Source organism: Callithrix jacchus, chromosome 9 (genome assembly GCF_049354715.1).
Source record: "Callithrix jacchus isolate 240 chromosome 9, calJac240_pri, whole genome shotgun sequence".
Taxonomy (NCBI): Eukaryota; Metazoa; Chordata; class Mammalia; order Primates; family Cebidae; genus Callithrix; species Callithrix jacchus.
In genome coordinates this window covers 127,914,029-129,067,461 of record NC_133510.1, presented here as the reverse complement: position 1 = coordinate 129,067,461, position 1,153,433 = coordinate 127,914,029, and the positions used below count along the sequence as shown (strand labels likewise).

At 46.6% G+C, this 1,153,433-nt stretch overlaps 6 protein-coding genes, 4 long non-coding RNA genes, 5 other non-coding genes and 1 pseudogene across 33 annotated transcripts in view; 9 read left to right on the top strand and 7 right to left on the bottom strand.

Moving 5' to 3' along the window:
* Positions 1–218,204: 218,204 nt before the first annotated feature.
* On the bottom strand, positions 218,205–738,246 carry TMEM132B (transmembrane protein 132B). Of its 4 annotated transcripts, XM_035258161.3 has the most exons (10): positions 738,100–738,246; positions 735,706–735,910; positions 541,964–542,855; positions 479,700–479,846; positions 383,460–383,646; positions 296,541–296,684; positions 232,549–232,754; positions 226,582–226,852; positions 224,551–224,742; positions 218,205–223,646 (listed from the first exon to the last, which is right to left on the bottom strand). In XM_035258161.3, exons 2-10 carry the CDS (start codon positions 735,809–735,811, stop codon positions 222,501–222,503), a joined length of 3,291 nt encoding a protein of 1,096 aa, XP_035114052.2. In that variant the 5' UTR covers positions 735,812–735,910; positions 738,100–738,246; the 3' UTR covers positions 218,205–222,500. The 4 variants fall into 4 exon arrangements, with proteins under 4 accessions (XP_035114052.2, XP_035114053.2, XP_078193843.1 ...); XM_035258162.3 differs by lacking the exons at positions 735,706–735,910; positions 738,100–738,246 and adding an exon at positions 701,464–701,950; XM_078337717.1 differs by lacking the exons at positions 735,706–735,910; positions 738,100–738,246 and adding an exon at positions 694,566–694,703.
* On the bottom strand, positions 464,788–468,084 carry LOC128928648 (uncharacterized). The gene is made up of 2 exons (XR_013522214.1): positions 467,967–468,084; positions 464,788–466,982 (listed from the first exon to the last, which is right to left on the bottom strand). It is a non-coding gene; the product is annotated as an uncharacterized LOC128928648 (long non-coding RNA).
* An 8,300-nt stretch (positions 738,247–746,546) lies between the features above and the next one.
* On the bottom strand, positions 746,547–826,795 carry AACS (acetoacetyl-CoA synthetase). 4 transcript variants are annotated; one of them, XM_078337719.1, is made up of 19 exons: positions 826,468–826,795; positions 825,229–825,385; positions 817,940–818,043; positions 815,086–815,206; positions 806,773–806,886; positions 801,766–801,863; positions 788,961–789,075; positions 788,700–788,781; positions 783,439–783,586; positions 776,416–776,496; positions 772,479–772,603; positions 766,091–766,155; positions 765,836–765,958; positions 761,365–761,478; positions 760,208–760,333; positions 755,631–755,700; positions 754,874–754,932; positions 752,833–753,035; positions 746,547–747,771 (listed from the first exon to the last, which is right to left on the bottom strand). In XM_078337719.1, the coding sequence occupies exons 5-19, from the start codon at positions 806,810–806,812 to the stop codon at positions 747,634–747,636; spliced, it is 1,587 nt and encodes a 528-aa protein (XP_078193845.1). In that variant the 5' UTR covers positions 806,813–806,886; positions 815,086–815,206; positions 817,940–818,043; positions 825,229–825,385; positions 826,468–826,795; the 3' UTR covers positions 746,547–747,633. The 4 variants fall into 4 exon arrangements, with proteins under 4 accessions (XP_078193845.1, XP_035114048.3, XP_035114051.3 ...); XM_035258157.3 differs by lacking the exon at positions 825,229–825,385; XM_035258160.3 differs by lacking the exons at positions 752,833–753,035; positions 825,229–825,385 and having other exon boundaries at positions 746,553–747,771.
* Positions 826,796–848,101: 21,306 nt separating this feature from the next.
* BRI3BP (BRI3 binding protein) lies at positions 848,102–883,825 on the bottom strand. Its single transcript, XM_035258156.3, has 3 exons — positions 883,463–883,825; positions 866,578–866,680; positions 848,102–854,288 (listed from the first exon to the last, which is right to left on the bottom strand). The coding sequence occupies exons 1-3, from the start codon at positions 883,667–883,669 to the stop codon at positions 853,858–853,860; spliced, it is 741 nt and encodes a 246-aa protein (XP_035114047.1). The 5' UTR covers positions 883,670–883,825; the 3' UTR covers positions 848,102–853,857.
* LOC118144545 (U4 spliceosomal RNA) lies at positions 878,000–878,069 on the top strand (annotated as a pseudogene).
* Positions 883,826–888,838: 5,013 nt separating the features above from the next.
* DHX37 (DEAH-box helicase 37) lies at positions 888,839–935,855 on the top strand. 4 transcript variants are annotated; one of them, XM_035258154.3, is made up of 27 exons: positions 888,839–889,048; positions 895,795–895,961; positions 899,919–900,031; positions 901,374–901,692; positions 905,708–905,856; positions 907,576–907,668; positions 910,013–910,109; positions 911,129–911,242; positions 913,429–913,530; positions 913,720–913,834; positions 915,832–915,927; positions 916,143–916,228; positions 917,907–918,051; positions 918,714–918,790; positions 919,098–919,330; positions 922,100–922,211; positions 925,026–925,132; positions 925,276–925,464; positions 928,263–928,387; positions 928,478–928,594; positions 930,385–930,557; positions 931,781–931,895; positions 932,035–932,172; positions 932,342–932,436; positions 932,526–932,599; positions 934,176–934,273; positions 934,464–935,855. In XM_035258154.3, the coding sequence occupies exons 1-27, from the start codon at positions 888,943–888,945 to the stop codon at positions 934,547–934,549; spliced, it is 3,441 nt and encodes a 1,146-aa protein (XP_035114045.2). In that variant the 5' UTR covers positions 888,839–888,942; the 3' UTR covers positions 934,550–935,855. The 4 variants fall into 4 exon arrangements, with proteins under 4 accessions (XP_035114045.2, XP_035114046.2, XP_054095072.1 ...); XM_054239097.2 differs by lacking the exon at positions 888,839–889,048 and adding an exon at positions 891,176–891,369 and having other exon boundaries at positions 934,121–934,273; XM_054239096.2 differs by lacking the exon at positions 888,839–889,048 and adding an exon at positions 891,179–891,369.
* A 2,321-nt stretch (positions 935,856–938,176) lies between these two features.
* Positions 938,177–938,248, bottom strand: TRNAA-UGC (transfer RNA alanine (anticodon UGC)). The gene has a single exon. It is a non-coding gene; the product is annotated as a tRNA-Ala (tRNA).
* A 245-nt stretch (positions 938,249–938,493) lies between these two features.
* On the top strand, positions 938,494–938,565 carry TRNAD-GUC (transfer RNA aspartic acid (anticodon GUC)). The gene has a single exon. It is a non-coding gene; the product is annotated as a tRNA-Asp (tRNA).
* Positions 938,566–945,998: 7,433 nt separating this feature from the next.
* On the top strand, positions 945,999–946,071 carry TRNAF-GAA (transfer RNA phenylalanine (anticodon GAA)). The gene has a single exon. It is a non-coding gene; the product is annotated as a tRNA-Phe (tRNA).
* A 467-nt stretch (positions 946,072–946,538) lies between these two features.
* Positions 946,539–946,610, top strand: TRNAD-GUC (transfer RNA aspartic acid (anticodon GUC)). Its single transcript has one exon. It is a non-coding gene; the product is annotated as a tRNA-Asp (tRNA).
* Positions 946,611–953,319: 6,709 nt separating this feature from the next.
* Positions 953,320–953,391, top strand: TRNAA-UGC (transfer RNA alanine (anticodon UGC)). Its single transcript has one exon. It is a non-coding gene; the product is annotated as a tRNA-Ala (tRNA).
* Positions 953,392–954,409: 1,018 nt separating this feature from the next.
* On the bottom strand, positions 954,410–960,733 carry LOC118144384 (uncharacterized). Its single transcript, XR_008474058.2, has 3 exons — positions 960,677–960,733; positions 957,960–958,027; positions 954,410–954,546 (listed from the first exon to the last, which is right to left on the bottom strand). It is a non-coding gene; the product is annotated as an uncharacterized LOC118144384 (long non-coding RNA).
* Positions 960,734–964,214: 3,481 nt separating this feature from the next.
* UBC (ubiquitin C) lies at positions 964,215–966,126 on the top strand. The gene has a single exon (XM_054239098.2). The coding sequence runs from the start codon at positions 964,230–964,232 to the stop codon at positions 966,057–966,059; it is 1,830 nt and encodes a 609-aa protein (XP_054095073.2). The 5' UTR covers positions 964,215–964,229; the 3' UTR covers positions 966,060–966,126.
* A 39,247-nt stretch (positions 966,127–1,005,373) lies between these two features.
* On the bottom strand, positions 1,005,374–1,021,888 carry LOC118144383 (uncharacterized). The gene is made up of 3 exons (XR_004729173.3): positions 1,021,837–1,021,888; positions 1,011,272–1,011,367; positions 1,005,374–1,007,327 (listed from the first exon to the last, which is right to left on the bottom strand). It is a non-coding gene; the product is annotated as an uncharacterized LOC118144383 (long non-coding RNA).
* Positions 1,021,889–1,022,269: 381 nt separating this feature from the next.
* SCARB1 (scavenger receptor class B member 1) lies at positions 1,022,270–1,107,496 on the top strand. 10 transcript variants are annotated; one of them, XM_078337712.1, is made up of 14 exons: positions 1,022,270–1,022,626; positions 1,061,996–1,062,158; positions 1,063,652–1,063,809; positions 1,067,743–1,067,884; positions 1,068,448–1,068,651; positions 1,071,209–1,071,304; positions 1,072,573–1,072,688; positions 1,075,224–1,075,390; positions 1,082,914–1,083,032; positions 1,087,444–1,087,517; positions 1,095,665–1,095,716; positions 1,096,578–1,096,724; positions 1,100,181–1,100,309; positions 1,106,009–1,107,496. In XM_078337712.1, the coding sequence occupies exons 3-13, from the start codon at positions 1,063,688–1,063,690 to the stop codon at positions 1,100,307–1,100,309; spliced, it is 1,368 nt and encodes a 455-aa protein (XP_078193838.1). In that variant the 5' UTR covers positions 1,022,270–1,022,626; positions 1,061,996–1,062,158; positions 1,063,652–1,063,687; the 3' UTR covers positions 1,106,009–1,107,496. The 10 variants fall into 10 exon arrangements, with proteins under 10 accessions (XP_078193838.1, XP_078193837.1, XP_078193834.1 ...); XM_078337711.1 differs by lacking the exon at positions 1,061,996–1,062,158 and adding an exon at positions 1,029,291–1,029,361; XM_078337708.1 differs by lacking the exon at positions 1,061,996–1,062,158 and adding an exon at positions 1,029,268–1,029,361.
* Positions 1,107,497–1,142,972: 35,476 nt separating this feature from the next.
* Positions 1,142,973–1,153,433, top strand: part of LOC128928647 (uncharacterized) — a 13,151-nt gene continuing 2,690 nt past the window's right edge. Inside the window, exons 1-2 of the long non-coding RNA XR_008474057.2 lie at positions 1,142,973–1,143,129; positions 1,149,466–1,153,433. The exon at positions 1,149,466–1,153,433 is cut by the window's right edge and continues 2,690 nt beyond it. This is a non-coding gene — a long non-coding RNA (uncharacterized LOC128928647). The remainder of the gene's footprint in view (positions 1,143,130–1,149,465) is intronic.

Sequence of the window (1,153,433 nt, the reverse complement as noted above, 5' to 3'; positions counted from 1 at the left end):
TGCACCGTGGACTCACTCTGAATTCTTTCTTGCTCGAGATCCAAGAAATCTCTCTTAGGGTCTGCATCAGCACCCCTTTCCAGTAACAAAATTGTTTTCCATAACATCTAGAATTGGGAGAAGCTTTACCTTGGCTGTCTGCATTTAAATTAAAATACCAAGTACAATTTAAGATAAATTTGCAACATGAGGAATTCTCCCAGTTCCTTGTCCATTGTTCCTGAAGTGACAAATACATATTAAAAATAAGAGGCAGGCCGGACGCGGTGGCTCAAGCCTGTAATCCCAGCACTTTGGGAGGCCGAGGCGGGTGGATCAAGAGATCGAGATTATCCTGGTCAATATGGTGAAACCCCGTCTCTACTAAAAATACAAAAAATTAGCGGGGCATGGTGGCCGGTGCCTGTAATCCCAGCTACTCAGGAGGCTGAGGCAGGAGAATTGCCTGAACCCAGGCGGCGGAGGTTGCGGTGAGCCGAGATCGCGCCATTGCACTCCAGCCTGGGTAACAAGAGCGAAACTGCGTCTCAAAAAAAATACATAAATAAGAGGCTTAATTCTTCCTGTTGAAAATAAGGAAAGAGACTGCCCTCTCCTTCTTTTTCTCAGAGAATTTACTCTAGAAAACTTATAATTTTAAGTAGTTTTTTCTGTCTTTGAATTGTACATTAATCCTCCTAAAGACTAAAGAGGCAATTTGTCAGCTTTATGACTCAGGAATGTGTTTCTCAAGGACATGGGAGCCATCTCTTTGAACTGTAATCATCAGGAAGAATAGCATGCCTCTCCCAGCTTCTGAGGAAGGGTGAGAGCCTAACTTCCACAGGCTTCTCCCTCCAGTTGCAGAACTACCTCCTATCAAAAATGTAACTGCCCCACAGGTTCCTTCTGCCAATCCACGAATAAAGACCATGGCATTGCAGTAGAGAAACTGACACAAGGCCAGCCACAATATGCAGGAGACAGAGTTAGTTAGGGCAGAGGTGAAATCATGGGGGGTGGAGGATAGTGGACGCTGTCCTCTTGAGCTGAATTCCTTCTGGGTGGGTTCCCAGAAGCCAGATTCATGGGTTCAGGTGTAGCCATGGGTGTCAGACATGAAAAAGAATCTGAAAATATATATTAAAATGCTAATCTGCAATTCTGATGGTATTTGCAGCAATGACTGGCAATTACTTATGTCTACACCTTAGTAGAATTCAGATTCCTCTACTCACTCAACCTGATGGCCTTTCAAAGCAGTTGAGTTTTGGAGTTTTGGGAAAAGGCGATTATCTTTTAAGCCATAAACTAAATGTCTTCCAAAGTTAGCTCAGCCCAAAAGCCGAGGAATAATTAAGGGAAAGGCAAGATTGGGGGGTTGGTTTAAATCAGATCCCTTTCACTGCCGTTAATTTCTCACTGTTATAACTTTTGCAAAAGTGGTTTCAAAAAGGTATGAAAAGTATGATTCTCCTCTAGATAAGCTGATGAGCTAACACAGGTGGTCACCCCAATCGCCTGGTGAATTTAAGATGCACTATAAGCAAATGATGTTGGAAAACCCTCTCACTAGTTACTACGTGTCTTGAACACACATATATGGTCCTAACTTCATGGATGCACAAAAGAAGAAGATTGTCTTTGCAGCCTCTAGGCTGACTCTGTCAGAGGCATTTGAAGCAGAGCAACTCCATCTTGAATAGATGCTGGGTAAAACAGGCTGAGATCTACTGGGCTACATTCCCAAGAGGATAGCATTCTTAGCACAGAATGAGATAGGAGGTCAGCACAAGCTACAGGTCACAAAGCCCTTGCTGATAAAACAGCTTGCGGTAAAGAAGCCCACCAAAACCCACCAAAATCAAGATGTTGACAAAAGTGGCCTCTGATCATCCTCACGGCTTATTATATGCTAATTAGGAAAAATTAGTGTAAGTGGTGTGTGAACCATAGCAACTCCATCTTGAATGGGGCTAGGTAAAATGAGGCTGAAACCTATCGGGCTGCATTCCCAAACTGTTAAGGCATTCTAAGTCACAGGATGAGATAGGAAGTAGGCACAAAATAGAGGTCATAAAGACCTTACTGGTAAAACATGCTGCAGCAAAGCAGCCAGCTAAAACCCATCAAAACCAAAATGGCAACAAGAGTGAACTCTGGTCATCCTCACTGCTACACTCCCACCAGTGCCATGACAGTTTACAGATGCCATGGCAACATCAGGAAGTTACCCCATATGGTCAAAAAATGGGAGGCATGAATAATCCACCCATTATTTAACATATCATCAAGAAATAACCATTAAAAAAAATGGGCAACCAGGAACCCTTAGGGCTGCTCTGTCCATGCAGTAGCCATTACTTTACTCCCCTACTTTCTTAATAAACTTGCTTTTACTTTACTCTATGGACTTGCCCTGAAATCTTTCTTGTGTGACATCCAAGAACACTCTCTTGGGTTCTGGATTGGTATCCCTCTCCTGTAACATCTTCCCGGTGACCACAGAAGGGACTATGGTACAGAAATCCCCAGCCCAAAGGGTAACTTTGGGTAAGTGCTGGGGTCCTGTAACATTAGCTTGCTGAGAGACACTCCCAGGTTACATCATGACAATTTACAAATGCCATAGCAATGTCAAGAAGTTGCCCTATATTGGTCTAAATAGGGGAGAAACTCTCAGTTTGGAGAATTGCAACCCCTTTCCTGGAAAACTTATGAATAATCCACCCCTTGTTTGGTACATAATCAAGAAATAACTACAAGTATCCTTAGTCCAGCAGTCCATGCTGCTGCTCTGCCACAAAGTGGTCATTCTTTATTCCTTTGCTTTTATTTTGGCGGGGGGGCCGGACAAGGTCTAGCTCTATCACCTAAGCTGGAGTGCAGCCACAGGATGTCAACTCACTGCAACCTCCACCTCCCAGGCTGAAGCAACTCTCCTGCCTCAGTTTCCCAAAGAGCTGGGACTACAGATGCACATGACCATGTCTGGTAATTTTTCTATTTTTGTAGAGATGGTGCTCTCACCATGTTGCCCAGGCTGGTCTCAAACTCTTGAGCTTAGGAGATCTGCCTGCCTTGGCCTCCCAAAGTACTGGGATCACAGGCATGACCCAACATGCCTGGCCTATTCCTTCACTTTCTGACTCTTCTGTGAGGTCCAAAAACTCTCTCTTGGGGTCTGGATCAGGACTCCTTTCTGGTAACAACTGCACATGGTGCTCTTCACTTGTTGACTGAATGCTTATTCTATAATAAAACTGTTTTCTCTACTTTCTTCCTGTTTTTGTTTGTTTCAGTTTCTTCTCTATTATCTGTTTTCTTTCTCCACTATTTTTGTAGAGAGGTTATATGGGTAGGGAGGCAATTTTGGTTTCAATTGTAACACTCTCACCAAAACTGGAAACTTTTCATGTTGGAAATGAGTACTTAAATGTTACAAAGAGATAAAAAAGAATGAGGGAGCCAGTTAAGCTGAGACCCAATAAAAAATTATTTGAAATTAACATAAAAATAAAGCAAAGAGCCAATTTGCCCAGGTGTCTACAACTCCCTCCCCAGCCTTCCAGCCTAGTTAATACCCAGCTCGGCTACTGTGTGTTATGTGTAAATTTTCAGCGCCGCAAAAGAAGTAGCACTCAAATGTAAATTTTCTCAGCAAGGCAATTTACTTCTATAGAAGGGTCCATCTCACAGATTGAGCAATGGCAAGTACACACCTGAACAAGGGAGGGGAAGGGGTTCTTATCCCTGATACAGTTAGCCCCTACTACTGTGTTGTTCCCCTGTTGGCTGGGGTTGAACCACACAGACCAAGCTAATTCCAATAGGCTATTTTAAAGGAAGCAGGAATATGAGCCAGAGTGGTGGGGTGAGCAGTTTTGCAGGAAGGACGGTTACAGAATGGGTAACTAAAGGTAACTCCGATCAAAGCAGGTGATCAGGGTGAGTCTGGACAAAGCAGACGACCAGGGTAACAGATGTGAACTACTCAATAGAATTGGTGGAAACTATAAGGAAGCTAAACTTTAAAATGGAGGACAAAGAACTGAACATACTGACATACTGACTCTTTGAATAGAAATTTAGAACTCATTGTATCCAATGAGTTCTCCTCTTAAATTTTTTATAGCTCTTTCTCTTCAGACTTCCTTAGCATGTCTTGGCTTAGTTGTCCTGCTGGATTTTCTAAAAGAAGCTTCTTTGAATAAGGTAGAGGAGAGTTAAGGGAGGTTTTAGTGAGTGCTGCTTTTATGAGTCTTTGCACCAACCCACGGATGCACGGTATGACATGACAGCCAACCACAGTGAGTACACCCACTATGGCTGTGAGAGAAGTAAGAATTGAGGCTATGATTCCTTTCCATTTACTGAACCATTTTTCTAGCCACCCTGTGAAGGAGTCATTTTCCCCTGAGCTGCTGGCTAACTCATTGGACAGAGCATTATACCTTGCAATACCTTTGTTCTACTTCTATCAGGGGCAGTATTGTTTGGGATGCAGATACAGCATTGAGTTTCAGTCATGACACAAACTCCTCCTCTTTCTGCCAATAACAGGTCTTAGGCTATTCTATTTTCCCAAGCCATCTGGCTAGTTGCCCCTAATTGCTCAACTATTCCTTTAACCATATCTCTAGTGTAGTCAATAAACTGCTGTTGGTCGTAAAAATGTAATTTATTCAATCTGCATTCTTAGTAATTGTCACCCACTAAAATATTGAATCAAACCCTACAGCTATTTGATCTCGGGCTTTAAATTTATCTGGCACTCCTCATGGGACTCCACCTTAAAAGTTTAGTTGATATAATGAAAACAAAACTAAGGTTTTTATATACACACATGCTCATAAACATATACATGACATTATTGAGCCAAAATACCAGAAATAACCAGTGCTGGTGTTTTCTCAATAAGACGATGAAGTTCTTCAGGAACTTTCAAAAGGGTTTACTTATGCATAATTTTGCAGTCACTCGCCTATGATAAAGAATGGGGGACACTCAGACTTGCAATGGGCAGAAAGGAAGTGCCCATGTATTCCCTTTGCTGTATTAGTCTGTGCCGTATTATCCAGCCATGAAAGAAATAGAGTTGTGATGTACAGTAGAGTTGTGGATAAAAGAGAATTTATTATTCTACATTCATAGAATTTATAAATCTGTCCCGATGTCAAGGTATTTCTAGCTCTCTTTATCCAGCTCTGGAAAGAAGGTCAAAATCATTAAATTCAACTAGAACTCAAACCATAAAGCACACTTAACTATGGGATCGTAGCACTTAACAAGTTTAAATATCACTTGAATTGTACGTTCCACCTCTTTTCTCTTGTATATAGCTGACTCCTGTGCATCCTTCATATCACAAACAAGTCATTTGCTCTATTCCCAGCATCCATAACTAGCACAACTCTTAAACAGAGCACATTCTTGCCAAGTATTTGTTGAAAGAATTATCCTTCCCATGTGTTGGGCTACATGGAATGATGGATAGATGGGATGATTCAATATTTATTGAAATGAGTAAGTCTGTGCTCTGCTTCTTCCAAACCACTTCCTACCCTATAAACAAGAACTCATCCTATAATTGTGAGCAAGGGGCAGACATCTACACATATAACTCACTTCCTGCTGGGTGTGGACAAGCCAGGTATTATACGGGTCTGAGCCTCACAGGAGAATAGAGTGAAGTCATGACTAGGCAGAGGCATTAATTCCATTTTTAGAAGAGAAGACCTTTATAAACTATATAGGGTAACACATGGTGACTTGTTTAGAACAAGTGGTTCAGAGCACAATGATTTCATCTGTTTCTTTCTGCATCACTATCTTCAGGCCAGTGAGGTCAGAACTGCAATCTCCAAAATGCAGATCACAGGATATCAAAGAAAGCAAATGATAATGAGTGACCCTCTACTTCCTGCCACGGGAAGTGGACCTGGCTAAGTTAAACTTCTCTTTATTAAAGACTAACAATGCAGGACTTTTCTTCCTGATTCTCAGTTCACTAGAACACATCCTTCTCTCAGCATTTCTGTTACCAAAGTTAGCTGGTATGCTCCAATAAAAGAGTACCCCTACCCTTTCTACACTGTAATCAAGCAACAAAGCTGACATCTTTCTAAAATACGTATGTGGTCAAGGAAAATCGACATTGCACTAGGAGACTAGAAAACAGAATATGAAGGCTTTCAATATACAGTACCTATTTAAATGAGCCATCTTTTCATTTCTCTCAACCTCCATATCCTCAACTGTAACATGGGGCTTAAACTGTAAAGCCAAAAACTGTTCGGAGCTACAAGGGATTAATTAATACGAGAGTCCTTGGATATTTCTAAAATCCAGTAGAAGTGCAAAAGAGCATTACGGTTGAACTAGTTATTTAAATCTGCCACTTACTAGTTGTGTGACTTATTTAACCTAACTATAATAATAGTTATCAAACACTATGTACCAGACAGTGTTTAGTGTGCTTTAAACATAATAACTCATTTAAAGGTAAAAGAAAAAAGCAATGGAAAACAATAAAACCCTATGAAGTAGACGTTATTGTCCTAATTTACACATTAGGAAACAGGCATGGGTTAAGTGACTTGCCTTGCCCAGGCCAGACAATTAATGAATCGCAGAGCCGAAAATCAAACGTGGAAGGGCTCCAGCATCCTTACTCTTAGTGAAAAATTCTATACAGCCATATCTGTAAAATAACACAATGCATTATCACTAACAGAATGTTAAATATGGATAAAACAATATGAATATTTTATCGTATGTGATGTTTACATGATTAACCCCATGTATTAGTCAGTTCTCACACCATTATAAAGAAATGCTGGAGACTGAGTAATTTATAAAGAAAAAATGTTTAATTAGCTCATGGATGTGCAGGCTGTACAGGAAGCATAGCAGCTTCTGCCTCTGGGGAGGCCTCAAGAAACTTACAAACATGTCAGAAGGTGAAAGGGAAACAGGCACATCTCACATGGCTGTAGCCGTAGGAAGAGCCAGAGAAGGGAGGTGCCATACACTTTTAAAACAACCAGATCTCATGACTACTCACTCACTCAGCCTCACAAGAACAGCACCAAGGGGATGATGCTAAACTTCAGCACCTGATCCAGTCACCTCCCACCATGCCCCACCTTCAACACTTGACATCACAGTTTGACACGAGAGCCAAACCAGATAACCCCTAGTGATGAAATGGGCTCGTGTGCATTAATCAGTATGTGTTCTGCTTTCCAATAAGTAAACACATGCATGGCTCATTCATTAGTGTTCTAGAAGATGGAGCATCTGACGATTACACCAGTACAGAGCTTCATGACTTACAATGGGGCTATGTCCCGATAAACCTTTTGAAAGTAGAAAATGTGTTTAATATGCCTAACCTAACAAACAACATAGCTTAGCCTAGCTGACCTCAAACATGCTCAGAACACTGACTTTAGCCTGCAGTTGGGTAAAACTATCTAACAAATATATGTTATAATAAATGTTGAATAGCTCATGAAATTTATGAATACTGTGCTGAAAGTGAAAAATAAAATGGCTGTACAGGTACTCAAAGTGTAGTTTCTGCTGAATACATTTTGCTTTCACATGATCATAAAGATGAGAAATCATTAAGTGGAGCCATTGCAAGCCAGGGACCATCTATATATTCGTTGAAATTTTCTGCCATTAGCCATCAACCAAACAGAAAGTATTCAATTCCTCTGGATTGAGGATCTCTAAAACTGGGATTCCATAGCACCAGATATCATAGGAGACAAGCAGACGCCTGAAGACACGTCTCCTGCAGACAGAATCCATGAGAGGGTATCAGAATTCATTTGAGGATTACTGAGGAGGGAAGAGACAGGATGTAGAGGTTTAGCTTAGAAATTGATTTGACTTGGCCAGGTGTTGATTGGTTTGCAAGAAACAGAACCTGCTGCATCCATAGGGGGGTTATTTAAAAAGATGTGTATCACATATCCTAAAAAAAAAATTGAAGTGTAACTGGACCTCAGAAGAGCTAGGTTTTAGAAAGTAGTATCTCCCAACAAACATGACAGCTTCTCTGTCCATCCTCGTTTCTGCAAGTTTCTGATCTCTTTCTTCCTCTGCTTCTCTCTGATTCTCCCCCTCATTCTTTTCTCTCTGTACAGACAAGCTTTCTCTGATCCCACTGCATAAGACTCAACCCTGGCCACCTCGACCCTGGCTTTTCCATGCTTTTTCTTGCAATTGTCCAAACAGAGACTAAATAGTAGATCTCTAAGTCTATAGTTGCAGGAAACAGATTCTGATAGGTCCAGCTCTGGCCTAAGCCTTCACTTGGATAGAATCATCTTACTGTCAGCCAGCCTACGATCACAAGGTCAGGAGATCGAGACCATCCCGGTCAACATGGTGAAACCCCATCTCTACTAAAAATACAAAAATTAGCTGGGTGTTGTGGCACACACTCGGGAGGCTGAGACAGGAGAATTGCTCGAACCTGGAAGGCGGAGGCTGTGGTGAGCCAAGATCCCGCCATTGCACTCCAGTCTCGGCAACAAGAGCGAGACTCCGTTCCAAAGTAAGATGTCAGCCAGCCTCACTAGGCTTGTCACCCACTCAGCAAAGCATGAGGCAAGAGACTTTATAGAAGTAGCCAGGCTAGAAAGGCAAAAGGAATAATTAAAAATAGTGCAGTACAAATACACAGCACCATGCTCTCAGTATTTCTAACTTTGCAAGGGTGTTCCAAGACCCTTGACTAACATGAAGTACCACACAGCGGGGCTAGTTAAGCTTAAAATTAGTTCATGGGGTCTCACTTACCTGAAGAGCCAATCAAAAGTCCTGACACCATTGTTTATCCTCCAGCATGGCTGCCAGACACCTGAAGATGGCGACATGCACATCAAGGAAGGTACCAGCCAGTAATGCCTAGAAATGTGTTTATCTTTTTCCTGTTCTTAATGAAGAGGGAACAGCAAGTAATGTCTTGGGTTGATACTTAATATATCTCTCATACACCCCAATAATTTGATGAGTATGGAAGTACTCACTTGCTCAGGATATTAAGACAAGATGATAAGTATTTACTGTTCTCCTGTCATGTTTATTCACAATATCTCCTGAAGAAAAGGCACACAATTCTCATCTGATAGCAAAATTAGGTAAATTTCACAAAACAACTATGCCCCTCTTGTTTTATCCCTAAAACTCCAAGAGGCTTAGAATCCTAAGAGGTAATTTCAAAAATGTTGACTGTGAACTTACTATGTCCAGTGAAGAGTTGAACTAGGTTACTGGGACACAAGAGTTGAGCAATAAGCTATTCTTCCAGGTGTTCAGGATTAAAAAGTATAGAAGTGTTCACTTTAACTCTAACACAAAGCACAGCTTAATGTGTGGGTCCAAAGGTTAAATCGTCTACAGAAATTGAGGAGAGGACAATTCTGACTTGTATCTATAAAGCCTTTATCGATGTATTTGTTATTTCAAATTATCTTTCAGACTCAACTCTGAAAACAAAAGACGATATTTGCATGAAGGACACTGGTTGTGTGGTCCTGAACAGGAGCATGGAACTTGGGGAAACCTGTTGACAGCATGATATGCAGCTGACATTTTCTCCTAACTCTGAAATTCATTTCAACTCAGAGTTAATCAAGGCTTCTCTTGTTTATAGAAACATATTTTGCTTTGATGAAAGAAAATAATAATAGCATTAGGATACAATCAGAGTAACAACATATAAACTATGTCATTCATTCCAGTGAAAAATGACACTCCAGGGAACAATACTGATACCATTTTCTTAACAAAATGTGTTTGAATTATAAAGAGGAAAAGAATGTGTAAGAATATAAATAATTTAATCATGATAAGGAATAACAGCATTGCCAATTTAACCTATTGGTAGCATTTCTGACACAAATCCAGTCTGTAGTAATTAATCTTTAAATAATCAGCAGCCTTGCCAAAAACTAGTGTCCCATGGTCTTGTGGTCAGTGATTATAAACATATCGCTGAAGCCTATGAAAAAGTTCTTTCTGCAGCATGGCCTAATAAAAAGCAAGTACATGTCTTCCTTTGCCGACTTCAAAGTGGGGAGGGGGAAATCTATTCTGGATGCAAAGGTATTTCCTTTACAGAAAGTCACAGTTTTGCGTTGTTTATCAGAAGTAATGCTTCCATTTAAAAAATCATTTTCAGGGAATGTCCACTCTCAGAGTTCAAATGATTATACATCTCAGGCTTGAAATGATTTATTCCCACTTGATTTAATATTTTCTGGAATATCTTAAATGGATTTTTAAGTTCTCAGGCACAGTTTCTTGTTAAATTATGTAAAGGCGTCGCATTGTTATGAAATGCCCAAGTTTGAGGAGGATATCGAAACAATGCCAATATAAATTATCATAGCGACAAACACATGAATTCATGGCCCAATTTATTCTCTATGTGCTGAAATCTTTTCCAGCTTTCCAAAGCTCAGGCACAATGCAAATCAAACATTTAGCTGCTGAGAGACTTGGAGTCCAGATATCCATCAAGTCTGACTGCTACTGAATCATTGGGAATAGTCAATAATAAATAACACAAGCCATTTCTTTTAAACTTCCCTTGTGTTAAAAAGCCAGAGACTGTACACTGTAACTTCACCTGCATGGCATATCTCTATGCGTGTCATACATAGACTACATTTTGATGACTGTATAAGAAATAAAAGTCCCCATCCTAGAAATGGATGTTCTCCTTTACTTCTAAATTTCTTTCAGTCTTGCTCACAGCAATGAGATCTCTGTCTCCCAGTAATTAATATAAATCAAAGCAGAATGAGAAGACACACCAAAAAGAAGGAGATATCACCAGTACCATGAACAAAATATATAACTAAAAATATGTGAGGAAAATATATGAGGCACCAGGAGAATATGCTTTATCTTGTCCTTGTTTGACAGGCACATAAATCTCTCATCGCTGCTCTCACCCAAAACCAAGAGCTAAAAATATGAGGCAGCACCTGTGTTCTTAAACAGTGTTTTATGATGACAGCAGCTTTCCAGGGAACAGTGTATTTTTGGTTGAGCATACTGTGCTGTCCCTTAAGACAACAGAAAACTTAGGATCTAGATTGGAGTCCCACTGGAAAGTTTTGTAAAGAGCACGTCTTAAGTTCAGCCTTCTCTATGTGATTGTAAACAAGGTTATGATTAAATTATCCACTCAAATGTCTTTTCTCCAAAATTTATTCTGTATTAGCTTTCCGAGTCTTTTGGTGCCTGAGAACCAGGATAATGGAAGCTTAAAATTTCAGACACTCTTTGTCCTCAAACACACAAATTCTCCTGAATCTTCAAGGCAGGAATTTTGATTTAAAACAATAACCTTACAATAACCTTATTTCTTCTAAAAATTTTTACAAGAAATATTTAAAGTAGAAGGCTACATGAAGGATTCATCTATTTTATATGCATATACATAAAATATTTTATGTAGTAATATATATATGTATAATTTTGTTCAGACAGGGTCTGGCTTTGTCACCCAGGCTGGAGTGCAGTAGCAGGATCTCAGCTAATTGCAACCTCTGCCTCCTGAGTTCAAACAATCCTCCTACCTCAGCCTCCCGCTTAGTTGAAAATACAGGCATGCACCATCACGCCCACTAATTTTTGTATTTTCTGTAGAGATGGCATTTTGTCATGTCACCTAGGCTGATCTTGAACTCCTGGGCTCTAGTGATCCACCCACGTCAACCTCCCAAAGTGCTGGGGTTACAGGCATGGGCCACCATGCCCATCCCATCAAATAGTTTTCTTGAGCTCCTGATACCTGTCCACACTCTTGTAGACACTGGGGATTCAAAAGTGCATAAACTCCAGATTCTACCCTCACTGTCTTCACTCTTATAGAGAAAATAAACCAGAAACAGGGAGATGAGTCAGGAGGATGTTGTGTTATTCAGTCAAGAGATACAATGGTGGTTTGGACCAGGTAGCATTGATGTCGTGAGAATTGATCAGATTCTGGTTATTTAAAAGTAGAACTGATGGGGTTTACTGATAGACTTGCCATCAGTTATAAGAAAAAGAGAAGAGTCAAGGACAATCGCAAAGATTTTGGCCTGAGCAATTGCGTGAATGATGGTGCCATTTAATGAGATAATGAAAACTGTGATAAATGCACTAGGAAGATGAGGATTAATTTTGAATGTGCTAAATTTGAGAAATATTTTATACATCCAATAGACAATATCAAGAAGAAATTTGTATATATGACTCTAGAGTCAGAGGGATGCCTCAGCCTGGAAACACTGGTATGCAGATGATGTTTAAAGCCACAAGATTCCATGTGAATGTAGACAGAGAAGAGGTCCAAGACAGAGCCTGTGGTCTCTCTGCCATTGTACTTGGGGAAATAAAGAATAACTACTAAAGAAGTGTGAGGAGGGATTCAAGAGAAAAAAATGTTCCAAGAGGGTGGGGCCGATGAGATGAAGCAGACGATTTGAATATGATGCATCACCAGAGTCACGATATGGATGAATATTTGCAGGTGATGGCACAGAGCAAAAGCACTGGGCTTGGGAACAGTGTCTGAGGCATATAATCATACTTTCTGGGAACTATTGAGTCACTGAGAGATGACAAAACAACAGCACAGAAAGGAACAAACAAGTGATAAGATCTCAGCCTGATATACCAGCTTCCCTTGTATATACAACCATTCCGATTGGGAACAATTTAAAATATGGCATATGTGGTGGAATAATATTTTTTAATGGAAGCTCATGTGTTAAACTTTTGTCCTGTAATTCTTCTTCCTATTTAGAAAACAGCCAGAGTATTGCATGTTTATTGCTTCAAGGAAGATAAGGCATGATGGAAAAAGAATAACAAGAGTTTTATTTTTGTTTTTGCTTTTTACTTCGGGAATTCAAAGAATTGAAGAAGCAACACTTCCAGACTCTTTTTAATGAGGCTAACATTAGTCTGATACCAAAGACAGACAATGACACTACAAGAAACTACAAACTACAGGCTAATCTCCCTCAAAAACATAGAGATAAAAAATCCTCAACAAAATGCTAGCAAACGATATCCAATGGCATGTTAAAAGGATCATTCACCATGAGCAAGTGAAATTTGTTACTGAGATGCAAAGATTTTTCAACATTTACAAACCAGTCATGTGATATACTGCACTCACAGAATGAAAGATAATCACATGATCACCTCAATGCAGAAAAAATTATTTGACAAAATTCAAATATTTGAATTTTGATTTAAATCAAAGTTTGATTTGAATCAAATCTTGCATGGGTGTTGAACAATGAGAACACATGGACACAGGGAGAGGAGCACTACACACTGGGGTCTGTTGGGGGGAATAGGGGAGGAACAGCAAGGGGTGGGGAGTTGGGGAGAGATAGCATGGGGAGAAATGCCAGATACAGGTGAAGGGGAGGAAGGCAGCAAATCAAGCTGCCATGTGTGTACCTATGCAACTATCTTGCATGTTCTTCACATGTACCCCAAAACCTAAAATGCAATAAAAAAATTAAAAATAAATAAATAAAACAAACTGACACAATTAAATGACTATTGAAAATAAAAAATAAATTAACAGAAAATGAAACACCGCATGTTCTCACTCATAGGCGGGTGATGAAAAATGAGAACACATGGGCACAGAAAGGGGAGTACTAAACACTGGGGTCTGTTGGGGGGAAAAGGGGAGGGCCAGTGGGAGGGGAAGGTGGGGAGGGATGGCCTGGGGAGAAATGCCAAATGTGGGTGAAGGGGAGAAGCAAAGCAAAGCACACTGCCATGTGCGTACCTACGCAACTGTCTTGCATGCTCTGCTCATGTACCCCAAAACCTAAAATCCAATAAAAAATTTAAAAAATAAATAAATAAATAAATAAAATAAATTAAAAAACTAACTCTCAACGAAATTAGTACAGAAGAAATTTAGGCCAGGCACAGTAGCTCACACCTGTAACCCCAGCACTTGGGGAGGCTGAGGCAGCTAGATCATTTGAGATCAGGAGTTCGAGACCAGCTTGGCCAACATGGTGAAACCTCATCTCTACTAAAAATACAAGAATTAGCTGAGCTTGGTGATGCACACTTGTACTCCCAACTACTCAGAAAACCAAGGCATGAGAATCGTTTGAACCCAGGAGGCAGAGGTTGCAGTAAGCTAAGATCAAGCCACTGCACTCCAGTCTGGGCGACAGAGTGATACTCTGCCCTCCCTGCTAAAAAGGAATTTACTTAACAAAGCCTATATATGAAAAGCAACTATCTAAAAACTAACATCGTACTCAATAGTGAAAACCTGAAAGCTTTTTCTCTAATATCCAGAACAAAGCAAGGACACCCACTGTCACCATTTGTATTAAACATAGCATTGGAAGCTTTAGCTAGAGCAATTAGTCAAGAAAAATAAACACAGACATGCAGATCACAAAAGAAGAAGTAAAATGATCTCTGTTTGCAGATGACACATCTAGAAAACCCAAATGACTACATAAAAAATTTTGTTCGAATAAGTAAATTTATTTCCAAAGTTGCAAATTACAAAATGAACATACAATTATCAGTTCCACTTCTATCCACTAACAAGGAACTATCCAAAAAGGAAATTAGGGAAAGAATACCATTTACAATAGCATCAAAAAATAATGAAATACACAGAAATACATTTAACCAAAGTGGTAAAAATCGTATACACTGAAAACTACAAAAATTAAAGAAGACTTTTCTTATTTGAAAAATAGAAACAAGTATTTCATTCATTTGGAGAGCTACTGTGAAGATTTTATGAAAACATACACATGGGGACTTAGAAAGGTTCTTGAAATACATCAAGTGAATGATTAATGTCAGCTATACATCAAGTGTGAAATTAATGAGAGCTATTATTACAAACCAGATCTTTTCACCTCTATGTCACACTGTCTCTCTAAAGATGGGGGTGGGGATTAGGGGTTTCAGCTTCAAAATGTCTAGAACCCAATGAAATGAATCTTGAAATATATGCTAGGGCAACAAAAAGAAGGTAGATATTCCACTGTCTCTTAATACTGTTGAGTGTCTATTACCAGAAGTAATAGCAGACACCATGTTGGATTTTATATAAAACCCTACTCCTACACTAGAGTGATAATTAGAGAATTCAACTCTAATCCAGTTGATTAAATAAATAAATAAAGCGATTTTCTATTTTTCCCATTATAGGTCAGTTCAGCACATAACACTTCAACAAGCAAACACAAACTCTATTACAGTACAGCTTTTCCTACTCTTTTTAGAAGTGCCCAACAACATTCTTCAGGCAAGAAAAATATATATTGGTGGAAGGAAAGTAACTACACAGAGCTAAGTAGGGAAATTGCTGGCTCCTTTGGGATGGACTTTCCCACAGCTGAAAGTAATAAAACCACAAGTCTTCTGGAGAAATTAATTTTTTTCTCCGTGAAAAGACCAGGCTCCATAACTTGAATGCAGAGAACAGTGGTGGAATGAGGTCTGTCAGGACGAGTGTTTTATGGGGAGGTAGCCTTGAGGCTGTTGGTGCAAGGATAGTGTATTAGTTCACTCTTGCATTGCTATAAAGAACTACCTGATGCTGGGTAATTTATGAAGAAAAGGTTTAATTGGCTCCTGGTTCTGCAGGCTCTACAGGAAGCACGGCTGGGGAGGCCTCAGGAAACTTACAATCATTTGTGGAAAGCAAAGAGGAAGTATGTCTTATAGGGCTGGAGCAGGAGAGAGTGGAAAGGTGCTACACACCTTTAAAAAACCAGATCTCATGAGAACTCACTCGCTATCAAAACACCTTTTTTTTTTTTTTTTTTTGAGACGGAGTTTCGCTCTTGTTACCCAGGCTGCAGTGCAATGGCGCAATCTTGGCTCACGGCAACCTCTGCCTCATGGGTTCAGGCAATTCTCCTGCCTCAGCCTCCTGAGTAGCTGGGATTACAGGCATGCGCCACCGTGCCCAGCTAATTTTTTGTATATTTTTTAGTAGAGACGGGGTTCACCATGTTGACCAGGATGGTCTCGATCTCTTGACCTCGCGATCCACCCGCCTCGGCCTCCCAAAGTGCTGGGATTACAGGCTTGAGCCACCGCGCCCGGCCTATCACAACACTTTTAAACAATCAGATCTCATGAGAACTCACTCACTATCACAAGAATAGCAAGGGGAAAGTCCACCCCCATGATCTAATCGCCTCCCAATAAGCCCTTCCTCCAATACTGCAAATTACACTTCAACATGAGACGTGGGTGGGAAAACAAATCCAAACCATATCAGATAGGCCTTCACTATAGAAAATGGATGGGCAAAATGGGCTTAAAAGTCAAAGAACTAAGGCTTTGGCTCTTATCATAAGCTCAGATACTCTTTTGCCACTCTCATGCAGTGTCATTTACCACCCAGCCCTTGGGTTAGAGTCCAGCACAGTAGCTCACCTTGATCTCGGCGTGAACAATGGCTTCATCTGTATGATCTCCATTGAGGAGGAGGGTGGATTTGAACCTGTGAAACACAGCAGAGGGACCATCTTCCTGAAGTGGTAAGTGTGGGCTTAGTCCAGGTTGTCATTGGTGACAAAAGCCTGTTTGCTTTGATTCTGCAGGGACTTTACCTTTCCCCTTCTCCTGGGGAACAAACACTCTCACTTATGTGGGAAACTAATAATGTAATTAAGTGCCAGCACTTGTTGAGGGGGCCTCAGTAGCAAGATTTTCAATGTGGAAGGAGGCCCTCTGCCTAGAAATCCAGTTCCCATTTGTTCACAATTGGAGGGGCGGGTGGGGGAAGCTGCCTTGAGTCTGGCAAAAGTAGACGTTTTCAAACTATATCTGGAAGCTAGGGAAAAGCTGTAAATAGCTCCTGGGAAGAGACTGTGACTCTACATTCATTTATAAGTAAGTGGGAGTGGAAACCCAGAACAGGTCTCATAAATGCAGGAAGCTGGAAATGTTTGGAACTTCCTTTGGCAACAACTAGTCAGACTAAAGAAAATGTGGGATACTTTCTTGTACCTGGATCCCTAGAGCTTCCTTTTCTGAGGCCTGTTCTCCAGTCTTCTGGTTGATTCTTTTTTTTTTTTTTTTTTTGAGATGGAGTTTCACTCTTGTTACCCAGGCTGGAGTGCAATGGCGCGATCTCTGCTCACCGTGACCTCCGCCTCCTGGGTTCAGGCAACTCTCCTGCCTCAGCCTCCTGAGTAGCTGGGATTACAGGCATGCACCACCATGCCCAGCTAATTTTTTGTATTTTTAGTAGAGACAGGGTTTCACCATGTTGACCAGGATGGTCTCGATCTCTTGACCTCATGATCCACCCTCGGAGCCACCTGATGCTCTCCCAAGCACTTTTTTTATTGCTTAAGGTAGCCAGAGATGATTTCTGTTGCTTGGACCAAAGAAGCTTATTGCTTAGAGAAAATGCTTCTATTATCTGCTTAAAATAAAAATATCCCGAGTCCTAAATGTTTTTTAGATATTTCATGGCTCAAATATCTTATGGAACCTATGGCAAACTGAATTATCGACATGCTAATAAACTGGCCCTAACACCTTAAAAAGCAAAGGCAGAATCAGCACAGAAGCCATTGCCATCCAACATGCCACCCACAGGAATGAGATCGCCCTGTCCGTCCTAGAGGGAGGTACTATTCTAGAAGGTTCACAGGCCAGTTCTCACTGACCGAGATGTTGCCCCATCTCATCATGGGGCCAGGAGTAGCCACCATTATGCACGTGGTAAGCACCGTACAGCTGAGGACAAAATCTCCTCCTCCTCCGCTTCCGGAGAGGGCAGTTGCCTTGACCCTGGGTCTTGTCTGTCACCACCAAACATGAGTCTGCTCCTCAGCAAGTTACACAAGTTCCTTAAGCCTCAGTTTTTCATCCGTAATGAAGAGCCATGCCAGACCCTCCCTCACATGGGCAGGCTGTGGATATTAAAGGGGATTACAGCGCAGAGCTTCATGTCGGCACAGATACGTTAGGTGGTAAGTTGATGATAATGTTACTATTATTGTGATCATGGTTATTAAAGAGCACCGTGGCATAGTGGTTATAAAAACAGGCTCTGGGCTTACAGTTCTCACACTTAAATCCTGAGTTTCCTCTTATAAACTAGGTGAGCTTGGACCTGACTCTTTTTTTTTTTTTTTTTTTTTAATTTTTTATTGGATTTTAGGTTTTGGGGTACATGAGCAGAGCATGCAAGACAGTTGCGTAGGAACACACATGGCAGTGTGCTTTTCTTTCCTTCTCCCCTTCACCCACATTTGGCATTTCTCCCCAGGCTATCCCTCCCCACCTCCCCCTCCCACTGGCCCTCCCCTTTTCCCCCCAGTAGACCCCAGTGTTTAGTACTCCCCTTTCTGTGACCTGACTCTTAACCACTTTGTGCCTCAGTCACCACATCTGTATTCCAACAACTCCTGGGTGTTTATGCATGAGAAAATACAACATGTTCACACAGAAATATGTGCACAAATGTTCATAGCAGTTTTACTCATATAACCAGAAATAACCCAAGGTGTTACCGAAACACTAGGGTTTCCATCTAGGTCCTGTTACTGGCTGCACAGAAAGCCAATCACCAAGACCGGGAGTATTGCCAGGGAAGAAGGCTAAAATTGGGTGCTACAGGCAAGGACATGGGAGATCAGTCTCAAATCTATCTCCTCAACCAACTAAAATTAAGGGTTTACAGAGCAGGGAAGGTATGTCACTATGTGTAGGAAAACAGGAATTAGGAAGGGATAAGGAAGAGGAGTTGGTCAACGGGAAGCAGTTGGTCAATGAGGAAGTCACGATGGGTGAAGGGTTTCACATCTCATTGTTCAGATGGAGTGACCTGGTAAGTTTCAGCTCCTTGATACTCTCTGCGAGGACTGATGATCAGTTACCCGAAAAACTCAGGAAAAATGTAACTTTCTCTTGTTTCGAGACTGGAAGTTTCAATTTCTATATTTATTCAAAAGAAATCATAAATAAACCATCAGTTCTATGGGACAATTGGGCTGGTTTCAAAAGGACAAGTAAGTGGTGGTACCTCCTTAGGGCGGAATACTCACTCACCAGTAAAAAGGAAAGAACTATTGATAAACAAATCGAATGGATCAAGAGTATGATGGTGAATGAAGGAAGGCAACTGAAAGGTCACGTACCAATGTAGCAGGAGCAGCCACGAGAAACAGACCTGTGGAACACTGAACCGGGAAAGAAGGGGTGATTTATTTGGCCGGGAGCAAGGTGGCATAGTTGCCTAACAGCCAAGCTCATCTAACAAAGGAAATCTGCCTTTATAAAGGCTCACAACTCTAGATATTACATGTGAAAGGGTTTTACAACTTGGGTTTACAACTCTAGAATTTACATGTAAAAAGAGAGAAGGGACAAATCTTGGAAGAAGAATTTCAAATACTTTACATGGATATTGTGCCCTCAAGGAGTGGGAGCAGGAGAAAAAGGGTACCTTTACAGTGGAGAAAACCTGGCAAACACTACCTTACCAAGGTAATCAAGTCAGTATCTGTGGTCTCTCTCCCAAAACACCATAACCCCCATATAATTGTGAGAAAAACATCAGGCAAATTTCAGTAGTAGGGTGGGAGGCATCCTACAAAGTACCTTTTTGACGAATTCCTCAAAACTGTCAAAGTCATCAAAAATAAGGCAAACCTGAGACCTGCCATACCCTAGTGGAGGCTCAGGAGACCTAAGCACGTGCCACATAATATCTAAAATGGGTCATGGCCTGGGAACGGGACATCAGGTCAAAACCTAGAAAATCTGAACAAGTTCTGGATTTGATAACCAATCAATATTGGTTGGTTCATGAATTGTAATAAGTATGCCATAGTACAGAAGATGTTAATCATAGGGGAACTGAGTGTGGTGTATATGGGAGCACTGATTCCATGTGAAAGGATTCCTTTAATAAACAGCTTGGTGTAGGACAGATATCTAACGGCAAAGTTTCTTTCTGGAGGAGAGGATAACTAGAGAATTTAAGATGCCCGGGGATGGTGAGAGGGGAGCATCTGTAAGGATGGAGCTCAGAAGTAGAGTTGGAGGAGGAGAAGAAAGCCAAGGTAAAAAGCAGAAACTCTGCACAATTCAACGAAATGCAGTCAACTACTAAAATCTCAAATACGTGTCTGCTTGAGTCCGTTTCCGGTGGAATCTGGGAGGGTTCCGCAACCAGGACCATCTGAGAAAAAAAGCAAAGTGCAGAGGGATCTAAGTGGGGGAGGCCCTCTGTGAGTAGCAGGCATTGCTCCCTAAGCTTTGGGGTGGTTTGTATCTCAGTCCTCTTGAGTTGTCCACAGGTGTGCACTGAGGAGCACTCCAAGGGAAGCCCCTGCAGATCTCCCAGCTTCCCTCTCTCAGCCCTCCTTTCATGGGCACCCAGTGTTGCAAACGCCAGCTATCTAGTCTCCTGGGACATTCAGGTCCACCTCCTCCAGCCAGGGAGTCTCAGGCTTCATCCTGCCTCTATCCTGAAAACCCTCTCAAAGCACTGAGCATGCAACTGTAGGTTTCATGTCTGTTTCTGCCTCTCAGGGATCACTCTCTTCTGTTGCCTCATGTGCAATGCTTTGAAAATACATTGCTTTATACTTTTGTCCATTTTATTTTACTCGTTGTTTCAGATGAGAAGATAAATCCAGTCCTGATTATTCTATCTTGTTCAAAAATGCAAGTTTAGTTAGTTAGTTTAGTTGTACAGTATTCCTTCATCTTGTTTCTAGTCTGGGCTGCTATTAATAAATCTGCTATGAAGATAAACACACATGTCTTGTGTGGCATATATATTCATTTCTCCTGAATGTATACCTAGGAGTGTAATTACTGGGTTATAAGGTAAGTGTGGGTTTCGTTTCCATAGATCCTGCCAAAAGCAGCTCTACCTCCGAAGTGATTGCATCTCTATTAACTTTAGCTCAAGAGTGTGTATTGCGGAAAGGTTTTTTCTCCTGCCTTTAAACCGCAGTGGCCATTGTTCTTGGTGAAATATTGCATATCACAGCTATTACTCTTGGCTGACTACAGAGTAGCCTGGGTACCATCTATGCCGTGTGAGTCAGAGGAGGAAAACCTGCCCAACCATTCTTCATTACTTATCTCACTGGAAATCCTGATAATTCTGCCTGAGCAATCGATTCTTTCTCATCGTTTTCTTTTGAGTTTCTATCCTATTTCTGTGTCTCCAAATATCCATTCTCACGGCCTCTGCTTTGCTACAGAGAGTAAAGATCCTTTAAAAAAGAAAAAAATTAAAGGAAAAAAAAGAAATCTACAAACGCAGTGCTTGAGATTCAGTCTTTGCAACTTCCCTCCTTGTAAAAATATCTATCAAAATTCTAATAATCCTCTCGCAAATGATCCAGAGTTTATGTTTGGGGCTTACTTGATGCAGCTCTCTGGGGGGGTCTGCATTTTCTGAAAGGGTACTGCACGCATCCACCTGCACACTTAAGTCACGCATAATGCAACAAAGTGTGCTTTTGCACCCTCCCCCGTTGCACTGTTGACTGAGAGCAGGGATCTTAATTGGTTTTAAAACAGTCAAATTTAAGACATGCTGTGTCTTCCTTTTCAGAGATCAATCAAAGCACTTTCACAGAAGCCTGAAAATGCTCCTTGGGGTGAAATAAATGTCAACAGAAAAATATAAATAGTCCCTCCAAATAGCTCAAGTTCATCTTTGTTTCTAGTGTTCCAAAGAGAAAAATGACCCTCTGGTTTTACAGAGACTAAAATATGCTAAAATATGTCGATACTTTGAACTTTAGCAGAATGTTGGTGCACATTAGCGTATTTGTGTTGCCTAAGCAGAGCTGTGAAAATCGCAGTGAGTCTGGCCCTGGAATATAAGATGCTGCATAGCTGTGTACTGTGGGACATTCCAACAGATCATCTTCTGCAGGGATCTCATAAGCTGCACATTTAATAGCACCCTAGGTAGGCTGGGGGCTGGAGCAAAATTATAGACACAGGTTTATTGTCCTTCCCAGAAAGCAGAAATAACAGAGAGGTCTCATGAAGACAAAATTATGAAACACCCTGTACAGCAGCCACTGTTCTCCTATAGGCCTTACCTCAATTAATCATAATGATTTTTTAATGGCTCTCGTCTGTAACTCCAGTACTTTGGGTCCGGAAGCCAATGTGGGAGAACTGCTTGAAGCCAGGCATTCTAGACCAGCCTGGACAACATAGTGAGATGCCATTTCTACAAAAAAAAACAAGAATTAGCCAGGCATGGTGACACATGCCTGTAGTCCAGAGGCTAAGGCAGGAGGATTGCTTGAATCTAGGAGTTTGAGGCTTCATGAGCTACGTTGCAGTAATATACTGCACTCTAGCCTAGGTGACAACCTCTGTATCTAAAAAATAATGATGATGATGATGATTTTAAGTAGGTATTAGAGAGGCCCCTCTTCCATCTATGTACCTTCCATAGCTTCCTTGTCTCTCCTCCTACTGTCAATCAAAGGGTAGACTATTTTAAATCATGATACAATCCTGAAAATAAGCCCATATGCTCACATATTCTATATTTTTTAAGGGACTGGATATCAAATATGTGGACAGGACATTGCTATCAACATGTAGAGATACTGAAGAAGAAATGGGAGAGGCAGATCTTATTTGACCAGAGGACTTTTCCATGACTGGCATGTCCCTACCCAACGGTGTTCCTGAGTGACCCTAATGACTGGAAATGAGCAACTCAGCCAGTGTCAAGTGCTGCTCCTGTGCATGGATAGGCAGGGTATGACACTTGTGAGCTGTAAAAGTGAGGCCAGCCCAGTCACACAGCTGTCCATGACAAGGACAATGCTTTGGGATTAAGCATCACGCAAGAAGGCTTTGACAGGTAGAGGTGGACACAGCAGCTGGAAGACCAGCCATTCGAGGATGATGTCCCTTCTTGCACTGGACACCCATTCCCACAGGAAAGTTGTGCTGCTTCCAACAGATCACCATGCTCATTGTCACCCATGGCTTCCATTAGCTTCATGCACAGAGCTGTTGTTAGCTTGTCAGTTCTCCCTGTGCTGCAGCCCCTGAGGCCTTGATGGAGACTGGGGACCTGAGGGCTCTACTCAAAAGGGAAGTCAGTTGTCAGATGGGTCCGAAAGCTGGGCGGTCAGCTTTGATTCTGAGCTTTGGGGAATATCTGAGAACTCTCCAGGCTCCAGAGTGAGTTTAAGGAAAGAAATTGCCCGTACTGACCAACCCTTGTTAAAAACAGTAATTGGGGTCTGTTAGACCAAGGTCTCTAGGGAGACAAGCTCCAGAAGCTGTAATACCCATCATTGATATGGGTCATGTGGAAAGGACTTAGGAGTTCCGAGGAGAGAGGGCATGAGAAGATGGAAGAAGCCACCTGGAGATACTGGGTGTAAAGGGTATTGCCATGGGTTCGTTTTCAGTCAATTGTTAATGAGAACCATGAGATAGGCAGCAAGTGTTCTGAGATTATAAAATGAGCTGCTTGGCCCCTAGATAGTGAAACCCACCAAGCAGTCCACAGAACTGGTGTTTAATGGTTTCTTTGGTTTCTTGTTTTGGATTTTGTTTTGGATTTTTCGTTACTGTTTTTTTGACAGAGTCTTGCTCTGTTGCCCAGGATGAAGTGCAGTGGTGTGATCTCAGCTCACTACAACTTCTGCCTCCCAGGTTCCAGTGATTCTTTGCCTCGGTCTCCTGAGTAGCTGGGACCACAGGCACATACCACTACATCTGGGCTAATGTTTTTTTATTTCTGGTACAGACAAGCTTTCATCATGTTGGCCAGGCTGGCCTTGAGCTCCACAGCTCAAGTAATCCACCCACCTGGGCCTCCCAAAGTGCTGAGATTAGGGCTTGAGCCACTGCACCCCGCCTAATGTTTTTTTTTTAATAAACACAGAAATTGATCCTCTCAGTCTTGAAACCTGAGAAAGTTACATTTGTCTTATCGGAGTTCCTTTCTCAGGAAACCAACCATCAGGCATCCCAGAGAGTATCAAAGAAGTGAAACTCACCAGGTCACCGCATCTGGACAATGACATGCCAGACTCCGGACCCATTAACTGTCTAACCAGCCACCCGCTTTCAGTTGATCAACTCCTCTTCCTTCCCCGTCCCCCATTCCTGTTTACCCACATATGGTGACATCGTTTCCCTGCTACACAAACCCCTGATTTTAGTTGGTCAGAGAGAGGGAATGGAGACTAAGCTCCCATCTCCTCTGCTACAGCACCTGACTAAAGCCTTCTTTCCTGGCAATTCTCACGGTCTCAGTGATGGGCTTTCTGTGCAGTGGGTAGCAGGACCTAGACTGAACATCTGGTGTTTTGTTAAGAGTAGCACATGTCAAGAGACTGTGAATTTTATTCTGAAGCATTAGCTCATTGCCCTCCTCATGCCTCTATTTGGCTGGGTACGGTGGCTCACACCTGTAATTCCTGCACTTTGGGAGGCTGAGGCAGGTGGATCACAAGGTCAGGACTTCAAGAACTGCCTGACCAGCAAGGTGAAAGCCCACCTCTACTAAAAATGCAAAAATTAGCCAGGCATGGTGGCACATGCCTGTAATCCCAGCTATTCAGGAGGTTGAGGCAGGAGAATCACTTGAACCCAGGAGGCAGAGATTGAAGTGAGCCGACGTCACGCCACTGCACTCCAGCCTGGGTGACAGAGCGAGACTCCATCTCAAAAAAAGGCGGGGGGGCGATTTTGGAGACAGATGCAGGTACCACCCAACACTGGCAACTCCTCTGTTCTGAGTGTGGCCTCAGGGTCCTGCTCAGGAGTGGGTCTCACAGGCCAATCAGAGTACCTCATCTCCGTGAACACAGTGATTGGTTCAGGGATGGTCATGTGACCCAAGCTGAGCCAAAGATATTTTATCCTGGAATGTTTGCTAAAACTGTGGGTGGAGACTAAGTATATCAGACACCAAAAAATTCTGATACAAATTATTGTTAACTATAGCCACCCTATTTTTATTTATGGAAGTACATGTGATGACATCACATGTACTTCCATAAATATATATAACTATTATGAGCCCGTAGTACTTAAATTTTTTTAAATTCCTGATACAGAAATTTTGAGTGTTACATCAGTTCCTTATCCCAATAATATTTAAAGGATAAGGGTACTTCAGTTAACATAACAGTAGTTCATTGTAGGCTGGTTTTTATGAAACACTTTACACTGTATAATCGAAACAAATAAAAATATACCATTTGAATGAAGTAACTACTATTTGAGGTAAGTGGACTTTGGATTCAACCGTCTGAAATGCTAGCAACTGACAATGTACTTACAAAACCATCTTATCCCCATGAAGGCCACACTATTCACAAACAGTGGACACAAGGCCAAGGAAAATTTATGACAGAAAAAAAATATTGCTCTTTTTAAAATAAATCTTAGGTCATAATAGGTAGAATTATTAATTCTGGGGAGAGAAATGGACTGAGGAAAATCTCTAAGTATTTGACCTAAGGAAAAACTTTGGGAAAAATATTATATATCTTTAGCAGGAGAAAGCAGTTGAATTTCTGATAATCAGTTATGTGAAAACTTCCCTTTTTCATTATATTCATCAGAAATAAGCAATTGCGGTGTTGACTAGTGAGAGCATGACATTTTCCAGAATTCCTTTTTTACATCAAGGATAGGATTATTTCAATTATTTCAACCTTGTGTGAAATACAGCATTGGTCAGCAGGCACAGGACACCTAACATCCTTCATGCTTTCTCACGCCTGAGATGTAGCTACACAAGAGAAAGTGATTCTGCACTCCCTTCCCATTCAGAGCAGAAAGGATGGGCTGTGTCCAGAGGACCCACAAATATATTTCAAACCAATGGCCCTTTTGCTTGCTTTCCTGCTTTTTGCTTTAATGAAATAATACTTTCCTGGAGCTTGACACACAAACCCAAGATCAGGACCAGCTTATTCAAGGAGCGGTATTCTCCACCTGGATTTGTTGCATCACAGCTATTCAAAAGACAAGCAAAACACCACCTCAGTGTGCCCACGCCTTCACCCCTTCAAAGACAATAGGTCTGAATCAGTGGAGGAAGAAAAGGGTTTTTTTCCCTCTCTTTCTCTTTCAAACTTCATGCTCAAGTCTCGTCCATTCACCCCCCCAAAGCCTTCTTCCTTCTATAAATATTGGGAAAAATAAAAACTTTCTATTTCACTTTAATGACATTGTTTTATATTCCTGTTCTTACAATATTGTAAACAGTGGGCAGACAATAAAAATGATATCTCTGAGCCAAGCTAGAGTTCTGTTCCGAAGAGGGGAAAAAATGGTTTCTTAAATTGCTTCAACAGTTTATTTCTTTTATAATACAGCGAAACGATGCTTAGAAACTATTTCTCTGATCCTTGAACTTTTTGTTTCTCCCCTCTAAATCCACATTTCTTCAGCTTTCAGTTCAGATCACAAGGCAGCCTGAAACTACTTTCCAATTTCATCTTTCAACCTCTGGTTATAATGGACATTTGATTCCTCTCTCTACCCCAGCAGAGTGAAAAGGGGAAGTCCCTTTTTGTAGCAACACATGGTTTCTTCAAGGGTAATAGTCCTTCCCTGCTCTTCACATATCTGGTTCCTTTTGGGTGGACTCACCCCCAGACTGCAGGGAAGGCCCTAGTTCTAAACCTTACCAATCAAAGCACCTCAGTGTCTAGGCCATAGTAATCATTTCAGAGATAAGGGCACAAGCCAATGAGCCCTACCTGGGACTCTCAGTGGCCTAGTGGGGAAACATACTTTTTCTTCATTCAGGATTCTTTGTTTCCAGAATGGGAGCTGGAGGCCTTCTTTGCCCCCAGTTGGGGAAGATTCATCTGAGAGAAAGGCCAATTCGGAAGAAAAGAAAGACAGATTGATGATGAGGGGCACTGTTTGAATCCTAGATCTGGCCAGTGTAATTTCATCCTCTTCAATAAAATGCAACCCTGCTGGGTGCAGTGGCTCACACCTGTGATCCCAGCACTTTGAGAGGCCAAGGCAGGTGGATCACAAAGTCAGGAGTCCAAGACCAGCCTGCTTAGGATGGTAAAACTCTATCTCTACTAAAAATACAAAAATTAGCCAGGCGTGGTGGGAGGCACCTGTCTTCCCAGTTATTTGGGAGGCTGAGGCAGAGAATTGTTTGAACTCAGGAGGCAGAGGTTGCAGTAAGCGGAGATCATGCCACTGCACTCCAGCCTGGCAACCAAGAGAGATTCTGTCTCCAAAAAAAAAAAAAATGCAACTCAACAGGAGTTGCGTCTCTGTCACTTGCAACCAAAGCAGTCTTGATAACTGCACTCTGCCTCCCACCTCCTTCATCATTTTCTCCCAGTTCACACTCTGTCACACTCTTGTGCCTTTAAATACACAGTACCTTACTCATAAAATGCCCTTTCCCTTGTTCAGTCGAGTGAATTCTCAGCCATTCTTCAAGCTGAATGCTTGCTGTTCCATGGCTCTTCCTGGATAGGCCAGTGCCCCCCTCTCCAGGTATCCCAAGACCTTGTGCAGTTCCAAACGACAGCGAGTCACTCAAGGTGTGGCAGCTGTCAGAGTCATCCAATCTTCTCTGCTATCTGCAGCCGCTACAATCCTAGACTCAATATATAGTTGCTAAATAGCACAGAAACTGCCATGTAACTTTCTTTACACTCCCTGCTTTCTTCCAGGACCCTGTCTTCAAAACATCCTCCTCCCTCCTTTTCCCACCTGCCCCCAGCTTCTTGCCTTATCCTCTATCTTCTTGACCTTCATCATGAAGAGGGCGGAGTCTGCCACTCTACTGTCACACCTGTTAGAGGGCAGGATGTTCAGCCTCTTGGCAATGGCAGCAAGAGAGGAAAGATTGTTCAAGCTCTTATATTTTTCTTTTTCCCTTTCCAGACAACACCATACTGTAGTTACAGCAGCCTTCTTGTGACTTTCCTCAGCCTTTGAAGGCAGTCGAGACTGAGGGAAGCATAGAGGAGCAGATGTCCTTTCAAAAATGTTTTCATTGTTGCCAGCCTGCAGGCACCACCTCGTCTGCATTCAGCATCAATATCCAAACATGTTGTTAGGGAGACAGAGGAAAGGGGACCCAGGAGACAACTTGTCACTCACTCACAGGAAGAGGCAGAAATTCTTATTCAGAAGGAAGTCACTTGGGACAGATGCGTGGGAAAGAAAGTCTTAAACCTTTCAGTCAAAGAATCCAAGCGTTTTACACTTCCTCTGTACCTTAAAAGAAGGTTCCTGACCCTGGCCCTCCAGAATTCTCAGGAGAGCTTGCTTCAGATGTATTACAATTTGGGGGTCAGCTGCATTGCCAGTACTTCCTGGAAGAGTTGCTGTCCCTACCCTCCAACCCTCAAGACTGGGTTGCAAGAGTGTTTTGTGCGTCCATTTACTTACCTACACCACCACACCTAAGAAACAATCTAATGCCATGATTAAAAGCCCTGACTTGATCCTAATCCAAGTGTTTCTGCCATTTAATGGCTGTGCCACCTTGGGTAAGTTACTCAACCTCTCTGTACATCACTTCCTAATCCATAAACAAAGATTTCATTGATATCCATCTGATAGGACAATTGTGAACAGTAAGTAAGAATACTCACTTATTGTTCACAATTGTCCTATCAGATGGATATTGTTGAAATCACAATAACCACGTGTCAATGTTGCTTCATTAGTTCCGTCAAGTGTACCATACTAACATACTAACAGTGTGGTTTCAGTAGCACGTGCACACAGCACTTCGTGGACACTATGGCTTTCACTGTGTGTCATAGATTTGATTGCTTGACCCTGGGACCACTAACCTGAGTTATTTGAGGCCAGGTGCTATTTTCTGTGTTGCCTCTGGGCATAGTGCATGGCCCAGGGATCATGATCCATAAATGTTTGATGATTTGATGAATGTTGAAATACAAGCATCCAAGAGTTTATACTGAAATAAGTAAATGATTGAATAAATAAACGAGGGAGAAGTGACATATCTCTCTTTCAGAGGAATAATTTATGTAAATACAGCATCCTCAAGAAAGAGCATAACTACCAACTCCTTAAGTGTGGGCTAAGCGTAGTGAATTTCTTCCAAAGAGGAAAAGATGCAGAGGAAGAAAAACAATAACATTATGGTGGAGAAATCTGAAAAAGACTACATTAGGCAGGAAGCCAGAGAGGAGGAAAGAGAGAGAGAGAAAGGAGGAACCAGACCCTCATTAACAACAGAGCTCACAGGAACTAATAGAGTGAGAAGTCAGCTGTTACCTTGAGGACAGCACCAAGCCTTTCATGGAGAATCTGCCCCGTGACTCAAACTCCTCCCCAGGCCCCACCTCTAACACTGGGGACCATGGTGGAGAAATCTGAAAAACACTACATTAGACAAGTGATCAAGATCAAAAGCAACAGTGATAAGTCATGGTGATAGCATACAGCCCTCATTCGATGTGACAAAAATGCTGTTTTACTTCCCCAAACCCACTTATAGCCCCAAACAAATGAGGAGGAGGAAAACATCAGGGAAACCCAAATTAAGGGATGTTCTATAAAGTTCCTGACCAATAACTCAAAACTGCCAAGATCATAAGAAATGAAGTCTGAGAAACCATCACAGCCAAGAGGAGCCTCAGGAGACCGCAGGACCAGATTTAATGTGTCCTGAATGAGATCCTGGAACAGAAAAAGGGCATAAGGTAAAAACCAAAGAAGTCCAAATTCAAGAATGGACTTTAGTTAATAACAATGTGTCAATGTTGCTTCATTAGTTCCGTACTAACATGCAATAATAATAGGGGAAACTGGAAACCGGCCGGGTGTGGTGGCTCACACTTGTAGTTACAGCACTTTGGGAGGCCAAGGTGGGTGGATCAGCTGAGGTCACGAGTTCGAGACCAGCCTGGCCAACATGGCAAAACCCCACCTCTCTAAAAATACAAAATTAGCCAGGTGTGGTGGCTCAGGCCTGTGATCCCAGCTACTCGGGCGGCTGAGGCAGGAGAATCTCTGGATCCCACAAGGCAGAGGCTACAGTGAGCCAAGACCGTGCCATTGCACTCCAGCCTGGGTAACAGAGCCAGACTCCTCTCAAAGTAATAATAATACTAATAGAGAAAACCACAAGTATTGTGTGTAGGAACCCTCTGCATGCCTGATGTCATGAGTAGATGCCTCACCTGGAGGTCATCACCTTCCCATGTGACCTCAGATCAGTCATCACCCCTCCCTTATCTGTAAAATGAGAGGATTGCATTGATTATCTTGAGGTGTTTTCCGACAAATTCTAATGAACTACAATTCTATGACCTTGAGCAAGGGTTGGAAAACTTTTTATGGAAAGAACCAGCGAGTAAATACTTTAGGTATTAACAGCCATTAGTTCTCTGTCACAATCATTCAGCTCTACCCTTGAAGTGTAAAAACAGCCAGAGATGATATATAGCTGCATTCCAATACAACCTTACGTCATGCACCCATTACCATGCTTTGGTCAAACACTGACTGCAGACGTGAAAGTGTTAAGGCCAATAAGCTGTGCCCTATGGCCTAGGTGTGTAGCGGCCATGCCATCTGTGTTTGTGTAAGTACACTCTATGATCACGCAACGATAAAAGTCACCTGTCGGCTCATTTCTCCGAATGTGTTCCTGTCGTTAAACAGCCTGTGATTGTATTGATGAAAACAGAAGGTGGACCCTGTTTGGCCCGCAGGTCTTAGTTTTCTGATCCCTGTTCTAGACAAGCGGTCCTCAATACTTGCTTTTAAACCATGTTGATGCTCTCATACACTGCTATTTAACTTCTCTGGAGCGTAGCCTGGATGTAAAATTTCTAAAAACTCCTAAGACTCTAGAGAATAGCCAGGAAGAATCCCATTTATCCATAAGGATAAAAGATGATTTTATGGGTGCATTGTAAGATAAGTAACTGAAAGTTGATTAAAGAGGTGTTCTGGTAGACGAAAAGGAAATAGAATTGGGACACTGAGTTTCCTAAAAATGGAATACCACCATTTCACATCCTCTTCATTACTCAAGGCAAAAAGCTAATGACAACCAGTTCTAACACCCAAAAACAAAGAAGTCTCTATTCTCTAGCATTAATTTCAGAAATTTCTAACAGAGAAAAATCCTTGTAGGCTATGTCAAATCCAATATTCTGTCTTTGAGTATTGAGTTTTAATTTCTGCAGGCATTATGATCCAAGCATTTTGTGGGTAGCTTTGTATTTGCTGCCTGTCACTAGCTGTAACAGTACTGTTTTTGTTTTATGCTCCTACCAAACACTTTTAGTGGTCTTCCCACATTTACTATTTCCTGCTTAGTAACTCCGATGTTTTAGTCTATTTTCAATTGCTATAAAGGAATATCTGAGACTGGGTGATTTATAAAGAAAAGAGGTTTATTTGGCTCGTGGTTCTTCAGTACAAGAAGCATGGAGCCAGCATCCGTTTCTGATGAGGGCTTCTGAAAGCTTCTAATCATGACGGGAAGGGAAGGAGAACCAGCCACATGGCAAGAGCAGGAAACCAGAGAGGAGGAAAGAGAGAGAGAGAGGAAGGAGGGACCCGACTCTCATTAACAACAGAGCTCACAGGAATTGATAGAGTAACAAGTCAGCTATTACCTTGAGGACAGCACCAAGCCTTTCATGAAGAATCTTCCCCATGACCCAAACTCCTCCCCAGACCCCACCTCTAACACTGGGGACCAAACTTCCACATGAGCTTTGAAGGAGAGAAATATCCAAAGTATACCTTCTAAGTTTATTTCAGGTTAAAGAAGTTAGCTTCCTCTCTGCAGCTAACAGCCTCCACAACACAGTCTTGGCTGAGTAGATATAAGCAGGTGTTGCGAGGAGGGGCTTACCAGGGAAGCTCTTTAAAGGGTGAGCCTAGCAACTGACTTTGTTCTGCTCTTTGTCAATCCTTCCCTCCTTTGGACTGTGCTTGCGATGCTAGACTGGAGTGGCCATCCTGTGACCGAGAAAACAAACAGTGGGATAAGCTCACAGTAGAATAAGCAAACAATAGGATGAGGTACAGATGACAAAGAAGAATCCTGGAAGGATCCCACATCCCCCCATGGCGTCCTGGAACCATCGTACCCACCGTGACCACTTTCAACCTCTGATGGATTTTGGCACATTTGGACTTGTTGAATGTTCGGTTTCCCAGGTTATCTACTAATCACAGTGGAATACTATCTTAATTCTAGTATTTTACTTCCCTAATTAGGCTGTGAGCTCAAAGATTACACTTTCGGCTTCATACAAAGTCTCTGCAGTGTCTAGAATGTACTAGCAGGGAATGAGCATGATACTAATCTACTTATTTATTTGGTAAGGAGTAAGAGGATATTTGGGTGAAAAATGATTCTGTAGCAATATGACCTAAATCAAAGTTTCCTGTTGATGCCCAAAGCTTTGGAGAATCTGCACTATAGTGGACTGAGCACCTCCTACTTACTCATGCCCCAAGAATTGAGCAGTGCTTCTGAATTGCATCTTAAAATTCTCATTGAGTCGTGAACTTTATAATGTCATGAAGTTCCAAGCTTGCACATCTATCACATCTCCCTGGCACATTTCTGGCAAGTAGATGATTAACTGAGGAACAGAATTATGACATCATCTTTCACAGTTCCTTTACTGGTATTTCTGGAAACGTACACCCCAGAATAATTCACAAGAGAAAATTGAAAACACGTCCGCTACGTCTCGGAGGGATTATGTTTGAATCTAACAGGAGAAACACACGCACACCAATAGACCCCAAAGATGAGATGTCCCTTCCAATTTGACTGGCACAATGTTCAGTGAGTAAATGGTATATGGTTTTGCCCAGATGCTGAGAATATCTGACAGTCTTTGCCACTCTGTATATGCATGAAAAGAATCACTTCCCAGGGGGCTCTCAAATGGCCATCATGGTTTTGTTTTGTTTTTGTCAAAAGATATTCTCTCTCATGGCAACCAAGGAATCAGATTTGAACTCATAATTATACAAAAGCAAAATTACAAGGTCACTGAGATTCTCACATTCTCCTTCTTCTTCTTTTTTTTTTTTTTTTTTTTTTTGAGACAGAGTTTTGCTCTTGTTACCCAGGCTGGAATGCAATGACGCAATCTCGGCTCACCACAACCTCCGCCTCCTGGGATCAGGCAATTCTCCTGCCTCAGCCTCCTTAGTAGCTGGGATTACAGGCACGCGCCACCATGCCCAGATAATTATTTGTGTTTTTAGTAGAGATGGGGTTTCACCATGTTTACCAGGATGGTCTCGATCTCTTGACCTCATGATCCACCCGCCTCGGCCTCCCAAAGTGCTGGGATTACAGGCGTGAGCCACCGTGCCCAGCCACATACTCCTCCTTAAAGGATGTGATTGACAATCTCTAAGAAGACCCCAAAGACCCCTCTTTTCTGGTATGCAAGTCCTTCTTAGGCAATCTCATCTCCAGTGTAGATTTGATCTAGGGACTGACTCTTAACAAGTAGGACATAGCAAAACTGATGAGATGTTATCTCGAAGGCTAGCTTACAAATAGACTATCGCTTTCTCTTACTTGCCTTCCTCTTGCCCTCTCTCACCTGCTCTGACAAAGGCAAGCTGCTGCATTGTGATCTGACTTATGGAAAAATCCAGCAAGGAACTGATGGCTCTGTCCCACAGCCAGGGAGGACCTGAGTTCTGTCCACAGCCACATGAGTAAGGTTACACCTGCCTCCTCTCCAGTTGAGCCTTTGGATGGCTGCAGCCCAGCTGACACCTTAATTGCAGCCTCATTAGAGTCTGTGTCAGAGGCTCCTAGTTAAGCTGTGCCAGTTCCCTGACCCACAGAAACTGTGAGATAATAAATGCCTGTTATTTTAAAGCATTAAGTTTTGCAAATGCAATGGATAACTAATACAATGTAGAAGGTGACTTCATACATAAAGTACACATTGATTTCTATTGGTTCCAGAGAAATGAATTAGAGAAACATCTTGCAGCACCGGAAGTCACGCTTATCATCTATTTAAGCAACAGGAAGCATACAAAATGAAATAGAAACACACTCATGTGGCTGATAGCTTCTTTCAGCCCAGATGCTGAAAATACAAGATATTTCAGAATGTGTCACTTGGTCACTGCATCGTTCAGAAAAAAAATGACAAATACAAGTTCTAATACTCATTTTTATTTTATTTTTTATTTTTTTATTGTACTTTAGGTTCTGAGGTACATGTGCAGATCACGCAGGATTGTTGCATACGTGGCAAGGTGGTTTGCTGCCTCCATCCCCCATCACCTATATCTGGTATTTCTCCTCATATTATCCCCCCCCGCAACCTCCCCAACCCTGCTGTCCCTCCCCTAGTGCCTGCAACAGACCCCAGTGTGTAGTGCTCCCCTCCCTGTGTCCATGTGTTCTCATTGTTCAACACCCACCTATGAGTAAGAACATGCAGTGTTTAATTTTCTATTCTTGTGTCAGTTTGCTGAGAATGATGGTTTCCAGATTCATCCATATCCCTACAAAAGATACAAACTCATCATTTTTTATGGCTGCATAGTATTCCATGGTGTATATGTGCCACATTTTCCTTTTCTAGTCTGTCATCAATGAGCATCCAGGTCTTCGCTATTGTAAACAGCGCCACAATGAACATGCATGTGCATGTGAATTTTTTAACAGAATACGCTGTTTAAGAAAGTGGTTGTGAAATAATAGCATCAAAATGTGCATTCTAATTTTGAGAAAAGTGAAAAACTATGTTTGTGCCTAATGAGAAATAATATTTAATAGTCTGTGCATTCCAACCAGGGGCGAGGGGGTGTGGAGAAAGGGGAAAATAGCTTTTAATTTTACTAAAGTATGTTAGTGGCTTCCTGAGATATCACTTTTCCTATTTGCCTGGAATATGTGATGCCTCCTTCATATGAAGGCAAAACTGAGATGCCTTCTCATAGTTTTACCTCCACTTTCTGAAAGCATCTAATCCACACCAAAGCCTCCATTCTTTTAACATTCCCCAAAAGTACATAACACAAAAATCCTGTAATTTGCCCCTTCCGGCATTTTCATACAGAGAAGCCCGAAGCACCCCGTGAGGTGTGTTGTCTGCTGCTGCTAAACTTAAATCTGCTCAATAACAAAGACCAAAGATTTGCTGTGATCTTTGGGTTTTATTTCTAGTGTTTAAACAAGGGAGAAGTTCTTTTGTTGTTTACTTACTTACTTACATTTATTTATTTGGCAATGCTACAAATATTAAATGACACATTTTTTTTTAACCAAACCCCAAAGAAACTTATGAGGAAAACAAAATACTAAAATAATTCAATATTAACACCACTGCTAACCATCCATTAGTAATAATTGTTGATTGCAACAGGGCCATATTCAGTGAATTCCCAGACTCTTCAACAATTCCATGTGTATCTTTCTTCCTCTAAAAAATATGCCAGGGAATTTTCCTTAGAGCTTAGTTTATTCTGCTTTGTATGAAAAGATGTATCTCAATTGTTTTACACTCCAAGGTAGAAGCCATCAATTGCTTTACTTTTTTATCTTTCCACCCACATCTTTAGCTACTTCCTTTAGAACTAGATCCTCTCATTTTCTCTGGATGAACTACCTTCCACCTCCCTCCCACCCAATTGCATTTAGCCTTGATAGAACCATCATCGAACACAAGAATATGACTCATGCCAAACCCACTGTATTCTTCCTAGAATTTGAATCCTAATTGGAGAGTCTCAAGAGTTAAAATTGTTTTCCAGCCTCTGGTCTCTCCAAGACTTCCATATATAGTGTTCTTGAGATTTTCTGAGCTCTTTATTCAGAGGCTGACCATGAGAATTCAAGGAGCTAGGATGAGAATCAAAAGTGACTAATGTCACAGAAATCTGGGAAAGATTATAAAGAAGGAAAAGTGGTAAGTGCCCCAAATTCTGCTCAGAGGTCGTGACAGGAAATTTGGAACTAGGCAGCCAAGTAGCCACCTGAAAGGACCATCATGCCCAAGCTTGTGATATCCCGCAGGCAATTACGAGCCACCTAAGTCTCCATCAATGAGCCGAGGCACCATGTGTGTAACTAGCTTCCCAGAATCTTCCCATTAGGAACATTCCCACTTATCTAATACATTTATTTTTCCTTCTTCTATTCAGAAATTTGTAACCTATAGCATAGGGAGCTGAAAATAAGCCCTGAAACTACATGTAAGTACTTAGGACAAGATTGAAACAATAATTAGGAAATTACGTTCACGGTCTTCTATTCCACCCAACACTCCCTGATTTAGCCATCCGTTTTGGCCTCTAGGACTTTGAGGCATTAGGTAACATTGATTACTCCAACAAGGTAGCAATAAAATGTTACTCGTTTTGAAGAAAATGAAGAAAAATGACAGCTTCTTAGTGCCAAACTGGCTTCTGGGCACCAAAATCAGCCTGAGAAGCTACCCATATGCCCAGAAGCTCTCATATGCAAGGAAAACTGAGACCAAGTGGATTTCAGAGTAATAAACGAAATAAAGTAACTTAAGTCATACCATAATCACAAGGCAGCTGAATTACTTCTGAGGCTGCAGGCCAGAGATTTTTACAAGGAAACTCCAACTACATGGGAGAGTTAGAGGATTATTCCTCCAGGCAAAAACTGAACCTTTCCAACAGGCAAATAATAAAAAGCATCAACCACCACACATATGCACACATGAAAACATACACAAGTGCACACACACATATGAACATATACACATATACATGCATAAGCACATGCAGATGAACACAAACATGCATACATGCACACATGCATATATGCATATACATACTCATTCACACACACATCCATTTGTTTTTTTGGTGATTATTAATTTTAATGTAAACCTAAGCTTGTATTTCTTTTATTTCTTATAGATGAATACCCAGGAGTGGTGGTGATGGATCATATGGTGAGTACACATTTAACTTTCTAAGAAACTGGCCAGGTGCAGTGGCTCACGCCCGTAATCCCAGCACTTTGGGAGGCCGAGGCAGGAGGATCACAAGGTCAAGAGATCGAGACCATCCTGGCCAACATGGTGAAACCCCGTCTCTACTAAAAAATACAAAAATTAGCCAGGCCTGATGGCACATGCCTGTAGTTCCAGCTACTTGGGAGGCTGAGGCAGGAGAATTGCTTGAACCCGGGAGACAGAGGTTGCAGTGAGCCAAGATCACACCACTGCAATCCAGCCTGGTGACAGAGCAAGACCCCGTATCAAAAAAAAAATTGCCCAACTGCTTCCCTTTTACGCCCCACTAGCAATACATGATATTTCCACTGACAGCCCTTCCTATTCACATGTTAAAAACTAACAGCCACTCTAATAAGTACATGGTGGTATCTCACTGTGAAATTATTTCTCTAGTGACCAGTGACATTGAACATCTCTTCATTTGTGTATTTACCATGAACAATCGGTATATCTTCTTTGGTGAAATGTCTATTCAAATATTTTTTCCGTTTTTAAATTGGGTTATCTATTTTCTTATTGTAGGGTGGGAAGTTTCATATACATTTTCAATCAAGTCCTTTAGCATATACGTGTTTCATAAATATTTTGTCCTAGTCAGTATTATTTCCCCATTCTTTTGATAGTGTCTTTAGAAGAGGAGAAGCTTTAAAATTTAATGCCGGCCAATCTATATATTTATATTTTGGTGTCATATGTAAAAAAATAAAATATCTTTGACTAACCTAAAGACATTTTCTTATGTTTTCTTCTGGAAGTTTTATATTTCTACCTTGTATATTTAGGTCTATGATCCATTTAGAATTTTTATAAGGTGTAAAATAAGGGTTGCGGTACATTTCTGTCTATGAATGTTCATTTGTCCTACAACCATTTGTCTGAAAAGACCGTACTTTCTACTTGAATTGCCTTGAAGGTTTGACAAAAATCAATTTAGCATACATGTGTAGGTCATTTCTGAACTTCATTTCACTCTATTGACAAGTATGTGCATTATTTTGCAAACACTACTCTGCCTTAATTATTAGAGCTACCTAGTGAGTCTCAAAATCAGATAGTGTGACTGCTCCAACTTTGTTCTTTTTTAAAAAATTATTTTGGCGATTCTATTTCTTGCCTTTTGATATAAATTTCAGATCCATCTTGTTGATATTGGAAAAGAAATGCCAGTATATTGATTGTGATTGCATCACATATATAGATTATATAAGGGAGAATTAACATTTCAAAAGTTTGTGAACATGGTATACGCCTCAATTTTTTTTATTTTCCTTTTTCATTAATACTTTGAAGTTTTCAGCTTGTAGAACCTGCTCATATTTTCTAGATTTATGCCTGGGAATTTCACTCTCCTTCGCTATTGACAAGGGAATTGTTTAATTTTTATTTCTAATGTTCATTGTTAGAATAAAGGAAAATACTTGGTCTTTGTGATCTTTGTGTGTTGACCTTGTATACTGTGACCAAATTAAACCCATTTACAAGTTCAGTTGCTTTTTGGAGATTCTCTGATATTGTGTATGTAAACAATCACGTTATTTGTGAACAGTGAATTTTTTTCTTCCTTTCCCAAAATATCTTGTTGTTCCCATAAAATCTTATCTATTTGTGATACATTTTCCTTTCTTGCCTCGTTGCACCAAGTTCTGTAATGTGATGTTGACTAGTGATTACAGTGAATACCCTGGCTTAGTTCTGGCTTTTATGGGGAGAGCATACAGTCTTTCACCTTAAAGGTCGATGTTAGCTGTATGTTACTTCAGATGTCTTTTATAAGACTACGGGACATTTTTTCTATTCCTACATTGTAGAATTTTTTTTATCATGAACAGATTGTTTTTTTTTTTGCATTTTAGGTTTTGGGGTACATGTGCAGAACATGCAAGACAGTTGCATAGGTACACACATGGCAGTGTGTTTTGCTGCCTCCCTCCCCTTCATCCACATTTGGCATTTCTCCCCAGACTATCCCTCCCCAGCTCCCCCCCTCCACTGTCCCTCCCCTATTCCCCCCAATAGACTCCAGTGTTTAGTACTCCCTTCCCTATGTCCATGTGTTCTCATTGTTCATCACCCACCTATGAGTGAGAATATGCGGTATTTCATTTACTGTTCTTGTGTCAGTTTCCTGAGAATGATGTTCTCCAGATTCATCCATGTCCCTACAAATGACATGAACTCATCAGTTTTTATTGCTGCATAATATTCCATGGTGTATATGTACCATATTTTCCCAATCCAGTCTATAGTCGATGGGCATTTGGGTTGGTTCCAGGTCTTTGCTATTGTAAACGGTGCTGCAATGAACATTTGTGTGCATGTGTCCTTATAGTAGAATGATTTATAGTCCTTTGGATATATACCCAGTAATGGGATTGCTGAGTCAAATGGAATTTCTATTTCTAAGACCTTGAGGAATCGCCACACTGTCTTCCACAATGGTTGAACTAATTTACACTCCCACAACAGTGTAAAAGTGTTCCTATTTCTCCACATCCTCTCCAGCATCTGTTGTCTCCAGATTTTTTAATGATCACCATTCTAACTGGCTTGAGATGGTATCTCAATATGGTTTTGATTTGCATTTCTCTAATGACCAGTGATGATGAGCATTTTTTCATATGTTTGTTGGCCTCATGTATGTCTTCTTTTGTAAAGTGTCTGTTCATATCCTTTGCCCATTTTTGAATGGGCTTGTTTGTTTTTTTCTTGTAAATCTGTTTTAGTTCTTTGTAAATTCTGGATATTAGCTCTTTGTCAGATGGGTAAACTGCAAAACTTTTTTTCGCATTCTGTTGGTTGCCGATCCACTCTAGTGACTGTTTCTTTTGCCATGCAGAAGCTGTGGAGTTTGATTAGGTCCCATTTGTCTATTTTGGCTTTTGTTGCCAATGCTTTTGGTGTTTTGGTCATGAAGTCCTTGCCTACTCCTATGTCCTGAATGGTTTTGCCTAGATTTTCTTCTAGGGTTTTTATGGTGCCAGGTCTTATGTTTAAGTCTTTAATCCATCTGGAGTTAATTTTAGTGTAAGGTGTCAGGAAGGGGTCCAGTTTTTGCTTTCTGCACATGGCTAGACAGTTTTCCCAACACCATTTATTAAATAGGGAGTCCTTTCCCCATTGCTTGGTTTTGTCAGGTTTATCAAAGATTGTATGGTTGTAGATATGTTGTGTTGCCTCCGATGCCTCTGTTCTGTTCCACTGGTCTACATCTCTGTTTTGGTACCAGTACCATGCTGTTTTGATTACTGTAGCCTTGTAGTATAGTTTGAAATCCAGTAGTGTGATGCCCCCCCCCCACCCACTGTGTTCTTTTTGCTTAGAATTGGCTTGGCTATGCGGGCTCTCTTTTGGTTCCATATGAAGTTCATGGTGGTTTTTTCCAGTTCTGTGAAGAAAGTCAATGGTAGCTTGATGGGGATAGCGTTGATTCTGTAAATTACTTTGAGCAGTATAGCCATTTTCACGATATTAATTCTTCCTAACCTAACCATGAACATGGAATGTTTCTCCATCTGTTTGTGTCCTCTCTGATTTCGTTGAGCAGTGGTTTGTAGTTTTCCTTGAAGAGGTCCCTTACGTTTCTTGTGAGTTGTATTCCTAGGTATTTTATTCTTTTTGTAGCAATTGTGAATGGCAGTTCGTTCTTGATTTGCCTCTCTTTAAGTCTGTTATCAGTGTATAGGAATGCTTGTGATTTTTGCACATTGATTTTATATCCTGAGACTTTGCTGAAGTGGCTTATCAGTGTCAGGAGTTTTTGGGCTGAGGCAATGGGGTCTTCTAGGTATACTATCATGTCGTCTATGAACAGAGACAATTTGGCTTCCACCTTTCCTATTTGAATACCCTTTATTTCTCTTTCTTGCATGATTGCTCTGGCTAGAGCTTCCAGTACTATATTGAATAGGAGTGGTAAAAGAGGGCATCCTTGTCTAGTGCCGGATTTCAAAGGAAATGCTTCCAGTTTTTGCCCATTCAGTATAATATTGGCTGTTGGTTTGCCGTAAATAGCTTTTATTACTTTGAGATATGTTCCATCGATACCGAGTTTATTGAGAGTTTTTAGCATAAGAGGCTGTTGAATTTTGTCAAATGCCTTCTCTGCATCAATTGAGGTAATCATGTGGTTTTTGTTTTTGGTTCTGTTTATGTGGTGAATTACGTTTATAGACTTGTGTATGTTGAACCAGCCTTGCATCCCTGGGATGAATCCTACTTGATCATGATGGATAAGTTTTTTGATGTGCAATTGCAATCGGCTTGCCAGTATTTTATTGAAGATTTTTGCATCTATGTTCATCATAGATATTGGCCTGAAGTTTTCTTTTCTTGTTGGGTCTCTGCCAGGTTTTGGTAACAGGATGATGTTGGTCTCATAAAATGATTTTGGAAGGATTCCCTCTTTTTGGATTATTTGGAATAGTTTCAGAAGGAATGGTACAAGCTCCTCTTTGTGTGTCTGGTAGAATTCATCTGTGAACCCATCTGGACCTGGGCTTTTTTTGTGTGGTAGGCTCTTAATTGCTGCCTCGACTTCAGACCTTGTTATTGGTCTATTCATAGTTTTGGCTTCCTTCTGGTTTAGGCTTGGGAGGACACAAGTGTCCAGGAATTTATCCATTTCTTCCAGGTTTACTAGTTTATGTGCATAGAGTTGTTTGTAATATTCTCTGATGATGGTTTGAATTTCTGTGGAATCTGTGGTGATTTCCCCTTTATCATTTTTTATTGCATCTATTTGGTTGTTCTCTCTTTTCTTTTTTATCAGTCTGGCCAGCGGTCTGTCTATTTTGTTGATCTTTTCAAAAAACCAGCTCTTGGATTTACTGATTTTTTGAAGGGTTTTTCATGTCTCTATCTCCTTCAGTTCAGCTCTGATCTTAGTTATTTCTTGTCTTCTGCTGGGTTTTGAGTTTTTTTGATCTTGCTCCTCTAATTCTTTCAATTTTGATGATAGGGTGTCAATTTTGGATCTCTCCACTCTTCTCATATGGGCACTTATTGCTATATATTTTCCTCTAGAGACTGCTTTAAATGTGTCCCAGAGATTCTGGCATGTTGTGTCTTCGTTTTCGTTGGTTTTGAAGAACTTCTTTATTTCTGCCTTCATTTCATTGTTTACCCAGTCAACATTCAAGAGCCAGTTGTTCAGTTTCCATGAAGCTGTGCGGTTCTGAGTTAGTTTCTGAATTCTGAGTTCTAACTTGATTGCACTATGGTCTGAGAGACTGTTATGATTTCAGTTGTTTTGCATTTGCTGATAAGTGCTTTACTTCCAATTATGTGGTCAATTTTAGAGTAGTTGTGATGTGGTGCTGAGAAGAATGTATATTCTGTTGATTTGGGATGGAGAGTTCTGTAAATGTCTATCAGGTTTGCTTGTTCCAGGTCTGAGTTCAGGCCCTGGATATCCTTGTTAATTTTCTGTCTGGTTGATCTGTCTAATATTGACAATGGGGTATTAAAGTCTCCCACTATTATAGTGTGGGAGTCTAAGTCTCTTTGTAAGTCATTAAGAATTTGCCTTATGTATCTGGGTGCTCCTGTATTGGGTTTATATATATTTAGGATCGTTAGCTCTTCTTGTTGTATTGATCCTTTTACCAATATGTAATGGCCTTCTTTGTCTCTTTTGATCTTCGTTGCTTTAAAGTCTATTTTATCAGAGATGAAAATTGCAACTCCTGCTTTTTTTTGCTCTCCATTTGCTTGGTAAATCTTCCTCCATCCCTTTATTTTGAGACTTTTTGTATCCTTGCATGTGAGATGGGTTTCCTGGATACAGCACACTGATGGGTTTTTTTTTTTTCCCAATCTTTTTACTCAAATGCTTTTTCCTTTTTGGTGTGATAAATTACAATGACTGATTTTTTCAATACTGAAACTACCCTGTACTCTTGGGTATAGCCAATGTGCTCATGATGTATTACCATTTTTGTATATTTCTAAATTCTATTGGTTACAATTTTGTTGGAGCTTTTGCTTTTGTGTTTATGATGGATGTTGAGGTTTGCATTATTTCCCAAAAAATGGTTTCTCTTGCTGAATGTTTCACTTGCACCTGAAAAAAGTGAATATCTAGCTGTTGTTAAGTGAAATGTTAAATAAATATCAATGGCATCAAGGTGGTTGATAGCATTGCTCAATCATTAGTAATCATTGTAAATCCTTACTAATTTGCTATCTACTTTTTCTGTCAATAACTGAAAGAGGAGTGTTAAATTGCAGGTATAGCTGTGGACTTTGCATTTCTCTTATTATTGCTCTTTTCAGTTCTATTACTGGTGCTTTACATGTTTGGAAAGTCAGTTTTTAGGAGGATGCACATTTAAGATTGTTACATCCTCTTGGTGAATCCACTCCTTTACCATTGTCTGATGTCATTCTACCCCTGGAATTATTTCTGAATTTCACTGTGTCTGAAATTAATACTTTTGCTCTAGCTTTGATTTCATGAGTATTATAATTGTATATTTTTTGTTTTTGTCCTTCTACCTTTAGTCTACCTAAATCTGTATGTCTATAGTGGCTTTCTTGTAGATAACATATAATTGCTTTTTTATCCGATCTGAAAATCTGTTTTTTAATTTGTATGTTTAGACCATTTACATTTTGTGTAATTGTTGATATGGTTAGCTTAATATCTACCATCTTGCTATGTATATTATATTTATTTCTTTAATTTGTTTCTCATTCCTCATTTTCTGTCTGCTCTTGGGTAAAAATATTATTTTATATACTTCTCATGGTCACTATTGACTCTTTTAAGATTTGTGTTTTAAAATGCATGTTATTATACCTCTTTTAAAATTTACATTTGTGTTTTCTGTAAGATCTGCAATACAGATATGGAATTAATTGCAGACCACCTTTAAACAATATACCACTTCCCACGTTATGTAAGAGCCTGCACACTCTTAGTTGCTTCTCCCACCTTTCATAGTATTGTCATTCAATTTACCTTTACATGTGCTATCAGCCCACAATGCATTGCTAGTGTTTTTCTCTAGACAGTAACTGATTGTTTAGCAAAATTAAAATTAAAGAAAAGGTCTTATATATTAGCCTTTATTTTAGTTATTATCATGGATATCCATTGCTTTGCATACATTTCTGTCTTATATCTTATTCCTTTTATCCAAAGAATTTCCTTCAACATTTCTTATATTGTAGATATGCTAACAATTCTGTAGTTTTCTTTTAAAAAGTTATTATTTTTATGTTTTAAAAGATGTTTTATCTGCACATAAACTTCTGGAACTGACAGCTTCTCTTCTCAACTCCCCCCAAATTTTAAAGACATCAAGCCATTGTTTGCTGTTTTGCACGGTTTATGATGAGCAGTCTGCTTTGATGCTGAACATTATTTCATATACAATCTGTCTTTTATCTTTGTTTTAATCAAGTTTTAAGTATGATTTTTGTCACACACCTCTTAGATACTCTAATACTCACCCTTCTCTTTTTCCTATTTGTGTTTTAGTTTGAGCAATTTCTATTGATCTAGTTTTGAGTTAACTGACTCTTTTTTTGGATGTGTAAGTCTAATGATAAAACTGTTAAAGGCAGTCTTCATCTGTTACTTCTTTAAAAATATCTCTAGGCTGCAATTCTGACTCTTGTAGTTTCCATATTATGCTGAAACTCTATGTTCATGTTTGTTGTCCACCTCTATGCTTACAGACCTTAGCACATTGCTTATTTTTGATTTGTAAATAATTCCAGCACATAAGTTAACTCTGAGTCTGTTTATGTTGACTGGTTTGTCTATTTATAGTGGGTTGTTTTGTTTGCACTGCTTTTTTATATGTCTCATCATTTTTGGCTAACAGCTGGATATTGTTTGTGAGACAGTAGAGATTATTATCTATACTTACAAATGAGGACATTTCTTCTGGTGCTTGGGGTTGAGTTGAATCAATGTAATCAGGAGTTAAGCTGGGTTTTGGTTTTCCTGTTGCTGTGATTATCACCGGCTTCAAATTCTTAAGGTGTTACCCAGTACTTGGTGTGGGGATTTGTTTGCCAAAGGATTTTTCTCATCATTCCCTCTACACCCTAAGCTTTAGGCATTCCCTGTGCACCCAACCACTTTAACATGTCTCTATCCATGTTCTGTTCTCTTCCCCATCAGTAAGGGAGAGTCATTATTGCTTTTACTCCTGGTATTTGGAGGTGAGAGAGTTCTTGTCCTTCTGATCTAGCCTGAGACTTAATGCATTCTCTTTGTTCTCAAGTTTGAAAGAGGAGCTCCCTCAGTCATTTGCTTCTTCTCTGTGTTATGGACTGAATGTTTTTGCTCCCCCCCACCCCCACCTCATATTCACATATTGAAGTCTTCACCCCTAATAACAAGATACTAGGAAATGGGACATCTGGAAGGTAATTAGGGTTAGATGAGGTCATGAGGGCGGAACCCCCATGATGAGACCATTGTCATTATGAGAAAAAGAAGAGAGACCAGGGCTCCCGCTCTCCCTATGCCATGTGACAGCACAGTGAGAAGGTGGCTGCCTGACAGCCAAGAAGAGAACACTCCCACACACCAACCATGCTGGATCTTGATCCTAGGCTTTCCAGCCTCCAGAACTGTAAGAAACTAAATTTATGTTATTTAAACCAACAGCCTATGGTGTTTTGTTACAGCATTCAGAGCTAACTAATACTCTTAGTATTAGAGATGTCTAATGTTTCTGCCCAGGATGCTTTCCTTCTCTCCCTCAAGAGTAGAGAATCTTTTATTTGGTAATTCCCCAGGCACAAAAGATCTTCACCTGTGTCCTGGCTATAATAGACTTTCTTTTTTTTTTTCCTTTTTTTTTTTTTTCTGGAGGCAGGGTCTCACTCTGTTGCTCAGGCTGGAGTCCAGTGGCATGATCTTGGCTCACTACAACTTCTGCCTCCCAGGTTCTACAGACACTCACCGCCATGCCTGGCTAATTTTTTGTATTTTAGTAGAGATGGGGTTTTGCTGTGTTGCCCAGGCTGGTCTTGAACTCCTGAACTCAGGCAATCCACACACCTCAGCCTCCCAAAGTGCTAGGAGCCACCATGCCCACCCAATAATAGACTTTTCTTCCCTTCCCACAGAGGAATTTTTTTTTCTTTCCTTTTCTATTCTTTCCTTGTCTTCTGAGGAGAAGGAAGAGGGCAGGTCTTTGCTTGAGGCTGATTCAAGAACGAGCCCTATGACTCACTGATAATACAAATGTAGGGAAAGTGCTTAACCTCTATAAGCCTCAGTGTCTTCACCATTTAAATGGGGAAAGTAATAGTTTCTACCTCTAAGACTCTCCTGAGTTCTGAATCAGATAAAAGCCTGTAAAGTATTTAAAATATTTCCCTAACACATGAAGTACTTACATCTTCGTACTCAGTAAAAATATATTTCACATTATATTATATTATTATATGGATTTCAAAATGTTCACTTACTTCTAGCCCCTTCATTTGTTTTGCAATGAACCAATGCTATTTTAAAACCATTCAGTGCTTATCCAAAGCAAGGAATAACAAGGCTTTTGTGTTTGTGATATGCTTTTAATACTGAGCAGGCTTATTTTCCCAAAAAGAATAATTCCAGAAAATTAAAAATAATTTAAAAATTGCATAATCCTAATTTATTCCTCATAAAGGGTAGCAGGTGTGGCTGTTTATTAGTCAAAGTAACCTAACCACTATAATAACTGAATCTGTACCCTTGTAATGAGTCATTATATCTAATATAACTGCTATTGTAAAGTCGGCACAAGTGATATTTCATTATTATATTTGTATATATCATTATTTTCAAAATTCAGCTTTTCACCAAATAGCAAATTCTATATTAAACCAGAGTTTCTGCCTAATATTCCTAACAGAGGCTATTATTTAAATTTCAAATAATCATACATTATGCTTCTAAAATATTTTCAAGCTGCCCCTAAACTTGGAAGAACTTTTCTTCTTGCATAGGCAGGCGTGGAACCAAGTTCAGGAAGGTGAGACCTTTGAATTTCCTTTCTTATACAGGCTAATGGGGGCCTGGAAACAAATCTGAACTTTGGGAGAGTTCAGGACAATTTTAGAACCTACATCATCTCCCTCATCTGACCTGAAGAAAGTTAGCTTAGCACCACCATGGCACTCCCTACAGCTTCTGAGGTCCCTGAGCAGTAGATTAGCCTCTTCAAACACCCACACCTACAGATGCATGCCCATGCATTTTGACAACTGTAATCCTCTTCAGTTGCTGATGGGTCTCTGAGACTTATATCTGAGGGAGATCTCTAGAAGGAGAATATCTTTTCACAGTTTCAAACTCCATTCTAAAGATCAAGAAATTGGTACTATCCAATTTTGCTTAGAGGAAGAAAAACAGATTCTAGTTCACCCTTCTGGTAAGAAATTGGCCTAACTTTGTGAAAACGTTTTAACAGTATTTGTAACTTTAAAGTGTATATTAATTCACCTTCAAGGACATATCCAATTCATACTTTTTCTTTTTTTTTTTTTTTTTTTTTGAGATGGAGTTTCGCTGTTGTTACCCAGACTGGAGTGCAATGGCAAGATCTCAGCTCACTGCAACCTCTGCCTTCTGGGTTCAAGCAATTCTCCTGCCTCAGCCTCCCGAGTAGCTGGGATTACAGGCGCGCACCACCATGCCCAGCTAATTTTTGTATTTTTAGTAGAGACGGGGTTTCACCTTGTTGACCAGGATGGTCTCGATCTCTTGACCTCATGATCCACCCGCCTCGGCCTCCCAAAGTGCTGGGATTATATGCGTGAGCCACCGCGCCCGGCCCCAATTTATATTTTTCAATAGCAACCAACACTATATGCACAAGGATATTTATTGCTGTATTATTTGAAGGAAATACAGTTGGAACAGATGTTTGCATAAAGCAACATTAGCCATGTAGCATAAATGATGAATATTTATTCATGTGGTAACAATGGACTTATTCATTCCTTTAACAGATTTTTATTGGAAATTTATTAAGAGTCAGGAATAGGTCCTGTCATCAGAGTTACTACTCTGAACACTTCTCTCTTGGAGCTCATTCCATAATGGGATGGAAAGGGCAATATGCAATCAACAAATAAATGGACACAATGATTTCAGATAGAGGCACATGCTATGTGAATAGAGGCACATGCTATTGAACTTCTAATGAAGTTCAAGCATGATGTGGGAGAAAATGGCCGTGTGGAATAAGTTGGACTGGAAGGCTTCTTAGAGAGGGCCATGCATCTGAGGGGAGGCCTGACGCTGAGAATGAGTCAGCCATGCCAAGATCTAGGGAAAGAAGGTTCCAGACCCAAAGAATCAGAGCAGATGCAAAGGCCCTGAGGCTGGAGAAATGGGAAGAAACCAGTGTGACTGGCGCACAAAAGCCAGGGGTTACTCTAGCCAACCTTAGAAAAGGGAAATGAAAAGGCATATCTAAACACAGTCATATAGCCTGCAATTTCCAACCTGACTCATCAGCTTAGAGAAAGCCCAGTGTGCATCACTGTCTCAGAATTAACCTGGACAGCACCATTAATGCCCCGCAAGGGCTCTGGAAGCAGTGCAGAGTGCCAAGGGAAGTCAGATTCTTACCCTTGAAGACCCACTGAGTACCAGGAGAGGAGTCTCGTGCACAGGGCATGTTCAATAAATGGTCCCACCAAATGATCAACTAACAAACGTGATCACAAAAGCTTGCACAGTTAAGTTCCATATTATTGGAAAGCCAAGGTAAGGGCGCCTGACCCTTAACATTTTCTGACCTTTAAAGCATTATCAGATGTATTTACCTAAATAATAACACTGGAGAGGCTAGACACTTTCCAGCCACTGGATTGAAAACCCTGATGGTTTATCAGCCTTTAAGTTAAAATTCTCTAAGCCTGAGTTTAAAATAATAATAGTGTTCTACGTGTGACTTTTTGTTTTTATTGCAGTTTTGTTTCTTTTAAAAATTTAAGTCCTGATAATGAGCTAATTTCTCCTCTATTGGAAAAGTCCATACATGAGCAGGGGACCCTGGATTAATCAGAGTTCTCCGGGGAAACAGAACCAATAGGCCGTGTGTGTGTGTGTGTGTGTGTGTGTGTGTGTGTGTGTGTGTGTGATGCTTTGGGCTCTGCAGGATGGGTCTGCAAGCTGGAGACCCGGGAGAGCTAATAGTATAGTTCCAGACTGAAAGCAGAAAAGAAACCAGTGTCCCCGTTCAAATGCAGTTAGACAGGAAAAATTCTCTCTTCCTCCAGTTCTATGCAGGTTTTTGTGCGTTGGGTGAGGTCCACCTAGATTGGGGAGAGCAGTTGCTTTATTCAGTTCGCCAATTCACATTTTAATCTCATCCAGAAACACCCTCCTAAACACACCCACAATGATGTTTCACCAAATATCTGAGCAGCTGATCGCCCAGTCAAGCTGACCTGCAAAATTCCCCATTGTAAGCACTCAGAGTGTGCTATAGTTTGCCTCCAAAATTCATGCTGAAACTTAATTCCCAGTGCAATAATATTAAGAGATGGTGCTTTATGAGGTCACTAGTTCATGATGACTTCTCTCTCATGAATGGGATTAAGGCCCTTATTTTAAAAAGGTTTCATACAGTATTCAGCTGCTTTGCCTCTCTGTTCCTCCCACATGTGAGAACACAACATTCATCACCCGTGGAGGACATACTGTTCAAGGTACCATCTTAGAAACAGACACCAAACCCCCTGGCACTTTGATCTTGGACTCGCCAGCCTCCAGAACTACAAGAAATACATTTCTATTGTTTACAAATTACACAGTCTGGGTTATTTTGTAATAGGAGCACAAACTGAGACAGAGTGGAACCTAAAATGTATGGGTCTTCTTTTTCACCTCCAAATACCTTTTTCTCTTTTAATCCTGCACTTTTGCTATCAACTGGGGGTTGTGTCACGGAATGACTGCCTGAGCCAGGCCAGTGCTATTCATGACAGATGTAAGCCTGGTTTAGAAAAAACAGCACCGCTGCGATGGTGCAGGGCCAGCTGTGTACCTAATCCTGATGTCATGGCACTGTTGGAGGAGAATTCCTATGAAAGTTTGATGCAGATTGCGTTATGCTCTGCTCAAAACCCCCCATGGCCTCTCATTTCACTTCAGGTAAAAGCAATCGGATTATTTATAAGGGCCTAAAATTAAACCTAACCTGCTCTGATCCCCTTCCGGCCCTAAATTCTAACTTCTCTGATTTCCTTCTACTGCCCCACCACCTTTCAGCCCTACCCAATGTACTCTAGTTACTCAGTCTTTAGCCCCTCCAGAGATCAAACTGTTGCCACAAATTATATTATTAACATAGAGGATCTGTCGTGGCCCAAGGTAGGTCAAGGGCCAAACTCAACTTTGAATGTGCAGGGTTTGGACAACGTAAGCCTGTAGAGTTAACCCATATTTCAAAATCCAGTCATTGGCTCTTTACCTTCCCTGGAATGAGCCAGAATTGTTCCCACTAAAGGCTGTTGCATTTGTTCTTTCTTTCACCTGGAGTCCTTGTCCACCCACAGAGCCACATCGTTATGCAATATGTGTTACGCTCTGGTGTTTCTGTCTCTCCTTGGGGAGAGATAGCAAGTTTAGTTATAAATGTACCATGATTTTTTGTTTTGTGTTGTGTTGTTTTTTTGCCTTAGGACTTACAAGCACCTGAAACGTAGCATTTGTTTAAGCATTTATTGTCTGTTTTCTGCCTTCTTGAACGGAAGCTTTCCGGGGGCAAGGATTTTTCATGTTCACTGCGCTATCTCAGAGCTTAGACCAGTTCCTGAAACTTGCGAGATAACTAAGGAACATTGGTGGAATAAATGAATGAACAAATAAGTGAATGAAAATAGAAACTGTCATGAACTGATAAACTGCAAATCTATTCCAGGGGCCACCTGTACCGCATGCAGATCAGATGAAACATGACTATGATTTGAGGACAGCTCAAAGGCTGCCAGGTCGCAGCATCTGAACTATCTTTTTAAAGAAACAATCAACCAATTAATCAGTCCCTCTTAACCTCCTGTGCTTTGCCCAGGTGGAGATGCAGTTGTGTGGAGAGGGAGGAAAGGTACAAAATGTACAGAGGCAGCGGGAGCCTGTTTCAGCCTGTAATGAGCTCACTCTGCTTGCACTCAACATACAGAAATGGAAAACAAATTAATACTGTAAATATGAGATAATGAAAAGGTGGCTCAAGGGCTGATTTCTATGAAGGGATAAATTGTATTGATCTCATGTATAATTTTTTTTTTTTGAGACAGAGTCTTGCTCTGTCACCCAGGCTGGAGTGCAGTGGCTCAATCTCAGCTCACTTCAACCTCTGCCTTCCAGATTCAAGCAATTCTCCTGCCTCAGCTTCCCAAGTAGCTGGGACTACAGGTGCATGCCACCACGCCTGGCTAATTTCTTGTGTTTTTAGTATGGACAGGGTTCACCATGTTAGCCAGGATGGTCTTCATCTCTTGACCTTGTGATTCACCCACCTCGGCCTCCCAAAGTGCCGGGATTACAGGCACGAGCTACAACCTCATGTAGAATTTTTAGAAATTGTGGTCAGTAGTCCTCAAGCTCACCCCCAGATTCAATAATTTGCTAGAAGGATGCACAAAACTCAGAAAAAAGCCATTGTGTTCATAACTATGGTTTCCTATAGCAAAATGATGCTGATTAAAATCAGCAAAGGTAGAAGGCATGTGGGATAGAGTCTAGAAGAGACTCTACACCAGCTTCAACCTCTCTTAGCAATGATCTAAGTCAATGGACAAGAAATATTGCCAACCAAGGAAGCTCACCTGATCCTTGATGTTCAGAGTTTTTACTGGGGGCATGCATATGGCTGACCCTTCTGAAGATCAAACTGATGCCATCAATTGCATTATCAACATAGACTACTATCTGGTGTGGCCCAAGGCAGGTCCAGAACCAAACCCCATTTAGAAATGTACAGGGTTTGGACAACACAGGCCTGCTGAATTGACCCTTATTTCTAACTTCTTTAAAAAAAAAATTGGAGATCTGTGACACCAGCCCTGTACCTCCACAAGGCAACTCTCAGCTGGATGAGGAGCAGCTGTCCCCACTTACATTTCACATCATCTGCTGGGCCCCCTGGAGACGTGGAGACGACACCTTGAGGTAATCCAGGACTTTCCCTATCTGAGTGCTGGCAGAGAAGCCAAGATGAAGGAGGAGCCAACATGGCCTGAAGCAGCAGGGAAGGCTTCCTGCAGGAGAGAAAAATGAGGGGCCCACAGGGGGAATGGGGACAATTCCTCAAAAATATCCTTCAAGTACAGAAGATGCCATTTTTTTAGCCAGCAAACAAAGCTGAGATTTTTTTTTTAATTTTTTATTGGATTTTAGGTTTTGGGGTACATGAGCAGAGCATGCAAGACAGTTGCGTATGTACGCACATGGCAGTGTGCTTTGCTTTCCTTTCTCCCCTTCACCCACGTTTGGCATTTCTCCCCAGGCTATCCCTCCCCACCTCCCCCTCCCACTGACCCTCCCCTTTTTCCCCCTATAGACCCCAGTGTTTAGTACTCCCCTTTCTGTGTCCATGTGTTCTCATTTTTCATCACCCGCCTATGAGTGAGAATATGCGGTGTTTCAATTTCTGTTCTTGTGTCAGTTTGCTGAGGATGATGTTCTCTAGATTCATCCATGTCCCTACAAACGACACAAACTCATCATTTCTGATTGCTGCATAATATTCCATGGTGTATATGTGCCACATTTTTCCAATCCAGTCTATTATCATAAGTCAAACAGATTTACAGGAAAAAAACAAACAAGCCCATTCAAAAGTGGGCAAAGGATATGAACAGACACTTTACGAAAGAAGACATATATGAGGCCAACAATCATATGAAAAAATGCTCATCGTCACTGGTCATCAGAGAGATGCAAATCAAAACCACATTGAGATACCATCTCATGCCAGTTAGAATGGCGATCATTAAAAAATCTGGAGACAACAGATGCTGGAGAGATTTTTATTCAGAAATTTTTCTAAGGAACTGGAAGTGTTTCGGTTTAAGCTGACTTACTTTTCTGTTGCCTGCTGGCCACAAATGAAAAGAATAAATTGACTTAACAACATGCCATGTTGTGCATGGTCATTTTTTCTATTTTCATTTTCATTTGTTTTGATTGCAAAGATGCATCATGCCAAATTTTTCAATTTTACTGTGCTTTGATCTTATGAATCGACTTTCAAAGATGGCCGTATGTCAGACCCAGTCTTACAAGAGATGCTGAGACACAATAATGAAAAAACTGACATGTGATCCCCAAACAGAATGAGCTCACAACCTGAGGGCAGAAATGGACGTTAAACTGTTAGTGACTTGTATAAGGAGCCCTGCCATTCCACCAGTAGTGAGTTTGGTAGTTCAGCTCCAGGACGGATAAGGTTAATTGAAGTATTTTAGGTTATTGGGCCCAATGTGGAGTCAGGTATGGGAGAGAGGCTGGGAAAAGTGAGAGCTCCAGAAAAGGGGGTTGCACAGCATCGCAGGACAACCCAGACCAGGGCTCTATTATAAATCTCTACATCCATTAAAATCGGAGAAAGCTAACAAAAACCCGTAATAATTTAAGTGCTTACATTTAGCAAATTAATATGTTTAATTAATTATTGCATCCTTTAAAACATATGCTCCACAATATAACGATGGTCTTTTGAGGTAAAGTTAAATGACTACATGTGAGGCTTTATATGACTGTTACAGCCAGTTAACATCCCATCTTCCACCTTCCTTCTCTCCTCCCCTAACAGTACACTCTGGAAAACTGAGTTGCCACAACCCATATCGAGTCTTTCCAGTCAAATATGTGTCATCTCAAAAATGCTGGTTTAAACCAGAATCCTTAAAAAAAATTATCATTAAACGTAAAACTGTAGCATCTTTACCTAGAACATGAAGGCCACAGAACATGCTGTTTTTGTAAACATCTGTCTGTGACTAATTCACAGACAAATCAGAAGGAACCTGGGCCCTCTCCTTTTGCTGTAACCTACAGGGTGGGATAGAACAATCATCATATTATCACTTTCCGTCACACCATCATCCTATTCTGCATGCCGGTTTCAGGAGCCCCCCGGAATCAGTTAACAGTGAATCGTTTATCTTAACAGGTGCAAAGTGTTTTCCAGATACTGTTTCATGGGAGATATCTAGCACTTTTTCAATTCTATCCAAGGCCCATGTAAAGCGACCAAATTCAACATCAAAACGAAAGGGATTTTCTTTTCCCTTTTCCAAATATAAAGATATGGTCACACATTGGGTCTCTCTGCATGAAAAACTGAAATATCAATTATTTCTGTCTAGTTTTAGCTGTAAGCTTACAAGACAGGACTCTTACTTGCTATACTGTTCTGATCTAATGGAAATAGAAGTGGGAGGTTCTTCCCATCACCAAATGCAGACGCTTTGACAGTTCCAAGTTAGAACTCACCACCTCACACTTGAGAAGTCATAGGCGGATGCCCCTCGAGTACCTGATTGTCTCCCTTCATTTCCAAAATGCTACTTAAGGCATGCAGCCTTCCCTGCCAATTAAAGCAAGACTCTACCAGCAAGCCAAAATGATAATGCCTTCCAAAGAAACGAGTTGATACAGTTCAGACTTTTGTTGCAACTCTTTCGCACATCAAAACATTTCCATTCAGTGGCTTGTGCCCTCGTATCCCCTCTCTTTCCATTCCCAAGATGACAGCTTGGTAATAGAGAAGAGGTTTGGGGGTAAAATGTTCAGTAAGTGTTAATGGATTGACCGAATGCTGAAGGAAGATTCTCATGTTAACGAGCGTCTTCTTGCAGTTTCAAAAAAGGATCTCTGAAAGAGGCAACATTAGGAACAGTCACAAAATGTCCTTGCATCGCCTGACAACTGCAGGCGGAGACAGTGGTCCTCTCGGGTTCCTTGATGACGATGTAAATTGGACTCTATTTCAAACATCATCAATTATTTTAATCGTGCTAAGCAGAGCTTTTCAGAGTTTTCTCATCCTTCTTCATTTTCATCCTGTGCGAGGTTGCTGAGTAAGAAGAGAAAAGAGGAGCATGGGAAGAAGCTCATCTACTTATAATGCTGCCTATATTTTCAGATCTGAGAGCTAATGCATATTTCCCTGGGAAGGTTAGAATAACATTTAGTGCACAAGTGCACACACGTACACACACACACACAGAGCTGTTCTGTGCCCTCCTGCTGGGACTTCTTTAGGACCCACCCTACTCATGGTCCCCCTCCATCTCTGGGTCCCCACTCTCCACCACAGGCCCCTCCACCAGCAGCACTGTGGTGAAAAACCAGCTCTCTAGTCCATTGTCCAACGTGGAGACAGATAATTTGACCATCCCGTCTCACCTATGCATGCCTCAATGCTTCTGTGGCTGCTTTCCCGATGGATTGCTCCTTCCTTTCCTCCGTGTATCCACTCAAACACCCCCTGCTTTATTTTATTCCTTCAAACGTACCACACAATATATTACATTGCACTTTTAAATACATGTTTATTCTCTATTTCCTTTCGGTAGAATGTAAATTTGAAGAAAGCAGGGATCTTATTCACTGCTGTAATCCAGGACTTTTTTTTTTTTTTGAGACGGAGTTTTGCTCTTGTCCCCCAGGCTGAGGTGCAATGATGCAATCTTGGCTCACTGCAACCTCCACCTCCTGGGTTGAAGTGATTCTCCTGCCTCAGCCTCCTAAGTAGCTGGGATTACAGGCGCCGGTCACCACACCTAGTTAAGTTTTGTATTTTTAGTAGAGATGGGGTTTCACCATGTTGGCCAGGCTGGTCCCAAACTCCTGACGTCAGGTAATCCATCCACCTCGGTCTCCCAAAAAGTTGGGATTACACGCGCGAGTTGCTGCACCCAATCCCAGGAAATTTTACAACCACTGTCCTCAAATCTCAGCATGTATCAGAATCCCCTGGAAGCTTTGTTAAAACAGAGCTTGACAACCGGGCACAGTGACTCACGCCTGTAATCCCAGCACTTTAGGAGGCTGAGGCAGGTGAATTACAAGGTCAGGCGTTTGAGACCAGCCTGGCCAACATGGTGAAACCCCATCTCTACTAAAAATACAAAAAAAAAAAAACTAGCTGGGCATGGGGTCAGGTGCCTGTAGTCCCAGCTACTGGAGAGGCTGAGGCAGGAGAATCATTTGAACCCAGGAGGCGGAAGTTGCAGTGATCCAAGATCGTGCCATTGCACTCCAACAGGGTAAGACTCCATCTCAAAAACAAAAACAAGAAAATCAGAGCAAGGCCCCATCCCCAGGGTTTCTGATGTAGTAAGTCTGGGGTGGTACCTAAGAATTTTTGTTTCTACCAAGTTCCCTGGTGATATTGATGCTTCTGGTCTAGGAATCACCACTTGAAGGACTGTTGGCCCATTGTAAGTGCTTAGTAACTATTTGTAAAACAGATAAATGAATGAAGGCCTTATGGTGCCCCCTGATTACTGATAAACCTCTGTGGACACACCCAGGAGATAATTGCTGTCTTGCACAACATGCTGTCTCCCAGGCCATCTTTTCTGTGGATCTAAGTGTAAGTCACACCTGGCCTGGAGAAACCAGGACTTCATTCCCAGTACCTTGGTGAAGCCCTTCCCCCAAAAAGGTACCTGCCATCGCAGCTACAGCAAATCATTTCACTACAGATGGTTATGGCTGAGTTCAGTCTTTTAATGCCATCATCAAAGTCCCCCTCAGGAGGACTTTCTATTTTATGTTCAAGGAGGAATAGCATCACCCTGCTCATAATAACAAAAAACGAGAAACATCCTAAATATGCAACAACAAAGAAATAGGTAAATGACGGTACAACCATATGCTAGAGTATCATTCAGCCATAAAAATTATGTTTACACAGATTGTTTTAATAGCTGCAGAAAAATGGTTTTTATGTAATGCTACAAATAATAAAGCTGGAATAATATGCTCCTTGGAAGCTTGCTCCAGCTGGGGTAGGGGTAAGTGGCCTTGCCCTGCAAATGCAGCACTCAATAGCAGCACAGAAGCGGCAACGCCTGCACCCGTGAACATGCACGTTCTGTGTATTTCCTTTTCCAACTGGAGGATGCTGTTTGGTTGGGTGCAGGGAGGACAGGGAGAGACAATGCAATGATAGAGAGAGGCCGGGCTGGCATGCATTTCCCATCTGACTCTGAACTAAATTTAGTTTCTTTATTTAGAGGAGAGAGGACCCTCTTTACACTAACACAGAAATGATAGTTAACTTTTATTGTGCACTAACCATGTGCTAGACATATGTTCTAAGATATACGTACATATTAATTACATTCCATTTACTCAGGGATCCAATTATTTCAAGAAAGAAAATAGACTGGTTTTCATCAAACACTTTGTGCGGCTATGGGAACAAACAGGGCTGCTATTTATCAAACACATTTATGTGAATATGCTAGTTAAGAAAACAAAGATCCCTTTCTTGTGAATATTCCAATGGAGGGAGAAAAACGATACAGCATAAGTAACTAAATTATAAGGGACATCAGAAAGTGACAGCCAGGCTTGGTGGCTCACGCCTATAATCCCAGCACTTTGGGAGGCTGAGGCAGGTGGATCACGAGGTCAAGAGATCGAGACCATCCTGGTCAACAAGGTGAAACCCTGTCTCTACTAAAAATACAAAAATTAGCTGGACATGGTGGTGCGCGCCTGTAGTCCCAGCTACTCGGGAGGCTGAGGCAGAATTGCTTGAACCCAGGAGGCGGAGGTTGCGGTGAGCCAAGATCATGCCATTGCACTCCAGCCTGGGTAGCCAGAGCGAAACTCTGCCTCAAAAAAAAAAAAAAGAAAGAAAGAAAGAGAAGAAGAAGAAGAAAGAAAGAAAGAAGAAAGAAAGAAAGAAAGAAAGAAAGAAAGAAAGAAAGAAAGAAAGAAAGAAAGAGAGTGACAATTGCTGTAAAAATAGAAAACAAGGCAGAGAGAGGGGGTGTTGATGCCATTTGGGTGCTTTTAAATAACAGGATAGAGAAAATCCTAATTGAAAAGATGACATTTAGCTAAGACTTAATTTTGCAGAGACAAATTTGTTGGTCTTGCAAAGAGAATGTTAAATTTCAAGACCGTGCTATGGAAGAAACCCTAGTGTATTCCAGAAAGCACTGGGAGGCCGATAAGGCTGGAGTGGAGTCATTTAGGGCAAGGGAAGTCAGAGGTAAGGCAGGTACAGCCCATGGAAGATGCTACACCTGAAGGAAAGATAAGAATGTTACCTTTTACTCAGAGTAAAATGGGGAGCCATTAGGTTTGCGCAGAAGAGAGGCTAGGTATGCCCAGACTTACAGTTCCAAAGGATCACGCTGGCTGCTGCGTTGTCCCTGAAAAGGGGAAAAGTAGAAGGAAGGAGATCAGTTATGAGGCTGCCTCAGAATCCGGGTGAGAGATGATGGATTCAGACCAGGTGGAGATGGTTGCAGGGGTAGGATGTATTAGTGACCTATTGCTGCTTTAACAGATCCCACAAGCAGTGGCTGAAAACAATGCAAATGTTTCCTCTTACATCTCTGGAGGTAAGAAGTCCTAAAGGCAAGGGTCTGGGAGGGTTGTGTTCCCTCTGGAAGCTCTAAAGAAATATCTGTTTTTGTTTTCTTTTCCAGGTTCTAGAGACTAGAGACTGCCCGCATCACGTGGTTTGTGGCTCATTCTTCCATCCTCAAAGCCAGGAGGATAGCATCTCCAAATTCTCCCCACCCCTAACTTTCTCTCCTCTGTTTCTATCATCACATTGCCTTCTCTGACTCCGACCCTCCTCCCTTCATCCTCTAAGGACCTAGGTATTACATTGGACAACCTGGATAATACAGGAGACTCTGCCCATGTGAAGAATCTTCATCGCATCTGCAAAGCTCCTTTTTCCATGGAAGGTAATAGAGTCACAGGTTCTGCGGGTTATAACAGACATTTTTAGATGGTCGTTTCTGGCCTCCGACAGGTGGGGTCAGAATCTAAGCATATTTTGAAGGCAAAAAGAAAGGATATTCTGACAGGATGGATGTGGGGTAAGAAAAACCAGCGAGTCTCAGGTGACCAAGAGGCTCATGACCTGAGCAACTGAAAGGATGGAATCAATCTTCTAAGAGATATCCAAGTGTGGTGGAAAGATGGGGAGGGGGCTTGGGACTCTGCCTCTATGAGGGACCCAAACACCATTTGGGCATCCTATATACAGACGGCTCGGCAGCTTTGGGGAAGCGTGTAGTCCTTGATATTTTCATAATGGACACCGTCAGCAGGGACAGCGATGAGTTCTTCCTAGATGATGGCTGGTAAGAGATAAAGGCTAGTTTGTGGGTTCAGGTGAGAAACCCCACTGAGATTTTATAGGAAAAAAAACCTGGAAATCTAAAGTGGCTAAATTCCTATGTGACTAGGTAGGGACTAGGATTTGTTGTAATTTGGGGATGCATATAAATATTATTGCTGTCTGTTGCAACAATGTGTGTGTGTGTGTGTGTGTGTGTTTTAGTGTGTGCTATAATCACACACATTTCTTATGTCATATTAAGCTTGACATAAGAAAAGTATAAACGATTGCATCTACCATCAAAAAAATTATAGTTCATAATTCTGGAAGGTGGGATTATGGCTAATTTCTATTTTATTTTAGACTAGTTTCCTAAATAATCCACAACATGTTATATTAAGGACTTATTCCCTGAGACTAACATTTTTTGGAGAGGCCACATGGTAAAACGAAAATGATTAGTCTTACCTGGGCACTGATTGTGACCCTACTACTCACCAGCTGAACCATCATCAGTACCATCAATTCCCACCTCTGTCACAAAGGGAGTTATTTATGGATGAAATGAGACAATATTTGTGCATCAGTTAAGGATCCTTTTGGCTACAGGTGATAGAACCAGACAGCGGTAGCTTAAAACACAAACAGGTTTCGTTTCCTTATATGGTAAGATCTCTAGGAACAAACAGGTTTCGTTTCCTTATATGGTAAGATCTCTAGGAACAAACAGGTTTCGTTTCCTTATATGGTAAGATCTCTGGGAACAAAACACTTTAGCGTTGGCTCAGGGTTTCAGTGATGTCTGGACCAAGATTCTGATTTTTTTGTTGTTGTTTGAGACAGTTTTTTGCTCTTGTTGCCCAGGCTGGAGTGCAGTGGTGTAATCTCGGCTCACCACAAATTTTGCCTCCTGGGTTCAAGCGATTCTTCTGCCTCAGCCTCCTAAGTAGCTGAGCTGGGATTACAGGCATATGCCACCACGCCTGGCTAATTTTTGTATTTTTAGTAGAGACAGCTTTTCTCTATGTTTGTAAGGCTGGTCTTGAACTCCCAACATCAGGTGATGCACCCGCCTCAGCCTCCCAAATTGTTGGGATTACAGGCGTGAGCCACCGCTCCAGGCCAAGACTTTTGATTCTTTGGCCCTTTGACTCGCGGTCACAAGATGTCTGCTGTAACCCAGCCATCATTGCTGTATTCAAGGCAAGAAGAAGGGGGAAGACAGAAAAGGACAGAATTATCAGCCCATCAAATGCTCTCCCAATTCCCCACAGAATAATTCTACTTCTTTCTCATTAGCTAGAGATTGGTCACTGCAACTAAAGGCAATCAGAGACAAAGGAGTAAGGCAGTACGATTATTAGGTCATTGTCTTACTACAATGACCTAGTAATCACTTTCTTGCATGCTGAATAAACAAGCAGTGTGCCTAGCAGACAGGAGGCAATCTAGCAATGCTGGCTATAACTATTATCAATTTTCTTGGAGTACCTTTGCTTTTAATAAAGACAGTTTGGGGGATTTCATGCTTTAAGAACTGTTACCTCCCTAAGCATCCCCAAGGCAGCTGTTCCCATTATTTTCCGGTCATCAATACTTGATAATGGGTGGGTTTTGTTCATTCTGCTCACACTCCAGTTTTCATCAGCTGTACCCATTTCTTCTGGCCATACCCAGTTGCATGAGTAACCTGGAAATACTTGGGGTTAACTTACTAGAAGCCACATGATTACTAAGAGCTCCTTAGGGATATTCACCCACAAAAATTCCACCAGCTCCATCAGCAGAGCCATGAACAGCAAGGAGGACAAATCCCACAGCTGCTACAGCAACCTGCAGACTCAGCAGCAGCAGGTTTGTCCTCATCTCCCCATGTCTGTTAACCTGACACACACCACCATCTATCTCCTCCCATCTGGACCATTGCAAGATTTCCCAATTGCCCCCGGATCCTCTCGTGCCTCTGCCAGAGCAGTCCCATTACAGAATAAATCAGAGCTTGCCCCTCCACTTGAAAGTCTTCGACAACACCCATTGCATCGGGAATACAATTGGCAAATAAAGAATCCCCAGTGTGCGATGGACCCCAGCTCACACACGACCTCCACCCTCCATCTCCTGCCCCTTCCTCCTGCTCACTGTGCACAGTCTCGGGGTTCCCACTGGAGACAAAGCACCAGTCAGCCTTCAGAAACGGGGACCTCGCTTCAGACACCTTCATGTAAGAAGGTCCAAAATCCTAGCTGAGCAAACAGGCTGGATTAGCATTGCTGACTGACTCTGACAAGAAAGCAAAATTTGAGAGGAAGCTTGTTTTTGTCCATTTCAGGAAGACACGTGTGGGTCACAGGTAGGACAGCGGTGGCAGGTGCCAGCGCACGCGGCATAAGAGCCACCGAGCTGTGACGCTCATGAGCAATTCATCAACCCTGGCAGCAGGACGTTGATGTTGATGAAGCAGCCAGCGCGGGGAGGAATGAAAGATGCTCCCGCGCCTCCACCCTGGCGCCGTCTTACCTCCCGATGCCGGGGCAGGGGAGCATCTGCCTCCTCAGGTGACACGGATGCTGCTCCCTGGCTGAGAGATGAACTATAACTCCCTTTAGGGGCGATGCTCTTCCTCACCCCACCCATAATGCAAAATTTAATATGAGGAGGGATGAATGCAAATGTCTCTTCACATGAAGCAGGAAAGGAGCTTTTTAAATAGCAGTCATCTGGGAAGGAAGCATTGCATCATGTGGAGTTGCTTTAAAAGCCATGAGCAGGCCTGGCACAGTGGTTCACGCCTATAATCCCAGCACTCTGGGAGTCTAAGGCTGGCGGATCACCTGAAGTCAGGAGTTCGAGGCCAGCCTGCCCAACATAGCAAAACCCCGTCTCTACCAAAAAGACAAAAGTTAGCCGGGAGTGGTAATGCACGCCTGTAATCCCAGCTATTCCAGAGGCCGAGGCAAGCTTGAACCTGGCAAGCAGAGGTTGCAGTGAGCCAAGATCATGCCACTGCACTCCAGCCTGGGTGACAGAACGAGACTGCAAATCAAAAACACATGATAATAATAAATAAATAAAACATGAAAACCATGAGCAATGCATCTAAGATAGAGAGAGGCACTTGGCAACGGTCCTCTGACTCACGCAGTGCCCAGGAACAGCCTCTGTCACTGTCATTTCCTGTGTCGTGGGGTTTACCAGCCAGGAGAAAACCTGGACAACGGGCACCAACTGCCTCACCCTTATTCCTTCAACCCCTGTACCCCCTGCAAAGAGCAAAAGCAACACTTCAGATAGAACCCCGTGTGCTTATTCATTTACATAGTCATTCAACAATCATTTACTGGGCTTGTATTAGCTGACAGGCCCTGGGAATATGCAGCAAGCCAAGTGCATGGAACCTCATGCAACTTAAGTCTTCATGCAACTTAATTCTTGTGTGACATAGAGAGAGATAAATGGGCAATATGATAATACTTTCCTTCCCAAATTAGGGTAAACAAAGAAGACAGGACACAAACACACACACACACACACACACACACACGAGAAACAGAGACACAGACACAGACAGGGACAGAAAGGAACTTAATTGACCTCATCCTATTGGTTAAAAGTAAAATCCCAGTTAGTCAGGGGCAGCTCAGCATCCACCAAGCCTGTCATCACAGATTCCTCAATCCCGCTAGTACCCAAAAGACTTATTTAAGTGCTTCTATCCTTTACCCTGTAGGAGGAAAAGGAGATAGTTCATGGGGAAGGGATGTATTTCACCTGGTAATGGCCCATTTCAGAAACAGCTTAAAAGGCAGGCTCAGGCTGCAGAGGATGTGCAGATGGAATCTGAGACCCTGAGAATCAACCACTTCTCTCCCACCAGCAGGCTCCCCACTGGCCAGAGAGAGAAGGGAAGTGAGGTGAGAGACGTGCCAAACATTTCTCCATGGCAACACCATCATATGAGCTTGAAAATCACTGACTAATTTGTAACATGCAGTATTCTTCCCAATTTTGATCACTACAGTGTGAGTAGGAAAAATCATACTCTTGTGCTTAGAAAACACATCGAAGTATGTTTTTTGCAACTTGCTACTAAATGGGTCAGAATATACATACCTAACACACATAACATGCACACACATATCTATATGGAGAAAGAGAGACAAAACAAGTGAGAAAAAATTGTTATTAATAAGTTTGAGTGATGTTATTCAGGATTCTTTGTATTGCCCTTGAAACTTCTGTGTAAATTTGCAAATGAATCAAAATTTAAAATGTAAGGAAAAAAAAGAGGTCAATAATCCAGATTCTACAAATAATTATCTTTTCCAATTGAATTCCACTATGCTGTGATTTTCACTTTTTTCTCTGAAAGTACATAAACTGCTTTAAGTATCTGGGAAAAAACCTGAAGGGAAGGTGAATGAGTTTCTTAGGGACCTGCCAATCTTCTCCCCGTGCCTGTGCCCTCACACATACGTGGCCCCCTCTGCCTGAAACCCTCTGTTCATTCTTAACCTGGTTGCCAGCTTCTAATTCTTCACGTTTTAATTCAATGTTTTTTTGTTCAATTGAGGAATTCCTAGCCTGAATCAAACCTAACTCATCCCTTACATCTTTTTTTTTTTTTTCTCTGAGACAGAGTTTTGCTCTTGTCACCCAGGCTGGAGTACAATGGCACAATATTGGCTCACTGCAACCTCTGCCTCCCGGGTTCAAGCGATTCTCTGGCCTCGGCCTCTGCAGTAGCTGGGATTTCAGGTGCCCACCCCCAAGGCCGGCTAATTTTTGTATTTTTAAGTAGAGATGGGGTTTCACCATGTTGGCCAAGCTGATCTCAAACTCCTGACTTCAGGTAATCCACCCACTCGCTTCAGGCTCCCCAAGTACTGGAATTACAGGCGTGGGCCACCTCACCTGGCCTGTTACCAGTGCCTAGCATAGCTAGACAGCTAAACTAATTCTATGATTTTAGATTATTTTACTGTATTAGAGATTTTTGTTGAGAGCAGATTTTAGGGGCTCTTGCCACACATAAAAACGTAACTACGTGAGATGATGGATACGTTAATTCGCTTGACTACAGTAACTATTTCAGCACAAATGAATATATCAAAACATCATATTGTGCGCCAGAAAGATGTACAATAAAAATAATAAAAATAATAAGCTCTGGGCAGATTATTTCGGGTCTTGATATTTCCTCAGCATACTAGTACATTTTCTTTCTTCTTTTTTTCTCCAAACAGCCCTCATTAAGGGAGTCAAACTTGTTTTATTTCCATCAAATCGTCAAATTTTATTTCGCAGATTTATCTTTGTTAATTTCTGAAATTACGAAGCACAAAGATGTAAGATGAAACTAATTCTATGAAGACAGTGCCTGGCATAAGAGAGTCAACACATTCTTATTAATGATTTCTCTTAAATGATAATATTGTTTCTCTTTATACTGAGCTACTTATTTGGGACCAAGATTACCAATATATTATGAAATGTATTATTAAGTTTCTATAATTGCATAAAGATTTAAATAAAAAAAAACAGGACTCACACAATTTATCTTTTTTTCCATTACGGAACACAAACACAATAATGCTATTCTCAGGTGATTTATGTTATCAGCATATTAAGTAGAGCTGTTCACAAAAATATAACCCAATTTATACATGAAAATTGATTGCATCAATGACAAAAAAAATACTTCAGGACATAAACTCTAACATTTAGGCTAAAAACAGTACCAGGTTTTTTGTTAAATATATCTATTTTTTAAAACATTTTTAAGCCGGGCATGGTGGCTCACGTCTGTAATCCCACCACTTTGAGGGGCTGAGGTGGGCAGATCACTTGAGCCCAGATGTTCAAGACCAGCCTGAGTAACACAGAGAAACCCTGTCTCTACAAATGCACACACACACACACACACATATACATATACAAAAATTAGCAGGCATGGGGCACTGGCTGTGCAGGCATGTTCCTGTAGTCCAAGCTACTCAGGAGGCTGAGGTGGGGGCTATGCTTGAGCCCTGGATGTGGAGGTTGCAGTGAGCTGAGATGGTGCCACTACACTGTAGCCTGGGCAACCAAGTGAGACCCTGTCTCAGAAAAAAAATGTAATAGTGAATAGCTAAGACATAGATGACTCTCCCTCTGAGACCTTGATCTGCCCCCATCCCCTGTCAATCACTGAGTCTCAGAGTCCCCTAGAGGAATGAGCATCATAACTAGTGTCCCTGAGCACTCAGTAGGTGCTCAACTGTGCTGTGTATATATCACCTCATTTGGTCTCCACCGCAACCCTAGGATGTGGGATGTGGTCAGTGCACCCACCTCACACATAAGGCAATGGATGCCCAGAGAGATATGTAACTGGCCTGAGACCACACAGCCAGTGCAGGATGGGCTAGAATTTGGTATTGGAGTCTGCACTCTTATGATCCAACTGCACGATATCCCTCAAGGTGAGTATAGCACAAACTTAGATCTTTTCCAGTGGACTAAAAGCTTCCTGGGGGCAGGGGTAAAGTTATTCATCTGTGTCTCCTCAGTCCTGGAAATAAAGCCAAAATGTATTTAGTGCTCAGCAAAGATTTCTTGAGTTAGCAAACTAAGAGTTATTTTATAATTAAGCCGTGACTGGCTAGCATGCCCTCGGAGAAAGTAGAATCAGGAAACAGGCTCAGCTGGCGAACCACAGGCTCAGAAGAAGCAGAGTAAAATACATTGGCTGGTGGTCACTTTCAGAGAATGAATCACTTTGGGAATATGGTCTAGAGAGAATTTCACAGGGTTCTCTCCATTATTGCTCACAAAAAACCAAGCTGACCTAAGGAGTTTCCAAGTACGCTGACTCCCCACGGTTACATGGGCCAATCTTTTCCTTCTCGCACATAGGAATTTGAAGGTTATTTTATTTTACTTATCACCAAATTTAGATTTGTAACCTCCCAACCATGGTTATGAATATTACACATACCATAAAATCCTCAAGTGAAAATTAGTTTAATTTTGCCCTGAGTACATAATGTGTAACCCACAGCATGTGGATGTATGAGTGAGTGTGTGTGTGTGTGTGTGTGTGTGTGTGTGTGTGTGTGTGTAATAACAGGTCTTTACTTTCTAATTATACAAGATATGGCCAAGCTAATGTGCACAATATGAACAATAATATCTCAAGACCCCGATATGATTGTGCGCTGGTCACACTCATTTGACAGTCACATGCCTCTACCAGTCATTACGGTTCAAGATTTGTCCTTCAAATCCTTCAGCAGCAGTGACTGCCATGCCTTCCTTCAGTACACATTCCCCATTCTCACAAAGATGAGCCATTCAGCTGCTTCATGTGGAGTGGGGCTGACCTGCCCTGCTGCTGTCCACGGCACTCAATGGCCAAAGCAACCAAGGCTCCTGCAAAGCACTTTTGCTGTTACCAGATGTGGGTGAAGGACGCTTGATGGAGTAAGACTAGGATGAAGGAAACAGCTCGTCCCCCAGACTTAAGTATCTGGGGTTCCAGCTAGAAAAGGAAAGGGCAGCAGCATGCTCTTGCTGTCTTTTGCATTTAGTATGGGCACTCCTGTAAGACCTTGAGTGGCTTTACAGATGAATTTGGCTTCCATGAACAGATACATTCAATTACTATCCTGTTTTGGTTATTGATGATTTCATGCATCCTGTGGCTGACTGTGTGAGCAGCCACTGCACTAATGGAGATTAAATGAAGGTCTCTTGCTATTATGTCAACAGGTTTTTTAAAACAACATTGCAGGACCAAGAAAAGCAAAATTAAATCTCTTCTTCCTTTAAATTTGCGTGTTCATGGTGTATCGCCCCTTCTCATCACCTTCTCTCTCTACATATAAGGGTATTGCTTTAAATATGTTACAGAAAGAAAGAGACAGAGGGAGTTTTCTGTAGCTGAATTTTATTTCAATTATGAGGCCATAAATGGTTGAAAATTAATCTCAGCACTTGCTGCAATTGACTAAATCTGGATGGTTTCTACTTGAGCCCATAATGAAAAGCAATTTATGGCAAATCAATACTAATGGCCAGTTAACTGTTTCTGAGTTTGAACTAAAAATGAGATATAGTAGCATGTTTACACGCCTCAAGTATGTCAATATTGAAAACTAAATAACAAAGAGAGGTCAAAGTGCCTTTGGCTTCTGCTCAAATAATGGGTGACTGGAGTCTTGTGATGCATATAAAATCCTCGCCCCTCAGAGGACTACGTGCTTCGAGAATGAAAAATAATAGCACCAAATGTGGTGAACATGTCTCGTTTATTTGTTTCTTCTTGTGGTTTCCCAGCACCAGCTTCTGTTTCCTAACAACACTCTATTTAAATTGGAATTACCCCTTCCAAGTTAGACGCAGTCTATTCCTGTGGTTACTTCCACCAAGGTAGGCCAAATAGGCATCCCTTTTTAAACAGATTAATTCCAGGGACACATACTCCCCACCTCCCTTATCTCTGTTCAAAAAAATCACCTTGTGCTTACATTAACCCAAGTTGATTTCACTTTGCTTGCAAAAACAGAATTCTAGCTCATATAAGCTCATATATCTATATATATTTAAAATATTCTTGATTACTAATATATCTATAGAGTAGCAATTAAGTGTCCAGAGTTTAGCTGAGCATTCTAAAAGATCAGTATAATCCCTGTCCCCTAAACCTCCAGAAATCCCCCAGTAGTCCACGGATATGGACTGGGAAGCTTTCCATAAAGAAAAAAAGAGGGAGGGAGAAATTTCCACAATGTGGAAAATGCTGGATATGTCTTTACACTTTGAAACAAAGAATCATGTTTGCATTATAAACACATACACAGAGAGAGAGAGAGAGAGACTTTAATAAAGGCACAGAAAGCTCTAAGCATTGGAACTTTGGATCTGCATTGATCTGATTTCTAACAATTCCGTGATTTCTGGCATTGAACACCTGGGATGGTAAGGATACATATTAATACTTGGTAATGATTGTGGCCACCTGTTCATCAAATACACTTTCACCATGCACTTGCTGGAAGGCAACTAAGGCTTGTCCCACAACTACATTCCATCTCCCAGAATCTAGATGGAATCACGTGACTAGATTCCACCCAGGAAATATGAGCAGAAGCAGTGTGTATTGATGTGTCTTAAGATGCAGCTGGGTTTTCTCTACTTGATTTTTCCTTTTCCTTTGTTGCCATCTTGTCATGGGTTATCACAACCATTTTGGAAGCCATGCGTTGAAGTTGGCAGTCATGTATAGAACTAATCACTGCTCAAAAGCAATTCATCTAATGAATGACTCAGAGCAACCGTCCAGAGGGTTCTAGCAGGAAAAAATAAACATCTATTGTGTTTGAGCCTTTTTTCATTTTTAGATTTGTCCTAGCGACCAGTGTTATCCTAAACAGCACGCTCAGATACGCACACAATAGAAAGTTCTATATTTTACATTACTGCTCTGTTTTAGACAATTTTCCTCAGTGAACAAGCATTTGCTGAAACCCTATCATTTGATAAGCATTTCGTTAGGATTTGCAAATAAAATTCAAACCTGGTCTTTCAAGTTTCCAACATCCTAGAATACATACTTAAAATATATAATCAAGTAATAATACGGATTTCCATTTATGTAACACATTAATAAGTAAAGTCATTTTTCACATCTATTAACTCATGTGATTCTCACATTTCTTAAATGTAGGCAAAGAAGAGATCATTAACTTCATTTCCAACTATAAATCCAGACTCTCCACAACTTTCCTATGGTCAAACATCTAGCAAGGCTACGTCTGAACCGAAGTCCAGAGCAGTGGTTCTCAGCAGGAGGTGATTTTGCACTCCACCTTCCCCAGTGGCAGCACCTGGAGACATTTATAGTTGATGGTCACACTTGGGCACTGGTACTGCTGGCAGTTTGTGGGCAGAGTCCTGGAATGCTGAGCAGCACCCTACCATCTTACCACGCACAGGTGCATAGGACAATTTCTTTCTTTCCTTCTTTCTTTCTTTTTCTTTCTTTCTTTCTTTCTTTCTTTCTCTTTCTTTCTTTCTTCTTTCTTTCTTCTTTCCTTCCTTCCTTCCTTCCTTCCTTTCTTCCTTTCTTCTTTCCCTCTTTCTTTCTTTTTCTTTCTTTCTTTCTTTCTTTCTTTCTTTCTCTTTCTTTCTTTCTTTCTTCTTTCTTTCTTCTTTCCTTCCTTCCTTCCTTCCTTCCTTTCTTCCTTTCTTCTTTCCCTCTTTCTTTCTTTCTTTTTTTTTAGACTGAGTCTTGCACTGTCACCCAGGCTAGAGTGCAATAGTGCCATTTCGGCTCACTGCAATATCTGCCTCCTGGGTTCAAGCAATTCTCCTGCCTCAGCCTCCCGACTAGCTGAGATTACAGGCACCCGCCACCACTCATGGCTAATTTTTTGTATTTTAAATAGAGATGGGGTTTCACTGCATTGGCCAGGTTGGTCTCAAACTCCTGACCTCATGATCCACCCACCTCGGCCTCCCAAAGTGTTGGGATTACAGGTGTGAGCCACCGTGCCCTGCCACAGGACACTTTCTACAACACAGAATTATAAAGTCTAAAATGCCAATAATACTGAGATCGAAAAACACTGGCTGAGAGCTTCCGTTTCCTGATCTTAGGTATATCACAGGAGAGCTTAAAACCTCTCAACAACAACCCAGGAAATTAGAAGACCGTAGAGAAATGCCTTCAAAATTCTAAAGAAAAAGCATTTTTAACCTAGAATTCTATACCTGGACAAATGACAGTATGACAGGAAAACAAAGACATTCTCATATATTCTAGGTTTTTTGGAAAGCCAGTAATGACATAAACACAAAGATTAGGAAATGAGGCAAGAAGGAGGAAGACCAACACATACAATTAGCAGGTAGAGGCCAGACGTGGTGGCTCAAGCCTGTAACCCCAGCACTTTGGGAGGCCGAGGCGGGTGGATCACGAGGTCAAGAGATCGAGACCATCCTGGTCAACATGGTGAAACCCCGTCTCTATTAAAAATACAAAAAATCAGCTGGGCATGGTGGCGCGTGCCTGTAATCCCAGCTACTCGGGAGGCTGAGGCAGGAGAATTGCCTGAGCCCAGGAGGCGGAGATTGCGGTGAGCCGAGATCGCGCCATTGCACTCCAGCCTGGGTAACAAGAGCGAAACTCTGTCTCAAAAAAAAAAAAAAAAAGAAGAAGAAGTAGCAAGTAGAATCCTTGGGAGGTTGCTAAAGGAAGATCCAAGACAGGAGCTGCTCACTAGGCGCGGACAGCAACTTGCCCAGGCTGGAGTAGATTGGAAGACTCAAGGGGAGATGAACATCAAAAAATAAAATGGATGGAAATATATTGGTAGGCGATTTAGACAACTGGTGGAGAGTATGGGGTTGTTATTGATGAGTTTCTTAAAAATATAAAATAAAGTACTAGGACAATGACTGGTATAGTTTGGATATTTGTCCCCACCCATCATGTTGAAACGTAATACCCAATGCTGGAGATGTGTCCTGGTGGGAGGTGTTTGAATCTTGGGAGTGGATCCCTGGTGAATGGCTTGAGCCATCCCCTTGGTGATAAGTGAGCTCTGGTTCTGAGTTTGCCGGAGATCTGGTCATTTAGAAATGTGTGGCACTTCCCCTCCTCTCGCTCTTTCCTGCTTTCACGTTATGATGTGCCTGCTCCCCGCCTGCCTTCCGCCATGCTTCAACACTTCCTGAGGTCTCCACAGAGGGAAACCTTGCTGTTTCCTGTATACCCTATAGAGTCACCAGCCAATTGAACCTCTTTTCTTATAAATAACCCACTCTCAGGTATTTCTTTAGAGCAATGCAAAAAGGGCCTAGCACAATTGCTAACTCCAGGTAAAACAAAACATAACGTAAAAAGGAAAGTAATCTAGTAATCCACATGGTTTGCACGGGATTCACGTTTCACCATCCTAAGTACGTAAAAATTTTATGACCTAATCTAGAAAATAGTATAACTCATAGGTGATGGCGCACAAAAGATGAATGTATTTCAGTATATCAAAAAGGGAATTGGAGCTGCCTTGAAACTGAATTCTTATAGTCAATAGCAGGAAGTCAAGAAGAACAAAAACTGAAAAATAAAACTTAATAACAATATATTGCATAGAATTACACAGCAAAGTGCCACAGAAACTGTCAAAATGGTTTAAAGTGGTTGCCTGTAGCTTAGGGGAAATAGGCAAATAGTAGGATACTGTTTTGGTATGGCTTGGTTTTGATTTTTAACAAGTCTAGTTGAAATATTTAAATCTTTAAATCATCTAATGCATAACTTTGGTTTATTAAAAATGCAATTAATTTTTGTAAGTTTTCTCTGTAGTTTTTCTCCCAAATGTTCAATTTCTTCACTTAAAAGATGAGACTACCTCATAACCCATTGGAACTTTTGAGTTCCTCTTCTAATGATCTGACATTTTGTAGTCCATTTCTGTGCATGCATTTACCACTCCCTGTATAACCGATTCAAAGATAGGTCTTGTGCTTTATGGAAGTATAAATCATAGTCTATACTTAAAGAATCCACAAACTCACTGAAGAAAGAAATTGGGAAGACGTAAAAGAGTAAAGTGACTTTGAGTATTTCATAAATTGTTATATAATTCAGAAACCACCTTCCCATCGATTGTGTCTTACAATATATGAGACTTGCTTCTTAGTGCTATATAAAGTAACATCTTTTAATCCTCATAGTTTTGGGATTGTCTTTTGGGAATATGTAACTAAAGATAAAGTTATTCAAAACAGATTCTAATTGTTCTGTGAGTACAAAGATGAAGCATGCAGGGAAAACTGTTTAGAGGAGGCAAAACTTGAGCATCATGTTTACATACAGAGAGGTGAGGTGTTGCCTCCTACCTGTCACTCAAATTTGCCCACTTGCTTCACACCCAGGACCTCTGCCTTCCTTTAAGCCACAGTTTTCGCACCCCCACATCACCGGTACCATCTGGGCTGGCCCCTTCAGTCTGGCTCCCCCAGGCTTTTCCCCCTGCAGTCCCAGGGATCTTCCCGAAATGTAAATCTAATTACCCCACTTCCTCCTGGAGACGTTCCAAGGGCTCTCCACATGCCTGGTGGGTAACAACATGTGTCCCCATTTGGTGGCTGCCAACCCTTCAGCCCCATCCCTTTGACCCTTTACACGTTATAGGACAATTCAGTCCCCCAAATGCAACATGCTCTCCCACTGCAAAGGCTTTTCTGGAGTGCCATGTTTGTCTGGATGTTCCCTAACCTCCATCGGTGTGTGGCTAGCTCCTCCTCAACTCTGTTTCCTCCTTAAAGATTTAATTTGCTAGATCCTCTCAAGTATGGGTTCAACATCTCTCCTTTGGCTTCCTGTGGTATCTTGTGTCCCCACTGGAGCCCTGAGCCATAAATAGCTGCTACATTGAACCATCAGGATGCAAGGCAAGTAATCTAGAAACAATTCTGGTTTTATCTCTTCTTTCCCTGTCCACCACTTAGAGGGATGACCCTTTGTCTTCCCCTGGGTATGAATAGGAGGGAGGGTTTACAGCTCACATGTTCTGACACAGAGAGGTTGTTTTCCAACAACACGTCACTCCCTCTTCCAACATGCAGAGCTGTCACAGGGAAGCAGCTGTCCAGCTGGGATAACATTTGCCACCATGGCATTTAGATGGGGGGGTCACCAACAGGGTGTGAGCAGTGATGATATACTACAGGTGCCCGCCACCATGCCCAGCTATTTTTTTTTATTTTAGTAGAGATGGGGTTTCACCATGTTGCCTAGGGTTGTCTTGAACTCCTGAGCTCAGTCAATCCGCCTGCCTTGGTCTGCCAAAATGCTGAGATTACAGGTGTGCACAACTGCACCCAGCCAGAAGTGTTAAAAATTTGACCCTTTTTCTTATACATACTTCCATAGGTTCTCCCAAGACCCTCCTCTGGAGAAGTTACTATAACTGCTGAATCTACCCAAGCAAAACTTCCCTGGTACAGAAAAGTCCCATCTTTTCACTAGATGTCTCTGAGTCCTCAGGACCCCTGAGCTTCTGTTCCAGGCAGAATAGCACAGCCCCTTTCAGTCCAAGGTTCCTGGTTCCAGTCCATTGCCTTCTTTTAAAATATCCCCAGACCAATATTCTGACTGTTGACTGCGTTGTAATATGTCTCCAAGATTCATAACACTTAGATCTACCCTCTGAGGGCAGCAGAGAACTTTTCCTCCTCTCTCCATCTCTGCTGCTATATAGGCTCTTTCTATTGTTGTTCTTTAAATATTGTGTGAAAGTGTTGTTGTTCATTAACTATTGTCAACTCTGAATGCAATTTAACAATGCAACTATGCAATTACCCAGACAGAAAAATTGTGTTTCTCAGCAACAAATTGGGAAATTAAACTTAGCAGCTCAACCAAAGCTAAAAACTGTCCACATACTTCTAACTTTCTTTTCCCTTTAGCACCGTGCAGCCCATCAAAAACATTACTCTGACAGATGAGTTAGTTGTTTTGCTGTTTTCTTATTTTTGACATACGTCTTTGGCAGATAAGCGGTTCAGTTACCTAGTTACAGATGTTTTCACATTCAATAACTTATCTCTCCCATTTAAACGGTGCTTCATCATCTTTAAAGTTAAAACAAATTTCTAAATATAGAGAGAAATCATTAATAATTTAGCATATAACTCAGATTTTGCACTGATTTTCTGATTTTTTAAAAGCAAAATGCACTGTATCTCATACAGGAACATGACCTTCTTTTCCAAGCCCACTATTTTTCCATAGAGTGTCTTGGTTGGCTCTGTGTCCCCATCCAAATATCAGATTGAATTGAAATCCCCAGGCGTCAGGGGAGGGACCTGGTGGGAGGTGATAGCTCATGGAGGCAGATTTCTCCCAAGCCGATAGTGAGTGAGTTCTCACGATATTTGATGGTTTAAAAGTGTGGCACTTCCCCCTTCTCTCTCATTTGCCACCATGTGAAATGTGCCTTACTTCCCCTTTACCTTCTGCAATGATTGTAAGTTTCTTGAGGCCTCCTCAGCCATGCAGAACTGTGAGTCAAATAAACCTCTTTATAAATTTCCCAGTCCCTGGGTGTTCTTGATAGCAGTATGGAAATGGACTAATACAACAGGAGAGTCGCATGGAAGAGCAGGCTCAGAACGCTCACTCCAGCTACTTCTCTCTGTTAGGCACCATCCCTTATGTTTAACTTTCACCTGTCTGTAATTTTGCAGTTTTGAGGAAAAAAAGGCATGTTTAACAACTAAGCTGAGGCCAGGCGTGGTGGCTCAAGCCTGTAATCCCAGCACTTTGGGAGACTGAGGCGGGTGGATCATGAGGTCAAGAGATCAAGACCATCCTGGCCAACATGGTGAAACCCCGTCTCTACTAAAAATACAAAAAAATTAGCTGGACATGGTGGCACACGCCTGTACTCCCAGTTACTCAGGAGACTGAGGCAGAATTGCTTGACCCGGGAGGCAGAGGTTGCAGTGAGCCAAGGTCGAGCCACTGCACTCCAGCCTGGTGCCTGGTGACAGAGTGAAAGTCTGTCTCAAAAAAAAAGAAAAAAAAAAAAAAACTAGACTGAGTAACACTAAGCTGCTTCCTCTAATTCCACCATTCTAAAATTATAGAATGCAGCGTAATAGTAGCCACAGTATGGGAAAATGATTTGATGAAGAGAGGAGTTCTCAGTATTAATGCATTTTTAAGTCTCCTGTGTTCTGGTGGACCATGGTTTGGAAGGACATCTCATAGCTCCACCAATTTCCTAACAATAGAAATCAACACACAAATATCTAGAAACCAGGGATAACAACTTCCTCACATGTATAAAATAAATTATAATGCGAGTCGATTAACTTTTGCAAAGTTAAAGATCACCAGTGGTCCTAGGCGATCTTTAATTCATGGTATAAAAATTGTTCTCTAGGGGGCCGCAGTGGCTCCGGCCAGATGTCCTGGCACTTGAGGAGGCGAGGCCATGAGTTCAAGGCCAACCTGAGCAATGTTACAAGCTCTCATTGATTAACCAAAAAAAAAAAAATTGTTCTCTAGTTGTTTAAGACAAGAGACATTATTTGATGTTAGATATTCATCATCATCATAATACAACAAATATAATAATGTATTAACCATATTTTGTTGACGGCTGCGTGTGTGCTGATGTATACTTGGGATGGAGACAGACAGTTGCCCTCAAGCCCCTCCTCTTCTCTCAGTGAGTAATAGAATATCCGCTTTCACCAGCTTCTCAGGTTCAAGGCCATACTTTCCAGCACCCATTTCAGGAAGATGTAGCTGGGTTACTGTGCTCAGGTCAATGAAATGATGGGCGTTTTCCAAGACATGACTCTGTTTCCCCTCATCTCCTTCCTGCTGGTTGTACTGCGATATGTTGAACCACCTGGACCAGGTGGATAAGACCCCAGGAATGGCCAAGTCACAAAAGAGAAAGAGTCTGGGTTCCTAGTGACTTTGGATTAATGAGGCCACCTAATTGATGATTAATGGCAGCTGCCATAACAACTCAGTTTACTTGAGAAGGAATGAACAAGTGTCCTAATTAATCCAATGAGTAATAGTGAAGAAAAACATGATGCTCTTCAGATCTCAAGGAGCTTAAAGTGTAATCATAGCAGCTGCTTTTCAGTAACTGGATTTATGTACCGGCCCCTCTGCCCTAGTAATCCTCAGCATGATTCCATTCAATGCTTACCACAATCCAGTGAGGCAGGCCAATGACTCCCATTTTTCAGAAGATGAAACTGAGATGATAAATTAGTTTCTTCAAGTCACAGGATAATAGAAAGTAGTGACCACAGCCCAAATCCAAGTTCCTGCACTCCGAAGTCCATACTCTTGTATAATCCACCTCCCCTAGGCAAAGGCTGCAGCAAGTTGATCTCTCACAGGCCAGCTCTAATTGGTTCCCTAGAGAAGTGCATTGGAAAGAATTCATGGTCACAAATGAAAGCAGGCAGGCAGGGCAAGAAGCCTGTGATAATTGACTAGACCATCTGTGTTCATTTCCTGGGGCTGCCATAAAAAGCACCACAAACAACGGAAATGTGCTTCTCACACTTCTGGATTTTGGGAGTCTGATATTATGGCACAGGCAGGGCCATGTTCCCGCTGAAGATTCCAGGGAAGGCAGCTGTCTCAGGCCTATCTCCCAGCTCTTGGTACTCCTTAATCTGCGGCAGCATAATTCCAGCCTTCACCTGGCATTCTCCCTGCGTGCATGCCTGTCCCTGTGTCCAAATTTCCCTTGTGATAAAAACCAGTCATATTTGATTTGAGATCCACCAGACTCCAATATGACCCCATCTTAACTAACTACATCTGCGACAACCTGTGGGAGGTCTACACTCAGGGCAGGCGTTTGTCTTCTTTTGGATACTGACTTCCTTTAAACAAAAAAGAAAAGAAAATTAGAGAAGACTGTCCCTGGGGATAGATTAGCACTTTCACATTTGTTTTATAAAATGTCCTCACATGCTCATTTCTTAATGAATGCTTAATGCTTCCAGGAACTCAAATAAACAAAAATGGATTATCTATTTCTACAGTAGATGAAGAACATATTAATAATTTCTTACAAAAACAATTGAGGTTAGAAGTTAGTGAAGATGAATCACACAGAAGAATGATGGTCACATTAGTACTGAAACTCAGATTTTCCAACCAGAACTCTTGATATGGTAGAGCCTTGGTGAGATACTAGATTTCGGAAGCAGAGAAGGTAACATTTCTGGAAAAGCCAATATCTCCTTCTCACTAGCAAAAGGTCTGGTTTAGAAGATGATTTGTACCTCCTTCACTGCATAAGAGAGACTTAAATTTCTGAGCAGGAAGCAGAGATTTTAAGATCAAATAATATCACCAGCAGTGAAGCTCCTTCCCCTCTCCCATGCATCCTCCCAGTGCATCCTACACAGGCAATGTTGTCTTTGCATCTCTCTTGTAATTGGAGATATGAAGGCCCAGAGAGTCGGCCACATCTTGTCTAAGGTCCCGGTGACAGAAATAAGAGTAGAGAGCCACAAACGTCCTTGTTCTTGCTTTGCCCAAGGACACATGTTTGGTTTCACCTCTCCCTACCGTGAAGAGGCAACTTGACTCATGTGAAAGTGATGCTGTGACCCACATGTTGGCTTCTGATTCAAGTGAGAGGATAAATGTTAGTTCTTTTCTTGTTCAGGCAGGAAGCTTACCACACACACACACACACACACACACACACACACACAGAGTTATTACCACCTTGAGAGCATCATCACTCAATTGTCTTAACAGCAAGAACTTTTTGTTTTCTGGGATTTGAGCTGAAGAAAATGTTTCCAAACCATGAGGAAAAGGGAAGTGTCTAAAATGACCAAGGTTTGCAACTTCATAGGCTATAAGCCCTGGTATGCTTATTAAGATGGATGAGACAAAATCTCATATAAATAGATCTTTATACCTATCTGTTGCCTGTTGGTGATAAGCTCAGATGTTGGTTTCTGGGAAGCAAAATAGACAATGATAACAATAGTAATACATCAGGAACTTCTGTTGGAATTTGTTCATTCAGACTGACAGATGTTCCTCCTGTAATTCTGTATTTAAGGAGACAGAAAAAGAGGTAAAGCAGGTCTCTGAGAGTCATGCTGCTTAGACCTCAGATGTTAATGGACATCTTCCTCAGCTTGTCCTTTGTAAAATGAAGTTTGTAACCATTTCTAGGTCAGTAATGAATGTCTATCTACAGGACAAGGAAATGGCCAAAATAATGAACAGAATAGACACCATCAAGGACATTACTAATCTGGGGGGAAAGAGGTCCGCTATCTGACATTGGGTCTTTAACTCTGGGACTTAAAGAAAAGCAAAGATAATTTCAAACCGTTTTTAACACACACAAAAAAACTACACCAACCTGGATGCCAATAAACCCACATTGCATGTAAATAAAACAGTTCATGGTATCATTTAATCTCTCCAATTTCATGTGCAGATTCCTTCTTGAATAAGTCAACCACATAGTTTAATGAAGACAAGGACTGAAGGAATTAAGATTTCCTTTAATTCACCATCTGATTCTCCTTTTTTTGTTGTTCCAGAAATTTATTTTTAACGGCATATTTGAAAGCATACTTCTTAGGTATGTTTTTCATAATATGAGCTCATTTTTATCCAGTGTTTACTATTTCATCTCACTATAGAAGTACTCTCACTTAGGCCAGGCATGGTGGCTCACACCTGTAATCCCAGCACTTTGGGTGGCCAAGGTGGGCAGATCATCTGAAGTTGGGAGTTTGAGACCAGCCTGGTCAACATGGTGAAACCCCTTCTCTACTAAAAATACAGAAATTAGTTGGATGTGGTGGCGGGCACCTGTAATCGCAGCTATTTGGAAAGCTGAGGTACGAGAATCGTTTGAACCCACAAGGTGTAGGCTGTAGTGAACTGAGATGCACTCCAGCCTGGGAGACTGAGCAAGACTCTGTCTCAAAACAAAAAAAAAGTACTCTCACTTAAAGAATAGGTATACATGAGGTGGGGGAAGCTACGAATTTGAGCTAGGAACACTCGAAAATTCTTCTATAATATGATATATTATATTATATTTTTGAGACAGAGTCTTGCTCTGTTGCCCAGGCTGGAGTACAGTGTTACAATCTTGGCTCACTGCAACCTCTTTCCCCCGGGTTCAAGCGATTTGCCTGCCTCAGCCTCCTGCGTAGCTTTCAGGTGCCTGCCACCACACCCAGATGATTTTTTTGTAGTTTTTTAGTAGAGACAGGGTTTCGCTTCTGACCTCAGATGATTCACCAGCTTTGGCCTCCCAGAGTGCTGGGATTACAGGTGTGTGCCACCATGCCCAGCTTGAAACATCTTCTAATGTTAAGATCTTATAATGTGAAAATTTTGATTTAAGATATTCTGTAGAATTTATAGTTTTCATGTTTTCTGGACATTCTTATATTGGACTGTAGAGAATGGGTGGACCATATAAAAAGTTACCAATTGTCATTTTGTCTTCTCACTGATTTCTCTATTGGTGCTATGAAGCTTGGTTTCAGAGTTATGAACATAACTACTTATCTATAACTTCTTGTCTGTACCAAGCATGTCCATGTCCAGCATGTAAGCTACAATTCAACCTGACCAGTTGTTTCCCCAGCCCCCAGGAAACAAGCACTCAGCTGGAATTGGAATATAAGTTTGCAGTTCCAAATAGATTCTGTTGCAAGGATTGACCTGATACTGGGGGAGAGAACATCACTCCATTTACTCTGAGACTGCCACTTCCCAGGGAGACGTAGCCTGGATCTGCTGGGGGCTGTCTTTTCTGCTCCTGGAGAGAAGCTGCCTGAGATAAATGTCAACAGCACAGCAGAAGCTGAGTTCAGCAAATGAAAGAAAAGTAAAGAGATGCAATGGCCTCTAGATCCAGCCAAACCTGAAATTCCTGACTACATGGACTAGGAAATTCCTTTTTTTTCCATGTATTTTATTGCATTTTAGGTTTTGGGATACATGTGAAGAACATGCAGGATTGTTGCATAGGTGCATACATGGCAATATGGTTTGCTGCCTTCCTCCCCATCACCAATATCTGGCATTTCTCCCCATGTTACCCCTCCCCAACACCCCACCCCCTGCTGTCCCTCCCCCAGGTCCCCCCAACAGACCTCAGTGTGTGATGCTCCCCTCCCTGTGTCCATGTGTTCTCACCATTCAACACATGCCTATGAGTGAGAACATGCAGTGTTTGATTTTCTGTTCTTGTGTCAGTAAATTCCTTTTTTATGTGTAAACTGTTTTAGTATGGTGTTCTGGTACTTATCCATTAAGAGACTTGAAAAATAAAAATACAGAATAAGCATTAGCAAGCTTTAGCAGACTTAAACAAGCAAAATGTACTAATATATACACACATAGACGTATACATCTATTAGACATATTTAGTCAAGACTACAGAAGACTTAATAGATTCAATTAATAATTTTATGATTATCATTAATAATAATATAATCATAATAAATATGATTAGACCCGAATAAATAGACATATTGAACATTTTGCAACTAAAGAATACTGCCCAGCACATGCTTGTCTGAATTCATTAGAGATTTTTGCTACAAAAGTTCAAAATCTAGACTTGCAATAAACCTCCTACTACACATTATTGGAGCAATTTTCAGAACCCACAGGTCGTGGGCTTTCACAGAATGCATATAAAACACATAAGCTTTAGATACAATCAAGGCATTCAATTGCTATTATATTTAGTCTTGACTAACTGGATGATCTTATAATCAGTGCACATCTTTATCTCAGGCTATACATGACATCAAAGACTGTAATACCAGAGGAGGTATTTGGGTTTCAGTGGGGAGTATAAACTCCCAAATCAGTGGCATTTATTCTTTCAGTTGAGTAATCTGATTTATTAAAGGGATTTATATAACCCCTTAATGTACGGTTGTAAATGTACAATGATTTTACATACATTCATATTATACGGAAATAGTATGATATCGGTATTTTGTACAGTTGACATGTAGTTATTTATAGACATATATATGCAGTTAGTATAAATGGAAGCTTGTATGGTGATATATGATATTTTATACATACATAGAACATGTGTAATTAGTGTGATATGTACATTTGCATATATGTAAGATGTAAAGTCTTTCTCGTGTGCATGCAAAATGTATGCAGCCAGCGTGACATGGATGTTTTCATATATGTGGGGATTTGCACAGCCGTTTCAAGTTGTGTACTCTGCAGACATCCTTCACTGTATCACCTTGTCAGTGTTTCCCTATAGACACAAACGTTCGTGTAATTGAGACCAGCCTAAGTCCACGCAGCAGCACGTTCATTGTCAGCACGCACACATCCCTCTCTTAGCATGAAGCAAGCAGTCAGTCCCAACTCACGTCCTCCTTTTTCAGTTTCACTCAATGCTCGTGGAATTTCTGGAGCATTAAAATGGAGCCCTAGTTGTAGAATGAAAAAGAATTATTTTTTTTTTTCAAAAATAGATCTTTCCCTTTTGGTAGTATTTTTTCACTCCTTCTGATTTGAAATGCTGACATAATTAGTAGCAGATGCTTAATTCAGACAGAGATTTTTAAAAAGGGATTTGGATGGAGCAAAATAAAGGGAAAATTACTGGAGAAAAGTCACTTCTCTGTTATTTTTTTTTATTTTCACACGTGTAGAACATTGCAACACACTGGCTTATTCTAAATCTCCATGTTCAACAATTTGTTAATGGCAGAAAATGCTTAAAAATAAAATAAAACCCTAAACACCTACCCCAGGATATGTTATTTATTGACACTTTGTAAAAATCGCCATTAAAGTGTTTAAAAATATATATTCCTGTGTTGTTTCATACTATTTTTACACGTTTTTCCCCAAATTCTATCCTAATGATACCCAATTCATGTGCAGAGAAGGAGATGCATTAGGGAAGGAAAGAAGCAGAGAGGTATCAGGGAAGAAATTAACATTTATTGGCCGTATAATACGTAGTAGGTGTTACTTTGTTCTAGGTGTTTTACTTACACTAACTACTGTAATCATTATAAAACTATTGTGAGGCCGGGCGCGGTGGCTCATGCCTGTAATCCCAGCACTTTGGGAGGCCGAGGCGGGTGGATCACAAGGTCAAGAGATCAAGACCATCTTGGTCAACATGGTGAGACCCCGTCTCTACTAAAGATACAAAAAATTAGCTGGGCATGGTGGCGCGTGCCTGTAATCCCAGCTACTCAGGAGGCTGAGGCAGGAGAATTGCCTGAACCCAGGAAGCGGATGTTGCAGTGAGCCGAGATCACGCCATTGCACTCCAGCCTGGGTAACAGGAGCGAAACTCCGTCTCAAAAAAAAAAAAAAAAAAAAAAAAAAACTATTGTGCTCCAGGTACTACAATTTATAGTGCAATGGCCAATGTAAATAACGTCACTGACTAAGCACTTTTCATGTTATAATTAATGGGCTGAGCACTTTGATATACTTTTCTAACTTCAGTCTTACAGAAAACTGGTGAGTGGGCACTATTTGTATGCTAATTTACACATGAGGAAAATGATGCCTACAGGATAGGTAATTTTCCCAAAACATTTACCTTATAAGTGGCAAAGTTACCAAGCCCATACTCCTAGCCAACTTCATGGCATAGCCTCAGTGCTGGTTATATTGCAGGATACTTAGCTGAGGTTCCAATGTGTAATACATGTTAGTCGAAAACAATAGTTGCTTGGAACAAGGACTGGGCACAGGGATCTACTTGGCCAACAAATTGAAAAGCCAGCACAGGGATCTACTTGGCCAGCAAAACTCAAGACTAGCAAAATACACCAATGGAATAAATTGGAATGCCAAGAAATTAAGCCAAATACATGTGGATATTTGACAAATTATAGAGCAGATAATGTAAATTAAGGGGAGAAGGTCTTATATTTAAATGTTTAATCCATCTGGAGTTAATTTTAGTGTAAGGTGTCAGGAAGGGGTCCAGTTTCTGCTTTCTGCACATGGTGGCCAATTTTCTCAACACCATTTATTAAACAGGCGATCCTTTCCCCATTGCTTGTTTTTGTCAGGTTTGTCAAAGATCAGATGGTTGTAGATGTGTGGTGTTTCTTCTGAGGCCTCTGTTCTGTTCCATTGGTCTATGTCTCTGTTTTGATACCAGTACCATGTTGTTTTGATTGCTGTAGCCTTGTAGTGTAGTTTGAAGTCAGGCAGCATGATGCCTCCAGCTTTGTTCTTTTTGCTTAGGATTGTCTTGACTCTGTGAGCTCTCTTTTAGTTCCATATGAAGTTTAAAGTGGTTTTTTTCCAGTTCTGTGAAGAAGGTCATTGGTAGCTTGATGGGGATAGTTCAATCTATAAATTACTTTGGGCAGTATGGCCATTTTTATGATATTGATTCTTTCTAACCATGAGCGTGGAATGTTTTTCCATCTGTTGTGTCCTCTCTTATTTCCTTGAGCAGTGGTTTGTAGTGCTGCTTGAAGAGGCTCTTTCCATCCTTTGTTAGTTGTATTCCTAGGTATTTTATCCTCTTAGTAGCAATTGTGAATGGGAGTTTGCTCTTGATTTGGCTCTCTGTTTGTCTGTTATTGGTGTATAGGAAGATTTAAACATAAGACCTAACACCATAAAAACACTAGAAGAAAACCTAGACAAAAACCATTCAGGTCATAGGCATACACAAGGACTTCATGACTAAAACACCGAAAGCAATAGCAACAAAAGCCAAAAAAGACAAATGGGATCTAATCAAACTTCAGAGCTGCTGCACAGCAAAAGAAACAATCATTAGAGCAAACTGGCAACCAACAGAATGGGAAAAAACTTATGCAATCTATGCATCTGGCAAAGGGCTAATACAAATCTACAAAGAACTAAAAGAGATTTACAAGAAAAAAACAAACCCATCCAAAAGTGGGCAAAGGATATGAACAGACACTTTTCAAAAGAAGACATATATAACATATGAAAAAATGCTCATCACTGGTCATTAGAGAAATGCAAATCAAAACCACATTGAGATGCCATCTCACGCCAGTTAGAATGGCGATCATTAACAAATATGGAGACAACAGATGCTGGAGAGGATGTGGAGAAACAGGAACATTTTTACACCGTTGGTGGGACTGTCAATTAGTTCAACCATTGTGGAAGACAGTGTGGCAACTCCTCAAAGATCTAGAAATAGAAATTCCATTTGACCCAGCAATCCCATTACTGGGTATGTATCCAAAGGATTATAAAACATTCTATTATAAAGACACATGCACACGTATGTTCACTGCAGCATTGTTTACAATAGCAAAGACCTGGAACCAACCCGAACGCTCATCAATGATAGACTGGACAAAAAAAATGTGGTAGATATACACCATGGAATACTACACAGCCATGAAAAACAATGAGTTCCTATCCTTTGCAGGGACATGGATGAATCTGGAAATCATCATTCTCAGCAAACTTACACAAGAACAGATAACCAAACACTGCATGTTCTCATGCATAAATGGGTGTTAAACAGTGAGAACATGTGGATACAGGGAGGGGAGCATCACACACTGGGGTCTGTTGGTGGGGGCTAGGGGAGGGACAGCAGGAGTTGGGGAAGGTGGGGAGGGTTAATGCAGGGAGAAATGCCAGGGACAGATGTTGGGGGGATGGAGACAGCAAACCACCTTGCCATGTATGTACCTATGCAACAATCCTGCATGATCTGCACATGTACCCCAGAACCTAAACTACAATTTTTAAAAAGTGGGGGAGAAGAGTGTAAGTTTAATAAATATATTGGCTCTCCTATGGAAGAAAGCATTCACTTCCTACTTCATACCGTATGCAAACAACACTAAGAACAGCGCCTCCAGGTCTCTCCCAAGTCCAATCTTGATACGATCAGATTCATCTTTCTTTCCGTTTTTATACATAACCAACTCTTTCCAGGTCATACCATCAGATCCAGATTAAGACGTGATCAAGATGGACAACCACTCAGGAGTCAACACTTGTGGGGAGTTAGAAGAATCGGGAGATAGAAGAATCTTTGCTAAATCTCTACTGTGTAGAGAAGTAGATCTGCTAAGGAGGAGGCTCCTGATTAAGTTCTTTTTTTTCAATATATATTTTGTTGCATTTTAGGTTCTGGGGTACATGTGAAGAACATGCAAGATTGTTGCATAGGTACATACATGGCATGTGGTTTGCTGCCTTCCTCCCCATCACCTATATCTGGCATTGCTCGGTTGCTATTGTTGTGCTATTGAATGGAGTATGCAAATAAGGGCCGTTGCTGAGTTGCTTATAACAAGACTGAGACTGAAAAATGTTTATTTTTGCCTTCTTTTTATTTATGCACTTCTTTCTTTCCTCTACATTAATGTTGAATTCTATTTTTTAGAATGTTGACTTAGAGTTTCAATTTCTTAGCCAGACAGACCCTCCATGTTTCTTGGCCATCCCAAAAGTGTGATAGGCAGTTCTGCTTTTATTTTCATAGAAAAATTGAAGAGTTGATGTAACTGTCTGAAGAGCTAATTCAAAGATTGAAAAAAAAAATGCCTCCAGACCATTTAAAATACTTGTTGACTCTCATTTAGGATGCAAGCTAGTTTCCTGATAAACAATATTTTCCACTTGATTCTGTCTTGAGAAAACAATATTTTATTTTTACTTCAGCATTACCTAATTCCCATATGACGATGCCTAAAATCTTTTCTGACATTAAAAATGTTATAAAAGTGACATGTCAAATTTGAAAACTGTCACTAACATGAAAATTTTCATTATGAATAATTTTAAATGGCTTTTTGGTTTGTAGTAACAGTCTTGGTATTATGCAAAAACTCTAAAATATGGAACTGTGGAACTGTTTAAAACACTCCAAAAGTTGAAAGGTCTACTTTCTCTGAGATCCTGGTCTGTTTAAGGTCACACAAGTACTGTTCCTTGGTTAAGAATCAACTTTTATTTTATTGATTTTCTGTATTAGTTTCCTACCTCCACTTTGGGTTTTTTGTTGTTACTGTTGTTTTTGTTTTGTTTTGAGACGGAGTTTCGCTCTTGTTACCCAGGCTGGAGTGCAATGGCGTGATCTTGGCTCACTGCAACCTCCACCTCCTGGGTTCAGGCAATTCTCCTGCCTCAGCCTCCTGAGTAGCTGGGATTACAGGCACGCACCACCATGCCCAGCTAAGTTTTTGTATTTTTAGTAGAGACGGGGTTTCACCATGTTGACTAGGATGGTCTTGATCTCTTGTCCTCGTGATCCACCCAGCTTGGCCTCCCAAAGTGCTGGGATTACAGGTGTGAGCCACCGAGTGCTAGAAAGTTTCCTCTTAGCCCCACTTTAGTTGCATCCCAGACATTTTGAAATATGGTGTTTTCATCTCCATTCAGTGTTATGTACTTTATTTATCACCTTTTGAGTCCTCCTTTTATGCACATAAATTGTTTATAAGCATGTAGTTTAATTTCCACGTATTTGGGAGCTTTCTGTTACTAATTTCCACTTTGATTTTATTATAGTGAGAAAACACACTCTGCACAATTTTAATTTTTCTAGATTTGTTGAGCTTAGTTTTATGGTCCTGAATATGGTCTACCTTGGTTGAAAGTTCCATGGGTACTTAAAAAATGAGCATTTGTCTGTTGTTGGAATGAATGTTGATTAGATCCAGTCAATTGGTAGTGTCGTTCACATTTTCTACATCCTTGTTCATTTTCTGTAGAGTTGTTCTATCAGTTGCTGAGTTTATTGATGTCTCCAACTTTAACTGTGGATTTTCTGTTTCTCCTTTTCAGCTCTATTCGTTTTTATTTCATGCATTTTGAGCCTCTGACGCTTGGTGTACACATATAAAGGATGGATTATTGCCTTTCTAGTTGATTTATTCTTTTATCATTATGTAATATTCTTATTTCTCTTTAGTAATTTTCTTTGTCTGATGTCTACTTTACCAGATACTAATACAGCTACTCCAGCTCATTTTTTAATGATGGCGTTTATCTTTTTCCATTTTTTTGCATTCAACCTGCTGATGTCATTGAATTTGAAGTGGGTCTCTTTTAAGTAACATATAGCTGAATCATACTCTTTTTATCCTTTCTGCTAGTCTCTGTCTTTTGATTTGGTATTTACACTATATATATATTAATATAAGGTAAATATTGATTTGTTAGTTTTTTAATCTGTCATTTTACAATTTCCTCTCTATGGTCTTCCATTCCTGTTTCTCTTTCCTTACATTCCTGCAGGTTATCTGAACTTCTTTTAGGATTCATTTTGATTGATTGATGGCATTTAAGTGTGTATATTCCTGTGTGGGCTTGGAAGCAGTTGCTCTGGGTTTGTCCCAAATATGCTTATGTGATGTGTCACAGTCACTGGTGTCAACATTTTACCACAAGTAAAGTATGAAAACTTCACTTCCATTTAGGTTCTTTTTGCTTTCCTGCTTTTAAATGTCATTCTCTTGAGTATTAGGTGGAACTTTTTGTTTCAATAATTAACTATGATTTACAAAACTCATGAAGCAAAAAGTCCTTTGGACATATCACTTCTATTCCTTTTATTTGTTCTTCATAATTTCTGATGCATCTAAACTCTTTTATTTTCTTTCTGTTTCTTATTTTAACAATTTGCAATGGTAGGTCTGCAGCAAATTATTTTTGTTTTCCTTTATTTCTTATGAATAGTTTCACCAGATATAGAATTCATAGTTCTTTTCTTTCAGCACTTGAAAATATTCTATCACTTCTTTCTGTCTCCTTTGGGTCAGAGGAGAAATCCACCGTTCTTTATACTGTGTTTTTCTAAAGACAGTTTATCATTTTGCTTTGATGTTTTCAATTTTTTTTTTGGTCACTTTTCAAAAGTTTAATTATGAAACAATCTGGCATACTTTTTTTTTGCATGTATCCTGTTTGGAGTTTTCTCAGTTTCTGGATTTGTAGGTCTGTATCTTTCACCAAATTTGGGATGTTTTAAGTCATTCTTTCTTAAAATAATCTTTCAGCTACTTTTTTACTCCTCTCCTTCTGGAAATGCAAAAATACAAACAGTCTTTTCATATTGTCTCACAGGTCACTGGAGCTCTATTTATTTATTTATGTATTTCAGCCTATTTTCTCTCTGTTATTCAAATTGAATAAATTTTCTTTTTCAAGTGCTTCTGCCCTCTGCTAGCTCCACTCTATCATTAAGCTCATGTTGTTACTGTATTTTTCAGTTATAAAATTTCCACTTTTTAAAATACCATTTACTATTAGACTGAGATTTTATATATACGTTTGTTTTGAAAGATTTCATAATTGATGGTTGAGACACCATTTTGTGATGACTGCTGTAAGTTTCTTTTAGATAATTCCAATATCTTATTCACCTTAGCACTGGCATGGGTTGAGTTTTTTTTCATTCAGTTGTGATTTTTTGGCATCCTGGTATGATGATGATTTCTATATGATTCGCTCTTTTTTTATTGAGATGGTGTCTCACTCTGTTGCCCAGGCTGGAGTGCAGCGGCATGATCTTGGCTCACTGCAACCTCTGCCTCCCAGGTGCAGGCAATTCTCCTGCCTCAGCCACCTGAGTAGCTGGGATTACAGGCACGCGCCACCACGCTGAGCTAATTTTTTGTATTTTTTTAGTAGAGACGGGGTGTCACCATATTGGTCAGACTGATCTCAAACTCCTGACCTCGTGATCCACCCGCCTTGACCTCCCAAAGTGCTGGGATTACAGGTGTGAGCCATCACGCCCAGCTGATAATTTCTATATTATTCTCTACAATTTTTCAGTTATGTTAGGAGATTGCTTTTATAATTCTCATTCCTATTTTTCTTCTCTTACAATACTTCAGGTTATATAAACTTTGTTAGGATTCCATTCTGACTTAGTGTCCTAGAGCGTATATTTTTGTGTGGGCTTGGTAGTGGTTGTTCTGGGTGGGCTGCAATACTCTTAGGTAATGTACTGGTGTCAACATTTTACCACAACAACTGTAGTGTGAAAACTTCACTTTCATTCAGTTTTTTTGTTGTTGTTTTAATTAAGCAGTTGCCCTGTTAATGTTTAGCATGTGGGTCTTGGTTGATTTTGTGGACTATGGTTCCAATGAGAGCTTAATTTCCAGAACCCTTGTGATATTATTTTGGTCTGAGTGGTTTATCTAGTGCCACTAGGGCTCTCATGAGTCTCTGCTGGTTTTGCCTCAGGGGCTAAAAGGGGTTTCTCCAGGCCAGACTGGTAGCTGTCTTTTAGAAGGGAGAGGGTGTGGTGGTGGGACCCCCTTACCAGAGCCCTTCAATTAGCCTAAAGTCTCTGGGCAGAAGAAAGGAGTCTGCAGCCCACAAGGATGAAGAGGCTTCCTAGACTGTGCTGCTTCTCAGATTTCTTGCCCAAATGTCAACACTTTTGTTAGCTGACTATTGCTTCTGTAACAAATGATCGCAAACGTAGTGGCTTAAAACAATACAGATTTATTTTCTATTTCAGAAAGAGAGAAGTCTGAAATGGATCTCTCTGGGCTAGAATTAAGGGTCGCTTCCTAGATCCCCTAGGGCATAATCTTTTTTCTCATCTTTTCCAAATTCTAGAGGCTTCCCAATTGCTCACCTCATGGCCCGCTTTAATCTCCAAGGCCAGCAATGGCTGGTTAAGACTTTCTCATGCTATGTAACTGTGACCTGACACTCTTCATCTTCTGCCTTTTTTGTCATTTCTAAGAAACCTGGTAATAGTATTGAGCTCACTCATATAACCCAGGCTAATCTTCCCATCTCAAGGTCAGCTACTTAGCAATATTAATTCTATTGGCTACCTAAATTTCCCCTTGCCATGTAACCTCTCATATTTACTGGTTCTGGGGTGTCTTAGTCTGTTTCATGTTGCTATAATGGAATACCAGCATCTGGGTGATTTATAATGAACAGAAATGTATTCGTCTTACAATTCCAGAGGCTAGCAAGTCCAAGACTGAGGAACTGTATCTGGTGAAGACCTTCTTGCATGGTGGCAGGCATCACATGGGTGACAGACAAAGGAAATTGGGCCAAACTTTTCATTTTATAAGGAACCCATTCTCATAATAATGGTATTAATGTATTTATTAGGGCAGAGCCTTTATGACCTAATCGATCATGTTTTGTAGGTCCCACCTCTCAATATTCCTGCATTGGGGGTTAAGTTTCCAACACATAATCTTTGGGGAACATATTCAAACCATAGCATGAGAATTAAGATGAGGACAATTACAGGGGTGAGGCAATAATATGCAGCATGTACCTCAACATGTACCACAATTACCCCATGGCAGCTGGCACCTCATTGTAGAACTTGGGAACTCCAGGCAATTACCCTTTATTAAGACAGAAGGAATACCCTCGCAATATGTTGTTGCAGGTATAAAGCATAATATAGCAAATAATCATGTGCTCAGTACTTTAGGGATGATAATTGTGAATATAATTTATGAAATCTCTAAGTTATAAATCCCTAATTTTAATCTCTCCATGAAAAGCACTATTTGTGGGGATATTCTTTTATCTTTGGGTACTGTGATACTTCTTGGCATGAAACCTTAAAAGCACTGTTTATAATTTCAAGTAGGAATACTCATAAAGGAGAAGTTTTATATTTACTGTGATTTGGTATATGGTCTACTAATATTTCAAAAAGATATCTAATATATTTCAATACATTTTACTTCATCTCATCTAATAGATTCCTTGTAAGCAGCAGTGCTAATAATTTTAAAAGCTGTTAAAATATTATTGGTCAATATCAAATTTGTTATAAATTTGCCCTAATTTTGGAAACAGGCCCAGCAGCCAATTTTTCATTGCTTCTTGCAAAGGATCCATAACTCACACTTATCATTGACTTAAATACAAGATATTTAATCCTGTCAAGCACAAGGTTTGTTTGAATAAAAAATGATTCCCCTTTAATTATAGTGTTTGATCAAGCTAATTTCTGCATACTATTCAGTCCATGGTCTCCGCATTGCTAACACCACTTTTAATATGGAGAAGGACTCAAGGAAGGATTCAGGGGAAGAGCAGAGTTAGGAAAATAACCAAAATATGTGTTGGGAACACAGAAAGCTCTAAGCTTCCTGTTTCAGCAAAATAGAGACGTTTGGGTTCTTTGTGACAGTGTGTGATTCAAGCAATCAAAGCATCTTGGGGTGGCTCACGCCTGTAATCCCAGCACTTTGGGAGGCCGAGGTGGGTGGATCACGAAGTCAAGAGATCGAGACCATCCTGGTCAACATGGTGAAACCCCGTCTCTACTAAAAATACAAAAAATTAGCTGGGCACAGTGGCGCGTGCCTGTAATCCCAGCTACTCAGGAGGCTGAGGCAGGAGAATTGCCTGAACCCAGGGGGCGGAGGTTGCGGTGAGCCGAGATCCCGCCATTGCACTCCAGCCTGGGGAACAAGAGCGAAACTCCGCCTCAAAATAAATAAATAAATAATAATTTAAAAAAAAAAAATCTTGGTGAGGCATTTAAGTTTATTTTTGGTCTCCAGACAGGGATGTTGGAAACTATGGGAAACTATTTGTCTGCTGTCAGTCTCTTGGTGTGACTTTGGAAGAAATGGGGTGTAAGGGCTTCCTGCCCTTCCCTTACTGAAGGAGTTACTCTTGAGCCTGGCTGTGGGGCAGTGACGTCACTGATGTGCTGGGTGTCGGTGGAGGCTGCACGCGTGATCCACTAGGGGGCACCGAGTGTCCTCGAAGGTCAATGGAAACAGCCTTTAGAGCATGCGGTGCCAAGTCAGCCCGTTTAAGCCACGGATCATGCGACAAGCATTTGGCACCAAAGCTGAAGCTCCCCTTCAGGAGAAAGAATCCGGGCTGCTAGGATATTTTATTTGGGGAAATTATGTTTATTAAGTAATTTGGAGCTATATAGTCCCAGGCAGAAATGTTTGTCTGAGAACATATCAGAATCCACACTAAAGTTTTGTAACGCTTTCCATGTTCGACAGTTCACTCAATTAGGAAATAATATCCTAACAATATAAGCGATGTAATACCACGAAAATGTCAAATATTCAGCAACCTCTTCTTTATCCAGGTTAAATTGGTACTGTGGAAACATGCTCTAGAAAATAGAAAATACTTTATTTTGCAGCAGTGATCATTGCCCCGACAATTGCTTTTCTTGTTAAAATGGGGCTCACAACGTGTATTGATTTCTTTGATAAGAGAAACTGAAAGGCTCCATGGAAAATGAATATGGGGCTGCATCAGTGACACCTGCTGAGGACCAATAGCCAGAGTGACCTGTGTTCATGGCAGGTGCTCAGCAGGTGTCTCAGAGTCAGAAAACCAAAACAGCTGGGCAGCTGTGCCTTTCCCCACCCCTGGGAGTGCAGCCTCCTCGGGTCGTGGCTGCAGGATAATGCAGTAGAGGCCATGGCCACTGTCCTTGCTCATTTGCTATGCTCTGTGCTGCCTGCTCAGCTGTGTGGGCAGGTGTGATGCCTTCCTTACCCGTCATTTTCTCTAAACAGGTGGAGGGAGGCTTATCCTTTCACCTGAGGTCAATACTGCCTCAGCATAGAAAACACATCTCCAAGAAAAGATGAAGACATTTGGGGTTTGAGGAAACTGCTAATTTTCCTGGTTTTGTGTAGTTTTTGTTTGATTAAGAAAAATCGTATTTGGATAAAGAAACACCGGCCGTTATCATATTCACTCCCTCCACTGTATGGAACCCTTCCCTTGTCATGAGCATCTCTTATCACTTATACAAGTGTTTTTCTTAAACCAGCAACAACTTATTCACAAAATATAGGCCCTTCTAAGGACAAGAGAAGCCCAGCAAATTCCTCTTTTTCTTTTAAAGAGCAACACTGGCCAGCTGTGGTGACTCCTGCCTGTAATCCCAGCACTTTGAGAGGCCAAAACTGGTGGACTGCCTGAGCTCAGGTGTTCAAGACCAGCCTGGGCAACAGGGTGAAAGCCTGTCTCTACTAAAATACAAGAAATTAGCCAGACATGGCTGCATGTGCCTCTAGTCCCAGCTAGACGGGAGGCTGAGGCAGAACAATTGCTTAAACCCAGGAGGTGGAGGTTGCAGTGAGCTGAGATCGCCACTGCACTACAGCCTGGCGACAGAGCGAGAATCCATCTTTAAAAAACTAACTAAATAAATAAATAAAATAAAGAGCGGTGCCAACACAAGTTGACAGAAGCTGTGGAGTATATTGATATTGACATTTTCTGAATAAATACTCTCAACACATGCAAAAGCATTGTAACATAATTGTGCCAATCACTTGTCATTATGGCATTTGTAAAAATGTTAATTTGTGGCAACTGCGAATTTGTACTGGAGAAGTGAGATGTAAGCTTCAAGTTGTTTCAGGACTGTCCCATCCTCCAGTGGAACTCTTGTAGTGCCACAGCTGTCCTTGCAGATAATGCTGAAGAATTCACCTAAGGCCAATGAGGAATTCAGTATAATATAGTTTGCATATTTGTCCCCACCCAAATCTCATGTCAAAATGTAATCCCCAGCGTTGGAGGTGGAGCCTGGTGGCAGGTGTTTGGGTGAAGGGAATGGATCCCTCATGTCTTGGTGCTGTCCTTGCAATAGTGAGTGAATAGCTGCAAGACCTGGTTAAGTGTGTGGCACCTCTCGCCCGTCTCTGTCTTGCTCCCACTCTTTCCATACAGTTACTTAGACCACAGCATGACTAATTCCCCATTGACAGCAAGGGTTTTGAGAGATGGCAAAATTAAAAGGTCACAATATTTTGCGTTTCTTCTCCACTAAATGCTCCACGTGGTCCCCAAGGAATCTCCACTCTGGTTGATCAGACCTCAAATGTCTCCCCACTGGATGAGTTATTCATAACTCTCAAGTCCTTTTTGGCCTGTGCTTAAGAAGTTTTCATTTAGCAAAGATTAAAGATGATCTCAAAGCAGATTTACAGTTTTTGCTTTTTTTTTTTTTTTTTCCCACAACTTTCAGCTGCCTGGGGCTTCCCAATCTGTAGTATCCACTTCCTGTATTCAGAGAAGCCACCATGCTGTGTTTGGTTTCCCCAGGCCTGTGCCTGTGCTCCAGAAATTGCTTTCAAAAAAAAAGAGGATCACAATTGCCAGGCTCACCTCATTTGTATATTTGTATTCCTTCTCCCAGGAATCAGTTTGTATATTGTATATTATATAATGTCTGAAAATTGTTGTTTTATATATTTTTGTGGTTTTATTGCTGTCTATAGATAAAAGTCCAGTATGAAGACTGTTTCTCAATTCATAGTCAGAAGTAGATATCTCCTAGACCAGCAGACCAGCAGTCCTCAGCCCTTTTGGCACCAGAGACTGGTTTTGCGGAAGACAATGTTTCCACAGACTAGTGGCAGTGGGGTGGTTTTAAGATGATTAAAGTACATTACATTTATTGTGCACTTTACCTACGTTATTGTTACATTGTAATATGCAGTTAAATAATTATATAAGTCACCATAATGTGGAATCAGTGGGAGCCCTGAGCTTGTTTTCCCGCAACTAGATGGTCCCATCTGGGGGTGATGAGAGACAGTGACAGACAATCAGGCATTAGATCCTAATAAGGAGCATGCAGCCTGGATCCCTCGTATGTGCAGTTCACAGTAGGGTTTGCACTCCCATGAGAATCTAATGTCACCGCTGCTCTGACAGGAGGTGGAGCTCAGGCAGTAATGTGAGCGATGGGGAGTGGCTGTAAATCCAAATGAAGCTTTGCTCACTTACCCAACACTCACCTACTGCTATGCAGACTGGTTCCTAACACGCCACTCACCAGTACTTGTCTGTGGTCCAGGGATTGGGGACCCCTGTACTAAACATTTCATTTTAACTTATAATATAAGATATACTCATTGGCCCATCAGGTGTTGTAGTAATTCTTGTGTTGCTCCATGTCAGCCTAACTTATTTCTGCATAGTGTCTCCATTGATAACTGTATCTGTACACAATAGCTAGAGAGGCAGGGAAATTACTGCTTCCAGGGTGAGCACTCAGACAAATGTGGATACGCTACAATAGACAATTTCTCCAACCTTCCTGTCCTTCATGAGACAATTCTGAGGTATATTCTATACAGTTACTTATACCCCAGCATGACTAATCCCTCATTGACCACAAGGGTTTTGAGAGATGGCAAAAAATTAAAGGTCACAATATTTTGCATTTCTTCTCATTAAGAGATAGAGTTACTTTCCAAACCTTTTGAGTCCAGGCTGATCTTATAATTTGCTATGACCAATAGAATGTGGAGCTCACATCTTTGTACCAGTTCTAAGCCTCAGCTTCATGAAACTCTGCAACTTCTGCAATTGCAGTCTTTGGAGTCCTACTTCTTCCATGAGAACAAATCCAAACTAGGCTAATGGATAAGGACAATCACATGTCTTTGTCAACTGCCGATAATCACCCGAGTGACAGACACACGACAAGAGTTACCCAGGACTAGCACATCCCCATCAGTCCAACAGACTAACCTCTGACATATGAGTAGCTCATCCAAGACCCAACCAAAATTGCTGACCCACAGAACCTTGAGATAAATAATTATTGCTTTAAGTTTCTATTGTGGGAGAAGTTCCATAAAACACACTCACTGAATTACTTTCTAATAAGCTCCATTACTCCAAACTCTTTCCTAGGTCTGATTTCAGAGGAACCTAAACAGACAAGAAATAAGAACTTTTCTCTAGTTTTCATTTTGCAGACTGAAGCTCTGCATCATCCTTCTGTAAATCATTCCCATGATGTTATCCACTATAATGTCCATCTTTCATTTTCTTTTTTTCTGAGACAGAATCTCCCTGTCACCCAGACTGGAGTTCAGTGGGTTCATGGCTCGTTGTAGCCTTAACCACGTGGGCCCAAGCAATTCCCCTACTTCAGCCTCCTAAGAAGCTTCGACTACAGGCACGCACCTCCATGTCAGACATATATATACATATACATATATATATACACACACACACACACACACATATATAGTTTATATGTAACATATTTAGTTTTATAGTTTTGTTTTTGTTGTTGTTTTGTTTTGTGTTGTTGTTTGAATTGTTTTTAGAGACAAGGTCTCACTCTCTTGACCAGTCTGGTCTCAAACTCCTAGACGGAAGCAATCCTCCTGCCTTGGCCACCAAAGCTGTTTTGCTTTTTTCACAACTTTAAGCTGCCTCGGGCTTCCCAATCTATAATATCCACTTCCTCTATTGAGAGAAGTCACCATGCTGTGTTTGGTTTCCCTAGACCTGTGTCTGTGCTCCAGAAATTGCTTTCAAGAAAAAAAAAGGATCACAATTGCCAGGCTCACCTCATTTATATTCCTTCTCTCAGGAATCAATTCCTACACCGTATATTACATAATGTCTGAAAATTGTTGTTTTAAATCTATTTTGTGGTTTATTGCTGTCTATAGATAAAAACACACCTGGGCTTACAGGTGTAAGCCACCGCACCCAGCCAATTTCCTTATCATGAAGTACCTGGAAAGCAATCTGTGTGAATAAGCCTACACATTTTTTAAATTTTATCTAGTTTTTAGAAGGTCTTGTTTATACCTAATGTGGCAGGCAACCTCTAACATGTTGACCCACTGACATTTTTTGGAATTTCACATCATTATATAATCCCTTCCCTTTGAGTATAGGCAGGACCTGTGAATGGCTTCCAATGGAGTTAGCGAAAGTGATGGAATGCCGTTTGTCTGATGAATTTGCCGACGCTGCGACCGTCGTCTTGCTAGCAGACTCTGCTACCTTTTTGGTTTGCACATGTTGCTGTGGCAAGTGACCATGCTGCAGAGGCTCACGTGTGAAGAGACTGCACAGTCGCCTTCAGCCAAGAGCCCAAAAGGAACTGAATCCTGCCAGCAATCACATGAGCTTTAAAGCCGATCTTTCTCTGGTCACACGCCTTTCCATGGGATCTCAGTATTGCTGGCACTTTGATCCAGGCTGGTCTCAAACTCCTGGCCTCAAGTGATCCGCTCACCTTGGCCTCCCAAAGTGCCGGGATTGTTCTTTCATTGTTCTATGTCAGTTTTGCTAAAGTATAACTCACAGGCAATAAAATTCACCTATTTTAAATTTGCCATTAGAAGTGTTTTTACAAAGGTACACAGTCATGTGACTACCATCACAGTTGGCAAAGTTCCTTAACTGTTTTATCGAGGTACAATTTACATACCAAAGTGTCCATTCTGTTTAAATGTATCACTAAATGATTTTTAACAAATTTCTAGCTTCCCTCCTTTTTATACTCATTTTTCATAGATTAATATAACATTTAAATATATTAAAAATGTAAAAGTGATGTTGGGGAAAACGGCAGAAGAGGAAGCCCCAGGAATCTGCCTCTCCACCAAGACAACAAATGTGCTTGCCAAAGCTGTCTGAAGTGATCATTTTGAAACTCTAGAGTCTATTCTGAAGATTGCACTTCCCAGGAGAAGGCTTGAAAAGTGAATTGTGGTTCTTCCTACGTCGAAGTTCCAGACCTGCCCCAGTTCAAGCTGCATCACTGATCACCACACCCCTCACATGAGACCAGGAGACCAGATTCCCTCCAACCTCTGCCAGGGTGCACTTGTCCAGAGGGTGTCAATGTATGGCCTCCAGACCGGCAATGTCAGCACCACCTGGGAACGTGTTACAATTACAAATTCCCAGGCTTCAGCCCAGCAACTCTGGGAGTGGGGACAATACTCCAAGTCCACATGCTATCTGGGAAGGTTTTAAATCCCCTGCCCCCAGTGCCCATGTCATGCCAAGTACCAATTAAATCACCTGTTTTCGGTGGAAGAAGATAGCAGTGATTTGTAAAGATCCCCAAGTGTGCAGAAGGATGGAGCCCACTGACCTGTGGTTTCCAAGCCCTGCACATGATGCTGAAGTGTGAGCCCTGGGCCTCAGTCTTCCCACCTGTGGATGGGGGATTGGAACAGCCTCTCCTTCCTCACCCACTAGGGGACAACCTGATGCCTGAATTGTGAAAGGGGTAAGGGCAAGTCAAATGCAAATAAAAAAGACTCAAAATGTACTGATTCCCAGCAGCTAGGCATTTTAAGCCAACCACAGGAAGCCGTTTGGGAGCCAGCAGGGCTGAGTCTGAGGGCTGGATGATTTAAAAAATGTGTGTCTCAACTCTCTCATCCACAGGAGATTGTGGATCATCCCTGGAGATTATAAGAATCACTCTCCATCTCCATGAATGTGGATCCCAGTGACTGGGGAGGTATTGTTTGATGGGCAAGGAGATTTAGTATGGGATGATGAAAAAGTTCCTGGGCTAGACCATGGATGATGGTTGCACAACACTGTGAATATTCTCAATGCCACCAAACTTTACACTTAAAAGTGGCTAAAATGGTTAATGCTAGTTATGCATATTCTATCATAAAAGAAAAAGGAAACAAGGGACACACACAGATGAGTACAAATAAAACTGAGTATACCTGTAGGTATATTGTTTTAAGTTCCTATTATGTATAGAGTATAGGCAGGACCGGTGAGTGGCTTCCAACCAACTATATATATAAGTACTAATAAAACTGGGTACATCTATATACACACAGATTTATGTTTGATGTCAGCTTTACTAAAATACAGCTCACAGGCAATTTAAAAAAAACAAACAAACTTTGCTTGTCCACAGCCCTTTTGCATGTCGGGTATCTGGTTGTACCATAGTGGCTGAGGAAGGAGAGGTTGTTCCCATCCCTCATCCGCATGTAAATCTGTGTACACGCAGAGTCACCCAGTTTTATTTGTGTTCATACATACACACAACTAAAACAAATCTATCCTAGAAAGATAATTTACTTGGAAGTGAATAGGGTGAACTGGGACAGATGAAAATGAAGGTGAGGGGATCAATGAGGAGATCATCAGATAGCCCAGTTCCAGACAATGATTCTTGTGTCACAAGAAGAAAGGAAGCAACTGACCCCAGAAAGATTAGGGAGCTAATTCAAAGGATAAAATAGCGGCCGGGTGCAGTGGCTCACACCTGTAATCCCAGCACTTTGGGAGGCCGAGGTGAGTTCGAGACCAGCCTGGCCAACATGGTGAAACCTGGTCTCTACTAAATAGACAAAAAAATGAGCTGGGCATGGTGGCACACGCATGTAATCACAGCTGCTCAGGAGGCTGAGTCAGGAGAACCGCCTGAATCCAGGAGGCAGAGGTTGCAGTGAGCCGAGATCTTGCCACTGCACTCTAGCCTGGACAATAGAGCAAGACCCTGTCTCAAAAAAAAAAAAAAAAAAAAAAGGATAAGGTAAGGGACCACGTATGGGGTCAAGGAAGCCAGTGATAACTACAAGTGACTGTGTCATGCCCTCATGTGTGAACATGTGTTGTGAAGAGAGGAGATATGATCTGATAGCTGGAGCAAGTGCACCCCAGGTAAAGAAGAGAGTCTCACACATACAGATTGTACCAGAACCTACAGACTGTTTTTATAGACCAAACAATCCTCTGAGCGTGAAATGGGCACGGCAGAAACAGAAGACTCCAAAAGATAAAAATGACCTAAAATAACCTAAAAGTTTACATTGAAATGGGAGGAAGCAATGTGGGTACTTTTTTAAAAGTGAGTACATTGGAATCTGTTTTAAAAAGCAATCTGGATAAGAATGCCAAGCAGAGCGAAATGATCTCAGCATGGAGAAGGAAAAACTGAATAGATTACGAGCTTTATTCTTTATTACAAAGGTATTGCACAAAATAATGCATATTTTTCCTGCATAGACTTTCAGCTAAATGTGCAGAAGAGGCCTTGGTTGGATTTATGATTGACCATCAGTCCACACGCGGCGCCCTCTCTCTAGGTTCTTTGTAACAGAGAACACACATGCTTAAAATGCTGAGAACATGAAAAATAAAGTCTTCATTTGGTATTTTAGGCTTTTATTAGGCCCAAATTTATCACTTTTTTATTAAATGGAAAAGAGATCTTCAGCTCTTGCTAACAATTGGCTCAATCATGTTGGCTTCTATTTTATCCTACGATGAATAGCAATTAATTGCACCGCAATAGTTCTTATGCTTTGAACTAAATCAAGATGTAGGAACATGTTTACATATAGACAAGCAATGCCAATATGAATAATCAACTAGAAAAAAACGGGTTAAAATTCCTTTGGTTTGCACGGGACTGATGGTTGATTGGAGCCTTGTTATGCAAATAATGTTCGCCACTGAAAGATGAACGATAAGAATAAAAGACCGCACTACCAAATGAGGCGGATTGTCCCTAATTTATTTATTTTTTATGTACCTTTCTAGTTTCTTTTCTTAATATCATTTTATTTCTTAGGCTAAAATTTTTTTTTTTCATTGAACGGTTTTGGAGTGTGTTCTAAAATGAAGCCCAATCTCATGCACTCCCTTGACGTCAGGAGAAATCAGGAGAAACTCAAATTGATTAAGCACAAGTTCCCCCACCCACCTGCTCTCACAGATAAGATCCCCTGGCCCAAAAGCCCTCCTTATCAAATAGGCCAGGCAAAGCTCTTGGTCCTGAGTAGCAGCCTTTAGTTTTTTGCCAACCAGTGGAATTATTTCAACAAGTCAATCAGATCCTCCTGTGGGAACAAGGGTCACCCTGGCCTCTTTATACTACAAAGCCTGCCTCCCACCGCCCCTGTGTGATGGACGGCATCATTCTTCTTATGTAAAATCATCCACACAAAGTGTCAGCTACTACGAGTGCGACCCACAGTGGCCTTGCAGGGTGTCCTGTGTCCTTCTCCCCTGGGCTGAGTGTACATGATTAATAAATCTCATTTGTCCAGTGCTGGGTGTTGTGTGTTTGATTACATTGCTCACATTAGGGCAGCCATCCTTGCCTCACCAATGGGGTGAATAGGAGTTGATTAAACAACATTCTGGGAAGCTGTAAGAGTGTCCCATTCTCTTGTGTGAGGAGTGATCAAATAACCCAAGGAAGGCCAATGAGAAATCCTTCATGCTTAGAGGAACAAAGAACCTAAAAATGGAAGTTCCATATCACACAGTAAGTTTCGGTTTCTATGTCCTTTTTTGTTGTTGTTGAGACGAGTCTCAATGTGTCACCCAGGCTGGAGTATGGTGACATGATCTCGGCTCACTGCAACCTCTGCCTCCCAGGTTCAAGCGATTCTTCTGCCTCAGCCTCTCAAGTAGCAGGGAGTACAGGTGCCTGCCACCACACCTGGCTAATTTTTTGTATTTGTAGTAAAGACAGGGTTTTACCATATTGGCCAGGCTTGTCTCGAACTCCCGACCTCAAGTGATACGCCAGTCTCAGCCTCCAAAAGTGCTGAGATTACAGGCATTAGCCACAGCACTTGGCCTATGTACTTTTATGCTAAGAGACTGATAATGAGATTCCCACTTCCTACCTTTCTGAGCTGTCTTGGGCTGCCCATTCCTAAGCTGGAATCTGTATGCAATTAGTTATCTCTTGCTGTGTAACAAATTACTCCAAAACTTAGAGATGTAAAACAACCCACACTTATCTCACAGTTTCTGACTCTGACTGCCAAGCTTGGCTTAGCTGAGCCCTCTGCTTCACCCCGTCTCCCAAGGTTGTAATCAAGGTTCCAGCCCAGGCTTCCTAAGTCTCCAATAAAGGTAACAGCTGAGGTTGCAGCCATCTCAAGGAGCTGGGCAGGGTCTGCGTCCAAACCCAGCCAGTGGGTTTCTGGAAAATGACTCAGGACCTCCTAAGCTGTTGGACTGAGGCTTGAGCTCTTTGCTGGCTGTTTGTCAAAGATGGGATCCTTGCTGGATTGCCCTCTCCATCGGAACAAACGTGTGGCAAAAAGCGGAGGGAGAACAGCCAGCGGTCGGAAGTCACAGTCGCTCATAACCAATCAAGAAGTGACATTTAAGCACTTTGGTGACATCCTATATGTTAGAAGGAACACATTAGACTGGGCCCACATTCAAAAAGAAGGGTTCCTTGCAGGCGTGAATATCAAGAGGAGGGATGACTGGGAGCCCTGTGGGAAGGTGCCCACCACACTGGGCTTGGTAAATAGACACACACTAGGGTAGGCACAACCAAGTCTCCTTCAAAGATGGCATCCCCTTCCAAGGTGCAGGGTTCCAGTGGAAGCACAACTTCCAGCCCAAGATCACATTTCCCAGAGGCCTTTACCTCTGTGTGGGACCACATAAGTAGACCTTGCCAACGCAAGGCCAGGGGGAGTGATATGCAGTGCATGGGGCCACGGAGCTGATGGTGCCGGTGAGCTTTCTCTGCTTGTTCTTTCCTTTCTTGCTACCTTGTCACAGATTCTTCCATCCATCTGGGGAGCCACCTGGTGAAAATGCAAAAGCCACAAGATACAAGGGCCTGAGTCCCTCTAATTGCTGCTCAGAAGAGAGCCACCCTGTGATCCAGAACAAGCATTTGGGATTTGCTGAATAGAAATTAATCATCAATCATGTTTGAGCCTGTATGCATTCTGTGGTTCATAACACCAGTCATCATTACATTTATGGGACACAACCACACACACACACACACACACACAATGGGTATTTCTGTATCCTACGTAACTATTTATCAGTGTATGTACTGGTATTCATCCATTCCCTCAACAATTTTTTTTTGTTCTTAAATCTGACTGTGGGTTATGTATTTGCTAAGAGTTATGGATGAAATCGTGAGCAAGACAGAACCAACCTATGATCTAGAACACACAGTTTGAAAGATATACATAAGTATATACAAGCACAGTCTTCTCTCACATTCATCTAGTTGTTTGATTCCTACAACATTCCTGGAAAGCAGTCAAAACAAAGGCCATTGTTCAGATTTCTAGGTGTGATAGGTGAGGCCCAGCAACTTAGGGCACGTGGCCGGTACTGGGCTTGGACAAGACCAAAGCCCACTGTTCCTGTATCTGAATGAATGCTCTTCCTACCACCCCTCCCTGCCTCCTAGTGTGTATCCTGGCAAGGTAAGCAACACAGTATGTATAAAGTCAGGATGTCCAGATCTTAAGGGAGGAAAATGTTATGCAATAATAAAAACATAATCATCGGACAGTTGCGGTGGCTCTCACCTATAATCCCAGCACTTTGGGAGGCCAAGGAGGGCAGATCACCAGAGATCAGGAGTTCAAGACCAGCCTGGCCAAAATGGTGAAACCTCATCTCTACTAAAAATATAAAAATTAACCGGGCACGGTGGTGGGCGCCTATAATCCCAGCTACTCATGAGGCTGAGGCAGAAGAACCACTTGAGATCACACCACTATGTCATTGCACCCCAGCCTGGGTGACAGAGCAAGACTGTATCTCAAAAACAAAAAACAAAACAAAACAAAACAAAAACGCACAGTCATCAACTTGTGACAAACTCTTTCTGATTTTTTTAAAATATCCCTTGTTCTCACAGAGCTATCCTATGCTTCTGAACTGTCTGGTGAGTCCCCATATATGTATATTATATTAAGCTATTATTTTATTTTCCACACACATCTCTCTCCATCATCCCCTTCATACATAGAGTTGTCTGATATTGAATAGAACATTCAGTTAAAGTTTAGTTTCAGATAAATTACAAATTTTCAGTGTAAATATACCCCAAATATTGCTCTGAATATACTGACATTAAAAGCTGTTCATTATCTATCTGAATTTCAAATTTAACTGTAGATATTGCATTGTTACTTGGTATAATGATAATTCTACTCACAACACAATGATAATTCTATTTCAACACAAGCTTCTTTCTTCTTCTTTTCTAAGCTGTGAGTTCAGTGTCTGTACTGTTATTCCCATTTTATTTTATGCTCTTCTTCTTCTTTAGAAATCTCAACTGACAAAGAAGGAAATCCAGGCAAAATATGTTAAATAATTCCTTTCTACATTGATTGCTTGAACTTCAGGTCCCAAATGTGAAAAATCCCTCAAACAATAAATGAAATGCATAATCCAAATGCCAATGCAATAATCATAGTCACTTTCTTTAATATGTACTGATTTTGAACATTTAAATTTATGAGGAGGTAATACATTTTTGAAGTACTAATATTTTATGCAGTATTTGATATTTCCAGTCTCAAGAAATAAAATGCGGGTAGAAAATTACAAAAGGTGGCATTCTTTTGTGGAAATGTATAACAAGAAGCATTTCATAACACTGCCTATAGAGACACTCTGTTTTCAAAAGGGCAAAAGTGTTTGGAGGAGAAGGAACATCTGGAGAATCCTCAATACCTTATTAGTTTTAAAATATTTCCAAAGTTGCAAAATCATATTGAACAAAAGAAATGATTTGATTTGCTTTAGGCAAAAATATTTTAGGGTACCCTTCCTTTTGACAATGGAAATGTGGCCATTTGCATGCCTGTGGTCAGAGTATGAATCAGCAGGGCCACTCCCATCATCACATTAAGATGAACAAAAGAGAACATCTCTCTGTCAACTTCCTCCCTTAAATGTACAATTTTTTTAAAAGTGGTGCTCAGGGTAGTTGGGAAAAAAAAAGCTAGTGCTTCTATTGATTCTCCAAACAAGTACCATACATGATAACATCTGTGTCAGTTAATTACCAAGAAAAAGGCAAGTTGAACTTGCTGATTTGGAGAGATTTAAATGGATACGAACAGCTGCCAATGCAACAGGATAGCACTCAAAGAATTTCAAGAAGAGAGAAGTAAGCAAGGGCAAGAAAAAGCAATGGGAGAAGTGATGACGGTTCTTTTTGATGGGTTTGTCCACCTGGCCTGGCCACACAGTAAAACTCAAGTAAAGCACCTGACTCAGTGTCTCCCAGTGTTAACCCCTGACAACTTCTGAAACTACTGGTTGTAGAAGGAAATTCCTCATCATATACAGCCAGGAGAGATGGAAAACCAATGCAACAGGGTAATCACAGAGTAATGACATGGTATAATGCATCCATCAGTGACTCAGCTGAGAACTGAGGACTTTATTGATATGTAACATGTTGCATTTTATGAAGTACATGTGATATTTTGTTACATGCATAGAACATGAAATGACCAAGTTGGGGTATTTGAAGTGTCCATCACCTTAAGCATCTATCATTTCTATGTGTTGGGAACATTTCCAGCGCTCTCTTCTAGCTACTTAAAAAATATACATTACATTGTTTCTAACTGTAGAGTCATCCTACTCTGCTATAGAACATTAGAACCTGTATCTTCCATCTAACTGAATGTTTGTACCCATTAACTGACCTCTCTTCATACCCACCATTCATGTACTCCCCCTTCCCAGCCTCTGTTATCTGTTATTCTGCTATCTTCCTGAGATCATGAGTGAGAACATGAGATATTTGCCCTTTTGTGCCTACCTTATTTCACTTAACGTCATGACCTCTAGTTTCATCCATGTTGCTGCAAATGACATTTCACTTTTTTGGGGCCAGATAGTGTTCCATAGCATACATATACCACATGCTTTTTATCCATTTGTCTATTGATAGATGCTTAGGTTGACTCCACATCTTTGCTGTTGTGAATAATACTGCAACAGACATATGAGTCCAGATATCTCTTTGATATACTGATTTCTTTTCCTTTGGATAATATCCAGCAGCAAGGTTGCTGAATCATATAGTAGTTCTATTTTTAGTAACTAGGAGGACATTTATAAAACTTCATAGAGGCTGGGATAGAGCCAATGGGTCTATGAATTTAAGCTTAGGCACTTTGGAGGAAAAAATAAAATAAGTCGATTTGCAAATACCTACATGTAGCTTGATAAGTAAATAAATAAATGTAAATAAATGAACAGTTGTCACAGACCAGCAGTGTTGCTAGGTGCTGAGTGAGCAAACTAAACTAGCGTCTTCCGTCGTGAAGCTTGGGCTCTAGATACAGCGCCTCCCAATGGAACTGTCCACGGTGCTGGAAATGGCTGATAGCAGCACCTCCCAATAGAACACAGCTCTGGAAATTAATTATATCAATACTGCCCAAAATAATACAGTGCTGAAAATGGCTTATACTAACACTTCCCAATAGAACACAGTGCTGGAAAATGGCTTATATCAGCACCACCCAACAGAAAACAGTGCTGGAAATGGCTTATAGTAACACTGCCCAATAGAACACAATGCTGGAAATGGCTTATAGTAACACTGCCCAATAGAACACAATGCTGAAAATGGCTTATATTAACAATGCCCAATAGAACATAATGCTGAAAAATGGCTTATATTAGCACCACCCAATAGAACACAGTGCTGGAAAATGGCTTATGTTAGCACTGGCCAATAGAACACAGTGTTAGAAAATGGCTTATATCAGCACCGCCCAATAGAACATAGTGCAGGAAATGACTTATATTAACACTGCCCAGTAGAACACAGAGCTAGAAATGGCTTATATCAGCACTGCCCAATAGAGCACAGTGCTGGAAATGACTTAGGTCAACACCACCCAGCACTCAATAGAGTCACCACTAGCAACATGTGCCTACTAAGCACTTGAAAGGTAGTTAGTGCAAATGAGAAACTATTTTTGAATTTTATTTAATTTTCATTAATTTAAATAGACACAGGTGGCTAGACTACCATATTGGACAGCACATGTTTACAGGTGAGATGGGGTCTCAAGCAAAAAACATTTTTCCCAAGAAGCAAATTTGAAATCTTTGGACCCCACTGTAAGAGAATACTCTAAGAGGAGAGAAATGTGAGACTGACTGGTAGGAAGTCTGAGGAGAGAAACTCTAAAAATTGAAAAGGAGAATTTAGAAGGCACATCAGTGTATGTAGAAGAGAAGCCCCTGAGACCATCGTAGTGTTCAACACTGGTCACAGAAAAATTTCCAGGGACCAATTATGACATCTATGACCACTGATAGTCACACACACACACACACACACACACACACACACACACAGTGTACTCTGTTTAAGCTGGCTCTATTGAAAGATTCCCATTGAACGTGACTTAAATGAAGATTTGACGCCTAAAATGTGTGCTTTGTGTATGTAAGAGGATCTCAGGTCGGGCACAATGGCTCATGCCAGTAATCTCAGCACTTCGGGAGACCAAGGGGGCTGGATCACTTGAGCTCAGGAGTCTGAGACCAGCCTGGGCAACCTGGTGAAACCCTGTCTCTACAAAAAATACAGCAGTTAGCCTGGTATTGGAGTGTGCATCTGTAGTCCCAGCTACTTGAGGGGTTGAGGCAGGAGGATTACTTGGGCCCAGGAGGTCAAGACTACAGTAAGCTGTGTTCACGCCACTGCACTCCAGCCTGGGTGACCAAGTGAGACCCCTGTCTACCTGCATAAGTTCTTCTAGCTTCATCTGCCATTTTTCTCTTTCTTCTACTGGTTGTGGCATTACAGAAGACAGCTGCCACTTTAGCCTTCATTTTCATTTTACTATGGGGCCTCTTATTCCCTGTCCAACTTGGCCAGTGGCTCCCCTGTGCAAAAACGTGCCAGTGCATTTCAGCCTGGTCAGAAAGTCACAGATGAGGCCCTCTGTGGGATTAGAAACAACACTTAGTTTATGAAGACAAACATAGGGTGAACAGTCTAAGATGTACCCCCCAACCTTCACACAAATCCAGTGTGCTGAGAGCCAGAGCCAATGGGAATCACTGGTCTGACTCCAGCCATCATGCACTGAGGTCACCCTGGACTCTTTAGAGACAAGAACAAGATGCATTTGGAAGGAGCCTCTTCCTAAAGATGAAGAAGGCACTGACGTACTGATGACATTTCAGGATAAGTTTATAAATAGAAGAATTTTCTGTGTACTAAAGGATACATTTCCAAGGACAGATGTCCAAAGGAGAGGAATTGAAAACTTTATTAGCAATATGTGGCAAATAAGACTCCATCCAGAAATTAAAGTCACTAGATTTATTTCTAAGAACAAATCAGGCTGGGTGCAATGACTCACACCTGTAATCCTTGCACTTTGAGAGGTTAAGGTGGGTGGATCACTTGGGGGTCAAGAGTTCAAGATCAGCCTGGCCAACATGGTGAAAATCCATCTCCACTAAAAATACAAGAATTAGCTGGGTATGGTGGCACACATCTGTAATCCCAGCTACTCGGGAGGCTGAGGCAGGAAAATCGCTTGAACCCGGGAGATGGAGGTTGCAGTGAGCTGACATCGTGCCACTGCACTCCAGCTCATGTGAGAGAGTGAGACTCTGTCTCAAAAAAAAAAATCATTTATGTATAGAATTTTCAGAGGGGAAGAAAAACCTTTAAGCCTAGGCTGAGTTAAACACCAAAGTTTAAATCCATGGAGTTGTGGAATTAAAATCCATAGACTATGATACGTAAGAAATCCAACACTGCAATTTGCAAAATACCACTTAACTTTTGGCAGCAGTCTTGCTCTGTTGCCCAGGCTGGAGTGCAATGGCATGATCTTAGCTCACTGCAACCTCCACCTCCTGGGTTCAAGCGATTCTCCTGTCTCAGCCTCCCAAGTAGCTGTGATTGCAGCTGCCCGCCATCACACCTGGATAATTTTTTTGTATTTTTGTAGGGACAGGGATTCACCACATTGGCCAGGCTGGCCCTGAACTCCTGACCTCAAGTGATCCACCTACCTCAGCCTCCCAAAGTGCTGGGATTATGGGCATGAGCTACTGTGCCCAGCCTTCTTGCTACTTTCAAAAATCATGAAAGGGAGAAGGGATGAAGCTGCCTCTGGAATACACTTAAATATCCATATAAAAAGTACACATTTAACCAATCGTAGGAATGAGAGTGTTAATAAATAGCAAGACATTCAACCTAGCAGAACCACTGCTTCTGGTCCCTTCAGGTTCTGGAGCGTGGGTCATCTCACACTTCAGCCACATCCTCCAGACTGGTGGCAAATCTGTCTTCTTTGTGTGTCATTTCAACATCTTTTCTAAGCCACGTGACATTTTTCTTCATTTCTTTAACTTTATGAACAATCACTTTAAAAGTGAGAAAAAGTTTTCAATTTCTAGTAAAATATAAAGTGTGAGTTTTAAGAAAATAGAGTTAAGATTATTAGCTTTAGGAAAAGAATAAAGTAGATTTTTTTAAAGTGAAACCCTTTATGACTTTAAGGAATTCAAATACTAAATATAAAATTAGAGCCAATAACTGCTTTATGAATCAAGGGATATATTTACTGCACCTAATGGTATATATTTTTTTATTCCTTTGGGGTCTGTCTCTCCCCTACTACCATCACAAAAGAACACAAATACTGAAGTGTATGCTAAACCAAGCAAGAGAAAAATACAAATACTTTCTGAAAATATTTTAATTCCAACCTTGGTAAAAGAAAGGATAGCATCTTCTAGGATGAACTGATTTAGTCTTTGACTTGCAAATTATACCCCAATTACTGTGTCATGCAGAGGATATACCATTGTCTGTGACGTGAATGACAGTTAATATGATCATCATGGTAATAAAGATAAAACGCAAAGAGGATTCAGGTATAGAGTCATAATCTGAATTGTAAATGTAAAAAGATTTTTTTATTCACTGGCTAAGATAGAGGCGAGATGCTCTCTATTATTCCCTTACTGGGTTGATTTTTGTAGGGAAAAATTCAAATAATACCTATTGATCAGAGGTTATCATGAATCATGTGGCATTACAGAGTTAAAGCCTAGGGATTGCTCATCAGTATTTGGCACAAAAATCTATTGATCTAATCAATACAGCTTTTAAAGGAAAAACTTAAGTTATGAATATGTTATTACCTTTTGTCTCCACTCTATGGAACTGTAAAGAGTGGTTATGTAGGTATTTTAATTGAGATTTTATTTTTAATCTGAAAAATTAAATGGTAAAAGGAAATCATAATAAAAAAGACAAAAGTACTTGATAGGCATTTACTTTCTTGCTTCCTTTATTCCATCTTTCTCTAATTCTGCAAAATTCTTAGCTTTCATTCAAAAGTACTAAAACAAGAAAGAAAAAAGGAAACATTTATCATCACCAATCCATAATTATTTGTTTTTAACTAACTAGAAGGCACCAAAAACCAAAGAATAAATTAAGAAACTACATGTGACTTTAAATTGAATTCATTAGTTTCAAAAGTTTGAATTTCATAGCACATTATAATTTTGTCCACATATGATGAAGTCATTAAGCGAACAATTCAAAATTCAGTGAATCTGTATGTGTTAAATATTGTAGATTATCATAAGCAGTTACTTTTACGTGTTTTCAGGACAGGACTAAAGGAAGCATAAATCAATTGTTAAAGGGATTTTACATAAAGCCTGTAATCCCAGCACATTGGGAGGCCAAGGCAGGTGGATCACAAGGTCGAGAGATCAAGACCAACCTGGTCAACATGGTGAAACCCCGTCTCTACTAAAAATACAAAAAATTAGCTGGGTGTGGTGGCGCGTGCCTGTAATCCCAGCTACTCAGGAGGCTGAGGCAGGAGAATTGCCTGAACCCAGGAGGCGGAGGTTACGGTTAGCTGAGATCGCGCCATTGCACTCCAGCCTGGGTAACAAGAGCAAAACTCCGTCTCAAAAGAAAAAAAAGGTATAAAGCCACATTAACAGAGAATTCAGGAGCAGAAACCACGGAAACCAACTTACTTTTGGGTGCTGAATTCCATTGGTAGATTAAGGATGATGAATTCCATTGGTAGATTAAGGATGATGAATCATTCACAAACAGTCAGGGAAATTAGGAGTCAATTCAATTTGCACTTCAGAAACCCCCAAATGCTCAGGCAAACTTAGCACCAGGTCCCTCCAAACATGAGAGTAGAAACAGAGTGAAGACATTGTTGGCCCTGCTCAAAAACAGACACGTGTCCCTGTAAGTAAACAACCTCTGGACTGAGCATGGGTATCCGGATATCTACCGTAAACCAGGCTCAGTTTACATGTAAATATCCAGAACACAGAGGCATAAAACTATTCTCCAGTTGGGGTCTACATTCTTACAACTATGGCTCCACCATCCAGAAAGGAGGTTGAAAACTCTTCTCTGGAGAATTTGACCAGCCCATGTGGATAAGTCTAAGTGTACTGGCATTATGGCTTCCTAACTGAAGTAGCCTGACCATCCACAGTGACGCCCATCAAAGACAAGCCCTATGACATGCTCAACTGTGATGTTCCCCACTCTTTGATTTGAGCAGAAAACTAAGGAGATAGGAAATACACACACACAGAGAGAGAGAGAGAGAGAGAAACTGAGACAGAAGCAGAGACTGGGACAGAGAGAGATCTTCCTGCATAAAAAATAGATTCCAAAACAAATAGCAACTTGGAGGAAATGGAGATGCTAGAGCGAGAAAAAATAAATCCCGAAATAAGGACAAAAATAGCAATATAGGTATACTATTGAAATAGAGATAAATAATAAAATAGAAATCTTTATTTTGTTTTAAACAGAAAATAATAAAATGATAGGCTACACTAAATGGCAATAAATGTAAAAATAGTAAATGGTGGGAAATAATACAATAGCAGGGATTGCCAACGGATGGAGGGAAATGAGAACTGCTACTTTTTGTAAGAAGCCCGGGTGAACCATGTGAATCTTTAAACTATATAAATGCATATGTTTGCTATTAAAATGCAATGAATGTTAGCATGTATACCTATTCCCTAGCTCCCTCCACTAAGATGGGATAGAAGCAGTGACACCCCAGCAGCAATGAGCTCAGCTAGCACCCAGGTCTTGATTTCTAAATTCTATTGTATTAGTCCATTTTCACACTACTATAAAGAAAACCTCAGACTGGGTAATTTACAAATAAATGAGATTTAATTGATTCACAGTTCTCCATGTCTGGGGAGGCCTCAGGAAACTTACAGTCATGGTGGAAGGCAAAGGGGAAGCAAGTACCCTCTTCACAAGGTAGCCGAAGAGACAGAGAGAGAGAAGAGGGCAGTGCCAGACACTTATCAAACCACCAGGTCTCATGAGAACTCCCTTATTATCATGATCCAATCACCTCCCCCTGGGACCCTCCCTCAACATGTGGGAATTACAACTGGAGATGAGATTTGAGTGGGGACACAGAGCCAAACCGTATCAACCATTTACCAATAAAATGTACCAAGTCTCCTTGGAGAACTTGTTGATTCTAGGGCTGGATAGAAAAAGTACAAGATGAGCTGGAGCATCTTGCAATGCCAGTAAGAAAATACTACACACACACACACACACACACACACACACGTCAAAGTGATAGAAGACCAACCTGAAAGAGATGCTAGGAGCAAAAGTTGGAACAATTGTAGCAACAAAATAAATAAAACTACTATTGAATAGTAAATAAGGGAATAACATCAATTTTCTTAAGCTCATGCTTATATAGAATCAAATAACTGACAAAAACTCAATGTGGGAGATGATATTCTCTCAGATACCCTTCCCTACAGAAAATTCCAATTGGTGATTGTAAAGAATGAAGGAAATGGAAAATCACTGCTAAAATACCTAAATTATAATTGCTACAGACAACATTTATCCAGAGATGTTAATATTAATGTTTGAAAGTTTAAGCAGATGCAAGATTTTTGCAGAGTCTTAAAGAATGTCTCTCAAAATAGATAGTTATTGCAAAGAGAAAAATAGTAAACTCACAGAGGATAATCCTGGCTGACAGGACTTTAGCCAAATGATCTAGGTTAACAACACCAGTAATGCCATGTTGACATTTACAACCCCTGGTAACAGTGTGATAAGAAGACTCCACTGCTTCTGTGATGTGCTATCCAAAAATCATGACTTCAGTTAAACCACGAGAAAATGCCATACAAATCCAAATTGAGAGGCAGTCTTCAAAATCACTGACCAGAATGCTTCAAAAGCATCAAAGTCATGAAAGATGAGAAAAGACTCTTAAAAATTAAAATTATGCAAATTTAAGATAAATGCCAGAGTGGCTGGCAAGATGGCTAAATAGATACAGCTCTGGTCTGCAGCTCCCAGTGAGATCAATGCAGAAGGCAGGCAATTTATGCATTTCCAACTGAGGTACCTGGCTCATCTTATTGTGACTGGTTAGATAGTGGATGCAGCCCACAGAGGGTGAGCCAAAGTAGGGTGGGGTGTTGTCTCACCCAGGAAGTGCAAGGGGTCAGGGAACTCCCTCCCCTAGCCAAGGGAAGCCATGAGGGACTGTGCCATGACGGATGGCTCACTATAGCCCAGATACTACACTTTTCCCATGGTCTTCACAACCCAAAGACCAGGAGACTGCCTCGGGTGGGTGCCTACACCACCAGCTCCCTGGTTTTCAAGCACAAAACTGGGAGGCTATTTGGGCAGACACTGAGCTAGCTGCAGGAATTTTATTTTCATACCCCAGTGGTGCCTGAAACACCAGCAAGACAGAACCATTCACTCCCCAGGAAGGAGGTCTGAAGCCAGGGGGCCAAGTGGTCTAGCTCAGTGGATCCCCCACCACAGAGCCCAGCAAGCTAACATCCACTAGCTTGAAATTCTTGCTGCCAGCACAGCAGTCTGAAGTCGACCTGGGATGCTTGAGCTTGGTGGAGGGAGGGGTGTCCACCATGACTGAGGCTTGAGAAGGCAGTTTTCCCTTCACAGTGTAAACAAAGCAGCAGGAAAGTTCAAACTGGGCAGAGCCCACCACAGCTTGGCAAAGCTACTGTAATCAGACTGCCTCTCTAGATTCCTCCTCTCTGGGCAGGGCATCTCTGAAAGAAAGGCAACATTCCCAGTCAGGGGCTTATTGATAAAACTCCATCTCCCTGGGACAGAGCATCTGGGGGAAGGGGCAGCTGTCTGCTTGATCTGAAGAGAGCAGTGGATCTCCCAGCACAGTTCTCAAGCTCTGCTAAGGGACAGACTGCCTCCTCAAGCAGGTCTCTGACTCCATGCCTCCTGTCTAAGAGACACCTCCCAGCAGGGGTTGACAGACACCTCATACAGCCACCTTTGGCTGGCATCTGGCAAGTGTCCTTCTGGGACAAAGCTTCTAGAAGAAGGAACAGGCAGCAATCTTTGCTGTTCTGCAGCCTCCACTGGTGATACCCAGGCAAACAGGGTCTGGAGTGGACCTCCAGCAAAGCAGCAGACCTGCAGCAGAGGAGCCTGACTGCTAGAAGAAGAACTGACAAGTGAAAAGGAAGAGTATCAACATCAACAAAAAGGACATCCACACAGAAACCCCATCTAAAGGTCACCAACATCAAAGACCAAAAGTAGATAAATCCACCAAGATGGGGAAAACCCAGCACAAAAAGGCTGAACATTCCAAAAACCAGAACACCTTCTCTCCTCCAAAGGGTCACAACTCCTCACCAGGAAGGGAACAAAACTGGACAGAGAATGAGTTTGACAAATTGACAGAAGTAAGCTTCAGAAGGTGGGTAGTAACAGACTCCTCTGAGCTGAAGGACCATGTTCTAACCCAATGCAAGGAAGCTAAGAACCTTGAAAAAAGGTTAGAGAAATTGTTAACTAGAATAACCAGTTTAGAGAAGAACATAAATGACCTGATGGAGCTGAAAAACAGCAGGAGAACTTCATGAAGCATACACAATTATCAACAGCCTACACAATTATCAGCAGCCTAATCAATCAAATGGAAGAAAAGATATCAGAGACTGAAGATCAACTTAATGAAATAAAGCATGAAGACAAGATTAGATAAAAAAGAATGAAAAGGAATGAACAAAACCTCCGAGAAATATGGAACTATGTGAAAAGACAAAAGCTACGTTTCACTGGTGTACCTGAAAGTGATGGGGAGAATGGAACAGAATTGGAAAACACTCTTCAGGATATTATCCAGAACTTCCTCAACCTCGCAAGACAGGCCAATATTCAAATTCAGGAAATACAGAGAACATCACAAAGGCACTCCTCGAGAAGAGCAACCCCAAAACACATAATCATCAGGCTCACCAAGGTTGAAATGAAGGAAAAAGTTCTAAGGGCACCCAGATAGAAAGGTCAGGTTACCCTCAAAGGGAAGCCCATCAGACTAACAGCAGATCTCTCAGCAGAAATCCTACAAGCCAGAAGAGAGTGGGAAACAATATTCAACATTCTTAAAGAAAAGAATTTTCAACACAGAATTTCATAACCGGCCAAATTAAGCTTCATAGGTGAAGGAGAAATAAAATCCTTTACAGACAAGCCAAGGCTGAGAGATTTTGTCACCACCAGGCCTGCCTTGCAAGATCTCCTAAAGGAAGCACTAAACATGTAAAGGAACAACTGGTACCAGCCACTGCAAAAACATACCAAATTATAAAGACCATCAACGCTATGAAGAAACTGCATTAAGTAATGGGCAAAATAACCAGCTAGCATCATAATGGCAGGAGCAAATTCAGACATAACAATATTGACCTTAAATGTAAATGGGCAAAATGCCCAAATTAAAAAACACAGACTGGCACATTGGATAAAGAGTTAAGACCCATCAGTGTGCTGTATCTCATGTGCAAAGACACACACATAGACTCAAAATAAAAGGATGGAGGAATATTTACCAAGCAAATGGAAAGCAATGAAGAGTGGGGGTTGTGATCCTAGTCTCTTAGAAAGCAAACTTAAACCAACAAAGATCAAAAAAGACAAAGAAGGGCATTAAATAATGGCAAAGGGATCAATGCAACAAGAAGAGCTAACTATCCTAAATATATATGTAATACAATACAGGAGCACCCAGACTCATAAAGCAAGTTCTTAGAGACCTACAAAGAGACTTAGACTCCCACACAATAATAGTGGGATACTTTAACACCCCACTGTCAATATTAGACAGATTAATGAGACAGAAAATTAACAAGGATATATAGGACTTGAACTCAGCTCTAGACCAAGTGTACCTAATAGACATCTACAGAACTCTCCACCTCAAATCAACAGAATATACATTCTTCTGTACCACATTGCACTTATTCTAAAATTGACCACATAATTGGAAGTAAAGCACCTAAGAGGCACAAGATCAAATCCTGTCTCCTCCAGGAGCTCCATGCTCCTTGGCTCCTGCAGGTTAGGATCGGGATCAAATAACGTAACCTTTCATTAGCTTGTGCCTTTCCAGTGTTTGGGCAAAGGGAAAGCAGAGCTATCTCCTGACACTCCCTTCGAGGCATCCACTTCCCTTCCCCCTCAGAACATTTGATTCTGTTCAAGCCACCACCTTCTCTCCTACGTGGCCTGTCCCGACTGAGCTGCCCTCTTCTGATTGCATCCTATCCAGTCCATTCTCTCACTGTGGCCACGATGTTCTAGGGTTTATCTTTCAGCTTTACTGAGGTATAATCATCAAATAATAATTATGTATATATTAGGGTGTATAGAACATGATGCTTTGACCAGCATATACATTGCAAGTCATGACCACCATCAACTTTATTAACCTATCCATCACCTCACATGGTTGCTTTTCTTTTGTTGTGTTGAGAACTCTTAAGATCTACTCTTGGTAAATTTACGGAGAATACATTATTAATAACTATAGTCACCATGCTGAACCCTGGGACTTCAGTATTTGTTCACCTTACAAGTGAAGGTTTTTACCCGTTGACCAGCATATTTCTTAAATAGAAACTGAGTACATCATTCCCAAGTTAAAACCCTCTAATGTTGCCTTGTCACCTTGAGGATAACTCCCAAACTCCAAAGAAACAAAACCCATCACAATTTAGAAACTGTCTAATAACGAAGCCCAATCAGGGCTCTCCCTCCAACACTGTTAAACCCCATAGTTCACTCCCCAGTCCCCCATAACACACCACACTCTCTCACCTCTAAGGCTTTCACAGGACGACAGCCTGGCCTGGAAGTCCCTAATCTCTTCTTCATCATTTCCGCTGGGTAAAAACTCGGCAAAGTCCACAGACTTTTGGCTTATACTTTGCATCAGAGAGGGCTTCCCTTATCCAGGGTCCCCTTCCCACAGTGGAGAATGGCCACTGAAGAGCCTGGGGTAACATCTCCCAGCCCCACTACCCTCCAGGTTTAGCCAAACGGCTGGAGCTCCCATGGAATGAGAGTGGAACTGAGGGGTGTCACTCCTGGCCAAGGTGCTTAAGAAATGGGTTTGCCTTCTCTGTCCCGCTCCCAGCCCCTTTGTTGGCTGGATGCCAAGGTCTTCCAGGTCCTACATCTGCAGGGTGGAAAGAGTGGACAATGATTACCTTATGTTTATCCATTAAGGTTTGGGATTTCTTTGTGATAACAGCTACTGTTACCTTACCTGTCACACAGATAATATACGGGCGTGTGTCTCAACAATGGGGACACATTCTAAGAAATGCATCATTAGGGTATGTTGTCATTGTGTGAACATCACAGAGTGTACTTACACAAAGTAGATGATACAGCCTCCCACACACCAAGGCTATATGGTGGGACTATGGCCCCAGGCTACAAATCTGTATACAGCAAGTTATCATACTGAATACTGTAGGCAATTATAGAACAGTGGTATCTGTGTATCTAATCATAGAAAAGGTACAGTAAAAATGATACACATACGTAGACAGCTTCACTATAATTGTAGGGGACCACCATCATATATGCAGTCATTGTTGACTGGAACATGGATATGGGGCACATGACTATATAACTTTACAATAAACCTAGTCTCAATTTGAAATTTAAAATTACATTGATTTGACCGGGCATGGTGGCCCATGCCTGTAATCCCAGCACTTTGGGAGGCCAAGGTGGGTGGATCACTTAAGGTTAGGAGATCAAGACCAGCCTGATCAACATAGTGAAACCCTGTCTCTATTAAAAATACAAAAATTAGCCAGCATGGTGGTAGGCATCTGTAATCCCAGTTACTTGGAAGGCTGAGGCAAGAGAATCACTTGAACCTGGGAGGCGGAGGTTGCTGTGAGCCAAGATCGAGTCACTGCACTCCAGCCTGGGTGACAAAGCAAGATTTCATTTCAAAAACAGACAAAAAATTACCTTGATTAAACATAACAACAAAATGCAGTATCATGGATGGGATCCTGGAGGAGAAAAAGGGCATTAGGTAAAAATCTAAGGAAATCCGAAAAATTATACACTTTAGTTAATAATAATGTGTTCATATCGGTTCATTAGCAACCACACAAATGCAAGATGTTAATAATAGGGGAAATTGTATATGGGGGAGGAGTGTTATGTGGGAACTCGGTTATATCTGTTCAATTTCTTAAAAATCGAAAACTATTTTCAAAATATTGTGTTTTAATGAGTATAAAGTTTCAGTTATGCAGATGAATAAGTTGTAGAGCTTTGCAGTTTGTAAAGTACACAATATCATATTGTTTGAATAGTGCCATGGCTAGATATCCTTTTAAAACATTTCCAGGCCAATAAATTCACTGTAGGTTCTATTACAGGTCACTAGGATTCACACAATTGTATCCCATCAGCAGAAAAAAAAGGCAAAAATTTTTTTTCAGGCCGGGCACAGTGGTTCACACCTGTAATTCTAACAGTTTGGGAGGTCGAGGTGGGTGGATCAACTGAGGTCAGGAGTTCAAGACCAGCCTGACCAATATGGTGGAACCCCATCTCCACTCAAAGTAGCAAAATTAGCTGGGTATGGTGGCATGCACCTGTAACCCCAGCTACTCAGGAAGCTGAGACTGGAGAATTACTTGAACCCGGGTGGTGGAGGTTCCAGTGAGCCACGATCACACCACTGCACTCCAGCCTGGGCAACAGAGCAAGACTCTGTCTCAAAAACAAACAAACAAAAAGCATAATTTTTTTCCTCCTGTTCTCCCTTTGCAGCCCCCTATTTTGCTGTCACAGATGGGTTTAGCTGTCTCTGACGTGAATCAGCACCAGCTGTTCACGTCCACCTAAGTGCAAGAATTCAGGTCAAGCTCCACAGACGTCTCCCACCCCCTGAGAGAACCTGATCCATAAATACCCTCGATGAAAATGAATCATCCAATCAGCTTTGAAATGTTGCATAGTGATCTCCCTCACACCTCGAGTTGGTATTTGGTTTCTATGCACTTTTTGGCTCTTCAGTCTTAACTTCCAATTCATCATCGTGAGATGCATGCTTACAATTCTGCCTCTCTCCCCAGACAGTGAATTTTTGAAGGCAGAGATGATATTGTATTCCTGGTTGGAACGCTAGGATCCAGCGCAGAGAAGAGGGCAGGGCAGCTTCTCAGTAACCATTTTTTGGGAAAGACAATTCAACTGAGGGATAAGATGAGCCTCAAAATCAAAGGCTTGGGATTGCGGTTCTAGTAGGCTACCAGTTTGCTTTCACAGGCTGCACATCGCTCAAATCCAGTAAATTTCATTAAGATAAACTATGGTATAAAAAGAATGGAGTAGTGAAGGCATGACCTGCATGGCCTGCAGACCCCCTGGGCAAGGCCTGGGTATGAGACACAATAGCTTGAGCCATCTCTCTTCCTGTTATCGATTCCCATCCTTAGATAACTACTTTGGACTCACGTATCTTCATCAGAAGATTGCTCAAAGATTAGGAAGGGGAATCATAAAACTACAGACAGCAAGACACTGCGCTCTCACACCCTGTGTGCGAGGCAACAAAGAAACAGTGCAAAATAATCTCAAATGACAAAACATCAGTGTGTTTCATCAAGATATAAAATAATTATACAAAAACTGAGACATTAATGCCAGCTCTTAAAGAAGAATGATACTTTGTACAAACAAAATATTTAATTACAGTGGAAGTTGCTCTGGATACAATATTGTAAAACATCAACACTTTAAAAAAATTTTAATTGCAGAAATTATTCAAATTGAAGCCAAAGTAGAATTGTTTCTTCCCTTATGTAAGGTGTTGTCGAGAAGCTATTAGAAAAAGAATCATACAGGTTAGTCTTAAGCTTTTCATAGTTAATTTAAAGTCATACATTGAAGCATTTGTCTTGGGGGAAACAAAGGAAGTATCTTCACAGGGGACTTTTCAAAAATATCCCTGAAATCAAAAATCATGTTGACGATGCTGAAGAAGGCGTGTGCCAGAGGCCACGTATTGCCAGCTGGGATGGCCAAGGAGAGGACTAGAAATGAAGCAATAGATGCTTGAGCCATCTCTCTACCTGTCATCAATTCCCATCGTTCCTGTTATTGTTTCCCTGGGAAAATAGGAGGACTGCCTATTGATTGCTGGGAACGTGGGGGAATGACCTCCAATTCTCTCTGCTCCAGAAGGATTTCAGGGACTTCTTAAAAGGTATGACAACAAATAAAGTATTTTCAGAAAATATGTTTACAAATAAGCATAACAAATTGAAATTTCAGCCACATGAAAAAATGCAACAGAATGGAAAATATCCAAACCAGTTAAGAGAGAAAAAGAAGAAGAACCCAACTCAAACAATGCAGGAAAGGAGGGAAATATACAGGCAGAGGAGAAGAAAGATCAACTAAATAAAACATCTATTATGTTAACACAGGCAGCTGAAAATCTGTTAGGAAGGAAACCTCACATGTTATAAAATACAGGGCTAGCCAATTTCAGGTAAACACAGAGCTCTTGGGAGTGAAGGTATAAGCAAAAATGGAAAATACTGAAAAAATTTTTTTCAGCTATTCTTTATGAAAAAAATGAGAGGAAGTTGTTACTAATCTACTAATTGTAAAAATGACAAAAAGTAAGCAAAGGGGCAGAGATGGGCAAGAGAGGGACAGAGGATGGCTGGTCCAGAGGACAGCTTTGTAATTATTCAGAGGGGACCCTTCCTGTGCCCCTGCCAGGATGCAAAGCATGGTGGGCAGAGCAAGGGCTACATCAAGGCCCCCTCACCCCTTTAACAGGAGTCTCTGCAAGCTGGACACTTGGTACATCTATAGGCCATGGTCAAGGTAAAGAGGGAGGTTTCTAATAGACAGGGCGAGGTGGGCTCTGAGGACATGACCCCATGCCCAAGGAGCCAAGTTCACTGAAGCACAGGCTTAGAAGCAGGATGCTTATGCTCCATGTGAAGTTGTCTACATTGCTCCACTGAAGTTATAATCCCTGCTTTTGTCGCTGCAAGCATGTCACACATTCAATAGTCTCTTGAACACAAAAATTATTTTTTAAACTTATTGAGGTATAATAGATATACAAACAATTGCACATATTTAATGTCTACGTTGATGGGACATTTGCAGACACCTTGATACCATCACCACAACCAAGGCACTAAGCATATGCATCATCCCCAAGAATTTCCTTGTGTTCTTTTGTGTGCTTTCTTCCTTCGTTTTGTTTTAAGAACACTTAACATGAGCACCATCTTCTTAACTTATTCTAAAGTGCATGATACCATATCACTAACTTCAGGTACTATAGGTATAGCAAAGCTCTAGATGTTATCTATCTTGCATAATTGAAATTTTATACTCATTAACTAACCCCTACTCATTTCCTCTTTCTCCAGCCTTTGGAAACCACTGTTCTATTCTCTGCTTCTATGCATTTGACTTTTTAAAATTCTGCATATGAGTGATGTCATGCAGTATTTGTCATTCTGTGCCTGGCATGTTCACTTAGCCTAATGTCCTCTACGTTCATCCATGTTGTCACAAATGGCAAGATTTTCTTCCTCTTTCAGGTTGAAGAATATTTCATAGTATGCACATATAGATACACATTTGCTTTATCAGTTCATCCATCAGTGGATAATTACATTGTTTCCATATCTTGGCTCAGCAGATAGTGCTGCAATGAACATGGGAGTGTAGATATATGTTTGACATACTGATTTCATTTTTCATTTCCTTTGAATATATACCAGAAGTGGGGTTGCTAGACAGTATTAATAGTAGTTCTATTTTTACTTTTCTGAGGAATCTCCATACTGTTTCTATAGTGACTGCACCATCCTACACTTGTGGATTCTTATGTGAATATGCTTTGTTGAAAACCAAAGGAAGGCTGAGCTGGTGAGACATTCACAAGCTTCCAGCAAGAGCAGTCTTTTGGGGAATTGACAGGTGACCTTCATAGCCCCACAGAGAACAGTTGAGTAGCCTGCAGGGAGTGGGAACTCCAATGCATACATTTTACAGAATTTTAAAATGACTGCAAGAAACACAAAATATGCATGTTTCAGGAGACAACCCCACCTAGAGGTGTTTGGTGATGGCGTCTGCCTGTTCATGTTGAGTCCCTGTCAGACTGGTAAGTCAGGGCTTACTGAGTTTCTTATTTCCCCAGTAATATTCTAATACTCTGAAATGATTACCTGATACATTTATAAGAGCTGCCATCAGCTAGACACATTGCCTGCATCTATACAGTAGATTGGTACCACCAGTATAGAAAGTGCACTGGGATCTTTCTGTGTTGTCTACAGATAACTCGGAGAGGACTGAATGTTACCCCAACCCAGCTGCTTTGCAACTATGCACAGTGTTTGTTCTGTGAACAGAAACCATCATCTCAATATCTAAAAGGGGATGAGTTCCAGAAGCCTCAGACCAGGGCCTCCACACCTGCTCAGGCTATGATCAGAATGCATTCGGGGTTTGCTGAGAGCTGTCAAGAAAATACACAGTCTTTTCTGCTCGATGTAAACATGGAGGGATCTGAGGCTGAAGCCCATGCTGCCTCCACGAGCAAAGATCTTGTCTGACAATAGAACACATACAGCAGGAGGCAAGAAATGAAGTTTCAGATAAACTATACCCTGATGAACCCCTGGATTCAGCTAGACTTGCAGCCCACTCTGCCCCCTGAGTACTTTACCTACACAAACTGTACCCTTTTTGTGACTTAAGCCAACTTAAATTAGATATTCTGTCACTTGCAAAAGTAAGAGGCCAAACAGGTATATTTCATAAATTCAGGACTGTGTGTTGCTAATTTTGGCCTTCCTGGCTTGTAGAATAGCATCTAAAGTAAAGTTGACATGGCTGGTGCAGTGGCTCATGCCTGTAATCCCAGCACTTTGGGAGGCCACGGTGGGTGGATCACAAGGTCAGGAGTTCAAGACGAGCCTGGTCAAGATGGTGAAACCCTTCCTCTACTAAAAATGCCAATATTAGCTGGGCATGGTGGTGGGTGCCTGTAATCCCAGCTACTCGGGAGGCTAAGGCAGAGAACTGTTTGAACCTGGAAGGTGGAGGTTGCAGTGAGCTGAGATTGCACCACTGCACTCCAGCCTGAGTCATAGCACGAGACTTCATCTCAAAAAAAAAAAAAAGTGGACACTGAAGAGGAAGGAAGGAGGAAGGAAGAAAAGAAGAGTTGAGAGTTAGAGTGAAAGTTTAAGTTGAAAAACTGACCTGAGACACAGGAAGGCTATAAATGGATGGCCTTATAATCTCCACCAAGAAAAAAAATTGCCTTTTTGTGCCCCAGGTGGCATCGCCCATGAAATAAAATGGACTATTAGGCTTATCTGTGTCTCCCATGGGTACTTTTGTAATTAAATAACCACTTTTTAAAATCTTACTATTTTTAAAGTAATGTAACTACTTTCAGTTGGATGGTGAATTACACAGACCGGTGGACTTCGATAAACAAGTCTGTTTTAAATGAACATACTAGAAAAGCCATTTTTAAAACGATTAACACTGAATTAGATTCCATTATCAGGCCCCATTTACAATCCACTACAGAGGATATTTAAACTCTAGAACAGAAGACTCTACCACCTCATAGGAAGTTGATCCCGGGAGACTAGGGGTATGGTTCCAGGTTATCTCTGAAACCTGGGCTTTTTGAAGGTTTGGAGATCCAGAAAAGCCACATTAGTGAAGCTGGCAGATTTTGCTTTTCCTGGGAATTGTGCAATTACTGCATGTGCAGGGACAAACAAATCCGCCCCCCTCAAAAAGAGAAAAAACATCTCAATTCAAAGGATAAAACCTTCCATGTTCACAGAGGAAAAAACAGCCATTAAATGTTAAGGAGTCTTTCCCATAGTTCTGGAATTTAGTTGTGTGTGTTTTTTAGGTTTGGGGGAATGTTTTAATTACACAGGGAAAAGTAAAACAGAGAATAGGATGCATAAAGACAAAGCTTATTTTTAAAGATCTGAAGTGTTTAGGCATGCTTTGCCTCTAAAGAAGCCAATATTCAGACATGCATATATGGTAAAGAGATCAAAGAAATGTTTTATGAATATAAACAATATTCAGCTTCCTATTAAAGGCTTAAAAAAAGTGAAAACAAATCTTATCAAACCCCAACAACCTTTCCATGGATTCCTCTTTGGAAATACAGTGAATTAAACACAATTACACCAGGGTGGGGGTTCTACATTCGAACAAAAGGGACAATGAAGAAACATGACCATAGTCATATTGAAATGGGGCCCACCCCTCTTGAGAATGACCTCACTGTAGCTATGTAACCTCTGTATAAACCCTTTTTCCAAACTTCTGGTCACTGTTGCATTATCTGTGGGGTAAGACAGTGCTGCTATGTAGAAAGCAACTGCTGGAAGATGCAGGCAGAAAGTTTTGCTGAAAGCAGTCTTTATAAGCATGCCATGTAATAATTTCAGAATGCTAAGCAGCTCCTACTAAGATGCTGATTATTTTTTTTTTGAGCCAGGTTAAAATGATCTCCATGTTTTTCAATTTTTTCAGGAAATATCAAAATTCGAATTTTTACTTGAAATAGTTGGTTTTGCCTGTGGACTACTATTATGATTCAGAATGTATTTTATGAGACCGCTTGCCAGAGGGAACCCTTCAGAAATCTAAGCTGCACTTCTGCTTCTGAACATCCTCGTCACCAGTGAATGAAAACTCTGTTAGATTCCTGTGGCTGCCATAACAAAGTGGCTGATATGGTTTGGCTGTGTCCCCACCCAAATCTCATCTTGAACTGTAGCTCCCATAATGCTCTGTGTTGTGGGAAGGACCCAGTGGGAGATAATTGAATCACGGGAGCAGTCTCCCCCATACTGTTCTCATGGTAGTGAATAAGTCTCATGAGATCTGATGGTTTTATAAAGGGGAACCCCTTTCACTTGGCTCTCATTCTCTCTTTGCCAGCCACCATGTAAGAAGTGCCTTTTGCCTTCCACCATGACTGTGAAGCCTCTCCAAGCACATGGAACTGTGAGTCCATTAAACCTCTTTTTCTGTATAAATTACCCAGTGTCAGGTATGTCTTTATCAGCAGCATGAGAACAGACTAATACATTAGCTGCCCCTCATTATCCTCAGGGGATACATTCCAAGCCCCCCAGTGGTTGTTTGAAACTGCAGCTAGAGCTGAACCCTACACACACTATGTGTTTTCCATCTGAAAATGGAGTCAGCTAGTATGTGACTACCAGGCAGGCAGTGTACACAGCCTGGATATGCTGGCAAAAGGGATGATTCACATCCCAAGCAGGACAGAGCAGGATGGTGTAAGCCTTCATCACACTACTCAGAATGGTGTACAATTTTATGTTAACTTTTTTTTATGATTTTTTTTCTTTTATTGCATTTTAGGTTTTGGGGTACATGAGCAGAGCATGCAAGACAGTTGCGTAGGTACACACATGGCAGTGTGTTTTGCTTCCTTTCTCCCCTTCACCCACATTTGGCTTTTCCCCCCAATAGACCCCAGTGTTTAGTACTCCCCTCCCTGTGTCCATGTGTTAACTTTTATTTTAAGTTCAGGCATACATGTGCAGGTTTGTTACATAGGTAAACCTGCGTTATGGGGCTTTGTTGTACAGATTATTTCATTACCCAGGTATTAAGCCTAGTACCCATTAGTTATTTTTCCTGATCATCTCCTTCCTCCCACCCTCCACCCTCCAATAGGTGCCATTGTGGGCTATTCCTCTCTATGTGCCCATGTGTTCTCAGCATTTAGCTCCCACTTACAAATGAGAACCTGCGGTATTTGGGTTTCTATTTCTGTTTTAGTCTGCTAAGGATAATGGCCTCCAGCTCCATCCATGAATACAAAGTCACCTTAATTTTAAAATGTAAGAATTTCTGGAATTTCCTGTTCAATATTTTCAGATCCTCATTGACCTCAGATAACTGAAACCATGGCAAGCAAAACTGTGAATGAGAAGAGACTACTGTACCACAAACTATGCAGCCTACAACAACAGCAATTAATTCTCTCACAGGTCTGGAGGCCAGAGTCTAAAATCAAGGCACCAGCAGGGCCACATTGTTTCTAAAAGTTTGTAGGGGAATCCTTCCTTGTATCTTCCCAGCTTCCTGGAGTTGGCTTTGTCATTCTTTTGCTTGCAGCTGCACACTGGAATCTCTGCCTTTGTCATCCTCTGGTGTTCTCTCTAGGTGGCTCTCTCTTCACATGGTCATTGTGTGTGTGTGTGTGTGTGTGTGTGTGTGTGTGTGTGTGTGTATATATCCTGGCCAAACCCATCATAATATATACATATGCGTGTATGTGTATTTACATATATATGTATATATGTATGCAAACACGTATATATGTATGTATATATGTGCGTGCATATGTATGAATACATATATATGTATGTATTGTGTGCATGCATATATATGTATACATGCGCACACACACATATGTATATTCAAGACAGACTCTAGATCTGTCCTCCAGGCTACAGTGCAGTGGCACAATCTTGGCTCATTGCAACCTCCACCTCACCTGTTCAAGCCAAGTAGCTGGGATTACAGTTGCCAACCATCACACACAGCTAATTTTTGTATTTTTAGTAGAGACAGGGTTTCACCATGTTGGCCAGGCTGGCCTCAAATTCCTGACCTCAGGTGATCTGCCAACCCTGGCCTCCCAAAGTTCTAGGATTACAGGCATGAGCCACCACACCCAGCCCACGTGGTCTTCTCCTTAGAGAGACACCAGCTATATTGAATTAGGGGCCCATTCTACTTTAGTATGACCTCATGTGAACATTACTAATTACCTCTGCAATAACTATTTCCAAATAAATTTACATTCTGAGGATATTCTTAGGATGTCAACATATCTTTTGGGGAAGGACGTAATTCAATTCCTAACAGCCTACTCTCTAGCCCTCCAAAATGTATGCTCTCTCCATAGCCATCATAGCCATATACCATATTGCAATATCCCTCAAAGCTTTGATTCATCCCAGCATCAAAAATGACATTTATATTACTTATGGGTGAGACTTGGGGTATGGTCCACCCTGGGGTAAAATTCCACTCATCTGTGGACCTCTGAAACCTAGAAAACAAGTCACCTGCAAAGATACAGGGACCTTGTGCTGCATGCAGTCATTGAGGGATCTGAGCTCCTTGTATACTATTGCCCTGCTACCCTCTTAAGCCTCAGACCTCTCTACCATCAACCAAAGAAAGAGTAAGAGAAAGGGTGAGGATAAGGCAGGCTTGCTCTCAACTGCATTCTTTGAAAGGTTATCCACATTGTCTGTTTTTATACCACGTGCAAGAAATAGTCTCATGGTCTCAGTGGATTTGCAAAAGAGGTGAGCAGTGTGCCCAGGAGGAAGAGAGGAAAACAGATATTGGTGAGCACTAGCAGATTCTGCCACAGAGTCCACTAGATGACCCATAAAAACCTACCTTTTATTTTGTTTTATTTTTTTATTTATTTATTTTGAGATGAATCTCACTCCGTCGCCCAGGCTGGAGTGCAGTGGTACAATCTTGGCTCACTGCAAACTCCACCTCCCAGGTTCAAGTGATTCTCCTGCCTCAGTTTCTCAAGTAGCTGGGATTACAGGTACCCACCACTAAGCCCAGCTAATTTTTGTATTTTTAGGTAGCAACAGCATTTTATCATGTTGGCTAGGCTGGTCTCAAACTCCTGACCTCTGGTGATCCATCCACTTCGGCCTCCCAAAGTGCTGGGATTAACAGGCATGAGCCACTGCACCCAACTTAAAAATACATATTTTAGCTCAAGGCATCATTAAAAAGATAATTCTATTATCTAAACTTCAGGCTTTACGTGTTTTTAAAGTTCCTGGCATTCAGTCTTAATTACAACAACCTCTAAGATTCATAAGAATGTTAATACTAATATAGTAAGAATAATCAGACAAACGGATTACAAAAGGAATAAAATACTAAACACAATAACTAACCAAAATTCTTATAAAAGCCTTGTAAACTCTCTATTGAGATATGCATCAAGCTCTTTTTATTACCTGCTCTATTAACTATCAAAATGTTTGCATATTTAAACCCTTTCTTGTTAAAGAAAACCTTTTATTTCTTAGTTATGGGCCATTTACTTCATTGTGTATTAAGCCAACAAGAGAAAAACTGGTCTGACATTTATCCTAATATGTGATTTAATATACATATGCATGAGTCTTACATATTATTTTCCTATAACCACAAGCGAAAGTGTTTCTCTCCTACAGAATTCAGGAAAGTTGGTTAAAATCGCTTTATAATTGATCCTTCCCTGTGGATGAAATTTCTAATTCAGTTACTCTCATTATAATCCATATACTAATCTCTTACCATATTTTAATATCTAAATCAAATGTATTGAAAGATTTAAAAATGGCTAAAATTATCTTTGCAATTAATATTAACATTTATAAGAATGGGATCTTGTATAACCTGGAAAATTACTACATTTAATTTTCTCTAATCTTGTAATCACTGATTCTTTGTGTTGAGGGAGGTGACAGTTTAAATGCATAATACATAATTGTATGTGTATATGTTTATATTATGGTATTATCTTAATGATGTATATTTTTTAATAAAACTCTTTATGACTGAAGACATACTGCCTCTCCAGGAACTAGCCAGTTCTTAAAAATAGCCAAGGAACTCAGCCAGGAGCATTTGAAAGGCAAGTGACCCAATCCAGACCCAGACCTCCTCCATTCAGCCCAGACACCTCAGGGGGCAATATTACTCTGCCATTATCATTCCAGGACCTAGGACCTTACAACTAGAGACCACCTACAGTTCAGAGCCAGCCGAAATCATTCACACTAGCCAATCTTGCCCTGACTTGCCTTTCCCACAGAAATCCCAATAAAGGCTCGAATCGAATGCTTTCCCCTACTCCTGTCTTCTGCTTCCTGATGTCTTTCCCACATGTCCCTGTGACAAAGGACATACCCTGCCTCTTGTCTTTAGGACATATAAGTATGCAGATGTTTTCCTGAGACCCTCCCTGGTCTCCTCTTGTCCCCATACCTGACTCTCACATAAAGGAATACAGGCACACCTTGGAGGTATTATGGGTTCCCTTCCAAACCACTGCAATAAGGTAAATATTGTAATAAAGCAAGTCACATGATATTTTTTATTTCACAGTGCATATAAAAGTTATGTTTAGGCCAGGCATGGTGGTTCACGCCTGTAATCCCAGCATGTTGGGAGCCAAGGCGGGTGGATCATCTGAGATCAGGAGTTCCAGACCAGCCTGACCAACATGAAGAAATCCCATCTCTACTAAAAATAAAAAATTAGTCAGGTGTGGTGGCACATGCCTGTAATCCCAGCTAATCAGGAGGCTGAGGCAGGAGAATTGCTGGAACCTGGGAGGTGGAGGTTGCAGTGAGCCTAGATTGTGCCATTGCACTCCAGCCAGGGTAACAAGAGTGAAACTCCATTTCAAAAAAAAAAAAAGTTATGTTTACACTATACTGCAGTCTATTGAGTCTGCAATAGCATTACGTCTAAAATAACAATGTACAAACCTTAATTTAAAAATACTTATTGCTTAAAAAATGACAATCATCTGAGACTTCAGTTTCTGAAAAAATTCAGTAAATGCTTTCCTGGTGGAGTATCTTGCCTTGATGCTGATGCCTTCCAGAGTTTGGGTGACCGTCTTATTATTAAAATAAGACAACGATGAACTTTGCTGCACCAATGGACTCTTCCTTTCATGAAAATATTTTCTGTTGTGTGAAATGCTGTTTGAAAACATTTTACCCAGAGTCGAAACTTCTTTCCAAATTGGAGTTCATTCTCTCAAACGCTGCTGCTGCTTTATCAGCTGAAATTATAAAATATTATAAAGATTTGATGGCATTTCGACAACGTTCACAGCATTTTCTCCAGGAGTAGATTCTATCTCGGTCAACCAATTTCTTGGCTCATCCCAAAAAAAACAACTCCTTACGCATTTTAGTTTGATCGTGAGATGGCAGTAATTCAGTCACATCTTCAGTTTCTACTTCTAATTCTAACCCTCTTGCCATTTCCACATCTGCAGTTCCTTCCTCCGCTGAAGTCTAGAAACTCTCAGAGTCAGCCATAAGTGTTGGAACTCCTGTTGATGTTGACACTTTGACATCTTCGTATGAATCACCAATATTCTTTTTTTTTTTTTTAATTTTTTATTGGATTTTAGGTTTTGGGGTACATGAGCAGAGCATGCAAGACAGTTGCGTAGGTACACACATGGCAGTGTGCTTTGCTTTTCTTCTCCCCTTCACCCACATTTGGCATTTCTCCCCAGGCTATCCCTCCCCACCTTCCCCTCCCACTGGCCCTCCCCTTTTCCCCCCAATAGACCCCAGTGTTTAGTACTCCCCTTTCTGTGTCCATGTGTTCTCATTTTTCATCACCCACCTATGAGTGAGAATATGCGGTGTTTCATTTTCTGTTCTTGTGTCAGTTTGCTGAGGATGATGTTTTCCAGATTCATCCATGTCCCTACAAATGACACAAACTCATCATTTCTGATTGCTGCATAATATTCCATGGTGTATATGTGCCACATTTTTCCAATCCAGTCTATTATCAATGGGCATTTGGGTTGATTCCAGGTCTTTGCTATTGTAAACAGTGCTGCAATGAACATTCGTGTGCATGTGTCCTTATAGTAGAACAATTTATAGTCTTTTGGATATATACCCAGTAATGGGATTGCTGGGTCAAATGGAATTTCTATTTCTAAGGCCTTGAGGAATCGCCACACTGTCTTCCACAATGGTTGAACTAATTTACACTCCCACCAACAGTGTAAAAGTGTTCCTTTTTCTCCACATCCTCTCCAGCATCTGTTGTCTCCAGATTTTTTAATGATCGCCATTCTAACTGGCGTGAGATGGTATCTCAATGTGGTTTTGATTTGCATCTCTCTGATGACCAGTGACGATGAGCATTTTTTCATATGATTGTTGGCCTCATATATGTCTTCTTTCGTAAAGTATCTGTTCATATCCTTTGCCCACTTTTGAATGGGCTTGTTTGTTTTTTTCCTATAAATCTGTTTGAGTTCTTTGTAAATTCTGGCTATCAGCCCTTTGTCAGATGGGTAAACTGCAAAAATTTTTCCCATTCTGTTGGTTGCCGATCCACTCTAGTTACTGTTTCTTTTGCCGTGCAGAAGCTGTGGAGTTTCATTAGGTCCCATTTGTCTATTTTGGCTTTTGTTGCCAATGCTTTTGGTGTTTTGTTCATGAAGTCCTTGCCTACTCCTATGTCCTGGATGGTTTTGCCTAGATTTCCTTCTAGGGTTTTTATGGTGCCAGGTCTTATGTTTAAGTCTTTAATCCACCTGGAGTTAATTTTAGTGTAAGGTGTCAGGAAGGGGTCCAGTTTCTGCTTTCTGCACATGGCTAGCCAGTTTTCCCAACACCATTTGTTAAACATGGAATCTTTTCCCCATTGCTTGTTTTTGTCAGGTTTATCAAAGATTGTATAGTTGTATGTATGTTGTGTTGCCTCCGGTGCCTCTGTTTTGTTCCATTGGTCTATATCTCTGTTTTGGTACCAGTACCATGCTGTTTTGATTACTGTAGCCTTGTAGTATAGTTTGAAATCCGGTAGTGTGATGCCCCCCGCTGTGTTCTTTTTGCTCAGAATTGACTTGGCTATGCGGGCTCTCTTTTGGTTCCATATGAAGTTCATGGTGGTTTTTTCCAGTTCTGTGAAGAAAGTCAATGGTAGCTTGATGGGGATAGCGTTGATTCTGTAAATTACTTTGGGCAGTATAGCCATTTTCACGATATTAATTCTTCCTAACCATGAACATGGAATGTTTCTCCATCTGTTTGTGTCCTCTCTGATTTCGTTGAGCAGTAGTTTGTAGTTCTCCTTGAAGAGGTCTCTTACGTTCCTTGTGAGTTGTATTCCAAGGTATTTTATTCTTTTTGTAGCAATTGCGAATGGCAGTTCGTTCTCGATTTGGCTTTCTTTAAGTCTGTTATTGGTGTAGACGAATGCTTCTGATTTTTGCACATTGATTTTATATCCTGAGACTTTGCTGAAGTTGCTTATCAGTTTCAGGAGTTTTTGGGCTGAGGCGATGGGGTCTTCTAGGTACACTATCATGTCGTCTGCAAATAGAGACAATTTGGCTTCCACCTTTCCTATTTGAATACCCTTTATTTCTTTTTCTTGCCTGATTGCTCTGGCTAGAACTTCCAGCACTATATTGAATAGGAGTGGTGAAAGAGGGCATCCTTGTCTAGTGCCAGATTTCAACGGGAATGCTTCCAGTTTTTGCCCATTCAGTATGATATTGGCTGTTGGTTTGTCATAAATAGCTTTTATTACTTTGAGATACGTTCCATCGATACCGAGTTTATTGAGGGTTTTTAGCATAAAGGGCTGTTGAATTTTGTCAAATGCCTTCTCTGCGTCAATTGAGATAATCATGTGGTTTTTGTTTTTGGTTCTGTTTATGTGGCGAATTACGTTGATAGACTTGCGTATGTTGAACCAGCCTTGCATCCCTGGGATGAATCCTACTTGATCATGATGAATAAGTTTTTTGATTTGCTGTTGCAATCGGCTTGCCAATATTTTATTGAAGATTTTTGCATCTATGTTCATCATGGATATTGGCCTGAAGTTTTCTTTTTCTCGTTGGGTCTCTGCCGGGTTTTGGTATCAGGATGATGTTGGTCTCATAAAATGATTTGGGAAGGATTCCCTCTTTTTGGATTGTTTGAAATAGTTTTAGAAGGAATGGTACCAGCTCCTCCTTGTGTGTCTGGTAGAATTTGGCTGTGAACCCGTCTGGACCTGGGCTTTTTTTGTGTGGTAGGCTCTTAATTGCTGCCTCAACTTCAGACCTTGTTATTGGTCTATTCATAGTTTCAGCTTCCTCCTGGTTTAGGCTTGGGAGGACACAGGAGTCCAGGAATTTATCCATTTCTTCCAGGTTTACTAGTTTATGTGCATAGAGTTGTTTGTAATATTCTCTGATGATGGTTTGAATTTCTGTGGAATCTGTGGTGATTTCCCCTTTATCATTTTTTATTGCATCTATTTGGTTGTTCTCTCTTTTATTTTTAATCAATCTGGCTAGTGGTCTGTCTATTTTGTTGATCTTTTCAAAAAACCAGCTCTTGGATTTATTGATTTTTTGAAGGGTTTTTCATGTCTCAATCTCCTTCAGCTCAGCTCTGATCTTAGTAATTTCTTGTCTTCTGCTGGGTTTTGAGTTTTTTTGATCTTGCTCCTCTAGCTCTTTCAATTTTGACCATAGGGTGTCAATTTTGGATCTCTCCATTCTCCTCATATGGGCACTTATTGCTATATACTTTCCTCTAGAGACTGCTTTAAATGTGTCCCAGAGGTTCTGGCACGTTGTGTCTTCATTCTCATTGGTTTCGAAGAACTTCTTTATTTCTGCCTTCATTTCGTTGTTTACCCAGTCAACATTCAAGAGCCAGTTGTTCAGTTTCCATGAAGCTGTGCGGTTCTGGGTCGGTTTCTGTATTCTGAGTTCTAACTTGATTGCACTATGGTCTGAGAGGCTGTTTGTTATGATTTCAGTTGTTTTGCATTTGTTGAGCAGTGCTTTACTTCCAATTATGTGGTCAATTTTAGAGTAGGTGTGATGTGGTGCTGAGAAGAATGTGTATTCTGTGGATTTGGGGTGGAGAGTTCTGTAAATGTCCACCAGGTTTGCTTGCTCCAGGTCTGAGTTCAAGCCCTGGGTATCCTTGTTGATTTTCTGTCTGGTTGATCTGTCTAGTATTGACAGTGGAGTGTTAAAGTCTCCCACTATTATTGTGTGGGAGTCTAAGTCCTTCTGTAAGTCATTAAGAACTTGCCTTATGTATCTGGGTGCTCCTGTGTTGGGTCCATATATGTTTAGGATCATTAGCTCTTCTTGTTGTATCGATCCTTTTACCATTATGTAATGGCCTTCTTTGTCTCTTTTGATCTTTGTTGCTTTAAAGTCTATTTTATCAGAGATGAGAATTGCAACTCCTTCTTTTTTTTTTGCTTTCCATTAGCTTGGTAAATCTTCCTCCATCCCTTTATTTTGAGCCTTTGTGTATCCTTGCATGTGAGATGGGTTTCCTGGATACAGCACACTGATGGGTTTTGGATTTTTATCCAATTTGCCAGTCTGTGTCTTTTGATTGGTGCATTTAGTCCATTTACATTTAGGGTTAATATTGTTATGTGTGAATTTGATACTGCCATTTTGATGCTAAGTGGCTGTTTTGCCTGTTAGTTGTTGTAGATTCTTCATTATGTTGAAGCTCTTTAGCATTCAGTGTGATTTTGGAATGGCTGGTACTGGTTGATCCTTTCTATGTGTAGTGCCTCTTTTAGGAGCTCTTGTAAAGCAGGCCTGGTGGTGACAAAATCTCCTAGTACTTGCTTGTTTGTAAAGGATTTTATTTTTCCTTCACTTCTGAAGCTCAGTTTGGCTGGATATGAAATTCTGGGTTGAAAGTTCTTTTCTTTAAGAATGTTGAATATTGGCCCCCACTCTCTTCTGGCTTGTAGTGTTTCTGCCGAGAGATCTGCTGTGAGTCTGATGGGCTTCCCTTTGTGGGTGACCCGACCTTTCTCTCTGGCTGCCCTTAGTATTTTCTCCTTTATTTCAATCCTGTTGAATCTGACGATTATGTGCCTTGGGGTTGCTCTTCTTGCGGAATATCTTTGTGGTGTTCTCTGTATTTCCTGCAATTGAGTGTTGGCTTGTCTTGCTAGGTGGGGGAAATTTTCCTGGATGATGTCCTGAAGAGTATTTTCCAGCTGGGATTCATTCTCTTCGTCCCCTTCTGGTACACCTATCAAACGTAGGTTAGGTCTTTTCACATAGTCCCACATTTCTTGGAGACTTTGTTCATTCCTTTTTGCACTTTTTTCTCTGATCTTGGTTTCTCGTTTTATTTCATTGAGTTGGTCTTCGACTTCAGATATTCTTTCTTCTGCTTGGTCAATTCGGCTATTGAAACTTGTGTTTGCTTCGCGAAGTTCTCGTATTGTGTTTTTCAGCTCCTTTAATTCATTCATATTCCTCTCTAAGTTATCCATTCTTGTTATCATTTCCTCGAATCTTTTTTCAAATCTTTTTTCAAGGTTCGTAGTTTCTTTGCATTGATTTAATACATGATCTTTTAGCTCACAAAAGTTTCTCATTATCCATCTTCTGAAGTCTAATTCCGTCATTTCGTCACAGTCATTCTCCGTCCAGCTTTGTTCCCTTGCTGGTGAGGAGTTTTGGTCCTTTCTAGGAGGCGAGGTGTTCTGGTTTCGGGTGTTTTCCTCCTTTTTGCGCTGGTTTCTTCCCATCTTTGTGGATTTGTCCGCTGGTCGTCTGCGTAGTTGCTGACTTTTCGATTGGGTCTCTGAGTGGACACCCAGAATGTTGATGATGAAGTATTTCTGTTGCTTGATTTTCCTTCTACCAGTCTAGCCCCTTCGCTGTACGACTGCTGAGGTCCGCTCCAGACCCTGCTTGTCTGGGGTGCACCTCTAGTAGCTGTGGCACAGCGAGGGATGCTACCAGTTTCTTTTTCTGCTATCTTTGTCCCAGGATGATGCCTGCCTAATGTCAGTCTTTTGGATATAGAGGGGTCAGGGAGCTGCTTGAGGAGACAGTTTGTACTTTATATGGGTTTAATTGCTGAGCTGTGCGCTCTGTTGTTCCTTCAGGGCTGTTAGGCTGCTATGTTTGATTCTGCTGCAACAGAGCTCATTAAAAAACCCTTTTTTTTCCCCTCAAATGCTCTGTGTTGAGGGGTTTGGGCTTTATTTTTGGATGTTTGATGAGGTGTCCTGCCCAGCTAGAAGGCAGACTAGCCACTGTTTGGCTGCCGAGGCTCCGCCCTGCTGTTGTGTGATTCGCCCTGTTCCTACAGGCTCTGCTGTGGTCTCCGCCAAGCCCTGCGGCGGAGTCTCTTCGTTGTAGCGTGTTGCCTCAGCAACGGCAGGCTGCGTCAGCAGTGGGCATGTATCTCAGTAGGGACGGGTTGCCTCGGCAACGGAAGGCTGCGTCAGCAGTGGGCGTGTATCTCAGTAGGGGCGGGTTGCCTCGGCAACGGCTGGCTGGGTCAGCAGTGGGCGTGTATCTCAGTTGGGGCGGGTTGCCTCGGTAGTGGTGGACGCCCCTCCCCCACAGAGCGTCTTGGGCCGTCTGCTCGGGATAGTTTGAAATCGCGGTTTTGTTCGTCCCACTGGGTATCCCAAACGATCTGTCCCTACAATCCCCTGGGCTGGGCTTCTGTCCAAGTCTCGTTCAGTCTCAAGTCCAGCCCTCTCAAGTCTCAGGTTGCCGGTTCAACAAGGCACCCGGACAAGCGCGCCCTGTGGGGATTGCTGGGTAGGGCCGGCCGCCGCCACCCTGGCTGCCGGCTTCGCCAGGCAGACCTACTGCCTGGCGTCCCATGTCTTTTTTATACTTGGGAGTTTCCCCGTTCTGTGGGCAACAAAGATCAGTCTGGAAATGCAGCTCAGACTCACCGTTCGCGGATTCAACGCCAGCGCCAATCCTAAATTGTTCTCACAGCGCCATCTTGAGTCAAATTCCGAACCACCAATATTCTTAATGACATCTAGAACAGTGCATTTGCTCCCAAACATGTTTCACTTACTTTGCCCAAATCCAGCAGAGGAATCACTACATATGGCAGCTAACATTATGAAATGTATTTCTTAAATAGTAAGACCTGAAAGCCAAAATCACTCCTCGATCCATGGTCTACATAGTGGATGTTGTATTAACAGACACTGAATAGTATTCATCTCCTGGTACATCTCCATCAGAGCTCTTGGATGACCAGGTACATTGTCAAGAAGCAACAATGCTTTGAAAGGAATATTTTTTTCTGAGAAGTAGGTCTCAACAGTAGGCTCAAAATATTCTGCAAATCATGCTGTGTACAGGTGTGCTGTTATCTGGGCTTCCTGTTCCATGTATAGTTAGCACAATTCTTAAGAGGACTAGTATTTTCCTAATGACAAATGACCATCAGCTTCAACTTAAAGTCACCAGCTGCATTAACCCCTAACAAGACAGTTAGCCTGTCCCCTGAAGCCATGAAACCAGGCATTGACTTCTCCCCTCTAGCTCTGATTGTCCTCAATGGCACCTTCTTCCAACAGAAGGCCGTTTTATCTGCACTGAAAATCTGTTGTCTAGTGCAGTCTCCTTCATCAATGATGTCAGTCAGCTCTTCTGTTTCACCTGCTGCAGCTTCTTCGTTAACACTTGCTGCTTATCTTGCACTTTTATGTTATGGGGACGACTTTTTTCCTGAAACATCATGAACCAACCTCTTCTAGCCTCAAACTTTTCTTCTGCATCTTTCTCAACTATCTCAGCCTTCATAGAATTGAAGAGCGTTAGGGCCTTGCTCTGAATTAGGCTTTGGCTTAAGGAAATATTCCGGCTCATTCGATCTTCTTTCTAGACTATTTAAACTCTCTCCATATCAGCACTAAGGCTGTTTCCCTTCCTTGTCATTCATACGTACACAGGAGGAGCACTTTAAATTTCCCTTAAAGAATGTTTCCTTTGCAGTCGTAACTTGTTGGGAAAATGGCACCCACAGGCTTGTTCAACATAGAGTTTCCCCAAACCTTCAGTTTGTCGAAAACTCAGTGTCTGAAGCACAGTAAAGAGAAGTTCAATGAAACAAGGAATTTTTCCTCTGAAATAACAACTTGGTTAACTGTTTGGCACAAAAGGCCTGACTAGCTTTCAGCCTGTCTCTGCCTTCAACATGTCCTCCTCGCTAAGCTTAGCTATTCCTAGTATTTTATTTAAAGTGGGAGATGTGTGACCCTTTCTTTCATTTGAATACTTAGAGGCCATTGCAGGGTTACTAATTATCCTAATTTCCATATTGACCTGTCTCAGAGAATGAAGAGGCCCTAGGAGAGGGAGAGAGATGGGTGAACTGCCGGTTGGTAGGGCAGTCAGGACACACACCACATTTATCAATTAAGTTCATCATCTTATATCGGCATGGTTCATGGCAACCCAAAATAATTACAATAGTAACGTGAAAGACGACTGATCCCAGATAACCGTAAGACATACAATAATGATGAAAAGCTTGAAGTATTGCGAGAATTACCAAATTGTGATACAGAGGCACAAAGTGAGCACATGATGTTGGGAAATAGCACCGACAGACCTTCCACAGAGTCGCCACAAACCATCAATTTGTAAAAAAAACAACCACGGTGTCTATAAAGCACAGTAAAGAGAAGTCCAGCGAAATGAGGCATGCCTGTGGAAAACGGTGATACCCAGCCTCGATGCAGCATACTTGCCATGAGCTCAGGTTCCGGCTTTAGATGGCACCCGGGTAAATCCAGGTTCCACGTCTTACACACTTGAGTTATAACCTTAGGACATTTACTGCAGTAGAATTGCCGTGGTTGTGAGGTTGAAGGCCACGTGAGAAGGGTAAAGGTAAGAGAAACTCAGCTTGCAGTTTCATGGAGAAATTAAATAAGAACTCTAATGCAGCTCTGTCTGAAGGCCCACTGCTGCTGTTCTCCTACATTTATGTGAACCGATAAATTCTCTCTGCTGTTCAGGACAGACTGATAATAATGCCATGTGTCACCAGAAGTGCCCTAATCTACTAAGTCCACATCTGATATGGTTTGGCTGTGTCCCCACCCAAATCTCCTCTTGAATTGCAGCTCTGGTAATTCCCACGTATTGTGTGAGGGACCCAGTGGGAAATAATTGAAACATGGGGCCAGTCTCCCCCTATACTTTTCTCGTGATTGAGTAAGTTGGGTTTCCCTTTTCACTTGCCTCTCATTCTCTCTTTGCCCAATGACATGTAAGATGTGCCTTTACTCTTCCCTCACCTTCGCCATGATTGTGAGGCCTCCCCAGCCACATGGAATTGTGAGTCCGTTAAACCTCTTTTTCTTTATAAATTACACAGCGTCAGGTATGTCTTTATCAGTAGTGTGAGAACAGCCTAATGCAACATCCAACAGCATTTGGCCTTCTTCCACATTTAGACTCTTCAGATGAATGGCCATGGGTCTTGCTGCAAAAGGCAGCATGTATTTTCTGTGCATGTGCTGAACTTTAGAGGGAGGAGGGACAAGAAAAAATCGAAAAACAAGAAAAAGACTTGCTAAAAAAAAAAAATAGTGTAAGGTGTGAGCCCAAAGGATTGCAAACACCCAGCATAAGAAAATGCTGGCCAGGTGTGGTGGTTCATATCTGTAATCCCAGCACTTTGGGAGGCGAAGGCAGGAGGATCCCTTGGGCCCAGGAGTTTGAGACCAGCCTGGGCAACATAGTGAGACCCCCATCTCTACAATTTTTTTAATTAGCCAGGCATTGTTCACATATACCTGTAGTCCCAGCTATTCAGGAGGCAGGAAGATTGCTTGAGCCTAGGAGGTTGAGGCTACAGTGAGCCATGATCATGCCACTGTACTCCAGCCTAAGTGACTGAGAAAGACCTGTCAAAAAAAAAAAAGAAAGAAGAAAAGAAAAGAAAATGCTAACTCACAGACTGGCCACTTCCCTGAGCTTCTTGCCTAGTTTCTTATTTTATTTCTGCCCAGAGAGTCCCTTCCCACACTCAAAACCCTCCCTAAGCTTGCTTCGGTTATAAAGCCTGCCCAGTCTGTACGTGTTAATGGCTGGGGGAGAACGGCATCAATAATGGGTAAAGAAAAAGCATCTTTTCCAAACTCAAATATCCATCAGGAAGCAAACGGTTAGTTGCAGGCTTGCAATTCATCCTCTTCCTTTACTAGGTTGACCCTGGGAGGAAGGAAAGACTCCCCCGCCCCCCGCCACCCCCTACAACTCACACACCCTAATAAATAAACCATTAGAAGATAATGTTGCCAGACGAAATACAGAATGTCCAGTTAATTCTGACTTTCTCATAAACTATGGTGCTTTTTTTAGTAGATGTATGTCACCATTACTGCATGGGGCATACTTATACTAAAATAATTGTACATAGAAATTCAAATTTAATTAGGCATCTTATGGTTTTATGTGTTCAATCTGGCACTCTTATTGGGAGACCTTCCAGCAAACACAGTGAAGGTATTTTCTAGCAGGAGAAGCTTACCTATTCGCAGGATAAACCTGGACTTTCAGGATTGCATGTGTTAAACATCCAGAATCCATCAATTTGTGGGGCCTGACTCCTTGAAAACGACGCATTTCTATATAAAATAAAGGTGTTTCGTGGCCAAATACCTCCTGTTTGTGGACAAACACGATCACACATTGGGTGACCACATATAGATGTTCTTCTCTCATCTCCCTTCAAGAGAAACCACTGCAGGGAGCTAAAATTTATGTAATATATTTACATACATACATATATACACACACATATGTATATATACACACATACGTATATATATAATATACGTGTGTGTATATATGTATGTAATATATAGACATACATATATACACACATATGTATATATACACACATACGTATATATATAATATATCAAATCAGCAGTTTTAGTGAGCACAAGACAATGACAAATTGACAAATCTTAATATATTTGGTTGTTATGGTGAATTGTCTTCTCCTCAAATCCAAATGTTGAATGTGATATGACCATTCAAGGGGAAAAGAAGGTGGAAAGGAGTGAGAAAAAGAAGGGGAGAAGGAGAGTAGGGTGTCGCCAGCATACTAAGTTAATTAGAGGCAAATTAAGCCAGGTGATGGTGCAATAGTTCTGAGAGGGAAGAGTCATGTTTCTAGCAGGCTCTTTGCACAGGTTCAGGTGCCAGGGAGAAGACAAAGCTGCAAATACTTTCACACCTGAATCCAGGAAAGTCAGGCCACCACCAGCATGCAACCCTCCCTGAAGGGCAGCCTCACACCTCTTCGGGGGCATCCTCAAGATAGGGAGGTGTGCTGGAGAGGATGTGGAGAAAAAGGAACACTTTTACACTGTTGGTGGCAGTGTAAATTAGTTCAACCATTGTGGAAGACAGTGTGGCGATTCCTCAAGGACCTAAAAATAGAAATTCCATTTGACCCAGCAATCCCATTACTGGGTATATATCCAAAGGACTATAAATCATTCTACTATAAGGACACATGTGCATGAATGTTCATTGCAGCACTGTTTACAATAGCAAAGACCTGGAACCAACCCAAATGCCCATCGATGATAAACTGGATTGGGAAAATGTGGCACATATACACCATGGAATATTATGCAGCAATCAGAAATGATGAGTTCGTGTCGTTTGTAGGGACATGGATGAATCTGGAGAACATCATTCTCAGCAAACTGACACAAGAACAGAAAATGAAACACCGCATATTCTCACTCATAGGCGGGTGATGAAAAATGAGAACACATGGACACAGGGAGGGGAGTACCAAACACTGGGGACTATTGCGGGGGAAAAGGGGAGGGCCAGAGGGAGGGGAAGGTGGGAAGGGATAGCCTGGGGAGAAATGCCAAATGTGGGTGAAGGGGAGAAAGGAAGCAAAACACACTGCCATGTGTGTACCTATGCAACTGTTTTGCATGTTCTGCACATGTACCCCAAAACCTAAAATGCAATAAAAAATTAAAAAAGAAAAAAAAAGATAGGGAGTTGTGAAATGCCGTTGATGGGTTCCTATTTAATCTGAAAGCAGAACAGCCTTTGATTTCTACCGTGATCGCTTATTTAGGTGCAAGTGTAGGAAAACCCTTTATTTTTTCCTCTCATCCCTTGATGTTCTCATGTTGAGGCTCCTGACTGTGCTCCATGGAGACACGAGTGTGACATATCTTAGTGTCAAAAGAGATGAAACTGCTCCCGGACAAGCTGGAGGGCAGAAATGCGCCTCTGTAGGTGCTGGAATTCAGATAACATCTAAACTTTGGAATGCTTGTTGTATAGAACTTTACTGTTGATTTGGGGTGGGGAGGGGCCTAATCTACGACTACATCTAACTTTATAAAGCCGAGACCATTATCTTTCTGCTCCAGGCTTCAAATAATGATTGTACAATGATTTTTTTCCTACACTGCACTTGGAGAGAAAAACTTTTCAGCAGATTTTATTAAAAGGCTTTTAATCCATGAAAGTTTAACCAGCTAAAGTGTGTTTAAAGCGCCTCCGCTACTTCACAGAGGATACACGAAGCCTAGTTATCTGACAACCACCACTTGCTATAATAAAGATTTTAGATCAAAGCTGATGAATCACAGTGTTTTTTAAATCCGTTTCTGACAATATCTCTAGGCATTCATGACCCTCTTATTGCCTTCTCCTCCTTTGAGAGCTGAAGGGAGGGATGTTCTGTTGCCTCCAAAGTCCCTACTGCACCTGAATTGAGTTCCATTTTTTCCTACATATATAAAGACACTTTTAGGCTAATCCCACAGGAATGGTTTAGGGGTTTGTGGAAAACAAAACCTCACGGTTTTAAGCTCTACTGTATGTTCAGAGAGGTCTGAGCTTTTACATAATACATTTTCTTATCCATCTTATTCGTATTTCTCAAAATAATAGTATCGAACGATTTTGCACCCATTTTTCTTTCCAGGAGGAACACTTTCCCCCCAGGTTCTTGGCCTTTACAGAAAGAGGTTGATATACAAGTTCTCCAAAATAACATCACAATAGTGATGGTGATAATGGGCATTTGAACTTGTTTGCAAATATTTTTAGATCTAATTCACACATCTAATAGAAAAATTGCCAATAATTATTAATCATAAGCCAGGCAAAGGGCTCAGTGCTGCGCTTGCATTCTCTCCTTCAGTTGCACCAACAACGTTCAAGGATGGGTGACGTTATTGTGGCAGAGACTGGCTGTCTGGTTTCCAAACATTGCCTTTGCCTCTGGGGCTTTAGCTGAATGGTATTCTCCAGCATCCATCGCTTGGATTCTGGCTCATGGAATGAGATGTGCATGTTTGCAGCTCTGTCCATGTAGCCTCTTGCTGCGTCCTTCACACCATCCTTTCCTCGTCTCTTGGCCAGATGCAGAGGTTCTGAGTAAAGACCCTGAAGCCCTACAGGATGGCAGGACTTGGGCGGGAGGAAGCCTGAGTCCCTGAATGATTGCATGGAGCTGCCCTAGGAAGATGAGCAGGGACGTCGTCTGCCTGTTAGCCCAGCTGATTCATTGACTCAGGCTGCCATGACAAACTGCCACAGTCCCAGGATCCCAGCTTTACAACCTCATTTAACCTTAATCGCCTCTTTAAAGGCCCTGTCTCCAAAGTCAGTCCTGTTCGGGGTCAGGACTCCCACATTTGACACTAACATATGGCACACCAGTGTCTCCAAGGAGCACAGTCAGGGACCTCAACATGAGAACATCAAGGGATGAGAAAAAAATAAAGGGTTTTCCTACGCTTGCACCTAAATAAGGGATCACGGTAGAAATCAAAGGGTGTTCGGCTTTCAAATTAAATAAGAACACCCCATCAACGGCATTTCACACCTCCCTATCTTGAGGACGCCCCCGAAGAGGTGTGAGGCTGCCTTTCAGGGAGGGTTGCATGCTGGTGGTGGCCTGACTTTCCTGGATTCAGGTGTGAAAGTATTAGCAGCTTTGTCTTCTCTCTGGCACCTGAACCTGTGCAAAGAGCCTGCTAGAAACATGACTCTTCTCTCTCAGAACTGTTGCACCATCACCTGGCTTAATTTGCCTCTAATTAACTTAATATGCTGGCAACACCCTACTCTCCTTCCACTTCTCATTCCTTTCCACCTTCGTTGTTTCCCTTGAACGTTCATATCACATTCTCCTTTCTGCCTCATTTTATCGAACTCTGATTTGAAGGCCCTTTGTAACTGTTCCTAAAAGATCACACAAACGTGTGCCCTTTCCTGGTCTCACTGCTCTGCAATCATATACACCTTCTGCCCACCATTTCCTCCCGGTATCAGAAGCCACTGATCTCTATCTAGGATAATATAGGAAAAGCAAAGCTAGGTACCTAGGACAGGTCAACACTCACTAGTACACACACACACATACACACACACATGCACAAACACATACACACAGGCACAAACACATACACACATGCACACACACATGCGCACACACATGCACATACATACAGGCACACACATACAGGCATACACATGCACACACATATAGACATGCACATACACATATGCTCACACATAAGCACATGTGCACACACATATACATGCATTTATACACATACACACAGTCACAATATGTGTGCACACACACATGCATGCATGCATACATGCACATGCATGCATGCATATACATACAGGCATACACATGCACACACATATAGACATGCACATACACATATGCTCACACATAAGCACATGTGCACACACATATACATGCATTTATACACATACACAGTCACAATATGTGTGCACACACACATGCATGCATACATACATGCACATGCATGCATGCATATACATACAGGCATACACATGCACACACATATACACTTATGGACACACATATAGACACATGCACATACACATATGCTCACACATAAGCACATGTGCACACACATATACATGCATTCATACACATACACACAGTCACACACAATATGTGTGCACACACACACACACACACACACACACCAAAAAGCTGAACCTGTGTCGCATTTTCTTCCAACCCAGCATCTGACTCCTTTCAATATTTAACATAGAAATATTGCAAGCCAGCCTGGTGCAGTCGCTCATGCCTGTAATCCAAGCATTATGGGAGGTCAAGGCAGGTGGATCACGAGGTCATGAGATCAAGATCATCCGGGCTAACATGGTGAAACCCCGTCTCTACTGAAACTACAAAAAAATTAGCCAAGTATCGTGATCCCAGCTACTTGGGAGGGTGAGGCAGGAGAATCACTGGAACCAGGAGGCAGAGGTTGCAGTGAGCCAAGACTGCGCCACTGCACTCCAGCCTGGGCAACAGAGCGAGACTCCATCTCAAAAAAACAAAAGAAATCTTTTGCAAGCCATCTAGGGCACATTGTAAGGAGCTTTAACCTAAAGGGCATCCCTAAAGCTTTCTTTTAAAAGTGAGATAGGCAAGCTGGGTGTGGTGGCTCATGCCAGTAATCCCAGCTATTTGGGAGGCTAAGGTGAGCGGATCACTTGAGACCAAGAGTTTGAGACTGCAGTGAGCTATGATCACATCACTGCACTCCAGCCTGGGTGACAAAGTGAGACCCCCATCTCTAAAAAAGTTTTTTAAGTGTGATATTTAAGTGAATGTACTATAGAACAAACCTGAAGTTTTCTTCTTCTCAACCAAAACGCCAACTACTTTTAGGAGAGGGTGCTCATGACTTCCCCATGGGAGGAAAAACCTAACATTTTGGCAGAGATATGAAAACAGATTTTAAAATTCTCTGCTTTCCTTCACAGGTCAGAATTGTATATTAAATAATTTAAAATGTGATACGGAATGGAGGTGTTAGTTTCAATTTGGTAGAAAATAAGAGCACATCACTTTTGTTACTGTGAAAATGTGGTTTGAACATTTAGTAACTACAACTTGATGCAAATTTTCATAAGCTTTGAAATAGGAGCTGCAGTTCCTATAAAGTCCTAAGCACCAGGCAAGGTACCTAAATACCGGACAACTCTTGCTCCAATACTGAAGATTCTTTTTCTTGCTCCAAGACTGAAGATTCTTTTTCTTGCTCCAAGACTGAAGATTCTTTTTCTTGCTCCAAGACTGGAAGCAATATTTTGTGGCTGGTGTAGTCTTCATGTAGCCAATAAAAACGTTCCATACAGGATGGCTTTCCAGAGTGAAGTATGATCTGGCCAAAATTACGATGTGTACATGTATTTATTATAGGAAACTATCTCTGTCTGCCACACAGAGGAAATCAATCTGAGGACCAGGGAGATTGCAGAAGACATAAGAAGCAATGAGGAAGAGGATCCCGCAGACCCCAGTATCCTTCCAGATCCTAGTTTCTGACACCCCGTTTCAGCTTTGCTGTTGCATTCCACAAGACAACTCTGTTTCTTTTAATACACACCCACTTTTGTTTCAGCTAGCTCAAGGTTGTTCCCGTCACTTGTAACCAAAGATCCTACCTTACACAAATATCCAGCAGTCCTGTGAACTTCAAACCAGATTAATCCAGTCAATGAAATGAAAACCAGAGCAAAAGTGAATTTGCCAAGACACTTAAATGTTCTCTCTAAAAATTTAAACTGCTTGGAATATCGTTCCCCATAGATTCTTGTTCCAAACTTGTTTTAACATGAAGAAACTTAGAACTAGAGAGATTCCTTTTTTTTTTTTAATCTTCTAATTCAATTCACCCAAAGCAGAACTCCCTAAGTAACATCTCTGACTCTAGGAAACATTTCACCTCTCTTTTTATGGGTAGGATGGTCTTGTATGCAAGAAGTATTTCCTTTGGGAGATAAGACTGGCTTTCACTACGTGGAAGCAGAAGATGATTTCCTCTAACAGCCACTTTTATATATCTTAATTTTGGCCCAACCATACCACACTCTGGAAAGCCATGCTATATGGAATGATTTTATTGGTTGCAGAAAGACTACCCCAGCCACAAAATATTGCTTCTAGTTCTGAAGCAAAGAAACATCATTAGCATGGAGGTGTGAGTTGTCTAGTAGTCAGGTACCCTACAGTCGGATAAGACTATTGCGTGACTTTTCATGGCCTCCCTACTAACAAGATTAGACATTCTAGGCCAACCTTCCTCTAACTCAGGCACACAGAGGAAACCTAGCCTTGGTCCACGGATGTTCTCCTCTGGACCTGAACTCAGAGAAAGCCATGCAGAGGCAAGACTAGCGGCAAGATGGTGAGGGTCTACCATTCGCAGCATCAGTACCCATGTGGTTTCTGTTACTTGCAACCAAAGCTCCCCACCTTGCACAAGTGTCCAGCAGGTTCTGAATTGACAGAATGACCTAAAACCGGATTGCCATGGTGGGCTTCTGATAAGATCTCTACTGCAGCCTATCAGCCTGCCTGGCTCGTACCTGCCAGTTTTCTGAGCAAGGTTGTTTCAGTGAGCAAAGCACCAGGTGTTCAAAGATGCTACTAACATGACTGCTAACTCTACTGTTGCTGCCACTCCTAAGACACTGGCTTCTACCACTGAAGAGGTAATCATGGTGGTCCAGGCCTCTGCTGAGCCAGTTGCAGAATTCGCCTAATATATTCTCCACTACGTCCCAGTGAGGTTGGTACTATCCTTGCCCCCACTTTATAGATGAGAAAACTGAGGCTCAAAGAGATCAAACGGCTTACACTAAGAGTCATAGCTATTAAGTATCAGAGTTAGGACCCTACCAGTTGAATCCAAACTTCTCTCCCTTAAACAGGTAACCCAGGTCTCAAACTCAAATGCCCATGGGGGCCAGTCTGATGGCATAAATGGGTAGAAGTGAAGTGATGTGTAAGATAAAGTGGGAGGCCTTGCCTCAGATCACGAAGGACGGTGTATGCAGAAATCCACTCCCAATGATGCCAAAGCTTTTGACTTTGACAAAAGAGATGGAGAATCTGCATTTGGATATAAAATCTGCCCATTGTTAATGTGGGCATCTGTTTCAATTTCTTAAAGGAAACACAACACTCTTGGAATACTGAAACATACCTAGAGGTCCATTTCGGCTGCTGGACACCAGGTTGGGACATGAGCTCTGCAGTGACCACTTCCTGGAGCTCTGATGAGCTCTGCCCTTGCCTTATGGTGCAGATTCCCCAGAAGAATGGGAACCACTGTACTGCTCCCATCCCAGTCTGAACCCCAGGAAGAAAACAGGACTTCAAGGGGTCTGGAGGAAACACTGAAGGAGTATGTGGCAAAGGCAGCCAATGGCAGGCCCGATGCAGCTCAGCAGCCCAGAGAAATCCACTCTAGACTCACCTCCACCTGCCGAGTCGGGTCAAGAGGGAGAACACTTCCATCTAAAAGCAGCAACGCTAGGGGTTCACACAGGACGCTAGTGTTAAGGTTTTGTGGATGTTGGGGGTGAGTGAAGGACCGAGTAAGGACATCAACCTCCCTGCTTTCTTAGCGGAAATACTGAGTGGTTTCAGGTAATTTGATTCACCTGAAAATTCAGGGACTATGTTTTCTGAAGCATTAAACAGGAAATTCTCAAAAGACTCCAAAGTCTCTTATAAACCTTCCTGTCAACTGCACCCATCCCCCTTCATAAGCTGGAGTCCTAACCTCCAGTACCTCAGATGTAACCTTATTTGGGAACAGGGTCATTGCAGGTGGAATTAGTTAAGATGAGGCCATACGGGAGAAGGGTGGGCCCCTAATTCAACAGGACAGGTGTGCAGATGAAGAGGGGAAGTTTGGAGATACATGCACACACACACACACACACGCACACACAGGTAGAACATCACATGAAGAAGAAGGAAGAGATTAGTTGTTTCTGCTAGCCAAGGAATGCCAAAGATTGCCAGCAAACCAGCAGTGGCGATAGAGACACGGAACAGATTCTCCCTCACAGCCTCCAGAAGGTGCCTACCCCACCCACACCTTGACTTCAGACTTCTGAGCTCTGGAACTGTGAGCCAATGCACTTCTGTCATTGGAGCCATTCAGCTTGCGACGACTTCCTAAGGCAGCCCCAGCAAATCAGTGCACTTGCCTTCCGTCTGCCTGCGCCACAGCCACAGGGGACTCCCAGACTTGGCTCTGCTGTGCCTCGTGCCTCATGCCTCAGCTAGAATGATCCTAGAAATGTCCATTCCCAACTTTTCTGCCCAGAAGGCTCTGGCATCAGTAAGAATGGAGGTTTTTGTGATAGAAATGCAACTGTGTTCATCTGTTCTCACACTGCGAATAAAGACATACCCAAGACTGGGTAATTTATAAAGGAAAGAGGTTTAATGGACTCAGTGCACATGGCTGGGGAGGCCTCACAATCATGGCAGAAGGCAAAGGAGAAGCGAAGTCGTATCTTACATGGTGGCAGGCAAGAGAGCGTGTGCAGGGGAACTCAGCTTTATAAAACCCTCAGGCCTCGTGCGAGTTATTTACTATTAGGAGAACACCATGAGAAAGACCTGCCCCCATGATTTGATCACCTCCCACTGGGTCCCTCCCATGACATTTAGGAATTATGGGAGCAACAATTCAAGATGAGATTTCAGTGGAGACACAGCCAAACCATATCACCAACCCAATCCAAACTGCCTTAAACAAGAAAGTGTATTGGCTCACCCAAGCGATATAGTGTGGATATATGTCCCTGCCCACATCTCATGTTGAAGTATAATCCCCAGGGCTGGAGGTGAGCTTGATGGGAGGTGTTTGGATCATGAAAGCGGACCCCTCACGGCTTGGTGCCAACTTTGGGATAGTGAGTGAGTTCTCATAAGATCTGGTTGTTTAAAAGTGTGGCACCTCCCACCACTTCACTATGCCTCACAGACCTTCCCTTTCATCTGAACCTGCCTCATTCCCTGCCAATTTATCATTCTGTGTCTCATGAATGATTAGCTGTGATTAGAGCTGCTTGTCCCTCTGAAATAAACTATAGAACATTTCCTGTTCAGCTAGCTGATGGAGACTTCCCCTGCTTATAAAATAACTCAACTGTAAATCTTCCCATCTGAAACTTGCTCCCTGTTAACATTTACAACAAAACTACTCTGTGGTTCACTCTGCCTTAAACAATGAGAAAAAGTGTATTGGCTCACCCAAGGGATGGAGTTTGGATATTTGTCCCTGCCCACGTCTCATGTTGAATCATAATCCCCAGTGGGGGGGTGGCTTGTTGGAGACACTCTCATTTTCAGATTTTCAGTGTTAATTTATATTGCAATGGGGTAGATAAAATCAATATCCCTAACTTGTCTGGTTTTAAGTCTTTTTTTTTTTTTTTTGAGACAGTTTTGCTCTGTCATCCAGGCTGGAGTGCAGTGAAGCAATCATAGCTCACTGCAGCCTTCAACTCCTGGGTTTAAGTGATCCTCCCACCTCAGCCTCCCAAGTAGTTGGGACTATAGCTTGCCCCACCATGCACAGCTATTTTATTTTTTGAGAGAGACAGAAATTTTACTATGTTGCCAAGGCTGGTCTCCAGCTCTTGGCCTCAAGCAATCGATCCACACACCTTGCCCTCCCATAGTGCTGAGACTCCAGGCATGAGCCAGTCTTGTTTTGTCTTTGACAGTTGACTAACTTCAGGTGTGGCTGGGTCCAGGAGTAATCAGACTCTCTTTTGCTCTCCTTAACTTTTATGTTAGTTAATAGCCTACCAACTTAAGCATACCCCCCAACACACACACACACACACACACACACACACACACACCACTGGCATTTTTTGACACCCTTTTAAATTATTTTTATTGGTCAGAAACAGGGTGACATGTCTATCCATGAATTCCCTGTAGCCTCAGTGAGGGAGGGCTCTGGTCACTCAGATCTGGGTCCCTTGGCCCTCCCTAGAGCACAGCACACCCTGCTTTGCCTGCACAGTCCTTTATCTATTCCTGGACAAAAAGCTGGTGTTCATCTTACTGATAAAAACTTCTGGGTTTGGTTGATGACTTATCTGGTATCTTAGGTCTGCCCTATCATAACTGCATGAGCTAAAAATAAACATTGAGGGGTTACCAGAAGAATCAGGAAGAGACGCTGCCCATGGAAACAAACAAATATGCTGACAGCAACTCTTGCTTGTTTCTTTCTGCTGAGCTCAGATGAAACATCCACTGGGAAGATTTTCCTCATTATTTCCTCATTCTCACCAAGTCTGACCATTTCTATTTTACATACTCATACTTTTCACACCTATCTGTCAATACACACTTTATTTTAATGACTTATTGTTAATTTTCTTGAGGGCAGTGATCACAACTTATCCATCCCTCTATCTCAAGTATGTAGTATAGGGCCTGGGATATTCATTCATTCATCCATTTCACAAATATGATTCCATGCCTACAGTATCTGCTCCCAAGGTAAGAGCTGGGAGTATAAGGGTGGTGTGTTAGTCTGTCTTTGTTGCCATAAAGGAATATCTGAGCTGGGAATATAAGGGTGGTGTGTTAGTCTGTCCTTGTTGCCAGAAAAGAATATCTCCTTTCTTTGTAATCTACAAAGAAAGGCGATTTAATTGGCATGCAGTTCTGCAGGCTGCGTAGGAAGCACGGTGCTGACATCTGCCTCTGGTGAGGCCCTCAGGAAGCTTACAATCATAGTGGAAGGTGAACGGGTAGCCAGTGCATGACATGGTGAGAGAGGAAGCAAGGTTGGGAGGTGCCACCGTCTTTTAAAACAACCAGATCTTGAGTGAACTAACTGAGCAAGAACTAACTCACACATTACTAAAAGGACAGAGCTAAGCCATTCATGAGGGATCCACCCCCATGACCCAAATACCTCCCACTAAGCCCCACCTCCAACACTGGGGATCACATTTGAACATAAGACTTGGAGGGGACACAGATCTAAGCCTTATCAGGTGGGCGAAACCAGACCTGCCTCAGCCCCATGAGATCTCAGTGCCAGTGGGGAAACAATCAAGTCTTCACACAAACGTATGTCAAATGACCACCAGACAAGAGCCACAGGGCCAGTCTACAGAGTCTTGCTAGTGTGGAAAGGAGTGTAATGGGGTAACAGCTACAGAGAAAATCCAACAGAATGCAAAATAGCATGATCTGACCTGCTCTTGCAGAATCAAAGATGGCTTCCCTAGGTGTGATGTTTGAACTGACACCTGGAAGGTGACTGGCTATCCAGGTAATGACAGGTAAAGCCTGATCCCAGTAGAGGGAAAACTGTGAACCCAGGGAAAGGCCAGCAGGAATGGGTCATGGAAGACCATGGAGGACTCTGGTGTGACCAACCAAGGCTGGAGAGTTGGAAGCAGGGCAGAAGACGCCTGGCTTTATTGGGAAAATTTCGGATATTTGCTTTTAGTCTAAGAGTGCTGAGAAACTAGGAAAGGGTTAGAAGCCTGTAGGGAAGAGGAGGACTTAATAGAAAAGGGAAATAGAAGGAGATTCCCATTTAAAATGACCCCACTTGTTATAATGTAGAGAATGGATTTGAGGGTGCAAGAGGGGACATGGGAAACCCAGTTAGAAGGCACAGTCCATGCAAGAGGCATTGAGAGTGACAACTCCAGCAAAAGTGGGCAAAATAAAACAAAATAGGATAAAATGGAGTGAGAGTGGGGAATACAGAACGAAGCACAGAGTAACAGAAGACACCTGGAAACATACACAGAGATATGAATGCCACCTGAATAAGTACATTTCATACCTTACTTTATGACCCTTTTAAGGTGTAGTTCCATTGAATAATTGAGACGAAATGGATGAGTAAATGAAAGAGTGTGGCAAATTTCAACAGGCTTTTTTACTGTTGAGCATCTCGATCTTTGCTATTCTGTGGTACCTTGTGAATCACTTACAAGTCAGATACAGTTTTCAAGGTTCCTCAGCGTTATTGCCTCTGGAACAGCTAGTGTTTTCACAGAAGCACGTTGCTTCAGGAGTGTTCTGTAAAAGCAGAATCATGAGCCTTGCAAAACCGTCTCCTTTTGCAGGAAGAGAAACTGGAAGTCCGGAGAGGAAAACACATTTCCAAGCCCTCACACCGGCAGTCAGAGGCTTATCGTCATCACTTTTTTTTTTCTTTTTTTTTTTTTTGAGGTGGAGTCTTATTCGGTTGCCCAGGCTGGAGTGCAGAGGCGTGACCTTGGCTCACTGCAACCTCTGCCTCCCAGGTTCAAGTGATTCTTCTGCCTCAGCCTCCTGAGTAGCTGGGACTACAGGCATGCGCCACCACACCCAGCTTATTTTTATATTTTTAATAGAGATGGATTTTTACCATATTGGCCAGGCTGGTCTCGAACCCCTGACCTCGTGATCCACCCACCTTGGCCTCCCAAAGTGCTGGGATTAGAGGTGTGAGCCACCGCACCTGGCCTGTCATCACTTTTAAAAAGAAGTAGCTTGGTTTTATTTTAACCCATGAACTACTTCTCCCAAAGGATCCACAGCTGAGTCCTCAGAGAGCCACTCTCTGCTCAGGCCTGTTTCTGCATTAGTCAAAACCGTAATTCCCAGGCAAAGTACATCCAGATTTATCCTTAACCCCAAACAGAAAGCACCCTGTTTAAAAAGCCAATCCATGGAGTCTGCTGCTCTAAGACCCGGGCAGTGCTTTCTTCATTCTTCTCTTCTGTGTGTTTGTACTTTTGTGCTTAAAAGACAAGCAACTCTGTAAATGCCCCTAAAGCAGCTCTGGCAAGCGCCCAATTGATAACTAATGTGCAGCCCATGCCAAGAGCATTCTTTTTTTCTGTGCTGAAATAATAGACAATAGCCTAGAAATGAAACTTTTGAGGAGATCCAAGAGGAAAAAGAGGTGTGCCAGTCTTGGGAACAGTTATTAGAATTTTGCACACAAAGATGTACACCAAGTTCTCAGAAGGCAAGAAACAGAGAGAAGGGAAGAAAGAAAAATTCACGGTAAACACAGAATGCAACATAAACGGCTTATTTTCCTTTATTTCTAAAGTGGATTCTTTGGGTAAAGGGGCTGTAATTCATTATGAACTATGCCAGTGTCCAAAGAGAAGCCTACGGCAGCAGCGCCAGCAGCTGACAGCCTGCTGTGAATTGAGGAGTGCTTGTCACACCAAGGTTAGCTCACGTGTGGGGCTTTCCTCTTCCCTAAATGTGGTCCCGAGGAAATACCTAAGCTGGAAAGCCATTGGCAACTCCCAATCTGTGGACTTTTCAGGACAAGGTGCTTCCCTACTTATGTGGCCACTTCTCCTCCTGGACCTTGGACAATTTGAGAGCAGAGAGGAGGGAGGCTCATGTTAGTTCTCTTGGGTTGTCCTTACATTTCAACAAACTGGGAATCTTGCAACAGAAATCCATCCTCTCTCAGGTCTGGAGGTCAGAAGTCAGAAATCAAGGTGTCTACAGGGCCATTCTCCCTCCGGATTTCCTGGATAAGGGTTCTTCTTTGTCTCTCCTGGCTTCCTTTGGTTTCCACAATCTTAGCTATTTCTTGACCTGAGGACACGTCAGTCCAGTCTCTGCCTCCATCTTCAGGAGGCTCTCTCCTCTCTCTTTCAGAGTCTTTGCATGGATTTTGTAAAGCACACTAGTCATTGGATTTAGCCCAGTGACTAACTCGGACTAGTCCTTAGCCTACTAGAATCCAGTATGACCTTATCTTAATTTAATTACATCTCCAAGGACCCAATTTCCAAATAGGGTCACTCTGGTGAGGTGCCCAGGCTTGAGATTTAACCTATCAACTTGTGGAGATGCAACTGAACCCACAAGAGGGTCTTACCACCCACTGTGTCCCAGCACCCAGCATAAAACAAGGCGAAGTGTAGGCAGACTTTCATTACTGCTTCCAATTGAATTGAGTGGCACAAACCATCAAATTGCACATAGAAAAAATAAACAACAACAAAACAAAAATCTCAAGGCCAAGATCTGCAAATCTAAAATGGCTAGAAGCTGCCTGGTATGGCTTTAGCATTTAATATTCAGCAATGCCTCATCTCACCCCCTCCCACCCAGTTATTTTCTCTTAAAACTCCAGTTTCCACATAAACAGGGCCAGGGATTGCTCCTGCCATGCTCAGGACCCTATTCAGGTCATAAGCTGTGTCTCTCACCAGCAAGAAGGGCAGGTGCCAGAGGAAGATCCCTGTTTAGCCTGGAGTTGTATCCCCACTTCCTTCTGGGTGGTCTCAGGGGGGTACCATGGGGCCAGTGGGTACTCTGAGTCACACACCTCGGGATCCACACACTCTCCTTCCTGGAACTGCTAAAGAACCATTCCAGCATTCCACTCTCATGTGTAAAGACCTCGATCCATTTCCTCCAAGCCTGAATTCAACGTTTGCAACGGCAGTGTCTCTCCTGCAGGCTGACCTCTAATATCTGCAGAGTCAAGTGAATGAGGGAAACGGAGCACCCTGTACCCTACGCCTAAGAGCTCAAAGGTAAAATCCGACAAACAAGCCTTAAAGCACGTTCTGCTCGACTTTAAATTTAACCTTTATAGGCACTTTTTTAAAATCCTGGAGTAAACTTCTTGAACTTCACTGAGTTTTACACCAGAAAACGTGGGGAAGAACAGCCTGTGGTTCCCAGGCACTGTCCCTTTTCCCTTCCCTGCCCTCTGCCACCCAGTCCAGCTCCAGCCCAGAGCACAGGGGCCTCTCACATGCAGAAAGGCAAACACCACAGCCCACACACAGGAGAGTTTCAGACAACTGTTGAGAAACCACCCTTCCTTGGCTACTCCAAAGGCCTGGGGACAACACAACACAACACTGTCGGGGTTCACTCACAGCAGGGAGGTCCAGGCAGGTCCTCACTGCTGAGCAATGGAGAAAAGCCAGAATCTAAGCATTTAGGGCCCACATGGCCACCTCAAAGGCGGAAGATGTCCTGGAAAAGATGCAGCCCTTCGTCCCCACTGATCGGTGGGCAGTCTATTCATTTCCTGTCACTGCTGTAACAATCAACATAAACCTAGTGCTTAAAACAACACATTTATCTTAGACTTATGGAAGTCAGTCGTCTGGAATGGGTCTGCAGTGTTCCTTGGGACGTTCAGGAGGAGAGTTCATTTCCTTGACTTTTCCTGCTTCCTGAGGCCACCCGCCTCCCTGGGCCTGTGATGAGGGCCCATCCCTCTGACCTCTGCTTCCATCACCACGTCGCCTTCTCTGACTCCCACGATCCTTTCTCCATTTGTAAAAACCCCTGTGATGGTATTGTGTATACCTGGGTCATCCAAGATGATCTCCCTATCTCAAGATTTTAACTTAATCCCATCTGCAAGTCCCTTTTGCCCCATAAGGTCACATATTCATGGGTCTGCGGGATTAGGATGTGGACATCTTTCCGACCCTTGTTCTGCCTACCACAAGCCTCATTTAGCCCAGGGGCTTTGGTAAGGATGGAGAGTCGGCCAGGGCAGGTGTGTGGTGCCGACAGCAAAGATACAAGAAAGCCCCACGATTGCTCAGAGTTCATACTCACCCCTGAATCAGCAGGGCAGCCCCCCTCCCCATATCTCTTTCTTAAAATCTGCGGGACACATCAAAAGCCTGAGTAGGAGGAGGGCATCATCCTTTCGCACTGAAAGCTCCAAGGAGGACTTCCAAAGAACTCTTCAGTGCTTAGTGCGTGTGGACATGAAAATGCTGCTCATGAGTTACACAGGAAGGTATACTGGGTGGCAGTGCACTCACCTCTCAAGATCGCACCTCTGGCCACCCCAGGCCAGGTCCTTGCACACCTTGACTCATGGACATATCTGTAGTTTAAGGTGGATATCTGAAAGCCCCAAATGTTTATTTCTTTTTTACATTTCCTATAATTCAGACACTGCAAAACTTCATTCTTTCCAGTAACTCTCTTCTGATTGCTTGAACTGAAAAAGGTTTACATGGAGGTCACATGCCACAGAGAGGGTTTCCTGGTGAACTTCTCTAAGCAGTTAGCATCCAAATCTGTAAGCTGTTTGGGAACTAAAGAAGGGATCTCACCTGGGTTATAGTTATATAATCCATGACTTCACTCAGGCTTGGCAAGACGGGCCGTATCCTCTGAAGAAGGCAAAGAAATGGTTGAGGGGAGGCAGCCTTGTGAGGAAAGGGCCAGGCCTGGGAGGTTTTATATCTGGGCAGGGGGCAGGTCTGCAGTTGACTCACCTGTGATTCCACCTTCATGCTCCAGCCACAGACACTCTCTACCCTGCCTCCTGTCCTGAACTAAAGACGAGGAGGATGAAAGACAAACCCAGACACCAGCTTCCCAGAGAAAAGGCAGAGCAGGGAAGAGCAATGAACCATGAGCAGTAATGAGCCACTAATGAAAACGCTCCTAGCAATCCTAAGTCCATGCCAATACCACCTGCACAAAGCAACAGAAATGGAGGGCACAAAAACGATAAGACTTACTCTGCCTTAGAATTATCAAAAGAATTTGAAAACCTAACATATTTGCAAAATCCTTAGAAGGCTGCCAGTTGCGTCATAAAAGATAGGTGAGCATCAGCCATTAAGTGTTATTAATTCACCCTGTCTCACCTCTATCACGGTCTCCCTAAGGATAGGGACCACGTCTGATTTAGTTGGCAACGTGTTCTTGGCACTAGCAGGTGTCAGCTCGTAGAAGATGCTCAGTTAACACCTGACAGACAAATGAGGAACAGCACGGATGCATATGATACTGAGCATTTGCAAGATTGAAATTCAAATATGTTTGTCAGAAGCTGTGAAATCATGCTGCAGAGCCTTTCTCTAAATGCAACTTTTCTAAATGGGGCCTTGATTCTGTCAATTTCCCCAAAGTAACGGCAACCATCTCTGACTTGTTTCACTTTTTCTTCTTTTTAACTTTTATTTCCAACTTAAAAAAAAAATCCTGTCTACTGGGTAAATGCACATTTACAAAACAGGAACAAACAGATGTCTCTCATTAGTACAAGATGGCTTTAATCTTTCACACAACTTTAATTTTATTTTCCTGTTTAATGCTTATAATAGATTTTATGGAATGAAGACTTCAGGCAAACAATGGCATTTCACAAGTTTGCACTCGGGGAAACTCTGTAGAGTTTAGACTGGGGACACCCCAGCTGCCATTTTTAATTGGTTCCGATGTTGGGGAGAAGCAGTCTCTCTTTGGGGCAGCATGGGGTTCATGTGAATGTTTACCTATTGTTCTGTAATGGACTTGTCCCAGTTTCCACTCTTTCTGCCTCACACACACAGAATATGCTTTTAAGCTACTTACCTGTGTGTTTCTTCTTCATCTCTCTATTGCCAGAGTTAGGCAATTATCTCCAAAGGCTGTGGACCCGTCCCATTTGTATGAGTGTGGTTAAATGGATGTGAGATGGCTCAACCCCAGATACTTCTTTACATGCTATGGAGAGACACATTATGAAGTTTATCCGTAAGGCTCAAAATGGCCGTCAGGAAACTACCCACATGCCTTTAATGGGTGAAAATTTAAACAAACTGTGAGGTATGCAGATCATGGAATCCTACTCTCCTAGCAATAAGTAGTAAACTATTTATACAGCAACCTGGATAAATATTAAGGGTGTTGTATTGAGTGAAAGAAAAGCCAATCTCAAAAAAGTACATATGACACGACTCCATTTGTATAGCCTTTGTGAAACAACATAATTATAGAGATGAGAACAGACTAGTGGTTCCTAGGAAGTAGGGGCTGGGGGAGAAGAGACTGGGGACCTAGAAGGGTAGCACTCAGGAGTCACAGGGCGAGGGTTCAGTTACATACCTTGGTTGTGGTGGTTACACAAAACTGTCCATGTGGCTAGGTGTGGTGGTGCACGCCTATAATTCCAGCCCTTTGGGAGGCCAAGGCAGGTGATCAGGAGTTTGAGACCAGCCTGGCCAACATACTGAAACCCCATCTCTACTGAAAATACAAAATTAGCAGGGCATGGTGGCACACCCCTGTAATCCCAGCTATGTGAGAGGCCGATGCAGGAGAATTCCTTGAACCTGGGAGGCAGAGGTTGCAGGGAGCTGAGATTGTGTCACTGTACTCCAGCCTGGGCCACAAGAGTGAATTTCCATTAAAAACAAAACTGTCCATGTGATAGTTTATGGAACTATAAAGTAAGCACACACACATACAAACACACACACACACACACAAACACACACACACATACAAACACACACACATACAAACACACACACACAAACACACACACAAACACACATACAAACACACGCACACACACACATACAAACACACACATACACACATACAAACACACACACATACAAACACACACACATACAAACACAAACACACACACACATATACAAACACACACACATACAAACACAAACACACACACACATACAAACACACACACACACACAAAAGAATGCACGCACAACTGGCAAAACCTGAATGAGCACTGCGAATTGTACCAACATCAACTTCTTGGTTTGATATTGAACTACAGTCATGTGAGATATTAACTTTGTAAGAGGCTGGTCAAGTGTTCACGGCATCTTTCTGTGTGTTTCTTTGCAACTGCCTAGAAATCTGTAATTATTTAAAAATAGATATTTAGGAATACATATGTTGGCATGTCAACCTTAAAGAAATTTTAACTTTCTTTATAAATTCAGTTGCAGCCTATGGAAATCCCCTCCTGTAAGCCAGAAATCTATATCCATTTCAGTCTATCAAAATTCATGTACCTGTCTGGGGTCTTTACAATGTAACGCAAGAACATCGGCATCTGAATCTGGTCCAGCGGGTCTCTCTCTCTCTCTCTCTCTCTCTCTCTCTCTCTCTCTCTCTCTCTCTCTCTCTCTCTCTCTCCCACCCCCATCCCCATTCAGCTATTATACATGCTTCCATTCTGGGCCAGGAGCTGTGAGTCAGATCCTCTTAACTCCATCAAAGAGGTATTATTCTGAGACTCTTCATTGTTTTCATCTCGTACCCTAGCCTTTGTTTCTCTTCTCTTACAATACATGTATGATATTAATTTCTAGTTCTGAGTCGCAGAATTCTCCCAGCACTTCCAGAAGAAGGAAGAAGGGAGCAACTATACAGAACTTTCTAACACACCTCAGTACAGAATCAACATTGCAGGTTCCAGCGAGGTTCAATGACTAGCTCTGTGCATGATGAGGGCCACTCATCTTTGGCAATTTCCACTCAGGACTATTCTTTTTCATTATGTTCTTCCCTACAATTCCCTGGCTATCATGGTTCTTTTAAATTAAAACCCTTTAACAGTTCCAAACTTATTAGGTTTAAACTTCAATTTATTGCATGTGAGCTGCCGGGCACTGGGTTTAATACAAATGTAAATCTTTGCAGCAAAAGTGAGTAAGTCAAAACTATAAAACCATCACAGAAAACTTGAAAATCCTGCCTGAGCATGGTGTTCACCTTCCTCCTCCATTAGCACCTGGAGAAGTGTTGTCCTCACTGCCGCTTTTCCCTGCCATCCTCTGCCACAATGGAATCCTGAACTGACATCCAGTTTAATGATGATGCATTTGCTCCCGGAAAAATCATCACCAAAGTACAGGGGACTGTACATTCTCAACAGGACAAGATGGCTGGGATCACTGTGCTAACTAAGAGTGTGAAGTGACACCCCCAAGAAAGAGCAATTCAAATAGGTGGCTAGCACTTTGGAAGGCCGAGGCGGGTGGATCACGAGGTCAAAAGATCGAGACCACCCTGGTCAACATGGTGAAACCCCCGTCTCTACTAAAAAAAATACAAAAAATTAGCTGGGCATGATGGCCCGTGCCTGTAATCCCAGTTACTCACTCAGGAGGCTGAGGCAGGAGAATTGCCTGAACCCAGGAGGCGGAGGTTGTGGTGAGCCGAGATCGCGCCATTGCATTCCAGATGGGTAACAAGAGCGAAACTGCGTCTCAAAAAAAAAAAAAAAAAAAAAAAAAAATAGGTGGCCACCTCTTCACTTCTGAGGACCATTTATCCACGACCTCCCGAGTTCGGCACCGTCTTGAGGAGGCATTCCTGATGGAAGAAACACATTGGATCCACCGACGTCTGGTTTCTGGAAAGAGACGATAGATCATAATTGGACTGACAGAAAATAAGAAAAAAAGGTAAGTTCATTTTCTTTCTTTTCATTATTTCATCCGTCCCAAGGCCTCATTCAGCTCATTCAGACAGTATTTTGCATTTAAAAGTACAAAGCAGCTTTCAGAAAGTCTGTGCATTTTATGCCTCAGAGGAAGCAAAGATACCTTTAGGCAGCCAGCCAGGCATACTGAGGCAACACCACCATCAATAACAGTGAGAACGACAAGGAAAATGTCTATCTTGTTTGGTGCAGGGAAGTGCCAGGCATTTACTAGACAATTATTAAATATTTAACAGATGAATGAAAAAAGAAAGGAAAAGTCACTTAAAATGTATTTCATTTTTCCTCTCTTTTGGTCCATACACATCCCAAATAACTTTTTTGTTACTGTTCCATATAAAATATTTGTTTTGATTATTTAATTATTAATCTAATTATTGATATAAATCTATATTAACTTAATTACCAATTATTTAATAATTATTTTCAGAGCCACCTCCAAGAAGATTGTAATTTCCTGACATCTATGCTGATTCCAACACCTTGGAGCTAAATATTCAGCAGGGTCTAGAGAAATGGCTGAGATATGGACAGGTCAAAGGCAGAAAGGATGCAGAATGGCAGGGACTGGGTAAGTAAAAGCCAAAGGCCGGAAGGAACTATGGCCTACCTAGGAGTTATGTAGGATGCATCTGTTAGGAACGAGGGCGGCTGCAGTAATACAGAGCACATTAATAACTTGTTAAACCACAAAGCTGTGATTAGCAAGAAGCACTGAAGTGCGTGAAGAAAGGGCTCAACAACTCAGCTCTGTCATCAGGGCTCCAGGCTCATCTCTCACCCTCAGCTGATTGACATTAATGTGCAGAGTTGTACCTCATGGTAACAATATGGCTGCCACATAGCCAGACATCACACCCTCATAGTACAGCCCCCAAAATTGAATGGGAGTAAAAAGGATAGGAAGGGGGGTTTCTTGCATTGCTTTTACTTTTATCAGAGAGAAATTTTTTTTTTTTTTTGGAAGATGCTGGAAGACTACTTCTAAGTATGTCTCGGTGGGTCAATGACGCATCCAACACCAGTGACAGCCACAAAGGAATAGAACAATCATGATCCGTGCCCTGGACTAGAGGCAAGGCAAACACTGCAAACCTAATATCTGAACAAAACTGGAGATGGCTGCTGGGGGAATACCCAGCAACCTTGACCTTCTCTCCTCCCTAACAGACACTGTTCTCCTTTTACAATAGATAATAAGGAGGCATCAGGCCCATTTCTGGTTTTGTTTTGTCTTTATTTTCATAATTATCTTTTATTATAACAAATGATATTGGTTTCTGTTCATACTGTTCATGGGGTTTCCATTTTAAACATTTGTATGTAATTAACATATTTTAAAATGAAAATATGAAGTAATTACCAATGCAAATAGTATGAAAAATGAGGTTTAAAAAGTCATAAGGGTGTTTTGCGAAAGACTGATAATCGGGCTGAGCATGGTGTCTCACATCTGTAATCCCAGCACTTTGGCAGGCCAAGGCGGGCAGATCACCTGAGGTTAGGAGTTCGAGACCAGCCTGACCAACATGGCGAAACCTCGTCTCTACTAAAAATACAAAAAACTTAGCTGGGCAGGGTGGTGCACACCTGTAATCCCAGCTACTCAGGAGGCTGAGGCAGAATCGCTTGAACCCAAGAGGGAAAGGTTGCAGTGAGCCAAGATTGAGCCTCTGCACTCCAGGCTGGTCAACAGAGAGAAAGCCTGTCAAAAAAGAAAAAGTCTGAAAATTGGGAAGTTCTGGGTGGAAAGTCCTGGGAGAGAGAGTTTAGGGACCTCTCAAGGTCCTTCAAAATAACCCATTATCTATTAAGGAAAACTAAAAATTGCATCCTCATCAATTTAAGGCAAAATCATCAGAAACCTAGACGTATGTCAGCTTATTTCATACTTAAGAAATCTAAGCGTATTCTCCTCTGATGCCATCTTGCCACTCCAGATAAATCCCCAAAGAATTTCCCAGCTGCTGTGGATTTGTGTAGGCCCAGATAGTGGGTTGCTGTGTCATTCACTGAGTACTACATTGACATTCCCCATTGATCTCTGCCATGGTTACAATGGTTTCTGAAAACAAGCTGAAGCATGCAAAGTCATGATTCAAAGTACATTGATTTTTTTTCCCTAAAATTTAGAATTATAATGACAGAGAAAGCCATGGGCTAATACATTTATGTCAGTGATATGTGATTTATCTTTAGATGATGTTTCTTAAAGCAGTAAGTGGAGTTAAAGAAAAACGCTAGCTTGTACAAAGTCAGTATGAGATGGTGTGTGTGGTGACAAGCAGATTTTTAAACAGTCACAAGGATGATTCCTGAATGGTTGACATGTAGAAAATCTGAGCTCTAGTGCATGGCAAGGCAATCTGTGCAGGGGTCCAGACCCTGTTTGAGCAGAATCCCAGGGCTGAGGAGACATGTGTGAGTAACTTGTTGTCTATCTTACACCTTCTCCTGTCTCCATGCAGAAACCTACAGAATCCGTCCTAACTGGGGAATAACCTCTTTGATCTTTAGATCCTGCTATGGTTTGAAAGTTGGTGTCTTCAAGATTCATTATGTTGCAATTCTGATTCCTAAGATGATGGTGTTAGAAGGTGGAGATTTGGGGAGGCGATTAGTTCTTGAGTGTGGAGCCCTCATCGATGGAATTAGTGCCCTTATAAAAGAAATTCCAGAGAGCTTCTTCAGTCCTTTCGCCTGTTGGGGACACAGTGAGAAGCTGCTGTCTATGAACCAGGAGCAGCTCCTCACCAGACACCAAATCTGCCAGCACCTTGATCTTGGACTTCCAGCCTCCAGTCTGTGAAATCAATTTCTGTTGCTCATAAGCCACCCAGTCTATGGAATTTTTGTTTTAGCACCACGCCTGAGCACTGAGCAGACTAAGACAGAGGTTCCTGGGTATGACAGCATGTAGCTGAGGGTGAAATGAACTTGTGAAGTACATAAAAATTAAGCACATTAAACAAAACAGGAGTGCTCACTTTTTGTAGCCACGACGGCTCACATCACAATCCTCCCCTCTTAGTGTCATTAGCCCTGACATCCTACCTACACCTATTGGGAGAAGTCCATCCTCAAAGACCACAAAAGGTCAGGATTAAGCGCCCCTATGTGGCTTTGGAAAAATAGCTAAGTTTTTGCATTCCTCAGTCTTCTCATCTATATAATGGGGATATAGGCAGACACAGCTGGTTGCTGTCCCATTAGCTATTCCTTCTTAAGAAACCTGAATTTTGCTCAAGCTGGCAGTTGGGAAAAAAAAATTTATAGGCTCCTATCAGCTTTCCTTGCAGTTGTGAGTCTGCAAGTCCTATAGTCCCAGCCAAAGAAAAGTAAACAGAGGTCCCCAGGTGTGGCTTCAAAGAGACGCCACAGGAAGAGAGACATCACTGGGCATTTTCTCTTCACCTTTGCCCTCTGCCTAATCCCTTCTTTCCTATCAGATAGGCCAAGCAACGAGGATCCCAGGCTGGGGACACAGCTGAGAGACAATGGTATCATCTGGCTGCACCCGTCCTGAAATGCTAATTGCTGGATTTGACATTACATGAGAAAATATATGTCTAACTAATCAACACACTCACACATGCACTCACACACACAAACTTTCTTTCTTCCTTTTGGATGTGAACAGGTTAGGATGTGATGCTCAGAATTCTAACAGCCATTTTGTGACCATGAGGAGACAATGCTGAGAACCAGTCAGCATGCTGAGGAGGACGCGACAGTGAGACAGACAGAGACTAGGTCCTGGCAAACACGGAAGAACTCCAGGACCAACCCTAAAACTGCTCAGCTTTAGGCTTCCTGGTGTTTGAGATAATAGCCCCTCTTTTTTAAAGTCTTTGTAGTTCAACATTCTCCTACATGGGACTAATAAGCAAAATGATAGACTAGATAAAGAAAATGTGGCACATATACACCATGGAATACTATGCAGCCATAAAAAAGGATGAGTTCATGTCCTTTGCAGGGACATGGATGAAGCTGGAAATCATCATTCTCAGCAAACGGACACACAGAAAACCAAACACCACATGTTCTCACTCATAAGTGAGTTTTGAACAATGAGAACACATGGACACAGGGAGGGGAGCATCACACACTGGGGCCTGTTGGGAGGTGGGGGGCTAGGGTAGGGAGAGCATTCAGAGAAATACCTAATGTGGATGACAGGTTGATGGATGCAGCAAACCACCATGGCATGTGTATACCTATGTAACAAACCTGCACGATCTGCACATGTACCCCAGAACTTAAAGTATAATAAAAATTAATTCATTTTAAAAAGATTCCAAAGAAACTTAAGATTCTAATTGTGAAGTTCCAAGACCCATTATAAACATATGAAGATCTTCTGGGGTTGGGACTGTCCTTCCCCAAAGCCCCAAAAATATGAAATATAGAGCATATTAAGTCACTGAAGTATAAGATTGATCTGAGCACAATAGTGCCATCTTTTCTGGCTCAGTTTCCAAATGCCCTTTCCTGCCTCTGTGAATCATTGTGAGTGCTGGTGTGTGTTCTCATGATACAAACTCACAAAAGTAGACCGTCGCCTCTGATGTTTTTGCTGAGTTCAGAGTTCTGACCTGAATTTATGAAGTGGACAGTTTCAATGAAGAAAGACTGCCAGAGATACAGCCAAAACCATGGGGGTGTGGAATTTAATTATCGGGGTGTGGGAATCTGGCTGATTTCTTTCCTCCTGCATGAGAGGTGCAATTACCCCACACCACCTCCTGCCAGACGTTCACAGGGAAAATATACAAGTTAAACTTTCTTTTGTCAGCCTGATAAGCAAACCCGCATAAAGCTCCAAGCCCCATGAGCCAACTGTGAGTACAAATTAAGTGTTTTCCACTTCAGAAATGTCCATCTTTTCTCAGAGCCCAGGCTGACATCAAATGTGTCTAGATATTTTGTGGATTAGAACTCCCTCCCTTCGACTGGGTCTCCTGCTGCACCCACAGTGGCTACTGCACCCATCAGCATGCCATCCCATCTTGGTTTTACTGCCTGGTAAAAGGAGAGATTGCATTTAACAGTGACTCCATGACAGACTGAGAGGATACAGCTTAGGAAGGTTAAATGGACCTTATTGTAGATGCCCAAGGTATTTTCAGCAATGAGCAGTGTCAAAATGCGGAGAAAATAACGGATGGCTGAGCCCAGGCCATTTCTCAGGTGAACAGCTGAGAGTCACTTTTCAACGTTCCAGTTTATGAGCATTTCTTCCAATAACAGGGAGTTAAAAATACCTCTTCAACTTCCTCTAAGCAAAGAGCGGCAGGTCCCCAGCCACCAGGCATTCCACAGGAGGGAGCCTCCTTGCTTATCTTGGAGTGACTCAACAATAAAATAAATAACATGTGCTCATTATTCAAATGAAACTTTAATTAATTCAGAATTTGTTCCCACACCTTCCTGGACAGTTCCTGATAATGAGCTCTCTGGGCTCTTCTTCCTCCAGCTTGTGATGTCACGCTAAATGGACTGCATCTAACAGCGTCAATGGGAGGCAAATGCATGAGTATGGGGTGGTGGCTGACTGTGGTTTCAGGACCTGCTAAAATATCACAACCCTCCCTCCCAATCCCAGAGCCTCTTCCCTTCCCTCCGTGTTGGGGTGAAATTGATGGTTTTTGTAAGAGTTTCAGAGCTGCATGGGAATAGACCCAGTCACAGGGAGTGTTTTCTTGAATTTGCATACTTGAAAATCACTCCAGCCAAAGCATTCCATGCATGGAACAGCCAGTGATGCTGAATTATCTGTAGTCCTCAACCTCACAAAACATAGCATCACTTTCTTGCCCCAGTGGCAGCCAGGAGTCATCCCCTTGTGAGAACTAGGGTGAGAAATAATGCCCCTGAAGTCAGAGACCAGGACCTGACCCCAAATCTTCCTCCAGCTCAGGCTGTCATTGCACAGGTTCTATTTGCTTCATTTCTCCTCCTGTAAAATAAAGGACACCTAACCTAACCACTGCAAAAAGCACCTGAAGTGAGGTGAGCGAAGCACTGTGAACAGTTAGAAGCAACTGCATGGTGAATTGCTTCTCATGGTCATGAGCTTCAGACTGTGGAGTCCACAGAGAAGGCAGAGCCCAGCTGAACATGACTGCGGCCTCACTGGGGAAGGTGGGGAGAGACTCTGAGAGCAGATGGTACAGAGGAAGAAGCACTAATTATAATATTGTAATTTTGCAACTGTGACTTAATCCATAATACAATGTCTTCTAGCTCCTCCTACGTCCAAGTGCATCTGATACATTGAATATACAATTGTCACAATAAGATTGAAACATAATGTTACTTGGTCTCTTCCTACCCCTTTCAAATTTATGAATTTGGCATTTCCTTCCATCCCTGTATGAAAATTCTAGCAGATCCTATGACTTTTCTGCCCACTGTTAAATAATGTACTATTCCATGGTGTATTAATCTGTTCTTATATTGCTATAAAGAAATACCTGATGATACTCCACAAGAAGAGCAACCCCAAGGCACATAATTGTCAGATTCACCAGGGTTGAAATGAAGGAGAAAATGCTAAGGGCAGCCAGAGAGAAAGGTCGGGTCACCCACAAAGGGAAGCCCATCAGACTCACAGCAGATCTCTCGGCAGAAACACTACAAGCCAGAAGAGAGTGGGGGCCAATATTCAACATCCTTAAAGAAAAGAACTTTCAACCCAGAATTTCATAGCCAGCCAAACTGAGCTTCATAAGTGAAGGAAAAATAAAATCCTTTGCGAACAAGGAAGTACTCAGAGATTTTGTCACCACCAACCTGCTTTACAAGAGCTCCTGAAAGACGCACTACACATAGAAAGGAACAACCAGTATCAGCCATTCCAAAAACATACCAAATGCTAAAGAGCATCAACAAAATGAAGAATCTGCATCAACTAATGGGCAAAACAGTCAGCTAGCATCAAAATGGCAGGATCAAATTCACACATAACAATATTAACCCTAAATGTAAATAGGCTAAATGCACCAATCAAAAGACATAGAGTGGCAAATTGGATAAAAAGCCAAAACCCATGGTGTGCTGTATCCAGGAAACCCATCTCGCATGCAAGGATACACAAAGGCTCAAAATAAAGGGATGGAGGAAGATTTACCAAGTAAATGGAGAGCAAAAAAAAAAAAAAAAAAAAGCAGGAGTTGCAATTCTCATCTCTGATAAAATAGACTTTAAAGCAACAAAGATCAAAAGAGACAAAGAAGGACATTACATAATGGTAAAAGGATTGATACAAGAAGAAGAGCTAACGATCCTAAATATATATGGACCCAATACAGGAGCACCCAGACATATAAGGCAAGTTCTTAATGACTTACAAAGAGACTTAGACTCCCACACAATAATAGTGGGAGACTTTAACACCCCATTGTCAATATTAGACAGATCAACCAGACAGAAAATTAACAAGGATATCCAGGACTTGAACTCAGACCTGGAACAAGCAAACCTGATAGACATTTACAGAACTCTTCACCCCAAATCCACAGAATATACATTCTTCTCAGCACCACATCACACCCACTCTAAAATTGACCACATAATTGGAAGTAAATCACTCCTCAGGAAATGCAAAACAACTGAAATCACAACAAACAGTCTCTCAGACCACAGTACAATCAAGTTAGAACTCAGAATTCAGAAACTAACCCAGAAGCACACAGCTCCATGGAAACTGAACAACTGGCTCTTGAATGTTGACTGAATAAACATGAAATGAAGGCAGAAATAAAGAAGTTCTTTGAAACCAACGAGAACGAAGACACAACATACCAGAATCTCTGGGACACATTTAAAGCAGTCTCTAGAGGAAAATATATAGCAATAAGTGCCCACATGAGAAGAGTGGAGAGATCCAAAATTGACACCCTATCATCAAAATTGAAAGAGCTGGAGGGGCAAGATCAAAAAAACTCAAAACCCAGCTGAAGACAAGAAATAACTAAGATCAGAGCAGAACTGAAGGAGATAGAGACACGAAAAACCCTTCAAAAAATTAATACATCCAAGAACTGGTTTTTTGAAAAGATCAACAAAATAGACAGACCACTAGCCAGACTGATACAAAAGAAAAGAGAGAATAACCAAATAGATGCAATAAAAAACGATAAAGGGGAAATCACCACAGATTCCACAGAAATACAAACCATCATCAGAGAATATTAGTAAACCTGGAAGAAATGGATAAATTCCTGGACACTTGTGTCCTCCCAAGCCTAAACCAGGAGGAAGTTGAAACTATGAATAGACCAATAACAAGGTCTGAAGTTGAGGCAGCAATTAAGAGCCTACCACACAAAAAAAGCCCAGGTCCAGATGGGTTCACAGCCGAATTCTACCAGACACACAAAGAGGAGCTGGTACCATTCCTTCTGAAGCTATTCCAAATAATCCAAAAACAGGGAATCCTTCCCAAATCATTTTATGAGACCAACATCATCCTGATACCAAAACCCGGCAGAGACTCAACAAGAAAAGAAAACTTCAGGCCAATATCCATGATGAACATAGACACAAAAATCTTCAATAAAATACTGGCAAGCCAATTGCAACAGCACATCAAAAAGCTTATCCATCATGATCAAGTAGGATTCATCCCAGGTATGCAAGGTTGGTTCAACATACGCAAGTCTATTAATGTAATTCACCACATAAACAGAACCAAAAACAAAAACCACATGATTATCATAATTGATGCAGAGAAGGCATTTGACAAAATTCAACAGCCCTTTATGCTAAAAACTCTCAATAAACTCAGTATTGATGGAATGTATTTTAAAATAATAAAAGCTATTTATGACAAACCAACAGCCAATATCATACTGAATGGGCAAAAACTGGAAGCATTCCCTCTGAAATCTGGCACTAGACAAGGATGCCCTCTCTCACCACTCCTATTCAATATAGTACTGGAAGTTCTAGCCAGAGCAATCAGGCAAGAAAAAGAAATAATAAAGGGTATTCAAATAGGAAAGGAGGAAGCCAAATTGTCTCTATTTGCAGACAACATGATTGTATATCTAGAAGACCCCATCGTGTCAGCCCCAAACCTCCTGAAACTGATAAGCAACTTCAGCAAAGTCTCAGGATATAAAATCAATGTGCAAAAATCACAAGCATTCCTATACACCAATAACAGACTTAAAGAGAGCCAAATCAAGAACGAACTGCCATTCACAATTGCTACAAAGAGAATAAAATACCTAGGAATACAACTAGCAAGGAACGTAAGAAACCTCTTCAAGGAGAACTACAAACCACTGCTCAACGAAGTAACAGAGGACACAAACAGATGGAGAAACATTCCATGTTCATGGTTAGGAAGAATCAATATCGTGAAAATGGCCATACTGCCCAAAGTAATTTACAGACTCAACGCTATCCCCATCAAGCTACCATTGACTTTCTTCACAGAACTGGAAAAAACCACCTTGAACTTCATGTGAAACCAAAAGAGAGCCTGCATAGCCAAGTCAATTCTAAGCAAAAAGAACACAGCAGGAGGCATCACACTACCGGACTTCAAACTATACTACAAGGCTACAGTAATCAAAACAGCATGGTACTGGTACCAAAACAGAGATATAGACCAATGGAACAGAACAGAGACATCGGAGACAAAAGAACATATCTACAACCATACAATCTTTGATAAACCTGACAAAAACAAGCAATGGGGAAAGGATTCCCTGTTTAATAAATGGTGTTGGAAAAACTGGCTAGCCACATAGAGAAAGCAGAAACTGGACCCCTTCCTGACACCTTAAAATTAACTCCAGATGGATTAAAGACTTAAACATAAGACCTGGCACCATGAAAACCCTAGAAGAAAATCTAGGCAAAACCATTCAGGACACAGGAGTAGGCAAGAACTTCATGACCAAAACACCAAAAGCATTGGCAACAAAAGCCAAAATAGACAAATGGGACCTAATCAAACTCCACAGCTTCTGCACAGCAAAACAAACAGTCACTAGTGTGAATCGGCAACCAAAAGAATGGGAAAAAATTTTTGCAGTTTACCCATCTGACAAAGGGCTGATATCCAGAATTTACAAAGAACTCAAACAGATTTATAAGAAAAAAACAAACAAGCCCATTCAAAAATGGGCAAAGGATATGAACAGACACTTTACAAAAGAAGACATACATGAGGCCAACAAACATATGAAAAAATGCTCATCATCACTGGTCATCAGAGAAATGCAAATCAAAACTACATTGAGATACCATCTCATGCTAGTTAGAATGGCAATCATTAAAAAATCTGGAGACAGCAGATGCTGGAGAAGATGTGGAGAAATAGGAACACTTTTACACTGTTGGTGGGAGTGTAAATTAGTTCAACCATTGTGGAAGACAGTGTGGCGATTCCTCAAGGCCTTAGAAATAGAAATTCCATTTGACCCAGCAATCCCATTACTGGGTATATATCCAAAGGACTATAAATAATTCTACTACAAGGACACATGCACATGAATGTTTATTGCAGCACTGTTTACAATAGCAAAGACCTGGAACCAACCCAAATGCCCATCAATGATAGACTGGACTGGGAAAATGTGGCACATATACACCATGGAATATTATGCAGCAATCAAAAACGATGAGTTCGTGTCCTTTGTAGGGACATGGATGAATCTGGAGAACATCATTCTCAGGAAACTGACACAAGAACAGAAAATGAAATATCACATGTTCTCACTCATAGGTGGGTGATGAACAATGAAAACACATGGACACAGGGAGGGGAGCACTACACACTGGGGTCTATTGGGGGGAATAGGGGAGGGACAGTGGTGGGGGGAGCTGGGGAGGGATAGCATGGAGAGAAATGCCAGATGTGGGTGAAGGGGAGGAAGACAGCAAATCACACTGCCACGTGTGTACCTATGCAACTATCTTGCATGTTCTGCACCTGTACCCCAAAACCTAAAATGCAATAAAAAATAAAGAAAGAAAGAAAGAACTACCTGAAACTGGGTAATTAATGAAGAAAAGAGTTTTAATTGGCTCGCAGTTCCACAGACTTTACAAGAAGCATGGTCGGGGAGGCCTCAGGAAACTTACAATCACGGTGGAAGGGAAAAGGGGAAACATATCTTCACATGGTGGCAGAACAGAAAGAGAGTGAAGGGGACGTGCAACACACTTTTAAACAACCAGATCTCCTGAGAACTCTACCAGGAGACAGCCCTAGGGGGATGGTGCTACACCACTGGAAACTGCACCCATGATGCAATTATCTACTACCAAACCCCACTTTTAACACTGGGAGAGTACAATTCAACATGAGATTGGGTGGGGACACCCATCGATATCTTTCCATGACAATAGGCAGGATAGAGTCTGACTGCTACGAACCAGGCCTGTGAGAGGCGACGCAGAGATAAACCATGTTACATGGTTAAGAAAGGCCATAAATCCAGTCTCAATCTTGTCATCAAAATATTCTCTCCAAGATAAAGGTCAATCCTCCTGCAATACTAATGCCCCAAGCTCATGCCCCTCTAGGCTGTCACTCTCCACAGAGCTGATGCTGCTCACCTCCCTGCAATTTATATTCCTCAGTGAGGCTTCCCTTGGTCTTAGATCAAAGCCCCTATACCAGTCACTCTCTATACCATCGTCATATTTTATTTGACTCTTAGCAGCCACTGGTACTGGAAATCATTTTACACTAAGGCTTTGTTTACAGATGATCTCCCTCCATTAGGGCACCCTACCTGAGGGCAGAAATTTGCCTCTCCTGTTCACTGCAGCAGGTTTTGTCTTCTCTCCTCAAAGCTCCCATGCTGCCTTCCCTTCTCAGCTCACAGCTATATACCCTGCACATGGTAGATGTTTAATTAACAAATAAATGGGCCAGGTGCTGTGGCTCACGCCTGTAATCCCAGCACTTTGGGAGGCTGAGGCGGGTGGATCACAAGGTCAAGAGATCGAGACCATCCTGGTCAACAAGGTGAAACCCCGTCTCTACTAAAAATACAAAAAATTAGCTGGGCATGGTGGTGCGTGCCTGTAATCCCACCTACTCAGGAGGCTGAGGCAGGAGAATTGCCTGAACCCAGGAGGCAGAGGTTGCGGTGAGCCAAGATCGCACCACTGCACTCCAGCCTGGGTAACAAGAGCAAAACTCCATTTTAAAATAAATTAATTAATTAATGATTTGACAGCTAGTATTACAAGGAAAAATCTGGGTTTTCAAGAAAAAATTGAGCACATATTTCTGGTCACTGTCCTCTAACCAGAGCGAGAGAGAGATGAACCTGTCTAAGAACAAAAGGTACAGAAGAGGAGGCCCATCGATAGCTTTCCATGACAATAGGCAGGACAGAGTCTGGCCCCTAAGAACCAGGCCTGTGAGAGGTGACACGGTGGGGCAGGTGAGGAGACAAAGACAGCCAGAAGTTCACTAGCAACACCCAGGACATCCAAGTGTGTTCCATCGTAGACTGAAACTTGAGACTGATCTGGCCGTTAATCTTGGTTGGCTATTTTGTCACTCTTCATCCGGTCGCCATGGACTCAATCCTCGTTTTCCCCTAAACTTCTTATGTTGAGATCCTAACCTCCATGTGGTGGTATTAGGTGGTTGGATCTTGGGAGGCGATTAGGGTTACAGGGGCCCCAGGGTAGAGTTCTCATCATGGGATTAGTGTCCTCATTAGAAAAGGCAGGAAAGAGTCTGCTTCTTTCCTTTCTTCATCGTGTGAGGATACAACTAGAAGACAGCAATCTGCGTGCCAGGAAGAGTACCCTCCCTAGAAACCAGATCTGCCAGCACCTTAATCTTGGACTTCCCAGCCTCCAGAACTGTGAAAAGTAAATGCCTGTTGTTTAAGTCACCCCGTCTGGGTATTCCATTCTAGCAGCCCAGACAGATGAAGATACCACTGTTTGTGATATTGCAGCTTTTCAGCTGTGGCTTCTTAGTCCATCACTAAGATGGTGCAGAAGCAAAAGACTGTAGCACGAACAAAACCGATGAATAACAACAGCCAATTCACTCTCATGCTGAGGATTCATTGAGCATCCCCTGTGGTCCAGGAACTGTTGTTAAGAATGAAAATAGAGCAGAAAACAGAACAGCAGAACCCCTGCCCTCGTGGAGCTGACACACAGAAAATGAGATAACAAGTTAGCAAACTTTACAGGGTCATATGGAAATCTGAGGGCTTAGAAAGTGAGAGGAGGATAGAAACTCTGTGGGGTGTCATTATCAACAAGGCGGTCAGGAGACCTCGCTGAGAAGGGGACAGCAAAGCAAGGAGCTGAAGGAGGTGAGGAAGGACACATGCAGGTTTCTATAGGAAAGAGGTTCAGGCAAAAGAGGGCAGCCTGGGCAGAGGCCCTGAGCAAGGGGCTTGTGGGGCATAGTCAAGGACAAGCTAGGAGAGGGGAGAATGGCTGAAGCTATGTCCCCAGAAGGCAAGGGTAGATGGGACTTAGTGCAGCCAGGAGGGGCTGCCTTAGGTGGTCTGTTCATAGCATCGGAGGGAGGGCAGATTTAAATACCACAGACCCAGCTTGGGCCGGGCGGAGAGGTTGTTGAAGGTTTCCTCTGCTTGCTTTTATTTCCTTTGTGAAATTGGAAGCTTGCACATCATCTGAGTATGAGAATGCGGGGAGGAGTGTTGTAGGTGTGAGGAGAAAAGGTCAAAGTACACATATTAGTCACTTTCACACTACTATAAAGAAATACACGAGACTGTGTAATTTGTAAAGGGAAGAGTTTCGGTTGATTCACAGTTCCACGTGGCTGGGGAAGCTTCATGAAACCTTCTCAAGGCAGGTACCTTCCTCACAAGGTGGCAGGAGAAAGGAGAGCAAAGGAGGAACTTCCAAACACTTATAAAAGCATGAGATCTAGTGAGAACTCACTCACTATCATGAGAACCCCACTATGGGGGAAACGGCCCCCATAATCCAATCACCTCCCACTGGGTCCCTCCCTCTACACATGGGGATCACGGGGATTAAAATTCAAGATGAGATTTGGGTGGGGACACACAGCCAAACCATATCGATATGAAATAGTCACCAGGAAAGCAGGTGAGTGGATTGTCAGGCCGCCCAAGAACCCGCCTGGCTGTCAGTGAGAACAGTCAGCAGGGCTGGAGGTTGCCTGCATCCACATCAGGAGCGGGCTGCGGATGATCAAGAGTGAAGAGCTCAATTCTGTTACGGTGGGTGTTTGCCAGGGAATAGGATGGCCACTATGGTAGCGTCCAGGGAATGTTACAGAGGGCTGAGGCCGGCTGGATGGGGACTGCAGCAACCTGGAGGAGGCTTCAGAGCAATAAGAACTCAGCTCCAGTCAGTTAGTTTCTGCACAAATAAATGAAAGCACGAATGTGTTAGTTATGGTATGAACGTGAGACGAGGGTCAATAATTTTCTGATTTTTTTATCGTTTTCTATGACATTTAGATTTTTATTAGAAATCTTTTCTAGCAAATAATTCACTTATTTTAAAGCAAAAAGCATTTCATTAAATTTAAAAAAATCACCCCAAAGTTACTTAAACCATGCCCCAGCATTAATTTTTTTAAAACCTCGGTTTTGTTTGTTTGGCTTTGGGTTTGGGTTTGGGTTTGGCTTTGGGTTTGGGTTTGGGTTTGGTTTTGGGTTTGGTTTGGGTTTGTTTGTTTGGCTGGTTGGCTGGTTTTGAGGTGGAGTCCCGCTCTGTTGCCCAGGCTGGAATGCAGTGGCGCAATCGCGGTTCACGGCAAACTCCACCGCCAGGGCTCAAGCGATTCTTATGCCTGAGCCTCCCAAGTAGCTGGGATTACAGGTGCATGCCACCACGCCTGACTAATTTTTGTATTTTTGGTAGAGATGGGTTTCACCATGTTTCCCAGACTGGTCTCAAATTCCTCTCAAGTGATCTGCCCATCTTGGCTTCCCAAAATGCTGGGATTACAGGTGTGAGCCACCATACCCAGCCTCCGGTTTTTTTGTTTGTTTGTTTTTGTTTTTTTAATGGATCAAATACAAAATCAATTCCAAGAGCTGACAAATGACTTGCCAAAAATGGAAACTTGAACAACTCAATGATTTTGAGGCAAAAACCTGTACATTTAAAATTAACAAATAGAATCCACTAGCATGTTTTAAAAATCACTGTATAGCTAGTTGGGATTTATTCTTAAAATGTAGAGTGGCCAAATATTTTTAAACGCATTAATATAATGTAAACCTAATATTAAAAGAGCTAATGAGAAAAAACATTAGATTATGTCCATAGATGCATTGTATTTAATAAAATTCTACACATCTATTAAAATATGGATTGATGCATACTTTTTAATGTGTATATGTGTATATATGGGTGTGTATACACACACACACGCACACACACACGCACACGCACACACGCACACGCACGCACACACACGCACACACACGCACACACACACACACGCACACACACGCACACGCACGCACACACACGCACACACACACGCACACACACACACACGCACACACACACACACACCTAAGCTGAACACCAGCACTTTACTTAATGGATATCCTAGAATCTCCATTGCTATTTGATTTTGGGACTGTGTTGGAGGTCAATACAATTAAAAATGAAAATATAAACAGGGAATAAAAATGGAAAAGGTAGAGATGAAACTCTTCTTATATCTACCTCTAGAGATAAAATAATATTTGTAGGTGATGTAACTACATACTTAGAAAATCCCAAAGAATGAAAAACTACAAATATGAAGAGAAATTGGAGAATTAGCACGTTAAACGTGAACATAAACACTTAACAAACTTTACATATACAGTCAAAAGGAGTTAGATGACCTAACAGAAGGGTAATTAATGATAATAGAACACCCAGATGAAAATATCAGCAAAATTTGTTCACAACTATGTGCAGAAAATTGTTGAACAATCCTGGTAAATACAAAAGCAGACCCAAAAAGTGATAGAAAAAATATCCTGCTCTTGGATGAAAAAATGCAGCATCATAAAAATGTCATGTCTTTATCATTTAATTCATAAATGCAATATAATTCCAATAAAAATAATTTTCCCTGGAGCTAAAATAATCTTAATTTTAGAAATTTACTTTGGAAATATAAACAAGCAGGTATATCCAAGAAAAGCCAGGTAGTGGGAAGAGTGTCAGCAGATCCAAGCCTCTATCATTAAACAGTGTGTGACTGTTTAGATAGGTAGACCAATGGAGTAGGCTAAATTGTTTTATTTATTTATTTATTTATTTGAGACAGAGTCTCGCTCTGTCACCTAGGCTGGAGTGCAATGGTGGGATCTCAGCTCACTGCAGCCTCCGCCTCCCCAGTTCCAGCTATTCTCCTTCTTCAGCCTTCTGGGTAGCTGAGATTACAGGCATGCTCCACCACACCTGGCTAATTTTTGTACTTTTAGTAGAGATGGGGTTTCACCACTGTTGGCCAGGCTGATCTTGAACTCCTGACCTCAGGTGATCCGCCTACCTCGGCCTCCCAAAGTGCTGGGATTACAGGTATGAGCTGCCATGCCCAGCCGACTAAATGGTTTTAGAGTAACTGGTGAGCAATACGGGAAGGTTACCAAACCTAAATCTGCTACACCAAAATGAATTCCAAACAGGTAAGATCTTTTCTTAAAGATGTCAACACAAAGAGGAAAGAAAGACGGAAATAACACAACTATGTGGATATTAGGGCAAAACATGGGTGAATTCCTTTACAACTTAAAAAAAGGTAAAAGTTTCTCAACATGACTCAAAATCACAGAAAAATGGGCAAGAGATATGAGCAAGAATTTTGCCAAAAATAAATGCAAATGGATAATAAACATATAAGACGTTTATCCTCACCTAAAATAATAATATATTAATTCAAATTGCATAAAGTATCATTTCCTACTCATTAAACTGGTAAAATCCACAGGTTTAACAGCGTGCCCTGTTGGCTGGGCTGTGGGGAAGCAGCTGCTCTCACAGGATTGCATTAAGGGAAGGAGGAGGAAAAGAAGACGCTTACAACGCAGTTGGGGAAATGTGAACAGACTGGATGTCTGAGGGTAGTGCTAAATTTTCATCAGTTTATGGTATTGCGACAATATTAAAAAATCAGTCTTTTTAAAAAGAAATGCACACAAAATTATAAGACATCTGCAATTTGCTTTGATATAATCCAGGAGGAAGGTGGGCAGAGGGTAGAAATAGAGTTGAAATGAAACTAGTCACGTGTTCGTAATTGCAGAGGCTGGAGTATGGGAATGTGGAATTTCATGATACTAGTCTTTCTGCTTTATGTGAGTTGCAAATGTCCTGAAAAACGAAAGGGGAAAGTGATGATTTCGAAAAATGCATTCAGCCCATGAAAATGGATTTGCAGCCCCTGATTTGGGCTGATCCCCTCCTTTTATAGTTGCAAAACCAAAGCTCGGAGAGCATCACGACCTGTGCAATGTCACAGAGCAAGCCAGCAGCGGCACCCAGACCAAGAACATTTCAGCTCCCTCCATCCTGTAGAGATGGGCGGTTACTGTGCCCCAGGGATGGGCTCAGCACAACTTCACAGCCAGGGCTGACCTTGGGACTGCTGAATAAAACACTCATTCGTATTACTCTGGTTATTTACTGACAGATACTGCAGCCAGAGAAAAACGCTGGAATTGCTATTGTGCTTATCATTAAATGCCTCATTATGGAAAAATGCTCCTGAGCAGGGCCGTAGGGTGAAAAACCATTTATAAAGCATTCAGTCCTGGGAGCTAAAAATGGGACTGGTAGAATTCAAATTAAGTGGGGGGGAAAAAACATTTTTTCTCCTGCCAAGGTTGTATGTTTCAAGAGCAACTGGAAGAGAAAAATGCCCCCAAATCTAAATATGAGAGGGAAGCATTTGCCTCTTGGTACAAGCTGGCCATGTAGCAGCTGACATGTGGTGGAGAAATGCTCACTCACAGGGGCCAACCCCATCAAGGTCAGGGGCTTCCTGGGATCCCTGCCCACTAAGGGTCCTCAGGAGCCTGAGTTTCCCTCCCTCACCCAGAGCTGTGTGGTGCCTTCCAGGTGTCTGTCTGCAGCGCCAGCTGCCCCTATGCTGGCAAGAACTCAACTTCTGAGCTCATCCATTGGGGGCAGGGAAAGGGAAGCACAGGGAATGACCACCCCAAAGTGCCACAGTGTCTGCCTGGGACCCGCCTGTGCTACACTGAATAAACAGGAGGAAGCAGCTCTCCAAAGTGGATGCCATTTATTCTTGTTGGAAATAGATGCTTGGTGCTGCAAAGAAAAATTAGCACTGAGACAAAGGATCTTTTAGCAACGCAATTTTTACTTCCTGGACTGCAGTCTCACTGGCCATCTTGCCACGAGACTACAATGAGCAAAGGAAAACAAACTTAACCCTTACGCATTTGGGGCATTCTTACTGCTGCGCCTGATTTCCGTTGGCTGGAGCCAGATCTTACAACTTAAACTAAAACCCGATTGGCTAACAACTTAAAACTTTAAAACAGGGAAAAGCAGTGGAGATCTGGGACATGCCTGTGAGCAGGTCCAGCACAATTATCTTGGTTAAAGTACAAGGACATAGAATGTACTACGTGCCTGTAAGCGTGGCATGTCTAAGGGACTAGGATAGGGTTTAATAAAGTGTTACTAGCACACTTATAACTTACCCTTTAATAAGAAAGAAAACTTTAAAAAGTAACTTTTCTACTTCCCACAATTCTTTAGGAAATGTGAGTGGGAACCACAGGAGGACAGGGATGCAGTGAAGGTCTGAAAGGCACCAGAGATGATGGCTTCTCTCCCTGCCCAAGCACCCAAACAATAACTGCAGTCCCTGGGCCAAGGCGTTTTGGAGAATTCGCCAAGAGCTCTGATCCTCTCTCCATCATCCACTGTGGAGAGAAAAAAGTTCCTCTTCAAAGCTTCGCTTCTTGTTAAGGAATAATAATAAATGTTAGAGATAACAGTTTCTTTCAAAAACTAACTGTCTTCAAAGCCTTCTTGCTTTTTGCTAATAACTCTTTGTTAAGCCCTGTCCTGTGTAGCTGTTAGACATAAGGGAATAAGTACATTCAATGTCCTTGAACTTCAACCAAGATATCTGTGCTGGACATGCTCACAGGCACGTAGTAAGTTCTAGGTCCTTGTTCTTTAACCAAGATATCTGTGCTGGACGTGCTCACAGGCACGTAGTAAGTTCTAGGTCCTTGTTCTTTAACCAAGATATCTGTGCTGGACGTGCTCACAGGCACGTAGTAAGTTCTAGGTCCTTGAACCTTAACCAAGATATCTGTGCTAGACATGCTCACAGGCACGTAGTAAATTCTATGTCCTTGTTCTTTAACCAAGATATCTGTGCTGGACATGCTCACAGGCACGTAATAAATTCTATGTCCTTGTTCTTTAACCAAGATATCTGTGCTGGACGTGCTCACAGGCACGTAGTAAATTCTATGTCCTTGTTCTTTAACCAAGATATCTGTGCTAGACGTGCTCACAGGCACGTAGTAAATTCTAGGTCCTTGTTCTTTAACCAAGATATCTGTGCTAGACATGCTCACAGGCACGTAGTAAGTTCTATGTCCTTGTTCTTTAACCAAGATATCTGTGCTGGACATGCTCACAGGCACGTAGTACATTCTATGTCCTTGTTCTTTAACCAAGATATCTGTGCTAGATGTGCTCACAGGCACGTAGTAAATTCTATGTCCTTGAACTTCAACCAAGATATCTGTGCTGGATGTGCTCACAGGCACGTAGTAAGTTCTATGTAGTTGTACTTTAACCAAGATATTTGTGCTGGACGTGCTCACAGGCATGTCCCAGCTCGAGCCTATGCCCCTTCCTTATTTGGGAATGTTATTATGTTTCTAAGTCCTTTTGCAAGCAACTTCCTCTTTTCCTTTGTTCTCCATTGCCCTTTGCCCATTTGGAAAAGTTTTAAGTTGTTAGCCAATTGGGTTCAGTATTAGATTGTGAGGTCTGGCTCCAACCAACAGAGATCAGACACAGCAGCAGGAACCCAATGCGTAAGGAATAAATATGCCTGCCTTTCCTTTGTCCATTGTACTCTCATGGCAAGACTGCTGGTGAGTAGTACCCTTTCTTCAGAAAGTAAAATTGCCTTGCTGAGAGAACTTTTTGCCTGAATGTTAAGTTTTCCTTGCAGTACCAAGGAACAGGCATTTTACTTACAACACCCTCTGTCCTGGCTCTGCCTCCAAGCACCCCAGGCGTGTTCGCCGACTCTGGCCTCAGCTCCCTCATATGCAGGCTGAGGATAATAGTTGCTCCTCTCTGAATGGGATGGGTCCTTAAGGAAGTGGATGCTGAAACAAGGTGGGGAGGGCAAGAGGTCCTGAGGGGAAAGCCTGTGGAGGAGAGGAAGCAGGTGAGGGCTGCAAGAGCTCAGACCTCGGGCAGAACTGGGAAGTGCCCAGTGACCACACACTTGATGCCAGAGGTTAAGCTCTTGCTTGAGGGGACATCAAAGCAGCACACCTTCAGGACCACTGTGATGTCCACCGAGCCACTCCCAGCTCCAGGCAGGAGCAACAAGCAGCTCCCTTAGAGTTTTGGGGATTTTTTTTTTGAAGCAGAGTCTCCCTCTGTCACCCAGGCTGGGGTGCAGTGGTGCAGTGGTGCAATCATGGCTCACTGTAGCCCAAAACTCCTAGGCTCAAGTGATCCTCTGGCCTCAGCCTCCTGAGTTGGTGGGTTTACAAGTGCACACCACCCTGCCTGGCTAATTTTTTAATTTTTAGTTGAAATGGGGTCTCACTATGTTGTCCAAGCTGGTCTCAAACTCCTGGCTTAAGCACTCCTCTGGCATCAGCCACTCTGGGATTACAGATGTGAGCACCACCACATTTGGCCTTTTTGTTGTTGTTGTTTTTAGGAGATAGGTCTCTCTGCATTACCCAGGCTGAAGCACGCTAGCTATGCACAAGTAGAATCACAACTATCATCTTACTGCATCCTTGACCTCCTGGCTCAAGTGATCCTCTCCGCTCAGCCCCCCAAGTAGCTGGGACTACAGACGCACACCACCACACCTGGCTATGGAGGCCCCAACCTCACTAAGATTCTGTTTCTGGTGAGACAGAACACACTGACACTCAGAAAGATACAAGGCAGAACTCTGCTGCTTACAGTTCCAAAAGAGAGGAAACTTCCAGGCATGGCTATGCAGAGGGCATTTTTCCCCAATGTCGAGAAATATAACACTTTACTGAGGGGTTATATTATAACACTTTACTGAGGGGTTATAACTTTACTGAGGGGTTAAGAGGTCATTGTGAGACAGGGTATAAATTTAATCATGAAGGTCTTCCAGTGGCTCATCCAAGGCCACAGAAAAAATAAAAACCACAAGCATCATATAAAACATGAATGGGGTGCCAGAAAACTCACAACTCAGAATGTCAGTGGTTAGTGACTCCTGAGTGCAGAGTGATATTAGAAGGGTCCCGATCCCTGCCCTTTGCGGGCATTTGGGTCAGAGCCCAGGTTCCTCGCCATCCGATTTCTGCCCTTGTGGTTGTGTCTGCTTCAGCAGCTGTCTGTGATTGTCAATTTGGGACTTTTCTCTTCCTCGGTCATCAGAAGTGCCTGGTTTCCTCACCAAAATCAATTGACCTCAAGGCCACCTCTGCTGCTCATTGTTTCTTTGCTGATGTCCATTCCAGATTCTCTCCGCTCCCCTCCCCTCCACTGGTCCTGGTGGCTCACCTGCTTGCAGAACTAAACCTCCCTCCCTGGACCCTCCAGTCCCTGGTGGCCATGCCCTCCAGAGGCTGGGGTGCTGCCCATGTCCACTCATAGTCATAGTGGGGCAAGACCACACATGGGGGTCACCTGTGCTCCATGCTCATTCCTCCTTCCCTTCATGGATGACCACAGTTCTACCTGCTCCTGATCAGGGTCAGATGCCCTGGATAAATGACCACGTGTCTCCCTGGCTGCTGGTCCTCACATGCAGGAGTCCAGGGGCCCAGGCAATGGCCATAGCTTACACTTCATCAAGACCCTTTCTGTGTCCCCCAGAAAACATGCACCCCACATTCAGCCATAACCTCCAGCACACAGAACCCAGAGTCATGACCATGTCAACACAAACTTTTCCCCAAGGACCTGGGGACTATGAGAAGTGGAGCCACTCCTGCTTCTGCACCTTGGTTCCTGGTGTCATGTGGTCTTCCAGTTGGGGAAACAGCACCACATAGAATTCTGATTCCCCCTAAGTTGGGGGCAATAGCCCCTTCTCACAGAAGCTGTCTGGGAGCTGGGTTTCAGCAGCACGGTTCCACATGGCTCCCCTACGCTGTCAGGCAGGCAGCTCCGCATCGTCCAGCACATGAGATGAGCAACATGCTTCATGCTCCAGCCCATCCTGCACCCCCTTCCTGTGCAGCGGCTCCCCTGGTGCTGTGCTATGTGGAATTCAATGCCCATGCATCAGTCACTTCACAACCTCCTGGAGAGAAATGCTGGCTGGGGCCCTGCAGGCAAGAGGGACAAACCTCTTCCCAGCGGAGGTTCATGTTTCAGTGAGAACAAGCCCCTTGCCCTGTCGGCACAGAAGGTCCCCATGAAGCCCGGATGGCCTCAAGAGATGGGCTGGTCTCTGATGCAGTCAGAGATGTGCCCTCTCAGGTCCCCCTCCTAGAAGGAGCCTATCCCACAGAGTGCAGAGAGTTGACAGCCTCCAGCTGTGGGCACCTCAGGCTTGGTGTCAGCATCTGAGCCAAGGGCATGTTTTTCTGGCACGCTCCCAGCCAGTGAGCACAACAGCTCTGCATTGCTGGTATGAGGCTATGGGTGAGCAGAGGCTTTCTCCAAGCTGTGCTATGATCCGGGGCTTCTTATCCAAACCCTTTCCTCCCTCCTCATTTTCACAGGTGCCAGACACACATCACAGTCCGAGGGCTCTCCTTGCCTTCCTCTGTACCCTTTTTCCCCTTCCCTGAGTGGGCACCACCCCAGGTGAATTCCGGCACTTCCAGCCCCACCTTGGTGTCCTGCACTGGCACAGCCTCTGCGAGGGCATCGCCATCACAGGGCACAGCATTGCTCTTGCTGCTGGCAGGCTGAACATAAGGAGGTGGCTGCTGATGAACCAGCCTTAAGCAGTGCAGTCCACACTCTTGGGGCAGTGTCTCCTCCGTCTCTGCTGCCATGGCCCCTCCAGGCATGTGCTCATTGCTCCAGTTTGGGGTGGCCAATGAGAGACCAGCTAACGTCAGTGGGCTGGACCTCCTTGTCTACCCGTTGCTGAGTGCCTCGCCCATGATGGATGTGTCTGGGTGACTGCTAACACACTGACGTTCAATAGAAGGATTTTCACATTGTGCCCAATCCCAGGTGACCATCCAGTGCTTCATCCCCAGAACTCCTTGTCCTCAATTTCTCAGATCCATGACCATCCCACCAGACCACTCATTACTGCCCATGAGGTCACACAAATTCTCACTTCAAACCATGTCCCTTTCCACACAAAGTGGATGGACAGGGCTCCACTCAACATTCTGCCCAGCAGAAAGATTTTTCCTCTCCACTGCCTTTCAAGGCCACCCCGGGGTGTGGCTGTGATATAGCAGCTGACCATTTTGGTCTTGCATCCACGTGCTGGTGGGTTCATCTTTAGACTAAGCTCCAGTGTGTTCTTCCTCCCGCAGGTGTCAGAGACCCTCAATATGGCCACAGGTATGCACTGAGGGGTGGTAGGTTGCAACAATAGTGAGTGACCTGGAGTCTTGATTCTGCCCATGAGATTTCCTCATTCCCTCTGACCCTGCTCAGGCTCAGGACTGGACTTACCATTTCCATGTTTCTGAGGATGCTACTCACCCTACCTAACTTTATGACTTGGAGGATCCAAAAGAATCCAGCTCATGAAAGACGGTTCCAGAGGCACAATCACTGGTCACTCAGTGCTTCTCCCACATCAAGGCTTCCATTTCTGCCAGGGCCCAGTGGCATGCCAGAGCTGCCTCTCAAAAGACACTAAATTCTCTGCTGCAAACTTTTTTCCGTGCTACAGTGCCCTCTCAGCAGGATTGTGAGGATGAACTGAGACACTGGGTGTGATGCTTGCAGCACAGAGCTAAATGCAGGTGAGGAAGGCTTGTACAAAAAGGGTCGCTCCCAGGAAAGCTCAGGATACAGCATTTAGACACAGCTGGGCAGATCAGTGATGGCTGCAGAATCATCCCACAGGAATGTACCTGGATCAATTGTCTGCGATTTTTAACAACTGGGGAGCTGAGAGGGAAATGCACATAAAGGGAGGGTTTGGAGGGGAGAGAAAGCAGCCAACAGGGAGATGGACAAACACCCAGCACCTTCTCCACAGGGAAATTGCAGCAGTGGGCTTCCCCAGCTCCTTCCACCTTCCTCTCCACTTCTACATCCACTTTAATCCATGATTGATGAACGGAATTAATAGAAACCAACCAGGCATGGCTATGCCTACAGTGCTTTGTTCAACAACACATGTTTCCCATAGTAATTATGTTCAAATAATAACAACACAGAAAAAAATGCCTGCTCATCAGTACTGGATCATGAGTGCTAAGAAGACCGATGGTTTTACCAATAAAACTGCCAGCAAAGGGGGCTGGAAGAAAAGACACACAGGCCTAGGGCTGGCCCTGCTTCTCGGCCTGTTTTGCAATTATCATTCCAACTTTCAGCGTCTCCGTCCCCTCCACCGAGAAATAGAGGAATTTCTCGAATTCACTGTCTCAGTGGGTTCTACAAGACACGGACGTCCTGGGGAAACTGGCCTGGGAAAGAAGGGAGGCATTTCTCATTGTAAACCATCCATCGTTCCCTGAAGTTATTAACTATACAATAGAGTTCGTTCGTTTCTTTGTGCTGTCCTGATACACTTTTGAGGCTTCTAGCAGGGGGCAGGGGCAGTTCCCCTTCTTCAGTATCTGATTAATGCCATGCCACCCACTACTCCCCTTATGGGGTTCCCACACTTCAAGCCACTGTGCTCTAGATTAGAGCCAGGTATCAAACAACTAGGGATAGCTCTGTGCCCAAGAGCCCAAGAAAGTCCTCAAATTGCCAGTCCACAGGGAGCGCCTTGGACACTTAACCAAGCCACTGCACTTTCCACACATTATGTGACCCTTAGCCTTCCCTGCCCATGACACAGCCCTTTGCACAGCCCCGCCTGGGAGCTTCCTCTCTTTTGGAACTGTAAGCAACAGAGCTCTGCCTTTTATCTTCCTGGGTGTCAGCATGTTCTGTCTCACCAAAAACAGGACCTTTGAATCTTATGAAACAAATACTAGCACTCGAGCTCTAGAAGTGGCGGACCTGTGCCCGACCAGCCTTTAGTTGTTCCCTTCTCTGTTTATCTGTTCTATTCTTCACTCTAATTCCTCGTTTTCTCCTGTATGGTTCGTGCAGCATTGAAATACCCTAGTGATTACTCCTGACTCCGAATCCTTAGGCTCAGGTCCTCACCCTCCAATGCTTGTAACTGCATCTCTGTGCTCCTCCTTCCCCTCTTCAAAGAAGGCAGTTAATCACTGCATCTCCTTCAAAGGCTGCTATGAAAGTCCAGACCATCAGAAGCACTCACTATGACAGACACTGCACACACACGTGCACACAAATGCCCACAGGCATTCCCAGGTACTGCAAAGAGGAGACTGAAGCCAAAAGCTTCCATCCGGTGGTCTTAGCAGGCAAGCAAGAGCAAACTGAGTTCTCAGGCCCCAGATTCTTGACAGCAATCAACTTGGAGCTTTTAGTGTCCTGTTCAAAGAAAGCTACATGACCAATGACAGCCAAGCTGACACCAATGCGCAAAGCAGACCCTCATCACACCACCGAAAACTTCTGACCACATTTCTTGTACTGCACTGGGAATGATGCTCCCAAATCTTGTAGGCATCTTGTGAATTATGCATTATACCTTCTGCAACTTAAAAGCATTTACATCGTAAAATGTGAACATTTAAAATATGTCACGTATTTGAAAACTATACGTTGGCTTTATTATATTCATTTATATTAAATTGGGAAAAAATGAAGTGGTCTGGTCCTCTCTTTAAATCAGAGAAGCCCTGCCGAGGCCCAAATAGGCCAGAACGCTGGTGGATGACCTGCAAAAAGTGTCTGTGAGGTACTGAATTTTGAGACTTCGAGCTGAATTCTGAGGGCGTGTGCATGTTTTGGCGAGAGGGTCCGCTAAGTGAATTACATTAATATAAATAGAGGGAAGGGGCATAACAGGGAAATAAGTAAAAATGGGAAGGACGAGGTGCGCGGCAAAAGCGCAGGCGGCCCAGGGCAGGTGCATCCCCAGGTGCGCGCCCCGCCCCTGCAGGTGCCGGCGCACCGCGGTGCGTTCCCAGCCTCCGGCGCTAGAGGGCGCGTCCCTGGCCTGACTCGCGGCTCTGGCCCAGCCTCCAAGAGGGGCCGGCAGGGGGCGCTCTGCACAGGGTCCGGCGGGAGCTGAACCTGCGTGAGAGGCTCAGGGCCACCTGTGCAGGTGCAGGTGGAGCCATTTCTGCCAAATCCTGGGGCAGTGGGTGCCCTGTGCACAGGTGGAAGAGATCTCACCTCTCACAAATCCTGAAGGCACTTGGGCTTCTCTTAGGGGAGTCTGGGAGGCAGTGTAGCCAAGGGTCCAGTAATCCTTGCAGAATTATCTCTCAGGATGTCTTAGAGTCAGGAATCCCTGAATTTGAATCTCAGCTCTGCCCTTCACTGTGCAACCTTGGACAAGGGAATTCACGCTCTGAACCTCAGTTCCCTCCGCCCCTAAAATGCGGAAAATGAGCCTAAGCCATAGGGTTGGAGTGGGGATTAAATGACATTCTGCGCCTGCAGGTAACACACAGAGTGCCTGGTAAAGACACGATGAGCACCCACGCAGGGCTCTGTGAACAAATTTTGTGCACTTTTCATTAAACCAAATCATAGCTTTGCACAGCTAATCAGCCTGATCTTTATTCTGTTATTTGTTTGCAATTAGATCTGGCCGTTCATCCAATTACCCAAGTCTAGAATTAGACTCTAACCCTGAGCTAAGAAAAGCTGTTTTCAGCTGCTCCAACAACCCACCTGGTAGTAAAGGGACTTTCTGTGGGGGGGGGGGTGGTTCCCAGTTGGTCACAAGGACATCATGACCTAAAGCTACAGGTAATAAAGGAAATTGTATTTTTGTCCCAAGCCCTAAGTAATTACACTATGTCATTGCAGCCTGGTATTTACCCAACTGAATGAAAAAAAATGTGCTGATTTCTGATCCAGCCAAAAGCTTAACTGTCATTTAAATAGGGCATGATATTAAAATATTAATTTTGTTATCTTCTAGCATCTTATAATTCCAAAGTATCATTCGGAATATATTTGCATATATAAAGAACTCATCGTGATTGTTTCTCTGTGGCCAAAATGACTGTTGGTTTGACTTCCGGACTTAGGTTGAGCCTCTAGTTATTGGGAAAAAGATGATGTAATGTGTTTCTGCATCAAAGCCTATTCGATGTTAGAGAAAGACACAATGTAGAGAACAAAAGGTTAAGGGGACAAGTGGGAATACCACATCCATCACTTATGATGCACCCCTCATTTAGTGAGGCTTCATGACATCCACCCTTCCTGCTGCCAAGTCCATCAATAGATTAAAAGTCACTTCAGAATTCCCCAAAGTTTAACACCAATCACAGGAGGAATGCTGGAAATTATTACCTGCCTGTGAAATTCCCATGCTGGAATTGCTATATGATTTCTCTAGAGTAGTGTCCTCCAAAGAGTTTTTGTTGTACATCTTTATCCCTATGTTTTTAGGCACACATCCACAAAATAACAATTATTGCAGTAGCTATTCCCTGCTTACCAAATATTTTCAGGTTACTGTTTGACTAGGAACATGATAGAATTATCATTCTCAACCCCTTCTGTTTTGGTGGGTCAGATGACAGGCCCTGTGATTCCAATGAGTTGTGAGCAGAAGTGGTGCTGTTGGGAAGGGCAATCTATGGGGGACAGGGGAAAACTCAGCTGCTCACGTCACCTGTACTCTGTTCAGCAAGGTTCAAGCCATGGAGGCCCTTCCTGGGCTTTCCTGACATCGTCACCCACTACTTGCCCTGGGTGGTCTTGTCGCACCTCCAATGCATCAGCCATGCTCCCCACTTAAGCTCTCACTATTCCTCTTCAGTCACTCTGGAGCACTCTCCCGAAAACATCCTGTGGCCTTCCCACCGACTCCTTTTAGGTCCATGCTTGAATCTCAGCTTGTCAGTGGGCTTTGCCAACTATTCCCTTTCCAACCATTGTCCCCATCACCAGCCGCCCTGTGCATCTCTCTGCCTTGTTTTTCTCCATAGCTCTTTACCTCACATGACCAACTCTGTATTTACTGATGTGCTTGTTTACTGCCTGCCGTCTCTCTCAAAAATATAAATTCTGTTTACCGTCTCTCTCCAATGCCTAGAACAATGACCATCGTATTTTAGGTGCCCAGTAAATATCTGTTAGAACAGAGAATGGATAAACTTCAAACATACAAACTCCACGCACATGCCAGCTGGATGACTTGGCCTCCCTTTCTTCATCCAAATTTGTTTTGGGATATTTGGAATTTCATGCTCATGTTTTCAAGAAAAGCCAGAGTACTGGACTTTTCACATGTAAAGCCTGACCTTTCAAATGTTAGCCATTGATCCTAAAATTTATAGATAAATGCCACAAGGGTCAAAAAAAAGCCTGTGTACAGACTGAATCTGACCCCAGCGTTTCCCCTTCCATACCCCAGCTCAGAACCGATCTCAGAGAAATTCTTCCATAAACAGGATTGTTTGTGATGATCACAATGACAGCTCACAGGGTCTTGTCCTCTGCAGTGGTCCTGACCTACACATGAGACATCTTCTGAGCTGGCTTCACCTCTGTGTGGCATTACAAAGAGATGTCACCTCTTTGACCTTCCATTATCTCATCTCTACACAGGGGCAGTGATCCCAGCTTGCAGTTGACTGTTAACACCGCTAAAAATAAAACTGAAAATTGCTCATGTCCATTACAATGACTGGTAGATGAGTTTTGTATGGCTTATTATTTTTGCATCTTGGTACCAATCTTTGCTCCCTAAGCATTAATTGACAATGGAGTATCAATCTATTGGTAGGTGTTTTCTGTGCACAGATCTTAGAAAGAGAACTGAGCCAGGAGTCTGGGCACGTGGATTCTCATCTCCAGTCCACACTCCTGAGTGCCAGGTGCATCCAGGTGCTTGGGACACAGCAGTGACTGAGACAGATACTCCAGAGGCTGCCACTCCAGAAAGGGGACACTGAGAAAAACGTGTAAAGCAGGGAAAGGAATGGTGTATGAGATGAGTGCCCTGAAGAAGTCTAGACCAGAGAAAAGACACAAGGAGTGCTGGGGGTACAAGGAAAGACACCGTGGCCAAGGGAAGAGCAATGAGCTCCAGAAGGTATGGGAGGAAGGAAGGCATTACCTCTAGGAGGTGAGGGAGGAGGCAGGCGCTACCTCTGGGAGGTGAGGGAGGAGCCAGGCACTACCTCTGGGAGGTGAGGAAGGAGCCACGCACTACCTCTGGGAGGTGAGGGAGGAGCCAGGCACTACCTCTGGGAGGTGAGGGAGGAGCCAGGCACTAACTCTGGGAGGTGAGGAAGGAGCCACGCACTAACTCTGGGAGGTGAGGGAGGAGCCAGGCACTACCTCTGGGAGGTGAGGGAGGAGCCAGGCACTAACTCTGGGAGGTGAGGGAGGAGCCACGCACTAACTCTGGGAGGTGAGGGAGGAGCCAGGCACTACCTCTGGGAGGTGAGGGAGGAGCCAGGCACTACCTCTGGCAGGTGAGGGAGGAGCCAGGCACTACCTCTGGAGGTGAGGGAGGAGCCAGGTGCTACCTCATGGAGGTAGAGGAGGAGCCAGGCGCTACCTCTGGCAGGTGGGGAGGAGCCAGGCCCTACGTCTGTCAGGTGAGAGAGGAGCCAGGCCCTACCTCATGGAGGTGTGAGAGGAGCCAGGCACTACCTCTGGGAGGTGGAGGAGGAGCCAGGCGCTACCTCTGGGAGGTGAGGGAGGAGCCAGGCACTACCTCTGGCAGGTGGGGAGGAGCCAGGCCCTACCTCATGGAGGTGAGAGAGGAGCCAGGCACTACCTCTGGGAGGTGAGAGAGGAGCCAGGCACTACCTCTGGCAGGTGAGGGAGGAGCCAGGCGCTACCTCTGGCAGGTGAGGGAGGAAACCAGGCGCTACCTCTGGCAGGTGAGGGAGGAAACCAGGCGCTACCTCTGGCAGGTGAGGGAGGAGCCAGGCGCTACCTCTGGGAGGTGAGGGAGGAGCCAGGCGGTACCTCTGGCAGGTGAGGGAGGAGCCAGGTGCTACCTCTGGGAGGTGAGGGAGGAGCCAGGCGGTACCTCTGGCAGGTGAGGGAGGAGCCAGGTGCTACCTCTGGGAGGTGAGGGAGGAGCCAGGCGGTACCTCTGGCAGGTGAGGGAGGAGCCAGGTGCTATCTCTGGGAGGTGAGGGAGGAGCCAGGCGGTACCTCTGGCAGGTGAGGGAGGAGCCAGGCGGTACCTCTGGCAGGTGAGGGAGGAGCCAGGCGCTACCTCTGGGAGGTGAGGGAGGAGCCAGGCGCTACCTCCGGCAGGTGAGGGAGGAAACCAGGCGCTACCTCTGGCAGGTGAGGGAGGAGCCAGGCGCTACCTCTGGGAGGTGAGGGAGGGAGCCAGGTGCTACCTCTGGGAGGTGAGGGAGGGAGCCAGGCACTACCTCTGGGAGGTGAGGGAGGAAACCAGGCGCTACCTCTGGCAGGTGAGGGAGGAGCCAGGCGCTACCTCTGGGAGGTGAGGGAGGGAGCCAGGCGCTACCTCTGGGTGGTGAGCGAGGGAGCCAGGCGCGACCTCTGGGAGGTGAGGGAGGAGCCAGGCGCTACCTCTGGCAGGTGAGGGAGGAGCCAGGCGCTACCTCTGGGAGGTGAGGGAGGAGCCAGGCGCTACCTCTGGCAGGTGAGGGAGGAGCCAGGCGCTACCTCTGGGAGGTGAAGGAGGGAGCCAGGCGCTACCTCTGGGAGGTGAGGGAGGGAGCCAGGCGCTACCTCTGGGAGGTGAGGGAGGAGCCAGGCGCTACCTCTGGGAGGTGAGGGAGGAGCCAGGCGCTACCTCTGGGAGGTGAGGGAGGAAACCAGGCGCTACCTCTGGCAGGTGAGGGAGGAAACCAGGCGCTACCTCTGGGAGGTGAAGGAGGGAGCCAGGCGCTACCTCTGGGAGGTGAGGGAGGAGCCAGGCGCTACCTCTGGCAGGTGAGGGAGGGAGCCAGGCGCTACCTCTGGCAGGTGAGGGAGGAGCCAGGCGCTACCTCTGGGAGGTGAGGGAGGGAGCCAGGCGCTACCTCTGGGAGGTGAGGGAGGGAGCCAGGCGCTACCTCTGGGAGGTGAGGGAGGGAGCCAGGCGCTACCTCTGGGAGGTGAGGGAGGGAGCCAGGCGCTACCTCTGGCAGGTGAGGGAGGAGCCAGGCGCTACCTCTGGCAGGTGAGGGAGGAGCCAGGCGCTACCTCTGGCAGGTGAGGGAGGAGCCAGGCGCTACCTCTGGGAGGTGAGGGAGGAGCCAGGCGCTACCTCTGGGAGGTGAGGAAGGAGCCAGGCACTACCTCTTGAAGTGAGAGAGGGAGACATGCATAACCTCCAGGAGGAGAAGTAGGGAGACCTGCAGTTGCCTGAGGATATAATGTTGAAGGCAGAAGGAACAAGAAGTGCAAAGGCCTTGAGACAGGAGAGTGTGGGGTTTGAGGAAGCCACAGGGGTCAGTGGCTGGAGCACACCAAGTGAGGAGGAGCAAGTGAGATCACGGTAAGGAAGAAGGAAGATCACAGACATCTTGATGGTGAGAACTTGTCTTTTACTCTGAGTGAAATGGGAGTGTGTATGGTTAGGAGCAGACGTGATCTGACTGAGGTTTTAACAGACTCATTACTGCAATGTTGAGAACAGATTGAGAAACAAAGGAGGAAAGGAACCCCAAAACTTCACCACACACTCATATCAATGGTGATGATGTGATGTTCTCTGAACCTGTTTCCTTTTCAACAACATTGGTGGGGGATCCTCTGTCCCACCTACATCCTGAGACTGGTGTGAGTATAACATGTTCCATTTTAAAAGCCAGTTTTTCCATCCATTTTATGCTGCCAAGATTCAGGTTCTGGTGCTAGCACGTGCTAGTTAGGAACCCTGGACCAATTATGTGGTCTCTCTGTGCCTCACTAAGATGGGGATACCAGTAGCTTGCACTCCAAAAGACTTTTGGAGGATTGAGCAACATAATCCTTGCCTAGTGAACAGTGTGATCCCGCACAGGACCCCAGCGAATGTTGTCAGCCATACCAGCAGCTTCTGCTGTGAAAACAAGTAACACCTGATCTCAATTGATTGTGCTATTCCTCATGTTCCATGACTCTGGGGATCAGCTGTGGGTCAGCTGTTGGTTGCCTGCAACTTGGCTGGCTGCTCCTGGGCTCAGGTCAGCTCCACATGTCTTCTCATTTCAAGACATAGGCTGAAGACTCAGTCTGAGATCTGCGATTCTCATGGTAGAGAGCACACAAAGGAGTGCAAGTAGAAACCCACTGTGTTTCCTGAAGAGTCTTCTGTCCATCTCTTCTCCTTCAGCTGGTTGAAGTAAGCCACATGACCAAATCCAAAGACAATAGAGTGGAGCTATACACTGCCTGATGGAAGAGAGTAAATACTCCAATCCACCTCAGAAGCTAGCAGCAACCAACATCATCATCATCATCATGTCATCTTCATCACATCATTATCATCACCATCATCATCACACTTTCACCATGATCACATCATCATATTGCCATCATTATCATCACATCATCACATCATCACTATCATCACATCATTCTCATCACCATCATCACTGCATTATCACAATCATTACATCATCATCATATCATTATCACAATCATTACATCATCATCATATCATTATCATTACCATTATCATCACATCTCAACATTATCATTACATCATCATCACATTATCAAAATCATCACATAATCATTATTGCCATCATCAACATCACGTCATCACCATTATCATTACATCATCACCATTATCATCATCATCACATCATCACTATTATCATTACATCATCATCACCATTATCACCATTATCATTGCATCATCATCACCATTATCATCATCACATCATCACCATTATCATTACATCATCATCACCATTATCATCATAATCACCACGACACCACCGTTATCATTACATAATTGTCACCATTATCATCATCATCATCACATCATCACCGTTGTCATTAGATCATCATCACCATTATCATCATCACATCATCACCGTTATCATTACACTGTCATCACCATTATCATCGTCATCAAGTCATCACCATTATCATTACATCATCACCATTATCATCATCATCACCACATCATCACCATTATCATTACATCATCACCACGTCATCACCATTATCATTACATCATCACCATTATCATCATCATCACCACGTCACCACCGTTATCATTACATCATTGTCACCATTATCATCATCATCATCGTCATCACCATTATCATGACATCATCATCACCATTATCATCATCATCACATCATCACCATTATCATAACATCGTCATCACCATTATCATCATCATAATCATCACATCATCACCATTATCATTACATCATCATGATCATTATCATCATCATCATCACATCATCACCATTATCATTACATCATCATCACCATTATCATTATATCATCATCACCATTATCATCATCATCACATCATCATCATTATCATCATCACATCATCACCATTATCATGATATCATCATTATCATCATTATCATCACGTCATCACCATTATCATTATATCATCATCGCCATTATCATCATCATCATGTCATCATCATTATCATTACATCATCATCACCATTATCATCATCATCATTACCATTATCATTACATCATCATCACCATTATCATTACATCATCATCACCATTATCATCATCATCATGTCACCATCATTATCATTACATCATCATCACCATTATACTCATCATCATCACGTCATCATCATTATTATTACATCATCATCACCATTATCATCATCATCATCACGTCATCACCATTATCATTACATCATCATAACCATTATCATCATCATCACGTCATCATCATCACCATTATCATCATCAACATCACGTCATCATCATTATCATTACATCATCATCACCATTATCATCATCATCATCACATCATCACCATTATCATTACATCATCATCACCATTATCATCATCATGTCATCATCATTATCATTAAATTATCATCACATTATCATCACCATTATCATCATCATCATCACCATTATCATCATCACATCATCACGTCATAACCCTTATCATTACATCATCATCACTATTATCATCATCACCATTATCATCATCATCATGTCATCATCATTATCATTACATCATCATCACTATTTTCATCATCACGTCATCATCATCATTACATCATCTTCACCATTATCATCATCATCACATCATCACCATTATCATTACATCATCATCACCATTATCATCATCATCATCACGTGATCACCATTATCATTACATCATCATCACCATTATCATCATCATCATCACATCATCACCATTATCATTACACCATCATCACCATTATCATCATTATCATCATCTTTACCATTATCATCATCACGTCATCACCATTATCATTACATCACCATCACCATTATCATCATCACATCATCACCATTATCATTACATCATTGTCACCATTATCATCATCATCACATCATCACCATTATCATTACATCATCATCACCATTCTCATTACATCATCATCACCATTATCATCATCATCACATCATCACCATTATCATTACACCATCATCACCATTATCATCATCATCATCATGATGGCATCACTAATATCATTACATCATCATCACCATTATCATCATCATCACGTCATCACCATTATCATTACATCATCATCACCATTATCATCACATCATAATCACCATCATCACATCATCATTATCATCATCACTGTCATGTGATGATGACATCAGTGTGATGATCACATTATCATGATCATCAGATTATCATCATCACCATCATTATCACATCATCATCACATCATTATTATCTCCATCATCATCATCATCATGATTGTCATAACATCCTCATCTTTATCATCATCATCATCACTGTTGTCATTATCACCCTTATCACCATCATCATCACATTATTATAACTTTTCATTATCACCATCATCATCATCACCATCATCACCATCACATCATCATCATCACATCATGAGCCCACAATGATTACATCACCTGTGAGAACCACATGAAGGTGCCCACTGTATCATAATCATTTCTTCATTTATTTGCTGTTTCTGGTCTATTGGATGTCTCACATTTTAGCTCAAAAATGTTATGACTCACATAACATCTTTAGTAGCTAGCTTAGATGACATGGCCAGCAATGTGACACGTGGGGTTGTGAGGGGAAAGGATGATGGGACATCAACTTTTTATAAATTAAACCATGGCCCAAAATTCATAAATGGACTCACTTTACAAACATCAAAGTTCTCCAAAGCAGCCTATGAAGGAAATTTCCAAATTTCCTTGGTAGGGCTACACTTTTGAGAAGATACCACTTTGACTTTTAAGCTATCTTATTTTCATATCTCCTTGGCCTTCAATTGTTGGAGGCACCTGACAAGTCCGCTTAAAGCATCTCTTCTCCCTGGCCTTTAAGAAGCTAGCTTTGCCCAATGATCTCCGTAAAGGAATGCCATGGTGAAATAGTCTGTAAGGTGAGACTCTGCAAGCTTCCTCATTCATGTGTCTTTTTTCCAAGTATATGTGTGTTTATGGAGTTTGAGCTGGCAGGTTGTAGGTATAGATCAACTTCTATCATTATGTGTTACTATGTGAGAAAAGATTATCTGAAAATGAAGTCAACACAGAGGATAATAGATGTGAGACATGGAGACAGAATTGCTAAGTGTATTGATTGAGCAATGGAATGCAGCTATACCTGAATTGACAACCTTGACTTTTCACTTACAAGTGCCAATGCATTCCTTAGTTTTTTTTTGTTTGTTTGTTTAATGGATTTCAGTTGTCGATCAAAAGAATCCTGACAATTACACAATTCATCCATTCAAATGTTCATTCATCGAATAGTTTCCCAACAACTCTTCTGTAGCAGGCTCTGGTCTCTTCTTCTTGGAGCTCACACAACCCAGAGAAGGAGAAAACTCCAAGCAACCATCCAGAAGTGATTAATTCTGCATTCTTGAGAATCTGGATGTGTCATGGATGGCTTGGGCAGTGGCTGTGTTCATCCTCCACAAGCTATCTGACAGCTTCAATTTCTTGGAACCTGGTTAGGGAGAGGGCTCAAAAATGCTTACATAATATAGGAACACATACAAAAGTGTCAAGCTTTAAAAATGCTACTTTACCCTGCACCCACCCCCAACATCAAATTTATTTAAAAGGCATAAGATAGCATGTCTACAAATTATTCTCATGAATGATGATATTGTTCCACTAAGTTTGGGCAGTGAAGAAAGAAAACTCATCCAGTCAGCTCAGTTTTTCAGCATTGCTCATCCCTCCTCCTTCACTGTGTCTGATGAACCAGCCATCCCCAGCTCCCCTAACCTTCTGCTGAGATCTGTACAGGGAACAGTAAAGAGGTGTAAGAACCTTTTAATAAAAGCTCAGATTTAAACTGCTCCAGCTTAATCATGTCTGTTGAGTACACTTGCTTTTCCTGTGTCACTGAACTTTCTCTCAGTGCAGCACTGACAGCCCATAGACTTAAAATTTATTTTCTCTTATTATACTTGAAGTCCCGGGGTACATATGCAGATCTTGCAGGATTGTTACATAGGTATACACAAAAGTAAAAAAAAGAAATTTTTAAAGCTTTCTCAATATATGACCAAAAACATTTGGATGTCACAGGTAGATAGTTCTGGATTCTGGATTCCCTAGGTGTTAGACAAATTCACTTTTAAATGTTTAATTATATTGATTTCGAAGGGGTTCGGTTTCTGTTTGTAACATTTTTGCTGTTTTGTTCACCTAAAAATCATTTTGATAAGCTAATAAAATGTACAGTTCTTAGGCAAGGTATTTTATCAACTGGCAGCTGCCATTAAAGGTAACTTTTTTTGTTTTAATAGACTTTAAGAGAAAGAAACTATGCTTGTAAATTATATATATAAATGATTAATACTTACATCTAAATATAGGTAAACACAAATGTAAAAAATTATAATAATAAATAATATTTATAGCTAAAGAAATTATTTTCTCTTAGCTAATCTGGCTTTGATAAAAGATCGTGCTTCCTTCCTAATGCTTCCTTTGCACCTTCTGAGAGGTGTGGCTGATTCTTTACACACTTTGGAAAGTCCTTTTCTATCCCCAAGTGGTTAATCGCCTCCTTAACCATTGAAGATCATTTTCTGTCTTTGGTGTATGATTCAGGCTACATTTTGAGTTTCTACCTAAGTGTTACATTGTCCTTTTTGGACAGAATTTTCTAACCACAAAGATGCTAGCTCATTTTGCAGAGTTAAATTGAAATGTTGAGTGTGTTATTTTCTTCAGAAGGTTTGCTTACATTCTTTTTTATTTTATGCAATATTTTTAATAATTTTGTATGTGAAACAAAGTTTTTGTGCATTGAACTGTCAGAAAGCAAAGGTGTCATGTCCGTGCTCAAAAGGTTTGGATTTTGAAGCATTTCAAGTTTCAGATGTTCAGACTAACATTCTCCTTGCAAATCACTTTCTACAAAGCACTTTTTTTTTTACCTAACAGTCCAGGTGGTCTCCACTTTCTGATTCATTCTTTATATCCAATTCCACATTGCCGTCCTCCTGCACCTTCTCAAAGGACAGCTGGGAAATCTCATTTTCAAATGGTTTCTATCAGGGTGGTAAGGTGACCCTAACTCTTAAGATGTGTTCCTTACAAGTGTAGGATGTTTTCTATTCGTTCAGGTCCTTCTCTCTCCCTTCCCTTTTCTATTTCCTATGAAAGCAAGCTACACTTCCCTGAAGATGAGTATTTTCGCCAAAGCTACCCCGTTGGTAATATCTGAAGTTGAAGTTCATCTGAGAGAAATCTAAGGCACGTTTTGGCTTAAACTGCTTGGGATTGGAGTGCTTTTGAAATTAAACAAGGTACCTTTGAATATGAGCCACAAACAGTTGAAATGAAAGGTTAGGAGCTCTTTTTCCGGTTCTTCGAGGAGTACCTTGTTCTCAGCTAAAGATATATTTGCTCAGATTTGTATTCCTCAATGCCAATGTAAGTATCTGTAACTTGTCCACAGTGAGAGCCTCAACTGAAGGTGACCCAAGGTCTCTATAAGCTTTGTAATCAGGTGAGGCTTGTTATGAACACCATGAAATGTTTTAACATGTGCAGAAAAAAAAATCTTTGGACCACCATTTCCCCCTCCTTAAAGTCAGTTGAATATTTACCATAAAAACAAACACAGCAATAGTTGCCACCCTGTCTCAAGGAAAGGCTGCAGCAACCTGGGCCTTTCCTCGAACCTCCAGACACCACCACCAAAGTCCTGCCCAGCTTCTCTGGTTGAGCTGGAAGTGACCCGGTGAAAAGGTCAGCACTGCAAGACCCTGCAGATCCTCCTCCGGTCACTAGTCTCCCGCCAGGGCCACAGCAAGCCACACAGAACCCGACAGAGTGTTCCACTTGGAACCCAAGCAGGAGCCTGACAACCAGGGAAGACCATCCATGGGACTGAGGAAGGGGAGTCCAGGTTTTATACGGAAGAATTGTCCAACCATTCTGTCAAGAAACACAGATAATGAGAACATCTGTGTAGGTGATGAGTAGTTGGATATATGTGCTTGAAGCCGCAGGTAGGTCTATGACTCTGGCTCTTCTAGACCCCAGCAGGTCCCACAAAACACCAAGAGGATCAAAGTTAATCTGGTCACCTCTTCTCTGTCCCTGTGGCTTCTAGCATCAAGGCGAGGGTCCCTACAGTGGAAGCCGTGCCTGCCTTGTCATCGTCTGCTACTTCTTCCTCTCCATTTAAACTCTCCTCTGGCAGCCCAGCAGCCTAGTCCTATCACAAAGGTCCAAGAAATCTTCCTCTCCATGTCTTCCGGCTTAGTTTTGTTTTCTTTTCTGCAGGAGCGGGGCCAGGGAAGAGAATCATTCTGAGATTGCAGGGAATCTGTCCACAAGTACCAGAACAGAAGCAATAAGGGCCTCACCAAGGTTGCAGTGAGCCGAGATCGCGCCATTGCACTCCAGCCTGGGTAACAAGAGGGAAACTCCGTCTCAAAAAAAAAAGAATAGTTAGTTTTGAACTTGCCTTCCTTGTTTTGGAAGATAACAGTTTTTCTGATGACATTACCTATTTAATGTGTAACTAACATAAAGTACAATAGACATATATATTTTTTTTTTTGGGGGGGACAGGTTTTCACACTGTGGCTGAGGCTGGAGTGCAGTGGCGTGATCTCTGCTCACTGTAACCTCTGCCTTCCATGTTCAAGTGATTCTCCTGCCTCAGCCTCCTGAGTAGCTAGGATCACAGGCACCCGCCACCACGCCTTGCTAATTTTATGTACTTTTAGTAGAGACGGGGTTTCATTATGTTGGCCAGGCTGGCATTGAACTTCTGATCTCATGCTCTGTCCGCCTTGGCCTCCCAAAGTGCTGGGATTACAGGCTTGAGCCACCGCACCTGGTTGCAACAGACAGATCTTAAGCATACAGTTCTGTGAATTTTTGAAATGGCTTTTACCAATGGAATCCAGCCCTTGATCAAGATACATTTCCATCACCCTAATTAATGTCCTTGTCTGCTCCATATACTCCCCATGTGAAGGCAAACACTGCTGTGCCGTCCAGCCCCATAAATAAGTCTGCCTACTGTTGAATGTCATGTAAATGGAATAATATAGTATATACTCTTTTCTGTTTACCTTCTCTTATTTCACTCACTCAGTTCACGGAGTTGCATAAATCAGTAGCTCGTTCCTTTTTAGTTCTGAGGAGCCCCCCACTGTTGGAAGAAGAGACAATTGTTCACCCAGTCCCCTATTGATGGCGATTTTGGTGATTCTGTTTTTTGTCTGCTATGAATAATGTTGCTATGAACATTCTTATTATTCATGTCTTCATGTGGAATCATGTTTTTATTGCTTCTGGATAAACACCAAAGAATGTGATTCTTAGGCAATACGGTAACTGTGTGGTTGACTTAATAAGACACTGGCAAAGTATTCTCCAAAATGATGATAGTATTTTAAAGCCCTGCCAACTATGTCTAAAAATTACGATTCCTCCATATCTTTGCCAAAAATGAGTGTTTCCGTCTTTTAAAAATTCATTTTAAGTTAAGGAATACTTACACAGGTTTGTTAAATAGGTAAACCTGTGCCATGGAGGTTCATCGTGCAGATTATTTCATCAACCAGCGACTAACCCTATTACTCATTAGTTATTTTTCCTGATCCCCGCCCCGCTCCTCCCACCTGCCACCTTCCAATAGGCCCCTGTGTCTGTTGTTCTCCTCTGTGTGTCCATGTCATCAATTAGCTCCCACTTGTACGTGAGAACAGGCAGCATTTGGTTTTCTGTCCCTGGTGTTACTTTACTAAAAATAATGGCCTCCAGCTTCATTCATGGACTTGCAAAAGACACGATCTCATTCTTTTTGTGGCTGCATAGTAGTCCACAGTGGATATGTATCACATTTTCTTTATCCAGTCTATCATGAGTGGGCATTGAGGTTGATCTCCATGTCTTTGCTGTTGTGACTGTCAGTCATGATAGATGGTGTGTAGTAGTATTTTATTGTGGTTTAAATTTCCTTGATGACAAATGGTATAAGGTATTCTTTCTTGTGCTATTCATAGATCTTCCTTTGGAAAGTTTCTACTAAAACATTCTCATTTTCGATTGTGATGTTTGTCTTTTTATTGAGTTGGATAAAGTGATTTTGGGCCTCAATTAAGAAACATTTTATTACTCCAGGATTGAAAGAAAAATATTCTCCCATGTTTTCTCCGAACCACTAAAGTTGTAATTTCAATTTAGTTGAATTTTTGACTAAAGCTGTAAATTTTAAGTTTTTACATTTAGGTCTGTAACTCAGTCTAGAATTTTGTATGGTGTGAGGTAGGACACAATTTCATTTTTGTTTATGTAGATAGCAAGTTTTTCCACTACTATTTCAGGAAAAGACTTTCTTTGCTCCATTGAATTGCTTAGACTCCTGTGTTCAAAATCAAACAATCATAAAAAATGAATTTATTTCAGGACACTATTCTGTTCCAATGATTTATTTACATATCCTTCTATCAATACCAAACTATATTTAATTACTATAGCTTTTTAGTGTGTCTTGAAACGGGGTAATCTAAGTCTTCAAAGTTTGTTTGTTTTTAAAATTCTTTTGGCTGTTCTAAATACTTTGCATTGCAAAAAAAAAATTTAGAATCAGCCTGTCAATTTCCATGACAAGGAAGGCTGGAATCTTTATTGGGATTGTTTTCACTCAATTGATCAAATTGGGAAAATCAACATCTTAACAATATTGAGTCTTTCAATAAAGAAACATCTATTTATTGTGTCTCAACTTCACGCAGCAATATTTTGTAGTTTTACTGTAGAGGACTTGCAAATACTTGTTATATTTATTCTTAATTATTTTATATTTTTGAATAATATTATAAACTATTATTCTTTAATATTTTAATATATTTTAATTTCTAAGATATAGAAATGCAGTGAATTATTATGTACAGGCCTTGTACCCCATGACCTTGCTTTTAATATTGTTTGCTGTCTGTTCTGGGTTTCAATGTTAATAATGGTGGCTTCATAAGTTGGGCTGTTTTTTCCTTCTCTGTATTTTGACAGCTTTTCTTTAAGAATAATATTATTTCTCTCTTACATATTTGACATAGTAAAGCCACCTAGATCTTAAGTTTTCTTTGTGGAAAATTTTTGAATTTATTGAATTGACATAAGTCCACATATATTTTGATTCTTTCTCATCTCAGTTTTGCCTTTCAAGGACCATTTTATCTAAATTGTCTATTTTACTGGCAAAGTTATTCATATTTCCTTATTAACCATTTTGTATCTAAGAGTTGCAGTAATTTCCCCTTTTTGGTGACTGATATTGGTAATTTGCATCTTTATTTCGTTAGTCTTACTAGGAATTTATTGATTTTACTACTTCTTTTAAGAAAACAACTTGTTATCTCATTAATTTTTTCTATTGTTTTATTTATGTTTGCTTATGAGTTATGTCTTCTTTCTACCTATTTTTCTATTAATTTGTTTTATACATACTCCTTAGGTGATAATTTAGATCAAGGAGTGGCAAACTTTTTTTCCAAAAAAGTCCTGATTATAAGTATTTGAGATTTTGTGGACAATAAATCTCTGTGGGAACTATTCAAATTATCATTCAGTACAAAAATGTTTCCTAATTATTTTGATTTCTTTCTTAACCCTGAGTTCTATAGAATTATGTTGCTTAACTGATAATATTTGAAGATTTTTCTAAATAATATTTTTCCAGTGCTTTCTAGTTTAATTTTCTTGTGATCAGAGTATATATACTTTAGGAACTTAATCTTAAGTTTAATTTTAAAGTATATTGAGAACAGTTTTATGACCCAACATATGTTCTATCTTGGTGAATTTTCTATGGCTTCTTGAAAAACATGTGGCCAGGTGCGGTGGCTCACGCCTATAATCCCAGCACTTTGGGAAGCTGAGGCGGGTGGATCACGAGGTCAAGAGATTGAGACCATCCTGGTCAACAAGGTGAAACCCCATCTCTACTAAAAATACAAAAATTAGCTGGGCATGGTGGCGCATGCCTGTAATCCCAGCTACTTGGGAGGCTGAGGCAGGAGAATTACCTGAACCCAGGAGGGGGAGGTTGCAGTGAGCTGAGATTGTGCCATTGCACTCCAGTCTGGGTAATAACAGCGAGACTCTGTCTCAAAACAAAAAAAAAGGAAAACATGTGTTCAGTTGTTGAATGTAGTGTTTTATATATTTAAATTGATTGACATTACAGTTCCAATTAACTGTATCCTTTTTGTTTTTATACTTGTATCAGTTCTGAAAGAATATTGAAATCTTCCACCATAAAGGTGTATTTTTCTATATTTTCCTTTACTTCTGTTATCTTTTGCTTATTTGAGACTCTACTTCTAGATGCACAGCCATTTAGGATTTTCGTGTCTTCTCGATAAACTGCCTGCAATGTTGTTGTTGTGATGATGTTGATGATGATGTAATTCATCTTTGATCATATTCTGTTTTTGTATACTTTATCTGATATCTAACCTAGCCCCTCTGGCCCTTTGGTGATTCATTTTGCATATACCTTTTTCCTAACTTTTACTTTTAACCTCTTTATATGTAAAGTGTGTCTCTTGTAGGTTACATATGATTGGGTCTTCCTTTTGGTCTAGTCTGACAGTATTGATATGTTGAATTTGAGTCTACCATCTTGTTATTTTCTTTCTACTTGTCAACTGTTCTTTTTTACTTTTTTCTTCCTTCCTGAATAACTTTATAGCAAGCATAACTTGACATTCCAATTTATCTTCTCTACTGCCTTATTAGCTATACCACTGCATTTTTAGTCTTATCCTAGATAAATATTTATCACTTTCTACCATGAATTAATATTGATCACTTCATGTATAATGTAAAATCTTAGCAATGTACCTCAATTTAATCCTTCTTATTCTTTATGTTATTGATATAATGTACATATGTGTGTATGTATATATGAATATGTATATTCATATATATACACATATGTGAATGTGTGTGTCTGCCTGTGTGTGTGTGTGTGTGCATGTGTACGTATGAAAGGGACCTAACAGTAGGTTTGAATTGACAGAAGAAAGAATCAGTAAACAAGAAAGATTGATAGAGATTATGCAATCAAAAGAATATCAAGAACATGGAAGAAAAAAAGAATAAAAAACAATGAACAAGGCCACTGAGAACTGTGGGAAACCATTCAATACACCAATATATGCAAAAGGGGAGTACAAATAAAGGGAAGAGACAGAAAAAAACAGAATTTTTTTTTAAATAATGGCTAAAAATGTCCTAAATTTGATGAAAAACATTTATCTATCTATTCATCCAAAAAGCTCAACACACTCCAAGTTGAGTAAATTCAGAGAGATCTGCACCAAGACATAATAATAACAATGTTAGAAGACAGAGAAAATCTTGAAAGTAGAAAGAGGAAAAAATAATTATCACACACAAGGAAATCATTATAAGATGAATAGTTGCCTTTGCATCAGAAACAATGGAGGCCAGAAGGGAGTGTAATGACATATTCAAAATGATGGAAGATGAAAACTATCAACCAAAATTCCTATACCTAGAAAAATTATCTTTCACAAAGGAAAACCAGAGATATTCCCAGATAAACTAACACTGAGAGAATCTGTTGCTAGTAGACTTTCCATATAGGAAATACTGGCCAGGCACAGTGACTCCTACCTGTAATCCCAGCACTTTGGGAGGCTGAAGCAGGCAGATCATGAGGTCAGGAGTTAGAGACCAGCCTGGCCAACATGATGAAACTCTGTCTCTACTAAAAAATACAAAGAATAGCCAGCCATGATGGTGCACACCTGTAGTCCTAGCTACTCAGGAGGCTGAGGCAGGACAATTGCTGGAACCCAGGAGGTAGAGGTTGCAGTGAGCCAAGATTGTGCCATTGCATTCTGGGTGACAGAGTGAGACTCCATCTCAAAAAAAAAGAAAGAAAAGAAATACTAAAAGTAGTTCTTCAGGCTGAAAGTAAGTGACCCTAAACACTAATTCAAATACACACACACACACACACACACACACACACACACAGCACTGGCAAAGGTATTAATATAATTATGAAACATAGTATTGGTGCACATCCCTTCTATCTTAACTGATTTTAAAAAGCAACCATCTAAAATAACATAAATATATTTGAATTGTTGGACCTATAATGTATTTAAATGCAATATACTTGAGAAAGACAGCTTAAATAAAACAACAAGGAGAAAAGCTGTATGTGCATAATGAAATAACACAAGATACTTACTCAAGTCCACTGGAACAAATAAAGAGAATCAGAATGACAAATAAGAAGCTTAATATAACAAACTCTATAAATATATACTTTATCTCCTCTCTGCTCTCAGCTTCTTTAATAGACATAAATGATATATGTAAAGTAATAATTATAACTATATATAGTTGCATTGGTAATGTATATAGTTTACCATGTGTAATAATACCACAGGAAGGGGGAGCTGATATAGAGCTATGTAGGAGTAATGCTTCTATATTTCCCTGGAAATAAGTTAGTACAAATCTGAAGTTGACACATAGATGGCAAGCTCAAGCATAACCACGCAAAAATAACCTCAAAAATAACTCAACAAATAGTCAAAAATCTATCAAGTGAATTAAAATGTTACACCTGAAAATGTTTCTTAATACAAGAAAAGTACAATAGAGGTACAGGAATAAAACTGCCATGAGATATTTATTTAACAAACAAAAGGCAAAATGCAGAAATAAATCCAACTACATCAATAATAACATTTATTGTGGATGGATTAAACATTCCAATAAAAATCAGAAATTGTAAAACTGTACCTTTTAAATGATTCGACTATGTGCTATCTACACATAGTTGTATCTATCTACACATAGAGATACAAACAGATTGAAAGTAAAAGAATGGAAAAAGATATGTCACGCGAACAGCAACTACAAAGAAGCTGAAGAGGTTGTACTAACATCAGACAAAGTCAACTTTCAATTTACAACAAACCCACAGCCAATATGAATGGGCAAAAACTAGACGCATTCCCTTTGAAATCAGGCACTAGACAAGGATACCCACTCTCACCACTCCTATTCAAAATAGTGTTGGAAGTTCTGGCCAGAGCAATCAGGCAAGAAAAAGAAATAAAGGGTATTCAGTTAGGAAAAGAGGAAGCCAAGTTGTCTCTATTTGCAGATGACATGATTATATATTTAGAAGACCTCATCTTCTCAGGCCAAAATTTCCTGAAACTGATAAGCAACTTCAGCAGAGTCTCAGGATACAAAATCAATGTGTGGAAATCACAAGCATTTCTATACACAAATAAAAGACCAACAGAGAGCCAAATCATGAGCAAACTCCCATTCACAATTGCTACAAAGAGAATAAAATACCTAGGAATACAACTAACAAAGGATGTAAAGGATCTCTTCAAGGAGAACTACAAACTACTGCTCAATGAAATAAGAGAGGACACAAACAGACAGAAAAACATTCCATGCTCATGGTTGGGAAGAATCAACATCTTGAAAAAGGCCATACTTCCCAAAGTAATTTACAGATTCAACACTATCCCCATCAAGCTACCAATTACTTTCTTCACTGAACTGGGAAAATACCACCTTAAACTTCATGTGGAACCAAAAGAGAGCCCTCATACCCAAAACAATCCTAAGCAAAAAGAACAAAGCTGGAGGCATCATGCTGCCTGACTTGAAACTATACTACAAGGCCACAGTAATCAAAACAGCATGGTATGAGTCATCTGATCTTTGACAAACCTGACAAAAACAAGCAATGGGGAAAGGATTCCCTGTTAAATAAATGGTGTTGGGAAAACTGGCTAGCCATGTGCAGAAAGCAGAAACTGGACCCCTTCCTGACCCCTTACACTAAAATTAACTCCAGATGGATTAAAGATCTAAACATAAGACCTAACACCATAAAAACCCTAGAGGAAAACCTAGGCAATACCATTCAGGACATAGGCATAGGCAAAGACTTCATGGCTAAAACACCAAAAGCAATGGCAGCAAAAGCCAAAATAGACAAATGGGATCTAATTAAACTTCGGAGCTTCTGTACAGTAAAGGAAACAATCATTAGAGCAAACAGGCAGCCAACAGAATGGGAAAAAAAATTTGCAATCTACCCATCTGACAAAGGGCTAATATCCAGAATCTACAAAGAACTAAAGCAGATTTATAAGAAAAAACAAACAAACCCATTCAAAAGTGGATGACTGATATGAACAGACACGTTACAAAATAAGACATCTATGAGGACAACAAATGCATGAAAAAATGCTCATCATCACTGGTCATTAGAGAAATGCAAATCAAAACCACACTAAGATACCATCTCACGCCAGTTAGAATGGCGATCATTATAAAAAATCTGGAGACAACAGATGCTGGAGAGGATATGGAGAAATAGGAACGATTTTACACTGTTGGTGTGAGTGCAAATTAGTTCAACCATTGTGGAAGACAGTGTGGCAATTCCTCAGGGACCTAGAAATAAAAATTCCTTTTGACCCAGCAATCCCATTACTGAGTATATACCCAAAGACTTATAAATTGTTCTATTATAAAGACACATGCACACTATGTTCATTGCGGCACTGTTTACAATAGCAAAGACCTGGAACCAACCCAAATGTCCATCAAGGATAGACTGGATAAAGAAGATGTGGCACATATACACCATGGAATACTATGTAGCCATAAAAAAACGATAAGTTCTTGTCCTTCATAGGGACATGGATGAATCTGGAAATCATCATTCTCAGCAAACTGACACAAGAACATAAAACCAAACACTGCATGTTCTCACTCATAGGTGAGTGTTGAACAATGAGAACACATGGACGCAGGGAGAGGAGCATCACACAGTGTGGTCAGTTGAGGGGCTAGGGGAGGAACAGTGGGAGGTGGGGAGGTTGGGGAGGGATAACAAGGGGAGAAATACCAGATATAGGTGATGGGGGATGAAGGCAGCAAACCACCTTGCCATGTATGTACCTATGCAACAATCCTGCATGATCTGCACATGTACCCCAGAACCTAAAGTACAAAAAAAAAAAAAAAAGTTATTAGAGGTAAAGATATAAAAGTGCTAAAACAATAAAAAGGTCAAACTGTCAAAAAGATATAACAATAATGACCATATATACATACGTAATAACAAAGCCCCAAAATACGTGAAGCAAAATTGGACAGAATCAGAGATATAATTCAACAATAACAGTTGAAGGTATATATTATATCTATTACCGTAAAAGTGCTAACTAGAGGCAATAAGAGGTGCTGGCTTTCCAGCATTCCATCTTCCCCAAAGAACAGCACTGGGCAAGGGTCAGTCGGATACAATGCAGAAGAAGAAATTATCTTACTGCCAAGGAGCCTGAATGAAAGTCTCCTGCCTCTTTATCAAACTGTGAGCTGAGGAAAGGCAGAAAAAAAAGCACTGAGTCTAAACCATTAGACAGAGACTTACCATATGACCCAGCAATCCTACTCCTGGATATATACCCAGGAGAAGTAAAAACATATGTCCACGCAAATATATATATATATATATGAATATTTGTCTCAAACAACCATGCCTAGCAAGTGATGGGTAGAGAAATGAAATGTGGTATATCCATGTAATGGAAGATTTATTTGCCCTAAAAAGGAATAAGTACTCATATATGCTATAAATTGAATGAACTTTGAAATCGGTATACTAAGTGAAGGAAACTTGGCACAAAATAAACATATTTTATTATTCTATTTATATGAGATGCTCAAGGGAAAAAAAGCAAATCTACAGATACAGAAAACAATTTGTGGCTTTCTAGACCTAGTGGGGTGAGGAAAATAGAGAGTGACTGCTATTAAGCGCAGGGCTTCTTTTGGGCCAAATAAACACATTCTAAAATTAACTGTGGTAAAGATGTGAATATACTAAAAGCTACCAAACTGGGTACTTTAAATTGTGTTGTATGTGAATTATATCTCAATATGTCTGTTACGAATGAAAGGTGAACTCAATCTCCTACACATATATATGTGGATGTGGGTGCAGGACGTATATGGGAAATTTCTGAATCTCCAGCTCAATTTTGGTATAAATCAAAAAGTGCTCTAAAAAAATAAGGTATAATTAGAAAAACAAAGTGAATCAGCAAAAGTAGCTGATTTTTATTTTCTAGTGTGAATGTCTCTAATATTAGTGTTTGAGCTGATATGAGACAGATCAGTTCTTGTAAAAAAAAAAATCTATTTTTATAAAAGCATTTAACTTATTTACCTTGCTTAGCTTCAAAAGGGCTCAGAGTTTCCCAAGCTGAGCAGGTACCTGTCTTCTTGCCACATTCGTCACTCTTGGATGGGTTTTGTGGTTTGTGTTGAATCCCAAAGCTTTACTGATTCCAGGTATGTATTTAGGCACAGCAAATAATCCATAGGATCAGACAGTTGCTCTAAAATCCCTCAATATTCACCTCCTCCCCATTCTCCCATCCTCTCTCTCCATGGGTACTTTTATTTCCTAAAAACACTGCTGAAACCAAAAATAAAGTGGAATTTGAATTTTCAACAATATCAGTTGAACACTCTACAGGAGCATTCCTCAAAGTGTGCAGTACAGCCCCTGAGGATTTAAATACATTTTAGATGAAAATAAGCAAATAACAAATCAAATTAATAATTAAGTGGGAAAAATGAAAAAGGAAATAAAAATGGATAATGTATAGAAAATTCAGAGTTAAGGAATGCTTAAAATGCTTATTTTAACAGCCATATTTCTCAAAGTCTTAAATATAGCCTGAAAATCTTCATGGGAGAAGATTAAAAAGCATTCCCCAAAAGAGAATGGATTCACAGAATTATAGTTTTTAGTGATTTGTTTGTTTCTTTTTATTTTTTCCATCATCTAACGTGTCCAAGCTTAATTATAATGCTCTTGGAGAAACACCATGCTAACAAGGACAGAAAATCAAACATCGCATGTTCTTACTCATAAGTGGATGTTGAACAATGAGAACACATGGACACAGGGAGGGGAGCATCACACACCGGGGTCTGTGGGAGGGGGGAGCTAGGGGAGGGACAGTGGGGGGTGGGGAGTTCAGGAGGGATAACATGGGGAGAAATGCCAGATATAGGTGATGGGGCAGAAGGCAGCAAACCACATTGCCATGTGTGTACCTATGCAACAATCTTGCACGTTCTTCACATGTACCCCAAAACCTAAAATGCAATAAAATATATATTTTTAAAAAAACAGAGTTTACTACAGTATGACCCAAATATATTTTACTTCAAATCTACCTACTCAGCTCAAGTGCTCCAACAACACCTTTAAACTCTACCCCACTCCCGCATTTAAGAACTGAACAGAATTCAGGACACATTCCCAGGCGCCTGTCTCTTAAGTGACCATAAACACCTTGGAGTAAGAGACACCTAAACATCTCAGACCCAAATCTAGAGCTCTGTATGTGGCTGTTATGCTTTAGATTTGTTTTTCAAAGATCACTCAGGCCACATCTGTTTGCTGCTAATGGTCTATTCACCCGCTTCCCACAGGAATCACAATATGAACTCTGAGTTCCACAGTGAGGATCCCCGACTCAGCCAGGCTCTAATGACCTCCCGTCCCCTACGTTCCAAGAACATGGAACCCATAGCTTTGTGCGTCCTGCATCCTCAGCCTGGAATATGATTTTGACTCTTATGTTACCATAAAGACTCTATACCCAATCAGTACTGCCAGAATTCTCTCTTCCTCAAAATATCAGGGAACTGCTGTCATGGGGTTTCATTGCCTTTTTGCTAGATCCATAAACCTGGTAACAAGGTGGATTTTTTTACCTTTTATTGTCACATTAATCAAATTAGTGGTTATTTTGGATCATTATTTCCCATTTCATATGAAAGAAAGTGTTCCTCTCAACATGAAAAACAACCTATTTTGCCCTATAATCTTATGTTAATGTTAAATAAAGCATATTGGTGGTTTTAAAATCTAGAATATTGCAGGTTGAAGTAACCTGAGGTTTTTCAAAAGCGTTTCATTTTTCATATTCATATTTCAACCATATATTTATTGTTATAAATAGATAAAATAAATTGAACAGCACTCTTGGTTACATAATTTACCAATAGATCTCCTATTTCCTGTTCCTTCTCTGAACACACTCCTCATCACCAGAATGAAGGCAACATCAGGTGATTCCTGGAATCAGGGCGATCTCTCGAGGCTGCTGCAGACCCCAGAAATGCCCTTCCATTAGGAGGTCCCACTACAAGGCATATCTAACATTTATGGTAAAACCATGTAAATGTGAAATGCATTTCTTTGGTAAAATTATTGTTTTGCCTCTGAAATTATCTGGTTTTAAATACTCTTTATCATTTTCAGTAAGCCACAATGTATTGGTATTCACTGTAAGCATCTGAAAATTCTTGGAAAGTTAGAACATCCCACCATGGATTGTTTTCGAATGTCGTGAAAATTTCATGGGTTCTAAACTTAGCAGTGATGAAGTTGGCACAATGTTAAGTCTAGTAGGCATTTAAACATATCTGTAGTCATTTTAGGTTTCGTAGTTTCCCCTCTGCATTTGAGAGTCTGGATGTGGGGTTGGAACTGCCACAGGGCTCACAGGGATCTCCAAACATCAGACTTCGATTTCAGATCACTTAAGGAAAGGCAGACGTTTAGAGGCTCCTTGAGAAGAAGAGAAAGGTTAGGACCAAAGACCTCTTTAATTTATAGATCCTCCAGGTATAGCAGCTTCAGACTTGAAGCAGTTGTTTAATCATGCTCCCTAGATGAGCTTTAAGGGCTAACATTTCCTAACTAAATAGGAAGGCACCCTCCCAACCCAAGGACAGATCTGACTCATACAGAGTGACAATGACGAACAAGAATATGCTCCCTGAATTGGCTCTCGGTTAACATCTCTTTCCTGATTTTTCCTTCTTCATCTCTGATCACCTTCTCAATGCACACAGAAAGGGAAACTAGTCATCCAGTTAACAGACATCATCATGTGTAAAAATACAAATACACATTCTTTTTTTTTCTCACTCTGTCCCCCAGGCTGGAGTGCAATGGCGCGATCTTGGCTCACTGCAACCTCCGCCTACTGGGTTCAAATGATTCTCCTGCCTCAGCCTCCCGAGTAGCTGGGACTACAGGCACGCACCACCACACCTGGCGAATTTTTGTGTTTTTAGTACAGACGGGGTTTCACTAAGCATGTTGGACAGGCTGGTCTCAAACACCTGACCGCCTCAGCCTCCCAAAGTGCTGCCATTACAGGTGTAAGCCACCATTACTAGCCCAAATATACATTCTTGTTCCTGCAGAAAAGGGCACTGGAAAGCTCCTAGGTCATAGAATATCTTTGAGATTTTGTGAAATAAAGTAAGAAACACTGAAATTGGAAATACAAGCTCCCTCTGCTTTGTATAAAAAAATACTATTAATATTAGGTAATGTCAATGTCAATATTATCATTAATCTTTCAGGTTTAAAACAAGAATCCCTGTATATACAATGTACAAGTTCACGCTAACAATTTTTAGGACAAGTATCATTCAAATATTTAGAATACCAAATAATCCATTTTCAACAGCATTGATCCGTAGTAATCTGTAGCACCAAGCAAGATTCTCCATTATATGCAACTCAAGCCAAGTCTGAGTTCAATCCACCATGAAAACTCACCTGTTGATTAACCTTGCCCCAAGGTGGCGTCAGATGTCTTGATGATGGTGCCTTCTTGAGTTGGTTTACATCTTTGTTTAAAGAAGTGTCAGGGTATGAAAGAAACGGTTGTAGCTCAGCCATTTTCTGTTCATAAAGTAATTGCCCCTTGCATGAAGGGAAGGAATTTCTGTAAACTATTCTTTATGTCTAGAGTAGGGCTGCCCATGCTTTAGGCTTAACAACTGCCACAGACCCATGTAACTATCACAGGGAGCGTGGATGTTGGCTTAAGATTGCCACAGTTGTCTGATAAAACTTCACAGTGTCGTGGGCGGGTATTTGCTTTTTTTTCTTTTCTTCTTTTTGTTGGCTTGTTTTCCTGCCTTGAATGTTAACTATGTGTAGCATGAAGATCAGTTATGAAATTGACCTATTAGCATTGTGTTTACATGTATTTACATCTATTAATAACTGTGCTTTCTGGCAGAAAGTAATATTCCTCTGCTTTAATTAAAGCTATGTTTTCAGTAAAGAATAATGTTTCTATTTCTTTTTTTTTAATGTTTTATTGTACTTTAGGTTCTGGGGTACATGTGAAGAACATGCAGGATTGTTGCATAGGTACATACATGGCAATGTAATTTGTTGCCATCCCCATCACCTATATGTGGCATTTATCCCCATATTATCCCTCCCTAACTCCTTACCCCCCACTGTCCCTCCCCTAATACTCCCTCCCACTAATGTTTCTATTTCTTTAAGTATACCTTGATTTTATAGGCCTTATATTTTACCAGGAGGACCCGATTAAAAGCGAAAGTTGAATGTTCTGTAACCTATAACCAACCCACACACAGTCTATTAAAATAGCAAAATATCATTTCTTGGATATTTGCTTTTCTAAAGCTGAATTCTAAGAGATTTTAGTTAGCAATTGCAGACTTTAATTCAGGCAACACAGCCATTAAAGCCAATTGTCTGGAGAGGGCAGGGATATGTTGAACAACCTTTGCCTAGTTAAGATTTGCAGAGCAGTAGATACTCAATGCATTGAAATATTTCAGTTGTTATAGGGTTAAATGGAAGACATCCCAAGACGATGAACATGAACTGGAATTTTTGGTGCCTGAATGAGCTTTCCTGCCACTCAGACTTCATATATAGTTTCCTGCCACTTCAGACTTTTCCCTACAGGCAGAGACATATCTGAAGAAAGCTTTCTCTCTCATAAAAACTCAACTTTGTCAGCTTTAAAGGAAAATGGAATTTTCTTGCCCTTTTCCAAGAATTGAGCTTGCATGTCTTAGTTATAGACATTCATGGGCCATCACCGTCTTCTTTCTGGAAGGTCCCTTCCTAAGATAGAAAAGGGCCCAACATGATGCTTTCCCAAAATGTTTTCCTTGGGGCCCAAGAGCCAGCCTATTTCTCTGGGAATCTTGCCCTCATGCTTAACTAAGCCATTGTTTTCCTCTTACTCTCAAGATCTCAGCCCATAACTGTCATCAAGAACCTGAAGACATAGCTTCCTCTATGCTAGACTTAAGGACATGCAAACATCTGCCTCTGAATACTTACTTGAAGAAAAGATTATTTCCTGGAGCCTACCAATTAATTGTTTTACTATAACAAGGAATCATCCAACATGTTTTATTTCTTCTTTTTCAAAATGTTTAGAAGTGCCTTTACAGAGACATTAAATATACGGTGGAACATACACAACAGATCATACTGAAACCATAGGTAATATCATGAGATAGATACATTATACAAAAAGGTATATAGAAGCACAATGTCATAACAGCATGCTCTGTTTATAATAGCTGGCGTTGACCAGGGAACAAGAATCCAATTCAGAAATGTGGAAAGTAAGGGACAACACCCTTTCAAATGCCAGACAAAATTTGGCCCCACTGTTTGCTGCCTTGAGATCACCCCAAAGTGCACTACTGGCTGGGCTGTGTAGGTTTGGCCACTCACTGTGTTCTGCAGCTGAGATCAGGTCCACCTGCCTGAGGAGAGTGTAAGGCTGGGAACTGATACATAAGACACAAATTTCAATTTTGAGACAACAGCATGCACTGTAGACACACATTATACATAAGCAGTATTGTAAAAGTCATTTGCCATGAGAAGACACATACTACCTCCCTCCAAGAGCACGGGTCTGGTGCATGATACACACTACGTGGATGTGACTCTCTTTCAGTGTTTCTCAGCCACTTATTTTTCCCTTGGTTTAGTCATTTCCATATTACTTAATTCTCCACTCTCAGCCTTTCATAGTTGTGATGTTTGCTTAGAGCCACAATAATGTGTGGGGAATACCTAGAACACCACTGTAACGGAGTTGGACAATTGGTTTTGTTCTTGGAATCCACATTAAATGGGTGCCCTTTCTAGAAATCCAAAATAAGGCTCCCAGTCGAAGGATAACTACAGAAAGGAAGTCACATGAAGATCAAGTCCCTCCATGGGCCAGTCCATCTTTGGGCATGTGACGTGGTGGCTCTGGGATAATTCACTGCACTGCAGCAACTGAGATGGCAGTAGGTCCAATGTACATTTCCAGGTGTGCCCGATGGAAACTGGTGCCAACCAGATTAATGAAATGAGATGGCTGAATGTGCTTGTCAATGCTAGATGTGTGCTCCTTCTCAGTCTGTAATATTCATGGAAATGGAAAATGCTTGCACTATGTGGGAATATACACGGATAAAACAGAGATCCTAAAGCGGTTATGATGGAGGAAAAAGGCACGCTCTTTGAGGAAGCATCTCTAAGTGAAATAACTATATCATATGGTCAGTGTCGACACTGGCATTCTGTTATTTCATTCAGAAAGTCAAATTCTTACAAAGGAGGTAATGATAATGTGGCAGACTATTTCAGCTCCAGCCTTATAATGGAAAATAGAAAGCTTCACTTGCTTTTTTGGCCAGAGGAAGTAAAGAAAGGTATATCAGGTCAAAAGTTATTTAAGTCATCCCAAAGAAGTAATATTTCCAAATAGGGTTGAAAAAAAAGTCAGCATCACATAGACCCCAAATCCCGAAGCAGCATTCATCTCTCTGTTTGTAAAGTGCTTTACTCCAATGGGCAATGTAGATGTATAGAGAGGTCTTCTATCCTCTCAGTTCCTGCGGCATCTAAAGAAACTCCCGTGAGACTGTTGTCTTTAACATACAATTGCAATGTTTCATTTGAACAACTGATCAAGAGCAGCAATCAAATCCAAAGAAATTTTAAAGGCATCCCACAGAATATGAAGATTGTCCAATACTGTAAGGTGACAACATTATTGCTTTCTTGGACTGGGAAGATAATTTCCCTAATGAATTTGAACTGTTATTTCTTATCTGGAAAATGATGGTGTCCTATTTGTCTTGAGTCATAAAATAGTCTATAAACCCAGATTAAAATGTTTCTGCATTTTTGTATTTTTAAAAATTTCCGAAAGCAAACAACAAAAAAAACTCCAGAACTTATCTCAATTATATAAAACCATAAAGAAACTAACAGGCATTAAGGATTTCAATACCAAAAAATTTCAAATGTTACATTTGCATTTTGCACTCACACGCAAAACCTAAATATAAAGCATTCATTCTTTTACGAATCTCATTTCAAACTTTCTTTTATCCTTTTTTTGAAACATATTTTCCTAAACTGTATATATGCACAAACGCTGAGATCTGGGGAGAACCAGTTAAGTTCTTTTGGTTTTTTGTTTTGTTTTGTTTCTGTTTGAGACAGTCTCGCTTTTGACACCCAGGCTGGAGGGCAGTGGCGCGATCTCGGCTCACTACAACCTCCACCTCCCAGGTTCAAGTGATTCTCCTACCTCAGCCTCCAGAGTAGCTGGGATTACAGGCATGCGCCACCATGCCTGGCTAATTTTTGTATTTTTAGTAGACACAGGGTTTCACCATGTTGGCCAGGCTGGTCTCAACTTCCTGACCTCAGGTGATCCGCCTGCCTTGGCCTCCTAAAGTGCTGGACTGCTTGAGTTCTGTGACGGTGCTCCCATGTTCCCAGGGAAAAGACAAAGAGGAAGCTGTTAGTGGAAAACAGTTACCCAAAGTGCTGAGAAGTAATTCTCAGGGGGCTGGGGTGCATAACCTGGGAGCATATTTGGCTTTTTTTCTGCCAATAGCTTAGAGGTGGGAAATCCTGCCTCAGTTTGACATAGCCAACTCCTGTGTTTACACCCAGTTTCTTGAATGATTTCTGAAGGGCCTGGAGAGAGATAGGCGTGGCATTGGGCATTTATTATGACCTGTCAAATTACTGCCAAAGAGGCATCCCTACTCATCCTGAAAATAAGGAGTAGCATTTGGCAGCATGCCAAAAATGGCTGCAGTTTTAAGAAATACACACACACCAACAGAGAGCCTCTAGCTCCTCTAAGGTCTTGGCAAACGCATGGCCCGTCTTTCAGCTGAAACACCTACATCAGCCTCCCAAACAGAATCCCCACCTGTCCTGTGATTTTCTGATGTCTCTAGAGCTCTGCCTGTTTTGGGAACCTCATCACCCTGCCCCAAACACATATACAAAACCAAGCCATTGACAAGCAGACACCAAAGGGTGGACAGAGGTCAAAGGCTCTCAGACACCACAGTGTCAGCATTTCAGCACTGACTTTCAACATCATCTGACCCTGGAAGGGGCCGTGAGAACAAGAGCCCTTTTTCTGAGTCATCTGGAGAGAAGCTTTCCGCAGCCTACTAGGAGAACAAAGAAGAAATGTTTTACAAGTAAGATGTTGGCAACTTTTAAGAAATTTTTTTTTTGATGTCCGTTTATTACTGAATCAAGGGTATTAAAATCCCTGGCTGAAAAGAAAAATATATCTATAGTATAGCCAACCATGCAGCTGCTTTAGGAACGTGCAGATAAAATAACAAGACAACTGAAGAATGTTTAAATGTTTATTTTCATGTTATAAACGATGTGTTACCCTGTGGTTAGAATATACCTTTATGCTGAAAAATGAAGTCACTTTATTTCTGAAATATTTCCAGAAGAAAAGGAAAGGAAAAATCCAAAAGTAATGAAGAGTAAGATGCAAATGTTCTGGCAGATTCCATCAACAATCCCAACATAAGCCATGTCCTTTCCAGGCCAGAATTCCGGATTCAGTGCGTTTCATGATGTTACGTCTCAAATGTTTTTCCCATGATAAGTTTAGATATTTTTGAGTGGGATGTCTGTACATTTAAAAGCTACGATTTTGCATGCTTTCATTTTAAAAAAACTCAGTGTTTCATTGTATTGCCTATATTACATACAAAAATATCTGCTATCCATATTTTAGCATAACTTCTCCACCATCCATATCGTCCCTTTACATGGCAGGTGATATGCATTACATTACACGTATTTAATTTTAATTAAGGGGAGGGTTGCTGAGTTTATAAACCATCTATCATGTCATTTACAGAGAATGAAATGAAGAATCGAGACCACTTTTAGGCAACTAGAGTAGAAAACACATTGATGTCCATGACATGTAGGGTTCAGATGAAACCACACTCTTTAGTGCTTGCCGTGAAACTGAATAGCTCCCTGAGAGAGCCTTCATAGTTACAGGGCCCCAACATCCCAGCAATGGGAAGACCTCTTTCTAAAAGAATGAAACAAGAATGCTGACCCAAATGCACAAAGGCGGATGTTCTAAAACTTAAGCTAGCAAGTTACAAATTATGTAGTCTACAGATGTGGTAATGGGACAAAAATTAATAAACTTTTCCCCTGTATGACTATTTATAAATGAAAACTTCTGTCTAAAGAGTAAGGATTATTATCGTCTGGGAATTTATCCTGGCCAGCGTGCAATATGCAGCAGCTAGGGAGTCAATTATTCCTTCCTGTGGGACACGTGGAGTATTCTGAGGTTTTCCAGGTGTTGTTTTTCCAGGGTAAACTTCTACTGTCTTTTCTTCTTGCCTTCTCTGAAATGCAACACACCTGTGTATTTAAACATCAGTTCTTTGGTGTGGCAGCTGCTTCTTGATTCCTGTGCTCTGACCTCTACGGCAGCACATCTGGACCCTGGAGGCAGCGATTGCAGTCCTCAGTTGTTCCAGGTCGGATGCTGGTCATCTAGCATCTGAACCTCCCTTCGTGTGGCCACAGAGTTCACTGTCTGGTGCCTTTTCAAGAGGCTTGCTGGTGTCTCCCTTAGGGGGAGTCTGAGCATTCCATTCCCATGGGAGAGGAAGGGACTTTATAAATGTTTGGTTCCAGTTATTTATCAGGACTAATAATTTGGATATCAGCCATAAAAATCCCGGAAAATCCAGGCAAATGCATGGTCCCCAGAAAATTATATTTCATGGCTTAATAGTTTATATCTTTACCCCCATTTTAGATATTTTGGGGCATAGTGCCTAACAGTTGTATATTGAGTAGCTGGAAAACAAGGTGCTATAACCCGTGGTTTATAATCTTCAGGGAATATTTAGAGGAGAAAATAATGAAATTCTGTCATGAGAAATTGTATCCATGCCAAATCTGAGAACAATTGACAGTCACTGTTGATTCTTACTAAATAGTTTGTTCCCTGGCTCTTCAGTATTCACACACACACACACACACACACACACACACACACACACAGCATATGTATGTGTATGTGTTTATATACATCTGGGTGTGGGTTATATGGGGGAAGGGTTCCTTCCCCCATGGCCTTCCATTTGAGTATTATTTTGAACTGACTGGGTTTTAACACCAAGGAGCAAAGGTGGCCACACAGGGGTTATATCACTCAGGGCGACTCTAAGTCATCACAAGAAGCATCTTCAGGACTGCGGCCACTTTCCAGCCCTGCTGAGAAACCACTGGCATGTTCAAATGCTCCCCAGTTTGCTCCCTGTACCCCATCAAGCACTGCCATCATAGAGAATGCTCTAATTTGTATGTTCCTTAATTACACTCCCCATGACAGTGATAAGTTCCTTTACCTCCTCCCCAATTATACCCCCTACCCAAAGTCTCACTTTACCAGTGGGCGGGACCCTGCTGTGTGTGCGTGAGTTCCTCCCCAATTTTCACAAATGAATTCCCAGTATTTCTGGAATGCTAAAGAACCAAAGGGAGAGATGACTGAAAGGCCTCACAGAAAGAGCCAACTCACCGGGATAGCCACCTGTCAATCAGCATGTGAACTTTCTTCCATCCTGCATGGTTGCTCCGAGTTACCTCACCACCAAACTCTTGGGAAAACTTTCGACTGACTGAGGAACCTTCCCGAAACGTGTCAGCCATCGCTTTGCAAACTCCTTTTGTGGCTAATGCCTGGCTCTTCTCGCTTCATTATCCCATCCAACCAAACTATTTTTGGAACTTCACCAGCTTCAGTTCCTAAGCCCCATTTTATAGAACTCACTGAACACTGGGCTCTGGAGGTCAAGCCTACTTCACTCGCAGTTTTAGCACTGATCACAAACACACTGCGGTCCTGTGGGCCAGAGATACAGGAAGAAGGTTCTGGCTGCCACGTCATGGCTAGAGGAGGCTGGGTTGCCACGTTCCCACCCAAGGAAATCTATAGTAAAAGAACAACGCCTCTCTTTGGATTAGCTCAGTTATCAGCTATTTGGAGTCAGGGCACTGCTTCCGGTGACCTCCTGCATATCCTTCCTACTTTGGGTCTCTGAAATTATATTTCTTAGAGATGAAAAGGGCTCAGTAAAGCTCATAATGAGGCATACTAGTCCAGTGTCTACTTTTCCAACAATACTATCTTAATAAATATGTCATCATATTTTGCTAATTTGAAATTCTTGCCTTGCTTAAGACCGTTCAGGATGGTATTAAAATAACATTTTTCTGTAAACATTATGTAGGAGTTGTTTCTTTTTTTCTCTTGCCATTTCGATTTTTTGAGAGCTGTGGTTTAAATTGTTTTTTCTACAACAGCTGCTTCTTGAGTTCTGGCATAGTCATTTATTTGCATGGATTTTGGGGGGAAACCCATTGCTTCTCTCCACAAATGCACACCCTGTGAACGCTTTATCTCTGCCAGAGTCACGATTCAGATTTTTTTTGTTTGGTCATTGTATGGATGGATTTCTATATATTGCTAACTTGAAATATCATTCTACTTACTCAAAAAAAAAAAAAAACTTTTGTTCTGGTAAAATGGAAAGTGTAATCTGCAGCTATTTCCTTGGCAATTTCCTCTCTATGTAGGTCACTTCTACTTTAAGACTTCAGTTTGGATAATGAATTGTGTTGGCCGCAAAGCACTTGTATAAATACAGCTATGTTGGGGCCTTTCTACCCTCAGAAATGCACTCCAGGAGTTCCCCCATGAGTTTTCAACAAGCAGAGAATAAAAATAAATGTTTGTGACTGACAATTTTTCTCCAAATTTTTGAAACTTCACATAGAAAACTGTAAATAGATGGCCCTCCCTCACCGTATATTAACATTTTAAGTAAAACCCTTTGTCCCAGTGTCATTCAAGAAAGTTCAGCAACAAAAGGAAGGAAAAGCAAAGTGACAACAAGCTCCTTAGATACCGTCCCTGGATGGTGAAGTGCAGAAAACTGGAAAAAACCTGAAATCCTGCGTGGAGACCCAGGAAACAACATGGCATGGCCAATCCCAGGGAAGAAAACTCAGGTGTAAATCAGACAGAGCTCAAGGAAAAGACGGAAATTTCTTCTCTTCATGTTTCAAAAAGAATTCCAGAGGTCAAAGGAACAGGTGCAGGTGCAAATGTGTATAAAAATAACGAGCAGCGCTCACGACAAATCAGGATAGCTACATTCAGTCATCTTTCATGTATGTCTAAACTCAGGCCAAGGGGTAATAAGTGTCCACTGTGCTTTAAAAGGTCTAGGAATAGAAAAATCAACACCAAATCCTTTCTAATTCCACGTGGCCGTTTGTCCCGAGATGACTAACAATGCCTGCGGGGTCAGGTTTAATACATTTGCACCGAGCTAGTACCAAGCACTCCATAAAACTGTTGTCTTAGAATATCTCCAGTCCCCACATGTGGCTGTTTTAGAGGCATTTCCAGGCTTCGAACCCAGCTTCTACAGCTCTCCAGACCTCTTTTACCTGCTTAGAAAGGGATCCCACCAGACCTCCACAAATCAAACTGTGTTAAATCATCCCCTATTGCTGATCAAACTCACTGCTCCAGCATTCAAAAAACAGAAGGCATAAAGGTGAATACAAACATAAGAAAGGAGTTTACATCTGGTCTTGCAGTCTTTCCATGTAGTCTCTAAAGTCCTGTGAGTCCCCCAGCCCCATATCTTGGCAGACCCACTTGATGTTATCATCGCTGTCAAACAGGATGGAGTTGGTGTATGGGCCGCCGTCCTCTGGGAGGATGGTGGTGTAGGAAGTGAACTTGACCCTCTTCCTCTTTGGGCCCGAAGAATTCATAGGTTCATTTTTAATGTCTTTCTCATAGACATAGTCAGAAGGTCTGAGCAGCTGACTATGAAAAGTCTTCTGGGAACTGCCGTTCAGAAGGAAGTTCCTCTCCTCGAACTGCAGGCCCCGATCTATCATGGTTGTGCACTCCTCCGACGGGAGTGTAATGTCAACAGGGTTCTCCAAAAGTTCCACTTCATTCCCAAGCCAGACCCAGTCGTGGGAATGGGGGATGTTGCCCTGCTCGCTCACAGCAAACCTTTTGTGTCTGTATTTCCAGGCAAACGCCACGCAGTTGATCAAGAACACCAGAATGGCCAGGCAGAAGACGCAGAGCAGGGCATACATGCCGATCTCCAAGTCCGTTAGCCCCCTTGAGGTCACTGTGAGGTCACTAGGATTATTGGGGTCCGGTGACTTCCCTTGAGTGGGGAAGCTTGTGAAGGCATCTGGACCACCACTTTTGAGTGACTTATTCTTCCCTTCCATGGGAGACTGGGGGGTTGTGCTTTTGTTGGTACTTTCCTCTTGGCCAACAGGTGCGCCATGGTGGAACCATTCCTGAACTGCTCTCTCCTGGTTTCCTTCGCGCTCTATGGAATTACTGAGGTGGTCCTTGTATTCCCGATTTATGCCCTCAATATCGTTGCTGCCCCCTTGGTGCTCATCACTATGTGGTTCGAATTTGACCTTGACATTTCCTTTACCCACGGCAAGAACACTCTTCCTCTTGGTCTTCTGACAGGGTTCACTAATCATCATTTCTAACTTAATCAAAGGCCCTTGTCCTTCACCCTCCGCAACCACAACTGGCCATTTGGACTCGAGGTCTGCCTGGACAGACACCACCATCTCATCCAACGACGAGACAGTCACTGAATAATCCTTGGGATCGTAAATGTCTAAAGGTGTCACCGAACCATCACTGAGCAAAATCCAAGAACTTACTATTGCTTCCTAAGGAAAATGAAACCAAAGCATTATGTTATAATCAGATTCCTTCCCATTTGAAAACATAAATATAATTTCCTACGTAAATTTTTTTTAAATATAAAGAGAAAATTTCTATCGTTTTGTAATCTTGAACAGTTCTTGTTATGCCTTGAACTGGCTGAACTGGCATCAAACATGTGCTGTGGCCTCACTGGTATGAGGAATAAATATTTTCATGAATGCATTAAGCTATAAATTAACTTATTGCATACATACTATAGACTAATTTGTAAAATTAGGCAATTTAACTGAATCAATTTCAGGTGCAACGAATCAGGCTTCTGCTCAAGATAATATCACTGTGAAAGTTCTCCATTAAGAAGCCAGTGCTGATGAAGCAAAACACGCACTGGCTGGAAGGACTCGGGAAGATGCATTGTGACGCTGGCTGGCTTGAATGGCACAGCGGCCCTGGTATCCTAGAAATGATTTATAGAAATTTAAAGATGGGAGGAAGTTTTAGAGTTGACCATAATTATTGTAAACAGTAGCAATTTGGTGCCTATTAGACATGCTTAAGTAGCTGAAATGGAATTTCCAACTATCAAAAACCACCTGCTTTGGCAAAAGCGAACACATGTCACCCTTTGGTCACTGTCTAGCAGCAGGCTGTGCCTGGCACTGATAAGCCCAGTGGAAAGCAGATGGCATTTGAGGATGTGGTCGGTGTGGAAAAGCACCTAAGAGGAAATGTGTCTGAGCCACTGAATACTTTTCTCAGAGACAGGGCAGCCTGGGGAAGAAGCAAGCAGCTTCAAGAAGCCCCAGTCCCAGGCAGCGGGTCTCTCCTGCTCTGCTTCACAGGATGTGCTAACCGAGAGAGAAGTCGTCTCCACTGACCAGGGGCGGAGGCCCCTGGGACACTCACCTGCTGTGGGGACTGAAGAACATCCAGGGCAGTGGCTGTGGAGACGATGGCCCTTTTGTCTGCTCGATGTGGCTGCAGGGAGAGAGACATGCCGGCCACGAGCTGCACCCCCAACTCCGCAATGGTGACTCGGTCGTCCAGGACAGTCACCGTCTTCTCAGCCAGGATGGAGTCCGAGAGCGGTGAGAGGACCTGAAAAGTAGGCGAGGAGGCTCACGCATCTCTGCTCCTCGTAAACCCCGTGGATCTCTTAACTGAGGCTCCCAACAAAGTGTCTCCCAGCCCTCGACTCAATGCATGCACTTGCGGGAATCAGTTAGGAAAGTGTTATGCTGATGTTCAATCACACTTGACAATTATAGGAGTTTTATAAAGATCATCCTGGTCTGTTTACTTTCCACTGATTTTTATGTCACGGTAACAGCAGTGTATTTTCTGCAAGAAGCCTGAATTAATTTAGAGCCAATAACTAAAAGGTGTCCACTGATATTAGGCACTCAAAGAGCAACATTTTCCCAACAATCAATATTTGGACTTTGAAAATGGCAGAACTGTGGTAAAACACTTCCAGAAATGGTGCCTAGCCATCTTCTCCCACTCGTATTCCTCCCAGCAGGCAGGCAGATGTTTATTATGGGATGACCACTGTGGGCCACTGGGCCATCACTGCGTAAACCAGGTAGCAAAATAGGAAAGGCAGACTTAGCGCCCTGAGGACTCATCCTCCTGATTTACCAGCTACTGTCCAACCAGGTGTGCGTAAGGCCTGGAGAGGAATAAAAGGCAGAATTTCTAGAACGGTCCTCCAAAAGCCACCCTGCCCTAAACTCTGGTTCCTGTGAACAGGATGAGGATGCACTTTCATGATTGTGTTGTGTGATATGGCACCGCTGGCCTTAAAACAGGGAGGTCATCCTGTGTTACTCAGGTAGATCCAAATTAATCACATGAGCCCTTAAAAGCAAAGACCTTTTCTCGGCTAGGGGCAGAAGGGGAAGTCAGAGATTCACAGTGTGAGAAGGACTCCATCCAGCCATTGCTGAAGGCAGAAGGGACCACGTGACGAAGAATGCAGGTGGCCTTGGAGCAGAGTGACCCCGGGCAACCCCTGGCTGACAGTGTGCAAGGAAACAGGGACCACGGTCAGTGCTCAAATCACAAAAAACTAAGTTCTGACAACAGCCTGAAGGAGCTTGGAAGCCACGTCTTTCCCCAACTCCCAGATGAGAGCCCAGGCCAGCTGAGACCCAGGGTTCAACTCCGTGGCACCCTGAGCACAGAATGCAGCAAACCCACACAGACGCCGGAGCTGTGGAAATATTAGCTCACTGATGGCTGAGTTCTAAGCTCTAGTTTGTGGTAATTTATTACACAAAACAATAGAAAACACAGAACATAACATGTTTCATCCAGCTTTGTCAAAAATACAGCTTTGGCTACAATAAAATTTGACTTAGTTAACTCTGAGCAGGAATACTTTAAATTTGTATAAGGAAATATTCTGTACCATTCCTGCATAATTGTCCTTTTTAAATTGGCCAGGAAATAATTTTACTATCACTGTGATAAAGAATATTTAGCTATGAATTATTATATTTTTAAAATTGTTTGTCTACTGTACAAGGTATGATGAAAATATGGTTAAGCTTCAAGGTTAGGAGGGAAAAAACTAGCTTTCAGCAGTTCAACCACCTTCTATTAGTGATATACGAAACGGAGAGTAAGATACTGGGGGAAAAGTTTATGCTATATGTTTCATTTAGCCTTCTTGGTAAAAGAGATTAGATATTTTTCTCAACTCTCTAAAATACAAAACTTAATCTGAGTATAGGTTGTTAAAATTGGTGAATGCTCTATTGCTTCTCATGATTCTCTTACACACAAACAGATGCAATACACACTGGCACACATTCACGTGCACGTCCACGCTCACACATGCACACAGACACACATCTGCACAACTGCATCTACCTGGCCACTCACCAACACAGACTGGTGTTAGCCAAAGTGGCAATGCGCGGCGGCACGTACCTGCACGGTGGTTATTCCCGGCTCCCGACCAGCCAGGGTCCTGCCGTCCTGTAACTGAGCGATTTTCGGCTCCTCCACCTTCATGAACTCAGTCACAAGGTCAGTGATGTCAAACTGCCAGTCGGGTCCCAGCATGTAGGTCAGCTGCCCTAAGTCAGGTGACTCGGCCACAAACTGGGTGAGGACGCGCACCGTGGCATGCTGGTACTGCAGGGAGCACCCTCGTCCCTTCTTCTCCTCATCGTCCTCGTCTTCACTTTCCCGGGTAGGCCTGGAGCACAGGAAATCAAAACAGAATAAAGTCCTCATTGTTAAGAAGTTCTACGTGCCCTTGTTTTCCCGATTCTAGGTGAGCTCACAGAATGAAATGAAATGGTCTTTCTCCTGCCAGACCTGCTCAGCCATCTATCCATCCCCTGTTCATTCACTCATTCTGCAAGCACGCTTTGGTGATGATCATGTGCTTCGTGTTTGCAACAGGAATGTCAAGGGCAGCTCCTGCCTTCCTGACCCAGACAGAAGCTGAAGCTCTGAGCTTGGTGTCCTGGAAACTGCTAATTTTAAAACCATTCCCCTGTGGAAATGAGGCAGAACCTCTGACCTATGGAGGGAACCTAAGATATGAGTCAGAACTGCTGTTGGGATTCCTTCCACTGGGCCTCATGCCAAGTTCTCTACCCTCTCACAGGTTCAGCTACCTCCCCTTGGAAATGAACACAGGAACAGCTGGCCCTTTCCTCCCTCACAGTTGCACATGAGGATGAAGTAGGTCGAAGTGTGATGGCACCTCAGGGATGGCCCTTTAGGAACGCCAGACCAACCAGGAATCATCGGCACTGGATGGTTCTAACACCCGACCTCCTCATAGGCTGAGACCCTCTAGTCTACAGAAGCAGCTTCCTGAGCTTATGGCCCTAAGTTTGCCAGAGAATCCTCTCCTTCCACGGTCCTTCCCTAATCTAAAATCACTGCTCTGTGAGCAAAACTGCTCATGCCACTGCTAAAACATCTGAAATGTGTCCCTCCTATTACCCGTCCTGGCTTCTCCCTTCCTTCCTTATGGCTCTGGCCCTTCCTCTCACCCTAGCACCTGCTATCCTCTAACCTCCACTGTCCACAGTCCACCCTGAGAAAGCCTCTCTGGCTCTTCAATTCCAGAACCTTCCCCTCAAGAAGTAGCTGTCCTCTGTCCCTTTATGAGAGCGCTCTGTTTGGTGGCTACTGACCAGTCTGTGCCTGGGGATTGTGTCGGGGGGGAAAGGGGAATGACTCATGCATGCTGAGTTAGACCTACTGTGTGCCCTCTTCCACATGCTTACACAAGTATAAGAGCAGACATCAATTGCCCCTGCAGCACACAACATCTCTCCATATTTAATTCATGTGATCTTCACATACCCACAAAGAGCAAGGTTGAATTGTTTCTCTGATCTTACCAATGAGGAAACTGAGAAAATGGTTTCTGTGGTCACTCAGCCAGGGCCACACAGCTGGTCATCTCCCGAGGCAGGGTCCACAGCCAGACCAGCTGCCCCATCATATGTGTCCCCTTCCTTTCTCTAGCTAAGTCCATTCATCTTCTCAACAGCTATGAAACATGTGCTCATTTTTGCATAAAGAAACCAGGCTCAGCGTGGTTAATATGTAGCCCAGATAACTGACAATTAATTAGCAGCTCCGGATCCAGCTCCATTTGACTTTTGAAACCCACCTTTTTTACAATATAACATTCTGCCTCCCTGAAAGGTCTGAGAACCGTTTATAAAATGATAGAAAAAAAATCTTCAGCAGCACAATAGCACAGCAATTTTGGTTTCCCACAGTAAGAAATGAGTATCTCTGTGGGTAACGGTGATGAGTTAACTGACGAAGAAACGGCATTCAATGTTTTCAAAACTGAATAACATACTGAAAAGGCATTCCCATTTTATTTTTCAGAGCCTCTGAATATGTCACAGGGAATGTCTCTGTTCTGGGCTAGGATGTCTTTAAAGCTTCTTGGAACTAGCTAGTCCATTAGTTAATAAAGACAAGCTCCCCTAGGAAGGCAGCAGTGTCTACTAGGAATTTAACAACACTGTTTAGTTTTCTTTGCAATAATTTTAGGTTAAATTTATTTTATGATAAATGACACAAGTTGACCATTTGTGCTAGCAATGGGAAGTTTGCTTTTAATGAATGGTTAAAATTTAAGAAGAACACCACTAGGCTTGTGCTTCATTAAAACGTGGCAGAATTAAAATATAGTCATAAAAATGAATATATGAAATGTTAGAATTAAACACTAATGTTTAATTAATTGTGTTAATGTATTAATGAAACAAAACAATCCTGTAATTTTAGGACAGATTGTATCCTATTCACTTATTTAAACTTTTAATTTCAAAATAATTACAAATTTACTAAAAGCTTAAAAAAAAATTACCCGGAGATCCTATATACTCAGCCCAATTCCCCAAAGTCAGCCTCTTCCTAACTATAAGAAAGTATCAAAACGAGGAAATTGGCAATGGTATACACAGAGCTTATTAACATACAAGCATCCCTTATTACAGTCTAATGATATCAGAACTTTGCTACTTTGAGTGTAGATACCTTAGTGCCCTCTAGGTCCCATTACCCTGACCACTTTTAAGAACATAATTGTTTTAAGTATGTTTTTCTGTCTATCCTAAGTACCACATCAGATAACGTCATAATTCTCACTTTCAGTACCAAATATGATGTAAAAAATTGATGAGAAGAAAAGTCTATCCTATTTAACACTGTTTTTGCTCATTCTATCATTCCTCTTTCCTTTCTGAAGTTCCGAATATTTTCCATTATAATTTTTTCTGTCTACAGAAGTTCCATTAGCGATGCCTTCTGAGTTTTTGTCTATTTAAGAATGTCTTTATTCTCCCTTCATTCCTAAAGGACGCTTTTGTCAGATAAAGAATTTGAGGCTGGCAGTTCTTTTCTTTTAGCACCTGAAAAGTCTGCCAAGTCCTTCTGGCCTCCACGTTTTCAGGCGAGGAATTCATTGCCATTCAAATTGGTATAACTTCCCTCTGAATGTTTCTAAGACTCTGTTTAATTTTCAGAAGTTTAATTACAACGTGTCTTCACATGGATTTCTTTGGGTTTATCATGTTTGTGGTTTCCCAAGTTTTTGAGTCTATGCGTTTCTGTCTCTTGATAAATTGGAGAGGTTTTCAGCCATTATTTCTGTAAATACTGTCTGAGCCCTACACCCTTTCTCCTCTTCTTCTCAGATTCTAATTATGGAAATTCTAGATCTTCTTTTATGGCCCCACAAGTCTCTGATGCTCTGTTCCTTTTGTTTCCCCAAACCTATTTTCTCTGTTATTTAGATTAAGCTAATCGTATTATCTGTCCTCAAGTTCATTGATTTTATCCTCTGCCATCTCCATTGTACTGCTAACCCTATTGAGGGCTTTTGTTCTCCCTAGTTCCTATATTTTTCTATAATTCCCATCTGGTTCTTTTGTATAAGTTATGTTTCCTTGCTGAGATATTTTCCTTTTCCATTGGTTCCAAGGCTATTTGTAATTTCTTACTGAAAGCTTTTTTTTCCCCCTTTGGTATGGCTGCTTTAAAATCCTTGTCAGATATTCTAACATCTGATTTATGTGGGCGTTGGCGTCAGTTGATTGTCTTTTCTTATGCAAATTGTGGTTTACCTAATTCTTGGTATGACGAGTGATTTTTCAGTTATATTCTGGCCACTTTGTACATTATGACAGGAAACCCTGGGTCCAGCTGAAATCTGTTTTAGTTAAATTTGCTTTGTTTTAGTCCGTAGGTCCTAGCCTACTTTTGTACACTTAGGTCATAGAGAAAATTTGGCTATAGAGCCCTCAGGTGCTATTCTGGTCTGTTTTGCTCCCCTGGCACTGTGGATTCCCACAGTGAAGCAGGATTCTCACTTGAATCTGGCAGGGTTTGACCACAGGAGACAAGGGTACCTCCCTGGGCTGGGTGGAGGCTGGGAGATATCAGGCAGGCTGGGCAGTATCACTTCCCTGGGCAGCCCTTCAAGTTTCAGCAAACGGTTTTAAAGATCCACCCTTGACCTTGGTTTAAAGCACACTTTTCTGACAGTTAATCTCTTCATTTCTTTATCATTTGCTGTCTGGAGATGCTGAAAAATTTCAACATCATTAGGTCCCTCTTTCTTTTGTCTGATGGTCCTTCCAAAATGTTCTCTCTTCTCTTGCATTCTGCTATTAGCAGCAAGATGAATCCAAGGTGCACATTCAGTGGTTTGCCTGGACTTCTCAGCTAACTACCTGGCCTCACTTGCTCTCCACACACCTGCAGGGCACAGTCTTGCTAAGCACTCTGTCACCACCTAACCAGAATCCATGTTCCTCACCTCCACCTGAATCCTCACTGGCGGCGTTTCTGAAGTTCAGATTTCTACTTACCATTTGTCCACAACGATCTCAGCTTTCTGTAAGGTGATTTGGGATTTCCCTGCGATGATCGTCAGGAATCACGTACACCGTCTTTAACATGCTTCCGTTAATACTGTTCTACTAACAGTCTGTTCAAGGCAGTTGAGGCTTTTTCCATTATGCTCCTCAAAATCTTCCAGCCTCCACTCACTGCCTGATTCCAAAGGCACGCTTACGTTTGAGGCCTGCGTTACAGCTACACTCCACCACTGGGCAGCAATCTCTGCATTCGTTTTCTATTGCTGTGTAACAAATAATCTCAGACTTCATGGTTTAAAACAATGCCCAGACCAACACACTCGCAGTTCTGCAAGCCAGTAATCCAGGCAAGCTCAACTGAATTCTCTACACAGAGATTTACAAGTTCAAAATTAAGGTGTCACTGGGCTGGTCTCTTATCTGGATGTGCTAGGGGAGAATCCACTTTTAAGATCAGCCAGACTGTTGGCAGAATTCTGTTCCTAAGGTTACAGAACTGAGGCCCCGTTTCCTGGCTGGTTGTCATTTGGTGGCTGCTCTCAGCTACTAAAGATTACCCACACTGCTCGGCAAGTGGCTCAATCCACATTCGTCAGCAAGTGGCTCAACTCACCTTCAAAGCCAGGAATACATCATCAAGTTGGTCTCATCCTCAAAGCTTCCCAACCTCCCCTTCTGCTACCAGTTGGCAGGAACTCTCTGCTTTCAGAGGACTTATCTGATGGGTCCCAACTCCTGGCAAATCTCTGTATTTTAAGGTCCATTGATTTGAGATTGTAGTTACATCTGTAAAATCCCCTCCCCTTCCCAGCACTACCAGATTAGTGTTTGAAGAAGCAGGAGATGAGAATGATGGGGAGGGAGAGTCATCTTTAGAACGGTCTACTATAGCATGTATCCATTCACTGAGCTCTTGGGACAACGCTTCAGTAATGTTATCATCCCTAACTGATAGATGAGGAAACTGACGAATAGGTTAAATCACATGTCCAACATCACACAGGTACAAGTTGTAAAGCTGGGGTTGAAACTCGGCAGTAAAATGAAGACTTACCCGGGTGGTTGGCAGGGGAATAAAAAACGCAGGCAGCCTTATCCCACAGCCCACACTCTTAACGGCTTGTACTGTGCTCCGTGGATGAAGGCTGACATTTACAAGCAGGGGAACTGAGAGTGAATAACGTAGGAATGAACAATAGTGAAATGGGGAGTGGAAAACAGCTATGTCCTAATTGCCACGTCTTGTGCTAGGTGCTTGTTATGCATTGCACTCATTTTACTGAATCCTAGCAACTATTCTATGAGGTTGTTACTATTATTATTATTATTACTATTTTCATTATAATTTCCTCATGCCAAGTTGCTAGTAAGTACTCAAGCCAGATCCATCCAAACCCAAAGCCCAGACCATGCTTCCCACCGGGGATGTTGCTTCCCAAGGGCTCGAGTCCCTGAGGGCTAATTTGCTTCCCACACAGATCTGGGACCCAGGGCGATCAGATCCACAGTCTTCTCTTTGATTCCTCACCTTCTATTGGCAGCAACCGGGATCCTCCAGCCCTTGATCTGGCTCAGCTCTGTGTCGGAGATCTCAATCTGCAGGGGGAGCCTGGGCGCCCAGACAGTGACCTCGAACTGGGAGGTGAAGTGCTGGTGGGTGAAGTTCACAATCGTGTCCACTTTGCTCTTCATTTCCTTCCCATTCACAAAGATGGAATCACAGTTGTTGGAAACCTTTGGGGAGGAGGCAGAACCTTGAGATGCATCAGGAGGAAAAGCACAAGCAAAAACCAACAACAGGGAAAGTTCACGAACTTCAGCAGCTCTGATTTATCAGACACCAAAACAACCCGACTTGTACAAAAGGTAATTTGTAGGCACTAATTACTGACATATACTGACAAATAGACCCCAGGAAAACTATTTTGTATTACAAAATACTGACAAGTAAAACCATTAACATAATTTAAGGGAGTTATATAACCTCTGTTGTCTTTTGTGTATGTGTGTGGGTGTTTTTCTTTATCTTGCCTTTTTTATGTACTTAAACCATCACTAATCAAACCCCAGGTGCCTCACAGTTCACTCTTGCACCATATCTGAAGATGCATAAAAGGTTTTTATGTTACTAAAAAGTCTACATTATTCAAGTCATACTGAGGATCTCTGAAGAATCAGGAGAGCTTTGCACTAGATTAAAATCCCGGTAGGCGAAATAGTTGTGAAATGCATTAGAAACATGGATATAATTATTTTTGCCCCATTCAGCTATAATTATGCAGAATGAATGTGGCATTTTGCCATGATCTTTTGACTCAGCATTTGGGGGTGCCCTCTCTAATGTGCATGCTTTAGCAGGTTGAGTATTAGACAATTTAAGTCCCCATTTTATTTCAGGATAAGCAAATAAATTGTTGCTGAGTTTCTCTCCTGGACAATCAGAAAAAAACGTATCTGTGTATCTAGGTGGAGAGAAGAAATAGAGATCGCAAATCATTTCATGAGCAGAGGACACAAAATAAAAAGTACCGTGCAACCTTTGCATTCATACTGCTGAAGGGCACGGTCAAGCCTGGGCTGCTTGCAGGGCCCCACCTCAACCAGTGGAGCCACCAGAGCCCCATTTCTGCAAGCTAGAAAGTAGGACTTATTCTTGTTGCTTCTTTTCCTCACTTGAATCTGTAACTCAACTCAGGCCTCCCTTCTGAGTCCCAGACACACACGCCCGGCTGCCTGTCTGACATGGTCAAGTGTATGGCTCAAGAAACATGTCAGAAGTACCAACTTCCAAACTTAAAGATAAATTATCACCTCCTCCTGACCCTGAAAAAAATGGCACTGATATGAATGTGCTCCCTTGGAAATGAAGAAATCAGCCTTTTGCCGGCTAACAGCTCTACACTGTAGCTCGACATTGAAACCAAGGAGAACATAGCTAACGGGACACTGAAGACTCACCCTGCATCCCCAGTCACGGGGATGGATCCTTGTCACTTCCACTTCTCAACACCAAAAATGTCTTTAGGAATCTTTTTTTCTTAATTGAATTTTAGGTTTTGGGCTACATGTGAAGAACATGCAAGACAGTTGCATAGGTACACACGTGGCAGTGTGATTTGCTGCCTTCCTCCCCATCACCTATATCTGGCATTTCTCCCAATGTTATCTCTCCCCAACACCCCACCCCCCCGCTGTCCCTCCCCTAGTCCCCCCAACAGACCCCAGTGTGTAGTGCTCCCCTCCCTGTGTCCATGTGTTCTCATTGTTTAACACCTGCCTATGAGAACATGCGGTATTTCATTTTCTGTTCTTCTCTCAGTTTGCTGAGAATGATGGTCTCCAAGTTCATCCATGTCCCTACAAAGGACACGAACTCAACATTTTTGATTGCTGCATAATATTCCATGGTGTATATGTGCCACATTTTCCCTGTCTGGTCTATCATCGATGGGCTTTTGGGTTTTTGGTATTGTAAGCAGTGCTGCAATGAACATTCATGTGTATGTGTCCTTATAGTAGAATGATTTATAGTCCTTTGCATATATACCCAGTAATGGGATTGCTGGGTCAAATGGAATTTCTATTTCTAAGGCCTTGAGGAATCGCCACACTGTCTTCCACAATGGTTGAACTAATTTACACTCCCACCAACAGTGTAAAAGTGTTCCTAGTTCTCCACATCCTCTCCAGCATCTGTTGTCTCCAGATTTCTTAATGATCGCCATTCTAACTGGCGTGAGATGGTATCTCAATGTAGTTTTGATTTGCATTTCTCTAATGACCACTGATGATGAGCATTTTTTCATGTTTGTTGGCCCCATATATGTCTTCTTTTGTAAAGTGTCTGTTCATATCCTTTGCCCATTTTTGAATGGGCTTGTTTTTTTCTTGTAAATCTGTTTGAGTTCTTTGTAAATTCTGGATATCAGCCCTTTGTCAGATGGGTAAACTGCAAAAATTTTTTCCCATTCTGTTGGTTGCCGATTCACTCTAATGACTGTTACCTTAAACTTCATATGGAATCAAAAGAGAGCCTGCATAGCCAAGTCAATTCTAAGCAAAAAGAACACAGCAGGAGGCATCACACTACCAGACTTCAAACTATACTACAAGGCTACAGTAATCAAAACAGCATGGTACTGGTACCAAAACAGAGATATAGACCAATGGAACAGAACAGAGGTATCGGAGGCAACACAACATATCTACAACCATCTAATCTTTGACAAACCTGACTAAAACAAGCAATGGGGAAAGGATTCCCTGTTTAATAAATGGTGTTGGGAAAACTGGCTAGCCATGTGCAGAAAGCAGAGACTGGACCCCTTCCTGACACCTTACACCAAAATTAACTCCAGATGGATTAAAGACTTAAGCATAAGACCTAACACCATAAAAACCCTAGAAGAAAATCTAGGCAAAACCATTCAGGACACAGGAGTAGGCAAGGACTTCATGACCAAAACACCAAAAGCATTGGCAACAAAAGCCAAAATAGACAAATGGGACCTAATCAAACTCCACAGCTTCTGCACGGCAAAATGAATCTTTAGGTATCATTAATGTAGGCCACTAATTGGGAGATCTGCTGAACTCATTATGACTGTGACTTGATAGTCCATACAGCAATGAGCAAGGATTGCTGTAGAGCTACTGTAATCCAGTACATTCACTTGTGGAGCCCCTTTCCTATCCTGTCAGAACTCAGCAATCTCAAGTCTTTTTCCCTCCAGCACTAATTTGGTAGTGGATAGAGCTACCAGTAGGCCTGAGAGCTAATGTGTCTCTCATCCCCAAAATTCCAAGGAGAGCTGAATACGGCATTTTTCTTTAACTTTTCAAATTGAAAAAGAGAAGAATCTACTTCTATCCCTCTCTTTGCTTTAAAAGAGAGAGAAAAACAACAATGAACCAAGCAAATTAGCTATATTTTAGAGCATGTTTGGGGCAGTTAAATCTGCTTCATTATGCCCAGGACTGTAAAGAGAACAATCAGAACAAGATTTCCATTTAGAACAGAAAATGGAATGGAGGATCCTGTTCTTATTTTCAATAGTTGCTGACACAATGTTGAGCCTGACTGCCATTCATTTAGGTACTCAAGGTGAGGAAGCCCTATTAGAAGGAAATCTCTGCCTTCCCAGGGAAGCACTGCACTAGGAGAAGGTGAAGGCTCATTAAGACCTCTAATCTCCCTTGAACCCATTGCTTTTTCAGCCTGTGGCATGCATACTATCTCAAGAGAGTGAAGTCCCCTTAATCCTGCTCAGAAGCAAATAGATTGAGGTTCCCTATGATTTAGAAGCCTGCAGTGGATACACTGGGGAGTTCTGCTGTCACTTCTCCCTAGCTCAGGTGGTTGTCACCTATTGCTAGAACTTTCTCAATCCAACGTTCCATACTGCAGACCTCAACCCTCCTGCATTTATGGAAAATTATGGTTGTCCCTTGTTTACTGCTACCCAACCACCCACAATCACACTTGAAATCACTCTGAATCACATCGCACTGGAAAGAATACATCAGTTTTGGAAACCGTGAGACCCTTTCTATGTTCATAAGGAATTAAATAACGTAACTGTCTGCATCCTCTCGGAGCACATACAGACTTAAACCTGCCCCATCTTTAAGGAAGTGATGTATAGCCCATACGGAAAAATAAATTAATTTAAAACATAACAAAGTAAGAGGACTCAGGTGACTTCTTTATGTTGACCATCTCCAGAGTTTTTTCTCCTAGGATATGCATACCCTTAAAAAAGTGTCTGTCCTCCATTTTAAATAATTCAATTAAAACAGTACAAATAAGGCTAATCGTATTGAATGCTAAGACCTGAGATTCTAACAACGTACAAAAGACATATTAGATATACAGAAACCAGAGTTTTGCACCTCATGGTCTCACCAATTACAGATGACCCTCATTATTTGTGTATTCCATATGTGCAAACTCATCTACTCCCTAAAAGTAACCCCAAAGTCAGTACTTGCGGTGCCTTTTTGGTCATTTGTGGAACTGCACAGAGAGAGGAAAATTTTGAACCACCTGCCCCATGCAGGCATTCCCAATTGAGGTCAAAGAAGTGCCCACTCTGCCTTCTTGTCCCAGCTCTCATACAAAGACCAGAGCATGGACAACATAGGGGGCAGTGGAGTGCCGTGCAGAAGCTTCAGCTTAGGTTCTGGATCCAGTAGGACAGAATCTAAATCCCTACTCTGGCACCTGTTAGTGAGGCAGCCTCAGACAAGTCACCTAACACTTCCAAACTCCAATGTCTCTTTTGAAATAGAAGATTATAGACTATTAGAAGGGGTGTGTGTGTGTGTGTGTGTGTGTGTGTGTGTGTGTGTCTTCTAGAAGCAAAGGTTCAGTACTTACTAATTCAGTGTTCACAGGGATTTTATAACTATCTCAAATAGAGATACTGACTGCACAAAAGAGCTAATATTTGTACAGGACCTCATTGCTGCAACACTCTCCTTTCCATGCAATAAGCCCCATGGTGAAGCCACAAGGTGGATGCCAAAAACAGGTAACCGTTTTATCTGTACTGAATCCATCTTAGAGAAAGTGACTGCCAATCGTACAGCATTTTGCATGTGTGTAATACTGTGAGCCAGCACCTGACTGCTGATTACTGGCCCAGGGCTGTCTCCTCTGCCTGATCATGTCTGTCCTCTCCACGGACTTCTTGTGCTACAACAGATACTATCCAAACTCCTTATAGGGGCCTACCAGGCCCTAATGCTCTGGACCTGCCTCCTTCTCTTGGCCACACCTTGCATGCCCTCCCTGCCCGGCATAGGCCCCTCCTCCTGGGTCTTCACTGCTCCTCTGAGCTCTCCTAGGCTTAGCCCCATCCCAAGGCTATGCCATTGTCTTCCCAGGAATATGATCTGATGTCCTTCATAACTGCTTTCCTACTAGCCAGTCAACTATGCACCAGCACCTCTGCCCAACACACACACTTTCCTCTTTTCTAATATTAATAAGGTTTTCTTCAGGAAATCGACAGCCCTCTATTCACCACAGGCCTCCCTAACTCCATCATTAAACCTCCATCCTCCTTGCCAATGACTGGTTTAGGGGAAAGCACATGCTATTACTCTGGCTAGTGAGCTCTGAGAAGTCTACTATGGCTTCTGTGAAACATCTCCTTGATCAAAGAGTCACCAGAAGTGGCCCCTTCTCCTCTGACCGGATGTTATCACATAGGAAATGATGACAGGAACTGCTGCAGGGATACCAGAGCCCCGAGGGAGCCGGACACGGGCCATGCTGACACTGGGAGCTAGGAACCCAGGCCCTTGATGACCTAGAGGGGCCGCTGGACCAGCCCACCTGGACCCCTGATTTTGAGGCATCTTATCAGGCTTTCTTGTTGGTAAAGTCACCATGGTCTATGTGGTTTTGTTATTTTCCACCAAAGGGATTATAAATGACACAGGACTGCATCTCAAATGCCACTCCTCAGAATGCATTCCCTGAGCCATTCTTAATCTAAACTTGGCACCCACCTCTGGTCACTCTCCATCTATGTTACACTATTTTCCTGTATCTAATTCGCTGTTGTGCTACTGTGTAAACTAAATTCACAACATGGCTCCACTACTTAGACCACTCACACTGTATTAATCGCACCAGATTGCTGTGTGTGTGTGTGTGTGTGTGTGTGTGTGTGTGTGTGTGGTGTGTGTTTTGAGATGGAGTCTCACTCTGTTGCCCAGGCTAGAGTGCAATAGAGCAATTTCGGCTCACTGCAACCTCCACCTCCCAAGTTCAAATGATTCTCCTACCCCAACCTCCTGAGTAGCTGCAATTACAGGCACCCACTAATGTGCCCAGCTAATTTTTGTATTTTTAGTAGAGACAGCATTCACCATCTTGGCCAGGCTGATCTCGAACTCCTGATCTCGTGATCTGCCTGTCTTGGCCTCCCAAAGTGCTGGGATTACAGGCGTGAGCCACTGAGCCCGGCCAGATTGCTCTGTTACATAAGCTACTTCTTCACAGTAATTAGCACTCTCTTAATGCTCCTGGTTGTTTCTTATCTGTCTTCCCCACCTGAAGGTAATCTGCTTCAGAACATGGACCTTTCTCTTTTTCCTGCTGTCTCTGCTAATAGCACAGTGCTGGGCACACAGACCGTGTTCAGTAAATAGATGTCGAGTGTGCGAATGAATATGTCACAGCTGTTTCCCCTGGGACCCATTCATTTGTGTACACCACCAATAGCAGTGTGTGTATATGTAAGAAGGCAAAGAAGGTGACTTACACAAGCTTGTCGTGGTAATGGCAATATGAAAAATGAAAGTGATTTCATGTATTATGGGAGAAGACAGACGAGAAAGAACAAAGCTGATAAATGTGAGGCCTTGGATTCCCAGTGATCAATTTGGCCTTTTAACTGGGAATTAAGATCTCTGTGTATGAGGTCCATGTGTGTTTTACTGGCAGGGAGAGACGGGATGTGAGGAGATGACAGGAAGACATAGCAAAGTAAAGATCAGAGTCAGATTCCCGTCATTCATCTAAACGATACCTTCAGGGTTCTCTGAGCCCCAAGAGGAACATCGAAAACCAAATGCTGTCAATCCTAATATAAGAAGAGCTGAGGACAGGAGCATGGAGATTGAAAACAGATGATTTGTGTCATGTTCATGTGTGAGATGGCTTGTAAATGTCATCCTCCAGAAGTTGCCTTTAGAGGTTAATATTTTTACTGTCAAATTACACTTTTGCAACTACATTACTTTATAATAAAAAAGGCTAAGTGGGGCTCTCCAGATGTGTATATGTTTCCTTTGGGTATCTTGTAAGACACATCATTTACTTCATGTTCTATTTTAAAAAGAAGCAAGAGGCCGGGCACAGTAGCTCACGCCTGTAATCCCAGCTGAGGCGGGTGGATCATGAGGTCAAGAGATCGAGACCATCCTGGTCAACATGGTGAAACCCGTCTCTATTAAAAATACAAAAAATTAGCTGGGCATGGTGGCGCACACCTGTAGTCCCAGCTACTCGGGAGGCTGAGGCAGGAGAATTGCCTGAACCCAGAAGGCAGAGATTGCGGTGAGCTGAGATTGCGCCATTACACTCCAGCCTGGGTAACAAGAGCAAAACTCCGTCTCAAAAAAAAAAGAAGCAAGAATTTAATCTGTGCACAGCCACCCTCTGTGTTTGCCACGCTGTTAACCCACCTGCCTGCACTGATGGGAGGCTGACTACGCATTAGGTTTTCCTCATGACCCCTCTCCCAACCCGAGACATGTGCTGCTATATTAAAAGAAAAAAAATGCTACAGAATCAGATGGTATGTTTCTCACAAACTTACAAACAATGCTGAAATTCTATATTAAGAGAGACAGAATCAAAACTATGTAGAGAAAAACCTTTGATATTCACTTATATGAATTAAACAGTTTGTATGTACTACTGAGTTTAACAAAGTATGCTGTGTCTGAGGTGCAGCATATAATCAAAAATATTTCTTTTACCGTGAGTTTATAACTATTAATAAATGCCAAAAGGAATAATAATATCTATCATGTATTAAGTTCTTACTATGAACTCTGCATTGTTTTCTTTTTTTTTTTCTTTTTTTTTTTGGAGACGGAGTTTCGCTCTTGTTACCCAGGCTGGAGTGCAATGGCGCGATCTGGGCTCACCGCAACCTCCGCCTTCTGGGTTCAAGCAATTCTCCTGCCTCAGCCTCCCGAGTAGCTGGGATTACAGGCACGCGCCACCATGCCCAGCTAATTTTTTGTATTTTTAGTAGAGACGGGGTTTCACCATGTTGACCGGGATGGTCTCGATCTCTTGACCTCGTGATCCACCCGCCTCGGCCTCCCAAAGTGCTGGGATTACAGGCTTGAGCCACCGCGCCCGGCCCTGCATTGTTTTCAAAATTTTCTGTAGCATTATACCCATTAACCTCTCCAAATACTCTGTACATTACACTTTTGTCCCTATATTACTAAGGGTAGGCTGAGGCCAAGGAGAGGCTGCTGGAAAGGCAGAGCATGGTTTCCCATTCAGTTTGTGCCAGAGGCCTCCTCAGCACTGCCTTACTACTTCATTGTAGCCCAGGCAAGGAAGACATGGCCCTTCCTCCAAAGGACCACAGGCTGTTGAGAAAGGCAAGACCTAAATACACACACCAGTACTTTTTAACAACCAGATTGAGTTATAATTTATGTTGAATACAGTGCATCCATTTAACGGGTAAAGTTCAATGAGTTTGGCAGTGTCCACCCATGAAAACGCTATACAGACAGAACATTGTCACCCCAAAAACAGATCCTAGTGCCTCTTTTCAGTCCGTGGCTGCCTCTCCTCCTAGCCCTGGGCAACCAGTGATGTGCTTTTCATCACTGCAGATGCATTTCACTTTCTGGAATTTTATATAAGCGGAATCACAATGTGTACTCTGTACGTCTGGCTTTTTTCACAGGTATAATTATTCCAAGAGTCATCCTTATCGTTACCTGTGTCAGTGGTTACCCCAGGCTCTTTTCCCTGGTTGCTTCCAGCCACAATGATGGAGGAGTTTCTACAGCACTTCACTTTGCCCACTTCATTGCTGTAAATGCAGGTGTCCTCGAGGCAAAGGCCAACAAATCAGAAAAATTCCCTGTTCTGGACACTTTCTCCAAGTTTGACTCCACTTCAAAATACTCATGCTTTTGTTCACTCGTTAGAGATTTATATTTTCTGGTTTTACCCTGAGTTCATAGTTGTAATCTATGAAAGAACTATCTGTTCTCAGAACTAGTTCCTACATGGCAGAAGCAGAACTTAACACAAAATAATATTTAATTAGTAATTTTCACATTCCTTTAAGTAAACCTCCATGTCCAGGGGAAGCTCAGAGGGAAATTCAGTGCCACAGATTGAAGCCCAGAGACCTGGGTCCTCACCTCAACCCTTCCCTTCACCACTTCTGAGCAAGTTGCTCCCCAATCTCTGAGGCTCACATTTTGCATCTGTGAACCTTAAGGAACCTAAAATTTCCTGCTCTGACATTCTTTTGTTTGGAAGGATTAGAAACCAAGCTCAGAGTTTCAGTGTATTTTGTCACAATGTAACCTTTCTTTGCCTGAGATCCCTCATCTGTAAAACAGGAATAAAGCATCTATTCATTCAATAAATATTATTTACTGTTGACTAAGACTCAAGAACTGTCCTAGGTGCTGACAGCAGAGCAATGAGGAATACAGTTCCTGTTTTTATGAAACTGATAGTCTAATAGGGGAGACAGACAAATTAAATAACATTTAGATATATAGTATAGTACCAGGCAGTAAAACAGGCTTGAAAGAAAAAATAAGCAAGGAAGAGAATGGACAGTGATGATAGAATATGTTATTTTAATTAGAATAGAAAAGAAAGGGCCCTTTGGAGAAGTAACATTTGAGTAGAGACCTGACTGAAGTGAGGACGTGAGTCAGGAGGATGTGCAGAAGATCATTCAAACCAGAGGACACAAGGAGTGTGAAGGCCCTGAGACAGGAATGTTCCTGCCATATTCAAGGGTCAATAAAAAGGAAAAACAGCTGAAAGCAAATGAGCCAAGATAGGGGAAGTGAGATCAGAGAAGAAGCCAAGGGCTTGTATTTTACTCCAGTAAGTGTAATGAGAAGTTTTGTTGTGCTTGGAGCAAAAATGTGGCTTGAGCCAACAAAATTAATGATACCTCTAGCAGGTAGGGAGACCATTCAGAGGCTTACTCAACCCATCCAACAGAGACATGATTGTGGCTTCAATCACAGCGGTAGTGACAGAGGTGATGAGATGGGATTTGATATTAAAATGGCTTTTGAATGAGTGAGAGGGAGAAGTCCCATGGGGTTTCTGAGTTTGGGGCCTGGGCAACCAGAAGAATGGAGCTCCTATCCCTGTGATAGGAGAAGGTGGCACAAGATGTGTATTTAGGGAAGAGAGAAAGAATCCAGACTTCAGTTCTGAAAATGTTGAATTCAAAATGCTTATTAGATATCTGAATAAAAATGTTAAGAGGTTAGACACATGAGTTTAGAGGTCAGGGAGAGAGGTTCAGAATTCAAGCTGTGAAAGAGAAAGAATCCTGGAGACCCCAAAATCACTAAGCTAAAGGGAAAAGATATGCTGGGAACTACTTAGGGGAAACCTGCCTCCCATTCTATTCAAAGCCAACCCTCAGCTCACTGAGATAAATGCATATCTGATTGCCTCCTTTGGAAAGGCTAATTAGAAACTCAAAACAATGCAACAATGTTTCTCTTATCTACCTATGACCTGCAAGTCCCCTACCAGCTTTGAGTTGTCCCCGCACCCCCACCCCCTTTGCTTCCAGTTGTCTCGTCTTTCCGAAGTGAATCAGTGTTCATCTTACATATATTGATTGATGTCTCATGTCTCCCTAAAATGTATGAAACCAAGCTGTACCCCGACCACCTTTGGACATGTGGTCAGGACCTCCTGAGGCTGTGTCATGGGTGTGCGCCCTTAACCTTGGCAAAATAAACTTACTAAAAATTGACTGGAACTTGTCTCTGATATTCAGAGTTCATAAAGCTAAAGAAATAAGTTTGGATCTCTGATTCCCTCTCTATGTTGAGTATCCTCTGATCACCTCTATATGTTGAGCTCATTCTTAGCTTTTGTATATTTAAAGCAGCCTGAATTATACTCTGATAAAGATCAGAGACAAAATCAAGACAGCAAGGTCCCCAATTTCAACTCAGAAATATAGAGTGCTGAAAAGCAATTTTCCCACCCTTATCAAACTACAAATTAACAATTTTTCATGAGTTGTCTGGGAACTGTGGCTGCAGGGTAACAAACTAACCTGCAATCTGGAGAAAGACATATGCCTGCAGAGAGAAATATATATTAAGCATTTGCTTCCCTGGGGTAGACACTGCTGAATGCCACATAAGCTGATAAGAAGGATTCAGGTAAAGCTTTTAGATATATTTCTACAGAACAAATGTGGGCTACTGTGAGAGTGTAAAGACCCAGGGGACTGTAAAAACAGGAGAGTTTCCACCCTCTTGCAGGTTCTAAGAATCTCAGCAGACACTTAGAGAGAAGATGGGAGATAATCCCAAGACAGCTTCCCTCATGATTCTGGCTGCAGAGAGAAATTGCAGTCCGTGCTAAATTTCTGCAGTTTCATCTCTTCTATTTCCCCAATGGGACCAAAGTGTTAGTCTTCAGGCAGAAGTATAATAACATCTGCCAATCAGGATACTGTGGAAACTCATTGCATCGAAAGTAAAGGAAACAGAAGGAAGGATGAGAATACATGCTAGACACACTACAGCTTGAAGAGGGGTAGGAGCCCCTTCGAAAGCCACACACTAGAGACTAAGTGATACGGTGTCTGCTGAGACTGATGCTTAAACAGAACATCAGAGATTTTGGCCCTGGTAATCCAGTAGGCTAAGAAGCACCAAGTAAATATAATAGGGAATAGGTAGGAGAGCTACAAGAAACAGATTCTGTCTTGAGTACACTGGAAATATTCAAAGCCAAGAAGGAAGCAGACATTGAGAAAATAACCTCTAGAAAATTAGCTCACATTCTAAGTGCAAGGAATCACTAGAGGAATTTGAAGTTCATGGTGCACTGAGGGTAACCATAATGGCAATCAAACCTAGGGAGAAGGCAAAGCAAGATGGTGAGACAGAAGGCTCTATTGACAATCTCCAGCATAAGGTCACCAATTTAACAACTATCTGCACACAAAAAAAGCACCTTCATGGGAACCAAAACTCAGGTGAGCACTAACAGTACCTGGATTTAACTTAGTATCACTGAAGAGGTAGGAGTCTTGAACCACCACCACCACCACCCACGCCGCCTCCCAGCAGTGGCAGTGTGGTGCAGAGAGCGTTTTAGTGCAATGGGTGAGGGAGACCACAGCGATTGTGAGGCATTGAACTCAGTTCCACTCTGTTATAGCAGAAAGAAAATTTGCTGACACCCACCTACAGAAGGAGCATTTAAATCAGCCTTAGGCAGAGAGGAATCTCCAATCCCAGGAGTCCAAACTTGAATTCCTGCAATCCTTACTACCGAGGGCTAAAGTGCTCTTTGTTACTAAATAAACTTGAAAGGCAGTCTAGTCCACAAGGATTACAAGACTGAGGCAAGTCCTAGTGCTGAACTGGGCCCAGAGCCAGTGGACTTGGGGACACCTGACTGACTGAGACACCAGCTAAGGCAGCTAAGGGAGTGCTGGCATCACCCTTGCCTAACCCCAGGTTGCACAGCTTACCGCACCACAAAAGACCCCTTCCCTCCACTTGAGGAGAGAAGAAAGAGTGGGGAGAACTTTGTCTTGCATCTTGGATAGCAACTCAGACACAAGAAAATAGGGCCCTGATCAGAGCCCTGAGGCCTCCTCTCCATGCCCTAGCTCCAGATAACATTATTAGACATACCCTGAGCCAGAAGGGAACCCACTGCCTTGTAGGAAAGGACCCAGTCCTGGCAGCATTTATTACCTCCTAGCTGAAGAACCCCTCGGTCCTGAAATACCGGCAGCAATATCCTGGTACTACATCAAGGGTCTTGGGTGAGCCTCTGAGATTTGATGGCTTCAGATGAAACTCAGCACATTCTCAGTTGTGATGGTTACAGGACAAGACTCCTGCTTCAGAAAAGCAGAGATAAAAGTAAAGAATTTCTCTTGCAGCTTAGGTACCAGCTTGGCCACATGTGGGTAGAGCATCAAGTGGGCTCTTATAGCCCCCAGGTAGAAGACTTGCTTTTGGATAAAATTTCTGGACCTGCCATGAGCAAGAGAGGATCCCACTGCCCTGCAGGGTGAGTCTCAGGCCAGACAGCCTTCACTACAAGCTGACTGAAGAGAGACCAATCCTGAAGAAACAGAGATATGTGACCATTCAGACACAGAATTCAAAATAGCTGTCTTGAGGAAACTCAAAGAAATTCAAGATAACACAGAGAAGGAATTCAGAATTCCATCAGATAAATTTAACAAAGAGATTGAAATAATTAAAAATAAGCAGAAATTCTAGAGCTGAAAAATGCAACTGACATACTGAAGCATGCACCAGAGTCACTTATTAGCAAAATTGATAAGGAGATTCAAGAAAGAACCAGTGAGCTTGAAGACAAGTTATTCGGAAATACACAGCCAGGGGAGACAAAAGAAAAAAATAAATAAAAATCAAGGAAGCACACCTACAAGATCTAGAAAATAATCTCAAAAAAACAAATCTGAGAGTTGTTGGCCTCAAAGAGGTAGAGAAAGAGATGGGGTAGAAACTTTCAGAGGGATAATGACAGAAAAATTCTCGAACCTGGAAAAAGAAAAGTGACTATCCAAGTACAAGAAGGTTACAGAACACCAAGAAGATTTGACCCAAAGAATATTGCTACAAGGTATTTAATAATCAAACTCTGTAATATCAAGGATAAAAACACTGATCCTAAAAATAGCAAGAGAAAAGAAACAAATAGCTTACAATGGAGCTTCAATACAAATAGCAGCAGAATTTTCAGTAAAAACCTTAAAGGCCAGAAGAGAGTGGCATGACATATTTAAAGTGCTGAAGGAAGGAAAAAAAAAAAAACCTTTGACACTAGAATAGTATATCTGGCCAAAATATCCTTCAAACATAAAGGAGAAATAAAGACTTTCCCAGATAAGCAAAAGCTGAGGGATTTCATCAACAACAGGCCTGTCCTATAAGAAATGCTAAAGGGAGTATTTCAATCAGGAAGAAAAGGACATGAAAGAGCAATAAGTAATCACCTGAAAGTACAAAACTCACACAAATTTTTTTTTTTTTTTGAGACGGAGTTTTGCTCTTGTTACCCAGGCTGGAGTGCAATGGTGCGATCTCGGCTCACTGCAACCTCCGCCTCCTGGGTTCAGGCAATTCTCCTGCCTCAGCCTCCTGAGTAGCTGGGATTACAGGCATGCGCCACCGTGCCCAGCTAATTTTTTGTGTGTTTTTAGTAGAGACGGGGTTTCACCACATTGACCAGGATGGTCTCGATATCTTGACCTCGTGATCCACCCGCCTCGGCCTCCCAAAGTGCTGGGATTACAGGCTTGAGCCACCAATCCCGGCAACAAAATATTATTAACACTGTAACTATGATGGATAAACTACTCTTATCCTAAGTAGAAAGACTTAATGATGAACCAACCAAAAATAATAACTGTAACAACTCTTCAGGATATAGACAGTACAATAAAATATAAACAGAAACAACAAAAAGTTTAAAAGTAGGGGGATGAAGTTAATGTGTAGAGTTTTTATTAGTTTTCTTTTTGCTTCTTAGTTTTTGCAAACAGGGTTAAGTTGCTATCAGTTTAAAACAATGGGTTATAAGATAGTATTTGCAAGCTTCATGGTAACCTCAAACCAAAAAACATGTAACAAATATATAAGAGATAAAAAGCAAGAAAGTAAATTGTATCACCAGGAAAAATTACCTTCAGAAGAAAGAAGAAGAAAGAGAATAGTACAAAACAACCAAAAGACAAATGACAAAATGGAAGAATGGAAGGAGTAAGTCCTTAAAAATAACATTGAATGTAAATACATTGAACTCTGTGATAAAAAAATAAAAATAAAAAACACTGAGTGGCTAGATGGATTTTTCAAAAAAGACCAAGTGATGTGCTGCCTACAAGAAACACATTTCACCTATAAAGACACACATAGACTGAAAATAAAGGAATGAAAAAAGATATTCCATGGAAACCAAAAAAGAACAGGAGTAGCTGAACTTATATCAGACAAATTGACTTCAAGACAAAACTATAAGAAGAGACAAAGAAGGACACTATATAATGATAAATGAGTCAATTTGGCAAAAGGATATAACAGTTTTAACTAAATAGTATTCCAACACTGGAGCACTCAGATATATAAACTAGATATATTAGGGCTCGGCACACTGGCTCACACCTGTAATCCCAGCACTTTGGGAGGCCAAGGCAGGTGGATCACGAGGTCAAGAGATCGAGACAATCCTGTTCAACATAGTGAAACCCCGTCTCTACTAGAAAAATACAAAAAATTAGCTGGGCATGGTGGCGTGTGCCTGTAATCCCAGCTACTCGGGAGGCTGAGGCAGGAGAATTGCCTGAACCCAGGAGGCGGAGGTTGCGGTGAGCCAAGATCACACCATTGCACTCCAGCCTGGGTAACAAGAGTGAAACTCCATCTTAAAAAAAAAGGTAGATATATTAAGAGCTTAAGAGAGAGACTGCAGTACCATAATAGCTGGACACTTTAACATCCCATTTCAGCATTGGACAGATCTTCTAGACAGAAAATCAACAACGAAACATTGGACAGGCTGGGCATGGTGGTTCATGCCTGTGCTCCCAGCACTTTGGGAGGCCAAGGCAGGCAGATCGTGAGGTCAGCAGTTTGAGACCAGCCTGACCAACATGGTGAAACCCCATCTCTACTAAAAATACAAAAATTAGCCAGGCATGGTGGTGTGCATCTGTAATCCCAGCTACTCAGCATGCTGAGGCAGAAGAATTGTTTGAACAGGAGGCAGAGGTTGCAGTGAGCTGAGATCATGCCATTGCACTCCAGCCTGAGTGACTTAATCTGCACTGTAGACCAAATGGATCTAATAGATATTTACAGAACATTTTTATCCAAAGGCTGCAGAATATACATGCTTTTCCTGAGCACGTGGTTAATTCTCAAGGACAGACAATATGTTAGGTCACAAAATGAATCTTAAAACATTTTTAAAATCTTAAATACTGTCAAGCATCTTCTCTGACCATAATGGAATAAAACTAGAAATCAATAACAAGAGGAATTTGGGAAACTACGCAAATCCGTGGATACTAAACCACATGCTCCTGAATGACCAGGGGTCAATGAACAAATTAAGAAAAAAAAAATCAGAAACTTTCTTGAAACTAATGTTAATGGAAACACAACATAATGAAACCTATAGGATACAGCAAAATAAATACTAAGGGAAGTTTACAGCTGCAAGTGCCTACATCAAAAGAGAAGAAAAACTTCAAATAAACAATTTAATGATGCGTCTTAAAGAACTAGAAAATCAGGGCCGGGTGCAGTGGCTCAAGCCTGTAATCCCAGCACTTTGGGAGGCCGAGGTGGGTGGATCATGAGGTCAACAGATCGAGACCATCCTGGTCAACATGGTAAAACCCCGTCTCTACTAAAAATACAAAAAATTAGCTGGGCATGGTGGCACATGCCTGTAATCCCAGATATTCAGGAGGCTGAGGCAGGAGAATTGCCTGAACCCAGGAGGCAGAGGTTGCAGTGAGCCAAGATCGTGCCATTTCACTCCAGCCTGGGTAACAAGAGCGAAACTCCGTCTCAAAAAAAAAAAAAAAATGCTCATCATCACTGGTCATCAGAGAAATGCAAATCAAAACCACATTGAGATACCATCTCACGCCAGTTAGAATGGTGATCATTAAAAAATCTGAGACAACAGATGCTGGAGAGGATGTGGAGAAATAGGAACACTTTTACACTGTTGGTGGGAGTGTAAATTAGTTCAACCATTGTGGAAGACAGTGTGGTGATTCCTCAAGGATCTAGAAATAGAAATTCCATTTGACCCGGCAATCCCATTACTGGGTATATATCGAAAGGATTATAAATCGTTCTACATAAGGACACGTGCACACAAATGTTCATTGTAGCACAGTTTACAATAGCAAAGACCTGGAACCAACCCAAATGCCCATCAATGATAGACTGGACAGGGAAAATGTGGCACATATGCACCATGGAATATTATGCAGCCATCAAAAAACGATGAGTTCATGTCCTTTGTAGGGACATGGATGAACATGGAAACCATCATTCTCAGCAAACTGACACAAGAACAGAAAATCAAACACCTCATGTTCTCACTCATAGGTGGCTGTTGAACAATGAGAACACATGGACACAGGGAGGGGAGTATCACATACTGGGGTCTGTCAGGGGAAAATATGGGAGGGACAGCAGGGGGTGGGGAGTTGGGGAGAGATAGCATAGGGAGAAATGCCAGATATAGGTGACGGGGAGGAAGGCAGCAAATCACACTGCCATGTGTGTACCTTGCATGTTCTTCACATGTACCCCAAAACCTAAAATGCAATTTAAAAAAAAATCCAAGATCTGAAGAGACCAATAACAAGTAATGAGATTCAAGCTGTAATAAAGTCTCCTAGTAAAGAAAAGCCTGGGATCTGAGGACTTTATTTCTAAATCTACCTAATATTTAAAGAAGAGTTACTACCAATCCTATTCAAACTATTCCAAAAACAGAGGAGGAGGGAATACTTCCAAACTACATTCTACAAGGCCAGTATTTCCCTGATATCAACACCAGACAAAGCCATGAGAAAAAGAAAACTACAGGCCAATACCTCTGGTGAATACTAATGTAGAAATCCTTAACAAAATACTAGCAAACTGAATTCAACAATACATTAGAAAGATCATTCATCACTACCAAGTGGGTTTTATCCCTGGGAGGCGAGGATGAGTCAACATATGCAAATGAATTAATGTGATACATCATATCAACAGAAGGAAGGAAAAATATACAATTATTTCAATTGATGCTGAAAAAATATTTGATTAAGTTCAACATCTCTTCATGATAAGAACCTTAAAAAACTGAGTATAGAAGGAACATACCTCAACATAATAAAAGCTATATTCAACAGACCCATAGTTGGTATATATCGAACATAGAAAAACTGAAAGCCTTTCCTCTAAGATCTGGAACATGACAGAGATGCCCACTTTTACCACTGTTATTCAGCGTGTACTGGACGTCCTAGCTAGAGTAATCAGACAAGGAAAAGAAATAAAGAGTATCCAAACTGGAAAGGAAGAAGTCTAACGATCCTTGGTTGCAGATTATATGATCTTATATTTGTAAAAACTTAAAGACTCCACCAAAAAGCAATTACAACTCATGAACAAATCCAGTACTGTTGCAGGATACAAAATCAACATACAAAAATCAGTAGCATTTTTATATGCCCACAATGAACAATCTAAAAAGAAATTTTTAAAATAATCCCATTTACAATAGCAATAAATAAAATTAAATAACTAGGAATTAACCAAAGAAGTAAATGATCTCTATATTGAAAACTATGAAACACTGAGGAGAAAAATTAAAGGAGACAGCAAAAAAATGGAAAGATATTCTATGTTCATGGGCTAGAAGAATCGATATTGTAAAAATACACATACTACTGAAAACAATCTACAGATTAAATGCAATCTCTATCATAATACCAATGACATTCTTCACAGAAATGAAAAAAAAATCCTAAAATTTATATGGAACCACAAAAGACCCAGAATAACCAAAGCTGTCCTAAGCAAAGAGAGCAAAACTGTAGGAATCACTGACTTTAAATTATACTACAGAGCTATAGTAGACAAACAGCATAGTACTGACATGAAAACAGATACACAGACCAACGGAACAAATAGAGGACCCAGAAACAAATCCACACACCTACAGTGAACTCATTTTCAACAAAGGTTCCAAGAACATACACTAGGGAAAAGACAGTCTCTTCAATAAATGGTGCTGGAAGAACTGATATCCATATGGAAAGAATGAAACTCAAACTCTATCTCTTACCATACACAAAAATCAAATCAAAATGAATTAAAGACTTAAAGCTAAGACCTCAAACTATCAATATACTACAAGAAAACATTGGGGAATCTCTTTAGAACATTGGTTTGGGCAAAAACTTATTGAATATTATTCCACAAGCATAGGCAACCAAAGCAAAAATGGACAAATGGGATCACCTCAAGTTAAGAGGTTTCTGCACAGCAAAAAAAAAAAAAAAAATCCAGAAAGTAAAGAGACAACCTACAGAATGGGATAAAAACATTTGCGAACTATTCATCTGACAAAGCAGAATTAATAGCAAGGATATATAGGAAACTCAAACAACCTAATAGGAAAAGAAAAAAACAAATAACTCAATCAAAACATGGGCAAAAGATTTGAATAGACATTTCTCAAAAGAAGACATACAAATGGCAAAGAAGCATATGAAAAGGTGATCAACATCATTGATCATCAGAGGAATGCCAATCAAAACCACAATGAGATACTACTTCACCCTAGTTAAAATGGCTTTTATCGAAAAGATAGGCAATAACAAATACTAGCAAGGATATAGAGAAAAGGGAACCCTTGTACACTGCTGGTAGGAATGTAAATTAGTACAACTGCTATGGAGAAAAGTTTGGAAGTTCCTCAAAAGCCTAAAACTTGAGCTATCATCTGATCCAACGATCCCACTGCTAGATATATACTCAAAAGAAAGGAAATCAAAGACATATATGAGGCCAACAAACATATGAGAAAATGCTCATCATCACTGGTCATTAGAGAGATGCAAATCAAAACCACATTGAGATACCATTTCACGCCAGTTAGAATGGTGATCATCAAAAAATCTGGAGACAACAGATGCTGAAAAGGATGTGGAGAAAAAGGAACACTTTTACACTGTTGGTGGGAGTGTAAATTAGTTCAACCATTGTGGAAGACAGTGTGTGGAAAATGTGGTGCAGATACACAATGGATTCCTCAAAGACCTAGAAATAGAAATTCCATTTGACCCAGCAATCCCATTACTGGGTATACATCCAAAGGACTATAAATCATTCTACTATAAGGACACATGCACAGAAATGCTCTTTGCAGCACTGTTTACAATAGCAAAGACCTGGAACCAACCCAAATGCCCATCGATGATAGACTGGACAGGGAAAATGTCGCACATATGCACCATGGAATATTATGCAGCAATCAGAAATGATGAGTTTGTGTCGTTTGTAGAGACATGGATGAATCTGGAGAACATCATTCTCAACAAACTGACACAAGAACAGAAAAAGAAATACCGCATATTCTCACTCATAGGCGGGTGATGAAAAATGAGAACACATGGACACAGAGAGGCGAGCACTACACACTGGGGTCTATTGGGGGGAAAAGGGGAGGGACAGCGGAGGGGAGCTGGGGAGGGATTGCCTGGGGAGAAATGGCAAACGTGGGTGAAGGGGAGAAAGGAAGCAAAACACACTGCCATGTGTGTACCTATGCAACTATCTTGCATGTTCTGCACATGTATCCCCAAACCTAAAATGCAATAAAAATTTTTTTTAAAAAGGGCAAGCAAATCAGTACATCACAGAGATATCTGCACTCTGGTGTTTGCTGCAGCACTGCTGACAACAGCCAGGATTTGGAAGCAACTCAGATGTCCGTCAACAGACGAATGGATAAAGAAAATGTGGTGCAGACACACAATGGAGTCCTACTCAGTTATAAAAAAGAATGAGCTCCTGTCATATGCAACAACATGGATGGAACTGGAGATCATTATCTTAAGTGAATAAGCCAGGCACAGAAAGACAAACATCATATGTTCTCACTTCTTTGTGGGTTCTAAAAATCAAAACAATTAAACTCATGAAGATTGTGGAAGAATGGTTACCAGAAGCTAGGAAGGGCAGTGGGGGTTGTGGAGGAGGTGGGGATGGTTAATGGGTACAAAATAAGAGAAAGAATAAAACCTAGTATTTAATAGCACAACAAGGTGACTATGACCATAGTCAATAATAATTTAATTGTACAATTTAAAAATAACGAAAAGAGTATAATTGGATTGTTTGTAACACAAAGGATAAATGCTTGAGGGAGTGGGTACCCCATTCTCCATGATGTGATTATTACACATCACATGTCTGTATCAAAATATCTCATGTACCTTATAAATATGTACTACAAAAATTAAAAAGTTAAAAAGTTGTTTAAAAAAAAACCCTTAAACCTAGCCCAGCTTCTGACTATGTTAACAGAAACCCCAACATTATAGGACTATCAAAAAGAAAGGTATACACAACTATAATCATAAAAGCGAGTATCTCCTGAGATGAGATATGTCATACAGAAAGGTCCTTCTTTAAACAAAAAGCACAAAGCACACCAAAAGTCAAGACAAAACACATCCCCAGGAAGGAACAAAAGTCAATAGAACTAGCCTCAGATATGATTCAGCTGTTTGGACTATCAGACAGGAAATTTCAAATAATTGTGATTAACATGTTAAGGGCTCTAGTGGAAATGATAGGCAACATGAAGGAGAAGATGGGTAGTTTCAGGAGAGATTAAAACAATAACAATAAAATGGAAACTCTAGAAATAAAAAAGCACAGTAGCAAAGATCTTGATGTCTTGATTTACTCCTCAGTAGACTAAGCAGAGCCAAGGAAAGAATCTGTGAATTTGAAGGTAATCAATAGGAATTACCCCATCTAAATCACCAAGGGAATAAGAGCGACAAAGAAAAGGAAAGGGACATGCAAGAGCTGTGAGTGTGTCAAATGCTTTAATGTACATGTAATTGGAATCCCAAAACAGGGCTCAAAAAAGATTTGAAAAACTATATAACCAAGGTTGTTCCAGAATTACTGGCAGTCACCAAACCACAGATCCAAGAAGGTCACGTGACACCAAAGAGGACAATTGTAAACAAAGCAAACACCTAGGCATGTAATATGCAAACTGCTGAAAACCAAAGCCAAGAGATGATCCTGTTGGCAGACAGAGAAATAAAACATTAGCTACAGAGGAACATGGACAAAAGTCACAGAAGACTTCTTGCTGGAAATCGGGCGAGCAATAAGATAATGGGAGGCCATCATGACGATTCTGAAATAAATAACTATTGCCCTATAGTTCTATACCCAGCCAAAAAAAATGAAAATGAAATAATTTTTTAGGCAAAAGCTTAAGATAATTGCTAAATACCTCAGTACAAACACTGTGGAGAAAAGTTTGGCTCAGAAACCTAAGAACTGAGGTACCATATGATCCAGCAATCCCACTGCTAGGTATTTTCCCAGAGGAAAGGAAATCGGTATATTGAAGAGATATCTGCACTCCCACGTGTGTTGCAGCACTGTTCACAGTAGCCAAGGCTTGGAAGCAATCTAAGTGTTGATCAACAGATGGATGGAAACACACACCTAGGCATGTGATACTTAAACTGGTGAAAACCAAAAGCAATATACAAGAAATATTAAAGTCCTTCAGGCAGAAAAAAGGAAGGTATCAGCTGGGGATCTAGATATATACTTAAGAATGGAATAATTTAAAGAAGAATAAAATTCACTTTTTCAGAGTTAAAACTGCAAAGTCAAATAACTAACGTGGTGAGCTTGAGGACAGTAAGGCCATAAACCGTGGAGATCAAGGAATCCCCAGTCACCTTTGTATGTTCTCACACTAAGACCTACCCTGTCAACACTTCTCTGCCCTTACTGGATGGCAATGTAAGTCCTTGGAAGACAAAGTTGTTGCCTTATTTGATTTTCTGCAGCCCACAGTCACGGATGGGGCCTGGAACATTGTAGACGTGCAAAAATGGCACAGAGTAAATGAGACGAAGTGGGTGCCCAGGATCATAGAGCTGGCAAGTGGCAAGTACCGGGAGCCTCGCCCTGCCCTCACTAGCACTGGAAGTCACTCTCAGCCCCGACTTCCAAAAGACCTCCCTAGCTCAGCCCTTCAAGGTCTGATCATGATGCTTTGCACTTAGCTAAATTTCTTTTTTTTTTTATTGTAGTTTGTTATTGTACTTTAAGTTCTAGGGTACATGTACAGAATGTGCATGTTTGTTACATAGGTATACACGTCCCATGGTGGTTTGCTGCATCCATCACCCCATCATCTACATTAGGTATTTCTCCTAATGCTATCCCTCCTCTAACTCCTACTCCCTGCTATCCTTCCCCCAGCCCCCAAACCCCCAACAGGCCCCGGTGTGTGATGTTCCCCTCCCTGCATCCATGTGTTCTCATTGTTCAACACCAATTCATATTCACGCAGGTCCATCTGGCCTCGTGATTGGACCTTGGTTCGGATGTGCCATTTCATCTCTCTATAGTGGTTTGCTCAGTGCTCAGCCTGTAACTGACTGAATGTCCAGGCCTCCAAGCCAGTGTAGGCCTTGAGGGCAGGGTGGGGAGAAGGGGGTCACTGCACTGCTTCCCTTCCCATCTTATTCAACATACCTCCATCACAGAACTTAACATCTTGGCACTGATTGAGAACTCAGACGTCTGATCTGTGCCCACTTAGTGGAGATGTATCACACAGAGGATAAGTCACTGTCTTAAAGGCACAGAGTTCACAGTGAGTGTAAGGTTAAAATTTGGACCTGCCATGGGACCAGCAATGTTATGTGGTGGGCTCTGGGCAGGACTCTGGGGACACAAAGTGAATCAGAGAGGCAATGCCCTGCAGGAAATCCAACTGAGTGAAGGAGACAGACTTATGTGCAAAATATTGTAAAATACAATGACTGGTAGGACAGTAGGGTTTATACAGTTCTTATAAGATGCCAGGCCTCAGTGGCTGTGTTCAGCTCAACACAACTATAAGACAGGGCTGCTACTCATCTTAATTTGAGATTCCTGGGACATCTCTGTTCCAACAGGACTCAATGACCCCCACAACCTGACCTTATCTCACTCCCTATTAGACTGTACCAGTTTCGAGCACAATCTCTGGAAACTGCTTGGTAGACCTCCCTTATGAAGGCAACAAAATAGTCTTACCCTAAGAGAAAAAGCCCGGTCCAAAAACCCTTGACTATAAAGGTTTGATTCTACCTTTATAGTCAAGTGTTGCCAAAATGTTGTTCCTTATCAAGACTTTACAAGAAATGCAGCCCCAAGATTATTATTTTATTACAAAGTTTAGCGTATGTTTATCTGTAGGATGTTTTCATTTTGGCATTTATTTCATGACATAGGGAGATTTAAAAAGCACCACCAACATTCGTAAGCTTAGGAAACTAGCTAAGCACTTCGTATTCATCAAACGGTACCCCAGAAGGGATTGAGGGTTGATGATCTGGTGAAAGCCCAGCATATCATGCTGCCCAGCCTCAGTTGCAACTGCACTCCCTGAACCTGCTGGAGAAAAAATGCTGTTAATTAGTTGCCATTGGCACAGGTGCTCAAGCCACAAGCTTAGGTGTTCAGGGTTTGCATATAAACTAGTTGAAGAAAAGATACACATTTTGGCAGGATAAACATATTCTCAGGGGAGAAAGAGAGAGAGGTGCAGGGTTTGTGTTTTCTAAACTTGTTTTCCAACCGTAAAAATTTATTTTAGAAAAGAAATGTTTATGAAAGAAATGCTGTGAATTGTGAACTCAAGGTATAAAAATCGTTAGCTAGCATTTTTGTCTCTGAGACTTCAAGAAAAGGCAAAAGTAAATACAAATGATGTCCTCTCCACCATTTGCTCCAGAATGAGAGCAGAAAAGAGATTTCTAGAAAGGCCCAAGCTGAAAAGACATGGCAGAGGTTAAGGTCTGTTCAGTGCTGCTAAGAGAAAGCTGGACACCTAAACTTACACTCCAAGTAGAGATTTCCAGAGAGAGACCCAGCAAATTGGAACACAGTCAGGCTGAGTGAGTGACCGAGGAAGGCTGGATATGAAAGCATGGCCCCCACGCAGTCTGCAGACCCACACCTTTATAGACTCTGAGGCCCTTCTAGCACAGGAAGGGCTGGTTGGAATCCTGGCTATGAAAGTTCTAGTTCTGTGTGGCCTCAGACCTGGCTCCCATAGTGACTTCTTGTGATTCTTCCTTTAAAAGACTCGACTTTATGAAAACCCTGACTTACATTAGCTATTGCTAATTAAGATAATCACAACTGACATACTATTCTAGTGTAACTTATCTAATGCAGCTAATCTTATCTAACATATTTATAATAGAATTCAGTTTAAACCTGTCATTAAGCTATATTTTTCATCACAATTGGCCTGGGATGGAGCTTTAAGGAGGCACTGGTGGGAGGTGACTCAACAACCAAATCCCTGTTGGCGACCTAAATGAGGGAAGGGGGTCTGCTGTGAATGACAGGGACATGGGACTGCAGGGAGCACACCCCAAGCCCCACTGAAAGGAACCTCAGCTGAGCCCACTGCTGCCATGTTGGAATGCAAGGACTGTGTTCAGAGAGCTTCTGATTTTTCCAGAGAGATGGGAAATCTAGATTCTTAGTGAAACAATGTTGGTATCTAAGTATGTATAGTTTTAAAATACTTTTCTAGACAAACAGAGCATGTCTTTGGGATATATTTGTCCCGAGGACTATCATTTTATGATCACATCATACTGATATATATAGCATGATGCCTGAGGAAAGGTAAGAAAGTATATCACACTTTGAGGTCCCTATCTTGTCCCATTAGCATCGTGCTTTCCGTTCCTTATTAAAAACTTTGCCGGTTCCCCACAGACTCTACCAGAAACAGGAAATAGATTCATCTTACTGGCCAATGCAAATCAATTCGTACTTGTTGCTCAAAGGAGCTCTGCTTGAGCAGGAGTCTGGGCTCCAGCATGAAGGAATGCTGGGATCAATTAGTGATGTCTACTATGGCCACATGCTAGGGAGAAGTGTTTTATCACATGCATGTCTTATATCTACCACTGTGGTCCATAAACTTGGTCCACATAACTTACGAGAGTTTTGATGGTCTTCGAATCTCCATCTATCTCTCTAACCTCAGGCCCTGTTCCCATCCTCCCATTAACATGCACCTAACACTCAAACTCCCCATTCCCTCTATTCAAGGAGATCATCATTCCTTACTTTCACCCTCCTTTTATAATTCCTACTCTTATCTTCGCTGTCTGAAATGCCCTCTACATTCTTGTTTGCCTTCTGTGCACGCCTCAAGACACAGCTCAACCATCACCTTCTCCATAAAGTCCTCCTGTCACTCCAATCATAACTCCTGTGTGCCCCCATTTTACTTTTACATTTTACCCATGTTTACAGAAGCATTTTTAAATGTGACCCATTCAAGGTCATAAATCAGGTCTTAATTATCTATGTGTCTCTGGCACCTCGCACCACAACAGACTAAGAATGTATTTATGGATTAACAGAATTTATTTATGAATGGTGATTTAACTTCTTAGGAGGTTTGAATCGATGGCATATCTTGGGCCAAGTCTCCCAAAGTTCAGTTGTCTGTGTGATATGGCTTGGCTGTGTCCTCAACCAAATCACATCTTGAATTGTAATTCCTATCATCCCCACGGGTCATTGGAGGGGACCCAGTGGGAAATAATTGAATCATGGGGGTGGTTACTCCCATGCTGCTGTCCTTGTGATAGTGAGTGAGTTCTCACAAGGTCTGATGGTTTTATAAGGGGCTTTTTCCCTTTTTGCTTGGCACTTCTCCTTCCTGCGACCATGTGAGAAAGTATTGTAAGTTTCCTGAGGCCTCCCCAGCCATGCTGAACTGTGTCAATTAAACCTCTTTCCTTTATAAATTACCCGGTGTCAGGTATGTCTTTATTAGCAGTGTGAGAACAGACTAATAAAGTGTGAGACTCTCAGTGCTTCTTCCATGTCTTCAGGTCTTAATCTAGCTTGTTTTATCACTGGAGAAAGATAGCACACAAGCTTCTTTGAAGTGATAATATGCGATACTTTATTGGTGATCTGTAACATCTGATCTCTCCATCCTTCCATTAGCTTGTGGAAGGAGGCTCACTTGCTAAAGATTTACACCTTTCATGGACACAACTGGCCACTGTCCTTCAAATTCACACAGTTTGGGACAGGCCAGTTCAGCTCTGCCTACTCAGCTTTGTTCCAAGCAAGAGTATGTCTGTAATTCTTTGTGATAATGACATTTTCTAAACTACATAAAAATAAACGTATAGATATTAAAAATCTTGAAAGGTATGTCTATGTGCCACCACGCCTCACTTGATGATACACCCCCAGTGGCACATGTGCTGTGCTTGAAAACATGCTGAAGGGATGTGTTTTCTGAAAGCCCATAGTAGGCAGTAGGCACAACTGAAAGGTTCCACTGACAGATCACAAGTATGATTTATACATCTCATTTGAAGGCGCCTTTAAGATACCCATCTTATCAGTTACCAAACAGAAGTCCCAGAATGACAGCACCTCCTACTCACTTGAGATCAACAGTATCACTCAGTTGAAGAATCTCATACTCAGTCGTCTTCCCTAACTCACTGTTGGCAACTCCCCATACGTAGAGTGCTTGTTTCAAAACAGATTTCTGGCCACAGGAGCCTCCCTTTCCTTTCACAAAATGGGATGAGACACTTGACTCTCTCTCGTCTTGCAGGAAGATGCAATGCTTACAATAATCTAATTATTGTGTATTTTTAAGGATAAAATTAAATTTATCAGTCAGGTTGCCAAACGAACAAATAAGCAAACAACAAAAAGCCATGAGAGTAGAGATCAGTACCCAGAGAGGTAAAGTGTATTACCTAAAATGTCAAGTTTTCAAAAACAATGAAAAAAAATCACAAACATGAAAAGAAATGGTGTCTTACTCAGCTTGGTCTGTTATAACAGAATACCACAGGCTGGGTGGTTTAAACAACAGACATGTATTTCTCATGGTTCTGAAAGATGGGAAGTCTATGATAAAGACTCAGTTATTGGTGGAAGCCCACTTTCTGGCTTGTTTCTAAACTACATAAAAGCAGCCTTCTCACTGTGTGCTCACATGGCCACTCCTAACGCACGTGGAGTGAAGATGTCTCTGTCTTTCTCTTCTTATACGGGTACTAATTCCATCACAGAGTCCCATCCTCACGACTAATCTCAACTTAACTACCTCCCAAAGGCCCCACGTCCAAAAAAGCATCATGTTGGTTATTAGGACTACAACACATGAATTGGGTGGGGGGACACAAAATTGAGTTCATAACAGAGAAGTGTTACCCACCAGAGGAAACCAAATATTTCTTAAAATATATTTTGGGTCTGGCAAGGTGATTCAAGTCTGTAATCCCAGCACATTGGGAGGCCAAGGCAGGTGGATCACGAGGTCAAGAGATCGAGACCAGGTCAACATGGTTAAACCCCTTCTCTACTAAAAACACAAAAATTAGCTGGGTGTGGTGGCACATGCCTATAGTCCCAGCTACTTGGGAGGCTGAGACAAGAGAATTGCTTGGACCCAGGAGGTGGAGGTGGCAGTGAGCCGAGATTGTCCCACTGCACTCCAGCCTGGCACCTGGCGACAGAGTGAGACTCTGTCTCAAAAAAAAAACCATATATATATATATGTAGATATGTAGATATAGATATAGATATATAGATATATTTTTAGATGGCTGATCAGATGACCTGAAAACAGAAGTTGCCTGGCAAAGCTGTCTTTTGTGGAGCAGATGTGCACCTGTAGATACTCTACATCGATACAGCCAAGTGTTCTCTGAGGACCTTCCCTTGTGCAGATCTAGGAAGTAAGTCTGACAACTTTAAAGGCCTGAAAGAAACATTTACCATCTCTTCTCTGAGGGCTGCTCCTTGTGGGGTTTTGGCCACATAGCAAGACCATCTTTGCCAGCCAGGCTTCCTCTTCCCCCTCTCCTATTACCTCTTTTGCCATGGTCCGAGCCCCCATTCTTTCTGGAACCTCGAGATGGTTGGTATAAAAGTGTCAACCATTAGGCCATTTATTTAAATTCTTTGTATTTCTTTGCTCATTAATGAGTTTGTATGACTTTTCTCCTGTTAACCTGCCTTTTGTCAGTTTATCTTTCAGCAAGTCTTCAGAAGGCAAAGTAGAAGCCTAGCCTTGGCCCCTATACCACCCACAGTGGTAAAAAAAACAAAACAGGTACCAGATACTGCCTACGAGAGAGCGCAGATGTTCAACTAAACAAAGATTTGAAGGCAGCCATTGTAGATACTTTTAAACCCTGTATAAATATCTTTAAAGACATAAATACGTTCGGAACCAGCATAATGAAGTAAAAGAAGGCACTACAACAATGTACCAATAAACAGACAATATCAGAAAAAGAAATTTTAAAAAACACCAAATGAAAACTGCAGAGTTGAAAAGTAGAAAAACTAAAATGAAAAATTTGCTAGATTAGATCAAAATAGATTTGAGGTGGAAGAAGAAATAAGTAGCAAAACTGAGGATAGACTGATAGGGACGGCAGCCCAAGGAATGAAGGGGAAAAGGGAATCCATTAAAGCGAAGAGAGCTTAAGAGAAATGTGGTCATTATTAAGCACCCTGACATGTGTATGATGGTAATTCCAAGAAAAATAAGAAAAGAAAGAAATAGAAAAAGTATTTGAAGAAACAATGGTTCAAAACATACCCAAATTTAATGAAAATTTTGGTCAACACATCTAAGAAGTTCAAACTCCAAGTAGAATAAAGACAAAGAGATTCACACTCAGACACATCACAGTAAAAATTATGAGAGACAAAGACACAGAGAAAATACTTAAAACAGCAAAAGAAAAATGACTCATCTTGCATAAGAGATACCCAATAAAATTAACAGCTGACTTCTCATCTGAAACAGTAAAACCAGAGGACAACAGGATAACATTCAAAAGCCTCAAAAAGTAAACTGTCAACCAAGAATCCTACAGTCAGCAATGCTATCCTTCAAAAATTATGGGAAATTAATATATTCTTGACAAACAGAAACTGAGAGAAAGAGCTGCTAGCAACCCCACCTTATAAGAAATGTTACTGAAAACAAGTTACCCATACAGTAATCTGAATCCAGATTTTTTTTTATAAAAAGTATATACCCAGTAATGGGACTGCTGAGTCAAATGGTAGCTCTGTTTTAAGTTCTTCGAGAAAATTTCAGACCACTTTCCATAGGGGCTGGACTAATTTACATTTCCACTAAAAGTGTTCTCTTTTTTTCTACAGCTTTGCCAGCATCTGTTGTTTTTCCACTTTCTAATATTTCATTCTACCAAAAAGACACATGCATTCATATGTTCACTGCTGCACTGTTCACAATAGCAAAGATATGGAATCTACCCATGTGCCCATCAGTGGAAGACTGGATAAAGAAAATGTGGAATATATATACCGTGGAACACTACGCAGCCATAAAAAGAATGAAATCACATCCTTTGCAGCAACATGGATGGAGCTGGAGGTCATAATCCGAAGCAAATTAACACAGAAACAGAAAAGTAAATGCTGCATTCTCTCACTTATAAGTGGGAGCTAAACATTAAACACACATGGACATAAGTATGAGACTAGACACTGTGGACTACTATAGAGTAGAGAGTGAGAGGATGGGTTTAAAAGTTATCTATGAGGCGCTATGCTCACTATCTGGGTGACAGGATCTGTACTCCAAGCCTCAGCACCATGAAATATTCCCTTGCAAAAAATATGCACAGGTACCCCCATTTCTAAAACAAATGTTGAAATTAAAAGAGTACCAGTAAAAGCAATTACATAATTATAAAAGATAATATGAGAGTATATTTCTGTTTCTTCCTTTCTTAACTGGTTTAAAGCAATAGTATAAAACAGTATGTATACAATTATAGTGTTGGGCTAATAACATGAATAAACGTAACATATTTAACAATAACAGCATAAAGAACGTAGGTGGGAGCAAAGCTGTATGAGAGTAAATGGAAACTCTAATTCACAGAATCAAATAAGACATAAAATGAGCAAGCCAGAAATGGTATATGAGGAAGTTAATAAACCAGCTCTATAAATATGTACTTCCTCTACCTCTTTTCCATGCTTCTGAGACATGATTGTATAAAGTCTGATTATAATTGTGCATTGTGTTTATAACATATATGTATGTAATATCTATAACAAATATAGCACAAAACAGGGTAAGAGGAAAGAGTTATATAAAATTAATGTTTCTGTATCTCACTGGAATTAAGTTATAAAATCTGAAGTTTATCTGATAAGATATATAGTAAACCCCATCAGCTATAAAGAAAATAACTCAAAAACAGTGAAAATATCACCAAAGAAATTAAAATGTTACAGTAGAAAATATAAATGATATGAGACATCTAGGAAACTGAGTAAAATTGAAAATGTAAATTCAAATATATCAATAATAACATTCATGTTAACTAATTTAACAATTCAACAAATAAGTAGAGATTAACAGACTGTATTAAAATGGAAGATTCAATTATGTTGTCAACAGGAGACATATTTTGAATCAAAGATAAATTAGGTTGTGGATATCCCATTTACTCTGGTGTGATTACCACACATTGTGTGCCCATATCAAAGTATCTCGTGAACCCCTTAAAAATAAACACCCATTATATACCCACAAAAATTTAAAAAATATATATTTTTTAAGATAAATTAGGTTGAGGGCCGGGCGCGGTGGCTCAAGCCTGTAATCCCAGCACTTTGGGAGGCTGAGGCGGGTGGATCACGAGGTCAACAGATCAAGACCATCCTGGTCAACATGGTGAAATCCCGTCTCTACTAAAAATTACAAAAAATTAGCTGGGCACGGTGGCGCGTGCCTGTAATCCCAGCTACTCAGGAGGCTGAGGAAGGAGAATTGCCTGAACCCAGGAGGCGGAGGTTGCGGGGAGCCGAGATCGCACCATTGCACTCCAGCCTGGGTAACAAGAGCGAAACTCCGTCTCAAAAAAAAAAAAAAAAAAAAGATAAATTAGGTTGAAAGGAAAAGAATAGAGGGACATATATCATCCAAACAACAACTATAAGAAAGCCACAGCAACTATATAAATATAAACATAAGATAGATTTTTAATGTTACTAGACAACAGTACATATATACTTCAAAACATCATGTTGTACAAAATAAATACACACAATATTGTCACTTTTTTAATTAAAATTAAACTGGACATTTTATAATGATAAAGTGGTCAATATATTAAAAAGACATGACAATTATAAATATATATTTACCTAAAAATACAGCCACCAAATCTCTGAAGGAAAAATGGACAGAACTGAGAGAAGAAACAGAAAATTGAAAAAAATACTAGTGGGAGTGTTGAATTCCCTACTTTCATGATTAATGGTACAACTAGAAAGATCAACATGGAAATAGAATACTCAAATCACATTATAAACCAATTTGACCTAACATAGCTATAAAATACTGCATATAACAAAATATATATTCTTCTCAGATGCACAAAGAAAATGCTCCATTATAGAACATATTCTAGGCCATAAATCAAGCCACAGTTAATTTAAATGAATTAAAATCATACAAATAATGCTGTCAGACCATAATAGACTTAAATCAGAAACTTAGAAAATGTAAAAAAAAAAAAACTTGAGAAATTTACAATTATTTTGAAATTAATACACTCCTAAATAACACCAATCAGTCAGCCAACAAATCAGAAGGGAAATTAGAAAACATTATGAGGTTAAAGAAAATGAAGACACAGTATACCAACTTATGGGATATAGCTAATATAGTGTTGAGATAGAAATAGTAAGAATATACATAGTTAATGCTTATATAACAACTTAAGTTCTCAAATTAACCTAAGATTCCACCTTAAGACAGTGGAAAAGAAAAATAAACTAAATCACTATCATAAAAATGGCCATACTGCCCAAAGTAATTTATAGATTCATTGCTATCCCCATCAAGCTACCAATGACTTCTTCATAGAAATGTAAAAAAAAACACCTTAAACTTCATAAGGAACCAAAAAAGAACTCACATAGCCAAGACAATCCCAAGAAAAAAAGAACAAAGCTGGAGGCATCATGCTACCTGACATCAAACTATACTACAAGGTTACAGTAATCAAAATAGCATGGTACTGATACCAAAACAGAGATATAGACCAATGGAACAGAACAGAAGCCTCAGAAGTAACGCCACAAATCTACAATCATCTGATCTTTGACAAACCTAACAAAAACAAGCAATGGGGAAAGGATTCCCTGTTTAATGAATGGTGTTGGGAAAACTGGCTAGCCATGTGGAGAAAGCTGAAACCAGATCCCTTCCTTACACCTTAAACACAAATTAATTCCAGATGGATTAAAGATCTAAACATAAGACCTAACACCATAAAAATCCTAGAAGAAAACCTAGGCAATACCATTCAGGACATAAGCACAGGCAAGGATTTCATGACTAAAACACCAAAAGCAATGGCAACAAAAGCCAAAATAGACAAATGGGATCTAATTAAACTCCAGAGCTTCTGCACAGCAAAAGAAACAATCATTAGAGTGAACTGGCAACCAAAAGAATGGGAAAAAATTTTTGTAATCTACTCATCTGACAAAGGGTAATAGCCAGAACCTACCAAGAACTAAAACAAATTTACAGGAAAAAAGCAAACAACCCCATCAAAAAGTGGGCAAAGGACATGAACAGACACTTTTCAAAAAAAGACACTGATGCAGCCAACAAACATATGAAAAAATGCTCATCATCACTGGTCATTAGAGAAATGCAAATCAAAACCACATTGAGATACCACCTCATGCCAGTTATAACGGCAATCATTAAAAATTCTGGAGACAACAGATGCTGGAGAGGATGTGGAGAAATAGGAACAGTTTTACACTGCTGGTGGGAGTGTAAATTAGTTCAACCATTGTGGAAGACAGTGCAGCGATTCCTCAAGGATATAGAAACAGAAATGACATTTGACCCAGCAATCACATTACTGGGTATATACCCAAAGGATTATAGATCATTCTACTATAAAGACACACACGCACGTATGTTCACTGAAGCATTGTTTACAATAGCAGACTTGGAACCAACCCAAATGCCCATCAGTGATAGACTGGATAAAGAAAATGTGGCACATATACACCATGGAATACTATGCAGCCATAAAATATGATGAGTCCATGTCCTTTGCAGGGACATGGATGAAACTGGAAACCATCATTCTCAGCAAACTGACAGAAGAACAGAAAACCAAACACTGCATGTTCTCACTCACAGGCGGATGTTGAACAATGAGAACACATGGACACAGGGAGGGGAACGTCACACACTGGGGCCTGTCGCGGGGTGGGGGAAGGGCTAAGGGAGTGATAACAGGGAATGGAGAGATTGGAAAGGGATAACACTAGGAGAAATACCTAATGTAGGTGACAGGGGGACGGATGCAGCAAACCATCATGGCACGTGTACCTATGTAACAATCCTGCACGATCTGCAAATGTACAACTTAGTATAATAAAAAACAGAAAACAAAAGAAAGGATAAGATAAACGTTAGAGCTGAATTAATGCAATATATCATCGGAAAGAAGGAAAAATCAGCAAAACCAAAAATTTTTATAAATATATAAACCAAATTTATAAACCTTTACCTAGCCTGACCAAGGAAATGGGAGGAAAAAAAAACCCAAAAAGCTAAAATCAGTAATGAAAGAGGGGACATTCCAACTAACTTTATAGAAGTAAAAACCGGTTGTACTCCCAGCACTTTGGGAGGCTGAGGCGGGTGGATCACGAGGTCAACAGATCGAGACCATCTTGGTCAACATGGTGAAACCCCGTCTCTACTAAAAATACAAAAAATTAGCTGGGCACGGTGGTGTGTGCCTGTAATCCCAGCTGCTCGGGAGGCTGAGGCAGGAGAATTGCCTGAACCCAGGAGGCGGAGGTTGCGGTGAGCGGAGATCGCGCCATTGCACTCCAGCCTGGGTAACGAGCGAAACTCCGTCTCAAAAAAAAAAAAAAAAAAAAAAAAAAAACCGGTTGTACATAAATGCTATGAATACTTGTGTGCAAGCAGACTGAGTAACCTAAGCAGAAATGGAAAAATCCCTAAGAAGACAAATAAAAATTTGTGAAACTGACTGCAAGAGAAATACAAAGTCTGAATAGACCTATGACAAGTAAAGAGATTAGATTAGCAATCAAAAATAATAATAAGAAGAAAAAACCCATAAACAAAGAAATGCCAAGGTCTAGCTATCTTCACTGGTAAATTCCACAAAATGTTTTAAAGAAGAATTAACACCAACCCTTGACAAACTCTTCCAAATAATAACAGAGGAGGGAAGTCTTCCTGGATCATTCTATAAGGTCAATTTTATCCTGGTATCAAAACCAAACAAGTCATATAAAAAGAAAACTCAAGATCAGTAAATCCTATGAATATAGATGCAAAAATCTTCAAGAAAACAACAGAAAACCAGTCCAACAATGTATAGCTTCATATATTTATATTTTTTCAACATTTGATGAAAAGGCAATTCTTTTCTCCCATTGTATTGCCATTGGTTTATATATAAAACTGATATTGGCTATATAAAATACACACACACAGCATATACAAATTTTCTATCAAAATTTCAGCTTTTGTTTTTACAGAAATTGGTAAGCTAATTCTAATATTCATAAGAAATGCAATGGACCCAGAATATCCAAATAACATTGAAAAAGAACAAAGTTGAAAACTCATACTTTCTGATTTTAAAGCTTCCTAAATCAAGAGAATGTGGTATTAACATAAAATAGACATATAATTCAATGTAATAGAAATTGGAGTAAATAAATAAACACTCACATTTATGGTCTTACATGGTTTGGCTCTGTCCCCACCCAAATATCACCTTGAATTGTAATCCCCATAATCCCCAGGAGTCAAGGGTGGGACCAAGTGGAAGTAATTGAATTACAGGGGTGGTTTCCGCCATGATGTTCTCGTGATAATGAGTGAGTCTCAGGAGATCTGATGGTTTTATAAGCATCTGGCATTTCCCCTGCTGGCTCTCATTTCTTTCTCCTGCTGTTCTGTGAAAAGGTGCCTCCTATGATTCTAAGTTTCCTGAGGCCTCCCGAGATAGGAGGAACTGTGAGCTAATTAAATCTCTTTTCTTTATAAATTACCCAGTCTCAGGTATTACTTCATAGCACCATAAGAACAGACAAATACATGGCCCACTGATTTTTTTTCAAAGGTGCCACAGCAATGCAATAGGAGAAAAGAATTGCCTTTTCAACAAGTGGTGATGGGACAATTACGTAGCCATTAGCAAAAAAATAAAGCTATCTTTATTCAACCATATGTAAAAACTAAATCTAAATGGATTCAAGATCTAAATATAAGTGCAAAAGCTATAAAATATTAGAAGAAAACGTGTAAAACGTAATGACCTTGGATTAAGCAATGGTTTCTTAGGTATTATATCAAAAGTACAATCAAATAAAAAGTTAGTTGGTTAAGTTTAGACTTGATCAAAACTGAAAACCTTTGTTCTTCAAAGAATGCCATCAGGAAAATGAAAGGACAATTCACAGGATGGGAGAAAAATAGTTGCTAATCATCTACCTGATAAAGACTTATATCTAGAATATATAAAGAGACCTCAAAATCGAGAAATCAAAAGATAACTAAATGTTAAAATGGGCAAGGATCTCAACAGATATTTCTCTAAGTTCATAAAAATCTAAAAATGCTGAATATCATCAGCCATTAGAGAAATACAATTCAAAATTACGATTTGATGCCCCTCCACACAGACCAGAATGGCTATGGTGAAGATAATACATTCTGGGGAGGATGTGAAGAACCACCATTCACTGCTGGTGGCTATGTAAAACGCTGCAATCACTGCAGAAAACAGTTCAACGGTTTTTCCAAATGTAAAATACGGCTTTACCAAATGACCCAGAAATTATGTGTGGGCATATGAAAGCATACGCCCGCACAAAAACTGTTTACAGACATTCATAGTGACTATTCATAAAAGTCAAAAAGTGAAATCAATGCAATTGCTTACCTATTGACATATGAACAATTTCAAATGAAGTATTATCGGGTTATAAAAAGGGCTGAACTGATATCTGCTACAGCGTGAATGAACCTCGAAAATATTATACTATGAGAAATGTCAGGCTTAAAACACCACAATATTGTATGATTCCATTTATATGAAATGTCCAGAATAGACAAATAAATGGAGCTCATAAGTAGGTTAGTGGTTGCCTAGAGCTGGGAAGGACTGGAGGAAATGAGGAATAACTGCTAATGGGTACGGGATTTAATGTAGGGGCGATGAAAATGTTCTTAAAGTGTTTGTGTTAATGGAACTGACTTTACATTGACTTCTACATTTTGCTCAGCCAAACTCTTGCTGAAAGTCCAAATTTCATATGCCAATTTTATATTGTTGTAAGTGTTAAACTCAATCTGGCCTGGGGATACCTCTATGCTTGAGTCTCCACATAAAGAACTGTACTTAACCTAACTGAAAACCTAACTTCAACTATTTTAGTAACAAATAGCTGTGTCTCAGCCACCCACAGAAACTGAGCTTCAGTCAATCACAGGCAGCCGACTGATCAGCTCAGGTTCGGATAAAGCAAACTAATCAATAAGCTGTTTCTATACCTTGTTCCATTTTCTGTCCACAAATGCTATCTGCCCACATATGCTCTCTGCACACATTTCGGAACAGAGGTCTCTAAATCTCTTTGTTCTGTGAGCTGCTCAATTCACAAACTATTCTTTGATCAATTCAAGTATGTGACATTTAATCATGTAAAAATTTTATCTTAAGTTAAAAACACTGAAGAGTATTACACTAAAAATGTTTGTCTCTGCACTTCCCAAAATTTTGTTCTCTGTATGCTGCACCACCTCACTAGATCCAAGTCAACCCCGTATGAACAGGATCAGAGTACACACATGCCTCCCTGTACCGGAGCTCACCCTGCAAGGGACTAGGAATGAACCTCTGCAGTGTGGCTGCCGGGTGTCCAGGGCTCCTCCTAGCAATAGTCCATGGACTTCTGGGAAGCCGACTGGGTGGGCCTTGACAAGCCAATCAACATATCCCATCTCCCACACCACAGTGATTGGTTCAGGAATAGTCAAGTGATTCAATTCTGGCCAAGAAGGTGTGAGGATATTTGCTCAGGTCTTCTGGGAAAGAAGCTCTCCCCTGCCCTCCTGCAGAGTTTCGGCAGAGAAGCACCCGCTGCTCTAGGTTCAGTGCTGCTCTGGACTTACTGGTCCCAGGCCACCGAGGCTGGAGCTGTTGCTCCCTGAGGAGGAGGCAGGGAGTCACAGAGAAGACCCACTTCTGACGGCCAGCAGGGAAGGGATGAGAGACCTGACAACATTGGTTATGGAAGCCCCAGACACAAAAATGCCTGATGCAGGAGTATGCCTGTATGTGCACAGATGCACACACATATACATGCTCATATATGTCAGCACACATGCAAACATGTGCACAGATTCACATGTGCTGGCATACATGTGCATTCTGGCCAACACATGTACATGCACACATATACACATAGTAGCTAGTATGCACACCGCTACATACTCATGTGTGCACACATATTCACACATACATTCATACATATGATCACATTAACACATGTACACACATATGCATATATCATGTTTCTCTGTTGCATGAGCAAAAAAGAGAAAAAAAGGAAATAAATCAATCCTTGCCCTGCTAATTTTAGTTGAATTCCTATCATCTGCAATAAAAATAGTCTTCATCTTTTCATTCATATTTTATCTCATGGAGAGTCATGTTCTCCATTGACTGAAATCTGAACTGTTCATATTTTCCCTATGTTAGATTCCTCATAGAGAACACAATCTCTCTGGGGTCACCAACACTTTCTATCCCCCCCCACTTTCTATTCTTTAATTGTATTTCAGCAAATTATGTGACATACAATATATTGTTCCTTTCAGCTTTTCATGTCTTTCCCTCAGTGTTCAGTTTTACTGTCACACATTTTATCCATTTCCACCAAAATACCATCATCATTTTTACCCTCTTGCTTCTGATGCCAGCTTTCACAACGTATCATACATCATCTGCCCATATTTGATCCTTCCAGTTTCTTTGGTTCATCTCAATACAAAATAATTTCCTCTCTTACCTTCTTCAGTCAGCCTGCTTGGATCTGAAACCTAAAACCTGGGGGATGGTGAACCAATATCCTTAATCTCTTTGCCTCAATTTTCATATCTGTAATGTGGAGATCAGAACCCCTAACGCATAAGCTTGTCTTGCCTGAAAAGTACTTAAGAAAGTATAGGGCTCAATAACAAGTAGTATGTTGAAATCGTTAGTAATGATTCTTTATTACCGAGTAAAGGACCCCACTGAAAATTAAGAGGAGATATTTTTTCATACTAATATAGAGAATTCTGCTCAATCCACATGCTGACAGTGCTAGAACCTCACCGAGGACTGGAACCACGAAACAAAAGGTCACCAGGCCTGCCTCTGCGCCTCTTGGCTCTGCTCCTCTCTTTGCTTTCCTTTTCTCACTCTGTGGGATGATTAATTCTGCTCTTCCAAGCACATGGCAGACACAATATAGAGACCTGCTACAGTTGCCACCAACACTAACTTACGTCGAATCATAGAGTCTGGTTGGCCCAGCTCAGTCGGTTAACTGTCCAATCAGTACCAAGGGAATGTGACCCGATGTAAAGCTGACCGCTAGCCACCCACTCACATGTGTGAGCAGAGGCGAGAGGAAGCAATTATCAGGAAGAAAGGGAAAAAGGGAAGAAAGATAATTATCTCAACCTGGGAAGACTGCCCAAAAGGTGTCTGCTGTGTTGATATAATTAAGTGAACATGATTTTCAAACTGGCTGCTTTCTCATTAGTGATGATTGATGCCATATTCACGTTCATATGGGCCAAGAATCACCCAAGCAACAGTTTTTATTTTGTTTTTCTTAGTCCAAACTTCCACTCTTTTTTTTAATCACCACCTCTTCTGTCACCCCAGTTTTATGCACAGACTTTCTTTCCTTGTGCACTAAAGGGGGTCAGATGGCTTGAAATTCTCTGGTTGTCTGTCCTAGAACCTCCTTCATGGAACCTGGCTACTTGCCTATGAGAACTTAACCAGCCATGATTTTGAAAGCAAATCGTCCCCCGCAAAGTGGCAGGCATTACATTCCAGAGTTTTATCTTCCCTGTTCACAAACAAAGATTTTGGAAAGTTTTCCTCCCTTTGGTTGCCGGCCAAAAAAAAAAAAAAAAAAACCTCCATAGGGGAAGATGCCTCTCTTGGATAACCCCCTACATCCCAGGAGCTCCTGGCATGATTCATATTGCATCTGTGGGCACTTGTTCAAACATGTGCTCAACAATTTATTTATTTTTATTTTTATTTTGAGGCAGAGTCTTACTCTTTGTCACCCAGGTTGGAGTGCAGTGGCATGATCTAAGCTCACTGCAACCTCTGCCTCCTGGGTTCAAGTGATTCTCCTGCCTCAGACTCCTGAGTAGCTAGGATTACAAGCACCTGCCACCATGCCCAGAAAATTTTTGTACTTTTAGTAGAGATAAGGTTTCACCATCTTGGCCAGGCTGATCCTGAGCTCCTGATATCGTGATCCACCCACCTCAGCCTCTCATGAGCCACTGCACCCAGCCTTATTTATTTATTTTTACTTTAAGTACTGGGATACAAGTGTAGAGTGTGCAGATTTGTTACATAGGCCTATGTGTGCCATGGGGGGTTGCTGCACCCATCAACCTGTCATCTAGGTTTTAAGCCTTGCATGCATTCGCTATTTGTCCTAATGGTCTCCCTCCTCCCCTCTTCCCCCACCCCCCAACTGGCCCTGGTGTGTGTTGTCCCCCTCCCTGTGTCCATGTGTTCTCATTGTTCAATTCTCACATATGAATGAGAACATGCGGTGTTTGGTTTTCTGTTCCTGTGTTTGTTTACTGAGGATGATGGATTCCAGCTTCATCCATGTCCCTGAAAAGGACACAATTTCATTCCTTTTCATGGCTGCATAGTATTCCATGGTGTATATGTACTGCATATTCTTTATCCAGTCCATCATTCACAGGCATTTTGGTTGGTTCCATGTCTTTGCTATTGTTGCAATAAGCATACATATACATGTGTCTTTATAGTAGAATGATTTACATTCCTTTGAGTATATACTCAGTAATGGGATTGCTGGGTCAAATGGTACTTCTGGTTCTAGATCCCTGAGGAATCACCACACTGTCTTCCACAATGACTTAACTAATTTACATTCCCACCAACAGTGTAAACGTGTTCCTAATTCTTCACAGCCTCACTAGCATCCTTTGCCTCTTGACTTTTTAATAATCACCATTCTGACTGACATGAGATGGTATCTCATTGTGGTTTTGATTTGCATTTCCCTAATGATCAGTGATGTTGAGCTTTTTTTCATATGTTTGCTGGCTGCATAAATGTCCTCTTTTGAGAATTGTCTGTTGATATTCTTTACCCACTTTTTGATGTTTTTTGTTAGTTTGTTTGTCTGCAAATATGATTAAGTTGCTTGTAGATTCGGATATTAGACTTTTGTCAGATGAGTAGATTGCAAAGATTTTCTCCCATTCTGTAGGTTGCCTGTTTTCTCTGATGATAGTTTCTTTTGCTGTGCAGAAACTCTTTAGCTTACTTAAATCCCATTTCTCAATTTTGGCATTTGTTGCAATTGCTTTAGGCATTTTCATCTTGAGGTCTTCGCCCATGCCTATATCCTGAATGGTATTGCCTAGGTTTTCTTGTAGGGTTTCCATGGTTTGTGGTTTTACATTTAAGTCTTTAATCCATCTCGAGTTAATTTTTGTCTAAGGTATAAGAGAAGTCTCGCCCATGGCAAATTCTCTTTATCCCTAGGAGAGTGGGAGTTCATAAAAAATATACTTTGGTTCATAAAAAATAGCCCTGCTTCTTGCTCACTCCTTGAGCAAACCCTCAGTGAGCTCTTAGGCTGTCCTGAGCACGTAAAGGGTCAACTCATTTAACCCTCACAAGTATCCCACAAAAAAGATGCTTTTATAATCTCTGTTTTAATAGGATGGAAACTGAGGTACAGAGAGGCTGACCCACCCAGCGTCAGACAGCCAACAGTAGCGGATTTGGGACTGCAGCCTGGGCAGTCTGGCTGCAGACTTCATGAGCTGTGTGCTGTGCCACCTGTCTTCGTCGATGGCCCATTTCTCAGAAAAACATCCCTTGTTAGCTGTATCCTTAGGTGTTGTATTCTCTTTGTAGCAATTGCGAGTGGGAGTTCACTCATGATTTGGCTCTCTGCTTGTCTATTGTTGGTGTATAGGAATGCTTGTGATTTTTGCGCATTGATTTTGTATCCTGAGACTTTGCTGAATTTGTTTATCAGCTTAAGGAGTTTTTGGGCTGAGAGGCTGTGGTTTTCTAAATATAGAATTGTGTCATCTACAAACAGACAATTTGACTTCCTCTCTTCCTATTTGAATACCCCTTATTTCTTTCTTTTGCCTGATTGCTCTGGCCAGAACTTCCAATACTATATTAAACAGGAGTGGTGAGAAAGGGCATCCTGGTCTTGTGCCAGTTTTCAAAGGGAATGCTTCCAGCTTTTGCCCATTAAGTTTGATATTGGCTGTGGGTCTGTCATAAATAGCCCCTATTATTTTGAGATATGTTCCATCAACACCTAGTTTGTTGAGAGTTTTTAGCATGAAGGGGTGTTGAATTTTGTCAAAGGCCTTTTCTGGATCTATTGAGATGATCATGTGGTTTTTGTCATTGGTTCTGTTTATGTGATGGATTACGTTATGTATTTGCCTATGTTGAACCAGCCTTGCATCCCAAGGATGAAGTCAACTTGATCTTGGTGGATGAGCTTTTTGATGTGCTGCTGGATTTGATTTGCCAGTATTTTACTGAGGATTTTCACATCGATGTTCATCAGGGATATTCGCCTAAAGTTTTCTTTTTTTCTTATGTCTCTGCCAGGTTTGGTATCAGGATGGTGCTGGCCTCATTAAATGAATTAGGGAGGAGACTCTCCTTTTCAATGGTTTGGAATAGTTTCAGAAGGAATGAGACCAGCTCCTCTTTGTACCTCTCGTAGAATTCGGCTGTGACTCTGTCTGGTCCTGGGTTTTTATTGGTTGGTAGGCTGTTATTTACTGCCTCAATTTCAGAACTTGTTATTGGACCTGACTTTTTCCTGGTTTAGTCTTAGGAGGGTGTATGTGTCCAGAAATTTATCTATTTCTCCCAGATTTTCTAGTTTATTTGCACAGAGGTGTTTATAGTATTCTCTGATGTAGTCTGTATTTCCAGGAAGTCAGTAGTGATATCCCCTTTATCCTTTTTTAATGTGTCTATTTGAGTCTCCTCTCTTTTCTTCTTTATTAGTTAGTTAGTTAATTTTTTCAAAATACCATCTCCTGGATTCACTGATTTTTTTTTGAAGACTTATTAGTGTCTCCATCTCCTTCAGTTCTGCTCTAATCTTAGTTATTTCTTGTCTTCTGCTAGCTTTTGGTTGTGTTTGCTCTTGCTTCTCTAGGTCTTTTAATTGTGATGTTAGGGTGTTGATTTGAGATCTTTCTAGCTTTCTGATGTGGGCATTTAGTGCTATAAATGTTCCTCTAAACACTGCTTTATCTGTATCCCAGAGATTCTGGTACATTGTCTGTTTGTTCTCATTGGTTTCAAATAACTTCTTGATTTCTTCCTTAATATCATTATTTTCTAGGAGTCATGCAGGAGAAAGTTATTCAATTTCCATGTGGTTGTGTGGTTTTGAGTGAGTTTCTTACTCATGAGTTCTAATTTGATTGCACTGTGGTCTGAAAGACTGTTATAATTTCAGTTCATTTGCATTTGTTCAGGAGTGGTTTACTTCCAATTATGTGGTTGATTTTATAATAAGTGCCATGTGGCACTGAGAAGAATATCTATTCTGTTGATTTGATGTGGAGAGTTCTGTAGATGTCTATTAGCTCCACTTGATCCAGAGCTGAGTTCAAGTCCTACATATCCTTGTTAACTTTCTCTCTTGTCAATCTGTCTATTATTCACAGTGGGTGTTAAAGTCTCCCACTATTTTTGTGTGGGAGTCTAAATCTCCTTGTAGGTCTCTAAGAACTTGTTTTATGAATCTGGGTGCTCCTGTATTGGGTGAATATATATTTAGAATAGTCAGCCCTTCTTGTCAAATTGATCCCTTTACCATGAAGTAATGCCCTTCTTTCTCTTTTTTTATCTTTGTTCATTTAAAGCCTGTTTTGTCAGAGACTAGGATTACAGCCACTGCTTTTATTATCATTATTATTATTATTATTATTATTATTATTTTGCTTTCCATTTGCTTGGTAAATTTTCCTCCATCCCTTTACTTTGTTGCTCATCAATTTAGAGGTCATGTCATTTTACATAATGATGTGGGACATAAGACAGCAAATGCCCAAACACCAAATATGAAAGCTCTATTTATTACATTGAGCAAAGTGGGAACTCATTAAACCCTGCCTTAAAAAATTGAATGAATCAATAGGCAAAAAGACTCACATTCATTCATTCACTCAGTTAATGTGCCCAATATTAGATGCCATGGGTGCAGATGTAAACAATGGACCCTGCCCTCATGGGTCTCACTTTCTACTATGAAAGACAGACAAACAAATAACAAATTGATAGGCAAACACATCAACATGTAAACAAGTCAATAAATAAACACAGTATAGTAATGTCAACCAGTGGCAGGTGGTACAAAAAAAATGGAAAAGTGGAATGGAGAGAGTCAAAGCAGGGACTAGTCAGAGATGAAGGAAAGAGTGGACTTGTGTTGATGACATGGTTCTATTTCTGCTGAGTCTTTTCAACTACATTCTCTTGTATTTCTTATTGGGCTCCTTTGATTTGCCAATGTTTGTTGTGTCTTGGATAAACAAAAGAGGATTCTTCAAGGGTCCTTTCCCCCCTCTAATTCATCCCTCACACTGTTGCCAAATCACATTTATTTTCAGTTTGTGTTCTAAATTTCTCACTCTATAAAATAAAGCCCTCCAATGATGATAGGATAAAACCCAAACTCCTTGCCTTGGCTAAAATAGCCACCACAATCTAGCCCTTGCCTGTCCATCTATTCTCACCTCCTAACTCATCCCTTATTACCTATGCACCTCTGCCAGAGAGCTGTGCTTTTGTTGACTTCTGCCAAGAGGACATTTCTTTTAATTGACTATCTGGTGAATTGCCGTGTAATTATCAACCAACTCACCAAATACAGTAAGTTTTCACCAACTCACCAAATAGAGTACAGTCACTCCCTGTGCTAAGTTACTTTTCTTCCACAACTGAATTCTGAAAAAAGGGCCCAGGTAACTCAGATAATGCCTCATTTTCCAGATTTCCCAGACCTGATGGTTAAGTTTGAGAACAAATTCAAACCTTTAACATCTAAAACAAAAACTCCTGCAGAAGGGATCTTGCTTCATTGATTTCCCAAGTAACCCCTACTGCTTCTTTATGTTGTCCTGAATCCCTGCCCACAGAATGAGTATAGGATTCAGGCATGATCGTTAAGTTCCTACACACCCCACACCACTCAGCAGCCCATTCCCACCCTCAATTCTCACTATAGGCCATGCAGGGAGCATAGGAGTCGGATTTATGTTGAGCTGGTTAGGGCCCTTCCCCAAAAGTTTTTCAACAAAGATGCTAGGAAAGATTTTCCCTCCATATATTAATCCATTCTCACACTGCTAACAAAGACATACCTGAGACTGGGTAATTTATAAAGAAAAAGAAGTTTAATGGATTCACAGTTCCACATGACTGTGGAGGCCTCACAATCATGAGAGAAGGCGAAGAAGGAGCAAAGGCACATCTTACATGGCAGCAGGCAAGAGCAGTGTTCAGAGGAACTATCCTTTATAAAACAACCAGAACTTGTGAGACTTGTTCACTAACACCAGAACAACATGGGAAAACCCCACACCCCTGATTCAGTTACCTCCCACTAGGTCCCTCCCATGGGGGTTATGGGAACTATAATTCAAGATGAGATTTGGGTGGGGACATGACCAAACTATGTCTCTCCTTCACTACAAGGATCTACAGATGTGACTTGAGCTGATTATGACTGTGATCCCTGCTTTGAGGATAAGCTGATCTCAAAGAAGAAATCTGATGCATGCAGACAAGAAACAAAGTATTCTGACATAGATCCAATTTCTGGTTTCTGCCATACACAAGACCCCAGCCTTCCCCCAGGTTGCTTCTGAGACCAGCAAACCCCCTCTATTTGGGGGAGCTCAGGTAGTTCAACCTCAGCACTCATAACCAGGAGTCATGATTAACATACCTTTACCTCAGACTCTGAGGCACAGTGCTCACCACCTTTGCATTAGACAATGGATCATGTAAGGTCTATATGTCAACCCCACAAAACATCCATCCTACCTAGGGAAAGTTTTCATCTCAAAAGAACTGATTTTCATTTGCTCGTTGGTTTTCATTGGCACCTTTTACATACCGATTTGTTTCTATTCTTCTAGGTGTCCCAGTCCCGTCTTTTAAGTTAACTCTTGGCACTCCTGGGGCTATGGCTCCCAACTCACCGAGATGACTCTGTAAAGAATGCATGCTTTGGGCAAGTTGCAGACGGTCTATTGATTTACACTGAAAGACCCATCCTCAGTGATACTATCATGACTTTGTCCCTGCCTCTATTGTCTCACAGGCCATGGTCCCTGAACTTTTGTGAATTGGGGCAGGTTGTTAATTTTTCAATGATTCCACATTCCATGTTCAATGAACATGTGTCACCTCTTACAGATTCGATCTGAAGGGAACTCTCTGTAAGCAGTGAAAGACTTCCTCAGTGTATCCCATCTGCATTGTTCTGCATTGTGTTCACTTCATCTTCAGTAAAATGATGGCACGTGATTGCTGTGCCAAGGCAATGATTTCAATTTGTTCATGCAGTGCTATCGACATTTCTAGAGGGCCAGAGTTTCCTTCTAGGGCTCTGATCGACCACAGCTTCCTTTATCACAGCAGTTTCTAGGTTTAATTGTATAATTCATGTTCAGCCTTAATCTGTACAATACAGATTGTGGAATAAGGTGAACCTGGACTCAAGCTCCGTGTGTCTTGATTCATACCTGCAAGACCTTGGACACCTAACTCCCTAAACCTTAGCAATGGAGAAAATATTCCTGATATCTGAAGGGGTCACTGTGACCTCTACTTGAAATCGTCAGTGCAAAGGACACTGGAGGGGAGTGACAGGCACCTGGCAGGCACTGGACAAATCTGAATTCCACATCCCTGTCTCTTATGAAGTTGCTGAAAAGAAAGAACAATCTGTAGGACTTTTGAGAGCTCTCATTGAGTCATTTCTTTAAAAATGAAAAGAGCACTGATGAATTTAGTATTTCTGAATACATACAACGAGCCCAGTGCTGCAATAAGGAAGAATAGATACAATGCCTGCTTGCTTGTTCATGCTGATTTATTATTACATAACAGACATTGATAGGTTTGAAGATAAATTCTCCTTGCAGTTCTAAGAAAGTTAGAAATTACAAGCATTCGTCTACACCAATAACAGACTTAAAGAAAGCCAAATCAAGAACGAACTGCCATCACAATTGCTACAAAGAGAATAAAATACCTTGGAATACAACTCACAAGGAACGTAAGGGACCTCTTCAAGGAGAACTACAAACCACTGCTCAACGAAATCAGAGAGGACACAAACAGATGGAGAAACATTCCATGTTCATGGTTAGGAAGGATTAATATCGTGAAAATGGCTATACTGCCCAAAGTAATTTACAGAATCAATGCTATCCGCATCAAGCTACCATTGACTTTCTTCACAGAACTGGAAAAAACCACCATGAACTTCATATGGAACCAAAAGAGAGCCCGCATAGCCAAGTCAATTCTAAGCAAAAAGAACACAGCAGGAAGCATCACACTACCAGACTTCAAACTATACTACAAGGCTACAGTAATCAAAACAGCATGGTACTGGTACCAAAACAGAGATATAGACCAATGGAACAAAACAGAGGCACCGGAGGCAACACAACATATCTATAACTATACAATCTTTGATAAACCTGACAAAAACAAGCAATGGGGAAAGGATTCCCTGTTTAACAAATGGTGTTGGGAAAACTGGCTAGCCATGTGCAGAAAGCAGAAACTGGACCCCTTCCTGACACCTTACACTAAAATTAACTCCATATGGATTAAAGACTTAAACATAAGACCTGGCACCATAAAAACCCTAGAAGGAAATCTAGGCAAAACTGTCCAGGACATAGAAGTAGGCAATGACTTCATGAACAAAACACCAAAAGCATTGGCAACAAAAGCCAAAATAGACAAATGGGACCTAATTAAACTCCACAGCTTCTGCACAGCAAAAGAAACAGTCACTAGAGTGAATCGGCAACCAACAGAATGGGAAAAAATTTTTGCAGTTTACCCATCTGACAAAGGGCTGATATCCAGAATTTACAAAGAACTCAAACAGATTTACAGGAAAAAAACAAACAAGCCCATTCAAAAGTGGGTAAAGGATATGAACAGACACTTTACGAAAGAAGACATATATGAGGCCAACAATCATATGAAAAAATGCTCATCATCACTGGTCATCAGAGAGATGCAAATCAAAACCACATTGAGATACCATCTCACGCCAGTTAGAATGGCGATCATTAAAAAATCTGGAGACAACAGATGCTGGAGAGGATGTGGAGAAAAAGGAACACTTTTACACTGTTGGTGGGAGTGTAAATTAGTTCAATCATTGTGGAAGACAGTGTGGCGATTCCTCAAGGCCTTAGAAATAGAAATCCCATTTGACCCAGCAATCCCATTACTGGGTATATATCCAAAAGACTATAAATTGTTCTACTATAAGGACACATGTACACGAATGTTCATTGCAGCACTGTTTACAATAGCAAAGACCTGGAATCAACCCAAATGCCCATTGATAATAGACTGGATTGGAAAAATGTGGCACATATACACCATGGAATATTATGCAGCAATCAGAAATGATGAGTTTGTGTCGTTTGTAGGGACATGGATGAATCTGGAGAACGTCATCCTCAGCAAACTGACACAAGAACAGAAAATGAAACACCACATATTCTCACTCATAGGCGGGTGATGAAAAATGAGAACACATGGACACAGAAAGGGGAGTACTAAACACTGGGGTCTATTGGGGGGAAAACGGGAGGGCCAGTGGGAGGGGGAGGTGGGGAGGGATAGCCTGGGGAGAAATGCCAAATGTGGGTGAAGGGGAGAAGGAAAGCAAAGCACACTGCCATGTGTGTACCTACGCAACTGTCTTGCATGCTCTGCTCATGTACCCCAAAACCTAAAATCCAATAAAAAATTTAAAAAAAAATAAGTAAATTACAAGTGTCTTTGTGAGGTAGGCAGGCCAAGTGCCTCCACATCTATCCAAGAGATGAGCAACCTGAAGCCAGGCACACTAAGCTCTCAGCTACGTAACACAGCATGAAAGTGGCAAAGCAAGAGCTGAAACCCAGCCTTAGGACACCCAGCCAGTGATTCTTTATCAACTTTTCTGTTGGGAACACAACATATTTAACATAAAAACAATTAAAAGATACTTTAAGACCAAGTAATAACTGTAACAATGGATATTAAAAGTATTGATTGCATTTCTGTGCCAGAAACTCTACCAGGGGTTTTAAATATGCTGTCTTATTTATTCTACATGACTTATTTATGAAGCCAAAATTCTTTCACTCCATGTGCCTGGCCAAAGTCCCATCTCTTGCAGCCAGAGCCATGGTGTATGCTCTAGAATCAGAGCTGGCAACTCCTGCAGGGTCCTCAGTGTTATTTTGTCACCTAATGACACTTTCAAGAAAAGTACATGAAAACCCACTGTCCTTACATGTGGCCTTCAGACACAGATGTCTCAGCATATAGCTATCTAGGACTCTGCCTACAACTGTGCTTCTGTGAAAAGAAGTCAGATTGTAACTCAAATATTTGTTGTTTGTTAGACACAAAGGATGTCAAGAAATTGTCTGAAATACCTATTCACCTCTTTGTTCTCTGGAATGTATACTCTGGGGAGTGACATGGTTGACATTCTTAGGGACAGACAGAGTTCAGTAGCATCAGTGTTCAGAGCATCAAAAGATGAATCACGACAATCACTTGGGGCTGAGGCCTTTACCGTTTGAAAAAGGCTTGTTAAACTGGACTTTAGAAGTGGTAATAAACACAGGAAAAATTTTGAGGAGGGGCCCTTTAAGGCTAACCCAACATTGCAAGGAGGAATGGAAAATCAGACAACGCACTTTAAGATCTGAGATTTTTCTCTTAACATTTCAAGTTAAATGTTGAATGTCTGGATGGCAAATAAAGAGCAGTTTAGAAAGTGTGGTCGGAATAGAATGAATAAATTGGGTATACGAACAGAAATGATCTTTTACTTCTAGAAGCCAACCCCTCTTGACAATGGAATGGAAAAGAGAGGCACACATTTGTTTAATAGGAGGCTGTGTAATCCAGTTCGTCTACCCCTGAGAAGCCTCATCCCATTGTTTTCAGCCGAGACAGAATCTTTATTTCCACCTGCTGCAAAAGGCAGTGTGAATTTCTGAAAATCCATATCTGTTTAGTGCTACAAATCAATAAAACACTAATAAACTGCTCATGCTAAACCCCCTGAGTATCTGGGGAGAACGGGGAGACTCTAAGAGTCTTTTTTCTATGCCCATCACATCTCTGTTAATACAAGTAACTCCGGGCTGGAAAAGGAGTTCTAGCTCCTGTTTCATTCTTTTTATGCTCACTAATTCCTGACATGAGTGAGTTCCTCTGTATACACTAGCAATATTTCAGAGAAAAAGAGGATCTGTTTTTGTCTGTGGTGAGTAATCTTAACCACTCAGGGTAAAGTTTAAAATAAGTTACTTTTTGGACAATCCAAGAGTAGGGAGGAAACAAAAAGCCTTCCCCGGAAATAAGCATGAAATTGATCCAGTGAGGCTGGGTTCGGTGTGAAATTTCACTCTCTTTAATGCTGTGGTCTAGAGCATGCTTGACTCTTTTGTAAGAGCTGCCAAGGCTCAAATCCCAGTCCTGACACTTGCCAGTTAGGTGACCTCCATTTAGGTGACAGTGATTAACTTCCTGTGCATCAGGTGTCTTATCTGTAAAATGTCGATCCTCACGGTCAGGCCTCACAGATTATTCTGAGCATCACTGGTTGGTACAAAAGTAATTGTGGTCTTTGCCTATCTTTTTTCTTTTGATAGCAGACACCGCAGTTACTTTTGCACCAAATACTTTTGCACCAACCTAGTCTATGAATTGAGACATGTGAAGAGCTTAGGTGCAACTGCTCAATAAATGCTAGTTATTTATCACACACAAAGCCTGTCTCTGAGGTTTATTTTGAAAAGCAAATTTCCCAAATCCCCCAGAAAGTGATGGCTGAGGTAGGTTTAGATCCCACATCCACTGGACTCGGAAGTCCTCCTTTCCATGAGCAGTGACATCAATTGCTGGCACCAATAAGCTCCACACTTAGCCTGCATTCAAGTCTATTCACAGAGCACCTACTCATGCCAGGTGCAGCACTAGTGATGGGAAGAACTAATGAGGAATATCGACAGGTCCCTGCCCCTTCACAGAGCTGCCAGCTAAGGGCAAAGAGCTCAACAGGGCAATAAACCAGCACATTATAACACACCCCCCATGACATCAAAACTGCCTCTCAATAGCACATGCCTCTCAATAATACATGCACCTGGGAGAGAACTGAGTAGGAAGAGATTGACTCTAAGGAAAAACTGATCCACACACTGAGTTCCTGTGGTGCCTTTTCTTTGCCCATGCGACTGGCATCTATTCATTCTTCTAGCTGATGTTTCCTGAGAACATTGAGCTCAACAGGCAGGGTGGGAGCTGATGAGGTTGAAAATAAATTGAAAAATTCGACCTCATCAAAGTGAAAAACTCCTGGTCCTCTACAGACCCTATTAGGGCATGAAGAGACAAACCATAATCTGTAATAACATATTTCAAATCACATATTGAATAACAAATATAAAAACAACTCTCAAGACTCAATAATATTTTTAAAATAACCCAATTTTAAAAGATTTAAACAGCAATGTCACCAAAATCAGCAGATGGCAAAATGGCACACTGAAAAGATGCTTAAAATCACTAATCATTAAGGAAATGCAAATTAAAACCAAAATGACATACTTCTATAAGCCTAATAGGAAGGCTAACATTAAAAAGACTGACCATACTAAGTGCTGGCCAAGATGAGAAGGTAACAGGACTCTCAAATCCTGACAGTCGGAAAGTAAAATGGTGTAACCGCTTTAGAAAACAGTGTGACAGATTCTTAAAAAGTTGAAAATATGCTTAATAAATTGTTCTGTTATAAAGACATATTCACACTTATGTTCATTGTAGCACTGTTTGCAATAGCAAAGACCTGGAACCAACCCAAATGTCCATCATCAATAGACTGGATAAAGAAAATGTGACACATATACATCATGGAATACTCCACAGCCAAAAAACACAATGAGTTTGTGTCCTTCGTAAGGACATGGTGAATCTGGAAACCATTATTCTCAGCAAACTGACACAAGAACAGAAAACCAAACACTGTATGTTATCACTCATAGGTGGGTGTTGAACAATTAGAACATGTGGACACAGGGAGGGGAGCATCATACACTGTGGACAATAGTGGGGGACTGGGGAGGAACAGCGGGGGTTGGGGGAGGGATACTGAAGGGAGAAATACCAGATATAGGTGATGGGGGATGGAGGCAGCAAACCACATTGCCATGTATGTACCTATGCAACAATCCTGCATGATCTGCATATGTACCCCAGAACCTAAATTATAATTTAAAAATATGCTTACCAAATGATACAATCTTTCTACTACTAAGAAGTGAAAGTTTATGTCCAGACAAAATCTGGCATGAATGTTTATAGCAGTATTAGTTGTAAGATTTCCAAATCAGAAACAACCCAAATGTCCATCAATAGATTGACAAACTATGATATATTCATACAGTGGAATACTACTCACTAATAAAAAGGAATGAATTATTGTTACACATTACATGGGTGATTGTCAAATGAACTAGGTGAGAGAAGCCAGAGCAAACAGGGAAAGAAAGGGACCATACTTTATGATTCTGTTTGCCTAAGACTTTATAAAATAAAAATCTTTAATGAGAAAGAGCAGATGAGTGGTTATCTGGGAAGAAGTAGAGAGGGGCAAAAGAGAGGAGATTATAAAGGGACATGAAGAATGTTTGGAAGTTAACAATATGTTCACTATGATTTTGGTGACAATTTCACAGTCATGAAATCATCAAAACTCAACAAATTGTACACTTTAATATGTGAAATTTACTGTCTATTACACATCTATAAAGCTGTTACAAAAAAAAATAGTAGAGGGTGACAGCAGCCTCAACATATTGCCTTTGTACCTAAATCCATTCATACCTGTGTCTACATCTTACAATTATGTGATCAAGTTACTTTGTAAAGTTTGTTTAGTTTGATTTTCCTCAGGAAACCAAATGAACTTGAGTATGAAGCTGACATATTTTTCCAACCATCAAAGCTGCATGGCAGGTGTTTAAATTGTGAACCAAGTGCCCAAACATGAATGAGAGTCCCCTTCCCTTCCACTTAACACAAAATAAGTATGTCTCTGGGAGATAGAAGACCCTGGGGCCATATTGGATCAGACCTGATATCCCAGACACTTTCACAGGCCAATTCTCTAGTAATCCCCCAGCCATGGACCTAAGCAGGGCCTGGATGGAGAAGACCAGAGGAAAGGCTTCCAGGAGAGAAGGGAAGAAAGCACTTGGCCATGTGCACTGAGCAGGTGGAGCTGGGAGGCTTGCAGGTTTACACTGGCTCATTCCAAGATTTCCCTGAATTATGCAGAAACAATTCCAGAGTATTAGTTCTTAGTTAGAGATGCCAAAGACAGAAATGAATAACTGATCTAATTAATACTGCAATCATAATGAGGCTGACAGGAACAAAAGGTTGAGAATGCACCAATATCTATCCCTGGCCAACAGGAAATATATGACACATCTCCAATTAGAACAGAACAATAAAAGTCCAAATTACCAGCATAAAGAATTAGACAATAACATCCAAACTGCCTGACAGCTTATTCTTAGCTGCACAGCTCCCAGTGATGGGCGAAGGAAAGGAAATTCATGCCCAGAAATAGAATAACAGTGTTTTTTTACAAATTTTTTTTGTCAAGTGTTGCTGAAGGGAAAAGAAATAGCCTTAAATCTCTTGAATTTTTCTATATGCTCTTCTAAGTAAAAATCCAGATTAGTCTGAGGCAGCTGGATTTGGGTTTCTGTTACTTGCTACACCAAAAACAAAAACAATACTCACCCATGCAGGAACTCAACTTGTTCCTGCCATAGATCCCACTACCTACCACACTTCTGCAGTCTCCTCTACCTGAAGAGCGATGTGTGTTGCTCTGTGACGTCAGCCCAAGTGTGCCTCTCTAAGGACCACATTCAGCACACATCCACCTTCCATCTTATCCTCTCTGCAAATGAAATCACTTAAGGAAACTTTGATCATAGAGTTTTGCAGGTGCTGCGCATTACCCCAGGAAATGCAGCCACTCTCTTGAAGACACTGGTGTGCTCCAGAGTGCCGATGTTTGCCATCAAACTTTATTTCGTGACCAGCTCCCCACACACTGCTCAGCAAACAGCAAAACTTTGTATTTTTTTTTTCTGACATCCACTACCTTACCTTATCCCTCACAGACCAAGTTTAGAAACAAGGTCCTTCCCTGGGACAGAGAAGGCTTTACAATATTAATGTCCTTTTCTTAGCCATTTAACTTCTCATTATTTCAAGTCCAGTGATACGGGAAAGACTGGAAACTTAATTGTTGCAGCCATAAGTTGGGAAGCACCATCTTTGAGATCTGAGTGAGCTTATATTTATTTATCTGCAAGCATGAAAGAGTTCATCCCCCGCTGAAGATGCATGACTGGCTTCTGTGGTTGTGAAAGCCACAGTTCATTTCCAAACAACGCAATTGCAAATGCATATAAACATGAAGTCATCCCGAAGTCAAAAAGATAGATACACAAAGATTAATTGCAATTACAAGATGAACATGCCTTTTCTTTCTTTTTCCAAAGACCTTAAAAAAGACTCAGCAAAGAAAAGAAAGCACACTGTAGCAGGCAGCATAAAGTCACCTCCCACTCAAAAGATGTGTGTCCTAAGCCGCAGAACCTGAGAATATCTACCTTACATAGTAGAGTGGGTTGAATTGTCACCCAAAAAAAGATATGGCCAAGTCCAAACCCCAAGCACTTATTCTCTAAATAAGTGATTTTATCTAGAGAAAGGGTATTTGCAGATATAATTTCAAGAAGCTCAAGAAGAGAATATCCTGAATTAGGACAGCCCCTAAATCCAATGACAGGTACCCTTTTAAGAAGAGAGGGTCGTACAGAGACACAGGGGTGAAATCATCCAACAACAGAAGCAGAGATTAAAATAATGCTAACACAAGCCAAGGAACGCCCAGGACCAGCAGAAGCCGGAAGAGGCAAGGAAGGATTCTCCTCTAGAGCCTATGGAGGGACGGGGACGTGCCGACACCTCGATTTCAGACTTCTGGCCTCCGGAACTGTGAGAGGACAGACTTCTGTTGGTTTCAGGCATCAGGTTTGTGGTAACCGCTCTGGGAAATGAATACATGTGTCAAAAACACGTCACAGATGTCATTAAGTGAAGGATCTTGATAACGGGTTATCTTGTAGCTCCAAAGGAATTACAAGGGTCCTTGTAAGAGGGAGGCAGCAGGGTCAGAGTCAGAGAAGGAGATGTGATGATGGAATTAGCCATGAGGGGAAGAGAGAGAGAGAGCTGGAGATGCTACAATGCTGACTTTGAAAATGGAGGAAGAGTTCACAGCTTCACAGCCAAGAAATACAAGTGGCCTCTAGAAGTTAGAAAAGGCAAAGAAACAGATTTTCCCCTAGAGCTTCCAGAATGAATGCAGCCCTACTGACCTATTTTAGACTTCTGACCCCCAGAACTATAAGATATATGTTGTTCCAGGTGATGTGGATTAAAAAATAAGAACATACTTTTTTCAAATTCAGAAAAAGTCAGTTGAATCAATTGAATCCATGATGAGAAAACCATAGGAACAATATTTTGCTACTAGTTCATAGAAATACCAGTGCACCACTCCCCAACACACACACACACACACACACACTGCCTTACATAACCTTCCATAATGACAATTTTAGAGTACAGAGGTTGAGGTCATAGGATCTGGGGCTGACCTCCTAGGTAGGAACTCTGACCCCTGTATCCACTAGAACTAGAGCCGGAACACCTCCTAGGTCCCATTTCTTCATGTATAAACTTTGAACAGTAGTATTACCTGTCTTAAAAGTTTGTTGTGAAGATGAAATGGGTCAATACATCTAATGCTCTTATTTTAATGGTACCTGGTACTTAACAACCTCTTAATAAATGTTACCTATTAATACTCATTAGCTCTAGTAAGCTCCTAAGGGTAGAAATCATATGCATTCCACCTTTATATCTCCCGAAGCTGATTATATAATGCCCTCCACAAGTGGATGATTAGTAAGTGTTTGTGAAGTCCCATGAGAATAGAAGATGATTGGGAACATAGGATCAGGTCCAAGTCTTTATCTGATACTAAATCCCTTTGACTACAGGGATCCTTCCACCTCTTTGAAGATTTTCAGTAACAGAACATTGACTGGCAATGTCCTAATAAAGACAGAACAGCCATTTATGCATAGTATCTCGTTCCATCTCTGGGAAGCTCTAGCATTCATTCATTCATATATTCAACAACTATTTGCTGTGTTCCAGATTCTGTGTTTAGGACTGAAAATAGAATAGTTAGTAAAACAGACATAGTCGGCCAGGCGCGGTGGCTCAAGCCTGTAATCCCAGCACTTTGGGAGGCTGAAGCAGGTGGATCACAAGGCCAAGAGATCGAGACCATCCTGGTCAACAAGGTGAAACCCCGTCTCTACTAAAAATACAAAAAATTAGCTGGGCATGGTGACGCGTGCCTGTAATCCCAGCTACTCAGGAGGCTGAGGCAGGAGAATTGCCTGAACCCACGAGGTGGAGGTTGCGGTGAGCCGAAATCACACCATTGCACTCCAGCCTGGGTAACAAGAGCAAAACTCTGCCTCAAAAAAAAAAGACATAGTCATAGATACTGCGGACCTTACAATCAAGTAGCAGTTAACATTTGTGGATAGGAGTGTGAATGTTCTGTTAGACCATTCTTGCGTTGCTATAAAGAAATCCCTGAGGCTGGATAATTTAGATAGAACAGTGGTTTAACTGGCTCAGGGTACCCGTATCTGCTTCTGATGAGGACTTCAGGAAGCTTCAAATCATGGTAGAAGGCAAAGGGAGAGCAGATGGCTCACATCGTCAGAGAGGGAGTGAGGAAGTTCCACATACTTTTAAACAACCAGATCTCGCGTGAACTCACTCATCACCAGGAGGATGGCACTACGGCATTCATGAGGGATCTGCACCCATGACCCAAATACCTCCCACCAGCCCCAACCTCCACCACTGGGGATTACATCTCAACATGAGATTTGGAGGCTGGATCTGTGTCCCCACAAAATCTCATGCTGAACTGTAACCCCTAATGTTGGTGGAAGGTGATCGGATCGTGGGGGCAGATTTCTCATGAATGATTCAGCACCATCCCACTTGGTACGGTCCTCGAGTTAGATGGTGAGTTCTCATGATATCTGGTCATCTAAAAGTGTGTGGCACCGCCCCCACTGCCCTGCTTGCTCCTGCTCCTGCCATGTAAGATGTGACTGCTCTTCCTTCAGCTTCTTCTATGGCTATAAGTTTCCCAAGACCTCCCCAGAACTGAGCAGATCAGAATCATGCTTTCTGTGCAGCTTGTGGAACCAGAAGCCAATTAAACCTCTTTTCTTTATAAATTACCTAGTCTCGGGTATTTATTTATAGCAATGAGAGAACAGAATAATACAGAGGCCCAAATATCCAAAATACAGCTTAGAGACAAACATCCAAACTATATTTTAGATAGTTTAATATATCAGTAAATATTATATCTATATCCATTCACCTGCATGTTTATATCCACATGTGGATAATATAAAGTATAATATAATCTGTAAAAGATACAATATTTATATCACATGTGGATATAAATATGCAGGTCAATGGGTATAGATATACTGTTTACTGATGTATCACAGGTCAAGCCCTATGCCACTTTCTTTAGATATACATTCTTATTTAATCATCCTCTAAACTCCACGTCGAGCTTTTTATCACACCTAGATTTAACAATTCAATTACAACTGCACAAAATAACTGAAGACTACCATCTGACAAGATTTCCACCAGAAGACATAAAAGAATCAAAAAGAATGAGTGGGAAATATATCTTCAAATGCCCCAAATGTTACTTATCTAGACTTCCCTCAAAACCCTCTTTAAAACTTTGCCCTTTACTGCTCCTGAAAATGTGCTCTTAGCTCAAATGCCAGGAAAATACTTTTTTTTTAATCAATTGTCATTCGAACTTCTAAAAACCCAGGTATGGTGGGGCATGGTGGCTCATGCCTGTAATCCCAGCACTTTGGGAGGCTGAGGCGGGCAGATCGCTTGAGTCCAGTGTTGGAGACCAGTCTAGGCAACACAGCAAAACCCTGACTCTACAAAAAAAAAAAATACAAAAATAGCCTGGCGTGGTGGTGTGAGCCTATAGTCCCAGCTCCTTGGGAAGGTGAGGTGGGAGGATCACTTGAGCCTGGGAGGTCAAGGCTGCAGTGAGCCAAGATCATGCCACTGCTCTCCAGCCTGGATGACCCAGTGAGATTGGAGATGTTCAAGGATTAGGGATTAGTCTGATTATTGTTAGTTCTGCCATATACTGTGACTTTAGAACAAATTTCTAGAAAAGTATGTTTTCACTATCTCATTATCATCTCCATTTTATAGATAAGAAAACTAGCCTTGGAGATGGTAAGTAATTTACCCAAGGTCAAACAGTGAGGAAGGTGGAGTCCAGATCTTAACCAACATCACATATCTGAAAGCTCTACCAAAGAACTCACCACCTCTGCAATCCTTTTCTTTATATTCAGCCAAAAATGGTGCCTTTCAACTTCCACTCTTGGAACATAAAAAGCACAAAGCTGCTCCATCTTCCACATGATGGCCCTGGAAAGACTTACAAAAAGCTGTCATGTCTCCCTCTTCACCTCACCCCTGAGCCTTTTCTTCTCATCAACAGACTTAACACTCACACTTCCTGCATTCATTTCTCCTGTGATTAGATTTCAAGAGTCCTCAGCCTCCGGGACACTGTTTGACAGAGCATAACCCAACTATTTATTGTTCTTCTTTTTTTTAATTGCATTTTAGGTTTGGGGGTACATGTGAAGAACATGCAAGATTGTTGCATAGGTACACATGTGGCAATGTGATTTGCTGCCTTCCTCCCCATCACCTATATCTGGCATTTCTCCCCATGCTATCTCTCTCCAACTCCCCACCCCCTGCTGTCCCTCCCCTATTTCCCCCAACAGACCCCAGTGTGTAGTGCTCCCTTCCCTGTGTCCATGTGTTCTCATTGTTCAACACCCGCCTATGAGTGAGAACATGCAGTGTTTGATTTTCTGTTCTTGTGTCAGTTTGCTGAGAATGATAGTTTCCAGGTTCATCCATGTCCCTACAAAGGACACAAACTCATCGTTTTTGATGGCTGTATAATATTCCATGGTGTATATGTGCCACATTTTGCCTGTCCAGTCTATCATCGATGGGCATTTGGGTTGGTTCCAGGTCTTTTCTATTGTAAACTGTACTGCAATGAACATTCGTGTGCATGTGTCCTTATAGTAGAATGATTTATAACCCTTTGGTTATATACCCAGTAATGGGATTGCTGGGTCAAATGATATTTCTTTTTCTAGGTCCTTGAGGAATCACCACACTGTCTTCCACAATGGTTGAACTAATTTACACTCCCACCAACAGTGTAAAAGTGTTCCTATTTCTCCACATCCTCTCCAGCATCTGTTGTCTCCAGATTTTTTTAATGATTGCCATTCTAACTGGCATGAGATGGTATCTCAATGTAGTTTTGATTTGCAATATTTATTGTTCTTCTTATGGCCTAGAAAGATACAGAATTCTCCATCAGAGTGAGAGAGTTAAGTCAATCATTTGTTGCTTATTTATTTTTGGAGGCTGGAGTATAAAAACTATCTCACTTTCCTCTGAAATCTACTATCAAAAACTAGGAGCACAAGTGTGACAAGAAATGTCAAATGTCCTTCAGCCTCCACGTGAAGGACAAAAGGGAGTGGTGGAGACTATGGTGAGCTGGAGGGCACAGGTATTATGCAGAGGAGCATCCTCTCTTCAACTCCAGATGAGGTTTACAGGAAGTCAGGGGGACCCAGGACCACCTGGTCCTGTGATTTTTTTATAAGAAGCTGTAAATTTAGATTTCTGTGTAAACGTGCCAATTTTTGTGTGGGGGCAACAAATTAAGTAAGAATTCTTAAAATATGCAGACCCTTCCCGCACCCCGCACACTGACTTCTGGGTCAGATATGGTCTGCAATCTGCCTGCCTGTGACCTCTGCTCTGAGTGACACACTCATTCATGCCAATGCCAATCAACCCATAGCAGCCTCATCAAAGAGTTGACTCACTGGATCCCAATACTGATAAAAATCCTAAGGCTTCTTGCACACTTGCGCATGCACACACACATACACACACACTACATCCCCTCCTTTTTTTTTAACTTAAAAGTACAGCAGTTTCCTCTTCTCCTTGGGGAATATATTTCAAGACCTCAGTGGATTCCTGAAACAGATTTCCACCAACAGAACAAGTATCTGTTAATGTCTTACACCTAAATTTAATGTCTTTTCACATCTTAATGAAGAATTCATCACACACTGTGGCCTTAACTTTTGCAGTTTGAGATGCAACAGCAAAACTGTCATGAATTTTTATTCTTTCATCACGATTTCAAGGATAGAAGATTTGTTCTGACCATAGATCTTAGTAACCTCAGCATATGACTTTTTATTTCCTTACTAAGTCCAAAACTCACCTTTTCACTTTAAAGAAGCGAATTGCCAGCATCATGCCTCTTGTACTTTGGGGTCATTTATAAATAACATAAGGGCTACTTGAACGCAAGCACTGTGATACTGTGACCGTCGATTTGATCACCAAAGGGGCTACTAAGTGACTCAGAGGTGGGCGGTGTCTACAGCATGGATCTGCCAGACAAAGGCATGAGTTACATCCTGGGTGGGATGGAGCAAGAAGACTCAGAACAGTGCACAATTTAAAACTTGAACTGTTTTTTTCTGAAAACCTTCATTTAATATTTTTGGACTGTGGTTTACCACAGTTAAATGAAACCATAGATAAGGAGAGACTACTGTAGCCATCGACTTTAAATGTGATGTTTATACCTTCTAACCTGGCCAAGGTTCCAGGTTTTCAAAATCATGTGTGTCCTCTGAATCTGTCCCCCAAAAGTCATACAATCACAGGCCAAACAAGTTAATTTCTTTGGATATTACCACAATTTACAACTTCCTAAATTCACATTTTCCCCTTATCTGATTCATGGTTCCAAGGCACATAGATCCTTGGTGAACCCTGCAAGATTCTCCCTAAAAATTATGCAATGTTTTCTGTACTCTGAGGGATGACTGTAACAACTCCACAGACTAAGAGGATCTCTCCAAAGGGTGCTAATGAATGTGCCACCTATTCGGGGATGTTCCTGGGATGATGCCAAGGTCATGTCCATACTTGAATGGACAACTCTATTCAACTTGGAATTATATAAAATTTATGACAAGTATTGACACTGAAGCCATAATAAATGCATTGGAGCCTTTTAATTAAATCCCCTCAATTGACACAAGCCCCAAAATTTGCAGCAGTCCTGGAATCCCCTAAAAAAGTGTGAATACAGCCCTGAGCTTGTAATCTGCAGATTTCACTTTGTTCCTCTGAAAACTGGGCAATAATTTGGGCTACACAGGCGACAGTTGAGAAAAAAAGGATCATCTTCCAAAACAACATCTATGAGGATGAGCAGAGGATACTTTTAGTACATTGTGTGGGTTGCAGAAAACAAGCACATGGCGATAATGGTATCTATGAACTTGGACTTGCCCCTCTAGGGTAGAGCTCTTCAGGGCAAAAGAATGAGCATTCTACCACATGGGGCTTCACACCAGGCTCTCAGATCAGAACAAAAGGCTTTGGAAACTATAGACTGAATCATTTGTTTGAGCACATGATGACATAAGTATACAGACACCATCTCTTATCAGTGTCTCCTTTCTGGAATGACATGCAAATGGTAAAAATAGTGTAAAACTTGTGCATTGTCAAACTCAAACAACAGCATTTCATCATCCGCATTTTTTCATTGGTACAGATAATCTCCTCTGACTTGGCTCAGATATTTCTAAACTCTGAATAGTTAAGGACATATGTTTAATAAAACCTGCCCACAGAATACAAAGACCACTAGGAACCCCAGGCAGGGCTATGTGTGCAGGTTCTAAGCTAGTCCACCTTCCATCTCTAAGGACAATTAACATTCCAAGTTCAGGAAAGTCTATGCCAAACTTGAGTTTCCTAGGAATTAATTTCTTTGTTAATTAGACCTCATAAATACATCAGTCTTTATTTCTGAAACTGTCTCTGGCTTAAGATACAGCCTCCTGTAAGTCACAACAAGAAGAAATCAACTCCTCCCAGACCTTTTCTACCAAAGGAACCCCCTAAAGGTTTTCCTATCTACCACACAGTTCTCAATACTGAGACCAGGTCTTTCCTGAAACCTGTAAACAGGAGCTAATAGAATGTGAGGAAGGGCAGAACTCAGAGTTATTGTATTTTTCTAAAATACCTGAATAGATTGGACCTAGGGGTTCTCTTAACAATTTAAAGGAGAAAGGATCAATCATCCTAAAAATTCAAATCCTTTCTCCCTGAGGTCTCTGCTGGAAAAGCAATGGCAACCAATGTGCTAAGAAAAAATAGGCAGAAACACTCAATTTGGTGGTTCGAAAGGACTTCTTCAAATAGCATCGTTCCTAGAAGAATCTGGAGTCAGAAACACAGCTAATTTGAATGAAGAATCTAGCAGAAATGTCCCACAGCCAGATTTCCTAAACTGTGTCCCACTGGTTATATTCAAATTAAGTTAGGTGGCACATGAGTGAACTTATTTTTATTTTAACAGTTATTTATTTTAATGCATATTAACAAAAATTTTAATACACCAAGCTCAAGGACTTTGTTGTCTTATAATGAAGCTAAATTAGTTTTTAAGTTTGAAAAAGTAATGCATTTCTTAGCACCACACTCTAACCCACTGAGCTAACTGGCTAATGCCCCAAAGAAGCAAGGCATTTAAAGAAAATATGTTGAGTAAATAATATTATTAGGTTGGCAAAAAATGAGAAGATGGTATTCCTCTTTCCAGGGAATGGAAAGCAGCATCTCCTGCTGCAGCCACCTGCTGATTCCAGGGTATCTCTGCTGTCAACCGTCCCCTCCTTCATGAGGTCATTCTGGCCTCCAGCCCTTCAGAGCATTGGATGCTCAGTCAGAACAAGACCTTGGAGACAAGAGAGATGGCTACAAAAGCTGTGAACACTTAGGACAGCCGTAGATGACAGCTTACCTTAATGACGTCTTCGTCAGCAGACTTGCATTCCACAGACTCAGACACGTCAACCACAGAACCGTCCTCCTGAACACCCACGACTTTGACGGGAACCGAAACAGGCTTTCCGGTGAGAATGGCCGTGTTCAAAACCTCGGTGTCCTAAACAGGAGAGCAGAGGGCTCAGATGAGCAAACATGCACACCATGGGAGCGAGGGGGAGTGGGGGGCCCCCAGGCTCCCTACTGACTTGATTCTCGTTCTGCAATTTAGACAGCTGTCCGAAGGGACGAAGCCAAGAAGCTCACACAAAATGGAAGGTTCTACACAACTGGATGGCATCCCCTCCCGGGCGGAGATCATCAGACCTGATGGTTGGAATGTCTTCTCAGTCCCCAGGCACAGGGTCATCCTCCCCCTCCCTGACCTCCACTTCCGCTCCCTTACTCCACCCCTGCCACCCTCCATCCCACAGACACACACATAGCACATGAGTTCCTTTCTGTATTTTTCAGATCTTGGCTCAAGGATCATTTGGGAAGTGACTACCTATTTTCTGATTAACACAGTGAAAAGAGACTTCCTCATGATTTTAAATTTGGAAAGACAACAGCAGAAACAGCAGAAGAGCACTCGTTGAACATCACAAGCCTCTGCACACCCGAGCTGATGGCCACACCCACCACCCCAGCACCTCCAGAACCCCCAGAGATCTCCAAACCCAGGTATTTCTAAATGCTGACATACGTGTTTCTCACTTCCTCTGATCAATCCACTCAGAGTTCTATAGGTTCTAATTTATCTTGATCTGTCAAATATTTGCCATCCCCACTACCAGCTTCCCCACTCAAGCCATCTTCTCTCAACTGGACAACTACGATGCCCTCCCCAACTGTTTTCCCTGTGTCCCTTCTATTTATAACAAAGATTATCTTTTTGTTTCAACATAATGCAGATCATTTCTCTCCTAGATTAAAACTCTTTGAAAGTGTCCTGCTATTCTTAAGATAAAATCCAAACTGACCGACATGGAATGATCTGACCTTGTCACCTTTTACTCTCTTTCCTGTCCTTTCTGTCCCTCACCACAGTTGAATCTGTTTACGTCCCATCAACAGCATCTACCACAGGGCACTTCCCCTGTGTCTGGTTCCCTGATCTGGAAAATGGGGATAATAAAAACAGCTCCTATGTTGGGACCTTATGAAAAGGTCCTTAATCAATTAATGCACAAAGCCTAGAAGAGAACTGGTACATACTGAGCAAAAGCACTCAATAAATCCAGCTGCTACAGTAAGTGCTCTACAGTATTTGTTCCATGAACGAATTAAAGAGCCACCGATAGATTCACAAGGGGACTGTGTGGGGGATGCTACTTCGCACTTGCCTGAAGAGAGAGAGTCAACCAGAAAAGATGGTAGACACCTGCCAACACAGCCAGGCAATGGGGGTTCCCCAAGCATTCCACAATTGGCTCCACTAGAATGAACCAACCAGATAATTATTACAGTGTCTCCCAGACTGTACCAATGAGATCATTATTCAGTACTGCTCTCGCACTTGTAGTTCCTAACCTCAGCTCAGGCACTAAGTGGGTTCTACATTCAGCCCCTCACTCTCCATCCCAAACCTGATTGTGAAGTCTGCATAGACTAAGAGATGGAGTCAACCTTTAATAATAGTAATAATAATTGCTCAAACTTAGCTATTACGTATAGAACAGGCAATGTTCTATGTCCTTTATGTGTCATTAATTTCTCATTCAAGTTTATCAACAAGATAGTTCCAGATATTATTTCCATTTTATAGATGATTTATTTTTCAGTGATATTAAACTTGCAAATGATAGCTACTTTTTAGCAGAAAACATCAACTTTGTAATGAATATTTAAAAACAATAACAACCCAATCTAAGAAATGTGAAAAATTAAGTTTGTTTGTTTTTTACATCTGTCCTCTCTTCTGGATGAAATTCTAAAGAGGTAAATTCTAAAGAGATAAATCCAAAAGAACAGAATTATAGTCCATGTGCCTGAGTACTGCCCTCTCACGAGGGAGCTCAATTCTGTGCACACTTACATATATTTATATGAAGCACACAGGACTGGAAGCACTGTGGAAGTTGAGATGAGAACTCACCTAGGTGGGGTAATGATATGGAAGTGGGACTAATCACATGAATACAAGGAATGGAGATTGTATCTTAGTCCCAGAACAAACTGCTAAGTTCAACTCAATCATTCAGTTGAAAACAATCAATACTGGCATTTTGTGTGTGTGGTGGGCAGGCAGATATGCTGTCTGATGAGCATCCCTCCTTCCTTCCTCTTTAATAACAATTTTTTTTTCTCTCTCTCTCTGTATTACCTAACTCCTGCCATAGGTGAATGTGGCCTGGGTGCCAATGACCCCAGAACACCCAATCAGACTTCACAGAAGGGCACATGACCAAAATACAGTCAAGGTAGGTATTTCAGCCCTTTGCCCACAAAGACAGATTCAAGTGAAGCCCAGAGTAAAAAAGTCAGGCAAGAGTAGGAGCTGGAAATATTCCCAGGGAAGATTTCTAGGTTCCTGAATCCAACTACACCTGAAGTCTGGCATCTTTGGAAATTTAGGTATACCAAATTAAGGGCTTTACTGAAGTTAGTTTGAGTTGGGTTTTTTTGTCAGTTGCAACTAAAATTCTTGACACATGAAGACAGATAGCATGCTAGACACTAGGGAAAGGGAAAAGGCTAAACATCAATCTCCACCTTATAGAAGCTCACAGTCTTCAAAGAAGATATTACAATATTATTTCCCAAACTGAGTTTCAAGAAAGGTGACTTTATTTTTTATAATAATAAATCGTAACTGATGAGAACTTATGATTGTATTGCACGTAACTTTGCCACCATGTTTCCTCCTTCAGATTTTTCCTGGGTAGCTGAGATTTTGTGCCTTTTTTATTTTGTGTCCATCAACAGCCTCTCAAAACTCCTGAAGGCAATTCCTACCTACCTAGCACAATGAGAAAGCAATTTACCATAGTAAATGTTACACTGCAATCGTCCCCTGATCCCAGAGATGCTAAAAATTCCTAACCTATCAAAAAACAAGTATTTTATTCTACTCTTATGAGTAGTGTCAGTTGTTGGTTTTATGCCCTTAAGAATATTTATAGCCCTTCATGACTATGTGCTTCCATTAACGTTGCATGCTAGGGTGACGTCGAAACATCAGAAAATTCTCTTCTCCATAAAAGCAATAAGGAAACTGTCAAACAATGTCAAGATAACTTTTTCATAACTCTGGAAATAAACCAAAGGTTAGTAGGCAACCAGGAGAACATTTATTCAAGAAAAAAATGGCTGATTCTCAGTAAAAACAGAGAACTTTGAGGCATTTTAACTTGACCTGCTTAAACTTCTTACTTTCTAGTGCTGTAGTGCTTTGGAAAAATAACAGCCTACAATGACAGTAAAAACCAGCAGTCTAGAAGCCAATGGAGAGGGCAGATCAGGGCTGGAGCTCTTTCAAAATCTCATTCCCAAATAATTGTCACTTATTGACTTGTCTAATAGTTCCCAGAAAAACCCCACTTGCAAGGCTGCCAGTATTTGGCTTCACTCTCGGTTCACCCAGCATAAAAAGCTCTTTCCCTAGAGATACTTGCCAGGAAATTGTTTGACTTTTAGCTGCCTGAGGCAGTGGATAACAGTTTAATCAGAAAGCTTCAAAGGAAAAGATGAAGACTGAGATGTCTGTACAGTCTTTGAAAGGCTATGGCATATTCCTGGGAATCTACAAGATCATAATCATACTTAGGGCTGTGTGCATGCCTAGAGCTGTGCTCATACACCGGAAAGACCAGAGAATAGACCTAAGCTCTCACCTCTAGTTGATTTTGAGGCTCTGTGAAAGCAGGAAGTGAAAGCTAAGGCTGGTGCCAGGTATTTAAAGAAATCTCTGCCTAGTCATTGGCTGACCACCAAGCTAATCAAACAGAGACTTTACAGACTCTACAGAATTGGTTTGCAAAAGTCACTAGGCAATCAACAACTATTACAACAAACAACAAAAACAAACTTCGGGGAGGGAAGGAGTATCTGATTCCGAGACTTGCCACATTATATCATTTTAAGCATCCAGCTTTGAACAAAAACTTATGAGACATGCAAAAACAAAAGCAAAAAAATATGGTCCATACACAGGACAAAAAGCAAACAAAGCAAACTGTCCATGAGAAAGCCAAGGTGTTGGACCTACTAGACGATAATTATAGATGTTTGCTCATGACACACAGCTTGCAGAAAGATGTAATTTAATGACAAAAACAGACACAAAGATGAATGTTGTATAAAATGAGTCAATCCACATGAAAATACAACAATTATAAAACAGATACATCTAAAAACAGAGCCCCAAAACACATGAGGCCAAAACAAATACAATTGGAGGAAGAAATTAAAAATTCAACAATAAGAGACGGAGACTTCAATATTCTACTTTTGGTAATTAATGGAACAACTAGTCATAAGATCAATAAGGAAAAGGAAGACTTTAACAATATTATAAAGAAATAAGACCTAACGAACATCTATAGAACACAGTACTCAGCAACAGCAGAATACACATTGTTACTGCATTTACATGGAACATTCTCTAGGACATAGATGATAATTATTTTTAATTAGATATTTTGAATATATTCAAAGAAATAAAGAAAATCACATCTAAAGTACTAAAAGAAAGTATTAGAGGCTGGGTGCAATGGCTCACACCTGTATTCCCAGCACTTTGGGAGGCTGAGGTGGGCAGATCAGGAGGTCAGGATTTCGAGACCAGCCTGGCCAACATGGTGTAACCCCATCTTTACTTAAAAAACAAAATTAGCCTGACACGGTGGCACATGCCTGCAATCCTAGCTACTCGGGAGGCTGAAGCAGGAGAATTGCTTGAACCCAGGAGGCAGAAGTTGCAGTGAGCTGAGATTGTGCCACTGCACTCTAGCCCAGGCAATAGAGGGAGACTCCATCTCAGAAACAAAAAAAAAAAAGTATGAGAAAGCTGTCTCACCAAAAAGATAATATCAACAGATATAATTCTCTTTTTTTTAATTGTACTTTAGGTTCTGGGGTACGTGTGCAGATCATGCAGGATTGTTGCATAGGTACACACATGGCAATGTGGTTTGCTTCCTCCATTCCCTATATCTGGCATTTCCCCCCATGTTATCCCTCCCGGACCTCCGCACCCCTCCACTGTCCCTCCCTTCCCCCCCAAACAGACCCCAGTGTGTAGTGCTCCCCTCCCTGTGTCCATGTGTACTCATTGTTCATCACCTGCCTATAAGGGAGATCATGTGGTGTCTGATTTTCTGTTCTTGTGTCAGTTTGCTGAGAACAATGGTTTCCAGATTCATCCATGTCCCTACAAAGGACACGAAGTAATCACTTTTTATGGCTGCATAATATTCCATGGTGTATATGTGCCACATTTTCCTTGTCCAGTCTATTGTCAATGGGCATTTGGGTTGGTTCCAGGTCTTTGCTATTGTAAACAGTGCTGCTATGAACATTCGTGTGCATGTGTCTTTATAATAGAATGATTTATAATCCTTTGGGTATATACCCAGTAATGGGATTGCTGGGTCAAATGGAATTTCTGTTTCTAGTTCCTTGAGGAATCACCACACTGTCTTCCACAATGGTTGAACTAGTTTACACTCCCATCAGCAGTATAAAAGTGTTCCTATTTCTCCACATCCTCTCCAGCATCTGTCTCCAGATTTTTTAATGATCGTCATTCTAACTGGCGTGAGATGGTATCTCAATGTGGTTTTGATTTGCATCTCTCTAATGACCAGTGATGATGAGCATTTTTTCCTATGTTTGTTGGCCTCATAGATGTCTTCTTTTTTTTTTTTTTTTTTTTTTTTGTATCTTTAGTAGAGATGGGGTTTCACCATGTTGACCAGGATGGTCTCAATATCTTGACCTCGTGATCCACCTGCCTTGGCCTCCCAAAGTGCTGGGATTACAGGCTTGAGCCACCGCGCCTGGCCAGAGATGTCTTCTTTTGAAAAGTGTCTGTTCATATCCTTTGCCCACTTTTGGATGGGTTTGTTTGCTTTTTTCTTGTGTCTGTTTTAGTTCTTTGTAGATTCTGGATATTAGCTCTTTGTCAGATGGGTAGATTGCAAAAATTTTTTCCCATTCTGTTGGTTACAGGTTCACTCTAATGATTGTTTCTTTTGCTGTGCAGAAGCTGTGGAGTTTAATTAGGTCCCATTTGTCTATTTTGGCTTTTGTTGCCAATGCTTTTGGTGTTTTAAGTCATGAAGTTCTTGCCTATGCCTATGTCCTGAATCGTACTGCCTAGGTTTTCTTCTAGGGTTTTTATGGTGTTAGGTCTTATGTTTAGATCTTTAATCCATCTGGAGTTAGTTTTAGTGTAAGGTGTCAGGAATGGGTCCAGTTCCTGCTTTCTGCACACTGTTAGCCAGTTTTCCCAACACCATTTATTAAACAGGGAATCCTTTCCCCATTGCTCGTTTTTGTCAGGTTTGTCAAAGATCAGATGGTCGTAGATGTGTGGCATTGCCTCTAGGGCCTCATTTCTGTTCCATTGGTCTATATCTCTGTTTTGGTACCAGTACCATGCTGTTTTGATTACTGTAGCCTTGTAGTATAGTTTGAAATCCGGTAGTGTGATGCCTCTGGCTTTGTTCTTTTTGCTTAGGATTGTCTTGGCTATGTGGGCTCTCTTTTGGTTCCACATGAAGTTCAAGGTGGTTTTTTCCAGTTCTGTGAAGAAGATCATTAGTAGCTTGATGGGGATAGTGCTGAATCTATAAATTACTTTGGGCAGAATGGCCATTTTCACAATATTGATTCTTCCTAACCATGAGCATGGAATGTTTCTCCATCTGTTTGTGTCCTCTCTTCTTTCCTTGAGCAGTTGTTTGTAGTTCTCCTTGAATAGGTCCTTTACATCCTTTGTTAGTTGTATTCCTAGGTATTTTATTCTCTTTGTAGCAATTGTGAATGGGAGTTTGCTCATGATTTGGCTCTCTGTTAGTCTGTTATTGGTGTATAGAAATGCTTGTGATTTCTGCACACTGATTTTGTATCCTGAGACTCTGCTGAAGTTGCTTATCAGTTTCAGGAAATTTGGGCCTGAGAAGATGGGGTCTTCTAAATATACAATCATGTCATCTGCAAACAGAGGCAATTTGACTTCCTCCTTTCCTAATTGAATACTCTTTTTTATTCCTTGCCTAATCGCTCTGGCTAGAACTTTCAATACTATACCGAATAGGAGTGGTGAGAGGGGGCATCCTTGTCTAGTGCCGGATTTCAAAGGGAATGCTTCCAGTTTTTGCCCATTCAGTATGATATTGGCTGTAGGTTTGCTGTAAATAGCTTTTGTTGTTTTGAGATATGTTCCTTCGATACCTAGTTTATTGAGAGTTTTTAGCATAAAAGGCTGCTGAATTTTGTCAAAGGCCTTCTCTGCATCTATTGAGATAATCATGTGGTTTATGTCTTTGGTTCTGTTTATGTGGTGGATTACATTTACAGACTTGCATATGTTGAACCAGCCTTGCATCCCTGCAATGAAGCCTACTTGATCGTGATGGATCAAGCTTTTTCATGTGCTCTTGCAATCAGTTTGCCAGTATTTTATTGAAGATTTTTGCATCTATGTTCATCATGGATATTAGCCTGAAGTTTTTTTTTGTCGAGTCTCTGCTAGGTTTTGGCATCAGGATGATGTTGATTTGAGAAGGATTCCCTCTTTTTGGATTGTTTGGAATAGTTTCAGAAGAAATGGTACCAGCTCCTCTTTGTACATCCGGTAGAATTCAGCTGTGAACCTGTCTGTACCTGGACTTTTTTTTGTTGGTAGGCTATTAATTGTTGTCTCAACTTCAGCCCTTATTGGTCTATTCAAGGTTTCAACTTCTTCCTGGTTTAGGCTTGGGAGGGTGCAAATGTCCAGGAATTTATCCATTTCTTCCAGGTTTACTGTTTTATGTACATAAAGTCATTTGTAGTAACCTCTGATTATAGTTTGTATTTCTGTGGAATCAGTGGTGATATCCCCTTTATTGTTTTTTATTGCATCTATTTGATTCTTCTCCCTTTTCTTTTTTATTAATCTGGCTAGTGGTCTGTCTATTTTCTTGATCTTTTCAAAAAACCAAAAAAGTTTATTGATATTTTGATGGTTTTTATGTGTCTCTATCTCCTTCAGTTCTGCTCTGATCTTAGTTATTTCTTGTCTTCTGCTAGTTTTTCAGTTTTTTTGATCTTGCTCTTCTAGCTCTTTCAATTTTCATGATAGGGTGTCAATTTTAGATCTTTCCTTGCTTCTCATGTCAGCATTTGCTGATACAAATTTACTGCTAGACACTGCATTAAATGTGTCCCAGAGATTCTGGTACATTGTGTCTTCGTTCTCGTTGGTTTCAAAGAACATCTTTATTTCTAGATTCATTTCATTGTTTATCCAGTCGACATTCAGGAGCCAGTTGTTCAGTTTCCATGAAGCTGTGTGGTTCTGAGTTAATTCTTAATTCTGAGTTCTAATTGTATTGACCTGTGATCTGAGAGACTGTTTGTTATGATTTCCATTCTTTTGCATTTTCTGAGGAGTGACTGACTTCCAATTATGTGGTCAGTTTTAGAGTAGGTGCAATGTGGTACTGAGAAGAATGTATATTCTGTGGATTTGGGGTGGAGATTTCTGTAGATGTCTAGGTCCCCTTGGTCCAGATCCGAGTTCAAATTCTGGATATTCTTTATTTTCTGTCTCATTGATCTCTGTAATATTGACAGTGAAGTGTTAAAGTCTCCCACTATTATTGTGTGGGAGTCTAAGTCTCTTTGTAGGGCGTTAAAAACTTGCTCTATGTACCTGGGTGCTCCTGTATTGGGTGCATATATATTTAGGATCGTTAGCTCTTCTTGATGCATTGATCCTTTTACCATTATGTAATGCCTTTCTTTGTCTCTTTTGATCTTTGTTGGTTTAAAGTCCATTTTATCAGAGACTAGGATTGGAACTCCTGCTTTTTTTTTTCTCTCTCCATTTGCTTGATAAATCTTCCTCCATTCCTTTATTTTGAGCCTATGTGTGTCCTTGCACATCAGATCGGTTTCCTGAATATAGAACACTGATGGCTCTTGACTTTTTATCCAATTTGCCAGTCTGTGTCTTTTGATTGGGGCATTTAGCCCATTTACATTTAAGGTTAATATTGTTATGTGTTAATTTGATCCTGCCATTTTGATGCTAGTTGGATGTTTTGCCAGTTCGTTGACGCATTTTTTTCATTGTGTTGATGGTCTTTACCATTCGGTACATTTTTGGAGTGGCTGGTACTGGTTGTTCCTTTCCTTGTTTAGCACTTCTTTCAGGAGCCCTTGTAAGGCAGGCCTGGTGGTGACGAAATCTCTCAGCAATTGCTTGTCCATAAAGGATTTTCTTTCTCCTTCATTTATGAAGCTTAGTTTGGCTGGATATGAAATTCTAGGTTAAACGTTCTTTTCTTTAAGGATGTTGAATATTGGCCCCTACTCTCTTCTGGCTTGTAGGGTTTCTGCCAAGAGATCCACTGTGAGTCTGATGGACTTCCCTTTGTAGGTAACCCAACCTTTCTCTCTGGCTGCCCTTAGCATTTTTTTCCTTCATTTCAATGCTGGTGAATCTGACAATTATGTGTCTTGGCATTGCTCTTCTTGAGCAATATCTTTGTGGTGTTCTCTGTATTTCCTGGACTTGAATGGTGGCCTGGCTTGCTAGGTTGGGGAAGTTATCTTGGATAATATCCTGAAGAGTGTTTTCCAGCTTTGATTCATTCTCTCCATCACATTTGGGCACACCTATAAAATGTAGATTAGATCTTTTCACATAATCCCATATTTCTTGGAGGCTTTGTTCATTTCTTTTCACTCTTTTGTCTTTATTCTTGCCTTCCCATTTTATTTCACTGAGTTATCTTCAATTTCTGATATCCTTTCTTCTGCTTGGTCAATTCAGCTATTGAAACTTGTGTATGCTTCTTGTGCTGTGTTCCTCAGCTCCATCAAGTTGTTTATATTCTTCTCTAAGGTGTTTATTCTAGTTAGCATCTCATCTAACCTTTTTTCTAGGTTCTTAGTTTCTTTGCATTGAGTTAGCACATGTTCTTTTAGCTCTAAGAAGTTTGTTATTACCCACCTTCCAAAGCCTGTTTCTGTCAATTCCTCAGATTCATTCTCCATCCATCTTTGATCCCTAGCTGGTGAGGAGTTGTGATCCTTTGGAGGAGGAGAGACATTCTCATTTTTGGTGTTTTCATCCTTTTAGTGCTGGTTTATTCCCATCCTAGTGGCTTTATCTACCTGTGGTCTTTGTAGTTGGTGACTCTCGGATGGGGTCTCTGAGTAGATGTCCTTTTTTGATGATGATGACGTTATTACTTGCTGTTTCTTAGTTTTCCTTCTAATAGGCCCCTCTGCTGCAGGACTGCTGGAGGTCCACTCCAGACCCTGCTTGCCTGGGGATCACCCACAGGGCCTGCAGAACATTAAGGGTTTCTGCCAGTTTCTTCTTATGTTATCTTTATCCCAGAAGGGTACCTGCCAGATTTCAGCCTGAGCTCTTCTTTATGAGGTGTCTCTTTGGGTATACCAGGGTTGAGGAGCTGCTTGAGGAGACACTCTGCCCCTTATAGGAGCTCAAGTACTGTGCTGGGAGCTCCGTTGTTCTATGCAGAGATGCTGGGCAGGTAGTTTTAAGTCTGTGGCAGCGGAACTCATAACCGCCTCTTTTCCCAGGTGCTCTGTCCTAGGAAGGTCAGCTTTATTTATAAGTTCCTGATGTGCTGCTGCCTTTTTTCATAGATGCCCTGCCCTGCACAGAGTAGTCTAGTCACAGTCTGCTAGCAGAGGCATTGCTGAGCTGCCACAGGCTCTGTCCAGCTGCTATGTGAACTGCCTCAGTAGTGGCAGAATGCCTCAATAGTGGTGGTAGCATTTCCCCCCCCACTGAGCTGGACCATCCTGGGTCCAGCTGCGCTTGCTGCAAAACTCTCAATCCAGAGAGTTTCAGATTGCTTGTTTTGTGGTGGTGGTACTCTCAAAGCCAGATCGCCCAGCTCCCTGCCTCTGCCCTTTCCCTTTCAGTTGACTGAGTGGCTCTGTCTCCCCAGCATTCCAGGTGCCAGTTGAACCAGCTGCCCAGATTTGTGTGACTTTCTGTGTGTCAACCCAGCACCAGCTGAAACTGCCATGCTGAAAATTCGTGGTGCTTTTCAGCCCAGAAATCTCCTGGTCTGTGGGAAGTGAAATTTTGTTTGGAAATGTTGGGGGCTCTCACCCTCTGTATTGTTCTTGCTGGGAACTACACTCTGGAGCTGTTCCTATTCAGCCATCTTGTATTCCACCATAAAGTATTTTCTTAAATAACCAACTAGAAATTCTAAAGTTGAAAAAGTACAATAACTGAAATGGAAAATTCAATCATAGGGCTCAACAGCAGATTTGAGCAGACAGAAAAAGGAATCAGTGAACACAAAGATAGGTTAATTAAAATTAAAGTGTGAGGAGTATAAAGAAAATAGAATAAACAAAAATAATATAAATATAGCATCAGAGATTTCTGCAATGCTAACAAGCATACCAGCATAAGCACAATTGCAATCCCAGAAAAAAAGGAGACAGAGGAAAAGGAAGAATGACTATTTGAAGAGTTAATGGCAAATGTGTCCCAGATTTTATTTTAAACGTTAATCTGCACATCCAAGAGTTCAGCAAACTCAAAACAGAATAAACTCAGAGAGATCCACACCTAGTTACATCATACTCAAACTGTCAAATACTGAAAACAAACATATAATATTGAAAACATCAAGACAAAAATACCTCATTATATACAAGCAATCATCAATAAAACTAAGACCTGTTGTATTGTCAGAAACTATAAAGACAAAAAGGATGACACATTCAATGTGGTGAAAGAGAAAAGACTCTCAACCAAGAATTTTATATGCAGAAAACCTGTCTTTCAAAATAAAATGAAGCAATTATCACATACCAAGAGAAATAGAAAGTGAGAGAGTTCTTCACTAACAGACTCACCTTACAAGAAATACCAAAAGAAGTCCTCTAGGCCCAAATGAAGGGACACCAGACAGTAAATCAATTACACATGAAGATATAGAGAGTACCAGTAAATGTAACTACATTGATAAATATAAAATGCAGTACAAACATATTTTTGTTTGTGACATTACATTTCTTCTATCTTATTTAAAGGAGAATGGCACAAAGGAATAATTATAGATGCTTGTTCATGGATACCCATCTTGCAGAAAGACGCAATTTTTGTGACAAAAACAGAGACAAAGACTATTGTTGTATAAATTGAGTCAATCCACAAGAAAATATAACAATTATAAAACAGATGCACTGAACAACAGAGCCCCAAAACACATGAGGCCAAAACAAACACGATTAAAGGAAGAAATTAAATTTTCAACAATAAGAGTTAGAGACTTCAATATTCCACTTTTAATAATTAACAGCTAGTCATAAGATCAACAAGGAAAAAGAAGACTTTAACAATACAATAAAGATATAAGACTTAACAGAACCCAGAAACAGTAGAATACACATTGTTACTGCATTTACATGGAGCATTCTCTAGGACATACCACAGGTCAGGCCATTAAACAAGTCTCAACAAATTTGAAAGGACTGAAATCAGACAAAGTAAATTCTCTGATATCAATAGAATGAAATTAGAAAAGGATAGGGTGGAAATGCAGAATATCCACAAACATTTTGAAACTAAACAATCCTCTTTTAAACAACCATTGTTTCGAAAAAGAAATCACAAGAGAATCGGAAAACACTATGAGATAAGTAAAAATGAAAACACAACATGTCAAAACTTATGGGATACATTAAAAGTAGTATTTAGGGCACTCAGATCACACTCGGAGTCGACGAGGGGGCTGGTGCCGGCCTGCTCTCTCCCTGTGGGCCTCAGAGATAGCATCCCGCGTGGTGCAGAGGCGACTTGCTGCAACCCAGACCCAGCTCGAGGAGAGAGAGAAGGTGGCGCTGTAGGACCAACTCAGGATTGCAGCTTCCAGTGAAACTGCAGATGGTGAGTGGACGCCGCATTTCCAGATGGATCTTTACTGCCCACAGACCAGGAGATTCCCAGGTGTAGGAGCTGCACGGGCTGCCAGCACGGCTGTTTGGGCAGGGGCCGCAGCACAGCGGCACTCCATACAAAATACACTGGTTTGGTTGCCCTGTTAAACCAGCAATTGGAGATTTCGGAAGGCAGATTAGCACATTCATCTGATTAAACGGGACTTAAACAGAAAGCCAGGCCAGGAGACTCCTGGGCAGCAATGTGGTTCCAGCCGGCGCAGTGGGTAGCTGCATGGAAAATCACACAGATCCTGGCGCCCTTTCAGCAGGCAACTGGAACACCCGGGAGAGAGTCAACCATTCAACTTTAAAAAATGGGGGCTCTGAGGCAGGGAGCCAGGTGATCAGGCTCAGCGTGTCCCACCCCCACAAAAACAAACAAAACAGCAATTGGAAATGCTCGGGGTTGAGAGTTTCACAGCAAGCACAGCTGAATCCAGGACAGTGCAGCTTGGAGGGGGAGGGGCATCTGCCATTACCAAGGCACTCGACTCCTATGGAGGTACACTGCCATTGCTGATGCAGCCTGCTGTTGGCAAGGCAACCCGCCATATCAGAGAGAGTCCGCCATTACAGAGGTGGGCCATCATCACCACGGCAGCTCTAACCACACCCATATAAACAGAACTACAGGGAATCACACGCGGCAGCAGGGCGGAGCCCACGGCAGCTCAGTATAGCCACTACAGGCAAGCAGTGATTAGACTGCCTTCTTGCTGGGCAGGAGAGTGCAACGGATACTCATAAATAAAGCCCTAACTCCCCAGGACAGAGCACCTGAGGGAAAACAAAAGGGGGCTTTATGAGTTCTGCTGCAGCAGACTTAAACGTACCTGCCTAGCCCTGAATGAACAACAGAGCTCACAGCTCAGCACTTGAGCTCCTATAAAGCACAGATTGTCTCCTCAACTATAAAGTACAGACAGTCTCCTCAAGCAGCTCCCTGACCCCGTATACCCAAAGAGTCACCTCACAAAGGACTGATCAGACTGACATTTGGCGGGCAACATTCAGGGACAAAGATAGCAGAAGAAGAAACTGGTAGCAACCCTCATGGTTCCGCAGCTGCTACAGGTGTACCCCAGGCAAGCAGGGCCTGGAGTGGACCTCAGCAGTCCTACAGCAGAGGGGCCAGACTGTTAGAAGAAAAACTAAGAAACAGAAATACTTCATCATCAACAATCTGGACGTCCACTCAGAGACCCAATCGGAAAATCAGCAACTGCTCAGACGTCAGGTGGATAAATCCACAAAGATGGGAAGAACCAGTGCAAAAAAGAGAAAAACACCTGAAACCAGAACACCTCACCTCCTACAAGGGACCACAATGCCTCACCAGCAAGGGAGCAAAGCTGGATGGAGAATGAGTGTGATGAAATGACAGAATGAGACTTCAAAAGGTGGATAATGAGAAACTTCTGTGAGCTAAAAGAACATGTTCTAATTCAATGCAAAAAAACTGAGAACCTTGAAAAAAGATTTGAGGAAATGATAACAAGAATGTACAACTTACAGAGGAATATGAGTGAATTGAAAAAGCTGAAAAACACAACACGAGAACTTCGTAAAGTATGCACAAGTTTCAACAGCCAAATTGACCAAGCAGAAAAAAGGATATCAGAAGTTGAAGATCAACTCAATGAAATAAAACGAGAAGCCAAGATTAGAGAAAAAAGTGCAAAAGGAATGAACAAAGTCTCCAAGAAATGTGGGACTATGTGAAGAGACCTAAACTATGTTTGCTAGGTGTACCAGAAGGGGACGAAGAGAATGAATCCAAGCTGGAAAATACTCTTCAGGATATTATCCAGGAAAATTTCCCCCACCTAGCAAGACAGGCCAACACTCAAATGCAGGAAATACAGAGAACACCACAAAGATATTCCGCAAGAAGAGCAACCCCAAGGCACATAATCGTCAGATTCACCAGGGTTGAAATGAAGGAGAAAATGCTAAGGGCAGCCAGAGAGAAAGGTTGGGTCACCCACAAAGGGAAGCCCATCAGACTCACAGCAGATCTCTCGGCAGAAACCCTACAAGCCAGAAGAGAGTGGGGGCCAATATTCAACATCCTTAAAGAAAAGAACTTTCAACCCAGAATTTCATATCCAGCCAAACTGAGCTTCAGAAGTGAAGAAAAAATAAAATCCTTTGCGAACAAGCAAGTATTCAGAGATTTTGTCACCACCAGGCCTGCTTTACAAGAGCTCCTGAAAGAGGCACTACACACAGAAAGGAACAACCAGTACCAGCCATTCCAAAAACATACCAAATGCTAAAGAGCATCAACAAAATGAAGAATCTGCATCAACTAATGGGCAAAACAGTCAGCTAGCATCAAAATGGCAGTATCAAATTCACACATAACAATATTAACCCTAAATGTAAATGGGCTAAATGCACCAATCAAAAGACACAGACTGGCAAATTGAATAAAAAGCCAAAATCCATGGTGTGCTGTATCCAGGAAACCCATCTCACATGCAAGGATACACAAAGGCTCAAAATAAAGGGATGGAGGAAGATTTACCAAGCAAATGGAGAGCAAAGAAAAAGCAGGAGTTGCAATTCTCATCTCTGATAAAATAGACTTTAAGCCAACAAAGACCAAAAGAGACAAAGAAGGACATTACATAATGGTAAAAGGATCAATACAACAAGAAGAGCTAACGATCCTAAATATATATGGACCCAATACAGGAGCACCCAGATATATAAGGCAAGTTCTTAATGACTTACAAAGAGACTTAGACTCCCACACATAATAGTGGGAGACTTTAATACCCCATTGTCAAAATTAGACAGATCAACGAGACAGAAAATTAACAAGGATATCCAGGACTTGAACTCAGACCTGGAACAAGCAAACCTGATAGACATTTACAGAACTCTCCACCCCAAATCCACAGAATATACATTCTTCTCAGTACACATCACACCTACACTAAAATTGACCACATAATTGGAAGTAAAGCACTCCTCAGCGAATGCAAAACAACTGGAATCATAACAAACAGTTTCTCAGACCACAGTGCAATCAAGTTAGAACTCAGAATTCAGAAACTAACTCAGAACCGCACAGCTTCATGGAAACTGAAAAAACTGGCTCTTGAATGTTGACTGGATAAACAACGAAATGAAGGCAGAAATAAAGAAGTTCTTCAAAACCAACGAGAATGAAGACACAACATACCAGAATCTCTGGGACACATTTAAAGCAGTCTCTAGAGGAAAATACATAGCTATAAGTGCCCACATGAGAAGAGTGGAGAGATCCAAAATTGACACCCTAATGTGAAAATTGAAAGAGCTGGAGGAGCAAGATCAAAAAACTCAAAACCTAGCAGAAGGCAAGAAATAACTAACATCAGAGTAGAACTGAAGGAGATAGAGACACGAAAAACCCTTCAAAAAATCAATAAATCCAAGAGCTGGTTTTTTTAAAAGATCAACAAAATAGACCACTAGCCAGATTAATAAAAAAGAAAAGAGAGAATAACCAAATAGATACAACACAAAAAGATAAAGGGGAAATCACCACAGATTCCACAGAAATTCAAACCATCATCAGAGAATATTACAAACAACTCTATGCACATAAACTAATCAACATGGAAGAAATGGATAAATTCCTGAACACTTGTGTCCTCCCAAGCCTAAACCAGGAGGAAGTTGAAACTATGAATAGACCAATAACAAGGTCTAAAGTTGAGGCAGCAATTAAGAGCCTACCACATAAAAAAAGCCCAGGTCCAGATGGGTTCACAGCTGAATTCTACCAGACACACAAAGAGGAACTGTTACCATTCCTTCTGAAACTATTCCAAATAATCCAAAAAGAGGGAATCCTTCCCAAATCATTTTATGAGACCAACATCATCCTGATACCAAAACCCGGTAGAGACTCAACAAGAAAAGAAAACTTCAGGCCAATATCCATGATGAACATAGACGCAAAAATCTTCAATAAAATACTGGCAAGCTGATTGCAACAGCACATCAAAAAGCTTATCCACCATGATCAAGTAGGATTCATCCTGGGGATGCAAGGCTGGTTCAACATACGCAAGTCTATAAACGTAATTCACCACATGAACAGAACCAAAAACAAAAACCACATGATTATCTCAATTGATGCAGAGAAGGCCTTTGACAAAATTCAACAGCCCTTTATGCTAAAAACCCTCAATAAACTCAGTATTGATGGAATGTATTTTAAAATAATAAAAGCTATTTACGACAAACCAACAGCCAATATCATACTGAATGGGCAAAAACTGGAAGCATTCCCTTTGAAATCTGGTACCAGCCAAGGATGCCCTCTCTCACCACTCCTATTCAATATAGTACTGGAAGTTCTAGCCAGAGCAATTAGGCAAGAAAAAGAAATAAAGGGTATTCAAATAGGAAAGGAGGAAGCCAAATCATCTCTATTTGCAGACGACATGATAGTATACCTAGAAGACCCCATCGCCTCAGCCCAAAAACTCCTGAAACTGATAAGCAACTTCAGCAAAGTCTCAGGATATAAAATCAATGTGCAAAAATCACAAGCATTCCTATATACACCGACAACAGACTTAAAGAGAGCCAAATCAAGAACGAACTGCCATTCGCAATTGCTACAAAGAGAATAAAATACCTAGGAAAACAACTAACAAGGAATGTAAGGGACCTCTTCAAGGAGAACTACAAACCACTGCTCAAGAAATAAGAGAAGACACAAACAGATGGAAAAACATTCCATGTTCATGGTTAGGAAGAATCAATATTGCGAAAATGGCCATACTGCCCAAAGTAATTTACAGACTCAACGCTATCCCCATCAAGCTACCATTGACTTTCTTCACAGAACTGGAAAAAACCACCTTGAACTTCATGTGGAACCAAAAGAGAGCCCGCATAGCCAAGTCAATTCTAAGCAAAAAGATCACAGCGGAGGGCATCACACTACCAGACTTCAAACTATACTACACAAGGCTACAGTAATCAAAACAGCATGGTACTGGTACCAAAACAGAGATATAGACCAATGGAACAAAACAGAGGCATCGGAGGCAACACAACATACCTACAACCATACAATCTTTGATAAACCTGACAAAAACAAGCAATGGGGAAAGAATTCCCTGTTTAATAAATGGTGTTGGGAAAACTGGCTAACAGTGTGCAGAAAGCAGAAACTGGACCCCTTCCTGACACCTTACACTAAAATTAACTCCAGATGGATTAAAGACTTACACATAAGACCTGGCACCATAATAACCCTAGAAGAAAATCTAGGCAAAACCATTCAGGACATATGAGTAGGCAAGGACTTCATGACCAAAACACCAAAAGCATTGGCAACAAAAGCCAAAATAGACAAATGGGACCAAATCAAACTCCACAGCTTCTGCACGGCAAAACAAACAGTCACTAGAGTGAATCAGCAACCAAAAGAATGGGAAAAAAATTTTGCAGTTTACCCATCTGACAAAGGGCTGATATCCAGAATTTACAAAGAACTCAAACAGATTTACAAGAAAAAAACAAACAAGCCCATTCAAAAATGGGCAAAGGATATGAACAGACACTTTACAAAAGAAGACATACATGAGGCCAACAAACATATGAAAAAATGCTCATCATCACTGGTCATCAGAGAGATGCAAATCAAAACTACATTGAGATACCATCTCACTCCAGTTAGAATGGCGAGCATTAAAAAATCTGGAGACAACAGATGCTGGAGAGGATGTGGAGAAATAGGAACACTTTTACACTGCTGGTGGGAGTGTAAATTAGTTCAACCATTGTGGAAGACAGTGTGGCGATTCCTCAAAGACCTAGAAATAGAAATTCCATTTGACCCAGCAATCCCATTACTGGGTATATATCCAAAGGACTATAAATCATTCTACTATAAGGACACATGCACACAAATGTTCATTGCAGCACAGTTTACAATAGCAAAGACCTGCAACCATCCTAAATGCCCATCGATGATAGACTGGACTGGAAAAATGTGGCACATATACACCATGGAATATTATGCAGTAAACAAAAACGATGAGTTCGTGTCCTCTGTAGGGACATGGATGAATCTGGAGAACATCATTCTCAGCAAACTGACACAAGAACAGAAAATGAAATACCACATATTTTCATTCATATGTGGGTGATGAACAATGAGAACACATGGACACAGGGAAGGGAGCACTACACACTGGGGTCTATTGGGGGGAATACGGGAGGGACAGCAGTGGGGGAAGCTGGGGAGGGATAGCATGGGGAGAAATGCCAGATGTGGGTGAAGGGGAGGAAGACAGCAAATCACACTGCTACGTGTGTACCTATGCAACTATCTTGCATGTTCTGCACATGTACCCCAAAACCTAAAATGCAATAAAATATATATATATATATATACATATATATAAAGTAGTATTTAGAGGGAAATTTGTAGCTGTAAATGCCTATGTGGGAGAATGAAAATATCTCAGATTAACAACTTAGCCTTCTATCTTAGAGAACTAGAGAAAAAAAAGCAAACTAAATGTAAAAGAAGCACAAGGAATACAATAATAGAGTAGAAAAAATGATAAGGATAGATGTAATAATAATATAAATATTATATCACATTATGTTAAATATTGGGATCTATTATTAAATAATGTTACAGTAAATAATATTAGATATATTTCATATTTATATATTAATACAAAATAATCACTGACATATAAATACAGAAAATCAATGCAATGAAACCGAAAGTAAGTTATCTGGAAAAATTTTAAAACTGACAAAACTTTACCCAGACAGATGAGTGGAACAGTGTGGAGGAGACCCCGATTTCTAAAATAAGGAATTAAAAATGGGCTCAGTCTCACAGGAAAAAAAATTATAACAGAATACTAGAACGTATGTGAAACCCTAGATGACCTAGATGAAAAGAGCAAATTCATAAAAAGACAAAAACTACCACAACTGGCTCAAGAGGAAATTGAAATTTCAATATCTATAACTGATAAAGAAATTGAACTAATAATAATTTTAAAAAACTTCACACAAAAAAAAGCTCAGGACCAGATGGCTTCATTAATAAAATCTAACAAAAGCTTAAAGGAAGAGTGACATTAATTTTTAGAAATTTTTCAAAAAGTTAGAAGAAGAAATAGTTCTCAGCTAATTCTATAAGGCCAGTCTTACCCTAATTAAGAAAAAAAAAAAATCAAAGACATCACAGGAAAAGAAAACTATAGGCCAATATCTCTAATGAATATAGATGCCAACCCCCAATATCTCTAATGAATATAGATGCCAACCCCATGCCCACTCATGCTCCCACCATATACACACACAAAATACATTTTTTAAAGTACTAAACACTGTAATAAGTGGGAATTATCCCAGGATGCAGGGTTTGTTCACTGTATAAAAATTAATCAATGGACTATACCTTAATTATAGAATAAAGGACCAAAATGCACGTCTTGATCATCTCAAGACATGTGAAAAAAGTATTTGACAAAATCTAACACTTTTTAATGATAAAATTCCTCAATAAATTGTGAACTGATGGGAACTTCCTCAACATGATAAAGGCCACATTGGAAAACATGCATCTAACATCACAGTGGTAAAAGACTGTGACCTTTCTTGAGATCAGGGAGAAGACTAGGACGACTCTCACCACTTCTATCCAGTGTTGTGCTGAGGGGGTGGGGAATGAATTAAAATGAATCCAAACTGGAAATGGAGAAGTAAAACCCATCTCTGTTTGCAGATGACACGATCCTATACCTTGAAAATTAAAGGAATCCACAAGCAAACCAATAAAGCTAATAAGGAGTTCAGCAAATTTCAGGATACAAAATGAAAATCTAAAACTCAATTTTGTTTGTAATAAACAATATGTAAATGAAATTAATAAACTAATTCTCTTTGTGATAGTATCAAAACCAATAAATTACTTGGAAATAAGTTTAATGAAAGTAGTTGGTTAAACTTAAATATCTCACAAAGTATTGTGGAAAAAATTAAAGAATATCTAAATAAGTAAATAAATAAAATGTATCCTATGTTCATTGACTGGAAAACTTAATATTGTTAAGATGTCAACACTCTCCAAAGAAATCTACAGATTCAATGTAATTGTTATCAAAATTACAGTTGCCTTTTTTTCAGAAATACACAGCTATTAAAATTCATATGGTGATGGAAGGGGCAGAATAGCCACAGCACTCTTAATAAATAACAAAGTTAGAAGACTCACACTTTCTGATTAGAATTGACTTTCCAGAAACAAATTCTCACATTTTCAGCAGACTGAGTTTCAACAAGTATGTGAAGATAATTCAATGGTGAAAGAATAGTTTTTTCAACAAATGATGCTGAGATAACTGGATATCCATATAAAAAATAACAAAGTTGGATCCATACTTTATACCATGTACAAAATTTAGTTCAAAATATATCAAAGACATAAATTTAAGAGCTCAAACTATTAAACTTAAAAGAAAACTTGTGTATAAATCTTCATGACTTCAGACTCAGCAAATGTTGTTTACATGTGACACCCAAAGCACAAGCAACAAAGAAAAATACATAAATTGTACTTTACCCGAATTAAAAGCCTTTGTGCTTCAAGGGTTACCACCAAGAAAGTCAAAGGACAATCCACAAACGGGAGAAAATATTCGCAAATATATTTGGTAAGAGTCCAGTGTTCAGAATATATAAAGAACTACTATACCACACAAAATAGATAAAATGCCCAAATTAAAAATGAGGGGACAGGATTTGAATGGAAATTTTCCAAAAGAAGATATATTAATATAAGTGACCGATAAACACATGAAAAGATGCTCAACATCATTAAGGAAATGTAAACCAAAAAGATACACCACTGCACACTTACTAGGACAACTTTAAATCAAAGGACATAATTTCCACTGGCAAGAATGTGTGAAATTGGAACTCTCATACATTGTCTGTGGGATGTAAAATAGTGTGACTGCTGTGGAAAAGTCTGGTGCTTCCCCAAAATGTTAAACAGAGAATTACCATATAACCTAGCAATTCTACTCCTAGATATAGATAGATAGATGATAGATAGATAGATGATAGATAGATAGATAGATATAGATATAGATATAGATATAGATATAGATATAGATATAGATATAGACATAGATATAAATGACTGATTTACTAATAGGTTTGGGATTTCATTGGGAGAGTGATGGAAATATTCTAGAATTAGTGTTGATGGTTCCTGAACCAATGATATACTGAAAGCCACTGCATAGTGAAAAGAAACAAACAAAAGATTGCGTGTTATTCTGAATAGTGAGATAATGCCATATGTCCTGGCATTTCATGTGTTGGGAACATCAGTACAGATATCAGGAGAAAGGCTCGTACCGCTCCTCAACACCAATGATGATTCAGTGTTTTATGAAAGATGGACAGTGGGTAACACAACAACTTTGCCAATGAGAAAAAAATTGGCAAAATATAAACTCAGAAGAGTAGATATAATACACGGAATCTTTAACAGCCTTTTTGACTGGCTGAAGTTTTACCAGGGTGAGTAACAGCCTCGTGCTCTATGGCCGTGAGAAGGATTCTTACATCAGGGAGCGAGCAGTCCTAAGCACTGACAGTCTCAACTTTCTTCTTGTTTCTCAAATGGTCATGATTCCTTACATGATAATAGTTCTGTTAGCTTTTAATCTGTAGAGTCAGTTGAATCTTAGGGATATCTGAGATCTAGAAAGAACTGAAGAATACATTGCCTTAACTTGGCTTTAGGAAGAAAAGGTAGCAGCAACTTCTACCTATGAGTATCTTTATTGAGAGAAATGCCCAAAGGAGGTCATCAGTTCATGAAGGATCCTCATCAAGCTTTGTTTCTAATAGGAGAACATAGAAACTATCTAAGTAGCCATTAGTTGGGAAATGGCCCAATGAACTTGGTACATGTCCACAGTATAAAATATTATGTAACAGATAAAATGACGAATTGGACTCTATATTGGTTAAAAATAAGCTGTAGTACTTCAGTTTTCTTAGCAATAAAAAAATTTTCCAAAGAATTCATAAGGATGGCATTAAATAAAGAGAATTTCCTCATAAGACCTCTTTTTGAGCACACAGTTTATTGAATTTTACTGCTCATTTGAATGTGCCAATGAAACAAGGATGGAATTATGTGTTCATTTGAATCCGAAGCTCTAAGAACACAAGACTTAACACTTTCCCTTTCTATGCCATGGTGATGGGGGCTGGTCCATCAACCTCACTCCCAAAGTGACCCAGAGCAAAACTCTCTACCTGATCTGCATCAGACAGGCAGTGCGAGCACGAATAAACCTCTCTTGTTTCAAGCTATTAAAATTTAGGAGTCTCAAGTAACTTTCAGCACATTATTTTGACTATGTACTCTCAGACTAAAGATAAAAATAACTGTAAACACATATTGAATTGTAGTTAGGTTTGTTTTCCACAGCAGTATGGTTTAGCAATTCTAAAACTGCTTTAGTATTCTAGGATTGAGCAAACAATATATGTCGGGTAATGAGAGCCAGGATTCTCACTGCTAGAAAATTGAGTTTAAAAATGGAAAGGAGAAAGAGTTAGAGTGAACTCTGCAATCATGAACTGGAATGGGAAGTACCAGCACAAAATCACAGGGGTGAGGACATACATGTGCCTACCTATGTATAATGTGAGTGTGTATATATGTGCACATGTATATAGTTTTTTCCTAGTTCTGTTCACTGAGAGGGCTTAGATACAATAACACCCCTCTAGCAATCAGCACACCTAGTACCCAGAATGTAGCTCTAAAAAGCATTCTCCAATAAAAGAAAACAGAGCTCCTTAGAGAAATGCTGATTTAAGTGCCAAGACAAAGAAAGTACAAGAACATGAGCCTAAAATATCTTGTGGAGGCAGAAAGTAACAAAGTGCTCAAAAAAAATGTCAAGATGCAAGAGGCAGAGTGAAGGGGCATCCACTTCCAGTCTGGGATAATTTTAGCATCACAGTAAATAATCACAGTAGTCAGTTATAATCTGTAGAATAAAATAAGCTTCTGAGTCCATATTGTTATAAACAAACAGTGGAGAAAGGAAGACTGATCCTTAGAGTATACTTCCGACTGATAAATACAAAAAGGAATGATGAAATTACAATACCACCACCTGGCAGTCACTATTTATTACTATAATTGTTTCAGGCAAGAATCACTAATGGGCTCTACTACTGATTGAAAGTGTGACAAGAAATAGGACATTTGCATAGCGTCAAAGTATTTCTGCAAAAGAAATATTGATTTCAAAGAGAAGAAAATAGTAACTATTGTGTCTAAACCTAGCATGTACCACCTGTCTTAGTTCATTCTGTGCTGCTATAACAGAATGCCACAGACTGGGTAATTTAGAAAGAACAAAAATGTTTTTCTCCCAGTGATAAAAGCTGGGAAGTCTAAGACCAAGGCACCAGCATCTGGTGAGGGCTGCCCTCTGCTTCCAATATGGTGCCTTGAATGGTGTAGCCTCCGGAGAGAATTGCAGAAGGCAGAGGACAAAAAGGAATGAACTCCTTGGTCAATCCCTTTTATAACAGCATCAATCCATTCATAGGGGCAGAGCCCTAATGACAAAGCTGAAGCCCAATAGGCTTCAGCTTCCAATGTTGTTGCATTGAGGATTAAGTCTCCCACACACGGATTTTGGGAGATGCACTGAAACCATAGCACCGCCTTTTCCAACTGATTAAAGACAACATTACTAGTAATGGGATGAATATGCACTGTATGTCCTGAAAAGGAGATGGCATCACTTCTGGACTGTTTTCAACAACAACAAAATACAAACTGGATCTAATAATAAGGAAATATCAGATGAACCCCAATGATGGCACATTTTGTCCACTTCAAATACGTCATAGTCTAAAAAACAAAGACTAGGAAGCTGCTACAGATTAAAAGACACAACAAATGCACTGTATGATCCTGAAGTGAATCCTCAAACAACAGAAAAAAGCATTTTTCTTTTGTTATAATAGATATTAGTGCAATAATAGATAAAATTTAAATATGGCATGGGAATAACACTTTGCATCGACATTAATTTCCTGATCTTGAAATTTCACTCTACTTATGTAAGAGTTTTGAGGAAATTTACACAAACATATTTACAAATAAAGGATCATCATGTGCGTAACTTACTCTCAAATAGTTCATTAAAATAACAATGATGTGTCTTTATGTTGAAAGAGAGAATTCACATTGGAGGATTTTGGTGAAGGTATTAGGGAAACACGTTTTTTCAGACTCAAAGGTATAACCAAAAGAATCAAAACAACAGACAACAAAGATGAACCAATAAATAAATGCACAGAGAGGCAGGAAGTGGGAAGTGCCTAACAAACATAATTAGCGACAACTAATTTTTCTTAAACACTTAGATAAGTTCTAGGCACTGTGCCAAGTTATTTACATGCATTATCTGTTAATAATAATGCATATTTATAACAATAAACTACAATATGTATCAACATCTGATCACCAACGAAGTACCCAACAACAGTGCCTGTTACATTGTAAGTGCTTGATAAATACTAACTGGTCTTATTCGCATCTTATTTAATCCTCAAGCATCCCTACTGAAGCATCACCATTTTACCCTCATTTTACAGATGAGGGAACTGAAGCTGAAAGCGTTCCATGATCTGGCCAGAATGACACTGCTGCTAAGCTGCGGAGCCAGGATGGGAGCAAAACCATTTGATACCAGAGCCCCCCATCCTGGCTGTGTGCTCAGTATCCTCTCAGCTCTTCACTGGAAAATAAACCTAACAATACCTTTCTTTGACCAACTCAAAAGAAAGCTTTCAGTACAAAAGATAGATTTACACAGATTTTTAATTTAAAACTTTTCAAAATATGTTTCCCAAATACAAAACTTAGTTTCTAGCAGAAACAGCTAAGTAGCCACCAAGGCCCAAGTCACAGCCACGTGTGACTTCCAGTGTGCTCCAATCTAGTTCCTCTTCCAGCCTGTGAGATTCTGCACCACAACCCCAAGGCCTGGCCATGTACACTCTTTGATCCCTGGCACAGAAATGTCAGCCTCTGAGTAAGAATCTGATTCTGACCACATTGGGCCCTCGGACACCTTGACTTCTTATTTTTAAAACTGCAAGGCAGATGTAAATTTCACTCAGAGATAAGCAAGGGATATTGGCTCCAATTTAAATACTGAATTTTCAGCCCCACTGTTGTGTATTACATAACTCTGAAATCGGCCAGCTCCCCCCATTTGACTGCTATTTTTAAACTCGGATCATTTATTACCCACAAGGCACTAAGTGATTTCAAAATTCAGCTCTTTCTGAGTCCCTGAATAACACAAAGAAAATTATTTCAAATAGGATGGCACTCAGAGAGAGAGAGAGTCAATAAAATGTGGCCCTGTTAAGAACTGACCTGTGTCTCCCAGGCGGTAACTATAGACGGAAGAAGCAAAGGCTGCTGGGAATGAACTTTGCCCAGTGCCCAGGTACGTTCATTAACCACTAACTAAGAATAGTGAGGTGGTAAGTGCTGCTTAACTGACACGATTAGGGGCCACTCACAGGGAAGATGGTCATCCAGTGGGCCTTACAAGCAAGTTTACCTCACAGGGAAGGAGGAACAACAGTTCCTTCACTGCCGAAACAACAGACTACAAATACATGAGTCCCTACAGCTCTCAGTACATATGGAGGTTCTATAGGAAGTGGAAACTCAACCAGTTAAAGCCACAAGCTGTAAACGTCATGGGGACAAGGACCGGGTTTCTTTTCTTTCCATTGCTTTGCATACTGCCTGGGGTAGAGCAGGACCTCAAACGTGGCTGAATGCAAATCCATCCAATAGTGACATAAGGAGCATACACTGGAAACCTTCCTTCCCTTTTCCCCCATCACAATTGTAATGGTGACGAGGCTCCATGTCTCTGTCTTATGCAAAATGACCTCCCCTTTCAAGTCACCATGGAGTGGTCCAGATACAAGTAATGAACCATGCTGAACCAATGAGCCCTTTCTCTAAAGAATTTGGAATAAAAATGAAGAGACTCCACCTCTAATGCCTCTGCAGAAAGTAAGGAATAGAAACTAAGAAGCAGTTGCTGGCCGTTTTCTGCCAGGAGAGTGGCAAGCAGGGAGAGGAGGGGTTGGTCAAGCTTCCTAAGGAGCTCCCATGCTGGCTCCAGTTCATTCCTCATGCCCCACTCCTTCCCTGCCCTTGGATTCCAGGATGTGTCCTCAAAATCAATTCTCCTTTATGCTTTCACTAACCCTAGTTGGTTTCTGTTACCACCAGAAGAGTTTTAACTAAGAGCTCTAAAAATATCAATGCGCTCTGCATCCCAAGTCCCATGGGGAAGGTGGGTGGGACACTGGTAAAAGTAGCCCAAGGTAACAAGGATACCCTCAGCTGCACAAATGTTTCACCTTGTCCGCTGCAGTTGGACACCAAATCTTGAGCCCATCCCTCGAGAAACCTGCACCTAAGTGTTAGGAGGGCATCCTAGGCCACTGAGATGGGCACTGAACTAAGAGCCAAAAGATGTGGGTGCTGCCACCAACTTCCTAGGTGATTCCGGGCCAGCAATCATCTCTTCTATAAGATGGGGTGATGATATCCAGCCTACCAGATTCCTGGGGATAGAAAGATGCTTTGGGGAGGCAACAGTGATGCTGCTGAGTGACTGGGGAAAATGCCAGCTTGGGAACTCCCAGTAGAGCCAGGACATAACACAAATGCCCACAAAAGCCAAGCAGGCAATGGATATGAGCAGAGCAGCCCAGATAGACACTGAGACAGAAAGAGCAATGCTCAGAGCAGCTAATGTCATTACCCCACTTCATAGAAGAGGTAACTGGGGCTCTTGAGGTTACCCACCAAGTTAGCTGCTGGGCTGGGACTTGCCCAACTCCAAAACCCATGCTCTTGACCACTGCCCCAGAAACTGGGTGGGAATCACACTGCAAAAGGATACAGTTGCTGTGATCATCGAGGTCAGAGTAAAGTGTGATTGTTTTTACTCTGCTGGTACCAGAGTAGAATTGTACCATGACATGGTAAATTTTGCATTTAGCGAGAAACCCACATAAAGGGAAAATGATTAGTCAAAGTAAATGTGATCACTCAAATCATGACCAGCTACACACCTGCTTCTTTAGGATATGCAGCAAATGGAAACCATTGTGACCTACAAAATGGGTGGTAAAAGCTCTGAAATTAGTATTGGATGTTTAAACAAGAACCATTAAAACAGCCAAAGGAAAAAGTGTATGTAAGTATGAAACACTTGAGGAAATTCTATCCATGGCTAAGTCTCTATATCTGACAGAATGTGAGAAGGAGGCAAAGCGAGGCCATGATGTTCTCTTGGCACTTAGGACCCCAGTCTCCATCTGAAGAGGCTGATAAGGGCTGACCTTGAGAGCAGGTGTCTATCAGGCATTGCATGGGGGGAGACCTCTGGCTCTGGGTCAAAGGGGAGGGGCTGAGGATTCGTGGACAGACCCCTCCTGGCAATGAGAAGAAGAAAAGGAAGAGGAAGTGCTGGATGGGGATGGATACCCCATTTACCCTGATGTGATTATTACTCATTGCATGCCTGTATCAAAACATTTCATGTACCCCATAAATAGATATGCCTGCTACGAACTCATAAAAACTAAAAGTAAAAACATTTTTTAAAAAAGGAAAAGGAAGAGAGAGAATGGGACAGAGAGCTGGGTACACAGACAAAAGCAGAGTCCACAGCTTATATGCAACACAGAAAAACAGACTGAGACAGAAGACAGAACACACATGTTTAAACAAGGCTAGGCAGGGAGAGAGAATGAGATGAGTCAGAAAGATGGAGTGCTGGAGCTTAGAAACACAGAAAGCCAGAGTCATGGAGACAATGAGAGGGTCAGGGAGACAGACAGCTGCAGGCAAGGTTAGACCCTGGGCTGGCTCTGAGGTGTCTTTCCTCCCATTGCCTCTGCCAACACAGGTGGGCCCTGTTCATTCACATGTCCCAGCTCCAGCTCTAAGTAATAATTATGTGTGTTTTCTCTAATTCCTTCCACCACTTATTATACTAGTACTCCTTCAATTAGAGCTGTAACCTGTTAAAAAGCATTTCTTTGTTGTCTGGGGGAAAAAAAGTCTTCTCATCCAGCTTGAGCTACATTAAAATTTCAGTTTCTGGCTGTCACAGGACCAACAAGCACCTGGCACCTGTTCAGTTCACACCTAAACCTGAGTGGATGGCATTATGGGAAGAAATGGTCAAGGAAGCACTTAGCACTCTGGAAACCCAAGCTCACACTCATAACTTTATTTAAATATGAATAACCCTTCCTGAATAGTTCCCATGAGCTGACTGGTGCCTTGGTGACTGCAGTGAGTAGGGAGAGCCTTGGCTGGAGGCTCTGCTGGTCCCCAATCCACTGGTCAGGCCCCATGGACCGATGGATGAAGCTGGGAAGTCAAGAAATGGGTGGGGAGGGGGCAGAGCAAGAAGGTGATAAGGAGGAAGAAAAAAAAGGAGACAGGGAAAGGGAGAGAGGGGAGTGAGCATAGGGTCCTAATGAGAGAGAAAGAGAGATTTGCAGATAGAGACATATAGACAGCTCTATAGACAGAGAATGACAGAGAGACAGACACATAGAGAAAGTTAGGTGTGGTGAGACAAATTGAGAAAAGGGCAGAGGGTCATGGACAAATTGGAGGGAGACAAACAATGAGAGTGAGCAAGTCAGCCAAGTGAAAGCAGGCTGTGGTTGTCAGCCAAAAAGAGAGCTGAGTGTGGTGGCTCATGCCTATAATCCCAGCACTTTGGGAGGCTAAAGCAGGCAGATCACCTGAGGTTAGTCATTCAAGACCAGCCTCACCCACATGGTGAAACCCCATCTGTACTAAACATACAACACTTAGCCAGTGTGGTGGCAAGCACCGTTAATCCCAACTATTCTGGAGGCTGAAGCAGAATTGCTTGAGCCCAGTAGGTGGAGGTTGCAGAGAGCTGAGATCATACATCGCACTCTAGCCTGGTGACAGAGCAAGATTCCATCTCAAGAAAGAAGGAGGAGGAGGAGAAGGAAGAGAAAGAGGAATAAGAAAAGGAAGAGGAGGAGGAGGAGGAGGAGGAGCAGGATGAGCAGGAGGAGGAGGAAGAAGAAGAGGAGGAGGAGGAGCAGGAGGAAGAGGAAGAAGAAGAGGAGGAGGAGGAGGAGGAAGAAGAAAAAGAGGAGGAGGAGGAGGGGAGGAGGAGGAGGAGGAGGAAACAACCAAGGCATCAAGACACCAAAAGCAATGGCAACAAAAGCCAAGATAGACAAATGGGATCTAATTAAACTCCAGAGCTCCTGTACAGCAAAAGAAACCATCATTAGAGCAAATCAGCAACCAACAGAATGGGAAAAAATGTTTGCAATCTACCCATCTGACAAAGGGCTAATATCCAGAATCTACAAAGAACTAAAACAGATATACAAGAAAAAAACAACCCCAATTCAAAAGTGGGCAAAGGATATGAACAGATACTTTTCAACAGAAGACATATATGAGGCCAACAAACATATGAATAAATGCTCATCATCACTGGTCATTAGAGAAATGCAAATCAAAACCACATTGAGATATCATCTCACACCAGTTAGAATGGCAATCATTAAAAAATCTGGAGACAACAGATGCTGGAGAGGATGTGGAGAAATAGGAACTCTCTTACACTGTTGGTGGGAAAGTAAACTAGTTCAACCATTGTAGAAGACAGCGTGGCGATTTCTCAAGGGTCTAGAAATAGAAATTTCATTTGACCCAGCAATCCCATTACTGGGTATATACCCAAAGAACTATAAATCCTTCTACTATAAAGATACATGCACACGTAAGTTCCTGTTTACAATAGCAAAAACCTGGAACCAACCCAAATGCCCATGAATGACAGACTGAACAAAGAAAATGTAGCACACATACACCATGGAATACTATGAAGCCATAAAAAATGATGAGTTTGTGTCCTTTGTAGGTACTTGGATGAAGCTGGAAACCATCTTTCTCAGCAAACTGACACAAGAACAGAAAACGAAACACCACATGTGCTCACTCATAGGCAGGTGTTGATCAACGAGAACACATGGACTCAGGGAGAGGAGCATCACACACTGGGGACAGTGGAGGGGTGGGTAGGGGAGGGACAGTGAGGGGTAGGAAGGGTGGGGAGGGTAACATGGGGAGAAATGCCAGATATAGTGTGCACCTATGCAACAGCCCTGCATGACCTGCACATATACCCCAGAACCTAAAGTAAAATTTAAAAATAAAAAAATAAAAGAATAAAAGAGGTCTGAATTACCTTTAAAAAAAAAAAGGGCATCAAGAAAGAACAAAAAAAGACAGAGCTTGCATACCACAGAGATTTCCACTAAAAACAAACCAAAGTGCCTCTCTGTGCCCACAGTGGGTCCTGCCGTCCCAATCCAGCCCTATCAGCTGTGGCATCCGGTGACTGTTTCACTAAAACTGACTGAGCCAACCCCTGCATGAAGCATCTCATTTGGTGCTGAACACTAAACAGAATGCCCCTCAGAACAGAGCTTAACTAGTCTCTACTCTGAATTATGTCTACGTATTACTCTATTTTATTTGACAGAAATCACCACAGTTTGGAAATTATTCATTCATTTTGTATCTGCCTCATCTATTAAAATTAATTCTTGGTCTCCTACTTACACTGGTGAACTGATATCAGAATTGGTCCACCTGCCGTGAATGGAAAACCAGGCAAAATATATGAAACAACTATTTTCAGATACTAGAAAATAGGTAGAGATTAAGAAAACATAAGGTACCCTCCTATGATTACTACATAGAGAAGAGTCTAATAATAATCCCCAGTCTTGCTGAGCTAAGGAGACAGAGAACCAAGTTCTGGAAAGTCAAGGCAACTCAGACTTGTGAGAGTGTGTTACTAGAGAAAAGGGTGTTACAGGAAGAGAGTCCCTATGATCTGCAGAGAGGGTTCTCTTTGAACCTTCAGCTCAATACTTAACTGTGCACATAAGGCCAAGGAAAGTATCTCCAGAAAGAGTAGACTGAACAATTCCAGAACTCATACAGGGCTAAAAATCATCCATGCTCTCCTAGTCAGATGGAGGGACATTGGGATAGCAGCAGCATTGGACAGAATCCTCAGAAGTGCTATGCCTTAACGGCAAGGATAACTTAGCCTGAGAAAAGGCTGCTCTGGACTTGCCTTGAAAGATTGAAATGGATCTACAAGCCAGAACAGAGTCAACACACAGGGAATGCAGCAAAACCCAGCACTTGGCAACATTAAATTCACACTACACAGGAGGAGTAAATTAAAAATTTATGAGATAAACAGGAGAAAAGTCAACCAACCCAGAAATTATGGAGATGATGCAATGATATGTAACAGGAAAAAAATATGTATGGACAGAAAATATTCAAGCTAAAAGACAATGGAATGATTCCTGGGTGCATACCCAAGATAAATGAAAACATGTATCCATAGAGATATAAAAGCTTTATTCATATTTGCCAAAAGCCGGAAACAACCCACATGTCCATTAATTGGTAAATAGATAAACAAATTACAGTATGCCCATGCAATGGAATATTTCTCAACAATAAACTACTGATACATGCAAAAATGTGATGAACCCCAAAACAATTCTGCCAAGTGAAAAGAAGACAGGAAACAACTGTATGAATCTATTCACATTAGCTTCTAAAGAAGGCAAAATTATAGTGATACAAGGTAGCTCAACAGTTGCCAGGGGCTGGCAGTGGATGAAGGGTTAGCTACAATGAGATAAGAAGGAATTTGAGGGATAATAGGACATTCCTCATCTTAATTGTGTGGTTGGTGATGATGTAACTATTAACACAACACACACTGTAAAATGGGTGAATTCTACTGTAAACTCCAACTCAGGAAACACAGTAAGAAATTAGACCTCATTTTCCAATTATCTAGTACTATACTCCCAGGATCTGCAATTCAATAAATATTTGTTCAGAGCAAACAAAAGGAAAGCGAAGGATAAGGATACCTATGTGGGTTCAGTTACCATAGATACCCTTATGGTCTACCACTAAATCCTATTTAGTGAAGAAACGGAGATACTAAAGGTTTTGGTCATTTTCTCATGGTGCAGAACTGGTAAGTATCATATATTATTTTGGGGTAGACAAAACTTATACAATTTCCTAATGAGTCATGGGTTTCGAACCTTCCTCACAGCACTCCTGCTGCCTAGAAGAGCCAGCAATGGGGTGCAGTAGCTCATGGCTGTAATACGAACAAGAAATAGGGAAATACTGGATAGAATAGGGCAGTTCCCTGGCAAAGGCCCCACCCTCAAGCCTGGAAACTTGGCCCTAAATAAGAACAGGCATTCCCATTTTTGCACCCAAAAGTTGCCTTTTGACCTGCCATGGCCCCCTATCCTGTACCCATATAAACCCCAAACCCCTGGCTCCAGGAAGAGAGATGAACAGAAAAGAGATGAATAGCCAAACGGTGCAGCAGAGAAAAGACAAGGAGTGTCTGTAATCCCAGAGAAGTTCAGCTGCGGGCAGTTGGAGGAGACATCAGCCACTGGACAGCCGAACTCTGCGGGAAGAGATCACCTTCCCACTCCATTCCCCTTCCAACTCCCTATCCAACCTGCTGAAAGCCACTTCCACCATTCAATAAAATCCCCACATTCATCCTTCAAGTTTCTGTGTGACCTGATTCTTCCTGGACATTGGACAAGGATGTGGGTACCAAGAGGACACTGAGATGGTTAACACTTAAGCTGTCACAGAGGGCAAGGCTAACACAGCACACTGTAGCACACATGCACTTGGGCTTCAGGATTTGCAGGTCCCAACCCTGGATGCTACCATGGGGCAGAGGCACTTGCCCCATCTCCTGCACCTGCCTGTCTGCATGATCCCCCTCCTGTAAGGGGTCTGAACATGCACGGCAGCTCAACAGACAAGCCACAATTCTGTCACACATCCTGCGAGAGGGGTCGGGGAGCTCTCCCCTTTCAGCTGGACTTGGGATGCATTTAAAGTGTCAGGTGCAAATCCTGCTCTGTCACTTCAGAAAGTCTTTTAAGCTCCCTCTGACTTACTTTCCTCATCTGTTAAAGATGATCACAACTGTACCCATGTCTCAAGAAGTCAGGAGTATTAATTAAGGCAATGCACTTAAAACACTTGGAACAATGCCTGGCCCCACAGAACATGCTCAAAAAAGGTTAGTTATGGGTTGTGTTCCTCCTCCTCCCACCTCAGTTTTTCATGGAAAACCCCTACTCATCCTTTACACCTCCCACACAACATTGTTTCACAGTCAGAATCAAGCACTTCCTCAGATATACCCCATAACACTCTGTAAACGCCCCCTCTTAGCATATGCTAGAAGAGTTTGCATGGCTGTCTCTCAGGTATGTGTGTGTATGTGCTTTTGAATGCCTGGGTTCTAACACAAGTCTGGGAATATGAAGAACGTTTGAACAAATCAGTAAGTACCAACATATGACAGAACCCACTGACCCTACACAGGAAATTGGTAAGTGCTGGTGAATTAGGAAGAGGAAAAAACAGGAGGTCACATCCTTGTAAAGAAAAGATCCAAACCGTTCCTTAAGCCCATCAATTCTGGGCCTATCTTAGTCCCCTTAAATACAAAACTCACCACAGCAGAGCTTGTCTAATTAATAAGCTTTCACAAACTATCTGTCTGGGAAACAAGGAAAGGCTGCACATCCTTCTGAGGAAACCGAACAGAAAGCAACTCTTTCTCCACTCAGTGCATCTTCAGAATTTCTATCTCAAGAAAAGGCTGAAAGGAGGTGGAAAGAAGCAGAACTCTATGAAAAAAAATTCTCGATTTTTCCACATTGAATGCACCAAGAGCAAATGTGTATGTCAGTATTGAAGCCATTCTTCTAATCAGTATGATAAATTATTCAACATCTTTTTCTTAATATACATAAGAGTTTATTAATATATAAAATAAGCAATTTTCTATTTTATTATCATTCAGAGTAACTGCTATGTTGCCCTTGCTCTCGTGCATAGTGTTTCAGGACTCAAATTAATGAAACTGCTGGCTGCAAATCTATTTTTGTCTTTGCAGCTGCATTACATCAAATCGAGCCATACCCTTTCTTTGCCTGAGTCTTCAAACACATGAGTGGGCTTGCACTAGTCTCCCAGGACTACTTTAACAAATTACTGCAAACCTGGTGGCTTAAAATAACAGAAATTTATTCTCTCACAGTTTTGCAGGCCAGAAGTCTAAAATGAGGGTATCAGCAGGACCACACTTCCTCTGAAGGCTCTAGGGAAGAAAGCTCTCTTGCCTCTTTCAGCTTCTGGTGGCTCCAGGAGTTCCCTGGCTTATGGTAGCATAACTTGCATCTCAAGGCACTTGCATCTTCACATGGCCTTCTCCACATTTTTTGTCTGTGTGTCTTAAGCCCCCTCTCCTTTTTCCTGATAAGAACATCAATTATTGGACTTAGGCACTGCCATAAATGCGGGATGATCTCATCTCACAATCCTTACTCACTTTTCAAAGGGTCTAGGGGAATACCTCACTTGGTTTCACATCACTTGATTGCATTTCACGAATGCAGGGTTCTTTACAAATTGAAGGTCTGTGGCAGCTCTTCACTGAGCAAGTCTATCCACAGCATGTGTTCACTTAGAGTCTCTGTCACATTTTGGCAATTCCCAAAATATTACAAACTTTGTTATTATTATTATGTGTTATGGAGATCTGTGATCACTGATTTCTGATGTTCCTATTATAATTGTTTTGAAGGTCCCACAAGTGATGCCTACGTGAGATGCAGACTTAATAAACAGCGTGTGTGTTCTGACTTCTCAACTGACCTGCCATTCCCCTGTCTCTCTCCCTCTCATTCGGCATCCCTATTCCTTGAGAAACGCAATATTGAAATTAAGTCTGTTAGTAACTAATACAAGGCCGTATTGGTCTGTCCTCATGCTGCTGGTAAGACATACCCAAGACTAGGTAATTTATAAAGAAAAAGAGGTTTAATGGACTCACAGTTCCATGTGGTTGGAGAGGCCTCACAATCACGGTGGAAGGTGAAAGACGTGTCTTAAATGACAGCAGGCAAGAGAGGGAAACGAGAGCCAAGCGAAAGGGGAAACCCCCTGTAAAATCATCAGATCTCATGAGACTTATTCACTACCAGGAGAATAGTATGGGGAAAACTGCTCCCATCACTCACTTACTAGATGCCATTGAGAACATTCATGATTCATGAGAGACAGCCAAAATATGAACAGTATCGAGTTTGGAAGTTCATTCTGACCTTCATGAATGACTTCGAAGGGTTCACGACTTCAGTGGAGGAAGTAACTGCAGATGTGATGGGAACAGTGAGAAAACTAGAATTAGCAGTGGAGCCTGAGAATGTCACTGGATTGCTACAATCTCACGGTACAATCTTCATAGGTGAGCAGGGGCCTCTCATAAACGAGCAAAGGAAGCAGTTTCTCGAGATCCTTTGTTGTCATTTCAACAATATTTGAATTTGTTGGAATGACAACGAAGGATTTGGAATATGACATAAACAGCTGATAAAGCAGCAGCAGAGTTTGAGAAGATTGGTCCAAAATTGAAAGAAGTTCTACCATGGATAAAATGCCACCAAACAGCATCACATGTTACAGAAAAAATCTTTTGTGAAAGGCAGAGGCAATTGATGCAACAAACTTCATTTTTTCTTGTTTTTAAAAATTCAGCAACCACCACCCTGGTCAGTCAGCAGCCATCAACATAGAGGCAAGACCTTCCACCAGCAAAAAGATTATGACTTGCTGAAGGCGCAGATGATCATTAGCATTTTCAGTAATAAAATATTTTAAATTAAGGTATGTACATTGTTTTCTGAGATATAATGCTATCGCACACTTAATACACTACAGATAATGTAAAGAGAACTTTGATGTGCACTGGGAAACCAAAACCTCATGACAAGCTTTACTGTGGTGGTCTGCGACCAACCCCACAGTATCCCTAATATATGTGTGTATTTCCAAATAAGTTCACATTCAACAGGTACTAATAATTAGAACTTGGGCATATCTTTTTGGGAACTACCATTCAACACACCTCAGGATGTGTTTTTCAAAACCATATAAAGTGAGGCACAAAACAGCAAGCTCTGACCTTTATGTTACTAGGAAACCCACAACTAGAAAAACACCAAAACTCTGTGTTGAGAAAAAAGTTCAGTCCTTCTCATTCTTAACAAATAAGCACGGCTACTCTTGGAAAATCAGTAGCATTTTATTCCGTTTTCATATCAAATTCAAATTGCAAATTAAGCAATTATCTATTGCCTCTACCTCCTTATTTGCAAGTAAGAATCATAATATTGAGTAATCTCTACACTTTGAAAGACTGTAAAGGTTTCCTGCTTTCATTTTTTTGCTTTCAGAGAACCAACTAGAAAACAATGGTTGACCATTTTCATAAGGAAGTAGAAATGTTAACTTAGGGGACTCAAGAGGTTTTCTCTCCTCTCCATTGATACCACCGGCCCCTGCAACCCTAAAAGATGCCACTGGCGGCTGGGCGCGGTGGCTCACGCCTGTAATCTCAGCACTTTGGGAGGCCGAGGCGGGTGAATCACTAGGTCAAGAGATCGAGACCATCCTGGTCAACATGTTGAAACCCCGTCTCTACTAAAAAAAATACAAAAAATTAGCTGGGCATGGTGGCGCGTGCCTGTAATCCCAGCTACTCAGGAGGCTGAGGCAGGAGAATTGCCTGAACCCAGGAGGCGGAGGTTGCGGTGAGCCGAGATCATGCCATTGCACTCCAGCCTGGGTAACAAGAGCGAAACTCCGTCTAAAAAAAAAAAAAAAAAAGATGCCACTGGCTTGGATCCAGGATTTAAAGAGTCTGGAGGTCTGAGAAAAGTGTTTCATAACACCTTGTTCTACCCAAACATGGGTAGGAGATAAGCAAAGAGCATTGATTATGGTGGCTTTGCCTGTCTCCTTGAGGGAAGGAAAATGAGAATGCTTACGGTTAAATGAGAGCAGGAAGTCAGGCGCGGTTTAGCTATTTCTTTTGTTTTTTTGTTTTTTTAGACGGAGTTTCGCGCTTGTTACCCAGGCTGAAGTGCAATGGCGCGATCTCGGCTCACCGCAACCTCCGCCTCCTGGGTTCAGGCAATTCTCCTGCCTCAGCCTCCTGAGTAGCTGGGATCACAGGCACGCGCCACCATGCCCAGATAATTTTTTGTGTATTTTTTAGTAGAGACGGGGTTTCACCATGTTGACCAGGATGGTCTCGATCTCCTGACCTTGTGATCCACCCGCCTCGGCCTCCCAAAGTGCTGGAATTACAGGCTTGAGCCACCGCGCCCGGCCTTCTTTTGTTTTTTTAACTTTAGGTTCTGAGGTACATGTGTGGAACATGCAGGTTTGTTACATAGGTATGCATGTGCCATGGTGGTTTGCTTCATCCATCACCCCATCATCTACATTAGGTATTTCTCCTAATGCTATCCCTCCCCTAATCCCCACCCCCTGCTTTCCCTCCCCTAGCCCCCCACTTGACAGGTCCCAGTAAGTGAAGTTCCCCTCCCTGTGTCCATGTGTTCTCATTGTTCAACATGCACTTATGAGTGAGAACATGTGGTGTTTGGTTTTCTGTTCTTGTGTCAGTTTGCTGAGAATGATGGTTTTAGAGAAACACAAGTCAAAACCACATTGAGTTACCATCTCACGCCAGTTAGAATGGAGATCATTAAAAAATCAGGAAGCAACAGATGCTGCAGAGGATGTGAAAAAATAGGAACACTTTTACACTCTTGGTGGGAGTGTAAATTAGTTCAACCATTGTGGAAGACAGTGTGGCGATTCCACAAGGATCTAGAAATAGAAATACCATTTGACCCAGCAATCCCATTACTGGGTATTTACCCAAAGGATTATAAATCATTCTATTATAAAGACACATGCACACTGACTATGCCCAGACACCTAATGTCAGATAAACACTGGCCCCAGATCTGCTCTCTTTTGGGTCCAGGTTGGCCCTGACCCCACTGGGACCACACCCCTTCCGTCTGGAGCTGACCCCACCCCCAGCTCCCCCGTTGTTTTTGGTGACCCAGGCAAGCAGCCAATCAGCACCTGGCATTCCTTGGGCCCCAGTGATTGGTTCACGGTCCAGCACATGACTGCAGCTGGACCAATCAGATAGAGCTTCCTGTAGCTGGGAAAGCACGGCCTCCCTGACCGGAAGCCCTCCATGGACCCGGGGTCTGATGCTCTCAGTGGCCTCTGGCTTGGATGTGACTTCCTCCTGTCAAGAAGCAGGAGCCCAGAATGGCTGGCAATGCTGGATTCGAACTTAGGGCCATGGGTTCCCAGCCCTTTCCAAAGGCTTCTTTCTCACACGTGGAGCCGCCCACAGGTTCCCGTCTCATCTAATTTGCAGGTGGACCCGGGAACAAGGACTGGCTGAATTCAGCCACGGCCTCATTGAACGTGGAGCCGTCATTCAGGACGCGGGTCTCAATCGGAGACGAAGCCAGCCTTCCTGTGCGTGGCAGAGCCGGAGCCCCGGTCTGCAGAAGTGACTCCAGCAATTTCCTCTCCAACGACACGGGCCACTCTCCTCCCTACCCTGAAAGTAATCGGAACTCGGCTTCCAGAGCCACCATGCCGTTCACATCACCTTCATGTCAAGGGGGTCACAGCATCCCCATCACACAGAGGAGGAAGCTGAGGCCAGGAGGGCGTCTGGCCGGCTCAAGGTTACAAAATCCTGCATCTTCTCTATTCTAGGTAAATATTTCTCCTGGGGTATTTTTCTTATTACTTACCCTAGTAAGGGTTGTTTTCAGACCCTGCACCTGCAGTATGGTTTTGTATAAAGGGAAGAACTTGGGTCATTTTTGGCAGGGAGGGGGAAACAAGGTCTCACTCTGTCACCCAGGCTGGAGTGCAGTGGCACAAACATGGCTCACTGCAACCTCGACTTCCTGGGTTCAAGCAGTCCTCTCACTTCAGCCTCCTGAGTGGTGTGGAACTACAGATATGAGCCACCACACCCAGCTAATTTTTAAATTTTTTGTGGAGAGGGTCTCACCATGTTGCCCAGGCTGGTCTTGAACTCCTGGCCTCAAGCCATCCTCCTGCTTGGGCCACTCTTTCTTGATCTGGAGTCCTGGACTTTCCACTAACTGAGTGGACTTGCATAAGGAACTGATTTTCTCAGAGACTCAATTTTATCATCTAAAAACAGGATTAATTTTACTTATGTCTTTAGTACATTCTCCAAAAACCTGACACTCTGCACCACATCGCCCTGCTTTTTCTTCCAATCATATATCATCATCTTAAATTAATCTTCTGATGTATTTGTTGTCTTAGCTCCTTCTGTAGGGGAGGTTGGCGGGACAGGAACCTGGTTTGTCAAGTTCATTTGCACTCTGCCTTAGAACATGGGTAGAAACCATGGCTGCTGGAGAAAGGATTGGTGGATGAGTGAGTGGATCAATTGATAGCTTAATTAATACATCAATTGATTAGACTTGTCTTCTTGATCTATAATGCCTTGGAACTAACAACATTTGTTTCTAATGCTGATATTCTCTGATATACAAAGTGCTGGCTCTCCTGAGTACTGTTTCTATAAGTACTTCAGTCAATTTTTGAAGCCCTTTTTCAAACCAATCAATAAAGTCTGCATTGTGAAGTGATATAAAGGTTTCTTAGTTATTTGGTATTGGTAGCTTGCATTTTCACTTCCACAAAAAACTCTAAATCTAAGGAATTCACCTATACCATGAATTCAGATTAGCCATAGATCATAGTGAATTCTCCAGACATTGAACAAAGATGCTCCTACCCATCTTTCTCCCCAAATAATTGTACTGATGATGTTGATGTGAATTCTGCCTTGGGTCAAACTTTAACAACTTACAGAATTCACGTCATACACCTGTAAGTTTTCCAGAGTCGAACTGTCTGTCCCTTCCCTAGGTGGGGAAGAGAACACACTGGCCACTGAGTTACATATGGCAGGGCTGAGCAAACAGACATCAAAGACAATCCCCCAAGTCACCTAGCAGATTCACACATCCTGTGACAACCTCTGATGCCAACTTCAGAGCACTGAGAAAGGCACCAAGAGGACACATTCAGCCTGTCTTCCTGTGCCTTTCCTCTTGAAAGGAGAGGAAGGATGGATGATTAGATCCTGACACCAGGTAAAATCAATTGTCTGATTGCCACCCTGCCCATGAACGGTCCTGGACATCCCACAAACCAGAGTCCACAAAATATGTCTGCCCTGCAAGCTACTCACATGAGGGCTTTTGTCAATGACACTTCCCTGTCCAGTAATCCTTCTCTAACTCTAACCACTTCTAGCCCTTCTCACAGCCAGATCCCACTCACATCTACTCAAACATCATCCTAAAAGACTGTCTCCTTTGACCAACAACCTAAATTAGCCACCCAGAGAGCCAGTCACTGTCTAAACCATCATCCTCTTTTCTCCCCTTGACACCACTTATCAGTTTCTGAGCTATTTGTTTATCTCTGAAATATCCTTAGTTTCTGGCACATAATAAGAACTCAGTAAATGCCCATTGAGTAAATGAATGAATTCAAGCTATCCTGAAGCATGGTGTCTGGTCCTTCCTTAAATTCATCCTACTCAACAAAAACACCGTTGGATCGGCATCTTACTTAATATAGATAGTAGATAGACAAGTGATGGCAGGTTAGGTAGGTAGGTAGATAGGTAGATAGACAGATAGATAGATGATATGTACATCTGAGTCAATTATCTAATAATTGGTAGATTGATAATATACATCCAACATCCATTCGCCTTTCCATGCTATCAGAACCTGATCTCAGGGGAGGAAGACCCCTATAGCAACCCCAAGAGGTGAATCATGATTGGCGTAAATTGGTCACAGAGACCCCAGTCTCCTAGGTAAAGGATGCATCCAGGGGCCAGCATGTGGTTCAACTCTGGGCAATAAGTCCAAGGAAAGCTACTTAGAAAGTCTTCTAAAGTAAAGTGTTGGAAATATACAAAAATAACTATATAAACATGGATATGAACACAGGTGTGTATATAAGCATGCATATAAAGATAAATATGTCTACATATGGGAGTAAGTGTATATATTGTAACAAAGTGTTGCGTGCCAGGCGCTGTTCTAAGAACCTGCCACTCACAAGGCCCTTCAGTCAAGTATTGTTAGAGAGGGTCCTTTTTCCTTGGTCTTTCTTCCAGTCAAGAACAGAGATTTAATGTCTATAGTGACAATAACTAATTTTTATCATGAGGCCAAGATAATCTGGATAAAAAGGCCAAGAAAATCTCTGAGGAGCTGGCCCTGATGCTATACGGCTACTGAAACAACCTCCAGATACCTTGTCACAGGGGAATTAGTCTGAGCTCCAATTCGTTTGAGTTCCTGTTCATAGAGATCTGGTTTTGTCAAGGTAACTTTGTCATCTAAAAATGGGATAATTCCTACATTCTGAGCACACTCTTCAGAAACCTGACACTCTCTTCCACATCACCCGGTTTTTCCTTCCGATCACATACCACCATCTGGAATTAGCCTACCGATGTATTTGCTCTCTTAGCTCTTCCCATAAACTTGGTTTAGTTTGTTTGCCCTCTGCCTTAGGACAAGGGCAGAAATAGTGGGTTCTAATCATAGTCTTTGACTTGCAGCCAAAAGCATTTGTCAATGATATATACTAGTTACAGGCTTTGGGACGTTCAGGTCAGGAGAACAAAAGAACTTGGGACCAACTGGACATTAGCATTCTGTGAAATGCAACAAAAGATACAGAACAGGAAAAATCGGTTAACTGAGGACATGAATGGCAAAAAGAAGGTAAAGGAAAAGCACTGTAAGACGTGAGCAACAACTGCTACCAATTCTGACAGCTTGAATAAGATCTGAACTGACAGCCTTTTTGTTCCAAGTTAGAATAGGATTTCTTGAATGAACTAGAAATATGTGTTAGGCCTCTTCTCCAAAGACACAGATGTGCCTTTGACAGCAGACACCCAGGACAGCAGGTTGTTGTCATCTTTGTAGATGTCTCTGATTTTCAAAGTTTCATGACAGCTTATCCTGTCTTTGGGTCCCCCATCCATTTCAGCACCCCCCAACATACACATAGGTATTCTCAAAAGCAGTCCTTATTTTAAATAAATAAACATCAAAGGAGAAACTGTCTTATTTTCTGTTTCTTATGCAAACTCGGCCTCTCGGGTGGGGTAAGGGTCTGCGAAATGTCTCCTATGCTTTACCTCAGCTGGTATTACTCCTACATGTAACTGTCTAGGAAAGACTCTACTGCTCACTTGTTTTTGTTTCTCTTTCCTTTCTCTAAACCTGAAAGGAAACAGTTTCAATATTTTGCACTCTTTTTTCCAGCACGATTCTCAAGAATCTTACTATTGCTGATATTCTGGGCCACATTTTAACATCCTCCTGCCTTCAACCAAAATATTACATCACTTGTTTTTATATTAACTTCAATGAGGTATAATTTGTAAGCAATAAAAGACACCTATTTAAAATTTACATCCACAGGCAGCCCTCATTTTCCAAGGTTCTGATATGCATGAGTTTCAGTTACCGCAAGATGGTTAAGTAACGTCAGTCCTTCGACAAAACAGTCCCGTTTTCAGCCTCCAAGTTTCCTTAACAACAAGGATATAAAGTACAAACCTCATTGCTAGCCCTTCAGCGCACAGATCGCTACATAAGTAACAGATGCACATCATGATGAGCGACCAGTCACAGCAATCATTTCACATTCTCCTGGTGACTGGTTGTCATGCGTCCATTATTCAATTCACACACAAAGTATATAACTATGTTGCCTCCTTGTCCCCCAGTGATGAAACCACTGGACAAACACTGAAAAGTGGATAATCAAAAGATGAGACTGACCAACAAAGATGAAAGTGCAGCAAAGAAACAGTAAAATATAACGGTGGAAGTAAAACTAAAATGAAACTGTAAATGGACTTGTAGACAAAATAGCTGACCGAGGAAATGCGGACACTCCCGCGGCTCAGGGCACTGTGCACGTGCTGCCAATGGAAGGTGAGGAAGGTGAGCTCGGCAACATCCATGAGAAAAGTGCTTGTAACTGAGAGGGAGAAACGTTCCAGAGGATGTGACACCAGCCAAGAAACTTTATATTAAAGAGATTCTTAGAGATATTTCACAGCATTCAGAGTGCAAAGGACAAAGTGTTGGGGCTTATTCAACATTATAAAAGAGTGTAACAATCTGCCGATGCAGAGAAAAGCCTGGTCCATATCGTAGGTCACATAATTAGAGGAACTCAAGTAGTACTCAATCTGCTGTTGATAAATCTTATACAAAGAAATAAAACATTTTATTTTATTTTCATCCTTAATCAGCTCTAGTTTTTTTTCTTTTATTATTATACTTTAAGTTCTGAGATACATGTGCAGAACATGCAGGGTGGTTACATAGGTACACACATGCCATTGTTTGCTGCACCCATTTCCCCATAATCTACATTAGGTATTTTTCCTAATGCTCTCCCTCCCCTAGCCCCCCACCCTTTGACAGGTCCCAGTGTGTGATGTTCCCCTCCCTGTGTCCATGTGTTCTCACCATTCAACTCCCACTTATGAGTGACAACATGTGGTGTTTGGTTTTCCATTTTTGTGTTAATCTGCTGAGAATGATGGTTTCCAGCTTTATCCATGTCCCTGCAAAGGACATGAACTCATCCTTTTTTATGGCTGCATAATATTCCTTGGTGTATATGTGACATATTTTCTTTATCCAGTCCATCATTGATGGGCATTTGGGTTGGTGCCAAGTCTTTGCTATTGTGAACAGTGCTACAATAAACACAAGTAAACATGTGTCTTTATAGTAGAATGGTTTATAATCCTTTGGGTATACACCCAGTAATGGGATTGCTGGGTCAAATGGTATTTCTATTTCTAGATCCTTGAGGAATCGCCACACTGTCTTCCACAATGGTTGAACTAATTTACACTCCCACCAACAGTGTAAAAGTGTTCCTATTTCTCCACATCCTCTCCAGCATCTGTTGCTTCCTGACTTTTTAATGATCGCCATTCTAACTGGCATGAGATGGTACCTCATTGGGGTTTTGATTTGCATTTTTCTAATGACCAGTGATGATGAGCTTCTTTCATATGTTTATTGGCCACATAAATGTCTTCTCTGGAGACTGTGCGAGCTCAAACTGTTCAACATTAATAATGAATGAAAAAAACTGTGACTGTTCTGCGACCTTTAAAAAGACATGTCAGAACATTACAAACTCTCTATTGATTATAAATGTACAGGGAAATGAAAAAAAAAATAGTAAAATTATAATATTTATTTAGCATATTGTAATTTAAAAGATTAGCAACACTGAGAATTAAAATGCTTTATTTCTTTTGAGAAGAAATTAAAATATTCTCCCTGTGTGATTCGGTTTCACGTAACGCAGAGCTCATGCACGATGTAAACTCATCATAGCTTCTGGGATGAGTCTCCACTACCCTCAGTCTCCACGACGTTCCTCCTGCAGACCCCACCCCATGTGAACTATCCAACTCCCAGTGCCATGGTCCTCATTGAACTTCAGAGCCGCCCCTGAGCCCCAGCAGATGTGCTCATCACCACACTCTGTGCTCTTGTAACACCCCAGACTGGCCTGGCAGCACACCTGCCACAACTGCAGTCACATCGTCAAGTGAGCTCTCAGTTGCTTCACGTCAGCCTTCGCTGTTAGATCACAAGGACGGGGCTCTTTGTTCCTTTTGCTCTCCAGTGCATCCCGCAGCCCGGCCCTGGGACTGGTGTCTAGTAGGTGCTCATTTAACATTCATTAATTGCTGTTGAATGAATGACTGTCTTGGCCACTGCAGGAAATAGTGCATTCCCTAAAGGGTATTCAGGGCAGAAAAACTTCAGTGCAGAAAAGCTATTAGTCCATAAAGAACCTATGCAAATTAGAAAATGGTCCCTCTTCCATCCCTCACAAAATTGTCATAATATACCAATTTGGGTACAACAAGGTGCTTTCTTACCATATGCTATACAAATGTCCCAATAAATTCCTAAATCTACAATGTCCAGAATGTGAATAAAATTGCCTTAAACATGCCATGAACAGTGCACAACCTGCACAACCTTACTCAGCAGTCCTAAGTGTGTTTAGACATGATTAGGCTCAGAGGCCACTCAGTGAGAGCAGAAGCTGATCCTAATGCAGCCAGGCTGGACGGTGCTGTGCCTCTCTCCTGACTCCCTGTGCAGGGATGTTGCTGTCATTCCCCATGCATTCCAGAGTGGCTTCACCTACTGATACATTACAGATTCTAAAATCACAAGAATGGGTTTCAATTAAAATATTAAGCCACGAAGCTACAGATGTAGAAAGTTATCCACATCATGAGGTCAAATCATCATGCAAATCCTGTAGAGAAGTAAAACAGCGACATTCGGGAAAAGCTAGCTGAGCAAAGGGAAGGGTCCCCTCCTGATCAGGGAAGGCCTGGGGAGGGGCCCAGAAGCATGATGAGGTAGATTTTTGCAAGGCGTCTTTTGGGTTTCTTTCAATGGCATTGCTTCATACAGTGATTTTTCTGGGGTTTGGGGACTCTGCTATGTCTAGATGACAGCTCCAAATCATGCTGCCCCCATGACGTGGTTAGACAATGGAGCAAGGTTAAGGCAGCTCCCCTCCTGCCCTTCCAATGCTTCAGACCCCAGAGCACCCCCCTTTTGTCTCTGCCTAGAAAACGTGCAGCCACTTGCGGTGACCAGTACACCTTCAGGAGCCCATTACCCTATGTTAACCCTGGAGAAGAACACAAGCTTGGTTCTCTTTTTCATTTGCAATCCTGTGGGAAGCACGAGCTATTCAACATTTTCATTAGGAGCTTAGAGCTACAAATACAGGGCCATGATCTAATAACATAATCATTATTTTTTCCTCATATTCATCTGTGAAGAAAATTATACAGGTTATTTTATCAGATGGTGTTTTAAATGGGCTTGAGTATTCATACATAATGCACAATGGTAGGAGCTATGACTGAGAGAAACTCAGGAGAAATTGAGAGGTTATTTCTTCTTTGCATGGAGGAGACACTAAAAGAAATCATTTGGCATCTCGTGGCAAATAGTCAGAAGAGTCTGTCCTCAGCCTAGACCATAAGAGATCACACGTGTTTCTGCTTCTCCTCCTCTTGTGTTGCCACCAGGACCATGAAAATAATGTGCCAGGTGACAGCCTTGGTCCTATAAGAAGAAGGAGAGACCCATGGGACAGAAGTTCCCCAGCTGAGCAACCCCAGATAAACCCTCCTGGCTCAACTGACCGCAACTGACCAGCCATTGCCTAAAAGAGAATAAAAGACTATTGTTCCAAGCCACTGACCTCGAGGGTACTTTATTATACAAAAGTAGCAAATCAATACAACTACAAAATGAAAACAGCAAAAGGTTAAAAGGTAAAAATGAGCATCATCTTGTTTAAAGAAAAACAAAAACAGTAGACGTGGAAAAGAAAAACAAATAGACATGTCAAAACTTGTCTCGAAGCAATAGATTATTCTGCTTTATGAATGCCTCTGTTCCACAGACTTTCTAGAATGAGAAAAATATTTGAAAAATAAAATTAGCCTCAATTTCCACCTCACTGGTACAAAAGAAAGAGGAAAAAAAGGTTTTATTGTATGGTAGAGCTAGAAAGTGGTATTTAATGCAAAGGAAATAGGATCTGGGGTCAAAAGCCTAGGGCTTGGTTTCTGCCACACTCACTCCTGATCTGTCTACAGGGTACTTCTCCAAGCCACTAACCAGTAAAATTAAGTTAAGGCTCCTAACAGGATTGTTGTAAGAATTAAGTATGAAAAATATATAAAGAAAAGCCATTTAGTGATGAATTAAATCAAAGTAACTCAACATCTGGCCACAAGGCCCAAGAATACACACATTAAACTAGGTCCTGGGCCAGGCATGGTGGCTCAAGCCTGCAATACCAACGCTTTGGGAGGCCAAGGCAGGCAGATCACCTGAGATCAGGAGTTCAAGACCAGCCTGGCCAACATGGTGAAACTCTGTCTCTACCAAAAATACAAAAATTAGCTGGGCTGACTGGCACATGCCTGTAAAGGCCAGCTACTTAGGAGGCTGAGACAGGAGAATCACTTAAACCTGGGAGGTGGAGGTTGCAGTGAGCCAAGATCACACCATTGTACTCCAGCCTGAGCAACAAGAGTGAAACTCCATCTCAAAAAAATAAATTAATAAATAAACTAGCTCCCCTAGTGATTCTGAAGCAAGCCCTCTAGGGAAGAAGAACCAGCAGCCTAAAGTATCAAGAGTTTTAAAAACAAATGCTGTGCTGTTACTCTTAGATATATGTAATACCCTAATCAGCTTAAAGAAGAATATTCTTTCATTCACCAAAAAGTAGTCTGAAAGTGTCCTAGGGAAACTTGTTTAAACAGAAAGAAAAATATGAATTGGTAACGGGAAAATCAATATTCCTTTGGGGCTATGTTAATACATATGTTCATACCTAACTACCAATGGCAATGTATCAGTTAGAGTCCAGCCAGGAGACAGAAACCACACCAGTAACTGCACAGAAATGCAGCAATTTGATCAGGAAATTTTCAAAATAATTACTAACTAATAAAAGATGGGTAACTATAAATTAGTTTAAAAAAAAAAAAAGAATACAGAAATAGCCAATGGAAGGAGCAGCTACCACCTCTAGGGCTGAGGGAGAATACCCAAGGAACAAACAGAAGGGGTGCCCGCCCCCAGCCTGAGGTTCAGTCCTCATGAGTGGGTGTGGCTGCAGCCCACCGGATGGTAGGGAAGTGTGCTGGGTGTCTTAAGCCGCAGCTGGTCCCCAGCTGATGAGCAGAGTGAAACTCACTGGATGGCCCTTGCAGGCTGTGGAGCTATGGCACAGGAATGGAAAGAAGATACCAAAATCAGGATGAAAAGCCCTTCCCCTGCTATGCCTCACACTGTCCCCTCCAGCATCCTCTGCTGAAAAGGCCCAGTACTGCACCAGCTGACAGAGGAGAAATGTTTACAGGGTCCAGCTCCAAGACCACAAGGCAGGGAGAGAAGGATGAAGGAGATGACTGGTAACCAGCACATCCTCATTCTAGAAGGTTCAAGAGCATCTGTGCTCAGAGTTTCCCATTATACCCAACAGTATAATGCTTGGTGTTAATTTTCTCTCTACTGGGTGTTCAAAAATCTGTGATCAGTGAACAACTAACATACTTGAAAGGTTTGTTAAAGGGTTGCAATTCTTAATTTCTGCAGAAAGTAAATTTTAAGGGGAGGAAATGAAAATGGAAGTTAAGTAATGTGCTTAAATCACACACAAAGCAGAGATAAAACGAAAAATAAAGTTTGTCTCCCAGGCCAGTGCTCTTAAGAGTTTCCATCATTTGTGTTTCCCATGAGTTCTTTAAATCAAGGGAACGGTGACTGAGTAGGCCTGAAGGATTATAAACTGCTCTGTGTTGTGTTCCCTGAAATTCATTTTCCAGGAGGGAACTGTGTGCATGTTTTCCACCTTCTTTCCTCAATAGAGCAGGAACAAGCACCACTACCTCCTACCTATGATGCCAGGAATTAGCAACTTCTCACAGAGCCCCTTAGCTCACGCAGCAGGATCTGAAAAAGAGGCTGTTTTCTCGAGACCTCGGAGTGTGGGTGGGTTCAGCAGAGCCAAGGAGGCAGACTCACCAAAAGTCATTAGACTTCTTCATTAATAATGGAGCATAACCTGATAAACGCTTAGCAGCTGTTTCAACACACCGCTTGTTATCACAAGCATAATTTATCTCCACAGTGATAAACAATACAGCACAAGAGCTGACAAAGTCTGGCCTATGAGGTGACATTTTCAGATGTAGCTTATATCAAATCATTGATTCTTGGAAACGTCCTCAGGGCCAATCATTTCCCATTGCTAAAGGTGACTTTGGAGAGGATCTCTGATGACAGTAAATACAGCTAAGTATCAAAACTTTATTTCTTTTTTTTTTTTTTTTTTTGAGACGGAGTTTCGCTCTTGTTACCCAGGCTGGAGTGCAATGGCGCAATCTCGGCTCACTGCAACCTCCGCCTCCTGGGTTCAGGCAATTCTCCTGCCTCAGCCTCCCGAGTAGCTGGGATTACAGGCACACACCACCATGCCCAGCTAATTTTTTGAATCTTTAGTAGAGACGGGTTTCACCATGTTGACCAGGATGGTCTCGATCTCTTGACCTCGTGATCCACCCACCTTGGCATCCCAAAGTGCTGGGATTACAGGCTTGAGCCGCCGCGCCCGGCCTCAAAACTTTAGAATTCATGATGCAACGCAGAACTTCCAGGCTGTGTTCTCACACAGTAACACAAGAAACTGGCTCAGGAGCCCCCATCAAAAGGGGCCTGTGTACTTACACGTTGTAATAACCCTACGCCTCCTTCCTAGCATGAGCCGCCATCATGTCTTGCATGGACCTTTGCAATAATCTCTCATCTTGTAACCCTCAGCCAATTTCCCGCACAGAACCAGATTTATGGATTATTTCTGAAACATAAAACATGTGAATCCTCTGCTCAAACCCTCCTGTGACTTCTCACATTAATAGAAAAACATTCTCTCTTTCTATGGCCCTGCAAGGCAACCAGAAACTCTGCCCTCATCTTTAGCATGTCCCCTGGGCTCACAACCCTGAGACCAGCAGCCTTTCACCTGTTCCTGGAACACTCTGAGTCTTCCCTGTTTCTCAGCCTTCACATACTTTTCATACCAGAGACTGCCCTCCCATCCTTTATGTTTTAGCTTAAAGGTCACTTTCTCATAGGGTATGTTTTTCAAACTGTGAATCACAATCTACTAGTGGGTCAGGAAATCAACTGAGTAGACTCAAGAATTTTTTAATAAAAAAGTAGAGATGTGGTCATCATTATAATCATTAGTATCAGTTGCTGGCAACCAAATATTCCCAGCTATCTGCCCACATCTGCAATATGATAGGAGATACTTCCTGGCCCCCCAGTGGCTTGCGAGGGGGAGGTCTATGACTGATACCACCAACGAGGTATGAAAGCAAGTGCCGTGTGGGACTATCAGCCCAGAGCACTCAAGTGCCACGCAAGACCCTCCAGAGCTCTTTTTCCAGGTGTGGCCCATTCACTCCACATAGGCAGCTGGGATTATTGGAGCCTTTGATGAGGGCAGACCATCTCTGCCTTCCCTTCTCTGTGGCCCCAGGAGACACAGTGGCTCAGAGGACGGGCTGAAAGTATGTAAGACAGTACCTCTCATTCTTCAACGGTTCTCAATACCAGGAATCATCCAGATAATACCAGATAAAAGAGGAATCTCAAAAGCAGCAGGAAAGCATCGCTCAGTTCCTGCTAAATGTTGCTTCTTGGCCATGCGCTAACTCAAGGGCTGCACATGGGGCAGCAGGCAGACAGACCACAGCGTTGGCTGTTTCTTGGAATTCCTGGACATCAGGGTCCAGAAACACTGCTGGGCACCTGGATCCAGGGGCCACTGGACTGGAGATGAGAATTCCTGAGCTGAGTCCATCCTGCCTCATACTGAGTCACCTCTGGGGCTTCAGTCTCTTATGAGCCACATCTTGAGGTTTTGTTAGAAGCTTTCTTAAATTATGAACCTCTTTTCTCTGGGACTTTTGTTCATGGTAGCATGAGGTGCCTGGATTATTCCTCCCACTAACAGTAATTATAAAACTGAGCATAATTGTTGTAAAAAAAAAATAGTAAGTATTTGGACCCACTGGGAAACAAGTAACAGCAGGCAAGACCTTGACAAGAGTTTACTCACAAGAGACTAAATCCGAGAAGACCAGCTGGTGCATCCTCGACCTGCCAGGGCACAGAAGGCACACAAGCTTGACGTGGCAGAGACCAGAACTGAGGACTTGAGAGAAACTGGGAATCTGGGGGACATGTGGGGTCTCCAAAAGCCTGGGGACCACAGAAGGGGTGATGCCCCAAATCTGAGTTTAAATTCTGCCCAAAGCCTTGTTTTCCCACTAAACTACTCAGGAACAAGGGAAACCTGCAAAGAGCTAGGCTTAAAAAGCAGCAAAACCAGGGACGCAGGTTTTGCAGTTTAAGTCTAGACTACTCTCTATTAGAACAACAACAACAATAAAAAGACAAAAATCCTCCAAGGAACAAAATGGATTCCAAAATATCTACAATATATTATTGATAAAGCTCAGTTTTCAAAACAACCATTTAAAATAATGAGCAAAAGATCTGAACAGACACATTTAAAAAGCTGACATACGAATAGCCCAAAATGACATGGAAAGACACTCAACATCCTCAGTCATCAGAGAAATACAGATTAAAATCACAAGATAACTCTATACGGCCACAAAAAAAAATGGCTAAAATTGAAAACAATGACAATACCATGTGCTGACAAAGGGATATAGCAACTGGAACTCTCAAAGATTGTTGTGGGAATGTGAAATGGTGCAGCCACTCTGGGAAAGTTGGGGCGTTTCTTACAAAATTAAGCATATGTTTACCGTCATGCCTGATAAGGGTTGGCTGTGTCCCCACCCAAATATCATCTTGAATTGTAGTTCCCATAATCCCCACATGTTATGGGAGGTACCAGGTAGAGGTAACTGACTCATGGCGGCAGTTTCCCCCATCCTGTTCTCATGATAGTGAGTTAGTTCTCACGAGATCTGGTGGTTTTATAAGGGGCTTTCCCCTTCACTGGGCCCTCATTCTCTACCCCTGCTGCCCTGTGAAGAGGTGACTTCCACCATGATTGTAAGTTTCCTGAGGCCTTCCCAGCCACGCAGAACTGTGAGTCAATTAAACCTCTTTCTTTTATAAATTACCCAGTCTTGGGTATTTCTTCACAGCAGCCTGAGAATGAATTAATACAGTACCCATCAATTCCACTTCTAGGTATATACCCAAGAGAAATAAAAACTTACATTCTCACAATCTCTATACAAATGTTTTTTTTTTATTTCATTTTAGGTTTTGGCATGCATGTGAAGAACATGCGATATAGTTGCATAGGTACACACATGGCAGTGTGATTTGCTGCCTTCCTCCCCTTCACCTATATCTGGCATTTCTCCCCATGCTATCTCTCCCCAACTCCCCACCCCCTGCTGTCCCTCTCCTATTTCCCCCCAACCTACTCCAGTGTGTGATTCTCCCCTCCCTGTGTCCATGTGTTCTCATTGTTCAACATCCACCTATAAGTGAGAACATGTGTTTGATTTTCTGTTCTTGTGTCAGTTTGCTGAGAATGATGTTAATATGGCTTTAGTAATAAAAACTAGGAACAACCCAAATGTCCCTCAACTAGTGACCAGATAAATTCATATATCCATACAATGGAATACTACTCATCCATAACGAGGAACAAGTTACTGCTACACACAAAAACATAAGTGAATTTTAAAAGCATCATTAAGTGAAAGAAGCCAGACCAAAAATTACATACAATATGACTCCATTTATATAAAGTTCTGGAAAAGGCAAAATGATAACACCAGAAAGACTACTTACCTAGGGCCGGGATTGGGGATGGAAATTTATTGAAAAAAAAAAAGGTATGTGGGAACTTGGGAGATGACAAATATGTTCTCTATCCCTTTGTAGTGGCGATTGCACAATTGCATTCATTTGCTAAAATTCCCTGAATAATATACTTAAGCAGGGTTCACTGTATTATATACAAGTTATGCCTTATAAAAGCTTCTGACAAATATATATACCCTTTTCCCAATCTCCTAAAGGCTTTAGAAGCCAGAACTCTTTGAACTGCAAGTGAAGGAAACTTACATTTATTGGATTAATTAAAAAGTCACCCATGAACTCCTGCAAGTGAAAATTCCAAATGTAGCTGAGGTATGACTGGATTCAGTGATTCAAAGAACCCACCAAAAATCTGTTCTCTTCATCTCTTGTCTCTTTTTGCTTTTTGAGAATTTCACTCCTAGGCAGCCTCTCCCTTCATGATGGCAAGATGGCAGCTGGAAGCTCCTTCAAACGTTTCAGCAAAGGACCGAGGACTGATTATTGTTGAACCGTCTTAATCACAATCATACACACAGTGACACACAATGGTCAGGGAGCTGCAATATGCTGGTCGGCTAAAACAGGACAGTGTCAGCACCAAATCTCATGTCTGTGTGGCAGGGAAAGGTATTTCCCCAAGGGAATGTCATGGCGCTATGACCAGAAGAAGACAGAATTCATCTTGAGCAGGCGAAGACCATGGACATCCACACGGGTGTGTTCTGGTTGGAAAATGAAGAGCAATCTGAGCCTTCATGACCACCTGCCCTATTCTGAGGACGTATCTTAAATGACCTATGGTTTGTGTGGCCCTTCGTACTGCACAGAATACCAGAAAAGTTTATTGCAGCCACAAATTACAAAGAGTTCCTATAAGGCTCTTCTCAACTAGTTTACAGGCAGCAAGCACAGCATACAGCAGTCTCTGGCTCACTTTATTTATACAACCATTAGCCTTGGACATCAATCCACCTGTGTAATCCTTAACCCGGTTCAGCCTGAGTCACCTGATTTCCACTAACATTGAGCCTCCTCCCCTTGTGATTATGGTTGCCCCCCAGACCCGAGGGTCACACTTGCTCTGTATTAGGTCATCCTTTCCCCCACGAAACAAGCCTACAATTTACATTTCCTGAATCACACAGCCATCTGACCCATAGGAGTAATCAATTAAAATATGGGTTCTGGCCGGGTGCGGTGGCTCACGCCTGTAATCCCAGCACTTTGGGAGGCCGAGGTGGGTGGATCACGAGGTCAAGAGATCGACACCATCCTGGTCAACATGGTGAAACCCCATCTCTACTAAAAATACAAAAAATTAGCTGGGCACGGTGGCACGTGACTGTAATCCCAGCTACTCGGGAGGCTGAGGCAGGAGAATTGCCTGAACCCAGGAGGCGGAGGTTGCGGTGAATCGAGATCGCGCCATTGCACTCCAGCCTGGGTAACAAGAGGGAAACTCCGTCTCAAAAAAAAAAAAAAAAAATGTATATATATGGGTTCTGCTCACCCAGTGCCGTGGCTTTGATTTCTATTGTTTTCTGGAAAGACAAGAATACTGCTAGACATTCAACACTCCCTCTATTATTTCACACTCACAGCAACACCAAGATGTCTGCAAAGTCATCCACCCATTCATTCAGGGTCACTCTGCTGGCCCTGCACAATCTGCCCACACCCTATACCCACTGCTCCTCTGACCTCAGCCCTACCACTCTCCCCTTTGCTCACTTTACCCTGATCCTATGTGGTTTCTTGCCATCATGAATGAACCTCTTCCATTATAAATTGACTACACTGGACATGTGTAGAAGATGGCATAGAGTGGAATAAAGTCTGAAATACGGAGAATTGGGAGCTTATCATGAACACCTGTTTTTGGGGTCAACGCTTTACCCATTTCCCTCTCTTCTGATATCAGCACCTTCACTAGTATCTTTTGGGGAAAAAGCCTCTTCTTTCAGACCCTAAGTGAATGTGGTATATGGAGAGTTGGGAGCTGAACCCATCCCACAGTTCCGTGGATGGGGAACCAGACCCAGGCCACCTAATAAGCCTCTTTCATCTCCCTGGACACAGTGATTATTCCAGTTTAGAATACAAAACCTAAATCTGGAACTATCCTTGAATTTTTTTTTTTAAGTTCTGGGGTACATGTGCAAGATGTGCCGGTTTGTCACATAGGTAAATGTATGCCGTGGTGGTCTGCAGCACCCTAGGCCCAGCATGCGTTAGCTACTTTTCCTGATGCTCTCCCCACCCCCAACTCTCCCACAACAGGCCCCAGTGTGTGATGCTCCTCTCCCTGTGTCCATGTGCTCTCATTGTTCAACTCCCAGCTATGAGTGAAAACATGCAGTTTTTGGTTTTCTGTTCCTGTTAGTTTGCTGAAGATAATGGCTTCCAGCTTCACCCACGTTCCTGCAAAAAACATAATCTCGTTCCTTTTTATGGCTGTAAAGTACTTCTTGGTGTATATGTACCACAGTTTTTTTAATCCAGTCTATCACTGATGGGCATTTGGGTTGATTCCACGTTTTTACTATTGTGAGTAGTGCTGCGGTGAACATACACACGCGTGTATCTTTACAATAGAATGATTTATATTCCTTCAGGCATATACCCAGTAATGGGATTGCTGGATCAAACGGTATTTCTGGTTCTAAATCTTTGAGGAATTGCCACACTGTCTTCTATGATGATTGAACTAATTTACAGTCCCACGAACAGTGTAAAAGCATTCCTATTTCTCCACAACTTCACCAGCATATTGGCTCCAGGATCCAGAACTTGAAGGATGCTCAAATCTCTTATATAAAATGATATGATATTTACATATAACCTATACATACCCTGCTGTGTAGTTTAAATAATCTCTAGATTACTTATAAGACCTAAACCAATGTAAATTCTACATAAATAGTTGTTATACCACATTGGTTTTATAAAATTTATATTATTGTTTATTGTTGTATTTTTATTAAGTTTTCTGATATTTTCCATTAATGGTTGGTTGAGCCCACAAATGCAGAACCTGGGAATAGGGAAGGAAGACTGCACTATCATATAACTGAATTTCTAAGCGATAAGTATGATGGGGATCACCACACTGACAGAGACTGTCTGGACTTCTGAGAAAAGCAGAGCCTAGAAATGAATAAAGACGTACGTGGGTCCCTGGATTCAGCTGATTCTAAAACCCCAAGTATCCCTGGACAGTTAGACTTTCTGTTACAAGCAACTGAAATAACTGACTGAATAAGGGTCACATTCTGGGATCATCTTTCTAGATCTGAAATGTGTGTTTCTCACCTCCTGAGAAAGCAAACAGCATCATCAGAATGGAGGCCATCACACAGACCAACAGCTGCCACATTGCTGACACTCATCTAGCACCCTGTATAGTAAGACACCAAAATAATTAAAAGCCTGCTCTCCGACACACTCAAAAGAACAGCCATTTGCACACCCGTGTTCACAGCAGTATTATTACAGTAGCTGTTACACGGCAGCTACGATGTGTCCCAAGTGTCCATCAGCAGATGAATGGATAAGCAGGATGTGGTCGATTCACATACAGTGGAATAGTATTCAGTCTTCAAAAGGAAGGAAATTCTGACACATGCTACATGGATGAGCATTGAGGACATCATGCTACATAAGTAAGCCAGCCACAGAATAATAAATACTATATGAATCTACCTAAACAAAGAAAATCACAGAGACAGAAAGCACCATGGGTGTGCCAGGGCCTGAGGGGAGAGGGGAATAGGAGTTAGTGTTGGATGAGGACAGGGTTTGAGTTTTATAAAAGAGTCCTGGAGATGGATGGCAGTGATGGCCGCATAACAGTATGAATATATTTAATAACACTGACCTGTGCACTTGAAAATGGTAGCAATAGTAAGTTTCGTTCTATTTCCCCACAGTAAAAACTTCAGGAAAAAATATCTACCATCTAAAGGCATTATTTTCCCCCAACAATCCTGACCTCTACCCTACCAGACCCTTGAGGAAAGCCACTGCTGAAAGCCAAGCTCTGTTTTCCCTCTGGGTTGGAGGTATGCATTAATGTGCGGGTTAAAGGGTAAGTCAAATGCATGCTAACTTTCCTAGCTCATGTGATTGCATGTTTCCCAGAGTGGCTTTGCCCCCGCTTTGGTGAGGTCTCTGCCCGCTGAGGAAGCAGGCATTCACTTCTCTAGAACGCCAGGTCTCAGTGGACCTGCAGGGTTGCATCCGCCTGTGTCTCCTCCCTTGATTTGATGGAGTCATTTAGGCAGGATACCACCGTAGAAGCTGAGGAATGCTGACCACTCTCACCTTTTAGGGTAAGATTTATAAAGCACTTTGGCATATTAAAGACTCTGAGAAGTCCTGTGGTCATGAAATCTACCCACCTTTATTTAATTAAATTTCTTCCATATTTATTTGATACTCCAACCTCTCATTTTTCAAGGCCCACGAAGTCACACCCTGTGGGCCAAGAAATACGTGAGGGAGAAGGCTGTTTAAATGAACATCTGTCCAATGACACGAACTTCAAGAGGCCATGTCAGGACAGACAGAATCAGTGGTACCAGAGTCAAGCCCTAGTTCCCACATGAGAGGCTGCCTGACTCCTTCTGAAACTCAAGTTTCCTGCTCAATAACAAACATTCGTTGAGGGCTTTCTATATGTGTCAGCTGCTGTTCCAGGTGCGAAAGAGCAAAACGTGTAGTGACAATGATTATTATGAAGAAAAACAGAGCAAGCAGCATCACAGGGGTTGGCGATTCTCTCCAGGGTGATCGGGGAAGGCGTCTCTTTCCAGGTGATTTTTATTTTATTATTTTATCTCATTGGAAATGGAGTCTTGCTCTGTCACCCAGGCTGTAGTGCAGTGGTATGAGCTCGGCTCACTGCAACCTCCGCCTCCTGGGTTCAAGCGATTCTCCTGCCTCAGCCTCCTGAGTAGCTGGGATTACAGGCATGCACCACCACTCCCAGCTAATTTTTTGTATTTTCAGTAGAGACATTGTTTCACCATTTGGTCAGGCTGGTCTCGAACTCCTGACCTTGTGACCAACCCATCTCGGCCTCCCAAAGTGCTGGGATTACAGGCATGAGCCACCACGCCCAGCCCCCAGATGGTATTTAAGCAGAGACCTTATTGAGCTGAAAGCATGAGTCTTGTAGAAATCTGGAGGAGGAGAAGGCCAGGCAGAGGGAACAGGAAGTGCAAAAGCCCTGTAGCAGGACCATGTACAGCACAGCTGAGAAACAGCAACAAGGCAATGTGGCTGGAGGGGAGATATCAGGGAGACAGAGAGGGATTAGGAGGTGAGGTCAGAAAGGTGGCTAGGGGCCAGATCCAGTGAGGTCTGCTAGGCCTTGATAAGGATTTCTGAAATTTTTTTTTAGTGAGAGAGGATGACAGTGAAACAATGGGGCAGAGGTCAGACATGATAGGTCTGGCTGCTGCGTGGAGAACAGACTGTAATAAGCCAGGGTAGAACCAGGATAGATTACACCGCAAACCAGGCAAGAGATGGTGGTGGACTTGGGCGGTCACTGCAGAGGTCCTGAAAAGTCTGGGTTAGGGATTGGATAGCCATAGTGGCTATAACAACATTAGATAAAGTAGATTCCATAGCACATAACATCACCATAGACAAAGAAGTTAATCTCACAGTGATAAAAGGTTCAATTAATCAACATAACCATCTTAAATTTTACATATCTAATGACGGAACCTCAAGATGGATAAAGCGAAAGCTGATAGAAATACAAGGAAAAGACAGACAAATCTGCAGTAATAGTAGGATACGTCAAAACCCCCTCTCAGTAATTGACATCAAAAAGTGGGAAAAGAATCAGCAAGGACTTAGTGGACGTGAACGAAACAATCAAGCACTTTGACCAATTGACATTTATAGAATAATCCACTCAACAACGGCAGAATACATTTCTCAGTGTGCACAGGGCATTTATCAAAAGAAATCATCTCTACACCATAAAGCAAGTCTTAATAAATATAAAAGGAATCAAGTCATATAAAATATGTTCTCAGCCACAATGGAATAAATGTTAGAATCAGTAATACAAAGATATCTGGGAAATGCCCCCAAAGTTGGAAATCCATAAAACATTTCTAAAACCTATGGACCAAAGAAAAAAATCAAAAGCAAAATTAGAGAATATTGTGAACTGAATGAAAAATGAAAATACAACCTACGAGAATTTAGGGGTAAATGTATAGCACTCAGTGTCTATAGGGGAGAAAAGAAAGGTCTACACCAGTGACCTCTGTTTTCACCTGAATACACCAGGAAAGAGAAAATTAAAAGCCAAGTAAGCAGGAGAAAAAGTGGGAGCAAAAGTTAATGAAATACGAAAAGACAGTGAAAATATATGAAACCAAAAGTTGATTATTTGGGATCGTTATTAAAATTGATAAAACTCTAGCCAGACTGATGAGAAACGAAAGGAGACAAAGAATCCATGCCAGAGTAAGCAAGGTGGCAACACGAGAGCTTCTAGACATATCGAAAGCGTAATAGGGGAGTATCATGAACGACCGTGGGTCAAAGTTCACTCAGAATGAGAGAGAACCACTCATTAAAGAATTGTGGAGACGAACGAGGGCCTGCCCTCACGGACCTTACATTCCCAGGAAGAGAGAGCTAATACACCGCCAAACACACAGGTAACCAGAGGGTTTGGGGTCGTGGTCACTCTGTGAAGGAAAAAACCAGAAGGGTGTCATGACAGGTCACTGAGAGAGAGCACCATTACCTCATTGAGGAAAGCGTGTCTGACCTGAGACCTGGACGAGAAGACGGAGCTGCTCTTGGGGTCAGAGAGAGCTTGTCAGAGAGAAGGGCGTGTTCCAAGGCCTTGCCATGAGAACAAGGTTGGCCCATTCCAGGAAAGAAAGGAGGCCAGCATGGCCAGAAGGTATAGGAAAGGGAGGAGAAGTGAGGGAAGAGGGAGGGCAAGAGAAAGCACACAGACCTCTTTCAGCCACTTAAGAACGTGAGTGTCATGGCGTCATTCACAACGCAATGGGAAGCCAACAGATCTCCATCGGAAGACTCACACCATCTGTTTAATAAATGAAATAGAGGGCCTGGCTGTGGTGTGAAGAACAGACCATGGTGACACAGGAGTGGCACAGGGAGGCCAGGCAGGAGCCCAGGACAGGCAGCCTCGCAGGAGATGGTGGTGGCCAGGCTCGGGTGCTGGCAGTGGAGACGGAGTGAGTGGTTGAACTCTGGATATATTTTAGAGATTATGGATCCTAGGACTTGCTGATGGGCTAAACATGATACTTGAAAGTAGAGAAGCATCCGGGGTAATGCCTACATTTTTATTCCGAGCAACAGGGTGATGGTGATGTCATTTGCTGATTCAGGGAAGACTGGTAGAAGATTTTGTGTCAACACAGAGAATGGGACTTGAAGAACCTTCTGAACCCTGGAATTACCAAAATCTTAGTAAACCCTTTACAAATTAGGTTTTCAAAAATGAATGCCACTGGCAGAGTTAATTAACAGAAATTTCACTGAGTAAGAGGCTTGTTCTCAGAGTTACAAATGACGCCCTTTGAACTTGGACTCGGGTCAGAATCATCCAGCATTCAGCCCAGGACCAGGAATGAAAGGTTTAATCGACTGCAATAGAAGAAGAATGAATTCCTGGTGAAAATGCAAGTGGCTCCTGGCCCAGTGGCTGTCTAACAGCTGGCCACTTGACATGTGCTTACTGCTGTGCCACTGAGGAACCTCTGTGTGTCCCATCCGAGATGGTGACAGCCAACAGCAGTATCACTGAAGTCAGCGATGCCCGTCCAACAGAGACCAGAGTCATCTGACCCTAACCCTAACCCTAACTCCTCATGCAGCTGTTCCTCATCACAGAAAGCTAGGACGTGGGAGATATGAGTCCTTAGGTCAGTTCAGCCCCTGCCCGGCTGCATATCATAAATAAATTCTCTCTGAACCAGGGTAAGAACAATATAACCTGGGAAGAGTCACTCCATGCCTCAGTTTCCCTTGGAGGGTCACCCTAATTAGATGATCAACAATGTTTCCACCCAAATCAGATGCACTCTGTGGGCTTTCAGCTGCCAAAGCACAGCGGATTGAGACTTGAGATGGGGATGGTGATGCTGGTATCAGCAGGAGCTGAGTGTGCACGTGCGGGAAGGTAGGCCTGGCTGGGGATGGGCACAGTGTGGATATCTGCAGAGTTTTGGGTGGTAGACGAGTGTGTGGACTCTGGAGTCAAGTGGCCTCTGGAGAGGTGCTGTCATTCCCATATTGCAGATAAGGACACTGAGGCGGAGGACTCAAGATGGCGCTGTGAGAACAACCCAGGATTGGAGCTCTCGTTGAATCCACAAACGGTGAGTCGGAGCTGCATTTCTAGACTGATCTTTGTTGCCCACAGAACAGGGAAACTCCCAAGTATAGAAAAGACACGGGACGCCAGGCAGTAGGTCTGCCTGGCGAAGCCGGCAGCCGGGGCGGCGGCGGCCGGCCCTACCCAGCAATCCCCACAGGGCGCGCTTGTCCGGGTGCCCGGCAACCTGAGACTTGAGAGGGCTGGACTTGAGACTGAACGAGACTTGGACAGTAGGCCAGCCCAGGGGATTGCAGGGACAGATCATTTGGGACACCCAGTGGGACGAACAAAACCGCGATTTCAAACTCTCCCGAGCAGACGGTCCGAGACGCTCTGTGGGGGAGGGGCGTCCACCACTACCGAGGCAACCCGCCCCAACTGAGATACACGCCCACTGCTGACGCAGCCTCCTGTTGCCGAGGCAACCCGTCCCTACTGAGATACACGCCCACTGCTGACGCAGCCTGCTGTTGCTGAGGCAACACGCTACAACGAAGAGACTCCTCAGCAGGGCGTGGCGGAGACCGCAGCAGAGCCTGCAGGAACAGGGCGAATCACACAACAGCAGGGCGGAGCCTCGGCAGGCAAACAGTGGCTAGTCTGCCTTCTAGCTGGGCAGGACACCTCATCGGACATCGAAAAATAAAGCCCGAACCCCCCAACACAGAGCATTTGAGAAAAAAAGGGGTTTTTTTAATGAGCTCTGTTGCAGCAGAATCAAACATAGCAGCCTAACAGCCCTGAATGAACAACACAGCTCACAGCTCAGCAATTGAGCTCCAAAAAAGTACAGACTGTCTCCTCAAGCAGCTCCCTGACCCCTCTATATCCAAAAGACGGACATTTGGCAGGCATCATCCTGGGACAAAGATAGCAGAAAAAGAAACGGGTAGCATCCCTCACTGTGCCACAGCTGCTAGAGGTGCACCCCAGACAAGCAGGGCCTGGAGTCGACCTCAGCAGTCGTACAGCGAAGGGGCTAGGCTGGTAGAAGGAAAACCAAGTAACAGAAATACTTCATCATCAACAATCTGGGTGTCCACTCAGAGACCCAATCGAAAAGTCAGCAACTACGCAGATGACAAGCGGATAAACCCAAAAAGATGGGAAGAAACCAGCGAAAAAAGGAGGAAAACACCCGAAACCAGAACACCTCGCCTCCTAGAAAGGACCAAAACTCCTCACCAGCAAGGGAGCAAAGCTGGACGGAGAATGACTGTGATGAAATGACGGAATTAGACTTCAGAAGGTGGATAATGAGAAACTTTTGTGAGCTAAAAGAACATGTATTAAATCAATGCAAAGAAACTAAGGAACTAAAAAAAGATATGAGGAAATGATAACAAGAATGGATAACTTAGAGAGGAATATGAATGAATTAAAGGAGCTGAAAAACACAATACGAGAACTTCGCGAAGCATGCACAAGTTTCAATAGCCGAATTGACCAAGCAGAAGAAAGAATATCTGAAGTCGAAGACCAACTCAATGAAATAAAACAAGAAACCAAGATTAGAGAAAAAAGCACAAAAAGGAATGAACAAAGTCTCCAAGAAATGTGGGACTATGTGAAAAGACCTAATCTACGTTTGATAGGTGTACCAGAAGGGGACGAAGAGAATGAATCCAAGCTGGAAACTCTTCAGGACATCATCCAGGAAAACTTCCCCCACCTAGCAGGACAGGCCAATACTCAAATGCAGGAAATACAGAGAACACCACAAAGATATTCCGCAAGAAGAGCAACCCCAAGGCACATAATCGTCAGATTCAACAAGGTTGAAATAAAGGAGAAAATACTAAGGGCAGCCAGAGAGAAAGGTCTAGTTACCCACAAAGGGAAGCCCATCAGACTCACAGCAGATCTCTCGGCAGAAACACTACAAGCCAGAAGAGAGTGGGGGCCAATATTCAACATTCTTAAAGAAAAGAACTTTCAACCCAGAATTTCATATCCAGCCAAACTGAGCTTCAGAAGTGAAGGAAAAATAAAATCCTTTGCAAACAAGCAAGTACTCAGAGATTTTGTCACCACCAGGCCAGCTTTACAAGAGCTCCTAAAAGAGGCACTACACATAGAAGGGAACAACAAGTACCAGCCATTCCAAAATCACACTAAAAGTTAAAGAGCATCAACATAATGAAGATTCTACAACAACTAACAGGCAAAACAGCCACTTAGCATCAAAATGGCAGTATCAAATTCACACATAACAATATTAACCCTAAATGTAAATGGGCTAAATGCACCAATCAAAAGACACAGACTGGCAAATTGGATAAAAATCCAAAACCCATCAGTGTGCTGTATACAGGAAACCCATCTCACATGCAAGGATACAAAAAGGCTCAAAATAAAGGGATGGAGGAAGATTTACCAAGCAAATGGAGAGCAAAAAAAAGCAGGAGTTGCAATTCTCATCTCTGATAAAATAGGCTTTAAAGCAACAAAGATCAAAAGAGACAAAGAAGGCCATTACATACTGGTAAAAGGATCGATAAAACAAGAAGAGCTAACGATCCTAAACATATATGGACCCAATGCAGGAGCACCCAGATACATAAGGCAAGTTCTTAATGACTTACAAAGAGACTTAGACTCCCACACAATAATAGTGGGAGACTTTAACACTCCACTGTCAATATTAGACAGATCAACCAGACAGAAAATCAACAAGGATATCCAGGGCTTGAACTCAGACCTGGAGCAAGCAAACCTGATAGACATTTACAGAACTCTCCACCCCAAATCCACAGAATATACATTCTTCTCAGCACCACATCACACCTACTCAAAAATTGACCACATAATTGGAAGTAAAGCACTGCTCAGCAAATGCAAAACAACTGAAATCATAACAAACAGCCTCTCAGACCATAGTGCAATCAAGTTAGAACTCAAAATACAGAACCCAACCCAGAACCACACAGCTTCATGGAAACTGAACAACTGGCTCTTGAATGTTGACTGGGTAAACAATGAAATGAAGTCAGAAATAAAGAAGTTCTTCGAAACCAACGAGAACAAAGACACAACATGCCAGAACCTCTGGGACACATTTAAAGCAGTCTCTAGAGGAAAGTATATAGCAATAAGTGCCCATATGAGGAAAATGGAGAGATCCAAAATTGACACCCTATCGTCAAAATTGAAAGAGCTAGAGGAGCAAGATCAAAAAAAACTCAAAACCCAGCAGAAGACAAGAAATAACTAAGATCAGAGCTGAACTGAAGGAGATTGACATACGAAAAACCCTTCAAAAAATCAATAAATCCAAGAGCTGGTTTTTTGAAAAGATCAACAAAATAGACAGACCACTAGCCAGATTGATTAAAAATAAAAGAAAGAACAACCAAATAGATACAATAAAAAATGATAAAGGGGAAATCACCACAGATTCCACAGAAATTCAAACCATCATCAGAGAATATTACAAACAACTCTATGCACATAAACTAGTAAACCTGGAAGAAATGGATAAATTCCTAGACTCCTGTGTCCTCCCAAGCCTAAACCAGGAGGAAGCTGAAACTATGAATAGACCAATAACAAGGTCCGAAGTCGAGGCAGCAATTAAGAGCCTACCACACAAAAAAAGCCCAGGTCCAGACGGGTTCACAGCCGAATTCTACCAGACACACAAAGAGGAGCTGGTACCATTCCTTCTAAAACTATTTCAAACAATCCAAAAAGAGGGAATACTTCCCAAATCATTTTACGAGACCAACATCATCCTGATACCAAAACCCGGCAGAGACCCAACAAGAAAAGAAAACTTCAGGCCAATATCCATGATGAACATAGATGCAAAAATCTTCAATAAAATATTGGCAAGCCGAATGCAACAGCAAATCAAAAAACTTATTCATCATGATCAAGTAGGATTCATCCCGGGGATGCAAGGCTGGTTCAACATACGCAAGTCTATAAACGTAATTCACCACATAAACAGAACCAAAAACAAAAACCACATGATCATCTCAATTGACGCAGAGAAGGCATTTGACAAAATTCAACAGCCCTTTATGCTAAAAACCCTCAATAAACTCGGTATCGATGGAACGTATCTCAAAGTAATAAAAGCTATTTATGACAAACCAACAGCCAATATCATACTGAATGGGCAAAAACTGGAAGCATTCCCTTTGAAATCTGGCACTAGACAAGGATGCCCTCTTTCACCACTCCTATTCAATATAGTTCTGGAAGTTCTAGCCAGAGCAATCAGGCAAGAAAAAGAAATAAAGGGTATTCAAATAGGAAAGGTGGAAGCCAAATTGTCTCTATTTGCAGACGACATGATAGTATACCCAGAAGACCCCATCACCTCAGCCCAAAAACTCCTGAAACTGATAAGCAACTTCAGCAAAGTCTCAGGATATAAAATCAATGTGCAAAAATCACAAGCATTCGTCTACACCAATAACAGACTTAAAGAAAGCCAAATCAAGAACGAACTGCCATTCACAATTGCTACAAAAAGAATAAAATACCTTGGAATACAACTCACAAGGAACGTAAGGGACCTCTTCAAGGAGAACTACAAACCACTGCTCAACGAAATCAGAGAGGACACAAGCAGATGGAGAAACATTCCATGTTCATGGTTAGGAAGAATTAATATCGTGAAAATGGCTATACTGCCCAAAGTAATTTACAGAATCAACGCTATCCCCATCAAGCTACCATTGACTTTCTTCACAGAACTGGAAAAAACCACCATGAACTTCATATGGAACCAAAAGAGAGCCCGCATAGCCAAGTCAATTCTGAGCAAAAAGAACACAGCGGGGGGCATCACACTACCGGATTTCAAACTATACTACAAGGCTACAGTAATCAAAACAGCATGGTACTGGTACCAAAACAGAGATATAGACCAATGGAACAGAACAGAGGCACCGGAGGCAACACAACATATCTACAACTATACAATCTTTGATAAACCTGACAAAAACAAGCAAGGGGGAAAGGATTCCCTGTTTAACAAATGGTGTTGGGAAAACTGGCTAGCCATGTGCAGAAAGCAGAAACTGGACCCCTTCCTGACACCTTACACTGAAATTAACTCCAGATGGATTAAAGACTTAAACATAAGACCTGGCACCATAAAAACCCTAGAAGGAAATCTAGGCAAAACTATCCAGGACATAGGAGTAGGCAAGGACTTTATGAACGAAACACCAAAAGCATTGGCAACAAAAGCCAAAATAGACAAATGGGACCTAATGAAACTCCACAGCTTCTGCACGGCAAAAGAAACAGTCACTAGAGTAAATCGGCAACCAACAGAATGGGAAAAAATTTTTGCAGTTTACCCATCTGACAAAGGGCTGATATCCAGAATTTACAAAGAACTCAAACGGATTTACAGGAAAAAAACAAACAAGCCCATTCAAAAGTGGGCAAAGGATATGAACAGACACTTTACAAAAGAAGACATATATGAGGCCAACAATCATATGAAAAAATGCTCATCATCACTGGTCATCAGAGAGATGCAAATCAAAACCACATTGAGATACCATCTCACGCCAGTTAGAATGGTGATCATTAAAAAATCTGGAGACAACAGATGCTGGAGAGGATGTGGAGAAAAAGGAACACTTTTACACTGTTGGTGGGAGTGTAAATTAGTTCAACCATTGTGGAAGACAGTGTGGCGATTCCTCAAGGCCTTAGAAATAGAAATTCCATTTGACCCAGCAATCCCATTACTGGGTATATATCCAAAAGACTATAAGTCGTTCTACTATAAGGACACATGTACACGAATGTTCATTGCAGCACTGTTTACAATAGCAAAGACCTGGAATCAACCCAAATGCCCATTGATAATAGACTGGATTGGAAAAATGTGGCACATATACACCATGGAATATTATGCAGCAATCAGAAATGATGAGTTTGTGTCGTTTGTAGGGACATGGATGAATCTGGAGAACGTCATCCTCAGCAAACTGACACAAGAACAGAAAATGAAACACCGCATATTCTCACTCATAGGTGGGTGATGAAAAATGAGAACACATGGACACAGAAAGGGGAGTACTAAACACTGGGGTCTATTGGGGGGAAAAGGGGAGGGCCAGTGGGAGGGGGAGGTGGGGAGGGATAGCCTGGGGAGAAATGCCAAATGTGGGTGAAAGGGAGAAGGAAAGAAAAGCACACTGCCATGTGTGTTCCTACGCAACTGTCTTACATGCTCTGCTCATGTACCCCAAAACCTAAAATCCAATAAAAAATTTAAAAAAAAAAGAAGGACACTGAGGCTCAGAGATGTCCAGGGACCCGCCCCAGGTCCCACAGACAATTAGTGGAAGAGCAGAAAGTTGCAGCCAGGTTGGCCTGGCTCTAGGACCCAATGCTCCTAACCCTGTGCTTTAGAGGAGCTGTGCCATCTGTGGTCTCGGATGTGTCACCTCCTAGACTTCCCTGCTCAGCCTGGCCAAGACAAGAACAGGACCTGACGTCCCCATTCAGGAAGAAGCTGACTGACCTTGCACCTCTGCTCCCCTCTGCCTTTGACACGTGGAAACAGCCAGGGATGGCATCCATCAATATCTCTCAAACATACTTCCTTCTTCCACTCCCAGTGATGCCCCTCACTGCAGCCATTGTCAAGAATGGATAAGTGACACCCCGGGTGACTTGGAAGGCCACAGACCAACAACAAGGCACCCAAAGTTCCCAGGAAGGCCACTGGAACAGCAGAAGTAGCACAGAAGAGGTGCCAGCAGGTGGCTTTAATGTGTCTTTCCGCCACCTGGATACTTTGAAAGCATTTGTGTTTTATGTGGTGGTTTGTTTTGCTTTTGGAAATTTATCCTATTGCAGTGTCTATGGGAAATTTGTTTAATGCTTAAAGTTTTTGAAAGGTAGTACAGTTGACCCTTGAACAACATAGGTTTGGACTGCACAGGTCCACTTATACATGGATTTGCAGGACGCAAAACCCACGCATGAGGAAGGCCAATTCTTTGTGTACGTAAGTTCTCCAGGGTCTATTTTGGGACTTGAGTATGCACGGATTTTGGTATACATGGGGGTGTCCTGGAATCAATCCCTCAAGGATACCAAGGGACAGCTGGACATACACATGCTAAAAATCTCAAAAACAGTAACAGTAAGTCTTGTATTGGTATGTCCTGTTTCCAGCTAGGTTTTAAGGCATGGCGTGCATACTTATTTACTGGTATTTTTTCAGGATAATCTCCCAAGTTCACACCCTTAACCTAATGGCAGCTGCAAAGCCCTGTTTGCCAGATAAGGAAGCAAATCCACAGGTTCTGGGAACTCACACATGGGCATCTTTGGAAGGCCATTATTCTGCCTACCACAATGGATGGATAGAAGGATAAAATCTTATATCCCACCACAATGGATATAAGGGCAAAACTTTATATCCATTGATATAACTGTGTGATTTGGTTATTTTCAAATGATTCATCTGGTAAAGAAGGTTTAGAAGATGATGAACAACATTTGCTGAATATCTACCACGTGCCAGGCAGTGTTTTAAGCATTTACACTGATTAACTTTAATCCTCACAACCAGTGTGTGAGGTGGGCACCCTCACTGACTCCACATTACAGATGAGATACACCTGAACTGAGTGGATGGCGCAGTGTTGGAGAGAGAATTTGTGCGAGAGCTGGATTTGAGTCCCAGCTATCTGCCAGGAGACTCTGTGGCCCCTCAAGAGGTTTATGATCAAAAGACAGAATGATCATCCCTGGAGCCGACAGGACCTGCCAGCCGGTGTTGCTTCCTACTGAAGCTTCCTGATGTTTCACACTTGGGAAATTCAGATGGATGGCATCGTCCCTGGGAGATGGCGCCTCTTCAGGACAGCAGCCTATGTTTAAATGTAACATGCAACCACTCTGTGCAGCAGTCTGTCACCATCTTGCAAGGAAACTATGTGCAGATTCAGCCACACCTTACAGAACGCAGACCTGACACCCTGTCTTTCATTCTCCAAGGTCAGAGGAACAGCAAGGTCGGGACCAGCCGACACGTGGCATGTGTAAAACAGGGGCAGCTCCATCGTGCCTGGCTGCAAACCACCTCCCGGCAGAAGCAGTCCCAGCTTGTCATGGTGGCCTTGCAAATGGAAGGCACAGTCACAGGAGAAGTCTGACGTGGTTGTAAAACCACAGAGTAGAGGCATAGTCCCCCAAGGAAAGTACACGGTGTTCTGCCACCTTTGGTTTCTTGCTGCCTGGACAGGAGGAAATTTACTCTACCTGCAAGCTCCCCTCCCCTGCAGAGTGTGGGACCTTACAACCATCACCTGTGCAAGGACATTTTCCAGAGTCAGAGGTGGTTCTGGAGAAAATGCGAAGGTGGGCAAGTCTGCCCCAACCCCTCTCTTGGTGTTTTCTAAATGTTCTCATGCCTTGTCTGTCTCAGAAAAGAATCCAGCAGGTTCTTCCGCTGAGTCTAATTACAGAAACACACGATACTTTCACCCCAGGAGTTCAGCTTGGTCTTTAATCATGGGAGAGAACCCTTCCTCCTTCATTAAAAAAAAAAAAAAAAATCACAAAAAAAGTAGGAGAATTGTGTTCCTGGGAGCGGGGGGGAAACCTTTCCTGAAATCCCTGATGGCAAGAACTGAGCCTTCCTCATCCAGTTCTTAGGTCTGGTGCCAGCACACAGGCCCTCAGTCAAGGCGTGGAAGGAATGACTGGCCAACCACCCTTTAAATCTCAGCAGCATTTCACAGGTTACCAAGCCCTGTGGCACTCCCAGTTAAACACACTGGGCTGAAAACTTGATTAATCTTTTCCCCCCTCAAGTTCTCATTACGATGAGACCAAGAGAATGAAAAAGTCAAAAACTCTCAATACAATGGGGCAATCAGTGACAAAAGAGTCCAGTTTTTTCCAGAACAATGGTGGTAACTGATGAAGTGAGTAGGGCTGCCTATTACTCACTTGAATAATAAGTTGATATTAAGTGGAGGTACTGGGTTCTACAAGCAAATACAAATGTGATAAAATGTAGTGTAAATATATACATTAGATACCTAGGTTACACAATTAATAAATATCTAGGCAGAAGTCTCACGGCGCTGTTTATTCACCTGTCAGGGAAGAGTCGATCACAGCAGTGCTGTCCAACAGATCTTTCTTCACTGCTGGAAAGTTCCATATCTGTGCTGCCACATGTGGTGACCACTAGCTCCATGTGGACACTGAGCACTTGAAATGTGGCAAGTGCAACCGGGAAACTGAATTTTTTTTAAATTGAATATTAATTTTCATTTTAATAGCCACATGAAGCTAATGGCTGCCATATTGGATAGCTAAAATGACATTGTGGCATCTGAAAGAGTGGAGGTAACTGTAACGGTGGCAGTGATGATAGGAATAGTGATGATAAAAGCAAGGACTCTAATCACTGACTTGTTTTTACCATAAACCTTCTTGCCTTGACCACAGTAAGATGATTTTTTTTTCTGTTTTGTTGTTGCTGTTGTTGTTTGGGTTTGGTTGTGGGGTGGGAAGTTTGAGACAGGGTCTCGTTCCGTCACCCAAACTGGAGTGCAGTGGCATGATCATGGCTCACTGCAGCCTCGACCTCCTGGGTGCAAGCAATCCTCCCACCTCAGCCTCCCAAGTAGCTGGGATTACAGGCACGTGTCACCATGCATGGTTAATTTTTAAATTTTTTGTAGAGACAAAAAATTTATGTTTTTTGTCTCACTATGTTTTTCAGGCTGGTCTCAAACTCCTGGGCTCAAGCGATCCTCCTGCCTCAACCTCCCAAAGTGCTGGGATTACGGGTGTGAGCCACCGTGCCTGGCCAGCAAGGTGAGTTTTTAAAAACCAATATGTCTTGTAGTGATTAACCGTTTTTTGAAGTTCACAAACTCCATTTTGGATTGTCTTCTCTTAAATGTAAGTAAAAAGGACTGAGCACACACACAGAAAACAGCCCACAGAATTGGCTCCCATTTTCGTGAAGCCTGAAGTTGGTTGGCCACTTGCGTGTCCCGCCACAGTCATGTCTCTGCCCACATGTGGACTTTGACACAATACGTGGAACAATAATTTCCCAGTATTACTGTTGCCGATATCGGGGTGCGGAGATTCAGAATTTCCCACATATTGTTTTAAGATGTGGGAAATTAATGAGCATGCATCATTTTAAATAAAAATAATAAAGCCTCTTAAGATTTTGGCTGAAGCAGGTTCTCAGGTGCCAGGTGTCAGGGGCTGCGCTGAGCGCTGGCTCGGGCGCAGGAGGGACGCTTCCTTTGCTCACACTTGAGAAACCGGGGATCCCTGGAAATCGCAAGTCGTGAGGACGCCCCAAGTTCCCTGGGAGAGGACGGGCCGGGCACGTGCTCCGGGAGCCTCCGGGTGGAGGGGAGGGCACGCGGCAGGCGCAGCCACAACCCGGTCTGCGGCGCCATCTAGCGGGCGCGCCGGGACCGTCGCCCACGAGGCCCTTCCCCAAAGGAGAGGCTGATGCCAATCAAAATGCCACCGGGACCCCTTGTCAAAGTAAAGCCATTTAGAGGAACACTTGCTGGACTCTGCAATCAGCCATGCAAAGAAAAGAACAAAAGTACTTAGGAACATTCCCTCGCTGTTTCTCTCAGGCGGGGCTGATGTGCAGCTGGAGTCCCCTGTGAAGGAGAGAGGCTGTAATAATTATTTACAAGCTGCATCTATTCCGATCCGTCAGCGGCCACTCCACCCCTGTTATTAAATATGTGGAATTTCACCACTATCTTAAGTACTTCCCCTTTAAACAAAAATAGGAAGCAAACTCTTAACATTTATCATACTGCTTCATTTCATTCTCATGATAACAAGATAAGGTTTCTCTGGGCCGGGTGCGGTGGCTCAAGCCTGTAATCCCAGCACGTTGGGAGGCCGAGGCGGGTGGATCACGAGGTCAAGAGATCGAGACCATCCCGGTCAACATGGTGAAACCCCGTCTCTACTAAAAATACAAAAAATTAGCTGGGCATGGTGGCCCGTGCCTGTAATCCCAGCTACTCGGGAGGCTGAGGCAGGAGAATTGCCTGAACCCAGGAGGCGGAGGTTGCGGTGAGCCGAGATCGTGCCATTGCACTCCAGCCTGGGTAACAAGAGCGAAACTCCGTCTCAAAAAAAAAAAAAAGGTTATTCTGGCTTCTGATAGGAATTATATGACCCTTTCTACAGACAGGATGGCTAAGGGGGCTGTGTGGAAGTCCCCACAGCTGTAAGCCAGGTTGGATTTGAACTAAAGCAGCTTGATTTTCTTAAGCACATGCATCTCACATTTCCCCAGCTGTGGAGAAGAGGTCGCTTCCTAATCAGGAAAGTGACTCGCTGGCAAGGGCTCTGGGTTTTCAAACAGGAAAATCAGGCTTGCAGTGGGTAACTCAAAGTGCTCACAGACAGCCTGCATATTCACAACCCCCAAACTGTGATACATAATCTAGTTCACTGTCAACAGTGAGTTGTGGGGTTTTTTTGTTTTTTTTTTTTTTTAAAGAAAATTATTGTCTCAGAATACAGCTTCCTAAGGCTGGGCGTGGTGACTCATGCCTCTAATCCCAGCACTTTGAATGGCTGAGGCAGGCAGATCACCTGAGGTCAAGAGTTCGAGATCAGCCCAGCCAACATGGGGAAACCCATGTCTACTAAAGATACAAAAATTAGCCAGGCGTTGGGGTACACGCCTGTAATCCCAGCTACTCGGGAAGCTGGGGCAGGAGAACTGCTTGAACCTGGGAGGCAGAGGTTGCCATGAGCCAAGATCATGCCATTGTACTCCATCCTGGGCAACAGAGCAAGACTCCATCTCAGATAAATAAATAAATAAATAAATAAATAGAGCTTCCTGATGATTTTACTACCTTTAAGGGGATGTAAAACAGGACCATAAAATCCCTTGCATAATCACTCTTAATTTGGGGATTCGGGGCTCACCTACCTGACAAGCAGGACAACTCCAGGGCTGGAGTCTCTAACGGATGCGCCGTGCGACGGCCGTTTTTCTGTGAGATGAGTCATAAATATTAATGGTATTGACGGAGCCTTTAAGAATTTGTCATGTCACATCCCAGCCACTGAAGCGCCTGGAATTCCACCACTTTATTGCTCTGACTGACAACCACCCATTTCTTTCCTGAACTTGCTTAGATGGGTCTATTTTTCCCTTTCCCCTTCAAAAATTATACATCAGCAAAGGTTTCCCCAAATAGAGGCAGGTCAACTGAACCAAGCTTCTTAATGTGCTTTTCCCTTCCTTTCCACTGAGCGGACCCAGTTCACCCTCCAAGAGCAATCCTTTAAGACTGTTATGTTTTCAATCTAAGTTGGGAGGGGGGCATAAGAGCCAAAGCCGGTTATGGGGCCACGGCAGCAGTGGGTCTCCTAAACAGACTCCCTGGCACCACATGCTGGAACAGCAGCATGGGTAGTTGGCTTGCAGTGCCAGGAATGCCACAAGCGGGGTACCCGCCCTGCAGCAAGTGCATATGGCGGCATTTACAAAGCACATGGCTTTCAGCTCAGATGACAAAGACGGTTACTTGTGGCCATTTGTAAAGTGTACCCAGTGGACAGACACTCATTGACAATTTAAAATTGCTCGTTTCAGCTCTGAGAGGGTGGGATCCATCAGGTGAAACCGTGTGTATATAACCGAGGTTACGGCTGCTTGCAGAACACCTTGCTCTTTCTGGCATATAAGAGAACCTGAGATAGACATAGACCTACCTTGAGCTCGTTCTAGACACCAACTGCCAAATGTCGTGTGTGTTCCTCGACGGTTTTTATACTGACAAACTTGGGCTTTTGTGGGAAGCGGGAGAAGCATGGGCCTTCTAGAGAGGCTATGAAGTCATGATTCCACAAAAGCAACTCTCAGGCCAGGCACAATGTTTCACTCCTGTAATCCCAGCACTTTGGAAGGTCAAATGGGAGGATCACTTGAGCCCAGGAGTTCAAGAACAGCCTGGGCAACATAGTGAGACTTTGTCTCTACAATAAATAAATAAAATCAGCTAGGTGTGGTGGCATAACCTGAGATGGGGAAATCACTTGAGCCCTCGAAGGTAAGGCTGCAGTGACCACTGCACTCCAGCCTGAGCGACAGAGAAAGACTTTCGTCTAGAAGGAGAATGAGGAGGAGGAGGAAGAGGAGAAGGAGGAGGGGAGGAGGAGGAGGGGGCAGGGGGAGGAGGAGGGGCAGGGGGAGGAGGAGGGGCAGGGGGAGGAGGAGGGGGGAGGGGGAGGAGGGGGAGGAAGTCGGGGGGAGGAGGAGGAGGAAGGGAAAAGAATAAAAGAAAAAGAAAATAACTTCCAAAGGAATAAAAGTTCTTTCCTGTCCTGATGAGCAGAGCCCAGTCAACAAGACTGAGCATGAGTACTGTGTAGCTGAGTGAATGGCAGGAGATATAACAGCCAGGCAGAGTCATGATCTGGAACTCCAGTTCTCATTGCACATGGGCAAGGTGCAGTGACTGGGCTGCCCGGACCTAAGTGGTCAATGGCACCCACGTCACCGCTCTGCCTCCTTGTACCTATAGTGAGTTAGTGTCCCCCCAAAATTCACATCCACTGACAACCTCTGAATGTGACCTGATTTGAAAATAGAATTTTTGCACATGTAATTAAATGAGGTCATACTGGATTAGGGTGGGTCCTCAATGCAATGGCTGGTGTCCTCACGGGAAGGACGCAGAGATGCAGACACACACGCACAGCTTATGTGATGACATAGGGAGAGAAGAGTGCAAGGCGGCCACAGGCTAAGAACGCCTGGAGCCAGCAGAAGCTGGAAGAGGCAGGGAAGGCTCCTCCCTCAAGGACTCAGAGGGAGCACCTCCCTGCTAACACCTGATTTCACACTTTTGGCCTCCAGAGCTGTGAGGAAATAAATTCCTATTGTTTTAAGCCACCCAGTTTGTGGTAATTTGTTGCTGCAGCCCCAGAAAACTAATATAGCACCCAAAACAGACATTGTTTACTGATCGGCATCCTCCTTCCTGCCTAACATAGCACTCCAGCAGACGACCATTTGGCACACGATATAAAACCCACTTCCCACCCCCAAACCAGATGGAGCTTTACAGGATGCATCCTAGTTGGGGGTTGTGGAGGGTGGAGGAGAGAGAGAGAGAAAGAGAGAGAGCAGAGAAAAGAAAAGAAATGGAAGCAACCTAAATATTCATCAATAGGGAAATGATTAAAGGGAAAAAAACCTATGGAATAATGTATTGCAGAATATAATGGTTTCTAGAAAATGATGAAGCTCTATTCATATTAGCAAAAAAAAGCCTCCAAAGCCTGTTGTTGACTTTACAGAGTGTTACACTCAGCATGATGCCATTTGTTTAAATCACAACCACACACAAAGCCATACCATGGCTTTCCTGCAGCCCCATGTACGTTTGTTTGGTTTTGTTACAGACAGGGTCTCACTCTGTGGCCCAGGCTGGAGTGTAGTGGCACAATCACGACTCTGCAGCCTCGAACTACTGCGGCCCCGTATATGCATGAGAATGCAGATACACAGAAAGACAAAGTTCTGGACAAAATAAATAACAAGATACACAATCATTACTTTGGGTGAGGCAGTGGGAATTAAAGCAGCCAACGGCACTTACCTGTGATGTTTTAGGAAGATGTATTCAAGCACTGTTTAGATGTTAAGGTTTTACACAAGACAGAAGACAAGACACAGCTCCAGAAGCCTTCAAAGCTTTCTAAAATGCCCTCCTACTTATGTCATCCCAAAGCTGGAACAGACCCCAAGGGCCCATATGGCACCTTCTGGCCCTTCCTTGGGGTAAAGCGCCTACTCAGAGCTGGAGACTCCATAGACAGAGCCTGCCTGCATCTGAAGCCCAGCGACCAGCAAAGCATGTGAGCACAGGACACACAGAGACGGGAGGCAGAGAAAATCTCTCTTGAGAGGCTTCATAAGAGTCAAGTCCTTGCCCTTGATCTTTGGCCTTTGGGGCCACTAGGCAGAATCATCCAAATAAAATAAAGGGTGTCAAGGGTACTTAATAAGTTTGAGCCCAGGCACAGTGACTCACACCTGTATTCCTAACAATTTTGGAGGCTGAAATGAAAGGATTGCTTGAACCCAGGAGTTCAAGACCAGCCTGGGCAACATGGTGAGACCTCATCTTTACAAAACATAAAATCAAATAAAAGCTTATCCAGATATGGTGGCATGCCTGTGTTCCCAGCTACTCGGGAGGCTAAGGCAGGAGGACCACCTGAGCCTGGGATATTGAGAACACAATGAGTTGTGATTGTGCCACTGAAGCAGAGTTAGACATTATCTCAAAACAAGAAGGAGGAGGAAGGAAGAAGGAGGGCAAGAAAAAAGAATAAGGAAGGAGAAAGGAAGAGGAGGGGGAGGAAGGATAAGAGAGGGAGGAAGAAAGGAGGAATAATAATAGAAATTATAATAATAATCGAAATAAAGTACACAATAAATGTAACACACCCAAATCATCCTGAAACCATCCCCCTATCCTGGTCCATGGAAAAATTATTTTCCATGAAACCAGTCGCTGGTGCCTAAAAAGGTTGGGACCTACTGATATATAGCACATATAACATGCAAAATATGTGCTGATTGACTATACCACCAGTAAGGTTTCCAGTCAATGGTAGTCTATTCACAGTTAAGCTTTTGGTCAGTCAAAAGTTATACTCAGACTTTCGACTGTGAAGAGGTCAGTGCCCCTAACACCTGCACTGTTGAAAGGTCAACTGTTTATGTTTCTGGCATTCATCAGTCCCCTCCCCCAGCAGGTCAGCACAAGAGCTGAGGTCTTGTCTGCCTTATTCAGCACCATTCACTAGAACAGCACTAGGCAGAGAATAGGCACACAAACACTGTCTGAAATAAAGAGGTGTTTGTGTCCAGGCCTCGTTGTAAGCTTTCAGGCCAATATGACTGAAAAGAATTCTGATGATCTCTCATTGTAACCTGTGCTGAGCCCATGTGCCCAGTTGCCTAGAAACTCACAAGTGTGCTCATTTTTTTATTCCAATCTTTTTGAAAGATAATGTGCTTTTTATCTGCATGTGCAGAGCCAGGCTTTTTAGTTCTAAGAACTGTCATTGAAGGGTGGACTGCAGCCCTCAACACCAAGCCACACCCGGAAATAAATCTCTAAGCTCAAAGCTCAGTAATTAGGCAGAAACCCTAAGTGGAGACACTGTTGAAGGAAAAAGGAAAACTTGTGCCTTCAGAGAAAAAAAAAAAAAAACAGACACATTTGTTAGCATTTCGTAGCCAGGAAGAGAGGGCAAAAAGATGATAAAGACATAGAAGATGATGCAGAAAGCATCATGGGAGGATAAATGGGTGGATGGGTGGATGGATGGATGGATGGATGGATGGATGGATGGATGGATGGATGGAAGGGTGAATGGGTAGATGGATGGATGGAAGGGTGGATGGGTGGATGGGTGGATGGATGGATGGAAGGGTAGATGGGTGGATGGAAGGGTGGATGGATGGATGGAAGGGTGGATGGGTGGATGAAAGGGTGAATGGGTGGATGGAAGGGTAGATGGATGAATGGAAGGGTGGATAGGTGGAAGGAAGGGTGGATGGGTGGATGGAAGGGTAAATGGGAGGATGGAAAGGTGGATAGATGGATGGAAGGGTGAATGGGTAGGTGGAAGGGTGGATGGATAAATGAAAGGGTGAGTGGGTGGATGGAAGGGTGCATGGGTGGATGGAAGCGTGGATGGGTGGATGGAAGGGTGGATAGTTGGATGGAAGCATGAATGGGTGGATGGGTGGATGGAAGGGTGGATGGATAGATGGAAGAGTAAATGGGTAGATGAAAGGGTGAATGGGGGGATGGAAGGGTGGATAGATGGATGGAAGCGTGAATGGGTGGATGGATGGATGGATGGATGGATGGATGGATGGATGGATAGATGAAAGAGTAAATGGGTAGATGAAAGGGTGAATGGGGGGATGGAAGGGTGGATAGATGGATGGAAGCGTGAATGGGTAAATGGATGAATGGATGGATGGACGGATGGATGGATGGATGGAGTGGGTGGATGGAAGAGTAAATGGGTGGATGGAAGGGTGGATGGATAGATGGAAGAGTAAATGGGTGGATGAAAGGGTGAATGGGGGGATGCAAGGGTGGATAGATGGATGGAAGCGTGAATGGGGGATGGAAGGGTGGATAGATGGATGGAAGCGTGAATGGGTAGATGGAAGGATGGATGGATGGATGGATGGATGGATGGATGGATGGATGGATGAAAGAGTAAGTGGGTGGATGGGTGGATGGATGGATGGAAGAGTAAATGGATGGATAGAAGGGTAGATGGGTAGATGGAAGGGTGGATGAGTGGATGGAAGGGTGGATGGATGGATGGACTGGTAGATGGCTGGATGAATGGAGGGAAGGAAGAATGAATGAGTGAGCACCTCACCACAGCCATCTCCCTCTGCCAGTCTGCCTGCTTGGCTACCGCATCAGCTCCACCTGGTGTCTATTCCTGGGTCTCTCCTCTCCTATCAGGCATTCTCCCAAAAGCTGCATGTTTACCTTCATGAAGTAGAGGCTGACTTGCTACCTAAAAGATCATCAGCAACCAACACAATCCAGGATCACACACCTGTGGCAGCAAAGTCCTTAATCATAAGCCTGGGATTGAATCCCAGGACAGCAGCACCTTCTCAGAGGGCAATAGGGGCACTGGGTGGGCTATTCCATGGGTGCAGATGCTTCAAGTGCCCACCCATGGCTGTCACAGGTGAGGTCACAAGGCCAGACCCTCATTCCCCTAGCATCTTGTGTATGCGACCCTGTTTTAACCAATGGGGAGGAAGGTGCCACAGCCAGCTGGGGCCTGTAGGAATTAGTCTCCTCTGCAGGAAGAAATGAGGGATGGCACCGTGGATGGCATCCCTACCCTCCCTTTCTGATAGTGATGACCCCTGTGTGAGGAGCCCAGCAGGCTTAGGAGGGTGATGGGAGGCTAAGAAGAGCCTTCAGTTGAAACCTTTCAAACTGCAGCCAAGTGCTAGCCAGAGGGGGTGCACAGTGGGCAGGTTTACCGTGTCACAAGGCAGGAGGCTGGAGGAGGGAGGCTGGTAATGAGCTCGGCAACTTGTGACACTGGCAAGGACACGGCGTCCTACCCTCTCTCTGCTCTGCCGCCCCAGAGTGTGGACAGCTCCTCTCACAGTTACACCTCCTGCTCCTTGCACAGTCATGCTCAGGGACAGAAAGCGGGAACGTCCCTGTGCTTCATTCCTTTTTAACAGCAAGTTGTATTTCTCCAGACTCCTCGTCCAACTAGCCAACTTCCTCCTGGGTGCGATAATCACAAGGGAAGGGGATGAACTAACCGTGATGGTTTAGACCAATCCAGATGCCACCCTGGGGCTGTAGAGGGGTCCAGCCTTACCCAGTGGACCAAAGGATGTGGCTACTCAGAGGGCAAAGACCTCAACTGAGGCCCCTTTAGCAAGAAAGCTGAGGAGGAAGCAGGAGGCAGGAGTGGCCACTGGCTAAGAGAACAGCACTGGCCACCACCTCACCCGCTGAGTATACCACGGGTCCTTGGTCTGTGCTGCGACACAAGATACCTGAGATTGGGTCATTTATAAAGAATGGAAACTTCCTGTCTCACAGTTCTGGATGCTGGAAGGCCAAGACTGAGACCCCAGCAGGGTCAGTGTCTGCTGAAAATCTGGTCTCTTTGCTTCCAAGATGGTGCCTTGTTGCTGCATCTTCCAGAGAGGATGAAACACCATGTTCTCGCATGGCAGAAGGGGCAGGCGAGAGGGCCTAAGCCAGTTTCCTCCAGCCCCTGTGTAAGGAAGCCATCCATTCGTGAGGACAGAGTCCTCGTGGCTTCATCGCTTCCCAAAAGGCCTCACCTCTTACTACCACCACCAAGAGGATTGAGTTTCCTCATGAATTTTGGAGAGGACACATTCAAATCACAACATACAGGACTCCAATGAATACTTCCAGATCCATACAGTCTTTGTGATCCGCAATAAATGATCCAAACAAAGGAATAAAGGATGACTCCAGAACAAAGATCACACATCCTAGCAAAGCATACAAACCTACAAGGGTGTTCTGCCCCCTTCTCTGCTGCCCTTATGACTTCCCCTCAGCCCAAACACCAGCCCCACCAAGCCACCTGAAGCCCCGTAACCTCCCATGCTCCTGCTCCTGCCCCTGCTCATCACACACATCGTTCCATCTCCTAGAACACCCTTCCTTCTTTCCACCTGGCTCATGTCTATTCACCTTCAAGAATCAGATAGCGCATTCCTTCCACCCCTTTCTTCCCCAACTCTCCCAAACAGTAGGAGCCCTCTATGGGCTCCCAGACCCTCTGGGATTCTCTCTGTCTGCACCCATAATGTTCCCACCCTGAACCCTTAGCTGTGTCTGACTCAGCAAACCAGACTCCTTTCCTCCAAGAGGAGAACCCATTGTCTATGCTGAGATTGAACTTCTTTTTACCTTCTCCAAAGTTTGACAACTATACCTCCAGATGGCTAGATAAGACAATGACAATGATGAAAATTATTACAGCTTGACATTATTGAGTGCATGCAGTATGCCAGGCCAATGTGCAAACTCTCTACCTTAGTATCTCATTTGATCCTCACAAAAGTATGAGGCAGGCAATGTGATTTTTACAGTTTATGGATAAAGAAATAGAGCTTCAAAAAGACTCAGTGACTTGCCCAATACCATGAAACTAGTAATCACTGGAGCTCAAATTTCAAACTAGGCAGGTTGACCCAACAGCCCGTGCTCTTGACCAAAATATCTCACTGCCACCTACCTTGAAGGAAATCACAATTGAAATTTTGCTGGGGTCTACCTCCTCCTAGGCAAATCAATAGGATAATGAAAACGGCTGGATAGCAAGGATTGTTAATCCCACACACCAGCTGAATCTGCTCCAGGGCCCTATCTGGGACACTTACCCTCTAGATACACAACGTTTATATTTGCCTTGATAGTTTAAGCACGTTCATATTTTATGGCTCAGTTTACCCATCCAACACCACTGTGGAGTAGACAGAAGAGGTGCTCTCACTTGGAAACTCACACATGAGATACTAAAGCAAAGGGAGGTTAGGTGACCGCCCTGAGGCTACATGGAGAATGAGAGGCCAGCTGGGCTTTGCCTTCGGGTCTCCTCCTCCCAGTCCCAGGATTAGAGGTCAGTGATAAGGAACTCTGACCAAAGCCTACCCAGCCCCTGTCCCGTGGTGGTCCACATCCTCCCTGGGGATGAGGCCGCCGGTGTAAACTAAGAGACTCGTGTTCCTTGGGGTTCTGGAAGCTCTGCTCTGGGATCCTCTGGAAGAGCCAAGCACAATGAAAGTGCATCCCTGGTGACAGGACAGTGGTATCCCTAGGAGCTTGGAGCTGTCAGAGGTGCCAGAGTGACATGGAGGCCAAGAGAGCTCCCAAGGCCACAGCCTGGGAGGCACCAAGCTGTGAGCTGGTGCAGGCAGCAGCCTGGGGCTACAACGACAGAACAGATCATGGAGGAGGGACGGAGAGCCCTGAGCACCCAGCTCAGGGAAGCTCCAACTAGAGAGAGCCGGAATCCTGTGTAAGGCAAGTGCGGTAGGAAAATAGCCCCTCCAGAGATGTCCACGTCCTAATCCCAAACCCTGTGGATATGTTGCCTGACATGGCCAAAGGAATCTGGGCAAGTGTGATTAAGTCAGGGATCTTGAGATGGGGAGATTATCCTGAATTATCTGGGTGGGCCCCTTGTGGTGACATGGGGAAAGCAAAAATATTGAAATAGGACTCAGATCTATTTTCACAGAGCAGGTATTGATGGAAGAGGAAGCAGGAGAGTCAGAGCAGGTGACACGATGATGGAAGCAGAGATGAGACTCATGTGGACCTATGAGCCAAGGGATGCTGGTGGCCTCTAGCAGCTGGAAAAGGTACAGAGTAAATTCTCCCCTAGAGCTTCTGGAAATCAAGCCTGCTGACAACTTCGCTTTAGCCCAGGAAACCTACTTAGGACCCTCTGACCTCCAGAACTCTAAAATAATAAATTTGTTAGGTTTTTTAAGTCATTGAGTTTATGGTAATTTTTTAGAGCAGAACAGCAAAATTAATACAACAGCAAGCAAGAGCTCTCTAGCCAATGGACTCAAGCTCTGATGGTAGACATAACCATTCATTCATTTGCTGAGCAAATACTATATACTTGGCACCAGGCTGAAAAAACAGCCAGTGAGCAAAACAAACATGGCCTCTCCCATCACGGAGCTTGAAATCCAGTGGGGAAGACATGCCAGTTATCAATTCATGGCCTCTCAGCTCCAAGTTTACCCCTCATTACCTGCTCTATGAAAATAGATCTGAGCCCTATGTTGATATTTTTGCTTTTCCAGTGGGCACGATGTTAGGCTTGTCAGTAGAGCATGCTGGAGAGACAGTTTGGGAGGAAGGGGTTGGCTTTCTGATTCTGAGCTCCTCACTCTGCAGCTCCTGCCATGTATGAACCTTCTCCAGCATTGGTGGCTTCCTCAGCGCCCCATTCCTGCAGTGTATAGTGGCCAGCAGCACCTCACAGCTGGCAGCTTTCCCCAATGTCCACCTTCAGTAGTTTGGTAGCAAGTGCATCACCCTGTGAACAGCTGTCCCTAGCAGTGCAGACGGCAGATTTCCACCAAGCTCTGCCTGAGTGCTACATCAGCAACTTATCTGCCATTCAGTGAGCTGTGCAGAATTGTTGCTTCTGGGGGATGGGCAGGGGAAACATCTCTGAGCATTATAGTTTAGCCCTCAATCTAGTAGCTGCTCCCTTTGTCTGCCATTCCTATATTCTTTAGAGTTCTCTTCACTTCTAACTAACCAATCCCTCATTATCCCAATCCTCTGTCATAGTTAACAATTCTTTCCATGTTCACATTCTTTCTCATGACTGGACCTAGACTGAGACAGACAGGACACAAACACTCATAAAATAAGTATGGATCACAGACAGTGATGGGGTCTGCACGAGACAAGGACAAATCAGTGAAAATAGAAAGGGGGAGACTAATTCGGCCAGGGTAACCAGGAGAGGCCTCTTCACACTTGACCTTCAAGTGAAAAGTGATAAGAAATCAGCCGTAGCAGAGCATTCTGGGCCGAGGGAGCCAAGAGGTGACCTGAGAGGAATGAGACGTAGTGTGGCCACGTTCTCAATGTGCAAGCTTCTGAGGGACAGGTAGGATTCGGTTCACAGGAGTTATATCATGCAATAAAACCCACAAGATAATGGCATGGGCTCTAGCCTGTCACCCGCGAATCCAGTCCTTGGCCCTCCTCTGATCAGTTCTGGGTAATAGCAGTGTTGACCCCTGGAGACGCTGTTTTCTAAGCTTATGCCTCAGCTAGCAGGGTGAGATTAAGTGAAGGACTTTGCAGGATCTGGCAGGAAGAGGGAGGCAGAAGCCAGGTAATTCCTCCCCGACTCCCAGCCCTGCCTCAGGTAGCATCCTTTGCAACAGTTGAATCTCTCCCGTGCTCCAGCCCTAACAAGACTTCTTGAATGTGATTCTGGCAGCAGCAGTGACCCCAAGGTCCTGCGCTCTGGTAATACCCCCTCCTCCCTCACCCTCTGGCCTGGGGGTAGGAGCAGATTCCTACTCTCACTAGGGTGCCCAGCTCTCCTGTTCTGTCTGGCTTCTCATCTGTTTCGTTCCCTGTGTATTTAAGTCCTTAAGCTGCTCTTTTCTAACTATAGAGGAATTTCTGCTTCTGGTCAGACTCTGACAGCTGTGCATCCATTTTTTGTACATTCTGTAGCTATGTACCCTAGTATCCTTACTTCATGCAAGTGTGGTCCAGCATTAATTGCCACTGATCTTTTCATGACTTGCTTTGAAATAAGGAAATGGAGGAGGGGAAGAGGAAGAGGAAGAAGGAGAAGGAGAAGAAGGAGGAGAAGGAGAAGGAGAAGGAGGAAGGGAAGGAAGAGGAAAAGGAGGAGGAAGGAGAAGGTAGAGGTAGAGGAGATGGCAGCAGTGTTATCTTCTGAACCCACAGTGAATGGAGTGCTACAGAGAAAGCATAGAGAAAAGTGGTAAGGACTTTGAGTAGAGATTCTCCAACCTCAGCCTGACCTAGCTGAGCTGGAGAATTTACAGATGAGTTCCCAGGCACAAGGGATGCAGCTTCATTCCACCCTAAAACCCATACCCATCCATCTCTGTTCCCTAATAGGCACTTCCCCATCTAGATGTGGCTGCCCTCAAACCACAATGTGGGCCAATGATGATAGGGATGATCTCCATCAGTCTAATTTTCAAAAACTCAATGACCCTGGAAGCTTGGACTAAAGCACAGATCCATTCATTCGTTTAACAAACATTAACTGTGCCAGGCATTGTGCCAGGTGCAGGAGAGACAGACGTGGACAGAACTGTCCAGAATAACCCTACTGTCGTGAATCCTACCTTCTAATTTTCTGGAGACAGAAAATTAACCCTAAATATCAACTAGTGATAATATCTATGAAGAAGATAAAACAGTTGATGTCAGGTAGAGGGTAATGAGCTGGCTAGGGAAGGAGGGCCAGTTTTAGCCAACAAGGTCAGAGAAGGTGGCTCCCTAATAGTTGAGTTGGGAAAGAGAGCCAGTCGTGGGAGACATAGGGAAAGTGTGTTCCCAGCAGAAAGATGCACTCAATACAGTTGAGACCCTCGATATTTGGGGATGGCAGAATTAATGAATTGTAAGATATAGGGCTCAAAGGAGTCTCAACTTTGTTATCTGACTTGCATGATAAGTGATTAAAAGCACCTACAGATTTTTATAGACTATCAGGACATGGATCCCATAGTCTGGTACCACGCGGGGAAGTTAAAGCAGTGCAGAAGACGGTTGAACATTTCCACTGTAAAAAAGGGTATCAAGCAACTGGCTGATCCCTTGACTTCCTGTCTCTGCAGAATCTCTGGAATTTAGGCTCTGGAATCTGACCCATGACCCTGATCTCAGAGGCAGTTCCTGAGCTTGACTGAACATAACTTCAGCCGAGCTCAGGGTAAGATGTCCAATCACCTCCAGGCCAATGAAGCAGCACAGGCACTTTTGTGGACTCTGGAACTCTACCCTGCTTAAAGTCGTCAGTTCCCAGCAAGGCTCTTTCAGTCCATCTGCATTTTAGAGTTTTCCAATCTGTAAGTTACCTGGGGACCTTCAGAGCAAAGCCAATTGACAAGAGGCTGGTTGCTTGGCATACAGAGCCACTGTTCCCACCATGTAACCCCGATGCATTTCAACAAAACTGTTTTCACTCAGTGCAGCACTCAGTTCTGATATGCATGCAGATTGAGAAAATAAAGAACAAGGGCTCCCCAGGAAACAGTTCCACAATATCCACAAATGAAAAGCGATTTACACGGCAGACTATAAATCACTTCTAAGGAGCCATTATGGAAAGCAGGTAGATCAACTGCAATTTAAGCCTATTTTCCTTGTTTAAACAGTGTATCAGGCACATGGGTAATAATAGAGTATGCAGGGCACCATGTTTATATTCAAAGAAAACTTCTTTGTGACACTTTTTCTGAAGCCCCCTCTTTCTCACCATGGCAAGAGGGACGATTCCCACAAAGGTTGTCTGGCTGACGAAGATCTCCGAGACGACCAGCTCACTCATGGAGTCCTCAATCGGGTACTCCACCTGCCAGGTAATCTGCTGGGCCCCAGCCAGGTCACTGCTGTTATCAATTCCAAAGTCTACTTGCAAGATCTCATAGAAGGATCCATTGACTCTGGAAAACAAACACATATTAAGGTTCCATTTAAAACCTCAGACTCAGCAGAATGTCAAGAATGTATAAATTGCCACATTCTTATTTCTCAACCAAAAGAATGACTTCCAAGTTCAACAAGCCACATGGCAGCATTGACAGAGCCTAATTCACGGCTGCCCATCAGCAGCCCACAGCTGAGAATGGGCTGACGATCCATCTCCAGGGTTCCGTGTTGCAGAAAGCAGGCTGCCCTTCACTGGATGAGTAGCTCGGCCAGCATTTCACCTCAGACGCCATGCACTGCTCTCCCCTCCCCAGCCCAGGCACGGGCACGCCAGAGGCCAAGCTCCACACTCAGGAAAGGCCCCCAGATCATTTCATGTAGCTCCACTGCTCCTCCAATCACAAAGCACACACTGAATCCTGGCTGTTCCTGCTTCTACTTAGCTTGGGCCTGTGGACCAGTGGTTAAAACTCTCGAGGCTTTAGAATTTGCAGATAATAGTGGAGACATCATAGATGTGTGGAAGCATCAGGAGACTGAGAATGAGAAAGATCTTCACACGCTACATGGTTTGCCACATAAACTACGAGCAACATAAAAAGGTACAATGCTGGATTTCTCATTTCAGCAAATGGGATTTGAAGAAATGTAAGGAAATCCCACCTGCCTTAATTCATGTACTGGCCACATCATATGTGTGTTTGGAGGTGGGGGGCTAAGAAGTTGGTGAATTCTTTATAACTGAAAAAGACAAGTGTGATTCTCAGTATTTCTATGTGCAGTATTTTTATGTCAATGACAAGCCCCTTGTCATTGACATGCGCTTGTAAATTGCAGGCTATTGCATCAACAGGGAAGTCACTGAACAGAGTTAAAACAGAAAGCTACGCAGCACAGGATTGTGAATGACCCCAGATTTGTTAGCCTGTTTCCATCCCAGTGAATCCAGCTTCACCCAGATCCAAGGAAGGTGATGGCAGAGCAACTGATCCATAAGCCCTGCCCAGGCCTGAGCCACACACACCAGCTGCTCCTTCTCTGCCAATGAGCCTGCGAGGACCAATGTATGCTAAGAAGTCTCTTTCCTGTATCTAGCGGCCTAGGCAAAGTCTGCAGTCTGGGCTCCTAAACTCACAACCTGTGAGGAAAGAGTTTTGAAAAAGAACCTGCTGGGTTGGGTGCGGCAGCTCATGCCTGTAATCCCCGCCCTTTGAGAGTCCGAGGCAGATGGATCACGAGGTCAATAGGTCAAGACCATCCTGGCCAACATGGTGAAACCCCGTCTCTATTAAAAATACAAAAATTAGTTGGGCGTGGTGGCGCACCTGTAGTCCCAGCTACTCGGGAGGCTGAGGCAGGAGAATCACTTGAACCCGGGAGGCGGAGGTTGCAGTGAGCCAAGATCACGCCATTGCACTACAGCCTGAGTGACAGAGTGAGACTCCATCTCAAAAAAAAAAAAAAGGAAAGGAAAGTGGAAAGGGAAAAGGAAAAGGAAAAAAGGGAGGGAGAGAGGGAGGGAGGGAGGGAAGGAGGGAGGGACGGAGGGAGGGAGGGAGGGAGGGAGGCAGGGAGGGAGGGAGGGAGGCAGGGAGGGAGGGAGGGAGGGAGGGAGGGAGGCAGGGAGGGAGGGAGGGAGGGAGGGAGGGAGGGAGGCAGGGAGGGAGGGAGGGAGGCAGGGAGGGAGGGAGGGAGGGAGGCAGGGAGGGAGGCAGGGAGGCAGGGAGGGAGGGAGGGAGGGAGGGAGGGAAGGAGGGAGCGACGGAGGGAGGGAGGGAGGGAGGGAGGCAGGGAGGGAGGGAGGGAGGCAGGGAGGGAGGGAGGGAGGGAGGAAACCTGCTGCCTGCTGCTTGTCTAGTGGACTCTCCTACCATGGACAGCTCTCTTGCACTAGGACCCCTATAAGAATGGTAGTGGAGAAACCACCGTTCTGCTTCCTTGTATATGCCGAGAGGTACCAGAGGAACACTGGAATATAGCCATGGCACTGACAAAACTAAATCACACTGACCTTACTGATGAGAAATTCTACCCAAAGTAAAACGACATTGGACTCCACATAGATCTGGTCACAGGCAATCTTTTTCTCACGTAGCCAAGAGTTTAAGGAACTCTCAGTTACCATAGTGCCCAATATGGTGGCTACCAGCCACAAATGGCTATTCACATTCAAATTAAAATAATTTGAAAAGAAGTCAAATTTAAATTCAGTTCTTCAGTCACAGTATCGTAATTTCAGGTGCTTGCCAGTCACATGTGGCCTGTGGTGACCTGTTGCACAGGGCAGATGGAGAACTGTTGCCCTGCTCGGTATATCCTGGGAAAGCCATTTATGCACTTTCTGCTAGCAGATTCCTCACCTGGAAAATGAGTGAATAATGATAATATCAGTCTTTCTACTTTCAGTAGAATTATGAGGATGGAATGAGGGAATGGGTGTGTACTCACTTCATGTACCATCCAGTACTATGAATTCATACTTGATGAATGATAGGGGACACACAGCTGTGGAAAAGCTTAGGGCCCCCATGGGCAAACATAGCCAGGTGGTCCCAGCTGAGCTAAGCTTCATGTACATACTTTGGGTCTATAAATCTTCAAATATCTTTTGGTACAGATTGTTTTATAAGAAATTGTGTGTTGAACAGGAGTTTCTGAACTCATGAGAGGACTGAAAGTGTGCACACATGGGACCCCCTTCCCCACCAGGGGACCCCTATTTACCTGGGTATCTTTAGTGAAAGGCAAAGAAAGTAGAGATGAAGGGCTGAGCTTTTAGCTCAGTTTTTACCCAGAGTCATCCCTCCTGCCCCACTGCCATTTACCATCCACCACATTCTAGCCTAATTTCTCTTCACTGGTCACAGAAATTCTCTGCGAATCCATCTGTTAAGTCACCTCCTACAAGAGATGCTTGGTCCTGTCAGATCAAATTTTCAATTTCTCTTTGGGCAGCACTGTGCTTTGTAACCAGAACTAGGGAGCTGCTTCCAATACCTGCCGTGTTCTCAGCATTCCGTAGACCTCAGAGAAGCTAATGCTAGGAACGTGAAGATCCAGTGAGAGGAGAAATGAGCTCTCTCACCAGCCATTTCATGCTGAAAAATCAACTTTCTGGTCCTGGGGTAAAGAAAGAGAAGTGGCCAGTCTTTGGGCAAAGAGGGTAGGGTCCATATGACAGGATCAGCCCCTCTGACTGTGGACACATTTGCTTCTCTCCAGCTTCCCAGCCTGTGAGCTGCACCAACCTGCCCAAGTCCAGCAATGAATGGAATAGCAATTAAGGCAAAGTGAATTTTATGTCAAGGTTTTTTTTAAAGGTCATTTCTCTCAATCCAGAGGAAAGAGGTCTCATACTTTTAGGCAATGGGTATGCTTGCTAATGGGTCCATTTCTATGAAAATGAGTTCACAACTGTTCATTTTACCTGCTCCTGATCTATTCTTGATAAGCCTTTCAAATATCAAGAAGTGTTTCATGATTCTCCCACTTTAATAATTACAACCACCTTTCAGGAATCAGGATCAGTGTTTCAGCCATGAGCCATTCATTAGGCAGTTTTCCCTGCAGTGGAGAAGTATGCATGTGAGCGTGTGATAGTGTGTGTGTGAGTGTGTGTGAGAATGTGTGCATGTGGGTAAATGTGTGAATGTGGGGGTATGGGAGTGTGTAGGAGTGCACAGGAGAGTGTGGGAGAAAGAGAATGTGTGCATGTGTGGATGTGTGTGTCAGCATGAGAGAATATGCAGCTCTCTGAGTGTATCAATAGGATATGTGCATGTGTGCATGTGTGCAAATGTGTGCATGAGAATGTGTCTGAGTGTGTCTGTGAGAGGGAGAATGTGTGGATGTGTTTGTGTGAGTGTATGTGTGAGACAATGTGTAAATGTGTGTGTGAGAGAATATGTGAATGTGTGTGATAGAATGTGTATTTGTGTGAATGTGAAAGATAACGTGTGAATGTGTTGTGTGAGAATGTGTGAATGTGTGTTGTGTGTGAGAATGGGTGTGCGTGTGGAAGACAGAATGTATGAATGAATGTGCATGAGTGTGAGAATGTGTGAAGGAGTGTGAGATAATGTGTCAATGTGTGTGATGTGAGTGTGACAGAATGTGTGAATATTTCTTTGAAAGAACATGTGAATGTATGAGTGTGGGAGAGAATCTGTGTGTGAGTGAACGTGTGTGAGTGTATATGAGAGAGAATGTGTGTGTGAGTGTGGGAGAGAGAGAGTGTGTGTGTGTGTGTGTGTCAGGAGGAATCTGGTGTGGAGTGGCCACACTGCTTGGCTGTTTCTCCCTCAAGCTAGAGTACACACCTTCCTTCCAAAAGGACTTGCCTCCCAGAAAGACTGTTTGCCATGGAAACCTCCACTTCCATAAAAGCTGAACCTCCTCTCTGGAGTCCTGGGACCCCTAAGGAAGGGCTGAGACTGCTTTTAGTGTGCAGTGTGGCTGCAGCTCAGCCACGGCAGCCAGGAGAAGGAGAAGCCATGGGGCAGCAGAGAGGGACGGGGCGCCCAACCCAGCAGCATGTCCCCAGGACCACATCCAGCTGTTTCTCACATGTCACTCATGGTCACCAGAGTGACTGCCTCACAGGACCAGGGAAGGAAAGGAGGGATCAGAAAGGAGGGAGGGAGGAAGAAGTAAGAAGAGTGGACTGTTCTCCAGCAAGTTGTATCATTTACAGACATTAATTTTGCAAACTTCTGGATGGTTCTGAGCTACCAGGCAGAGAAGGTAACACTTTCCCCACATGGTAATTCTAAAAATGGGACAAGAGAAGCTGTCTCTGGTCTCATGTCTCTTTTTTTCTTTGGAGACTTTTTCTAGGCATTAATTTTTAAGGTGACCAAGAAGCAAGGTAAACACTGAATGATGATTACACTGAACAAATGTCCCAGGATAGGATTTGCTGGTGACTCTCAGGAAATACAATGGGAGACAGGGACCTCTGACTCCTCCTCTCGACCGTGACCTCCATGAGGACAGAGATGTGCCTGTCTTGCTGCCCTGATGGTAGTGCTGGCACAGCACCTGGAAAATTGTAGAGCTCAATGAGTATTTGTTTAATTCATTGAACATACTTAAAAGACCCAACAGGATACCCTGTAAAACTCGGGGGGATGTGGCATTTGCATTCTGAGAGATGACAGGCCAGCAGCCAGCAGAGCCTTGAGCCATATTCTTCCAGACCATAGGTCAATTTATATGCTCTGCTTGGGGAAGACATGTCTGTCTTCACCACTGGGCCACTGTAAGTTCCTCAAAGGCCAAAACCTATTATAGCACGGTAGTCGCTACAGTTCCTGGCACATTATTCACTAACATTTATTTGGCACGCCCCTGGTGTGTCAGGGGCACTGAGATTCATTAGTAGACAAAACAGATGAGACTTCTGTCTTACTAGTCAGGAAAATAAAAGATCACGTAATGAAAACATTATCATGAACACAAAATAGAAGAATTAAAGTTATTTTAAGAGTTAAACTAAATTCTTCAATTTTTAAGAATTAAAAAAATATAATTTCAAAATGGTCACCTTAAGTTTCAAAATAGAATACAAATTACAACGGGAGACCATGGAAGGGCATTCAGGAGTAAGAAGCTGACAGCTGAGCTGAGACCCGAAGGATGAGAAGCCAAGTGGCTCCTCAACAAGTGTTTGTTGAATGAATGAGTCTATTTTAAGCTAAAAAAAAAAATCATAGGAAAACTGTATCCCAAACGATCAGCATGAACACAAGGTGCTAAATAAAAAGGAGCATCTTTCAAGTCTTTGTCTGAATGCTGCCAGCTCAGTAACGCCTCCTCTGACCACCCCGCCTAAAATTCCACTGTCATCTCCACAATTCTAACCCCTTTATCCTGCTGTAGCTTTTCCATGGCTTTTACCTTCTAACATACTGTTATTTATTTACAATGTTGATTCTCTCTCTCTCTCTCCCTCCCTCTTTCACACACACACACACACGTACATGCACACAGAAGTATGTAAGTGCCTGTTTTGCTCATGAATGTATCCCCCACACTTAGAAGGTTGTCTGGGACATAGGAGGTGCTCGTTAAACATCTGTCAAATGAATGAATGAATGAGTGTTAAACACAGTCTGAGTGGGTCTCAGAGGAGCCCGTACTGAGTGCAGCAGAGCCCCTGAGCTGCAGGTGAGTGGAGGAGACAGAGCTGTGTTGGTGGGCAGGCCAGGGAAGGCTCCTGGGGAAGCTGGGTTGGGGCTGAGCTTTGGGGGCTGGACTTACACGACAAGCAGCTGCCACACCCCCACTGCGTGGGGTCCCCTCATCATCCCTGTTTACCCTCTTGACATCCTTCCCACTCCCTGAGTCCTCACCAACACTGGTGTCCCAGAGAGAAGCGGGGCACATTCCCACTCACGGACCCCTTCAACAGACCAGAGGTCTTTAGTTTGTCTCTGCCTCACATACACCTTTTTTTTCATCAGGATCTAGTGGCTGGCTCTCAGAATGGAGCATGAAAAAAAAACATCTTTTTCTGCAATTTCATAAAATCCAGGCACAACCTCTTTATTTCCATTCTGTCAAGGACAGTTCCGCTTTCTCTGAGTATGCTCTGAGAAGACTCTTTCAGGTCGACCAGTCAGGCAGTGGTTGGCAGTCAGAGGTCCAGAGGTTAAAAATATTTAAGAGCCACTAGTCTAAATCAGGGGCTTATCTTTCAGGACTCAGAACATTCTCTCACTGTTGGTTTGATTTTCTGGCTTTCCATAATCAAATTGCAACATAGAATTCTTTTTAAAAGATCTAGGACTGTGCCAGCTGAGCATACTCTAAGAAACGGGGTTTCTTTCATGGAGTTTGTGGCTGATGGGGAAAGTTACATAGAAAGCCCAGAGGCTGCAGCTTCATATGGCTGAGCTGCTTACGGCCAGAGCCACACTTTGCTTAATCACCCCACATGATGGTTTATGAAATTTGAAACAGCTAGCAATATTTTTAACTATGGAGAATCTATACCCCCAAAAATAGTAACTCTGGCTTCCCTGGAGAAGGTTAGGCAACACTATTCCACGACCCCATGTGGTAATAATCAGCTGGGGCAGAACACGGCCCCCTTTATTGGGGTTGAAACTTTCCAATAGGCCTGAGCCACTTTACTCACTTATGTCCCCCAAGTCCCTGTGGACATTTGTGATCTCTGAGAAAACACACTTGGTTCGGGGCCCTCTAGAAGACACCTTTTGCTCTGCGTTTCCAGCTCATCATTGAGTCCCCATTCTGCTGAGAATTCATGTCCCTACTTCCACTCCTCCCTTGTCCACAGGGCAGGACATGGCATGATCCTGTGAGACCCAGTCTCCAGCCATGGGCTGGACTTGGTTGGCAGTGAACCCTCACCTCAACTGGATGAGGGACGCTTCCTAGGAATGTGATTTCCAGTTAGGAAATTTGGAATTTGGTCTGGGATGCTTTTTCAAGCAGAGATGTGAAATCTAACCAGCTGTGCAGACCTCTTCTATCAGGCAGACTAAAACTGAAAAAAACAGATCAGAGTGAAAATCACAGGGCAGAAGTTAGAATAAATATTTCCAGAGTTTCTGCTAAATTTTTACTTCTGGTTGCAGTTCCTAGAACCCACAACAATACTTTTCTTGGGTTCCATGAAACACCTCCGTATCTTTATAGTTCATTCACCCCAAAAGGTGAAAGCAACCCAATTTTCTATCAAGCAATGAATGGATATGCACAATGTGGTATTTCTATATGACAGAATATGATTTTGCCATAAATAATGAATTGCTGACAAATGCTGCAATACAAATGAACCTTGAAAGGGTTATGCTAAGTGAAAGAAGCCAGTCGCAGAAGACCATATAATGTGTGACGCCATTGACATGAAATGTCCAAAGCAGGTAAATCCAGAAAGACAAAAAGTAGATCAGTGTTTTCCAAGGACTGGGGTAAGTAGGGGGATGGGAAGTGACTGCTACTGGCTGGAGAGTTTCTTTGGGGGTGATGAAAATATTCTGAAATTACATAATGTGATGATCCCATGACTTTATGAATATGCTAAAAATGGCTGAATTGTTTGCTGTAAAAAGATGAATTACATACCATGCTCACTATACCTCAATTGTTTTTAAATAGAAGAAAATGAGTAAAAATCAACTTGCAAAAGTATATGAATAATACTTTTTATAAAAACGGTAAACATACATGCAATAATTCTTTCTATAGTTTATGTTAAAACTACAAACAAATGCATGGTAATGGCAATGCCTACCTCAGAGAAGGGAGAGAAATAGTAAATCAACAAGAGGGACTGACGGCTCCAAGTACAGCTGCAAAATATATTTCTTTTAAAATTTGAAGAAAATAAAGCCAAATAGCAAGATAAAGCTGGGGGAAGGTGAATGAGTGCTTGTTATATTATTTGCTATACTTTCCTCTAATCAGGAAATACTTTACAGAAACATAGAAGGTGACCATCTTCAACTCTCTCTTCTTTGGTTTATTCTACTTTTGTTTAAATCTCAAATATATTTTTCCAGTGTAAATACTCCAAAAAACTCTCCATCTGATCCCTAAGTCAGCACATAATAAGTTGGCCAACCCATTGCCCCACTTCCCAAACACAGAAAAAGGATGTTGGAGTCTTCCTCTTTTTCTGTTCTTAAATTTTTTAAGTACTTCGCAGACTGTCATGAGTGGCCTTATTTTTGCTTACCAACATTTTCCCAGAGCTGAAAACAATACATCTTGATAATGAGCAAATACTTGAGGCTCCTCCGCTTTCTCAGCTGCCAAACCCACGGCAATTTCTCACACTAACAGCTCGCCCTCACTTCCAGCTTATCTGATTTTATCAGCATCACCGTGACAAGCCCAGAGACAGCTAAGACAATTGCCACAATTTTTTTCCTACTGCCTCTATCTTTCTGACAACATCCCAAAACCCTTCCAGCAAATAGTGGCTCAGAAATCATCTTACACCAGGTTCCTAAATACGACTTTTCAGAATCGTCTCTGTTCCTTTCTATTACAACCTGGAGGAAAATGCTTGTTACATAAGAAATGGACAACGGATTTCTCACCAGAACCCATTTCTATTCAGGTCTCCTTAAAAAGAAGCAAACCCATGCTGACGGACACGGGAAATCAGATGACAGACTCCAGACATGAAGGACAGAGGGCCAGGTCTTGATACCGTCCTCAGGTTCCTGGGGCAAACATTCACAGCGTCACCTCGGAGTGGAACTGGGTGTCTGATTTTGATTCATAACATATAACTTTTGAATAGATAATCCATTCCTAGGATGTAAAATTCCAAAAATATAAAAGAAGAGAATAGTCTTCCTTCTGCTGCTACCTCCCCAGACTCCAAATCCACTCCCCACAGCCAAACCAAGTAATTCTTTCCTTATTAACCCTGCAGACATATTCAAATCATCTACCAGCATGAGAAAGTGTGATGCTCTGCCCCATTTTTACACAAGCGTGTGCGTTATACACTCTGTTCCGCGTCTAGAACATCTGATCTCCAACCCAAAGGGAAAGGAGAGGTCTAGTTGTTCTCCTCATTAACTACGGAATGCCCTGGCCTGGAAGTGATGACCGCTCACGTGGCCCCATCTGACCACAGGGCTGTAAGGGCAATCCTCCTGCACGCCCAGAGGAGAAGTGATCAACAGTGCCCATAACTAGAGAGCAAGGAAGCCCTGGCGCAGGCAGGTCACACAGCTACAAAGCAGAGCATCCGGGATCTGCCACGCCTCTGATGCCACAGTCCATGCTGGAGAGAGACTGAATGTGACATTCGTGCATTCGTACATGCACATTTACTGAGTGACCACTAGGTCCGCAGCCCTGTGCCAGTTACGTATCCACAGGAGGAAAGTGAAGATCGGAGTCACACACAGAAAACTCTAATTACTGGCTGGGCTCAGTGGCTCATGCCTGTAATCCCAGCACTTTGGGAGGCCGAGGCAGGAGGGTCACTTGAGGCCGCGAGTTCAAGACCAGCCTGGGCAACATGGTGAAACTCCATCTCTACTAAAACTACAAAAATTAGCCAGGTGTGGTGGCACACACCTGTAATCCCAGCTACTCGGGAGGCTGAGGCAGGAGAATCACTTGAACCTGGAAGGCACAGGTTGCAGTGAGCCGAGATTGCACCACTGCACTTCGGGCTGCGTGACAGAGCAAGACTCTGCCTTAAAAGAAAAGAAAAAACTCGAATTACGTTTCAAAGAGTGTGCTTCTGAGTGGAAACCTTCACCTGTTGTGTTGCACAGGATCACTCTGCACCTTTGCTGGGAAGGGCCTCGTCAAACAGGGATTCTTCGAATGCCTAACAGGCAAGTTGACTCCACCAAGTGGAAGTATCTGCTAATGAGAGCAGGTCCTGGGGTCATGCCCCATGCACGCTGCTTAGCTAGGTTTTCCCAGGTGGCCGTGAAGAGCTCCTATAAGACCAGCACCCTGAAGCCCTCTCTGGTCACCAGGGGCCAGTTGGCAGCTGCAACTGCGATCAGTGCCAATTTTTTTTCCCGGGCCTGCTGAGGTACAGGAGCAGCATAAGGCACAAAGGATTACACTGGCCTCTCCATGAAGGGGACTGCAATAGTGAGAGGACCAGGGCTTTGTTCGCGGCTCACCTACAAAGATCAAGCCCAACATAAGCTTCCTGCAGAACACGAGATCAGAAGAGCGCTCACATTCACCTGGAGCAAAATTAAAGGCCACAGATATTTGACTGTACCTACTAAGAGAATTTACTACTCTCAAAGGGCTGGCGTTACGAGGTGCAAAGATCATGAGGTTTATTGCAGTCTTCCCCAGGAAAGGCAACTCGATCCATCCTTCCAGTTACTCTGGTCAAAATCTTGGTCGTCCTTAACTCTTCTCTTTCCTTAATAGTGCATGTGTAATGTGTCCAGAAAGCCTGCTGGTTTTACTTTGGAAATACACATTTTTTTTTTTTTTTTTTTTTTTGAGACGGAGTTTCGCTCTTGTTACCCAGGCTGGAGTGCAATGGCGCAATCTCGGCTCACCGCAACCTCCGCCTCCTGGGTTCAGGCAATTCTCCTGCCTCAGCCTCCCGAGTAGCTGGGATTACAGGCACGCGCCACCGTGCCCAGCTAATTTTTTGTATTTTTAGTAGAGACGGGGTTTCACCATGTTGACCAGGATGGTCTCGATCTCTTGACCTCGTGATCCACCCGCCTCGGCCTCCCAAAGTGCTGGGATTACAGGCGTGAGCCACCGCGCCCGGCCCTAGACAGGTGATTCTTATTAACACACAGGTGCTCTACATTTACTCATAACTCAAGAACATACCGAGTAGGCAGCTGTTACCCGCCCACCACTAATTACAAACTAAAAGGTACCCTCCACAGAGGAGCCATGGGGGCAGGATCAACTTCATGTTTCTCAACACCTTCGTTTATAAAGTTCAGGCTGGCATGAGACCCAGAAGTGTATTGAAGCTGTATGTTCATCAGGGTGATGTCAGAGACGACTTCTATCTCTCAGTCCTTCTTTGTACATTAAGCTGGTTAGTAATTGATAAGGTATTTTTTTCAAAAATTATATTCCACTTAAGAAAGTGGCATGGAAAGAGCCATAAGTTACGTAGAAATACGATTTACATTAAAATCCATCTGGTTTTTTTTTGTTTTTTTTTTTTTTTGAGACGGAGTTTTGCTCTTGTTGCCCAGGCGGGAGTGCAATGGCGCAATCTCGGCTCACCGCAACCTCCACCTCCTGGGTTCAGGCAATTCTCCTGCCTCAGCCTCCCCAGTAGCTGGGATTACAGGCACGCGCCACCGCGCCCAGCTAATTTTTAGTATTTTTAGTAGAGACAGGGTTTCACCATGTTGACCAGGATGGTCTCGATCTCTTGACCTCGTGATCCACCCGCCTCGGCCTCCCAAAAAATCCATCTGTTTTAAGAATACACCATGTGTTCTGACAAATGCATAGTCATGTAACTCACCACACTCAAGATACAGAACCTTCCTACCACTCTGAAAAGTGCTCTCATGACGCTTTCAGACAACTCGCTTGCCACACTCCCCAACTCTCAAAAGCATGGACCTACTTTCACTCACTCAAGGTTTCCCACTTCTAGAATTTCATAAAAATTGGAATCATCACACATAATGTAGTTATTTGTATCCGTCTTCTTTCATTTAACATGAGGCTGTGATGGTTAATCCATGTTTGTGTGTCCATCAGTAGCAAGTTCCTTTCTATAACTGGGCACAATTTGTTTATCTATCTATTCATCAGTTAATGCACATTTGAGTTCGTTCCAGTTCTTGGCTAGACTGAAAATGAATATGCTGTTGTAAACATTCATATATAAATCCTTGTATGAACATATGTTTTCATTTATCTTAATCTAATACCTAGAAGTATGTTTGCTTGGTCATATGACAAGTATATGTCATATGACATATATTTTACAAAATTGGAAAATTTATAAGCATTACTTCTTCGAATATTTTTTCTGTCCCTTTTCCTTTTTCTTTTTTTTTTTTTTTGGACTCAATTACACATAGAAAACTTACTATTATCACACAGGGCCCTGAAGCTCTTTTAATTAACATTGTCAATGTTTTTCTTCTGTGTTCTTCAGACTAAATGAGTTCCATTGGTCTGTCTTAAAGTTCACTGACTCCTCCGTCATCTCCAATCCTCTGGTAAGCCACCCAGTAAACTTTTTTTTTTTTGAGACAGAGTTTCCCTCTTGTCACCCAGGCTGGAGCACAGTGGCACGATCTCGGCTCACCGAAACCTCTGCCTCCTGGGTTCAAGCGATTCTCCTGCCTCAGGCTCCTGAGTAGCTAGGATTACAGGCGTGCGCCACCACACCTGGCTACTTTTTGTATTTTTAGTAGAGACGGGGTTCCACCATATTGACCAGGCTGGTTGCAAACTCCTGAGCTCAGGCAATCCACCTGCCCCGAACCCCAAAGTGCTGGGATGGCAGGCGTGAACCACCGTGCCCAGCCCCAGTAAACTTTTTTATTTCGGATATTATATGTTTCAACTTTATTCTTCTTATAGTTTCTATTTTTCTCCATTTCATATATTTCCTTTCACTAGGAGCATATTTTCCTTAATGTCTATAATATTATAATAATAACTACCTTATAATCCTACCCTGCTAATTCCATTATCTGGGTCACCTTTGCACAAGTCCCCACTTAGTGTTTTGTTCCTCTGGTGTGTGAGTCCTCTTTTCTTGTTCCTTCTTATGTTAAGTGATTTTGAATCACATCCTGACACTGTGGAACAATTCATTGTAGAGACTCTAGACTCTGTTACATATGCCTGAAGAATCATGCTATTACCTTTTTATTAAAAAAGGAGTTAATCTGAGCTTCTTGGAGTCTTCACAGTGCATGTATGGTTCCAGGGTCAGTCGTAGATTTGGGCAGAGACTATATACAGAATGTGAGGCCTCCCTTTCTCTAGTTTTTTTTCCCAGCATTCTCTCCTCATTTTCTGGTGGTGGTGGTCGCCCCAAACACTGCCTCTGGTTCTTCAAGTCAGGAAGACTGAGCTTTCTGCAATTCAGCTTCCCTGCATGGGTACTTCCACCAGCCTCTAAGTCATAAAATGAGAGACTCATCCAATGCCCTTCCCTGCTCCCAAGTGTCTGCTGCTTTTGGTCACTCTCTGCATCCTTTAAATAGCTGTTTGTTGTATTTTCTCCCAAGTTTACAGTTGTCATCTGTGTGAATATTAGCATTGTAGCAGCTCCTCCACTGTTATTAGGCAAGAATCACCAGTGCTAATGTTTTGCAGGCAGGTGCTGTTACAACGAATTTAGCAACAGGTAAAACATGAGGACAACTTTTCCAAGGAGTATCACAAATGACAGCCAGCATCCTCTAAAAAATAAAGTAACTACCTCTGATTCAGTCACTCCCAAAGCACATGGCACCACTGGGTCACCAAGAATTATTACAGCACCATCAGAGCGAAGGAAAAAAATGTCCAGGTATTTCCACTTGTATGGTGGATAGCTACTGTATACTGGGTCTGGCCATAGGAACACACAAGCTCACTTAGAACCCAATGAGAAACATGTGGCAGCCACAAGGTGGGAATAATTTGAGCAACAGCAAATATTGCTATTTGTCTGTCTGCAACGATGAGTCTGTAGGCAAGTGTTTATCTCTCCCATACAGACAGAGAAGTAAATGTATTAGCTCCACACTCACACCAGTTGAGGAAAGACAGATTTCCAACATCAGAGGAAGCAAGTGAAGCCCGGAGGCTCATTCCAAATGACTCACTGCTCAGTGGAAGAGTAATACTTAAACTTTCCTTAGGTTCCATCTCTCGAAGTTCCCTTCTAATCAAATACATGTATTTGTGACCAATCCATTCAAATAAAAAAGGACTTTCCAAAGTTATTTCATTTACATTTCATCTTCCCTCTAAAACCCAATAGTACAGTTGCTTTTGATTTACTAATTGTTAATAAAGGTTTTTTTTTTTTTTTTTTCAGAAAAAAAAAAGAAAAGAGAACGACAGATGCAGACAAACACCTCAAGACATTAAAAAACAAATCCAAACAGACTCTTTAACCTCATTAACCTTGAAATTGGTAGAGTTAGGAGAAGTCCACAAATAGATTTACACTCTGAAGTCCATTTGGGTCAACAATCAAATTAGAATTCTTGTAACCTTCCACTCACCTGGCAGATTTTCAATAAATGTCAGTTAAGCAGAAAGTCAATGGGAGGGATTTGCAGGCTCCTGTAATCCCTAAGTGTGTAAATCTCCCTACATGAAGAGCTCTAGGAAACAGAAATTCTCCCATCACCAATTAATTAATACCCAAGGATTCCATCACATCTCTGACTGGGCCCATTGTATTAACTATGACGGCCTCAAAATCTTTCTTATAGGCCAATTACTCCAAAGTAATTAGCTCTTAAGTCGACTACAAATAGAAAAAAATAACTTCTCTAGCCTCTCCTTTGCTGATTGTGTCTCTTCAAACACTCCTGAAATTCTTTCCATGGAACTGAGCCCAATCTTACCCTGACATGTTTTCATTAAGTGGAACTAATTTGGGCCTGAGGAGCACGTGTGAACCAGACTTACACATCAGTTATAGCACACGGTAGTAAGAAGCTGGGTTCTTCCGTTTCATCTCACAAGACTGCTCATCTACCCAGTTACAGGACGCAAAAAACATAATAAGATGGTCCGGGACAGGGGAAGGCCTGGTGTACATGACTCAAGCAGCTGCTTATCTGGATTCCAGGGAAAGGTACATCAAGTTCATACAGGATTCAGGTACCACCTCCTTGAATTCGCCCAATGCTCCCTACACATCAATCTTATTTTCAGAAACGGGTCTGCCAGTGTATGTTCTCAAGCAATGAAAACTATTCCAAATAACAATGCTGTGAGTTGGCACCAGGTCAGACCCTCTGAGAAAAAAGACCACTAATTGGCCTGAAACAATAGGATGAAAGGGGAAAACCTGTTCTGCTGGCTGAGCCAGGCTGCACTAATGAGGGGCCGTGTGGCTGTGTGATGGCCACTGAGCTAGCTGACCTTTGACATCATGTCTATGTCTCCCGCACACCCACCGCCATCACAGGGAGTCCCCAGGGTGCCTGGAGACAAAGCACAGACCGGGGACGGGAGGGGGTCGGGCTCAGGGCTCACATCTGAGCGAAGAGTTAATCCTATCTCAGATCTGAACCTCCAAGGTCAGCACCTGCAGAGCCAGTTTCTCTGAAAACTCTTCTCGTCTTAAGGCAATAATCTGTCTGCTCTCCCTGATGTTGGACAGCCTGCACCCTAATGAGAGATGCCAGGAGTCTGGGGGCTGCAGCAGCGGAACTCAGTGAGAACACATGGTCTGAGATGTGTGTACTTCTAATGGAAACCAAATGATGAAAGTTAGGGCAGTTCCAGAACTTCAGAAAGAAGCCAAGGAACATAAAAAGAAGCGGGGCCACAGAGTTGTCCAGTTTCACAAATGTGCACTCTTTGGCTAGGTCTCCAAGTTATGGGTTATAACCTATTCATTTAAACATTCAATGAAATATTTTCTAGCGTCTACTCTGTTCTCGGCACTGGGATCAATAGTGAGCTCTTCTGGAGTTTATATTCTAGTGGAAAGAAGAAGCAGTTAACAAGCAAATAAAAAATAAATAAGGCAACTAATTAATCGTGAATTTGGTATAATCAGTGACCTTTCCCAAATACTTCTAGATGCCCATTTTCTGAACAACCAGAGGACGGCACATCTGCCCCACTTGAGATTGGGCAGGGTCAAGGACTAGTTTTGACCAACCCATTTTGTATATTCCTTCAGTGCAGAATATGTACTTAGTTACTAGCATGAATCTGTTTCCCTCTGCCACAGCCACCAGCAACGTTCAAGACGAGGTGCTCCCTCATTCATCTGAGACACTGGTTGTCAGATTTCCCCTGCTGAACCTCGAAGGGATCAGAGTTTGAGTGAGAAAAAAAAAAACCTTTGTAATTTTAAACCATTGAGATTTGGGGGTGGTTTGTTATCACATTATAAAATAGCCCATTCTACTGGAGGTGGAGACACACAGAGATGAAGATAAAACAGGATACAGTGGTGAGGAGAGAGATCACATAGATAAAGTAGTGAAAGGAGGGCTTTCCGAAGAGGAGAGATTTGAGAGCTGAGATTTCAGAGGCAGAGGACACGGATCAGGGTTCCAGGCAAGGGGAACAGTAAGAGCAAGGATCCCAAAGTGTAGTCAGTTTGCGCCACTCAAGCGCACACGTGCACACACGTGCATTCATGCATACGCGCACTCATGCAGATACTCACGCACACGTGTACACAAACATGCACAAAATGAACTAAGTACCCTATTTTCATACAACTGGAAAACCAATACTACACCTGAACAGTTACTTCCCAAGGGTTTGCAGAAGTATCCTTTTACCTCCTGCAAACACTTAACCTTAGAGACATCCAGCTGTGCTCCGCCCCATACAATACATGAATAATCTGTTATGCTTCAGACTGAGAGTCTTGCAAAACTGATCCCCTCCACCTGTCAATATTAGCATACAAGGGACACAAAATCTCCAAAAATAAGCTCCAAAAATGTCAGACCCAAGTACATTATTCAGCCATGGCATCCCACAAAATTAGGAACCTAATTTAACAAGTAAAAATAAGAGGTGTCCTGTTCGCACTTATAAGTGGGAGCTGAACAGTGAGAACACATGGACACAGCGAGGGGAACAACACGCACTAGGGCCTGTCAGAGGTGTGCTGGGGAAAGGGAGAGCATCAGTTAAAATAGCTAATGCATGCTGGGCTTAACACCTAGGTGACGGGTTGATAGGTGAGGCATACCACCATGGCACGTTTATGTCTATGTAACAAACCTGCACCTCCTGCACATGTACCCTGGAACTTAAAAATCAAAAAAATATATATACGTATATATATATAAAATATATATATTTTTATATATTTATATATATATTTTATATATAAATATATAATATTTTTATATATTTATATATTTAAATATTAAATAATATATAAATATTAAAAATATTTATATATTTTTTTATATTTTAATATTTATATATTATATATATTTATATATTTTATATATTTTTTTATATATATATAAAATATATACGTATATATATTTTTTTGATTTTAAGTTTATATATATAATTATATAATATTATATAATACCCAGTTAATTTTAAATTTTAAGTAAACAACATATAATTTTAATATAAGTATGCCCCAATATTGTGTGGAACCGAGAGCAGTATTGCATAGAATATACATATACTAAAATATTATTCCTCATTTATCTGAAATTCACATTTACATGGGTATCTTGTATTTTATCTGGCCATTCTCCACAAAATGGAAAGTCTCTTTTCTCTCAAAGATAGGAAGCTGTTTGTGAATTTTCCCACCCAATTACCAAAAGACAAGCTGAAGGATTTCTCAGCCTTACAAGAAATGATAAAGTTTTCTAACTTTTCCTAACTGGCTGTCCCTTTATTCAATCTGACAAAAGCTGACATAAAACCCTTGCTCTGAACTGTCTTTGCCTGTCTTCCATTTCTTTGAGGACTTCCTTCAAAACCTCCCTATCCTTAGGCCCTCCCAATTACTATATGCCTCTCTATTTGTACATGAAAGATAGGGACAAGCATTGGGGATCCTAACCCAATAGCACAAGGGAGATCAGAGACCCCCCATTTATTAGTCTCTTGCTGGACCCCACAGCACAAAAATGTACTCTCCTCATTTGCTGCAACCAAGTTGACCCAAGCCTGCTACCTGATATTAGGACATCCACATAACCTCACAGCCCCTCAAGACATTCAGACCTTACTCTTCCCTGACAGTGCCCAGTATTTTTCTATTTCTAGATTGACATCCTACAAAACCTCTCCCCTTCCATTTCACATGGAACATTCCATTAAACATTCTTACAGCATTCCAGATAAACCCCTCCATGCCTGCCCTCTGCAAGAGGAGGGGAAGCTCAGATCATCACGTCCTCAAATGGAAATGTTTCTTGCCTCCCTCTAGCTTCCTTAAAACTAGCGGTCCTCAAATGGCAGCAATCGTGTCCCCCAGAGAACAGCTGCCAATATCTGCAGATATTTTCAGTTATCACCCCAGGGTCGGGAAAGGTCCTACCAGCCGCGTCCAGTGGGTAGAAGCCAGGAGGCTGCTGAACATCTTACAATGCCCAGGACATCCTTCATTTGAAAATAGTGGAGAACTTGGGGTCCAAAGTGGCTCCCGCCGGAGGTCATGGTGCTCGCGAAGGCGAGGTCATCAGTTCAAGGCTAACCTGAGCAACCTCATAAGCTCAAACTGATAGGCAAAAAAAAAAAAAGAAAATAGTGGAGAACATCCCTAAATAGAAAAAACACCTAGCCATCAATCCAGCTTTCCCACGTAAAGTCAAATCATCCTTTACTGTTCTTCTCATTATCCTCCCACCAGCGATTCCTCCAGGCTGAAATGCCAACTGTGCCAAACATTGAGACATTCCTGCTTAGATAATTCAAACTCACAAGTGTTTGTGAGTCCTATTTGAGAACCAAACGATAAAGCTCTCAACTCCATCAGCCTTGCTCAAGTCCAACCTCCTCTGAAAGGCCAAACTGCTAAATTTGGTCAACAACTTGCCAAAATTTGAGCCTTTACTAGGGCCTGTCAGGTAGCTGGAGATACAAGATCACGTGTCTATACAGGCAGCAGATGTGCTTTTGCCTGTGATTCTGCTAAGCTTTGGGAGCTTCTCATTTGCAGCTGGTATTTCAACAAAATGTGATGACCACACCAAAGGCCCAGTAGAGGCCTTGCTTCTCCCAAATGATTGGCTCAATTAATATTGTGGGACTTACTAAAAAGAAATCGCAAAAGCAAAGGGCAGTCCTATAGAGATTGTTTTGCTAACTGAGCATTCCCAAGCTTATTGTCCACAAGTGCAGGCCACTTTCCAAAGATAACCCAAAGGAAGCCTGCATGACCTCTGGGCAGGAGACCTGATTTACTAGAAATGAAATTGATGGAAGACTGTGTGGAAAGCTCTTCGGAAGACTCCTGCAGAATCTCCACCAACCAGTGTCCTCTGTATGGAAGGACACCGAGCATTAGAACAAGCCCCATGAGACCCTAGTATCTGAAAGTAAACGAATGTGTTGCAAGGACCCTGCAGCCTGGAGTGTAAGCTGGTCTTGCCAACCAGAATCAGGCAGTCTCTTCAGTACCTGTCTCTTGAGTCGTGTTTTCTGAGTCCCTCCACCAGGGGACCAGCCTGGCTGGTTGATAAAACACAGACTAACGAGATGTGGCACATCAACAGCCGTGTCCTATTATGTAAGTAATCACAGCCATTTCTCTGCTAGGAAGTCATATGTTATCTCTGAGACATGCTATCAACATGGTGACATGTCTCCAGCCAACAGCAGCTATTTGCTTAACTGACAGATTTGCAAGTGAAGCGGGGGTGGCCAAGGATACCGTGCATGATTTTCTCCACACCCTCCCCCACTCTACATACACACAGTGGTTTATTGAACATATTCAGTGTAATTCCTACTAACACTAAATAGAAAAAGCACCTAGCCATCAACTCCACTTCCCCATAGAAATTAAATCATCCTTCACTGTTATTATTATGATCCTCCCAGCCTTCTGACCAGGACGTGGAAATACACACCCTGAGTGAACCAGAGCATGCCTATAAAACATTCTTGTAGGGTCATGTGATCAATTTTGGCCAGTGAGGGGTAAATAAAGCAGTTTGTGTCCACTCTAGACTGATCATTTAATTGCTAGTGGGAGAGTTTCCGAGCCTCTTTCCCCTTTGACATGGTAAAGGATTAGAGTCAGGATGGTGCTTGCTTTGTCTAAACTCACGACGATGAGCAGAGCCCTTTGCCAACTTATGGTCAAGCATAGCTAAAATGTAAATGGGTCTCCTGCTCACCATCGCACCTGTCAGTCATGCCTACCTTAGGCTTGTTCCTGTTAGCCACTGGCCACTCAACCCCAACTCCTGGCCACCTGCTGAGCAGGAACAACCACCTAAAGCTTCATCAATAAATGAGTTTTTCAGACAAAGTCAAATTCCTAGCTTAATCAGTAACAACTCAGAAACCAATTCAAGTAAGAAAGCAGCTACACTTATGCTTAGGTAAAGAGAGGAAGAACCCCTGGCTCCAAAGGAGATGGACCGAATGCCTTAACGAAGAAAGAGATACCGATAAAAACAGTCTGGATAGTCCACAATCCACACCTACTGAGGGTCCAAAAGGAACAGTAAGTATCTGTAGCTCAAGACTCTGCTCAGTCACCACCCAACTCACTTTTCAATGGTCCAGAACTTTTATAAATCCCCTAGAATAAAGGATGGAACCCTGGAAGCCTGTAAGATAAAATGATGGAGCCAGGAAAGCTCCCACACCTTGTCGAGACAGCACTAAATGAAATCAGCCTAAAATATGTCTCAAACTGCCAACCCCGTACCCAGAACAGGCCGTGATAGGAAAATCCCAGATTGCTATAATATTGAATGGCATCCTTCAGTTGAAAATAATTGAGAGCATCACTCTCCAGCTTGGGCAGAACATCCAAGCTGAGACTGAAGTGCTTCTTACCTAGACACTTAAAGGACTGCTCGGCCAAGTGCTTCCACGTAGGTCAACAGCAGGGGAACAAGGGCGGAAAGTGCTTCAGTCTCCTCGGAGGAGAGCAGACTTAGGGCCGCCCAGGCTGGGTGATGGGGGACCCCACCTCTCCCGGAGCTCTGAAATAAAGGTAACCATCCTTCAAAGAGGATGCCAGTAAGACTCTAAATTAATCAGTGCATTTCATCGACCGTATTAGACGCTGACGAGACTGCCTAAAAACATGGTTTAAAAATGTGGGCAGCATCAAGTCCAATCAGGCTAATGAGGGAGGCATGCCTGGAATATGCCTGCTATGAAGCACCGAAACCTAATCAATGATACTGTTCACAGCTTAAAGAAAGTCTGCACTAACAGTGGTCCTCACAAAGCCCATGGAAAGAAGTGGGGGAAGAGGAAACTGAACACTTGACCTGTTTCTGGAGGGGAATATGAGCTAGCAGAGGATAAGCTCCCAGTACATAGAGAGCACCTGACAATGAAGGCCAGCGAGAATGCAGCAGCGAAGGCAGGGAGTGAGGGGGAGGATTCCATCACAGCAGGCCCTAGGTCTAGCCAACTAGCTGAGTTTGCCTGCTGCACTGTCCCCGTCCTTGAGCCAACGCATTCTCTCTAATATTTGGTTAAGCCGATTTAAGCCTCTATTGCTTGCAACAACAACAAAATATGACATACTAATATGTGAGCATGAAATCCTATCGTGAGGCAGAGATGCAGTATTTTATGATATATACACAAGTGGCATTATTTTACTTGCCTTGTAATTTCAACTGTGGAGACGTATACTGGCATTGCCACATATTTCACCTGACATATGGGGAAAGCCAAACAGAGCAATAATTTGTATCAAGTGCCAGGCGAACTTCCTTTCTTGAAGGAAGCCTAGTACTTTCTTCTGTGAGTAGCCCAATCTTTCTGGAAAATGGAAATGCCAGTCTTACAATTACATATCTCTCAACCCCATGTTATAAGCTTATCATGAAATCCAGGGAGGCTGTTCCAGGTTTTTGTTTCAAAAACCGGAGCTAAGTGGTTGGCATCCCACCATGATTCAACCAAGTGAAGAGCCCACAGGGCTGAGGACAACGCGCTTCCAGGAGGACACGACATTGTGTTGTGCTACAGCTTCAGCGAATCTCAATGAATGAAGCTCCTTCAGCAGCCTCTCAAATGCCCTGCACGTTAAATGTTCAGAGATACCCTTTAAACAACTGTGGTAAAGTACTGAAATGTTTTAAAGGACCTTAATGTTAAAACACAGAAACATATTCATGAACTGTCGCCAAAGGAATGCTCAATGTCCTACCAGCCTCAACACCACTCCAAATGTACTGATCCCAGTGCATTTGTGATGCCATAGGGATGCTCTATCCATTCTGCCCTGTGTCCTCAGCAGGGGCTTCGTGCCAAGAAGGGATGAGCAGTCCCAGGCATTTCTGTCCACGGTTTACACTATGAAGTCTGAGCACTGTAACCTGGCAAGCCGGCAGTGATCCCAGCAGGAAGCAGGATGCCACTTATACTGGTTTAATGGAATAGAACTGGATGAAGTAACTGTTGCAAAGGTTCACATGTAACTGAGAGAAATAATGAGAGAAGTTGAAGAACTCAGGGATGAGCAAAAGCAAAAAGCTGCTACCACCCTGAGTTGGAAGGGCCAGGGAGAAGAAATCGTGTCACAGAAGTCCCTGGAGAGCTGAAGCCATGGAGGAGGGGCCATCCAACAGGAGCTACAGCCTGACAGGGAGAGCTATTTCCAGGGAGGAAGGAGAGGTGAGGTGTGTTCTTCCTGCTGCCTCTCTTCTGTGCTTGTGAGTGTGCAGAGAAGCAGCAGGAAGGGTGCACCCTACCTCTCCCTCCTCCTGCCTGCCCTCTGATCTCCCATCAGTGCCATGCACTGGCAGTGCCCAGCTAGAAGCCAGCAACAAGGGAATCCAGGTGAAGCCATGGATTGGTACGAACCACCCCCACCCCAAGCACACAGCAGGAAAGAAAACAGAGGCAGGTAAGTGGGTGTGAGAGCCAGTGGAGAAAAACTAGCATGCTGGGTAGTCGGGGTTCCCTCTGGTGGGACTCCAAGCTACCTTCCAGATTCACCCCCGCACCCTGCGTCTACACTCTGCAGGGAACCCACGTGGCTCCTCTGGACTAAATGCCCCTGTGTCCCCGTTCATGCGTGTTTCTACCTAGGGCTGGCCACAAGAAGATTTCTGGGAAATCCTGGATGGCAGAGGGGGCATGTTGAAACACTAATCCAATGAGGGTTTTGCACACTTCCCATACATTTTTTTGAGGCCTTAGCTTGAGCAATCACTAGCTGGGAATGCCCTCCTCAAAATGCTCCCAGCAGTCTGGCCATGGCTCCAGCAAGCAGCACTGTGGAGTGAGGTCTCCCAGTGTGGTTTTGAGGACTTCATAGCTAAGGTGTGGAGTGCCAGCTGCTGCTCTGCAGGTGCTCATTATTTATTATCAAAGGTTTCCGGGTTGCAGGTGACATGCCACCTGCAGGGTGGAAATCTGTAACTCCACTAGTCCTGATATAGAGTGTCACCTCCCTTTACACTCCCTTTATCTGAGTGCCTGGTATTTCTCATTCACAAGGCTCTTTGCCATTCATCCTTAGAGAGTTATGCATCTTCATGGCTTTATTTTCATCTGGGCTGCCAGCTCTTGAGGGAGGAACCAAGCCTTCGGTTGGTGCCATGTCCGTCCCAGGGCCTGACACAGGGAGCTGAGTGAGATCTGCTGACATGAGTGGACAACAGGTGGGGTTTTTCAGAGGACAGACCCTGCCAAGGGTGCGCACTGCTGAGCGCACCACTGCCTTCCCATCCCTCTCAGACCCCGCACCCGCCCTGCTGGGACTCAAGGCTGCCAGAGCCTCCCTGCCCAGCACCCCTGGACATACCTGCTTTCAGGAGTCCTGGCTCCTGTCTGCCTTCATGCAGGAAGCTGGCTGGGCACACCAGGGGAGGCCGGTAGGGAAAGGCCCTGGGGAGGAGGTGGCATGTCCCAGGAAGGAGCAGCTGGGGTCCGTGCAAAGCAGCCACGCAGTCCCCTTCCTTTACGCTCGAGTTTCAAGAGGGAAATTCACACCCAAGCTGCAGACAGCAGAGGCATGTGATTAGCTGTCTCATGGCATGCAGCAGTGTTTGGTGTACACACGAGAGCCCATTAAGGAAAAGTGAGCAGTAGGCACTTCAAGAGACAGACAAAGAGAAGGCTGCAGTGCTGCAGCAGGTGCAATTTGCACAGGCCACGTTTACACAGGTGGTCAGCAAGCTCCTTCTGCACCCAGTCCCCCATTTCTGCAAGATGAGGAGCGGTGGGGGCAGGCAGCAGTGTGCGCTCACCCACCCACAGAAACCCAGATCCCTGAGACATGGGCCACTTTCACTCCACATGAGCAGTATTGATCCTCCCTGATTAAATTTTCCCCTTTTCCAGTAATACTCTGAAAATCCAATTTATGAACTTGGTTTAATTGCCATCCTGGCAGCTGGCTCTGCAGACTCCCTTTACCCTAACTGTGTTTCCCAGAGAAGGATATCGGCATTTCCACTTCTGCTCATTAGAGCTGGTCAGTTTAAATATTGTGCTTATTTCATCCAATTTGGCCTCAGGTAAAAGCTAAAAAGGAATCCCTCAGTCTCTGGTGCACGTGATGCACTTTGATGCCGTTTTCTGCCCTTGCCAGGGTGCACGGCTGGGTGAAATCAAACAAACAAATGCCTATTGATTCACCGAGCCAGTGGGTTGGCCCACACCTGACTAATGGACCAAGCTCAATTAGGCTCACATAGGCCAGCAGCAAATCATAGCAGAATATTCCACTCCACGGTGGGTTCTCTGCTGTACAGGAAACCAGATCTGAGACAGTGAAGGTAGAGCTCTCAGCTCTTGCACAAGTCATCTGAAATGAACATGCCAATGGCACACAGGCAGCATTTTCTGCAGCTGCAGTGAATATCATGGCTATAGAGGAACACCTTGGTGAGTTGTGGCTTTGAAGGAAGTTTGGTTCATGATGGCCCTCAGGGTCTGTGATTGCTCAGACAGGTTCACTTGGGTTTGTCTTTATCTTGAAAATCTTGGTATTAGTAATTAGTAATCCAAAGCTTTGGATTAGTAAGCCTGGACAATAGAGTGAGACCCCATCTCTAAATAAATAAATTTTTTAAATGAATAATAATTAAAATAAGTAAAATTTTTAAAATATTTATATTAATAACACAGGCTTTTGCTAATAACAAATTATCCCAAAATTCAGGAGATTAAAACAATAAGCATGTATTATTTCACAGTTCTGGTGGATTGGAAATTTGGGAGCAGCTTAACCAAGTGGTTCTCATTCAGGTCTTCCATGAAGTTGCCGGTCATTCAGGGCTGCCGTCCTCCAAAGGCTCAACTGGTGCTGGAGGATCCACTTCCAAGATGGTGCACCCATATGGCTATTGTCAGGAGGCCTCAGTCTTTCACCACATGGGCCATTCCATAGAGCTGCTTGATTGTCCTCACACCATTGAGGCTGCTTTTCTCCAGAATGAATGATCCAAGAAAGAGCAAGGAGGAAGATGCAATGCTTTTTGTGACCTAGTCTTTGAAGTCACACATTGCTCTCACCATGGAGTACTTTATAAAAGTAAGTCACTAAGTCCTGCCCGCACTCTAAAGGAAAGAAATTAAGTTTCACCTCTTAAAGGGGAGCATCAAAAGAACTTGTAGGTATGTTTGAATACCACCACAGGCCTACTGAAAAAAAACATCAACAAGAGTGGAGCTCAGAACTTTGAGGCTGGACAGATACAGGTATGAATTCCCCTTCTGTCTTTAGTTACCTTGAGTTGAACCTCTTCACATCTCAGTTTCCTCATCTGTAAATGAGGATAACATCTGCATTGCCAAGTTATATGAGAATTTAATTAGCAATATATGTAAAGTATTCAACACAGTGCCTGGCACACAGTAAGAATTCAACTTATCATTGTTAGTATTTTAGTTACTATTAATAGTCAAGGAAAACCATTTAGCATGCTTTGCAGAGTTCATCTCTGGAGTAACTCCCCCCAACATAACTAAAACATCATAGGTGGAATTTATGTTGCTAAACAATAGATAATTATTTTTAATGGATAACTGATAAGTTCAAAAAGTGTCCTACAAATGACAACATGACATAAAGTCATTGATAGTCACAACATATTCAACGTCCAACATTCTTAGAAGTTTTTAGGTATATTCTGGCTCTGAACCAACAGAGAATTATACTGCAGGCCTCTTTCACCTTGGACCATTCAAACTGCCTACCTCTTCCTTTGAATGGAACTAAGTCAGAAGATATTTACTGTGATACTGCAGGATCATTAATCCAGATATCAAAAATCCCAGTTTCTAAAGTAATAATATTTAAACAAATGTCCTGGCATGACGGATCATGCCTGTAATTCCAGTACTTTGGGAGTCTGAGGCGGGTGAATCACTTGAGCCTAGAGGTCAAGATCAGCCTAGACAACATAGTGAGACCCCATCTCTACAAAAAAATTTAAAAGTTAGCTGGATTTGGTGGCATCCATCTGTAGTCCCACCTTCTTGGAGGCTAATGCAGGAGGATCACTTGGGACCAGGAGCTCAAGGCTGCAGTGAGCTATAACTATGCCACTTCACTCCAGCCTGGGCAACAGAGTGAGACATCCATCTCTAAATAAGAAAGTAAATTTTTTAAAAAATAAGTAAAATTTCAAAAATAATAATTTTTAAATATTTTTACTAATAATACAGGCTTTTACTATGTGTGACTTGTGCGACCTTGGACAAGTCATTTAGCTTCTCTCTGCCTCAGTTCTCTCAACCATAAACCATAAATTTTTTAAAAAATAAGTAAAATTTCAAAAATAATAATTTTTAAATATTTTTACTAATAATACAGGCTTTTACTATGTGTGACTTGTGCGACCTTGGACAAGTCATTTAGCTTCTCTCCGCCTCAGTTCTCTCAACCATAAACCATAAATTTTTTAAAAAATAAGTAAAATTTCAAAAATAATAATTTTTAAATATTTTTACTAATAATACAGGCTTTTACTATGTGTGACTTGTGCGACCTTGGACAAGTCATTTAGCTTCTCTCCGCCTCAGTTTTCTCAACCATAAACAAAGGTGCTGAATACCTGATTTCTCATATTTTGTCAATCTCTAACCATCTTAATTCTCTGAATTTATCTGCTGGTGATATCTGAGATTGGATAACAAAAAGCTTAGGTAGGCAAACCCAGAGAAAAAGAGATCGTTGCATATGCAAATGTACTGCTAATTGCAAATGTATTGCTTTAGGGAAAAAAAGCCTCTCAGGACCAACTGCTGGTAAAAACAAAATGCTGATTGGTATAAATGAATATACACTTACCTGTGATAAAACCAAGTTTTCCAATTCAGCCTTCCCCTAAGATCTTTTAAATAGACAAGAATTTAATCTAAAAATGCTGCGTTTTGTCCCTTATTTTTTTTTTTAATTTTTTATTGGATTATAGGTTTTGGGGTACATGAGCAGAGCATGCAAGACAGTTGCGTAGGTACACACATGGGAGTGTGCTTTGCTTTTCTTCTCCCCTTCACCCACATTTGGCATTTCTCCCCAGGCTATCCCTCCCTACCTCCCCCTCCCACTGGCCCTCCCCTTTCCCCCCCAATAGACCCCAGTGTTTAGTACTCCCCTTTCTGTGTCCATGTGTTCTCATTTTTCATCACCCACCTATGAGTGAGAATATCTAATCTGTACCAGTTAGGGCTCTCTTTGTAATGAAGCACCTCAAAATTCAGTGGCTGAAAACTATAGTCAACTGTCCAGCAGTTTGCCATGGGTACATGAGTAGGCTAAGCCAAGTCCAGAAAAAACCTCCCAGCCCAGCTCGGCCCAAATTGCAGACCCAGATAATTATACGGTGTATTAGTCTGTTTTCACGCTGCTGACAAAGACATACCCAAGACTGGGAAGAAAAAGAGGTTTAATGGACTTACAGCTCCACGTGGCTGGGGAGACCTCACAATCATGGTGCAAGGCAGAGAAGCAAGTCATGTCTTACATGGATGGCAGCAGGCAAAGAGAGAGCTTTTGCAGGGCAACTCCCATTTTTAAAACCATCAGATATCATAAGACTCATTCACTATCAAGAGAACCTCATAGGAAAGACCCACCGCCATAATTCAATCCCCTCCCACCAGGCTCCCCCACAACTCATGAGATTTGTGGGAATTATAATTCAAGATGAGATTTGTGTGGGGATACAGCAAAACCATATCATATGCTAAGTAAATGGTTGTTATCTTAAAAAACTTAATTCTGGGGTGATTTGTTATGCAGCAAAAATTGATTTATAGACTTTATAACCCATTTCTTTTCCATGTCTTATTGCCTTGGCTAGACCTTCAGTGCAGTGTTAGAACAGTAATACTGACAGCCTTCCTTGTCTTTTCCCTAACTTTGATTTCCTATTAAATATAATGTTTATTTTTAAGTTGTAGAAGATAATGTCTGTCAAATTAAGACGTTTCCTTCTATTTCTGCTGTGCTAAGAGCTTTTGCATAAATTAAGAGCTAAAATAGAAGCTGTTTCCATTCTTTAAGCACTGAACAGCCTTTTCCAGAAAAATGGAAAACTGCTTCAACCAGACCACCTTGGGAACCTCATGATTAGCTTACAACGGAAGAGACAAAACCAAGACATAGTAAACATTTAAATCATAATACAGGACAAAGTATGATCAAATGACATAGGAAGAGACAAAACCAAGACATAGTAAACACTTAAATCATAATACAGGATAGAGTATGATCAAATGACAAATATTAAAGGTATGAACTCAAGTCCAACGGAAGTTCAGAGGAGAATGTGAGACTGGCCTTGAAAAAATAAGTTAGTAGATGGAAAGCATTTTGATGACAGCACAGAAAAAGACAAACAGCAGACATGTAGGAAATGGCAAAAACACATTTGACAGTCCTGTGTGTTCACCTCGCCATTTCTGCTTGCTGGGTACATAGGAAGGCTGCGTTTCCCAGCCTCTCTTAAAGCCATGTGTCTGCAGCCTGACCGTTGAAATGGGGGAGGAGGTGATATAAGCCACATCCAGTCCTGGCCTTTGAAAAGATCTTGTGAGTTCTTACAGGGTTTCCATGGAAACTTTAAGGATGGCATAGCAACAAGCAGAGTTTCCAGATGACATAGGACAGAAGTGGCCAGCATTGCTGATTACCACTTGGACTTGTTTGTAGCTACTTGGATGTGGCTCAGAAACTCTATCCAAGCCTCATTAGACTGTGTTAAACCACTGAGACATAGGGTTATTTGTTACAGCAACTAACATTAATTACCCTAACTACTACAACGAGCTATAATAGTAGAGATCAAAGAGTTCAATCATATCCTAGTACATTACTTAGTGGCAAGCCACGCTGTGTTATACCTATCGGCCTGGAATTGTGGCATTCTGCTTCCCATTTTCCAAGACAGCCTTCATTTTGGGAGCTAAGAAAGAAACAGCCTTATTGCATCTCCTGTGAAAGGGGATGTACCTGTTATAATAAACAAACATCTATCAAAGCTGTTGAATAATGGGTTCATGAAGGATTTGCTAAATAGTATTTCAAAGTAAAAAGTGGAGTACAGACTGAGACCTTCTGTTCCCAAGCAGATGAGAGCTTCCACAGTCGAAGGTGGCAGATTTCAGGTTCCCTATGGTTTCAGAACAAATGTTAAAAGAACAACAATCCAGTAATGTGAAAGAGAACAATGCTACTCAGGTCTGCACACATTCTTTGGAGTCTTCAGATTGTTCCGTTCCCACTCAATCTTCTTAACTGCAGCTAAGAGAATAACGTAGGCTTAACATCTATCAACAATGGCTCTACCACAAGGAAGATTGTAATTAAATCTAATGAAGACATTGAGTCCGTCAAAAATAATTAGGACAGCCAGCAATTATACACATTTGTCTCCTGACACTGGGAAATAGAAATTTTACAGTGACTGAACCCTCAGAGGGTCATAGCAGTGCCTGGAAGCTTGATATTTAGAAGTCAATATCATTCAATGGCAAATAATGTTCTGGGGGTGGGCCAGAATTGTCACAGCTCTACAGGCCTTTAATATAAACTCCCAAAGCTTTTAAACAGAATACTAACGTGCACTGGGAGTTCCTGTTCCTTAGACCCAGACAACTTCCCATCTGCAGCAGAAATGTGTAAGACTAACTGCCTTGTTTTAATAAAAATCTCAAAAATACGTCTCTTGGTCAAACTAGCCTGTCACTTACTAAAGGTGACACAGCCAGCAGGTCCAAGATTTAATCCCAGAAGTATAACACCAATACACTATACTCATAACCAATACATTATAACACCATGTAATAAGACACTAACAATATGGGCCACTAGTACTGTAACACACTAATAATATGAAACATGATAATACACCACAACAAATCAGAGATCATGCCAGCTTTCATACCCATGCCCTCTTCACTCAGAAATCATACTGGCTGTCTCTTCACCAAGTTCTCGTTGCTCAGGCATATTTATTTTAACTGGGCAGGTCTAGGACTTAGAGGAATGCAGCATAACCAAGCTATAAATGATATTTCTTCCAGAGGTAATCTTATGAGTCTCTATACCACCTCTACTATGCCCACAACTGTCCTAATACATATACACATATACAGACACACACAGAGAGAGAGAGAGAGAGAGATGCAATATTTTCTTGGTCTCAGGCATTTCCAACATTCTTGCCAGTAGTTAGACTGCATGAAAGCTAGTAGAAATAAAAAGAAAAAGACATCAAGGTGGACTGTAATTGGTTCTTTGAATCAAAGATGGGGAGAAACAAAAGATTAGAGTAATTTCATTTATAGTGAGTAGCATAAGTCAAGGTGCCAATGGTAGCTGTGTAGAGTATTTGCTTTCAGTCCGTCATGCCTGACCCATCACAGTGAACACTTAATACTCAGATTCCAGAGCGTCCAGAGAATACACCCAGAACTGCTAACTTAACAGACAGAGCTACAGTAACTTCAAAGAGCCCTAAAACGAGACACCAGGATGGGTTTTGGTGAAAAGAGGAGCGAAATAATTCATTTTGATAGAGTTATTCGGTATCACTAATTGTCAAGTCCTGGATTTGGCATAACAGGTTGGAGGAGGAATTAGACCTAGTTCCAGCACTCAGGAAGGTCACCAGGATGTGAGGAGAATTTGTCCCGTCTAATTACGTGACAGTGTGCTAATATTTCTAACAGTGGTGATACTGTGTAGGTAGCACCAAACCCTCAATAATGAATGCTGCTGGCAGGGAGCTGTGGTGGCAGAATGAAAGTGAAGGACAAGTAGAACTCTGCCAAGGGGAAAGGGAGAAGGAACAACACGCAAATGGGACTCATTTCACCATCACACTTTGCGGAAGTCAAAAATATGAATGTACAGTTAAAATAGAAGGCCATTTATAGAACCACAATTAGACGCTCAAGCAAGAGACACCAGTTTGATTTTCTCATTAGGTGGAAATCAAAAAGGAAGTCTTTGGTGTCTTCTTTAATGAACTTCAGGACATTGCCTGGAGACTATCTCTTGGCCTCAGTAAAATCAGTCTTGTGATAAGGGACCCGGTCACCCCATATTCCAGAGCCATTATCCTGACTTTCCCATTAGTGATCTTTGATTGTAAGTAACGGGCACTGATTCTAAATTGAGCAGAAGTTGAGTTTTTTGGAGGACACCAGCCTACCAGTTTAAGAGAAAAGGTGGAAAAAAAAAATAGGTCTAGATAGGGTGCAATGGCGCACACCTGTAATCCCAGCACTTTGGGAGCCCAAGGTGAGAGGATTGCCTGAGCAAAAGAGTTTGAGATCAGCCTGGGCAACATAGTGAGACCCCTATCTCTACTAAAAAATGGTTTTAAAAATTAGCTGGGTATGTAGGCTGAGGCGGGGGGATCGCTTGAGCCTGGGAGATCAAGGCTGCAGTGAGCTATGATCAAACCTCTGCACTCCAGCCTGGGTGACAAAGCAAGAGCCTGCCACAAAAATAATAATAATCAGCCTCAGAAACAACAGAGATGAGGGCAAGTTCCAGAGTCTGGGTTACATAACAAATTAACAGCCTCATCAGTTCCAGAGATACTATGAAATGCTCATACTGTCTTGTCCAAGCTTGCAGCAATCTACTGAAGACAGAGTCCTGGAACGGAGCCTCCGATCGGCTGACCATCGGCCGGCTCCTCACCCCTTCATCAGTGCAGAGTAGGACGCCTTGATTTACAGCTCCAGTCACCATGCTCATCATGAGACAAGGCCCCAGAAGGAATGAAGGAGCTGCTACTATAGGAAACAGATGTGGTTGCCAAGAGGCCCCACCTCAACAATGTCCTCACCATACATGTGTTCATACATATTGTGTGTATACTGAAGTTGGGAGACATTAGATTATGCAGATAATACCCAACAAGAGGAGTAAGGTGTAAGCAAGGCATGGTGACTCATGCCTGTAATCCCAGTACTGTGGGAGGCCAAGGCAGGTGGATCACTTGAGGCCAGGAAAAAAAAGGGGGGTAAGGTGTGAAAGAATACTCTCTTAGGGGTGTCTGCTCAGCTCATAACCCACCTCTCTGAGAAAGATTCCCCACAGGTTTGGACTCCACCGACTATGGTCATGTTAGGTTAATCCTTCCTCCTTCCCAAACCAGTCCATACCTGATTGGACCCAATGAACCTCTGACTCACAGGAAGCCAATCCATTGGCAGGAAACAAGCCAGCCATATTTTTCTTTTGATGGACTGAGTCTCAAGATACAGAGAATAAGATTGAGAAATGAGTCAATATTAAAGACAGAACCCTAAAAGGAGTTTCCAGGAATTCCTTCCTCTGTGACCCTCGGAATTACCCTTGTTTCTTTTTCCTTCCTGAGACCCAGTATTTATTGAATCTCTGGATTTCATGAGGAAATCCAGCATCCTCCTAATAAATTCCCTTTTGCTCATGCCTCTGTTTCTATTCTCAAAGCAAGAACCCGTGTCTAGTCGAAGATAAAAAGTTCACCCCAACCTCAGCTAACAGGAAGACAGATACCAAATTACCTAGTGCTTCTTTTTGAAAGAAAGAAAAAAAAAAACTTAACCAATTAACAAGACCAAACTGCTTTTATCTACACTTTAAAAGGAAGAAAATTAAAAATCCAAAATACCCAGATAAGTATGCTTGAACTTTACCTGAAGACAAAATTGATCGATATGAACTAAAGTTGAAAAAATGTAAGCCTTTCAACACCAAAAATGTAACAATGTGCCACACAGTAGGAAAAGAAGAAATTTAGGTTCTCAGGGGAACAGGGGGACTTTTTTTTTTTTTTGAAAGCAAAATCTGGTGAAGGAATAGTTAACTATCTTTGCTAAAGGACTCTTCAGAATTCTCTCATAAGGAAAGGGGTGGATTGAGCCAGACAGAAAGAATATGCCCATAAATCAGAATAATTGCATTACTTGGCTGTCTGTATTGCTCCTTTTTCTCCCGACAAATTTTAAAAATTATGATAAGATCAGTTTTGAGTTTGAATCTTTTCATAATCCATTCAGACACCTTTAAGTGAAAGTGAACTATATTATACTCTTTAAAAAGGGATATATATGTAGATGCCTTTTTGATCCAAAACCTGGTGAGAAGTAAAATGTGCAGTTGATGAAGACAAAAATTATCATTTGCATGGGGCTGATGAGAGCCTGGTCCTAATAGAGCCAGTATTAAATCAGAAGTGCAGTAATGCTTTCCTGAGCCTGATTATAAGTATCTAAGCATCCTTTACTAAAGTATACTCAGCACTCCGTATATTACAGTTGGCCATCCACCAACAATTGCCAATCTGGTGGAGAGGACGATTCCGCTTTATGATGTTCCACACAAATCACTGCCCACCACTGAAGCCTTATCCATGAGAATAAAGTTCAGATTCCGTTCCCATCTCCCACAGAGGTGCATCCCAAGAGAAGCCAGCTTTACACAGCCCTACTTCCTAGGAGAGCCATCCAACTGGCATTCAGGCCTGAGCACTAAGGTATCTGTGGCTATGATTTTCAAAAGTCAGTCCTGGAACAGTTTGGCAGTGCCTCAAAAAGTTAAACATAGAATTGCCATATGACGGGGCAGGTCTTTACCTAGGTTTGTAGTCTCCCCCAACTCCACCCCACAAAAACATACAAGCACTCAAACAGATACTTGAACAATTCACAGTAGCTAAGAGGTGGGGACAATCTGAGCGTCCATCGACACAGCCACGGATAAGCGCGAATTCTGGTTCACCCACACCAACGGAGTGTTATGCAGACATAAAAAGGAACGAAGCTCTGATCCATGCTACATGCATGAGCCTTGGAAGCATTACGCTCAGTGAAGAAAGCCAGACCCAAAAGGCCGTGCATTGCGTGGTCTCACTTACGCGAACTGTCTAAAATCAGCAAATCCATAGACACAGAATGCAGGCGGGTGGTTATCAAGGGCAGGGCAGGGAATGGAAAGCCAATCCCTGACTGCTTAAAATGTCCTGTGACCCAACAGAGCTGGCGGAGGGATGACACTGCACATGTGCTAAATGCCAGGATTGTTCCTTTTAAAGTGGTTAATTTCATGTTATGTAAATTTACCTCATTAGAAAAATACAGTTTTCCTTGCCAAATAGACCCGTTCTTTCCACTTTTAGAACAAATAGACTCATATGTCCAATTTTTCTTCTTTTAACACGTTTTGATCACCCTGCTTCCCCAAACATTAACTGAAACACATCATGTTTTAATTACAAGGAGCAAAAGCAGAGAGCAGGGTTACACATCCAACTAATGCCGACGTAAAACCAGAGCTCAATTTCACAGTTCCTCTTAGACTGAATAATTACATCAGCAATACTGAGAAAAGTTTAACTGAGGTCTCAAATGATTCTACGATGGTCTAGAGAGAGGAAACAAGATCATTTACTTCTCACCATCACAAGGAGGTATAGGAAGAACTGACCTTGTATTACTCAGGGCATTTACTTCTCACCATCACAAGGAGGTATAGGAAGAACTGACCTTGTATTAGTCAGGGCATTTACTTCTCACCATCACAAGGAGGTATAGGAAGAATTGACCTTGTATTACTCAGGGCATTTACTTCTCACCATCACAAGGAGGTATAGGAAGAATTGATCTTGTATTAGTCAGGGTTCTTTAGAGGGGAACTAATAGGATAGATATATCTAAAGGGGAGTTTATTAAGGAGTTTAACTCACATGATCACAAGGTCCCACAGTAGGCTGTCTGCAAGATGAGGAGCAAGGAAATCAGCTTGAGTCCCAAGGCTGAAGAACTTCAAGTCTGATGTTTGAGGGCAGGAAGCATCCAGCACCGAAGAAAGATGTGGGCTGGGAGACTAAGCCAGACTGGCCTTTTCATGTTCTTCTGCCTGCTTTATATTCTGGCTGTGCTGGAAGCTGATTAGATGGAGCCCACCCAGATGAAGGGTGGGTCTGCCTCCCCAGCCTATGGACTCAAATGTTAATCGCCTTTGGCAACACCCTGATAGACACACCCAGGACCGATACTTTGCATCCTTCAATCCAATCAAGTTGACACTCAGCATTAACCATCACAAGCCTGTCTTCTCCATCTCTCTCCGTAGGCCAGCAGCTATTTGGGAAAAATATGCATGTTGACAAGTTTTGCTATAAATAAAATATTACAATGTTGGCGATAATAATGCTAATGATGCTGACCTAAATCGCAATGTCCATTGACTGTCTGCGAGTCGGGCACTGTGCTGGGTCCTCTTTCCCCCAACACATACTCGCTTCTAATTTATTCAAATTTCCCTCTAAAGACATCATCTAGGTACGGTTATCACCTTAATCTACCTGTAATCTACCTCCCCCTTCCTGCTACAGCACCTGATTCTCCTTAAGGCCTCCACTTCTTCCCACACTCTGTCTACATGGTTCAGGAAGGGCTGACTCAGCCCATCTCTGCCCAGCTGTGAACTGTCAGCACCCATGACACCCATTTCTGGGGCTTTCTTTAGAGTCCATAAGAATAGGCATATTCCCAGAAGGATTGTCGTCGCAAGACCAAAAATGAGCCTGGAGCTGATGGCAGCCCTCCGCCAGGTGCAGAAGACAGCCCACTTTGCAGGACACCAACCCATAGTAGACAGAGCCCAGAGACTGACAGAGGATGTATCTTCACAGCAGGTCAGGTCCCCCTGGATCCAGCTGTGCCTAAAGCCCCTCCTGCACTTGTCAGTTAAATCAGCCAATCATTTATTTCCCTTTGTGCTAAGGTCAGTTTCTATTGATTTTTCTGTCACCATCAAGAAATCTGGCCTGGAACACTAGAAATTAGCAAACAAAATAATGATATAAAGAAAATGCTCTGCCAGAGACAGTGGCTCATGACTGCAATCCCAGCACTTTGGGAGGCTGAAGCAGGAGGATTGCCTGAGCCCAGAAGTTAAAGACCAGTCTGAGAAACATAGGGAGACCCTATCTGTACAAATAAAAAGTTGCCAGGTATGTGGGCACACCTGCAGTTCCAGATACTCCAAAGCCTGAGGTGGGAGAATCGCTTAAGCCCAGGAGTTCAAGGCTGCAGTGAATTATGATTGTGCCACTGCAGTTCAGCCCAGGCAACAGAACGAGACCCTGTCAAAAGAAAGAAAAGAAAAGAGAAAGAGAGAGAGAAAAGAAGGAAAGAAGGCAGGCAAGGAAGGAAAGCAGGAAGGCAGGAAGGGAGGAAGAAGAGAGAAAGAGAAGGAAGGCAGGAAGGAAGGAGAGAAACAAAAGAAGAAAGGAAAGAAGGAAGGGAGGGAGGAAGGGAAGGAAGGAGGGAGGAAGGGAAGGAAGGAGGGAGGGAAGGAGGGAAGGAAGGAGGGATGGAAGGAAGGAAAGAGAAAGAGGGAAGGAAGGAAGAAACAAAGGAAAGAAGGAGGGAAGGAAGGGCTCAATCTTAGAATTTTTTTAATTGCTATTTTTTCTCTATTATCAGAATAAGGAAATTTGGATCTCTCTTTATTCCCTGAAGTTTACAAGAAGAAGAAGAAAAATAAAAACCCGACCGAATCTCCTGGCTTTGCTAAGGCAAATAAATCTTTCAGGGGATTTAAAGGAAAAAAAAAATCCTTTAACAGGAAGGTTATGGATAAATCTCATATTATGTGTCTGACTCTTTTTAATCAACTGTGAGACCCCTGAGAGCCAGAAAGACCTCTAAGCCATCTTGGTATCTCTCAAAGTATGTGGGGCAGTGCTAACCTCCCACAATACTTGTGGAATCTGTGAAGCGGCGTTAGGTGTGGACTATGGAAATGGAAACTCCATAGGAGAGCCTCACAAAAGAGCTGCTGACTGGCCCAATACAGAATGAAAATATACTTCATCTTAGGCAATTACAACACACAAAGTTTGATTCATTAATTAAGTCATTCAACAAGTATCAGACACCTATTATGAGCCACGCATGTTGACTGTTGCTGGGGGTCCAGTGGCAAAAAAACAAGCTCTTCATGGAGCCGACAGAATAACTGGAGACAAACTTTGCAGAAAGAAAAACAGAAAGTTAATAAAATACACTTACAAATAGGAGCAAATGCTGTGGGACTGTAAGAAGATACTCGGGAAAAATTAATTGTGGGGGGTGGGCCTTTTGGAGAAGGGGTGTTAGAGCAGAGACCTACAGAAGGAGTGGGAGCCACCAGGTGAAGAGGGCAGGGAAGGCAACCTTGAAGGGGGAAGAGCAAATGCAAAGGCCCAGAGATAGGAATGAGCTGAGCATGGAGGCAAATGCAGGGAAGGCCAGCGTGTCTGGAGCACAGAGAGTAAGAAGGAGGGTGCCCAGGATAAACCTGCAGCCCCGGACTGGAACAGACGCGAGCAACCATCAGCCGTGGCAGAGCACATGGCATTCATTCTGAAGACAGATGACGGGGATTACTCACTTTATCTTAGCAGCCAAGGTAGTATTCTTTTAGCTGAATGGCATGGCTCCCACGTGGGCCTGAAAACATAACTGGACTCACAAACATTGTATTTCTACACTTTGTTTTTTTGTGTGGCTGTAACAGAATACTTTAGACTGGGTGATTTCTAAACAACAGAAAGCTATCACTCACAGTTCTGGAGGCTGGACAGTCCAAGATCAAGGCACAAGTAGATTAGGTGTCTCGTGAGGGTCCGTTCCTCACAGGTGCTGCCTTCTCACTGCACCCTTACATGGCAGAAGGGGTGAACAAGCTCCCTTAGGCCTCTTCTATAAGGTGCTGATACTATGCATGAGTAGGACCTTGTTACCTCATCACCTCCCAAAAGCCCCTCCTCTTAAGACCATCACGTTAAGAATTAACTTTCAACATATGAAGGTTGGAGAGGGAAACAGAGACATTCAGACCACAGCACACATTCACTTCATGGAGCAGGTCCTGGGACAAGGTTCTGAAGAAGCTGTTCCAGCCCTCACAGACAATGGGCTGTGAGTACACCTAAGTATGAAAATCAGACCAGGCCAGCCCAGTGGCTCACACCTGTAATCCCAGCACTTTGGGAGGCAAGACTGGCAGATCACCTGAAGTCGGGAGTTCGAGACCAGCCTGACCAACATGGAGAAACCCCATCTCTACTAAAAATACAAAATTAGCTGAACGTGGTGGCGCACGCCTGTAATCCCAGCTCCTTGGGAGACTGAGGCAGGAGAATCACTTGAACCTGGGAGGCAGAGGTTACACTGAGCTGAGATCGTGCCATTGCACTCCAGCCTGGACAACAAGAGTGAAAATCCATCTCAAAGGAAAAAAAAGGTCACACCAGTCAGACCAGGAGCTTGCCAACCACACATCCTCAGATGCTGGGAGATCACAGTACCCACGTGCACTGCTGTGGCTATGTCTATTATTCTACACAGAATATAAACCATGGGGTTTCTTCAATCATCTGGACTATTCACGCCATCTCAAGACACTGATTCAGCCTCAGTTTGCTTCCCAAGAGTTTACTAGAATTGCTTCCCTGAGTCTCCTTTCTCCCTTGGGGACCTGAGGCTAGGATGCTGGAACAACTATTCATTCCTTAAGTCAGTGACTGTTTACTGAGAATCCACTATGTGTCTGAAACTCTGCCAGATATTAAGACCGTTAAGGTTGAACTCTATCCCAGGGAATCCCTCTCAAGAGGCATTGTAGAGCTGCTGCTAAGAGCGTAAGATCTGGAATCGGACTAAGAAATGAATCATGCCTTTACCCTGTAGCCCTTGTGTGACCTGAACAAGTCACTTACCCTCTCCACCAGTGACAAGGGGATCATAATAATGCCAGCTTAGCAGGACATTTTGAGGATGAATGAGACCACATATGCAAAGCCCTTAGCTCTGATGAGTCCTCTGGAAATGTCAACTCTCAGGTTCATCTCCAGGCAGTTCATTAAATGATAAGGCTAAGGTCTCCAATATGTCAGGCTCGCTGTCTAACCCTGACCTGAGTAGGGCACTGTGCTCCTGAGAGCTCTTCCCAGGCAAAGCTCATCTAATCAGTGGCTCCCTGCAAAGACCAACCCTACGTCCACTGGGGACAAGATGTCTGAATTATCACTACAATGGGAGCTGAAAATGCAGAGGCTGTTCTAACTCTAAAATCATCTGTGATTATAGCACCAAGAAGTCAGCTAAATGCTTACGGCCAGATGGAAGCAGGGGTATGGTCACACGCTATGGCCCTAAACTGGCATGGCTGGAGGTTTAATGACAACTCTAGTAATTTTCTCTGTGAAAGGCTAAAGTCTGTGCCAATAGTTTCATTTTTATTTAATCTCTAAGAGGACACGCCCTGTCCCCCATGCATATGACCACAACCCCTGGACCACAGCAGCCCATGCCCCTCACACCAGAGAGAACTCTGTCCCACACAGGACTGAGAACATAGAGAGATCACACAGGGAGATATTCCACTTGGCAAATCCCCTGAAATGAATGCAGCAGACCGGCTGGAATGATTGAGTATGGGAGACCATGATAGGCCCATCCTTGCTGAAAGTGGGGGACGTCAACACAGTTGCTGGGACACAGCCATATGGGCACTGGACAGCTCCCGGCTGTCCCAGAGCTGCAAGGAAAGCTGTTGAGGTACGACCTCAGGCTTGCTTAACTAGTACTGGATGGGTAGAGGCAATTTCAGTGCCAACCCAAGATGGTCTTCCTCCCCTGATCCTGATCTCTGTGAGGATCAGGACTTGTGGAAGTGTGGGGAGACAGGATTATTGAAGCAGGGAAAAATGACTCCCAGAGAAGCATGTGAACTTAGAAAATATCAAGGGAGCCAAACCATGCCCTTATTCTGACCCATGAACACATCAGTGAGCCCAGGAGTGAGGCAAAACCCCCAGGAGTGGCCCCTGGTGTCTGGATTTAGTCCCCAGCCTCATTTTCAGTGACCCCAACTCAGGACTTTTCTTTACAATTTTCTTTGCTGTTTCTTTTTGCTCAATCTTGAATGCCCGCTAGAGATGCCGCTGGGATACAGCTCATAAAGAAACTGGGCTTAGTGGAAAGAAAGTGGGTTTCCAAAGTGGAAAGCATCAGTGACACAAAGGCAGACTGCACTTTGGATCATGTGTCACTTAGATCCTCCACGAGACAGACACAAATGTGGAGTAAAAAGTTGTATCAAGAACAAGAAATAAAAGGAAAGGTAGCAGGTTACAATGGCAGAAACCCAACTTAACATGCCTTGAGAACCAGGAGTAGAGGGAAATTACCTCAATCTAAAGTAGCCCACAGCTAACATCATATTCAATGGTAAAAAGCTAAAAGCTTTTCCTCCCAGATCTGGAACAAGGTAAAGATGCCCATTCTCACCACTTTTACTCAACAAAGTACTGGGAGTCCAAGACAGAGCAATTAGGCAAGAAAAAGTAATAAAAGGCATACAAGTTGAAATGGAAAAAATAAAATTATCTCTGCTGACAGGTAATATGATTTTATATGTAGAAAACCCCAAAGATCCCATGCAAAATTGTGGGAACCAATAAACTAATTCAGCAAAGTTGCAGAATAAAAAATCAATGTATCAAAATCAGTTGTGTTTCCATATACTAACAATGAACAATCTGAACACGAAATTAAAATAATCTCATTTACAATAGAATCAAAAATAATAAAATACTTAGGAATAAACTTAGCCAAGAAGGTTAGAGAATTGTACACAGAAAAATTTTTAAAAAATGATTAACAAAATTAAAGAAGGCTGAAATAAGTAGAAAGATATCCCATGTTCATGAATTGAAAGATTTAATATGGTTAAAATGTCCATACTTCCTAAATAATCTACAAGTTCAATGCAATCCCAGTCAAAATGACAATGACATTTTTTGAAGAAACAAAAAAAATCCTAAAATTTATATGAAATCTCAAAAGAATTCTAATAGTCAAAACAATCTTGAGAAAAAAACAAAGCAGGAGGTAGTACATGTTCTGATTTCAAAACAAATTACAAAGTTACAGTAACAAAACAGTATGATACTATCATAAACAGACATATGCACAAATGGAACAGACCAGACAGCCCAGAAATAAACCCGCATGTATTGGTCAAATTATCTTCAACAAAACCATACACACTATGAGGAAAGAAGAGCCTCTTCACCAAAGGTGAAATTCCTGGAACATACATTGGGCTTCCCCACCTCCATGATTTCATTCATGCTGTTCTCTCAGTCTGAAATTATTTCCCTTACCATTACCACATGTCAAAATCTGCTTATCCTTCAAAAACACAACAAATAAAATTACTCAATGCAAGTGACAGAAAATACAGTCAAACTAGCTTAAGCACAAACAGACATTCATACCCACTAAATGGCTTTAATCATAAAAACAGAAAATAAAAAATGTTGACAAGGATGTAGAGAAATTGGAAGCTTCCCATGTAGCTGGTGTAAATGTAAAATGGTGCAGCTGCTGTAGAAAACAATTCGGTGGCTCCTTAAAAAGTTAAAGTCATCATATGTCCCAGAAATTCTACTTCTAGATATATATGCAAGAGAAATAAAAGAATACATCTACACAGAAATCTGTACATTAATATTTAAAGCAACATTATTCATAATCGCCAAAAGATGGAAATAATCCAAATGTCCATCAACAAAAGAATGGATAAACAAGATGTGGTCTATCCATAAAAGGAATAATATTAGGTCATAAAAAGGGATGAAGTTCTGATACACACTACAACATGGGTGAACCTTGAAATATTATGCTAAGCAAAAGAAGCCAGATGCAAAAGTTCACATAGTTTATACTTCCATTTACGTGAAATGTCCAGAAGAGGCAAATATGTAGAGACAGGAAGCAGATTAGAAGTTATAGCAATATGAAAGAGGAGAATGTGGAGTAATTACCTAATGGATACAGGTTTTTTTGCTGGGTGATAAAATCGTTTTGTAATTTGAGTGAATAAATGGTTTTGTAATTAGAGTGAATAAATGCAATTAGAGTGAATCAATGGGAAAATATTACATGTATGCTAAATACCACTGAACTGTATACTTTAAAATATTTAACTATGTTATGTGGTAGTCACCTGAATTTAAAAATTACACAAAACAAAAGCATTTCTTCACCAATGTGTAGAAGGACACATGACCCATATTACCTAGATCTAAGCCACTAAGCATATCTCATTGCTCTGTCCATAGGAATCCATCAAAGGCTCAGTGTCCCACTCTTGTTCCAAAGGAGGAGACGAAGAGGGTGGGGGAGGAGAAGGAAAAAAGTGAGGAAGAGGAGAAGGAGGAGGAGGAGAGGGGAGACAAGGAGTGATGTATCTAATACGGCTTCAAATAGGGCTGGATCCAGGAGCTTCAACAATATTTCCAGAACCTTTGCTTTACCACCTCCCCACCCCAACCCCACCTTCTCGCTCCATCTGTCTATCTGTGTCTCAGTGTCTCAGCTCTATTCTCTTCCATGTTGGCTCCATTCTTGGGTTCTTCATGGATGCAGGAAGTCTGCCAGGGGTATCTGAATCCATAAAGGAGAGGGAGGGTGGTGGTTGACAGAAGGAGAGAAGGAAAAGTTCTCCTCCCCAGTAGTACAACAAAAGCCTTGGGCTGTTCCCTGCCGAGCTGGATAAGATGCCCATCCCAGCACCAACTGCTGTGATTGGTGCAGGGACAGGCCTAAGATGTCTTCTTTGATCCACTGCAAACAGTGTGCCAGTCCATCTTGGAACATCACCGTGCATTTACTTTAGCCTTAAATTTCGTTTATTTGTTCACACGTGTGTCTTCCACTGACTCTGGGCTCCTAAGAATGGAAACCCCTTGATATCCAACACCAGGTCCAGACTAAGCCCTCAATGACTCATTGTCACAGAAATACATAAACAAGTGGGAACTTGGTAGAAATCTACAGATGTCTGCAAAAGGCAGAGCCCTAGCACAGGCCCAGGAACTGGACCATCCGCCATTCCAAGTGATAAGAGCCCTCCACTGCTCAGGTTTTCATATTCCAGCACTTTCTTCCTTTCTCCTCAAATACAAAGAACCTCTTTTTCTACTTCTAGTCATTTTCCTGTGAAACATTCATAACTCAGAAACGTCAGCCTGGCCATGGAGGCATCTACAGTCTGTGAATCATGTCCGTCACTCTGCACAGCAGAGCAGTGATGCTCACACAGGAATGAAAGCCCCACGGAGAGGCACGTAGAAAACCATCACTCAAGCTCTGAATTCGTGCTTTGATTGTCCTGGTGAGAACTAAATACAGTCCTGTAACGGACTCTATTTCATCATCCCTTCCCCTCCAATAACAGGGTACAGAATGATTTCCACCATGTTCTGAGCTGTCTTCTCTCAGCAGGCATTTTATCATGTGCCAGTGGCCGCTCATCCTTAGGCAGCTGCACCCTGGTTCCATCTCCCATCTGACAAGGAATGAAAAACAGAGGGAACAGCCAGAAGTGATCCTGCTACCGTGGGGAAAGGAGAATCTGGGGAGATAATGCTAAAAATATAATAATCATGCTGTAAATCCTCTGTACACTGGTGCCTCCTGAAGCTGTAGCTCCAAGCCAGACCTCTCTTCTGAACTCTAGCGTCTTAGGCTGTTTCTGTGCTGCTACAAAGGAATACCTGAGGCTGGGTAACTTAAAAAGAAAATAGATTTGCTTTAGATTATGGTTCTGCAGGCTGTACAGGAAGCATGGTGCTAGCAGCTGCTTCTAGTGAGGGCCTCAGGAAGCTTCCAACCGTGGAAGAAGAGGAAGAGGAGCCAGAATGTCACATGGCAACAGGAGCAAAAGAGAGCGAAGGAGGGGGTCCCAGAATTTTAAACCACCAAATCTCATGTAACTCAATAATTAAGATAAATAATTGTTTATAAAATGACTGACCAAGTATGTTGATTGGTGAGTTGCCCAGATACCCCTCCACAAGGCTGTATTGACCAGATGGCCTATTGAGCAATTAGCCCAAGAAAATTGCAATAATGTATGGAAGATTGTGTTCACTGGAGATGTGGCTAAGAGTCAGACGCTGTCCATCCAAGTGGGGTACTCTGTGTGTCGCCTCAAGGGAGTAGGTCCAGGCTTGCCTGCAATAATGTAAACCAGGCTCTAAGACACTAAGACACTGTCCTGTTAACTCTTCAGCAGTGGATTGATTTGGATACGATACTGTCACTGAGCAGTTTATTTCTAAGTACCAGGCAGACACACAGAGTTATGAGGCATTAGTTAGTTACTGCCTTACCTGCTGAAGGTATTAATTATTTAGTAACTGTCTTGTTCTCCTTATCAACCGCATCCATTCGAATAATAACAACAATAGTTCAAAGTGTCAGCACTTGTCATCATTGGACCTTACTGAAAATAGTAGGCAAATTAGAGTCTTAAATTCCATCTATTTTCTAGGTAATTTCTGATCATTGAGAGGACAAAAGAATGAACACACTTATTTTCAGAGTACACTGAGGTCCGGAAATGTGAAATAATGGGCCCGACACCATCCAGCTACCTAGTAGCAGAGCTAGGATTCAAACTTCCTGGGTTTTGAGGGATTAACATTTGAGGTTTTTCCAAAACACAATTATCATACCTCCGAGAAATAGTTTGGAAATGTCCCTCTTTCACAAGTGACATTAGCAAATTGGAAAATCATTTCAGACCAAAGGGCACTGCAGAGTATTGCCAATAAAAGTGTGCAAAGTCTCATTAATGAGATACAGTGACATGAAAAACAACACAATTCTTTTCCACAGAAAAACTACCGTAATTAAGCCAGAGCATGTCTGTGTTATTTAGCAAAATAAATGATGACCCCATGGCCTTGATGCTGATGGCTAATTTGAGCACTGGACTAATATTCTTACAGTCTGGTCTGGAAATCCATTTCAGAACTCATGCTCAGGGCAGCTGAGTAACTTCAAGCAATTACAATGGAACACCAAAGTTGCCGGGTGCACCCCAAGCCACACAATGCAAATGATGCCAGTGTATGCTGAGGTTGACTTTAGTCATGAAGACAAGAAAATTACTATTAATAATTCAGCCACTGAGCATGTTCTCAGGGCCACACCCTGTGGTAGATGCTGTGTATAGCAAGGTGACACTGTCCAACCCTGAGAAGCCCACAGAAGGACTTTTGCTAAGAAGCATAGAATCCACCTGGGGCAGTAACAAGCAATAGTCTGTATCAGAGAGGGCCTATAGCAGTTTCAATCCATCCAACATTCAAACCAGATACAGGCACACCCAGAGGAAACCATGGCTGCTTCCTGCCAACCCCCAACCCGAAGCTCAAGAGGGAGGTGGCTTGCCCCAAGAAGACATGTGGCATTCTAGAATGAGTCAGAGTAAAGCCCACAGAGTCCAGTTATCTCTCATCCCACAGCTACCCAAGGCTCATTGATATCCTGCTCCAAGCAGACGTGACCCCTGGCTAAGAGAGAGTTCAGTTGCTTAGGTTAATATTATTTACCATTAGCTTTAGGACCACCTTTTAAATGAATGGTGATATGGTTTGGCTCTGTGTCCCCACCCAAATCTCATCTAAAATTGTATTCCCCATGTGTCAAGAAAGGGACCTGGTGGGAGGTGACCGGATCATAGTGGTGGTTTCTCCCATGCAGTTCTCATGATAGTGAGGGAGTTCTCATGAGAGCTGACAGTTTTAAAGTGTGGCACTTCCTTGCTCTTGCTCTCTCTCTACTGCCACCTTGTGAAGAAACTGCTGCTTCCCCTTTGCCTTCCGCCATGATGGTAAGTTTCCTGAGGCCTCCACTGCCATGCAGAACTGTGAATCAATTAAACCTCTTTTGTTTACAAATTACATAGTCTCAAGTAGTATCTTTATAGCAGCGTGAAAACAGAATAATACAGATAAATATTAACAGAGCCTTTCCTGGAACAAGGAGAAAAGGAATAACTTGCCCTTCATTTGCCATCCCTCTAATTCTTCTATTCCTCCCAGCAATGAGAAGCCAAAGGTAGGTCATGACCCAGAGCTTCCTGTCACACCAGGGAGAGCTGAGATTCCAAGGACTCTGCCATGAGTGACTGCATATTCCTTCTGCTAATCTCTCTCCAAATTCGCAGCCATGGAGTCCCAAAGACAATCAGTCCAGGCAATCACAATCATAAATAGAGAAAATGCAATAGAAATAAAATTGATTTTACAAATGAAAAATGTGAATAGTTATCAGCACAAAGAGGGGGAAAGCTATAAGCAACTAACAGAGTGCTTAGGGAGAAGAAATTTGACTCTGAAATGCACATCACACTGAGAGCACATCCATTTCCATCCATTCCTATTATGACAATAAAGGATGTAGCAATTCGAACCACAATGTGAGTTTCTACCCAGTCTCAAGGGATGGTCAGCTAACAGAGGATGATGAATATTGCACTTTAAAAATATCCTGCTACTAATGAAAACCCATTTGCTTCACCTGTAGGATTTGAGTAAAGTAGTCTGGGTCAGGAGAGGATCAGAAGTATCAAGTGGAAGCTTCATTCAACTCAAGAGAAGCACTGCAATTGCTTTGAGTTTACTGAATATTTGAGAGAAATTATTACCCTGTAAACTTTCATGCAACTGGAACATTTGGAACATGATGCCAAGGTTAAAAGTTTTAGCATCATAGAGACCAGTTGGCTTTCTAGAGGAAACCTCCATTCTTGGGTCCCAAACTCTATCCTAAGCTTAGTTACTCAGCAAATTAACAGGGGCCCTTGGGTCTGGGTCATGAGGCATGGCTCAAACAAACAAATATGCCAACATAATCATATAGAGCACAACCAAAAGTTCACAGGTTTCTGGTTATGGATTAGTCACGTTTTCTTCCAGAGAAAAGAACCAAATTTTGTTGGTAGTAATCATCTTCAAAAAGGTTGTAGAAACATTTATATTAAGAAGGCTTTATGGAAACTGAATGCAGGTCGACAGATATGTCAATATCCACTCCGAGTTCAAGCAGCCCATAGTCCAGCCACAGCTCAGCTCACCATGCTTCACTTGGGCAACACCTATTTAACATGCAGGGCTCAATTTGATGTCATCTATTCAGAAAAGCAACCTTTGACTTGCCAGGCTATACCGGATATCTGTGTTTTACACACTCTAAGCTCCTAATATTTCTCTTTCACAGCATTTCTCATAATTATACTTAATTATTTGGGTACTTATTTATGATCTAGCTTCACTGCCAGACTCATCCCTCCATGAAGAAAGAAACAGTCTTGTTCATTTTTTTCAGCACACATAGCCGGTCCTCCATGAATACAAACAAAAGTATTCATTAAAATAAAGAGATAAGTTAATATCTATTTAGGAATCAAATTGGCTAAGAGTCCTGGTTTAGACATTCTAAAGGCTAAATGGCCAATCAGTTTGAAATCCAAGTATAGGGGACATACATGATTTTAGGCAGTGTGGGATCTAGTCCCTTTATTCTGATTAACAGTACACCAATTTTCCTTTGGCAAAAACACCCTTCCATACTTTTAGTCCATGTGCTTCAGATGGAGCTGACCCACCATCACAATTCCAGAGCCTGCCATGTGAGCCAGCCCACCAATCAGCATATTCCATTCCATAGATCCACAGTGATTGGTTCAGAGATGAGTGCATGACTCAGCCTGGGCCAATGAGATCCAAGTCGAGACTTTCCTGAAATTATCGGGAAAGAAAAAGTTTGTTTTCTATGAAGATTGAACTGATAGGACAAAAGCCTAGAGTTGCTGAGGGCCGTCTTGTCACCCCAGTAGAAATTAGCAAAGCCAACACAAAGCCAAAAGATAGAGAAGCAGATTTCCAAAGGTGTTATTTAGCACCTATATCCAGCTATGCCTGTAGTCAGATGCATCCTTTAATTTTTTTTTCATTATGTCAGCTAATGTGTTTCCTTTGTAGACTAAGCCATTTGAGTTGGGTTTCTGTTGACTGGAGATTCTTAATAAAATACAAATAAACCCAAGGAACAAGAAATGAGCGTATTTTCAATCAAACCACCTCATGCACACAATAAGGGCAAAATAGAACAGTGGAAGAGGACTTTTCAGAAGAGGCTGGAACTGGGCTGGAGTTGAAGGGTGGGTGGAATTTGTATCAGCAGACAGAAGAGTAGGACATATGGGAGGCAAGAGGAACAGCACAGTGAGGTCGAGGACCCAGGCACAGGGACCAGGCAGGCAACAGCTTTCCTGACTCAAGGTGAGGACAGCAGAGGGATGCAAAGGAAGAAGGCGAGGTGGGCCTGGCAGCGCCGGGAGGAAACGCCCTGGACGTAAGGGCTGGGATGAGATTTGAGGTTCATGAGAGAAGAAAACAATAGAGTCAAAAGCACCTTTGGCAGGTGGTGGAAGAGGGCTGCTTACAAGCAGCTCTAGGATGAAGTTTGCAAACTGGAATGAAGATGTGCTTTCTGTTGCCCTGCATCAGTGTTTCTAAAGTGTCAACATTTAAAAATTGAGAGATTCTACCTCAAACTCACATGTCTGACTTCTCTTGAAACAATCAACAGAAGATGGTGTGATCCGGGCCCCACATCCCTCTGCAGCAACCATCAGCAGAAGCTGAGGGAATCTCCCGGTTAGAGAGGTGTGGGCTCCCCAGGCCAGCACCAGCCCTCCAGTGTCATTACGTGTGATCAGCCTGGCCACAGTGAGCATGTGTGGGTCTGACCCTGACTGAGAGGAGCTCCTATTCCCATCAGACTTGCGGCCTCCAAATGCATCTCCCTGAATTCAGGGAGGACTCACAGCCCAGCTTAAAGAAGGTCCGTAAGCCTCCCAGCTCTGGCTCTCCTGGTTACTGCCAGAGCCTCCCCTGTTGATTATTCCAGTCTAACTTTGATACTGTTTCTCACTGAGATCCCCCTTCCTTAAAATCTTTATTATTCAAATGCATCAGAAAGTCCTTTGCAATAAACATTCTCATAACTCAGACTATCCCACTGGGGAGACCCATGCACCTTTCCTTTGTTTCGTTAATGAATACAGGAGATGTGGGAAAATATGAAGACAAAAATAACTTTCTGGGAGGAGCAAAATTATAAAGATCCTTTTTAAAACTTTCAGGATATGTTTCACTGTCTTCAAAAGAGCAGAAGTAAAAGATTGTAAGGAAAGGCCAAGATGTGATTTTGTGAGGATTTTCCAGGACCTTCCCTGTAGATGACCAGCCAATATTTGGTCCCGAAAAGAAGCGGTTGCCCTTCCAGCCAGTGACACACACGCTGATGACAGTGGTCCCAGTGGTCCAGAATCAACTCAGATTTATCTCATCCTTTGACTCTGGTTTATGGGCTAAGAACAATGAAAAGGCTGCAGATACTGAAAGAGCTTAGCAGTACTGTTGAAGAGTGAAATGCATTGGACTCTGGGAAGCCAAGGCAGGTGGATCACAAAGTCAGGAGATCGAGACCATCCTGGCCAACATGGTGAAACCTCATCGCTACTAAAAATACAAAATAATTCGCTGCACATGGTGGCACATGCCTGTAGTCCCAGCTACTCAGGAGGCTGAGGCAGGAGAATTGCTTGAACCCAGAAGGCAGAGATTGCAGAGAGTCGAGATGGCGCCACTGCACTACAGCCTGGATGACAGTGCAAAACTCTGTCTCAAAAAGAAAGAAAGAAATGTATTGGACTGAGAGAGAGATGATGTGTTTAGCTTAAGGACAAATATTAAGATGTAGTCTCAGTAGCTTTATTTTTTTATTTATTTATTATTTATTTATTTTGAGAGGGAGTCTTGCTCTGTCACCCAGGCTGGAGTGCAATGGTGCGACCTCAGCTCACTGCAACCTCTGTCTCCCAGGTTCAAGAGATTCTCCTGCCTCAGCCTCCCAAGTAGCTAGGATTACAGGGGCCTGCCACCACACCTGGATAATTTTGTAACTTTTTAGTAGAGATGGGGTTTCACCATGTTCATCAGGCTAGTCTCGAATGCCTGACCTCAGGTGATCCACCTTGCCTCGGCCTCCCAAAGTGCTGGGATTACAGGCTTGAGCCACTGTGCCCGGCCAGCTTTATTTTTTTCATTTTAATTTTAATTTTTGTGGGTACATAGTAGATGTATACATTTATGGAGTACATGAGTTGTTTTGACACAGGCATACAAAGCATAATAATCACATAAGGTAAAATGGGTTATAGTAGTCTGTTCTCACACTGCTGATAAAGACATACCCGAGACTGCATAATATATAAAGAAAAAGGTTTAATGGGCTCACAGTCCCACATGGATGGGGAGGCCTCACAATCATGGCGGAAGGCAAAAAGCATGTCTTACATGGCGGTAGGCAAGAGAGGGAAATGAGAGCCAAGTGAAAGGGGAAACCCCCTGTAAAATCATCAGATCTCGTGAGACTTATTCACTACCATGAGAACAGTATGGGGGAAATCACTCCCATGATTCAATTATCTCCCATAAGGTCCCTCCCACACACGTGAGGATTATGGGAGCTATAATTCAGAATGAGATTTAGGTGGGGACACAGCCAAACCACACCATGTGCTATTAATTCTCTCAAGCATTTGTCCTTTGTGTTGCAAACAATCCAATTATTCTCTTTTCGTTATTTTTAAATGTACGATTATTGACTACAGTCACCCTGTGTGCTATCAAATAGTAGATCTTACTCTTTCGTTCTAAGCGTATTTTTTGTACCCACTAGACATCCCCGCCACCCCCAAAGACCACCTTTACAGCCTCTGGTAACCATCCTTTTCCTCTCTATGTCCATGAGTTCAATTGTTTTGATTTTTATATCCCACAGATAAGTGAGAGCAAGCAACGTCTGTCTTCCTGTGTCTGGCTCATTTCGTTTAGCATGATGATCTCCAGTTCTCTCAGTAGTTTTAGAAAGCATGCCCTGGTCAGCAAGACCCCAGACAGGCAGACAGGACCACAGTGGGAGGCAGCAGTGCTCATACTCCTCGAACCTCCAGAGTGACTTGAGCCAAGGACATGCTGGCGGTTTCACACGTGTAGAAGAGGGTCCCACTATTTGAAAGGTGAAGGAGCCTGCCCAGCTGCTCCAGTTTCAGCCCCTACTCATGTTCAAGCCACGTAGGCACGGACACATGAAAAACAGCCATTAGCAGAAAGCCTCAGAGGCCTCACTGGCTCACTCAGGCATAAGATGGACAGGGTGTTCTGGGAGGGGCTGTGCTGTGACATCACCAGAAGATGCTAATTGCACATGGGGGGACCACAGGGAACCTGAGCTCCATGACCACACACATGTCTCTCCCTGATAGACTTAGATAGGGCCGATAACATTCCTGATTCCACACTGCCACATCTGTACTGTTAGGAGTGTCACTGCATGGAACTGAAATAAAGACAGCCAGGTCAAGTGATGACAGGGCTTATTCTCCTGTTGTGGTAGCTTTTGTGTACAGGACCCCAACACCTACTCTCATTTGTCCTTAGATGCTGAGTGTCCACATGGGTCACCCTGACAATGCTTCCCTGTGTGACAGCAGTGCAGGTGGGACCATCTCCATTGGCGTCCCTGAACATTCTAAGAGGTGGGGGACAGGGATGCTGATCCCATGGACATGAGTCTCATTTCCAGGGGTCCTGAGATGGCTCCATATGTGACCTGATCTCTACCCAGCTGCTCTGAATGTGACTGTCCCCCAGACCTGAGGGATCTCTGAGAACTGTGTAGCTCTCAGCTCCCTGGGACCTGCAAGGCCCCACTCAAACCAAATGACCCCTGCTTGCCCCCTGGGGCCACAGCCTGGTTTGTTTCCTTCTGTCCAGAATCACAGACCTGTGCTGCCTGCTTCATGTCTGAAAACTGCTGTTTCCTGGTTTCTATTCAAGCTCCAAGTTGTTTATGGCAGGGGTGGGGCCAGTCTGGCCAGTGACTCTGCCATGGACACAAGCCCTTGAGCTGCACTTTATAATAAACACATGTGACTATGACTCGTGTCCCAGGCTCCATCCTTGTGTTTGGCCTCAGGGATGCCACTGCCTCCTACTCAGCTCCATCCCCCACATAGACTCTGTCCCTAGTTCTGCTGGTTCCAGCCAGACCCGTCTCTGGAATCCACCTTCTCCTCCCACTCGTCACACCTTACTCACCTTGCCTCATGACCACCCTCGCCTCCTTCTTCACACCTCTCCAGGGATCACCTGAGACACGCACCCCATCCTGATGCAGCTCTGTTTAATCCCCACCCCACACCGTGACTAGAGAAGACTTAATCCCCATTCCATGCCGTGACCAGAGAAGGCTTTGCTTTCCATTAGGAAGACACTTGGGTCACCTCACTCCCACCTGCCTGTCCAGACCCAGCTTCTGCTTCTCCCGTCACACTCACCTGGATGTGTACACCTGTGGGCCTTGCATCATGCTCACCTGAATGTGCACACCCACAGGCCTATGCATCATGCTCAGCCAGACATGTACACCATTGCCTCCTCTGCCCCAGGATGCTCTCCTTCCAGCCCTTCCCTTGTAGATTCCCAGGCAGCTTCGCTGTCACCTGTAGGATCCTGTCACCAGTCAAACCAACTATTCCCCTGCCCCAGCCTCCCAGTGGGATGTGTATAGTGGCCTCTGCCCTCGGAGTTGTCAACATATGGAGAACAGGAACTGCATTTTGTTTTTTCTATTTCCCCAGGACCCTACAAGTGTCTCATCCAAACTCAACACATGCCCCGATGAGCTGTAAGAGCTGGCTGTGACTAATAGAGATCGAGGGACCCCAGAATGCGGATCCCAATTCCAGCTCTGAGCACGAAACCAACTCACCCTCCACCCCAATTAGAAGCTGAAATGGTGGAATCAAATTGGCAAACATGAGTTGGAAAGAAAATCTTCAAACCAAGCAAAATCAGGAGAAAAAAAAAGACAGTCTTAGGGGAGAAACTAGGAATCCCCAAGAAGGAAGCGGAGAGGAGAAGGAACGAGCTGAGACACATTTCCTGGGCCACTGCCCGTCCATCAGCTCCTGGCACTTGCTGCACACGCAGCTCTATCATCAGGGCCAATGAATAAACAGCCCCCCTGAGTCACAGAACGAGCCTGGGCTTCCGAAGGGCAGGTGGGCAGCTTGCAGACAACAGAGCCCACCAAGGACCGTCTCCAGCCAGACCTGCCTGCAGCGGGGAGGGGAGATCCTGCAGCTTGTGTGTCTCCAGGGGTGGAAAAGAGAAAAATCACAAAAAAGATAGAATGGGAGAGCTCCAGAGGAGGACTCCCAGCCAAAAGATAATGGAGATTTTTCATAAAAAATACAAAACATACATTTTGCTGCAGAAAACAAATGAAATTGACTAAGTTGAGCTGTAAGGCTTGGAGGTCCACAGGTCTTTCTGAAGCCTCCTGCAATCAGCCAGCCTCTGAGAACACAGAGACCAACAAGACAGTCTTTGCCTCCAGGGAGCACGGAGAGACTGTAGGGAGGAGGCCTGGGAATAAGCAGAACGCGATGCAGCCTGGAGGGCGGCACCGCAGGAGGGGCCCAGGACTCAGAAGTAACCTACAAGAGAGTAACGAGGCAGATTAAAAACAGCTAAAACCCTGCACCTCCCTCTTCCCTTTAGGGCTGGAGGCTCCTCAGCAGGCAAAGCCCCACAGAGGATAGAGGCAGGATGGCCACCCAGACCCTGGGTCCCAGAGGCAGGGCCCCCACAGTGTCCTCTGCAGCCTCTTCAGTGCTTCATGCAAGGAGGCGTTTTTAGACTGTTCCCTGGGAACTGTTTTGGAAGCTAAGGAAAAGTGCACTGTTAACAGCACACAGCTGGTGATCAATAAATGCAGGTTTAACTGTAGTGTTCTGGGGACTCATCATGGCGACCTCCTTTTCCAAAATCAGAACCACACTTGGCTGCTTTTCAGCTTGTGTCAGTCAAATAGGCTCGGGGGTGCTGTGGAAGCAAACGCAATATTTGGGTTGCTTTAAAAATAAAAGTGTCTTTCTCATGGGTGTGCTGTTACATGCCCAGTGGGAATTAGATGGGTATTCCACTCTCAGTGTCACAAATTGCAGCCCATGGGCCAAATTCAGCCTGACACTTGTTTTCGTAACTAAAGTATTATTAAACACAGCCACACTCATTCGCATACTGCTTCTGTGCCATAACGGTGGAACGGAGTCGCTGCAACAGAGCATGGCTTCCAAAGCCAGAAATATTTGCTCTCTGGCCCTTTACAGAGACAGTGCACCAGCCCCTGGTCTGCTCTAGGTCTCTTCACTCCAGGATGAATCATCCTGGGGAAGAGATCTGGAAAGTTCCACAATAGTAAGTAAACGCCCTGGCATAAAAGCAACACATGCCTCACATGGCTCCACCCAACCACAAGGGGGCTGGAGGCGCGATGGAATCATTAGCGAAGCACACAAGTGGCTACGCACACCTTCGGATTACTTCCCAAAAAAAATCCAATCCTTGAAGATAATCCATCCCAGGACAATGACCTTTTCAGGGAAACTCATAAAATAGTAAAGAAAGAATAGAGACGCTGCCCCCACCAAAATCACACAAATCACACGCACTTCCTTTCTGTGACTACTATTTCTTCTTATTGAAACCTCCAGTCACCGACATATCCTTGCAAATTTCTCTCAAGCTCCTTAGGAAAGTCCTCTGTGCCTTCCTGGGCTGGGCAGAATTTCAAGTCTGATTTACTTTAGTCGCTAAGCACAAGCTGTGATTCCCACAAATGTCCCTAAATGCCAGGCTTTATCCTCATCAGCACTTTGTTCTTGCCTTAGACTAAGCCCCTCGGTTCCCAAGATAGCATTCACCACTTTTCCTTTACGGTCTCCTGCATTCTTCTCCTTCCCTCTCCTCTCTCTTCCCCAGTCGGGTCTTTATTCTTTCTCCTTCCATCACTTCCATTTCCTCCACCCCATTGTTCCCCCTCCTGAAATGGGCTGTTGCCTCTCCTCCACTCCAGACTCTCCTCTCTTACCCCCCAATTAGGGATTACTCCAGAATCCCCTTGATCATCAATGGTTGGTTGTTGCATTCTAGTAAACTCAAACTGCTTATTTCTTCTTTTAATACATAGAGCACCTTCTGTTCAGATTGCTCAAGGGCCTTGGATGGTGAAGTGTGTTTAAGGTTTTTAATGAGGTCCAATTCAGTGCAGGAATTTTAAGTTCTACATTTGAAGTTCTCTTATTAGCTTCACAGGGACAAAAAAAAGTATCAGTGCATAGCACTTAAGATCTTACTTCTTAACCCAGAGGTAGTTCACAGTTTCTATCATGATTGAATATAAACATCAAGTGAGGCCTCAGATCCACTCGTTAAAGAGAAAAACAGCCGAGGAACTAGGAAAGGACTCAGAGGCAAAGCAAACAAATGGAGAAATTTAACAGGATCCCCAGAACGGAATGGCTTCTATCTTCCTAAACTGTATTTACACATGTTTTCCTAAGAGACAAAGAAGCAGATTTCTGGATGACAGAAATGTCTTTTGAGCTTTAAGCAAGATGTTTGCTATCACAGCTCTGTCTTTGCAAATGCCTATATGAAGACCTTAAATTACTGAAGAGGCCAAGCTATCCGCCAGCACTTGGTTTCAATACAGAGGGAGGGCTCATTCTCATCACCTTCACATGCATAGAAGTGTTGGGAGTCACCAGAAACGTCACACGCACGCACACGCACGTCTGGCTGTAGGCAGGCACTTCCTTTTGCCATCTTTCTGCATAAATGTTGCCATGTATAGGTTCACAATAGAAAACAGAGCCAGGGAGAAAAGGTGGAATAAATTCAAAGCCAGGGTCCTCGTTTTAGTTCTCATTGTATTTTAGATGCCAGATCGGAGCCAGGCTGCAGCGCTTTTTCACTGTAAAGTTGTCATAATGATAACTTTGCTGCCTGTCTCTGAAAACAGAAACGTGGCATTCATCACAGGCCATCATCTACATAGGTGGGTCTCAGCCAGAGCCCAGAAATCTCTGTTAAAACGGGCCCTACTTGAAAGCTCCATTCAGCTCTCCAGAGCCATGTGCAGATGCGAAACAATAGTAAATTCAGCAAGGACAAGAGCTGTCTTCTGTTGGGTCTGGCCCTGTTCCTAGGGTAGGGGATTAGGACAAGCTGCCCAAACAGTAATTAACAAGGCAGGACAATCCAAAAGGCACTGTGATTGGCTGTGGCATGGTGACAAGCAGAGTCGGCACACACCAGGCTAAGCCTCCTGCGTGCTCTGGGGTTTGGTGACAGGCATCTGTCCCCATAAAATGGCAGAGTTTAATAAGCTAATGTACCTTTGGAAATCTCCAAGAGAGGAATGTGAATAGAGAATGGACTGTGAAGTGGCTCTCACACTGACTGGATCACCTATCCTTCACACTGTTGTTTCATGGGCCATCTCTAAACAGACTCATCTACTGTAATTGGCGTTTAGGAAATAACTATGCCAGAGAAGGTTTTCAGTGATTTTTTTTTTGTCCTTGGTTTTCAATGTATAATTTACTTCAAGTCGAAGGTCTTAAGCACAAATCTTTTCAATATAGAAATTTCACCATGATAGCATTATAAAAGTATAAGACCTAGAAGAGAATTTAAGAATTAGAGATTAATGTTCTTGCTTTGAGGTCGACAAAAGCAATGCCCAAAGAGACAAAATGTTTGTGCCTGGACAGACACACAGCAAGCCAGGAGGCAGCCACCACTGCGAACATTTTCCTCTGATGCTTGACCCAGCATCCATCACCATTCCATGCTGACACTTCTTATCATCATTAGGGAAAAAAATGAGAAGGAAAAAGAATAGACATGATGGAAAAAGGCAACTCCTTTTGCAGCCTACAAAAAGGTCACCAAATGCTCTCATTTAAAATTCATACCATAAAATTTGAAAGTAAAATACAAGCAATGAAAGCCCACAGAATGTGAGTGAATGAAAAAAATATAAGTGTTGGATTGTGTGTGTGTGTGTGTGTGTGTGTGTCTGTGTTTTACTGAGAGGCAAAAGACGAACAGGATTATTTTTAAATTATAAAAGACAAGGCTTGAGATTTTAGGGTAAGAGATAAAGGGCAAAGCTACAAGATTTATAATGAAACTACCACACTTTTTACACTTTTTCTGAACCATTTAGAAGTAATTTACTTATGTTATGGCCCTTTACCCCTACATATGTCAGTGTGCATTTCCTAAGAATAAGAATATTCTAGAATGCAACCATAGTACAGTCATCAACTTCAGTAAATTTAACATTCATATGATACTTGCATCTAATTAACAGCTCATATTCTGGTTTTATCAACTGACCTAATGATGTCTTTATAGCAATTCTTTCTCCAGGACAGGATCTTGTACAGTGTCTGTTACTGCATATCCCTTCAGGGGCCTTTAATTTGGAACACTTTTACAGTCTGTCTTTGTTTTTTAAGACATTGACACTTTTGAAGAGTATAACATAAACACACACACACACACACACACACACACGCACGCACTCTCTCCCTCTCTCCCTCCCTCTCCCTCTCTCTCCCGCTCTCTCTCTCTCTCCCTCTCCCTCTCTCCCTCTCTCTCTCTCCCTCTCCCTCTCTCCCTCTCTCTCCCTCCCTCTCCCTCTCTCTCCCTCTCTCTCTCACTCTCTCTCTCCCCACCCCCGCCCTTTAAAAAATAGATCTCTCCTCATTTTGGGTTTGTCTAATGTTTCCTCATGATTCAATGTAGTGAATCATGCATTGCTGGCTGGAGTAGTTATACAAGTGATGTTGTGTCTTTATCAGAGAATCAAATCTGGGGGCAATGGGTGTCCATGGATCCCTCACTGGTGAGGTTAATTTCAATTACTCAGTCAAGGTGCTGTTCAGTTTCGCCAATGTATAATTGCTGCTTTTTCCCTTATAACTAATAAGCAGTCTGTTAGGAGACACTTTGAGACCGTTCAAATAACGTGCCAATCATCAAAATTTTCCTCTAAATTTAGCATCCATCAACAACCTGGGCCTGACACAATCTCTACTTATGCTGATGCTAAAATGCTGATTTTTTTCAATGCCAGCATTCCCTCCATATTTAGTTAGGCCTCAGTATCTTACTATACAAGAGAATGCCAAAAAATTACTCTCCTATCACCATTTATTTATGTACTAATTTATTTGTTTTATTGTTTTATCTACATGGGTTTGAGAATGCCTGTATTTTCAATGGCTTATATTCATTACCGTGCCTATATATTTTGGTGCTCAGATTGTTCCAATATTTAACCAGTGGAAACCTCTTCAAACTTTGTTCTATGTCATTAAGACATACCACCATCATTTCTTTTTTTCTCTCTTCCTAATTTTTTGGCACAACTAGCAAAATGTAACAGGTTCACCTTATATCTACTCTGATCAGAAATGAAGTCAGCCATTTCTCCGAGGTATCGTTTCTTCTCTACTTTTAAAAGGGAAGAATACAAAATGGCAAAACCCGACTGTGAGTTATCCTTATAGCTACTGAAATGCCATTGATTCTTAGCCCTTTTACTGGACAGAGCTAAAAATACATATGTACATATAATATGTACAAATCCACATAAACATATAGTTAACATACATGCCTACACATATGAACAGGTACAAATACAAATACACAGTTTTGAAATCATGTCATATCACTACCTCCAGTTACAATTCAATGCCACAAGACTCTTTCTACATTTAATATCCAAATGTCGTCTCCCCAGTTGGCTTCCAACTAGACCAAAACACTGACTCATTTGCTTACTCTTGAAAAACACTAAAGTTATTTCAGAATTTTTATGCCGCTACTAATGCATGAAACACATTTACTTATGAGGATACCAGGATGTTTGAATTAAAGCCCACCCTAACCTACTGATACTTTAATGTTTGACTTCTAGCGTCTGGAACTATAAGAGGTAAATTTCTGTTATTTAAGCAAACACACACACACACACATACACACACACACACACACAATTTGTTACACTTTCATGTCATATCATACTCCCCAAGATACTGGAGAAAGATGAGCAACTTAAACAGAAAGGAGGAAACCATAAAGATAAAAGTAAAATCAATGAAATGGAAAATAAACAAACAATAGAGAAAAGCAATAAAATGAAAAACTAATTCTCAGGAAACATTAATAAAATTGATAAATATGTATCCAGGCTAGTCAAGAATAAAACATAAAAGGCAAAAGTTATGACTATCAGGAATAAAATAGTATTACAAATTCTGCAAACATTAAAATGGCAATAAGAGAATGTTATGGGCAATTTTATGTAAACAAATTCAACAATTTATAAACATTCAGCAAATTTATCGAAAGATAAATACCAAAGCCCACACCAGACAAAATAAACTGACCAGATATTTCCTCAAAGATATATGAATGCCAAATAAGCACAAGAAAAGATGCTCAAAATATTTAGTTATTACAGAAATGTAAATAGAATCACAATAAGATACCACTATATACTTACTAGAATGGCTAAAATTTAAGACTGACAATATTAAATGTTGACAAGAATGAGGAGCAACTGAAACTCTCAAAGATTACTGTGGGAAGCATAAATTTGTACAATCACTTTAAAAAAAACAATTTGGGAGTTTCTTATAAAATTAACTATACACTTACCATATGACCCAGAAGTCCCACTCCTGTTGCCCAAATATTTGTATGTGAATATTCATAGCATCTTTATTAAGAATAGTTTGCAACTGGAAACCAGCTAAATGTTCATGAGCAGGTGAATAGACAATAAATTGTATCTATACCATGTAGTACTACTGGGATGGGGAAGCTGGATACCAATAGATACACATCATGGATAAATCTCAAAGTGTTCTGCTGAGCAAAAGATGCCAGACACATCTTTTCATCTTTATTAAACTCTAGGAAAGACCCATTCAATCTATAAAAATGAAAAGCAGGTCAGTGGTCTGGAAAGAGGAGTAAGAACGTCTGATTGGGATAAAGCACAAAGAAACCTTCAGCTCAGACAGTATGGCAATATTCTGCATCTAGTTATGGTGATTAGTTGGGTGAATAAATTTGTCAAAACTCACCAAAATGTACACTTTTTTTCTGAGACAGAGTTTTGCTCTTGTTGCCCAGGCTGTAGTGCAATGGTGCAATCTTGGCTCACTGCAACCTCCTCTTCCTGGGTTCAAGGGATTCTCCTGCCTCAGCCTCCCAAGTAGCTGGGATTACAGGTTTATGCCACCATGCCCAGCTAATTTTTGTTTTTAGTAGAGATGGGGTTTCACCATGCTGGTCAGGCTGGCCTCAAACTCCTGGCCTCAGGTGATCCGCCCACCTCAGTCTCCTAAAGTGCTGGGATTACAGGTGTGAGCCACCACACCCGGCCAAAATGTACATTTTAAATGGATATGTTGTACTGTATCCAAATTATAACTCAAAATCTTCTGATTCTTAAAAAAGGGGAGCCACAGAAAGAAGAAATATTACCATGAAAGTAAAAACAGACTGACAGCAACTTCTCAACAGAGACAATGTAAGCCAGAAAACAATATAATGATATATTCGAAGTGCTGAGAGAAAATAACTGCCAGTGTGGATTTACACTGCCAGGGAAAATATTCTTCCAGAACAAAAATGAAATAAAGTCATTTTCAGACAAGTAAAAACTGACACCATTTACCTGTGGCAGAGGCTACTAAACAGAATACCTGCAGGGGCAGAAGAAAAGTGAGCCCAGACGGTCAGAGATGGAGGAGGAAGAGGGGAAAGAGGAGCAATACCTGTGCAATAGATGTGAGTGCTGACTATTAAAATAGTACTAATAATGCCTTGTCACTGATAGAGAGAAACACTAACCTACAAAACAATAATGGCATATGATTAAAGAGCATGAGAAATGGGATTAGCATATTATAAGGAATTATCTGGAAATATGGTAAACTTATCAAACGATATTAGATTTTGATAAATAAAAGTGACAGGCTGAATTCTTTAGGGTAGCTACCAAGATAATAATAAAAGAGAGTATATAACTTTGAAGCTAATTGAGAATTTTTAAATTATTTCATCCTTTAATTCAAAAAAAAGAAGAAATAAATACAGACTGGGAGTAAACAAGGGAAAATACATAGTAAGACCATAGATTAAAACAAATATATTAGTCATCACATTAAGCAAAAATAAACAATATATATTTATTAATAGACAAAGGTTGACAGACTGACAAAAATATAATAAAAACACGAGAGACACATCCAAAATATCTGAAACACAGGTTGAAATTAAAAGTTTGAAAAAATAAATATGCCACATAAATAGTAACCATAAAACTGTATAAAATAGCAATATCCGGTCGGGCGCGGTGGCTCAAGCCTGTAATCCCAGCACTTTGGGAGGCCGAGGCGGGTGGATCACGAGGTCAACAGATCGAGACCATCCTGGTCAACATGGTGAAACCCCGTCTCTACTAAAGATACAAAAAAATTAGCTGGGCATGGTGGCGCGTGCCTGTAATCCCAGCTACTCGGGAGGCTGAGGCAGGAGAATTGCCTGAACCCAGGAGGCGGAGGTTGCGGTGAGCCGAGATCGCGCCATTGCACTCCAGCCTGGGTAACAAGAGCGAAACTGCGTCTCAAAAAAAAAGCAATATCCAGTGGATTTTAAGACATAAAGCACAGATGTAGATAAAAAGCGTCACTTCAAAGTGATAAAAGATTAAACTAATCAAAGATTCACTGAGTAACGGCAACTTATTGGTTCTGAAGTAGAGTTAAAATCAAACCCAAAAGGCAACACTCTGGTCGTCTCTCGGTTGCTAGGTAGCATGTGATGCCAAGTAGCTCAACGGCTTTGTGCCTTGGTTTTTATTCGGCTGCAAGACCCACCTTGGTGGCTTCCTGAGGCTGTTAGGAACGCCAGATGAGGTGCTTCATTATGTGTGAAAGTGAATACGACTTGAACTGGGGAGGACAAACAGCATTCACTGGGCACCTACTACGTAGAGAAACTACGCTAAAAGCTTGATTATTCTTTGTCGCTTGTAGTCTTCCCAGCAACCCTAAAATTTACTTATTTTTATTTGCATCAATACAAATGAGAAACAAGAGGCTAGAAGAGACTAAAGGACTTCCCCCAAAATTAGCAAATTACAGAGCCAGAATTCGAATCCAAGGCTTTTGTTTTTGTTTTTGTTTTACTCTAAAGTTATGTTTAATCCTGGTTACTTCTTAATGAACATTAAGTTAGGGCTTCTAACTAAAATTCTGTAGGCCATTTTATTATATTACTTTCTAATGTTCTATTTTAAGTTTACGCCCTTCATATATAAATCGCTCATACAAATCAATAAGAAGATACTAAAATGCCAAAGGTAGTCAAAATTAACATTCACTGAGCACTTACTGTTTGCAGTCTGTGATGCAAGTGCATTGTATGAGTCATCTCACATAATCCTCACAACAGTTCTGTGAGGCCAAGTTCTGTGTCAGCTGGAGTCCAGTCAGTAATTTGAACAAGAAATAATTTTAAAACAAATAAGTTTTAGCTATAATGGGGACGAACTTATCAAGATAAAAAGAGATCTCAAAAGAATATCCTGGCGCTGATGAAAAGTATCCAAGAAAGGAACAACTTGTCCGGGATCTGGAGAGACCTCCCCAAGACTGGGATTCAGACTTTGCTGGATAAAGTGAGGTTAGCAGGACAGCAGAGAAGTCCACTGGGATGCCCACCCCAGAGCTGCCTCCCTGTGAGGCAAAGAGGGAACTCTACCCTGGGATGAAGGATTGAGGCTGGTGGGCAGGTGGGGAGGGGTGAGTCACAGTGTTGACAGCCACTCCCCAGGAGGGTGGCACAAGGCCTGAGGTGTGAGATATCTGCATCTAAGCCACAGGAGCCAGCTCTCCCCAGTGCAGGCTGGCGGGGTTTGCAGAGGGTGTCAGGGCATTGGGAGCTCCCTAACCTCCAGGGCAGCACAAGGCCTGGGTGTTCAGTGTCCACATTGGAGGGCCCCAACAAGATGCTACCCCGCCTGGCCAGCTTGTGAGCTTGCCAAGGGATCACTCACTCAGGGTGCACAGCTGGGGTGGAGTGACTAACACTGGATGTCCTGCACCTGTGCCACTGCAGCCAGATGTTGGCAGGAAAAGGAAAAAAGAGCAGCCTCAAGATGGAGATCCTTCCTCCTGCCATGTTCCTCCAGTGCCCTCTGCTGACAAAGCTTAAATACCACATTGAGATACCATCTCACGCCAGTTAGAATGGTGATCATTAAAAAATCTGGAGACAATAGATGCTGGAGAGGATGTGGAGAAATAGGAACACTTTTACACTGTTGGTGGGAGTGTAAATTAGTTCAACCATTGTGGAAGACAGTGTGGTGATTCCTCAAGAATCTAGAAATACAAATACCATTTGACTCAGCAATCCCATTACTGGGTATATACCCAAAGGATTATAAATCGTTCTACTATAAAGACACATGTACATGTATGTCCACTGCATCACTGTTTACAATAGCAAAGACTTGGAACCAACCCAAATGCCCATCAATGATGGACTGGATAAAGAAAATGTGACACATATACACTGTGGAATACTATACAGCCATAAAAAAGGATAAGTTCATGTCCTTTGCAGGGACATGGATGAAGCTGGAAACCATCATTCTCAGCAAACTGACACAAGAACAGAAAACCAAACACCACATGTTCTCACTTATAAGTGGGTATTGAACAAAGAGAACACACGGACACAGGGAGGGGAACATCACATACTGGGGACTGTTGGGGGTGGGGAACTAGGGGAGGGATAACAGGGGGTGGGGAGATTGGGGAAGAATAACATTAGGAGAAATACCAAATGTAGATGATGGCAAGGGGGATGGATGCAGCAAACCACCATGGCATGTATATACCTATGTAACACTCCTGAATGATCTGCACATGCATGCCAGAACTTACAGTATAATTTTTTAAAAGCTTAAATACTGTGCTCACGACAAAGGAGAAATGCTTAGACTTCGGCCCATTGTCCCAGAGCAGGTGGTGAAGGGTGAATTTGAGACTGAGAAGTGATACATTTAAAACTGGGATGGTAGGTACTATTATTATTGCCATGTTACACATGAAGAGACTGGGGCAGCAAGGGGTTCTATGCCTAAGGTCACTAGTGATAGGGTGGGGACACAAACAACCACAGAGCTTCACTTCCGTCAGTGGGGAAAGACAATTACCAAAGTGGAAATACAAATGATTAATAAATATCTGAAAGGTTTTTGCTTCATTGGAGAGGAGGATCAGTACAGAACATAACTGACTGCATCTTACACTTACCAAATAAGCAAAAATGTTCATGTCCTAATGCCCGCACTCCGAGGATGAGATGGGTTGAGCCGTCCATATACTTCTCAGAGCAGTGTTTCAGTAAGGGTTCAACTGGAGATGCAGAACTAGCAGGGGTGTATGTAAAGGGATTTGTTGCAACAAACTGCCCTCTGCGGTTGTGGGGGCAGGCGGCGGGGTGGAAATTCTTGGGTAGCAGCTAAGGCTGCATTCCACGAACGGAATTTCTTCTTCTGGGGAACATCAGTTCTGCTCTTAAGGCCTTTCAATTAATATATCAGACCCACCAGATTATCCAGGATAATCTCCTTTACTTAGAAGCAACTGATCATGAACATCAGTCACTTCTGCAATATTCCTCATCGCAACGCCTAGATGAATGTTGGATTGCAGAACTCACTACGGCCTAGCCCAGTTAACACAGAAAACTGACCATCTCAAGAATTCACTGATACTTCCTTGGAAGCAATTTTCCAGCGCAGGTGATAAATCTCTAAAGTATCAACGCCCATTACCATCGCTTCTGGGAATATAGCTAAGGGAATAATTTCAAAGACAAAGACTCAAGCATTATTGAGAATAACAAAATATTTAGAAACAACCTTACTGGCTCCACCAGGGAAATTAAATTATGTAACATTTGTATGAAAGAGTAGTAAGAGGCTACTGAAAGCTTTACAAAAGGTTTACAATTACAATTATAAACATCTAGAATAAATTATTAAGCCAAAAGAAAGACGGGAGAGAAAACTGTTCACATGCAATATAAAAAATACAGAAAATAAGAACACTATGTGGGAAAAGGGGGGAGATGCTAACAATGGTTCTTTGAACTTCATGGTTTTCAATTTTTCAACTATGAACTTGAATTACTTTAAAAATTACACAGAGTAAGATAAAGAATGTTCCATGCAAACTATAAAACATGAATTTACAAAGTGCGATGTCATGCCAATACTTAGGAGTGTTTTAGCTGGCCACAGATCCCAGCTCTTTGTATGCAAATGAGAGCAACGACCTAACTTCATCTTTAAGAGAAAGGAGAAAAGGATTGATAGTTCAGAAACTACAATTCTTTCAACCCAGCAGTCATCCCCAAATAGATACAATGTTTCCCCACCATTGTGAAGGCAACTTTAATAAATTGCCACAGGGAAAAAAAATACACTTCCATCACCCCTGCCCTTCCCAATTCAGCTCAATTTCACAGTGCACGACCGCTTTCTATTTTATTGTCACTGATGCACCAGAGAAAACAAGTAGAATAAAGACTACCATTGTTAACAGATTTTATATTTAAAAAAAAAAATCTTTCTTGCAGTTTCAATGGGTTATTTAGCTTCAATGGCATCTGTTGACACTGAAAAATATATAACTAACATAGCTATAAATCTGCTTTGCTTGTAAATGTTTAATTATAATGTTTCCATTTCAATTTAAGATAAATTCACTTTCTATCTTAAGAAGAAACTGTTACCAACAAAACAGACTGAAAACAAATCCCACAGCAATGATTGTTACTCAGCTCCCTAAAACCCTCTTAAAGCACAGATGCTGTCAATTCTTCCCAGCAGGGATCCGAGAGCTGCAACCTAAGAGTCTTTGAGGCACTAACACATATTCACCTGGAGAGACCCTCCCCATCCCCATATTCATGACGTTTTCTGGCTCTGCTGGAGTTCATAGAGAAACGGGCCATCCTACAATCCCTCCATGCACTAAATACAGTTTACACCGAAGAAACCCTCATAGCTGTTTTATTTATGGACCTGAAAACTACAATCAGCCCTCTTCTCCCCACAACAGTTGACAATGGTGACCTTCTGAACCACAAGCAACAGTCCTCCACTGCACATCTGGGTCTCCTGCTATGTGTAAGTAAAAGAGTAACCAACAGAAGGCCACTTTCTACAATCGAGAAGAAAACTAACAGCAGCACCCGAGGCTGCACCACCCAAGGCAGACACAGCTCCCGGAAATGCTGCTCAGAGACTTTGTGCTCTCAGCGTGACTCTCTCAGCAAGGGAGGTCCCTCAAGCCCTGAGAGGCAGATCGGTAGGTAAGGGAATCATAATTCTACATGAAAGTCTGCATGTGTCCTGGGATGAGGAGAAACTGGAGAACCACATCCATCATTTAGCCCCCTTTCTCACACTTGGAGGGATGGGCTAGTATCTTAGAACTGTCGACTACTGATCAGGGGCCAACCCTGACTTCCATATCAACTTCATTTACCTGCTCAGTATTTGTCAAAACTAAAATAAGCCTCCAGATATGTCACTCAAGGCTACGCATTTCTATGTGCCTGAAACTAACCTCCACTTCCAGGACAGACTATTATTTTATATATGATCAAAAGGTGCCACACCTCCCATCATCTTGGCTCAGGGCAGTGGAGTCCCTTATCTAATACTTGACCATTGTCCTCAACAGACCATCTTCTCTTATATTTTTGAGGATGTCATTTAATAAGGGCTTGTTCTGTTCCCAGAAAGTATACTAAACACTTTACATGAATTATTCACTTAATTCCCATAGCAAACTTCCAAGGAGGTATTATTCCCTTCCTTGTGTCACAGATGAGAAACTGAGTCACGGGAGCTGAGTCACCTGCCTGAAGCCACACAGGTAGTAAATGACAGGGCATGGATTTAAGCTCTGCTCTGACTCCCAAAATGGTAATTTTAAATAACTGTAGTATTTACCTCCCTCTAGCAAATTCTAGCAAATCATAAAACATCCCCCGATGCATGGGTAATATTCACATTTCTGATCCTATGATTACTGACTGACATAAAATTTAAACTATCTGTTGGTTCCCTATTTCATACATTTCCTGCCTCTATTTTCTCAAAAGCAGTAACAGCACATGGACAGCAGATTTCACAGCAATTTGCTCTCCTGAACACCTTTCTTCTAAACCTCCTGCCTTTTCTGCTCCTCAATAAATCATGGCCTAGGCCTCTGGCAAAGCTGTTGCTGTATTTGTTGTTGCCTTTGAAACAGGTAAAAGTGGAATCCAAAAGAGTTTCTGGGGAGAAAAGCAGAATGTACCTTGAAACTCTCTTGATGGATCCATTTTTATTCCCCTAATGGTGTATTTTGGGTTTAAAAAAATAAATTTTAGAGGAAAAAATCTTTCAAAAATACTGCATTTGGATTTAAGTCTTTAGGGAGCATATCTGCTGAGGGAAGAAACCATCAGAAAGAACATTTACAAAGGCTGGGTTGCTTTTCATTTTGTATTTCATTTAATCTCCATCATATGCCTGCAACAAAATCCCCATTTTACAGAAGAAATTCAGAAAGAGTTTGTTATCTGAGTAAAGTCACACAAGTGATCAGAGATGGAAAAGCCACCACTGATTCCAGCCCTCTGCCTTCAAATTCCAGGCTATATCAGACTTTTAAAAAGACTCTTTTCCCTGGATCTGAGTCACTTCTTTCTGTATCGCACTAGGCTGCTCTGTCAGACCCCAGTAAGGTGGAAGGGACCTAAGGGCCTGGAGGGGCCAGCAGACACCTTCAAAGGGAGACCAACACAGGTTTAACACAAAACTGCTTCCAGAGCAAGACTCACCGTATTTGCATTTAGAAAGAAACCTGGTGAAATCTAAGCCCTTTTACGAGTTCATTAAGTTTTTCATCCTTCAACCTTTCTGCATATTTATCACAGAGGTACTAAGGCTTACTTATAATGCGTGTTTTACATTGTTTCTTTCAACTTGGAAATCTTTCGTTTGCATATTAATCATATAGAAACACTCCTTTGTTACAAAGAAATGTGCTTTTTCACTAATCTCGAAACACATCACTCTGTCTATCCCCCGTCCACCCTTGGTATAGACATGGACGCTAATAATATCAATCCAATCAATACTTGAAGGTTATTTGTTCTCTGCCAGACAGTGTTGCAAGCGCTTGACATAGATGAAATCATTTAATCCTACAACAGCCTTATCAGGTGGAGACAAAATTTTCCCTGTCTTAAAGTTGAAGAAACTAAGGCCAAGGAATTTAAAGTAACTTGTTCAAGCTCACATGGCTCTTAAGCGGTGATATCAAGAAGTACTTCCCTACCAGGAAAAAAAAAAAAGCACTCTGCATTTAATAAATGCCAACTAATACTGAACTTCAGCCTTGGGAGAACAGTAGGGAACAGAGGGGATTGTGGGAAACAAGAGAGCATGGCCCCTTCCACACTGAGCGCCAGTCAGCTCTAGGACTTGTGGCCATTCAAGGTTGACCTGAGTTTCCGGTTTCTCCAGAGATACCAGAAATATATATGTTTAGTCAGGTCTCCTGATATTTTTAATGTTGGCCTAAATTGAAAGAAAAAAAATACACTTATCAAAACAAATGAAAGAGGTTTATGGGCTACTGATTTGTTGCCTACATATTGGAGATTTAAACTGAACCAATGCTGAGCAGAAACAGTTCACAGGTTTAAACAGTTCAAGAAACCTGGTGCGCCCTTGGAAGCAAAGACTTCTTTGCTTTGCAACTGTTTAATTAAGGGGGAGATGTGAGGTACTACTTCATTTATTAACTGGAAAATAATCGTAGGCCCTAATGAGTCACTCAGCATCAAAATGCATCAAATTCGTCATCTGTTTTAGTCTTTGAAAATGATTAAATATCACTTTCTTTCCCTTTATGGCAAGACTCAAGTGACAACCAATCCATCAGCTTATCTGCCAATGTTTAACAACAGCATTTTGCATTCATTATTTCCTACTTAAATCATTCTTTTAAAAAGAGGAATAATTTAATTCTGCCTCTTGACAGTAGAGACATAAAATGGTGGAGTGTTTCTCTGACAAACAGCAATCCATGAGATCAAGCCAGAAGAACGCCAGTTCAAAACAAGAAATACGACAACTCACTTCCAGAAAAATCTCATTTCCGCATCCTGATGCTAAAACCTGGCAGAGACACAACAAGAAAAGAAAACTTCAGGCAAATGTCCTTGACGAAAGGATTCTTGCAAAAATCCTCAACAAAATACTTGTAAACTGAATCCAGCAGCACATCAAAAAGCTAATCCAACCGTGATCAAGTACGCTGCAACCCCAGGATGCAAGGTTGGTTCAGCATACCAATAAATGTGATTCATCACATAAATAAAACTAAAGACAAAAAGCACGTGATTGAGCCGGGCGCGGTGGTTCAAGCTTGTAATCCCAGCACTTTGGGAGGCAAAGGCGGGTGGATCACGAGGTCAAGAGATCAAGACCATCCTGGTCAACATGGTGAAACCCCCTCTCTACTAAAAATACAAAAAAATTAGCTGGGCATGGTGGCGTGTGCCTGTAATCCCACCTACTCAGGAGGCCAAGGCAGGAGAATTGCCTGAACCCAGGAGGCGGAGGTTGCGGTGAGCCGAGATCGCGCCATTGCACTCCAGCCTGGGTAACAAGAACGAAACTCCGTCTCAAAAAAAAAAAAAGCACGTGATTATCTCAATAGATGCAGAAGAGGCTTTCAATAAAATTCAACACCCATGCATGTTCAAAACTGTCAATAAACTAGGTATTGAAGGAACATACCTCGAAATAGTAAGAGCCATCTATGACAAACCCGTAGCCAACATCATACTGAATGGGGAAAAGCTGGAAGCACTCCCCTTTTTAAACTGGCACAAGACAAGGATGCCCTCTCTCACCACTCCTGGTCAACACAGAATTGGAAGTCTGGGCAGAGCAATCAGGGAAGAGAAAAACATAAAGGGCATTCAAACAGGAAGAGAGGAAGTCAAACTATCCCTGTTTGCAGATGACATGATTCTGTATCTAGAAAAGTCCATAGTCTCATCCCAAAAGCTCCTTCGGCTGATAAACAACTTTAGCGAAGTCTCAGGATACAAAATCAATGTGCAAAAATCACAAGCATTCCTACACACCAACAACAGCCAAGCTGAGAGCCAAATCAGGAGCACAATCCCATTCACAATTGCCACAGAAAGAATAAAACACCTAAGAATACAGCTAATTAGGAGACGAAAGAGCTCTACAATGAGAATTACAAAACACTGCTCAAGGAAATCAGAGCTGATACAAACAAATGGAAAAACATTCCATGCTCATGGATAAGAAGAACCAGTATCATTAAAATGACCATCTTGCCCAAAGCAATTTACAGATTAAATGCTATTTCTATCAAACCACCAATGACATTCCTCACAGAACTGGAAAAACTATTTTGAAATTAATATAAAACCAAAAAAGAGCATGAGCAGCCAAGACAATCCAAAGCAAAAAGAACAAAGCGGTAGATATCACATTACCTGACTTCAAACTATATACTACAGGACTACAGTAACCAATTATCTAATTATTTATATTTCATGTGTAAGAATAGACACTAAGATCTATAAAAGCAAAAAAAAAAAAAAGAAAGAAAGAAAAAAATTTTTGAGACAGAGTCTTGCACTGTTTCCAGGCTGGAGTGCAGTGGCATAATCTCGGCTTACCGCAACCTCCACCTCCCGGGTTCATGCGATTCCCCTGCCTCAGCTTCCTGAGTAACTGGGACTACAGGTGCATGTCACTATGCCCAGCTAAAATTCTGTATTTTAGTAGAGACAGCTTTCACTATGTTGGCCAGGATGGTGTCGATCTCCTGACCTCATGATCCACTCACTTTGGCCTCCCAAAGTGCTGGGATTATAGGCGTGAGCCACTGCACCCTTCTAAGAACAAAAACTTTAAATAATGTTCATGAACAGAAGAGTAAGAAAATAAATTATGGAATGTCTCTATTGTGGAATATTATACAGCGAAGGGATAAAAGAACTGGAACTACATGTGTCAATAGGGATTAACATAGAAAACGTTACATTCAACAAAATAGGCAAATTGCAGAATGATTCTTTTGGCATAATGCCATTCATATAAAGTTTGAAAATCTACCAAAAAAACGCTGTCTGTGTAAAGGTACCTCTGTAGTAAAATTATATAAACATTCACAAGATTGATAAACACATAAATCAGTATAATGGTTAACCTTAAGGAAGGAGGAAGGAGAGTGCAATAGAGAGAGTTACATTTGTCTGCTTGTTGCTTTTTGGTCCAGCTCTGCAGCGTACCTGGGGGAATACTGAACTGTGATACAGCTGTGTGGTAGACAGACTGAAGTGTGCTGCAATATCCTCTACAGTTTTAAGTATGCTTGAAATAGCTCAGACGTTTTTTAAAGAAAAGAAAAGAAAAACAACTTGTCCCTTTAAAGAAGATAAAACAATTAGCTTATTTGCTGACCTGGCAACACCGTGCCCCTGAATGTATAGCACAGCAGATCATGGGCACCAGGTTATTCTTGAGTTTTGCTTTGCTTCTTAGAAGTGGGTGCTTTTGCTTTGCTTCCTTGGTCTTTAAGTGTGGCACATATACACCATGGAATATTATGCAGCAATCAGAAATGATGAGTTCGTGTTGTTTGTAGGGACATGGATGAATCTGGAGAACATCGTTCTCAGCAAACTGACACAAGAACAGAAAATGAAATACCGCATATTCTCACTCATAGGCGGGTGATGAAAAATGAGAACACATGGACACAGGGAAGGGAGTACTACATACTGGGGTCTATTGGGGGGAATAGGGGAGGGACAGTGGGGCGGGGGGAGCTGGGGAGGGATAGCCTGGGGAGAAATGCCAAATGTGGGTGAAGGGGAGGAAGGCAGTAAAACACACTGCCATATGTGTACCTATGCAACTATCTTGCATGTTCTATACATGTACCCCAAAACCTAAAATGCAATAAAAAAAAAGAGTTACACCCCTCTGAAATTAAATGTGGACCTGCTGCCAATCTCCAAAAATCTTGTTAGTATCCTTCCTTATAGTTACTGCCCAGATGGACACATCAGCTCTGACGGTATTAGATACTACCTTTGAATTCTTAAAAATATGTTTAATTCTTGGAAAGTCTCAATAAAGGGAGAAGAATGCAGTTGATTCTTGTAGTTTAGTTTGAAAGACTACATGGAATGTTTAAAACTACATTAGAAATAGCCTCTGAATATCCCTGAAAGAGGCCATAAAGCACATTACAGGAGACTTTTACAGAGAAAATCTTCTCCCCCTTTTTGTTGTTTTCTTTTTTATTGTGGTAAAATAAATAGAACACAAAATTTACCATTGTAAAACAAGCAAGTCACCGTTCACAATGCTGCTCAGTCATCACCACCTACCTCCAGATCGTTTTCATCACTCCAGGAGGAGAGCCACACCCACGAAGCAGCCACTCCCCCTTAGCCCCACTCCCAGCACCCTGGCAACCCTGCTCTGCTGTCTGTGTCTATGGATTTGCTCGTTCTGGACATTTCGTATAAATGGAATCACGCACCGTGTGGCCCTTCATGTCTGGCTTCTCACTCAGCATCATGTTTTCAAGGTTCTTCCATGTGGCACCCTGTGCTGCCACTTCATTCCTTTTCATGGCGGAAAACATCCCAGCATATGGAAAGACTACATTTCTCTTTATCCATACAATGAGGTGGAGAAATGGAAACCCTCTTACATCGCTGGTACGAATGTAAAATGGTGCAGCCACTGTGAAAAACAATTTGGCAGTTCCTCAATAAATTAAACACAGAATTACCATATGAACCAGCAATTCCACTCCTAGGCATCTACCCAAAAGAACTGAAAACAGGTGTTCAAACAAAAACTTATACAAGATTGTTTATAGCAGCGCTATTCACAATAACCACAAAGCAAAAACAACCCAAATGTCCATGCCTTTGGTTTAGAGCAGCGGCCCTGTGTTAAAGTCATGTTACATTAAGATTTCAGATCTGCCAGCATCAGAATCATAGTCAGCGCCTGGGAATGTTCACACCATCAGCAGGCCAGGGAAAGTGGATCCTAACCTGTAAGGAGCAGGGTCACTCTGCCCCAATCCCACACTCCCTCCCAGGCAGCCCCTCCTGAGTGGATGCTGGGTGCAAAGACATATTGAATTTAAGGTGTTAGCTGAGTCTCTCTCTTTTGTAGAAGCTCATAGACAAATCCTATCAGCTAAACAAGGATGTGGTATGACCCTTGAAAATCGCATCCACCAGAATTATAGACCTGAACACACCTGAGCCTGGGCTTGAGGGTCAAAAGCCACGTGGCACCTAGAGAGAGTGCAGGTAGCAGAAGGGACTCGCGTGTTTTGGGAAGGTGCTTCTGAGACTTGGAGAAGATGTACCGGAACCACACCAGCCACTTGACTGTAAGTAGTTCAGCCACAGGTCTATGTTCCGGGGAGGCAGACAAAAAGAAAGACGACGGCAAGTGGATTCGCCTCCTGGGGCTGCCATGACAAAGTACCACCAATTGAGTGGCTTAAACCACAGAAATTTTTGCCCTTGAAGTTCTGGAGCCTGGAAGTCCAAGATGAAGGTGTTAGCAAAGCCTCCCCTTCTGAGAGCTGTGAGGGAGAACCTGTCCTGTGCCCCTCCCTTCACTTCTGGTGGTTGCTGGCAATCTTGGCTGTTCCTTGATTTCCAGGTACATCACTCTGATCTCTGCCTTCTTCACACAATGTTCTGCCTGTGTGCATGTCTGTGTCCAAATGGCCCCCTCTTTTAAAAGACACCGGTCATCTTGGATTAGGTCCCACTCCACTCCAGTGTAACCCCATCTTAAATAATTACAACTCCGATGAGCCTATTTCGAACTAGGGCTGTGTGTGTGGTACAGGGGAAGAGGCATGATTCCATCACAGGAAGAGAGCGTGGCAAACAGTGAGACTGGGATGGACTGAGCAGCTGGCATGCTGGGCTTGTAGCTTCCACACTCATTCCCTTGGGCATCCCAAGACACCTGTGGTGCAGCCATTAGGACCCTAATTTTAACAATGAGCTTCATACAGTGTGCTCCTGCTCACACAGTAAGAGGCACCACTGAGGATGCAGCTCAGGCAGTCGGGTTCCAGGGACTAAACTCTTTCTACTTTCCACTGGAACATGACCGTGCACAGGGACAGGGTGGAAAGAGGGAAAGACCACGGCGCACAACAGATGCCTTGCCTCGGAACAGAAGGAAGGAAAGGATGTCTTCAAAGCTCATGGGAGACTGTTATTAGGGAAGTGAGGGCAGGTTGGAGAGGCAGAGATCAGCACAGGGACCCTCTGACTCTACCGCCCATCTGCTCTAACCCCACAGACCTCCCTGCTGCCCTGGTTATGACACGTGCCCTCCATTCAGCTCTTCCTGCCCCAAGGGGTCCACTTGTCCATCCCTCTCCCTCCCATCTCTCAGACCTCCAGTCCAGCCACCTCTTCATAGTGAGCTCAGTCCTGAGTTCCTGCTCCAAAATCAAGGATTGCCCTATACCAGCATTCTCCATTCTTACTGCCTGCTTTATTTTCTCCCTAAGACTTTTTTCCATCTAATAGTGAATCTTTATTCTTGTCTATTTCCTCCGCTAGAATACAAACTTCATGCAGGAGAGACATTGACTGTTTTGTTCAGCGTGGGAAATTCAGCACCTACACTAGCGCCTGGCTCTTGGGAGGGCTCCATAATACACGCTGAATGAATAAATGTTTCTAAGCAGTCCTGGATGCTGGGGCTTGTATGTCCTTGCTTGGCCACCAGGGAGGACATGTCTAACGCCTGCCCCTGCCGAAAACCTGGGGACCATCTCAGCCTCAGGTGGGTAGGGCTGAGCACTGCACCCCTTTCAAACCCCAGTCTCCAGTCTCTCTTTAATAATGGTCCCCGCGACAGAAATTCTGGGCCCTTAGTGGCAAGTGATCACAGCTCTCGCCTGCCTTCTTTGGACATCAAAGGGTCAAAGGTCTGCCTTGCTTCTTCATACAGACATAATTCAGAAGAGCAACTGGGGTTTTCCAGCCAGGGGTGTGAGATGGGGGCTTCACAGCCACACATTTCAGCTCTCAGTTTCATTTTGGAAGGATTGCCTTGAGCAAGACTTGCCAGGGAACGAGAGACAGTGGTCACAATCTTCTCCTCCCCCTGCTCCCCTTAAGAAGAGACAATCTCTACAGAGCAGACATGCGGAGGGTGAGGGGACACCTGAGCCCCTATGAAGGGGATTTTCCTGAGGGTTTCCCAAAAGCTTAGTAAGAAAGAGTCCAGGCTGGTTCGAGAAGCCCAGACTTCTCTCCTTGTGCTCTCTGAGTTTTACATGGAAGAGAAGTTTCAGTGTGATGAGGAGCTCTTCGCTCCTGACCCTGCTGCCTCAGACCAGTGTGTGCAAGAAACACAGACCACTTCAGGAGTTTACAATAAAAGGCATTCTGTGCAGGAAATTGGTCACCCAAGCAAAGGGAAATCTCGGAATGCAGATAGGATGCTGAAAAAAAAAACGCTGAGATTAGAACAGCAGGAAGTCATGCCCGTTCTAGGCTGAAACGGCAAAGGAGAACTGGCAGTGGCCAGAGCCTGGGGACACCGCAATGGAACCTGACATCTAGCCACAGCCAGCTCCTCCTGCAGGGGCTGGAATCAGGAGTTGTGCGGAGCCACTGCCCGGGCAGCCACTGAGGCTGCGATGGGGAGGGATGCCCTGGCTTCCCCCACCCTCCCGCCCTCCAATCTCCTTCCAGGGCCTCCCAAGGGCCAAACCCAGATGGAAGCCAGCTGACCCCAGACAGGCCCAGGACACACACATTACAGATAGTGATTAGGCAGAATGGTGGCCCCATAAGATAGCCACACCCTAATCCCCAGAACCTGTGAACACAGGGCCTTGCATGGTCAAAAGGACTTTGTGGATGTGGTTAGATTAGGGCTCCCAGGGTGGGGAGATTAGCGGGTAAGCCTGATGTGACCACGCTGGTACTTACTAGAGGGGGACAGACATGTCAGAGTCAGAGAAGGGGATGTAACCGTGGCAGCAGAGGTCAGAGTGACACAGGGCCACCCACCAAGGAATGTGGGCAGCCTCTAGAAGCAGGAAGAGGTGAGAAAACAGACCCTCCAGAGAGCTTTCAGGAGGTTGGCCGCTCTGCAATGCCTAGACTTACGCCAGCGAAATTCACGTTAGACTTCTGACTTTCAGAATGAGAAAGAATAAATTCATCTCCTTTGAAACCACAAAGTTTTTTATAATCTGTTATGTCAGCAATAGGGAGCTAAGACACCCACAAATAGTATCTCATGTGTAATATTCAGTATCTCATATGTAACATTCAATTTGGAGAGCCCCCTTCCGAAGCAAAATAACCATAGGAAAGGAAAAGAGATAATGACATGGCGTTATGTCATGGACTTTAAGAAAAAGGCTTCAGCGCAGGCAGAAGATAGAAAATACATCATTGTCTAGCCTCAGGGTATCGTTCTAAGGAGGGCAGCCAGCTGAGACTCATGGCACAGAAATCCGAGATGAGCCGGAGAGTGTTTGAAAGAGAGATGAGCAGAGGGTCATTGCAGAAAAAAAGCCATCTGGAGTTCAAGTCGGGGGACACCTCGTTCCTACAGGCTTCCAGCCCTGCCCTGATGACCTCGCTATTCCGCTGCAAATGCCTTTACAAGCATCTGGGGAAGCTTCACTCATTGCAGTCCTTTAAAACCAATGAAGGAAGTGCTGATTTCTGTGGCCAGGTCGAAATCCTATGAACCTGCAGTTATGAAAAACATTTCAACTTAAGCACACTCCAAGGACGCTCGCTGTGGGGGCTGACTCAGAAGTTACCGGCAGGACTCGCTGTGCACGGGGTGTGGCACGCGGCGTTCTCAGAAGACACAAAGTGCCTGCTCCGACACTTGCTTATAAGACGCAAGTGCTTAAGGAAAGGCCTCCTTCTCGTTCCCACTTTTCTTGGCCAAACTGACATTTCACTCGGAAGTGCTTTTGTCCACTGCTTGTAGAACAAAGGAGTGAAGTATGAAGTGTGTTTGTGGAACCAGGAACACTCTTGGGAAGAGAAGACATTCTTACACAGAAGAGGAATCTGAGTACAGTCAGTGTCGAGAGTGTGCACCAAGCATCGCACCAACAGGTACCAGATGCTGATTCCACCATGGCCCACCCAGCCAAGGGGCGTGCAGTGGGCCAGCGGCTGACACCAGTGCTTGTCAGTTTTCATGCTTTTTAATGCACTGCTTGTTAAGTAAGCAAGGCGATATATTAGAAATGAAATTCCAGAAATGCTCTCAACCAGCAAAAGTAATGCTCATAAACAATGGGCCCTATCTTGTGGCTAGGCATCAAGCCTCCGGCATCGGAGGCCACATTCTACCTCTCCCATTCTCTCTCTCTCTCTCTATCTCTTTCTTTCTCTCTCTCTCTCTCTCTCTCTCTCTCTCTCCCTCCGTCTCCCTCTCTCTCCCCCGTGTGTGTGTGTGTGTGTGTGTGTGTGTATTCTGTGTGTATTCAAGGAATTTTCTCAGCCCATTCACTGTTGTCTTTCAACAAAAGAATGCTTCCTCCAGGTTCCAATTTCCCAAGCTTCTGTGATTACAGTGGTTATGTTCCAGTTCAAATAAAACCACACATGTGTCTGAGAGCTGTAACCAGCCTGGCTGACCATGGAGACCCGGCTAAGCATGGAGACCCAGCTGACTGTGAAGACCTGGCTGATTGTGGAGATCCGGCTGAGCGTGGAGACCTGGCTGACTGTGGAGTCCCGGCTGACCGTGGAGACCTGGCTGACCGTGGAGACCCGGCTGACCGTGGAGACCTGGCTGACCGTGGAGTCCCGGCTGACCGTGGAGACCCGGCTGACCGTGGAGACCCGGCTGACCGTGGAGTCCCGGCTGACCGTGGAGATCTGGCTGACCGTGGAGATCCGGCTGACCGTGGAGACCCGGCTGACCGTGGAGATCCGGCTGACCGTGGAGATCCGGCTGACCGTGGAGATCTGGCTGACCATGGAGACCCGGCTGACCGTGGAGATCTGGCTGACCGTGGAGATCTGGCTGACCGTGGAGATCTGGCTGACCGTGGAGACCCGGCTGACCGTGGAGATCTGGCTGACCGTGGAGATCTGGCTGACCATGGAGATCTGGCTGACCATGGAGTCCCGGCTGACCGTGGAGACCTGGCTGACCATGGAGACCCAGCTGACCGTGGAGACCCGGCTGACTGTGGAGTCCCGGCTGACCGTGGAGATCTGGCTGACCATGGAGATCTGGCTGACCATGGAGATCTGGCTGACCGTGGAGATCTGGCCAAGTTGCTTTTGCTTATAGGATTTAGAAATGTCATTCCCCAAACAGCTTATACAAAAATCAAGCCCCCATCACACCCCACTAACACCCAGGCAGCATGAGGGCAGAGTAACCACGATCCATGTCCCAGGGTCAGAACTGGAAGTACAGCACTTTGGGAGTACAGGTAAAAGAGCATTTGAAAACATGGCCCCAATTTCACACATGGCAAAAGCGAAACCCAGAGGAAACAGGCAGGCATGGCAGTGAAGTCACCAGAGGTATCCAGAGCAGAACCCAGGTCTCAGAGTCCCCAGACTGCAAGCCCTAAGAATCCTATGACCAATGGCTGTCCACTCACCACAAGCCTTCTGCATTGCAGGTTGTATCTCAAGCCAACCACCATGTTGTCCCTCCTCGCCATTCACTGACCCCCCTGTCTACTCACTGCGATCCCCACCACACACCTGGGAACATCAACGACAGGGCAGATGGCTGCCACCACGGCTAAAGCCCCAAAGCCACCACCCTGGAAGGCTGGCATAGCCTCCTCCCAGCCCTGGGTTTTTCTGCCCATAGCGGTAAAGTCAGGGGGAAGAAAAGTGGCCGTGCGCCGTGGAAGACCTGGCTGATTTATACTGAGGACATCTACACAAAGCAGTCTAGTCCTAAGCACGTCACTCAGTACAATTTCTCAGTCCTTATCCCAGGCATCCTCCCAGCACTCTCACCTCTGCCCATGCTCAAAGCCTTCCATAAATCCTTCCCAGGGGGCTGGTATCTTTCCACCAAAATAGAGTTAGCCAGACCATTTGCTTCTCTGCCTGTTCACCATTATTCGCCTACATGCAGCTTTTCTCATCATGCCATCATTAACATGAAGGGGACCCCCCATTACCCAGGCAACAAGCAGAAAGACAAGTTCCATTTCAATTACAGCCCCTGGATGATGGCAACAGCCCCCACCTAGGCTCACAGGCTCCACCCTTGCTCCTCCAAGCAGATCTTTCAAAAAATGTTAAGTAGATTACATCTCTTCCCCTAAAGCCCTGCAGTAGCTGCTCATCCCATGCAGAATAAAATCCAAAGTCTTTTCAGAGCCTATGAAGTCCTATATAATGCAGCCCTTGGCCACTTTGCTGACCTGGTCCCCGTACCCCTCACTCATTCCATGCCAGCTCAAAACCTGACCACATGGGGGCCAGCCGCCTCAGGGGCTCTGAGGAGACTCTCCTCCCACATCTCTCCACAGCTCCTCCCCACACTCCCTTCAGGGCTCTGCTCATCCAAGAGGCCCTCCCTGACCACCCTGTCTGAAGTAGAACCTCCCAGTCCCTCTGTCCATTTACCTGCCTTTCCTTCCTTGTTAGCTGTTATTACCACCTGACATACAATTGCATATTTCTTTCCATAGATGTGAGTTCGGGAGCGCCAGGACAGACTCACTGGTTTTGTTCCAAGCTGATTTCCCGGAACCCAAAACAGCACTTGGGAGGTGGGTGGCACTTAATAAGACATCTGTTGAACTGAAGCACAGGATGCCACCGCAGAGACGACCATCGTGAAGACCTGGCTCAAGCTCGGCTGGGTTCTGTGATTTTTGTGCTGCCCAGGCCTTCAACCTTCCAGCCCGGCACCACCTTCCCTGGGAGCCTTTGCAGCTCCTGTTCCCTCTGCCTAGAAAGTCCCTCCCCAGGTCACTGAGTGGCTGGCTTCTCCTGATTCCTCCCATCTCAGAGCCAACAGCATTTCCCCAGACCAGCTTTCCTGCCCACACTATCTCTAGTAGCCACAGGCCTTTCCATCACATGGCCCGGTTTTAGCTCTCTGCACATTTCACGTTACTACCCACATGAGCTACCATGAAACTCTGACCAGTGATGTGACATCTAGTTCTCCCATGTGCACACAGTCCCAGCCAGCATGCTCACCCCAAAGCAACCCCACAGCTTCCCTCCAATCTGCTAAGGGGTAGAAGGGAAATCTACAAGACGGCAGGTGTGCCCGAACAAATCATCCTGCATTATTCATTGATTTAGTAATATTTTATTAAGTACATGTGTCAGGCACAGTCAGGCATGGTGTCAAGCATGGTACTGGGTAACAGTGATTCACTGTAGCAGGAAACACAGTCCCTTCACTCCCAGAGCTCAACGACTAGTTGCAATTAGCATCAGAAATTTAAACGCAGCTGCAAGAATTCCAAATGCAACTGTAGATACTTCGCCGTTAAGGAGGGGGCATAACTCCCCAGCCCTTCAGTGTGGAAAGGGGGGAAGCAGGTAACTTTACAGTGGAGAAACCTGGCAACAGGACATCAGGCAGGCCCTCAGCGTCGGCAGCCATACATCATGTTGGCAGCATGGATCCTGATATGACACGATGAAAATGGCATCTTACCTCTGTGGCCTACCTCCCAAAAACTTGTAACCTCAGTTTAGTCAACTTACAAACTCAGACAAGTTTCAATAAAGGGGCATTCAATCAAATCCCTGGCCAGTGCTCCTCAAAACTGTCTGTCAAGGCCATCTAAAACAAGGAAGGCTGAGAAACTGCCACAGCGAGGGAGACATGATAACTAAATGTCACGTGGGATCCTGGAACAGACAGAGGACATCAGGGCCGGGCATGGTGGCTCACACCTGTAATCCCAGCACTTTGGGAGGCCGAAGCAGGTGGATCATTTGAGGTCAGGGGTTTGAAACCAGCCTGGCCAACATGGTAAAGCCCCATCTCTACAAACCATACAAACAAACAACAACAGCAAATTAGCCAGGCATGACGGCACGTGCCTGCAGTCCCAGCAACCGGGGAGGCTGAGGCAGAAGGACCACTCAAGCCTGGGAGGCGGAGGTTGCCGTGAGCTGAGATCATGCCACTGCATCCCAGCCTGGATGACAGAGTACGACTCCCTCTCAAAATAAATAAATAAGACATTAGGAAAAAGTAAGGAAATCTGAATAAGTTATGGACTCTAGCTAATGACAACATATCAGCGTTGGTTCACTAATTGTAACAAATATACCATAAGAAGGTAAGATGTTAATTATAAGGAAAACTGGGTATGGAGTGAGTGAGAAGCTTACACAAGAAATCCTTGTAGTATATGCTCCATTTTTCTCTAGATTTATAACCATTCTGAAAAATAGTCTATCATTATTTTTAAAAGAGGATCATGTGGTAAGACAAGGGACTATCTTCAGAGGTAAAGCCTGCACACCCCTTCTGCAAACACCACCAGATTCCGTAACTAGCCACACTCAGTACAGGCTGCAATCTGCTCACAGGCAACATACCATGGGTCCACGCTTGCCTGTACCAATGAAAAGCAACATAGGATGTTGGCCACAGAATTGGATAAAATCAAATAAAACGTCCTTTCAAAAGACACAGAATGTTTCTTCTCACCCAAAAAGAGAACAATAACTGGGCACATTAGCTTTTATCTAGGCATGGTGCATGAGTTGAGCTTGGTTGAGGCAGGCTGAGTTAAATGAATACTTTCAAATCATGGAGAATTTTCTCTAGGAGACCGAGAAGAAGGAAGAGACAACCACTCGAAGGTTCATTTGGTTGCTTTTGTAAAAGTCTTGCAGCAGATCTGAGGAAGGGTTCATAGTGACAAATACCATAATGATATAATAATATGATGTAATTAATGTCATAATAATCATGATATAATGGCAATAAATATGTCAAAATAATAAATGAATGAATACATTGATTAAGCGCTTCAAAAATAATGACATAAGAATAAAATGATTTCATGGAGAGGCCTGATTTCTAACAAATACCAACATAAAAAGTCAAATAAAGAGTCATTTGTGGCTGGGTGTGGTGGCTTACACCTGTAATCCAAGTACTTTGGGAGGCTGAGGCAGGAGGATCACTGGAGCCCAGTAGTTCAAGACCAGCCTGGGCAACACAGGAAGACCCTGTATCCACAAAAATAAAAATAAAAATTAGCCAGATATGATGGTACATGTCTGCAGTCCCAGCTACTTGGGGGGCTGAGGTGGATCACTGAGCCCAGAAGAGAGAAGGTGCAGTGAGCTGTGGTCATGTCACTGCACTCCAATCTGGGTAACAGAGAGAGACCTTCTTTCTCAAAAAAAAAGGAATTTCCATTAGCATCACTTGGCAAGTTACCCTGGCTTTGTTTCTTCAACACCCCGTCGGAAATCTGATGCAAAGGCTCTGGTTGTAAATCAGCACGCCAGCAGACCTAAGGAAAGAAAGACTCCCGTTTCATTGGGTTCCATTTTTGCCTGCGTAAGAAAATTATGGAAGTTAAATCCTACAGTAGAAATAAAATCTACACCCAGTAAGAAAGGTCATGTTGGAATCTAAATGATACATGGAGTTTCTAGGAGAAACGCTATCCTCTATTTCCATTTCACCAAGGACCCACAGTGCATGAAACTGGCAATGAGGTGATTAAGGCCCAGCTTCCTGTAACCTCAAGCAATGTAGCTGAAATCAGGGGTCTGGGGAGGCTACCAGAATCCTACCAAAGTGCTGACCTTTGGCACAGTTTCCTTTTGTCCCCATCCACTTCCTGTTTTTAGATTACTCTGATATCGAGGAAAGAGTGTTAGACTCAGAACATTCAACATATACTTGTTGAGAACCTACTCTGCCAGGCACTGCTCTGGGGTCCTGAAGCCTGGGTTCAAACCCCAGGTCCACCAGCCCTAGCTACATGGCTACGGGCCCTTAACATCTCTGACCCTCGGTCTCCCCAGCTGTAATGGAGCTAAGAGTGGTACATTCTTCACTGGCTATTTTGATAATGAAAGGGGATAATATAGAACACAGGACCTGGCACGCAGCAGTGCTCAACAAAGGCTGCATCAGGAAGGTCTTCTTCCCATAAATCCTGAAAGCTCCTCCCATACTGGCATCTTTGCAGAGACTACTCAGAGTGGCCCCCATCCAGATGCACCCTCCAAGACTCTAAGACCAGCAAGCCCCACTATCAAGCCTTACCTGTGCCACATCAAATTATTGTATTAAGGAGCATTTTGCAAGACAAATATAATAGTGTTAATATTACATACAGAACAGCTTAATAGGTCACCTTCCCAGAAATGTGTATTTCTAACCACTTTTAAACTCCTATTCATGCTTCAGGGACAAGTTCAAATGTCACTTTCTCTGAGAAGCCTTTTTAGATTCTCTCCATACAGAACCCAATGCGTTCTCTTACCTCTGTGAACTTGGTCTCTTGTCATACTGTGTGGAGCGCCACCTACGGGCTCAGTTCACTGTCTCGGCATTTGACTCCCGGACTAGGGTTTCGAGCATCTCCAGTTCTGATTCTAAAAAGGACTGTAACAGTCAAGCCAATTGCTTAGATCTGCTGAAACAGGCAACAGGATCACTAGGTCTTGATGAAAGCTGTTTTAAGAAGACTAGACTAGCAGCTGGATGGATTAGTGAAGAAAGACCTGGTCAGAAAGACCTCAAGGTGGCCACACAGACATTCCAGCAACGAGCTGTATGAGCCTGCATGTTGCCAGCGACATAGCCGTCAGCCAGTGAGACCCTCCTGGTCATCAGGAAGACTCAGGAGCCAAAAATAAGACTTTTTTTTTTAACAACTGTACCATAACACTCAAGTATGTCTTTTTCTGCTCTAAATCAGGCACCTTAAGAATTAGAACTTTAGAACTTCTTAGTCATCCAAAGGTAGTCATGTGAAATCTATGAACATGACATGTGGAACTTCTGTTACTACTCAAAATGTATACTTAATCACGAGAACGAAAAGACAAGCCACAGAATGATTTTTAAAATTTTGTAAAACATATCATTAATTTAACAAAAGTACAACCCAACTTAAAAAATGAGCAAAAGACCTAAATGTTAGCAAGGACATGAAGACACAGGAAGCTTCATTCACTGCTGGTTGGAATGCAAAATGCTACACCCTCTTTGGAAGATAGTCTAGCGGTTTCTTACAAATCTAAACATATTCTTATCATATGATCCAGCAATTGGGCTCCTTGGAATTTATCCAAATGAGTTGAAAACTTACATCTGCAGAAACATGTGAATATGAATGTTGATAGTAGCATTTATCATAATTGCCAAAACTTGGAAGCAACCAAGATGCCCCTCAGTAGATGGGTGGATAAACGCTGGTCCATCCAGGCAATGGAATGTCATTCAGTGATAGACAGATATGAGCTATCAGGCCAAGAAAAGACAGCAAGGAAATTGAAATGCATGTTGCCAAGTGAAAGGAGCCAATCTGAAAAGAGGACATACTGTGTGAGTCCAACGATACAAATTCTGGAGAAGGCGAAACTATGGGGGCAGTAAAAAGATCAGTGGTTGCCAGGAGTTCAGGGAGAAGGAGGGAAGGGGCAGATGGAGCACAGTGGCTGGTCTTAGGGCAGTAAAGCTACCCTGTGTGATACTGTAATGGTGCATAAATGCTATTAGACATTAGCAAAACCTTCAACACAAGGAGTGAACCCCAATGTGTAGTGTGGACTTTAGTAAGTAATAATGTATCAATATTGACTAATTAATTGTAACAAATGTGCCACGCTAATGCAAGATGTTATAATAGGGGAACTGGAAGGGTAAGGGGTAATATGGGAATTTGCTATACTTTCTTTCCACTCAGTTCTATAAACCTAAAACTGCTCCCCTCAAAGAAGGCTATTACATTTTTTTAATGTATAATTGAAAACTCTTTGTATCAGTCAGGATAGATTATGTTATGCTATGGTAACAAATAACTTCAATGGCTTAAAACAACCAAGGGTTAGTTCTCACTTGCACTACCTGCCCTGGACAGGCCAGCAAGGGGCACTGCGACCCTCTCCTTAACCAAGCTTGAGTCAGGCACCTCTGAGCCCTGACTTGGTCCCAAACCTGCCCCCAACTACCTCCTCCCCATCCCTCAGCCCCACCCCACTCCCCACCTGTGCTGGACTCACATATCCCAATTTTAGGAAGATTCTACTAAAATCCTTTTAGAGGGAATCTCCCACCCTTGATATCTGGCTGCCTTCAGCAAGAATCCTAAATAGGCATAGCAAGAATCCCGCCACCCTTGCTGTCTCCTCTTAGTAATCTGTCATCCACCTATCCCTCATTCACCTTCCTCTCCTCCTCCCCTCCTGGGCTATAAATCCCCAGCTGTCTCCACTGTATCCGCAATTGAGTCCCCCTCTGTATGGAGGTCTCTTTTCCACTGTTGCAGAAAGAGTCTGAATAAAATATCCCTTTACTGCTTTCACTAGCGTCAGGCACTGGTTCTCCCTAAACACCGAGGGACCCAGGCTGATGGATGGATTTTGACCAGCCTCTGTGGCATTCCACTAGGCCTGCTCCATCCTCCTCCAGATTAGAATCTTTGCCTTAAAGAAAACAATGACTACATTTGACACAAACCGAAAATCTTGCTAAAACTGAAAATCTTGCTAAAGTAACAACATAGTCATACAAAATAAAGGCAACTAAGTAGGGAAAAACATTCACAAACACAGGAAAAGTTATTAAATGTAACCAGAAATTAAGGTAATGCACATTATACCCACAAAAAGATAGCCGTATTTCAACTATCAAATTAATTTTTCTAAGGTAAGGCCCAACGTTGGTAAAGGAAGTGGGCACTGTTCACTCGGCCCTGTAAACAGGCGGGGAAAGCTCACCAAAGCATCCCGAACTTAAAAATGTATCATGAGTTCAACCTGCCCATTCACTTCTAGCTTTCCCTCCTAAGATTTATCTGCAAAGGTATTTGACATACATTTCATGCTTGAAAAGAAAAAATATTTCAAAGGAATATTTCAAAGGAAAAAGATGCAACCTCATAAAAATGGCCAGTAGGAATGTTTAAAAGAGGGAAAAAATGAAATATGGGAAATTAATAGAATATACTGCTATAATATCAATAAAATATTATACATGAAAATTACAGATTCATTGAAGGGCTCCAGAAATCTTGAAACTGTTGAAAAGAATTGCTTCTGTGTGTGTATTTGCATTTTCCTGGGAAGAGGATTAACCACTTTGACCAATAGTTTTAAAGGGCTCGATAATTATCATTACAGTTAAATATTCAACGGCATGAAAAGATGTTACTATATATGTATTCTATATTATTACAGAAAACAACAGCTTTCAAAGCAAAAGAAGCAAGTCTAATATGCAGAGAAACAACATACTTCTGAATACACATGTGAATACATACAATACCAATATACTCAAAGTATTGACACTTATTACCCTTACAATCCTAGGTTTGGAGATGACTTTCATCCTCTCCATTTTACCCAATTGCATTTTCCAAATTTTCCACAGTTGAACCCTCTATTACTTTTGAAGTACGGAGCCTTTTATTACACTTATGCTGAAACTGGCAAGCAGCATAAATTCAAAGTTCTTCCCACCTGTTAGAAAAAATAAGTGAGGTGTTCTTAAATGTTTCTTTTTTCTTTTCTTCTGCAGGCCTGGGCCTTTTGAAGGGGTCAGGGAGGAGTCCTCCATTTCTTATAGGACTCTGTTGCCACTTTCTAGCATGAATGAAAACAAACAAAAGCAAACCTCCCTCCCCTCTGTTAAGCGTGGCTCTCCCTCCAGGTGGGCCCCCTGTGCACGATGCATTTCCCTACCTGGGATCCTGGTTTTGAACTCAGCAGTGGCTGGTACTCACAGGTCTCCAAGTGTCCAGTGGCAAATGCGACTGTAAATCTAAGAATTGTGTACCTCAAATCCATTGCTTTCAAAGCCTAACATCGTTTAAAACTAAATATCTTTATCTTCTCCTGAGGCTTAAATGAATTTTCATTCATTCATGTTTCCCAGGAATTCTCAGCCCGGGCTGCACATTAAAATCACCTGGGGACTTTTCTTCAAAGGGCAATGCTTATAGCCCACTGGGCGAGGGCTAGGGAATCTCCATCCAGGACTGCCTGCAGTTTGTGAAGACTCCCAGGTGACTGATGGGCATCCAGGATTGAGCTGCCTCAGCCTGCTCATTCAACAGGTATTCTTTATGCACCTGGACTAGTCTCCCGGGGCTGCTGTGATGAATCCTCACAGACACCCTGGCTTAAAGCAACAGAGGCTTACTCTTTCACACTCTGGCAGCCAGCAATCCTCAGTGAAGGTGTCAACAGAAACGTGCTCCCACTGAGGACTCAAGGGAACACTCAATGCCTCTCCTCCCCAGCTTCTGGAGGCTACCGGTGCTCCCTGATTTCCACAGTCACGGCTGCATCCCTCGCATCCCTACCTTTGTCACCACTTGGCCGTTCCCTCTGTGTGTCTCTTTAAATGACACCAGTCATTGAATTTAGGGTCCATTCAGCTAACCCAGGATGATCTCATCTCACGATCCTTAGCTTGATGACCTCTGCAAGGACCCTTTTGCCAAATAAGTCACATTCACGAGTTCTGGGGATGAGGACACGGGCATGTCTTTTGAGGGGTCACCCTTTGACCACCTGCCTCCTCTATTTCCACATGCCAAATGGCCTGCTGGTGCTTTGGGCACTGCTTTTAGTGAGTTTTCAGTCCTGAGGGAACAAGAGAGCTAAAAGTTGTGGCTGGGCAAGAGCAGGAGGATGTGGCCACAACTCACAGCACAGGCGCCTTGCCACGCCTTCTGTGAAGCCCAGGGTGGCGTTTAAGCATGAACTCCCTCCAAAGTCTGACCGCTTTGACCACATACCAGCTCTGAGCCCTCGGGGAATCATTTGACTGTGTCTCAATTACACAACTTTTAAGTGGGAATAAAATAATATTCCTTATCCACTTCACAGGGTTCTAATATTTCTGATTTTTAAAAGTATCTTCATCTGAAAGACCTAACATAGTACCTGGCACCTAACAAGCACCATATAGTTTTTAAAGAGATTTTTTTTAAGTAAAATAAGAAATGGACAAACAGAATCACACAAAATTGTCCTCAAAGACATGTTAACATATTCTGTGTGTTCTGTCTTTTACCTTTCAATAAAATATTTTATAGAATGAAAGAAACTAACACAAACGGAGTCAGGGAGGAAAAACTACTTCTATTTTGTTGAAAGAGAGGCAGTTGTTATAATCATTAAACTGTCTCCCTTCTTCTTTTCTTAACTTGAATAAGAATGATGATTCCTCAAGGACATAGAAATAGAAATACCATTTGACCCAGCAATCCCATTACTGGATAAATACCCAAAGAATTATAAATTATTCTATTATAAAGACACATGCACATGTATGTTCATTGCAGCCCTGTGTACAATAGCAAGACCTGGAACCAACCCAAATGTCCATCGATGATAGACTGGACAGGGAAAATGTGGCACATATACACCATGGAATACTATGCAGACATAAAAAACAATGAGTTTGTGTCCTTCATAGGGACATGGATGAATCTGGAAACCATCATTCTCAGCAAACTGACGCAAGAACAGAAAACCAAACACCACATGTTATCTATCACTCATAGGCGGGTGTTGAACAATTAGAACATGTGGACACAGGGAGGGGAGCATCACACACTACAGTCAGTTGGGGGGCCCTAGGGGAGGGACAGCGGGGGGTGGGAGGGATAATGAGGGGAGAAATACCAGATATAGGTGATGGGGGGGATGAAGGCAGCAAACCACCTTGCCATGTATGTACCTACACAACAATCCTGCATGATCTGCACATGTACCCCAGAACCTAAAGTACAATTAAAAAAAAAAAAGATTTTCTCAAAAGAAAAAAAAAAGAATTCTTCAGCGCAATGAAAGATTTAGCCTCATTCATTTTTCACAAATTCACACAATGACATCTGATATGGTAACTGTCTTGTGTCAACATTGTTTTTTGTTTAATGGTCAAATGTTAAGTTTCACAAAAAACAATCAGTTAGTTCAGTTAATTAAAAGGACAATCTCTCCCTCTGCTCAAATGGTTATAATATTTTTCTTGATTAGAGTAGGCAAAGAAAAACTCCTGAAAGATAGGATTTTCCAGATTCTCCAGTATGGTAGCTGATATGGTTTGGCTGTGTCCCCACCCAAATCTCATCTTGAATTATAGCTCCCACAATTCCTATGTCTTGTGGGAGGGACACAGTAGGATGTAATTGAATCATGGGGGTGGCTCTTTCCTGTGCTGTTTTTAGGATAAGTCTCATGAGCGCTGATAGTTTTATAAAGAGAAGTCCCCCCACACAATCTCTTTTGCCTGCCACTATGTAAGATGTGACTCTGCTCCTCATTCACCTTCGGCCATGATTGTGAGGCCTCCCAGGCCATGTGGAAGTATGAGTCAATTAAGCCTTTTTCCTTTATAAATTACACAGTCTTGGGTATGTCTTTATTAGCAGCATGAGAAGAGACTAATATAGTAAATTGTTACTGATAGAGTGGGGTGCTGCCCAAAATGTGGAAGCAACTTTGGAACTGGGTAACAGGCAGAGATTGGAACAGTTTGGAGGACTCAGGAGAGGACAGGAAGATGTGGGAAAGTTCAGAACTTCCTAGAGACTTGTTGAATGGCTTTGACTGAAATACTGACAGTGACACGAACAATGAAGTCCCGGTTGAGGTGGTCTCAGATGGAGATGAGGAACTTGTTGGGAACTGGAAAAAAGGTGACTCTTGCTATGTTTTAGCAAAGAGGCTGGTGGCACTTTGCCCCTGCCCTAGAAATGTGTGGAACTCTGAATTTGAGAGAGATTATTTAGGGTATCTGGTGGAAGAAATTTCTAAGCAGCAAAGCATTCAGAAGTGACTTGGGTGCTGTTCAAAGCATTCATTTTATATATTCACAAAGATATGGTTTAGAATTGGAGGTTATGTTTAAAAGGAAAGCTGGGCAGAAGACTTTGGAAAATTTGCAGCCTGATGATGTCAAAGAAAAGAAAAACCCACTTTCTGAGGAGAAATTCAAGCCAGCTACAGAAATTTGTATAAGTAACAAGAACCAAAGGTTAATCACCAAGACAATGGGGAAAATGTTTCCAGGGCTTGTCACAGACATTCCTGGCAGCCCCTCCCATCAGAGACCCAGAGGAAAAAACGGTTTCTTTTGTGGGCCTGGCCCAGGACCCAACCCCCACCATCACCCTCCCCACCCCCAACCCCACCTCTGTTCTATGCAGCCCAGGGACTTGGTACACTGCGTCCCAGCTGCTCCAGCCATGACCAAAAGGGGCCAACCTAAAGCTCAGGCCATAGCTTCAGAGGGTGCAAGCCCCAAGCCATAGCAGCTTACATGTGGTGTTGGACATGAAGGTACACAGAAGTTAAGAACTGAGGTTTGGGAACCTTCACCTAGATTTCAGAGGATGTATGGAAATGCCTGGATGTCCAGGCAGAGCTGTGCTGCAGGGGCGGGGCCTTCAGGGAGAACCTATGATAGAGCAGTACAGAAGTGAAATGTGGGGTGGAAGCCCCCACACAGAGTCCCCACTGAGGCACTGCCTAGTGGAGCTGTGAGAAGAGGGCCACCGACCTCCAGACCCCAGAATGGTAGATTAAATGACAGCTTGTACTGTTTGCCTGGAAAAGCTGCAGACACTCAATGCCAGCCCATGAAAGCAGCCAGGAAGGGGGCTATACCCTGCATAGCCACACAGGTAGTTTCCCAAGACCACGGGAACCCACCTTTTGCATCAGTATGACCTGGATGTGAGACATGGAGTCAAAGGAGACCATTTTAGAGCTTTGACTGCCCTGCTGGATTTCAGACTTCCATGAGGCCTGTAGTCCATTTATTTTATCCAATTTCTCCCATTTGGAATGGCTCTATTTACCACATGCCTGCACCCTCATTGTATCTAGGAAGTAACTAACTTGCTTTTGATTTTACTGGCTCATAGGCAGAAGGGACTTGCCTTGTCTCAGATGCGACTTTGGACTATGGACTTTTGTGTTAATGCTGAAATGAGGTGAGACTTTGGAGGATTGTTGGGAAGGCATGATTGGTATTGAAATGTAAGGACGTGAGATTTGGGAAAGGCCAGGAGTGGAATTATATGGTTTGGCTGTATCCCCACCCAAACATCACCTTGAATTATAGCTCTCATACTTCCACCATAGTGGAAGGGACCTGGTGGGAGGTAAATGAATCATGATCATGGGTCTTTCCCATGATTTTTGTGACAGTGAATAAGTCTGATGAGAACTGATGGTTTTATAAAAGGGAGTTACCCTACACAAGGTCTCTTACCTGCCACCATGTAAGATGTAACTTTGCTCCTCCCTCACCTTCAGCCACGATTTTGAGGCCTCCCCAGCCATGTGGAACTGTGAGTCCATTAAACCTCTCTCCTTTATAAATTAGCCAGTCCTGGGTATGTCTTTGCTGGCAGAACAGGCAATAGCCTTCACAGTGAACAGTTGGATTGGATCTTGGCTTTACCTTGAGTTGGGTCACAGCAACGTGGGTGTGCCTGTTTCTTTGAAGAAATCTATTTTAGGGCTTTTGCTTGCCTATCCTCTGAGCTTTTCTCTGCCTCTATTTGAATTTTTAGATAAGAATGGGCTCTGTATTGTGGTTTCCGACCACATAAAAAGCTGCAGTTTATTTCCTCTGAGGTTGGGTCCCAACAGTCAGACAGGAATTATTTGAAGAACAACCTCATCTCAGCCGATCTAGCTGCACGTGGCTTCCATGCAAATAGTCCATCATCTAGCTTTCATTTCCCTTGGTTCAGTGTTATCTGTTCTGAACACTTTCAAATTTGCTTATTTTTCTAATCTTCTCTCTCCTCTTTTGGCAACACCACTCTTTATCTTGTGGTTTTCATCTTTATTACTCACACTTCCTCACAATGAGTGTTCATTAAAATATTTTAAATTAAGATCTTTACTGCCATTCTAACCGAGCACGTCGGGTCTTCCCATACAACACATTTTTAATTCTTATCACAGAATTTCAGGCAGTTTGTACATTATATTCTATTAAAAAGTCTATTCCACTCAAGGTTGTCACAATTCAGAGATTACAGCTTTCTGCAGGATGTTTTGTTAGGGATGTATTCACATATTCACTTTGTTAGGCAGCAAGCATGGTCCGCAAGCCTGTACTTCACACCTCATTTGATATTACAATTCAACAAAAAAAAGGACGAAAAGAAGCAATTATTTACTTAGGTGATAAAATGGATTTTAAAAGGAGATTAGGTAAGCGTAAATTGTCATGCCAAAGTGACAATCCCTGCCCTTCTTAGGGTGTCCTCTTTCTCCTTTATGAGACGACGTGATAGTGTCTCATACTTATGTAACGCTGCTTATATAACTACTTTTCTTTCTTCCCCTGTAACCTTTTTTAATCTTTTCTAAAGAGAATGCAAAACTGATTCTCACAGAATCAAAAAGTGATAACCATGGCCCATGCTGCTCTTCAATTTAAAACATTACCACTTGGTCAGTCAAATATATCAACAAAACTAATTTCCTATGCATAGAACATGGATCCCACTGTTATGTACCCAGGCAGTGATTTTTGAGGGCAGGGAGCTAGAAAATCCCAATTGAACTCCCATGACACAATAGCAGGAGCCATGAGGCTAAGGTAACTGGGATGGCACCCACTCCAGCTCCTGTCCCCGTCAGCATCTGCTGCCCACCTGCAATCCCTCCCCTCCCATCTACCCACACTCTTCCAATAGGGCTGGTCAGAACCAGTGATTGATTCAAGATGTGTACACGATCTAGGTGACGCCAAACAGAGCCAGTGGTGACCAGCCCCGGGACCTGTGCTGGACCTGTCTGGGGAGGGCAGCTTTCTCCCTGAAGTGACCAAGTCAGCAGATGTTTGCTGGGAGCTGCTAGCAGTCATCTTGCCTCCAGGAGGGAAGGGTCTGAGAAAAAGCCAAACCAGGGAGACAGGTTGCTAAGGATACTGCTTGAGCAGCTGACCCTGCATTCCTGGTACCACACCACCCCAAAACTTCTCCACCTGCAGAGACACAAAGCCACCTGATAAGCCAAGCATCCAAGAGGAAGTCTTCTACTGAGAATACAAACACACAGGGCCCCCATGCAAAACAGAGAATCAAGCTACAACCTTTGACAGAAACCAACTTCAAAGAGTGTGGTAAACCCGTGAGCTGACCACCCAGCAGGCACCCATTCTCCCATCCTCATTCCCTGGCAACAGAGACCACCTCCCACTACAAAGCCTGGAAATAATACCAGATACTCATTTTCCGAGGGTAACCTGCCTCTTGAGCAAAAGCATGGCACCCACTTCGTATTGGTAAGATCTAAAGGGAAGGCTTCTGTGGATATTGTTGGAAAGGTTTTCTTCCCTGGTAAAAACGGACACATGAGGAGAGACCCCTCCTTTCCAGTCTTTAGATAGTGCTGGGTGAGTCCGTGGCCTGGAAGAGCTGCAGCCATCCTGTGACTGTGAGGAACCAAGCTGGAGAGTGACAGTCAGGGCACTGGGTATAATGGAGTGGGAAGACAGAAAACACACCGGAGACACAGGTGTGCTGCTGGATCCACCATCCATGGCCCCATCTACCTCTCATTTCTTGTTATGTGAGATGACAAAACCCTGCTGCAGCAGCCGATTTTAGGTAAATGTTCTATTATTTGTAACTGAAAGCACCTAAGCAAATGTAAACCTCCTAGACTCTCTAGAAATATTAACAACCCAGGATCTAGGAGTGTCTAGCAGGCAGCTACAGACTTCCAGGGAAACCACGGGCCAAGCGGGGTTGAAAACCCTGTCGACAGATGTGGAAAATGATGACGGGAATGTAGAGTTTAGAGTGAGGGGCATCCAGATTACCTGGTCAGTGATTCCTAACAGAAGGCTTTGGCCCACTCTGTCTGAGTCACTTCTCTCCCTCTGAAGGAGATCTCCAAAAGCAGGCAGAAGAGGGTTCTAGCTGAGGTTGGCTGGGGTCACCCAAGAAGAGACAGCGCTTGCCAGCAACTCATTGGGAAAGACCCACCATTTATGCTTCCCTCCACCCAGGCCCTCATTCATTCACAGAGGGCCTCCCCCGTTCCTGATACTGCAGGCCTTGAAGAGTTTAAAGACTAGGGAAGAAAGAGAACTAGTTGTGACAATATATGGTGACAAGTAACAGACTCAGAAGGGGCTCGTGTGCTAAGCTGAGGAGTCTGAGTCCCCTCCTGGGAGAAGCAGGAGCCAGAGGTTTTAGAGCAGGCAGCTGTATGTCCAGCAAAGCTTGTCAGCCCTCCAAGTGAAGCAATCCCATAAAAGACTGGTGTTTAATGAAAGAAGAAGAAAATAGAGGCAGACTTTGTAGGGAAGGCAGTTGTAACACAGGTGACAGCTCTACCTGCCAGGTGTCCTGATGTGAGATGACCAGTGACAACCTCTCTCTAGGTCCCAGGTAAGTTCAGCCCTGTAAGGCCCAAGGCTGGTGTCTGAATGGGAGAAGACAGGCTGCCTTCCAGCAATGCCAAGTTCATCCAAATTAAGATTCCAAAGCCATGTGCCAATTCCCAAGTGTGGTATCAGCAAAATGGCTACATTTCAGCACTAAGGGATGAATGGCCAATCGCTAAAGCTGCCCTCGGTTTGCTTATTACAAAGTACATTTCTCCTTGCCTCTTAAATCATTTCTATTTCCTTCCATTTCCTTCTTCAGCTCTTCTCTGCAAACAACAGTGATAATAAAAATAAAAATTTAAAACACGGTTACCAAACTCTACACCGTGACAAATGTGAACTCTGGTGATGTTTGAGACCGCCGACCTCATTAGGTCATTTTCGTACGAAGAGCATCGAGGATAGAAACCTCATACCATGGTACATTCCAGTAATGGAGCCATTCAGAAGCGGCACGGCTGAGCTCCGCTGAGGAGCACAAACGAAACCATTTCCCGTTAAACGCAGAGGCATCACTTTGTCCACACGCACAAAGTGCGTTTGTTTGCTTTGAGCTCTGGCAGCCACTCCCTCCTCCCCACTGCCAGGGTGCCTTGGGGATCTCCATGCTTACCTGCTCTGCATGTCCGGGCGATGGCCCATGCAGGTGAGGGTGGCCGACGTCTGGGTGTCGCCATTATCAATTTCCTCCTGGACTGCCCATTGGTCCTCACTGCTGACTCTCACTGCCATTATCTTCACACCTGCTGCCGCCTTAATTCTGCAGGGTGGGAAAACAACGATATTCTATATAATAAAACCATTTTAGTTTGAAACAGGTAGTAAAATATGGCGCTAGAGCAGATCACCTGGAAAAGCACCTGTAACATCTCCCCCTTCCTCCGGGAGGTGTGGGGAAGAGTGGTGGCAAGTGGCTTTCTCTTAAAATTAAGTGTCTTGTAATGTTTACAAGTGCCTGGAAGTAGGAGCCCCAGCTTTTGCCATGTGTGTTCATTTTCTATGTAATCAGTGTGCTGGGAACCAGATCGCTTGCTGCTTCAAGGGACCCCAGCGTGATGCAAATGAGACAGATGCCTCTGGGCGGGAGAGATAAATCTGCAAGGCCTGCTCTTCACCTGGAGATGGAGAAGAGTCTTTAAGATGCGGGGGTGGGTTATGCGAGGCCAGAGGATCCCACAGCCCAGGGAATGGAAGAGGAGGCTACTGCACTGGGCACTCCGGGAGCAGGAATGGATAGGAGCACTCAGTCCTCAGGTGTTTAAAGAACAAACATGGCCTTCAGGCAGGCTAATGTGGCCAGGTGCTGCCTGGCACAATGTTCACAGAACACAGTTCCACCAGGAAGAATTAAGGACCCGGGTGTGTTGCCATTGAGAAAAGGCCAAGGGGAGTTCACAGCCCGGGTTTCTTCCTTTTGTACTCTGCTCTGAAATGATCCTCCCATTGCTACTAACCAGAAAACGTCTCCTATGTAACAACGGGGACTTCACGGACAACATCCATGTTCTCCCAGGGCAACCTGGGGACTTGGCCCAATGTTGTGTGTGCCTCTGGAGGGTCACCAGGATGAAGGCAGGCCGTGGGGCACCCACTGCTTACTGTGCCTTACCTGAACATAGGTATCACCACAAAGGCATGCTGGGACTTTGGGGGATGTAAACCAATGCTGTGAACTAATGCAGCATGTGAACTAATGCTGCAGAGGCCAGCGCATACTGGGCTGGGAAGGTGACCTGATCCCCTCTGCTTCCCGGAAGCCTGTGGACCCACAAGAAGGGCCCAGTGAGGCCCTGGGCACCCTCTCCCATCAACAAAAAGGGATACAAAAAGCAGCTGAGTATTATGTGGAGGAGTTAGAGGAGCATCAGCAAAGGCAGGTCCATTAAGCCAGACGTCCCAGCATCACAAAGGAAAGATTGCTAGAAAGCAAAGATTCCCTCCAGGATCAATTAATCAAATCCACACATAGCAGCAGGACTAGGACATCATGTAAAAACAAGTGCATGGGCCGGGCGCGGTGGCTCACGCCTGTAATCCCAGCATTTTGGGAGGCCGAGGCAGGTGGATCACGAGGTCAAGAGATCGAGACCATCCTGGTCAACATGGTGAAAGCCCGTCTCTACTAAAAAATTAAAAAATTAGCTGGGCACAGTGGTGTGTGCCTGTAATCCCAGCTACTCGGGAGGCTGAGGCAGGAGAATTGCCTGAACTCAGGAGGCGGAGGTTGTGGTGAGCCGAGATCACGCCATTGCACTCTAGCCTGGGTAACAGGAGCAAAACTCCGCCTCAAAAAAAAAAACAAGTTCATGAAAGGGAAAAGACAAGCTACAGAATGGGAGCAAATACACACAAACTGTCTATCTGATAAGGGCCTAGCATTCAGCATATATAAAGTACTCCTACAAAATCAACAACAAAAGCAAATAACACAATTAAAAAACAGGCCAAGGTCTTGACTAGACATTTCTCCAAAGTTATATAAATGGCCAATGAACACACGAAAACATCCTCAACAACATCATTCGTCATCAGGAGAATGCAAATCAAAACCACAATGAGATCCCACTTCATAGCCACTGAGATGGGTAAAATAAAAAAAGAGATAATAAGTGCTGGTGAGGATGTAGAGAAATTGGAACCCTCATATGCTGCTCTTGGGAATGTAAAATGGTGCAACCACTGTGGAAAACAGTTTTCCAGTTTCTCCAAAAGTTAAACTTAGAATTACCATATGACCCAACAGTTCCACTCCTAGGTATATACCCAAATGGACTGAAAGCAGGCACTCAAACAAATACCTGTACAACAAGAGCAGCACTGTTGACGACAATACCTAAAAGACTGAAGCAACCCAAACGCCCATCTATGATGGACGCACACATGAAATGTGGTCTATCCATACAATGGAATATTATTCAGCCATAAAAAGGAATGAAGTTCCGACACATGCTACGTGATGAACCTCGATAATGCGATGCTGAGTGGAAGAAGCCAGACACTAAAGGTCACATAGTAGATGACTGCATTCATATGAAACATTCAGAAAGTAAATCCATAGAGATAGAGAGTCGACTGGTGGTTTGCAGGGAATGGGGAAAAGTGAGAATGGGGGAAATGGGGAGTAACTGCCTAGCTAACAGGTACTCAGTTTTCTTTTGGGGGTGATGACCGTGTTTTGGAAGTAAACAAAGATGGTGGTGGAATGGCACTGCAAACGTACTAAAGGCCGGTGAACTGCTCACTTTGAAATGGCTAATTTTATGTGATCTAAATTTTACCTCAATACAAAAAAGAAAATGCAAAAAAAAAAAAAAAAAAAAAAAAAACACAGGTGAATAATGACCCCTCCCAGGAGTGACTGATACTTTAAAAAATAGAATGTATTAAAATCAAATCAAAACACCTATAAGACCCAAGGAAGGCAGCCTCTTATGGCAGAATTCAAGCAGCAGAGAGAGATTCTCAAATCTGAGGGGAAGCTCCAAGTTTACCACCCACCATAAGGAACCCTGCGGGTGGAATTGTCTGCATATCTCATTAAATAAAATGAAGTGTTTCTGCCTCCCTTTCTCCCCTTACTGTACACAGACTCCAAGACATCTTCCTGGTTGCTCTTGCACACCCTAAAACCGTCACTGCAATGCCCGAAACTCCCAGAGACTCGGATGTCATGCCTTGCCCTGACTTGATTCTTCCTGTTGAATTCGGGAGTCCAAATCTGCTACTTTCACAAAGCTTTCTTTCTTGCCGTCATGATGTTCCAGGAATTAATTTATGCAAACCACAAATAGAGGCATCCTGTTCTGTCCCTGCCCCCAGCCATCCCATCTTGTTGCCAAAGGGGCAACTGCAGAGAATGTTCCAGAGCCGTCCAGAGAAACAGAGTCCCTTCCGCTGTCCGCACCCCGCCTCCTTCCTATCGGTACTTGCTACCACAACCGCTTTTCTCACTCTCCCACACAGTTCTTTCACCAAGCAGCCGTGCGGCCCGGACTGTCACCCTTGTTCTGAACGTCCAGATGAACAAATCAGACCCTCCCACCCAGTAGCATGCACCCGGCTAAAGGTCACACAGCTGGTTCTGGCGGAGCCAGGATTCGAAACCAGAGCCCCTTACTCCAAAGCCCACTCCTTTCCCTCCCACACTGGCCCATTCACAGAGGATGTCTTTTATGACCCACATTGCATCATTTATTGCCTAAGAAATGCTTCAGTAATTAAGTCTAGAGACAATAGCGTCTCGCATTTTTAGTTCTTTCCTGGAGCCCTCATTGCCAGCCCTCCCTCCCTTCAGTCGTGGAGGTACAGATACAACAAGTACCCATTGACGTCTCTTCTGTGAGATTTTTGTGTATCGTTCCTTCTTTTATTCTGACCCAAAATTAAGACACAGGTCCCCTGGTCTTTAGAACCCTCCTCACTCACCAGCTCTGAATTGCTTCATGGGATTCTGAGCACAACGCTTCCTCCACTGAGCTTCTAGTCTCTGGTTTATCCTGACAGACACTATCGAAGTGGGCAAACTCTTCCTCAGAGTCTGAGAAGCAGAGAGTCCAGTGCGAGGAGACAGTCCAAGTCCTTCACAGGACATTTCCTAGCACGGGGGTGCGTCCTGGCAGGGACTGAGGAAACACAGTGCTTGCCATAAATTTTTACGCACTGGTCCTAAACAGGTCCAGGGGACTTGAGGAAGGCAGGGAGGCAGGACCTGGGACAAGCCGACTATTAGCCAGTCGACTTTAACACTGGTCTACCCAGTGGGTGTGCAGTAAAGGATTAGCTTGGCTCAAAGAGAGGTCTGGCCTTTGCCTTCACCTCCTGGGTGCTAACTTTTAAGCCTTTGGAATTTCCTGCCTGATTTACCTGGGGCCTTGGGCCATGGCAGACAGTCTGTGATTCGGTACGATTTATGGTGGGGAGCCTTGGGCCACATGGGATCTGCTTGACCACTGGAGGGACTGGAGAGGAACATCGGCCACGTGGGTGGTGTGGACGCCAAGCTTGGGTAAAGCTCCTCGGGCTGGCAGCACTTGACTCACACCAGCTTCCGGAGAAGCCGACGCTGTCCACAAAACTCCACGGGGAAAGGTCAACGGGGAGCTTGCCCATGGATCTCTACTGGATCCTACTCTATGCACCTTTGCCCTTGGCTGATCCTATTTTGCATCCTTTCACTAGAATAAACAGTATTTATTAGTATAACGGCTTTTCTGAGTTCTTTGAGTCCTTCTAGCAAATGACTGAACCTGAGGGTGATCTTAGGGACCCTCCAGACTTGCAGTTGGCATCTAAAGTGAGGGTGGTCTGGGAACCTTCCCAGCTTTCCAGTGGGTGGGTCAAGTCTTTCACTGTCTGCCATGGGCGGGGGTTGGAGAGGGAAGCAAACAATTAGAACTCACCCCATCAAGGCTACGAAATACTTTTATATCCCATGTCGTGCACCCAGTCCTCCAACATTTAAAGAGGATTTCTTGAGTTCCAGGTACTATGCATGAAGCACTTGGAAATACAAAGAGAAGTGTGGCTCCGTCCAGACCATAAGTCTCAGACGGTTTTGGCCACAGACTGAGACTGTGGCCCACCTTCCCCCAGTACCCATTTCACAGTAGAAAAAGAACTTGTTCACAAATGCTGAAATGTCTTGAGCCCCTCTGGAAGCCAGGCACTGTCTGCTAATACAGGGACACATCATACAACCCCGTGGGGGTAGTATTGCTTCTGCTTCCATTTTCCACATGAGGAAACTTGATGAGGCATCACTAGACAGGGAAGTTGTGTGGTATGACAACTGGGGGAGGGAAATTCCGTATTCTGCTTTAGCCAGAGGAGATAAAGAAGATTCCTGTTTGGACAATAAAAGGTACTCACAGTCTACTGGAAATTCACTAGCCAGAAGACCTAGTTAAGCGTATCTACTAATACTTCAGTTAACCAAGCAACCCACAATGGAAGGACTTAGTTCTTCATTAGTTCAGGAAACTGAACTAATAAACATTCCAAAATAGCAAGGAGAGCTAACACTTGAATTAGCGACCATCTGAAGACAATACTACCCAACGCCTTGATGATGATAAACTGCCCTGTCCAAACTCACGGCTGCAAGATGCCGGCAGCCACGTGCATCCTAGCGCCGCTCAGGAACATTGTGCATTATAGTAGCTAAGCTTTACTGAGGCCACTCCCCTGGGCCAGATACTTTCCCTGGGGCTTTGCATAGATTTTCTCATGCTTTACCTGTACCGACATATTTAATCCTCTTTACAGCACTGTGAGTAGGTCTCGTTATCCTAGATTTACAAATGTGCAATGTGTGGCACCAAACAATTAAGGAACAGGAGCAAAATCAGAAGGTGAGTCTGTGGAGGCAGGATGGAGTGCAGGGGTTCTCATTTCTGAGGCTGCCCTTCCGGCCACTACAGCTGAGCAGCACAGCACAGGCAGACCCCAGCCTGCCAGGTTCAGGTCCTGCTCTGCCATTGACTCTTGCTGTAATACAGAGACTCCTTCTCTCAAATGATGAAGAAATAACAGTGTCTGGAGAGGTCGACAGTTTCCCCAGGTTTTCATATCCACCCCCAGAACCTCACAACGTGACCTTATTGAGCCTCAGGGTCTTCCCTGATGTAATTACTTAGGAATCTCAAGATGAGACCATCCCGGATTTAGGGTGGGCTCTAAACCCAATGACTTGTGTCTTTATAAGAGACAAACAGGGAAACTAAGAAGGCAGCAATGTGAAGTCAGAGAGAGAAAGAGAGAGAGGGAGGGCTGGAGTTATGCGTCTATGGGCCAAGGAGCATGAAGGACTGCCGGCAACAACCAGGAGGTAGGAGAAAGGCATGAGAAGGTTTCTCAACCCAACTGACATCTTGATTTTGGACTCTGGCCTCCTAGAACTGTGAGATAATACATTTCTGTTGTTTTACACCACCATGTTTGTGGCCATTTGCTGTGGCAGCGCCAGGAAGCTAACACCGTGGCTATCTCGTGAGGGCTACTCTAGAGAACATCCAGCTCTCAACCCTTTGGGCCTAAATGACATTGCTATACACCTGACAAATTCTTGAACATGTCATAACAGTTGCAATTGATTTTTTAAAATCCAGCTCTGGTGCATGTCCATGAAAATGTCCAGAAGTAGGGCCAAATTCAGATGCAACTCACTACAGAGGCTCAAATGATACCCCAGTTCCATTAGGCAATGGACCCTGCTCAGCTCTCACGCGTGTGGGCTTCATTCACCAATAAGCTATCTCCTCATGGTCACGGTGTTGCTGCAGCAGCTCCAGACACACATCCTCATCCACAATAAAAAAGCAAGATTCTTCGCCTTAGATCAAACACCCCAGAGCCAGGTTTTTATTGGCCGAGTTAAACTGAAGGCTCAATCTTGAGCCAATCATTATGGCATCTAGGGTAGGGGGGACAATGCTCATGGGCTTAGCTGGTCAACAACTATCCCTGCACTAAGGGTGAAGTTCACCCCTCCTAATCACATGGTAGAGGTTAGCAAGGAGTGGCTCCTAAAAGGAAATTCAAGTTACAACAGAACAAATGAATTCTGGGCATCAAAAAAACAAACTTAAAACCAAACTACTGACATTTGGCCTCTCTCTTAAACATAAGTTATGCAATGGTTTCCAAATCCCAGTCCTTAGCCCAAATCCTTCCTAATTTTAGATTACCTTTGTTAGAACAATTTAAGCCCAGAAACATCTATGTCTTGAATATTCATTAAGTTTGTTTTAGAGAAATATCTTTAGGCTTGGTGATATTCTTAGCACTTGTTATTTTAAAACTACAATACCTAAAACTACATGGAAAGGATAAATGGTCTCACCACTGTAATGAGTTTGAGGGATCTGGGAACTGAACATGGGAAAATATGTGACCACAGGGTGGCAGTAGCACACAATGCGTTTTACTTGGGTAACGCTTTGACAGGTTTGCCTGCAAGGGAAGCCCCTCACTGAGTGGGACTGTCCAACTGATGAGGCGTGAGGCGCCACCAGCCAGAAGGGAGAAGGGCAAGGGAACTCTGAAAGGAGAGGAAGATTCAAGACAGGGCTCACATGTCTAAACAATGTCCCTCAGCAGCACAGTGGGGAGACTGGGTCAGAGAGCTCCAAAGGGCAGTTACAGCTTGAGTTCCTTCATAGCTACGAGGTTTATCTTATTTACAATAGCAGACACTGGACTCAGTTTTGCAGGGTATGCAAAACAGGCAGCCTCCAAATGGCTAAAAATCTGTTTATTTGGGCTATGTTTAAAACAATTGGCTGTGTAAAAATTGGAGCTTGATGCCAGCAGGCTTTTGAGCTAACAGGTCCCCGCCTGGTGTGAAGAAACAAACAACACGGGGCCAACGTGCAGGAACCATTTTTGTCTCACTTACATAGCAACCACTTTCTGACGTACGCCAAAAAGTTTGATACCTATATTTCCGTAGGGTCTTCATCATAGCAACACTTGCTGTGTGAATCCTTGAAATTATGGGATTACATAGGGAAGGATAAATTGGCAGAACAAGATACTACTTGACAAATGAACCCTCCCAGGAGTCAGTCCCTGCTCACATACGGCACTTAGGTAACAGCAGCGTCTACCCCTGCCCACCGCATCAACATCTCTGCCATCTTGATTGATCAGATTCTGCTGACTGTCAACTAGAAATACAAGGCAAACGCAATGCAAATCCATTACAAAGTGAAATCGCAAATATTGTAATAGTAGAGGATGGGCAAATGTATGCAAAGCTATTGACAAAGAGAATGAAGCAAGGACCTACAATCACCCCCTCAAGATATATTTACCTGCCAGGCATGGTGGCTCATGCCTGTAATCCCAACACTTTGGAAGGCGGAGGCAGGCAGACACCTGAGGTGAGGAGTTGGAGACCAGCCTGGCTAGCATGGCGAAACCGTGTCATTACTAAAAATACAAAAGTTAGCTGGTTCCTGTAATCCCAGCTACTCTGGAGGGTGAAGCAGGAGAATCATTTGAACCTGGGAGGTGGAGGTTGCAGTGAGCCAAGATCATGCCATTGCACTCCAGCCTGGGCGACAGAGCGAGACTTCATCTTAAATATAGATAGATGATAGATAGATAGATAGATAGATAGATAGATAGATAGATAGATAGATAGACAGATAGATAGATAACAAGTGAAGAGAAGAAATTCAATGAGGACAATAGGTGCTTCAGAAGAGAGCAGTTTCAGTAACTGAGTATCATGAAGCTCTTGGGGAAACTGGGGAAGCCTTCAAATATTTCCACTAAATGGATCCTTTTTGTGATCCTACGGGCACAAAATGAAAACTGCAATATTGTATAGTTATGGAAAACTGAAAAAAAAATGAAAAATTAGCAACATGCACTCTTTGTTCAGATTGCGCAGATCGGGAATTGCCAACACCAAAAGTATTTTAATATAAGATAAAATAAACTTTTATTCTAATCTTCATTTCATTTCTCAAGGAAGAAAAAAAATCCCAATCAAGGTTTTTTCTCACCATTTTCTATGAAATTTTAGTTCCCATTGTTAGTCAATTAATTTTAATTTGCCAAAAATACTTAAAGAAAAATTCTCCATCACACCCTTCCAGCTTTGATTTGCAATGCTCATTTTAAAAATGTATATTTTATGTGTGTGAAATATGCTAATAGTGTATGTTGGTGGGGAACAGAACACTGGCTTCCTTGTGGTTCCTAAAACAGCACATTCCTTCTCGTCTCTAAACCTTTCCACTCGCCATTCCCTCTGCTTAGAAGCCTCTCCCACAGACTCCACCATGACTCATTCCCTAACCTCCTTCTGCAAATGCCACCTCTCAGTGAGGCTTTCCTAGACCACCCAATCTAAAATGGCAAACCCTCCTTACCCTCAACACCTCCTATTCCCAGTTTCCTGCTTTATATTTCTCCTGAGCACTAAACCGTACCCAATGTACACTTTGCTTCCCTTGTTTATTATCTGCCTCTCCCACTGGAAATGAGCCCAAGGAGAGCAGAGAGTCTGTAGTTTTTGTTTCCTGAATTGTCCACAGTGCTGTGAAGCATGCCTGGAATATCACCAAAAAGTTCCAAGACTAGGGGATGGGGTAAAGGCATCAGACCCTGTGGACCAGAGGTTATCAAATGTTCTGGTATCTCAGAATCACCTGTGCCGCTTACCACAACACAGAGATCTGGACCCAAACTCTAGAGATTGTGATGCTGTAGGTCTGGGGCCAGGACCCATAGTGCTGTGTGTTTTTAAACAAGTTGCCCTTCTGATGCAGACGGTCCTCAGAACACTCTGTGGGCAATACTGTTTGGGACTGCCTCAGACATCACATTCTGTGAAGCACAGTCATGCAAAAGAGGTTCAACGCCCTTTCTGAGATAAGCCCAGCCCTTATCTCAGAATAAGCTTATCTCAGAATAAGGCAGAGGAGCATTTTCAGGGTGTGATAAGGGAAAACTGTAAAGATACTTTTAATTGGGGTTCTCCCAGCAAACCACTTTCCCTGTGATAAATTAACCAAAGAGAGATGCTTGCGTCTCCCACTAAGCACCCGGAGGCTGGCAAACATCAAACTCTGCTGAGAGCTCCTTTCAAACCAATATTTAAACCTGAACAGATTACAGGACAGGGAAAAGAATCCAAGGGAGCCACAGAGGGCAGGAGCCTGGCCTGCCAAGACGACCACAGAGCCCGTGGGGTCTCCACTCTTGCATGCTCCTGTCCAGGGTGCTGGAAACCCAGATATTTTGGGCCTCTGAGGCAGAACAGGCATAATCTTGATGTACAAACAGACAACTGCTACTAGAAAAGCACGTCCACCAGAGAGAAGTGCTGGAAATCACGAAACTCGGTTACAAGAACAGAACACTTGCAGGGGCAGCTGCATGCCAGTGAGAACTTTCCCCAGGTACCATGTGCGGATTCCAGAAGCCATTGCTGCTCTCTCGTCTCACTCAGTTTAATCTCTCATCTGAGAAAGTCAAATACTAAGCAACCTATGTGTATAGCTTTGGACAAATCAGAAATTTCATATTTTCACAAGGAAAATGATAGTTTTAATTACTTCAGTGCTTCTGCAACTGCTGCCTTGATGTCATGTGTTTGTTACCTTTTGAGAGTGGACCAGCTATCAGCAACTTGGAGAGGTGATTTGCAAGCAAGCAAGAGAGAACTATAGACAAGAATGATCATTACAGCTGCCATTGTAGAAATGTCTGCTCCACCTCATCCAAGGCAGCTCAAGTGTGAAAACAGCAGTAGGTTCATGTATGCAGGAAGCTCCATCTACCCTGTGAAGCTGATCTGATCCTCAGCCTGTTCGCCTATGCCTCAATGAGACAGTCATTAGGTTGTTTCCGCAACCAAATGATAGCTTCTACAATGCAATATTTTCTTCTCAGACTCCAGCTTTATAGACGCTTAGCCAATCTCAAACCTCAACACCTTCCACAGCCAATATGACAATATGTACCCCAAAGCTTCCTGTTGGATCTTTCCTGTTCTATGCTAGGTGTATTCGTTTCCCAGAACTGTTGTAACAAATTACCACAAACATGTGACTCAAAAAGAGAAATTTACTCTCTCAGAATTCTGGAGACCAGAAATCTGGAATCAAGGTGTTGACAGGGTGGGTTCCTTCCAGAGGCTCTGAGAAAGAATCCATTCCATGCCTCTCCTATAGCCCATCTCTCAATACACACACACACACACACACACACACACACACACACACACACTTCCTTCTTCACATCTCACAGCAACAAGATAAGCAAGTCCAAAACTCTGCCTTGGCCCCAAGTATCTAAACGTAGCAAAACATGAGTGGACCCAGCCTACAACATGTTTTACTTAGTCACTCATTTGATGACAGTGCATGCCACATGTATGTGTATATAAACTTTAGGATGGTCTGCTACGATCCCTGACTCCTGGTGATCACAGCTTTGTAAATCTGCTTCCCTTGAGTATGGGTAGGAACTGAGACTTCCCTGTAACTAATAAAATTTGGCAAAGGCACTGAAATGTCACTCCATGACCACATGAGGTTTATAAGAGTCCATCTCACTAGCTGACTGACGGAAACTATCTTCTTGGGTGGCTTTGAAGAAGCAGGCAGTCAGGCTGGAAGACCTATGTGGCAACAACCTGCAGGAAGGGGGGCCTCTAGGAACAGAGGGCAGCCTCCAGGCACCAGCCAGCAAAAATCCAGGACCCTCTGCCATACCACAACGAATAAATAAATTCTGCCAACAAATGAGTCAGCTTGAAGACGATTCTTCACCAGTTGAGCCTCCAGATGAGATCGCTGCCCAGACAACACCTGGGTTACAGCCTGTGAGATCCAAAGCTGAGGACCCGGGTAAGCCACGCCTGGACTCTCAACCCACAGAAACTATGAGATAATAAATGGGTGTTGTTTTAAGCCTTTAAGTTTGTGGTAATTTTGCTACTCACCAATAGAAAACAATTTGACTATGTCTTAAAACTTTTTATTTGACAGCCGACACCTAAGCATCCAATAATTTCACATAAAAACCCAGAGTTCTGATTTCACTGAAACCTGACCACACTGAATTTGCATTCCTGCCCAGTAACAATGGGCTTGAGCTGTGCAGCAGCTGCTCCATCAATCAAAGCCCACTCTCCAGGTGCCACAGTCCCCCCCAATTCCCTCCTAACTCCCTGACACTGAGATTGAGTTTGGATGCTACTAATTACTGCATTCACTCTAGGCTTTTTCTCTGCATTGACTTAGAAGGAAAAGAAAAGACATCTGTGTCTGTATCTATGTCAACTGTTTTCTCACATTGGTCCTCTTTGGTCATTTATGCTACCAGCCTGGTCCCTACAGGCAATGCTTTTCAACAGATGAGATACCACCCCCAAAAGACACATATGTAAAAACAAGTAGGAGTAGCTGGGATTTCCCAATAACTCAGGAAGCAGGTAAGGTGAGGCTACAAAGAACTGTCAGCATTTAGAGAATGAGGGTTAGGGATGCTAAATGCCCTGCACTGCACAGAAAAGTCTCATCCCACATTAAATGCCAACAGTTCTCCCATGGAGAACACTCTACATATTTGATTTTTCAGTCCCTGTCTAGATAATGGCCACCACTGCCTGCCCCCAATGCAAATGCCAATGATAACTTTTTCAAGCAAACTGGACCCCTAGCTGAGCTGCTGATGCTCCCTAACTGTTCTGTGCTTGTCTGTACGTGGGGAACACTCTTATTTTTCAGTGCACGTAAACAGAACAGGAAGCAACTGTCCTACAAACGCTGGGTATTCTGTGTCACTGTCATGAAATCAACACCTGCCACAATTTCAAGTCCATTATTGTCCCACTGTCAGGAATGTGCTTTGTTAATTCACTTCACTTCTTTTCATAGCCACAAACATTGGTGCCCCAAGCATTGGTTCCTACCAAGAAAATCAATCCTCCTTCAGATCACATCTAAATTCTGACATGACAGAGGTTCCCCAATGCAGAAAGTCTTCTCCTCTGTCATTCTCATCCAGGGGCTCTGGTCCTTATGCCCCACACAGTAAGTTAATGACAATGTACATCTCTCTCACAGTGAAATTATTAAATACACAAATATATATATATACACACCATGGCCAACACTAGGCAGGAGGCTGGGAAGTGGATATTTTCTCAGGGCCTAATAAAGGATTTCTCATGATTCAATTAGTAGAGTAATGGTGTTGTATGGGAACCTGAGATTTGTAAATGTAAAGTAATTAAGAACTAAAAATGCTTTTGAAATGAAAAGGCTTTGGAAAGGAGAGTCTGTCTCAGGGCTTTGGGATTCAAATGTGTCTGGGAGGCATGCCATTTAATTTAAGGTCTAATTGCCAAGTATCTGCTACATATCAGGCATTAACCTACTGTGTGCAAAAGAAACAGGGAGTCCTAAGAGACATACAGATAGAAGGAACAGTGAAGTTAAGACCACTGTAGGCATAATTTCTACAACAGAGACATTAAAGCTACGTGCATGCCTTGTATTCTAGCCGTGTGTACATGGAAAAGTCATGGAACCTCTTTGCGCCTCTGTTTCCTCATCTGTAAAATTGGTAATATTAGTAACAGTACCGGCCAGGCACGGTGGCTCATGCCTGTAATCCCAGCACTTTGGGAGGCCACAGCAGGTGGATCACTTGAGCCCAGGGGTTTGAGATCAGCCTGGGAAACATAGCAAGATCTCATCTCTACAAAAGGTATGAAAATTAGCCAAGTGCAGTGCCACGTGCCTGCAGTCCCAACAACCCCAGGGAGGCTGATATGGGAGGATCACCTGAGCCCAGGAGGTCAAGGCTGCAGTGAGCCATGGTCACACCACTGCACTCCAGCCTAGTGGACAGAGCAAGACGCCATCTCAAATATAAATAAATAAATAACTCGTAACAGGACCTACCTCACAGTGTCACTGCAAGGATTAAATGGAGACAGTATTTACAAAGTGCTTAGAACAGGCCTGCATGGAATTAGTGCTATACAGTGTTCACGATGCTGATGTGCGTGATAAGAAAGTTCAAGTGCTGTCCCCTTCGTAAACTAGCACAGCCTGAAATGCTGACATCCAAAAGAATCATCCTTTGGTGCTAAAATGCTTCAGGGGGAGACTAAGAACTAGAGAAAAACTATTGTGAGAATCAACCAACAAGCTCCCAACCCCAGTTGTCCCACACACACAAGACCAGGAAGATTAATGGAATCTGCCCCAGCATCCAGCCCTACTCCTACACAGCACCTGTATTTCCCATTGAGGAGCCACACTCAGGCTCAGGCCAGATAGCTCAGGTTGGGCTGACTCCACTCTTTGCTTCCGGGATTGGTATGTATGGGGCCAATCAAAGCGCTTTGTCCTCCTGACAGAGTGATTGGTCCAAGGAGGAACCATATGACCCAACCAAGCCAATCAGATTTTCCCATTCCCTGGCCACAGTTTATTGGCTCACAAGTAAATATGTGACCCAGGATTTGTCAGAGATTGTCGATTCCCGCTCTCTCTCCTCTAAGAAATTAGCACTGCAAGAGTCCACCACCTGCCTCAGAATAAAAGCAGCAGAGAAATGCAGGGGCAGTTAATGGAATGAGCCTGCTTTCTGGCTACTCCATCTCAGTGTCTGGATCCAGCCAGAGCTAAGACTCTCTTTGAACTTTTCAATTACATGGGCCAGTAAATTACCCTTAAGCCACTTTGGGTTGGGTGTCTTCTATTTGCAATCAAAAGTTCACCGACAAAAAAAAAAAAAGAAATCAGGTTCTGACATTTCTACCACTCCACGGACCAGATAAAACCTTCCCAAAGTTCACAGAAGATACACACATAACTTTACCCTCTGTAATCCAAGGACAAGAGAACAGATGGTAGAAGGATGTTCAATACTTCAACCGCCCTTGTGAGCACAGAGAGCAAATATTAAATAAAGGAAATTTATGGAAATAATCAGAGATCCTCTCCTGTCATATCCATCACTTTGGTAATAAATATTAATTTTAGAAAGCTAAGATACAAAAATTCCACTTACAACTCAAAAATAAGCTGACCTTTGATGGAATTAAACTCACTTTCTGTCAAATCTGCTATTTGTAAAGTGTTTGGTTGTATGAACTTTCAGATGCCTAATAATCATTTCATCATAGTAATTTAAAGCGTTTTGTCAGCCATAATGAATTTTTTTCACTTCTTCCTCTCCAACCCAGACACACGCAGGCGTTCACCCTGATGTACTGGATACTTCCTGTCTTTGAAGAGTTCTCAGTAACCTGGGTCCTCACAGCTACCAAGAAACACACAGGTACACACATATGCACAAACACATACCTCCATTTTCACAGCTTTATTTGCCATCTATATTTTTTTCTTAAAGTTTAGACCCAGGGGGTACTTGTGCAGGTTTGTTACATGGGTACATTGCATAATGGTGAGGGTCAGACTTCCAACGTGCTCATCACTCAGATAGTAAACATGGTACCCAATAGGTAATTTTCAACCCTCATCCCCTCTTCCAACCTCCCCACTCCTGGAGTCTCCAGTGTCTATTATTTCCATTTTTACGTCCATGGGACCCACTGTTAGCTCCTACATAAAAGTGAGACCATATGGTATCTGATTTTCTGTTCCTGGGTTATTTCTCTTAGGATAATGGCCTCCATATTATGATGATCCCCAAAGTTATTTTTACAACACAGAACTTTCTTCCAAGTCCCAGATTCATGACCAAATGAATACTTGAAATCATCTCTTAGAAGCTGCAAGGAAACTCGAACTTACTTTGTCCAAAACTGAACTCAAGATGTCAACCCACCCCAAAATAAAAACAAAACTACCTACTTCTCCTGCCCCCCTTGAGAAGGGACCACCAATGTCAATGTACTCAAGCCAGAAACCTGGGGATCAGGTCACCCCCTTGACCTTCAAGTCAATCAGCAAGTCCCGAGTGTCTGTCCACACCACTGCCATCATCCCCAGGTACATCACATGTAACCATTGCTATAAACCATGCAGCAGATAGGTGGTCGCTCAAACACTCCAGCTGTCACTGCCCACCTCAACGCTCTACCCTAGGAACCTCCATTGTTAGAAGTCCAAAAGCCATCAAGCATGGACTCTGGAACCAGACTGCCTGGATTCAAATCCCAGCTCTACTGTTTATCTGTTGGGCAAGTTACTTAACCTCTCTGAGCCTCAGTTTTCTCATCTGTAAAATGGAATCATAGTAGGCAACCTCACTGGTGTTCCCTGAGAATTGAATTTTAAGCATTTAGTGGGTGCTGTTTTAATTACCTCTTTAGACTTGTGGCTCCATGCTTTCCTTCTGGTCTTTGTCAGTTCCTACGTGGCTGTATGGATTATTCTGTTTGCCTCTCCAGATCTGTTGCCTAGACTTTCTTGCCCTGCCCTGTACTAGAGGCTGACAGCTACAAACAGCATCACTCAGAGGCTCCCTTGTCCCCTTTCTGGCTTCCAGTTAGGTTCTGCCAATAGGAGGGACAGGAGGACATTAGACAGTGAGAAAAGAGAGGTTGGGATATTTCCACCCACAGCTTCTTCCTCCTGTGACAGTGGCTGGGTTTGTCCCCTGAAGTTCCTGCAGGAAGCACAGTTCCATAACTTCTGCTCTCCTTGTAATTCACCTCCCTGTCTCCACCTCCTTGGGCCAGGCTGTCACTGTTTGCCACTGTTGCTCGTCCCTGGCTGGCTTCCTTGACTGTGCCTCCATCTTCATCAAAAGTCCCTTTATTAAGTTCTCTCTGAGGTGTGCCAGGCCTCTCCTGCCTGAACCCTGACTGATGTTGGCCTTTACAATACTGTTTGCTATGCCTGAAACCCCTATTGCTCACACCACCCCCCAGCTCCTTCACCCCCAATTATCTGGATAATCTTATCCATCCTTCAATTCGCATCTTAATTAATGCCTCTTCCAGGAAGCCTTCCCAGGTACACAAAACTAGGGTTTTTTTTTCTTGTATTGTATCTTTATTTTTCATTCCTAGTATTTATCACAACTAATACTAAATAATCACCTATGTAAGTTTCCATAGACATTATAGTTGTCTCAAACAGTAAGGCCCATAACAGCAGAGACAACATATCTTGTTCGGTTTTCGTATAGTTCCCACTTCATACAATTCTTGGTATGCACTCAATGTTCAATATGTACTTCTCAGATTAATCAAATAATCAAAACACCCAAAATGAAGCAGGTCCCCTTAATTGAAATGCCAGGCTTTACCCAATACAGAAAGAACCAAAAGAACTGCCGCTTTGGCTTCTCAGCCTAAGGCAGATGCTCCTGGAAAGTGCTTATGCCTCCCTCTGTTACTGACATGCCTTCTAGTCGCAAATGGTCTCCAGTAAAACTTGGTATTGGAGCCGACATTGCAGATGCGGGCACAGAGGCAGGCTAGGTAGGAGGGAAGATTCCCTGTACTGAGGTCCCTTTGAAAGCACCCAAAAGGGCAGCATAATGAAGGGGCTAAGAGCGCAACCTCCAGACCCAGACACCTGGGTTCAAAGCCAAGTGCTACCACTTTCTACCTGTGTAGCCCAACGCTGGTTATTTCAGCCTCTTCAAAACCCAATTTCCACGTCTGGAAAATGGGGATAACAGTGCCCGCTTGGATGGCAGCCTTGAGCATTAAGTGAGTGAATGTATTTCCATAACACAGCATAATGCCTGACCCGGCAAATGGTGAGCACTAAATACGTATATCCTATTCCAACTCATTTTTATCCACCACCAGCTAAATTGGACCCACTAGACTAACTTCCAGTCTTCAGGTACAGTGGAAATCTTACTCCACTTTGCCCCTCATCTCCCACCCCAGGGATGGAGAGGAAAGCATAAAGTAGGTATATTTATCAGTCTATAAACTAAAAAAAAAAAAATTTCCTTTACTTTCTAAAATCTAAATTAATTTTGGTTCTCAGTCCTGTGTGGTCAGGCTGGTTTTAAAAATAAAACTAAGGCCAGGCACAGTGGCTCATGCCTATAATCCCAGTACTTAGGGAGGCCGAGGCAGGTGGATGCCTTGAGCTCAGCAGTTGGAGACCAGCCTGGACAACATGAAGAAACCCCATCTCTACAAAAAATAAAAAATTTAGCTGGGCATGGTGCATGCCTGTAGTCCCAGCTACTCGTGAGGCTAAGGCAGAAGGACCAGTTGTGCCCAGGACATTGAAGCTTAAGTGAGCTAAGATCATGCCCCTGCACTCTAGCCTGGGAAACAGAGTGAAACCCTGTCTCTAAAAACTAATTAGTTTAACTTAATTTAACTGGATGAAATCTCTCCTGCGATTTCATGCTCTCTTTTAGGGCTTGGGTGAGGTATAGTTGCTGGGTTCTGTGTATGGACAAAGATGGCGAGGAGCAGAATGCAAGCAGAACTTCCACCGTCCATCCACTCACACTGCCCCTGGACATCCCACATGGTGGCTCCCACAGCCCCCTCAGGTCAGCAGGGGAGTGGGAAGGGTCTCTGCTACTTCACTGCCTGGCTTGGGGCTAGGAAATCTTTCAAAAAGCTACCCATGTCCCATCTACTCAGATCCATGGTAGTAACCTCAAGTACCTCAAGGACCAGGCAAGTAATATAAAGGTGAGAAGCTGAGCAGGCAGAGGCTATGGAAAGCTGGTAACTAATACCCACAGGCCCCAATCTAAGGGGATGTCTCTGTGAACCACCTCTGCTTTCAACCTAGAAAAGAAGCCCCCCTTTGCTAACAAAGCTTCCATTTGCATAGCTCTCTCCAGCAGGCAGCTCGGGCTTTCACACGGACTTAATTGCAGATGACCTGCAGCCTGAGGGCACTCTGCAAAGGCATTCTCTGAGTTTCTGCTCCTTCACCATCCCAGCAATTCTCCATGATCATTTTTCTCCATTTACTCAATCCAGGAACACAATCTCCCAAGACCCCATTTGACACAGTAAAGTTCAATTACTGATAGAAACATACACACACACTATTCTTTAGTAAATCTGTTTTAATCCTGCTGTGAAAAAAAAAAACCCAGTGCAGACCCCACAGTTGAAAAGGATGAAGAGGAATATGTTAGTTACCTCCTGCCACTTGACAAATCACTCCAAAACCTAGCTACCCCAAAACAATACTTTTCATCTTAAAGTTTCAAGAATTCAAGAGCATTTTTGCTCAATGTCTCTGACTCAGGTAGTTCTCTGTCTCTTCAGGTTTCAGTCATGGTGCAGGGGCTGCAGTCATCTGAAGGCTTTGATTGGGGCTGGAGCATCCACATCCAAAGTGGCCCACTCAAATGGCTGTTGGCCTCAGTTCACCATGTGGCCTTCTCTTTAGATGCTACTTGAGCAACCTCACAACATGGCAGCCAGCTTCCTCCAGAATAAATGATCCAAGAGACAGAATAAGGAGAAAGATGCAATGCTTTTACATCTTGGTCTCAGGCGTCACACAACCTCATGAATGCTATATTTTATGTGTTAGAAGTGACTCACCAAATCAAGCCCACATTCACAGAGTGGAGAACTCAGCTTCACTTCGTGAAGGGAGGAGTACCAAAGGATTTGTAGATGTATTTTTAAGCCACTACAAATGAAAAAGTTTTAGAGACTTCTAAAACCACAGACTCATTTTGTCTGCTCTTGAATTTCACAAAGAAGGAACAACATGTCCTCCATGGATCAACATTGTTTACCAACACTAACCCAGCTATTGCATACAGCAGTAGTTTTTTCTTACTGCGTGAATATATTGTAGCTTACTCATCCATTCTACTGTTGATGGACACTTGGGTTGCTCCAGTTTGGGACTATTATAAATAATGCTGCTCTGAGCATTCTTGTGTGTGCGTTTTGGTGAACACATTTGTGAATTGCCATTGAATATTTAGCTAGGAATGGAATTGCTGGGTCATGGATTTGTGTATGTTCCAAATAGTACTAGTTGTGAGGACAGTGGTAACCATGGAGATGAGAGGAGTCCCCAAAAGGAGCATATGGAGCTTATGGGGTGCTGGTCACATTCTGATTCTTGAACTGAGTGATGGTTACACAGATTTGTTCATTTTGTAAAAATTCATTGAGCTTTGCAATTGTTGACTTGTGCATTTACTTTCTGTAGGTATATGTCTATATCTATATAAAGTTTTCCTTAAACTTTTAAAATACTTTAGAAGCACCTATAATATCCAAGGCATCAGAGGGCTATGAGATCAGGCCTCTTTGTACAAAGGTGTTCTACTTTTGAGAGCAGTGGTGCTGAAAGACTCCCAATGTATCTAGAAGAAGTCCCGCAATGTGTCCACAGGTCTGGCTCATACCAACTCCACGTGACTGAAGGAATGCCATAACAACAAAAAATGGCCACTAATATTTACTGAGTTCTTTCCAGTATCAGACTCTGTTCTAGGCTCTATAGTATCTCTCTTAATTATCATAACAACTCCATCTTCAGTTTTAATAATAAGGAAAGTGATGAACAGAAAATTTAGGTAACTTTCCCAAGATCCACGTCTAATAAGAGGCAGAGCCAGGATTCAAGCCCAGGATGTCTGGCTCTAGGGTTACGGAAGGGAGAGCAGGAAGAGTTACCTGTGGTGAAATATGGACGGATGGATGGAAGAAGAAAAGGGAGGGAAAAAGAAAGGGAGGAAAGCAAAGGAAAAGAGGGAAGGGGAGGGGAGGGGAGGGGAGGGGAGGGGAGGGGAGGGAACTGCAACTTCTCTGCCCACCGTATGAAATACTCCCCATGCCCTATTATGCTCTATCCTGACATCCTGCTTTAATTTTTGCATAACACTTAGTACTCTGTGAAATTATATTTCTTTTAATTGTTTACTCATTTACTGTCTGTATCCCCAGCTAGAACACAAGCTCCCTGAGGACCTTTATCTATCTTGCTCATAGCTGTATCCTCAACACCCAATTTTAAAAGCTAGATTTATCAATCGCGTGTGTGTGTGTGGAGAGAGAGAAGATATGGAAGAAAAGAGGGGAGATAGGAAGACGAAGACCGGAATGGGAGAGATCATTGGCCTTTCCTTGGTCAATTCCTGTGTTGTTGCCTTGTAACTAGTAGGAATTGCTTCTTAGTTTGAGGATAAAATGCAATGAAGTGTAAAATAAGAATGAATAAAAGGATGCTACAGAAGTTCTGATTTCTAGAAACATGATCCAGGTTGTGTGTGATAGCTGCTGAGACAGGAGCCAGAAGTGGGGCAGAGATGGCAGACATTTCACCCTGTGTATCCATGCGGTCAAGTAATCCTGGGTGCCTGGAGCATTGTTTTGGAAGAGATGTTGAGGCTGCCTGTGGGCTCAGTAGGAGAGAATACTGTGACTAGTTCTGTGAGCCATGGGCAAGTGCTGGGGTTGGCAGCTTTCTGCTGCATCTTCACCATCCTGGCCTAGAGTACTTCCGGGACAGACTGTTGACCAACACACCATGCTCCAACCAGAGTGATCAGCTCAAATTATGGCCCAGGTTCAAGGGAGCTGGCAATTAAATCACAGTGTACAATAGGTTTTTTTATTTTTTATTTAGTTTTATTTTATTTATTTTATTTTTTGAGACAGAGTTTCTTGTTGCCCAGGCTGGAGTGCAATGGTGAGATCTTGGCTCACCACAACCTCCACCTCCTTGGTTCACGTGATTCTCCTCTCTCAGCCTCCCAAGTAGCTGGGATTACAGACATGCGCCACCATGCTCGGCTAATTTTGAATTTTTAGTAGAGATGGGGTTTCACCATGTTGGCCAGGCTGGGCTTGAACTCCTGACCTCAAGTGATCCACCCGCCTCAGCCTCCCAAAGTGCTGAGATCACAGTGTGAACCACAGCATCCGGCCAACAATAAGTTTTTACATTTCCAAAATGCCTCTGGAAAAGGAGATTTAACAGTCTCCCCAATGACCAAATCCTGTGCTATGCAGCCCTCTGCCTTGTGTGTAATCATCATCTGCCAAACTACCAGCTTTTCAGAACCCAACCATCAAACCCACAGTCATAACAGCAAATTGTAGAGGGAGACTCCTCCTTTCTAGTCAAAGGCTCTGATCATTCCACAACAGTCCTGACCCCTGAAGACTTTCCCTTCTTTTGAACTCCCTTAGTATTCACTCTCTGTTCATCTCAGTATCCAGAATTCTTAACATTGCCTTTCACTGTTAGTTAAGGATGGATGGATGGATGGATGGATGGATGGATGGATGGATGGATGAACAAGAGGATAGAAAGTAGAGACAGGTGTTTCTCCACCTCAGTAACAAGCTTCTTACTATTCACTGCCATTTCTTATTTTAAGCCTGGTACAGAAGCTCAATGAATGACTACCTACAACAATATAAGTGGTATTTACAAACTGGGGTTGCACATCTCAAAAGCTGTGTGCAATGCTGCTGCCATGAAAGGTACCCACAGTGGCTTTTCAACCTGCAGAAGGAGGGAAGACCTTGTTGGCTACAGACCTGTGACACATGAGGTGGGGCATTCTGGTCAATGTAGGGACAAAAAAAAGACCAAGAAGACCAGCCTCCAGTTGACACTCCCTTGATTCACCTTCCTGCAAGGGCAAAGTCTGTCCACTGCACACAGGTGAGAGACCCAACTGTTCTTTCATTAATAAACAACCAGAGGACCCATTTGAGTTATTGTGTTCATGTGTCCAGTACTTCTAGCTGTGTTTCTGGACTGAGCGCCAATGCTATAGACAGGGACTGAGAAAATAAGAAGCAAAAAATCTCTTACTCCCTTTTTCAGAAGAGGAATAAGTTTTAGTGATCTATTGCACAGAATGGTGGCTACAATAAATAATAATGCATTATATGCTTCAAAATTGCTATAAGATTAAATTTTAAATATTTTTACCACAAAAAATAAGTATGTAACGTGATGGATTTGTTAACTAGCCTGGTTTAATCATTCCATGCTTTAAACATACAGCAAAATATCACATTGTACCCCATAAATGCATATGATTTTTAATAAACATTTTTAAATAAATTTCAAAACATAGAAACAAATTTTTAACTGACAGAAATAACTATTTTCAGAATATGGGACAGATATCCTAAGGTACATGAGAAAACTTTAGGTGGTATGACAAGGATATAACATTAAATAATAGTGAGTAAAAGAAACAGAGTTTCTAATCTTTGCAACCCTTTTGATTAAATCAAGCAGAAAGCTGCAGCTGTTAATGTCTTCAACCTTCTCTAACACCTGCGAATCTCCCCTTTTAACCGAAAGAACTAAGGAGCCTGAAACCCAAAGTATTTTAGAGCCTTCACCTGCATAGGATGGAGGTAATAACCCTAGCTTTGTATATATTCATTATGTATAGTTGCCACCTATTTATCATAAGCAATACTGGTTTTCTATTTTCAAAAGAGAAACAAAGTTTCTGTTTTAGGTAAACTTGCCTTTGTAAAAACATGCACTGATTTAAAGAAAATATGAATTGAACAGTAGTAATGATGATGCATACATGTGGAAGAAATAATGAGGTCTGATGGAAGAGAGAGAATACATTTCCCAGTCCCTGAAGTCAGGAGTTGCCAAGGTAAGATGACTTGAAATGGTAAACCCACAACTGTAATAGCTATGCATTTTTTTTTTTTTGAGACGAAGTTTCGCTCTTGTTACCCAGGCTGGAGTGCAATTATGCGATCTCGGCTCACCGCAACCTCCGCCTCCTGGGTTTAGGCAATTCTCCTGCCTCAGCCTCCTAAGTAGCTGGGATTACAGGCACACGCCACTGTGCCCAGCTAATTTTTTGTGTTTTTAGTAGAGACGGGGTTTCACCATGTTGACCAGGATGGTCTCGATCTCTTGACCTAATGATCCACCCACCTCGGCCTCCCAAAGTGCTATGCATTTATTTTAATGTATACTAGGAAAAATAAAACTAGGAAATCAAGAGATTGATTTTCCACCTTAGTGAGTGATAGAAAATTTTCTTTTACCATGAACTTATTGCCAAAACATGTATATCAGTCAAAATGAAAATAGTAAAGGGGAAAGAGTTTGGGTGGTACGTGGGTATGGGCCAAAATCATGAAGGTGGTCCATGGATAACTCCAGCTTCAGAGACAGCTGGGGCTGTCACTGACTTCCACAGTCAGCCTCACACTCTACTGCAATCCTGCAGCTGCACCCTGGGGGTCTTTGAGCAACAAATCAAAGAGGCAATTCTCTACAACAAGAGGCCATCTCACCGTCCAGCTCAATTCAGCTAAGATGACAGCAGCTGGTACCACAGTCTGAGAAACCCACTCCAGGTTGGGTTTGCTCAACAGCTCAGATGAAAGAAGAAAACATATCTGGAGGAGGAATCAATCTGCTAACAAAGAACTCTCTCTGCAGTTGTCAAAAAACACTCTTTTGTGGAACACACAGCCCCTGCCTTCACCTGCCTGTGCCCCCTGAGTCTCTACCACTAGCAATTCACAGTGACCAAGAATGGAAAGCCATAAATAAAAAGTTTTCAAGCAAAGAAAACAGATTTTTAAGAAGCAACACACACACAACTTTACAAAGTTAGACTGATCTGGAATAATTCAATGAGTGGTTAAACCCTAAAACACATTTCAAGAACAATGTTACTGAACTGAGTTTAATGTAAATTTCCTGGCATCAAATTATTACAGCAATCAAACCGCCCATCTTTTGCGGACTCTTAAACTTTTCCAAAGGCCTCTGTTTCTGGTTTACATCTCAGGTTGTCTAATGGTTTTGTCATCAAGAGACTGAGGCTCAGATAAGAGGTGTGACTCAAGGAAAATCATAAAGAGTCAGAACCAGGCTCAGACATCCAACTCCACAATTCTCCTCTTTCTGCCATCCCGTCACTGCCCCTTAAGCAGGCAGTAAGGATATGCCTTCTTTGTGTCCTTACACCAAACATTCTGTTCAAAATCATCATTATGTATCCTAGGGCCATCTCTTGGAATGGAAAAGATGAAACTGCATGACCCCTACTAGAAAAATGGAGATACCACAAACTATGCTGAGAAATCACATTTACCTTTGAAGAAAAGATGAACCATGTCCTGCTTTTGTCTGTGTTTTAGGAGGCTGAAGATACTGGGTGCACCATGGAAATTATTTATGTTGGATATAAAATCATGTGATAATAATCTGAAAAGCCAAACAATCAAGGGAAAATGTAAGTTAGAGTTCCTCACTTAGAAACAACAGAAAACCTTTCTTGCCAGCTTATGAGAAGATTTCTAAAAGGGATGTTGGGCATCTCATAAAATAGGAAGGAGAGGCCTAGAAACACAAGCCCAGAAATGGGCCAAGATCCAGGGAAAGTAATTGGCAAGACCTCCACAGAGAACACAAAGCACCAGACCCCACCTCGAAACTTCCACTTCAGCTGGCACCAAACAGCATGTGTACCAGGCACCCATAGAACTGCATTTCCTATTAGCACATTGGCATCCACCAAGTATCTTCTCCAGTAACAGATGCACATCACCTGTGGATCAGCCAGCAGGAGGGACCCTCATCTCTACCCCCATTCAGTCCCTGATTTATGTGAACACACATACACGTGAATATACTCACATACATATGCATACACATAGCACATTCAGACACATACATACATTCACACACACACAGTAGCAGACACTTGTGAAGCACTGCTCTGCTTCCCTTCAGGCCACCCGATTTCAGAACCACTGGAGTGGACAGTTCCATGTGCCTCAGCTAGGAGCTATCATATCACTAAGGCAGTCTTGATTTCTCTACTGTTTTCTCCAAGTTACCGCCCCAGATCAACCGTCAACTAGTTGGAGTGGAGGCCAATAGATAAACTCTCCAGCCTTCTCATTTTCCTGTGGGACAATTCTGAGGGTCCCTGTACACAGTTCCAAGAGAGCACCCCAGTGGAATGACATCCCAGGGACCGTTTGTCCTCCTCTTTGGTCTCACTTTCCTCATTCTCTCACTTCCCTCATTCTCTCACTTCCGCTTTCTGGTGTCATCTCCAAGATTAACCACCTGGGCTGAGGTCCTGGTCAGGATCTGCTTTGTGTCTACATGCACAGTGTGCATGCACTTGTACAGCATGTGATGTCTATGAGAAAGTGGGGCTTTGGACCTCCAGCAGGTTGAAAGGTGTGTGGAATGTTGAACCCCCAATCTCTCAACCACAGGGGCTAAAAAACACCCTGTCTGTAACTCCACAGAGCTGGGATGGGATTAAGGCTGGTTGAACGCATATAGTGTGCTTAGTAGCAAGGCTAACACAAATTCAGTGTCTTCCTTTCTCTCTCTGTATCTCTTGTACCATTAAGAGTCTGACCAGAAGGACAGAAGGAACTCTGAGCATTTAAAACAAGAAAATTAATCCAGGAAGAGGGTGCACATTCATGGGCATCTGGGAAGACCAACTGAGATTAGCACAGCAGGAAGCTGCTAGCACCTCTAGGATAGAAGGACAGAAGGAAGCAGTGTTTTCAGAACCAGGGACTATGGTCACACAAAGGACAATAAAACCACAGAGCACTCATTAAGCAGTAAAAATGTGGCTGTTATTATGGATGCCACGGGCGGGAGGGAGGCCTTCCTCTTGCTTCCCATCTTCTACCAGTGCCTCTCATCAGCTGAAGCCAATTGAGGGTAACTGGAAACCACAGCCTGCAGGGGGCAGCTTCCTGGGAAAAGGAAGAGAAACTAGTGGATCTGATGGTAAGAACCGAGTACCAGCATATGATGTGCTCCAATCATGTGCTTGGGATCACCAGGCACCAGCACGTGCCCCACACCAATGACATGCTTAGAATCTATCCATAAACTCCTCGGTGCCCTGGAAGAAGATTCATCTGAGCCTGGAAGGATGCACTCATCATGCTCATTCCAGTGGGCTGAATGATGGCCCCCAAAAGATATGTCCATCCGGAACCTGTGGATATGGTCTTCTTTGTGCACATAAGCAAGGTAAGTATCTCAGGATGAAATCATCCTGGGTCACAGTGGGCCCCAAATCAAATGGCCAGTGTACTTATAAAAGACACACAGAAGGAAAGACAATATGAAGACAGAGGCAGAGACTGAACCGATGTGACCACAAGCCAAGGAGCACCAAGAATTGCCAGCCACCACCAGAAGCTAGGAGAGAGGCATGGGACAGATTCTCCCTCAGAACTTCAGAAGGAACCTACCCTCCCACACGTTGATTTCACACTTCTGGTCTTCAAAACTGTGAGAGAACAAAGTCCTGTAATTTTAAGCCATCAAGTTTGTGGTAAGTTGTCACGGAAGCCCTGGGAAATGAATGCACCCCTCCTCAGCTCCGTTTCTTTCCTGCACCACAGCATTCTCCCCTTTCCAAGTTGAAGTAAATCCTCAATCAGAGAGACGGGAGCAAAACAGAAGTTCAAAGCTCCACCCTGAATGTAATGTTGTGATCTGAAAAACCCTCGTCTCTCAAAACTCTCAATTCCACACCCCTCTGCCTGTACTGGCAACACCTGGAAACGTCCTTGCTTCATTCACGATGGAAAATCTCAGCTCTGGAGCCAGGAGCATTTACTCCACAGGGTATGTAATATTCTGGTGCTCAAATGCACTTTCAGTCTGCCTCCCTTTCACGATGGGCTCTGCTCACTGACAAAACCATCCATCTACTTTCTGGGTTAACTGGTCAAGGGGCTCCTCTATTAATTTCCAGTTGCTGCTGTAACAAACCACCACAAACTGAGTAGCATAAACATATTGTCATATCATTCTACAGTCCAAAAATCCATAATGGGCTAAAATCAAGGTGTTAGCAGGGCTGCGCTTCTTCAGGAGGGCCAAGGAGAATATTCATTTTTTGTCTTTGTTTATTTTGAGGGGTTTTGTCTGTTTGTTTGGAGTCTGCTGTTGTTTGTTCATTGGCTGGTTTTTCCTGTGGCCCCTTCCTGCATCTTCAAAGCCAGCACTGAAGAATTCAGCTCTCTCTCTTTGACTCTGAACTTCTGCTTCCTTCATCCCATCGAAGATCCTGTGGTTACACTGATTACACCTGGATAACCCAGCATGCCCTCCTTATTTCAGCTGATTAAGCCGAAATTCCATCTTCAATCTCAATTCCCCCTTGCTATGTAACATAACATATTCACAAGTTCTGGGGATTAAGACTTGGACATCTCTGGAGCATTATTATTCTGCCTACCACAGGGAGGGAAGCTCCAATTAAATTCTCAATAGGGAGATCCTCACCCTGAAAATGAAGGCTTGGTAGGTAGATCTACATTTCAACCTGCTGCATTCTTCCCAAGACAGGCAAGGCAGTGATGGGTGCCTTGTAGAGAGTCCACCAGATGCTGGAGACTGAGGGGGTAGGGGCTATAGACACGAGACCTCACTCAAACCTCCAACAACACCAGCAGGCAGTTCTAGTGTCCTTCTCCCACTACGAGTACATGAGGCTCAGAGACATTCATGATTCAGTGAAAGCCAGCAGCAGCAGCACACACTACTCTTTGGCCATTGTCAGCTTGCCCCTTTCATCTTATTGACCTATAACCTTGATTGTGTGGGGGACAGAAATGTCCACTTTTGAGTCACCTCCAAAGACTCCCTTGCAGCTAGAAGTGACAATGGCAAAGTCCTGGCCAATGAAATGCAAGTGGGTAGCTCCTGGGTGGGAGCTCTAGGAAAATGAAGTGTTTCTTATAGCAAAGGACACATCCAGCTGTGTGTGTCTATTTCCCTTGCCCTGCTGCCACCTTCCTTCTTGGAACCCAGACATGATTCCTAGAGGTGTAGCAGCCATGAGGATAAAAACCACAAGCTGAAGATGAAGCCAGGTGGAGCCTGAGTCTTTGATGCCCCAGAGAGCATCTACCTCCACCCTTGACTATTTACTCGTGGATTCTTCTTATGGGAGAAAACTAAGGCCCTGCTTGATTGAGGCACTGTCACTGGAGTTGATGGTACCTACAGTCAAATGCCCTCCAAATGATATCATCTCATGGCTGGTCCATGGCAGAATACGAATCTGAACCAGTCTTCCTGGATTTATTGTCCATGCTTTTTCCATGATACCACACAGCTTCCTGGAATTAGTGACAAGCTGAAGGAAGAGATCCACCCCATATCTGCAGGTATTTCAATGTAAAGGTCTCATCTGCCTCCTGACCCCAACACCAGCATCCCTCCCAGCCGGGCAGTGCATCACTCAATACTCAGTGTCACCATCTCTACCAGAGTGAGGATGCCTTCTCCCCTCCCATTACCATGCCGTCATTTAACCAACCTCTAACAGCCAAGATCACGTGATACCTCCCCTTGTCCAGCCTCCCTACATACCTACCTTTCAAAGCATTCCTGAAACCTGCATCACATGAGTTTGTCTGGCTGTATGTGTGCACTGCATCCCCAAAAGAACTTAAGATCTTTGTGAGAAAGGTCCCCATGCAAGTCACCTTGGTGTCTCCTAAATCTCAGCAGCTGAGTGGGTGTTCCATGATTAGCTATTAATTGAACCTGTAGCAAGCAGCCAGCATTACAGGCTCTAGAAAGAGATTATCTTTAAAAAAAATGATTCATTCCACTTCCCCAAAGGATCTATCCAACTCAAAGAGAATCCTTTAAAAATACCCAGACGTCCCATTAGAGAGATCAGGCCCATATAGTGGAATAAAAATTATAACAACATGGAAAATAATCGTAGTTAGATCCCTGAGCCAGGCCCTGTTCTGAGCTATTGACCCATCTTAGCACATATTAACCTGTGTAGTCCTCACAACAGCACTCTGAAGTGGGGACATCATTACCCCCATTTTATAGCAGGAGGTGTCAAGGCACAGAACATGCATGAAAAGTGTCCAAGATTTAGGAATTCTGAAACTAAACACCCAGCCTCACTCTTCGTTCTCAAGGCCTCGCTACCCAGCCTCTACTTCGCCTCCACCTACTCCCCAGTCCAGCCACAACCCAAAGTTCCCTGCCCTCTGATGTCGGCTTCCTCTCTGGGTCTCCCCTTGGCTCAGCTCCTCCTTGACCTTACTTCATTCACGATGGAAAATCTCAGCTCTGGAGCCAGGAGCGTTTACTCCACAGGGTATGTAATATTCTGGTGCTCAAATGCACTTTCAATCTGCCTCCCTTTCATGATGGGCTCTGCTCACTGGAAAAGCCATCCATCTACGTTCTGGGTTAACTGATCAAGGGACTCTACTAATTTCCAATTGCTGCTGTAACAAACCACCACAAACTGAGTAGCATAAACATATTGTCTTATCATTCTACAGTTCAAAAATCCAAGATGGGCTAAAATCAAGGTGTTAGCAGGGCTGCGCTTCTTCAGGAGGGCCAAGGAGAATATCCATTTTCTGTCTTTATTTTTGGGGCGGGGGTTAAGCAGGATAAGTCCGTGCTTTTTCAGCCCAGCTCTGGGAACTCTCTCCTTTCATGCCCCTAGGAGCAGCTCCGCATCCATTGAAGTAAATCAGCCCTCAATGACCACATGTTCCCTACTACCCACCTGTGAAGGCGTTCATGCCTTGGAGGCAGCGCACAGAGAGCAGCTTGCAGACCTGAGTGGCAGCAGCACTGGAAAATCGCAGGCTGCTGGCCCCACGCTCAGCAAGCCTCACGTAATGGGTCTGGATACAGCCGAGAGATCTGCATTTTACCAGCCTCCCTGCTCCCGCTAAGGGATCCCACTGCCAGAGGTCCAAGAGCATGCTTGGAGAAACCACAGAGGGTTCTGGATGACGTGGAAAGTCAGTCAGTTTTCTTCCCTGCTCCTCACGCTAGAACAGGCGTTTATTTCACATGGATCTGCTTTCAGATCATGCGATGTGCCTGGGGGCATCGGCTTAGGTGCCAGAGGCTGTGCCACGGCCATGGAATCCTAGGGTCCCTGCCTGGTGCACTTGGCTCCCCCTTAGACAGGGGGCTTCACAGGGGGCCTCAGCCTTCATAAGGGGCAGAGGATAAATTTGCTCTCTTTGTACCCCTCTCTCAACCTGGGAGCTTTACCCCTGCAGAAAACTCCCTCTAGACTCACCACATATTCCTCCAGGAGGGGGGCAGTGGTGCTATCCCATTCTGAGATGAGGAAACAAGGACATGAAGAGTTTAAATAGCCCCTAGCCCAGGCAGCTGGCCAATGGAGGAGCATAAATGGGCTACATGCAGCCTCCACTGGGGCTGGTCTCCTGCCTCACTTAGGGGGGCACCTGCTGTCGACCAACGTTCCCAGTCGTCAGGCATCCCCTGCCCTGCAACCCTATTTGGCTTTAGCCTGGGTACCATCTATACTGTTACTTAATATTTTCTTTTTAGTCTGTTCACTGGGCTTACACAAATTTATCTGGGGAGGAAGCAATATATCAGCACTTAAAGTGGAAGAAAAAGTAATATCAATTTCCATAAAGAGAAGAAAACCCTAAAATAAGTACAATGAAAAAAGAACACACAATGTTATTGAATTCTAGCCAGACCGTGCTGCCTGCCAAAGCCTCCCAGCCTGGGATGTGGGCAAAAACAAGCCATCAGACAAGGAGATTAGCAAGTGGTTAGGGGGGTGCAAGAGACTGGAGCCTCAGACAGACGCTACCTCCTTGGCTTCACCAAGACACAAAGAGGATGCAGAAGGAATCACCTCTCACCAGGTGATTCAGTGGTACCTCAGAACCATGAGTATTTGAAACTGGAAAGCCTGAAGTTATCTGAGTTATCACCGGAAATCAGTTTTCCCCTTCCCTGGCGGTTCCCAAAGTGTGAGTGCAGACTGATTTTAGGTGCCTCTAAGATGGCTTGAAGTCAACAGTCATTCCAGAACCTCGTAACTCTTTGAGAGAAGGTGAAATAACAAAATTAAGAATTCACAGGCACATCGAAGGTGATTTAGTTCATGTGCAGGTCTCACCAACGCGCGTCTACCAAGCTCTCTGAACTCCAGTCACGTTACTATGGAAACCGCAGCTGTGGTAAGTCAAACTTTCTACCTGGGTGTAACACAGTGTGATGTGTGCACCTCAAAGACAGCCGGCAGCCACCAGTCACAGAATAAGCCACTTGCTCACCCACCCGGGACACTCACTAATTACATAACGTAGCTGACATCACAGATCTGAGTCCTGATGTAACTTTTTCATGTTGGTTTCCTCTCTTTCAAGATGAAAAGCAAAGACAGGTGTTCCTCTACTCCATGACTAGGTATACATAACTCCACGAATATTTGTCCTTTAGCAATGAAACGTATCTCTTTGTAGTCACCTGTAGTCACCTGGGGAGTCACCAAAGAAGGACAGATTGTCACTAGATCCTCAAAGCAGCTAATAAAAAGGCAAGGCATGGGCACGTCTTTTCCCTTGAAAACTCAGCCTCCATCTCCTGAGCCTTTAGAGACTATTGCATATTCAAATGAGTCCGTCCACCTTGATCACAGGTTAGATTCTGAGTCTGAGACTGAGTTTCTTAAAGGCAGCAACAATGAGCTGGATTATTCATATGCATACACACATAGAAAGGGTCCACTGTTTTTTTGTATCTGAGCTCAAATATTACAGCACATTGTGTGCTACCCAGTTGCAGTACAATTTCTGACACAATTTCCATAACAGCAAAATTTACATACAGATGGCAAATAAATAAAACCTTTCTGCATCTTGGTCTGCAGTTCTTATGGTCAGCAAATCCTATTAGGGGCTTTATTAACCTGCTCAGTGATGGAAATGTTATATCTGATCTTATGGACTTCAGCTGTGCAATCCAGCCCTGCTACAAAATGAAATTTAACTGTCAACATTTTCTGCAACATGAAGCCACCAAAATTGAGGTTTTCTTTTTTCCTTTATGGCACACTGGAAATAACCATGCTTTCTCATTTCTCATTCGAGCCACAAATGGTCTCTTTTTTCTATCCATTTCCTCTAACAGCACATAATTGCAATTAGCTGGTAAGCACCACAGAATACAAGTTGATCAACATACAAGGTTGCCAAGCAGAAGTAAGTTTAGGCAAGAAAGACAGAGAAGTGGGTGGGGCAGGAGGGATCTCTGCCAGGAAACCTGCATTTGGAAGACTTGGCCGAAACCCCAGAGAAACCCGTAAGAAATCTCCCTCTGCAAGCCGCACCGTTTCAAGTTGAACCTGGCAGGAGACATCTAAGACTCAAGGGGCTGTCTAATTACTAGTTAAAATCAGCCACTTTCTATATCTAAATAAGGGAAAAAACATGTTTGTGGGTGAGCCAAGTTGAGGTCTGCACCATACAGATTCCCATGAGAATCCAGGCCCTGTGCTCCCAGAGAATTTAAATGGAAAGTCATCTCCACTCTAAGAAGAATGAGCCTCCAGAGAGAGAATTTCAGAGAATCGGGGGTCTTGGTAATAACCCTTTCTTTTGTGCTAACAATGTTCTCCATAGCTTCAATCCCAAAGGAACATCCCTAAAGGGGAAATCTAAAATGCGAGCAAGATTCTTGTGCATCGCTCATCTGCCAAGCAGTGGCACCAACAAACAAATCCATTCCAAAAGTAAAATCCTGTGCTCTTGGCTGGGCGCGGTGGCTCACGCCTGTGATCCCAGTACTTTGGGAGGCTGAAGTGGGCAGATCAGTTGAGGTCAGGAGTTCGAAACCAGTCTGGCTAACATGGTGAAACCCTGTCTCTACTAAAAATAGAAAAATTAGACAGGCTTGGTGGGCATGCCTGTAATCCCAGCTACCTGGGAGGCTGAGGCATGAGAATCACTTGAACCTAGGAGGCAGAGGTTGCAGTGAGCCGAGATCACGCCACTGAACTACAGCCTGGGCGACAGAGCGAGACTTCGTTTCAAAAAAAAAAAAAAAAAAACATGCAAAACGAAAAACAACCTGTGCTCTTAAAAGACTCAAATTGATAATGAAACAGAACAGAAGACCCAGGGGTTATAAAGGGTAGGGGACAACGATAAGGACATTAAGAAACTTCTGGATTAATAATAGCTGATGGCTTTAAAGGTTATTTCATTACTTTCTGTTGCAGGGTATTGCCATGGTACTTTGTAATGGAAGCTAAAGGAAGCTAGGGCTGCCATCCACAGCACCACAGACTCGGGTCGGGTGGGGGATGTAAAACAACAAAAGTTTACTTTCTCACAGTTCTGGAAGCCAAAAGTCCAAGATCAAGGTGTCTGGGGGTTGGTTTCTTCTGAGACCCCTCTCCCTGGCTGGCAGATGATCACCTTCTTCCTGTGTCTTCACATATCTCCCTTTTCTTATAAAAAATCAGATTAGGGCCCACCCCGATGACCTCATTTTAACTTGTTTACCTCTTTAAAGCCCCTATATCCAAATGCAGTCACATTCTGAGGTCCTGGAGGTTAGGGCTTCAATATAGGAACTTCGGGGGACACAATTCAGCCCACGGCAGGCACCAAGCCACATAAGTGAACTGCTGAATCTGAGATGTAAAGGCTGTGGTTCCCATCTGCTGAGTCCCAGCTATAAGCCAAGCATTGTTCTTAGCACCAGGGATACATGTCCCTGCCTGCATGGAGTTGACCTTCTAACGTCGGGGAAACAGATGGTAAATAAGTGAACAAATACACAACTTAGTTATTTCAGGTGGTGATGAGTGCTTTGAAGAAAATCAGCTGGATAGTGGGGCCTGCATTGCCACAGAGGACCACGTAGGGATGGTCGGAGAAAAGGGGACATCCAAGGTGAGCCATGAATGGCAAGGAGAGACCAGCCCTGCAGGCAAGTAAGGGAAGCGCACTCCAAGGAAAGGAAACAAGGAAAATGCCCTGAGACCAGAGTGAGCTTGGTGGGTTCCAGGAGCCTAGAAAAGACAGCCTGTGTGGCCAGAACACTGTGGGAGATGACATCGGAGAGGTGGGTGGCGCGTCATGAACATCTTTAAAAGCTTGGCCTTTTCCTCATTTCATTCCTGTTATGCTCTGTGCCCTTCGGTCACACTCAAGACCACTGAACATTTGTAGCAGAAAAGGGAACTTTTTACTTCTCAGCTGCCTTTCTACTTCCAACCCAATCAGAATTTCAAGTACTTTGTGCAAAGTATCACCAACAGCGGTCCTAACTAGTGCAAAGTGGGTGTCCTTACTTCCACTTCTTTTCACTGGAAAAACATCTCTTAACATTGATCCTGACACTGCAACCCCGGGGGCGGGCAAAAAGCTCCTTTGGCTAAACCCAATAGGGCGTAAGAACTGGAAAAGGTTTTTTTTTGGGGGGGGGTGGGGGGAGGAAGGCAGGAAGGGAGGGAAGGAGGAAGGGAGGGAGGAAGGAAGGAAGGGAGGAACGGAGGAGAGAGGGAGGGAGGGAGGGAGGGAGGGAGGGAGGGAGGGAGGGAGGGAAGGGAAGGAAAGAAATCAAGCAATGCGAGAGACATTGCCGACCTCGATCTAGAGGTTTACAAGTTGATTTCTTTTTTTTTTTTTTTTTTTTGAGAGAAGGAAAGAAAAAAAATGAGTAAAGGAGAGGAAGAAAGAGGAAGAGAAAGAGGGAGGGTGAATGGAAATATTGCTTTATTCTGAAAAAAAAAATGGGTGTTAATAATGGCCAATCAATGTTTCATTTAAACCTACAAGTAGGTGTGATGTGGTATTGTCAAGAATGTATATTTTGTGTATTTGAAGTGGAGAGCTCTATTTATTGTTTACTTGTTCCGGATCTGAGTTCTAGTCCTTGATATCCTTATTAATTTTCTGTCTCATTGAATCTAAGTCTCTATGTATCTGGGTGTTAGGATCGTTAGCTCTTGTTGCATTGATCCTTTTACCACTATATCTTTGTTGCTTTAAATCTATTTTATCCGATACGAGAATTGCAACTCCTGCTTTTTATTTATTTATTTATTTATTTTTGCTCTCCATTTGGTTGGTAAATCTTTCTCCATCCCTTTGTTTTGAGCCTTTGTGTATCCTTGCATGTGAAACAGGTCTGGATGTAACATGCCGTTGGGTGTTGGCTGTGTCTTTTGATTGGGGGATTTAGTTGATTTAAATTTAGGGTTACTGCCATTTGATGTTAACTGGCTGTTTTATCCATTCGTTGATGTAGATTCTTCTTTATGTTGGTGCTCTTTACTTTTTGGTATATTTTTAGAAAGGCTAATACTGGTTGTTTCTTTCTGTGTGTAATGCTTCTTTCAGAAGCTCTTGTAAAGCAGGTCTGGTGGTAATAAAATCTCTGAGTACTTACTTGTTCATAAAAGATTTTATTTTTCCTTCAGTTGTGAAGCTTAGTTTGGCTGGATATGAAATTCTGGGCTGAAGGTTCTGTTCTTTGAGGATGTTGAATATTGGCCCCCACTCTCTTCTGGCTTGTAGAGTTTCTGCTGAGAGATCTGCTGTAAGTCTGATAGGCTTGCCTTTGTGGGTAACCTGACCTTTCTCTCTGGCTGCCCTTAGTATTTTCTCCTTTGTTTCAACCCTGGTGAATCTAACAATTATGTGACTTGGGGATGCTCTTCTTGAGGAATATCTTTGTGGTGTTCTCTGTATTACCTGGGGTTGAATATTGACCTGCTTTGCTAGTTCAGGAAAATTTTCCTGAATAATATCCTGAAGGGTATTTTCCAGCTTGGATTCATTCTCTCCGTCGCATTCAGGTACACCTATCAAACGTAAATTTGGTCTTTTCACATAGTCCCACATTTCTTGGAGACTTTGCTCATTCCTTTTTATCCTTTTTCTCTAATCTCGTCTTTTCGTTTTATTTCATTAAGTTGGACTTTGACCTCTGATATCCTTTCTTCTGCTTGAACAATTCAAGTGTTTAAACCTGTGCATACTTCTCGGAGTTCCTGTATTGTATTCTTCAGTTCCATTAATTCACTTATATTCCTCTCTAAGTTGTCTATTCTCAATTTCGTCAAACCTTTTTTCAAAGTTCTTAGTTTCTTAATGTTGGGCTACAACATGTTCTTTTAACTCACAGAAGTTTCTTATTATCCATTCCTTGAAGTGTGATTGTGTTATTGGGATGTGCTCGTTCTCCATCAAGCCTTTTTCCATTGTTGATGTGGAACTGTGATCATCTTTAGAGGGAGAGGGGTTCTGATTTTGAGTATTCTCAGCCTTTTTACGCTGGTTTCTTCCCATTATTGTAAATTTATCCTCCTGTTGTCTTTGAAATTACCAACTTTCAGATTAGGTCTCTTGATTGGACGTCCAAGTTGTTAGTTCCCAGGGCCAGAACAGCAGCGTTAAGATTGATGGTGCTTTTCTGCCCAGGATTCTCCTGTCTGGCTTCCTTCTTGTGTCGGTAATAGGCGACTCTGCCTTCCCGGGCTCCAAACCTCGGTCAGAAGGGGAGCCAGCCCTGTTTACTCTGCTCCGAGAGCTGCCGCGCCGAGGTGCCGGCAAAACCTCTGCGCCAGCCACAAGAGTCGTGCTGGTGACCCATGTGGCTCCTCCACTGGGATTCTTCTGCTCTGTGAGCGACCAGAATTTGTCTGAAAGTGTGGCGTCCTCTAGTTCTCTGCACTTTCACTGAGAGCTACAATCCCGAGATGTTAGCGATCGTCCATCTTGGATCGTTCTCCTGGAAAAGGTTTTGATTTCCCATTGAGAGGGAAACCGCCAATATACTTACGAAGTAGCAGATGCAACTGCATTGCTGTAAGTGAAGAAAAATCACTACTTGGGGACCCTGGAGGTAAGTGGCAGGTTTGCTAATTCTGGATTTCAAGTTTAATTCCACTCAAGGGACACTTTATGAGCTCTAGCAAACTGCGAGTTCTAGCCGGGAACACAGGCTCTGCCAAGTCAGCAATCCCTGTCTGCTAGAAGCTCATTATCAAAGAGACTGACACAAATTCACTTAACTAAAATATACTGGGATAAACGCTAGGTCACAAGTTTGAATAAAGTTCTCAAAACCAAGTACATGTTGAATTTCTTGCAAAAAGTTTTGTGGATTTAGACCACACAGACAGGAAGAAATCCAATTAAAAATTATATCTAACCTTAACATTATAGATGACACAATACATTAGCTTCTTTCCAGGTTTTAAGTGATTTTTATCAGAAATATTCTGTCTAACTGAGCTGAGTGATAGTCAGTTTAAACACAGTGGAGGTAGGAGCCATATTTTAATAGAACTAACAGAGGGCGAAATCGTATGCCATGATTCTATTGTATTAAAAGAAAATCTGATTAAATTCTTACCAAACAATACCCCACTCATGAGGCTGAAAAGATCACAAACCACAGCTCGCATCTTACATTAGTACTAATACTGACCCTTTGAATTTCCCTGTAATTATTTACTGCATAAGTCACTGGAGGGCGAAATGTTGACCAAACTGAACTAGCTCCACATAAACTACTCACACAGCAGATCTACTGTGCACGCAATTACATATTTTTCTTTTAAATAAAATTCTCTGTTATTCTAAAATGGATGATAAAAAGGAAGGTGGTTGCATAATTGTGACTTGGAAACCTGCAAGGTACACAGAGGCGCGTCTTCAGGACCCTGGAGAACAGCCCCACGTTACCACTAGGACTCTGAGCATCACTTTATAACTTAAACTACACAAGCTTCTCTCAGCTTTAGAGAAAAGAATCCCCTGACGCCCCAGGTCCCTAGTATGCCCTCCTTCCTCCCTGTCCCTTTCCAGCTGTGATGGTTAATAGTTAGGGTCAACTTGATTGAAGGATGCAAAGTATTGTTTCTGGTTGTATCTGGGTGTTGCCAGAAGAGATTAGCATTTGAGTCAGAGTCAATGGACTCAGAAAGACCCACCCTTAACGTGGGTGGGCATCATCCAATCGGCTGCCAGCGCAGCTAGAAAAAGCAGGCAGGAGGTGGAAGAAGCTGACTTGCTAAGGCTTCTGGCCTTCATCTTTCTCTTGTGCTGCATGCTTCCTACCCTCGAACATCAGACTCCAGGTTTTTTGGCCTTTGGACTCTTAGACTTACACCAGTGATTTGCCAGGAGCTCTCAGGCCTTTGGCCACAGACTGAAGGCTGCACTGTCAGCCTCCCTACTTTTGAGGTTCTGGGACTCAGACTAAGCCACTACTGGCTTTCTTGTTCCTCAGCTTGCAGATGGCCTACGGTGGGACTTCACCTTGTGATCATGTGAGTCACACCTCCTTCACAAACTCTCTTTCATATATACATATATATCCTATTAGTTCTGTCCATCTGGAGAACGCTGACTGATACACCAATCAAACGTGGGAACAATGTGGAAAGACATCGTCTTTCCTGTTTCCATCGAGTCACATGTGTCAGACGATGCTAATTACTCATCCAATATCCATTACCCATTTCTTCCCTATCAAGAAAACCCTGATATAGGCTAGATGCAGTGGCTCATGCCTATAATGCCAGCACTTTGTGAGGCTGAGGTGGGCGGATCACTTGAGTCCAGAAGTTAGAGACCAGCCTGGGTGACAGAGCAAGACCCCCATATCTGTTTAAAAAAGAAAGAAGGAATTCCCTGATACGGGAGAGAAGGGACTGCCCATATGCCCAGTTAAATACCTACAGTTCCTACTTCACTAGAGGATGGGCTTCATTGTGAGAACGGTTCTGGCCATCGAGCAATAGTCAAAAGATGTTGGTTGACAATTCCAGAAACATTCCTTAAAGGGCAGACTCGGATATACATGATGTTTTGCCCCTCTCTCTCCTTTCTCCCTTCTGAGCGAAATACAGATGTGATGACTAAAACTGCAGCAGCTATCTTATGACAATGAGGGAAATAACAAGATAATCATAAAATCCTTGATGCTCTAACATTCTTGATCCACCAAACCAGCACCTACCTGTGGAGATTCCTGCCTTTCCTTAAACAGATGCCTGTCTTGGTGACCTCAGTGTCCTTTGGGGTTCCTACCACATGCAGCTGATCTTATGCCCCAACAGGGAGCAACTTCACAGATCACTCACCCCGAAGCCCCTCCAGTCTGGCTTTTATTCCCAGGAGTTCTTTAAATATCTTTTTTTTTTTTTTTTTGAGACAGAGTCTTAGTTTGTCACCCAGGCTGGAGTGTGGTGGTGCAATCTCGGCTCACTGCAACCTCAACCTCCCTGGTTCAAGTGAATCTCCTGCCTCAACCTCCTGAGTAGCTGGAACTACAGGCACACACCACCACACCTGACTAATTTTTGTATTTTTAGTAGAAATGGGGTTTCACCATGTTGGCCAGGCTGGTCTCGAACTCCTGACCTCAGGTGGTCCACCTAGCTTGGCCTTCCAAAGTGCTGGGATTACTGGCATGAGCCACCATGCCCAGCCCATTAAATATCTTATTAAAGTTACCAATCCCGGTCTCTACTAAAAATAAATAAATAAATACAAAAAATTAGCTGGGCATGGTGGCGCATGCCTGTAATCCCAGCTACTCAGGAGGCTGAGGCAGGAGAATTGCCTGAACCCAGGAGGCGGAGGTTGTGGTGAGCCGAGATCGTGCCATTGCACTCCAGCCTGGGTAACAAGAGCGAAACTCCGTCTCAAAAAAAAAGTTACCAATGACCTCCACTGATAAAAATGCAAAGAATGATTTTCGCTTCCCTGCTTCGTCTCTCAGCAGCGTTCAACCTTGTTGACTTTTGGTGGTTTTCAGTCTCTTCCATTGACTCGTGTGATGTCACATTCTCTTGATTTCTCCACTTCTCTGGCTGGTATTTTGAGGTCTCATCTTTGTCATTTATCAAATGTTGGCATCCTTCAGGATTCATTCATAAGCTCTTTTATCTTCATAATTTTTACTGAAAAAAAAATCATCCTTTCCCAAGGCTTCAGTCATTATTATCAAACTGCCAAACACACCTAAAATTGTATTTCCAAGCAAGACACAAGGAAGAAATGTTGTTACCTAAAAGCCCAGGAACTAGAACCATCCAGTGGGAGCTAATTCCTGGCAGGGCCTACTCCTGAGGAGCATGTGTCCTACAGGAACAAAGCTATGGAGGATATGCAGCCTCTGACCAGGACATATCAGGAAGCAGAGCAAGGGGGAAATCTACTTTTGCTACCCTTTTCCCAATGTACAGTCTTTCACTGCTGCCTCCCACAGGGAAAATCCGTGCAATAAAAGCAAATCATGACTCCATACAAATGTAAATTAACCAATCAATAAATTAAACATTTGATGAGGAATGGAATTTGTATACAATGTCACACAGTGACTCCCCACAGAATTTTTATTAACTGCAAAGAGAAAAACAGCAACTTTACAGTTGAAAATCCTGGCAGATACCACCTTAATTATGTAATTAAAGTGAACATCAACAGGAATGAGAAATTAAAATCATGCACCACCTAATAGGATGTAATAAAAACACAGCATCATTTCTGTGGCATTTATGCAACAGATGCGTAACCTGAATCTAATCATGAGGAGACAGCAGACGAACCCGAATTAAGAGACAGTCTACAAAATACCTGTCATCTTAAAAGTGCCCAAACAAAATATATATAGACATCAAATATCTGACAATAGCACTAAGATGGGGAGAATGGAACTATACTGTGGTAAAGTAACTATATTTACCTAGAGAAATAAAGTGTCAATTCTAATTAAATGATGATAAAGTTAGATATATATTATGATCCCTAGAGCAATCACTTAAACATGCAAACAGACATAGCTCAAAAGTCAAGAGATTAGTTAAAATAAAAAACTAATACTTGATTAACACAAGCGATTACTCAAGAAAGAAGGAATAGAGGAACAAAACTAAGAGGAGACAAATAAAAAACAAATAGCAGACCTAAATCCAACCACATCAGTAATTACATTAAATATAAATGAACTAAATGCACTTCTGGTAATGATTGAGTGAGATACTTGAGTTGGTCCTATGTAAACTGTAGACGTAATTTTTAAAGTAGATATCCAAAGGCACTAGAGAGTAAACAGAAACAGGCAGATCATGGAGGGGAGTCCATAATCAAAGACCCACTCTGATGAAGAATTTCTCCCGTTTTTGTGACATTTAGCCTGGAGAATAATGCACTTATTGTTGTAGGGTGCTGGGAGAGCATCGACCATGGGGAAGAAAATGCAGTTGGGGTTGGGAGGTAGGGAACCACAGGACTGAGTACAAGATGGCAGCTAAAGAGAGATGAGAGAACCATGGGAGAGAGAGAGACAGAGAAAATGCTCCAACGCTACCTGTCAATATCTCTGGTTGAATCTTGAATCTTGCATATGCAGATCAGTTGCAAAGCATGTCAGCTAAAGACAAAAGATCTGTACTGAGATTGTACTTATGAGGCAAGAAAGAGATGTGCAGTTTGAGTACCATAGAATTAATTGCCTGCTGAAACAAAAGAAACAACACTCACTGGAAAACCAAAAATAAGAATCCAGAGTCTTCACAACTTAATATTCATATTTGAGATACAAAAAAAATTGTCCAAAATATGAAGATTTTAAAAAATGAGATCCATTCAGGAGTGAAAAACCAATCAACTGAAACCAACCTGAGGATGATCCCCACCCCCCATGCTGGAATTATCAGAAAGGCACTTTAAAGTTACTAATTATAACTGTCATCAGTGATGTAAAAGAAAATATGCTCTTAATGAATAAAAAGACTTGAAAACTCAGCAAATAAATAGAAGTGATAATAAAAGAACAAAATGGAAAGTCTAGATTGAAAACTACAATAGCTAAAAGTAAAATTGCACTGGGTGGGCTTAATACGCAAGTAAAGAAAGAATCAGTGAATTTGAAGATAAATGAATAGAATGAGTCACTGTAAAATGACTGAGATAAAAAGACTAAAAGAAATGAACAGAGACTCAGAGAAGTGTTAGATGTATAACAGATTGTCTAGTGCATGTGTAATTGACATTCCAGGTGCAGGGAGTAAGAAAATAAGGCAGAAATGAGTATTTTTAACAAATAATGACTGGACTCTCCCAAATTGGATAAAAGACATAAGTGTACAAATTTAACTACACAACAAACCCAAGGCAGGATAAACATTTAAAAGGCCACGCCTCTGCACATTGTAGCCAAACTGTTAAAAGGCAGAAGTGATGAGCAAATCTTGAAAGCAGCAAAAGAAAAGCAACACATTACCTACAGATGAATGATCCGATGAATAGCTGACTTCTGACTAGAAATTATGAAGGTTAAAAGTAAGTGGAATCAAAACCACATCTCACCATCTCACCCCCAGTTAAAATGGCATCATTGAGAAGACAAAAAATCAATAAATAAAATAACAAATGCTGGTGAGGATGCTGAGAAAGAGGAACACTCGTACATTGTTAGTGGGTAATCATCATATCAAAGAGATAACTGCAGTCCCATGTTTACTGCCGCACTATTCACAGTAGCCATGAAATGGAATCTAAGTGTCCATCAATGGGTGAATGAATAAAGAAAATGTGCTGTGTACACACACACATACACATACACATATACACACATACACACACACATACATACATACATATACACACACACATACATATACACACACATATACATACACACATACACACATACATGCACACACATACACGCACATACGCACATACACATACATACACACATACACACATAAACACACATACACACATACACACATACATATACACATACGCCACATACACACACACTAACACATACACACACGCACATACACATGCACACACACATACACACATACACATACACACACATACACATACACACAAACACACACACAGACACATACACTCTTTCTCTCCCTGCAATATTATTCAGCCGTAAAAAGAATGAAATCCTGTCACTTGCAGCAACACAGGTAGAACTGGAAGCCAGTGTGTTAAGTGTTAAATAACCCAGACACAGAACGACAACGATCTCATGTTCACACTAACATATGAGAGCTTAAATAAAAAGTGGGCCTCTTGGAGGTAGACAGTAAAATAAAGGTTACCGGAGGTGGGAAGGACAGGGATAAGAAGTTGATTAATGGGTACAAACTACACTAGATGGAAGGAAAATATTCCAGTATTCAATAGTACAGCATAGGAAATTACAGTTAACAATAATTTATTGTATATTTCAAAATAGCTAAAAGAGAAGAATTATAATGTGCCCAACACAAAGATAAATGTTTGAGGTGATGGATATGCCAATTACCCTGATTTGACAATTACGCATTGTATACATGTATCAAAATATTACATGTGCCCAAAAATATGTGCAACCTTAATATAATTTTTAAAATCAAGCAGAACAATATCTTAAAAGTACTGAAAGAAAAAGAAACTGCCAACGCAGAGCTCTACAAATAGCAAAAAAAAAAAAAAAAAAAAAATTCTTCTGGAATAAAAATGAAATAAAGCATTTTCAGATAAAGGAAACAAAAGAAGTTATTGCCAGGAAATAAGTAGTTAACAAGTTACCAAGAGAAGTCATACATGCTGAAGGGAAATAAAACAAATAAAAACTTAGATTCCCCAGAAAGGAAGGCAGAGTGTCAGAAATGGCAAAATCTGGATAAATGCAAAAGGCGATTATGGCTTTTTTTCCCTAATGTCTTTATAACACACATAACTATTTAAAGTAAAAGTTATAATATCCTCTTCTAGGGTTTTTAACATATATCTATGTCATTACACAAAATAACTTTAACATCAAGGACATGGGGTGGTTAAACGGACCTACTATCTACATTTTATGCAAAGTCTATCTCAAAATAGACTGTGAAAAGCTATGCATGTATATGGTAATCCGTGAAGCAACTACTAAAAACATAACGCGAGAAAGTGCAGCTAAAAAGCCTGTATACAAGTTAAACTAGAATTCTTAAAAGTATGCAAATAATGCACAGAAAAGAAGGAGCAAAACAGAGGAATAACAAACATGAAGAAAAAGAGAAAACAAATAATGAAGTGGGAATCCCCAATCCAGTACCATTAGTAATCATATTAAATATTAATAGAATAGCACATCAATGAAATTACATAGTAAATATTAATGGAATAAGCACGCTAATTAAAACACAGATTATCAAAATAGATAAAAACACAAGACACGACAGTATGCTGTCTACTTTAGAGGCACACTTTAAATAAAGATTCAGATAAGTGAATTTGGCAAGATTGCAGGATACAACCTCAGTACACAAAAAAAATCAATTATATTTCTACATTATAGCAGCAAAACATTTTTAAATGAAAATAAAATCAAGTCAATTACAATGTTAAAAAATAAATTACTAAGAAATAGAGGTAACGGGAATGTGCGAGATCTGTACGATGAGAACTACAAAGCATCGCTGAAGATGATGGAAGGAGATGTGAATCAATAGAGCAATATACCGTGTTCATGCATCGGAGACCCGACACTGTTACAATGGCAATTCTCCAGATTCATCTACATAGTCAATGTAATGCCAGTCAAGATCACATGAATATCAAATTCTAGCTAATAATGTGCATAGTGAACTATTTATGGGGAAGTGAAGAAACCTCTGCAAACTACCTTTTTTTTTTTTTGAGATGGAGTTTTGCTCTTGTTACCCAGGCTGGAGTGCAATGGCGCGATCTCAGCTCGCCACAACCTCCGCCTCCTGGGTTCAAGCAATCCTCCTGCCTCAGCCTCCTGAGTAGCTGGGACTACAGGCACGCGCCACCATGCCCAGCTAATTTTTGTATTTTTAGTAGAGACAGGGTTTCACCTGGTTGACCGGGATGGTCTTGATCTCTTGACCTCGTGATCCACCTGCCTCGGCCTCCCAAAGTGCTGGGATTATAGGCGTGAGCAACCGCGCCCCGCCCAACTTTTAAACACATCAAAAAATAAGATGGATTGAGGGATGAAGAGATGGATGGATAGCTATGTAGTACAGCAAGAACACTAAAATATTAATGGTGGAATCTGGGTGGTGGGTATTTGGATTCTTACATTTCTTTTAACTTTGTCATGTTTAAACTTTTTCAAAATAAAACATGGGGAAAAATATAAAATATTTCCAATATGTAAAAGAGTATGGAGAATAATAAAATAAACCATATCTCCCACCAACTACATTAACAGAGAAAACATGCAGATACAGCTGAAGTTCCCCAGATACTCTTCAACTTTTGTCCTTTCCCGGAGAGGATCAGTCCCTCGATGCTGGTGTTTATGACGTCCACCTATATTATATGCATTGACCAAACAGGAATGTGTTTGTCTACAGCAACTCGAACTGTGAATATACTGAATGTTTTAAGCTGCATGCTGCTGTAGGTATGAGTTAACAGTTTGCTTTGTTCTTCCACTTAGCCTTAAATCTTGGAGATGTATCGAAGAATGGAGACATGAATTCATTTTCATATCTGTAGAGTATTCATCTGGATAAATATGTAGCTATTCGTTTATCCATTTTCCTTTAGTAAATATTTCTGTTAACCCATCTCAAGATGTGGCCTCTCTAAGGCCAGCATAGGAGTGAGATGCCCAGATTCTGGGCACGGGAAGACCTGGGTGCAAACCCTAGCTTCTTGGCTTTGTGGCTTTGAGGAAGTCACCGATGTTTCTAAGCCTCAGTTTCCTCATGTAACAGGTAAGGATGTTCATTCTGCTACCTCTGAAGAGCATTGAAAAGAAGTATATAAGAAAGGTAGAATAAAAGCACATAGCAAAGTGCCTGCCACAAACACACACTCAATATTCTGAGTCTGAAACACAAGGAACAGAAAATCCCAAGGGTGCCACCAACCCCATTTCACTCAGGCCCAAAGAATACTACTAGGCACTGAAAACTGCCAGCTCCATCTTACAGGGTTAAATTTCCAATGGGGAGGCAGACCCACACTGCTTGCCCCTAGATCTTCACTCTCAGCCTGGGAAACATCATGCCTTAAAGGTGGTTTAGGCTGGATCCAGGCAGCTTCCTTCCTTACTGCTGTGCTAACACACCACTGTACCCATCAGGGCTTCAGAAGGTCTTGTGAAGGGACTATTCACAGACGTATGGGCAGGGTTGTGAGGATCAGCAAGGGATGGCGAAGCACCCTGGGATCGGCAACACTGGGGAGCCTTATTAAACTGAGACTGCATTTTTTTAACTTTATTTACTCTTAAGTTTAAAACTGGTACTTTATAAATGGCAAAGTTGGGATTTGAGCCCAGCAGTCTGGCTCCAGGCTCCAAGCTCTGAGCCACTCTACCCTGCTGCCTCGACCCCAGAGAAATATTTGTTTGTGTTCAATGCGGCAGAGTCAAGGATGTTTCCTGCAGCGCTGCTTGAGGTACCAGTGAAAAACTGGAGGCAACCTAATGCCCGCCGATGGGGGAGTGACTAAGTAACTTACCAGAGAGCTCTTCGAGCAGATAAAAAGAATGAGGCCTGAGAAAGTGCTCCTCGAGGTTCAACACTAAACTGTAAATGGGTCGGTTCCCTTCGGAAGCAACCAGGACTGGAAGGGGGTTGTCAGCATGGACGCTGGTCTTGTCTGTACAGCTGCAGCTTATTTTTTTATAGTATTACTGGTATATTTTTGAATTAAGTTTTTCAAAGTCACAGATGAATAAGTCAACTACAGAAGGACAAATACTGCATGGTTCCCATTTACGAGGTACCTCAAGGACTCAAACTCAACGCACAGATGTAGAGAGTAGAAAGGTGGCTCCCAGGAGCCAGGGGCAGGGAGAAACCGGCCATTGCTAGGTGGTGGGTGTAGTTTCAGTCCTGCAAAATGAATAAGTTCTAGAAAGCTAATATACAATAATGTGCATAGAGTTAACACTACTGTACTGTACTTGAAAATGTGTTAATAGTGTAGATTTCATGTCAACTGGTTTTTACCACAATAAAAATATATATTATCCAGGGCATGTATAAAAGTCCTTGGGGCTTATTCTTTTAAAAGCAATATTCCAGGTCATTTGAAATGAAGTTACTGGGATAGACTCCAAAAGAAACAAAGTGTAAGCACAAGGAGAGGATAACTGAAGAATGAGAACTCAGTATCAGGAGTGTGATGGAGCCTTGTCCTGCAAGCATTTCCATCAGGGAGTCAGCACCCAGGCACGGCGTAGCCCTGAGCAGGAGAAGGAAAGAAGGGTCTTGATGCTGGTTCCCAAGGTCAGCCAAGGTCATGCCCCAGCCACTTACAGACAAGTAGCCCTGCCACAAACACTACACACTTGGGAGCAGGGGCAGCCAGGCAGAGACACAGGCTCTGTGTCTTCCTCTGTAAAACAGGCTTAAAAACAAACATTCCAGCCTCCTCGCACTACTGCAAGGGCTAAAGCCTGGCACATCTAAGTGTGGCTTGGTACAAACTATGCGTTCACTAAGTTATTGGCCACCACCATAATCTAGGTATACTCTAATTTTCCAAAGTTGTGATCTGAGATAGAAGCTCAGGTAAAAACCTACTTTTGTGCACAGGCTCTTCAAGCATCTGAAATTTACACTCACTTCTTACCGGCCCCTATCAGAGCTCACAGACTCCAACGCCACTGGGAGAGAAAACAAGGCAGATTTGCAGGTAAGCACCATGTTCTAATTAATGGAAACAGGCTCGCCAAATGCAGCAAATAACATTTGGAACTAGTGTCAGCGAACCACAAGGTGCAGGTTACAGCTGGCTTGGGAAACACTTAACCTGTCTTCATTTGCAAGCTCTACCGAAATCTAAGCTCTAAGCTCTCGACTTGATCTCGGCTCCAAGGTTGCAGATTTCAGAGCATCTGTGTCTCTGCACAGTTTCCTCAAGGGAAATCTGAGTTTTAGTCAGGAAAAGAGACTAATAAAGCCTGAATTCTTGTTGCCACAAGGGGAATGTTTATGAAATAGGTGGCTCTTTTTCAAATGTAAAAACTAAGCATTAAGATTATTCGCATTTGAAATGGGGGATCCTGAGAGAGGCTTAAGCTTTGAAGTGGGCTGATCTGGGTTGGGGTCCTGGTTCTATCACTTTCTGGTCGTGTGACCCACGGGCAAGTGACTTAGCATTTCTGAGCCTGTTTCTTCATCTCTAAATGACAGGTCACTTCCAGAACTGTCCTGAGGATGAGTGATGACAATGTACCTAAGAACCTTGTGGGAAGCCTTGCATGTGACAGGTGCACAAGGGGAAGCCGCTGCTGAGGGTGAGATGAGCAGTGAGTGTGTCCCAGTACTGTGTCCTTGAGGCAGCTTCCAGAACCCACTTAGACACCACTAAGACTGGCACCAAGCATTGCTCCCAGGCACAAGGCTTGGTAGCTTCCTTATCTCATTTCCTCTTCACAGCCAAAAGACAGGTGCTATTACTGCTCTCACTGTACAGGAGAGGAAGGCAAGGTTCAGAGCGGTGAAGTGACACGTGCAAGGTCACAGAGCCGGTAAGGAGGGGAGTTGAGATTTGACCCTAAGCCTCACTGACTCTAATCACTCAGAAAACTTGCCTCTGGAGAGCTTTCTGCACATACCAGATTCTTTGATCATACTGTCCTACCCACACACCCTCTCCTATTTTCCTTTAATCCAAAACCTGCCCATCCTGCACAGCCTCCTCCTCCAGGAGGCCTGCCCTGATTTACCCCTGTGGACTGCACTGATGACCTTTACCTGACATCACTTTCTACCCACACCACTTCCTTAGGGACTTAGACCATACCTTGCATTGCTAGTTAATGCTCCAGGTCAAGAATGTCTGTTTCTTCAAAGCCCTCCAGAACCCCTGAACACACAGACCACCACTCGCCTTCATTTCAGCACCAGGCAGGAAAAGTCTAACGATTTCTAATGTGATGTCTCATGGCTACCAGTTCACCTCTTTATGTTGTCGACTAAAGAAAAAAATTAGGTTTTTAAGGAATTAAAATTAGTGTCATTTACAGTCTTATTGAAGACTCTAGGGGGAGTCTCCTGGAGAGGTTCTTTCAGACTGTTTTGAAACACTGTTTTACTTTATAATTGATATATAGATTGTAGAGGTTCAGTGTATGTAAAATTACATCAAGGTTTGGGGTGTAAGAGTAAATTGGGTGATAAATCATTATTTTTGATTGCATTTTAGGTTTTGGGGTATATGTGCAGAACATGCAAGATAGTTGCATAGGTACACACGTGGCAGTGTGATTTGCTGCCTTCCTCCCCTTCACCCACATCTGGCATTTCTCCCCATGCTATCCATCCCCAGCTCCCCCCTCCGCAGTCCCTCCCCGATTCCTCCCAATAGACCCCAGTGTGTAGTGCTCCCCTCCCTGTGTCCATGTGTTCTCATTGTTCATCACCCGCCTATGAGTGAGAACATGCGGCATTTCATTTTCTGTTCTTGTGTCAGTTTGCTGAGAATGATGTTCTCCAAATTCATCCATGTCCCTACAAATGACACGAACTCATCATTTCTGATTGCTGCATAATATTCCATGGTGTATATGTGCCACATTTTCCCAGTCCAGTCTATCATTGATGGACATTTGGGTTGGTTCCAGGTCTTTGCTATTGTAAACAGTGCTGTAATAAACATTCGTGTGCATGTGTCCTTATAGTAGAACGATTTATAGTCCTTTGGATATATACCCAGTAATGGGATTGCTGGGTCAAATGGAATTTCTATTTCTAGGTCCTTGAGAAATTGCCACACTGTCTTCCACAATGGTTGAACTAATTTACACTCCCAACAGTGTAAAAGTGTTCCTATTTCTCCACATCCTCTCCAGCATCTGTTGTCTCCAGATTTTTTAATGATCGCCATTCTAACTGGCGTGAGATGGTATCTCAATGTGGTTTTGATTTGCATCTCTCTAATGACCAGTGATGATGAGCATTTTTTCATATGTTTGTTGGCCTCATGTATGTCTTCTTTTGTAAAGTGTCTGTTCATATCCTTTACCCATTTTTGAATGGGCTTGTTTTTTTCTTGTAAATCTGTTTGTGTTCTTTGTAAATTCTGGATATCAGCCCTTTGTCAGATGGGTAAACTGCAAAAATTTTTTCCCATTCTGTTGGTTGCTGATTCACTCTAGTGACTGTTTCTTTTTACGTGCAGAAGCTGTGGAGTTTGATTAGGTCCCATTTGTCTATTTTGGCTTTTGTTGCCAATGCTTTTGGTGTTTTGGTCATGAAGTCCTTGCCTACTCATATGTCCTGAATGGTTTTGCCTAGATTTTCCTCTAGGGTTTTTATGGTGCTAGGTCTTATGTTTAAGTCTTTAATCCATCTGGAGTTAATTTTAGTGTAAGGTGTCAGGAAGGGGTCCAGTTTCTGCTTTCTGCACATGGCTAGCCAGTTTTCCCAACACCATTTATTAAACAGGGAGTCCTTTCCCCATTGCTTGTTTTTGTCAGGTTTATCAGAGATTGTATGGTACTATATGTTGTGTTGCCTCCGATGCCTCTGTTCTGTTCCATTGGTCTATATCTCTGTTTTGGTACCAGTACCATGCTGTTTTGATTACTGTAGCCTTGTAGTATAGTTTGAAGTCCAGTGGTGTGATGCCTCCCACTGTGTTCTTTTTGCTTAGAATTGACTTGGCTATGTGGGCTCTCTTTTGGTTCCATATGAAGTTTAAGGTGGTTTTTTCCAGTTCTGTGAAGAAGGTCATTGGTAGCTTGATGGGGATAGTGTTGAGTCTGTAAACTACTTTGGGCAGTATGGTCATTTTCACGATATTGATTCTTCCTAACCATGAACATGGAATGTTTCTCCATCTGTTTGTGTCCTCTCTTATTTCGTTGAGCAGTAGTTTGTAGTTCTCCTTGAAGAGGTCCTTTACATTCCTTGTTAGTTGTATTCCTAGGTATTTTATTCTCTTTGTAGCAATTGTGAATGGCAGTTCGTTCTTGATTTGGCTCTCTTTATTGGTGTATAGGAATGCTTGTGATTTTTGCACATTGATTTTGTATCCTGAGACTTTGCTGAAGTTGCTTACCAGTTTCAGGAGTTTTTGGGCTGAGACAATGGGATGGGTGATAAATTATTAAAGTTTATCTGGTTATAGATTGCAGAAGTAAAATCCCTTTGTCAGATGTTATCTTCTTAGATGTAGGAAAAGACAAGAACTAGGAGTATTTATCTATTAAGGAATGTAGTGAGTCAGGCAAGAGATGTGGGGGCCTTGTGCTCTACTTCGTTCTGTTTTGTTTTGAGATGGAGTCTCACTCTGTCGCCAGGCTGGAGTGCAGTGGTGCAATCTCATCTCGCTGAAACTTCCATCTCCTAGGTTCAAGAGATTCTACTGCCCCAGCCTCCCAAGTAGCTGGGACTACAGGTGCACGCCACCACACCCAGCTAATTTTTGTATTTTTAGTAGAGATGGGGTTTCACCATGTTGGCCAAGACGGTCTCTCTCTCTTGACCTTGTGATCCACTGGCCTCGGCCTTCCAAAGTGCTGGGATTACAGGTGTGAGCCACCTGCTGAGCCTTGTTTTGTTTTTAAAGTATTTTTTCCAAAAGCTGTAAATCATCACAGAGTCAGGAGTTTCATGAACTTATGCTGGCAAGTAGAAATGAGCAAACATGGCTGTTTACATTCGTTATTTTTCTTATCAGTTTTCTCTCTTGGTCATAAATCAACTGTTTGGTATTTATGAAGCCAGTGTTGATTGTCTCATGTAGTTAGAGAGGCTATTTTTTTAGGAAGGTCACCATCTTTAGTCGTAGCCATGAGGAACGAGTGCTGAGCCAGAGTGAATATTTGTCTATTTGTCAGAAATAATTTTTGGATCTTATCTTTTTCTTTTCACTAATATGACCTGGATTTTTTGTTGACATTGTCTTTTTTGTAGCCAATATAACATCTTAACAGGATTATTATAAGAATGTTATAGATTATATATAGTAGTGCATATTTAACAGTGCTACAGTGTATTATAGACTGGAAAAAAACATAATAAAATTGCAATATATATTTGCATACTGTTTATTAATTGTATTGGGCGTGGGAATACATCTGGTTATGGATTACTAAGCACACCTGGGTGTAGATTGCAGAAGTTTAAACATTCATCCTGTCAGATGTTCCCTCATGTGCAGGAAAAGGCAAGGACTGGGACCATTTATCTATTAAGAAATACAGTGACTCAAGCAAGAGACGTGGGGGCCATGTGCTCAATCCTGTTTTGTCTTTAAAGCATCCTTCCGGAGAGTCGCACGTCATCACAGAGTCAGGAGTTTTGTGAAATTATGCTGGCAAGTAGAAATGAGCAAACACGGCTTTTATGATTGCTACTTTGCCTCACAATATAAATTCAAATAAGAAGTGATCAGAAAGAGCCAAGATTCTTCTATAACACTCACTTCTAAGCCATTCACTTAGAAATTGCTGCATTCGAGGCAAGAATTGTCAATGGATGCCGAAAGTCCTGAGCGAAAGGATGATGTAAAACAAGACACGTGTAATCTCTAAGACTCTCCCCAGATGTTATTATTACTAATTACAAAGGGGGAAGCAGCAACTTTACAGTGGAGAAAGTGGGCAGACACCAACTTTACCACCACTGCTGAGAAGACACATCAGGTACCTCCTGATGCGGTGCCCTGAGGAGGGCAGAGCACTTCACTGCTATTCTGGCTAAATATGTACACCCTCAAACCAATCATGAGAAAACACCAGACAGACCCAAATTGAGGAACTTTCTCAAAAATAACCGGCCAGCCATCTTTAAAAGTGTTAAAGTCACAGACAAAAATAAAAAAAGAAGAGTAAACAACAGAATGAAGGAGACAAGCAGGATATAAACCTGTGCTGTGGGGGGTCCTGGAGCAGAAAAAGGATACCAGTGGGACAGCTGGCCATTTTTAAGAATGTCTGTTAAATGACAGTGTACCAACATCAGTGTCCTAGTTTTGATATTTGTACTGTGGTTACATATGATATTAGCGTTAAGGGAAACTGAAGTTTGAGACTTTTCTGTAAGTCTAAAAGGATTCCAAATAAAAAGCTAAAAATTTTTAAAAGAAGTGAAATGAATGTAAATGTCTTACATTCTTCGGTTTCCTTCATGGCACTTAGCATGGGTTTTAATTGTGGGTATTTCTATTTATTTGTGTGTTTGCTGTCTACCCCCACAGAGAGTGTGAACTTGATTAGGGATGGGAGCCTGGGAGCTTGTTTTCAAAAGAAAAGAGGAAATGAGGAGGGCAAACCAAAGATCTATGATAGGCACATATAATAGGCAACCACAAATAATAGGCAACCACAAAACACTTGCACAATCAAAGACCACTACACAGAGCTGGCAGCCTCCCGGGCACCGGAAGAACCCAGAGGGAGACGGAGGCTGACCAGCAGGTAATGCCCGGGGTGCACCTAAGACTGCATTGCCTTCCCATGGATGAGAAAGTCAACATCAGCCAGGTTTCTCAGGGCAGGACGTGGGTCCTGGGTCTGCAGATGGTCCTGATGCACAGGTATGGCTTTAAACAGCATTGAGTCCTGGAGGGAGACAAATATCCCCATCAAGGTCTCCTCTCAGCCTCTGAGGACCCCAAGGGGTGACTTGCTGTAGCCCTGGCCTCTCCGTAGCACACGCTCTTCTTCCTTCTACAGAGACCAGGCCACACATCGATGGCCTTTGGCAGCTGGTGGTGCCTACTCAGAACTTCATGGCACTGGTTTTGGTTGTTGCTATTTTATGTCAATTTATTTTTATAATACACTTTCATGTTAACAAGTAATATTGGTTTCCATTTATGGTAGCAAACGTTGTTTCCTTTTCAAATGCATTCATAGAAGTTTTAAAAAGTGATTTGATTTAAAGAAAAAGAGTAGATACAAACTGCACAGAAGGCACATACACGCCTTCACTTATGAAGATGGCGCATGGTGCTGTCTGATACAACCAGAAAACTCCAAGACAGTGTATGGATTACTCAAGTTTAGGATGCACTGACGTAGCCCATCATTTGATTAGGGTGATGAAGCAGCTATCACATTATAGGTAGGAGGAAACTTTTGCCAGAATTGCATCCCCTACATATCCTAACTTTCAATATTTATGAAACAGTTATTTATTTACATCATGAATTCATACAAGCTTGACCATTCATTCATTCAATGTCATTGTTCCCTTTATCTGGGAACAATGTCTCCCAATACCTAGGATACATTCATTCATTCAACAAGTATTTATTGAGCACTATTATGTGGGAGACACTGTTCTAGATCCTTAAGATACATCAGAAATACAGGAGACAAGGTCCCTGCCCTTATGGAGATCGCTTGTTAGCAGGAAAAGGCAGACAATAAACAATTATATCGTATGTCATTAACACATATAAAGTAGGTCAATCAGGACAGGGCAATGGGCCCAGTGGAGTAGGGGGTGCAGGATTAAGTAGGAAGCTGAGGGTGAGTTATTTAAGCCAGTACAGAAGCTCTGGGTGGGAGCATGCCTAAAGGCCAAATGGGGTGGGCCAGCCTGGCTGTTGCTGAGGGAGGGAAAGGAAAAGTCATGGGAGATAACAGGTACAGAACATGCAGGGCCATGTAGGCAACATGGCATCCTGCGCCTTTACACCAGAACAGACTACAGGGGCAAAAATGGAGGCAGGGAGACCGTAAGGGGGCTCCTGTAGCTGTCCAGCCAGGAAGAGATGCTGGCTTGCACCTGGGTCATAGCAGATAAGGTAGATAGAGTCTAGATATTTCAGAGGAAGAACCTCAGGATTTGCTGATGACTCAGCTGTGGAGTGTCGGAGAATAGGGAGAATCAATTTCAGTTCCTGGGTGTTCGGTCTGAACACCCATAAGGAAGGCGGCTTCCAAGTTAAAGGAAGAGTCTGACCCAAACGCCAAGTTGCCACTTCATAAATAGTCACTTAAAGCATAAACTGTGTCCACTCACAGATGGGGAAACTGTAGCACAAAGAAGTTAAGTAACTTTCCCAAGGTCACAAAGCTGGTTCATGGCAGAGCCAGGATTCAAACCCAAACAGTATGGCTTCAGAGTTCACAGTCTTAACCACTGGGCTCCACTGTCTAAGACACTGAAAGGTCAGCCCAGGAGGCTCTCTGTGTGAGCTGAGAATACCCTATTTTAATAAATCAGAGGTGAAGTTTCCCAGGACCTCTCTCAGTCCCAGAGATATTATATTTAGAGGGGGCAGAATTTTAAAATATTTCAAACTTTCCTGGAAGTGTAGGAAAGACCTACCCCAAATCCAGCCCCCTCCAAACCCCACTTTATGACCCTTTGTTGAAAGGTTTTTCAAGGTATGGGTGAGCTGTAGCTGCCCATGCTGCACAGAATCTATCTTGGTATCAGAGAGTCACCAATTCAACTTTTGTTCCAGCGGGCCCCTCTACAACGTGCAGTCTGAAATAGCAGTATAGCACGTGGAATGGTCCACATCTGTTTCTTTTCCATGTGTCTCCAGCTCTGAAATTAGATCTCAGCAAATCTTGTGCACATTCACACTTTGATCTGGGTCCTCATCTGAGCCAGAATGAAATGTGTCACATTTCATTCATAAGAGACATGATTAAAACAGACAATCAGTTAAGTTGGGAAATAACACATTTCCTTAGGCCTAAGAACAGTACCTTATTTCGAGAGACTGAATGTACAAATGGACAATGGCCAGACAACATCTAACAATCAAACGCTGACCCCCTCCACCTTGCAGCAGCCACGAAGTCAAACCACATTTGTAGCAATCAGCCTAGAATAGTCAGAACATGGTCAACAACTCCCAGCTCTTCTCTTTTCTCCCTCTACTTCCAACTCAGGGCCAACCAGAGAAAGTCAAATGTGCTTCCAAGCCCACCGCATAAGATTCCTGCTTCTAGCTACCCTGCACCCAACTCCTCAGGCCAAAACCCCCCAACCTAAGCATACCTGAAGCATTCTCACTCCTCTGCCTGCCTTCGAGTCTCTGCCAGGGCAAGTGCTGGTGGCCGACCCCCACTGACACAATAAGCTCTCAGCAAATATTCCTGTTTGTTCTCCTTTGAGTGGTCTTCATTTATTTCCACAATTTCAAGGCATTTTTCTCTGGCTACCAAATAAAGCTTGAAAAGTAATCTAAATGCTGACCCAGAGAGCTTTAATAGCGAACAAAGACCAGTCCCCATCCAGATCAGCAGAAGAGCCCAGAAGAGTGGTTTAAAGTGGGGGCTCTCAACTCACATGTGCAGGCCCATGTCACAATCCCACCACGTCTCCAATGCATGACCTCAGACAGGTAACCGCTCACCTTTCAGAGTTGCAGGCCCGTGTCACAATCCCACCACGTCTCCAAGGCATGACCTCAGACAGGTAACCGCTCACCTTTCAGAGTTGCAGGCCCGTGTCACAATCCCACCACATCTCCAATGCGTGACCTCAGACAGGTAACCGCTCACCTTTCAGAGTTGCAGGCCCGTGTCACAATCCCACCATGTCTCCAATGCGTGACCTCAGACAGGTAACCGCTCACCTTTCAGAGTTGCAGGCCCGTGTCACAATCCCACCACGTCTCCAATGCGTGACCTCAGACAGGTAACCGCTCACCTTTCAGAGTTGCAGGCCCGTGTCACAATCCCACCACGTCTCCAATGCGTGACCTCAGACAGGTAACCGCTCACCTTTCAGAGTTGCAGGCCCGTGTCACAATCCCACCACGTCTCCAATGCATGACCTCAGACAGGTAACCGCTCACCTTTCAGAGTTGCAGTTTCCATATCCATAGCATGGATAGGACTAGTCCTTCCCTTGTATGCTGGCTGGGATAACACAGTGAGGCAATGTATAGAAAGGGTGAACGCCGAACCCGGGACAAGTACGCACGATAATTTGAGAGTATGAATTAACAGTAGCAAGTTCTACATATTAATTATAGCATATAAGAGTACTGGTGTGCCCACAGTGTGCCAGGCACTCTTCTAAGTGCTCTACATGAAGTTAACTAATTCACTCCAGAGTGCCAGCAATAATGAAGGGTGGATTCACGCCCTGTGATGCACCCACTGGTCACTTCTGCCTCCCACAAACACTCACAATGAATGAATTGGCAATGCCTGCCTCTATAGACTCAAATCCAAACTCCCTTTTTAGCACCGCATCCTTTTTTATCCCAGTGCTGAATCCGGGTTTCGAAATTCAAATATCCTCAGAAGGCAGATGGGTGACATATGTGAGTGAAATGGGCCAGGTGTGAGACAAAAGGGAGTAGTAGAGACTGGGGTGAACTCGACAATTTCTGATGCATCCAAAGGGGGTCAACTACAACCAGCTAGTGCTAAGTTGCTAAACCTTTAAAATTTTCAAAGAAAATGGCGTATAAAATCTCCCAATGGTGAGAAGTTGGTAACTCTCTTAAATATTTTAAAGAATATCAGGTGGGCTAAATAAGGCACACATCTATGAGCTAAATTTGGCTACTGCCACCAGTTTTACAAACTGTTGAGTAGACGTTTTTCCTTTAGGTAGGTATCAAGGCCCCACAACTAAAGTTTAAACAAACATTTGGAAACATCCTTTGGCTGGACCGCCTCCTCTGTTCCTCTCCCTCTCCTGTCTCTTTAACTCCAAAGGCCAAGTAAGAATCTAAAATCCTAATGGGTTCCCTAAAGGAAGAAGCTGCTGGAGGGCTGCGGACTCACTATCCAAATTCCAAAGGCCCCAGGGATGCCGTTTCTAGGAGGCTGACAGTTCATTGCTTGATTTTTCAAGGCCAAGTCAGAGTTAGAGTCCATTTCAGCTCTAAAATTAACCTATTTGGGGAAAAAAGAAAACTATTTGAGAGGTTTCTAATTACCATCAACATAACACTCTAAGGCTTTCTACAGTGTGGATGTTGGGTCCTCTTCCAGTCTCGTCCCTAAATGAATCTCCTCTTCCCTAAATTAAGCTGTAGCTCTGGCCTGACTGGGCCACACACAGCTGGGGGTGCAGCTGGTGCCCCTCCTTGTCTGTTAGAGGCAGTGAGCTGTGGATATGAAGGGCACAAGCTGTACGGCCAGATCACTGGGGTTCACACCAACCACTCCCTACCTGTGTGACCCAAGACAAGCTACTTAACCTCTCTGCACCTCAAACAAAAATGGGAATAATAATAGCATTTGCCTTTTTGAGTTGTTTGTTGACAGAGTTTAATGAGTTAATTCATGTAATGAACTTACCACATGGGCTGGACCATTCTCACTCTCAGTGAGTGTTAGCCAATGCTGTGTATGCCATTGCCTGGCCTGAAATACCTTTCCTAGCCAGACTCCAAGGCTTTGCTGACCGCCAGATCATCTGCCCTCCTTTTCCTCCAACTTCCCATCCAAAATATTTTCTCTATATCAGGAGTAGTAAATAAGTTCAGTCTAATGTGCCAGTCCCCACAGCAGTGATAGGGGCTGCCTGAAGGGGTGGGCTCAATGTCTTCTATGGCAGAGAGAGTGCTGAAGTGCTACAGTTGATTGGTAATGTCTGCTGCGGCAGAGGATGTGCTGAAGTGCTGCAGTTGATTGGTAATGTCTGCCATGGCAGAGGGAGTGCTGAAAGGCAGGGCCAGTGAAGCCATCCCTTGGCCATTCTTGGTCTACAGCAAGCATATGACACTGCCTTATATTAAAATAATCTCTCTGCAGTTGGATTTCAGGCTTCTCTAGTTTCTATGAGAGCCAAGAACTTGTTTTAGACCACCCCACCCCTTCCGGTCTATACCAAGTTTTGAATCAGTAACAGCCAAAGGCTAAATCAAAAGACTCCAAATAGAATATTGGCTTCTTCCAGGCTACAAAACCCACTTGGGATCTGCCAGAGCCTTGGAATCCTGTTGGTGGGCATCTGAACAAGTGCAATTCCAAAAATGCATGATCAGGCCTCAGTCAGGATTAGAAGGACCACACTGGACTCACAATGAATTCCCCACATCTCCTTTGTATCTGTAAAGCAAAGCTTGCTTATGTTGGAATCTATATGCCCAGTTCCTGAGTTCCAGAGAAACAACCACAGGCTAACATTCACTGAGGACTCACAATTTGCCAGACATTTTTCTAAGAACTTTATAACTTATTTAATCTTTACTACCACCCAAGGAGATAGATCTCATCATTCATTATCCCTATCATACCAATGAGGAAACTAAGGTCCAGAGAGGTTAAGTAACTTGCTCAAGGGCACACATCTGCCATATGGCAAAGCCACCACTGTCTCTTACAGATATCCAGATATTTTTGAGAAGAAAATCAGGAAAAGACAAACTTGTCCCCCCAGCAATTAAAAGTCTCCTACTTGGCTGGGAGCAGTGGCTCATAGCTCTAATCCCAGCACTTTGGGAGGCCAAGGCAGGCAGATCACAAGGTCAGGAGTTCAAGACCAGCCTTACCAATATGGTGAAACTCTATCTCTACTAAAAATACAAAAATTAGCTGGGAGTGGTGGTACATGCCTGTAATCCCAGCTACTCGGGAGGCTGAGGCAGGAGAATCTCTTGAACCCTGGAAGCAGAGGTTGCACTGAACCGAGATCATGCCACTGCACTCCAGCCTGGGCAACAGAGCAAGACTCCATCTCAAAAAAAAAAAAAAAATAGAAGTCTCCTATTTTTAGCTATCCTAAAACCAAATCTTCATCATACAGATAGAGGCTGCTGACTCTCATTTTAACAAAGAATTACTGCAGAGAAAGAAATTGTCTTAGAAAGCCTTTTCATGTATTTAGAAGTTGAAATTCATTTACAAGGTTTCCACCGACATGCAGCATTGTAGGATTCTGCCTGACACATCAAACAGGGCAGGGATAGGATCCGACTATCATGTGAGAGCTTTTAAAGCCTTCCTGAAGAAGCAGCACTTGAACCTCACTGGCTAGAACTATGCCCTCAGAACAGTTGTATTTAATCCTGGTTTCACAACAGATTTACTTGGGGGAGCTTTCAGAAAATATAGATGCCAGCAGGAGCCCTGTTTTATTCTGTCAATAGGGGATGCTAGAAAGAGACTGGCAGGTGGAAGGTGGGAGAAGGAATTTTCCTCTTTCCATTGGCTTCCTATTTGCCTGTTGTTCTGATGAGGGGCACCCAGCCTTGCTGCTTCATGACAGCAGCTGCAATTCACTTCCACAATGGCAGATGAGTCCCGTTTGCAGCATCTCCACCTATTGAAGAACCAGTGTTATGACTCCGAGCCCTGGCGACACCAGCACAACCTGTATCCTCTTCTCAGGGGTTTCGGTTTCTGCTCTGCAGGATCCCTGCTCCAAGCTCCAAGTTTTTGAGACTTCTACCTTCTTCCCTCTTTATCCCAGCTGGAGGGATGATATCTGCTTTCTGCAGCTGCCTCTTCCCTAGTACCTTGGTATTGCCTTTTTGACTTCTCGATTACCTAGTTAACATTTCTTTATACATAGTTAACAGTTCTTTATATGAAATTCTTGCTTTTAATATACTTATGCTGTCTCAGTCTCTTGTCTGGACTTTGTTCCCCAATTTTGAACTGTTTCCTTCTCTGCCCCCAAATTCCATTCATCCTTCAAGATCTAGCTCAGACGAAACATTCTCTGTCCATTGCAACACACACAACTCTCATCCCTGCATTCCTGTAGACTTTACAGTCTCTACTACTCAAGCTTCAACATGATCATACATTGCAGGGGCTGGCAAACCATGACCCCTGGGCTAAATTCAGTCCTGTGTTTTTGTAACTGAAGTTTGATTGGAACCCAGCCACGCCCATTCATTTATGGCTGCAACAGCAGAGGTGAATCATCACCAGAGAGACTACATGGCCCATGATGCCCATTTACCGTGTGACCCTTTCAGGAAGTTTTCCGACCCCTGATATATTACCTTGTGTGGGTCTCTAGTTCCCGTTTTGAATCTCTCACGACGCAGGATACTGAAAACTGCAGAACTCTCAGCACATGACAACTCCATCCAAACCCCCGCACTTAGAAACTTAACCAAACCCTAGCACAGCTTCTAGCAGCATAAGGCTGCCTCCCTAGGATCACGTCTGCACCTCTCATAGTACCTGCTTCAGAAAGCTCAGCATGGCCAGGGGGGTTCCTGTTTGTTCCAGCCAAGGTACACCTGATGATACCCCCCACCTCCCTTCCTTACAGCATTTACAAGAAAGGGCTTACAATTGTAAATATCTGTCTCTTGCAACTAAGAAGCTTCTCTCCCAAGCACCTGAGAATCATTCTTGTGCAACAGAATCATCAGGAAGGACAGGGCCTCTGTCTCCCAGCCTCTGTGGGAGGGTAAATCCTAACTTTGATAACTGCCAGCCAGCAGACACAGCTGGCCTCATTGCATTTACGCTGCCCAACCCTTTGTACTATGTCGCTTCTCGGGCTCTGTGGAGACTCCACTCTTCCCCATCCTTCATTCTCCCTTTAAAACACGCAAATCACCTCTGCACAAATTGTAATGAAGCTCAGCTCGTTTCCCTACTGTCCATAGTTACTGAATAAAATCTGTTTTCACTTTAACTAATGTCCAGCTGTACTTATTTTTGACAATACTCAGCAAATGATCAACACCCATTTTATTAATTGACAACTCATTGGTTACTAAGAGTTGGTTTCTGTTTCATCCCACCTGGCAAAGCCTCTTACCTAAGAGTGAACTGGTCTGCCACAGAGCTACTGGTCAGAGAGACCAAAAAGGTGGCCGTGTCCCCTTCCCGGACCAGATTCAGGGGTACCGAGATTACGACGTTCTCGTCCAAGCTCACCAGGGACCACTTCAGATCATCTTGGGTTGGATAGACAACCACACTCCCAATCCTCTCTCGGGCTGGAAATGCTTGCTGGGGGCTCTCCAGGCCCGCGTGGATGTTGTTCTCCCACTTGCCTTCCTCCTCCAGAGGACACTGGCCAGTCTTATCAGCTGGGTAAAGTGTGAAGAAGAGCTCCATCGCGGTTCCCCCCAGCAGGGCTGGGATCTCCTCCTCTGGCTCCAGGTCCAGGCCTGAGCTGAACCACTCGGGCAGCAGCTCCAGCTCGGCCACACACAGCCCTGGGGCCCCCTGCAGCCGACAGCTGGCTGCCACTTCCCTGGCCTCGGGGAAAGCAAACATCTTGACACAGGGTAGATCTTCAGTAAGATCACTGTCATCCCAGCCCATGCCAGTGACATAAAACAAGGTCTGCACTTTGGGTCTGTTGGAGTAGATGGAGCTGTCAAGGATGTGGGATTTCAATTTCCAGTTGAAGGGAAACTTGTCCATGTTTCCAAAGGCTGTGGATGTCAACAAGAGCTCCTGGGGGATCATCTTCTCCACGGAAAACGGGCCATAGCTGGCATTGATAACAGGGGGTGTCCTGGCTCGGTAGATGAAGAATGGCTCCACCCGGGCCTGCAGACTGGCATTCCTCGTGAGATCTTGGTTGGCTTCTTTAAGGAAGAAGGACTTCTCTGCATTGGAGATGTGCAAGCTCGAGGGGAGGTAAGCTGGGAGCGAGGAGAACTTCTGCAGGCTATCCACAATCCCTCGACTCTCCGTTACTGCACAAGAAAGGAAAGCAAAAGAATAAAACCGTGTTCTGAGATGTAAGGAAATAAATGCAATGCAGTCTCCACCCATCTCCCCAACAAACCGCCCACTGGCCACTGTTTCTCCCCCAGGTCCCATCACAGTGAAAGCCCTGTAATTACATAAAGTACGGTCCTCAGGATCTTCCCAAAAAGACAGCACAGAGTGGGAAGGAACCCCATTTACCACCAATCCAACAGTCCTCGGTTATTTAGAGTTATTTCTCTAAAAAGAAAACATTGCTTCTGCTGTTTGTGCAAAATCAGAAACTCAAAAGATCATGGACATCGTTGTTCATCCACCCCACAGACACCCGCCAAGTCTACCCATCAGGCATTGCACCATTGCATGTGACATGGTAGCACCTTTGATACCCATGCAGCTCTCTATCACTTCTACAAGTGGCATCTCTGTGGACATGATGACATCTCTATCATTCTTACTGAAAAGACACTGAAGCTCAGTGTTCCCATTTCTAGAAATCTCTCCTTCCGAAATACCAACGAGAATGCACAAAGGTTAATCTACAAGGACGTTCATTTAGAATTGCAAACAAACACATTCAAGAGCATATGTGCTGAGCCAGGTGGCTGGATTTGAATCCTGGCTTTGCCACTTCCTAACTGAGCAATCTTGACCAAGTTACTTAGCCTCTCTGTACCACAAATGTCCTCATATAAAGTAGGACATAAACATGAATTGTACCTTACAGGGTTGCTGGAAGGATTAATGAGTTAATAAATACAAAGCACAGCCAGGTTTGGTGGGTGAACCTGTCATCCCCACAGGTTGGGAGGCCAAATCGGGTGGATAGCTTGATTCCAAGAGTTTAAAACCAGACCGGGCAAAATAGTGAGACCTCGTCTCTACAAAAAAACCACAAAATTATCCAGGCATGGTGGCACATGCCTGTAGTCTCAACTACTTGGGAGGCTGAGGCAGGAAGATCTTGAACCAAAGAGGTGGGGATTACAGTGAGCCGAGATTGCGCCACTGCACCCCAGCCTGGGTGATAGAGCAAAATCCTGTCTCGAGAAAAAGAAAATGGAGCACTTGGAACAATGCTGACACACAGAAACGTGCTGTCAATCTTTACCCACAATCATTATTACTCTATATTATTTTAATACATGTTCAGTGAGTTGATCAACAGGAAACTAATCATTTTACAGTGCAATAATATGAAACTATTTTTTAAAATGAGGTAGAGCTATATAAACATACTCTAAAAGATGCCCACAATAAGTCATTAAGGATAAAAAACAAATTAAGTATAAAAAAAAAATCAGACCGGGCGCAGTAGCTCATGCCTGTAATCCTAGCACTTTGGGAGACCGAGGCGGGCAGACTGCCTGAGCTCAGGAGTTCAAGACCAGCCTGGGCAACCCTGTCTGTACTAAACCCCATCTCTACTAAAAATACAAAAAAAAACAGCCGGGCGCGGTGGCATGCACCCATCATCCCAGCTACTCTGGAGGCTGAGGCAGAAGAATTGCTTGAACCTGGGAGGTGGAGGTTGCAGTGACCTGAGATTGGGCCACTGCACTCCAGGCTGGCAACAGAGCAAGACTGTCTCCAAAAAAAAAAAAAATCAAATGTGTCATATTTGATCCTATTTGGTAAATTTTTAAAATTCTACATGTATATGTAAATGTATATATTTATGTTTGGGTGTCTACAGAACCCGAAAGAGAAAGTTTTTGTTTTTTACCATTTACGTTTCTACTTTCTTTTAATTTGTTACCACCATGTATTATTTTGCTAATTAAAACACACAAAACATACACATAAACATGTACATGTGAGTATATATGTGTATGTATGTTTCTTAGCATGTTTCTTTCAAAAGTGAAAACACAGACAGCAAAGACCCAACAAGATTTTTCAAAGTGAAGAAAGCCCACCAGGAACCAGGGTCAGCAAATCAGGCCAAGGACAGACTTTTTTTTTCCTCATGCCCTGAAATAAACCTCCACCACTGGAGTCCGGTTTTCCAACCAATGCAAGAAGAAATGGAACCTGACGGTAGTGCTTAAAAGTCAGCATCTTAGACATCCTAGAGGAGGAAACAGCAGATAAATCCCACGCCATTGACCCTGGCTCCTGGTGACACGTTTTTCTGCAGCCATTACAAATTCTGCAAAATAAAGCTTCTATTGATCTAAACACTTTTTAGCTTGTTTGGGGCTGTCCTTGTGAGCTTTCCTTTTCTAGAGGGTGACAAAACTGTAATTAGTAGATTGTGAAAAAGATACCGCCCACGAAGGGGCTGATACATCCTTTTCCTAAGAAGGCGTTCAGGAAGCAAGTTCTCCTCAAATGTCATCAACATGGCCAGTCCCTTGTCAGAGTCACTACTACAGAGGGCAATTACTTATTCATTCCTCCAATTACGTATCTAAATATGCTTATTATTCACTTATTATGTCTCCAGCATTGTGGCATGTAAAAATATTACAGGGGCAATGCAGCCATGATTTCTGCCAAGGAACTAGCAGACTGTGTTCAGCCCATCGGACGCTCCGGAGGACACGGCTAGCACTCAGAAAGCAGTTAGGAAATCGGCCATTAAGATCCTAAAAAATGCCCCTCTCAGGAATTCACCTAGGAATTTGTTCTAAGGAAATAATCAAGAGGTCAGGAAGGAGATTAATGCGCAGGTAGATTTATCACAAGCACGCATGATTTATAACAGCAACACACTGGAAGCAGCCCAAAACCCATCATTAAGGAAATGATTCAAGAAGTGACTCAAGCCACCCTATGTGTGCGACATTAAACTGACATCAAAACCACGATTTCAACAAATCTGTAGCATCACGAGAAAACACTTACAGTATGTAAATTGAAAACGACCTCAAAACTTCATTGAAATTATCTCAAATATATTTAAACACACGATATATTCCCTTCCGGAGTATAGACCTGGGTTTCCTCCAGAATGATGTCCGCATAGGCTGGGCAGGATTTGGATCAAGAGATAGAGGAGGGAGGCATGATTTGAAGAATTAGCCTCATCTAAAGGAAAGTTTTAGCTGGTGCCGCCACCAAGGGGCAATCTGTATTTTGACAATGTCAAGCGATGCCGAAGCACAGCTCCAGATGAAATTTAAATTAGTTCTTTCTGTCGTTGGTTGATTTCCCTTCTCTAAACCAGGAAGTTAAATTCCAGGTGAATTTGCTCGTAAACTAGTTGGCAACAGGAACACAGTCAGCAGGGAATGCCTGGCTTGTGGAGCATGACAATATCTCTCAGCTGGGCTAACCAGGCACCCAGCCCACCAGGCTTGCAAGTGAGTGGCTTGAATTTTACTTCTCGTAAAATTTAGGGGGAATCCAAGGTAAGGCTTAAATTCTGACTTATTTACAGATATGCAAAAGGAAATTAAAATAAATGCAAACTTTAATATGCTCTGTTTGCACTGTAGATTGGTTTATTGTTTTCCTTATCTTTTATGTAGGTGTTTTACACCTCTCAAAAATTGGTTTACAAGAAATGTAGAGCTGCACCTTCTCTTCTTCATTGCAGCCAAAGCCTCCATCTGATCTGAAATAGCAGTGTAAGGTTTACACTCCTGTCCCACCATAACTCAAGCAAAATGCAATACAAATTGTGTCTGAAAGTGTATATGGAAAGCCATAAATGTCAGCTGCCAGGGCCTTATTCTGTTCTCAAACCAGATTGCAACAAAATATATAATACCTGAATTTAGGAGGATTTTATGAAGCCACGGGACTGTGTCCTGAGAAATACACTGAAAAACTAACACTCTTCCCTTTAATCTCATAGTAACACCATTCTTTTTCCCACTGGCAGGTAGAGCATGTGGCCCGCGTTCTGAATGTGAAATGAGGCCCTATTCAGTCTGCTGATTTCCTAGAGAGCTATTTACCACTGGACAGAATGAGGTGGGCCCTGAGAGCAGGAAATTAGGAAGGCGCAATGAGGCCCAGTTTAAAAGAACTTCTCATCACTGCCCTCCTTATGAGGCAAGAACAGAGTAAAGTTCAGGTCCAGAGAGGACCCAAGGTGCACCAGAAAGATGCTCTGTTGGCTGACGAATGCTCCGACTCAAAATACCAATGGCAGATGGCTCCAAAGAAGCCGTAAAGACAGACTCGGGAGGAAGAGAGGGGAGGAGATTAATAATATCACTCCTAGAATGAAGCAACTCACAGAGTGCCAGGAATCCTGGTGGGGACCCTGTGACCCGAACTGAATGGACGTCACTGCTGTGCTTAGCACACACAAAATCTTCCTGGACATGGATCTTAGGACTGGTGGGACATGAAGTCCTGAACCCCAAGATGGTACAATGTGAACCTGCTACAACAAGGAACAGACTCAGAAATCAGCCCCTTTCATTATTAGCTCCAGTCATGTCTAGAAGACAACAGTCTTGTGGCTACTGGTGACCCACTTAGGGTACAGGCCCATGACATTTCTGAGGCTGAGTCTCCTCTAATTCATACAAAACAACTCAGACACACAGAGCCAGGCACAGAAAGCTCTTTTTCCAGTGGGCCAGGTGGCCAGGTGACCAGGCTTTTGAAAAACACCAGCAAGAGAAACTCCTTACTGGTCTGTGAAAGTGTGGCCCTGACTAAAGCTGATAATTCACCACCCCCTGGGTACCTTGGGAATAACCACAGCCTTTACTGATTTCATGGTCACGGAGGCCAGGAGCTTGAAGGAGGCGTTTGTCAGCATTAATATTAGTTCAGGGTGGTGTAGTAAACGTCATCTCTGGCAGCAGAGGAACAGACTAGAAAATCTTCCATGCTCTCTTCCACCCAGAGTTCTCCCATCAATTTCCCCAGCTCCATTTGGTGCTGTTTTCACATCTTTCTCGTTGCCCTTACTTACACTTGCTGGGGAAGCTCATCACCCACATGTGAGCAGAGAAGACTCCTTCTTGTCTGGAGTTCTTAGCTCAGTGAGACCATCTCTGAGCTGAGCAACAACTCTGGCCATTCCACTCATGGCAATGTAGTTCCCTGCGTTGTATTACAGCAATGCAGGGAACTCCATTTCCCAAGCTCCCTTGCTCCCTGCTTCTGCATGTGTTCAGCCAATCAGAAGCTTTGATAGAAGACAGGGTAGGAAGAGGGGAGAACCCAGGGTTTTTCCCCCTGTGTCTCCTCCCTGCAGCGTGCACTGTCAGAAACTGCATCTGCTCTGTGGTTCTAACTCCCTACAAAGCCCCAGCACGGTCCCAGCTCTCTGTAGCAGTTTCTAATGCCTAATCCAGCAGCTTCTGGGTTTTAATAACCTGCTCTCTTCCCCTTTTCCCTCTAGCCTAAAAGATGACAACAGCTTCATGCTCCTGCTGTTCTTAATTTCTAAATAAGTTTACCACTCCCAGATGGGACTTTATCACGTCCAATTTGGTTTCTCAGATTTTCCAGCACCTGAGTAAGTAGTTCCCTTTATGAAATTCCCTCTGTTGAAGTAACTAGGTGATTTCTGTTTTCTTGACTAAAGTGTGACTACAATATCCAGTCACTCATCACTGCATCCTGTTATATTCCTTCAAAGCCGCTATCACCATCTGAAATTAGCCTTTGTATTTTTCCTTGTTTGCTTGTTTACTATCCATTCTCTTTACTAAAATTCAGATACCATGACAGAAGGGGCTTTGATGTGCAGTTTATGGCACAATCTCCAGTACCTCGCAGGAGAAATTAAATAGATATTTGCTGAATGAATGTCCATCAATTAAGGCTGCCTTGGTTTAACGCTTGAGAGAAGAAATCTCTCAGTGTTCCTTCTGAGCCTCTCTCTGGCTTCTTCCCAGGGTTGTTAATGGATACTGTTTTTATTAACACAGCATTCGCCTATCACACTATCACTCCATTCATGTCCTCCTCAAATATCACATCACTGTGGTCACTAAGCTGGCAGCAATGTCTGCCAAGCAAAGAGCTGCACTTCTCAAGTAGAAGGAAATACAGTTAAAGGGAGACGCACACCGTTCACAGGCTGACACACCTGGGCATGTTTCCAGTCACGCCAGTTGATTATCACAGCAGTTGTAACACAAGTTGTGTTAGACCCTTTTTAAAAAGTGATGAAGTTGAGCCACACAGAAATTAAGCAATTTGGACATGGTCAGTGTTAGAATTCAAACCAGCTCTGTCGAATTCCAAAGGTTTTCCACTTTCTTGTATTACCTGAGGGCCCACCTGGCCCAGTAGTTCTACAATGAGGCCAAGAAGTTAACCCTTTGGAAGTCATCTGACGGAGCCAAAGTTTAATGCTCACAAGGCCAGGTTGATGGATGCAATCCCTGTATACGCAGTGAGGTTTTCATTGCTCCATAGTCACAGGTGACTGCATCTCCCATCCCAGGTACCTGTTACCAGCCTGGATTTTCAGGTAGAGAAGGAAAATAGGTATAGCTCACTCAGGGCATCTCAACCCAGCTGCTAGCAAAAGAGCCAGTGATCCCTACCTTTACAACAGTAATAAAGATGGAAAAAAATTACTACCTATAAACCACCTTACATATCCCAGAGCCTCAGAAGGAACAGCCTATGCAACAATTTGGGCCAAGTGCTCTTGGATTAAGATGGTTATTCATTCATTAATAACAGCTGTGGTGGGATGATAATGTAAATCCCCATTCGGTTTGCTCCTATCCCCAGCTGTATCCCTTTATTGTACCCTGGGGAACAGATCCTTCCACAACTCAGCATTTGAAACATGATTCATTCACTATAGAACCAAAAAAGGTAGCAAATACTTGACTACTGAATCCCAAAGCCACCAGTATAAAATCAAGATGTAAGAAGTCAGGTGAGTCTCCACTGTTCTCAACTACATAAAACACATCATGGCCTGGGAAAGAAGAAGAGACCCCATAGGCAGGCAAGCATGAGGCCACCAGTGCCAGTCGGTCATCAGGCAGGAGGTAGCAGCCAGGAGTGATGCTTGCCTTTTGTTCCAAGATTCTTTTCAACCCTCAAGTTGGGCAGCCCTGCTTGGCCCACCTGGGGCTCACAGGAACAGGAAGTAGATATGAAGAAGACAGGAAGCAGATAGAGGGCAAATAGGAAGCCAGCAGGAGCAAACAGAAGCAGACAGGGAGAGACAGAAAGTGGACAGGGAAAGATAGGAAGTGGAGAGGAATCAGACCCAGAACAAAAAGGAAGAAGCAGGTAGGTCCCTGCTCCCACCTCCAGCCTTGCAGTTGCCTCTATCTTCCCTCATTGGCAGGGCCTAAGAAGGAACAGCTGACCAACGGTGGGTTTGCAGCACCACACACCAGAGAACAGAAGAGAAAGTTTAAAACTTAGAGCCTATAATGTAACAACTGGCACATCTCATTTAACAGAAGAAGAAACTGAAGCACGGGCTGGGGGCAGTTAAATTACACAGTTAGTAAATGATGATGGCAGGACAGGAATCCTGGAAAATTTGCTCGATGGTGTGCACTTGCTAACCATCTCTGAACAGCCTCACATTAAAGAAGCTGGAGGAAGGGAGAATTCTTATTCCCAGAACTTCAGAATGACCCATAATTCATTCTTAGTCCAGAAGGACACATGAAGATCCTAGAGACATGTATAAGCTAAAAACCTAAAAAGTGAGACTCTTAGATAAAAACCCAGAATCCACAGTAGCTTGTCTCTATCAGAGACTGCAGAATGGCTGCAGGTATCATGAAAACACCTAGGTATCATAGTTTGCAAAACTACCAACAAAGTTAAAAATACAGGCATAACATCAGGTCTGAGGGAGGAAGAGAAGAAATTTAGTTTGGACACATTTGATTGAAGGTAAAGGGAAGATTGATAGGGAGATACCAGAAAATATGGGATCATGGGATTCAGGGGAAGTGGACCCCTAATTTATCTCTCCACAAAAGTAAGCTCCTTTGAGACAAAATGCTACATTATCAACTACCTCTGTATTCTCTAAGATGAGGATTCTTAACCCTGGATGCACGGTGAACATATATATTCTACTTAGGCCCTGCCCCCTCAGAGTTTCTTCAGATGGTCTCAAGTGGGGCACAGTATTTTTCTACGTTTGCTAGATGATTCAAATGAACAGCAGTAGAGAAAAGCTCATGGACACTACTGAGTACACGGTAGGTGCTTTGTGTACACTCATAAAAACGAACAGTCAGAGCTAGGAGAGCCATCCTTGAGGGCAAGTCTTGGATCATGTGCCAGCAAGTCCATAAAAGATTAGAGGCAACTTTATAAATTACGAAAAAGATAAAATATTTTAAAATAAGGGCAAAGGGAAGACAAGAATGGAATCATCAGTATTATCATCATTTATAGATACTAAGCATTTTGCAGGCATTAAAATCCTTATCACCACTAAGTCATCATTTACTTAATCCCTGTAATAGATCGAACACTATTGTAAGCATTTTATAGGTATTATTTTAATTTTGATAACCGTTTCACTATGAGGATTTCGTTTTTACCCCCACTCATGCGTGAGAAAACTGAGGCACAGGGCAGCTGCATGACCTGCCTAAGATCCATAGCTAGTAAGTGGCGGAGATGGAATTTGACCCGGGCAGTTTAGCTCCAGGCAGAGTTCTCACTGTTAGCCACTGTGTTCTGCTGCCAGAGGAAAGGTCCAGCAAGCAAACTCTGCATTGTAAGAGCGTCATCAGGGACTAAAGGAAGTGGAAGTGTGGCTCTAAATTGCCCAGCTCTCAAAGCACAAGATTAGGTCACTATTTGGACACTGTCCATAAAATGAAAGCAAGAAGCAAAGCTTTTCCCGGCTCTAAGAGAAGTGCCTCTGGTGAGTGCTCCCAACTGGAGCCTCTGGGGCACGACCCCATTCCCACAATACACTGTGAGCTTGCCTCCTAAGGTGGGCTCCATGTAAGATGGGCCTATACAGCTATGGACAAGGAAGCAAAAGCAATTTTCCAGAGGACCCAGCAGTGTGTGCCAAGACCGCTGACAGCTTTGGGATGGTCTAGCTTACTGGGAAAAGAAAATCCAGAATGTGATTCTAGAATACCTGACATTGTACACACTCCTCCTGAATGTGCTTTCTTCCCAAACCAGGCAAGGCTTTTAGAGAGTCAAATGGCAGAGCCCTTGAGATTACATTCTGGGGCTACAAATATTTTACAGAGACAGTTGAAGGTGAAACCTAACAAAGAATATCAGCCTTTTCTTTCCTAATTTCCACCACTGGGTTATGCTGAGAAAGTCCTTCTCCATATTCCAAGATCAAATAGACACTACCTACACTTCTGCTTGGTTTCTGTGCATGTGTATGTCTAGATGGGTGTGTCTCTACATTTTTAACTTTAATTCTTGAATCCACCTGAAATCTCTACCAGTGTATAACGTGAAGTGAGCATCTGATAGAAGCTGAACATTAGCATGCGCTGAATTCAGCCAGTAGAAAGATTTTATTTGACTTCACAGTTTGGGTTTATTTTCATTGAATTTGAATGCCTTGTGTCAGGGTGCACACACATTCTTCACTATTCTCCAGTTCACTAACACCCACTTACACCCACTCTTTTCATTCATTTCTGGTATGTGCCTCAGGCTTGATCTTAGAATCTGCTTTCCCAAATAGCTATCCACTTTCTCCAAACTGCATTTGTATAACTAATCTCTCTGCCAGTGATTTCTAGTGTTTTCTGATTATGTTGCTGAGACCTGACACATGCTCAAGTCTACTTGTAATCTATTTATTTAGCTTCTTTGCTCTGTGACTACACTCATACCAATACACTGTAGCTGCAATTAATGTGGATTTACGATATAATTTGTTATGTAGGAGTGTTATGGACTGAGTTGTACCTCCTCCCCAATTCATATGTTCCAGTCCTAACCCGTGGCACCTCAGAATGTGACTGTATTTTGGGATAGGGTCTTTCAAGAGGCAACACAGTTAAAATAAGGTCATTGGTGTGGGCAAATATTTTATCCCACGCTGTAGCTAGCTCCTCTGTCTTCTTGCATTGTGTCCCCATAGAGCACGCACCTTTGCTCCTCCTGGTTGCACAGTGGCTGCCATATCTCCATCTCTCTCAGGACGCAGCACCAACACCACACTTGGATGCCCGACATTTCTCTGGAAGGTTTACTCAATTTCTTTAGAGAGCAGTTGCCTTTTGGAAGAGGTACTGGGAAGAACTACCAAGGATTCTGCCTTTTACTGAGGATGGGGACATTGGAAGGAGGTCTGCCTGGAGGGGGTGTCCCGTCTTCAGAATTTAGTTACTCCTCTTACTTGCAGCCCTTTTCATGCCTCTCCCTGCTATATTTGCCAACATGGGGCCAAGAGCCCCCAATTCAATAGGACTGGCATCCTCATAAGAAGAGGAAATTAGAGCACGGACACACACAGGGAAGACCATGTGGTGGCACAGGAGGCAGGTGGCCATCTACAAGCCAAGAGAGCCCTCAGAAGAGGCCAAACCTGTTGACACTTTGGCCTTGGACTTCTAGCCTCCAGAATTGTGAGAAAATAAATTTCTGCTGTTTAAGTGGCTCAATATGTCAATGTGTGGTACTTTGTTATGGCAGCCCTAGCAAATTCAAACAGAGGGGTTATGTTCTTTATCAAAATCCTATGAGCCAGACTTCCCTGCTTTCCATCTTCCAGGTTAACTTCAGAATCATATGGTCAAGCTCCCCAGGCCAAAACTCAAATGGACTCTTAGCTGGAGGGGAGGATTGGCACATTGAGACTGTGGATGCCTTTCAACTTCCTGCCATATTTTTCTATGTTGTTTTCAAGTTTTCTAGAATGAACATGTGCTGCTTATTCAATCTAAGAGAAATATTGACATTCTTCCTTCAAAAAGAAAGATATGGAATTTAATTTTAAGTAGCAGACTGAGCACACTCATTCCCTCACACCTCCACAGAAACTCAAATGAAATGAAAGCATTAAAGTACAAAAAGGAAAAAACCTATTATCAAGAGAAGTGAAGGAAGGCTATCTGCAAATAAAATACTTCAACAAATTTAAAAAACAGAGTAAGTGTATAGAATGTGTTGACAGGCAGGACAGCAGAGGAAACCTTGGACGAGAACACTCTGCATGTGTGGCCAAGGACTGAGGCTACTCTGCTCACTGGACCTCGGAGGGGCTCCTGGCTCCCTGTAGGCACATACAGCGAGGACAGGCATGAAAAGTGGGCTGCAAAAAAGGAGGGTCACTAGATTCGGTAGCTGGGACACTCACTCCAGACAGACATCCTTCCAATGCCCCCATCCTCAGTAAAAGGCAGAATGCTTCACACTTCTCCCCAGTAGCTCTTCAAGAAGACAACCCTTCTCTAAGGACATTGAGTAAACCCTCCAGAGAAATGTCAGGCATCCAAGTGTGTGTTTTGGTGCTGCGTCCTGAGAGGGATGCAGATACAGCAGCCACTGTGCAATCAAGAGGAGCAAAGTTACATGCTGAGGACACAATGCAAGAAGACGGAGAGCTGGCCACAGCGTGGGATAAGAGAAAAATAAGATAAAACCCTACTCGCCTAAGCCCCTGTGGCCAGGGTTTCTGCTACTTGCAGCCAAACACAACCCTAAGTGATTTAAAAAAAGAGAAGTACAGGGCGGAGTGCCTGGCCCAAAGTAAGTAGGAAATAAATGTGTGCTGAAAGAATACATGAATAAATGCAATAAAGTTGGTATTTTTAATGCAAATAAGTAAAAACAATTAAAATGTGAAAAAAAAGGGAAGAAGGTGTGTAAATTAGCTAAATCCTCCTCTTTTATAGAGAGAGCACTGCTGTCTAGATGTATTAACTCAGGAAGTCAAAGTCGATGAATAATTATAGAAGTGATCATCAGAAGAACTAAAAACAGAAATGGCTAGATGTGCCGGACTCTGGGGAAGGAGATCAAGGATACAGAGAAACGGGAGACTATGGCCTTTCTTACAAAGCTATGCTGTACTATTTCAATTTCACCATCTGCATGCATGACTTTGAGGATGGGAAGCCTTTGCACGCATGAGCCCAAACCTAGCCCAAAAGGGAAAGACAGGATAGAACGGAACACTGGAAATGTGAGTATAGTGATGAAGGGAGAACGCCCTTAACCTAGACAACAAGACATTATTGGGCCTGTGGTTGAGGTGGCCACCTGTCAAGGGGTGGGGAATCAAAAACTTCCTCATCAACCGTATTGCATATGGCTGCTCAGGCAGGGACTTTCCTGGCCTCTCCTGTATCCACGCATGGCTGCAAGACTGGTTCTTGCTAATGAAATAGAAGCAGGTGGCTGGGAGCAGTGGCTCACACCTGTAATCCCAGCACTTTGGGAGGCCGAGGTGGGCAGATCACGAGTTCAAGAGATCGAGACCATCCTGGCCAATGTGGTGAAACCCCATATCTACTAAAAACACAAAAATTAACCAGGCATGGTGGCGGGTGTCTGTAGTTCCAGCTACTCAGGAGGCTGAGGCAGGAGAATCACTTGAACCCAGGATGCAGAGGTTGCAGTAAGTCGAAATCACACCACTGCACTCCAGCCTGGGCAACAACAGCAAAACTCCATCTCAAAACGAAGAAAAAGCAAAAAAGAAATAGGAGCAGGAGTCATATAGCACATTAAAGCCAAAACTTGCAGCTTTTAGCTTCCATCAGTGAGAAGCAGGAAACACTACAGTCCTCGGGCATGACGAAGCCATGAGCTGGAAGGAGCACAGGCCCTGGAATCTCCACACGAGGAAAGCTCCCTGCCGAATGTGAACACCCACACTAGATGTGAGCAAGAAACGATCTTTTATCATGTCAAGCCACTCCGATGAGTTTGTTTATTACAGCAGCTAGTGACCACCAACAAAACCAACAAGGTACGGGCTTCCGGTTTGGACGGCTGTGATCCCGCCCCCACCGAAAAGTGGAACAAATTGCATGGCACTTCCTTAATGTAAACTGTGTTTGTGTGAGCGAGGAAATAGAGACACTCAGAGAAACAAAAGTCTGTTAAGCTAACGTGAGAGATTTCCGTGGTGTGCCAGATGCGGGGGAGCGTTATTAAACGGATTATATAGATCACTTAGTGACAGTAATGTTGACCTCCTATAGGCACCATCAGCTGTTACACAGCAGGAAGTTCTGATGACCTTGTTCTAATTTCCACTTATATTTATTCTAAATTGGACACCTTGGAGATTGTTTAAATAAGAGAGGAAAATTCACTGAGTAATCTTGACAGCTCTGCCACTGTCTGATTGGGAAGCAGCAGAGGCTTACAAGAGGCAGAGAGACAGCTGGGCTGAGCCCTGGGTCTCCATCAGTTCAATTTATGTACCAAGGCAAGTCACTTCATCCTCCTGAGATTCAATTTCCCTCTGTGTCAAGTGGGGTGTCACTTGCTGCCAGGTGCATCAGGGACACACCATGAGGTAACCCAGTGATGTGACTTGTTATTGTGCAACCGCATTTATAGGAATGTCACTGGTGGCGCCTCTGCAAACTTCTCACTAATTCAGACTTGCTTTTCCATCATCTGGTCATTACCGAAATAAAAAATGAGTCTTTCATTTCCCAGAATGAAATGAAAGACTGCAAACCGTGTAAGTCTAAACACAATTGGAATTTAAGGTCCGTCATAGTTGGAAAGTCGAGGGATAGACCGGCTTCAGGTCTGGCTGGATTCAGCAGTGAAGGAATGTCATCAAATGACAAATATCCTTTGAGGGAATGAATAAAAAAGCTGTGGCACCTGTGTTAGGTGCAACACTACTCAGCAGTAAAGAGGAGCAGATGACAGACACACAGCATCTTGGATAAGTCCCAAATACATTATGCTGAGGAGAAGAAGGCAACCTCAGAAAGCCACATGCAGTCCAAGTGTGCTCATGTAATGCTCTAGAAAAAAATCAAACTAGAGGGATGAAGAAGACATCAGCGACTGCCACACGTAAGTGGCTGGAAAGAGTTTAACTAGAAAAATTTGAAACAAGGGAATAGAAGAGTGGTGATGGAGCTCTTCTGCGTCCTGACCATGCTGATGCTTACACACTCTATGCGTTTGCCAAAAACTTACAGCACTCTATACCAAAGAGTGGAATGTACTGAAAATAAACTTTTTTTTTTGAGGGGGAGTCTTGCTCTGTTGCCCAGGCTGGAGTACACTGGCCTGATCTCAGCTCACTGCAACCTTCCCCTCTCAGGTTCAAGAGATTCTTTTGCCTCAGCCTCCCCAGTAGCTGGGAGTACAGGCGCCCACCACCACACCCAGCTAATTTTTATATTTTTAGTAGATACAGGGTTTCACCATGTTGGCCAGGCTGGTCTCAAACTCCTGACCTCAGGTGATCTACCCACCTCAGCCTCCCAAAGTGCTGGGATGACAGGCGTGAGCCACTGCACCTGGCTGAAAATAAATTTAAAAGTAATTTTTAAAGATGCGTTTTCACCCATCACCCTGCTCTGTCTTCCACGAAGCTGACTTTATTCTCTGTGTCACGGTAAGATCACAGTTTCAAGCTTCACATCCTCTTTCTAATATCCAGTGAGAACTAGTGGAAATCTGTTTTTCAAAATCACAGGGGGAACCCTCGGTGCGTCTCGTTGTCTATGAAGAGGCATTTGGCCAGCCCTGAACAAATCACTGTGGCCAGGGGGATGCCTGTTCTCACTGGCTCAGCCAGGGTCATGTGCCCCTCCCCTGGAGCCTGGAGGTAGAATCAGCTTCAGGTGAAATAGGAGGGGTAGGAGTGGTCCCTCAAAGACTCATCCTGAGATCATTTCGACAAAAAGAACAAGGGAATTCTAGGTAGGAAACAACACAAAAATCTCTATTTTTTACATAAAACAATTTAAACCAAGTCAGTACTGATTTCTTCCTGCCAGCACTACTCTCAACACTGTAGGTGCTGAAAAAGGAAAGTCAGGAATATGCCTGGGGTCAGAAAACAGACATTTGAACAATTACCCTGCAGAAATGAGTTACCTTTGCTATTTGACACACTGTGTTCAAAACACAAGTGACAGATTCTGAACCCAGGACCTAAAATAAGCCAACATTCGCTGAAGGGCTAATCTGTTCACTTAAGGATCCCGAGTCTTCAGAAAGAATCTCAGTGGGCAGGGACAAAACGGAAGTAGACCTAGGGCTGGCTTCATGTCATGCGAGCTGTGCACGCCGGGGCCACACTCAGAAGGAACCGTGCTCTGTTTCATGCCGTGCTGCCATGCTCTTCGCCTCTGAAATTCTTAAGACTTGCATCTTTGAACTTGCGCTTTGTAAGTGAAGTCTAATGCGATGGTCACAGGTGGTGCAGAAGCAGAGGAGAAAGATGCAACGTGCTTGTCTGCTGCCTGCTCCTTGCTGCACTGTTTGCTTATCGCATTCACCGTGCCCCCGTCAGCATCATGGCTCCAGTGGAGCCATCATGCTCGATCATGCACGGAGCTCAGCAAGACTCAAAGCGAGTACCGGTAAGCGTGTTGCATCCATGACGACTAAGCAAGGCACCGAGAGCTCCGAGAAGCCAGGCTTCCCGTTCCAACCAGAGCTTGCTTCAAATGCAGAAGAAAAGCAAAGATGTCCTACAGCACACAGCCAACCAAGGAACCCTGGTGGCCTCCGTTACTCCCGTTGCTTCCTGTATTCATCGGCCACCTAAAAGCTGGAAAGGATAACACGGAAGGAACAGCAGAGACCGGACAACCCCAGCTCCTCTCCTTTCAGTCCGTCCTCACCCACCAGGAGGCGAAGGAGAGGTCTGACAGAAGGAGTATCAAGAGGTCAGATGAAGAAGTGCTGAGGCAGTTCTGTGCCGCGTTTCCACTGTGCGGGTAACAAGGATATACCCATGCACACACGCGCTGTGAAATACGGATCGTGTAACTGACGACTCTGTATATGCGTTCATTGATCGTATATTTGCATGTAAAACCAATATAGCGTAATAAAAAGATAAATGACAAAATTCACGCTAATGCTTTAAAATTTTAATTTTTCTTTTCAGAATGGCCTTAAATAGCGAGTAAAAACACCACGACAAGTTGAAAGAGAGGCTGCAGAAGGAGGGAAAAGGGCTTTATATTTTCATACTTTTCATGGTATTTTTTCCCTGATTTTGGAACGAGGGGCTGAATTTTCATTTTGCCCTGAGCACTGCAAATTATGTAGCCAGCCCTAAGTTAACCCACCGGAAGTATAACTACGCCACAGTCCCCAGCCTTCTCCCAACACATAGGCCAGAGGTTAAAAAAACAGGCACCAGGGACTGTATCTGGGTCACAGACATATTTTTATTTGACCTACTCAGTGATTTTCTAAAAGCTGAATTAGTTGCACAAAAATCCAGATTTCTGCCTTTTCCTTAAAAATATAGTAAGCTTTGAGTAGGCTGCGCACATATTCCTACCCAGCAGGAATCAGCTAGATCAGCAGTTACTGCTGTTCTCTTTAGCTAGCACCTGCATCCTAAAGCCACAGTCCCCACCATTCCCTGTTGCCCCTCTCGAGCTCTCACACTCACATAGATCCCCCACCTGGCCCCCCAGTCCACTTTCTGAGAATGAGCCCAATGAGAGGGAGACAGAATTCCAGGTGACAACAGCTTCAGGTTCAGACATTGATTCTCATGAATGTAATTTGCCCCAGAAAGATATTTCCAGGCTCTAACCCATGGTTACCTGTAAATGTCACCTTACTTGGAAACAGAGCCTTTGCCAATGCAATTAAGTGAAGGATTTCAAGATGAGATCATCCGATGACCTAAGTCCAATGACACCCACCCTAAAACCAATGACAAACGTCCTTTTAAGAGAAAGGAGAGGGAGATTTGAGACACACAGAGACAGAGAAGAAGGCCACATGAAGGCAGAGGAAGAGATTGGAGGATGTGTCTACAAGCCAAGGGACGCCAAAGATCACTGGCAACCCCAAAAGCTGGAAGAGCGGCCTGGGACAGCGCCTCCCTCAGTCTTCAGAGGAAACAACAGGGCAACACCTTGATTAGCCTCCAGAAGGTTGAGAATCACTGTCTGCTGTTCCTAAGTCACCCACAGGAAACTAATGCACATTATAAACAATAAAGCGCCACTCACCCTGCCTAGTTTGCGCGATCCAAAATCGCTCGGAGAATGACTTCCGTTCTATTTCTTGTTTTGTTTTGTTTTGTTTTAAGGCAGTTCATTACTTTCCAACACACAGAGAAACTAGAGAAAGGAAAAGCTGATGTTGTCTAATCCTAGTGGCTGTTTCATAAAGAACCACTTCAGTGAATCTGTAAGATGGGCTTTTAAGGGTTAAGTGTTTAAACAGCTTGACCTCAGCTGCCTTCCATGTCCCTTTTACAATCCTGTTGAATCTCCAAGTGCTTGGAAATCACGTGTCACCTACCAAAGCCCTCTACTGTCTTTAAAAAAAAAAAAAAAAAGGCTACTCTGTGAATTAATTTCTCAGCTCACCTAAGGCTCCCTGTGATGCAGGAAGGGCAGAGCTGTGAAGAAACGCAGTTGGTGGAGGGCACAGCCTGCTTCTGAGGAGCTGCGCTTAACTGAGGAAAGAAGACACATGTCTGCGGGAGAAAAATTGATGAGCAATAAAAGAAAGTCAAATATGTATTGTTCACTTGCCTAAGAGTCGCCAGATCTCAGAGGAAGAAGAGAGGAATAATTGGTGGGCAATTATCACAAGCTGGTCAGTAGCATCCAATACATAAAATAATAATAATGGTCACTGCTGGGAATTCCTCACATACCTACTGAGTGCCAGTCGCTGTTCTAACTGCATTAACATGTGCAAACATGCTAAGTAACATGTTCTGATACATGTATGAACATCTTTCAAATGTATTACATGTATTAGCTCTTTACACATTTATTATTAATGCCATTATATAATTATCATCTAAATCAATGTGGGCAGGGCTCAGAGGCTCACGTCTATAATCCCAGCACTTTGGGATGGCTTGAGGTCAGGAGGTAAAGAGAAGCCTAGCCAACAAATGAAATCTCATCTCTACAAAAAGAAATGTAAAACAGTAGCCAAGCATAACACTGAATGCCTGTCGTCCCGGCTACTCGGGAGGCTAAGGTGGGAGGATCATTTAAGCCCGGGAGGTGGAAGCTGCAGTGACCCGAGATCACCCCACAACACTCCAGCCTGGGCGACAGAGCAAGACCGCATTCTAAATGTATCAAATAAATTAGCTGGAATATTATAGCCATTTTAGAGATTCAAAAATGAAGGCACAGAGATGTCAAGAAACTTGCCTAAGGGCACACAGCCAGTAAGGGGTGCAGCTGAGAGTGGGCCCAAGTGTGGCATTACCCCTGCTCCGCAGGGCCCTGGCAGCTGCGTGGCTCCGCTTCTCTTCCTCTACTTGGGGGAGACCCAGCTCCTTCCTGGTGAGCCACACGCGAGCTGGTTCCAGATTTCACCCGGAGCAGAGAAGGGCCCACGTGTTGCCCTTAATCGACAGCGCGACCTGGAACCCCGTGGGCTAAAAGCCACGGAGAACTCGAGAGAGAAACAGCACCTCCCCCGTCACACACACGCCAGGGCCAGCCAGGGACCCCACCCCACCCTGGGTAAAACCCTTAACGGCAGCATTGGGAATCTTGGTGCGGAGGAAAAACACGGAGCCTCCGACGGGACTGAGCCCCGCCACCCTAGCCCGGGCCCGGCCCTCCCGGCGCTGTCCCCGCCCGGCTCCCAGTCCCGCTCCCTCCTCCGCGGACCCGCGGCCTCGCGGGCAACACTGCCACCCAGTGGCCGCCGCCGCCAGCGCCGCGCGAGGAGCGGGTGGTGCGTCCATCCCCTCTTCCAGAGAGGAAACCCCCATCTGGGGCTGTTTAGGGCAATCTGGGGACCCGCACCAAGGCCCACTGCTTTCTAACAGAAACCCCTTACACAAAGCGCGACTACCCTGTAGCACCAGATGCTTTGTAAATCACAGAAACCCAAACCAGGACAGGCTTAGCGGGGAGAGGGAGTCACTGTCCCCAAACCACCAGCCTGGACAGAGACCACAGGCGGCAGCCAGCGCCGTGTGGGTTCTCTGTGCTCCAAATTCCACTTGGAAGCGGGGACGCACTCGCACCACATGCATCCCATGACCTGGAGAAACACTGGGTTTTCCATCAGTCCAGAGGGACACAGATCGTTGGACCACAGGGACGGCCGCAGAACAATGACCACAGGCTGCCAGCAGGGCCAGCGCATTGAAACCCTCTCGCCCCTTCCCTTTGTCCACCTCCCTAACCCTGAGGAATCACAAAGTGGAGAACTGATTTTTGCCTGTATCTGTCACATTCCTTCCAGTGAAGATCAGGTAGTTTTCTGAAAGGGCTTTTCTTCCCTTTGTGTTCAGATGTATTCAGTCCGCGGGGAAAATCTCTCTAGTCCCCAGCTTGAAAGCTGTTCCTGTTGTTCCCTTTCATAGACCACCTGAGTGTCAGGGGCCGGGGCCGGGGAAACACTTTAAAAGGCCAATCTCAAGAGCGATGAATACAGCCTGTGTCAGTGACAAGGAGTGGCTTGGGGACAATGAGACATCTGTTAGGGAATCGTCCCAGGGAAGTAACCAGCCCATTGCCCCATCTGCATCCAGCCAAAAGTCACTCAGACCTTATCATCCTCCTCAAACAGTGCCTCATAGGACCCCAGACCCAAGCGGGGAGGGAGCTTGGGTTCTAGAGAAGGAGACTTGGGCTGGTCTGCCTGGTGAGCGGCTCAGCCCCACTTAGCAAGACAAGAATACCATCTGCCTCCTGGGTTCTGTGGCATCCACTGGGATGGATCAGGCACACCCATTTGTCTAAGTCGCCTTGGACAGCTAGAAGGAATCCATCATAGGCTGGGAGGCTTCAACAACAGACACTCATTTCTCATAGTTCTAGAGGCTGGAAGACCAAGATCAAGGTCAAGGTGCCAGCAGATCTGATGTCCGGTGCATGCCCTCTTCCTTATGGACATGCATTTTTCCCTGCCCCCGTGTGCGTGTGTATGTGCGTGTGTGTGCATGTGAGTGTGCATGTGTGTGTTTCTAAGAACTCTCTTGTGTTGTTTCTAACCGGTTGAGCCCTCTGGCTTCCTAGCTTCCAGTAGGAGTTCCTCTTCTTTCTATGCAAGTCATAGGCCCACATGGGATGCCGTGGATTCTCTCATATGCCTCATGGAATGAGTTGTGGGTATTGCGAGCACATGGGATGTAGCAGCTTGACCCAGGAACTCAGACTGTGTGAGGACCAAGTTTCTTTCTGACTTCCTGGTTTGCTTTTCATAGTTGACCCCACTCCAGGGCCCTGCAGCTCGGAGTGCCCCACGTAGCACAGTGACATTTGGGACTTTCTGGCCTCCAGCCTCCTACCACGCTGTTCACAGGGAGAGGGAAACACTCCAGGGACCCTCTGCACAAACCCAGAGAGTCTCTCTCTCTCTTCATGGCCTGCACTAGGTCACATGCCCAGTTATGACCAAATCAAGCTTCTCCACAAAGGGAGAGAAGAGGGTAGACATTGAGGAGACAACCAAAAAAAATGCCTGAGAAGAAAAGTACCCTGAGGAGCTCAGCACGTGGCCTGTCCCCGAGGCTCTGAGCTTCAGAAGAGTCATTTTGTGATCTGTTGATTGCTTTTGGGGAGGAAAATTACTCTCTTCTGAGGTGACTGTCTCAGGCTGGACAAGCCCTGTCAGTATTCCAGACTTGGTTGAAAAAGCCACCTGCCCTCCTTGCTGACCTGTTTCCAATGAAGACGATCTGAGCTCAGAATGGAGCACTCTGACATTCCGTTGCCCTGGCAACCTGTATGGTAAACATCAGCTTAATGCTGTTTGATGGGGGAGATGGGAATTAGGAACTGGGGGATTTTGAATAAAGCTGAAGATGTGGTGCCTTTGTGTCAGCTCCAGACTCTATAGGAAATGTTCCGTGCAGCGTTCAGAAAGGACGCCACTGCTGTCTCCACTAGGGGCAGTTGGAAGGGAATGGCCTGGTGCAACCAGGAGAGGGATGGGACCAGACCTAAGCGGGGGTTAACATAAAAATTAGCCAGCTTCAATCAGAAAAATAGAAGCCCCCTGTTTCTGGAATTCTCTGCAAAAATGTCAAATCTCTGATCAATAACTTTCAAATGCCACAATCCATGCTTTCAAATAATAATTCTGTGAAGGCTCAGTAAATAAATATATTGACAAACAGATTAATTGCTAATCACTTCTCCGATATTGTCATTACTTCCAAACAGCTGGATCCAAAACAAGGCCGCTTGCACCAGAAACCGTTCCCACTTCCCCGGGCGCTGCTTCGAAGCTCCTGGCTCCTGCCTGGTTTGAGGCTGCTGCTCCCATGGCCATGCATTGGAGGTGCGTCCCACGCTCCTGTTTTGATGAGAACTCAAAAGGCTAGTCGGCCAGGACACCACGCTTTTTCTGGGTTTCGAGCATTTGCATCTTTACCTTACCCATATGTTCTGTGCCTGTGAAAATGTAAGCAACTGGCAGATGGGTCCTGAGAAATGGCTTGCATGACTTAATTCAGTTTGCAAAAATTGTAAATACAATGGAACTGGTGCCTCGGGCCACAACATCTACCCCTGTTATCAGCTCTCTCAGTGGAAAGGATGCCAGAGGAGCTCTCTGTCTGGGATTGCAGCAGGTGACCACTGTCTACACTGGCAGGCCCAAGGCAGGAACTGGCCCAAAGGAGTAGTGTTTGAGCCCCGCTGGAGGTGGATTGTTTCCCCCAAAACTGGGAGAGGGCCACGTCTCACCTTTCAAGCTGAAAGGTCCGAAGACCAGACTTCTGTAGTCTAGCTAAGGTTGCTAAGGGAACACCATCTCAGTTGTCACTCTAGGGCGGCGGTCCCCAACCTTTTTGGCACCAGACACCAGTTTCGTGAAAGACAATTTTTCCATGGATGGTGGAGGGCAGGGATGGTTTCAGGGTGAAACTGCTCCACGTCATAAGGGGAGCACAACCTGGATCCCTCGCCTGCACAGCAGGCGTTTGGGCCCCTGCAAGGACCTAATACCGCCGCTGAGCTGAAGGGAGGCGGAGTTCAGGCGGTCCTGCTGAGCAGCTGGCTCCTAACAGGCCACAGACCAGTACCCGTCCGTGGCCTAGGGGTTGGGGACCTCTGCTCTAGGGAGTAAAATGGAAAATTTGGCAAAATCTATCCATAATTAATCTGCACATACCTTAGGATTAATTCTTCTTCTCAGCACTTATCCTACTAATATACCCACACGTGTGAAATGACACGCCTACACGGTTCTCCGTGGAAGGAGGAATTCCGCCAGCACCTTTCTGGTGCAGACCACCTCATTTGGGATGTGTGTGGAAGTAATGACAACAGTGGAAAAGAAATTAGCAATCAATCCACTTGTCAATATATTTATTTATTAGGCCTTCAAAGGATTATTATTTGAATGCACGGATTGTGGCATTTGAAAGTTACTGATCAGAGACTGGACATTTTTGCAGAGAATTCTGGAAACATGAGGGAGGCCTCCATTTTTCTGACCTGTAGTTGACTCATTTTTGTGTTAAGAAGGTGTTCGCCTCTTGCCTTCTTTCCCTCGCCCCTTTGCGTGTATGTGTGTGTTTCTAAGAAAATTCCCGGGGGTGGGGGTTGTTTCCAACTTTTCAGCTGGAGTTCTTTGGCTTATTGGCTTTTTTCTATAATGCTCACGTGGTTTTCTGGGTGCCAGGCCCTATGAATGCCTTTATATGCATGAGCTCCTTTCATCCTTATAACTATGAGGTAGGCAGACACTACCATTTGCTTCATTAAGAAACAAGGGGCTGGGGGTACAGTGGCTCATGCCTGTAATACCAGCACTTTGGAAGGCTGTGGATCACCTGAGGTCAAGAGTTCAAAGGCCGGGCGCGGTGGCTCAAGCCTGTAATCCCAGCACTTTGGGAGGCTGAGGCAGGTGGATCACAAGGTCAAGAGATCGAGACCATCCTGGTCAACACGGTGAAAACCCCGTCTCTACTAAAAATACAAAAAAAAATAGCTGGGCATGGTGGTGCGTCCCTGTAATCCCAGCTACTCAGGAGGCTGAGGCAGGAGAATTGCCTGAACCCAGGAGGCGGAGGTTGCGGTGAGCCGAGATCGCGCCATTGCACTCCAGCCTGGGTAACAAGAGCCAAACTCCATCTCAAAAAAAAGAGTTCGAGACCAGCCTGGCCAACATGGCAAAACCTTGTCTCTACTAAAAATACAGAAATTAGCCACGCATGGTGGCAGGCACCTGTAATCCCAGCTAGTAGGGAGGCTGAGGCAGGAAAATCACTTGAACTCAGGAGGCAGAGGTTGCAGTGAGCCGAGATCGCACCACTGCACTCCCGCCTGGGCAACAGAGCAGGACTCCATCTCAAAAATAAAAATAAACAAACAAAGGAGCAAAGAGGCAGAGAGAGGGTAGAGAATTTGGCCAGCCTTTTTTTCTTCTTCTTTTTTTGGGACAGAGTCTCACTTTGTTGCCCAGGCTGGAATGCAATGGCGAAATCTCAGTTCACTGCAACCTCCACCTCCCAGGTTCAAGCGATTCTCCTGCCTCAGCCTCCCAAGTACCTGGGACTGCAGGCGCCTGCCACCAGGCCTGGCTAAATTTTGTATTTTCAGTAGAGATGGGGTTTCACCATTTTGGGCAGGCTGGTCTCAAACTCCTGACCTCAGGTGATCTGCCCACCTTGGCCTCCCAAAGTGCTGGGATTACAGGCGTGAGGCACTGTGCCCTGGTTGGTCGTTTTTGTAATGACAAAAGACTGGAACCAAGTCAGTGTCCATCAATCGAGGAGTGACAACATAAGCAACGGGCCAGCCACACGATGGAACGTGGAAGGACAGTGCTTGAAAAACTGCAGCTCTTTAGGTCAGAGAAGGTTCTCCAGACACATTGTATGTTAAGTGGAAAAAACAAGATACCAAACAGTACTCACGGTTTGCTACTGTCCATGAAGGGAAAGCAAACTATACATAGGGAAACATAAACAGTATATATATATATATATATATATATATATACACGCATAGAAAAATACATTTCTATGCTTTTCTATGCATGAAATACCTATGAACACATTTGGGGGAGATGCTAATCATATTGACTGCCTGTGTAAAAGAAAACTGGATTGCTGAGGGATAAGATGGAATTTTATTATATTCACTTGTATACTTTTTGAAATTGGAACCATATGAATGTATTATGTCTTTGAATATTTTAACAGTTTCATCCAGGTATATTTGGCATGTATAAAACGTACCCATTAAGAGGGTATGGTCTGGTGAGTTTAGCTACATTGTGCAGCCATGGCCACAATTTAGTGTTAGAATACTTCCGACACCCCCAAAAGCTCCCTGTGTTCGCTGACAGGTAATCCCCCTTCCCACTCACAGACCTGGAAACTATTAATTCACTTTTGCCTCTGCAGGCTTGAATGTTCTAGATAGTCATATACATAAGCAGACATATGTATTAGTCTGTTCTCATGCTACTACTAAAGACATATCCAAGACTGGGTAATTTATAAAGAAAAAGAGGTTTAACAGACTCACAGTTCCACATGGCTGGGGAGGCCTCGCAATCATGGCAGAAGGTGAAGGAGGAACAAAGGCACGTCTTACATGGCGGCAGGCAAGAGAGTGTATGCAGGGGAACTCGCCTTCATAAAATCTTTACATCTCATGAGATGTATTCACTAGCACAAGAACGGCACAAGAAAAACCCACCCCCATGATTCAATTACCTCCCTTCCCATGACACATGGGGATTATGAAAGCTACAGTTCAACATGAGATTCTGATGGGGACACAGCCACACCATATCAACATACACTATGGAGACCTTTGTGTCTGGCTTCTCTTATTTGGCATAATAATTGAGAAGTCACCCATGTTATTATATTTATCAGTAGTGCATGCCCTTTTATTCCATTGTACGGGTGTCCTAAAGGGTGATCATGCATTCATTAGTTGATGGACGTTTAGGTTCTTTCCAGTTTTGGGCAATGATGAATAAACATTTATAAACAAGTCTTTTTTTTTTTTTTTTTTTAGGTAGATACCTAGCAGTGGAATTGGTTTTTGTTTGTTTGTTTTTCAGACAGTCTTGCTCTGTCGCCAGGCTGGAGTGCAGTGGCACGATCTCGGCTCACTGCAACCTCTGCCTCCTGCATTCAAGCGATTCCCCTGCCTCAGCCTCCCAAGTAGCTGAGACTACAGGCGCATGCCACCACACCCGGCTAATTTTTGTATTTTTAGAAGAGATGGGGTTTCACCATGTTGGCCAGAATGGTCTTGATCTCTTGACCTTGTGACCCACTCACCTCAGCATCCCAAAGTGCCGGGATTACAGGAGTGCACCACCGCACCCAGCCTGTATCTTAATTAAAGAAACTGACAAAGCAGGCCAAGCTCAGTTGCTCACACCTGTAATGCCAGCACTTTCGGAGGCGAAGGTGGGTGGATCACCTGAGATCAGCAGTTTGAGACCAGCCTGACCAACACCGTAAAAACCTGCCTCTACTAAGAATACAAAAAATTAGCTGGGCCTGGTGGCACGCACCTGTAATCCCAGCTACTTGGGAGGCTGAGGCAGGAGAATCGCTTGAACCTGGGAGGCAGAAGTTGCAGTGAGCCGAGATCGCACCACTGCACTCCAGCCTAGGCAACAAGAGTGAAACTCCATCTGAAAAAATAATAAAATGAACCATTTTCAAAAGTGACTACACATTTTACATTCCCATCAGCAACCAGAGGATTACAGTTTCTCCACATCCTTGCCAATACTTGATGTCGCCAGGTTTTTTATTTTAGTCATTCCACTGGGCGTGCAGTGGTATCTCGTTATGGTTTTAATTTGCCTTTCCCTAATGACTAACGATGTTGGGATACTTTCTGTCTTCAAAACATAAAATGTAAAAGTTTGACTCAGTAACAAATAGGAATTGAGAAATGTCAAGAACAGTTAGGACATCTGTTTTCTCTCCCCCCAAATCAGAAAAATCTACCACTACTTTGGTCTGCACTGCAGGTATCCAGATCCAGCACCTCTTTTCCAGAACTCTCAATTCCTAACTTTTCTGATTTAGAAAGGCAAGACCAACGCATCGTTGAGCCCAACACACCAGTGTTTCCAACCAAAGATAAGGGCTTTCCTCTTAAGTGAACACATAAAGTTATAAATGAGCTCAGGTGAGGTTCTACCACCCAATGAGTCTGCTGAAAATTTACCAAAAACATTTTGGTTTTCAGAGGCTTTGGAATCTGGAATCGCAAATAGAGAGATAATGGGTGCATAACATCTGCTCCTTCTAAAAGGAATTTGCTTTCCAAATTCCCCACAATCCCAATATCTAAGCCCAGCCTGACCCCCGTGCATCTTCCCTTGTCCCTGTGGCACGTCCTGTTTCAGGAGCAGGCTCATAATTCATTTAAATGCATTTGTTTCCATTTAAGTCGGCCAGAGACTGAGGCCGACTCAGCTCCCCCCTTGTGGCCCCAGCCCTGTACTTAAAGACAGGAATAGCAACAGGCCTGAGCTCTTCATAGAGCAAACAAACCTGTCCCTTCTCCTAGCCAAGCTCACCCCGGCAATCCCACCGGGACCCCCAACATCCTCTCCAGCCCAACAGGCCAGCTCCACATGCTAATAGAAGCTGACTGTTTCAAAGCCTGCTGGCAAATCTTATTAAAGTAATCCCCCTCCCTGAACCCAGATTATCACAGCCACCTTTAAGGCAGAATAAAAATTAATTTTCTCAGCTATAATAAGAGCGATAAGAATGAATCACTTGGGACCAAATAAAGATTACAATTAGCTCCAACAGAATAAATCTAAATTTAACGTAGGCCAGCAATTTATTTGCTCCTATTTTGTCTCTGGTGCCTGCATGAATGAGGCTGCTAGATCAGACCTCTTCGCCAGCTGGGCCATTGTTGATACAGTTACATGAGGGGCTCCAGCAGGATGGTGAGGCTCCAAGCCAGCCCCCAAAAGGCCAAAGCTCAGTGCAGGACCCAGAGACATCACAGGAGAGTCCAGGCAAGGGAGGCCAGTCCTCGTAGAAATGGTGAATTGTGCAGCCCGAGACTGGCGCCTCCCTTTTCGTTTTCTGTTTCATTCTCATTTTTGAGGCGGGGTCTTGCTCTATTGCCCCGGCTGGAGTGCAGTGGCACAGTCAGGGCTCACTGCAGCCTCAATCTCCTGGGTACAAGCGATCCTCCCACCTCAGCCTTCCAAGTAGCTGGGACTGTGGGCACAAGCCACTACACCCAGCTAATTTTATTTTCTGTAGAGACAGAGTCTCACTACGCTGCCCAGGCTGGTCTCAAACTCCTGGGCTCAAGCAATCCTCCCACCTCAGCCTCCCAGAGGGCTGGGATTACCGGTGTGAGCCACTGTGCCTGGCCAGTGGCTACCTTCTGATCACTGTGGACCTATGAGATAATTGAGCCCCTCAGTATCCATCCCCCTCCTGGTAACTGCACCCAGTTTTCCTTCAGGAACTACCTTCTCGTCCTTCTCTCCCATATTTCAGGCAGTGAAAATTCCACTCTCATTTACAAGAATGAGTACCTGATCCAAGCCCGGCCAATCAGAGACCCATGTATGCTAGCCGTAATAAGGCGTAGGACTTCTGCTTGAAACATCTGATGAGAATTCTTTATTGCCACTGGGCTTTACTAAGAAGCTATCTTATCCCCATGTGAATGTATAAAATTAAGCCAATCCTCAGAGGAAATGCAAAGCAAGGAAAGATACTGGGTCCTGGTAACACTAATTGAGCCCCTGGATCAAGCCATACCTGAAGCTGCAGCTCTCTGCTTTTCAACTACATGAGTCAACAGCATTCCCATTTTCCCTGGTTAATGTTTTCTATCTCTTGAAACCAAAAATGCTCTTACTAATAAAATCTCCTCTCAGGATTTCTATACAAACCGTCCTATCATCAAACTGTGTTCTGTACAGTAAAAAAAAGGAGGTGTCAGGCTTTTTAGAGGGTTAAGGAAACAGAATTCCACCTGCCAGGACACGATATCCCAGATGTAGTTCTCAGGCAAATGAGAAAGAAGGAGGGTGATACACAGAGTATAAAGACTGATACTTCAGTCTTCATGAATAATGCCAACGTAATGGCCCATCAAGACCATGGGTGCTCCCTCAGAGCTATCTGGACAAGAAGTTCAGCTTCCCATAGGACCTGGGGCTTCATCTGCAGGAGGAAGAGTGGCCCCTAGCCTCGGCTTCCCATTCCCTAAGGTCTCCAGGTGTGGGCTGCTGGCTTCTTTAGACCGTGTCCACAAATCCAAGCTGTCTGGTGTCAAACGGCTTGAGAATTACCCCACTAACAAGGCTGCTTCTCTCAATCAAAACTTAGGTGAGCCAGGAGTGTATGCATGCCTGTTACACACTCATGATGCAAGAGAAATTCTTGCACCCAGCGCATAACAAGTGGCCAAGTGGACAGAGCCCACTTTCACGACAGAAAGGAACACAGATGTTACTGAAAAGACTCTGCTTTGGAGACACCTCAGGCCCGACGGTGCAGTACAGTCAGCACCTCCATCCACTCTCTCTTGGTTTGGACAGAGCCTCTGCCCTCTGGGGTCCAGCCTCTCCATCCTCAGAAAGTGTCTCACCCCAGATCAAAGGGTGGACAGGCTGTTCCTGACCACATTCTGAGTCAAGAAGAAGGAAGGCAGCCCAGCCCAGCCCTGAGGGGAACCAGAGAGTCAGTGCCCATCTCAGCAGGGTGGGGAGAGTAGTCTGAGGTTGTCATCAGCTGCGGTTCTGTGATGGGTCAGGGTTAGTCTGGAGCCACACAAAGGGCAACAGGGTGTGTGGCCACAGCAGAAGAGAGGCTTCCAGTCAGTGTGGCTCAAAACCGACCAGTCCTCATGGGGCTTGCACATCAGATGGCAGCCTCATTAACGTGGAGGCATTGGGACCCACACTGGAGAGCTGAGTTCCCATTATCTCTCCCCTCTTCCGTCCCTCTGCCTGTCCATCTCACTGTGTGGATGGAATAATTGTTTGCTGTCACCATTAACAGCATCTACTGTGTGTTGTTCAAAGTACACTGCCCCCAGCTCTGAGCTAAACAGGCTAATCCTGCCACCCACCCTGGGAGCTGTAGTCACAAGGACTAAATTCTCCCACTTTACAATTGAGGAAACTAACATTCAGAGAGGATGCAGCTCTTATCCAACAACATCAGGACAAAACCAAGACCTGAGCCACCTCCACCTGATGCTCTTACCACTGCACCATCTGCCCTGAAACCTAGGATTATGTGATGGCCTCTGGGGACAACCGGCGGGGGGGGGCAGTGGGTCAATATCAGCAAAGGAAGCCAAGGACATCCAGTCCAGTAACTTCTAGACTCTTTTCTTAGCTATACAAACTGTTATTCAAACAACATATTTTATAATTGATTATGTAATATTTTTTACAAGACAATTTCTGTAATACAATGAGTATACCTGGACCAGTCATCCAAGTTAAGAAACAGGTCACTGCACATGGAAACAACCCAAATGCCCATCCAGGAGAGCGGATAAAGAAAAGGTAGTACATATACACTGTGGAATGCTATGCAGCCATGAAAAGGAATGAAATGTCCTTTTCAGGGATATGGATGGAGCTGGAATCCATTCAAACTAACACAGGAGCAGAAAACCAAACACTGCATGTTCTCACTTACAAGTAAGAGCTGAATGTTGAGAACACATGGACATGGTAGGTGAGGGACAACACACACAGGGCCTGTCGTGGGTGGGGTGGGGAGGGAGCGCATCAGGAAAAATAGCTAATGCATTCCGGGCTTCACACCTAGGTGATGGGCTGATAGGTGCTGCAAACCACCACGGCACACGTTTACCTACGCGACAAACCTGCACAGACTATAGTTGAAGAAAAATAAATTAATAAATAAGCTCTGAGAGAAAAAGAAGAAGAAGAAGAAGAAACAGGTCACTGCAAACACAGCTGAAGTCCTCTGTGGTCCCTCCCCAGCCACAGGTCCCTCCTGACCCCAGAGGGACTGCAGAGTTCTTCACACTGTGAGTCTCTTTACCTTTGTTATAGTGCATAATGTCTACACTGGGTATGATACGTCATACATTTCTAGACTTTGTATAATGGTATTATACTCCCTGGTTCTACCGCTTGCATTTCCCACCCAGCATCATGTCTATGAAAGCTACAGTTATTGGCACACACTGCGGTGACCCACTCACTTTGCTACTATCTGGTATCCCATTGTATGGGAAGACCACATGGACCGCTCTCCTGCTGGATGTCTAGGCTGCTTCCAAGCTCTGTGATTACCATACAGTGTTTTAAGAAACAATTCCACATGCATCTTTGTGTTTACATTTGCATTTCCACTTACCTAGGAGTGGGGTTTCTGAGTTGTTTAAGGGGAAAAAAATCACCCTTACTGAGAAAGCCAACGAAGAGGACCACTGAGAGCTCTCCAGGTGAAGCAAGAAGGGCAGGGCTGGGCCCCCAAAGTCACACTGGCCACCTCTCTGGCAGCCCCAGAATGTGAAGGCCCAAGGTGGAAGCCCAGCCCTGGAGGTCACTTGCCCAAGGTCGACAGGTGGGAGACTCCACCAAGACTGATGGCGGAGGAGGATGGAGATGATGATGGGATCTGTCCCCAAGCTGGGGAGGCAGCACTATCCTTTGAGGGTGTCCTCCTCACTAAGGCAAGGACAAGAGACTGAAGGGGAGCACCGCCACTTCTCAGTTCTGCCCATCTGGCAAGTGCGGTGAATCCAGCTCCTGCTGCATGGTGATTGTGCACAGCAGCAACCGATGGGCAGTGGAGACTCAGCCTTTCCCACAGGTGCACCTGCAGCGGTGTCAAGCCGCAGGTGCATTTACACAACCGTGTCTAATATTCACACAGTGTGCACTCCAGGCCAGGAGCTAACAATCCCTTTGGGTGTACCAACCCATTCTAATCCTCTCAACAAGCCCAGGTACTACGATCAGCTCCATCGGAGGAGGAAACTAAGGCACAGAGAGGGGAAGTCACTTGCCCAAGGTCAACAGCTGGGAGTCTCCGCCAGGCTCATGATGGAGGAGGATCGGGGTGATGAGAAGTTCTATCCCCAAGTTGGGAAGGTGGCACTATCCTTTGATGGGGAGCCCCCCCATTCTGCTTCCAACCCTCTTACCACCATGCCAGGAACAAGAGGAAGGTGGGTTGTGGTGGACAGGCACAGAGCGAAGGCCTGGCTAAAGGCTCCGGCTGAGGAAGAGGAGAGGCACTTATTTATGGGAGACCTTAGGCAAGTCACATCTGGCCTCCTGCCCTGCTCCCAATCTTTCCCTGGCTCCCATCTTACTCAGAAGAAAAGCCCAAGTCCTCATGGCAGCCTGCAGTACCGTCTGTGGGCAGGTCCTCCTCATTGCTCTCTCCCCTCGCTCACGGCACTGAGGCCCCGGCCCTCTTCATGTCTAGTGGATATCTAGCACCTTTCTGCCACAGGACCTTTGCACTTCCTGCTCCCGCTCCAGGAATGAGCTGCCCCAAGTCTTCAAATAGTCAGTCCCTTCCCAGTACTCAGACTCAGCTGACGCATCATCTCCTCAGTGCTGCGTTCTTTAGCCACCTTCTAGAAAATAGCTTCATGGAAGCCAGGTTAAAGGTACACAGGACCTCTCTGTACTCTTCCTGCAACTTTTCTCTAAATTTAAAATTGGTTCAAAATAAAGAGTTTTAAAAAAGAAAGACAGGAACCCTTTAGTTTGGTGTATTGAGGATAAGCAAGGTTAGGACGCCTGACATAGAGGAAGAGATGCTGCTTACAGACGCAGGCCGTGCAGCCACTGCCCCAGCCCCATCAGAAGGAGCTTGGATTTTATTCTCAAAGGGGTCTCAAGCAGGGCAGCTATGAAGAACATCGGCAATTGCCCATAGGACTGTCCTATAGAGAAGGAATTACATTTATCCTGTGCAATCCCTGGAAGCCAGGATGGACTTGACCGGGAGGCAGATTTGGATCTGTGTGGAAAGAATGTTCCAACACCTAAAGACAGAAGTGGGGGCAATGAGCCCTCGTCCAACCCGAAGCTAAAGGAGTGGTTGTTGGAGAGAACATTCAGGGAACTCAGCATCCAGGACAAACTTTAAGACCACCTGTGTCCTCAGAAAAGCCAGCCAGGTGAGGGGAGATGCTCATCTTCCATTTCCGCAACATCCGGGGGCTGGAGGCCCAGGCTCCCCTGCCTGTTGTCCTGAGTACCTCCTCTGTACCCACCTCCAGTGCATCCTCAGTCTCTGGAGCCACCGCTGGGCAGACGTCAAGGGCTGCAACCTGCTGGCATGCATGGCAACAATTGGCCAAGTAGCAACTGCCATCTTCAGATGGGGCACGGCGTCTCTTGTTCATTCCAAGTCCCATCACCCCTTAACCATCAAGAGGCAAGTGACACAGAATCTGAGGCTCAAATCCCAGCTCTACTGCCTCCTAGCTGTGTGACCTTGGCCAAGTGACTCCATCCTTCTGTGCCTCAGTCTCCTCATCTGTAAAACAGGGATCATGGTACCCACGGCATCAGGGCTATCATGAGGACTGCATTAGTTAAGATACACACAAGCATTTAGGGCAGTGGCTGGAAAATAATAACAGTGTTAACAACTCCTATTACTGGATGGGCGCGGTGGCTCACGCCTTGAATCCCAGCCCTTTGGGAGGCAGGTGGATCACTTGAGGTCAGGAGTTGGAGACCAGCCTGGCCAACATGGTGAAACCCCGTCTCTACTAAAAATACAAAAATCAGCCAGGTGTGGTGGTGGGCGCCCAGTTAATTTTTGTGTTTTTAGTAGAGATGGGAGGCTGAGGCAGGAGAATCACTTGAGCCCGGGAGGTGGAGGTTGCAGTAAGCTGAGATCGCACCACTGCACTCCAGCCTGGGTGACAGAGTGAGACTTTGTCTCAAAAAAAAAAACAAAGCAAAACAATGTATATTATTATGCACCTTCACCTAGGCACAGTCTCATTGAGGATGTGCTGGTTCCCTAATCCCTAACCCACTTCCTTCTGTGCATGAGCTGCCTGGTACCTGGTATCGGTTGACTTTGCAAGCCCAGGAGGATGCCTCCTTGAGCCTGTCTAGAGCACGCAGGAGAGAAAAACCCAGAGCAGAGCATCGAATAAACCTGACCAGCTAACCAGCCCCAACTCTGCCTGCAAGTGTAGACAGGCAAGTGCCCCAGACTCCCCGCTCCAGCCCGCAGTCTCCCATTTCTAGCGGCATCTGCAGACCTCCCATGCGGCAGCCAGCGCCCACCAGAGGCACTTTGCACAAAGACGACATTTCTCAGCTAATTTTTATTCTGATTTCTGAGAGAACAGGCCAGGCAACCTAGATAGTCATTAGCACTGAAGAAAGAAACATCTCATCCCAACTCCTAACCCCTCAGACTGAGCTGAAAAATGACAGCAGCCTCTGGCAACTTCCTAATTTGAGCTGGAAGAAAAGATCTTTGTGCCTCCCTGGAGAGGGTTCGTGACCTCCTGTGAGGTTCCCAGCTTAGAGAAATTGCCCCTTTCAAGCCCTGCTGGCTTGGTCTCCTCCAGGAAGGAGTAGCTGCGCCCCTCTGAGCCCGTGTGCAGGAAGCGTCTCCTCAATGCAGCTCAAGAGGCCCCAGGAAGCCCAGCAGCACCTCTGGGGCCCGCCCTTGCCCTGTTTCTTGCCCCGCCGGGGGCAGAAGGCAGCTTTGCCTTCCAAACCAGGCTTCTCAGCAAGAAGGAAAGAAAGAACCTCCCATCTGCTGCCTGGACTTGGTACTGAATCTCCGCAAAACCTCCAGTTTCTCTGGAGGAGCCATCGCTGCTGATTTTTGTCAAAATCTCCACGTCTCAAGAAGGTGAGACCTGGTTACTGTTTCCAGATGCCCACAGGGAAGTCAAGGCTGGTTCGCAAAGGGCTGGAAGCTGGGACGTGGCAGCCTGCACCTCGAACTGGAGAGCAAGACTTTCAGAGAAACAAACCATAATCAAGTCCCCTGCACATGCTCAGCTAAGCTCTCTGCACGCAAGTGTACACGAGTTCGCACGCCGCCCAGGCAGGCACTGGATGAAGAGAACAGAGACCAAAGAGATGCACTGATCCTGGGATGATGATTTGAGTTTAAGCTGTATGTGCCAAAAGCCCATCATGCGCCGGAAGGCAGACACAGAGAGACATCCTGACACAGAGGCCGTCTGGCTGGACACTTTGGTGACACACAGGACTGGCCAGGTCATATGCGGGGCCGGGTGCAAAATGAAAAGGCAGAAGGGAGACCTTGGTCAAAAAATATTAAGAATTTCAAGAGCATGACACAAAGTTTGGGGTCCTTCTGAGCGTAGCATCAGCTGCAGCTGCTCAGGTCCCATGTCTGTGAAGCCAGCCTGGGTTGCACGTGGCAGAAAAGAGGGGATGGGAGGGGAGGGGAGGGGAGGGGAGGGGAGGGGAGGGGAGGGGAGGGGAGGGAGAGGTGGAAAGAAGGGAAGAGGGGAGGGGAGGAGGAAAAGGACAGGGGAGGGGAGGGGAGGGGAGGGAGAGGGGGAAAGAAGGGAAGAGGGGAGGGGAGGAGGAAAGAAGAGAGGAGAGGAAAAGGACAGGGGAGGGGAGGGGAGGGGGAAAGAAGAGGGGAGAGGAAAAGGACAGGGGAGGGGAAAAGAGGAGGGGTGGGAAATGAAGGAAGGGAGGAAGAAAGGGAAAGAGGAAAGAAGGAAGGGAAAAAAGGAAGAGAGAAAGGAGGGAGGGAGGGAAGGAGAGGAGAGAGGATGGAAAGAAGGAGTGAAAAAGTTAAAGAGCAAGGAGGCATCAAGAAAGAGAGAAAGGAAAGGAAAAGGAAAAGAGAAATGTGTGGATCATATAACTAGCCATCTAAGGATTGCTTGCATCTGACTGGACACAGATTCAAATTATCGTCAAAGCTAAGGTTTACTGACGCTGCCTCAGTGTCAGCCACTGTTCTACGGGATTTACATGTATTGACTCATTTACTCAACATCACGGGCCCCGGACCTAGCTATTTCTATGTCCCCATTTTTAAGATGAGGAAACTGAGGCACAGAATGGTTAGGCAGCTTGCCAAGATTCTGGATTCAGTATCGATCTGGTATCTTGGCAAGCTGCCTAACCTTGCCAGGATTCAAACCCAGGCACTCTGACTCCCAGCTCACACATGAGGTGTCAAATAGAAACCATGGACACAGTCCACATCCTCAGCACGTGCAGGCTTCCAGGAAAGCAGGCACTTTGGTAGACACATCCAGCACCCGCTGTCTGAGGAGGCGGAAGGGTAGAAGGGAGAGCTCCCCATTGGTTTAGGCTGTACTTATTAGGGGTGGCCCATGCCAGACACCCTCCCCCATCCTGTGTCCTTTCATAACTCCTCAACAGCACAGAAGACAACAGGATGGGGAGACGGCCACAGTACACAGAACCCACTGTGCCAACTCTGAATCCACACCTGAATCCTGACGGATTTCTGCAAGGTGAAACCTGAAGGAGCAGCTAGCTCTCAGGAAAAGCGCATTTTAGACATTTCTTGGTGGCTGTCCCTGAGTAGAACGCAACCATCCAGATACATTAGCTATGCCATCTATCAGCCTAGCAGGCTGCAGAAGCAGAAGCCAGCCTCCTCAGAGATGGTGGCGCTCAGCCCGGGTCTCTCCAGAGGATGCCGGGACATCTACCCAAGGGTCCCTAGAGGGCCACCCAGGAACAGATCTACAACAGAGCTTTTCATTCTTAATGTGAATTTCTTGCTAACCTTTAGAAATAGGGAGTTCAAGCCCAGTCATCTTGAAGAAATGGCTGATCCCATGTCCAGAGCAAGACATGTACCAGATGAATCTGGAGGATCTTGTGCCAGGAAGTAGGAAAACACTCCTACTGATGGGAACACATCAAAAGGACAAGCGAGGCAGCTGGAAGGAGCACCTGCTGGGCAACGATGGGATGATTTACAGCATCCAAACGACTAATGACTCAATGGGTTGAAACACATCAAATATACTAAATTCATGAGCTCACAGTGATATTAACAAACCAGCATATGGAGAGTCTATCAGGCTGGATTTCTGGCTTCTCTTGAAAAACTGGAAGATCTGACAGCATTAGACCTATATCCTCATATGATGACATAGGAGCTGGGAGCAGCTGTCCCCTGTAGGCAGAGCACAGGCTCTCCACTTTGCCACAGTCTCCACCAGTCCCTTTTACTGCCCTGGAGAGAGAGTGCTCATTGTTTGCATATGAGCACCTGCTTCGCTCCTTTACACCATGTACCTGCTACTTCAGTCTAGAATGTTCTTCTGATCTGGAACGTCCCTCATCTAGCAGTTCCTGGAGGTCGGATCTGGCCTAGCTTCTCTAGGCTGTTTCCAAAAGGCTCATGATCAGAAGGAACAATCATGCTACTGAAAAAAAGATGGGCCACATTCCCCACCCAACCTCCCTGCCTCCTCCACACATCCTCTGGCCTGCCCCTCTCTGCCCTGTTTGGTTGGGGTTCTGTGCGGAGGGACAGTGGACTATGATTTACATTTTCAAAGGCTCATTCTGGTTTCTCAATGAGAATAGACTAGAAAGAGACAAGCGTGAGAAAAACAAGATGGTAGAAGGAGCTACAGCAGATTCCAGGCAGGAGATGATGCGGGGCTTGGACAGGGGTGGAAGAGAGAAGATGCGCCAGAGCCCTGGGTATTCAAAGCTAGAGGTGGCGACTCACTGACAGATAGAATGTGGGATGTGAAATGAAAAGAGAAGCCGGGATGATGCCAGGGTTTTCAACCTGAGCAAACTGGAAGGATGGGACTGCCATCAGCTGCCACGTGTGTTCTGGGAAAGTATGGTGCTCATGTCTATTTAAATTAATTGAAATCCCAATTAACTTTGATTTAAAATCACCATTCCCAAGCAGCAGTTGCCTGCCTCCCCTCATAACCCAGAATCAAAACAGCACCACTCTTGTAACGGTGACCCCGTTTCTCTATGACTAACAAACAGGGATGCCAAGCGGGTTGAGTGCCAGCCAGCCAGGAGCATCCGTAAGAAAGAATCTCCCTTTAAAGGGCCACTACTGCAGGATTCTTCTGCAAACCACAGTACACACCCACCTTCTGTCATGCTCAATTATGTCTAAGATGTGAACAGTGTCTCAGCCCATCTTCCCAAAATAGCCCAGAAGAGCAGGCAAGAAATATTCCACCCCTAAAGGTCTTTCATTGAAAAGTTGGGAAGCTCTGGGAACAGGTGCATGTAATTGAACAGCCCTGGACAACAGTATTCGGTGATGGGCCACTTGATGTGACATTGTGTTTCATTTCTATAATTGCTCAGCCTGTGCCTTGAGTCAAGGAGACATTCTAAGACGCTTCTCACATCAACACACCCATTAGCAGATGAAAGCGAGGCACCCTTCCAAAGCCTCTAAATGTACTGTGCCTCTCATTGTTCAGTAAGACCCAGAACCACGGTGGGGGTGTTGTGGGGGGAGGTCCAAGTGTTTCTCTGCATGGCTGGCTACCATTGCCATGGTAACCACAGGCCTACCAGAGGAAGTGGCCACTGAGAGACAGCCCCATGGTGGACCTGTGGCTGGGAGATTTGAGAGTAGAGAAGTCTTACCTCCCTGGGGTAGGGGGTGGTTATGTAGACTTGAAGAGGGGAGTCTAACTTACATGCCCAGTTTCAAACCCAAGTTTCCCCGCTTATTAACTGTATGAACCCTGGAGCTTACTCAAAGGCTCTACATCCTCAGCTTCCTCATCTGTAAAATGGGAGGGACCATGGGTGTAGTGGGGAGTTACGGAGACAAAGCAATGTGCTAGCATGCAGGAGCCCTCAACAATCCTGCTACAATTCCCAGCCGCCATCCACACCGCCACCTCTGTCCGGTCTCCCACAAGCCACGCCACGGCCACAATTCCCAGCCGCCATCCACACCGCCACCTCTGTCTGGTCTCCCACAAGCCACGCCACAGCCACAATTCCCAGCCACCATCCACACCGCCACCTCTGTCCGGTCTCCCACAAGCCACGCCACGGCCACAATTCCCAGCCGCCATCCACACCGCCACCTCTGTCCGGTCTCCCACAAGCCACGCCATGGCCACAATTCCCAGCCGCCATCCACACCGCCACCTCTGTCCGGTCTCCCACAAGCCACACCACGGCCCACTAGGAGATCTGGCTGGACATGTGTGCAGGAAGAGCTGCTTTGCACAGCCTGTGGTGGATGGTGTCTTCCAAAGAGGGTCACACCAGTAGATCCATCTCACACTACATTCCTTCCTGCAGAGATGGGCCAATGTCCCTCTCCTTTGAGTCTGGGTGGGCCTGGGACTCCAGTGGAAGGGACTCCATGGGCCTTTCGAGGCAGTCATAAAAGGTAATGCAGCTCCTGCCTGGTCCTCTCATGATGCTCACCCTTGCAACCAGCTGCCATCTTGCACGGAAGCCAAGCAGCCACAGGAAGGGGCTCGTGGAGGTGTTCCAGCCACAGCCCTGCTGTGATCCCAGCAGACAGCAGCTTCGACGCCCAGACATTCGAGTGAGCCCTGAGATGACTCCCTCAAGCTGCCTAAGAGGACAACAGCAAGTGGAGCAAAGACAGCTGTTCCTGCCACACCCTGTTCCAATGCAAAGGAGTGAGCAACATAAATGGCATTGTTCTTTTAAGTCGCCATGTCTTGGGTACTTTGTTACACAGCAGTTGATCATAAGAACACAACTCTTAGAAATTTTAATCTTGAACCTCATTCAAACTGCTCACTATAAAATTCCTTGAGGGATCAGCCAGAGGACAGATTTTGCCAAGGAAGCACATCTCCATGAGCTCTTCAGTGATGAACGCTGGAGGGGAAGCAGAGGCGCTGGCTTCTGCCTGTTGTATTGAGAATGGAAGTTCCAGGAGGACAAAGACCACATCTGAGTTTTCCCTGCCTAGGGCAGAGCCTGTCATACAGTAGGTGCTCAGAGAACATCGGCCCAATGAATAAGAACATCAGACACACAAGGAACAAAATAATTAGGAGTCGAAACTGTGGGAATGAGTGTTTCCACCTGATGTGCACTGGCAGTAACCACAAAAACCAAACTAATAAAAGCACGCTGAAAATATCGAATCTTACTATCCCTAGAAGAACAAACACCTAGCGGGTAGAGGAAGACAGACAAAGTGATCTTTTTCTTTTCAAGGCTGCTTCTGAGTCTATGAAAAGACAAAGAGCATCTTATACCAAATAGCATATAAAACCAAAGCATTAAAAAATACATAAGAAAGAATTTGAATATCTCCTGACCATGATGCTCAGTTAGGATTAGTTATAATAACAGAGAACTATAATCAGTTTAAAAGCCCATCAAGCAGAGCAGAGCTAAATAAATCATGGCACAGTGGAATAGCACACAGCAGGTAAAAAGGTCGAGGTAAGTATAAATATGCTGACACGGTTATGTCTACAAAACATATTGTTGACTGAAAAAAAGCAAGTTGCAGACTATGTCAACCTAACATTTAAATGAAAAAACTAAATGCACAAGAATAATATATTGTTCATGGTTCCACATATGAAGAAAAATATAAAAACATTAAATTCATGATCATATTTGCCTCTGAGGAGAGGGAATGGAATTGAGGATAGTGCAAAACAGAACTTCAACATTTTCTGTAATGTTTGGGTCCTTTTTTTACAAAATAATAAACGACTTGCTGCAAATGTGACAAAATGTGAACAGCTGACATTTCTAGGTGCAGAGTACACTGATGTTTGTTACGTTACTCTTTGTGCTTTTCAGTTTTTGTATTTCTCAAAATAAAAATTACAATTAAAAAAGGAAGGCTTTTCACATCCTACTAGTAGAACGGTAACTGGCAACCCTATTTTAAAGCTCAAAGTGCAATAATTTATTAAAATGGCAAATGCATAACCCTTGAGCCCAGCAATCTCATGTCTTAATGTTCACCCTGGAGAAAGGCTAAGCACTCGGGCAGACACCAGGATATTAACCAAGCATTGCTCGTAATGGAAGACACCTGGAGACCGCTTAGATGTCAACAAGTGGGGAGTAGCTAAGGAGTCCAGAGCCGTTCCACACCCCGGAACGGTACAGCTAAGGGGTCCCGGGCGGTGCCACACCCCGGAACGGTACAGCTAAGGGGTCCCGGGCGGTGCCACACCCCGGAACGGTACAGCTAAGGGGTCCCGGGCGGTGCCACACCCCGGAACGGTACAGCTAAGGGGTCCCGGGCGGTGCCACACCCCGGAACGGTACAGCTAAGGGGTCCCGGGCGGTGCCACACCCCGGAACGGTACAGCTAAGGGGTCCCGGGCGGTGCCACACCCCGGAACGGTGCAGCTAAGGGGTCCCGGGCGGTGCCACACCCCGGAACGGTGCAGCTAAGGGGTCCCGGGCGGTGCCACACCCCGGAACGGTGCAGCTAAGGGGTCCCGGGCGGTGCCACACCCCGGAACGGTGCAGCTAAGGGGTCCCGGGCGGTGCCACACCCCGGAACGGTGCAGCTAAGGGGTCCCGGGCGGTGCCACACCCCGGAACGGTGCAGCTAAGGGGTCCCGGGCGGTGCCACACCCCGGAACGGTGCAGCTAAGGGGTCCCGGGCGGTGCCACACCCCGGAACGGTGCAGCTAAGGGGTCCCGGGCGGTGCCACACCCCGGAACTGTGCAGCTAAGGGGTCCCGGGTGGTGCCACACCCCGGAACGGTACAGCTAAGGGGTCCAGAGCCGTTCCACACCCCGGAACGGTACAGCTAAGGGGTCCAGAGCCGTTCCACACCCCGGAACGGTGCAGCTAAGGGGTCCCGGGCAGTTCCACACCCCGGAACGGTATACAGCAGCAGCAAAGAACAGAGCGGATGACGTCCATGAACTGGTGTGAAACCATCTTCAGGATGCATTGTTGAGGGAAAAGAAGCAAGTTGCAAAAATATTATGTAAAGAATATCTTTTTTTAAATACCGCATTTTTCTACAGATAAGTATATATACACACACACATATATAAGTATATACTTACACTATGTATAGTATATATATACGTATATATACATATTTATGTTTATATGTACATATATAGGTGTATATACACATTACAAGTATATATATTACAAGTATAGATACATATACTTAAATTACAAGGATAGACAGAGGCACGATCTGAAATAAAGAAAATAAAGGCATAGTAACTGTGATTCTCTGGAGAGAAAGCAGAAAGAGACATGGGGCTTGGGATGCTGATCACCAAGGACTTTAGCCCTATTTGTAATGTTTTCATTGTCACACAGATACACAGCAATAATAATAGCAATAGCAAACCTCTATATCGCTTTTCTGATTTGCCAGACACTGTTCTAAGTGCTTTTCATGCATTCATTCAACAATGGTCCTAAGAGGTCAGGTACTATTATTATTCCTATTTTACAGGAAGGATCCCAAAGCAGAGGGAGGTAAAGACAATCACCTAAATCAAAAAGAATCACAACCGGCCAGGCGCGGTGGCTCAAGCCTGTAATCCCAGCACTTTGGGAGGCCGAGGCGGGTGGATCACGAGGTCAAGAGATCGAGACCATCCTGGTCAACGTGGTGAAACCCCGTCTCTACTAAAAATACAAAAAATTAGCTGGGCATGGTGGCGCGTGCCTGTAATCCCAGCTACTCAGGAGGCTGAAGCAGGAGAATTTCCTGAACCCAGGAGGCAGAGGTTGCGGTGAGCCGAGATCGCGCCATTGCACTCCAGCCTGGGTAACAAGAGCGAAACTCCGTCTCAAAAAAAAAAAAAAAAAAGAACCACAACCATACAGACCAAAACACATTAGTCATATTGAAACCCATGGGTTTGTTGTGATATACTGCATAAAACCTTCCTGAGTGTCTACACCATTCATTCCCTTGCTCAAAAATGAGCCCTCTCTCTGCACCAGACAGAATCCCTGTCTTGTGGAGCTGATAGATTTAGTGGGGAAAAGAAAGACCACGAATGAAATACGTAAATTAAAATGCAAAGGATGCTAGATAGTTGCAACTGACATGGAGAAAAATGAAGAAGGGAAGAAGGATAAGCAACACGAGTGGACTACAGAGGTTGCAGCGTTAGGTAGTGAGGCCAAGGACCTCCTCTGGCCAAGGGTTGCCATCATAAAGGTGTAAGGAGGTAGCAGCACAGAAAGGGAAGGGGGTTCCAAGAAGAGGAAATAGGTGCAAAGCCACTGAGGCAGGGGCAGGCTCAGAGTGTTCCAAGGAAGCAGGAGGCTGGTGTGGCCAGATTCGGGCAAGTAAACAGACAGGAAGTCATAGAGGTCACGGAATGGCCAATTATTTAGAGCATTCTGATCCACTTTAAAGACATTGGCTTTTAGTTGGACTGAGATGGACACCAGTGGGGCATTTTGAGCAGAGGAGGAACATGGTGCAATTGACACGCAGCAAAGCAGCCTCGGTTGTCATGGGAAGAAAGGATTGAGAAGGGGCAAAGGAGGAGGCTACTGCAATGGTCCAGGCAAGCAAAATAATGGCTGGGACCAGTGAAGGGAAGGAGTCCATTTCTGGATCTATTTGGAAGACAGAGCCACAAGATTTGCTGATGGCTTGGAAGGAACTGAAGGAAAAGAATCAAGGGTGCTCTAGGTTTTTTAGCCTGAGCAGCTGGAAGGATGGAATGGCCATCAGAAGTAGGAAAGGCTGTGGGAGGAACAGACTTGGGGCAAAGGTGGGAAGTATGGTTCTGGGCCAGGTAACTATGACACGCCAATGAAACGTCCAGGTAGAGATGTCATATAGACAGCCACGGAGAGATGTTTGGAGCCCAGGGGAGAAGTCCTGGCTGGAGACAAAGTGAGTAAGCTTCGTCTGCCATCTGCTAAAACCTGAGGCTCCAAGAGCTAAATGTGGCCGGCAGGTGTGTTGTGTTCAGCCTGCATACTATTTTCATTTAGATTTATTTCCCACATTTTTCATAAGAGTCCAGATTTCTAGCATTGGCTGGAAAATTGGAAGATCTGCCAACTTTAGACTCCAATTCCTGCTTGGAGGTGGGCAGTGTCCACCACCGTGGACTAGGCAGCCAACCAGAACTCCCAGTTGGCCAGCTAAGCTTATCACCTTACCACCCTGGCCCCCTGGTGTCTATCAGTGACATACCTGGCACAAGAGTCTTGTGCCAGGAACGAACTCCACTTAGACAACTGCTATTCCACTTAGACAAAGCTAGTGATGCCTGGAACTTCTGACTTTTTCTCCTTCTCCCAAAAAGCTCATTACAAGGATCTCTCGCACAAAGCAACCTAGCATGATCTCTAACTTCACTGGAGTACAGAGTTGCTAAACACACCCAGCAATAGAGAAAGATGGAAACTCAATCTCAGCCAGGTGGGAAGCCGTATGGACAGTCCACCTGGCTCTCATTTCCCTAAATCAAGATTGCCTTGTCTTTTAAACTTGGAGATCCCCAACAAAACAACACTAATAAATCACAGCAAAGTGTCAGGAGGTTTTCTTTGCCATCCACAAAGCATCTATTTCCATTACCTGTCCCAGATTGGCCAAATGAAGACCAATGTATCTATAAAATGCAATGACATGTTAAGGCAAACCTTAGAAAAGATAAAATGCTTTTCATGTCCATCTTAGGAAAACCTAATAAAGAATTAACTGTCCGCGACGCCGTGGAATTTCACTCGAGGTTTTACTTTATGTCAGGACGTCTTAGATCATTAACTTTTAACAGACAGGCTTCCCCCCGTACCCCGGGCTTTGGACATGTGGCTGCCACCTCACACTACACTAAGAAGCCATTAAAATTGGACTCCTGCTTCCCATCAGAACTGTAGTTACGAGCTCCAGCTGATGCCTCCTCATGACAGTGAACCTCAGCATGAATCTTGTATGTCAAAGTTTGCAGCTCAAAGGTCTCGGCAGTATTTACTTGCACAGGTCCTTTATTGCTGGATGAGAGCTCCTGAATCTAAACTGTTCCCACGTCTGACCACCATAATGGGCAGCTTCTGGAAGAAGCTGGAGGAGGGGTTGAAAAGTAGGCAACTGATATTTGTAAAGCTTCAGAAGTGTACCAACATATTCGGAGTAGCTGGGCAGTTCTCCAATCCATGACAGAGTGTCCGGCCTCCCCTGGGGGAGTTAAAAAGTAACAAGTCTAAGGTCCTGAAACAGGAAAGCAAATGTCTTACTTCCAACAAGACCACAGCTCCAACAGTGACTTCCCAACACTCAGGAGAAAGCTCACCAGTGCTGTACTAAGACCATGTCGATAGGGGCACAAAGAAGAAAACATCTTTTTTTAGAAATGGGGTCTCACTATGTTGCCAAGGCTGGAGTGCAGTGACTATTTACAGGCACAGAGATGGTGCACTACAGCCTTGAACGCCGTGCCTCAAGAGATTCTCCCTCCTCAGTCCCCCAAGTAGTTGGGATTACAGGCAAGCAGCAAAATACCTTACTAAAGAAGAAAATGTTTAAACACTAGTTCCTGGAAAACTGGATATCCACATGCAGAAGAATGAAGCTGGACCTTTATACCTTATGCCAAACGCCAAAACTAACTCAGGAGTAGAGACAACTAAAAGGGCTAAAACTATACATTCTTAGAAGAAAAACTAAGCAAACCTTCATGATCTTTCAAGGGTGTTATATTTATGAAATCATTGCAAAATCCATGAAGGGCAAATCTTCATGGATTTTGCAATGATTTCATAAATATAACAAAAAAATACAGGAAACAAATAAATTGGACTTCTTAAAAATAAAACTTTTGTACATTAAAGCAAGGATCCCCAAACCCTGGGCTGTGGACCAGTACCAGTCCATGACCTGTTAAGAACCAGGCCACAAAGCAGGAGGTGAGCCCGGTGGGTGGCTAGTAAAGCTCCATCTGTATTTACGGCCGCTCCTCACTGCTCACATTACCGCCTGAGCTCCACCTCCTGTCAGGTCAGCAGTGGCATGAGATTCTCATAGGAGCAGGAACTCTATTGTGAACTGCACATGCAAAGGAGCTAGCTTGTGTGCTCCTTATGATAATCTTACTAATGCCTGATGTGAGGTGGAACAGTTTTATCCCCAAACAATCCCCTATCACCATTCGTGGAAAAATTATCTTCCATGAAACCAGGTCCCGGTACCAAAAATTTTGGGGACCACCAGATAAAAGACATCATACCAAGACAGCGAAAAGACAGCTCACAAATGGGAGAAAATATCTGCCAATTCATATGTGATAAGGGGTTACCATCCAGAGAATAGAAACTTCTACAACTTAGCAACGAAAGGACAAATAACCCAATTAAAAAATGAGCAAAAGATCTGAATAGACATTTCTCCACGAAAGTTATAGAAATGGCAAATAAGCACATAAAAGATACTCAACGTCATTAGTCATTAGGGAAACAAAAATCAAAACCATAATGAGATACCACTTTACACTCACTAGAATAGCTACAATTTTTTAAAGGGAAACTAGTAAGTCTGGAAAAATACGTGGAGAAATTGGAACCCTTACAGATTGCTGGCGAAAATATAAAATGGGGCAGCTGCTGTAGGAAACAGTTTGGCAGTTGATCAAAAAGTTAAGCATAGAATTACCATATAATCCAGCAATTCCACTCAAAGCTATAGACCCTAAAGATTTGAAAACAGATACTTGGCCATAAATGTTCACAACAGCATCACTCATAATATCCAAAAAGTGGAAACAGCCCAAATGTCCATCAACAGATGAAAGAATAAACAAATGTGATCTATCCACACAATGGAATATTATTCAGCTGTAAAAAGGAATGAAGCTCTGATAGATGCTGTAACATGCATGAGCCTGGAAAACATTATGTTAAATACAGAAAGGCAGACACAGAAGGACAAATACTGTATGACTCCACTTACATATGAAATATCTAGAATAGGCAAAGTTATAGAGATGAAAAGTAGATTCGAGGTTATCAGAGGCTGGGAGGAGGGGAGAAATGAAGAGTTTTTGTTTAATAGATACAGAACTTCCTTTTATTTATTTATTTATTTATTTTTATACAGTCTCTCTCTCTGTCCCCAGGGTGGAATGCAGTGGTGCGATCTCAGCTCAATACAACCTCTGCCTCATGGGTTTAAGCAATTTCTCCTGCCTCAGCCTCCTGAGTAACTGGGATTACAGGCACCCACCACCACGCCTGGCTAATTTTTGTATTTTTAGTAGAGATGGGGTTTCACCATATTGGCCAGGCTGGTCTTCAACTCCTGACCTCAAGTGATCTGTCTGCCTCGGCTTCCCAAAGTGCTGGGATTACAGGCATGAGGCACCGCACCCAGCCTGCTTAATGGATGTAGAATTTCTATTTCGGATGACTAAAAATTTGGGAAGTAGACAGAGGTGATTGTTGCATGATGGTGAATGCAGTTAATGCTACTGAATTATACTTAAAAATTGTTAAAGTGGCACATCTCATATATATATAACCAAGAAATTTAAAAAGAGGGAAGAAAAACACCTTTGCCCTCTTTGCAAGCACTGAAAATTCAGAGTCCCATCCGAGACTTTAGATTCAAGCAGGACTGGGTTCAAATCCAGCTCTGCCAGTTGTAGACTGTCTCTATACTGGCTATCCCTTTCCACAATAGTGTTGTATAAAGAACAACCCCAATGGCTTAGAGCAATAAACATTTGTGTAGCGCATCCATCTGCAGGTTGATGATTCCACCCATGCTCACTGGACAGTTCTTTTAGTCTCAGCCAGGCTCCCTCTATTTTTTTTTTTTTTTTTTTTGAGACAGGATCTCACTCTATCACGCAGGCTGGAGTACAGTGGCATGATCTCGGCTCACTGCAGCCTCTACCTCACGGGATCAGGTGACCCTCCCACCACAGCCTCCCTAGTAGCTGGGACCACAGGAGAGCACCACCATGCCTAGCTAATTTTTTTTTATTTTTTACATTTTAGGGAGACAAGGTCTCACTGTTACCCAGGCTGGTCTCAAACTCCTGGGCTCAAGTGACTCGCAGTCTCAGCCTCCCAAAGTGCTGGAATTACAGGCATGAGCCACCATGCCCAGCCAGGCTCCCTTAAATATCTGGGGTCTGTTAGCTCCTGGCTCATCTATACTGGCCTTGGTGGCATGGATCGATCTTCTCCACCTGCCTCCCATCCTCCAGTAGTGTGGGTGTGCTCTCTTCAGGCTGCAGAGAGCAAGAGGCAAAGAGGAAACAGAGGGTCTTCAGGACTCGGCCCAGGGGGTGCGCAGGCCATCCCCCCTGCATTCTAGTGGCCAAAGCAAGGCACAAGCCCTGCTCAGATTCAAGGGCTGGAGAAATAGACCCTGCCACTTTAGCAGAGGAATTCAGCCCCAAATGCCCTCAAACTCTGCCAGTGTCCTTTGGCAGCTCAGCACCTCCACACAGATCCCTCTATAAAATGAAAAATATAGATCAGTGCGAGGATTCTGAGATAATCCACAGAAAGCAGGTAGCACTGAGCCTGACACATTATAATCCACTAACAAATGTCAGCTTTTATGAGATATTATCAGCCACTTAGGTCAAATGCTCAAACTTTCAACTAAAGACATTTTTTAAATAAATAAGTTCCAACATGTATACCAACATATATATATCCCAGAGCCCCGTAGCAGTGGAGGCAACCTCATAACCTTCTCCTTTTGAACTCTTTGTAAATTATTTGCCATGGGAACCAATCCTCAGAAATCACCAAGAAAGCTTTCATCATTGAAGTTCCCCAGTGCGGGCACAGCACGGGTGAGGCTGTTTGCAGGCAGCTCAGGGAACGAGGCTCACCCAGTGCAGCACCTAACTGTGTGGACTCTGGAGGCACAGTGCCAGGGTTCCTATCCCAGCCATGCCCTTTGCCAGCTGTGTGGCCTTGGACAAGTTACATCACCTCTCTGTGTCTTAGTTGCCTTATCTATAAAATGAGCTAATGATGGCTCCCCCATCTCACAGAGTTGCCGTGAGGATTAAATGAGTTAAGTCACCTGATGTGCTCAGAGCAGGCCCTGGTATACAGTAAGCAGCCTATCAATGGTAGTTATTATTACAAAACTGTTGCCCTTTGCTCAGACAGAGCCTTAGTGTTATCTAGGGCTGGAGGCAGGGATGCAGTGACACGATTGATGAATGTGGGCCAGGTAGGTAGGTGCCACTGGTCTAGGGCCACACAGGGGCCGAGGTAGGATCCGATATCACTTAGGACTGGGCTCAGCTTCCCTACAGCGTCTGGCTCTGGCAGGGTGTCACATGGTCGGGCTATAACAAGAGATATAAAGAACAAAAGAGACTGGGTGGTGGCTCATGCCTGTAATCCCAAAGCTTTGGGAGGCTGAAGTGAGAGGACTGCTTGAGGCCAGGAGTTCAAGACCTCCCTGGGCAGCATAATGAGACCTATCTCTACATATACCAAAATAAGGAACAAAAAGGCAGGCTAAGAGGAGGGGTCATGCCTGGGGTACGGAGAGGGGGTCCTTTGGGTGGGGTGATCATGAAGAAAGGAAGGGAGAGAGCCAGGCCTGGAGATATCTGGGGGAAGGTGTTCCAGGTAGCAAGAACAGCCAGTGCAAAGCCCCTGGGGCGGACCATGCAGAGCTTGTAGGAGGAACAGCTGGGAGCCAGACCCTGCAGGACCTCAGGCTGTGAGCAGGACTTAGGTTCTTGCTCTGAGCAAGGCAGGAAGTCAGCAGGGAGTTGAGAGCAGGTATGTGGCATGATCTGATTGACAACTTAACAGAATTGCACAAGCTCTGTGTAGAGGACAGACAGCAGGGTAAGCGTGGGACACAGGTGGGTCCAAGAAAGGGAACTAAGGTGGGAGGGGTCACTTAGACCAGAGTGAGAAGAGCCAGATCCTGGACATCCTTTGGGTACAGCCAGCAGGATGTGCTGGTGGATCAGACAGGATGTGAACTCTGACACTGGCGTGGTGACATAGTTCTGGAGAGTGGTGACAAGAATGACCCCAGGGCTTTGGGTCTACACACTTGAAGCAATGAGGTGCTGCTTCTGGGAAGGGGAGACCAAAGGACACACCAGCTGCACAGGGCTAGAGTCAGCTCCTGAAGGCTCCAGGGAGTTACCTGAGCAGGTCAGGGAAGGGTGAATGCCGTGCCATCAGCCCAGAGTCTGTCTGGAAGGCCGCAGACTGGAGGCAGCCATCCAAGGTACTGACATGGGGAGGGCTGGAGGACCAGGTCCTGGGTCACTCCAGATGCCAAAGGTCAGGGAGAGGGATGGAGAGCCACAACCGGGCTGGGGAGGAGCAGCCAGGGAGGCAGGAAGAAAGCAAGTGAGTGATGAGTTCCAGGGCTCATGAAGAGCAGATCCAGGAGGCAGGGAGAAGGGAACAGAGCTGAGAGTTGGAGAGATGGTGGGGTGACTTTGAGAAGAGCTGCTGGGTAGAACAGTGGGGCTAGAGCCTGATAAAAGTGGGTTCAAGAGAGAACAAGGTAAAAGAAGGGATGGCAGCAGAGCGCCAGGATGCACACCTGTGGTCCCAGCTATGCAGGAGGATCACTTGAGCCCGGAGTTTGAGGCCAGCCTGGGCAACACAGCAAAACCTCATTTCTAAAAAATAAGTGACGGCAGGGAGTAGACGCAACACTTTTGAGGAAAATTTCCTATAAACTGGAGTAGAGAAACTAGCAGTAGCTGCTGAGTGGGTGGGAGGGAGATGGAGCCGTCAAAGGCATTGGAGGTTTCTGGTTTTCGTTGTTGTTTTTGAGACAGGGTCTTATGCTGTCTCCCAAGCTAGAGTGCAGTGGTGCAGTCACGGCACACTGCAGCCTGGAACTCCCGGGCTCAAGTGATCCCCCACCTCAGCCTCCAGAGTAGCTGGGAACACAGGCTCACGCCACCATGCCCAATTGATTTTTAACTTTTTTTAGACACAGGGCGGTCTCACTATGTTGCCCAGACTGGTCTCAAACTCCTGGGCTCAAGTAGTCCTCCTGCCTCAGGCTCCAGAAGCACTGGGATTGCAATCATGAGCCACCATGCCCAGCCTAAAGGTATTTCTCGGGAGAGGACCATGCTTGTTTACCGTTGGGAATGGCCCAGTGGAGAAGGGAGCATGGATAATGTGAGGGAAAGAAAGAAAAGGAAGAACCATAACAGGGTCAGGGAGTAGGCAGGAGGAAATGTGATGTAACCCTTGAGCCATCCCGGGGCTCCCCTTTCATTTTTGGGTCCACTCACTCCTCGAAGATCCTGCCCCTGTCCCTCCCGGGGCTCATGTTCCTCCAATCACAGGTGGAGGTCTAGAGCACCAGCATTCTGCTTGGCCAGCACCTGCACTGAACTGGGTGTGAACATTTAGGACCTCACCCTTGAGCATCTCGATTCCTGATTCCACTTACCTAGTTGCAGGGAAGTGAGGTCCACCTTGTAGCCCCAGTATTGAGCGCAACGCATGACACAGAGTCGGTGCTCAATAAATGCTGATGGAATGAATGACCATCAACAGGTGGCCTATTCCGAAGGGTGGTCCTGCTCTGCCTTCTAAAATGCGGAGGATGGATGGTGTTGGGGACAGCACTAAGCCAGAAGGCGGGCCATTTTCCCATATAGGGTAGCACATAGTAACAGTGCTCAGAGGAGGGGCCCAACCACACCTGTCACCTGTCAGATCTACACCATGCAACAGGGAGGCTAAAACATGGTGCCACCATGTGCCTGTTGAAACATGGTGCCCACCTCATGTCTCAGGACATGAGACGATCCCCTTCCAAGGGGAAGAAGGCTCCCTCCTCCTCCCGTCCACCCTGTTGTCTCACCGGGTAGGAAAAGCCATCCAACGCTGACCCAGGCAGGACCCACAAGGAAACCCAGAGTCTCTGGACCTTTTGCCAGCACAGCGACCTCCAGCTCCATCGCCCTCCCCTTGGCCTAGAGAACAGACACTCAGCAAGAGCAAGCCCGTTCTTCCCGCTGCGCTGCTCTCTCAGACGGACGGATGGACGCGCTAACAGCTGCTCATGCGGACCTGTTAGGAGCAAGCGTGCATCTTCCACAGCAGCTGGTAATCTGCGGGCCTCCTGAGCCTGGTTAAGAGAATACCAGGCCCGCTCTCAGTTTAACAGCTTTCTCGGGCTCCTATTGCTGCAATCTCTGACTTAGCGCAAGGAGCCTGAGGAGTTCTGCTGCCCAGGCAGCCTGGGACTGATTCTGTGATTCTTCACACAGCGCTAAAGGAGGGGCATGGAAAGACACTTTGCAGCCAACGCTCACTCAAGCATTCATTCACCCAAGGGATAGTTAGGAGCCCCTGCCAGGTGCTGGGTTCCAGGCTGAGCACTGGAGATACAGCAGAGAAGCAGTCCTTGCCCTGATGGGGTGGATGTTCCCATTGGGGGAGACCAACAGCAAATCATTATAGAGCAAGGAAATTACCCAGTTTGTCAGAAGGTGATACAAGCCGTGGGGAGCAGGGCAGGCGGTGAGCAAATGGCAGGTCACAGTGTGAAGTGCAGAGGAGAGAGAAGGCTGTCCTGGAAAGGCGGGATCTGGGCAGAGATTTGAAGGAGGTGAGGGCGTTGGCAAACAGGTATCTGGAAAGACTCCTGGCAAGGGAACAACGGGAACAAAAGCCGGAGGTGGGAGGTGCCCAGTGGGTGTGAAGAAAAGCAAAGAGACCAGTGTGGCTGGAGCAAGGTGCAGGCAGAAGGAGATGGGGTCAGGAGACGCCCAGGGCCAGGCCGTGTTGGGCTGTGGAACCACCATAAGGACTTCGGCTTTTATCCAGGTGAGATGAGGAGTAGTCACAGATTCCAAGCAGAGGAAGGAGCGGATTGGACTCAGGTGTCAGAAGGCTCCCTCTGACGTGGAGTGGTTGGGAATGTATAGTGCAAACTCAGGGCAACTTTTTTTTTTAAGTATAAAAAGAAGTGACATTGACATGTGAAGAGAAGAAAAAAGCATCCTCATATAAAGTGTTCGATTAAAATCAGAGCCTGTTACTCTAAGTGCTACTATCAGCGACAGCTATTTAGCCACAGTGCTAAGTGCCACCTGATGCATTATGCATCATTTTATCTAAACCTAGAGCCGAACCTGTGAATAAAGCATCATTCTTGTTCCCATTCCACAGAAGGCAAAACAGGTTCTGTCTTGCTGAAGGCCAAGCCACCGATTCACCGATTCACCGTAGGGTCAGGTCTCAGTCCCAGCGTTAAGCACAACATGGTCTGCCTCCTACACTTTGGGCAACATCTGTGATTTTTGCACACCATTGAGAAAGAACTCAAAGGAGATGTCTGAGGAGATATAAGACATTGTCACAACACAGCAGCCTGCCCCAGACACCCAAGTCTGTCTGTCTCTCTCTCTCTCTCTCACACACATGCGCGCGCACACACACACACACATGAACACATACACAGCTTCATGGAGGAGACACAGCGGCCTGTGTCACCCACACCTTCCCAGAGTCTCTCCTCCAAGCCACCATGTAGTGTGTTTCTGTTCTATCATTTCATGTCCACGTTTTCCCTTCCAGCTCCTGCCCCAACGGGCTGGATCCCCATGGGAGCCAACATAGGAGATGCTCACAGACCTTCCCTCAAACATCTCACAGATCCCTGGCTGGAAGAAGGGGCCCCACCCAGAGTTCCGTGGTTCTCCCTCTCCCAGGTGACTTGTAAGAATAAAGGCACAAGGCAATTATCACACTAATGAGCTTTTTTTCCTTTTTAACTAACTAGCAACGTTAGTTCTCTTTGGTCATTTCACTGTTTAATCATGCTTGACTCTCGTTAACATTTGTTCACTTCCTTTCTGTGCTTGTTTTCTTCTGTAGCCTTTGCCTCTCATGAAAGAACTGAAAATACAGAAAAGCTGAGGGTGGCTCACACATAGACAATCCTACCACCTGCTGTTAAGGTTTTACATTTTTCCTGCATTTTTCTTTATGCATAGTTTCAGTAAGTTGATATCTCATTGTATACACCACTTTCTGCATTTTTTCTCCCACTTAGCATAAACACTTTCTCCTATTATTAAAATGTGTATTCTTTATACACATTATTTATAAAGACTACCTAATATGCCATGGCACGGCCCTTCCATAGATTTTCTAAATCATTCTCCTCCTTTAAATCAATATCATGTGTATTGTGGCCAGCAGAGCTTTGGAGTCAGCAGACTGGCTGCTTACTGCCTTGGGCAAGTGACAAGCTTTCTAAGCTTCAATTTCCACATCTGTATGGTAGGGAATTGATGTCATAATAACCTCAAAGGTTGTTGGGATGATTCGTAGTTGATACATAGGCAGCTCTTAGTGCAGTGCCAGGCACTTATTCAGACATTCAATGGTAGCCGTAATTATTTTATCAAGGAACCATATCCCCATCATTGGAAAACTAGGTTGTTTTACATTTTTTACCATTATAAATAGCTCTGTAATGAACATCTCCATGCATAATGTTTGATCCACTTTTCCCATTTGACATTATTTCCTTTTGGTAGATTCCCAGCAGTGGAATTATTAGGTCCAACAGTGCCTGAGTAACTCTTAAATCTCTAACATGTGTGGCTTGTTTCATCCAACCAATATTGCCAGCAGTGCAAGCATGCCTGTTCTGGTTGTCTGCTGCCTCACAAATGCAGTGGTACAGAACAAAAGCCAGTTTATTATAGCTCACAAACTCTTGCAAATGGGAATTTAGATCAGGCACAGAGGGGATGAGCTGTCTATGCTCACAGTGATGGAGACCCCAACAAAAGAGACTTCAGTGATGAGGTTGACTCTGAGGCTTGGGACTCTTTTCACCTGGAGGCTTTCTCACTCACAGGTCACTGCTAGGTTTGCTAGCTGCAAGGCTGGGTTCCACTGTCAAATGGAGTGGCTTGGGCTTCCTCACAACATGGTGGCTGGGCTCCAGGAGGAAAGTATCTCAAGAGGGAACATTCTAAGAGAACCAAGCTCAGGGCCTTTGGGGAACTAGCTTTGAAAGCCACACAATGCCACTCTATAGGTGAGAGCAGTCACACACCAGCCCCAATTCAGGGGGAGGGGACATAGACCCCACACCTCTCAGGGGCAGAATGTCAAAACTTTGTGACCGGTTTTTAAAACTGCTGCAATAGGCACTACTCACAATAGCAAAGACATGGGATCGACCTAGGTGCCCATTAGTGGTGGACTGGATAAAGAAAAGATGGTACATATACACCACAGAATATTACACAGGCATAAAAAAGAACAAAAGTATGTCTTTTGCAGCAACATGGATACAGCTAGAGGCCATTATCCTAAGCAGATTAATGCAGAAACAGAAACCAAATACTTCATGTTCTCACTTACAAGTGGGAGCTAAACACTGAGTAGGCACGGACACAAAGATGGAAACGATAGACACTGGGGCCTATTCAAGGGGGCAGGGAGGGGAACAACGGCTGAAAACTACCTACTGGGTGCTATGCTTAGTACTTGGGTGGCAAGATCAATTGTACCCCGAATCTCAGCATCACACAATATACCCATATAACAAACGTACACAAGAACCTTCTGAATCTAAATGTTGAAGTTGATATAAAAAATAAAGTCAAAAAACATTGCTGCAATACTCCTTACTAAGAACTGATTCCATAAACTAACAAAGGGCAGCAGGTGCTCTTGTCCGTGTGAGCAACCACATGTAAACAGGGAGTCTGACTCAGGGAGAGACCGTACCACATCCCTGGTCATCAATTTATCTCCGTATCTCCATTATGTCAATGACATGTGTTGAAAGGAGCCTGGCCCATAGCACTGAGCTCCCTAGCTCCCAAAAGAATCCAACCCATGACCTTGGCTTAGGAACTCCTCACTCAATTAAATAACTGTCGTTTATTGCACACCCAGCAACTATTCCCCCTTATATTTGCTATCAATGCCTCAATTTCCCTTTGACAAACCACTCTGAGCCCATATGGTTTGGGTGGCCATGTGACCCAGACCTGCCCAATCAGCACTGTGAAAACTTCTAGCCATGGAATGAGTTCAGAGGCAGGTACATGACCTAAGGAAATCCAGTGAGATTCAGTCTTGTCATTTCTGCTGAACCGACTGTGAAAGAGAAGCCTCCTTTCCATCGCCAGCTATAGGGATGACACAAATTTGGATTGTCACAGGTAACTCCTGAAGGGGTAGCCAGAGAAAGAGGCCAACTGGGAAAGAGGCAAGGAATAGAGGGAGACCAAGTCCTAATGTCTTCATTTGAGTCCCTGGATCTAGCCATACCTGAAGCTGTCCCTCCCACATACTGCAGTTGTGTGAGCCAATCTCTTTCTTTCCAGTTTTGAGTTGAGTTTCTGTCACTTGCAAACAGAAGATTTGTAGCTGCTACATTGTCTCATCACAGTCACTTTCTAGACCTTGCTTTCATGACCAAACTCAACCAATACAGTACAAATTTTTTTTTTAAATCAAACCAAATCTTCACTGGCTGCAGGCCACCAGCTGCAAAACCAAAGACATGGAAACATTTCTCATTTGTTCCAGTTTGTAAAACCTTTCAAGCTAACACCTCCCTTCCATTGCGTCACTGCAATTTTAAAAATAAAATGGGAAATAAAGGTGTTTCTAAGCAACAAATTATATATGTAATGGGGGAGGGGGAGGAGAATTCGAAGGTTTAATTTAGTTAGAAACTATTTTCATTTCTTTCTGAAGTCACTACCTGCATGAAACCTCCACAGCAGAATGAAATAAAGGTTGAGCTATTTTAGTTCTTCTCTGATACATTGATAATAAATGTACCCTAGAAATTCTTGAACAGTGACACTCGGCATAGACATGAGTGAGACTACTCTGATAAAATGACTTCTGTTAAAAAAAAATCTGGCTTTGGATATTGTGTTAATTTTCCGTTGCTATTTATGGATTAGCACCAACTTACCAACTTAAAACAATGCAAATTTTAATGCGGACAGCGTTTCAATTTGAGAAGATGAAAAGACGGTGCTGATGGTTGCACAAGCGTGTGGAGAGACCCACGGCCAGTGAACTGTACCTCTACAACTGGCGCATGTATGTGATGGATATTTCACCACAATTTTTTTTTCAGAAAAGCAAATGTATCTCATGGTTCCCATAGGTCAGAAGTCCAGACACATCAGGTCTGGGTTCTCTGCTCAGATTGTTGCAAGGATGAAGTCAAGGCATGTCCTGGGGTGTGGTCTCATCTGGGGCTCAGGGTCCTCTTCCAAGACGACTCATGTTGCTGGCAGAGTACAGCTCCTTGCAGTTGGAGGACTGACATCCTCGCATCCTTGCTGACTGTCAGCCAGGGGCTGCTCTCAGCTCTTAAGACACCAGCCACATTCCTCGTGATACCCCCCGCCTCCATCTTCAGAGCCAGCATGGAGAATCTCCCTCTAGCACTTCAGGCTCCTCTAACTTCTCAGTCTCTGTCCAACAGACCTTCATCTGAAGGGCTCCGGTGATGAGGTCCTGCCCATCTGGATAATCTCACTGTGTTAGTTCAGGTTGCTATAACAAAGTACCACAGACTGGTGGTCAGTAAACACGAAGACTTATTTCTCATAATTCTGGAAGGCTGAAAGTCTAAGATTAGGTGGCAGCTTGGCCGGGTTCTGGTGAGGGCCTTCTGAGTTGCAGATGGCCGCTTTCTCACTGTGCCCTCACATGGCAGAGGGAGAGTGAGCTAGCCTTCTGACTTCTTCTTATAAAGGCGCCAGTCCCATCACAAGCGGTTCACCTTTATGATGTAATCACTCCCCACCTTCCAGTACCATCGCAATGGGGATCAGGGTTTCAACATATGAATTGGCTGGGGGGTAGGGAAGGATGACAGTGGTGTGGGGACACAATTACCCTGTCTATGACACTCTCTATCTTAAATTCAACTGTGCCATAAAACACAATCCAGTCTCAGGATCAATATCCTTCATAGTCACCATCCTGGAGATGACACAGGGCACAGGCTCCTTCAATTCTGTCTACCACGCATGCCTTGGACTCCAGTGATCCCAAATATAACTATACGCTCTGGAGGAGGCCTTGCACTTGTCCACAAGGAGATGCACAAGGACACTCACTGCAGCATTATCATGGCGGGAAACAGCAAGCAGCCTAAATGCCCATCAGCAGGAGGATGGATGAATACACCGTGATATATTCACATACCAGAATACTATGCAGCAGTGAAATCAACTGCAGCCACATAGATCAGCACAGATGAGTCCCACCAACGCCGCATGATGAACACATTGCAAAGGGATATGTTTAGCAAGATCCCATTTATATAAAGTTTTTAAACACGCACAATGCTTCATGTAGTTTATGATTACATATAGGGATAGCAAACTTAAGAAAAACTGCTAAATTCAGGCAGTGGTAATCTCTAGGGAAACAGAAAAGAAAGGAAATCTGGGAGGAGTCTACAGGAGCATCGATTGTAATTGTCAGGCTGTCTTTCCTCGGTTGGCTGGTAGGTGTGTGATATTCATTAAAACATTCTCTATGCCTCTTTGCATGCCTGGAATATTTCATGATTTTGAAGGTAGTAAGGTGTCATAAATCAATAAGAGCAGAAAGTTGAAAGTGAAGCTCTGGAATTGCCTGCTGTTCAGAAGCTTCGGCAGTTGGGTGATTCTGATGCGTAATGAGCTACTTGAATGAATTACGGCCCCATCCTCAGCCAAGATTCACGGACGGCTTTTGTTTTGTCCCAGTTCTGGATTTTAAAACATACCGACTTTGTAGGCTCTAATGAAGAACCAATCACCACTAGAAAACACACACTGCATATTCAGGTTTCCTCTTGCTGACATGGTATATCTTTGATTTAAGGGGGACATAAAGCATGATAGATTTTAATTGGGGGATTGAAGAATACCCAGATATGTCAGCAGCATGACTAGGGGATAAACTGTCCAAAAGCCTTGGAAACCTTCCCAAGCTGATTGAGGCCACTGTAGCATTAGAAACACTGCTTCCCTCTGTCCAGAGACAGTGTGGCCCTGTGGTTGAGCCCATGCACCTTTGAGCCTCTTGGGCTCAGAACCTTGCTTGGCCACTTCTTAACTGTGTGAGCTCAATCAAGTGGCTTGATGTCTCTGTGCCTCAGACTCTGTCTGCAAAATGTGGCTGATGAAAGTATCTTCTTATGTGTCTGCTCTGAGGAATAAACATGCTAACACATGTAACGCACTAGACCCAGCCCAGCATGAGGCATGTGTGTGATACGTACTGCTGTTGTTATTCTCTGTCTGGGTTCCATTGAGAAATAGCGTGGACCTCCAAATACAGGGGCAGAGAGCATCCATGCCAGAACTAGACTTCCTGGGTTCAAATCCCAGCTGCATCACTTAAGAGTGATACAACCTGGAGCAAATCATGTGTACTCCCTGAGCCTCAGTTTTCTCCCCTGTAGAATGGGGATGATGATCATGGCAGGCAAGTTCTTGTGCAGATTAAAGAAGTTAATCCAAGGAAAGCACCAGAAGGGTGCCTTGTGCCACCACGTTTGAAATACCAATTCTATCTTCATTTTAGGAAGAAGAGAAAAAGCATCTTGAAAGGTCAGGTTGTTTAGTGTTTGTGTGCGTTTATTATAAATATCCAAATACTTCAGATTCATCTGGCAGAGAGTATGAGACTCAGGACCCACCTCAGCCAGAAAGCGGTCAGAACCCCTAGCCAGAAGTGTAAGACATACAGTGCTCAGAACATTCCAAGTCAAGCCCATCAGAGCTTGGACGAATTCTCTTAAGAGCAGGCAAGGTATCGTAACTGCTTAACTCCATGCAATAAGCTTTAGGAAACTCGGCCTTGCCTACCAGCCAATCCCAGGCCACAACCCCCTGCTGCCTCTGAACGGCCCCCCTGCTGCCTCTGAACGGCCCCGCCTGCTCTTTGAACTTGACCACAGCCCACCAGCCAACTGCCATCAGCAACGAGGGGTAAATTTACAAGAAAACTCCTACCCATCACCCCGCTGTGAAGAATACCCCTGAAACAAAAGTTCTCAGCCAGGGATGATTTTTCCCCCATAGGACATCTGGCAATATCTGGTTGTCATGAATCTGGGGAGTGAGTGGCGCCGGCATCTAGTGGTAAGATGGGATACAGTTGAACATCCCAGGACACACAGAACAGCCCCCTGCAACAAAAAGTTATTTGGCCCCAAATGCCGAGAAAAAAAATAAAAATATAATCAATCATAACATGGTCCTAGATGTGATGTCCAAGAATACCCACACAGCATGCCCATAGCAGCAGAAAAGCTGAAAACAACCAAAGCCACCAACAATACGGGATGAGTTACAACAATAAGTGAGTAAGTGACGCACTATCCCTGCTGCAAAGCTAGCAGCTCTTTCAAAGGGAAAGAGCCCGGGTGTGCTGGTTCGTGCCTGTAATCCCAGCATTTTGGAAGGCCAAGGCAGGCAGATCGCCTGAAATCAGGAGTTCAAGACCAGCCTGGCCAACATGGTGAAACCCTGTCTCTACTAAATATACAAAAAAAAATTAGCCAGGCATAATGGTGGCAGGTGCCTGTAATCCCATCTATTCAGGAGGCTGAGGCAGGAGAATCACTTGAACCCAGGAGGCGGAGGTTGCAGAGAGCCGAGATCACACCACTGCACTCCAGCCTCAACGACAGAATGATTCCCCGTCTCAAAGACAGAGAGAGAGAGGAGAGAGAGAGAGATCTATGTGCTCGAAGAAAAAGATCTATAAGGTATAGAATAATGTGGAAAAAAAGCCTAATAGTGTAAGTAGTATGATCTCTAGTATTTTTCAGAAGGGAAGGTATAAATAGACACATTTATTCTGGCGTGTGAATCCGTTTGTTCTGGAAGGGATTCTCTAGGACTGTAAAGTGGTTATCTTTAAGGAAAGACTATGCAGGGAGGTTTAATGTTTGTTTTGCATTGTTCTGTGGTTTGCATTTTTTGCCCTTCTACTAATATTACTTACATTTTCTGTTTAAATGTCAAAACAGAAAAAATTCATCTCTTGGAGTTACCTGGGTAGGGAGATTAAGGCTCTTTTTTGTTTTCATCTGAATATTGATCTACATGTGCTATAAAAGCTTGGAAATGGTACCTTTAAGAATAGTTACATGGGGCTGGATAATGAAATAATTTAAATGATCTATACTGTAGTAGACAGAATTAAATGCCTCCCCAAAAAAATGCCCATGTCCCAATTCCCAGAACTCGTGAAGATGTTACCTTACATGGTAAAAGGGACTCTGCAGATATGATTAAATTAAGGATCTTGAGGTGGGAGATGATCCTGATTGTCCAGGTGGGCACGATGTCATCACCTAGGTCCTTACAAGAGGGTGGCGGGAGGTCCAAATCAGAAGAGGAGACAGGACCGCAGAAGCAGAGGAGGGAGGGAGGATGGGGTCGGTGCGGGTTGGGGGAGATAGACAGAAACAGAGAGGAGTGGATAGGGAAACTGATTTGAAGAAGCTACCCTGCTGGCCTCAACAATGGAGGAAGGAACCATGAGCCAATGAATGCAGGCGGCCTCTAGAAGATAGGAAAAAAAAGGAATTCTGGCCTGAAGCGGTAGCTCACACCTGTAATCCCAGCACTTTGGGAGGCCAAGGCAGGTGGATCACCTAAGGGCAGGAGTTCAAGACCAGCCTGGCCAACATGGTGAAACCTTGTTTCTACTAAAAATTAAAAAATTAGCTGGGTGTGGTGGCACGCACCTGTAGTCCCAGCTAGGTAGGCTGAGGCAGGAGAATCGCCTGAACCTAGGAGGCAGAGATTGCAGTGAGTCAAGATTGCACCACTGCACTCCAGCCTGGGCAACAGATTGAGACTCAGTCTCAAAAAGAAAAAAAAAAAAGGAATGATCTCTAGAGCCTCAGAAGGAACACAGCCCTGCTGACACCTGTATTAGCCCAGTGAAACTGACGCAGACTTCTGACCCCCAGAACTGCTGTTATGTAAAGTAACTTATTTCTGCTATTTTAATCCACCAAATTGGTGGTGACTGAGAGTAGCAAGGAAACTAATAGAGATGCAAAAGCACTTATTTTCGCACCAGAAGTTGTTCCTGCCAAATACTTCACCAGATCCTTGAAGAACCCAGGGTCAGGCTGGCATCCCATTCTCTACATGTGGAAACTGAGGCACAGGACTATTCGATGACAGTTGCCCATGATCATTCAGCTACTTGGTATTCAGCTATTTGGTGTCAGAGCTGGCAACAGAGCTTATTTCTGTGTCAACGCTCTCCCTGACACGCAGAGCAGAAGAAGGCTGTAGCCAAGAGCATGAGTTCCAGAGGCAGAATGCCCGGGTTTAAGTGCTGGCTCTCCTGCTACTGGCTGTGTGATCTTGGGGAAGCGAATTAACTTCTCCGTGCTTCTCCTTTCTCACCTGCCAAACAAAGATAAAATAATCCCTAACTCAGAAGGCGGTGGTGAGGATGAAATGTATACGTGTAACATACCTGGTGCTAGGGTGACCTCGATAAACATATGAGGATGATTCGAGTTAACGTGGAATTGAGCATGGCTGTTTCCCTCAGCTGGTCTTCAGTAAACAGGCCCTGAGTGAAATGCTCTGGCTACTCCTACCTTGCACAGGGCATCTAGCTACAGCAAGCATCTTAAAACTCCCCACCAAGGATGTTCACCTTCTCCATTGTTAAGGAATGCCCCCACCACCCCAGGTTCTACTCTGCCTCCCCAGGCCCTGCCCAATCACTGGGAAAAGCTTTGCTCCCTGGCCACTTGGTGATGTCCCAGGCCAGGCCCAGGAGTGTGATGGGGAAGCAGCCAGACCTGGGGTCTCCCTCATGGCACTGCCAGGGATCTGGAGTATGAGTAGGGGGTAGGTCACCCTAGCACCAGGAACAGCCCCAGGGAAACAAGGACCCCATCTGTGGGAGCCACCTGTGCCCAGGTGGCCTTACCTGATAAATACTGGGTCTGAATCACTCTGGGAAAGAAATTTCACCATGTGCTTTGAAATCTCCACATCATACTTGAATGGTATGAATCTCCTCTCTCACTGGCTCAGTCCAGCGCTGGATGGATTTCCAGAATTCAGCAAAATAAAAGGAGGCTCCAGCTGGGAGCACCCAGAACTACTCATGGGGCCCTGGACGCTGAGCCCCGACCACAGGGCTCTGGCTTCCTCTCTCCTTTCTCACTCTTTCCTGCGATTCCTTCAGCTCTTTTACTCTGACTCCATCCACCACTGTAGCTAACATTAGTCAGGAAATCTTCACCCTTCACTTTTCGGGAAATCCCTCACTCAACCTCAGTCCACATGGTTCCTGGGGAGGTTAACTTCACCCTCTGGTTCCAGAGGCCCTGGCCTGACTAATCAGCTTATTGCACACCTGCCTTCAGCCAAAATGATTGGGTCAGGGATTGTCACATGACACAAGTTGGTCCAATGAGATCCAATCCTGAGATGTTACTATCAGGAGGAAGGAGGTTTTCTTTTTCCCTCCAACCTGGGAGAATATAAACCTTTGACTGACTATGTGGGGTATCTTAAAAATGTCAGCTCCATGCGGGCTAGGGTTTGAGTGTGTTTTCTTCCTGCTATATCTCCAGTATCTAAGACTCGTGGTACATATTAGATGTGCAGTTAATACAATAGAATAAAGACTTAATAAGGCTTCTTATCTCGGAAAATAAAGCCAACACAGAGCAAAGCAGGACCCAGAGATCAGGTCCAAATGACATGGGTTGTCCACCTGAACATAGCCCTGCCCGTCCATTCTCTGGACATTTTAGCTACATTGGCCAATAAATTGCCAGATCTACTCTCACAAGTGCAAAAGGAAATGTATACACGGACACTGCAGTGTTGCTTTATAACAGCAAATAAAAAAACCCCAGAAGCCATTTGAATTTCTATCCGTCAGATACTGGCTAAAGAAATTATGGTATATCCACGTGATAAAATGTAACACCATCATTAAAAAGAGACAATGCCATGCAAATTGACATGGAAGACCCTCAAAGATAGGAGGCTCGGGTTTAATAAAAGCACAGAACTGTGTGTGTGAGAAGGGAGCAGGGGGAGGAAGAGAGCTCTTTGGGGTCTAACCCCAGCTCCATGGCAGCTGGGTCTTTGTTCTGTCCATTGCTGTAGCTTTGTGCCTAAAGCAGAGCCCAGCACATGTACAATGCTCAACAAATAGTTGCTGAATGAGTGAATGAATCAAAAATATGTGATTGCTAATACATGCATAGAAAAATCTCTGCAAAGATACATACAACACTGGCTGCAACTGGAAAGGAGGTGAGGAAGGTTGGGGAACAGATATAGGAGGGAGACTGAATTTTCTATGTATCCCTTTTGAATTTTGAGCCATGTACATCTATGTAGAAATATTCACTAAACAAACACTAAGACAAAATATTATCTACCATAGAAGGAAAATGCTCTCGCCTCTACCTAGACAGCGACATCCCCCAGGAAACAGGGCTGGGTGTCGAGCCTGGTCTCCTCTAGCCATCCTTGGGTGGAACTGAGTGAAGGGCTGAAGGTAAACCAAGTCAAAGGATGGAAGTTCAAGAACAAACTGTGGCTACTGACTCACTTGGAGGCTTTGGTAATTCCACTCCCCTGCCTGGGCCTTGGTTCCTTTATCTGTAAAACGAGAGGCTTGATCTCAAAGTCTGTGCTGGATTCTATGACAAGTGGGCACTACTCAAACTCCTAGCATCTCTCCAGAGGGAGTGGCAGACAGACCAGCAGTCGTACTTGACTCCTTCCACGCTCACCTCCCTTTGAGGTGGAATGCACTGGAATGCACCCATCTTGGCCTGCACAGACGAGACGCATTACAGGACAGCTGCCAGAAGCTACTCAGAGGCTAAATTATTGGACACGACATCTTACCTCGCCCCCTTCCCTGGTAATTTATGCTCTGGACTTGGCCCTATCAACGCTTCATTAAAGAGACTGACACTCGTGGTAATTACGTGTTTCCCAGGCCAGATTACTCATTCTCAGCATCTGCCTGGTTCTTAGCGCTCCTGCTCCTTTATCAAGGACAGCTGAGCATCTGCCAGGACCGCCAGCGAGAGTTTCGGCTACATAGCAGAAACAAGACGAGCCCTGGTAACTCCAGTTTTCTCACTTAATTTTCATGAGTTGAAAATATCCTTCCAGAATACAATACATATTCAACAAATTGAAATAAATAGCAATTTTGACTATTGAAGCTCAAAAACTTGGCTAGAATAAGATAAGGAGGTTTTAGCGCTAAAATAGTACCTACTTTAAGAAAACTTAATATATATGAATGCAGAGCCGCAAAGCAGAACAATTTAGTGACTCTGCATTTTACAAAAGGATTTGTCAAACAAATCTTTAATTGGCAAGTCCCTGGGACTTGTAAAAGGGGGCTCGTTTTAAAGCTGATCAAGTTGAAATTCCTCACAGTCGTTCGAGAACACAGCTGCTGCCTTTGATGCTGGGGCTCCCATGAACTTTGAGTCTTTCCACGGGTGGATAAAATATCCTCTTTCTCCTGCACCAAGCTCTCAGGTCGTACCATTTGGATTCCCAATAAATACTTGGAGGACCATCCCAATGAAAGATGTAAGGACCACATTGAATGGTTGTTCAAGGAACCCGCGCCAGGAAGGAAAGAAGGAGAATGACAGAGGAGGAGTGAGGATGACAGCAGCCACTGCCAGGTATTAAGCAAGTGCTTACTATGCACCCAGAGCTCAGAATGCACCAGGCACACATATCTCTCTGCATGCTCCCAGTAACTCTGTTATTAGAAGAGGAATCTGAGGCTCAGAGAGGTCAAAAGATTTAGGGGCAGTCACACATCCCTAAGTGGCAGCACGGGGAGCCCTAGCTAGGATCTCTGATTGCCACATCCAAGCTCTGCCAATGAAATCAACAAAATTATATTCCCTGCACAGGGAAGAGGGCGTGGAGATCGGGGTCAGTGAATATGGGGTTAACAAAGGGTAGGGGACAACATAGCTGCCCTTGGGGCTCACAGTCACTAAGAGGCCAGCAACAGGCATGAGGAAAGGAAGGCAGTGCCTACATGAGGTGTCGTGAGATGTGTGTGCAGGCCATGGAAGACAGGGAGAGCGTTATGAGAATTCAGAATCATCGCATCCTTTGGCTGTGGAATGGTTAGGGCAGGGTGGGTTGGAGGCGCTTCCATGCAGGGCGGCCTGACCTGATCCTTGCAGAGGAGGACAAGCCTGGATGCACTGAGGAGTGAGGGGGAGAGTGACCCAAGCTGGGGAAGGCAGGGGCACCTGGGCATAGAGGCAGGCAGCACAGGGCATCCAGCATCACAGGGGGCAGGGAGCTGGGCAGTGTGAGTGCAGCAAAGGATTTACGGAAGGGTATGTTGTGAGAAGTAAAGCTCAAATGAGAAAGGCAGGCCAAACCAAGGATGGCAAACGTGATACTTAAAACACCACTTCTGTGTCCATGACAGACATCGACAAGCAATTGGTGCACACTCTTACTGAGCCTCAGAAGCCTTCTTAGCACAGGTCCCAGGGAGCCATTGCTGAAGCCTCAGAGTTTGCGCCGGAGATGAAATCCCTTTGCCCTCATCCCTAATCCAGGGAGGGGAGTAGAGGTACACTGAGAGCACCTACTGTGTGCCAGATTGAGAGCACCTACTGTGTGCCAGATATTATGCTATGTGATGCAGTGCTCACCATTGGCCGCTGACTGGCAAGCTGAGCTCTGTTTTACGGTCAAGAAAACTGAGGCTCAGGGAACACAGAAAGCAACGGGAAAAACTGATCCACCACATCCTGTGGCCTCCTTCCCACTTTCCCCCGCCCCCACCCATGTGTGAATTTTAAATCTGTGGGGAAACATTTGAACATCTATTCTGCAACCCTACCAGGCAACCTACATCCCAAGCCGCCCCACCTCAGAAGCAAAACACAGGTACCTCAATCGCCCTCCCCAGCCCCTGCCCTTCCCTCCCTCCCCTGGCCCGTTCTACTCACGCCCACTCCGCGTTTGCTTATTGCCAACCTCTCCCCTCCCCTCTTCCCTGGGTGCTGGAAGGGGTGAGCCTCCTCACCAGGAGGGCATGCCCTGCATCCAGGAACCGCTGGGGGTCCCCTGCTGGGCACTTTCTCACCCCTCTCCATCCTCAAGGCTAAAATGCTTACGGTTCATTGTGTGATAATTCTCCCCATGCTCCCTCACACAAGAACTTCATGTCGCTTTCTAATTGAATTGTTGTCATGGAAATCACTTTCATTTGCTCTGAAAGGACTTAACTATCAGCCCCCTGTTTTCTCACTTCTGCCTTTGACAATAATCAGCTCACTGCCACCCCCTCCTCCCAACCCTAATCTTCCTTCAATGAGCATTTCCCGCAAGACCTGGAGTCAGGGAAATCAAGTCTGGTTTCCTCACTTGAGCGTTCCCTGCGCTGCTGACCTAAGAGTTGTAGTCTGTCCTGGGGACACGACGTAGGACTCACTTCCTGGCTTCCTAGTGCCTGGGTGGGGTCATGTGACTACTCTGGCCAATGAGAGACATGAGATGTTCCCGGGTGGGAAGCCGCCACATCAGTTCCCAGCGCCCTGACACCCCGCAGAAGTGAAGACGGGCTGCTATGGCAGCCTAGGTCCAGGGGAGGCAGACATGAAGCAGAGCCCACAGCAAGGTGGGATGGACACTCAGACTCAGCAAGGAATAAACCTTGTTATTTTAAACCACTGGCATTTTGACATGCTTTGTTACCCCAGCTTGTCCTCACTGATACACCCTCCATCAAAAGGTGAAGACCATAGTTGGCCTCTTTTTAAAAACTACTTTTTATTTTTTTTAATTGTCATATAAGAATTGCACATATTTATGGGGTACATAGTGATGTTTTGATACAAATAATGCACGGTGATCAGATCAGGGTAATTGGTACATCCATCATTTCAACATTCATTTCTTTGTTTTGGAAACATTCAATATCCTCCTCATTTAGCTTCTTTTGACTAAGGCTAGTTTCCAAGAAGGCACTGGCTCCAATCACCAATCCAAGGAGAGTCCTGTATTTTAGGTGGATCCCAAGTGTTGGCCATTCAGTCTGGGCGTTTCATTCTCAGCTCCACCACTTATGAGCTAGGTGATGAAGCACAGGTCACTTGTTCTCTGTGTCTCAGTTTTCTCATCTGTAAACTGAGGGTAAAAGTAATACCTACCTCTAAGGATGGTTGTGAGGATGGCATGAGTCAATCTATGTAGAGTGCTCTATGTAGAGCACCTGGCACACTATGTTATTTAAGTGTTAGTTACTAATATAATCACTGACACATTTATCATTATCATCTTCATCAGAGCAGGGACTCTGAATCATTTTAACGGTGGAATTGAGCTTATAATGAACTATCCTGCTCGAGGGTTTCCCAAGACCACTCTCATATATTTGGTAATTCACTAGAAGCACTTGTGGAACTCAGCATTTGGTTGGACTTATGGCTAAGGCTTATTACAGCAAAAAAAAAAATACAACAGGATCAGCAAGGGAGAAGACACAGGCAGATTCTGTAGAAATTCATACACCAGCTTCCTGACACTCTCTCTTCCTCCCATGAGGGTCACAGAGCACACGCTTCTCCCAGAAAGAAAAACACAGCAACATATGCCTGCTGTTTCTGTCCAGGGAAGCCCGTCAGAGACTCAGTGCTCAGAGTTTGCATTGGAGACTAGTCACATAGACCCCTCTGCCTAGCATGCACTCATATTCCAGTCTCCCAGAAGGAAAGCAAGCGTACTAAGTCACATGGTCTATACAGTCTGGGAACCATAACACACACTTATTCAGGGAACAGTCCAAGTGCCGAGCTCCCAAACAAGCTCCCAGACAGTCTCCGGCCTGCTGCGTTTATTCCTCCTTGCACACCCTTCAAACAGCCCTATAGCCTCAGACGGACCTCACTGGCAATGGCCTTGTATAGACTAATGGAGTCATCCAATCACAGATGAGGACCCTGCAGGTCAGAAGGACACGTGATCAGCTGACCCAACTCCTGGTCTCTAATCCAGGGATGGCAAAGGTATGGTTAAATGCCCAAATACCTCCCCTACCAATGACCCCTGTCTCTATCCAGCATGGCACTTCTTCCTGTTGGGCAAGGTGGACACAGAAGCTTTCTCAGTGCTGGGCTAGAGGGAGCCATTTGTGCTGGGGCAGAAGTGGCCAAACAGATCTCCCCTTGCTGTGTTACATCCAACCAGGGCAGAGTTGTTGCTTCTTAGAGGGTCTTCAGAGAGGAAAATTCAAGAGTTTCTCTCGGCCACTCTTTCCAGGATTCACCACCTTAAGCAAGAAAAACTACCATTTTAAAACCAAAACAATTCTTTTCTGCTCCTTTTTTAAGTTCTGTTTTTTCTTGAAGAGCCTTCTGGGGATAGGGAAGGCCAGTGTTTCATATCTTGCCTTTAAAAACCAAACATGAACATTTGACAAAAATAATGGCACAGTCTGCTGGCCTTCTAAACTCTGGGTTAAACACCCCACTCACTCACTCCCTCCCCATCCCCTAAAAGAAGCTCAATGCTCAATACCTAGCCAGGATTCACTAGCTTATACAAAATTCAAACATAAATGACTGCCTGCATACCCATTAATTAAAAACTGGGTGAATGAGTCATTTTACTCCATTAAAAAAAATTATGGGGATTCCCATTTATTGACATGGAAGGATGTCCCTGATTGACAGTTAAAGTTGTAAAATTAAAAACCAATATGAGTTTATAGCCCTCACTTAAAAACAAGGAGAGTTCACGTGAGAATCTGGGTTTCTTGATTCCCCAGAATAAGGGTCAGCACAGCCTTTCTGTAAAGGGCTAGACAGTAAATGTTTTCCACCTTGCAGGCCAAATGGTTTATATTGAAGCTTCTCAACCCTGGTGCTATGTTGTGAAAGCAACCGTAGACGATACGTACATGAATAGATATGGCAGCTTTCCAATAAAACTTGCTTTATCAAAACACACAGAGTGCCACATTTGACCCACTGGCTGTAATTTGGCAACCGCTGCTCTAGAAACCAGAAAGCCAAAGATGGGCTCTTTTCAACCCTTCCATCCCAGATCTATCACGAAAGAAGGCCGCGGACTTAGAAACCTAGAGAGTCTTGACGCAAAACACAACTGGCAGAAGCAGGCTTGTTTTAGACAACTGGGAGTGGTAGGGACTCGAGTACACTGCAGAGTTCCAGACGTCTCCATCAGAGAACGTCAGCCCTCTGTGAGCAGATCGGATTTTTCTAGAGATGCCAAAAATCCAGACTTCTACGTAAAATTTCCATTTTTAGACAGTAGCCATTGGTCCAACTTTTTTTTAACATCGTTGTTAGTTCCCCAGAGCTGCCATAACGAATCACCACAAATGGGATGGCTTATAACAACAGAAATGTACTCTCTCATAGTCCTGAGGTCCAGAAGTGCAAGACCAAGGTGTGGGCAGGACCATGCTCCCTCCAACGGCTCTGGAGAAGCTCCATGCCTTTCTCTTTGCTTCTGGTGCTGCCGGTAACCCTTGGTGTTCCCTGACGCGTAGGCACATCACTCCAATTTCTCCTGCATCTTCACATGGCCTTCTCGTGTGTGTGCGCGCGTGTGTGTGTGTGCGTGTGTGTGTGTGTGTGTCTGTTCTCCCTCTTCATCTAAGGACATCAGTCATATTGGATTAGGGCCCACCCTAATGACCACATCTTAACTTGACCACATATGCAAAGACCCTCTTTCCAAGTTAGGTCACGTTCACAAGTATTAGTGGTTAGGACTTGGACATATGTTTGGGGGGACACAATTCAACCCACACTATCCAGCACATGGCCTTCTGACTTGCAACCTCTACATTAAAATCGCATGTGGTAAGCCAGCGTGATGAAAGACCATCTGATTAGAATCCCAAATTATGCCCAAATTTGACTGCCAGGAAGGCCTGCACCTCTGCCTACCTTTCAACAGCCCAAACCCTCAATCAATTCCTCTCTTCAAACTTAAACATTACGCGTGCCTCTTGGAAAGCAAGCTGACTTCACCGGGGCTGACAGTTGTTACTGCACCAGCTGTCAGGGGAGACGCCAGCACTTCTGCTTATTTGACTGACAGCCACACCAACAAGGGTCAGGTCAAGGCCAAGGGCATAAGCAAGCGTTGCTTAACAGACAGGCAGCCCCCAAAGGCATGAGGGACTCACACCCACACAAATGCACTCTCAAGGTTTTCCCACGGAGAAAACACATCCTCTCATTCCCAACTCCAGTCCAGCCATTCAGCCTTGACAGACACCCCCAGACAGCCTTGAGACACCCAAAATCAAGCATTGCCCACAGCCTGCTCATCAGAGATCTCATCTAATGATTAGAACAAAGTCTGGGATGGATAGTTCATTACACCTGATGGTTTTGTTCTAATTAGCCAAATGCCCAAAACAACTCTCTGCAATTTTAGTCACTGTGATCAGACTCACAGTCTGATCTAAATGGCTGAAAAATGCTCAGAGACACACCTCCATGGTGCAGAGACCAGCTGCTGTCACCAGCTGGAGTCGTCTGACCGCTTCGAGGTCAAAACAGAAGCCAGGGTAGTCACGGTTCTAAGAATAGGGTTTTGTTCTGTTTTTCTTTATCCTTTATTCAAATATCCAACAAATGCAAACTATATATTTAAATAAACAAAGGAATGCATAAAAGGCATCACTGGCACTGATTTCCTAATTTCTAATGCTCTAGAGACCAGAGTCAAACATCCATGGATACTGAGAAGATGTTTGTCAATTTTCATTAGTATTTACCTTTAAAAATAATGTTAGCCCAGGCACAGTGGCTCACACCTAACCCCAGCACTTTGAGAGGCTGAGGCAGGAGGATTGCTTAAGCCCGGAAGTTCATGACTGGCCTGCACAACATGGGGAGACCCCATTTCTACAAAAAAATTAAAAAGTGAGCGAGGCATGGTGGCACGTTCCTGTGGTCCCAGCTACTCAGGAGGCAGAAATGGGAAGAGCCCAGGAGGTCAAGGCTGCAGTGAGCCACGGTCACACTACTGCACTCTGGCCTGGGCAAGAGAGCGAGACCCTGTCTCCCCGCAAAAAAAAAAAAAAACAGAAAACATTCTCCAAGGGTTTCCAAGGATGCAAGAGAACAAAATTACAATAATCCCCAAAGCTAGGAAGGTGGGTTAACTTACCATCTATTCAACTGTCACTCACCTTTCAAAACACACTTCAGAATTATCTTTTGTCTGAGGAACGTTATCCAACTTCTTCATTCAAAGAAACTCTCCTTAATCTGGACATTCCTCCCATCAAAGCCACATCACATCACTCTCATCTATTTCTGGCATTTCTCCTGAAATGCATGTCTCCATCGAGGGCAAGGGACTCAGTTTTTTTGATTCCTTTTTCATGATCATTAGGCCTGACACACATAATAACTTCCTGAAAGAACCTGCTAGGGCAAAACACCACACTGGTCACTGATGGATATATGAAGAAGAAAACCTAAAACAATCTCAGATTAAGAAAACCAGACTTGGCCGGGTGCGGTGGCTCACGCCTGTAATCCCAGCACTATGGGAGGCCAAGGAAGGTGGATCATGAGTTCAAGAGATCGAGACCATCCTGGCCAACATGGTGAAACCTCATCTCTACTAAAAAGTACAAAAAAATTAGTCGGGTGTGGTGGTGCATGCCTGTAGTCCCAGCTACTCGGGAGGCTGAGGCAGGAGAATTGCTTGAAACGGGAAAACGGAAGTTGCAGTGAGCTGGGATCGTGGCATTGCACTCCAGCCTGGCGACAGAGTGAGACTCTGTCAAGAAGGAAAGAAAAGAAAGAAAGGAAGGAAGGAAGGAAGGAAGGAAGGAAGGAAGGAAGGAAGGAAGGAAGGAAGGAAGGAAGGAAGGAAGGAAGGAAAGAAGGAAGGAAGGAAAGAGGAGGAGGAGGAGGAGGGAGGGAGGGAGAGAGGGAGAAAGGAAAGGAAAGGAAAGGAAAGGAAAGGAAAGGAAAGGAAAGGAAAGGAAAGGAAAGGAAAGGAAAGGAAAGGAAAGGAAAGGAAAGGAAAGGAAAGGAAAGGAAAGGAAAGGAAAGGAAAGGAGAAAAGAAAAGAAAGAAGGAAGGAAGGAAGGAAGGAAGGAAGGAAGGAAGGAAGGAAGGAAGGAAGGAAGGAAGGAAGGAAGGAAGGAAGGAAGGCAAGCAAGCCAGACTTACGCTCCACAATGGGCTAATAGAATATGATTAAATAACAGAAAAGCTGAATCCACAAACAAATGCTAGGGATTCAGAGTCTGGAGTGAGCTGTGAGCCGGGGTGGTCACAGAGCTCCATGGAAGGAGAGAAAGTCCAGCCCGAGATTCGGGTTCGCTGGGTTTGGGATGGAACTGTGAATGAGGAAGCTGGTCAAGCTGCTCAGACGAAAGAGAATCCCGAAGTGGGTTTTGAAAGATGAGTGGGAGCTAAACAGACGGTAAGTTACCCATGTCCCACCTTCCCAGTTTTGGGAATTAGTGTGATTTTGCTACACCTTGCATCCTTGGAATCCTTAGGCTAATTTTTTTTATTTTTGGGGAGACAGGGTCTGGTCTCGGTCCATCACCCAGGCTGGAGTACAGTAGTGCCATCATAGCTCACTGCAACCTTGACCTCCTGGGTTCAAGTAATCTTCCCATCTCAAGAGAATGAGAGGCTGTGGCGTTTAAGTTATCAGAGACGGCATAGCTAGTGGTCTTTAGGGCGCCCTTACATGGCACCCAAGTTCTCAACCAACTAAAATAGACAAGTATGTAAGGCAGATGTAGATGAAAATGCCAGCTGTATATCACAAAGTTAATATTGGAGAATATAGCCCGTTCTCCTCTTTGGGGTTCTTCTCAATATGAACCCCAGAGCTGGGCATCAAGAGATAGTCCCAGGCAGCGCTCAAAGTCTGAATAGTCTGGCAATGAGCACTGACAACAATGTACCATGGTCAGAACACCTCTGTATCATCAGAGAGGGACAACCCGGACACCCACTTTGGAAAACAGTTTGTCACCATCTAGCAAAGTTGAAGATGCAGTGAACATATGATCCAGCCATTGTAGACACTGGACCTGGAGGATTCAGTCCTTTCTGTGTCGGGATACACGTATGAAAATGTTCACAGCGGCCTTGTTCATTGGAGCAAAGGACAGGCAACAACCCAAATGTTAGCTGTAAAACAGGTAAGGCCTGGAACATTCCCAGAATGGAATAGTATACAGCTGTAGAAAGGAGTGAATCACTGCTACACATTTCAATGTGTAAGAGTCTCTATAATGCAATGTTTCGTGAAGGACAGGCAGCACAAAAGGACACCCAGAGTACAACTTGCATTTACACACAGCTCATGAAGAGACCAAAATAATAATAATAATAATAACAATGTATTATTTAGGGAGCAAACAGAGCAGCAAGGGAATGATGAACAAAGAATTCAGGGGAGGGGTTCTTTCTGAGGAGAGAGGGAGTGAGACTGGGGAAGAGCACAGAGGGAACTTAAAAGAAGAGTAGAGGCCAAGCACACTGGCTCAAGCCTATAATCCCAGCACTTTGGGAGGCCAAGGTGGGCAGATCACCTGAGGTCAGGAGTTCAAGACCGGCCTGGCCAACATGGTGAAACCCCACCTACACAAAAATACAAAAATTAGCCAGGTATGGTGGCGGGTGCCTGTAATCCCAGCTATTTGGGTGGCTGATGGGGGAGAATCACTTGAAGTCAGGGAGGCAGAGGTTGCAGTGAGCCGAGATCGTGCCATTGCACTCCAGCCTGGGTGACAGGATGAGGCTCCATCTCAAAAAAAAAAAAAAAAAGTAGAGTAGACACTCAGTTTTATCAGCCAAACCAGGATGTGCACTGGAGAATAAGTTGTTTTGGCATGTCCGGGGAAATAGAGATACACTGTTACTGTATATACATCAACCTTCCACCTTATGTAAAAGAAATAATCTTATCTTTCCTCCCCTCCCCTCCCCTCCCCTCCCCTCCCCTCCCCTCCGCTCCTGTCCCCTCTCCTCTCCTCCCTTCTCCTCTCCTCTTTTCTTCTCTTCTTTCTCTTTGAGACAGGGTCTCACTCTGTCACCCAGGCTTGGAGTGCAGTGGTTTTGATCACGGCTCACTGCATCTTCAACATCCCAGGTTCAAGAGATCCTCCCACCTCAGCCTCCTGAGTAGCTGGGACTACAGGCATGAGCAACGATGCCCAGCTGATTTTTGTATGTTTTGTACAGATGAGGTTTCACTGTGTTGCCCAAGTTGGTCTCCAACTCCTGGAGAACTCCTCCCACCTCAGCCACCCAAAGTGCTGGGATTACAGGCATGAGCCATCGCACCCAGCCTTTTTTTTTTTTTGAGACAGAGTCTTGCTCTGTCGCCAGGTTGAAGTACAGTGGTGCGATATTGGCTCACTGCAACCTCCACCTCCCGGGTTCAAGCGATTCTCCTGCCTCAGCCTCCTGAGTAGCTGGGACTATAGGCACATGCCACCACACCCAGCTACTTTTTATAGTTTTAGTAAAGACGGGGTTTCACCATGTTGGCCAGGATGGTCTCGATCTCTTGACCCTGTGATCCACCTGCCTCGGTCTCCCAAAGTGCTGGGATTACCGTTTTTCTTAACTAAGTAGTCAGTATGTGGGTGTTCATTGTATGATTGTATTCCTTAGGTGTAATTTACAAAGATGATTTTGTATCTATTCAAGTTGGTATAAAAACAGAATTACACATATAGAAATAAATATAGAGATATATGTGTGTTCAAAAGGGCACTGTGAACAGGTTCCTGAGTGTTCTATGTGGAGAGCATCTCCCAGTTAGGTCACCAGTGGCCCTCTGACCCCCAGCATCTGGCTGTGTCTGAGTGAAGAATGACATTCAAATGCAAACAGATGAGACATGCCCTGCACAGAACACTCTGGAAGTGGAAGTCTCAACATCTGTAGCAGGGATGGGTAATGACCTGCCAGGCAAAGCCACAGTTTTAAATTAATCCTTGATGTGTTGGAGGGTTTTTATTCTTTCATTGGGTCATTTAATAACATGACGACTCCCTCCTTCCCTCCGCCTTCAGCTCCCCCATTGCCATGGAGACGATTGTGAATCAGCTATCATAAATAAAAATAATCCAACTGCACACGCCCGCACCACATGCCACTTGGATGTGGTGCCAACTCGAGTTTATTTTTTTTTTTAATCCAAGAGCTCTCAGGAGCTCAAGTGATGCAGGACACGTCCTGAGGAATGGATGCTATTCGGTGCCCATTCAAAGACAGGCCTGGGCCCAGGGGATCAGAGGCCCATGCTTGCCTCTCACCAATTGCTGGACCAAAGAGGGAGGTTTTGCCTAAATGGGAATTTCCCATCTACTGCGGGACAGGGATGCCCTATTCATCGATATATTCCGCTGCAGAAACTACTCCTGTGCCCCCAAATCATCCCTCCAAAGGTATCCCAAGAGATTTTCCACCAGTGCAACAAATGCCACAATCCCTTTAGCTCAGCATTCAAAGTCCTCCCCAGCCTTTTCCCAAGTCCTCCCAGCAGTATAGAAGACCATTTATAAAAGGGTTTTCAGGAACGTGGAATCCCACCGTTAGAAGCCTACTCCTTTCTTAATTCTCCTGCAATCTTTCTCATGAAGGGAGGAAGCCTCTGTCTCTGCTAATGAGTCTCTAACATTTGGCTAATGGCCCTTGTTAGACGGGAGACAGCAGGTCTCTGTCTGAGAGCCTTTGGCGAGCCGCGATATCTAGCTGGAATTTAAGATCATTGCTTTTGTTTTCAGTGTCTATTTTGAAGGTTTCTGGCTATTTATGGCAAGTGATACTGGCTTTCTATTTGTGGTAGTGATAGAGTCTGCTTTTAAAATAAACATATTTAAGTAAAAACAATAAGTTGATTTTTTAAATATATTTTCAATTTTTTTAAATAGCCAGAAAATACCCTAGATGTGGCCAAATATATATATATATGAAGGTAACACATTTAAAAACCCAAAGTTTGGGAAATATTGCCTCTTCATTGTAGCCTTTCTTCCTACGTATGCACATGCCAGCTGTGCACACAGTAGGTCTGCAATTTAAGACTGTTGAAAACATAAAGGAGGACCAGAGAAAGCACCAGAGATGAGCATAGCTCAGGATAAGCCAAGCACCATCTTCCAAATGGGTCTTGTCCCATTTCACTCTGACCAATTTTTAAAATTTTTTTCACTCAAGCCTCATGAACTTTGAGTGGCTACAAATACCAAGGATCAGGAATAGCAGACTCTCAACACAAAATCTTCCACCACTCCACCACCACACCCATGGCAGACATTGTCAAACAATTGCAGAATTCCTTCCCACAATCAATCATAATGAGTGGGTAGAACGAAGATCGTGGTGTGAGTCTGCCATGTGTTCTCCAACATCCCCGCAACAATCACCGCCCCCCTGTATTTTGCCAAGCTCATGGCCACTGTGAATAAAAACTACATTTCCATCCTAGCACTTTAGGAAGCTGAGGCAGGAGGATCCCTTGAGGCCAGGAGTTTGAGACCAGAGTAGGCAACATAGTGAGACTCCATCTCTACAAAAATGAAGAGTAAAAATTAAAAATTAGTGGGGCATGGTGCATGGTGGTACATGCCTGTAGTCCCAGCTACTCGGGAGGCTGAGCTGGGAGGATCACTCGAGCCCAGGAGATGGAAGCTGCAATAAGCTAGGATGGCAGCCCAGCACTCCAGCCTGGGTGACAAAGAAAGACCCTATCAAGAAAGAAAGAAAGAAAGAGAGAGAAAGAAAGAGAGAGAGAGAGAGAGAGAGAGAGAGGGAGGGAGGGAGGGAGGGAGGGAGGGAGGGAGGGAGGGAAGGAAGGAAGGAAGGAAGGAAGGAAGGAAGGAAGGAAGGAAGGAAGGAAGGAAGGAAGGAAGGAAGGAAGGAAGGAAGGAAAACTACATTTCCCAGATTCCTTTGCAGGTAAGCATGGCCATAAAGCTAATGCTCCAACTTTCTTTCGGTCCATCTTTTTGCCCTGGCTCTTGGTATAACAAGTTGGGCAGATGTGGAGCCAAGTACCTCTACTGCACCACTCCCCATGCCCTGGTACAGAGTCTCTGCAGGAGCCTGTTCAGTAGTCCTGTACATGCTCAAAACAGTGAGTGCAAGGCATTTAACATCCTGAAGAGCAACCCTTGACAAGCAGGGTTCAGCTGACTGTGAGTAAACACTCCCCTAGTCTGTCTCTGGTGAACAGTCCTGAGGTGCATTTCACTTGGCTCCTGGAAGCAGTCTCAGCAGGAGGGAACCCCAGATGCCTACAGTGGTAACCACCCGGGTCATGCAGCCTTGGATTCATTTTTCCCTCCTCTACTGTTTTCTCTTCCCAGTCGCCCCATTCCACTTCCTTAGAATATCTGCATACAAGCCCTTATACCAGCTTCTGCTTCTGGAAGGAGCCCAAGGTAACATAATCGGTTCAGGAAATGGGACATTGTGGGGTACTACCTGCAACTTCTTGGAAAGTGGTTTTAGGGAACAAAGGATCATATGCTAACAAGAGGGAAAATAAAAATTAGTAAGGCATGATGCATGGTGGTGCACCCCTGTAGTCCCAGCTACTCAGGAGGCTGAGGTGGGAGGATGGCCTGAGCCTAGGCATTCGAGGCTGCAGTGAGCTGTGACTGTATCACTGCACTCCAGCCTGGGTGACAGAGCAAGAACTTCTCCCTTAAAAAAATTTTTTTAATTAAAAAAATAAAAAGATGTGAAGTGAGACATTAGCTTTATGGCCATGCTTAGCTGCAAAGGAACCTGGGAAGTGTAGGGATTTTTTAAGAGACAGGGTCTTGTTCTGTTACCCAGGCTAGAGTGTCAGAGGGCAATCCTAATTCACTGCAGCCTTGAACTCCTGGGCTCAAGTGATCCCCTGCCTCGTTTCCATTTCCTGCTACCTGGAACGTGGCAGGCATGTCTGGAGCTCTGTCTGGGACCATGAAGAGAGAGCCACACCTCAGGAACGGTGGTGAGCTGGAAGGAACTGGACACCGAGAGGGTTTTGCCGAGAGGAGCTGCCATACCAGTTCTGGATACTTATTTCTGTGCCTGTATATGAGAGGGAAATACACTTCTGTCTTGCTTAAACCATTGTTATGTAAGGTCTCAGTTCCCTGCAGCCAACCTAACACATAGAATTTAAGTGATCAATCACGCTCCATGCTGGATCCTACTGCACCACGGAAATGTAAGGTGACAGGCCAATCCCTGGACACCTGGATTTCTCATTTTGTTTAAACAAGGAGAAGGTTCTAATTCATCCTGGGTGAGAACACAGTACATCCTCTCCCAAGCTCCCTTAACAAGCTACTGTGCTGAGAATCCTCAGGACACAGGTAAAGAGCTAATTACCAGGCTTGAGTCCCAAGGCAGCTCCCAATAGCTCTCTAATCTTCAAGAAAAATGTCATTTCAACAGCACCTCTGCCAGGGAACCAGAAGGGCTGCCTGCCTCACTCCACAAAGGGCCTGCATTTGTCACCCTGCTTTCTGCAGCCAAGAAATCATTATTTTTCCTGGCACCGCTGGAGGAAGGTGAAGTAGCAAGGAGACCCTCCGAGTCCTCGGAATTCCAACAGCACTCTGGGCAGTGCCTGGCCCCTGAGTCATTGCCAAGGTTACAAATGCACAGGTGATGAAGCAAGCACAAGGGAAACCAGCCCAGGTCTGCTCAGTGAACTGCAAAGTAACAGTAAATATAATCCGAGGTGTATCTGGGAACCCAAGATCCTGCAGGAAAAGGGTGTTGCCTCGGGGCCATTATCACTGAGGCCAAGAAAGACAGCAGCTCCCACAAGAAACCTGATTAACTGTATCGGTTGGTAAAATAAATTCCAGCTTGCTAGTTAACAAGGTAGAAGTCCTGAACAGCCTCTAACAGCAAAAACTAGCAGCATGGTAAGATTGCCAGGGTAACAGAATTCGGTGCGGGGAGGTGCAAACAGGGATCTGATCCTAGCCCCCAGCTGCTGTGTGGCGCCTGGGAAACCCATGCCCTCTCTGAGCCTCGCTACTCTTTCTTGACTTTTATCTTAATTTTATTTATGTTTTGAATGGGTAAAACATTTTCATGTCTCAAACTTCAAAAGACACATGATTCTAGAATAAAATGTCTCCTTTCTGTCTTACGCTCAACTCCCCAGAAGCAACCAACCTTGTCCCTTAAAAAAATTTAAAAAATAAAGCAAGACCTCATCCCTTAAAAAAATTTTTCAAAAATTAAAAAAATTAAAAGATGTGAGGTGAGACATTAGCTTTATGGCCATGCTTAGCTGCAAAGGAGGAACCTGGAACGTTCTACAACATCATCAGTTTCTCACGAACCTTACAAAAATATTGTATGTATATAAAAGTGTACATATACACACGTAATGTTACTTTTTCTGTCTCACAGTCACATACTATAGCCACTGTTCTGCACCTGGTTTTTTCACTTAGCAATCTTTTATGAAGATGGTTAGAGCCAATATATACAGTGTCTTCATTTTTCTTATGCTGTATAGCATTCCACTGTATGACTATGAACCAATATTTATTTACCTACTCCTCTCTTGATAGACTTCAGGTTGCTTCCAGCATTTTGCTACTGCAGGGTTGCAATGAGTAACCTCATACACGGGTTAATCTGCACATGTGCCATCTCTCTGAATGATAAACTCTCAGAAGTAAACTGGATGAGTCAAAATGTGTGCATTTGTAATTGTAAGTGATAATGCCAAACTGTCCTCCAGAGAAGGTGAACCAACACTGCCAACATCAGTGTATGAAAGTCGAGTCCCAGTGTCCTCATTTATGAAGTCGACAGCTCCCTGAGCTCTGCCAGTCAGAGGATAACATCATCTCACCTTGACACAGCAGCCTTTACTTTTCGTTGTTGTTTCTTTTTATTTTTGTAGAGATGGAGTCTTGCTATGTTGCTCAGGCTGGTCTTAAACTCCTGGGTTTAAGCCATCCTCCTGCCTCAGCCTCCCAAAATGCTGGGATTACAGGTTTGGGAGAAGCCACCTCACCTGGCTCACAGCAGCCTTTAGAGTAGAGATCATCAACCAAAGGACCACAGGCCAAATGCAACTTGCACACCAATATTGATTGGCCCACATTGCGTTTCTTACACTGAACCAATTGAAAAAAACAAGAATTTTTTTTTTAATCTAGATTTCTAGCTTCTCTTGAGAAATCAAATCTGTTAACTCTAAGCTCATATTCCTGAAGAATAATAAGAAGGAGTCACTGATTAGGAGCCACTGCCCCCCGCCACGCTGACCCATGCTCAAGCTATGTAATGAGCCACAGTCCCCACCACTCCCTACTGCATGCCCCAACCATGAGTGCGAGTTTCAATTACCTCTTATCATCCCAACTGCAGTGTTACTTTCTGCATAGCAGAGAAGCATTTCTCTATAACCATGCATCTATCAGAAGAATGAACCAAAAAGAGAGAGGATGTGACAGAAAATGCCTAATTCTAGTTTTCTTTCTCCCCTTCTTCCTTTTATTCATGGAACCCCCCAGTGCACAAGGTTGGAAATTACCTTTCCCAGTCTTCCTTGCAGCTGACGGTGCTGGCATGGCTCATTTGCAGACTTTGGGACATGAGATAAAGTGATGCATGTAATTCCCAAACCACATCCTTTAAAAAGGAAATTCCCAGCCCTGCACTTCCTCACTTCTTTCCCCACCTATGGAGATGCACCTATGGAATGCACCTATGGAGATGAGGCAACCTCAACCTTGAAACACAGGCTTCAGTCTGGGAAGTGACAGAGCAAAGAGATGGAAACCCCTGGGTCTCAGGATGACATCAGAGATGGTTAAATGAGAAGGGAGAAAACAATCGTGTCTGAGATACTGCACATTGAGGTCTCCATGATACAGCAGCTTGCCGCATCCCAAAAATGGAGAGAAAGCTTGTTTCTTTGTGAACAAGAAGAATATTCCCAAGTGTTTCACATTCAGATGGCTGGCCTGCTTTACCAACAAGGCTCACCATCCTGAGCTCACCAAGGCTCACTATCCTGGGTCCAATATAGTGATTTGCTCACCACTGTGGTCTCACTCTGGGACAGCCCAGCTCAGAGTGCCATGGGACATATTTACTTTCTTTTCTTTTCGAGATGGAGTCTCGCACTGCTGCCAGGCTGGAGTGCAGTGGCATGATCTCAGCTCACTCCAACCTCTGCCTCTCAGGTTCAAGCAATTCTCTTGCCTCAGTCTCCTGAGTAGCAGGTAACAGGTGCTCGTCACCACACCCGGCTAATTTTGTATTTTTAGTAGAGATGAAGTTTCACCATGTTGGCCAGGATGTTCTCGATCTCTTGACCTTGTGATCTGCCCACCTCAGCCTCCCAAGGTGCTGGGATTACAGGCGTGAACCACCTCACCCAGCCTTCACTTTCGAATTAAATGACTTCAGGATAGTCAGAAAACACAGACTTATTTGATAACTCACATCGAGACAATTCATGAGCTACTGGGACTTGGATAAGAAGCCCAGATTCACCCTGACACTAAAATAAATTCCAAATAGCAAATACTTTCAATAGAAATCATTGAAGGACCAGCAGAAAACCTGGGTAACATTTTTTACTAGTGTGGTATGGAGACAGCCAAACCCAACTCAAGCCTGACCCTTAGCCTCAACCATGCCAAAATGGAAAAATCTCCAAAACAGAAAACGTTGTGAGCAATTACTCGGATCTCTGTGAGCAGGCCTGGTCTGAGCAGCTGGACTTGCTTCCATGCCATTCCGTGTGTCTCCACTTTAACCATGTACATATATTACTCTTTTTAGTTATCATTATGCTCAATTATAATAACTTGATTTTAAACGGAAAGTAATGTCCAGTGCCCACTGGCAATAGAGTGGGTAGGCAGTGACGGATTCACATAGGTCAATGCTCAACAGCAGACCTTAGCAAATGCTTTCCATAAAGGGCCAGAGAATAAATATTGTAGGTTGTGCTGGCGATTTAGTCTTTGCTGCATATTCTTTTTTGTTTGGGGTTTAATTTTTTAATTTTGGGGTTTTTTTTTTTTAGATGGAGTCTTTCTCTGTCACCCAGGCTGGAGTGCAGTAGCACGATCTCAGCTCACTGCAACCTCTGCCTCCAGGGTTGAAGCGATTCTCTTACCTCAGCCTCCCTAATAGCTGGGATTACAGGTGCCTGCCATCATGCCTGGCTAATTTTTGTATTTTTAGTAGAGATGGGGTTTCACCATGTTGGCCAGGCTGCTCCTAAACTCCTGACCTCAGGTGATCTACCCACTTTAGCCTCCCGAAGTGCCGGGATGAGTCATCATACCTCACAGAGGTGAGCACCACGCCTGGCCTGGTTTTTGTTTTTTTTTTAATATACAATCCTTTAAGCTTTGAAAACTATTCTCAGCTCACAAGCTCAATTTAGCCCACAGGTCATAGTTTGCCAACCTCTCTGTTCTACAGCAATGAGAATGAATGAGACGTCACTACTTGTAACAATGTGGATGAACCACACTGAAGTTGAGTCAAGCAAGAGGTCCAGCCTCATGACTTATTTATAGGAAGTAAAAAAGCTGGTAGGAGGAGGAAGGATGGTGGTCACCTGGGGTGGAGGAAGGCGCTGCGTGATTAGCTGCAGACTGCAGAGGCCCCTGGTTTCACGAGTGTGTTCAATTCACAAAAGTTGTCAGGCTGCAAACTTGCGATGTTTGTGCTCCTTTCTGTACATACAGCAGCCTCCCCTTACCCTTACTCTCACTTTCTGTGATTTCGGTTACCCATGGTCAACTGAGGTCCAAAAATCGGTGAGTACAGCACAGTAAGATACGTTGAGAGGCCGCATTCACATAATGTTTATCACGGTATGTTGTTATAATTGTTCTATTTTATTATTGTCAGTTACCTCTTACTATGTCTAATTTATAAATTGAGCTTTATCATAAAGAAATGTATGTATAGCAACAACAGTCTCTATAGGATTTAGGACCATCTGTGGTTTCAGGCATTCACTGGGGATCTTGAAACGTGTCCCCTGCAGACAAGCGGGGATTACTATACCTATATACAGTCAGGCACCACAAAATGACATTTCTGTCAACAACAGACCATGCATACAATGGTGGTCCTGTCAAGTATAACACCGTATTTTTATTGTACATGTTTAGAGATGTTGATGCACACAAATGCTTCCTCCTGGACTGCAATTGCCTATAGGATTCAGTATGTAACAAGCTGGACAGGTTAGTAGCCTATGTGTGTAGTAGAGTGAACCACCTGGGTCTGTGTAAATATACTCTGTGATGTTCGCACAATGACAAAATTGCCCAAGAGCAAATTTCTCAGAAGGTATCCCTGTCATTAGGTAATGCATGACTGTACCATTCAACAAAAAATTTTTTAAAAATGAATTTCATAAGGAAAGATGGGCTGCGCATGTCTGTGCACACATGTGTGGGTGTTTGCATTTGTGTAAGGGGAAAAGAATGCAGATGGACCTTATAATCTGGGAGGGTGAGGGATAAGCAGACCAGAAAACAAATTAGACCACTTTAAATTGTGTTTAAAAACAAAGTGTGGGCCGGGCGCGGTGGCTCAAGCCTATAATCCCAGCACTTTGGGAGGCCGAGGTGGGTGGATCACGAGGTCAAGAGATCGAGACCATCCTGGTCAACATGGTGAAACCCCATCTCTACTAAAAAAATAGAAAAAATTAGCTGGGTATGGTGGCGCGTGCCTGTAATCCCAGCTACTCAGGAGGCTGAGGCAGGAGAATTGCCTGAACCCAGGAGGCGGAGGTTGCAGTGAGCCGAGATCACGCCATTGCACTCCAGCCTGGGTAACAAGAGCGAAACTCCGTCTCAAAAAAAAAAAGTGTGTCCTTTTATTGAAAGGGACAGCATGCTTGGCATGCAACAGTTGTGCACCAGCCATGAGCTGCTCCACTCTCCCAGACCTAACTGCTTCTGAGACCCCTAAAGATCTGAGCTGGGAATGACAGGCAATGTTCCTCCCACCCAAGTCCATCCCCCATCAACACTCTAGCACCTGTGCCCTAGGCCCTATCTATGCAGAATGGCCTACCTTGCTTTGCTAGGGCCCCTCCAGGCTGCCAAAACCCACCCAGAACACCCTACCCTTTCTGACTTCCTGGGATCCTCAAAAGCTTAGTAGAGTGGTGTCCTCCAAAATGTCCACATCCTAAGCCCCAGAACCTGTGAATATGTGGCTTTGTAAGACAAAAGGGACTTTGCAGACATGATTAGGTTAAGGATCTTGAGATGAGGTGGAGACCCTGGATTATTATGGTGGGTCCAACATCCTCTCACAGGCATTTATCAGAGAGAGACAGGAGAGGCGGAGGCAGAGGAGGAAATAGGATGATGGAGACAGGTTGAACACATGCTTTGAAATTAGAGGAAGGGGCCACAAGCCACGGAATGCAAGTGGCCTCTAGAAGCTGGAAAAAGCAAGGAAACAGATTCTCCTCTAGAGCTTTGAAAAGGAACCCAGCCCTGCCTTGATTCCAGCTCTTAAGACTCATGTCAGACTTCTAATCTCTAAACAGTAAGATAATAGATTTGTATTGTGTAAGCCACTAAATTTCCAATAATGTGTTATAGGAGCAACAGAAACTTAATACACGAAACACAAGTTTTCCCAAACAGCCAGTACCCAGGACTATGTCTGTGGCAAACCTACTCCACAATTCCCTGACATGGTTGTGACTTTGTACGTCTGGTTGCATTTCACCCATAAACCATTAATACAGCCACAAACACCAACATTTCACATCCAATCGCAACTTCCAGGCCACTTCTGGCACCAAAACCCTTGGCCATAGCACACATCTGACTTCTGGTTTGGAGAAGATGTTTTTATACCCACATTTCAGATGCATACCAATCTCAAAAAAAAAAAACAAAAAAAACTTGAAACCCCCTGTTCATTCTTAATACATTCATTGACCACCAAGGTCCTGGGACTGTCCTGGGTGCTGAAGATGCAGCCAGAAACAACAAATATGCGTGAAGACCTCACATGTGCTAGGCACTACTCCGGGTCTAAGGTACAGAGAAGGGAACAAAAGCACAACATCCTCACTAAGTGCCAGGCACCGAGTGCTTTACATGTAAGAGCTTAATCACAAATTGTAGCATCCCGATGAGTACATGTTATTATCCCGCCTAGTCTCCCAGTAACCAAACTGAGGCCCAGCCAGGTGAGACATCTTGCACAATGCCAAACGCAGTCTGAGGCTACCAATATGATGCTCTGAGGCAGCTACCTCTCCGTACTGTCCAGCAGAAAAACAGCTGTTCCCATCAAATGTTCATTCCGCTCTGAGCTGCATCCAGTGTCAGGTGAAGTGGAGGGTACAGACACATTATATAAGAAAAATCTGACCTCAAAGTGGGGAGATCATCATCCCCACAGATGTAAAACCACCACCAACAATACCACAGGGTAATAGACAATAGCAAACTCAGTTGATTACTTGAGAAGGAAAGAGTAGTTCTAAGTGGAAAACTGCTGGGTAAAAGCTTCCCCTGCTGTGAGCGATTCAATTCATTCATTAAGGATGAAACAGACTCCAATCCAGTCCATGCTCAAGGGGTCTGAGAGGCTGGTTTATTGCATCTGGGGGCACCAGGCTCTGCAAGGTGCTCCCCAATAGTCGGTCTGCCTTGAAGAGCCCCTTCCTGGCCTCTTAGCTGAATTCAAGGGTCAGAAAGTCAAATGCCTGCAGGGATCAGACAGCAGCAGTAAATGAACAGAGGTTGCCAACACATTTTGCTTGAATATTAAATACACAAGAATGATCTTCACTTCTACAAAGATGTTCTCTCCTATTGTTCTCAAAACACACAGCGCTCTGGAAGCCTCTAGCTTGACAGAGTCTGGGAAACAGAGAGATATTTGTCTCCCATTAAAAAAAAAAAAAAACTATAGTTCAGGGATGATTATAATGGTAACTGACACCCTTGATGTAGGGTAGACAAGAGGGGGTGGTGGTGACTGTGGCAAAGTGGCAAGCCCACGCCTTATCTAAAGGGGACACACACTCATCAGCACCATTCCGAAAGCCTGTTTCTAAGTGGGGATACACAACCGACATTGCCAGTGCTTCCTCCGTTTCAAGACAGACAAAAAAATACAGCTATTTATAAGCAATAGTCCAATTTTTTTATGTTGGCCCCTATATTTTCAGACACTTCTCAAGCAAAACAAAATGTATCTGTTGGCCAAATTAAGTCCTTGGACTGAATCCAAGCTGGGACCAAAGGTACATACCACGAGGTCTGGCTAAGGTTTATATTTATTTTTATTTTTTTAGAAACAGGGTCTTGCTATATTTCCCAGGCTGGTCTCAAACTCCCGGCCTTAAGCAATCCTTCTGCCTCAGCTTTCCACAGTTCTGAGATTACACATGTGAGCCACTGTGTGTTGTCAATATTTATCTTTAAATTGCCCCACTTGTTTTTAAACTTAATGCCAAATTTAGCTTTGTCCTAAGGTATAAGTATTACTGGGTTTTTGTGCTGGTTATATTTCTTTCTAACTCAAAAAATAAATATAGGCTGGGTATAGTGGCTCACTCCTGTAACCCCAAGAACTTTGGGAGGCCGATGTTGGAGGATCACCTAAGCCCAGGAGGTCAAGGATGCAGTAAGCTATGATTTCACCACTGCACTCCAGCCTGGATGTCAGAGCGGAGACCCTGTCAGAGCAAGTGGGCATCATTCTTCACCTCCTGCTTAGGGGAAATAAGGGCCATTGATTATGGAAGCAAATGGCCGTGTCCAGGGACACATACAATCCCCTTTTCTGGCCTTCCTCTGATTAAATGAATCTTCCATTCAGCCTCCATACACTCCAGATATCCTGAAACCATTATATTTTCATGTAATGTTATTCTTTCAACACAATCCATTGGTTAATCACATAGCTACTAATGACAATTCGATTTTTCTGCACTTGGGGAACAGTGAATATTAATAAATTTCAGACAGTACATCCCGATGGGGTCTAGGAAATACGGTCATGGTATACATGAGTTCACCTCTCACCAAATATCACCAATGTGCAGAATTTCTCTCTCTTTCAGCTAAGCATTAAAATCAATTCCACTGAATCTTTAAATCAGATCATGATATTAGAGCAACAAAGACCGCCCGGTACACAGTCCCATCCCAGGCACTAGGATAGAAGCCAGAGAATATAATAGCGCATTTCAGGTCCATGAAAAGCGACCTATTGCTCTGAGGAGACTCACTCTGAATTTTCTGGAAGTCAATGAACAGTGATCTGAGAGAGACTTTCTTGTACGTGCCCTTACATCATTTTGCAGGAAAAGAAAGAGAAAAATGGGCACTGAGAACAGTCACAGAATTTAAGACAGGATGTATCTTCGCCCTAAAATACCTGGACCAGAAACCTCTCGCTGGGAAGACACATGGGTGGAGGTTGCAAGTTTCACTGTACTAGAAAAGTAGGTACAATATTCAGCCAATGTAAGCACAACCAGTGTGCACACAGCCTACCAGTGGAGCAGAAGATGACTGGGTGGCACCTTCATTATTTGGGGTGGTAGACAAGGGAAATGATTTTGCATTGATCGCACACACACACACACACATGATCTGTAGAGACAGGGTCTCATTCTGATGCTCACACTGGAGTGCAGTGGTGAAACCATAGCTTACTGCATCCTCGACCTCCTGGGCTTAGGTGATCCTTCAACATCGGCCTCCCAAAGTGCTTGGGGTTCCAGGAGTGAACCAGTATGCCCAGCCCATGTTTATTTTAATATGTGTTAGAAAGAAATATAACTAACACAAAAAAAACAGTAATACTTATACCTTAGGACAAGGCTAAACTTGGCATTAAGTTTAAAAACAAGTGGGGCAATTTAAAGATAAATATTGACCAGGCACAGTGGCTCACATGTGTGATCCCAGAACTGCAGGAAGCTGAGGCAGAAAGATTGCTTAAGGCCAGGAGTTTGAGACCAGCCTGGGCAACATAGCAAGACCCTGTTTCTACGAAAACAAAATATAAACCTTAGCCAGACCTGGTGGTGTAAACCTGTGGTCCCAGCTACTTGTAAGGCTGAGGCAGGAGAATCACTTGAGCCTAGGAGTTAGAGGCTACAGTGAGCTATGATCGCACAACCGAACTCCAGCCTCATTGACACAGCAAGACTCTGTCTCTAAAAAATAAAAATATACATAAATAAGTCATAATAGAGTTGGTACACAGTTAAGTGGTGGTTAGGAAATAGTAGCAGCTTGGAAAATCCTGGAACTATTTCAAGTAGTGATGTCCTCTGGAGACCAAGACTCATTTTGCCAGAACTGCTAGCTCTCGTACGAGACAGGAACTCCAAAACTCCATAAACGTTGACCAGATGTGTAAGTGAGTGGCAGTGAAACTACCGAACAAAATGCGTCTGTGGGCACCAACATTCTCTTCAATCTCTCTGTCAAAGCTCTAACCTGGTTCGCACAATTTCTTCAGTGTGGATACCAGCAGTTTCTACCAAGTTAGGAGCATCCACAGGCTCATTCCACAGCAAAACATAATTTCTACCATTAGGAGAAACCCTGCCCTAGGACGATGACTGCCAGATCCACAAGTGAGTGAAGAGACCCCTCTGGGTAAACAGGGTCACCGAGAACCGACTGAAGACCCTGCACCAAGCTCAGCCGAAAGCCACGAAGACAGTGGCCACATCCGTCCTCTCTTTTAACCTCGAATCTAAATCTCAGCTCTTACCAGTATGCGTGTTCTCATAAATCCAACAAAACCTTAACCACAGCATTCAGTCCTCATGTGCTGCTTTCCCCTATAAACAAGCAAGATTTATACCTTCCCAGGGCTATTATCCAGACACATTTATCTTTATTTCTGTGCGTAAGTAATGAGAGGGACGCCACTGCCGACAAGTCCCGGGGGATTAATTACAGAAACCATTTACGAAGGGTTCCCTCCCGATTCTCGGAGCATTTTTCAAACCCAGGAAAGAGAATTTCATTTAAAAGACCCAATGGCCCATATGAGTAGCATCATTACTGGGTTCCAACTCGACCCGATGACAAATGTCAAGCGTCTAGAAGGCTGATGACATTCCTGGGCTTTTCTCTACTTACTTAATCTTGTGACAATTACTGAAGTGACAGACATCCAACTCAAGGAGAAACCAATCCTCTGCCAGGCAGCCCGGTGGCTAAGAGGTAGACCTAGTCAAGCATGCGGCATTCATTCAACAAATTTTATCAGATGCCTACAGATGCCAGGCATCCTGTTACACACTGAGAATGCTGATTGGCAGACAAAGTTCCCATTCTCATGGGATTTTAATCTAGTAGGGAGACAAAACATCAAGAAGTAGACAAATAATTTCAGAAAGTGGCTACATGCAAAGGAGATAATAAAACAGGGTGATGGGATGATAAGATAGGTTGACCGGGAGAGCTAAGCTCATTCCCATCCCTCATTTTTTCCCTCCTCCTGGCACATCATCGGCACAGTCATCCTCACAGTTCACAGCTGACATCCATTCCAACTGGCCATGGTGTTGCTGCTGATTGGTCAATGCCGTGTCTACTAAGGATACAAATGCCTCCCCTCTGCCCGAACCACTCTTTCTCTGGATCTTCCCAAGGATGGTGCCTTCTCCTCATTCAGTGTGCATGTTAAATGACACCTTGCAGAGATGCTTTTGCTGATCATCCAGTCTAAAACAGCCCATACCTCCCAGCCATTCCTGATCCTGTTATCCTGTTTCATCATTTTTCTGCATGTGGCACATTGCATTTTCCAAAGATAGAAGCATACCATGTCCCATGCCACAAGCTCTTCTACAATGTCATCTTGTCATTCTTCCCACCAAGAAGTGGGGTCTGTGTCCCTTCCCTTCAATCTGGGTGGGCTTATGAGGGTTTTGACCAGCAGAGTGCCACCTAAGTGATGCTGTGTGACTTTGGAGATGGCGTCCTCAAAGGCCGTGGAGCTTGCCTTGCACTTGGAGTCTGGAGGCCACCATGTTGTAAGGAAGCCCAATCACAAAGAGAAGCCACATGAAGATACTCAGACTGGCAGCTCTAATCTTCAAGCCATTCCAGCCCAGAGCCAGACATATGAATGAGCAAGTCATTGGTGCTTCCTGCCCCCAGCTATTGGGTCACCACCAGCCTTGGAGCCTTCCCAGCTCAAGCCCAGACATTGTGGAGCAGAAGAAGAGTCATCTCCACTGTACTCTGTCCAAATTCCCAGTTCACAGAATCTGGGAACATAATAAAATGGTGGTTGCAAGATACTAGGTCTGGAGTCCTTTCTTACGCAGCAATAGTACCTGGAACGTGGCCCCTACTGCTTCGTGAAATCATCTCATTTGTCTGCCTTGTCTGCTAGGCTCAGTGTCCAAGGTAGGAACCACGCCTGTTTTGTACACAGCCCTTAAACAGTGCCTACACAAAAGAGTCTCCCTGTAAATATTTCCTGAACAAAGATACAGGGAAATAATGGCAACAACTTGCAGAGTTTAAAAATCACAGCATCGGTGTCTCATGGGTGTTGTAACAAATTGTGCTGGAATGAACTTGGTCACTTAAGACAATGCACATTTATTCTCTTTGTTCTGGAAGCCAGAAGTCCAAAACTGGCAACACTGGGCTGAATTCAAGGCATGCTCAGGGACTCACTCCCTCCAGAGGCTCTAGGGAAGAATTCATTCGTCTCCAGTTGCTGATGGCTGCAGGCATTCCTTGGCTTGTAGCTGCATCACTCTAGTCTCCGCCTCCATGGCCACACCACCTTCTCTTCTGTCTGTGTCAAAACTTTCTACCTGCTTGCCTCTGACACTTTGACTGCATTTAGAACCCACCCACAAAAACCCAGGATAACCTCCCCATCTCAAAATCCTTAACATAACCACAGCTATAGTCTTTGGCATATAAAGTGCCATTCACAGGCTCCAGGAATTGGGATCATCCTGGGTGGAAAGGAGGATTATTCAGCCTATCACGCCAACCAAGAATGGAGGTCCAGCTCCTGGGCAACACAGCAGCCCCAGCACACCACCCACACATGCACAGGATTCAGTCATTGCCGCACCTGGTGACAGAAGCCGGAACCAGAAACGCAGAATCTGTGTTTGGAGGAGCAACCACAGAGATGGAACAGCATGTGGAAAAGCCTCCTTGGCCATTCATTCTCCCTGCACTGACTGACCATCAATAGAAAGAGGGAGCCTCCAGATGAAATTTCTACTTGACTTTTTTTTCAGACAGGGTCGTTCTCTGTTGCCCAGCCTGAAGTGCTGTGGCATGATCATAGCTCACAGCAGCCCTGAACTCCATGGGCTCAAGTGATCCTCCCACTTTCACCTCACAAGTAGCTGGGACTACAGGTGGACATCCCCATACCTGACTTTTTTTCTTAGAGTTGGGGTCTTGCTATGTTTCCCAGAAGGTCTCAAGCTCCTGGCCTCAAGTGATCTGCCCACCTCAGCCTCCCAAAGTGCTGGGATTACAGGCATGAGCCACTGTGCCTAACCTGGATCAACTCTTTTTACCTACAAAAATTGCAATTTCTAATAAATCCCAAGCCTGATAAGACAAGGATCATCTCCAACTCCTCTCTGAAAAAGCTTCTTGTTGAAACTGCTGCCAAGAAGCAGAAATCTCTGTGTAAAGAGCCCCCTGCTCTCTCAACTGCTCACCCTTAGAAGAACAGAAAAGTTACCCAGAAGAGGAGAAGCGAAGGTCAGTGGACAGTCCTCAACAGCCCTGAGCTTGACTGCACAATCTGGTTGCCTCAGAGTCTCACTTTTACAATATTAGGTTGGTGCAAAAGTAATCACGGTTTCTGCAGTTGAAAGTAACGGCAAAAATTGCTATTACTTTTGCACCAACCTAATACAAAGCTTAAAAGGCAGAAGAACCCTCTAACAAAGCTGTGGGCAAATGTTTTCCGCAAAGGGCCAGATGGCGAATATTTTAGGCTTTGCAGATCACATCTATTCATCTCTGCTTCTGTAGCTCCAAAAACAGCTGCAGATGACATGTAAATGAATGGGCATGGCTGTGTTTCAATAAAACTTTATTTACAACAAACAGGCTGGGGACCAGATTTGGCCCAAAGACCCTAGTTTGCAAATCTCAGCTCCAAGTTAAAGTTTTGCCTTCCAACAACCACCAGTAAAACCTGAAAGCAAGTTGACAGGTTCCCGATCACCCCTCCACGCCTGACCTTCCTCAAAGCACAGTTGATGTTCTTAAGTTGCCTTCATCGAAGCCGTCTTAAAAATATATAAATCCTGTGATGTGGCACACTTCCTTTTTCAGAGACTATTGCAATTTCCAAACACCTCCCTGTTTTCCAGCACGGCTGTCAGAGAAGAAAGTGCAGCCGATTCCTGAAGCCAGCCTCTGTCTTTGCAGCAGAAACTAATCATTTTCAGCTTCAGTAAGAGCTTCAGGGCTTGATGACAGGGGCCAGGACGTGAACGAACTGACTGACCCAGAATCACTTCTGTGAAATCCAAGAGATGAGAAATTCAAATGTTTTTCTTTTTAAGAGAAAAAAAAAAGACATATAAAACCAGATGACTTAAAACTCAGTGATTAGGGTTGACAACAGAAGCATAAAACGGGGCCCAGGTGAATTTACTAATTGTGTCTCAGCATCAGATACCAGCTTCATCAAACCCAAGATCAGTCACTGTGACAACTTCAACCAGAATATGTCCTTCCAGAGCCATCTTTCATCTCTACTTGTTGAAAAATGTTGTTTTCCCTCAGACACATCCACTCTTGAGAACAGCTCATTTCACCTGCATTTGAACCGCCCCTGTGAGATCAAAATAAATAAATAACTAAATTTTTAAAAGAAAGGAAGAAAAAGGGCAGAGACCTCTCTCCCAGATCCCCAGTCACTGCCCTCACTCTCCAAGGACCAGGCTCAAGCAGGTGCACTAGGTGGACTGTTCTGACTAATTGTTGAACAAGAAAAGATCCTTTAATATGGTGGAGCTGAACCTAAGGGAGCAATTTTTAGGAGATAAAAAGAAAAGGCATCTGTATGCAGCAGGATACATTTGCACACTTTTCCATTTCATTAGCTAAGTCTTCTGTGGATTTTTGACAGTCACCTTGAACAGAATTAAAGAGAGAACTGATAATTGCCTAAAGCCTACAGCACAGCCATGCTGCACCCGTGGGCAACTGTGGCTCCACAACCCCACCCCTCACACGCACGCATGTGCACGCATACACACACACAGGCACAGACACAGAATTTGCTCCACAAGTTGCTACCCTCTCCTCCCCACAAGCTCCTACCTTGGTTCTGAGCTAGGGATGGAGCATAGCAAAGATGAGGGCAAGTCACGTGGATTTCCGCAACCCCACTGAAACGCAAAGCAACACCCGTCCTCCCTCAGCTGCTCCCCACATTTCCACACATGTCATCAAATCAAAGAGGATGGGAGCTCCCCGTCAACCTCCTCATCACAGTCCCCATCATTTAAAAGTAGGAAGAAGTGGCTGGGTGCAGTGGCTCAAACCTGTAATCTCAGCACTTTGGGAGACTGAGGTTGGCGGATCACCTGAAGTCAGGAGTTCAAGACCAGCCTGCCCAACATGGCAAAACCCCATCTCTACTAAAAATACAAAAAAATTAGCCAGGCATAGTGGTGGGCACCTGTAATCCCTGCTACTCAGGAGGCTGAGGCAGAAGAATCACTTGAACCTAGGAGGTGGAGGTTGCATAAGCCAAGATCATGCCATGGCACTCCAGCCTGGGCAACAAGAGTGAAACTCCATCTCAAAAAAAAAAAAAAGTAGGAAGAGGCTCCTAGGCCCATTCCAAAGTCCCAGGAGAGAGGACCGTGCACTTAAACAAAATCACAATTCCACCTCTAATCTGAGGGTCTCTGGAGGGGATACAGGCAATCTCCGCAGGGTCCTTGTGTAGGTGGCGGATTAAGGAGGCTCCGCGGGCAAAGCCGCAGCTCTCTTGGTTGATTGGCAGAAAGCTAACCAACTTACAAGCAAAATCCCAAGGAAACATCTTCTGCTCTTCCTGAAGTCCCCAGTCTAAGGGGTCTGACGAAGGCAAACCCAAGCTCCCTTCTTGAGTTCTCCTGATCAGGATGCTACTAGGTCTTGTCTGCAATTTTTAGGTTTTGCTCTTCTTCTCAAAGTTAGTTTTGCTTTTTTTCTTCTTCTTCTTTTGAGGCAGGATCTCTCTCTGTGACCCAGGCTGGAGTGTAGTGGCTCAAATGGGGCTCACTGCAGCTTCAACCTCCCAAGCGCAGGTGATCCTCCCACCTCAGCCTTCTGAGTAACTGGGACCACAGGCATGCACAATATGCCCAGCTAATTTTTGAATTTTTTGTAGAGACGGGAGTCTCATTGTGTTGTCCAGGCTGGTCTCAAACTCCTGGGCTGAAGTGGATCCTCCCACCTAGGCCTCCCAAAGTGCTGGGATTACAGGCGTGAGCCACTGTGCTGGGCCTAGTTTGGCTTTTCTTGCTCCTTCCCTCCTTTGCACACTTATTTCAAGCTCCCCACATAAGCCAAGCTCTGCAGACACAAAGACAAATGCAACATTGTTCGAGAGAGTGACGCCACAGGCAAAGGTCAAGGTCAGACCCAGGTCCAGACCCTGACCCTCTGCTTCTTCGCCAGGTGATCTTGAGCATATTATTGTAACTTTCTGGGGCTCTAGAATAGAGATAATAACAGTATAGCCTCATGGGGTTATTATGAGGATAGAAAATGAAGGAAAGGGCCAGGCACGGTGGTTCATGCCTGAAATCCCAGCATTTGGGGAGGCTGAGGCAGGAGGACCGCTTGAGCTCAGGAGTTTGAAACCAGCCTGGGAAATATGGTGAAAACTCATCTCTGCCCAAAAGATTAGCTGGTCATGATGGTGCACACCTACAGTCCAAGCTACTAAGAAGGCTGAGGCAGGAGGACTGCTTGAGCCTGGGAGGTTGAGGCGGCAGTGAGCCATGATTATACCACCGCATGCCAGCCTAGATGACAGTAAGACCCTGTCTCAAAACACACACACACACACACACACACACCACAGAGAGAGAAAAAATGAAGAAATGAATGAACTGTTCTTAGCACTGTGCTCAATAAATAGGCTTTATTATTATTACTGTTTCATTAGCAGATTTTGCACAGACAAGTAACTGGCTAGTCCTCGTTAAAGGACTTAACGCAGTGCCTTGCACATGGCGAAGCTTCCATAAATACCAACCAACAGCAACTCTCAGAGACCCAGCTCTCATGACAAGGCAGATAAAGCGCTGAGAAAATGCAAAGATGAGAGGGTTTAATTCTCTGTGGGGAAGAGGGGGTCAGAGGCAGCCACCACGAGGGGTCATTTCCTGTGCCAGCCTCCTTTGCAATAACAGATGAATTTCTTACAACGAGACAGCTCACATTCCCATCTCAGCATCTCTCAGGGAGGGAGGCTACTCCCTCCCGGCTCCACAGGGCTCCAGACACAGAGCAAAGAGATTTTTTAAAGTTGTTTTTGTCTTATGGTTAACCCCTTTGAGTTCTTAGAAATGTCACACTACTTTTACAACTGTCCCAGAGGGCTGGGATGAGATCAGGTACCATGTTTCATGAAAATGTTGACCAATTTCAGCTTTTCCCCAGGGAGTACCCAGAACAGAGGAGGACTGTGGAACCTAATCGGCTGGGAAACAGGAGGAACTGTAGGTTCTGAGCCAAAGATCTATCCTCAGGGGAGACAGCCATCCTCATGGGGCAGAGACCCTGGGCTTGTCTGTGTGATTCTGTGGGAGGCAGGATGGGGAGCCACAGTAGAAGACTTCCCAGAGACAAAGGTCAGTGCAACAGAATCACAGGGACACCTTCTGGGGGTTCTAGGCAAACTGTGGGAGTCACATGACATTTCCCACCCTTGCAGTTGGCCAGATTTGTTCAGAAGCCATCTTTGTTCTGTATGATCTCATCCCCTGGCCTAGCTGATTGGACCAGGGCACAACACCTGCTTGTAGGTGAGCCAATCAGATTCTCTCTCCTGGACCCTTGGAAATGAGAACCAGAGACAGTGAGAGCAGGCCTCTATGGGAGGCTGGAACAGACATGCCTAATGGAAGAAGCTGTGAGGCCATCACATGTCACCATGGGAACTGGAGGTCTAGAGAAAGGCCCTCATTAGAGAGAAGGAGATGGGAGGCAAGCTGCAGAAGAAAGCGGAGCCAAGGGAAGGGGAATTCTGGTGGCTTCCCATTGCCTACTCCAGGCCCTTCCTGAGGCCCACTGGCTGCATTCTGCCCTAAGCTGCTCTTGGGCTTGTCTTGGTTACCATTATTTACCAGCAAGAGAATGTCTTACAACTCTTGCTGGGAAACAGTGGCAAGCCCACCACGTTAGGTAGTGAGTGCACCAGTGGTCACTGAATACTAAGGAAAAATGCCTCTCTGTATACTAGAGGAAGCGTATAGTAGAGGAAGAATGCCTCTTTGTAAGAAGGCTTCACATACAACGCTCCTCAATTAGGTAGAAGGCTGAAATTGGCACACCCTAGAAACCCTTCCAGCTCCAAACTCTAGATAACTTCAGATCGCGCATCGAGGCCTTCAGGCCAGATGCGGCACCTGGCTGTGTTCTAATGTGTTGCCATCATTCTTTCACTTTGTTTTGACCACCCAATATTTCTTAAATTATGATTGATTGTTAATGTTATAAACTTGGGAAATTTCACATGAAAATCCAAATGTATGGCCTTTCCTCAGCTCTGGCAACATTGGGCCCATTATTCCCCAACGGAACCAATAAGCTAGAACTGAGTTACCACTGTCCCCTTCACCTGGGGCACATGATCTCCAGTTTGCCATAGTCCACACCATTCCCTATTGTCTCAGCAACCCTGAGCCTGGGTATCAGTTGCCTCACTGTGCTTATGTTATTTTTCTTATAGCAGAGAAATACTTCTTTATATTCAAGTGTCTATCAAAAAGGATTCAAAGGCAGGCAGAGAGCAGCGGATATCTTATACCCAGACTTCTTCCATCTCATACATTTCCCGTCTGAGCCCTGCAGGTATTTCAGTTTGCAATCCCTGGTTTAAAGGCTCATATACCTGCTTGCAGCAAGGAACCTAACTATGGCTGCATCTTAAGCCCCATCCTTGAAGAAAAATCTCAAGACACACAATACATTTCCATCCAGTTCTTTTTTCTAAAATGCTATTTCGTGGTATTTGATTTCAAATGTTTAAAACTAGCTGGTTCAGCCCAAATTAAAGATAGTTTTTGATACTTTCAAAAATAATCTCACTTTCTGGGCTAAAGGCACCATGTACAGAGAAGCAAATCCCTTCTCCCTGCCATTCAATCCCCAGTCTCTCAGGCCAGCCCAGGAAGACACCTCTGCCCTATTGAAAGATCTTGTCCTACTGAAGAAATCAAAGGGGGCGCCACTCTCTCCTGAGTACTGCTCTTCCACTCAGATTAGCAGTCGCTGGAAATGATCTCTTCTTTTTAGAGAAACCTCATTAAATGTAACAACAAAATCAAATAAGGGGAACGAGGCACTGAAGCAAAGGAAATACGGAAAGGTCACCTTGGCACTTGTTGGCACATTGTGCTGGACTTTTTAAGGGAATAAAGGGAGACTCAGATTTCCAGGAGGTAAAGGCAGGGACAGCCACTCACTTTTTCCCAGGAGAACATGGGCAGGAGCCCGGAAGGCTCCTGAATGTGGATGGGATATTTTTGAAATGTAAATCGCTGTGCTTGCTAAGCCCTGTGATTCCTTCTCACTCGCAGCCCCCCTCCCACTCAGCCCACTGGGTCTTCTGGGCTCTCTGCTTCAGGGAGGGGGAAACCCAGAGAGGGCCGAGGAAAGCAAAGTGGATGCTCGATTTTTGAGTTTCAAAAGCCTTCACCTCTTGGGGCACACTAAGTGCTCCTGTGTTTAGAAAAAAGATTGGATGGAGTTGGTGATGAGCGTGGGCAAAACTTCCATGCTGAGAGGGGAAGGGGACACGATGAGGGTGAAAGTTCAGCAGGGCCAGGACCAGGGGCCCAGAGGCATGAATGAGGACCACAGACACAAGGGCATCAAAGAATCCAGAGAAGGCCTGATATGTGCAAGACAGAACAGCAAGGTAACTCCTTCTGCCAACAGTAAAGTGACTTGACATTTTCTTTATGCAATGGGGACTTATTGCCCGTAAATGAGACAGTTTTGCACAGGCCTCTGAAATACCAGCAGGAGCTCACCAGGGACCTTGTCTGCAGCGCTCGCATTTTCCTGCCTGCTGTGCTGGGCACTGGGGTGTGCCACCCAGATCCCCCCACAATGCGGGCCTTGTTGCCCAGCTGCTGTGACACTGCTGTGGGCGGCCTCAGCTGTCAGCTGACCTGCCTGTGCCCAGAGTGACCCGGAGCCAACAACTGACGCAGTCAGGGGTGTAAAAGCACAGACATCTCTGCTTAATGGGGGGCTCTGCATTCTGACTTCCACCTCACAATCTTCCTCCTAGGAACTCAGCCTTGTAACCACTGGCCTGGCCCCCAAACTGGCAACCACTGATTCAGGGCAAAGGTGAGGTCTAGATCCCACTGAGTTTCTTATGAGCTGTGTGGCACGATGGGGGGACTCTCCGAACCTGTTTTTCTGTGACATGAGATCAGGGATGCTTGTCCCACTCTTCCCATTGTCAGACCATGAGATCTCAAATGGTCTGACAGATCACTTCATCTCATCAGTCACCCAGTGCTTAATGATAGCTCGATGATAACTGTTAAATTGCTTCAAAACCTGCCCGACATTGCCAGTAATTACCATCTTGGTATGAATTTCAGTGATACAGAAGCCCTGTCAGAGACAGCTGCGTTTGTAAAAGCAAGTCTGGACGACACAGCGACGATTACGTCATCTCCATCTTCATCGTCACCTCATAGTAAAGTTAACCCACTATGGCTTCTGGCTGATGGTTTTGTGGGAGAGGATTCTGTGTCCCATCACAAACTAATCACCACCAATAGATCAGCTTTCTAGATAATTCCCCAGCAGTGTGGTTCAAAGAAAGACCTAACAGCTCCTGCCCTTGTGTGAATTTTCCTTTTGTTTCCCTCAGTGGTTCTCTGAGCATGGTTCTGACCCGGCAGCACCTGCAGCGTCGGGGAACCTGCTAGAAATGCAAATCCTCAGGCCCCACCACAGGTCTACTGATCAGAAACTCCAGGATGGAGCCCAGCAGACGCCTTTTAACAAATCCTCCAGGTGATCTGATGCTCACTCACGGGTGAGACCCACTGGGCTAATTTAAGCCTCTGAGCTGTCACTTGTCTGAAAGATTGTTTCAGGTCCTGTGGTCCAAGGATCAGAAAAATTAGGACAAGTCTTGCTGCTCCCACGTCACCATTAGAAACGCAAGTCCAGAGAGGTTATGTGATGCGCTCCCCAACTCCACCTGGAGGTCATAGGATCATAAAGGACTCAGTGGTACCTAGAACTGACCTTTGCCCTAAACCAGGGGTTACCCATCTGGGTGACTGGCAGGTGGTTAATAAGAGGGGAGTGTCACAGGTTGGGATGCCCAGGAAGAAGACTGATGGAGATGAGAGCAGGATGTGTTGGTGCACACCCTCAGACCAGCACCTGCAGAAGGGAAGAAAGCAGCCACAGTGGGCAGAGGGAGAAGGGGAACTGTGGGGCAGGCCCAAAATTGACTACAACCTCTAGGCAGACATCTTCACATGCCCCCAAACCCCACTCCCCTGACCCCAGTCTTCTTCCCACAAAAGGAGCACAAGACAACACATAAATAAAGCAGCCAGAATCAACTGCACTTATGCCTTTAAATGGAATAGATAGATTGCTTTATAATTTATTAGACTTCCATGGGGCATACGCAGATACAAAGCTATCGGCACATTCAGATGGTTCTCTATGCATCTAGCGATAGAAACTCTATCAAATGCTATATAAATCCAGATAAAGGTAATAAAGTTAGCGTAGTAAAAAAGCAATGGCAATGCAATCATCTTTGCCCCCGGTAACCTATCTAAAATATTACAATAACTCAAGTCTCCATATGGAGATTTCATTTTCTTTTTCTCCTCTGAGAAAAGCCTGTTGTGAGCTTTAGATATTTAAATAAGGATAGATTGAATTAATATGGTTTCCACTCATAAAGATGCTTTTTCCGGTGTTACTGAGAGTCTGTTTTCTTGGACATATCTCCTGCTAGCTCCTAATTTTCCTCCTGAAGAAAGACAAGACCAGGGACCTCAGGACTGCAGGACCGTCGCTTTAAACTACTAGCTGTGCATATCAAAATGCCTGCAGGTGACAGGTACAGCCTCTTTTCAGACTCTCTTTCCTGGTCACCACCTCCAAGATCTGCTTCCGGGAATAAAAATCATGCTGGCTGGGATTAGATTTAAAGTCTTCTGCCATGCACCCTGGCTGCATAGAATATATGCGCTAATCCAAAGTCACACTAAAGTATGTGCCCCGAAGCAGTAAGTGTCTCGAGGTATTTTTTAGCTGCAAATCACTGAAAACCAACTTAAACTAGCTTAAGTGAAAAGTGAGTTAATTGGCTGGAAAATTTAAAAAAGAGATAGCAAAGAGTAGTCCCCACTTCATGCCATCTGGAAGGGGGGGGCATGTCCCCACAAATCCCAGTAAAAGTTCTTAAATAAATCTAATAGGGTGGCCTATCCCAAAGCTGGTGACACCGGCTAGGAGAAATACTATGCTCTGATTGGCCAGGGGGATGCTATTCTCTAATTGATCAGGGGTTGCTGTGCTGTGATATGCCAGGGGGCTGCCATGTTCTGAATGGCCAATAGGAAGGCTATGCTCTGATTGGCCAGGATGTTATCTCTGATTGCTCACTTGCCTTCCTGGGGCCAATGCATGTCAGCCATCCCTAAACCAAATATGATCACTGGGATGGAAATATGAACATCAAGCCTGAAGAATCATCAAAGAACGCCTTTCAACAGGGTGCAGACAGGAGGGACCTGGCAGGGTCATCAAAGATGGATTCACGTGGCATCATCTGTGAACAGGCAGGATCTTGGGGAACCTCCAAAGACCCCCCAGAACCTGTCTCCTATTAGGTTTTAAACTAGATAGAGCTTCTTATATGAAACTGTCCCGTGCAAATTGCCATCAAACTAAAAGCAGACAGAATGGAGCTTCTTCGGCCTGAAGATGGGGTGATATTTGTGTCTCATACAGGTAATAACTGTTTTAGGATTGTTCTGAACAACTCCAGAAGTTCAAAGGCGTGGGTGACTATGGACGCAAAGAAAGAAGAAAATATACCATAACAGTCAGGTCTGAGCTCTGATGGAATGGGTTACCTTACAGGTAGTGAGTGCCTCATTACTGGCAGCAACCAAACAGCACATGGAAGGGATATTCCTGCATAGGGGAGGGTCCCCTCTCAGATTCCTTTTATTTGATTTAATGGCTTCTAAAAATACCTATCCCAAGCCTGAAATAATAACAACTTAAATGGAAAATCCTGACTGTACCCCCTTCCCCCACCACCTCCCCCACCAACCCCAGGCTCTCCCGGTGGGAAATACGATGACATGCTGAAGCCCCAAACGGTGTCTGTCACATCAGAGACACTGGAAGTGCCTAACAAGCAGACGGACTGAAAATGACAGGTGCCTCCAGACTGTGAAATCCACCACTTCTGTCCACAGGAACAAAGGGTGAGAAGATAGGTGCCTGGAAGCCAGCTCCCACTGAAGAATCAAGCACTTCACAGAAGAGCCCGAAATGGAAAAATCAGTATTTGTTTGTACTCTGAAGCCAACAGTGGAATCGGGGCTTCCTCTTTAAATGGCACTGTGTGTGCTGGAGACGCTGAACTTGTCCTGGAGCCTCGCATGTTGTGCATTCATGCTAAAGCAAACGGGAATCACTTAATAAGGGCTTCCAAATGCTGCTGCACAAATAATAATAGTAATCACAGTCATAACACCGGCACGCTGTTTCAAAACACGGCATCTGAGTGGGGACGGCATGTCAATAAACAGGATGAGAGGCACAGCCCAGGAAGCTGACTTCCTCCAAACCGAACGAGTCCCCCATTAATATTCATAATCCTATGCATTATTTACACAGATCAACTTACTCCCTAACCCTAAACCGGCTTCAGTTCTCTGTGGCAGGGAAGGCGGGGAAAGGAGGGGCCACCAGCTAAGCTCACACGGACAGCAATGCCGGTTTTATGATCTAACAGGATTGACATTCTCCTCGGCACAGAGCGACCTCCAGTCCAGTCAATATTCAGAGCTATCGCTGTCATAAGTCGAAAGCCAGCAGGATCACAGGAGAGGCAGTGCCAGTCACTGCCAGGGCTCAGATCCATCCCTACTAGTCAGTGGAATGGCTCTGTCCATCCTGCTAGTGGAAGAAGCACATGAGGGTCCCATTTTATGTTAAGATGGTCCTTGTTTTCACTAGCCCTGCCTGCATCTGGCTGCAGAGATGTAGGAGAATCAGCTGGGGTACCCCAAGGGAGGTCTGACCCAGGAGCTCGTGACTTCATTCCATAGCCTGGACCTTGGGGGACAGCTGGGGTATGGGGCAGTGGGACGAGCATGGGACATCTGTGAGGATTTGATGTGGGACAAGCCAGAGGCTGGATAGGTCTGGGGCATCTGCCGAGCACTCCCCTGGCACCGCCTGGGCTATCTGCCCACCTGGCAGAAGAACCAACACTGCCAGGCTTGTTCCCAGGGCTGAGTCCCCCCAACTCCCGACATTCTGTATGAGCAAGGGGCTGGGGTGCTGGAATTCATCAAACACTTCACAGCTCAGACCAGCCAGATCTGACACTGGGTCCTGTGGGGGAGCAGCTGCTGCCCCTCCAAGTCCAGCTACACAGAACCACATGGCTCCCATCAAAGCCCCCCATCCTAGGTCCTGTCTGTCCCAGGAGTCAGAAGGCAATGTGCTCTTTGCAGACTGCCCAGGCTGTGACCTTCTAGGGTCAGAACTCCAACCTGATCCCAACAGCTCCTACCTCAGCCACCTGTGACCAGGATCAACCTGCAGTGGGGTGGGCAGGAGGGGCAAGGGTTGCCTGGTTGTGGGGGTCTTTTCCTGGCAGGCATGGTGGGGGCAAGGGTAGCAAGTCATTTTCCTCCCTCCTGAACTGCAGTGAGGGGCTGGCTGGGGGTGGGTCTGGGAACAAGGAAAAGGTCTTGATTTTCAAAATTGCCCTTTTCTTATAAAATGATTCTGAAAAGAAACCAATAAAGTGAAAGGAAAAATAACAACCAATAAAACGAAAGGAAACCAACAAAAGTTCTTTTGTTGTTGCCTTAGAATTATTTCAAGGGTTGCAGGCTTTCCATTAGTGCTAGTGATTCGGAATTGCTGTCGTCCTGAGTAAATACTTTTAAGTCAAAAACAAGCAGAGATGTTTGCTGCTGACTGATGTCTGGGAAACAGTTACCCAGCTCCACCCCCCATTGCACAAATGGGGAAACTGAGGGAGGAGTCCAGAGAGGGAAGTGAATTCACACAGATGGCGGTGGCAGGGGTGGCCTAAGGGCCCCTGGCCAGACATTTCCTCCCCACCATGCCTCTTTCAGTGACTCAGGAGCTGCCACCAGCACTCTCATCTAGGAGGGAATTTTCATTTTAAAGCCATCCTACAATGGCTGCTTGGGTGAGAACAAGCCATCATCCCTTCGTGTGACATTGAAGGTTTTGCTCAAGGAGGTCTCGCTGTCATGTGAATGAGATGACCTTCCTGTGGGGAGGGGAGGAAGGTCTCCTGACCATAAGCCAGCCCAGTCAGAACCACTTCACTGGCACCTGGCTGGTAAAATTGTTGTCCAGACACCCACCTTCAGTTCCCTCAGGTGTACACCAGTGACAGTGGCCAAGAGGAGGTGATGGACAGAGAACACTGGGGAAGATGCAGCCTGGGAAAGCGAGGCCCCACATCAGCAGGGCCTGGGCCCTGGGTTCCCACACCAGGAGCTGGTTTGGCAGAAGCAGCTCCCTGAGGGGTCAGCGCTGCACAGGGCTGTACCACCCTCTCCCCATAGCACGGTCATCTGCTCTCACTCCAGAAGCACTGAGCCTCCCCAGTAAGTTGAATAAGTTGAAGGTGGAGCTCCCCTGTCACCCAGCAATTCCACTCCTGAGCACAGACCCAAGGGAACTGGAAATGGGTGTGCAGGCAAAAATGTAAACTCATGTTGATGGCAACGTTCTTTGCAATAGCCAAAACACAGAAACAACCCACATATCCATCAACCGATGAATACACAAACCGTAGCATATTCATGCAATAGAATATGATTCGGCCACCAAAAAATGACATCCTGACACAGGCTACAATGTGGGTGAACCTCAAAAACATCATGCTAAGTAAAAGAAGCCAGACACAAAGGGCTGCATTGTGTGTGATTCCATTTACAAAAAATGTCCCAAATAGGCAAACTCAGAGAGACAGAAAGGAGACTGGTGGTGGGCAGGGGCCGGGGGAGATGGGGAGGAGGGGTGACTGCCAATAGGTGTGGGGCTCCCTTTCAGAGTGATGCAGATGTTCTGTCAACATTTGCAGGTCTGCAGAAACAGAAAACCAAATACTGCATGGCACACTTACAAGTAGGAGCTAAACACGGGCACTCACAGACACCAAGATGGGAACCACAGACGCGGTGACTGTGACTGGGGAGGAGGGAGGAAGGGCTGGAAACACCACCTACTGGGCACTATACTCCCTACCTGGTGATAGACTCATTTGTACTCAAAACATGAACATCACGCAATATACGTTTGTGGCCAGGCATTGTGGCTCACACCTGTAGTCCCAGCACTTTGAGAGGCCGAGGCTGGTAGATCACTTGAGGTCAGGAGTTTGAGACCAGCCTGGCCAACATGGTAAAACCCCAACAGTACTAAAAATACAAAATTAGCTGGGCATGGTGGCACACACCTGTCGCCCCGGCTACCTGGAGGCTGAGGCAGGAGGATCGCTAGAACCCAGGAAGTAGAGGTTGCAGTGAGCCGAGATTGCAACACTGCACTCCAGCCTGGGTGACAGAGCGAGACTCCGTCTCAAAAAAAAAAAAAAAAGTAGCTGGGCATGGTGGCAGGCACCTGTAATTCCAGCTATTCAGGAGCTGAGGAAAGAGAATCACTTGAATCCAGCAGACAGATTGCAGTGAGCAAGATCATGCCCCTGCACTCCAGCCTGGGTGACCGAGCAAGATTTAAAATGTAAGCTTGAGCCCAGAAGGTTGAAGCTACAGTGAGCTATGATCACACCACTGCACTCCAGCCTGGGCAACAGAGTGAGACCCTGTCTCAAAAATTTTTTTAAATGGGGATGATACTAGGACTGGGTTCATAGAGTTGATGTGAGAATTAAAAGGGATCCCTCGACTGGGCGCAGTGGCTCACTCCTGTAATCCCAGCACTTTGGGAGGCTGAGACAGGCAGATCATGAGGTCAGGAGTTCTAGACAAGCCTGACCAACATGGTGAAATCCCATCTCTACTAAAAATACAAAAATTAGCTGGGCGTGGTGGCACATGCCTGTAATCCCAGCTACTCAGGAGGCTGAGGCAGGAGAATCACTTGAACCCAGGAGGCAGAGTTTACAGTGAGCTAAGATTGTGCCACTGGGTGACAGAGACTCCATGTCAAAAAGATTAAACGCAGGGAGCCTCTCTATGGTATTTCAGAATAGGACTTGGCATATAGGACTACCTCAGAAAATACGTGTTGCTATTCTCTTCATTCACAACGAATCTTTGGAGGACCTGCTACATGCTGGGACAGAACTTCAAACCAGAACCGAGTGGACTTGCTACGCTCCCCAGGAGTCTGCCTTCCAGGCCAATATCATTTGCAGGAAGGAACCCCTTGAACAGGTGGACCACAGATGCACCAAGTGTGGCCAATGTCAAGAAAAGTAATACACGTTGGTCATCAAACTCCATTCACACACGTCTATAGCAAGGAGAGCTTTAGAAACTGTGTTACTTTCCCAAGAGCGCTATGACAAAGTGCCATGGACTGGATGGCTTCTAGCAGCAGAAACGTATTCTCACACGGCCCCGGAGACCAGAAGTCCAAAACCAAAGTGCCAGCAGAACCACGCTTCCTCTGAAGGCTCAGCTAAAGGCAATGCTGTTTACAGAAAGGAGAGTCAGAGGAAAGAGGGAATCTTGAGCCACAAGTCACATCCAGATGAGTCCAGATAGCGTTCCTTTAAACAGGGGGTCCAGAGCCTGGGGTTAGTGAACAATATTCAGGGGTCCAAGGATGTACATGGAAAAAGCTCACGTTGTGAAACCGTAGCTGAAATATAGCATCACAAACCAAAGCAGCAAACCCATGTGTGTCCGCGGGAACCTGCGATCTTGACTCCAAGAGAATCACAGGTATTTTTACATCTCATTTCCATTTTTCAGATCTCAAAATATAATTTACATTCACCATGACCTGAGAATGATGGCTATGTTATCCCCCACTGTATCTTGGTATTTAAGCATGTTGGAAAAGCAGATTATCATATCTCAAATTTCCCTTTCCTCATATTTTGATATCTGTAGTTCAATAAAATTGGTTTCTTATGTCAGCCTCTGTATTTTATGATAAGCATTTAAAAGACATTTTCCTGAGACAACTTCGTCTAACTACTAAAAGAACCCGTGGCACAAAATGGGTTAAGAATCCTTGCTTTAAAGGAGGTACTCACCCTACCCCCCCGCCCACCACTGTTCACTCACTTGTGGGGCTCTGGAGACATTCACGCCCACCCATTCACTCAGGCAATCACTCATTCAGCAAATGTGCATGGAGCACGTGTTCTCCATCCGGCGTGGGATGAAGGCCCGGCATTTTGGAGCTTCCATCCTAGCAGCCTAGTAAAAGCAGCAGACATTTACCCACTAATCCCACCACACAGTCCGTAATCACACACTGCAGTGCGCTCCCTGAACACAAAACCTAGAGGGCACAGAGAGCTCACACCCAGAAACGGTGCAGTCCAGAAGAGAGCTGGGGGTCCAGGAAATAGCACTGGAGTTGAAACGCTCTGCATTCCATTCCCTAGGAGCATGCCTGTCTAAGGGTAAGGTGCGTGTCCTTTTTAAAAAGTTCTACTTGAGACCAAGCACAGCAGCTGATGCCTGTAATCCAGGCACTTTGGGAAGCCAAGGCAGGAGGATCACCTGAGGTGGGGAGGTCAAGACCAGCCTGACCAACATGGAGAAATCCCGTCTCTACTAAAAATACAAAATTAGCCAGGCGTGGTGGTATATGCCTGTAAGCCCAGCTACTTGGGAGGCTGAGGCAGGAGAATCGCTTGAACTCGGGAGGCAGAGGTTGCGGTGAGCCAAGATCACACCATTGCACTCTAGCCTGGTCAACAAGAGCAAAACTCTGTCTCAAAAAAATAGTTCTACTTGAACCAAGAGGTCAATGCTGGGGTATCTAGGAGTCATTCCTACACTCCAGGCCACCTAAGGCCAGAAGTTTTGCTCACGTGTGTTTGTCTTTGTTTCTGCTTTTTCAAACTGCTGAGAGATGAGGCCTTACTTACAAGGTAGCTTAGCAAGGCCCATAAAATGCAATACTGAGCCCCAGTAAGACGACATAATAACAGCCCTGTCAGAAGGAAGTGGGTAGCTAGGAACATTCCATTAACCCAAACAGCACTTCTGTGAGGGCTGCTGTACTGCAGGTGCCATGGAAATGACAGGGACTTGTGCCAAAGCCAGTCCCAGTCCACTCCCTCACCCCAGGTTGACAGTTGTAGCCCAGAGACACTCAATGTGTTAGGCAGGGTTTTGTTGCAGAGAACAGAATCCACTCCAGTTTGGTGAAGCAGAGGTACTTTCCCCAAGCAACAAAGGCCTTACAGAATCACCAGAAGGTGGAAGGAATGAACTCTATAGGTCAGCGTTCTGGAAATGACCCTGCAGGCCACGAGGCATATCCAGGGCACCAAGGGAGCTATTTTCTCTTATAAGTTAAGGATGCCACTGGCTGAATTGGGATGTTGTCACCACAGCTGCTAGCTCCAAAATCATGCCTCCACCACCACCACCATCACCATCTGGAAGCGCCATAATCTGCAGGGCGCCCCTACCACACCAATGCCTGCTGCATCCAACCCCTTGAAGCCAGCACCACATGACCTGCTCTCCACCTCCACCCAACAAACCATGAGCAGGCATGCGGCCTTGGCTAACACCGTCCTGTGAAAGCCAGGCACCTCCACAGTAGTGCCTACAGGGAGGATGAGCACAAGGGTGGCCCTGCCTCACCTCTACCTTCTGAATCCCACAGGAGTGCACCGGGGCTGCCTACACTCAATTCTGGGACTCTAGTGCCATTAGGGAAGACGCATGCTGTCCTGGTGGACCTATGGAAAGGCAAGGATGCTGGATGAGACAAAAGACAGCCATCTTATCACCATGAGAGGACCACCTGTCTGAGAACAAAAGCAACACAGACAAACGCAGAGCCAAGAGATGAAAGGAAAGAGACGAAGACCCAATGGGACGCCCTGAGTTCCTGAATCCAACCATTTCGGAAGCCAGACGCCCTAAACCTTTCCTTTATAGAAACCAAATGGGAATTCATTTTTTTAAGGCAGTTAGACTTAAGTTTCTGTTTCCTACAACCAAAAGAATCGTGACTGTAACTATAGCTCAATCCCTGATGCCGGAAAGCCCTAGCCCTATCCTTGGGAATATATGCCAGCGCAAACCAGAACATCACAGAGACCCTTGGCCTGGCTACTCATCCACACCACAAAATCTCAAACTCTCCCCTTACAGTTTCTAAGCCTAGGACTTCATCTCATCTTTCTTTCTCTCTCTCTCCCCACCCCAAAACTGAATTGTATATCCATCACCTCCTCCAGGAAGCCTTCCCTGACCTTCCCATACCAGGCATCTAAATTCTGCCCCCTCATGCTCTCCCTGAGCATGCTGCTACCATAATAGTTACCACGTTGGACTGAAACTCAGTCTCCCTATAGGGAATGTAAATCTTTTGAGGACATCTTTCATCTTCTATTTCAAGCACCACATCAGAGACTGGGACGGTGTGGGGTTCTGCTGATCTTTTCTTAACAAAGGAATAAATGCATCTCCTTCAGGCCTACCATCTGCTTCACCTCCCCTGTCTCCTAACAATTCCCTGATACCCTTCTTTCTCATGATTCTCAACACTTTTAAATACAAACAGCCGGAGTTTTGAGGGGAAATAAATCAATACGGGTCTGTAAAAAACATCCCATGTGGGTGAAACATCTGTGCTGACCACCCACCCGTCACTGATCAACTTTTCTCATCTTTTTCTTCCATGCATTTCTCTGACCTTCGGAGCTTTCCAAACAAAATGTTTATCAAAAATTGAGCCCAGAAAACAGAAGCACCAGACTTATCAAAGGAGCCTTTTGAATGCACTGCAACAAATGGGCAAATACGAAATCAACACCTAATGCTCCCGGGAATGATTTCAGCAGAAAAGCCCAAAGCTTGGAGAAGAAGGCACAGGGACAGAAAGCGCAATTACACGCAGCAGAGAAGCAAAGCCCACATCTGGGGCTGTTTCTGACAGACAGAGGCGACCACTTGAGAGGAAATATGCAATAACCTCCCAGAAGTTGCCCCAACATCTTTGTCCTCAGAAGCCAGGCTCTTTAAGAAGAAAGAGAAGAGAGGAAGGGGAAGACCTACAAAATCCAATTACAACCAAGTCTGGTTCAGAAAAATAAATAAGTGCAGCTGCTCTATGCTCCCTGCATCTTGGGCTTTTGTGACATTCTCTGGTGACATGCACTAAAGATTTGGTCCAGCCTGCTCCTGGAGCCACAGCCACCCTGAGGAAGCAGGGGAGGAGGCCAGGATAGCAGAGGAGCCCTGATGTGTCCATTCAACACCATCGGCCAAACATCCACCAAGCACCACGATGGCACCAAGCACAAAGGATGTCACTGCCTGCAGCTATCACACTGGTGCCGTGAAGTTCACCACCTAGGAGGCAATGCAATTTAAGTATGCCACCTTGGCCAGGCATGGTGGCTCACACCTGCAATCCCAGCACTTTGGGAGGCTGAGGTGGGCAGATCACCTGAGGTCAGCAGTTGGAGACAAGCCTGGCCAACATGGTGAAACCCCGTCTCTACTGAAAATGCAAAAATTAGCTGAGTGTAGTAGCAGCAGGCACCTATAATACAAGCTACTCGGGAGGCTGAGACATGAGAATCACTTGAACCCGGGAGGCAGAGGTTGCAATGAGTCGAGATGGTGCCACTGTACTCCAGCCTGGGCAACAGAGTGAGACCCTTCTCAAAAAAAAATTAAAAAGTTTGCCAACTTATCCAGGAGATGAACAGGGTGGTAAGAGAGAGAACAGGGGAGGCCTCCTGGGACCGGGGAGGGGGGGTGCAGGAAAACTTGTCTAAAGTGGGGATATCAACGTCAGAGCTGAAGGGTCCAGGGTGAGCCACCGGCAGCCACAGCCACAGCCCCTTGGTGCCCCCTGGAGGTCACCTGCAGCACTGGTGACGGCCCCAGGATGCTGACAACCTCCTACCTGGAACAGTACCCCTCTCTACCTGGGCATTGCATGAGCATTCTTGGCCTGATGCTGGCAGTGGCAGGAAGAAGCAGGGAGAGTCAGTGGATAATATCCCAGCTCCTCATGCCTCCGTGGGACGCGCAGTGGGCTTGAGCCCTAGCTGGCCACTGCAGTGACCTGCTCACTCACACACCTGTGCTTGTCTTTCCTCCCTCGCCATCCTGCCTGTAAGCACCTCTCCAGTCCACTCCAGGTACCCAGATCTTTGTCTTGGGGTCTGCCTTCAGAAAGACCCAGCTCAGACAGCCATGAAAATATGGAAAGGGAAAGAGCCTATCTTAATGCCACAAGGGCAAAGAGCTCGGCTTTTCAAAAGACAGAGAAGCCAGGGTAAGTGGCCAGGAAGGGTGAAGGTGATAGCACAAGGTGGTGCAGGATACATCAGGTGGGGCCAGGCTGGATGGGCTTCTGCAGCTGGCATGGGGGACCAGAACTCTGTCCCAGCGGCAGCAGAGGGGAGCCTCAAAGGTAGCACCATACACAGGCAAGAGACCCGATGCAACCGCCTCTGCAAAGGACTCCACATGTCTCAAGAGTCCATTAGTGGGTGGCAGATAAGCTTATAATGGATAAGCAAATGTGGTCTACCCCGACAATGGAATAGGGTTAAACTATAAAAAGGAATAGGCCGAGAGTGGTGGCTCATGCCTGTAATCCCAACAGGTGGATCACTTGAGGTCAGGAGTTTGAGACCAGCCTGGCTAACATGGTGAAACCCTGCCTCTATTAAAAATATGTATATATACACAAATTAGCTGGGTGTGGTGGTGTGCACCTGTAATTCCAGCTACTTGGGAGGCTGAGGCACGAAAATCTCTTAAACCCGGGAGGAGGAGGTTGCAGTGAGCCTAGATTGCACCACTACACTCTAGCCTGGACAACAAAGAGAAACTCTGTATCAAAAAAAAAAAAGATTCAACTATTAAAAGTAATGAAGTGCTGGTGGGGCATGGTGGCTCACACCTGTAATCCCAGCACTTTGGAAGGCTGATGCAGGTGGACCTCCTTGAGATCAGGAGTTCAAGATCAGCCTGGCCGAAATTGTGAAATCTTGTCTCTACTAAAAATACAAAATTAGTTGGGCATGGTGGTGGATGCCTGTGGCCCCAGCTACTCAGGAGGCTGAGGCATGAGGATCGCTTGAACGCAGGAAGCAGAGCTTGTGATGAGCTGAGATTGCACCACTGCACTCCAGCCTGGGTGACAAAGCAAGACTCCACCTCAAAAAAAAAAAAGAAGAAGAAGAAGAATGAAGTGCTGATAAACATTACAACATAGATGGACCTCAAAACAGTTATGTTATGTGAAAGAAACCAGATACAAAGGGTCACATATTTGCACAATTCCATTTACATAAAATATCCAAACTTGGCCAATCCATAGAGACAGAGAGCAGATCAGTGACTGCTGGGGCTGGCGGAGTGGATTGGGGCATGGCTGCCCAATGCGTATGGGGTTTTCTTTTGTCGGAAGTGCTTTGGAACTAGGTAGAGATGGTGGTCGCACAATGTTGTGAATGTATTAACACTGAATGGCTCGGTTTGAAGCAGTTAATTTTATGTTATGTAAATTTCACCTCAGCTTTTAAAAAAATCCAGCAGCAAGAGCCTCCGTGAGCCCATGGGTGGAGAACGGGTCAGCTAGAAGGAAGAGGGAGAGGTGACAGCAGCTGGGACAAAGGTGGGATCCACAGAGGTGAAGAGAAGTGGGACATTTGAGATACAGTTTGGAGGTTCCAAATCATAATTTGGCACTCCCAGGCTAGTCCCAGCTTTGGCAGGACATCATGTGAGAGTTTATGGACTATGTCATTATCTGCCACCTGACCTGGGTTGAACTTCCCTAATTGCACAGGTGAGAAATGCGAATGCATCCTGTCCCAGGAGCACCACCATGCAGAGCCCATCATGGCCACCAGTGAGTGGCAGCTGCAGCACAGCTCCCTGGAATTGGGGGATCAGAGTTAAGAAGGAAGCCAATCTGGCCTGTGGAGGCTTAGGAATATTTACCAACCCCATGATGCTACAGGCTCTAGGAGCAGGATCAGCTGCAAAGAGTAGGCTGGAAAGAGATTTGTCACTTCAACCCCTTCCTCACCACCACACCGTTCACAATGCCCCCTCAGCTCTCCACACACCCCACTTACCCCCATAACAGTCTGCACCCTAAGATAACGCAACTGGTATTCCAGTTATTCCAGTAAATAGAGGAAGAGATGGGGACAGAGGAAGAGCCTTGTCTCCCAGGGAGCAGAGAAGTCCATCTGGAGGTGTTATCATTTTCGGTGCATCCCGGCATCTGGTGACACACAGAACCTTCTCGTGAACAGCACAAGGACCTATCTGATCCCATCTTGAACAGAGGACATCTCTTGGATTGTGGCTCCTGAACCCCCTTCATCAGAATCACTTATACTGCTTACTGAAAATACAGATTCCTGAGTGAGGCTCAGAATCTGAAAGGACCCGGGGCGTTTGGTACAACACAGATCATTGGGTCCTACCCTCAGGGCATCCGACTCAGTAGGTGGGGCCCGAGAATGTGCATTTCTAACAGGCTTCCAGGGAGTGCTGATGCAGCCAATGCAGTAGCCCCTGTGAAGAACCAACATGCAATCTATCATGAGTTGGTTTCAGCAGGAGGTAATGGGGAAAACCTCACCTGCTCTAGTTCACAGGGCTGAGTTGATAGGTTGGGAGGAAGCGCCACGGAAAATGGAGGGTTGGGTCATTTGCAGTGGAGTCACAGGATGGGACATTTTCAGCTGGAGCAACAAGAATTGTGTGAAAAGCAAGGAGTCAGGAAGTGGGGAAAGGCAGAGATACAAGAGGAGGATGCAAGAAAGATGAACTTCATCACATCACACACAGCCCAGCGCCATCCCTGGCCACGGCCACTCACCCCCAAACAGAATACAATCCAGGAAATATTTACAAAGACCGACTGCCTTCCAGGAACTATGCTAAGGGATTCCCAGGAAAAATATCCACATCTCTGACTACTGCGATCTTTTGGTGTCTAGTGGATGAGATAAATTCTTATACACATTTTCATAATAAGAAGCCAGTAAGAGAAATTCCTATCCCCTATAAAATTAGCAAAAAACTCTATGATCAGACCACAAGCGTTCATGCAATGGCTGTTATGGGCCAGCACCATGCCAGATTCTATGGGCAGGCCATTGAATAAGAGAGGGTCCTTATTCATAAAGGAGGTCCAAGCTCCATGAAGAGGGTCCTTAGCATAAAGCATTATCAGCTCATCAGTTCAGCAGTGGCTGATAATCTCTGCATCCTCGAGCCCAACCAAATGGGGAAGCTTCAAGCCTACTAGTGGAAAAGTCTGTTTTGATTCAGACTGAATGGCCAAACCCTGATCCTAGAAGATACTTTTTTTTTTCCTTGAGTTGGAGTCTCACTCTGTCGCCCAGGCTAGAGTGCAGTGAATCTCAGCTCACTGCAACCTCCAGCTCCCAGGTTCAAGCAATTCTCCTGTCTCAGCCTCCCAAGTAGTTGGGATTACAGGCACATACCACCACCACACCTGGCTAGTTTTTATATTTTTAGTAGAGATGGGGTTTCACCATGTTGGCCAGGCTGGTCTCGAACCCCTGACCTCAGCCTCCCAAAGTGCTGGGATATCAGGCATGCACCACTGCATCCGACCGAAGATACTCTCAATTGCCTATGCCAACATCCATCCACTCCTTCCTTGTTAGGAAGGGAACCCCAGGCTTATTTGAGGCAGCTGAAAATTCCTTTTTCTGTCCTCCCCTGCAGCTAAGTGTGGCCACTGACGTCCTGGTCAATGAGATATAAGTAAAAACCTGGGTTGGGACTTCTCAGAAAACAGCTTAAAAGACAGTCAAAACAGCTATTGGGGCATCTGCTTCCTCCCGGGGCAGCCTGGAAGGTGGAGATTATGGCCAGAATTTTGGGAGTGATATTCAACCATGAGGTGACCATGAGGATGAAGGTTGCAAGTCAAAAGATGGCTGAGCAGACACTAGAAGGATCTTGGGTCTCTTTGACATCATGGAGTCACCACGTTAGTGGTGAGAGATGGAACTTAACTTCTATCCTGTGTAAGCCCTTGTTATTTTGGTTTTCTCTGCTATACACATCCAAACCTACTTCTACACGACTGCTGAGGGCCCAGTATCTCACTTTGTTTCAGACACTGGGGTGACTTAAAAATTCTAATCCTGGCCTGGATGAGTCTCTTTTGCCAAGATTAACACACTGACCTACCTCGGACAAAAAACACCCCAAGCCAGGGACATCAGAGGTACATACATGTGCAGGCCACTGTGACGCCCAAAGAGGTATGGAATCGGCAAATGGGAAAGTCTTGAAGACTGATTCAACCAATCCATTTCACAGATTAGGAAGCTGAGACTCAGGGGAGAAAATGGTTTTCCAACTTCTCCAGGCTAGAGCTTTTTATACCAAAGTAACTTTCAGCAGAAAGATCTCATTAGCTAGAAGAGTCCATAACAATGCTTTTGCCAGATCCCAAAACAGAAAAGAACAACATCGCCATTTCACTGAACACCTCAATTAATTAATTGCCCAAACAAGTCAAGTTTGGGTCCTCAGGAACAACATGGGAGCTATTTATACATTTATGAGAGAGAGAAAAATTGCACAATATGACTTTGCACATTTAACCCTGTCCCAATATTTATAGCACGTCCCTGTCTGTCTGGCAAGCAGGTGTCAATTCTATATTTGTGCCTAGAACGTTCTCCTAATGCCAATTTATAATTCAACTAATCAGGAGATGTGTATTGGCTGAGAATTCATCAGGAAAATTCCATGATCAGGAATTCTCTATTGCAGATATTTGTCTCAAAAAAAAAAAAGGTAAGTGAAAAGTAACAAAAGCAAAAAAATTTTTTTCAAGAAGATATTCTTAGAAGAGGATGTTTAAGAAAGCAATTCACTGTATATGGGACTACCACCTCACTTTCAAACTTCTATCTTCTTCAAACAGACACACTCTACTGGAGAGCTCCAAAAATAATTAGACAAAAGAATCTAAGCAAAGAACCATGAGATGGTGATAATGCAAAGGAAAAGCAAAGATGTTCACACCAGCATTGTTTATAATGAGGAAAAAAACTAGAAACAACATAAACACCCATCAATGGAGAGATTTTTTTAAATAAATTATAATATATGAAGACAATGACTATTACACAGCAATTACAAACGGTAAGGTAGATCTATATGTGCGTAAGTGTGGAAAGTTCTAGAATACAAACTAAATGTTTTATATCAAAGTGCAAAAAAGTATGTATACTGTGCCTTCATTCACATAGGTTTTAATAAAACACACACACACATACACAGATTGGTTTGTGCATATATTTTTCTAGAATTATAGAGAGGTGGTATTTTTAGAGTGAAAGACTAAGTTTTCATGGGGGGAAAACAAAAGAAGTTTAATTTAGTAACTTTACTATTTGAACTGTTTTTAGCAAGTACATGCATTTTTTTAAAGTATTAATAGAGATCAGTATGAAGATTGTAAGCTTTTGGGTTTTTTTAATTTAAAGAAAAAGATGTATAAGCAATTGCTTTCAAACTCTGTTCTGTGAAATCCTAGAATTTAAAAAATATGCCTTAGCAAGCTTCTACACAGGCTCCAGTCAGAGTGGCAGTTTTTACTGGCCTATGTTCCTGCATGGTATTTCTTATGGGGAGAAAAGAGTCCCACCACCAAAAATATGTTTCAAAAGCCACTGGGACGGCTGGGCGTGGTGGCTTAGGCCTATAATCGCAGCACTGTGGGAGGCTGAGGTGGGTGTATCACAAGGTCAGGAGTTCAAGACCGGCCTGGCCAACATGGTGAAACCCCATCTCTACTAAAAATACAAAAAAAAAATTAGTTTGGTATGGTGGCGTATTACTGTAATCACAGCTACTCGAGAGGCTGGGGTAGGAGAGTTGCTTGAACTGGGACCCAGGAGGTGGAGGTTGCAGTAAGCCAAAATCACTCCACTGTACTCCAGCCTGGCCTACAGAACGAGACTCCATCTCAAAAACATAAAAAAATAAAAACACTGGGACATGGGTAATATAAATGTGCCATATTATTCACATCCTTTTTATTTTAAAAAATGTGCTCAAGTTTTCCTTTGTGGACTAAAGTAAGCTCTGGCATTCCAGTTCTCAGAGATCAATATAGTCCAAAATCTCCACATTTCTTGGACCATAGAAGGTCACTCATGCAGGAGGTTGAACAGTGGCCCCTTGCCCTCAAACCTCATGTCTGCCCAGAAAATAGAGCCTTGGCAGATGTAATTAATTAAGATGAGGTCATACTGCTTTGGGGTGAGCCTTAAATTGAATGACTGGGGTCCTTATGAGAAGAGGAGCGGGACACACACACACACACACACACACGCACGCACATGCATGGAAAACAGCCATTTGAAGACTGAGGCAGAGACAGGGGCGAGACAACACCAAGCCAAGGAGCGCCAAGGGTTGCCAGAGCCACCAGGAGCTTGAAGAGGCAAGAGAGGCGCCCCCTGGGGCCTCCGGAGGGCATGGCCCTGCAAAAAGCTTGATTTCTCACTTATGGCTCCAGAATCCAAAAAGAATCAATCTCTGCTTTGTTAAGCCACCGGATTTGTGGCAATTTGATATGGCAGCCATAGGAAATTAGTGTGACTTACCAAAGGGACAGGTGGGGTAAACAGCAGTATGGACAGGCCAGGAACCAACAACCAGAGCAAGGGAGGGTCACCTTTATCGTCACGGTCACAGTGCTGATGGAACTCTAGCATGCTCAGCATCACCTGAGGAGTCTGTTAAAACACAGATGCCTGGCCCCACCTGCGGAGCTTCTAGCTGCATGGGTCCAGGCACTTCTAACCGGTCTCCAGGTGGTTTCGCCACCATCCAGGAGCCACACTTGAGGCAGCAGTGCTCAAGTGCTTCATACAGAGGAGAAGCCACCACACCCCTCCCCACAGTGCCAACCTGAGAAGCACCGCCTCCTTCTCCTTAATATGCTAGCCTCTAACAGAAGTTTCTACAACCAGCTATTAAAAAAAGAAACTAGAGGAAATCTGCAGTGTCTCCTCTCCTCCCAAAATACCTTAGAGTGTGAGGAGACATCTGTTGTTTTTGCCTGCCCCAGCTCCAGTCCTCCTTCTTCTGTTCATCTTGCCCAGCTTTCCTTTGAGGAACCATCCTCTGCCCTGTTCCCAGCCCTTGCTGTTCAGGGAGATTGGGTCACCCCAGCATGTGACCTAAGACTGCTCCTGCCCCAGCATTTTCTATCCTCCTGAGCACAATAAGTGGTTCTGGGATGGGCACGTGCCCTTAGAGAGACCCCTTGGATGAAGTTATGAGAGGAATGATTAATCTATTGAGCAATGGCTGTTCTCTTTCCACAGGGATTACACAGCTGGGAGCATGCAAGGCTGGGAACATCAGCAGCCATCCTGACACCTCATGAGGAAAACCCATGCAAAAACACAGCCAACAGAAGCCAGCAAAGCCAGGAGCCAGAGAGGACATTCCCCGTGTTATCGTTTGAGCCCCTGGATTCAGCTGTGCCTGAAGCTACAACAAGGGAATATTTGTGCCTTGATTTTTTTCATTGCTGAGTCAATAAATTATTTGATTTTTCTACAGACAGATGATAGATAAATGATAGATGATAGATACCTAGATATATAGGTAGATAGATAGATACACAGATAGATGGATGATTGACTGATAGATTTTACTTATGTATTTAGCCCGTTGCAGTGGGTTTCTGTTAATGGCAACCACAAGATTTTCAACTAGTACAGATAAAACGCTGTGTTCTGAGAGGCAGGTAATGGAGGAGAGATGAGCCCTAGTGACATCAAGGACCTTTTGAGGCCAGGACTCACTGCGCTGACTGAACCACAGGCACAAAATATAAGTATGCTCCAATTTAGTAAAGTGATGACAGTTCAAAAGCAAGTCCCGGATCAAGGGTTAAAATATTAAAGAATTCCCCAGAAAGACTTCTCGAAAATGGCGACCGTATCCATCAGCACACATTTGGCTGAAATAACAGAAAAACCCACTAAAAGCGGCTTAAGCCATAAGGACATGTGTTATTTACTTAACAAGGAACTTGGAGGTGGGCGGTGGCCAGGCTGCTTAAGAGACTCAATTGCGTCACGAGGGACCCAGGCTTCCTTCCAGCTCCCTGTCTGCCCTCCTTAGTGTGCTGGCAAGGTCTCCCTCACCCGCGGCACTGTAGCTATGGAGCTCTAGTTGGTCAAGTCCTCACAGTCTGCGTCCAAGCAGGAAAGATGGGAATAGAAGATTATTTTCTCCTCCTAGACTCCTCTCTTAGGGAGAGAATTATTCAAAGCAGCCCCGGAACACACTCGTCTATCTCACTGGCTAGCCCCTGGTCACGTGGCCACCTCTAAACCAATCACTGGAAAAGAGGGAACTGAATGCTACATGGGTTTGGACCAATCAGGATCCATCTCTGGAAGCTGGGCCCATCACCTCCTAAACAAAATGTTATTATAGAAGCCAACAAGGGGCCGAGGCTGTGGGTAGGTGCCAGTGATGTCACCTGCAGAGAGCATTCGATCGAGTCCTCCATGCACCATGTCCCCACATGTTCCAGCCACAGAATTGATCCTAACAAGCCTGCACAGGTCCAGCTCTGCCCACCAGCCCTATGGCAGAAGCATCTGAGTTTTATCCTCCCTGTGTTTTCCAATGGATCTGGTCAAAAGAGAAGCATGGCAGAAATGCTGAGGTCAGGAGAGCATCAAAACCCAAATTGTTCAACTCTTCCCCCAAATCTTTTCTGGGTCAGCAGCTAAGACAGTTGCTGCTACCTTCTCGACCCAGAGGAGCTGACCTCCACAACTCTCCATTAATCAAGATCCCAGGGCCAAATCTCTCCTCACTCACTCACCATCTGCAACTGTTCACACACACGTGGTCCTGGGGCCTTGGGGTGCTAACCAGGGCAGCCGGCTGAAGAGCCAGAGGCTAAGGGAATTCTGGCCAGTCTAAGTTCATCGAAGCCCCACAGTCCATGTTCTGAAGCCCAGAAACCGAGAGGAGGGAGGAGGGTGTCTTCCATGTCACTGGCTCCCAGGAGAGCAAATAGCTTTGCTAATGAGGTGGCAGATTACAGCTACTCTTGCTGTCTCGGTTTGGGATCCCCCAGAAGCAGATCTGAGACAATAATTAGAGTACAGGTGGTTCATTTGGAGATGACTCCAGGAAGCATCGTGTGAAGAATGGAGAAATGAAACAGAGAGAAGAAAAAAGTTAGCAAAGGGTAGGTTATCAAGCCAGGACACTGCTGTGGCACAGAACACTGCAGGCAACTGGGGCCCAGTCCTGCTGGGCAACGCTGGGCAACAGTGGGAGACAGTGCAGAGAATCACTGTGGCGTTATCCCACCCCGCAGAGCTGGTCTCCTGGAGGTCACTCATTCCTGGTACTTTTGTTCAGCCCTGTACACAACCACAACAGCTGGGATGGCCAGACTGAAACTCACAGGTGTCAATCACGGAATACACAAGAATGGCAGGGAGGTGAGGGCAGGGAGAGGGAGCAATCTGAGTCTTCCATGGTCTCTATGCTGCTGATTCTGTGTGATCCTGAGAGAGGGGAGACAATGAGATCAAGAAGAAACCATCCTAATAGATCCTCAAAGCACCTGCAACCCCACCCCTCTTGGACTCAAGGGAGCCTGCCCTTTGCTGCCTGGCACGCATGTCCAACGCTAGCCATTATCCAGATCCAGTCACAAGAACACACAGAGCACAGTAATTAAAATGACAGGCTATAGAGCCCGACCACCTGGGTCTGAATCCCAGCTCGGCCACTCTGGAGCTATGTGGCTTTCACGAAGCTCCTCAACCTCTCTGTGCCTCACTTTTCCCATCTAGAAAATGGGGATACTGAAGTGCCTTTCTCATGAGGTTTTGTGAGGATTAAATGAGTTAATATATGTGAAGTGCTTCCTGCCACAAGTAAGACCTCCACAAATGCAGCCAGTCTTAAACTCCCACTGAACCTGGCTCTCACTGTCCGCTTTTAAGCCAGGGCAGTTCTGGGGCACAGAACACTGCAGGAAGCTGGGCCCCAGTCCTGCTGGGCAATGCTGGGAGACAGTGCAGAAAATCACTCTGGACTCATCCCACCCCAAGGAGCTGGTCTCCTGGAAGTCATTCATTCCTGGCACTTTTGTTCGCCACTGCCTCACATACTGGGAACATCCTTGAGTGAAAATAGGATTTTCAATATTATTGCTACCTAACACCATTACAGCACTTAACAGTTTACGACGCATGTAATGATCCATTATTATAATAACCACCAGTCCCCGAGGGCGTAGAAAGCACTGGGCACAGCTGGGCATTAAACATGCATCACTTCTAATCCTAGAGAACTCTCCATCTAGAATGTGGCATCTGGGACCTGGTCAGATTGAGTCTCCCCCTGGTATCAGCATAGCACTGGCTGAATGAATACATGAAGGAATAACCAATCCAATAAACCCTGATGCATAGCTCTTACCCCCACTTTACAGATGAGAAAACTGAGACCCTAGGAAGGGTGGACTTTCCCAAGGGAATCCAGCAATGCCTAGATTTGAGTCTATGCCTATCCCTGATTCTAAAGCTAGCCTCTTACCACTGTGCCCATGAGGCCTTCTTAATGAACTCTCCTGATTCCCCTGTCTGGAAGGCAGTACACATGATACCTGCATAATCTTAGGCATTGGCTGACCATTTTTCTGCCTCAGTTTCCTCATTTACAAAATGGGACAGACAATAGTACCTTCCTCGGAAGGACTGCTGTGTGAGGATTAAATGTGGGAATGTGTGTAAAAGACCTTAGGACACTGCTCAAGAAATGTCAGCAAAAAAAAAAGTAGGAAAGTGTCACAGCTGGTGCTCAAGAAAAGTAAACTAATATTATCATCGGCCCCAAACCCTTAACAAAGAGGGTAAGTAGCAGGGCCAAGGTGGAGCTGGGTCTGGAAGCTGGGGTACTAACTCCCACTCAGGCTACTTTATTTGGTCTGTCCCAACGCTGTGTGACTCTGTGCTATGCAAATGTGACACCCTTAGCTGAGAGCAAGCTACTACATGGACGGGGAGTTGATGCTGCTGGTTTTCAAGTGAAAACCAAACGGTATATTTGACCTGGCCCACAAAGAAGTATGCACAAGGACGCTATTGTGACTTCTTTGTTTGTTTGTTTTTTGCACAAGGCAGAGACTAGAAACAGAGCAAATGTCCATCAGCAGGTAAAATGGGATTTGTAGGTTGCTTAGAAGCTAAGAGCAGAATGATTGTACTAGAAAACCTGGATCCTATCTGCTTGCTCTCCTGGGATGGTGATTTCACCATACTGTTTGTCCTGGGCCCACAAGTGGACTACATTTCCCAGCCTCCCTTGCAGCTAGGAGTGGTCATGTGACTGAGCCTGAACTAATGGAATGCAAGTAAAAAGGAGGTGCGCTACTTCCAGAACTGGCCCATATGCGGGAATGTGCAAACTTGTCTTCCTGTGTGCAAAGACCCAGCATAGAATTTCAAGCCCTGGGGCAGGGCAGGGGGGCAGTAAATGAGTCACAAGATGGAAGAACCCTGAGTCACCATGTGGAAGGCTTGCTTCACACTTGATTGAACTGTTCCATGGAAAACAAACAAACTTCTATTGGACTAAACCACTGGGATGTGGGGTTGTTTGTTAGAGCAGTCAGCCCACTGTGATAGAGTAAGTTCTTCCAGAAACATGATGGAAATCCAAAATATCAAAAAGGCATAGCACAGCCAGAAATGAACTTCCCACCTCTAGCACAACTTGACTATGTGCAAGACTGGCTTTGCGTGTGTGTGGCCTATGCTGTCACACGGGGACCTGCTCTCAGAAAGCCCTTATCCTTGATTTAATGTCCTGCTATCGTCTTCTTGAAAGTCTTAACAGTTTTCTAACCTGCATTTTCATTTCTCACTGGGCCTTACAAATGGTGTCACTGGTCCTGCTTATATGGCCAGTAACCCCTCACCCTGCTATATACACCAGGGGCCCAGGGAAGTTACACTGAGAATCCCTCTTCTGTTCCTGCCCTGGGCAGCCACTTCACCTTTGACCAGAGTTTGTTCATCCTCAGCTGATTCATCTGGGAACTGAACCTAACCACACTGTGGGTGTGTGAATTTGCACGTGGGCAGGTCTGCGCTCTCCTCCCTCCAATCAATAATCCACCTGACATACTGCACGTGGTATCCCATATCTCCACTGGAAAGGATGAGGGGCTCCTTTCCTCATCTCCTTGGATATATTTATCCCCTTTAGGAGATTCTTTAGAAAATCTGTTAGGAGGCCAGGCATGGTGGCTCACGTCTGTAATCCCAGCACTCTGAGAGGCCGATCAGGCAGATTACCTGAGGTCAGGAGTTTGAGAGCAACCTGACCAACATGGGGAAACCCTGTCTCTGCTTTTCGGCTACTGTGAATAGTGCTGCCATTAACATCCCTGCATGAGTTTGTGTTTGTACTCCTGTTTCCATGCATCTCAGGTGGATACCTAGAAGTGGAATTGCTGGGTCATAGGGTAATTCTAGGTTAAAATCATGTCTTTTTTAAGCCAAAATGCAAAATTAGTCAGGCATGGTTGCGCATGCCTGTAATCCCAGCTACTCAGGAGGCAGAGGCAGGAGAATCGCTTGAACCTGGGAGGTGGAGGCTGTGGTAAGCCGAGATCATGCCATTGTACTCCAGCCTGGGCAACAAGAGCAAAACTTCGGCTCAAAAAAAAAAGAAAAAGAAAAGAAAATCTCTGTTAGGAAAGAAAGAATGCAAAAAATGTGTGTGTGTGTGTGTGTGTGTGTGTGTGTGTGTGCGCGCGCGCGCATGTATTTTAGGTATTGTGGTCTTAGGATCAGGGATGGAACAGAAAACCTACTATTCAGCAGCTATCCCTTTTGTACTGTTGGCATATTTTTACCATGTATCTGCTTTCAATTCAAGAAAACAATTTTTTTTAAGTGGCCAGAAAAGGCCAGGGAAGGGAAAGGGGGAAGGCTTTCTAAAAGAAACTGCATCAGATATTCAGTTGGGTTTTTTTTCTACCCTTCCTCTTAAAATACATCTAAGTCCACTGTCCCTCGGAGCAGTTGCCCACAGAAGTGCTGCCCCAAGACAGGCAGGGAAGAACCAGCCTGGCAGCTCCAATCCCTCAGGAAGCACAAGAAATCCTGCCTCATACAAGACAGTCGCCCACCAAAGGACAATGGGATGAGTGCTCCAACACTGCACAGTGGTCAAGGAGAGTGCTCTGTCTCCTGGAAGTCCTTAATATCAGTAAATAGCACCCTGGGAAGTCCACTTAAAGTGGACCCACTTAAAACAAAGACTGAATTTCCACAATTACAAAAGACATGACTTTAACCTAGAACTACCCTATGACCCAGCAATTCCACTTCTAGGTATATACCCAAGAGAAATGGAAACAGAAGTACAAACACAAACTCACACAGGGATGTTAATGGCAGCACTATTCACAATAGCCAAAAAGCAAAAACAACCCAAATGTCCACAATCCAAATGTGTATCAACAAATGAATGGATTAAAAATGCGGTATATCCATACAGTGGAATATTATACAGCCATAAAAAGGAATGAAGTGCTGGCACATGCTCCAGTGAGGTTGAACCTTAAAACATTAGGCCGGGTGTGGTGGCTCATGCCTGTAATCTCAGCACTTTGGGAGGATGAGGCAGGCAGATCACCTGATGTCAGGAGTTCCACACCAGCCTGGCCAACATAACAAAACTCCACTCTACTAAAAATACAAAAATGAGCCAGGTGTGGTGGCGTGTCCTTGCAATCCCAGCTACTTGGGAGGCTGAGACAGGAGAATCTCTTGAATTTGGCGGGCAGAGGTTGCAATGAGCTGAGATCGCACCACCTTGGGCAACAGAGTAAGACTCTGTCTCCAGGGCTCTGTCTGCAGAGGGCTAGGGGTAGCAGGATAGAGAGTAACTGTTAAAGAGTGTGATTTTATTTTGGGGTGATGAAAATATTCTGGTATTAGTGGTGATGGTTGCACAATATTTTAAATATTCTAAATACCAATGAATTATATACTTTCAAATGTTTCATATGGTTTATATGGGCCTGGATATAGTCATGAGCCCTAGGCACTGTCCCCACAGAACCCAGTGGATTTTATGTTATGTGTATTTTACCACAAAAAAAAAAGTTAAGGCATGACTAGAAAGTTTTCTTGATAAATCAAGTAAAAATCTGAAAAGAAGTCCGTTGTCTTATGTTTCCCAAATGTAAATAGCTGCAACTACAGGCCAACCCTTAGACTAAATCAAGAATGAACTGTGAAAGGTAATCATTTAATTCATCCAACGAAATCATTAAGAGCAGGATGCAATCTCCTTCCCTTCTCATTTGACTTCTGTAACATGATCATAAAAAGCGCATTTTTGCTAAAATATTTCAAGGCCTCATCACCTTCCCCCAAGGTCATCTCTTACTCTTTTGATATTTAAATCACTCTATTTTGAAGCCTCCCGTAGTGTCATTGATCTCCTCCTCTCCCAGTGCTAAGTGCCCTCGCTGGGAGAATTCCTCATTGGTCAGTGGTTTTGCTGTGGTTCTGGCAATTTGCCAACATCACTTTCATCGACTTCCTGAAATCCTACTTTTCTTGCAAGATTTGCAATTTCACTTTATGATCAGCAGTGAGTTTACAGTTCATTATGTAAGGTATTTAATCCACAGTTCCTCCCTGATCATTAAAAGGAAGAATATTGAAAAACCGGGATGAGTGAGAACAGACACAGTATTTTACCCTGGACCACTGAGTTCTCCAATGGAGGCAATCTTGCCCCACAGGGGACATCTGTCAATGTCTAGAGACATTTTTGGTTGTCACACTGCAGGATGGGTGGTAATACTGGCATCTAGCAGATGGAGGTGCCAGGGATGGCGCTGGACATCCTACAATTCCCAGGACAGCACCACAACCAAGCATTATCCAGCTCAAAGTGTCAAGAATGCCACAGCTAACAAACCTTGGTCTAGAGGGATGAGTGGGAAGCAAATTTATAATAGAAATGGTCAGTTCGTTGGCAAATATTTTCATGTTTTTACATTTAATTTCCACCAGGCAACCACACACCTGAAGCAATTCCAAGAACAAATGTTCAGATAGTGAGAAGCCCCCATATTGCTGTACGGAGTCCCTGTATTTATGGAAATCCTGGTGTGTGCACTTGTTTCCTTAGTCACCTTGGCTGACAGGATACCCAAGGCCAAATTTACAATCTGGTGTACATTTCTGGTGCTGGCATACGTTTCTGGTGCTGACCCAGAATTATAGTCACGATGTAATTCTCCCTTATTTTCCTTTTGTCTGTATCATTTTAATCGTATTATACTGATTTATTTCTATTTGCTGCCTTGAGTCCTCGAGGGAAGAAAAACGGATAAAAATACGCAACAAACACATAGCTTAAGCTAGATACAAATAAGGCAGAGAAACATATTGTCCCCTGGGAGTCGCAAACACCCATTGCTCCCTCTCCCTGCTTTCTAACAAAGGTGATGCGGAGCTGTCTTATCAGCTTCTCCCTGAAATGCCTTGGGCCTTGACAGCAATCCAGTTTTTCTTATGCAAAGCTTCAAAGGGAAGATTTTACAAGGGTCTACATCAAGTCAGTGTTGTCACCTTGGGAGACTGCAGCAGCCCTCTATGTCTGAACTGCAGTCCTAGGGCTCCACGACCCCTCCAGGAGGGGGCGTCCTCTGACCAGCCTCACTGGACTGCACCAACCGTGCTAGTCGGGCTCCAGCCCACAAATACAAGAAAGCTACTCCTCCTTCCCATCTCCCTTCCCACAAGTTATCCAAGTTCTACCAGACCTTCAAAGCCCCATGCAAGTCACGACTCCTCCAGGAAGCCTTCCCTGAATTCCACATGAATGTCCCTTCTCTGAATCGCTACTGTTCCTGCAGGGGTGAACTGCACCCTCGGTTTAACCACTTTGTTTTAGGCAGGCCAGTTGTCTCCAAGGCCATGTAAAGACACTCCTACCTCCCAAGCATTCTTCTAGAGGCTTCCACTGAACTAAACATATCAAAATGTTTATACAACCTGCATTACATAAAATTATGAGTTGGGAAAAACATATCCTTGGCTGCCAGGATACCCAAGGCCAAAATCTGTGGGGAAAACTGTGGTTGTCTGAATACTTGTTTTGATATTACTACTTTCTTTTCATATTTTAGAACCAATAACCTTTTCAGATCTCAAGCATTTTTCGGGGGCCTGGATATAGTCATGAGTCCTAGGCACTGTCCCCACAGAACCCAGTACTCATCTCTCTAACTAAATGAGAAGATTTTGAAGACAACGGGCAAGTGTTTTCCACTCTGAATCCTCATGCACTGAGTGGAGAAGAAAGTAAGTGCTCATGGAACATTCATTTCATTAGTATTTATTGAGCACCTACTATCTGCCAGGCACCATTCTAGGTCCTGGGTATATACCTATGAACTAGACAAACGAGGTCACTGCTCTCATAAAGCTGACATTTTAGTGCAAAACACAGATGAACACATAATTATATGAACATCAGCTGGACAGAAATACTATGAAAAAAATGAGCAGGAAATGAGTGCTTGGCGCTGTCGTAGGCAGGGCGCTCAGGGAAGGCCCCCTCTAAAGTGACATGTGGCTAGGGTCATGATGAACTGAGGGAGTGAGCCATGCACACCCTGGGCAAGAGCATTCCAAACAGAAGTGCACATGCAAAGGCCCTGGGGTAGATGGGTGTTGGGACTCTCTGGGACAACAGGCCAGTGGCTGACAAAGAGCAAGTAAAACAGGAGAGGCCTTGTGGGCCAAGCTCAGGACTGTGGGTCTTACTCTGAGTGGCTGGGAGCCATGGGAGAGTTTGGAGCAGAGAACGGATGTGAACTGATTTATCAGCTTAAGAGCTATACTCTGGCTACAATCTGGGAAACAGACACAGCAGGACAAGAGTGGAGGCAGGAGGATCACTTCGGAGGCCACTGTGGCCTCCCAGACCTGACAACTGACTGCCTGATCACAGAATGTCAACACCCGGAGCTCCATGGTGCCTGCCTCCCACTGTTCGAAAGCCCCAGCCTGGTCGGCTTCTCATTCCAGACCTCGTGGAAATGCCGGCAGAGAAGGGCCTGAATCACCATCGTCACTTTCTCTGAGACTGGCAGGATGCCCAGATCAAATCAATACAGAACACACAAGCATTTCATCTGCACTTGTTTAAGCAGCGGCTGAGCCTCCAAGAAACAGCATTATCTTGAAAACCTGTTAAAGGTTTGCAGTGAACAAAATCCCGTAGACTTCATTACGTGTCTCCAGGCGGTGAGGCTGGGTCACCCCTAGTTCTCACAGATGTGATTTGGGGCGAGAACAGTCTCAGCCCAGACACAAGGTGGCTTGAGGAAGGAAGGGGACCCCTTCCCAAACCTTGATGAGAAACACCTCCACTGACTGAGATGTATTGTTCAGCATGCTACAGAGCAATGCATGAGGTGTGCCACTCTTGCTATAAGAAAAGTAGAGAAAATAAAAATATGTATTAGTAGTTTCTTGTATTTTGCATAAGCAAGCTCTGGAAGGATCCATAAGAACTGAACTTCAAAAGTGTTGTGGCGCTCAGGGGATGGGACAGAAAAGGTTGAATGCCTACTTCATAGGACTGTCAGGAGAATCACATGAGTTCATGTGTGTAAATACAGTAAAGACGGACACACAGCAGACTTCCACAAATGTTAGCTGGCACTATTGATAAAATGCAAAAGGGGGTCCCACAGCAAAGGGGGCCAGAAGGGGAAAGCTGCTAGGGGACCCCTGGAAAGAACAATGGCTCTTTCAGATACACAGACCCTAGGGCACCCACTGAATGGATCCAGTGCCACTTGGGCACCTGTGAAAGTGAAAGGGATACTGAGTGCAACAGCTCACGCCTGTAATCCCACACTGTGGGAGGCTAAGGTAGAAGGATCACGAGGTCAGAGTATTGAAACCATCCCGGCTAACATGCTGAAACCCCGTCTCTACTAAAAATACAAAAACATTAGCCAGGCGTGGTGGCACACACCTGTAGTTCCAGCTACATGGGAGGCTGAGGCAGGAGAATCGCTTGAACACGAGAGGAGGAGGTAGCAGTGAGCCAAGATCATGCCACTGCACTCCAGCCTGGGTGACAGAGCGAGACGCCGTCTCAAAAAAGAGAAAGAAAAGAAAAGAAAGTGAAAGGGACTGCTATTGATTATGCCAGGTGTTAAACCAGTGCTGGCTGGGAAAATCAGGACGTTAAGAGGTATGCTCTGGCTACAATATGGGAAACGCAGCAGGACAAGGATGGAGGCAGGGAGATCACTTAGGAGGCTACTGTGGCTTTAATGTCTTCCGTCACAGACCATTCCCAGCGTGGGTTCTTGGAACTGCTCGAAACCAAAGTGGACTTGATGGAAGGAGATGGGCAGCCCAGAGCCTGGCAGGGAGGATTGGGTCCTTCCCCCACGCACAACAGAGGTGTGAAGAGGTCCCCTCCCTGATCCAGCTCTGGGGATCCATGGAGCCTCTACACACATCTGTTGCGCACAGGGAAAGGACAGTTGCCCCAGGATGCCAGGTGAGCACAAATAGCTGCCCACTCCAGGCACACATCAGTTGATTTTTCACATCATTAAGCAGCCTTCTCATTAACAGGAAGAAATCTAATTGAGATACGACTTCCTAGTCAGAATGCACTAGGTGCCCCAGATTCTCTCCTTGGGCTTCAAGGAAAATCACAGAATTCTGTGGAGACCATCACGAGCTGTCAACGCCATCCAGAATCTTCACCCAAACCCTACGAATGCATTTCTGCATCTGCCACATGGCCCTGAGAGGCCCCCAGAAACCTCACCATCATGGCTATATGTTTAAAGGGGGAAACGTCCAACTTATGGCAACACGCCAGCAATTTCTCTCAAGTAATGAATGACTCATCTACAGGCTCAGGACCTCTCACCACAGATGGCTCTCATTGTTTAAAATCGAGGTGAAGTTCGCATGGCATAAAATGAACTATTTTAAAGGGTACAATTCAGTGGCATTTAGTATGTTCACATTGTTGTGCAAACACCACCTCGATCTAGTTTTAAAACATTCTCATCACCCCAAAGGGAGACCCTGTAACCATTAAGTGCTCACTCCCTATTTCCTGCCCATTCATGGGCAGATTTTTGTTTGGACACCTGTTTTCAGTTCTTTTGAGTATAAACCTAGGAATAGAATTGCTGGGTAATTCCAATTAACAACAACAAGAAAAAAAAAACAGCTTCAACAAGAAAGATGTCCCTCCCTCTCTCCTACCCATCTCAAGTACTTTCCTCTTGCAGATTAGGGAATGTGTCAACCTCAAGTTCATGGTGGGCTCCTGGGTGGCCCAGTCAGAGGAGCTGATGGGAACAGCTCATGCCGACTCTTCTTGTACTCATAATCTTGGTCCACAACATAATTCAAGTCACAACTGGCAATGAAGAATATAGTCAGGGTGGGGGTTTCTTCTCTCCTACCCCAGAATGCCATGTCGTGGGCGTTTGAAATTTTTAGATTTCATTTCTGCACTGGGAATCTAGAAGCCAGATACAAAACGTTACAATTCCACAGTGAAGAAAAATAGCTCTGGAAGCTCTCAGTCACAAGGACAAAATGACAGAATCCGTGGAAAATACTAGAATAGGCCCTTTTTTCTCATTTTAGGGAGAAAGGAGGATTGAAAGTTTGCCTTTTTGTTAATATTATTATTGAATGATTTAAGTTTAAAAATGCACATGCATGAAACTCAAAGAATGCAAAAGCACACAATACAATATTATCACCTCCCATCCTTGTCCCCTGCCAACCCATTACCCTCCTGGGAGGGTAACCAAGTCCCCCATAGGACTCCTTAGGGTGTTACTCCACATATTCACAAACATATCCATGTGCATTGTTCTTTTGCCCACACTTGTGGTACTAACCCCTGCATGTTGCTTTATGCATTAATAGCACATCTTACAGCTCCATCTCCCTTACAATGGACCCGCCTCATTTTTTAACAGCTGCAAAATATTTCCTTGCATGGATGTCATAATTCGCTTAATCAGTGTAGGCTATCCTCAGATCTCTTCTCTTATGAACAATTGCTGCAGTCGCTGTTTAGACATTTTGCACACGTGGAAATGCCATCTGTATGATAAATATCTCAGTGTGCAGTTGCTGAGTTCAAGGCATGGGCATTTTAATTTTCATACATAATGCCTGTCAGTGCATTTGAGAATTAAGGGACGGAAGGCCAGGCGTGGCGGCTCACACCTGTAATCCCAGCACTTTGGGAGGCCAAGGAGGGAAAATCACTTGAGGCCAGGAGTGAGACCAGCCTGGGCAACATGGTGAGATCCCATCTGTACAAAAAACAAATTTTTTAATTGCCCAAGCATGGTGGTGCCCGCCTGTAGTCCCAGCTACTTGGGAGGCTGATGCAGGAGGATCACTTGAGCCTGGAAAATCGAGGCTACAGTGAGCTGAGATTATGCCACTGCACTCCAGACTGGGTGGCAGAGCAAGACCCTGTTTCAAAACAAACAAAGAATCAAGGGAAGGAGTATATATGGAAAAGAGAACACTTTCTACATATATACCCCACCCCAGGCCCTGAAACTCAAAACGACCTGAAAGTACTGGTACCCCAATATATAACAATATATAAGAAGGGAAACTGGGGCTCAGAGAGGAGAGTGAGTGACCCGGCCATGTACCTGGCCCCCAGCCTGGCCTCTCTTCCCCACCCTGCCGCCCAGCAGCCACTGGGGTATAGCCAGTAGTTGGCTCTCTGCCTCCCAGCCCATGAACTCCGAGTGCCCTGAATCTGTTGATTTATGGTTCTGCTTTGATACCCATATTAATCACCATAACTTTTAATTGCGCTAATACAAGCATCATATGTTGCTAATTACACAATGCAGATGAAAAACTCTTCCAGATGAATTTAACTACTTAATCCAATCAGACTGGCAAGTTGTGTTTTAATTACAAGCCAGTGCACACAGGGAAGGCATCTGCGCGGCCGAGTGGCTCAGGGCCTGACGGCTCCAGCTTGTGAAATGCCAAGATTGCAGCCAGTGGCCCCAGCATCCCGCCCAGCCACACAGGAGGCATGCGGATGGAGGAGCTGCACGATGCCTCCAACCAGCTTGCTGCCTGGGTGGACCCAGCCGGGCCCCTGGGTCCAGACATCTGTGGAACCTCTGGCAGGAAGAAGGATCTCTGAGTCCCCACGGCTGCACTCCCCTCCCCATTGCAGCTCAGAAAAGGAATCACTGATTCCTTTTCCTGTTATCAATGACCTTTTCCTGAACATCCTTTAACATCCTGACAATTTGCCCACACTCACAGAGCAGAGAGAATCAGGCCCTGATAATGGAGTAATTCCAAGGGCAACGCAAGGCTGAAAAGACATCTCGGCTCTGACTTTCTCAACAAAGACACAAAGAAGGCCTCCAAGGCTGAGGGTTGGAGAATGAAGCTTAGAGGAGGTGAGGTATTACAGAAAAGTTTTGTGTTCACCTCTGTAGGTCCTATGTGAAAGCCCCAGGTGACGATCTTTGAAGGTAGGGCCTTAATGGAGGTAATTAAGGTTACATTAGGTCATAAGGGTGGGACCCTGATCCAACAGGACAGCTGTTCTTATAAGAGGAGACATGAGAGAGCTTCTCCCTTCCTTCCAGCCTCCGCACTCGCTCTCTACCTGCCATTTAGGACAGAGAGAGGAGGCTGTCGTCTGCAAGCCAGGAAGAGAGCCCTCACCAGAAACACCTCACTGGCACCCAGATCTTGAAATTCCAGCCTCCAGAACTGGAGAAAAGGAACTTCCGTTGTTTAAACCACTCGTGGGGTTTTGTTAAGGTGGCCCAAATTAATACAGGAGGCAGATGGGATCAAGGCTTCCAGGAATGCCCGAGTTCAGAGGTCAAAGAGCAGAGAGCTTCTTAAGAAGGAGCAGATAAAGTTGGCTGTGGTAAGCAGAATCATGGTGCCCAAAGTCCTAATCCCTGGAACACTGCCCTCCTGACAACAGAGATGGCGGTCAAATTGAGGCTCTTGATCTGGAGAGACTAGTTTGTGTCATCCAGGTGGACCCAATGTCAGGGTCTTTATAAGAAAGAGGGCCAGGTGAGGTCAGGAGTCTGAGACCAGCCTGACCAACATGGTAAAACCCCGTCTCTACTGACAAATACAAAAATTAGCCTGGCATGGTGATGGGAACCTGTAACTCCAGCTACTCAGGAGGCTGAAGAAGGAGAATTGTTTGAACCTGGCAGGCAGAGGTTGCAGTGACCTGAGATTACACCATTGCACTCCAGCCTGGGCAACAGAGCAAGACTCCATCTAAAAAGAAAAACAGAGAGAGAGGGAGAGAAATGAAACGAAGGAAAGAAAAGGAAGGGAAGGAAGGAGGGAAGGAAGGAAGGAAGAGAGAAGTGGGGTGGGCTTTGCACAGTGGCTCATGCCTGTAATCCCAGCACTTTGGGAGGCCAAGGTGGGTGGATCACCTGAGGTCAGAAGTTCTAGACTAGCCTGGGCAGCATGGTGAAATCCCGTCTCTACTAAAAATACAAAAAGTAGCTGGGTGCAGTAGCACATGCCTGTAATCCCAGCTACTCAGGAGGCTGAGGCAGAAGAATCACTTGAGCTTGGGAGGCAGAGGTTGTATGTAGTGAGCCGAGATTGTGCCACTGCACTCCAACCGGGGTGATAGAGTGAGACTCTGTCTCAAAAAAAGAAAGAAAAAGAAAGGAAATCGGCAGGAGAGTTGGAGTCAGAGAAAATGCGAGGATGGAAGCAGAGGTCAGAGACAGAGGACATGTTATGCTGCTGGCTTTGAAGATGGAGGAAGAGGCCACGAGCCAAGGAATGCAGGTGCCCACTAGAAGGTAGTAAAAGGAAAGAGTCCTCCCCTAGAGCCTCCAGAAGGAATGCAGCCTGCTGACACCTTGATTTTAGCTCGGTGACACCCATGTCCGACTTCTGACCTCCAGAACCTTCAGATAAAGAAGTGAACCAGTTAGAACCTGTCAACAATCGGTTATATAACCCTTTGTTTTTATATTTTGGCTCGTACAAAAAGTATTGAGGCATTAAACAGGATTCTAAGTATGTGAAAGAGGGCTGGGTGTTGTGGCTACCTCCTATAATCCCAACACTTTGGGAGATCAAGATGGGAGGATCACTTGAGCCCAGGAATTTTTTTTTTTTTTTGACGGAGTTTTGCTCTTGTCGCCCAGACTGGGGTACAATGGCTCGATCTCAGCTCACTGCAACCTCCACCTCCTGGGTTCAAGGGATTCTCCTGCTTCAGCCTCCCCAGTAGCTGGGATTACAGGCATGTTCCACCACACCCAGCTAATTTTTTTGTATTTTTAGTAGAGACAGGGTTTCACCATGTTGGTCAGGCTCTTCTCGAACTCCTGACCTCACGCTATTCACCCACCTGCGCCTCCAAAAGTGCTGGGATTACAGGCATGAGTCACCATGCCCATCCAAGCCCAGGAATTTGAGACCAGCCTATGCAACACAGCAAGACCCTGTCTTTACAAAACTATCTATATATTAATTAATTAATATGTGAGTGACTAAACAGGAAAAGTACCCACGTCACATCTACAGAAATTCAGTAGGTTTAGCTCCTGCCTGGGCACCAGTATCCCCCACAAATGATTCTACCAGGCAGCCAGAGAAGAGAAATTCTGCACTGGGATGGGAACCCCTGCCATCAAAAACAAAACGCAAAGCAAAGCCAACCAAATGTCAGGACCCAAGCTGCCGGCCATCAGCCTCACGTCTCTCTGTGGTCAGACTGAAAAACTATCTTTGGGAGGAGGCTGCCACGGTCCCTGAAGAAGGAAGAAAGGTAACCAAACCCACACATTCTGGATCCTCTTCAAACAAACAAGTGATCTGTAGGTTCATTTGTGTCTCCATTCCAGGCCATTAGTGAATGTCTCCATTCCAGGCCATTGGTGCCCATCAGTCAATGTGCAGCTGGTGCAATTCACAAGGGTGCTTACACGCCCCGAGACCTGCTCTGTCCACAGGGAGCTGAGCTGACTCAATTCCCCAGACAAGATGGTTAAAGGCAGTGTCAGAGGTGGCTGGCATGGGAAAAAGAGAGGGCATCCTTCACTCATCCCTGCCAGCAGGAAGCCAGGAAGAGAAGGCATTTGTTATCTTTGGTGACAGAGAAAGCCAGACTGCGTGCTAAGGAGGTGAAGTGCGTGCAGTGGGTGGAGGGAGTGAGGGCGGTCGTCATGTGCATGCTGCTTCTATTTTTAGTCTTTATTTTTTGGATCCCCTGGTTTCCCATCCTACTCCTCACTGAGTCCTCCCACCAGGACTCAGCCTCCAGGCCACTGTTCCAAAATCCAATGCTCTAGAGATGGTGCAGAAAGCAGGCAGCAGACAGCTGGTCTGCCCGGAGCTGCCTTGCTCCCACTCAGTGGGCTGGGCCCCAGGAAGTCCGCAGGGTCGAAGGCTGACTTTGGGGAGATAGCAAGGAAGAGGAAGAGAACATGATAGATGACTTGGGAACACATATTTGGGGCAGGAGACAGTTTAAATTCCTAACTTCAGACCCATAAACCCAGCTGCATGCCCAGCGACTCCCCTGGAAACAAGTATGTCAAACTGAACTTGCCCACCTGGAGATTCCAATCACACCTGGTCCTGTTCCACCCACAGACGCCCCAACTCAGCTGGTGGCTTAGGCCAAAACCTCTGGGATATCCCTGGACTCCCCTCTTTCCTCTATACTCCGCATCGAAACCATGAAAAAATAATCCCCTTGCTTCTACAATTTTGTTTTGCGAAGTCTCACTCTGTTGCCCGGGCTGGAGTGCAGTGGCATGATCTCAGATCACTGCCACCTCTGCCACCTGGGTTCAAGTGATTCTCCTGTACTTTCTCTTTTGAGACAGGGTTTCATTCTGTCACCCAGGCTGGGGTGCAGTGGCACGATCACGGCTTACTGCAGCCTCCATTTCCTGGGGTCAAGTGATTCTCCTGCCTCAACCTCCCAAGCAGCTGGGACTACAGGCACGCATCACCATGCCTGGCTAATTTTTTTATTTTTTCTAAAGACAGGGTCCACTATGTAGCCCTGGCTGGTCTTGAACTTCTGGACTCAAGCGATCTGACCACCTTGGCCTCCCAAAATTCTGGAATTACAGGAATGAGCCACCACACCCAGCCCTCTATTTTCAAAATATAGTTAGTATCTTCTCTGTCCCCTCCACCTCCCCTACCACCCCAAGCTCCCATGACCACTCACCAGATGGCAGCAGTAGCTTCATTCGTGGCCCCCCACCTCACACTCCCCACGTCAGTCTGTCTGCTACACCACAACAGGGTGAACCTTTTAAAATGGAAATTAGTCCAGGTCACTTCCCTGCTGAAACCCTCTAAAGCATCCTCATTTTAATCAGGGCAAAAGTTGAAAGCCCTGCCATGGCCCACAGCACCCTCATCAGCAGTCCACATCCCCTCCCTCTGCTCTGGCCCCACGGCAGCATTGCTGCTCCTCTAATGCACCTGGTGGCTTCTACCCCAGGCCCTTTGCACTCGCTGCTCCCACAGATAGCCCTGCAATTTGTCCCTACATCTCTGTTCAAACATTACCTTCCTGCCCAGGTCTCCTCAGACCACCCGATCCACGACCGCATCCCTCCAGCCCGCACTCAACCTCACTTGTTTTCTTTTTCCCCACAGCACTTACTGCTTTGAACCTACTGAATATGTGACTTACTTATCTTGCTTCTCATCTGCCTCCCCAACCAGACTGTCCACCCCACAAGAGCTTTTCATCTGCCTTGATCATTGATACATCCCCAGAGTCTAGGCACTGCCTGACACAGAGGAGACGCCAGTACATGAATACCTGTTGAATGAACGAATGACCAAGCGAACGAGCAGACACCTAGGAGACTCACAGGACAAGCCGGGGAAGATCCTCCAGCAGTCCTAACAGTATTGATCTCCGGGGAAGGAGAAAAGAAATCAGGACTGGGAAACCCTTGTATGTTCCACAAGGAGAGACCGACTTGTGTCACTGCGTTCTTTAATAAAATTAGTAACCCTTGCATTCCATCAGATAAAAAAGAAAATTCGGCCGGGCGCCGTGGCTCACACCTATAATCCCAGCACTTTGGGAGGCCGAGGCGGGTGGATCACGAGGTCAAGAGATCGAGACCATCCTGGTCAACAAGGTGAAACCCCATCTCTACTAAAAATACAAAAATTAGCTGGGCATGGTGGTGCGCGCCTGTAATCCCAGCTACTCAGGAGGCTGAGGCAGGAGAATTGCTTGAACCCAGAAGGCGGAGTTTGCGGTGAGCCGAGATCCTGCCATGGCACTCCAGCCTGGGTAACAACAGCGAAACTCCATCTCAAAAAAAAAGAAAAGAAAATTCATGGAACAAAGAAGGGCCACCATGCAAAAAAAAGCAGCCTGTGCCACTCAGACTCCACATCTGCCAAAGAGAGGCCTGTGATTGGGCCAATGGCCGGCTGGTTGGAGAGACAGGAAACAAGTGTCTCCATGCTCCCAAGCATGACCAGCACCGCAGCAGCCAGGAACAAAGGAAATGGGGTGGCAGGGTCCCTGCTGTCAGTCCCTCAAGCCGAACAGGGCTGACAGAGCCAACACCCTCCTCCCCTGGGGTGACCAGGACAGAAAGGGAGCCGGCCCCTTCCCCCAGTGAAGCACTGTCCCAGTGACCAGCCGCTCTGCTGCCACTGCTGGCATCTGCTGTTCTGGACTGGGACAAAGGCACCCAGCAAGCCCACTGTGCCACCCCCGGGACGGTCCATCCACAAGCCTCTGCCCCACTCAGAGATGTGAACTGCAGCCAGCCCCCCAGGCTCCCCAACATTCATTTACAGAAGAGAGAGACGCTGGTGTGCACCCAGGCTCAGGCAGGCTGGAGGCTTCCACTTTTCTTTTTCTTCCCTTTAATCCCCAAGCCTCTCCCCACCACCTGCTGGCTCCCGATTCCCAGGCAAGAGCCACATCAGAGTACAGTCCTTTTCCCTCATGCAGGAGCTCCCCTTCTGAGTCAGATCAATTTTCCTAACATAATCTGCCTCATGTAAATCAATAACCCCGGGCTTAGCTGACACCAGAGTGGCCGCAGCACTCAGAGCGGACGCAACTGTGGAGCCCCTGCCCAAGGCCCAAGCATCCTCTACGCCTAGGAGGGTGCCTGAGGTGGTGGCATGAAGGGGCACACGAGGGCAGCCCCTTCTACAGCAGTCAATAACCCTGTTCCTTTGGACTCCGGAAACAAAGCTGAGATGGGCTTCATGGAATCCAGGGAGGGGAAACTTGTTTACCACAGCACTGTGGAAGGGACCTTCCTTTCCACCACGCGGCCATCTCTGCAAAAAACAGCCCCCCATCAAAGACCTTAAGGGGGGGTCCCCACTGCTCTTAGATAAAATCCCAGTCCCTTATCCATACAGTGGAAGATGGTTTCTACAAAGCAGAATGCAGTCTGGACACATGCAGTAGCACAGATGAACCTCGAAACGTTACGCCAAGAGAAAGAAGCCAGAGGCCAGGCGCGGTGGCTCACGCCTGTAATCCCAGCACTTTGGGAGGCCGAGGCAGGCAGATCACGAGGTCAGGAGCTCGAGACCAGCCTGACCAACATGGTGAAACCCCATCTCTACTAAAAATACAAAAAAATTAGCCAGGCATGGTGGTGCCCACCTGTAGTCCCAGCTACTCAGGAGGCTGAGGCAGGGGAATTGCTCGAACCCGGGATGCGGAGGTTGCAGTGAGCCAAGATCCCACCACTGCACTCCATCCAGCCTGGGAGACAAAGCAACACGCCGTCTTAAAAAAAAGAGAGAGAAAGAAGTCAGAGGCAGAGGCCACATGCTATTTGATGCCATGTATATGGAGTGTCCACATCATCAGGAGGCAAATCTGGAGACACAGAAAGCAGATGGGTGGTTTCCAGGGCCTGGGGGTATGGGGGTGGGGAGTGGCTACCTGTGGGGTGCAGGATTTCCTTCTGGGGTGATGAAAATGTTTTGTGGTGTATGTGTGTGTGTGTCTGTGTGTGTGTGTGTGTGTGTCTGTGTCTGTGTGTCTGTGTGTTAAAAAAAGAAAATGTTTTATAACTAAAGGCGATGGTTGCACAACACTGCCAAGGTACTTGAATGCACGCTGTTGAATGGCTGTGTTAGGCAAATCTCAGCTCAGTAAATTGTCTTCTTTAAATCTAAACTCTTTCCCTTAGTCCACATGGCCCTGCCCACCTTCCCCAACTCTGTCCACTGCCATCCCTCCGTTCATTGCTTAACTGAAACTGGTTACAGTGGACATGGCAGGTGAGCTGACGGAGAGATGTGGGTTCAAGCTCTGGCTCTGTGTGATCTGAGTAACTCAGTTTCCTCAACTGCTAGATGAAGAAACTGGATTAGCTGAGGCATGGCGAATGCAAACTCAAATACCTTCAGACCCACAGTGGCCAATACAGTAGCCAGTAGCTAGCCACGGGTAGCTGTTTTGGTTTACTAAATTTAAATACATATTAATTAAATTGAAATGAAATGAAAAATTCAGTTCCCTGATGGGATGTTATTTAGCCTTAAAGAGGGAGGAAATGCTAGCGCATGGTACACATGAGTGAACCTCGAAGATATGATGTTAAGTGAGAAAAGCTGGTTGCAAAAAAATGACCATTGTATGATTTCGCTTACATTCAAATGAATGGAGACAGAGAGTAGGATGGTGGAGGCCTGGGGCAAGGGAGAAGGGAGAAAGGGAGTTACCGATTAATGGGCATGGCCTTTCCATTTTGCGAAATGAAAAAGTTCCAGAGATGGATGGTGATGATGATGGTTGGACAACCACGAGCGTGGTACAATTCTCAATGCCACAGAATTGTACACTTAAAAATGGTTAAGATGGTCAATTTTGTTATGTATGCTTAATGCAATTAAAAAATCCAGTTCCTCACACAGGGATCACATTTCAATGCTCCCCCTCAACATGTGGCTGGTGGGAACCATACTGAGCAGTGCAGCTGGAGAACGTCTTCATCATGGTAGGAAGTTCCACCCAATGGCACTGGTCTGGAGGGCGCCAACAGGCATGCCTAACGGAATGTAAGCTCCCTGGCAGCAGGGGCTGCAGTGCCAGCATCAACAAGCATGCTTGGCACATAGCAGGTGTTCAACTAAATGGCAGTGCAGTGAACTGGGGAGTGTGTCTTAAGGGAGCAGCCTCCCCGCCCTGCAGTCCACAGTCACGCCCTGGGAAGAGGACTCAGTGCTACCAGCCCCACTGCTGTTTCAAAGAGAAGCCAAAAATCTGATTTTCATATTAAATCTTCTAGCTCTTAAATATTGGCTCAGGAGTTATTAAAGCACTGGGCTGGTCAACCCTGGGCTGTATCTGCCACGAGATGCTGGTTGATAACGAGTGGAGCAGGAGTTGGTAAAGGTTCCTTCCACCGAATACATCAGGAGCCAGGGCTTGCAGACCAGCACAGAGAAACAGGCAGGGCTCAGAGACCCCAAAACCTCCTGATCGCCAACCCCAGGAGCCTCTGGGAGAAGCATGGGAAGAAGGAGACGATTGCATTTTCCCCGCTGTTAAATATGTGCTTGGCATGGAAACAATTCGCCCAAGCCCCAGGTGACATTAATATTCTAAGTTTCTCATATTGATGAAGGTAGCAGGCAGCCACCAGCTTGGAATGCTAACAACTCAAAATGTATCCCTTGTAGAGGAGCAGAGCAAAGGAATGAAGTGGAAGGAGGAGGCAGGTGGCTCTGAGGAAGGGAAGTCTGGGTCCCAGGGCCACCACCAGGATGAGACACGAGGCAACAGAGCATGGGGCTAGTGGCTCTTCCCAAGTGGCTGAGCAGAGGAAGAGTAAACACCCACACAAAGCACCCTGTCCAGGAGCCAGATCAGAAACTGTGAGCACCTCATTTATACCAATCAGGCCAGGCATGGTGGCTCACTCCCATAATCCCAGCACTTTGGGAGGCCGAGGAGGGTGGATCACTTGAGATCAGGATTTCAGGACCAGCCTGGCCAACGTGGTGAAACCATCTCTATGAAAACTACAAAATTCATCCAGGTGCGGAGGCATGGGCCTGTAATCCCAGCTACCCAGGAGGTGGAGGCAGGAGAATCATTTGAACCCAGGCGGCAGAGGTTGCAGTGAGCCAAGATAGTCGCACTGCACTGCAGCCTGGGCGACAGAGTAAGACTCTGCCTCAAAAAAAAAAAAAAAAAAAAAACACTCAAACACTCATAGGCCCCCAAGCCACAGCACCAGGAAATGGACACCTGGTGCCTCCGAGGAAAACCAGAGGAACACTGTCCCACCAGAAAAAGCAAAAGAAAAAAGCTAAGGGAGCAAGGCCATGAGACCACTGCCTTCTAGCTGTGGGGTCCGGCTGTCCCACCCTCTATCCCACCACTCACGGCTTTTCTGACGAATCCAGGAGGTAAGAAGCTCCTTCTTCCCCACCCTACCCCACTGCTCCCCAGACCAGATTTAGATGGATCAGAGGCGTTTTCGACGACTTAATGATTAACCGTTGCTGAGGGTCCTGCCTGCTGCAATCTTTCTCCAAAGCACTGTGGTCTTTAAAGCGTGTCTGCAAATTCTTTGATGTTCCTCTGATGAAAGGGTGGAGGCAAATTCCCCTCCCCTGGATTATGGGCTGGCTGCTAATGAGTAAAATGCAGTAGACATGGTTTCCAAGGCTGGGTCATAAAAGGCCATACAGCTGCCAGTGGCTCTGTCTTGAGACACACGCCAAAGCCCATGGAAGGTGGGCTGCTCTGAGGCTGACAGGCTGACAGACCACATGGAGACGGAGAGGGAGGCCCGGCAGCCCCAGCCATTCCTGCCCCAGCTGCTCTGGCCAAGTCACACCCTCCCTCAGCTCAACCTCCTTGTCTACAGGGTTGCTGAAAGGATTCACGAGATACTCCACATAAAGGGCTAAGCACAGTGCCTGGCACATGGAGCCCTCAATGAAAGGATTCATGAGACACTCCACATAAATGCCTGAGCACCCTGCCTGGCACATGGAGCCCTCACTGAAAGGTTTCACAAGATACTCCACATAAAAGGCTAAGCACAGTACCTGACACATAGAGTCCTCATTGAAAGGATTCACAAGACACTCTACATAAAGGGCTAAGCACAGTGCTAAGCACATAAGGGGCTAAGTGCTGGGTGCTCAGGCATTTATGTGGAGTATCTCACAAATCCTCAGTCCTCGTTGAAAGGATTCACAAGATGCTCCACATAAAGGGCTAAGCACAGTGCCTGGCACACATGCAGCCCTCATTGAAAGGTGGCTGCAGAGATTATGATTATTGTCATTTAGTGAGTCCAGCAATTCCACTGACCTAATCACTCCATCTCAGCCCTAGGTAGGCTGCTTGGGCATCTGTTATTCCTTTAAGGTTCTCTTTACTTCTCAGCCCTTTTTATTCCAATCCCCTGTTATACACAGGAGTTGATAGTTCTTTATATTAAAGTTTCTCTGTTCAAAGTACTCCATGAAGGTTAGCATATAAACCAGAGTTTCTCACGGATCGGCAAATACGGCTAGAGTATACGCCGGCAGGGTTTTGCCCGATAGAGAGCGTACACTCCATCAGTACCCACTCCTCCCGACCTATGAGAAAGTCCAGTATAGATGATGCATACCAATTCTACAAGGGAAGAGGGAAAAAAGTGTACTTTACATCATGCATTCATGAAAAACATTTTATTTGTTATATATCAGCAGCCAATAGATCATGAGTTCTGGATAGGCAGTAAAATTCTAACTCTAGAAAAAATTATCAAATCCTATCAGTAAAAATAAATAGACTGGCGTCGGGCAAATGTTTGTATACGTCAAGATGGTCAAAGAAGTAATCAATGAACATATCAAATGTTAAAGGAATTGGGAAGCCCGATCTCTCTGATCAGCCCTGCTGCTTGTGACGTGTCGTTTCTGTGAAGATCCTCTCAGAGCTGCGAAATGCACACTTTGACTGAGACTTCTGTGTGCAGCTGTGCACTGCCTCTAGGGGGTAGCATCAACAATATTTTTGTCTTTGACATTCAGCTTTCCAACCATAAGCCAGGTGCAGTCGATAGAGATAATTTTTGAAACATTTTTGGTCGCAGGGGAAGGGATGGGGACAAGGAAGGGCCTCTTGTACCAGTAATTACTGGCAGATGGCTTCTACTCTGTGTCTCACAGCATTCTAGGCACTGGAAGTAAAGCGGAGAAGGGAATAAAAAAAAAATTCATGCAACTTTGCCCTTGATGAGCTCAGTCTACAGGCAGATGTAAGCTTCTGCACAATTTTCCAACCTAGATTTCAGTCAAACCAAAGCCTTTCAAAGAAGACAGTTCCAGGCAATGGGATGTGAGAAGCCTTCATGGGACTTCACTGGGACTCTCTGGCTGCAAGTGAAAGAAACCCAATTAAGGGGGAAAAATGTGTTAGATTATGTGCTGGGGAAGTTCATGATCAAGTTCATATCAGAAACAGCTACTTTTGGGCACTCAGGAAACTCTCCCTCACTCCCCGTCCACTCCAGTTTTTTCTCCATCTTGCTCCACTCTCAGACAGTTCCATAATGGTAGGCAGTGTCTAGGACAGCCTCCAGTGATCCAGCCTCATGGTGTTCAGTCTTGTGTAGTCCTCTCCCCTTGTGTAACTTCCCTCTAACTGATAGAATGCCTCACATTGAAGGGATATCACTTCTGTGATGGGAGACTGTCACTCAGTGGCTCTGATGAAGCAACCTGCCATATGGAGTGGGCCCCACAGGCAGGAACTGAGGGCAGCCTCTGGCCAATGGTCAGCAAGGAACTGTGGCCCTTGAGGCAAGAGCTGACGAAAACTGAATCCTGCCAACTGCCATGTGGGCATAGCAGCAGATCCCTCCCCAGTCCAACTTTCAGATGAGACCCAAACCTTGGCTAACACCTTGACTGCAGCCTTGTGAGAGCTTCTGGAGCAGAGGACCCAACTAGACCCTGCCTGGATTCCTGACCCACAGGAACTGTGAGATAATACATGTGTTCTGCTTTAAGCTGTTAGCTGTGGTCATTTATTTCACAGCAGTAAAGACTTACCTCTAGGCTCACATCCTAACAGATTGGCATCTGCAACAGAAAAGGAAGACTTCCTCCCCAGCCCTTTCAACAAACATCCCAGGGCTGGCCCTTATTGGCCCAGCTTAGGTCATGTGCCCAACCCTGATCCACCTCCTGAGGCCTAAGAGATGGGACGATCTGATTGGTTGTGTGCAAGTTATTAACTGGCCTATGGGAGAAGGAAGAGAAAGTTTACCAACACCCAAGCCACAGGGATTTACAGCAAGGGAGAAATGGCTCCCTAAAAGAAAATCAGGGTGTGACACCAGGGTGAGCAAGCAGACAAGCACTAACATATGATAGAATCTGAATATAAAATAATGTAGGAGAAAAGATGAGCAATACCACAGAGATGACCCCCAGGGCACATAGTAGGTGTTCATTAAACTCGCTGACTGGCAAAGCAGTCGCTGACATTTATTAAGCACCGAGGTGATGTCAAACACTATGTTAAGTTCTTCTTACACAGTATCTCCTTTAACCCTCACCACATCCCAAGGGGTAGGAGTTCCTGTGCTCCCACTTCACCGATGAAAATGCTATGGCACAGGGAAGTTAAGTAACTCACCCAGGGTCACAGAGCTGGCCAGTGGTGGAACTGGGATTTAAACCCAGACAGCCTGCTGTCTAAGTTCATGCCCTTAATTTCAGTTAGCAAGCAAAAGCAGCGAGCGGAGGGGCAAACAGCATGTGACAAAGCAGAGAGAGATATGAAGCTGACAGGAAGTGCCGTGGCTGTTCATTCCCTCACTCAAACACTTATTTAAATCTTTCATGAAGAAAGGGAATCACAGGAGTAAGGAAAACTGGAAGGATGAGAAATATTGAGAAAGAAATTCTAGCGCCTCTCTCCCTCATACCATCCTCTCTGCTACAGCGTGAGAGAAGCAGAAGTTAGTCACCCTTGTGAAATGATCCAAGATGACAGGCAAATTGATCAAACAGGAAGATGAGGCTGCTTCAGAGCCTGCGTAAATGACGCCGGAGCAAAGAGCAAGGCCGACACCTCCTCCCCCAATACGTTTCCTCCTGAAATATGTAGACCCTCTCAGCAGCTCAGCCCATAGACTGAAGAGAAAAACACTTAACTGGGCTGGGCGTGGGGGGCGTGGGGGTGGAGAGAGGAAAAAAATGTCAAAGAAATAAAATTTCCATCATAAATTCATGGTGCTTTTTAAAGAGCACTTTCCATTAGAAACAAGTGTGTTTGTGTTAAGTGCTACAGAGGCATAGACTGGAGAACTTGGAGGGTGCCCCTATTCTAAGATCAAAGCTCCTAGAATCTGGAGAAATGCCGTGAGTAGATGCGCTGGCATTCCCAGTCATCTGAGAATTGTCCACAGCCAGAACCACCAAGCACAGAAACTTGGGAAGCACTGGCCGGGTGCTGCCCTCAAGAAGCTACTCTTGGGCAAGAGGTCTGGATTCTAACAACAAGTCTTCTTCTCCCACCATCTCCTGACTGCACCCAGGCTCCACATTTCTCTGGTAACTCAATCTCCTCAAATGTCAGTTCTTTCTTCTGCTATCACTCAATCATAACCTTACTTTCCTTAAATGTCTAGAGATCCTCAGTGGATGCTGATCTCTACCCAGTGTTCCTGGTGGGTGGGATGGACATTTGCAAATCTTTCTGAACCCCCCCCCCTTTCTATGCCTGAGGAATCCCCCATCTTGAGAGGAAATTCACTATCTACAGCTTGCTATATGTGTGCCATGGAATACTAGGCAGCAATTCAAAAAAAAATAAGGTAGTTCTATATGTACCTAGAAGATGGGGATGGACATTGAGGAAGAGACAAGGTGTATATGTACAAAAACAAACCTAAAACAGTGGTATACTATAGACTTCCTTCAGGAAAAAATACACAGCAAACAAACAATTGTTTACCTCTTGAGAGAATATGAAATTGGTCAGAAAGGACTTCAGACTTGCCTGTAATATTTCTAAAACCATTTTCACATATTTGAGAGGGATACATTTATGCATTCAACAAATTGCTTTAATTTCCCTCCTGACACCCAGAAAAACTACATGTCCCGGGCCCCCACCTTAGAAGGCAGAATAAAATCACGCACACACAAACTTTATTAGACAAGTGTGGTAATGGCACTGGTGGTTCAAGTGCTTTCTCCAAATGCTGAGGGATCTACCACACACTAACAACTTTGTACCCAGCATCCTTCTTCCTTCTCCCGTGACAACAGAGACCCTGAGTTTGACCTAAAATAAAGACTGAATTTCTCAGACTCTCTTGCAGCAAGATGTGGCCATGTGACTCAGTCTTCACCAATGTGATACATAAAGCAGCACCACAGGGCTGCTTCTAGGATTCTTCCTTAAGGGACAGTTGGGATGTACCCTCTGCCCTGTTTTTTGTTTTGTTTTGTTTTGTTTTGCCCTGTTTTTAATCTATACCTTCATCCTGGTGCCTGGGATGGAGATGAGATGGCTGCATGCGTAGCTGCCATTTTGAGCCATGAGGACAAAAATCACCACCTTGAAATGGTAGAAAGGAGGGAGAATCCATGAGTACTTCATGGAACAGATTCAGTGTAACACACCTGGGCTACATAACTTCGGGCCCTTACTGGAAACTGCTTTTTAAGCCACCACTATTTTAAGTCTCTTCACTCACTGATGAACCCAATCCGAACAGATATACACAGCACATCAAATCTAGGCTTCCTTGTTCACCCAGAGATGCCCCAAGCATCATCCTTAATGTGTCACTTGAGCTCCCTGTATCTGAGCCCCTAGAACCCGCAAACCATGCCAGCAAACTCAGAGTTTCCTCCTGCTCCAACTGGGACCCAGAAACCCTAAAAGCTGGGCTCATGACTTCAGTATCAGCATTACCGTAGCTGAGATATCCAAAGCATTCTTGGTTTCCTCCCCTTCTCTCTCCCCTCCTTTCCCATCAGCCCTGCAAACAGCACCCCTTCTTTCCCTCATTGAGGTCAGTGAGGTTAGCCACCAGCATGGGTCCCCGTGCCTTCCTGCACAGTTGTAAAATTATGCTAAAGTGCATATGATGCCGTGTGTGCCTGTTTCAGGAGCAGCACAGCAGTGATTAAGAGCCAAACTCCATCTCTGCCACTGTGAGCCGCCTCTGAAACAGCACACACACTTGACACTTGTTTCATAGCAATCCTCTGTTTCTACAACATAGATTTCCCAGAAGTGGGACTGCTGGGTCAAAGATCAGATACTACTCTACTTGGAAGATAATATTGACAGATTATCTTCCAAATATTCGTCCTCAACCAAAACAACCAAAATACGTGTGAAGTCACTGGGCTGGGGTTTCAGTGACAAAATAAAGAGGGCCTAGGAGCTTTGGAGGCAGCTCAAAGGGCAGCCTCCAGGGGCGGGAGGGAGGGAGCACCGGCTCCTTTCCCGGCACAGGGACCCCAGAGGCATCCATCGCTTAAGCATGCTCTCCCAACCTGCGGGTTCTCCGCACCCTACTTGGTGGGCTGCAGTCGCGGTTTTTCTTCCTTCTGATGCAAGCATCCATAGTTTCCTCAATAATCATCTCTGCTCCTCTCTGGCAACGTGGTTCTAATCCCAGTTCCAGAAATGAGCTTCTGACTTAAGTGTGGCCAGTCAGATCCATTCCCATAGTCCCGATCCCTGGCTGAGGGGTCAGCACAAGACCCACATTAGTCCAGTAGAAGTCAGTCCTAGCGTTCTTGCTAGGATGACTAGGAAAGAGACATTCGATTTCCGCTGGTTGGAGGACAGGCTGGAGCTAACTGTGGCCGGCTTTGCCATCAGATGGGGAGAGGCTGTCTGAGAATTAAATCAACACAGAGAGAAACAGAACTGAGAGACCGAGTGGCAGACAGAGCAGAAGCTCTCATTAGGAGAGTGTTAAGCCCCTGGACCCAGCCGTACCTGAAGCCATTTTCCTCGTAAATTTCCCAGCTCCAAGGATCACTAAATTCCCGTTTTTGTCCCTTACAACCGAGAGAGTTCAGACTAAAATAGTGACATCCCCTTGCATTGACACAGCATCTCCACTGCAGCATCACATTGGAAACTGAAAACATCATAAGCCTGGATGTCACAGATTAAACATAAAGAAGGCTATATATCCGTCTTCTAAACAATCCAGTAAGAAGTAGCATGCGGTCATGAAAGAGATCCATGGATTGGAATCACTCTGAGTATAAAAATCACTAGTCAGTTTCCTCCACAGCCTCCCTCCAAGGGGTCTTCTGTGCTGTGAGCCACTTTGCTTTGCCTACAGAGTAAAAAATATCTCACACATACATGTGCTACCATTTTTTAAATGTTACATAAACCTACTGTGATTACCAAAACCTGCTCATTCAAAAGCATTACTAAATTGATGGCAATTTTCAATCAATATGTTTTTCTTTTTCCACTGAGAGTTACCAAACCCACAATTCTTCTCATTCCAAGGAGCTGAATAATCTTTTTTGACATTAAAAATGGTTGCTTGTTCTTGTACATTGTCAATGCCCTGTAAACATACATTCACAGAGCATTCTCTACTGGAACATTTAGGGCAAATTTTGTCTTTAAAAGGACCAGAGAGTACATAGGTTATTTAGGCTTTGCAGGCCAATATGTCTGTCACAACTACTTAATTTTGTCATTGTACAAAAGCAGCTGTAGACAATATGTAAACAAATAGGCATGGGTGGGTTTCAATAAAACTTTATTTAAAAAAACAAGTAGAGGGCCAAATTTGGTCCATGGCCCATGGCTTGCTGATGCCTGGATTAAAGGGTACAGAAAATAACAAGCAACGTGTCAGGAGCCAAGGCCAGCAAAAGGGTCAGACAGAATTTACACATCTCGAAAATGTCCTGGAAGTTGATGGAGGAAATAAAATGTGATTGACACATACCTTCTCACATACACCTCTACTGAATAAAACAAAAACACCTTACTAGCAAGTGAACAATAAACTGTGCCAGAACCATCATATCGTGAACAAAGGAAAAATCTTTTTCTTTCAATCTTACTGATTTCCATGGACACACAGAGGGGAACGACACACACTGGGGCCTGTAGGAGGGTGAATGATGGGAGGAGGGAGAGGATCAGGAAAAAATAAGTAATGACTACTAGGCTTAATACTTAGGTGATAAAATAATCTGTACAACAAACCCCCGTGACACAAGTTTACCTGCGAAACAGACCTGCACGTGTACCCTTGAACTGAAAATAAAGGTCAAATAAAAAATAAAAATCTTAGTGATTTCGGCAGGAAAAATGAACACCAAACTGAGTCTGGCAGAGCAGCAGATCACAAGCCAAATCCGAACTCCACTCCTTCCAGCTGTGTGTCTCCTGGGGCAAGCAGCATGGCTGAGCCGTGGTTCTGACAAGCATCACTCTTCACATTACCAGCCTTAGGCTAACGTTATTCATCATTGCTGCTCTTTACTCAGCACTTAGTGTGTGAAACTGAGTCTCAAGTCAAGAGACGAGGCCAACTTCTTGAGAGGAACCAGTAAGCATTCCACAACTATCGTCTCGCGGCCCCTCTTAACTTTATTCTCCTTAATAATGTTTTGTTTTGTTTTGTTTTTCATGATGGAGTCTCGCTCTGTCGCCCAGGCTGGAGTGCAATGGCATGATCTTAACTCACCGCAACCTCCGCCTGCTGGACTCAAGCGATTCTCCTGCCTCAGTCTCCCGAGCAGCTGGGACCACAGGTATGCACCACCAAGCCTGGCTAATTTTTGGTATTTTTAGTAGAGACAGGGTTTTACTATGTTGGCCAGACTGGTCTCGAACTCCTGGCCTAAAGTGATCTGCCCACCTTGGCCTCCCAAAGTGCCGGGATTACAGGAATGAGCCACCGTGCCCAGCCATTAGTGATGTATAAATATCTCCATCTTACAGATGTAAAATTGCAGGCCATTCTCCACTGGGCTCTTGGGAAGATCAAAAAAAAAAAAAAAAAAGGCAAAAGCCCAACTCACAGACGAAGTCCTGTTGTTCTGTTTAATTTCATCACTAAGAAATATTGACTTGGTCCCAATTCCAAGTACAGTGATGGGCATGTAGTAGGCACTCAATAAATATCTACTAAATGAACCCAATCCGTCAGCAAATCTTGTGGCTCAGCCTTCAGAATACACCCCACATCTCGCCACTTCTCACCTCCTCCACAGCAACCACGGAGTCCACGCAGCCGCTGCCACTTGCCTGGACTACTGCAGTAGCTCCTGAGGGCTTCTGCTCCTGCGAGTCAGAGCAGATCCGTCCTCAGCAATAACCTGCCAACAGCTCCCATCTCACTCAGAGTAAAACTCAAAGTTCTGACCAGACACCAGTCCCTCTCACTGCCATGGTCTCCCTTCCTCCTGCTGTCCTCTTGCTGGTTCAGCCCAAAGAGCAAGGGAACAGCACTCACTGACCTTCCTTCTGCCCCTCGAGCCTGCCAAGCACATTCCCACCTCTGGGCCTTTCCACCTGCTGTTCCCTCTGCTTGGAACACTCTCCCCAAGATACCCACCTGGCCTCCTCCCTCAGCTCTTCAGGTCTTTGTTCAGAGGCCACTTTTCTGACTCGGCTGTATAAAACTACAAACCTGGCTAGGCACGGTGGCTCACACCTGTAATATAGCACTTTGGGAGGCTGAGGTGGGCAGATTACCTGAAGTCAGTAGTTCGAGACTAGCCTGGGCAACATGGTGAAACCCTGTCTCTACTAAAAATACAAAAATTAACCTGGCATAGTGGTGACCACCTGCAATCCCAGCTACTTGGGAGGCTGAGGCAGGAAAATCACTTGAACCCGGGAGGCGGAGGTTGCAGTGAGCCAAGATTGCTCCAGTGACAAGAGTGAAACTCCATCTCAAAAAAAAAAAAAAAAAAAACTCGCAAACCCTCCCTCTCAAACACGCCATCTCTGCTTCCCCACTCCGTTTCTCCGCAGCACTGACCACCAGGTAATGACCAGCAAGTTTAGTTATTTATTGTGTTCAGTATCTGCCTCTCTCCACCTTAATGCTAACCGCAGGACAGGGTTCTTGGCCTGTCTTCTTCCTGCTGATATCCCCAGCACCAGGGACAGAGGCTGCCACAGTGCAGGTGCACAATAAAAATACATTAGAACAAAGGCAGGGAGGCAGGGAGGATGCAAAGTAGAGGGATATCTCCAGGAACAAGTCAGCTGGAGTGAGAATTCAGAGCCCATTTTACAGAAGGGGAAACAGAGTCTCAGGTCAAGAGGCAAGGCCAACACTTCCCAGAACTCCCAGTTTCTTGAGAAACCAGAAACCTGGATAGTGATATTGACAGCCCCCAGTTGTTAAATGCCGGCAACTAACAAGAGGAGTCTGCAGGCCAGATACGGCCCAGGGGCAGGCAGCAGCCCTCCACCAGCCTGGAGAAGTTCTGATTCGCTGCTGCCTAGAGACAACTTTTCCAGCAAAATAACGTTTTCCATCTACACCAGGCCTCCCCCTTCCCTCCCCTCACCCCACCTGCAGACTTGCAGAAAACAGGCTCCCTCCCACCTCCGCCATCCCCCTGCCCAGGTGCCCCCCAACCCCACTGACCTGGCCCCCTCTGCTCGCCAGGAATACTAGCAGTCTGCAGCAGATGGCAGGACTACAGAAAGGAAAAATCCAAGCCAGAGATACAAACACGTCGGCAATACACAACACGGAGAGGGCCCAGTAAACAAAGAGCCGCAGACGCTGGGAGCCAGGAGATGAGGCCCTGCCAGCCCCGCTTCCACAGTTCCAAAAACAAAGCCAGGACCCCTTGGAAGGCCCAGGGACTCACCCCGGGAGCGCCGACTGCAGCCACAGCAGTATTTTCATGTGTCCATGTGCTGCGATGTGCTGAGAGCCCCGGCGGGAGGCATCCGGCACGAAGCCGACATCTGAGGCGTGATTTACTGAGTCACCCCGCCTGGGCACTGCATTCCGGACTCAGAGCCTCAGCCTCGATGAGTGAGGCCCCCCCAACGGGTTAATTCAGACCAGGCACAGAGCACTGAGCGATTCTAGGCACTCTATCAATCTCGGTAATAAAATACAGCAAATCAAGTTGGACTCTATTGATTTTTATGTAACTATTTTGGGGCCAAAGCATAAGGAGAAAGTATTGATCAGTCAAGAGTCAGGGTGTCAGGGAAGGGAGACGGGAGCACCCTGGCTGCAAAACCACGCGATTTGGTCGAGGGAAGGCACTGGAATGCAACTCCAAAGAACCCAGGCTTCTTTCTCTCCGGCCCCCAGCAGAGAACGGGCATTGAGAGTCAATTCTGCCCCCAATGGGAAGGTGGAAAGCCAGGCAGCTGGTGGAGAAGGGAAGTGATGACCACACTCTGCTCCATTTCTCTTGCCATGGCACTTGACACTGAAGCTGGGATTTCTCTATGGCTTTGCTGTTGTGTCACTGGGCAAGAATGACAGAGTGTGGGATTTGTCTCTTCTGTTCCCTGCTGTGCCCCAATTGTTTAGCACTGATTTATACCTTCGCTGAATGAATGAATGAGTGAATGAATGAATGAGCTGCTTGCCATTTCTTAAGCACTTGCTGTATGCCGGGGACTGTGCCAAGAATCCTATAAGGATTCACATGCCTCCTGCCTGGGACCCCCTTCTGCTCTCGTCATTGAGGTCTCAAATCGGAAAACTGCCACCTCCCCTGAGACATCTTCCTGGATGGCACACTCTTCATCATATCGCCCTGCACTGACCACGAACAACGCAAACTAACGTTGGGATTTTCCTGTGGGTGTATCTATGAGCTTCTCATCTGTCTCCTCATCATCGCCCAAACTGCCCTAGAACACAAGCCCCGGAGAACACAGGCACCCAGGCCTCAGGGCAGGGAAACTGAGGCAAAACTCCAGGACAAGAAGGTACCATCAGGGCAGAAGTCATGAGCTCCAGGGAGGAGACCCTACCCTGCTATTCATGGGTTGAGTTGTCTTGTGTCAGTCTGTAGGGTTCCTTTGAGCCTCAGTGTCCCCATCTGAGGACACATCCTACCCCCTCAACAGTTGCCCAAGAATCCCGTGGAATCCTAAAGTGAGAAACCACTTGGCAGACGGCTGATGGTTCATGCTTCTTTTCTTTGCAGCTCCGATGGTGGCAGCAAGTGTCCCCAGTCAGCCTTTCCTTTTTTGCCTCCTTTTCTGTCCTGGGCCTCGTGCCCTGTGCTAACAGCCTCACACATCAGCACACCACTGCTGCTTACGAACCTCTTTCTTGCTGGAGTCCTCAGCCTTGTAACGAGAACAGCTGGGGAAAATTTTGGTGCCCATTTTACGGATGGGAAAACTGAGTCCCACAGAGGCCAAGGGGCTAACCCAGTATTCCAGCGCATGAGACCAAAATTCAACTTGCCAAAGTCTTGCCCTTCGACATTGCCATCTACTCGCTCAGGGGCACAGAATTCTAAAGGACTCAGTTGCCTACAGAGGTGACTCCAATATGTTTGATTTCTATGACTCTAAGCCTTAGTTCGCCTTAATACATGTATTTGTTGCAAAGAGAGAGAGAGCAGAAAGGAAGTGAAAGACCCAGCAAAGGCGCTTAACAACTATCCACCACCGATAAAGACCACCTTGTTCAGAGGCTGGCCACACCATTCCACAAAAGGCTAGAGAGTGAAAGGTGGCTGCATGAGGTGCTGGGCAAGACGCAGACCAGTACCTGGAATGGAATCCTAATCCTGTGTAACCCCAGCCAAGTGACTTAACATCTCTGGACCTCCAGATCCTCCCTTGTAAACTAGGAATAATGAGAGTGTCCACTTGACAGAGTGGCGAACATCCCATTGAGCTCACACAGCAAAAGGCCTGGATGGTGCCTGCAGCACAGGTAGAGGCACCTGCTTTCATCACCACCCTTTCCCCATCACCATCACCACCTTTTCCCCATCATCATCACCACGCCTCCCCTTCCCCATCACCATCACCACCTCTTCCCCATCACCATCACCACTCCTTCCCCATCACCATCACCACCCCTCCCCTTCCCCATCACCATCACCACCTCTTCCCCATCACCATCACCATCACCACCCCTCCCCTTCCCCATCACCATCACCATCATCATCCCTTCCCCATCACCATCACCATCACCACCCCTTCCCCATCACCATCACCACCTCTTCCCCATCACCATCACCACCCCTTCCCCATCACCATCACCACCTCTTCCCCATCACCATCACCACTCCTTCCCCATCATCATCACCACCCTGCCCCATCACCATCACCACCCTTCCCCATCACCATCCCCATCACTACCCTTCCCCATCACCATCATCACCCTGACCCATCACCATCACCAACCCTTCACCATCACCATCACCACCTCTTCCCCATCACCATCACCACCTCTTCCCTATCACCATCACCATCACCACCCCTTCCCCATCACCACCCCTTCCCCATCACCATCACCACCCTTCCCCATCACCATCCCCATCACCACCCTTCCCCATCACCATCACCACCCCTTCCCCATCACCACCCCTTCCCCATCACCACCCCACCCTTCCCCATCACCATCACCACCCCACCCTTCCCCATCACCATCACCACCCCTTCCCCATCACCATCACCACCCTTCCCCATTACCATAACCATCACCATCACTACCCTTCCCCATCACCACCATCACCCTTTCCCCATCACCATCTCAATCACCACACTTCCCCATCACCACCCCTTCCCCATCACCATCACCATAACCACCCCTTCCTCATCACCATTACCACTCTTCCCCATCACCATCACCATCACCACCCTTCCCCATCACCATCACCATCACCACCCTTCCCCATCACCACCCCTTCCCCATCACCACCCCTTCCCCATCACCATCACCATCACCACCCCACCCTTCCCCATCACCACCCCTTCCCCATCACCATCACCATAACCACCCCACCCTTCCCCATCACCACCCCTTCCCCATCACCATCACCATCACCACCCCACCCTTCCCCATCACCACCCTTCCCCATCACCATCACCATCACCACCCCTTCCCCAACACCATCACCATCACCATCACCACTCTTCCTCATCACCATGACCACCCCTTCCTCATCACCACCCCTTCCCCATCACCATCACCACCCTTTCCCTTCCCTATCACCAACACCACCCCTTCCTCATCACCACCACCATCATCATTAACACCCCTTCCCCATCACCATCACTACTAATATTTGCTCTCTAACCTTTCAATTTGACACTGGCTGTCTTGGCCAGGCCAGGCAGCTGTCATTTTAATGACCTTGGGCTCCCTGCATGGAGTCATAGTTCCATAAAGGACTGTACAGTAGAACTCCTCTACCAGAAAAGCTCCCAGGTACAGGGTTAGAAAGTCATAGGTAAGAATAGGGGGAGCCCGTGAGCCCTAATCTGCCTGCAGTTCACTGTGTGATCCTGAGCGGGCAGTCCATGTACCCAAGTCTCCTTCCCATCTGCAAGGGGGCTGCGGAAGGAGAGACTCTGAGGCGCCTCCTTGCTCTAGAAGTCAATGCGCCTACTCTGCTGAAGAGTTGGCAGCACCCCCATTACCCATGACGTCGCCCAGGGTACCAGGGTGCCTCCATCTTGCCACAGTGATGGGAGGTGATACACTGCTGAATCCCATGGCTTCAGAGGAAATGGACCCCCTCCATTCCCATTCAAATTTAGACCCAAGAGAGAAGAAAGGAGGCACCCAGCCGCATAGAGCTAGGAGACGCATCTGGGAACAAGGCCCCTGAAAGGGCTTTGCTGGCCCACAGACCACCCCCATCCCAGACTCCCAGCCAACAAATGAGGGGTTTCTTTTGCTCTCTTGGATCAAGGCAGCCACCGTGCTCACTGCTGGCTCTGAGTGGAGTAGTTCATGCAGAAGCCCCACGCCTCCCCAGCTCCCTGCATCCGGTAGGAGGAGGGGGATGAAATGATTTACCCTGGGAACCTCCACTGTGCAGCCATTAAATCACTGTGGAAGGCGACAACATTTGCATACCACTCCCCACCACTTCCCAATGCCACCTCTCTGAAGGGCGGCACCACACACAGGCACCCCCACATCATTCTTGTAATGAGAAAGAAATATACCACATGTCACACCAAGGTGCCAGGCAGGAGGAAGATAAACTCTGGCCTGAAAGCCAAGGCCCCCCGCCACTCACACGGCCCCTCTGTCGTGGGGTAGGCAGGGGGAACTCCAGCGACACCGACCTCATAGACCCTAGACCCCCGTGTATAATGAGTCCACGAAGCAAAGCTCGTTCCTTTTCCCCAGCAGGGACGGGAACCGCGCCGCTCATTTGCAGAGCCACAGCTTGTTCAAAAGTAGCTTGAATAAGAGGGGCCCCCTAGTCACTAAGCTGGGGGATTTGTGCTGACTCTTACCAAGCACCCTTCCATATGTTTAAGCACTTGCAAGGCTGAAAGAAGTACACCCACCATACTCTTTACCATGGCAGCTACCCACGCAGGAAGGGGGGTGAGGGACAAAGAAGCCAGTCGCTGCATGTGTGTGGTGGGAGACAGTGAGCGCATCTTTGCCTCTGAACTCTTCCAGCCCCTATTCCGGAGCCTCAGCCAGATGAAGTAGGTAAACCATGCAGAAATCACCCACAAAATCCAACCAGCTTTGAAGGAAGCTCTGGTTAATTCCTCCGAATGTTTCAAAACCAAGTGCAGGCAGCTAAGTATCTTTCAGGAATTTCAGCCTTTTTTTTTTTTTTTTTTCCGCCAGCCCTCCTAACTAGGGCTAAATATAGTTATCAAACTGTCGTCTCTTTATGTCCCTGGTGGGGACCAGTGAAAGACTTGCATGTGCTTCCAGGGACGGGGCGATGGCACTAGAGGCTCTGCCCGGGTGGTATTTGTCAGAACGAATTGCCCAGCTGAGACTCTCCCAAAGAGCAGCAGGGGAGCAGGCAAAGAGCCGGCCAGCAGCAGGTTTCAGTGGCGGCCCACCTTCCCTCCCAAGATGGGCCTTCCAGAGCCAGGCACAGGCTCTTCTGTTGCTGGGGGAGAGGGTGGGAAGAGGGGGTAGCAGGGGGATCATGGTGTTCTCTTACAAAGCATTAGGCAGCCAGCTTCTCTGAGAGACTTCCGCTATTCACTTATAAGCACATCCAGGCAAATGCTGACCCCCGTGGAGAAACAAAATAGAGACAAAACTGCAATTTTCAAGTCCGAGGGACTGTGCACTTTTGCAAACAGGTCCCAGGGCTTCAGCTGGGAGAACACAGCCTCGGCCCCCAGCAGCAAACCCTCTCCTGTACCGCAGAGGAATGCCGAAAGCAAAACAGCTATCATAACTGCTCCTTAGCCAAGCAAGCGAGATTCATCCACGTTAAGCCCAATGCCACGCTCTAGGCTGAACCACAGCCGAATGCTGCTGGAGATCTCCCATAGAAGGTGTTAGTAAATATTCTGGGTCATTTAAGGGCATCTCAAAGGAAGCCGACGCTGACTTTTTCCATGCAAATGAAATACATCGACCATCGAGTTGACAGGCAAGCTTTGCTCCTAACCGAACCTTTCCACAGCAGTGAAAGCCAAAAAGTTAAGAGTTGTATTTTTCTGCTGCATTCTGCCTGTCTGGGTGGTTTGTTTGTTAAGGAAATGGGGAGAGATTTTCTAAAGCAAAAGCTACCTACTCCCAAAGCATGGGTCTTGGTTTTAAAAGGTCTGGAAAGCTGAGATTTCGAAAGCACACGAGGGCTACTCGTAATGTTCCCGGGGTTCATCTGAGCCTTTAGGATTTTCTCCTCCACTTGCATGGGGTGGGGGGAAGGGAAGAACTGTCATTTGAGGATACCCTTTCTACAGAACCAACATGTAGCCACACCAAGGCGGGTAGAAAGCTTTCCAAACTCCAGCGGAGACGGACAATACCTGACTATTTTGCTTTCCCCACTCGCTAGGACTGGGTGACAGCTGAGCCGGTTCAGCAGGGAATCCAGCTCCCCAGTGCCCAGGCGATGGCTCTGGACATCACCGTGTTCCAGGCTGCCCGGTGCGTGCTGGGCTGCCTGGCCAAGGCTACCCTCTCCCGCCCGCCTTGGGGTCAGGGCGCTGGGGTAGCTAGCTCCTCGCGTTTGCAGGAGGCGAGCAGCGGGCTGCTTTTTGGCCAAGTGGAGGTCACTTGGTGAGGGTGGATGGCTTGGGGAGAGCGACGTGAAAGCAGCTGAGGGCCACGGGGCATGGGGAGGGGCTGCGGACAAGCCAGACCGAGACATCCCCGGGGCCCGCAGGTGTCCCGGGAACGCGCCACTGTGCGACCGCGGGCAGCAGGGCGCGGGAGAAGGGCTGCATCGACGCCCCCACCCAGCAAAACCCCCGCAGGAACCAGGACCTGGGGGGATGTTGGCCCAAGACAGGGCGGGGAGGGGGCTCTGTTCCTGGAGGCGCGCCCTCACCCGCCTCGAGAGGCTGAGCGCCCGGGTCTGTGGTCCCCTTACGTCTCGAAAGAATCCGCAGGGAAGCTAGGGCTTTGGGGGAAAAGGCAGGCGGGCTCTTCCCAGGCGCGGGGCAAAGGGGAACGCGCCAGGGGCTCCTGGGTTCCCGGGGTCTCCCATGGTCTGTCCGAGTCCGGGAGATGCACGCTGCCAGGGACTTGAGAAGGAGGCAGCCGCCCGTTCAGCCAACTTTGTGCTCGGCGGCCGGGGTCGGGGATGGGGTCCGGGGGCGCGTTACCTGGGCACCGGAGCGCAGTCAGCGCCAGCAGGAGCCCGAGCGGCGGCGCCCGGCCCGGGGGCGGCATGGTCCTCGGCACGCGGTGGGCGCGGCGCGGGGCTGCTCCTCTCGCGCGCCCGGCCCGGCCCGCGGCTCCCGGAGCAGCCCCCAGCGGCTACGCCCGGGCGCCGGGCATGGCTCGCTCCCAGCGCGCCGCTCCTCCCCAGACGCAGGCGCCGGCGCTGGCGGCGCTTCCTCGGCTGCGCCTCTGCGCGCTCTCCTGGGCTCGGCCGCGCACGGCCGGGTAGCTGGGGCCGGCGAGGCTCAGCGCCCCGCGCCCTGGCCGGCTGCCCCGCACTTGGCCCGAGTTGCGCGGCCCCCGCCGCCGCCGCCACCGCCGCCGCCGCGGCTCCTGCGCCCCAGCGCCCGTCCCATCCCGGTCGCGCCGCCGCCGCCGCCGCCTCTGCCAGCGCCAGCTGCCGGCCACCCCTCGAGCCAGCGAGAGAGTGAGCGAGCGAGCGAGCGCAGGGAGGAGGAGGAGGAGGAGGAGGAGGAGGAGGAGGAGGAGGAGGAGGAGGAGGAGGAGGAGGGGAAGGAGGAGGAGGAGAAGGAGAAGGAAGAGGAGGAGGAGGAGGAGGAGGGGAGCGGAGGGCGGGGCCGCGACCGGGGGAGGGGCCGCCGGGGAGCTAGGGCACAGGCAGTAGCCCTGCCAGTAGGCGGCGGGACGCGCCACTACTCGGTGGCCCGGGGGAGGGCACCCGGCCGAGAAGTCCGGGGAGCCCTCCGGCGGTCGCGGACTCTCGCGGGGACAGGGGCCGCGGGAGGGGTGCGGAGTGCAGAGAGGGGGTGCCCAGCTAGATCCGGCGTCTTGGGGACGCAGCGGTAGGAGTTGCCAAGGTCGATGGGTGAGGGAGCCACCGGAGGGCCCCCGGGATGGAGCAGCGACCTCCGGAGAGGCGGTCTGCCGGGGCCAGAGACTGCGAGGCTGAGAGCTGACCGGAGGTCCCGGGTTAAATGTGGCACAGCTAGGGGGTGCCTGTGGGAAACCGGAGAGGGGTGGAGGGGCATCCGGGAGGCCGGGGCTGTGTGCGGAGCATCTGCACCGCATCGGGATGGGGGCTGGGGGCGCGCAGGCTGGGTGCGGTCACCTGGAACCCAGCGAAGGCCGCTTGGGGATGTCCACCCACGTGAAGCAGGGTCCTTTATTTACCCGAGCTAGAGGATGAGCCTTCCCATTTGTCGCAGGCCCTAGGAGCACGCGGAGGCGGCCAGGAGTTCTCCTGGAAAGGGCAGAGTCTCTGGCGTCCCAGGAAAGAGTTCCCATCTCAGGGCCAGGCAGCGAAGGCGCCCGGGTGTTGCGCAGGGCCAGGGTACCGGGTGGTCGAATTCTTCCATCCAGGGGCAGGGGCGCAACCCGAGTGTGGAGGGAAGTCATAGGTCACACGGGGCCCCAGTACCTATTATTCCAGAACCCACTGATCCTCCTGGGTGCCCCACCCGCAACCAGGGCAAAGCGGGGGCGGGTGGGGGGAACCCTAAGCCAAATGCATAAGACATGCTGGGAGCACGTGGGGGCTCCTCCAGCAGCGCTCAGATGCCTTGAAAGCTTCCCCACCATGCTGGGAGTACAAGGGATGTGGGGGGTGGCCCACCTGGGAGAGTGGTTGGATCCCAACTCCATCCCAGCCCCCATTACACCGGCCACTTGCTCTGGCATCTCTGTTTTCCATGAAAAAGTGGGTCAAACTCTTTGAAAACGGTCAATAAGGCAGCATGGGGTGATGAAAAGATAGATTTGGGGAAGACTCTGGAGTCTCGAAGTCTTGGCTGAGAATCCAGGCTCTGCCACTCCTTTGCTGTGCAAGCTGGGGTGAGTCCCTTATTCCTCCCTGAGCCTCAGTTTTCTCATCTAAGAAATGGAAGCCATTGCACATCCACCTGGCGCCCCCAATAACACATAAAGCCCCTGACCTAGGAAGTCAGAACTCATATAAAGGACTCACTGTCCACATTATCATTCTCATCATCGTGGCCATTATTATGATAGATCCGATTTTCCTCTGCGGGCCCAGAGCTCACATCAGAAGAACAATCCACCCCACTCCCGGCTGGCATGAGGGGATGGGGGACCGGGCACCTGCTTGATTAGTACAGACAAGCTCATTAGCAGAGGCAGCACTCGGTTCTTCCTAGATAAAAGAAGGAAGAAAGCCAGGGGCAGGTGGTGAGTCTCTAGCCCAGGTTAATTAGGAGACGTAAAGGGATTTTCCCGTGGCTGCTAATCGGCTTCCTTTGGAAGGAGCCCGTGCCCAGGCCAAGCCCCCTTTGGGCTCCCTGGCAAGGCCTGCAATGCATGGAGAGCCACACAACAGGCTGGACAATGGGATTGCAGGTCTTCTTGGGCCTGGGGTGGCCTTAAGAGGGGCCCATCTGTCCCCTCTCTGTGACTCCTTCCCCAGCTAAGAGGATGATCCTGGAGAAACGGTCAGGATTCTCTTCGGGTCCTCTGTGCCCAACTGCCCCCAACACCTCTTTCCTGTTCACTGGTTCATAAGCATCTGCAGAGCTTAGCACCTACTGTGTGCCAGCCTCTGAAGGGGATGGTGAAACAGAAATGAATGGACAACAGCAGGGGAGAGCCACAGAAAGAGTGACCCCAAGTGCTGGTGCCAAAGTGAACCACGTGTTTGACCAGGAAGCAGGTCTGTGAGGGCTGGGAGACTGTGGCCAAAGATAAAAAGTCATTTTCTGGCAGGGGTAAGGGGTCATCCTGTGGCTTAATGGCGGTGCTTGGAGGGGGTTGTGAATCAGTCCAGCAAATCCCCAAGCCAGCGATCACACAGTCCCAGGTGTGACAGCAGGTGGCAGTTGCCTTCCCCCAACCCCACACTCAGGACTACCTGGTCATATCCCAAGAAAGCACCCTGCTTCTCCATGGCAGAGCTGGGGCAGGGGGCATACCCTTCCCCACTAAATTATGCTGATGATGGTTGAGCCCGACACTGAAGGCAGGGATCTGTTTTTGAGGGTGGCTTTCCATCCCCCAGCTGTGTGACTTTGGACAAGCCCCTAATCCTCTCTGAGCTCATATGTGGAGTAGGGATGAGAATTCCAGCCCTGCTCAGCCTGCCTTGTGGTTGGATGAGGATTTCTGCATATTACCCAGGCCCCTGAGCCTGTATCTCTAAAGCGGGTATTTCTGAAGGAAATAAGCAGGTAAAAGGCCTCCCTGGATTTCTGAAGGCCTGGGGCAAATCTGAGAGGCTGGCTGCAGTAACTTGGAGACCCCAGGGCTGAGTGGAATTCTCCTCTCACTCCTACCCAGACTCTCGCCCCCAGCCTGCTAGCCTCATAGCCCGGGGCAGGATCGTAAGAATTAGCCTACAATCTCACCCTAGGTACAGATGGGGAAACTGAGGCCAGGAATGGTCCTTCCCCTGGATCTGTAAGTGTAGGGAGGTTGACTCGACTAAGAGGCAGCCTCGAGCCCCAGCCTAGCCGTGCAAGGCTTCCTCAGGTCCCGCCACCCGCTGCCCAGCAAGAGGCTGGCCCCAGCACGGATTGCTCGTGATCGGTCCCCGCACCCCAGCTCTGCTGCAGCTCGGCCCACGCGCCCGCCGGGCTACCGGCGAAGAGCAACATTGCCATCTCGTGGCTGCATCTGGTACTGCAGGCCTGGAAGGCGCCGCAGAAGGAAGGCAGGTCAGGGTTGGGGTGCGGGTGGGGTTGGGATGGAGGCAAAGAGGCAGAGAGGTTTCCCCACCTGAGTCAACTGGCAGCGGCAATAACAGACCCCTTTGCCCTCGAACGCCAACACGCAGGCAGCTGCTGCCGTGGTAACCACCAGTTGAAATTCTTTGCAAAACCTGGGACTGTTCATTGTCCAGTGCACACACTGATGTTTCTGGCATCTTCCGGGAACTCAGAATTGACTTAGACTGCATTTGCAGTCTACAGGTGAGTGGTGGGGGAAAGGGACCTCTCAAAACAGAAGCCAAGCTCACTTATACAGGTATAATCAAGGATTTCCTAAGAGAGAATTTCAAGAAATCAGTTACTTGCACACCTCGACATATGGATGGGGCGGTAGGGTAAGAGCTGAGCCCCGATAGGTGAGGGAAGCCCCAGCGAGCCCATGAACAGTCAGACCACAAGGGATTTGAGTTCCCTTCCAGGTACACCCCCAACAGGGAGGAGGCTGCAAGGGAGAAATGGCTTCCTGTGCGTTTGAGCAGAAAGCACCTGGAACAGCTCTGACCCCCCGCTTCCCAGGATAAAATGATTCCTGGACTCGCAGGGCTGGGAAGGGTGTGAGGTGGCAGCCGGGGATAAAGATACCATCCAGGTGGAATTTGGGAGCAAGTGTAAAGTGTGCTACAGCAGAACAAGACTAATAATATAATAATAATAAATAATTATGCAGCACTGAATACCTACTAGACACTGCGCAAAGCAGTTTGCATGTGTGTTGCTTCGTTATGTGGTAAAATGCACATAATATGAAATTTACTGTTTTGATCATTTTAAAGTGTACAATTCAGTGGCACTTAGTACCTTCACAGTGCTCTGCGACCATCACCACTCTCTACTTCCAGAATTTTTTCATCCCCCAACCAGAAACCTGGTACCCAGTCCGCATCCTCCCCTCCCTCCAGCACACCACTTTCTGTCTCTGAACTTGATGACTCCACTAACTAGTTTAAGTGGATCATTCAGGGTGTGATCTTTTGTGTCTGGCTTCTTTCACTTGGCATCTGTCCTCAACGGTTGACATTACTGAACCCGTGTCAATGTTTCACTCCTTTTTCTGGCTGACTAATATTCCATTGCATGGATAGAGCACATTTGTGTATCCATTCATCCACTGATGAACATTCAGGCTGTTTCTAGCTTAGAAACACTGTTAGACACAGTGCTGCTGTAAACATTCATGTAGAACGTTCTGTTCGAATACCTGCTTTCAGTTCTTTGGGGCTTGCATGTTTTGATTCATTTAATCCCACAACCATTTTATGCTGAGAAAACGGAAGCACAGAGAGGTGAAGCAATTTTTCCATGGCCACACTGGCAGCCAGCAAACGGCAGAGTCAGGTTTGACCCCAAGCAGTCCAACCACAGGATCCGTTAACCAAGATGGATGAGTTAGGCCAACCAACCCTTCTCCACCCACTGCACCTCGGCACAACCCAAGACCCCAGGAACTAGATGCAGCCCTGTATCCCTTCCCAAGAGGCTCCCTAGTTTTTGAATGGCAGCATGCCCAGCCCTGGGGAAGGGGTCAGATCCTAACAGGTCTCAGCCAACCACATTCCCTCAAGCCAGGAGGTACGGGGCCCAGAATGACCAATGAGATGTAAAAAGGAGCTGGAGGAGGACCACTTTCCTCGATCAAACAAGACAGACAATGTTCCCTTTTGCCTCCACCCTCTTCCTTCTTGGCAATTTGAGTACAAGTGTGATGGGAAGGGCCCTGGCAGCCTCTGGTGACCATGAGGTGCCACAGTGTCCACTGGCGGCTACTGGTGGGAGCATGGAAAGGCAGAGCCTGGCAACATCCTGAAGCCAGTGTGTCACCCCAGAAGTGCTTCTGGTCCCAACGCCAGGGGCATTCCCTGAGCTGATATTCTACATCGAGCTGATAAACCGTATTGTTTAAACACTGCTATTGGACATCCGTTACTTGCAGCAAAAAGCAGCCTAACTGTGGTGTTTTAGGGTCCAGAGAGACAGAGAACTTATAAGACCCAGCACTTTGGGAGGTCGAGGTGGGTGGATCACCTGAGGTCAGGAGTTGGGAGACCAGCCTAGCCAACATGGTGAAACCCCATCTCTACCAAAAATTTTTAAATGATTAAAAAAAAAGATATACAAAACTAAAGCTATGCACAGGGATTTATTAGGGGCATCAGCTCACTCGATTGTGGAGATAGAGAAGTCCCATGAGAGGCCATCCGCAAGCGGGAGACCCAGGGAAGCCGGTGGTGGGGCTCAGTCCCAATTGGAAGGCCTCAGAACCAAGGAAGCCGATGGTGTAACTCTCAGTCCAAGCTGAAGGCCTGAGAGCCTGCAGGGTTGGGCTGCTGTTAGTTCCAGAGTCCAAAAGCTGGAGAACCTGGAGTTTGATGTCCAAGGGCAGGAGAAGAAGGGCAACCCAGAGGCAGAAGAGAGCCTCCCTCCACCTTCTCATGACATCTGGCCCCTGCCAGTGGAGGATCTCCATACTCAGATCACAGACTCACATGCCAGTCCCCTCCAAAAACACCCACACAGGCACACCTGGGACAGCCCAGTCATCCTCCTCAAATACCAAACTACCTGCACTTCCCTGTCAGCAGAAGAGAGACAGTGCCAGTCCCTGCAGAAGCACTGAAAATGGCCACTGCTTACATAGCTATCCGGGCACCCCTAATCAGAAGCACTGAGAATGACCAGTGCTTCCCCAGCTATCCGGGCACCCCTAATCAGAAGCACTGAGAATGACCAGCGCTTCCCCAGCTATCCGGGAACCCCTAATCAGAAGGACTGAGAATGACCAGCGCTTCCCCAGCTATCCGGGCACCCCTAATCAGAAGCACTGAGAATGACCAGCGCTTCCCCAGCTATCCGGGCACCCCTAATCAGAAGCACTGAGAATGACCAGCGCTTCCCCAGCTATCCGGGCACCCCTAATCAGAAGCACTGAGAATGACCAGCGCTTCCCCAGCTATCCGGGCACCCCTAATCAGAAGCACTGAGAATGACCAGCGCTTCCCCAGCTATCCGGGCACCCCTAATCAGAAGCACTGAGAATGACCAGCGCTTCCCCAGCTATCCGGGCACCCCTAATCAGAAGCACTGAGAATGACCAGCGCTTCCCCAGCTATCCGGGCACCCCTAATCAGAAGCACTGAGAATGACCAGCGCTTCCCCAGCTATCCGGGCACCCCTAATCAGAAGCACTGAGAATGACCAGCGCTTCCCCAGCTATCCGGGCACCCCTAATCAGAAGCACTGAGAATGACCAGCGCTTCCCCAGCTATCCGGGCACCCCTAATCAGAAGCACTGAGAATGACCAGCGCTTCCCCAGCTATCCGGGCACCCCTAATCAGAAGCACTGAGAATGACCAGCGCTTCCCCAGCTATCCGGGCACCCCTAATCAGAAGCACTGAGAATGACCAGCGCTTCCCCAGCTATCCGGGCACCCCTAATCAGAAGCACTGAGAATGACCAGCGCTTCCCCAGCTATCCGGGCACCCCTAATCAGAAGCACTGAGAATGACCAGCGCTTCCCCAGCTATCCGGGCACCCCTAATCAGAAGCACTGAGAATGACCAGCGCTTCCCCAGCTATCCGGGCACCCCTAATCAGAAGCACTGAGAATGACCAGCCCTTCCCCAGCTATCCGGGCACCCCTAATCAGAAGCACTGAGAATGACCAGCGCTTCCCCAGCTATCCGGGCACCCCTAATCCAGGCAAGCTGACAGCCAAACCAGCCATCACAGTGGGTTCAGGAAAAATCCCCAACAAAATAGCCTGAGACCTTAAAGTCAAATGGTTAAAAAAAACAAAAGTAGAAAATTCTATTTCTCTTAAACTGACTTTATGAGAGTTAATTTTTTTTTTTTTTTTTTTAGTTCTCTGATGTAGCATAACTCAATATTTTTCAAATTCTTTGCTCCTGGCAGAAACTCAAAGATACAAATATTCAAAAAGCAAACTGCCACCTTTGAAAGATAAACACTTCTAATATTTTAACGTATTTCTCCAGTCCCTTTCCTATGCATACCGACGTGGTTTTTTAATTAAAAATGGGTTCACGTGATCTGTACTGTTTTAAATTGCCCTTCATAGGTGATGATATATTATGAACATCTTTCCGTGGCACTGACGTGTTTCTCTATATGACCACTGCAGTGAGGTTGCACAGTCCTCTCATTGGATGTGCTGTGATTTGTTTAACCAATTTTTGTGTTGCCAAACATTTGAGGTCATTTACAATTTTTCACTGTTAAAAAGCAACGTTCCTATTCCTGCAGCATTATCCACGTGCGAGATTAGGTCTTCGGGATGTGTTCCTTAAAAGATGAACTGTCAAACGGAAACATACGCAGTTTGAAATTTCACATTAACTTGCCCCCTGAAAAGTTAGGCTGACTCAAAGTCCTGTGAACGTATGGCGGTGCCATTTGGCTGAAATCTTTCTTCAAGGTCTACAAACTCAACCTGGCTTATTTGCTCATTTGAAATCTACACTCTCTGTTTTATGCAACTATTAAAAGATTAAAACTTCAGGTATTGATTCTATATCAAGAATTGGTAAATATCAAGATAATTCAATAAAATTTGGAAAATCATCGAAATCGCCACTAGTTGTAATTTTATCATTATTTATTACACATTGTTTTTTCTTTTTTCAGATAGAGTCTCTGTCACCAAGGCTGTAGTGCAGTGGTGCAATCTTGGCTCACTGCAACCTCTGCCTCCTAAGTTCTAGCGATTCTCCTGCCTCAGCCTCCCAAGTAGCTGGGACTATAGGCATGGGCCACCAAGCCTGGCTAATTTTTGTATTTTTAGTAGAAACAGGGTTTCGTCACGTTGGCCAGGCTGGTCTCAAACTCCTGACCGCAGGTGATCTGCCTGCCTCAGCCTCCCAAAGTGCTGGGATTGCAGGCATGAGCCACCAAGCCCAGCCTTATTACAGAATTTTTTTTTTTTTTTTTTTTTTTGAGACAGAGTCTCACTCTGTTGCCAGACTAGAATACAATGGCAGCTCACTGCAACCTTCACCTCCCAGGTTCAAGTGATTCTCCTGCCTCAGTCTCCAGAGTAGCTGGGATTACAGGCACGGGCTACCACACCCAGTTAATTTTTGTATTTTTAGTAGAGATGGGGTTTCACCATGTTGCCCAGGATGGTCTCAATCTGCTGACCTCATGATCCACCCACCTTGGCCTCCCAAAGTGCTGGGATTCCAGGTGTGAGCCACTGCACCTGGCCTATTACACAATTGTTAAGTCCACTACCCCTTGGTAAAGTCTGAAGATCTGTCCAGGTGTGAAGGATCATAATTATGCGGCTGTTGGGGAAATGAGTGGCTCGTCACATCTGCATAGCTTTCTCTTGACCACATTTGCCTTTGCATGCTTTTAAATATTTTTATTTTTCTATCAAATTACATTTATTCTTTAGTCCTTTAGGAGAGCTTCCTGTGGGAAATTTAGAGTGCATTTAGAACCACGCCAAGATTAATGTTAGTTAGATTCTTGGGGTTTGCAAAGCACTACAGCTCCACGGAGGTACAGGAAGTGTCCCTTCAGCACAGGATGGAGTGGAACTACAGAAGCTTCCTGGAGAGCCAAAACTGGGGCTTGATGGGTATGGTCCTGCATATTCTCTCAGAGGACCTGCCCTGGAGCTGTCTGGCTTGCCAAGTCACTACATTTAGCCTACAAAGAGCCAAGAGTTTCCTTCTTGTCTGGAGCCACCGGGCTCAGAATAGTGTTCTTTTTTTTTTTTTTTTTTTCTGAGACGGAGTCTGGCTCTGTCACCCAGGCTGGAGTGCAGAGGCACCATCTCGGCTCACTGCACCCTCACCTCCCAGGTTCAAGCGATTCTCCTGCCTCAGCCTCCCAAGTAGCTGGGATTACAGGTGCATGCCACAACACCTGGCTAATTTTTGCCTTTTTAGTAGAGATGAGGTTTCACCATGTTGCCCAGGCTGGTCTGGAACTCCAGACCTCATGATCCGCCCACCTCAGCCTCCCAAAGTGCTGGAATTACAGGTGTGACCCACTGTGCCCAGCCCAGTGTTCTATTTTTATGATGACCAAAAAACCTAAGTCAAAAGGTATTTGTTGACTCACACATTCCAAGTGTCCATGGCTTCAGGCTTGGCTGGTTCCAGGGGCTCAATGAACTCAGGATTTAATCGCAGCAGAAAAGTGACAGAGAGGGAATATTATTGGCCACAGTGAGGTCACATGCCTAGCCCTGGACCAATCACTGTGCCCAAGGGGATGGAATATGGTAATTGCCCAGGACTGAATTACATGTGCAACCTTGGGGCTGGCAGAGAGGTCAGCCCCATCTACATCACATAGCCTGACAGTGAGGGAGGGCAGCTCTCCCAAAATGCAAGACCTACACTTTGATCCTACAGCTCAGTAAACCCCAATTTTGTTGTTGTTGGGTTTGTTTTTTAGTTTTCTTTTTAGGCAAGATCTCGCTCAGTCGCCCAGGCTGGAGTGCAATGGTGCGATCTCAGCTCGCTGCAACCTCTGCCTCCTGAATTCAAGCGTTTCTCCTGCCTCAGCCACTTGAGTAACTGGAACTACAGGCACCCAAAACCACGCCCAGCTAATTTTTGTATTTTTAGTAGAGACAGGGTTTTGCCATGTTGGCCAGGCTGGTCTCCTAACCTCAAGTGATTCGCCTGCCTTGGCCTCCCAAAGTGTTGGGATCACAGGCATGAGCCACTGTGCCCAGCCTGGGGTTTTTCTTTAAAAAAAAAAACAAGGTCTCACTCCGTCTCCCAAGCTGGAATGCAGCAATGCAATTATAGTTCACTGCAGCTTCAACCTAGACTCAAGCGATCCTCCTGCCCGTGTCCCAAGTGGCTGGGATGACGAGCATGCAGCACCACGCCCAGCTGTGGAATTCTCTTCCAGCGTGTCGGGATCTCGTCGTTACGCTTCCCTGGCTGAGAGGAGGAAACCTCGCCATTATCAGTGCAGGCTTCCGGCTGTGAGTATTCTCTAACACCTAATAAAATGATTATGGTCATTTTGTCCTCCTGGTTATTAAGACCTTCCAAGGTGACAAACCCGTTAGCCATCCCAGTAACACTGAAGGACATATTTTATCCCCGTTTTGCAGATGAGAAAACTGAGCCTCTAGGGCTTAATCAGTTTGCCCCAGGTCATCCAAATGGCAGAGTGAGGATGTGAACTGAGACCTAGCTATCCCCAGGGCCCTCTCTGAGCCACCACAGGGCTCTCCCTCCATCTCTTGAGAAAGTGATTCAAGATGCCAAGACCCAGAGCCACCTACAGAGGGACAGAATACTGTCACTGGGTCACAGCCAGCCCTCAGGAGCTGTGTCCGTGGTGTGGCCACACCGTTGTTCATCACTGAGTATTATGTAACTTCCTCGATCCACATTGAATGCAAGCGGAATAACAACCGGGCTATTAGAGCTGATGATGGAACCTCAGGAACAGAATCTGATTGGCTGGGAAAGCCAGACCTGCTAAAAACACTGGGATCCTTGCCATGAAAACTCATGTGCATTAAAGACGCAAGGTGCTGAGCTCTGCATCAGTCCCCAAGCAGACCTCACATCTGTTCTGGGACAAGGGACGCCACTGCATTTATTAAACACAACTGTTGAAGTCCCCCTGGGTACAGCATCCTAGGAACCATGCCATCTATATTTCATTGTGATCATCTCCTTGACATTTATAAATTCATAACATGTAATGAACTAACCTGAAATGGACGTCTTTTATTAATTGCATGAAACAGAAAGTGTATATTAAAGAAGAATAAATAAAACAAACAAGATTGAGTTTGTAGACCCCAAATAAACTGGCCACGAAAAGAGCCTATGTCCGTGTGACTCCTTGGGATTTGAGGACTGGGCCAGTAGCTGAGATGGGTCTCCCAGGGGCCAGTGGCTTCCCTCATCATGGAGGAGGTCATGCAGGCAGAAGTGAGGGCTCCCATCAAGATTGCAGACGCTGTTAGGTGTGATGCCTTTTGCTGATTTCTGCTGCAGATTTCAGAAACACAAGTGAGTCTCTGAGTTGGACATGCTTATGTTGCCTGAATTCCCAAGGCACGTTGAGATGCTCTGGACACTCAAGCACACGCACGCCCCTGGACTCAGCAGCGTGTGACGTCTCCCAGAGGCCAGCTCCTGCCTTCTCTAGCCATCACCATCGTCTCAGGGTCTCCCTCGTGTCCACCATCAGCAGGTTCCTGGGCTGGATGAAAAGGCATCTGGAGCTTGCCTCTACCCCCGTGTCTTCCTTTCATGACCATTACAAAGGCAGAACATCAGAGTCAGATGACACATGACTTCTCTCCTTTCTAGTCACAAATCCTGGAGAATTCAGGCAAGAGTGATGGAACTGAGGCCAGGAGGCAGGGCTGAGCAGCCCTGGAGTCTAGAAAATAGCCAGGGTTGTTCTAAGTAACCTTGAGTTTGTGGACAGGAGGGATGACCAGGAGGGAGAGTTGCTGCGCAGAGGCTCAGGAGCAGCGGGAGGGGAAATGGAGAGACGCTACCATCTAGTGCTACTGAAGGGGGAGAGAACACTGTATCTGTCAGCAGTGGCCACAGTGATGCTGTGTAACAAACCACCAGGAACTCGAGTGGCTTCCACAATGATTCATTCTTGCTCACATGTCTGCAAGATGTTTCACCTTCTCTTTGGACCAGCAGATGAATCACGGCAGGGTTGTCTCAAGGCAATGATGGAAACACAACAGGTGAAGCCCAACCACACAAGCAGATTTCAAGGGTGTGCTTGCGTCATGCCTGCTGATGTCCCATTGGCCAAAGCAGGTCACATGGGCAAGTGCAAAGCCATGGAGGTGAAGAAGGACATTCTGCACTTATTAGGAAAAACAGCAACATCATGTGGCAAAGAGTGTGCATACTGAGAGTTGAAGAATTGGGAAGGACCACACAGTCTGCCACAAGCACATCCATACCATCCCTTGCACGTCACCACCAAGGCTGCAGCAGCTAGGATTTGGTTTAGCTATCAGTAACAAAAAAAAAAGAAACAGCTTAAATAAGATACAACTTTGTTTATCCCAAATTCTTTAAGTCCAGAGGTGCCGGCGTAAAGCAGGGATAGTGCTGCATGGTGTCAAGAGCCCAGATTCCTTCTATTTTGTTGCCTCATGATGACTGGCCTCTAGTTCCCAAGTCACTTTATAGTCCAAAGTGGCTGCTGAGCTCCAGCCATCACATTTAAATTCCAGCAATCAGGAAAGCATGTAGAGAAGGACATGATTTCTCCGTTTAAAAACGCTTCCTGGGAGGGTAACACACACACACTTTCATTTCCATCCCATTGGTCAGAACTTTGAACACAGTCGCATTAAACAGCAAGGAAGGCTAAGAGATGTACCTCTTTATTCTGGGTGGCCAGTTAAAATTAGTTTTCTGTTCGTTTGCAAAAAGGAGAAGGGAGATTGGGAGAAAACAACAGTCTTTGTCACAAAGACCAGTAGGAAGGACTGTCCCCACCCAAACCCACCTCTTGGCCATTGCTTTAACGAAAACACTTTGGTTTGCAAGTAAAAGAAGCCCCCTGCAGGGAGGCTGTGCGAAGACAGGACTTTGCTACACGAGTCCAGGGCTGCTTCACCAAACCCACGGGCATGGGCACAGCTGGATCTCAGGAGTGAGCCGGAAGCCAAGACTGGCTTTGCAGGAAGCACAGAAAGTCCCTGCTCTCTGCTTCTCCTCCAAGGCCAGCTTGTCTTCCTGCTGGATGCAGATGGGCATTCTCTATGTCTCCATCCATGTGGCAAAGAAAATGGCCAGCAAGAGGCCAGAGTTAGCCACCCCTATGGTCAAGAGAAGGCTGAGGCTGCCATCTCTTGGTCCTGGGGAGGCCACCAGAGGGGACATTCATTCCTGGCTGGCAAGTAGCATCCTCCCTGTCTCTGTATCAGAGCCAGTTCCCTTTGGAGAATCACCTCCCTCAGGACTCCCTGCAGGCTCCTAGCCAGGGGTGGGTGTGAGCCAGGTCAGACCGACCAGACCCTCCCTTTCAAACACATCCCTGCAGGAATTCGGCAGAAGGAGCAGGCTTGCCCGGACCACCCACTTCTAGCCTGTTCTCCAGTCTCCTGCTGACTCCCCATAGCTTGCCACTGTTATCCACAGTTTGGTTTCTGTCACTTGCAACCAAATTATCCTGTCTGGCAAGATTACTCCACGCTCCCTGGGCCAGGTATGCTAGGGACAGGGTCACTGCTCCAACACTTTCTGTGGTGACCACAAGGAGGGGGCAGACAAGTCAGCAGATGTCACACAGATGTGCCTCTCCATGTCCTTTGATCCTGCCTCTTGGGACTTGGGGTGAAGGGGAAACAGCACAGGCTCCCACATCAGAAACTATCATAGTTCAAATCCCAGCTCTGCCACTCACTGGCTGTGTGATCTCAGGCAGGCAGCTCAGACTCTCTGAGCCTCAGTTTTACATTTATACAATGGGGTTGGTGATGACTGTTACGCCTTGAGTTGGGCTGAGGCTTAGAATATGTCCATAGGCAATGTGCTTGGCACAGACTAGGTGTTCAGTCAGTAGTAGCCATTATTAACTTACTGGATTTTACAGTGGGGGCCAAGGGATACACTCACTGGAATTTGCTTTGGGCCTTACCCTTCCCCCACCAGCCCAAGCCCACTCCCACTGCGCTCCATCCTCTGAGGCCCGGGTCAGCCAAGTTTTCTGTCAAGGGCCAGATAACAGGAAAGAGCTCAGGCTTTGCAGACCAACCATACAACATCTGCTGCAGATTCTTCTCTTTTTTCTATTTAAAAATCCAAAAGCCATTCTCAGCTTAAGGGCCTTTACAGGAACTGGGGATGGGCTGGACTTGGCCCATGAACTGGAGTCTGCTGGCCCCTGCCTAAGAAACAGCTCTGCTCATCCCAAAAGCACATCTCCAAGCAAGTCCGTGAGAGCTCCCCAGACATCAGGGGGCAGCGTGGAGAACAGAGAACACTGGGGGGTCTGCCATCAGTCACCCCCAGGGGCGTGGGTCTGCCATCAGTCACCCCCAGGCATCTCAGGTGTACCTGTTCCTTCTTCAGAACCAAGCAAGGGGACTCTTAGAACACAACTAAAAATAACTGAATGGTGAAGTCCCTACCCTGCAGGGCACCGCCCATGAATGATTTCACCAAATAAAGGTATGCTGGATCTATCCCCATTCTGCAAATGAGGAAGATGAGGCCCAGAGAGGTTAAGTAACTGGACTAAGGTCACCCAGCTAACAAGTGTCAGAACCACGATTTGAACATTTGAACTCCAATCAGTCTTTCTACTCCCATCCTTGGTTTCTCCTATCTCTGTGATTTACAGGACAAATTCACCTTCCACCCCTAGATGTGGATGCTCTGAGCCTGACACTGGCCACGGGCTGACCCTGAGGTCAGGATTAGTTGGCTACTGCCACCTTTGAGTGCCCACCAGCCCCTGGGACCCACTTGGACTGGGCCAGGAGCCCTCTCTCCCTATTGAAGCAAGGCCTAATTTCCAGAGCTCTTTGGGAGAGCTCATGCAGCTAAAAGGAGAGGCTGTAAACACTAAATATAACCGTTTGAAGCGGCGCTGACAGTTCCTTGCAGAACAGAGGCCCTGATTATATAACGAAGCTGCCTGGGGAAGGGAGACTTGTGCCTGCTCAGGTTTTTCCAAAAAGAAAAAAGAAAAATCAGATAAAGAAAGTTAAAACTGTGCGCCTTAAACCTCATTCATTCACTCCCTGGACGGAAATGTATTAAGCCCTGCCTGTGAGCCAGGCACTATCGCAGGCACAGGGGACATGACAGCAAATCTCACGACAAAATTCCCTGCACTTGTGAAGCCGCCAGCCTAGGGCACAGAGACAGACCATAACCAAATGAATAGGCACACTATGGAGCAGGGCGGGTGAAAACAACCGCAAAGCCAAATAGGCAAAAAAGGGCTTTTAGAGTGGAAGGGGACGGTTTTAAACAGCGGAGGAATCTGAAAAGATGACACTTGAGCAAATACGGAGAGTGAGATAAGGAGCCACACAGAGGTCTATCGGGAGAGGCTTTCGGGCAGGGGGGCAGAACGTGCACAAGCCCTAAGGTGGGACCAGGCACCCAGTTCAGAGGCACAAGCGGAGACCCACGGCCAGAAGAGCGCTCCCAGCAACTGTGAAACCAGAGCTGTAGCCACCAACAAGCAGGTGTGGTTGGGCCAGTGGGGGTGTGGAAATGGCTCTCGTGGGGAAGAAGAATGAGCGTTGATTCATTCCGACTTCCTTTGGTAGGCAGAGTTCTAGGATGGCCCCTAAGATTCCTGCCCAGGAGGCCATGAATATGATGGATTTTACACCTGTAATTAGGCTGTTACAGGGTACAGTTGACCCTGAGAAAGGGAGATTAGCCTGGGTGACCCCTTAAAAGAGACTGGACTCTTCCTGCAATCAGGGATTGGAGGTGTGAGAGATTCAAAGTGAAGGAGATTCTCCGCTGCTGGCTTTGAAGATGGGATAGGCCAATGAGAAGACATGTGGGGGCCTCCAGGAGCTTCCTTGCAGACAGCCAGCAAGGAAACAGGGACCCCAGTATGACCACAACAGAAACTCAACACCCACATGACACCAACCTTAAGCACAAGCTTGGCGGAGGGTCTCAGGCTCCAGATGAGGACACGGCCAAGCCAACCCCTTGATTACAGCCTGGTGAGACCCTGAGCAGAGAATCCTGCCAACACCGTGCCTGGATGCCCCAGCTACGGAACTGGGAATGAGTAAGTGGGGTTTGTTTTCAGCTGCTAAGTTTGGAGTAACTTGCTACATAGCGACAGAAAACAAATACATATTCATTAAATATCTCTGAGCGTGCACTACACAGCAGACCCTGTTAGGTGCTGGAGACATAGCCATGGACAAGGCAGACAAGACTCCTGCCCGCACGGAGCTTACATTCAGACTGGGAAAATGAACAGCGGGCAAGAAACCCACAATGGACACAATTCACAAGACACTGCGAGAGGGAGGTGACGGCAGGACAACGGGCTAACGGGCTAAGTTTCTTTCTTTTTAAGGTCTTGCTCTGTCACCCAGGCTGAAGTACAGTGGCCTGATCACAGCTCCCTGCAGCCTTGAACTCCAGGCTCAAGTGATCCTCCCACCTCAAACTCCCAAGTAGCTGGGACTACAGGTACACATCACCACTCCCCACTAATTTTTTTTTTTTATTTTTTGCAGAGATGGGGTTTTGCCATCCTGCCCGGGCTAGTCTGGAACTTCTGAGCTCAAGTGACCTGTCTGCCTCAGCCTCCCAGTGCTGGGATTACAGGTATGAGACCCCACACCTGGCCAATGGGTTCAGTTTCAATGGCCCATGCCGACAAACCGGTCCCCAGCAGACGGAATCTTTAGCCCAATCACCTCTCCAAAGCCCTGTGCCATTTGGCCCACCCATCTCCAACCTCCTCTCCTGTTGTTCTGTCCTCTCTCCTTGTGCTGGAGCCTCCTGGACATCCTTCTCTTCCCCAAACATACCATGTTGTTCCCACATCAGGGCCTTCGCACCTGCTGTTCCCTCTGCCTAGAACACCCTTCCTCCAGATCACCGCATGGCTAGCTGCCTCTCATCTTTAAGGCTTCTCCCGAAATTCCCTTCCTCTGAGACCTCTGCTGACCACCCCATCTAAAGAAGCCCTCCCATCCATGGATCTATTGACCTACCATGTTTTATTGTCTTTATGGCATGTATCATTCTCATAAGTCATTTATTAATTCTCTTGTCGATGGCTTCTTTCCTCCCCTGGAATACAAGCTCCACTTCGGCAGAAACGGTCCTTTCCTCACTGTTTCCCTGAGACTAGAACAGTTCCTGGCCCAGCACAGACACTCAGGAAATATCTGTTGACTGAATGACTGGAAAATTCCTTTGATCAGCCAGCGCTTGTTTTCATTTCTTCCACGGGGAATAAAAAAAGCACTGAAGAAAGGAATAATTCATAGGAAAACGAAAATCCTAAGCAATAGTGAGACAGCCATTTGCATAATGACAAGCGTCTGATTTGTAATAGAATCCCACCTCCGAAGTGAAATGTCCGCTATTCAGATGCAGTCAGGCCCCATGAAAGGGCTCAGATACACAGGAGCGGCAGCTACAAGGGTGGGAGTCCAAATCCTCCAGTGGCTGCTGCTCAGCGTCGTTAAGTCTCAGCTGCTGCCATCTAGAACTTGCCAGCTATTCCCGACACCGTCAGCTGTCTAACCCAACACCTGTTCCCAACTTTTCTTTGTCCCTTGCCTCCTCGCTCTAGAAGGGGTGGGAAAGCAGAATACCCCTCTCACTAGACTCTCCTGCAGGCTTACTTCTGTCCAGTGAGATGGAATAAAAGAGTCTGGAGATCATCTGGGAATACCTTCGCCTACCTAAAAAATAGAACCGAGGTGCCTGACCAGGCCCTATCCCTTTTTCCTGCTTAAATGTAGCCTTGATGGCTGGAGTCACAGCAATCATTTTGTGACCATGAAGAGAAGGTCAACAGAATCACAGAGATTTTTGGTCCTTATGTCACTCAGCAACTTTATCATTATCCATAAATAACCACCTCTAAAATTACTGGTACATGAGAAAATTAATCCCAATGAGGCCATGACGGTGGGATTTCCTGGCTGTTTACAAGCAAAAACGTTTCTTGCTCATATGCTGACTGTATGGGTACAAACAGCTTCGCTTAAGTGAATGAAACTGTCTTTTGCCCAAAGCAATTGCATACCCACTGTCTAACCTCTTCATGGGCAGACTTTAGATCCTCCGCGTGTTAAAAAAATCCACGATTCAGAGAGGTTAAGTGACATCACACTGCCATACAATGAACCCTGAAACCCAGAACTAAAACCTGAGCCAGGCACTCACGCCCGTTATCCTGGCACTTTGGGAAGCCAAGGTGGGAGGATAACTTGAGCCCAGGAGTTCAAGACCAGTCCGGACAATATAGTGAGACCCCATCGTTACAAAAATATACATATACATTAGCTTGGCATGGTGGTGCACTCCTGTGGTCCCAGCTACTTAAGAGGCTAAGACAGAAGGAACCCTTGAGCCCAAGAGGTTAAGGCTGCAGTGGGCTCTAATCATGCCACTGCACCCCAGCATGGATGACAGAGCAAGACTTCATCTCAATAAATAAATACTAAAACTTGGACTTCCAAATTTCCAGTCCAACTTTTGGAGAGACAAGAACCCATAATATAAAATAAGATCCCTGGGGCAGCTCTAATAAACCTAAAACCTTTCCTTGTAAATTTCTGCTTTAGCCTAAGAGAAAACTGTCATAACCCACTTAGAAACCCAGGACCCAAGTGTTCCAGTCTCAAAGTAGTGTTGTGGCCAGTGTAACCCTGTCCATCGACCAAGCGGGAACTCCAGCGTAGCTTACGGTCCTTATTTGCATTTCTTGAATACAATAAAGACAATACATGGTTCACAGAAATATTTCTTAGAATTCTCCTCTCCTCCCTGATCCATGTCCTTCACACTCCATACCTCCTCTCATTTCTCCAAACTCTCCCCAAATCTCTTCTCCCGGCCTCTTGCGTCCTCCTTCCCGTTCCGCTTGTCGATTTATTGTCACTCAGCTCCAAAGCCACCCTTCTTCGCCGTGTTTGGTGATCCAGGAGCTGGGCCCTGGAAACCTTTCTCCTTTGCCAGCTGGCAGAGTGCTCAGCTTTGTCCATAGAAGGCACGGGTTACCTGTGCAGTATATGACAGGAGAGCCCGTCCACTCTGGGTTCCAGTCCTCCTCTCCTACCGCAAGCAGCTCTTCTACCAGCAGCTCTCAGCCAGCTTCAGTGACCCTCTCAGGCCATGCTCTCCTCATTTGGTGGCCATTTCCACAGTAGCCTTGAGGGACCCTCAGCTACACTATCCCTATGCAGTGGCTACTTCCGCTTCAGCCATCCCCTCAGGCCATGCTCACCACACCCAGCGAGCAGCTTCAACCAACCAACTTTCACTCCGCCCTTGAACCATGTTGCCCTTGAACCATGAACCATGTTGACTCTCCCACCATGGTGGGGCAGATGGTGTACATGGACCAGCTGCAGTCTGCCCTTGAACCACATTGCCCTTGAACCATGAACCATGTTGACTCTCCCACCGTGGTGGGGCAGGTGGCGTACATGGACCAGCTGCAGTCTGCCCTTGAGCCACGTTGCCCTTGAACCATGAACCATGTTGACTCTCCCACGTGGTGGGGCAGGTGGTGTACATGGACCAGCTGCAGTCTGTTGCCCTTGAACCATGAACCATGTTGACTCTCCCACCGTGGTGGGGCAGGTGGCGTACATGGACCAGCTGCAGGCTTCATTGTTGGACAGTGTCCTCATCCAGCAAACTGTATATTCTTGTAGTTGCTACATTCTCTTGGAAGAAGACTGGTTCTTGGACTCAGGAACTACAACAGTTCTAGGTCCACAGTTCTTCACTCTCCCTTTCTCCTCAGTCTAGAGGTAGGAGTAACCTTTTTTTTTTTAAGAAGCTGATGTTTATTTTCCATCAATCTTATGTCTATGTTGCTTAGGAGCTCGTGCAAGAACAGCTAAGACCATTCAGTGGTTGCTGCTACCCATTCACTGGCCTGAGCAGTGGGAGCTGCAGACCGGTCTTCCGTGGCAGCCTGAGCACTCCAGTCTTCAGTAGGGACCTGCTGAACAGGCACAGAGGGCACCTGCACGCCTTCAGACCAGCCTGCAACCTCACGCCTTCAGACCAGCCTGCAACCTCACGCCTTCAGACCAGCCTGCAACCTCAGGCTGAGTGGCAGAGAACGCAGAAGCCGGAGCAGCCCATTCGCCCTGAAATTCCTCCTTGGTGACAGCCTTTTCAGCAGCAGCCTGCTCTTCTTTTTCATCTCTTCAGGATCTCTGTAGAGATGAGGCATGACCTCCCATGAGTGTTCACGGGAAATGGTACCACACACGCACAGAACTTCCCAAGCCAGCATCCACCACAGCAAACCCACAGAGTGAGCTCCCTTGTTGCATGGGATGGCAATGTCCACACAGCGCAGAGGAGAATCTGCGTGACACAGAGCAATGGTAGGTAGGTTAACATAAGATGCCTCCATGAGAGGCTGGTGCTCAGCCCTGGCGTCAGTAACCACAAGCAGCCAGGGCTCCCAGAAGGCTGCCTGGATCCGGTTACCGGAGTGGCTCCAGTGGCAGCAGCAAACTTCAGCATGGCCCTCTGGCCAGTATTCCTGGAGGATACGACACTGACATCAGCGGGGTTTTCAGTGGCAACAATGGCACAAGCTGCCAGCAGAAGCTTCTCCCAGGTCCTCTCCAGCTTTATGATGTAGACGACATCCCTTTTCCTTTTACAAATGTACTGTTCCATCTGGAAGTCAAGGTCGGCGCTGAGTGGGTCCCTGCTGGAAGGAACTTAAGGACTTTAAGGGCTCCAGACATTGTGAACGTTTCCCTTTAAATTACGGTGTGAATTCAGAACAACACTGTATGGACCTTCCGTGGGTGGCGCGGAAAGGCGGTAGTAACCTTTTTATAGCTGATACTTCTAGACCCCTCAGAGTCCTCTTTGACCCCATTAGTAAGTTAAGCATGTCTTCCTAGTTAATCATTCTCTTTTGCTGTCCTTTTTTTGAGACAGTCTCTGTCGTGCAGACTGGAGTGCAATGGTGCAATCTCAGCTCACTGCAACCTCTGCCTCCCAGGTTCAAGGGATTCTCCTGTCTCAGCCTCCCCAGTAGCTGGGACTGCAGATGGGTGCCACTACGCCCAGCTACTTTTTGTATTTTTAGTAGAGATGAAGTTTTGCCTTGCTGGCCAGGCTGGTCTCAAACTCCTGACCTCAGGTGATTCACCTGCCTCGGCCTCCCAAAGTCCTGAGATTACAGGTGTGAAACTGCGCCCAGCCCTGTGGTCCACCTGCGCCCAGCCCTGTGGTCTTTTTTTTTTTTTTTTTTTTTTTTTTTTTGGACAGAGTCTTGCTCTGTCACCCAGGCTGGAGTACTGGAGTGCAGTGGTGCTATCATAGCTCACTGCATCCTCAGCCTCCTATGCTTAAGCGATCTTCCCACCTCAGACTCTCAAGTATCTGGGACTACAGGCACGTAGCACCATGCCCGACTGTTTTTTTATTTTTTGTAGAGACCCAGGCTGGTCTCAAACTCCTGACTTCAAGTGATCCTCCCACCTTGGCCTCCCAAAGTGCTGGAATTATATGTGTGAGCCACCGTGCCCAGCAATAATTCTCTATATTGGACTTTCCCAGTTCAAGGTACCGATGTGGTATCAGTCAGGGTCTCCCGATAGCCCCTGACTTATGTAAAACTAGTTAAGAAAGTAGTGGTTCTAGATACAGACAGACCTCCAGAAGTGAGATTTGGAGGCTCGGTCATGCCTTTGGAGTTAGGTGCCATACGGGGATTCTGACCATGTGAAATGGGAGAGCAGTGACCCATGGCACGCAGTGCCATCACAGTGAATCAGTCACACTATCACCTGTGGTCGGTTCTGACAATGTGCTGACCACAGCACATGCCTCAGGAAGGTAGGTGGCTGAGGCACTTGACATGATGGCTATGACGACAGCCTCAAGGGCTGCAGTGTGGGACGGATGCTCCTGTGTGCACTGGAGCACTTACAGGAAAATAAAATGGAATCTCTGGTCCCTTGACTCATATCAAAGCACAGTCCTACAGCCAAAGAGCTTCCATGATGCCCTTAATGAAAATTCTTATTTATTATAGCCTGGCTTATTTACATTAGCCAGGGCTAATGCTACTGAAAATCAAACACACAATCGAATTGTGTGGGTTGTAGAATGACAGCAGGAGTACAGCAGTACTCACAGCCTCACCACGTTCCTCACATGAAAGGCAGGACATTAAAAAGGATGCTGAAGCTTAGAATGGGGACATCTGGTGGGACTCAGATGAAACTGAGACTCTTAAATCCACAAGTCACTCTGAGCCTCTTTTGCCTAAGAAAGAAGATTGCTCTCTTGTGTCCAAGGAGACTAGTTGTCCTTTTCTTGAAAACTGTATGACAATCTCACATGAGGAGATAGCCATTCTCCTTCAGACCCACCGCAACTGCTACCTGTTGACACCAGACTCATAACTAGGATCTCAGTGGTGTTTTGTTTTGTTTTGTTTTGTTTTGTTTTGTTTTGTTTTGTTGAGACAGAGTCTCACTCTGTCACCCAGGCTGGAGTGCTGATCTCAGCCCACTGCAACCTCCCAGGTTCAAACAATTCTGCATCATCCTCCCAAGTAGCTGGGACTACAGGTGTGTGCCACCACACCTGACTAATTTTTGTATTTTTAGTAGAGAAAGGGTTTCACCATCTTGGCCAGGCTGGTCTCAAACTCCTGACCTCGTGATCCGCCCACTTTGACCTCCCAAAGTGCTGAGATTACAGGTGTGAGCCACTGTACCTGGCTGGATCTTAGATTTTTAGTACCCACTATGGCCTAGAATGGATAGCTTTTACACCAAGAGAACTGCAAGATGGTGCCAATGTATATTGGCAGAAATACAAGGAATGTGTGAGGGTATCAGACCATGGCAGGTAGAAGAATGTGACTCTACAGTAGATTAAACTCACTGACCTCGGTGCACTACGATTTTTGGATATCATGTGTTAGTTTGCTTAACTGGAGGAGGCTCTCAAAGCGTATTTGGCTGGTGGCTACAACTAGGACTCTATGGTGGCCTAAGTTTAGTGAGCACAGATGCCAGAGCTGCCCTGGCATGTTATGGAGGCGAGAATCCGAAGGCGTAGGGAGACTGGAATGTTGAAAGGATTTACCATGGCAAGCTGCACACCCGCCCACCAGCTACATCCCCCAGGAGACCCCTGAAAATACTTTCTTTACTAAGGTGTTGAGAAATACATTCATAGTGGGAACACCTGCATCCTTAGACGGTCTGTGGCTTTCTCCTTTATAGAGCAGGTATGATGAGTTGGGGGTGTGGTCACCATTGGCACGAGCGCCCAACAGCAGAAGCCAAGAGGCAGTGCCCAACCTCCAGACACAGCACGAGCACACCTGCCATAAAGGACTGCAGGGCAGAGTAACTGCCCCAAGGTCCCTGGGACTGAGATAGACGAGAAGCCTTCTAGAGTATTGCTTGGGAACTCATTCCACAGCAAAGAGAGTGGAGCAATGGATTCAGGCCCATAGAATTAACTTTGAGGAGAAGGAAAAGAATCAGAGGCACCAACAGCAGCAGAGCCAAGAAACCGGCAGCCCCAGAGAAAGCAGCCAAGAGACAGCAGGTGCTGCTGACTGGCCAGTTCCCACGAGGTCAAGCCGTGTGTCCTGCACTGCGGCCCTGCGGGAGACCCCGATAACCTCATGAGGCTGGGTAGTATCGTGTGGGCTTCGTATTCCTTCCCTCTGTCTAGCAGATAACAGATCTGTGATTATTGGCTCAGGGCAGGGATGCAGCTTTCATGAAAGCAAATACAAAAGCCTCTTAGTTTCAGCCAAAGACCCCCTCGCTCTCAGGTTCTGGAGTTGCGGAGTGACATGTCCATGGGAATCAGGCTAAGTACCGTATGTGAGTGAAACGCGGCGGGTGTAGGGCAATAGGGAGTGGGTTAGACACAGTGAACCGGAGAGTGCATGCTCTGCTTCAAAACGTTCCAATTTAAATTTAAAAAAAAAAAAAAAACACTAGAGAACAGGTACAGGGCTCCAGATTGACTGGGATTTTTTAGAAACCATAGAGGAATCAGGGCTCAAAATAGAAATAAATCTGAGTGGTAGAAAAAGGAACAGGAATTGCTGTGGTAGACACCTGTCTTGTGTGTCCCCCTCTGTACATTTGGAGAATCCCCCACTGTCTGAGTCTTCGTGAGAAACAGCAGCTGCCTCACACAATAAATGCCAAATAATTTTAAAGTAATAATAGTAGGCCGGGCACGGTGGCTCACGCCTGTAATCCCAGCACTTTGGGAAGCTGAGGCAGGTGGATCACGAGGTCAAGAGATCGAGATCATCCGGGCCAACATGATGAAAGCCCGTCTCTACTAAAAATACAAAAATTAGCTGGGCATGGTGGCGGGCACCAGTAACCCCAGCTACTCGGGAGGCAGAGGCAAGAGAAGAGAATCACTTGAACCTGGGAGGCAGAGGTTACAGTGAGCTGAGATCGCACCACTGCACTCCTGCCTGGAAACAGAGTGAGATTCCATCTCATAATAATAATAATAATAATGGTAATAGCTAAAACTTAAAATGCTTCTCAGTCACCTCTTCTACATGCTTCACATACATTCTGTCATTTCGTTCACACAACCCCCTCCCCCTACGGAGGTAGCCATGACTACACTATCCCCATTTTGTAGATGAGCAAGCCGAGGCAAGCATGGTGTCCAAACTCACAGATACGCAGGGCCAGGATTCAAACCCAGTCTGGCTCCGGTGTCCACACACTTAATGCCTTGTCACCCTTTCAATGAGGGAATTCACTTGTGACAGGGCTTGGCCAACCAGACTTGGAATTTGGAGCAATTTATCTGAAGAAGCAGAGACAGGGAGAAGCTATTCTGGTGGCAGCAACAACGTCCAGTACCCACGGGCAGCAGGGCGGTGAGGATTGGCTCCAGTGTTCTCTGGCTCTGACGCCCTCTGCCGGGCAGCAGTGGTAGCGACAGCCTCTTCAGGCTAACGCCGCTGCATGCTTCCCTTCATCTGCACGTCCTCTTTGGAGTCTATTTTTGCAGTTTCTCAACAACTCTGTGAGCTCTCCAGGTGTTGTTTTAATAAATTCCTTTTCCACTTGAGTCAGCTAGAGTCCATCTCTGTTATTCACACCCAGGTATCCCAACTGATGGGTCCCATTTGACGCACACCCGAGTCTGTGAACTCGGATCTGTGGCTATAGCAGTTACAATAAGCTCCCTTGTGACTCGAGCTTCTGTGGAAGGGATTCTGGTCTTTGCAACTCACCAGCCCTGGATTCGAATAACCCTGACTTTTCAAACTCTGAAGCCACACCAGAAGGGCTGCAGATCACCCGGCTCAAGTACAGTCACATCTGTTCAGGTGACAGCGGCCAGACTGCTGCAGATAGCACCATTACAAACAGGTACTGAGCTGACCCAGATGAGGGGTTTTTTCATCACATTTCATCATTATTAAGAATTAGCTCTGTGTTATTAGCACACCAAGCTATCAACTCAAATCCGTCCTACCATCTGGAAGAGGCTCACATGAACAGCATGGGGCGCAGATGGATACTGTTAGGAGAGCTGTGAGCAGAGATCAGATGAGAGGGAGGGAGGGAGGGAGAGACAGAGACAGACAAAGCAGAGACGGACAGAGAGAGGCAGAGACGGACAGAGAGAGAGGCAGAGAGAAATAGAGAGAGGGACAGAAAGAGAGAGACAGAGGAAAAGAGAGATGGACAGAAAGAAACAGAGGAAAAGAGAGAAGGACAGAAAGAGAGAGACAGAGGAAAAGAGAGAAGGACAGAAAGAGATAGAGGAAAAGAGGGATGGACAGAAAGAGAGAGACAGAGAGAGAAATAGAGAAACAGGGAAAGAAAGGGAGAGATAGAAAGAGAAGAGAGAAAAAGACAAAGAGATGGTGAGAAATAGAGACAGCGATAGAAAAACAGAGAGAGACATACAGGAAAAGGAAATAAAAGAGGCGAGAGTGAGAGATACACAGTGAGACAGAGAAGAGTGAGAAAGAAGCACAGAGGCAGAGAGAGACAGAGGGGGAGAGAGAGACAGAGGGGGAGAGAGACAGAGGGGGAGAGAGACAGAGGGGGAGAGAGACAGAGGGGGAGAGAGACAGAGGGAGAGAGAGACAGAGGGGGAGAGAGACAGAGGGGGAGAGAGACAGAGGGAGAGAGAGAGATAAAAAGACAAAGAGAGATGGAGAGTGAGCTAGAGAGAGGTGTAAGGAGAGCAGCTGAGAAGCAGGGACTGTAAGAGAGACAGACAGTATCCAGGACACCCCATGACAAGGAGAGATGGGATATGTCAGGACACCCCGGGACGAAGTTCTCAGGTAAAGCCACAGCTGTGCTTCCCTCCCTCCCAAGCACCACGCCCAGCCTCACAAAGGAAGGGTGAGGCTTAGCCTCCTGCTAAGGGTCAAAGGCGAACGAGAAAGAGGAATAACCCAAATGTCCATTAACAAGGCAGAGGCACAAATACACAGATTCATACAGTGAAATCCTATTCCAAAACTGAATTTTAAAACGTTGTTTTAAAAAAACAAAAACAAAAAGTTAAAGTTTAAAGGAAGTCTCCCTTGGGAGATGCGTTAGTCTCTTCAGGATGCCACAGCAAAAATGCTATAGTGGGTCCTTTATAAGCATCAGAAATGTACTGCTCAGAGTTCTGGAGGCAGGCAGTCCCGGTCACCGTGCAGCAGATGGCATGAGCCCCCCCTGCACCACAGTGGCCCCTTCTCGCAGCACCTTCACTTGGTGGAAGGGTGAACAAGCTCCCTCGGGCCTCCTTGATGAGGCCACTAATCCCAGCCACGACACTGGAGCCCTCATGACCTCAACACCTCCCAAAGGCCCCACTGCTTACTACCCTTGAGGTAGGGATTAGGTTTCCACATATGAATCTTCAGACCGTAGCAGGAGCCAGCAGTCCTAATTATTCACAGTTGTTTCAACAGCTTCCCCTGCTCTGTCCTCAGCTTGCCATTTCTGGCAGGTGACCTAAGACAACAAAAGGGTGTCACTAAATCACATTTGGGGCCCTCACCAAGGCTTCCAGACAAGCATCTGTGGAAGTGAGGGACACCCTTCTGTCTCCCTCACTTAAGGCTGGCCTTGACGGGGGCCATTTGGAGTAGGGCAGAATGTTCTAGTGCAAGGAGGTGAACCCCTTTCCCTCTCACCTCCTCCCATCCCCATCCCTACCCACCCAAACACACACACACACACACACACACACACACACACACACGCGGCCATGGCTAGGACAGTTGGCAAGTCCCCACCCCCACCCCCCGCCGAGCCTGGTCAGGCCCAGAGCAGGAAGAGCGCTGTGACAGAGTCCCGCTCACAGCCATACCTCCGCAGACTGTTCCCAGGCTGCTCACAAAAGCCCCATGAAGAACCAGGGCAGGAATCTGTTTGCCATGTGTCCCCATTTTATAGATGTGGACACTGAGTGCCAAAACAGGTGATGTGACAAGCTGGCCAAGGGCCAGGCCTTCTGCACTGACAGCCTGCAAGGTGGAGCCACGGTTTCTGCCTGCACAGCAACCATTCCCTTCCCTGCTGAGAGGAGGAGGCAGCTCTCCTCTGGTCAACTACAAAGGGGTGTTGTTGGAAGGGGATACTCCCAACCATGAGTGGTCACATGACCCAAGCCTAGCCAATCAGATTCACAGGGAGGGTTTGGGACGAGCCGGGTACCCTAATTTCCACCAATGAGAGTCAGGCCTGGGAGTTTTGCTGGATCCCTTGGCACTCAGAAGGCTGGCTTCTTGGAAAATGCCCCTGGGGTATTCTTGGGTTGCTGAGAAGCAGGCCCTGAGAGGAGGCTAGGAGGACAAGGGATATTGGGAGTGATTCCTGTGAAAGATAAAAGGCAGAGGAAGCGAGCCAGGCATGATGGCGCATGCCTGTAATCCCAGCACTTTGGGAGGCCAAGGCAGGCAGATCACAAGGTCAGGAGATCGAGACCAGCCTGGCTAATACAGTGAAACCCCGTCTCTACTAAAAATACAAAAAATTAGCAGGCGTGGTGGCACGTGCCTGTAGTCCAAGCTACTCAGGAGGCTGAGGCAGGAGAATCGCTTGAACCCGGGAGGCAGAGGTTGCAGTGAGCTAAGATCACACCACTGCACTCCAGCCTGGGCAACAGAGCGAGACTCCGTCCAGAAAAAAAAAAAGGTGGAGGAAGCAGAACTGGAAAGAAAAGCCTTGAGCCCCTGACATGAATCTGACAGCAACCATCACAGCAAGGTCTGATAAATTTATATTTAAACTTATAGATATATATTAATGAAATAATATTATTAGCTAGAATACTCATCATCTAAAATATTTTGAGTACCATACTTAGATGTTTTTGTTTTTCCACACTTGAGCTTTGTACACCAAAGGAGGCTTCTTTCACGCCACGTAGCTTGGACGGAGCCAGTGAGCAGAACTGGGCACAGCCACTGCCTTTGGTTTGGTTTCCTCTGAAGGAAAACATGCCAGCAAAGACAATGTTCTACAACCCATCTGAGTGTCTCATTGCAATTACATAATGATAATTGCCAGCTTTAAGTTCCATTTGGCAACTTGTTACAGTAATTGAACAAAATATAACTAATGAACAATTATAATGAAGCTCATAATTAGGTCCTTGAAACACTCGATATGAAAAATATTTCAGATTCTTTTAAAAAAAAAACTGTACTCAAGTGAGATTAGGTGAGGCAGACCCAGGAACTAGAGAAAACTGGAAAGGTTCCTCTGGCTTGAAAGGAACAAAGCCCCCCAGTCATGATCCAGGTAACAGCACTGGCCTCCCAGAGCTGATACGCTAATTTGAAGGAGACAGTGGAGGTGAGCAGCTAATTCTAGGCTTGGCATATAGTAGGTGAACAAGAAATACTTGTTCCTTCCCCTGTTGGGTAGGAAGTTCACTGAGGGTAGGCAATGCCATCCATTACTGTCCATATTCTGTGGGGCCTTGTCTGGGAGCCTGTCACCCAGAGGTTCTTAGAAAGTGTCACTAAAACGACAACATCGAATCTGCTGCTTCCTGAAGACCTCCTTCCCTGCCACTCAAGATGTACAATAATGGAGGAACCACAGGTCAACACACTCAGATCAGCAAGAGTGTAGCGGACTCCAGTTGGCAACCCAACAGCCATTCCTATGATCAGGGTGAAAAAGTCAATACCTAGGTAGTAACTTCACAGTGGAGAAGTCTGGCAGCCCCACCTTCCCCAAGCACCCAAAGTCAGCAGGCCTAATGGGACTCATGAGCACTGGCCTCTGACACAACCTACCAAGAACGCATCAGCGCCACCCCCACACAGTCCCGCAGAAAGTTCATAACTGAATCCAAACACCAGGAGCCATCAGACATCCCAAAGTGAGGAGCAGGCTGCAAAGTCACTGGCCTGTCCTCTCTAAAACATCAAAGTCACGGGAGGCAAAGAAAGTCCCAGGAAGTTCTTCTGATTCACGAAGAATAAGGAGATGTTTCGATAGAGTGCAATGTGTGATCTAGGCTTTTATTCTGCAGTAAAGGACACTATTAAGACAACAGGCAGGATCTGAAAAAGGTCAGTAGATTAGATGAGAGTAGCTTTCATGTTAATTTCCTGATCATTGTGCTATGGCTGTGTAACAGACAATCCTTGTTTTTAAGAATTCACAATGGAGTATTTAGGGACAAAGGGACATTGTGTCTGCAGCTGACTCAAACCATTCAGAAAAAAACACACATACATGTTTATGTATGCATGTGTGTATACATGTGTATGTATGCATGTGTGTATGCATGTGTATGTGTGCATGTGTGTGTATGTAGGGAGAGAGAAAAGGATTAAGCAAATGTCACATGATGCCAACATTTGGGCAGTTTGAGTGGAGAGTATCTAGAATTGTTTGCATTATTCTTGAAACTTTTCTTTAATTTGAAATTACGTCAAAACACAAAAAGGAAAGGAATACAGATACCTGCTTCCTAGTTTCCTCTAGAGCTAGGAGTGGCCATGAGACACAGTTCTAGCCAACAAATTGGAGGAGAAGGCTGCTGAGGATCTTTCTGGGGAGAACTTTTTCCCTGGTAAAATAAGAATGGGCTTCAAGGGGACTTCTCACTGCATAGCTGCCTCACGGCTTTAAGTATGTGAGGATGTGGTGCCAGAGCTTGCAGCAGCCATCTGTGACCATGAGGAAGAGGCCAAGAAACTCACAAAGCTTTCTGCATGTATGAGTTTCCCTGATACTGTTGCCCCACTTATGAGGTTACATAGGATCATTCAGTTCCCATCCTCTTTCAATCCTATTCAGCATTCCAGGCCCAGTGTCAGAGCCTGTATCACCCAGGACCAGGGGGACAGGGGCCCAGTGTCAGAACCTGTATCACCCAGGACCGGGGGACAGGGGCCCAGTGTCAGAGCCTGTATCACCCAGGACCAGGGGACAGGGGCCCAGTGTCAGAACCTGTATCACCCAGGACCGGGGGACAGGGGCCCAGTGTCAGAACCTGTATCACCCAGGACCAGGGGACAGGGGCCCAGTGTCAGAACCTGTATCATTCAGGACCGGGGGATGGGGGCCCAGTGTCAGAACCTGTATCACCCAGGACTGGGGGGACAGGGGCCCAGTGTCAGAACCTGTATCACCCAGGACCAGGGGACAGGGGCCCAGTGTCAGAACCTGTATCACCCAGGACCGGGGGACGGGGGCCCAGTGTCAGAACCTGTATCACCCAGGACCAGGGGACAGGCGCCCAGTGTCAGAACCTGTATCACCCAGGACCGGGGGACAGGGGCCCAGTGTCAGAGCCTGTATCACCCAGGACCGGGGGACAGGGGCCCAGTGTCAGAACCTGTATCATTCAGGACTGGGGGGACAGGGCAGCCCCCATGCCAAACATGACCAAAGGGAAAAGAGAGCTGTGGAGACTCTTACATCAGCAATTAAGTGCTATGGCCAACAAATGACATGTCCATTCCACTCACAACTCATCGGCCTTCAGAGAACACATGGCCTAGCCTTGATTCCACAATTCTTATTCTTGAGGGTTTTCATGCCTAGGTTTTGCCCCTTTTCCTCAACTATAAATTCCTCATGATCAGTTCTTGAAGATACTGATGATCAGACTTTTCTCCAAACTATTAAAATCATCACCTGAAGTCAGGAGTTCAAGACAAGCCTGGCCAACATAGTGAAACCCCATCTGTACTAAAAATACAAAAATTAGCCGGGCACGGTGGTGCACACCTACAATCCCAGCTACTCAGGAGGCTGAGGCACAAGAGTCAGTTGAACCCGGGAGGCAGTGAGCCAAGACTGCACCACTACACTCCAGTCTGAGCAACAGAGTGAGACTCCATCTAAAAAAAACAAATTAGAATCCCTAGAAGTAGGTCCTGGAAATCAGTATTTTACAATTCAGGTGTAATGTATGTTTATAGTCCACAGCAGAAATCTTAACTGTACATCTCAAATATTTTTATTGTGGTAAAATATATATAAAATGTGCCACTTTACCCATATTTAAGTGTACAGTTCGGTGGAATTAAGTACATTCACAGTGTTATGCAAAAGTCACCACCATCCATTTCTAGAACCTTTTCTCATCCCAAAGAAAAACCATGTACCCATTAAACATGCACTCCCCATTTCTTCTCTCTCCCCGTCCCTGAATAAGCTCTGGTCTACTTTCTGTCCCTGTGAATTTGAATATTCTAAGTATTTCATGTAAGTGGAATCATACGGTACTTACCATCTTGTGACTGGTGTCTGTCACTTACGATAATGTGTTCAAGGTTCATGTACATTGCAATGTGTGTCACAGCTTCAACCCTTTTTATGGCTGAATAATATTCTACTGTAGGGATGGACACATTTTGTTTATTCGTCACCAAGCAGTGACGAATGCTTCGGTTGTTTCCCAAGCATTGGTGATTGTGAATGACGCTGCTACAGACGTCAGCATACAAGCCTCTGTATGTGTCCTTGCTTTCAGTTCTTTCAGGCATATACCTAGGAGTGTAATTCCTGGCTCATAGGGTAATTATAGGGTTAACTTTTTGAGGAACCACCAGTGTGTTTCCACAGCAGCTGAACCAATTTACATTCCCACCAGCAACGCACCAGGGTTCCATCTCCACATCCTCACCAAAACCCGATTTTTTGGTACGCATATATAAACTCGATGGACAGACATAAACATTCCCTGCACCCCAGCAGGTACCCTCATGGGAATCAGTATTGTTGCAGGCTCCCCGGCAGCCAGGGTCAAGGACCACGCCCTAAAATTTTACTGGTTCTATCTCTGGCAAGGCTGGCTCTCAACCTAAAAATAAACCTCGAGTCTGAAGATGGAGCATTAAAAATGACATTGTCACCTTGACAGAGTGGCTAATAACACCCCAGCAGGCAGGAGCCCATCCATCATGGGCTGCTGCCTTGCGTTCAGAGAGCTGAGGAAGACAGCAAGATGGAAAGGAGGAACGCAACACAAGACAAGCCAGGTGGCTGCCTGGGCACAGAAATCCCAGCCTACGCCTCCCCAGGCCTCTCCCCAAACTGGAAACAAGAAATCTAGCAGCCAGACGGAAGACTGCCCTCCGTGAATTCAATTTGCAAGGTCAACCATGTAAGAACCCAGGCCTAATAGAATTGTCACATCTGTGTCACGGTCATTTACAACGCACTCTTGCCGCGTCAGAACATGAAAGTAATTATGTGATACATACTTTGGCAAGAACCTGAGGTTCCCATCAAGGGAGAGGGAAACACTGTCTAGTCAGGTTATTTAAAGAAAGAATGAATGAAAAGAAGGAAAGCCACAAAGACACATTCATTATGAAAATTTGAAAATTTCCACTTCCCTAGAAATCACATAAGAAGACTTAACAGTCGGAATCCTTTTGAAAGCTCCATTGTCTTAAGAGTATAAATAGCATCTTTTTAGAAACCCACAATTTCAATCAAGCTAGAATAATGGGAAGTACCATTCATGGAACGTTGTCTTTTAAAACTTCATGACACATGAAATGATTCTCACTCCAAATCGAATTAGAGGCTCAAGCATTTGAGGGTTTGTGAGAAGTCAAAGCGACTTGGAAAACTTACATGTAATTGATCTTCTTCACTGGGATATGATTTTTTTTAAATCAATCCAGACATTCAGGAGGTACCCAAAGAAAGGACCATGAGAAACAGGGTTATCAAAAGAAGGAGTCTCTCTATCCTTCTTGGGAGCTCTTTCCAAAAGGGCTGGCCCTAGTCCATGTGACCTTAGGCACGTTCCTTGAACTTGGGCCTTATTCTCTATCTTCAAAATAGTGATAATGATGACACCCATCTCCCAGGCTGACAGGATTGTGGCCCTGGAACAGCACCAGCATATGGTATGTGCTAGAGCAATGTTAACTATTATTGGCACCAAGTGGCTAAGCCCTAACAGCTCAACAGAACCCAGCCCAAAGCCCACACAACTGTGACTCCAGCCCCTGAAGCCAGTGGTCTCAGGCCCTGTTGCAAAAGGACAGCTCAGCAGACCACACAGTAGGAGCCATATTCTGTAGCCCCCAGACAGCCCAGGCTGACAAAAAACCTTGGCAGCAGGCACAGAGGGGACCCAGGAGTCATTACCAAAACTGCAGGGGCCACAGTCTGCTTGACGCAGTTCCCTCCAACCTGGCCTGGGTAAGGCATGAGTGCACACCACCTCCCTCTGCAAACGCCTTCTTTCAGCAGCCAGTTTCCGCCAGCCGTCCTTAAGCACTCCTTGCCTGTAGGCCAGGGACCCCTGCCCCAGGCCACTCAAGGTTTCCAACCTACCTGGGGCCTCTGATGGGCCATAAGAAGGCACCGTCTCTGCTCTCCCAGGATGTTTTTCCGAGAAATGGGCCATTGACGAAGACAGGTGGCACAGCACACAGCTCATGAAGTCTGCAGCCAGACTGCCCAGGCTCCAGTCCCAAATCCACTACTGTTGGCTGTCTGACGCTGGGTGGGTTAGCCTCTCTGTACCTCAGTTTCCATCCTATTAAAACAGAAATCATAAAAGCATCTTCTTTGTGGGATACTTGTGAGGGTTAAATGAGTTGACACTTTACGTGCTCAGGACAGCCTAAGAGCTCACTGAGGGTTTGCTCAAGGAGTGAGCAAGAAGCAGGGCTATTTTTTATGAACCAAAGTATATTTTTTATGAACTCCCACTCTCCCAGGGATGTGAAGAGAATTTGCCATGGGTGAGACTTCCTTTCTTTCCCCAGAGTTGTGCCTAAATTTGGGCAGGAGAGTGTCTCACCATAGCAGGGGTAAGGGGGACACGTTTTCACCATCACCTCCCCACCCTGATGCCCACTGAGGCGGCCTCATTGCTCTCTAGAGCTAATCATTGATCCAGGAAGGCGCTTCTGGCAGAGCCTGGAGATGATGATGATGCAGCCCCTGAAGGGCTGTCTGAGGGCTGATGAATCAGCGCATCATCAAAACAGGGCCCAGCCCATGCTGGTGGTCATTCCATGTTAGCCACTTTGACCTGGCAATCAGTGACCCAACGAATATGAGCGCAGCCTTGCCTGATCGTTCCTTATATTCCAAGAGAAGCTGTGAAATCTCCCAATTTCTAAATTGGCATTGGAGCCAAATAAACAGTGATTGTGAAAAGCAAGCAAGATACAGCCGAGGGTTGGATTTGAACCCTTGGCCACGGTTTGAGATGTCTGTCCCTTGTTGCTAAGTTTGCATGATTAGTGCCATTTTACAGATGGGAGAAGTGAGGCCCTGAGTGGTCGAGAAACTTGCCCAGTGTGACCCAGGTGGCTGAGCTTGAATGCAGGACTTGGATGCAGGGCCAGTCCTCTCACACATGTGCCTACCATTAGTGGCACAGCCTGTCTGACGCTGGGTCAGTCTCCTGCTGTCCCCAGCTTCCCTGTGGCTGTACCGGACCTTCTTTTTGGATTTACATCACCAAATCTCTGTTCCAATTACGATCGCTGTATAACTATCCCAAAATTGAGTAGCATACAACAAAAGTGATCTTGTATTTCACAGATTCCATGGGTCAGGAATTCAGTCAGGGCTCAAATAGGTGATTCTTCTGTTCCACGTAGTGTCAACTGAGATTACTCAATGATATTCAGCTGGCAGATGGCTGATCCTAAGGCTGAAAGATAGCTCCATTCATATATATGTCTGGTGCCTCGGTGAAGATGGCTGGAAGACTCAGCTCTGCTGGGACTTCAGACGACAGCGCCCCCACGTGGCTTTTCCAGCATGGTGCCTCAGGGTATGAGACATCTTAAATGGTAGCAGGCTCCTGCCGGTGAGCATTCCCAAAAGAACCAGGCAGAGGTTTTCCTGGTCCAGCCTGTAAGTCACTGAGCATCATCTCTGCTATACTTTATAGAACAAACCAGTCACCAGCCACCCAGATTTGTGGGGAAGGGGTATAGACATGCCCCTCACCAAAAGTAGTGTCAAAAATCGTGCCACCATTTTAACTGCCACAACCCCTGCGGTAACTGTGAAGTTCAAGAGCACAACAATTTTATCAGATGGATTTATCCCAGAAGGAGCTGCCTCTCCTCAAAGGTGGCCTCCCACGTAAATCTGACTGATCCTCAAAACCCAATTCTTTCATCTGCATTCTGTGCAAATAAGCCTCATTTGTCTTCATGACCGGTGAAGCCGCATACCCAGAAAAACTTCTTTTTTTTTTTTAATTTCTGATTGGAAACTCTTCCAGGCCAGAGTCAGGTAACTCTTTAATTCTCCCACCGGGCAAAGCAAGGTCTGTCTTACCGATTTGCCTGCAACCACCATCAATGGGGGACTCGTTGCCTGAGGCAAAGGTCCCCAGCCTTTCTGGCACCAGGGACCTGTTTCATGGAAGACAGTTTTCCACGGGGGGAACTGACTGATTCAGGATGAAACCATTCCACTCAACAGGCATTAGCTTCTCGTAAGGAGCGCACCTAGGTCCCTGATATACCTGCAGTTCACAATAGGGTTTGCGCTCCTAAGAGACTCTAATGCCACCGCTGATCTGACAGGAGGCAGAGGTCAGGCAGTAATGCTCGCTTGCCCGCTGCTCACCTCCTGCTGTGTGGCACAGTTCGGAGCGGCCCCGGGCTTGGGGAGCCCTGGTAAGCCATCCATAGTCAGGCAGAGAATGAGGCAGAGACCTAAGCGCAAAACTCAGCCACGGCACTTCTTCCTCACCTGGAATTCGGCCTCTTCACAAAAGCCCCATGGTTGCTATTAGCTGGAGGTGTTTGTCTCTTGCCTGGAGATCCATCCTCGCCCCCTTCACCCTCGAGCCCTGAGGCACCTCGATCCTCCCCTGAGGTACCTCCAAGCCCCACACTCAGGTCACGTGTTTCCGGTTGGGCTGACCCTCCCTCCTAACCCTACAGTCACATGATTCAGGTACAGCCAATCAGAACCTCCCATTCCCCTGGTCTCCATGATTGGCTCAGAGATGGTCACATGACCTCAGCCAGGCCAATGAGACTCCTCTTCAGGTCTTTCGTGGGAACTTGGGCAAAAAGTCAAGGACTGAAGTCTAGGCAGAAGAAAGCACACAGAAGAGCTTATTAAAAAACCACAGATAGCATTTATTGAGCACATGCTATGTGCCCAGAATTGGCAACAAGTTAATTTCACCAGCATCACAGCCTTGTGAGATGCATAGTATTCTTTTTTTTAACCTTTTGTTTTTGTTTTTTTTTTTTTGGAGATGGAGTCTCTCTGTGTCACCCAGGCAGGACTGCTCACTACAACATCTGCCTCCTGAGTTCAAGTGATTCTCCTGCCTCAGCCTCCCGAGTAACTGGGATTACAGTCATCCACCACCACCATGCCCGGTTTTTGTATTTTTAGTAGAGACAGGGTTTCGCCATGTTGGCCAGACTGGACTCAAACTCCTGAGCTCATGATCTGCCCCCGTCAGCCTCCCGAAGTGCTGGGATTACAGGCATGAGCCACCACACCCAGCCAAGATGCATAGTATTCTTAATTCTCACATTGCTAAATGGGAGAAAAGAGGTTCAGAGAGGTTAAGTGACTTGTCTATGGTCACACAGGAAGAGGAAGAGCCGTCACACACATCCAGGCACTTGGTTCCAGAATAGTGTTCCAGATTTACCAAACCTTCAGGATATCTGCTTATGTTTTAATTTCAGATTAACAATAAATACTTTTTGTGGTATAAACACATCCTATGCAATATTTGGGACACTCTTGCACTGAAAAACTAGCTGTTCATTGTTTTTTCTGAAGCTTACGTTTAACTGGGTGTCCTGTATTATACCCAACAAGCAATTCCAGAGCTCATGGTCTTAACCACTAGGCCCTACCGTCCGTATAGACACCATGAGAGATGCTGAACACCGATTACACTGACCCAGCCCTGGATCCTGCTGTGCCTGAAGCCAGTGATGAGGAAGGCCTTTCTGTCACTTTCTGTCACTTGCATCTGAAGAGTTCTGAGTGACACAGTGCTATGCTGAATTCAAATGAGCACTTTATTGAACCCTTACAATGTAGCTGGGACCAAGGGGTGGGGAGATACAGAGGAGGTGAATAAAGGAGGAAGATTTCCACCCTCAAGGACTGGAGTGCGGCTGAGAAGACAGAACTTGCACATCTGGAGGTGCTGAGTGTCCCGCACCACGAGGCCTGGGCCACTGGTCGAGTATGTTCATGTTCTATTGCTCCGTAATAAATGATCACACACTTAGTAGCAGAAAACAGACTGGGACTCTGTTGTGCTGGGGTGGGGGCAGGAGACAGGCACAGGGAGGCTACAGAGAGAAAGAAGGGGCAAGGGAGAAAAAGAGAGAAAGGGCCAGCACCTGTGAAAAGAGGAAACGAAACAGGGCTGGTTGCTGCCTCTTGCTTCTTTAAGGAAACCAACTGCCCCTCCAGGACCCACCTCCCCTGCCCTCAGTCCTGTTACTGTGTGCAGCTGATTCTGCACCTGAAGGGGTCATATGACCCAGGTCTAACCAATCAGTATATTCCCACTTCCTGACCAGTGATTGGCACAGGTTTAGTCATGTGATCCAAATAGCCCAATAAGCTTCGAGATGGGGGACTCACGTTGAAACTACTGGGGGTGGGGAATCTTTCTTCCCCTCTTAACACTGTGAGGACATAAGCCTGGAGCTGTAAGAATCCATCTAGCCATCATGAGAGGAGAGTCCGTCTGAGAATGTCAACACAGAGGAAGGTAGAGCTGAGATGGAGAGAGAGAACACTGATGATGTAATCAGAGCTCTGGATCCAGCCACACCTGAAGCTAATCCTAGCATTGGAGTTTTCCAAATGGTGAGCCAGTAATACCCCTTTTCTGCTTGAGTCAGTTAGTGTTGGGGTTTCTGTTACCAGTAGCCAACAAAATACTTAGTCATGATTGAAAAAAAAAAAAAAGTGGATGCCAAAAATAAGCAGACCAGGCCCCACAGGTAAAAATGGTGAGCAGGTTCGGTGAGACTGACAAAGCAGAAAGCCTAAAAAATGGAAACTGGATCCAAGCCTCGTGGTGCCACTTGACAGCCACTCCTTTCACTCTCCCAACAACCCAACATGACCTGTGAAATCACTGTTTGAGCCAGGGAAAGAAAGAAAGAAGCAGGAGCGAGTCCCAAGATGAAAACGCTTGGAAATGGTCCCAGAGCATAATGAACTGACTCACACCTGCTTCTCCCTGGAAGTCATCTAATGAAATTATTAGACCATCAGTTTACCACCATAATGGCCAAGAGTGCTCTCCAGTGGGATAAACCATGAAAACAAAGCCAGAGTTCCCCTTGTAATGTGCCTTACACTTTTTTTTTTTTTTTTTTTTGAGATGCAGTCTCACTCTATTGCCTAGGCTGGAGAGCAGTGGCATGATCTCAACTCACTGCAACCTCTGCCTCCTGGGCTCAAGCTATTCTCCTGCCTCAGACTCCTGAGTAGCTGGGATTACAGGTGTCCACTACCATGCCTGACTAACTTTTCTGGAGTTTTTTTGTATTTTTAGTAGAGATGGGGTTTCACCATGTTGGCCAGGCTGGTCTCAAACTGGTGACCTTAGGTGATCTGCCTGCCTCGGCCTCCCAAAGTGCTGGGATTACAGGTGTGAGCCACCATGCCCGGCCATTAAACACCTTTTTTTTGAGACAGAGTCTCACTCTGTCACCCAGGCTGGAGTGCAGTGGCACAATCTCGGCTCACTGCAGCCTCCACCTCCCATGCTCAAGCAATTCTCCTACCTCAGCCTCCCAAGTAGCTGGGACTACAAGCTTGTGCCACCACGCCCAGCTAATTTTTTGTATTTTTAGTAGAAACGGGGTTTCACCATGTTAGCCAGGATGGTCTCGATCTCCTGACCTCAATATGTACCCACCTTGGCCTCCCAAAGTGCTGAGATTACAGAAATAGCCACCGTGCCCAGCCAACACCTTCTTAATGGGCCTTTACTTGTTCACTTACGACTCTCTTTAAAGTTTGAACACAAATTGGCAGGAAGCTTTTAGAAATCGTTTGCCCTAATCTGAAAGGCAGTCATGGCTTGGAGAAAAAGAATCTCAGCTCATCAAAGCCAGCCCAGGCTTCCGAGGCCTAATCAGACAGGCTCCTGATCATCTTTGCTGTGTTCACCGCCTGTCTGCTGGATGGCCAGAACCTTCTCATGTTTTGTGCACACATGGTGCTCAGGCACAGTGAGAAGAGCAAGAAAAGAAGGAAGAAGCTGGTGGGCAGACGTCGTGGAGTCACTGGGCTCGCGCCAGCCAGTGCCAATGCAGATCCCCCCACTGCCCCTACGGAGCCCAGCAAAAGGAACTGCCCTCGACACAATCCTCCTAATGCCCATCCAATGATGTCACTGCTCAGGGCGCCCTTAGAATGTGGTCCACGCCCAGTACTGCGATCCTGCCTCCTCTCCCACTCTCTTCCCCCTGGTACTAGTCAGGGTTCCCTAGAGGGACAGAACTAAGAGGATAGATAGATATAAAGGGGGGTGTATTAAGTATTCACTTACACAATCACAAGGTCCTACAATAGGCTGTCTGCAAGCTAAGAAGCAAGGAGAGCCAGTCTGAGTCTCAAAATTGAAGAACTTGGAGGGTGATGTTTGAGGGCAGGAAGCATCCAGGAGGGGAGAAAGATGTCCGCTGGGAGGCTAGGCCCGTCTCTCCTTTTCACATTTTTCTGCCTGGCAGCTGATTAGATTGTGCCCACCAGATTAAGGGTGGGTCTGCCTTCCCCAGCCCACGGACTCAAATATTAATCTCCTCTGGCAACACCCTCACAGACACACCCAGTATCAATACTTTGCATCCTTTGATCCAATCAAGTTGACACATTCAGTGTTAACCATCACACCCCCATATTCTCCAAATAGCCTTTCTTGTTCCCGTAGTTTGGTTCAGTCCCATCTCAGGACCTCTGGCTGGCTGATCATGCTACCATCTTCATGTGGCATTGTCAGGCCTCCCAGGCTACGGCTTCAGTGTCACCTAAGAGAGCCCCCCCCCCAACTGCTGTCCCGTCAGACCTCCTCCTGTTTCCCGTTGGCCATCTGTCCACTCCATGAGGCACACCCTCTATCGTGCAAAGAGCTCAACTACCTGGTGATCACTGGGCCCAGGGACGAGCACAGATACATCTGTCGGATACATGAGTTAGTACCTGGTCCCCTGGCTCTGCAGAACACCCAAGAGAAGTCACTTGATAGGGACACAGAGCTGTCACTGAACTGAAAACCACTGAGGGTACAGGCTGAGGTCCAGTGGCCGTGAGCAGCTGCCGATGGGCAGTGTTCTCTGAGGACCAGGAAATCGCCTGCCTGCTTGCCTGCCCGTCTGAGTGGGCACTGGGCTTTTGGGATTCAACTTGAACTAGAATAGAAACTACATTCTGGCTTGCTCACAGCTCTGTTCTTTGGGGATTTGGGGGGTTTTTTTGAGGCAGGTCTTGCTCTGTCACCCAGGCTGGAGTGCAGTGGTGCAGTCACAGCTCACTGTAGCCTCACCTCCCAGACTCGTGATCCTCCTGTCTCAGCCTCCTGAGTGGTTGGAACCACAGGTGCACGCCACCACACCCAGCTAATCTTTTAAAAAGTTTTTGTAGTCAGGGTCTCACCATGTCGCCCAGGCTGGTCCCAAACTCCTGAATTCAAGCTGTCCTCCTGCCCTGGCCTCCCAAAGCACTGAGATTATAGGTGTGAGCCACCGTGCCTGGCTCTTTCGGGTTTTGACAGGGTGCAGTCTCATATTCACACACATATGTTCACACACATATACACATACATTCACATACACACATAAGGCCGAAGTGTTGTAGAAACCGACACGTTTGTCGCACAGACCTCACAGTCTACCCTTCAAAACACAGAGATGCGAGCACAAGCAGCATCGCCTCTGCACACAGGCACATACATGCTCCACCCCAGTCGATTCCCCAGCTGCTGGGTGGCAGGACCCAGCAGGGTAGCCCCCACCCAGCTCAAGCAAAGCAGCAGCTGCCCCGGAGAGATGGAGCAAGGCACCGAGGCAGCCAGATTCCTTCATTCCTGTGGGAGGGGCTGCGACTGTGTCACCATTCCCCACCCTTCCTGCTGCTCATAGAGCATTCTCCACCTGCCACCCGAGTTCAGGGAGGGCACTTGTCACCCTGATAGGAAGCACATCTCCCTGCCTCCTATACAGCTGAGTGCAGTCAGGTGACAAGGATGTGGCCAAGGGAGTAAGGGTTGATGTTAGGTCACCTCCTCTATGACTGCAGCGAGTCAGCATCTTCCAAGTGGACAAGACCCGGCCACCACGGGAGGCAGCAACCATGCAGAAGCACAGGTCCTTGAGTGACCTTGCAAAGCAAAGCCACCGACCCGCCCAGGCCCACCCATTCACCTCAGGGCAGTGCCAGGAGGGAAAACACATTCCTGCTTGAGCCAGACTTGGGGGAACTTGTGAGAGCAGCCCAGCCTGAACCTAGTGACAGACCATCCCCCGTAAGTCCACAGGTGACATTCCCGCTGAAGGCCTGAGCCCATCACGGGATAGAATGAGGCTGGGTCCTCAAGGTAAGTTTTGTTCCCAAGAGCGTTCTCCTGGCATTTGCAGACTCGAGGGAAGGGGCTCTTCTGTTCACCTTCAGCCATGGTGGCAGGGGTGTTGTGATTCCAGGGAAATGCCTTTTCTAAGGCGTGTGGGTTTCAGGCCATCTGCTTGGGAAGCAGATAAGTGAGCCAACCTGGGCCCTATCCTCAAGGGCTCAGATGCCACCATGGGGACAGCTGGGCGGTTGCCTGCAGCTGGAGTTGATTGGTGCAGCTCCAGCGTCCCTGAGGAGATTCTGCCCAGGCGAGAAGGTGGGGCTTGGCAGCCAGAGTGTGAGGAGAACTCAAGCCTAGAGAAGGTTCCTAGAGGTGGGCAGGAAGGGCCTGGAGGAGGACCAGCTGCTCAGAGGCCTGCTGGCCGTGGGAGACAGCAGAATCCTGGCAGCCCCAGCCAGGCTGTGTGGCAGATCCTGATGGCTTCAGAAGCTGCTGATGGGACAGGCCTGGTGGGGAGCTGGAAGAAGAGGAGGCGCAGTGCAGCCCACGGCCATCTCAGAGACGAAAAGGCAGCTGGCCGGCAGGTGGTGGCTTTTTTAGAGTGATGCTCGGGCCAAGGAACGTCAAAAGCAGGCTCAGCACCACGTGCACTCAGCTGGCTGTTGTTCCAGACCATCTGCCTCTCATTAATAAAGTTGTCCGGCAGGGCTTATTAATAAGGACGCGTGGGCTTATTCAGCCTGGGCCGTCTTGCTGCAACTAAAGGGCAGGCTGATTAAGCTGTGATGACTCCTCAGGCGCTGTCAACATGAAGGGAATCTCCAAGCACCCAGTGAGAGGAAAGGACCTTGGAGGCCCCAGGCCTGACCTGAACCCCAAGGCCCACAGGCCACTTGCAGGGAAGTACAATCCCAGCCCAAGCGTCATCAACCAGGGTTCCCTGCTGGCTGCTCAGTTCTTCCAGCTCAGGGCTCACCTTCCCAACAATCACCATCGACTTCTTCCTCGGCCATCAGGACCAAGACTCTTTGCAAAGTGGGGTCAGCAGAATAGCAGCCCTCTGAAGATACTCACATCCCATTCCCTGGAACCTGTGAACGTGTTAGCTTACACGGTGCTATGATTTGGATGTGGCTTGTTTCGCCAAAACTCATGTTGCCATTTGATACCCGATGTGGCAGTGTTGGGTGGGGTCAGATACCTCCCGAATACATTAATGCCCTATGTAGGGGGTGAGTTCTCACTGTCACTTGCGCCTCCTGGGAATGGATTTGTTCCTGAGGGCACGGTTGAAGGGTCTGGTTTCCTCTCTCACCACGCGATCTCTGCATGCACCTGCTCCCCCTCCATGTTCTGCTGTGAGTGGAAGCAGCATGAGGCCCTCACCAGACGTAGCTCCCCAGTCTTGGACTTTTCAGCCACCAGAATCATGAACCAAATAAACTCCTTAATAAATTATTAATTTATACATCACCCAGCTTCAGGTATTCTGTTAGAGCAAAATAAAATGGACTAAGACTTGGTGAGGGGGAGTGAGGGCTGTAGATGGAATTAAGGTTGCTAATCAGCACACATCAAAACGGGGGAATTCCTGACTTATTCAAGTGGCCTGCTGCAATCACAGGGGGTTCTTACATGTGGACGAGGTGGGTGGGAGTGGCAGCGTCCGAGCGCTGCAGTGGAAGAGGGTGTGACCGGCCACTGCTGAAGACAACACGGCACCAAACACAGTGGCCTCTAGAAGCAGAAGACAAGGAAACGGATTCTTCCCTGCAAATTCCTGAAGGAACACGGCCCTGCTGTCACCCTGATGTCAGCCCAGTGAGACCCACAGCAGATTTCTGACCTCCAGGACTATAATAAATTGGGGCTGTTAAGCCACTACCTTTGTGGAAATGTGTTACAGCAGCTGTCGGACGCTCATAAAGAGGGAACAGGTCCTGTTTGAAATACGCAGACCCCAGATGCGCCTGCAGTGAGGGCGGCTGTGTATCCCCATGCTGGCTGGTGAGGCCTAGTAGATGCTGCTGGGTTTCCAGAAAAGCCATCATTTTGTGGATAAAAAGGAACACACTCCAGAGATGCAGCTTTCTGCCTTCCCCCAGCCCCCTGGTCACTCCCCACTTCTTCCTTCCTGGAGCACTGATGAAAGACTAGAGGTGGGGCAGCCACCCCAGACCAAGACGATGATTGCCACATCCTGAGGACAGCAGAGTGCAGGAGCCAGGAGCCGGGAGCCAGGACCGCTGCACTGGAGAGGCACTGCCTGGCCCCAGAAGAGTGGACTGCCTCCAACGTCCTATGACTGGAGAGCCATCAAAGCTGCTGGGCCATGCCTGGATTCTGTGGCATGCAGCCAGACACAACCCAAGTGACACGCAGCTCTTGCGATGACAAGAAAGGAGCTGACATCCAGAGCCTGGCTGGCTCTGGGTGCTGGGGGATCTCAGGGTGGAGGGGGCCCAGGGTGCTGGCTTCACACTGAACAGTGTTCCTTGGCCAGTCACAAGGGACTGTGGCTAAGTACCAGGGCCATGGGAAGAGCCCCTGGCAATTCAAACCACAAAATTGCAGGGCACAGCTGCAGTCTCCCCCTTCCGAGAAAACACAAGCACACTGCGCGTGCGTCGTAGGTGCTTGCGCACGCACACACATGTATGTTTATTGCATAAAATTCATCATTGCACTTTCCTCTATATTTTGTATAATCCAGAAGGAGTCCAGAAATTGTGCTGTTTTAAAAAAATACCAAAATGAACATCAGATTACAGATACATGTTCATATACTGAACTGAATGGTACATCCCAACTGCCTGGCTATGGAAACCCGTGACTTGACTTGGGAGTCCTGATGCCATGATCCCGCCAGGAACCCCCTAGACTGGCAGGTGGAGGCAGCACAGTGATGCGGCTCCTTCTGAGGAGGACCCTCACTGGCCGCGTGGCCTAGGCTCACAGCTAGAAAGCTCACCCACGAGGGGCACGAGTGGACACCCGCTGCTTCGCACGCCTGATTAACAGTAGAAACACGTAAAGCCATTCAAATCTGTGCAATAAAGAGATCCTGTATGAAATCCACTCGTTCCTTGGAGGGAAGCTGGCCCCGAGGCGTGCTCTGGTTTAACAGGGACATTCGGTCCTCCAGGGACCACATTCCATCCATGACACAGACAGCACGTGAGCAGCCAGCCTGCCGGTCCTAACAGCCAGCTGTGAAAAGCTATGTCAAGTCACTGGGTTTCTCTTGTAACAGCTAAAGCTCAAAGGCATGATGGGCCCTGAGGGAAAACAAGAGAGTCTGAGCTAGCAATGGAAGAAAGGGATTTGCACCTTCACAGAGCCAAGTGGGACGAAGGGAGGAGGCGACTGAAGACAGGGAGTAAATGCTCAGGAGTGTGTGTCCTCAGCACCAGCCAGCCACACTGACCCCGCTCCCCTGTGTGTGCCAAGACACTCTCACCGCAGTGCTACACGCGCGGCCCAGACACGCCCTCCTGGTCTCTGGAGGCCAGGATCTTGCTTCCCGTGTGTGGAAGATCCAGGAACCCACCAGATTTAACGACAAACAGAGAAACGATCCTTCCCCAAGCCTGCAGAACACGCGGTGCGAACATCTTTTACAACAGCTGTAGGTTTCCGTGTCATTTCTTGAACACACGAAAGTTACAGTGCACACGGGGGCGGCCGAGCGACATGCCAGCCAGTCCGACTCAGAAGCCCTGCAGCTCAGGGATGTGCCAGTACAGATCCAGGGCCTCGGGGTTCCAGAAGGCACTTCGTTGCTCCACAGCTTTTCCCGCGATCATCTGTTTGACAGCAACCTCCACTTTCTTGCCATTGAGTGTATACTGCGAGGGAAAGGTAGAAAAAACAAGAAATGCCATTTAAAACCGAAGCGGGCAAACGAGTGGCCGTGGGGTTATCCAGGCCCAGAGGCCTCGCCTCCACCTGGAGCTCTGAGAGTGAATGAGTCTCAGCTCCAAGGTGCCCCTCTCCTCGGCAGGTCTGCAAACATGCCCCAAAGGACAGGAGCTGACAACTGTCCCCTCTGGGTTTGGGGAATGAAACCTGTTCTGAACGGCAACTTCAAGGCCTGGTGCTGAAACCCCACTCTCGCACTCTGCAAAGCCCTCCACGCGGCCCCTGGCATGACTACTGAGGAAGCAAGGCTCCTTCCAAGATGCCCCGAGGTCACCATGAGCACATTCACTTCTCTAACCCTGCACGCTCCACTGTGACCCCTGGGTCCCGCCACAGGTCACATCCAGGCTGGCCTCCAGGCGGCCCTCCAGATGCCCCACTGACCCCAGCAGTGCAGATTCCAGATGGGAATACAGAAAAAGAGTGTCTCTTAGGGGTCAGGGACTGCCTGGTCAGGGCAAAAATGCAGACACAGATCATTCCTAACTCCCAGCGGGCACCCCAAGCAAGAAAGTTTTCAGGAAGATGTGGCTTCTGCCACCACACCCCAGGGGGTGCCGGGGGAATTCCTGAGCCTCAGCTGGTCTCCTCAAACAAAAGTGGGGGTGCCGGCACCCAGGCTGTGACTGTGCATCGGGTTGAATGAGTCAGCGCACACACAGCTTCAGAAACGCCCAGCTACGCTTTATGATTTTACTTTTATTTATACTTTTATTTTACTTCTCTCTGTATCTTATCACGTTATTCTATGATAAAGACTAGCTACTGCCATTACTTCCCGAGTGGCCCAGCTTCTTAGAACTAGGGGCAAAAGCATCCCCAAGCCCCCATGAACTCCTCCTCGGAGCCAGCCATCTGCCTGGGGTGCTGCTTTACTTTTTCTCACAGTCAGACCATTTGCAAACATTCAGGGCTCCCTCTAAGTAAGATTCATGGCCCATGTGTAACCAGGCTTGTCTGGGTTCATGGCACCTTGAATCCAGACAAGGCTGTGGCGGCGTTCGTGTGTGTTGGACTAGGAAACTTCACGAGCAACAGAGCCCGGTAAGCCTCCTCGCCCGAGCTCGCCATCACTGGCGCTTTTTTTTTTTTTAACCTGAGATGTAATTAAAATTCATTCATTTGAAAAATTCAGTCGACACATGAACTAATTAAGGATCTAAGTGCAGGCTTCCGAGGGCCTGCCTGTCACTTCATGCAGTGTCGCCAGCCCTCCCGCCATCAGACGAAAGCGTCTCGCCTGCTCTGTGCCCCACTGCGCTTCACGCAGGGGTCCACGTGCAGCTCATGGGAGCTAATAATGCCACCTTCCACCTGCCGGTAAAATACAGAGGCATCCGCTTAAAAGAAATCCTGCTACCATTTCCTCTGGGGAGAGGGGAAAGGTAGAGGAAAGGAAAAAGAAAGAGAAAGGAAGAAGCCCCCACCCTCCATACCCCTCCACTCCTGCACCGGGCCTCCCCAGATAGACAGGAATCCAGCAGCCTCCTGTCAGGAGGGGCCAGACATCCCAGTCATGCCCCAAGCAAAGGCCCGCTGGACTTGAACGGCCATGGCTGCCTGGGGGCTGCAGGCAGGAAGCCCTCAAATACCAGGAGTCCATTCCACTTGGCCATGACCCTCCAGGGTCCCCAGGTCTTTATTCCAGGTGAGCAGAAGGTGGAGCTGACTATGGACACCGCTTCCTTGGGCAGGACCCCTCATCTCTCTGGGTTTCCTCATCTGTAAGATGGGCGTGAGGAAGACAAGCTTGTCCCGCCTCACCAGGGTCAGACAACCAGCTCCCTACCCCCATTCACTCACTGCTGTTTGCCAGGCAGTCAGCCGGGCTCCAAGGAGGAGGTGAACCCACAAGGTTCCTGTCCTCAATGAGCCTCCACTTCAGACAGAAAGATGTGGAATACACAAGAACTCAGCCACAGTCCATGGCAAACACTGAAAGCTACAGATGGAGGCCAGGACACTGTTGAAGCAGGAAATGCAGGAGAGCCTCTGACACTCGAGCAGAGAGCAACTAAGGTCAGGTGTGTGGAAGGGCTTTGCGCAGTGTGCAGACCCACTCCAATGAAGGCTGAGAGTGAGCAGAGGCATCACAGAAACAGAGGCACGGAGGCTGCGTTCTGGGCAGCCCATGGCCCACAGCACCCACCAGGCAGGCTCTGCTGTCAACCCACCTTAGAGATGAGGAAACTGAGGCTTGGATGCTAAGTGAGTTGCCCAAAGTCATACCTCAGGGGCAGAGGGGGAGCCAGGGCTAAGTGATAGAGCCCGTGTCCAAAGACCCTCAGAGGACCTGCTGTGAAGGTTGGCGGGAAGGCCCACGCCAGCCAGAGACCCTGTGTGTAAAGACCCTCAGAGGACCCGCCATGAAGGCTGGTGGTGGGAAGGCCCACGCCAGCCAGAGACCCTGTGTGTAAAGACCCTCAGAGGACCCACCGTGAAGGCTGGTGGTGGGAAGGCCCACACCGGCCAGAGCCCCCCAGTCCCCAGGGTCTGCTTGCCCCATTGGTGCCACATCATCACCAATGAGCTGTGGCAGGCAGGTGGCAGGTGGGTAAGGCGTTCCTCTCCTCATGTCACAGGCTGAAGATGGGACGAGTCTTACTCAATTCGAGGAGTGGGGCTGGCTCCGGACCCAGATCTCTCCTGAGCACTCGCCAGGGCCACCCCAAAATGTCAAAATTGGCACTGGCTTCCCAGGGAACAGAAGCAGAAGTGTCTCTCCACAGAAACAGAGACGGGCCGTCGGCTACTCCCACTCAGATGAGCCCCAGGCTCAGGCTATTCTGAGGGTGGTGGGGGGAGGGTAGCCCATTCCCCGAAGGCACCATGTGAAGGGTCAGACCTGCAACATGCTCTCCTGCCTCAGCAAGGCCCGGGACTTTGCAGATGGGACCTCAGTTGTCTTCTTCTGACCCTGAAGTGGGTCCCATTCCTGAATGGGTAGTTCCCACACCGTGTCACCTCCCTCTGGAGGCTGGGCCCCTCTCTAGCTCAGAACAAAAGAGCTAAATCCTCTCCTAAGCCTGCCGTGAGGGTCCGAAAAAACAAGGCCGCTCAAAAATCTGGAGGAACCCTTCCAATGGCTTCCGGAATGGACCTGGGAGACCCTATCTGGGGAGAAAAAGAGCCCAGAGCCCAGCTGGGCGCCCTGGCAGCAAGGCCACAAAAGCCAGGATAACCCTGGAAAGAAATGAGATTCGTTTTCTCCCTTCCTAATAAACCGCTCCACTGCTCCGGTGATCAGATGTGTTTGGTAATAACCATTTTGGCAGCAAAAGTCCCAAGTTCTTTTTCAATAAAATAAAGCCACGGGACAAATTCAAATTCCACTTCCCTAAAATGTTCCAGATGAGACCGCGCTGATTCACCGAAGGAAAACCTGAGGAACTACCTTCTTGGAGAGCACCAATGACCCCACAGAGAGCTATGGGGTCACCAGCCAAAGAAAAAAAAAAAGAGAAAGAGATTGATGGAAAGCCCCCAAGCTGCAGGGCTCTTCCTAAGCATAATCAGAACGCAAAGGAAATGTGTGGACACCTTAGAAAAGGAACCAACACCGCAGACGTGAACAGGCACCGGGAGGAGGAGCCGTGGTCCCGAGTGGGAACCAGTCCTCCAGCGATTGGCAGGGACTGCACGCGTGCCCCTGCTGCGAGTGCGCTCCCCAGCCTGCTCCTCAAAAGGCTGTTTTGAAAATGTTGAAAGAACTTTCCATAAGGCAAAGAGAATGATCTACAGGTTTCAAAGTCAATGGCATCACTTATTTCAACATTCTCCAGAAAGCAGCCTCTCCTGGTAAAAACCCGGTCTCTGGTCACACCTCACAGACTCAGCCCTGCTCCCAGCAACGTCGAAGTCAGCTTCCCAGGACCCCAGTGAGTGTCTGCTCCCATCTTCTCCTAGATAAACCACCAATCCACAGGCTTCAAATACAGCCTGCCACTGTGTTTAAATTGTATACGTTCACACACAAACGCACATACACATACACATGCACACACATACACACATGCATACACATGCACACACATACACACGCACATACATACACGCACGCACACATACATGCATGCACACGCATATACACATGCACACACATACACATGCACGCACACATACACACATGCATACACACACACACATGCATGCACACACATATACACACATGCACACACACACACACAGCACAGCTTCTGTCAGCCTGTGGAGGTGTCCATTTTGTAAGCAATGCAAATTAAAGCTGTGATCCGATCTCGGGGACGACCACACAGCCTTCCGAAAAAGAGTCAAGTCTTGTCATTTTGGCAGAACTTAAAATTAAAAGGCAAGACCAACGGCTCCCAGCAGCACTTTAAAAAGTTAAAATTGGCAGGGCTTGGTGGCTCATGCCTGTAATCCCAGCACTTTGGGAGGCCGACGCAGGTGGATTACTTGAGGTCAGGGGTTCGAAACCAGCCTGGCCAACATGGCAAAACCCCCATCTCTACTACGAATACAAAAATTAGGCATGGTAGTGGGTGCCTGCAGTCCCAGCTACTCAGGGCTGAGGCGAGGCAGGAGAATTGCTTGAACCTGGGAGGCACAGGTTGCAGTCAGCCAAGATTGAGCCATTGCACTCCAACCTGGATGACAGAGCAAGACTCAGTCTCAAAAAAAATACATACATACATAAATAAAGTTAAAATGAATGTCCTCATTAAAAATTTTGAGAACACACTAAAACCAGGGGTTAGAAGGGAGAAGTCGACTGGACCTGCAGGGCTGGGCCCGCCAACCCTCTGAACATGGGTATTTAGCAGACATTGCTTTAAATGCAGTCTTAGGAAGGGTAGGGAAAAGGATGGCAGGGAGAGGATGGCGTTGCCAAGCAACATGGACAAACGATATATAAAGCACCAGCAAGCTGCTCAGATGTGAGTGCCCCTCCATGTGTGGGCTCGTGGGGCGATGGCAGCGGTCTCTTTGCTGGCAGGAGACGGCCGTACCGGGATGCCCTTGGTTTCCAGGATGAGGCTGGGCACGTGCCGCGCAGACAAGCCCACGCGGATGGCGTCACGGATCCTCTTCACCAAGTCAGGCTGGAAGGTGTGCCCAGAGGCCATCTTCAGGAAGAGGATCACCCTCTCCTCCCCGTACCTGCTATACTGGGGGACACACAGGCTGTCCTCCACCTCCTCGAAGGATTCCACTGTGGAGACAGGAGAGGTACATGTTCACACAGGGGGCTCCTCAGCAACCTGGCAGAGCAAGAGGGGCATGCCGGGTCCCCCAGGCCTACCGGGGTGCCTGTGTTCTCCCAGCCCACCCAGGAGGAGCACCTTGGAGGGACATTTGCTGAGGGAGCCGTTTCACAAGTGGAAGAAAACTCATCACTGGGGAGACAGAGAGCACTTCACCTTTGGCAGGATGGGCGATGTTTTACCGGGGGGGGCAGGTATGGGCCTTACTCACTTAATGAGAAATTAACTCAAGATTTAAAAAAAGGGCTGGGTATGGTGGCTCATGCCTGTAATCCCACAACTCTGTGAGCTGAGGTGGGAGAACCACTTAAGTCTAGGAGATTGAAACCAGCCTGGACTACATAGGGAGACTCTGTCTCTACAGAAATTAAAAAGTAAGCCAGACATGGTAGCATATGCCTGTAGGCACAGCCACTCAGGAAGATGAGGCAGGAGGATCACTTGAGCCCAGGAGATCAAAGCTGCAGTGAGCTATGATTGTGCCACTGCTCCCCAGCCTGGGCAACAGGGTGAGACCCTGTCTCAAAAAAAAAGGAAGCAGGTGGCCAGGCACAGTGGCTAACACCAATAATCCTAGCACTTTGGGAGGCCGAAGTGGGTTGATTATTTGAGGTCAGGAGTTTAAGACCAGCCTGGCCAACATGGGAAAACCTCATCTCTATAAAAAATACAAAAATTAACATGGGAAAACCTCATCTCTATAAAAAGTACAAAAATTAGCAAAAATTAGCTCGCCTGTAGACTCAGCTACTCGGGAGGCTGAGGATCACTTGAGCCCAGGAGGTGGAGGTTGCAGTGAGCCGAGATTGCGCCCCTACACTCCAGCCTGAGTAAGAGAGTGAGACCCTGTCTCAAAAAAATAAATGCGTAAAAATAAAAAGGAAGCAGGGGTCTGTGGTGGGGAGGAACAGAGGCTGGAATCAGACCGTCGGGATTTCTCCATCCTGGCTACACAAATGACCTTGACACAAGTCTAGAGCTCTGACCTAAGCGCTAGTGTATGTGGCCATCTGAGCAACTCTGCAGCCTGGGCCAGGGGTCTGAAGGCCCCCAGGGGACCACACTGCACTCCATCCTCACACAGCTGTGAGACACATGGGCCTACACCATTTGTGCTTGGTGTCCTAACCCTGCTCCCTCTCTGCGTTTCTGGTTTCTTCACTCATAAAGAGGACCCACAACTTGACCGGGCATAGTGACTCGTGCCTGTAATCCCAGCACTTTGGGAGGCCAAGAAAGGTGGATCACTCGAGGCCAAGAGTTCAAGACCAGCCTGAACTCTTGGTGGTGAAACCCTGTCTCTATTAAAAATACAAAAATTAGCTGGGTTTGGTGGTGCATGTCTGTAATCCCAGCTACTGAGGAGGGTGAGGCACAAGTACAGCTTGAACCTGGGAGGCAGAGGTTGCAGTGAGCCAAGATCGCGCCAGTGCACTCGAGCCTGGGTGACAGAGTGAGCCTGGGTCTCAAAAAAAAAAAAGGAGTAGCACAAGTAACCAACGCAGCAGAGCTCACAGAGCTCACCGGGAGGATGAAATATAATGGGGAAGGGGACGAGCCAAGGGACCCTAAAGACCCCATCTGAGGTTTCAAGAGGATAGCAGTGTGGGCAAGGTATGTTCTGGAAGGGAGATCAGGCTCAGAAACGTCCACTGTCACACCAGAGACCAGGGGGCCACAGTCATGCCAAAGGTGGGGCCTTTGGAAATGGCTCCTGGGGCTCCAGTCAGGACCCTCCTCCTTCCGGGGTAATCAAGAACACAAGGGGAGAAGGTGCAGTACGTACCAATGTTATAGATTTCCGAGCTGCCGAAGCGAACCCCGTTGGGGTTGAGTGTGCCATCACTGGAAAGAGAGAAGAGGTCAGGACCACACCACAGCTCCGGAGTGAGGCAAGTCCCAGGGGTCCCTGGGGAGGGCAGTCAACCCCCTTCCACATGGCATCCGCAGCACCCATCACAGACCCTCCCCTCCCCAGCTCCTTGCTCCGCTACCCGGCTCTGTCTCCGTCTCAGGTTAAAGCTGGACATTGAGGGAGGCCCCTCTGCAAGGGACCATCTGTCACCTCACTCCCTTCCCACCTGCAGACATGACCCAGCCCAGGTGTGGACACTGCTATGCCTTTGCTGTGCGATTCCCAACCTGACACCCCCTACCTGAGAACCCCATCACAGGGCAGGGAAACTTGGATCACGCCCAGACCCAGCCCTCGGGAAGGAAGCTGACACGGGGATGCCCCACCCCAGAAAGGACACAGGAAGGGTCCAAGACAGGGGACAGTCAGCCATGTCACAGACAGAGCAGACAATGCTTCCTCGGAGGGGGCCTTCCGGCCCAGCGATGGCGTGTGCTCAGCACAGGGGTGGGGAAGCATGGCGAACCAGCCAGTGGGGGCTGTGTGGGTGGTGTGGACACCCTGATGCTGGAGTGGAGCGCGGTGCCCAGGAAGGGAGTCACTGACTCACAGAAAGCACCTTCCACCCACCCCCATGCCTCCCAAAGGTGGAGCTCCAGGGAAGAGAAGCCCACTCCACAGCCCTCACCTCCGGCCAAGCATGACGATGCCCCCGGTCTTGGGGTTGATTCTGCAGTAGTCGCCATGAGCCCAGACACCTGCAAGGACAGCAGAGACCCGGTCATGGGAGGAGAAGGGTCCATGACAAGCTGCCTCGACAGGCACTGGGCATGGGTCTGCAGACATCACTGGGGCCCAGAGGCAGGTCAGGTGTGGAGCTGGGGCATGAAGGGAGCCAGACTGTTCCTGCCCCAAGGAACATACCCTCTAGTGGGGGCTGCTGCCAGGGCAGCTGACACAGCTGGTGAGGAGGAATGCAGCTCCTCAGGTACCAGCAAAGACCTGGGAATTCGCAGAGGGCGGGACCAAGCTGGGCCAGGGCACTGGGGGTCTACAGGGGCATCTGGAGGCAACTCTGAGTGGAATGCAGGAAAGAACGAGCTCTTGGGAAGCAAGCGTGGCTAGGGGCTGCGGAGGCCACAGGGTGCACAGAGGTCGGGGCCAGGTCTTGGAATGGAATACACAAGGTCACGACCAGGAAGGAGGTTCCTCCACCAGTGCCACATGGACGGAGAGCTGATTAGCAGGTAAAACCCAGAGGACGAGGAGGGTGGGGGAAGAGCAAGGAGCCAGGGGTGATAGCAACACAGTGTCAGCAGGCCACATGAGTGGCCACACGTGCAGCCGTTCAGAGAAGGCCTGTGTGCTGGGGTGGCACCGTGAAGCTACCGACCAAGGGGCACAAATCCCAGCTTTGAACGCAGCATCTAAGGAGAAAGGCACCAAACAGTGACGAGAAGCAACGCATCCTAGAGTCACCTAGGGAGCAGGTAACCAGCCTCCTCCTCCCGGCTCCCACCCCCAGCCCTTCGTCAGCCACACTGAGGGGAACTGGCTGGCTGTAACCAAAGGCACATCTCTGCCGCTTTGCAATGCCAGAAGTCATCTGCCTCAGCAGCAGGCTGGCCTCCTGAAATAACGTCCCAAAGATTTCCTGCGATCCGGAAAGGGAAAACAAGGACTAAGCCAGCTTCCGTGTCTCCGCTGACGGGGGGCAGACTCAGAAAGCCTCTCTTCCCTTCCAAATCGAGACACTTCTCCGGCACTTCTCCACTCTGCGGCAAGCGCTAACCCAAACAGCTCATGACTCAGCAGCTACGTGGTCTAGTCACGTGTTCATGTGACACGTGAAGGAGACACTGCCACAGGCGACAACCAAGCCTTCCACAGGGACGAAGGCCAAGGGACTGTGTGCAGGGACTGTCCCTGGGAGGCAGTGGAAGAGAATGAAATGCCCTAAGCTACTTATTCTGATGCAAAAAACAGAATTGCAGCCCTTAGGGTCTTTTCTTCCACCTCCCCAAGCTAGAGAATGAAACCAAATCTTTCTCACTGGACTTTTCAAAGATTCACATCCACGAATAAGGGGAAAAAAAAAAAAAAAAAACCACTCCTAGGCTTGCAATTGTCGAGCCCGGGTTGTGCAGGAGCACATGTGTATGGCTACTCAGCAAACTGGGTCTATGAATGGCAGCCGTGGGAGAGGAGAGCCGCAAGCCTGTCCTGCTGGCCTGGGAATCCTGCCTCATTCTGGAACTTCCACGCCAGCAACAGTCTTGTTTCCCTGGAGTCGGATCTCCCTTGAATTGGATGGGAGATTTCTGGGTTTTCTGGACCATTTGCCATACTGTGTCCTAATTACTGAGACCCCAGAAATGCAGAGGAAAAGGAAGATGTAAAGCCACCCCGAATAAATTTTCTTTTGTAGAAATGTCCCCTGACACACTCTGATCCCTTGCAAAGCCAAGCTGAGAGGAGGAATCCACAAGTGGCTGCTACCAGGTCACCACAGAGGAAGAGGCTTGACAGCAAAACAAAGCCGCAGAAGCAATGTCTTCCCTTCCACAGCAGACGGAACAGATTTAGGTCATTCTCATTCTTCAAGGCATCCACTTCAGCTCTGAGTCTCCTGGGAGCTGAGGCGAAAGTGGAAATAGAGTGGGAACAGGTGACTGCCAATAGCAGACCAGGCCTGTTTGGAAGGTGTCATCTGCAATGACCTAAATCTTAAGGCTGCTTTTACATTCTTTTAAAATATTAAGTTTTTAAAAATAATAAAAAAGCAGCCAGGTGCAGTGCCTCACACCTGTAATACCAACACTTTGGGAGGCCGAGGTGGGTGGGTCACAAGGTCAGGAGTTCGAGACCAGCCTGGCTGATGTGGTGAAACCCCATCTCTACTAAAAATACAAAAATCAGCCGGGTGTTGTGGTGCATGCCTGTAATCCCAGCCACTCAGGAGGATGAGGCAGGAGAATTGCTTGAACCCAGAAGGCAGAGGCTGCAGTGAGCCAAGATTATGCCACTGCACTCCAGCCTGGGCAACAGAGCGAGACTCCATCTCAAAAAAAATAAAAACACAAAGCCATAAAGAAAACGAAAATGGGCTCATAATCTCACCACTCGTATAAGCCCTTATTCACACTCGTATTCATTTATTCACACAATCACATGTATGTACTTGCTTTTTAAAATTTACACAAGGCCGGGTGCGATGGCTCACGCTAGTAATCCCAGCACTTGAGGAGGCCGAGGCAGGAAAATTGCTTGAGCTCAAGAGTTCAAGACCAGCCCGGGCAACATAGAGACCTCATCTCTACAAAAAATACAAAAATTACCCAGGCATGATAGCACACACCTGTAGTCCCAGCTACTTGGGACGATGAGATGGGAGGTTCCTCTGAGCCTGGAGACCAAGGCTGCAGGAAGCCGAGATCACACCACTGTGCTCCAGCCTGGCGACAGACGGAGACCTGTCTCTAAAAAAAAATACTTAAAAAATAAAATGTCCACAAAAAGGGATGCTACGTCCTCTGTTCTTGAACCCTCTAACTCCCTGGATATCTTTATGCCAACACACGGCCTGTTTACATTTTCACCTGACATCACTTTTTAAGGTGACGATGCCCATAAACCCACTCCCCGTCGTGGAAAAGAAGGCTTGCTGTTGTGGCTTGGTTTTGCCATCAGCCATTTCTATAGAGCCCCAGGATCTCTGTGTTGGTGCTTGAGCTAAGGTCTAAGACTAGCCTGTGTTCACCAGGTCCATGATAAACAGCTTCAGGTCTTATTACCTGATCTGCCTTTGTCTTTCCATATTTATTCATCTCTCTCATCTACACCCAGGAAGTATCAGAGGAAGCTACCTATAAAACTGACTTCATGATAGGATTATTCAAAGAAAAACAAAAGCCTACCCTAAAGGTAAGAGGACTACAAAAATAAAGTAATGATTTCAGCTCTGAGTTTCCTGGCAGCCAAGGCAAAAATGGAAATATAACATGTCACAAGGAATTTGTTTTCTCCAAGAAGGAATTTAGCAGTTTCAAAAAGAGATTATTCTGAAATTAATCCTGAAAGACATCTACACATGAACCCTTGCACATGTGACCAAAAAAAAAGCGACAGAAAAGAGAGTTTTCAAAGAGCGATGTTACAGAAGATGAAGCGCTGTCATTTCTTGGATGGATCCTCAAACTGAGAGTCTAATCCTTTTGGCCTCTCCTCCCAAGGCAGCAGCCCTCAGCCTCCTCTTCACGGTCATCTGAAGAGTGTTTCCCTACATCCACTCTTGCTTTTCTGCATTCTGAGCACAACTGCTCATGGCAGGAGCCAAGGTGGGGCACAGGTGCGGCAGGTGTGCAGTGGAGGCTGAGCCGCCCCGGGGGGATGCCCCGCACTGCTGCAGGAAGGTGCTATTCCAGGCACAATGGCTCTGATGGTGACATGCAAACACGCAAGGCAGGAAGGATCCCTGGCAAATCCTACCACTTGCCGCTTTCTGATTCTCCATACGTGGTCTATACCAACCCAGATTACCTTTCGAGAGACTGCAGAAAGCAAGGGCTGAGTATAAATAACTCTGGAACAGAAGGCCTGCTCAATGATGAATTATATAGCAGCAATAACTCGAGACTGCTTATGAAATAAGATTAGAGGGAGGCAGGAATCTGAGCTTTAAATAAAATACTTCCCTGCTCCGGGGCAAGGCACCACTCAAAAGACGACACTCAAGGGTGTCAGTCTATGTGAGAGTGACGTGTCGGGTTATAAATCCTTCTACCGCAAAAGTGCTCTTCCTCCAGCGTCTCTGTGAGGACTGGATGATGGTGAAAGACACGAAGGAAGAGACCCAAGCCAGATGCCACTTCCACATGCCACTCCTCTTGAACAGGCAGGCATCACCCTGTTTCAGCGAGTGGTCCCTACACTCTCCACCCTCCCACATGCAAACCAGAGGCTCATGCCAGCTCCCAGCAGCTGGGGCCAGGGCCAAGAGGCTCTGGGCAGAGGTAGCTGAGATTCAACTAAACCCAGATTATGGTTGCACACAATAGCTTCAAGCTGAAGACAACAAGATATTGATCAAAAACTGATCGTCGCCCCATTGGCAGAATAAGCTATAAGCAGCTTCTCCAAGCCCTGGTGGGGGAAGAAAGAGGGGAGGGGAGGGGCGGGATGGGAGGGAGGAGGATACAGAATTAGACACAGAAGGCCCAGCCAAGGCAAAGGCTGGGCAGCTCCGCCTGCATCTCTCCAACCAACCTGGGAATTTGGAGAAGTACGCCTTCCTGTACTTGCTGCCGTTCTCATCATTCCAGAAGTGTGTGGGCTGGCAAGGGATCGGCTTAGTACACACCAGCTCGCCGCTTTCTCCCCAGACCGCCTTTCCTGGGACGGGCAGAATTAAAAATAAGCCCAACACACACCACAGCCACACACCCTGGCTGCCTCTCCCTTTCTTAAGCTATTACTTATTATGCAATATTCCAGACATATACAAAGGTACAGAGATGGTCACGCCCACACAGCTGTCACGGCAGCCTAATAATGTGTTCCCCCCAGCCGAAGTCCCTTCCCTGTGTGCTCCCCAAAATCAGCATCCTGGAGGTAGTGATTTGTTATTCCCGTGTGTGAATATTTCTGCTCCATCTGCACGCATCTCTGAACAGCACATGTCACTCGGCATGCCTCTGAACTACACGGTCATTCTGTGTGCTGCGTCTTCCTTTGCCCACTCAGCATGACATCTGGGTGGCTCGTTTGGGCTACGACGTGTCAGTCCAGTTCATTCAATTTACCGACTGGTCATTCTCCATATGTGATCACAATTTCTTCCTCCCAAGTTCCCTTCTTTCCATTGTTCCCGATTTTGTTTTCCATTAGAAATCATGGGGCTTGCACGTATCACAAGTAAGTCTTCCAAGAGTGGAGTTCCTAGATCACGGGGCATGTATGCACCTTTGGCTTCACTGGCTACTCCTGTGTTGCTCTGCAGAGCAGCTGTGCCGAGCCCTGCTCACCCCTAGCACAGCTGGATTTCTAGCTGCCAGGCACAGCACAGCAGGAGACTATCCCTTCAATGCCCAGACTCTCAGTAGCTCAGAGCTGGCTGCTGCCTGTATATCCAGCACCAGGATTCAGATTCAGGGCAACGACCACCCACCTGCCCACCGTTCCTGAGCACAGAGCCCCCTCGTCTGGCCTCTAACTTGACCCTGACTTCTCAGGGGCTGGGGAGCAGGAGCCTGGTGGGTGTTAAACCAAGCTGGGGGAAAAGGATGTCACACTGCAAGTGACAGGGGCCTCCTCTCCAAGGGCTGTTCTGGAGAGCTATCACCAAGCCAAGTTACACAGCCAAGCGCTCCCCAGCTCCCAACTCATGCCTAATCACAGAAAGAAACAGTCGGTGAAGCCATCACCTTCCTCGTTCCACGCTTCCACGGCCATGCCCAGGTTCCGGGCCTGAATCTCCCCTTTATACACAGGAATAGAAACGTTCTGGCCCATGAAGCAGGAGATGATGTCGGTGCCCCCTGCAAGCAATGGCAAAGGGAGATTCAAAATTCAGAAGCCCAAGACAAGTTGCTTTTAAATTAGTGAGCAACAAAGAGAAAGTGCCCAGAGGACAAGTACCTACGACCCTCCCAGACAAACACTGCCAGTCCCAGGCCGGTGGGGCTTTTCAGGGGAGTATGGAAACTGGACGAACCCCCAACATCTGGTGATTCAGGTTTTGGCCAAGCCTTCCTGCTAAAGGATGCACTAAGTAAATGACCTCCTGTGGCCACGCTGAAATTCAAGACTCAGGATGGCAGAAAATGGAAGCTCTGCCTGTGCCACGTGCCCAGCAGACACAGCGAGGTGGACCCCTCACATGGGAAGGCTTGCAGGCCACAGTTTGCATGCACTTCATGGTCAGAAAAACAGAAACATTCCCAGCTGCAAAGACCATGGAGTGTGATATCTCACAAGAGACTGTGCAACACGGAAAACACTCCTCTTTCTGGAATGAGCTGGAAATGGAGTCAGGCTCCACGGGCCACCATGCAGGGGAGCAGCGTGAATGCCCCAGCCCAGGCCTCTTTCTGACCTGATAGCAGCCACTCTCTGACCCAAAAGCCTGTGCGGGAAGAGAAACGGCAGCAGGGTAAACCTGCGGGAGAGCACAGACCCTCACACTACACATACCACACACACGTGCGTGTACACACACATGCACATACCACACATGCACACACACCACACGCATGCCCGCACACTTACATGCACAGACACATGCGTACACACCACACATATATGCATGCACACACATGCACACACACACGAGCACAGCAACGGCAGAACACACAGAGGACAGGGTCATTCCACTCCTGCAGGTGAGAAAGCAAGGACAGTGGATTGTGGGTAACAAGGAGTACCCCTACCTAACCCCTGGGCCTGGTGTCTGAATTCTTTTTTTGGGGGGGTAAAACAGGGTCTCATTCTGTTGCCCAAGCTGGAGTGCAGTGGTATGATCTCAGCTCACTGCAGCCTTGACCTCCTGGGCTCAAGTGATCCTCCCACCTCAGCCTCCCAAGTAGCTGAGATTACAGGCACACACCATGCCTAGCAATTTCTTTTTTTGTTTTTTTGGTTTTTTTTCTGAGATGGAGTCTCACTCTGTTGGCCAGGCTGGAGTGCAGTGACGCAATATTGGCTCACAGCAACCTCTACCTCCCCATTTCAAGCAATTCCTGCCTCAGCCTCCCAAGTAACTGGGATTACAGGTATATGCTACCACACCCAGATAATTTTTGTGTTTTTTTGGCAGAAATGGGGTTTTACCATGTTGGCCTGGCTGATCTTGAATTCCTGACCTCAAGTGATCCGCCTGCCTCAGCCTCCCAACGTGCTGGAATTATAGGTATCAGCTACCATGCCCAGCCACAGCTAATTTTTTAATTTCTTGTAGAAACAGGGTTTCATTATGTTGCTCAGGCTAGTCTCGAACTCCTGGGTTCCAGCAATCCTCCCACCTTGGCCTCTCAAAGTGCTGGGACTACAGGCGTGAGCTACCATGCCTGGCCCACAGCTAATTTTTTAATTTTTTGTAGAAACAGGGTTTCATTATGTTGCTTAGGCTAGTCTCAAACTAATCTCCAACTCCTGGGTTCAAGCAACCCTCCCATCTTGGCCTCCCCAGTGCTGGGATTACAGTCATGAGCCACTGCGCCTGGCCCATGCCACTCTTCATACTCACTCATACACCTGAAAAAAATATTTTCATTAAGCAAAGGTTTTTCCTAATCAGGCTCCTCATGTACGAATTGGAAACGTAGGGTGTTCAAGAGCCATATGAAATGACTCAATGGCTCTAAAACCCAGAAGGGTTGACATTGGCTTCAACTCCAAGATGATTTTATTTCTTCTTTCAGGCAGAGAATAAAATGTGGTGTCTTCTCTGCCATTTTATGTCACTAACTGACATGTCCCATGAAAATGAGTGAGTCACGGTCGTTTCTGCCACCATCAAGGTCTGAGCAAGGTTCCTGACCTCCTTCCCACTGTTCACCCTGCTGGTGGGAATGGCTCACACCCTCCACCTCAGGCTGAGGAACCAACTGTGGGGAGAAAGGGTGGCGGTTGGCCTCAGGCTTCGGGCAAATGCCACCTCTTAAAGAGGTGCTTTGAGAGTACATTCTTAAATCACAAGCAGAAAAATCAGAACTACATACGTGTAAAAAGAAAATAAATGTGACCCAGACCAAGCACAGTGGCTCATGCCTGTAATCCCAGCACTCTGCGAGGCCAAGGTGGAAGAATCACTGAGCTCAGGAGTTCAAGAACAGCCTGGGCAACATGGTGAAACCCGATCTCTACAAAAAATTTAAGAACATAGCTGAGCATGGTGGCGAGCATCTGTGGTCCTCAATACTCAGGAGGCCGAGCTGTGATCGTGCCACTGTGCACTCCAGCCTGGGCAATGCAACGAACTCTAGCTGAGAAAAAAAAAGGGACCCAAAGATTCCTATGGGCAGCAATGGAATCAACTCTAAGTCACATTAAGGGGAAGTGAGGTATGTACCCTAAACTACATCTGTGTAAAAAGGGGATGCTCTCGCCCCATTTACACACACTCACAAACACACACTCAAGCACACACGCTCACCTACACATAGAACATCTCTGAAGGAGACAACATCAGATTCCTTGGGGAAGGGGGACAGCAGCAATGAGGATACTTTTGTGGACTGAATTTTTTACCACAAGTGAACCATTTTTCAAAGTTTCTTAACAACTTTATGTTAAGAAAAAAGTTATGAGAAAAAAGCACTTGGAGGCCAGGCATGGTGGCTCACACCTGTAATCCCAGCACTTCAGGAGGCAAATCAAGGTGGGTGGATCACCTGAGGTCAGGAGTTTGCCATCAGCCTGGCCCACTCAGCGAAACCCCATCTCTACTAAAAATACAGAAAAATTAGCTGGGCATGGTGGTACATGCCTGGAATCCCAGCTACTTGGGAGACTAAGCACAAGAATTGCTTGAACCCAGGAGGCGGAGGTTGCAGTGAGCTGAACTGCACCCACTGCACTCCAGCCTGGGCGACAGAGCAAGACTCCATCTCAAAAAAACAAAAATTTCACTTGGAATCCACATATAATACACCCATATATATACATACATGAGTGTACATGTAGACATCTATACATACCTGTTTTCAACCTACGAAAATGACCATATAATTCTGCAATCTGATTTTTTCACTCATCATGACGTGTCCATCAGTGTGTTTCTATCTAAGCAAATACTTTCATCCTTGCACTTCTAATGGCTGCATAAATAAAAAATGTACCCTAAGTGATTCAATGAATTTCCTCCTGCCGGACAGACAGATAGTGTCTATATCTTACTTGTATAAACAATGTTGCGATATTTCTCCTTCATTTAGTGGATTCTCACTGTTTGCGGATTCTATTTTTGCAAATTTGCCTACTCACTAAAACATATGTGTAACCTCCAGATCTATCCCCTGGAGCTTTTGCGGTCTCTCTTGGACACTGAAGAACAGTTACAACCCTGAGTTGCCCATGGATGTTTCCACTGAGGTCACGTAAGGCGACACGGCCTCCCTACCTCGCTCTCACACACAGGAGATGGGGGCAGGGCGGGGTGGGGCAGGGTGCTCTGTTCCCGGGCTTTACAACGCAGCCCTAGCACAGGACAGTGCAGCGGCCTTGGGCAAGTCACTGAGTGCTTCGAAACTGCATTTTCTCTTTCACAAGATAAAAAAAAAAACAGAACCTACCAAGATGTGTTGTTTTGGGTTTTAAGACTACAGTTGGGAGGGGCGTGGTTGCTCACATCTGTAATCCCAGCATTTCTGGGAGGCCGAGGCAGGAAGATCATGAGGTCAGGAGTTTGAGACCAGCCAGCATGCTGAAACCCTGTCTCTACTAAAAATACAAAAATTAGCCGGGCATGGTGGCAGGTGCCTGTAATCCCCGCTACTTGGGAGGCTGAAGGAGAAGAATCACTTAAGCCCGGGAGGCGAAGGTTGCAGTAAGCCGAGATTGTGCCCCTTCACTCCAGGCTGGGTGACAGAGCAAGATGGCATCTCAGAAAAGAAACAAAAAAAAAAGACTACAATTGATGTGAGAGGTGTGTGTGTGTGTGTACACACATATTTCTCCCACGAACAGGGGTTCTGTACGTGCTAACTCAGTGTTCACAGGGACTTTGTGGAACATCACAGCCTCCAATAATGAGAAGGGGCTGTGCGTACTGGCTGCACAGTGGACCATGTCCTTGGGGTGAATCTGAGCACTGGGCAGAGGGTATGCATACTTGTGGGGCCGGCGTGCCTCCCGGAGGCGGGGATGGCTGGGAGGAGTGTCCCCCCAGAGCCATACCTGAGATGGAGCCCAGGAGGACGCTGCTCTTGATGCACCTGTAGACGTACTCGTAGCTCTGGGCTCTCAGCGGGGAGCCGGTGGACAGGATCGTGTGGAGCATCTGGAGACTGTGGGTGTCCACTAGAGCGAAGAACCACCAAAAGATGAAAACTGAACCCAGTGCCTGAAGCCTCACTCGCAAGCAAGAAATGGGACGGATCTAACTTCCTTGATTGGCAGTACAAGGAATGAGTATTGAAGGGTCACACTCACCCGGCTTCATGGCCTTCTCTTCCAGCACCGACAGCCACTTGGCCCCGGTTACCAGGATAGTGATGCTAGGCCCCAGGCAGGAAAGAAAACACCAGAAACTCTTCAAGGCTCTTGCACCAACGCTTTCTAAAGTGAGTGATTTATTTCTGAGAAGTTTGCAAAACCCAAGAGGGGCATTTTTCTGGGCTGAACTCATACTTTGTGTTTACTCCAGTCTGAGTCACGGCACCTGCCTTGCTCTGAGGTGCACCTGACTGTGCTCTATGCTGACTCTGGCATCCAGGGCCAGCTCCCTTTACCAGGAGGCCTCGCATAAAACAGCTGCTCACACGAACACGTCACCTTCCCAACTGCAGAGTATTTTATCTTAAGGGACCAGAGGAGGCCATAAAATCACGACCCCTCAAATTCCATCCTCACATAGTCATTCACCAATGAAAACAGGGCTACAGAATTTTGTTTTTCTGACACAAGGTCTCCCTCTGTTGCCCCAAGCTAGAGTGCAGGGGTACAATCACAGCTCACTGCAGTCCCCTACTCCTGGGCTCAAGTTACTCTCCCACCTCAGCCTTCCAAGTAGCTAGAGCTACTGGTATATGCCACCACACGCAGCTAAGAGACAGGGTCTTGCTATGTTGCCAGGCTGGTCTTGAACTCCTGGGCTCAAGTGATCCTCCTGCTTTGGCCTCCCAAAGTGCTGGGAGAATTCTTGATTTGTTAAAAACAAGTGCCATACTTGAAACTCAGCAGCCATCCCCTTATCTTACACAAGTTCTCATTTTTATGAAACTTAAAAAAGTGCAGCCCATCCTAACATTTAGAATCCATCGTTCTACGCATTCGTGCTCCGAAAAGGACACTGCGCTTTCAAGGGCAGCACTGTCTAACACGCGATTTCCTTTCTCCACTTTTCTTCCAGCCAGGCAGCCCTTCACAAGTAAACTCCATCTTCCCAACTAAAGAACATTTTCTCGGGCCGGGCGCGGTGGCGCAGGCCTGTAATCCCAGCACTTTGGGAGGCCGAGGCGGGCAGATCATGAGGTCAAGAGATCGAGACCATCCTGGTCAACATGGTGAAACCCCGTCTCTACTAAAAACACAAAAAATTAGCTGGGCATGGTGGCGCGTGCCTGTAATCCCAGCTACTCAGGAGGCTGAGGCAGGAGAATTGCCTGAAACCCAGGAGGTAGAGGTTGCGCTGAGCCGAGATCGCGCCGCTGCACTCCAGCCTGGGTAACAAGAGCAAAACTGCGTCTCAAAAACAAAACAAAACAAAAGAAAAAAAGAACATTTTCTCTTCGGGGCCCAGAAGAGGCTGTGAGGTTAAGACTCTTCTGTGTCACTCTGGGCAGTAGAACCTCAGTCCCTCTGCACATTGGGTGGAGAGACTCATCCAGGGGGGGAAGACTGCCATGGCACTGCCTGTCTGAAGCTATGAGGCAAGGTTGCACAGAACATGCTGAAATTCAGGGCCGGCTGGGCTGGGTGTGGCCAGGGCACTGGCAGGATGGGTCTCCCTCCATGCAAGAAGGTGGGTACCATGGTCCTTCCACCTTCCACACCTTCGTTCTCTTACTTCCCCAGGCCCACCCCGCCACCCACAAAGCCACCGCTATACCCTGGAGACAGTTGGAGTTTGGGGGAAGGGAGACTAGCTCCTCCCACTGACCCCCATGCTTCTTTCATAAACTCGGAGTTTGATTAACTGCTTCGACATCGTAGCCAAGGATTAAGCTATCACTCCCTTTGCAAGTATCAATAACGGAGGATGGAGATCTCATGACTCTAATGGTGATCACCCGGCCCTGGGCAGGAGTGACCACCTCGAGCTACGGGTACAGAGCTCTCCAACCAACAGCCACGCCCGAACACCACGTGGGTTTTACGCAGCTTATCCCCGCACTGCCCAGCCCCAGAACACTCAAAGACTCTGGTTCTCAATGGCGTCTAAGTGCAGGCAAGATTCTGCAAACCCTGATCTTGGCGAGGCTTTGCCGCACTCGGAGGTGGTGCTCTCCGGCCTGTCAGTCACAGCCCTGCTTGTCTGAAGAAAAGGCAAAGTCCCCCATCTATCTCCAGGGTGCGCATAAGACGGGTGAGAAATGCAACACCATTCAGCTCCTGGAAGCACGGAAGCCACCTGCAGACGCTCAGGCCACGTCTTATTTCTAGCGAGTACTGAAGGGGTCGCTGTACTGAAGCATGAGACAGCGTCAGGGCTCTAAACTGTTGGGAACCAGTGCCCACTACCGCCCAGAGGCAGCCCCTCCAGGGTTGCCACCTGCGTGTGCACTCCAGCAACCTCCCCCCTGCCTCCGTCCCTACCCCGAAATGCTCTCTCTACTCAGACACGACACCACCCTTTCTTTTCTGAGACAGAATCTCTCTTGTCTCACCCAGGCTGGAGTGCAGAGTAGTGATTGCAGCTCACTGCAACCTCTGCCTCCAGGGTTCAAGTGATCCTCCTGCCTCAGCCTCCCAAGTAGCTGGGATTACAGGCGTGCGCCACCACACCAGGCTAATTTTTGTATTTTTAGTACAGATGAGGTTTCACCATGTTGGCCAGGCTGGCCTCAAACTCTTGACCTCAGGTGATCAGCCCACCTCGGCCTCCCAAAGTGCTGGGATTACAGGCATGAGCCACCATGCCCAGCCTACACTGCCCTTTTAATAACATGAACCTGATCACAGTGCTCTCCTGATTCAGAGTGTCCACTGCTATTCCATTCCACTTGGGGAAAAACTCACCCTCCAAGCAGCCCCAAAAGTCCTTGCCCCTCCAACCCCTGCTCCTGCCCTAGCCCCACATCGGCCCTTCACACTCGGGCCACAGGACGCCCCTTCCAGCTTCCACAACACATGGATCCCAGGCCACCTCTGGGCCTTGGTCCTGGAGGTTCCCTCTGCCTGAAGCCCAGTCCCCAGTCCTGCAAGAGTAGTTCCTGAACCTTCCAGCCTCAGCCCAAATGCCAAGACCTCTCGAGGACTCCCTGGCCCGAAGTCTCACAGCGCTCCTCGCTGCCCCAGGTCGGCCTCTCTTTTCCTTACCTTCCCCTGCCCGGTACCAGCCCCATGAGGACAAAGAGTGCTGGCCCCTGGTCGCTGCTGTGTGACCCCCAGAACCCAGCAGGGAGCGTAGCACAGGGCACGTCGCCCAGCACACACGGTTGTAGATCCCGGCAAAGTGCTGCCCAACCCATGCACTTCCTTCGAGGGACAAGCCCGCTCACCCGCTCACCCTGCCCTCTGGAGCATCTAGACAATGGCCCCATTCGGAGCCGGGCAACACCAGACAAGCCATGCAATGGGCATGCCTGCCCCACTACTGGCAAACCTGGACCAAGTCGTCATGGTCCTGACCCTAATTCTGTGCAGAATATTCCCCTCACTAGAGCCCAGAAACACACCCCCATGAAGAAAATTCGTCTGTGCCTACAAAATGAATGTTCTTTCATCAAATGTGTCAATAAGGCAGAGAGCTGATATGCTGGTGCTCAACAGAGATCTCACCCCACATTTACTAACAGACGTGGGTTTTCATCAGAGGCACTGAGACAGCACCATGCCAATCCTGTTTCATAACACTCAGTTTCTAGGAAGTGGACAGAACTGAGCGGAAGCGTCCTGCCCTGCCCAGCACCCACTCCCTCTCACTGCTGACCACTGGCGACCAGGGCAGTGGCTCGAAGCCTGCATCCTTCCGAGAGCCCCACCCACAGCCCCTGCCCGCGTGCCGAGTCACACCTGCCTCGCCAAACTGCACAGGCGGCTCTCCCAGGCAGGGCAAAGGCCACATCCAGAGGGAGCCCCTCGACAGCATGGCCACACCTCAGTCAGCCTCGGTGCTCTGGCCAACCCAGAGCCCTTGATTACAGCATGGAACCAGCCACTGTGCTGCGAACTCACACAGGTATGTATGCACACAGGCACAGGCACACATGCACAGCATCCACATATACAGCACACATTCACAGCTGCATGCACACGAATACACACCCAACACCTACACAAGCACAGACACCTGACACCTATACACACACACATTCACGTGCTCATTTGCACTCACATGGATGTGCATATACACTCACACACACATGCACTCACATGCTCCCTTTCATATTAGCACACCATGCACGCGCACACATACACTTCTACACTTGTGCACACACACAGACGCACACACAGCAGGGTCTCCCTGGGACCTTTCACCCTTGGATCTCATTAGCACCAGCCTCACTAATGTACATCCCTCCCCATCCCTCCTCCAGTAACCCCCGACCCAGCACATGCCTCCCGTACACCAATAAAAGCTCCTCCACCTGGAGCCTGGCTTAAGGGTAAATGGGTAAAGATTCTAAAGCCATCGCAAATTCCCAGGGATTTGATTAACCTTTTGCTGGAAACAATCTCATTAGGAAATAACCTTCCTCACTCAGATTGTAAGCCAAATGTCAGGATTTCAATATTACCCAGGCCAGCCCAAGTTCTATTTAAAATGTTAATGGCCAAAGATTTAAAAACATGAGCGGCTTCTGTTCCCCCCATGAACAAGTTCAGACAGAGTAACTAGGACATTTCACAGCATGTGGGTTTCTGGGGCCCTGGAGCTCTGGCGACTTCTACACTCTTATTTCTGGAAACACTGTCATTAGGCCAAGGGTGACCAAGACCACAGTGGCCAGGGCGTGCCAGCCAGTTGTGATTAATTCATCAGCAAAGTGCTGATAAAACCAGACCTTCTGATGCCTTCTAATGATGATGAGAAGGTGGGGGAAAGCTAGGACCACTGTACCTGTCCCCATTTGCATAATTCTCAGGCACCGGGAGGGTACCCGATGTGTCTCCTAGCTGGCTATGGCTTCTGCTCATGGGATTCCTAGCTACCGTCCAGCCAGGGCCACAGGAAAGAAGTGACCACCTCCAGGGGCCCCAGGAAGCCCTAGAAGACAGGTGGCCGCCAGCCCCAAGGGATAGTTAGGGACAAGCAGGACTCTCCTCCTGCCAATGGGCTCAGGAGAAAGGTGCCAGGAAATCCAAACACCACGCAGCCCCCCAATCACAGGTTCTGTGCCCACCCCTCATGAACTATCCACACACCTCCCCTGTGCGTTCAGCCTTCACCTCACTTCATCTCTTGAGATGGTTTGGTTGTCCCCACCCAAATCTCATCTTGAACTACAGCTCCCATAATCCCTATGTGTCATAGGAGGGACCGGTGGGAGGTAACTGAATCATGGGTGCAGGTTTGTCTCATGCTGCTCTCTGCACAGTGAATAAGTCTCACGAGATCTGATGGTTTTATAAAGGACAGTTCTGCATACACTCTCTTGCTTGCCGCCATGTAAGACATGCCTTTGCTCCTCCTTCACCTTCTTCCATGACTGCGAAGCCTCCCCAGCCATGTGAAAACTCTGAGTCCATTCAAACTCTTTTTCTTTATAAAGTACCCATGTCAGGTATTTCTTCATAGCAGAATGAAAATGGACGAATACCATCTCACTCCTGAGTCTGAAGAACCCTTGTGAAACAGGACTCTAAGCGACCCTCAGTGTTCCTCCTTTTGCTGGGAAATGTCACAACTACAGAAATAAGATCGATGTGCAGCTCGATGGCTGCAGTTGACAATGCCCTGCTGTGTAAGAGCTGGAACTTTGCTAAGAGAGTCAATTTCAGGCGCTCTCAGTGCTAAAAGCAAAAAGGTAACTGTGTGAGGAGATGCAAATGCTAGTTTGCCTGACTGCAGTACTCATTTCCCTATGTGTACACACAGCAAAATACCACACTGTGCACCTTACAATACATATAATTTTTACTCAAAAATACTCTTAAAAATAGAAATAGGCTTTGGGAGGCCGAGGCGGGTGGATCACAAGGTCAAGATATCGAGACCATCCTAGTCAACATGGTGAAACCCCATCTCTACTAAAGATACAAAAAATTAGCTGGGCATGGTGGTGCGTGCCTGTAGTCCCAGCTACTCAGGAGGCTGAGACAGGAGAATTGCCTGAACCCAGGAGACGGAGGTCGCAGTGAGCCGAGATTGCGCCATTGCACTCCAGCCTGGGTAACAAGAGCGAAACTCCGTCTCAAAAAAAAATAGAAATAGGTTCTTAAAAGAAATGAGATCACATGCTGCCCGCAGGATTTTTCTCAGCCCTCTCTAGAGGGAGAAGCCCCGGTCCTTGGTGTCCCTTCCTCCTGAACAGTTTCACCTTCTGCTTCTGGCACCTCCCACACTCTCCTCTTGGAGAGGGGGCATCCACAAAGGCAGAGCATTCCAGAGACACGCTGACCACAGGAGAAGGCAGCCACAGCTCTGCATCTGATCCCAAGGAGCCTTCCTGGTGCTGCCTGTCCCTTGTTCTGAGCACAGCACCTTGGTACCTACCCTATCCTGTCAACCAGGTCCCAGAGCACGTTGGGCGTGGGCACCAGTGGGGAGCCGTCGTACAAGACCATGGCCGCTCCTGTGGCCAGAAGGGACACCATCCAGTTCCACATCATCCAGCCTACCTGCAAAGACAGGAGAGGCACAGCTTCAGTGGGCAGTAGGCAGCTCCCTCCAGTGCTGCCCCTCAGCTTCCCATGTCCCCGGAAAAACACCTAAAATGGAGCCATGGGTGGATGTTAACTGGGCATTTCAAACACATGACACTTTGGCCCAGAAACTCCACATCTAAGAATATGTGCATGAAGATGTGTCACAGAATGTCTGTTGCACCCTTGCTGATGACAGAGACAAAGCAATGTAGGTGCTATCGACACAAGAAAGGCCACAGGAGGTGCACACGTGCTACTGACACTCCGAGACAATTAGGGAACACACACGAGGCCTTCAGAACAGGTCTGGCCCTAGCAGAATGAGGGGAGCCATTAAGCAGCCATGAAACAGAATGAGGCCTGGACTGACATGAAACCATATCCAAGACATCGTTCATACAAAACAGGCAAGGCAGAGTGCATGCAGCATAACCCTGTTAGTCTAGAGGAAAGGCCAGATATGTAAGCACACATGCAGACACATGTACATATGCACGCATGCACGGGCACATAGACACACACATGCGCGCACACACACACACACACACACACACACACACCCCTATGGGGCACCGATCCACGCTGAGGCAATGAAAATGCCTGACATGGCTGCCTCTGGGCCCTGGGAGGCATCGGCCTTTCCCCATGTATCCCACTGGGGCTGCTTGAAATTTTTACCATATCCAAGTAGATTTAATTTTTTTAAATTTTAACAGAAAACTATTACTAAGTTTAAAAATGTTAAGGCAAGATGGTGCAGATACACTCACAGCACCCTCATCTACACAGGGAGACTGTGCGGGTGGTCCTGGAGTGAACAAACATCATGACAGAGCGAGGGGTAAGCTCCAGCAGGAATCTTGGCCCTGGAGGCCAACAGGGAGCTCCCCAACCCCACCAACCACGGAGGCAAGGAGGTCATGAGGGATGCACACACACAGCCTGGGAGGACTGGAGTGAAAGTGGCTGGGCGTCCTGGGCCTCACCCCACATCCCCAAGGGCAGCCTCTCGGGAATCAGAGGGTGGGGATGCGGTGGCCATGTGACAACCCCAGGTCAGAGGGTAGGGATGCGGTGGCCATGTGACAACCCCAGATGGTTCTCCTTCAGCCCTGGGTCAGAATCTGGACAAGAGCTCACAGAGCTGAGGGTGAAACAGAGCACCGGGCCAGCAGGTCACCTATGGCATGAGCGATGTGGTTTAGCCTGTGTCCGGAACTTACCTCCTACCCACTGCAGCCTAGGGCTGTCCCCAATTTACGTGGGCTACAGTGACCCCAAACCAACATCCCCCAGCAGGTCCATGCACGCCTACTCCCCACTCACAAGGACACAGGCAGAGGCTCCCTTTAGTTGAGCTGCTTTTGGTTTTTTTTTTTTTTTCTTCCTGAAACAGGGTCTCATTGTTACCCAGGCTAGAGTGCAGTGGCACAATCAGCTCACTGAAGCCTCAACCTCCTAACCTCAAGGGATCCTCCTGCCTCAGCCTCCCATGTAGCTGGGACCACAGGTGTGGGCCACCACGCCCAGCTAATTTTTTTTATTTTTGTAGATGAGGTCTCGCTTTGCTGTCCAGGCTAGTCTTGAACCCCTGGCCTCAAGGGATCCCCCTGCCTCAGCCTCGCAAAGTACTGGGATTACAGTACAGGCATGAGCTACCAAGCCTGGCCACTGAGCTGCTTTCTGAACAGGTCTTAATGTACTCGATCAATTTCTCTCATTAAGGAACGATTCCCCAAAGAGGAAACCAGTGCCTGGAAGCCTCAAGCAGCATAGCGTCCCTGGCTACCTCACTGTCCAACAAAGCTGCTAAAAAGCTGAGTCAAGGCGTGGTGGCTCGCGCCGGTAATCCCAGCATTTTGGAAGGCCAAGGCGGGAAGATCACTTAAGCTCAGGAGGTTGAGACCAGCCTGGGGAACACAGTGAGACCTCGTCTCTATGGAAAAAGTTTTGTTTTGTTTTTTGAGACAGAGTCTCGCTCTGTCGCCCAGGCTGGAGTGCAGTGGCACAATCTCAGCTTACTGCAACCTCCGCCTCCTGGGTTCAAGCAATCCTCCCACCCCAGCTTCCCAAGTAGCTGGGATTACAGGCGCCCACCACCATACCCAGCTAACTTTGTATTTTTAGTAGAGACAGGGTGTCACCATGTAGGCTGGTCTTAAACTCCTGACCTTAAATGATCTACCTGCCTTGTCCTCCCAAAGTGTTGGGATTACAGGCATGAGCCACCGTGCCTGGCCCCTAGAAAAAGTTTTTTTAATTAGCCAGGTGTAGTGGAGTGCACCTGTGGTCTCAGCTACTTGGAGGCTAAGGCAGGACGATTACTCGAACCTAGGAGGTTGAGGCTAGAGTAAGCCATAATCACTGCCACACTCCAGCCTGAGCAACAGAGTAAGACTCTGATAAAAGAAAAGAAGAAAGGCAAAGGGAAAATGGGAAAGGAAAGGTAGGAAGGGAAGTGATATCCCAGGGGTCTGTCCCCTCCTGCATCTGTGTGTGACGCCAGGGGTCTGTCCCCTCCTGCATCTGTGTGTGACGCCAGGGGTCTGTCCCCTCCTGCATCTGTGTGTGACGCCAGGGGTCTGTCCCCTCCTGCATCTGTGTGTGACCCCAGGGGTCTGTCCCCTCCTGCATCTGTGTGTGACCCCAGGGGTCTGTCCCCTTTTGCATCTGTGTGTGACGCCAGGGGTCTGTCCCCTCCTGCATCTGTGTGTGACCCCAGGGGTCTGTCCCCTCCTGCATCTGTGTGTGACGCCAGGGGTCTGTCCCCTCCTGCATCTGTGTGTGACCCCAGGGGTCTGTCCCCTTTTGCATCTGTGTGTGACGCCAGGGGTCTGTCCCCTCCTGCATCTGTGTGTGACCCCAGGGGTCTGTCCCCTCTTGCATCTGTGTGTGACGCCAGGGGTCTGTCCCCTCCTGCATCTGTGTGTGACCCCAGGGGTCTGTCCCCTCCTGCATCTGTGTGTGACCCCAGGGGTCTGTCCCCTCCTGCATCTCTGTGTGACGCCAGGGGTCTGTCCCCTCCTGCATCTGTGTGTGACCCCAGGGGTCTGTCCCCTCCTGCATCTGTGTGTGACCCCAGGGGTCTGTCCCCTCCTGCATCTCTGTGTGATGCCAGGGGTCTGTCCCCTCCTGCATCTGTGTGTGACGCCAGGGGTCTGTCCCCTCCTGCATCTGTGACGCCAGGGGTCTGACCCCTCCTGCATCTGTGTGTGACCCCAGGGGTCTGTCCCCTCCTGCATCTGTGTGTGACCCCAGGGGTCTGTCTGCTCCTGCATCTGTGTGTAGTCCTGGGGAGTCTGTCACAAGGGTCACAGAAGGGCCCTGGGCATTGACCTCACAGGGGAGGCACGTGCTGGCCTCTTTCCACTCGGCATAAAAATTCAGCACAGAAGCACCACCCAGGACCAGTAGCTAGATCCTTCTGGAAGCTCTTGACGTTTTCAGTTCTCCTGTTCTGGTGTAGAACACACTTTCTTTAACTTGTCCTAACCATTTGTCTTTCTGGGCTCAACAAGGGCGGGAAGACCTCCAACCTCTCCAGTTCGAGTTCTGGCTTAATGGCATGGATTCCACGCTGCTGAGGCAGGCTGAGCAGGCCCATCTCCACATCGCACTGGGGAAGCCCTCACCGCAGTGGAGCACAGACAGTGCCCCGGGAAAGCCCCTACCATGTGTAGCACAGGCCGGAGACGAGGGAATCCCTTGCCACATGTAGCATACACCGGGAACCGGGGAAGCCCTGACCGCGTGCGGCACAGGCCGGGGACCGGGGAAGCCCTTACCGTGGTGTAGCACAGGAGGATATCACTGCTGGTCATGTTGCTGTGCAGCAGGTGCTCCTTCAGATGCTGGATGAGGGTGCCCTGCAGGGTAGACACAGGAAAGCAGGTGCCCTCTGTTAGGCGTACAGTACTGCATACCTGGTACCCGGCTCACACGCCGCTTAGATGCTGCCAGGAAGAAGCCCCAGCAGATCTCCATTTTATTTCCTGGGAGAAGCAGACTTTGGATGCTCCCTCCTCTCCCCTTTGACGAGCCATGCCCCCACGTCCCTCTGCCGCCCGAGAGTTAAGCGTGGCTTGTAGTCTGCAGAGAAAAACCCCGACACTCCTGCCTGCCCTTGAGCTCTCAGTGCCCAAGGCATCAAGGGCACCACGGAGGCCCACCAGCTTCAGGTAGAAGAGAAGTGACCCTTATTGAGAAGACAGTTGAAGAGCAAAAGACCAGGACCTGACCCTTCCAGGACGGGCGCTAGCCCAGCCTCATGGGGGACAGGGAAGGGAGGGGTGAGGGTGTGCTGTAGGGGGGCCTGCCAGCAACAGAGCAAGACTGTCGCTGGGACTCACATTCAAGGTTGGAGCTCAAGGGAGGCAGCATGAGACCCTCCTTCTGGCTGAAGCACCCAAGTAGACCCACTCCTCCCGCCCACTATGCACTATTAATTTTCTTATTTGTTTGTTTCTTTGAGACAGAGTCTCACTCTTGTCACCCAGGCTGAAGTGCAGTGGTGCGATCTCAGCTCACTGCAACCTCCACCTCCTGGGTTCAAGCAACTCTCCTGCCTCAGCCTCCTGAGTAGCTGCGATTACAGATGCCTGCCACCACACCCAGCTAATTTTTGTATTTTTAGTAGAGATGGGGTTTGACCATGTTGGTCAGGCTGGTCTCGAACCTCTGACCTTCGGTGATCCACCCGCCTCAGTATCCCAAAGTGCTGGGATTGTGTGAGCTAGTGCACCCAGCCACGCTATTAATTTTTAATTTTGTTGCTTAACAGGTAATATAATTGCATGGTCCAGAACGCTGAAGCAGATACTACGAAAAGCCTTCCTCTCTCCCTGTCCTATACCCAGTTCTCCCCAGAGGCAGCCAGGCCTAGCAGTTTCCTGTGAATATCTTTCTTGCCAATGCCAGCACATATTTATTAATGCCATTTTGTTCATTTTGACACCGTGTCCTGCCCTTTGCCTTTTCCCCCTAATAGCACACCTATGAGACCTTCCCTGGCATCCCAAACAGATGACCACCACCTGTCCCACCAGTAGCAGCAACTGCAGCCTCCAGAGACTGCCAGGCAGATGGGCAGACGCTGTCTGATATGGTTTGGCTCCATGTCCCCATCCAAATCTCACCCTGAATTGTACTCCCATAATTCCCACATGTGGTGGGAGGGGCCTGGTGGGAGGCAACTGAATCATGGGGGCTGTTTCTCCCATACTGTTCTCATGGCAGTGAATAAGTCTCATGCGATCTGACGGTTTGAAAAGGGAAAACCCATTTCGCTTGGCTCTCATTCTCTCTTTGCCGCTGCCATCCATGTAAGACATGACTTGCTCCTCCTTGCCTTCTGCCAAGATTGTGAGGCTTCCCCAACCACGCGGAACTGTTAAGTCCATTAAGCCTGTCTTTTGTAAATTACCCAGTCTCAGTACATCTTTATCAGCCGTGGAAAACAGACTTAATACACTGCCCTTGTGCGCTGGGAGGGACAGGCCCTTTTCTACAGTCCCCCGAGGCTGCCTCCAGGCTCTGGAAGCTATGCTGCAGGCTGGGGTTTAACAAGAGTCCCCAGTGAGGGTCGAGGCCAGCTTCCCCTTCTCTTCCCCAGGCACTCATAAGCTTCCTAGAAAGCTCCAGGACACTCTGCTCTCACCCGCAGCGCCAGGCAATAATTTGGGGGTGACAAACTTTTCAGGAACTGTCTCCATGAACTACATCTTTCCACGAATCCATTCAAAGGACAGGGAACTCTGATTCCAGGAGCCTGTGGCAAACCTCCCTCCCATTTTCTTCTTCACTTAAAATCAGCACTTAACTCTGCAGTTTCGCCCACGTGGTCTGCTGCGAGCACAGCGGAGCTGGGAGCCCACATTCGCTCAGTGGTTCACTCAGTGGTTCATCAGCCTCATTCTCTCAGACGGCACCAAACCAAAGACGAGCCCTCCTCTCTCAATAACTTACCTGTGTGAATCTTAACAATTCACATCCATCGTTTTCCCCTTAATTCTTAAATATTTATGGTCAAGTGTGAACGCTTTCCGTGAGGGTAAGGCAGCATAACAGCATGGTTTCCTGGGTCTCAGCACAGGAGAGTAATTTCATGTCAAGGAAGAGAAAGAGGAGCTCCTTTCTGACACCTTTCACAGACTTAGAAAACACAAACCCACAAACCAGTGCCACAACCCCCACCCCACTAAATCAGAAGGAGTGTGAGCAGCCCGAGGGCTCTGGCCTGTGTGGCCTCGCTGTTTTCAAGTTTGCAGTCAAGGTAACTCTAGAAAATGAGCAAGATGCTTAGTCACTTCTCTGGAGATGCAGGAGCCCAGTAAAGCTAGAGCACATATAATTTTTCCACACTCTAAATATACCAGGCACGATCATTTTATGAGCAAGCTATATTATATCTAATACATTTTTATGCTCCTCTTTAAAAAAAATGACATGCACTATGCAAAGAACACTAAAAATAAAAGTACAGTTATCCATTTCCATTTTTCCTAAAATGTCTTGTTTGGCCACATACACCCGCCCCACCCCTACCCTTGCTGCAAAATTTCTAAAAATGCTCATCTCCCTGGCTCATCAACAGCCCTGCGCCCAGGCGCACAAGGGCTGCCCTTTCACAGGGAAAGTGTGATTCCAACTATACCTCAGACTGTGAACACACCCAGACTGGCTTTCATAAAATCAGACGCTTTGAGCGACAGGACGGCTCACTACCTGCAAAGAGGCAACTCAGTTCAGCCAGTGTAACTGCCAGAAATAAGGCCTTTGCCCCCCACCACCAACACTGCCCCCTCACTCCCACCCCGAGTTTCTTGAGAATTAACCGGCTATGCATGGACAGGCTCCTGAACCTCTGGATCTATTCTTTCACAGCCTGCAACCAGACCGCCAGCGAATACAGACCCAGGTGATGAGGAAGCCTCGTTAACCCCTTTCTATATTCTGACGAAAACACTCTGTTAAAAAGCCTAATAAGGCTTTCAAATGATTCCAGTGTAAACGTTTCCTTTTTTTTTTTTTTAAGATGGGGTTTTACCAGGATAGCCAGGCTGGTCTTGAACTCCTGACCTCAGGTGATCCACCCACCTCAGCCTCCCAAAGTGCTAGAATTACAGGCCTGAGCCACCGCGCCTGGCAATGTTTCCTTTTTATGGAAGGGATTCAAACTGCTTCTAGGTAGAAGGAACATCTGTAGAAGCTAAACGAGCTAGAATGAGGGAACTTGTATATTTCCTTTTCAAATGCCGCTGTCTTATAAAGCAAAGGTTTTTCCATTTGGAGAATTCTCTTCTGAGTTTGGGGGGAAAAGCGGTGATCAGAAGGTCTGACCAAGATTCCGTGAATTTTTCTCCTCCCTATGGGCTGAGCCAACTGAGAGAGAAATGAGGGAATGAGCTATGGGGAGAGCTGAAGAGCTGGTCCAGAGGAGGGCCTAGAGCAGCGTGAGGGCAAAATCCACGTCGTGGAACAAGCATCTGACTCCCACAGACCAGCCCAGGAAAAGTCCCAGCGCGAGGTAGGGATTCAACCTGAGTCAGGAAGATGCTCTCTTATCCAGCCCAGGAGCAGAGGAGAATCAGAGAAAATAAAATTTGATAGCAGTTATTAGAAAACCACCACATTTGGCCAGGCGCAGTGGCTCACACCTGTAATCCCAGCACTTTGGGAGGCCAAGGCAGGTGGGTCATGAGGTCAAGAGATCAAGACCAGCCTGGTCAGTATAGTGAAACCCCATCTCTACTAAAAATACAAAAAATTAGTTGGGCATGGTGGCGCATGCCTGTAATCCCAGCTACTCAGGAGGCTGAGGCAAGAGAATTGCCTGAACCCAAGAGGCAGAGGTTGCGGTGAGCCAAGATTGCGCCATTGCACTCCGGCCTGGGTAACAAGAGCAAAACTGCATCTCAAAAGAAAAAAAATTAGCCACATGTGGTGCAAGTGCCTGTAATCCCAGCTACTCAGGAGGCTGAGGCAGGAGAGTCGCTTGAACCCCAGAGGCAGAGGTTGCAATAAGCTGAGATCGCGCCATCGCACTCCCGCCCAGGCAACAGTGTGAGACTCTGTCTCAGAAGAAAAAAAGAAAAGCACCACATTCACCCAGGTATTTCCTTTCTGAAGAGCAACCTAGTGAAATCACGAAAATGAAAATGAAATACACCACCAACATTGTGTCGCCCCCGATAGATGCACGGAGGAGGACACATCATTTCCAAGGTGTCCCTACCAAAGCTGCATACCTGGACCTAACCATGAGACATCAAACAGGCCCAAAGAGAGCCATCTGCCAAACCAGGAGTCTGGGCCCTTCAAAAATGTCAGTGTCACAAAAAACAAAGAAAGTCCGAGGAACTGCTCCAGATCCAAGGGCACACAGGTGACCTGGTGACTCACGCACTGCCGCCTAAACTGCTAGGACGCTACAGGGAAACCGGCGACCTGCTAGTATGGACCGCAGACTAGGGGAGGGCACTGCACCAACAGCAACCTGCCTGAATCTGATGAGCATGCTACTCTCTAAGAGAATGTCCTTGTTCCTGGGAGATACCTGCTGAAATATTAAAGAGTGAAAGATCATTATGGCTCCAGCATACTCAACTGGTTCAGCAAAAAGCAAAACAGCAAGATGTGAATATACACAGAGACAGAGAAAGAAGGCAAAGAGCCTTTTAGGACACATTAAAAATGGATGTTGACATCAGGCGCAGTGGCTTTTGCCTATAATTCCAGCACTCAGGAGGCTGAGGCGAGAAGGATCGCTTGAGTCCAAGAGTTCATGACCAGCCAGAGCAACATAGCAAGACCCCGTCTCTACAAAAACAAAAAAGTAGCACGTGCCTGTGATCCTAGGTACTTGGAAGACTGAGGTGAGGATCACTTGGGCCCAGGAGGTAGAGGTTGCAGTGAGCTGTGATCATGCCACTGCACTCCAGCCTGGGCAACAAAGTGAGAACCTGTCTTAAAAAAAAAAAGATGAGATTACCAAAATTAAAAAATTTAAAAATAAAAGAACATCAAAAATGTTAAAAAGAGAATGTTAACAACGGAAGAATCCAGCGGAAGGGTATCACGGGGCTTAGTATTCTCGCAAATTTTCTATAGGTTCCCTAGGTTTGGTTTGGTTTTGTTTTCAAAAATGAAAGGTTTGATTAAGCACGGTGGCTCACACCTATAATCCCAGCACTTCGGAAGGCCAAGGCAGCAGGATCACATGAGCCCAGGGGTTTGAGACCAGCCTGATTAACATGGCAAAACCCTGTCTCTACAAACCCCACACACACACACACATACACACACAAAAAAAATACAAAACAAAACAAAAAAACTAGTAGGGCATAGTGGTGCACACCTATAGTCTCAGCTATGTGGGAGGCTAGGGCGGGAGGATCACGTAAGCCCAGGAGGCAGAGGTTGCAGTGAGCAAGATAGCATGACTGCACTCCAGCCTGGGCGACAGAGCAAGACTCCATCTCAAATGTAATGATAATAAAAAAATAAATAAAAAGTTAAAAGTCACTAACCTATACATATCAATTCTATTGAGGGGTAGTAACATATTATTTCAGGTGCTTTAATAAAATTAGACTTTTGGTGAAATAAGAAATAAAAAATAAAAGCACATGTCATGGGCTGAACTGTGTACCCCCAAAATTCATATGTTGAAGCCCTAATCCCCAGTATCTCAGAAATGTGACCAAATGGGCTTTTAAAAGGGGACTGAGTTAAGAGGAGGATGTCAGAGCAGGCCCAGATCCAATCTGACGTCCTAAGAGAAGATGCTTGGATACACCAGGGATGTCACGTGAAAGCTGGTGCAAGGACACAGCAAGGCAGCGGCCGTCCACAAGCCGAGGAGAGAGGCCTCAGACGAGAACATCCGTGCGGCACCTCAGTGCTGAAGCTGACAGGCCATGGTATTTGTTAGGGCAGTCTTAACAGACTCAGCACAGGGAGGCTTTCTCAGTTCATTAGACTCCAAAACCTAAACAGCGGCTTTCACATTCTTTACCACAACCCACAGTCAGACGTAAGTTTTACAATGCCCCCAGCACATGCACACATCCATGTATACTCTGTGAAGGACAGCCTTACAGAACAACACCCATACCTCTTATGAGCCCCTATTCTGTGCTAAGATTTTATTTTTATTTTATTAGATAGGGTCTGGCTCTGCTGCCAGCTGGAGCGCAGTGGCATGATCTTGGCTCACTGGGACCTCTGCCTCCTGGATTCAAGGAAGTGTCCCACCTCGGCCTCCCAGTTAGCTGCCACCATGTCCAGCTAATTTTTGTATTTTTTTTTAGTAGAAATGGGGTTTGACCATGTCAGCCAGGTTGGTCTCAAACTTCTGGGCTCAGAGCAATCTGACCACCTTGGCTCCCAAAGTGCTGGGGTTACAGGCGTGAGCCACTGCACCTGGCACTGTGCTAATATTACCTATTCTTATCTATTCTGATTCATTCTTTTTAAAATGCTGGCAGGGCCCACCTGTTGAGTACACAATCCCCAGGTGGTCCCGACCTGCAGAGTGAATGTAGCTAGTTCAGCCAGCACACCCCCTACCTCCAAGCCTGTCATCATGGTGGCAGGTGCCATCCCAGCCCCTGGAGTGGCAGCTCTCCACCATCCTGGGTGCAGTGCCGCATCTCCACACTGCACCCCACTTGGAGAGAAGCTGCACGCTGGACTCTCGGCCATGGGGTGCAGCTTGACAACTCCAGCACTGCCATCATCAGCTGGGAGGCCCTGTTGAAGCAAACAGACAACGGGAGGCCCCTGCAGAGCCTTCCCAGGAGACCTACCCCAGCGGAATGCACCATGCACTTGGGCGCGCCTGTGGTGCCCGATGAGAACATGATGAACAGTGGGTGGCTGAAGGGCAGCTGCTCGAACTCCAGCTGTGGGGCCTGCTCGCTGGGGCCGGTGGCAAGAAAGTCATCCAGAAACACACTGTGGGCAGAAACGCAGGGAAACATGCCGTGAACGTCCCAGAACGCTCAGCTAGACCCGCTGATTCCACCTGCGCACGTCCCTCCGCTGCTACCCCAGGAAAGCCAGGATTTCAGGGGGACAGTGGCCTGATCTGGAAACTTTCCAGGATGAGGGGAGGATATCAGATCTCAGAGACTGAAGTTAATTGAAGGAAACACATTGAACCAGTGAAGGTTTCAAGTTGCTTAATCAGCACTGCTGACAGGGCCAAGGGCTGTCTTTCAGAAAATCTTTTAAGTGTTTTCTTAACCACCAGGGAGAAGGATCACTTACAATTAACAAGCCAGGTGTGTACAAACACTGCTGAAGGAGGGCTGATCACCTGATTAGTAAATGCTTTGTTTCCGATGATTCCAGTGATTGCCCCAAACCACTTGCCAAGTGGGTCTGAATTAAGATGCTTCCCCATGGGAAAAAGGGGGAGGAGGGGAGGAGGTGGTGCTGAATTAATGAGGCAGGGGGGGCGGGGGGGCAATTTCCCAAACCACAGCTCAATGACAGAAACCCCGAGACAAATAACATGTGTTACCACTAACTTACTAGATCCTGAGGTTTACAACAGCAAGACACAAATATTCGTCCAAGAACAAATAAATGTAATCCCAGTTACTGACTGTCACCCAGGAAGTATGCCCAGGCTGACCTCCAGAGCTGACATGCAGCATCGCTGCAGGTGGCCAAGAACCACAAGAGGGGCGACGGGAACAGATTTGTTTTTTGCCCCAGAAACCTCCGCAGACGCTACAAGCCATCTTGGGAAAGGGTGGTTTTCTATTTCGAGATCAGCAGCAACGTCCACCTCGAAACACTGGCCCTTACGCAATTGACAAATGGAACTTTCTTTCAGGGAAGGAGGCGGGAATCGGCTATGCACAGCCTGCAGCCATTTACTAGGGATAATTCCTCTGAAATACAAACGCCATACATCCTAAAATGAAGAATTTGGCTGTCTTGCGTGAGAAGGCATCTTTAAAGATAAGGGTTTCTCCTGGGAAAGACATGGTTAGAAAGGGCATCCAAGATAGTTCAACTCTAAGCAAGAAATAAACAAAGCCATCTGCTCCAGACTGTCAGGAAAAAACTACTCACTGTGGGACTTTACAGCCAATGAAATCCCATCCCACCTCCACCTCCTGTAAGAATTTCATTATAAAGTGCCCAATCTAATCGGATACTTCACACAGAGAAAAGCCTTTTCTTTCAAATGGCCCATAAATCACAGTACATAACGATTACCTTCATCGCTCTTCCAAGAATGAAAAGCCCACAGGGTGGCTCTCCCCCCCCTCCCTCCCCACCCCCCCCGTCAATTCTCCGCAGACAGGCACATGTGTGTTTCTGGTGTATATGTGGCATCCACAATCAAAGGATGGAGTGCAGTGGGAGTCCTGCCCCTGGGGTGCCGAGAGGGGGCTTTTGCATTGTGTCAGGCTAAATGAAGTGGCCAACCCGATTCTGCCGGATGCCCTCATTTTATATCAACTGCTGATGAATCTTATTCAGAAAATAAAAGCCGGGCCGCCGGGGAGCTTCTCAGTGCTGTCTGCTTTTCCTCTGAGCCTCCATCCATACAACTAGGGCGCTAAAGCCGAGGTTGCATGAACTAAAGCCAGGGTGCCAGCACCGGGCTGTGATTTACTAAGGTCCGCAGGGTCCCACAGTCCACAGGGACATGCACCCAGCCTGCCTGTGAAGGATCTGCCCATCCTGACCCAGGTACTTCAGGGAGCAGAGCCCGCCGCAGCCGCACAAGGACCGGTGGGATCACGTGCACGCTGACCGTTCACGCTCTGTAGAGCAGCAGCTTATTTAATCCTCCCAGGCAGCCCGAGAGGACGGTGCTGACAGAGTGTGGATGGTGGTCCCCACCCTCCTCTCATGTTGAAATGTAATCCCCAATACTGCATCTTGGGCCTGGTGGGAGGTGTTTGCATCATGAGGGTGGGTGGATTCCTCGTGAACGGCTCGGACCATCCCCTTGGTGATGAGTTCTCCCTCTGAGCTCACACGAGATCTGGTCACTGAAAAGTGTGTGGCACCCTGCCCCCACTCTCTCCTCCACTCCGGCTTTCCCTGCGTTGTGACCATATAGAGTGCTTGCTCCACTTCCCTGCCACCATGGTCACAAGCTCCATACAACCTCCCCAAAAGCAGATGCCGGCACTATGCCTCTCACACAGCCTGCAGAACCGTGAGCCAATTAAACCTCTTTTCTCATAAATTACCCAGTCTCGGCCGGGCACAGGGGCTCATGCCTGTAATCCCAGCACTTTGGGAGGCCAGGGTGGGCGAATCACCTGAGGTCAGGGGTTGGAGACCAGCCTGACCAACATGGAGAAACCCCATCTGTACTAAAAATACAAAATTAGGGCGGCGCAGTGGCTCATGCCTGTAATCCCAGCACTTGAGAGGCAGAGGGCAGATCACGAGGTCAGGAGATTGAGACCAGCCTGGCTAGCATGGTGAAACCCCATCTCTACTAAAACAAAAACAAAAAAAAAATTAGCCAGGCGTGGTGGCACACACCTGTAATCCCAGTTACTCAGGAGGCTAAGGCAGGAGAATCGTTTGCAACTGTGGGGCAGAGGATGCAGTGAGCCAAGATTGCACCACTGCACTCCAGCCTGGGAGACGGAGCGAGACTACGTCTCAAAAAAGAAAAAAAAAAAAATTAGCCAGACATGGTGGTGCACACCACCATTACACTCCAGCCTGGGCAACAAGAGCGAAACTCCAACTCAAAAAATAAATAAATAAGTGGCTCACACCTGTAATGCCAGCACATTGGGAGGCCAAGGCGGGTGGATCGCCTGAGGTCAGGAGTTCAAGACCAGCCTGACCAACATGGAGAAACCCCATCTCTACTAAAAATACAAAATTAGCTGAGCATAGTGGCGCATGCCTATAATCCTAGCTACTCAGGAGGCTGAGGCAGGAGAATCGCATGAACCCGGGAGACGGAGGTCATGGTGAGCCAACATGGCGCCACTGCACTCCAGCCTGGGCAACAAGAGCGAAACTGTGTCTCTAAATATATCAATGACGCAGTGTCAGGTATTTCTTTATAGTAAACCACCTAATACAGGTGCCATCTCATCTTTACTTTACAGGTGGAGAAACAAGGCTCAGAGAGGTTACTTGCACAGGGTCGCACAGCTGGGAGCTGAACCTGACAAGCTGGATCTGAGACTGCCGCATTTTCCAAGGCGCCATGCTGCATGCAGCACCCTTCAGCCTCTGGAATGTGCCCAGCACACATAGCTGTACCCACACCCTGCTCACACCTAAAAGCTACCCACAGATGCCACCTCCCCAGACCCTACAGAGAGGCAACCAGGCCCTGCTCCCAACTCCTGGGCACATCCTGTCCCTCCCACTCCTACTGTTCACAGCTCACCCTCCCTGCAGATGGGTCTTGCCTCTCCAACTGGACTGCAACTCCCGGAGGACAGGACACATCACATGCTTTGTACCTCTCGGCTCCCTGTGAACAACCTGAAAAATGGTGATAAGCCATGCACCAACCACCGCTCGCTGGAACAAAAAGGCCTCCGCCATCTCCTCCTGTCTTCCACCTCTGCTCCCATAGCTGGTATGAGGACACCTGCCATGTCTGTGCAGCCCCTCCTCACCAGGCCTCAAGGAGCCACACACGAGGTGCCTTCCAGCAGCCCAGACCCAAGGCTCAAGGAAAAGCTTACCCTGAGAGGGGAAAGGCCTGCACTCAGACCTTCCCCAACAGCTGCTTCAAGAAAAATTAAAGGAAGTAACTCCAAGAACTTAGGGACAAATTCAATTTTGACTAAACTATAATCCATTCCCTTAATCTCTATTCAAAATTAAGATTTTTACAATTCTACTTGGTACGTAGAATGTGGTTTATTCTTTTATAAATGTCAGAAAAACCAAGGAAGACATCATTAGCAATGGGGAGCACATGCATGCCCTAAAAGGTGAAAAATTAGGCCGGGCACAGTGGCTCACGCCGGTAATCCCAGCACTTTGAGAGGCCGAGGCAGGCGGATCACCTGAGGTCAGGAGTCTGAGACCAGCCTGGCCAACATGGGGAAACCCTGTCTCTACTAAAAATACAAAAGTGGACCAGGCGCAGTGGCTCACGCCTGTAATCCCAGCACTTTGGGAGGCCGAGGCGGGTGGATCACGAGGTCAACAGATCGAGACCATCCTGGTCAACATGGTGAAACCCTGTCTCTATTAAAAATACAAAAAAAACTAGCTAGGCACGGTGGCGCATGCCTGTAATCCCAGCTACTCAGGAGGCTGAGGCAGGAGAATTGCCTGAACCCAGGAGGCAGAGGTTGCAGTGAGCCGAGATCGCACCATTGCACTCCAGCCTGGGTAACAAGAGCGAAACTCCGTCTCAAAAAAAAAAAAAAAAAAAATACATAAGTTAGCCAGGCGTGGTAGCAGGCACCTGTAATCCCAGCTACTTGGGAGGCTGAGGCAAGACAATCGCTTGAACCCAGAAGACAAAGGTTGCAGCGAGTCAGGACTGTGCCACTGTACTCCAGCCTGGGCAACAAAAGCAAGATTCTGTCTCAAAAAAAAAGGTGGGGGGGTGAAAAATACATGTATGTGTGCTCATGTTTCCATAGTCATATATATACATGTGCTCATGCATGTGCACCTGTGCATATGTATAAATGCACCTGTAGATATGCATGTGCCCTGTGTCATGTGCACGTGTGTGCAGTGCATACAGCCACATGTGCACATACATGTACACGTGAATTCTAATGCAGAATTTCTGTGGCTAATCTGGGAAGGTGGGCTTGGCCCCATCAGAGCCCCCTACATAAAGGGACACCAGATCGGTAGAGTGAGGGTTCCTGGGACCTTCTCTCTTCCGCCATTCATTCACTGTGTGGCCCTGGGGGACTCACCCTGGGGCCTCAGGTGCCTCATCTACAAAATGATGCTTTTAACTAAGACCTCCTCCACTTCTAAAATGCTCTGAGTGACCCCAAGTGGAAAGATCCAGAGACCTACTTCCCTGCAGGAGGTCCAGTGGGTTCCACGCAGACCTGTGGGTCAGAATGCGGTGCATTACCTGTTTGGAATCTTCGAAATGTCTATTTTCTCTCTGGAGGACACGTAAGGAATCACCACTACTTTCTTCAAGTCTGGGAGGCCTGAAAGGAGCAGGAAGAGAAAACACAAGGGTACAGGAAAAAGATGCTTAGCTGCTGATTCTTTTTTTCCACAAAATATAACACAATCTAGGGCAGAGACTACCCAGGTTGACACCGGGGAGACTCCTGTGAATGCGCACACACAGCCACACCAGCTGGGAGCCGGAAGGGCCACGCACCTTTAACCACCTGCTGCAGCTTTTCCATGTGGTTGTGCTCTTTGCCGTTATAGACAACAGCCTCCACAGAGAAGATGAGCTTCGGCTGAATTTGAGAAAACCGGTCCAGCACACCCTAAAAGCAGGAGGAAAAAGTCATCACTGATCATCCAAAAGGCAAAAACCAGTAGGCATGGTGGTGGGCGCCTGTAGTCCCAGCTACTCTGGAGGCTGAGGTGGGAGGCTTGCTTGAGCCCGAGAGTTCAAGGCTGGAGTGAGCTATGCTTGCACCACTGCATTCCAGCCTGGGCACAGAGTGAGACCCTGTCTCTAATATAACAAAACGGCAAAAACCTTCAGTAGCCAACAGGACCACTACATTTCATGGGAGACAAAGAGCAGCAGCATCAGTGCATGACCAGGCCACTGTGTCCCAGCACCCATGGCCAATAAAGAAAGTTGATGAGGCCAGCCACAGTGTCTCACACCTGTAATCCCAGCACTTTGGGAGTCCGAGGCAGGTGGATCACTCGAGGTCAGAAGTTCAAGACCAGCCTGGCCAATGTGGTAAAACCCCATCTCTATTAAAAATACAAAAATTAGCCAGGTGTGGTGGCATGTACCTGTAATCCCAGCTACTTGGGAGGCTGAAGCAGGAGAATCACTTGAACCCGGGAGGCAGAGGTTGCAGTGAGCCAAGATCAAGCCAGCCACTGCACTCCAACCTGGGCGACAGAGTAAGACTCTGTTTAAAAAAAAAAAAATGTTGATCAAAGCACAACTTGTATCTGAGAAACCACCACCATGCCAAGGAAGGCATAAATACCAAGCAATACCAAAAGTGGCCGGGCACGGCGGCTCATGCCTGTCATCCCAGCACTTTGGGAGGCCGAGGCAGGTGGATCACCTGAGGTCAGGAGTTTGAGACCAGCCTGGCCAACATGGTGAAACCCTGTCTCTACTAAAAATTTAAAATTAGCTGAGCATGGTGGTGGCAGGCACCTGTAACCCCAGCTAGTCAGAGGCTGAAGCAGAAGAATCACTTGACCCTGGGAGGTGGAGGTTGCAGCGAGCTGAAATTGGGCCATTGCACTCCAGCCTGGGCAACAAGAGCAAACCTCCATCTCCAAAAAAAAAGAAAGGAATACCAGAAGTATTTATAGACATATACTGAAATAGGAAGACTACAGAGTGTATGTTTGCACTGCCAGAAAGATTTCCCGCCTTACAGAAAGAGCCTGTTAGCACAGCTCCACTTGGGTATACAAAGGAAGACCCATCTTCCTAAGAGGCAATGACAGCAAAGCACAGTGGTCCCATGTTTTGGTTCTCTTGGAATCTTCATTAAGGAGGAACCTGAATCCTCCAAGCAGTGCATTTATGCCAACCAATCACACAAGCCCATACGTGCATACACTAGTTAACGAGCCCCATCTTAAAAAAGGCAGGATCACCACACCCATGTCTCCATTTGCACTGCAAGCGGAATCTGCATCCAGCCAAGGGCATCTCTTTCCTAGAAGATGGGATTCCTCCTATGAAGGCATGAGCTTGTTTCTGGAACTCATAACACTCACGGATGCTCCCTGAGTGTTAGTCCAGATTATTAATTATTCACAGATGACTAACGTTAGTAACAGATTAAAGCACTGTTGGACAGGGCTTCCATTCACTTCCCTCCTAGCCATCCTCAAGGTTGCCCTGTGTTAAGAGTCTGCCATCCACAAACATGGATAGGCATCACCCAGATGGCCACTATTCCCTTGCACATGAGCCTGATGTAAGCAGTTCCAGACCCACACCTGGGCTACCCCCAGGGCACACAGAGTGGCCCCAGAACCTCGGAGTAAGAACTTCACAGGACAGGGCCCTCCACCCTGGCTGCCAGGTAGCACCACCTGCCGTGGGACTAAGTTAATTAAGCTCATTAGGATAACTAATTAACCGATAGAAATAGCTGGCATTTGTTTTCAGAGCGCCCCGTGACTCTTAGCAGGGAAGTAGAAGCGCTGACTCTGCAGGGCAGTGTTAGGGAAGGGAGGCTGGACAGCTCGAAGTGTGGTCCCCTGGGCAGGCAACGTCAGCGTCACCTGGGGCCCCAGACCTAATGAATCGGAAACCAGGCAGGGGGCCCAGCAATCTGTTCTCACCAGCCCTCCAGATGATCCTGAGGTGTATAAACTTTGAGAATCTCTGGGCTAAGAGTTCTAGGATTGAGCGTTTACTGTCAATGCTGTCCAATTTCCCAAACTAGAAGCTGAATTCACAGAGAAGGCTAGGGAGTAGAAAGCATTTGTTTATTCCAAGTGCTGGGTGCCAGGCACCATGCCAGGGAACCAGAGGGACAGGGTTCCCACTCCCTGGGACACTGATCTATCAGGAACACAAAAAGAAAACGATTGCAAATGTTATTGTTTTCCATTTCCAATGTTTTCAGGAAACCACACTAAACATGAGGTAGCCAGGGAGACGAAAAGAGAGAAGGAAGGAATTAAAGCTAATGATGGACTTAACCAGCAAAACAAAAATCATTTTCCCGAAACAACCAATAGCATAAGCTTCTTAGCAGGCACGGTGGCTTGCGCCTGTAATCCCAACACTTTGGGAGATAAGCTTGGACAGCTACAAATAATTTTTTTATTAAATTAGCAGGGCACCTGTAATCCCAGCTACTTGGAAGGCTGAGGTGGGAGGATTGCTTGAGCCCAGGAATTCGAGCCTGTAGTGAGCTACGGTCACACCACTGTACTCTAGCCTGGGCAACAGAGCAAGAACCTGTCTTAATCGGCCAGGCGCAGTGGCTCACACCTATAATCCCAGCACTTTGGGAAGCTAAGGCAGGTGGATCATGAGGTCAAGAGATCAAGACCATACTGGTCAACAAGATGAAACTCCGTCTCTACTAAAAGTACAAAAATTAGCTGGGCATGTTGGCACACCTGTGGTCCCAGCTACTCAGGAGGCTGAGGCAGGAGAATTGCTTGAACCCATAAGGCGGAGGTTGCGGTGAGCCGAGATCATGCCATTGCACTCCAGTCTGGATAACAAGAGCAAAACTCTGTCTCAAAAAAAAAAAAGAAGCTGTCTTAAAATAAAATACAAGCTGCTTGAAAAATCTGATCAAGAAAAAAACTAACATTTCAGCTAGGCAAGGTGGCTCACACCTGTAATCCCAGCACTTCGGGAGGCCAAGGCAGGCAGATCCCTTGAGGTCAGGAGTTCCAGACCAGCCTGACCAACATGGAGAAACCCCGCCTCCACTAAAAATACAAAAATTAGTTGGGCATAGTGGTACATGCCTGTAATCCCAGCTACTCGGAAGGCTGAGGCAGGAGAATCACTTGAGCCCGGGATGGCGGAAGTTGCAGTGAGTCAAGATCGCGCCACTGCACTCCAGCCTGGGTGATAGACCAAGACTCCGTCTCAAAAAAAAAGAAACCTAACATTTCCAGTTACTCTTTGCAGAACACCTACTGTGTGTCAGGTGCTGCCCTAAGCGCTGCACCAATATTCACTCATTTACCGCTCAAAATAACCTTGGACATAGGTGCTCTTATCCTCCACATACTGCAGATGAATAAACTGAAGCATGTGGCCTCTCAAAACCTGAAATCATACTTAACTATAGAATAAAAGATTCATGAGCAAGAAAACAATGTTTAGACCAGGCTCAGTGACTCACGTCTGTACTCCTGGCACTTTGGGAGGCCGAGGAGGGCAGATCACCTGAGGTCAGGAGTTCAAGACCAGCTTGACCAACATAGGGAAACCCCATCTCTACTAAAATCATGAAAATTAGTTGGTCGTGGTGGCACATGCCTGTAGTCCCAGCTACTCGGGAGGCTGAGGCAGGAGAATCTCTGGGAGGTGGATGTTGCAGTGAGCCAAGATCGCGCCATTGCACTCCAGCCTAGGTAACAGAGTGAGATTCCGTCTCAGAAAAAAAAGTTTAATAGATTTTGAAATCCAGATAGGATGGATGACTTCTCAAGAAAATATCAACTACCAAAATTTATTCAAAAAGCAGCACAACATCTGAAGCGACAAAGGTCTACCTCCTACAGAAACACCAGAGTGGGCAGCTCTGCAGGAGCACCACCAAGTCTCCGTGAGCTAGAGCACCCCTTCCATGTAAGCCACTACAGAAGGCAGAGAGACAGGAAACATACAAACCAAAAGAGAGAGAGAGAGAGACTGGCCAGGAGCAGTGGCTCATGCCTGTAATCCCAGCACTTTGGGAGGCCAAGACAGGCGGATTGCCTGAGGTCGGGAGTTCGAGACCAGTCTGATCAATATGGTGAAACCCTGTCTCTACTAAAAATACAAAATTAGCTGGGCATGGCGGTGTATGCCTGTAGTCCCAGCTACTCAGGAGGCTGAGGCATGAGAACTGCTTGAACCCGGGAGGCAGAGGTTGAGGTGAGCCAAGATTGTGCCATTGCACTCCAGCCTGGGCAACAAAAGTGAAACTCTGTCTCCAAAATAAAAAAAGAGAGACGGAGATTATACACCAATGTTACTGACTACAGCAATGGACTAATGAAGGGGGAAATCACATGATTATCTTGGAAGCTTGATAAAAGGCAACATGCTGTCCACCCAAAAAGCTTTAATCAGCTGGAAACTGAAGCAAGCTTCCTCACTGACAAAAGGTATCTTGCAGACACCTGACAGCACATATCACACTTGATGGTAAATGAGAAGATATCCAGTGAGAAGAGAACACGCAAGACACCCACCCCCAGCCCACCTGCACCTGTGCTGAACACCGCCACCTACGCAACGGGGTAGGAACTAGAAACAGCTTGCCCCCTGCATTCAACGGGAACAGCTGCACACAAAATCTGTGAAAATCACCAGAAAAACCACTAGAACGAACCAAAGTTAGGCAAAGTGGCCACATATAACTCAATCCGGCAAAATAAATAGTGGTGTTAAACCCCAGGAATACAGTTTGAAAAGGTAATGGGGACCGGACGCGGTGGCTCACGCCTATAATCCCAACACTTTGGGAGGCCAAGGCAGGTGGATCCCTGGCCAACATGGTGAAACACCATCTCTACTAAAAATACAAAAATTAGCCAGGCATGGTGGCACGTGCCTGTAGTCCCAGCTACTTGGCTGAGGCAGAAGAATCGCTTGAACCTGGGAGGCAGAGGTTACAGTGAGCCGAGATCACGGAGTTGCACTCCAGCCTAGGTGACAGTGAGACTCCGTCTAAAAAAAATGTAATGAGAAAAACAAAACAAAATAAAATGAGAAAGTCACTGAAGGATTTTTTTTTTGAGACAGGGTCTTGCACTGTCACCCAGGCTAGAGTACAGTAGCCCGATCACAGCTTAGTCAAACTCAACCTCCTGGGCTCAGGATCAGGCTGTGCACCACCGTGCCCAGATAATTTATTTATTTTTTGTAGAGATGGGGTTTCACCATGTTGCCCAGGCTGGTCTCAAACTCATGGACTCAAGCGATCCATCTGCTTCAGCCTCCTAAAGTGCTGGGATTACAGGTGTGAGCTACCATGCCCATCCCACTAAAGAATATTTAATCTGGGAGAGAGACGTAAGCAAACGTTGGTTCAAATCCACTTGTTAAAGGGTGTATACTGGATAGCAGAAAGATGAGTAAAGTTTAAAAAAAAAAAGAGGCCGGGCGCGGTGGCTCAAGTCTGTAATCCCAGCACTTTGGGAGGCCGAGGCGGGTGGATCACGAGGTCAAGAGATCGAGACCATCCCGGTCAACATGGTGAAACCCCGTCTCTACTAAAAAGACAAAACTTAGCCAGGCGTGGCAGCGGGTGCCTGTAATCCTGGCTACTCGGGAGGCTGAGGCAGGAGAATCGCTTGAACCTGGGAGGTGGAGGTTGCAGTGGAGATTGTGCCACTGCACTCCAGCCTGGGCAACAGTGTGAGACTGTCTCAAAAAAAAAAGAAAAAGAAAGAAAGTTGTATACTGGAGAGAAGCAGAAACAAGACTGGTGTGAAGCTACTGCAACAGCACACGTGAGAGACAGCAGAGCCTCACCGGGGTCACGGAGAAACCGAGGAAACACTGAATCAAATGTATGAAGGACAGTGGAGAGGAGGGAGAACAGCCACCTGTAGGGAAGGGAGAGGAATGGTGTGGGGCACCCCGGGTTCCTGGCTTGGCAGGGTGTGGTGGGGGCAGTTACTGACATGGGGGACCCTTGGGGACTTGTGAGCTCATCTGGGACTCCCTCAGTCTTGAGAACTTCTGGCAGCTCCCCAACCCCAGGGCAGACTGGACAGGAGTACGGAAAGATGGAAGCAAAGTCATGACAGGAACGAGGGGTCCTCCTCAAGCTGAACACCCCAGCTACCGCATAGGGCCCGGGAGGAGGGCGCACACCTGCAAGTCCCCAGCCAAGCTTCCCTCTACTCCCGCCACTTCCTCTGTCCCTCAGCATTATTACAGAGACGCCCTGGGAGCTGCCCCCAAACACCTTTTTTTTTTTTTTAAAGTAAAACTGTTAAGTAAAACATTGGCCAACTTTAGCACCAGTTTTTAAAAAAATGCCTGGGACATGCAGTTGGCAGGGACTTGGCCCCTGGCCTCAGGACAGCAGGCCCTTGGTCACTGTCTACCTCCTCCATCCTCCATTTTAAGGGTACCCCCAGCACCCCTTCCTCGGTGACACTCTTGGTGGGCAAAGACTATTTCCTACTTCTTCTTCTTCTACTCTAAACTGCTACACAGAGGTGGCTGCAGAAAGCCCCAAAATGGCGACCCCCAGGAGCCCAGAGGCACCAGGATGAGTCTGCAAGCAGGTGGTGGCACCCCAGTCCCACAGGCCACCAGGGCTGCCCTCCTTGGGTCTGATAGTAACACATACCCTGCCCGAAACCACCAGAAGGCAAGTGAGGACGCCCAGAAATGGCCCTTCCTGGCACCAAATCCTCCTGGACTGTGAATGCTACCTCTTCCTCCTTCCCCACCACCTCTGATGGGCAGGAAACTGGGACAGAAGCATCCAGGAGAGAAGGCTTCACCCTCTAGACCAGCGCCCAGGCACTGGCACTGAAACGAGGCGTCCAAACAGAAGTTCACCCCAGCCAGGTGAGCCTGCCCTCCCTGGACAGACAGCAGGTCCACTCACCTAAGTGCACGCAGTGATCTCCCAGACTCATTCATGTCCCGCTGGGACTCGAGTGTCCCTCTATTTACTTCTGAGGCTGTCTCTACGCAAATATCAAGGTAAAAGATTTGACCTACTTTGAGGCCATGGTCCTTACTCCTCTCTTTCCTGCCCATATGTCCTGGATGAGGCATCCCAGCACCTGGCTCCCTCCAGCCTCAGCCACCCCTTATGCAAAGTGAGTCCCCACACTCCTGACAGCCAAGCTCCCTCACCCGCAGATAAGGGGCCTGTCCAGATCTTTGCTGTGGCGAACACACAAACCACGAATGGCATGTCTATACTGGCGCCCTCTCTGTGCCCAGGATTCTAAGATGGACTGAGAGTCCTTGGTTTAGTGGGGAAGAAATGATTGCCAGTGAAACATACTGAGTGTTTATTGAGTGCTTACTATGTGCCAAGCCCCAGTCTAAGCTGGCTAGAGGCACTCACTAATTTGACCTTCAAGCCCTAAGAGAGGGGCAACAGTATCCATTCCCTATCCATGATGAGGTAGGAACGGGCTGAGTGACTTGCCCGAAGCCTTGCAACTGGCCAGAAGCACGGCCCGGCTGCAGCCTGGCTGGTCTGACATGGGTGCTCGCTCCTCACCGCTGTGCTGGCTCCACTCAGAAAAAACTAATACTGGACATGGAACAGATTCAGGTGCTGAGGTAACGCAGATGACTGCACCAGGAGGAACAGGGGGAAATCCAGAAAGCCTCTGGAGGCGGCATCTCCTACCTAAGCCAGGGGTCAAGGATAAGCGGGTCCCGCCAGGTAGGTGGGAGGGAGAAGAGGCCGTTCTGAACTGGGGACACAGAGTTCAAGAAGCAGGGGCAGGTGGGGTGGGGCCCAGAGGAAGACCTGCTAGGAAGCCCGAGGCCAGGGAGGAAACAGAGGGAGGCAGCCAGGGAGAGCCCTGGAGGTCGGCAGACAGTTTCCACATGGAAGCTGGCATCTCAGAGAACTAGCCCAGTGCAGGGTGACAATGATCTCAGGGTGAAAGAACCAAGCCTGCCAGTGATCTAGGGCTCACATGCCACAGTACCCCAGGCACAGTGACAGTGATCACGCTACAAAGACAAGTGTCTCTGAATCAGAGGTCTGGGCCCTAGCCCCATGAAAAGCCTGAGGAGTCCTCTGCCACTGCTGAGGTTTTCCTGGCTGGACAAGCAGGGGTCAAGATCTTGAGCATCGAAACCAGCTGTCAGCCTGTTCTGGCCCAGGAGAGCTGGGCTTTCATGTTGCAACAAAACAAACACACCCATGAACATGTGTCTGACCCGAATACGGTGCTTAGCAACCAATCAAGCATTGAAACCAACAGCCTGTGTTCAATCAGGCTGACAGCCACTCAGAGTGAGCGAGAATGGCTGTCCTATTTACACACACACACACACACACACACACACACACACGGCCACCTGAAGGCAGGCTGGGCCCTCTCATGTACAGGGATCAGAGGGTGGCCTTCCCTGGCATCTCTGAAGATGGCAAAGGCTCAAAGGTAAACAGTGAAACAAAAACCCCAAAGCCATCAAAAGACTCAGGACCTAGAGATCTTGCTAAGGCTGGAAAGGTTGGGAACCCGGAGAACAGAGCACCTCCCCAGCCTGCTGATGCCCTCCGAGCCCAAAGGCATTAGTAAGGCAACCTGAGATGCCCAGGTAGCCAGCAGAGAGCGGGCAGAGGGAGGTGGGCAACGGTGGGAGAGAGCCCGGAACAGGGTGGAAGTAAAGCACAGGGAGTGACGGAGCCAGAATGCATTCCGCCAGTGTCATCAAGGAAAGACGGATGCCCAGCCCACCGCGGCCTGTGGCCCTGCAGCAGAGGGTCCCTTCAGCACCCAGCGCAGCCAGCCAAGGAGCTCTCAGTGGGCAGGTGCGTGAACCTACAAGAACAACAGTAGGACTCCATCTGCGTAGACCACAAGTCAATGAAGAATGGCAATTTCCCTTTACAATGTTCTCTGTGATTCAAAGAAATGTGATTTCAAGGTAACAGAAAACATGACTCCAAAGGGAAGATATTCACGTTCCATTGCAGTTTCTGAAAAGCACCCCTAACCGAAAACGGGGCACCATCTGAAGCTTAACATGATGATGCCAGAAATTAAAAACGGGACCTCTTTTTTTTGAGACGGAGTTTCGCTCTCGTTACCCAGGCTGGAGTGCAATGGCGCGTTGATCTCGGCTCACCACAACCTCCGCCTCCTGGGTTCAGGCAATCCTCCTGCCCCAGCCTCCTGAGTAGCTGGGATTACAGGCACACGCCACCATGCCCAGCTAATTTTTTGTATTTTTAGTAGAGACGGGGTTTCACCATGTTGACCAGGATGGTCTCGATCTCTTGACCTCGTGATCCACCCGCCTCAGCCTCCCAAAGTGCTGGGATTACAGGCGTGAGCCACCGCGCCCAGCCAACGGGACCTCTTTTTAAAGCAGAGATCTGCAAACCGATGCAGGGAACCATCCACCAGCCCAGACCCCATCAGCCTTGGCTCAGTTCCAGCCCCAATTTGTCCGCAACTCCAGGAATTCGTTCCTGTCAGTTTTAGCCCCCGAACAAGGATGGTAAACAAAGGGTGAGCAGAGGCTTTGGTGCAGTTGACCCGTGCCAGGTCCTTACTCAACTCAGATAGCGGATGTCCAGGTGTGTGTGGCACCAAGCACTATGCCGTGTGGCATTCACGCAGGGCCTCCCATGCCGGGTGCACGCCCCAATAATGCCAGCCATGAAGCCGCCAAACACTGCCGGACTCCCTGCCAATGGCTGGATCTCATTCGAGTGTGAGTAATACACGTCACACACACCCCCGTCTCTGGTAGGATGGAGTCTATACCTCGGACACTAGCAAAATGAGGGACAGAGAGAAGCATCTCAGCAGGAGGGGGGGTGGCCCTGTCATTTTCTGACCTGAGACACCGCTGCAGGGCCTGGGACTGTTCTCTTCCCAGGAGCCGGGGGAGCCTCGGGGTGAGCAGAGCCATGCTGCCATCTAGTGCACCCAGTGGCTCGGCCAGCACTTCCCGCTCCAGAGGCGGCTCCAGGAGGCTGTGAGTCCATAAAACCCGGGACCAATCCCGGCCAGGTCCCAGAGACCATGTTTGCTACAGAGCCATGCATCCTTCCTGGGTCCTGCCAGGACGGGCAGATCCTGCTGGACGGGAGTCAGCGGGGAGTGACATGTGCATAGGACAATGACCCAGTGAGGCTGGAAGCAGCTGTGGGACAGGCTGGGGGCCAGCCCTGCTGCTGCAGACACGTGGAGTCAGAGGCTCTCCCTCTCTCCATCCGCTGGCTCCAGACGTGACACCAAAGGCCGATTCCAGGAGCTCTGACATCACCTCTCCAGGGGCAGAGGGGTGGGTCTCCAGCCATGGGAAGCTATGATCATTCCCCAGCCACACATGTCTCTCCCAGCCTCTCACAACCCGTTTACAAAAGGTTAAACAATCACAGTTTAACTCAAAACACACCCATCCCCTGACTGGTTAACAGTAGCTACCGCTTACTGGGCTTGCCTGGTGGGTCACACCCTGTCCCTGAATCCACACTAATGTGGTCACTGCAGTTGCATTGACATTGTCAACATTTTCCCTCTGGGGACACCAGGGCGCTTGCCCAAGGACACTGATCAAGGAAGCCATGTGGAGCAGAGGCAGCCAGCCCGCCCGGCCTTGAGCATACCCAGGGGTCCTGCCACGTCGCCCTGGGGCCTTTCCCTCTGCCCTGGACAGCATGGCTCAAGGTCGGCTGAGGGGTCTGAGGGCAACAGCATCCAGGAACCCCACCCCTCCAGACCCTCCCACAAGAACTCCGCTGGCCCCAGCAGCCCAGGCAGCCCCCACAGAGGGCCCTGGGACAGGAGAGGCCACAGGTTGAGTTTCTGCCTCAGGTCAGTCCCTGCTGACCTGGAGAGGTCCTGGGGTGAGATGGCCTGGGAAAGAACACAGGAAAGTTCCAGAAGGCACGGCACAGCCATCCAGCCACGAGTGCGGATCTATAGGGTGGCCACGCCCTCCCTGAATTCAACAGGGCTCCGTCATCAGCTGGGCTAGTGCCAAGGCCTGATGCACAGCCGGCCAGTCTCACCCCTCCAGGCCTGTGTCTTATCTCTCCTTCCACAGTGTGGAGAAAGGAGACTCCTCCTCCAAAACCTTACTGAAAAGCAAGCCTCCAAGTGGACACAGTTTCTAAGCTCACACCCAAACAGCCTCGCCTGTGGACAAGCACAGACACCAATGCCAGCCACTAAGCTCTAAAGGGCCACACCTGCAGTTGCCACTGTGGACTGACGTACGGTGCAGGGCCCGGCCCAGAACAGATGCAGCTGACCAGGAGGCACAGTCAGGGACATGGATGCCATGTGTCCTCTAACAGGGTCTCCTGGCTCCTGAGGGTCCCTGATGCCCAAGGTTCTGCAGCCAGGAGAGGGCCCTGCCTGGGGCGTGGGGGCCCTGGGAAGACCTGCTCTGCAGCTGCTTCATTCGCCCCGTGGAGGAACCGAGAGGCCAGGTGTCCCCAGCGGGGATCAGCACATGCTTCCGGCCCTGCCTGGGCCACTCTGGACAGCTGGACACACCCTGGGACAGTTTGGTGACAGAGAGGCTGCCCCCCAGGGTGCACACACACACACAACACAATCACAGGTCCAGAGGAAGGGGCTGGAAACAGCAGAAACCAGCACAGCGAGGTCCCGGGGAACTTCTGTGAGCAGGACTTTCAGAACAAACCTAGAAAACTGTCCTCAGAGGAGGCACACTTAGCAAACCTCATGTGGCCACTAACTCCCAGGTGAAGACAACGGGGTGACCTCACTAGACCTGAGCAACACTGGCTGCTGCACCCGCCACGTGCCGGGTCTTCCAAGAACACGGCGGGCAGGGAACGTCAGGACTACTTGAAAGAAAGAACCAGGCCGGATGCGGTGGCTCACGCCTGTAATCCCAGCACTTTGGGAGGCCGAGGCAGGCAGATCACGAGGTCAAGAGATTGAGACCATCCTGGTCAACATGGTGAAACCCCGTCTCTACTAAAAATACAAAAAATTAGCTGGGCACGGTGGCACGTGCCTGTAATCCCAGCTACTCAGGAGGCTGAGGCAGGAGAATTGCCTGAACCCAGGAGGCGGAGGTTGTGGTGAGCCGAGATCACGCCATTGCACTCCAGCCTGGGTAACAAGAGCGAAACTCCGTCTCAAAGAAAAAAAGAAAGAACCAGGCAGGGCGCGGTGCCTCACACCTGTAATTCTAGCATTTTGGGAGGCCGAGGCAGGCTGATCACAAGGTCGGGAGTTTGAGACCTGCCTGGCCTATATGGTGAAATCATATCTCTAGTAAAAATATAAAAACTAGCAGGGCATGGTGGCCGGTGCCTGTAATCCCAGCTACTCAGGAAGCTGAGGCAGGAGAATCCCTTGAACCCGGAAGGCAGAATTTGCAGTGAGCCAAGATTGTACCATTGAACTCCAGCCTGGACGACAGAGCAAGACTCCATCTTGGAAAAAAAAGGAAGAACCAGACGCAAGTCTTTCTGGCTCCTTCTCTCCCCAGAGGCCACTGCAACGCCACCTCCTCCCGCTGGGCTCACGCTGCTGTCCAGGTCCCGGGAATTCCGCCCATACTGCCCCTGCCCAGGATGCTCACAGGGCACGGGGTGCCCCCTCTGCCACAGACCCTGACTCACATTCACACCGAAGTCTGGGGACGTGGAGCTCCAGATAGCGCCGATGCTTGCCGCGGCCAGCATCGCCTCGACGGCGTGCTCACTGTTGGGTAAATAACCTGTGGAGAGGACACAGGAAGAAGCTTGGGTTCAGGGTGTATGGGATGGAGGCAGCAGGCATCCAAAAGGTTCCTCTGAGAGCCAGGGCCAGTGTGGGAGGTGGGGCTGGCCCTGAACTGCCTGAGGATCATGACCACCCTCCCCCACCCAGCTGAACTGCCTGTTGCCCACCATGCCCCTGCAATCCATTCTCCATGCTCTGATGAGAGTGACCCTGTGGCCTCTCCTCCCTCTGCTCCCCATCCCTCCCTGTGATCTGGTTGCAGCAGCCTTCTTCCCACTTCTCACTTGTCCTAATCGCCTCCTGCCTCAGGGCCTTTGCATAGCTGTCTGATCTGCTGAAAACTCCTCCACGCACACCAGCCACCTCCATTCAGTGTACACTCATCCTGCAGCTCTTCACTCAAACGGAACCTCATCAGAGCAGCCTTCTCCATGGCCGTCTTGCCCCCAACCCTGTGAACTCAGGTCCCCCAACTAGTCACCTGCAAAGGTCACTGCATTTCTTCTTTGCCACCAAACTGACTGTAACTGCAAATGAATAATCACTTGTGTAACTGATCGTTTAGTATCTGGTTCTCACATGAGGACTGGGACTTTGCCTGTCCTGTTCTTTGCTTTGCTAAATGCCTTCTACCATGCTCTGCACAGCAAGGGTCCTCAGATATTTGCTGGCTGGCAGATGGATGGAAGGACGAATGGAAACACAAGGATGGATATATAGACGGACGGATGGAAGGAAAGAAAGATGGATGGATGGCTGGATGGATGGATGATGGATGAGGGATAATGAATGGAAGATGGATGGATGCCAGATGGAGGATAGATAAATGGATGGATAGATGGATGATGGGTGAATAGGTAGGTGGAGAGAAGAATGTATAGACGGATGGATGGATGGATGGATAGTTCGATGGATGATGTATGAGGGATGGAGAATGGATGGATGAATGGGTAGATGATGGGTGGAGGATAGATAAATGGATGGACATATGGATGATTGGTAAATGGGCAGATGGAGGAAAGAATGTATAGACAGTTGGATGGATGGTTGGATAAATGATGGATAAGGAATGAAAAATGGAAGATGGGTGGATAAATGGGCAGATGGTGCGTGGAGGATACATGAATGGATGGAAAGATGGATGATGGAGGATGGGTAGGTGAAAAGAAGGATGGATGATGGATGGGGAGATGGAGGATGGGTAGGTGAAAAGAAGGATGGATGATGGATGGGGAGATGGATGGGCTGATGGATGGACGGATGGACAGGTGGACTAAGGGATGGCTGGGTAGATGGATAGAGAGGAGAGGGAACGACTGTACAGCAGTACAGTAAGGCCCATACAGGACAGAGGTCCTCGGGTCCCCCCCAGCAGGCTGGCTTTCATGACAACAGAAGCAGGGAATCCTCATGGCCACGGAGACTATGATCAATCAACCAGATCACTCTACACATTCCGGAGGAAAGGACCTGCACAGTCGAGCAGAAGGCAGTCGGGAGACGAAGGGCCACAGCCGAGGCCTCATCAGAGCAAGGTGCAACTGCTTAGGTGCTCCCCAGGGGTCCCTGGTCAGCCGGCTCCCTTTGTCCCTCCTTCTCCCCGATGCAGTGGGTATTTCTGTTTGTCTGGATTCACACACATTTCCCCGGCTGGGCCATAAGCATCCAAGGGGCAGGGGTCACACCCCATGGGTTTCCACTGCATCTGACAGACGGCTGGCGTTTGCCGAGTTTGCTTCGAGGATGAGACTTGGCTGAGTGTCAGCTGAAGCATCTCAACACTGTCAGCCCCGGGGACAGGGCAGGACTCGGTGCCCAGGGGAGGCTGCGTAACCAGCGGACTTCATGCGGCCGACAGCTGAGGAGGAGCCGGCCCATCTCCTGCAGCACAATATATGCCAACCCTGAGACCACTTCACAGACAAAGGAAAGCAGCAAGGCACAGCTTTAACTCCATCTTTCCAAGACTCTAAAGCACCTAACCCCATTAATCCTCAGAATCATTTTCTAGTGTTTTCTGGGAAACTCGAAGTCCCAGATCCTAGTAACTGTGGTCAGGCCAAATTGGTATCCAACGGAGACCCACAAAATGTCGGGACAGGGGACCAGCTCAACTCTGAAGGGCCCTGGGCACTGGAGCCAGGCATCTCCTCAAAGAAAGCACAGCCCAGAGGAACCCTGGCTGTCCCCAATATAACCTGTTCTGTCTTTCCTTCACTCGCGGAAATGTCTGCTTCAAAAGGAGATTTTTTTAAATGAGAATTGAAGGGAAGAAAAAAACTGGAGACTAGAACATTTTGCATTCCTATGCAAGACCTTAAAAGGATACAGATTAGGCCGGGCGCGGTGGCTCAAGCCTGTAATCCCAGCACTTTGGGAGGCCGAGGCGGGTGGATCATGAGGTCAAGAGATCGAGACCATCCTGGTCAACATGGTGAAACCCCGTCTCTACTAAAAATACAAAAATTAGCTGGGCATGGTTGCGCGTGCCTGTAATCCCAGCTACTCAGGAGGCTGAGGCAGGAGAATTGCCTGAACCCAGGAGGTGGAGGTTGCGGTAAGCCGAGATCGCGCCATTGCACTCCAGCCTGGGTAACAAGAGCGAAACTCCGTCTCAAAAAAAAAAAAAAAAAAGGATACAGATTAAATCAGACCAAGAAGAACCCAAAAGAAGGGCGGTTTCAGCTTCAAAAATGCCTGTTTTGCAGCTGGACACAGTGGCTCACCCCTGTAATCCCAACACTTTAGGAGGCCAAGGCAGCAGGATCGCTGGAATCCAGGAGTTTGAGACCAGTTGAGCAACATAGCGAGACCCTGTCTCTACCAAAACGACAAAAATTAGCCAGGCATGGTGGCACGCACCCATAGTCCCAGCTACTCAAGAGACTGTGGTGGGAGCGTCCCTTGGAGCCCAGGGGTTCGAGGCTGCAGTGAGCCATGATCACACCACTGCAGTCCAGCTGGGCAACAGAGTGAGACCTTGTCTCAAAAAGAAAAAAAAAAAAAGCCTGCTGTGATCATCAGCCCAATTCCCACAGTCGTTTATTCAATAAACACTTCTTAGATGCTGCCTGGGGCCAGGCACCTTTACAAAGTAACATACAGCTGTGAGGAGAAAAGAAAGCCCCTGTCCTCTAGTACCGAGGACACATGTGCACACACAGGATCCCCGAAAAGTCAAGTGAGCCATGAGGGCCACAAACAAAGCAGGTACAGGAAGAGCGTGAGGTACTTTTTGAAGGCTGACCAGGTACGGCCTCTGAGAAGGTAATGTTTGGACAGCAACCCCGACGAACCCGGGTGAACCCCGAGGACACGGCAGAAGGAGAACAGGCCACCAAGGGTCGAGGCAGGAGGCAGCTGGCATGCCCATCCCTGATTCCTCTCTAGTCAGCTGACACACACTGGGACACTGCATGTCCCGTCCTGTTACCCCAGGAGACAGGGCAGGGGAGGGGCCAGGCGCACAGGATTCTTGGTCCAGCCGTTTACTGCACTCGTAGACAACGAGGCCGCCCAGCTCCTCCTGCCTCTTTGCAAACAAGCTGATTTTTGCCAAAGTAATTTGCAATTTGCAGTAAGTTCCCTCAGGGAGGTACACCCGTGCCAAACACCAAGGCTCTAAAGCCTAAGCCCCTCCCCAGTGGCTTTTCCTGCCACCCACCTCCTGCGGTCCTTGTCCCATAATGTGGAGGGGAAAGGGAGGGAAGTTGGGAGCTGTGGCCACCAGGGCTGCACTGGAAGATAAATCACCCTCATCTGCACCTGCTCATCCCCATGTACACAACTGCCTGCATCTCAATTCACTAACAAGCTGCTTGGGGCAAAGAACAGGTCCATGTACAGACCTTTACATTTTTCCAGAAGCCAGGGGGAAAGGAAAATTGTAAGAAAAATACCTAAGTAGTTCTGAGCGGGAAATCCTCACTTGCTACCCCAGGGAACAAAGGAGGGGCCCGGCCCAGGGCGGGATGACAAGCAACACATCATGGGCTGCAGATTCCAGCCCCAGCTCCTTCCAGAAGAGTCCTCACATGGGGCCTGCTCTTTGCTCCTACTTCCCTTGCTTTATGGCTCTGAAGGGCGGTCAGAAGGGGACAGCACCTCAGGAAACAAGGCAGAGCAGAAGGTGGGCGAGGCCTTTGGGATGAGACCTGGGCACCGCCCCACCTCCTGCACTCCATGTTCCACCCCACAGAGCTCCCGTGGCCCCGTGACACCTCCCGCTAGCTGCTGCCCAGACCGCCCTTTCCTGCCCCGCCTGGCTGCGGGGCTAACTCTTCCGGCAAACCGATATTGAATGGTTTGAATGTGGCATGCCAACACTGAACATCAATCCCTTCATGTTCCCAGAACTGTTTTAGGCTCTGGGACAAAGCAGGACACAAAGCAAAGCGAATTCCTGCCTCACAGAGCAGGGTAATTTTTCAGCGATTTTCTTTTTTTTTTTTTTTTTTGAGACGGAGTTTCGTTCTTGTCACCCAGGCTGGAGTGCAATGGCGCGATCTCGGCTCACCGCAACCTCCGCCTCCTGGGTTCAGGCAATTCTCCTGCCTCAGCCTCCCGAGTAGCTGGGATTACAGGCACGCGCCACCATGCCCAGCTAATTTTTTGTATTTTTAGTAGAGACGGGGTTTCACCATGTTGACCAGGATGGTCTCGATCCGTTGACCTTGTGATCCACCCGCCTCGGCCTCCCAAAGTGCTGGGATTACAGGCGTGAGCCGCCGCGCCAGGTCCTTCAGCGATTTTCCTTCATCTATTTTCTGCCTTGCATGTAGAATCCAAGTCCCACAGGTAATATGACAGGACTCCCCCTTGTTCGAAAGTCGTCTTGACCGTCACACTGCCCACTCTAGCTTGATCTCCTCTCTCAAACCATCACCAGCACGCAGAATACTTACCAACGACCCGATCTCCTTTCTTCACTCCCATTTTCCTCATTGCTGCTGCCAGCAAAGCCACGTCTCTCCTCAGCTCTTCAAAGGTCACCTTCACAATTTCCTCTTTACCTTCCCCTGGAAGAAAAAAAGGGTAAATTGTACACAGGCCACCGTAAAAAGAAAGTTTGCAAGCCATAGACACTGACTGAAAAATCCCACCTGTTTTAATGCAGGTTATTAACCCACACCCAGGGCAAACAGACGCAGGGAACACAAGCCAAGATACAGGTCAACTCAACTTCGCGCAGAGGAAAGGCTGTGTGGGAGTCAGCCGAGGAAACGCACTAACAACATGTGCAGCGAAAAGATTCTCCACTCGGCGGGGTGCAGTGGCTCACGCCTATGATCTCAGCACTTTGGGAGGCTGAGGAGGAAGGACTGCTTGAGCCCAGGAGTTCAAGACAAGCCCAGGCAACAGAGGGAGACCTCCATCTCTACCAAAAATGTAAAAATGAGCCAGGCATGATGGCACGCCTCTGTAGACCCAGCTACTCAGGAGGCTGAGGTGGGAGGATGACATGAGCCGTGATCACAGCACTGACCTCCAGCCTGGGCGAGAGCAAGAACCTGTCTCAAAATAAATTTTTAAAAAATAAGATTTTCTACTGAGAATGCTTTTATTAACTGAAGAATCCTTCGATTATAATTGCAGGGGGTTTTTTAATTTTGAAATAATTACAGACTCACAAGAAACTGCAAAGAAAGTACAGAGAGGTTCCATGTCCCCCTCACCCAGCTTCCCTGGTGGTTACATCCTCCATAACTACAGTACACCAGCAACGTCAGGAAACAACATTCATGTGTGTGGTTCCACAAAACACGTGGATGCAGCTTGCCTGTGGGTGCAATGTGCATATGTGTGGCTTCCCGAAACAGACGTGGAGGCAACACGTATGTGCGTGGTTCCAGGAAAGAGACGTGGATGCAACGTGCATGTGTCCTCACTGCAATTTGATGAGTGACCACCCAGCTAAGCCACTGCTGGATTTGTAACCCACAGAAACTGGGAGGTAAGAAATGTCTGTTCTAAGCTATGGCTTTCAGGTAATCTGTGACATGAAAAAATAACCAATACAAGTAAGACTCAGAGTCGCGAAGGTACAGGAAAATGGTCTGAAGATCATTTCTACAGTACAGAAGTTATCCTGTGACCATTACTCTTGATGCAAAAATTTTGCTCCTGATTGATCATCGCTTTTCTTTCCTTTTTTTTTTTTTTTTTTTGAGATGGAGTCTCACTCTTTCACCAGGCTGGAGTACAGTGGTATGATCTCAGCTCACTGCAACCTCTGCCTCCCATGTTCAAGTGATTCTCCTGCCTCAGCCTCCCAAGTAGCTGGGACTACACCTAGCTAATTTTTTTTTTTTTTTTTTTTGCATTTTTAGTAGAGACAGGGTTTCACCATGTTGGCCAGGATGGTCTTGATCTCTTGACCTCATGATCCACCCACCTGAGCCTCCCAAAGTGCTGAAATTACAGGCGTGAGCCATCGCACCCGACTGAGCATCACTTTTCAATTCTATAACATGAATTATTTCTTTTCCAACGTGAATAAACATCCTGATTTCCCTTTGGCATACATCTGGCTTTTTCCAGCCAGATGTTATAGTTCACACCTGTAATCCCAGCACTTTGAGAGGCTGAGATGGGAGGAGCGCTTGAACCCAGGAGTTCGAGACCAGCCTAGGTAACATAAGGAGGACCCCATCTCTTAAAAAAAGAAAAATTTAAATAGCCAGCCATGGTGGCACATGCCTGTTACTTGGGAGGCTGAAGTGGTAGAATCACTTGAACCCAGGTCAAGTGTGCAGTGAGTCATGACTGCACCACTGCACTCCAGTCTGGGCAACAGATCAAGACCCTGTCTCAAAAAAAAAAAAAAAGAATCAGGCTGGGAATGGTGGCTCACACGTGTAATCTCAGCACTTTGGGAAGCCGAGGCAGGTGGATCACTTGAGGTCAGGAGTTCAACACCAGCCTGGCCAATATGGTGGAACCCCGTCTCTAATAAAAACACAAAATGACTAGGGCATGGTGGCACATGCCTGTAATTCCAGCTACTCAGGAAGCTGAGGCAGGAGAATATCTTCAGCCCAGGAGGCAGAGGCTGCAGTAAGCAGAGATCATACCATTACATTCCAGCCTGAGCAACAAGAGTGAAACTGCATCTCAAAAAAAAAAAAAATCATTTTTTGTTCCTATCTGCCTAGAGTTGTAAGAGTTTCCCCTTCATCCTTTCCTAGTTGCCCTGGGGCAGCCTTTTCCTTACCTCTCCCACACTCCCAGCCCAGGTAACTTTCTATCTTATGAAAATACTCGTAAACCTAATAGCTACTCTTCACGAACGAAATGTGCTGCGCAGGCAGCTGTTCTAACCATCTCAACACCGATGCTAATGCATGTTGTTTGCTCCACTCGCTGGAGCGTGAAGGCAACTGTGCACATATATAAATATATTTTTTAAGTAGGGCATTGCATGACTTTGACGGGGATCATCCATAGGAGAGATGAGTTCTGCGGAGAATGCCTGAGTGAGCGTAGAGCAGAGCATGAACACCTGCACGCAGCTGGGTACATAAGTCAGGAAAACATGCAGAAAACAAAACACAATGATCTTAAAGCCCCCAAGCCAATAATCAGCTGCTCAGGTACTGCTTAAGTAAGGGCTCCAGTTTGTAAATTAACTGTGATCACTGGCTGGAGGGTACTTCTTCCCACTGCAAACACAGGAAGGGAAAACTCATTAAAAGGAGGGGCTCTGGTGGGCAAGGTGGCTCACACCTGTAAGCCCAGCACTTTGGAGGCTGAGATGGACAGATCACTGAAGGTCAGGAGTTCGAGACCAGCCTGGTGAACATGGTGAAACCCCAACTCTACTAAAAATACAAAAATTAGCTGAGTGTGGTGGCGCAGGCGTACAACCTTAGCTATTCAGGAGGCTGAGGTGGAAGGATTGTTTGAAACTAGGGAGGTGGAGGTTGTAGTGACCCGTGATCAAGACACTGCACTCCAGCTGGGTGACAGAGCTAGACTCCGTCGCAGAAAGAAAAAAGAAAAAAAAGGAGGGGCTAAAATATTTAAAAGGGAAGAGAAGGTGGGAGTGAAGAGGAGAGAGGTTAAGGTAAAGGGGTGGGGGGTGTGAAACAGACACAGAATTATAACCCTACCGCCTTAACCCACCCTCGAGACAGGGCTGGGTTTAAAAAAATAAAAGGCAACTGGCTGAGCTCAGCCCACACGGTGGTATATAACTGAGAGAGAGAGAGAGAGAGAGAGAGACACCCCACCCAGTTCAGTCTCCACCCAGACACCAGTATTACAAGTTCTGAGAAGACTGGCTGATTTCATCACTAGGACTCAAGTATAGGGCCGGGCGCGGTGGCTCACGCCTGTAATCCCAGCACTTTGGGAGGCGGAGACGGGGAGATCACGAGGTCAAGAGACCGAGACCATCTTGGTCAACATGGTGAGACCCCGTCTTTACTAAAAACACAAAAAAATTAGCTGGGCATGGTGGTGCGTGCCTGTAACCCCAGCTACTCAGGAGGCCGAGGCAGGAGAATTGCCTGAACCCAGGAGGCGGAGGTTGCGGCGAGCCGAGGTCGCGCCATTGCACTCCAGCCTGGGTAACAGGAGCGAAACTCCGTCTCTAAAAAAAACAAAAAGACTCAAGTACATTACTGATTTTTAGTTTCGGGGCTTTGGTTTCTTTAAGAAGATTCACATTTGACAGTTTCTACTTTCCAGGAGAAACCAGGACCTCATGGAGCGTCTGAGACACTGGGTCGAAACACACATATTTAAAGGGACCAGGAAAAGAAAAGAGACACAGCGATCTCATTCTCCGTCACAGGATTACGGAAGAGGTGACTGAGTTGACTGGGTTGCCACCCTAGGGACGTCCCCACATGCATCGCAGTGCCTGGGGCAGGCCAGCCTCATAGGGGCGTCTGAGGGATCAGTAAAACGTGGTCTGTCCACACTGTGGAAGATTATCAGGACACAAAACAAATGAAATACTGATCCATGCTACGGTGTGGATGAACCTTGGTGATACTGTGCTGAGCAAAAGCAACCAGCCACAGAAGGTCACATAGTGTAGAATCGTTATACCACATGACCACACAGGGAAATCCGTGGAAGAACGCAGACAGGTGGGCGCCAGGAGCTGGGGAGGCAGGAGTGGGAGCGACTGCTAACTGGAATGAGGTTTCCTTTCAGAAAATGGAAATGTTCTGGAATTAGAGGTGGTGGCTGCACAACCTCTTGAAAGTGCTAAAAACCACTGAGCTGTGTGCTTTAAAAAGGTATTTCGTATGTGAATTATATGCCAATCGGAAAAAAAGACCTGGCTGGGCATGGTGGCTCATGCCTGTAATCACAGCACTTTTGGAGGTCAAAGTGGGTGGATTGCTTCAGCCCTGGAGATGGAGACCAACCTGGGCAATGAAGTGGTCAAACTTCATTTCTACAAAAAAAACTTTAAAAAAAAAACTAGCCTGGCCAGGCACGGTGGCTGACACTTATAATCCCAGCACTTTGGGAGGCCAACATAGGCGGATCACAAGGTCAAGAGTTCAAGACCAGCCTGACCAACACAGTGAAACCCATCTCTACAAAACACATAAATATTAGCTGGGCATGGTGGTGCACGCCTGTAGTCCCAGCTACTTGGGAGGCTGAGGCAGGAGAATCACCTGAACACAGGAGGCAGAGGTTGCAGTGAGCCAAGATTGCACTACCGCACTCCAGCCTGGGTGACAAAGCAAGATTCCGTCTCAAAGAAAAAAATTAGCCAGACACAGTAGTGCATGCCTGTGGTCCCAGCTATTCAAGAGGCTGAGATGGGAGGATCACTTGAGCCTGGGAAGTCAAGACTGCAGTGAGCCGCAATCATGCCACTGCACTCCAGCCTGGGCAACAGAGTGAGATCCTGTCTCAAAAAAAGAAAAGGAAAAGAAAAGTCTTTAACTCCTACCACTCCCCTTCCCAGAGCCCGGGCCACAGAGTCTCCCACCTGGGTCTGCCTCAGACTCATGTCTGAAGATTCACAGGGACATGCTGTGGGCCTGCCTAGCTACACAGGCAGCATGCTCCCGAAACATGGGTGTAAACCAAGCCTTCTTCTGAAGCAGTGAGGGAATCACCAGCCTTTAAAGAATGTAAAGAAATCCTGGAGGAGCGTCCTCACTGATCCATCTTTATGAAGCTGGGACTTACTATCATGATTTTCCTGAAAGCCAGGTATCACCGTGGACACTTCCACGTGTCCCAGAATCTTGCCTCTGAGCCACCTCCACCACTGCCAGAGGGTAACACTGGGATGCAGAGATGGAGCAGCCTCCTAAGTCTCCTTTCCCATGATGCAACCCCTTCCCGTTCTCCACCAGCAGCCAGGTCACCATGGAAGAGGACGGCCCACTGCCTCTCACACACTGCACGCTCCTGGACCCACCACCGAGGCCCCCAGCTCAGCCTTCCTGGCTGTTCCCCACAGCCCTAGAGCTTCCTCCAGCCCAAGGCCTTCTCTGGCTGTTCCCTGTGCCTGGGAACGTGACTTTCACAGAAGTAGGGGGAGGAGATCCCAGGTACAGGGGACGGCTAGAGGAAGGCTTCTCCTTTTTCTTCTTCAAGTTCCTGCTCAGATCTCATCTCCTCCAAACAGGCTTTCCCTGGCAACGCTGTCTAAAACACTGCACCCCACCCCATCATCCCTTTCCCATCACGATGCTGTACTTATTCTTCCAAGCACTAAGCGCTATCTGGAACTTTTTTCCAGGTTTTCTTACTTATTGTTAAACCGCCACGCTTTCCCCTCAGAATGTCACCCCGCCCCCCAGAGCAGGGAGTCTTCTTGCACAGAGGAGGCATTTGATATACATCTGAGGAATGAGAGGATGAACAGGCAGGTGGGCACGCAACGGGGAAGGGAGAGCCAGTTGGAGCCCTGTCCCCAGGCCACCCATCTACTCCACCCTGACTATATCAAGGCTGGGAACCAAGGAAAGGAGAATGGAACACTGAACAGCCCAGCTGGTACATCAGTACTTTGCTCCATGACTTCACCAGCAATGCGCATTAGAAATGACCATAGGAGGCCAGGTGCGGTAGCTCACACCTGTAATCCCAGCACTTTGGGAGGTCAAGGTGGGTGGATCATGAGGTCAGGAGTTCAAGACCAGCTTGGCTAAGATGGCGAAACCCCATCTCTACTAAAAATACAAAAAATTAGCCGGGCGTGGTAGCAGGCACCTGTAACCCCAGCTACTTGGGAGGCTGAGACAGAGAATTGTTTGAACCCAGGAGGCAGAGGTTGCAGTGAGCCGAGATCGCACCACTGCACTCCCGCCTGGGCAATAGAGCAAGATTCCGTCTCAAAAAAAACAATAATAATATATGGAAGCCTGGGCCCCAGCCCTGGAAGACGTGCTCCAGCAAGTCTTGGGGTGAACTGACTGCTGTGATCTTTAACAACTGCACAAGGGCTCTCGGTCCTTCCCATGATGGCAGAAGGGAGGCCCTGCTCTGCAACCTGGGCGGGGCCCCTCGGGGCCTATTTCCAGTGGTTTGGTTTCTTGTGCTGATCTAGGGAGCAAGTGAAGTTTCTTGGAAATTTAAGAAAATAGAAATTTGCTTTCTGATGAGTATTTTGCACCACAGTAAATTAATATTTCTCTGGCTTCTAATAAAAATTGCCAACTCAGGCTGGGCATGGGGGCTCACGCCTGTAGTCCCAGCACTTTGGAAGGCCAAGGTGGGTCGACCACTTGAGGTCAGGAGTTCAAGACCAGCCTGGCCAACATGATGAAACCCCAGCTCTACTAAAAATATAAAAATTAGCCAGGCGTGGTGGCAGGCGCCTGTAGTTCCAGCTTACTCAGGAGGGTGAGGCAGGAGAATCACCTGAACCCAGAAACAGAGGTTGCGGCAAACCAAGATCACCGCATTCCAGCCTGGGCGACACTGAAAGACTCCACCTCAAAAAAAAATATATGCCAACACAGACACTCATTTTGGCATTTAATAGAGACTGCCAACTGTCGACTGCTGCTGTGTATGTTGGCCTTATTTCCATGATTAGAATATAACATCCTGGAGGCAGATCATGGCTTCGGTTTATTTTTGAGTCTTACATGGCGAGATGTCTTAGACAAAAATGAGTGGCCAGTAAACTCTTGCTGAACATACAATTTAAAAAATAATGGTGGCTCACGCCTGTAATCCCAGCACTTTCCGAGGCCAAAGCGGGTGGATCACAAGGTCGGAGTTTGAGACCAGCGTGACCAACATGGTGAAATCCCATCTCTACTAAAAAATACCAAAAAAATGTTAGCCGAGCGCGGTGGCACATGCCTATAATCCCAGCTACTCAGGAGGCTGAGGCAGGAAAATTGCTTGAACCTAGGAGGCAGAGGTTGCAGTGAGCCAAGATCGTGCCACACTGCACTCTAGTCTGGGTAACCGAGTGGGACTCCCAGCTCAAAAAAATTAAAAAATAATAAATAATAAATTTTTAGGCCAGGTGTGGTGGCCCACGCCTATAATCCCAGCACTTTGGGAGGCCGAGGCGGGTAGATCACGAAGTCAAGAGATCGAGACCATCCTGGTCAACAAGGTGAAACCCCGTCTCTACTAAAAATACAAAAATTAGAAAAAAAATTTTTTTTTAAAGCTACACAGGGCTGAGTGCAGTGGCTCATGTCTGAAATCCCAGCACTCTGGGAAACCAAAATGGGAGGACTCCTTGAGCCCAAGATTTCAAGACCTGCCAGGGAGCATAGCAAGAGCTGTCTCTATTAAAAGAAAAAAAAAAAAACCCAGGCATGCACAGTGCTGTGTGCTCTAGTCCCAGCTACTCAGGAAGCTGAGGTGGGAGGACTGCTTGAGCCTGGGAGACTGAGGCTGCAGTGAGCCATTCATGATCAGGCCAGTGTGCTCCAGCCTGGGCCACCACTCCCAGCCTCTGTGCCCAGCCTCAACTTTATTTAAAAGGAAAAGCCAGTGGGAAGAGATTCTAGTTACAGCTCCATCACTAACTCTCTGAGTGACACGAGCTGGTTACTGAATACTGAGTGTCTCCATTTTGCCTGTAAAACATGACCACTCACTGACCCTCTCCCCTCTCCAGCAAAAATAAAGTAAACAGAAGTCTTAATTACATCAGAAAGGTGCCAACCTGTGGTTTAAAAATCCTGTCTCTCCAAACATGTGGCACATATGCACCATCTAGAACCTCCACGGGGGAAGCCCCGGGCCTCATCATCGGGACTCACTTGCAACGTAGAGGGCCACTCTGTCGTTCTCTTTGTGCCGCAGGAGGTTTTCTGCATAGTTGAGCCGACTGCCTTTGAACCACTCGGGGACATCTGCGATTCCTTTCGACGTGTCCACAACCTACAGAGAACCACAACAACTGAGACGCGCACATGCCAGACCTGGGCCGCAAGTGAGCTGAACGCGGGTCTGCTGCCCGGGAAGCTGACAACTCACTGGCCCAGAGCATTTTTTTTTTTTTTTTTTTTTGAGATGGAGTTTCGCTCTTGTTACCCAGGCTGGAGTGCAATGGCGCGATCTCGGCTCACCGCAACCTCTGCCTCCTGGGTTCAGGCAATTCTCCTGCCTCAGCCTCCCGAGTAGCTGGGACTACAGGCACGCACCACCATGCCCAGCTAATTTTTTTGTATTTTTAGTAGAGACGGGGTTTCACCATGTTGACCAGGATGGTCTCGATCTCTTGACCTCGTGATCCACCCGCCTCGGCCTCCCAAAGTGCTGGGATTATAGGCGTGAGCCACCGCGCCAGGCCACATTTTTAAATAATTTTATAGACTGAACTCTGAACTGGCCTAAAGGCTAGAAACTGAAAGTAGGAATTAATGCCCAGGGAAAATAACCATCCCAGTAATGTATGCATTCCACAAATATTTATTAAGCACCTACTTAATGAGAGACACTGAAGGCAAAGACGACGTCAGGCTCTGCCCAGGACAGCAAGCTCCGGGGACCACCTGCCCCTTTCCCACAACTTCCGGGAGTTTCAGCCTTTGCTTCCTTCCTTGGGGTCCTGAAACCTTGATTTTTATTGTCAATGTCCCAAAAGATCAACATTTCAAAATGGTTTGCCCCAAAGAGACAATAAATTAGACTTGGAACAAAAGCGCTCCCTGTTCCCAGATACGGATGATTTACAGTGTAAGGAGCTGAAAAGTTTTCTAAACTCCAGGTTACAAAAATAACAAAACTCCTGGCTAGGCACAGCAGCTCATACCTATAATCCCAGCACTCTGGGAGGCCGAGGAGGGCAGATCACCTGAGGTCAGGAGTTTGAGACCAGCCTGACCAACATGGAGAAACCCCATCTCTACCAAAAACACAAAATTAGCCAGGCATGGTGGTGCGTGCCTGTAGTCCCGGCTACTCGGGAGGCTGAGGCAGGAGAATTGCGTGAACCTGGGTGGTAGAGCTTGCAGTGAGCCAAGACTGAGCCACAGTGCTCCAGCCTGGGCAACAAGAGCGAAACTCCATCTCAAAAAAATAAATAAATAACGTAACTCCTAATAGTTTAAAAAACTATGACAATGTAGCCAGGCATGGTGGTTCACACCTATAATCCTAGCATTTTGGCAGGCCAAGGCAGGTGGATCACCTGAGGTCGGGAGTTTGAGGCCAGCCTGGGCAAAATGGCAAAACCCTGTCTCTACTAAAAATACAAAAATTAGCCAGGTGTGGTGACACATGACTGTAATCCCAGCTACTCAGGAGGCTGAGGCAGGAAAATTGCTAGAAACTGGGAGGCAGAGGTTGCAGTGAGCCAAGATGACACCACTGCACTCCAGCCTGGGAGATAGAGCAAGACTCTGTCTCAAAAAAAAAAAAAAAAAAAAAAAGCTGGGCACAGTGGCTTACACCTGTAATCCCAACACTTTGGGAGGCTGAGTGAGGCAGGCAGATCACCTGAGGTCGAAGGTTTGAGACCAGCCTGACCAACATGGAGAAACACTGTTTCTACTAAAAATACAAAATTAGCTGGGCGTGGTAGCGCGTGCCTGTAATTATAGCTACTCAAGAGGCTGGGGCAGGAGAATCATTTGAACCCCGAGGCGGAGGTTGCAGTGAGCTGAAATCATGCCATTGCTCTCCAGCCTGGGCAACAAGAGTGAAACTCCATCTCAAAAAAAAAAAAAAAAAAAAAATCCAGGCACAGTGGCTCACATCTGTAATCCCAGCACTTTGGGAGGCCAAGGTGGGCAGATCACAGGCTCAGGAGTTCAAGACTAGCCTGGCCAACATAGCAAAACCCCATCTCCACTAAAAATACAAAAATTAGCCAGGTGTGGTGGCGCGCACCTGTAGGCCCAACTATTCGGGAGGCTGAGGCGGGAGGATCGCTTGAACCCAGGAGGCAGAAGTTGCAGTGAGCCAAGACCACAACATTGCACTCCATCCTGGGTGACATAGCGAGACTGTCTCAAAAAAAAAAAAAACCTACCACAATGTAAATGTACTTAATATCACTGAAGTGTATGGTTAAAAATAGTTAAGATGGTTACATACATGAAAGTTTATGATGTATGTATTTAACATAATTAAACCTTTTTTGGGGGGGGACAGTGTCTGGCTCTATAGCCCAGGCTGGGTGCAGTGGGGCAATCATAGCTCAATGAGGCCTCGACCTCCTGGGCTCAGCCAATCCTCCCACCTCAGCGTCCTGAGTAGCATGCACCGCCATGCCAGCTAATTGATTTTTTTGGAGACACAGTCTTGCTATGTCGCCCAGCCTGCTCTCAAACTCCTGGGCTCAAGAGATCCTCCTATCTTGGTCTATCAGAGTGCTGGGATTATAGGTATAAGCCACTACACCTAGCCCCAAATATTTTAAAATTAAAAACAAACAAATACGATCACTCAAGTTCCTAGCACAGAGCCTGGGGTCCTCACACGGTGGGCTGCAAAGTTCTCAATGAGTCTGCAAAAATGTCATGCCAGTTCTCTAAGGCAATGACTTTTTCCCAGCCATATGAGATTGTGAAAAGAAGACATAATTCCATATTCCCCAAAATTAGCATTTCACTTTCAAGTGCCACCACAGAAATAAAGAGATCACATGCACAGAAAATCTCTACTTACCTCATCATATGTGCGTGAGAAGATGATTCCACTGAATTTCCAGAACTCTGCCCAGAAGTCTGAATATGACTCAACAGACCAATGGTACAAGTCATCATAATTCTCTAAAAACAAAATAGCTCAGATTAACCTTCAGAGGGAAATCTCAGCAATTCATTAAGATGGACACAGCTCAGGAGCCTCGGGCGTATCCAAGCAAGCCAAATTCATCTGAGAAGAAATGGTCCGGCGGAAGAAGGAGCTTAATTTTTATTGACACACCGGGCGTGGTGGCTCAAGCTTGTAATCCCAGCACTTTGGGAGGCCGAGGCGGGTGGATCACAAGGTCAAGAGATCAAGACCATCCTGGTCAACATGGTGAAACCCTGTCTCTACTAAAAATACAAAAAAATTAGCTGGGCATGGTGGTGCGTGCCTGTAATCCCAGCTACTCAGGAGGCTGAGGCAGGAGAATTGCCTGAACCCAGGAGGCGGAGGTTGCAGTGAGTTGAGATCACGCCATTGCACTCCAGCCTGGGTAACAAGAGGAAACCTCTGTCTCAAAAAAAAAAAAATTTTTTTTATTGACACAAACCCAACACCTCTAGTCTCCAAAAGAACAAAAGCTGAGGCGGTGATTTTTTGAGTCATCTCCAGTGATTTTATATCTTAGCCACCATGCCGAAGAACACAGACTCTGGAGCCCGAATGCCTGGGTTCAAATCCGGGTTCAGCCATTTATTAGCTTTGTGACCTCAGGCAAGTACAAAATGGGGATAATTAACAGCCCCCCTCAAGCCACAGGGCTATTGTGAGGATTTAAATGAGCACATGTAGAAAGTGCTTAGAACAGGGCCTTGGAAGCGACCACAGCGGCATTAGGAGTTTGCTATTATTACACCATACAACCTTAGGAAATTAAGTCAATACCTTGGAAAACCCAGAAGTTCAAAACTGGTAGTCTGTTGATGACTTCTCAAGGCCAGAATAAAGTTTGGGGGGTGGGGGAGTTACTTATTGTGATTTTTGAATAAGCAATATGTTCACAAGACTCAAAATTACAGAAGTATAAAAAGTTACACGGTAAAAGGTCTCCCTCCTTCTACTCCACAACCATCTAACTTTACGCCCAGGGGAGTTCCTCCTTGCAGATTCCACTCAATTAACATTCAAAACAACTTTTCCCCACCAGCCAGGCAAGAACTGGAAACTGATACAAAGAGAGGTATTTAAGTCCTAAAGGAAATTTGACTTCACTGTGAAATTGACCCCAGCCTAGCTGAGGACTCTACCCTCTCAAGTGCACAAGATTCAAGGGGACTGGCCGCAGTGAACCAATCAGCCCTTGGGGATAGGGAGAATTTCATCCTATGGGGGACCAAGTGAAGCCAAAATACAGTGTTTCTGTTGCAAAGCACAGCCCTGCTGGGGCTACAGGAAGGCAGAGACTGGCAGGGATATAATAACATATCAGGAAGATGGCCAGTGAGGTGTCAGGAATGGGGGAAAGGCATAATACCACTGCTGAGCTGAATTATCTTACTGCCATCAGTCAATCGAGATTGCCTATTCTGGCTCACGTCTGTTATCCCAGCATTTTGGGAGGATGAGGCAGGCAGATCACCTGAAGTCGGGAATCTGAGACCAGCCTGACCAACATGAGAAACGCTGTCTCCACTAAAAGTACAAAATTAGCCGAGCGTGGTGGCACAAGCTTGTAATCCCAACTACTTGGGAGGCTGAGGCAGGAGAATCGCTTGAACCCAGGAGGTGGAGCCGAGATTACGCCACTGCACTCCAGCCTGGGCAACAAGAGGGAAACTCTATCTCATAAAAAATAAACAAACAAACAAAAATTGTCTATCCGCCAGGCCTGGTGGCTCACATCTGTAATCCCAGCACTTTGGGAGGCCGAGGCGGGTGGATCACAAGGTCAAGAGTTCGAGACCATCCTGGTCAACATGGTGAAACCCCGTCTCTACTAAAAATACAAAAAATTAGCTGGGCATGGTGGCGCGTGCCTGTAATCCCAGCTACTCAGGAGGCTGAGGCAGCAGAATTGCCTGAACCCAGGAGGCAGAAGTTGTGATGAGCCAAAATCACGCCATTGCACTCCAGCCTGGGCAACAAGAGTGAAACTCCATCTCAAAAAAAAAAAAGACATGACGCTCTGCCCTTCAGCAGTGTACCCTCTGACTGTAGTGTCCAGGAATGGTCCTCAGTCACGCTGAGCTCAGAGGGATCACGAGAACTGTGGCAGCAGGGACAGCTGAGAGAATCGCTTTAGCCTGAGCTCAAGGCTATAGTGAGCTATGATCCTGCCCCTGCCCTCCAGCCTGGGTGGGTGACAGAGTGAGACCCCATTAAAAAAATAAAATAAAAGCCTATCACAAAAGTACATTCACCAACAGCATCAGTAAGGAAGGCAGGCGCGGCCGGCCCCACAAATCTGGAAGGAAGCAGCCACAAAGGCATCTGGAGACCACAAGGACCCTGGGAGACCCGTGGCGACTTCACATGGAAACTTGCGCACTGTTGGCAACTCAGCCTTCTCATTGAATATGGCTCTTCAGACACACTCTTCTGCTCCCCCACTCCCCGCCTGTACCAGGGAGGAGGCTGCAACCCGCCAGCCCAGGTCTGATTGAGCCCACAGCAGCTGCTCACACTTCAGAGCCTGTTCTTGTTTCTAAGGACTACTTTTGAATGGGCGTGTTACCGCGTGCAGGGATCATGATCATCTTTCCACCCGGTATATGTGCTGCCAAAGTAAGCACATTCATTCTTTTCTTTTTTTTTTTTTTTTTGAGACGGAGCTTTGCTCTTGTTGCCCAGGCTGGAGTGCAGTGGCGCCATCTCGGCTCACTACAACCTCTGCCTCCCAGGTTCAAGCGATTCTCCTGCCACAGCTTCCGGAGTAGCTGGGATTACAGGCATGTGCCACCACACCCAGCTAACTTCGTATTTTTAGTAGAGATGAGGTTTCTCTCTATGTTGGTCAGGCTGGTCTCAAACTCCTGACTTCAGGTGATCCGCACGCCTCGGCCTCCCAAAGTGCTGGGATTACAGGCATGAGCCACCATGCCCAGCCTTATAAATCCATTTTAAATGAAATTCTGGCTTCTCCTGAGAAAAGTGAGTACCTGACTGTGGTCGTCAGCCAGTAATTGTCACCTGCAGGCATTCATGCCCATAGATGGTCCTCTTCCCAACCTGAGCAGGGGTGATCTGTGTCACCAACAGGGTACTGTGGAAGTGGCCAAACATGACTTCCAAGGCCAAGTTGTAAGGGTCACTGCAGCCACGTAGCCCTCTGGGGTCACCTGCTCCGGGAGAAGCCAGGCATGGGTTGTGAGATGCTCACACAGTCCTAGCTGTCGTACGACAGACGCCTCCTACAGTACCTTGTTGCCACCACTAGCACTAACTTGCTGACGTGTGAGTGAGCTCGCAGGGACAGGTGCGTTCCCAGAGCAGCTCTGGTCAAGCCCGTAGATGACTGCAGCCTGAGGGACCCTGAGCCAGAACCACACAGCTAGCCACTCCCCAGACCTGGCCTGCAGAAACTGAGCGGTTGTAAGTCACTAACTTTTGGGCTGATTTGTCACCAGCAAGAGATAACAAACGCATTGTCCACACCACACAGTGACAATTAGCTAGAATTGGGAGCAAGGCCTCATCTGGCCCTCACGCAAATGCCAGGGGCAGCAACTGACCAGAAGGCTGACTATAGCTCCACCGCCTGCAGCTTTTTTTTTTTTTGAGATAGAGTCTTACTCTGTCACCCAGGCTGGAGTGCAAAGGCACAAATCTCGGCTCACTGCAGCCTCTGCCTCCCAGGTTCCAGCAATCCTCCTGCCTCAGCCTCCCAAGTAGCTGGGATTACAGGTGCATACCACCATGCCTGGCTAATTTTTGTATTTTTAGTAGAGACGGGGTTTCGCCATGTTGCTCCGGCTGGTCTTGAACTCCTGACCTCAGTGATCCGCCCACCTTTGGCCTTCCAAAGTGCTAGGATTACAGGCATGAGCCACCGTGCCCAGCCCCCAACAGCTAAAAAGTCTTAACTGAGACGTCATGCCTTGGTTTGTTCAGTTGTGAAATGGGGCTACAGGTCCCAGCTACTTGGCATGATTATTGAGAGAATTACATTAGCTGATACTTATGAGGTGCCAGAGGGGGCCTGGCATATACAGCAAGCTCACTAAATGGAACTATTATTAATATCTTGGGCACCTAGGCCGGGCGCAGTGGCTCACGCCTGTAATCCCAGCACTTTGGGAGGCTGAGGCGGGTGGATCATGAGGTCAAGAGATCGAGACCATCCTGGTCAACAACGTGAAACCCCATCTCTACTAAAAATACAAAAATTAGCTGGGCATGGTGGCGGGTGCCTGTAGTCCCAGCTACTTGGGAGGCAGAGGCAGGAGAATTGCTTGAACCCAGGAGGCGGAGGTTGTGGTGAGCCGAGATTGCGCCATTGCACTCAAGCCTGGGTAACAAGAGCGAAACTCCATCTCAAAAAAAAAAAAAAAAAAAAAAATATCTTGGGCACCTATCTGGTCCCTACAGGCTTCTGAATTTTCAGCCCTTCTTCCTCTCTACCTTTGAAAATTTGGGCCAGCTTACACCTTCCAATCTCAGCTGACTATTTTATCTGCCCTGTTTTTATTCATTTTTTTAGAGACAGGGTCTCACTCTTTTGCCCAGGCTAGAGTGCAGTGCCATGATCACGGCTCACTGCAGCCTCAAACTCCGGGACTCAAGCAATCCTCCTGCCCCTGCCGCCCAAGTAGCTGAGATTACAGGCTACCTGCCCTTCTAAACTGCATTCTCTGATAAGCCACTGCTGTTGTGCTGGACCCCCCTATTAACTCCAACAGATGGCAGCAGGTTCCAGAGATCTGGAAGCAGTGAACGTGACACAGGTTTTATTGGAAACTTACCTACATGGACGGTCTGGGGGTAGCAGGCTGAACAAAAGAACCACAGCCGCTTGTAAAATGAATGTAGTTTACAAAGCACCTTCACTTTGCACCCTCCTCTAGCACCTTCCACCTGGTAACCTTCACTTAACCCAAAAGAAAGGGCCTTGGTCCTCACGTAGAGCTTGTGTTCCATGGGATGGGTCAGGGGTTCCGATGTTTCTCATAGACAAGGGATAAATCGGGTTGGCCACTCCCGGATTCCTTGGCTTGAAACTACGAACACAAATTCTTCTCAAGTTCCGGCATCAGGTGCATCTGCCATACAGTAGTGCAGTACTCCAAATGTCAGCACCAATGCCCCATTTGTGGAACACCCAGCGTCCACTAATCTGTGGCACTATCTTCACATGAGCTCTCTCCCCCAGCCACCCTGAGCTATTTGAGAGCAGGGCCCAAGCCTTCTATTTGTGGGCAGACTCCACCCCAGCTGCTTGCACAGAGCCAACGTGCAGCTCGTGGTACACAGAAGGACACTTGGAACAGTCCTCTAAAAGAGCATGTCTTTGAAACTGGTGCCACCTCCCTGCCCCCCTAATTACAGACGGCTGGTGCATGTAGCACGTCTGCCAGAGCTTGCTAGAGCCTGGAACCACATGCACATATGCCAGGCTGGAGCTGCGGCCGCCCCCGAGGAAGCTGCATCAGAGCACCCCAGAGTCCCACATGGGTGTACAGGGAGTGCACAGGGGGGTTCAGCTGGATGCAGTGACAGGAACCAACCAACTTGCAGCTCCGGTAGTGGAAAAGAGGGTAGGTGCCCTACCAACGCCTCCCAAAATGCGGGGATACAAACTTCCTGCCAGCTTTGGTCTGGAGGACAGGCTCACGGGAGAGGCAGCCGGAGTGGGGAACGTCCCTCTCTTCCTCCCCGGGGCTTGCAGGGCTGGAGCAAGGCTGCTGAGGATGTGTGCCTTACTCTCTACAGACCTCCCATCCACAGCATGGCCCCATACTGTATACAGGCTACAAGCGAGCCTCTACTGGGACACAGAGGATACAAGTTCACGGGCACTGTCTTTAAGCAGGAAGAATGCCCACAGATTCACAAAAAGGCAGGGCGGGATGAAAGCCCAAATTACATGTGCTTGGCGAGAAGAGGGAAGGCAGAAATATTCAAAGAGAACAATGAAAAAAGATAGCACTGGAGCTGGATCTTCAAGCAAAGCCCAAAGCCTCCAGGGCCAGGTATATGAAAGGGGAGAGGCAGGTGGAAAATCACCTTCAAGAATGGTAAGAGGGCTGGGCTCAGTGGCTCATGCCTATAATCCCAACACTTTGGGACACCGAGGCGGGCAGATCACCTGAGGTCAAGAGTTCAAGATCACCCTGGCTAACATGGTGAAACCCCAGCTCTACTAAAAATGCAAAAAAAAAATTAGCTGGGCACGGTGGCGCATGCCTGTGATCCCAGCTCTTCTGGAGGCTGAGGCAGGAGAATTGCTTGACCCAGGACGGGGGAGATGGAGGTGGCAGTGAGCCAAGATCATGACACTGCACTCCAGCCTGGGCTACAGAGCCAGACTCCATCTCAAAACAAACAAACAAACAAACACTGAGCTCTATACCTTGAAGATCTTGTTGAAACAAAAAAAAAGAAAGAAAGAAAAAACTGAGCTCTAAATACCCAGGAAGGGGACTCATTCAGTTCTGGACAATGGCTGCCACGTTGGGAATGCAGACCCAGCATCACAGGCCTCGGGTTCTCAGAGGTTAGAAAGCTTGCTTTTCATATGTGCTCTCTCAACTTTTATTTATTTGAAACAGGGACTTACTCTTTCACCATCTGCAGTGACCAGGCTGGTCTCAAACTCCTAGGCTCAAAAGATCCACCCACCTCAGCCTCCCCAAGTGCTGGGACTACAGGTGTGAGCCCCCACACCCAGGCCCCTCTCCTAACTTTTAAATGCAGGCAATTCAGCAGTGTGTCTGCAGACTAGACCTGACCCGTGGCCACCAGTCTGAGAGCCTAGAAAGAGGGAAAGGAGTTCCGTAGCTATTCGAGCCCTCCCAGCACTTGCTCATGATTACGCCGCAACCCCACAGGCCCAGGGCAGAGCTGAGTGCTGGGCTTGACCATCTCACATAGTCCCCAGTGACTGAGGTCCTGTTATGCCCATTTTACAGATGAGGAAATGAGGCATGGGGAGATCTAATGAATTCCTCCTGGTAAATGGTAGAGCTAGTTCAAAATCCAGGTGGTCAGATTACAGATCTCCTCTCTTCGCCACTTCCCATGGAGGCAGGTGGTTTCACAGGGCTGCCTGTACCTAAATTATTTCATAACATCAGAGCTAGACAGGCGCCAGATCAGCATTCTATTACCTCTGGCAGAGGATAGGCAAGGTGACACAGAGGAAGAACCTAATCCCACATCGCAGCCTCCTGCTTCTTCCAGGGTCTCCAGGCTGTTCTGCCCTAATCCCACACACAGCGATTGACGAGCTGCTGTCTGGAAGCCCTGGTTGCCACAGGACTAAACCTGTTTCCAAGTGAGAGAAAGGGAAGGAGAGGAACAGTGCTGGCTTAGCATAGGAAAGGGACTCTGTGGAAGATTCCCCATGCTGTGGAGGGCCTGGCAGCTGCCAGGCAGTCGCCTGCAATTCTGTGGTCAACAAGGGACCACTGAGAACTTCTGAGCCAAGGAGTGGCAAAGTAAGTCCTGCGTGCTTCAAGGTTACTTTGGCAAAGCAAGCAGGAAGCAGGAAAACCAACTACTGTTGGGAGAGGAGGAAAGGAGGCCCCAGAATCCCTGGCATGTGGCGGGGAAGGTGGGGTGTGGCTGCAAAGAAGGGTTGAGAGAAAGACATGCAGCTGCCGCTCAAGACTTCTGGTGCCGGCCAGGTGACTGGAGTGTCCATTCCTGTGAGCCTGGGCAAGAACAGTAATGCCACCAACAGAAACAAGGGAGTCCCTGCCGCAGGTGGAGAGGATAAGGAGAGGCCCTGAGTTAAAAATCCAGAGGAACACCCAGGGGAGGCAGGGGTGGAGAGGTGGAGCTGGTAGTTGGGCAAGCCAGCTAGAGCTTGGAAAGAGCACCCCTACCCACCCACACCCAGAGAGGCAGTTTCTGATACAAGGAGATGGCTGGAAAGTCTTTTACTAGGTTCTGTTTGGGTGCCGGGAGTGTGGACCAGGGCAAGAGCTCCCACCTGACCATCCTAGGTGCTGGCCTCTAGCAGGGGCAGCTGGAGATGGGGGAGGTGAGCGGGGCAGAGTGCACGGCACTGGAGGCTGGCAAAGGACCCCCACAAACAGAGGAAGAGCTGCAAGTCAAAACTGCCCTATGTCTAGGAGGAAGCCCCCACAGGGGTGACCTTCCCGAGGAAAGGGCGACCCCCATATGCAGAGGAGACGCCGCAGAGTTAGGAGGTGCCGGGAGGTGCCGTGGAGGGGTGATGCTCCCCAAAATAGGAGGGAAAACCCCGCAGTCCGAAGGCCTCCCAGCCATCAAGTGGCTCCTCCAGCCCCAGAGCAGGAAACCAGCCAAGGGGAGGACACCCCAGTCACCCTGCACGGCCCCCGCCCATCCCCCGCAGGCCCGGCCGCGCGCCCGGCTCTCACCCAGCGCCAGGCCGCAGGCTGCGCCCACGGCCGCCCGGAAGCGGTCCATCTGCGTGTTCTTCTTGCTGTCAGGCTCCCACATCACCTGGCACTCCAGGATCTCCTCCCGCCCGGCGCGCTCCTCCTTGGACATGGTGGCGGCGGGGCGGCCGGGGCTAAGCGAGGGCTGGGGACCAGGGGCCGGGGTTGCGGCAAGGGCCGGGGATCGGGGACGGGAGCGGCGGCGGGCCGGGGAGTCCTGGAGGAAAGAGACGGCGGCGACAGCGACAGGGAGCGACCGGCCGAACCGGCGCCGCCACTTCCCCGCCGGCCACTTGGCCCAGGCCCCGCCCCGCATGCCCCGCCCCCCCCAGAATCCCCGCCCCCTTGTCAGGTCCCGCCCATCCGCGTGTAACCCTCCGCCGAGCGTCCTGCCGCGCAAAGGAGTGCTCGCCGCGAGCCCGCGGCAGGGGGCGGGACAGGGAGGGGCCTGAGGGTGGGGGGCGCGCAAGTGCCATGGCCCCGGCTCCCCAACCTCACCTGGAGCTGGAGGGCGTTAGGGCAGCAGATGCAGAAACCAGGCATCTCAGTCTGCTGGCTCCTTCCTGCACGTGTGCATCATTCATTCGCCAGTTCTTCCTACAGGTCTTTACTGAGCGCCTGCGGCATTCCGGGCACTTATGGGAGTTTTGCGGATACAGCAGCGAACAAAGCAAAAGTCTTGCTCTTCTGTCAAGGTACAGGTGTGAAGAGGACAGGAGACAATTAACAAATAAATACATCGTGTATGTACACAAGATAGTGTCATTGCATAATACAATAATACACATACTATACCAATGGGTATCAAAATATACATTTGTGAAAGGAAAATGAATCGTGGGCCCACTAACTAAGCTACTAAGGGAAAAGTCAAGCTGGGGACTGCTTAGGGCCAACCTGCCTCCCATTCTATTCAGTCACCCCTCTGCTCACTGAGATAAATGCATATATGATTGCCTCCTTTGGAAAGGCTCATCAGAAACTCTAAAGAATGCAACCTTTTGTCTCTTATCTATGACCTGGAAGCCCCCCCCCACACACACACACTTTGTTTTTCTGTTTTTGTTTTCTTTTGTTTTGAAACAGGGTCTCACTCAGTCTCCCAGGCTGGAGTGCAATGGCACCATCTCGACTCACTGAAACCTCTGCCTCCCAAGTTCAAGCGATTCTCCTGCCTTAGCCTCCTGAGTAGCTGGGTTACAGGCACCCACCATCATGCCCTGCTAATTTTTGTATTTTTGTAGAGACCGGATATAACCATGTTGGCCAGTCTGGTCTTGAAGCCCTGACCTCAGAGGATCTGCCCACCTCAGCTTTCCAAAATGCTGGGATTACAAGAGTGAGCCACTGACCCCGGCTCACCTTTGCTTTTTTTTTTTTTTGAGACAGAGTTTCGCTCTTCTTACCCAGGCTGGAGTGCAATGGAGCAATCTTGGCTCACCGCAACCTCCGCCTCCTGGGTTCAGGCAATTCTCCTGCCTCAGCCTCCTGCGTAGCCGGGATTACAGGCACACGCCACCATGCCCAGCTAATTTTTTTTATTTTTAGTAGAGACGGGGTCTCACCATGCTGACCAGGATGGTCTCGATCTCTTGACCTCGTGATCCACCCACCTCGGCCTCCCAAAGTGCTGGGATTACAGGCTTGAGCCACCGCACCCAGCTGAACATTCTTTTATTCTACTTTTCTAACAAACTGGCTTTTGCTTTATTACAGACTGGCCCTGAATTCTTTCCTGCATGACATCCAAAAACCTCTCTTGGGGTCTGAATTCGGACCTCTTTCCTGTAACATTAATTTATCCTTCCATTAGGGCACTCAGGGATCATGTAAGTTGTGCCACTGTTTGTTTTGCTTAACTGGTTTTTTCATTGTTTGTTTGTTGTTGTTGTTTTGGTCATTTTCTCACTGAGTGTGGTCAACTCTATCCACCTTGATCAAATCAAAAGGAAACTTCCGGCCGGGCATGGTGGCTCAAGCCTGTAACCCCAGCACTTTGGGAGGCCGAGGCGGGTGGATCATGAGGTCAAGAGATAGAGACCATCCTGATCAACATGGTGAAACCCTTTCTCTACTAAAAATACAAAAAATTAGCTGGGCATGGTGGCGCATGCCTGTAATCCCAGCTACTCGGGAGGCTGAGGCAGGAGAATTGCCTGAACCCAGGAGGCGGAGGTTGCGGTGAGCCAAGATCGCGCCATTGCACTCCAGCCTGGGTAACAAGAGCGAAACTCCGTCTCAAAAAAAAAAGGAAACTTCCAGATTTTGGGGAACAAGGACATTGAAGTGGCTAAATTCCCATCCAAAGAAAGATGATATGGTAGGAAAGAAAACAACCTGCAAAAGAAAAAAAACTTTTTTTTTTTTTTTTAAAGACAGGGTTTCACCATGTTGGTCAGGCTGGTCTTGAACTCCAGACCTCAGGTGATCCACCCGCCTTGGCCTCCAAAGTGCTTGGATTACAGGCGTGAGCCACCACGCCCCGCCTAGACAAAAGCTTTAAAGAGGAAAGATGTTTGATTTTGACTACTAAAGGGGCTTTTTCGACATGACAAGGCCACCTTTTTGTTAGCCAGGCCAAACTGAAAGCAATGGCCATTGCCCTACACTGCAGTCCCATCGCTGAGGCTCTGCCTGCTTTTTCAGCCCAGACTGCTTCCTAAATCAAGTCCTTTCTGCTTTGATACTTGGTACTTCCGAAATAGCAGCAATTTGTCCTAACAGGAATATAGTAATGAGAGGCTGGACCGGGTGGCTCACGCCTGTAATCCCAACACTTTCGGAGGCTGAGGCAGGCGGATCACAAGGTCAGGAATTTGAGACCAGCCTGGTCAATGTGGTGAAACCCCATCTCTACTAAATATACAAAAGTTAGCCAGGTGTAGTGGCAGGTGCCTGTAGTCGCAGCTACTCAGGAGGCTGAGGCAGGAGAATAGCTTGAACCCAGGAGGCAGAGGTTGCAGTGAGCTGAAATAGTGCCACTGCACTCCAGCCTGGGCAACAGAACTGCAACTCCATCCTAAAAAACAAATCCAAAGACAAGCAAACAAATGCTTAACCACATTCAGGGCACTGGTTTTTCTAGGGCAAAAAAAGGGGCTGAATTTAGGGAGGAATTTCCAAAATAGGTCATGTCCTATTAAGCTGGGAGGTGAGTACTTGGTCCACATTTATTATTCCATAAATTGCACATTGATGTTATATTCAGTATTTTTGTAGGCTTTCTACATCTCACAATTTAAAACAATTAATAGGCCAGGCACAGTGGCTCACGCCTGCAATCCCAGGACTTTGGGAGGCAGAGGCAAGTGAATCATTTGACATCAGGAGTTCGAGACCAGCTTGGCCAATATGGTGAAACCCCATCTCTACTAAAAATACAAAAATCAGTCTGGTGTGGTGGTGGATGCCTGTAATCCCAGCTACTCCAGAGCCTGAGGCAGGAGAATCACTTGAACCCTGGAGGCGGAGGTTGCAGTGAGCCGAGGTGGCACGCCACTGCACTCCAGCCTGGGCGACGGAGGAACACTCTATCTCAAAAAATAAATAAATAGAGGCAGGCAGATCACCTGATGTCAGGAGTTGGAGACCAACCTGACCAATATGGTGAAACCCTGTCTTATAAATAAATAAATAAAACAATTAATATAAGCAGGGCCCAAGACTTTGGGTGAGTCTTACTTCATTAAGCCTGGGGTGAAAAATTGGAAACCAACTGAAGTCCTTCAACAGGGGAATGGCAAAGTATACTGTAATCCATACTGTACAGTGCTATACACATCCACTGAGAATAATAACAGGCAGGGCGTGGCGGCTCACCCTCGTAATCCCAGCACTTTTTGAGGCTGAGGCGGGCGGATCACAAGGTCAAAAGATTAAGACCATCCTGGCTAACATGGTAAACCCGGTCTCTACTAAAAATACAAAAAAAATTAGCTGGGCACAGTAGTGTTCTCCCGCTTGTAGTCCCGGCTACTCAGGAAGCCGAGGCAGGAGAATCGCTTGAACCAGGAAGGCAGAGGTTGCAGTGAGCTGAGATTGCACCACTGCATTCCAGCCTGGGCAACAGAGTGAGACTCCTTCTCAAAAAAAAAAAAAATTTTTTGACTTGCAAATATCATGGTTCTCAAAGAGGTATTTTTTGTTTGTTTTTAAATAGAGATAGAGGGCTGGGTGCAGTGGTTTACCCCTGTAATCCCAGCACTTTGGGAGGCTGAGGCAGGAGGATTGTTTAAGACACGAGTTCAAGACCAGCCTGGGCAACATAGTGGGACCTTGTCTCAAAAAAAAAAAAAAAAATTAGTCAGGCATAGTGGTATGTACCTGTGGACCCAGCTACTCAGGAGGCTGAGGCGGGAGAATCACGTGAGCCCAGGAGCTGGCGGCTGCAGTGAGCTATGATTATGCCACGGCACTCCAGCCTTGGTGACACGGCAAGACCCTGTCTTGAGAAATGAATAAATACACAAATAGAGACAGGGTCTTCCTGTGTTGTCCCGAATGGTCTCAAACCCCTGAGCTCAAGTGATCCTCTGCCTCAGCCTCCCAAAGTGCTGGGATTACAGGTGTGAGCCACTGCACCCAGCCTCCAAGAGACTGTTGAAGAAGACAGAACAAATTGCTGAGTAACACGTACTACAAGAAAACACCTGTGTTTTAAACTTTCTCCATTGACATCTATAACATATATTTTCTATACATTAATGTATACCTGTAGAAAAAGAACTGGAAGGGGCTGGGGACAGTGGCTCACGCTTGTAATCCTAGCACTTTGGGAGGCCGAGGTGGGTGGATCATCTGAGGTCAGAATTTCAAGACCAGCCTGATCAACATGGCAAAACCTCATCTCTACTAAAATTACAAAAATTAGCCGGGCATGGAGGTACGCCTGTGTTCCCAGCTACTTGGAGGGTGAGGCAGAAGAATCACTTATACCTGGGAGGCGGAGGTTGCAGTGAGTTGAGATCACACCACTGCATTCCAGCCTGGGCAACAGAGTGAGACTTCATCTCAAAAAAAAAAAGTATATTTTCTTATAAGTAACGAAAAATTCAGATGACTGTATTATTATTCATTGAATCTAAATCAAGAAGATTAAGCCATAAATTGCCATTTTTGGTAACCTGGTAAATCTAGAAAATTCTGCTAAATCACTGAATTGATTATTTGGCAAAATGACTTTCAATGAATTGATTTTTGATGAATCGGCCCACTTCTGCTGGGATCACCTGACCCAGACTCAGCCAGTTGACAACTATTAAATGTTCCTCCCCACCCCCCAGTCACTGTCAACAAAATCTTGTTTTGCTTTCTTTCAGGTGCAAGGCCAAATCATCCTGAATTAATTTCATTAATTTCAATGAAATTAATACAATGATATTTCACAAAAGCAGGAACCTTTCTCCTTGTATTCACATGTGGCAGGCATGCAATAGATATTTGTTACATGAACGCAACTTATGCTACAGCTCACAGATATCTGCCACTGAGGACTCTTAGCAAATACTTGGAAGACACAGCTACATTTCTGCTACTCTTGGTAATTCAAGATCACTAACAACCAGGTGAAATACCCTTAAAGGGAGGTTAGGCAGTGCTAATCCTTATTAACCTAATGCTAATAGTCAAACAAAGGAGCGCCAGAGGCTCACTTAACCCTACAGAGGCTTAGACAAGCCATCTGAAGCTTGCTACACTCTGTTCTCCTGCTTCTAATAGGGCAAGGAAAGGTGGCTAGATGAGATGACACTCCACCCCCTGGCTTCTTTCTCCTCTTATGAAAGTGTAAAGTTCTCTCTTCTGGCTTCCGAAGAAAAGGATCCTGAAACATACAAAGTCCCTAGTGGCACATATGGTGAAGGGAGGGGACAGATGTTGTAATAAGACGAAATCTTACTTGCGCACACAAATGTCCCTTTCCTTTTTTATACTATCTCTTATGCAGAGTTAAAAACCTCGAAAAGTAATGAACAAATTTCCACCAAAAGAAAAAAGAAAAACCTCGAAAAGGCTGTTCCTAGATTGGGAGCCTTCCCCACCCCATGTCATAGCACGTGGTTACAATTCGGAGGAGCGCCCAGATTCTCCACTCCATCACCCCTCCTTGCACTTTCATCATCTGAAATGAAGCCCTTTGGATGCCTCCAAGAGCAAGCGCCGTGACAGCCGGGCTCTGGTCCCTGTGGCTCTTTTGGGGATTCCCCAGAGCCTAGCACAAGGCGCGGCACAGAGCAGCAGCTCTAAAAACAGTTCCAAAAAGATTAACGATGTTGAGGCTGCAGAATTTGCAGGTATCATCTGTATTTATTTTAAGTCTGTCCTGGGCATTTCTTTTCGATATTTTGGGGCAATTTCAGCCTTTCTTTTATTTTTTATTAGCCTTGGTTTATTTATTTGATTTGTCTTCATAATTCGTTTGGTGGTGTTCCTTTTTAACTTTTAAATTTATTGATTAATTTATTCTTTAGGATGTCACGCGAGAGTCTGAATCTGGAGAAGGAGTCCTTAGCAGTAGGGGAAGCCTCCTGGCAAAGCTGCCCGGCTCCGTTCGGTTCCTCTCCAACTGCCAGGACACGAGTCGTCTCTCCCAAGGCAACCCCGCGGGCCTCCTGCGCGTCCCCGCCCAGTCCCCTCCTTTCCTGGGACACAACGCCCCTGCGGCGGAGGGATCCCGGACTCACTCACGCGCCACACTCGGCCCGCGCGCTGATTGGCTGACGGAGAGCTAAGCCCACATCGGCCCAGGCCCCCGCGTGGCGCAAGAGTGGCCTGAGGGCCCACTAATCACGACGCGTTCCGGTGCCTGAGCCGCACCTCTCAGCCAATCCTGAGGGAGAGACAGAAAAGGGCGTGCCCAATTGCAATTGAGCAATGGGTTGGAGTCACCTTCCACCAAGGCCAGGCCGGGCGCTGTCACCTTGACAACCTGACTGCCCCGGCGAGTCGGTCCTGCCCCATCTGCCCTGCTTCCCAACCCCAAAACCACTGAGACTCCGGGCGTCACGACCTCTAGCTTGACTTCCGCGCTGCCCAGCGAGAGGTGTGCCCAAAATGCCTGCAGGGTGTTTATTCTTCCATCCGTGTATCCAAACACGCAGATGAGCTCCTAGGATGAGTGCGCTGGGGAATAGGAGGGAACCGCACTAAGCCCTGTGGGAGAAAGTGAACACGTTCGAAAGCTGAGTTAGTGACAAGTGCCCGAGATAATTAAAGGGCCACAGAATAGTGGCTCGGGCTCCTTTTGATAGATAGGATGGTCTGAGATAAAACTGGGCTCTCTTGGCAGGGCGCAGTGGCTCACCTGAGGCCAGGAGTTCAAGACCAGCCTGACTGAAAGTACAAAAAAATTAGCCGGGCGTGGTGGAGTGCACCTGTAATCCCAGCTACTCGGGAGGCCGAGGCAGGAGGAGAATCGCTTGAACCGAGGAGGTGGAGGTTGCAGTGAGCCGAGATCATGCCATTGCACTCCTGCCTGGGCAACAACAAAGCCGAAACTCCATCTCAAAAAATATAAATAAATAAATATAAATAAATTGGGGTCTCTTGCATATACCTTCTGGTGGGTGGAAGGTGGCATTTCCCCACCAATCCCTCTACTTGGCTATGGGGCGAGCAGAGGCGTGGAACCCCAGGCTGGATCCCCACAAACGCAGGTGCCTAGAAGGGAGATATTTTTGTATGGCAAGGACTAAATGCCATGTCTTCTTCCCCCTCCCTACCCCGGTGGTTCCAAACGGAATTTCTCATTACCCCTCCTAAACACAAAATGGATGTGAGTAACTGTCAGCTTGCCTCTCTAGGCCAGGGCCTGGTATGTCCGTTGTGAATTGTCTGTTGCTTAGGTTGGTCCGCCTTGGGGTGAGATCTGATGAGCTGAATAACCTTAGGAACAGAAAATGGTGGCTGGTCAGGTCTCATGACACCCACGAGCCAGGTAGGTTTTTCAAGGTGGCATTGCATCTTGCAGAGTTTAAATCCCTTCAGTGTGCCCCAACTCCCTGGGAATACAACCACAGAAAAAATGACCACTTTTCCTTGTAGGAATTCAGTTTTTCCATGTATCCAGAGCACTTCTTGTCTAAACAGTAACACACTACCCACCCAAAGGCAGTTTAAAGAGAGGGCCGGGCCACATATATAATGTGTAATCCCAGAACTTTGGGAGGCCGAGGCAGGCAGATCACTCGAGACCAGGAGTTCAAGACCAGCCTGGCCAACATGTCGAAACCCTGTCTCTACTAAAAACACAAAACAATAGCAGGATGTGATGGCGCGCGCTTGTAGTCCATACTTAACAGGCTGAGATGGGAGAATAGCTTGAACCCAGGAGGCATAAGTTACAGTGAGCCAAGATCTCGGCACTGCGCTCCAGCCTGGGCAACAGAACAAGACTGTATCTCAAAAAAAAAAAAAAAAAAAATTGCTGGGCACAGTGGCTCACACCTGTAATCCCAGCACTTTGGGAGGCCAAGGTGGGCAGATCACCTGAGGTCAGGAGTTCGAACCAGCCTGGCCAACATGGTGAAACTTCGTCTCTACTAAAAATACAAAAATTAGCCAGGCATGATGGTGCACGCCTGTAATCCCAGCTACTTGGGAGGTTGAGGTGCAAGAATCACTTGAACCCAGGAGGCATTCATTGCAGTGAACTGAGATACTGAGATCAAGCCACTGCACTCTAGCCTGGACAACACAGCAAGACTCTGTCTCAAAAGACCTCTAATTCCAACATCATCAATTGGTGTTCAAGACTTGTAAACTTGCCTGTCATGAGAAAATCATCTTTCTTTACTTTTTTTTTTTTTTTTTTGAGACACCTTTCTGTGTTACCCAGGCTGGAGTGCGGTGCTATAATCACAGCTCACTGCAGCCTCTACTTTCTGGGCTCAAGGGATCCACCCACTTTAGCCTCCCAAGTAGCTGGGACCACAGGTGTGCACCATCACACCTGGCTAATTTTTATTCTTTTATTTTTTGCGACTGAGTCTCACTCTGTCACTCAGGCTGCAGTGCAGTGGTGCGATCTTGGCTCACTGCAGCCTCTGCCCGCTGGGTTCCAGCAGTTCGCCTGCCTCAGCCTCTGGGTAGCTGGGATTATAGGTACGTGCCACGGCTACTGGCTAATTTCTGTATTTTTAGTGGAGACAGGGTTTTACCATGTTGGCCAGGCTGGTCTCAAACTCCTGACCTCAGGTGATCTGCCTGCCTCGGCCTCCTAAAAGTACGGGCATTACAGGCATGAGCCACTGCGCCCAGCCACACCTGGCTAATTTTAAAAAAAATGAAGCCAGACACGGGGGCGCATGTCTGTGATCCCAGCACTTTGTGAGTCCAAGGCAGGTGGATCATCTGAGGTCAGGAGTTTGTGACCAGCCTGACTAACATGGTGAAACCCCATCTCTACTGAATACAAAAAAATTAGCCAGCATGGTGGCACATGCCTGTAATCAGAGCTACCAAAAAAAAAAAAAAAAAAAAACTGTCAGAGATGAGGTGTCACTATATTGCCCAGGCTGGTCTCAAACTCCTGGTCCTTGGCCTCCTAAAGTGCCTGAATTACAGGCATAAGCCACCACGCCTGGCCAAAAAATAATTTTTAAAAAGTGTTTAGGCTGGGCACAGTGGCTCACGACCATAATTCCAGCACTTTGGGAGGCTGAGGTGGGCAGATCACCTGAGGTCAGGCATTCGAGATGAACCTGGTCAACATGGGGAAACACTGTCTCTACTAAAAATACCAAAAAAATTTAACTGAGCATGGCGGTGGGCACCCATAATCCCAGCTGCTCCGGAGGCTGAAGCAGGAGAATCACTTGAACCTGGGAGGCAGAGGATGCAGTGAGCCAAGATAGAGCCACTGCACTCCAGCCTGGAGGACAAGAGCGAAACTCTGTCTTTAAAAAAAAAAAAAGTGTTTAAACCCCCTCAGTCATGGCAGAAACTGTCCAACAGTTCTGAAGGACAAGAAAACAAAGCCCGAATTGTTAGCACACCTCAAGATTCTGGAGTAGACATTGAACTGCCACCAATAAACAAACTACTAATGAGAGATTTTACATTCTCTCTCTTTCTTTTTTTTTTTTGGAGACGCTCTTGTTGCCCAAGCTGGAGTGCAGTGGCATGATCTCAGCTCACTGCAACCTCCGCCTCATGGGTTCAAGTCATTCTCCTGCCTCAGCCTCCTGAGTAGCTGGGATTACAGGAGTGCAACACCACGATGGCTCATTTTTGTACTTTTAGTAGAGACGGGGTTTCCCCATGTTGGCCATACTGGTCTCAAACTTCTTTTTTTTTTTTTTTTGAGACGGAGTTTCGCTCTTGTTACCCAGGCTGGAGTGCAATGGCGCGATCTCGGCTCACCGCAACCTCCGCCCCCTGGGATCAGGCAATTCTCCTGCCTCAGCCTCCTGAGTAGCTGGGATTACAGGCATGCGCCACCATGCCCAGCTAATTTTTTGTATTTTTAGTAGAGACGGGGTTTCACCATGTTGACCAGGATGGTCTCGATCTCTTGACCTCATGATCCACCCGCCTCGGCCTCCCAAAGTGCTGGGATTACAGGCTTGAGCCACCGTGCCCGGCCCTGGTCTCGAAATTCTGACCTCAGATGATCCACTCACCTCAGCCTCCTAAAGTTCTGGAATTAGAGGTGTGAGCCGCTGTGCCCAGCTATTTTACGTTCTTTTTGGTACAATGTCTTCAAATTTTGATGTGTATTTTACACTTGCAACACACCTCGATTCGGACTAGCCACATTTCAAGCACTTGGTAGCCACGTGTGGCCAATGGTTACTCTATTAGATCGCACAGATCTAGGCAAGGGAGCCATCAACTTTTTTTGGTAAAAGGTCACATAGCGAATATTTTAGACATTGTGGCCCTGTTGCAACACCTCAACTCTGCCTTGTGACATGAGAGCAGTTAGAGACAGTACTAAATGAATGTGTCTGTATTCCAGGAAAGCTTTATGACCAAAACAGGCAGCCGGCTGCAGTTTGCTGACTCCTGCTATAAACTGTCATTTTTGATTATTCGTTCATTCATTTATTATTTACTTATTTATTTATTTATTTATTTTGAGACAAGTTCTTGGTCTAGTGCCCAGGCTGGAGTGCAGTGGTGTGATACAGCTCACTGCAGCCTCCACCTCCCAGGCTCAAGCAATTCTCCCACCTCAGTCTCCTCAGTAGCTGGGACTACAGGTGCACACAAATTCCTGAGCTCAAGCAGTCCTCCAGCCTTGGCTTCCCAAAGTGCTGGGATTGCAGGTGTGAGTCACCATGCCCAGCCAGTGATTTTGGATTCTATCCAAAAAAAAAACAGGAGAAACACAAGTAGGAGCTTCTGTTGTGCTCATTTGCACAGGTCTTTATTTATCCCCATCTTTTCTTGCCAGCTTTTTATCAGTGCTCAAGAGAGGCCACCAGAATAAATCACTAAGATGCCCAGAAATGAAGGACCCAGGCTGGGCGAGGTGGCTCACACACTTTGTGAGACCAAGGCGGACGAATCATTTGAGGTCTAGAGTTCGAGACCAGCCTGGCCAACATGCAGAAACCTGTCTCTTCTAAAAATATAAAATTTAGCTGGGCATGGGGGCATGCACCTGTAGTACCAGCTACTCGGGAAGCTGAGGCAGGAGAATCCCTTGAACCTGGGAGGTGGAGGTTGCAGTGAGTCGAGCTCGCACCACTATACTCCAGCCTGGGTGAAAAAGCAAGACTCTGTCTCAAAAGAAAAAATAAAAGAAACTAAGGACCCAGACTTTCAAAAGCACAAGAGAAGGCAAAGGAACTGCTCTCTTGGTGCTCCCTAATTCATTATTTTTTTGAGGCTGCCTCGTCTGTGATCGAATTTTTTTTTTTTTAAGATGGGGTTTCACCATGATGGCCAGGCTGGTCTTGAACTCCTGACCTCAGGTGGTCCACCCTCCTCAGCCTCCCAAAGTGCTAGGATTACAGGCGTGAGCCACAGCGCCCGGCCCGTAATCAATTTTTTTTCCATTACACTCTGACACCGCAAGTGCCTATGAATATGCAAACAAATGCGAGTTGGAAAGAGCCAGTTCTTTCCAATGGAAGCAGAGTGGCTAACTTGGCCTACATTTTATTTCATTTATTCATTTATTTTTTTGACGGAGTCTCACTCGGTTGCCCAGGCTAGAGTGCAGTGGTGTGATCTCTGCTCACTGCAACCTCTGCTTCCCTGGTTCAAGCAATTCTCCTGCCTGAGCCTCCCAAGTAGCTGGGATTACAGGTGCCTGCCACATACCCTGCTAATTTTTTTTTTTTTTTTTTTTTTTTTTGAGACAGAGTTTCGCTCTTGTTACCCAGACTGGAGTGCAATGGCGCGATCTCGGCTCACCGCAACCTCCGCCTCCTGGGTTCAGGCAATTCTCCTGCCTCAGCCTCCCGAGTAGCTGGGATTACAGGCACGCGCCACCATGCCCAGCTAATTTTTTGTATTTTAGGTAGAGACGGGGTTTCACCATGTTGAGCAGGATGGTCTCGATCTCTTGACCTCGTGATCCACCCAACTCGGCCTCCCAAAGTGCTGGGATTACAGGCTTGAGCCACCGTGCCCGGCCTTGCCCTGCTAATGTTTGTATTTTTAGTAGAGACAGGGTTTCACCATGCTGGCCAGGCTGGTCTGGATCTCCTGCGTCAGGTGATCCTGGGCCTACATTTTAAATACAGCCAAGCAACCATTTGCGAACTACAGGTCAAGAATGTACTCTCAGTTCTCCCAAAAACCTCTGTTTGTTTAATTTTGAGACTTTCAGGGATCCGGGTATGGACCAGCCAGGACTCATCTGTATGAACCAATCAGGACTGAATTGTATCGCCCAATCAGAACTAAGCAAGTTAGGACTGAATTATATTGCCCAATCAGAACTAAGCAAATTTGACTCATTCATTTGCCTGAAATGGACCTGATTGGGAACCTGGGTGGGAACTTTTGCTCTAAAACCCAGACCCTCCTTTTCTTCCCGGAAAACACCTTCTTTTACACAGCAGACTACATCTCCCCAGTCTGCAAGCTGTTCTTTGAAATACAGTCTCTTTCTTCCAAAATCCCTTGCAGAAAACTTGTTGACAAATGTTGGCTTGTTTGTCCTAAGGGTGAGATGCAGAAGTAAGATTATCTGCTGAGACAAAAAGTACACAGGAGTTTCCTGTGTGTTTGTTTCTTGTTTTGAGATGAGTCTCACTCTGAGACTGGAGTGCAGAGGTGCGATCGTGGCTTACTACACCTTCGGCCTCCTGGGCTCAAGCAGTTCTCCTGCTTCAGCCTCCCAAAGTACTGGGATTTCGAGCATGAGCCACTATGCCCAGGACTATCATTACCTCCCTCTCAAATTAAAAATATGGATCTACACAAAGGAAGAAAGACTAGAACACCAGAAATGGATGAGAACCACAGACTGACTGCCAATGGAAGAACCATGAGACAGGAGACAGTACGTGTTGGACAGTGTAAGACCCCAAACCAAAGGGCCACCGTGACTGCACAGAGGGACAAGCTGCTGAGATTCTGGAGCCCGGTGAGCTGTGGCAAGGTCAAAGCAGTGACAGCAGTCCAGCTGGTATAGCCACACCCTGCACACCTTCCCTTGCTGTCCAGCTGGCCTCCAGCAGAACCTGGAAGAAGGCCAGCAGGTAAGTGGGACCCCTGCTCCCAGTACTGCCCTTGTGTGAGGTTGACTGATATTTCAGCAGGTCCTAGAGAGAGTGCAGATTTGGTGATGACAAGCTCTTGGAAACAGTGTGACTGTCAAGTGTCTGCGTGTACACCAAGCAAAATCATTATTCCCAAAAGAGCTGGATTTTATTATTTGTTTGTTTTTCAGACAAAGTCTTGCTCTGTCACCCAAGCGACAGTGGTGCAGTGGTCCCATCTCAGCTCACTGTAACCTCTGCTTCCTGGGTTCAAGGCATTCTCCTGCCTCAGCCTCCCAAGTAGCTGGGATTACAGACACTTGCCACCATGCCCGGCTAATTTTTGTAGTTTAAGTAGAGACGGGGTTTCACCATGTTGGGCAGGCTGGTCTCGAACTCCTGATCTCAGGTGATCTGCCTGCCTTGGCCTCCCAAAATGCTATGATTACAGGTATGAGCCAAGTCCTGGCCTTGAATTTTATTTTTAATTCAAAATTAAGTATTTTGAAAGCCACAAGCGTCTTAGGTTTTTTTTTTTTTTTTTTTTTTTGAGACGGAGTTTCACTCGTTACCCAGGCTGGAGTGCAACGGCTCGATCTCAGCTCACCACAATCTCCGCCTCCTGGGTTCAGGCAATTCTCCTGCCTCAGCCTCCTGAGTAGCTGGGATTACAGGCACGCGCCACCATGCCCAGCTAATTTTTGTATTTTTAGTAGAGACAGGGTTTCACCATGTTGACCAGGATGGTCTCGATCTCTTGACCTCATGATCCACCCCCCTCGGCCTCCCAAAGTGCTGGGATTACAGGCGTGAGCCACCGCGCCCAGCGCATCTTAATTTTAAGTTTGAGAACTCATTTCTTTTCTTTTCTTTTGAGAAGGAGGAGGAGTTTCGCTCTTGTCACCCATGCTGGAGTGCACTGGCATCATCTCAGCTCACTGCAACCTCCGCCTCCCTAGTTCAAGCAATTCTCCTGCCTCAGACTCCTGAGTAGCTGGGCTTACCAGGCACCAGCCACCACACCCCACTAACTTTTGTATTTTTAGTAGAGATGGGGTTTCACCATGTTGGTGAGGCTGGTCTCTAACTCCTGACCTCAGGTGATCCGCCTGCCTTGGCCTCCCAAAATGCGGGGATTACAGGTGTGAGCCACAGCGCCTGGCCAAGTACTCATTTCTTTTAGAATAGGTTTAATATAGTGTCAAACATCAGATGCTTTATTTTGAGCTGATAATTACTGCTATCTGAAGATAACCAAGAAAAGGCCTCCCACAGCCCCTTCCCTTGTTTTTTGATGGAACAGAACTGTGAACTTTTTTTCCCTGTTTTAGATGGAGTCTCACTCTGTCACCCAGACTGGAGCACAGTGGCACAATCTTGGGTCACTGAAATCTCCACACCCCCTGGCACAAGTGATCCTCTCACCTCAGCCTTCCAAGTAGCTGGGACCACAGATGCACCCCACCATGCCTGGCTACTTTTTTGTATTTTTGGTAGAGATGGGTTTCACCATGTTGCCCAGGCTGGTCTCAAACTCCTGAGCTCAAGTGATCCAATTGCCTTGGCCACCCAAAGTACTGGGGTTATACACATAAGCTGCCATGCCTGGCTAGAATTGTAAACTTTGACTGCTTAAGATTAGGGAGAAGTGATGCTGCACTTCTGATTAGAAGCCTAGAAACCAGCCAGGCACGGTGGCACATGCCTGTAGTCCCAGCTACTCGGGAGGCTGAGAAAAGAAAAGAAAGAAATAGAAGCCTAGAAACCAGCACTTTGAGAAATTACAAATGCACATACACGTGTGTACTTACACTTTCTCACATAAATACATGCTTCACACATGTGTATACATGCACCAGTTTCTTTTTTCTTTTTTTGAGATGAAGTCTCGCTCTGTCACCAGGCTGGAGTGCAGGTCTGACTGCAACCTCCGCCTCCTGGGTTCAAGCAATTCTTCTGCCTCAGCCTCCCAAGTAGCTGGGACTACCGGCACAAGCCACCACGCCCAGCTAATTTTTTTTTTTTTTAATAGAGACAGGGTTTCACCTTGTTGGTCAGGGTGGCTTCCAACTCCTGACCTCAGGTGATCCACCCACCTCAGCCTCCCAAAGTGCTGGGATTACAGGCATGAGCCACCACATCTGGCTAATTTTTGTATTTTTTAATTTAATTTAATTTAATTTATTTATTTTTGAGACAGAGTTTCGCTCTTATTACCCAGGCTGGAGTGCAATGCCGTGATCTCGGCTCACCACAACCTCCGCCTCCTGGGTTCAGGCAATTCTCCTGCCTCAGCCTCCCGAGTAGCTGGGATTACAGGCACGCGCCACCATGCCCGGCTAATTTTTTGTAATTTTAGTAGAGACAGGGCTTCACCATATTGAACAGGATGGTCTCAATCTCTTGACCTCGTGATCCACCCACCTCGGCCTCCCAAAGTGCTGGGATTACAGGCATGAGCCACCGAGCCCGGCTTATTTTTTTTAAAGATGGAGTTTCACCATGATGGCCAGGGTGGTCTTAAACTCCTGACCTCAGGTGATCCACCCACCGCAGCCTCCCAAAGTGCTAGAATTACAGGCGTGAGCCACTGCGCCCGGCTAATTTTTGTATTTTTAATAGAGATGGGGTTTCACCATGTTGGCCAGGCTGGTCTTGAATTCCTGTTCTCAAGTGATCTGCCCACCTCAGCCTCCCAAAGTGCTAGGATTACAGGCGTGAGCCACCGTACCCGGCCACACACACATTTCTTTCCACTAATTAGATAATTTTCTGACTGACGGAACCTCCTCCGAGGCATTAAGGGAACATTTCATCTACTGTAGCTATGCCCAAATTAGTGCGTCCACAGGTGGCCAACCTGCTCTGCTCTCTGGGGGTGACTTAGGGCCTCAATCAAATAAAGCCTTTTTGCCAGGGCGCAGTGGCTCACACCTGTGATCCCTGCACTTGGGGAGGCCAAGGCAGGTGGATCACCTGAGGTCAGGAGTTCGAGACCAGCCTGGTCAACATGGCAAAATTCCCATCTCTGCTAAAATTACAAAAATTAGCTGGGTGTGGTGGCGCATGCCTGTTATCCCAGCCACTCCGGAGGCTAAGGCAGGAGAATCACTTGAGCCTGGGAGGCAGAGATTACAGTGAGCCAAGATTGCACCACCGTACTCCAGCCTGGGGGAGAGGATGTGTAGAAAAAAACCCAAAAAACAAAAAACAAGGCCGGGCACGGTGGCTCATGCCTGTAATCCCAGCACTTTGGGAGGCCGAGGTGGGTGGATCACCTGAGGTCAGGAGTTCTCAAGAGCAGCCCAACCAACGTGGTAAAACCCTGTCTCTACTAAATACAAAAGATTAGCCAGGCATGGTGGCACGTGCCTGTAACCCCAGCTACTCGGGAGGCTGAGGCAGGAGAATCGCTTGAACCCAGGAGGTGGAGGTTGCAGTGAGCGGAGATTGTGCCAGTGCACTTCAGCCTGGGCGACAAGAGGGAAACTCCGTCTTGAAAAACAAAACCAAACGAAGCCTTTTTTCATTTTAATTTTTTCATGTGGAGGCAGCCGTCTGTCTTATTAAGGTCAGGATGCTGTAATACAATACCATAGACTAAATATTTATTCCACACAGTTCTGCAGGCTGGGAAGTTCAAGAGCAAGGTGTTGGCATACTCAGTATTTGGTGATAGCCTTCTCCCTGGTTTTAAAACAGCCACCTTCTTGCTGTGTCTTCACATGGTGGAGTCGAGGGGTGTCTGGTCTTTTCCTCTGCTTATAAGGTCCCTCGTCACAGTATGGGGGCTCTACCTTCAGGACCTACCTCATCTAGACTAATCACCTCCCAAAGACTCTGTCTCCAATACCAACACACTGGGAATTAGCCTTCTACAAGGGACTTGCATTACGCTGAGCACTGAAGCTCCCAGCAGCGCCCTGTGTAAAACACTGTGCTAGCGGTTGCTTCACTGGCTGGTAATGGTCAAAGTATATTTAGATCATATTTGCAGCTGATCCTGGCATTATCTACACTGAAGCCACCAATGTCATCGATGATGTGCAGCTACTACATCAAAACCGGAGATCGCTTGTTTGGTTAACTTTTTGTTATTCATCAAAGATCTGACTATCATCTACTGGCTTGGTTTGCCTTTCTGTCTTTCCTTTTTCTGAGATGGAGTTTTGCTCTTGTTGCCCAGGTTGAAGTGCAAATAGAGCGATCTTGGCTCACTACAACGTCCACCTCCTGGGTCAAGCGATTCTCCTGCCTCAGCCTCCTGAGTAGCTGGGATTACAGGCATGCACCGCCACACCTGGCTAATTTTGTATCTTGAGACGGGGTTTCTCCATGTTTGTCAGGCTTGTCTTGAACTCCCAACCTCAGGTGATCCGCCCACCTTGGCCTCCCAAAGTACTGAGATTACAGGCGTGAGCCACCACACCCGGCCGTCTCTATTGTTTAAAAATCAAAAGTGAAAAAAACATAAAAAAGAGGCCGGGCGTGGTGACTCACACCTGTAATTCTTGGGAGGCCAAGATGAAAGACCAAGGTGAGCCAAGATGGGAGGATCACTTGAATCCAGGAGTTGAAGACCAACCTGTTCCTACAATACGATCCAGCCATTCTGCTCCTAAGTATTTACCCAGGGAAAGTGAAAAGTATGTTCCTACAAAGTCCTGTACCTAAGTGTTCATAGTCGCTTTATTTGCAATAGCCCCAAATAAGAAACAACCCAGAAGTCCATCAACAGGTGAATGGATCAGCAAATTGTGGTACCTGCATACAACAGAATACAACGCAGCAATAAAAAGGAGAAAACTATTGATAAGGGCAACAACTGGGATGGAATTCAAAATAATTACATTACGTGAAAGAAGCCGGGGGGTGGGCATGAAGAGACACATGCTGCATCACCCCATTTATAGAAAATGCAAAGCCTGAGTAGTGACAGAGAGAAGGTCAAAGGTGCCTGGGGATGGAGAGCAGCAAGGGGTCCCTAAAGGGCCCTGAGGTGATGGATCTGTTTGCTATTTTGATTGTAGCCAGTTTAATGTATATGGTGTGCCTATATATCGGACGTTATCCAAACTCAAACATGTGCAGTTTATCATATGTCTGTTTTACCTCAATAAAGCTGTTTTTTTTTTGTTTGTTTTTGTTTGTTTAACAAAAAACAGCCTGGGTGATGGCTCATGCCTGTAATTCCAGCACTTTGGGAGGCAGAGGTGGGTGGATCACTTGAGGTCAGTAGTTCGAGACCAGCCTGGCCAACATGGTGAAACCTCATCTCTACTAAAAAATACAAAAATTAGCTGGGTGTGGTGGTGCACGCCTGTAATCTCAGCTACTCGGGAGGCTGAGGCGGGAGGATTGCTTGACCATGGAGGTTGCAGTGAGGCGACATCTCGCCACTGCGCTCTAGCCTAGGTGACAAAGTGCGAGTCTGTCTCAAAAAAAAAAACAAAAAAAACGGCAGAGGGGCCCTTAGAACAGTAAACCGAAAAGTGACTGGGGCAGGTCTCAATGGAACAGTGGCTTATTTTGCCAAGGCTGAGGCCAGGCCTAGGGAAGAGAAACACAAGTCACAGTAGGATCTGTGGCCTGTGCTCTTTCCAAAAAGGGTTTTGAGGATTTCAATATTTAAAGGGGAATCAGCAAGCCACGGGGGAAAGACAGAAGAAAAATGTGGGAATGGTGGACAACGAGGCAGGGGTCAGATTCTCGCTTGGCTTTGACATGCACTCAGTGAATTTACATTTTATTTATTGATTTATTTAATGTATTAGTTTTTATTTATTTTTCTGAGACGGGGTCTCACTCTGTCGCCCAGGCTGGAGTGCAGTGGTGCCATCTCAGCTCACCTGCAACCTCTGCCTCCTGAGCTCAAGTGATCTTTCTGTCTCAGCCTCCACAGTGCTGTGATTACAGGCGTGAGCCACTAAATTCCAGCCCAAATCTACATTTTACACAAGATAAAGTAGGCAGCTATCTGTTTGGAAAACCAAAGGAAAGAAGTTTGTGTTTGTTTTTTGTTTTGTTTTGTGTGACTCAGTTCCCAAGCTTAACTCTGCCCTTGCATAGTGAGTTTTGAGTCCTGAGATTCTGTTTTTCCTTCATAGGTGCAAAGGGGCTGGTAGCAATGTTGCCAGCTGCCCTGGGGCTACAGCGGGATTGGCAGTGGCTGGCTGCAGGCAAAAGGGGCCATGGGAGACAGTGAGGCTGTAGCTGGCCGGGCTGGGGCAGGGTTCCCGGAACCTTCTACGGCCGAGAAACACTGCCCTCGGTGACTTCTCCTGTGAGGTCTCACTCCCCTGGAACTTGGCATTCCTTTTGATCCCCATCCCATAACCCACGCCCCTCCTCCTCCTCGGCCTCCCGTGAAATCTTGCTTTCAATGCATTCTTACAAAATTATTATTACTTTTTGAAACAGGGTCTCACTCTGTTGCCCAGGCTGGAGTGCAGTGGTACAATCATGGCTCACGGCAGCCTCAACCTCCTAGGCTCAAGCAATCCTCCCACGTCGGCCTCCCAAGTAGCTGGGACTACAGGCACAGGCACTTGCCACAAAATTTATTTATTTTTCTTTATATTATTTAGTTAAAGAAACAAGAGCAAAAACTCTTGATGTTGGCTCATGGCAACCTCCACCTCCTGGGTTCAAGCAATTCTTCTGCCTGTCTCCTGAGCAGCTGGGATTACAGGCGAGCGCCACCACGTCTGGCTAATTATTTGTATTTTTAGTAGAGATGGGGTTTCTCCATGTTGGTCAGGCTGGTCTCAAACTCCCGACCTCAGGTGATCTGCCCGCCTCAGCCTCCCAAAGTGCTGGGATTACGGGCGTGAGCCACCGTGCCTGGCCAAATTTATTTATTTTTCATAGAGGCAGGGTCTCACTATGTTGCCCAGGCTGGTCTTGAACTCTTGGACTCAAGCGATGCACCTGCCTTGGCCTCCCAAAGTGCTGGGATGAGAGGCGTGAGCCACCAGGCCTGGCCACAGAATGATTCTCTGAATCGCACGCAGGTGCTGACTTCACTCAAATGAGCTCTCCCCTCATTCTGGTTTCCTTCTCACCCCAAGCTGTTACTGTCACTACCTACTGGACATCCTCTGGTGCCTCACTGCCCCCACTCACCTGCCTGCTTTCCCAGTGACGGGCCACCCAGGCTGCCCACAGGTAAATTCACGATAACTAGCCTCAAATTGTCCCCTTATCGACCTATGAGCCTGTCTTTGCAAAAAAAAAAGCCAGGAGCAGAACTCTTGGGTCATATATAAATGTATTTATCTCGGTTATATTCCTGTTACATTTGCTCCTAAATGTTTACTAAGATTTTTAGAGCTGGGCATAATGGCTCACACCTGTAATCCCAGCACTTTGGGAGGCCGAGGCAGGCGGATCACTGAGGTCAGAAGTTAAGAGGCCAGCCTGGCCAACGAAGTGAAACCCCGTCTCTACTAAAAATACAAAAATTAGCTGGACATGCTCGCTTGAACCCAGGAGACAGAGGTTGCAATGAGCTGAGATTTTGCCATTGTACTCCAGCTTAGGTGAAACTCTGTCTCAAAAAAAAAAAGAAAAAAGGATTTTTAGGACCCAAGAAAGCAGCGTAAGTATGCATGGTGGGGCGGAGAGGCACACATCCTTTGCACTATCCTGCTAGGACTGTCAGATTTGGCAAATAAAAATACAGGAAACTTGGTTACATTTGAATTTCAGATAAGCAACCAACCCTTCTATAGTATACTAAAACACTACTGTTTGTTTATCTGAAATTCAAATTTAGCGGGCATCCTGTATTTTACCTTGCAACCCTACCTCCAACTGAATACATAAATTCAAGGTTTTATGGCTCTTCTCAGATTGAGGAATAGAACCATGGAATCCTGGTTACACATCAGAACTGGGGAAACTCCGTTTGGTTAGAAGTGATGGAATATATTTTAAAAGTCCACACGACAAAATGACAATAAACATTTATTAAGCTGTAATTTTCACAATATTTTAATTCTGTTCCGAGATCTACAAATACCTCTATGTAACACCAAAGCCAGTGATTTAATAAATAACAGGAATGTATATATCGCTTTGCAAAAAAAATAGGCCTGGTATGTTTATCTGTATATATTTGTAGAATCAGTTTCCCAAGGCTCATGAAACCAAAGTGCACACGCACGCCATGTACACACACACACACTATTATATTAAAATCAAATGGACTTAGCTTAGGCGCCAAATTAAATGCTATCCAAAATTGATAACCAGATACACAAAATATGAAGTTGGTCGTGAATACACTGTTGATAACGGGTACCACAGCTCACAAGTGTGACTTCCGGTTAACGAGGGAAACGACTGCTTCATTGGACGTTTAGTGTGTGCTAATCATCATCACCATCACAGTTAATCAGCTTAATTACACGGTATTCAGAGATTAAACACACATGCAGATATTAAATTGACACTACAATAAAACCTTTAACTCTGCAAAAAGACGTTAGAACACATGGGCGATAATACCACGAGCTGCCACAGCTTCTCAGCAGACAGTGCAAAAGGCAATCAGCATTTTAAGCCACCACAAGAGAGAAACTGGTACTGGTGCACCTCCTACATGTCAAGGCAAAGCAAAACACGACGGACTATGCTGAATATTTGTTTACACCAGATACTACACATCACACCGATGGTTGTCAGTATGAATTTTAAGAGTATTGTGTTCAACTCTGCAAAATATATTCCTATTATTCACAAGTAAGGAGTCAAAGTCCAACTATTCAAATGGCCATAAACAAAAATGTCGCAGAAGGTATAGACCATTACAAATAAAAAGTTGGAAGTGGGGCAGCTGACCCCTTAGGAACCTCAGGGATTCCTTTTAACGCTGGATTGATGGCAAGAGCTGGCTTTCTGGTTAAGTCAGCCAGTTTGAAACCCATCAGGAAGTTACCAGGTGTCAACCTGTAAGGCAGATGTCATTTGTCAAAAGCATCTTAAGAAGTAGCAGCGGTTACAGAGAGGAAGCAATTCAGGATTTCCACTAGCGACAAGCGACATTAACCATGTCTTTAGGTTCTGCCTAAATGGCAGCTGTTATTCTTAACTGCTCCCGAAGCCTGCTGAATCACAGGGCCACAGGAGCAACTGGAGCTGCCCAAAGCCTCCCTTCCAGCCATGCAAAGTCATGTTTCAGTCTTCTTAACCACTGACCTGAACTTTGTGTTCTGACTCAGTTCCCCACAGGGAACCGCTCCACTTGGTTACCTCCACCGTAGTCATGGACATAGTCCCAGGTCCCTGACAGCTCTGCCTCCCGACTCCTGCATGAGACAGGCTTCATGTGAGACAGGCTCTAGTTTTTGGGGAAAGTGTATTAAACACCTCTCTATGGCATTCACCTCCCCTTTGTGAATGAAGATACAGGCACAATTCACAAGGCCTGCTTTCCAGAAATTCTATTGCTGTGCTCTTACCAGAAATGATATGGGGCCAACACCCAAAGCAAAAGAAACCAAAGGGCAGGTAATGCCGATTGGTATTGAAAGGTGTGTATATATGTGTGTATAAGTGTGTGTATATATACATACACTTTTTTATTTGAGACAGGGTCTCACTCCCTGACTGGAGTACAGTGGCGCGATCTCAGCTCACTGAAACCTCTGCCTCCTGGGTTCAACTGATTTCCCCACCTCAGCCTCCTGTGTAGCTGGGACTACAGGCACCCACCACCACACTTGGCTATTTTTTTTATTCGCAGAGACAGGGTTTCACTGTGTTGGCCAGGCTGGTCTCGAACTCCCGACCCCAAGTGATCCACCTGCCTTGGCCTCCAAAAGTGCTGGGAATGCAAGTGTGAGCCACTGCACTTAGCCTGGAAAGTACATTTATGAAAGGTTTACACTCCACAAAAGCATCTTTGCTAGGGTGTCAAGGAAGAGATCACTAAACCAACCCCAACACGCCCCTACAATTCCAGCAATCTAGAGATGGCAGGTTGCTTTTGTTTTTTGGATTATTTTGTGTTCTCAGTAAAACAAGTTATTTATTGTGATGCTGAAACAGTGGGAAATTAACACTGATTAAGATATGTTAAACACTGAGTCTTCATTATAACAGAACCAGTTTTCCTCAGAATGTTTTTACATCACATTCAGTGAAGTGTTGCACTAATATATCCTAGAGCCCTAAAGACATAAAAAGGTGTCTCCAGAGGTGTACGGTACAAACACACTTTTCCACACACAACAGAGAGCAAAAACAAGGAGATGTGGTGTGGCGGGGAGGGGCAGGCCCAATCCCAACAGCCTACAAGCTTCCCAGAGAACACGTACCTCCCTCAGAGGAATCCAAGTTAAAATGATGATCTTACCAAGATCTCAATGGAGCACAGTGCCCTTCATGATTCAGGTAAGCGGGTGAGAGAAGGAACAAAAACCCCCAATTATTTTGGGTTAAGACGTGCCCAAATGCAGGTGAAAGATATGCAGTGAAAACCAGGAGTTTTTCAAACCTAGCATCCAGGATTTCTATCAGATTTTAAATAATGTTCTACCCTGAGGTGACACCCACTTACTGTAGGTTATTTCATTAAAAATGAAGGTATCTTTCACTGGAGTGTAACGAACTATAAAATTGGCTTCGGAGCCTAAAGTGGAAAAAAATTGTGCATATTTTCGACAGCAATGTTGAATCGATGCTTGAGGTCTCAATCCACCAGCACCCAGAGAGCACGACACCTCCCTCAGAGGAATCCAAGTTAAAATGATGACCTTACCAAGATCTCAATGGAGCACAGTGCCCTTCATGATTCAGGTAAGCGGGTGAGAGGAGGAATGAAGTGGGTATTACACCCAGTCCAGTGACAGCTTAAGCCTCAACATGCCGGCATCTCACAATGACCACAAACAAGGGAAGGGCCAACGATCACCGGCTTTCTGCACGGAACATCAGTCGTCCCCTGGCCACCGTGAGCAAAGCTGTTTTAGTACCTAAACGTGGTACGGCCAAACGCACAAAAGGAAAGAAGATGACGATGATGTCCCTGGTTATTCATTATTAGGTGCGAAAACAGGCTCATGTCCAAGCACCTAATGACAAAACTGGCATGTACATGGATAAAGATTTGCTCTAGTAAATTTTTTAAAAATTATTTTCTTTAAAATTTTTTACTTTCTTCAGAGAAGCTCTGATGCATGCTCCAGTAAATCTTTTATTATTTATTATTATTTATTTTTAGATGGAGTCTTGCTCTGTCGTTGAGGCTGGAGTGCAGTGGCACAATCTCGGCTCACTGCAACCTCTGCCTCCCGGGTTCAAGCAATTCTCCAGCCTCAGCCTCCTGAGTAGCTGAGATCACAGGCACATGCCACCATGCCCGGCTAATTTTTCAATTTTTAGTAGAGACGGGGTTTCACTATGTTGGCCAGACTGGTCTGGAACTCCTGACCTCAGGTGATCCGCCCGCCTTGGCCTCCCAGAGTGCTGGGATTACAGGTGTACACCACTGCGCCCGGCCTGCTCCAGCAAGTCTTAAATATCCATGCACATTGAATAAACATGTACCTGAAACAGGTACATGGTTCAGGAAATAAACGGAAGTCTCCAGGAGAGTTTGGGTCCCATCATATGTACCTTAAAAACAGAAGCCTCGTCAACATCCTGGAAAACATCTGCCTCTGTGTTCCAGATACTTGCAACCAAAAATCACACTTTACAGGAACACAGGACAAGCAGTGGTAGACAGCTAACCCTTCTCCAAACTGAGACCTGGGCCTAACAGATCTGGCAGGGGTATCTACAAACCAGCATGCAGGGGACTGTGAGTGGGTTGCCAGGGCACATCCGTGGGCAGGCAAGGGCCACGGAGACAGCGTGAGCCCCAGCAGCTTCAAAGCTACAAAATGCTAGGCTTCCTTTTTTTTTTTTCTTTGTTTGAGATAAGTCTTGCTCTGTCACCCAGGCTGGAGTGCAGTGGAGCAATCTCAGCTCAATGCAACCTCCACCTCCCAGGTTCAAGCAATTCTCCTGCCTTAGCCTCCTTAGTAGCTGGACTATGGGCGTACACTACCACGCCTGGCTAATTTTTGCATTTTTGGTAGAGATGGGGGTTTCACCGCGTTGGCCAGGTTGGTCTTAAACTCTTGACTTCAGGTGATCCACCCACCTCGGCCTCCCATAGTGCTGAGATGGTGTGTGGTCTAGGGCTTCCTTTTTTAAAAAACAAGTTGCAGTGACTCACTCCTATAATACAGCACTTTGGGAGGCTGAGGAGATGGATCACGAGGTAAGGAGTTCAAGACCAGCCTGGCCAACATGGTGAAATCCCATCTCTACTAAAAATACAGAAAACTAGTGGGGCATGGTGGCAGGCACCTGCAATCCCAGCTACTCAAGAGGCTGAGGCAGGAGAATCGCCTGAACCCAGGAGGTGAGGGTTGCAGTGAGCTGAGACCGAGTCACTGCACTGCAGCCTGGGCAACAGAGCAAGACTCTGTCTCAAAAGAAAAAAAAAGTCCTAGCAAAGGGGCATTTCTACCAACCCCTGACCCACACCTTCTGAAGCTCCCTTGCCCGGGACCCCCACAGCTGTCCACCTCGCATGTCCCACTCTCTGCCCACAGAGACCACCTAAAATAAGGACAGAACAGACTTCAGATAAAAAGCACCTAACGTGTATCGTAAAAATTTCAGGAAAAATAATTTAGACCTTTTCAAAGGCTTGCTTATTGCTGCTAATTGTTCCTGAGAATCTTTCTCGGCAGCAATACACCTGAGAATGTTATTAGCTGCTACTGTTTGTTCTCCTTTGAAGGTCCTGAGGCAAACAAAAGCAAAATGAAACAAAAAGCCCTCAAGGGTGCAGTTTTCGTGGACGGGCCTAGTGAGCAAACTGCAAACTGGGACACTGAACTGGTTCTGGCGCGGCCTCCAGTCCTTGGCCAGGTACTTCCTGGCATCAAATCCCCAAGACATTTCTTGGCCCCTCCTTGCATTTTCCTTTTCAAAATGTTGAGATTAAAATACAGTGAAGCACAGAGGGAAGAAAGTCTCAGGCCTTCCAGAAATGGCGATGCCTTCATTTAGAAGCAGGCCGGACGGGGGCTTGGCAGGGGTCTCCAGGATCCAAGAGGCTGAGTCACAGCCCGCAGCTCGACTGTCCACATTTAGAAGTGACAACATTCATGAACTAAGTCAACATCCACCAAAAAGAACATGAAATAAAGCTCACAGTTTGGGAACATGAAAATAACACACACAGACCTCACCCACCGACCCCTAAGCTGCGAAAACAACGGCATTTAAACTTTCCTCAAATGTCAAATTAGCATCTTCTTCCCCTCCATGTCAATTTTGATAAACTTGACTCAATCTGCCTTTATTAAAAAACCTTACAAAAGATGTATTTAAATGCTTGAAAAAATTAACTTTATGCTCTATGCACAGATAAATTTCTTACTGTTCAGCTAAATATGGTTCTATCCTTTGTTTAAAAAATATATTTTCCCCACTGATGACACGTGCGTGCAGTTCCACATTGATCTTTCTGCTCTTCTGGGAACGTGTCCTGAGAGCTGCCGGATGGGTGGAAATACCCTCACACAGCGCCACTTTCTTGCTCAGTCGTGTTTATTAAGATTGTTTGGGGTTTGGGTTTTTTCCTCCGTTTTCGTTTTCTGAGACAGAGCACTGGTAACTGCGGGCCCACCCGGCCAGCTGACCTTCACTTGTCCTTGGAGCGGTCCAGGCTCTCGAGCACCCGGTTGAGACGGATGTTGAGCAGTCTGACCTGCTTCTCCAGGTGCTCCAGCTTCTCCTCCACGCTGGGGCTGCTCGTGCTGCTGGGGCTGCTTCGCCAGTAGAAGCCCATGGGCCCAGTCATGAAGTAGATGGCCACCACGAAGCACAGCGGCAGCACCGCATTCTCGGGCTCGCCCTCGTACTTGTGCAGGATGTACACGCAGGACATGGAAAATAAGACGACCCGCACAATCCAGAAGAAGCGGCCAAACACCATGTGCAGGACGCTGAAGGTGAAGCCCAGGGTCAGGGACAGGAACCAGTAGGCCAGGAGGACGACACCGACCAGCAGGAGTGCGCGGGCCGGGCTGCTGGACACCGAGTTTGGGCTGAAATACTGGGATAGGTTGGAGACTGTGGGACAGAAAAGAGGAACAGGGCTGGTTACACAGGGGCCAGGAGCTTCTTGACAAACAGAGCTGGCCTGCTGGGCTTAAAAGGCCTTTGTCACAATCCAGGGAGCTCAAGGAGGTTCTTCTGTGAACAGTCACGCTAAGCTCTATGAGGAGACCCAGGGAGACCCGTTAAGATGGCCTGCCATGTTGAGTTTAAAACACCTCCTCAGGCTGGGCATGCTGGTTCACACCCGTAATCCCAGCACTTTGGGAGGCTGAGGCCAGCAGATCACCTGAGGTCGGGAGTTCAAGACCAGCCTGACGAACATGGAGAAACCCTGTCTCTACTAAAAATACAAAATTAGCCAGGCGTGGTGTTGTGTGCCTGTAACCACACCTACTCGGGAGGCTGAGGCAAGAGAATCGCTTGAATCAGGAGGCAGAGGTTGCAGTGAGCCGAGATCGCACCACTGCACTCCAGCCTGGGTAACAAGAGTGAAACTCCGTCTCAAAAACAACAACAACAACAACAAAAAACCCAGCTGGGCACAGTGGCTCACACCTGTAATCCTAGCACTTTGAGAGGCCAAGGTGGGTGGCTCACCTGAGGCAGAGGTTCAAGACCAGCCTGGCCATCATGGTGAAACTCCATCTTAAATTAAAAAAATATAATAATAATAAAACAAAACAAAAAAACCTCTCCATACACTGGTTTCTCTTCAAATGGTATACATCTTTCACCTGCAGCCTGGGCAACATAGTGAGACCCTGACCTAGTTTGGCTCTGTGTTCCCATACAAATCTCATCTTGAATTGCACGTGCGGAGGAAGGAAGCTTGTGGTGGGTGGCTGGATCGTGGGGGTGGTCCCCTCCTTGCTGTTCTTGTGATGGTGAGGGAGTTGTCATGAGATCTGAGAGTTTAAAAGTGCGTGGCAGCTGCCCCCTTTGCTCTCTCTCCTGCCGCCTTGTGGAGAAGGTGCTTCCTTCTCCCTTGCCTTCAGCCGCAACTCTGAGTTTCCTGAGCCATGCAGAACTGTGAGTCAGTTAAACCTCTTCCACTGACACATTACTCAGTCTCAGGTATTTTTTTTTTCTTTTTTTTTTTTTTTGAAAAGATGGGGTTTCACCATGATGGCCAGGCTGGTCTTGAACTCCTGACCTCAGGTGATCCACCTACCTTGGCCACCAGAAGTGCTAGGATTACAGGTGTGAGCCACCGTGGCCGGCTTTTTTTTGTTTTTTTGGAGACTGCAATGCAGTGGCACAATCTCGGCTCACTGCAACCTCCGCCTCTCATATTCAAGCAATTCTGCCTCAGCCTCCCGAGTAGCTGTGATTACAGGCACATGCCACTACATCCAGCTAACTTTTGTATTTTTAGTATAGATGAGGTTTCACCATCTTGGCCAGTCTCGTCTTGAACTCCTGACCTCAAGTGATCCACCTCCTCAGGCTCCCAAAGTGCTGGGATTACAAGCATGAGCCACTGTGCCTGGCCTCAGGTATGTTTTTATAGCAGTGTGAAAACAGATTAGTACAGGCCCAATCTCTAGAGAACATAAATTTTTACAAAACTAGCCAGGCGTGGCGGCACACACCTATAGTCCCAGCTACTCAGGAGACTGAGGTGGGAGGATCACTTGAGGCTGGGAGGTCACGGTTGCAGTGAGCCATGACGTACCACTGCACTCCAGCCTGTGTGACGAAATAAGACCTTGTCTCAAAAAATAACTTGTTTACAAAAAATAATTTTTTAGTAAAACACCTCTGGCAGTGGGGCATAGCCTGCAAATTGTCCTTCAATTTCCGCAGCAACAAATGCCCACTTTCAGGCTGGGCACACGAATGCCTAGGATTGAAGTGTTTCCCAGCCTCTCTTGCAGATACATAACTAAGCTTTGGCCAAGGAGAGGTGTGTGGAAGTCTTCTGCAGTAGCTTCAAAGGACTTTCCCTAAAAGTAGCAGAAATGTGTCCTTTATCTTTTCTGCCTACAGGAACATGGACACAATGGCTGGAGCTGGAGCAACCGTTTTGGAACATGAGGGCAGGGAAGTCACTCATGGACGAATAATGAAATGGAAGGTGCTTCCGTTCAGAGCACCACATGCAACAGGGCCATCCAACCTGCCTCACCACCTTCCTGAGAACTTCTGTATAAGAGGGAAATAAGCATCCACCTTGGTTAAGCCAATGTTATGTTGGATTTCTGTTTTGGCTAAACCTGATCCTATCTGGTACCCACACGCGAGTTTCATCTCAAGAATGCAATGAAACGTAAGAGTAGCATCTTCTGTGTGCCTGACCTAAGGAAATTCAAACAAAAAAGTTAAAAGAACAGAATATTCCTTTTGAAACTACCTAGACTGAACAATTATTAAAAATGACAAATGCTTTCTCTATTTACATGCTTTTTAAAATAACCCATTTGAAAGATGTACACATCATGCTTCATCACGCATCTTCTGAGAATAAAGACATCATTCAGCTTTTTCTTTTCCTCCCTGGCTGTGTGAGGATAGGCCACCATCATGAATGACATGGTAACTATCCACACTAGAAAGTTCATGACCAACCGACTACTTCAGAGGAAACAAATGGTCACTGATGCCCTTCACCCCGGAAAGGCAACAATGCCTAAGATAGAATTCGGGAAAAACTCGCCAAAATGTTCAAGCCCACCCTGGATGTCATCTTTGTATTTGGATTCCAAACTCGTCTTGGTGGTGGCGAGACAATGGACTTTGGCATGACTGATGAGTCCCTGGATTATGCAAAGAAAAAGGAACCCAACGTAGACGTGCAAGACGTGGCCTGCGTGAGAAGAAAACGACCTCAAAAGAGCAATGGAAGGAACGCAGGAACAGAATGAAGCAAGTCACGGGGACTCAAAGGCCAGTGCTGGCGCTGGCAAAGAGCTGGAGGAGGAAAGGCGCTACGAGGGTGCCGTCTGCGGCTGCTGTGGCTTTTTACGAGATCAATAAACTAAAAACTTTAAAAAAAAAAAAAAAAGACTTCATTCACCTCAAAACATGATGCTATCATCATTCGAAGAATATTAACAATTCCAGGCCGGACGCGGTGGCTGGTGCCAGCATTTGGGAGGCCAAGGTTAAGCGGGTCACCTGAGACCAGGAGTTTGAGACCAGCTTGGCCAACATGGGGAAACCGCATCTCTACTGAAAATACAAAAATTAGCCAGGTGCTGCGGCTCACGCCTGTAATCCCAGCTCCTCAGGAGGCTGAGGTACGAGAATCGCTTGAACCCGGGAAGCAGAGGTTGCAGTGAGCCAAGATGGTGCCATTGTACTCCAGCCTGGGTGACAGACTGATGCTCCCTCTTAAACAAAAACAAACAAAATTCCATATAGTATCACTTGAATTTCCCAGTTAGCCAGGAATACATTTATACCTGTTTCCTTCCGACCCTCACCAGGACCCAGAATTCGCACTCTGTATTCACTATCACTTTAGTCTCTGTTAATCGAGACGAGACCCATGATATTTTAGAAACACTGAAATTCTGAATTCTAACTTTTCCAGAATGGTTTTCCTGAAGGACGTCCTCGCTGCACCTGTTTGTTTCCTCATGGTGCTGTTTAACAAGCTCAAGGGGAGTTATATCCAAAGTGTTTAATTTATCCCCTGAGGGCTGAGCAAACAGGCTGCTGGGCCCCACCCCCAGGACATCTGATTCAATAGGTCCTGGGTGGGTCCAAGACTCTTTGCCTTTTTTGGGGGGTGGGGAGGGACAGGGTCTTGCTCTGTCACCCAGGCTGAAGTGTGATGGTGTGATCTCAGCTCGCTGCAGCCTTGCCTTTCTGGGCCGAAGCGATCCTCCCATCTCAGACTCCCGAGTAGCTAGGACTACAAGCCTGTACCACCACACCCAGCTAACTTTTGTATTATTTTTTATAGAGACAGTGATGTGGTTTGGCTGTGTTCTCTCCCAAATCTCATTTTGATTTGTAATCCCTGTAAGTCCAGGGAGGGACCTAGAAGGAGGTGATTGGGTTACAGGACAGTTTCCTCCATGCTGTTCTCATGCTAGTGAGTGACTCTCATGAGACCTGATGGTTTAAAAGTACCAGGCCGGGTGCGGTGGCTCAAGCCTATAATCCCACTGCTTTGGGAGGCCGAGGCGGGTGGATCACAAGGTCAAGAGATCGAAACTATCCTGGTCAACATGGTGAAACCCCGTCTCTACTAAAAATACAAAAAATTAGCTGGGCATGGTGGCGCGTGCCTGTAATCCCAGCTACTCAGGAGGCTGAGGCAGGAGAATTTCCTGAACCCAAGAGGTGGAGGTTGCAGTGAGCCGAGATCGTGCCATTGCACTCCAGCCTGGGTAGCAAGAGCGAAACTCCATCTCAAAAATAAATAAATTAATTAATTAAATAAAATAAAAGCACCTGGCAGTTTCCCCCTCGCTCTTGCTCTCTCTCTCCTGCCACCATGTAAGACATGCTTTGCTTCCCCCTCAACTTCCACCATGATTATAAGTTTCCTGAGGCCTCCCCAGCCATGTGGAACTGTGAGTCAATTAAACCTCTATTATTTATAAATTACCCAGCCTCGGGTAGTTCCCTATAGCAGTGTGGAAACCAACGAATACAGATGGGATCTCGCTATGTTGCCCAGGCTGGTCTTGAACTCCTGAGTTCAAGCAATCTGCCTGCCTTGGCTTCCCAAAGTACTGGGATTATAGACATGAGGCACCATGCCCAGCCAAATCTGCACCTCTTACAAGTTTGCCAGGGAGGCTCCTGCTACTGCTGCTGATCTGTGGGTCACTTTGAGATCCAACAGCTTAGGCACAATGAACTCTATGCATCTGGGGACAGAGGATGGTGGGGAAAAGTGTGACACAACCATCTGGAATGGGCAAGCGCAAATCTAGGGCAGGCCTGAGACAGGAGGCCTCACCCTGGGGCTCCTCTGGTCCCTAACGACACCTAAGGTGTGAACATCTCAGACTTCCCCAAAACGATCAGACTCCGCACGCCTGACCAGTGTCTAGAGTCCAACCTTGTAAACAGTGGCCATCTTTGGGACTAAAGACCCCGGGGTCAGCAGGACTATCCCGAAGGCAGGGTGTCTTCCCTCCATGTGCCTTCCTGAGGGATTGTGAGCATTTTCACTAAATGAGGTTGACCTGGGAGCTTTCATACCTACCCCTGCAGACTGGAGACTAAACCAGTGTCTCCCAAACCTCTTGGTCTCAAGACCCTTTTGTACTCTTCAATCTTATTTAAAAGTCCCCAGAGCTTTTGTTTTATGTGGGTTTTACCTATTGATATATTTACCATACGAGAAAATTAGCTAGTTTTTAATTTTTTTTAATTGTTATTGATTGATTGACTGAGACAGGGTCTGACTGATTGAGACAGGGTCTTGCTGTGTAGCCCAGGCAGATCTCAGCTCATTGCAACCTCTACCTCCTGGGCTACAGTGAGATATAGCTAGCCTAGAGTTAGAACCTGTACACTGCCATCTTATAAAGGACAAAACTGCTCCCATTCTCCTCACAAGGACTGCTGACCTTGGTTTTTGCAAACTGCTACATTACTTTGCAAAAAGGTAAAGCTGCATAGTTTCTCTGTAACTCCCAGAATTGCTGGCCTTTGATCATCAGTAATGGCCAAGAGTAAGCACCCCCGAATAATTCCAACCTGGTGCCAAGTAACTCCCACCCAGACGATGTGTAAGCAAATGGTTATCTTAAGTTCTACAAACCTCTCCCCTGGCCCTAGGAATGTCCGGAACCCATCACCCTCCTCTCCTACCCAGGAGGTGATTTACAGCCCACCGAGATATCTCGGTGGGATGAAGGTCTTCTTTCGTCTCTGCTCCTTCCCCCCGCTCCCAAAAGTAGTTTAGTGGGTATAAAAAGTTCTTGTCTCTCTTCTTTCGGGGCCACGGGTTGGAGAGACGTGAGTCCTCTGTGGTCACCGGCAATAAACCCTGCAATTTGGCATACTTTTGTTCTGGTGTTGGCTTTCTGTGCTCAGTTCGATATAACAAAAGCAATCCTCTCACCTCAGCCTCCTGAGCAGCTGGGACTAAAAGCATGCACCATAAGCTAATGTTTCGATTTTGTGTAGGGTCTCACTATGTTGCCAAGGCTGGTCTCAAACTCCTGGGCTCAAGCAATCCATCTGCCTCAGCCTCCCACTGTGCTGGGTTTACCAGCATGAGCCACTGTGCCCAGCCACTGTTAATAATTTTAAAACACTGCTATCCTTAACTCGCTTTCAAATAACAACGCATTATAGATGCTAGGCTTTGAATGTTTGTGTTCCCCACAAAATTCCTATGTTGAAATCCTAACCCCTACAGCGATGGTCTTAGGAGGCGGGGTCCTGGGGAGGTGATCAGGTCATGGGGCTAGAGCCCCCATGAATGGGTTTAGTGCCCTTATAAAGCGGTCCCGGAGAACTGCCTTGTTTCTTCCACCACGTGAGACAGTGAGGCATCGTCTACGAGAAAGGGCTCTCCCCACACCCTGCATCTGCCAGCACCTTGATCTTGGACTTCCAACCTCCAGAACTCTGAGAAATGAAAATGTCTGTTAGGCCGGGCACAGTGGCTCACGCCTGTAATCCCAGCACTTTGGGCGGCCGAGGTAGGTGGACCACCTGAGGTCAGGAGTTCGAGACCTGCCTGACCAACATGGCAAAACCTCGTCTCTACTAACAAAATACAAAATTAGGCAGGCATGGTGGCAGACGCCTGTAATCCCAGCTACTCGGGAGGCAGGAGAATTGCTGGAACCTGGGAGGCAGAGTTTGCAGTGAGCCAAGATTGCACCACTGCACTGCAGCCTGGGCAACAGAGTAACATGTCTCAAAACAACGACAACAACACGGGAACATGCTTGTTGTTGATCTGCACCGAGTCTAGGAATTTCCTTACAGCAGCCTGAACTGACCAAGACAATGTTAACACGAAACAGTTTTCACGAAAAACTGCTGTTTCTAAAGCAGAACAAACCACGGTGAAAACAGTGAGTGCTTTGAATGTTTGCCCGTCTCCTTCCCATACAGCTTCTTAGAAGAGACCTGGCCCCTAAATCTGTTTCTGAATTCAAAGGAACAGAACACCAGCCACAGATGTGAGTCAGTTTTTCACTGACAAATTTCAAGTACTCACAGCAAACAAACAAACAAAAAGGTGAAGTTAATGTTAACATTTTGTTTAATCCAATATATCCAAAGTATCATCATCTTAACATGGCATCAACACGTGGAAGTACTGAAGTGTGTACTAAATCCCTGACCTCACAGACATGTTGCTGGAGAAGAGAGGAACTTGCAGTCACCCCTCCTAACCAAAAGGGTCTCAGGGACCCTGCCCCAGGGTTCCTCCAAGCATAGAGAAGCACCATTATGTCAGCAAGGGACCGAGACAGGTGATCAGCCAGGAAAGATGCCCGGAGATGAGAATGCCACCCCTGCCTTCCACCCCCTGGTGACTTCAGTAAAAGCTGTCATACGTGCCAAGGAAAGGGTGATCCAAAGCAACGTCACTCCCTGACGCCCTCAAAATCCTAAAGAGAACAAGAGTGACCCTGGATGTTCTGCCTGACAGCAGAGGGGTACCATCTGACTTCCCTGGCACTGCCACGGCCAAGCAGTTACAGAAGAATAGCAGGCTGGGCATGGTGGCTCAAGCCTATTAATCCCAACACTTTGGGAGGCTGAGGCGAGTGGATCACCTGAAGTCAGGAGTTCCAGACCAGCCTGACCAACAAGGTAAAACCCCATCTCTACTAAAAATGCAAAATTAGCTGGGTGTGGTGGTGGGTGCCTGTAATTCCAGCTACTCAGGAAGCTGAGGCAGGAGAATGGCTTGAACCTGGGGGGAGGAAGTTGCAGTAAGCTGCGATGGTCCTACTGCACTCCAGCCTGGGTGACAGAGCAAGACTCCGTCTCAAAAAAAACAAAACAAAACAAAAATTAGCCAGGCATGGTGACAGGTGCCTGCCATCCCAGCTACTCGGGAGGCTGAGGAACAAGAATTGCTTGAACCCGCGAGGCAGAGGCTGCAGTGAGCCGAGATCGTGCCACTGCACTCCCACCTGGGCAAGACAGCAAGACTCCATCTCGAATATGGGAGGACACAGTTCAGCTCCTAACAGGCACCGCTGAAGAAAAGTGACTGTTTTGGTGGCCGACTTGCTTCTCCACGTGGGCGCGTTTACAGCCCAGCACAGCTGTCAAGTCCTGAAGGTGCAGCAGGGGAAGCTGGCTCTGGGCGCGACTGGCCAGAAGGCCCTCAGTGTGGAGAATCGAGATTGCGCAGGTCCCAGAGCTACACAATGTCGTGCATTTTGGAGGAGGGCCCCTCCAGAAGCCCCCGAGTGTTTATGAGTACTGACCGTGGGCTGGGCACCATCTGACCACCCTACACACACAGTCATCCCGTCCTCATGCCTTGCTGATGTCGTAAACAGCATCTCCCACATAAAGACTCCTCGCCCAGGGTCCCACAGCTAGGACCAGGCAGAGCTAGGATCCGGAACCAGGGGATCCAGTTTCCGGAGCCACAGAGCCCCTGCCCTGCGCCGACGCACCATTGAGGCAGGATTCATTTTCCCCACTTTACTGGAAACTTTGTTGGAAGTGGCCACAGCAGCTTCAGAGGAAGTAAGCAACATGACAAACACAAGAGCCTTAAATCCATCCTTCTAAGCCATCCCTCCAGCTCCTGGGCACATGCTTTGTGCCAGCAGATCTAGAATGGGGGCAAAGGCTGGGCCATCTATCGTGTGCTGAGCCCTTGAAGTGTGTGACAGGTCAGAACTGACACGTGCTCTAAGTGTCAAATAGAGTTTCAAAGGCCTTAGTACCCGAAAAAAATGTGAGATGCCCTGTTAATAATTTTCTATTAATTGTAAGTTGAAACGTCTTGAATATATTGGGTTAAAATATTAAAATTAATTTCAGCTGGGCATGGTGGCACCTGCCTGTAATCCCAGCACTTTGGGAGGCCAAGGCAGGCAGAGCACTGGAGCCTAAGAGTTTGAGACCACCCTGGGCAATGTGGCAAAACCCCACCTCTACAAAAAATACAAAAATTAGCCAGACGTGGTGGCGCACACCTGTGGTCCCAGCCAGTCAGGAAGCTGAGATAGGAGGATCACCTGAGCCTGGGGTGGTGGAAGTCGCAGTGAGCTGAGATCGCGCCACTGCACTCCAGCCTGGGCACAGAGCAAGACTCTGCCTCAAAAAAAACAAAACAAGAAAAAAAAGAAAGAAAACAAAGAAAAGAAAAATTAATTTTACCAGTTTCTTTTTACTCTTTGACATGGATACCAGAAAACTTCTCATCACCCACGGGGCTCACATTCTTTTTCTTTTCTCTTTTTCTTTTTTCACTGCCCACCTCCCTGCATTCTTTAGACCACTCTGGGCCACGGAGTTCCCATTTTAACCACTCTAAAAAAAAACACTGAAGAAAGAAATTGTAGGATTGTGCTCACAGAAACCGTTTTCTTTTTTACCAGAATATCCAGCGTTGGTGTATGGTTTCCTGTAAAGCATTCCGCACACTCAAACTTCTATGCATAAGACACAAATTCCAAAGGCCTTCGGATGCTTTGACGCTTACGCGTCAAACAGAACTAGAAAAGCCACGACACGGAAGCAAGCTTGCCTTGCCTCCGGAAGGCGCCAGCTGCTCTCCTGATGAATGCAGGCATTCAGCCTCCTGGATCCGCTGCGGATGCCTCTATTCTGGGCTTCTCCCATATGATTAGGAGGCTGTTCCTACTCTGCACTTTTTCATTCCAAGCTGCTGCGATTTTCTGCAATCAGGTTTGTTTCTCCAGGGTTCAGTGGGTGGGGATGAAAACATGGAGAGTTTAACAATCCGGGCAGGTGGTGGATACGGAAGCTAAGAGGATCGCATGCAGTGGCTGCACCTGGGGGAGGGGGCGTTAGCTCAACTGAGTCCCAGGAGGGGCCATGAGTAGCCCCGGGGGCTGCCAAGTGAACAATGAATGTCCTCTCAACTGGCTCTGCTGACACCTCTGATTCTTTGAGCAGTGAGGTGGCTGAGTTGGCCTAGGGTCTTTTAAAGTTTGAACTCAATAAATTAAGGCTGAAGACGTTTCCCAATGGCCTGGGGTGTCAACAGGTATGAACCAGTGTGCCCAGCATGGCCAGTGGACCTCACTCCCCCATCACTGATCAGTAAAATGGGGGTGTCAAGGATGGATGGGAGGTGCTGAGAGATGCCGCACGTGACAGGGCTGTGGTAGAACAGTTTCCCCTGGCTGCTGCAACAAACCGCTACAGACTGGGTGGTTCACAACACAAGTGCATCCACTTGCAGTTCTGGAGGCCAGAAGTGTGAAATCACGGTATCGGCAGGGCCACACTCCTGTTGAAAGTTCCAGGGAGGATCCTGCCTCGCCTCTTCCAGCTTCTGGTGGCCCAGGTGTTCCCTGGCCTGTGGCTCTGTCCCCCGAGTACCTGTCTCTCACTCCACATGGCCGTCTTCCCCCTATGTTTCTTGGTGCTTCTGTGTCCACATTTCCCACTTCTTTTTTTATTTTGAGGCAGGGTCTTGGCTCTGTCGCCCAGGCTGGAGTGCAGTGGTGCGATCTCAGCTCACGGTAACCTCCCCGTCCCGAGTTCAAGCGATTCTCCTGCCTCAGCCTCCTGAGTAACTGGGATTACAGGTGCGCAGCACCACACCCAGCTAATTCTTGTATTTTTAGTAGAGACGGGGTTTCACCATGTTGGCCAGGATGGTCTCAATCTCCTAACCTTGTGATCCACTCGCCTCAGCCTCCCAAAGTGCTGGGATCACAAGCATGAGCCACTGCGCCTGGCAATTTTCCACTTCTTATAAGGACATCAATCATAGATGAGGGTCCACCCTAATCCAAGACGATCTCCCTTCACTCAATTACATCTGCAGACCCTATTCCCAAACAAGGGCTGACTCACAGGTCCAGGGGTTAGGACTGGAACACATATTTGTGGGGAGCACATTTCAGCCCACATGACTGGCTCTCTTCCCAGCTGTAAGCATGTGACTAGCACTGCACTGTCAAACTGTGCTACCCTCCTCCCCTAACCCACAGAAGCACCAGCTCCCCTGGCCATTCTCGCCCCATGCAGTGGGTCTGGTGGACAGACCTGTGCAGCATCGGATGACACCTGCTCCCAGCCTGCCTTCCCGGATGGCGGAAGCTGGAGAGCTAAGAACTGCATTAGCCTGACTCCCTCGCACCTAAGGGCTGCACAGAAATGAAGTTCCACCTTGCAGTTCCCCCACCACATATACGACTTTGAAAATTAAGTAAAGTGTTGCCACCGATATGCATGGTTCCAGAAACGGCAAGAGTCCCAGCAGCCACGTGCAAAGTCTACTTGTTGTGGTAGCAACAGTGGCCTCCTGGTGCTCGAGTTATACTACACTGTGTGACCCTGAACTCAATGGTTTCACCAGCTGCAACCCTGGACGGCCAGTTTGGCAGCGTCTGAGGCCATCCATCTCTCCCTCAGCCCTTCTGATTATTCTGTGAGTGTCTCTGTCTCCACGGAATCCTCTTCTACCTAAATAAGTTTCTTTTAAGGATCCTGGTAAACCACAGACCCTACCTCTGGTCCATGTGTTTTGTCTAAGGACACACAAGTTGGCGCTACCCAGTTGGACCTTATCCTAACTGGCATCTGAGAAGCCTCAGCTTTGATGGGCCATTTGTTTTTTATTTTTATTATTATTAGAGAGGAGTCTTGTTCTGTCGCCCAGGTGCTGGAGTACAGTGGCACGATCTCTGCTCACCACAACCTCTACCTCCCGGGTTCAAGCGATTCTCCTGCCTTAGCCTCCTGAGTACCTGGGATTACAGGCGTGCACCACCACACCTGGCTAACTTTTGTTATTTTTAATAGAGATGGGGTTTCACCATGTTGGTCAGGCTGGTCTTGAACCCCTGACCTTGTGATCTGCCTGCCTCAGGCTCCCAAAGAGCTGGGATTACAGGTGTGAGCCACCACACCTGGCCATGCACTTTTTTTGTAGAGATGGGATCTCACTGTGTTGCCCAGGCTGGTCTTGAATTCTTGGGTTCAAGCAATCCTCCTACTTAGGCCTCCCAAAGTCCTGGAATTACAGGCATAAGCCACCATGCCTGGCCTACATATGAAACTACTAAAATAAAAAGCGTTCACTCATATCCTCACTGACCCAGCCCTCCCCCCACCTTCCCAGGTATTACTGTGAGTACCAGTTCCACCCTTTGAGAACCACCAAAATAAAATGACGTTACATGAATGCCACCTCCGCACCTACCGTCAAGTCCAAGAACATGCAAGAGCTCTGTCCAGAGTTTCCACAGTGTCTCCACGAACATATCCACTCCTAGCACGAACCTCTCGGTCAGCCTGCTCAAGAACTGCAAAAACAAGAAAACGGTCACCACCCAGTTACCCACCACGCCACTGCGTTCCTCCATTAGTCAAGCAGGGAACCCGGAGCTCGGGAGTTTATGCCTGGGAAGGGGAAACTAGCAAGCCCATGATGAACGCCACATGAGTGGTCTGCTGGTCCAGGGGACTGACCCGAACTGGGTACTGACCACAGCCCAACTGAGAAAAACTGGTCAGAACAACCCCTTCCTTGGAAGGGCTGACCAAGGCATCTGAGGAGGCCGGGACACTCTGCAGGCTGCATTGTGCCACCTGCCATTGCTCCTGCTATCTTTCATGCTCCCTCTTTATTCAGGGTCTCTGCTTTCCTCTGCCTGGTTTCTCTGAAGAGATGGGGTCTTGCTGTTGCCCAGGTTGGGGTGCAGTGATGCGATGACAGCTCGCTGCGGCCTCCAAGTCCTGGGCTCAAGCAATCCCGCCTCAGCTTCCCAAGTAGCTACAGGTGCAGCCAACACACCAGGCTTTATTATTACTATTATTGTGTAGAGACGGGGTCTTGTCATGTTGCCCAGGCTGGTCTCCAACTCTAAGCCTCAACTGATCCTCCTGCCTGGGATTACAGGCGTGAACCCCTGCACCACACCCTGCGGGCCTCATTTTTAAAGCATGGACGTTTCTGTTTCTAGGAAGCTGGTAATGACAGAGCCCCATGCTCTAGCCCAGTTTAAGGACCCGAGGCCTCTGAGGTCTTTATTTGGCCTCCAGGTGACTCTGCAGAACCATAGGGCTAAAGAAACATGAAAACAAGGTGCAGCCCCATTTTAACTTTTTTTGTATGTGTTTTTTTTTTTGAGACAGAGTCTTGCTCTGTCACCCAGGCTGGAGTACAGTGGCGCAATCTCAGCTCACTGCAGCCTCCACCTCGCACGTTTAAGCGATTCTTTTGCCTCACCTTCCTGAGTAGCTGGGATTGCAGGCATGCACCACCACGCCTGTCTAATTTTTGTATTTTTAGTAGAGACAGTGTTTCACCATGTTGGCCAGGCTGGTCTCGAACTCCTGACCTCAGGTGATCCACCTGCCAGGCCTACCAAAGTGCTGGGATTACAGGCATGACCCACCACACTCAGCTGATGTCCAGTATTCTAACAGAAGCATAGACTCCAAGATGACCTGTGAGGACACCAACATTTTAGCCCTAAAAAATAGTATAGAGGCTTGGCATGGTGGCTAACGCCTATAATCCCAGCACTTTGGAAGGCTGAGGTGGGAGGACTGCTTAAGCCCAGGAGTTGGAGACCAGTCTGGGCAACAAAATGAAAACCCAACTCTAATTTACCTTAAAAGAACATTTTAGGCCAGGCGTGGTAGGGCTCACGCCTGTAATCCCAGCACTTTGGGAGGCCAAGGCGAGCAGATCACCTGAGGCCAGGAGTTCAAGACCAGCCTGGCCAACACGGTGAAACCCTGTCTCTACAAAAAATGTAAACATTAGCTGGGCGTGGTGGTGCACACCTGTAATCCCAGCTACGTGGGAGGCTGAGGCAGGAGAATCGCTTTAACCCAGGAGGCAGAGGTTGCAGTGAGCTGAGTTTGTGCCACTACACTCCAGCCTGGGCGATGGAGGGAGACTCCATCTAAAATAGAAAAAAAAAGATTCTCGTATGAGCATGCACCCTATCGTGAAGGATCTAGGTTGCCTGCTCCTTATGAGAACCTAAGGCCTAATGATGTGTCACTGTCTCCCAACAGCCCCAGATGGAACAGTCTACTTCCAGGAAAACAGGCTCAGTGCTCCCACCGATTCTACATTAAGGTGAGTTGTATCGTAATTTCATTCTGTATTACAATGTAACGATAATGGAAGTCAAGTACCCATAAACTCATGTGCTCAAATCATCCTGAAACCATCGACGCACCCGGTCTGTGGAAAAGCTCTCTTCCACAAAACCAGTCCCTGCTGCCAACAAGGTTGAGGACCGCTGCGTTAGAGAGAAGGGAAGCTGACTGCCCCTCCCTTGGGTGGGGGTAGGCGGGGGGGGATCTGGGAGGAGGGCCTGCAGAAGACCAGCATGAATCAGAACCACAACCGTGAAGGGGTATTCCAGAGACTCCAAGTCACAGTACACATCCCTGCTCGGTGGTTCTGAGGGCGGTGGTGTCCGGACTGGCAGGAGCACGTCACCCAGGAGCTTCCAGAACTGCAGACTCCCAGTCCCTGCCTCAGGCTCTCCAGGGATGGGGCCCAGCCATCTGTCTCTACAGCCCTCCTGGTAGCACCGGTCACCTCAGCACTCGAGGCTGAGGACCATGACTGAGAGGCAGGTGCACGTTACTTCATAGCACCGCTACACTGAAAAGCTGCCAGCAGGCCAGACATACGAGGTAATGGGAGGGACACGTCAGACAGCGACCTCCTCACAGAATGGAGCACGATTCCACAGCAACGGAAAACAACGACGGACAGAGCCAGCAACAAACAGCAGCAAATGATACTAGGAAAGAAACAGATCTCAAGTTGAGCGATGAAGCAAAAAAAAAATAAAAGTAGTGGTAGATCACAGAATGTATGCTTTTTTTTTTTTTTTTTTTTTTGGAGACAGGGTCTTGCTCTGTTGCCCAGCCTGGAGTACAGTAGAGCAATTATGGCTTATTCAAACTCTTGGGCTCAAGCAATCCTCCTGCCTCAGTCCCCCACGTAGCTAGATCATGCCCAGCTCTTCCTGCTACAATCCTCTCTTTTCTGAGACAGTCTTGCTTTGTCCCCTGGGCTGCAGTGCACCAGCGCCATCTCAGCTCACCACAACCTCTACTTCCCAGGTTCAAGCAATTCCCCTGCCTCAGCCTCTGAGTAACTGGAACTATAGACACACGCCACCACGCCGGGCTAGTTTTTGTATTTTTAGTAGAGACAGGGTTTCATCATGTTGGCCAGACTGGTCTCAAACTCCTGACCTCAAGTGGTCCGCCCGCCTCAGCCTCCCAAAGTGCTAGGATTACAGGTGTGAGCCACGGCACCCAGCCTGCAATTCTTTCAAGTGTGTGTGACTTGTACACGCTTGTCAATATATAGCAATTTTGGGGGGGAACAGAGTCTCTGTCGCCCAAGCTAGAGTACAGTGGCAAGATCTCAGCTCACTGCAAGCTCCATCTTCTATGTTCAAGCAGTTCTCCTGCCTCAGACTCCCAAAGAGCTGGGATTACAGGCACATGCCACCACGCCCAGCTAACTCTTGTATTTTTAGTAGAGACAGGGTTTTGTCATCTTGGCCATGCTGACTTTGAACCCCTGACCTCAGGTGATCCACCCACCTTGACCTTCCAAACTGCTGGGATTACATGCATGAGCCACCGCACCCAGACAATATATAGCAATTTCTATAATTTGTTCAAACAGAGGGGAAAACAAAGGCTTGAGAAAAGAATAGCGGGCCTTTAAAATGGCACCAAGTGCCCTGGCAAGGGTGTGCGGAAGCAGTTACTTTTGGAGGAACAGACATTCCTGCTCACGCTGTCGAACCTTTCTGTGCCTCAGTTTTCTCCCCTGTAAAACGAGACCGAGAGAGGATTCAAGAACAGAACCTGTAAAGACCTCCCCGGTGACCAGTGCACGGCAGGCACCCAGCGCGTCGGAGTGGCTGAGGTTCTGCTCGTTGGATTCATGGGCTGCAGGACGGCAACCTGGAACTCCTGCAAGCTGAGTGGTCACCTCCCACGTAACACAAGCTGACAGGCAGGTGCTCTGAAACCTGCCGTGCCTGAGACGCTGGCATGCTCAAGCAGCTCCTGGCAATGTGGAGAAAAGTGCGGGTCAGAGGTTCTTTCTCACGGTGGAAAGAACAGCACCTCTCCCCTGCTGAAAACCGGCCCGGGGCAAGAGAGGGTGAATCGGGGAGGATCCTGTCACTTGCATCTGGCTGGAGAACTTGCCGTTCATGCAGGGCCGGCTCTGCCTGCTCTGGTGTGTGACACCCTGACCCACTTTGTGTGGATGTAGACACGGGAGCCCTAAGGGGAATAATATGGGCTGAGCGGTGTCCCCCAAAAGGCTTATGTGGAAGCCCTAAGGCCCAGGACCTCACAGTATGGCTGTATTTGGAGACAGAGTACAGAGGTGATTAGGTTGAAATGAGATCTTTGGGGTGGGTGCTAATCCAATGTGACTGGCGTCCTTATGCAAGTAGGAGATTAGGACCCAGATGTACAGAGGAAAGACCACTCGAAGACACAGTCTAGGAGAGGGCGGCCATCTGCACGCCAGGATGAGGGGTCTCAGGAGAAACCAGCCCTGGCACTTTGAGCTCAATTTCCAGCCTCCAGAATGGAGAGAAAATGTATGTCTGCCATTTAGGCCCCTGGGCTGTGGTGCACACAGATACAGGAGCTTACAGCGAAGCTCCGAGCCTGGGAGCGCTTCCATCAGAAATCAGAGGAAAAGGCAAGCCTCAATCGTATCAGGCCTCTATACCTTTTTTTTTTTTTTCGGAACACTCTTGCTCTGTCACTCAGGCTGGAGTGCAGTGGCGTGACCTCTGCTCACTGCAACCTCTGCTCCCCACCCCATGAGTTCAAGCAATTCTCCTGCCTCAGCCTCCTGAGTAGCTGGAATTACAGGCATGGCCACCGCACCCGGCTAATTTTTTGTATTTTTAGTAGAGACAGGGTTTCAACCATGTTGGCCAGACTGATCTTAAACTCCTGACCTCAAGTGATCTGCCCACCTCGGCCTCCCAAACTGCTGGGATTACAGGTGTGAGCCACCATGCCTGGCCAGGTCTCTAGATCTAACCACTGGTTCTTGGGGATATGGGGAATGGGGCACAGGAAAACACCACCATGAGGATGCACCCGGCCAGATGCAGATAGGGGATGAGACCCAGCTTCTCCATCAAATAACATGACAGCCAAGAAAAAGCACTAGGTGGGGGCATTAAAATTAAAAGCGACTTAAATCATGATGATTTGCTGCACACTGGATGTGATAGGATGAAAATGGTCCTTAATTCTGTGTCTTCCTCCCAAAACCCATCACCCAGTCTCATCATGAGAAAAATATCAGGCCAATTCTAATAGGGAGCATCCTACAAAGTCCTGACCAGCCGGGTGCCCTGGCTCACACTTTAATCCCAGCACTTTGTGAGGCCAAGGCAGGCAGATCATTTGAGTTCAAGAGTTGGAGACCAGCCTGGCGAACACGGTGAAACCTCTCTTCTCTACTAAAAGGAGGCTGAAGCGGGAGAACTGCTTGAACCCGGGAGGCAGAGGTTGCAGTGAGCTGAGATCATACATACCACTTCATTCCAGCCCGGGTGATAGAGTGAGACTCTGTTTCAAAAAAAAAAAAGAAAAGAAAAAGTCCCTGACCAATGCTCCTGCAAACTGTCAAGGTCAGAAACAAGGAGAGCCTGGAAACTCCCAGCTGAGAGGACCTGGGAGACCTGAGGACCAAAGGTCAGGTAGAACCCCGGCTGAGGCCCGAGACAGAAAAGGGCGGCAGGAAAACTCCGGAAATCTGACTGTAGTACAGACTTCAGCAAACAGTGAGGTACCAATATTGGTTCATTCATGGAACCAATGTTCTCCATGAATATACAACATTAATAATGGGGACACTGGGCGAGGGGTATGTGGTGACTCCCTGAACGATCTTCACAATTTTTCTGTAACGTTAAAAGAACAGACTTTATTGTTTAAACTCCACTTATAAAGAAGAATAAAGTTAATAATAAAAAAAAAAAGGTTTGAGGCTGGGCATGGTGGCTCATGCCCATAATCCCAGCACTTTGGGAGACTAGGACCAGAGAAGTGCCTGAGTCCAGGAGTTAGAGATCAGCCTGGGCAACATGGCAAGACACTGTCCCTACAAAAAATTTAAAAATTAGCTGGGCATGGTGGCATGTGCCTGTGGCTCCAGCTACTCGGGAGGAGGTTGGGGGATCGGTGAACCTAGGAGGTGGAGTGGGCAGTGAGTTGTGTTATCGCCACTGCACTCCGGCCTGGGTGACAAAGTAACACTTTGTCTCAAAAAAGTAACAATTGCCGGGCGCGGTGGCTCACACCTGTAATCCCAGCACTTTGGGAGGCCGAGGCGGGTGGATTACCCGAGGTCAGCAGTTGGAGACCAGTCTGACCAACATGGTTAAACTCCATCTCAATAAAAAAAAATAATAATAACAATTTAAAAAATTTTTAAAGAGACTTAAAAGACTCTACAGGCTCACGCCCGTAATCCCAGCACTTTCGAGGCCGAAGGGAGAGGATAACAAGGTCAGGAGATCAAGACCATCCTGACTAACACGGTGAAACCCCATCTCTACTAAAACCACAAAATATTAGCTGGGCATAGTGACAGGTGCCTGTAATTCCAGCTCCTCGGGAGGCTGAGGCAGGTGAATTGCTTGAACACGGGAGGCAGAGGATGCAGTGAGCTGACTGCATGCGTAGACTTACTTTAGATCCAAATTCAAACAGTGTTTTGTAAGAAGACATATTTTGGCTGGGCACGGTGGCTCACACCTGTAATCCCAGCACTTTGGGAGGCCGAGGCCGGTGGATCACAAGGTCAAGAGATCGAGACCATCCCGGTCAACAAGGTGAAACCCCGTCTCTACTAAAAATACAAAAATTAGCTGGGCGTGGTGGCGTGCGCCTGTAGTCCCAGCTACTCAGGAGGCTGAGGCAAGAGAATTGCTTGAAACCAAGAGGCGGAGGTTGCGGTGAGCTGAGATCGCACCATTGCACTCCAGCCTGGGTAACAAGAGCGAAACTCTGTCTCAAAAAAAAGACATATTTTGAGCCAGGGAAATCAGAAAACGGACCTACATTAGATGTTAAGGAATTGTTAGAAGCTGTGATGATGGTATTTTGGTGGGCTTTTTTTTTTTTTTTGAGATGGAGTTTCACTCTGTCACCCAAGCTGGAGTACAGTGGTGCGATCTTGGCTCACCGAAACCTCCACCTCCTGGGTTCAAACGATTCTCCCGCCTCAGTCTTCTGAGTAGCTGAGATTACAGGCGAGTATTACAACAGCCAGGTAATTTATATATATATGGGGTGGGCAGGGAGAGAGGGAGTTTTGCTCTTGTTGCCCAAGCTGGAATGCAATGACGCGATCTTGGCTCACTGCAACCTCCGCCTCCTGGGTTCAAATGATTCTCCTGCCTCAGCCTCCCGAGTAGCTGGGATTACAGGCACGCACCATCATACCCAGCTAATTTTTTTGTATTTTTAGTAGAAACAGGGTTTCAGCACGTTAGCCAGGCTGGTCTTGAACTCCTGACCTCAGGTGATCCGCCCACCTCAGCCTCCCCAAGTGCTGGGATTATAGGCGTGAGCCACTGTGCCCAGCCAGTATTGTGGTTTTGATTTTACAAAATTTTTATTTGTTAAAGATGCTAACTGAAATATGCAAGGGTGAACTAATGTATTGGATTAGATTTAAAATAGTATTCCAGGCACCCCAAAACATTTTAGAAAGAAAAGATATAACCAGAATGGCAGAAAGTTGCTGTGTGGGAAGACCCGGGTGAAGGAGGGTTCACACCCTACTCTCCCTACCTTTGTGCATGTTGGGCAATTTTCAGAATAGAAAGGTAACCAAACTGTGGATGCCTGAGGCCTTGGGCAAACAAGGCCCAGCCATCAGCACCGTGGGAGGAACAAGATCACTTCAAGCCTGGGATTTCATCAGCCCTCCACTTGCAGCGGTCAGCCGGGGACATCCAACACCCGGGGTTGGGTGACAATGGCCTTCCTACATCCTAGTCTCTCTTCACCCCCATCATCCCCAGGCATGTACAAACTGGCCCTATGAAAAATCAGGCCATGAGGGCAAAGGCGTCTTGAGGAGCAAGCCAGGGAGACAGGGTGGGAGCCTTTGCAGTTCAGAGGTTTCCCAAGCACCTGAAGAACATACAGAAATGCAAACGCCAGATGAACAGAAAATGCTGGAACATACAGACAGACCACGCATGAACCACAGAGGGGAACGAGCACCCCCAGCATGGCGGGCCTGCCCAGCCTTGACCCAGGGATCAAACTCAACACTGACCAATGAGAAAGCAACGGCATAAACAGATACCACGAGCCCTGATGTGTGGTGCTGCCTCAGTAAGGACACGTGATGCCTTCTGTAGAATTCTTGCCAGGAAAGCTAAGGCTGAACCTAACCCGGAGGAAATAATCAGATAATACACACTGTGGGGCATTTCAAAAGGCAGTTCCGGGCCGGGCACGGTTCTCACGCCTGTAATCCCAGCACTTAGGGAGGCCGAGGTGGCCGGATCACGAGGTCAGGAGATCAAGACCATCCTGGCTAACATGGTGAAACCCTATCTCTACTAAAAATACAAAAAAACTAGTCAGGCATGGTGGCAGGCATCTGTAGTCCTAGCTACTCAGGAGGCTGTGGCAGGAGAATCACTTGAACCCGGGAGGCGGAGGTTGCAGTGAGCCAAGATTACGCCTGGGCAACAGAGTGAGACTCTGTCTCAAAAAAGAAAAAGAGGGCTGGGCACGGTGGCTCACGCCTGTAATCCCAGCACTTTGGGAGGCCGAGGTGGGTGGATCACGAGGTCAAGAGATCGAGACCATCCTGGTCAACATGGTGAAACCCCATCTCTACTAAAAAAATATAAAAATTAGCTGGGCACGGTGGTGCGTGCCTGTAATCCCAGCTACTCGGGAGGCTGAGGCAGGAGAATTGCCTGAACCCAGGAGGCGGAGGTTGCGGTGAGCCGAGATCGCGCCATTGCACTCCAGCCTGGGTAACAAGAGCGAAACTCCGTCTCAAAAAAAAGAAAAAGAAAAAAAGACAGTTTGGTTCTGTCAGAACCACAATGATATCACTTCACCTCCACCAAGATAGCTAGAATCAACAACCCAGACAGTAACAAGTGCTGACAAGGATGTGGGGAAACCAGGCCCCTCCTACCTTGCTGATGGGCAGGTAAAATGGTACATCTGCCTTGGAAAAGGATAACGGTTCCTCAAAGTGTTAAGCAAAAGGTTCCCATATGACCCAGCAATTGTACCCCTGGGTATGCACCACGAAATACCGGAAACATACGTCCACACAAACATCCGCACGTGATGCTCACAGCAGCATCATTCACAACAGACAAAACGTGACACAACCCCACGGGTCCATCAGTTGATGATCAGGTAAATAAAAAGCCATGAAGAGGAATAAAGTACTGATCCTACAATATGGATGAACCCTAAAAACATGAAGCTAAGTGAAAGAAAAGGCCAGATTGTACAGGACTCCATTTATACAAAAAGCCCACAGTAGGCCAGGCGCGGTGTCTCACGCCTGTAATCCCAGCACTTTGGAAGTCCAAGGCGGGGGGCTCACCTGAGGCCAGGAATTCAAGATCAGCCTGGCCGACATGGTGAAACCCTGTCTCTACTAAAAAATACCAAAAAAAAGTTGGCCAAGCGTGGTGGCATGCACCTGTAATTCCAGCTACTTGGGAGGCTGAAAGAGGAGAATCACTTGAACCTGGGAGGCAGAGGTGAGCTGAGATGCTGTGAGCTGAGATCACACCATTGCACTCCAGCCTGGGCAACAGAGTGAGACTCCATCTCAAAAAAACGAAAAAAAGGCCAGGCATGGTGGCTCACGCCTATAATCCCAGCACTTTGGGAGGCCGAGGCGGGTGGATCACGAGGTCAACAGATCGACCATCCTGGTCAACATGGTGAAACCCCGTCTCTATTAAAAATACAAAAATTAGCTGGGCATGGTGGTGCGCACCTGTAGTCCCGGCTACTCGTGAGGCTGAGGCAGAATTGCTTGAACCTAGAAGGCAGAGGTTGCAGTGAGCCGAGATCGTGCCATTGAACTCCAGTCTGGGTAACGACAGCGAAACTCCGTCTCAAAAAAAAAAAAAAGCCCACAGCAGGCACATCCATACTGAAAGTTGCTTAAGGCTGGGAGTTGGGGCATAGGAACGAAGCAGTGACTGCTAATGGGTGGAGTCTCTTTTTGGGGTGATGCAAATATTCTAAAATTGACTAGTGACAGCTGTACAGTGCTGTGAATATACTAAAAACCGCTGAGCTTTCAGTGAATACATTGTATGGTATACGAATTATAGCCCCCCCCAAAAAAAGGACATTTAGTCTGTACTCTTCAAAAATGTCAATGTTGTAAAAAGTCCCTTCATAGGCCAGGTGCAGTGGCTCAACCCTGTAACCCCGGCACTTTGGGAAACCAAGGCGGGAGGACTGCCATCAGCCCAGGAGTTAAGAGATCAGCCTGGGTGACACAGGGGTTTCAAGGAGAAATTCTGTCTCTACGAAAAATACAAAAAAAAAAAAAAAAAATTAGCTGGGCACGGTGACACACGTTTGTAATCCCAGCTACTCAGGAGGTTAAGTTGGGAGGACTGCTTGAAACTGGGAGACGGAGGTTGCAGTGACATGAGATTGTGCCACCGCACTCCATTCTGGGCTACGGGGTGACAGCCTGTCTTAAAAAAAATTAATAATTAAGTCCCTTCCTCCACCAAAAGTGAGGGAACTCTGACACACTGGAGACATGAGCACCAAGGCACGAGCAATCCGTGACTCAGTGTTGGATTTTTTATGAGCTTTAAAGACAATGTGAATATGGACTGTAGATTACAAATACTGTATTATATTTAAGTTTCTTTTTTTTTAGACGGAGTTTCGCTCTTGTTTCCCAGGCTGGAGTGCAATGGCGCGATCTCGGTTCACCGCAACCTCCACCTCCTGGGTTCAGGCAATTCTCCTGCCTCAGCCTCCTGAGTAGCTGGGATTACAGGCACGCGCCACCATGCCCAGCTAATTTTTGTATTTTTAGTAGAGACAGGGTTTCACCATGTTGACCAGGATGGTCTTGGTCTCTTGACCTCGTGATCCACCCGCCTCGGCCTCCCAAAGTGCTGGGATTACAGGCGTGAGCCACCGCGCCCGGCCTATATTTAAGTTTCTTAGCTGAGACAACAATATTGCGGATCTCTAAGAAAAAGTACGCAGATGACTGCAACTAACTTTCTTTTCTTTCCTTTTTTTTTTTTTTTTTTTTTTTGAGACAGAGTCTTGCTCTGTTGCCCAGGCTGCAGTGCTGCAAACTCCGTACCCTGGGTTCAAGCAATCCTCCTGCCTCAACCTCCTGAGTAGCTGGGGTTACAGGTGCACACCACCACGCCAGGCTAATTTTTGTATTTTTAGTAGAGACGGGGTTCCACCATATAGGCCAGGCTGATCTCAAACTCCTGACCTCGTGATCTGCCCGCCTTGGCCTCCCAAAGTGCTGGGATTATAGGTGTGAGCCACTGTGCCCAGTCAACTGCAACTAACTTTCAAATAATCCCGCCAGCTTTGCGCAGCGGCAGTATCAGAGCCAATGAGGTTTATCTGAGGCGCGATGATTGCTAATCGAAAACGCAAATGATCCTGCCAAAAAATAAAAATAAATGTGTGCGTGTATGAGATGTATGTGGAGAGAAAGAGACGACTTTGGGGGAAAATGTAACGAGCTGGTGACTTGAGGTGAGACCTTTACAGCTATTCTTTGTTCTGTTCTTTCAACTTTTTGGTACTTCGAAAAATTTCCAAAACACAAAATCATAGAAAACATTATCTTGATGGTGGTAATTTTTCCTAAGTACATATGTCAAAAGGTGTCAGCCTGTACACTTTAAATACGTGCAGCCTACTGAGGTGTGGTGCAATATACCTAATAAAGCTGCTAAAAGGTTGGTAGGAAAAAGGACTGGAAAGGTCCAAGCTGTTTTGCTCAAAACACTTTCTTGCAAACAGCAAAAAATGCAAGCCTCTTTATGGAAAAAAAAAAAAAAAAGTAAAAACAAAAGAACCCAACAGCTCAACAGAATGGCAAAAAAAACAAAGGGCAGTGCCCAGAAAATACCCATGGATTCTGAATAAATGAAAAGGCCATCTGTCTCATACATCATAAAGCCAAAAAGCCACGTTGTTGGGAAGGGCTTGGGAACTAGCCTTCACACTCGGCTGGTGAGCATGAAACTGCTATCACTCTGTGAAGGACCACTGAGTATCTCACAACATGAACAAGGCATGCAGAGCCCTTCTATGCAAGGGCACAAGCAAACAGAGTTATTGTACATGGGTAGACACCAATACAGTAGTAACCTAGGGGGGTCAGTGACCATGTGGGAGCAGAAAGGGACTTCTGGAGGCTGGAACAATCCACTTTCAGATCTGCTGGTCACAGGAGTATGTTTGGTGTGGGACAACTCATTATGCTGTAGATTGACGTATGGAAAAAAGTACACCAACTACATTGCAATTAAAAATGTAAAAGAGTGGGGAGGGTAGGTCAGGCATGGTGGCTCATTCCTGTAATCCCAGCACTTTGGAAGGCCAAGGCGGGCAGATCACCTGAGGTCCAGAGTTTAAGACCAGCTTGGCCAACATGGTGAAACCCTGTCTCTACTAAAAATACAAAAATTAGCTGGGTGTGGTGGCAGGTGCCTGCAATCCCAGCTACTTGGGAGGCTGAGGCAGGAGGATTGCTTGACCCCAGGAGGCAGAGGTTGCAGTGAGCCGAGATCGTGCCACTGCACTCCAGCCTGGGCGACACAGCTAGACTCCATCTCAAAAAAGCAAAAGAGCGTGAAGTGCTTGCTCACCCCTGTAATCCCAGCACTGTGGAAGGGTGAGGTGGGAGGATCATTTGCAACCAGGAGGTCAAGGCTGAAGTGAGCTATGTTTGCACCACTGCATTCTAACCTGGGTGACAGAGCAAGAATCTGTCTCTTAAAAACAAACAAAAAAGCAACTTTTTAAATAAAATGTACAGACCCTTTGGACTTAGCAATTCCATTTCTAACAATTTTACAGATGAACGTGTCTATGTGCACACAAAACAATACATACAGAACATACAGAAAGACCCACACTGCAGCCAGGTTTGGAGTGGCCCAAGATAGGACCAACGTTAGCCATCAGGGGTAGGTTCAACGCCGGCACATCCTCACAGCAATGTGCTCTGCAGCCCTTCACGAGGAGGAAAATAAGTTCATGTACTGATAAGGTCTGATCTTCAACTTTTTTTTTTCTTGAGACAGAGTCTCACTCCATTGCCCAGGCTGGAATGCAGTGGCGTGATCTCCACTCACTGCCATCTCCACTCCCCGGGTTCAAGCAATTCTCCTGCCTCAGCCTCCCAAGTAGCTGGGACTACAGATGCGTGCCACCACACCCGGCTGATGTTTGTGGTTTTGCATAGAGATGGGGTCTCACTACATTGCCCAGGCTGGTCTCAAACTTCTGGGCTCAAGTGATCCTCCCACCCACTACTAGGCCTCCCAAAGTAGTGGGATTACGGATATGAGCCACTGCACCTGGCCAAGTTTTTTTTAAAAAATTGTATCATATACACATAAAGTTGGCCATTTTAACCATTTTAAAACGTACAATTCAGTGGCAGTGAGTAATTCATGTTATGCAACCTCATCATTATCTAGCCCATGCTTCGTCATCACCCCAAAAGGAAACCCTGATCAATTAAGCAATAATTCCTCCATGCTCCCTCCCCAACCCCTGGAAACCACCCGTCTGCTTTCTGTCTCTATGGATCTTATTCCAGATATTTCACATAAATGGAAACATATCATATGTGGCTTTTCGAGTCTGGCTTCTTCCATTTTTTTATTCAAGGTTCATCCAAGTAGTAGCATAAAGCAATACTTCATTCCTTTTTATGGCTGAATCGTATTTCATTAAGCAGACACACCACATTTTCCCTCTCCATCACCTGATAGGCATTTGGGATATTTCCACTTTTTGGCTATTGTAAAAAGTGTTGCTATGAACACATGTGTGTAAATCGCTTAATAATTTTTTTTGAGCTGGAGTCTGTCACCCAGGCTGGAGTGCCATGGGATGATCTTGGCTCACTACGTCAGCCTCACAGGCTAAAGCTGTTCTCCTGCCTCAGCCTCCCAAGTAGCTGGGATTACAGGAGTACACCACCAAGCCCAGTTAATTTTTTTTTTTTTGAGACAGTTTCCCTCTTGTTGCCCAGGCTGGAAGTATAATGATACAATCTCAGCTCACTGCAACCTCTGCCTCCTGGTTCAAGCAATTCTCCTGCCTCAGCCTCCCCAGTAGCAGGGGTTACATGCATGTGCCACCACGCCTGGCTAACTTTTTGTATTCAGTAGAAATTGGTTTCACCATGTTTGTCAGGCTGGTCTCGAGCTCCTGATCTCAGGTGATCCACCTGCCTCGGCCTCCCAAAGTGCTGGGACTACAGGTGTGAGCCACAACACCTGGCCTAATTTTTGTATTTTTAGAAGAGATGGGCTTTCGCCATGTTGACCAGGCTGGTCATGAACTCCTGACCACAGGTGAGCTGCCCAGCTCGGCCTCCCAAAGTGCTGGGGATTACAGGCGTGAACCACCATGCCCTGCCATCACTCAATACTTTTTAAAGGAATTAATAAGTCTATCACTCTTCTACCGGACAAATCCCTTTCATATAGAAATATTTTACCATTTACTAAATGCTTATTCAGTGCCTGGCATTGTACAGCCCAACCAATCTCCTCTAATTCCCCAATTTATCTCCTCTGCACAAATGAGACACAGAGAAGTAAAGCACCTGGGCCTTGCACCGTGGCTCACACCTGTAATCCCAGCACTTTGGGAGGCCAAGGTGGGCGGATCACTTGAGGTCAGGAGATCAAGACCAGCCTGGCCAACATGGTGAAACCGTCTCTACCAAAAATATAAAAATTAGCTGGGCATGGTGACATGTGCCTGTAATTCCAGGAAGCTGAGGCAGGAGAATGGCTTGAACCTGGGTGGCAGAGGTTGCAGTGAGCCGAGATCGCACCACTGCATTCCAGCCTGGGCAACAGAGTGAGACTCCATCTCAAAAAAACAAACAAAAAGAATAAGTCAGGTCAGCCTCTGGATGCTGCACTGACTTTAGGAACAGGGAAGGGGTCATGAGGCAGGAAAACAGGTGAGAGACACTAATGTGAGCTCCGTGCCCCTCTCTGCCTGGGTTCACATCCTGGCTCTGCCATTCGTCTGACCTGAAACCGGCCACTTCACTGCTGTGTGTGCCTGTTTCCTCATCTGTCAAATGGGAACAGTACCTATGGCACAGGGTCATTCTAAGGCTTATGAAAGGCTACTCTATCTACAAAAGCACTTAGTAATCCTTAGCATCTCTATTAAAGGAACAAACCCTGGTTTACCCCAGGAAGAGCTCTGACCAGCTGATTCTCAGATGCTCTGCAGAATGGATTGTCTTATTTAAGAAAAGGTCTTAAATATCCACTCACGTGTCATGTTTACTGGCCTTAGATTGTCATACGGAACCACCGTCAGTAGAGACATGGGGTCCTGTGGTCACCCTGGGTGAAAAAAGACAGGCTTCTTTTTGCTCTAAAACAAATCGATTTCTATCTTCAAATGGCTCCGGAACAGCATTAAGAGGAAGTGTAGACTCCCTTCGCTCACACTCCTGACCTCCCCACCAGACTGCGGTGGGGCAACCTTTAGCATTCAGGAGCTCAGCCCTGCTTCCGCCTCCCTCCTTGGTCACCTACATAGCGGTCTCTCCCCCACATGTATGAAGACACAGACGCACCTCTGCAAGAGGTGCCCCCTGCCCATAGGACAGGGAGGTCAAAAGTGACTGTTTTCCTTATCAATTAACCTTTCATTTTATCCAATAAGAACATCCATTCAATCTGATTTGGGCCTTAATGTTCCTTTCTATTTCCCCCTCCCTCTCAATGAGCAGGAAACTAATTTTTAGCCATGATTCTGGGCCAGGAAGGTATCAGCTATTCATAAACAACCTCACGACCAAGGAGCTTTGATTACTATCCCCGTTTAACAAAAAAAGGAAACTGAGGCTCAAAGAAGTGAAGTCACTTGCCCAAAGCCATCCAACCTGTAGAGCTCCAACTTGAACCCAAACTCCTCTGACTCCAAAACTCCAGGGAGGCTGGCGGCAAGCAAGACTCCCCCTCCTCCGCAGGGAACAGCAAAGGAACCGCAGTACCACACACAACTGTCCCCAGTAACTTCCTCCTTCTCAGGAGCTGGTAGGCGGACTTCGGCCTGGAATCGCACCCCTATTCCACCCAGCTCCAGAGGGCGGGAATGGGGGAAAAACTCCCTGCGTCCTCCTGGGACTCAATACCCTTCCCAGGAGGCTGCAGGGTCCTGGACCATCCCAAATTAAACAAAAGGCTCCAAGCGAAAAGCCCCCCACACAGTAGGTGCTCGGTTTCCCAAAGCAACCGAGCCAGTCGCCTTGCTCCCTTCTTTTCCTGTAAAGTAAAATCAACTCCATGAATCTTCAAAACAGGAGGAGTGGGGCACAAGGTCCCAGGGGATGGGGGTCGGGGTGCGAGGCCAGGACAAACCCGGGGTAGATGGAGAGGGCGCAGCCGCGTGGGGACCCGGGGCGCGAGGGCGCCGCCTGGCTCACAGTGGGAGCCATTCAAACGCGGTCAATGAATGAATGAGACGCGCGGCGGGCGTCAGCGCAGCCGGGAGAGGGCTCCGACCGCACCGCCCGCGGGGGCAAGGTCCAAGGAGAAGCGGGGCGCGACGGAGAGGGCGCCCCGAGGCCCGGCCGCCCAAACCCACACTGGCCAGGCCCGACGGGGGCCGCGAGCGGCAGGCCCCGAGGCGCAGGCCGGACCCCCTCTTCCCGCGCGCCAGCCGGCCGGGCAACCCCGGAGGCCGCGCTCCTCGCAGGCCCGCCCCTGGCGCCAGGTGCGCGGCGGCCGGGGCAAGGTGACCGTGGGCGCGGGCCCGGCGCCCACCTTCTGAGCCGCGCGCACGTTGTCCTCGCCGAACAAGCTGCTGACGCTCTGTGAGAAGGTGTTGACTGTGCGGCGGTAGCTGTTCTTCTCGGCACCGCCGCGGCCCCGCGCCCCCTGCACGCCAGCGGCCAGCAGCCCGAGCAGCAGCAGCAGCAGCAGCAGGAGCCCGGCCCGGGCCACGGGCCCCCCTGAGGCGCGCGCGCCCATGCTCGGCCGGCGGGGTGCAGGGTCGCGGTGCGGGGTGAGGACCGGGCGCTGGGCCGCCACGGGCTCCGGCGAGGACAGGGTTGGCGCGCTCGGGGGCCGCGCGCCGCACGCCGCGCTTTTACCCACCGCCGCCGCCCGGCCGCCGCTGCGCCACCCGCCCCGCCCCGCGCACAAAGGCGCGACGGCCCAGCCCACGCCGCGCCCCGCCCCCGGCGCGGGACCAACGCGACCGGGCCCCGGGGCCCCGCGCCCGCCTTCCGGAAGCCAGCCCGAGCCGGTGCGGCTTCTCATCATTTAAAAAAAATAATTCTCTTTTTAAACTTATCCGTGGAAAAGCAACCCGTGCCTGTAAAACTTGCAGCAGCTTCAACCGGGTGACTGCTGCTGATTGGAAAACAGGAGGTAGATGTATATGTAATCTCCCTGAATTTATTATAATAGTACCCCCAAAATTGGCCATCGTGAGCATCAGCTCATTCGTTCTCCAAATTTTAAGCAACAAGAAAGCGTCAAACATCCTCCTGCCCTTCCTGAACTGTATTTCTGAGCCCCAAAATGGATGGGGAGGAAAACTTTCTTTTAGCAAAGTCCAGCTAATACATGAAGATGAATGAGTCAATTCCAAAGTTATTCGGCACCCCTCAATGGAATCATGGATTCACGAGACGATCACCAGAAAAGGGTGAAACCAAGAGGCGAGGGTTTGGTGGGGGAACTTGAAAATGGAGGGGCAAAAAAAAAAAAAAAGAAAATGGAGGGGCCAAGCCGCGAAGTCCCGGTCCCGCCAATCGATCTTAGTGCCAGGAAGTACCAGCGCCACCTGCGATGGAGTCTTGCCAAGACACGTTAAGCAGGAACCTGATGGGGCCTCTAGATCAAACCTACAGTTTACAGGAAATATGGGAGATAAGGGAAACGCGGAAACAGCAGAAGCAACCAGCCAACTCCAGCATGTGGGGCATTCTACGAGACAGGGACCCAGTTTGTTCAATAAATAAGCGCCATAAAAGGTGAGCGGAGAGGAGGATAACTAGTCTTAAAGACTTAGCCGCAATAACCTATGCAATGCAAGGACCCTGTTTGCATCCTAAATCAAACAAATTAAGTCTAACCAACATTTTTTTAGACAACCAAGAAAATAAAACTCAATTTTTGCCAATCCAAAGAATAAAAAATGCTTTCTTTTCTTTTTTTGAACTTACATTTTCTGGATTCCTGGTAAGGTTTTCATGGATGTATTGGCCATTTGAGTTACTTCTGTGAATTACCTAGTCATATCCTATGCACACTTTTTTCCTGTGTTGTTTATATTTTAGAAAACTTTTTTGTAGGCTTGGTGCGGTGGCTCATGGCTGTAATCCCACCACTTTGGGAGACCAAGGGGGCAGATCACCTGAGGTCAGGAGTTCGAGACCAGCCTGACCGACATGGAGAAACCCCATCTCTACTAAAAAATACAAAATGAGCCAGGCATACGGGGGTGCATGCCTGTAATCCCAGCTACTGGGGAGGCTGAGGCAAGAGAATCACTTGAACCCAGGAGGCCGAGTTTGTGGTCAGCCGAGATAGTGCCATTACACTCCAGCCTGGGCAACAAGAGCAAAACTCCATCTCAAAAAAAACAAAAAAACAAAACTTTTTTTAGGCCATGTGTAGTGGCTCACGCCTGCTTTGGTAGTGCAAGGCAGGATTGCTTGAGCACAGGAGTTCAAGACCAGCCCAGCCAACACAGTGAGACCTAGCTCTACAAAAAAGGATAATAATCAAAAACTTCTAAAATTAAGGTATAACATACAGAAAAATACAAAATCATGTAAGTTTTATGGATTTTCACAAACTGAATACAAGGTAACCAGCACCCAGATTGAGAAATGATATGTTACTAGTTCCCCCAAAAGCCTCCTTTGCCCCCTACCATTCACTGTCCCTCTTAAAACTTAGGGTATTCATTTTGCCTGTGTTTGAAGTTTATGTAAATGGAACCACACAGTATGAGTCTAGGGTAGGCTTTTTTTGGTTCAACTTTATTTATTTATTTATTGAGACAGAGTCTCACTCTGTTGCCCAGGCTGGAGTGTAGTGGCACGATCTCAACTGACTGCAACCTCTGATTCCTGGTTTTGAGTGATTCTCCTGCCTCAGCCTCCCCAGTAGCTGGGTTTACAGCCATATGCTCCCATACCTGTCTAATTTTTTTTTTTTTTTTTCCGAGACAGAGTTTCGCTCTTGTTACCCAGGCTGGAGTGCAATGGCGAGATCTCGGCTCACCGCAACCTCCACCTCCTGGGTTCAGGCAATTCTCCTGCCTCAGCCTCCTGAGTAGCTGGGATTATAGGCACGCACTACCATGCCCAGCTAATTTTTTGTATTTTTAGTAGAGACAGGGTTTCACCATGTTGACCAGGATGGTCTCGATCTCTTGACCTCGTGATCCACCTGCCTTGGCCTCCCAAAGTGCTGGGATTACAGGCGTGAGCCACCGCGTCTGGCCCTAATTTTGTATTTTTAGTAGAGAAGTGGTTTCTCCATGTTGGTCAGCCTTGGCTCGAACTCCCGACCTCAAGGTGATCCGCCCTCCTCGGCCTCCCAAAGTGCTGGGATTACAGGTGTGAGCCACCACGCCCAGCCTGTATCTGCCTTCTTTTTGCTGTCTAGGATGGTCTTTATATCTTCTGGAAGGTACAAATGTAGTACAAATTACATTTTAGTAGGAAATATAGGCAAATGTACCACTACCTACTTAATGTTTCATCAACATTTCTTAAACTTTTAATTTATTTAAATAAACATATTTAAAGAAGAAACTTTAGATCACTGCCATCCTAACAAAATCCATAAAAACACAGATTTGAGCCTGGGTACAGTGGCTCAGACCCATAATCCCATCACTTTGAGAGGCCAAGGCAGACGGTTAATTGAGGTCAGCAGTTTGAGACCAGCCTGGCCAACATAGTAAAATGCCATCCTTACTAAAAAAAAAAATTAGATGGGCATGGTGGCAGGTGCCTGTAATCCAAGCTATTGGGAAGGCTGAGACAGGAAAATCGCTTGAACCTGAGGTGTGGAGGTTGCAGTGAGCAGAGATTACTTCACTACACTCCAGCCTGGGCAACAGGGAGACTTCTGTCTCAAAAAAAAAAAACCAGACCAGTCACCGATGCTCACACCTGTAATCCCAGCACTGTGGGAGGCCAAGGCGGGCGGATCACCTAAGGTCAGGAGTTCAAGACCAGCCTGGCCAACATGGAAAAACCCCGTCTCTACTAAAAATGCAAAATTAGCCAGGTGTGATGGCACATGCCTGTAATCCCAGCTACTCAGGAGGCTGAGGCAGGAGAATCACTTGAACCCAGGAGGCAGAGGTTGTGATGAGCTGAGATTGCACCATTGCACACCAGCCTGGGCAACAAGAGCAAAACTCTATCTCAAAAAACAAACAAACAAAAAACCCCACAGATTTGACATACTAATTATATAGATATATATATATTTTTTGAGACGGAGTTTCGCTCTTGTTATCCAGACTGGAGTGCAATGGCACGATCTTGGCTCACCGCAACCTCCGCCTCCTGGGTTCAGGCAATTCTCCTGCCTCAGCCTCCTGAGTAGCTGGGATTACAGGCACGTGCCACCATGCCCAGCTAATTTTTTGTATTTTTAGTAGAGACGGGGTTTCACCATGTTGACCAGGATGGTCTCGATCTCTTGACCTCGTGATCCACCCGTCTTGGCCTCCCAAAGTGCTGGGATTACAGGCGTGAGCCACCTCGCCTGGCCCTAATTATAATTTTTTTTTTAAATGTCAATAAGGCATTTGCAGTGGCTCATGCCTGTAATTCCAGCACTTTGGGAGCCTGAGACATGCGGATCCCTTGAGCCCAGGAATTTGAGACTGCCCTAGGCAACATAGGGAGACCCCATCGCTACCAAAAAAATAGAAAAAATTAGCTGGTCGTGGTGGTGTGTGCCTGTGGTCCTAGCTACTCAGGAGGAGAGGTCAAGGCTTCAGTGAGCCGTGATTGCACCACTGCAGCCTGGCCTGGCAGACAGGCCCAGACCTCATCTCCTTAAAAAAAAAAAAAAAAAGGCTGGGCATGGTGGCTCAAGCCTGTAATCCCAGCACTTTGGGAGGCCGAGGCGGGTGGATCACGAGGTCAAGAGATCGAGACCATCCTGGTCAACATGGTGAAACCCTGTCTCTACTAAAAATACAAAAAATTAGCTGGGCATGGCGGCACATGCCTGTAGTCCCAGCTACTCAGGAGGCTGAGGCAGGAGAATTGCCTGAACCCAGGAGGCGGAGATTGCGGTGAACCGAGATCTCGCCATTGCACTCCAGCCTGGGTAACAAGAGCGAAACTCCGCCTCAAAAAAAAAAAAAAAAGCCAGGCGCGGTGGCTCGTGCCTATAATCCCAGCATTTTGGGAGGCCAAGGCAGGCAGAACACCTGAGGTCAAGAGTGCGAGACCAGCCTGGACAACATGGTGAAACTCTGTCTCTACTAAAATACAAAAAGTAGCTGGGCATGGTGGTGGGCACCTGTAGTCCCAGCTACTCGGGAGGCTGAGGCAGGAGAATCATTTGATTCTGGGAGGCAGAGGTTGCAGTGGGCCAAGATTGTTCCACTACACTCCAGCCTGGGTGACAAAGGCAGACCTTGTCTCAATAAAAGTAAAATAATGATGCATTGTTTCCGAGTGCATTACAATGTGATGCAGTAACAGGAATTTAAAGTTGCCTAATAGAGGCCTCCTTTTAGATCTTCCATCTGTCCCTGTGATGGAAATAGTTGGTGCCTTTTTAAAACTAGACGACTAATACGTTTCTTGTAGGAATATCAGAAAATGCAGATGCGCAAACCGGAGTTGGGGAGAAGTCTGGAGTATTGGGGGCAGGGGCACATTTTAAAAGGTGACAAAACACTCCCACTCTCAAGCAGCCAAATTAGTATCAGTAGCTATAATTCAGATTTAAACTCAGACTACCCCAAGCGAGAAGAGCCTGGGTCTGAAACTCTGGCCAGGGCTGGGATATCAGGCCCCGCCCACCTCTCTAAATAGCCACTACCCCTGCCCGGCCTGGCCCCGCCTCTCCCTCTCTTCACGGTTTCTCTTCCAACCCCGCCCCTCAGCGGCAGGGTCAGTTACGGTTCTCGCGATAGCGAGACCCGGAAGTCTTACGGCGGGAGTTGGTAGTCCGGGAACCCACGTGGGCTGGACTTGGGATTTCTCTGCTTGTCCGGTCCGCTGGAGCCCCCACCAAGCCGAGGCGCCATGGGGAAGCTACGCCGGCGGTACAACATCAAGGGGCGCCAGCAGGCGGGTCCTGGCCCCTCGAAGGATCCCCCCGAGACGCCCCTGGTGCAGCTGGAACTAGAGGGTAAGATGTCCCGGGACGAGGGTTGGATTTCGGGGACTTCCCAGGGGGGGCCTGTGCCCTGCCTTCAGGACTCTGGGGTGAGGGGTCCCAGAGAGGTGGGATGGATCGTGTGGAGTGGGGAAATGGGTCCCCCACCATTTCGGATGATCCAAATGAGAGGGGCTTAGTGACAGCCAAGTTTTAACAGTGTATATGGAATACCCGGGGTTTCTCTTGCCCTCAAATAGTAACATGGAGAATTTTGCAAAAAATAAATAAATAAATAAATAAGTAGTTTCATCCGTTCCCATGACTTCTATTATAATCTCCAAGGAGCCCCAAATGTGCTTTTTTCAGCCTAGTCTTGTCTGTTCAGCTTGCAGGCTGGCTGACATTTCTCTCAGACCCCTTTTTAGTAGTAGCTCCTAATACATGCCAGGCACTATTCTAGGCACTGGAGAAACACCAGAAAGGGAGATTTTTAGAAAATCCCTGAGTTTATCTGCTTATAAGAGGCGACAGGCAAACAATAACATGTAAAACATAGAAAGTTCTGTGGATACAGTGGGCAGATAAAACAGAAGAGGCCATTGGGTGAGTCGCCGCATCCCACAGAGTTGCTGGAGAAGACTTCACTGTGTTAAAGATCTGAAGGAGGCCAGAGTGGCTGCCTGAAGTTGAGAGAAAAAACAGGGGGCCAAAGCAGGTTGGCCTGGACTGGGGTCTTGGCCAGGACTGGGGCTTTTCCTCTAAGTGAGAGGGCAGCTGTGGGAGTGTTTAGAGCAGAGGAGGACAGATGAGGGCTTATATTTTAACAGCATCCCTTTGGGAGCTGTATTGAGGAAAACCAGTAGAGATCAAAGGTAGAACCAGCAGCAGGAGGAGGTGGAGCTGATGCTTGGCCAGGGGGCAGCAGCAGGGAGGTGAGAAGTGGGTGCATTCAGGATGTGTTTTTTTTTTTTTTTTGAGACAGAGTCTCACTCTGTCCCTCAGGCTGGACTGCAATGGCCCGCCCTCGGATCAGTGTAACCTCCACCTCCCAGGTTTAAGCAATTCTCCTGCCTCGGCCTCCCAAGTACCTGGGATTACCGGTGTGCACCACCACACCCGGCTAATTTTTGTATTTTTAAGTAGAGGCAGGGTTTTACCATGTTGGTCAGGCTGGTCTCGAACCCCTGACCTCGTGATCCGCCCACCTTAGCCTTCCAAAGTGCTGAGATTACAGACATGGCCCATGATGCTCAGCTCAAGATGTGTTTTGAAGGCTGAGCTGGCAGTATTTGTGGCCTGACTGGGCTTGTGCTCAAAAACAGTGGAGTTGACAAAGAATGACTCCCAGGGGTTGAGTGGGCAGCTTGTGGAGAGGATCAAGAAGTCAGCTTAGGGTTTGGGTGGTTTGGGGCCTATTAGGTATCCGGGCAAGGAAGGTAGGCAGGCAGCTGTTGACTCAGATACTCAAGAGACGCAGTCCAGGTGGAGATACCCATTTTGGAGTCGTCAGTATATAGATATTTATTTAAAGTCAGATGACTGAGGGCAGGAGTCCAGCCCTGGAGAAGAGGGAAATAAGGAGGCTGCAAGGGAGATGGAGCGGCCCAGAACGTGTGTGGTGAGCTGCAAGAGTATAAATCCTGAGGCCAGGGAGAAGGACTCTCGCCGTGGGTCAGGTGCTGCTTTGGAATCAGGAAGGGAGGGAAGGACCACTGGATTTAACAGCGGGAGGGCAGTGAGCACCTCGGTAGGGCTGGTTTGGAGTGAAGCAGTTGTGTGGGTTCAAGGATGTCCTACAGGCCCCTGAAACTAAACATGTTCTAAAATTGAACTCATCCAGCCACTTATGTAAGACCCCAAGGGCCAGGCTGATGTGGCCATGAAGAAAGATTCTAGAAACAGAAAGAAGGGTCACCAGGGCTGCTGGAGGAGTTTACTTCCTTCCACCCACCAATGAGCATTCTCTTCCACACTGTCGATGGACCTGGAAGGCAGTGAAGGTATAGGGATGCATGTTAGAGTGCAAATCTGGAAGTCTGAGTTCACGCCTCGGATGTTGCACAGACAGGCTGGGCATGGTGGCTCACACCTGTAATCCCAGCATTTTAGGAGGCCAAGGCAGGCAGATCAGTTGAGGTCAGGAGTTTGAGACCAGCCTGGCCAACATGGTGAAATCCTGTCTCTACTAAAATACAAAAACTAGCTGGGCATGGTGGCAGGCACCGCATGGAGAATTTGGCAGATACTCAGGAGACGGGACCTACTCGGGAGGCTGAGGCAAGAGAATGGCTTGAACTCAGGAGGCAGAGGTTGCCATGAGCCAAGATCCACGTCACAGCACTCCAGCCTGGGTGAGTCAGACTCCATATCAAAAAAAAAAAAAAAAAGAATTGCACGAGAGGCTGGGAATTGAGGCAGATCCCCTAACCTCTCTGCACCTTCCTTTTCACGTCTGCAGAATGGGGCCATTGGCACACGTTGAGGGTCCTTAATCCAATATGCTCCAAAATTTCAAAAGTTTTTAAATGTCAGCATGACACTCAAAGGAAATAAATGCTCATGGGAGCATTCCAGATCTCAGGTTTTTGGATTAGGGATGCTCAACCAGTAAATACAATACAGATATTCCCAAATCTAGAACATATCTGGTCCCAAGCATTTCTGATCAGGGATTTTTTTTTTTTTTTTTTTAGACAGAGTTTCGCTCTTGTTACCCAGGCTGGAGTGCAATGGCGTGATATCGGCTCACCACAACTTCCGCTTCCTGGGTTCAGGCAATTCTCCTGCCTCAGCCTCCCGAATAGCTGGGATTACAGGCACAGGCCACCGTGCCCAGCTAATTTTTTGTATTTTTAGTAGAGACGGGGTTTCACCATGTTGACCAGGATGGTCTCGATCTCTTGACCTCCTGATCCACCTGCCTTGGCCTCCCAAAGTGCTGGGATTACAGGCTTGAGCCACCGCACCCGGCCGGGATCAGGACTATTTAACCTGTCGTAGCCATCCTACCTGCTGTCAGGGTTTCAGAGGTGGCAATTTGGGAAAATATGTTGGTGACTGAAATGAGAATGCTTTGAAAAGTGAAGAAAGGTTACAGAGGTGGGGTGTATCCTGGGATAGGTGACAATTCTGTGACAATTATGGCAGTGACAGTTCAGGATGGCGCCTCAAAGACAGCCATAGACACTGGGCTGACACTTGAAACTAGGCCATCTGAGCAGAGGGGCTGAGGTCTTTGAGACCCAGAGATTTGGGGAATGTTACTGCTTACATCAGAACAGGATGTTTCCGGGTATCCCTGCCTCTGTCAGGGACCAGAGGAACCTCATAAGAATATGAGTCAGATGCCAGCCAGGTGCAGTGGCTCATGCCTGTAATCCCAATACTTTGGGAGGCCGAGGCGGGTGGATTGCAAGGTCAAGAGTTCGAGACCATCCTGGCCAACATGATGAAACCTGGTCTCTACTAAAAATACAAAAATTAGCTGGGCGTTTGGCACGTGCTTGTAGTCCCAGCTACTTGGGAGACTGAGGTGGAAGAATTGCTTGAACCTGGGAGGTGGAGATTGCAGTAAGCTGAGACTGCACCACTGTGCTCCAGCCTCGCGACAGAGCAAGACTCCTTCTCAAAAAAAAAAAAAGAATATGAGTCAGATGCCTTCTTTGAAGAGTCCACCCGACAACCCATCTGATATCCCCATCCACTTACTTATTCTTTTTTTTTTTCCTTTTTTTGATAACAAGTGTGTGTGTGTCTCTCTCTCTCTCTCTCACCCAGACTGGAGTGCTCACTGTAACCTCTACCACCTGGGTTCAAGTGATTCTCCTGCCTCAGCCTCCTGAGTAGCTAGGATTATAGGCCCTACCATGCCCAGCTAATTTTTGTATTTTTAGTAGAGATGGGTTTTCACAGTGTTGGTCAGGCTGGTCTCGAACTCCTGACCTCAGGTGATCCACTCGCCTAGTTCTTCCAAAGTGCTGGGATTACAGGCATGAGCCACTGCACGTGGCCCACTTCCTTGTTCTTAACACAATTCCTTATTCTTATCATAGTGGTTCTCAGACTTTTTGGTCTGAGGATCCTTTTAGAATTCTTAAAAAATTGAGGACCCCAAAGAGTTTTTGACTGTGTGGGTTATATCAATTGATACTTATTGTACTGGAAATTAAAGCCTAGATATTTTTGCAACACAAAATTATAGGTGCAGGCATGTGCTCCAATAGCCATCAGCAACATTATCACAATTTGAAGCCTGCAGAAAAACACCACACCACTGTCCTCCAGCCCTTTTTTGTTTCCTTTTAGTTCTATTGGAGAACTACAGGATAGGGAGAAATAGGGGATAGCTTGGATTGCTTAACATTATTTCATCAAAAAAAAATGTATGGCTAAAAGGGATTTGAGGAGAAAAACCAAAACATTTTAAAAAGAATCTAAAAAAAATATATCAAGAGAGGAAATTTTTTCTAATTATCTCCTTTTTGATTTTTGTTTTTTCTTTCTTTCTTTTTTTTTTTTTTTTGAGACGGAGTTTCGCTCTTGTTACCCAGGCTGGAGAGCAATGGCGCAATCAGAGCTCACCGCAACCTCCGCCTCCCGGGTTCAGGCAATTCTCCTGCCTCAGCCTCCTGAGTAGCTGGGATTACAGGCACATGCCACCATGCCCAGCTAATTTTTTGTATTTTCAGTAGAGACGGGGTTTCACCATGTTGACCGGATGATCTCGATCTCTTGACCTCGTGATTCACCCGCCTCGGCCTCCCAAAGTACTGGGATTACAGGCTTGAGCCACTGCGCCTGGCCCTTTTTTTTTTTTTTTTTGAGACAGTCTTGCTCTTGTTGCCCAGGCTGGAATGTAATGGCTCAATCTTACCTCACTGCAACCTCCACCTCAAGCAATTCTCCTGCCTCAGCCTCCCAAGTGGGTGGGATTATAGGTGCACACCACCACGCCTGGCTAATTTTTGTATTTTCAGAAGAGATGGGGTTTCATCCTCTTGGCCAGGCTGATCTCAAACCCCTGACTTTAGGTGATCTGCCCACCTCAGTCTCCCAAAGTGCTGGGATTACAGGCGTAAGCCACCACACCCAGTCCATTATACTTAATTAGGGTCACAAAACTGGTCCTCTTTCTGACATAAAGACATAAAAAGCAAACAGTTTATCAAAGAATCAGATACTGCCCACACGGGAGCACCAGAGAGCAAACTCCAGCATCAGACGTCAGACAGACACACGTATCTGCCAAGGTCCATCCTACCCAAGATTCTGTGCTTGGTGGAGTTGAAGAGTGATATGGTGACTGAATTTTTCTAAAATGGTCTGGGATGCATACTTTCAAACTATTATGTTTAGAAATAGGTATGACACAAACTTAGCCTAGTCCACTATACACTCTTTCTTTTGTTTTGAGACAGAGCCTTGTTCTGTCGTCCAGGCTGGAGTGCAGTGGAGTGATCTCTGCTCACCGCAACCTCTGCCTCCCAGGTTCAAGCAGTTCTCGTGCCTCAGCCTCCTACACACTGAGATTACAGGTGTGTGCCATCACACCTGGCTAGCTTTTGTATTGTTTGTAGAAATGGGGTTTTGCCATGTTGGCCAGGTTGGTCCCCAACTCTTGGCCTCAGCTGATCTTTCCAAAGTGCTGTGATTACAGGCATGCACCACCGTGCCCGGTCCCACTGTACATGTGAGAACACATCAGGCTGGTCATGGTGGCTCATACCTGTAATCCCAGCACTTAGGGAGGCTGAGGCTAGCGGATCACTTGAGGTCAGAAGTTCAAGACCAGCCTGGCCAACATAGTAAAACCCCGTCTCTACTAAAAATACAAAAATTAGTGGGCGTGGTGGTGCATAACTGTAATGCCAGCTACCAGGAGGCTGAGGCAGGAGAATTGCTGGAACCCGGGATGCGAAGACTGCAGTGAGCCGAGACCGCTCGCACCACTACATTCTAGCTAGGGTGACAGAGTGAGACTCCATCTCAAAAAACAAAAAGAGAACATCATAGGATTTTTTTTTGCGGGGAGTTTTTTGAGACAGAGTCTCGCTCTGTCACTCAGGCTGGAGTGCAATGGCATGATCTCAGCTCACTGCAACCTCCACCTCCTAGGTTCAAGAAATTCTCCTGCCTCAGCCTCCCAAGGAACTGGGATTACAGGCATCCACCACCACGCCTGGCTGATTTTTGTATTTTTAGTAAAGACAGGGTTTCACCATGTAGGCCAGGCTGGTCTCAAACTCCTGACTTCAAGTGATCCACCCTCTTCGCCTCCCAAAGTGCAGGGATTAAGGTGTGAGCCACCACACCAGTCCTTGAGAACATCACAGTATTGTTATGAAAATAGATTTGACCTCACAGCTCAGGAGGAGGCCCCCATGCAGGTCAGGGGACCTGTAGGAGGCGGGACTAGAGCCACCTCCAGGAGAATGGGGCCCTTTTTTTTTTTTTTTTTTTTGAGACGGAGTTTCCCTCTTGTTACCCAGGCTGGAGCGCAATGGCGCGATCTCAGCTCACCGCAACCTCTGCCTCCTGGGTTCAAGCAATTCTCCTGCCTCAGCCTCCCCAGTAGCTGGGACTACAGGCGCACACCACCATGCCCAGCTAATTTTTGTGTATTTAGTAGAGACGGGGCTTCACCTTGTTGACCAGGATGGTCTCGTTCTCTTGACCTCGTGATCCACCCGCCTCGGCCTCCCAAAGTGCTGGGATTACAGGCGTGAGCCACCGCGCCCGGCCGAATGGGGCCTTAATAAGCGTCTGTGCTCTTTTAGAAAAGGACACGTTGAAGGGAGTTGATGCAAGCAACCCGCTCGTTCTCCTGGGGAAGAAGAAAAAGAAGACCAAAGCCCCTCTGGCGCAGAAGCAGAAGAAGCCTCTGACCAAGAAGGAGAGAAAAGTGCTGCAGAAAATCTTAGAACAGAAAGAGAAAAAGAGCCAGGTATGCCCCGCCCAGGCAGGGGCTGCCTGCGGCTCTCCAGAGTAGAGAGATGGGGGGTCTCTGTGGTGCAACTGATAGAACTTTCTGGAATGAGGAAAATTCCAGTGCACGGTCCGGTGCAGTAGCCACTAACCACCTATGGCTGCTGAGGCAGAGGAACTGAACTCAGCTATTCCACAGAATGTCAGACTTTTCTCCTTAATTGTTTTTTCTTCTTTTTTAAAATTTATATTTATTTTTCTTTTCTTGTTTTGTTCCCCCCACCACCACCCTGCCTTTTCTAGCTCTACCAAACCTTAAATGTTTTATAGAGGAAAAAAGTTTGTCGTGGAAAATTCAAACACGTGCAAAAGTAAAGAGAATCGTACAGTGAACCCCCACGTGCCCGTGGCCAGCTCCAACACTGCTCAGCCCCTGGTCGGTCTTGGATTATCTCAAGTGCTGGTCACTTTCCCACACCTGGGTCATTTTGAAGCAAATCCCTGGTAGAATGAACCTGTGCCAGTTGCCTAGGGATGCCATACAAATGACCACAAACCGAGGGGCTTGAGACAATAGAAATTTGTTCTTTCCCAGCTTGGGAGGCCAGAAGCTCAGATGGAGGCGTTGGCAGGGCAGTGCCCTCACTGGGCTCAGGGGCCCTTCCTGGCCTTGTCCTGCTCCGGGAGGCTCCAGCTTCCCTTGGCTTGTGGCTGCATCACTCCACAGAAGAGGGAATCTCTGCCTCCCTCCTCCCTCGGCCTTTCCTCAGTGTGTCTCTTCGAGGGGCGCTTCTCATTGGATTTAGGATACTCAGATACTCAGGATCATGTAATCTTGGGAGCCTTAACATAATTACATCTACAAAAAACTGTTTTCCAAATAGGGTCACGTTCACGAGTTCTGGGCTGTGAACACATCTTTGAGGGAGGCCGCCATTTAACCCACTATACATAGCATTTTATCCATAAATATTTCAATTTGTATCTCCAAAAGTAGAGACTTCTTTTTTTTTTTTTTTTTTTTTTTGAGACGGGAGTTTCACTCTTGTTACCCAGGCTGGAGTGCAATGGCGCAATCTCGGCTCACCACAACCTCCGCCTCCCAGGTTCAGGCAATTCTCCTGCCTCAGCCTCCTGAGTAGCTGGGATTACAGGCGTGCACCACCATGCCCCCAGCTAATTTTTCTTGTTTTTTTAGTAGAGATGGGGTTTCACCATGTTGACCAGGATGGTCTTGATCTCTTGACCTTGTGATCCACCCGCCTCGGCCTCCCAAAGTGCTGGGATTACAGGTGTGAGCCACCACACCCAGCCCCAAGACTTCTTTTTTTATGAGACGGTGTTTCACTCTTGTCACCCAGGCTGGAGTGCAATGGTGTGATCTTGGCTCTCTGAAACCTCCGCCTCCCAGCTTCAAGCATTCCTCCTGCCTCGGCCTCCTGAGTAGCTGACATCACAGACATGCTCTCCCGCGCGTGGCTAATTTTGTATTTTTATTAGAGACAGGGTTTCTCCATGTTGGTGAGGCTGGTCTAGAACTCCCGGCCTCAGGTGATCCACCTGCCTCGGCCTCCCAAAGTGCTGGGATTACAGGCATGAACCACTGTGCCCAGCCAAATAGAGACTTTTAAAATAGCCAGAATACCGTTAGCACACCTAATCTTTTTTTTTAATATCAAATATCCAGTAAAGGTTAAATTTCCCGGGTACTCCTCACCCATCACTTTTTTCTTCTCCTATTGTAATTTATTCGTTTGTCTTACAGAGTTTCCTACCTTCAGATTTTTGACACTTCAGTTTAAACATGCTCCTCTGCTGTCAGGTTTTTTACACTAGTGTTTAGATCTGCAGCAGTGACTCTCATCTGGGACAGTTTCACCTCCCCCCGTCCGGGGACATTTGGCAGTGTCTTGAGACATTTGGGGTTGTGACAACTTGTGGGTGCTGCTGGCATCTGGCGGGTGGAAGCATGGGATGCCGTTAACCGTCTACGATGCACAGAAAAACAAAACCTTATTTGGCCCCAAATGTCAACTGTGCTGAGATTGCGGAACCCTGATCTGGAGGCTTCGTGAGAATCAAGTTTGGCTTTTGGCAAGGCCCCTGCACGCGGGAGCTGTGTCTGCATCAGGAGGCTTGAGGGTCTGTCCCCAGCAGCTGTGGATGGGCCGTCCCCAAAGCCTTAGTAAGGGAAGACTCACTCACCTGTGAGCATGTGCTTTTTTGGGGGGCGGGGACAGCATCTCGCCCTGTCACCAGGCTGGAGTGCATTGTCGTGATCTTGGCTCACTACAACCTCCGCCTCCCAAGTAGCTGGGACTATAGCTATGCGCCACCACGCCCAGTTAATTTTTGTATATTTAGTAGAGATGGGGTTTCAGTGTGTTGGCCAGGCTAGTCTTGAACTCTTGACCTCAGGTGATCCACCCACCTCAGCCTCCCAAAGTGCTGGGATTACAGGCATGAGCTACCGCACCTGGCCAATTGTGTTGTTTTTATTTGGGCCAAGGTCTTGCTCTGTTGCCCAGGCTGGAGTGCAGTGGCACAATCTCAGCTCACTGCAACCTCTACCTCCTGTGTTCAAGTGATTCTCCTGCCTCAGCCTCCCGAGTAACTGATACCACAGGCATGCGCCACCACACCCAGCTAATTTTTATATTTTTAGTAGAGACGGAGTTTCACCATGTTAATCAGGCTGATCTAGAACTAGTGACCTCAGGTGATCCGCCCGCCTCGGCCTCCTAAAGTGCTGACATTGCAGGTGTGAGCCACTGCACCTGGTCAATGTGTCCTTTCTGAATCCTATGGAGGGTGCTTTCCCGCTGTGCTGTACTTTGCTGTGTGTGTGTGTGTGTGTGTGTGTGTGAGATACACACATAGAAGTGTGTATAAAACCTACATGTACAATTACAAGAACAATAAAGCAAAAACTCAAGAAACCCTCACCCAACTGAAAGAAGCCCACTGGGTACACCCCCTGCACACAGCATTGCTCAGGGTAGCTTGGCATCGGGCACACAAAGCTGCCTCCTTCCTCAGAGCGGTTAGGGAGCGTCGCTCTGCATGACTGGGCCGTGCTTCATTCGAGTCCTGCTGTTGGACATCTGGCTGGGCCATCGTCTTCTACTGTGATGCCCTGCTGGAAAGAGCCGTGTTTATACAGCCCCAGATTCTGTCAAAGGGGTTAAAAAAGCCCATGCCAAGCTTGCTGTGTCTGCTGATAGAACTCCATGCAGCAATGGAATTGCAATTTGACCTCTGGTTTTAAAAACTCCAGATGTTAATGGTGCTGAATTTTTTTTTCCTTTTTTTGAGGCAACCTCTCACTCTGTCACCCAGGCTGGAGTGCAGTGGCACTATCAGGGCTCACTGCAAACTCCGCCACCCGGGTTCAAGCAATTCTTCTGACTCAACTTCCTGAGTAGCTGGGATTACTGGGGCGCACCAGTACACCCGGCCAATTTTTGTGTTTTTAGTAGAAAAGGGGTTTCACCTTGTTGATCAGGCTGGTCTGGAACTCCTGACCTCATGATCCGCCCACCTCAGCCTCCCAAAGTGCTGGGATTACAGGTGTGAGCCATAGTGCCCAGCAGAATTTTTTTTTTTGAGACGGAATCTTGCTCTGCCGCCCAGGCTGGAGGGGAGTGGCGCGATCTTGGCTCACTGCAACCTCCACCTCCTAGGTTCAAGCGATTCTCCTGCCTCAGCCTTTGGAATAACTGGGATTACAGGCACCCGCCACCACACCTGGCTAATTTTTGTATATTTAGTAGAGATAGGGTTTCACCATGTTGGCAGAGCTGGTCTCAAACTTCTGACCCCAGATGATCCTCCCACCTTGGCCTCCTAAGTGCTGGGGTTATAGGCACGAGCCACTGCACCCGGCCATGATGTTGAAATTTTATTAGAGTCTCGCTTCCCTTCTTAGGAGAGGGTCGTGATGGCAGATGGATAACACACTCGTTTGCTTTCCCAGCGAGCAGAGCTGCTGCAGAAGCTGAGTGAGGTCCAGGCTTCCGAAGCTGAGATGAGACTCTTTTATACCACTTCGAAGCTGGGCACTGGGGACCGCATGTACCACACCAAAGAGTGAGTCAGCCAGTCCTTTCCTGACCCTTCCCTCCCTCCAGGGCCCCCTAAGGAGGGCCCACGGGTTATGGGGTCCTCTGGGGTCGGGACAGTTGAGAAAATACCTTTGTGTTGGCCCGAGCAGCTGACAATTGATTGTTGTCCTAAACGCCTCAGGTGGGTGAAGGCCATCGCTGCTGCTGAACCTTCTGCGACACACAGGACAGCACAGTTTGTCACTCCAGTGAGGTCCATGTTTTCTTGTATTGCAGAGTCCCACGTCACAGGCTCTTCCAGCTTTTGCACAGCTGATTAAGCCAGAAATTGCTATTAAGTGGTCAGAGGCTGGATGTGGCCCATCGGTGGGTTTTGTTTGGTTTATGTCGTGTTTTAAGGCATGAGGGCTATTCGTCAATATGTTAGCTTCTTGGAACTGCCATAACAAATTACTACAAACTGGTGGCCTAGAACAACCAAGCCAGACAGGTGCCACGGCTCATGCCTATAGTCCCAGCACTTTGGGAGGCCAAGTCGGGAGGGTCACCTGAGGTCAGGAGTTTGAGACCAGCCTGGCCAACATGGTGAAACTCTGTCTCCACTAAAAATACAAAAATTAGCTGGGCATGGTGGGTTATCCTAGTAGTCCAAGCTACTCTGGAGGCTGAGGTGGGAGGATCACCTGAGCCTGGGATGCCAAAGCTACAGTGAGCCATGGTTGCACCACTGCACTCCATCCTGGGCGATAAGGTGAATTCATGTTCCCATCCAGTCCTGACTAGTTGGATGATCGGGCCACTCCAGCAGTGTCCCCACCAAGCTGCTGACCCTTAAATGGACAGTGTGCCCCTCCCATCCAGTCCCACCAGTCTCCATGTTCGCACTCAGCCTGTGCTGCTCATTTGTTTACACGAGGCCTCCCCAAGCCTGCGAGCACTGCTCGTGTGACTGTTTATCAAGTCAGACTGTCCAGGCTCTCTGCCGGGCCCTGGGGATAGAGCACAGAAGCAAAGTGCCTTCTCTTAAGGAGCTGCCAGGGTCATGGGGGGAGATGCGACAATGGGAAGTCATCAGGCGAGTGCATCTGTGTCCCGTGCTGGAAGTACTGAACAGCAGATGAAGCAGGGAAGAGTGCAGTGGAGGGAGGAGGGGAGGTGTGGGTCTGTGTGGCCAGGGAGTCTCCCTGACAGGTGGCGTTTGAGCAGAGCTTTGGTGGAGGGAGAGGAGGTATCTGCAGGAAGGGCGTTTCCGGGAGTGGAACAGCAGGTGCAAAGGCCCTGAGGCAGAGAGGGGCGTGGCACTGGAGTCCTGACCTCTGGGCGTTGAAATGGGGCCTCTGTGTCTAAAGTCTCTGCTGTCTCAACAGGAAGCCTGATGAAGTGGCAGCCCTGGGCCAGGAGAAGATAAGCAGCCTCAGTGGTGCCCAGCGGAAACGTTGCCGCCAGCCGTCGGCCGAGGAGGAGTCCGAGGAGGAGTCGGAGCTGGACGAGGACCCGGCTGCTGAGCCGGCTGAGGCTGGTGCGGGGACCACCGTGGCGCCCCTGCCACCAGCTCCAGCACCCAGCAGGCAGCTCATGCCAGCTGGGATGCCTGCTCCTCCTCCTCCAGCCGCAGCCCCCGCCCTGCCCAGGGTCCCAGCCAAGCCTGCTGTCTTCATCCCTGTGAACCGCTCCCCGGAAATGCAGGTTCGGCACCCCGTGTTCGTGATTGGGAATCTAGGTTAGCAGGCAGGGGGTGCACAGAGGGCGTCCTGGTGAAGTGGGGCAGGAGCATCCCCTCTCCACGCCTCCGTGTCCCCATCTTGGAAAGGGGAGAGTGACTGCACCTCCCTTGAGGTTGTGGCAGGGATTGGTGTTCGAGGAGGATCACAGCACAGGGCGGGTGTCTGGTGGCAGGCTCGGGGCCCGCCATTGCCATTGCCCTCTGACCACTGGGTCCGACCTGGGTTGCCCCATCCAGATAAGAGTTTGAGCTGGCTGGGCACAGTGGCTCACGCCTGTGATCCCAGCCCTTTGGGAGGCCGAGGCAGGCAGATCACAAGGTGAGGAGTTCAAGACCACCCTGGCCAATATGGTGAAACCCCGTCTCTACTAAAAATACAAAAATTAGCTGGGCTTGGTGGCGCATGCCTATAGTCCCAGCTACTTGGGAGGCTGAGGCAGCAGAATTGCTTGAGCCTGGGAGGCAGAGGTTGCAGTGAGCCGAGGTCATGCCATTGCACTCCAGCTTGAGAGATGAGCAAAATTCTGTCTCAAAAAAAAAATTTAAAAAGACTTCGGGCAGTTCATCAGTTGATCCAAAATCACGTGCTGATTCCACTGCTTTCCAGCTTACTTCCTGCACCTCATTTTCTTTGTCTGTAAAATGAGGGTACTCCGGCTACTGAAGGGGCTCCCCCTCTCAGTGCCTCGGTTTCCTTCCTGGTACAGTGAGGGTCTCACTGGGTTGTGATAACAATGGAAGGGTTTGGGGCATGGAAAGTCCACAGCCCATGTAGAAACTCTGGAGCCCTAGAGGTGTCATCTAGTAGCAAGGGGGATGTATGACGTCACCTAGGAGTAAACTTCTGTGATGTGAAGCCACTGGCACCTGGGGGTCATTTGCTAGAGCAGTCAGCTTAGCCTGATGAAGAATTACAGCGGCCGAAGAATATACCGAGGAGCAGGATCGCAGTTCTGTTAAAGGGCCAGAGTTCCTACGTGGGCTGTGGGCTGGCCTCCTCCATCCCATGTCCCTGCCATCCCTTGGGACTTCAGTTCCTGCTTTTCTTTTTTTTTTTTTGAGACAGAGTTTCGCTCTTGTTACCCAGTCTGGAGTGCAATGGTGCGATCTCGGCTCACCGCAACCTCCGCCTCCTGGGTTCAGGCAATTCTCCTGCCTCAGCCTCCCGAGTAGCTGGGACTACAGGCACGTGCCACCATGCCCAGCTAATTTTTTGTATTTTTAGTAGAGATGGGGTTTCACCATGTTGACCAGGATGGTCTCGATCTCTTGACCTCGTGATCCATCCGCCTTGGCCTCCCCAAGTGCTGGGATTACAGGCGTGAGCCACCGCGCCTGGCCTAGTTCCTGCTTTTCTTTGTGAATTTTTTCCTACCCGTGTTCCTAAGCAGTCCATACCGTAGGTTTGCCTGATTGAAAAGCGGCATCATGCCATTGACATTATTCCACAGTTTGCTTTTTGTTACTCAGCATTATGTCCTGGGATGTATCCGCGTTGACGCAGATCGCTGAGGTTCGTTTACTCTTTTCCCCACTGCTACTGAGTGTTCCACGGTGCGAATACAGCCCAGGATCAACATTCTGTTGCTAAATAGCTGGTCATTGGAGCTCTTTGCTGTTGTCTTCACTACGGTTTTTGTTGTTGCTGTTTATTTATTTATTTATTTTTTTGAGACGGAGTTTCGCTCTTGTGACCCAGGCTGGAGTGCAATGGCGCGATCTCGGCTCACCGCAACCTCCGCCTCCTGGGTTCAGGCAATTCTCCTGCCTCAGCCTCCTGAGTAGCTGGGATTACAGGCATGCACCACCATGCCCAGCTAATTTTTTTTTTTTAATTGCATTTTAGGTTTTGGGGTTCATGAGCAGAACATGCAAGATAGTTGCATAGGTACACACATGGCAGTGTGTTTTGCTGCCTTCCTCCCCTTCACCCACATTTGGCATTTCTCCCCAGGCTATCCCTCCCCAGTTCCCCCCCTCCACTGTCCCTCCCCTCTTCCCCCCAATAGACCCCAGTGTTTAGTACTCCCTTCCCTGTGTCCATGTGTTCTCATTTTCCATCACCCGCCTATGAGTGAGAACATGCGGTATTTCATTTTCTGTTCTTGTGTCAGTTTGCTGAGAATGATGTTCTCCAGATTTATCCATGTCCCTACAAAGGACACGAACTCATCATTTTTGATTGCTGCATAATATTCCATGGTGTATATGTGCCACATTTTCCCAATCCAGTCTATCATCGATGGGCATTTGGGTTGGTTCCAGGTCTTTGCTATTGTGAACAGTGCTGCATTGAACATTCGTGTGCATGTGTCCTTATAGTAGAACGATTTATACTCTAATTTTTGTATTTTTAGTAGAGACAGGGTTTCACCTTGTTGACCAGGATGGTCTCGATCTCTTGACCTCGTGATCCACCCGCCTTGGCCTCCCAAAGTGCTGGGATTACAGGCGTGAGCCACCGCGCCCAGCTGTTGTTTGTTTTTGAGACAGGGTCTCACTGTGTTAGTGGTGTGATCTCAGCGGACTGCAACCTCCGGCTCAAGTGCTGCTCCTGCCTCACCCTCCCAAGGAGCCTGAGACTATAGGCACGTGCTAGTATCCTTGACTAATTTTGTATTTTTTAATAGAGACAGGGTTTTGCCACGTTGCCAGGCTGGTCTTGAACTCCTGAGCTCAGGCAGTCTACCCACCTTGGCCTCCCAAAGTGTTGGGATTACAGGGTAAGCACTGTGCCCAGCCTTCGCTGCTGTTTTAAACGTTCTTGTCCCTCTCTCATGAACACATGTGCAGAAGGTTCTCTTGGGCAGTGTTTGCAAATAAGGTCATAGCCGTCTTTGGGTCATGAACTGAGTAGTTTTTTCTTCTCTTCTCTTTTTTTTTTTTTCTTTTTTTTTTGAGATAGTGTCCTGTTCTATTGCCCAGGCTGGAGTGCAGTATGCAGTCACAGTTCACTGCAGCCTCTACCTCCTGGGCTCAAGCAGTCTTCCCACCTCAGCCTCATGAGTAGCTGGGACTATGGATGTGTGCCACCATGCCTGGCTTTTTTGTTTTTTGTAGAGATAGGGTTTGCCTATGTTGCCCAGGCTGATCTCAAGCAATCGTCTCCCTTGTCCTCTCAAGTCACCAGGATTACAGGTGTGATTCATCACGCCTGGCCTCATTTTTTTTTTTTAAACAAATGGAATAGAATGGAAATAGAACAAAATTAAGAATATGAGCTTGTTGGCCAGGCATGGTGGCTCATGCCTGTAATCTCAGCACTTTGGGAGGCCAAGCCAGGCAGATCACCTGAGGTCAGGATTCAAGACCAGCCTGGCCAACATGGTGAAACCCCGTCTCTACTAAAAATACGAAAATTAGCTGGGCGTGGTTGCAGTTGCCTATAATCCCTGCTACTCGGGAGGCTGAGGCAGGAGAATCGCTTGAACCTGGGAGGCAGAGGTTTCAGTGAGCTGAGATCGCGCCACTACATACACATTAGGGTGAGCTGTGCTTCACAGTTCCATGTATAATACATATATGTGCCTGTGTGTGTACTGAGTCATGATATAAAATGTTTCTTTCCATGAGTCATAGGAAAAGAATGTAGAAGCCCCTGCTCTGGCATGTGTACCTGGAGAGGAGCCACAGGGCCACACATCCTTGACTTTGGGAATATTTATACCAGATTGCTTATTGACGTGGCCGTGCCATTAACTGAGACTCCGGCCAGCAAGAGCGAGGGTTCCCATGTCTCTGAGAGGCTGCTCTGCCCCAGCCGAGCTGTGCCGGGGATGTCAGGCCTGGTGTCCCGAAGGATGCGGTCCCTGCCTCTGTCTGTCTCTGTCTCTCCTGGGCCATGGCTCCTAGCTGCCAAGGCCTCCATTCCCCAGGAGGCACATCTGTTCACCACCCACGTGTCAGCTGCCACCTTCCCTGAGATCCTGTCACTGTCTGTAGTCTGGCTGTTCCCTAAGTGCCGACTCGTTCTTCCAGGAAGAACGGCTAAAGCTCCCGATTCTTGCTGAAGAACAAGTGATCATGGAGGCCGTAGCCGAGCACCCCATCATCATCGTGTGTGGCGAGACCGGCAGTGGGAAGACCACACAGGTGCCGCAGTTTCTCTATGAAGCAGGCTATAGCAGGTAGGGGCTGGACACAGGGTTCTCTGTGGGTCCCTGGGTGACACTGGAGATGCCCCAAAAGTCTATAAGAGCCTGGGCTCCCTGGGATCTGATCCTGTGCATGCTGTGTAACTTCAGACAACCTACTTAACTTCTCTGGGCCCCAGCTGTGAGATAGGAATAATAGCACCTACTTCACAAGGTTGTTGTGTGGATTAAGTGCGTGGACTATGTAGCACACTTGGTCCCTGATGTCCCTGACACATAGAGCCATGTGCTTTTCTCTGTCACCCTGGCTGGAGTGCAATGCGATCTCTGCTCACTGCAACCTCTGCCTCCCGAGTTCAAGTGGTTCTCCTGCCTTAGCCTCCTGAGTAGCTGGGATTACAGGCATGTGCCATCGTGCCCGGGTAATATTTTTTGTGTATTTTTAGTAGAGACGGGGTTTCACCATGTTGCTCAGGCTGGTCTCGACCTGCTGACCTCATGATCCGCCCGCCTCAGCCTCCCTGAGTGTTGTGATTACAGGCGTGAGCCAGCATGCCTGGCTTTTTTTTTTTTTTTTGAGACCGAGTCTTGCTGTATCGCCCAGTCTAGAGTGCAGTGGCACAATCTCTGCTCACTGCAACCTCTGCTTCCCAGGTTCAAGCTATTCTCCTACTTCAGCCTCCTTAGTAGCTAGGATTACAGGCGTCTGCCACCACACCTAGCTAATTTTTATATTTTTAGCAGAGATGGAGTTTCACCATGATGATCAGGCTGGTCTCGAACTCCTGAACCCAGATGATCCATGCGCCTCAACCTCCCAAAGTGCTGGGATTACAGGCGTGAGCTACCACGCCCAGCCAGTGCCAACTCTTTTCACTGCTTAGCCTCCTATGGCACTTTTGACCCATGTGTGTTGGGGTCCCCAGGACCACGCACAGGTTCAATGATTGATGGGGGACTCCCAGGACTCACCGTGCCATCCTATGCACGGCTATGGTGTATTACAGCAAAGGTCGCAATCGGCAGAGGGCAGTGGCAGCTGGGGAGGCCCAGCTCCCGATTCCAGAGTCCCCTCCTGGTGGACTCACATAGGATGCGCTTGATTCTCCAGTAACCACCTGTGACCGCACAGGACATGTCCTCCACCAGGGAAGCTTGTTAGAGACTCAGGGCCCACGGCTGTTACTGGGGTCTCCTAAGCCCACCATGCCTGCCAGGAACGAAAGCCTCGATGCCAAGAAAGAGAGTAGGTGTTCAGCATAAACCAACCTGTTTGTGCAAACAGCCTGGCGCAGTGGGCCCTGCACCTATAGGGAGTGGAGGGAGCTCTCCTGTTGTCTAGGTTCAGGCACCAGCGAGGGCCAGCCCCACCAGCAGCCTCTTGAGGGAGAGCAGCCCAGGCCTGTGGTGTTAGTGTTTGCAGAGAGCTGGGAACAGCCACCCACTGGCTTGGGGGGTTCCTGTGTCTGGAGGAGCATGTCCTTGACCGGGGCAAACAGATCTCCTGGCCTGATTCCCCCAGAACCTGTTCCTTCTAGGGGCCGCCTGGTGTCTGCTACACCGGGAATGTTGAACCATTTTCTGTGTGTGGCTGACGTTTGGGATGTTCCCTTTGCTGTTAAAAGTAGTGCAGCCTGACATCGTTTCCCACGGGGCCTGGGCGAGCACCAGGTCAGGACAGGAAACTGCGTGAGGCTCTGGGCTGCGCAGTGGGGCCGAGCACTGTTGATGGCCTCGTTCTTCCTCCCCCAGTGAGGGCAGCATCATTGGCGTCACGGAGCCCCGCCGAGTGGCTGCCATGGCCATGTCCCAGCGAGTGGCCAAGGAGATGAATCTGTCGCAGCGGTGAGAGCTCTACTTCCTGGGGAGGGCTACGGGGTGGTGCTGTGGCCTTGCCCAGACGTGGGATGTCCAGGAGGAGGTGAGTGGTGTCTGTGCCGAGGGTGCTGGGTGGAGTGTCGCCTCTGCATGGAGCACTGGGAATCACTGTGGGAGAGAGCTTTCCAGGACCTGCCCAAACAGCGGCCCTCCAAGCAGGCCCTCGGCTTAGACCCTGCACAGTGTGCTGAGGGGACAGAGTGGCCCGTCCAGGGGCTCGCACGCAGAGCAGGGTGTCAGATGCAGTTAGTACCTAGCATTGCCAAGTTATTCTAAAGCTCAAGGTTCTAAAGTACCAAGCCTCCGGCAGTACGTCTGCAGGACTTGCTTTGGAAAGGGATCTTGAACACGCGGGCGCAGCACGTGCTTTACAGTGGTTGGGAGCATGTGTTAATAAGGCGGGGGCCTGTGTCTAACACATCCAACGTGGCCTGAAATGCAGAAAAGGCACAAGAGAATGCAGAGTGAGAGCCGGCCTCATCCGCCCACTCATCAGATGTTACTGGTCCGTCCGGGGCACTCAGGACGTGCTGGTGGACTAGATAGAACCACCGGCCCCCTGGGTCAGCAGGGCATCAGGGGACTTGTATTTGTAGGTTAGGCTGGGAAGACACTAAAGCAGGGATGGAGTACTCCATGGGGGAGGGGGACCCTTCTCACCCAGTGCCCTGCCTCCCTCTCCTGGTGGCAGCCACCACGGCCTGTTTCCTGCACATTCTTCTGGACGATTCTGTGCATAGTCAGTGTGCATCTATAAAAAGCTGCCTCGTCCTCTCTTTAACTTGTTAAATATTATAAAAATTGGGGGCATATACATAAGAAGAAAGGATGGTATCGTGAGCCCCCAGGTAACCAAGACGCAATCATAATAATTGTCAACTCCCGGCCTACCCTGTTGGGCCTGCACTCTCCTCCCGGCCCCGCTCCCTACCAATGTTGAGAAGCAAATCTTAGATGCCTTGTTTTATCCTCAATATTTCCCTGTATAGATCTGAGGGATAAGCACTGATTTTTTTGTTTTGAGATGGAGTCTTCCTTTGTCACCCAGGCTGGAGTTCAGTGGCATGATCTCTGCTCACTATAACCGCTGCCTCCCGAGCTCAAGCGATTTTCCTGCCTCAGCCTCCCGAGTAGCTAGAATTACAGACACATGCCACCATGCCTGGCTAATCTTTGTATTTTTAGTAGAGTCGGGGTTTCACCATGTTGGCCAGGATGGCCTCCAATGCCTGACCTTGTGATCTGCCCGCCTCAGCCTCCCAAAGTGTTGGGATTACCAGCATGAGCCACTACACCCAGCCCAACAGGCTAATTTTTTTTTTTTTTTGAGGCAGAGTCTCACTCTGTCACCCAGGCTGGAGTGTAGTGGCACAATCTCAGCTCACTGCAACCTCCACCTCCCAAATTCAAGTGATTCTCCTGCCTCAGCCTCCTGAGTAGGATTACAGGTATGTACTACCACGCTCAACTAATTTTTTGTATTTTTTGTAGAGACAGGGTTTAAGTGTTAGCCAGGATGGTCTCAATCACCTAACTTTGTGATTTGTGTGCCTCAGGCTCCCAAAGTGCTGGGACTACGGGCGTGAGCTGTCATACCTATCCCAGGCTAAGTTTTAAATTCAGACAAAGATTTTTTGGCCAGATGTGGTGGCTTATGCCTGTAATCCCAGCACTTGAGGAGGCCGAGGTGGGCAGATTATGAGATCAGGCATTCAAGACCAGCCTGGCCAACATGGTGAAACCCCATCTCTACTAAAAAACTACAAAAAAATTAGCTGGGCATGGGGGTGTGCGCCTGTAATCTCAGCTACTCAGGAGGCTGAGGCAGGGGCATTGCTTGAACCTGGGAGGCAGAGGTTGCAGTGAGCTGAGATCGCACCATTGCACTCCAGCCTGGGCAACAGAGCAAGACTCCATCTCAGTTAAAAACAGAAAAAACGACTTTTTATAAAACACACACAGCCGCGGTACCCCATCATAGCTACATGTCTGCAAAGTCTCCCCAACACGCTCCAGTCCGTGTTCCAATCTCCCCAGCGCTTTCCAGTACAGGGGTCGTCCGTGGCTGGCCTGGCTGGGGTGTTTGGGGCCTGGCTCCTCCATTGGCCTTAACAGCTCCTTCCCCTTCCCTTCCGAAACCAGGATTTTGGAGGGGGAGAGTGGACTGGGAGAGGTCTGGGCTGTCTTTCAGGTTGGCGGTGGGTCCTGGCCCCTCAAGCCGCCAGCTGGCTGCGCTGCCTGCCTTGTGGTGGCCACCTGGCACCAGCCCCAGCAGCCTCAGCTCTGCCCTAACCGAAGTCTGCCCCCACAGGGTCGTCTCCTACCAGATCCGGTATGAAGGAAATGTGACCGAGGAGACCAGAATCAAGTTCATGACAGATGGCGTGCTTCTCAAAGAAATCCAGAAGGTTGGTTGTGGGTCCTGGCTCACAGAGCAGAGCCAGTGGGCACGGGGGCAGGGTGCTACGATGTCACCTGGGAAATGACCAGCCGGCACTCCTACTGTGCCACTGTGCAGCTCAGCCTCTCCAAGCTCAGTTTCCTGATGAATGTGTTGCTGCATTCTTCAGATAATCATTTTGAAGTGGAGGTGTGGGATGCATGCTAACAGCTTAGCACAGTGTCGGATATCTGGTAGGTGCTCATGAAATGTGACCTTGTATTTTTATTATGACTGGGGTCACCAAGTTCACGCATTGCCCGGGGTGTATTGCGCGCCTGTGGCGTACAGGCTTTGCCCTGCAGGGGACCCGGACGCAGCCCCGTCTTGGGAAGTTCAAGTCCAGCTGCGTTTGGGAAGGAGCAGCAGCAGCTTTGGGATGGGGGGGTTTGCCTCAGGCTGAGGAACTGGGTGGGCCTTGCCCTCGAGCAGGGGGGTGTCTGACCACAGAAGCTGTGCCCCAAGGACTTTCCGTTTGTAAATCAGAACCCCAGCTGCTGCCTGCCCAGCCAGCCCATTTGGGCCTTGGGGAAGCCCCCCATTCTTCCCAGGGAGCCGGCCATCCAGTCAAGTGGGGGCATGCAGGGACCGGGTGGGGGACTGCTGTCCTGTGAAGGGGCTGTGCGTGCTTCGTGCTGGCTGGGACATCCCCTCAGGCGGGGCCAGTCTTGAGGAAGGCAAAGGTGATTCCAGCCCTCCTGGCTTTGAATCCATTAGGATTCCTGGGTGTGACAGTGGATGTGGTTTTGGTCTGGGTGGCCCCTGTCTGGGTGGGACCTGCTGTTCGACTTCCCACAGCCCACCCCGAATCTCATGTCCGTTTCCCACCTGCCCTCCCACTCTGCGGGCACCCGAAGTTGGGCAGGTCAGTTCTGATGAAGAGCAGCTGCCCCTCCTGTAACACTGTCTCAAGCGGGAGTGCTGGGAGGTGAAGCATCCCGGGGGGGCTCAGGCTGGGAGGGGGCCTCACCCCCACGCCTCCCCCAGGACTTCCTGCTGCTGCGGTACAAGGTGGTGATCATCGACGAGGCCCACGAGAGGAGCGTGTACACTGACATCCTCATCGGTCTCCTGTCCCGCATCGTGTCTCTCCGAGCCAAGGTAGCGCTCCCTTCACCTGTTCCCTGCTGCACCTGCTGCTCTAAGCAGGTCCCTGAGAACAAGGCCCTGTGCCAGGGCTGTGAACCTTGGAGCATCCCCTGTGTGGTCCCCTCCCCACCGCCCAGCACCAGCCTCATAAACTGATGTCCTTCCTCCCACCCAAAGCAAGAGGCTCAGGCGCAGTGTTGGTGCCTGGCCAGGCCCCCTGGGGCCAGATGACAAGGCCACTGGGCCTCTGGGATCATCACAGCAGGTAGGCCTGTCTGGCTAAGAGTCAGGCTCCCAGAGCTCCGAGAGGGGCTCCCCAGGGCCTCTTTCACTGTCTCCCTGCCCCAACCTGCCACAGGCCTGCTGAGTGGGGGACCATCCTGGGCCGGGGCTCCATGCAGTAGGCCTGTCCCACCCTCCCAGCGGTGAGAGAGGCCTGCACTCCACATGTGCCACGAGCCTGGCCACGTTCAAGGCCCTGAACATCGTGGCCCTGAGCATCTACAGTGAACGAGATGCCGTCTTGTTCTAACAGGTTCCTGCCCTCCTGGGGCTTCCATTTCAGCAAGGGCAGTGGGCAGGACACAGACTCAGAGTCTGTGAGCCAGTGACGGCCAGAGCCAGGGGCAGTGGAGGGAGGGCACAGGGCTAGCCAGGGCCTCACCCGAAAGGTGACCTCTAAGCTGGAACAGGGGCTGAGTGAGGGAGGGGCGCGCAGCGTGCATGGCAGAGCGAGGAGAGCAGTGCACAGGCCCTGAGGCGGGCGTCTGCCTGGTGCCTTTTTTCTTTTGGTAACAAGCTTTATTGGGCTATTTTTCACATTTCCTGTCATTCATCCATTGGAATGGACAATTCAGTGGTTTTGAGTCCATTCGCAGAATGTGCAGCCAGCACCACAGTCAGTTTTGCCTGTTGTCACTCATCCAAAAAGAAACCGTAGGCCGGGCACAGGGGCTCACACCTGTAATCCCAGCACTTTGGGAGGCTGAGGCGGGCAGATCACCAGGTCAGGAGTTCGAAACCAGCCTGGCTAACATGGTGAAACCCTGTCTCTATTAAAAGCACAAAAATTAGCCGGGTGTGGTGGTGCATGCCTGTAATCCCAGATACTCGGGAGGCTGAGGCAGGAGAATTGCTTGAACCCAGGGAGTGGAGCTGGCAGTGAGCTGGCAGAGATCACACCACTGCACTCCAACCTGGGTGACGGCGAGACTTTGTCTGAAAAACAGAAACAAACCCTGTACCTTTTACGGTTTTCTGTGGTGGTTTTTGTTTTTGTTTTCTTTTCGAGGCAGGGTCTCATTGTCCCCGAGCCTGGAGTGCAGTGGTGCAGTCACAGCTCACTGCAACCCCGACCTTCTAGGCTTAAGGAATCCTTCTGCCTCAGCCTCCCACGTAGCTAGACCATGGTCACTTGTATGTAGCCATTTGCAGATGATGTCCCACAGCACGGCGGAATTCCATGTGACTTCCCCAGCAGTGGTGTCAGAGCTTCCGGGATGTGGAATCTGCCGACACTTGTCATTCGCCATTGTTATTCTAGACGTGGGTGGAAAGTGATATCTCACTGTGCTCTTGGTTCACGTCTTTGGGGGCCATCAGGGTGTCTAGAATGGCCAAGCAGAGAGGGCGATGTGGGGTCAGGAAGGCACAGGGTTGGGGCAGACAGGGACAGTCATTAGGGCAAGAGAGGGGCCTGTGCTGGGTGCCATGCCTCACGGAGGCACTCCCACCACTCCTTAGCTTCTGGGTTTGGGGTTAGAAGTAAAGGTAGCAAGGGCTTGAAGCAGAGCTCACCATGAGGCTATCAGGCATTGCTGAGCAAGCTGGGGACCAAGGGGCCCCCCACAGACCCGAGAATCAGGCAGCTCCTGCCTGAGCCCTCAGAACCAACAGCCGCTGAATCTCAGTGTCAGGTGGGAGCCAGGTCGGGTGGCCCCAGTCTCAGCCCTCCTGCCTCGTATTCCACCATGGAAGCCTGACTTGGAAGGACCCCCCGGAACAAGCCGCTGCCCTGAGAATCGCAGACCCCGCTGTCGGCTCACTTTCTCCAAGGAGCCTTTGGCATCCAGAAAGGGGCAGAGGGTGGTGGCTGGAGGGGAACGGGGTGGACAGCAGGGCCTCCCCATGCCGTTTTCCCAGGCTTCAGACCCTCCTGTGGTCCTGGGGCCGCAGTCACCGAGCCTGTCCTCCCACAGAGGAAGCTGCCACTGAAGCTGCTCATCATGTCAGCCACGCTGCGGGTGGAGGACTTCACCCAGAACCCGAGGCTCTTCACCAAGCCACCCCCAGTCATCAGGGTAACACAGGGTCCCGGGTCCTCTGTGGGCTTGGAAGGCGTTGGGAGCCTCCTGAAAGATCTCACTCGGTCACGTGAGGGAGTGACAGCAGCTTGGAGGGCGTGTTGGAAACCTTGATTCTGGGTGATGGGGAAAGGAAAGGCAGCCCTGGGCCGAAGTCACCCCCACGCCTTCCTTGGCATCCCACAGGTGGAATCCAGGCAGTTCCCAGTGACCGTGCACTTCAACAAGCGGACGCCTCTGGAAGACTACAGCGGAGAGTGCTTCCGGAAGGTCTGCAAGATCCACCGCATGCTGCCCGCAGGTGAGGCCCTGGCCGGGAACAGGCCTCCCTTCCTACAGGGAGGCACTGGGTGGGAGCGCCCATCTCCTGAGTGGCTCAGAGCAGTCCCTTGTCCCTGCCAGGCCTCGGCTTCCTCATTGGCTCGAGTGTTCACAACACCTGTCCTGCCCCATTCCACCCAAAATACGAGGAGGCCTCAGCCGCTTCCAGAGGGTGGAGCTTGCCATCTGTCCCTATCTGATAAGCAGAAAAACCCACGGGGCACAGGCCGGTGCTGGCAGGTGACCATAGACACTGAGGCACTGCAGGGGAACAGGCACGTCCCCCGAGAGTCAGGGATCCCCTTCACTGTCCCGCGTTGTCCACATCACAGCCGCTCCATTACCTGCCTCGTGTTACTGAAATGGGTGTGACCCTTTCTGTGTGAATAGATTGTGATGGCTTCCAGCCAGAGACATTTATTTATTTATTTGAGACAGTCTCGCTCTGTCGCCAGGGGCCATGCTGGAGTGCAGTGGTGCAATCTTGGGTCACTGCAACCTCCACCTCCCAGATTCAAGCAATTCTCCTGCCTCAGCCTCCCGAGTAGCTGGGACTACAGACATGCACCACCATGCCCAGCTAATTTTTCTGTATTTTTTAGTAGAGACAGAGTTTCACCATGTTGGCCAGGATGGTCTCGATCTCTTGACCTTGTGATCCACCCACCTTGGCCTCCCTAAGTGCTGGTATTACAGGCGTGAGCCACCAAGCCCAGCCTTATTTATTTATTGAGGCGGACTTTTGCTCTCATTTGTCAGGCTGGAGTACAATGACAAGATCTCGGCTCACTGCAACCTCTGCCTCTTGAGGTCAAGCAATTCTGCTTCCTTGGGATTACACGCAACCACCACCATGCCCAGCTGATTTTTTTTATTTTTAGTAGAGATGGGGTTTCACCATGTTTCCCGGGGCCGGTTTTGAACTGCTGACCTCAGATGATCCACCTGCCTTTTTTTTTTTTTTTTTTTTGAGATGGAGTTTTGCTCTTGTTGACCAGGCTGCAGTGCAATGGTGCGATCTCAGCTCACTGAAACATCTGCATTTTGGAGTCAAGCAATTCTCCTGCCTCAGCTTCCCGAGTAGCTAGGATTACAGGTGCACACCGCCCCGCCCAGCTAATTTTTTGTATTTTGGTAGAGGCAGGGTTTTACCATGTTGGCCAGGATGGTCTTGCACTCCTGACCTCTTGACCTTGTGATCCACCCACCTTGGCCTCCCAAAATGCTGGGATTACAGGCCTGAGCCCACTACACCCATCCTAGCCAGAGACCCTCATGTGCTGCATTGAGGCCCAAGGCGGACTTTCTCCATGTTAGGGAGGCCAGGAGCCGTGGGGTGCTTCCTATGAAGCTTGACCTCGTTCTTTGAGGAAGCCAAGGTCGCTGCTTCGAGATGCTCTGTCCTTGCTCTGCATAAGGCCTCTGGGCATTCAGGGGCTCTTGGGGCTCCCGTCCATTCTCTGGGAGAGTGGGGCTGGCGGGAGGCGAGGTGAGGTGGGAGTTGGACAGTGGGGCTCCCGTCCATTCTCTGGGAGAGTGGGGCTGGCGGGAGGCGAGATGAGGTGGGAGTTGGACAGTGGGGCTCCCGTCCATTCTCTGGGAGAGTGGGGCTGGCGGGAGGCGAGGTGAGGTGGGAGTTGGACAGTGAGGCTTCCTGCAGCCTCGGGTCCCAGGGCAGCTGCGGCGTTGTCACAAGTGTGCTGTGCAGGTTTCCGCTTGAGCACGTTTCTCCTGGTTTTTAGGTCTGTGCCTAGGAGTGGCGCTGCTGGGCTGTGCGGTCGCCATGTTTGTTGAACTCCCCCCAGCAACTCCTTCAGTCTGGGGGTGCTGCCTCCTGCTTATCCGCATCTGTGCACCCCTGTCCTCCCAGTTACCCCTGGAGCCCTGACTCTCAGCGCAGGGCCCGGCAGGTGCTCCCTGCTAAGTCAGTGTTTGTGAGTGACTGGCGGATAACAGAGGGGCCCGTTCTTTTCACAGGTGGCATCCTGGTGTTCCTGACAGGGCAGGCTGAGGTGCACGCGCTGTGCCGCAGGCTCAGGAAGGCTTTCCCACCCTCCCGATCCCGGCCGCCAGGTAAAGAGGACGCCCCCAACCAGCGCTCTGCCCTGAGCAGCCGGGGTGCGGCTCTGAGTTTCCCTCTGGGAGTGTCGGTCAGCGCCTTTGCCATTCCCCACTTCACCCCCAAATAAACGGCCACCACTGAGTGGCCTTGTCCTGAACAGCAAAGAGCAGCGTGCTCGTGACCACGCTGGCCACAGATGCCTTTATCCCCAACCTGCCTCCCCCAGAAAAGGATGACGATCAGAAAGACTCAGCAGAGGAAATGCGGAAGTTTAAGAAGTCCAGGGCCAGGGCCAAGAAGGCTCGGGCCGAGGTACGTGGGGCTGGGAGGGACTCCTGGAGAGGAGGCTGTGTATCCAGGTGGCGGCCTCCAGCCTCATGTGGCTGCTTAAGTAGAAGTGTAATTGGGATTAAATGAAATTAAAAATCCAGTTCCTGGTCGGGCACAGTAGCTCATGCCTGTAATTCCAGCACTTTGGGAGGCCAAGGTAGGAGGATCATTTGAGGCATACAGTTTGAGACCAGCCTGGGCAACATGGTGAGACCCTGTCTCTACAAACAATTTTTGAATTAACCCGGTGCAGTGGTGTGTGCCTGGGGTCCCACTGCTCAGGCTGAGGCAGGAGAACCGTCTGAGCCCAGGAGGTCACGGCTGCAGTGAGCTGTGATGGCTCCACCGCACCCCAGCCTGGGCAACAAAGCAAGACTCTGTCTCAGAAAAGGAGAAGAAGGCCAGGCGTGATGGTTCACGCCTGTAATCCCAGCACTTTGGGAGACTGAAGCGGGTGGATCACCTGAGGTCAGGAGTTCAAGTCCAGGCTGACCAAAGGCGCAGCAGGGCACTGGACTGTCTGCAGTCATGGGGCCCCTGCAAGCACACAGTGCTGGGTAACACTCCACGGCCCTGAAGGCTGTTGTCCCTCAGCAACAGGGTGGGAAGCCCCCGTTACATTCAACACGGCAAATGCTCGAGGCCTCCTCATGCTGGGTGAATCCCCGTCTCTACTAAAAATACAAAATTAGCCGGGTGTGGCGGTGCGCGCCTATGATCCCAGCTGCTCAGGAAGCTGAGGCAGGAGAATTCCTTGAACCTGGGAGGCGGAGGTTGCAATGAACTGAGATCGTGCCATTGCACTCTAGCCTGGGCAACAAGAATGAAACTCCATCTCGGAAAGAAAAGAAAAGGAAAAGGAAATCCAGTTCCTCCATTTCCCCAGGCCTGTATCAGCTGCTCTGTAGCCACACGGGGCTGCAGGACCTACCCTGCTGGACAGCACAGGTCTGCGGCAACCCTGCATGTCTGGGCCTGGGGCAGTGGTGGAAATGGATTTCTTTTCCTTTTCTGAGACAGAGCCTGTGGCACTCCTTGTGAAAGACAGTTCTGCTGCACTGCACAGCTCTCGGGGCTGCAGGGTGGGCTGGGGTTTGAAACCGTCTCTGAGGACGCTTCCAGAAAGCCAGGGGCCTGTGAGGACCCCCTGGGAGAGCTGGCAGACCCCTGATGCTGGCTGAAGAGGCGGGACAGCGAGGATGCTGGGCTGGGAGGGGCTTGTCTCTAGTGTCTGCGCGAAGGCACCGTGGGTCTTATGGTCCCTGACAGCGGGAGCGGGTACCTGTCTCCAGCTTGCCTGTTGCCCTACCGGCATGTCAGGCAGTGACCCACGTTCCTCATGTGTCCACAGAATCCTCCCAGCAGGCTGAGAGACAAGGTCCATGATAGTCCTCAGGGTTTAGGTGGGGAAACTGAGGCAAGAACAAATAGTTATATGGCCTGCCCTGGGTCACACAGCCCATGGGTGGGGAGGGATTGAGGACATCTGTCTTTCTGCCTGTACATGCCACGTCCCCACACCAGGGTCCCCTGCAGCCCAGGTATCCACGTTGTGTGGGTGGGATCGGGGCTTTCATGCAAGGATGTGTCTTCCTGCACATGCCACGTCCCCACACCAGGGTCCCCTGCAGCGCAGGTGTCCATGTCTCATTTACTGTAGGTGCTGCCCCAGATCAACTTGGATCATTACTCAGTGTTGCCGGTGGGCGAAGGTGACGAGGACAGAGAGGCAGAAGTGGACGAGGAAGAGGGAGCCCTGGACTCTGACCTCGATCTGGACCTGGGGGACAGCGGGCAGGATGGAGGTGTGGCCCTGGAGCCGCTTTCTGCTCACATTCAAATAGCTCTGCCCTGAGGATGTGCCCAGAGCCCTCACTGCTTGCCGGGGTGTAGGCCCCTCAGGGGCTGGGGTGCCAGCAGCTTTGTCCCTGATGCTTCCCGAGTTCCTGAAGCTGCCCTGCATGAGGAGGCCTTGAGCATTTGCCATGTTGAATGTAACAGGGGCTGCCCACCCCGTTGCTGAGGGACACGGGCCTCCAGGGCCTGGGAGCGTTGTCCAGCACCGTGTGCTCCAAGGGGCCCCATGAATGCAGACAGACCTTGCCCTGCTGTGCCCAGCCAGGGGCTGAGTGGGGCAGTAGAGGGTACCAGACTCAACCTGACCCCCACCACAATGCTGCCTGGATGCGAGGGGCAGAGTCAGGCCCCAGGATCCATGCCAGGGGATTGAAGAGGAGACTGCAGTGAGGCAGGGGTTCAGACCGGGCTCAGGGCAGTAGAGATGAGAGCCCTGGGAAACTCAGCAGTCCCCCCAGGCTTGGCCTAGCTGGTCTCGAGGCGACCCCCCTAGCAGGGCAGGACAGGAGCCCTGGTGGGGCAGCCTGGGTGTGCAGGGCCATTGTAGCCGGCTCCTGCCTGTGGGCATCTGTCCTGGCTGGGGTGCCAGCAGCCTCTGCATTCCCTCCAGGTGAGCAACCAGACGCCTCCCTCCCGCTCCACGTGCTTCCGCTGTACTCTCTGCTGGCCCCAGAGAAACAAGCACAGGTAACCATGCCGGGCCGGGTGCCCAGCTTTTGGGGAACTTTCGAGGGCAGTGCAGTGGGCTTAGTCAAGCCCTTGGTGGTCCCCTCCATCTGCTGTTTGACTGGCAGCCCCGGAGTTCTGAGGACTATTGAGGTAGTTGTGGAGAATAGAAAACCCTTCCTGCCCCCGGGCCCTGCGGCCCAAGTGGCATGGCTTGTCCTTGCTGCCTCTCCAGCACACAGGCCTGGCTGACTCTGTCCTTGCGCCTCCATTCCATGGTCTATTTCCTGACTCCGGTGTTTTCCTGCCATCCCCTCCCCAATCCTAGGTCTTTAAGCCTCCACCAGAGGGGACTAGGCTGTGTGTCGTGGCCACCAACGTGGCTGAAACGTCTCTTACCATCCCTGGCATCAAGTACGTGGTGGACTGTGGGAAGGTCAAGAAGCGCGACTATGACCGCGTCACGGGTGTGTCCTCCTTCCGTGTCACCTGGGTCTCCCAGGCATCAGCTGATCAGCGAGCAGGCAGAGCAGGCCGGACAGAGCCCGGCCACTGCTACAGGTGGGTCACCAGGTTCCTCCCCAGGGGCGTTGGTGCCGCCCTGCAGTGGCCACTGAGGAACAAAGGAAGGACGCTGCCTCCATCTGTAGTGCATCCCATGTCCTACCGGGCCCCTGTGACTTTGGGGCGCTCCCCAGCCCTTTTGCTGGCTTTCAGATACACACACTATTTATTTTTTTGAGATGGAATTTCGGTTTTGTCACCCAGGCTGCAGTGCAATGGCAGTCTCGGCTAACTGCAACTTCTGCCTCCCGGGTTCAAGTAATATTTCTGCCTCAGTCTCCCGAGTAGCTACAGGCGCCTGCCACCATGCCCGGCTAATTTGTGTATTTTTAGTAGAGACAGGGTTTCACTGCATTGGCCAGGCTGGTCTCAAACTCCTGACTTCAGGTGATCCACCCGCCTCGGCCTCCCAAAGTGCTGGGATCATAGGCGTGAGCCACTGCCTGGCCTCACGCTTGCTTTATTCTGCGACCGGGACCAGGCACCGGTTTTGAGTCCCGTTTGTTTTGTTCACAGCTTGATCAGGATATGATTCACATACCATAAAGTGTGCATCATTGTAAAGTATACAATACAGGAGTTTTTAGGACAGCCAGAGTTTTGCAGCCATCACCACAATGTCAGAACTTCCCATCAACCTAAAAAGAAACCCGTGGCCATAGCGGTCGCCCCCGATTCTTCGCCACCCCAGCCTGTGGCATGTGCCGCTCCACGAGTTTTTGTCTCTAGGGAAGCGCCTGTTGTGGACAACTCAGATAAATGCCGTGTGTCTGGCCTCTGCCGCTCAGCACAGTGAGTTTTCAAGGCCACCACGGGTGGCAGGTGGAGCGCCCCATTCCTGGCTGTGGCTGAGTGATATCACACCTTATGGATGTGCCGAGTTTTTGTTGTCGGTTCACCAGCTGGTGGACATTTGGTTGTTTTCACCTCTTGGCTACTGTGGAGAGTGCTCCGGTGCAAGGATTTGTCTGACTCTCTGTGTTCACTGCTCTTGGAGTAGAACTGAAGAGACTACCGGGCCGTATGGTAACTCCAGGTTTGATTCATCGAGGAACCACCCGACTTTCCCACAGCAGCCACCCCATTTTACACGCCTGCCAACAATGAACGAGGGTTTCGGTTTCTTCACATACTCACCAACACGGTTGTGTTTTTTTTTTTTTTTGAGATAGTCTTGCCCTGTCAGGCTGGAATGCCGTGTCACGATCTCAGCTCACTGCAACCTCCACCTCCCAGCTCAAGCGATTCTCCTGCCTCAGACTCCCGAGTAGCTGGGACTGCAGGCGCCCGCCACCACACCTGGCTAAATTTTGTATTTTTGGTAGTGACGGGGTTTCACCATGTCGGCCAGGATGGTCTCAGTCTCTTGACCTTGTGATCCCCCCGCCTCAGCCTCCCAAAGTGCTGGGATTACAGGTGTGAGCCACTGCGCCTGGCCAGCACCGACACTTATTTTTAATATTTTTGTTTTGCTGGGATATTTTTTGAAAGACAAGGTCTCGCTCTGTTGCCCCGGCTGGAGTGTTGCGTGCGGCACAGTATAGCTCACTGCAGCCACCACCTCCTCGGCTCAAGCAGTCTTCCCGCCTCAGCCTCCCAAACAGCTGGGAGTTAGAGGCACGTGGCACTGTGCCTGGCCGTGTGTGTGTGTGTGTGTGTGTGTGTGTGTTTGTTTTGTTTGAATGTGTGACTGTATCCTGTCACACAGCTCTGTGAGTCCTGAGAACGTGTACCCCTACTGCCCCCCTTTTTTGTTGTATGAGGGCCTCAATACTTTTGAGCCTAGCTCTCCTAGTGGGTATGACGTGCTATCGCACTGGTTTCGGTTCCTGTGTCCCTAATGACTAATGATGCTGGGCCTCTGCATATGCTTGTGGGCCATTTGTGCATCTTCTTGGGGAGCTGCCTATTCAGATCTTTTGCTCATTTTTTAAATTAGGTTACTTGTCCTTTTATTATTAATCTGTAAGAGTTCTTTATATAACCTCGATATTAGATCCTAACCAGATGTGTCATTGACAAATAGCTTCTCCTAATCCGTGTGCTGTGATTATGTGTGTGTGTGTGTGTGATCTATAATAGTTTGTGGTTGTGTGTGTGTGTGGTTGTGTGTGTGTTTATTTATTTATTTCTATAATAGTTTTATTGCTGTTCCTTTTGTCAGGGCTACATGTTAACTTCAAAAGTAGAAAATTTAGAAAGTATACAAAGAAAACCAGTAGGAAGCAATTAAAGTGTAGAGTGCTATGCACCATCCCCTGTGTTAAGCAGTCACTCTACATGGAATAATAGCTTTTGTTTGTTTTGAGACGGAGTCTCGCTCTGTCACCCAGGCTGGAGTACAGTGACCCTATCTCGGCTCACCACAACCTCTGCCTCCTGGATTCAAGCGATTCTCCTGCCTCAGCCTCCCAAGTAGCTGGGATTACAGGCAAGCACCACCATGCCCAACTAATTTTTGTATTTTTAGTAGAGATGGGGTTTCACTATGTTGGCCAGGCTGGTCTCGATCTCCTGACTTCGTGATTCACCCACCTTGGCCTCCCAAAGTGCTGGGATTACAGGTGTGAGCTGCCACACCCAGCCTGTGGAGTAGTAGCTAATTAATCTTTATCAATTCTCCACCAGGCAGCTGCAATTTGAGCTGCATTTCACAGGTGAGGAGAACGAGGCAGGAAGAGGTGAAGCGCCATGGCTGGTGGGTGTCTAGATCCCATCCCAGTGGCATGACTGAATGCTGTTTGCTTTCCCGACTTCTCTCCCCAGGCTGTATTCCTCTGCGGTTTTTGGTGACTTCGAACAGTTTCCTCCTCCAGAAATCACCCGGAGGCCTGTTGAAGACCTAATCCTTCAGATGAAGGCTCTTAACATTGAAAAGGTCAGTTGCTGCCCCAGCCCCACTCCCAGCCACCCAGGGGCACCTCCCTTTCCCCAAGGCAGGGAGCCCAGAGCTGAGCCTGCTGCTGCCTGGCCTTCGGCAGCTACTTACACAGCAGTGTGTGGGCAGGTGCTCCCAGAGCCTCTGGGCTCCTGTGACCACCGCCTCCCCAGTGCTGTGTTTCCCGTGGGCACCCAGGGGAGGGCTGCCTGGAAGAGAGGCAGCCGGGTCCTGCATGCTGCCCATGGGCCATCCGTCCTGGGGCACACAGAACACGTTGCCGGCTCTTCCTGGCTGCAGGTTTCTCTGACCCAGTCCTTCAGTGGAGGGGGGATCCCTCTAGGGTCACCCCCTCCCCCTGCTCCAGGGCAGGCTGAGCCAGGCACTACCCCGTGCCATGCAGTGTGCTGTCCTGTGGTTGTTCAGATCCCCATTTAACTGATGAGGAAACTAAGGCAAGGAAGTGAAGGTCTTTGTCAGGGACACAGAGCTCATAAGTGACAGAACCCACATGGTCTTCCAGTGCCTTTCAAACATCTGTGTGTACTGATATTTCTGGATGTTCATATTAATATGTTCAAAATTATAAAAAATTCAGATACTTCACACCATCAGGGAGAAGGTGAAGCACATCCCACTGTCCACTATTTGTGGCCTGTGTCCCCAGTTATGTTTCCAAGCACATGAGCTCCTGTTCTTTATTACTGACTGGGGTTTTCTGAATATTGTGTGATCTTTTACACACTGATTTGGGCTTGATTTTTTCACCTCATAAAATCATGGATGCCAGCCGGGCATGTGGCTCACACCTATAATGCCAGCGCTTTGGGAGGCTGAGGCTGCTGCACCACTGAGGTCGGGAGTTCAAGACCAGCCTGGCCAACATGGTGAAGCCCCATCTCTACTAAAAATACAAAAAAAGCTTAGCCAGGGAGGCCAGGCATGGTGGCTCATGCCTGTAATCCCAGCATTTTGGGAGGCCGAGGCAGGTGGATCACCTGAGGTCAGGAGTTTGAGACCAACCTGGCCAACATGGTGAAATCCTGTCTCTACAAAAGATACAAAAAATTAGCCAGGTGTGGTGGTGCATGCCTGTAATCACAGCTCCTCAGGAGGCTGAGGCAGGAGAATCACTTGAACCCGAGAGGCGGAGGTTGCAGTGAGCTGAGATCACACCATTGTACACCAGCCTGGGCGACAGGGCAAGACTGTATTTCCAAAAAAAAAAATTAGCCAGTCATGGTGGTGGGCGCCTATAATTAAAGCTACTTGGGAGGCTGAGGCAGGAGAATTGCTTGAACCTGGGAGGCAGAGGTTGCAGTGAGCTGAGATCACACCATTGTACTCCAGACTGAGCGACAGAGCAAGACTCTGTCTCAAAAAAAAAGGTAAAAAGAAAAAAATAATGGGTGCCAAGTATGTACTGGGTGCTCTGCACGTGTGACTTCAGGTTATCCTCCCAGCCACCCTAGGAGGGAGTTACTAGTGTTATCACCCCATTTTTCAGATGAGGAGCCTGAGGCACTGAGACAGACAGGCCTGACTGTGGGTCACGTGGCTAGAAAGAGTCAGGTGCGGACTGGGGGCTCAGCATGACTGGGACCACTCTCTGGGGTGACATCAAGTCCCCTCTGTGGGAACTCGGCAGTGGTTTCCCCTGGCTCTTGAGTCAGCTCGGAGCAGGCCCCCACCTGTCTTCCCCCAGACCTGGGCCTAGCGTCCCCTCCGCACCTGCGTGCCTGCTGCGGGCTCACCACCCCGCCTCCAGCTTCGTTGAGATCGAGTTTGTGTACCACACAGTTACCCGTTGAAAGTATGCTTAGAAAGTTGAGCAAACATCACCACCGTGACCATTTTCATCACCCCAGAAAGAAACCCTGTACCCTTTATCTGTCACCACCCCCAGTCCCTGGCCCCTCTGCCCTGTCCTCTCTATGGCTTTGCCTATTCGGAACATTTCATGCAGATGGAATCCTACAGCATGTGGCCTTTGTGCCTGGCGCCTTTCCCTGAGTGTGATGCTCTCAAGGTCCACCTGTGGTGTAGCGTGTGCCGCTGCTTCACGTGTTTTTGTGGCTGAATCATAGTCCGTTTACGGATAGATGACGTTTTGTTCATCCGTTCCTCCGCTGATAGACGTATGGGTTGCTTCTACCTTTTGGCCATTGTGATACATTTATTCACATTATTACTATTTTTTGAGATGGGGTCACACTCTGTTGCCCAGGCTGGAGTGCAGTGGCACGATCTCGGCTCATGGAAACCTCTGCCTCCCAGGTTCAAGTCATTGTCCTGTCACAGCCTCCCAAGTAGCTGGGACCACAGGCAAGTGCCACCACACCCGGCTAATTTTTGTATTTTTAGTAGAGATGGGGTTTCACCATAGTGGGCAGGCTGGTCTCAAACTCCTGACCTCAGGTGATCCACCCGTCTCGGCCTCCCAAAGTGCTGGGATTACAGGTGTGAGCCACCACACCTGGCCAATTTATTCACATGATGCCTCACTGACTACCTGCAGCCCCTCCTGGTCAAATGCCACTCAGTCCTCATGAGTGTAACAGTACGTTTAAAAACAAAAGCCAGAAAAAGCACCCAGCGGCGCAAAGCACAGCCCCCAGGGCCTCGCCAGTGCTTGGGACGTGTTTTTGAGTGAGTGGATGATGTGAGTTCCCTTGGCCCCAGGCCTCTGTGTCCCTGCTGGCATGAGCTGAGCCCAGAGCGGGGTGGAGGGAGCACCTGCCGCAGACAGAACAGGAGCACTGGACCTGCTTCTCAGCACTCACCCTATCCCTGCCACGTCTCCTCATGTCCCAGGTCATCAACTTCCCCTTCCCGACGCCCCCCTCTGTGGAAGCCCTTATTGCTGCCGAGGAGCTGTTGATCGCACTGGGTGCCCTGCAGGCGCCCCAGAAAGCAGAAAGGTAGGTCCAAGAGCATGCCTGCATGCTGCGCCGAGTGGGGCCCTCTCCCCCCTTTTCTGGGCCTGAGCCGCCTCAAGCGTGGGGCCTTCCGGCTCTGGCTCCAGAACCTCCTCTCGGAGCACCATCACCACCTCCATCTGCAGGGTGAAGCAACTGCAGAAGGACCGGCTGAGCTGCCCCATCACCGCGCTGGGCCGGACCATGGCCACTTTCCCCGTGGCGCCCCGCTACGCCAAGATGCTGGCACTGAGCCGGCAACACGGCTGCCTGCCCTACGCCATCACCATCGTGGCCACCATGACGGTGCGGGAGCTGTTTGAGGAGCTGGACAGGTGCGAGGTTAGCGGCTGGGCATTCGGGGCCAAGCTTAGTCCCAGTGGGGGCTCTGGGCTGAGAGGTGACCTGCACCCCAGCTTCCTGGGGAATTGCCGGCTTGTCGGGTGGCCTCTTGCAAGACCCTCGTTCTGTCTGAACCCATCTGCATTCTCATCTCTGCAGTGGCCTTGGTGGTCCCTGTCTGCTGCCCCTTATAGGTCACGTGAAATAGTGAGACTAGGAGGTGGGGTGGGGGTCCTCCACTCATCATCAGGGGGTCATAGATTCCAGAAAAAGGACACTTTGAGTGAAATCATTTAAAACACAGACCAAAGTAGGGAAAAGCAATATCCTTGAAAGGTGGCACTAAGTAAGGCCAGGTGTGGCGGCTCACACCTGTAATCCCAGCTGCTCAGGAGGCTGAGGTGGGAGAATCACTTGAACGCAGGAGGTAGAGGTTGCAGTGAGCCGAGATCATGCCACTGCACTCCAGCCTGAGTGACAGAGTAAGACCCTTTTCAAAAAGAAGAAAAAGTGGCACTAAGACTGTGAAAGTACGTTTAGTGCATTATATATTTAACAAAATTGGCTTCTTTTCTTTTTCTTCACACCCACATATACCTAGAAAAATTTAGATTATGACTACATGCTACTTCTTAGAATGAACAATTCTTTAGAAATTCCTGGCATCCTGTTGCATAGATCTCCCTCTGGCAGCTGGATGATAAAAGGGGTCGTTTCTGCAGAAATTTATGGAGGCAACCTGAGTTTCTCAGGGGCTTGGTCAGTCTTCAGCATTCACAGCATTCCTCATGAAACAGCCTTTCCGACATCAGGTTTTTTTGTGTTTTGTTATTAGATCTGTTGCACCTTAATTACTTTATTTTTTATTTTTTTGAGACGGAGTCTTGCTCTGTCACCAGGCTGGGGTGCAGTGGCACAATCTCAGCTCACTGCTGCAACCTCCACCTCCCGGATTCAAGCGATACTCCTGCCTCAGCCTCCCAAGTAGCTGGGACTACAGGCGCCTGTCACCACATCCAGCTAATTTTTGTATTTTCAGTAGAGTTGGGGTCACCATGTTGGCCAGGATGGTTTCGGTTCCCTGACCTCGTGATCCACACACCAAAGTGTTGGGATTACAGGTGTGAGCCACTGTGTCTGACCACGTCATCAGTTTTGACCGTCCCTCTCTCAGCTATGAGCCAGGCTTCTGCTGCCACCATCTCTCATCAACTCGGAATGGTGCAGGCAGGCCCTCGACATCACTTCAGTGACTTTATGAGCCTTTGCCTCTGTGTAGTCTGCTGCTTCCCTTGGGGTCAGTCTGCCTGTGTTTGTATCATCTTGTCAGATGACAGAGCAGACACTAGCTGGGGAGGCAATCAGGTGGACACTGGGGAATCTTCAGATTTGGATGATTTTTCTTTGCTTATCCCCCTCCTGCCCCCACCCAGCCCAACCCACCCTAACCAGGAACTTTGCTTTATACCGCATCACTACGTGAGCCATTGCACACTGCAGCCTGAGCCTGGGAAATGTGGCAATTTTTTTTGAGACGGAGTTTCGCTCTTGTTACCCAGGCTGGAGTACAATGGCGCCATTTCTGCTCACCGCAACCTCCGCCTCCTGGGTTCAGGCAGTTCTCCTGCCTCAGCCTCCCGAGTAGGTAGGATTACAGGCACGCGCCACCATGCCCAGCTAATTTTTTGTATCTTTAGTAGAGACGGGGTTTCACCATGTTGACCAGGATGGTCTCGCTCTCTTGATCTCGTGATCCACCCGCCTCGGCCTCCCAAAGTGCTGGGATTACAGGTGTGAGCTGCTGCGCCCGGCCCATGTGGCAATTATGGTAACAAACTGACTTAAGATCTTACCTGTTTTTAAGTACTTTAAACAGCCACATGTGGCCAGGGGCCAGCTATTGATGAGTGCAGTTCCACACCTTTCCCTGCGCTCTGCACCGACAGAGACTTAGCAGGGGCCAGTTACTGATGAGTGCGGTTGCAGACCTTTCACTGCGCTCTGCACGGACAGAGACTTAGGGGCCAGCTATTGATGAGCACGGTTCCAGACCTTTCCCTGCGCTCTGCACCGACAGAGACTTAGGGGCCAGCTATTGATGAGCGCAGTTCCAGACCTTTCCCTGCGCTCTGCACGGACAGAGACTTAGGGGCCAGCTATTGATGAGCACGGTTCCAGACCTTTCCCTGCGCTCTGCACCGACAGAGACTTAGGGGCCAGCTATTGATGAGCACGGTTCCAGACCTTTCCCTGCGCTCTGCACCGACAGAGACTTACCTTGCAGAAATGGGACCAGCCGACACTGCAACTTGCTTTCTCTGCATCTTGTATCTTTTCGGGGTCCGTGAATTTGAACTTTAAAAGCAGCTTTTGCCAGGGGCATGGTGGTTCATTCCTGTAATCTCAGTCTTGGTAGGCCAGAGCAGGCAGATGAGCGGTCAGGAATTTGAGATCGGCCTGGCCAAAACGGTTAGACCCCGTCTCTACTAGAAATACAAAAGCTGGGCATGGCGGTGGCACCTGTAATCCCAGCTACTCATCACAATCCCATGGGAGAATAATAGAGTTCTCCAGAGAAGCAGAAAGTGGCGTCAGTTTCAGTCGGGGTCTGAAGACCAAAGAACCAGGAGTGTCAAGGGCAGGAAAGACCCAGCTCACACAGGTGACCCCACAAGGCTTCTGAGCCTGTCCTGGCGATTAGAGGTGTTCCTGCCACTGAGGCCCTGAGGGCAGCTGGGGCCACAGCCCAGACAATTTGTGTGTGTGTGTGTGTGTGTGTGTGTGTTTACAGACCAGCGTCCAGTGACGAGGAGCTCGCCAGGCTGAAGGGCAAGCGGGCCCGGGTGGCCCAGATGAAGAGGACCTGGGCAGGGCAGGGGGCTTCTCTGAAGCTCGGCGACCTCATGGTGCTGCTAGGTCTGTGTCCTGCCCGGTGGAGGGTGTCGGAAGGGTCACCCCGGCCTGGGATGGGTCAGGGAGGGAACATGCCCCCGCTTTGTCTCCCAGGCGCCGTGGGAGCCTGTGAGTACTCTGGCTGCACACCCCAGTTTTGCGAAGCCAACGGGCTGCGGTACAAAGCCATGATGGAGATCCGGCGCCTGCGGGGCCAGCTGACCACCGCAGGTACAGCCCGCGCCGGCTCACGCCTGGACTCGGCGGGCAGTCTGAGCTGCGTGCTTATAATGTTTAAACTTGTTCTGAGCAAAGCGATCCATAGAGTCCATGTTTGCAAACTTGCGACTCACCAAAATGTATTTATAACCCTAAACCAATATTTGGGGAGCGTTTGTAGGCACGAGGGAACACGCACACGAGCAGGGCACTGACGGATTCGAGCCTCACCCTGCACCCTCCACCACCAGGCTGTCTCTTGGTTTTGCCTTTTCCCTGATTCCCCCTGCCATTTTCCATCGCCACCCTGGCCTAGAGCCCTCTTCCCTCCCAGATATCCCCAGACCCTTCTCATGCAGAAGGATGAGACCTTGCCCTGGACGCTGTAGCTTGTCTCAGCAGCACTGATGCTTCCTGCCGCCAGCACCTAGGGAAGCTTAAGAGGAAGGGTCTTCCAATGTATGGCAGGAGGACCCTGCACAGAGAGGGCAGCGTGGACACTGGGTCTCTTCGAGGCAAGCCATGTTCTTTTACCCAAGGCTAGTGGGGAACTTGCCTTCCGTTCAAGCAGATCCCAGGATTTGATGCCAGACTTGATGGCTCTCTTCCAGCTCGTCCTTCTCCCAGTGCCAGATGCTCTGTGTCCCTCTGGCTGTGGCTTTCCTGAGCAGCCCATCCCAGGTGCATGGTGGTGGCCCTGTCACCGTGCTCTGCGTCTCTCTGGCTGTGGCTTTCCTGAGCAGCCCATCCCAGGTGCATGGTGGTGGCCCTGTCACCGTGCTCTGCGTCTCTCTGGCTGTGGCTTTCCTGAGCAGCCCATCCCAGGTGCATGGTGGTGGCCCTGTCACCGTGCTCTGCGTCTCTCTGGCTGTGGCTTTCCTGAGCAGCCCATCCCAGGTGCATGGTGGTGGCCCTGTCACCGTGCTCTGCGTTTCTCTGTCTGTGGCTTTCCTGAGCAGCCCATCCCAGGTACATGGTGGTGGCCCTGTCACCGTGCTCTGCGTCTCTCTGTCTGGCTTTCCTGAGCAGCCCATCCCAGGTGCATGGTGGTGGCCCTGTCACTGTGCTCTGCGTCTCTCTGTCTGTGGCTTTCCTGAGCAGCCCATCCCAGGTGCATGGTGGTGGCCCTGTCACTGTGCTCTGCGTCCCTCTGGCTGTGGCTTTCTTGAGCAGCCCATCCCAGGTGCAGCAGCTCAGAATTATATTCAGCCTGCAGACAGCACAGGTTACAGTGGCTTGGTGACGTTAGATGTTTATTGTTGCAAGGAAGGGGAGCCACTGGGTCAGCAGCCCAGGGCGTTTCTCTGCCGCCATCCTCCCACCATTCGCTGTGGCCTCCATCCTAAGATCACCTTGTGGGCTGAGAAGGTAGTTGGAGGCTTAGTCACCTCTGCCTTCCAGGAAGGAAGGAGAAGGGAAGGACGAGACCAGGGCACCTGCCAGCTGTCCTGTTCCTGTATTGACCATTTCCAGGAATTTCATCGGCAAACCCCTTCTTTACATCATGGACCAGGACTGAGTCTGAGGCCGCCTGGGTGCTGGGGAGGGTCATCTCCGAGCAGAATGCGCTGCTGCCCGGGCAGGACTTAGGGCTTTGTCCCAAGAAAGAAGGAGTGGGTGGGGCCAGCTGCAGTCCTGCCTGCTGGGGGCTTTGTGTCCTGCTGGTGGCCTCTGGGGAGTGGCTGGGATGAATAGGTGGCTGAGGCCAGATCACTAAGTGTGGTTGGGATGCTCTAGGAGGTCAGAGCAGAGCTGGCCCCGGGCCTTGCTGCCACCGTCCTCACCCTTGGCTCTCCCCTCAGTCAATGCCGTGTGCCCCGAGGCTGAGCTCTTCGTGGATCCCAAGATGCAGCCGCCCACCGAGAGTCAGGTGACCTTCCTGCGACAGATCGTGACGGCTGGCCTGGGGGACCACCTGGCCCGCAGGGTACAGAGCGAGGAGCTGCTAGAGGACAAGTGGAGGAATGCCTACAAGGTGCCCCCCCCACACCTCCCTCTCAGCTGTGGGTCCCCAAAAGCTCTGGGAAATACCCCACCAAGGAACAGGTAGGGCAGTAGAATCCCATTTTCCTTGGTTCAGTTCTCACTCCCAACTTTTTTTTTTTTTTTAAATAACAGTTTAATTGAAATAGAATTCACACAGCATATAAATTCTTTTTGGGTTTTTTTGTTTTTTTTAGAGACAGGATCTTGCTGTGTTGCCCAGGCTAGAGTGCAGTGGCACAATCATTCCTCAGTGCAGCCTCCAACTCCCAGTTGCAAACAATCTCACCTCAGCCTCCTGAGTAGTTGGGACTACAGGGGCACACCAGCACCCCTGGCTAATGTTGTTGTTGTTATTTTGTTTTTTGAGACACTCTTACTCTCTCACCCAGGCTGGAGTGCTGCAGTGGCAAGAACTCAGCTCACTGCAACCTCCACCTCCCAGGTTCAAGCAATTCTCCTGCCTCAGCCTCCCAAGTAGCTGGGATTATAGGCATGTGATACCACAGCCAGCTAATTTTTGTATTTTTAGTAGAGAAGGGGTTTCACCATGTTGGCCAGGCTGGTCTCGAACCCCTGACCTGAGGTAATCCACCTGCGTTAACCTCCCAAAATGCTGGGCTTAGAGGCAGTTACCCAGGCTAGCTTTGAACTCCTGGCCTCTAGCAATCCTCCCACCGTGGTCTCCCAAAGTGTTCGGATTACAGGTGTGACCCACTGCATCTGGCCTGCATTTGAACCCTTTCAAAGTATTCAATTCAGTGGTTTTGGTACTTTCACAGAGTTTTGCAACCATTACCATAGTTAACTTTAGAACATTTTCATTACCCCACAAAGAAACCCCACACCTCTTAGCTGTGGGTCCCTGGTTCCTCTTCACCCCCGTTTTCATGATCCTGCTTTCTGTCTGTGGATCTGCCTATTCTGGGCGTTTGGCACAAGTGGAATCTTAACACACGTGGCCTTTCACGTCTGGCCTCTTTCACTGGGCGCGATGCTTTCAAAACCTAGCCACACCATGGCGGGAGTCAGTGCTTCCTTCTTTTTATGGCTGGATCAGACTGCAGTGTTGTGGATGGGCCGCATTTCCTGGCTGATGGAACGTTCTCCTACTTTTGTGGCTGGGAGTGGATAGTCAGATTCTCCTGGGTTGAGAGCATGTGGAAGCCCTGGGTTGGGTTCCTCACTGACCACATAACTCTCCATTCTCTGCAGACCCCTCTCCTCGATGACCCCGTCTTCATCCACCCCAGCTCTGTCCTTTTCAAAGAGCTCCCCGAGTTTGTAGTCTACCAGGAAATCGTGGAGACCACCAAGATGTACATGAAAGGTACTGAGGCCTGCAGACAGCCCTTCATCCCTTCACGGTGGCTCTGATGGGCCTGTGGCTGGGACCCTGGAGTGGAGGCATAGGAGCCCCTCCCATGGAGGGTGCCACTGTGATCCCAGCCTCCTCCCCCGGCCCCCAGGCGTCTCCAGCGTGGAGGTCCAGTGGATCCCGGCCCTGCTGCCCTCTTACTGCCAATTCGACAAGCCTCTGGAGGAGCCAGCCCCAACCTACTGCCCTGAGCGGGGGCGGGTGCTATGTCACCGTGCCAGCGTGTTCTGTGAGTTGGGGCAACATCCTGGGCATCCTGAGCCTCCTGCAGCCCTGGGCTTCTTGGACACACGGCCCCATCCCCTGTCCCTGGACGTGTGTGTCTCGGGTGGGTCAGGGATGGGACTTGGGAAGACCGCTGCAGAAGGGTCCCTGGCTCACTGGCTCCTGCCCTCCAGATCGCGTGGGCTGGCCACTCCCCGCCATCGAGGTAGACTTTCCAGAGGGCATTGACCGCTACAAGCACTTTGCCCGGTTCCTGCTGGAAGGGCAGGTAGGTGGCACAGCGGCCCCTGGCCCTCGTCTCGGTACTGTGGGCAGGGGGCAGCCCAGGGCCCACCCCTTCCTGTGGTCTCTTGCCAGGTCTTCTGCAAGCTGGCCTCATACCAGGGCTGTCTGCTGTCTAGCCCCAGCACCATGCTGAAGACATGGGCCAGGTACAGCCTTTGTGGGAGCCTCACGGTGGGCAGGAGGGGTTGGGGGCCTGGATGACTTCCCCAGGGCAGCTGGGACAAAGGGCCACACACGGGTGTGCAGCAGCTCTCGCTCGAGGCGGGTCCCTCTGTCTCTGCTGGCCTCCCATGCTTGTGGCCGAATCACTCTCATCCCTGCCTCCATCTGCATGTGGCCATGTCTCTGTGTGTGTCTGGGTCCCTCTCTGTGCTCTCTCCTTATAAGGATAACAGTCCTTGGATTCAGGGCCTAGCCTATCCAGGATGAACTCAGGGGAAGGGAGATACTGGGCAGCTCCCACAGACCGCCAGGTATCAGTGGCAGGCATCCTGCCCTCCTGGCCCTGGGGGCCTCCTCCCAGCTGAGTACAGACCTGCCCTGCCCCTCCCCACCCACCACCTCTGCTCCAGGGCTCATCCCTGCCCTCCGCCTCCTGCTTCTGCTCTCCTGCCTGTGGCCCAGACCCACAGACACTCCCCTTGTCCTGGGGCTGGCAGAGCCTCTGGTGCAGGGGTTTGGGGCACAGGGACTGGGCTGTCAGGAGCCACGTCAGTCACCAGGGCACGTTTCCCTGTATGACCCTGTGCTGGCTAGGTTCTTGGGGCTGGGATCCTGGCACCATCCATGTGCCACGGCAGGACACAGGTAAGGCCTCAGTGGGCAGGGGGTGGAGTGCGACTGGGCTGGGCAGGGAGAGCCTGCCCAGACTCAGAGGAGGCAGGGTTGGAGCTGGGCACAGATATGGGCAGATTCAGAGGAGGCAGGGCAGAGCCAGGCACAGATGTGGAGGCAGGTTCTAGACGGGACATTTTGCATGCACTGAGCAGCCTTGGTGGGCAAGGAATGTGGACCAGAGGCGGCCAGAGTGGATGGGAGGAGATGGGATCAAGGGTCTTCTGTTCTGGGATAATTAGAGGAAAGGGACCCTTCACCTTCTCTTTTATTTTGTTGTTTATTTTTTAGGCCTGTCTAGAGAATTGTGTTTTTTTGCTTTTGAGTTTCATTTGTTTGGGGCAGAGTTTCACTCTTGTTGCCCAGGCTGGAGTGCAACGGTGTGATCTCGGCTCACTGCAGCCTCTGCCTCCTGGGTTCAAGGGATTCTCCTGCCTCAGCCTCTCAAATAGATGGGACTACAGGTGCACACCACCACACCTGGCTAATTTTTTTTTTTGTATTTTTAATAAAGATGGGGTTTCGCCATGTTGGCCAGGCTGTTCTTGAACTCCTGTCCTCAGGTGAGCTGCCTGCCTCGGCCTACCAAAGTGCTGGGATTACAGGCTTGAGCCACCGTGCCAAGCCAGTTTGTTTTTGAGTCAGGGTCTGGTTCTGTCACCCAGGCTGGAGTGCAGTGATGCAATCATGGCTCACTGCAGCCTCCAACTCCCAGGTTCAAGGGATCCTCCAACTTCAGCCTCCCAAGTAATTGGGGATACAGGTGTGCGTCACCACACGCTCCTGGGCGGAGCTGGTGGTGGGGTGATGCCTGCCCTGCTTTCCGACCCCAGCAGCAGACAGTCTGTGTCCCGGCCGCCTGCCACCAACCTGCCTCCTGCCCCACAGGCTACAGCCCCGGACGGAGAGCCTCCTGCGGGCCCTGGTTGCAGAGAAGGCTGACTGCCGTGAAGCCTTGCTGGCTGCTTGGAAGAAAAACCCCAAATGTAAGTTTGACCAGGGCCAGGGGGTAGGAGTGGACGGGACGGGGTCGCCGAGGCAGGCCTTGAGCTTTGTGCCTGGTGAGCCCTGGCTTGGTGGGAGGATCTGGCCCCACCACTGCTGGCCGGCTTCCTGCCACCTCAGGAGAGTCCCTGGACCCAGGTCACTCTGACGCTGTCCTCCTTCCCCCTGCAGACCTGCTGGCCGAGTACTGCGAGTGGCTTCCACAGGCCATGCACCCCAACGTGGAGAAAGCCTGGCCCCCCACCACTGACCACTGACCAGACACCTGGCTGCAGGGCTGAGGACTGGTTTGGGGCCTGGAGGGCCGGCAGCAGCTCGTCACCCTGCAACTGTGACTGCCTGGCATGGGCTCCATGGCCTGCTCTCAGGAAGCAGGTCAAGCCCTGGGAATCCCCGTCCATCTCAGCTCCATCCTGTATGAAGCTTGCTACTGACCGTGCCGTCTCACCTGCGTGACTTTTGAATTGTCAGTTCTGCAGATGATGATTTCATCTCACGTACTGGACGCTGTTCTGTTCAATGTGCTCTTTGGACTACGTTAGTCCCTGTGGAACGGTAGGGCTGGAGACCCCTGTAGTCCCCGCCCACCCTGCCAGAGAGCCGAGGAGGCAAGTGGAGGGCGTGTCCTTCCTGCCTTTCTTCCCTCTCTGGCATCAGGGAGGGCCGCCTAGCCGGGGCCTCAGAGCCATCCCAGACATTATGTGAGCCTCTGAGCTCTGCTTTCATCTTGAAGGGGCTGGCCGGGGACTCCTAGGCCCCATGCCTTCGTGGAAGGGTGGCTGCCAGCTCCTTTCCTGTGCTGCAGCTGCAGGGAGTGGGCATCTCATCTCCTCGTGGTCAGCTCTCAGATGGCAGGGAGCAGAGCTGATCTTGGCCTTGCTCAGGCCCCGCTGCCATGCCGCAGAGGAGGAGCCTTGAATGGGGCCTGCAGACCCCTCCGTGTGCCTCCCTTGTTCCTCTGTGGCCAAGGTGGAAGGGAGAGCATGGGGTAGGTCCTCCTGCAAGAAGGAACGACAGGAGTGCCCCAGGCAGGACCAGGGAGTGGGGAGGCCCCTGTCCTTCCATCTTCCACGGCAAGAGCCCAGGGAGCCAAGATCACACCATTGCATTCCAGCCTGGGAGACAGAGTGAGACCCCGTCTCTCTCAAAAAACAAAGCAAAACAAACAAAAACAAAGTTAAACATCCTAGAAACTATGAAGGAAAGGGAAGACATTTTATCAAAATCTTAGATCGACATGTTAAATTGTATAAACGAAGATGAAAGATACTGCAAAACACGACAAACAGCATCATACTATTGGATGACCTATTGCAATTTGGCGAGAAAAACACAAAGGGCAAAGGCCATGAAGAAGTGAGGTCAGGAGTTCGAGACTAGCCTGACCAACATGGTGAAACCCCATCTCTACTGAAAAACTACATCTAAGGCCGAGTGCAGTGGCTCATGCCTATAATCCCAGCACTTTGGGAGGCTGAGGCAGGTGGATCACCTGATGCCAGGAGTTTGAGACCAGCCTGGTCAAATGGCAAAACACCATCTTGAATAAAAAATATAAAATTATCCGGGCATGGTGGCGCGTACCTGTAATACCAACTACTCGAGGTTCAAATGAGAATCATTTGAACCCAGGAAGTAGAAGTTGTGGTGACTTGAGATCGTGACACTGCAGTCCAGCTTGGGTGTCTGAGTAAGAGTCCCATCTCGAAAAAAAAACAAAACTGCATCCACATTGCTGGTAGATACCTGAAAACATGCTCACCCAGAAAGTGGGCAGGAAAAAAGCAAATAATTCAGTTCTACTTCTTTCCCAATAGAGTGGGGAAATGCTGATGAGAATATAAGGAAAGGGGCACCTTCATACATTGTTACTGAATATGTAAGTTGCCATAGCCTTTAAAAAAAATTTTTTTTTTATTTACTTTTTCTGAGATGGAGTCTTGCTCTGTTGCCCAGGCTGGAGTACAGTGGTGCTTTCTCGGCTCACTGCAACCTCTGCCTCCAGGTTTAAAGCGATTCTTCTGCCTCAGCCTCCTGCATAGCTGGGACTACAAGTGTGTACCACCACACCCAACTAACTTTTTGTATTTTTAGTAGAGAAGAGGTTTCACCATGTTGGCCAGGCTGGTCTCTAAACCCCTGACTTCAGGTGATGCACCCACCTTGGCCTCCCAAAGTGCAGGGATTACAAGTGTGGCCCACTGCACCTGGCCCCAAATCTAGCAATATTTAAAACAAACCAGGCATGGTGGTTTCCACCCGTAATCCCAGCACTCTGGAGGGCTGAGATGAGAGGATCACTTGAGGCCAGGAGTTTGAGACCAGCCTGAACAATATAGCGAGACCCCTGTCTCTGTAAAAAGAGTGAAAAATACTTGCTGGAGGTAGTGAAGCATACCTGTAGTCCCAGATGCTGGGGAGGCAGAAGTGGGAGGATTGCTTGAGCTCAGCAGTTTGAAGCTGCAGTGAGCTATGATTGCACCACTGTATTCCAGTCTGCGCAGCAGAGAAGTGCGTATTTAAAGCATCCATGCCCTTTGACCCTACGTTGCTCCATATGGAAATCTGCCCCATCGGGACCAGCACCAGAAAGCAAGGAAAATTCATGTGCAATTAAACACTTCAGTGAGAGGAAACCAAATTTCCCGACTCACTAGGAGCAACGGTGAAATAAAGCGTGCTGCCCCTACGTTAGGAAATCATGCAGCCACGTCCAGAATTTGTCCTGAACTCCATCACGCTGGCACCTCCTCTCTGCATCCCTGGAGGGAGACTCCAGCAGCTCCCTGAGCGGTGGTTGCCCCTCCTTCCCGGTCTCCCCACTCCCACCCACGCCCAGGGTGTATTCTCCGCATGGCAGCCAGAGGGAGCCTTTGCAAACCTGAATCTGGTTCGGTTCCCCAGTGTCAGGTTCCCCAGATGCCTTCCAGCGTCTTCCAAAATAAAGTTCATCCTTATTCACTAAGCTCCGGGACGGGGCTTTCTCCTTGCCCCTTAACACGGAGCGCCCTTCCTGCAACCTCAGGACCTTGGCACCTGCCGCTTCCTCCGCTTGACGCACTGTTTCTGCAGGGGTCGTCCCTGGCGGCTTATCTGAAGCAGCCCCTACCCATGCACCCCTGAGTTTCCACCTCATCGCTGTTGTCTTCATAAAACGTATCGCTACTTGCTAGGGCCGGGCACAGTGGCTCATGCCTGTAATCCCAGCACTTTGGGAGGCTGAAGCAGGCGGATCACCTGAGGTCAGGAGTTCAAGACCAGCCTGGCCAACATGGTGAAACACATCTCTACTAAAATATAAAAATTAGCCGGGCAAGATGTCGCATGCCTGTAATCTCAGCTACTGAGGCGGGAGAAACGCCCGGGAGGCGGAAGTTGCAATGAGCTGAGATCGTGCTATTGCACTCCAGCCTGGGTGACAGTCTCAAAAAAACAACATATCACTACTTGCTTATTGTTAGTCTCCAAGACTGGAATATAGTCCAAGAAGGCTGAGAAAGCTTGCCTGGCCTGCCTTACCCAGGGATACCAGGACATGTACACTTTACCCAGCACACAGTAAGTGCTCAGTGCATGCACAGAACTTAACATGAGGTGCTCAAGAGTTAATGAATGGTCAGCTGCAGAACCTTTCTTAGGAATCCAGTGTTTTTCTACTTTATGAAACTAGTAACTGGAAGCTGTTCATTTTAAATGGCAGATTCCCGGGCCCCGTCGCCGACCTGAATGCGGATCTCTGGTGGAGTGGCCCAGGGAATTTTTGACTGGAGGAAGGGACTTGCGCTGGTGCAGCTCCTTCAAGTGAGCTTTCTTCCCAGGCAAGTTGATGGGGCTGTCAGGGTTATGCCTGACTGATTTGCAAGAAAAAGACGAAAAGAAAAGTGTGGAGATGCCGGGGATTGAACCCGGGGCCTCATACATGCAAAGCATGCGCTCTACCACTGAGCTACATCCCCTCGTTGACAAGGCTCCTTCCTGGGAATGGTGATACAGGAAGTGCCCTTCATGCTGTTAGTTCAGGTGCTTTAGCTTCCGGACGTGCAGTGTCTCCAGCCACTCAAGGGACCTTCTGCCTGCTCCAGGAAAGCCCAGCAGCCAGGGCGCCCAGCGCCAAGCCTGGGTGGCCCGGAGACGGTAGGAACTACAGCGGGAGAACCCCGCTGACATAGGAACTCAGCTGGAGAAAGATGAGTAAGGTTTGTCCTCGTTAGTATAGTGGTGAGTATCCCCGCCTGTCACGCGGGAGACCGGGGTTCGATTCCCCGACGGGGAGACCAAAGACTTCTTTTTTTCTTTTTTTTTTTAAACACGGGAGACCTTGCTGGCGATGATTTTCAGTGTTTCAAAATATACTGAGTAGGTACACGAGGATGTGCGCCACACAGGTGTGCCTGTAACACTGAATTACGGCCCTTCCAAGGATGCCCTGCCCTCACAGGAGAGCTGCGAGGCAGAAAAAAGGGAGGGCTCAGCAGTGTGCACAGTAGGTTCATTTCTGTGTCAAAAAAATGTTATATATGCACACAAATATGTGGGTATATTCATGTTTCTGGTTGGCATCATGGTAAAAAGAGCCTCAGCAACTGCCAACAATATACAGCTCTTAACATGTGCGGGAGTATGGGTAAGTGCTGTAGTGTTCACACTGCATCCTCAACCATCCTACCAAGGTTTTCTCCACATCAGACTGAAAACTACAGGCACGGACAGAGGCTCCGTGACTCACCCAAGGTCACATCAGTCACAGTCGCTGTAGACATAGGGGCCTTTGGGACTAGGGTGGCAGGTGGGAGTGACTCTTGACTCTCCAAGTCTGTACCTTTCTGGACTTTTGGAATTCTATTTTTCTCTGCTTTCTTTTCTTTCCTTTCTTATTCGGTTTTTATAAAAATGATATACCTAGTTTTTAAAAGTCAGATACAACTAATATGCTTTAAAGAAAAACAGTAGGAGTCCTCCGATATCGACCCTTGTTTTTCATCTATTACAATTTTTTGTTGTTTTTGAGATGGGAGTTTCGCTTTTGTTACCCAGGCTGGAGTGCAATGGCGTGATCTCGGCTCACCACAGCCTCCACCTCCTGGGTTCAAGCAATTCTTCTGCCTCAGCCTCCCGAGCAGCTGGGATTACAGTCGTGCGCCACCTCCCAAAGTGTGAGCCACTGCACCTGGCCTCTCTATTACAATTTTTTTTTTTTTTTTGAGACGGTGTTTTGCTCTTGTTACCCAGGCTGGAGTACAATGGCGTGACCTCGGCTCACCACAACCTCCGCCTCCTGGGTTCAAGCAGGAACCTGCCTCAGCATTCAAGTAACTGGGACTACAGGCGCGCACCACCGTGCCCAGCTAATTTTTGTATTTTTAGTAGAGACGGGGTTTCACCATGTTGACCAGGATGGTCTCGATCTCTTGACCTCGTGATCCACCCGCCTCGGCCTCCCAAAGTGCTGGGATTACAGGCGTGAGCCACCACGCCCGGCTCTATTACAATTTTTTAAACCTTGTACTTCATATTTTTTAAAACGACATGATGGGCTGGGCATGGTATCATGTTGTTACCCAGACTGGAGTGCAATGGCGCGATCTCGGCTCACTGCAATCTCCACCTCCTGGGTTCAAGCAATTCTCCTGCCTCAGCCTCCCAAGTAGCTGGGACTACAGGCACGCACCACCACGCCCAGCTAATATTTGTATTTTTTTAGTAGAGACGGGGTTTCACGTTGTTGACCAGGATGGTCTCGATCATCTTGACCTCATGATCCACCCGCCTCAGCCTCCCAAAGTGCTGGGATTATAGGCATGAGCCACCACACCCAGCCTTTTTTTTTTTTTTTTTGAGACAGAATCTTGCACTGCTGCCTGGGGTGAAGTGCACTACAACTTCTGCCTCCTGGGTTCAAACGATTCTCCTGCCTCAGTCTCCCGAGTACCCGGAATTACAGGTATGCACCACCACGCCTGGCTAACTTTGTATTTTTAGTAGAGAAGGGGTTTCTCCATGTTGGTCAGGCTGGTCTCGAACTCACAACCTCAGGTGATCTGCCCGCCTCAGCCTCCCAAAGTGCTGGGATAACAGGCGTGAGCCACCGCGCCCAGCTGTGATGGGTAATTGTAGTGGGATGAATAGTGATCCTCTATGAGCTGTGTCTGCCCAGAACCTCAAAAGTTGACCTTACTTGGAATCCAAGGGTCTTTGAAGAGGTAATTAAGGTAAAGAGCTCAAGATGAGATGATCCCGGATTAGGGTGGATCCTAAATGCTGTGACGTGTGTCCTTATAAGAGACAGAAAAGGAAACAGCAGGTCACTGTGGTAGCTGACACCTGTAATCCCAGCACTTTTGGAGGCTGAGGTGGGAGGATGGCTTGACCCTGGGCAGCATAGTGAGATTCCCATTTCTACAAAAAAAAATAACAACAAAAGGGGAAAGTACACAGAGGCATGGAGAGGAAGGCATGTGAACAAGACAGCAGAGAGTGCGGTGATGAAATTACATGAGAAAGTACACTGAGGCCACTGCCAGAGCTGGGGGTGGGTGGTGGCATGGGACAGTTTCTCCCTCAGAGCCTCCAGAAGGAGCAAGCACTGCTGACCCCTTGACTTTGGGCTCTGGTCTTCAGAACTGGGAGAGAATTAATTTCTGGTTTTTTTTTTTAAGATGGGGTTTCACCATGATGGCCAGGCTGGTCTTGAACTCCTGACCCTCAGGTGATCCACCCACCTCGGCCTCCCAAAGTGCTAGGATTACAGGCATGAGCCACAGCACCCGGCCTTAAATTTTTTTTTTTTAAGATGGGGAATGTCTCTTGTTTTAAGCCACTCAGTTTGTGGTGATCTGTTACGGAAGCCTTAGGAGACATTAAATAATTAATTAAGACCCAGCAACCTGTTTATCCAAGAAATATTCATTGACAGCCTTCTATATGCAAGGTATGGAGCTGATACATTATAAAGTGAGAAAAATAGGAGATTGGTTTTATGAACTGAATGATTTGAGAAAATGCTATGGGGAACAAAGTGAGTAAGTAGTTTAAAAATCATTAACAAATAGCAGGGCACGGTGGCACGTGCCTGTAGTCCCAGCTACTTGGGAGGCTGAGGTGGGAGGATCGCTTGAGCCCAGGAGTTCTGGGCTGTAGTGTGCTATGCCGATCGGGTGTCCACACTAAGTTCAGCATCAATATGGTGACCTCCCAAGTGCGGGGGGACCACCAGGTTGCCCAAGGAGGGGTGAACAGGCCCAGGTTGGAAACGGAGCAGGTCAAAACTCCTGTGCTGATGAGTAGTGGGATCGTGCCTGTGAACAGCAACTGCACTCCAGCCTGGGCAACATAGCGAGACCCTGTCGCTATTAAAAATAATAATAACAATTGATACTGAGCTCGAGTTGGAAGAGGCGAGTCCGGTCTCAAAGTGGAGGTAAAACCGCTGACTGGCCATCGCCATGGCCGCCGGCGGGAGGAGGGCCATGATCCAAAGGAAACAGAGCGGTTGAGGAAACTGTTTCATGGTGGTCGGAGCTTTGGAACGACAGATGACAGTTTAAGAGAACACTGAGAAATGGGCACACTTGCAGATTGTGTGTTAATGAGAGATCTCCCCACAAAACGTTCCAGGGGCTTTGGTTTTGTGACTTATTCTTGTGTTGAAGAGGCGGATGCAGCGACGTGTGCTGATGGGCGTGTAGTGGAACGAAAGTGAGCTGTTTCGAGAGCGGATTCTGTAAAGCCTGGCCCCATCTAACAGTGAAGAGGATTTTTGTTGGTGCTATTACAGAAGATACAGAAGAGTATAATTCGAGAGACGACTTTGAAAAGTATGGCAAGATTGAAACCATAGAAGTTATGGAAGACAGGCAGAGTGGAAAAAGAAGAGGAATTGCTTTGGTAAGTTTTGATGATCATGATGCAGTTGATAAAACTGTTGTTCAGAAACACCACACTGTTACTGGGCCCTTCTAAACAAGAGGTGCAGTCTGCTGGACCACAGAGAGGCTGTGGACGTAGATCTGGCAATTTTTTTTCCCATTAAGTTGTCTTTAGTATTTTTTTCTAGAAAACAGGTGACATTTGTATCTATGATAAAATTTTTTTTATTGCATGTTAGGTTTTGGGTACATGTGAAGAACATGCAAGATTGTTGCATAGGCACACACATGGCAGTGTGATGTGCTGCCTTCCTCCCCATCACCTATATCTGGCATTTCTCCCCATGCTATCTCTCCCCAACTCCCGGATCTGGCAATTTTATGGGTCGTGGAGGAAACTTTGGAGGTGGTGGAGGTAATTTTGGCCACGGTGGAAACTTTGGTGGAAGAGGAGGTTATGGAGGTGGAGGTGGTGGCAGCAGAGGTGGTGATGGAGGAGGTGATGGTGGATATAATGGATTTGGTGATGGTGGTAACTATGGCAATGGTCCCGGTTATAGTAGTAGAGGGGGCTATGGTGGTGGTGGGCCAGGACATGGAAACCAAGGTAGTGGATTTGGTGGCGGTGGTGGAGGAGATGATGGTTACAATGAAGGAGGAAATTTTGGCGGTGGTAACTATGGCGGTGGTGGGAGCTACAATGATTTTGGAAATTATAGTGGACAAGAGCAATCAAATTATGGACCCATAAAAAGGGGCAGTCCCTATGGCGGTGGTTATGGACCTGGTGGTGGAAGTGGTGGATGTGGTGGCAGAAGGTTCTAAAAACAGCAGACAAGGCTCCAGTTCTTAGCAGGAGGGAGAGCGAGGAGCTGTCGGGAAAGCTGAGGTTACTTCGAGACGGTCGTCCCAAATGCATTAGATGACCTGTAAGACTCTGCCACAGAAGGACGATGATCCATGGTCAGAAAAGTGACTGCAGCTTGAACAGGAAACCCTTCTCGTTCAGGACTGTCACTGCCTCAGTTTGCAAAAAGTGCAGCTGTTGACTGACCCAATGTAGTGTCAATTACATGTACATTCCTGAGGCCTTTCATCTGTTGTAGCTTTGTCTTTTGCTTTTGCTTTTCATGACATCAGGTATATTGCCCTGTAAACCATGGTAGTGGTACCAGAAATAAAAAATTAAGGAATTTTTAACTTTTCAAAAAAAAAAATGAACAATTGTCATGAGACTCCAGTTTTCCCTCCTCAAGTCCTTTAGCAACACACATTTGCAAAACACACATCTTGCTTTGGGATTGCTGTCAACTGAAAATCCGGACGGACACTAAATCCCACTCCTCCTCTCACAGGCTCGGAGCTGGATGTGCTGCATTGCTGGCCTAGCTATTTGGAGCTGGATCTAGCCAGACCTGATACCCAGAAATGAATACGCAATGCTGGGCTCCCCAAAGGCCATTTGCCATACTTATGCAGAGGGATCTTCAGAAGGGGCTCTATTCTTGACAGGAAGGGAGTGAAGAATCTCAGAAGGGAAGCAATGTGAAATCTTTCCACTCTTCCGGAAAATCCAGCCACAGTGAGTGTTAGGTTGGAAGGTGTATTAGTCTTCTCAGGCTGCCATAACAAAATACCATAGGCTCAGGGGCTAGAGATACAGAAATGTATTTTTTCACTTTTCTGGCGGCTGGAAGTCTAAAACCTAGGTGCTGACAGGCTTGGTTTCTCCAGGGCTTTCGAATGGCTACCTCTCCACCCACGCCCCCGCCCCCATGTCCTCACATGGTGGTCCTCCTGCGCCTGTGTCTGTGTCCCAATCATAATCTCCTCCTCTCACCAGGACAGCACTCATAGTGGATTAGGGCTTCCGCTAATGACCTCATTTCAGCTTAATCTCATTTTTAAAGGCCCTGTCTCCAAATATGGTGACATTCTGAGGAATTGGGTGTTACAGCTTCAAGATACACATTTTGGAGTGATAGAATTCAGCCCATGACACCAGGTTTGAGAACCCTTAAGGGGACTCTGGTTTGCTCCAGGAAGTTCAGGAAATTGGCTGACCCAGTGCTTCCATTTGGAAGTCTAATGGGCAGGTCAAAACATAACATGCCTGTGACAGAAGGCTGGATTTCCTTACTCACCCTGAGGCACCTGCCCTCGGGCAAGAGTGTCCACCGGGGCCGGGCGTGGTGGCTCACACCTGTAATCCCAGCACTTTGGGAGACCGAGGCGGGTGGATCACGAGGTCAAGAAATCGAGACCATCCTGGTCAACATGGTGAAACCCCGTCTCTACTAAAAAAAAAAAAAATTAGCTGGGCATGGTGGTGCGTGCCTGTAATCCCAGCTACTAAGGAGGCTGAGGCAGGAGAATTGCCTGAACCCAGGAGGCGGAGGTTGCAGTGAGCCAAGATCGCGCCATTGCACTCCAGCCTGGGTAACGAGAGCGAAACTCCGTCTCAAAAAAAGAAGTGTCCACCATCCATCCAGTAGCCCAGAGAGCCGCTGGGTGTCATCCTTCACCCCTTCCTTTCCCCATTCCCTATATGAAATCTATCAAATCCTCCCACCCTCCTTCCGAAGCCTGTCTCAAATTCATCCCTTCATCAACACCTCCAACTGCCTCCTTGCGGACTTCCTGCCAGAGCGACTTTGCAGATGTCAATCGTCTCACTCCCCCATGGCTTTCCAAGACCCAGAGCATCCAGGCTCCTCTCCTGTGCCTCCAAAGATGGCAAGATCTAGTCTCTGTCCACCACTCAGACCTTCCTGTTTTCTTTCCTCCTCTCTACCTCTTCCATCACGACTTTTTTTTGTCCCTCCAACAAGCCAAGCTTGTTTCAACCTCAGGATCTTTGGACTAGCTGTTCCCTCCACCTGGGATGCTCTTCCTCCAGGTCTTCCCATGGCTGGCTCTTCAGTCTTGTTCGATCTTCCCTTCTCTTGCTGACCCCACGGTGCAGGTATTTATTTTTCTTCTTAGCGTTTTCTATTATATGGACTTATTTTGTTAGTGTATTTGGCTTTTTTTGGCCCAGGGGTGGGGGTAGAGATGGGGAGCTCACTATTTTGCCTAGGCTGGTCTCGAACCCCTACCCACAAGCGATTCTTCTTCTACCTGGGATTCGCAGAAGAAGGAGGCTCCCAAAGCTCTGGCATTCTAGCCTGAGCCACCGCAGCTTGCCTGTGATTGTATTCGTTGATGGGTCAAACGGTCACTAAGTGCTCGGCGAACACTTACTGAATGACTTCAGGTCATGAGGCACCTCTGCACTTCCTCATTCTCTCCCGGATGACAGCTGCACCGTCCCACCGCCCACTTCCCAAAGCGAAGAGCCCAGCCTAGTTGCCGACCTGTTGACGTCTTCCTGCTGGGAAGCTGAGCAGGTGCGCACAAGCATGGAGGCCACGCTCAGAGGCCGGATCTGAGTCACTCCTGGCCCGAGGAACACTGCGTTCCAAATGACACGTCCTCCCGCAGGCCTGGTGGGGTTGGCATCCCTGGCACGCCTCGAGCTGCGCCCAGGGAGTGACCTTTTTCCTTTGTGCAGAGAAGGGGGCTTGAGAAAGCCGAGCTCTGAGCTTGATAGGATTCATTCATTCATTCAGTCGGTCAGTCAACAAGGAAAACAGTAAAGCTAACAATAAACAGTAAGGGCTGGATCTTGTCAGGAGATGTGATCAGAGAAGGCTTCTCGGAGGTGGTGGCCTTGGCAGACAGAGGCCACCACACGCGGGCCCTGGTGAACCTGCATTCCCAGCTTCAGCTTCAGGTGGGCAGAAGACCCGGGGCGGCAAAACAACCAGGAGGATAAAAGCGCAGCTCAGCTGAAACAGCTGCCGAAATAGCTCAGTTGGGAGAGCGTTAGACTGAAGATCTAAAGGTCCCTGGTTCGATCCCGGGTTTCGGCAGTTCTACTTTTCCCTTTTTCCTAGGCCAAAATCAAAAAGAAAGTACATAAATGAAGCCGATTTTTTCCAATTAATAAAGAGCTTTCACTTTTTATATTTAAGAAAGCCCCGAGGAGCTGGAGGAAAAGGAAATTTCCCCACCACTTCCGGTTTGGGTAAATCAGCTAAGGTCAAGTTTTTCCCGTCTTCTCCTCCTTTCTGTCTCAAATTCGCATTCTCTAATCTCTGTTCATGTTTGTTGATGCCTGTCTGTTCATTTTTTTTCCTGTTTTTTACTGTCTGTTTTCTGAACTCTCACAGCAAAATCGAAGACCGAGCAGGAGATGATCGCCTTAAAACGGCATGAAGTCAAGTTGGACTAGTTGTTTTGTGGGAAATGTAGGATATTTAATTCTCTGCAACATGTTGTTTAGCGAAAGCTACATTTACCTTAAGGGAGTCCCTTGAAAAGACTCCATCCAGGCCACTCCTCGTTAGTATAGTGGTGAGTATCCCCGCCTGTCACGCGGGAGACCGGGGTTCGATTCCCCGACGGGGAGGCTAATGACAACTTTTAGTGTTCATTTGTATTTTTCTTCACCCTTCCTAGAAGAATAAACCCAGCAGGTGAATGGGACTCAGTTCTGTGGTTGTCTGTGGCTTTGCTGCATGTCACACAGTCACAGGAAAGCAAGAAAAAGGCGGTGCTCACATGCGGAAGTGTTCATCCATTTCTTGCACCCCTGCTGCGAAGTGTTTGGTTTATGTAACAGTTTCTCAGAATAAGATTATCAACTTCTGGGGCCAGGAACTGCTCCTTCTGCTTCCATCTTAGGGTTTGCTCAAGCCCCAAGTCAGGGCCCTTGGAAAATGTTGATAGATTTGAGATGTTTTCTTGTCTTTATGCAGTGGCAGACTCAGCTTCCTGAGCACAGCGATCACCTTTCCAGGGGCTCATCTTTATTAACTTTTCATATTCATTTCACAAATGTTTACTGAGTACCTATTGTGTGCCAGGCACTGTTCTAGGCACCAAGACAGAGAAGGTGCTGCCCTGTTGAGATTACCACCTAGTGAAGGACCTGGCATTGAACAAATAGGATAAAATGGGTAACTGTCATGAAGAAACAAACGGCAAACCAGAGGCATGGGATAGGGAGTGGGATTCACAGGCTCCTTTAGAGGTCAAGGCTGAGTGTGGTGGCTCAGGCTTGTAATCCCAGCAGTTTGGGAGGCGGATCACAAGGTCAGGAGTTCAACACTAGTCTGGCCAATATAGTGAAACCCCATTTCTAAAAAAAATTGCAAAAAATTAGCCAGATGTGGTGGTGTGTGCCTGTAATCCCAGCTACTCGGGAAGTGGAGACAGGAGAATCCCATCAACCCAGGAGGCAGAGGTTGCAGTGAGCCGAGACTGCGACACTGCACTCCAGCATGGGTGATAGTGCTAGACTCTGTCTCAAAAAACAGAGAGGTGGGCAGACAGGCCCTTCTGAGGAGGTGGCATTTGAACCAGAACCTGGACAATGAGAAAGAGTCAATCAAAAGAGCTGGGAGCAGCATTCTAGGCAGAGGGAGCAGGAAGTGCCAGGGCCCTGGGAAGAAACAGTGAGGAGGCTGCTGTGAGAGAGAGAGGGAGGAGGGGGCAGAAAGGTGAAGTCAGAACCGGATTACATCGTATCTTGAAAGGATATGGAGGACAGGAGGTGTGCATTTGATTCTGAGAGTTTCATGCAGAGACAATCAGGTTTTTTCTGAGCAGTGCCCTCTGGCAGCCAGGTGGGTGGGCACAAGAGGAAGCAGGGGCACCTTCGGACTGAGTACAACCTGTGACCTTGCTCCTCTGCCATGTCCAAAATAATGCCACCTACAAGGCCGGACACGGTGGCTCATGCCAGTAATCCCTGCACTTTGGGAGACCTAGGTGGGTGGATGACCTGAGGTCAGGAGTTTGAGACCAGCCTGACCCACATGGAGAAACCCTTTCACTACTAAAAACAAAAATGACCCAGGCGTGGTGGCACATGCCTGTAATCCCAGCTACTCCAGAGGCTGAGGCAGGAGAATTGCTTAAACCCGGGAGGCAGAGGTTGCAGTGAGCCAAGATCTCACCACTGAACTCCAGCCTAGGGAACAAGAGCAAAACTTCATCTCAAAACAAACAAACAAAATTAATAATGCCACCTAGGGTGCCATCCTGCTTTTCTGCTGCCAGGGTATCTCCCGTGGTTCCCACTTAGGCTAGAGGAATGAGGTCGGAAGATGGTTTACAAAGTGGCCCCATTCCTCACCTCCCCACTGCCCTCCTGCTCTCCCCCATCTCCCCAAAACATGTCAATAAAGCATCACCCCGGGGCTGAACAGAAGCAACTGCCCTCCAGCAGAGTTCTACGATAACACATTTGCAACAGCCAGACTCACATTTCGGAGTCCCTGCTTTCGTATTTATTCATTTATTTATTTATTTGTTTTGGTTTTGGTTTTTGAGACAGAGTTTTGCTCTTGTTGCCCAGGCTGGAGTGCAGTGGTGGGATCCCGGCTCACTGCAACCTCCACGTCTCAGGTTCAAGTGATTCTCCTGCCTCAGCCTCCCAAGTAGCTGGGATTACAGGCATGTTCCACCAAGCCTGTAGAGGGAAGACCCTATAAATGCTGAGGCAGGAGCTAGAAGCCTCAGCCTATTTGCATATAATGAAGAAGAAAGTAACTAGAAACATAACCGTAGTAGTTATTAGTTATTCATAGGAGATCTTAGTTATTCATAGGAGATCTTAGTTACTCATAGGAGATCTTAGTTACTCATAGGAGATCTTAGTTACTCATAGGAGATCTTAGTTACTCATAGGAGATCTTAGTTACTCATAGGAGATCTTAGTTACTCATAGGAGATCTTAGTTACTCATAGGAGATCTTAGTTACTCATAGGAGATCTTAGTTACTCATAGGAGATCTTAGTTACTCATAGGAGATCTTAGTTACTCATAGGAGATCTTAGTTACTCATAGGAGATCTTAGTTACTCATAGGAGATCTTAGTTACTCATAGGAGATCTTAGTTACTCATAGGCGATCTTAGTTATTCATAGGATATCTTAGTTATTCATAGGTGATCATAGTTTTTTTTACTAATGCCATTCAGGTTGTGAAGTGTGAACCTGGAGTGACACTGTGAAAGGAATGACCCTGGCTGGGCGTGGTGGCTTAGGCCTGTAATCCTAGCACTTTGGGAGGTGGAGGTGGGTGAGTCACCTGAGGTCACTTTCCATCTTGTTAGGAAAGAGCAAAGACATTAAGATTTATATTATTTTACTGATTATCTCTTCTAAGAAAAGGGGAACCAGGTGCAGAAGCAGAGCATGAGTGGACAGGGAGCGTGACCACTGAAGGACAGCATCACATAGAGAGAGTTAAGTCCCCAGATGTCTGCGGGCCTCCCTGACAGTGTCAGGCCTACCGCAAGAGCTTGGAGGAACGGAGTTTTCTCCTAACTCCCCCGAGGAAGGAGACGTCTCGGCCATCTTGGTCGTCTCCTTCCCTAGCTGGCTAAATAGCAGGCGCTTTCCCAGCGCCGGCGCTGCCGCACAGTTGAGGAGCCCTCCAGCAGCCCTTACACTGGCATGACAGAGGGCTTAAAGCATCTTGCCTTAAGGTCATTCCTTTTTTTTAAAATTATTATTATTTTTTTAAAGATGGGGTTTCACCATAATGGTCAGGCTGGTCTCGAACTCCTGACCTCGGGTGATCCTGAGGCGGCTGCCTCAGCCTCCCAAAGTGCAGGGATTACAGGCATAAACCACCAGATCTGGCCTTATTTATTTAGGTATTTATTTATGAGGCAGGGTCTTACTCTGTCACCCAGGCTGGAGTGCAGTGGCACAATCGTGGTTCACTGCAGCCTTGACCTCCCAGACTCAAGAGATCCTGTTGCCCCAGCCTCCCCAGTGGGGCTGGAGTGGGGTGTCTCACTATGTTTCCCAGGCAGGTCTTGAACTCCTGGGCTCAAGCAATCCTCCCACTTCAGCCTCCTAAAGCACTGGGATTACAGACTCCACCCGGCTCAGAACCTGTGCTTTCTGAGCAGAGACCAGACAGTCTTATGCATGTTTTATGTGTAACTCATTAAATTGTCACAACAAGCAGGTGAGGTAAGTGCATTCAAATCTCTGTTTCACAGATGAGGCCCAGAGGTTAGGCGATGCAATCTCAGCTGCTGTGGCCAGCACTTCCTGACAATTCTGCATGGCCTTTGACTGGGAAGAGTTTTAGGTACCAGCAACTGTCAGGGAACTATGGAGAATGACGTGGCAGAACATTTTGGAGGTAGGGTTTCCTTATCACAGTAAGCGTCTATTTTCCAGCCAAGAAATCTCAAGGCTGATGGAAAGAGGCATACCCTTCAGTTTTCTGCCGTCTCTAAGCTCTTCACCCACTCTTTCCCCATGGAATGGCTTTTGATGACCTGAAGGACACTAAACACTGTGGCCTCTCTCCCCTGGTGTGCCTAAGAAACCCTCTGGAAGAGAGAGATGCAAATTCACAGTTAAGAATGGCTCTTAGCTGGACACTGTGGCTCACGCCTGTAATCCTAGCACTTTGGGAGGCTGAGGTCAGGAGTTCAAGACCAGCCTGGCCATCATGGTGAAACCCCATCTTAAAAATAAATAAATGAATAATAAAAAAAATTAAAAGGCCGGGCGTGGTGGCTCAAGCCTGTAATCCCAGCACTTTGGGAGGCCGAGCCGGGCGGATCACGAGGTCAAGAGATCGAGACCATCCTGGCCAACATGGTGAAACCCTGTCTCTACTAAAAATAGAAAAAATTAGCTGGGCACGGTGGCACGTGCCTGTAATCCCAGCTACTCAGGAGGCTGAGGCAGGAGAATTGCCTGAACCCAGGAGGCGGAGGTTGCGGTGAGCTGAGATCGCGCCATTGCACTCCAGCCTGGGTAACAAGAGCGAAACTCCAACTCAAAAAAATAAAATAAAAAATAAAAAGGCCGGGCGCGGTGGCTCAAGCCTGTAATCCCAGTACTTTGGGAGGCCGAGGCAGGTGGATCACAAGGTCAAGAGATCGAGATCCCGCCATTGCACTCCAGCCTGGGTAACAAGAGCGAAACTCCGTCTCAAAAAATAATAATAATAATAAAAATAAAATAAAGAATGGCTCTTTTCAGTGGGCTGTTGTAAAGAGACTCCCTCCTGTGAGCCAAAGCCCTGGTTCTGGGGAGTGGATCTGTTTGTTTTCAGTCTGCTCATTTTTATAGTCACAGAGGGTTTGTTTGTTGTCTCCCTCCGTCTCCCAGGCTGGAGTGCAGTGGTGCGATCTCGGCTCACTGCAACCATCGCCTCCTGGACTCTAGCAATCCCCTCTCCTCAGCCTCCCAAGTAGCTGGGACGACATGCACTCACCACCACACACGGCTAATTTTTTGTATTTTTGGTAGAGACAGGGTTCACACCATGTTGGCCAGGCTGGTCTTGAACTCCTGGCCTCAAGTGATCCACCCACCTTGGCCTCCCAAAGTGCTGGGATTACAGGCATGTAATCAACAGAAGCCATGACACACAACCATAATAGTTCTTTTGGGAGGAAAAAAAGTCTTCCAGCTGATACGACAAACCTCAAAGTCACTGAAGGTTGGTAGGTTTTAAAGGATGAGAAATCAGAGGTTTCTGGGTGGAGGTACAATCAAGACGATGCACTTACTTATTGGAAAGAAACTTGATTCCCTCTCCCCTCTCCCCCCTCCCCTCTGAAGAATGGGTCAGTTTTGACCTGGCACAGTGGCTCAGGCCTGTAATCTCAGCACTTTGGGAAGCCAAGATGGGCGGATCACCCAAGGTCAGGGGCTCAAGACCAGCCTGGGCAACATGGTGAAACCCCATATCTACTAAAAATAAAATTAGCCAAGTGTGGTAGTGCATACCTGTAGTCCCAGCTATTTGGGAAACTGAGGCAGGAGAATCGCTTGAACCTGGGAGGTGGAGGCTGCAGTGAGCTGAGATCACACTATTGCACTCCAGCCTGGGCAACCAGAGCAAAATTCTGTCTCAAATCAAAAAAAGAAAAAAAGAATGGGTCAGTTTTCATTAGTTCCTTGGTTGCGGTATCTGCTAGAATTTTAGTTGCAAGGTTATGAAGAGCTGACCTACTTGGGAAACATAAAACAATTTATTTTGTTGTGCTTTTGCTAAACTCTAACATTCACTTAAACACACAAAAGTTTTATTTAGGAAAAAACCTTGGCTGGGCGCAGTGGCTCATACCTGTAATCCTAGCACTTTAGGAGGCCGAGGCAGGAGGATCACCTGAGGTCAGGAGTTTGACACCAGCCTGGCCAATATGCTGAAACCCCCATCTCTACTAAAAGTACAAAAAATAGCCGGACATGGTGGTGCACGCCTGTAGTTTCAGCTACTTGGGAGGCTGAGGCAGGAGAATCGCTTGAACCCAGGAGGGGGAGGTTGCAGTGAGCCAAGATCATGCCACTGCACTCCGGCCTGGGTGGCAGCCAGACTCCGTCTCAAAACAAACAAACAAAAAACTAAAAACCGTTTGCACTCCCATGTGTATTGCAGCTTTGTTCACAAGAGCTACACGTGGAATCCACCCAAGTATCCGTCAACAGATACATGGATAGAGAAAATGTGGTGTACCTACACAGTAGAATACTACTCGACCTTAAAAAAAAAAAAACAAAAACGCAACAAAATGAAATCCTGTCATTTTTCCTCTACAAACAAAAATAAAAACATGGGTAAGTTTGGAAGACATTACATAGTGAAATAAGCCAGGCACAGAAAGATAGATACTGCATGATCTCACTCACATGCGGAAGCCGAAATAGCAGGTCTCACAGAAGTGGAGAGCAGAATAGTAGTTATGAAGGCGGGGAAGGGGTGAGGAGGTGGGAGCAGCCAAAGGCGGGTTACGGGATGCGAAAGTACAGCTAAATAGGAGGTAAGTTCCAGTGTCCCCGAAGGGTGAGTACAACAACTTACTGTACATTTCAAATAGCTGGAAGCATGGAGTCGTAATGTCTCCCAGCACAAATGATACATCTGAAGGGATGGATGTGGTCACTGCCGATTTGAACATTGCAAATTGTGTACATAGATCACAACATCACACCACACCTCATGAATGTGCACGATTGTTATGTGTCGAAACGATTATAAAAGCCAAAAATAAAAGTAAAACACAGAAACACGAAAACATCTTTAAGAATAGACTATAGCAAAGCCTTTCAAAAGCACCATGGAAAAGGAGGGGGATGTAGCTCAGTGGTAGAGCGCATGCTTTGCATGTATGAGGCCCCGGGTTCGATCCCCGGCATCTCCACTGTGGTTTTGCTGACTTGTCTATTCATTTTGGCCCGCGGTTCTTTGTCAATAACGTGCCATGGATGTGATTACTATAAGTATTATGATTCCAGGTATTACTTGGAGCTCAGATTTTCACACCAGGCATGATCTTCCCATTCTCAAATCTCTAATGTTTTCAATGCACGTGAACTAGAAAAGGCTGATGGGAGTAATCAGCAGAAAAGGGTTAAGGCAAAACCAGACTCAATGATTGAAACCACAGCAAAAGTGAGCAGGATGATCAGCTGGGGAGTTTACGCCACATCTGTGCCACTGTGATGGCAATGCACTGGCCCGGAGGGCTTTGACGAATTTCTGGCCATCAGAGGGCAAGTGTGTAAGTGGCTGGAAGGTCTGGGCCCCCCTGTTTGCCATCTCACTCCTCTGCACTGCCACTAACCACCTCGTTTGCATGGGAGGAACCCAAAAGCAAACTCTCATCCCAGCGGGGCTCTGCCCTCTGCTTCCTCAGCAACACATCTCCATGGATACGACAAACCAGTGGCTTAATTGCACGTATGATTTACATTTATATTCATATGCTGTGTTCCGGGGTGAGCAGGCCTATGCGAACCTACCCCCAAAGGCCAAGGGAGCTGAGAGGCCAAAGAAAGGGGCTGACAACCCCAGTTTCTCAGAAAGAAACATTTATTAGGGACTTATCAACAGAAGCCATAATCTAAGTGGCCATCAGAGGATATGAGGTTTGCTGCGCCATAACCCCCAGATCCAGGGCTTCTATACATACCATAGGGAAAGAATACGGAGGATAACTGAAGTCGAACCCTCAGGCAAAGGCAAGCATGTTATGTGAATCTGCCTAGGGGCAGGATTTATGATCTAGGTTGTCCTGATCTAAGCGCAGAATTTACGGTAAAAGTGAAGTAGAAATCTTAGAAGCCTTCCTGGAAGAGGCATTAATTGGAAGTTACCTTGGCAGATTAGCATCCAAGATGGAGTTGCTTTCACCTCCACTGCGTTTCTGTATTTTATCACTGAAAGCAAAACACGGTGGCTGGACTCAGTGACTCAGACCTATCATCCCAGCACTTCGGGAGGCATGAAGCGAGAGTAGAGCAAATTTAGCCCAGGAGTTTGAAACCAGCCCGGGCAACAAAGGGAGATCCTGTCTCTACAAAAAAAGAAAATAAGATTTACGTGCATGCATAATCTTTAGGTAAAAATAAATAAATAAAAATAAATAATATTTTTTATTTTTATTTTTTTTTTAGACGGAGTTTGGCTCTTGTTACCCAGGCTGGAGTGCAATGGCGCGATCTCGGCTCACCGCAACCTCCAACTCCTGGGTTCAGGCAATTCTCCTGCCTCAGCCTCCTGAGTAGCTGGGATTACAGGCACGCGCCATCATGCCCAGCTAATTTTTTGTATTTTTAGTAGAGACGTGTTTCACCATGTTGACCAGGATGGTCTCGATCTCTTGACCTCGTGATCCACCCGCCTCAGCCTCCCAAAGTGCTGGGATTACAGGCGTGAGCCCCCGTGCCCGGCGTCATCAAGGTTTTAGGGGAAAAACATTGAGGAACATTTCTGAAGTCGTCAGGCCTAACACAAAACTGACGTGCTTCCATAACTGCCCACCAGTTTCTCCTCTCCTGCTGCCTGGACAGAGCCAATTTATTAAGACAGGGGAATTGTGACCCACCCACCTCAGCCTCCCAAAGTGCTGGGATTACAGGCATGAGCCACTTCTCTCTGCCATAATAGAGAAGTTTAATTCACGCACAGCTGGCAGTGTGGAAGACAGGAGTTTTACCATTACTCAAATCAGTCTGCCTGAAAACTCAGGGGCTGGAGGTTTTAAGGATAATTTGATGGGTAGGTGGGATCGGGAAATCAGGAGTGCTGATGGGTTGGGTCAGAGATGAAATCACAGGGAGTCCAAACTGTCCCTTTGCGCTGAGTCAGTTCCTAGGTGAGGGCCACGAGACTAGACGAGCCAGTTTATCAATCTGGGTGGTGTCTGCCGAAGTGCAGAGTATGCAGAATACCTCAAGCACTGATCTTAGGTTTTATAATAGTGATGTTATCCTCAGGAGCAATTTGGGCCTGAACGGAATTTTGCAGTCTCCAGCTGTGCTGTGTACCAGCTCAGTTGGGAGACCCCCCGACTCAGGCCAAGGCAGACAGCCAGATAGAACAGACCGGATCTATGTGGGTGGTGGGGGAGGGCAGCAGCCAATCGAGCTGAGAGCCTCAGGGCCTGGCAGCATTCCAGGCTGTAGGCCCCGAGCAGATTCTCAGCCACGTAGTTATTCTTAACAGGCGACTATTAATAAACAGGTGTTCTGTATTTACTCATAACTCAAAAATATACCAAGTAGGCAGCTGTTACCCACCTACCACTAATTACAAACTAAAAGGTATTCTCCACAAGCGAGCCATGGGGGCAGGGTCAACCTCTCTCGACACAGCTGCATCACTCACAAACCACAGTTTCAAATCTTGGCCAGGTGTGGTAGGTCACACTTACAATCCCAGCATTTTGGGAGACTGAGGAAGGTGGATTACCTAAGGTCAGAAGTTCGAGATCAGCCTGGCCAATGTGGTGAAACCGTGTCTCTACTAAAAATACAAAAGTTAGCCGAGCGTGGTGGCGGGTGCCTGTAAACCCAGCTACTTGGGATGCTGAGGCAGGAGAATTGCTTGAGCCCGGGAGGCAGAGGTTGTAGTGAGCGGAGATGGCGCTACTGCACTCAAGCCTGGGCTACAAGAGAGAAACTTTCTAAAAAACATTTCTAATCTTGTGGATCTTGTGGCCAATTTGTTAGTCCTGCAAAGCAGTCTAGTGCCCAGGAAGGAAGGGGGATTGTTTTGGAAAAAGGCTGTTTATCACCTTTGTTTCAAAATTAAACTATAAACTAAGCTCCTCCAAAGTTAGTTTGGAGGTTAGACACAAGATGGACTCAGTGAGGTCCAATCTCTTTTGCTGTAATAATTTTCTGTTTTGACGTTTGCAAAAGCAGTTTCACTTTGTTTCTTTTTCCTTTTAATTCTTTTTCCTTTTTTTTTCTTGAGTCAGGGTCTGTTTCTATTGCCCAGGCTGGAGAGCAATCACAGCTCACTGCAGCCTCAAACTCCTAGGCCCAAGTGATCCTCACACCTCAGCCTCCTGAGCAGCTGGCTGGAGGCATGCACCAGAGCCTGGCTAAGTTTTGCTGCTTGTTTGTTTTGATAGACACAGTGTTTCACCGTGTAGCTCAGGCTGCTCTTAACTCTTGGGCTGAAGTGACCCTCTTTCCTTGGCCTCCCAAATTGCTGGGAACTACAGGTGTAAGCCACCATGCCTGGCTTTTTTCAATATTTTTTTATTTTTATTTTTTATTTTTTTGAGACGGAGTTTCGCTCTTGTTACCCAGGCTGGAGTGCAATGGCGCGATCTCGGCTCACTGCAACCTCCGCCTCCCGTGTTCAGGCAATTCTCCTGCCTCAGCCTCCTGAGTAGCTGGGATTACAGGCACGTGCCACCATGCCCAGCTAATTTTTTGTATTTTTAGTAGAGACGGGGTTTCACCATGTTGACCACGATGGTCCCGATCTCTTGACCTCGTGATCCACCCGCCTCGGTCTCCCAAAGTGCTGGGATTACAGGCTTAAGCCACCGTACCCGGTCTGTTATTTTTTTGAGACGGAGTTTTCACTCTTGTTACCCAGGCTGGAGTGCAATGGCATGATCTCGGCTCACCGCAACCTCCGCCTCTGGGGTTCAGGCAATTCTCCTGCCTCAGCCTCCCAAGTCACTGGAACTACAGGCGCATGCCACCATGCCCAGCTAATTTTTGTGTTTTTAGTAGAGACGGGGTTCCACCATGTTGACCAGGATGGTCTCGATCTGTTGACCTCGTGATCCACCCACCTCGGCCTCCCAAAGTGCTGGGATTATAGGCGTGAGCCACTGTGCCCGGCCTGTTTTTTATTTCTTACTATGACCCCCACTTATATGACATTACTTTGTACGTTATAATTTTTTTTTTTTTTTTTTTTTGAGACGGGGCTTCTCCATATTGGTCAGGCTGGCCTTGAACTCCTGACCTCAAGTGATCCGCCCGCCTTAGCCTCCCAAAGTGCTGGGGTTACAGTGGCTCATGCTTGTATTCCCAGCCCTGTGGGAGGCCAAGGCAGGAGGATCACTTGAGCCCAGGAGTTCAAGACCAGCCTGGGCAACATGGTGAAAACCCCCATCTATTTTAGTTTATTTTATTCTTTTTTTTTGAGACGGAGTCTTGCTCTGTTGCCAGGTTGAAGTGCAGTGGCATGATCTTGGCTGACTGCAACCTCTGACTCCCTGGTTCAAGCTATTCTCCTGCCTCAGCCTCCCGAGTAGCTGGGATTACAGGCATGTGCCACCATGCCCAGCTAATTTTGGTATTTTTAGTAAAGACAGGGTTTCACCAAACTTCCTCCTCCATGGTTCAAGTGATTCTTCTGCCTCAGCCTCCGGAGGAGCTGGGATTATGGGCATGAGCCACCATGCCTGCTATTTTTTTTTATTTTTAGTAGAGACAGGGTTTCAACATGTTGGCCCACCTTGTCTGGAACTCCGGACGTCAGGTGATCTACGTGCTTCAGCCTCCCAAAGTGCAAAACCCTCCTCTCTACAAAAAAAAAAAAGCAGAAATTAGGTGTGGTTATACATACCTGTAGTCCTACCTACTCAGGAGACTGAGGTGGGAGGATCACCTGAACCGGAAACTCGAGGCTTCAGAGTAAGACGTGATCATACCCCTGCATGACAGAGCCAGATAGTTTCAAAAAATAAACAAACAGGGCCGGGTGTGGTGGCTCACGCCTGTAATCCCAGCACTTTTGGAGGCCGAGGTGGGTGAATCACCTGAGGTTGGGAGTTTGAGACCAGCCTGACCAACATGAAGAAACCCCGTCTCTACTGAAAATACAAAATTAGCCAGGTGTGGTGATAGGTGCCTGTCATCCCAGCTACTTGGGAGGCTGAGGCAGGAGAATTGCTTGAACCTGGGAGGCAGATGTTGCAGTGAGCCAAGATTGTGCTATTGCACTCCAGCCTGGGCAACAGAGCAAAACTCCATCTCGAAAAAAATAAACAAAGAAACAAAGCCAAATATTTCTACTAGTGCAGGACAAGGAAGAAAATACCACAAGGAGCTGTTATTGTTAAAGGCTTGTGTCAGGAATTGGAGCTTCCTAGAAATGCTCTTTGAAAAAAAGCTTTTTCAACTATTACATTTTATTTTACACGTAAAGCTTATTATATGAGGTCATCTGAGTAGTCAAATTCACAGAGACAGAAAGAATGGTGGACGCCAGGGGCTGCGGGAGGGAGGAACGGGGAATTAATTGTTCATGGGTACAGAGTTTGTTTTGCAAGATGAAAAGAGTTCTGGAAATGGATGCTGGTGATGGCCGGTGTGCAGCACTGAATGTACTCCATGCTACGGAAATGCACACTTGGCCGGGCGAGGTGACTCAGCCTGTAATCCCCGCACTTTGGGAGTCAGAGGCGGGCAGAGAACCTGATGTTAGGAGTACAAGACCAGCCTGACTAACATGGAGAAACCCTGTCTCTACTAAAAATACAAAATGAACCGGGCATGTTGGCGCTGCCTGTAATCCCAGCTACTTGGGAGGCTGAGGCAGGGGAATTGCTTGAACCTGGAGTCAGAGGTTTCGGTGAGCTGACATTGCGCCATTGCACTCCAGCCTTGGTGACAAGAGCGAAATTCTGTCTCAAAAAGAAAAAATAAATGTACACTTAAAAATAGTAAATATTATGGGAACTACAGTGGCCCAGGCCAGTTGTCCTGGTGCTTGAGGAGGTGAGGCTAGGAGTTCCAGGCCAGCCTGGGCAAGATAAGAAACTGTCATTCATTAAAAAAAATAGTAAATTTTATGTCTATTTTACCACAATTTTGAGACAAAACCAAACAGTGACAAAACAAAGCCCAAATAGGTTAAATAACTTCCTTATGCTCTTAAACAAGGCAACTTTGGAGGCCAGTCCTGCAGTCTGGCTTGACTGGTGAGATGAACCGGATATTTCTAAGCGGGAGCAATTTGTGTTCCATCACACAACTATGCAACACAAGTAGAAACAGGAAGAACACATTCCCTAGGGTTTTCTTCTTCTTCCTGTTTGCCAGGCCTCTAACCTGCAGGCATCCTTGACAACCTTTTATGGTTATATAAGCGTTGAGAAAGCAAGACAAACCCTTCCCACCAGCTCTCTGACTCCGCCCTTTCTCTTGGGGGAAACGACTTGGCTGACCCTCACTCCTGCTCTCAAGACAGTTGCTTGGGGCTGGAATAAGTGACAGACAAGGTAGTGACCTTCAGAAGGGGGAGGGGAGAGAGGAAGGCGAAGGAGCAGGCGCTGATCCACCCGCACCCGCCCCAGCAGCAGCCCAGCACCCGGGCCCTTTGTGAGCTCAGCCCATCACATGCTTCCGCCCGCCTGCCAATCCCGCCCTGTTGCTGGGCCTCTGTCCCGTCTCCATTGGTGCCAGCTCTGAAGCAATCTTTTCTGGGGCGCCTGCAAAGGACGGATCTGTGGGTGGAACGAACTGAAAACGGATCCAGTGACTCATCCCATTCTCGCACATTCTAGCACGTCGCATTCTAGGTCAGCAGGGTTTAGGTTTTAAGAGCGTGACTTGATACCTGACTCCTGAGTCCAAGTGGGACATTTAGACTTCGGGAGCCCTTTCGGAAAACACGAAAGCAGTTGTTGCCGCAACAAAAACCCTTTCTAGGGCAGGGCTTCTTGATTTCAGCGCGTTCCAAATGTCATTAACGTTTTGGGTCGGCTAATTCTTTGTTGTGGGGGACTGTCCCTCACAGAACGTTCAGCGGCATCCCTGGTGGCCACCACGAGTGCCAGTATTAAGAGCAGCACCCCCTCCTACCCACTGAGCTGTGACATCCAAGGATATATCCAGATATTGCCAAATGTCCCCGGAGGGGCATATCACTCCTTCTTGAGAACATTTTTTCTAGAGAAACACTGGACACCTGTGTTTTGGGAGGCCATTTTCTTCTCCCTTCCCTGTCACCTCAGTGACCTTGGAGAAAGGTTTATTTCTGCTTGCTTTAATAACCAAGTCGGAATGCCGGGGTGTTTTCAATATGTTTTTTCTGCTTGAGACAACTTCGGTTTCTCTTCGTTGCTAACCTTTGGCCCATTCTCCATCCTCCCCTCACCCTCTTCTTACTCTGCCTCATGTCCTCCTCTCCCTCCCCGCCTCTGCAGTCAGAGTTGTTTTTCTCTGTACCTTTTGGACTCTGAAAAAAGCTATGTCACCAAGCTGGTGACTCAGCCTTTAAACAACATGAATCACAAGGCTTGCAGCAGGGTCACAGCCGAAAGCAAACAGGGCGTGGTTGAAAGCCAGGCCTGGTCACGTCAGAAAGAATCTCAGAATCTCAGCTTTTTTTATTCCTTTCAAAACTCCTTCCCGAAACCTAGGGGAAAACAAAAAACAAAAACTTAGCAGAAACGTGTATTGGAAATCACTGGCGTATCCTGCCAAGCCTGGAAAGTGACACTTTTATCATTTAATTTCCCAGCAACACAGAAATTCATTCTCTCTAAAATGTTAAAAATTAGAGATGTCAAAGCCTATTTGAACAATGCACAGAACTTGCATTTTCATAAATACAAACATGTTACCAGAGAAAATATATAGCAGGTTCATTTTGCTTCGATGCATATTTTAAGTGACATTTAAATAACATAATGTTCGGCCGGGCGTGGTGGCTCACGCCTGTAATCCAAGCACTTTGGAGGCCAAGGCGGGCGGATCACCTGAGGTCGGGAGTTCAAGACCAGCCTGACCACAACATGGTGAAACCCCGTATTTAAAAAAAAAAAAAAAAAAAAAAGAATCTAGCCTTTTCCTAACGGCAAAACATTTTCAGGAAGTAGCCTCTTTTTCTTTTTTTTGAAGGCTACAAGGTAGAAATCAAAGTAGCCTCCCTACCTCCAATACATTGTAGAAGCAGGAACTATTTCTAGAAGAGTCCAGAAGGAACAGTGGCTGGGAAATTGAGGGCATGAGGGGGACTTTTCATGGCACACTTAAAAAAGATCTATTTAAAAAAAATCTCACGATGTTCTTATATTTTAAAACATTTAAAAAATATGCCGAAGAAATGACACATAAGGATCACGAAATAGGTTGTGGTAAAAATTTAAAAACCTGTCTGGTGATTCTTTTCTCCCACTTCTTTTATCAAAATAGATTTGCCCTGTACGATTACATTTCATATTTGCATACTTAGTTTTCTTCTCCCCCCGCCCCGAAATAGGGCTGGGATTTTATTCTTTTTTTTTTTTTTTTTTTGTTTTTGAGATGGAGTTTCCCTCTTGTTACCCAGGCTGGAGTGCAATGGCGCGATCTCGGCTCACCTCAACCTCCGCCTCCTGGGTTCAGGCAATTCTCCTGCCTCAGCCTCCCGAGTAGCTGGGACTACAGGCACGCGCCACCATGCCCAGCTGATTTTTAGTAGAGACTGGTTTCACCATATTGACCAGATCGTCTCGATCTCTTGACCTCGTGATCCACGCTTCTCGGCCTCCCAAAGTGCTGGGATTACAGGCGTGAGCCACCGCGCCCGGCCCTGTCTTTTTTTATTTATGTATTTATTTTTATAGAGACGGGGTGTCACCATTTTGGTCAAGCTGGTCTTGAACTCCTGACTTCAGGTGATCCACCCGTCTCAGCCTCTCAAAGTGCTGGGATTACAGGCTTGAGCCACCGCGCCCGGCCCTGTCTTTTTTTATTTATGTATTTATTTTTATAGAGACGGGGTGTCACCATTTTGGTCAAGCTGGTCTTGAACTCCTGACTTCAGGTGATCCACCCGTCTCAGCCTCTCAAAGTGCTGGGATTACAGGCTTGAGCCACCATGCCCGGCCTTCCTGTCTTTCAAAATCTCCGGGTTAAAAATGGGTCTGATTATTGAATGGATCCTGATTACAATAATCATACCCATTGAAACCTGAGAAATTTCCATGTCTCCCTGTTGCCACCAAGTAGGACCTTTCCATATCCGGCCCTCAGAATGTGCAGGAAGGTGAAAGAACAGTCTAGAAAGATGTCCGCTCAGCCCTGTATTCCAGCTCAGATAGTTTAAAAAAGCTGCGTGGTGTTTCCGCCTCTCTTTTCTAAATTTAACCTGGACACCCAGATCCTCTGCAGTGTCTCCCCTGGAAAGTTCTCGAGCGTTCCTGGCCGCGCCCGCCCAGAGATCTGCCGAGTCATCGTCCTTGTCCCGCGGCCCGCAGCGGGGGATGGGGGCGGCCCTAGGGAGCCCCCCTGGGACTGAGGGAGGTCGGGACTGCAGAGGCTGGGAATGAGGGAGGTTGAGGGGGGCTGAGCAAAGCAAGCCCAGTCAGTATCTCAAATGTGACCCAAAATAAAGTCCTGTCCGTCTCGCGGGGTGGGCCAGGGCAGGTCGCGGGGGAGGGGAGGGACACCCCGACTCTGCGGGAGGCGCTCAGTTCCCGCCCCACGTCCACCGAACACGAGTTGGCGACCCGTGGCGACCGCGGGGGCTGAAGGGAGGGGGTGCACGATCGCAGCCGAAGAACGCCGGCCGCCCACCGACTCCAGGCGCCGCAGTTCCGGGCCGGGTTTTGGCGCCTCCCGCGGGCGGCTCCCTCCCCACGGCGAGCGCCGCTACGTCACAATCGCAGTGCGCAGCTAGTGCCTTGATCCCTCCGCCCGGCCTCTCAGGACGGCGGCCCGCTGCCCACCAGACTCGGCCCAGAACCCCAGTCTCAGCAGGAGGACATTTTAGGACGGGACCTGGGTGACTCTAGGGAACTGGTTTTCTTTCCAGAGAGCGGAACAGGCGGGGAAAAATAGTCCCTTCTCGGCGGTTCTGCGGAGGGATCTCCTCGGGGCGGTGTACGCCGATGACTATATAAGGACGCTCCGGGCGTGGTGCAGCTAGTTCCGTCGCAGCCGGGAGTGCAGTTGTGTTCGTGGTTTGTCCGTTGCTGTCATCGCCGCTTGGTGAGCAGTGGGGTTCTGGGCGGGCTGGGGCTTTCGGGGCCGAACGGCCGCGAGGTGGGATGGAGGCGGGTTGCCGCCCCGGGTCTAGAGACTGGGGAGGGCTGTCGGCTGTGTCCGCTAGAAAGGTGGGCTTGAGGTGGGGAGAACGCAGCAAAATGGCGGCTGTTCCGAGCGCTGCGTGGAAGACGCCTGTGAGGCGGGCCGTGAGGTCGTTGAAACAAGGTTGGGGGGCATGGACTCAAGGCTTGGAGGCCTTCGCTAATGCCGGAAAGCTCTGATTCTCGTGGGATGGGCTGGGGCACCATTGGGGGACCCTGACGTGAAGTTTGTGATTGACTGGAGAGCTCGTCTTGTCCGTTGCGGGGGTAGCGGTTACCGCGTGGCCGCGCGGCAATGGGGCGCGCTGTGGGGGGGGGAGAGCGCGCCTTCGCTCTGTGGTGACGTCACCCGTTCTCGTTCTGTCGGCTCATAATTGCGGGGCGGGGCCACCTGCCGGGAGGTGAGCGGTGGGCTCTTCTCCGTCGCAGGACGCAGGGTTGGGCCTAGGGTAGGACCTCCTGAATCGACAGGCGCCAGACCTCCCGAGAGGGAAGGGTAAGCGAGGCTTCAGTGTCTTCGGTCGGTTTTGTGTACCTACGGTTGTAAGGAGTTGAAGCCTGGGTTTTGAAAACAGGCTGGTGAGTGTGTTTTGTGAAGTAACGCAAGTTTTAATTGTTTGGGTCAATGTGACATTTAACTTACAGCATTAGGAAGGCTAATAAATTGCTAAATCCTGGTGGTTTTTGGCTTTTTGTCAAAACAGACAATGCAGATCTTCGTGAAGACCCTGACCGGCAAGACCATCACCCTTGAGGTCGAGCCCAGTGACACCATTGAGAACGTCAAGGCCAAGATCCAGGACAAGGAAGGCATCCCTCCTGACCAGCAGAGGTTGATCTTTGCCGGAAAGCAGCTGGAAGATGGGCGCACCCTGTCTGACTACAATATCCAGAAGGAGTCCACTCTGCACCTTGTCCTCCGTCTCCGAGGTGGCATGCAGATCTTCGTGAAGACCCTGACTGGTAAGACCATCACCCTTGAGGTCGAGCCCAGTGACACCATTGAGAATGTCAAGGCCAAGATCCAGGACAAGGAAGGCATCCCTCCTGACCAGCAGAGGTTGATCTTTGCCGGAAAGCAGCTGGAAGATGGGCGCACCCTGTCTGACTACAATATCCAGAAGGAGTCCACTCTGCACCTTGTCCTCCGTCTCCGAGGTGGCATGCAGATCTTCGTGAAGACCCTGACTGGTAAGACCATCACCCTTGAGGTCGAGCCCAGTGACACCATTGAGAATGTCAAGGCCAAGATCCAGGACAAGGAAGGCATCCCTCCTGACCAGCAGAGGTTGATCTTTGCCGGAAAGCAGCTGGAAGATGGGCGCACCCTGTCTGACTACAACATCCAGAAAGAGTCTACCCTTCATCTCGTCCTCCGTCTCCGAGGTGGCATGCAGATCTTCGTGAAGACCCTGACCGGCAAGACCATCACCCTTGAAGTCGAGCCCAGTGACACCATCGAGAACGTCAAGGCCAAGATCCAGGACAAGGAGGGCATCCCTCCTGACCAGCAGAGGTTGATCTTTGCCGGAAAGCAGCTGGAAGATGGGCGCACCCTGTCTGACTACAACATTCAGAAAGAGTCCACTCTGCACCTCGTCCTCCGTCTCAGAGGTGGCATGCAGATCTTCGTGAAGACCCTGACTGGTAAGACCATCACCCTTGAGGTCGAGCCCAGTGACACCATCGAGAATGTCAAGGCCAAGATCCAAGACAAGGAGGGTATCCCTCCTGACCAGCAGAGGTTGATCTTTGCTGGAAAGCAGCTGGAAGATGGGCGCACCCTGTCTGATTACAATATCCAGAAGGAGTCCACCCTTCACCTCGTTCTCCGTCTCCGAGGTGGCATGCAGATCTTCGTGAAGACCCTGACTGGTAAGACCATCACCCTTGAGGTCGAGCCCAGTGACACCATTGAGAACGTCAAGGCCAAGATCCAAGACAAGGAAGGTATCCCTCCTGACCAGCAGAGGTTGATCTTTGCCGGAAAGCAGCTGGAAGATGGGCGCACCCTGTCTGACTACAACATCCAGAAAGAGTCCACTCTGCACCTTGTCCTCCGTCTCAGAGGTGGCATGCAGATCTTCGTGAAGACCCTGACTGGTAAGACCATCACCCTTGAGGTCGAGCCCAGTGACACCATTGAGAACGTCAAGGCAAAGATCCAGGACAAGGAGGGAATCCCTCCTGACCAGCAGAGGTTGATCTTTGCCGGAAAGCAGCTGGAAGATGGGCGCACCCTGTCTGACTACAACATCCAGAAAGAGTCTACCCTTCATCTCGTTCTCCGTCTCCGAGGTGGCATGCAGATCTTCGTGAAGACCCTGACCGGTAAGACCATCACCCTTGAGGTCGAGCCCAGTGACACCATTGAGAACGTCAAGGCAAAGATCCAAGACAAGGAAGGCATCCCTCCTGACCAGCAGAGGTTGATCTTTGCCGGAAAGCAGCTGGAAGATGGGCGCACCCTCTCTGATTACAATATCCAGAAAGAGTCCACTCTGCACTTGGTCCTGCGCTTGAGGGGGGGTGTTTAAGTTTCCCCTTTAAGGTTTCAACAAATCTCATTGCACTTTTCTTTCAATAAAGTTGTTGCATTCCCAATTGGTGTGGGTTTTTTTTTAAGTTAAGGTATTTTTGCATTAGATAGGGTGAAGGGGATCAAGGTTTCCAGTCCGCAAATGTTACCGTGGTAACCATGAAATGTCAGTGAATGGGGGGAGGTAGATTTACAATATGAACTGTAGAAAGTGGGTGCAAATAAAACGCAGGTTCAAGACCAGCTTGGCCAACATGGTGAAACCCCAGCTCTACTGAAAATACAAAAAGGTGTGGCAGGTGCTTGTAATCCCAGCTACACCGGAGGCTGAGGCAGGAGAATCCCTTGAACCCAGGAGGCAGAGGTTGGCAGTGATTTGAGATCGCAGCACGGTACTTCCACCTGGGGGAACAGAGCAAGACTGTCGTAATCAGGTTATTGGGAGATACTTTTTCAAGTTACTTAAAAATACTGGTTGGGGGTGTGTGAGGTAACAGGAAGGGAGAAGGAATATTAAAAGGTGGGAGTGATGAGAGGGTCCCTGTGAAAGAATGAAGTACATAGGCCTAGTAAATGTATGTTGAGCTGCACACACAGTCCTGGGATCAAGTGATTTTAAAAGGACGTTGCAGGTGGAAAAAGGCATAGTTGTCATGGTGTAGAATTAGTGTTTAGAGAATAAAAGCTATTCAAGCAGTTTTTTGCTGAAATTGTCAAGTAAGGTGGACAGGCATGTAACTAGTAGGTGAAGCAATTGACTTCTTGGTTTGTCTCAAGTGTATAGTAGCATTCACCCAATCAGACGGTACTAGTAAGGTGTTCATGTTGACTAGCACCAAAGGTGGAAGTTGCAGAGAAACTGGTTTAATACAAGGGATGGACACCAGGCAGTAGGCATCCCAGAGGTCATCCAGAGGCTCATTAGAGGCCTTGGAAGGTTTGTCCCAAGGAGCGTCCCTCCTCTCCAAGTTTTAGGGGATTCATGAACAACATCTCCGGAAGAATTTCATGTTGGCTCCAGCAATTGTAAAGCACCTGAAGGTGGCTTAAATCAGTTTTAGCTTTAGTTTTAGGGCTAATGGACTAAAATTTGAGAAATCCGCAAATCCATCGAGTTTTCATTGTGAATACATCTAGTGTATAATAATTTCTGTGACTTCCATTCAAGTGAGCATGTGAGTCAGGTAACATGACAAGCCAACAAAACCACTGCTATCCAGGCAATCATTTCCAGTTAGTATGTGAATCTTGTGTAATTTTAGTGCCTGTTAAAATCTGGGTGACCTTTGTGTAAGGAAAAAGTACCTTGAATAGTGTCTTGAAGATGTACGCTTGGTGTCAGGCATTGCAAAGTTCATAATCAGTGTCAAGTGCTTTTTGGAAACCAAAGCTACATCAAGTCAAGTGCAAGAAAGGCTGTGGCTGCTGACGATGTGGGATGTGGGAACTGGGTGATACTGGTGTTACAGATTGTGCAGAGCCGGCAGAATCTTGGCATGAGAGAGCGTTAGTCTTTGCAATAAAGCTGTGTGAGTGTTGCAGAGGCAAGGATGCTCACTTGAAAACTCACTGAAGAACACTTGGCCCTTTGAACTAAAGTGCTTCCAATCAAGTTCAATGAGAAATTGCGAATTAGGTACCAGAAAAATTTTGAAAAGCAGTACAGAGCAACAAGCATATTCAAAAAATTAGTGATATATGTGGTCACTCTCGGGAAAAAATTTTTTATCTTTTTCAAAAATAGGAGATTTCGGGCTGGGCGCAGTGGCTCACGTCTGTAATCCCAGCACTTGGGGAGCCTGAGGTGGGTAGATCACCTGAGGTTCCAAATTAAAGGGAGTTTGAGACCAGCCTGATCAATATGGCGAAACCCTGTCTCTACTAAATATACAAAAATTAGCTGGGCATGGTGGTGGGCACCTATCATACCAGTTACTCCGGAGGCTGAGGCAGGAGAATTGCTTGAACTGGAGGTTGGAGGTTGCAGTGAACAGAGATTGTGCCACTGCATTGCAGCCTGGACGACAGCAAGAATGTCAAAAAAAAAAAAAAAAAAAGGGGATTTTGCTTGTTGCTTAGGTTAGTCTCAAACTCCTGGCCTCACGCCAGGTCTCTTACTATTTGGAATTGCAGTGCATACTTAAATCCACATTGTGTGTGTGTGTGCAGGTTTATAAAGTAAAGGTGACAGTAATCTAAGTTCCTGCTGTATTTTACTTTCCAGGGATAACTGCTTTTTACAGGTTGGTATTCTTTTGGACTTTTCCTCTGTGTAAAAATATACCGTTTTTTTATATGTACATTTTTATATGTACATAATAAATACAGACACAAATTGGACCATTCTAGTATGATTTTCAAGGTTTTTTTTGGGAGGGGAAGCTAGGTAATTATGGATATCTTTCCACACTAGTGTAGCTACAGCTACCTCATTCTTTTTAATAGTCTTGCTAGTATTCCATTGTCTGGAGGCCCTATGATTTACTTAGCCTGTCCACCAATATTTGTTTCCAGGTTTTTGTTTTGTTTTGTTTTGTTTTTGAGACGGAGTTCGCTCTTGTTACCCAGGTTGGAGTGCAATGGCAGGATCTCGGCTCCCCACAACCTCTGCCTCCTGGGTTCAAGCAGTTCTCCTGCCTCAGCCTCCCCAGTAGCTGGGACTACAGGCGCGCACCACCTTGCCCAGCTAATTTTTGTATTTTTAGTAGAGACGGGGTTTCCTTTTGTTGACCAGGATGGTCTCGATCTCTTGACCTCGTGATCCACCCACCTTGGCCTCAAAGTGCTGGGATTACAGGCATGAGCCACCGTGCCCGGCCTGTTTCCAGGTTTTTGCTTTTACAATGCTGCTGCAAAATACATCCTCCACTTCTCCATTTTGTCCATTAGTTCTGTGAGACAGGTTATATAAAGTTGAAACTGCCAAATTAAAGGGACCACACTATCGTTATTTTGTTTTCTAATTTTGATTTTTTAAAAATACAAAATGTGGGATTTTGAGAGGAGAAACTTGAAGACGAGCAAAATCTATGACATCCTATTAAAAGCCTGCTTTACATAAAGATTGTGAAAGAACAGCATAAATACAAGATTTGTATGTTAATTAGGTTCTTAGGTCTAATAAAAAATCAGCCTTAGCACAAATTTTTATAATTCATGATTATTATCCCATATTTCTCAATTTTTAAATTAAAAAATCCTTAATGTGCATATTTTCGAATTGTTAATATAAATTTTTGAGGTGATGTCTTCATACGTGTTTCAACTACTTAAACACTTTTAAACAGTATATAATAAAAATCTTCCAGGCCAGACACAGTGACCCATACCTGTAATCCCAGCACTTTGGTAGGCCGAGGTTGGGCGGATCACCTGAGGTCAGGAGTTTGAGACCAGCCTGGCCAACGTATGTGTGTGTGTATATATATATATATATGGCGGATATATATGGCGGAACCTTGTCTCTACTACAAATACAAAACTCAGCTGGGTGTGGGGATGCACACCTGTAGTCTTAGCTACTCAGGAGGCTGAGACAGGAGAATGAGGTGGAGGTTACAATGGGCTGAGATTGTGCCACTGCATTCCAGCCTGGGTGACAGAGCAAGACCCCATCTCCAAAGAAAAAAAAATCTTCCATCCTTGTCTCCTATCCACCCTTTTCCCCTCCCTACCGCTTCCCCCCAGCATGTACTTTCAGACTTTATGCATATACAATGAGTACTATAATTATATATATACATATACATATATAGATAATTCCCCTTCACACAAAAGGTAGCACACTGGTCTGTACAGTCTGTCCTGCGCTGTGCTATTATAGTTTCGACAGAGTTCTAACTTTTTTTTTTTTGACAACAGTCTTGTTCTGTCACCCAGGCTATAGAGGAGTGGCATAATCACGGCTCATTGCAGCCTTGCCCTCCTGGGGTCAAGCAATCCTCCTGCCTTGGCCTCACAGTGTTACAGGCCTGAGTCACTGAGCCCGGCCAGCCTGCCTTTCATTTTGTATAAAGAAAAAAGACCTTTTGTGTAATTTCCTCAAGAATAAAGAAAACCAAGAGAGCAACAGAATTTCGAGTGAACACTTAGAGGGCCCTTCATCTAATAAATAAAACATGCCAGGAACTACAGTGATACAACGACGACTGAGTGACGCTTCTGCCACCATGGCATCCTCAGTCTAGTTAAATGACAGAGATGTTAGACTAGTGCTGTTTCACGGGATAATTGTTAAATCTTTTTTTTGTTTGTTTGTTTTTGAGACAGAGTTTTGCTCTTGTTACCCAGGTTGGAGTGCAATGGCGTGATCTTGGCTCACTGCAACCTCCGCCTCCTGGGTTCAGGCAATTCTCCTGCCTCAGCCTCCTGAGTAGCTGGGATTACAGGCATGTGCCACCATGCCCAGCTAATTTTTTGTATTTTTAGTAGAGACGGGGTTTCACCATGTTGACCAGGATGGTCTCGATCTGTTGACCTTGTGATCCACCCGCCTCGGCCTCCCAAAGTGCTGGGATTACAGGCTTGAGCCACCACGCCCGGCCTGTTCTTTTTTTAAAAATCTTTTAAAAAAATCAGACAACACTTTATTCCATAAAATAGAGCTAAGTGTTCCCAATCGTTAAATTTTAAAGTATCCCAAAGTTTGGTTTCACACTCGAATACTATGCGAGGATTCACTTACATAGATGTGGTTGCATGAGTCTTAAGAAAAAAATAGCATCCTTTGTGTTTATTTAAAGTAGTGTTCCTGCTGGGTGCAGTGGCTCACACCTGTATTCCCAGCACTTTGGGAGGCCGAGGTAGGCAGATCGCGAGGTCAAGAGATCGAGATCATCTTGGCCAACATGGTGAAACCCCATCTCTGCAAAAAATACAAAAATTAGCCAGATGTGGTGGCGTGTGCCTGTAGTCCCAGTTACTTGGGAGGCTAAGGCAAGAGAATTGCTTGAACTCAGGAGGTGGAGGCTGCAGTGAGCCAAGATTGTGCCACTGCACTCCAGCCTGGCCAAAGAGCGAGACTCCATCTCAAAAAAAAAAAAAAAAAAAAAAAAAAGCCAGGGGCTGTGGCTCATGCCTGTAATCCCAGCACTTTAGGAGGCCAAGGTGGGTGAATCACGAGGTCAGGAGTTCAAGACCAGCCTGGCTAGCTTGACAAAACTCCCATCTCTACTAAAAATACAAAAAATTAGCTGGGCATGGTGGCACACACCTGTAATCTCAGCTATTCGGAAGGCTGAGGCAGGAGAATTCCTTGAACCTGGGAGGCAGGGGTTTCAGTGAGTCGAGATAGTGCCCCTGCACTCCAGCCTGGGTGACAGAGTGAGACTCCATCTCAAAAAATAAAATAAAATATAAAACATAAAATAAGCTAGTGTTCCTTTTATGCTTTGCCTGAAAGCACAACAAAACCCTTACCAAGATATTACAATTGTGATTCCCATGTAGGTATCCTGTTTAGAGATTGGCAGGTGCCTTTTAATTAAAGGAGTCAGCCAGCTTAGTGTGCAGTGTTTATTTCTGCCAGAAGAGGGAGCTTCAGGGAAGGACTATGGCTTAGTCATGAAACCTGCAGCACTCCCAAGCGGTTGTGGTTGACCAAGCAATGTGTGCTTTTACCTTTCTACTTGCAGAGGCTTGTTCACTCATCAGTAAGCGTTGATTTCCTGTCCCCTCAGATGCCTTTTACTTTCTTCTTTTTCTGCCTAGAAAAGCTGCTCTTCCAGTTCTGCAGCTATGTTTCCATCCCCTGCTGGAATTTCTCTATAACACCCATTGTAGCTATCCTTCAATCTAGAGCCTCTATTTGCTGTCACTGCCGGTCAGGTCTAACCCCTCAAAATGCTCTGTCCCCTTTTCCCCTTATCTCCTGGCCACTTTTTTTCTCCACATACACTCTGCCATTTCCCACTCTTCACTCAAGTTGTTCCCTGCCACCTCAATAAATTTAAGTCCCACCTAATGTCAAGGTCTAATTCAGGTATTCCACAAAGCTTTCCTTGACTGCCCCAACTGAAGATTATCCGTTTTCCCTAAAACCCCATCGACCTTTCTATTTCGTACAGAGGCTCGTGAGACTGTCTAAAAACAAAACAGACAAAACAAACAGAATCAAACGGCTTGCTTCTGCTCCTTGATTTGCTAGTAAGCAAACACTACCCCTGGCGACAGGAGCTAGGTGAGGCTGTCAGGTTGAATGGGAGCGGTTTGGGATCCTACCTATGGATGGTCAGGAGAGGCTTTCGGAAAAGAGACTATTTGTGTGAGACCTGGAAGATGGGCCTTAGCTTTGCAGAAGGTGGCAAAACAGGACACAACACAGGAGCCTGGGGGCTGGAAGACGTGGGTGTCTTTGAGGAACAGAAAGGAGACCAGCATGACTGAGGTGGGAAAAGCAAGTGGAGAGGTGGGGCTGGAGTGCTTTCAACAAATACCAAATGCTTGGTCTGGAGTGGCGCCCAGGCATCAGCATTTTAAAAACTCTTCTAGTGAGTCTGATGTGCAGCCAGGGCTGGGAACCACTGGCTTCGAGTGTTGCTATCAGTAAATGGGTGAGTAAATGGGTGAAATACCTTTGAAATACTTTTTTTTTTTTTTTTTTTTTTTGACAGAGTCTCACTCTATTGCCCAAGCTGGAGTGCAGTGGCACAATCTTTGCTCACTGCAACCTCCACCTCACAGGTTCACGTGACTCTCGTGCCTCAGCCCCCCAAGTAGCAGGGATTACAGGCACCTGTCACCGCCTGCTTAGCTAATTTTTTGTCTTTTTTTTTGTTGTTGTTTTAGTAAAGACAAGGTTACACCATGTTATCCAGGTTGATCTTGAACTCCCCACCTCAGGTGATCCACCAGCCTCAGCCTCCCAAAGTGTTGGGATTACAGGCGTGAGCCACTGTGACCAGCTGAGTAAATGGGTTAATTACCTTTAAACTGAATTAGTACAAGGTAATTGTATTAAGGAAGAATAAGCTTCAAATACATTACAGAAAAATACAAAAATTAACTGGGAGTGGTGGTGCACATCTGTAGTCCCAGCTACTCAGGATACTGAGGTGGAAGGATCGTTTGAGCCTGGGAGGTGGAGGCTGCAGTGAGCCGTGCTTGCGCCACTGCACTCCAGCCTGGGTGGCGCAGCAAGAAAATAAAAGTTCCATTGCTACTAGCTACTATTTGAGATCTTCTTTTTTTTTTTTTGAGATGGGTTTTTGCTCTTGTTGCCCAGGCTGGAGTGCAATGGCACCATCTCGGCTCACCTGCAACCTCTGCCTTCTGGGTTCAAGCGATTCTCCTGCCTCAGCTTCCTGAGCAGCTGGGATTACAGGCATGCACCACCACAGCTGGCTAATTTTTAAAAAAATTTTTAATAGAGGCGGAGTGTAGGAATTAGGAAAGTTTCACTTTAAAGTTTTCTTTCTTGTTAAATAATAAATCAGAAGTGTGCTAGTTAAGCCCTATGTAGCAGCTGTTAAACATGCCATGCTTACAGGCACGTAGTATATTCTTTGTCCTTGGACTTTATCCAAGATATCTGTGCTGGACGTGCTCACAGGCATGTCCCAGCTCACAGCCTATGCCCCTTACCTGTTTAGAAAAGTTTTAAGTTGGCCGGGCATGGTGGCTCAAGCCTGTAATCCCAGCACTTTGAGAGGCTGAGGCAGGTGGATCATGAGGTCAAGAGATCGAGACCATCCTGGTCAGCAAGGTGAAACCCCATTTCTACTAAAAAATACAAAAATTAGCTGTGCATGGTGGTGGGTGCCTGTAATCTCAGCTACTCAGGAGGCTGAGGCAGGAGACTTGCCTGAACCCAGGAGGCGGAGGTTGCGGTGAGCTGAGATCGCACCATTGCACTCCAGCCCTAACGAGAGTGAAACTCCATCTCAAAAAAAAAAAAAAAAAAAAAAGAAAAGAAAAGTTTTTAAGTTGTTAGTGAATCGCGTTTTAGTTTAAATTGTGAGGTCTGGCTCCAAGAAACAGAGATCAGACACAGCAGGAAGGACAACCCCAAATGCGTAAGGGATAAATATGTCTGCTTTTCCTTTGTTCATTGTATTCTTGTGGCGAGATGGCTAGAGAGGTACCCTTCCTGCAGTGCAGGAAGTAAGAATTGCCTTGCTGAGAGATCCTTTGTCTTTGTGGCACCAAGCATCTGTTTCCAACATGAGGTTTCTCCATATTGGTCAGGCTGATCTTGAACTCCCAACCTCAGGTGATCTGCCCACCTTGGCCTCCCAAAGTGCTGGGATTACAGGTGGGAGCCACTGTGTCTAGCTTGAGATCTTATTTTTAACAAATGTAGGTATCCATTTATGTACTTCCTAATATTTTAGAGATAGTGTCTTGCTCTGTTACTCCGGCTAGAGCGCCGTGGTGCAACCACAGCTCACTTCAGCCTTGAACTCTTGGGCTCCAGCCATTCTCCTAACTCAGCCTCCTAAGCAGGGAGGACTACAGGTGTGCACCACCCTGCCCAGCTAATTTTTTGATTTAAAAAAATTTTTTGGTAGAGACAGAGTTTCACTATATTTCCCAGTCTGGTCTTGAACTCCTGGCCGCAAGCAATCCTCATGCCTCAGCCTCCCAAAGTACTGGGATTACATGCATGAGCCACTGTGCCCAGCCCCTAGATACTCATTTATAAAAGCTTTATTGCCGGGTGCGGTGGCTCACGCCTGTAATCCCAGCAGTTTGGGAGGCTGAGGCGGGTGGATCACGAGGTCAAGAGATTGAGACCATCCTGGTCAACATGGTGAAACCACATCTCTACTAAAAATACAAAAAATTAGCTGGGCACAGTGGCGCACACCTGTAATCCCAGCTACTCAGGAGGCTGAAGGAGGAGGATTGCCTGAACCCAGGAGGCGGAAGTTGCGGTGAGCCAAGGTCATAGCGCCATTGCACTGCAGCCTGGGTAACAAGAGCGAAACTCTGTCTCAAAAAAAAAAAAACCAAAAACTATTGAGCCTCTACTGTATTAGGATACTTTCAGTAGAAGAAAATTCAACCCGATTGGCCTAAACAATAGGAAAATGTATTATCTTCCCAGTATGACATTTGGAGCTAGGACTCCTGGCCTCCTATGTGGTCTTTTTTCTCAGATGGTCAGCAAAATGTCTGTGTGGTTCCAGACATCACATGCAGACAATGCCCAGAGGAAGGGAAGGTGACATCTCTTGCCTGTGATTCCTAAAGATGCGAGAAGATCTTTCCCAGAAGTCCTCTTGGCAGACTTGCCGGCATTGGCCAGGATTGGGTTACATGTTCATTGGCTTTTGTTTTGTTTTTGAGACAAGATCTGGCTCTGTTGCCCAGGCTGGATTGCAGTGGCGCAATCTCGGCTCACTGCACCTCTGCTTCCTGGGCTCAAGTGATCCTCCCACCTCAGCCTCCCATGTAGCTGGGACTACAAGCATGCACCATCATGTCCGATTAATCTTTTGTATTTTTTTGTAGTCAGGATTTCTCCATGTTGACCAGGCTGGTCTTGAACTCCGGGCTCAAGTAGTCCTCCTGCCTTGGCCTCCTGAGTAATTAGGAATATAGGTGTGAGCCACCACGCTTGGTTAATTTTTGTATTTTTTGTACAGATGGGGTTTTATATGTTGCTCAGGCTGGTCTCAAACTCCTGGTCTCAAGTGATCTGTCCAACTCAGTGCCCCAGAGTGCTGGAATTGCAGGTGTAGGCCGCTGTACTCGGTCCATGCTCATTCTTTTAATTTTTTTTTTTTTTTTGAGACGGATTTTCGCTCTTGTTACCCAGGCTGGAGTGCCATGGTGCGATCTCAGCTCACCGCAACCTCCACCTTCTGGGTTCAGGCAATTCTCCTGCCTCAGACTCCTGAGTAGCTGGGATTACAGGCACGCGCCACCATGCCCAGCTAATATTTGTATTTTTAGTAGAGATGGGGTTTCACCATGTCGACCAGGATGGTCTTGGTCTCTTGACCTCGTGATCCACCCGCCTCGGCCTCCCAAAGTGCTGGGATTACAGGCTTGAGCCACCGCGCCCAGCCTCTTTTTAAATGTTTTAATTAAACTTAAAAAAAAAATTTTACACTGGGTGCAGTGGCTCATTTCCTTAATCCCAGCATTTTGGGAGGCCAAGGTGGGTGGATCACCTGAGGTCAGGAGTTGGAGACCTCAGTCTGGCCAACATGGTGAAATCCATCTTTACTACTAAAAATACAAAAATTAACCAGGCATGGTGGCGCGCACCTGTAATCCCAGCTACTCAGGAGGCTGAGGCAGAATTGCTTGAGCTCTGGATGTGGAGGTTTCAGGGAGCCGAGATTGCACCACTACACTCCAGCCTCGGCAACAGAGCAAGACTCTGTCTCAAAAACAATTTTTTTTTAAAATAAATGTTGTCTCCCTCTGTTGCAGTGGTGTGATCACAGCTCACCGTAGCCTCAACCTCCCCAGCTCAAGCCATCCTCTCGACTCAGCCTCCCAAGTAGCAGGGACTACAGGCATGCACCTCCAGGCCTGGCTATTATTCTTTTTATTGTTAATGAAACTATAGAATGTATTTAAAAATATTTTTTTAACCCAGCAATCCCATTACTGGATATATATCCAAAGGATTATAAATCGTCCTATTATAAAGACACATGCACGCATATGTTCATTACGGCACTGTTTACAATAGCAAAGACCTGGAACCAACCCAAGTGCCCACTGACGATAGACTGGACAGGGAAAATGTGGCACATCTACACCATGGAATACTAAGCAGCCATAAAAAACAATGAGTTCGTGTCCTTTGTAGGGACATGGATGAACCTGGAAACCATCATTCTCAGCAAACTGACACAAGAACAGAAAATCAAACACTGCATGTTCTCACTCACAGGCGAGTGTTGAACAATGAGAACATGTGGACATAGGGAGGGGAGCATCACACACTAGGGTCTGTTGGTGGGGGGACTAGGAGAGGGACAGCAGCAAGTAGGGAGTTGGGGAGGGATAACATGGGGAGGAATGCCAGATGTAGGTGACGGGGATGGAGGCAGCAAACTGCTTTGCCATGTGTGTACCTATGCAACCATCTGCATGTTCTGCACACGTGCCCCAGAACCTAAAGTGCAATCAAATATATTAAAAAAATATATATATATTTTAGCTGTCTTTATTGCTGCTTTTCGTCTTGGGGTTAGAACCCAAGTTTCGATGGGAAGCAGGCTAGGACACATTTGTCTCTTCCACAGCGATGGTCACAGAAAAGCAGGACATATTTACAAACTCTCAAGTGCATCTTAAAGTGTGCAAAAGCTGCCAAACTCCCAGGAGTGAAGGGCAAAGTCCAGTAGCAGCAACTGTGGCTGAGGAGCGACCGCAGGCAGGAGGAGAGGCAGGTGTGACACAGCGCCTGCGTGGGCCAGTGTTTTGGGGCCGGCATTTCCCTTCCCACTCGGGGAACAGTGATCTGTTCTGCACTGTGCGTGACTCCTCGAGGAAGTCCACCTACCAGTTTCCCCTCACTGGTATTTTTGGGAGTTTCTGAAGAATGCTTGCCCTCTCTATAAATCTGTGCTTGTCGTCACTTGTCACTCGGCCAGCTGGCTGCCTTGGGAGATTCGGCCCATGACCTCTTGACACCTTGGACTTGGCTTCTCTGGGCTGCCTCACGGATCCAGCTCTTTCCCTAAGACAGCCAGACATGGGGGTAGTGAAAGGAAATTGCAATTCGGAAAAATGACAGTTGTGTGCTGCAGATATTACTGCTCCAGGGTCCTGCTCCTTCCCTGGGGGATCTGATAGGTCATTCCTGTCCTTGGCTCCAAGCTGACATCCTTCCTTAACCACATCCCCCAAACCTGGAGCCAAACCTCACCCTCTTCTGTGAGGCCCAGGGTAAGGAGAAAAAAAATTTACGGACGGGCGCGGTGGTTCACGCCTGTAATCCCAGCACTTTGGAAGGCTGAGGCGGGCGGATCATGAGGTCAGGAGATGGAGACCATCCTGGCCACCATGGTGAAACCCTGTTTCTACTAAAATACAAAAAACGGTGGGACACACCTGTAGTCCCAGTTACTGGGGAAGCTGAGGCAGAGGAATCGCTTGAACCCGGGAGGCAGAGGCTGCAGTGAGCTGAGACCACGCCACTGCACTCTCCAGCCTGGTGACAGACAGACTGAGACTCCATTTCAAAAAAAAAAACTGGCCAGGCGTGGTGGCTTATGCTTGTAATCCCAGCACTTTGGGAGGCTGAGGTGGGTGGATCACTTGGGGTCAGGAGTTTGAGATCAGCTTGGTCAACATGGTGAAACCCCATCGCTCCTAAAAATACAAAAATTAGCCGGGTATGGTCATGCATGCCTGTAATCCCAGCTACTCGAGAGACCGAGGCTGGAGAATCTCTTGAATCTGGGAGTCAGAGGTTGCAGTGAACTGACATCACACCACTGCACTCCAGCCTGGGCAACAGAGCCAGGTGGAGGTTGTAGTTAGCTGAGATCACACCATTGCACTCCAGCCTGGGCAACAGAGCCAGGCGGAGGTTGTAGTTAGCTGAGATCACACCACTGCACTCCAGCCTGTGTGACAGAGCAAGACCCTGTCTCAAAAAATTAAAAATTAAAAATTAATTTAAAAGAATCATAATGGTTGGGTGCGGTGTGTGTGTCTGTCACACACACACACACACACACACACACACACACGTTTGCAAGTAGGGTTAAAAAGAAACCCCGCCACCCTCACCAACAAAAAATGACCTTAGTTAAGAACCACGTTCTTGTATTAGGCATAGAAGTTAGAAGCCAAATCTTGTTTTCTACCTTGAGACAGACATACTGCGTAGATGTGAACAATTAGTAAACTGGCAGGTTTTTACATCAAAGGCTTTTGGTGAGAACTAAAGGCTGCTTTTAAGTGGGTAGTAAATGGAAAAGGTACTAATAAACAACACGGATAAGTGACTTGTATCAGGTTCCACCCACACCACCAGGAGAAGTTGGTTTCTCTTTGGCAGAGTGCTCAGCAGTATGAGTGTCTCTTTCCTCACTGAAGCTACTTGGCTCATTGACTGGCTTCGGTGAAAACACCTAACTTTTTAACATTTTAAATTCTATTTCTTTTATTTTTTAATTATTATTATTTTTTGAGATGGAGTCTCTCCCTGTCCCCCAGGCTGAAGTGCAGTGCATGATCTCTGCTCACTGCAACCTTCGCCTCCCAGGTTCAAGCAATTCTCCTGCCTCAGTCCCCCAAGTAGCTGGGATTACAGGTGTGCGCCACCACGCCTGGCTAATTTTTTGTATCTTTAGTAGAGATGGGGTTTCACCATCTTGGCCAGGCTGGTCTCGAACTCCTGACCTCATGATCTGCCTGCCTCAGCCTCCCAAAGCATTGGGATTACAGGCGTGAGCCACCGCACCCAACCATTATTATTCTTTTAAATTAATTTTTAATTTTTAATTTTTTGAGACAGGGTCTTGCTCTGTCACACAGGCTGGAGTGCAGTGGTGTGATCTCAGCTAACTACAACCTCCACCTTCCACGTTCAAGCGATCCTCCTGCCTCAGCCTCCCAAGTAGCTGGGATCACAGGTGTGCACCCCCACGCCCAGCCAATTTTTGTATTTTCAGAACAGATGGGGTTTCACCATGTTGGCCAAACTAGTACTATTATTATTATTATTGTTATTCTTTTCTTTCTGAGACGGAGTTTTGCTCTTTCCCAGGGTGGAGTGCAATGGCACGATCTCGGCTCACTGCAACCTCTGCCTCCTGGGTTCAAGCAATTCTCCTGCCTCAGCCTCCCGAGTAGCTGGGACTACAGGCGCACACCACCATGCCCAGCTAATTTTTGTGTATTTAGTAGAGACGGGGTTTCACCTTGTTGACCAGGATGGTCTCAATCTCTTGACCTCGTGATCCACCTGCCTCGGCCTCCCAAAGTGCTGGGATTATAGGCGTGAGCCACCGCGCCCAGCCTTGTTATTCTTTTTTTCTCCCTCGAGACAGGGTCTCACTGTGTTGCCCAGGCCAGAGTGCAGTGGCGAGATCATGGCTCACTGCAGTCTCAACTACCCCAGGCTTGAGTGGTTCTCCCACCTCAGCCTTCCAAGTAGCTGGAACTAATAGGTGTATGCCACCATGCCCAGCTAACTTTTGTATTTTTTGTAGAGACATGGTTTCACTATGTTGCCCAGGCTGGTCCCAAAGTCCTAGGCTCAAGCGATACACCTATCTCGGCCTCCCAAAGTGCCGGGATCACAGGTGTCAGCCACTGCGCCCGGCCCCTAACTCTTTACTATGCAGAAGAGAAGCATCGGGCCTGTAAGTAGAACTAAAATTGAAATCTCCTTATTGGTCCACCAACTAGACTTAGACTAAGTGGTAGTACATGAATCAGCTGTGCTTTTGGCTATAGGAAACAGAAAAATCAAACTACAGAGGTTTAAACAAGGGGGTGTACATTTCCTCACATAAGTCTAGCTGGGGATGGTGGCTCATGCCTGTAATCTCAGCACTTTGGGAGGTCAAGGTGGGCAGATCACTTGAGGTCGGGAGTTCAAGATCATCCCTGGCAACATAACAGGACCCCTGTCTCTCCAAAAAGTAAAAAATTAGCTGGGCTAATTTAAAAATCGATTCTATAGTTTCAACAACAATAAAAGAATGATAGCCAGGCCTGGAGGTATGAGCCTGTAGTCTCAGCTTCTTGGGAGGCTGAGGCAGGAGGGTTGCTTGAGCCTGGGAGGTCAAGGCTCCAGTGAGCTATAATTGCACCACTGCACTCCAGCCTGGGAGACAAAGTAAGGTCCTGTCTCAAAAGAAAAAAAGGGAGAAGAGGACATTTGGACATAAGGGAGTCTGACGCCAGAGTGTGATTCTGTTGTTCTTTGCCTCATAGTTGCAAGATTATTGCCATAACTCCAGACATCACATCTGTATTCAAAGGAAGAAGCAGGGAGGAATGGAGTCAGCCACGTGGGTTTCTTTTACGAGGTAAAAAGAAGAGCACTCGCTGGCATCCTTTGGTCTCATTGGTCAGAACTGGGTGCAGCGGCCTTCAGCAGCAGCAGAGGAGGCTGCCAAGGCGGGTTTTTATGGTTGGTTTAGACCAAGGTCTCTCTGACTCAGCACTGTTGATTGACATGTTTGCCTGGATAATTCTTGGCTGTGGATCGTAGGCTGTTAGCAGCATCCGTGGCCTCTACCCCATGGAGCCCGGTCATCCTTAGTCATGACAACCCAGAAGGTCGCCGGACATTTTCTAAGTTCCCTGGGAGGCAAAATTTTCCCTCCTTGTAAACCACTAGATTTGACGAGTTGTAATCCATAGTTGAAGCTGAATGTGTTGCCACCCTGAAAAAAAAATCAGAATGCCATAAGGGTCACGGATTTGAGGGCGGGCAGCTGAAAGCAGCAGTGCCGAAGCCTAAAGTCACCTACTTTTGATCTGTCGTCTGGATAAACTCAGGTACACATTTTAAAAGTTTATTTTTTTATTTTTTTATTGACACGGAGTCTCGCTCTGTTACCCAGGCTGGAGTGCAATGGCGAGATCTCAGCTCACTGCAACCCCTGCCTCCCGGGTTCAAGCAATTCTCCTGCTTCAGCCTCCTGAGTGGCTGGGATTACAGGCACCCGCCATCATGCCCAACTAATTTTTGTATTTTTGTAGAGATGGGGTTTCGCTATGTTGCCCAGACTGGCTTGAACTCCTGATCTCTCTTTGAGCAAATACAACAGTAGGGAGAGGAAAGTACTCAGGGTCTGAAGGGCAGAAGTGAGGGGAACCCAGGGGCCCTAAGAGGTGACCATACGCCAGTCCCCTCCCCACAGGCTTCATGGCTGAGTTTTCCCACATGCTGGTTTGCCAGTCCCTCCCTCCCTCCGTTCCTCCCTCCTCCCTCCCTTCATTTCTTCCTTCCCTCCTTCCTAGACAGGATCTCATTATATTGCCCAGACTGGGAGAATAATTTTTTTTATTAGTCTGTATAGATCTGTCTTATTCTTGTTTACAGCTACAAAATACTCTATTGTGGGCCAGGCGTGGTGGCTCATGCCTGTAATCCTAGCACTTTGGGAGGCCATGGTGGGTGGATCACCTGAAGTCAGGAGTTCAAGACCAGCCTGGCCATCATGGTGAAACCCCATCTTTATAAAAAACAAAATATTCTATTTGTTAGCTGTGCACTGTTTGACATGGTAATCACTAATCACACATGGCTATTTACGTTTGTTTTCTTCTTCACTTTTATTTTTTAGAGATGAGGTCTTGCTATGTTGCCTAGGCTGGAGTGTGGTGGCACAATCATAGCACACTGCAGCCTCAACCTCCTGGCCTCAAGTGATCCTCCTGCCTCAGCCTCCTGAGTAGCTGGGATTATAGGTGCTCAGCACCACACCCAGCTAAATTTAAATTAATTAAAATTAAATAAAGTTGGCTAGGAACGGTGGCTCATACTTGCAATCCCAGCACTTGGGAGGCTGAGGCGGGCAGATCGTGAGGTCAAGAGATTGAGACCATCTCAGCCAACATGGTAAAACCCTGTTTCTACTAAAAATACAAAAATTAGCTGAGCATAGTGGCGAATGCCTGTAGTCCCAGCCACTTGGGAGGCCGAGGCAGGAGAATTGCTTGAACCCGGGAGGTGGAGGTTGCGGTGAGCTGAGATGGCACCACTGCACTCCAGCCTTGGTGACAGAGGGAGACTCTGCTTAAAAAAATATTTAAAAAATAAAGTTAGTTCATCAAGTGTACTGGCCACATTTCAAGTGCTCAGTGGAAACGTGACTAGAGCCACTATAGTGGGCGGTGCGGACACGGACCACTTCCGTCACTGCGGAAAGCTCTGCTGGATGGCGCTGGTGTAGACGGACCACACTTCAGCTGGCAATCCCTTCCTGCTGGATACTCAGGTGCTTCCAGTATGATGCTACTAAAACAACGGCAGTGATGGCCATTCTTTTTCTTTTTTTTTTTCTTTTTCAGACCAGGTCTTGCTCTGTCGCCCAGGCTGGAGAGCAGCGGTGTGATCTCAGCTCACTGCAGCCTCCGCCTCCCGGGTTCAAGCAATTCTCTCGCCTCTTTCTCCCAAGTAGCTGGGACTACAGACATGTGCCGTCATGCCCAGCTAATTTTTATGTTTTGTGTAGAGACGGAGTTTCACCATGTTGCTCAGGCTGATCTCAAACTCCTGGGCTCAAGTGTCTGCCTGCCTCGGCCTCCCAAAATGCTGGGTTAACAGGCATAAACCACCTTACCCAGCCAAGGCTATTTTTGTTTTTAAATTTAAACAGGGGTCATGCTAAACTACTCTAAATCATGCCAATTTAAGTATATGTGCTGCCATAGTGAGCACATGTATTTGATTAATTATTTATTATTATTATTATTGTTTTCGAGACAGGGTCTTGCTGTCGCCCAAGCTGGAGTGCTATGGCACAATCATGGCTCTCTGCAGCCTTGACCTCCTGGGCTCAAGTGATCCTCCTACCTTAGCCTTCTGAGTAGATGGAACTACAGGCCTGTATCCCCTGTATTTTTTGTATTTTTCATAGACATGGAGTAGCACTTTGTTGCTCAGGCTGGTCTTGAACTCTGGAGCTCAAGCAACTGGTGCACCTCAGCCTCCCAAAGTGCTGCGATGACGGATGTGAGCCACTGCATCTGACTGGCTGTTTTTATCCATAGATTGCTGCTGCTGTGTGCATCTATATCTGAAAAATAAACTTCTCAAAGTTAACTTGCTGAGCCAAAGGCCAATGCATTTTAAATTTAGACAGGCTTTGTCAAATTTCCCTCCAGAGAGGTCACACAAAGGTCCCCTTCTGCCAACGGCGCTCAGCAGTGCCTGCCTCCTCACACCCTAGCAACACAAGAGCGTCTCACACTCTGATCTTGGCTTATGTATCTCCTAGGTGAATTATAGTATCTCACGAGAGTTTTACCTTAAAAATTATTTTGTGTTCCCTCACACAATAAGGACCTCATTGATTACTCCACTTGGCAAAGTCCCTTTCCATGTGGAAAACACTTCTTGAAGCCCTTGGTATCTCAGCTGGGGATGTGGGGACTTTGCCCTCCAGGAGGGCGTCTAATGTTTGTAGTGATTGCTTCATCTGCCGGTTGCACTGAGCTTGTCTTGCTAATTATTAGCTACGGTGGATGCAGAGAGAGACGGAATTGGATACGGAACAGCAGAAGCTATGACAGACTGCAAGAGTGCCTGGCTGTCACAGTTTAAAAAATTATAATGTTTCTCGGACAGGCGTGGTGGCTCATGCCTGTAATCCCAGGACTTTGGGAAGCCAAGGTGGGTGGAACACAAGGTCCAGAGTTGGAGACCAGCCTGACCAACATGGTGAAACCCCGTCTCTACTAAAAATACAAAAATTAGCCGGGCATGGTGGCGTGCGCCTGTAATCCCAGCTACTCAGAAGGCTGAGGCAGGAGAATCGTGTGAACCCAGGAGGCGGAGGTTGCAGTGAGCTGAGATCATGCCACTGCACTCCAGCCTGGGCGACAGAGCAAGACTCTGTCTCAAAAAAAAGAAATTATGTTTCTCAAAGGTAATTTTGTTATAAAGTAACTGTGCAGTTTATTCATTTAATTGTGCAGTGTTTTGTTTTGTTTTTGAGATGGAGTTTCGCTCTTGTTACCCAGGCTGGAGTGCAATGGTGCGATCTTGGCTCACCGCAACCTCCGCCTCCTGGGTTCAGGCAATTCTCCTGCCTCAGCCTCCCGAGTAGCTGGGATTACAGGCACGCGCCACTATGCCCAGCTAATTTTTTGTATTTTTAGTAGAGACGGGGTTTCACCATGTTGACCAGGATGGTCTCGATCTCTTGACCTCGTGATCCACCTGCCTCAGCCTCCCAAAGTGCTGGGATTACAGGCGTGAGCAATTGTGCAGTTTTTTTTTGTTTGTTCATTTAACAAATAAGAGACTGTAGAGGCAGAGCCTCGCCATGTTGCTCAGGCTGGTCTGGAACTCCTGGACTCAAGTGATCTTCCTGCCTTGGCCTCCCAAAGTGCTGGGATTACAGGCGTGAGCCACTGTGCCCGGCCAAGAACAGTTTTTACATTTTATTTTCACATTGAAAATCAGTCACATTTGCCGGGCGCGGTGGCTCACGCCTGTAATCCCAGCACTTTGGGAGGCCGAGGCGGGTGGATCACGAGGTCAAGAGATCGAGACCATCCTGGTCAACATGGTGAAACCCCGTCTCTACTAAAAATACAAAAAATTAGCTGGGCATGGTGGCGCATGCCTGTAATCCCAGCTACTCGGGAGGCTGAGGCAGGAGAATTGCCTGAACCCAGGAGGCGGAGGTTGCGGTGAGCCGAAATCATGCCATTGCATTCCAGTCTGGGTAACAAGAGGGAGACTCCGTCTCAAAAAAAAAAAAAAAAAGAAAAGAAAATTAGTCACTAACAGGATATGGGTTAGTGGGTATGGAGTTGTAGTTTGCAAGATGAAAATGGGGGGCGAGTTTCAGTGTGGGAAGGTGAAACAGCTCTGGAGATGGATGGTGGCCGCACAGCCATGTGAATGGCCTTAATATCACACTTACAAATAGATAAAATGGTGAACAACTGTGGACATGGTGGTGAGACACGGAAGCCTGTTTAGAAAGCAGGCAGAAACAGTAAACGGTTGCTAAGGCTTCCATTTGGGGGCTGCTGAGATGGAGCAGTGCTCCCGTTCCAGTGTGGGGAGGGTTCTGTGAGTGCTCACGGGCACCACGCTGAGTCAGGGGCTGGCAAGGGCCCTGGGGAAATGTTGCCGAACCTAAATGGAGGGTCCATGGTCCAAAGCCAGAGCATCTCCTAAGCACATGCAGGCTGTCTGGGCGCCCCAGTTCTCTCCAAGGCCACCACAAAAAACACAAGGCAGCTGCAAGGGGGAGTGGGGAGGTGACTTGCTCCTAGCTGAGGCTGGCATCCCCTAAGGGAAGTGGGCATGGACACGTGGTACTTGCAGGTGGTGCCACTGTTCCCCACTCCCTCCCTGCATTCCTCCATCTCCTCTGTCTTTTAAAAATTGTAAAAGGCCCAGGGTGCAGTAGCTTGTGCCGGTAATCCCAGCGCTTTGGGAGGCCGAGGCAGGCAAATCACGAGATCAGGAGTTCAAGACCAGCCTGACCAACATGGTAAAACCCTGTTTCTTCTAAAAATACAAAAATTAGCCAGTCATGGTGGCATGTGCCTGTAATCCCAGCTACTGGAGAGGCTGAGGCAGGAGAATCACTTGAACCTGGGAAATGGAGGTTGCAGTGAGCCGAGATCGTGCCACTGTGTTCCAGCCTGGGCGACAGAGAGAGACTCTGTCTCAAGAAATAATATTAATAATAATAATAAATTGTGGGAAAATACCCATAACATAGAACTTACCATTAAAAAACAAAAGTCACAATTTTAACCATTTTGAAGTGTCCAGTTCAGGGGCATTTAGGACATTCACAGTGTTATGCAACCACCTCCTCCATCTAGTTCCAGAACATTCCTTCACCCACAAAGGAAACCCTGTACCAAGTAGCAATAGAAATAGCAGTCACCTCCTATCTCCCTCTCCCGAGTCCCTGGCAAACACCAATCTGTTTTCTGTCACTTTGTTTTCTTTTTTTAAGGCAGGGTCTTGATGGGTCATCCAGGCTGGAGTGCAGTGGCGCAATCATAGCTCACTGCAGCCTCAAATTCCTGGTCTCAAACAATCCTCCCGCCTCAGCCTCCCAAAGTGCTGGGATAACAGGAGTGAGCTCCTCTGTGTTCTGTCTACGGCTATGCTTACTCTAGAGGTTTCCTATAAGTGGGATCTCGCACGATGTGGCCCTTTGCGTCTGGTTTCTCTGCCTTGTTTTTTTGAGACGTCACCCAGGCTGGAGTGCAGTGGTGTGATCTCGGCTCACGGCAGCCTCCACCTCCTGGGCTTGAGTGATTCTCCTGCCTCAGCCTCCTGAGTAGCTGGGACTATAGGCACCTGCCACAATACCTGGTTAATATTTTTTGTTGTTTATTTTGGCCGGGCGCGGTGGCTCACGCCTATAATCCCAGCACTTTGGGAGGCCAAGGCGGGTGGATCACGAGGTCAAGAGATCGAGACAATCCTGGTCAACAAGGTGAAACCCCGTCTCTACTAAAAATACAAAAATTAGCTGGGCGTGATGGCGCATGCCTGTAGTCCCAGCTACTCGGGAGGCTGAGGCAGGACAATTACTTGAACCCAGGAGGCGGAGGTTGCGGTAAGCCGAGATCGTGCCATTGCACTCCAGCCTGGGTAACAAGAGCGAAACTCCGTCTCAAAAAAAAAAATAATATTATATATATATATATATAGTGTTTTTAAAAGTAAAAAAAAAATAGAAAAATAATATTTTTTGTGTTTTTAGCAGAGATGGGGTTTTGCCATGTTGGCCAGGCTGGTCTTGCACTCCTGACCTCAAGTGATCCTCCTGCCTCAGCCTTCCAAAATGCTGAGATTAGAGGTGTAAGCCACCATGCCAGCCAATATTTCATTTCTTTTTATGGCTGAATCATACTCCATGGTATGGACAGACCACATTTTGTCATCCACTGATGGGTATTTGAGTTGTTTCCCAAGTCGTTTTTTAAGTGGTTAAAAATAAGTGAATATGACATGACGTCTATTTTTGGTTTTTGCTGTTCTGAATGCTGCTGCTGTGAACATGCATAGGCAGGTATTTGTTTGAGCGCCTGTAGTTCCCTTGGGTGTATACCTAGGAGTGGTATTGCTGGGTCATATAGTGATGTTGGGTCTAACTTGATTCTTTTCTGTTCTTTTCCTTTCTTCAATCGAGCAGCCCCTGAACCAGAATAGGTTCCGAGAGACTCCCTGTATGTTTAACTTGTTGATGAACTGCCAAACTGTTTTCCTCTCCTTCCTTTATGATTTTGATGAGCAAAACTCAATATAGAGACTTTCAGCTCATGCTTGAATCCCTGCCTCTCTGTGCAGAGCAGCCAGGGAGTCCGTTAAAACTAGTGCACGACTCCTGCCCCTTCCCTGCTCACACCCCATCACCTGCTTCTTCCCAACATGCCCACACAAAATGCAGCTTCCTGTGCGAAAAGGCCACAAGGCCCCTCGGGACCGGGGCCTCCCGCTCCTTGCCCCGCTGACCACTCAGAGGTCAAAGTCATTTCCTTGGAGAGACTTCAAGACTGTCCTGTTGTCCCTCCCACACTCGCTGTCTTCTACACGAGCCTGATTTTGTTTTCAGCACATTAATCACAGTCTGAGCAGAAGGAAGGATGGTAGCTCACTGCAGACCCCAAGGTCCAGCTGGCCCGGGCTGGCCCCAGTGCCATTCTCTGTCTCGAAGTCTGTGCTCCAGCTGCGAAACCAGCTCCTGCCACAGGCCCTTTGCACTCGCTGCCTGCCCCCCCCCCCACCCCCCGAACACTCTGTTCTCATGGGCGACTTTTTCTCAATCATTTGCTTTTGGCTCAGATTACCCGTCAAAGAGGCCCTCTGTGGTAGGCTGAACAATGGCCCCTCCAAAGATGTCTGCATCATAATTTTCTGGGACCCATGACTGTGTTACTTTGGGATTAAATTAAAGGTGCCAAGATCGGGAGATGATCTGGGGCTTATCTGGTGAGTTGATGTAACCACAAGGGTCCTTATGAGAGGGACACAGGAGTCAGTCTTGGGGGAGAAGGTGGTGTGGAGACAGAGGCAGCGGCTGGGGTGATGCGCTTTGCAGATGGAGGAGGGGGCCGTGAGCCAAGGAGTGCAGGTGACTTTTACAAGCTGGAAATAGCGAGGAAACGGATTGTCCCTTAGAGCTTCCAGAGGGAATGCAGCCCTGCCAACACCTTGACCTTAGCCAGGTAAAACCGATTTGGACTTCTGACCTCAGAGACAAAAGAGAACGAGAAGGAATCAACTTGTGTTGTTTATAGTAGCTAACAGAAAGCTCCTTGACCAACCCAGGCCCCACCCCAGGCAGAGTCGAAGCCGCTCTTTTCTCAGCCGTTCCATATTGTCCTCATTTCGTTGTTGCTTGAGTAGCCTACAAATGGAAGCGCTGGTTCAGAGCAGGCACTTTTCTTTTTGAGACAGCGTCTCACTCTGTCACCCAGGCTGGAGTGCAGTGGTGCAATCACAGCTCACTGCAGCCTCAACCTCCCCAGTGTCTGGGACCACAGGCACGCACCATCACACCTGGCTAATTTTTAAATATTTTGTAGAGATGAGGGTCTCACCATGTTGTCCAGGCTGGTCTCAAACTCCTGGGCTCAAGCAATCCACCCCCTCAGCCTCCCAAAGTGTTGGGATTACAGACATGAGCCACCACACCCAGCAGTTTGCAAATTTTAAAGCTTTGATTCTGTTGCCAAGCTGTCCTCCAGAAATTTGCCAATCCCCAGCCTCACCCACAGCAAGGGAGAGGTCGATTCTGTCTGCTGTTGGCGTGGTGGCTGCAGATAATGCTGCTGCTCTCCCTGAGGGCACCGTTTCCTCCTTCCCCTTCCCTTGACCGCCAGTTAAAGGATGTGCAGCCTTAGTCTCCCGGCTCTTGACGTTTTTACGTACTGGTCCCTCTGCCTGCACATCTTTTCCCAGCTTTGAGTGGCAGGCCTATTTTGTCATTCCCAGGTTAGCTAAACTCAGAGAGGCCTTCGCTGGCCTCCCACCGTGAGGCTGCCATGCGGTCCTGGGCCCTGCCTGATCCCACTGTCCGTTTCACTTCTTCACTTAGCACTTTCGGCTCCCTGCTACTCACTTCTTATGTCTCCAGCATTCTCCGCGAGCAGGGGCCTCATCTGTCTCACTGCTGTATCCCGGTGCCCAGAATAGGCTTGACAATCGTAGGTGCTCAATAAATACGTGTAGACTAAACAAGGAATGAATAACAATGATTTTTTCTGTCTCGGGGAGACATTTCTGTTAGAGTTTTGAGTCTTGTTATCTTCCCAAGGCATCCTTCCTACCTTCAAACAATGCTTAATTCGTTCTCAAGATGGAGTAATAGGAATGGTAATTGGGTAGGAACATAAACAAATTTTCAAATGTCAACAATACTTTATATTTTAAGTACAAGAAAAGACACAAAAGGCCACATATTGTCTGACTCCGTCTAAGGGAAACGTCCAGAACAGGCAAATGCAGAGACAGAAAGCAGATGAGGGGTCGCCTGGGGCTGGGGGAGGGGAATAGGGGGGAGTGTTTAATGGGTACAGGGTTTATTTTGGGGTGATAAAAATGTTGGGAACTAGGTAGAGGTGGTGGTTATACAACACTGTGAATGAACTAAATGCCACTTAAAAATTGTTTTTTTGTTGTTGTTTTTTGAGATGGAGTCTTGCTCTCTCACCCAGGCTGGAGGAACTCAGTTTCTCAGGCTGCAGTGCAGTGGCATGATCTGGGCTCACTGTGGCCTCCACCTCCCAGGTTCAAGTGATTCTCCTGCCTCAGCCTCTAGAGTAGCTGGATTACAGGTACCCACCACCACTTCGGGCTGACATTCGTGTTTTTAGTAGAGATGGGGTTTCACCATGTTGGCAAGGCTGGTGTCAAACTCCTGGGCTCAAGTAATCTGCCTGCCTTGGGCTCCCAAAGTGCTGGGATTACAGGTGTGAGCCACCTCGCCCGGCCTTTCCTTTAATTTAATTTGATTTTTCCCCTTGAGGTAGTCTGACTCTGTTGCACAGGCTGGAGTGCAGTGATATCATCTCGGCTCCTTGCAGCTTCAACCTCCTGGGCTCAAGTGATCCTCCTGCCTCAGCCTCATGAGTACGTGGGACTACAGGTGCATGCCACCATGGCTGGCTAATTTTTACATTTTTTTTGGTACAGATGGCATCTTGCCATCTTGCCCAGGCTGTTCTCAAACTCTTGGCCTCAAGTGATCCTCCCACCTCAGCCTCCCAAAGTGCTGGGATTACAGGCATGAGCCACTGCACTCCGCCTCCTTTTTGTGTTCTGGAAGCAGCCATCGGGATGGGTGTGACGTGGCAGCTCACTGTGGTTTCGATTCGTACTTTTCTGGTTATGACTGATGTGCACCTTTTAATTTCCTTATTGGCCATTTATGTGTCATCTTTGGAGAAATGTCTATTCAAGTCTTTTGTCTCCTCCCATTTCCACTTTTTCTTTTTCTTTCTTTCTTCTTTATTTTATTTTTTGAGTCAAGGTCTCACTGTGTCGCCCAGGCTAGAGTGCAGTGGTGTGATCTTGGCTCACTACAACCTGCACCTCAGCCTCCTGGGTAGCTGGGACCACAGGCACCTGCCACCACACCCAGCTAATTTTCCTTGTATTTTTATAGAGATGGGGCTTCCACTATGTTGGCCAGGCTGGTCTCGAACTCCTGAGTTCAAGGGATCCTCCCACTTCAGCCTCCCAAAGTGCTGGGATTAGAGGCATGAGCCACCATACCTGCCCCCGCCGTGTTGCTTTTTTTGAGACAGGGCCTTGTTTTGTCACCCAGGCTGGTGGAGTGGTGTGATCATGGCTCACTGCAGCTTCAGTCTCCTGGGCTCCAGCCATCCTCCTGCCTCAGCCTGTAGCCGGGACTACAGCACGCACCACCACACCCTGCTAATTTTTTCATTTTTTGGAAGATGGAGTCTTGCTATGTTACCCAGGCTGGTCTTGAACTCCTATCAAGTGCTATGTCTACTTTGGCCTCCCAAAGTGCTGGGATTGTAGGCATGAGCCATCACGATAAACTTTTTGCCCATTTAAAAAATTGGGTTATTTGTTGATGAGTTTTAGCATATTCATCCGTTGTTAGCTATGTGATTTGCAAATAATTTCTGATTCCGTGGGAGAAACTCTATTGGCTGTGTCCTTTGATGCATAAAGTCTCTTCATTTTTATGGAGAAATGTTAAAGAATTCACAAGTGGCTTTTTTTTTTTTTTTAAACAGAGTCTTGCTCTGTCGCACAGGCTGGAGTCCAGTGGCGTGATCTCGACTCACTGCAGCCTCTGCCTCCCAGGTTCAAGCAGTCTTCCTGCCTCAGCCTCCCAAATAGCTGGGACTGCAGGTGTGTGCCCCTGGCTGATTTTTGTATTTTTGGTAGAGACCGGGTTTCACCATGTTGGTGAGGCTGGTCTCAAACTCCTGACCTCAAGTGATCCAACCACTTCAGTTTCCCAAAGTGCTGGAATTATGGAATTCATAAATGTTTTAAAGCCATCACTGACCAGGTGCAGTGGCTAATGCCTGTAATCCTAGTACTTTGGGAGGCAGAGGCAGGAGGATCACTTGAACCCAGGAGTTTGAGTCTAGCCTGGGCAACAAAACGGTATTTCTACAAAAAAATTAAAAAACATTAGCTGGGCGTGGTGGTGAACACCTGTTGTCCCAGCTATCTGGGAGGCTGAGGTGGGAGGATCTCTTGAACCCGGGAAGTAGAGGTTGCAGTGACACCAAAGATCACACCACTGCACTGCAGCCGGCACGACAGAGGCAGACCCTGTCTTTAGAGGGGGAGAGAGAAAGAGAGAGAGAGAGAGAAACAGAGAGACAGAGACAGAGAGAGGAAAGAAAGCCAGCTCTGTATATAAAAGGGGTTTTGGCAAAAAAAGTAAGTCTTGCCTTGCCTTGACTGCCCTCCGCAAAGGCAACCTCTATTATCAGTCTCTTGTACAGCTTTCCAGAGATTTTCTTTTTTTTTTTTGAGAAGGAGTTTCGCTCTTGTTACCCAGGCTGGAGTGCAATGGCACGATCTCGGCTCACTGCAACCTCCGCCTCCTGGGTTCAAACAATTCTCCTGCCTCAGCCTCCCAAGTAGCTGGGACTACAGGCGGGCACCACCACGCCCAGCTAATTTTTGTATTTTTAGTAGAGACGGGGTTTCACCATGTTGACCAGGATGGTCTCGATCTCTTGACCTCGTGATCCACCCGCCTCGGCCTCCCAAAGTGCTGGGATTACAGGCGTGAGCCACCGCGCCCAGTCCGGAGATTCTCTTTGAGGCTTTCTAACATCACATTTCCGTAGACAACTGTGCAGCTTGTTTTCATGCAGAATGAACCTTGGCTGTGAGAGGTCTCTTGAGTCCTCAGTATCTCCATTGGTAAGACAAGGGAGTCGAAATCCTCGGGGAGGAACACGGCCCACACACCGGAAAAGAGCCCAGCCATGCGCCTCGGCCCTCCTTTCGTGAAGGTTTATGAAGGCTCTGCCTTGACTTGAGAGCTTATTTCTCCCCGCCCCCCGCCCCCGTTTTGAGAGAGGGCCTTGCTCTGTCACCCAGGCTAGATTGCAGTGGTGTGATCATAGCTCACTGCAACCTCTGCCTCCCAGGCTCAAGCGATCCTCCCACCTCAGCCTCCTGAGTAGCTGGGACTACAGGCATGGACCACCACACCCGGTTTATTTTTGTATTTTGTATTTTTTTTAGAGAAGGCATCTCACTGTGTTGCCCCGGCTGGACTCAAACTCCTGGGCCCAGGTGATCCCCCCACCTCAACCTCCCAAAGTGCTAGGATTACATGTGCCACCATAACCTGGCCTCAAAGGGGTTATGTTTTAGAAGAGAAAGCCATGTTCTCTGAGTTTTGTTTCAGTTAATAAGAACTCAGTTCCTCATGCCAGCTCAATGCTGGGAAAACTCTAATTTCAGTTCTTTATTTTTCAGAAATTTCAAAGAACGTGGAAATGAGGTGAGGCCACAGCAAGAATCCAGAACTGCTGCCCATCATAATAATTCTCAGAACTGGGCGCGGTGGCTCACACCTGTAATCCCAGCACTTTGGGAGGCCAAGGCGGGAGGACCAAGAGGTCAAGAGATTAAGACCGTTTGGCCAATATGGTGAAACCCTGTCTCTACTAAGAATACAAAAATTAGCTGGGCATGGTGGCGCGAGCCTATAGTCCCAGCTACTGGGGAGGCTGAGGCAGGAGAATTGCTTGAACCTGGGAGGCGGAGGTTGCGGTGAGCCGAGATTAATTACTACAGCCTCTTGTTCTTTTTGGTTTTAAAGTCCCTAAGGTTCCAGAGGCGCATATGTCCCCAGCTAGAGGTGATGTTTTCCAGCTTCTGCTGAAGCTAGGTGTGACCTCGAGATTATGTTCTGGTGTATAAGATACAGGTGGACGATGTGATGGGAACACTTCCAGGCCTCATGGGTAGAAGGGAAGCTGGTGGTCCGCCTCTGTTTCCCACTCACTTTGAGCTGGAATGTGAACAGGATTTGAGAAGCCAGCTCTGCCCCTGTGGATGGTGGAGCAACAGGAGGCTGGGTCCCTGGGTGACCATGTGGAGCCAAATCTCCTTCCTTCTTGTCTCCTTGATATCCCAGCCCCTGCCAAACAGTAGTGGGGAGTGAGGCTGGTTCCTGCATGTTATGTGCCTTAGGATCAGCTGAGTCACGGATTAGCTGAAAATGCAGCTTTCTCACAGGCTCACCCCACATCTGTGGAATAAACCTTTGGACCTATCTATACAAATGTAACTTTACTTCTGATGAAAGACAAGATCTTATTTACAATAGCAACTGTAATGATAAAATATTCAACAGCAAACTTCCCAAGAAATGTGGAGAATACAAACATTAAAAGCTTTTTAGACCAGCCTGGCTAACATAGTGAAACCATCTCTAATAAAAATACAAAAATTAGGCCGGGCGTAGTGGCTCACATGAGCCTGTAATCCCAGCACTTTGGGAGGCCGAGGAGGGTGGATCATGAAGTCAGAGTTCCAGACCATCCTGGCTAACGTGGCGAAACCCGTCTCTACAAAAAATTAGCTGGGCGTGGTGGCATTCACTTGTAGTCCCAGCTACCGAGGCAGGAGAAACGCTTGAACCTGGGAGGCAGAGGTTGCAGTGAGCCAAGGCATCCCTGCACCCTAGCCTGGGTGACAAAGTGAGACTCCATCTCAAGAAAAAGAAATCTACTATTGTTGTAATATAAAGAGACTTGCGGCTGCGCGCAGTGGCTCAAGCCTGTAATCCCAGCACTTTGGGAGGCCGAGGCGGGTGGATCACGAGGTCAAGAGATCGAGACCATCCTGGTCAACATGGTGAAACCCCGTCTCTACTAAAAATATAAAAAATTAGCTGGGCATGGTGGTGCGTGCCTGTAATCCCAGCTACTCAGGAGGCTGAGGCAGGAGAATTGCCTGATCCCAGGAGGCGGAGATTGCGGTGAGCCGAGATCGCGCCATTGCACTCCAGCCTGTGTAACAAGAGCGAAACTCCATCTTAAAAAAAAAAGAGAGAGACTTGCATTCATGGGAAGGCAATCTTTGCTCTTAGAGAGGAAGAATCAGCTTTGGAAAGCTGCTGAGCCTGCTAACTTTAACTAAACCCGTGCAATCCCAATTAAAATACCGACGCAAAATTTTGGGGGATTTGGGAAAATGGTGCCAAAGTTCATCAAAGGATGTGAATGAAGGAAAATTCTAGAAATAAAAGATAACGAGGGGGCCAGACATGGTGGCTCACACCAGTAATCCCAGCACTTTGGCAGGCTGAGGTGGGAGGATTGCTTGAGGCCAGGAATTCCAGAACAGCCTGTTCGACGTAGCAAGACCCCATCTCAACAAAAAATTTGAAAAAATTAGGCCAGGCATGATGCCTCACACCTGAAATCCCATCACTTTGGGAGGCCAAGGTGGGTGGATCACTTGAGGCCAGGAGTTTGAGACCAGCCTGGCCTACATGGCAAAACCCTGTCTCTACCAAGAATACAAAGAAGTTTCAGCCGGGCTCAGTAGCAGGCACCTGTAATCCCAGCTACTTGGGAGATTGAGGCACGAGAATTGCTTGAACCCAGGAGGTGGCAGCTGCGATGAACAGAGATCGCTCCACTGCACTCCAACCTGGGCTACAGAGCGAGACTCTGAAAAAGAAAAATCAGCCAGACACGATGGCATGCACCTGTAGTCCCATCCTAGCTACTCTGAAGGCTGAAGTGACGGACGGCTTGATCCCAGGAGGTGGAGGCTGCCGTGAGCTCTGATTGCACCCTTGCACTCCAGCCTGGCTGGCAGAGTGAAACCCCATCTCTAAAAAAAGAATTATATATATATTGTGTATATATATGTATGTATATGTACACACACATGCTATATATGTATTTCAATATTTTACTTGGTTTTATTTATTAATTTATTTTGAGACAGAGTCTTGCTCTGTCGCCCGGGCTGGAGTGCAGTGGAGCGATCTCTGTTCATCAGGTTCAAGCTATTCTTGTGCCTCAGCCTCCTGAGTAGCTGGAATTACAGGCATGTGTCACTAAGCCCAGCTAACTTTTGTATTTTTAGTAGAGACAGGGTTTCACCATGTTGGCCAGGCTGGTCTTAAACTCCTGGCCTCAAGTGATCGGCCTGCCTTGGCCTCCCAAAGTGCTGGGATTACAGGCATGAGCCACTGTGCCTGGCCTATTGTACTATTAATTATTGTCATTAATCTCTTACTGTGCCTAAATTATAAATTAAATTTTATCGTAGAAAAAAACTTTCGACACAGGGTTCAGTGTTATCTCAGGACTCAGGCGTCCACTAGGGGTCTTGAAATGTATCCCCCGTGGATAAGGAAGGACCCCACCGCTCTGCCAGAATTCAAAATAACCCCATCGCTCTGCCGTGTGGTATGTAAATGTCTGACAGTGCTTTGATGACCTCATGCTTTCTACTGTTTGCTTTTGCAAACCATTAATCACCAAATATTTTTCAAAATTTGCAAGAGGAGAACAGGAGTCGCGGGTGAGTGAGGGAGGGGCGGGACTCACTTTCATTAAATAGGCCTTTCTGTTCTTTCTGTTTCTCTTGGATTTTGTGAAGCTCAGACTCCAGCATCTGACAACTCAGGTTCTAATTCGGGCTTGGTTACTCCCTCCCTGTGTCCCTGTGTCCCTATGTGACCCGGAACAAGTTACTTTACTTCTCTGTGCCTCAGTTTCCGCATTTGAAAAGTGGATGTAATATTGGTTCTGACTCCAGAGGTGGATGTGGGGATTCAATGAGCTGAAATGTCAAACAGTTAGAAAACTGCCCTGCATGAGGTTCAGTCTTAATAAATATTAGCTCTTTTTATGATCAAGATCTGTCATGGGGCCGGACACGGTGGAACATACCTGAAATTCCAGCACTTTGGGAGGTTGAGGTGGGAGGATCACTTGAGCCCAGGAGTTCGAGACCAGCCTGGGCAACGTAGGGAGACCCTGTCTCTACAAATGAAAAAAAAAACTAGCTGGGCATGGTAGTACATGCTGGTGGTCCCAGCTACTCGGGAGGCTAAGGTGGGAGGATTGCTGGAGCCTGGGAGGTCAAGGTTGACTGATCTGCGATTGTGCCCCCACACTCCAGCCTGGGCGACAGAGCCAGACCTTGTCTCAAAAGAAAAATACGATCTGACATGGGTTGAACTGTGTTCCCCAAAAAGACGTGCTGAAGCCCCAACCTCAGAATGTGACTCCATTTGGAAGTAGGGTGATTGCAGATGAGCTGAGATGACGTCCTGCTGGAGTAGGTTAGCTCCAAATGCAACAGGACTGGTGTCCTTGTAAGAGCGGAGCCATCCTGTAGACACACATGTACACGGGAAAGACGGGGTCAGACGTGGGGGAAGTTGGCTTCATGACTGCATAGGCATCTGCAAGCCAAGGATCCCAAGGGTTTCGGGCAGCCCCTGAGGCTGGAAGCAACAGGGAATGAGCCTCAGAGGGAGCGCAGCCCTGCAGACAGCTCCGTGTCACACTTCTGGCCTCTGGAGCTTCCAGGGAGTAAACTTTCTGTTTATTTATTTATTTGTATTTTTTGAGACAAGGTCTCACTCTGTCACCCAGGCTGGAATGCAGTGGCACAATCTCGGCTCACTGCAGCCTCAATTTCCCTGCACCCTGGGTTGGGTGATCCTCCCACCTCAGCCTCCCAAGTAGCTGGGAGTACAGCCATGTACCTCCACACCCGGGTAAATTTTGTATTTTTTGTAGAGATAGGGTATCACTTTGTTGCCCAGGCTGCCCTTGAACTCCTGGACTCAAATGATTCTCCTGCCTCAGCTTCCCCAAGTCCTGGGATTGCAGGCATGAGCCACTGTGCCCGGCTTTCTGTTGCTTTCAGCGCCCAGGTTGTGGTGCTTTGTATGGCAACCCTAGCAAACCAACACTATATCTATTCACAATTATTTGATAAATTAAAACAAAAACAATTCTTGAAAGCATCTCTTCTCCCTTCCTTCCTGTGCCTGGGGGTGGGTGGGGAGTGTGTGTCGAGCACCCCGGCGGAGACCAGGCAGTTGCAGTTGGCCTGCGAAGGTGTTTGGACTTTGTCCTGCAGGCCATGAGAGGCCACTGGAGCGTCTATGCTGGGGAGTGACAGTTTCCGAGGTGTTTTAGGAAGCTCAGCCTACCTGTGGGTGGCAGGGGAAGGGAGGAGGGGAGAGGGTTCTGGCTAGTCAGTGGACTGGAGCTGTCATCCAGGCAGGAGATGGTGTGGCCTGGAACAGCCGTTCTCAAAGTGTGTTCCCCAGACCAGCAGCGCCAGGGTCCCCGGGAAACTTGCTGAAAATGCAGTTATCAGGCTCACCCAGCCCTACTGAATCAGGCACTCCAGGGGCGGGGCTGGCCATCTGGGTTTCACAAACCCTCCAGGTGGTTCTGCTGTTTGCTCAAGCTCAAGAATGGCGGCTAAATGAACAGGGTGGAGAGGGTATGTCAATCCCTTGGGGCTACGGGACAGAGTGCCACAACTGTGTGGCTTAGAACAACAGAAATGTTTTTTCTACCTTTCTGGAGGCAGAGATCAGAAATGAAGGCGTCAGCAGAGTCCTCTGAAGCCTGGGGTGTGGGGAGCCTTCTTTGCCTCCTCTGACCTCTGGTGGCTGCCGGCAGTCCTCGGCATTTCTTGACTGGCAGACACAGCACTGCCGTCTCTGCCTCCACAGGCACATGCCATTCTATATGTGCCTCTGTGAAAAGATGTCCGTCTTCTTTTTTTTTGAGAGAGAGTTTCGCTCTTGTTGCCCAGGCTGTGGTGCAGTGTCATGATCTCAGCTCACTGCAACCTCTGCCTCCTGGGTTCAAGTGATTCTCCTGCCTTAACCTCTCGAGTATCTGGGATTACAGGTGCCGGCCACCACGATCAGGTAATTTTTTGTATTTTTAGTAGAGATGGGGTTTCACCATGTTGAGTAGGCTGGTCTCAAACTAGTGATCCTCCCGCCTCGGCTTCTCAAAGTGCTGGGATTACAGGCATGAGCCACTGTGCCCGGCCAATGTCCCTGTTCTCATAAGGACAGCAGTCCTATTGGATTAGGTCCACCCGAATCCTGCAGACTCTACTCTGCATTTAATGCCATATGCAAGGACCCTGTTTCCAAATAAGGCTGATTCACAGGGACTGGGGCCTGGGATTTGGACATATCTTTTTTGGAGGGGACCCAATTCTACCCACCTCTGATGGGGAGAAGTGAAAGGTTGCAACGAATCTCAAAACAAGAGAAATGTTAGTGATTAGGTGGGGGGAGTGGAAGCAGAATGAAAAGAGAAAGAATTCAAATGCCCTGCTATTGTGCATAAATAACGAAGCTGGCGTAACCCTGGTGTCCTTTTTCTCGAAGAGGGACATCCTCAGGCTAGTATTTCAGGAAGTTTATCCTAAGTTCTTGCTACTGGTAAACACATTGCTGAAATAAACTCCTTCTCACCTGACGACCTCTCGCTCTCTTCCCTGTGGGGCGGGGCTGGGGAGGGAGGATGGAGCAAGGCCCCCTCTGCACCCAGGCATGGAGACAGTGTGAGATCCTGCTAAGCTGAAGGAAACACTTTAGAGCTTCAAGTTCAAGGTCCCAGGATCTGGGCATCTGAAGCTGCTCCAGCTCTCAGCTGCCCCGAGGGAAAAGATGGTCTCAGAGAGATAGTCTTAGGACCTGTCTCGGTGACGAGCCAGGCAGCCCGTAAGTGTGGGAGCACCTCCTTCTAACACCAGGCATGGCTGAAAGCACTTGACCTTCTGGAAGATTCTGTTCCATGCATCACTCAACAGTAAGTCAGAAGCTCATAGAGGGTTTGTGGAAATGCAGATTCCTGGGCTTTACTCCCCAGTGTCCGAGTCACAGGTCTGGGGTGAGGACTCAGACTCTGCTTTCCTTTCTTCCTTTTTTTTTTTTTTGAGACAGGCTCTTGCTCTGTTGCTCAAGCTGGAAGGCAGTGGTGTGCACATGGCTCACTGCAGCCTTGACCTCTCAGGATCAAGGTATCCTCCCACTTCAGTGGCTGTAGGCACTTGCCACCATGCCTGGCTAATTAAAAAAAGGTTTTTGTAGAGATGGGATCTCACTATTGTTGTCCAGGTTGGTCTCAAACTCCTGGGCTTGAGTTATTCTCCAGACTTGGCCTCCCAAAGTGCTGGGATTACAGGTGCAAGCCATCACTCCCGGCCAGAGAACCTGCATTTCTATCACATTTCCAGGTGGCTGGTGCTCTGGAGAACACCTGGAGGAGAACCAAGGCCACGGTGACCGGCTCTCAGCCTGGTGTGCTCACGAGGGTCACACAGGGAGTTTCAACATACACCAACCCCTGTGCCCGACGAAGACCCTGGGAGACCGCCAAGGGCAGGCCCCCAGGGCATTCTAGTCACTGGCTGAAGTGGGGGTACACAGCCCAACTCCTTCTCACCCATCAATGCCACTTCAGATATCACTCCTTCAGTAAGCCTTTCCTGACTTCCTTCAGTGGGATTAGGCCCCTCATTCATTCATTCATTCATTCCACAAACCATCATGCTCCTGTGTGCGCTGGGCCCTGTGCGGTGCTGGAGGTTCAGCTGTGAGGCCAGGTAAGGGTTTTGCCCTTGTGGTGTTTCTCTACAGAAACATGGAGAAAACAAGTGGTGAACAGTCAGGACAGACAATGTCAGGGTGTGACGAAAATAAAACAGGACGACGACAAAAAGAGCATTATTTAATTAATTCCTTAATTAACTGGAGACAGGGTCTCACTCTATTGGCCAGGCTGGAGTGCAGTGGCACAATCATGGCTCACTGCAGCCTTGAACTCCCAGACTCAAGCAATCCTCCCACCTCAGCCTCTAGAGCAGCTGGGACTACAGACACACCTACCATGCCCAGTTAATTTTTTTTTTTTGAGACAGAGTCCCGCTTTGTCACCCAGGCTGGAGTGCAGTGGTGCCATATCGGCTCATTGCAACCTCTGCCTCCTGGGTTCAAGTGATCTCCTGCCTCAGCCTCCCCAGTAGCTGGGATTACAGGTGCACACCACACCTGGCTAATTTTTGTGTTTTTAGTAGAGATGGGTTTTACCATGTTGGCCAGGATGGTCTTGATCTCATGTGATCCATCTGCCTCGGCCTTGCAAAATGCTGGGATCACAGGTGTGAGCCACTGCTCCAGGGAAGAGTGTCACTTCAGATAGGCTGGTTGAGGAAGGCCTCTTTGAGGAGATGACGCTGGAGCTGTACCTCAAAAAAGCTTCCATGGAGGCCCCCCAATTTTTTTTAGACGGAGTCTCACTCTGTCACCAGGCTGGAGTGCAGTGGTGCGATCTCAGCTCACTGCAACCTCCACCTCTTGGGTTCAAGCAATTCTCCTGTCTTAGCTTCCAAGTAGCTGGGATTACAGGCACGCCCCACCATGCCCAGCTAAATTTTGTATTTTTTGTAGAGACGGGGTTTCACCATGTTGGCCAGGATGGTCTTGATCTCTTGACCTCATGATCTGCCCGCCTTGGCCTCCCAAAATGCTGGGATTATAGGTGTGAGCCACTGCGCCTGGACCTATGGGACCTTTTTAAGCAAGAAGAGCATTTGAAGCAAGGAGCAGAGCCTGTGCCGAGGTCCTGCGGTGGGCACGGGCTGACTGCATGGGAAGGTCTGAAGGAAGCCAGGGTGGCTGCATCCCAGGGAGCCGAGAGGGAGGTGGAGGAGGGCAGCCCAGGGGAGGACCTGGAGTTTGTGCCTTGCAACAGGAAACCCAGGGAGGGTTGAAGCAGGGAGTAACACAATCCCTCTTGCTTTGAAAAAGGTCCACTCTGTGGCCCCTGTAATGCGCCCTTGCCGAGATGGATTCATCTCCCTGAGAGCGTTTTTCTCAGGTGTCACTGCAGACTCATTGGTGTGAGAGGAATATCTTTGTCCCACTGGTGTATGATCTTTATGAGAAGGTGATGCATGTGCCCCCGTGCTCATAGGAAACAGTCAGCACGGTCTGACAGAGCCGGCTGTGGCCGTGTGTGCCTGCTGTCTCAGCTCCTAGGGAGGCTGAGGGAGGGTCACTTGAGTCCAGGAATTTGAGGCTGCAGTGAGCTATGATCACACTGCTGTGCTCTAGCCTGGGTGACACAGTAAGACCTTGTCTCTGAAAAGAAGTCTGACAAATGACCCCATGGGTGTGTATCCAGTGGTCCTCTTTGGCACTGCCCCATCCCTGCCCAAACAGGAACCTCAGCCACCACCAGATGTGCCCAGAAAGGTATCGCTGCCCATTGTTTTCCAAAGAATGTTTTTGTTTTTTTCTTCTCTCTCTCTCTTTTTTTTTCTGAGGCTGAGTCTCACTCTGTCTCTCGGGCTGGAATGCAGTGGCGCAATCTTGGCTCACTGGGTTCAAGGAATTCTCTTGCCTCAGCCTCCGAAGTAGCTGGGATTACAGGTGACCAGCATCATGCCTGGCTAATTTTTCTATTTTAATTAGAGACGGGGTTTCACCATGTCGGCCAGGCTAGTCTCCAACTCCTGACCTAAGGTGATCCAGCTGCCTTGGCCTCCCAATATGCTGGGATTACAGGCATGAACTACCATACCCGGCCCTTTTTTTTCTTGTTTGAGATAGAGTTTCGCTCTGCTACACAGGCTGGCCTACAGTGGTGTGATCATGACACATTGCAGCCTTAACTTCCTGGGCTCAAGCAATCCTCCCACCTCAGCCTCCGGAGCAGCTGGGACTACGGGCACGATAGGTGCCATACCCAGCTAATTTTTGTCTGTAGAGACAGGATTTCGCCAGGTTGCCCAAGCTGGTCTTGAACTCCTGAGCTCAAGCAATCCTCCCGCCTCGGCCTTCCGAAGCGTTGGGGTTACAGGCATGAGCTACTGTGCCTGGCCCAAAGAATATTTTTGGAACCTGCTTCTCCATGGGTGCCAGTCATGGCTGCAGCCTGTGAACAGTTCCCCTCAGGAGAGAAACTGGCAGCTTTGCAGGTCTGCGTTGAAGGGCAAGGGCATCTCCTGATCTCCAGCGTTCTTGGTGCCCACACTGGTTTCTGGAAGGCGCCTCCTGCCTGGCTGCATGGCAGCTGGCCTCTCGGATGCTCAGGAGGGCATCCCTGGGCCTCAGTGGGCCCTGGGCAGAGCGGGCGGGTGTTGGAGAGGAGGGGCCTGTGGCAAGAGCTGGGGTTTTCTGGGCAGGAAGGAAAATGCTGCTCCCGAGGAAAACTGGAAGACAGATGAGGACTCGCCGCACACGGAGCCGCTGGGTCAGGCTGAAGCTGGAAAACTTGGCTTTCACTTAAAAAGCCTGTGTGCTTCCGGCGCACGTGTGCTGAGAGGTGAGGCGGTTCTCCTGAGTTAGGAAGGGAAGTTCGAAAACTCATCTTCGATACCAACAAAGCAGCTCTTAGACACTGGGCCCGGGAACAAAAACCTGAAGAAAGTGGCAGAGGCCGGGTGTGGTGGCTCACGCCTGGAATCCCAGCACTTTGGGAGGCCGAGGCAGGAGGATCATAAGGTCAGAAGTTCAAGACCAGCCTGGCCAAGATGGTGAAACCCTGTCTCTACTAAAAATACAAAAATTAGCCAGGCGTGGAGACAGGCGCCTGTAGTCCCAGCTACCTGGGAGGCTGAGGCAGGAAACTGCTTGAACCCAGGAGGCAGAGGTTGCAGTGAACCAAGATCTTGCCACTGCACTCCACGTTGGGCCACGGGGCGAGACTCTGTCTCAAAAAAAAAAAAAAACAGAACGGACCGATCCAAGATGGCTGATCACTAACAGCTCAGGATTGTAGCTCCCAGTGAAAGTTCAGAGAACAAGACGACGCCACACTTTTAGATGAATTTTCGTCACTCACGGATCAGCCGATTCCCAGTAGAGGAGCCCCACGGGTCGCCAGCGCGACTCTTGTGGCCGCCGCAGCGGTTTTGCCGGCGTCTCGGCGCAGCAGCTCTTCATGCAGAGCAAATGGGACTGCTTCCCCTACTGACCGGAGTTTGGAGCTCCGGGAAGTCAGAGCCGCTTGTAGCGGACTCAAGAGGGAAGCCGGACCAGAGATTCCCGGGCAGAAGAGCACCATCAGTCTTATCGCTGCTATTTAGGCCGCCACAGTGGGTTGCTCGGATCCCAGCACTGGGAATCAATAAATCGGACGTCGACTCAGAAACCTAATTAGAAAGGCGGTTCATCTACAATGAAGGGAAAAAACAGCCTAAGAAGGCCGAGTATACTCAAAATCAGAACCCATCAGCAACAGAACAAGCCCTGATGGAAAAGGATTCATCAGCAACGGAACAAGCCCTGATGGAAAAGGACTCATCAGCAGCGGAACAAGCCCTGATGGAAAAGGACTCATCAGCAACCGAACAAGCCCTGATGGAAGAGGACTCATCAGTAACGGAACAAGCCCTGATGGAAAAGGACTGTGTTCCATTATCTGAAGTAGGCTTTAAAAGGTGGACGATGAGAAACTTCTGGGAGTTAAAGGAACTTGTTCTAACCCAATGTAAAGAAACTAAGAACTTTGAAAAAAGGTTCGATGAAATGATGAAAAGAATAGACAATATAGAGAGGAATACAAATGAACTTATGGAGTTGAAAAATACAACACGAGAACTTAGTGAAATATGTACAAGCTTGAATAGCCGAATGGATCAAGCAGAAGAAAGGATATCAGAGGTCGAAGACCAATTTAATGAAATAAAACAACAAGACAAGAATAGAGAAAAAAGGATAAAAAGGAATGAGCAAAGTCTCCAAGAAATATGGGACTATGTGAAAAGACCTAATATACGTTTGATTGGTGTACCTGAATGTGACGGAGAGAATGAATTCAAGCTGGAAAATATTCTTCAGGATATTATCCAGGAAAATTTTCCTAATTTAGCAAAGCAGGACACTATTCAACCCCAGGCAATACAGAGAACACCACAAAGATATTCCTCAAGAAGACCAACCTCAAGCACATGATCGTTAGATTCACCAGGATCAAAACGAAGGAGAAAATATTAAGGGCAGCCAGAGGGAAAGATCAGGTTACCCATAAAGGGAAGCCTATTAGGCTTACAGCAGATCTCTCAACGGAAACCCTACAAGCTAGAAGAGAGTGGGGGCCAATATTCAATATACTTAAAGAACAGAACTTTCAGCCCAGAATTTCATATCCTGCCAATTTAAGCTTTACAATTGAAGGAAAAATAAAATCTTTTAGGAACAAGCAAGTACTCAGAGATTTTATTACCACCAGGCCTGCTTTACAAGAACTTCTAAAAGAAGCATTATAGATAGAAAGGAACAACCAGTATGAGCCTTTCTAAAAATACACCAAAAACTAAAGAGCATTAACATAAAGAAGAATTTACATCAACGAAAGGATAAAAGAGCCAGTTAATATCAAATGGCAGTAATCCTAAATTTAAATCGACTAAATCCCCCAATCAAAAGATACAGACAAAATCTAACGGTATATCTAAAGATATACAAAGACTCAAAGGGTTGGAAAAAAAACCAATTAAATGGAGAGCAAAAATAAATAAATAAAAAGCAGGAGTTGCAATTCTCACAATTAATAAAATAGATTTCAAAGCTACAAGGATACAAGGGTAAAAGGATTAATGTAATAATAAGAGATCTGAACACCCAGATACATAAGACCCGTAATGAGATTTAGATTCAACGAGACAGAAAATTGATAACGATATCCAGGACTTGAACTCAGATCCAGAACAAATAAACTCAATAGAGCTCTCCATTTTAAACACACAAAATATACATTATCCACTTTAAACACACAAAATATTGATCGGCCATTATTGATACCCATTTTAGGAATGAAGTAATATTTCTTTTTCCCTCTTTTTCTTTAAAAAAATAAAAATAAAAATAAAAAACATTACTTGGGTGGCAAAAAAAAAAAACAACAATGACAAAAAAAAGGGAGGGAGGCGAGGAATTTGGACTGTGGACCTTTTGTTTACTTTTAGACCCTTTCTTGAAAGCTGCTGCCATAATCGTGATGCTCTCACATTTCACGGTTCAGTTCCTCCAGCGCACAAAGTTCCCTCCTACCTCAGGGCCTTTGTGCGTGCCACGCCCTCCACCTGGAATGCTCTCTCTGGATCTTCCTACGTTGGCTCTTCATCCCGTTCTCCCCTAAATGTCATCTTCCCTGAGAAGCCACGCCCTCACTCCCTCTCTCAAACTGCTGGGTTTTGTTTCTTGCCAGCATTGAACATTATCTGAAGCTGTTCTGTTGGCTTATTCCTGGATTTGCTCTAGTGTTTGTCTGAGCCCCTGGAGTGCGCCTCCAGGAAAGAAACCTCTTTTTTTTTTTTAATAGAAAAGGAGTTTCATCGTATTAGCCAGGATGGTCTTGATCTCCTGACCTTGTGATCCGCCTGCCTCAGCCTCCCAAAGTGCTGGGATCACAGGTGTGAGCCACGGCACCTTTTCGTGATCTGCAGTGCCCCGAGCTGTCCGCGTCCAGCGAGGGCACTCCATGGATACTCCCTGAAGGACAACGTCGATAAAGCTGTTCACTGTGGCGGCTGGTGACTTGCCAGCCGGGTTTAGATCTGTCGCCATTGAGGTTGCTTTTGGCTGAAAGTCCTGGAAAGCACCCAAGAGGTTTAACAATGAAGATATTTATTATTTCCATATAAGGGGAAGTCCTGAGATAGGACAGCTTCGGGGTTCTTCCTTTCCTTCTTTTTTGAGACAGGGTCTCACTATGTTGGTCATGTTGGTCTTGAACTACTGGCCTCAAGCAATACTTCCGCCTCGGCCTCCCAAAGTGCTGGGATTATAGGCATGAGCCACCGCACGTGGCCAGTTCTCAGGACATGAAGAGCCGGGTCCTCTGCATCTCTCTGCTCCAGCCTTTTCTGCAGTGCACACCTCAGCCAACAGCACACATTCAGGAAGCGTCTCTTCCTTGGTCCATTTTTATCAGCAATGAAACCTTTCCAAGAATTCCCCCAGCTCGCCCCCTCTCATCTTTTCGACCAGAATGTGCTCACATGTCCACCCCTAAGCCAATCGTAGGGAGAGGAACTGTATTACCGAGATGGCTCAGAATAATCAGGATTTCCTCCGGATGGGGGAACAAGGTCCCCTTCTTTGAGCATCTGTGGCTGTCGGGAAGCAGACAGACCCTTTGCCTTGAAGGAAGAAGGGGTGAGAGAGAATGAATTATGTAAAGGCAACCAGTGGTCTCTGTCATCACACTTGTTGAATTTCATCCTCACAAAACCCCCCGAGGTATCACCTGTCCCCATCGGCATGGATCTCATATTTGACCTCTGAGTGGATCATCTTTTTAATTTTTAAAAGGTTTTAATTTTTAGAATTTTTGAGGTACATAGTAGGTGTATATATTTATGGGGTACATGAGATGTTTTGCTCTGGGCATGCGATGTGTAATAATCACATCACGGAGAATGAGGCTTCCATCCCCTCCAGCATTCATCCTTTATGCTACAAACGATCCGATTCTACTCTTCGTTGTCTGACTTTGTACAATTGAGTTGTTACTGACTATAGTCACCCCGCTGTGTAATCAAACAGGTCTTAGTCATTCTTTTAAATGATTTCTTTTGTACCGATTAACCACTCCTGGCTTCCCCTTTCTAATAAATTAGAAAGAATTGTTTTTGAGACAGGGTCTCAAACTCCTGGGCTCAAGCGATCCTCCTGCCTCAGCCTCCACAAGTGCTGAGATTACAGGCGTGAGCCACCACGACCAGCCTGTTTATTCTTATATCCCTATTGTTTAGGAATAAAGAAAAAAAAGAGATATTTATTCAAATTCAGTAAAATATTGTATGTGTATCTGTGTGTGTCTCTGCATGTGTTTGTGTGTGAATGTGTGTGTGAATGTGTTTGTGTGTGTGAATGTGTTTGTGTGTGTGTGAATGTGTTTGTGTGTGTTAATGTGTTTGTGTGTGAATGTGTGTGTGAATGTGTTTGTGTGTGTGTGAATGTGTTTGTGTGTGTGTGAATGTGTTTGTGTGTGTTAATGTGTTTGTGTGTGAATGTGTGTGTAAATGTGTGTGTTAATGTGTTTGTGTGTGTGTGAATGTGTTTGTGTGTGTGAATGTGTTTGTGTGTGTGTTAATGTGTTTGTGTGTGTTAATGTGTTTGTGTTTGTGTGTGTGTGTGTGTGTGTTTGTGTAGGGGCATGTGGCATTCTCCGAACTGAACCCATGAGGAATACGATATTTATTAAAAGGAAAGCAATATGATTCTGCTAATTTGAAACTCACATATGTAGTATTAAAACGTAGCCACAGCACTGTTTAGTCCGAGGGTTGGCAAACTCTTTCTGTAAAGTGACAGATGACGATTTCAGGCTTTTTGCACTCCAGGACCTCTGTCAACATTACTCAGCTCTGCCATGGTAGCCTGGACACGGCCATAAACTATCTGAATAGGTGTGTCTGGGTTCCAATAAAACTTTATTTACAATGACAGGCTGGGGGTCAGGTTTGGCTTTTGGGCGGTAATTTGCCAACTCCTGGTTCAGACATAGGCCAATAAAAGCTTGTTTCGGGAGGAATGTCTTATTGCTGATGTTATTTAGAGTTACCGGCACACGGTGATAAGAAATAGCAGACTGACTCTGAATAGGCCGGGGGTGGTAGCCACCATTCCACCTTTGGTACACCTCTCATTCCCACTTTACAGGGGGGCCCAGGGCTCAGAGGGGCACCCAAGGTTCAGAGGGGATTCCTGTGGCTGAGACGGGCAGCAGGGGTTGAGAGGGACACCCAGGGCCTGGAGGAGGTGAACAATTTGTCTAGAAATCCAAGCTCTGTCGCCCAGAGTATGAATCTCCCAAGTGCCCTCTTGTGCAGCTCTGCGCCGCCTCCATGTGTGGCGCGGCACCCTTGCTGGGACAGCCCCTGGGTCTGAGTCTGCGCTGCTGGGGGCGGGGTGCGGGCTGGGGGAAGCTGACATGGTCTCCTGTCACACTCGCCAGCACCTTTCTCTCTCGGTCAGGATAGGGCGGAAAAGTTAGGAAGTCCCCAGGAGTGGGCTTGGCGGCAGCTTGGGGGCCCTGAGGCCCCTCACTTCCCCGTCTGGAGGCGCTGAGAACGCTCCGGAAGGCCCGGTGTTTCCTGGACCTGCTGTCCCCCTGAGCCTGCCCCACTCGCATCTTATCTCTGCCTCCCCGATTCTTGATCAAAGACAGAACAAAGCTGCTCCTCACGCACGGCTCAGCTCCCCTCTGGTCTTCTACCTGATTTCTTGACACCAAACGTGCACTTTGTGGGAGACTCCGCACCTCTGTCTGGCTCGGCGTTTTGTTGTGTGGGTTGTTTGTACGTCCTAATCCTTTCTAAGTGTACATTTCAGTGGCATGAAGGACATCCACATTGTTGAGTAACTATCACCACCACCCTTCTTGGCACCTTATCATCTTGCAAAACGGAAACTGCATACACACTGATCAAAAATTCCCCTTTCGCCTCTCCCCGCAGCCCCTGGCACCCACCATTCTTTCTGTCTCTGTGAATCTGGCTTCTCGAGGAGCTCACACAAATGGAATTGTTCAGTGTTTGTCCCGTTGTGGCTGGCTTCTTTCACTTAGCATAATGTCCTCACGGTCGGTGCGTGCTGCAGCGTGCATCAGAACGTCCTACCCTTTCCAGGATGAACCCTATTCCACGTGTGGGGGCCCCAGCTTATCCCCCATCACTCATCAGTGGACATGCTGGTTGCTCCCACCGTCTGGCCATCGTGAACAGCGCTGCAATGAAGGTGGTGGCCAGATTCCTCCTCGAGACCCCAGCTTCATTTCTTTTATACCCAGAAGTGAGATTGCTGCGTCACATGGTAATTCTATGTTAAATTTTTTTGATACAGAGTCTTGCTGTCACCCAGGTTGGAGTGCACTGTCATGATCTCGGCTCACTGCAACCTCTACCCCACCAGGTTCAAGCAATTCACTTATTCCACACCTCTCTGAGATGGGTCTTATTAGCCCCATTTTATAGAAGGGGCAATTGAGGCCCAGACAGGCTTTGAACCTGGACTGTCTGGCTCCAGACTTGCTGTTTCTTTGTTTCTTTTTTGAGATAGAGTCTTACTCTGTTGCCCAGGCTGGAGTGCAATGGCACGCTCTCGGCCCACCACAGTCTCTGCCTCCCGGGTTCAAGCAATTCTCCTGCCTCAGCCTCCCAAGTAGCTGGGATTAGAGGTGTGCACCACCACGCCCAGCTAATTTTTGTATTTTTAAGTAGAGATCGGGTTTCACCATGTTGGTCAGGCTGGTCTCAAACTCCTGACCTTGTGATCCGCCCACCTCAGCCTTCCAAAGTGCTGGGATTACAGGCATGAGCCACAGCACCCGGCTCAGACTTGCTGTTTTTAACTATTAGTTAGTTAAAACTAGTAGTCTTCTGCTGGGCAGGGTGGCTCACACTGTAATTTCCAGCACTTTGGGAGGCTGAGGTGGGCGGATCAGGAGGTCAGGAATTTGAGACCAGCCTGACCAACATGTTGAAAACCTGTCTCCACTAAAAATACAAAAATTAGCTGGGCATGGTGGCAGGTACCTGTAACCCCAGTGAACAGGCGCCTGTAATCCCAGCTACTTGGGAAGCTGAAGCAGGAGAATCACTTGAACCCAGGAGGCGTAGGTTGCAGTCAATCGAGATTGCGCCATTGCACTCCAGTCTGGGTGACAGAGTGAGACTCCATCTCACAAACAAACAAACAAACAAACAAACAAACAAACAGTCTTCTTCTTTTTTTTCTAAAGATAGTCTGCTTTCTTTCTTTCCTTTTTTTTTTTGAGACAGGGTTTCACTCTTGTTTCCCAGGCTGGAGTGCAGTGGCACGATCATGTCTCACTATAGCCTCTACTTCCTGGGCTCAAGTGATCCTCCTGCCTCAGCCTCCCAAGTAGCTGGGACTACAGGCACGTGCCACCATGCTCGGCTAATTTTTTGTATTTTTTAGTAGAGATGGGGTTTTGCCATGTTGCTCAGGCTGGTCTTGAACTCTTGACCTCAAGCCATCCTCCCACCTCCACCTCCCAAAGTGTTGGGATTACAGGAGTGAGCCACTGCGAGGGCCGTTAATTACCAGGCTTTCTTACCTCCAGGTTTCTACCCCAGCTGTTGGATGCCGCCTCTGAGCCTCTCTTTCTCTTCTCTAATTCCTTTCCCACCACAGAATCAGTTCCTGTAACAGTCTGAGCAGGAAGTGGAGAGTTTACTCAAAATTGGAGACTTTGAGGATATTTACAAAGGCGTAGGGAAAACAGAAGGGAGAGTGAAGCTGCTCCCACTCCTACAGCTGAGGGGAGGAGGGCAGGGTGTCACCTGGAACCTGGGAGGAGAGAGGTGTCTAGAGAGGGCTGCCTTCCAGGGACCGTGCCCTTTGCTCAAGAGCTGCAGCCAGCCTGGGTGTCACAGATCACCCCAACACGCAGTGGCTTGGAGGTGCTGTTAATGTTGGGACAGGAGGTATAAACTGGGGTGACTGCGCCGTCTAAGGTGCAGTGGTCTCTGATGATCTGTTCCTTGGGCAAACCGAGCAGCTCGCTGACACAGAGGCTTTGCACTGCTGGTTCATTTGCCAGAAATGTCCTCCCCAGCTCTTATCCTTCCGGTCTCACCCCCCAGCCCCCATCTCCCTGTGGCATTACCTTTTATATCTCTCATTAGCACTTAGCAGCATGTATAATCCTTGACTATTTATTTGCTCATAAATATATTTATACATATATACACACATATGTATATGTGTGTGTGTATACATATATATATATATATATATATATATATATATATATGATATGATATGTATTTTAAATCTCTCTCTCTCCCTTACTAAAAAGTAAGGCCAGGGCAGACCAGACATGGTGGTTCACACCTATAATGTCAGCACTTTGGGAGGCTGAGGTGGGAGGATCACCTGAGTCCAGGAGTTTGAGACCAGCTTGGGCAACATAGTGGTACCCCATCTCTATCAAAAAAATAAGAATTGGCCAGGCGTGGTGGCTCACACCTGTAATCCAGCACTTTGGGAGGCCAAGGTGGGTGGATCATGAAGTCAGGAGTTCCAGACCTGCCTGATCAACATGGTGAAACCCTCGTCTCTACTAAAAACACAAAAATTAGCCGGGCGTGGTGGTGCACGCTTGTAATCCAAGGTACTCAGGAGGCTGAGGCAGGAGAATCGCTTGAACCCGGAGTCGGAGGCTGCAGTGAGCTGAGAACGCACCACTGCACTACAGCCTGGGCAACACAGAGTGAGACTCTGTCTCAAAAAAATAAAATAAAATATTAGTGTGGCTGGGTGTGGTGGCTCATGCCTGCATCCTAGCACTTTGGGAAGCTGAAGTGGGTGGATTATTTGAAGTCAGGAGTTGGAGATCAGGCTGGCCAACATGATGAAACTCCATCTCTACTAAAAACATACAAAAATTAGCTGAGTGTGGTGGCAGGCACCGATTGTCCCGGCTACTCAGGAGGCTGAGGCAGGAGAATTGCTTGAACCTGGGAGGCAGAGGCTGCAGTGAGCAGAGATCATGCTACTGCACTCCAGCCTGGGAGAAAGAACAAGACTCTGTCTCCAAAAAAAAAAAAAAAAAAAAAAAAAATTAGCTGAGTATGGTGGCACACGCCCATAGGAGGCTGAGGTGGGGAGATGGCTTGAGCCCAGGGGGTGGAGGCTGCAGTGAGCTTTGCACTCCAGCCTGAATGACCAAGCCAGACTCTGTCTCAAAACAAAAAGTAAGGCCAAGGCAGAGAGGACCTGCCTTCCTTCTTCCCTGTCTCCCCTGAGGCCCTAGCACACAGTAGGTCTGATACATAGTGAGCGCTCAGCAAGTATTTGGCACACGAATGAATGAATGAAGGAATGAACGAACGAGCATGTCCATCCCTTCCCCGGCAGGTAGGACAGGACCAGGGGGTCTCAGAGGAGCCTTCTGCTTCCTGGGATAGGAATCACCCTCCTGTCTCCAGCTGCTGTTGGCAGTGGGAGCCAACAGACGCTTCTCTCCTTCTGTGACCTGGCCCGCGGAGCAGTGTCATTAGCTCGCAGCTGCCGGCTGGGTCTTCCCCACAAACTTGCACCTTTGTCCTGGAAAGCACGTCTGTGTTACAGGGTTAGCCCTTACCAGAGAGGACATATCAGAGTCCCTGAAGGCCAGGGACAAAGGTGAGGATCGATCGCCATCCCTGAGTCAGAGAGGAAAGACTCCTGCGGGGAAGTCAGTGGCCGGGGACTCAGAAAGGTTTGATTTTGCAGGAAGACGGGACTTACAGGGCATCGCAGTCTGTTCAGGCTTCTATAACAGAACACCATGGACTGGGGGAGCTTACAGACCACACACATCTATTTCTCACAGGTCCGGAGGCCGGGAAGTCCAAGATCAAGGCAGCTGGAAGGTCTGGTGGCGGTGAGGCCTTGTCTCCTGGTTCACAGATGGCAGCTTCTCTTTGCGTCTTTGCCTTGTGGAAGGGGAGATGCAGCTCTCTGGAGCCACATGTACAAGGGCCCTAATCCCATCGGTGAGGCCTCTGCCCTCAGGACCTTATCATGTTCCAAAGCCCCATTTCTTAATACCATCACATGTAATTAGGTTTCAACATACAAATTTCAGGGGACACATTCAGACTCTAACATGGGGGCTAACATCCAGGGCAGAGGCTAAGTTTCTGGAGGGGCTGTATGGGGGCTCTGGAGACCTTCTCTGATATTTGCAATAATGCACGGGGCATTTTGACCTGCTGAAAAGAAACAGCTCCTAAAAAGTCATTTGCAGCAACATAAGAGATTTGCATTCTAATTAAAATCTGTGCAGGTACCTTCTGCCTCAGAGCTTTTGCCCTGGCTGTTCCCTCTGCCTGGAATGCTGTTCCCGGATCTCAACGTGTTCCTGCACTTCCTGAAGGTCTTTGCTCAAATGTTGCCTTCTCACTGAGGCTGTCTCCAAACACCCATTTAAATGGCAACCCCTCTCCCCCAGTGGCATTTACACTGTTCCGTTTTCCCCCCAAAGCATGCATCATCCTCCAACAGCCCTGTCCCTTGGACTGCATCATACACAAAGCACACACGAAATTTAAAAAATTTTGTGGGGGAGCGCGGTGGTCCAGGCCTGTAATCCCAGCACTTTAGGAGGATCGCCTGAGCTCAGGAATTTGAGATCACCCAGGGCGACATGGTGAAACCTTGTCTCTACTAAAAATACAAAAAAATTAACCGGATGTGGTGGTGCATGCCTGTAGTCCCAGCTACTTGGGAGGCTGAGGCAGGAGAATCGCTTGAGCCCCAGAGGCGAAGGTTGCAGTGAGCTGAGTTCCCACCATTGCACTCCAGCTTGAGCTACAGAGTGAGACTAAAAAAAAAATAATAATAATAATGACAGAGGAACCTGTTCTGAAAAAAGAAAATAAGAAAAAAAAAATGAGGGGTCATATTTAAAAAGCAAAAAGAAACAAGTGAAATTAATTTAACTTGTATATGTCATTTAATCCTTGATATTCAAATAGTGTCATTTCAATGTGTAATCAATATAAGAATATTGAGATATTTTATGTTCTTTTCATAGTAAGCCTTTGAATCTGGGATGTATATGACACAGCATATCTCACGTCAGACTAGCCCCGTGTCAAGTGTCCCATAACCACGTAAGGCCAGTGGCTACCATATTGGACAGCACAACTCTAATATCTCACGTCAGACTAGCCCCGTGTCAAGTGTCCCATAACCACGTAAGGCCAGTGGCTACCGTATTGGACAGCACAGCTCTAATATCTCACGTCAGACTAGCCCCGTGTCAAGTGTCCCATAACCACGTAAGGCCAGTGGCTACCGTATTGGACAGCACAGCTCTAATATCTCACGTCAGACTAGCCCCGTGTCAGGTGTCCCATAACCACGTAAGGCCAGCGGCTACCGTATTGGACAGCACAGCTCTAATATCTCACGTCAGACTAGCCCCGTGTCAAGTGTCCCATAACCACGTAAGGCCAGTGGCTACTGTATTGGACAGCACAGCTCTAATATCTTTTTATTTTTGTTGTTGTTTTTGAGACGGAGTCTTGCCCTGTTCCCCAGGCTGAAGTGCGGTGGCACCATCTCAGCTCACTGCAGTCTCTGCCTCCTGGGTTCTAGCGATTCTCCTGCCTCAGCCACCAGAGTAGCTAGGATTACAGGTGCCCATCACCATGTCCAGCTAATTTTTGTATTTTCAGTAAAGATGGGGTTTCACCATGTTGGTCAGGCTGGTCTTGAACGCCTGACCTTAGGTGATCCACCCGCCTCAGCCTCCCAAAGCGTTGGGATTACAGGTGTGAGCCACCACGGCCAGCCTTGTTTTGTTTTTTGAGATGGAGTCTTGCTCTGTTGCCCAGGCTAGAGTGCAGTGGTGCCATCTTGGCTTACTGCAACCTCTGCCTCCTGAGCTTAAGTGATTCTCCCATCTTAGCCTCCCAAATTGTCTGGGACTACGGGTGCGTGCCACCATGCCCAGCTCATTTTTTTGGTATTTATTGTAGAGATGGGGTTTTGCTGTGTTGTGTAGGCTGGTCTTGAACTCCTGAGCTCAAGCAGAGCACCTGCCTCAGCCTCCTAAAGTGCTAGGATGTCAGGTGTGAGCCACTGTGCTGGCCCACAGCGCTAATGTTTGATGAAATTCACCATTGATGATGTGTATAATTTAATGTTATTACTTGTCTATTGACACACAGGGCCTGGATGGCCAGGGGCTTGTTTATGGTCCCCGATGGCTCCTCAAGCCCCCAACACAGTGCCCAGCACAGAGTGGGAGCTCAATGTTGACTGAATGAATCCAGCAGGCACACGTGAGCTCTCTTTCCTCCATCACCGGCAGCGAGCCACATGGCAGATGTGGCTAAAATAGTTTCCTGACTGGGCGAGGTGGCTCACGCCTGTAATCCCAGCATTTTGCGAGGCCGAGGCAGGTGGATCGCCCGAGGTCAGGAGTTCAAGACCAGCCTGGCCAACATGGTGAAACCCCATCTCTACAAAAATAAAAAAATTAGCCGGGCATGATGACAGGTGACTGTAATCCCAGCTACCCAGGATGCTGGGTGGGAGAGTTGTTTGAATCCCGGAGAAGGTTGCAGTGAGCCGAGGTCACGCCATTGCACTCCAGCCTGGGGGACAGAGTGAGACTCCATCTCAAACAAAACTCCAAAAAAACCCAAAACAAAAAAAACCCACAAATTAGCTGGGCGTGTGACATGCACCTGTAATCCCAGCTACTCGGGAGGCTGAGAAAGGGAGAATTGCTTGAACCCGGGAGGTGGAGGTTGCAGTGAGCCAAGACCGCACCACTGCACTCCAGCTTGGAACAACAGAGCGAGACTCCATGTCAAAAGAGAGAAATAAAGTTTTCTCTTCCTTTGCTTTTTACATTGTCCTTTCTTGCCCCTATCTCTTCACTTTCCTTTTTACATTGTCCTTTCTTGCCCCTATCTCTTCACTTTCCTTTTTACATTGTCCTTTCTTGCCCCTATCTCTTCACTTTCCTTTTTACATTGTCCTTTCTTGCCCCTATCTCTTCACTTTCCTTCCCTTTCTTCCTCTTTCCTTTAACTCGGCAAACAATGTAGCGCTCACGTTTGTGACAAGTGACTGGTTCACATCTCTGCTCTCTGCTCCACTAGGAGCCAGCTGTGCCTCCTTTAAGGAAGCCCTTCAGCTTCCCTGCAGTAGTTCTGTTGCCCTGGGGATAAGAATGATTCTTCCCAGGCTGGGGTGGGGCCCAGGGCGTGTGGCGGCCTGCCGGAGGACTTGGCCCCGCCTCACACAGGCACCTCGATAAGCACATGACCAGGATGAGCCTATGAAATCCTCATGACCATTCCAGGGTGCAGGCATGACTCAGACCAATCCTGAGGCATGAATGAGGGAGCCAGAGCACAGAGAGGCTTGGCAACTTGGCCCAGGCCACCCCGCCAGGCAGCTGTGTGGCCCAGTGGCAGAGGTGGGCTTTTACCTTGGGCTCTGGTAGAAAAGGTTCATCCACACACACTGACTGATGGCCTGCTGGGGCCACGTGAGGCTCAGGAGCCCGGGGCACAGCAATGGCAAAGGACCAAACACGCAGATTCCTGCCCCCTAGAGGTTTTTTCATCCTAGAGGAAAAGGAAGCCAATCAAACAAGCAAACACCTGCCCCGGAGCGCGGCTGGTGCACAGAGAGAAATGAGGCAGCCAAGGAGGACAGGGAGCATCCTCCGGGTGGTTGGTAACTTTCAAAGGCTGGGCAGGAAGGCAGTCATTGCTGAGAAGATGGCACTGGAGCAAGGACCTGAAGGAAGGGAGGGTGAGCCTCCTGGGTGTCAGGGAGAGGAGCATTCCAGGAGAGGACCAGGGAGTGCAAAGGCCCTGGGGCAGGAGCCAGGCAGCAGGGGGAGGAGCTCCAGGAAGGTGGGTGTGGCCGGAGCAGAGTGGGCAAGGAGAGGGAGGCGGATGAAGTCAGGGAGATGTTCCCACCTGGGTGCGCTTGACTTTGTCTCTCTAGTATGAGACGTGCTCATCTTATGGGCCATGGTGAAGGCTTTGGCTTTTACACTGAGTGAGGTGGGAGCTACGAGAAGTTTTCTTTCTCTTTTGAGAGACAGACTCACTGTGCTGCCCAGGCTAGAGTGCAGTGGCACAGTCATAGCTCACTCACTGCAGCCTCGACATCCTGGGCCCAAGTGATTCTCCCACCTCAGCCTCTTGAGCAGCTGAAACTAGAGGTGTGTGCCACCTCGTCTGGCTAACTTTTTATTTTTTGTAGAGATGGGGTCTGGCTATGTTGCCCAGGCTGGTCTCGAACTCTTGGCCTCAAGGGATCCTCCTGCCTTGGCCTCCAAAAGCACTGGGATTATAGGCATGAGCCACCACACCTGGCCATTTCTTTATCATAGTTTTTATTAAGATGTAATTTGCATATTATACATCCACCCACTTAAAGAACACAATTTGGCCAGGCATGGCGGCTCACACTAGTTTGGTTTGTTCTTTGTTCGTTTTTGAGATGGAGCGTCACTCTTATTGCCCAGGCTGGAGGGCAATGGCCTGATTTCAGCTCACTGCGACCTCTGCCTCCCGGGTTCAAGTGATGCTCCTGCCTCAGCCTCCTGAGTAGCTGGGACTACAGGCACCCGCCACCGTGCCCGGGATGGCTCACACTTGTAATCCCAGCACTTTGGGAGGCCAGGGTGGGAGGATGGGCAGGATTTTGAGAGCAGCCTGGGCAACAAAGCGAGACCCTGTCTCAACAAAAATTAAAACATTAAGTGTACATGGTGGCGTGTACTTGTAGTCCAAGCTAGTCAGGAGGCTGAGGAGGAATGACGGTTTGAACCCAGGACTTCGCGCTTGCAGTGAGCTGTGATTACAGCACTGCACTCCAGCCTGGGCGACAGAGTGAGACTGTCTCTTAAAAAAATAAAAGGTAAATAAAGTGTGCAATTTGATGGCGTTTTGTATATTTGCAGAGCTGTGCAACCATCATTACCATCACTTTCGGAACATTTTCACCACTCCAAAATGAAACCCCAAACCTGTACCAGTCACTCCTCATTCTCCCCGGCCCCGGCAACCACTGGTCTGCTTTTTGTCTCCATAGATCTGCCTAGTATGGACATTTTACATCAGTGAATCATATACGTGGCCTTTGCGTCTGGCTTCTCGCACTTATCAATGTTTTCAAGGTTCACCCATGGTGCAGCATGCGTCAGCACTTCATTCCTTTTTATGCTGAGTAATCTTGCAGTGTGTGGTTATGCCACATTTTATTTACCTCTTCGTCAGCTGATGGGCGTGTGGATTGTTTTCACTGCTGGGCTGCTGTGAACATTTGAGTGCGAGCTTCCGTGTGGACACGCACTTCCCTTTCTCCTTGGCATAGACCAGGAGTGGAATGGCTGAGTCTCAGGGGACCCTACGTTTGCCTTTTGAGGCTGTACCATTTTACAATCCCATGAGCACCCCAGGAGGCTTCCAGCTCCTCCAGGTCTTTGCATGCGCTCATTCTCCGTCTCTGATCACGAGAGGACTCAGCAGAGGAGGAAACCATCTGACTTGGTTTTCCGGGAGCCACCACCATGCTGATCACGTTTTGTTATCAGCACTCTTGCTTTTCTTCTGTGTCTTCGGCTTTCGCCAGGGCAGGGTGTTTCTCTAAAACATGACAAAGACTTCTTTCCCTTCTTAAGCTGCCCTCCCTGCCACCGGAAGTGACTCCCCTCGGCAAGGCCAAGGTGGCTCACATGTCCCAGCACTCTTTCATCTCTGCCCTTCTCTCTCATTGAATGACAGCATGGCGTGACATGAGGGCTCTCCAGCCATGGCCTTGCAGCCCTCTTGGGTAAGCACCACGTACATTTGGACCTTGAAGACTTGGTCATGAATCAGAGTTAGATTGGGTGAGATGGTCAAGGCGGGTCAGTATCAAGGAAGTGGGGGAGGGCATCAGGGCCAGGCAGGCCACCAATCTGAGTTAAATGGCTAATTTCCAAGAACTTTAAAAGTCATTAAAAAAGGTGAACTGCATAGCTAAAGGCTGTTGAAGGCCTTAAGGAATTCAATGAAATGATACTAATTAGTTAATCACTTGATCAGATATTTGGTTGACTGATTTATGAGTTAATTAGCTGGTTGAGTAAAGCATTTATTGAGTACTTGCTAAGTGCCAGGCCTTTTTCTAAGTGCGGGAGATACATGGATAGTGAAACAGGGTCAGCGTCTGTCTCTCCGGAGCTGCAGGAGATGAACAAGTAGACAGATGAGACCATTTCAGACAAAATGAGGTGACCTGATAGAGTGGGCTGGGACTCCTGTTTTTGACAGATGCAATGGCAAAGGCCTCTCTGAGGAGTGGGTTTCAGCTGAACCCGGAAGAGGAGAATGTGGAGCCATGGAAGGATCTAGGGGAAGCATATCCTAGACAGAGGAACAGGAAGTGCAAAGGCCCTGACATAGGAAAAAGCTGCGGATGCTCAATAAACAGAAACAATGGGGAGAGGGGAGGAGATGGAAGCAGAGAGGCGGGCAGGAGCCGGGTCAGGTAGGTCCAGCTCAGTTGCACTGACACATTCCAGGCACTGTTCTAAGCACTGGCACATTTTCCTCACTTTAATCCTCGTGGTAGCCCTTGAACAGGGGCTCTTAGAATCCCTATTTTGTAGATGAGGAAACTGAGGCACAGAAAGCCCCACACCACCTGCCCCAGGACTCCAACTTGGGAAACCCCGGAGCCTGGATTGCTCTGAACCTGTTCCCCTGGGACTCCACAGCCTCACCCTAGCCACTCTGACCTCTGTCAGGAGTTGGGCCCTCCTCCTTGGGGCACTGGACCATGTTTGGTCTCCTCAGAGGAAGGCAGTGCCAGGCGAAGCTGAACACAGCAGGTGCTCGGTTAATATTGGTTCAGGCCAAGACATGTTGCTTAAGGATGGGCCTGGGAGAAGGCTGCTTTCTTCTGGGGTTAAATAAGAGGTTTAGAAAGCCTCCCTCAGAACACTCAAAGATGGAGCCAGTCTTACCCAGTGCTGGGGACGCCACCCTCTGGTCCTTGTGTCACCCAGGGGTCTGTTGGCCCCTCAGCAACTTCATTCAGAAAATGAGGGGACTGGCCTACGAGAAGAGCCCAAAACTCAGGGTGGGGCCAGCGGTGCAGGCACCAGGAGGCAGGCCCGGGGCGGGGCATGGAGGGCTTCAGGGACGCGTGCACCCATCTAAGGGCAAATGCCACTTAGCACCAGCCCACTGCTGCGTACCCTCTTCTGTTTTCTTTTCCTCTCCCTCTCCCTTTTTTCCCTCAGAGTCTTGCTGTTACCCAGGCTGGAGTGCAGTGGTGTGATCAGGACTCACTGCAGCCTTGAACTCTAGGGTTCAAGGGAGCCTCCTGCCTCAGCCTCCTGAGCAGCTGGGACCACAGGTGCACAGTATGCCTGGGTAATCTTAAATTTTCTGTAGAGATGGGTCTCACTATGTTGCTCAGGCTGGTCTCCAACTCCTGGCCTCAAGCGATCCCTCACCTGGACCTTGCAGAGTGCTGGGACTGCAGTTGTGGGCCGCCATGCACCAGGCCTGTTCTGTTTTCTTGGAGTACTTGCCCCCAGTCATCCTTCATTCATTGGCTCACGTGCTCATCATTGGTTTCCCTCTTCATTAGGAAGCCGGGACTTGGTTAGGGTTAACTAAGCTTCCCCGTGCCTCAGTTATCTTATCTGTAACATGGAGTCATTGTGTGCAAAGCACTTAGGTCAGTGGCCAGCACCTGGAAGGCTCCCCAGTCATTCATTCTAGAATATTTACTGTGAGCAGGCATTCCCCGCCAGGCCACCTTTTAGAGCTGGGGACGCGTCGGGGGCCCGCCTCACGGGCGGCATCCCAGTTGGAGCACATGCTCAGAATGCAAGGAATCAAATGAACGGGAACCTGCCAGGGGGTGCTCAGTCATAGGGTGATGGTGGCGCCAACGTTATGAAGGCTAGAGCCAGGCGGATCCCTGGGAGAACAGAATTGCCCTGAAGGCCCTGGGCTGGAACCTGTAGGGCTTCTTCCAGGGACAGTGAGGCTGGAGATAAGACTGGGGAGATGGGGGTCCAGAAGGTGATGGGGAGCATGCAGACCGTTTTATGGGCTTTGGGGTTCCTGGGTGGACTGGCTAAGTCCTACTCACTGTGACCGACGATGACGATGGTCCAGATAGAGGAGGAGAGCGAGGAGGAGGGAAAGGGAAGGGTGAGGGGCGTGGAGGGGAGAGCTGAGAAGAGGGGAGGGCTGGGAGGAGGGGAGGGCTGGGAAGAGAGGAGAGATAGGCGGGGGAAGAGAGAGGAGGAGGGGGAAGAGAGCAGGAGGGTGAGGAGCTCCAGGCCCCACAGGCGTTTTGGCACAGCTGCCACGAGGCCTCCATTCCCGCCCAAAAACGGAAGCGAGACCCCTGGGGCAGCAGCAGCGCCCCGGGGCGTGTCCCGGCGGCCACGGCCCCGCCCCGTGCCCGGCCGATCCGCGCCCCGCCCCGTCCCCGTCCCCGTCCCCGCCCCCGGCGCGCTCATGCCCCGCCCCCGTTCCACTCCCGGCTCGGTCAGGCCCCGCCCTGCGCTCGCTCCCGCGGGAATCCTGGAGCCCAAGGCGGCCCGGGGGCGGTCCGGCGGCGCCGGCGATGGGGCATAAGACCGCTGGCTACCTGCCGGGCTGCTCCTGCGCACGCTGCCGTCCCGGGCCCACCGTGCCTCTGCGGCCCGCGTGCCCGGAGTCCCCGCCTGTGTCGCCTCTGTCGCCGCGTCCGTCTCCTGCCAGGCGCGGAGCCCTGCGAGTCGCGGGTGGGCCCCAGGCGCGCTGACATGGGCTGCCAGGCCAAAGCGCGCTGGGCGGCCGCGGCGCTGGGCGTCGCGGGGCTGCTGTGCGCGGTGCTGGGCGCTGTCATGATCGTGATGGTGCCCTCGCTCATCAAACAGCAGGTCCTCAAGGTGGGTGAGGGAGTCCCCGGGGGGTCCGCGTACGGCCCAGGTCTGGTGGGCGCTGGGCGCCGAGGAGGACCCGCGCGCTGCGGTGGGTGAGCGACCGCTGCGGGATCGGCGCCCGGGCCGGGGACCGCAGAGCACGAGGGAGGCCAGGCTTATCCGGAGAGCCGCTGCCCGCCTCCCCACCACCTCCACCTCCTCCACCTCCACCTCCACCGCCCCAGACTGAGGCTGGGGGGCAAACGAGGAACTCAGGGACTTTGCTGGAGACGCAGGCCAGGGTTTGGGAGGCCTGGATGAGAGATCCCCCGGGGTCCTGACCTGCCCTAAAGGGTCTGGGCGCCCATGACGGATCAGGAGTGTGAACAGGTGCCGCCAAGGGAGCCCAGGAGTTCGCGAACGCCTGCTTTCACAGCAGCCGGTAGCAGCGTCTGGTAAACTGAGAGCGCACTTTGCTTCAATCCTGTGAGCCCCAGAGGGCAGGAACCTTCTGTGAGGCCCACGTGGGTGCCCAGCTCACATAATGGGTGCTCAGCTCACATAGTGGGTGCTCAGCTCATATAATGGGTGCTCAGGTGAGCATCCTCCGCTGCCCAGAATCTCCCCATAGGAACTCTCGGAGGCTGAATGAGCGACTCTGTTCTCCTTGTTCACTGCCTTCATGTTTCAGTCTGGAAACTCTAAGCTGCTTTTCTCCCCAGATTCATGCAGAGACAGGCACCAGCCCAAGGTCCTGTGAGTGCACGCAGCCTGAGGTCTTTCCTCTGATCCTAACCTTACGTACCATTGCCCTTTTAACTGGGAGACAGATTAGGAGGTCAGCTGGTCTGCAGACGGACAGACTCTGCCCTGGGTGGCCTGTTTGAATGAGCCTGGAGTTAGGGAAGGGCTGGGAGATTGCAGAGTATCACATTTGAGCTGAAAGCCATTTAGAGCTTTGAAGCCCTGGAGCCAGCACCTGCAGTGGCCAGTTGGGGAAACTGGGGCTCAGTGTTACCAAAGATCCAGGCAGATGCAGAGCTGGGGTGAAGATGTGGATAATTGTCACAATAACTGACATCTTTTTCCCTCCGCCTGCCCCTTTAGACTGGGTTTCTTAAGAATGGCTCCTTGTGCACATTTCATGTCTCTTCCCCCATTCACAGAGTGAATGAATGCGTGAATGAATGAATGATACATCTGCTTAGATTTGGCTTGAGACCCAGTTAGCTGGCTTTAAAGATGGAGCAACATGTGGCCTCTCTCAAGGTCTCTGGGTGAGCAGTTGTCTGGGGCATCTTGGCCACACTGTGTCTATTTTTTGATTTTTCAAATCTTATTCCATCAAGGTATGTAATCTGATTGTAAAGAGGTCCTGGTGAAGGGTAACATTGTCTCTGGGCATGGCAGGAAAAGCAAGAGAATGGCCTCTTCCTCCCCAAGACAGCTCAGAGGCTTTCTCTGTTACACTGCGGGACTTCATTTTTTTTGTGGCCTACTCATACTGAAACGTGTGTGTCAGTGATAGCCTTGTGGCTGCTGCAGTGCCAGGACCCCACTGTGTGTACGAAGGGTCCCTAGAGGGGCGGTCACTCAGGAGGTGCCAGCATGTGACCCTGTGCAGTGAGCACCTAGTTTCTTTCTTTGGGAGTGTGGGGATGGTGGGATTTATGCCGGGTAAAGAGTCTTGCCAACTCAGTCATTTGGAGGGCTTATTTCAAGGTATTTTCCTTCTCAGATATCATCAGGTTAAGGGTATCACACAGATGTGTGCACTACCAAATTTCCCCACTCTTCTCCCGTGCTAAAGAGGAAAACCACATTGTCCTCAGTTGTCCTGGAGCTAGGAGCCTCTGGCTTAAAGTTGAATGGGCATCCTTCTGTGGATATCCCCAAGGCGATTGGTTTGGGGCCCAGTGGCGTGAAGGCAGGAAGCCACGCCCAGCCCAAGACGGCCTCTTCTGGGACCGCCCTGGCTAGAGCGGTGGCCAAGTACCTTAGCATGGAAGAAGAGAGCCTGTGTTCAGGGGACCGGGCGGGTGGGACACTCACATAAGCAGGGACTGCCTGCTGGTGTTTTCTTTGGCTGCAAGAGTCTGTGTGCAACTTGAATGGGAGGCCTTGTGCTTTGATTTTTTTTTTTAATATGCTTTTTGGTTAATTACAGAAGTCCCTACACTTGGCCCTCTGTGTCTGCAGGTTCCGCATCCGTGGATTCAATCAATTGCATATTGAAACTATTCAGAAAAAAATCCCCCCCAAATAACAATATAACTATTAAAAAAAGACATAAAAGCAATACTGCATAACAACTATTGACATAGCATTTGCATCGTATTAGGTATTATAAGTAATGGAGAGAGGATTTTGAGAACGCGGGAGGATGTGTGTGGGTTGTATGCAAATACCGCACCACTTTATGTCAGGGCCTTGACCGCCTGCAGACTGTGGTGTCTGCGGGGGTCCTGGAACCAGTTCTTCTCTGACAATTGAACTAAGTGTAAGTGAATTTGAACATGGACAATTATCTTGCCGTTTGCTTTTCAATTTGGTGATACTGTCTGAAAAATTTTCCATGTCCCAGCAATAAATCTACCCTGCTCTTTCCTCACCACGGCTGGCATTCCTCTAGATGGTTATACACTTGTTTACCTGTTTCTCCATTGACTGCTCATTTTCTCTGTCACAAATGGCAGCGATATCCTGACACATCCCGCTTCGTGTGGTGCGTGAACATTTCTATAGGGTGGATTTCTAGAAGTGGGGCCTTGGCAGCAGGGGTGTTCAGTTTGCGTTTTGACGATTACAGCCAAATTGCCCTTCTGCGGGATCTGTTGATGCCTCCACCCACAAAGTGTGGGACTGTGCCACTTCCCCCATCTCTGCCATCACTGGTCATTACCAATTTATCATGACCATTTTTTGGTAGTCAAGTTCCCGTGTGTCTATGGTCCTCCCAAGAAGGCCCTGCTGGTGGACATGGGGAGAGGCCCCTCACTGCAGCTTGGCTGCAAAAAAGGGGTGGTCATCTTCCAAGGCTGCCATCTTCAGTGAGCTGGGGTGAAGATGTGGATAATGTCACACTACTTGGCATCTATTCCCCTTGGCCTGCTTCTTTAGACTCAATTTCTTTTCTTTTCTTTTTTTTTTGAGATGGTGTCTTGCTCTGTTGCCAGGCTGGAGTGCAGTGGTGCAGTCTTGGCTCACTGCAACCTCCGCTTCCTTGGTTCAAGCGATTCTCCTGCCTCAGCCTCCCAAGTAGCTGGGATTACAGGCACGTGCCACCACACCCAGCTAATTTTTGTATTTTCAGTAGAGACGGGGTTTCACCATGTTGGCCAGGATGATCTCAATCTTCTGACCTTGTGATTCACCCACTTCGGCCTCCCAAAGTGCTGGGATTACAGGTGTGAGCCATCGCACCTGGCCGTAGACTATTTCTTAAGAATGTCTCCTTGTCTACATTTCATGTCTATGTCCTGTTCATAGAACTTGGATGTTTGTCTCCAGGGGCCTGAACCATGCCTTCATTATTCACCAGATCATTTGAGGTCAGGAGTTTGAGACCAGGCTGGCCAACATGGCTAAACCCTGTCTCTACTAAAAAATACAAAAATTAGCTGGGCGTGGTGCTTGTAATCCCAGCTACTCAGGAGGCTGAGGCAGGAGAATTGCTTGAATCCAGGAGGTGGAAGTTGCAGTGAACTGAGATTGTGCCACTGTACTCCAGCCTGGGTAACAGAATGAGACTCTCTCTCAAAGAAAAAAAAAGAAAGAAACAAGGAACTTAGATAAATGTTTTAGCATGGGTAGGCCATAAAAGCACATTACTAATTGAAAAAAGCTCTGGTACTATTTATGTTTTCTTAAAAAAAACCCACCAAAGAATATTCTATATATTTTCTTTCAATTTTTATTTATTTTTATTTTTGTAGAGACAGGGTCTCATTATGTTACCCAAGCTGGTTTTGAACTCCAGGCCTTAAGTGATCCTCCTGCCTTGGTCTTCAAAGCACTAGGATTATAGGAATAAGCCACCATGCCTTGCCATTATTTTCAATGGCTTAATGTTAGAATATGTTAAAGTTTGGGGAAAGGTGTGCAAGGGTATACATCAGACTGACAAAAGTGATTGCTCTAAAGAGAGAAGGCAGAACCCTGGGGGTGTGGCCAAAGGAAACCTAATACTTTATCTGTAATGCTGCTAATTTTTTTTTTTAACAAAGAGAATATATCCACAAAATATGTGTTTAATTAAAAATTACATCATTCCTTGTTATGGCTAAGTAGTAGTACAAAAAAATAAAAATTACAAGGCCAAGCATGGTGGCTCCCACTTGTAATCCTAGCACTTTGTGGGAGCTGAGGTGGGTCACTTGAGCCCATGAGTTCAAGATCAACATAGTGAGACCCCCATCTCTACAAAAATAATAATAAAATAAAAAAACAACTAAGCTGGACATGGTGGCATGTACCTATAGTCCTAGCTACCCAAGAGGCTGAGGTGGGAGGATCTTCTGAGCCCAAGAGTTGAGGCTGCAGTGAGCTGTGATTGTGCCACTGTACTCCAACCTGGGCAACAGAGTGAGATCCCATGTCAAAAAAAAAAATTACAAATGAACAGATACACAGCTTTCCCCAAAGAATGGCCGGAAGCACGAGCCACACAGATCGAGGCAGCGCACTGCAAAGGGGCTCTGTGGTGGAGGGCTTTGGGGAGGGCGGCTCGCTTCTTCTCCCTTCCTCCAGTGCGGAGGATTGGACAGAGGTGTTTGGACAGACACCATAAGGGCCATGATTGTGAACCTCACCGGATCCGCTCATGGGCAGCTTACTGTGCGCCAGGCAGGGTTCAGAGCACCTTTGTGAAAATCATCTCGTGTAGTCCCTGCAGAGGGCCATGACATACGACCTACTGTCATCAATGTCCTTTAAGGAAATAAGCTGAAGAGAGTAATTTGCCCCAAGTGACCTCGCTGGCCTGTGTGTGTGCGTGCGTGTGTGTGTGTGTGTGTGTGTGTATGTGTGTGTGTGAGAGAAGGTGTCCCAGAGGCAGATGCCATGAGAACAGGGACTCTTGTACCCTCTCCCTGGATCTGAGCCTGGCGTGCCACTGTGCTCAGGTATGTGGGTGAGTGACAAAGCCCGGTTCAGGTCCCCGGGAGCACACATCCAAGTTCCCGCGTGCCTCTGGTCCTCCAAGGAAGGCCCAGCTGGAGGACGTGGGGAGAGGCTCCTCACTACGGCTGGGCTGCAGGGAAGGAGTTATTTTCCAGGGCCACCATCTTCAGTGATATACTTCATGGCTTTCCTCCATGGCCTTCTTCCTGAGTCCCCTGTGCTGCTGTGCTGTCTTGAAGTTGGTTTTCTAGTTGGACTCAACCTGGGTTGCCTTATCCAGCTGCTGGGCTTCCCCGACCTATATTCCCGGTCTCAATAAACAGTAGCTCTACTTGTTTCCCCAGGGGTAGAGGCAAAAACTCAGCTCATCTTTGCTGCATGCTTTTTTCTGATACCCTGGTACAGCTGAGGGAGGGGCTTTCCCATCACTGTCACTGCAGCATCCCCGGGGCGGTAGCAGAGCCTCAGCTCCTTGCTGACCCTTCCCTGCCAGCTGGGTTGCAGAATGAATGAAGCGTGGGCGACCCCCAGCCCTGGCCTCAGGCTTTTGTTTTTGTTTTTTTTTGAGACAGAGTCTCGCTCTGTCGCCCAGGCTGGAGTGCAGTGGCGTGATCCAGTTCTCTGCCTCAGCCTCCCGAGTAGCTGGGATTACAGGCACCGGCCACCATGCCAGGCTAATTTTTTTTGGATTTTTAGTAGAGATGGTGTTTCGCTATCTTGGCCAGGCTGGTCTTGAACTCCTGACCTTGTGATCACCCGCCTCAGCCTCCCAACCTCAGGCTTTTTATCTTACCCCTGCCTCCCTCAGCCAGAGTCACACAGTGAGCCTTGGAGAGCCCAGGCACCAGGGCCAGCCTCGGACGTCACTGACTGTCCCTGAGTTTGTGTCCTTTGGGAAATCTTTGCCAATCAGTTAAAAGGTGGGGGTTGATGGCCGGACGCTCTTCTAAGTGTTTATGTGCATTATTTCTTTTAGTATCTAAAATAGGCACTATTGTGTCTTGTTTTATTGAGGGAAATGAATGCACAGAGGTGGAAAGTAACTTGCCCACGTCATGCAGCTCCAAGGGGTTGAATCAGGATTTCAAGTGGGGGGCTCAACTCCACAGCCGGTCCTGGTGGCCTCTGTGGACTGCATCCTCCCTGTTCTCTGTGTGTCTGAGAAGGTTGACTGCAAGCTTGAGGTGTGTCTGAGGAAGGGGGCACCTGGGCTGCCCCTTCCTTTTCTCTGTATTGCCAGGGAACGGCAGGGTCCCTTCGAGGCCTCTGTCCTAATAATCACCCCACCAAACATTGCTGGTGCAGAGTGCACGCTGATGTCTCCCTTTGGTGGGGGAGTCTGAGACCGGGGACGTGTTCTTCAATCACGGGCACCAAGTGAGGCTCCCAGAGAGGCCACCTCTTCTTAGCCCCAGGCTCCCGGTGACCCCAGGGGCGGGGGACTCCCACCCGTCCTGCTGGGGCGGCCCCACTCTGCACCTTTCTCAGCTCCCCATGGACCCTGGGAGGGAGGCACAGGGTCTCCAGCTACAGGGAGTTTCCTGTAGGACCCCCATGTCTGGACCTGTAGAACAAAGCCCTGGAGCTGATCGCCAGTCACGGCTGGGAAGAGGACTCCTCAGAGGACAGCTCGGATCACAGGTGTGTGCCAGTTCTGCCTTGTTTTTCTTCCTCTTTCCTGCCATTGAACTTCCTATTCTTTCTGGCATGTGAGAGACAACTTCAACGTACTCTCTGGTGACGGCTGAAAAACATGGGCTATTTTTAGTTTGCCTGAGTCTAGTTTATTTGCTCCTGGTAGATTTGCCTCTCTCTGTCTTCGTGACTGTGTGTGTTTACACACACGTGTGTTGCTGTGTGTACACATGTGCTGAGGGTGAAGACAGTGACACACACACCTGTGTAGGCATGCACACACCTGCCTTGATGTGTGATCACATGATGATGCATGTGCAGACACCTGTGTTGCTGTGTGCCCACATGTGTTGACCCAGGCACACATGGTGTGTCTATACACGCACAAGGGCACACACGGACACATGTGTTTATGCATGTCCTTGTGTGTCAATGTGTCTGCACATACATGTCGACGTGTCCCACTGTTATCTGGCCTTTCTGGGGCCAGGCCTAGCACCCGGGGTTTCCAAGAAGCATTCCGTGTCCCTTCCTGGAATGGCCGGGACCTGCTGTGCCTCCGCTGGAGATGCACCCTGATTAACGAGAACGTGGCAAAGCTCAGCGACCTGGAATCGCTTGGCCCCGGCTTTCGGTTTCTAGCAAATGCGATGGATGTTAGTCCCCGTGGAAAGCTTGCTCCATGAAGGTGTTTATCCTGGGTGAGTCTTGGTCCCAGTGGCAATTTGCTGCAGGCTTGTAGGCACTGTCACTGTGGGTCCTGCGTGGAGGCTCCTTAGTGTCCAGAGAGTGATTCCGTGTCTGTGGTCAGCAAAAAGAGGCCCCTGGGGCCATAAGCCACTCCCCCCGGGGCTGAGACCAGAGGGTTTTGTGGTTTCCGTCTTGGGCCTGGAGGATTCTGCGGAGGAGGGTTGGGTCTAGGCCTTCTGCTCCCTGAGGCGCTGGCAGCTCCAACACCACAGCACATTAATTGTGCGGACAGTTCAACGCTAGGGCCCCGTCAGAAATGAAAACCACAAAACAAAAGGAGAATCCCTTTTATTTACCTCATCCGCCTTCCCCAGTTTGGACGTGACCTTGGCCTCTGCTGGCCCAGGAGTGGCCAGGCCAGAGCAGGAGCGCAGAGACAAAAACAACACAACAGGCTGTGTCCTTGGCTTTGAAGCCTTAAGGGGCCTGGGGCTGGCTCCCTGCAGGTGTCCGGGCGATCCTCCTCCCAGAGCTCTTGGGTGAGATGTGGAGCCGTTCTGCCTGCTCAGCAGCTCCCCGGGCCCTGGGTTCCACGCAGCCTGGCGGCCCAAGGCATGGCCGGCGTCATTTTCGTGTTTTCTTTCCCCCCACTGCACTGTTTCTTCCTGTCCACTGATTGCCTGTGCTGGGGAGGGGGAAGGAGCAGGAGGGGCCTGGCCTTGTTTGCTTCTTGGCATTTTGGGTGAAGTTACTGTTACCTTCTCTGGAAGCTTCCAGGAGGACCCTTGAGGCGCCTGAGATCTCCGTTCTGTGGGTTTTCCTCCTGCCTTCCTGGCTGCTCGGGTCTTGCCCGCCGATGCCTCCTCATCTCTCTGCCCTCCCGCTGGTGGAGCTCGGGGCAGCCTTTCTGTGCGTCCTCATCCCTCATCCCTCATCCCTGGGTGAGCCCCTCCAGCCTCGCACCTGAATGGCATCTCTGTCCTGAGCACTCCCAAATTGGTATCCCTGGGCCCAGACCTTTCCCCCGAACCCCACCCCTGAGCATGCAATGGCAGAGTCCACATCTCGACTCAGGGTCAAAGGCAGCTCACGCTCACCCCAGCTGGCTCCTTATCACCCCCAGCCACGCCTGTGGCTCCCACCAGCTTCCAACTCCGTCAACAGCCCCCCGTCGTCCAGTTGCCCGGCCAGCACGTTGCACTCAGCCTTGACTCCATTCTCTCCACCCCACAAGGAACCCGTCAGAAAGTTTTATGGCCTCATCATCTAAATATACCCAGATTCCAGCCACTTCTCACCACACCCGAGGCGCCATCGCCTGTGGTCCAAGCCGCCCTCAACTCTCCCCCAGATTCCTGCCTCCGCCTCCTCACTGGCCTTCCTGTGGTCACCCTTGTTCCCCAGTGGGGTTTCTCAATAAGCAGCCACAGGAGCCCATCAGAGCGGCTCTTAGCTTACCTCCTCTGCTCAAAGCCCTCGGGTGGCCAGACCCATCCCCTAGCAGTCACAGCCAGGTCTCAACCCGGCGCGGGGCCTGTGCCATCCACCCCTGCCACTTTTCTGGTCATGTCCCCATTCCCTTTTTCCTCGCACAATGGCCTCCTGGCCACTCCTCGGCCCCACGGGCCCAATCGCCTTAGCTCTCCTGTGACACAGGCCCTCTCATCTCCTGTAGGTCTCTGGTCAGCACTCACTTGCTCACGGAGATCCCCCCATCTCGTTTGTTCATCGCGCAGGTGTCCCCCACCACCCGTCCGCCTGTGCTCCCAGCTCTGCTTACCACTGTGCTTCTCGGTAGCCCCGTCAGCCACTGAGATACCCTGGAGCCTCCCTGTGTTTACTGTCTGTCTCTCCCCGTGAGGATTCCGACTGTGAGGTCAGGGACCTTTGTGTTGTTTGCTGCCGTGCCCCAAGCCCCTGGAACGATGCCTGCTACATAATCGCAGGTTCTCAAATATTTATTGAAAGGCTGTTTGAAAGACAAGGGTTGCTTCACAGGGTGGTTCGTGACCAGTGGCAGGTTGTGGTCCTGTGTGAGGGGATGGGCCTCCAGCCTGCTCCTCTCCACGTGCCACGGCCGTCATCCCAGACCAAGCTGCCACCGGCTTTTCCCAGTGGGTGCTGGAGTGTCCTCATGGGGCTGTTTGCTCTACCGAGTCATACCACACTCTTGTCACTTCTCTGCATCAAAGTCAAATTGCTCTTTAAAACATGCAAATTGGGCCGGGTGCCGTGACTCACGCCTGTGATCCCAGCACTTTGGGGGACTGAGGCCAGTGGATCACCTGAGGTCAGGAGTTCAAGACCAGCCTGGCCAACATGGTGAAACCCTGTTCTACTGAGAATACAAAGATGAGCCAGGTGTGGTGGCGCATGCCAGTAATCCCGGCTACTCAAGAGGCAAGGCTGGAGAATCGCTTGAACCCGGGAGGCGGAGGCTGCAGTGAGCTGAGATTGAACCATTGCCCTCCAGCCTGGGTGACAGAGCGAGACTCCATCTCCAAAAAAAAAAAAAAAACACACACACAAACAAACAAAACCATGCAAACTGGATCATTTCATGAAGCTGAATAAAATCTTCCTGCATTTGTTGTTAAAGCTGCTGTCAGAGCCGGGCGCAGTGGCTCACGCCTGTAATCCAAGCACTTTGGAGGCCAAGGCGGGCAGATCACCTGAGGTCAGGAGTTCAAGACCAGCCTGCGCAACTTGGTGAAACCTCGTTTTTTTTTTGTTTTTTAAAAAGCTGCTGTCAGCCTCATTTTCATGGGCCCTACCCATCTCAGCTCAGCGTTCTCACCCCACGGCAGCCTCACTGGCCTTCCCTTTCCTCAAACGTGTCATGTGCTGTCCTGCCTCAAGGCCTTTGCACGTGCTCTTCCTTCTGCCTAGACTGTCTTTTTGTCCCCCTGGCTCTTATGCTTGGTTCCTCTTTTATGTTTAAATGTAACTGTTTGAAGAAGATACCCCCTGACTTCCCACTGTGCCCAATGGACAGATGCCCCCCATGTCCACTCACTGTCTGTGCTATCTGTTTTTTATTTTTATTTTTGAGATGGAGTTTTGCTCTGTCACCCAGGCTGGAGGGCAGTGGCTCGATCTCAGCTCACTGCAGCCTCCGCCTCCGGCCTTGCCTCTTGAGTAGCTGGGATTCCTGGCATGTGCCACCATGCCCAGCTAATTTTGTATGTTTAGTAAAGATGGGGGGGTCTCACCATTTAGTCAGGCTGGTCTTGAACTCCTTACCTCAGATGATCCACCTGTCTCAACCTCCCAAAGTGCTGGGATTACAGGCGTGAGCCACCGTGCCTGGCTTGTGCCGTCTGTGTCATAACCAGTTCGTGCTATTCCCTTCTGAGCCCTTAACAGTCTCTGAAATGATCTCGTCCCCGTGTGTGCGTTCCATGAGGACAGACTTTATCTGTCTCAGTCACGGCTACAGGCGGGCACCACCATGCCCAGCGAATTTTTGTATTTTTAGTAGAGACGGGGTTTCACCTTGTTGACCAGGATGGTCTCGATCTCTTGACCTCGTGATCCACCCGCCTCGGCCTCCCAAAGTGCTGGGATTATAGGCATGAGCCACCACGCCCAGCCTCTAGGCCTGAGTCTTAACACACTCCATCTGGATTTCAGTGACTTCTGCCTGGTTCAGGTGCTGGGGTGTCTCCCTGTCTGAGCTTTGGTGGCTTCTGATTGATCCCTTTCCTGCCCCAGCATGAAGGCAGAGTGGCCAGAAGGAAGGGATATGGGTGTATAAAGATGTCATCAAGGCTGTCTGTGGATGGTGGAGGGGCCACAGGAAGCATGGAGGCTGGTTCTGGGGCCACCTCCTGCCTCCAGGAGGGAGCAGGGATCCTCCTGTTGGCATCTTGGTCCCATCAGGTGTCTTGGATGGGACTGGGTTTGGGAGCATTTCTCTCCATGAGGATTTAAGCCAAGGTTCATTATTTAGAATCAAACCATTTAGGGGCTGGGAGCAGTGTCATGTGTCATGCCTGTAATCCCAGCACTTTAGGAAGCTGAGGTGGGTGGATCACTTGAGGTCAGGAGTTCAAGACCAGCCTGGCCAACACGGCGAAACCCTGTGTCTATTAAAAACACAGAAATAAGTCGGGCATGGTGTCACACACCTGTAGTCCCAGGTACTTGGGAGGCTGAGGCGGAGGATTGCTTGAACTTGGGAGGCAGAGGTTGAAGTGAGCTGAGATTGCACCACTGCATTTCAGCCTGGATCCATCTCAAAAAAAGAATGGAATAATTTCTGTTTCACTTTGTTCCCCCCACCATCAGAACAGTGTGAGGCTGAGTCAGGAGACCGAGGTCCATCCTGCTGGTGATTTTGCTCCATGCAGGAATGACAGAGCTGTGGCCCATATGTGTATCATTTATGCAAAATCATCCACATGCATTCAATTAAAAAAAAAAAAGGAAAATAGCAGTGACACTCATAAATAGACTTGGTTAGTGTCGGGCAGGGACTGAGTTTCTTGTGACCTTGCTGTTCCTCCTGGGTCCCGTGACAGAGCATCTGGACAGGCTAAATGTGATTCTAGAATTAGATTCCTATGTTTTTGCATGTGTGCCTCAGTCTCACTTGCCAGTGGCTTCTGACGATTAGAAAATAAATGGTATCTGCCCCACATCAGGGAGAAACTGGCTGCTTTGGAATTCCCAGAGGGATAATGAAAGAGAATTAAAAATTTTTCTAAGTGGCTGGGACAAGTTATGGAGTGAACGCTCATTGGCTGTGATTGGCTGTGTGTAATCACATGTGTATCCTCGGACCAATTGCTGTGGCTCCAGTAATAGAATTCTGTGATTGGTCAGCCTTGGGTCACCTGCCCATTCGGCACCAGGGAGGGAAGTTGTTTTTACCCACAGAGACTCAGGTAGGAATCGGGTGGTTCCCCAAAGGTAAAAAGGAAGGGCTGTTAGCAGGGAGATGAGGGGGCGATAGGCAGCAAAAATGGGCTGGGCTCCTTTGCCCCAAGTAGCTTCCCACTTCATCCCCGCATTGCTTTTCACTGCCCCTGGCTGTTACAGTATTAGAGATTGTTTTGTTTGACTGATTATTTTGTTTACCAAGTCCTCTTGAGGAGGTAGTAACTTACCAGCTGTTCATTTATTTATTTATTTTTTGAGATGGAGTTTTGCTCTTGTTGCCCAGGCTGGAGTTTGATGGCACGAACTCAGCTCACTGCAACCTCTGCTTCCCAGGATCAAATGCTTCTTCTGTCTCAGCCTCCTGAGTAGCTGGAATTACAGGCACTCACCACCACACCTGTCTAAATTTTGTATTTTTAGTAGAGGCGGGGTTTCACCAGGTTGGCCAGGCTGGTCTGGAACTCCCGACCTCGAATGATCCACCCATCTCGGCCTCCCAAAGTGCTGGGATTACAGGCATATGCCACTGTGCCTGGCCTTTATTATCTTTTTATTTAGTGTTTTTGAGACAGGGTCTTATGCTGTCACCCAGGCTGGAGTGCAGTGGCATGATTATGGCTCACTGAAGCTTCAACCACTCAGGCTCAATTGATCCTCCTACCTTGGCCTCCTGAATAGCTCGGACTACAGGTGAGCACCACTGTGCCCAGCTAATTTTTGATTTTTTTGTAGACACGGGGTTCTTGTTATGTTGCCCAGGCTGGTCTTGAACTCCTGGCCTCAAGCAGTCCTCCCACCTTGACCTTCCAAAATTCCGAGATTACACTTATGAGCCACTGTGCCTTGCCTGATCACTTTAATGGGGAAAGTTTCATCCACTGTCAGATCGTTAGATCTGGACCGACTTGGGTTCTGCTCAGTTCCATCTTTTATTTCTCCTTTGAAGAACCAAGTTCTGTAGGTAGCAGGGGTGTACTCAAGTCCACGGTGTGGGGCCAGCTGTTCCAGGCTGGCTGGCCGGAGGTCAGAAGGGCCAGGGCAGCAGGGGTGGAAGGGGCCTGGGTAGGTGGAGAGGAAGTCGTTAACGAGTGTCCTTCAGGCAGAAAGTTTCCAGGGACCCATTGATGCCCCTGCCTGTCCATATCCTGGCAGCAGGGCTGGGAAGAGGTGTGTTGCTTAAATAGTGGGAGAGAGGTCAGCACTGGTGCCAAACTTCAGGCTTTGTTCACCCGAGGTGGGAGGCTGCAGGGGTGTGGTGTGGGCAGAGAGAGGATGAGGTGGGGGCAGGAGGGGTGAGCTGCCCAGATGCAGCGGTGGAGGAGCTGATCTGGAATCCTAGCCAAAAGTTTACCCAGCAGTGTGTCCTTGTGCAAGTCCCAGCAGCAGGCCCAGGCTCCTCCACAGCCTCCGGCAGGGCTTCAGCTTCCAGCAGCTCAGGGGGACCCATGCACATAGACTTTGGAGGCAGGAAGCCCAGGTTCAAATCCTGGCCTGGCCACTTCCCAGTTGGGTGCCTTCAGGCAAGCGACTTACCCTCTCTGTGCCTTTTTTCACTTTTCTGCAAAACGAAGTTAATAAAAGTATCTCCTACGGAGGGCTTTTAAAGTGACAGAGTTGGCACACGTCAGACACTTCAGATAGCAGCTTGGCAAGTGTCATATAAGTGCTTGCTGTCTCCAACATCTTAACCTGATGGACACAGACACAGAGAGGGATCCGTCTGTCAGCAGTTTGCTGAGATGGGACCACTATGCATGCTTGGCTGTGCTGTGGGCTTCTCACACTGTCATCGCTCGTCCATGTCTTCCTCGGCCAGCCGAGAGTTTCTGGTGACGATCACGCTCCGATTCTCTAGATGCCTGGAAATGTTCCCCAGTGCGGACGTGCCATGGCTCATTCTGCTGTTCTCACGAGGGAGCCTTCCCGCCTGTAAAATAAGGTGGACCAGGATGGCCTTCCACCACCCTATCACCCAGGATGGCCTTCCACCACCCCATCACCCAGGATGGCCTTCCACCACCCCATCACCCAGGATGACCTTCCACCACCCCATCACCCCAAGGTTCTGTTTTCAAAAACTTTATTTTGTAAAAATGGCAAGGAAAGGACAAGTGGCTGCACGTGTGTTCTCTCTCTCGTTGCTGAGCCTTTTGGGTCCATCCTAAGGACAAGGATGTCCTGCTCCATGACCGCAGACCAAGGCCCCACTCAGGAAGGCCACGAGGATCCGTGCCTTTCATCTGACACTGGGTCTGCATTCCGATTCCCTTACGGCCCCAATAACACGTTTTGTTGTAGTTTTTCATTTACACATTTTGAATTCAGGGTTGCATCCTGCGTCTGGTTGCCTCGTGTGTTTTTCCTCTTTAATCCAGACCCGCTCTCCAGCCCTTTTCATTTTGCTGGGTCTTTCAGGACACTGGCATCTGCAAAGGGGCCAGGCGGGTGCTTTTGGCAGAATGGCCCGTGGTTTGGATTTGTCTGATTGCTTTCTCATGAGTGCATGCGTTCTTTCCACAGACTCCCACACAAAAGCCTCATTGTGTGAACTGGATTGGAGCAGAGTGTTTCTGACGAGCTGGGGTGGGTGCCTGGACCCTCCTCCAGCTCCCAGCCTGGCAGTTCCAGTGCGAGTTTGAAGCCCCTGGTTGAAAAAGTCTGCTGTTCTTTCTGGCCCCTTCCTCTACCTGCTTTCTAAAATTCCTGGCTCTTAAGCAGTGATGTGCCCATCCTTCATCAGCCCTCGGCCAGCCTATACCCACCCCGGTACCATCACATGGGAAGCATGGCAGATCCGGTGCCTGTCTCGTCCCCTGGGCCAGAAAGATTATGGAAACCCTGGGGTCTCAGGGCTGGTCGGGTGGAAACAGGAGGCTGGATGGAGTGGCAGTTGGGTCTTCTCCTGTTTTGCCTTTCCCTACCTGGGCAGCCACCAGCCCGATGCCCAGGCCTTGGAGATCTGAGGAAATTCTTGTGCCAGATCATCTGGGCCCTGTCTGGCCTCCTGGCAGGCAGGTGGAGGTCGTTCTGGTCTTACTTGGCTGACAGCCCATTGCAGCCAGGATTCCTCGGCAGCTTTGGGATCAGCCAAGTCTCCCCGTCCTTGGGATTCCCTTCTCCTGGCTGTTCCCAGGCTCCTGGACTCCACTTGTTGCAACCCCTGGCTCTGCACTTTCCACTCAGAGTCTTTGATTTCTGTTTATTATGAAATATTGCTCACTTTGAGGAAAGTCTAAGACATACGCAATCAAATATGTAACCAAGATGAACTGCGTGCAATCACCGCGTGTGAAAGAGAGTGAGAGCTCATCTGCCTCGAAGCCCCTGCGAAGGAAGCCGCTTTGGTCCCGGCTTGCTTTGCTTTCTGTAGCGCCCCTCCCTCACACCCATCCCTTAGCACCGGGACTACTTTGGCCTGGCTTTGAGCTTCACTTGGAGGCAGGCTTACTGTCTGTATTTTTGTTTGGATCAGTCTTGCTGGTGTTACTTCACATTGTCTTTCTGAGATCCATCCACGTTGTTGCAATCAGCTGCTCTCCATTTTCATGGGCCATGTACTAGCACAGTTCATGAAGCTAAGTGGAGGAAGCCGGGTGTCACAGTGTCACAGTGTCACAGTTCCTCCGTCTTAATCCTGGTGTCGGTGACTGTGTCCACTTCTGGGTTACAAACACTCTCGTGTCCCCCTGCCTGCAAGGGACATGTACCCGAATCCCTCCAGGGCCTGACCGTTGGAGTAGGGGGGCTGGTCCTGGCGTGTGTGTCTTCGCCTGCACGGGGAAGTGCCAAGCTGCTGTCCGAAGCGGTTGTGACAGTTTCCAATCCCATCGTTTGTTTTTCATTTAATAATTGCTGAGGAGAAATTTACATAACATAATTAATCCTTGTAAAGTGAACAATTTGCTGATACTTAGCACGTTCCCAGTGTTGTGCAGCCACCATCTCTACCTAGTTTCAAAACGTTTCCCTCACTCCCAAGCTGAACTGCCCACTCTCCCTGCAGCTCCCCAGACCCTGCTTCCAACCACTCATTTTCTCTAATGTGTTCTGGACATTTGTTTTTTTTTTTTTTTTGAGACAGAGTCCTGCTCTGTTGCCCAAACTACAGTGCAGTGACACGATCTCGGCTCACTGCAACCTCTGCCTCTTGGGTTCAAGTGATTCTCCTGCCTCAGTCTCCAGAGGAGCTGTGATTATGGGCACGCACCACCACGCCCGGCTAATTTTTTTGTGTATTTAGTAGAGACAGGATTTCACCATGTTGGCCAGATGGATCTCATACTCCTGACCTCCGATGATCCACCCACCTCAGCCTCCCAAAGTGCTGGAATTACAGGCATGAGCCACCTCGTCCCTGGACATTTCTTATCAATGGAATCATGCCATGTGTAGCCGTAAGTGCCCGGCTTCTTCCGCTTAGCGTCATGTTTTTTGGGTTCACCCATAGTGTGGCATGTGGAGTGCTGCGTTCTTTTTTGTGGCCGGGTACTGCTCCAGGGCCCAGATGGACCACATGTTGTTTTCTGCTCCTTTGTGGATGGGCATCGGAGCCCGCAGGGGTAGGTCGAGATCCTGGCCTGCCTCCTGCTGCTGTGTGTCTGTGGGCAGGCTCCTTGGGTCTCTGGTGACTGGTGGGGGTCTGAGTCCGCTGGGACTCACAAAAGACCACTTATTCCCGTTCAGTTCTGGCTGCCGACAGGGCTGGCTTCTCCGGAGGCCCCTCTCCCGGCCTGGTAGACGCCACCTTCTCCCTGTGGCTCTGTGTGTTCTAATCTCCTCTTCTAAGGGCGTCAGTCAGATGGGATTAGGGTTCACCCCATGGCCTCGTTTTACCTTAATCGCCGATTTAAAGCCCCTGCCTCTGGATACAGTCACATTCTAATGCGCTGACGGTTAGGTTTTCAAGTGGGGATTTTCAGGAGACCCAGTTTAGCTCCTAATAGTAGGGTACCTATAAAATGGGCCCAAACCATGCCTTCCTGTAGGATTGAGTGAGGACTGAGGGAGCTGGAGGTGCAAGTGCTTTGAACTGCAGGTGGCGCAGGGAGGCCCCCGATGCATGGCCGGTCACATCTGGGGAGAGGGTGGCTTCTCCATGCCGCACACAGTAGCTTGTGTCAGCGTTGCTCGCACTGCCCTGTTTAAAATCTGTCCGTGCTCCTGTGCGTGTACTGGGCTCATCACTTCCCGCTGCTGCCTGGACCACTATTTAATGTTCCTCCCATTGTACTTATTTCCTTAGCGATGGGGGTACCTGCCTCCATGCACAGCAAATATGCTGGACCCTGCTGCCTGCTACTTCTCCAGAATTTCCTGGGGATGGGCAGGAGCGAATTGCTGTAGGGCAGAGGGGGAGCCAGTTTTGCCTAACGTGGCTTCCAGAAAGCACATGTCTGTTCACTCCCCGCCCCCGGCTCTCACATCCTCTCCAGCACCGGAGACGACTGAGCCTGGGAGAATGTCTGGGGTCCCAGTGGGTGTGCGTGCAGCATGGTGCTTATTTGCTTTTCTGAGTGTGAATTCGAGCCTTCTTCCTTTCATAAGTCCTCAGGTCCGGGCCTGAGGCTCAGATATCTTGAGGGCCTGTTGGAGGGTCACAGGGCAAACTGGAGCTAGACCCGGCCTTGGGCTTGGAGGGGCTCTGGCTTGGGTGTAGGGTGCTTCCCCAGTCCAGGATTATCTCATCTTGGGATCCTTAACTTGGTGACATCTGCAGAGACCCTATTTTTTTTTGAGACAGAATGTATGTCACCAGGCTGGAGTGCAGTGGTACGATCTCAGCTTACTGCAATTTCCACCCCCAAGTTCAAGCGATTCTCCTGCCTCAGCCTCCTGAGTAGCTGGAACTATGGGTGCACGCCACCACGCCCAGATATTTTTTGTATTTTTAGTAGAGATGGGGTTTCGCCATGTTGGCCAGGATGGTCTCAATCTCTTAACCTTGCGATCGGGCTGCCTCGGCCTCCCACAGTGCTGGGATTATAGGCATGCACCACTGTGCCTGGCCTGCAGAGACCCTATTTTTAAATAAGGTCCCATTCTGAGGTTCTAGGTGGGCATGAATTTGCAGGGGAGGACATGCTTCAGACCAGCACTGTGTGTGCAGTGTCTAATCCTCAGATCTGCAGAGCTCTGGGTTCAAATCCAGGTCCCACTACTTGGGTTCTGTGGAAACTCACGTTTTTCCTGAAAGCTGATTTCCTCCTTTACACATGGGACCAATTTTCTTCAATCTCACAAACCAGAGGTCAAGGCCAGGTGCAGTGATTCATGCCTGTAATCCCAGAATTTAGGGAGGCAGAGGTGGGAGGACTGACTGCCTGAAGCCAGCCTGGGCAACATAGTGAGACCCCTGTCTCCACAGAAAGTAAGAAACAAAAAACAAAACGAAGCCAGAGGCCGAGGAGAGCAGCTGTGGATGGTCTCGTGCCTCCCCCTGGGTGTGCCCAGCTCTGGCCCAGGAAGCCCTGGCTGGCATTGATAATAAGGAAGGTAAAACAGGGAGTCGGTCAAACAAATGGAAAGTGTACGAAAAAAGAGCCTTCCGGAAAGACCGCAGCACGACACTGCGCCCTGGCCCCAGCTGGCCTTTGCCCCAGAGGAGACTTGGGTTAACAGTTCCTTGTTTTTCTTCCTGCAATAAACATGTTTGTGTCCACAGAGGGGACCCACACCCGTATCCTTCCCGTCCCTGGCACACAGCCCTCATGGGCGCACGGTTCCCATGCTTTTCTGCCTCTTGGCTGGGGCATCTGGGTGGATCTTGGCGTCTCCTGTTCCCGCACAGAACCCATCCTCATCCCAACCTTGGCCTCTCTCTCCCTGTGGCTTTGCAAATGGGACCCTGCAAAGGCCAGAGTGGTGAAGAGGGGTATGTGGGGTCATGGAGCCCACCTCTGGGATGTTGGGGCCTGGTGGTTCTTTCCAGTAAGACCCTGCTGCTCTAGAAACACCCCGGTGTCATTCAGGGCTTTCTCCGGGCAGGTGAGAGTCCTGGGCTGCTGTAACAGATGACCACTGACTTGATGGCTTCAGACATCAGGCCTGGGTCCTCCGGCCGTCCTGGAGGCCAGCAGCCTGGGAATCAAGGTGTTGTGGGGCCACACTGCCTCCAAAGGCTCGGGGGAGGCGCCTTCTTTTCCACCTCCAGCTTCTGTGGCTCTAGCTGTTTCATGCTTTGTGGCTGTATCACTCCCAACTCTGCCTCCGTCACTGTCTGGCCGTCTCCTCTGTGTCTTCTCTCTTTCTCTCTCATTATTTATTTAACTTACTTATTTATTTATTTTTTGGATTCACTCTTTTCGCTCAGGCTGGAGTGCAGTGGTGTGATCTCAGCTCACCGCAACCTCCAATTCTCTTGCCTCAGCCTCCCTACAAACTGGGATTACAGGCATGCGCCACCATGCCTCACTAATTTTGTATTTTTAGTGGAGATGGGGTTTCTCCAGGTTGGTCAGGCTGGTCTCGAACTTCCGACTTCAGGAGATCCGCCCACCTAGGCCTCCCAAAGTGCTGGGATTATCGGCGTGAGCCACTGTGCCTGGCCTATTTTTTATTTTTAGCGAGGGAAACCTCATCTGTTGCCCAGGTTGGAGTGCAGGGGTGTGATCACAGCTCACTGCAGCCTCGACCTCCTGGGCTCAAGCAATCCTCCCACTTCAGCCTCCTGAGCAGCTGTATGTTATCTCTTATACGGACATTTTATCATTGGATTCAGGACCTACACTGATCGCTAGGCCTTTAACTTAATTGTAAGAACTGCAGAGAAGCTGCTTTTTTGGTTACATTCACAGATTCCCAGAGAATGTGTCTTTGGGGACCACCATTCAACCCGCTGCAGGGAGGGTGTGGTTAACAATAGCTGTCGTTGATCAAGTGCTCGCTGTGTGCCAGACACCACACAGGCTCAGAGAGGTTGAGATACCTGCGCAAGGTCACACAGCAGGTGGTGGAGGGAAGCCATATCTCCACCAGACCCTTTGCTCCCCGATCCCATCCAGATACTGTACCCTGGCTGCCTGTGGGCCCAGGCCTGGCTGGTGTTGTGTTTTGTTTGTCCCATGACGCTACTAAGAAAACCTAAATTGTTTGCCAGCATGAAAGATTGGCAGATTTTGGCCAAGCATGGTGGCTTACGCCTGTAATCCCAGCACTTTGGGAGGCTAAGGCAGGTGGATTCCTTGAGGTCAAGAGTTCGAGACCAGCATGGCCAACATGGTGAAACCCTGTCTCTATTTAAAAAAAAAAAACAAAAATTAGCCAGGAGTGGTGGCAGACCCCTGTAATCCCAGCTACTTGAGAGGCTGAGGTAGGAGAATCGCTTGAACCGGCAGGGTGGAGATTTCAGTGAGCTGAGATTGTGCCACTGCACTCCAGCCTGGGTGACAGAGCCAGACGTCTCAAAAAAGTAAACAACACAAAAAGAAAACGAAACAAAAACAACCAGATGGGCAGATTTTACATCCAAATCTAGACATCGAGGCTCTGGCGTCGGCTGGGAGAGCCATGTGGCAGCCGTCAGTGGAGCTGGGTCCAGCTGAGCTCATCCTCTGCTGCGTGGTGCCCTCCAGCTGTGTGGCTGTGGGCAAGTGAGTGGGCTTCTCTGTGCCTTGGCTCCCTCCTTGTAAAATGGGGCTCGGTTTGAAAGCTGCTCCTGCAGAGGCAGATGGGCTGGTGGATGCGACGTGCGTGGATGCCGCCTGGGGCAGACTCAGCTGCCGTCATGGGTGGGAAGGTGCCTGTGTGAGGGGCAACAATGAGACATTCATTGCCAGCCTTTGTGTGCATGTCAATTTGGAGGCAGTTCCTAGAGGCCACCTGAGGTCCCGGGTGATGGAGGAGTTCACAGAGGGAATCGGGGCCATCAGGCCCGTTACAACCCTCTTGCCTCAGTGTCTTCACCTGCCATTGCACCTGGGCTTTCTACCTGGTCAAGTGAGGTAATAATGACAAGAATGAAAAATACCATTTATCACTGTGAATATTATCTCAGTGTACACGGCAGTGTAGAGTAGGGGTTAAGAAAACGGGTCCTGGCAGGGCGTGGTGGCTCACACCTGTAATCCCAGCACTTTGGCAGGCCAATCGCTTGAGGTCAACATGGTGAAACCCGTCTCTACTAAAAATACAAAGCCCAGTTGGGCGATGACAGGTGGCACATGCCTGTAATCCCAGCTACTTGGGAAGCTGAGGGAGGAGAATTGCTTGAACCTGAGAGGCAGAAGTTGCTGTGAGCCAAGATTGCACTACTGCACGCCAGCCTGGGTGACAGAGTGAGACTCTGTCTCAAAAAAAAAAAAAAAAAAAAAAAAGAAAATGGGTCCAGATTCTAGCCATTGTCTCTGGCAGTGCCCAACCACATCGAGCCTCAGTTTCCCCATCTGTAAGGTAGGATTAGTGTTCTGAGATTTTCGTGACCCCTGGCAGTAGCTTAACCTTAGCCATAGTGATGCTGGTTGGAGCTGATATGGAGGGATGGTGGTGAGGGGACTCCTTTGGATATAGCCGTGGACAAAAGAGACCTGGTCCTGCTTGAAGCAGCTACATTCTAGCAGGAGGGACGGGTCATGGAGAAGCAAACAGAGGAGCTGGGGTGGTGAGAAGAGCTAGGAATGGGACAAGGCAGGTGAGCTGATGTGGAGCAACTGCTGGGGAGGGGACTCCTTCTGATGGAGGGGTCAGGAGAGTGTCTTGGAGGAGGGGCCCTGTGAGCTGGGGAGCAGATGGCAGAGAGCACAGCAAGTGCAGAGGCTGGAGGTGGGAAAGAGCCTGCTGTGCTGGAGGAAGAGGGAGCAGGCCCACGGGGTTGGGAGAAATGACTGGAGGGGGTGAGAGGGAACCATCAGGCAGGGGCCTTGCAGGACACCTAGAGGAGTTCAGATTTGGTTTTCAGTTCCTTGCAGGGTTTTGAGCAGGGAAGAGCCATGATCTGACTCATGCTTTTTTTTTTTTTTTTTTTTTTTTTTTTGAGACAGAGTCTCGCTCTGTGGCCCAGGCTGGAGTGTGATGGTGCAGTCTCAGCTCACTGCAACCTCCACTTCCCAGGTTCAAGCCATTCTCCTGCTTCAGCCTCCCAAGTAGCTAGGACTACAGGCATGTTCTACCACGCCTGGCTGATTTTGGTATTTTTAGTAGAGATGGGGTTTTGCCATGTTGGCCAGGCTGGTCTTGAACTCCTGACCTCAGGTGATCCACCCACTTTGGCCTCCCTAAGGGCTGAGATTATAGGCATGAGCCACCATGCCTGGCCTGACTCAGTCTTGAAGAGCCCTCTGGCTGCTGTCAGAAGAAAGGAGTCTTGGGGGCCAGGCTGGAAGTGGGGAGGCAGAGAGGCTTGTGATTTGAGCCAAGGTTGGGGTAGTGAAATGGAGAGAAGGGAACAGATTCGAGATTTTTTTTTTTCCAGGGAAAGTCAACAAGATAGGCCAGTGGACTGGGGTGCAAGGGAAGGAGAGGAATCAAGGGTGGTTCTTAGACTTTGGGTTTGAGGAGCTTGGTGGATGGTGGAGCTGTTTTCCAAGATGAGAGGACTGGGGAGGGAGGTCGAGAGTGGACAGAGTGTGGGCCTTACCTCTGGTCCTAAGGTCATGCTAGGATGACTCAACAGCCAAAGCCAGACAACCCCATTAAAACACGGGCCAAGCATTTGCAAAGAAGATGTGCAGGTGGCTGGGTGCAGTGGCTCACGCCTGTAATCCCAGCACTTTGGGAGGTCAAGGCAAGCAGATCACAAGGTCAGGAGTTTGAGACCAGCCTGGCCAATATGGTGAAACCCCATCTCTACTAAAAATATAAAAATTAGCTGGGCGTGGTAGCAGGTGCCTATAATTCTAGCTACACGGGAGGCTGAGGCAGGAGAATCGCCTGAACCGGGGAGGCAGAGGTTGCAGTGAGCTGAGATTGTGCCACTGCACTACAGCCTGGGAGACAGAGCGAGACTCAGTTTCAAAAAAAAAAAGACATGCAGATAGCCAATGGGGACATGGAAGCGTGCTTAGCGGCAGTCACTCATCATTAGGGAAACGGGAGGCAGTGAGGCACACTCATACCCATTAGGGTGGCGCTTCAGACAACAAAATCTTGAGTATTGTGTTGAGGATGTGGAGAAGTTGGGACCCGTGTATGCTGTTGGCGTGAATGTAGAATGGTATAGCTGCTGTGGAAAACAGAATGGAGGCTCCCTCAAAAATTGAACACAGAATCATCGTATGGTGCAGCAATCCCACTTCTGGATGCAAAGGAAATGAAGCTGGGGTCTCGAGGAGGAATCTGGCCACCGCCTTCATTGCAGCACTGTTCACGATGGCCAGACAGTGGGAGCAACCAGCATGTCCACTGATGGGTGATGGGGGATAAGCTGGGGCCCCCACACGTGGAATAGGGTTCATCCTGGAAAGGGAAGGACGTTCTGATGCACGCTGCAGCACGCACCGACCGTGAGGACATTATGCTAAGTGAAAGAAGCCAGCCACAACGGGACAAACACCGAACAATTCCATCTGCGTGAGCTCCTAGAGAAGCCAGATTCACAGAGACAGAAAGAATGGTGGGTGCCAGGGGCTGCGGGGAGAGGGAGTGGGGAGTTCTTACTCAGTGGGTCCAGGGTTTCAGTTTTGCAAGATTAGAGAGTTCTTTGGATGGATGGTGTTGATGATTGCACAGCACCGCACGTGTCCTTAACGCCACTGAACTGTTCGTTTACAAATGGCCAAGTTGGTAAGTTTTATGTTATTTGTATTTTACCCCAATTAAAATTAAAAAAGAACTGTGGCAGGGTTTAACCTGAAGGGAGAATTGGTACCGGCCCCTCCTTGAATGGACTGGGCTGTCGGTTTGTAGATGGTAAGCCAGATGGCCCAGCCTGTTGGCCATGGTTGAATTCCAACACGCTGAGCCTGTTGCAAAAGACTTAGCTTTGAAGGAGGCAGCCCTGAGCTTCTGATTCCTCCAGGCCCAAACCACTGTTGCCCTATTTTATAAGACCTTGGCCAGCTTCACGATGTGTTCTTGAACTGGAGCCAGAGTGAGCTCAGGAAGGCTCATGTAGCAATAGTTCCCCGAGGCGTGTTGCTACCCTGGAGCCTTCTTCACAGCAGACACATGTCCTGGGTCAGCTCATTCTCTCTGCACCGCCACCCGGGAGGATGGGGAGACACTCACGTCTCCATGTGGCACATCAGGGCACTGGGGTGGGAGGGGCTGACTGAGTGGAGGCCAGAACTAGGTTTGCAGCCCTGTCCCTCTCCCTAAAGTCAGATCTGGCTGTACCCGTGAAGCTGGCCTGGCAGGGGACAGCCCTTCCTGAATTTCTGTGTGGTCTAGGCTGGGGGTGGCATGCTTTTCTGTACAGGGACAGAGAGTCAATTTATCCAGCTCAGGTTGTGTCTCAGCTACTCAGCCCTGCTGCTGTGATGTTGATAATACAGAAATAAGTTGAGGTGGCGGCTGTGGGCCAGTGCCACTGCATTTATGAACACTGAAATGTGAATTTCACGTAACTTTCACGTCATGCATTGGCATTTTTCTTTCAGTTATTTATTTATTTATAATATATGTGTTTGAGGCAGGGTCTCGCTCTATCACCCAGGCTGGAGTACAGGGGCACCAGCATGGCTCACTGCAGCCTAGAATCCTGGGCTCCGGTTCTCCTCCCACCCCACTCTCCCAAGCAGCTGGGACAACAGGCATGAGCCACCACACCTGGCTCATTCTTTTTTTTTGTTTAGGTTGGTGGGTGGTGATGGTGGTGGGAGGAATCTCACGAAGTTGCCCCGGCTGATCTTGAACTCCTGACCTCAAGTGGTCCTCCCACCTTGGCCTCCCAAAGTGCTGGGATTACAGGTGTGCACCACTGCACCCAGCCTGCCTGCTTCCCTGCTTCCCTCCTTCCTTCTTTCCTTCCTTCCTTCCTCCCTCCCTCCCTCCCTTCCTCCCTCCCTCCCTCCCTCCCTCCCTCCCTTCCTTCCTTCCTTCCTTCCTCTCTTTCTTCCTCTCTTCCTTCCTTTCTTCAATTCAAAATGTAAACCAATTAGCTTGTGCGGTGAGTAGAAATAGGCATCGGACTGGATTTGACCCACAGGCCGTAGCTTGTAACCTTTTCTAAAACTAGAGAGGAATATGTTCTCGCTTGAAAACAGCTGGCTTTGCTGAGGTTGGGGTGTTTGAAAGAAGGTGTATTTGCTGTCTGACTTGTGTGGAAACAGCGGGGCTGGGATCAGCCCTGGTGGAGACTGTGCGTGTCCAAAAAAGCCAGTGGAGGTGGGCTGCCTGGAGTTCCATCATGGAGGTGCAACTGGGGAGCAGGATGAGGCCCTGATTTGGCGGGGGAGGGAGAGGTTGTGCTTGTTCGTCTCTGGGCCTGGGGACCAGGACTGTGCGCGATTTCCAGTATTCTCTTTGCTGGTCCGAGCCCCTTACTTGGCACACCTGCGCTGGGCCTTTACCGAGGCCGTGGACAGCGGTTAGAGCCCAGCTTTGGTGTCAGACCCAAGGTCAACACTCTGTGCCGTCACTGGCTTTGTGCTTTTGGGCAAGTGAGTGGTTAAATCTCGCTGTACCTCCTTCATCAGTAAAACAGAGTGAGTACCCACCTGCCTCACAGACGAATTGCTGGGTTTATTCTATTTCATATTTTATTTTTCATTTTGAGACAGGGTCTTGCTCTGTCACCCTGGCTGGAGTGCAGTGGCACGATCATGGCTCACTGAAGCCTCACCCTCCTGGGCTCTAGGGATCCTCCTGCTTCAGCCTTCCAAGTACCTGGGTCTACAGGCATACACCACCACACTTGGCTAATTTTTGAAAATTTTTGATAGCAATGGGGTCCCACTATGTTGCCCAGGCTGGTCTCAAACTCTTGGGCTCAAGGGATCCTCCTGCGTTGGCCTCCCAAAGTGCTGGGATTACGGGTGTGAGCCTCCATACCCAGCCTGATTGTTAGGGTTAAATGAAAGAAAACATTGCTTTAGATGGGCTGCTTTGAGCTGCGAACAGCGTAAAACTTGCCCCCAGTGGCTTCAGGGATGCAGGTGTTTACTGCCGTCCTTCCTGAGAGGCGGGAGGTGGTTGTCTCCAGATGCACTGAGCAGTTCAGAACCTCGTGCTCAGTGGCTCTCCGAGGGCATTGTACTGACGGGTGCTTTGGCCAGTGGCGCAGGCATGAGAACGCTGGTGCTTGCCACTGTGTGCCAGTGAATACGTGTGATGTCTCTGAGCAGTTCCTGCTGTGGACCTGAGTCACTTGTGAATTGCATGTCCTCTTTCCCACGTCCTGCTCAGTCCACAAGAGCAGGAGTCCTGTGGGAATGATCGCCCGCTTTAGGTGCTCAGGCAGGGTTGAAATGAATGAATGATTGAGTGAATGAATGAATGAATGCCGTGTTCACATCGTGTGTTACTATAGGACAGGGATTGCAAACTCAGATACCTCTAAGGGCTGTGCAGGAATGTATGTGGGGGGAGGGGCCTGGCATGAGGTGATAGGGGGTGGCGGGGCCTGGGGCAAGCTGGAGGGCACAGCTGGTCTGTGGAGCATTGCTGCTCTGTTCTGGCAGGCTGGGCCACACGGTACGCAGACCTGGAGCTGGACATCACTCAGGTTTCCGAAAGAAGCCAGAAATCTGGACTTTATCTGCTGGTTTAAGATCCTGTCATCAAATTTGAATATTTTGAAATATCAGGTGATCCAAAACCCATGTACTGGCCAGATCTGGCCCATGGGCCCAGTTTGTGGCATCTGGTTCAGGAAGAGACAAGACCTATTCTGTGTTTTTTTTTTTAGTGGGGGATAGGAGTATAAGAAATTTGGAGTGAATTTAAAAAAAACTTATGAAAAATTTCAAGGGCTGCGTACAGTGTCTCATGTTTGTAATCCCAGCTCTTTGGGAGGTTGAAGCAGGAGAATTGCTTGAGACCAGGAGTTTCAGACCAGCCTGGGCAACATAGTGAGACCCCCTACACAAAATAACATCTACAAAAAAAAAAAAACAACATTAGCTGAGTATGGTGACAGGAGCTGCTGTGGTCCCAGCTTCTAGGAGGCTGAGGCAGGAGGATGGTTAGAGCCCAGGAGTTCAAGGATACAGTGAACTAGGACTGGGCCAGTGCACTCCAGCCAGGGTCAAAGACTGAGAACCTGTCTTAAAAAACATTCAGACATACACAGGAGTAGACCGGTGTGATGGCCATGCGCCCTCCGACCTGCTGAGTAGGTATCAAGCCGTGCCCCCAGCATGCACATGCGTACTTTTTCCTTTTCCTCATGGTTCTGGGGCTCATGTCAGACATCGCCCCGTCATCAGTGTCTCTAACGCAGCCACGGCACACGTGCCACGTTGCACTGGAGTTCCCTGGAGGGCTCGCCAAAACACAGATCGCCAGGCCCTAGCCCTGAGTGTTTGAGTCAGCAGACCTGGCACGGGGCCTGGGAATCTGCTTTTTTATCGAGTTCCAAGGTGATGCTGGTGCTGCTGGTTCGGGGTTCACCTTTTTCGGGGGGAACAAGGTCTTGCTCTGTTGTGTAGCCTGGAGTGTAGTGATTCATCACTGCTCACTGCAGCCTCGACCTCCTGGGCCCAAGCAATCCTCCTGCCTCAACCTCCCAAGTATCTGGGACTACAGGTACATGCCAACATGCCCGACTATTGTAAAATAATATTTTTGTAGGGACGAGGTCTTGCTATATTGCCCAGGCTGTTGGACTCCTGGGCTCAGGTGATCCTCCCATCTTGGCCTCCCAAAGTGCTGAGATTACAGTCGTGAGCCACCATGCTCAGCCAGGGACCACACTTCAAGAACCGCTGCCTGGACAGGTACCTGGTAAACACCCCCACTGCGACAGAGCAAAAGAAAACCCCCAAGCGTGACCACAGCACTGCGCTCGCACCAAAGGTCATTCTGTGGGGCCGTAATGAGCTCTGATAAGGACCTGCTGGAATGTTCAGGAATTCCCCGAGGCCTCATGCCTGGAGCGGGAGGCTCTGCCTGGACCCTCAGCCCCCAGCTGTTGGTTGGGCCCATTTTGGGAGCCTCGGGGTGGCACAAAGGCCAGTAACTGGTGATGTCTGTGTCTGGTCTCAGCCCAGTCTGGAAGTTTCTGGGAACCTGAGGACCCTGCAGTGGCCATGACTTCTGGCTGCCTCGCTGGCCCCCATGTGTCCCATGGTGCTCACTGGCTTTGGAGGCCTGCTTTTGATGAGATCCCTGGCTCTGATGTAGCCCAGGGGAGGGGGATCTGGCCTCGCAGGACCCCTGAGGCCTCAGCTGGCTGTTGCCTGCATTCTTCCTCCTGGCTGAGCCCTTCTCAGGGCGGGCCTTGGTTCCTGTTTCTGGACACCCGGTCTCAGGAGTCAGGAGGAGGCAGTGCAGGCCGAGGGGGTTGCTTTCAGATCCCAGCCGAGAGAACAAAGCGCCCCCGCTGAGCTGCTTGAAAGCAGCCACGGGATAGTGTCCTGCTCCGCTGGCCAGGTACGCCTGCCGGCTGGGTTTCTCTTAGAACAGCTCAGGCTGAAACACAGCAGGGTTCAAAAGCAGGGGACGAGGGATATGTGAGCATCCTGGGCTTGGGGCTTCCTATTAAAGAGGACACTGTGCTTCCTGCCGGCCCCACCTGGTCTCTAGCGAAGCCTGCCTCTGGCAAAGATACGGCTGTGGGGACAGGAAGGGGTGCAGAGGGCAAATGTCACACTCCCTGGTGCAGGGGTGTTCCCTGGGTTGGAGGGGGCTGTGTGGGAGGATGCCCCAGGGTCTCTGAGTGGGTGTGGCAGGCTGAACAGTGTCCCCAAAAGGTGCTGGTGTCCTAATCCCCAGGACCTCTGAATATGTGACCGTCCTCGGCAAAAGTGGCTCTGTCGGTGTGATTAAGTTACAGATCTTACACCGGGCGTGACGGCTCACCCCTGTCATCCCAGCACTTTGGGAGGCCAAGGTGGGAGATTCTTGAGCCCAGGAATTTAAGAGCAGCCTGGGCAACATAGTGAAACCCTGTCTCTACAAAAAATAGGAAATTAGTCAGGCGTGGTGGTGTGTGCCTTTAGTGTCAGCTCTGTCGGAAGCTTGCTTGAGTTCGGGAGTTCGAGGCTGCAGTAAGCCGTGACCACACCACTGCATTCCAGCCTGGACAACAGAGTGAGACCCTGTCTCCGAAAAAACATGTTAAGGATCTTTCGATGGGAGATGAACATGGATTGTCCCAGGGCCACCACACTTTCACAAGGGTCTTTGTCATAGGGAGGGAGGAGGGTCAGAGAAGGAGATGGGACCTAACAAGCAGGGGTTGGAATGATGAGGCGACTGGAGCCCAGGAATGCGGGGGCCTCCTAGAAGCTGGGGAAGGCGAGGCAGTGGATTCCCCCCAAGCCTCCGGAAGGAAGCATCCTGCCTGTACTGCGACTTCAGTCCCGTCTCAGGGCGAGTCCCGTTTGGATTCTCCCCCAGATCTGTGAGGTTAATGCTTCGTATTGGTCTGAGCCGGCGTCTTTGCACGGCGGAGGTGGGAACCTGATAGAATGAAAACTTAAAGCCGGGTCAGTAACACGATGGTATGTTCTGGTTCGGGAGGGCTTAGATAAAATATTTAAACTTAAAATAATGTTGAAGTTTGCATATACGTACTCTTGAAACCTCAGTGTTTTTTAAAAAAGACGTTAACGTTCTGGAAAAAAGCCAAACACGAGGTGATGTGATTTGGTGAGGCGCCGCTCCGGCCCTCCCTGTATTGCTGCCTTGGAGCCTGCTCCTTTAAAAATGACTTTCTGTTTCAGAACGTATTTTTTTTCTTTTTTCTCCTGGCAACCCAGGAGGTGGGGGTGGCAGTGAGCCAAGATCATGCCGTTGTACTCCAGCCCGGGCGACAGAGTGAGGCTCCGTCTAAAAAAAAAAAAAATGGAAGTATCAGCTATGTAAAGAAAAGTGCACAGTTTTGGTTAGAGGTTGACGGATTTGTACCTGGGTATGCATGCTTGTGATGACCCCTGTACCGAGTGTAGAGGAGAATGGGGGGAATGGGGGCGGGGGCAAGGGCAGAGGCAGGACAGGAGTGAGCAGATGATGTCACCTGGCCGCGCAAGTGAGGAGGGGGCAGGATGGTCTTGGGAGGCAGTGGGTGGATTGGAGGCATGCCGTCGAGCGAGAGCAGCCAAGCCTTGCTGATGGACGGCGCTGGGTGGGAGGAAAATGGAGGACTCAGAATGACTCAACCCCTTCGCTCAAGCAACTCACACGTGTGGGTTTCTTATAAAAACCTTTTCTTTTAGTCTTCTTACCTTAGTCCTTTAAAAATCAAAAGAAGTTGGAACATGAGCCCAGGATGTGCTGTTCCCCTAGTCCCAGGTTGGATTAGCCTGTGTCTTAGTTGTTGCTGCATTCGGAGGCCCCGTGGGGCTGGGGATGCCCGGAGCCCCGGGATTCAGGGTGGATTCAGCGGCTGACTGGCTGGTCTGGAGTGGCAGGGCATGGCCTTGCCCCAGAACTAGGCTAAGTCTGGGCAAATTGACTTCTTGGCTCATTTGGTCAAAGGTGTGTTTCTCTGAGGCCTGTTTCTTCTTCTCACGGGAGGAGTTCTGCAATTCCGTGGCCAGGTCAAGTGAATGATTCATGTGTGAAGCTCTTGTGCAGGGAGCCCGTGGGTATGGCCTAGGACAGAAGTGTGAAGGCGCAGGCCTCGAAGCGGACAGGGAGCCTGGGGCCCTGGCTCTCGGCACCTGTGACCTCGGTCAGGCATGTGGGTTTGGAGCCTGAGTGTCTGTGTCTGTGAGATGAGCCATTAAGAATTTAACAAGGTGAAGTAGGTGGAAGTGTTTTGCTACCTGAACAGTGCTGTATAGATTGTCCATGTGATTCTGCTCCCCGGGCGTCTCAGGGCAGGGGACCCATCTTGTTCATTCTTGTGTCTTTAAATTCCTAGCATTGCATCTGGCACGGGGCAGATGATAGCTCAGGGGGTGAACTGCGATCCCAGTGAGGTCAGAGCAGGCTTGCTGTAGACCAAGGTCATCCCAGTGGGCTTCACGGAGGAGGCGGCACCTGGTTGAGTGGAATTTTAGGGTTGGAGGTCAGGGCCCTCTCCAGGTGCAGGGGAGAGTGCTATGCGTGGTAGGAAGAGAGAGCTAAACATTAATGTCTATGAGATCTTCATCCAACACACATTTACCGACCTGTTGCCCCAGCCTAAACAGGTGGTACTTTCTGTGTATTACAAAAAAAAAAAAAAAAAAAAAAAAAAAATCCCAGGCCAGGCGCGGTGGCTCACACCTGTAATCCCAACGCTTTGGGAGGCTGAGGCAGGCGGCTCACCTGAGGTCAGGAGTTCGAGACCAGCCTGACCAACATGGAGAAACCCTGTCTCTATTTTAAAAAATACAAAATTAGCCAGGTATGTGGTGGCACATACCTGTAGTCCCAGCTACTGGGGAGGCTGAGACAGGAGAATCGCTTGAACCTTGGAGGCAGAGGTTGCGGTGAACCGAGATCACGCCATTGCACTCCAGCCCGGGCAATAAGAGTGAAACTCCCTCTCAAAAACAAAACAAAGCAAAACACAAAACCCCCTGCTTCAGTATGAGCTGTTTCAAACATACAAAGGAGGACTCGCGTTACCACCTGGTAGACATTTCCATGTGGATTATAAGGTTTCAGGTCTCACTTTCGCTCCTGGAGGGTGCCAAGTGCTGTCCCAAGCCCTGAGGACACATCAGCAAACAGCAGCGGAGGCTCTTGCCCTTGTGGGTTTATGGCCTGGCGGGGGAGACAGATGGAGAGCCATAAATCTGATAAGCTAATTATACCGTGTAGAAGGCCACAGCAGCATGGAAACAGCATGGGAGGTCAGGAGTTTCAGGGGCAGGTCGGATGAGCCTTCTGAGAAGGGGGCATGTGAGCAGAGATTCGAAGGGGTGAGGAGTTTGACCAGATAGGTAGGAGAGAGCAGCAGGTGCAAAGGCCCTGGGGCAGGAGTGTGGCCACATAGGAGGTGATGGGGCTGGGCTGAGTAACAGAGACAGTGGCTGGATGTGAGGACATGGAGCCAGATCAAGCAGAGGGGCTTGTAAGCCAATGTTCAGATGGTGGCTTGTCTTATTTTCAAGAAATAGAACGTCGTCAATGACAGCTAAAGCTTTCCACACGTCCGCAGCTCCTGGCCCTCTCCTGAGATGCTTTGCAGGGTAGCAGGTATCATTTCCCTGAATGTTTTTCTGCATTTCCACATGCGTTCGTCTTCAGAAAGAATATAGAGTTTGATGTTGTGTGTTTGGAAAATTCACATCAAGAGGCCAATGTCAGTTTTTTCTTTCTTTGGCCTTTTCTTCACTCAAGATTTTTTTTTCTTTAAAAAAAAACTGGGCCAGGTGCGGTGGCTCACACCTGTAATCCCAGCACTCTGGGAGGCCGAGGCGGGTGGATCACGAGGTCAAGAGATCGAGACCATCCTGGTCAACATGGTGAAACCCTGTCTCTATTAAAAATACACAAAATTAGCTGGGTATGGTGGCGCGTGCCTGTAATCCCAGCTACTCAGGAGGCTGAGGCAGGAGAATTGCCTAAACCCAGGAGGCGGAGGTTGCGGTGAGCCAAGATCGCACCATTGCACTCCAGCCTGGGTAACAAGAGCGAAACTCCGTCTCAAAAAAAAAAAAAAAAAAATTGAGGCCAGATGCAGTGGCTCATGCTTGTAATCCAGCACTTTGGGAGGCTGAGGCAGGCTGAGGCAAGCAGATCGCTTGAGCTCAGGAGTTCAATACCAGCCTGAGCAACATAGTGAGACCTCGTCTGTACTAAAAGCAAAAAAATAAAAAATAAAAAAATAAAATTAGCCGGGCACGGTGGTGTGTGCTTGATAGTCCCAGCTACTCAGGAGGCTGAGGTGAGAAGATTGCTTGATCCCGGGAGATCGGGAGGCTGCAGTGAGCTGCTTTTGCCTCACTGCACTCCAGCCTGGGCAATGAGTGAGGCTCTGTCTCAAAAGAAATACATAACAAAAATTGTAAACATTTAAGGCATCCAACATGCTGTTTTGCTGTATATACATACACATAGTGAAATGATTACTACAGCAGATTAACGTATGTATCTCCTCACATAGTTACCTCCTTTTTTTTTTGAGGCAGGGTCTCGCTCTGTCACCCAGGCTGGAGTGCGGTGGCGTGATGATGGCTCACTGCAATCTCCGCCTCCCAGGCTCAAGCAATTCACCCACCTCAGCCTCCCGAGTAGCTGGGAATGCAGGTGCTACTCCCCAAGCACTGGGAATGCCACTGTGCTCGGCTAATTTCTGTAGTTTTAGTGAAGACGGAGTTTCACCGTGTTGAACAGACTGGTCGGGAACTTCTGACCTCAAGTGACTTCTGCCCACCTCGGCCTCTCCAAGTGCGGAGATCACAGGCGTAAGCCACTGTGCCCAGCCCAATGTTCTTTTTTGAGGGCTGACAATAGTTTTGCTGCTCTCTTGCACACACATGAGAATCTTTCTAGGGCAGAGTTTTCAAACTGTCAGATGTGATGAGATCGTGGGTTGTGAATTGAGTGGGGCGGGTGGGGATCAGCATTTTAAGGACAGAATGGAATAGGACTGAACCTCGGGGTGAATAATGGAGTCATAACATAAGTTGCGCCTCGCTGGGGCGGTGAGTGTCCCTTCGTGAAGCTTCTGGTGGGCATGCAGGCTGTGGGCCTAGCGCGGCAGGCGCTGGGAAGCTTGTGCTGTGTACCGTGTTTGAACAAGGGACCCGCAGACCTTGGGGCCCTGCTCACACCTGACTCAGAAACTGTTCCTGACTCCGCGTGTCTGACCCCGCCCCCGCAAGGCCGTCCTGTTTCCAAACAGCTTTGCCTGTAGCTGTTTTCCTGGATGTCCTAAATTTTGCTCATCTACTGGGAAATGACAGCTCCTTTTAATATGGAGTTCATCTTTCCTTTTAAAATGGCGATTAAGGTCCAGTTAACATAAAATTCACCAAAGCCATTTACCAATGTACAGTTTGGTGGCATTTAGTGCATGTGCAAGGTTGCACAACTCTTCCCGCGATCTAGTTCCTAAACCTTCTCATTACCCCCAGAGGCCACCGTGCACCCATTACCCAGTCACCCATCATTCCCTTCTCCACAGCCCCGGGCAACCACCAATCTGCGGTCTGTGGATTCACCTATTCTGGGATTTCACATAGGTGCAGTCATACACCATGTGTGGCTGTTGGACTGGCTTTTCACTCATGTCATGGTTTCAAGGTTTGCCTACGTGGTAGCACGTTCAGTCTGCATTCCTTTTTTTCTTTTATTTTTGAGATGGAGTCTCAGTCTGTTGCCCAGGCTGGAGTGCAGTGGCACTATCCCGGCTCTCACTGCGACCTTCACCTCCCGGGTTCAAGCGATTCTCCTGCCTCAGCTTCCCAAGTAGCTAGGATTACAGGTGGCTGCCACCACGCCCAGCTAATTTTTATATTTTTAGTAAAGATGGGGTTTCACCATGTTGACCAGGTTGGTCTTGAACTCCTGACCTCAGCTGATCTGCCTGCCTTAGCCTCCCAAAGTGCTGGGATTAAAGGTGTGAGCCACCACGCCTGGCCATTCCTTTCTCTAAAATTATTTTTTTTTTGGCTCTTTAAATAAGTTTTTTTTTACGCAATAGTAAACATGCAAGCCCCACATTCCTTTTTTATGAATGAGGCAGATGCCGCGGAGTGGACAGACCACATTGTGTTCAGCCATTCATCTGCTGATGGACACTTGGGCTGCTCTCGCCTCTGGCCATTGCGAGCAGTGCCGCTGTGCACATTCTGGTACGTGTTGCCGTTCCAATGCCCATTTTCAGTTCCTTTTGTGTGTGTTCTGCCGAGTGGAGTTGCTGGGTATTGCGGTAGGTTTGTGTTTGATCACCTGTGGAAGGTCAGACTGGTTTCCACCGTGGCCCGTGGCTTCTTCACGTTACACTCCCGCCGGCAATGCACAAAGGCCCCAGATCCCACACCCTTGCCAATACTTGGATTCTAGCCATCCAAGGAGGGGGAGTGGCGGCCACTGTGAGTTTGATTTGTATTTCCCTGATGGTGTTGGGCATGTTTTCATGAGCTTGCTGGCCATTTGTGTATCTTCTGTGGAGAAAGGTCTTTTCAAGTCTTTTGCACATTTGCAGTTAATCTCTTATTTTTAAAATTTTACATTATAGTTTCAAAAGAGTTTTAGTGAAGTGTAGCATACGTATAGAAAAGCGTACACATAAAGGGAGCAGCAGCGTACGTTTTTCAGTGAACAGAGTCCCGGCTAGCCAGCAACCAGATCAGGAAGCAGAATTTTCACCCCCTGATCCCCGTTCCCCTGGGTGACCTCTGTTCTGACTTCTTTTGATACATTGGTCTTGCCTCTTCTAGAACGTCACATACATAGGATTATATGTTGTGTATGCACATTACATATCTGCCTTTTGATCAATATGATTGCATTATATTTAAAGGTAGCAATGGTATTTTTTAGGATTTATTTGTAACTTAAGCTCTTCTGGAGGTAGTTCCGCAGTGGTGGATATAGCATGTCATGGGTACGTTGTTGCTGCTGCTTTTTTGCACAGGGTCTTGCTCTGTGCTCAGACCAGAGTGTGGGGGCATGATCACGGCTCACTGCAGCCTTCAACTCCTGGGCTCACATGATCCTCCCACCTCAATCTCCTGAGTAGCTGGGACCACAGGTGTGCGCCACCATCCTTGGCTAATATTTTTGTATTTTTAGTAGAGATGGTGTTTCACCATGTTGCCCAGGTAGCATTCCAGTGTGTGGATACGTGGCAAGCCATTTATCTGATGATGGATATTTGAGTTGTTTCCATCCACCCAATATGGAAATATCATTCCATATTTGTTTTTGGGGAATATTCAGCCAAGTCACACTCCTAAAGGCTTCCCAGCCTTTGCATGGGCTGTGTTCTCTGCTAGGCACTCCTCCACCGTCTTCTTTTCCTAGCAAAGCCCAATTCATTAAAAAATTCCCAAATCAGATGTCCAGTCCTCCAGGCAGCCTTCCTGGGTGCCCGGGAATAGGCTCCAAGGGTCTGTTTGGCTGAATGGGAGGGAGTGGCATCCAACAAGGGCTCACCTTGGCATTCTGTCCCAGCTTTGTGTTCCAGGGCCATGGTCTTTGACCTTGCGGGTGGTGGGGACAGGATCACAGAATTAGCCACGTTAGGCAAGAGGCCACAGCGTCCCCACCACTGTTATCTAATCAGCTGCCTGGTCTAGCGTGGTAGGAAAAAGTCATCCTTCTGATCAAAAGCAGGGCAAAGTTCATCCCTTAACCCGGGTGGAGGTAGGGCAGAGGAGGAAGGGTCACTTCATGACTGCATGGCTGACCCTTCGATGCCCGGGGTCTTCAGACCTTGTTGGAGGCACTTTACCTCCACGGATTCACTCCAACCTCACAGCAGCCCACCAGGTGATAGTCTCCTATGCCCATTGTATGGGTGTGGAAACCGAGACTTGGAGAAGGTCAGTGACTCATCCCTGGTCACCCAGTTGGATGGAGCTGCGCTGGGTCTCTGAAGATTCCCTTTGGGCGGTGCTGGATGAATGTGCTGAAACCCAGGGCCCGAAAGCCTCATCTGTTAGAGAGAGAGAAAGAGAGAGAGACAGAGACAGAGAGAGAGAGAGAGAGAGAGAGAGACAGACAGAGACAGAGAGAGAGAGACAGAGAGACATGCAGCTGGATCCTGTGACTCCTTGGTTTAGCCCCAATTCATCTTCAGAACCGGCCAAACCGGCCAGGGGAGGAGGAAAGCCTGGTGGGATTCCAAAGGACAAAGGCGTCTCTGGCCCAGTGGCCTCTGCTGAGAAACCAGGGGGGAGACGGAGGCCGCAAAGGGGAAGTGAGGCTGTGTGTGTGTGTGTGTCTGTGTGATGGAGTCACCTCTGTCACCCAGGCTGGAGTGTACTGGTGATCACAGATCACTGCAATCTCTGCTTCCTGGGCTCAAGCCATCCTCCCACACAGCCGGGACTATAGGCACCCACCACCATACATGGTTGGTTTTTGTGTTTTGCTTTGTTTTGAGATGGGAGTCTCGCACTGCCACCCAGGCTGGAGTGCAGTGGCGTGATTGCGGCTCACTGCAACCTCCGCCTCCCGGGTTCAAGCAGTTCTGTCTCAGCCTCCTGAGTAGCTGGGACTACAGGCGTGCGCCACCATGGCCACCTAATTTTTTTGTATTTTCTAGTTGAGATGGGGTTTTACCATGTTGGCCAGGATGGTTTAGATCTCCTGACCTCGTGATCTGCCTGCCTCGGCCTCCCAAAGTGCAGGGATTACAGGCATGAGCCACTGCGCCCGGCCGATTTTGTATTTTTTGTAGTGCTGGGGTCTCCATGCTCAGGCTGGTCTTGGACTTTTGGGCTCAAGTGATCCTCCCACCTCAGCCCCTCAAAGTGCTGGGATTCCAGGTACTGGAATCTGCTTTTTAAAAAAGCAACTTTATTAAGGTGTGATTGATATAAAACAATGGCGCATATTGAATGTATGCAGTTTGATGGGCTGGTGTGTGTACCCCGGGAAACCCGCCCCCGGGATCCAGGTGCCACACAGATCTGTCACCTCCACAGCTCCCTCCCGACCCGCTCCTGCTGGTGCTCTGCGGTGGGAACATAGAGTTCATACTCTACTCCCTGGATACACTGTCCAGGGTTCTGGATTTTGATGCTGTGTTTTCTATGGGGGGAGTACCAGCAGCTGGACGGGCAGGCCTGGGGTGAGGAGGCCACCTAGACCACGCAGCCAGATGTGTGCCCCAGGCTGCAGGAGGGTCCTGGGCTATGGTGAGCAGGGTTCTCAGTGCTGCCGGGTCTGTCCCAGGCAGACGGACCTCAAGTGCAAGGGCCTCGAGTCTGGGTGAAGGCCAGGGCCGAGGGAAGGGATGGGTGATCGCGGCCTGAGAGCTGGAGGGGGCTGGAGCTGGTGCCAGTGGGCTGTGGTCACATGGGGTAGCGGGAGCCGCCATGGGGTGGGGAGGGCATTAGTGGCAGGGCAGGACTGCTCTTTGATCTAGCTCATATACCACCTCCCCCAGGAAGACCTCTAGGACTCCTCAGTGCCCTCCGACTATTGGCTGAATTGTGCCTCAGTTTCCTAATCTGTAACATGGGGGTAATAATAGTGGCAGTCTCAAAGAGTCATGGTGCTGTTCAGAGGATGAGAGCACAGTCAAGTGAGCAGCATCACCCGGCACACGGCGCTACCCGGAAATGCTCGCTTCTGTTACCTCGTTAATAGGTATTTGTGTCACCTTCATTTGCACCTATGGGCTGCTCAGGCCATAAGATGCTTCTCTGGTGCTCGCAGCTGGGAAGGAAGACAACGTGTATCAATAAACAGTTATGGCACTTGAAGGCAAGTCTCTGATCTCCCGATTTTTCCAAGAGAACTTTGAAATCCAGATTTTGCATTACATCTTAGAGTTTCTTGACAAGGAATTCAGCTTCTTCATTTACACGCCACTTAGTCAAGCTAGACACAGCTGTAGCTACAGTGTCACCGGCTCCATTGTACAGATGGGAAAATTGAGGTTCAGAGGGACCAACTTGTCCAAATGGCCCTGTGGAGTTCCACTCAGGGTCTGGCTGACTCCAGATGTGCTCCTTCCAGGGGACGTGGGGCTGGCGGGGCCTGACTGGCCAGCTCAGCTGTCCACCTCCTGCAGAGTCTCTGCCTATTGGTTCTGGCTGTCTCAGATCAATGGGGTGGCTATCTTTGTCCTGGAAGTACATGTTCAAAAGAGGGTGGACCGCGATGCAGCAGCCTGGCTGTCTGGCTTTGCAACGTCAGCTCTAAACTGATGGGCTGGGTCACCCCTTCCAGCTCTGATGGGGTGTGGGCACTGAGGGGCCCGAGTGAGGTTGAGGGTGGGGATCGGGTGGACTGGGGGGAGCTCCCTCTGTCACTGGAGCAACAAATTGTAGATCTAGAGAAGCAAAGCTGGGAGGAGAATCCAAGGGGACCCCAGGTGTGTAAACTGCGGTTCCTTTAAGAAAATCACGTTTTTGTAGTTTTTAAGTCAGGAGATCTCATATGTATTTCTGTACTTCTGGTTTTCATGGAAAGCTTCTGTGTTCTCACCTTCCCCTGACTCTTCTCCGACTGGCTCACTCCCAGTCTCCCCAGCACAGGAGGGCCTTTGCACCGGCTGTGGCTGCTGTGGAACGCCACCCCTTTCTAGATTCACGAGCGCCCTTCCTCACTGCCTTCTGTTTTGATTTTGGTTCTGGTTAGTGTTTCTTTCTTTCTCTCTCTTTCTTCTTTCTTTCTCTCCCCTGTTTCCTTTCTTTCTCTCTCTTTCTTTCTGTCCTTCTTTCCTTCCTTTCTCTCTTTCTTTTTGAGACACAATACTACTCTGATACCCACGCTGGACAGTGGCACCATCACAGCTCACTGCAGCCTCAACCTCCCTGACTCAAGTGACCTCGGCCTCTCAGGTAGCTGGGTCTACAGGTGTGCAGCACGATGGTCAGCTAATTTTTTAAAAATTATTTTTTATAGCTAGGCGTGGTTGCTCATGCCTGTAATCCCAGCACTTTAGGAGGCTGAGATGGCTGGGTCACTCGAGATCAGGAGTTCAAGACCAGCCTGGCCAACATGGTGAAATCCTGCTTCTGTTAAAAAAAAAAAAAAATTAGCCCAGCATGGTGGTGGGTGCCCGTAGTCCCAGCTACTCGGGAGGCTGAGGGAGGAGAACTGCTTTAACCCGGGAGGCGGAGGTTGCAGTGAGCTGAGATCGCGCCACTGCACTCCAACCTGCGTGACAGAGGAAGACTCCCTCTCAAAAATAATAGAAAATGAAATAAAATATTAAAAAAATACAGAAAATTAGCCGGACATGTTGGCAGGGGCCCGTGGTCCCAGCTACTCAGGAGGCTGAGGTAGGATAATTGCTTGAACCCAGAGGTGGAGGTTGCAGTGAGCTGGGATCATGCCACTGCACTCCAGCCTGGGTGACAGAGTGAGACTCCATCTCAAAAAAGAAAATAAATAAATAAATAAAATTATTCTTTATAGAGACAGTCTTGCTATGTTACCCAGGCTGGTCTCAAACTCCTGGGCTCCAGTGATCCTCCTGCCTTGGCCTCCCATAGTTCGGGGATTACAGGCATGAGCCACAGCGCCTGGCCTACATTTCACTTTCGTGATGACTCTGTCTCAAATCCTGGCCTCTCCCCAGTCCCTGCTGTGTTTTCTCTGTGCTCTGTTGCATGCATTTTACATGAGTCGTTTGGTGCCTACCTTTCCCCTGCTGCGGTAAAGCCCCGCGTAGCAGGGTCCTGGCCGCTGTCCCATCTGCAGCTCTTAGAACCTGCCTGGCACGTGGTAGCGCTCAGTGCATGCTTGTTGAATGAATGAATTACCCACCTGGCTGCATGGAGCCCATGTTCCTGCATGGGGCCATCCGCTGCCCTGAGCTCGCACCCCCTGTAGATGGTGTGTGGGCCCCTGTTTACCACAGTCCCGTGACTGGTGTCACCTGTTGATGTTACGACGTATTTTAAGAAGCGTTGTGACAGCATGACTCGGCCGGTTTAATTCCCTAAGCTCCGGGTGCGACAGCCTCAGGCGTGAGGGGCTTTCCTGCCACCTCCTATCCCGAGCCCCCACAGAGGCTCCCCCTTCCCTGGCCTGCTCGGGCAGCTGTTCCGGAGCCCATGTTGGGTGGGGCGTGGGGCCCTCGTCGCTCTCGTCACCACGTACTTGTCCTGTTCCCTGCAGAACGTGCGCATCGACCCCAGTAGCCTGTCCTTCAACATGTGGCGGGAGATCCCCATCCCCTTCTATCTCTCCGTCTACTTCTTCAACGTGATGAACCCCAGCGAGGTCCTGAACGGCGAGAAGCCGCAGGTGCAGGAGCGCGGGCCTTACGTGTACAGGTGAGGTTAGGCCCAGGGGAGGGCGGAGGGGCCGGCTGAGGCTGGGCAGGGGAGGGGTCGCAGAGTGGACAGGATGGGGAGGCTGCTGGCTGAGCCCCAGAGATTGTTCCTGGAGCAGGCAAGGCATAGACGGGGGAAGTACTTACTAGTCCTGGAGAAGTGAATTTTTTTTTTTGTTTTTTTAGAGTTGGGATCTTGCTATGTTGCCCAGGCTGGTTTTGAAGTCCTGGGCTCAAGCGATCCTCCTGCCTCAGCTTCTCAAAGTGCTGGGATTACAGGTGTGAGTCACCAGACCTTGCCTAGAGAAGTTCTTTATGGAGCAGGGAGGGACCAACGGTGTGGGTCTGGGTGGAGGGTGCATGTGTGAGAGAGACACACACACACACACACACACACACACACACACATGCACGACCAGGAGCGGGGACTTACCCCCCGAACTCTGTCTGGGACAGAGGACTGGTTAGGCCAGCACAGGAAGAGGTCAGCTGTTTGTGGAACACGCTGGCTGAGGGACCAGAGTCATGCCTTTGCTTTCTGCTTTCTGCTTTCCCTGGCTGGGGCCAAGGGAAGTGACTTCCCCGCTCTGAGCCTCAGTGTGCCTGTCTGCAGACTGGGGAGACATAAGAGCCCCTTCCTGGGGTCATCGGGACACTCAGGCTGCACTCGGAACTGTGAGAAAGCTGGCGGGGCAGCATGGGTGTGCTCCAGGCGGATGTGTCTGTTACAACGCCGTTACCATCCTCTGCACCCCTACCTTCCCCTCCCCTCCACCACCACAGCCCCCCACCTTCCCCTCCCCTCCACCGCCACAGCCCCCCACCTTCCCCTCCCCTCCACCACCACAGCCCCCCACCTTCCCCTCCCCTCCACCGCCACAGCCCCCCACCTTCCCCTCCCCTCCACCGCCACAGCCCCCCACCTTCCCCTCCCCTCCACCGCCACAGCCCCCCACCTTCCCCTCCCCTCCACCGCCACAGCCCCCCACCTTCCCCTCCCCTCCACCGCCACAGCCCCCCACCTTCCCCTCCCCTCCACCGCCACAGCCCCCCACCTTCCCCTCCCCTCCACCGCCACAGCCCCCCACCTTCCCCTCCCCTCCACCGCCACAGCCCCCCACCTTCCCCTCCTCTCCACCGCCACAGCCCCCCACCTTCCCCTCCCCTCCACCGCCACAGCCCCCCACCTTCCCCTCCCCTCCACCGCCACAGCCCCCCACCTTCCCCTCCCCTCCACCGCCACAGCCCCCCACCTTCCCCTCCCCTCCACCGCTACAGCCCTCCACCTTCCCCTCCCCTCCACCGCCACAGCCCTCCACCTTCCCCTCCCCTCCTCCATAATCCCCCACCTTCCCCTCCCCTCCTCCATAATCCCCCACCTTCCCCTCCCCTCCTCCATAATCCCCCACCTTCTCCTCGCTTCTACCACAGCCCCATCTTTCCCTCCACTCAACCACACCCCCTACCTTCCCTTCCCCTCCACCACACCCCCACCTTCCTCTCCTCCACCACAGCCCCACCATTTCTCATCCCCTCCTTCATACCCCACCCCCGCACCTTCCCAGTTCACAGGCAGAGGGGCAGGGGCTAAGAGAGGAGAGCTGACTTGCCCCGGCACACGGTGTTCCAGGGATTGGGTGGGCAGAGCATGTTCCTGCTGTTGGAGGTGCACAGTTTCATTCTGGGAAAGCCAGGATGAAAAGCCAGCCAATGTGCCTGAGGTTTGGGAGTCAGAAACATGAGTCAGCTGCTGCATTCACCCATTCACTCATTCACTCATTCATTCATTCACTCATTCATTCACGCATTCACTTCACTCATTCACTCATTCATTCACGCATTCACTTCACTCATTCACTCATTCATTCACGTATTCACTCATTCACTCACGCATTCACTCACTCATTCACGCATTCACCCATTCACTCATTCATTCACGCATTCACTCATTCACTCATTCATTCACGCCTTCACTTCACTCATTCACTCATTCATTCACGCATTCACTTCACTCATTCATTCACGCATTCACTGATTCACTCATTCACTCATTCATTCACGCATTCACGCGTTCACTCGTTCATTTAACAAATGTTTATTGAGCACCTACTAGGTGTTGGCTGCTGTTCTAAGCAAAGGGGACCCAGCAGAGGACAGAATGGGCATAGAGGCCAAAGCTCTGTATACTCCTTCATTCTGTGGTACTGACCGAGTGCCTCCTGTGTGCCTTCCCCTCCCCTCACCGGGCTGTGCCGGGGCGCAGGCAGACCAAGGCCCTGCCTCACCGGGCTGATGTTCTGATGGGGAGAGTAAATGAGTGGACGGGTAAGGGGAAATCAGGCAGCAGTGCTGTGCTGAGCAAACAGTGCAGCCGGAGTGCAGGAGGGAGCTCGGTCTGACTGGAGGGGTGGGAGCAGCTCTGTGAAGGGACACTCCCTGCACCTGGATGAGGAAGAGGCCCTGGAGAGGGGGTCCTGGGCAGAGCGTGTGCAAAGGCCTGAAGGCCTAAGGCCCAGCCTTGCTGAGGCCTCAGAGACCGAGTTAGGAGCCTGATTTTAACCTGCATGCAAGTGGGCATGTGGTCCAGAGCACGGTGTGATCTGATTTCCACTTTCCTTTTTTTTTTTTTTTTTGAGACAGAATTTTGTTCTGTTACCCAGGCTGGAGTGCAGTGGCGTGATCTCAGCTCACTGCAGCCTCTGCCTCCTGGGTTCAAGCAATTATCCTGCCTCAGCCTCCTAAGTAGCTGGGATTGTAGGCATGTGCCACCACACTCAGCTAATTTTTGTGTTTTTGGTAGAGACAGGGTTTCGCCAATTTGGCCAGGATGGTCTTGAACTCCTGATCTCAGGTCAGCCTCCCAAAGTGCTGGGATTACAGGCGTGCGCCACCACGCCCGGCCTGATTCCCACTTTTCAAAGATTCTTCTGGATGGTGGAGAATGGCTTGCAGAGATGGGAGATCATAATGATGGCAGCCGAGACAGTCACGCCGCTGATATTTGCCTCGTGCTTTCTCTGCGCCCGGGCTGTGTTGGTTGCTTTACGTGTATCTGATTGTTTAATCCCCACAACCACCCTCCGAAGTGAGGCTTGTGATTCCTCTATTTTGTTTTGTTTTTGAAATGTTTTTTGAGATGGAGTCTCGCACTGTTGCCTGGACTGGAGTACAGTGGTGCGATCTCGGCTCACTGCAGCCTCTTCCTCCCGGGTTCAAGCGATTCTCCTGCCACAGCCTGGGAGTAGCTGGGATTACAGGCTTCCGCCAGCATGCCTGGTTAATTTTTTGTATTTTTTTTCTGAGATGGAGTTTCGCTCTTGTTACCCAGGCTGGAGTGCAATGGCGCGATCTCGGCTCACCGCAACCTCTGCCTCCTGGGTTCAGGCAATTCTCCTGCCTCAGCCTCCCGAGTAGCTGGGATTACAGGCATGCACCACCATGCCCAGCTAATTTTTTGTATTTTTAGTAGAGACGGGGTTTCACCATGTTGACCAGGATGGTCTTGATCTCTTGACCTCATGATCCACCCGCCTCGGCCTCCCAAAGTGCTGGGATTACAGGCTTGAGCCACCGCGCCCGGCCAATTTTTTGTACTTTTTAGTAGAGATGGGGTTTCACTCTGTGGGCCAGGCTCTTGAACTCCTGACCTCGTGATTCGTCCCCCTCGGCCTCCCGGAGTGCTGGGATTACAAGCATGAGCCACCCAGCCCAGCGATTACTCCATTTTGTAGATGGAGAGGTGATGACCGTGCTGGGTGAGGAAGTGCAGAACGAGGCCAGTTGGGTGGAGCACCGTGTCCCACAGTGGGCAGGCGGGGGAGGGACAGGCTTGGCGGAGGGGCTGGGCTCGGCTTTGGCTGTGGGGCGGGAGGTGTGCACAGAGGCCTGTCCCCGCAGTGGTGGGCCGGGCATCTGACCCACCTGCTCCCCACAGGGAGTTCAGGCACAAGACTAACATCACCTTCAACAACAACGACACCGTGTCCTTTCTCGAGTACCGCAACTTCCAGTTCCAGCCCTCCATGTCCCACGGCTCGGAGAGCGACTACATCGTCATGCCCAACATCCTGGTCCTGGTGAGGCTGCCCCGTGGCCCCCGCCGCCTCGCACCCTGGCCTCGTCCCCTGAATCTCCTCCCGCCTGCCCCTCGCACGGAGAGCAGTCCCCGAGGTGGTTGGAGCGTGAGGACTCACGCCTGTGGGTGGCTCTTGGCCCCGTGCTGTCTCCACCACCCCGCTGGGTTCTGAGGTTCCCAGGTGGGTCCAGCTGTCTCTGGTTTGGAAGTCCTGGCCGAAGCATTTTTTTTTTTCCTTTTCAATTTACACTTCTGAGATTTCCAAAAGGAGCTGTCTTGTTGGGGGCTGAGCCACATGCCCGCCTCTGGGACTGGGGCTGGAGTTCACTTGGCCTGAGTCCTGTGGGGTGCACGGGGGAGAAGGGGCTTTTGGGAGCACGTGGTCCTGGCACTGGAGGAGCAGAGGGTGGTTCTGGTGTCCCGGACACACCTCGAGGCCACTCCAGGGGTCTCCTGCACCCCAAAATTTTCTTTCATGGGCTCTTTGCCATGAGGCCCAGCAGGGGCTGAGGGAGGATGGGCCAGCCACGGCCAGCCTGCGACACGGGTCCCTTGGCCTTGCAGGGTGCAGCGGTGATGATGGAGGACAAGCCCATGAGCCTGAAATTCATCATGACCTTGGCGTTCAGCACCCTCGGTGAGCGTGCCTTCATGAACCGCACTGTGGGGGAGATCATGTGGGGCTACAGCGACCCGCTCGTGAACCTCATCAACAAGTACTTTCCCGGCACCTTCCCCTTCAAGGACAAGTTCGGGTTATTTGCTGAGGTACGTGTGGCCTGCTGAGAAGCCAAAGTTTCAGACCTGTGTCCTGTCTTCCCCGACACAGCCTGGACACCGGTCACCAGCTCGCCTTGTAGCTGGCTGGGGGTGTAGGGGCTGTGGGTTGTAAGTGGCAGAGAACCTGACTCAAACCAGCTTAAGTGAAATGGGGAGTGTTGGGGCTTATAGAACTGAAAATGCTAGGGGTGGATTCAGGTACAGCTTGATCCAGGCTCAAATGATGTGCCTGGGCATTACCTTAGCAAATTGGAGGCTTTGCTGGAAGAAGTGGGCACGACTGCTGGGGAGTCAGATCACAAGCCGACTCTCTTGACTCCTGACCACCTGGTAGGGTCACTGATTGGGCTTCTGAGACAACATCTCGTCCACGTAGGGTCTGACCCTCACCTTGGCTCCCTCACAGCAGGTTTCAGTGAGTCCTCGGGACTGCTCCAGCCTCAGCCATCTCGTTGGCCTCTGCTGGTCAGGGTAGAGTGCCGGGGGGTGTATTGCGGTGCTGCATGTGATACACGCTCAGTACATTTATGTCAAGGGTGATGGGCTCCTGTCATGTGGGTAAATTGGCAAGTTTGGGGTAAGAGGCATGATTCTCTAAAAGCATCTTGTAAATCCTGAAGCGCTTTGCAAATGAAAGTTATTGTAAAGTCACTAGTTTAGTATAATCTATATTTAGTAGATTTAGTTTAGCATATCTACGTCTGACCGCCTGTAATGAAAACCTCACAAGAACAGTCTAGCGGTAGGCTGTTCAGTGTTAGCGTGGTGGCTTCATGGTCTTAAGTGATCTGGAAGCCTTCTGCTACTCTGCTCTGCTGTCCTTGGCATGTGGTTTTCATCTTCAAGATGCCCTCATGGTCCAAGTTGGCTGCTGGAGTGCCAGCTATCACATCACATTCCAGGCAGCACAGCAGGAAGGAAGTGGTGGGGCTTTGGGGAGCAGATGGAGGAACTGGGGCTAAAACAGCATGTCCCAGCTGCCTCCTTCTTCGGGAGGGAGAAAACCAATGCCCACTGACTTTCCATTGGCTAGAACGGAGTCACGTGGCCACACCTAGCTCCAGGGGAAGCTGAAAATGGGGTAGCCTTTTCGGTGGGTGTGCTGGTGCTGTGAGTATGGTTTGGGCTTTGTTATGAGGGAGAAAGGAGAGAGTGGACTTTGGGTAGTAACTGGCAGTTTCTGAGGCCCTGTGTCCATGATAATGATTGTTTAAGGGTCCTGGTGGGTGAGCATTTATTTATTTATTTTTTATTTTTGAGGCATAGTCTCACTCTGTCGCCCAGGCTGGAGTGCAGTGGCGTGATCTTGGCTCACTGCAACCTCTGCCTCCCGGGTTCAAGCTGTTCTTTTGCCTCAGCCTCCTGAGTAGCTGGGACTAGAGGTACCTGCCACCACCTTGGCTAATTTTTTCTGTATTTAGTACAGACGGGGTTTCAGCATATTGGTCAGGCTGGTCTCGAACTCCTGACCTTGTGATCCACCCGCCTCAACCTCCCAAAGTGCTGGCACTACAAATGTGAGCCACCGTGCCAGGCCAGCATTTGTTAATAGTAGCGATAATAATGAAAATAGAGACTAGCATTTTGCGCGCCTCCTGTGTCTGGGCACTGCCCCTGGCCCTTCTGCACATAAGCCCCTTACTGCTCCCCTTTGTAGTGGCTCTGGTTATTCTTGGCTCCACTTGGGCAGGTGACAGAGACACACAGGAGGCCAGGCCGGGGCCTCGTGCTGGGTCCTGTCTGGAAGGTCTGTGATGTGGGCAGCCCTTAGGTCAGCTGACCCTGGCGGAGCGCCTCAGTGTGCTCTTCCCTGCACAGCACTTCTAGATCTTTCCTTTCAGTCACTCATACCGTTTTGTGCTTTGCACGTCCTTGGGATTAGAAACCAGCTTCTGGGAGATGCCCTCAGAGCATCAGAGCCTGGGCCCTACTTCAAGAAACGCTCCATTAACTCTGATAGGTTAGACCAGGCCAGGCTGTGCTGCTTCGACAAGCAGCCCCAGAATCTTCGTGGCTCAGAACAGCCAAGACTGCCTCCTTGCACTCCACGTCCAGTGTGGGTGACTGGAGCACCCTGGCTTGTGATGGTCACTTGGGGACCCAGGTCGAGGGAGGCTCCGTCTTGACACATACCTCCTCAGCGGCCCGGCGAGAGGTGTGTACACAGTCCTTCAAGCATCCCCCCGGCTGACATGCCGCTTCTCCTTTTTCATTGTTTGGGGAGCTGACCTGGCCACGTTCTATTTTGCACTGGGGTGGGGTGTGGTGGGGGCGATCTGACGTTCACCTGGGAGGAAAGCCAGACTCTCCTGGAGCTGGGAAGGGAGGGTGGAACACTGCAGCCACCGGAACGCAGGACCGTCCCTCCTAGAAAGCCCCCAAGCCTCCTCTCAGTCCCCAGACACTGGGCCTGTGGCAGTGAACCAGATGCCAGGGGCTCTGTCCTTCTGGTGGAGGGGAGGAGAGCTCAGCCTAGGATGTCAGACCAGGCCAGCTCAACGGCTGGCCCGAGCCTTAACCATGCTGTTCCCTGCTGTGTCTGCAGCTCAACAACTCCAACTCTGGGCTCTTCACGGTGTTCACAGGGGTCCAGAACATCAGCAGGATCCACCTTGTGGACAAGTGGAATGGGCTGAGCAAGGTGAGGGGCGAGAGGCGAGGGCCCCTGTCGCTGGGGAGAGGGGAAAGGGGAGGGTGGGCTGGGCTGTGGCTGCACGGGAATGGCAGGGACCACAGGGTCCCTTCTTCCTTTGTCATGAAGAGGGTGCTGGGAGGATGAACACCCTTGCAGTTGGAGGAGGGAGTTTACCTCTGGGTAAAGCTTTACCAGCCAGAGGGGCAGGCAGGGTTAGTGGTTAGTGACTGCTCACTGAGACCTGGCATCTGCTGGAGATGGAGTGCTTTCTTTCTTTTGGTTCTTTTCTTACAAAATGTTTTGAAATATTACACTAGAACACAGAAGACATTCACATAACAAAACAAGAGAGAGAGAAGTGCCCTTAGTGTCACCTCCCACCCCTACCCGTCACCCCACAGGAAACCCAGTTAGCAGTTTGGGATCCATTCCTCCCGTCCATCTTCATCCATGTGCATGCCTGTGTGTACACAGAGAAATACGGCATTTTTTCTTCTTTGCACCTCGTGAAATCATGCTACATGCATTGCTTTTTTCACCTTCGTGACCTTTTCTGAGTATGTGTGAAAATGATTGTGCAGGTACCCACGACCTGCTCCCCATGGCAGTTACTGCAAAGACCCTGAGGGCTGGGACAAAACGTACCCCAACCAGTGCCCAGAGTGGCAAAAATCACCATCTGCAACCAGCGGTAGCCATGCATGGTAGCTAGAGTTCATTTCATCGTGGCTTGTATATTTCAGTGTACTACGTGTGCACGTGATTTCAAACATTCTCAGGGTACGGAAGATCGGAAAGGGAGCAGTTGGTTTTGTCTCGCTGCCCAGAGGCAGTTTCCCGGATAGGTTCTGCTTTGGGGTGCCCAGTGGTGGCCACCGTTATGATTTTCATCTTGCCGATTCCTAACCCCATCTGCTTTTAGGAGGTGCCTGTTGACTTCCACTCTGAGGGCTGAGCACAGCTGTGCCCCACCTCTCACCTTACCTGTTCACCACACCTCTTGCCAGATTCAGGCTGGAGATACAGGTGACAGGCCCATCTTGCAGATGAAAGAACTGAGTCCCTGGCCAAGTTCCACATTCAGGGGTCTGGGGGTGGGCAGCTGTGGTCGGCGTTCTGTCTGTCTGTCTACACAGCCTGCCCTCTTCCCACCACACCAGTATTGGGAATTGAGTGGCCATGTCTGCACCAGGGCAAGCAGGATTTATGGCACCTGAGAGGGCTTATTAAGGGGCCTTGACCCTACTGAGGGGCCCGTCCGATGTTTCCCGCAGGTTGCCTTCTGGCACTCCGATCAGTGCAACATGATCAATGGAACTTCTGGGCAAATGTGGCCGCCCTTCATGACTCCTGAGTCCTCGCTGGAGTTCTACAGCCCCGAGGCCTGCCGGTAATCGCTGGGACATGGGGCTTCTGGGCTTCCAAGGCCGCTTATGGCCAAATCCAGAGGCGCCGGCTATGCGCTTGGGAAGCATTTCGACTCATCGTGGATTTGATTCAGTAGCCATTGGCACTATCTTGAATTCTCTCTGGCCGCACCACCAGCTGAACTCCAGCTGCCAGTGCCTCCACACGGCCCAAAGGGAGGCTGCTGGTGGTGGTTTAGAGCCGGTGGTGCTGGGCCAGGAGGAGGGGGCGGGGCCTGTCAGGGTCTCTGGGGGCCGGGAAATGCAGGCGAGAGGTGGGCTTCCCCTGGCATCTGGCTGGCGGCCCCCGTGAGCATCTGGGTGCTGAGATACCGGCTGGCTCTGCTTGGCCCCTTCAGGCTCAGCTCTGCAGCCTGGGAGGCCTGAATGCATCCCATGGTCTCAGTTGTGGGGTCGGGGTAGACAGTGGGTAGCTCCTGCAGCCTTTTCTGGAGGCCTTGCTGTGTCGTGTTCCATTCTGGTCACTCTGGAAAAGTCCTTTACTTGGGAATCCACTCATGTGGACCTTGACTTATCTGCCCTCTCAGCAAACCTTGTGAAGCCCTACTGTGTGCCAGGTGCCCTGTAGTGACAGAGTGGGCCAGGTTTCCGTTCCTAGGAGGTTGTGTCCTATGAGGGCAACTCAGGCAAATGGACGAACACCAGAGTGTCAGAGAGTGACAGTGCTTTTGCTCTGTGTGGCCGCTTTTTGCTGTTTTAAATTTTTACTTATTTATTTATTTATTGAGACAGAGACTCGCTCTGTCACCAGGCTATAGAGTGGTGCAATCTCGGCTCACTGCAACCTCTGTCTCCCAGGTTCAAGAGATTCTCCTGCCTCAGCCTCCCAAGTAGCTGGGACTACAGGTGCCCGCCACCACGCCTGGCTAAGTTTTGTATTTTTTTTTTTAGTAGAGATGGGGTTTCACCATGTTGTTCAGGCTGGTCTTGATCTCCTGACCTCGTGATCTGCCCATCTCGGCCTCCCAAAGTGCTGGGATTGCAGGCGTGAGCCACCTCGCCCAGCCTTATTTATTTTGTTTTTTTTTTTTTACATATGGGGTCTCGCTATGTTGCCCAGGCTGGTCTTGAACTCCTGGCCTCAAGGGATCCTCCTGCTTCAGCCTCCCAAAGTGCTGGGATTGTAGGTGTGAGCCACCATACCCAGCTGACTTTTTAAAAACTGAATTTTAAACTTAGAGAAGTTACATGAGAAGTACAAGTGGCCCGCCTCCCCTTCACCCAGGTGTACTAGCCGCGTCTCTTTTGCTGTGTCACGCCCCCTGCCCCCTCCTCTCACTGGGTGTCCTTCCTGAACCATCCGAGAGTAGGTTGGAGGCTGCGTGGCACCCTTATGCCCAAATACTCAGTGGGTGTTATTCAGAAATGAGGACATTTTCTTACATAACCACAATGCTATTATCAAAATGAGGAAATGTGACGTTGACATAATACCATTATCTAAGCTGGCACTTTCCAATCAATCAAAATAGGCAAGGCACACACGCAGTTAAAAACTCTTAGTAGCTGCATTAATACAAGTAACAAGAAATTGGTGAAATTATTTTGAATAACGTATTTTATTTGACCTCATATATCAAAAATGTAATCACTTCAAGTGTAATTGAGGAGTTTTGGTTGTTTTATTTTTTTGCTAGCAAGCGTTAGAAATCTGGGATGTATTTTATATTTGCATCCCAATTTGGACTCGCCCCACGTCAAAGGCAGGATGGGCAGCCACGCTTAAGGAGTGGCTGCTGTGGACAGAGTGGGTAGCACAGTGCATGTTCAAGTTCAGAAGTGCTTTTGAGAAAGTGCAGGAGTGTGAACGGATGGAGGGTGAATGGGGTGGGTTTGGGGGACAGTGCTACCACCTGAGGAAGTGACAGCTGAACTGAGATCTGAAGTTTAATGGATGAAGATGCGAGAGAAGACTTCTTAGGCAGAGGCAGCGGCTGATGCAAAGGGCCTGGGGCAGGAGGGAGCATGCTTAGGAACCGCAAGGAGGCCCTGGGCCAGGGAAGGTGGCGGGGTGCTGAGCAGAGCTAGGCAGGAGCTGGAGAAGGACAATGCATCCTAATGGTAGGTTAGACTAGAAAGGTCACTGGCTTTCAGGGGCATGATGTCTTCTGTTCTTTTTTTAATTTCATAACTTTCAAAAAAGTTTTTTTTAAGAGACTGGGTTTCACCATGTTGCCCAGGCTGGTCTTGAACTCCTGGGCTCAAGTGATCCTCCCACCTCGGCCTCCCAAAGTGCTGGGGTTACAGGTGTAAGCCATGGTGCCTGGCATCTGTTCTTTAGTAAAACTTTATCTGGCTGTGGCTAACACATGGGTGTGGGTAGGGAGGCAGAGTCGAAGCAGAGAGGCCAGTTAGGAGGTCTCTTCAGCTACCCGGGCAAGAGATGGGGGCAGCGTGGACCTGAGAGGTGGTAGCGCCGGATCTGGGCAGCCTTTGGCAGGGTCTGGCTCTGGCCACCGGGTCTGGGTGTCCCCTCTCACCTTGTCTGTCCCCTGCAGGTCCATGAAGCTCATGTACAAAGAGCCAGGGGAGTTTGAAGGCATCCCCACCTACCGCTTCGTGGCCCCCAAAACCCTGTTCGCCAATGGGTCCACCTACCCACCCAATGAAGGCTTCTGCCCTTGCCGAGAGTCTGGAATTCAGAACGTCAGCACCTGCAGGTTCAGTACGTGTCGACCCTGTGCTGGGAGGGTGCGAGGAGGGTGGGGCCAACTGGGGGTTTATCTGCCCCAGGCTGTCTGCTTAATCTGTGGCCTCTGTACTCTTGATAATCCCATTAACCTGAAGATAATGAGGACCTCGGGAAGAGGATCTCAAGAGGAAGAAATGCCGTGTCTATTAGTTGCTGCCACAGTTGATTCCCATGAACTTAGAGCAGCACACACTTGGTATCTTGCAGTTCTGTGGTTCAGAAGTCCGTGTGGGTCTCCCCGCGCTCAGATCAAGGAGGCTGCGTTCCTTCTGGAGGCTCTGAGAATCCGGATCTGCCTTTTCCGGCTTCTAGAGGCCCCTCTGGACTTCTTGGGTCCCGGGCCCTTCCTCCACCTTTGAGGCTGACAACACAGCGTCCTTCTGATCCACTGTGTCCTGGAATTTCTTTCTCTGCCCCCTCTTCCAGTTCTAAGGACCCTTTAGACCACATTATATTCTCCTGAAAACCCCAGGACAATCTCCCAATCTTGTTTATTTTTATTTTTTTTTGAGACAGAGTCTCTGTCACCCAGGTTGGAGTGCAGTGGTGCCATTTCAGCTCATTGCAACCTCCGCCACCCAGGCTCAAGTGATCCTCCCACCTCAGCCTCCCGAGTAGCTGGGACCACAGGCATGCGCCACCACACCTGGCTAATTCTTTGTATTTTTGCTAGAGATGGGGTTTCACCATGTTGCCCAAGCTGGTCTTGAACTCCTGACCTCAAGCGATTCACCTGACTTGGCCTCCCAAAGTGCTGGGATTACAGGTGTGAGTGACCGCGCCCAGCCTATTTTTATTTTTTGAGACAAGGTATCACTCTGTAGCCTGGGGCTGGAATATAGCTCAGTGCAGCCTCTACCTCACCGGCTCAAGTGATCCTCCTGCCTCAGCCTCCTGAGTAGCTGGGACCACAGGTGCGAACCATGATACCTAGCTAGTTTTATTTTTGTAAACTTTTTGTAGAGATGTTGTCTCACCACGTTACCCTTGCTGGACTCAAATGCCTGGCCTCATGTGATCCACCCACTCTGCCTGTTGAAGCGCTAGAATTACAGGCCGGAGCCACTGTGCCCGGCCCAGCGTCCCGACCTTCAAGGCAGCTGCTGAGCAGGTTCAGTGCCCCTTTGCCCTGTGACCTAACATAGCCATGGGCTCTGGGGCTTAGGGCATGGATATGTCTGGGCGGCAGTTCGTCCGCCCTCCCACACCGTGACTTGGAACTTGAAAGTGAGGCTTGGTGGGAAGGACCCTTCACCCCATTCTGAGATGGAAAGAGGCTGGAGAGGGTCTGTGTGTTTTGTAACATCCTCTCGTTCCGCGGTGTGGGGCGGCTGGGCAGATGGGAGGACTGGTGCTGGCATGCTGTTTGCTGGCATTGTTGGTGCGTCTCAGCTGTGTGCCAGGCCCAGAGGCGCCCCCACCTCCAGCTGCTCAGTCTGGACCCTCGGGTGGCAGTTGGATTCCCTGTCCTCACCCAGCTCTTCCATTACATCAACAGGCCCCGATGGTGTTACCTCCAGGTTGAGTCCTCGCTCCTCCCTCTCTCTCGCCCTCCCATCCCCCGCTGCATCATCCAGGCCATGGACACATCCTTCCTGGTGGTCCAGCCCTTTCAATAGCCCACCCCGCAATGCAGCGTTGCCACTGTACTGTCCAGCTTCTAGACCATCCAGTGCGGTCACTGCTGGCCTTGTGTGGCTGTTTAAATTGAAATTGATTCAAATGAAATCAAATGAAAAGGCAGTTCCTTGGCTGCACTGGCCGTATGTTAAATGCTCATAAGCCGTGTGTGTCTAGCGGCTACCGTCTTGGATAGCGCAGATAGAGAACGTTTCCATCATCATAGGAAGTTCTGTAGCATCCAACGGCAGCAGAGGGATCTTTTAGCAACACGGGTCAGTGTGGTGGCTCACGCCTGTAATCACAATTCTGTGGGAGGCCGAGGCGGGTGGGAGGCCAAGAGTTCAAGACGAGCCTGGGCAACATAGCAAGACCTCTCTCTACCAAAAAAAAAACCAAAAAACAAAAAATTAGCCAGGCATGGCGGTGCCTGCCTGTAGTGCTAGCTATGTGGGAGGCTGGAGTGGGAGCTTGAGCCCAGAGGTCAAGGCTGCGTGACCTGTGATCACACGACTGCACTCCAGCCTAGGCAATGGCTAATTCTTTGTATTTTTGGTAGAAAAATACATCTCAAAAAAAAAATGCAGATTGCCACTGTACTGTTAAAATGTCCAGCAGCCTTTTCTGCATTCATAGTGAGGTCCAAACTCCCCACCGTGGCCCTGGACCCCACAGGATCCAGCCCCCGTCCCGCCCTAGCATCTCTGAAGGATCCAGCCCCCGTCCCGCCCTAGCATCTCTGAAGGATCCAGCCCCCGTCCCGCCCTAGCATCTCTGAAGGATCCAGCCCCCGTCCCGCCCTGGCATCTCTGAAGGATCCAGCCCCTGCTGGCCTCTCTGACTCCATTTCTCCCCACATGTGCCCTGTTCATTATTCTTCAGCCTTGGTGCCTTCTCACTGTGTCGAGTATATATCGAGGTCAGAGCTGCCTCAGGGCCTTTGCATGGGCCGCTTCCCCTGCTTGTAGTGCTCTTTGTCTGGACTTCTGAGCAGACAAACTCTTGGTCTTATTCCTAGCTTCTAGAATTGTGGCCTGCATTTAATGGATACTCATACAATATTTGAATATAGGGATGGCGAGTGTGTTCCATACTTCGGAAATGGAGGCTTGGGGCTGGATGTGACCAAGGGTTGGTGGGACTGGAAGCTGACCTTCTGTTTGACTGCGTCTTGCCTTTTGGGAGCCTTTTTTGGTTGAAGCCCCGACCTGCAGCTGGAGACGGCGACTCTGAAGGGCTGGTCTAGAGTCCTAGACCAGCAGGGGTCAGGAGGAAGGACAGTCAACAGGTCGGACGGTTTCCCCCATTTCCGGCGGAACAGAGCACCCTGTGAGCGAATGGTTTGGGGCTGTCTCCTGGTCCTGTCTGGCCCACCTGGGCATTGGCCTGTGTTTCATTCTTTCTTTGCTGGTGTTGGTGGGGATTTCTGCACTGAAGATTGAGATTCTGCCTGATAGGAGGTGAGTTACAGCAATGGTGGCAAGTGGCAGATGCTGGACTCCACTTGATTTAGGCCAAAAGGGCACTTCTTGGTTTGCGTAATGAAAAATTCCAGGGCAGATCCCTGCATTAGGCACAAGTCCAGAACTTAGATGTTGCCTGGAAGTTGCTCCTGCCAAGTCCCAGCTCACTTTTCTGCTGGACTGGCTTTGCTGGCAGGCAGGCTCTCCCCCCTGGCTGCCTGTGGAGGCTCCGGGCTCACCTCCACCCAGATCCGAATCCTGCAGAAAGTGGGCCACCTGCGTTTCCTCCAGTCCAGCACAAATCCCAGGGTTTGCTCTAACTGGTCCGCCTGGCACCCATGCCCAGCTCTGAACCAATCACAGTAGCTGAGGTGGACTATGCTGATTGGCCAGGCTCGTGTCGCCTGCTCAGCTGGCTCCCTGGGTGGGCTGGCCCCACTGGAAGCACAAGGCTGAGTGAAAGTAGGGAAAGTAGGGGTGTAGGGACCAGAAGAAGGGGGAGAAATGACATGCCCAGCCCTTCCAGGGGCTTGGGATGAGGTGTGCCCTGCCTTCTGTTAGCACATCTGCCAAAAGACTTTCAAAAGCGCAAGGGAATTTTAAAATATTTGTTTAAATAACGTTTTTTTCTTTTTTTACTAACATTTTTGAGACAGGGTTTCACTCTTTGCCCATGCTCAAGTGCAGTGGTGCAGTCACAGCTCACGGCAGCCTCGACCTCCTGGGCTCAAATGATTGTCTCACCTTAGCCTCCCAGGTAGCTGACAGCACCGGGCTACACCACCACATCTGGCTAATTTATTTTATTTTGAAATTTTTTGTGGAGATGAGGTTGTGCCGTCTTGCCTGGGGTTAGTTTTTGCTTCTAAACAAAATATACACAGATACAGAGACGTTCCCAGATGACTCATGCAGTTTCGGGGGTTTTTTGCTTTGTTTTTTTGAGCCAGGGTCTCACTCTGTTGCCCAGGCTGGAGTGAGTGGTACCATCACAGCTCACTGCAGCCTGACCTCCATCACTTGATTGATCCTCCCACCTCAGCCTCCCAAGCCGTTGGGACTACAGGCACTTGCTACTATGCCCAGCTAATTTTTAAATTTTTTGTAGAGAGGGGGTCTTATCATATTGCCCAGGCTAGTCTTGAAGTTCTGGGCTCAAGCGATTCTCCTGCCCAAAGTGCTGGGATTACAGGCATGAGCCGCTGCGCCCGGCTGACGTGCAGAGTTTGAAACTTGACAAAGTCAACGCACCACGTGGCCAGCACCCTGACTGAGAAACAGAACACAACAGGCCAGATGCCGCTCACGCTCCTCCCACCGCCCTGCTGTCCAGCCCCAGAGCTCAGCTGGTTTGCATCTCCATGCGAATGGACCCAAAGCCAGATTCCTGTTTCTCCTTTTCCGGCCTGTGCACCCCGGAGCACCCTGCTGTGATTCGTCCGTGACGTTGTGGCGGCTGCAGCACCTCTTCCTTGCTGCGTGGTGTTCCATCCTGGGCGCCACCTCCATCCTCTCACTCCTTCCGTCGCTCCTGGGCATCCGACTTCCTGTTTTTGACCATACCGTGGTGCACACGTGTCATGTGGTGCACCCATGTCCGTGTTTCTGTGGCGTTTTGTCTAAAGAGTAAAGGTACCCACGCCTTTGCCTTTCTGCGCCTTGAAACCCGCTGGACTTGGACACCTCCCTCATCTCAAACCTCCCTGTTGCACAAGGGCCTCCGACTTGCCTCATAGAGCTAACCAATTATCATCTGTGGCAATCCTGGGCAATTATGTCTGGCTAGATACACCATAAAGCTATAAATTAATTACCACTTATTGCCAGGAATATCTCTCTCGGCATGTTTGGTAATAAAATTGGAAGAAACGTGCACGGGCCCACGCAGACTTGCCCTCTGAAGCTAGGGCGGGGCCTGGCACGTTGCCCCATCCCAGCTTGATCTCCACCTGGGGCTGTGGGTGGGCCAGGGCTTGCTTGAGATTCCTCCAGGGTCTGGCTCTGTGGCTGCCTCCTCCATGGGGGGCCATGAGAGTGTTTCCACTTGGGGGCGATGCTCGTGTGTGCCCTATTGGGCAAAAAGGCTTGTGTCACATGGCTCTTTTGCCTGAGATGGGAGGATGAGAGGCAGCGTTTTCCAAATTGTGGAGGACATTCTCCCTGCGGGTTCTTGGGATAGCTTCAGAAGGTCCAGGGAGCTGAGAGGGAGCTTCTGGGCCCATCCTCTTTCTCTGCTTGCCATCACCTGCAGGAGAAGGTCTCTGTTGGTGCTGAGAGGGCTCCAAGACCCTTCCACACTCATCAGTCTTTTTTTGTTTTAAACAGAAAAAGACCAGGGCTTCCAGCTGAAGCCTGTGCAGTAACAGGTTCTAGTTAGAACTTACAACATTCATTATTTTGCATGATATTTATTGAAATATTTTCCCTTCCTTCCTTCCTTCCTTCCTTCCTTCCTTCCTTCCTTCCTTCCTTCCTTCCTTCCTTCCTTCCTTCCTTCCTTCCTTTTTTTTGACACTCTCTCTCTGTCGCCAAGGCTGGAGTGCAGTGGCACTATCTTGGCTCACTGCAGACTCTACAAACTGTCATCCAGGCTGGAGTGCAGTGGTGCAATCTCACCTACTGCAACCTCTGAAACCTCTGCCTCCCGAGTTCAAGCAATTCTCCTTCCTCAGCCTCCCGAGTAGCTGGGATTACAGGCTCGTACCAGGCCTGGCTGATTTTTGTATTTTTAGTAGAGATGGGGATCTCACCATGTCGCCCAGGTTGATCTTGAACTTCTGACCTCAAGTGATCTGCCCACCTCGGCCTCCCAAAGTACTGGGATCACAGGTGTGAGCCACCGCATCTGGCTCAAATATGTACTTTCTAATTGCGGCAAGTGTGTGCCAGGAATGGCACAGCTGTAAAGCTTCCCTTTAAAATACAGAGATTGCAGGATGGCAGCGGCAGTTGGTTCAGAGTATAACAGTGCAGAGGTTCTGGCATGAATGCTGCTTGAGAAACCTTAAGGCCAGGGATGCACAAGGACTGAGAAAGAAGAGGCCTGACATGGATCAAAATCCCAGCTTTTATTTCACACCAATGCCTGGCTTTGCTAAGAAAAGCAGAGGTACTTCCGAGGGGTAAGGGGAGGTGCATGGAAGCGTGGTTACTGGTCCTCTGGTCGGCAGTGAGGAAGGGCTGACGCTTTGTGGGAAGGAGACCTTGTGAGTTTGATTTGTTTTTTGTTTGTTTTGTTTTTCTTTCTTACTGAGGCACAATTCATGGAACATAAAATTAACCATTTTGAAGTGAACGATTCGGTGGCATTTAGCCCAGTCAAAACGTTGTGCAGCCGTCACCTGTATCTCACTCGAGAACATTTTCATCACACCGAAAGGAGACCCAGACTCATCAGCTGATCACTCCTGCCTCCTCCCCCAGCCCCTGCTCACCACCTGTTGGCTCTGTTTGTGGATTAGCAAGGTCTGGGTCCTTGTGAGCTTTTTAAATTTTTTTTTTCTTTTGAGACAGAATCTTGCTCTGTTGCCCGGGCCAGAGTTCTGTGGCACAATCACGGCTCACTGCGGCCTCAACCCCTGAGGCTCAAGTGATTCTCCCGCCTCAGCCTCCTGAGTAGCTGGGACTACATGCACACAGCACCCTGCCAGGCTAATTTTTGTATTTTTTTGTAGAGATGGGGTCTTGCCATGTTGCCCAGACTGGTCTACAATTCCTGGGCACAAGTGATCTGCCTGCTGAGGCCTCCCAAAGTGTTGGGATTACAGGGGTGAGCCATGGCGCCTGGCCCTCGTGAGCTTTGAAGAGAGGCCTGCCCACTGTTCCTTGTTAACTTGTCCCTCAGGTGAGCTGGTGTTTGCCTGGTTTGGCTGGTCCGTGGCGAGGTTGACCTCAGGTTTGTAGCAGGTGTGGGAGACCTGGCCGCAGGTGCACACACCTGAGCTCCGATTGTTGCTGCGTGGCCTGCAGGGGGCAGCGTGGGCTGCCTGGCTTGTGCTCGAGACACCCTCCCCATACCCAGGTGCAAATCTGGCGTCGCCTTTTCCATCCTCGTCTCCCTAGCTCCCGTGTGCTCCATGCCTCTCCCCTCCCTGTGTTTTTCTGCCATCCCTCCTACCTGGAACTCACTGCCAAGGCCTCCTCCTGCTCCTGTGAGAGGCCTCTGCCTTCCTTTGGTTTCTCCTGCCGGAATCAGCGGCTCTTGCCTCACCCCATCTCTGGTGCCGAGTTTAGCCCTCAGCTTAGGGCCCGGGCTCTTTACAGAATGGAGGAGGGGGTCCTCCTTGTCTGGTTATCTTGTCGTCTCCACGGGGGTGCTCTGTGGACCGCAGCTCTTTGCAGACCTCCAGCCTGGCAGGGCCTGCCGATGCGCTGTCCTCGCCTGATGCCCCTCCCTGCCCCTCTGCCTTCCAGGTGCCCCCTTGTTTCTCTCCCATCCTCACTTCCTCTACGCTGACCCGGTCCTGGCTGAAGCGGTGACTGGCCTGCACCCTAACCAGGAGGCACACTCCTTGTTCCTGGACATCCACCCGGTGAGCCGCTGCCATCCTCTGCGGTGGGTGGGGGTGGGGGCGCTGGGTCCTGGTTGGGACACACCTGGCCGCCTCCTCTCCCCGCAAGCACAGAGCCACTGTGGGCTGGGGTGGTGGGAAGCCTGGCTTTTAGGCTCTCGAGGCACCCAAGGTCCTTGCTTTAACGCGACTCCATAGTTCAAGGTAGTTCAAGGGATTTATGATCCCTTTCTAAGGTACTGGTTCTATCAGTGAACCCCAAGACAGTAAATTAATTAGAACTTATCAGCTGGGGTGTCTCCTACATGTGAGCTGGAGGCAGCCCTCTGGATGTGTCACGATACCATAAAGATCTTTAGGGAGAGCCTGGAACACCTTGCAGATAAATCACACAGGGAATTTGTCCCGTGTGAAGTTCTGTCTACAGGCAGGGAGCTGGACATCTGGCCCTCCCAGGGACATGCCCTCAGCCCGTGGCCTCTTTTCTTGGCACCTCTGGTCTCTGTAAAATATGCCCAGTTGGACTCAGTGGCTGCTACCATTGATTCAGAAATCTGTGGGTTTTCTGTTTCCTCGGTGGGCACTTGTGGTCTCTTCCTTGGGCCTTTAGTAAAATTAATTTTTTTTGAGACAGGGTCTCACTCTGTTGCCCAGGCTGGAGTGCAGTGGCATGATCATGGCTCACTGCAGCCTTGATCTCGCTGGGCTCAGGTGATCCTCCCCTCTCACCCTCCCTGGTAGCTGGGACTACAGACATGTGCCACCACGCCTGGCTAATTTTTATCTTTTGTAGAGATCACCATGTTGCCCAGTCTGCTCTCAAACTCCTGGACACAAGCGATCCTCCTGTCTAGGCCTCCCAAAGTGCTGGGATTACAGGCTTGAGCCACTGTGCCCAGCCAAGATTAATTTTCTGAATTGAAAAAGGAGAGCTGTGTATTTTTGAGGTGTACAATGTGATACTGTGATGTGCGTATATATTGTGGAATGCCTAAGAAAGCCAGTTAACCTAGGCATCACTCCACGTACTGACCGTGTGTTAGTGGTGAGAACATTTACAGTCCACGATCAGCAAATTTCAGGTATGCAGGACATGGCTGTTCAGTGTAGCCACTGTCATGTCGTACAGCGCAGTGTGGTGACCGCTGCTCTGCTGTACGGGAGATCTGAACTTGCTCCTCCTAACTGAAATCCTGTATCCTTTAACTGACCCCCATCCCCGCCTGCCTTCCCAGCCCCTGGTAGCCGGTATTCTAACCTCTGCTTCCATGAATTCAACTTTCTTTTTTTTTTTTTTTTTGAGATGGAGTCTCACTCTGGTCACCCAGGCTGGAGTGCAGTGGTGTGATCTCTGCTCACTGCAACCTTCTCCTCCCGGGTTCAAGCAATTCCCCTGCCTCAGCCTCCCAAGTAGCGGGGATCACAGGCATATGCCACCATGCCTGGCTAATTTTTGTATTTTTATTAGAGATTGGGTTTCACCACGTTGGCCAGGCTGGTCTCGAACTCCTGACCTCAGGTGATCCACCCACCTTGGCCTCCCAAAGTGCTGGGATTACAGGTTTGAGCCACTGTGCCCGGCCCGGTAGTTCTGGTTTTTGTTGTCTGGGGACGCTGTGTGCGTTTGCCCCGTTGCTGTGCTCCTCAGGCCGTTCCCGAAGCCCCACTGCGAATGCTGTTGTGCACCGTTTTTCTTTGTCCTTCCCGACCCCCTCAGCCCCTGCCTCGCCCCGGCTCTCTTCCTTCCTTCCCTCTCTTCTCAGTTAATTCCTCCTCCGACCTCTCTTGCTCTTCCACAGAATTCCACCATGAACACAGTCCCCTCTGTGCTCTCACTGATCACTTTACTTTCAGGGCACAGATTTTCTCCCCCACAGTGCCCCCGCTCACATCAAGAAAGAGGGAGTTAAGTCCGGGAGCCCAGGGAGAGGAAAACGGCTGTTCTGCAGCCACATTAGCTGCTGCCTCCACCTCTGCCTCCAGATCAGCTTGAGGTGCACAGGGAGAGGAAGCGGGCTCTGTTTCTTTGTGTTTTGAGCTGGGCACGTTGGGAAGAGAGGGATCCTGAAAGCCGCTTGCTGCCTGTTGGCCATTAGCCTTGAAAACCGAATGCATGTTGGAAGCTGCTTCCACGCGGCCACTTTAACTGGGGGAGGGCATGGGGACGGGGACTCCCAGGACTCTGCTTATGGTGGTATCACAGCTAAGACTTAGGAGAATGACAAAATTCAAAGCAAAATTAGCAAAGGGAGAAGCACCTAGGGTGAACCTGGGGACAGCCAGGCTGGAGCTTCCAGAGTCTTCTCCCAGGGGGAGTTGCGCAGGATGCACCTAATGTCTTCGGCCACGAGTTGTGGCAACGTGTAGGCGATGCTGTCTAGCAGGGGAGCCCATCAGAATTTCAGTGCGTAGGGGTCAATCACGTGGCAGATACCAAAATTCTAGACCCTGAGAAGGAAAGCAGGTGCTGAGCAGGAGCCAGATTGTTTGTACAAATAATTTCGGCCCAGTGAACGACTCTCATCACCTAGGGGATGGTGGGGACCCTCCTGAAATCTGGGTTTCTGGATGCCAGCCAAGGGCCGGCCTTGCCAGCAGAATTCCTAAGGAGAGCAGCTTCAGGCCTTCAGTGCGAACTGTCCGACTCACCGGAGCTCTCACGCCCATCTCCCCAGATCCTGGAGGGCAAGTGCTCCCCAGTCCTGGCGTCAAGGGTCATAATGAAGAAGACAGCTTTCCCTGCAGTGCACGTGACCCTAAGCCAGGCATTTATGGCCCCGAGTGTGGCTGTCTTGCATACCTTTTTTTGCTCTTGCATTATCTCTCGTTTATGGCTAAGGAAGCAGCTCTCAGTTAAGAAGACCCAGTTGCAGTTCTGTGACCCCAAATCGGGTTTTATTTCCACTGTAGTTTCCCCACTTCCTTCTGGAACCACCTTCTTGTGTTCGTTGACATACGCGTTTCACTTCTGTTATTTACTTTCAAAAAAAAAAAAAAGAGCTGGGTCTAGTTGCTCATGGCTGTAATTCCAGTGCTTTGGGAGGCTGAGGCAGGAAGGTCACTGGAGACTAGGAGTTCAAGACCAGCCTGGGCAACATAGTGAGACTCTGTCTCTACTAAAATAATAATGATGAATAGGCCAGACTCGGTGGCTCACCCTGTAATCCCAGCACTTTCGGAGGCTGAGGTGGACCGATCACTTGTGGCCAAGAGTTCGAGACCAGCCTGGTCAACATGGTGAAACCCTGTCTTTACTAAAAGTAACAAAAATTAGCCAAGTATGGTGGTACACACCTGTAGTCCCAACTACTGGGGGTGCTGAGGCAGGACAATTACTTGAACTCAGGAGGCAGAGGTTGCAGTGAGCAACTGCACTCCAGCCTGGATGACTGAGTGAGACTCTGTCTCAAAAAAAAATAAAAATAAAAAATACATTTCTGCACAAAGGAAGCTTTTTATTACTACCTCAACTAGGAAATTACAAAATTCTCCAAAAAAGAATACAACCATAAAAAATGAACAAGGAAAAATATATTAGTCTGGCTGGGCACGGTGGCTCATGCCTGGAATACCAGCACTTTGGGAGGCCGAGGCAGGCAGATCGTGAGGTCAGGAGTTAAAGACCAACCTGGCCAATATGGTGAAACCCCATCTGTACTAAAAATACAAAAATTAGCCAGGCATGGTGGCTCCCAGCTACTCGGGAGACTGAGGCAGGAGAATCACTTGAACCCAGGAGGTGGAGGTTGCAGTGAGCCGAAATCATACCACTGCACTCCAGCCTGGGTGACAGAGTGAGATTCAATCTAAAAAAAAAAAAAAAGGCTCTATGTAAGTGTTAGGCTCTATGTGAAGTACCGTTGTCTGCCAGCAGGGGCGAGCCTGGGGCAGCTCTCGGCACCACGGTCAAAGGTTTTGTGTAGGTGTGTTATTAGAGGGGCATTGGAGACCATGCAAACACCAGGCTGCGACCTACTCTTCAGAATGATCAGGGACAATTGGGGGTGACTTGAGAAGGGATTCTCATCCATGTTACTGAACTTGGAGGTTGAGGGGGCATCTGCAAATTGCCATTCTGCACTTTGGGAAATCTCACTGTCTTAGTGACGGGTGAGAGTGATTCGGTTTTTCCACCCCGAGACAGGCTTGCTTTACAGAAGGGGCCTCCTGAGGGTGTGGGTGTGACTGTGTGGGAGCATTTGTTTTCCTGTAAGGGGTGAGAACCAGGAGGAGATCCCAGGGCACTTGCACGACGTTGCTAGAACCGTGGACTCCCCCAACCCACGGCTGGTTTTAGGTCAGATATAAGCAAGCTCCACTGGGCAGTTAGCTGGGACGTCTGCCCTCTTGCCTGAGACCAGGGAGAGGAGGGCTTGGTGGCATCCCTGGAGCTTGGGGGTGGCCAGTCTCCTCACTGTGTGTGTTGCTGCAGGTCACTGGAATCCCCATGAACTGCTCTGTGAAACTGCAGCTGAGCCTCTACATGAAATCCATCAAAGGCATTGGGTGAGTGGGGACTGGCACTGGGGCTGCATTGCTCATTAGAGATGTGGAGTCTCAGCGCTCCTGCCCCAGACTCTAGTGGCGTACCCCAGAACCAGGGCATGGGGAAGGGAGAGGGTCCTGTTGGGGGAGGAATCCAGTCCCTGCAGATCTTCTCCTGAGGGATCTTGGTTTTGAGCCAGGTCCTACCTGCACCCTGATATTCCTTCCCCAGAACCCCACTTTTCTTTCTTAACATTCACCCCCTCCCCGCCAGAATCTTCAGTCCAAGCTGTCTCCTACTCAACAGAGTGGCAAAAATGAACGCCTGGAAAAACCTAATGTTAGCAAATGGAAACTTACCAAACAGCATTCTTAAGTTTGACTACTCATTTTACAAGAATTTTTTGAGCACTGATGTCTTCTTTTTGATTTTTAAAATAAAACAGCTTTATGGAAATATAATTCACATACCCTAACACTCACCCTTTAAAAATGCACAATTCAAAATTAAAACATTAAAACAAACTCCCTCCCCCAAAATAAAAGACACAATTCAATGATTTATGGTCTATTCACTGAATTGTGCATCTGTCACCACAATCAATTTTGGAACGTTTTCATCACCCCCAAAAGAAACCACACATCCATTAACACTCACTCCCAATTCCCTCAACCCCGGGCAGCCCCGCTCCTCTACTTCCTGTCTCTGAGGACTTGCCTGTTCTGGGCATCTCACATACACAGGATCATACCCTCTCATGTACACGGGATCATACGCTGTCATATACATGGACTCATATGCTGTCATATACGGGATCATACGCTCTGATACACACGGAATCATACGCTCTCATACACACGGAATCATACACTCTCATACACACGGGATCATACGCTGTCATATACATGGACTCATACGCTGTCATATACAGGATCATATGCTCTCATACACATGGGATCATATGCTCTCATATACACGGGATCATACGCTCTCATACACACGGGATCATACGCTCTCATATACACGGGATCATATGCTGTCATATACATGGACTCATACGCTGTCATATACAGGATCATACGCTCTCATACACACGGGATCATACGCTCTCATACACATGGGATCATACGCTCTCATATACACGGGATCATACGCTCTCATACACACGGGATCATACGCTCTCATACACGGGATCATAGGCTGTCATATACATGGACTCATACGCTGTCATAAACAGGATCATACGCTCTCATACACACGGGATCATACGCTCTCATATACACAGGATCATACGCTCTCATACACACGGGATCATACGCTCTCATATACACGGGATCATATGCTGTCATATACATGGACTCATACGCTGTCATATACAGGATCACACGCTCTCATACACACGGGATCATACGCTCATACACACGGGATCATACGCTCTCATATACACGGGATCATATGCTATGTGGTCTTTGCATCTGGCTTCTTTCATTTAGGATCGTGTTTTCAAGGTTCATGTTGTAGCGTGGATCAGTACATTTCCTGGCTGGTTGATATTCCATTGTCTGGACAGGCCACACTTATTTATCAGTTGATGGATGTTTGGCCATTATGGATAATACAGCTGTCAATGTTCCCACCGAAGCCCAGTGTGGACATCTATTCCCGTTTTCCTTAGGTGTGTGCCGAGGGATGGAATGGCTGGGGCCTATGTTAATGCTTTGTTTAACCGTTTGAGGAGCAGCCAGACTTGGCACAGCCTCTGCCCCGTTCCCATTCTTACCAGCAGCGCCCAGGCTTCTGCTTCCTCCCACGTGCACCCGCACTTGCCGTAACATTAGCTCTGCTAGAACTTGTTGAGGGATTATACTGGTTTGTTGCCATGTCAGTGTCTGCACTTTTTAGCATATTTGAAATAGTTTTGTTTAAAAAAAAAATCTCTTAGAAAAATCCGTGGGTTGCAGGAATGTGAGCCTCTATTCAGCTTTGTCCAATGCCTCTCGGCTGGAAAGAATCACACTTTGTCAGAGGATGGCAGGGAGTAATAGCTGTCGGCTCATTTCCTGCATCCTGCCCCTGCATTTTATTTTTGTATTTTGAGGCCACTTCGGGGATTTGTTCTTGATGGTGGTGAAACAGCCCTTCGCAGCCCAAGGCTTCCCTCTGGTTCCACCACATGGCACCTGGCCTGCTAACTGGGATGTGACTCGGGCCAAGTGGGTGACCCAGATAGAAGAGGCCACCTGCGGCCGAGGACACAGCCCCTTCCCGGCACCCACTGATGGTGGCCCCATGGAGATGTGGGCTCAGTGTGGCCACGTCCTCTGCGTTTTTCCAAAGGGCCTCCATATCTGGATTTTAACAGGAGCTCTGTCAATTTTTATTTATTGGGAGGTAATTCACATTCTTTATTTGAGACAAAGTCTTGCTCTGTCACCCAGCCTGGCTCACTGCAACCTCTGCCTCCCGGGTTCCAGTGATTCTCCTGCCTCAGCCTCCTGAGTAGCTAGGATTACAGGTGCTCACCACACCCAGATAATTTTTGTATTTTTAGTGGAGACAGGATTTCACCAAGTTGGCGAGGCTGTCCTCGAACTCCTGACCTCAGGTGATCTGCCTTCCCAGAGTGCTGGGATTATAGGCATGAGCCACCGTGCCCGGCCTAATTTACATTCTTGACACACGGTTCATGTGGGCAGCTGGATTGTTCTCTGCCAGTGACCTGTGCACTGGCCGCTGTGGGCCACTCACCCAACCTCTCTGGGCCTCGTGGCTGCTGACCTCCCTGTGGACCGGTAACAAGGTACTCCAGGGAAGTGGTCTCAATGGCGGATATTTAGGGCCACGAGGGATGGCTGTGGGAAAAGTCTAGAGACACAGCTGTCAGGAAAGCAGCCAAAGTGGAGGGCCCCGCCCACTGTCTTTCCATCCTGGCTTGTCCTCTGCAGGTGATAGTGTGAGTCCACTTCACTGTGCAATGCCCTGCAAACAAGTGGCTCGAGAGACCGCCAATAATTGTGATTGGGGCATCTGAGCCTTATTTTTTTTATTTTTCAATTTTTTTTTTTTTGAGACGAAGTTTTGCTCTTGTTACCCAGGCTGGAGTGCAATGGCGCGATCTCGGCTCACCGCAACCTCCGCCTCCTGGGTTCAGGCAATTCTCCTGCCTCAGCCTCCTGAGTAGCTGGGATTACAGGCACGCGCCACCATGCCCAGCTAATTTTTTATATTTTTAGTAGAGATGGAGTTTCACCATGTTGACCAGGATGGTCTCGATCTGTTGACCTCGTGATCCACCGGCCTCGGCCTCCCAATATTTATCAATTTTTAAGACAGAGTCTCTCTCTGTCGCCCAGGCTATCGTGCAGTGGTGCAATTTTGGCTCACTGCAACCTCTGCCTCCTGGGTTCAAGCAATTCTCCTGCCTCAGCCTCCTGAGTAGCTGGGATTACAGGTACCCACCACCCCACCCAGATAATTTCTGTATTTTTAGTAGAGACGGGGTTTCACCATGTTTGCCAGGCTGGTCTCAAACTCCTGATCTCAGATGATCCACCTGCCTTGGCCTCCCAAAGTGCTGAGATTATAGGCGTGAGCCACTGTGTCCAGCCTGTGACTGGGGGATTTGAGCCTTTTGTGCTGACTTTGGCACCCAGCCCTGAGTGACTTCCATCTCCTCTCCCTACTGCCGTTCATGGCGAAGTGACAGAATATTTGTGTGTCCATTTCTTTACTGGGATTTTACAAAAGTAACAGTAATAATAATAAATGTGTCGGGCGCTTTTACATGCTGGGTGGTTTCCTAAGCACGTTACTCATCACTGCACTGGATCCTCCCTAGAGCCCTAGGAGGCGCTATATTAATGATATCGCCCTTATACAAGAAGAGACACAGTACCAGGACCAAGGTCAGGAGCTTGCAAGCGGCTATGTCAGGGGTCCCCGAGGCTACTGCAGGCTCGATGATTTGCTGGGAAGCCTCAGGACACAGCATGCAGTTGTACACATGGCTGGGATTTATTACAGTAAATGGATTCAAAGCAGATCAGCAAAGGGAAAAGCCACAGCAGGCCAAGTCCAGAGGAAAGCAGGCGCCGGCTTCCGGAGCCCTCTCCCGAGGAGTTGCTCAGTTCCTGCTGCAGGCAGTTGTGACAACCCACATGACATGTCATCTGCCAGAGAAGCCCATTAGAGAGATTCAGCACCCAGGGTTTTTACTGGGGGCTGGTCATGTGGCCACCCTCTGCCTGGCAGGTACCGAAATTCCAGACCCTTAGGAGGCGAGCTGGTGTTCGGTTATCAACCACGTTGCTTGTACGGATTGCTCAGGCACAGTGAGCCGTCCTTGTCAGTTAGGGAGCAGTGGGAAACCTCTGGAATCCAGGCTCCCAGACACCAGCCCCGGGTCAGCCTTGCCAGCAGCCCGTGTGAGGAGGGAAGACTCCAGCCTGCCACATGAACACGTGCCCGCACGGCGGCCCAGGTGGGATTTGAACCCATGCAGGGAGCTCAAGTGTGCGCCATTAACCACCTCGCCACACTGCCTTTTCTGCTAGACACCTGCTGTGTGTGGGGATCTGTGCGGGGGAAGTGGTGAGCCAGCCCACCCTGCTGCTCGGTACTGGGTGTGAGCTGCTGTATTCACTTCCTGTTGTTGCTGTTACAAATTTGCCACAAATTTCGTGGCTCACTTTTAAAGACTGTCTGACAGTGTGGGAGGTCTGAAGTCTGAAGGGGCCCAGCAGGGCTAAGATCAAGGTAAGGCCTTGTTCCTTCCGTAGGCTCTGGGGAGGACCTGTGCCTTGCCCTTTTCAGCTTCTAGAAGCTGCCGCCTACCATCCTTAGCTCACGACCTTAATCCTGACCCTCCCTGTCTTTCCCTTTTGTTTGTTTATTGTTGCTGAGACACCGTCTCGCTCTGCTGTCTAGACTGGAGTGCAGTGGTGCGATCCGTAGTTCACTGCAGCCTCAACCTCCTGGGCTTAGGTGATCCTCCCACCTCAGCCTCCTGAGTAGCTGGGACTACAGGCGCGTGCCACCACAACCTACTAATTTTTGTGTGTTTTTTGTTTTTTTTTGTAGAGATGGGGTCTCACTATGTTGTCTGGGCTGGTCTTGAACTCCTGGGCTCAAGTGATCCTCCCACCTTAGCCTCACAAAGTGCTGGGATTCCAGATGTGAGCCACTGTGCCTGGCCTCTCCCTCTTTAAAGGTGGCTCACACCTGTAATCCTCGAACTTTGAAAGGCCAAGGTGGGCCATCACAAGGTCAGGAGTTCAAGACCATCCTTGCTAGCATGGTGAAACCCATCTCAACTAAAAAAAAACAAATAGCCAGGCGTGGTGGCATGCCCCTATAATCCCACCTACTCGGGAGGCTGAGACAGGAGAATTGCTTGAACCCAGGAGGCAGAAGTTGGAGTGAGCCGAGATCATGGACAGAGTGAGACTCCATCTAAAAAAACAAATTAGTGTGTGTTTTTTTTTAGGTTTCTTAAAATTTGTTTTTGCCTTTTTCATTTTCTCTCTCTTGCCTGATTGCTCTGGCTAGGACTTCCCGCTTCTTTCTTAAGGACTCTTGAGATATTCCAGGACACTCTCCCCATCTCAGAGCCTTGTAGTCACATCTGCGTGGTCCCCTTCGCTGTGGCAGGTCACGGTTCCCACACTTTGCCGGGGCAGGTCACAGCTTCCCAGATGTCGCATTGGTCTTCCGGTTTCCTTAGGCACCTCTCGGCTGTGACAGTCTCTCATCGCTCCTTGTTTCTGATGACAGTGACGCTTTTGAGAACCCTGTCAGGTATTTTGTAGGATGCCCCCTCCAAGGGATTGGTCTGGTGCTTTTCTCATATCAGCCTGGGGTGATGGGTTCTGGGGGAGGAAGACACAGAAAGGTCCGGTTTCATGGCGTCTAGGGGACCTTCTGTCAGCACCCTGCATCACTGTTGATATCGACCTCACTCGCCTGGACGAAGTCGTGTCTGACGTTTCTCCAGTGTCCAGTTAACTTTTTTCTCCCTTTGGATTTTATTATCTTTTGAACTTGACATATAAGTTTTAATTTCACAGGTAATATGAACATATCTTCTTGAGGGGAAAATAGAGTTTCCCGTGACTCCCCGTGGTCCCCAGTCATAGCCACCGTTGTCCTTTGCCGCACTTCCTTGGGGCCTTTTCCTGCTTATTTACATTCACGTGTACGTTGCCATAGAGAAGATGTATGTTGTTTGTTTGTTTTTGCTAGTCCAGGCATCACTGAACATCTCTGTGCCTCTTTGCACATGCGTGGGCATCTCTAGGGCAGTTTCTGAAGAGCGTAATTGCTAGGTCCTCGGGAATATTGGTAGAATTAGGTTGGCAATATAGATCAGAAAACTCAGCAGTTGTGGCTCAGATGGGACAAAGGCATTTTGTTATTTCAAAAATCTTCTTTTAGAGGATGTCTGAAGGCAGACAGTCCAAGTATCGCAGCGTCCAAGAGACATTCATGGTCCAAGTTCCACTCATCTTTCCGTTCCATTTCCCAGCCCGTGGCTTCCATCCTCAAGGTCACCTCTGGTCCCAGTGGCTACAGAGCCCCAGCCCTTGCAACTGCATTCCAGGCATCTGAAAGGGAGGAGGGAAAAAAGGTTCACCTTCCAGCTGTGAAAGCTTCTTTTTAAGCAGCCTTCCCAGCCATCCCATGTAACGCTTCTGCGAACATCTCATTAACCAGAACTTGGTCACAGAGCCTCGCTTGCCACAAGAGAGGCTGAGATGGAGTCTTTAGCTGGGTGAATTGCTGTCCTGAGTAAAACTTGGGTTCTGTTTCTGAAAGGGATCAATGGATTTTGGCTGGATCACTGGTGGTCTCTGCCCTGTAGGAGATGTGAGTTTTTAATTTAAAAAGATTATTATCAAATTGTGAAGCTCTTTGCCAGAGGAGATTCCTTCTAGCAGCCCATCAAAACACTGGTTCCTAAGTCCACAGCAGTCGAGTGCCACGACTTCTCATCCTCGGGGGTATATGCCACAACCCCCAGTGGATGCCTGAAACTGGGGATAGTGCTGAACCCTACGCAGCATGAAGTATGCTTCTTCCTACACATACACATCTATGAGAAAGTTAATTTGTGGCAGGGCGTGGTGGCTCATGCCTGTAATCCCAGCACTTTGAGAGGCTGAGGCGGGTGGAACTCCCGAGGTCAGGAGTTCACCACAAGCCTGGCCAACATGGTGAAACCTCATCTCTATTAAAATACAAAAAATTAGCCAGGTGTGGTGGCAGGTGCCTGTAATCCCAGCTACACGGGTGGCTGAGACTGGAGAATTGCTTGAACCCGGGAGGCAGAGGTTACCAAGAACACACCATTGCACTCCAGCCTGAGAAATAAGAACAAAACTCCATCTCAAAAAAAAAAAAAAAAGTTAATTAGTAAATTAGGCATAGCAGCAATTAACAATAACTAAGAATTGGGTAATTATAACAATATACTATAATAAAAGTTATGTGACCGTGGGCTCTCTCAGAATGTCTTATTGTACTGTACTGAGCATAAGAAATGGCAGAAATCAAAACCATGGATAAGGAGGGATGACAGGTTGCAGAATCAAGTCCCTTCTGGCCCCAGAGTTTATGCTCACAGGTTTAAAGCTGTGTGATGTCAAACAGCCCTATGGCAAAACATCTCACCTGATCACAAGGTTGAGAGTTTGAGACCAGCCTGACCAACATGGTGAAACCCTGTCTCTAAAAACAAAAAACAAAAATTAGCTGGGAGTGGTGACACGCACCTGTAATTCCAGCTAGTCTGGAGGCTGAGGCAGGAAAATCACTTGAACCTGGGAAGCAGAGGTTGCAGTGAGCCGAGATTGCGCCACTGTACTCCAACCTGAGTGACAAAGTGATACTCTGTCTCAAAAAGAAAGAAAAAAAGAAAAAATGCATCTTTTAAAGAATTAAAATGAGTCTTATTTACTAGTGTTATTGAGGGCTGTAGACAGACCTACACCTGGGGACAGTTTTGTCACGTGGCTCCTAAAGTGTTTGTGCTCATTGTTTGTATTTGGTGGTGGGGGTTAGTGTGTGCAAAATCCTCCTAAACCTGTTTAGAGGTTGTATTCAAGCAGAATTATAGCAAGGTTAGGGGGTAAGACTTTGTCTCACACATCTGTGTCTTGCTTATTTCCAGGCAAACTGGGAAGATTGAGCCGGTGGTCCTGCCGCTGCTCTGGTTTGCAGAGGTAAGGGTGTGTGGGGCACAGTATCGGGGGCTTTTGTTAGGGGCCAATGTGGGCATTTGAGGCAGGGGCGGGGAGCAGCTTGTAGAGAGGGAGAGGGCTGAGGCAGGGTAACCGGACTGTGACATGGACCGGCCTATCAGAAACTTCACACTGTCTAAGTGCCCTATGTCAGTTATCCCACCGAGTTGAGAGGGATCCCTTGAGATGGGGAAGACAGAAGCTCATAAAGCGGTGAAGTCCCTGGCCCTGGGTGTAAAATAATTTTGTTGAGGCATGTGACCTCCTCTCCTGAGAAAGGGATTTGGTTTCCAAGGTGTCAGCTTTTCACTTAAACTTACTTCTCTCCCAGCTTTTAAGAATTCCTTCTGGCCTAGCCTATTATTTTATTTTCTGTATTGTTTCTTGCCTGCCTCATTTTAAATCAGGGTGAGCTAATGGCCGGGATAGACAAGCCTCCAGATGTCAAGTTCACTTCCTGCTAAGCACAATCTGAAGGGGGTTGACTGGGAGGCAGAACTCTGTTCCCTGCAGTAATTCAGGGCTCCAGGACCCTTTCCATCGGGACCCTTTCCATTTAGTGGTGGGGAAAGAGATGGAGAGTCACGTGAGGCCAGGCCCACCTCTCATTGGTCAGGACAGGATCACATGGTCCTGCCCAACTGCAAGGGAGTCTGGGAATTGTAGTCTTACCTTGTGTCCTGGAGGGAGGAGGTCCCTGGCAGGCTCCAACACAGGCTTTAGCTGGGTAGCTTGAAATGGGGAAGGGCTGAGGCGGGCACAGGGGAAGGTGTTGGGTGGCATTTGCGCTGTAATCCACAGCCTGCGGCCCCAGATCATGTGTTTGTCATTCTACCTCCTCAGAGTGGGGCCATGGAAGGGGACACACTGCACACATTCTACACCCAGCTGGTGTTGCTGCCCAAGGTGATGCACTATGCCCAGTACGTGCTCCTGGCACTGGGCTGCATCCTGCTGCTGGTCCCTGTCATCTACCAAATCCGGAGCCAAGTAGGTGCTGGCCAGAGCATGGCCCTGGCTGACAGCCATTTGCTTGCCTGCTGGGGGAGAGGGGCTCAGGTCAGACCCCCCTGGCCAACTGCAACCTGGAGCCCACCTCCAGCAGCGGTCCTGCAGTGGTCACTTCTGGGGGCTGCACCGCACGCTTGTGTCTTTTGCATGCCGCGTTGCCACTACTCTGCTGTTCTGGAAGGCCTGGGACCCCCTCTTGAAGGGGCTGCAGGTGGGCTTTGAGTAATGAGACCTGGTACTTGCATCATTCATTCATCAAGTCAGCACCCAGGGATGCCAGGCTCTGGTGGGGGCAAGGGGACAGCACCGGAGGAGACAGCTGAGGTCCCTGCCCTGGGGGATTGAGGGGGGATTGAGAGGAGATGGCATTCTAGCCCGGAGACAGATGAAAACCAAGCAAATCAGCAGAAAAGACAATTTCACCATGATAGGAACTGTGAGGGGCTAGAGCCATGATGTCAAATAGAAGTGCAGCGTGAGGCTGGGTGCGGTGGCTCACACCTGTAATCCCAGCACTTTGGGAGGCTGAGGCGGGCGGATCATGAGGTCAGGAGATCGAGACCATCCTGGCCAACATGGCAAAACCCCGTCTCTACTAAAATACAAAAAATTAGCCAGGCGTGGTGGCTCTCGCCTGTAATCCCAGGTACTCTGGAGGCTGAGGCAGGAGAATCACTTGAACTTGGGAAGCGGAGGTTGCAGTGAGCCAAGATCACACCACCGCTCTCCAGCCTGGTGACAGAGCAAGATTCTGTCTTAAAAAAAAAAAAAAAATACAGCATGAGCCACGTGTGAGGTTTTCAGTTTAAATTTTCTAATAGCCACTTAATAGTCAAAGGAAACAGGTGAAATGAATTTTAATTTTATTTAACCCAAATATATCCAAAGTCTTATCACTTCGACATGTAATCAGTGTAAAAGATGTCAATGTTTTTGCAGCTTTTTTCTTTTTTTGCATGAAGTCTTTGCAGTTCTGTGTGTGTTATTCATGTGCAGCAGGTCTCAATTTGGACTGGTCCCATTTCAAGGACCCACCAGCCATAAGCAGCTTCCAGACTGAACAGGGCATGTCTGGGGCGAGTGGGGATAAGGACAGATGGAGCTTCAGGAAGGCCTCTAGGAAGAGGTAGATAGTGAGCTTTGATGTGGAGGCCAGGGAGGCACTCGGCACGGAGCCACAGGAGGAATGCTGCCAGGAGCGGCCAGTGCAAAGGCCCTGGGGCAGGGATGGGCAAAGGGTCAGGCAGGGCCAGGGTGGCTGGCGGGGAGTGAGGGCAGGGACAGAGGTAGGAGGTGGTGTCTGAGAGTGGGCAGGCCAGGCTCCCTGAGGCCTTGTGGTGCAGAGTGAGCAGTTTGGAACTGATTCTGGGGGTGACACAGCCCTTGGAGCCTTTTAAAGAGGGGAATCGCTAGGTCAGCTGCTGGCTCAGTACAGGCTCTGGGCTGGGATGGGTGGAAGCCTGGGCCCAGTGGGGAGGCCCCAGCGGGTGAGAAAGTCGGTGGCTTAAACAGGATGGGGCAGCTGCTCTCAGGAGGGAATAGAAGTGGGGAAGAGCTTCAGACCTTCAGACGCAGGAGGAAGAGGGGTGGCAACAGCGCCCCTCCTTGCTTTTGGGTCATTTGTGTATTCATTCATGGCATTCACTGCCAGGCCCTTTGCACAGGTCAGGGGATACAGAAATAACCAGAACAGGAGGCCCGCAGCGAAGATAGGCAAGCTACCCAGTCACACAAGGGCCAGGAGAGTGTCACAGAGCTCAAGGGGCAGTGGAGACAGGGTAGTGGCTGCCATGGGAAGGGAAGGGATGCCACCCCCTGGCAGGGCGTCGGGAAGGGCTGTTTTTGGATGCATGGACCAGAAAGCCACCCTCTGAGATGGCCCCCACCTGCGTCATCCCGGGGCCACGGGCCGCGGCCTTCTGAGGGGCCCTGGGGCCACCCCGCTGCCCTGCTGGTCTTGGCTTCTCTGCCGCCCTTGCTTCTTTAGCTCTGTTGAATGATTCTCCTCTCCCCTTTCTCGGGGAGGCTTGCGTGCTTCCAGGCTTGCGTGCTGGGTGAGAATAATTCGTTCTTGGTTCTTCACCTCGGCTTTCAGACCTGAAACCCAACTTTCCTTCCAAATTCCTGTCCTCAGCGGGGAAAAGGTTTCCACAGTGCGAGGTGGTGACCTGGACACCAGCTGTCATCACGTCACTCCTCTAGTGTTTGAGTTTGAGCTCCCGACGAACAGTGACCATTGTGTCCAGCCAGCCCTTTGGCGCGCCCCCTTCTCTGTTACCGCCCCCGGGGGGAGCCAGGACCCAGCAGGGCTGTGACTTCAGCAAGCAGAAGGGAATTCCTTCCAGTTTCTAGACTGAATTATGCAGGGAGGAGAGAGGGAATAGGAACCCAGGCTCCCAGATCGTGAATACCTTCCCGTGGCAGAGCATCACGTGGGTGTCCACAGGCAAGGAGGCACAGCCATACACGGGGGTCCCTGGGGACTGGCTGAGGGGCTGGGCCAGAAAAGGCCACAACAGCCTCATCCCTCTGTCCCCTTCTGTCTCTCTCCAAATCGTCCATCAGAATGGGAACAGGGAAGGAGGGTAAGGAAGCACAAGATCTCTAGGCTTGGGCTGGGGTCCCCTTCCCTGCCGCAGCCCCCAAATCAGCGTCCCAGCCTCAAATCCAGTAAGAATGCCACGATTGGCAGTGCGGCTCCCCCCCGCAGGTTTTATTGGAGGCCACGTAAGTGAAATGTATCCCGTGTGTTTTGATTTAGCAGGGCCTTACTTACCAGTTTTTATGTGATTTGCCCTGATTCTTTAAAAAATCACATGATGGTAAACTCAGCATATTTTAATTTCTCTTTAGAGAAATTTTCTCTCCTTGAGCCAGGTATGGTGGCTCTTGCCTATAATCCCAGCTACTTGGGAGGCTGAGGCAGGAGGATCTCTTGAGCCCAGGAGTTGGAGGCTGCAGTGAGCCATGATCACTCCATTGCACTCCAGCCTGATAACAGAGTGAGACCTTGTCTCAAAAATTAAAAAAAAAGAAAGAAATGTTTTTTCTCAAGTTATTCTTAAAAAAAAAAAAAATCAAAAGCATTTTAACAGAACAGTCTGTTCCTGGTTGGTTGTAAACAACCCCCACTGGCTGTCAGCCTCCAGGGCCTATCTCCCCACCTTGCTTCCTCGCTGGGTTACCTTTTCAAGTGGCCGAGCCCTTTTCAGCTTGGCTTGTCCGCCTCCCAGGTGAGTTTCCCGAAAATGATTTTACTCCATCTAACAGCAGCGGGTCCCCACATCTCCGCCCCTGCAGGCGTTGAGGGTTGTTGGACTCTAAACCTCTGTACCTCTCCTGTTTCCTCTTCGCCTTTTGCAAATCAAAGAACCATGTACGACCTTTTTCATGTGGCTTCAACATCAACTATAAATTAGCTTGGTTATCTTCTAGGAGAAATGCTATTTATTTTGGAGTAGTAGTAAAAAGGGCTCAAAGGATAAGGAGGCCATTCAGGCCTATTCTGAATCCCTGATGACGTCAGCTCCCAAGGGCTCTGTGCTGCAGGAAGCAAAACTGTAGGTGGGTACCAGGTAACGCCGTGCGCCTCCCCGTCCCTTCCCGCATCAAGTAGAATGCTGGCGGCTTCAAACGCTGGGGGTCCTGCTCATGCCTTCAGCCTCAACTTCACCGGGAGTATCTACAGACTGAAGATGCATATTTGTGTATTTCACTTTTGGAGAAACTGCCCCTTCCTATGTTCTGAGTGAATAGCGGTTTCTTTGATTCCAGAGGGGAACTGATGTTCTATGGGCTGGTGCCTATTTGCAAGGTCACATTAGGAAGGCAGGAACAAGTCTTAGGCCTGCTGCTTCTCAAATCTCTTGTGCAGTAGACTCCCCTGGGGAAGTTCGCTAGAATGCAGATCCCTGGGCTGTCTTCTAGCCTCCTGGAAGAGAATCATAGTAGAATCCGTATTTTAATGGACCCTAATGAGATTCTGATGTTGAAACATGTTTGAGAAACATTGATCTGAATCTGGGATGACTGGCCGGGCGTGGAGGCTCACATCTGTAATCCAGCACTTTGGGAGGCTGCGGCAGGTGGATCATTTGAGGTCAGGAGTTTGAGACTAGCCTGGCCAACATGGTGAAACCCTGTCTCTACTAAAAATACAAAAAAAAAAAAAAACAAAAACAAAACCAGGCGCGGTGGCTCATGCCTGTAATCCCTGCACTTTGCGAGGTCGAGGTGGGTGAATCATGAGGTCTGGAGTTCCAGACCAGCCTGGCCAACATGGTGAAACCCCGTCTCTACTAAAAATACGAAAATTAGCTAGACATGGTGGCGTGTACCTATAGTCTCAGCGTCTCAGGAGGCTGAGGTGGGAGAATCACTTGAACCCGGGAGGTGGAGGTTGCACTGAGCCGAGATCATAGCCACTGCACTCCAGCCTGGGCAACAGTGCGAGACTCCATCTAAAAATAAGTAAATAAATAAAAATACAAAGAAATTAGCCAGATGTGGTGGTGCACACCTGTAATCCCAGCTACTCAGGAAGCCAAGGCAGGAGAATTGCTTGAACCCAGCACATGGAGGTTGCAGTGAGTCAAGATTGTGCCACTGCACTCCAGCCTGGGCAACAGAGCGAGACTCCATCTCCAAAAGATAAAAATAAAATAAAGTAATAACTAACTAAATAAATAAATCTGGGATGACTGACCAAGAACAAAGAATGTAGGCATCAGTTGAACACCAACTGTATACTTGGGACTGGCTCTGAGGGTAGGATTGCCGGGCTCAGCACTAACAAGCACAAGAACCATAGAATGGTGCCTGTTAAAGATGAATTTCTGGTAAGCAATGAATTTTTTTTTTTTTTGGAGATGGAGTTTTGCTGTTGTTGCCCAGGCAGGAGTGCAGTGGCTCACCGCAACCCCACCTCCCAGGTTCAAGTGATTCTCCTGCCTCAGCCTCCTGAGAAGCTGGGATTACAGGCATGCGCCACCATGCCTGGCTGATTTTGTATTTTTAGTGGAGATGGGGTTTTCTCCATGTTGGTCAGGCTGGTCTCGAACTCCTGACCTCAGGTGATCCACCCACCTCGGCCTCCCGGAGTGCTGGGATCCCAGGCATGAGCCACCACGCCTGGCTGTGATGAGTACTTTTTATTCATGCAATGATAGGACACATGTATACTGGAAACCCATCTGTTGTTCACCTAAAATTCACATTCTGTGGCAGCCGTATCTGTCAGGGAAGTAGGCTGATGCCCCTGGGGGAGGGTCTCCATTTCCTTGGCCAGGCTCTGTCGGGCTGTGGTCTTGGGAGAGCTGTGGCTGGGGATGGTGTCCTTGCCAGGGGAGGTGACGGGCAGAGCCTCAGGCCCTACAACTTAGGTTTGGGCAGGGGTGAGTCACTCTACAGTGGTGCCTCTGATAATAGCTGTTACTTTAGTTTCTGAAAAATGTTCTGCCCTCGAGAGCTTCTGAGGCTGGGCCTCCTCGTGTGAAAATAGCTTTCCAGGGAGCCACATTGTGGGGACACAAGGCACCAGCTCGCTCTTTGGGGCCAGTTGGCTGCCTCCAGCTCATCTCACTTGCCAGGGCTGGGCAAGGAAACCAAAAGGAAGATGCCAAGGAGTGGGCAGGGGCCAAAGGAAGATGCCAAGGAGTGGGCGTTGGCAGGCGCTGCCAGCCTGTGTCTCAGTCAAGCTCTGGGGGACCCTTCCCGCCCATCTGGGAGTAGGGGGCAGGGGAGTGTTAATATCAGGAGAGAACCCTTCCCGGGACAGGGTTCCCAGGCCCCTCTTCCTTTCCTCCCTCCCAGGATTCCTCCAGGGCACTGTGCTGGGCACGGTTTGGCCCCATTGGTGTCCCTGCTCCCTTCTGCAGAAACTTGCTTGGGATTCTCAGGGTGCAGGGGTGGGGGCCCGTCCGCTGTAGAGCAGGGAGTTTTTCACTCTCAGCACAGATGGAGTGGCCAGGGCCCCATGGCTGCCCCTCCCTGGTCATTACCAGGATGGCCTGTCGTCTCCTCCCCAAACAAAACTGGGGTCTCCTCTTTATTTTGCCAACAGAATCCAATTTTTAGGTGATTAGACAAGTGTTTGACTTAAAAAGACTCTCCTGCCCTGCCTTCTGGAAGGTCTCAGGTCAGCCCAGCACCCTAGATCCCCTAGGCATGGGTAATGGGGGGTGCCCAGCCCAGTACCCTAGATCCCCTAGGCATGGGTAATGGGGGGTGCCCAGCCCAGCACCCTAGATCCCCTAGGCATGGGTAATGGGGGGTGCCCAGCCCAGCACCCTAGATCCCCTAGGCATGGGTAACGGGGGGTGCCCAGCCCAGCACCCTAGATCCCCTAGGCATGGGTAACGGGGGGTGCCCAGCCCAGCACCCTAGATCCCCTAGGCATGGGTAACGGGGGGTGCCCAGCCCAGCACCCTAGATCCCCTAGGCATGGGTAACGGGGGTGCCCAGCCCAGCACCCTAGATCCCCTAGGCATGGGTAACGGGGGTGCCCAGCCCAGCACCCTAGATCCCCTAGGCATGGGTAACGGGGGTGCCCAGCCCAGCACCCTAGATCCCCTAGGCATGGGTAATGGGGGGTGCCCAGCCAAGCACCCTAGATCCCCTAGGCATGGGTAACGGGGGGTACCCAGCCCAGCACCCTAGATCCCCTAGGCATGGGTAACGGGGGGTGCCCAGCCCAGCACCCTAGATCCCCTAGGCATGGGTAACGGGGGGTGCCCAGCCCAGCACCCTAGATCCCCTAGGCATGGGTAACGGGGGTGCCCAGCCCAGCACCCTAGATCCCCTAGGCATGGGTAATGGGGGTGCCCAGCCCAGCACCCTAGATCCCCTAGGCATGGGTAATGGGGGTGCCCAGCCCAGCACCCTAGATCCCCTAGGCATGGGTAATGGGGGGTGCCCAGCCAAGCACCCTAGATCCCCTAGGTATGGGTAACGGGGGGTACCCAGCCCAGCACCCTAGATCCCCTAGGCATGGGTAACGGGGGGGTGCCCAGCCCAGCACCCTAGATCCCCTAGGCATGGGTAATGGGGGGTGCCCAGCCCAGCACCCTAGATCCCCTAGGCATGGGTAACGGGGGGTGCCCAGCCCAGCACCCCATCCCCTAGGCATGGTTAATGGGGGGTACCCAGCCCAGCACCCCGATCTCCTAGGCATGGGTAATGGGGGATGCCAAGCCCAGCACCCCGAATCCCTAGGCATGGGTAATGGCGGGTGCCAAGCCCAGCACCCCGATCCCCTAGGCATGGGTAACGGGGTATGCAGTGTCCGCCAGTAGCCGGCTTTAGCTTGGGTTGGGCACCTGGGTGGTGGCCCGTGGTCCCCCTGCAGGCCACTGCTGCCCCCTCTTGGGTCCTGTTCTGAGTCTCAGGCCTGAGTTCCTGGGCCCCGCACCTTGCCCTGTACCTGGGTGTAGGGATGGCCCAGAGGGGCTGCCTTGCTTGGGAGAAGGGGAAAAAAGGATATTTTTATATAAATAAGAAAAGACAGTCCCTCTGGACCGATGAGGCCTGCCGTAGGCCAGGGGCTTGGTAAACTGTGTGTCCACTGGTCTGTAGCCCTTCAGTTGGGTGCTTTTGTGCAGTGAACAGCCTGGACAACTGTCCAGGTGCCCTTTCAGGGAGATATTCCTTGACCTTTCTTAGCTTCTCACTGACCTTTCTCCCACTCGAAGTCTGTGTTCCTCAGTCAAACAAAAGTGGCAGGGAGGAGGAGATGGAGGAGGAGGAGGAGGAGATGAAGGAGGAGATAGAGGAGAAGGAGATGATGGAGGAGGAGGGGGAGGGGGAGGAGGAAGAGAATGTGGATGATGGAGGATGGGGAGAAGGGGGAGGAAGAGGAAGAGGAGCCTGCTTCACCCTCTGGCACCTGGAGGCTTTGTTTATGTGTCTTCCTTGGGAAATACCAGGGGTTCTTTGACAGCTTGGGGTGGTTTCCCTTTCTACTTTTGAGTGAGAGTTTCTCAGGTCATGGCTCTTTGGGCCCACATGACTGAGGTCTAGCCACCCATGGGTGTCCTATGCTGCCCCAATTGGTGGTGTGGGGGGCGGTGCTGGCCTCCCCACCGCCTGGCTCAGTGCAGCAGGCCCTGGCCCTCGGTCTGCCCCAAGCGGGAGTTTGATTTTCCTACCCTGTGGTGAAGCCAGCACAGGTGGGTGGGGGGTTTCCTGCTGCAGGCACGAGGGCAGGGCAGCCTCTGTTGCCCAGGGCAAGGGAGGCAGGGGCTTAGCGGGACGAAGGCTCACCCGACATGCTTATCATCAGCGTTATCCGTACTTTTAGTTTTTTTTAAGTTGAGAAATTTTCTACAAGTGTCAAACTAGACAAATGACAGTATCCAGTTCCCCCACCCAGGCCCAGCCGTTGCTCCCAGCTGTCAGTGTAGAAGATTGTCAGCATCTCACGTCCGTGCTTTTACTCGCCCCTCCCCACGTCCCACCTCGCCCTGCACCCCCTGAGCAACCACGGCCAGGACCTTGTCACATGGATTTGTTTCCTCTGAATCTGCACGATCGGTTTTTGAGTGTGACTGAAGCTGTGTCCCGCTGCGTGTATTGCTGTGTGGCTGGCTTTCCGCTCTGTTTTCTGTTCATGAGTGCTGTCCAGGCTGAATGCTGTCCTGTGATATTGGTTTAAAAGTTCAGGCCAGGTGTGGTGGCTCATGCCTATAATCCCAGCACTTCGGGAGGCTGAGGTGAGAGGATCGCTTGAGCCCAGGAGTTCAAGACCAGCCTGGGCAACATAGTGATACCTGATCTCTACCAAAAATAAAACAATTAGCCTGGCATGGTGGTGGCACATGTCATTGTCCTAGCCACTTGGGAGGATCACTTGAGTGCAGGAGTTCAAGGCACGGTGGCCTGGGTGGCAGAGAGCCTATCTCTAAAAAATAAAACATAAATCGATACATAAACATGTTCTCCTGAGGGGAGAGGTTGCCCAGTTGTCCCGTGCTGACTGCTTCGCGCAGCCCCCTGCTCTGCCCCTCACTGTATCAAGTCTCTTTGGCCTCAGTTTCTCCATCTCTAAAGGAGGCGGGAGAGGCCAGGCGAGTGTTGAGTGAGATGAGGAGGCCCTTGTGGGGGGACATTCCAGGACTCTGGGTTACTCCAGCCTCTTCTCACCTCTGACAACCCGGTGTCGGGGGTGGTGTCTGTGCTGGGGATGTGGGCATGGGGCCGGGGCGGGGACGAGGGTGGGGTTTGGTGATGGGGCGTGGGTGGTCACCCAGCTTTGCCTTTCTCCACAGGCTCCTGAGGACACCGTGAGCCAACCAGGCCTGGCCGCTGGGCCTGACCGGCCCCCCAGCCCCTACACCCCGCTTCTCCTAGATTCTCCCAGCGGACAGCCCCCCAGCCCCACAGCCTGAGCCTCCCCGCGGCCCGTGCCTGTTAGACACCTGCACACATGCCCTGGCACATGCACACACGCGCGTGCAGACATGTGCAGACACACTCAGGGATGGAGCTGCTGCTGAAGGGACTCGTAGGGAGAGGTGCGTTGACAAGCACTATTCTGGAACCTTCTCTCCATGTGGCCCACAGGCCTGACCATGGGGGCTGTGGGCACTGCGTCCCCTTCCTTGGTTGAGCCTGGCCTGTCCCGTTCAGCCGCTGGGCCCAGGCTTCCTTCCCTTCAGGGTGACACTGCCACCCCGGTGTGGTGGCTCCCCATGCAGGTGGGCCAGGCTGGGAGTGCCAGCTTCCTGTGCCAAATTCAGCACTCAAATTCAGCACTCAGGCCCTGGCCAGGAGCTTTGGCCTTGGTCCACCTGCCAGGCCAGGTGAAGCACCTTCACACAGGCCTCAGAAAACAACAGGGTGAGCACAAGATGCCCCACGCAGCTGCCTGGGGGTCCCCACCCACCCTGGCCAGACTTGGATCTCCCCGAGGTCTGCACAGGCACGGCGTCGGGTGTCTGGCGTTGTTTTCCTCCAGCCTAAACTGACATCATCCTATGGACTGAGCCGACCACTCCGTGGCCGAAGTGGCAGTGGGGCTGTGCCCCCAAGATGCCCCCACCCCCACACAGGATCCCTCAGATTTTACGTGCCCAGGTTGAGGTGGAGAGGCTGGGGGCCCTGCCTGCCAGGCACTCCTGGACCCTGGGGGAAGCCTGTGACCCTTTTCTACTGGAAGAGAAATGAGTTTTATCATCTTTGAAAAATAATTCACTATTGAAGTAATAAACCTTTAAAAAAACTGGACGCCTGCCTCCGTGACAGCCTTGTCCGCTGGGGTCTGTCGGGGGGTGGCCTCTGGGAGGTTCTGGGCTCCTTCCTGGGGGCTGCCAAGAGCGTCTCTCCCAGGGCCAGGCTGCCGGCTTCCCTTCCTGTTGTTTTTAAATTTCAACCTTGTGCAATTTCGAGTTTCGTATAAATTCTGCATGACTCCGCCCTTGTTTAGGGGCAGCAGGGTCTGCGTCTCCCCTCCGACCCCCGACCATGCCCACAGCCCCCCGTGCAGATGCCTTTGCCACTTTCGAATGGGGCCCTCTGGATGTGTTTCTGTGCATTTATCTACACATCCTGGTGCCCGTGGGGCATGCCCCGAGCTGTTCTAGGCCTTTGCTTTTTGCTCGTTACATAAATGGTGAAGAAGAGAAGCGGGTGAGAGAACAGATCGGAGCCATTTTCTCCTGCTGTCGTCATCACTGATGATTTAATACGAGCCCACTTCATCACTATTTAAATGTGCTTTTAAACCTTTGATTAATCACTCTTGTCTGCAACCTAAACTTTTTTTTTATTTCTTGTGACCATCAAGGGTAAGTTTTTTTGGTCTGGATCTGCCATAACAAACTTCCCATCAAGGCTGGGCATGGTGGCCCACGCCTGTAATCCCAGCACTGTAAGAGGCCAAGGTGGGAGGATTGCTTGAGGCCAGGAGTTCAAGACTAGTCTGGGTGATATGGCGAGACCCTCGTCTCTACCAAAAAACAAAACAAAACAAAACAAAAAAATCAGCCAGGCATGGTGGGCACACACCTGTGGTCCCAGCTACCCTGGAGGCTGAGGTAGGAGGATTCTTGAAGCCAAGAGGTTGAGGCTGCAGTGAGCTGTGATCGTGTCACTGCACTCCAGACTGTGAGACAGAGCAGGACACTGTCTCAAAAAGAAAAAATACCATCAACAGGTGGCTTACACCATTTATTTCTCACAGCTCTGGAGGCTGGAAATCTGACCAGACTGCCAGCAGGGTTGGGTTCTGGCGAGGCCTCTCCTCCTGGCTTGCAGACGGCTGCCTTCCCTATCCTCACACAGCCTCTCCTTGGTGTGGAGTGGGAAAGAGAGAGGGAGAGCGAGAGCTCTGTGGTGTCTTCTTTTCGTTTTTGAGACAGAGTCTTGCTGTCACCCAGGCTGGAGTGCAATGGCGTGGTCTTGGCTCCCTGCAACCTCTGCCTCCTGGGTTCAAGTGATTCTCCTTCCTCAGCCTCCCGAGTAGCTGGGTGGGATTATAGGCACCCGCCACCACGCCTGGCTAATTTTTGTATTTTTAGTAGAGATGGGGTTTCACCACATTGGCCAGGCTGGTCTCGAACTCCCGACCTTGTGATCCACCCACCTCAACCTCCCAAAGTGCTGGGATTACAGGCATGAGCCACCGCGCCCGGCCGGTGTCTCTTTTTCTGAAGATGCTGATCCTATCAGATCAGGGCCTCATTTAACCTTAATGCTTTTCTTACAGACCCCATCTCCAGACACAGCCATACTAGGGGTTAGGGCTTCAACAGGAATTTTGGGTCAACAAAACATTTAGTCTATACCATCTGGATTGCCTTTCAACTCTCACGACACAATTGATCAAAACTATATCCCTGTATTTTATGTTACATGCAAGGAAGCAAAATTTTATGGGGATGCATGTCCTTTTGGTATGAATTTTATGTATGTTATCATTTACAGATTAGAGCTCTGTGTGTGTGTATAATTCCATGAATTTTGACATGTGGATAGAGTTGAGTCATTACCCCTTCAATCAAGACACACAACAATTTTGTCATCCCCCAAGATTCCCTCATGCCTTCTCTCTCTCTCTTTTTTTTTTTTTTACTGTGGACTGCCATGATTTTTTTTTAGACAAGTCTCACTCTGTTGCCCAGGCTGGAGTGCCGTGGTTCGATCTTGGCCCACTGTAGCCTTACACTCCCAGGCTCAGGAGAAGCGTCCTGACTTAACCTCCCAAGTAGCTGGGACCACAGGTGTGTGCCATCATGCCTGGCTAATTTTTAGGTTTTTGTAGAGACGGGGGTCTGGCTGTGTTGCCCAGGCTGGTCTCAAACTTTTGGCTTCAGGTATTACTCACACCTCAACCTCCCAAAGTGCCAGATTACAGGCGTGAGTCACTGCGCCCAGACTGTGTCCTGTGCTGCCTTCCTCTCACTTTGTAGGGAAGCTCCCACCCCCATGCTTAGCCCTTGGCCACTAGCTATTTTTACCTTTTCCAGAATGTTCTAAATGGCGTCTACAGCCTGTTGCCCTCTGAGCCTGGCTTCTTTCACTCAGCACCTTCTCTGGATGCACGCCTGTTGTTCCGTGTAGCAATAGTTCATTTCCTTTCCCTGCCGAGCAGAACTCTATGGGGTGCATGCATCACTGTTTTTCGGCCATTCACTTATTGAGGGACACTTAGAGTGGTTCCAGCCTTTGGCGGTTGTGTTAGTCCGTTTTCACGCTGCCGATAGAGACAACCAAGACCGGCTCAGTTTTAAAGAAGAAAGGTTTAACGAACTCACAGTTCCACATGGCCGGGGAGGCCTCACACTTACGGCAGAAGGCAAAGGACAAGCAAAGTCATGTGTTACGTGGTGGCAGAGGAGAGAATGGAGCTAAGCGGAAGGGGAGACCCCGTATCAAACCATCAGATCCTGTGAGACCTATTCACGACCACAAGAACAGCATGGGGGAAACTGCCACCAGGATTCAGTCACCGCCCACCAGATCCCTCCCACACGCATGGGAATTATGGGAGCTACAACTCGAGATGAGATTTGGGTGGGGACACAGCCACACCACATCAGCACCTATGAGCAAGGATGCTGTGAACGTTCACATGGAGGTTTGGGTGTGAGTGCACGCATTCCTTTCCCTTGGGTGTACACCCAGGAGTGGGACTGCTGAGTCACACCGGAGCTCTGCGTTTCAGTTCCTGGGGGCCTGCCAGTTTCACAGTTGCTGTACCAGGCTGCTTTCCCACCAGCTCTGCATCCTTGCCAGCACCTTGGTATTTTCAGTTTTGAAAAGCTGCAGCCTTTCGTAGTGGTTTCTCACTGTGGCTTTTATTTGCTTAGAAATACGTCGTATCATGAGATGAGTGGGACTTCCTCCCCACCCCCAATTACTTTGTGTATTCATGAACAACTGCCACATATTGCTAGAATGAGACCAATTTTCGCCATCAATTCTTTGCTGCTTAAGTGCAGAGAAGCCTTGTTTTCGTGAAGTCGCTTGGAGTGGAATTCTTATACTCCTCTGGATAGTATGCGAATGTCACAGGGCCATCTGTCACTCGAAGCGATTTTCACTGATCTCCCAGCTGACAGATCCGTTTGACATTCTTCAGATTTGTAGAAAGCAGCAAAGTGGAAACCGCCGGCTTGCACAAGCACCTCTTACCCAATCTTTAGATGGGTTCCCGAAACCCACGTCCGGGAGTGTCCCTCTGATTGGGGCCAGAGGTCAGGGAGGCTCTGCCCAGGCTGAAGAGTGGAGAGGTGGCGGGTCTTGTGGCCTGGCCAGGGGACTGGCAGGCGGGTGACAAGCTCAGGAGAGAGTCCGGGCCCAGAGGATGGTTCCCATCAAACCCCCCATGTCTGATCCTTTGAGAAGCTGAGCCGAGCTTTGGTTACGTGATAGCTGCGGTGAGAATTTTGACTTAATCTGCGTATGCGACACACCACACACCGACCTCTTGCATCCACGTCTACCTGCTCATAAAACAGAAGAAAACTCAGTCTGAAGAAGTCATTCTTTTTTTTTTTTGGAGACAGGGCCTCACTCTGTCACTGAGGCTGGCATAATCACGGCTCACTGCAGCCTTGACCTCCCAGGCTCGGGGGATCCTCTCACCTCAGCCTCCCAAGTAGCTGGGATTATAGGCCTGTGCCACCACATCCGGCTAAGTTTTTTTGTAGAGATGGGGTTTTGCCATGTTGCCCAGGCTGATCTCCAACTCCCAGGCTGAAGTGATCTGTAACAGGCTTGAGCCACAGCGCTGGCCATTCATTCATTCTTGTGTGTGTGGTGTGTGATGTGTGTGTGGTGTGTGTGTGGTTGTGTGGTGTCTGTGGTGCATGGTGTGTGGTGTGTGTGATGTGTCTAGTGTGTCGTGTGTGTGGTGTGTGGATGTGTGGTGTGGTGTGTGTGTGGTGTGTGTGTGGTTGTGTGGTGACTGGTACATGGTGTGTGGTGTGTGTGATGTGTCTAGTGTGTCGTGTGTGGTGTGTGGATGTGTGGTGTGTGTGTGGTGTGTGTTGTATGTGTGGTGTGTGTGTGTGATGTGGTGTATGTGTGGTGTGTGGTGTATGTGTGGTGTGTGTGGTGTGTTTGGTGTGTGTTGTGTGGGGTGTGTGTGTCGTGTATGTATGTGTGGTGTGAGGTGTGTGTGGTGTGTGGGTGTATGATGTGTGGTGTATGTGTGGTGTGAGGTGTGTGTGGTGTGTGGTGTGGGGTGTGTGTGGTGTATGTGTGGTGTGTGTACATGTGGTGTGGGGTGTGTGTGGTGTATGTATGGTGTATGTGTGGTGTGGGGTGTGTGTGGTGTATGTGTGGTGTGTGTTGTGTGTTGTGTGGGTGTGTGTTGTGTGTGTTGTGTGGTGTGTGGGTGTGTGGTGTGTGTGGTGTGTTGTGTGTGGTGTGTGTGGTGTGTGGGTGTGTGGTGTGTGTATGTGTGTGTGGTGTGGGGTGTGTGTGGTGTATGTATGTGTGGTGTGTGTGTGTAGTGTGTGGTGTATGTGTGGTGTGTGTGGTGTGTGGTGTGTGTATGTGTGGTGTGTGGTGTATGTGTGGTGTGTGTGGTGTGTGGGTGTGTGGTGTGTGTATGTGTATGTGGTGTGTGTGGTGTATGGTGTGTGTATGTGTGGTGTGTGTATGTGTGGTGTGTGTATGTGTGGTGTATGTGTGGTGTGTATATGTGTGGTGTGTGTATGTGTATGTGTATGTGTGGTGTGTGTATGGTGTGTGGTGTGTGTATGTGTGGTGTATGTGTGGTGTGTGTGGTGTGTGTATGTGTGGTGTATGTGTGGTGTGTGTGGTGTGGGGTGTGTGTGGTGTATGTGTGGTGTGTGGTTGTGTGGTGTGTGTATGTGTGGTGTGGGGTGTGTGTGGTGTGTGTGTGGTGTGTGTATGGTGTGTGGTGTGTGTATGTGTGGTGTATGTGTGGTGTGTGTTGTGTGTTGTGTGGGTGTGTGTTGTGTGGTGTGTGGGTGTGTGGTGTGTGTGGTGTGTTGTGTGTGGTGTGTGTGGTGTGTGGGTGTGTGGTGTGTGTATGTGTGTGTGGTGTGGGGTGTGTGTGGTGTATGTATGTGTGGTGTGTGTGTGTGGTGTGTGGTGTATGTGTGGTGTATGTGTGGTGTGTGTGGTGTGTGGGTGTGTGGTGTGTGTATGTGTATGTGTGGTGTGGGGTGTGTGTGGTGTGTGGTGTGTGTATGTGTGGTGTGTGGTGTATGTGTGGTGTATGTGTGGTGTGTGTGGTGTGTGGGTGTGTGGTGTGTGTATGTGTATGTGTGGTGTGGGGTGTGTGTGGTGTATGGTGTGTGTATGTGTGGTGTGTGTATGTGTGGTGTGTGTATGTGTGGTGTGTGTATGTGTATGTGTATGTGTGGTGTGTATGGTGTGTGGTGTGTGTATGTGTGGTGTATGTGTGGTGTGTGTGGTGTGTGTTGTGTGTTGTGTGGGTGTGTGTTGTGTGTGTTGTGTGGTGTGTGGGTGTGTGGTGTGTGTGGTGTGTTGTGTGTGGTGTGTGTGGTGTGTGGGTGTGTGGTGTGTGTATGTGTGTGTGGTGTGGGGTGTGTGTGGTGTATGTATGTGTGGTGTGTGTGTGTGGTGTGTGGTGTATGTGTGGTGTGTGTGGTGTGTGGTGTGTGTATGTGTGGTGTGTGGTGTATGTGTGGTGTATGTGTGGTGTGTGTGGTGTGTGGGTGTGTGGTGTGTGTATGTGTATGTGTGGTGTGGGGTGTGTGTGGTGTATGGTGTGTGTATGTGTGGTGTGTGTATGTGTGGTGTGTGTATGTGTGGTGTATGTGTGGTGTGTGTATGGTGTGTGGTGTGTGTATGTGTGGTGTATGTGTGGTGTGTGTGGTGTGTGTATGTGTGGTGTATGTGTGGTGTGGGGTGTGTGTGGTGTATGTGTGGTGTGTGGTTGTGTGGTGTGTGTATGTGTGGTGTGGGGTGTGTGTGGTGTGTGTGTGGTGTGTGTATGGTGTGTGGTGTGTGTATGTGTGGTGTATGTGTGGTGTGTGTGGTGTGTGTATGTGTGGTGTATGTGTGGTGTGTGTGGTGTCGGGTGTGTGTGGTGTATGTGTGGTGTGTGTGGTGTGTGGTGTGTGTGGTGTATGTGTGGTGTGTGGTTGTGTGGTGTGTGTATGTGTGGTGTGGGGTGTGTGTGGTGTATGTGTGGTGTGTGTATGGTGTGTGGTGTGTGTATGTATGGTGTATGTGTGGTGTGTGTATGGTGTGTGGTGTGTGTGGTGTATGTGTGGTGTGTGGTTGTGTGGTGTGTGTATGTGTGGTGTGGGGTGTGTGTGGTGTATGTGTGGTGTGTGTATGGTGTGTGGTGTGTGTATGTGTGGTGTGTGTGGTGTATGTGTGGTGTGTGTATGGTGTGTGTATGTGTGGTGTATGTGTGGTGTGTGTGGTGTATGTGTGGTGTGTGTATGTGTGGTGTATGTGTGGTGTGTGGGTGTGTGGTGTGTGTATGTGTGGTGTGGGGTGTGTGTGGTGTATGTGTGGTGTGTGTGGTGTGGGGTGTGTGGTGTGTGTATGTGTGGTGTGTGTATGTGTGGTGTATGTGTGGTGTGTGTATGGTGTGTGTATGTGTGGTGTATGTGTGGTGTGTGTGGTGTATGTGTGGTGTGTGTATGTGTGGTGTGTGGGTGTGTGGTGTGTGTATGTGTGGTGTGGGGTGTGTGTGGTGTATGTGTGGTGTGTGTGTGGTGTGTGTATGGTGTGTGGTGTGTGTATGTGTGGTGTATGTGTGTATGGTGTGTGGTGTGTGTATGTGTGGTGTATGTGTGGTGTGTGTATGGTGTGTGGTGTATGTGTGGTGTGTGTGTGGTGTGTGTATGTGTGGTGTGTGTATGGTGTGTGGTGTGTGGTATATGTGTGGTGTGTGTATGTGTGGTGTATGTGTGGTGTGTGTATGGTGTGTGGTGTGTGGTGTATGTGTGGTGTGTGTGGTGTGTGTATGTGTGGTGTATGTGTGGTGTGTGTATGGTGTGTGGTGTGTGGTGTATGTGTGGTGTGTGTATGTGGTGTATGTGTGGTGTGTGTGGTGTATGTGTGGTGTGTGTATGGTGTGTGGTGTGTGGTGTATGTGTGGTGTGTGTATGTGTGGTGTATGTGTGGTGTGTGTGGTGTATGTGTGGTGTGTGTATGTGTGGTGTATGTGTGGTGTGTGTATGGTGTGTGGTGTGTGGTGTGTGTGGTGTATGTGTGGTGTGTGTATGTGTGGTGTGTGTATGGTGTGTGGTGTGTGTGTGGTGCAACACACCCCCTGGCACCTGCCCTTGCGCTGGAAACGCATATTCTTAGGCGGGCATTTACACGCCTCGGCACTCCTTGGCTCACACAGACACTCATCCGTTCAGCACATATTTCTCCAGTGCCCACTATGCGCTAGGCGTGGGGGGCACAACTGTGGACCAGACAGAGGCAGCCCTTCCTATCAAACGACTTTACAACTCTGCCACTTGTTAGCTGTGGGACCCTGGATGAGTCACACAGCCTCTCTGGAGTCCCAGTTTTCTCCCCTTGAAAGCAGGTGACTCAGACCTGCGTTGCGCAGATGTGCCGGGAAAGAGGGGTGAAGTGGACGGAGAATGCAGTGGGCCGGAGTGGTGGTCCTCAGCTGAAAACAGTGCCTCTCAGGGGCAGAGTGGGGCTCAAGAGGTGGCGGCCCCGTGTGTGGTCCGGGCAAGCGACCCTGCGTCCGAGCCACTGCCCTGAGCCGTCCTGTTCACCTGAACCCTCTCCCAGCCTGGTCCATGGTCTCCCGGCTCCCACGCGTGTCCCGAGCCATCTATTCTCCGGGCAGCGGCCCTGAAATGTAAATCTGTCACAAGGCTCATCCTTGCTTGACTCGTGGGTGGTTTTTCCCCATCCTGGGAGTAAAGTCCCGCCCCACAACTTGTCTGTCCATCCGCAATTCCCCACAATCTGGCTGCAGCACGCGGGAGACTTCAGGTCGATTCTGAGCTCGGCCACTTGGGGGCGAGCTGTGCACACAGGTGGTCCAGAGGCTGCTGCTTAGGAGGGGCTGCGGGTCAGCCGGTTTCTAGAACGGAGTGGATTGATTGCAGACGGGGAAGGCTGTGGTGCACAGCCTGGCTTCGGAAACCTGTGACCCCCAGAAATTGTACTTTATATGTGTTGTCTGGGCGTTTTATTCTGGGAAGCATTTCCTCAACAGTGTTCAGATTGTCAAAGGGGTCTTAACCCTTTTTCTCTGGGGTCTTGATGTGTGATCAGATAGTAGATCTCATTCATTCTTTCTCTCTGTATATATTTTTTGTATATATGGGGGCATGATTGATTACACCACAGGCCACTGGTGATCAGTCTGACCTTCAGCCTCTCTCCCCACTGGAGGCTGGGGGTGAGGCTGAAAGTCCTAACCCTCTAACGCTGACTTGGTCTTTTTTGAGACCAGTCCCCATTCTGAAGCTGCCTGGGGGCTGCGGGCCACCTGGGTGAGTCTCTAGCAAACAAAAGGACATCACTTGGAGATTCCAAGGATACCAAGCAATATTTTACACGATTGCAGTGGGAGGGGTTGGAGGGAGATGAAAGTGGAGAGTTGTGGGGGGCAGGGCTTGTAGTTAGGGTTTTAAGTACAGTGGGAACCCACTGGAGAGTTTGAAGCTGGGGAGGGCTGTGTTGGCTGTTTCTGCGGTGGGAGAGGCTGCGGGGGCAGGCGTGTACATTGGAGGTCCGGCTGAAGCCAGTGACCCTCCTCCTGTGACAGGTAGTGGTGCTGGCCTAGGCCAGGGTGGGGCAGTGGAGGAAGAGGGGACAGATGTGGGGTGTATTTTCGGGGCTGGATCTCCTAGAACACGGTGTGAAACGGGATGTGGGGTGAGGGGCCGGGAGGCATCCAGTGAGGCTCTCAAGTGTCTGGTCCTGACGTCAGAGGAGGGAGGAGCCGTTTTTTTTGTCTGTTTGTTTTCATTTGTTTTTGAGACAGGATCTCTGTTACCCAGGCTGGAGTGCAGTGGTATGATCATAACTCGCTGCAGCCTCGACCTCCTGGGTTCAAGGGATCCTCTTGCCTCAGCTCCCTGAGTAGCTGGGACTACAGGCACATGCCAGCACACCTGGCCAATTTTTTAATTAAAAACAATTTTATGCCGGGCGCGGTGGCTCATGCCTGTAATCCTAGCACTTTGGGAGGCTGAGGTGGGTGGATCACCTGAGGTCAGGAGTTCAAGATCAGCCTGACCAATATGGTGAAACCCTGTCTTCAAAAAAAATTTTTTTTTATTTTGTAGAAAGAGGGTCACACTATGTTGTTGCCCAGGCTGATCTCGAATTCCTGGCCTCAACTGATCCGCCCACCTCAGCCTCCCAAGGTGCTGAGATTACAGGTGTGAGCCAGAGGGAGGTGCCTCTAACCGAGGAGGGGCAGGAAGGGTCCCATCCCCCAGGCGGACCCGGGATAGCTCAGCGATTGAATGGCTATGACCTCCCTGTGGAGGGTGTAGAGGAGGGCGTCAGGACCCTGAGGTTCTTGTGTCACCCACACTCGATTCAGCCCCATCCCAATACACCCACCCCCAGGGCAGTTGGATTGTGAGCGGCCAGAGGGAGAAAGCTCAACGAATCCTGGAACTGCGACAGCACCAATCACAGCAGCCTCCTTGGATGCTCAGGGCAGCGCATGTTTTCTGGAGCTGTCCGGCCAGGGAGTCTGAGGGGACCATTTTACAGATTGGAAGACGGAGGCTGAGGGGTGGGGTTCTATTTGCAAGGCGGATCTTTGTGTGTGAGCCTTTGGTCGCACTGTCTCCCTCTTTAGAACTTACACTGCTAAGGCAGGCACCTGAGTTCCATGGGGTTCGTGGCTCATGAGGCACGCATGCAAATCAGTCTTTGCTGAATTAATAAATAAGTGGTCTGGGGTGCAGCGAGGTTGGGGATTGGTGTTGGGAGCCCAGTTCTGCAGACCTGCCCAGGGCCTGCCAGAGGCCGCATGTGCGGACTGTGGCCGCCAGGGGGCGCCGTGGGTCCAGTCTAGCAGGGAGGCCCTTGATCCAGATGCAGAGGCCCCAGAAACTCGAACCTCCCTGGCGGTCCCAGGGGCTGAGCAATGTCTGTTGTTTGAGGTTCTGGACAGGGGCAAAGATAAAAAACGAAAACCTGGTGAACTAGGGCTGCGCGAACTATGCTCTCTTGTATGTTTACATGGGAAAAGTTAACAGTTTCCATACGTGAAATAGTCATGCAATATATTTTCGTTAGGTTACTGGGCTTGCGAAATTCTTCATGAACCATGTCCACAGAGGGCGATTTGGCAAGGGGAAGTGATCACAGCTCCTTTAGTCTTGGTGGTGTGGGGCTTTAGGACAGTACATTCACACGCTGCTCCAGAATCGGATCTGTGGTGTTCTTGTGAATACAGGGTCCGGGCCAAATGGCGGTCTGCGGTCTCCCCGGGGATGGGCGCTCCTGATCCAAATCTTAGATGCCCAGAAGATAAAAAATCTCAACCCTGGGCTGGATGCGGTGGCTCACACTCCTAATCCCAGCGTTTGGGGAGGCCGCAGTGGGTGGATCACCTGAGGCCAGGAGTTCAAGACCAGCCTGGCCAACATGGTGAAACCTTGTCTCTACTAAAAATACAAAAATTAGCTGGGCAGGTGGTGAGCACCTTTAATCCCAGATACTGGGGAGGCTGAGGCAAGAGAATCACTTGGACCTGGGAGGCGAAGATTGCAGTAGGCTGAGATTGTGCCGTTGCATTCCAGCCTGGTGACAGAGTGAGACTCTGTCTCAAAAAAAGAAAAAAGAAAGAAAATCTCAGTGCTGGCCACTGGCAGCCCAGTCAGGCCAGCTGGGCTCTGGCATCCTGGCTTGCCCTCCTGCCGCAGACGGTAGCTGACATGAACTGAGTATTTCTGAGTGCCATGCACTATTTTAAACCCTTGGCATATGCCCACTCCGTTTCATCATAACCCAGGTGAGTGCTGTTAACAGCACCATCTTCATTTTACAGATAGGGAAACTGAGGCACTGAGAGGTGAGGTCGTTGTCCAAGGTCTTATGGCCAGGAAGGGTCGCAGTCTGGATTTGGATCTCAGACAGTCAGGGGCATGCGTGTTTATCAGTGACTCTGCACACCCCTCACTGACCAGGAAGCAGAGCTTTCTAAGGCTGGTGGCAGAGGCATCCCACTTTCTCCTCTCCCCTATCCCAAGTGGAATTGAACTTGGGAATGCAGCTTCAAAGAACATCATTTCCAAGCAAAGGCAGTGAGTCCACACAGGCCCTGGCTCTAGAGCTTCTGAGGAGCCGGAAGAGGAAAGGAGGTTTCAAGTCTCATTTCCCCCAAATCCCATCCCAGCTCCATCTAGAAAGAGTACCCGCATACCAAGCATGTGTCCAATTGCTTCAGAAAAGCCCCTGGCAGGGGAGCATCCAGGCTCATTCCAGAGAGGATGAGAATAGGAGGGGAAGAAGAGGAGTAAGCATAAATATGTCTAAAAATAGTGCCTGGATCTCCAAAACCCACAACCCACAGGAAAGAGAGGGCAGGAGAACTGGCAGGGAGAAGCCTGGAGGTCTGGCTGAGGGAAGGACAAGGGGCACTGCCTTGGTCGGGCTGTTTCATTGACTTTCCTCTCTGAGGTCTTGGGAGCCAGGCTGGATGCAGGGCCTGGGGGTGAAGGCCGGATAGTTCTGGAGTCATGATTGTTTCCAGATTTCACAAACGTTTGCCATGAAGCCTTAGCCCTAGCAAACTCGAAAGCATTTAGAAGTCCTCAGCTGAGGCAGAGGGAGGCTTTTAAGAGGGAGGTTTTTTTTCTTCCCCACTTTCAGGAACAGATGTTTGAGCAACATTGGCCGTGAAGCACATGTTTCTGCAAAGCAGATCTCACTTACCTCCTCAGCTCCCATTCAAAATGGGGCTTCCACGCCCCTGGGCAAACATCTCTGCAGATGGATTGGAACAACTTGGCGTGGAAGGCATTAAGCCTGAGGCTTGTGGTTGGGCCTGCTGTGGTTTCTCAAGACTGTGCAGCACCCTTCTGGTCTCTGGGATTTTCCCTTTGCTTCTATGACCCGCCTCATCTGTTCTTTTCTGGGCCACAGGAATTTCTTCCATTTCAGGGAACAGGGACTCTGAGATTCAACCCTGGCATCTCTGGTCATACACTGTGGTATGCTTGGCCCTGTTGTCTGTCTATGGCAGCAACAGCTGTTCGAGGGAAGGACGTAGTTTCCTTCATGATGTCAGCCTTGGAGACTGGGCAGAGGCAGGGTTTGGAAGCTAAAACTGTGTGCTGAAGAAGATTGGATTCACTGTGTCCCTCAGGCAAGTCACTTCGGCCCCTCTGTGCCTGTGTCCACTTCTGCCCAACAGGAATTCTAATTTCTGCCCCATCCATTTCAGATTCTCATGAGGATCATTAAGGAAAACATTTTATGTACTTTCAGTTGAAAATCGTTCGGAAAGATTTTTCAAGTGTGTGATAAAGGACTCTTGGAACAAACCCTAACATCCATGACCCAGTTTAGCTAAGTATTTACAAGGTCTAGTAGAGCTGAGCTGTAATACCACACATCACCAGAAGGTGCCACTGTCAAACACATCGTGAGCGTTCTTGCACATGGGAGAGGTGCTATCATATATCCTGTTTCTTTAAATGGAGGGATGCATGTAGTGGAGGCGAGTTCAAATGCTCACAGAACCGGGCAGTCAGTGTGTAAACAGGCCCTACAGGTCAGGTGCTTGTTCACTGAGTGGTAGGGTAGCTTGTGTGGCTGGCTAGAGGGTGAAGGCATGCCCCGCCCACCAGCGTGGCTAGAGAGCAAGGGCGTGGCTGTGGAAACAGCTGATGTCTTACCTCCCCGAAGTGGCACCTGTTCATCACTTTTAAAGGTACACTGTTAGCATTATCATCATTTTTTTGAGAAAGACTCTCCTTCTGTCACCCAGGCTGGAGGGCAGTGGAGTGATCTTGGCTCACTGCAACCTCTGCCTCCCAGGTCGCTAGGATTACTGGCATGCACCACCACACCCAGTTAATTTTTTGTATTTTTAGTAGAGATGGGGTTTCACCATGTTGGCCAGGCTGGTCTCGAACTCCTGGCCTCAATTAATTCGTCCACCTGAGCCTCCCAAAGTGCTGGGATTACAGGCATGAGCCACTGCGCCCAGCCAACACCATTATTGCTCAGACCACGATGAAAACATGTTAAAGTGTGAAAGTGAGGCTGTCAGACCTGTGCTTAAAGAGCTTTGTGTGTCGGGTTCTGGGGTAATGACTCCCCTGCCCTCTGCACTCCGGCCCAGGCTGCCTTCCTGCGATTGCAGAACTGATTACTGGCTCAAGGGAATGCGAGCCAGTGTTGCCACATCACAGATATAGATATAGATAGATAGATAATTTTAAATTTTTTTATAAGAGAAGATGGTTCTTTTTAAATGTAAAATCTCCTGAGTTTTAATTATTGGCAACAAATTCCAATGATAATAATACTATATGGACCAGCTGAGTGCAGTGGCTAATGCTTGTAATCCCAGCACTTTGGGAGGCTGAGGCAGGTGAAGTGCTTGAGCCCAGGAGTTCCAGACCAGCCTGGGCAGCATGGTGAAACCCTGTCTCTATGTAAAAAAAATACAAAAATTAGCAGGGCGTGGTAGTACACCTCTGTGGTCCCAGCTATTCAGAAGGCTGAGGTGGGAGGATGGCTTGAGCCCAGGAGGTCGAGGCTGCAGTGAGCTGAGATTGTGCCACTGCATTCCAGCCTGGGCACCAAAGCAAGACCGTGTCTCAAAACAAACAAACAAACAAACAAACAAACAAAAAAACCGTATGGGCCAAAGGAAATCGTCTTGGCCAAGACTCAGTCCGTCCGTTTTGGGGTGGTATTCACCTCTGCCTTTTAGGCGTGTAACTTAAATCTAAACGTCTGTGGCTACCCACCCTTTCTGGAGGTGTGTGGGTGGGTGTGCCTCACCTGCCTGATTCGCTGACTGTGGTGTTTTGGCATGAGCAGGGCTCAGCAGATATACTGAGGGGCTTCGAATGATAACTGCCACTAGCTTCTAGGGTCAGACAGAACTGGGTTTGAATCCTGGGTCTATGATTCACTAGCTGTGTGACCTTGGGCAAGTCACTTAACCTCTCTGAGCCTCCACTTCTTCATCTGTAAAGATGAGGATAATAAGAACACCACTGTGGTGGCCATGAGTTCTAACTTTTACATTCCGGGCACATGGGGGGATGGTCCTTCCTGGCCTGCCTGTCTGTGTGTGTGGGGGGGGTGTGTGACTCGTTTTGGCTGATGAGCTAACAGTGAAGTATCACTCAGCTCTCTTCTTGGCTGCAGCATTTAGTTGCTGGTGCAAGAACCTTCAGAGTGCTTCCGCTTTACTGCAGTGACAGGTGGTGTCAGAGGCATCGGTGGGTGCCTCGCCTTGAGTCCCAGAATGAGGACTCCATGGAGCAGAGCCCAAGCTGGCTTCTGCAGCACGAGCAAGAGACAGACTTTTGTTACTTCAAGCTCTGGAGATCGAGGGGGCTGTTTGTTACTGCAGCATGACTCAAACCTCCCTGACTGACACGCCTTCTGCAAGGGCAGGAGGAGTCGATGAAACGGTGCGTTGGACGGGCTTAGCGCAGTGCCTGGCTCGTAGCAAGTGCTCAGCAAACGGCAGCTTCCTTTTCATTCATTCAGCTGCTGTTTACACAGAGCACGTGTTCCCTGCCAGGCTCCGTTCTAGGCACTGGAGATAGAGGAGTGAACAAAACAGACCCAAATCCCTGCTGCCATAGAAATCCCTTCCAGCAACCGGGTAGCTACTCTCCGCCCTCGCTGCGTGCCCAAGGAAAACGAGCCATTCCCTTTGCTCTGGGGGCCATAGTGCCTTGAAAGGCAGGTCTGCAGATACCAGGGTGTGGGGAGCCCCTCCCTTTGGAGAAGCCAGCAGACAGATTGTGGGGACTTTGGGTTTCAGGCCAGGTCAGCCCAGGCTGCCCATGGTGACAGCAGTGACAGCACTGGGCCAGCACGGGCTGCCTGGAGAGTGGGTTGGAATGCGTTGGTAGAAGACACTCACACAGGAAGCTGGGGGAGGAGGTCTCCACGCACCTCCGAACACCCAAAGGTGTAACGCTTCCCATCCAAGCTCTCCACTCTGATGCAACAGCCAGGGCTGTGGTTAAAAAAGACATCGGGAATTTCTAAAAGGGTGTCACATTTTCCAAGTGGCTTTTATGTGCTTGGTGCTTGCTTTCTGTTGCGTCTTTCCCTCCATACACAAATTCTTCAAGGAGGAGTTCTCCCACATTACAGAGGACACCAAGGCTCAGAGAGGCTGAGTGAGCTATGGAAAGCTGCACAGCGAGGGCATGAGGGCGCTGGGACTCCAAGCCAAGTCTTCTCCCCTAGAGCTTGTGAGTGTCCCCTTGGCTGAGCTCTCGTGGCCTTCTTGAGAGCAAGAGGAAAATACACATAGAAGACTGGAGGCATCCTGAGCCCTCTTCCCTTCCAGAGACCAGCCCAGCCCCCACTGGGGCCATCTTTTCTTCTTCTTTCTGGTTTGAACAATATTTTTAAAAAGTTATTTGAGACAGATTCTTGCTCTGTTGCCCAGGCAGGAGTGCAGTGGTGCCGTCTCAGCTCACTGCAACCTCTGCCTCCCAGGTTCAAGCGATTCTCCTGCTTCAGCCTCCCAAGAAGCTGGGATTACAGGCACACGCAACCACGCCTGGCTAATATTTGTATTTTCAGTAGAGACGGGGTTTCACTGAGTTGGCCAGGCTGCTCTCGAACTCCTGACCTCAAGTGAAGGTTTGGATGATTTTTGCATGGTTGTCTGAGGACCTACTGTGTGCCCAGCCCTGCTACACATTCTACCTGAGTTGTCTTGTTCCACGCTCACAGTGACCCACAGGGGTGGTTACCAGCCTTACCCCATTATACAGATGAGGCAGCTGAGGCACAGACAGGGTCAGCCACTTGCAGGGGTCACACAGCCAGGAGGGCTCGGTGTGGACTTGAACCTGGGAAGCTGGGCTTCAGTCTGTGCTCCATCGCTCCTGCTGCTTCTTGCGACCACAGGCCGGCTCCCTTCCCATTCCTGGGGCCTGTGCGCTGCTTGTCCTCTGCTGGTTGTCCTCCCAGAGACCCCTGCGGTGCCCAATCTGCACTCTCTATGGGCTAGGGGACCCTGCGGACTCCATGCGCCTCTGGCGTCAGGCTGGTAGGGAAGCAGAGAGGCTGGAGTCAGTTTGGGGGTGGTATTCAGCCCCTGGAGCCCTCCCTGCTCTAGCTGTGGCTGGTGCCCTGTGACCATGACCATGTGGCCAGCTCTGTCCCCTGCCCACATCTCAGCCCCTGCTGGGAGGCTTCCATGGCTCCCTCTCCCCTCTGCCTGCAGGTGAAATTTCTTTCCCTAATTCTTCCTGGCTGTGGGACAGCAGCTCCCCACCATTCTGGCCTCTGAGTCCCAGCACCTCCCTGGCCCTTCTCCCCTCCCCTCTCCCTATGTGGTCAGCAGTTCTGTCTTGAGAGCCTTGACCATTGGACTTGGGTTCCCTCCCTGCCCTGTGAGTCCTGCCCACCCCCACAGCAGCCTCCAGGGGGGCTCATCAGCCACACTTCCAGGTGAGGAAGCAAAGGCCCAGAGAAGTCAGGTTGTCCACCGGGGTGACCAGCCTGTGCGCCCGGGCTGCCGTTGGACTCCAAGGCTGCACCCCTCGGGGGTCCTCATCACCATGGCAACTGGCGCATGCTCTTCCCGGAGCCTTGGTTTCCTCGTCTGTGAAACAAAGAGGGTTCTTCAGCAGCTGTCCTCAGATGGTAGAGCCTCACATTTACACATCTTTTTCCAGAGGTGACAGCTATCTGTATTTCTAGGCTCTTCTCCACCAGGCAAGGTATCTGACTTTCTCCAAATACCCTCTGTGGCTGTTCGGACCAGGGTCACTCAGCCTCCGCTCTGCCGGCACTGGAGCTGTGGGGCCCCTTGTGCGCTGAGGGGTGTTTACCAGCATCCCCAGCCGCTGGCTGCCAGGGCCACCCCAAGTCCCAGTTGTGACAACCCAAAGTGTCTACGGACGTTGCCAGCTGTGCACTGGGGGACAGAATTGCCCAGGATTGGGAAGCCTGGCCTGGAGGTTTTGTTTTTACCGGTCTGTGTTGGGAGCCATGAGGATTTGTTTTTCCTTTCTTTTTTTTTTTTTGAGTTGGAGTTTCGCTCTTGTTGCCCAGTGCAGTGGTGCAATCTAAGCTCACTGTAACCTCCACCTCCCGGGTTCAAGCAATTCTCCTGCCTCAGCCTCCCAAGTAGCTGGGACTACAGGTGCCTGCCACTATGCCCAGCTAATTTTGTATTTTTAGTAGAGACGGGGTTTTTCCATGTTGGTCAGGCTGGTCTCAAACTCCCGACCTCAGGTGATCGGTCTGCCTCGGCCTCCCAAAGTGCTGGGATTACAGGCGTGAGCTACTGTGCCCGGCCACCACGAGGATTTTCAAAGCAGAAATTAACTCGGCCCTTCTTGTCCCCGGAAATGTCAGGTTCCCATAAATGTTGGTGATGACTGTTGGTTGTACAGTGGGTCTCTCTGTCTCTCTCTCTCTTTAAATAGAGATGATGGAGTCTTATTATGTTGCCCAGGCTGGCCTCGAACTCCTGGCCTCAGGAGATCCTCCCACCTTGGCCTTCCAAAGTGTTGGGATTATAGGCCTGAGCCACGTGCCTGTCCTCTACTGACTGTCTAAAAACTGTCTCCACTGTTCCACACAGGATGTCCCTGTCCCTCTCTTGAATCAGCCCAAAGCCTCTGCTTGCCTTGTCCCTGCAGACCCCCTCCTCGAAGCCTGTTCTCTGAATTCTGGGGACTGTTTCGTCCGCCCTCAAGGACCCAAAGGAGTTGCAAAATGGGATTTCCTCTAGGCTGCCCTTTCCTCACCTCCCTGCCTCTTAACACAATTAACTTTCTGATTTAAAAAAAAACCATGCCTGTCCCTCTTTAGAAAATATTAAAGTGCTCTACAGGAATGGAGTTGGCAGGCTGATGGTGGGGGAGTGAAGTGCCCTCTGATTTGGGGGAGGGGGAGGAGCACCCTGGGGACTGGTGGAAGCCAGGCGGATGCCCCGACATCCTCACCTTCCTGCCACCTCTGTGCCACCCCGCAAGCTCTGTCATTGAGGAGGCAGGACACACAAGGTCCCCAGATATCCATTTGTCTCCCCTCATTTGCAAGTGCTGAATGAAATCGTCCGGTCCCCTGACAGGGCAGAATGCAGCAGCTCCAAATGAGCTATTTATGGGCCATTTTTTCCAGCATTCCTTGCATATTATAATTAAGAGATAATGTCAGTGGAATAGAACATTGTCACCGGGTAATGGTCTCCTGCTGCTTCTGAAATGTCAAGGCAAAGTCACAGCATTTATCAAAAATAAATGTTGGCGGGAAGACGCGACGTTTGTTTTCACAGCAGGGACATGAATCCTGGGACAACGATATGAGAATGTCTTTATTTCTCTTCTCCGGAGTGATGGATGCCAAGGGGTGATCCTACTTGACAGATGAGGGGTCTCGTCGGTGAGAGGAGGCCAGCGGGGGCAGGGGCGCTGGCTGCCCGACCAGGGGGTGACATGCTGACGAGGTTGGCAGGAGGGTTCTGGCCGCTTCGGCCAGGGCTGGGATCAGCAGATTAGTTCTCCACCAATGCGCTGAAGGTGGCCCCAGGGGCATCCGAGCTCCGGCTGGGCCGGGCATCCTCTGCAGCTGGCGGCCCCGCTGATTGGGTAGGGAGCAGGCTGACAGTTGGAGAAGTCCGCCTTCCTGCCACTGCGTGGGTCCCTGGGGAGCCGCGTTAATGATGGAGCGGCGTACCCTTGGTCAACCTCGGTTTCTGCATCGCTGCCCAAGAGGGAGCCAGCCTCAGAAACGGCAGCGGAGACAGCCAGCCACCTGCTGGCGACTCCTGGTGATCGGGCCATCCGCACTGCAGCGTGGAGGAGGGACCTTGCCTCTCACCGCCCGGCTTAATTGCTGCTCGGCTGACATCTCTTCTGCGCAGCTGCCCCTGTGATCTTTCTCAAGTGCAAATCTGCTCACGTAGCTCCCGGCTGAAATCCCCCAGGCCGTCAGGATTAGGTCCCAGCTCTGAAATGGGGGGCACAGCGCCCTGCGTGACTGGCTCCCGCATAAGTTTCCCAGAGGCCTTGCAGTTCTTCCAAGTAGCCAGGCTGTGTCATCCACTGGTTCCCCTCCCCCCAGCCACTGCCTTTATCCTTGATTGTCCACCTGGGACAACTTCTGTTCCTGCCTCCATGCAACCCCCACTCTTCTCTCATTTCTTCTTTGGGCCTCCATTTTGATCACTCCTCCTCCAGGAAGACTTCCTTGATCTCTCAAGCCTTGACTGTGTGCTTTTGCTATAGGCTATGCCTGGGTTCTTCACTTACACTGTTGTGAGCACTTGGGTCTTAGTCTTTCTCCCTCTTCTGAGCTGTGGGCTCCATGACGGCTTTGCCTGAAGCTCTATCCCTGGATAAAGAGTGGGTGCTTCGTGAGCTGGAACAGCTGAATACACGAGTGAACAGATGGGGCCTTTTATATGAGTTTGTATTGGTTATCTATTGACAAAATAATGCTGCATAACAAATCACCTCAAATATCAGTGACCTCAAATAATAAGTGTTTATTAGGCTCATGAGTCTGCAGGTCAGTGATTGAGGTTGGGCTTGGCTGGGCGGTTCTTCTGTCTCGGCTGGGCTCTCTTGCGTGTCTGGGGGTGGCTGGCTGTTGGTTGCTCCAGGGTGGCCTCAGCTGGGATTGCTGGGAGAGCCCTGCTTTGCTCCACACATCTCTCCTCCAGCAGGCTAGCCTGGGCAGGATCTGAGACCATGGCAGAGGTGGAGGAGCACAAGCAGTTGTGCCAGGCTTCTCAAGGCCCACCTTGGCACTAGCACATTGTTACTTTGATTGGTCAACACCCATCACAAGGCCATTTCAGATTCAAGGGGTTGGGGAGTAACTTTACCTCTTTGGTGAGAGGAACTGCAAAGCCACACAGCAAAGGGCATGCATGCAGGGTGAGGTGTGAACTTGGAGCCATGGGCACAATCTATCAGGGAGGTTAAGTCAAATCCTTACAACAGTGCAGTGGGCATCCAAAAGGTGCCGCCCAAGCACAGCAATTCTCCTGATGGTGACAACAATGATGGTGTTTTGCTTTTTAAAATTGTGGCAAAACACATAGAGCATAAAATTTACCATCTTAACCATTTTCAAGTGTACAGGGGCACTGGGGACATTTTCAAGCGTACAGTCCCGGGGCACTGAGGACATTCACATTGTTGTGCAAATATGTGCAACTCCAGAAGGTTTTCATCCTGCAGAACCGAAACTGTCCCTTTTAAACAAGAACTCCCTTGCCCCTGGCGATTGCCATTCTACTTCCTGTCTCTGTGAATTTGATGACTCTCCCTACCTCCTCTGAGTGGAATCATGCAGTATTTGTCCTTTTGTGACTAGCTTATTTCACTTAGCATAATGTCCCAAGTTCGTCCATGGGGTTAGTATATGACAGTGTTTCCTTCCTTTTCCTGGCTGAATGCTATTCCACTGTATGGATGGACCACGGTTTGTTTATCCATTCGTCTGCTCACAAACCATTAGGTTGCCTCCACCTTTGCGCTCTTGTGAATGAACACGTCAGGCTGCTATAAAATTCAGTGTGCATGTATCTCTTTGAGACCCTCTTTCTGTTCTTTCAGATATAAGCCTAGCAGTGGGAGCTGGGCATGCTGACTCACACCTGCAATCCCAGCATTTTGGGAGGCAGACGTGGGAGGACCACTTGAGCCCAGCAGTTCGAGACCAGCCTGGGCAACATCTAGAGACCTTGTCTTCACTAAAACTTTAAAAATTAGCTGGGTGTGGTGGCACATGCCTGCTGTCCCAGCTACTTGGGAGGTGGAGGTGGGAGAACCACTTGAGCCCAGGAGATCGAGTGTGCAGTGAGCCATGATCACGCTGCTGCACTCCAGCCTGGGCAACAGAGTGTGACCCCGTCTCCAATCAATCAATCATCCATCCATCCATCCATCCGTCCATCCATCCATCCATCCATCATCCATCCATCCATCCATCCGTCCATCCATCCATCCGTCCGTCCGTCCGTCCATCCATCCATCCATCATCTATCCATCTGTCCATCGTCTGTCCATCCATCCATCCATCATCCATCCATAATCTATCGATCCATCCATCCATCCGTCCATCCATCCATCCATCCGTCCATCCATCCATCCATCCATCCATCATCCATCCATCCATCCATCCATACATACATACATACATCCGTCCATCCATCCATCCATCCATCCATCATTCATCCATCCATCCATCCATCCATCCATCCATCCCAGGATGGATGTTAGATGGTGTGGCTTTTGGGCTTGCAGAAAGCCTTGCAGAACACAAATGTGGATCCGTGCTTTGACAGAGCAGCAGTTCACGGGGTAGAGCGGGGGTCGGGTTGCCTGGTTCAGACCCCAGCTCCTCTGCCTCCTGATGATGCTTCCTCCATGAAGCCGCCCACTCTGAGCCTTGGTTTCCTTCTCTGTGAAATGGGGGTGATCCTAAGACCTGTCCATGGAGTGTGAGGATTAACTCGGTGAGTGCTTAGAACAGTGCCTGATGCATAGCCAGCTCTGAACACACACTCCCCATGTGCTGTTTTCCGGCGATCAGTGCCTGTGACCCGCCCTAGCCCCTCTGGGAGTGAAAGCACTGTAGCTGACAGCTGGCTGGGAGCAGCGGCCTTCTTCACTGTGGGAAAACACCCAGCATTTATCTCCTCCAGGCAAACCACAGGGACAGGGACAGGGACAGCAGGGTTTGTGTGGGGTGACAGGTGCTGACACCACACCCCCTCTGCTGGGGTGTCCGGCTAGGCCTCCGAGGGGAGGGTTGGGGCTGGTGCTAAGCTGGCATTTAGCAGGGTGGGAGGGAGGCCCCTCCGCGCTGTTCAGCCCTCCCTTTCCGAGGCCCGCTCTTCCCCTCCACCCCTCCACACAGATTGCAATTTCGCAGCGGCAGGAAGAGAGGAATGAGCTTGCATAATAGAGGAACATTTGGTTCTTTCAGGCTGGGCCTGGAGAGGGGGAGGCTTTTGTGCTGAAGTGTGCACCACGGGGGCAGGCTCGAGAGGGTTCCCGTGCACCGGGGCTGGGAGGAGCTTTGTGCATGGGAGGGGTGGCCGCGTTGAGGTCCAGATGGACGTGGGGGTGGGGGCTACTCCCCCAGGGAAGGGCAGATGGGGAGGGTGACTTTGCTGTTTCTCGGAGATGGGAAGCAGGGAAAGAGGAAAACCGCACAGGGCAGGGAGGGGAGGCCCAGGCAGAGCTGGAACTTGGGCGCCCTGGGCCATGCACACGGCCCCAGCCGGCTGTTCCTCTCCCAGGGGCCTTTCAGGCCACTTCCTGCACACCCCAGCCAGGTCTGTGGCCTCAGCATGGAGTTAAACCTGTGCCTTCCTGATCCAAGGGATAGGTTTGCGCTGTGAGGGGCGTCTCCAGGATCACTGGGTCAGAGGAGAGAGAGAATGGCGTGCAAACAAGGCCAGGGCCAGCAGGTCACGCCCCAGATGTGACAACACCCACCCAAACTGCACCCTGGCACTGCTGTTTATCAGGTGTCAGAGACGGGACATTCATTCCCCCTGGATATTTAAAAGCCAGAGCAGGGGTCCGCGCCGTGAATCTTGGGGGATTCCGTAACATCCGACGCCATGTCTAGGTCTCTGAGCTGACTCAATCGTCACGGCAGAGCGGGGCTGGGGCAGCCGGCCAGGGTCTCCACAAGGATTTGCTGTGCATCGACTCTGTCCTGGCCAGTTTTAGAGGCTGCGAGGCAGCCGTGAGCAGAGCAGACAGAGATCCTGGTGCTCAGAGGTTTCTTCTAGTGGAGAAGGAGGCAGACGTGGGGCAAGTCAACTCAGGGCACAGGCAACGCATTGTGGGGGTGCACGGCCAGCCTCAGTCCCCTCCCCTGCAGCCCCCGTCAGGTGGCAAAGAAGAGAGTGCATTTCCCCACCTCTTGACTTTAGGTCTGGCCATGTGACTTGCTTTGACCATGAGAAGGTAGTGGAGACTGGGCACGGAGGCTCACGCCTGTAATCCCAGCACTTTGGGAGGCCAAGGTGGGCAGATCACAAGGTCAGGAGTTTGAGACCAGCCTGGCCAACATGGTGAAACCCCATCTCAACTAAAAATATAAAACTTAGCTGGGCATGATGGCATGCGCCTGTAGTCTCAGCTACTTGGGAGGCTGAGGCAGGAGAATTGCTTGAACCCGGGAGGTGGAGGTCTCAGTGAGTCGAGACTGTACCACTAAACTCCAGCCTGGGTGACAGAGCAAGACTCCATCTCAAAAAAAAAAAAGAAGGTAGTGGAAATGATGCTGTGTTAGTGCTGGCCCTTCCCTTCAGGGACCTTGTCCTATACTGTGCCTCTGCTCTTGGGTGAGATAGACGTGCCCTGGGTTAGCTCACTGATCCAAGGAGGAAGAGAGACAGGTGGGGCAGACCCGCCCAACCTGGATCAGGTGACCCCCAGCAAACTGGTGGATGTGGAAATGATAATGAATGATTGCACGTGGGAGTCTTGTTATGCAGCATGTTGGCGGCAGTAACTAGCTGTTACAATCAGCTGTTGCTAAGTGCCGTTATTGATGGCATTCTATAGGTAAGAAGACGGAGGCCTGCAGAGGTGAAGAAGCTGTCTTGCAGTCACAGATGGCTTAGCCCAGACAAGAAGCCAGCTGTGCTGACTCCAGGCAGCTTGTTCATTGGTCCAGCCCATTTTCACTAAGCACCTACCGTGTGCCCGTAATTGTGCTGGAAACGAGAGGTAATCCAATGGAAACGCTCCTTCCGTAAGCAGCCTCTGTTAGAAGAGAGACCTCTTCTTTTCCGACAGTTTCAGCAGAAGTCTGAGGTTGGGGTCCCATCAGCCTGGCGTGGGTCACCTGCCGGCTATGAGCCAGTTATGGCAGGGAAATAACGTGAGGGTCTGCTTGGCCAGGGTAGGTCATGTGTTCATACTGCTCTCCGTAACTGGGAGAAGGGATGACCCCGTCGAAACCAGACGGACTGAGAGTGGAGGAGAGATGTTTTCCCAAAGAAAAAGGGGTGCTATTAAACTCTATGAAGGGGAAAGAGTTGCTGGGCTGGTAAAAAAGAACAGTGCGTACACCAGAGCTCTGGGGCCCTAATAAAGACCTTCGCAGCACTCCGATCTTTAGTGAAGCCCCCCCCAGGGTCCGGGGCTGCTCCAGCCTCCCCTGCCTCCGACGCTCCTCGTGGGCGCTCTGCCTGGCTCTCGGAAGATCAGATGTGATTTATTCCTGGCATCTGTGCCGCCACTTGCCGCGAGGTGCTTTGCAGCAGAACAATAAGTTACAGGGCCATTTATCTTGCTGGCGGCTTCTGATAAAATGGGCAGTCTGCGCAGACAGGGTCTTTAACGAACATGATCAGGGCTGTTCATTTGGAAACCGGGAGACCTTGACGCTGGCTTTAATTGAAGGGGTTAGCCACGAGGGGCTTGGCTGGCTTTGTTCAGAAGGGAGGGTTGCAGCAAAGGGCAGATCTGCCCGTGAGGCTTGTCCCTGCCTCTACTCTGTGTTTGACTTTGGGTAACCTATGCGACCTCCTCCAGACTGTCTCCTCACCTGTGACATGGAGATGTATCAGTCAGTATCGGCTCAGTTGTGTGGCTGTGACAAACAACTCCAAAATCTCATGGTTGAAAACAACCAGCATTTGTCTCTCCCTCGTGCTGCGTGTCTGCTGTGTGTTGGCGGGGGGCTGGGCCCTGTCTCCTCACTCTGGGATGCAGAGGGGGGCCTCTGCAATGTGGAGCACCATCGGGCTTGGGGCAGGCTGTGCACCCATTCTTAGAGCTGCTTCTCAGATGCAACTGACATCACTTCTGCTGACATCTCATTGGCCCAGACAAGCCACACGGACATCCTGACTTCTGGTCGGGGGTGGGCGTAGCAATGAGAAACCCTGCCTATGACTGTTAGCAGGGAAGCTGAAGAATTATTATTTATTAGAGAGAGCAGTTCTGCTGAGCCATCGGAGGGTCAGGGTTTTTTCTCTTGTGCCTCCTGGGGCTGCTTATCATCTGACTTGAAGCCATTCTGCTTTCCGCTGCCATATTAATCATTCTCCTCGTGCCTCTGCCATGCCACTCCATCTGCTGTGAACCTGAGCGCCTGCCGCAGGGCGTTGAAGCCGCTCAGCCAGCACTCAAAGAACCCCTAGGCTGGCACCTCTCAAGATAGCCACATCTGACTCAGAGAGGGCAGGGTCTGGGTATTTCTCGCTCTCCACTTTGTCTCCAGCTCCTAGAACTGGCATACAGTAGGTGCTCAGTAATTATTTGGTGCAATTACGCAATGACTTGCCCAAGCTCACATGCCAAAGTGCTCACTGCTGATAAGGCTCAATGCAGCCGCCCGTGGCCACGGCATTTCCTGGCACTTGGCACGTGCTGCGCCCCAGGCCTTGGGAACCAGCTGTCTTGTGTGTGTCGGTCCCTGGGGGTCCTTCAAACCGTTCTCCAAGGAAGGCATGGTGGTGAGCAGAGTCTTTACTGAGATATTCATTTGTGTTTATTCACCCTGTAATTTTCTCTCCCTCAATTCCAAGGCAACATCTAGCCCTTTCCTTGATGTTTGTTTTTCTGGGCAGAGATGAGAAGCTTCTGGAAGATAGTCCCAGCACTTCGGGAGGCCTAGGCGGGAGGATTGCTTCAGTTTAGGAGTTCAAGACCACCCTAGGCAAATGTTAAGACCCCATCTTTACATCTGTAATCCCAGCTCTGTGGGAGGCAAAGCTGGGAGGATTACTTGAGGTCAGGAGTTCGAGACCAGCCTGACCAACATGGGGAAACCCTGTGTCTACAAAAAATACAAAAGTTAGCTGGGCATGGTGCTGTGTGCCTGTGGTCCCAGCTACTCAGGAGGCTGAGACAGGAGGATTGGCTAAGCCTGGGAGGCAGAGGCTGCAGTGAGCCACTGTACTCCAGACTGGGTGATGGGAGTGAAACCCTGTCAAAAAAAAAAAAAAAAAAGCGAGAACAAAACCTGTCCCGTGAGAGGTCCCTCCCTGTTCCTTTCTCACCTGGCCCCTGGCAACTCCCAACCTCCTGTCCAGCTCTCTGGGTCTGCCTGTTCGGGACTTTCTATGGAAATGGGACCGGATACTTTGTGGCCTCCCGTGTCTGGCTTCTTTCACTCTGCATCATGTTTCGAGGCTCATCCACGCTGTAGCATGTGTCAGTGCTGAATTCGTTTTGTGGCTGGTCACGTTCCACTGCGTGGACAGACCATGTGTGGTTTATGTAGTTGTCAGCGGAGGGACTTTCCTGTTGTTTTCGCTTCTGGGCTGTTGTGAATAACGCTGCTATGCACCTGTGTGTACAAGTTCTTGAATGAACACGTGTCTTTGTATCTCTTGGGACTATGGACAGCGGAGGCCAGCGCCCTCTGGTGGTGGGGCGGGTCAGTGTGCTGTGGGATGTTTTGCATCATGTCTGCAGCCACAGCACCCTCTCCACCAGTGTGACAGCCAAAAATGTCTCCAGACGCTGCCAGAGTGCCCGGAGCCAATCTCCCTTCAGGTAAAGCCGAGACTCATCTGTGGAGAGTAAAAAAACCCTAGTCACAGAAGACCACGTACACCATGACCCTTGCACCCGGAAGTTTAGCAACAAGTATGACTCGATAATAAATTCTTTTTTTTTTTTTTGAGACTGAATCTTGCTCTGTTGCCAGGCTGGAGTGCAGCATCGTGATCTCAGCTCACTGCAACCTCTACCTCCCGGGTTCCAGTGATTTTCCTGCCTCAGACTCCCTAGTAGCTGGGACTACAGGTGTGCATCACCACACCCAGATAATTTTTTTTTTTTTTTTTGAGACAGAGTCTCACTCTGTTACCAGGTGCCAGGCTGGAGTGCAGTGGCATGATCTTGGCTCACTGCAACCTCCACCTCCTGGGTTCAAGCAATTCTCCTGCCTCAGCCTCCCAAGTAGCTGGGACTACAGGTGCATGCCACCATGCCCAGCTAATTTTTTTCATTTTGTATTTTTAGTAGAAACAGGGTTTCACCATGTTGGCCAGGATGGTCTTGAACTCCTGACCTCAAGTGATCCTCCCACCTTGGCCCCCCACAATGCTGGGATTACAGGTGTGAGCCACCACACCCAGCCTAATAATAAACTCTTTAGGGAAGAGCTTCTCAAAGGGTGTGGTCCCAGAGCTGCAGCAGCAGCAGCTCCTGGAAACATGTTGGAAATGGACATTTGTGGGCTCTACTCGGGACTTGCTGAGCGGGACTCTCTGGGCTGGACCCGAGACCTGCATTTCCACAGCCTCTCAAGTGACAGCACACTGTGGTGTGAGAAGCACCAGTTTAGGCACAAATCCTCACGCCCAACGCCCACAGTGAGGACAAAATATGTGTTTATTAAATTGAGGAGTGGGGCTTATTTCTGGGGAGAGTCTAGAGCTAGACAGGTCCCTGTCTGAGTTATGGTCTTGTTCTCACATGGGGGATAGCTTCATGAGTGTCTGTTATATTGTGAAACAAATTCGAAAGCACAAAAAGAAATGAAGAAATAAACCCGTATCAGAAAAACAGGTCAGGCTTCACCAACCACGGGAGTGAGTCACAAGACAATGACTAATCCGATTTTATGCACCTGAGGTCATGCAGGGCTAATGCAGACCATTCCTGCCATGTCCAAGCTTATTCATCAAAAGGGGAGCAGAGATCCCTGCTGGTGCCCACAAATCATCTGTGGCCTCTGCTGTCTGTTGCCCCGGCTTTTCTCAGACGCCCCTGCCTCTGGGAATTCGGGGTGGTTGCGAAGGTCTATTGAACAGCTGCTGTGCACCAAGTCTGTTAGCTTAAGGCCTCACACTGGTACCTCTGAAGTCCTATTTTACAGATGCGGAGACTGAGTCTCAGGAGGCTCAGTGACTTGCCCCAGGTGTGGAGGGCCTTGGGGTCGGAGTTGCAAGTGCACGTCTGTCCACAGGGTCCCGTGGTGGGGCTGAAGCAGGATCACTCTGGACATACAGGCCAAGGCCTCCATGGGATTTCATCCAACAAAAGCTAAGTTCAGCATGTCTTGGTTTCTTCTGAAATTGCCCTAACCTTGCCTGTTAAAGACCTGGCTGACTTGTGCTGTTCTTTTTCTTAAAGAAGTCCCCAAAAGATGAAATCACAAAGCCCAGGGGAGTGAAGACATTGCCCAAGACCCACAGCAGAGGCAGGATTCAAACCTGGCTCACCTCCTCCGGGAAGTCCTCCATGCCTGCTGCCTTCCCCAACCCCCACAGAACTCTGGGGCTTAGGGACATGTCAGCAGAGCCTGTTTGCCTTGTAACCCAGCACGATGGGTCGCCAGCCCCTCACAGGTAGAGCTCAGACCTGGGACTTCTTTGTGTGTCACGTCTCTCCCCTTCCTGCTCCTCTCCCATGAGGTCAGTGCGAGTTGGGCACACACCAGGCATCCAGCAGGCCCTCTGCAGGTGGGTGGCAGCGCAGTGAGGCAGCCGGCGTCTCAGGCACAGGACCCGCTGAGCATTGCCCTCATCTCCCCCACTTCAAAGTTTTTGGGGACAGAGACACCCAACTCTGTGAATTACACTGAAACCAGGAAGCTCCTACTCCACTACCTAAAAGAATAAACGAAATGACAGCTAACGGCGACCAAATCCTTACTATACGCTCAGCACTCTGCCTGGAGAACACGTTCAACACGCAAGAGGGCTTTTTTTTTTTTTTTTTTTTTTTTGAGACGGAGTTTCCCTCTTGTTACCCAGGCTGGAGTGCAATGGCGCGATCTCGGCTCACCGCAACCTCCACCTCCAGGGATCAGGCAATTCTCCTGCCTCAGCCTCCTGAGTAGCTGGGATTACAGGCACGTGCCACCATGCCTGGCTAATTTTTTTTTTTGGTATTTTTAGTAGAGACGGGGTTTCACCATGTTGACCAGGATGGTCTCGATCTCTTGACCTCATGATCCACCCGCCTCGGCCTCCCAAAGTGCTGGGATTACAGGCTTGAGCTTTTAGCATTGATGTCCTCCCCATTTTACAGAGGAGGAAATAGGCACAGAGAGGCTGAGTGACTGGCTTAAGGTCACACAGCTAAAAAGGAAAGGAGCCAGGATGTGAGTTTCCCTTGGGGTGGAAAGACTCTAGTGAGAGTTTTGGCTTCCCATGGGGGAGGCTGGGGAATGAGGCCAGAAGGCCCCTGAGGCTGTTTCTAGGTCTCTGTCATGTCATTTCTCTTGGGTCAGCCAGCAGGGGTGGGCAGCTCTGAAGGCAGGCTCAGCCCAGGCTGAGGAATGTCCGCAGCGGCTGTGGCTCAGCGGCCAGCCTGGAGCGGAGGCTGGGGGAGGGAGTGGTCTTGGCAGCCGTGACAAATAGAAAACAGACTGTGTTTCCCTTTGCCTCCACCCCCAGCCGGGGGAGGGGATGCGCCAGAACCCAATTACCCACTTACAATGGATGCTCTATTGTGGAATTCGGGAGGCAAGGTCGGGGCAGCGGGAGTAGGCCCTGCCCGGGGCACGGTGTCCCTGGCACGGCCCGTTGCTCACCCGCCCTGGCTGACCTCCCTTCCTCCTGACTCTGCTGCCAGCCCCGCGGCCCCCTCTCTTAGCTCACAAAGATCCAGCGCCTTTCCAAAACTGGGTTTTCCTTCCAAGCAACCTTGATGCTCACTGTGGAGCTGCAGGGACTGTGGATCCTTGTCCGGACACTGGAGTCCCGCAAAGGTTTCTGTCATTCATTCATTCATTTTTCATTTATTCATTTCCCCCCACCAGCCCCCTAATCTCTCTCCCTCTCTCTCTCTTGTTAATGATCTGGAAATGTTTGAGCACTCAGGCAGCTTGGTTCCCATCGAGATTCACTAATTGGTTCACTAAATATTTACTAAGCGCCCACTATGTGCAGGCACTAAGAATCTGTTCATTTAACACTGTTTGTGGAGCACCTACTGTGCGTGAGGCACTAGAGACTTGCATTCACTTACCAAGTATTTGTGAGCATCCACAGAGATACATGTGTTTATCCAGTATTTGTGGAGCATGTACTATGCGCCATGGGCTCATTCATTCATTTACCAAGCATTGGTGGGGCACCTACTACGCGCCGTGTGTTGGGGTGCCGCAGTGAACAGGACAGACATGGTCTCTGCCCTCAGGCATCTTATGGTCCAGTGGGCAGAGGCAGACTCTTAACAACAATTCGATGTGATGTGCATTAATTGCACACCAACTGTTTGCAGGGTTCTTGGAGGGCAGGATTATGAACAGCCTGAGCACGAATCAGACCCAGATTAGGACTGGTGTGCCGACTGCATCACCGGGAGACTGAATTCACCTCCAAGACCCCAGTTTACTCAGCTGTAAAATGGGTGGTGGTGAGACTTAGCCAGGGGGCTGGGAAACATGGGTTTGCTTCTGCTGGGGGCAGCCGTTGCTTTTACCAGCTCAGCATCTGTTCCTCCTGGTGACGGTGCTTGGGATCTTGCCCGGGGAAAGAGTATTCTTCTTTTCTCTCACCATCTGTAGTTCAGGTGGGGTTGACCCCGCCTCCCTGGCTCCTGGCAGAGCACATGACCAAGGCCTGGCCAATCAGATCATCCCATCCTCTGACTGCAGACATTGGGCCAAAGGAGGGTCACATGATGCAGTCAGGGCTCAATGAGATTGTCGCCTCAGGAAGGGCGTGCCTGCCTGAGAATAAAACCAACCCAGAGGGCGGGGCTTGGTGGCTCAGTTTGTAATCTCAGCCTCTGGGAGGCCAAGCCAGGAGGATCACCTGACGTCAGGAGTTTGAGACCCCGCCTCTACCAAAAAAACACAAAAATTAGCTGGGTGTGGTAGTGGGTGCCTGTAATCCCAGCTACTTGGGAGGCTGAGGCAGGAGAATTGCTTGAATTCGGGAGGTGGAGTTTGCAATGAGCCAGACTACGAGACTGCACTCCAGTCTGGGTGACAAAAGTGAGACTCCATCTCAAAAACAAACAACACCCACCCCCCTCCGCACCAAAGCCCAGAGGAATGGAGAGAATGCGTCCTGATGGTGCCATTGTGAGTCCCTGGATCCAGCTGTGCCTGGAGTTCACTCCCCCGCCCGACTTTTCAGTAACATGAGCTGATAAATAAACTCTTTCTGTCACTTCGGCCGCTTTGAATTGGAAATTTTGTCATTTGCAGCCAGGAGCACTGACTGATAAACAGGCCCTTCCTCTCCCCTTATTTCATAAAACACCACATGTGGAACAGGCAAAATTAGTTCCCCTGCTTCCTAAACAGCCGGATGAGCAATGGCTAATGGTAGAGGCTGGGCGATGACTCCGTTCTCTTTGGTGCGAGAGGACATCCATTCTCTGGCCGGCCCCTGACCTCGCCTCACTGAGCTGGAGTAGAAATCACTTCACTTTCCCAGCCTTGGCGTTTAGAAGTTTGTGATGGATGGCGCTTGGCCTCGTGGGCAGAAGTGGACAATTCTCGGCTGTCTGATCTGTCCCTTCTTTCTGCTTTTCACAGCTGGCCCTGGCAGGAGTCAGTGGCGGGGTTTAGAGATGGTAAACTTATTCTGTCAAGGGCCAGATAGCAAATATTTTATTTTTTGTTTTGTTTGTAAAAACTCTTTAAAAATGTAAAGAATGACCAGGTGCGGTGACTCATGCCTGTAATCTCATTGCTTTGGGAAGTCGATGAGGGAGGATCGCTTGAGGCCAGGAGTTTGAGACCAGTCTGGGCAATATAGTGAGACCCAGTGTTTAAAAAAAAAAAATGTAGCCAGGCGTGGTGGCATGCGCCTGTAGACCCAGCTACTCTAGAGGCTGAGGCGGGAGGATCACTTGAGCCCAGGAGTTCAAGGCGGCAGTGAGCTGTGATTGGGCCACTGCACTCCAGCCTGGGCAACAGAGCAAGACCCTGTCTCAAATAAATAAATAATGTAAAAATGTAAAAATGATTCTTGGTACGCAGGCTGCCAACTCTTCTTTGCTGGGCTGGATTCATCTCCCAGCTGCGGTTTGCTGGCCCCTGGACGAGCTCGTGGTTCTGGGGAATCAGCGTCCCTTTCCTCTTTCCCGTGTTCTCTCCCTCCCTCTCTTTTCCCCTCTCTTTCTTTTTCTTTTCCCTCCCTCCTTCCTTTCTTTTTTCACTCTTTTGTGAGATAAAAACCCTTGTTCTCTCAAACCCAGGAAATATTGTGGAACTATTTTGGTGTCGAAACTGATCCTGGAAAGTAGCCGTCTGTAATTACAGATATCTTTCATTGTTTTGGGGTATCTGTTTTCTTGTTCTGAAGTACAAACTCCATGAGGAAGGAAAGCTGGGGAGGGGCTGCGGGGTCTGGGCTTCCGGGCAGTTTGGGCTGATTTCAGGGAATGGGGGATGGGGCATGACTGTGGTGAACTTGACAAAGGGCAAGAGGCTGGGCGTGCAGCTGTGTGGCAGAGCTGGGTGCGGCTGGCTGCTGCGGGACAGGCAGGTTCTGGCCACCACCCTGAGCCATGAATCGAGGAGGGAGTGGGCGCCTGTCCCTGGAGGGATGTAGGCAGGGGCTACAGCTCGCTAGGGCCGGCTCGCAGGTGTGAGTCTGCTCCCAAGGCTGGATCTTTCCTCTGCCGGTGGAAGCCCACCATTCTCTGGCTGCTTGAGAACTCCTGGCTACAATTTGCCAAGATTCAGATCTGGCTTTTTTAGGATTAAGGAGCTGCTGGGAGTCACAATCAGAGACAGTCTCGTGGGTTCTGAAGGTCTGCTCTCTGGGGACCCCAGGCTCGGAGTATTCTAAAATCCTGAGCCATCCACGGGTTCCCTAACAGGACCCTTCTGGCCATTCCAACAGGACCCACTGGCCACGTGGGGAGGCCCAAGTTTCAGGCATTGAAGACGTGTGGGGAGGAAGCGCTGGGTGTGCCTCGAGCTGAGGACGCCTGGTCTGGGTGGGGAGTCCAAGCTGTGCAGCCCCACTGCATTTTCTGTGGCCTCTAGTGCCCCTCGGGAGTCTGTGAAGGGTCCCAGTGACTCACCCATCTGGACGGCATTCCTGCAGCTGCACAGTCACCTTGGCTCATGCACAGTGGCAAGTGGCGTCTGCCAAGCACTGGGCTCGGTGGTGCTGTGCCCCCAGCAGGTGCCCAGGGGTCAGACACAGCGATCCACATCAGCACACTGTGCCTCGTGTTCACATCCAGGTTTCATTCCACTGGACGGAAGCCCAGGCCATCAGGCTGTTAAAAATTTATAACGTCACTCCTGCCTGGGCCTCTGTGGGGCAGTGCCACCGAAATCACTGATGTATATCAAGATCCCCCCATCTCTCATTCAAATTTCTTGCCAGGATTCCCCCTAAGAGGATGGGCTCAGATATGCCTTTTGTCAGTCAGTACCATTGTTGCCCCATTCCACAGGAGGGAAACTGAGGCACAGGACTGTTAAGTGCCCAAGGTAACGGGGCTTGTTGCACAATCACTCATTTATGTACTTATGCGCCACTCATTGATGGTGCTGAGGGTCAGAGGTGAATGAGGCAGCCCCCTGCCCCTGCTCTTGGGGCCTAGCAGGCAGCTGGGGGTGGGGCACAGCAGGGTGACTAGGAGTCCTGGAAATCTGTCCTGTGTGCGTAGCTCGAGGGTTGAGCACCCAGCCCTTGGGGGCAGCTCTCTGGATCCAAATGCTTAGTCTGTCACTTAATACCCCTGCCTCACTTTCCTTCTTAGCCTTCTGGTGAAGACGAAGTAGGTTGTTACTTATGTCTGTAATAGACGAAGCTGAGCCTGGCAGGTTGTAAGTGCTGTATCCGAATCACCAACGATCGTGGTGAATGTAGATGACTACATGAACCAAAAGCAACGTTTCAGCTCAGTCTTGGAGCATCCGTGGGTGACAGTGGCTGAAGTTTAGACCATGTGGGGGACAGTGTGCCAGCCAGAGGGAATGCCTGCCGCACGGCCGCAGCTGAACCTAAACGCAAGGAGGGCCGAGCGCAGGCTCAGCGTGGATCTGGTGAGGGGTGAGTCCTGCACTTCGGGGGCCCACAGAGGATAAATCAGAACAGGCAGGTGTGTCTGAGGAAGAGGGTGCAGAAGAGAGGGAGGGAGGCTGCCTTGGGTCAGTCTCTCAGACGCACATGGGAACAAGAATGGCAGCGACCTTATCGACGGGTAAAATGATAGCTCTGTGTTGGGGACCAGGACATGCAGGCCTTCCTGGGAGGCTTCTGTTCTGGCTCCTCCCCTTGCCCTGAGAGACTCTCCTTACAGGGCCGTGCAGCTGAGCTCTGCAGCTGTGGAAAATGAGGAGGCTGCTGCCCCCGCCGGGTGTGCAGAGGGAGCCGCCGTAACTCTCATCTGACAGCGAGCTGCTTCCTGACCAGAAATGACTCAGAAGGATTTGTCGGCAGAGTGCTGCAGCTGCTGTCCCAGGACCAGTAGGGAAGTGCTGGCTCTGGGTGGCGGACCCTCACTGCCCACCGAAGTCAGGCTTTCTCCAGGACTTCTGTCCTCGTCGTCCCTCTCTGAGGAAGCTGCCACCCCCAGAGGGAAATGACTGGCCTCGCGTTCACCCCTGGGAAATCCTGCCAAGGCTTTTCTCTGCCCTCTTGTTCTTGTGCTGGTGGCTGAGCAGGGGCATGAAGGAGGGTGTTTAGTCCATCAGCAAATTGTTATTCAATCAACAAACATTTTGTCAGAGCCTCCTTTGTAGGTGCCGATGGGACAAAGTTACAGGAGGTGTCGTCTTTACTCTCACGATTTCAGCCTCGTGTGAGAGACATGCAAGCTGGTAATTTGTCACTTGAAATCTTTATGGGCTGGGAGTGAATTCAGCCAGGCTCTCTGTTTGCAAGTGACAGAACAAAACAAAGCAAAACAAAAGCCTCCAGCGAGCTTAGGCACAAAGGAAATGTAATCGCCACGATGTAAGTGAAAAGTTAAGTATATACCTTCAGGTACAGCTTGATCCAGGGGCTCAAAACATTCACCAGGATTTACTTTCCCTCCATCTGGGCACCCTGCCTGCTATGGTTGTGATTGGGTGGCTCTGGGATTGGGTCATGGACATCTCTGTGCCTACCTCTATGGTAGACAACCACCCACAGAGATGTCCATGACCCAATCCCAGAGAACATGTGAATATGTGGCCTTACATGGCAAAAGGGACCTTGCAGATATAATTATGTTACATATCTTGAGATGGAGAGATTCTTCTGGATTATCATAATGGTGATGTAATCACAAGGTTTCTTATCAGTGAAAGAGAAGCATGAGTCAGAGAGAGGAGCTGTGGCCGCAGAGGCAGCAGGAGTGACGGCATTGCTGGAAGGGGCCACGAGCCTGGGAGTGCAGGCAGCCTCTAGAATCTGGAAAAGGCAGAGAACGGATGCTCCCCTGCAATTTCCAGAGGGAGCACAGCCTTGCCAACATCTCGTTCTTAGTCCAGCGAGGGCCACTGTGGCCTTCTGACCGCTAGAACTGTAAGATAACAAATGTGTGTCGTTTTAACCCACATCTCCCTTGGTTCTAGTCTCGGAGGAGTTAGAATGTTTTCTCCCTGGAAACTGGTGCAATTACCTCACCATCCCTTGGATGGGACCGGCTCGGTGCCCATCTCCGAGCCAATCACCTGGCTGGCAGTGCTCTGATTGGCTAGGCCTGGGGCACGGGCTCTGCCCTTCGAGGGGGTGGAAGCCACCTGACCACCCTTGACTGCGGGAGTGCTGGCAGGTGGAGGAAATGCAGAGCCTGGCTCCCGGTGAACGGGAGCGCGGCCGCGTGCGGGTGCTCACACCTGTGATCTCGACGCTCCAGGAGGCCTGTGTGAGAGCATTGCTCGAGCCCAAGAGTTCCAGGCTGAGGTGAGCTTTGACTGCACGATCACACTCCAGCCTGGGCAACAGAGCGGGACCCTGTCTCTTAAGAGAAATGAATGCAGTGTGCCCCAAAATAGCACCTCCTCTCTACGGGAGGGGAGGGAGAACGCTCACCTGGGAAGGAGGGAAGAGCACTGGGGGGAACGGGGAGACCTCAGTTTCATTCCCCTTTCCGGTCTCATTCATGGGCTGTGTGACCTTGGGTAGGTGGTGCAACCTCTCTGGCCCTCCATTCCCGCACCTGTAAAATGGGGCTGATAGTCACGGCCTTGCATCGTCCTGGGCTGGGCGCATTCTTGAGCGACAGGCTGGCTTGGAAGGAGCCCCGTTGCTGTGCAGCCAGCCAGGGCTCCCGGAGCGGGGGCGTGCTCGTGCCGGGGCGGACTCTCATTTGTTTGCTCAGGGGTTTTGCTTTATCGGGGGGTTAAATGGAATCTTCGACCTATGACTCAGACTTCAAACGAGTTGGTGACCTCCTGGGCTAAGCTGCTCGGCTCTGCTGGTGCCGGGTGAGAAAGCAACGCGGCGCTTCCCGTGTGTGGTCCCGGGGCCCCCGGCCCAGGCCGCTGGCTTCTCTGGCTGACCCTGGCCACCACCATCTCCATTTGTCAGGGTTTCTGTCGAAGTAGGAGTGCTGGAGCGTCAGCCCATTTGTCGAGAAGAAAGGGGCTTCAGCCAGCTCGCCCTCCAGTGGGTTCAGAGCAGGTGCCCAGGGTCACATGCCACATTTATCAGGACTGACCGGCTGCAAATAGCAGCAAGTGAAATCAGGCGGGTGCAAAGCCCAGTTCCACTGCCTATTAGCTGTGTGACCCTGGGCAAGTTACTCAACCTCTCTGAGCCTTGGTTTCTTAATCTGTAAAATGACGATGATAGTGTTTATTGCATAGGTTGCTCTGAGGATGGAATACGTTGATAGAAAGTGCTAGAACCTGTCTGGCATGTAGGATTGCTCCAGAAATGTCAGATCTTATTAATCAGCGGCCTCTCTTCATAGTGAGGTGGGAGCAGGTACGCGGGTTGTCTGATTGCACTTTGGATAGGAAAGGCCTTCCTGTCATCTCGTCTGCCTGGTCCTCCCACAGCATCGGGAAACCGCCGGGCCTGGCCGGCACGTGATCCCCGGCAGGGGCCTGGCAATGGCCTCGGGCCCTTGGGGGGTGCAGGGGAAGGCCGCCTTGCTGTTGCGTAGCAGCAGGGGAAGGGTTAGTGGCGGCTCACGCCCTGGAACTCTGCGGACGCTGGATCTAGAGTGGAGAGTTTGTGAGATGGCCTTGGCCACACACTGATGACCAGAAAGCTCCATCCCCACACTTCCCGGGAGCGGGCGTCATCCTCCCAGCCACCCTCGTGCTCACTTCCTCCCACGGGAAAGGGACCTCCAAGTGGCTGGTGGGCGCCCTTCCTTGCCTCCATTTAGCCCTCACCATGACCGTGGAGGTGTTACTGTTCCCGTTTTACAGGGGGGAAACTGAGGCCCAGAGAAGTGAAGTCGCTTGCCCAAGGGCACACAGCTAGGGAATGGCGAGGCTGCAGCCCGCTTGGCTCCCTGGCCTTAGCAGGGGAGCATGGATGTAGTCTGGCTTCCCGCGCTGTCACCGTTGACCTGTGGGTCGGCAAGAAATCCATCTGGTCCCTGCGCAAATGCAGCCCGGCGCTCTGACTTAGACAGGGGTCCCAGAAAAATGGGATTTTCCTTCTGCGTGGCCCACGCGAGAGGTTAGGGCTGGTAGGGGTTTATCGCCAGCTCTCCTGGCAAATTAAAGGGCACCTATGCTCGGGGGGCTGCTGGAGGCTGCGGAGGGTTCAGGAGTGTCTGGGTGGGTGCCGGTCAGGGAAGGGGCGTTTGAGCAGAGCTCTGGGAGCGGGGTAAGGAGTGGCTTGGAGGAACTGACGGGATTGCTTAGCATGCCTCAGCTGAGGGTAACAGAAAACGCAGCGCACTGTGGCGTAGATGATGAGGCCGTTTAACTTAAGGGCAGGGGTCTGAGTTCCCGGCGCGGCTCAGCAGCTCAGCGATGTTATCGGAGACCAGGGCATTCCGTGCCTATCACGCTGCCATCTTTCTTGCCTCAGGGTCCCAACATGGCTGCTGCTGCTCTAGACATCAATTCTTACCGGGCAGCCTCTCCAACTGGAAGAAAGGGGCTGGGTGGAAGAGAGGAGGGCTTCTCTGTGTGTTTCTCTTACATCAGGAAGCAAAATCTTTCCCTGAGTTCCCAGGAGACTTCCTCTGAGGTGTCCTTGGTCAGAAGCGAGTCACGTGGCCACACCTAGGCCAGTGGCTGGCAGAGCAGTGCAGAACGATCGCCCCACCGACTCGCTGTGGGGCTGGGCCTGGGGCTGCCTCTGACAGCGCTGTCGGGCTGTGGCAGTTCATGGACAGCGATGAGCGCTTGCCGTTTACCCTTACTACTGTCATATTGAAAGAAAGATCAAAATGAAACATTTTAGAGGTCTCTTTGTTTAACTCTCACATTTTACCAAAGGGAAAACTGAGGCCTGGGGTGGCTTGGCGACTTCATAAGTCACCCTGTGGGTTAGCAGCAGAATGTATACCCGTCTGTTCACGGTTGTACTCCAGTCTTTGGAGCAGTGCCTGACAGGAGGACCTCAGTCAGTGGTGGACGGGTGGGTGGGTGGGTGTGTGGATGCGTGGGTGGGTGGGTGAATGTGTGGGTGTGTGGATGCGTGGGTGGGTGGATGGGGTGTGTGGATTCATGGGTGGATGCATGGGTGGGTGGGCGCGTGGGTGGGTGCGTGCGTGGGTGGGTGGATGAATGTTTTCAAGGACCTGCTGGGTAGAGACAGGGGTCAGAAACATCGCCATGCTTGCCTGCCTATCTGACTTCCATGCCTTCTGCCGCAAACTTAGCTTTTCATGGCTACACCCTCATGGCAGCGCAGAGAGGAGCTGGTCGCCACCCTTCATGTGATCTGTTTCTTTAAGTCCCATCTCCACTTCTGGGGAGCTTGCAAGGCCTGTCCCGGGTGGCCCTGGGGAAGTTGGGTGCGTGGTATTGAGAGACCCAGGCAGTGGGAAGCCGAGGGCACAGTGCCAGGGAGAGCTGTGCCAGCAGGCGGCAGTGGGGAGGGCTGGGCTGTGGCGTGGGAGACGTTTGGAGTTGTGTTTTCAGTTCCTGCCATCGCCCTAAGCTTCCCTCACATCTGGGGGATCCTTGAGAGATGGTGGGCCCTGGAGATCCTTGCAGAGCCCTGGCCGCTGCGGGTGCTCGCAGGTGTCTGTTCAGAGCTTCTCAAAACTGCACACAGCTCAGCTGAGAATTTGGCTAAAATGCAGGTTCTGCTTTGGCAGGAGGGTGGGGCCTGAGACTGAGTTTCCAACATGCTCCCAGTGTATCCATGGAGGACCCAAGCAACTCAGGTTTAGAGCAATGCTTGCTGATACTTTTTAATTTTATTTTATTATTTTAATTTTTTGAGATGGAGTCTCACTCTGTTGCCCAGGCTGCAGTGCAGTGTCGTGATCTCGGCTCACAGCAACGTCTGCCTCCCAGGTTCAAGCAATCCTCCCACCTCAGCCATCCAAGTAGCTGGGATGACAGATGTGTGCCACCATACCTGGCTAATTTTTGTATTTTTAGTAGAGATGGGGTTTCATCATGTTGGGCAGGCTGGTGTCGAACTCTTGATCTCAGGTGATCTGTCCACCTTGGCCTTCCAAAGTGCTGGGATTATAGGCATGAGCCACTGCTCCCGGACCGTTTGCAAAGATTTTAAAACACAATCCTGGCTGGGCATGGTGGTTCATGCCGATAATCCCAGAACTTTCAGAAGCTGAGGTGGGTGGATCACGAGGTCAGTTCCACACATACACCCCCCCCGACCCCCACACATGTGCGCGCACACATACACCCCCCCACCCCCACACATGTGCGCGCACACATACACCCACCCCCCCACCCCCACACATGTGCGCGCACACATACACCCCCCCACCCCCCACATGTGCGCGCACACATACACCCCCCCCACCCCCACACATGTGCGCGCACACATACACCCCCCCACCCCCACGCATGTGCGCGCACACATACACCCCCCACCCCCACGCATGTGCGCGCACACATACACCCACCCCCCCGACCCCCACACATGTGCGCGCACACATACACCCACCCCCCCCACCCCCACACATGTGCACGCACACATACACCCCCCCACCCCCACACATGTGCGTGCACACATACACCCCCCCCACCCCCACACATGTGCGCGCACACATACACCCCCCCACCCCCACACATGTGCGCGCACACATACACCCACCCCCCCACCCCCACACATGTGCGCGCACACATACACCCCCCACCCCCCACATGTGCGCGCACACATACACCCCCCCACCCCCACACATGTGCGCGCACACATACACCCCCCCACCCCCACGCATGTGCGCGCACACATACACCCCCCACCCCCACACATGTGCGCGCACACATACACCCACCCACCCCCGACCCCCACACATGTGCGCGCACACATACACCCACCCCCCTCACCCCCACACATGTGCACGCACACATACACCCCCCCACCCCCACACATGTGCGTGCACACATACACCCCCCCCACCCCCACACATGTGCGCGCACACATACACCCACCCCCCCACCCCCACACATGTGCGCGCACACATACACCCACCCCCCCCACCCCCACACATGTGCGCGCACACATACACCTCTAACACAAGCTTCAGGAACTCACTCCCTGGTTTGTAAAGGGTCCCATGGCACAGTGATCAGGACCTATTTGTTGCAAGTGACAAAGGCAAGTCAAGGGTGCTCAAATCTCAGCTCCACCACTTCCTAGCTGTGTGACCCTGGGCAAGTCACTTAACCTCTCTGAGCACTAATTTTGTAATCTCTAAAATGGAGGTCACCTTCTGTGGGCAGCTGGATTTCTTTTCTATTTATAGCAGCAGCCACTGGGGATTCCCCAGGGACCTCGTGCTGCTGTGAGATTGCATTTTCTATGCCATGCCACGGAGTCTAGTCCTGACTCCTCCACCCTCGGGCCTTTTGTCTTCTGGTTCTGTGAAGTGGCAGCTGCTAGCTACCTCCCAGGCCCTCCTGAAGCTCCACACAGGAATCTGGCCTTCTCCTGGCTCGTCCCTGCTTCCTTCCGTTCAAGCCTTTCCCGACTCTCCTGATCGCATCTACTTCCTGCAGGGGAGGCCTTGGCAATGTGTGCTGGAAACTGCCCAGTGGTGGATCCAGCTCAGGCAGCGGGCACCACCCTGGGAACTCTGGGCAATGCCTGGTCTGGCCCCTCTGGATTTAGCATCTGCACGAGGCCAAGCTCCCATGTGCCATGGGACCCTTGACAAACCAGGGAATGAGTTCCGCAAAGCTTTGTCCTCTGTGGGAGGCAGAATCCTGAAATGTCCCCTAAGCCCCTGTCCCCTGGTGTCCATGCCTGGGATAATCCCCCCCTTGAGTGAGAGTGTGATGCGAAAGCTGTTCCCTTGATCCGGTTACGCCATATGACAAGGAAGTGATGCTGTAGTCGCTCCTATGACTGTGTGACATCATGGGAAAGTTGGATGGTGGAACTCCGCCAGCTTTGAAGAAGACACAGCTCCTGGGTGGCAAGCAGAAGCCTGAGAGCCAAGAGCCAGCCCTGGTGACAACCAGCCTGAAGGCAGGACTCCCACGCCTCCCGCAGGCTGCCTCCCGATGCCTGCTCTGAGAAAGGAATGCAGGCCAGGAGCAGTGGCTCTCGCCTGTAATCCCAGCATTTTGGGAGGCCAAGGCAGGCTGATCGCTTGAGCCCAGGAGTTCGAGACCAGCCTGGGCATGTAGTGCACAGACATGGAGATGCACACCTGTGATCCCGGCTACTTAGGAGGATCTCCTGGGCCCAAGAGCTCAAGGCTGCAGTGGGCTGAGGCCACATCTCTGCACTGCAGTCTGAGGGACAGAGGGAGATCTTGTCTCAAAAATGAAAAAGAAAATAGGAATTGCTTCCAAAGAGCCCTGCCTGACACCGCTGCTTGTCACTCATTGACCCCCTGTGTCTGCAGGGGAGGGTGGCAAGGGCACTCTTCAGCGACGCACATTGTCACACCTGAAAACATCAAAGGTTGGTGCCAAACTCTGGAGTCAAAGACTGCTTCTGGCCGGGTACAGTGGCTCAAGCCTGTAATTCCGGTGCTTTGGGAGGCTGAGGTGGGAGGATTGCTAGAGCCCAGGAGTTCGAGACCAGCCTGGGCAACATAGCAAGACCCCATGTCTATTATTTTTTTAAAAAAACAAAACAAACCTAAAAACAGCTTCTCAACTGCTCTGTCTCCAGGATTTCTGGAAAAAAAGGAAAAATTCTCAAGCAAAAGCTTAAGATGTGTTCTCGCTGTGACTGGACTGAATGCCCAAATGTACCCGGAGCCAAGCGCACCCAGACCCTCCAGCCGGCTCTGCCCACACCTCAGGTGCCCCGAGCCTTGCCAGCCACACAGCCCTTCCTGTTCCTGGAGCCACCTGGTTCCTTCCCACCTCGGGGTTTCTGCACTGGATGTTCCTCCGCCTGACCCCACCTGCCTGGGGTCTTTGCAGAGCTGGGTCCTCGTCCAGTTTTCAGCTGGAGGTCAGCTGCTCAGAGAAGCCTTCTCTGAACTTCAGGTAGAGAAGCCAAGCTCCGCACGGCAGCACGAAGCTCTTTCTGCCTTTGCTGCATTTGTTCGCTCTCTTGTTGACAACCTTTGCTTCCCAGGAGGATGCCAGGCTGGGTGGAGGGAGCCTGTTCCCCACCACCTTCCGGGAACTCAGAGAAGGCCCAGGCGTGAGGTTGGCTGCCCGAAGGAAGGTGAGCACACACTGTGCTGCGTCTCGGATGGAGCGAGGCCCAGGGGCCTCGCGCCCTGGGAGAAGAAGGGAGGGGACCGACGGGTGTCATTCGATGGTTTCTGTTCTAAGTCGCCCTTCGTCTTCAGAGCTGCATTCAGAGGTTGCTGAGATGTTTCCCTGGGAAGTGAAAAAAAGATTCTTTTAAAAGACAGAGCGAGACAGCGCACTCGACTGAATGTCAGTGGCTGCCTGGGCTCGGGCCAGTGCCAAGGTCGATTTGCGTGGCCCCTGCCCCCAGCTCCACACCCAATGTCTCAGTGGAGCGTGGGGAGCAGAGGCCTGGGACCCCCACTCAGAAGCCTCATGGGTAGGGCTCCTGGAGCTCACCCCTTGTTCCCACCTGCAACCCTCACTGGGTCCTCTTGGAGCCTAGAGGACATTCGGGAACTAAGTCCTTGTGTTTGGGATGAGGCTGCCTGGCCCAATCTCTCAGCTTTTGCCGTATCACTTTGGGTGAATTCTCAGGCCAGCAACCCAGACATTCCTGAGATAGCCCCCAGTTCTGCTAAACAGCAAGCTGAGCCAGGCAGCCCCTGGTGGTCGGCTCTTCAGCAGGCATTCCCGCCTTTCCTTTCACACCGTCTGGATTTTATTTAGAGGGTGAGTCTCCATGCCCCATGGAATTGCTCATGATAGATCTAAGGGAACCCTATTTCTTGTTGGTCTAGGGTGGGCATGAGACCAAGTTCTAGCAAGCAAAATGTTAGGGGAACTCGGCAGGGGCAGATTTTCATAGAGAAATGAAAAGAAGCGCCTCTTGCTGCCTCTTCCTTCCTGCTTGGCTCAGTGGGTGAGGATGAGGGTGAGAGTGAGGGTGAGGGTGAGGGTGAGGGTGAGGATGAGGATGAGGGTGAGGATGAGGATGAGGGTGAGGGTGAGGGTATGTTGTCTGGAGCCACAGCAGCCACTTTATGACTTTGAGGGAAAACACGGCAGACCCACTGAGGATAGTGGAGCAGAAAGCTGGGAAGCTCCTGATACTGTGGGCAAGAGCCTAGGAGCTTCCTGGCATTCTGAAACTGCCCCTCCCGAGGCCTTCTGTTATGTGAGTGTCTTATTCAGGCTGCTGTTATTCCAGCAGCCCCCAGCCTTTTTGGCACCAGGGACCAGTTCTGTGGAAGACAATTTTCCACGGCCTGTCAGTGAGCAGGATGGTTTCAGGATGAAACCTCCACCTCAGACCATCAGGTGTTAGATTCTCACAAGGAGCAGGCAACCTGGGTCCCTCGGGTGCGCAGTTCACGGTAGGGTTTGAGTGCCTCGGAGAGTCTGACGCCGCCACTGATCTGACAGGAGGCGGAGCTCAGGTGGGAACCTCGCTTGGCTGCTGCTCATCTCCTGCTGTGTGGCCCGGCTCCTAAGTAGCCATGGACTGGCACTGGTCTACAGCTGGGGGGTTGGTGACCCCTGTGTTACACAGTACCATAGACTGGTGGCTTATGAACATCAGAACTTTATTGCTCAGGCTGGGTGCAGTGGCTCATGCCTGTAATCCCAGCACTTGGGGAGGCCAAGGTGGGCAACATGGTGAAACTTCATCTCTACAAACAATACAAAAAAAATTAGCTAGGTGTGGTGGTGCACACCTGTAGTCCCAGCTACTTGAGGCTGAGGTGGGAGGATTGCTTGGGCTTGGGAGGTCAAGGCTGCAGTGAGCTGTGGTCATGCCACTGCACTCCAGCCGGGGCAATAGAGTGAGACCTTGCCTCAAAAAAAATGTTTTATTTTATCTAGTAGCTGGGATCACAAGCATGTACCACCACACCTGGCTAATTTTTTGGTGTTTTTATTAGAGATGGGCTTTCACCACGTTGGCCAGGTTGATCTCAAACTCTTGGCCTCAGGTGATCCACCTGCCTTGGCCTCCCAAAGTGCTGGGATTACAGGTGTGAGCCACCATGCCCAGCCAAAAAAATTTTTTTATTGCTCACAGTTGTGGAGACTGAGAAGTCCAAGTTGCTGGCAGGTTCGACCTCTGGAGGGGACCCACATCCTAGTTCATAGATAGCACCTTCGTGCTGTGTTTTCACACGGCAGGAGTGAGGGAACTCTGGGGTTTCTTTCAGAAGTGTGCTATATGAGGCCATTCTTGTGTCACTATAAAGAAATACCTAAGACTGGGTAACATAAAGAAAAGAGGCTTAATTGGCTCATGGTTTGGAGGCTGCACAGGAAGCATGGCATTGGCATCTGTTCCACTTCTGGGGAGACCTCAGGAAGCTTCCAATCATGGCAGAAGGCAAAGGGGGATCCGGCCCGTCACGTGGCCAGTGCGGGAGCGAGCCGGTGGGGTAGGTGCCACACATATTGAAACAATTGGATTGTGAGAATTCACTCAGTCACAAGGACAGCACCAAGGGGATGGTGCTAAGCCATTCATGAGGAATCCACTTCCGTGATCCATTCCCCCCAGCAGGCCCCACCTCTAATATTGCGATTATATTTATTCTGATGTTTTTGAGACAGGGTCTTACTCTGTTGCCCAGGCTGGAGTGCAGTGGTGTGATCTCAGCTCATTTCAACCTCTGCCTGTGGTCCTCCCACGTAGCTCGAACTACAAGCATGTACCATCCTGCCTGGGTAGTGTGTGTGTGTGTGTGTGTGTGTGTGTGTATTTGGTAGACACCGGGTTTCACTGTGTTGCCCAAGCTGGTCTCAAACTCTTGGACTCAAGTAACCTGCCCACCTTGGCCTCCCAAAGTGTTGGGATTCCAGGCATGAACCACTGCGTCCAGCCTAAAGGATTACATTTCACTATGAGATTTGGGTGGGGAAAAATATCCAGACGAGATCAGGTACTCATCCCCTTCATAGGAACACCACCCTTATGACCCAATCATTGCCAAATTAGGTGGTTTCTGATACCACCCCGCTGGGAGTTAGGATCTAATATGGGAATCTGGGAGAGAGGCAGGCACTCGGTCCCTAGCAATGAGTACATTTCCTCATGGCTGTCACTCGAAGCCCAAAGCATCCCAGCTCATCCATGGCTTCTGTGTGTGGACATCTCTTCTCCCTGGACTCTGTCCTGCCTCCTCCCCACGTAACTAGCTAGTTCTTTTGTTTTCAGATGGAGCCTCACTCTGTCGCCCAGGCCAGAGTGCAAAGGTGCAACGTCAGCTCACTGCAACCTCTTGGATTTAAGCAATTCTCTTGCCTCGGCCTCCTGAGTAGCTGGGACTACAGGTACATGCCATCATGCCCAGTTAATATTGTATTTTTAATAGCGATAGGGTTTCACCATGTTGGCTAGGCTGGTCTTGAACTCCTGACCTCAGGTGATCCACCCACCTCACCCTCTCAAAATGGTGAGATTACAGGCATAAGCCATCATGCCCAGCCAACTAGCTAGTTCTTAAAAAGTCATTTCCGGCTGGGTGCGGTAGCTCAAGCCTGTAATCCCAGCACTTTGGGAGGCCG

What these genes read in the sequence shown, in the direction of transcription:
- TMEM132B (XM_078337718.1), bottom strand. Translation starts at nt 542,982, where the DNA reads ATGGGACCTGGGGGAGAAACAGTGGCCAGTGGGCGGTTTGTTGGGGAG. An exon ending in GCAGACCAGTTCACTCTTAG is followed by an intron (nt 479,847 to 541,963) that starts GTAAGAGGCTTT and finishes CCCACCCTGCAG; the next exon opens with AATTAAGGCGGCAGCAGGTG. An exon ending in CCGGTTGCTGCCAATAGAAG is followed by an intron (nt 226,853 to 232,548) that starts GTGAGGAATCAA and finishes CCTGTGCTCCAG; the next exon opens with GCCTACCCGGGAAAGTGAAG.
- AACS (XM_035258157.3), bottom strand. Translation starts at nt 826,600, where the DNA reads ATGTCCAAGGAGGAGCGCGCCGGGCGGGAGGAGATCCTGGAGTGCCAG. An exon ending in AGTGGCCCTCTACGTTGCAA is followed by an intron (nt 806,887 to 815,085) that starts GTGAGTCCCGAT and finishes TTTTTCTTCCAG; the next exon opens with GGGAAGGTAAAGAGGAAATT. An exon ending in ATCGTCATGCTTGGCCGGAG is followed by an intron (nt 754,933 to 755,630) that starts GTGAGGGCTGTG and finishes CTCTCTTTCCAG; the next exon opens with TGATGGCACACTCAACCCCA.
- BRI3BP (XM_035258156.3), bottom strand. Translation starts at nt 883,669, where the DNA reads ATGGGCGCGCGCGCCTCAGGGGGGCCCGTGGCCCGGGCCGGGCTCCTG. An exon ending in ACGTGCGCGCGGCTCAGAAG is followed by an intron (nt 866,681 to 883,462) that starts GTGGGCGCCGGG and finishes TTGTTTTTGCAG; the next exon opens with TTCTTGAGCAGGCTGACCGA. An exon ending in GCATGTTCTTGGACTTGACG is followed by an intron (nt 854,289 to 866,577) that starts GTAGGTGCGGAG and finishes TCTGTCCCACAG; the next exon opens with TCTCCAACCTATCCCAGTAT.
- DHX37 (XM_054239096.2), top strand. Translation starts at nt 891,228, where the DNA reads ATGGTGGCAGGCACCGCATGGAGAATTTGGCAGATACTCAGGAGACGG. An exon ending in TCGTGTCTCTCCGAGCCAAG is followed by an intron (nt 911,243 to 913,428) that starts GTAGCGCTCCCT and finishes GTCCTCCCACAG; the next exon opens with AGGAAGCTGCCACTGAAGCT. An exon ending in AGTGGAGGAATGCCTACAAG is followed by an intron (nt 930,558 to 931,780) that starts GTGCCCCCCCCA and finishes CATTCTCTGCAG; the next exon opens with ACCCCTCTCCTCGATGACCC.
- UBC (XM_054239098.2), top strand. Translation starts at nt 964,230, where the DNA reads ATGCAGATCTTCGTGAAGACCCTGACCGGCAAGACCATCACCCTTGAG.
- SCARB1 (XM_035258146.3), top strand. Translation starts at nt 1,022,501, where the DNA reads ATGGGCTGCCAGGCCAAAGCGCGCTGGGCGGCCGCGGCGCTGGGCGTC. An exon ending in CGCGGGCCTTACGTGTACAG is followed by an intron (nt 1,063,810 to 1,067,742) that starts GTGAGGTTAGGC and finishes TGCTCCCCACAG; the next exon opens with GGAGTTCAGGCACAAGACTA. An exon ending in AGTTCGGGTTATTTGCTGAG is followed by an intron (nt 1,068,652 to 1,071,208) that starts GTACGTGTGGCC and finishes CTGTGTCTGCAG; the next exon opens with CTCAACAACTCCAACTCTGG.